General features: G+C 46.8%; 1 protein-coding gene across 1 annotated transcript; it reads right to left on the reverse strand.

The window, feature by feature from the left end:
* Positions 1–52,660: 52,660 nt before the first annotated feature.
* Positions 52,661–935,784, reverse strand: APEH (acylaminoacyl-peptide hydrolase). The gene is made up of 22 exons (XM_086938781.1): positions 935,627–935,784; positions 846,808–846,937; positions 814,775–814,901; positions 809,511–809,601; positions 793,518–793,593; positions 751,506–751,678; positions 750,340–750,477; positions 632,649–632,740; positions 543,887–543,927; positions 543,651–543,772; positions 483,600–483,660; positions 399,459–399,556; positions 363,935–363,986; positions 326,178–326,266; positions 313,454–313,592; positions 199,474–199,557; positions 187,923–188,003; positions 186,274–186,362; positions 180,584–180,774; positions 151,516–151,618; positions 92,932–93,038; positions 52,661–53,034 (listed from the first exon to the last, which is right to left on the reverse strand). The coding sequence occupies exons 1-22, from the start codon at positions 935,627–935,629 to the stop codon at positions 52,929–52,931; spliced, it is 2,193 nt and encodes a 730-aa protein (XP_086794907.1). The 5' UTR covers positions 935,630–935,784; the 3' UTR covers positions 52,661–52,928.
* Positions 935,785–1,098,710: the final 162,926 nt, after the last annotated feature.

Consider the following 1,098,710-nt stretch of genomic DNA (forward strand, 5'->3'; position numbering starts at 1 on the left):
TAGGTCTCACACGTTGGTCCTCGTAGACACTCCGGGGTCCGGTCTCCCTCCTCTGGGCGCTGGGCCTCTGCGCCTCTCCACTGGGTGCTGTACTCTGCCACAGGGGATTCGCTCCGGCTCCGTGACAACCTCCGCTTCCGGAAGAAGCGCGCGTCAAGGGCGTGTACGGCTAGGCCTCATCCCCGACCTCGCGTAGTTTCTTGCGTTGGCCTTCCGGTTCCCATTCGCACACCTCCGGGCATCGGGCATCTGCACTCAGCCGTTCAGAGCCGTGGCCAGCTACAGGGACTCCAACTCCGGACCTCGAACGCGTCTCCGCCACCGGCGAAACTTCGTTTCAGGAGAGTTTGCCACTGGGCCTCGACCTCGGTCTCGCGTGAAGATCCGACCCGGGGGCCTCGGTTAACAGCCTATCGCCACCGAGCACTGGATATATGCACCTCTCCGTGCGGTACTGGGGTCCGCTGAGGCGGGTCCTGCCTCAATACTCCAGCCAGCCGCTCCACCGCAGGACTTCCTCGGGCCGATTCGGGCCTCGTGGCCGCGGCCCGCAGTCTTCTCGCGGAGCCGGCTCAACCTCCGCACACACTCCTCGGGCTCTCAGGCAGCGGTTCTGAGGGCTACCAGCACCGCCGATGACCTTGCAGGAAGATCTCGTAATCCCTTAGCAGATCCCCGGTCTTTTGGGGGGAGATCTGCAAATAAAGGCGGTAAATGGGGCTCGGGTTCACGGGAGCTCGCAGAGAGTGCGACTGCTCACTCCGCCATCTTGGCCACGCCCCCAGAGTACTGATTTAAAGTACTGACGAAACATGTGTCGGCTGTCTTTTATCAACTCCATTGTATGGATCTTCAATAAAGAAAATGAAAATATTAACCTTTTCTGCTCCTTTGTCTTGTCCGAAATTGATATCACGGGATATGTACAGCTTGAGTGTTGTTGTACCTCGAGACTTATTAGTCTTTTTTGTACATGTACTCTAGGAATGTGCTCTCTTTGACCCCTTCTTTACAGTTGTATAAATGCCAATCTTTCGATTGTAATTAGTTCCTCTTGGTAGTGGGGGACAGTGGTCTATGTCAATCAATCAATCACAAAAATTTGTATAGCGCGCTACTCACCCGTGAGGGTTTCAAGGTGCTGAGGGAGGGGGAGGGGGGTCGCTACTGCTTGAACAGACAGGTCTTTAGTTGTTTCCTGAAGGAGAGATGGTCCTGGGTCAGCCGCAGGTGAGTGGGGAGGGAGTTCCATGTCTTGGCAGCCAGGTAGGAGAAGGATCTTCCTCCGATGGTGGATTTCCGAAATCGTGGGACAGATACGAGGGCGAGGCTGGCGGGTGGGTGCGTAGAATGTGAGTCGGCTGTTGAGGTACTTCGGGCCCATGTCGTAGAGAGCCTTGTGTGCGTGGGTGAGGAGTCTGAACGTGATCCTCTAGTTGACGGGTAGCCAGTGAAGGTCTTTCAGGTGGGCAGAGATGTGGCTGCGGCGAGGGATGTCCAGGATGAGTCGTGCTGATGCGTTCTGAATGCGCTGGAGTCTCTTCTGGAGTTTGGCTGTGGTTCCAGCGTAGAGGGTGTTCCCGTAGTCCAGACGGCTGGTGACGAGGGCCTGGGTGACCGTCTTCCTGGTTTCGGTGGGGATCCTTAGGAAGATCTTTCGGAGCATGCGCAGGGTGTTGAAGCATGATGATGAGACTGCGTTCACTTGCTTGGTCATCGTGAGGGAGGAGTCCAGGATGAAGCCTAGGTTGCGTGCGTGGTCCGTTGGTTTGGGTGCGCTGCCCAGGGCAGGGCGCCACCCGGAGTCGTCCCAGGCAGAAGGAGATGGTCCGAGGATGAGGACTTCCGTCTTGTCCGAGTTCAGTTTCAGATGGCTGATCCTCATCCATTCTGCGACGTCTCTCATTCCTTCCTGGAGGTTGGCTTTGGCGGTGGCGGGTCGTTGGTGAGGGAGAGGATCAGCTGGGTGTCGTCGGCATAGGAGATGATGTTGAGGTTGTGTTGGCGTGCGATGGCAGCGAGGGGGCTCATGTAGACGTTGAAGAGGGTGGGGCTGAGTGAGGATCCTTGCGGGACGCCGCAGATGACTTTGGTGGCCGCGGAACGGAACGGGGGGAGGCGGACTCTCTGGGTTCTTCCGGCGAGGAACGAGATGATCCACTCCAGCGCCGCTCCTTGGATTCCTGTGTTGCTGAGGCGTTGTATCAGGGTGCGGTGGCATACGGTGTCGAAGGCTGCTGAGAGGTCCAGGAGGATGAGGGCGGCTGTTTCCCCGTTGTCGAGCAGGGACCTGATGTCGTCGGTGGCTGCGATGAGGGCGGTCTCGGTGCTGTGGTTTGCTCAGAAGCCGGACTGTGAGGGGTCGAGGGATCCGTTGGTCTCAAGGAAGGCAAAGAGTTGTCTGTTGATGGTCTTCTCGATGACTTTAGCTGGAAATGGCAGGAGCGAGATGGGGCGGAAGTTCTTCAGGCCCAGGGGTCCACGGTGGGTTTCTTCAGGAGGGCGCTCAGCTCGCCATGTTTCCAGCTCTCCGGGAAGGTGGCAGAAGCGAAGGAGCTGTTGATGATGTTCCAAAGTTGGGGTGCGATGATGGAGTCGGCTTTGTTGTAGATGTGGTGTGGGCAGGGGTCGGTAGGGGATCCGGAGTGGATGGGGTTTATCATGCGGGGGGTGTCATCGGTGCTGACGGGGGTCCAGGTGCAGAGGGTGGTGGTGGGGGGCGCTGGTTCGGTAGTTGGGTGCGAGGTCAGCGCGCCGAAGCTGTTGTGTATGTCGGCGATCTTGCGGTGGAAGAATGAGGCGAGAGAGTCGCAGAGGTCTTGCGAGGGGGTGATGTCGTTGTTGCAGGCGCTGGGGTTGGAGAGCTCTTTAACGATGCTGAAGAGTTCCTGGCTGTTGTGGGTGTTGTTGTCCAGTTGTTCTTTGAATGCTGTATTCTTGGTGGTGCGGATCAGCTGGTGGTGGTGTTTGCGGGTGGCGTTCTTGAGGGCTGTTATGTTCTCCGTTGTCTGGTCGTGGCGCCAGGCTTTTTCGAGGGTGCGGCAGGTTTTCTTTGAGTTTTTGAGGTCGCTGGTAAACCACAAGGCTTTCCTGCTGCTGGGTCTGCTGGGAGGGTTCTTCAGTGGTGCGAGTTCGTCGGCGCATTCGGTGAGCCACTGTGTGAGGTTGCGGGCTGCTTCATCGGGGTCCGTCGTGTTGGTGGGCGGGTTCTGGCTGAAGGAGGTGGTGAGCTGGTCGGCGGTGATCTTGCTCCAGCTTCTGCGGGGAACCTGTTGCGGGTAGTGGTGGGTCGTGGTTCTCTCGAAGTTGAAGTGGACGCAGCTGTGGTCTGTCCAGGGTAGTCCAGTGGAGTGACTGAAGGAGATGTGCTTGATGGAGGAGAAGTCGGGGTCAAGCGTATGGCCGGCGTAGTGGGTGGGGGTGTTCACCAGTTGCTTGAGTCCGAGGTTGGCAAGGTTGTCCAGCAGGGCGGCGGTGTTGCAGTCCTTGGTGTTCTCCAGGTGGAAGTTGAGGTCCCCTAGGAGGGTGTAGTCTGTGGAGGTGAGGGCGTGCGGACTGACGAAGTCTGCGATGGCTTCGCTGAATTGTGAGCGTGGCCCCGGGGGTCTGTAGATGAGGGTACCTCTGAGGGTGGTCTTGGGATCTGTGTGGATCTGGAAGTGAAGGTGTTCGGCGGCGGCGAGGGTGTCGTCTGAGTCGGTCGTGATGCGGATGGTGCTTTTGTGGACGATGGCGATGCCTCCTCTGATTTGGTTGACGCACTCTTAGACTTTGGAAACTAAAGATTTTTCACTTATCCAGTACTGTTATTCATCTCATTATTATTTGTGTATGTGCGGTCGTTTCCAATTTGGATACACCACTACCGATCTCCTTGTGCATATATATATTACTGCTCCAAAACACCAGCCAGTTGCACTCAGGAACGGGTGCATGCCAAGCGGGGTTGTTCCCGCTTCAACATACTGCTCACAGCTCCGTCGGGTAATCGTACCCGTAACAGAAGACAGCACTCGCGGGGGGAGTTCAAAAGGATTTTATTTAGAACTCCGGGCAAACAAACAAGATGCTGTTCTTTTGTTGTTCTCCCAATGTTTCAGCCATGTACAGTACAGTTAAATTGAGCTTATAGCGAACTACACTGTAATACCATGTACAATCTATTCTGTTTTCAAACAATGGTCTTGGCATTTATTATACTATATTCAGTCACTATGGCTATAGTGAACACTCAGCATCAGCAGCCATGCCTGATCGTTTTTAACTGTGGTGGGTTTCTATAACACTGGCGCAGGTACATTGAGTTACATGACATCTTTTGGTATGATTCTTTGTTTTCATAGCATACATGTACTTACTGCGAGAATCTTATGCACTTGGGCACTTGAGCACTTTTTTTATGATAACAACGATGGAGGTCTTGTATTATGCTTTGGACAAGTCACAATAATTTTGCACATATGTTTTGACTGGTATAAAATGAGGATTGAATACTAATTTTTCATTAGGCATTATTGTATATATCTTGAAATGAATTTTACTTGATATTGCACTAGCACTTTATTCAGCTCATTGATTTATCTGAATATCGAAATGTCCTTTTGAGTTTTGTATTTTGTACATATGTGTAAATGAAGTATTTTTTCCATGTCCTTTACCCCCTTAAATCCGTTGTTATCGTTTCTACCTCTATGTTTGACACAGTATTTAAACACCCCCATTGGTAATTTGAAGCCATGTGATCAAGGCCGTTTTGTGACGGCCGAAACGCGTCATGCCGATGGCGAGGGAAAAATAAAGCCACATCTTTGAAAATCTACCTTGGTGTTTCTGAGATCTGTTCCGCGGTGGTGTGAGGAGACGCATTGCAGGACTCTTGTTTTGAGATATATATATATATATATATATATATATATATAAAAGAGTTGCCCCTAGGTGGGATGCACTTACAGGTAGGAATTAATGCCAACGCAAGGGCGCGAGCCGCGAACAAAGTCCTTTTCCTGCCAGATGTGTTTCGGGCCAACGCCCTCTTCAGTGGCAGACCATGTGACATGACGGCAAGCGGCAAGCACCAGTAAATACCCACAGTAATTATACGCAGGTGTAACACCTGAAGCAATCCTTTCTGGGACTGGTGGTTTAGTAGAACCCAAGTGGGTCGCCGCCGCCATTCACATGCAAAAAAGTATTAAAAGGATTGCCAATGTCCCAGTAGGCACCCCGCAAGTAAAAGGCAACTCCCGTACCACAGTAAGCTGCCCAAATGAGGTAGCTGTGGACCCGCAGTTTTTCCGGGCCAACGCCCTCTTCAGTGGCAGACCATGTGACATGACGGCAAGCGGCAAGCACCAGTAAATACCCACAGTAATTATACGCAGGTGTAACACCTGAAGCAATGCTTTCTGGGACTGGTGGTTTAGTAGAACCCAAGTGGGTCACCGCCGCCATTCACATGCAAAAAAGTATTAAAAGGATTGCCAATGTCCCCGCAGGCACCCCACAAGTAAAAGGCACCTCCCGTACCACACTAAGCTGCCCAAATGAGGTAGCTGTGGACCCGCAGTTTTTCTGCGGTAGTGCAAACCCGCGACCAGGCCGGCCGCTAACAAATGGAAGAAAGAGTTGCCCCTAGGTGGGATGCACTTACAGGTAGGAATTAATGCCAATGCAAGGGCGCGAGTGCCAGACGCGTTTCGGGCCAACGCCCTCTTTAGTGGCAGACCATGTGACATGACGGCAAGTGGTAAGCATCAGTAAATACCCACAGTAATTATACGCAGGTGTAACACCGGAAGCAATGATTTCTGGGACTGCTTTCTGTGGTACAGGAGGTGCCTTTACTTGCGGGGTGCTTGCGGGGACATTGGCAATCCCTTTAATACTTTTTTGCATGCGAATGGCGGCGGCGACCCACTTGGGTTTTATGGAACCCCCAGTCCCAGAGAGCATTGCTTCAGGTTTTACACCTGTGCATAATTACTGAGGGTATTTACTGGTGCCTGCAGCTTGCCGTCAGGTCACATGTGCTGCCACTGAAGAGGTCGTTGGCCCGAAACGCGTCTGGCAGGAAAGGGACTCTGTTCGCAGCTCGCGCCCTTGCGTTGGCATCAATTCCTACCTGTAAGTGCATCCCTACCTAGCGGCAACTTTTTCTTTCCATTATTGGCGGCCTGCCCGGTCGCGGGGTTGCACTACCGCTTACAACTGCGGGTCCACAGCTGCCTTACTAGGGCAGCTTTCCGTGGTACAGGAGGTGCCTTTACTTGCGGGGTGCTTGCGGGGACATTGGCAATCCCTTTAATACTTTTTTGCATGCGAATGGCGGCGGCGACCCACTTGGGTTTTACGGAACCACCAGTCCCAGAGAGCATTGCTTCAGGTTTTACACCTGTGCATAATTACTGAGGGTATTTACTGGTACCTGCAGCTTGCCGTCAGGTCACATGTGCTGCCACTGAAGAGGGCGTTGGCCGGAAACGCGTCTGGCAGGAAAGGGACTCTGTTCGCAGCTCGCGCCCTTGCGTTGGCATCAATTCCTACCTGTAAGTGCATCCCCACCTAGCGGCAACTTTTTCTTTCCATTATTGGAGGCCTGCCCGGTCGCGGGGTTGCACTACCGCTTACAACTGCGGGTCCACAGCTGCCTTATTTGGGCAGCTTTCTGTGGTACAGGAGGTGCCTTTACTTGCGGGGTGCTTGCGGGGATATTGGCAATCCCTTTAATACTTTTTTGCATGCGAATGGCGGCTGCGACCAACTTGGGTTATACGGAACCACCAGTCCCAGAGAGCATTGCTTCATGTTTTACACCTGTGCATAATTACTGAGGGTATTTACTGGTGCCTGCAGCTTGCCGTCAGGTCACATGTGCTGCCACTGAAGAGGGCGTTGGCCCGAAACGCTTCTGGCAGGAAAGGGACTCTGTTCGCAGCTCACGCCCTTGCGTTGGCATCAATTCCTACCTGTAAGCGCATCCCCACCTAGCGGCAACTTTTTCTTTCCATTATTGGCGGCCTGCCCGGTCGCGGGGTTGCACTACCGCTTACACCTGTGCATAATTACTGAGGGTATTTACTGGTGCCTGCAGCTTGCCGTCAGGTCACATGTGCTGCCACTGAAGAGGGCATTGGCCCGAAACGCGTGTGGCAGGAAAGGGACTCTGTTCGCAGCTCGCGCCCTTGCGTTGGCATCAATTCCTACCTGTAAGTGCATCCCCACCTAGCGGCAACTTTTTCTTTCCATTATTGCCGGCCTCCCGGTCGCGGGGTTGCACTACCGCTTACAACTGCGGGTCCACAGCTTCCTTACTTGGGCAGCTTTCTGTGGTACAGGAGGTGCCTTTACTTGCGGGGTGCTTGCGGGGACATTGGCACCCCCTGAAAGGTTTTATGGAGATCCCTCAAAATGTGCAGCCTTTCTGACACAGTGTCAGCTACATTTCCTATGAAAAGCCGCCTGTTTTCCTAACGATCAGGCAAAGGTGGCTTTTGTGCTATCTTATCTGCGGGGACATTGGCAATCCCTTTAATACTTTTTTGCATGCGAATGGCAGCGGCGACCCACTTGGGTTTTACGGAACCACCAGTCCCAGAGAGCATTGCTTCAGGTTTTACACCTGTGCATAATTACTGAGGGTATTTACTGGTACCTGCAGCTTGCCGTCAGGTCACATGTGCTGCCACTGAAGAGGGCGTTGGCCCGAAACGCGTCTGGCAGGAAAGGGACTCTGTTCGCAGCTCGCGCCCTTGCGTTGGCATCAATTCCTACCTGTAAGTGCATCCCCACCTAGCGGCAACTTTATATATATATATATATATATATATATATATATATATATATCGCTCTAGCATGAGCTGAGCCCCTCTGCAGCTTTCAGAACCATCTCCTTATAGCTGTTCTATGATATAGCCATACCATATAATCTTAAGTGCATTATAATCCTCGCGGTTAATGCTAACTTTGGTTTGGCTTTATCAAAACATGTTGTGTAAGGTGTCAAACACTTTGGAATACTACCCCCGCCGGTTCTGGTGGCGGGGGTAGCATTCCACCCTTCTAGAGGGAGAAGACATGTCCTTACTGGTAAACCTGGTTAAAGTTAAATAGAGCCCTTCACAAAATGGATGCTGCTGCCACAGACACGAGTCTGCCCTCCTGCTGCTGGATGAAACTCCGGCAGGGGAGGCCTGGACAATAGGTTTCCTGTCCAGGGAGGTGCCAGTACCTCCCCAGACAGGCTATACTGTATTGGGGCAGGGTGGGTTGCATTCAGTGAATGATTTTCAGACACTGCCTGGGGCACACAAGGTGCTCCATGCATTGCCTAGTTCAAACCGGTTGCTGGGGCACTCAGCCCCAGCTCTGGCGCGAAACTGGACAAAGGGGAAGGGGTGTAACCTTAGAGTTAGTCCAACCCTTAATCTTGCTTTAAGAATAGGATCCCAGTCCCTAGGACTTTAGATTACCCTGGACGAAGCTCTGATACATACATCTTGGACCTTCGACGTTCCATATCGACTGGAAGACGGAAGAAATCTCCCTTGTGATCACCCTGTCCAAACAGGCACCAACAGCATCTTTGCCGGTCTGCATTTTCGAGGCTCCCGCTGAATCCGGAAGAATCTGCGACACAGGACATGGACTTCCAGACATCTCTGACGCTGACCCGAGCTCCCAGCAAAGCTGAGACCCGTAGCGGACACGAGAGACGTGGGACCGGAACTCCTGGACATCCTGCATATTTGCAACTGCACCTACTTCCCGAGGTATCCCGAAGTTGTGCATTGGGATATTTGAAGCCCCTGCCCGAGCACCTTTTGCACCGAAGCTCAGAGGCCTACACTCCACAAGTGTTCTGTGGGCCCACTTTGTGCATTTCAGCTCGAGGCGTCTTCGCGGTTCCTAGTCTGTTGGCTAGTGAGTCCCTACTAAGGACAATCTTTGATTTCTTGAGCTTTCCTGATCGCTCCAGATGTGCTCTAACTCTTCTCCAAAGGAGGAGTGCCCCAGACCTTGCTGGTCTGAATTGAAGCTAATCTTGTCATCTTGCGTGGATTGCTGTTGCCAAGGCTTGTTGGGTCTCCGCTGGATTCCGACGCTGCAGCACTCGAGATCCTTTGTGGGACAGTTCGAATCCAGCTCCTGGTTGTCATCGATGCCTCCTGGACCTCGTGGATGAAGAGTCAAACTTCACCGCTTTCACCTGAAAACCCCCAACATCGGCTGGTATCTTCTCCTCGCCATCCTGGTCACTGGCTAGTGACCCAGACTCTGTCCACTCTGCTTTCAGGTTCTTCAGATCTCCGATCCACCTTTGGATCCATCCGGACACTTTTCCCCTGGTCGCCTGCAGCATTTCTTCGCAGCTTTCCATTGGAATCGACAACGAAACCAACACCAAAAGACACCTATGCACCCGGTTCCCGTGGGTGAGGTAACTAGAGTACTCCGGTAGTACCGTGGGTCTTGACTCTCGAAGTTAAGTCTAAAAGGGTTCCATGGTAGTTCACCTCTAAGTGTCCTTATTCTTAAAAATTGTAACTTGTTCGTTCGCCATAGAAAGTCAATGGTGATCCGCTGCTGTGTTTAGACACTGCACGCGTCCCCCGTGGGCCTCCTGCATCCTAACCTTGGGTGGTTTCTGGTAGCCCCAGCGGTTCTACAGGCCCTAAGCCTGCTTTCTATCCCTCACGTGGTTCTTCTACCACTATTTTAGTATGTGGTTTGTGAGGCCCCTAGGGCATATCGTATACTGTGCAACTTATCGTATGCTAATTAAATTCCTTGTATTGTACTTTTACCTCTGACCTCATAAAGAGACCAGAGGGGTTGTGTTTAGATTAAATACATATATATTTGATATATACCTTGTGTGGTGTGCTTTCATTTGATCCTTCAAGAGATTATTACTGGTAAAACAACTTGCTTAACTCGCCTCTAAGTCTTAGCCTGAAGGTTGCTCTCCACAGCTACCACTAGAATAGCTTACTATAAGGTTGACTTTACAACCTACCATCAATAAGGGTAATTTGGACTGGTGCAAGGTGCCCACTAGAATACTGGACATCATATGCCAGGCCAACTTCTCACATCTGGGATGCATGACTGAGTTCAAATGGCAGAGCTGTGTAAGTGTGTCCTTGTAATCGAATATGTCATGCCTGCCGCATACATGAAGAGCAGCGCATGGGCCAAGGTCTAGAAGTATAGACAGTAGCCCGTTAAAAACGTTCCGTTATTTTGCCCTGTTGCATACAGTGGTTGGCATTGGTTGGCAAATCCAAGAGAGATGAGTAAGGGCGCATGCGTCATTACCACGCATGCGCCGAGAGATAGTGTTTCAGGTCTTAAACCCGCCCCAGACCTGACGGAAGTGCTTTGCGTTTAGCCAGTTGGTTTTCCCTACTCATTCCGGGTTGACAGCGGCGTCCGAGGAGCTAGTTGGTCGTGGCGTTTGCAGGTTCGTCTTTTGTGCGTGTAAGTTACTAGAAGCGGCTTGCTTCCAGACTCTTTGTTTTGTTATCGTTTCTTCCGTTACTTTGTTACCGCGGTGTTATTGTGCGGTTTACTTTAGTGCTGGGTTCAGACTTCCCTCGTTTGTGTCAGGGGTTTTGAAATCGGAGTGGTTCTACAAGTAGTTAGGATCAACTTCCTTGGTATTCGGTTGTGGAGATATTTCACAGAGTGCTTATCAGATTTAATTGGTGAGTGCCTCAATGAGAAGAGATATTCTATGTCAATCAGAGAGCACGTTGTTTCATATGGTGTTATTTTATGTTTAGAGTACAGAATATATGTATAAGGCATATCCAGTCAAGCTACAGAGTTCCTGGCATCTTCCTTGTGTTCCTTATCATTTTCCCTAGTACTCCACAAGGTAACATAAGATACTTGACACCTACTACAGTGAGGTTGTTGGGGGAGGGATTCGTTTTCACTTATATTTCTTATGTTTTACTACAGTGCTATAACAGAAGATAAGAACACCTTCGGAGTGGAAGAAGACTGTGAAGTGCCATTCTTTTGTTCCCCTTCCTACCCTTGTTTTGTTCCCCTGTATTCTCCTTGTTTACTGTTCGGGTGTTAGCGTTAAATCCTGACGCCCGGGGGGTAACGGGGGGGAAGCAGGGTGTATAGCTTCGTGACTCCAGGACACTTCTGAGACAAAGAAGGTGCGCGCATGACAGAACGCGAAGCCTTTATTTAATTGTCTCCCAGGTGTCATGGATCTCACACTACAGGATGTTGCTAGCATGGTGGGGAATTTCCAGCGAGAGACCCAAAGCATTGCAGACAGACTAGAGGCTTTAAGTGTACAAGGAGGTGAAAGGGCAGGCACCAGTAATCCTACCCCTGTAGTACAGGTGGCCACTCCCCATACTATTCCCCTGGCACCCCCTGAAAGGTTTTATGGAGATCCCTTTAAAATGTGCAGCCTTTCTGACACAGTGTCAGCTACATTTCCTATGCAAAGCCGCCTGTTTTCCTAACGATCAGGCAAAGGTGGCTTTTGTGCTATCTTATCTGGGGGGTTCAGCAGCTAATTGGACTATTCCCTTGATAGAGAAGGATAATCCCATGTTGTTAGATTATGACGCCTTTCGCAGAGAATTGCGTAATATGTTTGACAAACATTCGTTTACTCACGCTGCTGATACGGAGCTACTAAATCTGAAACAGGGTTCAAAAGATCTTATTACATACATCTCTACGTTCAATAGATTGGTGGTAGAGGCAGATTGGCCTGCTAATAAACGTAGTGCTCTTTTTTACAAAGGCTTACGAGATGAGCTCAAGGACGAGTTGGCTTATGTTGTTGATCCTCCTGCCACTTGTCCTGAACTAATTGATTTGGTGGTGAAACTAGATCATAGATTAGGGGAAAGACGGAAAGACAGAGTGAGGTACGAGTATCCTAGATTCAGCCATAGAGAAAAGAAACCAGAAACTGAAGCCAAATCTGAGGAACCTGAGCCTATGCAGATAGGGAGTATAAAAGGGCCTTTGAGTGAGGCAGAAAAACAAAGACGCAGGGTGAATTGATTGTGTCTATATTGTGGCAAAGCAGGGCATTTCCTGAGAGAATGTCCAGTTAACCCTAAACCGTTTCGCAAGTCGGAAAACTAGCAGACCCTAAGGTAACAGAGACCGTACCGCCGGGTCCTATGGTTCACATGGTCTCCTCTTTGATGAACAATGAAGGACATTTCTATATTACGTCCAGATTGTCCTGGTTGTCACAATCTATTACACAATCCATTATGATAGATTCAGGGGCCTCGGGTAATTTTATGGATAATCAATGGGCCCTCGCTAATGATGTCCCTACAGTGCCTAAAAAAGACCCAGAGGAAGTGTACACCATAGATGGGAGTCCTTTAAAATCTGGACCCATCACGCACCCCAGTATTCCTTTGGATATGTACATTGAACCCACACATTGGAAGACTTTAACCTTTGATTTGATTGAATCGCCCCAATTCCCAGTGGTCTTGGGTCTTCCTTGGTTACGCCTCCATAATCCTCACATAAATTGGCAAACTACCAGTATCACTTTCTCAAAGGAAGATGAACAACCTGCAACTCCTGATAGTTTGACTCTTCCGGTTCACTCGCCTAAGTTGATCGATTACCCCATACAAAGAACGATTCCTTTGGTCTCAGACGCTCTCACAGAAACAGATTCAGTAGAACAACCCGATGAAATACTTCCTCCTGTTTATCAAGAATACCAGGCAGTTTTTGATCAAAAACAAGCTACCAACCTACCCCCCCATAGAGTATATGACTGCCGGATTGATTTGCAGCCTGGCGCTCGTATACCTACTAGTAGGGTATACTCCCTTACAGAGAAAGAGAATATGTATTTAAGAGAGTATCTTGACACCATGCTAGAACTTGGGTTTATTCGACCATCTAGATCCCCTGCTTCTTCGGCATTGTTTTTTATCCCTAAAAGGGAAGGGGGTTTGCGTTGCTGCATCGACTATCGCTCATTAAACACCATTACCATAAAAAACAAGTACCCTTTGCCACTCATCTCCTCTCTACTCGACCAGGTGAAGGATGCCCAATGGTTCACGAAATTAGATCTACGTGGGGCCTATCACTTGGTTCGTGTTAGAGAGGGGGATGAGTGCAAGACGGCATTCTGCACCAAGTTCGGACCGTATGAGTATTTGGTGATGCCCTTTGGGCTTTGTAATGCTCCTTCAGCATTCCAATACTTCATCAATGTAGTGCTGAAGGAGTATCTTGACAAACATGTAATAGCCTACATTGACGATCTTCTGATATATTCCAAAACCCTTGAGGAATATATTGGCCATGTTAAATCTGTCCTACATCAGTTGCAGAATAATGATCTTTTCTGTAAGTTGGATAAATGTTTCTTCCATCGCCACCAGGTTGCCTTTTTAGGGTTTATTGTGTCAGCATCAGGTCTGCGCATGGATCCACGAAAAGGTAGTGCTGTCTTAGAGTGGCCACCTCCCAAGAATGTAAAAGAAATCCAACAATTCATTGGGTTCTCGAATGTCTATAGGCGCTTTATTCACCAATTCTCGGATCTAGTAGCTCCTATCACTCGTTTGTTGCGAAAAGGGGTCCCATTTCATTGGTCAGAGGCAGCTGACAGGGCTTTTAACATTCTAAAGACTGCATTTACACAGGCCCCTATCCTCAAGCACCCTGATCCATCCAGTCCCTATGTGGTAGAGGTGGATGCCTCGCAAGTAGCAGTAGGAGGGATTTTATCTCAGGCGGACGTTGACACTGGTGAATTGCATCCTGTGGCCTATTATTCACACAAGTTGACTCCAGCTGAGGTGAACTACGGGGTCGGAGATAGAGAACTCTTAGCCATTAAGAAAGTATTGGAAGAATGGAGACAATACCTCTTAGGAACAAATCACACAGTCACTGTCCTAACGGACCATCGTAACCTACAATATCTGAAATCGGCGAGAGCTTTGTCCATGCGACAGTTGAGATTGACACAGTTCTTCAATGAGTACGATTTTAATATACATTTCAGAGCAGGCAGACAAAACGGTAAGGCTGATGCCTTATCTCGCCTAGGGTTCGAGCCAGTCCCTTGTGATGAGAAGCCTCCTTGTATCATTGTTCCCCAACGGATAATGGGAGCGTTGACTACTGAAGAGGAATTCATCATGCAGGTGAAAAATGCTCAACAAGAGCCCGCTTCTCAAGACATATTGCAACACCATCAGTCCATGGTTAAAAATGACCTTCATTACATACAGGGAGGGCTGCTCATCCCCACAATACCCCTTCAAAAGCAGGTGATGGAATGGTGTCATTCACATGGGGTGGCAGGGCATCCAGGTTATAAAAGGACCATAGAATTGATTAAAAGATACTGTTGGTGGCCTCATATGAGTAAGGACATACAACAATATGTTCAAACGTGTCACATATGTGCTCAAGGAAAGTCCTCGCATGAAGGCTTAGTGGGCCTGTTACTACCCCTTCCTACACCTGTAGCTCCCTGGCAGTCTGTTTCAATGGACGTCATCGTAGAGTTACCAAGGACACAAAGAGGCAATACCACCCTTTTAGTGGTAGTAGACATGTTCACCAAATCAGCTCATTTCATCCCATTAAAGGGTCTGCCTACATCTTTTGTACTAGCGGGTGTCTTTCTACAAAATATAGTTAGACTCCATGGTCTTCCGTCTATACTGGTCACTGATAGAGGCTCTCAGTTCATATCCAAATTTTGGAAACAGTTATGTAAATCAATGCAAATTGAAGTCCGCCTGTCTTCCAGCCATCATCCCCAGACAGACGGACAAACAGAAAGGGTAAATCAAAGCCTCGAACAATTCTTACGTTGTCAACTTCTGCAAGAACAAAAGGAGTGGGATGAGTTGATTTGGTTGGCAGAGCTGTCCTACAACAATAGCCATCACTTTTCCACACTGTTCTCCCCTTTTTATGCTTCTTACGGTTTCCATCCTAAAGTTCTCCCCTTTTCTCCATTGAGGCCTTGTCCCATTCCGGCTGTACAGGATTTAGTTTCACACTTACAGACGGTACATTCAACCATTCATAATCTCGACAAAGCCAAAACCGATTACAAGAAGACAGCAGACACACATAGACATACAGGACCAGTGTACCAACAAGATGATAAAGTCTGGCTGTCCACTAAACATCTTGCTTTAAAGGGTACATGTAAATTTAGGCCCAAGTTTATTGACCCTTTCTCTGTTCTTAAAGTCATCAATCCTGTAGCATTGAAATTGAGATTGCCCCCTTCGATGAAAATACATCCTGTTTTTCATATCTCTCTGTTGAAACCGGTGCAGCCGAATACTCGTCTTCCAGTGGCTCCTCTTCCCTCTTTGGTAGATACTGATGATGAATACAAGGTAGGAGCTATACTGGACTCCAGGAGAGTGAGGCGTCGTCTCCAGTATTTGATACATTGTAAGGGGTTTGGGGTAGAGGAAAGGTCATGGGAACCTGCCAGCCAAATACATGCGCCTCGTCTATTACAAGCCTTTCACAGGAGGTTCCCCCACAAACCCAAACCGGTGGGGGGCATTGTGGGAGGGGTGTTCTTTCATGCCTGCCGCATACATGAAGAGCAGCGCATGGGCCAAGGTCTAGAAGTATAGACAGTAGCCCGTTAAAAACGTTCCGTTATTTTGCCTATTGCATACCGTGGTTGGCAAATCCAAGAGAGATGAGTAAGGGCGCATGCGTCATTACCACGCATGCGCCGAGAGATAGTGTTTCAGGTCTTAAACCCGCCCCAGACCTGACGGAAGTGCTTTGCGTTTAGCCAGTTGGTTTTCCCTACTCGTTCCGGGTTGACAGCGGCGTCCGAGGAGCTAGTTGGTCGTGGCGTTTGCAGGTTCGCCTTTTGTGTGTGTAAGTTACTAGAAGCGGCTTGCTTCCAGACTCTTTGTTTTGTTATCGTTTCTTCCGTTACTTTGTTACTGCGGTGTTATTGTGCGGTTTACTTTAGTGCTGGGTTCAGACTTCCCTCTTTTGTGTCAGGGGTTTTGAAATCGGAGTGGTTCTACAAGTAGTTAGGATCAACTTCCTTGGTATTCGGTTGTGGAGATATTTCACAGAGTGCTTATCAGATTTAATTGGGGAGTGCCTCAATGAGAAGAGATATTCTATGTCAATCAGAGAGCACGTTGTTTCATATGGTGTTATTTTATGTTTAGAGTACAGAATATATGTATAAGGCATATCCAGTCAAGCTACAGAGTTCCTGGCATCTTCCTTGTGTTCCTTATCATTTTCCCTAGTACTCCACAAGGTAACATAAGATACTTGACACTTACTACAGTGAGGTTGTTGGGGGAGGGATTAGTTTTCACTTATATTTCTTATGTTTTACTACAGTGCTATAACAGAAGATAAGAACACCCTTGGAGTGGAAGAAGACTGTGAAGTGCCATTCTTTTGTTCCCCTTCCTACCCTTGTTTTGTTCCCCTGTGTTCTCCTTGGTTACTGTTCGGGTGTTAGCGTTAAATCCTGATGCCCGGGGGGTAACGGGGGGGGGGGGGGGCAAGCAGGGTGTATAGCTTCGTGACTCCAGGACACTTCTGAGACAAAGAAGGTGCGTGCATGACAGAATAGCAGGGGCTGACGAAGTGCATGGGTGGCATTCATTGGCGAAGCTGTGCATGTGTGTCCCAGTATTGGAGCTACTGCTCAATGTTGAGGTGCACCATCGCAGTTGTGTGTGGATCTCGGCACTGAAATAGTAATGCAGCCTGCATGGCATGTCTTGGATGAAACAGTAATGCGGCCTGCAGGGTAGGTCTTGGATCATACAGTAATGCAACCTGCAGGGTAGGTCTTGAATGAAACAATAATGCGGCTTGCATGGTAGGTCTTGGATGAAACAGTAATGCGGCCTAAAGGGTAGGTCTTGAATGAAACAATAATACGGCCTGCATGGCAGGTCTTGGATGAAACAGTAATGCGGCCTGAAGGGTAGGATTTGGATGAAATGCAGCCAACAGGCTAAGTTTTGGATACCTTGACAGATATGTGAAGGATCCATTATTAGGATAACAGGTCGATGCTGGTAAGGGTATGGGTGAACTAAGAGTGCTGCTCTTGGGATTTAGAGTTGGATTGGCAGTGGAGTTGCAAATCAGGTTTGTGGCACTGACAGCACAATGTGGAGGTCCCAGTATTGTAGTAAACGGGAATGCTGCAGATTAGTATAAATAATGCATTGGCAAAGTTCCTCTTTGTGTACGTTGCAGTGTGGAAATAGTAGGGAGTGCTACAGGACTGAATTATGGTGAGCATTGGCAGAGCAATTCTAATAAGTAAGTCTCTTTCAGTGGTTGCTTATGCATATTAACATGGTGGGGCGTGTGGAGGGGGTGTGGGGGAATAATAAAAATAAAACGTACCTGATGCTGCTTCTGCGACCTCGTGCCTTGGAGCACCTCTGCTTCCTGGTCCCAGCAGCCCTGCGACAGCATCAGAGACTCTCTGTGCAATCCATGTGCTGCTCTCATGATGCATAAGAGCAGAGTGGAGGATTTGCCTCAATTTTCTGCTGCATTCTTCTACCTTCTCCAAAATAGCACTCACCAGTGCAGTGCCTCTGTGAAACATTTACAAAACCCATAGGAGTGGCTTCTCTTCAGCGATTAAAGACCCAGTAGAACTTAAACGGAGGCTCTGACATAGGCCTTTGACTGCATTTTTCTATGCCACTGCACTCTACTCTGCACCGCCCCACTCCATTCCATTCTACTCTATTGCACTCTAATGCACGCCATTGCACTCTACACCAATCTGATCTACTCTGCGCCACTTGTCTATGCCTTTCTACTCCACACCACTGCAATCTATGCCATTGCACTCTACTCTGAACCACCCTACTTTATGCCACTCAAAGCTTCACCATGGCACTCTACGCCACTCTTCTATGCACCAGACTAACCTACACCATTCTACTCTACGACACTGCACTCTACTCTTTACCACAGCGCTCTATGCCACTTTACACCACAGCAATCTGCACCACTATTCTCAATGCCACTCCACTCCACTCCACTCTATGCCACTCGACTCTGCCCAACTCTACGCCACTGCACTTAATGGCAGCTCACTCTACTGTACGCCACTCAACACAGTACGACTTTACCCCACTCCACACAATGCCACTCTACTCTCTGCCACTTCACTCTACCCCTCTCCAACCTACACCACTCTATTCCATGCCACTCCACTTTACTCCCCTGCACTCTACTCTACGCCAGTCTACTATTTGCCCCTCCACTGTATGCCAGTGTATTCTACATCACGCCACTACACTTCACTATATTCCACTGTATTCTACGCCATGCCACTCCACTGTACAACGTGGCTAAAAGACATTGGCAAAGCCAATAGCTCTTGCATAGGCAAAACCTATTAGCTTTACCAATGCTTGTTTCGTTTTACAAAGATATAAATTTTGGAGGCAGGTTAAGAGTAGGGTCTGGGCAATGGAGGGCCTCGATTTTACTGGGTGGGGAAGGCAAGCCAGACAGAAAACAAACACACACTCTCTTGCTACTACAAATGAACAAACATTACACCCGTGGAAATCTACAACATATGTACAACAAAGCACCACACCCACATTTAAATATATACATACATTCATGAAATATAAAAGAAATACCGATTTTTCCATCTATAACTTGTATGCGTTTCGTTTATGTCAATTATTCTGTCCCTGTAAATTACGTCTCAGTATACCCGAGTCAGTATTAGTATGTCATTTGTTAATCTGAATGCTTCTCTGTAATTGTCTGTCTCTATATTTATGTACCTGTCTCTATGTATGTCTGTACTTGTCTATGTATGTCTGTATCTATGTATAGATGTGGATACTTGTGTGTGTATATGTCAATCCGTGTATGTATGTCTTACTTGGTCTACATTTTTCTGTCATTGTATGTACATATGTTTCTCTCAGCTTGCCTACCTATGCAATCTACTTTTCTGAATAGTTCTGTGTATTTGAGAGTGTGTGTACCTCTTTGTTTTTTCTATCTATTACGGAAGCTCTTTGTTCACCCTCAGCATCATTTGAATCAACACTAGTATATTTATGGGCGACCACACCCAGCAAACCGTACCTACTGCTAAACACCCCATTCTTCAGTTGGTTATGCATGCACACTCACCCTGCTCCAGCTGTGGTTATGAGCGGCATTAACGGCCCTGTCTGACATCTGCTGCAGTTGTATTGCATCTCTCTATTCGTCTAAGTGGGGGGAAGAGGAATGTACTTGCCCAGTACCTTTCCCTCTACATCCTCTTCCCTAGTCTCAATACCCAATTACCTCTGAGGTTTGAAGTTTACCTTATTCTGGGCATGTTGGTTGTTCACAAGTTTGGATGGCTGGACAGGGCACGTTTTAATATATTTGTGTGCCATGAACCGTGGGCATTTCTTGACCAGGGGCATGACCTACATTTCACCTAGAAGGGGGGCAGGCACGACAATGGCTAAGTGCAATACTTTTTTGCCAGCACCTATACACATACCCTACAAATGCCAAATATGAAGAAATATTTTATAGAGGCATGAGTGGGTCTGTAAGGAATCTGCAGCTAGATATTTTCTCTATGAGATAATGCGTTACCAAAGGTAAGTAACTTGTTCATCTGATAGAGACTTCTAACTGCAGATTCCTTACCTGTGAATAGATGCTCAAGCCATATTATCTTGGCGGTGGGCAACAGACAGATTTTCTACACTAAAATGTTCTGCAGAACTAACTGTCCAGGCAGCAGTGTTTGGCAAACGTGTGCAAAGATCCCCACGTTGTTGCCTGGCTGATGTCCTGGACTGGGACACACTAAGCCAACGCCGTGGTCGAAGCCTTCACCCAGATAGAATGAGCTTGTAAGCCCTCAGGGGATACTTCTTAGCCAGGGCGTGTTATATGTAAACAAGGGAATCCAATTTTGGATTGGTCCGGGACCTTATACAATCATTGAAGCCGGACCTTTGGGAGGGCAACCTCCCAAAGGTCTGGCTTCTATACCCTCATTGGTAAGAAACATCTGGACCCCCCTTAGCGGATACGTCTGTTATCAACTAAGAGGATTGTCATTGGCTGCTTATGGTTTTGTTGGTATCCTCAACAGTGAATACACTTCTCTGGACTTTTCTCCCAATATCATTTTTCATCTATAATCGCCAGGACCGCTAAAGTGGTCTTCTGCTTGGCACGTGCTATTGCGCATGCCTCTTCAGCTCTTTCCAGTCCCTTGCAGGACTTCGTTCACTGTTGTGAAAGATCAACAGGCATTAGTCTCTGGCATATATTCTCATGTCCTGATGATGATCCCGGTACTGTGTTTCTAAGGGATTGAAACGCTGTTGACTGCACACACCTTGACACTGGCATATTAATTATCCAATGTACTGTGGTATGATGTGAGGTTGCATATTTGCTTGGCATACTGTTCACTCTTCTCCAAGCGGATAGAAATGCCAGAGCTTAACTTTCTTTTTTAATTTTTATGGTGTGTGTTCCCACTTGATTGTTTTTTGTTTTTGTCTTAAACATAAACACATAAAAAAATCCTTGTCTGAAAGGACAAATCCATAAAAGTTCTAAATGTATTTCTATATTTATCCCCACTTGCATTTTGTGTTGTGAGAGACCACTGTTTCTATAAAATATCTTAGCCAGGGCGTAGCAGATCTTAAAGGAGAGAACGACCCAGCGAAAAATGGTTGGTTTCTGCACTGCTCGACCTTTTTTAGCTCCCACGTAGACCACAAAGAGTTGGTCATCCACCCTGAATTCTTTTGTGTGGTTAAGGTAGAATGACCATGCTCTTTTTGTATCCAACCATTGTAGACGCTCCTCTTCTTTAGAGAGATGTGGGGGAGCAAAAAAGGTAAGAAACGTGATTGTTTGACCCAGATGGAATGGGTCCACCACTTTTGGCATAAATGAAGCCCGGGTGCGAATCACCACTTTATCTGTAAAGACCATCAAACTTGGAGGCTTGGATGACAATGCGTGCAACTCACTCACCCTCCGGGCCAACATTATTGCCACCAGAAAGGCTGTTTTGATGGTAAGCAGCCAGAGGGGACAATTAAGCAGAAGAAAAGTGAGAACCAAATTAAGGTCCCACTGCAGCATGAAGAAGGGCATTGGTGGAAACATACGTACAAGCCTTTTTAAGAATCTATTTACAAAAGGAGATTTGAACAAAGAGGGTTGGTCTGGCAGCCTCAAAACAGCGGACAGAGAAGAAAGATAACACATGAGAGTAACCAATGCAGAGCCCTTCTGGGCATGGATAAAAAGAAAGATAGTAGCTAAAGAGGGTCAATAGACCATACTGTATAATATTTTAGAAATTTTTGCCAACGCAGGCATCCATCTTAGTGGAGGGACACCTGGGTTCCAAAATAAACTCAGATACCTCAGGAGGAAGGTTGAAAGCTATCAACTGTCGCCACTCAATCTCTACCCATGGAGGTTAAGAGTCATTTTCAGAAGCTCTGGACACTAGACTCTCCTTGCCAAATCCAGAGCCAAATCCAGAGCCACAAGAATGACTCAGGTCTGGTCATTCTTCATCTTCTTGAGAACCCTGGGCAGAGTTGTATGGGCGGAAAGGCATACAGTAGGTCTGTGCTCCACTCACGACAAAAGGCATTGCTGAGTGATAGCCACTTTGGAAACTCCAGTGTGCAAAACTGCTGGCATTGCGTGTTGTTTTTGGAGGTGAACAGATCTAACCAAGGCTCTCCACACTGTTGAAAGAGACCTTACGCCACGCCACCTCCGACTCAAGACGCAATTCGTAATACACTTGGCATCGACGGCTAAGTTTGTTTGCCCTGGTATTCAGAGAACCCGCCAGGGGGTAAACCACCAGAGTTATGCCCTGCTCTTCCTGCCATGTCCAGAGACACAGGGCCTCTTGACAAAGGGTCCACGACTCCACCCGCCCTGTCTGTTGCAGTACCACCTGTTGGTGGTGTTGTCCAGGTACAACTGCACCAACTTCCCCCTGACAGAGGAAAGAAATTGTTTCAAAGCCAACCAGATCGCCCGAAGCTCCAACAAATTGATATGGAGCCCCAACTCTGTCGAAGACCCGGGTTCCCGATCTCCACCTGTGACAGATGGCCGCCCTGCCCCAGAAGTGACACATCTGTCACTACTGTGAAATCTGGTTTGGTAATGCAGAGGGGTCTTCCTCTGAACCAATCACAGTTCGTCAACCACCACTGCAGGTTTTTCACAGTTCCCTCTGAGATCTGGACCATTTTGGAGAGATTTCCCTGATGCTGCGCCCACTGGAACTTCGAGTCCCACTGCAGAGTTCACATACGCCATCTGGCCTGCTTTACAACAGGATGTATGAGTCCATGAGGTCCAGCAGCCTCAGAGTTAGTCTCACCGAAATCCAGCGATAATGTCCGACATTGTGGAGAACCTGTGGTGGTAGGAGGATAAATAAAAGGTTTCACATTTAGGGCTAGATGTAGGTAATTCTATTTTACCACTTCTAAAATACCGAATTTTACCGATTCGGTATTTAAGAAGTGGTAAAATAGAAGGGGGCACATGTAGGTATTTCAGAATCGGTAAATACCGAATAGATATCCCCCATTGATTCCTGTGGGCCTTGAAGCCCATAGGAATCAACGGTGAATACCGAATCGGTATTTACCGATTCGGTAATTTCCCATTTTTGCAAGGTGTGTCACTTTGACACCCTCTGGCACCCCAATTCCGGACTGGTGTGCCATGTGGCACACAGACATGCCCTAAGGGCATGTCTGTGTGTCACATTGCACAGATGTGCATGCACACCTGGATTCGGTATTTTACCACCCAATTGGATTGGGTGGTAAAATACCGAATCTGAAAGGCCTGCGGCACTCAAAGATGTGCTATCTACATGTGCTTTTACAGAATCGGTATTTTTACCGAGTCTGTATTTACCGATTCGGCAATTTTACCGAATCTGTAAATACAGATTCGGTAAAATACTGATTCTGTAAAGCATGCTCCTACATTAGAAAACCCTAATACCGTTTCCGACCGGTATTAGGGCTCCTACATCGGGCCCTTTATGTTTTATAAACGAACAAAAAAAAACAGAAAAAGGGTTCGAGGCGGAAACTATACAGTGTATTGGCTGTCTCATACGGTAGGGGGGAGCTAATTGATCAGGGAGCAATTTTATGAAGGATGAAGATCTTAAGGAGGGAGGGGGGGGGGGTCGAGAGCAAACCAATAAATCACAGACAACAGGAAGCAAATGACCTGAAACGCACAGTCAAGGGGACAGGGGAATGTCAGAAGCTTCTACAAAAGGGGGAGTGCAGATCTCTCCTTGGTACGAATTCCATTGACCCCATATCCTTCCCCACTTCTTGGGCCTACCACGGGAGACATATACAATTTTTTCTTTAAACATGCACCAGTCCATGTTTTCTTTCCAAGTTGAGACTAAAGGTGCCCTTTGAGACCCCCACAATTGGGCAATGTCCCTTTTTGCGATCATGTTACCGAGGGTGGCCCACTGAGTCTGAGCAACACTGCAATCATTCGGTTCCCAGATGTTCAACAAGCAGCGTCTGGCCTCAGGCAATAACTCCACACCCGTCACCTCTCCCATCACACCATGCACTCGATTCCAGAAAACCACAACCTCCGGACATTCCCATATAATGTGAAGGAACTCCAGTCCATCGTCGGTCCAAGCCTCAAGAAGCTGTACAAGGAGTTCCGAGCGGTCGTTAATGAGTTTTTTGTAGATGAGAGATATAGTGCTATCGGGGACGTACCCGTCAAGCACTCTATCTTCCAAGGGAGAGGACTCAGGAATAGCAGACCCGACCGGGAAGACCGATTCAAGCGCGTGGCGGACCTGGATATATCGGAAGTATTCCCTATCACTCAATTTGTATTCATGTTTTAATTCGTCAAATGTCTTGACTCTGTCCTTGACCCAGAGGTCACCGACCTTACTGATACCAATAAGGTCCCATCTATCGAAACCCTTCGTCGTCCATAGACTGCCCAGTCTCTCCGCAGCATACAGGGGGGGGGGTTGCTTTAGTTAGCTTGTCCGTCCACCCTGTGGCCGTAGTCGCACTACCCCATACTCGTACCCCCACCCCGGTGGGGCCCGTCAGATTCTTCCTGGCAGCTCTGGAGTAGAGCGCCCTGTTATAGTCGCCCCGGGTAGCTGCCACCTATCCATCTCGAATGCGGGATTCGGGACAGGACCGTACATAGCATGATTGACTGCACTCAGTTGGGATGCCCAGTAGTAGCGTTTGATTTCAGGCAGCGCTATACTACCGTCATACCAGGGCAGAGTCAATTTTGCCAATGCTATGCGGGGTCGTCCGCCCCATACCAGCTTCCTCTGGAGGCTTTCAATTTCTCGGAAATAACTGGCAGGCACCAGGTCAAATGTAATTTGGATGGCATACAGGAATCGGGGGAGAGACATCAACTTAAAGAGGGCCGCTCTACCCAAGGGGGACAACGGCAAGCCACACCACGCCGCAACATCCGATCTAAGCCGGGCAAGCGGAGGCAACAAATTCCGCTCATAGCGCACTGTGGGGTCCAACAATATGTAAATCCCCAAGTACTTAAGCCGACACACGAGACCGGTATCGAGCAGGTGCGGGGCAGAGAGGGCAACTCTCCTGTAAGAGGGTAGATACAGGACTTGGCCCAATTGATGACCAAGCCAGAATTTTTCCCAAAGGATCTCAAAACGTCGAACAAGACTCCCAGTGACTTACTAGGAGAGGTGAGGTACAGCAAAATATCGTCCGCGTACAACGATATACGATCCTCGAAGTCAGGGGACCATCGAATGCCCTTGAGCGAAGGTTCCCATCGGAGCCACGCGGCAAGTGGTTCAAGGGCAAGCGCAAAGAGCAGTGGTGACAAAGGACATCCCTGCCGCTTGCTGCGTCCGAGAACAAAGGGTTGCGAGGCCCTGCCGTTGACCACCACCTGGGCAAGCGGTTGCTCATACAGAAGCCTGACCCACCCGATGAAGTTAGGGCCAAAGCCAAATTTGGCAAGAGCTGCCCACAAGTATGGCCATTCCACCGTGTCGAAGGCCATCGAGGCGTCAAGTGAAACCAAGATGGCCGGCTCACTAAGAGACCCCGCCCTTGCTAAGACGCCGTGAAGACGACGAAGATTAAGCGCGGTGTTTCGATGGGGGATGAATCCAGATTGGTCCGGGTGTATCAAGTCGCTAACCACCGTTATCAGCCGATTCGCCAAAAGCTTCGCCAGGATCTTAGGCTCCACATTCAGAAGCGAAATCGGCCGGTACGATGAACATTGTTCGCGGGGCTTTCCATCTTTATGGATGACCACAATGGACGCCAGTCTCTGATCCCGGGGAAGGGATCCGAGATCTTGCGATGCCGTAAACATCCGACGAAGATGCGGCGCCATTTTGTCAGGGCACAGCTTTTACAGCTCAACCGGGATGCCATTCGGGCCTGAAGCCTTCCCCGAACGAAGGGAACAGATAGCGAGCGCTATTTCATGGGTGGAAAAGTCCGCCTCCATAAGCTCCTTGTCCGAATCCGACGGGCTAGGCAACGCAATATCCCGAAGCAACAAGTGCGAGTCCTCCTCCGGCCTATCCGAGACCGGCGCGTAAACCTTCTGAAAGTGCCGGGCAAAGACCTCAACTATCTCAACCGGGTCCACCACTCGCGTTCCATCCACCTTTTCAACAACAGGCACCACCCGATTCAATCTATCCCTTTTGTCCAACCAAGCAATCAACTTTCCTGCTTTATCACCAACATCATACAAACGCCCCTGTTGCTCACGATTCATTGCCTTGGCCGCGTCAGTCACCAGAGCTCTGTAGTCAGACTGTTTAAGGGCCAGAGAATGTATACCCTCGGGTGTAGCCCCAGACTCCATCCTCTCCTCCAATGCAGTAATGTCATTTTCCAGACCAACCACTTCCGCGTTCTTGCGCTTCCTCTCGCTAGCAATCAAGGACAGAGTTTGACCACGGATCACAGTCTTATAAGCCTCCCACAAAGAGATGGGGGAGGACACCGATCCCTCATTCTCAGCGAAGTAGTAATCCATGAACTTAACAATTTCGGCTCTTATTTTAGGGTTACGGAGGTGCCAGGGGTTAATCGGCGCCACCCGACCCCCGGTTTCCAACTGCGCGTCAATAGTGAGCCTGAGTGGGGAGTGGTCTGAGATCCCCCTAGCTAAATGCCTAATTTCCCTTACAGAGACCAGCTGCGCCGCCGGTATAAGGATATAATCAAGCCTCGAGAGACTCCTGTGAGCTCCTGAGTAAAAGGTATACTGTTGCTGTCCGGGGTGCAGTTGCCTCCAACAATCCGCTAGACCCAACGTATCCAGAAAGTTACCCAGCCATAGTTGCGATGTCGGGAGAAGTCTGGGGGGGCTACGATCCTCATCACCGTTGACAACCTAATTAAAGTCACCACCCACAACCAACATGCCCTCAGGCAACCCCAGAACCACCCTACCCAGATCAGAAAATGTAGTGGACTGTAGGCCGGGTGGGACATACACAGACAAAACGGAGATCGTCTTACCCTCCCAGCGGCCCGTAATGGCCGCATATCGGCCTCTATCATCCAGCACAGTGTCATCTATCTCCAGGGGAAGGGAGTTCCTAACCAGGACGCCCGCCCCTCTCGACCCAGTGGTGAATCCAGAGTGAGCCACCAGACGGTAGCCCCGTCTGTTCAGTGCATGGCACGTGTTTCCTTCTAGATGCGTCTCCTGGAGTAAAACAATATCTGGGGAGCAACGCTTCAAGTATTGCAAGACTATCCCCGCTTTATCCTATCGCCCAGACCATTGACGTTCCAGCTCAGTACACTCAGCCCCCTACCCCCCATCCCAGAAATAAGAACAACGCCCCCCCCCTGCCAAGAAACAGGCACAAGAGATAAGATATGCAACAAAGGGTAGCCTCGAAACAAACAAAAAAGTAAAGACCCCCCCACCACCCCCAAGGAAATCCCCAAAACACACCCCCCCACCCCGCACCCCTGCGGTATACCAAAAAGCCACCCCAACTTGCAGTGTGCCTGTCGCCCCATTGAACTAACCTACAAGAAGAGAGAAAAAAAAACCCAGAGGAGGAAGAGTCCCGATTCCCCCCACCCCCGGGTATTCACATTATATATACTTAACAGTCATAGAGCCACTGCCATAAGTCCATAGAATTGGCTCGCCGGCGCAGACTCACTGCTCCTGTTCTTCCAGGCCACCTTCAGCGCCCCTCGATCTTTCGGGGCTGGTACGATGTGTCGGCAGAGTATCAAGCCAGTCACTGACTACCTCGGGCGGTCAAAGAAGAGCGCACGTTCCTCATATTCAATCCTCAGGCCTGCCGGGAAAAGCATGGCATACTTCAGTCCCATGTCCCTGAGGCGCTGTTTCACCCCCGTGAAGCCCATATGTTGTTTCTGCACCGCCTGTGTAAAGTCAGGATAAAAACTGATCGACACGTTTTCAAATTTAGTGGGACCATTGGTGCGTGATGCCTGAAGAATAGCGTCTCTGTCCCGAAAATTTAAAATCCTGGCTATGATAGGCCTCGGAGCGGCCCCCAGTTTGGGCTTCCCGCCGGGGACTCTGTGAGCACGCTCCACCATGAAAAATTTACTGAGGCCCTTTGGTGCCAAGTGCTTTAGAACAAGGTCCTCCATCAGAAGGTTCGTGGATAAATCTACGGAATTCTCCGGAACACCAACAATGCGAACGTTGTTGCGCCTGGCCCGGCTCTCAAAATCATCCAGCCGGCGGGCAAACAAGTCGTTAGACGTTCGGAGATTGCGGACTTCGATCTGAAGATCCGAGACATCTGTAGTAAGGCTCGCGGTCTTGATGTCCAGGGACTTGACCCGCTCATTGGTTTTTCCCAAGTCCGTCCTGATAAGATTGACTTCGATCGCCACTGTGTCTATCTTAGCAGCCAGCGTTTCATACTGCTGGCCCATAGATGTCTGGACACTTGCGATGGCGCCCATAACGTCCTTCAGTGTCAGCTCCTCAGTTGCAGGAGAGCCATCACCAGTCTCATCAAAGACTTTACTCACACGGCCAGGGGATCCTTTCGGGCGGGTATAGCAATCTATAGTGTGGGATTGGACAACCCCCCCCTCGGTGTGCACCTCTGGTTGCACGCTTCTCGGTGTCCGCCTTGCCCGCCATAATGGGCGACAAGCTCTGACGGAACCTTTGGGATCTGGTCAGAATGGTTCCCTCCGCAGCAAACTTGTAGAGGCGAGGGGACGAGGGCAAAAAACAAGCGTAGAGCTGGCAGCAAGAGTCAGATCAGGCGTGTCGACCGGCAGCAAGTCGCCGTCAACAATGACCAAGAGCGAAACCGAAAGTACCACAGGGGCAGTGGACGTGTCACACAGGCCGTTGTTGTTCAATTGCCACCTGGGTACCTCGGGGACTCAAGTCCGTGGATGGTCTTTGGTGTAGGCCGCAAGTTTCAAAGTTCTGTAAGTCCAGTTACCGGCGGCCAAATCGAATTTCGAAAAAGGATGTCGTATCAGCAGGGCATCTATTAAAAGTACCCTTCGTCCAAATCAGGATACGTTGCAGGATAGATGCGGGAGGCGGAAAGGGTCTTGGGAGCCCTGTGCTCACGCGTCCATCTTGGTTGCGCGCGAAGCTCCTCCCCCGAACTTCTCCTTTTTGAGGAAGAGATTGACAGTCCGGAGATCTAAAATGGGCTGTAACCCTTTGTTCTTCTTGGGAATCAGAAAGCAACAGGAATAGCAACGACTGGCAACTTCTGAAATCAGAACTCTTTCTATAGCCCCTTGGCCATAAGAGCAGTAACTTCCTCTTGAAGTAAAATTAAATGACGCTCTGCCAGCCATTCTTGAAGTGGCGGGATAGGAGGAGGAAAAGAAAGGAAAGGAAAGGCAGAGAATAGCCCACCTGAATGATCTGCAAGACCCAATTCTCTGATGTTATGGATCTCCAGTGGAGGAGATGATGATGGATTCTCCCTCCAACTGGAGTAGAATGGTCTTGCAGAGTCAGACTAGGAGTGCTTGGAGACTACGGCTGCCCAGGGCTGGGTGGCAGACAACTTCTGGCTTCCATTCTGAGGTCAGAATGAGCTGCGTCCACGTCTTTGCACAACTTGGGAAGACTCCGCAGGACGGTGACTGGGATACGGTTGGTGCGGCTCAAAACCTGTGTGGTTGCCACAAAAGGGGCGAAAGCCAGACTGGCCATGAGGGGGCTATTGAGAGGCCCAAGGATTTGGCCATAGCACAAGAGTCCTTGAAGCGCTCCAAGGCAGAGTCCATCTTCTCTCTAAAGAGACGAGGTCTGTCAAAGGGCTAGTCCATCAAATTAGCCTGGCTATCGCACAAGAAGCCAGGTATACTTACCCAGGCGTGGTGCCGTAAGGCCACTGTTGAGAAAAGGATCTGCCCAGCGAGTTAGTCGTGTCAAGGCCACATCTAATGGTGAATTTTGCTGCATGCCTCCCGCCCTTCACCGCCAGGGAGAGTACACACCAGCCCTCCTTCAAGACCTGTGACACTAATTGCACAACCGTCTCCCAAAGGGAGTGGGCGAAACAGCCCAATAAGCATGTGGGACCTTATTTATGAAGGCCTTGCGTCAGTTTTGCGCCGCCGGTGCGTCACTTTTTGCGACGCACCAGCGGTGTAAAAAATGCGCCTCGTTGCGCCATATTTAAAAAGTGACGCATCTAGGTAGATGCGTCACTTTTTAAACCCCTGCGACACATTATACCTGCGTCAGGTATAATGTATGCAGAGGGGGCGTTCCACCGCAAAAAGCCTCGTAATAGTGACGCAGTGAAATCTATGAGATTTCACTGCGTCACTTTTAGGACGCTGTTGCGTCAAAATCTTGCGCCTGCCTCACAGCAGGCGTAAGACTGATGCAAGCCCTTTCACATGGGGCTTTCCCCATGTGAAAGGACGCATTGCTGGAGTTGCGTCACTTTTGTGACACACTCCAGCAATGCGTCACTTTTGCGCTTACAGATACGTCAGAAATACTGACGTATCTGTAACTCCTTGCGACATGATGCGTCATACATTAAATATGACGCATCATGAATGTCGTAAGGAGTGCGCAGTGAAAAGTGACGCATCGCTGTTTTCACGCAGCGATGCGTCACTTTTCATAAATGAGGCCCGTGGTATTTACCGACCGCAAAGCCAGTCTGGCAGAAGAAAACATCTTCTTCCCAAGTGTTTCCAGGCTCTTGGATTTCCTGTCCAGGGGGCGGAAGGTAATGCACCATGGGATGATGAACCCTGCACCACCAAGCTCTCTCGGGTGGGGTGTTGGCTGAGCGACCTTGGGTCGCCTAGAGCTGGGCGATGGTGGCATGCAATTGTCTTATTCACAGGAGCGCCTGTGCTGGGCTTGGACCATGCATCTAAGAGGACATCAGTTAGTGCCTCATTGAAGGGCAAAAGGGGCTCAGAGGCGGAAGCCCCAGGCTGAAGCCTTTTAGTAAGAAGATTAGTCCTGACCTGCACGGAGGGCAACTCCAGTCCAAGGACCTCAGCTGCTTTCCTTACCACCATGGCATTAGAAGCCCCTTCCTCCATAGCCACAGTTGGTGGAGAAAGCATGCCAGTATCTGGGGATTTGTCCAGTCCACTAGCTTCCTCAAGTTCCTCGTACTAGTCCATCTGTTCTACAGATACATCCTGGCGTTTTCATGGGTCCATACACTCCTCCCAGTCCATTCCCGTGCATGAAAATTCTGGAAAATGACCAGGCGACAACACAGAACCTCAGGGTTCTACCGGCGCCGTAGTCAGCATAAAGCGACACCAATCGAATTCATCAGGGGTAAGGATGGGGCTGGCATCGGTGGCAGCACCGAAGGCACTGACTTCGGGTCCGACGCTGGGGAAGATCGCGTAGACACAACCGGCGGTAACCCGGATCTGGGATCAGATCCATAAGGCTCCACCAGAGACGTGGAGTCCAATGGGGACCCTTTGACCCTGCGAGGCCCGAAGGCTCACCATTCTCCACCTGCTCAAATATGTGGCGCATGGCCTCTTAAAATTATTTTATTTGAGCGGCGGTCGCTCTGTCTCCTGGAAATGGAGGGAGGCGCTGAGTCAACTATGTCTACAGCATTGGTGTTCCTTACCTTGTTCATCGAAGGGCAACAGTTAAGGCAAAGATGAAGTCCGCTTAGACTTTTTTTTCATGTGCCTCTTCCACGAGTGTGCCGAAGGTCTCGAGTCAAAGGAAGAGATCTTGGGCCTGCCGGAGGGTCCCTTCTCCTCTTCAATCATGACCGGGATCTCTGCAGAGTCTTGCTAGCCGGTGTCCACTGCTGGGCCGCAAGGAGCATCCTAGCATGTTACTGCAGGGCCTTTGGAGGCCTGGCCTGAAAGTCCGAGCATAACTTCGAGTTGTGGTACCGCTCGAGACACCAAAGACATACGAGGTTGGGGTTGGTTACCGACATGGCATTAGAGGCGCCACATGGTTTAAACCCTGTCTTCCTAGAAGACATCCCTCAAAACACAGAAATAGTTTTGGTCGACAAAAAGAAAAAAGAAACTGCCAAAAAGCAACAGAGGGGGTAGCTATTCCCAGACTGGGGCTTAACTAGTGTGGAAAGAAAAGAACGGACGTCTGCGCACCTGGGTGGCGCCTATATAGGTGACCATGACACATAACTGGTGCTAACGATGCCAACGACATAACGCTGAGCCGAATGGACCCACCCGACGGTGCGCCCAAGGGGTACTGCTCACACAAAAGTTTCCGGATCCAGTCTGACGCCTGGGGAATTCAAAGGTAAAGAATCAGCAGCTAGAAGTCTTCATGCAGATAAAATCTTCACCAACATACTCTGCAATAGGAGCCAGTGTATCTCAGAATACTTTGCTAGAAGAATGTCAGCAGATCTTGACAGGTCCACTAAACTAATCATACATGGGGAAAATTGGTAATTTTGGCATGTAAACCAACTCGAGTACTGTGCACTGAGCAAGAAATGCTGTCCAGTTGCTAGATTGCTCATTTCAGCATCAGATTTTCTTTGATTCCCTGTTGGGCCACTTAACCAAATTGTGTGAACCTGAGCTAATCACGTAGTAGTACTGAGTTTTATTTTATTGGTAGCACTTAGAGATTGCCTCCCTTTCTTGGATGCGCTATAAACGAGTGAACAATCTTTTTGTCAAGCAGCAAGGGCAGGTCTACACAGCACGTGCAACAAAGAAACTAGAACACCCAACAGTGAATGATTGGCAGTCATTTTTTAATTGAAAGGCTTCAGTCAGTTCAAATGTTTTGATGACAGATTTTTTTGTCTATTTTTGAGTAACCAGAATGGCAAGATTATCTTTTTTCTTGGAGGATTGGAGGTGTGGGGTGCGTTTCCATAGATGTGACCGTCCTGAGCTCCTCAGAAGCGGTCGCTCCCCACGCTGCTCCCTGCCCAGAATCTGGCATCGTAGCGCTATTGTGCAAGCCAGCTCTTTGACTTTAAATCAATATCGCATTGCTCGCATTGCTCCTGTAATAATTTGTGCCTGATTCCTGAATCGATTTTATCGTAGCGCTATACTGTTAGACTGCGCATTAATTAATATACTGTTGTGCATTGCTGCCTTTGACTGCTTAACCTATTTGTGCCTGATTGTGCAGGTGCCACTGCCCATTTCATTGCCATTATCATACTTGTGCCCCAATCTCGTCCTGCTTGGCATTTGGCTTGCTGCCATTTTGTTGTTTGTTGTTGTGCCTCCCAGCCCGGCTCTCCACCCCGCTCCCGCCTCCCAGCTGCTCCTCCCTCGCCCCACCCCCCTCCACTATCCACTTATGACAGATGCTTTTGCGCGCAGCGGACGCGCACCATGCGCGCCGAAGGTGCGCCAAAGGTAAGCCCGTCTACGCCAATCCGCGCCCAGCGCCAGACCCCCTGGCCCCCGCAAAATCCACTCCACCCGCATATCGTACGACGCCGCAACCCTCTCAGCACTTAATCCCGGCCGACTCCCAAACTGCAACCAACCCGCCCCAGGACAAACCCATGGACCCTTCACCTGCCACTCCTGCAAGTTCGACTGCATCAGGATCCACACCAAATCCACAGACTCCACACAGAACTCCAACACTAACCACCTGAAGTGCATCCTGCTCAACACCCACTCGGTCCACAGACACGCCATTGAACTTTGGAACCTACTCGACTCCACATCGCGGGACGTCGCCTTTCTTACTGAAACCTTGATGAACGCCTCATCAACGCCCGACATCGCCATGGCCATCCCGGAAGGCTACAAGATCATCCGAAAGGACCGCATCAACCAAACTGGAGGAGGCATCGCCATCGTCCACAAGAACACTATCCGCATCACGACCAGTTCCGATGACAACCTCACATCCGCCGAACACCTTCATTTCCAGATTCACACCGACCCTAAGACCACACTCAGCGGCACCCTCATCTATAGACCACCTGGACCCCGCACACAATTCAGCAAAGACATCACTGACTTCATCAGCCCTCACGCCCTCCCCTCAGAGGACTACATTCTACTGGGAGACCTCAACTTCCACCTGGAAAAGAACAACGACAGCAACACCACCACCCTTCTGGACAACCTCGCCAATCTTGGACTCAAACAACTTGTTAACACCCCCACCCACAATGCTGGGCACACGCTCGACCCAATCTTCACCTCCAGCAAGCACATCTCCTTTAATCACACCACAGCTCTCCATTGGACGGACCACAGCTGCGTTCACTTCAACTACAATAAGACTACGACCCACAACCACCCACAACCAATTCCCCGGAGAAACTGGAACAAAATTACTACCGACCAGCTCTTCACATCGCTTCACCAAAACCCTCCTGCAAAATCTTCGGACCCAAACCAAGCAGCCACCAACCTCACACAATGGATCACCCACAGCGCTGACGAATTAGCACCCTTGAAAAACCATCACATCAAGCAAGGCTGCAAAAAAGCCCCCTGGTTCAATGATGACCTTAAGAAATCCAAGAAGATCTGTCGCACCCTCGAAAAAGCCTGGCGAAAAAACCCAACCACTGACAACCTGGCCACCTTCAAGAACGCCACCCGCAAACACCACCAACTTATCAGATCCACCAAGAAATCAGCATTCAAGGATCGACTCGACAACAACGCCCACAACAGCAAGGAACTATTCAACATCGTCAAAGAGTTTACCAACCCCACCGCCGGCACCAACGACATCACTCCCTCCCAAGACCTCTGCGACTCACTAGCCTTGTTCTTCTACAACAAAATCGCTGACATACATAACAGCTTTGGAGACCAGTCCACCGCACCCAGCTCCGAACTAAAACCCCCCTCCAACAACCTTTACGTCCGGAACCCAATCACCACTGAAGACACCATCCACCTGATGAACACCATCCACTCTGGTTCACCAACCGACCCATGTCCCCACCATATTTTCAACAAAGCAGACTCCATTATCGCACCCCATCTCCGAGACTTCATCAACTGCTCCCTCAACTCCGCTACCTTCCCGGAAAGCTGGAAACATGCTAAACTCTGCGCCCTCTTGAAGAAGCCCACAGCGGACCCCACTGAACTCAAGAACTACCGCCCTATTTCGCTCCTCCCTTTCCCTGCCAAAGTCACTGAGAAAGCTGTCAACAGTCAACTCGCCGCCTTCCTCGAATCCAACAAATCCCTCGACCCTTCACAGTCCGGCTTCCGAGCCAAACACAGCACCGAGACCGCCCTCATCGCAGCAACAGACGACATTCGAACTCTACTGGACAACGGAGAAACAGCTGCCCTCATCCTTCTTGACCTCTCCGCAGCCTTCGACACAGTCTGTCATAGCACCCTTATACAACGCCTCAGCAACGTCGGAATACAAGGAAAAGCATTGGACTGGATCATCTCGTTCCTCGCCGGAAGAATCCAGAGAGTCCGCCTCCCCCCTTTTAAATCAGAGGCCACTGAAGTCATCTGCGGCGTACCACAAGGATCTTCACTCAGTCCCACCCTCTTCAACGTATACATGAGTCCCCTCGCATCCATCGCGCGCCAACACAACCTCAACATTATCTCCTACGCAGACTACACCCAGCTGATCCTCTCCCTCGGACAAAACGGAAGTCCTCATCTTAGGATCATCCCCCTCCGCCTGGGACGACTCATGGTGGCCACCGGCCCTGGGAACCGCACCCATACCTACGGACCACGCACGTAACCTGGGCTTCATCCTGGACTCCTCCCTCACGATGACCAGACAAGTCAACGCCGTCTCATCATCATGCTTCAACATCCTACGTATGCTCAAAAAAATCTTCCGTTGGATCCCCACCGAAACAAGAAAGACGGTCACCCATGCACTGGTCACAAGCCGACTGGACTACGGAAACACCCTTTACGCCGGAACCACAGCCAAATTACAGAAAAAACTCCAACGCATCCAAAACGCCTCAGCCAGACTCATTCTAGACATTCCCCACCAAGCGCACATTTCTGGTCACCTGAAAGACCTCCACTGGCTCCCCGTCAACAAGAGAATAACGTTCCGTCTCCTCACCCATGTACACAAAGCCCTCTACGAACTAGGACCCGAATACCTCAACACGCGCCTGTGCTTTTACATCCCCAGCCGCCAACTACGATCGTCCAATCAAGCCCTCGCCGCAATCCCACACATCCAAAGATCCACCATGGGGGGGAAGATCCTTCTCCTACTTAGCGGCCAAGACCTGGAACTCTCTCCCCACCCACCTCCGCCTTACACAGAACCACCTCTCCTTCAGAAAACAACTAAAAACTTGGATATTCGATAAGTAAAGTTCCCCCCTCCTACAAGCGCCTTGAGACCCTCAGGGTGAGTAGTGCGCTATACAAATTCGAACTTGACTTGACTTGATAAACTGTGTTTTAAATGTGTTGTGTTGCCATTATGAAGTTCAACGTGGTTCCCATTTGGGGAGTACTTGTAATTGCTAGTATACTTTAACGCCTTCGATGCTTATGTTGGCCAACGGCCTTCGCAAGCACTACCTCCGTAGTGCTGCGCACGTCCGTTGGCCGCCACGGCCCCGCCCACTCCGCTAAACCGCCGCAACGCGGCGGACTTGCCGCTGCGGTTAAGCGGCTAACAATGAACAATGTTTAACTTTTTCATAATTTGTTTAGGGGTAATGTATTGCATGTGCTCATTTGCTTCGAGTTTGCTAAGAAAGTATTTTTGTTTACGCTTTTGATGAGATACTGCAATAATTTTGTGTGCCACATTATTAAAAGAATTGGGGCGAGATGTATGAAAATGCAATTTTGCATAATCTAAATAGCAACTCGGTATTTAGGAAATGCAAAATGATATGTATGAAATTACCGACTTCCTAATGGCGATTACTACTGATTAGACATTGCTATTAGTTAATCGCAATTAGAAAATCCAATGTCATTAGTACCAATGGGACGGTTTTGCATATCTTAATTAGCGATTTCCAATAAGAAAACTGCTATTCAGGAAATGCTAAGCCAAAGATGGCTATGGGCATAGGGCCTCTGGAAAAAAACACGGGCCCCCTGTTAAAAGGATATCACCCTAACAAGGAAAACAACTTATTTGGAAAACAAACTCGCACTGGGCATAGTACTAAATATTCAGTTGTGTAGCAGTCATATCATAGATTTCTAGATAATTAAATACTCCATACTACTGTTTTACAAAAATATATATTTTTTATTTCTTTTTCGTTACTTAAAGTTGATATCAAATATTATGAAAAAAACATACATACATACAATTCAATGATCATTTACTTAAAAAGTGTATCAAAGGGGGGCGTGGCCAAGATGGCAGCCTGATAAGACGTGCTTCACCCGGCTCTCCGGCCCTGAACCCCGTACTGACGCTTCATTAGCCGGCAAACTCCCTGAAATTGCAGCTTTCCCGGTCCGCTGGGCTGTGTAACACGGTGGTACACCCCTGGCCGACTCACAACCAAGGGAGCGGCAGCCGGAGCCTGGTACCCTGCTGCGGAGCCCCGCTACAGACGAACGGCGTAATGGCGGCGCCGAGCTGAAGTTGCCCGACGCGGCCTCCAGACGGCTGGTGCCCAGCCGAACACCCACGGAGAGCTGCTGCGTCCGGGCCCCGGCAGGTTCCGGCACATTCCGTTGCGCAAGTTGGGAGACCGGGAGCCCCAGATACCTCAGGTGAGTCGCCGCTGAAATTGAGGCCCCGGCTTCGGGCCTGGTTCGGGGGTTGGAGGGGGCCTGCCTGCAGCTGTGCTCCCGGGTGGGAGCTTTTACCCACAAGCCCTGGTGTGCCTGTCCGCCCCGGCGAGAAGTGGCGGGCCCCATCACCTGCTGCACGCCTCGGGAGTTGCTCACGAAGGGGGAGGCCCGTATACACAACGTGGGCTACCGCCAAACTCGAGGCCCCGGCTTTGGGCCTAGTCCGGAACAAAGAGGAGATCCATCCACAGCCAGTTGATCACGGTGAGCGGTCGCCAAAAGTGAAGCCCCGGCACCGGGCCTGGTCCAGGTAAAGGAGGGGGTCTGCTTGTGGCTTTGGTCTCGGGGGGGCTCCCTACTGCGACCCTGAAACACTAACCTGCCTGGAGGCGAAGAGCTGGTCCCAGAGCCCTGTTGCCCACCTCGGGGGCCTACCGAGAGGGACGACGGCCTGCACACACGACGGGAGGTGGAGGAGTTATACTCACGGCCTGGACATCGGGTGGGGGGGTCTCTTTCTCCCGGGGCCCACAGCACATACACCCTTGGACACGGAGTGCTTGACCCCCAATACCTGGCAGCCGACTAAGGGACCGGCCCTGGTTATGGGCCTGAAGAAACCCGGCTACCACTGGGTTGGAAGAGTCACACAGAGCTCTTGGGGGCCTGCCTCCGGCACATAGCTTTGTCGGCGGTCTGGAACCCCATCTTGCCTAGCTGCAGCACTTATCACCGGGAGGGGAGAAAGACCCCGGGGTCCAGGGGGCCCTACCTCGACCCTTTCACTGGGCCAACCGAAACAACTGAGAGCCCCAGGCGAGGCGACTCCTGGGGGGAAGGCCTGTCTCTCTAGCCTGATCTAGCCGCCGCTGGGAGCTACGCCGCTTTGAAAATGCCCGCCCTCCGCCTAGCATCTAGTTGACGGCGCTGACCCCCCCAGCCTTCTGGAGAAAGTAGGACAGTGGCGGCATGGCCAACGTGGGGCGCAGGGGGAACCGCACTATCACCGACATGCTGAATAAGGGCGCCCCCAAGGAGGAGAAGAGCCAGTCACTCCCCTCGCCCGCGGCACCCGCAAACACCGCGCAACAAGATGATGAAGGGGCACCTATCCCTAAAGCCTTCCTGGAATCTCTTTTCAACACCCTGAGGGACGACTTCCAGGCCCTGAAACAGGATTTGGCTGGGGAACAACGCGAGCTCCGCCGGGATGTAGGCGGTCTGGGGGAAGAAGTGGCCACGATGGAGGAAGCGGACCAAACTCGCAGTATGGAGGTGCATTAATTGGAACAAGAAATCGTCCGCCTCTGGGAGCAACAAGTGGACCTCCAGGCACACTCAGAGGACCTAGAAAACCGCTCCCGGAGAAACAACATACGGGTCAGGGGAGTGCCACTGAGGGCAGAGGGGAACAGCGTCGTTTGTTACCTGCAGGAGCTGTTCAGGGAGGTCCTGGGGGAACCCGGTGAGTTTGACATTCGCATTGACCGCGCACATTGGGTTGGCTTGGCATGGCGGGTGCCAGCACCCCCCTCCGGACATCCTAGCTTTCCTCCCGGACTTCCCCTTAAAGGAACGAATCTTGAAGAAGGCCCGTCAAAAAATAGCCTCTTCACTTCCGGGGCAGCCCCATAGCCCTCTTTCAGGACCTCTCGGCCATCACATTGCAGAAGAGAAGAGCCTTCAGGGTGGCCACGACCTTCTTGCGGGACAACGGGGTGCCCTACTCTTGGGGCCACCCGTTTCGCTTAATTTTTAAATGGAAAGAGGCATTGCACCAACTCCGATCGTTTCAAGACACATGCGCCCTGTTGGGTATCGACTTAGCGGAGGACGAGGGATCCAGAGAGGCCTCCCCACGACGGTCACAGGAAGGGCCCGCACAGCAATCCCGCACCGGATGGCAGCAGGTACGGCGGCGACGCTCTTCTAAAACGATCCTTAAACCTGACCCGACGTCTATGGCTCGAGAACAGGCTGCAGCTGTCCAGGAGGTGGTCAGAGACACTGCGGCCCCACCTTAAGTCGCTATGGACAAGGGATTTGTCTTCATAACATTGTCTTGAGCGGGGGAAGGGCGGGGGAACCACCGGGACTGCCACTGCCACGTTTTCCTCCACACTGAAACTCTACGGACCTGAACTGTGTTCTGATAGGCCCGAGACTATGGTTTGCGTTTGGGGTTTCACAGTTGGGGCTCGGGAGTGGGGAGGGGGAGGAGACTTGTTCTTGGGATGGCTTGGGAAGGGGGGCGGGGGGAGAGGGTTTTCAGTTGGGGTTGAGATGGGGGGGGGCGGGCTCCGGTGTGGTGCACTGTAGGCAGCGCAGAAGAGGTGCCACGGCTCAGGATGGCTAGGAAAGATGGGAAATCCAGGTGCAACTCACAGGCGACAGATTCTCTCCCTCAATGTTAAGGGGCTTAACAATCCCATTAAGCGCAGGGCAGTCCTTTCCTTCATAGAAAACTCCGGGGCGGAGATCTGCCTCCTACAAGAAACACACCTATTGCCTAAGGATTGGCACCGCATGCGGTCCAGGGCATTTCCGACACAATACTACTCTTCCACCACGGAGAAAAAGGCGGGGGTGGCCATTTTATTTGCACGCCACTTTCGAGGTACGGTGAGGGACAAAGTCGCAGATATTAAAGGGAGGCTCCTTGCACACAAAATACAGATAGGGGGATGGTCAGCAGTGATAGGTTCAATATATGCTCCCAACACCAAACAGGAATCCTTTCTCACTGGGGCCTTGGTGGATACGCTCGCTCACAACATCAACTCCACGCTCGTTGGGGGCTACCTTAATTTGGTAATGGATACCCACAAAGACAGGTCGGGACAGAGGTTTGGGTTCACGGGTGCAATTTCCAAGGAGGGGGGACAATGGCTAGAAAGCAAGGGGTTTGTAGATGTGTGGAGATCAAAACATCCAAACACCCCGGGATACACATTCTATTTCCATGCGCATCACACATACGCCCGAATAGATCACTTTCTGGGCTCCACGGAGGTGGCGACCTTGATCACAGACACTGCAATCGTCCCTGCAGCACTATCTGACCACGAAGCGCTAACGGTACACATTCAGATTCCCAAACCGAAGACACAGAAGGGCAAATGGCGTCTCAAGGAGGCGCTCCTCCACCGCAAAGGGGTGACACAACACATCAACACGCGCATTACCGAGTATCTAGCCACGAATGACACAACAGAAGTATCCCTGGCAGCGCTGTAGGGGGCATTGAAAGCGGTGGTGCGTGGGGAGCCGATAGCGATCGCAGCAGCGGAATCTCGGGAGCGTCGGGAAAAGAGGCAGGCTCTATCTGATCAGGTGCTCGAACTTTAACGGGTCCATAGCAGGACCGGGGCCCCAAGAATATGGCGCAAGCTCAAGGCGGCCAGGGCCCAACTAGCGAGCCTCGATCTGGACCAGGCTGAATACTCGGCTCTGCGTTTGCGACAGGACGGGCCGCCTACTAGCTGGCAAGCTCAAGGCCAAGGTCCTGCGCTCGAAAATCACATCCATCCGGGATGACATGGGGCAGGAACAAAGAGACGACGAGCAGATAGCTGTAACGCTCCGGACGTTTTACGCGTCATTATATGCTGCGGAGCCCACCCGAGAGGGAGGGACCGCAGACTCTTATCTCGCCACAGCTGCCGTCACGGCCCCCAATGAAACAAACGCGCGCTCCCTTGAGACACCGATAAGGACGGATGAAGTAATCTCCGCAATAGCACGCCTCAAGCAGCTCAAATCTCCGGGACCGGACGGCTTCTCGGCGGGTTTTTATAAAACATTTTGCCCTCTGATAGCCCCGATCCTGGCCAGACTGTTTAATTCATTTGAGGGCCCTGGTTCCATTGCACACGACATGCATGAGGCCGACATCATTGTCCTGCCGAAACCGGGAAAGGACCCCGCTAACTGCGCAGCCTACAGGCCCATATCGCTGCTCAACCTAGACCTAAAACTGTTTACCGGCATCCTGGCCGCAAGACTAGGCGCCTGCCTCCCTGGCATCATCGAGCCGGACCAGACGGGTTTTATCCCTAACCGGCAATGCGCAGACAATACGAAACGCCTGCTGCATGTCATAGACAAGGCCCACTTCAACGATTCGGACGCGGCCCTAGTTCCGGTCGACGCAGAGAAGGCGTTCGACCGGGTTGACTGGGGATACTTAGACGCCACCCTGGCGCGCTTCGGAATAGGGGAACGCTTCCGGGCCTGGGTTGCTGGTTGTTACTCAGCCCCACAGGCGGTCATCAGGGTTAACGGGGTGTGTTCCAAACCATTTACCATCCAGAGGTGGACAAGACAGGGATGCTCCCTCTCTCCACTGCTTTTTGCTCTTTATGTAGAACCCTTCGCACAAATGGTCAGGGACAACCCTGCGATCACCAGCGTCAAGTTTGGGGGAGAGGCGCAGACCATTAGCCTTTATGCTGATGACATCCTCGCAGCGCAGGAGGACCCTGTAAACTCGGCAAACTAGGCAAACGACCGCGCTTACGCAGGGACCTCACTAGCCACACCACGGCAGGGGGGGGCCTGGGAGTTCCGGACCAATTAAGATACTTCCAGGCGACACAACTCAGGTACCTCTTAGAATGGAACCGCCCTGAATCTGAAAAGAGATGGCTCTTTCAAGATCGCGCAATGGCCCAGATGCCATTATGGAGGATTCCCTTCCTCAGGGGACAGGATCGACCCACATACATGAAAAAATCACCCATTACTCGTTCTACCTTGCAGGTATGGGACAGATAGCGGTGACTTGGGATACTCACCACTTACCCTTCGCCTCTGACGTCCCTATTCAATAACCCGGCCTCAGCACCGGGCGTGGCTCGAGGATCCTTTTCCCAATGGCGGCTGTCAGACTGCAGATCAGCTGGCCACTTCTTCGATCTCAACGGCTTTATAACGATGCAAAATCTACAGGACGCCTACGCGCTCCCCCAGCTCCCATGATTTGAGTATTTCCAAATTCGTCACTGGCTCATGGGTAAAGATGTTACCACAGGTTAGCAGGCGCCTTATCCATTTGAAAAATGGCTCCATACCAAGAAATCGGATAAGCAGGCAATAACGGAACTATATGCAATGCTCAGCAGCCCACGTCCTCCCTCCACGTGATCCGCGGGTCAGAAGAGATGGGAAAGGGAGTTAGGACGATCCCTGTCTAATAAAGAGTGGCAAGACATATACTACAGGGCACATCACACTGCCAAAAACGTCGCTAGCAAAGAAGCTGCAGTCAAAATCGCTTATTATTGGCACCTGTCGCCAACAAGACTGCATCAGAGTAACCCACGTCGCGACTCCTTGTGTTGGAGAGGATGCGGCCAGCCAGGCACCCTGACCCATATACTATGGGACTGTGCAGAGGTCCGCGACTTTTGGGAACAAGTACTTAGGGACATTGACAAATATTTCGACACTGAAATCCCACGTTACCCGGCATATACACTGCTTGGGCGGCCCAACAAAATCACCTTCCCACTTAAATCGCCCAGAGGCAAACAAATGGGCTTAGCGATGGGGGCAGCAGCACAGCACATTTTGTCTCTCTGGGGCACCACACGGAAACCCACACATACTGGTTGGCTTCACAAGCTTTGGTACATGATGGGGATGGAAAGGATACAGGCCTCCCAGACTCAGACGCAAGACACCTTCCTCGAAACCTGGCAACCCCTGGTAGACGTACTAGCCGATGAATTCAATGAGCTTACCTGTCCGAAATACCTCAGAGTCCTACGGCTGACGGATGAGTCCCGGAACGCTTCCGGGGACCCCGCCACTAGTACCTAGGCCTGATAAGCTGGCACATAGTTCCTTTGCAGATGTCCACACCGGAGGGGGAGGGCTTGGGGGGCTAGGGGCGAGGGGATTTGTCCGGGGGGAGGGGGGGTCATGCATTTGGAGTTGTTTGGGACATGTTCGGTCCACGTCCAGTCCACACCCGCCCACATGGACCCATTGCCTTTCCCGGCCACCACGGCTCTCTGTGGGGGGGGGGATACGAGACTGAAAAGGGGCATACCCCTAAAATGCATATTGTTCTACCGGTGATATGTCCTCTCTGTTTGAAATACAATAAAAATGATTTAAACAAAAAGTGTATCAAAAATCTTTTTCTATACACATGTGACCACAGAAAAAATGACATTGAGGTATGGTCTTCCTGTAGGGTGAAAATAGTATAGTCCCTTCCCTGCTCATGACGAGCTCAGCTCGTCATGAGGCACACTGGAGCTGTGCTGATGACGAGCTGAGCTCGTCATGAATAAAGAAGAATAGCAATTTCCAGCACAGGATGGGAATTGCCTTAGCAGCCAAGGTGTTAAATACAGACAAAGAAATAATCACAATAGTTTTACTGTAAATGATATTTCAATTGTGGATGCCCTTTTACAAGCAAACTGTTTACAGTTGGTGATTGTCACACTTCTTGCCTACACTTATTATAGGAAAAACGCTGGTTACAGCTCGTTATTGCCACCAACGCGCTTCGGTTTAAGCCTTCCTCAGGGTGTTTACACCAGTGGTATACAAAAAGGTATAGGTTATTATCTCTTTTCTCTACGATTCTTCTGTCTATTTGGTCAAAGTGTTCAACTCAATCGAGGAACTCAACGTTCATGCATTTTCAATGCTGTATTCACAGTTTTGCAGGCCAATGTGATTTTGAGCCCATATGTTGTTGATTAATCACACAAGTGTCTCTATAGGTATGTAGGCAGATGACCAAATCAGATAAACACTGGAAAAGCCAGATAAATATTCCAAAATATGGAACACAGGTTAGACGAATAATTTATAGGATTTAGGACTAATCTGGAAGGAATATGTGCCAGATTAACGAAAGGATTTTTCATCTCTAAATGGACCCCATTGCAATTTTGGTCCGTTAAGAAATGCTAAATTGCATCTCCATATGTAAGAAGGCAGATAGGGAATCGCAAAATTCAATTTCTACCCAGTAGAAATCGCATTTTGCAATACCCGAAATAGTAATTTGCAAAAAGGAATTTCCTATTTGCGATTTCTAGGCACATGTACAAATCATTTCCTAAATGTGAATGGGCATTTAGGAAATGCCATTACCATTGACTCCAAGTCGATCATAACCATGTGCAATATGAAAAAAGCACCCCAAAATGCTTTTTTAAAAGCACACTTTGCTCCGAGCGCGTTTGTGCACTTTACGTGTGCACCACTTTTTTTGGGGGGTGCATCAAGGAGGGATTTAGGCCCATCGGCACACTTGGTTTTTACATTTTTAAACTTGTGATTTCCCATTTGTAGCTATGGTGACTCCTCCTCTGGTCGTAGATGGGCATGGTCACCAACTCCACTGTTAAATTGTTTTTAGCCTAATTACATATGTACAGAGTAGTATGTACAGAAGAAATAGTTACCATGCAAGTAAAAAGGAATCATTTTAAAGTGGAAAAGATCTGCGAAACCCACAGGCTTCCGGATGGAGGCTGGGTGCATGCAAATCTACAGACCTACATGCAACAAAAAGATGCTTACAGGGTAACATATTCAGCTCTTGGCATGTTTTGCTATAGGTACAAATGCTCAGCATCGACTATAAAGATGCACTATCCTAAGCAGTGGCTAGCCAGTGGATAGTGCACAGGTCTGAAACAAAAGTCCTGCAAGCAGATTGACTAACTTTGTCAGGCTTTTTTGCCAGGACATCCACACAGTGGTGTTTTGTAAATGTGTGTGGTGTGGACCACATTGTAGCTCTACAAATGTCTGCTATGGGTCTATTTCTCAGGAAAGCCATAGTCGTGCCTTGTTTGTGGGTGGAGCATTGCCTGGGTAAGGAAGACGGAAACGCAGGGGGCAATGCAGCACTGGTGCTGCTTCACCTCTCCGCTGCATTCGATACCGTCAACCATAAAAAAAACTGGTGGAATGCCTTGACGGGATTAGCATAAAAGGGAAAGCTCGGCCTTACTTGGGTAATTTCTGTTTGATCGAGAACAGTTGCTCTCCGAGTTCAAATCACCCAATTTTACCCTCCTTGTGGGGCTCCCCAGGGCTTGTCATTGAGCCCTACCCTTTTTAATATTTACGTTGCCCCTCTGGCTCAGTTGATTCGATCTTTGGGTTTCTCAGCAATCTCCTATGCCGACGATACCCAAATTATTGTCTCTGTGACAAGTAAACCCTCTGACACAGCCTCACAGTTTCATACTTGTTCTCGTCAAGTCAGACAGTGGATGGCCGCTAACTGTTTAAAATTAAATTCCAAAATAAAACGGTGGTCCTTATTTATGGTGGCAACACCACCTTTTGGTCTCCAGCTTTCTGGCTGCTGGAACTGGGTTCTTTGCCCACCCCAACAAAGTGAAAAATCTAGGAGTCACTTTTGATTCCAAGCCTACATTTGAAATGCATGTGAATAATGTCACCTCTGCATCCTTCTATACATTAAAAATACGCAGAAAAATCTTTCCGTTTGTACCTGCTAATCTTCCAAAACTTGTCATCTCAGGTCTGGTCTTGTCCAGAGCTGATTACTGTAACAGTCTTTTTCTTAATCTAAGGACAAAATGTATAACAAAACTACAGATTGTACAAAATGCTGCAGTACGTATTTTGCTGGAAATTCCTAAGCATAAATCCGCCACTGCTGCACTAAGACAATTACATTGGCTCCCAGTAAAAAGACGCATTGGGTTCAAAGCTCTTTGCACAGCATTTAAAGCAGTACATGATATATGAACATCTTTTTTTAAACAGAATTTTCAATGATATGTTCCCTCCCGGCAGCTATGCTCTGCCCATGCCCACAATCTGGTGATCGCCAGGTTTAGGAAAAGTAACTGGGGAGGTAGAAGCTTTCTGGTGGGCACCACTAGACTGTGGAACTCTCTTCCCTTAGCCTTAAAAGGTTAAACTCAACTGATAGCTTTTAGGAAAGCTTTAAAAAAAACCTGGCTGTTTAACTTCTGATTTATCTGGTTAGGCTTCATGGCATAGTTGCTCGACGAGCTTGCGCCTAGAACTCTTTGGGTAATTGCTCGCACTTAATAAATTCTTTTTTCATTTCATTTAATTGATTTTTAGCTTTGCATAGCAAGTTTGAATGCATTTGATGATCCACTTGGTAGTCCCTGCCTATTAAATTCTTTGCCCTTTATGAGGCTGAGGGAAAAATACAAATACCTGTAGAGTTTTGCAAAAAATATTGGTTTTGGTCTATATAGTACAAACGAGCATGCTTAAAATCAAGAGTATGGAGTGTTCTTTCAGCTAGTTAGTCGGGTCGTGAAAAAACCGGAGAGCACAATAGAGTAAGGGGGAAAGGGGAGACCACCTTGGGCAAAAACTTAGGATTAATTCAAAGACTTACCTTGTCTTTGTAGACTTCGAAAAAAGGTTCCTCAATTGTGAGGGCCTGCAATTCACTCATGTGCCCGAGTGATATGAATGCTAAGAGAAATGCAACCTTCCAAAACAAATTGCAGAGGACATGTGCTACGCAAACAAATGTAGTGGCTCAAAAAGGGGCACCATCAGTCTAGTGAGGATAATGTTGGGGTTCCAGGCTGGGGCAGGGCGCACCCTTAGTTATTTTACACGCCTAATGGCACTACATGACTGCTTTGATGACAGGAATTTTTAAGAGGGAAAAAGCTCCTGATTCAGCATATATGCAGCAATGACTGCTATGGGTAGGCTGATTGATGTGTAAGCCTACCCAGACCTTAGAAGGTGTAGGAGGTAACAAAGGATGTCCTGCACTGTAGGGGTGAGTGAGTGGAGCGCTTCTTTGGGGTAAAGAAGTAAACAAAACACTTCCATTTAGTACTGTAGCAAGTGAGTGTGCTGGGCCTACGGGCCTCTTCGAGTAATACCATGCATTCCTACGGCAATCCTATGTAACCAAACACTAGGCCCTCAGGAGCCAAATTGCTAGGTTGGGCTGCCTGGGGCCTGGCTGCCTAACCTTGCTGTAGTTTTGAGTGACACGGTCCGGCCTGTTGGGAAGCTACTTGTGAGGGACAATGGACAACTAGAGCATAATTGAGGACCATGGTAGTCTGGCCACGTTGGAGCCATCAGGGTGAGGGATGTTTGCCTCAACTTCCTGACCACGTACTGAATGATTGGGAGATGAGGAAAAGCATAGGCAAATATCCTTGACAAGTTCATCCACAAAGCATTGCCCATAGACTGCGGACGTGGAAGCTTGGCGGCAACGTTTTGATATTTTATTTTTTCTGCCTTGGCGAAAAGGTTTTTGTCTGAGGTGCTGCACCTGAGAAAGTAAGGGAGCAGGACTAGTGGGTGGAGTTCCCACCAGTGGATGTGACTTTGAAATGTGGATAGGTCAAACCTTGCGCAATACCAATGTTATAGTCAGGATACCAGTAATATCTAAAAAGTGCTCAAGGGAACAGATAGGAGATGGTCACACACGTATCCGGAAATCCTCTGTTACTGTAGGTACACAAATACAAAGCAAAGCACAGTTCCCGAGCAAAAGGCAAACGAGTAATCCAAATTTTATCATTAGGAAGTCAATCCAAGAAAGTATCAGTCCAAATCTTTGTGTTTATATTCTTCTTTATTTTCTCATTTCTTAATTTCCTCATCCTGTTCACAACGTAGATGTGTTACAAATGGTTCATGACAGCAGATTGTCGTAATTGATATAGCGACGATGTAGCCTGTAGCCAACACGTGTTTCGTCTTGGGTATATCGCACAACAACTTCCTCAGGGCTACAAAGACAAGAGAAGCCCAAGAGTAAAGAGGTGTCTACAGCTGGTCCAAAGAGTTGTTCCTGATTGAACAGCTGGTTGAGGATAGTTGTTTGTACCACTTGTTTAAAGCCTGAAATGCGTAACCAGGCATGTCGTCTAAGTAGCACACTAGTGTTAATGGACCTAGAGGCTGTGTCTGCTGCATCAAGGGCACACTTTATTGATGCATTGGTTATTAATTTGTCCTCAGGTAAATGTTGTAATAGGGTTTCTAGTCGGTCATAGTGAGCCCTATCATACCTAGCAAATAATGCTTGGGTGTTGGCTATGCGCCAGCTACTAGCTGCTTGGGCAGCAACTTTCTTGCCAGAGGCATTTAACAATTTAGATTCCTTATCTCGCCTTGGTGCGTCACCGGAGGTTTGAGAATTGGCACGGTCGAAAAAGTTTTTCGTCCTCAGTAACAGCTTTCGGCGCCGACTTTTTCGGATCCGATCGTGGTTTGGATTTCTGGTCCGAGGCCTTAGGAGGTGGTTTTGGGTCCTTTGGCTAGGTTATGGAGCCGGAAATCTGTTTAGGCGTGGAGCTGGGCGGTACCGACTTCTTTTTGGGAGTACGTTGGTCTCCCGTCTTTGGTGCCGAAGGCGCCTACAGGGTTTGCTCGCTGCCGAGCTACCGGAAGGCTTGTCCTTCATCTTCGGAGCACTCCGAGGGCGGGGCTTCTGAAGTTTGTTTTCAGTTGCCAATGGAGCCAGCAGGCGAAGTCTTGACCATGGCCGCCTTTTTTTCGGATGCTTTGGACACGATTTCAAGGTCCTTTGAATTCTCCTCCGGGACATCGGGGCCTTTGTCGAAGATGTCTACCGGTGCCGGAGCTGCTTGCTGCGTCATGATGTGTCATCGGGCCCGACGATCACGTATGGTTTTCTTTGTTCGAAAAAGGGCACAGGCCTGGCAATTGTTCCCGTTGTGCTCGGGTGAGAGGCACAGGTTACAGACCTTGTGATGGTCACTGTTTGGAAATTTCGCTTCACACTGGGGGATTTTTGTAAATGGATGCCTTTCCGTGAGCTGTAGGACCAAATGACATTGATTGGCCCAGCGGCCCGCACCGACGACCGGAATCGAGTTGTTGAGTTAGCGTAGAAGATCACGCGATCGAAACAATACAGTCGAGTTGTAGATAGGTTTTTTGGCGTCTAAAAGGTTTGGAAATAAGGCACCGAACCGGAACGCAAAAATTACATCCGAACCCGATGGTGGAAAAAACAATCTAAGGATGGAGTCGATGCCCATGCGCACTATTGTCCAAGGGAGGAGTCCCCTATCTCGTGACTACAAAAGACTCTTCCAAGACAACAACAAAGTGCAAGCATCCGAGCTTAACACCAGATGGCGATCTATGCATGTGTACAATCTGCAGCTCATATGCCTCGAATATGCATTTATTGAGCTGAGTGTGTAAAAATGATAAAGTCAATTTTCCCTTCTTCCTTTTGCAGCCGAAGATGCAAGTGTTTGCTAGCAAGAGCCACGACAGATGCTACAAAATATGCTATTGGACTTCAATCAATCAATCAATCAAAGTACTTTATTCGGTTAAAAATATAACCATAAAAGCATAACATGTGATATTACATACACTATAAAATAACAAAAAAAGTTCAATAAAAAGTGTAATTCCATAAAAACAGACAGTGAATAAAACGGGGTGATAAAGAATTGTTAGCACGTAAAAAGTGGTTTAAATCATTATTTATTTATTTATTTTAAATAGTGTCTCTGACCATACATTTTAATTCATCAAGGTTTGACCCAAGAGTGGTTCAAATTGATTAAAAGTGGGGGTGAAATGGCCACTCGAAACAAATCGAATTCTACCCTTCATGTGATTGCTTTGTGCTTATTGACATGGGGACGGGACATATAATGTTCTGGGATAGAAATCACTTATGCTCCAGGTGGAAATGGGGCCATCTCTTCTTTGTGGCCGCCATGATTGGAGATGTGGGATGACATATTTGCTCCTAAATTTTACCAGTATCAGATCTCCTGCAATGTCTTTTGGTAAAGGTCCTAGCCAGCCCACCCTTCTGACAGATAGTATAGTACCATCGATGTTGGTTGGCAAAGGTCTATTTTTGGTTAGCCAGAACGTGACTTTATTTGTTAGATCCTGTTGTCTTTCATTGTTCCCCTTGGTCAGTTCTGGTACTCCCACGAGGACGCACACAAATGGAACGGCCTCCGGAGGCAAATGTAGGAGATTGGTTTTGTGTGACATATTCTCACTGTTTGTCCGTAGCCCCTTATGCAACCTAGATGCTTTGTTCAGCCCTGCTCTATAGTAAGAGCTCCGTGCTGTTGGGCCTGCTTTCGGGAGGTTCAGAGCTGTCTTTTGTGGGTAGGCTAATTGATTATGGATAGTCTTGCTTTGTGTGACGGGTTCAGGCGTTTCTGTGGCGGGTGGGCGCTGTGACTGGGAAGGTCCTGCCAGGGTTTTTGTGAGTGGCGAGTTAGCCTTAATCGTTTCTTCGACACCCGTGAGCCTATCCCCTAAGCTTATTATTTTTTCTATCAGGGGTGATATTAATGTTTCCAACATTCTTTCGATTGAGGCCAATAGAGAAGCCTCAACAGGTGCTGTAGGGGAAGTACTGACAGTGCTGGGAGTGTAGGGCAGTGGAGAATTAGGTTTTAGTTTTTGTTGCTTTGCCTGACTTCCCATTTGTATAACCCCAACTCTCTTCCTTTTGGTAGAGGAAATCTGTGGTGGCCCTGTGGGTTTGAGATTTGACTCTGGTCGTACTGAGAGGGGAGTACCCTGGGAGTTTTTAGTTAGTTGGGGTTGGCTACAGGGCTGGGGACTAATGGCTGCTATGGTGTAAATAGGAGCATTGATTTGCACATTACCTGAATCCACAGGAGCGTACGTGGACTTGCATAATTTATTTAGTTCATCCAATAGCGATAAACTCGGTACTGCATCAGGAGTTCTGTACAGGAGAACATATACTAGGGGGACAATCATAGCAGGGGATTGTTCTATTCTCTCTAGTTCACTTAAAATAGGGAGAGTTACCCTATTAATGAAATAGTCCATTGTCCCCTTAAAAGAGTGTCTCTGGGAGGGAGTATTTCTGGTCTCCTCCTCCTCACGGGTCATAGCACAAATGGGTTCTGTCAGTTACAACTGGGTTTGAGTCAATCACCAGCGAAACGTTCAGCTGTATTAAGGCTCTGCAGGGGCCTGTAAGGAAACTGGGGAGTATCAGTAGATAACAGTACCTTATGTCTTTAGTGTAGTCCCATTCCGAGGTCAGAAAATGTAAAGGGAGGTGCCCCGTCCCGGCCTCTTCTGGCCCCTGATGGCCACAGATGGCCCGCCCTCTGCCCGGGCTCAGCCCGGCACCGCCCGCGCGCGTCCGTGACGCGGATGGAGCGTCCGTTGTTTAAGCGCCTCCGGGCGCGTTGCAGGGCGAAAGTGGGCGGAGCTGTGTTGCTGCCTGGGAGCTGTAGTCTCCCCCTGCGGCGGCCGTTCTGCGGTGATGAACACGGCGGCAGGGAGACCAACAGCGTGAGCAGCCCAAGGAACTGTGCAGGTAAGGGTGTCCTCTGCTAGCTGCCCCGTGAGATATGGCCCCTTTTTTTCGGATGCTTCGGACACGATTTGAAGGTCCTCTGAATTCTCCTCCGGGACATTGGGGCCTTCGTCGAAGATGTCTACCGGTGCCGGAGCTGCTTGCTGCGTCATGATGTGTCGTCGGGCCCGACGATCACGTATGGTTTTCTTTGATCGAAAAAGGGCGCAGGCCTGGCAATTGTTCTCGTTGTGCTCGGGTGAGAGGCACAGGTTACAGACCTTGTGATGGTCACTGTTTGGAAATTTCGCTCCACACTGGGGGATTTTTGTAAATGGATGCCTTTCCGTGAGCTGTAGGACCAATTGGCATTGATTGGCCCAGCGGCCCGCATCGACGACCGGAATCGAGTTGTTGAGTTAGCGTAGAAGATCACGCGATCGAAACAATACCGTCGAGTTGTAGATAGGTTTTTTGGCATCTAAAAGGTTTGGAAATAAGGCGCCGAACCGGAACGCAAAAATTACATCCGAACCCGATGGTGGGAAAAACAATCTAAGGATGGAGTCGATGCCCATGCGCACTATTGTCCAAGGGAGGAGTCCCCTATCTCGTGACTACAAAAGACTCTTACAATACAACAACAAAGTGCAAGCATCCGAGCTTAACACCAGATGGCGATCTATGCATGTGTACAATCTGCAGCTCATATGCCTCGAATATGCATTTATTGAGCTGAGTATGTAAAAATGATAAAGTCAGTTTTCCCTTCGTCCTTTTGCAGCCGAAGACGCAAGTGTTTGCTAGCAAGAGCCACGACAGATGCTACAAAATATGCTATTGGACTTTAGTCATGAGAAAAAGCAAGCTAATACAAGGAACATATAACATAATACATAAAATCCTTCAGCTCCATGACTAATTTAGTTGGTCTGTTCCTACTTCTCTGCCCTCAAAATGTACAACATTTAACACCAGAAGCCTGAGGCACAGGCGTATTGAAATGAAACAAGAAACAGATGAACAAGAATAATTTAATCTCTATTTGTCAATATTTGATTCATATTAGCAGGAGGAAAAAGAGCAGCAAAAATGAGGTTTATGGAAAGAACTGCCCTAAAAGTCCATTGGAGGCAAGGGAAGAAGGTACCTTTAAATACTTTTAGGAGGTAACATTGAGTGATGGTACTAATTATCCCATGAATTTAAGAAACCGGATTAAAAAAGCAGAGCTCTGAAGGAAGTAGAATTTGTATTTGGCATAAGTGGAGTATTCTTAGGCTAGGTCAGGACTGCAAATGCTGTAGGATCCAGAGGGCAATGTTCATAAAGCAATCCGACTCCGCATCCACTTTATCGAGGGCGTGGCCATTCCCTGGGTACCACAGAACCCTATGGGAGATTTAAAAAAAGATACATGAGCACAGGCCTTCTAAAGAGGACACTTCACACGAGCATGCCATTTAATCATGCCAGAACACCAACATGAGTGAAATCATGCATTTATTGTTTTCATCACTCTTCTCATTGATTTGTAAAGAAATTAACAAAGGTGACAAATCAGATGCACATATCTTATGTTTTCAGAATACACAGACATTACATTTGTAACACTGTATTGGGCCATCACATACTTTCTCACTTCTCATCCTCTGGTTCGACCATATATAAATTCAGGATAATCCACAAAAAGGAAATGTTGGGTGAAAAAATTCCTTTCATAAGGCATTATGAAATCCTGCATTTTACTTTGACTTTGAAGAACTTTATTAGAATCGGACTGAACCATTTACCCCTGGGGGGTCATGCAGAAGGCATTGACAGCCAGGACTAGGGAACTCGCACATGAACTATGTATGCATCAGTTTCTTAGAAGTCGAGCGTTTACATTCACTCCCCTAAGTTTAAGCTTGCCAGCCTGCGTCACTGAGACAGTAAGTGGTCTCAATCTTTGAACTAGTCTTTTCTGTAGGTTGAACAACTGGGAAGCGGCGCTTCTTGCTGCACGTAACTCTGACTGGTGTACAAGCCACACACTGAGTGAGTTACAGGCGGCATGCCTACATAATCGGGCTAGGGGGTACTCTTGTTCAATACTTAGTCTGGGAGTGAAGATTACTGAAAATGTATTACAAAAAATAACAAAAATTAAAATAAAGCCCTCTTGTTCCCCGATTCAATTACAACCTGAAAAGCAGGGGTCTACGTGTACACCAGTTTTCAATAAAACAGGGATGACCGAGTTGGCATAACAATAATGAAAGTAAAGAAAGAAGTTTGGAAGCTGGAAGCCAGCCGCAGTAAGCACCATCATCTTCATCTAAGCCAGCCGCAGTAAGCACAATAAATTATGCACAATATTTTAATTTTTATCTCTCCTCAACAATATCCTACAGCCTGAAGGGCTGGTGAAATAAGAAAGTGGTAGGGGCGTAAAGCAATTTTGCTACATACATATATTTTCTCAAAAATCCTACCTGATACTGGCCCCTAACCCATCTAATGTGAAAAAGAGCGCTGTCCCAAAAGGGTTCTTTTGGAACTAAATTATTAAAAACGTGTTTGTGGAAAATGCAATTCCGCTCCTAAGAGGCACTTAAATACACTTTCTGCCTTTGGAGATAGGCCAAGGTTTAGGACAAGTTTAATTTTGTGTGACTTACTCATTCAACATAAGCCATCCACGACTACAGCAACAATCACACAAGCAGTTATTTGCAGTTTGGTTGTTGCTCCAGTCAAATTCTTTAAAAGGAAAGCATGCACATATTTACATTATTCCAGTGGTGTAACAATAGCACCCACAGCCCCACAGTGCAGAGCAGCAGCTCTGCCAAGTACCACGCATCAGGCGTTAAACTTACACATTTCAGTGTGGTGGTCCCCATGACCGCACTGAAATGCAAAGTCACGCATTATTGCGCCTTCTATGGTGTCAAGCCATAGCGTTGCTTTTGCCCTATTACTGAACTCTTGAATGGCAGCGCAAGGCCGCAGCTTCCTGCAGGCTTGGGGGTGGGGCCAAACTGCTCGCAGGCAGCTCTAGCTGCTACGGAAACAGTGTAACAGTTGCCACTCATTAATAGGTCGCAGGACATCCTGCCGCCCGCCGCACATGCAGAGCAAGGGTCAGTTTCAGTTCTTTGGCTTCTAGCAATGCAGCAGCACAGGCAGCTCTCCACTAAACCTTAAATGAATCCCATCCAGTGAGTGAATACACCCGACCATCACCTCACCGGCGGCGGCCAGTCGAGAGTGACTTAACCAACTGCGGTGCCGCCAGTTGGAGTGGTTCCAGGCTTAACAGTCCACCACCAGAGGAGCACACCACAATCCAGCCTGTGTAGAGGTGAGCCGCCCTGAATGCTCTCCCGCCCGGCGTACTGCGGCCCACTGGAGAATCGGAATCGAATTGCTGCGCTCGCAAGCTTTAAATTGTAGCAAAAAGTAAGAAGAGCAAGGTATTCTCTGCTTTTATTCAATAAATTACTAAAATAGGCAACCTGTAACTCTTGGGATATAAATAATACTTGTTTATTGTCAATGCAGGCTCAATTCAATGCACTCATGCCTCCACAGCCTGGCTGGCCCCGTCAGTGGATAGGGCGTGACTAACTCCAGGCAGGATCAGATATTTTTTTTAAAGGCCTGCATTGCCCCCAGGAAGACATTGCTGCGACACTGGCAGGACCTATGCAAAATAAATTACTCCACTTGTTTCCTGTTACGGTGAGTGCTGTTTTTAAAAGCCACCCACCGTGCACACTGCAACTTAAGTTCTGCTGCTGAGAGCATTTACCCTTTCTGTCCCTGTGAGAGCACTGTGGTGAATGGACTGCTCCATGGACTCGAGCGCAGCACTATCTGTAAGCAGCTCTGAGCAGAGCAGCTGTCAGCAGTGAGTTCCCCACTGCAGCTTAGAAACTACAGCCTCAGACAGGATTTTCCTGTTGGTAAGTGGCCTGTTACACTACAGAGCAAGCACTAGAATCAGTGCAGTGATGTTTGTGTTTAGGAAGAGAGCACGCAATAAAGTTCAGATTACAATACGAAAAGGAGTTGGATTGCTAATCTAAGTACAATAAGGAGTTCCGCAGCCAAACATGATCTGGTAATTTTACATTGTCAAATGCAATTTGTCTGTGGCTCTGCAAGAAGCAGTAATGATCACAAGTCGTGTAAAATCATGTAAGATGTGAGTATACTGTGGGTATACAATCGTTTTCCAGTAGGATCAGGTGTTTTGCAGCAATGGAAAATGCTACTTACCAGTATGCATCTGTTCTTGGCATGTAGAGCTGCAGATCCACACACTGCATAGATCGCCTTCTGGTGTTGGGCCAGGATGTTTGCACTTTTTTGTTATCTTGGAATAAGTCTTTGGAAGTCACAAGATAGGTGACTCCTACTTTGGACAATAGTGCGCATGGGCATCGACTCCATCTTCAGATCGTTTTTTTCGACAAGAATGTAAGAAACAGAAAGAGATTTCAATGTATGTAGTATCTGATTAAGATAACTGGAACAGATAAAGGTAGCGGGGAGGTGGGTGGGCGTGTGTGGATCTGCAGCTCTACATGCCAAGAACAGATGCATACTGGTACGTAGCATTTTTCGTTCAAGCCATATGAGCTGCAGATCACACACTATGCATAGATTGCATAGCATTACTTCTCCTTAGCGGCGACCACCAGTATCTGTTGCAGTAGTTTGAAATAATGTTTTGAGTACAGCCTGGCCCACACTAGCTTGTTGTTTTGTTTGCACATCTACACAATAGGGTTTTGTGAATGTGTGCAGTGTAGACCATGTTGCTGATTTGCAGATGTCATCTAAGGGAATGTTCCCTAGAAATGCCATTGAAACCCCCAGTTTACAAGTAGAGTGGGCTTTAGGCGGAATAGATAGTGTACGTTTTGCTTTGTGATAGCAAATCTGTATGCATTTGACAATCCACCTTGCACTCCCTGACTTTGATATAGGATTGCTTTTATGTGGTGGTGAGAAGGATACAAAAAGCTTTTTGGTTTTGCGAAAGGGTTTTGTTCTGTCAATATAGTAAAGTCTTTTAACGTCTAGTGTATGCAGAGCTCTTTCTGCTTCTATTTGTGGTTGTGAGAAGAATACTGGCAACTCAACAGATTGGTTAAGATGAAAGGGAGAAGTAACTTTAGGGAGGAATTTTGGATTTTTTCTGAGAACCACGTTGTTATGATGTAGTTGTAAAAATGGTTCTTCAATAGTGAGTGCCTGTAGCTCACTGACTTCTGAGTGATGTAATTGCTACAAGGAAAGCAACTTTCCATGTAAGGAACTGTAGTTCGCATTTATGGAGAGGTTCGAACGGAGGGCCCATTAATCTAGTGAGAACGATATTGAGATTCTACACTGGTGGGGGTGGTACCCTAGGAGGAATTATTCTTTTGAGACCTTCCATAAATGCTTTAATGGCAGGTACCCTGAATAATGACAAATGTTGTCTATTTTGTAGGTAAGCTGCTATGGCAGCAAGGTGTAATCTAATAGAGGTCTATGCTAGATTACATCTTTGAAGATGAAGAAGGTAACATATGATGTGTTGAATGGACACATCTAGAGGATTGATGGTGTTGTTATTGCAGTATATAACAAATCTTTTCCATTTGGCTGCGTAGCAGGCTCTAGTGGTGGGACGTCTAGCTTCTTTGATGACGTTCATTTAATCAGGTGGAAGGTTAAGGTAACCAAACTCTAAGACTTCAGGAGCCAGATCGCTAGGTTGAGCTGAGCTAGGTCTGGGTGTCTGATCTCTCTGGTTCTGTGTTAAGAGGTATGAGGAGAGGTTTAGTTTTTGGTGCGGGACTACTGACAGTTCCAGCAATGTTGTGTACCAAGGTTGTCTGGCCCATGTTGGAGCAACCAGGATTAGTGTCAGTGATAGTTGCGGTAGTTTGTGCACCACTAACGGAATGAGTGAGAGAGGTGGAAAAGCATACGGAAATCTGCCTGACCAATTCAACCATATTGCATTGCCTTTGGACAATGGGTGTGGATATCTGGTGGCACAGCTTGGGCATTTTTTGTTGTAATGTGTGGCAAAGAGATCTATCTCTGGGTGCCCCTACATTTGGAAAAATGGTTGAAGAACTGTTGGGTGAAGTTCCCACTCGTGAATCTGTTGTGTCTGATGACTTAACAGATCTGCTATGTGTTTTTGGACGCCTGGAACATGTTGGGCTAGGAGGAATAAGTTTTGAGGAATGGCCCATTTCCATATGCTCTGTGCTAACTGAGAGAGCTGCAGAGAGTGCGTTCCTCCCTGTTTTTGCAGATAGTACATTGCTGCCATATTGTCGGTACAGATTAAGACAGTTTTGCCGGAGATTAGTTTTTGGAATGATTTTAATGCCAGAAACATTGCTAGTAACTCCAGATGATTGATGTGGCGTAACTTTTGCTGAGGCGTCCATGTGCCTTGTATGGTGTAATGTAGTAGATGAGCTCCCCATCCGGCGAGCGATGCGTCTGCTGTGAGCATGATCTGTGGATGCGGCTCTAGGAACGGTCGCCCTTTGGAAAGGTTTTTGTGTTCCACCACTGTCGAGAACAGTGTGGGCGGCCGTCCACCAACACCAGGTCTGTTAGCTGACCTTGAGCTTGGTTCCACTGACATGCTAAGCATTCCTGCAGAGGGCGCATCTGGAGTCTTGCATGAGGTACTATGAATATACAAGAGGCGCTCATCCCTATCAGTTGCATGAACACTCGAGGTGGAAGAGAGTGTTGTGGCTGGAATTTTGCAATCAGGGTTTGCATGCTTGCTATCCTGGGTGGACTGGGATATGCAAGTGCTTTTGAAGTGTTTATTGGGGCCCCCAGATATTGTTGAATGTGGGATGGTTGTAGATGAGACTTTGCAAAGTTTGAGGTGAACCCTAAATCTTGAAGAAGTTGGATTGTGGTGTGCGTGTGATTTACACACTGGTTGTACGACTTGGCTTTTATGAGCCAGTCGTCCAAGTATGAGAAGACTTGAATCTGTTGTCTTCTTAAGTGAGCTGCTACCACTGCTAGACACTTTGTGAAGACTCTGGGGGCTATGGTGACCCCGAATGGGAGAACCTTGAACTGGTAATGTTGGCTGTCCACTACAAAAAGAAGATATTTTCTGTGATGGGCGTGAATGGGAATATGAAACTAGGTGTCCTTGAGATTTAGGTTGGCAAGGAAGTCGCCTTGTTTGAGTAGGGGAAGGACCTGTTGAAGAGTGACCAGGTAGAAATGGTCTGATTTTATGTAAAGGTTTAATTGCCTGAGATCCAAGATGGGTCTCAGGGTTCCATCCTTCTTTGGAATGAGAAAATACAGAGAGTAGACCCCTGTGTTCTGTTAATGCAGTGGAACCAGATCTATTGCATGTAATTGCAATAGAGAAAGCACCTCTAGTTTCAGAAGAGTTAGATGGTCTGTTGAGATTGGACGCTGTCTGGGTGGAATGTTTAGGAGGGTAGAGGTGAGTTCTAGACAATAACCTGATTGGATGATTGGTCTCACCACCTGTCTGTAGTGATAGCGTTCCAGATAGGTAGGAGCTGTAGCAATCTACCCCCCCCCCCCCCCCCCCCCCCCCCACTGGAGTAGAGTGGTCCAGGGGAAGCAGGGGGAAGCCATTGGGTGGGGGTGGAGGCGGAGCGAGCATTATTTGTCTTTCCTCTGCCTTTATTGTTATTGCCTCTGTAGCCTCCTCTGTGATAACCTCTGGTAAATGACGTCTGGGTGGGATTTTTATAGGAAGTGGGTGAGTTGTCGGAGGAGTAACCTCTGGAGGTGCCTCTGTACGAGGAGTGACGAAATGAACGTTTGAGAGGTTGCGATTGCAAGGCTCCCATTGATTTAGCCGTATCAGTGACTTTCTTCATCTTTTCTAAAGAAACCCTGAAATGCGCAGCCAGGCATGCCTGTGTAATATGACACTGGTGTTAATAGCTTGGGAGGCGGTGTCTGGCACATCTAGAGCACATCGAATGGAGGTGTTACTTATTAATTTATCTTCCTGTATGAGGTCATTGGCCTTTGTTTTGTATTGGTTGGGGAGGGGCTGCAGTAGGGTCTCTAACTCATGATAGTGTGCCCTATCATATCAGGCCAACAAAGCCTGTGTGTTGGCAATCCTCCATATATTTGCTGCTTGTGCCGCTGTTCTTTTACCAGAGGCATCTAGTAGTTTGGACTCCTTATCAGGGGGTGGAACATCGCCTGAGGTTTGGGAGTTAGCCCTTTTTCTGGCATTGGAGACCACCAAGGAATCCAATGGGAGTTGTCCTCTAATATAAACAGGGTCAGCAGGAGCAGACTTGTAGTTTTTTTCTATCCTGGGGTTAATTACTGTAGCCCTAACAGGATCTTTGAATACTTCATGGGCAGGTTTAATAACTCCCTTTAGCATTGGAAGAGTGGAAGTGGACCTTTGCGATGTGTCAAATGTGTCCATTGAAAAATATCCCCATCTACTGAATCTGTATGTAAGTCTACCCCATGGTAATGTGCAGCTCTGTGTGTGAGCTGATTGAATCCCATAGTGTCCTCTGGAGGTGAGGGTCTAGAAGGGTAGATTTCCTCCTGTGGCACATCAGGAATATCTGGTGTGCCATAATCATCCCATGGGTCCCTTGGAGTATAAGGATGGCTAGGTTCCCCTAAAGGTGTATGGTCCCCTTCTGCCTCAGAGGTGGTGTAATTGTCCTGAGGTGGAGGAGATTCTGAAGGGATTGGAGATGGGGGAGGGGAGTGGTGTGGAGGAGGAGGTGGAGAAGGAAGTCGTAGAGGAGATGTGGCAATGTCTCTTTTCTTTGAAGGTGATGGAGCCCGTAAAGGTTTGTCCATTGTCCTTTTTCTGGGACTAAGTATTAGTTGACCTGTTTTTGGGTCTTTGGTAAGAGTTTTTTGTCTTGAATCAAGACGATGGCCATGATCTCCTGAACCTTATAGGTGCTGGATCAGAGACTCTGCATTGCCTTGTGTCAATACTCACCTTGTCCTTTGGCACTATACCTCTACTTGATGGAGACACTACTACGCTACTTTCTTACTATATATGATACACGTTGGGTCACTGATTCACCCTCCCGGTTGCCCCCACTCAGTGCTCTCTCTATACTAAAACACTGGTATAAGCCTTCCACACACCCAAAGTGTACCTGAACACCTCTGTAGTGGGATCAATGACTTGTGCCGTCTTATACTACCTGTTTACCTAACTGTATACTGATATGTTACCTGACTGTATATTGATATGTTTTATGTATGTTATTATTTTCCTTTCATGTTAGTGACTACTACATTGCTCCCATTACCCCTGTTCATTCCTACTGCCCCTACCATGTCACTGTGAAGCGCTCTGATATCTGTAAGGATCTTGTTCGCGCTATATAAAACTTTGAATAAATAAATAAATAAATAAATAAATCAGGTCGCAAAAGGTCCTCCTCTTGACTTTGTTGCTTCGGTACAGATTTTTTTGGCTCCGAATGTTTGTGGTGCCGGTTTTGGAATTTGTTTGTGCTCCTTATGGGGTTTTTTAGGTTCTGTAGGAGTTTTTGGAGCTGGTTGTTTTTTAGGTTCCGAAGGTTTTTTCGGATACAAAGGTTGATCACTTGTGGTCTTTAGAGTCGGCTGTTTGCCCGGTTCCGATGAGTTTTTAGGCGTGGAGGGGTTGGTACCAGTGGACTTCAGTGCCGAAGTAGTCGGCACGGAGGAAGTCTTTTAGGCGCCGAAGATAAACCTTGGGCGCCGGCAGCAGGCTGAATCTTTCTCCGTGCCGGGAATGAAGTTTCGGCACTGGTGGTAGGCAGAGTCTTTTTGGGTACCGGGGATGGAGTTTTGGTACCGACGGCAGGATGACTCTGTCTCGAGTGGCCTGAAGACTTATGTGATGACTTCTTTGCCGGGCCCGGTGGCGGGCGTGAGAAGTTTTTTCCGGTGTCCACCTAGGCTCGAGGGCGAAGGTGTTATCGCAGCCTTTTTACGTATGGGTGGGGTCGATGTCAGTACTTACGACCCGCTGCCCTGGAGTGATGTCTTCGTCGTCGGAGTCGTCGGCTTCGACAAAGTTTTCTTTGACCTGTTCTAGGACGTCAACGCCCTCTTGGAAGATGTAATTCGGTATGGATGTTGATGATTGGTGTGGCTTGGGCGCCGATGGGAGAGGCGGCGTGAGCTCGGGGCTCCGCGCTTGATCTCCCAATAATCCTGAAAATACCGAAGATCGGACCCGACAAAACGGCCCAAAACACGTCGGAATAGTAGTAGAAGGAGGTGGTGGATCCGTGAGCGGCTGCAGACCCTCCCCGAGTGTGCGGAGGCTTGTAAGGCACGACGGAGCTCACATAGTGAGACGAGCTAAAATGGCGACCATCCCTGGCTCCCTGCCGATGCAGTGTCGCACATAGAGGAGCGAAGACATTGCAGGAGCTGCATTTCAGCGAGCGTCACTACAGCTGAGGACAGGCGCGGATGGCCTGATGCGCTGTGGCTGACGGGGGCTGCCCCTACCAGACCTGAGTTTGCAGGGAAGACATAGGAGCAGTGACACCCAGGTGAAACTTTGAAGCATTTGCATTCAAAGTCAAAGTTTTATTTATTTATGATTTGGAATTCCAAGGAATTCCACATAAAATACAGAATATAAATCAGCTTATACACATCATATTAGTTAAAAATCTTTCTCAGAATTACACTTATTAATACCAAGAAGTTAATATCAAAAACACCATTACAAAAAGAACGAAAACATTTTTTTACCCACAGTTTTCCTTACTTATATAGCAATTATTACTAATCTATAGTGTCACAATAAGGGGCATGATATAGCATTAACCTTGATTTTAACGGAACAAGTACACTTATCACCAGAAAAAACAATTTCAAGAGTCCCAGAATGTCAATATTTGATTTGCTTTGTAAGAGACCATTAAAAAGAGAGAACCATGAATAAGTGCAAGCGCATCAAAAGGAAAAGAAGAAGAGTTAAAAATACATCATAAAAAAACATCTAACAAAATAAAACATCTTATTACAGATACTGTAACAGTAGTGTGGGCATGATTAAAATATTACTCTTACGGGTCTTTTAAAGTGTCTATAGTGCTTCGAAATAAGTCAACTTAAAAATTGATTAGATAAACATGAACATTCCTTAAAGATCCCGAACTTCTCACAACCCATACCAATTTCAATAGACATTTAAAAATTCTTTAAAAAACCAAAATATTTTATAGCACATCAATTCAGATGGAGGGGACATGAGGAAATTACGAGCCTGTACTGCCGTAGAGATATTATACTGAAGAAAACCAAGCCTTAAGTATTTGCGACGGACAAAATGGAGTGCCGGACATATAATTAAAACATGATTAAGATCTTGTACACCACCATTACATAGACTGCAAAATCTTTCAGTTTTGGGAATACCTTCCCAGGCACCTGTCACAATCCTTAGTGGGAGAATGTTCAGTCTCAGTAAAAGGAGCACTCGACGTGCTCCATGATACACATTCCAAAAAACGTATGGCTGAGGTTTTTTAACAATACAACTCTCTGAAATGCAATCAAGTCTTCCATTCATAGTACATGACTGCTGATCTCTTTTGCACGAGATCATGTATATAGATTTTTTAATAACAATCTTTAAGGATGACTTATCTAAACGGAGTACATTTTCCAAATCAAGTTCAAAAATATTTAACAATTTTAAAAAGTTCCTAAAAATTACACTTTTCATTAACAAATTTTCAAAAATTTCCTTGTGCAATGCAGCCCGTAGTAAATTCTCCTGCCCATTCACCAAAGCATTACACCACCGCAAGCAAGCTGCCATCGAGAGCACATATGTTGAAAGAAGACCGAATTCAAGTCTAAGTGCTGCAATGGGCGCAGAAGAATTTAAGTTACATATTTGGCGCCAAATTTTACCTTCGACCTTCTCAAATATACCCCACTCCCTTTCCTCAATAGTTTCTATCGCATAATTTAATGTGGGCGGAATCTTTATTTCATATACCGCAATGGTATGAGAAAAATGTCTTTTTCCACATTGCAGATAGAGTCGATTAATACCAGCTGCTTGCGAAATGGCTTTACTTTTACAGTGGGCCAAATGTCTTTTAGCAGAGCACCTATTTGTGAAGATTTTTCCTAAGTACTGATAAAATTTTACAATTTCCATTCTCTCGTCTCCTAAAAACCATTTCAAATTTGGTCTCACCTTACAACCACTATATCTAAAAATCATCACTTAGCTCTTTGAAATGTTTATTTTTAAAAAGTTTTCTTTAGTGTACCTAATCAGTTCCGTCAATCGCCTCTGAAGTCCAATTGGAGTTAGATCCATTATTAAAGCATCGTCTGCATATAGTAGACTGCTTAACTTTAGGTCACCCAGTTGAGGAGGGTCCCCCTTACATTCCCTTAACCGGCTCGGCAAATCATTTATATAAAGTGAAAAGAGCAACGGGGCTAATAGGCACCCTTGCTTTAAGCCATTATTAGTGGGAATTTTCTTTGATAGTCCCTGGGACCCTCCTAACAAGACTTGAGTCCAAGTGGCTGAGTGCAATGCTATTATTATACGCAACAGGTTCCCCGGTATACCCAGAGCGAGCAATTTCCTCCACAGCGTCCCACGGTCCACCCTATCGAACGCTGTGGAGAAATCGATAAAAGCAGTATACAAAGGGGACCTACGGCTCACCGGATATTTATCAATGAGAGTTTGTAAAACAGATATATTATCCAGCGTTCCACTATTCTTTCTAAACCCCGATTGCTCAAGAGGGATTAAGTTATTTTCAAAGGCCCACTCTTGCAGATGGATTAAAATACTTTTTGCAAATAATTTACCTGTTGCGTCTAGCAAAGAGATTTGCCTAAAGCTAGATGGAGAATTTTTTGGGCCCTTTTTATAGAGTGGGACTATTACACTTCCCTTCCATGAGTAGGGGATAGTCCCGAGGCTATAACAATGAGCAAACAATGGAAACAGTAATTTTGCCCAATCGGCACTATCATTCTTTATGATGGCCACGGGAACATCGTCTGGGGTCATTGCCCCTGAATACCTTGCCCCCTTAATAAATCCCTCAATTTCCTTTATTGATGGAGCTACAACATCAGCTACCGTTTGAGGGATATTACACAGTCCAACATCTTCTACAGACCCTGTATTTGCAGCATACAATAAGGAGATGTAGGTAGACCATTCTTCCTCCGGAATTAACATGGGTTGAGAGTTTTCTATACTATCACAATATTTGGCAATTAACGCCCAATATTTCCTAGTATCCCCTGAGAGCGCCACTTCCCGGAGTTTTATCCATTTTTCATCTTCTGCTGCCCTTCGGACTGCTATTAATTTCCTTTTCCGTATCTGTTTTAACCTGTATATCTCCCGTTGTCTCACTACCGCTGGAGTTTTAAATTGAGCTCTTATTAACTCATTTATTTTCTTATTTAATTTTTTACTATCACTTGACAGGTTTTTTGGGGGGCCACCTCCATCACTATGCTGCTTTTTACCTAATGCTTTTATGGCACTCATAAATTTCTCATACCCCACGATCAAGTTCTCCTCAACGAGGCCAGGTAGAATATGTTCAAAGACCCACTGAAAATTCGGGAGATTCTTAAATGACCAAAAAGTGCGACCATTCTTTCGAGAGTAAGATATATTATCCTTCCTCTGATTCCAGAGTTCTGGTTTCCCTAAGCTTATTGCTAGGTTTACCATTAGAATGTCATGATCACTCAGCTTTGTTGGCATCACGTTAAATTGTGAACATGCCCCAAACATTTGGAGTGACACGGCCATATAATCAATCAAAGAATGGCCAAATGCCCCATGGAAAGTTAATGCTGCTGGTTGATCTTCTGCGAATCTACCATTTAACAGAACAAGGTCTAACTCCCTAAGACTTTGTAGCAATAGTAACCCCCTTTTATCCTCTTTTAAATTTGGCGGGAGAACGAGATCTGGAATACACCAGACTTCCTCCAGATCTTCATTGGAGAACGTCTTGATAGAACTATCACTTATTTTGGCGTTGAAATCACCAACCATTAATATCCGCACTCTGTCTTCGCTCCTACATAAATCATACACATAAGCGCCAATGGAATCAATCAAAGGGGTAGAGGCCTTTCCCGGAGGAATATACGCGTTTACCAAAAACAGGGACCCACCATGATCCTTAGAATTACTATCCAACCTCAACTTAGCACACATACAACATTTCGAAGAGTGTATATCTATCACTGCATCCCATACAAAATCACAACTCAACAAAATTGCTAGTCCACCACTTGCGCGACCTCTCTGTGATTTCTTTGCAGCAACACAATGCACATAATAGTTCTCCAGCTGGAATTCTTCTCTTGCCCATGTTTCCTGGAGGCAGATTATCTTTGGATATTGGGGGATCAATGATTTAAGCTTCAGATTATCTTTACCTAGCCCAGCAATGTTCCAAGAGGCAATGGTACACGGCAGGCTACCCCTGCGTCTTTAATTTTGTTGTAGCTGGATTTGCCCCATTAAGGGCACTTGCAATCCAACTCTATTTGGACACATCATTTGCTCTGTCTGCACCAATAACCTCTTGGACCACCAAATCCGGGAGCTTAATTGATCTTACTCCTACTGCCCTACCCACTGTTATTTTAATATCATCGTATTGAAAGCGCGGGATTTCTCCCTTATTTTCCCGGTTTTCAATCCCTAGCCGATTGCTAAAAACCATGTTATTTTTAATTGAATCATCATATAAAAGTGAACTAGTAAAGACGTCAATTCCTCTCTTCCTAAATCCGTCCGCATTCACTAGAATGAATGAGGACACTACCCCTGATGAGAAGGTAACTTTTGTTACGTATGACTGATACCTCCGGTCAATGTGGACTAATTCAATATCTTTACTAGAGATTAACTTTAGATCTTCTATTTCGGAGATAATTTTTAAGAGAACACTTCTGTTTAGAATTAATGACTCGGCATCGAAAAGGGGAATGAAAATAATAACCCTATTCGATTGCCCAACACAAGTCACTAGAGGCTTTGCCTGATTAGCATCATACACACTTCTATGTGCATCATCATCTAAATGACCCCCTTTATCCTTGTTACTAATTAAGCACATTCTCCGATTACCACCCCCATCTTTACTTATGTTCAGAGTCATTGTCAGTGGTGTTTGAGCAACCGGATCATGTACGGCACCATGTATTTCTATTCTTGGGCTGTTTTCAGAGCTATTTAATTTAATACTATCGTGCAAATTAGAACCACCTCCAATATTTTCTTTCACCCCCCCAACAATAACCGGAACTGTAGTCAGCCCATCCGATAAGCAATCCAACTGGTGCCCAAGGGGTTGTGAGTTACCAAGGTTCTTATTTAAATTCTGATTATCCACAGTTGTTCTACACCTTTTGTCGTCTAGGCTAGGGATTGATGTGTCATTAATACTTATCGGTTCGAAGCGCAACTTTCTTTGTTTACGCTTTGGGAACCGACGATATTTCATCGATTTTCTCCTCCGCCTATGACCGTTTCTACTGGATCCTTTCCTTGCTAGAGACTCCCCTGCATCAACAGAACTCTCTACAATATCAGACACATCGACAAGTTTTTGAGGTAGAGTATCCTTCTGCTTGCTCAAATTAAAAATTGCATCACCCAGATCTACCTTTTCAACTAGGCTCACTAAGTTAGTCTTTGATTCATCCATTTTTTGTACTATAGGCTTTTTTGACTTACTCTTTACAAAGATCGGAAAAACACGCACAGCATTTTCCTTAAGACAGGCATCTACAGATGTCTCATCCCCCAACAGGAGGACATTTGCAGACTCATTATGATTTACTTTAGTTACACCTGAACTTGTTTTTCCTTCGCATGATATTTTTGTTAAATCTGCCTGCAGAACATCTGGTTTATCTGGCCCTAAATCTTTGTCAGAATTGAAAGGTACATTAAGCGTTTGGGCTGATTTACAAGCAGTAGAGATGACACGGTTCTCATGTACCGGTCTATGGTTTTTAAGATCCAAGATCCCTCCTAGAATTGGCGTAAGGACTTTCAAGATGTGATCTGAATTTAAAGTACTTTTCTCCAAAAGAGACAAAATTGCAAATAATATTTTTTCTAAATTGGAGAATGTACTTAATAACCCATCTACCCCTACGTTCTCATTTAATGTCGAAGAATGTACGGGAACCTTTACTTCATTAATAGAAGTCAATAAAGGGTCTACACCTGATAGATCCTGTAAGTCCGAAATCATAGACAAGTCTGTAGGAGTACTACTATACAGGATTAGCATGTTAGTTTGCGTTCCTATATTGGTGGACAATAGATGTTTATTTGGGAGCCCTTCTAAACCCCCACCCTGCATACACAATTTCTCTAAATATCTTACTCGATCAGCGTTCCTTTCTAGTGGGATTGCTAAATCCGGGACGGTGTAGTCCTCGACTTTGGCCTGCCCATTTTCCGAACTATATTCTTTCAAATCTTCTAATTTTTCAGAGGCACCATCTAGCCTTAATAGTGAACAATCACTCGGGCTCCTATGTGTAATATTTACATTATCTTTACTATTATCCATGTAGGTAATTAAGTTTGCTAAAGGAGAATATGATACAACATCCCTGATTTCAATTTCTTTCCCCTCAGCATATTCTATTACCTCTGATTTTTGATGGTCCATTTCCATTTCCGTCACAGATTTATTTTCCTCGTTTACTACATGCTGTATATCTTTCAAACTAGCTACCAAAGGGGGCGACATTTTACTACGACACCCATTCCCCTTTAAAATGATAACAACAGGGTAGAGAGTCTCCCGCCCTGTTGTACTACCATCCAGGCTTAACTCTTTTATATCATCTAAGTCCATTGACCCCACCATTAAATTCCCGTCCAGCTCTCCATCGCCACTATTTTGCCCCATACCACACTTATAACACCTTCCTTTTTTTGAAAAAATTGATTTTACTGATGGATAGGATTTTAATAAAGACAGATGTGCGCCTGGTCTATGACGTTTAATGGTTTTTTGAGGTTTGATAGAAGACAAACTACTCAGACCAGAATTACTGTGGGGTACTAAAGAGTCCAAACTACTCAGACCAGAATTACTGTGGGGTACTAAAGAGTCTGCTGCTTTAGCTTTAGTCTGTGAGCGTAATCGCCTCACAGACATTACCATTATGGGAAAAGTGTAGCAATAACTAATATATTTGACCAACCCGCTATGGATAACACAAAATAGCGGGGAGCAGAAAATGAGCACACAAACGATTTACAACACAATCCCCATAAAGTTCAGTGAAAAGGGGTCACGTACCACTATGTCCAAGGGTTGGACCGATCCGCAGTGACCTAACACGGCCACGCGTCGACCCCTGTCTAGCAACGGGGACTAATGCAAATATAGTCACCACTAGGGGATAAAATGAAATTAGTACACAATTCGAGTCGGAAAGGAAGCGTCAATGGGGTGGGCCGACCGGCCTCAGATGGTCTCTGAGGGCCTCAGAGGGCCCGCTCTTTGCCCGGTCTTCGCCCCGGGCCACGGCCGGGAAGAGGAACCAGCTGTTGGTATTTGCAGGAATGCTGGTCCTCGCAGTCCCGTACGCCGCGCCTCTCGCCTCCTCTGCTGCCACGGGGTTAGAATCTCCTGCAAGCTCCACAAGGGTGACAAAAAGTCAAGTGTGCTACTCCTGTAGCGGAAAGCAAAGTCAGACGGTAACAAACACCTCTAGCGAGCGGCTCCCGCGAGAGGTAAAGTACAGCAAGGGGGGCGTGACACTGGGAGGGGGCGCGGCTCGGCCGGGAAGAGGAACCAGCTGTTGGTGTTTGCAGGAATGCTGGTCCTCGCAGTCCCGTACGCCGCGCCTCTCACCTCCTCTGCTGCCACGGGGTTAGAATCTCCTGCAAGCTCCACAAGGATGACAGAAAGTTAAGTGTGCTACTCCTGTAGCAGAAGGCAAAGTCAGACGACTTCACAAAGCAAAAAGTGCCAAGTACCCTACTGGTGCCCTGCTGGAATTAGCCTTACAGCTACTGGACAGCTTTTTCTTCAAAACCGGGGCTCTTCCGCCTCTGTAATATGGCCTTGCCGCAAAGAAAGGGCAACTAGGGCGGCATATAGGTAATAGGTTAAGGTGGCTGTACGTTAAGATAGCTGCTACGGAGCTACTGCAGCTGTTTGCTGTTGTTTGCTGGTTTGGCTACAGAGGGCGATGGCTGCACTCATAGGGTTCTGGAGTTCTGGGCCAATTAGAATGTAGGATAAGGAAGGGAGTAGAAGTAAGGCACTGACCCAAGTTCAGCTCTGGGTGGGCACAGGGGGTGGGGGGCACGAGCTCCGCCGATGTTGCTTGCTCACATCGAGGCCCCTTTCTTCCCTTTCTTTCCCTTTCCCTTTAAGTTTAGTCTTTGAGTGTCTGCCAGTAGAAATGTTTGTGGTTAGACAATTAAAACAGGCTGTGAGATGGTTGAGGAGACTGAGGAATGGATTGCCTCACCTGCCGGGCTGGTTGCTGGTAGTGGGTCACTGGCTACTAGTTGTTGGTTGCTGGCTGGTTGAACTCTGGTCCGGTCCGGTCTCAGGTCGCTCCCGCGCTGCGCCTCGCCCCTTCACTACTTGTGCCTTGATAAGAGAGCTGGCGGGGGGAAAGGCAGAGCAGGGGCAGGGGAGACCAGGTGTGCCGCCCTGTCACTTGGTTGCTATGCTCCAGCTCCCCCTCTCACAGCCCCCTCGAGAGGACAAGTCCGAGAGCAATCTGGGATGGGGCGGGGTAGGACGGGGACAGCACGGGACGGGGCTGCGTAATACAATGCGGTGCTGTGCAGTGGGTCAACTCCAGGCTCTTGACCGTTGCTGCGGACCGGTGATGTGGCTCTCAGTCCTGCGGAGCCAGTGACTCTAGCGGCTCTAGCGGCTCCTGCCGCGAACACGCAGTCACGGTGCCCTTGATGCCACCCTTGATACTGCTCTTGGGGGGTGAAAAAAGGGCGAGAAGACAAAGCAAGGCAGAGCGCTCTTCTGAACACAGGACGCCGACCCGTTCGTTGCTCCGTTGCTCCGGGCGCCTCGTTCCTCGTCTCTGGCTCTCTCGAACACGGCTCAACTGCGCCACCTGCTGACTGCTTGCGAAATGAGTTCCTCAGCATTCAGTGACACTAAAATGGCGGCGGCTCCATTTTAAAGGCGGACGAGTGGCGGAGAGCGAGACGACCTAGTGCGGAGGAGCGCTACCTGTTAGGGTGGGAGGCGCGCATCGTCTGCCCCCAAAGAATATTACCTGGGTCAGCGGAAGCAGAGCGCGACGACTCCTGGACGAGGTGTACGTGGAGGGCAAGCGGCAAGAGGAGGAGGCTTGCGAGGCATCCGGGTCCCGGCGCACCGCTGACCCACTGAGGAAGAAGCAGAGGCGGCGCTCACAGCACAGCTGAGGCGATTATTGAACTGACCCGACGACAGGGACCCAGGTGAGTGGGGCGCGGTGAGCCTGGGGCCCCGCACTGCTGAGGTGGTAGCAGGGCGCGGGCGAGCTTCGTCCTGGGAGCCGGGTACCGCACGGAGAGCTTGGACTGCGGCCAGGGGAAGCGGTAGCATAGACTGGGACTGCCACCCAGCAACTAGGAGGCCGCTTAGTATATAGCCAGGCCCGCGGAGGCGAGAGACAAAGCTGGCGGGGGCCGACTGAGGGCTCCGTATTAAAAGTGGCGCACTCAGTATCAGTTGATGAGGCGGCGAGGCTGACAGGAGAGCTGGCGGAGCACCTTTGCAGCAGAGTTCACCTGGGACTGTGGTTTTCGATACTGGCATGCAAGCGGCAAAGTGGATTTGGACAGTTGCTTCTGTATTGTGTCATCAGGGAAGCAAGGCATCAAGTGAGGCTGAACTGGCCCTGGGGCGGAGCCGGCTGCTGGGAAAGGATATATAACGGATGCCACTACGTTGGCTGCGTGTTTGAGCGGAATATGCCTACGAGGCACTGTTGATGAGCCCGTCACTGTGCGCGTAACTGTTGGTGTAGAGGTGGTCTCAACAGAGTTGCTCTGGCCCTAACAGGGCTCTGTGTATTTACGGTGCAATGGTGCACTGATCAAGGAGGGCGAGCGTTCAAAATACAGAACAGCGGTGCTGGAAAGCGGCTTGACAAATTAAGCGGCGTCCACAACTGCTCAGGGCCCACAACCTGGAGTAGCAGGGCTAGAAGTGATCGACGGGGGCCTTGCGGGAACAGTACAGATAAGTGCGAGCGACGCGCGCAGTGTCAGACTTATAAATGACTGTGCAGTGCGCCTTGATTGCTGCGGGGATCGCCTAGGGAGGTGTCCTGGGTGGATTGACTGCGAGAAATACAGTGGACCTGGCTGATTAGTATTGCACAGCGACATCAAAGGACTGGGGGTCTTGAGTGAGGCTAACTTAATCCAGGGCCTGAGCTGATGGCTGAAGCGACGGCGGAACGGGGGTAATCACGTTGGCAACGTGGGGGAGCGAGCTGTGCGTGAAGAGAGCCGAAGCAAGAACTGTATATATGTGGCTGGTTGTCAGGGTTGGGGCGCATATAGTGGACATGCTTTGGTTGTAACGGAGATCTGTTTCCTTGAAACGCATTGGTGCAAGATTCGTGTGGGACTCCAACTGACGGTCAGTATAACAGAACGTAAACTGCATGCTGCTGCCTGAGTGGGAACTCATAGCTCTGGCTGAGAAATAGTAGCGGCCTCTTGAATATGGGTAAACCCAAGGGGAAAACGGAGGGGGCCATGGATTCAGACCCGCAGGACCAGATAAAACAGGGTCCAGCAGATCTGCAGCAGCAGTTAGACCTGCATTCTAGAAGGTATTGCGGCGACGTGAGAAGCTCTGCAACAGGACATTGCTCAGGTGGCGACAGGACTAGGGTTACTGCGAGCAGATCACTCCAAACTAACGAACAGAGTGAAGACAACCGAAGACACGCTCCAAAAACTGACTCCGGCCCACGCGGCCCTTGAGGGTAAGATGGCGAATACTCTGGAACGTATACAAGCCCTGGAAAAGAGACGAAGATTCCGAAAGCAGAAACAGGCGCAACAATATACGCGTCGTGGGTCTGCCGGAGAAAGTTGAAGGGGAAGATATGATCGGCTATCTAGAATCCTGGTTGCAAACAACAGTGGCCCCGGAGGGACTGTCCACGTTCTTCACGCTCGAACGGGCGCACCGTGTCCCAGCACGGCCTCCGAAACCAGGCCGCCCGCCGAGACCAGTGGTTGCAAGGCTACTCCATTAAAAAGACAGGGATCTGTTACTCCAAAGAGCATGCAACGTTGGGCCTTTTTCAGTAGATAACAGCAAGGTGACTTTATTCCCGGATTATACGCTTGAGACCCAGAGGCTCCGAGCATCTTTCCTGTCGATCAAGCGGGAACTCAGGGCCGAAGGGATTCAGTACTCCTTGCTTTTTCCAGCAAAGCTGAGGGTCATAGTGGATGGCACTACGCAGTTCTTCAATACACCTGACGATGCTTGGTCCTGACTGGAGACGTACAAAGTGGGCAGCTCTACAATGGGCTCCCCAAGTGCGTAAATCTCAGCGAATACGTCGGAGACGACAGGGGTCGCAGAAACCATCGTCGTCTCAGACAGGCGAAGAACGGCAAACGGCTCTACAGGCGGTGTTGGCGCTCTCCGGGAGGCAAAAAACTCAATCTACACTGGGAACTGAGTCAGAAGGACATAAAACATGCTCAGAAACTGAATTGTTGGAAACGGACAGGTTTCGGGGCCCGAAGATCACACCAGGGACTGCTGATGGTGTATTGGATGCATGAAGCGGGGGAGAGTGTGATTGCCGATGGAACATTGAAGTTAAAAGGAGCAGGGAAATGGTCGTCTTATGATTATATGCAAAAGGGTTCGAATGTTGAGGTCTTTCTACACGAGATCATGGCGTGCGGGTGCTATGGGCTGGCGTAGCTGCCTGCCGAGCCAGAGTCACACCCCACTTGCCCGTAAGGCAGACCTGCAGTGACTACTGCGGTAAATAGTTGAGTGTTTTGGTTGTTTCTTTTGAGTTTGGATGGGGGCTGATAGACTGATATAGGGTCCTGTTCTGGGGGTTGGAAAGGGGGGAAAGCTGGGGATGTTGTTGGGAGGACGGGTACGTTTGGTGTGGGCAGAAGCTTGAAAACATTCAGCGGGAGGTGGTTCATTAGCGATGGGAACGCTACCTGAACTGATTTGCATTTCCTGGAACGTGCGAGGCTTACACACAATGACAAGACGTCACAAAATCCATGCGTATTTAGTAAGGAGGGGAGTCCAGATAGCCTTCCTACAGGAGACTCATCTCACCAAAGCAGAGGGACAAGCACTGCAGCGTAGGTGGAGGGGTCAGATCTTCTGTACGTCATACTCGGCGTTTGCTAGGGGGCCACTGATCTGGGTGCGGGCTGGGCTACCTTTTCAAGCTATACAACATGTTGCGGATCCTGGGGGCAGATATGTGGCGGTAGAGGGACGATTGAATGGGAGAGACATCACTCTTTGCAGTATATACGCACCAAACACAGATCAGGCACACTTTTTCGAGCACTTATCAGGTGCCCTGGCACATTATTTGACCAATCCGATACTAGCAGGGGGAGATTTTAACTCACTTACAGATATCGAGCTGGATAGATCGCACCGTCCACTGGCGGACTCGCCGGTGTGCCGGCTAACACAGAGTAGATTGAACTGGCAGGAACGGTGGGGCTTAATAGATATTTGGCATAACCAGCACCCGAAGGATAGGGACTATTCCTTTTTTTCAGCCCTGCATCAGCTCCACGTTCGAATATATGCGATTTTGTGCTCCTGATCGATGGCCTCCATGGTGGGACGGTCGGAATATTTGGCCAGGACTATATCTGATCACAATCCACTGTTGTTATCTATTCATTGGGAGTTGACTAGATCGTCAATACCTACATGGCGATTGCGCCCGGAAACGCTAGAAGACCAGGTCGACAAGACAGCGACAAAGGAAGGCATAGAACAATATTCCGAAGAAAATGAGGGAACAGCATCTTCTAGCGCAGTGGAGTGGGACGCCTTTAAGTGGGTGATACGTCGGCTTTGTATTAGCAAATATACAGGAATGAGCAAAGTGTTACTAACTGACGTAGATAAAGCTGAGGAGAAACTGAGGGTGCTAGAGCAACAGCGACCAGAGCAGCCAGCTTTACAAACACAATTGCTAGAGGCGAAGGAACAAGCAGCGACAGAAGTGAAGAGATTGCGCAGTTTCGATTACCAAAATTATACAACAAGAGTGCATGCGGAGGGGGATAAGGCTGGATCGTTGCTGGCATGGCTGGCCGATCCGACGCCAAGAGGTTGCCCAGTTCTGGCTATGGAAAAAGGAACAGGCACTATAGTGTACACCCAACACGGGATTATGACACGGTTCTTGGGCTACTATGAGTTATTGTACCGGTGTAGTTTGAGGGTGGAGGAAGGGGCAATAGATGAATATCTGGCGGAAATCCAGCTTCCGCACTTAAAAGAGGAACAGGCTAAAATATTAGAACAAGATGCAAGTGGATGGCTTACCGGTTGAATTCTATACACAATATATTGATCTGCTAGCTCCTCGTCTCCTCGAGGTATACAAAGAGGCTAGACAGCTGGGCCGGTTGCCGTCTTCCATACGTGAGCCGTTGATTATTCCTCTTTTGAAACCAGGTCGGAACGGGGAAGATGTGACGCTCTATAGACCGTTATCCATGTTGACGACGGATTATAAGATCCTGAGTAGGATACTGGCAACCCGTTTATTGCCTCACATGACCACCCTAGTGCATCCCGACCAGGCTGGTTTTATTCCAACTAAAAACACTTCATTGAATATACGACGGATCATGGGAATCATGGGGACTGGCCATCATGACCTCGACATGCCGGCGGTCCTCTCAGTGGACATAGAAAAAGCTTTTGATAGCCTAGAATGGACATACCTTAGAGTTTTATACTCTTCGGCAGTGGCGAGAGTGAGGCTGGGGAAACTGATATCCACCCAATACCCGGTGCTGAGGGGAACGAGACAGGGATGCTCCCTGTCCTCACTGCTATTTGCGCTGGCAATAGAACCCCTAGCGGTGCAGACACGATTAGGATTGAGTTTTGACGGGCTGTGGCAGAATGCGACACCACAACGTATATCATTGTACGAAGATGACTTACTCTTATACCTGGAGAATACGGAAGGGGCGCTGCGGGGGCGATCCACTTGTTGACTAGATTTGGAGATTTATCGGGACTCAGAGTGAACTGGAGAAAGACATGCCTGCTTCCAGTACGACCATGCGAAGTGGCTCCAGTCCTTCCCCAGGAGATAAAATGGGAGCTGAGGTGCCTCACTTATCTTGGGGTCCGAATTTATCATGACGCAACAGACGTCCTGGAAGGGTACATAGGGCGTTGCATGAGGGCCTTAAAGGGGAGCTTGGCATTCTGGTCCACGTTCCCGTTATAAGTAATTGGGAGGATAGCCTTACTTAAAATGGTGGCATTACCAAGGCTGCTTTATTACTTCCGGACGCTCCCTGTTTGGATCCCACCATTGATGTTCAAGGAATTCAGGACAATGGTTATCGGCTTTTTGTGGGGAACTGGCAGGAAGCGAGTAGCAATGGACAAACTGATGCTGCCAAAGCTGGAGGGGGGATTAGCAGTTCCGGACTTCGAACTTTACTATCTGGCGGCACAGCTACAGGTACTCACACAGGCGATTGCTGTGGAGTTTCGGGGCCCTGACCATATGAGAGGTACAGGGATTCAAAGGCATGTCCTCTCATACATAGTTTTGCAACAGGCACTTCTCCCCAGGGATTTGTCGCTAGAAGAGGGCACTCTGAGGTCATGTTGGAATCGTAGCCAACGTAGGGCGGGAGTCCTACATCCCTATGCTCCAGAAATCCCGTTAGGAGTGCTGACGGCACTTCCGCATGGGAGTGATTGGTCTGCTCTCGAGGAGTGGGAGCAATTGGGAATTCAGATGGTAGGGGACTTATACGAAGAGGGAAAATTGCTGTCTTTTCAGGCATTACAGGAGAGATATGACCTCCCGACTGGTGACTTCTTGATCCATGCTGCGGTAATAGCGGCGATTCGGAAGCATTGGAAGGAGGGGCAGGCAGAACCTAAGACTACAATGGCATGCCAGTACGTGGTAATGGCAGCAGGGACCTTTAAAGCGGTTACGTGCCTCCACTCCCGGATGCTACACGAAGGGTTGCAACCATTGGCTGACCTAAAGATGAAATGGGAGGCAGGCATAGGTAGACCGATACCAGACACAACATGGGGGCATGTCCTCAGAAGGGCATGGAAGGGCACTCGGAATGCGAGACTTCAATGGATTCAGTTTTTCAAAGTACATCAAGCTTATCTGACGCTGGGGAAGATTCAGAAGTACTTCCAGGCGCAGGATGCAGCATGCCCCAGATGTTTGAAAGAAGGAGCGGAACTGGAACACATGCTCTGGGACTGCCCGAGACTAGGGAACTATTGGATAGAAGTGGGAGCACTTTTGAATGAAGTTACGAGCAGAGATCTGACTTATGATATGGCCACGTGTGTGCTGCTCTGGTTCCCCCAAACACCCAAAACAAAAATAACAAGTACATTTATAGATCTAGGGCTCATATTAGCGAAGAGGGAAATCACCCTGCACTGGAAATCAAAGGAGGGTCCATCTTATAAACGTTGGAGAGCGGAGCTTTATAAATGGCCAAGGAGCGAAAGCACTATTCGGCTGCGTCAGGCCCAACGTTCCAATCAGGAAAAGGCCCTGGAACAAGCAAGGGCATGGGAAACCTTAGTACAGGCGTTGTTAGACCTACAAAAGGATGATGGGAGCTAGAGCACTAGGAATGCACGAATAACAACTAGAGTTTGTAATACGTTGAGAATCCACCACTGACAACTGCACATCATGCGATGCATTCTTTAAGAAGCTACATGCCCACAACATTTGGGGAGGAAGGGGGGAGGGCATTTGGGTATGTTGGGGTATAAATGAAAATATATTTGGTGAATGAGGGTATTGTGTTTCATAATGATGCTGTATGATGATAAACCTTCAATAAAATGTTTTTAAAAAATGGATGTTGATTATTGAGCCATGGTTCTTCGAGCGCGACGATCCCGGATGGTCTTTTTGGAGCGGAAAGACACACAAGCTGGACAGTCTCTGGCCTCGTGCTCGGGTGAAAGGCAGAGGTTATACACCTCATGAAGGTCTGTGTGTGGAAACTTGGATCCACATTGAGGACACTTTTTAAAAGGAGTCCTTTCCATTAGCCAAAGGCCTAATGGCGCAGGTAGGCCCGAGGGCCTGCGTCGACGACTGGAATCGAACATTTTAGTGTTGTCGAGATGTGTGTTGATTGGGGAACGCGATCGAAGACAATACCAGAGAAAGGGTGAAGGATTGCGCATCGAAAAGTAGATCGATCACAACACCGAAGTGGATCGCGATGAGCAGATCCGAGCCCGATGGCGGAAAAAAACAATCTGAAGATGGAGTCAATGCCGATGCGCACTATTGTCCAAAGGAGTAGTCAACTATCTTGTGACTTCCAAAGACTTATTCCAAGACAACAACAAAGTGCAAACATCCAGGCCCAACACCAGATGGCAATCTATGCATAGTGTGTGATCTGCAGCTCATATGCTTCGAACTTCAAGTTCTTTTCAAAGCTTGTCCTTGATCAAATTAGTGTAACTTCTTATGGTCATCTGTTTCCATGTACTTAATTAGTTGATTTTGGTCGCAAAAAGTGTCAGTCTTAGTGTCATAAATTTAGCAGTTGAATGTCATTTATAAGTACCCTGAAACCTTGAAAATGTCATGCATAAGCACTCTTAAAAGTGGCAGCTATACAGTCTGTGTTTCATGTCAGATAGTGCCATTCCATTTCTGGTGCTTTACAATAGTTTTAAGATCTTCGTAGAGTTTCTTGTTGCTGAAATGGCGGTAATTTCTGATATATATGTTTCCCTCATCTTCATTGCTTGATTTTTGCTCGCGGGAAAGTGTCACTCATAATTGTTGAATGTCACTTATAATTACACTGATATTACGAAAATGTCATACATAAGCAATTTGAAACCTTGGCAGCTATGGGGCAGGAGCCCCAAGCTCCAGGGGGCCCTCCTCCGGCTCTGTGCACAGATGGCCGGCCCCCTGGCCTGAGAGCTCCTAACTGGGTCCAGAGCTTGGGGGGGGGGGGGGGGGGGGGGCTCCATGTTCTATGCAGGAGGGTTCCCTCAAGTTTTGGTATGCCACTGCATTATTCTATATGTATTACTTCCGTCTGAGCTGACATTTTTCCCATTTATGACTGAAAAATAGCATGCAGCTGCACCTTCGGTTTCACGTTTCCATAACAACCTAACATGGTTATAAAAACAGTTTCACATTATTTTTCAATCAATGTGTGTTCTCAACACAGATGGAAAAGGAAGACAGAAAGAAAAGCGAATGACGTGTCAACCAGCACATGTAAACGCTTTCTCCTCAATTCAGTTTTCCTACTAGGGAGGAGAGGGAGGAGGAAGACTGCTTTCTTTCTCTCCAAACATATCTTGATGTTTATCTTCGCCCATCCCCCCCCCCTGACAACTGGTACGTTGTGACCAAATGCATGCAACTAAAGGAGAAAAACCCATTTTTTAATGAATGAATGAATGAAAGAGGATTTGTAGTGCGCAACTTAGCCCAAGGGCGTCAAGGCGCCAGACGATGCAAATATCAAATGACAAGTCTCAGAATCGCCAAGTCCATGGCTTAAATATAAGCCTCTCGGAAAAGCCAGGTTTTCAAGTCCTTGTGAAAAAGTGCCAAAGAAGACTGTCCCACCAGGTCAGGAGGAAGGGAGTTCCAAAGCTTACGTACAACGGTGGAAAAGGCTTTGCCTCCCCATCTGGCTTTGGCAAATCTAGGCACTTGAAGAAGATTTTTTGTAGAGGACCGAAGGGCTCTACTGGGGAGGTAGGGAACAAGGAGGGACCTGATGCCTTCTGACCCAGAGCCATATATAGCCCCATGGGCGAGACACAGAAGCTTAAAAGAGATACTAGCCCGAATTGGCAGCCAGTGAAGGACTTTCCTAGCCAGGGAAGCAGAGGATAACCTGGGAAGATTGAGAACCAGCCTGGGTGCAGCGTTCTGGACCATCTGTAGTCGATGGACAGAGCTCTTATTCATCCCCACGTACAGTGCATTACAGTAGTCTAGTCTCGATGAGACTAGGGCTACCGTGGCCTGCTTCCTCGCATCTAGAGAAAGATAAGATCCTATCTTTCTGAGGATCCTGATGATACCACAACAGGTGGACACGGTCCTACTGACCTGCCGGTCAAAGGAAAGAGCGGTATCAAACAGGACCCCCAGGTTCCTAGCCAAGTGCGAGGGGAGCGGGCAGTCCCCAAGGGATTCCGGCCACCAATCTTTAGACCAAATGTCCTGGCCACCCCCAAAGATCAAAACTTCGGTCTTTTCTCCAATGAGCTTTAAGAAGTTTTGAACCATCCAGTGAGACACTGCCTCCATACAGGTTCTAAAATTGAGGGCAGAATCATTCACCGACTGCGTTAAGGAGACCATAATCTGGGTATCGTCGGCGTAGGACAGCACCTCGAACCCATAGGATCTCACTACCCTGGCAAGTGGGGTCACATATATATTGAAAAGGGTGGGGCTTAAAGAAGACCCCTGTGGGACCCCACATTGCACAGGCGTAGAAGGGGACAGAAAATCACCCAGTTTCACTCTCTGCTCCCTTTGATGGAGAAAGGATGCCAGGAGCCTGAGGGCAGGGCCGCCCACACCTATCTCCCTAAGCCTGGAGACCAGAATAGCGGGTGACAGAGTGTCGAAGGCCGCCGTCAGGTCGAGTAGAACCAGCAGAGTAATCTGGCCCCTATCAACCCTCGAACAAATGTTGTCAACCACCACAGTCAAAGCAGATTCAGTGCTGTGGGCTCTTCGAAAGCCGTGCTGTGAGATATCTAGTAGGTTCGAGTCATCAAGAAAGGTGGTCAGATGGTGGTTAAGGTGGATTTCTAGTATTTTAGCCGGGCCGGTAGCAAGGAGATAGGCCAAAATTTTTAAGGACCGCAGGGTCCAAAGAGGTTTTCTTCAAAAGAGGCTTAACCACTGCCAATATCCAGGAAAGGGGGAAAACCCCTTCTGTGTAATGGCAAGGTTAAGCACCTCTAGCAGAGGGGGCAAAATCACCTCCCTGCAGCTCTTCAAAACCTTCAGCGGACAAGGGTCCAAGGGAGAGCCCGATTTAATGTTGTCAAGGAGGCGGTTAGACTCATCAAGAGTGAGCAGAGGAAAGGTGAGCAAGCAAGGTATAGATTCAGAAGGAACAGGCGCTGAAGAGGTTGATGAGGGAAAGGGAGAAGAGTCTAGTTCCTGGTTGAGGAGCTCCAGGGAGCTGTGAATGTCATCAATTTTTGTGTGAAAAAAGGTAGAGATCTTATTGCAGAGCTCCTGGGATTCCACTATGGACTCCACCTTCTGAGGGGCCGAGAGGAATCAATGATCCTAAAAAGATCCCTAGAGGAATTCAGAGCGGCAGTCAAATTAAGGAAATAAGCCTTCTTTTCCTCAATAATAGCCATTTTATATTCCTTCAAAAGCTGTTTATGCTTTTGTCTATTCTCAGCGGAGTCCAAGTGAGCACGCCAGAGCCTCTCTTGCCTTCTACAGCCCTGTCTCAATTGTCTGAGTCTGTCAGAGAACCAAGGTGCGGAAGGGCTCTTCCTGGCAGAATAATGCTGCTTCGCGGGGGCTAAGATGTCTATGGCCTCAGAAATGGTATTAAAGAGATCCGCGGCAGCAGAGTTAGTATCCTTGTTGGCAAAAGGACAGAGTTTGTTCAGGAAGGGTGAGAGTGCTTCATTATCAATGTGCCTGAAGCTCCTTCTAAGTTCCCATTTTTTAACCTCAGAACGAAGCGGAGCATCTTGATGGAGTTTGAGCTCAAAAGGCACAGCCAGGTGGTCTGACCAAGCTAAGGGGATAGGGATACCCATCTTCAATCGGGGGTCATTGGAAAAAACACCGTCCAGAGTGTGGCCAGCTGAATGTGTAGGACTATCCACCAGATGAGTCAGCCACAGGCATGCAACGATTCAGTCAGGGACAAAGTGTTCTTAGAGGTAAGATTCTCTAAATGAAAGTTAAAGTCTCCCAGGATTGTGAGATTGGATCTATCAATCAGGGGTTCTAAAATCCTCATTAAATCTTGGCTAAAGGAAGTCCTTGGGCCTGGGGGTCTGTAAACTAGAATGCCAGAGAAAGAAGCCATGAGAGTAACATTAATAGAGAAAGACATGGCCTCAAAGGAGTCTGCGGGGGTAGAAAGATGTTCAATTCAGCAGATGGAGGAGCCTTTATGTAAAATACCCAGCCGCCTCCTCTGCGTCCAGATCTATCCATCCTTGTCAAGGCATAGCCCGAAGGGATGGCCTCCACCAGGTCAGGACCGGAGGAATCCGTGAGCCATGTTTCAGTAATGAACACCCAGGCGGGCTTCCTGACTGATACAAATTCCCTGAAAGCGATGTTATTCTTGACCAGGGATCTTGCATTGACAAAGTAGCCTAATTCTTTCTCCGAGGGGGTAGATCTCAATACCCCAAAATAGGAGCATTTTTTCTGAACGCTCCGTTTCCTACCATGGGCAGGATGACAAATGCCACAATATAGGTAAGGGAGGGCAGCAGGGGGTAAAGTATGATGACAAGGCTTCCATAAGGGTCTCAAAGACAGTAGTGTATGGGTGGAATACAGACTACTTACTAAGGGTATGGAAAACCGAGGACCAGCCTGCCTGGGCCCTGGCGCCGACTCAGCGCGGACGGGCTGGACTTAGGCGCAACTTCAGCGTGAGTCCGCTGTGCGCGTCCGCTGGGCGCGGAGAAAGCCATAGAGTTTTAAGTAGGGTTTGCCTTCACTGTCGCGACCCACATGACCCGCTAAGGCCAATGGGGGCAGAGGCAGCAACTGTTCGCCGGCGCCCTCCACAGCAATCGGGAAGACCCGTGGTGGACCGGGGCGCTGGCAAGGAGATCAAGCAGCAGGTAGAAACAAGCCAAAGCGCGCGAGAATACAATGTTTAAAATTGCACAAAACAGTTTAAAAACGAGTAAGTAAGCTGCGAGGTATCTTAACCCTTTTGATGCTAATGACGGAACTGTTCCGTCATGAGCATCGGTTGAGCAGTGCTCATGACGGAACCGTTCCGTCATGACCACACCCATTAACATTAGGGGTCAGCACCGGGCGGTAAATCGTACCGCACCGATGTGGTTAATCATGCACTCGACAAAGCAGAGACATCAAGCGCTTAAGGAACATAGCGGCCACCAGCATGACAGGCAATAGCAAGGCCTCATTTTATGAACGCATGCAGGTTTTGGACTATATACCAAAACCACCAGAAAAAATGCAAGCCTTTTCCATTTTTCAAGGAAAGTTTACTCAAATAGAAACACTCACTAATGGTTCGGCTGAGCTGATGAAGACAATGAGTTCTTACTCTTCACGACGTGCTTTCGGTCACTTCTTCAACGAATGAAACTGAAAGCCAGGCTCACGAGATTGTGGACTCCTCCTCCCGCCTTCCCATTAGCTTTGAAAAGCAAACCAGCAGTGGGTGAAAGTGGAGGAGGGGCAGTCCACACTTTGCGGCTGCCCGCGGCCTCCGCAGGGGGCCACCTCAGAGGGCGGCCACCCCTTAGTGGCATTTAGGCGCCTCCCCACTCGCTTCTGCGGGACTCCAGGAGGAGTCCCCTTACAGGGCACGCTGGACACATCATGTCCCGTTTGGAGTGCAAAACTCCACCTAGGGGGTGGCTGGCTGAATTTGATGGACTAGTCCAAAAGGTTTCACAGCAACGGCACGTGGGAGAGTGTCAGTTCCCTGTGCATAGTTCTCGCAAATACACCATATCTTATTAATTGAAACAATCCCTTTAGGCAAGTGAAGCATGAGATTCCCTCCATTTCAGCAAATGGTCACATTGTCAGCAACAAGTTGCATGGGGGGTCTGGGTGCAGGCACCACAGATTAAACTGAACAGGCATCAGCTTGGCAGGAAAGGAGGGATGTTTTAATCGGATGTATGTCAGTACATAGCATAGTAATACCACGCATGCCATTACAACGCGGGTAATACTACGCAATGTCAATGACATCGCATACCATTACATCGCATACTTTTACCACGGGGATGCCTTTACCACTGTCATTACAACGCAAAGGCATGCGTGGTAAAGCTATACTTGTGGTAAAAGTATGCAAGGTGAGTTACATCCCTACACCTACACCTACACAACAGACTACTCCCACCCCTACACTACGCCAACCCAAAAACACTACCACACTACTACGCTACCCACACTACTCCCACCACTACACTACCTTAAACCCTAAAACACTACTACGCTACCCACACTACTCCTACCCCTACACTACCCTAAACCCTAAAACACTACTACGCCACCCACACTACTCCCACCCCTACACTACTCTATACCCTAAAACACTACTACACTACCCACACTACTCCCACCCCTACACTACCCTAAACCCTAAAACACTACTACGCTACCCACACTACTCCCACCCTTGCACTACCCTAAACCCTAAAACACTACTACGGTACCCACACTACTCCCAGCCCTACACTACCCAAAACCCTAAAACACTACTACGCCACCCACACTACTCCCACCCCTACACTACTCTATACCCTAAAACACTACTACGCTACCCACACTACTCCCACCCTTGCACTACCCTAAACCCTAAAACACTACTACGCTACCCACACTACTCCTACCCCTACACTACCCTAAACCCTAAAACACTACTACGCCACCCACACTACTCCCACCCCTACACTACTCTATACCCTAAAACACTACTACACTACCCACACTACTCCCACCCCTACACTACCCTAAACCCTAAAACACTACTACACTACCCACACTACTCCCACCTCTACACTACCCTAAACCCTAAAACACTACTACGCTACCCACACTACTCCCACCCCCTACACTACCCTAAACCCTAAAACACTACTATGCTACCCACAATACTCCCACCCCTACACTACCCTAAACCCTAAAACACTACTACGCTACCCACACTACTCCCAACCCTACATTACACTACCCTAAACCCTAAAACACTACTAGGCTATCCACACTACTCTCACCCTTACACTACCCTAAACCCTAAAACACTACTACGCTACCTACACTACTCCCACCCCTACACTACCATAAACCCTAAAACACTACTACGCTACCCACACTACTCCCACGCCTACACTACCCTAAACCCTAATACACTACAATAAACAAACACTACAACAGTACACTACCCTAAAACCGAAATCACTACACTACATGAACACTACACTACCCTCCCTAATACACTGCACTAAACAAACACTACAGCACCGCAACACACACTAAAACGTTTTAAAAAAAACACACAACACAAACATTACCACACTACTTTTAAACTTCCCTAAACCCTACAAAAGTAACCCCCACTCCATGCACAAACCCCCTTACATCTCTCCTCTCCAGCGTCGCCGTTGGATCTTGCTTCCTCCTTCCTGCTTGCTTCACGTCGTTGTGAGGAAACAGCCAAGTTTCCTCGCAACGACATGGATAGCCGCCCCCGTCGCCATTACACACTACATCGCATGCGTTGTAAAAGCGGATGCGATGTAATGGTATGCGTGGTCTTACCACGCGTTGTAACATCGCATTTGTTGTAACGCATGCGATGTAAAAGCAATGCGTGGTAAAACCCGTGTTGTAATGGCTGGTCCCTGTTTTAATCGATTGCCCACCTAGCAGTATGACTTTTGCACAGGAGAATCACAGCTTATGCTGGGTAGGAGGTTCTGTATCACCAACCAGAAGGGTGCCAAGTGGCAAACCCAGAATATTGGTAAAGATATGGGTGTTTCTGGCTTTGCGGTGGTGTAGATCCTTTCTCAGTTAGAGGTATGCCCAGGTGAAAATGGTGTGCTACTTAAGATTCTAATGACCAGTGCGGTTGTGGTATCTTGTTAAGGGGAAGAGATAAGTTTGGCACTTAATCGCTTACAGCGTAGCACATACAATGAGGCATGGTTTTATTGCAAGTTGCAATGGGAGATTCCCTCATTACGCCAGCAGCAGTGCACATGGCCAGAAGTACACAGCCTGTGAAGTCTGGGGGTGAATACCACAGGTTAAACTGTAAAGGCAACATTTATGTATGACAGGAGGGATAATGGCAAGTACACGAAGACGCATTGCTTAATGTCTCATATCCCATGGCAGGATAGTCACCAATTGACAATGGGAACCTTCCATTCTAAGAGTATCATTGGTAATATACACATGAATCCGTGGGGTATATTTAGCCCCACTCTGAAGTGTAGAATGCAAAAGAACTGCATTGCCACTAGTTTGTGTGACAGATGCAACAATTTGATCCCTGCAAAAGCAAAACAAATTTCTTAGGGTCAGATGCACAACATACAATCGTTCACTCCAGCCTCACAGAAGGTAGCCTGTTAGTAGAGGTTTAGAATGGGACGTCTTGCGCCAGGGTGCGGTCATTGCACAGGTGACACAGCAGATAGCCTGCGGTCAGGCGAGGGTGCTTGCGGGCTAGGAGGCCAGACAATGTATCAAAACCAATGTGAAGGACCCCCCCCCCCCCCAACCATTGGACTGCCTGAGGTGAGTGCAGTGGAATGTGCAATATTACAGGTATTTTCCCACCCATACAGGGGCAGCAGGAATCTGCATAGAGAGGGAGCAAGACCTATAGAGCATCATGGGTCACAGCTGGTTAGCATGTATGTGGGTATCTGTGATCGAGCATTAGTTAAGCAAGCCTGGTGGTTGGTGTAAGTTGTCATTCCATATGGTGGCTGGGACTGCATTAGTGTGTGCTATGCGAGCAGTCTTGCTCGCCATGGTTTATTAATCACAAAGTTCTATGCACATGCCTGGTCAACCTCAACAAAGTAGGTGCACTCTGCTCCCAGGGAAGGCTACGGGTTGCTCAGTGACGCATAAAATGACCCGTCCGCATAGCCAGAGAATATAGGCTGGGTGTGGAAGCGGTCTTCTTAGCAACCGTGCTGCTGCTCCGTAAATTGGAGAAACAGGCGTTAAGGAGCACATAATGCTAGAAGGGCTGCAACTAATGGTTGCATGAGGTGGGAGCCACATCAGCTTGCAGGGTAATATAGCGATGTTTAAGAGAGCTCCCTCCTGGGAAGCCATCACCTTCTTGCAGGTCAAGTGAGGCACTGGTACATTCCCAGATTTTGATAACCTGCTCCGTGCTCAAGTCTGCAGAGCAAGGGGCTTTGGCTTCAGCAGGCATGGGCTATGCCGGGAGACCACCAAAGGTTAATTTGACAAAATTGGGGTGCACCTGGCACAGGTGGGCTTGAATCTGTTCTTACTGGACATGAATGTGGCCCAGGAAATTGCAGGTGGCAAGTGAGAATACCGCTGTGTTGGTGAGGGGCTCTTTAGGCGACGGGGGCCGCCTCCAGAGCTGTGGCCGAGTTACAGGGCGATCTGGAAGCAGTTTGGGTACAGAAGTATACCACTGCAAGAGCACAACAAGGGTGCAGGAGCCAAATCCCAGGAGCCTCATGGGAGAGTCCTGGAACAGGCGGTTGTGGGCCTGAATAACCGGCGGCTTGCCTTGCTACGCTCCGCCCTGAAAGGGGCGTGAGTAATAAGGGACCAATGTGTCACGTGATCCAGTAAGGGGATCACCCCTATAAGGGTAGCGCTGATTGGGTTTCCAAAGTGCTTGGCTCATCAGGCGGGCAGGGTAGCATAGGTTAGTAAGGCTACCTGCCCTTGGATCGCCCGTAAGATAACCCACCATAATTTTCATACTGTTGAATGGAATAAACCTGCAGCCATATTTTCTCCAAACAAAAAAGTTGTTTTGTGTATTTATTTATGCATGCCTTTTCTACTTTGGTGCGGGTGGGGATCATCTTGCGCCGATAATGGAACTATGCTGGTTACCACCCACTCCTTCATTGTCCTCATCGGCTGCTCCACCCCAGCCCATTTCTTGAATGGAGTTCCGCTGACTCCACCTTGGGCCAGAGCTTTAATGCCCAAATGCAAACGCATTAAGTATACTTCTAAACATTTTTACGCCCACCACTGTGATGTCACTTCCCTGGTTTGTGCCTGCAGGGCGAAGCTTTCCTCGCTCCACACATCCTCAGGGCTCTCCAGTTCTTGAACCAATCCCTCACCAAAGGAAAGCAAAAGAAAAAAGAAAAAAAAAGAAAACAAAGCTGTTTTATTTCCCGCAAGTTGCTTGAATTTTCATGTTCTCCTTGCCATTGGTGGTAAGGTAACGCCCCTTAACACCAGCCGTCCCTGAAGGGCAGCCTTCAACCACAGCATATTATGTCCATGGCACTAGACCATGCTGTGAGAAGTTGGCCTGATATATGATGCTCCCTAGTTCTAGTGATCACCTTGTATCAGTCCAAACAACCCTTATGGTGATTGGTTGTAAGTCAACCTTATAGACCAGCTATCCTAATGGTAGCATGGACAAAGCAGTCTTAGGCTAAACTCTATTGGCATGTGAAGCCAGCTGTTTTACCACATATAACCCCATGAATACCACATGAAAGGACAACACACAGGTAGTTATGAAAATAAACAAGTATTTATTAACTAACAACACCTCTGAACTCTTTATGAGGTCTGAGGGCTAAGCACATGACAAACTCTTCGGAAAAATACACTCAAGTTGCCCGATTTACAATGGTGCCCTAGGGGCACGACAAACCATATACTAGAAACAATGGAATGCGAGGAAAGAAAGTACTGTAAGAAGATCCAGAGGCTGGAGGATCGCTGGGACTACGCTACTGACTAGGTAAGTAAGGAGCAGGAGGCCCACGGGACTCACGTGCAGAGTGGAAACTCTCACGCGGGATGCGTACCAACGTCTATGGATGCTACAGTTTACAAAGTTACGGATTCCGGACGAACCCGGCTGGATGGAGGGAAAACAACAGTGGACCTGAACACTAGGATAGTGAACACTGACCTCAGCACCTAGAAGCTTTAGTTACCTAACCCACAGGCTGCGGGTGCATAGGGCTGAAGTGGTGTCGGGTTTGCTGCGTTGATCCCGGTGATGCCTGAAACAAGGAGTTGCTGGCAGGCAGCCAGATGGAGGAGTCCGGTGGTTCCAAGGATGGAACGAAGAAGGAGGAGTCCTGAAAGGGAAGGGGACAGTCTTGGTCACTAGCCAGTGACGGTGCTGGAACCAGGCGGGAACCAGACGCTGTCGCCGCAGTCAGGTGGAGGACGGGACACTTCTCTCTGTAGCTGCGCGGACCAGGAGCTGTTCTCGACAACCAGGCTGGAGGCACGAGCTGTCCCACGTAGTCTGCTGCTGTTGGCGGTGTTGGATCGTTGATCTGGTCAACAGGCCTTGTCAAGTGCAAGCCACGCGGTGGAACAAAGATGGCGTCTGGTGCGGACCAGGAGGGTCCGGGGTGCTTCTCTTTCACAGGGAAGCCAGGGCCGGTCTGGGGGACCAGACCAGCAGTGATGGATTCTTCGGGTCGTCGTCTCAGAGGTCAAGAGCCAGCCGGCAAGTGACCAGACAACAGGACAAGCAGCAACCAGGCAAAAGGGCCCCACGCAGATCTCGTGGATGCTGGGGGGCTGGTCTTTGGTGCAGGAGCTGCGTCGGTGTGGGGCTTCTCAGACCCCAGTGCACTCACTCGAGGATCCCTCGGCAGTCGTGCTGGAAGCGCTGTGCAGGTTTCTTCAAGATGGCCGTCTCCAAGTTGCTCGTCGCACCCACGGGTCTCAGCTGTGCTGTGGATGTGGGTAGAGGTCAGAGGAGTCTGGAGGTCCGGGTCTCGTTGAGCTGGGTCATTGGGTTCCAGGAAGGAAGGACTTGCAGCAAACCGCACAAGAGCTTGATGGTGCCTGCGAAGCAGGATGGTCACTCCCTGACCATAGGGGAGATTCTTCAGGCTTCTGATGTTCAGGAGGTCGAAGGTCAAGAGTTCTTCGTGGAAGTTGTCAAGATTAATCTGATTTGGAATGGGACCAGCTCCTACCTTTATTCAGCTAAAGGGGGCTGCACTACGACTAGGTCCCTCCCCTGGGTGGGACCAGGAAGGGGGTGGTTACACCCCCTATCCTTTGTCCGGTCTTGCGCCAGTTCTGGGGCTGGAGTGCCCCAGGAACTGGTTTAGACCGGACTATGCACAGGGACTCCTTGTGTGCCCCAGGCATGTCTCATTCCTTTCAGCCCTGTCCTACCTAATACACAAAATCCTGTCTGGGGTGGTGCTAGCACCTCCCAATGCAGGAAACCCTTTGTCCAAGCCTCCATCGCTGGAAGGACTCCCAGCAGCAGGAGGTCAGACTTGTGTCTGTGGTGGCAGCATCCATTTTGTGATGCTGAGGCTCGAGTTAACTTTAACCGGGGTTCACAGTTACATACATGTCGTGTCCCTCTAGAAGGGTGGAATGCTACCCCCGTCGCCAGAATTGGCGAGGGAGTAGTATTCCAATTCGTATGACACCTTACTCGACATGTTTTGATAATGCTATACCAAAGTTAGCATTTGACCGGGAGGTTCATAATGCACTTAAGAGTATATGGTATAGCGTTATCATGGAACAGCTATTAGGACTTGGTTCCGCAAGCTGCAAACGGGCTCAGCTCATGCCAGAGCACCATCTCACATAATTCCAAGCACTCTGCCTTCAGGATTGATAAGGCCTGCCATAGGAGTGACTAATAGGAATATATGTGTCCATTTTAGGTTTAGATATAGGGATACTATATCTAAAGCATAGGGTGATTACACCACCTTGCCCCAGCTGTCGTGCAGCCAGTTGTGTCTGTTTATATGGCCAGCCAGGGGTGGCATAATGCATGCTCCAGCCCCTGGTAGGCCCTGGGGACACCTATGCCCTGGATACCTAAGGTATGCTTTACAGGGACTGATAAGGTGGCCCAGTACCAATTGGTAAATGCACCTAAGGTACATGGTTGTTAATTTCGAGAGAGAACAGCTAGGCTGTGGGTCTGATTAGCAGGCCCACAGCCAGGGAAAGTCGTAAACCAGTGAAGCAATAAGCAAAACTCGGGGGTGACCATAGGATTGCAGACCCTACTCTCCTACACATGCTGCTCTGGACAGTCTATTTGAAAGCCCACTATGATCCCCTCTAGCAGTTGCCTTCCGGGCCAGTAGCCAATGGCACCCTACATCGCTACTGCGCCTTACACCCAGGGTGCCTGCATCTGCTCACCTCCCATGCAGACCGGGGAGCAGATGCGTTCAGTACTCCAATGTATTACTGCATGAAATATGAACAGCCATCTTCTTGGATCAAAGGCACCCAGTGCATATTTATAAAAGAAAGTCCAACTTCAGAACCTGTTACCTATTGTCTTAAGAGTTACATATGTCTCGTGGTTATCAAGTAAAGTTTCTACAAATCCCCTAACTTAGGGGCACATTATCATGGCGGACGGACCTGAGTGCGTCCGCCACCATAGAGCAGGAGGGAACCTCCGCATGGGCTACGGAGTTCCCTCCTGTGCAATTAGGATGTGACCGCCACCCTGGGGGTCACATCCTCTATTTTTAACATTGCGGCGGGTGCGGCTTCAAGCTGCGCCGCAGCAATGTTAAAAATGCACGCATTGCATTTGTATGTAGAAAGTGGCAGGCACCGCGCGGTGCCTGTCGCTTTCTGCATACAAATGCAGGGGGGTACCATAGGTACCCCCATGTGCACCCCCCACCCCCCCTTCACCTAGGGGGCCTGCAACGGGCCCCCTAGGTGACACATGCTTTTCCACGGCGGAAAAGCCGCCGTGGAAAAGCATGTTTCAGAGCCCATCCTAATCTGGCTGACGGTGTCTGAGAGACACCGTCACCATATTAGTGCTTTTCCGCCACGGTTGTAAGCCAACCGCGGAGGAAAAGCTGCGGACAGAAACCAGGACCCACCAGCCATCCTAATGTGGCGGTGGGTCTTTGGTGGGTCCGCAGAGTATTTTCCGCATCCTCCGGGCCGGCGGTGGCTTTCTCCGGCCCGGAGGATGCGGAAAATCCTCCATTCTAATGAGGCCCTTAGTTACTACATAGGATGGAAAGAAAAAAAGAGAGCTTCGCCTGCAAAGTGTCAAATACTGACCATAATTAGACACTTCTGTTTTCAACTGTTCAGCAGTTAGTGTTTGCTGAAGGAGGTGTAAAAACATGTAATTCTCACATTCTGCTTATCCTCCAAGCTCTGTAGTAAAACAATAGCTACAAAGATTCCCAGGCTTGATTAGAGAGGGGACACAAATATGCACTCACTTATATTGTTACATTTGTGATTTGTTTACTGGCCTGAATTGTAAATCACCAGATTCGCCTTTCTACTAGCTTGCGTACTGCCTTAACATCTCTGACAGTGACTATTACTGGCTTGCATTGGAAGTGGTCCTTTGATACTGACCAAATCAACCCGTAAGATTATCCATAAGGTGGACTAAAACCAATGTACATTTTAAGGTAAAAAACAAATCCAAAAAGAAGTTTGCTATGTGTAGGCAAGTTATTGAAAAAGTTAATAAGTTTCTTTATTCTCGGTTTACTTTCTCACACAATCTTTCTTTATGCCACTATGGCTTTTGGTAGTGGTCAACCAAAAAGAAAGTTTACCTACTTGGGATAGGAAAAAAGCATAAAAATGTGGAGGGGACTCTTTAGCCTCTGCTATTCTGGCAAGGACATGTAACCATATCCTCACTGCACCCTTCCCAAACCCCATAAAATGTAAACTCTGACCATCGGTGATCAGTAAAGCAGAAAAATAAAGTCAATGCTTGGTCCCCTATTTTTTGTCATCATGGCTTACCATAATTATTTTCTGTGAAAACAGCATGTTTCATACTATTACACGAAGGAGGTATTTTATGAGTGGTTTGCATTTTTTCATTCATAAAGTGATGAATAAATTTTGGATCAAAAGGACCTTTAACAAGAAGACAAAACCAAAAGCATTTTCATATTAAAAAAATGAAAATGATAAAAAAAATTAAATGGAGGGGAATTTGGGGAGAATAACGCTTACCGTACGGTCACACCCCGGGCCTTCAAAGCTCTGTAAAATTCAATGCCTTGTTTATTAGGTACTCGTCTGTCTTCCTCACCCAGCATTAACAAGACCGGTGTTTTCACCTATGGAAAGAAACGGTACACAGAGGTGGTGGTAAACATATAGTTAATAAAACATACATTCCCTAGGCGGTGCAGGATCAGACTGCATTGAAGAATAAATAAAAACGTTACTTGCCCTGTAAGCATCTGTTGGTAGCTTTTACTGCTTCACACTTAGAAGGCAATGCGCGTGGGCACAGACTCCATGTTAGACTGATTTCCACACAGCGGGTTAGAGTAAGTATTGAGCAGGGCCTTTAGCACTGGTGGCGCCTGGTGCGACAATCTTTTTCAGCGCCTCCCCAACAACTCCCTCAGATTTTCTCACTCCCTACCACGCGGCAAAAGGGCCCCATATCTCTTCATAGCCCCTCCCTCGCATACATGTCATTTGTTTTAAAGCGCTGGTAAAGGTTGGATTTTCTAATCCACTTGGCTATCCAGTTTAAATATAGACCTGTTCTTTGCAGCAGGCATATGAACCTTCTGTGCTACTTTATGGGGAATCAAAACTCCAATCCCTCCCTCTAGCAGGAAAATTAATCACAAGAGTTATCCTTACATTTTTATTGCTGCCTGAAATCTGGACGCACAAGAAACTCTGCATCAGCTGCTTTTAAATCATAAGTTATTGCTAAACACAGAGCCCCAACCTGAGGTCAGCACCTCCCCCTCCCCCACCCAGGTCAGCACCCAGTGTGGCCGCACCGCCCTAAAGCTGGCCCTGGTATGGAGTGACAAGCGAACACTCTATGGTGCACCATATGTATTGTAGAAGTTATATAATAAAAGCACAGATCTGTAAGTAGAGCTGCACACTTGATGGGAGGAAGGTAGGCGCATGTAAATCTAAAGTACTATACACTAAGAACAGATGCTTACAGGTTAACATTTTCCGGTCATAGTATGTGTTGCTGTAGATACACATGCTCTGCACAGACTGTAAAGCAGTCCTACCCTGCAAGCGATGGCTAGCACGTAGATGATGCAAATGTCTGATCTAATGCCCTTAAGACTTTCTGGTCAGCCGTAGCCTGCGGGTAGGCTATGATGTCCACACAATACTGCTTAATGAAAGTGTGTGATGGCTGACTTACATAAATCAGCCATCACTGTATTACAAAGGAAGGTTATGGTTGCTGCCTTCTTGAGTGTAGAGTGCACCCTGGGGATAACAGGAAGGGCTCTGTTAGCTATAGGGTAGCAGGCTGGGATGCACTTGACTAGTCATCTGGCAATACCTGACTTGGAAATAGGCTGACCATTGTGAGGTTTTGGAAAGGCTACTAATAGCTGATGGGACCTGCAGAAGGGCTTGGTCCTGTTGATGTAATACATGACAGCGAATTAGCATTGAGGGTGTGAAGGACTCACTCAACTGCCAAGTCTGGTTGATGGAAAAAGACTGGCAGATCTATCATTTGGTTGAAGTGGAATGGGAAAATTCTTTTGGGGGCAACTTCGGGTTGGTTCTGAGAACAAATCTGTCCTTGAGGTCTTTAATTAAAGATGTGAAAGGAACGTGTAAGCCTCCAACTCACTGATGTATCAGAGAGGTGTTACGGCTACAAGGAAAGCTACTTCCAGGAGAGGAACTGCCAGGGTCAAGAATACAAGGGCTCAAAGAGGGGCACCCATGAATCTAGGAAGGACCACCTTAAGGTTACATACGAGGGCAGGGGGGATACTTTGGGAGGAATTACCCTGTTGAGGACCTCCAGGAAGGCTTTAATTACTAGGATGAGAAAGAGGGAGCAATGTTCCCTATTTTGTATGTGGTCATAACTGCTAAATGCAGCCGTATAGGAGTGTAGGCGAGATTTGACTTTTGCAGATGAAGAGGATAGCACCAGGTGAGGTCCTGGACACTAGGTTTAGGAATGTCCAGGTGAATGGAGATTCAATAATCGACAAACCTCTTCCGGTTTGCGGCCTAGCAGGCCTGCATGGTAGGTTTTGAGATCTCCACAGGATGTCCATGCATTCCTGTGGGAGGCATAGGTATCCAAACTCGAAGACTGCATGTGCCAGATTGCTAGACTGAGCTGCCAGTGGTTTGGATCTCTCATCCAGCCTTAGATGCACACTACCATTACAACAAAAGTTTTACAACGCAACATCCACTACATCGCATGCCATTACAATGCAACCATTACAACGCATGACACTACAACGCATACCACTACAACGCATGTCATTACAACGCAGTCATTACAACGCATACCATTACAATGCATACCATCACAACGCATAGTACCCTTACACTATCCAACACTTACCCTACTGTTGCACCCCCTGGAGTTAGAATAGTAATTTTACCCCTACACTATCCAACACTTACCCTACTGTTGCATCCCCTGGAGTTAGAATAGTAATTTTTACCCCTACCCTATCCAATACTTACCATACATGCAATGTAATGGTATGCGTTGTAAAGGTAGTATGCGTTGTAATGGAATGAGTTATAAAGGTAGTTTTTAAAAATTTGTTGTAATGGCATGCGTTGTAATGGAATGAGTTGTAATGGATGTTGCGTTGTAAAAAATGCATTGTAAAGGTATGCGTTGTAACGTCATACATCCGATGATAGACACCTCATGGAGTTTTGAGCACTAGTCTGTCTGGAAAATGTGGGGGTGAGAGCAAGAGATGCTTGCCACATCTTCCGAACCTGGTATGTAAAGCATGGGAGAAGGTGCAAAACATGGGCAAAGATCCCTGACCAGTTCATCCATAGTGATTTGCTCATGGACTGTTGGTGCGGGTACCTGGAGGTGAACTTTGGGCATTTTGTAGTTTTTTCAAGTGGGGAAAAAGTCTATCTGTGGGGTGCCCAGCACTGGAACTCCTGAAGAACAGCTTAAGGGTGGAGCTCCCACTTGTGGGCTTGTTAATGTGTCCTGCCGAGCAAGTCTGCCAAGTCATTGTTCGCTCCCGGAAGGTACTCTGCCAGAAGATGTATGCAGTGGCAGAGAACCCAGTGCCAAGTCTCTTGCGCTAGTGCTGAGAGTGGGGTAGAGTAGTTTCTAAAGGCAGTACATGGTGGTCATGTTGCATATTTTGATCAGGTCTACTTTGCCCTGAATGACTTGAAGGAAGGCATTGAGAACATGATGATTGGCTAGAAGCTTGAGGTAGTTGATGTACTGTCACTGAAGATGAAGGCCAACCTGCTGTATTGTCATATAGTCAAGATGTGCCTCCCTGTCGACGAGAGATGCCCATGTTTATGGTGACTTGTGGAATGGGGTCTAAGAAAGGCCTGCTGTGCAACAGGTTGTTGCTGTTCCACCACTACAGAAAGTGATGAGCACTGGTCTTTACCAATACTAGACCTTATTATTGACCCTCTGCTTGTGTCCATAGAGCCCAGATGCATTTATGCAATTGGAAGCTATTATAATGCAGGGGGCCATCATCCCTAGAAGGCACATGAAAGTTCTGACTGTTAGTTGATGGCCGGGCTAAAAAAAGAGATAAGCGCTGCTGAAATGCCAACACCCTCTTCTAGCTAGGGTAGATGTAGCCTTTGACCACAGGTATGCTAACTCAGAAGAGCTAAACGTCGAGGGGTTGTAGGTGGGACTTGGTGGCATTTACAGTGAAACCCAGGAAAGGAGGTAGGGAGATTGCATCTTGGGTGTGAGCTAGGCATTGTTGCTTGACTACGCTCTTGATCAGCCTATAGTCGAGGTAGGGGAAACATAGATGCCCCCTCTCTACATTGGTGGCTACCACTGCTAGGCACTTTGTGAATACCACTGGAGCTATGGCTACCCCAATGGGAAGCCCTCTGAATTGGTAATTGTGGCCACTTGCTACAAAGCAGAGGTACTGGCTGGTGGGCAGGATGGATGGGGAAGAGAAAATGGGTGTCCTTGAGCTCTAGCGCCATCATGTAGTTGTCCTGTCAAAGCAAAGGGGTGACATCCTACAGGGTTGTAATATGGAAATGTTCTGACAGGTGTATTGATTACTGAGGGGCCTGAAGACCAAGATTGGCTTAAGGTAGCCGTCCTTCCTGGGTATGAGGATGTAGATTAAATGTCCTTTCCCTAGTGCTGAGTGGGTGGTCTTTCTACTGCTCATTTGTGGCGGAGTACCTGGAACTCTTTATCTAGAAGTCTGGGATGTTCTCCGCTCTGCTGAGCGTATATATGTGCAGGGTGGGATGGTGGCAGGGGTACTGCCCATACACACTGATCTTTTAAAAACTATATATATATTTTTATTGGTTTTCAAATACATAGAAAGGTACAGTATTATAATTGTGGAACTTCTTGGCACATAACCTCAGTTTGTAATCAAATAAGACCACTTGCATATATATTCAGATGGGAGTTCAGGGGCCAGTGGAGGCTCTCTCATGGATAATGTGATCTCTCTCGGTAATCTAAGCCTTCATCTAAATAGCAATCAAGGAAGGATTATATCCATATTCATATATGTCAGGAGTGTACCAAGAACTAAATAAAAGAGAAAGAACTTGAACAACAATACCAGCTCCCCTATAGTACTCACTGATCTGATATGATTTCGACCAAGCTAGAGACAAAATCTTACAATCTAACCAAGTCATCTGAATTGGGATTGGAGGAGGGAGGTGGGGCAAGTCAGTGCTTCGAGGTGGAGGCTCATTTTTTGGAGCCTAACCTCACGCTGCCTCTGTTTTTATTACCCCTGTAAGCACCCCAAGTGTACCCTCTGCTCGCTTGCTGGTGGAAAGACTGCTGCTATCTCTTGTATGAATGGGTGGAAACAGGGGAAGTGGCCTTGGAACCTCCCTCGAGACTGCTGCCTCTGAAAAGAGCCTTTGGATGCTGTGGTTTTAAAGGTACCATCGATTTGGTGATATCTGTGACCCTCTTTAACTTATCGAGCATCTCACACAGCTGGGGCCTAAATAGGGGTTCACCATCAAAGGGCATGAAATGCTGTTGGACCTCCAGCTTAAACCCAATAGAGGGAACAGCTGATAGTGGTGTTGAAGGTGGTCTTGCCCTCTGGCACCATCTCCTCATCTCGCATACTGAACTCTTCAGAGAGATGTTTGACCAGCTACTGCATTTCTTCATACTGGACCTTATTGCTGTGGTAGAAGAGTCTACCTGAGCTGACTGTGCCCCGGTGAGTAACTGCACTTACTTGGATTACTCAAGTTCGTATGTGATACCAAAATAAAACGTATTGTTTAAGAATAAAGTTCAAAACCACAAAGGTATCATTCAAAGGTTAGAATAACGCAGGATTTATTCAGTCATCCTGGAATTCTTCATTTTTAAATGTACATTCCATTTATCAAATCATGATGAAAATGATGTAAATCAACATTCTTAATCCATAACCCAATGCATTTCGGACTGGTTTAGCCCTTCATCACGGATAGGTTCCGGTCTGTGAATGAAATAAAAAGTAAAGTCGAACGAAACATATAGCCAGCAGCTGAAAGTATTAAGCAGTGTCGGAACATATCAAAGTGAAGTGCCATTATGCAGCGCAAACTAATGCATAAGGTGTATATTCATGCCATGTCTGAAGCATTAGCTATCATAGGTGCAGTATTCTAAATAGAGCGATGCTTTAATGAAATGTGCATATCGGAAAACACACATGTGCGGACGGGCGTGAGTTAGTCCGAAACTGTTCAACATTCAGTGAGCTAATCTGAAACTGTTCGATGTTATGTAAACTCCTATAGAGCAATCTAGCAACCGGCTACAACCCTGTGTGATCACAATATTGAGATCAAAATGAGCCAGGCGTCTGTGAAAGTCAAAAGAAAGCATCATAACTACCCTGCGGTGGAAAAACATGCTCTGCTGCTAAACAAACATGCAACGAAATGCTGTTGTTACCTAATGTGTGCTCAAGAAAAACTCAGTGTCCTCATTAGAGCAATCCGAATTGTGAACCCGAACGCTGTGGACATCTGGTAAAATGTTGTCTGCCAACGGAACTTAGTGCAAATGAGAGTGAAAATGGAAAAGGGACTCCAACAAGGCTGAAAACCCAAGAGACCGCCATCTTGGAATGGTCAATAAACGCATAAAACATACTCAATAAAATCAGACGCGGTCAAGTTTTAAACAAAAACTATAAACAGTAACGAAAATGCACGCATAATGTCTAGAGTCTATAGGAAGCAACTATATTCTAAACTATCATTAAGACCATGTGGCTGTAGTGAGTCCAACATTTTAATCCAGTATAGTTCTCTGCGTAAAAGCAACTTGTTGGTATCCTAACCTTCTCTGGGTGTAACGTTTTCTAGAACCATAAACCGGAGTTGGCTGACATTTAAAGTTGATTAGTCTGAAAATGTGTGGCCACACATGATTTCACATTGCTTGTATGTATGTTAGACTTATGTTCATTAATGCGGACCTTAATTTTGCATTGGGTTTTGTGAGGGGCATGGCCCCTGATGTACACAGGGTCAATGGGGAAGGTTTATGCTACCTCCCTGCCCTTGGTGTCACTATACTGTCCATAACAGATTCTCTGAATGTCTGGTGGACGTGAGCATATCATTTAACCCTTTCGATGCTGATGACGAGCTCAGCTCGTCATCACCCACGGGTGTCGTGTGCTGATGACGAGCTGAGCTCGTCATGGTGCCACTAAAATGGCATTTTCCAGCACAGGGGGGGGGGAAACGGCCAGCAGCCCTGTGGTTAAAATTGACAGGAACTGCACTGTCTGCTCTAACTTGGAATCTGCTCATTGAGGAAGTAGTCTTTGAAGACATGAATGTCCACCTTGTGGAAGGTGGCTGTCCGCTGGATAATCACGTGGAGCTGCCCTGACGGGAGATTGAACAAGGTCTGAATCTCCCAGGGAGCCAACATCATAGTCATCCCATTGGTCATCTGTTGGCTATGCCTCGAAAGGTGTTTCATAGCGGTCGACAAGTCCGAAGGGACTGCCTAGGTCATATGAGGAGTGTGGAGATCCCTCTGGTGACTGTGCTAGAGCAGTGGTAGAGGTGTACCTGATGGTGGTAGGAAAGGTGGAGCATAATGGAGTGGAGGGCTGAGGTCGCTGTCTCTATGCTTCTTGGGTATGGAAGCCAGGAGGGTCTCAGATGCAGGTTCTTTCTCAAATGATCGTCTCCTCTTTCGAAGCAGCATCTGTGAGTTTATGCGGGTGAAGTTTACCAAAATCTTCCAAGCAAAGCGATGAATAAAGTGACACTTCTGCCTCTTATAGAGCTTGCAGGAAAAAAGGGTCTGCTTTTATGGTTACCCCGACTTTTTGCCTGGTGCTATGCTGGGTATAGGTACACCAGGGGTTCCCCATGGGCTGAACATGTATTGGGCCACCCATCGGAGACCACTCAACCTAGAACTACAGGCCTGCCATTGCAGTCTGTGTAAGCTGGTGCTAGCACCAATTATGACAGATATAGGTTTCCCTATATCTACGGTCCCTGCACTTAAAACCTATAAGTGACGCCTAAAGCAGGCCTTTCAATCCTGAAGGCAGGGTGCTTGGTCCTAAGTGGGAGGGTGCCCCTGCAGGAGCAGGACACCTCTACAACATTCGGAGTCCATTCTCCCGGGTTGTAAGTGCATCAGCCATTACGATACATAGAGTGGCCATGCGTCATTATGGGATGACCATCTCTAAACTGGCTGTAACAAACCCTGTCATGTTTGGAATCAAACATGTTGGAATCATACCCCCACACGATAAACAGTGTGGGAGGTATGATGGTGTGCCATGCACTGTAAAGCTCCCCCGGGAGGTCCTCAGTGCTCCCGGTACCAGTCATCTATACCCGACCAGCACAACATGGCTGCTGCTGACCAGAGACATGCTTCTGCCCTCCTGCTGCTCACCCAAGTTCGAGCATGGAAAGGCAGAACAATAGGTATCCTGTCACAGGGAGGTAAGACCACCTCCCAGACAGGCTTCAGTGTATTGGGGCCGGTTGGGAGCACTTGCCAGTGCCACTCAGTCTGCTTGATGGGCACATTGGTGCCTCCTTGCCTCATTCAGTTCAAACCAGCTCAGGGAGCTATCAGCTCCCGCTGTGGCGCAAAACTGGACAAAGGACATGGGAGCATCCTCCCCACTGTCCGACCCCTCCCCTGGGAGGGAACCCTGAATTGTCCCAACCCTTTCCTTAGGGTACTTAAGGGCTTACCTGTAGGTGGGTTCCTAGATTCATTGTGGGACAAGATTCATTTCAAGACACCACTTATTCGACCGTCTGGGCACTCTGGACTGCAACTATGTAGACTCCTGATGCTCCTGGGTTCGTCGCCCTGCTTGTCTGCTGCAACATCCATGCCTGTGCTCCATTCAGGAACTGTCAAAGGGCTGTGGACACCAAAGACACCTGAAGGAATCTCCCTTGAAATGAAGGAGTCACTTCCCTGCATCTGCAGGCACTACAACAAAGCTGACCAGTCTGCTGATTCATTGGCTCCCACGCACTCCGAAAGGCTCTGCAACCCAGGTGATGGTTCTTCACATCCCTCGAGTCCTGTCCTGTCCTCTCACCAAGTTTAAGGGCAGTATCCCTCGTCGGAGCCGTAGGAACCGAACGCCTGAGCACAGCATGGACTTGCTGTTGCTAAGACTTGTTGGCTTCCTTCCACCAAGATCTTCGGGCTCCAAGATGCCCCAACTCAAGCATCTCCTATGACCAAGATCTTCATCTTCACCGCATCACTTGCATTGTGGGCCTGCATCTTTGGTTAGCTGCTTGAGGTCCTTTGGCGACTCCAGTGCCCCCGGCCTGTGGGTCCTCTTGAGGGTCTTCTTTGATTTCAATGGGCTCCCCTGATTGCTCGGTGCCTGCTCTGACTCCCCTGCTTGTGGTGAGTCACACGGCTCTTGCTGGTCCCGACACTGCACCTTCTTCAATTTCCACACTGTTTACAGTTGCCAAGCCAAACTCAAGCAATGGATCACCCACAGCGCTGACGAATTAGCACCCCTGAAAAAGCACCAGATCAATTCATGCAGCAAAAAAGCTCCCTGGTTCGATGATGACCTTAAAAAATCCAAGAAGCTATGCCGCACCCTAGAGAAAACATGGAGAAAAAACCCAACCACCGACAACATGGCCACCCTCAAGGCGGCCACCCGCAAATACCACCAACTGATTCGATCCACCAAGAAATCAGTTTTCAAGGATCGTCTCGACAACAGCGCCCACAACAGCAAGGAACTTTTCAACATCGTCAAAGAATTCACCAACCCCGCCGCAGCATCTAACGACATCACTCCCTCCCAAGACCTCTGCGATGCGTTATCCTCCTTCTTCTACAACAAAATTGCCGACATTCACAACAGCTTCGAGAACACTCCCGGCGAACAACCCTCCCCACCCCCCTCAGATCCTACACCGCCAACTAACAACCTCAGCGCCTGGAACCCAATCACCACTGAAGACACCATCCGCCTGATGAACTCAATCCACTCTGGATCGCCAACCGACCCCTGTCCCCACCACATCTTCAACAAAGCAGACTCCATCATCGCACCCCACCTCCGTGATGTCATCAACTGCTCGTTTTACTCTGCCACCTTCCCAGAAAGCTGGAAACACGCCGAACTCAGCGCCCTCTTGAAGAAACCCACAGCCGACCCCTCCGAACTTAAAAACTACCGACCCATATCCCTCCTCCCTTTCCCCGCCAAAGTCATTGAGAAAGCCGTCAACAGCCAGCTCGCCGCCTTCCTTGAATCCAACAACTCCCTCGATCCCTCTCAGTCCGGATTTCGAGCCAAACACAGCACCGAAACCGCCCTCATTGCAGCAACAGACGACATCCGAACACTTCTGGATAACGGAGAAACAGCGGCCCTCATTCTCCTCGACCTCTCGGCTGCTTTCGACACAGTCTGCCACAGCACCCTTATACAACGCCTCAGCAACATCGGCATACAAGGAAAAGCCTTGGACTGGATCATCTCATTCCTCGCCGGGAGAACTCAAAGAGTCCGACTTCCCCCATTCATCTCAGAGGCCACTGAAGTCATCTGTGGAGTACCACAAGGTTCATCACTCAGTCCCACCCTCTTCAACGTTTACATGAGTCCACTCGCCTCCATCGCGCGTCAACACAACCTTTAACATCATCTCTTACGCCAGCGACACCCAATTATTCCTTTCCCTCACCAAAGACCCTAACACCGCCAAAACAAATCTTCACGAAGGCATGAAAGAAGTAGCCGAATGGATGAAACATAGCCGCCTAAAACTCAACTCAGACAAAACGGAGGTGCTCATCCTAGGATCCTCCCCCTCTGCCTGGGACGACTCTTGGTGGCCTTCCGTTCTGGGCACAGCTCCCACACCCACAGACCACGCACGCAACCTGGGCTTCATCCTAGACTCCTCGCTCTCGATGTCCAGACAAGTCAACGCAGTCTCATCCTCCTGCTTCAACGTACTTCGTATTCTCAAAAAGATCTTCCGCTGGATCCCCCTTAAAACAAGAAAGACTGTCACCCACGCACTGGTTACGAGTCGACTGGATTATGGTAACACACTATACCCCGGAATCACAGCAAAATTACAGAAAAAACTCCAACGCATCCAAAATGCATCAGCGAGACTCATATTGGTTTCAGTTTCATAAACTTTTATTCGATTATCAATTGTATAATCATAAAAAGTACATACAATAGAAAAAGCTTTTCGGTGCATGAATGAGTTTAAAAATAAGTCGAGATATAAAGAAACAAACTAAGAATAAAATTTGCAGTTTTGTATGCTTCTAGTTAGCTTGGAACATTTTGACGTATTGTTAAGACTGCTTTTAGAAAAGTCACTATAAGTTTGGCTTCGTGTGGCGTGTTCAGAGACTGCAAAAAGAGAAACGCAGAATAGCATTGTCTATGGCCACTGGATCGGAGAAGTGGAATAATCCACGTTTTTCGTGGCAGTTTGTAATATTTGCAAAATAAAACAATGTGGATCGTTGACTGTTGAGAAATTCCATCACATGGACAGTTCATCAAATTGCGGGACCAATTTTGAGTTTCCGGAAATGAAACTAAACGGGAAAAGATGTTAAAACGAAGTCTTGTTAATAAAATATTTTCGTGGTTTGATAAGAAATACGTCAAATATGCTTGTATGCCTTTGCAAGATTGTTGTGCACAGATTTTTTCGTTAGATGGTTTTAAGATCTCAGCTTGGTTCCGTAACTCCCTCAAGTGACCCAGACACATTGATTTTAATTGTTTCCTGGAAATATCTTCTATCGAAGCAGGATCTTCGAAGTAAGACTCATGGTCCAGGTCTTTGAAGAAGTTCCATATGTAGGTTAGTCAAGGAATTTTTCGCCAGTTTGTCAAGGCTAAACAATGTGTAATGAGGGAGCGAGTTAAATGACATTCGAGATTGGTCCATATACGATGCCACAGTAAAATTGGCTGGCAGCGAATAGTGTCAACAATATATTCCATACCAAGCTCACAATGCGAAGCTAGTATCGGGGAACTTTGAAGGAGGGCTAGGATGTATTTTATGAAGCCATTCTCCGTTACTTGTAGCTGATCTATGCGTCCATAACCCCAGACTCCAGCTCCATAGGTAGCCACGCTATGGCACTTTGCATAATATATGGTCAGGAGTTCGGGTGGCGCTGGTTTCCCCAATTTCCTCGAGAAAGAAATCAATGCCGATGTTGCCCGACGGAAGTGAAGGTTTCTGGCGTCGATTGCCTTGCGCCAGTTCACCGCATCATCCACTAAGATTCCCAGATAGGGGTAGACTGAGGTTTTTTCCAGTTTTATTTTATCGACCATTATCGGTTTAGGGTTTTTGACCCTAGGACCAATGTGCATTGTGAAAGTTTTCTTTATGTTTATTTTAAGGCCGAGTGAGTCCATAAATGTGGCATATTTGTTAATTTGTATCTGGAGTTGGTTCAGGGTCCGAGCTAAAATGACTGAATCATCAGCACATAGCAATGTGGGTATCGGACGGTGATTTATCTGGGGTAAGTCCTGGCTCCCTTCCAACATAGCCTGCTCAATCCCGTTTGTATAAAGGTTAAATAGGAAGGGAGCCAGTACGCATCCCTGTCTTACTTCCTTCGTTATTTGAAATGGACGGGACAGCTCACCACTGGTACCAAATCTTACTCGCCCTACAGCATTAGAATAGAGTTCACGTAGAAAGGCTATTAATGGGGGGTCCACTCCAAGGTCACTAAGTATTTGCCAGAGTTTTGCATGTTGGACGCAGTCAAATGCCGCACTTAGGTCGACATAGACAAGGAGGATGTTACCTCCTTTGGCGCCAACATATTTCCCTGCCAGAAGGACAAGATTAAGGGCCTGTTCCACGGTCCCAAGCCCCTTCTGGAAGCCATATTGCAGGTCGGTAATGATGTTGTTCTCCCGGGCCCAAGATTGTAAACAGTCCAGGAGTACTTACCCGCGATCTTACCCATGGAGTCCAGAAGGGAAATTGGTCTGTAGCAAGCAGGGTCGTTGTGGTCGCCTTTTTTAAAGATGGGTAAAAGGGTTGATGTCGATCATGACTGGAAAAGCCCGACCGAGGTTACAGCTGACATAACCCGGGTGATTAGCTGTGACCAAAAGTCTACATTGTCGAGGAAGATGTCCATTGGAACTCCGTCGGGACCAGGAGCCTTGCCAGATTTGGATGCCCTGATTGCTTTGATAACTTCGCTGAGGTGGAAGTGAATATTTATCGGGTAGATGTTGTTTCCCACTTAGTGGTCCTCGTTTGTTACTGAACCGTTAACTACTGCAAAGTCCGGGGGTGGGCCAAAGATTTTTGAGAAGTGGGTGACCCAGTCTTCTTCGGTTACTGCCACATCTAAGTGTTGGGTTTCTGTGCTATTGGCCAAGAAAGGAGATCTTAGGACTTGCCAGAATGAGGTGCTGTCCTTTCTTTGGGTGCTGTCGTGTAGTTGTGACCATAGTTCTTGTTTGATTTGTTTTTTACGATCCTGTCTGGCAGAGTTATATGCTTTTCTTAAGTTGGAAATTTCCTGGGCATCACTCGTGGGTCTATGTAAGGCTTCTTTAAGGGTTGAAAGTGCCTTCCGACAAGCGGTGTCAAACCATCTCACGGTAGGGGACTTGTTGTTCTTTTTTAGCTTGACAAATAGTTCATTCCTTATTGTTTCTTGGATGCTTTGGAAACTACTAATGATTATTTGAGGTGATGTCTCCAAGGACATGCATTCAGATACCCAGTATTTGGATTTTTCAAGGACCCTCTGCATCGTCTCTTCTGGGTCGATCTTAGCCCATTTAACCGTGTAGCCATTCAGTTTACTCATGGTGAGTGATTGCTGGTTAAGAAGGCTCGGTTTTGTAGAGTGGCCGTTTACCAGTTTGATGATGAATCTTATACTGAGTGGATAGTGGTCACTCGTTGCGTTAGACCCAGTTTCAAAGTTTGCTAATTGCCCTTTAAGTGAATTGGAGGCTATTATGTAGTCTATGGTTGTTGAGTAGCCTCTTCCATGGAAGGTTGGTAGAAAATCCTGCTGCGGGTCTACTAGTTCGTTCACAAAATCCAAGTCTAAGGAAAATATAATGTCATTCAATTTACTTCCACATGTCGAGTGCACAAAGTGGGGTATGGGGTTGCCAAGTTCGTTTTGCAGTCCACAAGTTTCTCTTTTGTGATTTGGGCACAAAGGGAGATTGAAATCGCCACCCCAGATTAAATGAGTTGTAGTTTTGTTGTTATCATTTTGCATTGAAGTTAGGAATGTAGCAATCTCTACTAAATTTGACCAACAATCCGAGGTGCCAGAGTTGTTATAATAATTGGTGAAAACATAGTTATTACCATTAGTGGTGATTATCTGCATAATTTGGTGTGTTGGAGACTCCTTTAACAGTTTCGATCTAAAGGGAAGAGTATTGGCGACATAAATCATGAGCCCCCCCTTTGGTCTGCCCATGTTTCCCTGCACTGCTGGGGTGAAGAAAGTTTTATATCCCATAAGGTGTATTGGGGTTGTACACCATGTTTCTTGTAGGCAGAGTATCTGGTATTCCCTGGCTGTATCAAGCCATAGCTCTGATGTTATTTTTGAAGACAGACCTGCAACGTTCCAGTATGCAATGGAAAGGCTCAGATTAGTATGTTCAGGAGATGCGTGAAGGAGAGGTATTTCCATCAGGGTACTCACTGTCGGAGTGTCTATTGGGTACTCTGTCTGGGTCTGAGAGGGGTTGATGGGATCTCTAGTAGTTTTTAGTTGATGGGAGTATGAGTCGGGACCAGTCCCAGGGGGGTCAGTGGATATGATATGGATAACATTAGTAAGATTACTGGAGACATCAGTAGTAGTCTCCGACTTTTGATTTGCGTGGATATGGGGAACAGGCTTAGGTGACACTCGCTGCTGGCTTAGATTTACTGGTTGGTATGTGACATTGATGTTTTTACTCATTGGTGCAAGCCTGAACGGTCAATCGACCATCTCTAGGCAGTCAAAGCGGTTTTGTGTTGGGAAGCTCTGCCAGCCTTCATATGATTGGTAGGGTCTGTCCTGCCAGTACTGCCTTGGCCAATCTCTCGGTACGTTTCTGCTTCCGTGGTCGTAGGTATACCCCACCTGCTTCCACTGGTCATTTTGGGGCTGGTGCCAGTTCCAGGTTGGGGTGTAGTGGTGTTGTTTCGTTGGAGGGTAAAAGAAGGAAAGATGTCGAGCATCAATTCCGCCTTTTTTCTCCAGCGAGGGCCAAGCGCAAATATAATCCACAGTGGAAGGGTCTCTACACGTTACGATGATACAGTCCCCGCGGGTCGATTTTGGTGCTTTACCTACCCATACTACCCTGCGGACTGTGGAGATCCCTCCTGAATGATGGGGTTCTAATGGCCTGTTGATACTTAGCCATTGCATGACCTTGTTTTTAAGTGACCAGGCAGTTTCTGGTGTATCTTCAGTTAATTCAGGTACACCAGTAAGTACGATTGTGTATGGCGTGGCTTCTGGGGGCAGGTGGACTGGACGCCTGGGTCCTGGTATTTTTTTTGGGGTCTTTTTGGGTGATAACTGAGGTGGGACCGTTGGTTTAGGTGGTAAAGGTATTGGCTTTTTAATGGAGTGAGTTGTATTTGAATTTGAATTGCCTGATGCGGCCCCTGTAGTACCTGGGGTTACCGAGCCTATGTTAGATGTGTGTTGATTCGACACCGCAATGGTTTTACCCTGTTGTGATCGAGGCGTTGAATTTTGCAGGTTTTGCTTTAAAACATTTTGTTTTGGATTTTGTAGGGGTGGGATGGTCGGAGTTGGTTGTTTTGTTACTTTGGATGGTTGAGGTTGGAGAGATGTTTTCGAGGGCTGAAGGACATTTCGCGGCCCTTTTTTCACTGGATGTGCGTTGGTATCAAGGAGTGTGGCGGTAAGAATTGCCAGTTGGGCTTCAAGATTCCTGATGCTTAATTGTATAGGTTTCAAATGCTGAACCAAGAGGTCTTTAGTTGCAGTCAATATTTGTGAGGTAGTTTTACATATTCTGCAGGGGTTATCAATACCTCGTTAGGGGTGATAGGAAGCGAGAGGTTGGTATCTTGAGGGAATGTTGTAATTAGTTGCAGAGATTGTGTTGTATGATTTAGAGGTTCCCTCCCCGGTTCCGTGTCGTGACCCGGGAAAGAAGCCGTAGCTACTACGATGTCAGTGGGGTTTGTACTACCTTGTTTTGGGATGGCTCCTTCTCTTTCTCCTCGAGGGTAAGTATCTATGTTGGTCTGGGACCCTTCGAGTGTTTGACAGGCTACTAAATCGGGAGATGCCTCTAAGTTATCTGATGTTGATGATAAATCAGACTCGAATTGAGTTACGGATAAATCTACTGTGGACGGGACTGTATTGATGTCAAGAGTAGTCACAGTCACGGGAAGGGAAGAGTTTGGGGAGGTTTGGTGAATGGGAGAAGTTGCGGTTGCTATTGTGCCCAGAGATGATCGTTTTGCATTCATGAGGTCCAGTGACACTCTTTTTTCAAGAAGGGAGATACTCTGATTGATTACCTCATGTGTCCGTGAGATAAATAGGTCGATCGGGCCGGTTATTTGAGCTACCTCTTGGGCGTTCTTAGATTTGGTCTTTGCGTTACTTCTGGTTTTAGTAGGCATGGTAGAAGTCTAATGGCTGTTGTAACCAGAGCCAAAGGGGGTGGCCCGGTCCGGTCTCTGCCGGTCACTAACGGGCAACAACAGGCCCGCCCTTGGCCCGGGCTTCGCCCCGTGCTCCGCCCCGCGCGCGTCCCGCGTTGCGGGTGAGGTGATGGTGGTTATGAACTTGTCGGCGGTGGGCGTGTCCGTGGGCGTGGCCCCTGGGGGAAGAGGAACCAGCTGGACAACGTAGAGATTGCTGGTCCTCGCAGTCCCCCGGGTTGCGGATGATGCTTGCCCAAGCCTCTTACCCTGAGGACTCCAGCTGGGAGCGCTAGGCTAGCCCTGCCGATTGCAGATCTCGCTCACACCAGCGAGTCCTCGGGGAGGCAACAGCCAGGAGAGAAGATTGCAGAGTTGCGCGGACTTTAGCTCCGTCCTGGACGCAACAGGCAGCTGGATTCAACAACGGAAGGTGAGTGGCACCCGCGAAGCGGGTGTCACGAAAAGTTATAGGTTGATCGGCGGTGGGCGTGTTCGTGGGCGTGGCCCCTGGGGGAAGAGGAACCAGCTGGACAACGTAGAGATTGCTGGTCCTCGCAGTCCCCCGGGTTGCGGATGATGCTTGCCCCAGCCTCTTACCCTGAGGACTAAAGCTGGGAGCGCTAGGCTAGCCCTGCCGATTGCAGGTCTCGCTCACACCAGCGAGTCCTCGGGGAGGCAACAGCCAGGAGAGAAGATTGCAGAGTTGCGCGGACTTTAGCTCCGTCCTGGACGCAACAGGCAGCTGGATTCAACAACGGAAGGTGAGTGGCACCCGCAAAGCGGGTGTCACAAAAAGTTATAGGTTGATCGGCGGTGGGCGTGTCCGTGGGCGTGGCCCCTGGGGGAAGAGGAACCAGCTGGACAACGTAGAGATTGCTGGTCCTCGCAGTCCCCCGGGTTGCGGATGATGCTTGCCCAAGCCTCTTACCCTGAGGACTCCAGCTGGGAGCGCTAGGCTAGCCCTGCCGATTGCAGGTCTCGCTCACACCAGCGAGTCCTCGGGGAGGCAACAGCCAGGAGAGAAGATTGCAGAGTTGCGCGGACTTTAGCTCCGTCCTGGACGCAACAGGCAGCTGGATTCAACAACGGAAGGTGAGTGGCACCCGCGAAGCGGGTGTCACGAAAAGTTATAGGTTGATCGGCGGTGGGCGTGTCCGTGGGCGTGGCCCCTGGGGGAAGAGGAACCAGCTGGACAGCGTAGAGATTGCTGGTCCTCGCAGTCCCCCGGGTTGCGGATGATGCTTGCCCAAGCCTCTTACCCTGAGGACTCCAGCTGGGAGCGCTAGGCTAACCCTGCCGATTGCAGGTCTCGCTCACACCAGCGAGTCCTCGGGGAGGCAACAGCCAGGAGAGAAGATTGCAGAGTTGCGCGGACTTTAGCTCTATCCTGGACGCAACAGGCAGCTGGATTCAACAACGGAAGGTGAGTGGCACCCGCGAAGCGGGTGTCACGAAAAGTTATAGGTTGATCGGCGGTGGGCGTGTCCGTGGGCGTGGCCCCTGGGGGAAGAGGAACCAGCTGGACAACGTAGAGATTGCTGGTCCTCGCAGTCCCCTGGGTTGCGGATGATGCTTGCCCAAGCCTCTTACCCTGAGGACTCCAGCTGGGAGCGCTAGGCTAGCCCTGCCGATTGCAGGTCTCGCTCACACCAGCGAGTCCTCGGGGAGGCAACAGCCAGGAGAGAAGATTGCAGAGTTGCGCGGACTTTAGCTCCGTCCTGGACGCAACAGGCAGCTGGATTCAACAACAGAAGGTGAGTGGCACCCGCGAAGCGGGTGTCACGAAAAGTTATAGGTTAATCGGCGGTGGGCGTGTCCGTGGGCGTGGCCCCTGGGGGAAGAGGAACCAGCTGGACAACGTAGAGATTGCTGGTCCTCGCAGTCCCCCGGGTTGCGGATGATGCTTGCCCAAGCCTCTTACCCTGAGGACTCCAGCTGGGAGCGCTAGGCTAGCCCTGCCGATTGCAGGTCTCGCTCACACCAGCGAGTCCTCGGGGAGGCAACAGCCAGGAGAGAAGATTGCAGAGTTGCGCGGACTTTAGCTCCGTCCTGGACGCAACAGGCAGCTGGATTCAACAACGGAAGGTGAGTGGCACCCGCGAAGCGGGTGTCACGAAAAGTTATAGGTTGATCGGCGGTGGGCGTGTTCGTGGGCGTGGCCCCTGGGGGAAGAGGAACCAGCTGGACAACGTAGAGATTGCTGGTCCTCGCAGTCCCCCGGGTTGCGGATGATGCTTGCCCCAGCCTCTTACCCTGAGGACTAAAGCTGGGAGCGCTAGGCTAGCCCTGCCGATTGCAGGTCTCGCTCACACCAGCGAGTCCTCGGGGAGGCAACAGCCAGGAGAGAAGATTGCAGAGTTGCGCGGACTTTAGCTCCGTCCTGGACGCAACAGGCAGCTGGATTCAACAACGGAAGGTGAGTGGCACCCGCGAAGCGGGTGTCACAAAAAGTTATAGGTTGATCGGCGGTGGGCGTGTCCGTGGGCGTGGCCCCTGGGGGAAGAGGAACCAGCTGGACAACGTAGAGATTGCTGGTCCTCGCAGTCCCCCGGGTTGCGGATGATGCTTGCCCAAGCCTCTTACCCTGAGGACTCCAGCTGGGAGCGCTAGGCTAGCCCTGCCGATTGCAGGTCTCGCTCACACCAGCGAGTCCTCGGGGAGGCAACAGCCAGGAGAGAAGATTGCAGAGTTGCGCGGACTTTAGCTCCGTCCTGGACGCAACAGGCAGCTGGATTCAACAACGGAAGGTGAGTGGCACCCGCGAAGCGGGTGTCACGAAAAGTTATAGGTTGATCGGCGGTGGGCGTGCCCGTGGGCGTGGCCCCTGGGGGAAGAGGAACCAGCTGGACAGCGTAGAGATTGCTGGTCCTCGCAGTCCCCCGGGTTGCGGATGATGCTTGCCCAAGCCTCTTACCCTGAGGACTCCAGCTGGGAGCGCTAGGCTAACCCTGCCGATTGCAGGTCTCGCTCACACCAGCGAGTCCTCGGGGAGGCAACAGCCAGGAGAGAAGATTGCAGAGTTGCGCGGACTTTAGCTCTGTCCTGGACGCAACAGGCAGCTGGATTCAACAACGGAAGGTGAGTGGCACCCGCGAAGCGGGTGTCACGAAAAGTTATAGGTTGATCGGCGGTGGGCGTGTCCGTGGGCGTGGCCCCTGGGGGAAGAGGAACCAGCTGGACAACGTAGAGATTGCTGGTCCTCGCAGTCCCCTGGGTTGCGGATGATGCTTGCCCAAGCCTCTTACCCTGAGGACTCCAGCTGGGAGCGCTAGGCTAGCCCTGCCGATTGCAGGTCTCGCTCACACCAGCGAGTCCTCGGGGAGGCAACAGCCAGGAGAGAAGATTGCAGAGTTGCGCGGACTTTAGCTCCGTCCTGGACGCAACAGGCAGCTGGATTCAACAACAGAAGGTGAGTGGCACCCGCGAAGCGGGTGTCACGAAAAGTTATAGGTTAATCAGCGGTGGGCGTGTCCGTGGGCGTGGCCCCTGGGGGAAGAGGAACCAGCTGGACAACGTAGAGATTGCTGGTCCTCGCAGTCCCCCGGGTTGCGGATGATGCTTGCCCAAGCCTCTTACCCTGAGGACTCCAGCTGGGAGCGCTAGGCTAGCCCTGCCGATTGCAGGTCTCGCTCACACCAGCGAGTCCTCGGGGAGGCAACAGCCAGGAGAGAAGATTGCAGAGTTGCGCGGACTTTAGCTCCGTCCTGGACGCAACAGGCAGCTGGATTCAACAACGGAAGGTGAGTGGCACCCGCGAAGCGGGTGTCACGAAAAGTTATAGGTTGATCGGCAGTGGGCGTGTCCGTGGGCGTGGCCCCTGGGGGAAGAGGAACCAGCTGGACAACGTAGAGATTGCTGGTCCTCGCAGTCCCCCGGGTTGCGGATGATGCTTGCCCAAGCCTCTTACCCTGAGGACTCCAGCTGGGAGCGCTAGGCTAGCCCTGCCGATTGCAGGTCTCGCTCACACCAGCGAGTCCTCGGGGAGGCAACAGCCAGGAGAGAAGATTGCAGAGTTGCGCGGACTTTAGCTCCGTCCTGGACGCAACAGGCAGCTGGATTCAACAACGGAAGGTGAGTGGCACCCGCGAAGCGGGTGTCACGAAAAGTTATAGGTTGATCGGCTGTGGGCGTGTCCGTGGGCGTGGCCCCTGGGGGAAGAGGAACCAGCTGGACAATGTAGAGATTGCTGGTCCTCGCAGTCCCCCGGGTTGCAGATGATGCTTGCCCAAGCCTCTTACCCTGAGGACTCCAGCTGGGAGCGCTAGGCTAGCCCTGCCGATTGCAGGTCTCGCTCACACCAGCGAGTCCTCGGGGAGGCAACAGCCAGGAGAGAAGATTGCAGAGTTGCGCGTACTTTAGCTCCGTCCTGGACGCAACAGGCAGCTGGATTCAACAACGGAAGGTGAGTGGCACCCGCGAAGCGGGTGTCACGAAAAGTTATAGGTTGATCGGCGGTGGGCGTGTCCGTGGGCGTGGCCCCTGGGGGAAGAGGAACCAGCTGGACAGCGTAGAGATTGCTGGTCCTCGCAGTCCCCCGGGTTGCGGATGATGCTTGCCCAAGCCTCTTACCCTGAGGACTCCAGCTGGGAGCGCTAGGCTAACCCTGCCGATTGCAGGTCTCGCTCACACCAGCGAGTCCTCGGGGAGGCAACAGCCAGGAGAGAAGATTGCAGAGTTGCGCGGACTTTAGCTCTGTCCTGGACGCAACAGGCAGCTGGATTCAACAACGGAAGGTGAGTGGCACCCGCGAAGCGGGTGTCACGAAAAGTTATAGGTTGATCGGCGGTGGGCGTGTCCGTGGGCGTGGCCCCTGGGGGAAGAGGAACCAGCTGGACAACGTAGAGATTGCTGGTCCTCGCAGTCCCCTGGGTTGCGGATGATGCTTGCCCAAGCCTCTTACCCTGAGGACTCCAGCTGGGAGCGCTAGGCTAGCCCTGCCGATTGCAGGTCTCGCTCACACCAGCGAGTCCTCGGGGAGGCAACAGCCAGGAGAGAAGATTGCAGAGTTGCGCGGACTTTAGCTCCGTCCTGGACGCAACAGGCAGCTGGATTCAACAACAGAAGGTGAGTGGCACCCGCGAAGCGGGTGTCACGAAAAGTTATAGGTTAATCAGCGGTGGGCGTGTCCGTGGGCGTGGCCCCTGGGGGAAGAGGAACCAGCTGGACAACGTAGAGATTGCTGGTCCTCGCAGTCCCCCGGGTTGCGGATGATGCTTGCCCAAGCCTCTTACCCTGAGGACTCCAGCTGGGAGCGCTAGGCTAGCCCTGCCGATTGCAGGTCTCGCTCACACCAGCGAGTCCTCGGGGAGGCAACAGCCAGGAGAGAAGATTGCAGAGTTGCGCGGACTTTAGCTCCGTCCTGGACGCAACAGGCAGCTGGATTCAACAACGGAAGGTGAGTGGCACCCGCGAAGCGGGTGTCACGAAAAGTTATAGGTTGATCGGCTGTGGGCGTGTCCGTGGGCGTGGCCCCTGGGGGAAGAGGAACCAGCTGGACAATGTAGAGATTGCTGGTCCTCGCAGTCCCCCGGGTTGCAGATGATGCTTGCCCAAGCCTCTTACTCTGAGGACTCCAGCTGGGAGCGCTAGGCTAGCCCTGCCGATTGCAGGTCTCGCTCACACCAGCGAGTCCTCGGGGAGGCAACAACCAGGAGAGAAGATTGCAGAGTTGCGCGGACTTTAGCTCCGTCCTGGACGCAACAGGCAGCTGGATTCAACAACGGAAGGTGAGTGGCACCCGCGAAGCGGGTGTCACGAAAAGTTATAGGTTGATCGGCGGTGGGCGTGTCCGTGGGCGTGGCCCCTGGGGGAAGAAGAACCAGCTGGACAACGTAGAGATTGCTGGTCCTCGCAGTCCCCCGGGTTGCGGATGATGCTTGCCCAAGCCTCTTACCCTGAGGACTCCAACTGGGAGCGCTAGGCTAGCCCTGCTGATTGCAGGTCTCGCTCACACCAGCGAGACCTCGGGGAGGCAACAGCCAGGAGAGAAGATTGCAGAGTTGCGCAGACTTTAGCTCTGTCCTGGACGCAACAGGCAGCTGGATTCAACAACGGAAGGTGAGTGGCACCCGCGAAGCGGGTGTCACGAAAAGTTATAGGTTGATCGGCGGTGGGCGTGTCTGTGGGCGTGGCCTCTGCGGGAAGAGGAACCAGCTGGACAACGTAGAGATTGCTGGTCCTCGCAGTCCCCCGGGTTGCGGATGATGCTTGCCCAAGCCTCTTACCCTGAGGACTCCAGCTGGGAGCGCTAGGCTAGCCCTGCCGATTGCAGGTCTCGCTCACACCAGCGAGTCCTCGGGGAGGCAACAGCCAGGAGAGAAGATTGCAGAGTTGCGCAGACTTTAGCTCCGTCCTGGACGCAACAGGCAGCTGGATTCAACAACGGAAGGTGAGTGGCACCCGCGAAGCGGGTGTCACGAAAAGTTATAGGTTGATCGGCGGTGGGCGTGTCCGTGGGCGTGGCCCCTGGGGGAAGAGGAACCAGCTGTACAACGTAGAGATTGCTGGTCCTCGCAGTCCCCCGGGTTGCGGATGATGCTTGCCCAAGCCTCTTACCCTGAGGACTCCAGCTGGGAGCGCTAGGCTAGCCCTGCCGATTGCAGGTCTCGCTCACACCAGCGAGTCCTCGGGGAGGCAACAGCCAGGAGAGAAGATTGCAGAGTTGCGCGGACTTTAGCTCCGTCCTGGACGCAACAGGCAGCTGGATTCAACAACGGAAGGTGAGTGGCACCCGCCAAGCGGGTGTCACGAAAAGTTATAGGTTGATCGGCGGTGGGCGTGTCCGTGGGCGTGGCCCCTGGGGGAAGAGGAACCAGCTGGACAATGTAGAGATTGCTGGTCCTCGCAGTCCCCCGGGTTGCGGATGATGCTTGCCCAAGCCTCTTACCCTGAGGACTCCAGCTGGGAGCGCTCGGCTAGCCCTGCCGATTGCAGGTCTCGCTCACACCAGCGAGTCCTCGGGGAGGCAACAGCCAGGAGAGAAGATTGCAGAGTTGCGCGGACTTTAGCTCCGTCCTGGATGCAACAGGCAGCTGGATTCAACAACGGAAGGTGAGTGGCCTCATGACTCATATTGGACATCCCACGCCAAGATCACATCACTGGTCACCTAAAAGACCTCCACTGGCTTCCCGTCAACAAGAGAATCACATTCCGTCTTCTCACCCACGCACACAAGGCCCTCTACAAACTAGGACCCGAATGCCTCAACACCCGACTGTCCTTCTACACACCCACCCGCCAACTTAGATCGTCCAATCAAGCCCTCGCAGCAGTCCCGCTCATCCGAAAATCCACCATGGGTGGCAGATCCTTCTCCTTCCTGGCGGCCAAGACCTGGAACTCACTCCCCACTCGCCTCCGCCTTACTCAAAACCACATCTCCTTCAGAAAAGAACTCAAAACCTGGCTATTCGACAAAAATTGAACCCCCCTTCCCCAAGCGCCTTGAGACCCTCTGGGTGAGCAGTGCGCTATACAAATCCCTGAACTTGAACTTGTTGGTGTTCCCGACAGACAACGACCCCTCAACTCTCGACATCCGACGTGGTACAGCTCATGAATGGCTCCTGGTTTTCCATAGAATTGCCTGGGCTGAGCTGCAGCTCCAAGGTCCTTGTCAGATCTCATGCAACACCGAGTTTGGTGGGCATTCGTCTTCCTGGCCTCTGGGTCACTCCCAAGTGACATAAACTCCGTCACCCCTGCTTGCAGGTACTTCTCATCTTAAATCCACCTTTGGGTTCCACCGGACACTTTCACCTTCTGCAGCAGCTGCATCTTCCTGGAGTCCTCAACTGAGTTCGATGGCGGTTTCCGATGCCACTTCACACCTGTGCCCCCGTCTTTCCTGGTGTAGGTATCCTGGTTCCTAGGGTATCCACAGGTGAAGTAGCTCTCCAACCTTCTGTCTTCCACAGGGTTTCTTCAGGGTCCACTGGTAAGGGTCCTTCTTCTTTAAAACTACACCGTGACTTACCTATTGACTTGTATTGAGCCCACGGTCGTGTTCCCGCACTGCACACTGCCTTCGTGGGGTTCCTGGTTTCGTACCTCGGGTGGTTCCTTGGGTCCCCGGCACTTCTACGTGTTCTGGGTATAGTCTTGACTTGAGTCGTGGTTCGCATACCACTATTTTAGTATATGGGTTGGTCTCCCCCTGGCGACCACTGTGTATCTGTGCTACTTACCTGTTTCTATTGCAAAGTATTGTGTGCATTGTGTATATCTCCAGCTAGGAGATATCTGTGAGTGTCTTATAATAAATACATATTTTTTATAAATACACTGTGTGGCTCTTTTTCCCTTAATCTACATCAATAAGATTATGCTCTGGTAAACCAAGCTGCTTTACACTCCTTCTGGACTAAGTCTGAAGGCTGCTCTCCACAGCTCACCATTTAGAGAGCTTTCTAAGGTTGTCTAAGAACACTAAAATCACCATAAGGGTCAGCTGGTTTGGTGCAGGGTGCCCACTTACATAAGTGTGCACCATATACCAAGCCAGCTTCTCACAGAGCTCCTTCTGCATTCTTCGTAAGATCAGAAGTTTTGAGTCTTTGGAGCTGGTCGAGGGTGTTCTCGACGTCCACAATGGCTTTGGAGTCGATAGTGGCCTAGGAGGCAGCATTGAAAGGGTCTTTGGCTTTGAATGGAGTTGCGTATTGTCGGTGGCCTTGGGTCTCGAGGATCGAGAGGGGTCAACACCCTTAATCAGGTCCTTTTTAGGTTCTGAAGCCTGTGCTAGGTGTCAACTGCAGCCCAAAAGTAGCAGCAGCCTTGAAGGCTGTGGGGCTTTGTGCATTGGGCTCAATGCCCAATGTCTTCGGAAGTGTTGTTCTGCCTCGGCGTGAGGTGTATTGGGAGGCTTGGCCAGGGTGTCAGAGCAGACCATAATTTTGACTCTGCCGGAGGAATTTATTCAAGGGCTGATGATCTTGGAGGCAGATGGACCCTCCTGTTCTTCCTCCAGGTCGGAGCTGCTGGGAAAGAGGACCTCTGGGCTGGGTAATGGCAGATAGGGCGAGTTGCCTGAAGAGCCTGCATCCTTTTCCACCGATGTCAAGTGTGTTGGTGGCAGACTGATGGTGTATTATTCAGTGCACCCAATGCGTCACCCTTCCATACCATGGAGTTTTCTTCAACCGGAAAGTGAGGCAAGCTTCACATCGTTGTGAGAGAGGTAGCGGTTACACAACCACAGGTTCCTTGTGTGCCACCAGTGGAAGTACTTGAAGGATGTCCGTTCTATTACCCTGTGAACATTCTCCTGAGTGGAAGTTGCCGATGTGAAGGGGCAAGCGGCCCTGGGGAGGGTACGAGGACTCTAGCATTGGGTTATCAATCAGTGGCCACAGGTCTGTGGATAGTGTAATCGAGAGAAGAATGTGGACAATGGTTTCCCTTGGGTGCTGAAATTCATCATGAAATGTGACGGACACATTGAGTTTCAGAGCCACATCAGTACATGTCCTAATCTGAAGGCAGGAAGAAAAAAAACAACATGGAGTCAGTACCTATGCACACTGCCTAAAGAGGGTGGAGTCAAGGTGCATTCTGTGACTTGAAAGTCTTTCTTCAAAGAAAAACAAGTTGCAAACATCTGAGCTCAACACTAGAAGGAAGGAGTATGGCGAGCATGTGTACCTACAACAACACATGCTTCTAACACGCTTTTTAATCTTGAAAGGATATTTTCTTCCCATTTGTTTATTGCACTCCCTTTCGATTGCACTTCGGACTGAAACCAGTTACGAGAACTATCGTAAGGGTTTAAAAACCTGGCTGTTTAATATGTAGAGCCTATCTTTCTTGTCCTTCCTCTGCCCTTACAGGCGTCGCCATGAAACTCTTGGGTAGCTGTGCACCTAATAAGACTAAATTAACAATAACGATAACATGGTGAAATACTGATGGTTTTTGGTGTTAGTTTAGAAGTAATGAAGATCTGTGGATGACTAAGCCAAAGCTTCTCACTGGAAAGCTAAAGATAGGGTGAAATGTGTCTGTGTTGATTTGTCTTCAAATTATCCAAGCTGAAAAATGTAAACTGACCTTTGAAGAGATACTTCTACTCAAAATCCGTAGATTTGTGCCTACTCCCAAACCAAGGGTACACAGCCACCTGGTGGAAGAACTGGAAAAATCTTAGCTTGAGTACCTCACCTCTACAGGTCTGCATTCAGTGGAGGATGCTGCAAATAAAAAGTGTTGGGGCAGTGCAGGAGGAAATAATAATTTTTAAAAAAACGTACCTGCCGTGGCCGGCCGCCACTCCTCCACAGTTCCACAGCTTCTTGCACAAGTAGATAGATTCTGCACAGGTTCCCAGACACCCCACCCAATCCAGATGCTGCTCTCATACTATTACCCAGCATGAGAGAAGTGCCGGGATTGGTCTGAGCAGGCTGGTTTGAGGCTCGCTCAGGGACAGGGAGCATATGCCTTTTCTCCACCCCGCTGTGCAACACAGCTGCGTTGGAGAAATCTAAGTGCACACAGGTTTGGCCATCCTAAGACGGCAGCCAAACTGACATGCACACTTATAGTGCCAACCACTCCTCCACCCTTCTGCTGTCCATAGAGGATGGCCCCCACCACTGCCCCAGACTTGGCAGACTCCTCTCAGTCAGTGAACAATAAAATGAAAATAAAACTGTTTATCATTTTATTTTTCACCGGCTGGCACTGAGCAGGGGGCAACGCTCCTCCGCAGTTAAGGAGAATCTGACGCTGTCTGCACCCTCACAAGTTTCTTTTTTCTTTTTTTTTAAATGAAGCCGATCAGTGAAACAGTATTGACTCATAGTAAAGGGGGTAGTGGAAAGGGGGACATGACAACGGGAGAAAGAGTACGGTCTCAGAAAGTGATTCACAGTGAAGGTAACTATCCTACTCCATTGTCCCAGGTCTCTTCTATACTCCGTCACCTGAAATAGTCCACAGCAACAGAAAAATTGTGTGTGTGAGTGTGTGTGTGGGGGGGGGGAGTGGCGGGGGTGGTAGCGTTTTGTAAAAAACGTTTAAAGTGTTTCAGGGGTTAAAATCAACAGCTAAGTCCCTAGCAGAGAAAGCAAGAGTCCTACCACAATGAAGACTGCCTTTTTACTACAGCACATTTATATTGAGGGGCAAACTTGATTTGTCCCACAAGATACGGATGGCAATGTCACTGAACAGTGACCTCAGCATTACTCCGATAAGTCTGTTTTATTTATTACATTTCTAAAGCGGACTATCACCTGACAAGCATCCTGGCGCTAGTAACTCGGCATGACATACATCCGCTAGACCCTACTGTAGCTAACCCCTAAATCTTGGGAAACAACCATGTTTTTAACCTCCTTCTAAACAGAAGGAGATTACTGATTTGTCTCAGCTCAAAAGGTAAGGTTTTCCAGAGCTTTGCAGCCACGACCCCAAAGGATCTACCACCTGCTCTGACTTTTTTGAATCTAGGGATTTTTATCAGTTTTGCCCCAGATGAGCGCAAGGTTAGGGTAGTAACATACCACTCAAACTTGCTTTGAAGGGAGGTAGGACCCACTGGTATCAATTGTTGTTATTGGAGCATCTTTTCCCAGAACCTGTGTTGTTAGTCAACTGGTATCACAATATCTTTAATGGACGTGACACATCGATAATTCAAAGTCTGGAGGACGCAGTGGGCAAAGCACGAAGCGAGCATCCATTATCGTCTGTCATTTGGGTTGGCGATTTTAACTGTTCGTTGTGCAGTTTTGGAGGTTCGAATGTGTGCGGTCTGGAGGACTCAAACACACAGCCCTTGACTCACTTCAAACACACACCCCAGGGGGACGCCTTGAACAATATTATTATCCTGAATGACTTGTGTGTGGTGGAACCCTGGTCAGCCCCTAATATACCGCAAATACCAACTTTCCAGGGTACAAGGGGAGAGATGAGCACCATTGATTTTGTCCTGGTGTCCAGTAGCTTTCTTAAATATGTTGACAAGCTTGAGGTGGTGGCCAATCCCGCAAGTGACCATAATCCCCTAATGTTGTCATTGTGCTTGCCAGTACAAGAATCATCAAAGACTTGGGACCAGTCAATCAAGTACAGCAAGAATCAGGGTGTTAGTTTAAAATGGGGGAAGGTAGATACGATAAAACTGGAGGAAGATATCTTTGATAGTTGCAAAACGGAAATGGAATCATGTCTACTCCCAGTACCTGACCCTCACAAGGTGATTGAGAGTTTCGAGAAACTGTGTGGGCATGTAGCAAAGCACCTTAGGAAACCCAAGGGAAAGGGTGGCCAAAAGGCCTTTAGATGGTTTGATTCCGTGTGTTCTGCTACACATCAATCCCTAAAACTAGCCTTGCGCCAAAAACCAAGAAATAGAGAACTTGTAAGAACTAGCAGAAAGGCTTATAGGGAGGCTATTGGAAAGGGGCGACCACTCGGTCCCCCCGAACGTATGGTGGGGTGCCCGATCCCCCCGGGAAACCATTTTGGGCGGGAGGCGTGTCTCGGCTGGTATGCCCGAAGTGGCGTAGCCGGGGCGCGCCTTTTCCCGCCCAAGAGGGGTTGTCCTAGACACCTACACCGTTGGACACGCCCCGTAGGTGGTTGGAGGAGGGTCCACGCCCCCCCCGAGGAAGAATAAAAGGAGCAACAATCCAAGAAAGCATCCTCTTGTTCCTGTGCTTGGAAGCTGCACCCCCTCGTTGCACGTGTGAGCCCGAGACGGAACAAGGAGCCAATTTTGAGAGCTTGTAATTTTGTGTTTCTCTTTCAGTGAGTCCGAAGCTTTGGATCCAGGACCTCGAATCGAATATCCGTAGACGATGCCTGGCAAGAAGGTCGGAAAGAAGGTTGGGACCGAACAAATGCTTCGCATGCTGGTAAAGGACATGGCGAACATGAAGAAGCAGATGGCGGCAATGAATGGCACGGGTAGACCGAAGAAAGTCATCGGACCAGCATTGCCGGGAGTAGTCCCTGCCGGGAGAGGTAAAAGGGCCAGGAATAGGGCGGCAGGAGGGGAGGCCCCGGTGCCCGAGTCCCCTCAAGCAAGCCCGGTCGGTCCGGTGGAGGCCCCAGTTCCGATCCCGAACGCGGGACAGCCGATCCCTGTAGTAGTTACACCCGTTAGCGAGGAGGATATGCCCCCCGAACTGGCCGCCCAGTTGGCGACATGGTTGGGCAAGAACAACGAGAGTGGTGGGGCACCAGGAGACACGGCCGAAGAGGCCAGGTTAATAATGAAGCAGTTGCGGCAATCGAGAGATGCTGCGAAGGCACCTTGTCCTCTTGTTTCCCCGCAGGTTCCCTCGGAAAGGCCGGCGGCAAGCGTTGGAGCGGCAGCAACAACAGATACAGCTACCGGTTCGGGTAAGCAGCCGTTGCCAATGGCGGGGGTGGGATCGTTACCCTCAAGGAGGGAAAGGGTGGTGCAGCATATTCCGATGGATGTGAAAGAAAGGATCTGGGCTGATAAATATGTGAATATGCTTTCTCTGTTGACCGATCACTATGAGATAGAGCACGTTAAAAATCAGAAGGAGTTGTTACATCCGAGTGTATGGCGTGCAAAAATGGCGGGTTTCAGAGTAGATGAAATGATCGCTAATTGGGCCAGGGCCTTTGGAATGTTCACTGCAATCATGGGGGAACGTAGGCCTGAACTGTTGGCGGAATTAGCCTGTTATCAAACACGTATTATGGAATTTTATGAATCATACGAAGGCAATCAATGGATGAGTTATGATAACAAATTTCGTAAAGCCAAGGAGCACGACTCATCCCTGACGTGGGATTGTTTCGACTCCATTTCATGGCAGAAGCAGGGTATGACAAACTCGGCGAAGTCGTCTTCTTTTGGCGGGAATGGGACAGAGCCTTCCCGCCATTATTCGGCGGCGCCCTTTCGGGCAGGCGCCAACGGGGATCAGCACACAAAGAATAATGGGAACTCAGGTAAAAAAGGGGTCTGTTGGAGCTTTAACAGAGGCAAGTGCACTAGGCCACAAGGGACATGCAAGTTCAGGCATGAGTGTGCAGGGTGCGGGCAGTCTTCACACCCCGCGAGTTTGTGCAGAGCCAAGAATGGTGAGACAGGAGGTAGAGGAGGAGCCAAACAGGTCTAACATCGACCGAGGGGCACCGTTACCTACTCCCGTTGACATCATGGCATTGATCCCTTGGCTGAACGAATACCCTGATCATGTCTGCGCTGGGGTGTTGCGAGATGGTTTCTCGTATGGTTTCCACATCCCGGCGGGGGATTTTCGGGGGGAAGCACAGTGTAAAAATCAACTATCTGTTCAACAAAATATGGCGGTGGTACAGGCAAAAATTGCAAAGGAGGTGACCCGAGGTCGGGTTGCGGGACCGTATGTGAATCCGCCTGTTGTTAACTTTGTTTGTTCACCGTTGGGAGTAGTCCCCAAGAAGGACCCAGGTGAGTTTCGATTAATCCATAATTTATCCGCTCCTAGGGGTCTTTCGGTGAACGATGCGATTGACCCGGGAGTTTGTTCGGTGCGGTACGCATCCTTTGATGAGGCCGTCGCCATGTTGAATCGCCTGGGGCCCGGAGCGCTGATGGCTAAATCAGATATCGAGTCAGCGTTCCGGTTGCTCCCGGTACACCCACAAGATCAGCGTCTCTTAGGTTTTGTGTTTCAAGGGCGCTACTACATGGATAAATGTATGCCGATGGGTTGCTCCATCTCCTGTGCGTATTTTGAGAAGTTCAGTACTTTTTTGCAATGGGCGTTCACCAGAGCCACAGGCTTCACTCAGGTTATGCATTACCTTGATGATTTTCTGTTTCTGGGGGCAGCCGGGGGCACGGAATGAGAACAGGCTTTGAATGAATTTTGTAATCTCATGAAAAATTTCGGCGTGCCATTGGCACCAGGCAAGACAGTGGGGCCATCTACTTCACTCGAGTTTCTGGGAATTGAGCTCGATTCAGTGGAGGGGTGCTTCCGTTTACCCATGGAGAAGGTAATGAAATTTAAGGCCTCTCTTGGAATATGCCTGGGCGAGAGGAAAGTAACTCTCCATCAGTTGCAACAAACTGTGGGTCAGCTTAACTTTGCCCTTAGAGTAATACCGATGGCTCGCCCCTTTTCCCGCTCTATCGCACAAGCCATGGTGGGCCTCAAGGAAGGGCACCACCGCACAAGACTGTCAGCAGAGGTTCGCCAGGATATGCGCATATGGCTGGCATTTCTGGCGGATTTCAACGGTCGTGTCGTGTGGAACAAACCATCAGCTTCCTCCGAGGAGCTGGGGTTGTGGACCGACTCGGCAGGAAGTGTGGGCTTTGGCGCCATCTTTGGTAATCGATGGTCGGCGCAAACATGGCCAGCGTGGTGGCACGATAGTGGGCTCACAGGTAACATTGGGTTTCTTGAGCTGTTCCCCATTCTGGTAGCCTTGAAAACATGGCCAGAGGGGTTTCGTGATCACGCTGTAGTGTTCTGGTCTGATAATATGACTGTTGTGGAGTGTATCAATAATCAGGCAGCACGCTGCAAGTGGATTTTGAGATTACTGAAGGATATTGTCCTGCTATGTATGAGATTAAACGTCCACTTTAGGGCAAGACACGTGCCGGGGGTACTGAACCAGGCAGCTGATGCACTCTCTCGTTCCCATATGCAGGCCTTCCGGGGTTTTCTGCCCTCAGCGGACTTGGTGGCGGCACCATTTCCCGAAGCTCTCTGGTCTCTCGGTGCCCCGGATTACAAAACCTCGTGGGAGAAAGTCTAGCACCCAGGACAAGGAAGGCATATGAAGGAGCGTTCCGTTCCTATTGGTCATTTTTGGGTCCAGCTAGGGGGGAGCATTGGGGGCAGGAGGAGTATGTCCTGAAATTTCTGGTAGCACTACATCAGGCAGGCCGATCATTGGCAACAGCCAATAGGCGCAGGGCCGCCATTGCCTTTATGGCGCAGGCGCATGGCATCCAGGACCCCACATCGTCCTTTCTCGTAAAGAAGGCACTGCGTGGGTGGCAACGCCTTGAGGGCCGTAGGGAGAATGAGAGGCACCCGATAGATCTGGCGAGGTTGTCCATGTTAATGTCCGTACTCCCTGCGACTTGTTCATCTCAAACGGAGACAGTGCTGTTCCGGGCCGCTTTTGCATTAGCATTCCATGGGGCTATGCGGGTAAGCGAGCTGGTAGCGAGGAATAAGCAGGATACGGGGGGAGGTCTGTGTCGAGAACACATTCAGATAAGGGGTGACACAATGGTGGTCACAATAGCCAAGTCCAAGACCGATCAGGGAGCCATCGGGGACAGTGTGGTAGTCCAGCGGATCCCGGGGTCTCCCATGTGCCCGGTAAAATGCGTGGAGGAGTATTTAGCGCAGAGGGCGGCATCATGGGGGGGGAGCTTGCTGAGACACACCGACGCCACCCCACTGACTAGATTTCAGTTTCAACGGGTGTTAACAATGGCAATCGCGGCAGCGGGCTTGGACCCGAGCGATTTTGGGACCCATTCCTTCCGGATAGGGGCTGCTACAGAGGCTACAGCCAGGGGTCTGAGTGTGGAGAAGGTGAAACAGTTGGGGCGTTGGTCTTCTAATTGTTACAAAAGGTATGTGCGGTTGCACATGTTGTGAAGCTAATGTCATGCACTCACGCTTCTTGTCTTCTGTTTGGTTTACAGTTTCGCGAGCAGGCTTTGCGGGGCGGACTGTGCAGTTGACCCGACACCTGGGGACCAGCGGTCAAAGATCACCGGCTGAGGGAAGAGTGGTGTGGGTCGTTGGCCACTCATACGTGAGGAACGCCGCGGACGTATTCAAAGCAGGTGACATGATTCACGTGGCTGGGGAATATGGGTACAGGGTGACCTTCCACGGAAGGGGCGGGCTCTGTATTGACCAGTTTCAAGGTTTTATGGAGGGACTGTTAGGGCGGACAAGGTCACCGCCGTCTGTAATCATAGTGCATCTTGGGGGCAATGATTTGGTGACCATTGGTCGACGAGTACTTCTCGAGTTAATCTTATCCTCAGTAAGTTGGTTGGCGAGAAGGGTTCCGGGGTGCACGATTGCATGGTCACACATGATTCCTCGGAAGGTGTGGCGGGGGGCCCTCTCTGTGTCAGCCTTGAATCAATCGGTAAAGAAGGTTAATAACAAACTGGGTAGGTTGTTTCGTACAGGAAATTTGCATTGTGTTCCGCATGGATGTATCCGGGGGGACCATATGTATCTGGAAGACGGGGTCCATTTGTCCCGGGAGGGAAATGTCTTACTCATAGGTGACTTCATAGCTTGGTTAATAAGTTTGTGTAGCCATGACCTTTAGTAGGAGTTTTGTGGGGGGTCCGGATAGCCGGTCAACTATCCGGCCTGTAGCGGTAAGGTCATGATCGGTGAGCAGTAATTGGAAGATCCCTAGAGGTGGGGCGCCACCCATTATGGATGGGAGCGCCCGGGGGGAGGCGGCCATTGGCCCCTCACACGGGGAGGCGGTACCCTCTAAGAATGGGGCCGCCGAAAGGGAAGGCGGTCAAGGCCCCTCCCTGGGGAGGAGGGGCTACTGGCCCCTCCTGGGAATTTCCCGGGGCCAGGACATCCGCGACGGCGGATGTGGTAAGCAGTGTGGGGTGGGAGGGGGGTCTACGCTACCTTCTAGACACCTCACACGAGTCCTCGGACGACCACCAAGATGGCGTCGAGTAAATATGGGGCCCCCGTTAAGACAAGGGAAATTGGAAGTTGGCACAGAGGTACAGTCCTCTGGGCGCCCGCCCCTCACAAGTAAGGGGGGGAGTTCTGGTATTAGGGATCTGACACCGGTTACGACCTTGCCGTTGGCCCGTAATGGTAGGATGTACAATTTGAATTTTGAGAAATGCATTTACAGGATGTTTTAGAAATCGGCTAGGAGAACCTTTGTATTAGAGATATGTTAAGGTTAGCCAATAAACATCGTAATGTGTAAATGAAATTGTACATGATATGAAACTGTTATTTTAATGTTTTAATTTTGTTTCATATTTTTAATAAATACGGCCGGGAGGGTAACTCCCTCCCGCCTTCCAAAAGCTCAAGAACTGTTTCTGTCTTCCCATTCTTGGGGATTGTGTTGGGAGGGGGTGACGGGTATCCCGGCCATATGGAAAGGGGCGACCACTCGGTCCCCCCGAACGTATGGTGGGGTGCCCCGATCCCCCCGGGAAACCATTTTGGGCGGGAGGCGTGTCTCGGCTGGTATGCCCGAAGTGGCGTAGCCGGGGCGCGCCTTTTCCCGCCCAAGAGGGGTTGTCCTAGACACCTACACCGTTGGACACGCCCCGTAGGCGGTTGGAGGAGGGTCCACGCCCCCCCCCCCCCCGAGGAAGAATAAAAGGAGCAACAATCCAAGAAAGCATCCTCTTGTTCCTGTGCTTGGAAGCTGCACCCCCTCGTTGCACGTGTGAGCCCGAGACGGAACAAGGAGCCAATTTTGACCCACCCACCAGCCCCTGATGGCAGCGATTTGTATTGCAATAAAGTTGATTAACGAGGATATTATCTCTTTTCAGGTTGTTTCAAATAAAGTTGGATTGTTTTTTGATGTGACAATAAAATGGTTATTCTGTTTAGGCGAAATATTGCAGCTGAATTGAAGGAGCAGTAATGGCATAGTTAGAAGTTGATGCTAAAATGTCCATTATAACTGTTTATTCCGTCCTCATTAGGTTAAAAAACTGTCGTATTTATTTTTTGGTCGGGCGGTAAGGTCATGATCGGTGAGCAGTAATTGGAAGATCCCTAGAGGTGGGGCGCCACCCATTATGGATGGGAGCGCCCGGGGGGAGGCGGCCATTGGCCCCTCACACGGGGAGGCGGTACCCTCTAAGGATGGGGCCGCCGAAAGGGAAGGCGGTCAAGGCCCCTCCCTGGGGAGGAGGGGCTACGGGCCCCTCCTGGGAATTTCCCGGGGCCAGGACATCCGCGACGGCGGATGTGGTAAGCAGTGTGGGGTGGGAGGGGGGTCTATGCTACCTTCTAGACACCTCACACGAGTCCTCGGACGACCACCAAGATGGCGTCGAGTAAATATGGGGCCCCCGTTAAGACAAGGGAAATTGGAAGTTGGCACAGAGGTACAGTCCTCTGTGCGCCCGCCCCTCACAAGTAAGGGGGGGAGTTCTGGTATTAGGGATCTGACACCGGTTACGACCTTGCCGTTGGCCCGTAATGTTAGGATGTACAATTTGAATTTTGAGAAATGCATTTACAGGATGTTTTAGAAATCGGCTAGGAGAACCTTTGTATTAGAGATATGTTAAGGTTAGCCAATAAACATCGTAATGTGTAAATGAAATTGTACATGATATGAAACTGTTATTTTAATGTTTTAATTTTGTTTCATATTTTTAATAAATACGGCCGGGAGGGTAACTCCCTCCCGCCTTCCAAAAGCTCAAGAACTGTTTCCGTCTTCCCATTCTTGGGGATTGTGTTGGGAGGGGGTGACGGGTATCCCGGCCATATGTAAAAAGAAAGCAGGACCTAAAAAACATTGCTTGGGAAGACCTAGAAAAGGCTGCAGAACTAAAAGATAGTAGGCTCTTTTGGGAGGTCCTAAACCGCCCCCTTTTTAAGAATGACAATAAAGAAACTATAGTTATGCAGGTCACCGCTGATCAGTGGGAACTACATTTTAGTAAGATTTTTAACCCTAATTCTATTCCAATAATGGAAAGATCGGATAGCACAGGGGATCTGGCGATACCATCCTCGGCTTTGACCCTCAGCTCTTCACTTACATTGATAGAGATTGAGGAAGCTTTAGGGAAGGGTTTATCACTAAAAGCTCCAGGCCCAGATGCTGTCCCCTTGGACCTTTTTAAACATAACGTTAGTTTGTGGGCACCCTTATTATTGAATGTATTTAAGGCTGTTGTGGTCGGTCGCATCCCTGGTTCTTGGAAGGAGGCAATTGTAGTGCCGATCTTCAAGAAGGGTGATAGGTGCGACCCATGTTGCTATCGTCCTATATCCCTAATAGATGCCTCATGCAAAATCTTGGGCAGGGTTATCCTAGCCAGATTAGAAAGCTGGGCAGACTCAACAGGTCTTATAGTTGATTCCCAATATGGATTTAGGCGAGGAAAGGGGACTGTTGAGCAGTGCCTGAATCTGGCACTAATTATAGGCAAGTACATGAAGGCAAAAAGTCTGCAATACATCTTGCCTTCATGGACTTGTCAAGTGCATTCGACTCTGTTTGTAGACATAAGTTGTGGCAGATGATGGATGACATGGGCTTCGAGGAACCTTTGGTCACATTGCTTCGTAGGTTACATGCAGCAACAACTGTAGCAATTAGATTTGGTCCTGGAGGCGAAATGACAAAATCAATTCCATCAACTGAGGGTGTGCGTCAAGGATGCATTCTGGCACCTTTTCTTTTTTTGGTATACACGAATGGGATAGAAAAGTACTTATTAGACCAGGGTTGCGATTTTCCAAAAATTAATGGTAAAAGTATCCCCATGCTTTCCTACGCAGACGATACGGTCTTAATGACCCTAACTGGAAATAGCATGCAAGTATGTTTAGATGCCTTTTATACTTTCATGCTGGACCTTGACTTAAAGGTAAACTTCACCAAATCTTTTGTAATGTGTTGTGGGCCTAAAGGGTCAAACATCAGGAAGTTTGTGGTAAATAATCGCACAATTGGAAAGGTGGATAATTTCAACTATCTAGGTAATTTGTTTAATAACAAACTAAGCTGGACTTCACTTATGAAGGTTCGAGCCCAGAGTGCGACCCGGGCAATAGAGGGCATCTTCCGTTTTTGTAGCAAATTGGGCCAAAAACATGTTACGCACCTCAAAACCCTCTATACATCTAAATGTTTATCGGTGGCCACCTACGGGGCAGGGGTTTGGGGGACTGAAACACTGAAACACAACTGCCAAGCCATGTCTTCACTGGACCGGAAACAAGCTTCCGCCAGTGGCAAAGTGAGCAAGGGACTCATGTCTGAGCATAGCCAAAAGCGGTACAAAAGGGGATGGTGATGGACTCAGATGCACCGTCCATCACCACCTCCTTTTGTACCGCTTTTGGCCGCCATAAGTGTGGCAGGGTATGCTCAGACGTGAGTCCCTTGCTCACTTTGCCACTGGATTCAAGCAAGCCGGGCTGAAGACAGCTAGAATGCCAGAAACCGATCCTCGGAAGCTTGTTTCCGGTCCAGTGAAGACATGGCTTGGTAGTTCGGGCTGGACTGTTCCCATGAGGCACAGGGTCAGACTGATTTGCATATAGCCATGTCTGAACTGGGGTGGCAGAGTGGGCTAAAGTACAGTGATGGATTAAACCCAGATCTTTTGACTGGGTGTGAGTGTTTGATTGATTCAGATGCTCCGTCCATCACCACCCCCTTTTGTACCGTTTCAGTTGAGAAGCAGTTTTGCGTGTCAGAAATGAGTTGCTGGAAGTGTGGATGAAATGTGTGCAGGCAGTTGTCAGCGGTTTCTAGTAGGTGGACCATGTTTTTATTCATGGCCTAGTTGTTGTGTCACCTGGGAGACTGAAGTCGCCAAGGACAATATTTTTTGGGTAGCTGATTGTGGTCATAGTCATCTGGGTTGTGGTGATCGACAGGAGAGGATCGGGAAGTCGTTCCTGAGTAGTTGTTGCAGGAATACAGTCTGTGGAAGACAGCAATGACCACTTTTTTTATGCTGAGCTCGTCGTTGTGCTGAATACTGTAGTTAGCAGGGAAAAGGAAGCTGAGAATGTGTGTGGAGGTTGCAATGTTTGTTATGAAAATGACACCAAGACTGAGCGGTGATGGGTTCTGTTAGGTCTTCTGCATGAAGGGCAGTGATAAGGATGAAGCTGTTTCGGTAGAGTGATATTCGGTGTCTGCAAATATTATATAGCATGTCTTAGCATGAGACAATGGGGATGTTGTGGGAAGATGCGAATAGGTGGTACATGATGAATACGCGTGAGTGAGCTGAGAAATCGGGTCTTTGAGCCAATGGTTCTTGCACTTGGACCTTATCATGGTGCAATCCACTATTGGCTTACAATGGCCTGGGGCCTTCATAAAGAGAGTTTGGGTCAGAGCTTCATGGTGCCTCCAAGCTGGTTGCTTTTAGTGAGTGATGCTGGCTTTGTTTTATAAGGTCCTTCTTGTGGGTTCTTTGGCTTCATCCTTGGTTGCTTCTAGTCTTTGCAGCTATATCTTCTGTAGACAAGGCTTTCTTTGTGGTTGCTTCTAGTGAGTGGCACTTGCTTGGCCTTTTGAAGTCCTTCCTGTGGTTCGGATATCTGTTTGGATTGGGCATGGCTCTATAAAGCTCCTGCCATGGATGGGCTTCCTGTGAATAGCATATAGAAGTTGTGCTCCACCATGGTCACAGTATCTGCTTTGATCAGCCTTTTGACAAAATAACTGAACTCTTGAACATCAGTAGCAGCCACTGTCATCACTTTGGTCAGCACTGTTGCCAATGTACACTCTATATGAAATCATCAGACATTTTAAATATGGACCCCACAATGGTCTCTGCACCTTGGCCACTTCACCCATCACCAAGTTGGAATGGAATTAGCTCGCCAACATGCAATGAGCATTGGATGGACAATGGGCTAAATTGCCAGAGGCAAATACTTTACAGCCAAAGTATGCAAATGCTTATATTCTCTTCCTAGAAGAAATCAGATAGAGAAAAACGGCTTAGAGTTAACAGAAGTTATGCACACCAAGTTTTCCAGAATGGGTGCTCAACAATTTCTGATTAGTTAGCAGGCGAATGCTTCCTTGCTGCCATTGTGCACTGCTTCTACCCAAGTCTCTCTCAAGTCGTCATAGAGTATACCTTGCCATCATCAAAACGTAGCATAAGCTTTATAGCTTTTTACTCCACAGGCCATATGAACTCTGACCAGATTAGTATTCTGCTCAGTGAAGAGCAAACGAAGACCAAGACCCTCAACCACATATGGTATGGGGAAATTGCCTATGGCACTGGTATTCTCCACAGCTCTAAAAGTTCTGAAGAACTATGAATGTTTTGACTCAAGGCTTGTCATTGAACAAAGAGGTTAAACCCTATAGCAGCTAACTTTGGTAATATCATGCAGTGAAGTAGGCTGTGATCTGAAGTTCCTGACAGTTGCTGGAGCTAAAGGACATCTCACTCGAAAATTGGGACTGGAGCTTAGAGCATAGGCTTACTTAAAGTCAGAAACTTTAGCATGGTGCTGAACTATGGTGGTGTTGCTGTGATCCTTGTCTCACGAGTGATGACCATCACTTTTCTTTACTTTACTCCTGGCCTCCATCAACGCGAGTGGGAGGAGAGTTGAGGTGATGGAAGATAGGGTAGGCAAAAGCAAGAGATATCCAAACCAAACAGAATACCTAAAGGATCGCAATCAGGTTGCAGGTTAAAAATACTTTATTTGATTTGGTTTAAATCATACAAAGAGCGGGTTAACCGCTAAAAACACATGAGCACTTTAAGATTCATATATAAATACTGGTTAATTAATAAACTTTTCATTTTTAACTTTTTGATCCATAAAATAAAAGAAGCGAAGGTACAATTAGTGCCTTTTAGTCTTATGAAATTGTTCTAGCTTAATGAATTTCTTTGAAAAAAGTCTATACATTTACTGTGTCCAGTTCAGTGTCTTTCTTTTCTAGCGCTTTTGCAGCTAGCGTTAAGAGCTTTAATGATTTACATGCCAATTGCACTGTTGACCCACCTAAACATTTTATTACTGCTAATCTTCAAGTCCTTATCTGTTCTTTTATCAATAGCGGCCGCAGCAATCTTTTCCGTTCAGATAACAATGCTGGACAAATGCAGAGTAGATGGAGCACAGATTCGTCGCCTTGTCCGCAAAGGCGACAGTCCATTGAGGTCCATGTGCCTTTCCATTTGGGAGTTAAATCTTTAGTTGGATACACTCCCAGTCTCAGTAGGATTAATTGATGTTTTATTCGGTTTACAAAATGTTCCGAAAGGTATGGTTGGGGCTTTAGCTTTTTATATGTCGGCAGAACCGTCCATGCATTCGTTTTCCTGGACAGCGTGGCTTTATCCTGGTCTTGGGACATTTGGTTAACTGTTTTGTTTACCAATTGTTTGAACTCCGAATAGGACGGTATGGTCTGCCATGCTTCCTCTAATTTTAAAGCCTCAATCGATTTTCTTAGGTATGAATAAACCGAATTAGTCAGTTTTGATTGCTTTTCGACCTCCAGCCAGCAGTAGTGTGCCAGGGAGTCGTCCTCTGCTGCACGCATTCTCCAGTAGTATTTGACCAGCGCTCCCTGTTTGTCATGGTCTGATTTTTTAGCCCAAGCTCTAGTCTTATCCGGTCTTGTGAGATATGGCGCGGGATGTTGAATAGTTTTTTGAAGAGGCTAATTTGGGCGATGTTCAAGGATGTTGCGTCCTTTGCATTTAATAGTTCGGAACCATATGTGATTGCAGGTAGAAATTTTGATGCCACGACTTTTAATAAGTGAGTGGTGGAGCTGACACTGAGTTTTCTTCGCAGGGTTTTAAATGCAAACAGTAGTTGTTTAGCTTTAGTTTTCCGATGTTCTTGGTGTTGCTTATAGTTAAGATGGTTATCCAAAGTCAATCCTAAGTACTTGTATGTCTCCTCGCGGTCCAAACTATTGCTGTTAATCGTCCAGATGAATTTTGGTATTTTTTTCCAAGGACTAGAAAAACACATGACCTTTGTTTTTTTAAAAATTAATCTGAAGTTGGTTTAGGTCTGTGTATTCTACCAGTTTGTTTATTAGTCGTTGTAGGCCTCGAGGCGTTTGGGAGAGCAACACAATATCGTCTGCATATTGCAAGCTTACTGTTCTCACGTTCCCCAGTTTTGGAGGATCGCCCAGTGTTGTACGTAGGTGGTTATCTAGGTCAGCTGTGAATATATTAACTAAACAGGGGGCCAAGACACACCCCTGTTTTAGACCATTCGTGGTGGTGATTTTGTTTGTTAGACTTCGTCCGTCTCCCAATCTAATTTGAACCCATGTTTTCGAGAAACGGTCTATGATTGCGTTCAATAGGTTTCTTGATGCGCCCCAGGATTCCATTTTTGCCCACAATGCTTGTCTAGGGACCTTATCGAAGGCCGCCTTGAGGTCCACGAAACAGGTGTAGAGTACTTTGGAGTTTATGATGGATTGATTAGCCAGGAGTGTTACGGCGGAAATGTTTGCTAAAGTGCCCATTCCGTCACAAAAGCCTGTCTGTGTGTTGGGAATCAGTTTGATGTTATCCAGCCAGTCTTCTAGATCCTTGAGCAGGTTTGCAGCGTAGATTTTTGCCTCAACGTCTATGAGGGCTATTAGCCTATAGTTTGAGGGGTTTGCACGAGCCCCTGATTTGAATATTGGGTGCAATATACTTCCTCGCCAGGAATCAGGGATGGTGTGGGATTCCAATATGTTGTCAAACAGTATGGCTAGGTATTTGGACCAGAATTGTGGATCTTTTTTGAATAGGGCTTTTGGCAGCCCGTTTGGTCCTGGCGCCCCATCTGATCTCTGCTTTTTTAAGATGTTCATTACTTGTTTTTGTGAGGTCTGGATGTCGAAGACTGGTTGGTCAGACCCTGATATTTCCGATTCAATTTGCTGCAATTTTCCTTCCTTTTTATTTAGTGAGTTGCTATGGTTTATCCAGTGCGAGTTGGGGTTCTATCTAGAACATCAACTTTAGTGAACATGATGTACCTTAACAAACGCATGATAACTGTTATTTAATTGTATTTATTATGTCTGTTATGTGAAAGAAAACTGCAGAAAACTCAAAAAAGTATATATTTTTGTATAATGAAGAATAAATGAAAAAAACAACAAATATGTGAGAAGTTTAATGTGTCATGAGATGCACCCTATGTATAAATAACTGACTTAACTGCCAAAATTGTTGAATATATTTAGGTCACAAAAAGAGGTTTTTCCCTGTGTTCTTATGCTACTTGCCACTCCCACCTCTTGACCGCAAACAAAATACGGAGTACCCTTGTTCTTACTGCTTGGTCGTATGGTTTTGTGCCTGCGAGGTTCGTTTCAATGTTTCTGGCATCCTCTGCTCTTTTGTTGTAGTTTCACTGTTGGTATTATAGTATGTTTGTATCGCCTTTCCTGTTTCGTTTTCAGATATAACTCTGTAAGCTGTCTGTGAATTGTAAGTAGCTTCTATGTGAGTTCGCCATGCGTGCTCTGTTATATCGGAGTTGAAATGACGATTTTTTCCATTAGATAAGACGTTAATCTGGGCCCAGAATTGCTTGGAGTTTTTTTGTCGACTTACACAGAGCATTTTTGTCCAGAGCTGCTCGTTATATTTACGTTTAGCGCCCGGATCTCTTTTTTTAGGTTGCTTTTCATTTGTTTGATTATTATCAAGGCCTCCCGGGAAGGTTGTTGGCCTTGGGTTCGCAGTTGTCTCAATGCTTTATTTAGTTTTTCATTTTTGTGTCCTTAGTGCTTTGGTGTACCATTCTGACACGCTGATCCGGGCCACTTTTTGGTTTTTGCAGCTATGTATGAACTTACTGTGCAGGCTGTTAACTAGAGACTCCCAAGCCTCTATCCCCAATGCTTTTGCTCCTGTAGTAGTCAGGAAATCTGTGCAGGACTCCATGATTTTATCTACAGTGTTTTCATTCCATGATAACCGTTTTAAATTGTACAATTGGGTAAAATACGTCAGTGCACTTGTTGGAAGAGACTTTTCCCTAAAGCTGGTTAATGTGAATGATTGGGGATAGTGATCACTTTCTGTTCTTTCTATTATATTAAAGTTTGTAATGCTGGGGTATAGATCTGGGTCTGCTAGAGTGTAGTCAATGGTTGCACCTGATTTTCCCGTCACTCTTGTGAATGCTGCCGGGCTATCTTGCGGGCCTCAACCGTTTAAAGTGTATAATGCTTGTTTGTTTAGCAGTGCAGCGCATTTCTTGCCCAATGTGTCGCGTCTTGTTGTATTGTTACTCCTGACAGTTATTCCATTCTGTAGATTTTTCTCTTGAGCTTGCATCAAGTTCATGTTGAAGTCACCAGACAATATTATGTTGGCGTGAGGGTGTGTTGTTTTTAGAGTTTTGATGATGGCGGCCAATTGTTGCATGTGTCTTCCCTTGTGCCTATGGGCTGGGTTAATGTAGATGTTCATTATTATCAATGTGCAAGCAATATTAACTTTGAATTTAATGCATTGCATCCAGCTTGAGTCTAAGTCGATATTTTCTTCTTCCCATCGGATTTTTGTGGCAATATATATTGATAAACCAGCCTTTGCTCTTCCGTGTGTTGACTCCTTTTTGGCTGGGTTTAAATGTTCTTTATAGCCTATAATCGGCGTATATGTTGTCTGCCAGGTTTCTTGCAGCAGCAGTATATCGTACTGTAAAATAAATTCGGCGAAATCTACTTCCCCTATTTTAGATGCCAAACCATTCACGTTCCAGGAACAGATGTTGATGTCCTGCGCTGTGTTTGATTTAGTTTGGGATTTTGTTCATGCAGCTCCTTGTTGTGTACTTAATGATCTCCGATGTTGATTGACCTCTTGTTGAATTTTATCTGGGTGTGAGATTGTAATTGTGATTTGTCTTGTGAATGTGACATCATCCTTTATTTGTTCGTATGTCTCAGGGCCTTTTGCTCCTTTTAGGATACCCTCTATGCTGTGGGGGGATTGTAGGGGACTCGGGTAATGGGGAGGTGCCACCTCTTTTAGTTCTATGCCCCATTGTGCAAATACCTCCTTGTGCCTCAGGATCTGTTCAACGACTGAGTAATTTTCCCAGGTGGCTATTGTTTTTTCAACTCCTGTTTGGCTAGTTATAGATTTGAATTCTATTCTTAACAAATCGCTGGATGTTATACGGCTTAGAGCTGACAAGGTTTTGAGTAGCTTTATAATTGTACTTCAGTTTAGAATGTCGTGGGGTCCTCTCGATTTATAATGTGGAATCAGTTCTATCTAACTTTGGGGCGTGGGCAATTGTTTTTGTTATAATCGGTCAGAGTCCCTAATGTTAATTCTATTGGGTCTTGTCGATGTATTTTGCTGGACTCAACTAATTTAATTTGGTCTTGTTGTATCTTTCCAATATGCTCTATTGTGCTTTGCGATTTTGCTTTGTTTTGCGTTTCATTATTATAATTTCTTATCTGCCTTTCACCTTCCCCACTTGTTGCTGTATCCTGCTCCATTATGACTTTTTCCTTTGTAATTTGGTTCTTAGATGTTTGCGTTAGGACTGGCTTTACCAGTTCTTTGTTTTTTTCTTTGTCTTCTTCCTTTTCGGCCGACGACTTAAATATGTCATAAATTTTGTTAGTTGACAAATTTCCGTTTTTTGTTTTGTTTTTGCCGTCATGGTTTATTGTGACTACGGATTCTTTTAATGCCGAGTTTTTATCATTCATCATGCTGGGTGGCTTACTGCTGTTTTCGTTATTTTCCTCTGATCTTTTCTGGATTGGTGTCGGCGAGGTCTGTGGTGTAACTTTGTTTAATTTGCTTTTCCTTGCTTTCCTCAAGCGTTTGCGTTCCCGTTTTGAAAGGGGTTTTGCCAAAATTCCTTGTTCCTTGCTTTGTGACTGTTCGTTAGGTGGTAAATTTTGATTCACGTATGGTGTTGAGCTTTCTAATTGGGGGTGTTCCTCTGTTCGTTCCCAATCTTTCTCTGTGATTGGCAAATTGTTTCCCTCTTTTGATGGTTTGATTTTGATGGTATGGGTGTCCTTTTTAGTTCCTTCTACCTCCTTAAGCTCTCCTTCCGTTGAGGTTGTGTGATTTAATTGTGTGTCCCTTACTTCCTCCAGCAGGTCTGACATTATCATCGGGACGGTTGCAAGCTTGTCGCTTATTTGGTGGCAATGGCACGTATAATAAGTAAAGTCCTGTGCTTGTTGTACCTTGGTTATCATGGCATTTAAGTCATGTAGTTTTTGATCTATTCCATGCACATATAGTGCTAGTGCGTTTAATAGCTCAACTTGGGTGTCCAGCTTATCGGCATGATAAGTTGCTGCTGATCCTATCGTCTTCATGGTACCGAGTAGCTGGTCCCAGAAAGGTTCTGTTGATGAACTTTCTTGATATTTCTTGAAGTGTTGTCCATCTTGTGTCTTGATACCTTGCCCTGATGCAGGTGATTTTTGGAGTTCTAGGGTGGGGTGGCTGGTTCAGTTTCATGAGGTGGTCTGAACTGGGCGAGTGGCACGTGAGGTTGTGAATCTACAGGTTTGTTTATTGTTGCGTGAAGGCTGTCGAAGCTGTCATAACTGTCCCGCTCAAGCTCCAGGTTACCGTCCTGGCTCCAGTCTTCACTAGGCTGCCAAGCGGTTTGTTGAGCTATTTGAATTGTTTGAGGCCATTGATTTTGCTGCTGCTTTAGTTGATTTATTTGTGCTTGGCTGGTCTGGTGTTTGGGTGTGGATGCCGACTCCCGTTTAGGTCCATGTTCGTTATGTACTACGGCCTGAATAGCCTGTTGGCGGGGTCCATGATGGACAAATAGCGGGCTCTTGACTGAGTTAGTGCAACTTCCATCCTCTGTTGTGGACAGCTTAAAGTCCTTGTGCACTGTGTCCTCAGTACTTATTGACCTACTAACTTTTTCCTTATGTATCTTAGTTTCTGGGCTGCCCCCCCTGTGCTTAGACTCCTTGGTTTCTTTTACCTCTGTTGCCTCCTTTGATTCCTTGGCTGCCTTAAGCATCTTTTGCTTCCCTGGGGATAAACTGCGACATACTTTTAGGAAATCAGTGATGAGAGCCCGTTTGCTGCTTATGCTGTTAGTTTTAATAGGCGTTTTAATAGGCGAGCCGATTGCCCTGATGGGGGTCTGAGTCTTGTTGCTTGGTTGTATTTGATCTTGTTCTGTTTTGCCCCCTGTGTCCTGTTTATTGTATTGTTCCAGAATCAGTTCCTGGAGCGATTCCTACTCTCCCTTTCTCTTGGCTTTGCCGCATCTGATTTGTCCTCAGATAAATCCTCCATTAAGTTCTCTATTAGATCCTCTCCTTCCTCTCCCTCTTTTTCTGGTTTCAGATGCTTGGCGCCTGGTGTCCCCCTTATTTTCCCTAATCTCATGATGGTCTACTGCTTACGCTTGCCCTCTCTTTCTTCGGCCTTTGACACAGCCACTGCCACTGCCACTGACTAGGCTGCTGCTTTGTTGTTCTTGCCTCCGCAGAGCTCCTGTTGTTCCTGCTGCTTGCAGTTTCTACCACTGCTAGGAGGTGCTGGACTGTGTAATGATCTGCGGTTCCTGCCGCTACTAGAGAGGTGTTTTCGCAGCTCCTGGGCCCCTCGTTATGGCACCCCCTGCCGCTAGCGTGCCCGCGTCACAAGGGAGAATTGCTTTCACTGAGTGGGTGTGGTGGCTCGCTCCTGTGGGGCCCTCCCCGCCGCTGCAGGACGCTCTCAGCGAGATGTAGGGGTGCTTTCGGGCTCCTGCCGTTGGATACAATAGGAAATAATGATAATGAAGTGATTGCTCCTACCGCTATGGACCCCCGCTGTGAAATGCGGCTCCTGTCAACTGCCGCTGCCGGTGCTGGGGGGCTTGCTGCTGCCCTGCCACTGAGTCCCTCGACTTGGTAGAGGCTCCAGTGCAGGGTGCGCAGAGATTTACCCTGGCTACCACCCCGTAGGCGGACAGACTGGGTGATGTACTGTAGTGGTACAGGGGAAAAGGAACGCCTATGCCACAGAGTGGGGCCTAGTCTTCACTCAGTGAATAAAGTCACACAGACACTAACTGTAGTTACGGGCCGAAGACCTCGAGCGGTCTCGCGCCCATTTATTTATACCCTGCGGGCAAGCTCGTCCTCAGGGTGTATGAATGCGTGCATGCGTGTTTACGTGTGTGCGTGCGTGCATGTTTAGACGGGCCGGGTGGCTCCGTTAGGACATCCCTCCAAACTCATAGATCTATAGTCCATTTAATTTGGACGTCTGTCCAGGACCCAGTGTCCAGGCATAGTCCTTCAGTCGTTGGCTGGGAGTTGGATTGGGTCGGAGGTTGTACCTCTGATTCCGCGGCACCTTCCCCCTCTTCAACACACTCCTCCAAACTCCCAGCTGCGCCGGTTGCGCCTTCACTACTCATGGTCGTTTAGGGTCCTGATTTTGCTGGTGAGGTGTCCTCCCTTGGTTGGCTTGGCAGTGTCTCACTTGTGGCCTGATCTTCCATCTCGCAATCCACGCCCACAGACGTTGGTCCATCAAGTTCTTGACTTCTTGTGACACGCTTAAACCAGGATACGTTCCGTGTCACAGCTCTGTTGTTTCTGGTGGCGGATACCATGGTGCCACGAACGTTTACGACCTCCCACAACTCAGGTTCATACGCTGTGAGATATTTCCAGTTGCGATATCGATTCTTCAAAACTACCTTGTCACCAACTACCAGGGACCTGGGCCTCGCCTTTCTTGACCGGCTTACTCTTTCATTGGTTTGTTGTCTTCTTAACTGAGTAGCATTCTTGTCCAGTGTTGGCGGGTGCCAGGAGGGCCCTATCGGTACACAGTCTCTTGGAACCTTTCTAAACAGTAGGTGCGCTGGTGCACATTTAGTGGTGCAATGGGGCGTCTGACGGTACGCACTCAGAAACTGCGACAAACACTCTTCTGCTGCTTCCCCTTTCTCAACCCAAATCTGCAGGGCTTTGTTCAGCGTGCGCATGAACCTTTCGACCTCTCCATTTGCCTGAGGCCATTGCGGCGTGATTTTCCTGTGACGAATGCCCCGTGCTGTTAGATACGCCTGGAATTCCTTCCCTGGAAAAGGTGGGCCATTGTCTGACCTTATTTCGGCGGGCAGGCCCATCATGGCAAACGTACGGTCCAGCGCTATCTTGACATGGGCAAACGCGGTGGTTGGCACCACTTCGACCACGGGGAAACGTGAGTGCGAGTCTATTATCACCAAAGTGTGTCTCCCATCTGGGAAGGACCCAAAGTCAATACTCAACTTTGTCCACGGTTCTGCACATGGTTCTTCCGTGATGACCGGGTGTGGGGCAGGGTCTTGGCCTGTGATGTTGCATGAATGGCAGTTACGCACCTCTTCTTCTACTGCAGTATCCATTCCTGGGAACCACACCTTGCTGCGCAGTCGTGCTTTGGTTTTTGACACCCCCTGATGGCCCTGATGCGCGAGCCGCACCACTTCTTTCTGCAGGCTTGTGGGAATTACAATGGCAGTGCCACGCAGTACTATTCCATGGGGCCCTTCACTGAGTTCGCTTTGAGCCTGCCAGATCTGCTGACGAAAAGACTTCTCCTCAGCTGTGAGGGCGCTTGCTCCATCCAGGAAATGCTTCCAGCTTCGGTCTGCCAGCGTTGCCTTAGCTCGGCGAAGGCACTCATCTTCCTCAGTAGCCTTTCCTATGTCTTCGAGTGTGAGGGCCTCTGGGCAAGCATCTTGCATCAGCATTTTCACAAATTCCTCCATCTCTTCCGTGTCCTCTTGATCCGTTGTGGGGAACGTGACCTTTGAGTGCCGAGACAGAAAATCCGCTGGGTTGTCTGCTCCTGGTCGGTAGATAACTTCGAAACGATACGTTTGTAACTGGACAGCCCATCGTTCTATCCTTGGAGGGGAGAGCCTATTCGTTCCTGCAAAAAGGGGCACTAATGGCTTGTGATCCGTGACAACCTTGAATTCATGGCCATATAGGTACAAGTGAAAATGGTGACAGGCCCATTTTATCGCTAAGGCTTCACGCTCAATCTGTGCGTAACGCATTTCAGTCACCGTGAGGGCATGACTGGCGTAGGCGGTGGGAACCCATTCGTGGCCTTTTGTCTCTTGCATGAGCACTGCGCCAAGACCGACCGGGCTTGCATCCACTATAACTTCAGTGCGGCGATGAGGGCGAAAGTAGGCCATTACTTTATCATCAATCAGGGCATCCTTGATTGCTGTGAACGCTCCATCTTCTTTCGCTGACCACGTCCAAGGATGGCCGGCTTTGGTCAAAGCGCGCATGGGTTCGGCAATGGAGGCTAAGTTGGGGATGAACCGACCGCAATACGTTGCCATCCCAAGGAAAACTCCTGACTTCTGTGGCCGACGTGGGCCGAGGCGCAGATCGTATGGCTTCTGCTTTCTTTGGGTCAACACGCAGTTCATCTCGGGAAAACACATATCCCAAAAATTCCACTGACTCCTGGTAAAAGGAGCACTTGGCTCGGTGCAGGGTAAGGCCGTGATCTGTTAGGCGCTGGAGGGTAGCCCTGAGATGCGCATGGTGTTCCTCAAGTGTTTTAGAAAAAACGAGGATGTCGTCGCTCAAATTGATGACACCGGCAAGCCTAGAAAGAGTTCCTTTGATCGCATTCTGAAACACCTCAGCAGCCGAGGAAACACCAAAACTTAGATGTTTATAACGCCGTAAGCCGACGTGCGTTGAGAAGGTGGTTATATTACGGCTGTCTGGGTGGAGCTCTAGTTGGTGGTACCCCGCATTGAGGTCTAATTTTGAGAACCACCGTGCCCCGTTTAAGTCCGCAACAATGTCGTCCATCGTGGGAGTGAGGTGTCTCTCTCTTTTGACGGCCTTGTTCGGGAGGCGCATGTCCACACATAGACGAATTGCTCCGGGTTGTTTTGGTTTTGGGGCGACCACAAGGGGTGACACCCAGGGTGTCGGGCCAGAGACCTTCTCTATAACGCCTAGATCCTCAAGTTTCCGTAGTTCTTCCTCCACCTGCGGCCGCAGATGGAACGGTACCCTTCTATGTCTCAGCGCTGTCGGTCGTACTGTACGATCAATGTGCAATTTAAATGTTTTACCCTTGAGGCTACCAGACCCCGAAAGAGGTTGGGAAAATCCCTGAGCATCATGTCGGCGTGCAGCTCGTGCACCTGGTTAGCGAAAAACACCAGTTGTAAGTCTTCAGCTGTATGACAGCTGAGCAGCGTGCCACGTTTTCCACCGGTGACGTGGAACTTCGTCTTCACTTCATTGCCATTACTGGACACCACCACATCAATTACTCCACGAAGGGGTAGCGGATCATCACTGTCATTGGTGTAGATTTTCGCATTGGACGGAGAGAGAGAAGGGCGAGGGGTGAGACTGTCATATTGGACCCTGTCCATAACGTTTACTGAGGCCCCAGTATCAATCAGAGCGTGTACTGGGGATCCCGCAATCTGCACATCGCACATTGGTGGCGGCCGTCTTCGTGCACCATCCCTGCCAACAAAGGATACAAAGTACACCTCGTCGTCTTCGTCATCCAGGTTGAACGCTGCGCGGGAAGAGTCACTGCAAGGACCGGGGTCTTCAAGCGACAACTGATGCACCCCTTGTACGGGTCCTCTTGCTCCTGTGTTGGATGGACGACGATTGTGGCCACTTTTGCGAAATGGTTCTGTTTTCCACAGTTGGAACACGTCTTGCCCTTCGCAAAGCATCTTCCACTGGCAGGGTGATCCATTCCGCAGTTTCTGCAAGATGACTGAGAATTTGCCCTCGCAGGTCCTCTCATCGACTGCAGCCGCCGGTGGATTACATCAAGGTGTTCCTCCTTGTTGGGTGGTGTGCGATTTGTGGGTCCCAATCGGTGGAGCGCTGCTTCCATCTCATCTGCACTGGCATTGGATAATTCATGCGACCGGGCCAGCACAAGGATCTCATCCAACGTGATGCGTGGTTGTCTCAAAATGAGGCGCCGAAGCTGAACCGACCTGCACCCTTGTATTAGTTGCGCTCGAAGTTCCGCCCTCTGATCCGGTAATTCGCAAGCTGTCGCAAGCTTGCGGAGGCGCGCATAGTAGGTGTCGATGGACTCAGTTTCGCCTTGGCGTGCTTGGCGCAGCTTGAACCACTCGTAGTCTGGGTTGACACGTGGGTCAAAGTATCGGTTCAGAGCAGTTACTGCCGCAGTGTAATCGTTAGCTTCACCCCTGTCAGGTAGGGTTTCAAACAGCTCGTACAGCTCATCTCCTCCATAGCACATTAGCAAAGATCGCTTAACTCTTCCGTCGGTTTCTCTTACGCCAACAAAATAGTGGTCCAGTCGACCAATCCACAGCCGCCATCGGGCTGCCGCAGTCGAGGGATCAGAAAGTTCACTGAAAGGTGGCAGAGGAGCGGCTACGCCATGGCCGAGATGCGTAGGTGGGTTATGCGCCGGTGAGGTAACTGCGGCAGACCCTTGTGCGCCAGTGCCATTCGGTAGTACCACAGCATTCTGGGGTGCAGCAACTTGTGGGGCCTGTGCTGCAGGGCCCGTGGTGCTGTCAGCGGCAGCGGTTTGACTCATTGCCCTGGCCGGTGTACGTCTGCGGGCCAACTGGTGCGCCACACACGAGGATTTACCCCTTACTGGCACTGGATGATTGATGTCCTAAGAGTTTGACTTTTATGTTGTACAATGCCGGGTTCTAGGAGCTAGCACGCTGTGCATGAAAGCTGGGGCGTGTGGTGCCAAACGTCAGGCAGGGCTCATTTTGCCACGTGAATAGCTTTAATCCTGCTGTATGCCACCCGTTTTTTTTTGTTTTTTTCTTCCCTGAGGAGTTTTTTTTGTTTCCTTCTCGGTTGCCATTAATGCGAGAGTATGAGTGTGTTAGGGGCGAGGCAGCATGAAACTTGATGCGTGTCTTTTCACCACATTAGTTAGTCTTCCTTCTCCCCCTGCTGGTTCAGGGCGGGCTACGCAGCCGAGAAATAGCGGGTCCACAGGCTGCAGGCAGCTTAGCTGTGAGGGCTCACCTTAGCGCCACGCTGGGCGTGAGGACAGTGCGTGGCGACAGTCTCTTGCCGGGCCGCGGGTACAACGGCCAGCCAACAGCTCTACAGGTCAGTCAGTCTAGTGTGCCGCGATCGCCTCAGGCTCGAACGCCGAGGCGTGAGCTCCGCAAGGGTAAGACCTGCGGCTGTTTGCGATCGCGGTAGTGAGGAGTGTTAGGATCCCGCCCTCTGTCGCCAAATGTACTGTAGTGGTACGGGGAAAAGGAACGCCTATGCCACAGAGTGGGGCCTAGTCTTCACTCAGTGAATAAAGTCACACAGACACTAACTGTAGTTACGGGCCGAAGACCTCGAGCGGTCTCGCGCCCATTTATTTATACCCTGTGGGCAAGCTCGCCCTCAGGGTGTATGAATGCGTGCATGCGTGTTTACGTGTGTGCGTGCGTGCATGTTTAGACGGGCCGGGTGGCTCCGTTAGTACAGGTGAGACGGCGTTCACCTCACCTCGCCATCGCCATCGCCTCGGCTCCTCGGCCCCCCGGCCCCCAAGATGTCCACGCCGCCAGATCAATTGGGGCAACGCGGCCGGCCCGTACCTGGACCACGATCCAACCGGTCCCGATCCCGGTCCCGGCAAGGAAGCCCGATGCCGGACCTGATGGCAGAAGTGAAGCTGGGGCTCTGCTGCAGCTGCGGCGGCCTCGGCGTCTCCCTGCTCTCTTGCTCTCCTGCTCAGTGCGCAAACTCTGAGAGCAGACGCTAGGCTCTCGTCCCAAACGCATCATCATTCCATTCATTACTGCACCATGAAAACAAAATTGGGCTGTTAGCTAGGTTAGTGCTCTAGTGGCTACCTCACTCCGGGCTATTTAGGCAGTCCTGACCCTCGGACCAGCGCGGTAGGGAGACGGTGGCAGTGTCTCCCAGACCCGCTGCTGTGCCTGTGGGTGTTCAGTTTGAATTGCTGTGTTAGCGAGGGCTGCGAGGTTCATCTTTTTCAGTGGACAGAATTTATAGCTCATCCTTTTAAAACTAATTTTAACTTCAGGACAGGACAGACTCACGTGTCCCCAATACCCGCTTTCTCTCCCCGCTTCGCCTGGGTTCGATTCCATCGCCTGCCCGCCTCGGTCCGACTCGGCAACCAGTGCCGTTGAGCGGAGGGCGGACAGGCAGAGCCAGGCAGCAGCACTTCCGGTTGTCCCGGAGTTGAGGTTAGCGCTCTAGTGGCTACCTCACTCCGGGCTATTTAGGCCGTCCTGACCCTCGGACCAGCGCGGTAGGGAGACGGTGGCAGTGTCTCCCAGACCCGCTGCTGTGCCTGTGGGTGTTCAGTTTGAATTGCTGTGTTAGCGAGGGCTGCGAGGTTCATCTTTTTCAGCGGACAGAATTTATAGCTCATCCTTTTAAAACTAATTTTAACTTCAGGACAGGACAGACTCACGTGTCCCCAATACCCGCTTTCTCTCCCCGCTTCGCCTGGGCTCGATTCCATCGCCTGCCCGCCTCGGTCCGACTCGGCAACCAGTGCCGTTGAGCGGAGGGCGGACAGGCAGAGCCAGGCAGCAGCACTTCCGGTTGTCCCGGAGTTGAGGTTAGCGCTCTAGTGGCTACCTCACTCCGGGCTATTTAGGCCGTCCTGACCCTCGGACCAGCGCGGTAGGGAGACGGTGGCAGTGTCTCCCAGACCCGCTGCTGTGCCTGTGGGTGTTCAGTTTGAATTGCTGTGTTAGCGAGGGCTGCGAGGTTCATCTTTTTCAGCGGACAGAATTTATAGCTCATCCTTTTAAAACTAATTTTAACTTCAGGACAGGACAGACTCACGTGTCCCCAATACCCGCTTTCTCTCCCCGCTTCGCCTGGGCTCGATTCCATCGCCTGCCCGCCTCGGTCCGACTCGGCAACCAGTGCCGTTGAGCGGAGGGCGGACAGGCAGAGCCAGGCAGCAGCACTTCCGGTTGTCCCGGAGTTGAGGTTAGCGCTCTAGTGGCTACCTCACTCCGGGCTATTTAGCCACGCCCTTCCAGGAAGCGCGCAGCGGTTGCGCGCAGGGGGCGCCTTCGAGCGCGCCTAAGAAAAGCCCGTCTGCGCCCGTCCGCGACAGGACGGGGCGAGGGGCTATGGACCATGACATTTTGCAACATGTCTCTACCGGTAAGGGTTCACGGCGATTCACGTATTCCCGTCAAGCGCTACTGACCCTTAGACCACCGTTGCCATGTAGCACCAAAATACCATGGCACCGTGTAGAGGGATCCTTCTCTTGTTTACAATGTCGGCATCTTTCAAAGAAGGACACACCTCCCTCAGACCCTAAATCCCCCTTACCGGGCCTTAAGAGCTTTCTACTAAATGTGCGATCTTTACCCAAACATCAACATGAGGTTTGGGATCTAATTCATACTATGCAGCCAGATATTTGTTTTCTCGTTGAAACATGGCTAAAACCCCACACTGTCACTGCCATCGCTATGGGGATTCCCTCTGGGTATAAAATAAAACATTTAGACAGAGACATTAAAACTGGAGGGGGTCTGGCTATTATATATAAAGATTGCATAAAAGTAATTATTAGTGAACAACACATGCACCCACAGCTAGAAACAATGATTTTTAAACTTACACTTACTAACCACATCACCTGGAAAGGTGCTTTGGTCTATCGACCCCCAGGACCTAACCCTAAATTTGCACTTACTCTGCAGGAAATTTTAGCCCCTCACATTAAATCCAAAGAAGACTTTCTTCTTCTGGGTGATTTTAATATACATGTAGACTTACCCACACTTTCCGAATCCTCTGACCTGATTATTGACCTTTCTAATCTAGGTATAGAATTACAAAACCAAGGTCCCACTCATAGAGGAGGACATATGCTGGATTTACTCTTTTCTAATTGTGCCAAAGTCATCTGCTCTCCAGCAAAAGAAATGTCATGGACAGACCACTCAATGTTAGAATTTTTATTAGTAACGCCTTTAAGTACTGCAAAGAGTGTCTCTCTTCCCCCCATCTGGCGACGAAAATGGCACAAAGTCACTGTTAACAAAATCCAGGAATTCTGGAAAGATCTGGAAATTTTGACAACAGACACAGCCGATACGGCTTTAGCTAAACTTAACATTTCTATAAAGCAAGCCCTCGACATTGTAGCCCCCTTGAAAAAGCATAAACAGTATCCTGTGTCCAAACAAGATAGCTGGTATACCTACGAACTGAGAGCAGAAAAACAAAATTGTAGGCGAGCTGAGAAAGCTTGGAGAAAAAGGAAAACCGAGAGTAACAGAGCAGTTTTCTTAGACGCTCAATCAAAGTACTACAAAAATATTAAACTTGCCAGAAAACAGCACATAACGCAACAGATATCACAAGCAGGCAATTGCTCTAAGGAGCTTTTTAATATCCTTCAGAACTTTATTAAACCGACCGCATGTGAGAGCTCAGAGGACTTCTCACAAGATCTATGTGATGAAGTATCGACATTTTTTGAGGATAAAATAAATAACATCTATGAAAAAATAGTAGCAGCCAACAGCGCTATAAATAAAACTACCAATAGTTATCCTCTGACCCCGGCAACAAACAACAATAAAATACCTCTAACATCCTTTCCCCCAATCACTAATACAGAGCTCCTCTCCCTTTGCAGCCAAATTAAATCAGGGTCGCCAAGTGACCTTATTCCCGCCAAGATGATTGGCCCCATGATCTCTCTCCTGGGACCCTCCATATTAGATTTGGTGAACATTTCACTAACAAAAGGTCAGGTTCCAGCAGACTGGAAAAAGGCGGTGGTGAACCCGATTAGAAAAAAGGCATCTTCCCCATGGACAGACCTCTCCAATTTACGACCTATCTCCCTCCTACCCTACCTGGGCAAGGTTACGGAGAGGCACGTGAACACCTATCTCTCTCAACATCTTGAGGCGACGGACGGCCTGGACCATTCACAATCAGGGTTCAGGCCAAATTACAGCACAGAATCAGCTCTTCAGACGGTGACCAATAACATCAAAATGGCACTGGATGATGGCAGCTCAATGATTCTGGTGCTGTTGGACCTTTCCGCCGCTTTTGATACGGTGTCTCACACGGTGCTCCTCAACCGCCTAGGCGAGGTGGGTGTAGAAGGAGAGGCTCTGGCATGGATGAAGAGCTTTTTGACTGATCGTTATCAAGAAGTTAGGCTGGGCTCCCACAAATCCACTCTTAGGGAGCCCAATAAGGGAGTGCCACAAGGCTCGTGCTTGAGTCCTACACTCTTCAATGTGTATGTGGCCCCCCTAGCCAACTTAGCAAGATCTTTCGGCTTCACCCCTGTGTCGTATGCCGACGATACCCAACTCCTTTTTCCCTTTAAAAATCTTACACCTGCAATAAAAAGATCTTTTGCAGATGGCATGAGAGCCATTGCAGAGTGGATGTCATCTAACTGCCTGCAGTGTAATGTAGGGAAGACGGAGGTCATGTGTTTTGGGCAAGCGGCGACACACTGGGCATCCGATTGGTGGCCCTTAGAGCTGGGCCCTGTCCCTATTCCCAAGAGTACAGTCAGGAACTTGGGAGTGCTTTTTGATCAGCAGCTTACTTTCAAAGGCCACGTTAACCAAGTTGCTGGAAACTGCTTTCGGGCTATTGGTATGTTAAGACGTGTCTTCCCCTACATACCGGACCATCATAGAAAGACGCTTATACCTACCTGGGCAAGGTTACGGAGAGGCACGTGAACACCTATCTCTCTCAACATCTTGAGGCGACGGACGGCCTGGACCATTCACAATCAGGGTTCAGGCCAAATTACAGCACAGAATCAGCTCTTCAGACGGTGACCAATAACATCAAAATGGCACTGGATGATGGCAGCTCAATGATTCTGGTGCTGTTGGACCTTTCCGCCGCTTTTGATACGGTGTCTCACACGGTGCTCCTCAACCGCCTAGGCGAGGTGGGTGTAGAAGGAGAGGCTCTGGCATGGATGAAGAGCTTTTTGACTGATCGTTATCAAGAAGTTAGGCTGGGCTCCCACAAATCCACTCTTAGGGAGCCCAATAAGGGAGTGCCACAAGGCTCGTGCTTGAGTCCTACACTCTTCAATGTGTATGTGGCCCCCCTAGCCAACTTAGCAAGATCTTTCGGCTTCACCCCTGTGTCGTATGCCGACGATACCCAACTCCTTTTTCCCTTTAAAAATCTTACACCTGCAATAAAAAGATCTTTTGCAGATGGCATGAGAGCCATTGCAGAGTGGATGTCATCTAACTGCCTGCAGTGTAATGTAGGGAAGACGGAGGTCATGTGTTTTGGGCAAGCGGCGACACACTGGGCATCCGATTGGTGGCCCTTAGAGCTGGGCCCTGTCCCTATTCCCAAGAGTACAGTCAGGAACTTGGGAGTGCTTTTTGATCAGCAGCTTACTTTCAAAGGCCACGTTAACCAAGTTGCTGGAAACTGCTTTCGGGCTATTGGTATGTTAAGACGTGTCTTCCCCTACATACCGGACCATCATAGAAAGACGCTTATACAGGCTCTTGTCATCAGCAGGGTTGATTACTGCAATGGTTTGCTCCTTGGAGCTAACGAGGAGCAACTTAGTAAACTGCAGGTAATCCGAAATACAGCTGCAAGGATTATCCTGAATGCCCCTCCAAGGACACCCTCATATCCCCTGCTGATGAGACTCCACTGGCTCCCAGTGAGGAAACGAGTCCAGTTTAAAACGCTGTGTACTATTCATAAGAGTATGACAGGGGAGGGCCCAAAATACATGACCACAATTTTCCAGCCCTACACCCCTGGGCGCCTTCTGCGCTCCAGTCATCAGCAGTTACTGCAAGTACCCAGAGTAAAAAAGACCAGACAAGGTGGCCGAGCACTAGCCTATGCCGGACCAATACTCTGGAATTCTCTGCCCCCGGAATTAAGATCTCTCTCTAGCCACCTGACCTTCCGTAAAACCTTAAAAACCTATCTGTACCCTAGCAAATAATACCCTGTAGCTTCTTATTTTTAGTTTGGACATACAATTTAAATCAGAACTCTCCTTGTTGCAGCAATAGCGCGGAGATACCCCTCCGGGGGTCTAGTCTGGCGCTTTACAAGAATATAAAATAAATAAATAAAAAATAAAAAGCCTCGAGCTGCATCTGGGCACATACATCACTTGCCATAGGGTCTTGACTGAGATTTTACCTTAACACACAGAGAAGATACGTTACTGAAATCATGACACCCTTTCTTGCACTGGGTGCAACGGTGGACATCTAATACTTCCAGACTGCAAAAAGAGAACCTTTTAAAGAAAAATAAATGTACAATAGATTTTAAAATGTGGTGGTGTCCAATGATTGTGAGTGGCTCACAATAAAAATGAACTGATGTTCTAGTTACAGAACTCACCTTTTGAGCTCTGGCATTATTTCTGGAGAAGACACTTATATGGCACCACATGTGGTGGAGCTATGGTGCCACCTTGCACTGTCTGGGAGCAGGGAGTATTGAAAATACTTTCAGATCCAATCTGAAGCCGGATAGATAATTTAAGACACGATGTCTGCAGGGAGAAGCTGTCATTAGAAAAGACTCACACCATGAGCTTCTGTCAGAGAACAAACATAACAAAAAAAAGACATATAATCTCACCTGGTGAGCATATCTGATCGGAGACTTGTTCAACATATCTGTCCATGAGGATGGTTCAGGAATACTGTCCATGGAGTAAGGGAATCCTGCTTCAACCATGCACCTACAATAAACAGAGAATAATCTGAGGGGAGTCGAAATACAAACAAATTCTCTTTAACAATGGTCTACTTGTGTGCTTACCCTTATTACAGAACATGCTTTAAAACCCTTAGCTGTCAAAAGGAGAATATCAAAACAAGTGAACTGAATATTTATATTTTTTTGACTTTGAGGAAAAGAAGACAATATCCCTTAGGGCATCAAAACACTGAACAAGGGTGTTAGTTGGATGCCCACTACTTTTATACACTGTAGTAGTTACAGACTATAACTTTGCATTGAAAACATTCATGGGAAATAATGAAAGCGTAGGTGAGACCACCCACATGGCCATCTTTGGTTATTTGCTTTCTGGGAGCCAAGTGAACTGAGAGCACATATCCAAAGTTCTGTCTTTCAGAGTAAATATTCCTCTCGATGATCCTTCACTGAGAATGCTTGGGTATCTGAGGCCTGGTAAACCCTGCAATAGTCTGCACTGCAAGAAACCCTAGTTAAAACCAGTTTTTACTTTTGAGGTCTCTAAATGTCAGGAACATCTGTGCACTGTAGTCCCAACCTTATCTAAAGGAACTCCTCTTTTTAGGTCAAAGTCTACCAGGCAGGGCAGCTGTCTGGTTGCAAAAGCATATTTGGGACATACCGAGCGGCTCCGAAGGAATGCATTCAGCCCATTGCTTAGCATTGGCCTTGTTTCGTAACTCACTTTTGATGGCTTTCTCTTTGCTAGCTCTATTTGTTTTAGGCTGTCAAGCATGTATTTGTCCCTCCTGTTTACCTCTTTTCTGATTGGCTCCTACAATTCTTCCACGCATGTTCGCTTTTTGGGAACGCTTTCTCTTTGAGGCACTCCAGGTGAGTACCTACATTTCCAGATCACTCCCTTGTATAGTAGTTCAGGAAGCAGTAAAAGTGCTGTGTTTCTTTGAAAAGGTTTCCTGCCCCCTATCTTTCTGCTTGACTGATTCACCTCATCTCTGTCACCACCAGTTCTAAATCTGCCTGTGAGGAACAATGTTCTGTCTATGTGATTGGTTTTTTTGGTCAGTGCTTTTTACTACTGCCATAATTTAAACAATCCTCTTTATCGATTTCACGTCCATGCCATAGGCATTGGAAGTAAGGGAACGGGGGTGCTGAAAATAACCAATTCAATTCAATTCAAAATTCCTTTATTCGACTGTATGCAATGCAGTCATAAAAGTACAATAAAACATATATATACATTACAATGTTAAAAAGACATTTCATCAAGAGCGAGAAATCACAAGAGAACATATAATTTCTGAAACAAATATAAATATACTGTTTGTCTAAAACATATTACCGGGGGAGGGATGATTCAAATAGCGGTTAACCTGCCATACTTTTTCTAAATTTCAGGGCTGTTTTTAGGAAGTTACATAGAAACAAGGTGCTTTCACAGTGTAGCATTTGAAGATAAAGTAATGCAGGCCTTATTTGCACAAAGTTCAATTGTTTAAAAAGGGGTTTTAAAAACAGTTTTCGTGGTATCATGTAGTAGGAGCATATAAATAAGAAGTGAGCCAGATCTTGCGGAGACTTTCTGTCGCAGCCGCAAGCTGGCAACACTTGTCCCCTGTGGGCCCCACTAGGAACAGCTAGCATCAGATGAAATAAGTCAAAACGAAATCTGGACAACAGGAAACGCTCATATCTAGAGATGGGCCAGGATAGGTAGGGTTCAATTTACACGCAAGATTTTGTTAAAACATGCCTCCTCACGCTACCTTTTTTGAGCTCCAACTCTTCCCTAGCTAGCTGTCGATTCAACAGGAAAGTGTCCTTCACATAAGTTACATCATGTTTGGATACTTGCTGTGGTACTAGGAAAAGATCCAACCGACCCAGTTCATGAAGACAGTTTCTGATATATTTTAACCAGGGTATCTTGAATTTCCCTTCCCAGTTGAGTGCTTCGAGAAGGATATTTTGGGTAAATGGTATATCATCATTCAACCAGCAGTTTAACCAACCCAACAAGGGGTTTACAGCAATTTTGTCCCCCAGGTATTTCCTCGTGAATGGAGAAATTAGCTGTGCCTTTAGGTAGACATAATACTTGTTTTAGGAAATTGTTTTCAATTGTTACAAGGTCACCCACAGGGACAAAGCCCCAAATTTCGCTCCCGTAACAGGCCACAGCGGTGCTTTTAGCTTGGTACAGTTTCATCAGAGCAACCGCTGGTGTGTTTCCCATTTTACGCGCAAAATCAGTTATTGCAGCATTAGTCCTTGCTGTTTCTCCCTTTTTCTTCCTTACTGCAGGACCCCAAGTGAGTTTATGGTCAAACAATACACCAAGGTATGAGAAAGTCTTTGTTATTGGTATTTTTTCCCCATTGACAGAGAAGGGATAAGACTTTTTTGAGCCAGATCCTATCTTCATAACAAATGATTTAGTATTGTTGATGCTCAGGCCCCGTGATTTCATGAATAGGAAAAAAGAATCAAGTGATATTTGAAGGCCCAGTGCAGTTCTGGAGATAAGGACGGCATTGTCTGCATAGAGCAGAACAGGTACGCCCTTTCTCCCTATGTGTGGATAGTCAGTTTTTGTTTTTAAAAGATGCTCCTCGAGACCATTAATATATAAATTAAAAAGAAATGGCGCTAAAATACAGCCCTGCCTAACCCCCCGATTTATCTTGAAGTCTCTAGTAACTTTCAAGTCTTTGGTATAGCGAACATTTGCTCGCGTGTCATTGTGGAGGTCGGCTAAAAAGTTAATCAAATTCTTCTCGACCCCCATTTTGAAAAGGACATCCCAGAGCTCATTTCTATCAACACAATCAAAGGCCGATGAAAGGTCCATAAAGGCCATATATACAGTTCCATTTCTGGCCAAAGTATACTTGCCACTGATTAAGTATAGATTCAGGCATTGAGTTATTGTTGAGTGCCCTGGTCTGAACCCGTATTGAACGGGGGACATTACATTGTTATTTTTAGCCCACATGGTCAGCCTATTTAAAATTATTCCTCCCACTACTTTGGCAACTGGGTTTATCAGGGAGATGGGCCTATAACATGCTGCATTGTTTCTGTCACCCTTCTTGTAGACGGGTACTATGGTTGAGGCCCCCCAGGACTTTGGGCTCCCGATTGCAACACCAGCATTGACAACCGCGGTAAGGATTGGGGCCCAAAGTGAGATATATGATTTGAATAAATCTGGAGGAAGGCCATCTGGGCCCGGGGCCTTATTACTGGTTAAGTCACGGATCCCCTTTTCGACTTCTTCAACTGTGAATTGCAGGGGAGCTTCTTCTGTAAATTTAATTTCTTGTATCATCTGTGAATCATCGCTCTTGAAGATTAAACTAAAATGGGAGACCCACTCATTCTCGGGTATATGAGTTCCAAGGCTGGAAGCATTGGGGTCATCAAACATCGGCTTGTTAATTATGCTCCAAAACTTAGAGCTATTACCCAGAGTTGATGGGTCAAGCAAAGACTCCCAGATGTTTGCTTTTATATCCTTTTTACGGGATGCCAAGGTTGATTTATATTCAGATCGCAAGATTTTAATATGTGTGGAATTCCCTTGGCTTTTTCTTGAGAGCCATTTTCAAGTTTCGACTAGCTGCCGAGCAAGCGTGGTCAAACCATCTTGGCTGATAAACAGTTGGGCCTTTTGTTGGAACAGATAGCAGTTGGTCAATCCTTTGAACAACAACAGCAAAAGTAGATACGATAGTTTCAGGTGGTGTGGACTCAGAGACACAAAGATTAAGTTCCTGTTTGCAACTCGTTTTAACAGACTTATACAAAGTATCACTGTTTATCATGGACCATTTCAAACGACGATTTCCGTTGATCAACTTTAAAGCACCCGTGTCTTTATGGTTTTTCCGTAGTTCAAAAAGACCCTCTCCTAATTCAATTGAGATTGGATTGTGGTCACTAAAGATGCTTTCATGTATTTTGAAATTTAAGGCTAAATTTGCCAGGTCAACAGAAAGAAGAATATGGTCTATGAAAGAGCCGTGCTCAGAGCCTTTATAAGTTGGTACTTCAAAAATGAAGGAGTCATCTTTCAGGGACATAGCGACACTCAGGTTCAGGTCATCTATTAGATTGTTCACATTGGTACCTCGCGGGCAGTGAGCAAAATGAAGTCCTGACCTGTTTCCACATCCCAAGGAGTCCAAGGTTGTCTCGGTCGGGTTTCCACAGATATGCGCGTTGAAATCACCAATGATTATTTTATTCCGTGGCAATTTTACCAATTCATCTCGCAAGTAATTGTGGAGCTTGATGATGTTGCACTCTCCTGATGATGTTACTGAGTTATAAAAGTTGACCAAGGTTAGTGCTTTTCTACCCTTCCTAAGCTCCATAACCTGAATGTTCCTGTTTTCCAATTGTTTGGTTTTGACCTGGGAGATGAGGGAGAGGCTGATGAATGTTGCCAATCCCCCCTTTGATCTGCCACTGGGCGATGGAATTGCTGGGACAAAGAAACTCTGAAACCCCTCAATAAAGACATTATTATCTATGAGCCATGTTTCCTGAAAACATAGTATAGCAAATTTCCTTATAAATTTCACCCACGTCTGGTCCTTTACTTTTGCGGCCAGTCCTGCAATGTTCCACGACAAGATTTTTATAGTGTTAAGTACATCATGATCAGTCGATGGCTCTTGAGTCGTGTTAGTAAACGGGTACGGGCTTTGATTAAGTCGGCTTGTTACAGCTGCTGGTTGATTACTAGTGCTATGTAGCAGGTTATGGGCTATAGTGGGAGAAAAGCTACCTAATTCGAGAGTGGAAAGAGTAGGTGCTACTTGTAGGGAAAGATTCTCAAGGAAAGGTGTTACGGGCTCTATTGTATTGATAACTGGTGCCACTCTTAAGAGGGCTAAAGTACTTGTTGGATTATCAGTACTTATTATATTAGTTTGTTCCACACAATTTGAGAGGTCAGGTAAAGTACTAGGGGGCAGGACAGATGTCAGTCAATCCACCTCATCCAAATAGTCATGGGAATAAAGGGCATCGTATCTGTTTGATGTCGGAACCCCAAATTGATTTTGATTCAGGTAGGGATATGCATGATCTCGTTTATATGTATATGGTGCGGGTTCCATTCTCTATAATGTTGTTGGAGGGGATGGTTATATGTTCTACCTTCCCATGATTGTGCATGTCTTTGTTGTTCAAAGTCTAAGGGCGTCACCTGACTAGGGGCGAGAGGAGGTGCCCATGATTGAAGATGGGCTTGGGGCTCCAAAGACCACTCGTGGCCATGATAAGGTTGAGGATTTTTACTTTGCCCGTTTGTGTTATAGGGGTAAAAATAGCTTAAACCCATCGTGCGGATCAGGCTATTTGTCGAGGGACTCCTCCAGTTAATGATGAATTTCGCCACTCGTCTGTCTTTAAAATTAACTACAATGCAGTCTCCCTCTGTTGATTTAAATCTTGAGCCCACCCAATCTACTCTCTTCACATGAGAAATGTACCCATTTATATGAGAGGGAAGTGGCCTATGTGTGGTTAACCATTGCATGACCTTATTTTTTAGTTCCGCGTTGGTCTCCCCCCTGTTATCAGCCAGCTTGGGGACCCCAATCATGACAATTGTGTATGCATTAGATTCAGGTGAAAGGTTTATATGGATAGGTCTTTTTACCGCCGTCGGTTTAGGCTGATTTGTCCCTGCTGTCTTAATGGGAATATTCGGCGTTAATAATGCGGGATGTCTCAATGACTCCACATTTGCTATAACTGATTATGTAGGGTGACCCTCAGCAGCCCATTCACTATCATCAGTTTCATCATATACCTGAATAGTTTGTGTGTTATTCACAGGCGCAGCTACTACCTGCGGTGGGTTGAAAACTACTTGTGTGGTTGTTACTAAGTTGGAGGTAGCTGGGGATCCCTGTCGCTGAGGTGATGTCTGTTTGACAGTACCATTTGTTGTGTCTCTAGTGGTTTTCGCGGTTTTAGTATTATTAGCTTTGAGGGTTTTGCTTGCTGGAACAAAGATGGAAGTGGGATTAGGCATTTTTAGCATTTTAAGAATGCTAGAGGATACTTCATTTTGTGCTCTCTTGAATTTTCCTAGAGCCTTCTCTATGTTAATAACTCGTTTACTGATGAGCTGTAAGAGAGATTTAACCATAGATTCTATTTCACTCAGGAGGGATATTTTCATTGTGGATATCTGATCTATTTGCCTTGTCTGATCTTTAATCAAAATACTCTCAATATTATTCTTCTCATTTCGGAATGTATCCAGATCTTGGGTGGGTATCAAAAGAGTCCCAGTTGTGGTTGTTGCGGAAGATTTCGCCTGTCTAAGTTTTTGCCACATGTCTTTAATTGAGTGTTTCGGTTTGACTATTGGGCAATAGGTTTTCCTCAACAGGTGTTTTGTCTTTCGTTTTTTCTTATGATGCTGAGTTATACTTGTTGGATCATGAGTTATCGTGGGAGCAAGTTGAGTAGCAGGTGTTTGGCCCTCCACTAGTTGGACCTCTAGATCTAGAGACGATGTACGCAGGCAGCTTATGTTGTTGCCATGGCTAGTCGACACCAGGGGACTACTCTCCATGGTGTTCCCTGCAGGGCATGTAAACAGGGGTTTCGGGGTGTTGTCCTTAATATGCGACCCTGGCAAATCTGTAAACGACTGCATTAATAATGATTCCTGAGAGTTAATTGTGGCATCCAAAATATTTATGTTATCAGTAGTGTGCAAAGACAGGTTTGGAAAACACAGGTCTGGGGTCAAGGAAAGTCGTCTCTCTGTGTCCTGGATGGCGTCCGCCACTACACTAATAGTTTTTTGTAACATAAGGTCTATGGCAGTTATGGTAGGTAGTGGTGTGCTCACAGATTTTAATCTTGTTGTGGATCTCGTTGCCACCGGAGTTTTCCTAACTTTGGTCATCCTTAGGATGTAGACTTATAACTGTGTACCGTGTATCTAGTAAGCGGGTTACCTTATTGCAGGGTGTCTTATGAGGAGGTGTTAAGGGGGTGGCCCGTCCCGGCCACTTCAGGCCCCTGAGGGCCACAGAGGGCCCATCCTTTGTCCGAGCTTCGCCCGGCGTCCCACGAGACGGGTTCGATGGAAATTTAAAGCGCCACCTGACGCTCGCTGATGACGCTGGACCCCAGTGAGGGCTGCTGGGTATTGTGGTTTTCAGCCCCTCGCCGGTCTCCTCCAGGCAGCCCCGCTGTAGCTGGAATCACGTGCGGTCGGCTGCTGGAGACTGGCGGGTGGGTCCAAGCTGTGACAGGGTTTTCGGGCAGCGCGATTTCGGCCAGACGGTTATGGTGCAGTACAAGAGGCACAAGTTAGTTCAAAGAGATCGCCCGCTCTATGGGTTCGATGGAAATTTAAAGCGCCACCTGGCGCTCGCTGATAACACTAGACCCCAGTGAGGGCTGCTGGGTATTGTGGTTTTCAGCCCCTCTCCGGTCTCCTCCAGGCAGCCCCGCTGTAGTTGGAATCACGTGTGGTCGGCTGCTGGAGACTGGCGGGTGGGTCCAAGCTGTGACAGGGTTTTCGGGCAGCGCGATTTCGGCCAGACGGTTATGGTGCAGTACAAGAGGCACAAGTTAGTTCAAAGAGATCGCCCGCTCTATGGGTTCGATGGAAATTTAAAGCACCACCTGGTGCTCGCTGATGACGCTGGACCCCAGTGAGGGCTGCTGGGTATTGTGGTTTTCAGCCCCTCGCCGGTCTCCTCCAGGCAACCCCGCTGTAGTTGGAATCACGTGCGGTCGGCTGCTGGAGACTGGCGGGTGGGTCCAAGCTGTGACAGGGTTTTCGGGCAGCGCGATTTCGGCCAGACGGTTATGGTGCAGTACAAGAGGCACAAGTTGGTTCAAAGAGATCGCCATACTGGAGTTCGAAGTGAATGACCAATATACAGGCCCTTAAATTGTGTTTTTATTTTGTCACATTTGCTATGCATTGGAAGACCAAGATAAATGTTAGGCTCTATCTTCTGAGGGAGTTTGGTGTTTACGTGTTTTTTCTGATTGCAAACTGAGAGGATTTAGGTAACAATTTTACGGGGTACTGGGGGTTGAGGTGTGTTATTTCTTTTCATGAACAAAATGTAAATGCAGCAAATAAACTGTACAAATATTTCAGAATTATGAGCACAAAAGAATGCAACTTTTTGGTAATGCTGTTGTGTGGTGGAAGCAAATATTTGAACACCATTAAAACAAATCAATACACTAGGTGATGCAGATTTCCCCTCATGATCATTTGTGCGTTCACTAGTTTTATGCCTGTGTAAATGTAATGGTAATTTCAATTGAAAATGTGTTGTCTGTAATGGCAGTATGCTGCCACACCATGCCTAGTCCACTCTATGTCACTCTACACTATGACACTCTACGACACTTCTCTCTGCTCTATGCCTCTCTGCTCTAGTACACCTTTCTACAAAACTTTACAAGCAACACTACACTCCACTCCACTCCACACAACACTCCACTCCACGCAACACTCCACTCCACGCAAAACTCCACTCCACGCAAAACTCCACGCAACACTCCACTCCACGCAACACTCCACACAACACTCCACTCCACACAACACTCCACTCCACTCCACTCCACACAACACTCTACTCCACACAACACTCTACTCCACACAACACTCTACTCCACACAACACTCTACTCCACACAACACTCTACTCCACACAACACTCCACTCCACACAACACTCCACTCTCCTCTACGCGACTAACTTTTAGCCATGCTTAACAGCAGCCACACTAGTGTACAACATGGATAAAACACAAAGACAACGCCAAAAACCCTCGCGTATGAAAGACCTATTGGCTTTGCCAATCTTTTTTTCATTTTTTTAACGGCCCCTTCCTCCATGGGTATGAATTCCTTCCCGGAATTTGCCAATGAAGACAATCCCTGTCCTGGTTCACTGGCGATATGAAATCTGAAAGTGAACACATGATTGGGCTATGGCTTAGTAACACTGACCGCTTTCTCAGAAGTACCTAAAAACTTGGAGCTGTTTTACCTTTGAGAAAAGGTCACTGCAGACCAATTATTACCTTAAGAAGATTGTTACAACACATCCCTCTGGGCCTTCATTCCTCTTTGTGTCCCTTTCTCATCAATCCCCCTACTGGAGTATGAGGAGGAGTACTAGTATGAGGAGTAGTAGTAGTAGTAGGAGGATGAGTATGAGTAGTATGAGGAGGAGTAAGAGTATGAAAAAGAGGAGTACAAGTAGTATGAGAAAGAGGAGTATGAAGTACGAGTATAAGAATGAGGAGTACAAGCATGAGTAGGAGTAAGAGGAGGAATATGACGAGTAGGAGAAGTATGAGTAGGAGGAGGAAGAGGAGAATGACTAGGAGGAGGAGGAGGAGGAGGAGAAGGAGGAGGATTATGAGGAGGAGGAGGGAGATTATGAGAAGGAAGAGGAGGAGTGTGGCGGGAAGACGGAACTAGTGAGAGAATGGTGTCCCGGGGGCATGAAAGATACGCGTTCTAGCATTCTACTGCTCCCTGGCCTGGAAGCGGATGCATGCGGGTTGAAGGAAGAGGACGTCAGAATAGTGAGGAGGAGAGAGAGAGCGGCAGAGGAGGAAGGCACAAGGATAGTAAGGAGTCAAGAAGGCGGAGACAAAGGGATAGGATTGACAATGCCAGACAGAGGCAACGTGGGAACTGAGAGCGGTTCGACAGACTGAGTGAGCATTGTAGGGGAGGAGCCCAGGACCGAAAGAGAAGTATAAAGAGGAGGAGGAGTAGTATGAATAGGAGGATTATGAGCAGGAGGAAGAGTATGAGGAGGAGTAAAGTATGAGGAGGAGTAAGAGTATAAGGAAGAAGAGGAGTATGAGTAAGAGGATGCGTATGAAGAGTAGAAGTAGGAGGAGTATGAGGAAGAGGAGTGTGAATATGAGGAGTATGAGAAGTATGAGTACGAGTAGGATTAACAGGAGTAGGAGGAGCATTATGAAAGGGAAGACGGGGAGTGTGGCATGAAGACGGAACCGTCGAGATAATGGTGCCCTGGGGGCATGAACAATACTCATTCTAGCGTTCTACCGGTCCCTGGCCTGGTAGCGGATGTACACAGGTCGAAAGAAGAAGACATCGGAATAGTGAGGAGGGGAGGGAGAGCGTCAGAGGAGGAACACACGAGGAGTCGAAGAGGAGAAGACTGTGACAACGTGAGAGGATGGACGACGCCAGACAGAGCAAACAGGGGAACTGAAAGGGGCTCGACGGACCGAGTGAGCGTTGTAAGGAAGGAGCCCAGGACCAAAGGAGAGGACCGGACCACCAGCCAAGAGCAAAAGAACCAGAGTGAAGGTGCAACAGATGTGGCTGCGGTGACTCCCGTCGGGAGTCACGGCCCAAGGCAAGTACTGTCCACGAGTGAGTGGTTAAGAGGGGAGCGGCTCGTCTTATGGGTTCTTGAGTTCCTTTTTGATTGAGCACAGTTGAGGTGAACTAAAGCCTCTTAAGCAGAGGCTGGTGGGAACAGGAACTATCCTAACCACTTAACTCCCAATTGTCATCTAAATGCCAATGGTGCACGGGACGTGATGGAATAAAGGATTATAAACAGCATGGACTGGAAGTATATCACAATCACAAGTGAAGTCTGGTGAAGGGACATTCATTGTAGAGGACTGTTTTGCTAATAGCCACCTACCTGTTTATGTTTTTCGAGGGTACCCAGGAGAAGGACAGGGGACAAGAGAAGAAAGAAGAAAAGGCTGTGCTCTAGAAGATGAGTGTTGTTAACTCCATTGAGAATTACACATATAATAGGAAATCCATAAGAATGGACTGAAGGCAAAATAAAGAACCTCATAGTAATACAATATCTGGTCTCCGCCTTTACTTGTCTTGTTATATTGGTTGATTGTAATCCCCTGACAGGACAAGAAGATGACCCAACCCCTAACCATGACCGGCATGATCAAGCAGCTAGCGGAAGGCCAGAAACACCTACAACTGGGCATTGAAGGACAGGCGACCACTGCCCAAAAGGACCAAGATAATCTCCAGGATGCACTTTAGGCCAAGGCTGGAGTGATTACCAACAATCAGGTGGTAGAAGACACCTCCATTCAAAGATTAACGAATACCATAGCCAACACTAGGGTCCACCCAAGTTCCGTATAGCAAAAATTCCAACCAGTGGAAGACCCGGATTTCTTCTTCACCAACTTTGAGCGGGTGGTATAGGAAGCTGGCTCTGTATATACTATACCAAAATGAGGTATAGTGTGCACAGAGTCCAGTGGAACCCCAAAGGTAAGCAGAGGTAAAAGTAGATAACACTTTACTCTCTATTTTTGGTAGTATGGGCGAGCAGTAAGGCTTTATCAGAGGGTAGTGTTAAGCATTTGTTGTGCACACTCAATCAGCAAATGATGTCTCTCACTCAAAGACTGAATTCAGACCCATTTTGTTTGTATAAAAATATTGTTAAGTTATTTTATTTCTAGAGCCAAGCCTGGCACTGGTAAGTGAGGGATAATGTTACTTACCCAGTAAGCATCTGTTCTTGGCATGTAGAGCTGTAGATTCACATGCTTTGAATACTTCTACCATCTAGTGTTGGGTCCGGATGTTTGCAAGTTGTTTTTCCAGTCACTAGGTAGTTGACTCCTCCACTCCATTGTTAGATTGCTTTCCCGCAGAGGGTGAGAATGGAATTAGTAAGTAAAGAATAGAGATTTCCATGAGTATGTATATAGAGTAAGAGACAGACAGAACTGCAACAGATACAGGTACCTGGGGAGGCGGGTGGGAGCATGTGAATCTACAACTCTACATGCCAAGAACAGATGCTTACTGAGTAAGTAACATTATCCGTTTGAGGCATGTGAGCTGTAGATCACAAGCTTTGCAGAGATTATACAGCAGTATTCTCCAAAAGTGGTGGCTAACCTGTTGTTGTTGGAGTTGTCTAAAAGAGTGTTCTAAGCACTGCCTAGCCCACATTAGCTTGTTGTCACGCTAACACATCTACACAATAGTGCTTCGTGAATGTGTGCAGTGTAGACCATGTTGCAGCTTTACAAATGTCAACTATGGGGCTGTTTCCTAAGAAAGCCATAGTAGCCCCTATTTTGCGAGTGGAATGCGGTCTAGGAGTTTTGTTAAAGTTTTCTTTGCTTTTGCATAACAAATTTGAATGCATTTAACAATCCATGTAGCAATACCTGATTTGGATACGGGATTGTCCTTGTGTGGTGGATCAAAAACAGCGAAAAGTGATTTCGTTTTACTAAATGATGTTGTTCTTTCAAAGTAGTATAAAAGGGCTCTTCAAACATCTAAGGTGTGTAGAGCTCGTTCTGCCTCTGAATCAGGTTGAGGAAAGAATACAGGTAACTCAACTGACTGATTGATGTGAAAGGCAGAAACTACCTTCAGTAGAAACTTGGGGTTAGTACGAAGGACCACTTTGTCTCTGTGAAGTTGGAAAAAAGGTAATTCTATAGTTAGTGCCTGCAGTTCACCCACTCTTCTCAGTGAAGTGATTGCAATGAGGAAAGCGATTTTCCAGGAGAGATACTGTAGTTCACATTTATGCATGGGTCCAAAAGGTGGCCGCATTAATCGTGCAAGCATCATGTTAAGATTCCACACTGGGGCAGGTGGAAGTCTTGGTGGGATAACTCTTAAGTTCTTCCATGAAAGCTTTGATTACTGGCACTCTAAGAAGAGATAAGTGTTGTAGATATGCAGCTATTGCAGAGAGATGTAGTCAGATAGAGGTGTAGGCTAGCCCTGACTGCTGCAAGTGTAACAGATAACAAATGATATTTTGTATTGAAGCTTCAATAGGATTGATGTTGTTATTATTGCATTAGGTAAAAAAACGTTTGCATTTAGCTGCACAACATGCTCTTGTGGTAGGCCTTCTGGCCTCTTTAATGAGATTCATAAAGTCTAGTGGGAGATTTAGGGAACCAAACTCTAGGACTTCAGAAGCCAGATAGCGAGGTTCAGTTGTTTGGGATCTGGGTGTCTGATTTCTCCTTGGCTCTGTGTGAGGAGACTGGATGCGAGGTGCAGTTTTTGATGTGGAACTAGTGACAGCTCTAACAGAGTTGTGAAACAAGGTTGATTGGCCCTGTGAGGGATATTTGCCTGAGCTTCCAAACCACTCATGGAATGAGTGAGAGAGGCGGAAAAGGGGAAGCAAATATCTCTGACCAGTTCATCCATAGTGCATTGCCTTTGGAGAGTGGGTGTGGGTACCTGGAGGAAAAGTGTGGGCATTTTCCGTTTTCGTGTGAGGCAATCTATTTAAGGGACTCCCCAACTTTGAAAGTATGGGAGGAGAACTTGAAGCTGAAGTTCCCCTTCGTGGATTTTCTGCCTCTGCCTGCTGAGAAGATTGGCAATCTGATTGTTCACTCCTAGGAGGTGTTTAAGTGGGAGATAGATTTTGTGGTGAATGGCCCACTTCCAAATGTCTTGAGCCAAGTGTGACAGTTGAAGAGTGTCCCCCCACCTGTTTTTGTATATGATACATAGCTGTCATTTTGTCCATACGGACTAGGATAGCTTTGCTGACAAGGTGAGTCTGAAATGCTTTGAGTGCTAGAAGCACTTCTAGCAGCTCTAGATGATTTATGTTGAGAGTTTTTTGCTATTGACTCCACAGTTCTTGCACTGTGTGATGTTGAAGATGAGCCCCCCAACCAGTGAGGGACGCGTCCGCTGTTAGCATTGTCTGTGGAACTGGGTCTATGAATGGCCGTCCTTTTGATAAATTCTATGGGTTTCACCATTGCAGAGAGCAGTGAGTTCGGCCCCTTACCAACACTAAATCAGTTAAAAGACCCTGTGATTGGTTCCACTTACTTGCTAAGCATTCCTGGAGAGGACGCATGTGAAGCCTGGCATGGGGAATAATCATGATGCAAGAGACCATCATTCCCAGCAGTTGCATCTACACTCGAGCTGTTAGTGAGTGAGGGGGCTTAAACAGGAGAACTAGAGCCTGTATTTTGCGAATTCTGGCTGCACTGGGGAAGACTAGAGCCCCCTGAGTATCTAAAGTGGCTCCTAGATAGTTTTGAGTGCTGGAAGGTTGAAGATGCGATTTCAACACATTGACTGTGAATCCCAGTTAGTGCAGTAACTGCATTGTCCTATGAGTGTGTTTGAGATACTTTTGATATGTACTGGCTTTGATGAGCCAGTCGTCCGGGTAGGGGAAGACATGAATGTGTTGTCTTCTTAGGTGAACAGCGACCACTGCCAGACACTTTGTAAAAACTCTTGGAGATGTGGTAACTCCGAACGGAGTACTTTGACCTGGTAATGATGCCCCGCTACCACAAATCTGAGAAATTTGCGATAAGCGGGATGTATTGGAATATGGAATTAGGCGTCTTTTAAGTCTAGAGTAGACAGAAAGTTGCCCTGTTGTAGGAGTGGGAGCACTTGTTGAAGTGTTACCATGTGAAAATGGTCTGATTGTATATAAATATTTAATTCTTTGAGGTCCAAGATAGGCCTGAGAGAACCGTCCTTCTTGGGTATGAGAAAGTAGAAGGAGTATACGCTGGATCCATGGTATTGCGGTGGTACGGGATCTATAGCTCCTTTTAAAAGGAGAAACGGAACCTCTTGTTTGAGGAGATGTAAGTGGGTTGGTGACAGTTTGTGTGAACGTGGAGGGATGTTTGAAGGATTGTTGGTAAACTCCAGGCAATAACCAGAACTAATAATTCCCAGTACCCATATGTCTGTAGTTATTGATTGACAGACGGCCAGGAATTGTGAAAGACGCCCCCAACAGGTGTTAAATGGCCGAAGGGAGTGTAGGCAAGTCACCTTTTGGTGTTGGACTTAGAGGCACATGTGTTGGAACCTCTACCTCTACCCTTCCCATTTTTGCCTCTGTACCTCCCTCTGAAGAAACTCTTAGAAGCTGAGGGCTGATTCTTGCCTTTGTAGATGGTAGAGGCAGTGTATGAGGATGTGTTCTTGGACCCTCCACAATAGAAGGAGCGCTGAAGGGCTCCCATAGATGTTGCCACCTCTGTGTCCTTTTTGACTTTTTTCTAATGATGAGTCTACTACAGGGGCAAAGAGGTGCTGCTCGTCAAAGGGTGTGTTAAGGATAGAAGCTTGAACCTCTGGTTTAAAACCTGAAATGCGTAACCAGGCATGCTGTCACAAGACCCTTGTTATCCCTCGATATTGACGCGATGGTACATTCTGTGCAGGACCCGCACGGCCCCTTTAATTCTGTGTGGAGAGAAGCCAAGCCGGGGGCTGTAATCGTGATGTCACTCGCAAGCCATCATTTACAGGAGAACACTGCAGCGGAAAAGGAAGATGTGCCGGTTCTCAGCACGAACGCCGTCGGAGGAGAAAACGGAGATAAGCTGGAGAGAGTAGAGAAGGAAGAAGCTGCCCCCGAATATTGTGTCGCTGCCTCGGAAGTCCAGGGAGAAAGAACGCCAGGAGGCAAATGAGGACACTCGCCGCCGTGCCACGCTCCTGAAGGAGTGTGGCTGGAGCAGGTACGTTGCCGGATACGGGGGTTTTCACAAGCACTGGGTGGGAACGGGTACAGATTTGAGGGTGGTCACCGCTCTCTGTACTTCACAGGGTTCTGGTGTTCGGTGCTCCCTCACGCTCCCTTCCCCTTCAACTCAGGACATTGAACCACCCCACTGATAACGTGGTTTGTTTTACTTTGTTTTCCTGGTTTGCCATCTGGTGGAAGAGGCTGCGCCTGTCAAGACTTCCCCAAGACGGGGGAGAGCTATGAGTCCTGTGTGCTACGAACACTTTATTATTTGCCTTTTGTTATCCAAAAATAAAATGAACATCACGTTTACTTGGAACAGCCTCCTGCCTACTCATTAAGGGGACCCCATCATACACCCCAAGGATACTCACCCCTGGGTCAAGTTACACATGCCTTCTAAATAGAACACTGGTGTTGATGGCTTTAGCCGCAGCTGGGGTGCATCACCTTCAAAGCTCTTCAAGGCAGCAGTCCAGCATTTATATCCACCGGGATTCAGCACTATGTTCCTCTCTGGGGCTTCAGGTCTTCCGATCTGAATTAGTTGGTCATCCCGTCTTCAAACCTGAAGAAAGACGTGGGACTAAGATTTGCGGTTCCGGCTCCCCAATTCTGGAATTCTCTCCCTCTGGAGTGTCGATCTTTGACCTCTTATGCTCCGTTTAGGAAGCAGTAAAGACCTGGCTGATCCAACAAGCATATGGCTAGATCTCCTTTTGCAGTTTCTCCTGGACTTCAGCGCCATGAAACCACTTGGTGTACGTGCGCTGTACAAGAAACTTTAACAACATAACATAACAGTGTCAGCCGCATCAAAATCTCATCTGATGGATTTGTTCAATATGAGCTGTCCCTCCCGCACTAGGTCTTGGGCTTTGGACTTGTACTCATCAGGCAGAAATTGGAGCACGCTAAAAGTGCTTGGGTATTGGAAATGTGCCAAAGGTTTGCAGCTTGGGAGGATATTCTTTTTCCCAAGGCGTCTATTATCTTAGTCTCCTTTTCTAGGGATGGAGCATCTCCTGACTTTGGGAACTGGCCCTTTGTTGTGCATTAGAAATGACTAAAGAATCTAATGGTAACTGCTTCTTGATGTAAGCTTGATCTCATGGTGCAGATTTATATTTCCTGTCAACTCTAGGGGTGAGGATTCGTGCCCGCACAGGATCATTAAAAATTTCATTCACATGTCTAAGCATGCCCTTGAGCATAGGAAGTGTGTGCGAGGATTTTTGGGAGCTACTAAGTGTTTCGAAAAGGAAATCTTCTTCTAGGGATTCCTTATGTAACTGGACCCCATGGTAATTAGCAGCTCTACTTAATAATTCTATATATCCTACACTGCCATCTGGTGGAGAAGGTTTAGTAGGGTATAGATGAGTATTGTTACCTGTGGGAGAACTAGTGTTATAATCTGTCCATAGGTCTGGAGGTGTTGGATCATTGTCCCCAGCCCCATCCCATCCTCCTGATAATCAGGTGTACAAGGTGGTGGTGAGTCAGCAGGTGAAATTAGCAATGGTTGAGACTCAGGAGAAGGAGGTGATGGAGGAGGAGGCGGAGAAGGGTTAGTACCCATATTTTTCCTCTTTAAAGGAATATGATAAGCTTCTTCAGTGTCAGGTTTACGTTTGATTGTCACTTTGGTAGTAATATGTCCAGTTGTGGGATGAATGCAGATTTCTCTCTGTTTCGGATCCGGTTTTTGATGGCGGAACATCAAAACGTTGACCTTTTGATTAAATCGGCACATCTGTTTGTTTCAGCGCCGAAGGTTTCGGTGCCGGTGTTTTGGATGCAAAGGATTTTGTATCCCAAGACATTTTCGGCGTCAAAGGGGGTGGAGCTGAGCCTGACTTCGTTCTCGAAGGTTTCAGCTTGGTATCAGATTTCAAACTACTCAGTTCTGAGCCGGAAGGCTTTGGGGTGTGTTTCGGAAATATCTTTTCGGTACCGACTGTGGCCCGCAGGCAGGGTTGGACCAGAGCATTCTTTTTGGAGCCTAGCTGGACTTTGGGGCAAGGGAGGATCAGTACTCACAGTATGCTGCCCTTGTAGGATGTCTTCGCCCCCATCAGAGCTGTATTTGGAGATAGAGATAGGCTCTTAATCTTCTTCGGCTCCCATGGCATCCCCGGCTTCTTGTTACTAATCTTCTCCGAAGAGGTCCGGAATGGACCATGTGTGTTGGCTCTGCATATTGTGGCGTTGAGTCTGCCGGTCGCAAAGCGTCTTTTTTGATCGGAAAGCATTACACGCATCGCAGTCCTGTTTTTTGTGCTCCAGAGATAAGAGGCCAGAATTTAAATGGAGTCTGTTCCATCTACTGCGAGGCGGACAGATGAAGGTAGGCCTAACAGACTCCCACAAGCTACCTGATCGAAAGAGGGATTTAGTAAATACGAAACGTGAAGAATGTAATACACAATCAAAAACAATACCGTCAAGGGTGAGTGTATTGCGCACAGAGGGAAACCTATGTAAAGGTTTCGAACCGGAGCGCAGCAATTCATGTTCTAACCCGATGGCAGAAAAAAACAATCTAACAATGGAGTTGATGCCCATGCGCACTATCCCCGAAGGGAGGAGTCATCTACCTTGTGACCGGAAAGACTTATTTGAAGAAAAACAACTTGCAAACATCCGGACCCAACACAAGATGGCAGGAGTATGCAAAGCATGTGATCTACAGCTCACATGCCTCGAACATAAATGCTTTGCAAAATATTATGCAGTGTTTACAAGTGAATGCAAGTTCAAATGCAGTTGTTTGAAATACAGGTAAGTGAAGGAATTGAAAGTACTGTACAGATTACTTTTTCGTTACTTTTTCGATTACTTTTCCGAGAGAAAATAATTTAAGTAAAATCAGTTTTGCACAATTGTAATGTTTCAGGTTTCCACACAAATCAACTTCACACTTAGACCATTTTTCAGAGAAACACAGTCAATAGGTTCCTATGGAGAGAAATGAAGTTAACTGTTACCAGGTAAGTACTCAGTCTTTGAGGTTGAGTTTCTGGGGTTAAAACAAGGGTTCCCCCAGGGTCAAGGATGCAGTCTTGTTACACCCTCAACAGCACTAGTGCGGCCGGCTGCAGAGCGCTGAGGCCCAATGTTATCCACGATAGGGGGCCTCTAGTTGGTGGCTGCTTACGAGCAGGCCACTAGGTTGTGGGAGCAAAGCTCCTGGTGTTAGGCTCAGGGCAAAGGGGGGTCTGGTTTAGCACAAAAATTGCACCCCCAGTGGCGGCTGGGTGCAGGGTTGGCATCGGGTGCCCTGTTGATTGCAAAGGGGATTCTCCTGTTTCAACAAAGACTGCAGGCTCGGGGATGAAGATCTTCTGGAGGTGACCACCAGGTGGAGAGGTAAGTTGGGATGCTGGGACACCGTCGGTTGGGCCACCCAAGGCAGTGGGGCTTCGGATATAGGGGTGTCTTTAGGCGTTTCTCTTACCAGCTCCGGTCGGGTTGGGGGGATCCTGCCGAAAGAGGCCTCAGGGTTTGCTGGGAGATTTGAAGCAGGTCAGAGATCACCAGATCTCGGTCAGAATCACCAGGGAGACCTCCTCATGGTGTTGGGCCACTCGAGCTCGGGCCGAGGGTGATGGGTGCAGACTCATGGATTTGGCCAAAGCTGGATTCTGTGGGTGAACAAATCCGGTGTTCACTGGAGACAAAAGCTTTTCTTTGGAAGGCAGGGCAGATCCTCGGGGTTCTTGAAGTTGCTGGCTGCAGGACACACCGGATTTTCGCATCGGCAGGTTCAAGGTGGAGACAGGCCGGTAAAGCTAAGGCTAAGTCAGTGGGCATCCTCCTCCTCTTAGTTTTGGCACGGCTGTTTGGTCCTTTTTCTTTTCTTCTTGGCCGTTGCTTGTCTGAGGACGCAATGTTCAGGGGTTCCCCCTAATAATAGATTTAGGGGTGTTACAGGTCAGTGAAAGGTTGAGACCAACGGGTCCCTTCCTTTGGGTGGGTACACCCCTATTATTCCACCCTCCAGTGGGAGGGGGGTATATGCCTCACTCTGGTTGGCTGTCTCCCCCCCTCTTAAAGATGGCGGGACTGAGAGTTATGCTTCACCTTGCCTCCCCCACCTGAGGTGTGGGGTTTTCAAAGGTGGGCACACCTCCCTTCCTCACTTTGTTTCAGACCCCAGAGAGCAGCAAGCTCTCAACTCAGGGGTCCATAAACATGTCTGGTGGTGACAGCTGGGGAGCAGCCACTCAGCCTGGACACTAGTGTTAGGTCATTTTTCAGGGGGCATCTTTAAGATGCCTTCTGTGTGTATTTTTCATTAAATCCCACACTGGCATCAGTGTGGATTTAATGTGCTGAGAAGTTTGATACCAAACTTCTCAGTTTTGAGTACTGTGGCGTTCGTAATGACAAACTCCCAGCACCATATACTCTTAATGGCATTACTGCACTTACAATGTCTAAGAATTCGCTTAGACACTGTAGGGGTACAGGGCTCATACACCTGTACCCTTACCACTGGTATAGTGCACCCAACTAGAGGGGTGGCTGATCTATGCCAGGGCAGTGGGTTGTAGGAATGGCACACAGGGATGTATGCCATGTTGACTCCTCACTTTGTTCTGCACCAAAACATGCAGCCTGCAAAGGCAGTTTGTGAGTAAAGGTACAGGGCCTCTAAGGGTGGCACAATAAGTGTTGCAGCCCTTAGAGGCCTTCCCTGGTCACAGTGCCATGGGTACCTGTGGTACCATTTACCAGGGGCTGACCTGTCGACAGAGAGTGCCAATTGGGTTTTGTCTTCAATGCTGTTTTAGGGAAAGAACATAGGCCCTAGGTACCCGATTGGCAGGAGCCCAGGGTACACTTAGTCAAAAGTACATCAGCAGTTCAGCAAAAAGTGGGGGCAACCATGCAGAAAGAGGGCACTTTCTTACAGGTGGCTACTAATTCATCTTGGCCACCCGAAAGATAGGGACAGTACAGCGCCTGTTTGTTAGCAGGGGAGCTACAGGTGGCTTATCAAGCAGCAAACCCAGCCAGGATAACTCCTTATCCCGAAATTAAAACAGCTATCCTGGAAAGACTGGGATACGATAATGAATATTATAGTTCCAAATTCTGTAGGGAGAAGTTGAACTCTTAAGATAATCCACTGGCCCTCTTCCACCAGGTACAAGATCTAGGCATTCACTGGCTTCAGCCTTCTACGACCAGCCTAGAGAAAGTACTAGACAAAATGTGTTTAGAACAATACCTAGATGCACTTCCTAACCCCACCAGAGCCTGGATTAAGCAACACCCAAATGTCACAGTCACTACCTCTATTGACTTAGCGTCTGTGTGTATCATCGGGCTACTGACCCTGACCCTCTCACTCCTGACCTACTGAAATTAGACCATCACCACCCAGGATGCCTACTCCGGTGGCCCTATGGTGGAGATTCTCCCCACCTTCGTAGACCCCCCAGAACTCCCATAGAGAACAGAGTAACACAACTATATCCTACTAGGGAGGCAGGAACGGGTTTTCATTGTGGGGAGTGGAGACACATCGCTAGGAGCTGTCCACAGAAGGCAATTACAGTAGAACCCATGGACTTAGGTTACCTGCAAGGGAAGGTGTTATGCGCAGTACAGGGGTAAGCAAAGTACCACCAGTGGATGATGGTTAATCAAACGCTTACAAAGGTCCTGCTAGACTCCAGGTGTTGACATTCTGTGCTAAACGGAGACAAGGTGTGTTCAGGACAGTGGTTAACAGGGTTAGTAGTATGGATTACCTGTGTACATGGGGACAGCAAACCATACCCCCAGCTGAGATACAGATGGACATCAGGAGGTCATACGGATGGCAGGTATACCCGATATGGTGGAGATGATTCTGGGCACAGATTACATGGGTTTTACTCGGATCCTATCGAAGGTCATTAAAGAGAAGCAGGAAGTCCTATGGCGGCAGGAGGCACCTTTTTTCTAAGAGGAATTAACAGGTGATAGGTACAAAACCAAACTGTCCCAATGGGAAAGACAGCTACATAACCAACCGTATGTGCTTTCTGGTGGTTCTTATGACTCTTCTACTTCTCCTTCCTCTACCACAGATGAGGGGCTGTTAGTTGCCCGCAGCTTTAGAGCAGCACAGAAAGAGGACCCCAATTTGGAATGGGTTTAGGCCCAAGCAGCTGAAGAAGAAGATGGGAAGGTACAACCCTATTTCCAGGTCTCTAGGGGCTTATTGTACCGGAAAATAAAAAAACCTGATGCAGTGGTCTCTCAGGTATCGGTGCCTCTACCCTTTAGGGAACAGGTCCTACACCTGGCCCATGGACAAGTGGGGGGAGGCAATTATGGGAGAGACAAGACAGAAGAATAACTGTTGAGATGGTTTTATTGGCCGGGTGTTTTTTGTGACATCAGACGGTTTTGTGCAGCATGTGACAGATGCCAGAGAGTGAATCCTCCTCAGATAGCAAGAGCTCCTCTACAGCCCTTACCTATCATTGATATCCTTTTTTCCTCTGTGGGTATGGATCTCGTGGGACCCCTAGTCGCATCTACAAGAGGCTATCAGTACATCCTGGTATTAGTTGATTATGCCAGAAGGTACCCCAAGGCCATTCCCTTGTCCAGTATGACTACGACCGCTGTGGCCCAAGCAATAATCGGGTTTTTCTGTAGAGTTGGTTTTCCCAACAAACTTTTGACGGATCAAGGAACCCCATTCATGCACGATTAAAGACCCAAATATGTAAGGTGTTTGGGGTAAAACAGATTAGGACCTCGGTATATCACCTACAAACCGATAGCCTTGTGGAGCACTATAATCGCACCATCAAAACCATGCTAAAAAAGATGGTCACGGAAACGGGTAAAGACTGGGTCAGACAACTCCCACTGGTGCTCCTTCTCATACCCACGCATGTCCAGTCCTCTACCGGCTATTGTCCCTTAAACTGGTCTTTCGTATGAAACCTTGTACTATCTTGGACATGGCAGCCCAGCAATGAGAGGATCAAGAAGACAAAGGGCATGATCTTCTTACGTCTCTAGGTTGAGACAGAAAGTAGTAACCATATGGGAATTAACACGGCAAAACCTAGAAAAAGCTCAGCTGAGACAGAAAAGGGCCTATGATGTTGACACCAAACTAAGGGAATTAATGGTTCGGGACAAGGTCCTGATTCTACTCTCTTCGTCAGACAACAAACTGTTGACAAAATGGCAGGGACCCTATAAAGTCTTAAACAAAATTACACCTGTGACATACAAGATAACCATACCCCAACGAGGGGGACAGATCTACCATATCAATTTGTTAAAAAAAATGGGTAGAAAAAGAAAGCGCTGCACTGTACGTAACAGATTCCAACTTGCTAGAGATAACATTTCCCATTGAGAACGCTGACCAAAAGATAGGAGAGGTACCCATGGGTTATGACCTTTCCGATACACAACAGCTATCTCTCATTGACCAGTGGGAAGGTATGGTGATGTATTTTTATCCCATCCCGGGAAAACATACTTGGTACAAAATTACATTAGGACTGAAGGAGCAAGAAACATCCGTCTCCGTCATTACCGGATACCTGAGGCAAGGAGACAAGCTGTGAGACAGGAGGCAGAAGACATGCTAAAGGAAGGCATCATCGAGCCTTAATGTAGCCCTTGGTGTTTCCTGGGGGTACTGGTCCCCAAACACAATGGGTCTATATGGTTTTGTATCGATTTCCGCCAAGTAAACAAGGTTTCCCATTTTGACACATATCCCATGCGCGGGGTCGATGAGCTGATCGAGAACCTAGGTACTGCGTGCGACATGACCACTTTAGATCTCACAAAGGGATACTGGCAAATACCGCTTGCACCCACAGCAAGAGAAAAAAACAGCTCCATCAGGCCTATACTAGTTCTGCGTGTTACCTTTCAGTCTACCTGGTGCCCCACCACCTTATAACAGCTAATGGATCTAGTTCTAAGGGAATATCAGGATTATGCTACAGCTTACTTGGATGACATAGTGATTTTTAGTCAGTCCTGGGAATGACATATTCAGCACATGGAAGTTGTACTACTTACCCTTAGAAAGGCAGGCCTCACTGCAAATCCTGAAAAGTGCCTATCAGCCACTAACTATCTGTTTTTTGGGGTACCACATCTAGGGAGGACAACTATGTCACCGGGTCGACAAAGTGAAGGCAATTAAGGACTTATTCCCTCCCACAACCAAGAAAGAGGTCAGATCCTTCCTGGGACTCATTGGCTACTACAGACGTTCCATTCCCCATTTTTCTGAAGTAGATGTTCCTTCAACTGACCTATTGACCAAGAAATACCCATCCCGGTCACAGGAGTGGCTCCCTTCCCATCAGCAGGGTTATTATCACCTGAAGGGGATTATATGTGGGGAACCTGTGTTGGCTTGTCTAGATTTCACAAAACAGTTCGTACTACAGACAGAGTTTGGGAGTCGTTCTCTCTCAACCGGATGAGGTGGAATTGTTGCACCCTATTGTCTATCTCAGTAGGAAGCTGTTGCCTAGGGAATCTCGATACCCCATTAGTGAGAAGTAATGCCTGGCGGTCAAGTGGGCCATGGAGGCCTGCTGGTACTATCTGTTGGGGCGTTCCTTTTTGTTGTACACTGATCAAGCCCCTTAATTTGGTTGGCAAGACAAAAGGAGACTAATTCTTGCATATTATGTTGTTTTTTGGCCTTACAACAAATCTCCTTCCAGGTCTAAAAAGTTCCAAGGAGGCAGATGGATGAGTTAAATCTATAATCTAATTCTTTAACAAAAGTTGAAGCACAGCACATCAGTACAGGATACAGATTCATAATGATACAGTTGGCCTGGAATCTGGAACCCAGGATGCACGATGCAAGCACGCATCATACATTCCAGGCACCAGAAACACACAGGGGAGATAAAGGGGAAGTAGGTTGACATAAAAGAATAAACAGGATACAACAAGGTCACAGATAGTCTGCAGGGACTGTTGACTTCCTGTCCTGTTGGCCGGTGTTTTCATGAACCGAACGTCCAGGCGTGGATGTGGAGTGCTGTGGCGGGAAGACGGAACTATTGAGAGAATGGTAACCCGGTGGCATGAACAATATGAGTTCTAGCACTCCCTGACCCGGAAGCGGATGTACACAGGTCGAAAGAAGAGGACGTTGGAATTGCAAGGAGGGGAGAGAGAGCGTCAGAGGAGGAAGATGCGAGGATAGTGAGGAGTCGAGGAGGAGAAGACGACGCCAGACAGAGGCAATGCGGGAACTGAGAGCGGTTCAACAGACCGAGTGAGCATAGTAGGAGAGGAGCCCAGGACCAAAGGAGAGGACTGGACCACCAGCCAAGAGCAAAAGAACCAGAGGGAATGTGCAACAGACGTGGCTGCGTGGCTCCAGTCGGGAGTCACAGCCCAAGGCAAGTGCTGTCTACGAGTGAGTGGTTAAAACAGGCGGGGCTCGTCTTATGGGTTCTTGGTTTCCTTTTTGATAGAGCACGGTTGGGGTGAACCAGAGCCTCTCAAGTAAAGGCCGGTGGGAACAGGAATATTCCTAACCACTTATCTCCCAATTCTCACCTAAATGGCAATGGTGCACGGATATTGATGGAATAAAGGATTATAAAGAGCATGGACTCGGAGTATATCACAATCACAAGTGATGACTAGAGAAGGGATATTCATTGTAAAGGACTGTTTTGCTAATAGCCACCTAACGGTTTATGTTTTCCGAGGGTATCTAGGAGAAGGAGGACGGGGGACAAGAGAAGAACGTAGAAAAGACTGTGCCTCTATAATAGGGAATCAAAAAAGGGGATTGAGGGCAGAATAAAGAACCTCATAGTAATACGATATCTGGTCTCTGCCTTTACTTGTCCTGTCACAGGGAGTATGAGGAGGAGGTGGAGGGCTAAGAGTAGTATGAGGAGGAGTATGAGTAGTATGAGGAGGAGTATGAGTAGAATGAAGAGGAGAATGAGTGGTAGTAGGAGAAGTATTAGCATGAGGAGTATGATGAGTATGAGGAGTATGAAGAGAAGGAAGAGGAGTATGAGGAGCAGTATGAGAAGAACTATAAGGAGGAGTATGAGGTGGAGTAGGAAGAGGAGGTGGAGGATGAGGAGTAGGAGGATGAAGAGGAGTGTGAATAGGAGGAGTATGAGGAGGAGTTTGAGGAAGATTCGGAGGAGGAGGAAGAGTATGAGGAAGAGGAGTATCAGGAGGTGTAAGAGTATGAGAAAGAGGAGTAGGAGGAGTATAAGTAGGAGAAGGATGAGTAAGAGTATGATTAGGAGTATGAGGAGGAGTATAAAGAGTAGGAGAAGTATGAGGAGGAGGAGTATTTGTAGGAGGAGGAATATGAGGAAGAGCTGGAGGAGTATGAGTAAGGACTACGGGTATGAGGAGTACAAGTATGAGGAGTATGAGAAGTATGAGTAGGATTATGAGGAGTAGGAGGGGGGATTATGAGGAGGAGTCAGAGTAGGGGTAGCATGAGGAGGAGGAGTTTGAGTATTTGAAGTATGAGTATGGGGAGGAGGAGGAGTATGAGGTGGTGGTGTCAGATGAGAGGAAAAAAGCTGCAAAAATGTTTTGACTTGTTTTTTCTTATTTTTGGTTTTATATAGTGCACGATTGCCCTGGGGCGTCTAGGCGCTTTGCAGTGGAGGAAGCCGGGGGTGGTGCATTAGTTTGAGAACAGCCATGTCTTTAATAGTTTTCTGAAACCGAGCAGTGTTGGACAGCTTTTGATATTTAGTGGGAGCAGGTTCCATAACCTCACAGTGCCCAGTACAAAGCTCCTTCCTCCCCAGCCGGCTCTCTTAAATTTGGGTGTCTGGAGGAGTTTGCTCTGCGCTGAACGTAGTTGCCTTGATGGATGCTACCAGGTGAGGTGTTGTTTCAGGAAAGTTGGTCCATTTCTGTGTACAGCTTTATATGCTAAGCATAGGGCCTTGAAATCTATCCTTATCTTAACAGGAAGCCAGTGGCGGTTTTCCAAACCTTCGGAGATAGAATGAAATTTGGGAATGTCTAGCAGTAATCTGGCAGCAGCGTTTTGTGCTCCCTGAAGTTTAATCATGTTGTTTATGAAGGCCTAGATATAGTGCATTACAATAGTCCAATTTGGGCAAGGCTAGGACTATCAGTAGCGTTTTTACAGCTTCAGGGGGGATAAAGGGACGCACTTTACGGATTGATTTTAGAGTGAGGAACACTGACGAGACGACTTTACTGACCAGTTGTTGGAAGGTCAATCTGTTATGAAAGATAACACCAAGGTTCCTCACTTTCAGGACTGGAGTAGGGACAACCCCATACTAGGGGGCCACCAATTTTGTGCCCAAAAGGATGTGTCAGTGCCTAATAGAAGTACATCAGTTTTTGCACTGTTGAGCTTCAAACAGTGAGATTCCATCCAGTTATTGATGAGGGACATACACTGGTTAAAACGTTCTGCTGTGTCCTCTGGACTGCTAGAGATACACACCACAATGTGGGTGTCATCAGCGTAGGATAAAATCGTGAAGCCGAATTGCCTGATGATCTTGGCAGGGGGGTCACATAAAGGTTAAACAAGGTGGGGCTTAAGGAGGAGCCCTGTGGCACCCCACAAGGTAAGGTGAACTCTTCTGAGCGAAAGTCCCCTATCTGAACATATTGGAATCTGTTGCTCAGAAAGGATTTAAGCAGTGTTTGGGCAGAATTCTTAACTTCTATCTCTTGGAGTCTCCCAACTAGGATATCATGGTTCACAGTATCAACGGCGCCCACAGGTCCAACAGGATCAAGGCTGCATTGGCACCTGTGTCCAGTATGGCCCAGGTCTCCTTTGCTGCCATGATCAAGGCAGTTTCCGTGCCATGACCTTGTCGGAAACCATACTGAGAAGAGTCCAGTAGGTTTGCTGATTCGATGAAGGTCGTTAGTTGGGAGTTTAAGATTTTCTCCAGGATTTTTTACGGGAAGGGGATCCTTGCTATTGGTCTGTAGCTGTTATTGTCATTGGGGTCTAGATTAGCATTTTTTAGCATTGGAAGGATGGATATTAATTTCCATGCATCTGGAAAGACACCTGACCTGGTAATCTCTTTAAAAAGAATGCTGAGTTGTTCGCTTATTATGTTAGGTGCCATGTGAAATATGTTTGGAGGACATGGGTCAGATGGCGCTCGGGATTTGATTGAATTAATTACATTCTCTACTTGCTCTCTGTTTGGTGGTTCAAACGAGTCTAGGAGAGTGGAGGGGGATGACGAGATTATGGCATGTTTTGCTACTGTGCTAACTTCCCTGTCTATAAATGACTCGAGATGATTCCTACCTTGTTCTTAAAAGACATTGCTTGTTGGTTACAAAAAGCTGCATTAATGCCTTTTTTATGTGGTTCGGGAAGCTTGACTAGCTATTTTAATGTTGAGAAGAGTGCTTTGCCGGAGTTGCCTGCTTGTTGAATCTTATTTGAAAAGTACTTACTCTTCTTTTCTAGTATTAACTTTTTATAGGTACTCAGAGATTGAGAGTATAGCTTTTTGTCAGCTATTGAATAGCTGCTTCTCCAGCGCCTCTCTGCCTGTCTGCAGAGTTGTTTCTGTTTGCGTAAGGCATCACAGAACCAGGGCTCAGATTTCTTTACACGTTTGTTAGTTATGCTTTTTTCTGGTGCCAGTAAGTTTACAGCGGATTTCATCCAATTGGAGAAATTATCTGTGGCTCTATTTGTATCATATTTCAGGTCAGGTAGAGAGGAGGACAGAGTATTTTGCATCTGCTGGGGACCGATGTTCCTCCAGTTGCGTCCTCTGGTTGTCTTGAGGGGTGTGTGCGCCTTGAAGATATGATGGGTGGTAGTTATCGTGAACAGAATGGCTCTATGGTCTGACCATGGGATTGGCAGAATTTCTTCAATAGGAAGGTGTGGATTGGGAGTAAACCTATACTGAGATCGAAACTCAAATGTTGAAAAAACCAGCAGCAATTGTATGTAGGATAAACCAGTTCCGGCTGAAGATTTCAGTCCCACTGGGTCAATAAGAACTAAAATAAAAAAAATACAGAAAATGCTAAGATACAAAGAAATACAGAGGGAGGTTACCAACATGATTGTGATTAAAGAGGGCATGAGGGGTTTACCAGCTGTAATTACTGGAAGGGGTTCTCTGGCATGTGTGATGGGCTTTAATGACAGAGTCCTACACAACTGTAATTTTTGTTATCAGGGATTATCTTCGTGCCTTCTCTTGTGATGTGAAGTCTGCATTATGAGAAAAGGATCTCAAAGGTAAACTTTACTATCCTGAACTACCTTTCCTGCACTTTCAATTAGCCACCTTGAATTAACAAGCAGACATAGTCTAGGAGAAGGGCAAACTACAACCTTAAGCTATAGTAAAGTACCAATACGGAAATCCGCACTTACCAGTCAGGGATATCAGTTGATCCCATCATAGATGCCAGGTTTACAACTGGATTCCTGGCGGCACAGGCTTTGTACATTTCAGGGTATTGCCCAACTAGGTGACAAACCAAAAATCCACCATGGGACCCACCAGTCAGAGCCACGTTGTGTGGGTCTAGAGGCTCCTCCTTCAGCACTTGCTCCACTGCATACTACAAAAAAGACATATGAAAAAGGTATTGCAATTCATTTGTTGAGATGATTTAGAGTCGCCTGTGAGCCACTTAAACAATCTTTGTAATAAAATCACCCACCCGCCTGGAACTCATAATTACAGAGATCCCATTTTAAAGGTTTAAATATGATGAAAATAATGGGAAGACCCAAGTTCAATTCCCTTGTGGGGAGAATGACAGACGCAAAATGAATAACAACCCTACACAATTAAAGAACAAGGTACTTACCTTCGGTAGTGCCTTACTTTGTAGAGACTGTCTAGCCGCAGATTCCTTACCTTGGAATTATGCCCAGGTATCAGATTGGATCTGGAAATTCATCCTGAGCAGTACCCCTGGCGTTGTTCGTCTCAATCAATCAATCAATCAATCAATCAGGGGTTGGTGAAGCGCGCTACTCACCCGTGAGGGTCTCAAGGGGCTGAGGGGAGGGTAGGGCAGCTCCAGGTCAGTCGAAGAGCCAGGTCTTGAGATCTCGTCTGAATGAGTGCAGGTTAGGAGAGCTCCATATTCCTAATGGGAGAGAGTGCCATGCTGTGGCAGTGGTGTAGGAAAAAGCTCTTCCTCCTGATCTGGCTTGGCGGATGCGGGGGACCTCTGCCAGGGCGAGGTCCGCTGAAGGGAGGTTTCTTATGGGTGCGTGGAAACTTATTCTGTTGTTGAGGTAGCTGGGTCCGATGTTGTTGAGAGCCTTGTAGGCGTGTGTGAGTAGTTTGAAGGTGACCCTCTTCTCGACGGGGAGCCAGTGGAGTCCTCACAGGTGAGGGGTCATATGATCATGGCGAGGTGTCCCTAAGATTAGCCTGGCGGCTGCGTTCTGGATTGTTTGGAGTTTGTGTAGTAGAGATTTGTTGATTCCTGCATAGAGGGCGTTTCCGTAGTCTAGCCTGCTTGTGATGAGATAGTGGGTGACTGTCAGGGGGAATCCATTTGAAAGTCTTCTGTAGAGTCCATAGGCAGTTGAAACAGGTGGATCAGATGGCGTTGATTTGGCGGTTCATGGAGAGGGAGGAGTCTAGGATTATGCCGAGGTTACGTGCGTGGTCCGTGGGGGTGGGGGCCGAGGGCAGATGGCCACCATGAGTTGTTCCATGCGGGGGTGGGGTCTGAAGATGAGAATCTCTGTCTTCTCGGCGTTGCGTTTAAAACAGCTGTCCTTCATCTAGGTGGCGACGTTCTTCATTCTCTCTTGAAAGCTGAGTCTGGTATCTTCTGGGTTTCTGGTGAGGGATAGGATTAGTTGGGTGTCGTCGGCGTAGGATACGATGTTTAGTCCGTGTCGTCTGACTATGTTGGCGAGGGGGGCCATGTAGATGTTGAACAGGGTGAGGCTCAGGGAGGAACCTTGGGGGACTCCGCAGATTATGTCTGTGGGTTAGGAGAGAAAAGGAGGGAGCCTAAGTCTCAGTCCTGTTGGAGAGGAAAGAGCGGATCCAGTTGAGGGCGGTTTCCTGGATCCCTGCGTTGTGGAGTCTGGTGGGCAGTATGCTGTGCAAGAAGGTGTCCAAAGCCACAGAGAGGTCCAGAAGAATGAGGGCTGCGGTTTGGCCCTGGTCGAGCAGCATGCGTATGTCATCGGTGGCGGCGATTAGGGCTGTCTCGGTGCTGTGGTTGCTCCGGATGCCGGATTGGGAAGTGTCTAGGATGCAGTTGTCTTCGACAAAGGTTGTCAGTTGGGTGTTGAGGAGTCTCTCTGCTACTTTGGCCGCGAAGGGAAGGAGGGAGATGGGCAGGTAGTTCTTTAGGTCCATCGGGTCGGCCAAAGGCTTTTTGAGGAGGGGCTTGATTTCTGAGCGTTTCCAATCCGGGGGGTAGGTGCCAATGGACAGGGAGAAGTTGATGGTGCGGGCTAGCTCTGGAGCGATGGCCGAGAAGGCTCTGTGGAAGATATGAGGGGGCAGGGGTCCGTGGGGGCTCCTGAGTGAGTTTTCTTCATGATGGTGGTGATGAGATCGATGGAGGCGGGGGACCAGGTGGTTACGGTAGGCGTAGTGGAGATAGTGGTGGTGAGATTGGACGCATTCATAGGTTCGTTGAAGTTGACGTAGAGGGTCATGGTCTTATGACGGAAGAAAGCGCTTAGCTTGTTGCAGAGATCTTGGGAGGGGGTGATGTCTGAGGCTTTGAAGGTGGGTTTGTTGATATGAGTGATGATCTTGGAGAGTTCGCTGCTGTTCGTTGCGTAGGCGTTGATATTTTCGCTGATGAAAGTTCTTTTGGTGTCTCTTATCAGCTGGTGGTAATTCCTCATGGCGCTTCTATAGTCTGCGTGGTCTGCCGGGGTCTTCTGGTTCCTCCACGATTTCTCGAGGCGTCTACAGGTGCGTCTGGACTCGAGGAGTTCCACTGTGAACCAGGCGGCGGGTTTCGAAGGGCATATGGTGGTAGCTTGTCTCAGGGGAGCTAGTTTATCTGCGCAGCTGGTGATCCACCTGTGGAGTTCCGCTGCGGCTGCTTCAGTGTCGGTGAAGGAGGCGGGGGGTCCTGAAGGAGGGTGGAGTTGAGGAGTTCCATGGAGATCTTGCTCCAGCTTTGTCGAGGAGGGCGCGGAGCTATTCTGGGTGCGGCGGCGGACGAGAAAGTGAAATGGATACAGTGGTGATCGGTCCAGGTGTGCTGGGAGGTGTGGGTGACCCGGATATTAGATCCTACGGCAAAAATGGGATCAAGAGTGTGACCCGCCATGTGAGTGGGGGATTTTACCAGTTGCTTGAGTCCCAGGTTGGAGAGGTTCTCCACTAGAGCGTTTGAGTCGGGGTTCTGGTGGTTGTCGAGGTCCAAGTGGTGTCATACATGCTGGAAGTCATGGGCGTGGTGCATATAAAGGCACTACTCAAGCGTGCTGCTGTTAGTTTCTTTTCATGACTTTCCACAGCAGAAGTGCGGCACCACGAAGAACACCGACCACTGGTGTGGAAAACTAGAGCCCTGAAAGGGAAACAGCCTTGACCCTAGAAGGAAAATGCTACTTATCAGTATGCATCTGTTCTTGGCATGTAGAGCTGCAGATCCACACACTGTGCATATATCACTATTTGGTGTTGGGCCCGGATGTTTGCACTTGTTTTTGTCTTTGGAAAAGTCTTTGGAAGTCACGAGATAGGCGACTCCTCCTTTAGATCATAGTGCGCATGGGCATCGGCTCCATCCTCAGATTGTTGTTTTCGCCAGCAGGGAAATGATGGAGTTCTGTAAGAAACAGAAAAGATGCCCCTGTATGCTGTATCTAAATAAGATAATACAGGAACAGATAAAGGTAGCCGGGGAGGCGGGTGGGCGTGTGTGGATCTGCAGCTCTACAGCTCTACATGCCAAGAACAGATGCATACTGGTAAGCAGCATTTTCTGTTCGAGGCATATGAGCTGCAGATCAACACTATGCATAGATTGTATAGCAGTACACTTCCTTAGCGGCGACCACCAGTATCTATTGTAGTAGTTTGAAATAGTGTTTTGAGCACAGCCTGGCTAACACTAGCTTGTTGTTTTGTTTCCACATATACACAATAGGGCTTTGTGAATGTGTGCGGTGTAGACCATGTAGCTGCTTTGCAGATGTCATTTAAGGGAATGTTCCCTAAAAAGCCATTGAAGCCCCTATCTTTCTTGTAGAGTGGGCTTTAGGAGGAACAGATAAGGTATGTTTTGCTTTGTGATTGCAAGTATGCATTTAACAATCCACCTTGTTATCCCAGGTTTTGATATGGAGTTGCCCTTATGTGGTTGTGAGAAAGATACAAAAAGTTGTTTGGTCTTACGAAAAGGCTGTGTTCTTTCAATGTAATAAAGCAATGCTCTTTTAACATCTAGAGTATGAAGAGCTCTTTCTGCGACTGTCTATGGTTGCGAGAAGAACACTGGCAACTCTACAGACTGACTGAGGTGGAAGGGAGAAATAACCTTAGGGAGGAATTTCAGGTTGGTTCTGAGAACAACCTTATTGTGATGGATTTGTAAGAAAGGTTCCCGAATAGTTAGTGCTTTTAGCTCACTAACTCTTCTAAGAGAAGTGATGGCCACTAGGAAAGCAACTTTCCAAGTTAGAAACTGGAGCTCACATTTGTGTAGAGGTTCAAAGGGAGGACCCATTATTCTTGTGAGAACAATGTTGAAATTCCACACAGGTGAGGGTGGTACCCTGGGAGGAATTATCCTTTTGAGTCCTTCCATAAATGCTTTGATGGCAGGTACTCTGAAAAATTATGTCTATTTTGTAAATAGGCTGCTATGGCAGCGAGGTGTAACATAATAGATGTATAGGCTAAGTTACACTTATGGAGATGTAGTAGGTAACCTATGATGTGTTGTATAGACACATTTAGGGGATTGATGGTGTTGTTATGACAATATATGACAAATCGCTTCCACTTGGCTGCAAGCAGGCTCTAGTGGTGGGACGACTAGCCTCTTTATAATGCCCATACAGTCAGGGGGAAGGTTAAGGTAACCGAATTCTAAGACCTCAGGAGCCAGATTGCAAGGTTGAGCTGAGCTGGGTCTGGGTGTCTGAACTTTCCATGGTTCTGGGTTAGGCGGCGTGGGGAGAGGTGTAGTTTTTGGTGCGGAACTACGGACAGTTCCAGTAATGTGGTGTACCACGGTTGTCTGGCCCATGTTGGAGCAACTAGGACAAGGGTAAGTGAATGTTGGATGGGTGTGGATATCTGGTAGCGAAGCTTGGGCATTTGGCATTTTTGTGTGTGGTGAAGAGGTCTATGTCTGGTTGGCCCCACATTTGGAAAAATGGTTGAAGAACTTGCGGATTAATTTCCCACTCATGAATCTGTTGCGTTTGACGGCTTAACAGATCGGCTATGTTGTTCTGGACTCCCTGGACATGTTGGGCTATGAGAAAAATGTTCTGAGGTATAGCCCATCTCCATATGCTTTGTGCTAATTGGGAGAGCTGTAAGGAATGTGTCCCGCCTTGTTTCTGTATGTAGTACATGGCTGTCATGTTGTCCGTGTGGACTAGGACAACCTTGCACAATATTAGTTTTTGGAATGCCTTTAGGGCTAGGAAAATGGCTAGTAACTCCAGGTGGTTGACGTGGAATAACTTTTGTTGAGGAGTCCAACTGCCCTGCATGGTGTGATGTAATAGATGAGCTCCCCAGTCGGAGAGCAATGCATCCGCTGTTAACACAATCTGTGGAACCGGCTCCAGGAACTGTCACCCTTTGGAAAGGTTTTAGGTTGCAAACCAAATTCAAATGGACACTTCAAGCAAAGTAGAGAGCAATTCTTATTTTAGGCTTAAGATATGATATGCAGTTAGTGCTCTCTGCCAGCACCTCATGACACATGAATGACTGCTTGATACATACACTACTGAGCCTCCCATCTGTTATAGGTGCTAAAGATAAAATGCCACATGTGGGTAAGTGCCCAAAGAACTACTGATGGTCATGGGACATTTTCTAAGCAAAAGATGCAATACATTTTCCTGCAACATGCTACACTAGTATTGCTTACCTGTACATCCTTAACATCCTGGTCTCCTACATTGCCTGGAAGAGAGAAGACGCAGTCCTGTCCGAATCCCAGAGACCCTCTGTAGTTCACTAAATTGAGACAAAATGATATTTAAGAACTGATAAGCCACTCTGTGAACAAACCCATAAACAAAGTGACATCTACCCACACACTAGTAGAACACTGGTGCATGTATTAAAAAATGAAAGTAAAGAGTGGCCAATCAATTGGAGAAGGGGATACAAGAACCTAGTATTATTTAAAACTCCACTGGATACAGCTTTGGGAAATTCCTTTTGTTAGAGAATTCTGCTCTGCCATTAGACACCACCCATAACTTCACAGAAATATAAAATAAGATTTTAATGTTGCTCACTAAGTACTAATTCCGTCACTTAATAGGAGTTAATTTATGTTTCACTCCTTCTGGGAGGCTGGTGAATGTGCTTACTTCAGCTCAAAATATATTTGTCCAAACTTATTCCCAAGACTTTTTTCCCCCATCTCAAATCATTACTTCTATGTCTAAGAGTACCTGTCACTGAAAATCATGTTGGTCTTAAAATGGGTTTATTACCATTAGTATTTGAAAATCTGTAAAGTACTTTATTCATCAATTTTTTTCCTTCTGCAAATTCATAACTAAAATCTTTAGCTCTACCTCAATGAACTTGTAGTTAAAGCAATTTTGAGAGCCTGCCCGCGAACCATTTCCAATTTATCTTTATCATTCTGGTTATATGATCTCCAGATCTGCACACATTTCAGACTTTTCTTACATTTCGGTTGTATTTTTTCCGCTGGTTATATATTTCCATAAATACTACAATACATTCCTTGTTTTCTACATGAACTTGTCACATTGCTTAGTCACTATGAACTCTTTCAATAGGATAACAACATGACCCAATAGTGGGTACTAACCAGCCTGCCTGACTTCCATTACAGTAGTGCTCTTCAGAATGTCTGTCTCTTTGGTACAAAACTTCGCACTTAACTGCACGGAACCTAAGCGGTCACCTGTAGCTCTACCTTCCAGCTTTTTAAAATCCTCCATCTTTCAACATTTTCTGAAGTATGACCCATTTGAAAGCTCTTGGTATTGCCTCCCAATAGTAACCATGCTTGACATGTCCTTAGCACAGTAGCTTCTGAGTACATTAAAGAACATTGCTTCTAAAAACGATCTATGTGTCACACTGGATATCTAGCTTTTTACTGAGATTCAACTTATTTCCCTGGAACTCTGTTAGCACTAACCCAGGATGTGTCCTCATATATTTACCACTCCATGTTTGGCATTGTGTCAAAGAAAATCACATGAAAGTAGTTATTTGAAATGTAGATCACAACGAAATGTCAGGTCTTTGACAGAGTCTGCAAACCATTACAGGGTACATCCTAAACTTGAAGATCACATTTTACAAATTGAAAAGCTTGCTGGTTTACACTTAGAAGGGATATAGAAGCGGGAAGCAAGTTACATGGAGGGAATAAAGTACAATATTGGTGCACAAAATAGTTCCCCACTTTGCAATGAAGTACACCCAGCACCTTGACTGTTAATCAGCATTGATTTTTGCAAGGTCAAGATCTTCAGGTGCAGGTCTCCTGTGTTTGGTGTATGCAGCATACGTCTGAACACTCACCTAGAAGCACTGCAAAACCTATTCTGCAAAGTACAGCTGGAAATAACATCCACTCTGCCACATACGCTGAGTAAGGTCCCCCTGAAAGACAGAAAGAGAAACATCTAGTAACAAAGGCAGGTTGTTAGGGGCTGCTTGCTAAGAACCAGAAAATCAAACATATAAAGAATACATTTCAAAAGTATTCGAGGGCTGTGCTATTCACTTCAGGTTGATTATTACAGCAAACAGATGGGTAATGACCATGTTACAAAAAACCCTGACAAGTATACACACATTCTTTTTCACCGACCAGCTTTTGGCAGTTCCAGAATAACAAAACAAAAAGATGGAATTTATTTCTAGGAAAGGTGGCAACCCTACTGGAGAAGCTGTGGATCTACCTAGCACCCGGACGTATACATGCCTGTTCAGAGAGGGAAGGAGAGTGCCTAGCATTGCAGGAGGAGAGACTGTCAAGGAAGGAAGCCCTGATGAAACTCCGGTGAATGGGACACCCAGAAGAAGCAGACTATCCAGTGGGAGCATCATTGGATTGACCTGTGGAGCATGAAGTCATCCAGTCTCCCTAAGCATGGTTCAGGAGGTGAACTGCAATAAGAAGTTTAACTACATAATGCAGTGCCAACCAACACTTCCACAGTCAGAGGACTGGTGCTGCCAGCCTGTGACACAACCCATCTCCATCGAAGTTTGCCCCTGTCCAGATGCCCTAACCTGCCAGGGACGTCTGGCACGGGGGCCCCACCCGCCACGGACACCTCTTCTGAAGGCCACATCTACCGAAGGCCAGCCCTTAACGGTCCCACCTGGAAGCAGACTCCTGAAGAGGTCTGCACGTGAGAAGCAGGACCACATCTGTGGATAAAGAGATATCATCAAAGACGCTGACCAGTGTTTGAAGCAACATAGTCCAATCAGTGCCTCCCAGGATAAGATCATCATGCACCAGGCAACAGTGAGACACGCCTCCAGAGACTGAGAGATTGCAAACACAAGCAAAGACAAAGAGGATTTCTACTCATCAGTAAATCTTTGTTGGGCTAAAGAACGTTATCAACGGATCCACCAGTTGCTATGGGGCAACAGCTTAGTAAAACTTGCACCTGGGCCTAATTTCGCTTAAACTCACTATTTACTAGGTAGGAGGTCACCAGATTGAGTGGGTGGAGGGTTTGTGCAGGGTAAGAATATTTAACCTGAAATCTGATACCTATATAATTGTGTAGTATATCGTTCTGCAGAGATAATAAATGTAATTTCTTTGGTTATAAAATACTGGGCTGAACAAGGATGTATTAGGCCTGTTGATTGTTGAGTTTAGAGTCTTGGTTCCCCCACACTACCTCTATGAGACTCGAGTGTGCGTCCTCGCTATCATAAAAGACAAGCTCAGAAAGGAGTACTTGGCTTAATTTGAAGAGCAACGGTAAGATGGACTACTCTGTAAACCAGTGGCAAACAACCTCAACCACCAGGAGAAGGGTCTCTAGTGGTTAAATACCGCCTAGTAGCTTGCCTTACTGCTGGCTAGAATATTACTTTTCAGTGTAAGCATTGTAGACAGTAATACTGCCCCCATTAATGTGTGTGCTGGAATGGATTCAAAGTATTTCATAAATGGGTTCATATGTGTCCAACCTTAGGGTTAGTAGTTTGGAGGCTACCCGATGTACCACTTTGAAACCAACCAGCATTGGTAAATGTTGTGCATTGATGTAAATTAAATTGTGTGTGGTTATGGACACACAGAAACATTGAAAATATGTGTCCTGTAAATGTACAGAGCATACCCTATGCAGGACTGAACTGCAGTTAGTAGTTTGACCACATTAAGAAATTTCAAGTTCTCGGGTAGGAATGCAGGGTTGAGGGGACGTCTTCTGACTGTAAAGATTCAAAATGGGACTGAGTCAACACATTTTGTTCATGATCCAAAAGAAGAGTCAAGGACCATCACTAGCATAATGGGTGTGATTGGTCCTAAAGCCTCCAACAGGAAGACACATTTTGACATAGCTTCAGAAGTTGAAGAACTTAGCCACAGTAGAGAATGGAGTGATACGAGACAAACTGGGGTAGTAAAGAAAACACTTTTCACTGCATGTGGGTGGTGTGTACCACTAGGGGTGGAAATAGGGCTATGCCCGATAAAGGGAAAATCTTCTGGGACTTTTTGATCTTGGCTGAGACCAGAAGAACAGGATAGTCTTCAATCTAAATAAACATTTCTTGGCCTGCAAGAAAAAGGGTCATCAGGACAAGTATGAGCACTTGCCTTGAAAGATTTGGAAAGCACTGTCTGATTCACAAGAAGTTGGAGGTCTGGATAATATATTGTGGGTGGAAGTTTGATTTTTCTGTGAACCTCCCCTGTCTTGCAACACTACAGCACACCAATCACTTAGATCAAAATGGTTTGTCTCAACAAACAAAGTTTATAACTTTCTTTTGAGTCTTTTCTTTCAAGGCTGGAGAATCAGTAATGGTTAGCATCGCATAGAGAAACCATTGCAGGATGGGGCCTCACTCTGATCCCTGGATATCAGTAGTTTCAGCTCTGCTACCTCAAAGCCAAACACAAGCATGATTTGTACTCCTTTTGAAAATCTTTCAGTAACAGATAGGCCTACTGATCAAACGGATGGCACAGGTGCCACCTAACCGGAACCCCTACGGACACAGGCAGAAGCACCTTTGAAATGACTACACAGTATGCCCTTCTAAGAAAGGGTGGACAGATTTCAAAGAGATAAACTTGATAAGGCAGAAACATAGGAGGACTACAATTCTCCTTAGCAACTTTGGAAAAGCAGCCAGTAACTTGCACAATAAAACAGCGAACGCACACCTTTTTAAAAGTGTGTTGCATTTTTATTTGACAAACTGATTCTTCAGAGAGATATCAAATATACAGCGGGCTGCTTGGCATGCAGAGCAGTTGGTGGACGGTCACATATTTCAGGAATAATTGCCACAGCTCTTGATGCCATAAACATACCTGGGTCCCCACAGTTTGTCCGGCTCCTCCCCTAAAAATATATTTGTTTTTCAATTGGAAGATTAATTTACCGCATGTTTTTATATATTTCAGTTTTTGGGGTTTCAGTCAATAAGTACCATTGACTGCATAATTTAACATCAACCATTGATCTATCTGCTTCATCAATATCAAACAAACGTTGCAGCACAATGGAACAAAATGTTGACAAGTGTACTACCACTCGAGCAGTGTTGTCATCCATCTCATGGCTTTAAATTGTGAAGGAGTGACAATGTCTAGTACACACATCATTATGCCTTCATAATTTAAAGCCATGAGATTTATATACACCAGTGTGCAACTGATTAAATCTCTCCCTCTAACGTGACAGGAGGTTTAGATTCTATTAAAGACATGTAGGCGTATCTGTAGAGATTTACAGGACAGAAGGTTTGTCATAATCAAGCCACCAGTCTTGTAATAGAATGCAGGATTGAGTTGGTCGTTTTTCACTCACCACAGCAGACAGGAACAGGCTGCAGTCTGCCGGGTTCAGTTGGCTAGGCCCTAGAGTTGCAGGCGCAGGCAGGTCTTTGCAGCAGGCAAGAGCCAACCAGAATGAGCGACGTCTAGCATGGACCTCGGCAGCCGCAGTTGCGAGAAGGAGACCAACAAGCTGGTCTAAACATTAACACAAACATGGTGGGGGACCAGGGCGCTGTCAGGCACAGGCCAGGACCCACATGAAAACAAGCTTCAGCAGTGACTCAGTCTCATGTTATTCAGGACCTGCCTGTCCAAGAAAGACTACCAACTGCGAAGTGTGTAGGCAGGCTTACAAATGTTGCCCACGTATCTGAACTTGCTCTAAATCCATGTTTTAAACCAATAAAGTTTCTTGGTTAGCTTTGGGGTGGATTCAGATTCACGCTGCAGGAATACCTCGGCCACACATTGGCCTAGTATTCCTGCAACGCTGCTTGCATTGCCTGCTCTTAAAATCGGGAAAAAGTCCATCCCGTCAGAGTCTCTCAGAAATCTAGGGAGCACTTCTAAAAGCAGCTAAAACCCAGATGAAACTGAATGTCTGGCCATCCTATTCTAATATTGAGATAAGTATGACTCGTTCCTATCAGACGGGGATTGATTTTCCAAACTGCCTTCATGTCCCAGGCTCAATTCACCCCTGCCATTGGTCGTACTTACTGCAAATGAACATCCTTGTTTGAAAAGACCTCAGTCGAATCATCCACAGCATTGAAGGAGTCCCGCCGCACTACTGGAGCCAGGCACAACAGGAGGCCTGTGCCAAGTGCTGGCTGAAGGGAGGAGATTTCCTGTCTAGTAGAGTGGGCTGAATGCAGAGAGCTAGGGCTGGAGATTGGGAGGGGGCATTAAGAACAGATTGGGAATCACCATTTAGTTTCTGGTAACCTCAAACTCTGGGATAATTTTGCCACTGAGGATAAGACCAGAGGAAGGAGCACATCATTTTGCAGCAAATCTGGGATTGAGAAGCCTGGCAAATGTATTCCGATTGGCTAAGCCTCAATCCCCAATAGACTGGTTTCCAGTTAAAAAAACTCTGAAGGATTTACTCTAGGGACAGAACCTGCTGAAATCGAACTAGCAGATTACAGCTCAACGAAGAATCTCTGCTTGAGCTGGAAAGAGTGGCGACTCCGTTATTATCTTGAACTTTTGCTTCATCATTTTGTTCCAAAGCTGGTTGTCAGTACTTGCAGACCCAGAGAGCTAAATGGGTGAAGGTCCAGCCAGCAAATGTTTGCCCCTAGTGGAAATTTGTGAGGCTGGAGGTACAGAAGTTTTTGCTTGCCTGGACAACATCCACTTGATCACTCAGAACATTGCACTTCTTTCTGAAACAGAAAGCAGAGCTTTGGGAAGCCTCTTATAACTGTGAACCATGGAATAGAATCTGACAAGTCAGTCCTTAAAATTTCAAGACTTTTCATCAAGGTATTAAAACGAGCACAGCATGTGCAAATACTCCTGGAGGAACAGGACATCCCGACAGATAACCCAGAAAAATATAATCATGGCGGTTTCACTTTAGGAGTTACTTCCGCTCCTTGCTTTTTGCTAGGAAGTTCAAATGCTACAGTGTAATTGCCTAACTATGGTGTTTGACTTCCTACTGCCTTTTCTAGGTACAGTTTGCTAGTTTGCCCTGATAAAGACATTTAATTTCCAAAAAGGTTTTGCAAGTCTTAAGGCTAAAAACGTCCAACAGGACCAAGCACCAACATTCATGTAGCTGCTGTAACTCTCAGATTGGTCTCAAATAGTGCCCATGTCCCAGTCAATTGCATGGAAGACGTGAATAATAATTTTCTCAGTTCTTAATGCTTTCCATAGTTGATACTGAACACCTTTTTACAATTGTTGCCTAAAGGGAATATTTGGCTTTCATACCGACATTTGACTAACATTTTTCTGAAACTGCCATACATGCCTCACAACATGTTTGATCTGCGTAGACTTATTTCTTAGTAATTATCATTTAGGGTTAGAACACATTTAATGTTGTTAATATGGCCTTGCAATGCTATTGATAATTGGGTACCTCAACACCCTAGCTGTGTTGCCTGAGAAAGATAGTGTGGTTCATACGTGCACCTTTTGTGTATGTGCTTTGGTCATATATTATAGAGGCTAGAGGTGTGCAATGTGTGTAGCCAGGTGTTTTTCTGTTTTTACTTGTGCACTCCGGGAGGGCTCGTGGATGCATTGCCTAGCTTGAAGTATGTGTCTGAGGTAATTAAGAGTGTGATGTTCTTAGGATGAAAGTCCTTTGTGAGGTTTTATGAAGTGGTGCTGCCGTGCACTTGTACATTTTACAGTCTTATGCATTTCCTCCCACTAAGATTGACAATCATGTGAATCCCCAGAGTGGTCGCCTATTTTCAAAAGTTTGAGGCATCAGACAACTGTTAAATCTACCCGGCAATGTGGATACTGATAATGGTGCCAATATAATCTGCAGTAGGAGTGGTTGCCTACCGGGTGTCATGTGTAAAGCTTTGTTCAGTCTCTCATGCCTGGGTCATTTGACGTAATGGCCTCTGGGCAATGTATGGAGGGTGTCTTCTGATTGGGAGGAGAGAAAGGACCGGTGGGTGCTGCAGTCCACAAGTCTTCTTGTGACAGTGCTGTTGAATTGTAATCTTCAGTATGCAGGCCTGATGACTTTTTGTATAAACCAGCACCCACTCATACATGACCTGTCTTCCTCCTGCGAAACCAGGTAACCATGCCACAGGGAAACCAACCCCTATCCCATTTCCAACAACCCCCAGCGAAATGGCTGTGGATCTACCTAAGCCAGCCTAAACTAGTCACGGGAAGTTAAAGGACTGCATATTAGTATGCCAAAGTTAAGAGGTCATCAAAAAGGAAACACATTCTTTTGTGACTGGAGAGGGCAAAAGTAACTAGTCACCAGGGGAGTACAAGCATCAAATTTCTATTCAGTAATTTGTTTAACTTTCACCACATTACCGAGGATATTCTCTACACCAGCGTGTGGCAAGAAGACACTAAAGAGCCAGGTGTGGAAAATTTAACACACTGCTCCAAACTGAGCCTACATGCAGGTTTGGTTCACTGCCAACAAACTGAGCCTAATTCTTGGAAACCAGATGAACTGGCTTCCTTGTTGGAGCAATAAACAGAGTAAAGTCCCTACCTGTTTGGAGTAGTGACCTGAATCACACAGCAGAAACCCATAGCCCAGGTGGCAGGAATAACTGTTGTGGAGGACACTATAACAGTGAGAGACTGCCCAGGAGTCACAAGGCCGCCCCAACCGTCTCCAATGGAACATCTGTCATGAGGAGCTGCTGCTTCATCTTCATTGTCCAGAAAGGTGAGACGATTTTCTCCTTACTATTCCCCAAAGCCTCACAGATGTCTTATTCGGAGTACACAGTATCCATTTGACTGGAGTATAGGATCTTGGGTAGATGGTGGGCTAATGCGTTATGTGCTGTTGCGCGGCTTTGTGAACAGTGGCATGCGTTTATGAGCTTAGAGAGTATAGTACCATTGATCTGTTCTGTCTAATGTGTTTTGTTGGAACGTATGACTGTCTATTATCGTGGTGTGTACTGTTGTGAACTCATTAACACCCAACTATATAGAATAACTGAACTGTGTTAGTTATGTGGCCAGTGTCCTGCATAATTATTTTTTCCTATGATCTTTTATACTTAGGTATGCTGCTCCGTCCAATGTTTATTATCATGTTTTGTTGTGAGCTCGCTAGCTGGCTGATACACAAATATCTGGAGTAGCTAGGCACTGCAGACTGGGTGTGAAGAATACTCCCTAATGCATTATGAAGAATAGAATCAATGAGCAAAACACGGTACATCCTGTTAGCCTCACAAGTATAGGGCTGCATCCCAATTCATAAACAGGATTCAATCACCACCAATGCCCAGTGTATTTGCTAAGAATTACAAAACTAAAGGTATACACTCAAAATATCGAGTTTTTAATATCGATTTGCATTAATATCGATTAAAAAATATAGAATGGATACAATATTGACTGGACAGAATATAGACTACATAAATATCGAATAGGATAGCATTAATATCGAATCAAAAATATAGAATGGACATAATATCGAATGGACAGAATATAGACATCAAACATTTAGGGGCCCATTAGGATGTCGGGGGGGATTGCCACCGCCACCCTGGCGGAGGCAATCCGCCCGACATCCTTCCCTGCATTCCCCCCCGCCATATTACGATGGCGGAGGGGACCGCAGCGGTGAGAAAGACCGCCCGCCTGTTTACCGCCCCGGTCGCTTAGCGGCTGGGGCGGAAAAGGGAGAACATGGTGGCGGTGTCTATCATACACCGCCAGCCATATTAGAATAGGCATTTGTCAATGCCTTTCCGTGGCGGCAATGCCGCCACGGAAAGGCATGCAGTGTTCACTCTGGGGGGCCCCTGTGGGCCCCCAGAGTGACGGGCAAAGGGGGGTGGCAAAAGGGGGGTACCTGTGGTACCCCCCTGCATTTGCATAATCGCAGCGGCAGGCACCGCGTGGTGCCTGCCGCCTCGGTTATGCAAATGCGTGCATTTGTTTTGAACATTGTGGCGGGCGGTGCAGTGAGCACCGCCCGCCACAATATTAAATTGAGGAATGTGCCCGCCACTGTGGCGGGCGCATCCTAATGCCATTGTCGGGACCCCCGCCATTTAGGCGGGCGGTCCCGATCTCCGTTAGGGTGGCGGGAGGACTGTTTCCGCCTGCCATCCTAATGGACCCCTATGAATGGACAGAATATAGACAACAAAAATATAGAATGGACAGACTATAGACTACAAAAATATAGAATGGACAGAATATAGACTACAAAAATATCGAATTTGAGGTAAGTAAATTAATATCAATTTTTAAAGTGTATTTTATGTTAGTATATGTTTGAAAAGTGTATATTTCTTTTATTATTTATATTAATTAATTTTTTTATTTAATTTTTGCATAATATAATTCTGTAGCGGGTTGTGGGTTTATAGGGGAATAGGGTGGGAAGTAATTTAATTATAATTCATTAAATATCTTTATTTATTGATTGATATTTATTTTGAATTAATTGTTAATTATTAATTGTATAATTAAAATATAATTGGTAATTAATTTTAATTAATTGATTAATTGATAATTATGTTAATTTATGTAATTTATTTTCTGTAGCGGGTTGCGGGTTTATAGGGGAATAGGGTGGGAAGTAATTGAAATATAATTAATTAAATATGTTAATTTATTTATAGTTTTTTTGTATTAATTGTTAATTAATTATTAATTGGTAATTAATTAAAATATAATTTGTAATTAATTAAAATATAATTGGTAATTAATTTTTAATTAATTGATTAATTGATCAATATGTAAATTTTAGTAATTTATTTTCTGTAGCGGGTTGTGGGTTTATAGGGGAATAGGGTGGGAAGTAACTTAATTATAATTAATAAAATATGTTAATTTATTTATTGGTATTTATTTTGAATTAATTATTAATTATTAATTGGTAATTCTTTAAAATATAATTGGTAATTAATTTTAATTAATTGATAAATATGTTAATTTTAGTAATTTATTTTCTGTAGCGGGTTGTGGGTTTATAGGGGATTAGGGTGGGAAGTAATTTAATTGTAAGTAATTCAAAAAAAATGTTAATCTAATTTTTAATTATTTAATTGTTAGTTAATTTATTGTTAATTGGTAAATAATTTGTATTAGTAGGTTAATAATGAATTTTTATTTGTATTTTTAATTGATTAATAATATATTATTTAAAAGTGTTAATTATTTTAATTAATTTGTAATTGGTATTAATATTATTTTTTTTAATTTATATATGAAGTATTTACTTTCCCTACTGTTGCACCCACTGGAGTGGGAATAGTAGTTTTTACCCTCCTGCTATCCAACGCTTTCCCTACTGTTGCACTCACTGGAGTGGGAATAGTAATTTTTACCCCTACACTATCCAACACTTTCCCCAATGTTGCACTCTTTGGAGTGGGAATAGTAATTTTTACCCCTACGCTATCCTACGCTTTCCCTACTGTTGCACTCTCTGGAGTGGCAATAGTCATTTTTATCTCTACGCTATCCAACGCTTTCCCTACTGTTGCCATCTCTCGATTGGGAATAGTAATCTTTACCCCTACGCTATCCAACGCTTTCCCTACTGTTGCACTCTCTGTAGTGTGAATAGTAATTTTTACCCTCCCGCTATCCAACGCTTTCCCTACTGTCGCACTTTCTGGAGTGGGAATAGTAATTTTTACCCTCCCGCTATCTAACGCTTTCCTACTGTTGCTCTCACTGGAGTGGGAATAGTAATTTTTACCCCTACGCTATCCAAGGCTTTCCCTACTGTTGCACTCACTGGAGTGGGAATAGTAATTTTTACCCCAACTCTATCCAACGCTTTCCTTACTGTTGCACTCTCTGGAGTGGGAATAGTAATTTTTACCCCTACGCTATCCAATGCTTTCCCTACTGTTGCACTCTCTGGAGTGGGAATAGTAATTTTTACCTCTACGCTATCCAACTCTTTCCCTACTGTTGCACTCTCTGGAGTGGGAATAGTAATTTTTACCCTCCCGCTATCCAACGCTTTCCCTACTGTTGCTCTCACTGGAGTGGGAATAGTAATTTTTACTGCTACGCTATCCAATGTTTTTTCTACTGTTGCACTCACTGGAGTGGTAATAGTAAATTTAACCCTCTCGCTATCCTATGGTAAATATATTGTATATTTTTTATTAATACTATGTTTATATATATATATATATATATATATATATATATATATATATATATATATATATATATATATATATAATGAACATGTTTATTGAAAATATCTGTCGTGTGTCAATAGCAATATGCCTTTTTGAAAACGTTGTGAATGCGAACGGTAAAAACACATTAGGATGTTTTCAGTGTTTTTGCACATGTGATCTATGACGCCAAGAGTGGGAGGGGCACTTTGCACTTTAAATGTAGATGTTGGTGTTTTCAAACTGTGACACGTGATCAAGGGCTTACGGGCTTGAAACGCGTTGTGTTGGGTCACTTAAAATAAAATCACTGCCCACTTGAAATACCTCGGAGGTCTGTGTCTCTTTCCTCGCCTGTCTGCTGCTGCGGAGTATCAGGAAGTGGTTCGAGTGTTTCCAGATATATATATATATATATATATAGATTCCAACCGGAGGTTGATGCGGCGCTTCCACAACAAACCCAGTACGCAGACACAGATGGATAAATCCACAGCCAGACTTCTTCAAGGTATTTCTTCGTCCTTTATTTCATATAACGTGCAGAGGTGCAACACACTGCCAAACAGACGCGTTTCGGGCGTGAACGCCCTTGCTCACTGTCCAAATATATATATACACAATCCAAGTTTCTCCCTTTACGAAGAAAATACGCAGGCTACTTCTGGATGCTAAAGTGTTCTTTATTTAAGGCACAGAATCTGGTAGCTGCCTACCGACGCGTTTCGCCACTAAGGCTTGGTCTATATATATGTATTAAAAACATTTTTTTATTTATATTACTTTTTTATTCATTTTAATGTTATTTAAGTATTTTAAGTATGTTTAAGTTAGTAATATTTATTATTTTAAATTACTTTGAACTATTTAAAAAATTCGAGATTTTGACTATCTATATTTTTTACAGCAATATTTTTGATTCGATATTTTTGTACTTACCTGTTTGGAGATAGGAAGTCGATATTTTGGCATTCTATATTTTTTATTCGATATTTTTGTAGTTCTATATTTTTGCCATCGATATTGTTTCAGTGATCCAAAAATAAAACAATGATTATGAATATAGTTATAGGTGGCACAACACAAGACCACTTGGTGCAAAGCTGCTTTGGGCTCATACATACTTTTCATGCATCAGCCTCAAAGTACTCATTTAATCCCATGTCTGTTATTTTGTTATTATCAACACACTACAAATGGACCACTTCAAAATAAAAGGCAGACATTTATTTACCATGAGGCATCACAAGAAGAGGGAGATTTGCATCTACCGTGGTATTCTTGGGCTGGAGATAGATACATTCAAAATCAAGTCCAGCTGCACACAAAAAAATAGATAAATTACTACACCAATTTAGCATAACTACTTTACCATTTTGAAAATACACTAGGAAAGAATTGAGAAACAATTATCAGATTCTGCCTTCAAAACAGAGGTAAATGAATAAAAGTGACTTTATAACACATATTCAATTCAATTCAATTCATTAGTCTTTATTCGATAATTTACAATCATAAAAGACACAAAACATACATAAAAAGTGTCGATAAAAAGGTTTGGCACCATAAAAACAAACAATTCATACTAAGTTTGATACCAAACATTATCGAATCCTAGCAAATACTATAGAGGTTAGAAAATCATCTGTACCAATTCTCTACAGTTACTCTTTAAAATGAGCAATTTAGGGGGAGGAGCCAAGCTCGCGACCGTGATGGCCGCACTGTAGCTCGGCTCCGCCGACCTTCCTGCCTTAACGCATATCCTGACCTTCATCCTGTTCCGAGACGACACACTCGACAAGTAATGGAGAGGTGAAACAATGCTCGCACTCACCGTTTGTCCCGGGGGCTCCTGTGTGCCGCGGATCTGGAGTTATGCCCTTGCTTGGTCCGGGGCCTCCGCGGCGCGAAGACCGGGGACTTGCCTGAGACGGCCGGCCGGAGTGAAGGCGTCGGCCCTTGGTGGAGGAGAGGAGTCGGCTGAAGAGGCCATTGTGCGGTTGTACCGGTGGCGACTGACCGGGCCCGGCCTGTGGCCTGGGGGCCCGGTGGTAGGGCGCGGCCCGCCGCGGATGGGGGTAGACCGTGCAGGAGGCATGCCCCCCCATTGTTGCCCTGTCCGGCCATCTTGAAGCCCTTCGCCCGGCATCGGCGGGCGGCGCCTGTTGGACGGTGCCGCTGGCGGTCCCCGTTTTTGGTGGCCCTCCTTTCTGCACCAAGGTTGCCATTTCCGTGGCTCGAGTGGACTTTAGCGGTGGGCCTTGCTTGAGAGCCCACTCCAGAAGTTGAGGCACGGAGAGGCGCGGCTGAATTTACAAGATGGCGACCGGAGCCAAGTGTCACAAATTTACTCGGAGCGGCGAACCTGGGCCGCTGAAGCGCGCAATGGCCGTGATCTGTGATCGTGAGCCCACGATTGGTGATGTCCTTGGAGCCCTACATTCTTTACGTGAGGCCATGGTCTTCGGCTCCGGTGTGAAAGACAATCGATTCGCTGCCATGTTTGTTGGGCCGTCCCTCATGGACGCGGCTCGATTTCAAATGTGTGCTCCTTCGCCTCCCTCGGCTGCTGTGAGGAATGCTGCCGCTGTGCTTTTGCAGGACTGTGCGCCTGCGGCCCTGAATCTCCAAGTGGCTTCGATTGTGGCGGATGCGGCCTAAGGGCCCCGCGTCGGGACCCGTTCGTGCCCGAATGACTGGGGAGCGAGGTGGCTGCTCGACTCGAACTGCTTTGGTGTGGCCCCGCTGTCATCCCGCGGGGGAGACCTCGCTTTCTTGGGCGGCGAGACTACACCCATATTGCTTGCTGCTCCTGATGCTGCTATTGGAAAGTCTGGACTGCCGCAATTATTGCATGCTCCCCCGTTGATACTGGGGTCCTCTGGTTTACACCCCTGGCCTGATTTGTACCGATCCTGTGTCCGTTTCATCCTGTACTGTTTGCTACCTACTATACTACTGCGCATGATGGCCGTGGTCAGGAGTGGACAGGGGCGAGCTGGTCTGGACCCGGCGGACTACTGGTTAACGGATGGAGATGAGGTCTGCCCGCAGCTGTGCCAATATGGCCGATTCCTTCGAATATTTCTGATACTTGAGGTTGTGTCGTTCCCGCTTAGATGTGGTTTCATGAGTGTGAAGGCGGGGAGGGGCGTGGCTAGCAGCCGATGAAGACGGTCGCAGCCTAGCGAGGCTCCCGACCCTCTGCCCGTAATCCGCCACTAATCCTGTCTTAGACCCGGGATCCCCGTGGAAATCGGGTAGATCCCGGAGCCAACCCCCAGGTCTGTCCCGGTTGGGGAAGCGCGCCGCAGAAACAAGCACAAAGGGCGCTGAAGGGCGCGGAGTACCCGAGACGACCGGGACCAAGATGGCGGCATCCTACCTAGCGGCCGCCGAAGAATAGCGTCGAACCTGCCCCTGAAGTCCTGCTACCTCAGAGAGGGGAGCCGTGAAGCGCTAGACTGCTGGAGAGCGGCTGAGGCTATCCGGAGCACCGGCGGACCCTGAGGTCAGTGCGGGGTCCGATCGGGAGCGGTGCTCTGGCGGAGCTCCGCCCACAGCCGCGAGGGGCTTACTCTGGGCCCCGGCTTTGAGGCCCGCGATCCCTGTGGGTGCTGCCGGGCCCTGTACCCGGACGGAACGCTCGTGAGAGGCCGAGACACAACCGGCCTTGCCTTGGGAGGACCCTACGGAGGTACCGGGTGTGGAGACTGCCCGGAAGTCCCATTTAGCGGCCCGGAAACGGGGCCCGCGATCCGATTGGGCGGCTGTCTGACCCTGGCCTGGCATGAATGGTGGCGCCATCTCTGCGAGGGGCCCGGAGGAGCATTGAATCCGGCCACAGCACCGTCACTCTAGACCCGTGGGACGCGGAGGCGGAGAACCAGGACCGGGGAGAGGGGTGCGCCCGCTGTGGAATTGCGCGCCCTACACTCTCCTCTACAATTCTGAGACCAGGTTCTGATTCCTTCGTGGGGGGAAGCTCCAGATCGCCAACACTGCTGAACGTTGAGGTGGGCTTGAGGGAGTGCTGACCAGGAGGAGTGAGGGCGGGGCCAGCCTGGTGGACCCCGGGCGGACCCCTGACGCCCGGTTGCCGGAGAAGCCGCCGAGCCCTAACAGGCCACTGGTACCGTTTTCGACCCCCGCAGCACTGCCCCAAAGAATCGGCTCACCGCCAGACGACGGCTAGCGGCGGGACCACCTTGAGGCTGACGATCTGCCTATTGCGAGGGACGCCGTCGCCGCCGGTTCACCCTGGGAGTCCGGAATTGCTCAGAGGTGCAAGATGGGAAAGCCTAGAGGACCCAAGGGGGAAGGAAGCCCGGCCACGGAAACGCCAGAAGACTCCTCGCAACCCCCCACGGAGCTACAACTGATGCAGGACCGGATACTGGACGCCATTGCTGCCACGAAGGAGGCACTGCAGCACGATATTGGTCAAGTGGCGACGGGGCTGGGGCACTTACGAGCAGATCATGCGAAGCTGCAGGACAGGGTCAAGGCCACTGAAGCTGCCCTACAGGAGGTCGTGCCGGCCCATAAATCAATGGAGGGGTGGCTCACAGAAGCAATGGAGCGGATACAGGCCCTAGAGAAGAGAGCAGAGGACGCTGAAAACCGCAGTCGGCGGAATAACGTACGCCTGGTGGGCCTGCCGGAAAAAAAAGAAGGTACGGACATGGTGGGCTACCTGACCGACTGGCTAAAGACTGTGGTTGCCCCGGAGGGCCTATCTCCCTTCTTCACCCTGGAGCGGGCGCACCGCGTGCCTTCCCGACCCCCGCGCCTGGGCCTTCCGCCGCGCCCGGTGGTCATCAAATTGCTCCACTATAAGGACAGAGACTGGCTCCTTCAGCGGGCCAGGGATGCGGGCCCATTTCAGGTGGACAATAGTAAAGTCACACTATTCCCGGATTATACGTTTGAGACCCAGAAACAGCGAGCTTCGTTCCTCTCTATCAAAAAGGAGCTACGTGCCGAGGGATTGCAATACTCCCTGCTGTTCCCAGCCAAGCTGCGAGTGATAGTGGAGGACAAGGCACTGTTCTTCGAAACTCCGGCGGATGCATGGACCTGGTGGGACACCTACAGGGCGGGCACAGATGGGGCTCGATTTAGAGCCGAGGAGGAGCGCCAGAACCATGAGGTCAGGCGATCGAGAAGGCTCAGAGGGCGCAACCGGGGATCCAACAAGCCGTCCACATCGCAAACTGAAGACGAACGGAGAGCAGCGCTGCAGGCAGTTAAAGAGGTGTCGGGATCGGCGCCGGTCCCATCGGCAAGAGAATCAGCCTCAGAGGCCCTGGCCACGGGCTCAGACACTGACTTTTCGGGGCTGGATGGTGCTAGGGGCCCGAAGGTCACCCCCCAGACTTCGGGGGAAATCCTTGAGGCCTAACAGCTGTCCGCGGTTTCTGAGAGATGAGAACCTGAAGGCGGCGCCTCCATGATCACCGGAACGGACTAATGTGAGAACTTTCTTTTATGAGTCGCATTGAGTATTGTGGGGCGGAGGGGCATGGGAACAAGGCTTGAAAGGTTCAGTAGCCAATTCACGCACCACAGGGCCCATAAGGCCTCCGTGGTGAATACTACGGACTACAAGTTTCAGTGAGCACGTTTGCTCGCCGGTTTGGATGGGAGCCACTACTTTGCAGTTGGGTCCTGTGCTGGGGGAGGGGGGACCTGGAGAAGTTGGGGTGACTCGAGGTGCAATTGGGGACGGGGGGTTGGGGGGGGGGGGGGAGTTGGGGGCGGGAGGTGGTGGGAAGGTGTCTGGTGTCCGGAAGCGAACGGTTATTGACTTAATTTGCACTGATTGGGGTGATGGCTAATATAGGTTCGTTGAAGTGTGTGTCCTGGAACGTGCGGGGACTAAATTCCATGACAAGGAGGCATAAGGTACACGCCCACCTTGTCCGCAGAGGGATTCACATTGCCTTTCTCCAAGAGACCCATTTAACCAAAATGGAGGGCGCCGCTCTGCAGAGGAGATGGAGGGGTCAACTGTTCCATACCACATACTCAGCATTTGCCAGGGGAACATTACTTTGGATCCGGGCGGGGGTTCCTTTCCAGGTCACTAGGCACACTGTGGACCCAGAAGGGAGGTATGTGGCAGTTGAGGGTTTGCTCAGGGGTCGTCAGTTGGCACTTTGCTGCGCCTATGCGCCAAACGTGGAACAGGCATCGTACTTCACTAGGCTTACCAAACAGTTAGCTTCTTATTTAACGGGACCAGTGCTGCTGGGGGGGGATTTCCACTCTGTGGAAGACGCCATTCTCGATAGGTCGCACCCACCTCTACACGCATCCCCAGTTCACAGACTAGCAAAACACAGATCAAATTGGCAGTGGATGTGGGACCTGACGGATGCATGGCGCATCCAACACCCAACTGATAGGGATTATTCCTTCTACTCGGGTATGCACGACCTCCACGTCCGCATAGACGCTTTCCTATGCTCCCAATTGGTGTTGCCAATGGTTGCCCGTACCGAGTACCTGGCACGCACGATCTCGGACCACAACCCCTTACTTCTCACGTTAGCCTGGATGAACGAAGTTTCGCCAATCCCAACATGGCGGCTTCACCCGGACACATTGGACGATCCGCCGTTCAGCGGAGCGTTAGAAGGTAGAATATCCCAATACTTTGCCGAGAATGAGGGGACTGCCTCTTCCAGGGCCATGGAATGGGACGCGCTCAAAGTAGTAGTAAGGGGGCACTGTATAGGGAAGTTCGCGGGCGTGCGGCGAACACTAGTAGAAGACGTGGACAAGGCCGAGCAGGCCCTGAGGGAGGTGGAGATACACCGGCCCAACCACCCCGACATGCAGGATAGGGTATGCTCAGCGCGGGAAGCAGTGGCGGTGGAGGTGGAGCGCCTTCGCTGTTTTGACCACAAGACATACTTAACCAAGGCACTCGCTGAGGGAGATAAGACGGGGACGCTCCTAGCCTGGTTGGCAAATCCCAGTAGGGGTACCACCCCAATACTGACCCTGACCGGCACGGAAGGCACTACGTATAACACCCAGCCAGACATATTGCAATGCTTTAAAGCGTATTACGAGCGACTATATAGGGGGGGGCCGGTGGATCAAACCGAGATGTTGGAGGCCTTGTTGTCTGAGATACAATTACCATGCCTAGAGCAGGACCAAGCAGAAGCCCTTGGGGGCCCGATTGACTTAGCAGAAATTAGGGGGGCCATAAAGAGAATGGCGCGCAGGAAAACACCGGGAGTAGACGGTCTGCCCATCGAGTTCTACTGTAAATACATAGATATCCTAGCCCCACGGCTCCAAATAATATATAATGAAGCGAAAGAGAAAGGGGAGCTGCCCTGTTCAATGCGTGAGGCGATCATGGTTCCCTTACTAAAACCGCGTAGGAACAGCTCCGACCCGGCATCGTACAGACCATTATCGATGCTAGCGACAGATTATAAAATCTTGAGCACTATACTGGCCACTAGGCTGGTGGCCCATATGCAAGACTTGATCCACAAGGATCAGTCGGGCTTTATACCCACTAGAAATACGTCGCATAACATTCGCAGGTTGCTGAGGCTGGTGGCGGACCCTCCGCCGTCCGCCAGAGCCCCCATGGTGATGGCGATTGACATAGAGAAAGCCTTAGACAGCCTAGATTGGAGTTACTTGTCCAGGGTGCTGCGAAGTTTTGGCATCGGGGATGACTATGTGCGGTGGACGGAGGTGCTATATGCATCGGCGGGCGCTAGGGTGCGAGTGGGAGCGTTGATATCGGATAGGTATGCAGTGCATAGGGGTACTAGACAAGGGTGTGCACTCTCTCCCCTGCTGTTTGCCCTTGCGATAGAACCATTGGCGGCACTGGCTAGGAAAGGTGATTCCTACCGAGGGTTGGAGGTAGGCGGGATTCATCACCACATATCGTTGTATGCGGACGACCTCCTACTGTTCTTGGATAATGCCGAGGAGGCAGTGGAGGGGGCGGAAGACCTACTAGCACGTTTCGGGGATGTTTCGGGACTGAAAGTGAATTGGGCGAAGACCTGCCTCTTCCCTCTCTGGAGGGCGGAGAGGTGCCCCCTGACCCGTCCCGAGCTCCGCTGGGAACCGACCTGTCTGCCATACCTAGGGGTGTATATTTACCACGAACCCGCAGACCTGATGGAAGGCAATATAAGCCGTTGTATCCGAACGTTGCAGGGTAACATGACTTTTTGGGCCATCCTCCCTTTGTCCATGACAGGCCGAGTATCTCTGCTTAAAATGATCGCCCTGCCACGATTATTGTACTTCTTTCGGTCCCTGCCTGTGTGGATACCGAGTATCGTATTTCGACGACTAAAGTCTCAAGTGGTGTCCTTTCTGTGGGGAACTGGCAGGCGGAGAATAGCCTTGGCAACCCTGACCCGCCCGAAGAACGAGGGCGGACTCGCGGTCCCTGATTTCGAGCTTTATTACTTGGTCGTCCAGCTGCAATTCCTCACACAGGAAGTGGCAAGGGTATACCGGGGCCCGGGGCAGGAGAGGGACACTGGCACCCCCCGCCATGTGCTGGCATATATCACCCTGCAACAGAAGCTGGCACTCAGGGATCTGTCCCAAGAGGAACGAACACTGAGGCTATGCTGGAACCGCGTGCAAAAGCGTGCTGGTTCCGGACACCCGTACGCGCCCGAAATCCCGCTGCGTATGCTCACTGCGTTGCCACATGGCGGCGACTGGTCGAACCTCCAAGGTTGGGAGGAGGCTGGCCTGCAGGTGGTGGGGGACCTCTACACTGACGGGGTGCTCACGCCGTACCAGTCCTTACGGGAACAGTACGACCTCCTGAGAGGGGACTACCTGCTGCACGCAGCTGTGGTGCGAGTGATCCAGGGGCACTGGGGTGAGGGACTGAGTGAGCCCGCGACGTCACCTCCGTGTCAATATGTGATGATGGCCGCGGGAACAGTCAAGGCAGTCACGTGCCTGCACTCCAGAATACTCGCGAGCACCTTGCTGCCCCTTGCGCGCCTAAAGGCCCAGTGGGAGACTGACCTGCAGAGAGAGATCCCAGATACGACGTGGGCTCAATTGGTTCAGAGGCCCAGGAAGAGCACTAGAAACGCCCGATTCCAATTGATACAGCTCTATATCCTTCATAGAGCCTACCTTACCCCGAAAAAAATAGCACGATACTTTGGAGCAGTGGACGCAGCGTGTCCTAGATGCGCACAGACAGGAGCGGACTTGCTACACATGCTGAGGGACTGCCCGCACCTGCAGGACTTCTGGAGGGAAGTGGGTGACACCCTGAACGAGGTCACGGACAGGGAACTGCATTACGATGGCGCAACTACACTCTTACACTGGTTTCCGCACACACGTAAGAATATACTGACAAGCAAATTCATAGACATGGGCCTACTCCTTGCGAAGAGGGAGCTCACCAGGGGATGGAAATCAAAGGTAGCGCCGACACACCGGAAATGGCTGGCCGAGTTTCAGAAATGGGCGGCAGCAGAGAGCACGATCAGGTATCAACTGGCACGACGGGGGCCAGACGGGAAGGCTCAGGAAGCGGCACTAGCGTGGGAGATTCTAGTCCAGGCACTCAGGGATAGTACGGTGGAGAGTGAAGAGGAGGAGGAAGCAGAGGACCCAGGGGTTCCCGGGGTGGCGGTGCCAATCCCAGCGCCCACCACGGACACACACACTCATTAACCAACTCCAAACTCCGCAAGTCACCAACACACTCCAGTATACTGCACACCGGACACGGGACACCATAGAACACCGGAGGGGTGGGGGGGGGCGTTGAGAAGGGGGGGGGGGGAAACGCAGCATCCCATTGACATCGAGGGGGTTGATTTGCTTGCTTCTACGGCATTGATTGCGCTTATACTATGATTTGCACGCCCTACCCCGAAAGCGGATTTCCCAGTTTTGCGCGCTTTTATCGCTGTGGGGCGCGTGTAGCAGCGCGGCGTTCTTTCTCCCCCCTCTCTGACACTTTTTCCTCCCTCTTTTCCCCTCCTTTTTTTTTTTTTTTCTTCCTCCCTGGGTTAGTATAGAGGATGAATACAACTAAGCTGCTGCTCTGGTTCCTCTGCTATGTACTTGCATATATATAGGTGGTCGATGGGTGCGTGTTGGGCCACGGTGGGACTGTTCTGAACTGGGGTATCTATAAGTTGATTCCTGTAAAATGCGGCTGTTACCTGTTTTTATCGATGCCCTTCTGTTTTGCTGTTAGACTTGTGGCCCGCCTAGGGAACTTCGATGGCGAAAAGTTGCAGTAGATCCTGCTATACTCCCTATTATATTATAAAATTAACCTTCCTTAATCCTGTTTCCAGCGGTCATATTCCGCCCTTTTACTATTAGATCGCTTCCTTGTACAACGTTGGGTGACTGCCAGGAAATCTTATTATTGCTTCATGTGCCTTCATACTGTGTCGTGGCCGGCCTGACTGGTTGTAGGCCCGTATATGTATGCCTTCATTTGCACAATAAAGGTTTTAAAAAAAAAAAAATGAGCAATTTACATTCCCACAATCGAATACTAAATCTGGTTCCTCAACAGCCACCAGGTTTTTTTCTCCTCAATACCCAGGCCCAACTAAGAAATTTTGCAGTTGCATTGACTATATCTGAACCAGTATTCGTTACCAGTATACACTTAACTGTCATACAGGGTCTAGAGCCAAGATTTACGCACAGTGGCTTTAGCCACCTGCGGCGAGGGCCCTGGTAAGCTGGACACACAAAAAGCAGATGAGGTAATGTCTCTTCCCTAGTGTAGCAAAATGGACAGTTAATGTCCCGTTTTGCAACAAACGATCTTAATGGGAGAGCACCCACACGGAATTGATGATATAGTTTCCTATCACCAGTTTTCGTAATCAAATTCCAGTATGGTTCTGCTTTCGTTACAAGCTTATGGTAAAAAAAGATACCAGTGAGCTACGTATTGCTCACCTTTGACAGGGTCATCTTAGTTATCGTATCCCAGTAAAGCTCTTTATAGTCATTTTTACTAGGGAATGTATTCCCAGCTGGGATATCCCACAGATGGCTTATGCCCATTTCAATCAAATTATACTTGATCTTCTGGAGCCATTTAATTTTAGAAGCCAAGTCAGCATTCCTGACGTGCAACATTGCATTAGCATAAGGTGCCAATTCTGTGGTGGTCCACAGTCTCCTCCAATAAGCCAGTGGTCTGAAACCTGCAACCTCATCAAAAGAAATACAACAGAGGTCTAGGAGCAGAGGCTTAATAGGTGTTGATTAAGGGAGGGCAGTCAGGGATCTTAAGAACTTATTTTGCGCTTGGACTAAGGGTGTTAGATTTACAAACCCCCAAAGTTCAGCGCCATAGATAATAACAGGACTCCAAAGGAAATTAAATGCTTTCAAACATTATTGTGATAGAAAAATATTGACTGTAAATATGGAAAAAAACAAGGTTTTATGTTTTGGGAAGAGCCAGAAGAATTTTAATTGGTTCTTGGGCCATGACAAACTGGAGGCAGTTAAAGAATATAGATGTCTAGGCCTCTGGTTTGACAGTGCGCTAAAATGGCGCACCCATTTGGAGGCTCAAAAAGCAAAAGCTTTTTTGTCCATATGTGGGCTAAAAAAGTTTAATAAAGAATATGGCGATTTGTCACACAGACCAATGTTAAAGGCATTCAAAGCAATGATCCCTCTCCAAGTATTGTATGGGGCAGAGGTTATATATCTGAGTGGTAAACATGTGTGGGATCAGAAAAAGAAGGAAACATTTTAAAAATATTATTGTCTTTACCTAGCTGTACAATGGTTCAAGCAATCAGAAGGGAACCTGGGTTAATTTCTTGGAGTGTGCAATCCCACATGGCCCTGGTAAGATTTTGGAAGCATCAAGACCCAGGAGTGGTACAGAAGGTCTCACAATGGTGTAGAGAGGAGATTCAAATAAGTAGCCTTGGTTGGGCACAGGACGTGAGAAGAATCCTCCAGAAAGTAGCAGGGCGCCTTAATGTGAGACTCTCCCAGGACTACTTGGTGGCCGATTTTACAAAGAGAACGCTTAGGGAACAAGGTCAGTCTTTTACAAGGGCCCAGGACCTTGATTATATGTAGGGCTCCCGGTTTTATGGTATTTATTTTTTTGCCATTTCCGTCTGTATTTATCCATATTTATGGGCATTTTTTCTGTATTTATCCACATTTATTTTTGTCACAGGCAAAAGACGACGCTCCAGCTAGTATTTTTCCACATTTATTTAAACTGACAATGCACACATGCGCCCGGTTGTTATTGGTCAACACTCTACATTCATCTGAAAACTTTGCAATTTTCAGAAATATGCTTAAAAGTGCTATCACAAGCCATTTGTCTCAGCGCCTTGCAGTTTCTGTCATCAGCAGAGTGCCACATCCTCTCCCCCATTGAACACCATACTGCCCCACTGAGAAAAACTCACACTGCCTTCAGCTGCAACCCAATTGTGCCTCACCAGCGCTAAAGCTGTCCCTGGCCATCACTATGAGGATTGATGTTTTGTGTGTGTACAGAAGATAAAAACAGATACAGGGGTGCATGGAATTTATTGTGTGCAATAATTACCATTTATTCTGAGTTTTGCCCCTAAAATGAGGCACATATTGCAAGTTTGGAGCGTACACACCAACATCTACATGTCCCATTATTCACCTGCCATTTTCCCATTGATACATGTCTGCTGGTTTGGCATGCCGAAATGTATCCAGCTAATGGGTTCTAGCCCACCAGTATGTACTGGATGCAATAAAAAATGCAAAACTCATAATCCAATATGTGCAGTAACAGGAGTTACCACAGACACTGACTGGGACCCTCGTGATGAGGGCGTAAGTGTGCGGTGACACATATGAAGGACTTTCCAAAAGCGTTCACTGTGTTTGCAAATTGCAAATGAGCAGACAACAGATAATTTATCCGGTTCTAAGGCACTGATGTTGGTGGTAGCTTCAAACCTGCTATAAACAAAAACTGAACTGCACCCTTGCCAGTGCTTTGTCGAAGCTCTGGGTTTATTTAAAATCAAAGTCAAACAGTTTGGAAGGGACCCACATTCAGAGGCGCAACTAGAGTGAAATTTCAGGGGGTGGGGGGGGCTAATACATTTTTTGGGGCGGGGGGGGTCTAATTCTTCAGAAATCAGCAGAGTGAAGAGGCAGGCCCAGCTCCCGGTACTCGCCTTGCGGTCCACAATCTCGGCGATGTGCTCGGAGAGCTGGGTACTGGCACGCACTCAGTCATGTTGACGCTCTTCTTGCAGCTGCCCAGGATGCTCATCTGCTCGGCCAGCAGTGAGTGGCCCAGGGGGGTACGACTGGGGCCTGGCGGACCCCCACCGGCTGGGGGTTGTGTGATTGCTCCGTGCATGGGCCCGGCGGTATTGCTGCCTCTTCTGTGGGGTGGGTACTGTCCTCACCAGGGGACCCCCTCATGGGGGTACTTGCAATACTTACTACCCATGCCATACCTCCCTCTCCCCTAGTAGTGGTATCACTGAGGGGGAGCTTACCCCCTGGGACGAAATGAACTATGCAGGTGGTCCCTGCCCTCTCCAGGCTCTGAACATTGCATGCAATTGTAAGGGTCTTGCTGACAAAGGCCCCCTGCACCCTGTACTATGATCCCTCCTGCTCTTCACTGTATCAGCACCCCCTCCCTTGAGCATGCAAGCAGTCCTTGCTTCCACCTTGCCCCTTACATTTTTCTTTCTGAACCAGTGGGTGGCCCTGTCTTAATGTTGTATAGGTACGACTCATCGCAGCATTAGGTGAGTGTCCCTTCCAATGCCCTCTGCTCGGCCTTCGAGATTTACATCAGCCTGGGTCCACTTGTGCAATGTCTCCATCAGGTGCCTTTGTCACACCGACATGAAGAGTGCAGGGTGCGAGTCCTTTATCACAGAACAAGGTGCTCAGCCCCTTCATCAGTGAAGGGTGGGTGGCGCCCTCTAGAATCATAGCTGCTTGGGAGGTTGTATTCAACTTTAACTTTACTTTTAGTATTCTAGTGCAGTGATTGTGGGGCACCAGGTCTGACTTGAAGCTGCAGGGTTCTGGGGAACCCGGCAGGTGTTCCTGGAGGCGTGGAGGATACGAAGGACCGCAGGAACTGTACGAGGTGTTTTGTGGTGCCGTAGAGATAATGGCAGACTTTTTAGTTTAAGTTTGAAAGTCCTTCTCCAGTAACAGGAGAACCACTATTGCAAACATTTGCAGAACTGAATACAGTCCCATCTTTGAATACGTTTAAAAGGTGCCTGGACAGGCGCAGTCACTCAAGTAAGCAAATGACAGCGTGCTGCTGTCCACCAGCAAAAAATAAATGCAGTCTGAAACAGATGCTATTGTAACTGATAGACCCAGGCTCTGCACTCCTTCCCTCGACCATGGTGGAAATGGGGAGAGCTTCTTGCAAGCAAGTGACGAGTACCTCTCAGTACAACAAAGCCTCATTAAAAAGACCTGTGAAGTACCCGGGTGCGGCTGGCAGCTCTGTGTGAGACCGGGAGCTGTCTCAGCCCGGGCTGACACCTCTTAACCCTCTAAGGAGGGGGAGACACCAGATGGTTGGAGGTGTGTTTCTATTGATCTCAATGAGGACCTCACTCGAGGGGAGGAGTGGAGCCCCTCGAAATGGCTGGGGCATCAATAAAAGCGGTTTGTGTTACTGTAGGCAGGTCTGCTGGAGCACGGCAGCACACCAAAATGTATTAGTATTTTCCCATTTTTATATATAAATACAGATAAAGGAAAACTTGTTTTCCGTCTGCATTCATATGTAAAAATCCGTAAAAACAGAAAACCGGGAGCCCTAATTATATGCTAGTGAAAAAATTGGTCCAGTGGTTGATGAAGTTTGGTTTCCGTACTTGGATATATTGCCCAACCAAGTGTTAAGATATGAAATCCTAAGGGCTCGAGTTGGGGTTAACCCTTGGAAGATAGACAGAAAAATAAAGACAGCATTGATTGGCCCAGATGGTAATTGTAACTGTGGGCTAGGATTAAGAAATGACATGTTGCACATATTGCTTGATTGCACATTTGTACTTGTCATACGTAAATTGTTTTTACGTCCTATATTTTTATCACATAAGATAAATTTGTGTGCCCAAGCGGTTTGTTTACTTACAGATATGCCCTCATTAGAAATTGCAATAGGATTGGGAAAATTCCTGAATGCCATAAAAGAATTTGTAAGGGAGATACCGAAGGAGGGGCATTGATCCTACATGTTTTTAGGTCTTTCATAAATGTGAATTTTTATTTTTATTTTTATTAGGAATCTAGAGTTTTCTGTAAATTGGGTTCAATGAATTGTATGTCGTTGAGGGTGTTACCTTCTTTTAACATGTATTGAATTTTAATTATTTATTATGCAGTAGAATTTAGATTGTTTATACTATTTGGATCCTGATTGTGTTTTGCAATGTTGAAAAGACTATGGTCTAAATAAACAAAGTTTCTCTCTCTCTCTCATAAAGATCTGATTTCCCCATTATAGATTGCTACAGCTGGCCCTTTAGATTTAGTATATGACAACTTGTATTTTTTTAGCAGGGCTCCCGCTAGCTGATTGTGCCTAAGAACTAGAAGTTCAAGTTGGGGCACCCAATTCATCTTCCTACCCATAGTTACCCTTAGATAGGTAAAAGTATCAGTTTGCTCTAAAGATGCATTATCCAAAACTACTCTGCCTTTAACAGATTTATGTCTATGCACTACCATGTACTTAGTTTTGTCAACATTCACTGCCAGCTCATGGTCATTGCAGAAAACTATAAATTGATCAAGGGCACATTGCAGACCAGACTGGGTTTTTGATAAAATTAGTGTGTCATCTGCAAACATTAATAGCGGAACCCTTGATCCAGCAAGAGATGGGGCATCTGTCGGAAAATTAGAATAGTATGCAATAACCCTATTTATAAATAGGGAAAAAAGGGTAGGAGCTAGGATGCACCCTTGCCGCACACCTTTATTTACTGGGAAAGGATCAGTCAATTCACCCTGCTGGCCCCATCTTACTTGGGTATAATTTGCCTCGTGCAGTTTGATAATAAAGTCAAGGATTTCTAAGGGCATCCCAGCCTCCTTTAGTGAGTCCCACAGCTTAAAGCGAGGTACTAAATCAAATGCAGATTTTAAATCAACAAATACAGCATAAAGGGTTCCCCCTGCTAAAATCACTGTGGACCAATAAATCATTGTAAATCGGAAAACTTGATCAATTGTGCTCATGTGGGGTCAAAAGCCCGCTTGATAGGTAGATAAAACATTCTGCTCTAAAATCCATTCATTAACTCTACCTCATACAAGTCTCAGAGCTATTTTTTGTAAAGTATCAATTTGGCTTATCGGACTATAATTGCTAGGACTGGCGCGGTCTCCCTTTTTAGGTTTTGCCTAGCGGAAGCTGCGCTCTGCGCAGCTTTTCCGCGCAGGCGAAATCCTGTTGAGAACTGTAGTGTGGCTTTTGTTCGGCCCTCGTCCTTGATTGGCTGGCTCCGTAAACGGAGCCTTGCCATTGGACGAGGGGCCTGTCCGTCAATGCCGGACCAGACACGGGGGCGTTCCCGACATTCTTTGGCTTTTGCCGACGTCACGGGACGCCGGGAACGCCCCCGTGTCTGGTCCGGCATTGCCGGCACTACTGCGTCTCTTCTCCTCCGTCGCCGGCCTCCAGTCTCCTCCTCCCCGATTGCATTGCCCCGTGACTGGCCGGCCGGCCAATCCTAGCGCGGCCGGCCGGAAGTGCCCGCCCCCCCGCAGCCCGGGGAAGAAGGAGAGGAAGACGGCAAGCACTATGGCGGCGCCCGCGGGGAGACCGGAGAAGTGCCTCTCCAACCGTGAGATCCTCGGCAGTACCAGTAGAACTCTTTATTTTAGGTAAGTGCTAATACCTCTTGCCTGTTCCCGACCCCTGTGTGCCCGTACACGCCCCCCCCTCCCGCTGTCCGTGTGCCCCCCCCCCCATCCATAATGCCGGCCGCGAGCTGGGCCCTGCCGGCGTATGCTGTTGCCGATAATGCACCGATGTACGTGTGTTGTGTCGTGTTGGTGTTTGCTCTCCAAAGCTCCTTCCTTGTTATGACATTTCCCTGCTTGAACACAGTCGGCTAGGAGGCGTGCAAAACGTGACTGCCTCGAACTCCCGTAGCCTCAATTTTAACCCATGTGCCGACATTATTATTGAAAACCACAGAGACAACTGGGTACAGCAGTGAGGTCGTTCTCTTCAAGATGGCGTTCATATCCCGGGCTCTTTTTGTGTGTGTGAGTGTGTGCAGAGCGCGAGTGCGTCCTGTAAGCGGGCGCGAGCGGCCGGTGTGTGATCGAATGTGGTAAGTGCGCCCGTGGAGGTGGCTGCGGTGTCCGTGCAATACATACACACATACACCTCCCCTGGATGTCTCCCGAAAGAACCGACAGAAAAACCCCTTAAAAATCAAATAAACCTGGAAATAAACACTGGATCTCTCTTGCCGAAGCTGGTGAGAGGCATGGAGTGGGGCGCGGGGCAGCCGGGTCCGTGTTTCCGTTGGCCCTGCTGAAGATCCCAGACCCCCCCAGTTCAGCCCGCCGACGTTGCCGAAGCTGGTCAGAGGCATGGAGTGGGGCGCGGGGCAGCCGGGTCCGTGTTTCCGTTGGCCCTGCTGAAGATCCCAGACCCCCCCAGTTCAGCCCGCCGACGTTGCCGAAGCTGGTCAGAGGCATGGAGTGGGGCGCGGGGCAGCCGGGTCCGTGTTTCCGTTGGCCCTGCTGAAGATCCCAGACCCCCCCCCAGTTCAGCCCGCCGACGGCCCTGCTATCACCCCCCTCTTTAAATCCCATCTTTTCTTTGAAAAGAGACCACTCTCCGGACCCTTCTGTCCCGAAGACGACGATGGGGACTCGGGTTCCCTAACACGGCGAGAGAGGATTAAAAACATTAATATAAAGGGGGAAAAATAGATATTGTTTTTAAAATCCCCCAAACCAAAAAGGATGGCAAACTCGACTGGGAAACCTCAAGAGTACCAGCGGAGGAAAGGGCAAGCTTTCCTGGACGAGCTGAGGCAGTTCCACCACAGCAGAGGGTGAGAAGACCCATTTAGCCATAAACCTATAAGACACGGGGGTGGTGGAGGGGTAGCTTTGCCAGGGGTCCGGTATCGCCGGCCTAATCTGTCGGATCTCTCTAACAATCTCTTTGTGCACAGGTCCCGGTTTTGAAAGCTGCCGGCTGTGGCGGGCAGGGAGCTGGACCTGCATGCTCTCTAGACCCGGGTCACTACCCTGGGAGGCTTCTCTAAGGTGAGCGGGGGGCCACGCCGGCAAACTTCCTTCTCCTCCTGTCAAACACTTTTTGGATTTCCCTCGCTGCTGCTCTGGACTGCGTCCGGGTAGAGAGGGGCGAATAAGGTCCTTTGCGGAGAGGCGCCTGAGGTGTCCCAGAGCCTGCCAATATCGCTCCATGTACTATTCAAAAGCAGTTGATTTTGAGTTTCCTGGCTTAGGCAATTGTCATTGTAGGTAGCTAGATAGTTTGGGCAATGTATAGCAAAGAAGTCCTTCATTCGGCTATGACGGGTGAGAGGAGACTGGGTAGCCCAGGGATGGCCTGTGTTCATAAGTATACAAATGTACAATCTATTTCGTACTCACGGGTGCAGCCGATGGATCCCCCCCCCTCCTGAGAATGTTAACTGGCAACTTGCTGCTCTGCCGTTTGGGAAGCGGCAGGGTGAGCGCGAGGAGGCAGGAGAGACGTTACGTCACTAAATAGGGTGTTTTGTATGTGTAGGATCGCGATCCCGGCAGGGAGACTCTAAGTAACGTCACAAGAGAGTACGTGCACTAACCCAGGGAGGTGTTGGAATCTTTTATGCACAGGACTGTCCCGTCTAACCCGCCGGAAGTACTTGCCAGCAGCACAGGTCACCCGAGCGTTACTTTTTGAAGCGGACTGTTTGCTCTGCAGCTGAGCGAAGGTAAGTGTAGATGTGAGTTAGGTGATGGGGCTTTCATCTGCACAGGGTCATTGGGGAAGGTACGCCGGCAGCTGGCAACACTCGTGTAGCGCGATGTCTTTCGGAGGGTCTATTGATGTCACTCGCTCAATTTACAAACGTTAGCGGAGGCAGGCAAAAGTGCAATTGTTACCACTACGATTCACCTGCTCAACAAGATACCTGCGGTGTAAGTGGCTGCGGTGACCCTTTGTACAGCAGAAATTCCCTGCCTCACCACTGACCGGCCACTCAGACACCATGCACCCCGTGGCTCCTAATGAGGGGTTGAAGTGGGAGTATTTATTTGTTTAATGTAAACACAGTCGTGAGGTGAGCGTTTTTAAAGGGGCGGGGGGAGTGAGCATGAAATAAACATTTCATTTTTAAAAGACAGTTTATATACACGCTTTTTGTAGTTTTAAATTTGGAAAAATGAAAGATGTAACTTACCTTTTTATAAGTTACTTTTTGAGGCAGGCAACAACCACAGTAGATTGAGAACTTTCCTACGGCCATTGCGAATGTTGGCATTGATTTTATATAGTGTGGACATGGCCTGGAGGTATCAGAGCACTTTACAAGAAAAAAGTCCCCAAACAGTTGTATGAGCACATTACAGATACAACCTAGGAAGGATTACAAGCAGGTGATCTACAGTACGTGGGTTATAGGCGGTATGCGACTACAGTTCCAAACAATCCATACAGGAGTAAATGTGGGATCCAATAATGGAAAAAATGGAAGGATATATTTTTTAGAGCTACCGGACAGGCTTCAGACACAGAGAATTGCCTCTGGTTTCAGGGATCCAAGCACTGCTTCCCTGGTCTTATAGGGACTGGTTACAGTTATGAAGTACTGGCGTTGGTTTCAAGGATCCCTGTGCTGTTTTCCCAGGCCAGCTGTTTGCTGCCCTCTCCCAGCCTGCCCTCTCCCAGCCTGCCCTCTCCCAGCCTGCCCTCTCGCAGCCTGCCCTCTCGCAGCCTGCCCTCTCGCAGCCTGCCCTCTCGCAGCCTGCCCTCTTGCAGCCTGCCCTCTCGCAGCCTGCCCTCTCGCAGCCTGCCCTCTCGCAGCCTGTCCTCTCGCAGCCTGTCCTCTCCTGGCCTGCCCACTCCCAGCCTGTTCTCTCCTAGCCTGTCCCCTCCCTGCCCTTTCCCAGCCTGTCCTTTCCCAGCCTGTCCACTTCCAGCCTGCCCTTTCCCAGCCTGTCCTCTCCCAGCCTGTCCACTTCCAGCCTGCCCTCTCCCAACCTGCCCTCTCCCAGCCTGTCCTCTCACAGCCTGTCCTCTCGCAGCCTGTCCTCTCGCAGTCTGTCCTCTCGCAGCCTATCCTCTCGCAGCCTGTCCTCTCCCGGCCTGCCCACTCCCAGCCTGTTCTCTCCCTGCCCTTTCCCAGCCTGTCCTTTCCCAGCCTGTCCACTTCCAGCCTGTCCTCTCCCAGCCTGTCCACTTCCAGCCTGCCCTCTCCCAACCTGCCCTCTCCCAGCCTGTCCCCTCCCTGCCCTCTCCCAGCCTGCCCTCTCCCAGCTTGTCCCCTCCCTCTCCCAGCCTGCCCTCTCCCAGCCTGTCTCCTCCCTGCCCTCTCCCAGCCTGTCCTCTCCCTGCCTGTTGTCGTGTCCCGGCGGCAGCAGGCAGGAGCGTGCACTGCGTCCCCGAAGTAACAGCCCTAAACCAAGCAAGATGTACGCCCCCCCTCCCACCAATCCCTGTTAGGTAGTGGAAACTGTCCAAACTGGGGTGCAGACAGCCCCTCTCACCTTTCGGCCTGGTACCACTGCACCAACCGCACTACTTCCCTACTGACCGTTCTCCACTTCAGCCCTGTCTAAATTACAATTCATGCTTGTGACCCTTTTGCCTGCTTGTGCTTGTTTTCATGACCCTGTTGCCTGCTTGTGCCTCCGTGTGCCCATGTTGCCTGCTTGTGCCTCTGTGTGCCCCTGTTGCCTGCTTGTGCCTCCGTGTGCCCCTGTTGCCTGCTTGTGCCTCCGTGTGCCCCTGTTGCCTGCTTGTGCCTCCGTGTGCCCCTGTTGCCTGCTTGTGCCTCCGTGTGCCCCTGTTGCCTGCTGGTGCCTCCTTGTGCCCCTGTTGCCTGCTTGTGCCTCAGTTTTCGTGCCCCTGTTGCCTGCTTGTGCCTGTTTTCGTGCCCCTGTTGCCTGCTTGTGCCTGTTTTCGTGCCCCTGTTGCCTGCTTGTGCTTCCGTGTGCCCCTGTTGCCTGCTTGTGCCTCCGTGTGCCCCTGTTGCCTGCTTGTGCCTCCGTGTGCCCCTGTTGCCTGCTTGTGCCTCCGTGTGCCCCTGTTGCCTGCTTGTGCCTCCGTGTGCCCCTGTTGCCTGCTTGTGCCTCCGTGTGCCCCTGTTGCCTGCTTGTGCCTCCGTTTTCGTGCCCCTGTTGCCTGCTTGTGCCTCCGCGTGTGCCCCTGTTGCCTGCTTGTGCCTCCGTGTGCCCCTGTTGCCTGCTTGTGCCTCTGTGTGCCCCTGTTGTCTGCTTGTGCCTCTGTGTGCCCCTGTTGCCTGCTTGTGCCTCCGTGTGCCCCTGTTGCCTGCTTGTGCTGTGTGGGTGTGTGTGGAGGGCTCTGTGTGGCTGTGTGTGTAGGAAGCTTTGTGTGGCTGTGTGTGTGGGCGGCTCTGTGTGGCTGTGTGTGTGGGGGGCTCTGTGTGGCTGTGTGTGTGGGGGGCTCTGTGTGGCTGTGTGTGTGGGGGGCTCTGTGTGGCTGTGTGTGGGGGGCTCTGTGTGGGGGTGTGTGTGGGGTGGCTCTGTGTGTGTTTGTGTGTGTCATTTGCGAGAGATAAAGCTAGTGGCATTGTAAATGACAATGCCATTTATTTATGTTAAAAAAAACATAAATAAAAATAATGTCAAGAGCAATGCTAATTGCTCTAACTTTAACAAAGGCAAAACCATTGCATTGTAAATGCTTGTTATATATGGTGGATAATTTCGGCCCCTCGCCAGTTGTCAGGTATTGATGCACCTTTAGTAATAGCATTTATGATGATATAGATCTGTTCAATCCAAATTTTCCTATCCTGTTTATAAAGGTCGGCAGGAATGCAATCTTGGCCAGGAGCCCTCCCTGCTGGCACCCTGTCTAAAACTCTATCTATCTCACCTTTGGTGAAGAGAAGAACTGCCTCAGTATTAACCTAGGGATACTTAGTGCCACTGCTGAGCGAGGAAGCAAATTGGCCTTGAAAATGCTGGACCTAAAGTTCAGGAGCGACATTATTGACTGATGTAGTTCCTGTCAAATGACTGCCCCATTTGACCAATTCCCAAAATTTTGTCCAGTTCTTCCCATTTGAGGCATTGGTTAAACTTGCCCATCTATTCTCATCATGATTTTTTTTTGCCTTCAGTTGTACCTTTTTATAATTTGCCCTTGCTACTTTAACCTGTTAAGGGACTCCTGTCTTTATTGCATTAGAGAGATGTCGAAATGCAGTACCACATGCCTCATTATACCACTTGGACTCTTTTTTAAGGAGAGGCTTAAATGGTTGCCTGGTTTTTGTAAACAATGACTTCAGTTGTAAAAAGTAATCCTTATGAATCTTCATAGGATCTGAAGAAGAATTACCTTTGGCATCTAAAGAACACAGCAAGGGTCTCTTCCGTGGAAGACCTAATCTGCTTTCGTAGACCATCGTCCGGCGGCAGTCTTTAGACATGATCACCTCTCCTATCTTAGATACAGTGTCCACCATTGGACCATCCTAGTTAGGGACAATAGTAGAGGATCATGATCACTCTCTGATCTATGACAGACCACCATATCCAGAAGTCTAGCCCAAAGTTCTAAACTTATAAATATGTAATCAATTCTTCTACTTCTGGTTCCATTGGAAAATGGGACACAGCCTTCTGCATCCGAGGGAGTTCACCCATTAGTAGCTCTGATCCCACGCCCTACGGATAGACTTTTCAATTGGAGCGCCGCCTCAGTCCATTTGTTATTTGGATTCAGCGAGAGTGGAGGCACCCCCCAATTCTGATCCTCCTCCATACTAAGGCTACAGTCATCTATACCAAATGGCTCGAATGTACAGGTGAAGCCAACTACAATAACAAAGACACATGAGCCATCCAGCCCGTCCATAAATGTGTCTAATTGGGCAATGGTTGGTGAGGCTTTCCCACCCGGTAACCCTCGCGTATGCACATTGATTAATATAAAGTCTGGCTCACCCTTGGGAGAGATCTTAATAGGAAGTATATCAGGACTGTCTATTGGTAGTTCCTTAATTTGGAGGGATTGTTGTTGTTTAACCCATACTTGGTCCCACTTTCTGGAACTCCCTTCCCCCCACCATCAGATCTATACCCTTGTACTCTGATTTCCGCACGGCGCTCAAAACTCATCTTTTCCTGCAAGCCTTTCCGTCTTAATTTCCTGCACCCCTTTCTCTAGGTTCAACTGCATCCTCAGCGCCAAGAAACCGTTAGGTATATGTGCGCTTAATAAATGCTTTTAAATTCAAATTCAAATTCATGACCAGTCCCCCACTAGGTCTCCCCTTTTAATTTGCGATTGCCGCTTTACCAAAAGCCAAATAGCTCGGATGGCAAATCGTATCTATAGACCTGGTCTCCTGTAAAACAATGAAATCGTGACCCACAACAAAGCACGACCAATCAGAAGACGTGGTTTTATGGAGCAACCCTGCAATGTTCCAAGATAATAGGGGGAATACATGATGGTGCGGGCTCCCTGGGTCAACCTGTGATAAAGGTGGGCCGTAATCTTAGTTTTTGTCCTCCAAGTCGTGGCATCTGTCCACTAGATCCAAATCTCAGGAAGAAGGAATCTTTTGCTAACAAGATCTTCAATGAATTCCTAAAGGAAGCAATTCTCCATCCCCCCTCACTTCAGTGCCTCAATCTCCACCCTAGAAGCCACAGGAAAGTAGCCAATACACGTCCACGGTCTGGGAAAGTGGGATCACCTTCCATATTGTGCCATAGTAAAGCAGTGGCCATCCAAAATGGATCCCACTGGTCCCGGTACTCCGGCTTATATAGAATACAGTGTCCTGCTACTATCACTGTACATACATGCACTTGACACACATACAGAACGTCGGTGCAAGGTTCTAGGATTCATATAATAGCGGTACTTTACATGAGATGGGTCAGTAGACTCTCTCTCCCCAACATCTAGGAGATCTGGTCACACTACTGATTAACAAACATCTGGTACAATGCCACAACTGATTTACATGATTCATCCAGGACTTGGATAGTAGTCCTGTACCTATTCTGAGGCCACGCATTGTATGCACCTCCAGGTCACATAACAGGATATAGACCTTGCATTACTAAGGACAAGCCTCTGCCTCAAGACACGTACTAGGTTAGTGTGATGCCAGGGCCAAAATGAGAAGTGGAAAAACCCGCTTCTCATACAGTCATACAGTCAGGGTAGGAGTACACACCCATTTGTCATGTTGGGTATATATTCCCGTCCCAACACGTTTCTATATTTACAAATTGCCCCCTTCATTTGTCATGCATTCTGCCACACAGAACAAGGCATAGATCAAACAACTCTCTGAAATAGAGAAGAAAATTATGGATTGGTTTGTTGTCCTTTTCAATAACTTCTTATTAGGTAGGGATTTTAAAAAAATGAGGACTTTCAATGAATTCAGTTATCTAATCACACAAAGGGAAGAGCAACTGAAGAACTTAATGACAGATGGGATACCGCCTAGATGAAGGAGAAATAGGTTGGTGCATGGAAACTATTCACTATCTAGTTCTACTTCACATCTAGCTACTGATAAGGCATGCACAAGCAGACCCCATGTACAAACCTTTGTGGTTTGTAAAAGTACCCTACACATATTCCTGAAATGAGCAGAATGAAATACATAGGAAGAACAAATCTTACAATCATACTGAGGTTCGAACAGCCTGTGAGTCACCCATACATTATACATTCTTTAACAATGTTTAACCGCTTCGATGCAGCGCATATTTCACCGCTGTGCGGGCGAATTCTACGCGTGCGCAAGTCGGATGGCCTCCAGCCATCCGACTCACATGCCCACCATGACGTTAGACGGCCCCCGGCCGTCCGACCCACGGAAGAGGTTAATTTCTCAGGATTTACAAGGAACCGGAAATAAATATATTCATCTTATAAAATTCCAGTTTATATAGGAGGTGTAGATAGCCCTACATGGCAACTATTTAATTTCAGCATGTGCACAGAACTCCGCAGGTGAATAATGCACTGTTGGAATAGGCATTCTTTTTTCTCACATATTTTGTCAACAGGTCTTTGATTCAAACCACAAACTATTTGAAGCGTATGACTGCAAGCCACAATCCTTACGCTCAGTCTCTAACTTTTTGTCAATTAAGTACTTTTTGCATCATATAACTTCTAAGATAGTCAGCAGTACCACACTATTTCTATTTTGTACATGCCTAACATGTACATAAAGGTAAACTATGTTGTATATGTTTGTGGGCCATACCTACTGTGTTTTTTAAATGATCTAGAAGTTTATAGAGTAATTTGTGGGGCAGTAGCTTGGATGATATCAGTGATGTCATTAATAACGTTATTTAACATGTCAGGAGTGTTGTAATATATGAGATCATTAGCAGTGCATGCAGGGAAACAAGTTATAGGTACATCAGTATACTGGTGCATTTCAGTGCTTTCTAGTTTTGAAACATTCGTTTTTTTATCTCTTTTCAACACCGAACTATAACATTTTAACCTTTGTTTTTTAGTAAAGAAAACATTATTTGGTGCTGCCACTTTCCAAAATAAATCAGCCACCTCAGCTGCTTCCTGGAAAGTTTTGTTCAGATCTGTCAAGCAGGGGCCAAAAAGAACTGGTGGGGTCAGGGGAAATGTACGGGCGGGAATCCCCAAATGATTTCCCATGTTAATTTCCATTAAACATTTTGGGAAACGATATAGAAAATAAAAAAAAACAGCTGAACAGAATTACACCAATATTAGCAGAAAGTTAGAACTTTACTCAGAAAACATGCTTTTTGTTCTTTGATGTAAATCTGTTCAGCCATTTTCGATAAATGAGTGTTTAAAGAGGTGCTCGGAAGGTCATACAGAGTTAAAAGGTTAGAGCATATTGGGACACCAACAGTAAAAATATACCCAACTGGCCACTTTAAAATTATCTGGTTAATCCTGATTGGCTGGCCACAACCAGAACAATATGTTGTGGGAGCCATAAAGGATTCAGGAACCTAGTCCCTGTGATCTGAAAATTAATTTAAAAAATAAAATATAAGGACGCCAGGTGAGCATAGCCTCACCCCCAAAACAGCATGGGGGGTCCGTAAAGGCACCCCCTGTGATGGGCTGGCCACAACACGGACAACATTTTGTGGCAATTATTATGGTGCCCATAGATTTGCATTGTAGTGAATACCAGGTTTTGAGGGTCAGACAAAGGAGCACATATAATGGATGATAACAGATTTTATTTTCAGTATAAATCATTTGTTGGTGGTACCACACTAATTTTAGTAATTGTGGCACGCTCTAATGTGATCTCACCCTATTAAATATGCTGAACCTCGACTGGGAGTTGAGGAACCATGTTTTAAAGGCAAAGATTTTCTCTCATGATTTTCTGAAAGATATTATAAAAGAGGTCCCAGAAGCTAAAATCCGAGCATAGTTACAGTAAATTTCCACTATCTTCCTCAGCCATGTCAGAATTAAGTCTGATATATAAGGTTTTGAGACAATACAAATTGCTGAATAATGTAGAATTTATGGTGTCTCAATAAAGGTGGTTTATCTCATACTGGTGAATTTCACTGTTATTGTATTAAAAAGTATATATATACATATATATCCAGCACAAAGTTTTTGGCGAGAAGCTATGATGGCCACTTGCAGCGGCGGGCCCGGACGGGATCGCCACACCCTACAAATTCCACCACACACGTTCGCCTTCCAAAGAACGATGTCCAGGCCAGCAATTTAGTTCAAACTGGATTTTTAATCATAGCCCTACTCGACGCGTTTCGGGAACAACTTCCCTTGCTCACGAGTACAAGTGTCTGTTGCTGGATGTAAACAGACACTTGTACTCGTGAGAAAGGGAAGTTGTTCCCGAAACGCGTCGAGTAGGGCTGTGATTAAAAATCCAGTTTGAACTAAATTGCTGGCCTGGACATCGTTCTTTGGAAGGCGAACGTGTGTGGTGGAATATACATATATATATACACACACACACACACACACACACACACACACACTAATAGAGGCTTTCGGCAAGCCCTCTTCACCCATTTGTCTGTTATTGTGTCATTCACATTTTCCTTCCACCCTCTGCATAAGTTAGCATGGGGCAATTGGTCAGTCCATTTCAGCTACTGAGTAACTTCACTGTGAATAACAGTGCCCTTTCACATTGGACACACCCACATACAAAGCAGTTCCCTTTATGGTACAGACTACAAAGTATTGTATTGTAATTGCATTTATATAGCGTCAAAGGCGTTTTAAATTTGTATAGTGAAACATGCAAGTACATTTTAAGTGGTGGATAGGTTAGTCAGTTATTTGGATTTGGAATGATAGTAGAAGGATAGAGGAGGACAAGGGTTTGTATTTATATGGCGTGACAAAGTAGGTGATGTTTGAAGCAAAAAAATATTTTTAACTTTAGGAAGTTTTTTTATTATTATACATTAGGGAAGCCCTGGTAGCTCCCACAACAATAACTTTTTACAAAAGCTATGATAAAACAAACCAAGCACTGGCAAAGCCAAATGGCTGGTAGAAAAATCCAGACCTATTGGCTTTGTCAATGCTTGTTTCTCATTAAAAGGGAGACGTTCCGAAATTAAGGCAGGGACATCTCATGTTTCCAATATTGAAACAAGTGACACTTTTAGACCAAAATATTCCAATATTTGGAGTATTCTTTTACCTGCGTCAAGGACATTTTTAATATCGGATTTCTCTTTTCTGATTACTTGTGATTCTGCTTTCTTATTGGCGAATAATTATTCTTGTTTGCAGAGGTTTTTGTATGAGAAAATGCATACACTCTTCTTTAAAATGACAGAAAAATATCTTAAAACTTTAACCACCTGCTCAATAAACTAAAATCGTTTACATTAATCCTGCAACAAAAAGTGATTTTAGTGCACAGAGGCAGTGGAGCTGCCATGATTGATTTAACAAAGATTCCACTACCCTTTTACTCTGCACCTGTAAACCAAGGATATGTTTAAAAGGGTTCTGAACCACATGTTCCTTGTTATTGAGCTTAGGCAAAATAAAATCAAAAACCATTTATTATTATTGTAACTCTTCTTGTGGTACAGCTGTCATTTCTAAACGGTGTAAATAAAAGTTGCAGAGGTAGCCCATCGTAATAATACTCTTGCCAATTGCCCCCACAATGCCGGCACGGAAGAGGAGCTGCTGCCGATCCTAAACCAAACTCATCCCGAGCTCGACAGATGGCACACTACGAAATTACAACAGCTCAATTGTTTGTACTGCAGTCTGTCTCTAATCCTGTGCCTTTACCACTTTGCAACTATTAACAGAGGCTCCATTTGTTTGTGGTTCGGACTCTGGTCCTGTGCCAGAGCAGGATGTGCTCCTGGATTTTAATGATGATGATGATGAAAATGAAGTGAGGGGGAGGGCTTGCCCCCTTATTTACACCCTTTAAGCCTTGTACCTTGATCTACAAAGCACCAATGAGTTTGACACCTCCCCAACGACACATTGACCACCAATACCTCATTCTTAGAGTTTTTGGAGGTCACGTATTGACAAACTCACCGCCGCAGCCCAGCTTGGACAGGAAGCCAGGCAACCTGTGTTGGGACGGGGCCGCAAAAAGACAGGAAGCAGACGTGACCTTACCCCGCGCTCCTTTGCCCGTGAAGCCAGCCAGAAGTTAGCGTGTGAGCTAGCGGGGCTCCCGTGCTCGTGGAGATCCCCACCGGCTGCTGAGAATGACCCGCTGACGAGGGAGAGAGGGACAACCAGCGTGGTACGCTGTACCTTTACCAGGAAGAGCAGCGTCTGCCAGGTGATGCAGCGAGTGACGGAGCCTGTAGCAGCGGAAGAGCCCGGTGAGTGGAGGGATGGGGGGGGGGGGGGTGCGCGTGTGTGTGTGCGAGTGTGTGTGTGCGCACGTGTGTCGGTGTGTGCGCGTGTGTGTTTCCAGCATGCTGTCCACATTCCCAATGGAGCGCATGTTCGCGCGCGTGACCTGATCCGATTCCTGAGGCTGCGCGTGCCCATCTCCCGTCTCCCTTTTAGGGCCCTTGAAGCAGACTCGGCAACTATAGGTCTCGCAGGCGACAGCGCTTTCGCGCTGTATCGCCAGGTGCGAGACCTAAAAAGGACCTATGGATGGTCATGCTCCTTTTTGTTCAATTTGGCTTTTAGGCACCTGCAGGAAAATATATCCATTTGTTTGGATGGATATGCTCTTGCTATAGATAAAATTGACTGGCCTGAGTACACCCCATCATTTGCTGTCAGACTGTTAGTCAAATAAGGACGTCAATGAATATTCTGAGAAGCTCAAGTTGGCCAGTGGCTTGAAACAGGTTTGTCAATTGCACTTTTGCTCTTCCGACTCTAGACGACAGTCTGTTTAAAAGTCCTGGCTCAATTTAGATTTTTCAACCCTAAAATGGAGGGTTAAGAACTCTGTGCATGTCAATACCAATATGATCTGATAATTGTGGTTTAACCCAGCTAGCCATTCAGTGAAAATTATGTGCTTTATCTAAATTTGCTACACAATGTGCTTGAAAGCTAATCACTAAAGGTGATGTGAGAGTTTTTTCTTCTACATCTGTAAAATGAAATCAAAATTTGTGATTAATTGATGTTGCGCTGGAGGTAGTAATAACATATAAACATATTGGGTGAACCATTTTGAGTAAACTTTCATGGACTGTCAAATCCATGACCACAATAGAAAGATCAGGGCAATCAGTAAAATATTTCATGCACTTTAAACATCGGTGAGGAGAAGGATTCTATATTTGTGGAGAATATTTTATAAGAAGACCACCCACCCAATAGTATTGTATGGATTTGAGTTTTGGGGCACCAAATTGCTTATCTCTGTCCGTCTGATTAATATGTGATTGGGAAGCACATATCTGCTAATTTAAACATGAACGGCAAGTTCAGAACGGGGAGAGTTCTCAAACATAAGATTTAATTTTTTTTTTTTAAATCTCTGTTACTGAAATACAACTCCCACAATCCAGAACCAAAGCCACGGGGAGGCCCGTCTTGGGGATTGGCCACGATAACGACCACGTGATGACGCGGCCCGGTAAACTAACCGAAAGCTGTCCCTGTTTGTTTTTCACAAACACGGAGTGGGAACGTAATTGAAATATCTCCAGAAGCCGAACAAAGGTGAGCTACCATCGGAATGGACTTAGTTTAGCTCAGCGCTGTCCGTGTAGGGATTCGGGGACTAACTCTGCCCTTGTCTCCACAGTCAAACAATCTTAAAACAAAGAACGACTGACATTGAAAAATGAAAAAACCTCTCCCTCGGTTTGCAGCTCCCGCCCTCTAACGAGTAAGTAGCTATTCCTGGTTGTTGGGATACAATGTTTCCATACAACATCCGGACATATGGTTAAATCGTGATTACCCGTTTTTGCAGAAATAAAGACCTACGAGTGTCCTGACTAAAATTTCTGAAAGCACAAGTGGGTTTGAACAAACACACCGCTAATAAGGTAAATCTTCTCCTCCCCTAAACAGTCGTAATATGTAATTCAAAAGGCTCAATGATGCAGTATTACTAAGAATTCGTCATTTTGTTGCAGAGTGGCACCCACTGCGTTGAAACACATTGCTAAGGCTCACAACCTACATTGGCATCATGCAGGTATGTGGCCATGAACTATGTAAATAACACAATGAGCACTTAAGGCGTTGGGGAAACCTTCTAAAAATACTTTTTTGTGTTTTTTGTCATAAACAGTCTTTTATGGAAAAGATGAATCCAGCCCTGATGAGAGTCCGGTAATCCACAAACCAGAACTCGAAACGCGTCGGCAATGGCATTAAGTGGCAATGGCATTAAGTCCTTGAATAACTAGTAAACTGATTCAAGTGCATGAATGTTAAGAGTATTAGAATTATTTATTCTCTAAGTATAGGGTTGTTTAGTTGTCGAAATTCTTTAATTTTATGACAACTATATGAGATTAATCATGTATATATCAACTGTTTTTTGACATATCATTTGTTGTGTGTAAATGTATTGAATATGTATTTGTAGTTATATGTACGATAAGACAATTTATTTGTTTTTGCACTGTTTTTGTACCATTGTGGCATTCTGTTTAGTAGATGGTGTTCTTTTTGTGATTAAAATCATAAATCCAAAAAAAACATGAAATAAAAGGCAAAATTCATTGCCAAGATAAACTTATTAATTTTTGTTTATCTTACTTCATATCAGTAATGTGTTTGAAGCGATTTGAGGCTTAAGTAATTTTTCTATTTTTTTGATATTAAGGACCTAACTACCCTCTAATCCTTAGGGCCAAATCCCTCCTTTTTTCAAAACTTCCTATGACGTGGGCATGGTTCACGCGGAAGCTCCCACATTTGGGCGTAATCTTCAGATTCTTTTTTTCTCGATTTTGTGTTGTGTTCGTGAATCTTTTTGCGATGTTTTCAAGTTTTTCCTTAAAAGTAAATGAATTTCCACTTTGTCTCTTAAGGTGTCTGTATATTGTCCTTGTATTTCCACCTTCCCCTCCTGCCTCTTCTTTCTGGTGGAGGTGTGTGGGTATGCTAGTGAATCCAGAAAGACCTCCAAGCTGCAAAACTACACAGACAGGTAAGAAACTATTCGTTTTGCAGCGTGAATCTTTCTGGATTCACTATGCTGTGCATAGACTTTGTAGCAGTTTGTTATGTTTGTGGCGGCTGGGTGGAAGATGAGCGTTGGTTGTTGAATATATGTTGAAGCACTTTCTGTCCTACTCGTGCTTCCTTGTTCATTTGTATATCCACACAGTAGTGCTTAGTGAATGTGTGCACTGAAGCCCATGTTGCCGCCAGGCATATGTCTTGAATGGGTATGTTAGCCAGGAAGGCTATTGTTGCTCCCTTTTTCCTGGTTGGTAGAGTGGGCTTGTCCCCCCTCTGTTAGTTCTTGACCTGCCTGCTTGTGGCAGAATTGTATTGTTTGTGCGATCCATCGTGCGATGGTGCCCTTTGTTACTGGTCTACCCAGGAAACTGCTTGCGAAGGACACAAAGAACTGCTTTTTTTTCCTGTGCACTTTAGTTCTTTCCATGTAATGCATTACTGCCCTCCTAGCGTCCAGAGTTTGCAGTGCCCTCTCTGCGCTTGTGGATGGTTTCTGAAAGAAGCTTGGTATTTGTATTGTCTGGCTCATGTGAAACCTTGACAACACCTTTGGCATAAAGTGTGGGTCCGTTCTCATTACCACCCTGTCATTGTGTATTTGGATGTAAGGTTCTTGTAGTGTTAGTGCTTGCAGTTCGCTTACCCTGCGTAGCGAGGTGATTGCCACTAGAAAGGCTGTCTCCATTGTGAGCATAAAGTGTGGGTCCGTTCTCATCACCACCCTGTCATTGTGTATTTGGATGTAAGGTTCTTGTAGTGTTAGTGCTTGCAGTTCGCTTACCCTGCATAGCGAGGTGATTGCCACTAGAAAGGCTGTCTTCATTGTGAGCATTTGTAGTGAGGCCTTATGGATGGGTTCGAAGGGCGCCTTCATAAGCTCTGTTAGAACTAAATTAAGGTTCCATGCCGGTGGCAGCATCCTTTTGGGTGGCGCTATCCTTTTAGCCCCTTCCAGGAACCTTTTTACTACTTGTGATGTAAAGAAGCTCTTTCCTGTCTCTCCTCTTGTGTAGGCTACTATCGCTGCTAGGTGTACTCTCAGCGTGGTGGAAGTTAGGTTTGACTTTGGCAGGTGTGTAAAATATTTTAGCACCGTTGTTACCTTCTTGTGCAGTTTTTTCTTGATACACCATTGTGTGAATCTTTTCCATTTTGCCACATAGCACCTCCGTGTGGTAGGTCTCCTTGCCTCTCGTAGCACCCGCAGTGTGCTCTCCGGCAGTTTCAGGTGTGCAAACTCTGTGCCTTCAGGAGCCATAGAACTAGGCAGAGGCTCTCTGGCTCTGGGTGGAGTACTGCTCTGTTTTGCATGGAGAGTAAGTCCTTTCTTTTCCCGAATTTGTGTGGTGTATGCAGGACGCTATCATCCCCATGATCTTGCTTGCTGTTCTCACTGTCAGAGCTCGCCCCTTCTGGTACTGATGTGTCTCCTTCAGCAGGGCAAGTGTTCTCTTGTCACTGGGGACCACTTTGCTCTGTATGGTGTTGATCTGTGCGTCTAAGAAGATCTTCACTTGTTCTGGTTCCATTGAGGATTTCCCCCAGTGTATTGAGAATCCCAGTTCTGTTAGTGTCTTTGTGACCGGCTGTGCATGTTCTTTGAATTGTTTGTAGGAACTTGCTTTTATTAGCCAGTCATCGAGGTAGGGGTATAAATGGACCCCTTCCCTCCTTAGGTGTGCTGCCACGGCTGCGAGGCACTTGGTGAAGCCCTTGGTGAGGATTTTAGTCCGAAGGCCAGGGTGGTGAACTGGTAGTGTGCTTTGTTGATGGCAAATTTCACTAGATGTTTGTGCTGTCTGTTCATGGAAATGTGTAGGTAGGCGTCTTTTAGGTCTATGGTTGACATAAAGTCTCCGTCCCTTATCTGAGGAATGACTTCTTGTAGAGATGTCATCTTGAATTTTTGTGTTCTTATGTATTGGTTTAGGAACCGTAGATCGAGGATGGGTCTTAACGTTTCGTCCACCTTTGGTACGAGGAAGTAGTTAGAGTACACTCCTTTGTTTCTTTCTTTGAATGGTACTGTTTCTATGGCTTCTTTGTGGAGGAGTTCTTGTGATTCCTCTATGAGTAGCGGTAGTTCTTTTTCTGAGCGCGCTTTTCTTTTTGGTTTCCTGTTTGGCGGTTTCTTTTCCAGTTCTATGCAGTATCCGAACAGTATGATGTTCAGTATCCATTTGTCTGTTGTTATTTTCTTCCATTCCTGGAAGAAGTGTTTTAGTCTGCCTCCTACTGGTGTTACATGTTCGTTGATTCTTGGTCCGTGTAACCCTTTTTTGTTGACTTTGTTGTGCCCCTCCCATAGAGGTGTCGTGTGGGTGGGCACGCTTGATGGTGAGGAGTCACTTTGAGGTGGGTTGCTGGCCCCCTCTTCTTGTTTGCCCTCGTCCATTTGCCCTCCTTCGAAAGGACTGGCCCTGAGGCTGGTATTGCCAGGTTTGTTTTTGATGGCCCTGCTGTGCTTGATTGTCGCCCTGGTAGCCCTGCTGGAATGTCTGATGTGTTGTTCCCAGCTGGTTTCCCCCTCTTCCGTTTGGCCTCCGTGGCGGTGTGCCTCTTCTCATTCCTCTGAATTGCAAGGCCCCCATGGACCTTGCAGTTTCATTTTCCTTTTTGAGTTAGGTGTGTTTCTCATTCACTGGTGCTCCGAAAAGGGTTTCTCCATTGAAGGGGGTGTTCAGAATGTTATTCTGTACTTCCGGCTTGAAGCCTGGGATCCTTATCCAGGCATGCATTCTCTCTGTGACCCCGATCATCATGAGCCTGCTGGACGTGTCTGTCACATCCAGGGCAGATTTCAGGCATGAGTTAGCTATATTCTTGCCTTCCTCCACCCGGTGTGTTGCCCTCTGTTGGCATTGCTCAGGGAGGTGTTTAAGCAGTTGTCCGTATGAAACAACAAGAGAGTAAGGGTATAGTAAAGAACACTCTTTTACCCCTTCTGAAATGTACAATAATCAACAGAAGAGTGTCAAAGTGAATTAAATAACAAAGGACAAGACACAAAACCAGTTAGTGTCAATAGACAGGAAGGAAAATGCCACCGTCTAGAAAAACAGAAATTAGATAAAGAAATAAGGTGCATGTGCTCAGTGAAGAAAAAGAACCCTCAGGCACCGACTTTAGAGGTCGGTAGCCAATTTGTCTTCATTGGGTCCAAAAAGGTTGGGAAAATTTGTGATAAGGAAGTGCTTTAAAAAGAGCGTGGGCTACTCATCGTACAATGATTTTATTAAGAGGGTAGCTCTAACTCTAGTAAAAACAGTGTAAATTAAGGGACTAGTGATTGGTTGGGTTAGTTTGAACCAACAAGTCCTTACTGGAGTGACAAGAAAACAAAGATGGTCAACATGTTTCTGCTTAAGAGCCAAGGATCGGCTCAGCATTCGTCAGGACCAAAGAACTCTACCATGTACCTTGATGAACACACACTAGGATGTCCAAAACTGAGGTGTAGAGAAAAAACAAATATAAACAACTAATACAACCTGATTAGTGTAGACTTCCTATTTTGGATAAGTCTTCCAACAGTCTCACCCCTAAGGGGGGAGACTAAGAGTCTGAAAAATAAGAGGAAAAACAAACAAATCTGCTTAAAAATGTGACTATTATAACATTTTTTTTCCAAAGCCATGTACTTACATCAAACATGCACCAATATTCTTACTTGGAGTCATTGTTCCTAAAAAATATAACCTTAAAGGGCTGGGATGCTGTGCCCAGAGGGAGGCTATTTCAATGTATGAATGCTCAAACAAAGCTCCTAATCTTAGAAGCCTAATGCAACTGACACACATGTGTTCTAGTCTGTGTTTAGAGGGTAGATATATAATTTTAAAAAAGTGCTCGTCAGAATGTTACAACCAACCACAAGGTTGGAATTGAGGAGATCACCAAAGCGACCTATTGAACGGGGCATATGAGACTGGTCAGTCGAGTATCACATAGAAAAGCGCCTAGAAAAAAGTTTAAAACAAACTCACATTTACAATTCCTCAATGGGACATCATGGACTGGCGGTGGGGGGAAACCTTCACGCTCGGTCCATCTGTAATTATGACACGGTGCCATGAAAATGTTAAAAAGCACCCGTAACCATGTATAATTATTTTAACAAATAAATGCCAGTAGAAACTTATCACTTCAAACACCTACTTTCTCCGAAGCGACTCCCCACCTGTGGACCTATTCAAACCACGACCGCCGCCCGAAACAACAAGCGGCATTCGAGACGCGGTTATGTTTTGTACGTAGAGAACGCGGAAGCGCCAGAGGGGCGCGGCTCGCGTTTGCCGGTAGTCACGTGCTCCCGCTAGGACTGTTTACATTTTAGATTTTAAAGGGGCCGCATTCCACACCTATTTTATCAATGCAGTGGAAGTGAGAGAGATGACAAAAAAGAAAGACCCATTGCTAGAAAGAAAGTCAAGATAATGCTGGCAAAAGAAAGGACACAAAAATAGAGCGGTATTTAGATTCAATTCGCCAACTAGGACTGCAAACTAGCACTATATCAGCCCAACCCCAACAGGATTCGTAATTATATGATGCTGTGCCACAACACTGCCTGGTACAACGCAGTGCACCCAGAGGGAATTGTTCTGAGGGAGTGGAGGTATCTTTAGAACAAGCTATTAGGGAGAGAACTTTATGGGTAACGTAACCCATGAACCTATTATTTCGCAAAATAGGTCACTATTGATCAAAATTATTCTGTCATGGATAAACCATTTGTTGCAGTTATCGTCGCATTACCGTGCCCCACGGTATTTCCTCGTTGAGGCCATGTAGGTGGGTGGCCAAGCGATATATCCACCTTTGTTCTTTTTCAAATAGTGTGCCTTCATTATTGGAGTGGATTTGCTCTATCACAACCCATTTCACATCGTTGGGGGTGTGACCATTTTCCAGGTAGTGGGTAGTGAGTTTCGTAGTGTTCCTGCCACATCTAATATTACTACGATGCTCACCAATACGTGTCTTTATCCGCCTGGTGGTCATGCCCACATACCTCAAATGGCAGGGGCAGGTAATCAAGTAGATGACATTACTTGAATTACAGTTAGTGTGACTTCTCAACTGCCATTCCTTCCCTTCCTCCAATTGTAAGATCTTAGTAGAAGTGGTAAGGTAACATACACTACATCCCCCACAGGGGAAGTGGCCTATGACGGGTGGTAAACCCCAGACACTAAGTACAGTTTGATGGTGGACAGTCTGATTGGTTCTGGGGCGTGTATGTACAAGTGCATCATGTAAGCTCCTTTCTCTCTTATAGGAGAATAGGGGTTTCTGCCAATTGCGTCCATTACTTGTAAGTATTCTCCAGTGCTTATTGATACAGCGACTGACGGAATTGGAGATATTGCTAAAGGTAGTCACACATGTAAGAGGGACCACAGGTTCCACCTCCTTGTCATGGTCCTCCAATAAGGCCTCCCTATTGTTGTTCCTAGCCGTAAAAGGGAACCTGTGGTCCCTCTTACATGTGTGACTACCTTTAGCAATATCTCCAATTCCGTCAGTCGCTGTATCAATAAGCACTGGAGAATACTTACAAGTAATGGACGCAATTGGCAGAAACCCCTATTCTCCTATAAGAGAGAAAGGAGCTTACATGATGCACTTGTACATACACGCCCCAGAACCAATCAGACTGTCCACCATCAAACTGTACTTAGTGTCTGGGGTTTACCACCCGTCATAGGCCACTTCCCCTGTGGGGGATGTAGTGTATGTTACCTTACCACTTCTACTAAGATCTTACAATTGGAGGAAGGGAAGGAATGGCAGTTGAGAAGTCACACTAACTGTAATTCAAGTAATGTCATCTACTTGATTACCTGCCCCTGCCATTTGAGGTATGTGGGCATGACCACCAGGCGGATAAAGACACGTATTGGTGAGCATCGTAGTAATATTAGATGTGGCAGGAACACTACGAAACTCACTACCCACTACCTGGAAAATGGTCACACCCCCAACGATGTGAAATGGGTTGTGATAGAGCTAATCCACTCCAATAATGAAGGCACACTATTTGAAAAAGAACAAAGGTGGATATATCGCTTGGCCACCCACCTACATGGCCTCAACGAGGAAATACCGTGGGGCACGGTAATGCGACGATAACTGCAACAAATGGTTTATCCATGACAGAATAATTTTGATCAATAGTGACCTATTTTGCGAAATAATAGGTTCATGGGTTACGTTACCCATAAAGTTCTCTCCCTAATAGCTTGTTCTAAAGATACCTCCACTCCCTCAGAACAATTCCCTCTGGGTGCACTGCGTTGTACCAGGCAGTGTTGTGGCACAGCATCATATAATTACGAATCCTGTTGGGGTTGGGCTGATATAGTGCTAGTTTGCAGTCCTAGTTGGCGAATTGAATCTAAATACCGCTCTATTTTTGTGCCCTTTCTTTTGCCAGCATTATCTTGACTTTCTTTCTAGCAATGGGTCTTTCTTTTTTGTCATCTCTCTCACTTCCACTGCATTGATAAAATAGGTGTGGAATGCGGCCCCTTTAAAATCTAAAATGTAAACAGTCCTAGCGGGAGCACGTGACTACCGGCAAACGCGAGCCGCGCCCCTCTGGCGCTTCCGCGTTCTCTACGTACAAAACATAACCGCGTCTCGAATGCCGCTTGTTGTTTCGGGCGGCGGTCGTGGTTTGAATAGGTCCACAGGTGGGGAGTCGCTTCGGAGAAAGTAGGTGTTTGAAGTGATAAGTTTCTACTGGCATTTATTTGTTAAAATAATTATACATGGTTACGGGTGCTTTTTAACATTTTCATGGCACCGTGTCATAATTACAGATGGACCGAGCGTGAAGGTTTCCCCCCACCGCCAGTCCATGATGTCCCATTGAGGAATTGTAAATGTGAGTTTGTTTTAAACTTTTTTCTAGGCGCTTTTCTATGTGATACTCGACTGACCAGTCTCATATGCCCCGTTCAATAGGTCGCTTTGGTGATCTCCTCAATTCCAACCTTGTGGTTGGTTGTAACATTCTGACGAGCACTTTTTTAAAATTATATATCTACCCTCTAAACACAGACTAGAACACATGTGTGTCAGTTGCATTAGGCTTCTAAGATTAGGAGCTTTGTTTGAGCATTCATACATTGAAATAGCCTCCCTCTGGGCACAGCATCCCAGCCCTTTAAGGTTATATTCTTTAGGAACAATGACTCCAAGTAAGAATATTGGTGCATGTTTGATGTAAGTACATGGCTTTGGAAAAAAAATGTTATAATAGTCACATTTTTAAGCAGATTTGTTTGTTTTTCCTCTTATTTTTCAGACTCTTAGTCTCCCCCCTTAGGGGTGAGACTGTTGGAAGACTTATCCAAAATAGGAAGTCTACACTAATCAGGTTGTATTAGTTGTTTATATTTGTTTTTTCTCTACACCTCAGTTTTGGACATCCTAGTGTGTGTTCATCAAGGTACATGGTAGAGTTCTTTGTTCCTGACGAATGCTGAGCCGATCCTTGGCTCTTAAGCAGAAACATGTTGACCATCTTTGTTTTCTTGTCACTCCAGTAAGGACTTGTTGGTTCAAACTAACCCAACCAATCACTAGTCCCTTAATTTACACTGTTTTTACTAGAGTTAGAGCTACCCTCTTAATAAAATCATTGTACGATGAGTAGCCCACGCTCTTTTTAAAGCACTTCCTTATCACAAATTTTCCCAACCTTTTTGGACCCAATGAAGACAAATTGGCTACCGACCTCTAAAGTCGGTGCCTGAGGGTTCTTTTTCTTCACTGAGCACATGCACCTTATTTCTTTATCTAATTTCTGTTTTTCTAGACGGTGGCATTTTCCTTCCTGTCTATTGACACTAACTGGTTTTGTGTCTTGTCCTTTGTTAATTAAGCAGTTGTCCGACCTCATCCCAGTGCTGGTACCTATGTTTGTTGAGTAGGGCATTAGAGTTGGCAATGCGCCAGTGTACTGCTGCATTCCTCTCTATTTTCCTACCAGTGAGGTCTATCCTCTTAAGCTCTTTGTATGGTGGTGGGCCTGAGTTTCTGGGGTTGTTGGCCCTTTTTCTGGCTGTTGCTGCAATGATGGAGTCAGCTGTGACAAATCTCTGGATGTAGGGAGAATCCTTAGAGGAGTGTTTGTATTTCTTCTCTGTCCTAGGTGTGACAGACCTGCAGCTTGCTGGGTATTTGAATGCCTCCCTCCCCTGGTCCAGGACACTTGGTAGCATGGGGAGGAATTGACTCCTGGTTTGAGTGGGGAGCAGGGTCTCTAAGAGGAAGCAGGCTTTTGGTTTTTCTTCCTCCAGTTTCACTCCATAAGCTGTTGCTGCGTTCCTGATGACCATGTTGTAGATACCAATGTCATCTGGCGGAGAAGGCCTCGAAGGATACGTCTCCACGGCCTCTTCCGGGCTTTCAGCGTCGAGGTCCTGCCAATCCAGGTCCGGTGCCACTGAGGATGTTGAGCCAAAACTTGTGTTCTGGCCTTCCTCGTCAAAGTATAGGCCCTCTTCCTCTTGGTGTTCCTGGGGCTGTGGAGTTTTTGGCGGCTCTTCGGCGGCGAACTCCTCTTCGTCCTCGACCTCGACGATCGTCGTCGCCAGCTTCGACGGGATGGTGAACCTCTTCATCCGCTCTTCGAATTCTCTTTTCCTTTGCAGGATGTTATCCATTTCGGCCTCGAGCCTACTCTTTTTCCTTTCCATCTCGGCAGCCTGTTCGGCGTTGAGTGTTTGGGACGATCTCTTCGATGTAGACGTTGACGTCGAAGTCACCTTCAGGTCCTTTTCTTTCGGCGTCGAGCGCGCCTTTTTGGGGACGTGCTTTGACGACCTAGGTTTTTCTTGGGTTTTCGCCATCTGGGAGTCCTTTTCGAAGGATCCGCTGGGCTATTTGTCCTTGGATGCAGCTGCGGCCGTCAACATTTTCAGCCCCAGTGCTCCTTTCGTGGACTTAGACTCTGGTTTTTGAGAGTCTGACAGGCTTACGAGAGTCTGTCGGGGCTTTAGGGGTCGAAGTCTCTCCTACCTCTTTTGATGTTTTCTTATCGGTCTCTATGACCGTGAAGTCATCTGCTTCTTCGGCGATGTTGTCCTCTTCCTCACTGGAGAGGCCCAAGTCTCGAAGCGACAAAGGTTGACCTTGGCATTGCATGCTGTAGTTGGCTCTCCTCTGTCTCTCTCTCACTCGAAGGATCTTTGGGGTGAAAGGGGAGCAGGTGTTGCAATCCTTGCTCTCATGGTCGACCGGCAGGCAGAGGTTGCGAACCGGATCCTGGTCCTTCTGCGCGTATTTGTGGTGGCAATTGAGGCAGAATTTCAATGGGGTCTTGTCCATTCCTGCGCTCAGGGGGGCCCCTGTGTGCGCATTCTCCTTTGGACGTTGAAGTCTTTGATGTTCTCCTCCTTCTTCGTCGTTCCGGCTCATTGGTCTTGTTTCTGGATGTATTCTCCGAACGTTTTTGGTAGATTTCAGTCTTTTCCTTCTTCTTTTCTCCAAAAACTCTGGAACCTCTCGGTGTCGATCCAGACCCAATGGCGGAAAAAATAATCTGAAGATGGCGCCCAAAGGTGGGAGCTTCCGCAGGAAGCATGCCGACGTCACAGGAAGGACACCAAAAGGTGGGATGTCAACGCCTACCTGGGCTACGAAAAAAAAAAGAAGAGAAAAGACTACGATTCCGGACCCAACCACTTGACCGTGGAATAATGCACAGGATAGTGAATCCAGAAAGATTCCCGCTGCATGACATGGCACACCTGTGTGCCACGCCAAAGACTCCACTTGAGCTATTTGCAAGTCACCCCAACAGCAGGCCTTGGAGCATTAAGGCAGAGTGCATAATAGCACATGTGAGGACAGATGTACATAGGCAGATATGCCACTGTAATGTCTATTTCCATTGCTGATAGTACAAGTAAGCAGGGAAGTCATCTTAAGTCATTCATGGGGCACTGGTTAAAACAAGTTTTTCAGATAGATAATGGCTTCACTGAAACCTATGGTGTTTGGTATCAAATACCGTGTATTAATAAACCCACACGATTTCCAGGGATGGATTTATTTATTAATACATGCACCCAGAGGATACCTTAGAGGTAACCCTTCAACTCCACAAGTCCTCTAGTGGTCTGGCTGACTGGCTCTGACCAGCCTGCCACCACAGATGAGTTTCTAACCCTGTGAGAAAATGCCTCTTTCGACATGGTTAGCCCCCCACTTTTTGACTGTAAAATTATGTGGTTTTGATTGAAAGTGCACAGGGAAAACCCTATTTTCAGAGCTCCTTCTTAAAACTGTACCACGATTGGTACTTCAGCCCCCTGAAAGTCTCTTATAAATGGTCCCCTGGTACCTAGAGCACTGGGACCGAAGAGGGTCATCTCACCAAGGCCATGCAAACTGGCATTGCAGCCTGCATGCCTTGGTGCAAAAAAAAAAAAAACGAAGTCGACATGGCACACTGCCTGTCTGCCATACCAAGCAGCACTTCATATGGCATAGGTAAGTCAACCCCTAGCAGGCCTTACAAGCCCTAAGTAAGGGTGCACTATATCTCAGGTGTGGGCATATCTGCATGAGTAGATTTGCCCCTACAATATCTAAGTCTATTCTTAATATTGTGCCAGTGAAGCCATAGAGAGTACATGGGCTGGAAACGCGACAACTCAAGTTCCCCAGCACCATAATGGCTTTACTGAACCCAGGATTGTTTGGTACCAAACAACTCCTCTCAATAAACCCACACTAATGCCAGAGGTGCCCCCTCAAAACTACCAACCCTGGTGTGGTCTCTGACTCAGCCTGCTACCATTAGACATGTTTCTGGACTCCTGAGTCGAAAACCCCCTTTGATGCCAGAAACAAAGCACATCCTGGGTGAAGGTGTCACAACTCCCACCCAACATGAGCACAGTGCTTGAGAAGAATAAACGATGACGAAACGCACCACTGCACCCGGCTGCCCTAGCGCAGCCCAAGGTAACCTGTTGATGCTACCTTGGACCTTACCCCATATTCACCATAAGTCCAGGAGAAGAGTCCCGTAAGTCGCTGTCAAGTGCCCCAATGCAGTACATGTTTTTCCCCCATAGTATAACATTATTGGTTCAGAAAAACGCACAGTGTGAAATTTTGAAACCTGTAAAAATTCTTTTTGAAAAGTACTTACCCAATTCCGTTGATTTTGGAATCTAATTTATATAAAGATCTGTGTTGTTTTAATAAATTGTGTCGGATTTCTTTATTGAGTGTGTGCCTCACTTACTGCCTTTGTGTATGCAATAAATGCTTAACTATCTGATAAGCCTAAACTGCTCGCCCACACTACCACAAAAGAGAGCATATATTTTTGCCTCGTTTTGATCCACTATATATAGAGCCAGCTTCCTACAGTCACTGTAGAGTTTAACGTATTTGTAAACCATTGCATCAAAGACCTTATTTGCAGTATGTTATAGGATGCCTATGGAAGGCACCTGCCTCGAGACAGGGATGATACACATGAGATATAGAAGATGGGTACACATTTTGAGTTAATAGAATACATTGTTCAAAGTCCTACTGGGTTCTCTTCGTTACCCAACATTTTAGGAGCTTTAGAAAGGAAAGGAATGATTTATGTAATTTAGAACGGCAATCCCTATTGAACTTGAATTAATATAGGAAAGAGTTAATGAATTGTCATTCTTTGGCAATCTTGCAAAGTTTGCAGAAAAATACACCTGTGCGGCAGAGGGCTTTTTATCCAATTTGTTGCATTGAGGCTCAGTAAAACATCCTAAACACATTTGTTCAACCACAGTTATGGGTACTCACTTTTATTTGAAGATTAATTTAGAAGCAGACATCCTCTAATTTTATAAACTTCAAAGCAGGTGGTTTACTGTGAGCAAGGGATAACGGTTGGAAGGTATTGAGTAATTGTCAAGAATCAGTTTGTGTGGTCATGCGGCGCAGGACCTAAAACATATACTGTTTGTTTGGTTTAGCAAAAATTTGTACTAGGTAGATTCATAAAACCAATGTTCATAGCAAGGAAAACAAGACTGGCTCAAGTTGCAATGTTATATTTTCAGCATAAATAGTTTATGTTTGCTAAACCAGGGTGATCACCCCTTAGCCTGGTTCTTTGCACGCCCACGGGTAGGGATCAGGCAGGCACTCTGAGCAGGTATTATTTCACCCCTGGAGGAACAATGCTTGAAATGGGAGAATGGAATGTCAGTCCCAACTCCGGAAGAGCACTGGGCATCTACTGGAAAACACAATTACAGTTTCCTGCAATGCCAGATTTAAGATCATACATTTGCCTTATTTACACAGAGCCTATCTTACACCAGGTAAAATTATGGGGACATTTAGAGCACAGGAGATGAATTGCCCCAGGTGTCAGCTTAGTGGGAGCAGAAATGATCCACATGATCTGGAGCTGCCCTGGCCTGCGCGACTGCTGAGAGGGGGTCGTGGCGTGTATCACCGAGATCACCAAGATCACCAAGAGACAGGTTCCCTGTTCTCCTACTGCATGCATACTGGGTGGTTTCCCCCGTCCTACTAAATTGAAAAACACAACCAAATTCATAGATCTAGCCCTGGTCCTTGCACAGAGGGAGATCACCCTGAAATGGAAAGCAACCACAAGCCCTCGGATACATAATGGAGGGAAGTTCTGACTCAATAGGCATTGTACGAAGGTGCAGTATCGTTTCAGGAAGCTAGGATGGGGTGTAATATTATCGATAATGCTAGAGCTTGGGATGTGTTCGTTGAATGCCTGAAACATTCGGACACTGATTCCCCTGAGAGTCCCATACTTTCAGAATCCGGGCAAACAGAGATCTAAGCATAGCCATTTCAATTACGAGAGCTGGGCAGTACTGACCCACACCTATTATAGGGTACCTTGAACACTGGCACATTGGTACGCTAGGTATTGAACTGACTTTCTATCATTGGTACTTTGAGGCAGCAAGAAGCGTGGTGGGTGGAGGGAGTTACCAGTTCTAGGTGTTTGAAGTAGGTTCTTGTTAGCAAAGGGCTAAAGGCATTGATGTTTACCATACATTTTCCCGTTGCATCGACTGTGCGGCGGACTCACACGCTGCCACGTCGGACTTGTAAGGGCATTATCCTGCTCCTACTCGATCTTCCGAGCTACCTATCACAAGAAGGCTCCTTTTGAAGGGATATCCCTACTCTACCTCGGATTAAAACATACCTCTGCAACTTCAAGTTAACTTAAGATTTCATCGTCTCTTAGACCCACCCATTCTGTGGACATTTCCCATTTTTAAGCTTCCTGTAGTGCTTTTATGATACATTCTACAGGAACACATTCGGTTTGGTGATCCTTGTATTTTTGACTACTCAAGAAACTGGTCGCTTACCCAGTGTATACAGTTTGGGTCAAATCTCTGACAATAATATCACTACTTCTGTGTGGCTCCTGAAGAAGGCGTCTTTACGCCGAAACGCGTGTCGAGTTTCACTCGCCACAGTGTGATTTTTATAAATTTAGTGATATTAATTTTTATATGTATGCTTAAATAATAATGAAATGTATGTTTTTTAAGTCTTATGTTTATATTGTGTAATTATGGTTATGCCATGTACCTGTATGTTTTTAATTGTCTGTATTAAAGTTTTGATTATTTTTAAATTTCTTTCCTTACCTAAAGTTTCTACTGTCATTTGATATTACTTGATTTTGCCACTGTTATTGACAGCCTAGGGTTTTTGCTCACACACATACCATACAACTTTGCCATGGACTATATTTGCATATCTGTAACATTTTATTTGTATTGACTTGGCAGTATGTTTGAACTGCAAACATGTTGTTGATCCTTACTGTACAACTAAGTTGTACAGTACAAAGGTCAAAACGTAATAAAAACAATTGTTAAAAAAACAGTTAATGCTTGCTACTGATTATATGTTATTTCTTTCATGGGCTATACACATTATTTGTATGTATTATTGCTTGTCCCTCACTTATGTGGATGTTCACCATGTTTATATCATTGTTTCTAGTTAATAAACAATTATTGAGATGCCAGAGAAGGAACAGTGTGAAGGAACAAAAGGCAGAAGATGATAAACAAAAAGAGCAAGATTAGGGAGAATGTGGGATTATTAGGAAAAATGAGTAACGGTTTGGAGAACTCACAGAATTGGAAACAAAGTAAGATGGGAAACAAATAGGATGTAACAGGTAGAGCAAATCTGTTCATCTCTGTTCCTACCACAGCTCAGAATGTGTCAATTGACCGCACTGATGTTTGACTGCAGCTAAGGTCATGAGCTCTGTATTGGGAACCCAAATGGTCATGTGCCAGTGACATGACAATGCTTTGTTTAAACATGTGGCCACTGTGAGATGAGCCATAATGTAAGCAAAACTATAGGTAAGTTGTACAGTACATTGATATAGATGATTAGTACAATATTTGTTCTGCAAAGCAGCTTCTCTAAGCTGTGCTAATGCGTGAAGGTGTAACTCTACATTCAGGGTCATTTGGAGTCCAGGGGGACTCCAGATTCAGAATGTGTTTTGTGGGACAGCCTACACATTCTAGATTTCCCTGCCTACAAATTTCCCTAAGATCTTTTTGTTATCTCCGTAAGGAAATAATTATTCCGTTGCCGATGGGAGAGGAGGGGTTATATTATCTGTGCCAAGACGCATGTTTATATTAAGCATTCAAGAGTCAGCACGACCTGGAAGGCGATGACCTGGCATTCTATAGTCAGCTTGCATTGATCTTACCACTAACTAAGAAAGGGAAAGGAGGGGGCGTGGCTTGCGCCCGACGAGGATGGCGGCATATCCGTAGCTCTCCGAGACGTTGGGAGCGGAGACGGATCAGAAGTGCCTTTTTCCCTCATGAATTGAGCCCAGCTTGGAGGACTGGCATATGAAGTTGCAAGGGTCGTTTTGAGATGTTGTGCCGACCTCATTCACCAAAGGTAGACTGCCATTTCACTGTTTTCTTCTGCCGCGGCTCCGTGATTTGCACGACCGCCATTTTGAAGACTCAGTCACGGACCGGCTTCCTTTGCGTGACTTCCCTCTGTGGCGCTCATCATATCTCCTTGCTTCCTCCGCTTTGTCTGCCCGTCATGCTGTGATACTGGACTCTTCCTCGCTATGTTTTAAGACCTTAATGCCTGCTTTTTTAGGGATTTTGTAGCGTATTCGATTCACGGCCGCCATTTTGATTTACGGATCTCGAAACGCTCTCAGACAATCCCTTTCACAGAATTTCTTCCTTTTGTACCGCATTTTCTCTGCCCTTGGTGCCTGAAATGGATTTAGTTCTCCTGCACTGCTGAGTTTAATGAGAGATACCAACTTTTGAATGAGGTGGTACCAAAGCTGTATTAGCGTTTCTTCACAGAACTATGGGCTGCATATGATTTCCCTCATGTATTTACTTTTGCGCTGACTGGATTAATTCTTTTCCACCTGATGTTAATCATGCCTCTTTGTCAACCATCGTTTTACAATCTTTAACGACTGAATGAAGTCCAGGGTGCTGACTCAAGTAGGCGCACTGCTCTTGGAGTAATTCCTTTCACAGGATTTCTTCTTCTTTGAGCCGCGTTTCCTCTGACCTTGATGTCTGGAAATAGATTTACTTTCTCCTGCTCTGCTACGTTTACTGGAAAACGCCTACTGTTGTTGCATGAGATGTATTAACTGTGTGCTCTATAAGATTTCCCTCATAAGACTACCTTCATGCTGCCTAAAAACAGCTCTTGATCACCTGATGCTTATCGTGCCTCTATGTCAACGGTCATCTACAACCTTGGTGACTGAGTGAGATTCAATGTGTTGATTCACCATATTACTTGTTGGAAAGGCGGACCTGATACTACTTACAATGCCTCTTTCTTCCAGGTTGAACACCCATATACAGTGTTAGCTTAGCTCTTTTTTCTGTTTTTTACATATGGGCAAATAACTTAAGGAGGCGCTTCATTCCAAGATGTGGTGTTAGCTTACTAATTTTTCTACTACTATTACATATGGGCAAACAACTTAAAGAGGTGTTTCACTCTCCGTCTACTTCACGCAAATTCCTGCTTCAAACTAGCTCACGCTATCAGTGTTTAGACATGGAGGATTCAAACTCTTCATCATCCAAAACCGCTTCCTCAACAGTACATACTCCAAGTGCTCTTGGCAATAAAGTTACAACCAAGAGACTAAAGAAAGACCCGCCTTCTCCTCCAACGCCGACTTCTTCAGTCACCATGGACCTATTACTTGAGGAAATCAGGGCCTTGCGTCCATTTGTGAAAGAAACTACTAACACTCTCCAAGTGAGTACTTCTACTCTCCAGGAACTATCTAACAAATGGTTGAATGTGGAGGGTCGTGTTACTTCATTGGAGCAACATGTTGAATCCTTAAATTCCTCTGCTTCTAAGGTTGATTCCTTATGTTTCCAGGTGTCCACCTTGCACAAACAGATTGAGAACTTGGAAAATAGGAATCGACGTAACAACCTGCACATTTATGGCTTGGCAGAGAGGACAGAGGGATCGGATTCAATCTCCTTCTTCAAATCTTTTTACCTAAACTCCTCAAACTTCCGGAGAGTACCTTCCTGAATATTCAAAGAGCTCATCGCTTAGGTTCCATGTCGCATCATGCCTCTTCCACTTCCATGAGTAAACCTAGAGGAGTAATACTATATTTTCTTGAATATACTGACCTCTTAAAAGTTTTAGCTGCAGCAAGAGCATTGAAAAAAATTCTTTGGTCAGGAAATACTTTGTTCTTTGTTCAAGATTACGCTAAACCGACAGCAGATCGGCGAAGAGAATTTTTGACGTTGAGACCTCAGTTGCGTGACATTGGTGCTAGATATGGTCTCTTTCACCCTTGTCTATTTAAAGTCACTATCAACAACAAGACTACTACCTATGAAGATCCACTGAAACTTAAGAGTTTTCTCTATTCCTTCCAGTCTGACTCCACGGATACTTCAACTGCATCTACTTCTAAATAGTTTATTTTGGCTTTCTGTTACCTTTTTGCTATTTGCATTCGTCTCACCTGGTTTAGAATGTACTTTTCATCTCCTACATTCTTCTTTATGACTTTCATAGTTTGATATTTTCATGGTTCTGATTCTTTTCCTTGTTTTTGTGTCTTAATCTTTCACGTTGTAATCTCACTTGTTCTCCTATTAACTGGTTATGTTTCTTAGTTGTTTGGTTTCTATTTACATTACGCGCTTAACTTTGTTTCTTCGTTCCAACAGGTTGTTTTGTCAAGTCGTCCTCCCTTTCCTAATGTTTTTCAGTGATCCGTTGATGCTGTTTCCCTCCCCGCTCCTCCTTCGTGAGTTTGGATGACGTCATTCCCTCGTCTGGCCTCCCACCCTCCCTCCCTCCGTATGACCTGCGACCTCTGTAAGTTTTCTTTCCCTTTCTGTAAGTTTTCATTCCCTTTTCTGTTCTATCTCTTAATGCTCTATTATGTTCTTCTCTGTGGACCTTACTCTCTTCTTTTACTTTTTCTTTTCTTTCCTTGCTCTTTCTCTCCCTGTTATTTTATTTTTTCCTTTACTTCGTCACTTTATGGCTCCATACTTTTTTTACATTTTTCATAGTTCGGTTTTACTAATGTTATGTTGCATTGTATGCTTTTTGTATCACCCTAATACCTTTATTTTGTTACATTCAGAGTTACCTCATGGAATGTTAAAGGGTTAAACAATCCTATTAAAAGACAGCGAGTGCTATCCCACTTGGCTAGGTTAAAAACAGATATTGCTATGTTGCAAGAGACTCATCTCTCTGATACTGAAGTTTCTAAACTAACAAGACTTTGGGTTGGTAATGTTTTCTTCTCCCCTGCTTTAGGGAAGAAGAATGGTGTAGTCATTTTAGTTCATAAAAAGTTCACAGTTTCTGTTCTTCATCAGGAATCTGACTCTGATGGTCGTTGCGTGTTTATTAAATTGCTAATTGACAATGTACCTTTAGTTATTTTTAATGTTTATGCTCCGGTATCAGTTGACAATACCTTTTGGACACTTATTTCTGATAAATTAGTTTCCTTTGATGATGATTATATCATTTTTGGTGGAGATTGTAATCAAGTTCATGATCCCGTTCTTGACAGACGTTCCCCTGTTAAATTTGTCCATTCCAAAATGCATACTCAATTTACCTCCTCCATCCGCCGTAAGTCCTTGGTTGATATATGGAGAATTTGTCATCCCGACCTCCAGGAATTTAGCTATTTCTCCCCTCCTCATAAAACATAATCCCGCATTGACTACCTTTTCCTTAGTAATTCCTTGGCTCAATGCGTCCTTGCCTCAGAGATAGGCTCTATCCTCATTTCTGACCATGCCCCAGTCATTGTTGACTTCAACCTAATCCCTTTCTCCCCCTCCTCTGGCAGATGGCGTTTTAATAATTCCCTCCTTGCGGACCCTAAATTCTTTGGCCAATTCAGTTCTTTTATTGAAGACTTTTTTGTTACGAATTCCACTCCTGACTCTTCTCCGACCATGATATGGTACTCTTTTAAAGCAACCACTAAAGGTTTTATAATTAATTATGTCTCCCAGAAAAAGAAGAGATTTGAGAAACAATCTTCCCAACTCTTAGCTCAAATTGAGCAATTAGAACACGCCTACTTTTCATTCCTTTTCGAACGCTTCTTTGAAAGATCTTATCACCGCCAAGGTCGCTTTTAATAAACTATCTACGGACACCGCTGCCTTATATCTTTTGAAAAGCAACGCTCGTTATTACGGAGGTCAAAACAAAATGGGTAAACTCCTAGCTAATTATTTAAAAACTCGCCGTGATAGAACTCGGATTACTTCCATAATTGATTCTTCTGGCACTTCTCATTTTAAAGATGATGAGATTTTGCAGGAATTTGTTACATTCTACAAGAGCCTCTACACACCCGAATCTTCTCCACTCCCCTCTGACTTATCCTCCTACTTTCAGTCGATTACTTCTCCTTCTTCCCCCCACATTGATTTTGCTTCACTTGAAACAGATATAACTCTTAGGGAAATCTCCCATGCAGTCTCAGTTTTAAGACATGGTAAAGCCCCTGGTCCAGGCGGCTTCTCTATCGAATTTTATGATCATTTTTCGAAACTTCATATGCTTGTCTTATTTAATTCATTCATTGCTAATGGTTCTTCTCAAGGTACCTTTCAAGATGCTATGATTTGCCTCATCACCAAAGATAATAAGGACCCTTCTTTTTGTAAGAATTATCACCCCATTTCCCTTGTTAATACGGATTAGAAGATATTTACCAAATTGCTAGCTTTACGTATTGATCCCATTTTACCTGAACTCATAGGCCCTGAACAATCAGGTTTCGTTAAGGGACGTTTACCCTCTGATAACTCCAGAGTTTTCTTTAATGTACTCAGTAAGGCTTCCTCCCTACAATATCCGCTTGCGGCCATCACATTAGAAGCCGAAAAGGTGTTTGACAGGATCAGCTGGGACTTTATGTTTCATGCCCTCACTTGGATTGGTTTTCCCCCTACATTGATTTCCCTCATATCCCTTTTGTATTCCGGTCCCAGAGCCTCTATCTTTGCCAGTGTGAACATTTCTGATTATTTTTCCCTTTCCAGAGGTGTCCGACAAGGGTGTGACTTATCTCCCCTATTGTTTATTGTGGCATTGGAACCATTTCTTACCAAACTACGACAAGACGCCCCAATTACTGGTTTCAACCCCGGCCCTAATCAAGTCAAATTATCTGTTTATGCAGACGATATCCTCTTCTATTGTTCCAATCCTGAGTCCACTCTTCCTGCCCTTATACTTCAAGTTGACGCCTTCTCACAAGTCTCGGGCTATCGCCTCAATCGTGATAAATGTGAAGTCTTACCTCTGAATGTCTTATGCCAGCGTCATTACTTCGACCATACTGGTTTCTCCTGGCAGTCGACTAAAGTAAAATTTTTAGGATTATGGTTTTCCCCTTCTATCTCAGACACTTTGAAAGCTAATTTTGAATATATTACAAAGAAATTGACTGATTCTATTACCAGATGGGATCCCCTCTTTCTTTCATGGTGGGGCTGATTGGATTCCATCAAAATGAAGTTAGCTCCTATCGTCCTATAGTCACTTTCCATGATTCCTGTCTGCAAACCAGGTTATTATTTTAAACGATTACATTCACTCTTGATGAAATTTCTTTGGAGGAATAAGCCTCCGCGAATCACCTTGTCTTCCCTTAAAAGAGATAAATTGTTTGGAGGTCTTACATTTCCGGACTTTAAATCATACCATTACTCTTTTATCCTCAAGCAAGCCTCTCGTTGGCTTTCTACAGAAGTTCCCACTTATCCTCCTGTTTGGTTATCCTTGGAGAAATCTCTTATCTCACCGTTTGATTTTTCTGAGACTCTTGCCTTCTCTGCTAACGTCTCTTTCTTGAAATCTCCTGTTATCACTCATACCCACCATCTTTTAATCCCCCTTTTACCCATCTTATCCCTCTCTTGCTTCTTTATCCCAGCAACCCATCTGGCATAATAAATTGCTTCGCAATAAAAAACGTTCTTTTTACTGGAAATCTTGGAAATCTAGGGGTTTATCATGAATTTCCCAACTTCTGCTCAATAATGTTCCTTTACCTTTTGCGGATCTTCAATCTCAATTTCTTCTCCCCACTTCCTTCAGGAAACAATATGACCTTTTAATACCTGCTCTTCACCAATATCTTCAATCTCTTCCTTCTTCCTCTGAGTTGCCCTCCTCATGCTCTAATATTTTCCCGCTTTTAGAGACCTCTCCATCCGCTTCTCGCATTTACAAATGTCTTATAGCTCCCTCTGAACGGCTCAAAACAAAGACTGAATTGGCCTGGGAACAGGATTTGTCAATATCTTGGCCTGTCTCTTTATGGGATAAGCTGTGGTTAAAAATACATAAAACGTCCAGAGCTGCTAACACTACCCAAACTCTTTACTTCATATACCAACGTTTATTAACTCCACAAAAACTGGCATAATTTTCCCATGACCTCTCATCTAAGTGTTGGTCTTGCCCTAGCCAGACTGCTGATTTACTCCATATGTTGTTTCATTGTCCCAATATCGCTTCCTTTTGGCAATTGGTCTGGTCCCGTATGCACAACATATTTGGCTTCTGTTGGACCTAGATTACCCAAGTCTACATAAGGTAGCTTGGCACAGTAGTGGCTACAGCTAACTTAAGGCGTTGGTTAAGTGCTTACAAGTCTCACTCACAGTAACTCAGTGATGAACCACTAAAATAAAAGACACAACACCAATATTTGGAAAAATACCGTTACCTTTTATAAAAATAATATTCTTTTCTGGTTATACTTCTAGACAGGTATAATACACAATTAAGTTACACCTTGTTCATGAAATTCAGATCACACTTCAATATTTTTCCTGGTCAGATTTTAAGAATCAAGGGTACATTTATGGTCAGTGGCTATTCAGGTCACAATACACTTCACTACTATATGTTTACAGAAGGGAAAATGCAGTCTGACAGTTCAGTACGTTTTTAAATAACTCATAAGCAAGTACATTACCCCACAGCTCTTAATTAACTGCTCAACTCACAGAGTGACCTGGTTGTAGATCTTCACAGCATAACCCACCAGTTATGTAACTAAAAGGAAGACACAATAGTATTAGCAAGGCTCCCTCTAGTTAATTTACAGGCACACCTATCTGGTAGAGGATCTACTCCCTCAGTTACCAAAATTATGTAAGGGCTTTTACTCAGGAACCCTGTGGTTCCCTGCACAGCTTCCTCCTCTCTCCTCTGAGCCAATTATTGGGTACTTTAATCTGGATTAGGCAGTTCACTAGCCCGCTTCCTCAAGTCAGGCTTCCCTGGACTGTTCAGTTAATTGCTTGGGTCGTAGCCCCACTGTCCTGCTTCCTCGGCACTCGGTGCTGCCGCCTCCCGCTCCCACACTACCCGGCTTACTTGGAGGTTTGTAGGCGTGTCGCGGGTGTGTCCTCTTCGCGCGATGGAGCCTGGCAGCAGTCGGCTGATGGGGGAAGACAGGGAAGGCTTTCCCGGCCCCAAGGCTCCCTACCGCAACGTCCGCTGTGGCGCTTCTGCCTCCTCCGAGGGGATCGATCACCTGGAGCTCCGACGCGGCGCTCCTCTGTTGACGCGACCGGCTTTCCTCAGGTGGCACTACTCCACCGGGCATGCGCGGAAGCGCTCGCTCTTCTCCCGCCTCTGCACGGCCGCTCTCAGGAAGGACGCTGTTCTTCTGGGCCTGCCCGACCCTAGGCCCCTCCTGCCTCCACAGAAGCGTTCGCGCTAAAGACATGCGCGGAAGCGCTTCCTTCTCCGATTGACGCGGCCGGTGCCCCCGGGGTCCCACAGCCGATCGTAGCAGCGCCGCTGCCCCTCCTCAGTCACTTCCCACACCGGCTTCTCAGGAAGGATGTGCACACACGGCGCCCTCGCTCCTCAGGTCACAACAGGCTCCACAGTCCCCCGACCTCACCAGGGCACGTCAAGGGGTCCACAGCTGTTTCGTCACACTGGTAGGTGCAGCGCTGGGCAGGGGATGTGAGAATGATCTTCAGAAAGAGTGTCCTGTCAGCTTCCACTGGGGTGCAGGTTAAGAAGGGTCTCCCTTCACACTCAGGTGGCTGTTCTTCCCAGCAATTGATGTATGGGGAGGGATTGGTCAGAGGCTGAAGGGGGAACAACCCTCTGAAGAAACTGTCTGCCTCAGAAACAAACTAGCTGCTCTCAGTGTGTCCACCTCCTCTCACCACTGCCTCACTCCTCCACCCTTGGGTCAGCACAAAATGGCTGCTGGTCACTGGCCTTATATAGGGTGGCCTGAGACCTGCAGAAGTCTCTAGTTAATTCTAGAAGGTTCCCTAATGTTATCCTATGGGCCTGTCCTCCAGTAGTGTCCGTTATGGCAGTTGGTGGACACCATTTTAGGTTTCTGGAGATCCCTAGATTTTCAAGGGGCCTGACTAGGCCTCATAGGTTATGAGGGAAAAATGGCGTCATCGCCAAGGAACACCTAGCCCCCTGACAGCATTAAAAATTCCTGATGGACATATATAAAAATAAAAATAGAAACTCTGGGAGGCTAAGGGGGACAAAAATAAATAATAATGGGTAGAGTCTCCCCAGAAGCAGACAGGTCTAACACGCGTCCCCCCCAGCTGAAAGTGGGGAGAACTACCCAACCCCTTGGGAGTCCTCATCACTAAGGCGGAAATACCTGGATAGACCGTCTGCGTTGGCATGGTCCGTCCCAGGTCGGTGTTCCACCCTAAAGTCCATTCCCTGTAGGGAGATGGACCACCTCAGCAACTTGGGATTCTCCCCCTTCATTTGCATCAGCCAACGAAGGGGGCGATGGTCAGTCTGAACTAGGAAGTGCGAGCCAAACAGGTATGGTCGCAGCTTCTTCAGAGCCCAAACCACCGCAAAGGCTTCTCTCTCAATTGTACTCCACCTCCTTTCCCTGGGGAGTAGTCTCCTAGACAGGAAGACCACGGGTTGATCCAAGCCCTCATCATTTAGCTGCGATAACACTGCCCCAATGCCATGTTCTGACGCATCTGTTTGGACAATGAATTCTCTAGCAAAATCAGGGGCCTTGAGAATGGGAGCGGAACACAATGCTTGTTTCAAGGTCATGAAGGCTCGCTGGCAAGCCTCCGTCCAGACTACCCGTCGGGGTTGCTTCTTGGAAGTAAGTTCAGTGAGGGGAGCCACGATAGTGCCATACCCCTTCACGAAGTGACGGTAGTATCCAGTGAGGCCCAGGAAGGCTCGGACCTCTGTTTGAGTCTTGGGGGGCTCCCAGGCGATGATAGCCTCAATCTTTGCCTGGAGGGGTAAACCGTCCCTCTGCCCACCAAGTGACCTAGGTACACCACCGACCCCTGTCCGATCTGACACTTGCTGGCCTTGATTGTCAAGCCAGCCTGTTGCAGGGCATGAAGAACAGCTTGCAGATGCTGCAAATGGTCCTCCCAGCTGCTACTGAAGACAGCAATGTCGTCCAGGTATGCAGCAGAAAAAGCTTCCATTCCAGAAAGGACCCTGTTCACCAGCCGCTGAAAAGTGGCAGGGGCATTCTTGAGCCCAAAGGGCATCACACGAAATTGGTAGTGTCCCTGAGGTGTAGAGAAGGCTGACCTTTCCTTCGCCTCCTCGGTAAGGGAAATCTGCCAGTACCCTGAAGTTAGGTCAAAGGTACTTAAGTATTGAGCAGCTCCCAGCCGGTCAATAAGCTCATCCGCCCGTGGGATGGGATGTGCATCAGTTTTGGTTACTGAGTTCAAGCCTCGGTAGTCCACACAGAATCTCAATTCAGGTGTGGTGCCTGGTGGGGCAGCTTTTGGTACCAAAACCACCGGGCTAGACCAAGGGCTTCCAGAAGGTTCAATCACTCCCAGCTCCAGCATCTTGGCGACTTCACTCTTGATGCTGGCCTTCACCTTGTCCGACAGCCGGTAGATTTTAGACTTCACAGGTGGGCTGTCTCCTGTGTCCACGTCATGGGTACACAGGTGGGTCCTACCCGGGACAAGGGAGAACAGAGAAGAAAATTGCTCCAGGATCTGGCGGCAATCACTCTGCTGTTCAGGAGTTAGGGATGGCGAGAGAATTACTCCCTCCACCGACCCATCCTTTTCTTGGGACGAAAGAAGATCAGGGAGAGGTTCACTTTCTTCTTCCTCTGCTCCATCGGTTACCATCATTAAGACAACCTCGGGCCTCTCATGATGTGGCTTGAGGCGATTGGCATGCAGCACCCGGTGGTGCTGCCTCGGGGTGTTAAGTTCCCACAAATAGGTAGACTTCCCCTTTTTTCCCAAAACCTCAAAGGGGCCTGTCCAACGGTCCTGGAGGGCGTTGAGCTCTCCGGGTTCCATTACCCACACTTTCTGTCCAGGCTCCAGTTCCACTAGGTGAGCGTTGTGGTCATACCACTCTCATAACTGCTTGGCTGGCCTCCAAGTTGTCTGAAGCTTGCTTCCACAACTTAGCCATTTGGCTCCGGAAGGCCAGCATGTAGCTCACCACGTCCTGGGGAAGCTTCCTGGGAGTCCGTTCCCATCCGTCTTTCACCAGGCTGAGAGGTCCCCGTACAGGGTGCCCGTACAAAAGTTCGAAGGGGCTGAAGCCCACTCCCTTCTGTGGCACTTCCCTGTAGGAAAACAAGAGACAGGGTAGGAGGACGTCCCATTTCCTCCGCAGGCTCTCAGGTAGACTCCGTATCATACCTTTCAAGGTTTTGTTAAACCTTTCCACAAGACCATTGGTTTGTGGGTGATAAGGAGTGGTAAACCGATAGGTAACTCCACACTCCTTCCACATAGCCCGCATGTACGCTGAAAGGAAGTTAGTCCCCCTGTCGGACACAACCTCCTTGGGGAAACCCACTCGGGTGAAGATCCCCATCAGGGCCCTTGCCACTACAGGTGCAGTGATGGTCCTCAGAGGTATTGCCTCTGGGTACCGTGTGGCATGATCCACCAAAACCAGTATGAACCGGTGACCAGCTGAAGTTGGTGGATCCAATGGCCCTACAATGTCGATGCCCACCCTTTCAAAGGGGGTGCTAACGACAGGTAGTGGTTCCAGGGGAGCTTTTAGCTTCACCCCTGTTTTCCCACTGGCTTGGCAAGACACACACGTCCGACAATATGTATCAGACGCCACTTTCATTCGAGGCCAGTAGAAGTGGGGGACAAGCCGGGCAAAGGTCTTGTCCTGTCCTAGGTGTCCTGCCAATGGTATCTCATGAGCCAGTTCCAGTAGAAAGGCTCTAAAGCATTGAGGGACCACTAAGGCTCTGGATGAACCATGGCCAGGTGCCTTGGGCTCACTGTAGAGGAGTCCATCCTCCCAGTAAATCCGGTAGCTCCCTACAATGTTTCCTGCTGCCTGGGCGTTGGCCTGTTGCCGCAGCCCCTCGAGAGTAGGACATTCTTTCTGAGCTTCACAGAACTCTTCCCTGGAAGGACCTCCCTCCACATGCCATTCAGTAGGGATGGGTAGGTTTTCCAGTGAAGTAACATTCTCCCCTGTGGACTCCAGATCCACCTCCGCAGGTGGCCCATCTGTCTCACGAGGTGGAGATGTTGAGGCAGGGTCCTCCAGCCTCCTGTCCTTCTCCTCTCTGGCAGCCGGCTGGGCCATTGTCCAGGCTCCAGCGTAAGTGAACTCCCCCTTCGGGCAGTCGCGGACCTTGTGCTGACACAAGTCCAGTCAGGGGGTCCCAGCATCTCAGAGTGAGTCTGGTACTCCACCCTCCTCCAAGCATTGTGCTCCATATCATTCCCTAACAGGCAGTCAACAGGCACGGCAGGGCTTACGGCAACTCGAAGTGGACCTGCAACCCCTCCCCACTCAAAGGGAACCTCAGCCACAGGGTAGTGGCCCAATCTGCCGTCAGCCATTACGGCGGGATGGAGTACATCTGGGATGACCTGCTCTGGAGACACCAGCTGACTCCTTACCATAGTCATGCTGGCTCCTGTGTCTCTCAGAGCCTCCCCTCTACGACCATTGATGGTGACCCACTGCTCATACTTAGTAGTATTAGAGGGCAGTTGGGTCTTTGGAACCATCTCCTTATCTCCCAGGGACACTAAAGTGACACCCGCCCGCTCCCCTCCATTAACCAAAGGCATCTCCTCCCCGAGCACTACACTAGTGATTCCCGGGGCTTTTCCTCCAGTGGGAGGGGGTGGTCTTTTTGGGCATCTCACATCTCCTTTATAGTGTCCCACACCACCACACTCAAAACAATGAACAACCCTTGGCTGCTGGCTTTGGCCAGGGGTAGGGTTGCGAGGGGGGTTACTCTTAGGGATGAATCCTCTGCCCCTTCCTTGCGAGGTATTTTGTGGCCCTTTTGAGAACTCCCTCTTAGTTTCCCCTCCCTCTTTCTTCTGGGGGGCGCCCTGTCCATGCTTCTGGGAATCCCCTCCAGTCCCCTTAGTCGACACCCGGGTACTAACCCAGATGTCCGCCTCCTCAGCAAGCTTCCTGGGGCTGGTCAGCTTGCTGTCCACCAGATGCTGTCGTAGTTCGGGAAGACACTTCTCGAGTAGGTGTTCCTTGAGTATGAGGTCATATAGTCCCTCATAGTCCCCTACCTCGCTGCCTCTCACCCAACCCTCCAGGGCCTTCCTGGAGTAGTCCAAAAAATCTACCCAGTTTTGCGTGCCTAGTTTGTGGCTGCCCCGGAACTTTTGTCTATATTTCTCAGGGGTCAACCCAAACTTCCTTAGCAGCGCTGACTTCATAGCCGGGTAGTAGGTCTGTTCACTCTGATCAAGGGCCAACAAAGTATCCCTGCCAGTGGGGGGCATGTATTTATATAACCCACCCCCCCAGTGGACTTCCAGAATCCCATGGGCCCTCAGTGAGACCTCGTAGGCGGCTAGCCATTTGGCAATGTCATCACTGGGTACATAGCATGCCATAATATCTTTTGGTAGGTAAGGTCTGGGTTCCCTGGTATTGGTCTGGATATCGCTGCCACCATTCTCTGGTTTGGGGGTTCGTAGGTTTAGGGCTTGTAAATCCATCTCTTTGATGGTCCGCTCATGCGCCAACCTCTTTTCCTCCCTCACCATGTCCATCCTGGCTAGTTCTATTCTCATCCTCCTCTCCTCCCTCCTATCTTCTAACTCGGCGTCGGTCAGGCCCCTCTCTGAGACACTACTGCCCACTCTGGAAGGTGTCCTAGGACCTGTTAAAAGGTTCTCCCCTCCCGCCTGGTACAGTGTTGCGGTCTCCAGGACAGTGTCCTTGTCACTCCCCTCAGGATCTACCTCCTCCCCGGAATGAGCCTCCACCCATGCCCGGATACTGGTCAGCAGCTCAACTTTCCTGGCGCCTTTCTTGAAAAACACCCCCTGCTGCTGACACCATTCCTTCAATTGGGTCACAGTATAATTTTCCAGCTCTTCCACATTTATCTCCATTTCTATTTGGAGTATAAACTGCTACACAGGAGAAATCCACAAAGTGACCTGGGGTCAACCTCCACCCACCGCCAGAAGTCAATTTAGAAAAATCAAAATTTAAATTAGGAGGGCCGCAGGGAGAAAACTCCAGGTGAGGTCTCGTGGTTGGCACTGCGTTACTAATAAGTGAGTGTAAGCACAAATCCGTGATCCCACCGCTGAAACACCAATTATGTTGGACCTAGATTACCCAAGTCTACATAAGGTAGCTTGGCACAGTAGTGGCTACAGCTAACTTAAGGCGTTGGTTAAGTGCTTACAAGTCTCACTCACAGTAACTCAGTGATGAACCACTAAAATAAAAGACACAACACCAATATTTGGAAAAATACTGTTACCTTTTATAAAAATAATATTCTTTTCTGGTTATACTTCTAGACAGGTATAATACACAATTAAGTTACACCTTGTTCATGAAATTCAGATCACACTTCAATATTTTTCCTGGTCAGATTTTAAGAATCAAGGGTACATTTATGGTCAGTGGCTATTCAGGTCACAATACACTTCACTACTATATGTTTACAGAAGGGAAAATGCAGTCTGACAGTTCAGTACGTTTTTAAATAACTCATAAGCAAGTACATTACCCCACAGCTCTTAATTAACTGCTCAACTCACAGAGTGACCTGGTTGTAGATCTTCACAGCATAACCCACCAGTTATGTAACTAAAAGGAAGACACAATAGTATTAGCAAGGCTCCCCTCTAGTTAATTTACAGGCACACCTATCTGGTAGAGGATCTACTCCCTCAGTTACCAAAATTCTGTAAGGGCTTTTACTCAGGAACCCTGTGGTTCCCTGCACAGCTTCCTCCTCTCTCCTCTGAGCCAATTATTGGGTACTTTAATCTGGATTAGGCAGTTCACTAGCCCGCTTCCTCAAGTCAGGCTTCCCTGGACTGTTCAGTTAATTGCTTGGGTCGTAGCCCCACTGTCCTGCTTCCTCGGCACTCGGTGCTGCCGCCTCCCGCTCCCACACTACCCGGCTTACTTGGAGGTTTGTAGGCGTGTCGCGGGTGTGTCCTCTTCGCGCGATGGAGCCTGGCAGCAGTCGGCTGATGGGGGAAGACAGGGAAGGCTTTCCCGGCCCCAAGGCTCCCTACCGCAACGTCCGCTGTGGCGCTTCTGCCTCCTCCGAGGGGATCGATCACCTGGAGCTCCGACGCGGCGCTCCTCTGTTGACGCGACCGGCTTTCCTCAGGCGGCACTACTCCACCGGGCATGCGCGGAAGCGCTCGCTCTTCTCCCGCCTCTGCACGGCCGCTCTCAGGAAGGACGCTGTTCTTCTGGGCCTGCCCGACACTAGGCCCCTCCTGCCTCCACATAAGCGTTCGCGCTAAAGACATGCGCGGAAGCGCTTCCTTCTCCGATTGACGCGGCCGGTGCCCCCGGGGTCCCACAGCCGATCGTAGCAGCGCCGCTGCTCCTCCTCAGTCACTTCCCACACCGGCTTCTCAGGAAGGATGTGCACACACGGCGCCCTCGCTCCTCAGGTCACAACAGGCTCCACAGTCCCCCGACCTCACCAGGGCACGTCAAGGGGTCCACAGCTGTTTCGTCACACAGGTAGGTGCAGCGCTGGGCAGGGGATGTGAGAATGATCTTCAGAAAGAGTGTCCTGTCAGCTTCCACTGGGGTGCAGGTTAAGAAGGGTCTCCCTTCACACTCAGGTGGCTGTTCTTCCCAGCAATTGATGTATGGGGAGGGATTGGTCAGAGGCTGAAGGGGGAACAACCCTCTGAAGAAACTGTCTGCCTCAGAAACAAACTAGCTGCTCTCAGTGTGTCCACCTCCTCTCACCACTGCCTCACTCCTCCACCCTTGGGTCAGCGCAAAATGGCTGCTGGTCACTGGCCTTATATAGGGTGGCCTGAGACCTGCAGAAGTCTCTAGTTAATTCTAGAAGGTTCCCTAATGTTATCCTATGGGCCTGTCCTCCAGTAGTGTCCGTTATGGCAGTTGGTGGACACCATTTTAGGTTTCTGGAGATCCCTAGATTTTCAAGGGGCCTGACTAGGCCTCATAGGTTATGAGGGAAAAATGGCGTCATCGCCAAGGAACACCTAGCCCCCTGACAGCATTAAAAATTCCTGATGGACATATATAAAAATAAAAATAGAAACTCTGGGAGGCTAAGGGGGACAAAAATAAATAATAATGGTTAGAGTCTCCCCAGAAGCAGACAGGTCTAACAGCTTCACACTTCCTTTCTCCCCCTCCAATGCCCTTTTAGGCTCCTTATCCCCCGACTTGTCTTGTTCCCTTTCTCACTTTAAGCTGTTTGACTTATTTTTGGCTGTTGCCTTTCACCTCATTACCTCCAATTGGAAGGATTCCACCAAAATCAGTTATTCGGCATGTGGAATGCTATTTGCTTCCATCATAGACTTGATACCAATTATGTTACCCCCGTTTCCCTAGCTGTAAAAAGGGATTTATTATGGATTCCTCTTACTACTTACCTCTCCAAGCTCTCTTTCCCACCTCCCGCTTCTATTGTTACTCACCAAAATCCATCTGATGATGTTCATAAACCTCCATGATTTTTCTCGTCTGTCTTTTTCCTTCAATTTACTTAGTTTTATAATTAGTTTTATTTATTATTTGTTGTCTATTTTATACTATTTAATTCATTTTGCTATTTGCATACGATGTTACATTTTACGATTTTGCCATATTTAGCTTGTTTTTATTTCGTTCTCTTCCCCCTTTCCCTCCCTTATCATGATTTAGATATAGGTGTTTATTGATTCCGTTTTATTATATCTTCTTCAATTATACCTTTGTATTTTTCATATGCCTTTTATTGATTGAGTTTACTGTATTATGCTTTTATTCTATGTTTTGGTTTCAATAAACTTGAACTTAAAAAAAAAAAGAAAGGGAAAGGAGTTTCTCTCAGTAAACCTGAGTATCCGTTGTGACTACACAGGAACCACAGTGTTAGATTGTAGGTAGAGTAAATCTCACAGGTTTATGAAGACAACTGCATATTAGAAGTTAACCACTCTAGAGTTAGTAGGCATGAAAGTCACACCAATTATAAGGATGACTTTCAATGTATAGTGCCAACCGGAGCACCACACACTGGGTAAAATCTTTAGGAATAAATTGGCTGTTCACCCAAACATGGAAGACCTCTTACTGTGCTACAACGATACTAAAGATATTTTCCAGGTTTTATTCCCATGGCCAGTGGATCTACTGGTGTGCTGTTTAAACAGTTTTGAAGATTTCTCAACAAGGCAAGCGATTCCTCACAAGCCAAGCGAGCTCTCGCATCTGACTTAGCCATATTGCAGACACTTCTCTGTGCATAGAGGGGTCCCATGTTACTCTCCATGATAAGGCATGACTTGCCATCTCGTCTCACCAGTCATGTTTGTCTGTCAGCTCCACATGAGGATATTGTGGCCCTTACAGCTTATCCTCCATCTCCCTTGAGTTTCATCATGCAGTTCTCCATTTCCACACTTGTTCTCAGTCTGCCCCCTTCACTTTCACAAATTGCCTATGTTTCCATCCCTGCCCTAAAACCCCTGCACTGTCAGCTGCCTTCGTTTTCATTTTTGCGCTGTTTGCAGTGACCCCCTTAGGACAAGCATAATATTGTGCTGCATGCCTAGATGACTGAAGACCGTAACCTATTTCTGCTTCTCCATCTAAATATAGAGACAACACTGTCTGCCTATCACCTGTGTTTAGTAAGCAATTTAGAAAAAGGTAAAAGCCAACATCCACAATTGCGAGAAAAACTCAAAAACGTTCTTATATGAAGAAAACTATGGTGGTTCAGTCTTACCATTTTGTGCCTATGTGCCTAATTAGAATCTCAGTAATCAGTATACTACACAGTGCCTCAGAACTGTGGCACCAGACCTTCAAGTTGGGAGTGGAGAGCAGGCATTATCAGAAAATTAGATTGGGTTTTGTAGGGATTCAAACAAAGTTTATTGTTCACGTCTGAAAGTACTGTGATCAGATCATAACAGGAGCTTTAAGAGAGCACTTTTATGATTTTATCAAAAATCGAATAAAGTCTAATGAACAGAACTAGAGTGCACACAGGTTCTAGACAAGCTGGATAAAATGAGGAGCGAGAGTCCAAAACAAAAGAGAATATGAGTGTTTATGACAATGACAAACTGAGCCTTGCTGAAGAAAAGCTCAACTTTACTAGGTGCTACCACGAGCTGTCCTAGTATAGAACCACTGCACTGTCCAAAAAAGAACCAATCAAGAAAGACAGACGAATTGCACCAAGAACTTCACATCCTGGTTGGGCGATTGCAAGTATCCACCCACCCATGCCTGGAACATTTTGATCAACTTTAGAACCTACGGGCAATGTCACAGTCAGAGAATGCCATGGCAAGGAATCTGTATCAGAATCATATATGTCATGCATCTGCTGGAGAGAACTGTTTGCCAGACTAAAGTCTATCTGAGAACCAACTGGGAGATGACCAACAAATGGTGGTTATGGATGCTGCATTTGTCACTGGAGGATCTGCTCCTGGCAGGAGCATGTCAAGATTTGGACAGACAACCCATCTTTCAATATTACTGGCAAGCAGCAACCCCTTGCATGCGTTAAGCTTCAGACATTCTGCCAATAGGCTAAATCTGTCGCCACTGGCCAGTTTATTCCAACTAAAAGCACTATCTGTCCATTATAAAAAACCCTTCAAGATACTTTTAAAATTGTTTTTGCCCATGTCTATCCACATACTGACAAAGATTGCCTGCTTTGATTTAAAATGGTTGAAACGAGGTTTATTATGTTATCTCCAATCTTAACAGCATTCCTAGCTGATATTTTACCATTTCTGTAAGCATACGTTGTTTGGCCTTAATTTGATGATCTGTGCACGCCCCCGCATCCTCAACAGAGTCTTCAGCTCGACCTGTGCTGTAAAGGTCATCCAAGGGTACTTAAAGAGGCTTTTATCATGCCTCTACTGTAAACAGCTAGTTAAGGATATAGAGGGAGCTCAATCTCTAGACACACACTCTGGGAGTCAATTTCGCTCACGAATAAAAACTTTTCTTAGACAGAATTAAAATCTTCATTTGCAATTTAAAGAAAACGCTCGGAGCAACCACCCACCTTTATCCACATAGGAAGACATGCCAGCATTTCCTTGTAATAAGACCTACAAGTACAAATAAGGCTCTAGTCAGAACGGAAGTAACACGGAGATGAGTAATTCATTGTAAGAACAACAAGAGAATCTAGGCTTCCTTTAGAATCCTATCTGCAACATAGAAGAGGAATATGAGAGATTCTGAGCAACAGAAACAGATCTAGTTTTCTGTTAGTAAAGTGTGAGAGAGCGCAATTTGAATAAAAAATATGTATGAACCATATTCACAAGCATATCGCATAAACGTGGAATCTATAACGTGAAGTTAACACTTGTAGTATAAAGTTAGCCGATGTAACATGAGCAATAGGAAATGTATCTATTCTATAAAGAGTATTGGAATTAGAAAGGCCCGTATACATAGTGGGCTAATATAGAAATGTATAGAAATGCTTAAGAATAGTAGAACGTGCAAAACTGAATAGACGAGTGTAATCATGAAACAGAGAAAATGGCGAAACATAAAGTGACGAAATGTGTAGAGAATGTATAGCACGATGTAAGCAAGAGAATAATAAATGTTGCGTTATATGTAGAATGTATTCACTTATAAGCAAACGATTTGCTAAATTCGATTATATATAAATGTGTGTTAAAGGTTATACTGTGTAAAAGGCTTTTTGTACGAATGTTAGAAAAGGTTTAGGTCATATGTGATTTTAACCTAACTGACCAAGAGTTCGCAGGAGTGTAGTCCGCTGTATGTAATTTAGTGGGCTCACAGGAGTCGTGAATAGCCTTGATCTGAATGTGCGAGACAAGAGTCAAAGGTCTTGCTAGATTTAAGGTGACAATGCTGGACGAAGTTTATGGCCTAAACGTGATGAGAGACGCTTGGAATTTGAGTCTTGTTTAGAAATGACCGTTCACAGGACCAACTAAGGTTACGAATACAGTCGTAAAGAGTAGAGTTCTGCTGAGGTGATAGACTTTTGCTCCGAAAGTGTCAAATGAAATGTCAAATGAAGTCACCAGCAAGAAGACGAAGATGGCGTCTAAGGAGAAGGGTCAACTTAACGTACGACGCGAAGAGATGAAGCCATGGAAAGAGCAAAGAATGACATCATGGGGAAAGTACGTGGTGGGCGTTGAAGGGGCGTTCCACCCATACTGTGATTGTGTATTTTAGGGACAGTACCCCGGGAAGAAGATAGCGCAGATGACTTGAGCAGATGTCCTGAGAAGTCAGAGAGAAAGAACAGAGCGCAAGAGAGCAGTAGGCCGAGGACCCTTAGAGAGCGGATGGGTAGGCAGAGAGGGTACTGCTTCTCGATATAAGTTACCATTAAGGGTTAAGAGAGTTTGAACTTCTTTGGAAGTCAAACTGCTGACACCTTTTTTAGGTAAGGAACTGGCGAAGTAGGGATGTCATCTAGTACAGAGTAGGGACAGAATTAACTTGTTTATTCTTTTGTAGATGACGCAACGGAACCACATTGTGTCGATGCTTTTTAATCTGCTGATTTTTGAATTGACTTTAATTGTATTCTTTTGTAGACTGAGGTTCTTTAGGGAATTTATGTTCCTTCTAGTTCCTGTATACTTATTGAATCTTATCCTGAGAGGATTGTATATGCACTTAATTCTGATTTTATATTAAACTTTTAAAACTTCATCAGTCGTAAGTGGTCCTTCAGAGTTGCGTCAGTTTATGGGGTTAATTTAACCTATGCGGGGGTTGTCTTTTACTCAATGACAGAAAATAACCGATCCAAATTGATGAATGAGATTAGTATCTAAGTGATCAAAAAGGGTATCAAAATCTCATTCCCCGCAGTTGGTAGCAGAGAAAGATGGTTTTCTTCTTGAGGAAGACAACCTAGGTCAGGTCTAGATTACCCCAAGGTCCCTAGTCATCAACGACCAGAAGAAGAATCCCTGCCGAAGAAGGTGCTGACGGTGCGTCGAGAGAAAAGCAGCAGAGTCGGTCGAGAGTGAGTATAAGGGTCATGCGTTGTAAGATTGCGGTATTTTATGTTGTACCTGTGTTGTAATGTCAAGCGGAGTTGAATGCCTGTAGTGTGATTGAGGGAAGGTTGTGAGCGCGCGCAACCGGATAAAATCTTAAGTTCAAGGAGAGCTTAAGTGGTTCGGGTGTATCGAACACCCAGAGTAATTGTCTACCATTGAAAGGGGGTCATGAGGTACCATTGATCGCCCGACGGACCGATGATAGGGGGAGCGTAAGAGTGAGTGTATGAGTAACGGACGCTGGTCGTACGTTTACTGTGTGTAAGTAACCTATCAATTAAGGCGATCGTCTGACCGTGAGAGGAAAGACGTTTCGTCAGTTGAGGTGACAATTACAGTTAGACTGTGGCCGTACAGTCAGAGAAAAGTGATCGCTTGGACGGAAGTAGTCATTTTTCAGCGTATGAATGAAAACGCATGCAAGATCGTGAGACGAGTTGAGAAAGGAGGGGAACTGCTGCAGAGAGAACGAGTGACGTCAGCGTAGAGCCGCGCTGAGATTGGTCGGTCAGCGTAGAACCGCGCTGGGATAGGCCGATTAGCGAGAGCCGCGTAGGGATTGGTTGGTTTGTCATCGGGACGTAAACAAGGAAGAGAGTAAAGGAAAATTGTAGATTATCGAAAATGAAGTGTTTTAAACGTTTAAGGGCGATCTTTAAGAGAGATAGAAGAAACTTGTATGCCGGAGAAGAAGCTCCACCAGAAGGCACACCAGCTTATCATATGGCAGTGAATGTAGGCTTACACTCGATATTATGGATCTCCGAGTGGAATAAGCTAACAGAAGGGAATAAGGAACTGACGTTTCCGAGATACGGAACGTTTAAGTTGGAAGTATTGAACCAACTGAAAGCGGTAATGCTAGCAACAAGACCTCTACCGAGGCCAACACAGTTCGAAGCCCTTAGTGCATGGTTTAGAGCAGCACACGAAAAGAGCTTAAAGACACGCCAGGAAAGAGTGAGACGATCGGTAAAAGCAGTGCAGGATGCTAAATGGGACGATGAAGCTAAAAAGTGGAGGGTGCAAAAGATAGAAGCAGACAAACTGTTCACAATGTTAGAAGCTACGGGAGAAAAGAAACCTCTAGAAAACGATGAGGATAGCGAGCCAGATGAGGATCTGATAGAGAGACTATTAACAGATAGACCACCTCCGTACAACACAGAAGCCGAAAGTCCTGTACTACAGCAAGGGGACGGAGCTAGATGGGGGGAATATAAATCGCTCCCAGTAACAGAGTGGGATGTCAAGAAAGGTGAGGAAGTACCTCAATCTAGTCCCGAACAGAGAGTAGTGGGAAGATTCGTGGTCCAGAAGGTGCCAGAAACACAGCATGCAAGGTCGTATCAAATGCCCGACGCTTTACAAGTACCTGTTACCATAGGCCCTATAGTGTCAATCTACAACCCAGAGGGGGTCCAGCAGGAGGAACAGGCACGATGGGACAGAGAAAGGGCAGAGATAGAGGGAAGGAATAATACGATCAATTCCCAGAGGCAGTTGCTAGGACCAATGAGTCGGAGTACCCCACTAGATTCCGCAACGGGTCCCTGGATAGAACAGGGGGGCCAAAGAGGACAGATGGATCTGAGGGGACCGAAACCGAAATCCTATAAGGAATTAAGGGAATATTTGAGAGAATGGGATGCTGCCGAAGAGACTCAGAATAAAAGATTAGAAACAGGAGCAGAATGGAGTGACCAAGATAACAGGATCCTCTCTCACTGCGGAGCTGGCGAAAGCAGCCCTGAGTGGGAGGGAGGGAGTCAAGGAAGCAGAGGAGATACTTGCCATACTGCCAGTGGCAATAGGCAAGGGTGCGACGACAGGAGTGCAGGGTGTGGGGGAGTGCCTCGCGTCATCCTTAGTGAGGGAGAACGAAGGACGCAGGAGTACCGAAATAGTTTCAAGTGCACTCACCATGCCCCGGACAAAAATGTGCGACATTGGAATCACGGGAACATGGAGAGTCGCGAAGCGTCTCGCCATGCATCCGGTGATCACGGACGAAGTCAGGGGAATATGGAGAGTCGCGAAACGTCTCGCCATGCATCCGGTGATCACGAACGAGATCGCGGGAACATGGAGGACCGTGGAGGACCCTTCATTCTATTGAGCGACACCAGACAGCAAGGGATTTGCAGTGATACAGAGCAGCACGGAGGATCTTATATTGTATCTAGAGAAACCGAGCCGAAAAGACGGAATGTAGTGATGGGGAATGGATTAACGTTCCACCATACCCCAAGGGAAGATGGAAAAGCTTGGGATCTAGAGAGGTGGGAACAAAGAGATGGAAGAAGAACTCCTCATAACTCACCTGTGCTTAGACGTAGGGCGCATAGTGGAGGTGAGAGGGGTGTGAGTGAACAACCTAGGACTGACGTACTGAGAGCTGAAATAAAAGAAAGACGGCTTGATGTAATGAGTTTAAAATCCGACTTAGATGAGATAATTGACGGCACAGTGGCAATAGAAAGGTTAGAGCTGTACGAACCGGATGAAATACTGTTTTTATCTAAGGATGTGACTCGGAAAGCAAGGGCAGCTCATGAAAAATTATCTGAATTGGCAGACAAGTATATGATAGACATGTCACGGACTAAAGCTTTACAGGCCAACCATAGGCTAAATTGCACGGATCAGGATCTAGATGAGCGTAGGACGATTGGGCTAAGAGTACACATAAGGGAACTAATCATGTGTATCAGAATATGGAGGGATCTGGATAGATGGGAGGAAAGATGGTCCAAAAGGGGGTCCGTCAGAAGGAGTACACTTGCGAAGTCCCAAGATGGAGAGCTAATGCGAATGGAAGCTTTCCCTTTGCGAGAAATCGCGAACGGAAACTACGTCCATGTGCCCTGGAGTAGGGGGGATTTAGCGGCATTTACTAATTCTTTCCCCAAGTTAAGAGAGAACCCCGTGGAGTGGTACAAGCAGGTAGAGAGGTTCGTGAAGATCTCTAAGGTGCTGTGGATCGATTTGAACACCTTGTTCGACATCGTAGTACCCGGAGATTTGTGGACGGCATGCAAGCTTAGTATTGAATGGCCCGCTTGTGAGCCTCCGAGAGATGCCAGGACGAATGGTCCATCAGATAGAGTCATGGAAAAGTACGAGAGAGTAATAGCATGGTTAAAGGAGAAAGTGCCAGTGCAAGACATAGACTGGGTTAAGATAGATCGAACAACTCAGGAGCCTAAAGAGACAGTTCACGAGTTCTACGAGAGATTGCTGAAAGCATTCAAACAGTATAGCGGGTTGGATGTCATGGATCCTAAAGACATAGGACAGTTTGTATCGATGTTTGTTCTAGGATTGAGACCAGACATAAGCCTAATGATTCAACAGCATTTGATTTGTTGGCAGAACAAACCGTTAGATGAGATTCTGAGGTATGCGAGGTATTGTAGCGACGAAATAGACTCAAAAGCAAAGAAACTTAAAGAAAAGCTGATGTTGGTGCAAATGCAGTCAGCTGGAAAGGGTGGACAACGACAACAGGGAACAGGAACACCAGTAAAGAAACAGAACAATCAAAACAGAGATGAGGAAGAAAGACCGAGACCGAGAATAGATATCGCGACACTGAAAAAGACAACGAGGTGCCATCAGTGTAACGAGGTGGGACATTGGAGACGCGAGTGTCCCTATAATGTCGAGACGGGGGAATTAGAACAGGAGGAGGATGAGGTTCAACCCAGCATGGTAAAGGGAACAGCAGTCCCGAAGGGAAAGTTTATCAAAGGGGGGAATCAGACTCCTCGAGCGCCGTTCCCTCAACCGCCTCGCATTACAAATGGAGGGAAAACCTATAGACAAATGCCATTGTTCGTAGGAGGAGAAGAATGCTACTACGTTGATCCTCTTACAGGGCAACGAGTGAATAGAGAAGAAGACTGTACTCTAGGTGCAGCCCTGGAGGTAGACCAGAAAGGACCATACGTAGAGGCCGAAGTAGCTGGATGTCCTACGACCTTTTTGGTGGATACGGGGGCCACTCGATCCACGTTGAGATCAGCGGTAGTCCCGGGTCTGCCAATGTCGGGAGAGATGATTCAAGTGGTAGGAGTCGCAAACAGGAGAATGACGAATCCTCTGACAGAACCAGTGTCAGTGAAGATAGGGAATTACAGTGATGAACATCAGTTTGTGATCTGTGATTCTAGCCCTGTGTGTCTGTTGGGGAGAGATCTGTTGTGTAAACTAAATTGCACAATACATTGCACACCTGAAGGAGTAGAAGTGCAGACCAACGATGAGGGTGCCGATTTTAAGGTTGTAAACTCACAGGAATGCGTGGAACTATATCCTACCTTAACGGTGGAGGAGCTTCCACAGGACTTGAAGGAGACAGTGTCAGCTGAGGTGTGGGATTTTACTGGAGAAGAAATAGGATTGATCAAAGGGGTAGAGCCAGTAAAGATCATGGTAAGACCCAACGCCGAGTATCCGAGAATACCACAATATAAGTTGACACCGGAGACGATTGCAGGAATAAAGCCTGTGATCGAATCCATGATTAAACAGGGAATACTGAAGGAGATCGTGGGAAGTCCATGTAACTCCCCGATTATGGGTTTGCAGAAGCCTAGTGGAAAATACAGAATAGTGCAGGACCTTCGAAAGATTAATAATATCGTTGTTTCATGTTGTCCAGTGGTACCGAATCCATCAGTGATATTGTTTCAGATACCGTTCCGAGCTGAATGGTTCACCGTGATAGACTTATGCCAGGCTTTCTTTTCGATTCCTTTAGATGAGGAGAGCCAGTATTTGTTCGCTTTTAAGCTGGAAGATCGCGTTTTAACATGGTGTCGTATCCCTCAGGGGTATACAGAAAGCCCATCGATTTTTAACCAGCTGCTGAAGAAGAATCTTGAAAGTCTAGTACTGCCCAAGAACTCGGTTCTAGTCCAGTATATAGACGACCTCCTAGTTGCGTCAGAAACTGAGGAAGCTTGCAAAATAGACACCATCACCTTGTTAAATCACTTGGCCGAGAACGGACACAAGGTGTCTCCAAGTAAATTGCAGTATTGTCTCACCGAAGTGCAATACTTGGGCCACAGGATTGAAAAGGGAAAACGGAAGGTGTCTCCAGACAGAATAGAGGCGATCATGAAAATGAACGCGCCTAAAACACAAAGAGAAGTCAGGATGTTTCTAGGCATGGTCGGTTGTTGTCGGCAGTGGATAGCCAACTTTTCACTGAAGGCAAAACCTTTACTACAACTGACGCACAAAGGAGTGAGTGATCCGGTACCATGGGACAAAGATTGTTTGATGGCGTTTTTGCAGCTGAGGGAGGACTTATGTCGTGCCCCGGCTTTAGGAATGCCTGATTACACAAAACCATTCTTGCTTTACTGCTGCGAAAGAGAGGGTTGCGCTTTAGCAGTTTTGGCCCAGATACACGGAGATGCGCGTAGGCCAGTTGCTTATTTTTCGGCTACATTAGATCCAGTAGCCGCAGCGTTGCCCGGATGTCTCAAATCCGTAGCTGCAACGGGTGTCAGCATTGAACGATGTGAAAGTGTGGTAATGGGACATCAGTTAGTGGTGTACGTACCGCATTCTGTAGAATTGTTAATGACCAGGACTAAGACTCAGCATCTGACGAATAGCAGGCTCACACGCTACGAGCAAGTCATATTGGCTGCCGAGAATGTGACCCTAAAAAGATGCTCCGTCTTGAATCCTGCAACTTTGATGCCACTTCCAAATGATATTGATGATGAAATTTGTACAGATCATGACTGCCTTGATGTGACTGAACTATGCACCAAACCGAGACCAGATATCATAGATGAGCCATTGACTGACCCCGATGAAATATTCTTTGTTGATGGTTCATGCGTAAGAGACGATATTGGTCAGCTGAGAGCAGCATATGCAGTTTGTACAAATACCAGAGTCGTGGAAGCCGCCTGCCTGGAAGGAGTACATTCCGCTCAGGTAGCTGAAATTATTGCTTTGACGCGTGCCTGTCTAGCAGGTAACAAAATTCGAGTCACCATATACACCGATAGCCAGTATGGTTTCGGGGTAGTTCACGACTATGGGCAGTTATGGTCTCAAAGAGGTTACATGACCTCCTCGGGTTCTCCAATTAGGAATGGAGAATTCGTGAGATTATTGTTAGAGGCATTGCAAGGTCCGTCAGCCATAGCAGTCGTCAAATGTGCCGCGCACACGAAGAACGTAGACTTTGTGTCGCAAGGCAACCGTTATGCTGACGAGGTAGCACGTTACTGTGCAGAACAAGGTTATTCTCACACCAATGTAGAAGTGGGGGAATACAGGAAAGAACTGAATTTACAATGTTGTTAGACACTGTAGATACATGGGACGAGTTGAAATGTGTTCAGGAAAATGCACCAGATGATGAGAAAAAGGGCTGGGAGACAGCTGGATGTACAAAAAGTGAAATGAACTTTTGGATCTCTGCAGATGGGAGAGCAGTTTTACCAAACGAACTTGTTAGTCCAATGGCAAGGAAATTGCATGGATCAGCACACATAGGTAGAGATGCTATGGTGAGAGTATTCAGACAAACGTGGTTTAATCCGAAGTTTAGAGTAGCGGCAGAAGCAGTATGTCAGCGTTGTGCGATCTGTCAGCAACTAAACGTAGGAAGGAGAACACCAGTCACACTAAGTCACATTGGGAGGTCTGGGGGGCCTTTCAATAGAATGCAGCTTGATTTCATCGAAATGCCTCAATGCAATAGACTCAGATACGTTTTAGTGATTGTCTGTATATTTTCTAGATGGGTTGAAGCTTACCCGACACGTAGGTGCGATACACTCACAGTAGCAAAATTGTTGCTTAGAGAGTTGATACCGAGGTTCGGGGTGCCATCCTCTTTGGAATCGGACAGAGGAACTCATTTTAACAGCGAAATAGTGAAGATGCTATGTTCAGCTTTGAGTATTGATCAGAAGCTCCATTGCAGTTATCGACCAGAAGCTTCAGGGATTGTAGAACAAATCAACAGTACAATCAAGTCCAGACTTGCCAAAGTTTGTTCATCGACATCCCTGAATTGGCCTGATGCACTTCCATTGGTTCTTATGAGCATACGTAGCACACCAGATAGGAAAACAGGTCTGTCTCCACACGAGGTGCTAATGGGAAGAGCTATGAGATTGCCATTGGTTCCGACTGCAGCGCTATTGAACATCACAGATGATTTGATCCTGGATTACTGCAAGGGACTATCTGATGCCATTAATTCTGTGTCCCTCCAGGTCCAGGCTGCAGAGGTTCCATCAGCACAAGACTTGTGCCATGACCTGTGTCCGGGGGACTGGGTCCTGGTGAAGAAGCACGTCAGGAAGAACTGTCTAGACGTGCGCTGGCGAGGACCGTTCCAAGTCATACTAGTTACGAACACTGCCGTAAAGTGTGGAGGTTTGCCCAACTGGATACACGCCTCACACACCCGAAGAGTGCCAACACCTCTGGAAGAAACAGCTCCTCTCTCGGATGAGAATCCAGCAGAAAACGGAGAAGCCACAGAGGGGGAAAGCCAAGCTGAAGAGGTGATCGAAGAAGCTGAGCCTGTGTCGGAGCAGGCCGACGATGGTCAGGACACCAGTGGGACCGAAGTCGTCTCAGAAGAGGAGAGTACCTGGGAGTTCGAATCAGATAACGAACAAGCTGTGAGCGATCAAGAGGCAAGTCCAAGAACGAGGAGCAGGAGGACAAGGAGTGGAGAAGCCAGTTGGCCGGAGAGAAGGAGAAGGCCAAGCTTAAAAGCAAATCAAGAAAGAACCCTTGTCCCGATCTCTGAAGAGTCGGATCAAGAAGAAGAAACTACGGATTCAGGTTCTGAGAGTCCGAGAAGATCGAGAAGGGTACGTGTGCCCTGCAGAAGGTACGCCACCCCAGAGTGGACTTATCTAGCAGATGTCTTGGGGACAGAAATCTGGGAGAGTGACAGAAGTGAAAGTGATCGATCTCGATCCATTTGTGGCAGTGGAGATATGGATGTTAACGCCTGGACTCGAGACTGAGGGGTTACTGACTTTCACACTTCCCATACCCCCATACCTAAGTCGGATCAAAGATCTAGTGCTAAATCGATTACAGTTTCCGACTTTTGGTCATCAAATACCAGAACAAGAAGAAAAAGTCATTCGTTTGGAATTATTGGAACATGTTATTAAAGCTGCAGGTACGAGAATAATTGTAGATGCATAAAGACTTTTGTGTTTACGCTATAAAGAAGAAGATAACCTAGCGCCTAGTGGAAAGAAGAATAAAATTAGGGATTACATTTAGAGGACGGAGAAGGGTTAGGGTTGTCTATTGCTGAAGATAAAAAGACATTGTTGTGAAAAGAGACTTTTGTTGATAAAGAGCACTTTACAGATTGAGAAAGCAAATAAAGCAAACTAAAGCCTTGAAAAGAAACTTTTCTTCGCAGAAGAAAGAGCTACGCTGTTTGATAACATGGAGAACGGCAACCCAAACCGAAAAGCCAAATGCATAATAGGTACACTAATAGCAGTAGTAATTTTTCTTATTATTACAGTAGTTACCACATCGTACATGGTAGGACATGCAAGTGAAAAAGAGACAACTGATGTAAAGCCTGTAACGACTTTGAAACCTGCTCTTGTTGGGAAGAAGGAGGAGAGCAATGTCATTCGTGAAAAGACGTTACTGGCAAATGAAGCTCGTAGGTTACACGTAGACGAGTCACAGGGAAATTTTAGGTCAAATGCATATGCCAAGTTATTGTATGAGTATATCGATGCCATGGAGGCCAAAGAATGCTATGTTTGTATGCAATTGCCGGCTTCCGTAGACGAAGGCATCAGATATCATCATCTCCCACTGACTTATGGGATAACATGTAGTTTACTGCTCAGTATATTTTATGGTAGAGAAGGGTTTGAGTACTACTTTTCAAATTATGATTCGGTACTGCCTGAAGTCCCGAATTATAAACAAATGAATAAGTGGGACTATTATAAAAAGGAGGATAGATTAGCTAAGTTCTTTCTTCCTTGGGATACACTAGATACTTCATATGCACGCAGAAATAATCTGACTTGCAAAGTGTCAGAGGTAGAGAAAAAGTTTATAGGACAAGTAGATGACCGATACAGAAGGCAGAAGATTCTGAAAATGTCAGGACAGTGGAAAACAGATTGGACCGAAGAAGAAAAAGCACACAAGAAGAAAGGTAGCAATGGTCCAATAGCTTTGGATAGAACGCAGAAAGGAAAGTTATGTTTAACTCGAAGCAAGACGTATTATGAGAGTGTATTTGTAGGTGAAGTAAATTGCGAACATGCTTTTAGGTTAGAGTACTATACGAAAGATTTCATGAAAGGGATGCAAGCGATTCCTAATGTATATTTTGTATGTGGAAGAAATGCCTATGTAAAACTGCCTGACAATTGGTATGGTTCGTGTTACTTGGCAATTGTCTTCCCCAAAATATATCATGCAAAGGATTTAGCGATCATAGAAGGAAAGGCTTCGACAAGAGCGAAAAGGGAAGTAGGAGATGCTGAAGTAGTTGGAGACATTTTTGGAGCAATGTTTCCTATGTTAGGTTTAATACTTAACGATGTTAAGATCAGGAGACTAGCTACAGTTGTAGATAGATTATCTGCAAGTACTGCAAGGTCATTAATGTTAGTAGAAGGAGAGATGCAGTCGATTAGGGCAATGGTTCTTCAGAACCGACTTGCTTTAGATGTACTGCTAGCAAAAGAGGGCGGAGTCTGCAAGGCTTTGAAGGTCCAAGAATGTTGTACTTACATTCCAGACAATTCAAAACCACTTGAGAAAGTCATACAAAACATCACACAGATACATAAAGAAATCGAAGATTTATCAAAAACAAATGTTTGGGAAAAAGTAGGTCATGGAGTAGGAAAGGTTGGAAGTTGGTTTGCCAACCTTGGTAAAAGCATTGTGTGGTATATATTAAAACCTGTATTAATAGTATTGATTTGCATAATCACATTATTAGGGTTAGTTAAATTGTACAAATGGTATAGGTCGAACCGGTTACAAAGATCCATGAGAGAGCAAGAAAGGAGATTAGCTGCTTTACAAGACCAACAGTACAAAAGTTTAAGAGCTCTCGAAACGATAAAAAGAGGGAATCTTGTAACTAGTTCTGTGTAAAGGTGTTATTCAAATTGCATTTAGTGATGACTCCTAGAAGTCATCAAAGGGGGGAACTGAGAGAGCGCAATTTGAATAAAAAATATGTATGAACCATATTCACAAGCATATCGCATAAACGTGGAATCTATAACGTGAAGTTAACACTTGTAGTATAAAGTTAGCCGATGTAACATGAGCAATAGGAAATGTATCTATTCTATAAAGAGTATTGGAATTAGAAAGGCCCGTATACATAGTGGGCTAATATAGAAATGTATAGAAATGCTTAAGAATAGTAGAACGTGCAAAACTGAATAGACGAGTGTAATCATGAAACAGAGAAAATGGCGAAACATAAAGTGACGAAATGTGTAGAGAATGTATAGCACGATGGAAGCAAGAGAATAATAAATGTTGCGTTATATGTAGAATGTATTCACTTATAAGCAAACGATTTGCTAAATTCGATTATATATAAATGTGTGTTAAAGGTTATACTGTGTAAAAGGCTTTTTGTACGAATGTTAGAAAAGGTTTAGGTCATATGTGATTTTAACCTAACTGACCAAGAGTTCGCAGGAGTGTAGTCCGCTGTATGTAATTTAGTGGGCTCACAGGAGTCGTGAATAGCCTTGATCTGAATGTGCGAGACAAGAGTCAAAGGTCTTGCTAGATTTAAGGTGACAATGCTGGACGAAGTTTATGGCCTAAACGTGATGAGAGACGCTTGGAATTTGAGTCTTGTTTAGAAATGACCGTTCACAGGACCAACTAAGGTTACGAATACAGTCGTAAAGAGTAGAGTTCTGCTGAGGTGATAGACTTTTGCTCCGAAAGTGTCAAATGAAATGTCAAATGAAGTCACCAGCAAGAAGACGAAGATGGCGTCTAAGGAGAAGGGTCAACTTAACGTACGACGCGAAGAGATGAAGCCATGGAAAGAGCAAAGAATGACATCATGGGGAAAGTACGTGGTGGGCGTTGAAGGGGCGTTCCACCCATACTGTGATTGTGTATTTTAGGGACAGTACCCCGGGAAGAAGATAGCGCAGATGACTTGAGCAGATGTCCTGAGAAGTCAGAGAGAAAGAACAGAGCGCAAGAGAGCAGTAGGCCGAGGACCCTTAGAGAGCGGATGGGTAGGCAGAGAGGGTACTGCTTCTCGATATAAGTTACCATTAAGGGTTAAGAGAGTTTGAACTTCTTTGGAAGTCAAACTGCTGACACCTTTTTTAGGTAAGGAACTGGCGAAGTAGGGATGTCATCTAGTACAGAGTAGGGACAGAATTAACTTGTTTATTCTTTTGTAGATGACGCAACGGAACCACATTGTGTCGATGCTTTTTAATCTGCTGATTTTTGAATTGACTTTAATTGTATTCTTTTGTAGACTGAGGTTCTTTAGGGAATTTATGTTCCTTCTAGTTCCTGTATACTTATTGAATCTTATCCTGAGAGGATTGTATATGCACTTAATTCTGATTTTATATTAAACTTTTAAAACTTCATCAGTCGTAAGTGGTCCTTCAGAGTTGCGTCAGTTTATGGGGTTAATTTAACCTATACGGGGGTTGTCTTTTACTCAATGACAGAAAATAACCGATCCAAATTGATGAATGAGATTAGTATCTAAGTGATCAAAAAGGGTATCAAAATCTCATTCCCCGCAAGTGCAATGAACCGAAAACAACAAAAACAGCCCTTCTGATGAACATATTTTAAAATTTGGTAAACTGAGGGGAGGGTAATTTTAGTTTGCCCGAGGTCTCTGCGCAAACAAGAGGCTTCTTCCTTTTTATATGATTAATCGTCAACGTTCGTGCCACCCGGCATGTTGTGGGTTTTCATTGTAAGCCATTCTGCACTCCAATGCTTCAAACTCCTGAGTCCTCCTTACCACATGATTTAAGTTGCCAGTAATAAATGTAACCAATTGTACTCAGAGTTTTTAATAGTGTTAAGCACTAATACTCTTTCACTTTAGGTTGTAAATATAATAAAATCAATAAGACCAAAAGTCTTTAAATGCTGTTTCCCGAAAGGGTGAATTGTTCCTAGCTACAACAATTAGTCAAGAGATTGTTTGTGTTTTCAAAGATTGATAAAAACATTATTAAATCAGGAAAAAAAGGTGTAGGACAGGTTGTTAATGATGGTGTGTGAAAGCTGCTAAAACAAAACTATAATAAAGAGGGAACAGACAACTGTTTCACCAGGATGTGGGCCTACCCAACACCGCCCAAACAGCACTAAACACTAGCAATCCACAATAAGCTTATTTGCAGAAACTCAAAAAAGCCACTAAAGGCCAAAATCTTACTCCACACAAGCAGCAATCATCAAGAAACCTAGAATGAAAATATTATGGAGCACTTCTGATAAATACTGTCAGTGTTTAGAACCTGTAGGGAGACTGAATACAAGGGAGAGTGAAGTAATGAATACAATTCTGGGGGGGTGTGGCCGACCGCCGGAGGAGATGACTGCTGCTTAGAGCAGTTCCGTGATCTAGACCTCCCCCCGTAATTATCCGACAACTCATCCGAACTCACGCACCCGACTGGTGAGCCCTAGAGCTAGCATGTAGGAGGCGTCTGCTGAGCAAAGTTCCAAGGTGCTGGGGGACGACCAGCAGATGTGATCGAGATGGGGCATGGTACCAGTGGTGAAGTCCAGGTCTCAGGTGCAGCTAGGCAGCGACGTACGCAACATCCTGACGTCGCAAGACCGGATGCAGTCCTGAGACCCCTGAGAGAGTCTGGGGACTCAGAGGCTGACAGAAAACTGAATAGTGGCCGTATACCAAAGAATCTATCGGATTCCACTGCGGTCAGAAAACGTGGCCGCGGGCTGGGTCTCCCTGTCGCTTGAGACCAAAGGCTCAACCACGATGGACTTATTAACCAGAGCCACCGAATACCTGGTTGGCCGTGAGTGGCTGGCTTGGGCCCACCCTCTGGAGACTGTATGCCCAGTGCAACTGTGACTGACTGTGACTGCGCCTGAAACAAACTCTCCCTCCCTCAACGACATAATGGCAGCAATCCATGGGGTCCAAACTGCCTTAGAGGGACGTATAGATACCATCACGACAGAAATATCCCGGATACACCCTGACTTGCGAAATATGGGAACCAGAATCCAACAAGTGGAGGACACAACAACCGCTCCTCTTCAAGACACCATTGCCCTTAAACACCAGGTCACCAAGATACAAAAGACCAAGATGCACTAGGAAGCAAGGCTTGAGGAGTACGAGGGGAGAACAAAGCAAAATAATGTCTGCATTTTGGGGGTACCGGAGAGAGCAGAAGGGTCTGCGGCAGACCTCTTTGTGGAGTAACTCCTCATCAGCACCTACAATCTTTACAGTGAAACGAGCTCATAGAGTGGCAGGAGGCAGAGCTTGCCCTGATGCTCCACCCAGACCGATTCTGGCATGTCTCTTTAACTTCAGGGACCGTGATGTAGTGTTGCTGGCAGCCCGGGCTGCCTCTCCGGTACCATACAATGATGCCCAAACAACCTTCTCTCAGGACTTTACCCTGAAGGTGCAAAAACAGAGACGTACCTTCCTCTTCGTTAAACACGCACTCAGAGATAAAGAAGTGAAATTATTCAATGCTCTTCCCTGCTAAATTGAGCATCGAAGATGATGGTTAAGCATGGCTCTTTGATTCACCGGAAGCAGCTTTGGCATGGCTTAATGGATGGCGCACCATCGGAGGCCCCATACCCAAGTGATAATGTGGATGTGGGCGAGGAAGGACATCAAACACAACTGGATCCGGTGAGCGGGAAAAAATATGAGGAACAGTCTCCTCCGAAAGCCACCAAGGGGACTGAGCTCTAGAACCAACTTGAGACTTTGAGATATGGACTATGACTGGCAAAGCACTGTACGAATGGAAACTGCCTGAGCCCGAACAAAAGGTACTTTTTAATAGAGAACAAACAATGCTGATGACCAAATGAAAGTGACAGCCGAGGGCTCCAGGGTTCACTTATTTGCTATACAGCCGTATGACTACAAGGTTGGGGTGAGGGATGCTTACACTTCTGGGGCGGAGGTTAGAGAAAGCGGATTTCCACTACCGGGGATACTGGGTTTGTTTTAGGGGTAAAAGGTTGCAATGGGGTTTCGTTAACTTGTTGGTTGACTTTTCAGTTTTACACTGAATATTGATTAAGAGCCATCAGGGTACCAGGTCACTACTTGGGCCATCACGTGGCAACAGGCACACTATACACCCACATCAAGAAGACTGAATCCTCCAACTGAACAGGGTTGATATCCCAGGGTCGGGGAGGGAGGCCTGGCAGTCACCTCCTCATATGGTGAATAAGAAAATCTCTGACATCCGTCTAGTTATTTGGAATGTAAATGGCCTGGGAGATAAAATCAAAAGGGGCATAGTACTTCAATTTCTGAGACATTCACCAGATGCAGTTCTGCTGCAGGAGACCCACCTCCTAGGAAGTACAAGCAAAGCACAAGACCGATGGGTATACAAAATGGTAGTGCATGCAGGGTTTACGGCAGAATCCAGTAGGGTGAGGTTATTCCTCGGGAAGCAGCTCCCATTAATTGTGGAGAAAACATGGACAGACAGGACAGGGTGATATGCAGCACTAACCAGGAAATGGGAAGGGGAGACCATTAACATTCTCTCGCTGTACGTCCCAAGGGCGCTACAAGGCACAGCGTTGCCAGACCTTGGGGCGCTCGTTTTAGAGTTGCCATTGGGATGTATCCTCCTGGGTGGGGACTTCAACATGATACTAAATGACACCTGGGATTGGCTACCAGCTAGAAAGACACATGCAACACAAACACACTTGACTGAGTTCCTTAATGCTATGGATCTGATAGTCATCTGGAGAACGCTCAATCCCATCACGCGAGAATTTATATTTGATTCGGGTACTCATGGTAGCTTCTTACGCATTGATCTTTTAGTTAAACTACCATCTCAACTTCCCGGCTTTAGGGACGTCAGGCACCTAACACTGGGAATTTTGAACCACTCCTTAATTTGGGTGAGAGTGTAGGGAGGAACTTACCCAGCCATACTATTGGTATTCACTTCGTATATTTTTGAGATACCGAAATTCAAGAAATAACTCTTAAGGGCGACACACCAATATTTTGAGGAGAATAAAAAGTTGGTTGCCTCAGTAGTAAATCTATGGGAGGCATACAAAGCCCTCTCTTGGATGGTGGGGCATAAGAGAGACAAAATACAAAAAATGGAGGAGCTAGAAACCGATATTTTAGAATTAGAAACTCAACTGATTAGAATAGACAATGAGGATACGAGACACTCGCTAAATCTCAAGCAACAAGAAGATAAAGACCTAACAATAGCAACCCCCAAGGACGCAAACAAGCTGGTACAACACCGGGTATATGAGCAAGGGGACAAAGCAGGTAAACTCCTTGCCTGACTTGATAAACAAGAAAGTGCTAACCGCTGAGTCGCGACCATCCAATCAGGAGAGGGTGAACGTCTCACTGATCTCCAAGCAATAGCAGCAATATTCGCCAACCACTATGAGCAGATCTATTCCTCAGAGGCGACTACCACTACACAGGATGCCTTAGAACTCCTTAGGGATAGACCCCTCCCGGCACTTACTACAACTGACTCTCAGCTCCTAGATAGCGACCTGCCACCCGAGGAAGTGACGCAAGCCATTACTGCGCCCAAGTAGGGGAAGGCACTGGGTCCCAATGAGATACCAACAGAATTTTACAAAACCACGGCTAAACACACAGGTCCCTATTTGCTCAAGATGTTTGAGGATAGCGTGGAGAACGGTACTCTGCCTAGAGACCAACAGCTGGCCTTGATTGTGGTAATCCACAAGGAAGGGAAACCTACCGACCAGTTTGGATTGTATCGACTCATATCCCTGCTTAATGCAGAGACAAAAATTCTAGCTAAACTACTGGCCCTCCGACTTGTTCCAATCCTACCTAGATTGGTACACCCGGATCAATCCGGATTTGTGCCAGGATGTAACACTGCGCTCAACCTACAGCGCTTCCATGGGGTCCTGGAGAATCCAGGAAGACGCAGTAATTCTATAGCTTGACGCCTGTATGGCATTTGATACCATCGAGTGGCCATATCTGTTTGCGGTCCTTGAACATCTGGGTGTAGGTCCTTGGTTTCTGGCCTGGATCCATCTCCTATATACTGCCCCACTGGCTCAGGTTGTAATGAATGGCAGAGTGCCGCAGACTTTCCCACTACAGCGAGGAACCAGACAAGGCTCTCTCGCCTCTATTTGCGCTTGCACTTGAGCCCTTAGTGGCCTGGATTTGAAGGGACCCGATAATCCGTGGCATCTGATGGACGGTGGAATGGGAGGACAGAATATCGCTGTATGCTGACAACATTCTTCTCTATGTGGCATAGCCCTACTCCTCCATCTCCAGAATCCTAGATATCTTTGCCATATTACTGAGATATTCAGGATTCACAATCAACTGATCCAAATCAGTGTTCTACGGACTATACAGAACAACACCACGATTACCAAAAGATTATGAGGCCCAGGTGGTGACGGAGGGATTCCGATACCTAGGAATATTCGTTACAACACAATCAAGATTTATTCACTACCAACAATCTATTACCCCTGCTAAACGGACTGAAGAGCGATGTGTAACACTGGTGTAACACTTGCGCTCACTTCCCCTCTCATTGCTAGGTAGGGTGGCACTGCCCCGCTTTCTTTTTTTTTTTTTTCTTTAAAGAATGTACTGAAATAAAAATACACAATCATACACAGCCTTACGCCTACAACCCTGTGGCCGACGGATGGACTTTAGGATACATTTTACACCGCTATTCAGCCAACATCCCGGGGGGCAGGCAGCGGGTCATATTCGAGATATCTCTAAAACAATATTTAAGTCTTTTTAGTGGTGTACAAATGAAAACAGTCATGCTTAACACTTGCATGGTCGCTGCCCTCAGTCATTTGTTCCATATCTACAAAATCAGAACCCTTATTTCGAAAGCATGTCCCTGACAATTGCAGATTACTTGTGCGCATTTCACCCCTGAGGCGGAAAGCCGGGGGCACTTTCTTTCCCTTTTGTGCTGGTGAATTTTAAACTTATCTTTGCGTGTGTTGCGTGTGCGTGGTGAATACTACCTGCATACTTGTGTCACCTGATGTGCTTTTAAAAAGACTGTTTATATTTTAATGGGAGCTGTTTTAATAGGAAATCTGACCTTTTGAGCGGTCCGGACGAGATTGCTTCGTCCTAGGGGCCGACTTTAATCTCTCCCCCGGCGCAGCCGAGCACAGCGCTCTTGCCGGCCGGGAGAACGCGGAACCGCCATCTTGGGAGGAGGCAGGGTAGCGTTCCAGCTCCTGGACGCCTACCACCCTCCTCCCACCGCCAGAGGGTTTATGGATATAAAGAAGGGACCAGCCCGTCCGCGCAGCGGGCGGGCCGATGGCGCGCCGAAGGCGCGCCTAAGGCGAGCCCGTCTGCGCCCGTCCGCGCCGGACCCGCGCCTAGTGCCAGAACCCCTGTCTCTAATGACCCTAAAATCTCATGGACCTCTGACCAGCTGCTATATCTCCGCTACAATTCCTGCAGCCCTATTTCTTGTTGTGAACCCAATAGCTTGGATGTTGCTGGCTACTCCTGTTCACAATGCAAGTTTTCCATCCCGGTTGTGTCCATTGCCTCCCATTACCTTCGGAGGAGTCAATTGCAGCCCTCAGATATTTTAAAGGCGGCGTTGATCAACTGTAGATCACTTCCAGCCCACGCCACTGATATTTGGCTCTTACTTGATACCTATAAATGGGGCATATTGTTTCTCACTGAAACGTGGATCAAAGATTCATCTACTCCGGATATTCATTTAGCTATCCCTCCTGGCTACTGCTTTACCGGCATTAATCGCGCTAATTCTAAACCTGGGGGGGGCCTTGCGATAATTGCCAAATCTCACTTAAAACTGAACCTAATAAAAATCCCCAATCTCGGTCTCATCGAAGCTGCTTATTTCACCATAATGGATTCAGCAAGCACCTTCTGCGCCGGTATCCTGGTTTATAATCCCCCCACAGCTACCGTAGCGTCTCTCAATGCTTTGACGCATTCTATTGCTGACTTTCTTCTTAAACATCCTCATTTCATGGTTTTGGGAGACTTCAACCTCCATATTGATAACTCTTCCTGTACCAAAGCCTCTTCCCTGTTGGATACCCTACAGGGACTTACTCTGCCGCAATTAATCATAGGCCCAACCCACATTGCAGGGCATACATTAGATCTCATTTTTTCTAATCATCCTGGCATATCTGTTTTGTCCCCTTCTCCTCTGACCTGGACTGATCACTACCTTCTTCCTTTTACCCTTACCTCCCCTTCTTCTTTTTCCCCGTCCTCTCTTCATAGAGACAGTGGCCGTAGATGGACCAAAGTGACCTGTGAGTCTTTAGAACCGCATCTTCAGTTTCAATTTAACCATCTAGAAGACCTTGACAAAGAAACTGCAAGATTTAATTTGGCCCTTTCCTCGGCCCTTGATTCTGTTGCCCCTGTTGTTCCATTGTCTTCTTCCAGATCTCGTCCCTCTTCTTCTTGGTTTTCTTCCTTGCTTCGTGAGGAAAAGAGCGTATGTAAACAACTGGAACGCAAATGGAGAAAAAATTATGACCCTCTTGCTAAACTGGCCTATAAATCTGCCCGGAACAAATTCCATAAGCTGAAACGCTCTACGATGAGAGCCTATTTCTCCAATCTTATCCATCAGGCACAGAATTCCTCCAAAACTCTCTTTACCATCGTGAAAGACTTTGTCAATCCCCCTGCCACGAAAATCCAATGTATTCCAACACAAGATCTTTGCAACGGACTTTCGGATTTTTTTCAGGATAAAATTATCAAACTCGCCTCTTCTTTTGATACTGCTGCACTCTGCCTCCCCCCTGATATAACCTGTTCCAGTTATAGCTCATTTAATCATATTGATGAGCTTACCTCCGACCAAGCCTTGTCCTTACTATCTAAAGTGAAGTCCGGTTCTCCTTTGGACCCAGTCCCTGCCAAACTCATGGGCAATCTTGCCCCTGTTCTGGTTAAACCTTTCCTCTCGATTTGGAACGCCTCTCTGTCTCGGGGTCAATTTCCCTCAGATTGGAAACAGGCCAGGCTAATCCCTATTCTAAAAAAACCTGGTGCTGACCCTTTACAATTCACCAACTACCGGCCCATTTCACTTCTGCCTAAACCTGCGAAAGTCTTGGAGAAAGTGGTACAGACTCAGCTGGCCCAGTATCTGGCATCTAATCAGCTGTTACACGACTCCCAGTCCGGCTTTAGAGCGGGTTACAGCACCGAGACGGCGTTGCTAGAGGTCTCAGAAACTATTAGGGAATCAGTGGATAGGGGCGAGGAGGCCATGTTGGTCCTCCTCGACCTATCCGCTGCATTTGACACTGTATCCCATGACATACTAGCAACTCGTTTACATCAGCTCGGGATCAGTGGCACAGTACTGGCCTGGATTAATTCCTTTTTGTCGAACAGGTTTCAGAGGGTCACGTTGCACCCATTTGAATCAGAGGATAAACCTCTTCTGTGCGGAGTGCCCCAGGGCTCTGCCCTCAGCCCTCTATTATTCAACATCTACGTTGCTCCTCTTGCTAATGTAGTTGAATCTTGGGGTGTCAGGGTGGTCTCCTATGCTGATGATACTCAGCTCATTTTTTCATTCAGAGGCCACTCTGACTCCCATTTCTCTGATTTTAGAAACTGCCTTGGCAATATCTGCACGTGGATGTCTGCTAACCACCTGGCGCTCAACGCCGCAAAAACTGAGGTTCTTTTCTTCGGTCAGAAATCTCCTCCCCCGGCTAGCTTGTGGTGGCCCACTGTCCTGGATCCCCCTCCTAAGCCAGCTCAGACTGCCCGCAACCTAGGCTTTACATTCGATAACACCTTGTCTGGTAAATCCCAAGTCAACAAGGTTGCGGGGGCTTGCTTTGCGAAATTGCGCATGATTAGGAAGATATTCCCGTATCTTCCTCAATCTTCTCGCAAAACGGTGGTCCAGGCACTTATCACCACACATTTGGACTATGCTAACAGCCTGTATGCGGGTGCCCCCCAGTATTTGATTGATCGCCTGCAGATAGTCCAAAACGCCGCGGCTCGGCTTATTGGCAATATTCCTGCTCGTACCTCAGTCAGAGCGTACAGAGATGAGCTCCACTGGCTCCCCATAGCTCGGCGTATTGAGTTTAAGATCTTGACCTTGGCATTTCGTGCTATTCATGGAACAGGTCCGTCTTACCTGAGTAAACGCCTTAAAATTTCATCTTCTGTTAGGCACCTCAGATCTAACAGCCTTCGTTTACTGATCGTCCCAAGATTCAGACTTTCCAGATGTGGCGGCAGAACTTTCCCCGTCACTGCTGCCAAACTCTGGAACAGACTACCCGTGGAACTCAGGTTCATTGAATCTGAGACGGTCTTTCGACGAAAACTCAAAACCTGGCTGTTTACTAATTGTTCATAATAATGTCTGTTTCTTTTATTTCCTCTCTGTAGGATTTACTTCTGGTACCTTCTCTGGGTGGCATTCGGGTAATCTCAGCGCCGGGACACCTCCGCCGGAGGTAGCCGTGCGCTTTATAAGCTTCAAAAATAAATAAATAAATAAATATCCCCCTCACCAATCGCTTCCTGACCAAGCCAATCTCTCCCCTGCACTAAAGGCATGGTCTGTATATCTGCGCTCTCCTCTGCTGCCACATTGAAAATAGCACTGCTGCAACCTATCTTCTAACTCCCCAGTAAGGGGCAGGGGTGCTAATAGTTTCCTCAGGTTCTGCCTTAGCCCCTTCATCCGTCACTACAGTCCTATTGAGCTGATATGCTGTGTATAGGCCCCCAACATTTGTAGGCCTGCTCGGGGGAGAGAGTGATTCGCTGAAAGACTCTGTGTGTAGCAATAAAGCATATCATGCTACCACTGCGATAAAGTGGGGGTGGGGCCTCTCATCCAGCACATTGCAACCCTGCGCTTTGGCATGAGTAATCCCATGTGTACAAGCCTGCGTATCGCCTTAGGCAATTGTTTAGAGTATCCCAGAAGAGCCAATACAGGGTCAGGGGTAAGCTCCTTCTCAACGATATTCCCCAATTCCAGAAAGATGCCCTCCCAGTATTTGAGTATCCCCGGGCATTGCCTCGCCAAATGCATAAAGTCCACTGTGCGAGTGTGGCATCTGTCACAGGCTGAGTCCTCCCTCAAACCATACCTATGCAGTTGTTCAGGTGTATAATATACTCTATTCACGTATTTGAAATGTATTAATCTGTGTCTGCCATGTAGTGAGATGCTCCTTGTGTTAGTGCAGCAGTAGTTCCACATTGTGTCATCTATTGTGAGTTGTAGATCTCATTGCCAGGCCAGCCTGGCTTTGGTGTATTGGTTCGCTATTTGAGATATAGCTAGCTTATATATGTTAGAGACAATTTTGCGGGGAGTTTTAGCTTTAATAATATATGACAGTTTGGGTACTTTTGGGGGTTCATTCAGGTCTTCCCCCAGCAAGTCCCACAGAGCCCCACGTACCCTATAAAACTGAAAACGTTGCAACAAGGTGCCAGCAACTGCAGAGCTCACACGGTCGTCCCATGTCTTAACCACTCCATCCTGGAACAGATCTCCCGCCGTAATTATGTTTAATGTGCGCATTGCTCACGTAACTCCCCCATCTCTACAAGGGGCCAGCCAAGGGGTCCATTCAATAGGCATAGCCTTTGTGTACAACAAGGCTTCTGCCTGCTGTTGAGGCAAATAGTGCCAGGCGTGGCGCGTCAAGTTCATGGAATCTAAGATTCCTGTTCTACGATCCGGGGATTCAAATATCGTGGCCGGGAGGGGTGCGGCTCAGCGAATAGCTTCTCCATACAGAGAAACAGTATGGTCGGCTTGCCATGCATCCAGTAATAAGCTTGAGCACCTTGTGCCGCTCTGTAATATAAGTTGAAATCCGGAGCGCCTAACCCCCCCATGTGGTACGGCAATGTCAATATCTGCCATTGTACTCGTGCTTGTTTCCCCGCCCAAGCCAGTTTTATCAATGATGTATTGAGCCTCTGGAAGAAGGCGCAAGATAAAACTATAGGGATATTCGTAAAAAGAAACAGGAATCGGGGCAGTGTTACCATCTTCATAATGGAGACACAACTGATTAGAGACAGCGGCAGCTAGATCCAGGTCTCAACATCATCCTCCAATTTAACAATTGCAGTACCATAGTTTTCTCTGAGCACAATCTCTGCGTCTGTATGCAGACGAATACCAAGGTATCGAATCGCGTCTGTTGACCATTGCAAGGGGTAATTCATCTCAAATTGTGCCATCACAGGGGTAAGCGGGAAGACTATGGATTTAGACCAATTGACCCGTAAGCCCGATAATGCCCCAAAGTGCACCACCTCCCTGAGGACCGGGGAAAGATTGTTTTCCTGGTCACGGACGTATACTATAGTGTCATCCGGATATGTAGACACTACGATCTTATAGTTCGGGAAACTGATACCTCTATGGCCATGATGCTCGCTCAGTGCGCAGTCCAAAGGCTCAGCGACCAAGGCATATAATATGGGACAATGGACATCCCTGCCGTGTTCCTCTGGATATGGCGAAGGAGTCCGTGACCAGGTTTCCCAGTTTTATACGTGCCGTCGGTGCATTGTACAGTACGCCTATCAATTGGAGGAAGACTGTGCCCATCCCCACCCTCGTGAAGACCTGTCGCATAATGTAAATGTAAATGTATGCATACTTGTAAAGCGCACTATCACCTGACAGGCATCTTGGCGCTGTATACCGCTGTGGAACCCGTCCTGGCTTTCCCTGTGAGATGCTCCCTACAGGGCACCCCCAAGGTGAAACCAGGCATCCCAGCGCTTTAGGGCCGTTGTGGAGATTAAGCAAGCTATTGCCCAGAGTTGCAGAGTGGGGACCCATGATTAGAGTAGGCACCGAGGCGAGAATTATCGAGTCCGTGGACAATGAGCCCAAGACCCTTTAGCATCGGGAATTGAACCCTGGTCCCGGCCAGACCTCTGCATCAGGGTCTGCCACGCTAACCATTGAGCCACACTTCTCAAAGGCCACTCGACCAAATCGAAGGCCTTCTCCATTTTTAATATTATTTTAAATATTTTTTTATTGATTTTCAAACACCCAACGTCATTGAGAGGCAGTACAATAACAAGCAAATAAATGACAATATAATATACCACAAGTCTTCTCAATATACCCCCCCCCCCCACATCCCTACCGCCTTCACCTGTGTGCCTCTAGATCTTGGTGGTTAATCAGTTACTGTAAATCAGAATCCAATACAATAGCAATTGTGAATCACAGTAATACAGTACAGGGCTCACATACATCTCGAAGGTCAACTTGTGTCCCATTGATCTTACCCTAGGTCATTCCCCTTGTGTTGAAGTGCCAGCTGGTTCCTGATGGTCCTCCAAGTCTGAACTCTCCTCTGAACTCGGTTCTGGAGCCTGCAAAACTGCTACCAAGGCCTCCCATGCCCTTGTCCCCTCCTGTGTCTTGGCATTATTAGTGCACAGGGCCTACTGTAGCCGAAGTGTGCCTTCGCTCCGCGCCCACTTTAGTAGTTCCGCCCACCATCTCACCACCCCCGGCCTCCTCGCTGACTTCCAATGCATAGTAATTTTCCTCTTAGCTAATACGAGGCCCAAATCTATACATTTACTTGTCACTTTCGTTTTAGCCATATGCGGAAACCAATGCAACAAACAAGTGCCTAGGTCTAGTTCTATTACACGATCAGTTATATTACACAGTAGCTCCAGCACCTCCTTCCAGTACGTTCCCAGACATGTACACCCCACAACATATGCCGGAAGTCGGCTCCCTCTGAACTACATTTCGGGCATCGAGTGGACACTGCACCGAAATATTGATTAAGCTTAGCTGGTGTTAAGTACGCCCTGTGCCGGACGTAGGACTGTACCAATTGAAATCTAGCATTCCTCGTGCTCTTCCAAGCTCTTCTGACCAATTGGGCCCACGTCTTCTCTGGGATTTCCCTGCCAAGGTCCACTTCCCATTTCTCCTGCAACGCGCTTAATGGCTCTAGTGCCTCTGTCAACATACGTCTGTACAGGCACGTAATAGCCTTAACAGATTCCGCCGCCATTACCACATATTGGCACACCGTTGAGGCCCACGGTTCCGTCAGACCAGTCCCCCAATAGTGCTGTATTGCCGAAATAAGCACTGTATGCAGAAAGCAATCCCCTCGCGCGAGATAGTATTTATGCTGAAGGGCCTGAAACGACAACAGGGTTTCAATCTCATGGAGGTCTCCTAGCATTTGTATCCCCATGTCTTCCCAATTAGCAAGTGCCATCCAATCTCCGCCATGGGGGAGGACCGTGCACATTCCCAGCGGTATCTCCGGAGCATACGGGCGAGTGAATCCAGCCCGACGTTGGCTCCGATTCCAGCACAACTGCAGCGTCCTCTCTTCCGCAGTGAGCGGTTCAAGATGCATTTTCTGCTGTAGCACTATAAATGACAAAATATAGCATGGGATCCATCGTCTCTCGGGGCCATCCGGGCCCCGGAACTCCCGAGCCACAGCCTGGGTGAGCCACTGCAACTGCGCTGCTAAATAGTACCATTCAAAGTCTGGCACTGACAGCCCCCCATCGGCTCTCGGACGTATGTGGCCATTGCAACCCGCCGTCTGCCCGACCCCTAGATAAAACCTACAGCCATGGAGCGGAGCTATCGGGTATCCACCCTACCCGCTACCGATAACGGCAAAGTGCTCCAAAATCCAAAACTGCCCTTAAGTCTGCGCATGGCCCGGCCCAAATTACCATCCAGCAAATCCTCGGACGTATGATAAACATTGGTGCCTAAATACAGTAAACAGTGAGGCTCCCATCGGACGTCCGCCACCTGCGATGGCTCCAGCATAGTCGCCACCACTGGGAACAAGCAGGTCTTTGCCCTGTTCACCTTCAGTCCTGAGAACCGCCTGAATACCCATACCCGTACCAAATGTCGCGCTCACTCCAAGGCTGTATCCGTGTCCGTGAGAAAAATCAATAAGTCATCCGCATAAACGGAAATAAACTTGATATCCCCCTGGAGACACAAACCTGGATAATGCGTTCCTAACCGAGCGTGTGAAGCCAGAAGCTCAATGGCCAGGGCAAATATTAATGGAGAGAGCGGGCATCCCTGTCGTGTGACCCGTCCCACCTGACAGGCCGATGAGATCGTCCTACCCGTCCGCACCCGAGCCGTCGCTGACCTATAGAGAAGCTCCTTCCACCCTAAAAAGGTGTCCCCCATTCCGAATTCACACAGGATCCGATACAAATATGGTCACTCTAGGCTGTCGAACGTCTTCTCAATGTCAACTGAGAGAACTGCCGCAGTAGGAGTCTCCCGATGGTCCTCGCCCAAAATCCTCAAAAGGTGTCGCACATTAGTCGCCGTATTGCGCCTTGGAATAAAGCCCGCCTGGTCAGAATGGACCAGTTGCGTCATATAAGGAAGAAGCCGGGTTGCCAGAATTCTACAAAAAACGTTGTAGTCAGTTGTTAACATTGATAGTAGGCAATAGGCTGACCTAGCCAACGGGTCTTTACCCGGTTTCAGCAATGGGATAATAATGGCCTCGCAAGTGGAATCTGGCAATTTTCCCAAGTCCCAGGCTTCCCGATAGACCGCCATCAATTTGGGGGTAAGGATGTCGACATACGTTGAGTAAAATTCAATCGGCAGGCCATCTTTTCTTACGCGCCATATGTTTTATTGCACTACGTATTTCCCCCCACCGAAATATCCTGTCCCAACGTGTCTTTTTGGTCGTCCTCGAGACTTGGAAATCGTATCTCCGCCAAAAACTCATTTAATCCGTCACAAACCTCCTGCAACCTACTCTCATATAGGTCCGCATAGTACGTCAAGAACATCCAGTTGATCCCTTGTTGTGTATACTCCACTTTGCCCGCTGAAGTGGTTGAAGGCAAAATGGGCGTGCCTCTCGGGCCGGGTTGGCCAGCCACACCAAGAGGCAACCCACCTTATGCGTGTGCTCGCACTAAATACTCCTTGTAGTCAAAGCAGCGCAACCTCTCCACTTGCGCCGCCACTCCCTCTCTTACAGTTAAGACTTCAGCCTGAGCCCTCAGGTCCTCAGAGTGGGCCCTCTCTGCTTGACGCAGCCGCTGTTCCTCCCTCTCTATGTCCTGCAAGAGCCCCCCCGGACTCCTGCCATTTTAGCAATACACAAGCCCCGCACTACCACCTTAAAGGCATCCCACTCTAGGGCTAGGGTCGACGCCGTCCCTTTGTTTTCAAGGAAATAATGCTCAATACCTTCTTGGATTTTTGTGCGAAACACCGGATCCTCCAAGGCCTCCAGGCGCGAACGCCAGGAAGGGATTGCAGGCCGTACCCGAGACCACCTCAGCGCCAAAAGTAGTGGATTATGATCCGAGATCGTCCTTGCCAGATACTCACTATGGCGGACCAGCGCATGGACGTCCGTGGAGCACAACACTGCATCCAGCCGCACATGCAAAGCATGTAGAGCAAAATAATATGAATAGACCCTCTCGCCCATATGCTGCACCCGCCACATATCTATCAACCCCCACTCTGCCTGCCAATCCCTCCGAAGTTTCGAGAGCTTATGTATGGGTGCCTGGGGTAGCGGTGGATGTGACCTATACATCTCAGTATCTGCGACCGAGTTGAAATCGCCCCCCAGGATCACAGAGCCAGTCAGGAATGAAGCCAGTTTCCCTGACAACTGGGCAAAAAATGCCATCTGTTCCACATTAGGGGTGTACACACTGCACAATGTCACATCTCTCCCATCGAACCTCCCCTGGACAGCACAAACCTCCCCTCAGGATCCACTATCTGCTGTGTCGGCTGGAAGGGAACCCCCGCCCTCACCCAAATCAGTGCGCCTCTAGCAAAAGCAGAATACGTTGTGTAAAACAGCTGCCCCCTCCACCGGCGCTGCAAAGCCTGGCCTTCAGCTCAATCCATATGGGTTTCCTGGAGGAAAGCAATCTGTACCGCTCTACGTACCAAATAAGCATGGACCCTGTGGCGTCTTAACATCGTATGCATACCCCGTACATTCCACGTAATACATATGAATTCAAGTGATGCCCCCATAATGCAAAGTATCCCCGTTCCACAACTGCTCTCCCTGCATTGCCACACCGGTGGGCCCAACAACCCCAGGAACAACACAAAAAAGTTCCCCCCCTCCCCTCCCAGAACAGGCTCTAAACAGCTAGTACGCATCCAAACTAACCAAAAACAGTCCCCCTGGTAGCTGCCAGGGATTCACTCTAAGAGTGAAACTAAAGGGGTGCTCTAACGCCAAGAAGATCTGGCCCGCTACTCCACTGCATCCTGACGCCAACCCCACTATAACAATAAAGAATACCCCTCATCCCTGGAAGAGCCCCCAGACAGACAGTCAACCGAACAGGACGTGTATCACCTCGCCCAAGCCATCCAAACCTCTGCACCTCGCCCAATCAGCCCTGCCCAAAGACAACAGTACCCGGACCAATCTACCCCTCTTACTAGTCACTTGGGACAGTGCATAAAGTCAGGCATCTGCGATCTCGTCCGCCGTCCCTGGAGTAACATGTGGCAGGGTGACACTCCCCGCATCCGTCCCATCAGAGTCTGTCCCCGCCGATCCCTTTTCGGAGTCGGTCACTCCCAACAGTGTGGTGCCGCTCGCTTACGAGATCTCAGTCACCGCTTGCAGGTCCGCCGATCTCTCTTACTCTGTCTGTGTCGTGGAAGGTTTCTGTGTCCCAGGACGCCATCTTCTGGTACGCCTTGTGCGTCGCAGTTGCGGTACCTCCGCAGTTTGACCTCCAGCTCCTCCTGCTCCATCTGTCCCTGCCCGGTAGTTTTCCAACCAGCTCAATGCTTCATCAGGGACATTATGGAAGTAAGTTCTGCCATCCAAAGTCACTCGCAAGCACGCCGGAAACATCAGGAAATACTGAATGCATTTATATCGGAGGGCCTTCTTGACCGCCAGAAACGTTGCTCGATGTCGCTGTATATCAAAAGTATAATCCGGGAACAGTGACACATTATTGTTGTCCACTCTGTATGGGCTTGCAGTGCGTGCTATATGAAGCAGCAAATCCCTGTCCTTATAATGAACCAAGCAGGCCACCACCGGCCTAGGCGATCTCCCAGGTGTCAACGGGCGAGCAGGTACTCTGTGCGCTCTCTCCAAGGTGTAAAAGGGCGTCAGGCCCTCAGGGGCAACCTCTGCATGCAGCCACTGTTCCAGGTAGTCTATCATGCGGTCTCCTTCTACTCCTCCCGGAAGGCCCACCATCGGGATGTTATTCTGTCTATTACACCCTTCGGCATCTTCGGCCCTCCTTTCCAACACTTGGAGCCTGCAAGTGACTTCTCCCATCCTAGTATCCATTGCCTTCTGAACCGGTTCCACGACCTCCAAGGTAGCCTCAGCCTGCTTCACCCGTTCAGCCAGCTTCATATGATCTGCCCTTAGGAGTCCCAGTCCCAGCGACACTTGAGCAATGTCTTGTTTGAATGCCTCCTTCTTGCCCTGAGGATCTGATCCACTTGCTGTTGCATCAGCCCTTCTGGGGGCGGTTCAACCACATCTCGTCTCCGCTGCTCCGCCGCTCCATCTTCCGGCTCCAGGGGAGCCCCTTCTTGCCGGCCCCGCGGTTTCCCCATGGGCGTCAGATGATTTGGCCCCCAGGCCCGGTCTCACCTTCAAGTACACCCTAGTATCCGGTGACGTGAGACCCTGGTAGTTGGAAATATGGGTTCTCCGAGGCGTCGGCACCCGCCGGCCACAACGCTTCCGATGTCCTCACCCGTCTCAACGTCCTGCGATCCCAGCCAGGCAGTCCACCCCCAGGCAAAACTCCTAGTCGCCAGGCAAGGGTGCGTCAGGCTCAACTGGTCTATCGCAGCCTCATAAGGATCTCTCCTGCACCTGAATTAGTCCGGTGGGGTTCCCCAACCTACAGAGTCGGTCTCCACTGGAGGGAGGTCCAACAGTCTGCCACCAAACGAGTATCAGAAGGTTTCGTGGCACAAGTGGAACAAATAATGAAGTTACCACTTATAGAAAGAATGAAAATAATAAACGAGAATCTGGGGAAGCTCGAACAAGTCACTACAAATAATTCACAAACACTGGCTAACTTGGTAGCCTGTATGCAGAAAACTGGTCCCGGGACACAACTAAAAAAAAACAACGGGACTAGTAATAGTTCTCAACAAATAATGTCATCATCACTAACTATGACTTCCATAGGGCCTCAAAAACCAACCAGTAATGAGTGCGGGAATGAGCCAGAAAGGATAAAATCTAATAGCATAGTGGGAACAGACCACATCGAGGGAGAAGCGGAGAAGACAAACTCTGTAGCTCTAGATTGGGCCGAGGAAAACATAAATACAGCCAAGAGAATCAGAAGTTCAGAAAACCCACCAGTCATTGACCTACCGCCCCAATCCTCCCCGTTAGTGATCATTTTGTGTAATGTACCCACACTCCCTGATGGAGTTAAAGAGGATCACAGACAACTTCAAAAATAAGGTCACACATTGGCTGTCCTGTAATACACTAGATGGGCATTGTGTTATGCATAATGCCATTATGGTACGCCGCGTGTCCTGGCTGGGAAGTTCCAGGAAATCACGAAGGGGAGACTGCATAGTGGTAAATTTTAATAATCCCCTAGCAGCAGAAAGTATATTCAGGGAGGTTGATTCAGGTGTGGCGTTTAGGGGACAAGGTATAGAGATCCTGCCACTTGGCTTTTTATACCGGGCGGGGAGTGAAGAGCAATATAACTCGAATCAGGGACACTGGGGGTGGCCATACAAACTGAGAGTCCCATCCAGGCCTGGCCTAATCCAATCTAGGTCAGTAGGGGATAACCCACAGGGGGCTTAAAATTATTCTCAATTCCCGTTGGGCGCCAACAGATACGCAGCTCTTTCAGGACTTAATGACTGCGACTGACTACGAGAAAACGAGGTAAAATCAGCCCCCATAGCCAGCGACTGTGTACCCACTGATAATCATGATACAGGTGCAGGTCGTGCTCTGGACATATCGGAATTAGCGCTTTATCCTGAATTATTGGACACCGTGTCAAGAACAGGGTTAAGGGAAGATGACCCCCAAGGGGTAACAACTTTTGATCCCTCTGGGGAGCAAATCACCAAATCCCCGGGTAATCATGGTAGCGCACTGGAATATAATGTATTGTCTTGGAAAATCGCAGGTCTGGTGGGAAAGACTGCAGACCCCCTATGGGTGCAGTTTGTCACTCACTCTTCGGTAATCTGTCTCCAGGAGACTTGGCTGGTTGATTGTAACTTCTCTCTGGCCGGGTACAGAGCGTTCTCCTGCAATGCGTGTTAATAGTGGCAGAGCAAGGAGGGGCCTGGTTATCTTCATCTCCCTGGCTCTGAGATGTAATATCAGGGCTATCCCTTCAGACCATAGAGACATACAGGCAGTTGTTTTGGGGCGGCGTAACACCAGCCTGTGTGTGATACATTTTTATAACGCAGTACATAATGATGCGGGCTGTAAGATAACTGAGTTGATCAATTTTGTAGAGCAGTGTTGTGGCCCATACAGAAATATTTTAATGATCTCAGGCGACTTTAACGTACACCCGTGTGGTGACCCTAAACACACAGACATGGGGTCTATGGGCTGCTCACTGATACTGGGTTTTCATTTTGAGCATTCCGCACAGGGAAATATCCTTAATGACATGCTCAACAAATATGACTTGTACCCTGCTATATGCTACGCTCCCCCATCCAGCAGACAAAGGGAACCGACCTTTAAAGGTCGCGGGGGAGGATCTTTTATAGATAACATACTGATTTCCAGGCCCAACTCATCCCTCCAGAAGGGATTTTTGATTGCAGCAAGCACCCATAGTGACCACAACCCGGTGTGTGTGAACCTAGGAGGTAGCTTATTGAAGAAAAAGGATTCTGTATCAAACCCTGTTTGGTTACAAACAACCGATGGTAAGCGTCAGTTGAAATGGACCGAAGTAATCCCGTCCCTTTTTATGAAGCACTTAAAGAAGCATGTGTGGCGGAATTTTCCTGCTGCCTGAACGTGGAATAAACCGCTTTGGGTACTCTTAAAGCGTTCGAAGAAATTATCTCAAAGGTGGGGAACCTGCTATCTGCCCCGGGGAAAAATAGGGCGTATAGTGATCCCAAATGGTTTAGCCCTTTATGTTCCAAAGCCGCAAGAGATCTCAAGGCGGCTCTGAAAGAAATTCCAAAGGACAGAGAACAGATTCGAACTCTTCGGCATAAATATAAAAAATTGCTGGCAACCCGTAAAAAGGAACTGAAAGAGGCTACGTGGAGGGAGCTTCTAGACCCCCTGACCCTCTCCAGCAGCTCCCGATTCTGGGATATCATTAATAGACCACTCTTTTCAGTGGAAAGAGTCGAGGAAGTTGGCACCAATATAACGGAGGAAGAATGGGTATCTCACTTTGTCAATATATATCTTTTTTTTTTAAAACGTTATTGTTCATTTAAATAAGGTTACACACACGGGCCTACAACCACAGGGGCCAGCCGCTAGCAAAAGTAGAAGTAAACAGTATATACCACAGCTCTTTCGCCGACATCCCTGAGGCCCGGCAGCGATGCAGGATAAGATCCGTAGCAACACAGGATAGAGCCATGATGAAGTATTATTTTATTTTTACAAAAGAAGAAAATAAAGGAAATAAAACAAACAAGTCTCAAGGCATGGAACATTGTACACGAAGTTGTGATCGTACGGGAAGGACTTTCAAGTGCAAAGTTGTGCAAACTAATAGTTAGCGGAGGGGTCAGGGGGGCCAGTGGGAGAGTCAAAAATAGGTAAAAAATTTAAACAAGACATGGAATGTCGGATCAGGGGGAGAGGGAGATGTGCGGATTGTCCTCCAACGGGGGCGTACATATGTTCCCTCGGTAGGCGTTCCACTGGCTCCAGATTTTAGTCCACGCCCTAGGCTTGCCCCTAGCCAAATACACAGTCTTCTCTCTAAACATGCACCAATCCATATTTTCCTTCCATACTGACACAGTGGGCGGCCACCGGGAACCCCACAACTGTGCGATGTCTCTCTTAGCAATCATGTTCCCAAGGGTCGCCCACCGGGTCTGAGCGACGTTATAATAATTCGGTTCCCACACATTCAACAGGCATCGCCGGGCCTCAGGCAGCAGCGCGACTCTGGTGACACACTGCATGCACACGATTCCAAAACGCGGTCACCTCCGGGCACTCCCAAATAATATGGAGGAAGGTAGCAATCATTCCACAACCACGCTTACATAACCCATCAGCAGAAAAACCCATGGAAACCAGACGAGGACCAGTAACATACACATGGTGGAGAATTTTAAGTTGGACGAGGCGGAGACGGGTGGGAATAGCCACCTCCTTAGGTGAAGATAATGCAGACTTCCAGTCTTCATCGTCCAGTTCCAGCCCATCCCCGGTCCAGACTTCTCTAAGACGTACAAGGAGATCAGCCCGGCTATTGATCAATTTCTTGTATATTAGTGAGATCGTGCTATCAGGCACATGACCATCAAGCACACGATCTTCCAACGGGGAGGACTCAGGGATATTGGCATCTGCAGCGAAGACCGAGGTTAAGGCATGACAAACCTGTGCATATCTAAAAAACTCCCTGTCACTCAACTCATATTCCTTCTGCAACGTCTCAAAAGTCTTAACTGCACCCTTGGCCCAGAGGTCGCCCACTCTGCTAATACCAATCATATCCCATTTCTCAAAACCTTTCGTAGTCCAGAGGCATCCCAATCTCTCAGACGCATACAAAGGAGTCGCGCGTGTCAGTCGATCCTTCCAACCCAGGACCGCATTCGCATCACACCAGACTCGTACAGCAATCTTAGTGGGCCTGTTAAATTTCTCCCTGCCACCTTAGAGTAGAGCGCCCTGTTGTAATTCCCACCCGGCAACTGATATTTGTCCATCTCAAATGCAGGATTTGGGCTGGGTGCATACATTGCGTGGTTAATCGCGCTCAACTGAGAGGCCCAATAATACCGCCTGATGTCTGGGAGCGCCATGCCCCCGTCATACCAGGGGAGGGTTAGCTTAGCGAGGGCGATTCTTGCACCCCCGTCCCAGACAAGCCGCCTCTGCAAGCTCTCCACCTCCCGGAAATAGCCCGCCGGGATAATATCGAATGAATTATGGAGTGCGTACAGAAAACGTGGCAGGGACATCATTTTAAAAAACGCAGCACGACCAAGCAGCGACAGTGGTAATCTACGCCAATGAACAACGTCGAGTTTCAGCCTCTGGAGAGGGGGAAGCAAATTGCGTTCATAGCGAACAGCGAGATCTAATGATATAAAAATCCCCAAATATTTGAATCCCGTCTGCGAGACCTGGATGGGAAATCTACGAGGCAAGGGGGGAAGACCACCCGAAATTACATAGACACAGGATTTAGTCCAATTAATAACTAGACCTGAGTTCTTGCCAAACGATGTGAGAACATCGAACAAAACATTAAGCGATTTTCCGGTGGAGGTAAGATATAACAGGATATCGTCAGCATAAAGCAAGATCCGGTCTTCAAAATCCGGAGTCCACTGAATGCCCTTTATAGAAGGCTCCCATCGGAGCCAAGCAGCCAGAGGCTCTAAGGCAAGCGCAAAAAGTAGGGGAGACAATGGGCAACCCTGTCTCGTACCCCTCCCAAGAGTAAAAGAATCAGATACTCGGCCATTAACGAACACCTGAGCCAGCGGTTCCTCGTATAGAAGTTTCACCCACCCGATAAACTCAGAACCAAAACTAATTTTGCGAGGGTGGCCCAGAGATACGGCCATTCTTTCGTGTCAAAGGCCATCGTGGCGTCCAAGGAAGCCAAGATGGCCGGCTCTTGAAGAGACCCTGCCCTCGCGAGAACGCCATACAAACGCCGCAAGTTGAGTGCGGTGTTACGATGCGGGATGAAATCAGATTGGTCCGTGTGGATCAGGTCACCAATCACCGTGATCAGCCGATTAGCCAAAACTTTAGCTAGGATTTTAGGTTTGGCGTTCAACAGGGAGATGGGCCTGTACGAAGCGCAGCGATCCCGAGGCTTCCCCTCCTTAGGAATTACCACAATCGTAGCTAAACGCTGATCACAAGGGAGGGAGCCAAGGTTTCGCGACGCCAGGAACATATCTCGAAGATACGGTGCGACTTTATCGGGGCGCAATTTGTATAGTTCGATGGGCAGACCGTTGGGGCCCATGGCCCTGCCAGAGCGAACGGAGCGAATGGCGATTGCAATCTCATCCGCCGACAATGGAGCATCCATTAGGTCTCAGTCAATCTCTAATAGGCATGGCAGCGCAATATCGTGTAGCAACAAATTAGAGTCTTCCTCATCTCTATCAGAGACCGGAGAATACACTGTACGAAAATAGTCCACAAAACACCCCACTATCTCACTAGGATCAGTCACACATTCTCCATTCAGATTCTGAATCACGGGTACCACACGATTCGCCCTTTCTTTCTTAGCAAGCCACGCAATCAATTTACCCGCCTTGTCCCCAACATCGTACAATCTGCCCTGCTGCTCCCTGTGCATTATTTTGGGAGCATCCGTGACCAGGGACCTGTAATCAAGTTGTTTCAAACCAAGGGCGTGGAGTTTGGCATGGGTAACGCCTGATTCCAAGTCACTCTCCAGCTCGACTATTTCTGTCTCAAGACGAACAATTTCTTGATTTTTAGTTTTCTTAGCATCGGCATTTAAGGATAGGACCTACCCACTAATGACAGTCTTGAAGGCTTCCCATAGTGACACAGATGAGGACACAGACCCCTCGTTTTCAAGGAAATATTGATCCAGGGACTTTATCAAACCAGCACGGGTCTTAGGATTACGTAAATACCAGGGGTTTACGGGAGCGACTCGCCCTGCACAGCACACTCTAGTATCCATACAAAGCCACAATGGGGAATGGTCTGAAATGCCCCGGGCAAGATGTCTGATCTCTCTGACAGAAGGGGACTGTGCCGCCGGCATTAGAACGTAATTAAGTCTGGAAAGACTTCCATGGGCACCAGAATGAAAAGTGTATTGTATCTGCGCTGGATGCATCAGCCTCCAGCAGTCCACCAAACCAAAAGTCTCCAAAAACCCACTCAGCCATGATTGAGACTTGGGAAGATCTCTGGGGGGGTGACGATCTACATTGCCAGAAACAACAGAATTAAAGTCCCCACCCATAACCAGAGTCCCAACATTACTCGCCCAATGTCTGAAAAAGTGGAGGTCTGTAGACCCGGTGGAACATATACAGTGAGCAACGAAACTGTCCTACCCTCCCACCTACCAGTGAGGGCGGCATAGTGCCCCCTGTCGTCGAGGATTACATCGTCTATCTCCAGGGGGAGAGAGGACCGAACAAGAATGCCAACGCCCCTAGAACCAGTGGTGAACCCAGAATGTGCAACAAGATGGTAACCCCACTTATTCATGGCATGACACGTGTTCTCCACCAGATGTGTCTCCTGTAAAAGAACGACATCGGGGGACAGGCGACGCAAGAATTGCAGCACCACTCCCCGTTTTATTCTATCACCCAACCCGTTGACATTCCAAGATATTAGCCTTAACCCACTACCCCCCATCCCAACAAGAAATGTGGAACCCACCCCACAAAGAGCACAATAATCGAATCATAGAAAGGAGCAATACGTTGCCTTGAGAAAAGAAAACAAACCCACAAACACTCCCCCCACCCCCCAACCAAAACCCGTTACAACTCCCCCCACCCTGCACCCCTGCATTAGACTAGAAAGCCACCCCAACTTGCAGTGTGCCTGTCGCCCTACCATTACACCAATCTACAAAAAGAACCCTGGAGGAGGAATGAGTCCCACCACCCCCGCCACCCTCGGGTTTTCGACAACGAAAATACAACAATGGTAAAATAATCGAACCCAGCTGTGAAAAGTCAAGTGTTCGGAAATCAGGGACCGCATCGTCACTTCTGTTCTGGCTCACCACCCTCGGCCCCACCAGGGTGCTCAGTTCGATCGTTCCGGGCAGGCAGAGAATCCAGCCAGTCACTCACATTCTCTGGCCGGTCGAAGAAAAACGTCCGGTCCTCGTACTCAACACGAAGTCTGGTAGGAAACAACATAGCATATTTCAGGCCCAAGTCTCGGAGTCTTCGCTTCACACCCTGAAAGCCCATCCATTGCCTCAGGACGAGCTGAGTGAAGTCCGGGTAAAAGTTGACTGTAGCGTTTTCGAATTTTACCGGGCCGCTCACCCTCGAGGCCTGCAGGATAGCATCCCGGTCACTGAAATGAGAGAGCTTGGCAATGATAGGCCTCTGAGGGGCGCCCGGCCTCGGCTTTCCACCGTGGGCACGCTCCACTGCAAAGAATTTGCTCAGTCCTGTAGGGGCAAGGTGGTTCAGAACAAGGTCCTCCACCAAGAGATCTGTTGACGTATTTTCGGGGTTTTCAGGGACACCAATGACATGGATGTTGTTGCGACTTGCCCTATTTTCCTCCAGTCGATGAGACATGAGGTCATTGGATGATTTCAGGTTGCCGATTTCCGTTTGCAGTTCCGACACATCGGCCGTAAGGCTAGAAGTCTTCAAGTCCAACGATTTCACTTTCTCGTTAGTTTTAGACAAGTCGGCTCTGATCAAGGTGACATCAATGGCAACCGTGTCGATTTTATGAGCCAGAGCCTCATATTGCTGGCCGATGGTAGCCTTCATATTGGCAATGGCGCTCATGACGTCTTGGAGAGACAGTTCAGTCAGCGCAGTTGGGTCTTCCTTGGCGTCCTCCGGGGTGTGGCGGCGCCACCAGGGGATCCTTTAGATTGGGTGTAACGATCCAAGATATTAGTTTGGACCGGTCCCCCGCGAATAGGCGCCCTGGTTTTCCGTTTCTCGTTGTCGCCCCTAGCCGCCATACTGGAAAATACGCCCCGGAGGGGCCCGTGAGACCTGGTGAAAATGGCCGCTTGCAGGCAAGTCACCAAAAGTCTACACAAGTAGACTCGTGTGGCCGATGTGACAACGCAGTTCGACACAGAAGCGTTAAAAATAGAAGGCACCCGATGATAAGACAGAGCCTGGTCGGATCTCCGACAGAACGGAACAGTCCTGCGATCTGACAATGCCAGGATCCAAAAGCAAAACCGAAAGTTGATGCAGGGCTACTGGGGGAAGACCCCTCAACCGTTGTTGTTCAACTTCGTCCCGGCGTGCCAACTTGCCAAGCCCCCGGCTTACCGCAATGTGGGCCTCAAAAGTTCGGTCCAACGTAACTTCGGTTCCCGGAGTCCAAATCAAATTTTTCAAAGAGCAAAAGCATCAGCTGAGGTTCATCTTCAGTAACCCATCTGAAAAATCAGGATAGCGTCAGGATATTTTGCAAAGAGCGGCGAGGGTCCCGGGAGCCCTGTGCTCACACGGCCATCTTGGATGCTCACGTAGCTCCTCCCCTCACTTTGTCAATATTTTTTACAAGTAAATCTACCCTGGTACAGTCGACAGCTAAGACTCTGAATAAGGAAACAGTTGTGTTTACCATAAGGGAGGTGGAGGAAGGCATTAACAATCTTACTAACAAGAAGGAGCCGGGCCCAGATGGTGTCCCACTGGACCTCTTTAAATCAAACCCCTCTTTCTGGGCCTCAATCTTGGTTGCAGTAATTAACGCTGCAGCTAAACAAGGCTGCCCAAAATCCTGGGGAACCTCCACTATTGTGCCAGTGTTCAAGAAGGGAGACAGTGGCTGTACTATGAACTATAGACCGATCTCCCTCATTGACTCCGTAGTAAAGGTTATAATAGGAGTCATCTTAAAGAGACTGATTGCCTGGGCTGAACAGAACAAGATCATTTCAGACATTCAGTTTGGGTTTCGCCCAGGCCACTCGACCATGGCACAATGCCTTAATCTCTACTTGGAAAGTACACCACCGCCCGCCCAGGGACAATCTACTTGGCCTTTATGGATCTGTCATCCGCTTTTGATTGTGTTAATCGGGAAAAGCTTTGATAATCCATGAGGAACATGGGGGTGGAGTCCAAATTGGTGGACTTTCTGATGGAACTACACAGAGATACAAGGGCAAACATTAGATACTCTTCCGACCTCAAGGTGACCAGGAATTTTAAAATAGAACGGGGGTGCGACAGGGGTGTATTCTAGCACCATTCCTTTTTAATCTTTACATTAATGACCTAGAAGGAACCTTGCGGGAAACTGGGGCTGATTATCCATACGTGGGGCGCCGGGTACTGCCCGTCTTGCTATATGCGGACGACGCTGTCCTTCTGGCGCGTACCCCCAAAGGTTTACAGACACTACTTGACGCATTTCGGGAGTTTATGGATAATAGAGACCTGGACATAAACAACTCTAAATAAAATGTAATGCAGGTAGGACAGCGCCCCAAAAAGCAGTATCCTTTTAAGGTAAATGGTGCTAGAGTGCCTATATCCACGACCTTCTCCTATCTGGGCGTCCTACTGGATGATAAACTGAACTGGGCCGCTCTGCTTAACAAGAAAAGGGGAGAGGTTACCAGGGCCAACGCAGCACTATTTAGCTTTGCAACTCAAATTGGCTATCGCCCGGTGACCACAATGTTGAAAATTTATCAAGCTAAAAGCATCTCTATAGCTAGCTACGGGAGTGATCTATGGGGGTACTCTGGACTCGAGGGCCTGCAGGTGACTGAAAACAACTTTTTAAAGCGGCTGTTGTGCGTCCCACAAGGGACGGCAAATCTAACGGTTCACGAAGAAACGGGCACCCCTTACATCTGCGACACCTTGGCAATGCGCCCCTCAATTTTCTGGCTCAAATGTTGGTTAAATGAACATCTTGACCTCACGCACAAAATCTTGAAGAGACTTTGAGCCTGGATCATATGATTTTTATTCCTTGGCTTAAATATTTACCCACCTCTGATCGTGTGTCAAAACAAGGGCCGCGCCGCAGGCAGGGCCGGGCTCCCTCTCACAGCCCAATAGATAGCTTCAGTTCACGCCCGCTACGGATGGACACAGAGGCCTGCCTCGTCTCCAACATCTCCGCAATCGCCGCCTGCAGGTCATCAACATCGGGGGGCCCCCTCGTCCACCTTCTCCAATTCACGCCAGTTAAGGCGCCCTCATCCTCTGCCCGCCGGGCACCGCTACAGCGCATCCAGACAATCCTGCAGTCCCCCAGGGGCCGCGCTGCCAGCAATCACCGCACCCCACTCACGATGCACAAGGGGGGGGGGCCAGATCCCACTGCAGGCAACCGGAACATGCCGCTCACAAGGGGGGAGAGCCCTCCTCCCTCCGGGGTCGCAAACTACTCCTCTCCACCGGCGGCGCCCTCCAGAACACGGGCCGTGGAGCCGGGCACTATCTTCAGGCCCTGCAGACCGGATCTTCCTCCTTGTCGTTCTGCTGTTTGGTTTGGACTGAAAGAGAATAAACACGTCCGATTTTGTTCTGTGCAGGTTTCCGCTGCCAGGGGTGCCCCCCAGGGTCACAGAAGAGCCCGTTTGGCCCTTTGTGCAGGATAAGTGGTGAGGTTGGCGCAGAGCTCACAGCTCACGCGACCATTCTCATCGGCGTCCAAGCCACGCCCCATCGAAGGCCTTCTCCATATCGAGAAAGACCGCGCTGCCCTAGTATCCTGCTTAACATGTTGCATTGTACCAAACACAGTGCGAAGAATGTAAACAAGGTTCCTGTGGGGAATGAACCCCGCCTGCTCCGGAGCCACTAGCACTGGTGCCAGGGGAGCCAAGGGATTGGCCAATATCTTAGCGAATAATTTGGTATCAACATTTAGCAAGGAAAGGGGGTGGTAAGACCCACACTCCTCTAGGGGTTTACCTGGTTTAGGGATGGCGACTATAATCGCCTCCCTCATAGTCCGTGGCATCTCGCCCGATAAAAACATATCATCAAAAAGCGCTGAGAGATGAGGGAGCAATACCTCAATAAAGGCTTTGTAAAAGCCGACTGTGAGCCCATACGCCCCAGGGGTGCTAGTAGTCTTCATTCCCGCCAGGGCCTCTATAATTTCGTCCTTTTCAATGGGGTGCATAAGGAACTCTCGATGCGTATTGGTGTGGAACGGCAACCTGATATGCCCCAAATAATCTAGTATTTCATCATCAGCGCCTGAAGAGCGGGTAGTGTATAAATCCGAATAGAATTGTTTGAACCGATCTGCAATGTCTGCTTCTTCAGTCAGTAATTCCCCCTCCGCAGACCAAATCTCTGTAATCAGCGTTTTGCTGTGTCTGGCTTTCAAATTTTTTGCTAATACCGAGCCTGGGCTATCCCCTTCTCCGTAAACATGTGCAGTGGCATACTTGCCCATATGTTTGACTTCGCTGTCTGCCGTCTCCTGGTATTCACCCAGCAGATCTTTTATTTTGCTTGTGATCTCATCGAACACTCCTGCAATCTGTCGTTCTTCCAAGGCCCCCAGTTTCTTTTCCAGGTCTGCTAGCCTCTGGCGTATAGAGCGGAGAAACCACGAATGTTTAGCCATGGCCACCCCCCCGTATATACACTTTGAAGGCCTCCCAGACGGTCTGAAAACTATCCACCGACCCTACATTGATAGCAAAAAATGTGTCTATAGCGTCTGTAAGTTCTTCTTTAAATAGGGGTTCGAGTAATGAGTAAGGTGGAAACCGCCAGGCGAACGTTGGAATCGGCTTCTTTGGTGTAGCAAGGACCAGCAGCAGCGGCGAGTGGTCTGACAGAGTACATGGTAATACCGAACCGGTACGAATCTGAGCCATAAGTGACGTGGTAGCCAACCAGTAGTCTATAAGAGTGTGCAAATTATAATTTGTGGAATAGTGCGTAGTCCCTCCACGCATCGCTGAGATCCATGGCAACCAAAATACTCTCCAAAGCACTAGCAGCCGCTAAAGGCCTCCTCGCCGGTCCCCCAGACCTATCCAGATTAGGATTTCGGACCAAATCAAAATCACCTCCACCGAGGAACTGTGCATTCGGGTATCTATTTGTCATATTTGCTAATGTCGTATAAAACTCCGGACAGTCATAGTTAGGTCTATATACATTCACTATGATCAAGTCCACTCCCCTTCCCTGACTCTTAGAAATCACAAAGCGGCCCTCATCATCTGTCGTCAATTAAGCAATTGTGTAGTCAGATCTAGGGTTAACCCAGATCAGCACCCCTCGGGCCTGAGTTGTAAATCCTGAAACATTTATATTTCCTAATAGTCCCGTACTGCGTAACATAGCGCTATTCAATGGCAAATGTGTCTCTTGGAGCAGGGCTACATCAATGTTCTGTCTGTTTAGAAAGCTAAGTACCTTGCGCACTTTGCGGTAATCGTTTAGCCCTCACACATTCAACGTCAGTGCGAGGAGGGAGTCTATCGCCCTCAGTGAATTAACCCCACTAGGTATCATCAGTTTGTGATTCTAATCTTATAATGCAATCTGACCAATGCAGTGTGCGCGCCATATGTACACCATGAGATGACCTATTTAAGACCATTGACATTCATAACAACATAACAACATCCCCCCTCCCACAGCAGACCAACACAACTCGGTTGCACAGCATCCCAAAAAGCACACCCATCCAGCACCCCCCCCCCCCCCCCCCAAATTAAAAAATACCATTCTAGTGTATGTCACTCGTGGCCAGAGGGCATTCGGTTACCTAAAAAGAACAGTACAAGCATTCAATTGCCCCGTCCCTCGCACGCCGTCTAGTATAGAGATACAGCATCCCTGACCGAGCGTTCCCTAGCAACCAAGGCTAGCATAACAAAACATAAAGCATTACCACTTCCCAGGCCTGGACCCGGTGTCCCAACTACCTTCACTGATGTTTCCAAACCTCCCAGTGTATTTACTGTGTAAGCCTTTGCCTAGTATCGGTCCAGTCACAATCCCACGCAGGTCTGCCTTGCTACCTCTGCAGCCCGTAGGAGGGGAGTCAGATCGTTATTACAACAGACAAATCACTTACATTATCCTTCACTAATAGCACACATCTGATGTCTTCAAGTCTAAAGTAATCTACCCGCAGTACCTCCCATCTCCCCATTATCGGTTGCACCCCTGTCATACTTATCAACCAGAAAGTGCTTCAGTCCTGTTCTTCCAACGATCCACCAGCCGCTTCGTCTAGTAGATGCTGCTCCGGATTCCGGTGATGTTCTTTGGACCAGCTCTTTAATGCCTTCTGTAGAGCTTTCCGGTCCGTGAATATGTGGGAGCGACCTTGTCTGTTGACCCGTAGCTTAGCTGATACAGCATGGCATAGTCCAAGTCCCTCAATTGCTTGTTCATGGGGATAATTTGGCTGTGCGTTTCCTGCACTCGCACAGTAAAGTCCAGGTAGAGCGATATCATAGAGCCTTCATACACCAACGATTGTTTTCTCTTGCGAGCTGCAGTGCAGTACCTCTGTGCCTATATATTTTTTTTAAAATCGTTTTATTGTAAAACAAAAAAAACCAACAGCAGGTGCCTTAAATCAGGAAGTCAACAACAATATTCAGTCAACATGGCTGGACAGTCGGGTAACCCCTCAGGAAACAGTAGTCATCTTGTATGACGGCGGGCTGCCCAAGAACATACAGAAGATTACGGGCAATGCTAATAGCGTCTCTGTGAGTCCCACCACTCGAAACAACAGGATATTGGGAGACAGGATAATAATGAGTGGCAAAAGAGTAAAACATGTTTGAGCAGCAAGCAATCGATTAGCACAACCGATACCCAGTAACAAGCAGGCACGTAGGGAAAAACAAAGGAAATAACGCCATTCCCGAGGCCCGTCCACCCGATGACTAGGACCATCCGTCTAAGGGCACCCAATAACAAAAGCGGTACAGGAGATTGAACATACAGAACAAAAAGGGAGACAATACAACAAACCCCGACCCCCCACCCTGCACCCCTGCATAAGGCTTCCGCCCAACCCCAACTAGCAGTGTGCCTGTCGCCCCGACGAACTGGGTACTAAAAGTAGAAAAAAGAGTGGGGGAGGAAATCGACATATAGGCTCCCGGACTCCCCTCCCCCCACCAGAGACAAACAACCCCCAACTATCACCAAAGGTTTCAGGATATTTAGTCAGAACAATCATGGGGAGTTATAAGCATCACCCAACCCTCCGCAAAATAAGGTAGCAAATCCCATATCCATCGTTGCCATAATATCAGCCCCATTTAGACAATCTCATCCTTGGCCCTTCCGATCTGTAATGCGGGCTCTCACAGGCGGAACCACTCCCTCAACAGCAGAAGCGAAATGAAAAAGGAGTTTAACAAAGTTCAGTCCACCGAAAGTCAAGAGTGGTAGGCCATCCGGAACGCCAGGCACGCTCGAGCACCCCCTCTCCGACAGTGAGGCCAGACGCTGTTTCCTCTAAAAACATGATGAAACTGCCATGGAGGAAGAAAACGTCAGAAAAAACCAAAAGTCAGAAAAGAGAGACTCCGGAAACAGAGAGCCGAGTGATTCCACCTCCAGTGGACAAAATATCAATTGCGGCATCGCGCACACGAGTACAAGAGTATCCTCGGGTACTTTCTCGCTGGCCAAGGGCTTCGATACTGCATCCAACTCGGGGCCATCATCACCGACCAGGCGTGCACCGCGGGAGACCCCACTCGTGTAAAATCATGCTGCAGATCAGTGTCTGGTCTCAGGCCCACAGTCCCAACTGCTCCAGTGGACAGTTTGTGGACCATGTCTTCCACATGCAAATGTAGAGCCCCGATGGCGACCAAGACAATCCTCAGCGACGGTTTGCACTCCGTCCAACCCATCTCCCCTCATTCACTGGCAGGTAAGCGCTAGGTCCCCAGAGTGACCAACTCTCCGAGGGAACAGGCAAGAACGGAGCGGAAGGCCACGCAAGGTGGCCGATCAAGTACCGCCACAGCAAGCGATCCTCTGTCGCCGCGAGCGAGGATCCCGACCCTTCGAACCCGGGGAGGGACCGCACCCGGTCTCCGGGACAGGGGACTCCCGCCCACGGCCACAACAGCCTCGTAGCACACTTCTTCAATGTTAGCCAGGCCGAGTGACCGCCATCAGAATCGGGCAAAATGACCTCCGCAGCGAGAGACCGGACATCGCCCAGGTCCCACGGCCAATGTTATTCAACTGCAACCCGGCCGCAGCCGGGGTAGGCCGAGAATTACAACACGGTGTAACTCCATCGATCGAGTCAGTAGAACACTTGGGATTGCACCATCGGACTCAGCAACGGTTCCTACAGATGGAGGTCGGGCTTAGAATCAGGATATCTAACAGGATAGTCCGGCGGGGGACGAAGGCCGGCGGAGCCGGGAGCCTAAGCGGCCATCTTGTTTGCGAGCGTAGCTACTCACCCCTCTGTCCCTATAGTTGAGTAGTTTTGCAATGATTGGCCCAGGAGGTGCCCCCGGAGGTGGGTGGGGCCCCAGGGAGCAATGAGCTCTCTCCACCGCAAACATATTGGAGAAGACCCCGTCGCTAGGAGGTTGACCAGCATCTTCTCTAGGAATTGTTCCATGTTACCAGTCGGGGTCGACACCGGAAGGCCAGTAATCCTGAGGTTACATCGACGCAACCAGGCTTCTAAGTCCTCTGTTTTATCTTGAAATATGCAGAGGACCCTACCAAGCTGCTTGTGATCCGAGTCTAGCGTAGTGTGTGCCTCCTCCACTTCCATGATCCTCCGTTCGGACATGTCCAGGCACTCCGCGTGTTTGTCCAGACGTTCCACCATTCTATCCATACGGTATGAGAGTGCGTCCATCTTGGTGCCTAGGGAGGTGATGCCACTCTGCAAGCTCTTTTCCATGGATAGGAGCATACTGCAAATATCTGTACTAGTATCTCCGGCTGTAGGGGAGTGAGACCTGGAGGCCTTAACTGTAGTGGCATCGTGGGATTTCGAGCGTTTCTGCTCAAAGGAGAGTTTGGGTTGCGCTTTGTCCACTCTACCCATAATTGCCTCTAGATGAGACTACCACACAAGATCCTGCAGCTCTACTGCACCAGTACCCCTGTCTCAGAATGGTGAGGGCACACTTGTTGCACTTTAGGATCTCCCAGCCCCCGGCACTCCCGCCAGCTATGCAGTTGGGCTTCGATGGGAAACGTCTTAGTAGATCCTTCCCCAGGGGACCACTCTTAACACCAGACCCAGCCTCCTCAACCTCCGGGCCATATGCGCATGAGAAGCACCCCAATATGCTATCCACTTTCCGGGGCTTTAGTTTCAGCAGTGTAGCGCGTAACAATTAAATTATACATTTTTTCCAGTATATCACCGCCGGGGTCTTCTTGCTCTGCAATTCTCCCAAAAGCCAGCCCAAATACTGCACTCTTCTCACAACTGCCCACAGAACAGCAGCCCTGTGGTGAGAGTGGGGCCCAATTTCTAATCGCCCAGAGGTACACCCGCCCTCTATGGCCGCACGTCCCTCCTAGGCCTCCAATGCCACCGACTGCCGCACCTCAATGGCAGTATCCACCAGCACGCTGCAGGGAGTTGCTTATTGTAAGTGGTGTCCCACACGCAGCCCTCAACTACACCGTGTTCACTCTCCGCGCCTCTTCTCCCGGCCTGGCGCTCCTCAGACCAAGCGCTGAGTCACAAAATGGCGGATTCCTGATGCCAGGGACCCCGCCCGGGGTATCGAGCCCAATGCTTCTCCGTGTGGGGCTGCAGCCGAGCTCACCTGTGATCCCCAGCGCCCTCGAGCGCGGTCCAGCTCCGGGTGGCGATTTTCAAGCTGCAGTCTCTCGCGCTCTCTACAGCGCGACTGGGAGCCTCCAAGCAGTCTTTCAGCTCCGCTCTAAATGCTGCAGTTTCTACTCTACTGCACCAGCACGCAGCAATTACGATCTCACCCGCTCTGCTCCAACTTTCGCAGCACCCCTAGGGGAAATTTCACAGCTGATCGCCCGGGTCTCTCCCAGCGCCGGACGGGTCCCCGACAAGCCTGCGGCACGCTACCCTACGCAGCCCCGCCCACCACACCACGAGAGCTCAGGGATTTCAGGCCTGCTGCACGGTCATCCCAACAGGCTCGTTTCTCCAGGAAGGCTGGTCGTAGAAAGGCCGGCTTTCGCTCCACACCTCACAGGTGTATTCTGACACCCACATCCGGGCCTGGAAGAGCAAAAGCTGTACAATGCTGACGGATAACTGAAGGATTGTCAGACGGCTTTACGGAGCTACGGGCTCAAGCAGCCATCTTGGTCACGAGCAAGCTCCGCCCGCCCCGCTTTCTATATATTTTACAGAACACACTGCTTTGGGTGCCCGATGCCCATTTTAGGGCAATCCAGGGTGAGATCAGATGGGGGGGCTAGAATCGCTCTTAATAAACTAACTAGGGGCTGGTATGAGGGTGGGATAGCCCTTCTGGATATACAAACATACTACCAGGTGGCGCAACTGACAGTAATCAACCAATGGGGTCATCAACCTATTACAGAACAAGCCTTGCGCATTTATCGCCTGGCCCTACAGCCCAGGGGTATTTACGTACACTATACATTAAACCAAGGGACTATCCCCTGAAAGGGCCTACAGCTCGGACGGTCCAGCTGTGGCACTCTACACTCTATAAGCTGGGCTGGAAGAACAAGATCACCCTAGCGACACCCCTCTGGGACTCGGACCTTCTGGGGGACATGGGTAGGAGGCAGGGGTTTGACAAATGGGACATGCTGGGTATCTCGCAAGTGGGAGTCGTATATTCTGGATCGGGAATAATACTTTTCGCTGACCTACAAAAAACATAGATATTGGCACCCACCGAGGCTTTCCGATATATACAACTCAGTCACGCCCTGAGAGCAAGAATGCCTAGGGAGGGAACCCTGCCAGAATCCTCTCCCTTAGGAAACAGACTACTAGAGGAACATATCCCCAGAAAAGGCAATCTCACTAACATACAGGAAGCTTGTGAATAACGCTCCGGATATGTTAAGCTGGTTGAGGGAAAACCAGGAGAGGGAGATCACGGTCATGCAAGAAGGAGTGTGGCCCAACTCCCTAGCCTCCTAGGCTAATAGGTCCCTCTTACGCCTAATGCAACTCAAAATACTGCATAGGGCTTATATTTCCAGCCCTGGGAAGAGATACAGACTTGCTCTGCCGCAGAGGCTGCGGGATGGAGGGAACGTTCTTCCACATAACATTGCCTGCCCCATAAGTCAATCTTATTGGGACAAGACAACACAAACCCTGAACAAGGTCCACAAGTTGGTACTGCAATAATTGGCCAAGTGGTACCTGCTCAATGTATGGGATGCTACTAATCTGGGGGGAGCAGACCAAATTGGTGTAACGCTGAGCTGGATGATAACAAAAAGGAATATAGCGCAAAATTGGGGGGTTGAAGCAGCACGACCCTAAGAGACTGGGAGAGAGATAAGGACTGGTGTATGTTGCCGAAAATCTCATCTATGAAAACAGAGGCTGCCCTCAACAGTGGGGGAAGGTGTGGAAAAGATGGAATGCATACAGAGGCTTCCCATGCAGAGCCCCGGTGGCCCCATCAAGACACTCTACATCTGAAGATGAGGAAGATTAAGTGTAGGTCTTTGAGGGTGGGAGAGGAATGGACGAAGTATCAATGTTATGTGATATTGTGCATGCGCTGCTGCAGAATGGCCTTGATATACAATGGCATAATACAAATAGTGGTGTAATGTAACCTCCTACCTGTTTGTTCTAAAATAAAAAGAGGTTTAAAAAAAATAAAGAATACAATTCTGTGCAAGTCATATGTTACTACTTACGATACGTGGGATTTTCCTGTTCAGGAGGTGGTGTAAAGATCTTTATCTGCCATTGGATATCCAGCTCAGGATCATCTTCCTCAAGACATACCCAGATTATCTCATCCTCCTTCTCCACATCAGGCAGGAATCCCACTTTCTAGTAGGACAATAAGGACCAGTTAACAGAAACCAACATCTCTATTGCATGCCTCCAAACTCATAGTCCTGCTGAGTGAACAGGAATAAAAATTTAAAATATGCACATAACTAGCACATTGTCTTCAATATTGTAATATATTCAGTATTATTCAACATTACAAATATACAAATATCTGTGAGCAGAGTTAATAGTTCTCCTATTCACTTGATCCAGGTAACAGAAACTGCTATGTAACATATCTGTTTCACCAGCTATGCAGGAAAGGTGGATAGGAAATTAATTAATAAAAACTAGAAGACTATTCTAAAAGCAGATAATGGGTTCTACCCAAAAGCTGAATATTTCAGTAAAGCAGATTGCAGGCAGGAGACAGAACGCATTTGAACGCATTTGACGTCAATTTGAGATTACTTGCTATCCCCTGAGGCGGAAGCCGGGGGCATCTTTCTTTCCCTGTGATTTTATTTTGATTGAGAGTGTGCGTGTGACGTGACTTCGACTGTCTGTATGCCGGGTGATTTGGGCTATAGACACCACGCTGACCTGCCGATTTTAAAACTTGTGTATATTTTAAAAGGTGCATTTTAATTGTTAAGACAGACCTCGCTGTTGGTCCGGACGACATCTCTACGTCCCAGGGGCCCGACCTGCTCTCTCTCCCCCGGCGCAGCTGAGCACAGCGCTCTCGCCGGCCGGGAGAACGCGGAACCGCCATCTTGGGGGGAGGCAGGGTAGCGCTCCAGCTCCTGGACGCCTCCCGCCCTCCCTCACTATTTAAGTTCCTCTGCCCCTTGCCTCTACAGATTACTTGCTATCCCCTGAGGCGGAAGCCGGGGGCATCTTTCTTTCCCTGTGATTTTATTTTGATTGAGAGTGTGCGTGTGACGTGACTTCGACTGTCTGTATGCCGGGTGATTTGGGCTATAGACACCACGCTGACCTGCCGATTTTAAAACTTGTGTATATTTTAAAAGGTGCATTTTAATTGTTAAGACAGACCTCGCTGTTGGTCCGGACGACATCTCTACGTCCCAGGGGCCCGACCTGCTCTCTCTCCCCCGGCGCAGCTGAGCACAGCGCTCTCGCCGGCCGGGAGAACGCGGAACCGCCATCTTGGGGGGAGGCAGGGTAGCGCTCCAGCTCCTGGACGCCTCCCGCCCTCCCTCACTATTTAAGTTCCTCTGCCCCTTGCCTCTACAGATTACTTGCTATCCCCTGAGGCGGAAGCCGGGGGCATCTTTCTTTCCCTGTGATTTTATTTTGATTGAGAGTGTGCGTGTGACGTGACTTCGACTGTCTGTATGCCGGGTGATTTGGGCTATAGACACCACGCTGACCTGCCGATTTTAAAACTTGTGTATATTTTAAAAGGTGCATTTTAATTGTTAAGACAGACCTCGCTGTTGGTCCGGACGACATCTCTACGTCCCAGGGGCCCGACCTGCTCTCTCTCCCCCGGCGCAGCTGAGCACAGCGCTCTCGCCGGCCGGGAGAACGCGGAACCGCCATCTTGGGGGGAGGCAGGGTAGCGCTCCAGCTCCTGGACGCCTCCCGCCCTCCCTCACTATTTAAGTTCCTCTGCCCCTTGCCTCTACAGATTACTTGCTATCCCCTGAGGCGGAAGCCGGGGGCATCTTTCTTTCCCTGTGATTTTATTTTGATTGAGAGTGTGCGTGTGACGTGACTTCGACTGTCTGTATGCCGGGTGATTTGGGCTATAGACACCACGCTGACCTGCCGATTTTAAAACTTGTGTATATTTTAAAAGGTGCATTTTAATTGTTAAGACAGACCTCGCTGTTGGTCCGGACGACATCTCTACGTCCCAGGGGCCCGACCTGCTCTCTCTCCCCCGGCGCAGCTGAGCACAGCGCTCTCGCCGGCCGGGAGAACGCGGAACCGCCATCTTGGGGGGAGGCAGGGTAGCGCTCCAGCTCCTGGACGCCTCCCGCCCTCCCTCACTATTTAAGTTCCTCTGCCCCTTGCCTCTACAGATTACTTGCTATCCCCTGAGGCGGAAGCCGGGGGCATCTTTCTTTCCCTGTGATTTTATTTTGATTGAGAGTGTGCGTGTGACGTGACTTCGACTGTCTGTATGCCGGGTGATTTGGGCTATAGACACCACGCTGACCTGCCGATTTTAAAACTTGTGTATATTTTAAAAGGTGCATTTTAATTGTTAAGACAGACCTCGCTGTTGGTCCGGACGACATCTCTACGTCCCAGGGGCCCGACCTGCTCTCTCTCCCCCGGCGCAGCTGAGCACAGCGCTCTCGCCGGCCGGGAGAACGCGGAACCGCCATCTTGGGGGGAGGCAGGGTAGCGCTCCAGCTCCTGGACGCCTCCCACCCTCCTCCCACCGTTTGATGGACTCGGATATAAAGAAGGGACCTTCCCGTCCGCGCAGCGGGCGGGCGCAGCGGGCGCGCCGATGGCGCGCCGAAGGCGCGCCTAAGGCAAGCCCGTCTGCGCCCGTCCGCGCCGGACCCGCGCCCAGTGCCAGTCCCCCTGCCTCTCACACCCCAAAATCCTCCTGGACTTCGGATCAATTGCTCCTATTTCGCCCTGGCACTTGCATTCCCTTAACCCGCTGTAATCCCCATGATCTGGACTTTACGGCATATACCTGTCCTCACTGCAACGCCACTCTCCCTATGATATCTAAATCTCCTTTAACTCCCGTGACCGTCAAAAGCCAGCCTTCTACCACTTTAAAAGCGGCATTAATCAATTGCAGATCCCTCCCAGCTCACGCCTCTGATATCTGGCTATCACTCGACACCCATAAATGGGACATCCTGTTTCTTACTGAAACATGGATCAAAGATTCTTCTAAACCAGCCATCCACCTCGCCATTCCCCCCGGTTATTGTTTTATTGGTATTAACCGAGACAACTCTAAGTCTGGAGGAGGCCTTGCGGTAATCGCCAAATCTCATTTTAAACTTAATCTTACGAAAATTCCTAATCTCGGCCTCATTGAAGCCGCTTATTTCACGGTTGCTGACTCTGCTCGCACTATCTGTGCAGGCATATTGGTCTACAACCCCCCCCCCTTTGACTTCCTCCTCTCTACATGCTTTGATGCATTCTATTGCAGATTATTCTCTCAAACATTCCCATTTTACTGTACTAGGTGATTTTAACCTCCATATTGATAACCCCTCCTGCTCACAAGCCTCTTCCCTGTTAGAAACTTTACTTGGACTTAGCTTGCCCCAATTAGTTATTGGTCCCACCCATATTGCAGGCCATACACTTGACCTCATCTTTTCCAACCATCCTGGCATCACTTCTTCTCCTCCGATTCCCATTACTTGGACAGATCATTTCCTGATTCCTTTTTCCATCACGGCCCCTTCCCCTCCCTCCCCCACCCCTCTTAACAGAGCCAGAGGTCGGAAATGGGCCAAGGTAACCTGTGATTCCTTGGAAAGCCATTTACATTTCCAACTCAACCAGCTAGAAGATCTCGATTCAGAGACCACTAGATTCAATTCGACTCTTTGCGCCGCTCTTGACGCTGTTGCCCCTTATGTTCCACTCACTTCTTCCAGATCTCGTCCCTCGGCCCCGTGGTTTTCTCCTCTGCTTCGTGAGGAGAAAAGTAAATGTAAGCAGTTGGAACGTAAATGGAGACAGGATTATGACCCTCTAGCCAAACTGGCTTATAAATCAGCCCGGAACCATTTTCACAAACTGAAACGCTCCTCTATGAGAACTTTCTTCTCCACCCTCATCCAACAGGCACATAACTCCTCCAAAACTCTTTTCTCTATTGTGAAAGACTTTGCAAATCCCCCGGCTGCAAAATCCCAATGTACCCCCACCCAAAATCTGTGCAATGGACTTTCGGATTACTTTCAGGAGAAAATAGTCAAACTCTCCTCCTCCTTTGCCACGGTATCTTTTAACCCCCCCTGTAGATAATCCTTGTTCCACTCCCTGTTCTTTCAATTCTTTTAATGAGCTAACCCCAGACCTTGCGCTGTCTTTGCTACTCAGCGTAAAGTCTGGTTCCCCTTTGGACCCAGTTCCGGCTAGAGTCATGGGCATTCTTGCCCCGGTTCTAGTAAACCCATTTCTCTCCATCTGGAATACCTCCCTGTCCTCTGGACAGTTTCCTTCAGTGTGGAAGCAGGCCAGGCTAATTCCCATACTGAAGAAACCTGGTGCTGACCCCCTATTATTCAGCAACTATCGGCCTATATCACTCCTGCCCAAACCAGCTAAGATCTTGGAGAAGGTGGTACAGAAACAGCTGGCACGGTATCTAGAATCTAACCAGCTCCTTCATGACTCCCAGTCCGGTTTCAGAACCGGTTACAGCACTGAGACGGCGCTGGTAGAAGTCTCTGAGATCATTAGGGAATCAGTGGATAGGGGCGAGGAGGCCATGCTGGTCCTCCTCGACCTATCCGCTGCATTTGATACTGTTTCCCATAATATACTTGCCACCCGTCTACAACAGTTAGGGGTAGGAGGTTCAGTGCTGGCCTGGATTAAATCTTTTTTGTCCAGTCGTTCTCAGAGGGTTACGTTGCACCCTTTTGAATCTGAGGACAAACCCCTCTTGTGCGGAGTGCCCCAGGGCTCGGCCTTGAGCCCTTTATTGTTTAATGCCTATGTAGCTCCTCTTGCCGGGGTAGTTGAGTCTTATGGTGTCAGAGTGGTCTCTTATGCTGACGACACTCAGCTTGTCTTCTCCTTCAGCGACCACTCTGACTCCCACTTTTCCAACTTTAGAAACTGCCTTGGCAACATTTGCACATGGATGGCATCTAATCACCTTGCCCTTAACACAGATAAAACGGAGGTTCTCTTTTTCAGTAAGAAATCCCCCCCTCCTGCTAATCTCTGGTGGCCCACTGTTTTGAATCCTCCCCCCTCTCCTGTACAAGCGGCTCGTAACCTTGGTTTTACCTTTGACAATGCTTTGTCTGGAAGGGTCCAAATCAACAAAGTGGTAGGTGCTTGTTTCTCTAAAATGCGAATGATCAGGAAAATTTTCCCTTACCTCCCGCAATCATCTCGCAAAACAGTCGTTCAGGCTCTCATTACCACCCACCTTGACTATGCGAATAGTCTTTATGCAGGTGCTCCCCTTTACCTAATTGACCGCCTGCAAATTGTCCAGAATGCGGCAGCGCGGCTCATTGGTAATATCCCCGCTCGTACCTCGGTCAGGACATACCGGGATGAGCTTCACTGGCTTCCCATAGCCCGTCGCATTGATTTTAAAATTCTGACCCTGACATTCCGAGCAATTCATGGAATTGGCCCTCTCTATCTGAGAAAGCGTCTTATGATCTCTTCGTCAGTTAGACACCTAAGATCTAATAGTCTGCGTCTTCTGACGGTGCCAAGATTTAGGCTTTCTCGTAGTGGCGGCAGATCTTTTACCGTAACTGCGGCTAAGCTCTGGAATAGCCTTCCTTTTGATCTCAGGTTCTCGGATTCTGAGCTAGCCTTCCGTCGCCAACTTAAGACCTGGTTGTTTACTATTCATTAGGGCTGCAGTTCTTTTAGGTTCAGTATTTTCTTTTCTGGATTGTGATGTATCCTTGGTTTGCTCTTTTGGGGACTTTTATGTAATCTTAGCGCCGGGACACTTCCGCTGGAGGTAGCCGCGCGCTTTATAAGCTTCAAAAATAAATAAATAAAAAAATAAATGCTTTAGACAAAATAAACAAACTCTTTTGGGCCACAACAGATCTGATTATTTAGGAGAACAGGGTTGCTGGAAAATATTGCTGGAGGGGTTTGATGACAGCAAAGGAAAAAAGACTTTGTATGACAATGCATAAGACACTCTTAACATAAAAATAGCATCTTCCATAACTTAATTATAGAGGGCAATGATTACAAAATCCTGATTTTAAGATATGCCACTACCCTTCAGACTGGACAGATATGGCCATATCTGAGGAACAGGCCACACTTTAGCATTTCTTAAGGTAAAGGTTCCATCAGGGTATCTTCCTGATGTGTGGAAGGAATACCCTCCATTTGGTTACATGTGGAGACCATCTTCCTCATGTGGTGAATAGTAGGAGATATGCGTGCCCAAATGTACTCTTAGCCCACACAAAGTAAAGCCTCCTATAATTCTTGTTTAACTTTACAGCTTTGACTTTGAAAATAAAATAGAAATCAGTAGAATGTCAGGCAACAATGTTCCGAAAAACTGCAATTCCTAACCTGGTACTTTCTTCAGACAATGCATCCCCTTATCCTTTGACCACAAGTGCCAAACATGCAGTCGGGAGGATCTGAAGTACTGTACCAACAGGACCTAGGACACCACATGGTCTACTTGCACTACAATGTCAATGATTTTCGGCATGTGAGCCCCACGCAGTGGTGTGGGCAGTGTCTGGGTAACCAGATATAAAGCAATCTCATGCAGATCTCATGCAATATCGCTTCACAGCAAACAAATCCGACATTCCGTCTCCTAACATTGACCCACGAGTTGTCAGCTTCTTACTTCCGAGACCAGACACACCATCTTGATTTATCTAAGAACCTAGGAGTATCCATGATTCCTGCAGGCAGCTACTCCATCTCAATTGCTCCACATGTATCTGCAGAGGGGCTAGCTAACTCAACTAGAACAGATGTACACACGTCAAGAAGAGGCAGCCTTACCGGTGCTCTGAGAAGACATGTCCTCTCAGGTCCCTGGCCATCAATGCCCTTGTCAGGAGGAGGGGGAAAAGCCAGACCTGGAACCCCCTTTTCATATTCATGTCATGACCACACAGGTACGGGACGAGGCGGGTCCCTTTAACCTGATCGGAGGCAGGCCGAAAGGCGGAGCCGGAGTACAGATGTCGCCCTTATTGAGCCTATCGGGATGGAGAGAGGAGGAAAAGCCCGGAACGACAGTGAAGGGAGACTCTGAAAAGCTGCCTGAGGCAAGCGGGACGAGAGAATCATCGGCTTGGGGCTGTGACAGAGACCGCAGAAAAGGAGCAGGACCACAGAACGCTGCAGTGACCCAGCTGCCTGGAGCGAGTGTCGGCGGAATCTGACACCGCTCATCACCCACCACCCCCCAGGAGGAGGGTGGCTGGAACAGGTACGGGCTGTATCCTGGGGGTTGTTTAGGCACCGGGAGGGAACGAGTAGGCAGTCGGAAGGTCACTGCTGTTTTCCTCTTGGGTTCCACTCTTGATCAGACGCGGTGCTCCCCTCACAGCCTGTGTTCCCTCCCTTGCGTTATTATAGAAAAGCCGGTCGGTTGACCCTTGGTTTTCTTTCTTTCCTTTTTAGGGCTCGCCTATACCATTCCGAAGGAATGGATAGGGGAGAATTTTAGGAGGCAAAATAATTGTCAAACCATCGGCGGATTTTCAAACGTTCACGTGAACAAGCACGCGCTTTCCCCCCCCCACAGGCACCATCTGCGTCCACATCAAAGCAATCAGCCTCCCTCCCACTGGCTTCTGAAGCTTCCCCCAGCATGCGCTCGCTCGGGCTCTGGCATTTCTCCTCCCCTAATTATTCACTGCCCACAGCCGGCCAGCGGTACTTTCTGTCTCGCATTTCTCCCCCCCCCCCCCACCTCCCCTGCTTCACATGAACGCTTGTTTTTTAGGCTCGACTTTACTGTTGCTAAACAGACATTTGTTTATCACCAGTGCAAAATCTTGTTTAATTATTTCTTTTCTTTTTTTCTTCATTTCTCTCGATGACTATTTTCTATTTGCCTTTTTTTAAACTTGTTTTTCTTCTCATCTATATGTTGCATGCACATTTCCCTTAGGAGGCTTTTCAGAATCTACCGCCTCTGTATCTTTGATTTCCTCTTACACTCTCCCGTTTTCCCTAACACTCCTCATGCCTCTTACCCTCAAACATGTCCCCGTTTTTCTGCCTTCTCCCAGACTCGTCATTCTCTTTTCTGCAGTACTGCAATCTTATCCGTGTTCTTTACTGCAGCGTTAATTCTCCTTTCTATCCTTCTTTGATTTCCTCTTACACTCTCCCGTTTTCCCTAACACTCCTCGTGCCTTTACCCTCAAACAGGTCCCCGTTTTTCTGCCTTCTCCCAGACTCGTTCTCTTTTCTGCAGTACTGCAATCTTATCCGTGTTCTTTACTGCGGCGTTAAATCTCCTTTCTATCCTGTAAACAGTCCTCCTAGTTTTAATTTATTTTTTTTACGGTGGGAAGGCATGGGTCTCGCGTGGGCATGTGAAGGCAAACATTGTTTTACAAACTTGCTGTTTATAGAAATCAAATCCAATCACTTGGGGACTGAACGCGTCATCTTTAGGGTTTCACAGTTATATTTTATTTTCTGACAGAAATAAACTGGGCTCAATGGTGGGTGGACGTTTCTGATTTTTTTGTAGCGCCTCGAGCTGCTCACCAGTAGCACAGCACTCGGATTTCCATTATTCCGGCTGTAGTGAAGTTGAGCAGTTATCACAGAGGTGCTAAAGTTAAATAAATCACCTCTTTTCCTCCCGTATCAGGGTTTCCGGTGCACCTAAAATGTAATCAGCCGCAAGGAGAGACTCTGGTGACATCCGCTTCAGGTCATAACATTCACGCATGCAAATATGTCAGCGCCGCTCGCGTATCAGGGATGCAAAGAAGTCTCCCACGTGCAATTACTGCAGATTACATTACCTGCATGCTTTGGAACTTGTAATATTGGCCTACCGTCCTATATTGCATATTTTATGGAAAGAGCAGGGGTTTGCATCTTTCCAGTAACGTCCCCTGATAGTACTCATTTTTTGTGCCTTCTTCTCCTCTGATTGTACTCATTTTTCGTGCCTTCTGCTCCCATGATTTTTCTTGCCTTCTGCTCTCCTGATTGCCCTCGTTTTCTTGCCTTCTGCTTCCCTGATTGTACTATCCATCCACCCCACTCCATCCATCCATCCCACTCCATCCATCCATCCATCTCCATCCATCCATCCCACTCCATCCCCCCACTCCATCCATCCATCCCCCCACTCCATCCATACATCCCCCCACTCCATCCATCCATCCATCCCCCTCTCCATCCATCCATCCATCCATCCCCCACTCCATCCATCCATCCCACTCCATCCATCAATCCCCCCACTCCATCCATCCATCCCACTCCATCCATCCCTCCGTCCCACTCCATCCATCCATCCCCCCACTCCATCCATCCACCCCACTCCATCCATCCATCCATCCATCCTACTCCATCCATCCATCTCCATCCATCCCACTCCATCCATCCATCCCCCAGCTCCATCCATCCATCCCCCCACTCCATCCATCCATCCCCCCACTCCATCCATCCATCCCCCCCACTCCATCCATCCATCCATCCATTTCCATCCATCCATCCCCCCACTCCGTCCATCCATCCATCCCCCCACTCCATCCATCCATCCCCCCACTCCATCCATCCATCCCCCACTCCATCCATCCATCCCCGCACTCCATCCATCCCCGTACTCCATCCATCCACCCATCCGTTCACCAACTCCATCCATCCCTCCCCGCCCCACACTCCATCCCTCCCCCGCCCCACACTCCATCCCTCCCCCGCCCCACACTCCATCCCTCCCCCGGACCACACTCCATCCCTCGCCCACACTCCATCCCTCGCCCTCTTGCCCTGCCTCTATCTCTCACCCTGCCTCTATCTCTCGCCCTCCCTCTATCTATCTTTCGCCCTCCCTCTATCTATCGCCCTCACTATCCATCGCATCACCACAGCATCACTCAGGGGCACCACAACGTCACTATGCGCCACCAGAGCATCACTGAACGCCACAGCATCACTCGTCGCCACCACAACATCATTCAGAGCCACCACAGCATTAATCTGTGCAACCATTCAACAACAACTGATTCAAATATGTTCTCTCAATGTTTCAAACTTTATTACAAATGTCACAAAAAAATGTTAATATTTCACTTCTGTTCTTGTATTTTCATCACAATAAAATACACTAAACATAATCTTCCAAAAAGTTCTTTGCAAAAGTTTAAGCTATGGCCATTATAAATTACAATAACTTTTATTTAAGTATTACATATTGAAAAAAATACAACTCATTGTTATTTTTAATATTAATACATCTAAGTCATGTAAATACAACACATATTGCATTACAAATGCTATAGGTGTCACGTTTGCAAAAGTTAACACTATTGGCATTGTAAATGGCAAAGTTATTAATTTCGCTATTTTCAAAACAAAAACATAAATAAAAAATGTGTCACTTACAATACTAATACCTCTAACTTTACTAATGCGAGCTCTATTGCATTCATCCACCCCACTCCATCCAACCATCCATCCCACTCCATCCATCCATCCACCCCACTCCATCCATCCATCCATCCATCCATCCATCCATCCCACTCCATCCATCCATCTCCATCCATCCATCCATCCCCCACTCCATCCATCCATCCATCCCCCCACTCCATCCATCCATCCCACTCCATCCATCCCCCCACTCCATCCATCCATCCCCCCAATCCATCCATCCCCCCACTCCATCCATCCATCCCCCCACTCCATCCATCCATCCCCGCACTCCATCCATCCATCCCCGCACTCCATCCATCCATCCATTCACCCGACTCCATCCATCCCTCCCCGCCCCACACTCCATCCCTCGCCCGCCCCACACTCCATCCCTCCCCCGGACCTCACTCCATCTCTCGCCCACATTCCATCCCTCGCCCACACTCCATCCCTCGCCCACACTCCATCCCTCGCCCACACTCCATCCCTCGCACAAACTCCATCCCTCGCCCTCTTGCCCTGCCTCTATCTCTCACCCTGCCTCTATCTCTCACCCTGCCTCTATCTCTCGCCCTCCCTCTATCTATCTTTCGCCCTCCCTCTATCTATCGCCCTCACTATCCATCGCATCACCACAGCATCACTCAGGGGCACCACAACATCACTATGCGCTACCAGTGCATCACTGAACGCCACAACATCACTCGTCGCCGCCACAACATCATTCAGAGCCACCACAACATCAATCTGTGCAACCATTCAACAACAACTGATTCAAATATGTCCTCTCAATGTTTCAAACTTTATTACAAATGTCATAATCTTCCAAAAAGTTATTTGCAAAAGTTTAAGCTATTGCCATTATAAATTACAATAACTTTTATTTAAGTATTAAATATTGAAAAAAATACAACCCATTGTTATTTTTAATATTAATACATCTAAGTCATGTAAATACAACACATATTGCATTACAAATGCTATAGGTGTCACGTTTGCAAAAGTTAACACTATTGGCATTGTAAATGACAAAGTTATTAATTTCGCTATTTTCAAAACAAAAACATAAATAAAAAAATTTGTCACTTACAATACTAATACCTCTAACTTTACTAATGCGAGCCCTATTGCATTGCAAATGCTTGTTTCTTTTTGTGAGGCTTTCTTTGAGTGTTGGGAAACCAGCCAAAGACCAGACCAGGAACTCTGAAACTAAGAGCTCGCCTCAGGAGGTGGGTTGGGACTGGTGAAGATAAGAGGATTCCTCTTCAACCGGACGATCGGACTATTGTGTGCTTCCCTTTCCCCTACTTGACGAAACCATTTCACAATAAAATAATTCATTGGAAACACAGAGTATCTGTTGGTCATTGAAGGCCCTAAGCCTCCCCTAATTCCCCTATTGAATTGTGACAGCCCCCTCAGCCTTACTCTTTAGACTTAGCAAAAGCTCACCCTTGTCAAACCAAGTAGTAGTACATTTATGGATTGAAGGTAATGTGCCCCAGCAAAGTTTCCCCAATCAAGCTTATCAGTCTATGGCTGCTGAGGGTACTTCCACTAAGAAGGTGCCATACTGGCTTTTAAGCAGTAAAGACTGCCGCTGTGCTTGGAAATGAACATACAATTTCAATTTCCACACTGCAGCAAAATCCCATGCCCTGACACAAGACAACTCCATCTTGTGGGTGAATACATACTGGGTCTTCTGAAATAATTTGTCATGGAATCAGAGTGGAGTTTCAAACATAAGTGATATAGATGTGCTTGTAAGGTTTACACTAAGAACCTAATAACTTTTAGGTGCAACCATTTGTCTAGACACGTTGAGAGCAAACAAAGACCTGCATTCGCAAACAGTTTCGAAAGCAGGTCCGTGCTTGACATACAGAGGATTCTGAGTAAGACAAAAACACGTCAAGGGTGACTGTGTTACCTTCAACCTCACAGTCACCCTTACTTCTCCATCATAGTTTTGCTAGGCACTACCTTAAGAAAATAATGCTATGCAAACATGGACTTAAAGCCACTGAAAGAGCTAAAACGTGGGAAGTTGGAAGAGCTACCAGGTCCATCCAACATTTCCCCCAGGGGTCCTGGAAGGGGCATCGTATTAAAATCTACAACTTCATATTTTTCATGTTAACAGTGAAAAACAAGCCACTTACATAAACTTAACTCAATCATTTTTGGGAATTTAAACCGTAAATGTCATATGGTGGTGGAACCTTGCTTAATGAGCTGTGGTCTTCATTGAATCAAAGACATAGATTTCTGTTCTCACACTTGCTTTACTGTTTTACAATTGTGAATATATATGCATACCACAGTTGGGGGAGAGGATGGAGTCGAAAAGCTGGCAACCAAGAGATCCCTGTCTATGGTTAGTAGCTTCCAGCTTCCAAGAGGGTGACCTGAAAATAAAGAAAAGGAAGTAAGACAACCAGAGAGTACCCTTTCAAACATGACATCAAATTACAAGAGAACATCTGAAATCGGGGAGAACATGGCAGACAGCTAGCAGGTGTCCGTGCATCTGTTAGTGAGTGTGAGTGAGCTGTGAGGAATAGGAGGAGGCGAAATGGGAAAGCGTCTGTAAAAGACTGGTAAATGCCGCAACCTTTTCTGTGAAAGACTGGAAAATGCCGCAACCTTAACACCCAGCTAACATTTTTGATCATCTTTACACGGCAAGGCACGTTTAATTTCAACAAGAAGACCTCACCTGAGTCAGCGAATGGGTGGTTTCAACAGAGTGGTGTTGAGGGTGGGCCAGGGCCGGCCCTAGGCATGTGCAAAGTGTGCACCTGCACAGGGCCGCCAAACCCCAGGGGCCGCCACGATGAGGATCGTCCCAGGGCCGTCATTCTTGTTGCGCGCCAAAGCGCTACTAATGACGGCCCTGGGCATACTTTGCCAGCCCTCGCGCTGAAATGTAGCACTGCAGCAATGCTGCGTCATCACGCATCGCCTCTCGTGAGCGCGGCTGCGCAGCCCTCAGTATGAGAGGCGAGCAGGAAACAGAAACTTGCAGCCTGGAGGGTAAATGTTATGAGGCGGCCGGCAATCCCGAATTGTCACAGCGCGCAGAAGCTGCCCAATTGAGCCTGCAGCCACTGCCGTGAGAGACGGTGTGTAAAGCAATGCTTGGAGTGTCTGGTTGCACGCGGGCACGTGCTCCGGATTAAAGCTATGTCGGACCCAGTGCCGAGAAATGATTTGTGCCCTGAGGAATGACGTTAGCTTCACGACAAGGAGGTATGGTGTGTCAAATTATTTCAATGTGAAAACAAAAACATGGAATGTCAGTTTACGCTCCTGCTCACCTAAAAGTGCTAGCATCGCAAACAAGAGCAGCTGCAATGTCCTTGCCTAGCTGCATCCATTGAAAGTTATTAGTACAGAAACACAAAACCATGATCAGCAGTCCAGTGCAGGCCCCAGGTTTGTTTTCCAAACTGCTGAAAGTATTATCTTAAGAGGCGTGCTTCTCTGAATGAAATGTGATCTATAGTCATGTAAAGACATTTTAATTCAGGAAATACTGAATAGCTGGACAGAATTACATGTATTTATTGTCAGCGAGGTGGTCTTTGCACAATTTAAAAAGTATTGAGGCTGCCGGCGTCGCGTGTATGGAATACAGCTGCATATTCATTTGAAGTGAGTGCCTAGAGTTATATAAAGCGCTTTGATACCCATATGGTCTTGTGACTGTGTGCACTATAGAAAACGGCAAAGATAAATTAACGTGTAACTTGGAGAAAAACTCAGAATGCTAAACTTTAAAAACTATGAGGCCTGCTGCACTAGGAGGCCTGCTGAGCAATAACATAATAAAACTGGAGCTAACAGTCAGACAGGGGTCTGTGCATGCAGAGTCTGAGCCATAGGCTTTGATGCCAAATCTGAGGCGTGCTGAACACAGACAGTTTGAGGCCGGGGCGCACTGTATGTAGGCTGCAGACATTCCGCTGCATATAGGCCGAGTCTGACAGATAAGGCCAGAGGCATGTTATCTACTAAGGCCTGCTGCACACAGCTATACAATGCAAGTCTCCTGCATGCATACAGCATCACCCAGCTGCAGACTCTGCTACACACAGAACTAACCTACACAGACAGTAAAGGCCTGCAGGCAAAAGGCAGCGCACTAACTGCTGGACAATTTGAGGCCTTCTGCACATGGGCCGAGATCTGATGCGTGCTGTGCTCCGATTCAGGCAGAGATCGAGGGCACACTAAACTCAGCAGTCACTAGTCTGTCTGCAAAGTTGTGTCACTCATTTAATTTACTTTTAGAGGGCTCATGAGTGTAATTTCTGATATATGGTTTCCTTGCCTCCGTTTCTTGATTTTGCCCGCGAAAAAAAGTGTCACCCATAGTTGTTGAATGTCACTCATAATTACACTGAAATTATGAAAACGTCACTCATAGCAATCTGAACCCTTGGCAGCTATGGTGCCACCGCCACAATCCTCCGGACTCTGCCCAAGTAAGTGCCACCAGCCTATTGCTAGTGGGGTAAAAAATCTGGACTAGTGCTCTGGGAAGGTGGAGGAAAAGTACCCTGCCTCCTCAAGAGCGGAACTTACGCAGAGGGCGGCAGGGGTGTGTGAAGGGAGCTGGGAAGGTTCGGTCCTGGGTGCGGGCAGACGCCTACAGGAGGGGCAGTCAACGAGGCAGACACCTCGGGATACCTGCATAAGCAGTGTTTTAAATGAGCATGTACAGAGTGCCCTCTGCAAGTGAGAGTACCTGCACTTCTCGGGAGAGGTGCAGTAGTAATTAGAGTACTGACACTTCTCTGTAGTCAGTACCATGCAGCTACTGTGAGTCCTCGAGGGCCTATTCTTCTGTATTCTAGTTTCAAGCATTAAGCCCAAGTGCTGTTCAACGGGTTTTTATTTTAGTGTACTCAATCGCTTATTTATTTATTTATTTCTGGTATTTGTAGAGCGCGACACTCATCCCATGGGATATCACGGCGCTGTAAGAAAAAGGAGACTGCTGAAACTGTGCTGGGGAGTTAGTTTTTGGGAAAGAGGTGAGTTTTTAATTTTTGGCGGAATTGAAGGTAGTTTGTGGTGTGTCTGAGGTCCACAGGTAGCTCATTCCATCTTTTAGCCGCTAGGTATGAAAAGGCGCGTCCGCCTGTCCTTGCCTTGTAAATGCGCTTGGATTTCGCCAGGGCTGAGTTGTTGGATCTTAGATTCCTGTTGGGGATATAAAATTCAATTTTCCTTTGGAGGATGGTAGGGCCCGTTTTGTGAAGGGCTCTGTGCGCGTGACAGAGTAGTTTGAAGGTGGCCCTCTGACGCATTGGTAGCCAGTGAAGTTTTTTAAGGCATGTGGATGCCGAATCTCGCTTGCCTTTATTACAGACCAGTTTAGCTGCCTGGTTTTGTAGGACCTGTAGGCGGGAGAACAGTTGCTCGTTCATCCCTTCAAACAGGGCATTGCCGTAATCCAGGCGGCTAACCAGGAGGGCCTGGGTGATTGTGCGTCGACAATCCAGAGGTATCCAAGAGAAGATTTTTGCCAAAAGTTTGAGGATTGCGAAACCTTTGCCCCAGAGTATGCGTATGTGGTCCTTCATGGACAGAGCGTCGTCCATCATGATACCAAGGTTTCTGGCGTACTGTTTCGGGATTGGGGCTGATCCCAGAGACGGTGGCCACCACGTGTCGTTCCATGAGAGTTTGGCTCCTCCGAACAGTAGTATCTCCGATTTCCCGGCATTTAGTTTTAGGCAGTGGTTGCGCATCCATTCTGCCATTTCGGAGAGACAGCTGTGTAGTTTTTTCTTCGTTGTTTCCGACCCTTCATCCATTGTCACCATCAGCTGTGTGTCATCGGCATAGGAGCATATGCCGATGCCCCACTTTCTTCCAATGTCGGCCAGAGATGAAACATAGACATTAAAGAGAGTGGGGCTTAGTGAGGCCCCTTGTGGGACTCCACAGCCGATGGGACAGGGTTTTGAATGAAATTCGCCCATGTGCACTGCTTGGGTGCGATTGCTAAGGAATGATTTAATCCATCTTAACGCTGTAGATTGCACTCCTTTAATGTGCACAGTTGGCTACAGTGCCAATTTTGTAATTTACCACCAGCATATTGATTAAGGGTACGCTGGGGGGATCTCACAATTTTACCCGAGGCAGAACTTGAGTCAATATTTCATAGCTGCAAGATCGGACTGGCCTATAGGCAGGGCCACTTAAATTGTGTGGGTGGCAGGAGAGGGCCAAATTATGCGGCAAGGTTGAGTAAATTCTGCGGCAAGGCAAATTATAAAGCTTTATGCGGCACATTTTGTAATAGTATTACTTCATTACTTCTTTAGTTTTTAAAATTGGTAACACTGTCTATGCATTGGTTGCACCTCATTAGTACCAGTTTAGTACCCAAATATAGCAATAAGCAAGAGGAAGGTGGCCAGTCCTGCTTTGTAAAGGGCCTTTCACTACGCTGCAACATTTTAGTAGCTTTTAAATCATTTAAGCAAGAATTTTTTTTTGTTAAAATCTGCAGATTATGCGGAAGATGATGGACTGTGTGGCAAACATGGCAAATCTAAAATTATGGAAAAGTTGCTGCGGCCGCACAATAGCACAATTTCAGTGGCCCTGCCAATAGGGCATTCTGGCAGTGCCCAATGGTCTGGTCTGATTGGTCCGTGTATCTTTTTATGTTTGTGTCCTGGTTTATTGTCTTGTGGGCCGGTTTTTACTGTTGATTTCCCTGATAAACATGGTCTTCAGAAAGCACAAATAGTTGGAGTCTTCCATATCTTGCAGAACACACAGCGTGTTTTACCAACTTTAAAATTGTCCCAATTTGCATACCTTTTGAGAATTTTTTAGCTTTCTGATTTACTATAGGGGCAACTTTTTATTTTCAGGCCTGGGTCTATTTTTCTCCCAGTGCAACACTGCAGAGCTGCCTTGATAAACTGTGTTAGAGAACAATAAATTTGAGGCGAATTTCAAACTGCACCTTGGTTTAAAAGGGGACTCCCGAGGGGCAGGCTTGCTGTACTTTCGGGCTGTGAATGTGAAATTAGCATTGTCGATTACATTGAACAATATTAGCGCCTGGCGCTCCGAGAGCACTACGAGAAATAACGACTGGTGGAGAGATATGGGAAGGCAAGCTGAGGGGACTGGAGGGGACGGTGGTAGGTGGTGGGGGTGCAGAACGCCCCTGTGAGTGGATGTAGCACTGAGAATGGCATAGCAATAAAGCAGTCATGGCTTTGGCAGCAGGGAGGTATCTGGGCAAGTACACATTTGCAAGATTAAACGTTTTCCGGGACAGAAACATGTACAAAGGGGAAAAATGACAATTTTTTGACGTAACAAACGCTGAATCAAAGGGAGAGAGGAACATAGGGGCATATTTACAAGCCCTTATGGCCCCAGGAATGTCACTTTTTCCAACATTCCTGTGACGATAAACCCTTAGTTGAGGTGGCATTAAACCACTGAACTTGGCTTAAAGCCATCTAGTAAATTAGACCCCATTTCACAATGCATTGTGCAACACATATAGAAACAGCAAAACACCATGAATCATTTAAAGAAAATGACAATTTGCAACTTCTATGTATGCTGCATAATGAAGTTACAAATCACGATTTGTTTATGTGTAGGAAGGGACACCTTCCTGCATATAAACAGACATTGAATCCCACCAATGTAGACACCCTTGCACAATGGCTCAAGTTTGCCTGCGTTGGCGCTAGGCAGCTAGATTTAGCACCAGCGCCAGGGGAAACACAGGGGTGCACCGCATTCTTGTGAATACGGTGCATCCCCACATTTTCAGAATGGCGGAGCGAGGCAGGCATTAGCAATGTTTGTTTAATGCTACATTTCGGCATGTGAATTTGCCCCTTAGTACCATGTTCATAAGATATGGCGCTACTTCTCTCCACCGCTGCTGGCACATCTAAGTTCCCTTCCTTTCTGGTGTTTTGCAGCTGTCAGAGTTTCTCTTTGCTCAAATGGGAGTAATTTCTGATATTTATATATTTCCCTCGCCTTCATTGATTGATTTTGCTCAGGGGAAACTGTCATTCATAGTCATTGAAATGTTACTCATAATTACACTAAAATTATGAAAATGTCACACATACCAATCTGAAATCTTGGCAGTTATGAGTCGAGTCTGGGGCAGTGGCAGTGCTGGGCGATTTGCTGCAGACTGCAGCAGAACCAACCCCTTCGGTAGAGTCCTTGCCACCACTGTGGCATACTGGAGCCTGAGGAAGGTAAGAGCTAAACAGTTGTCACAAGGGGAGGGAAGGATCTTTGGTGAGTGGCAGGGCAGTGGGCACAAGTCCTATTAAAAAGAAGTGGGGGGGACTAACCAAGTTAGGCAGTCAGCAAATGACATGATGACATGTGCCATCCATAGCTGCCAAGGTTTCAGATTGCTATGTGTGACATGTTCATAATTTCAGTGTCGTTATGAGTAACATTTGACACTTTCCTGCGAGCAAAAATCAAGCAATGAAGATGAGGAAACATAAATATAAGAAATTAGACCAATTTGAGCAAAGAAAAACTCTTAGAAGATCTAAAACTGCTACAAACGCCTGCTGCAGCTGCCTTTAATTAAAAGGACAGCTACGGACCTCTAGAAATCAGGTTACATGGCTCCGCTAAGAATTACCACCAAGAAGAGCAAGAACGTGCGGTTAGGCCGTAGAACCGCTGGAGAGAAGCTGTGCAATAAGAGCCACTGACAATACAAGACAACAGTTTAGTAGAGACCACAGATCTTTACTGGATCCCACAAATGTAGAAGGGGTATTGCTGGGTGCACATCAGGCATTCAGAGTTATAGTGGCATGAGCTTCACCAGAGCCTGCCTTGATGTCCTGGCATAAATATTTCTAGTGTCGCACAGCGAGTGACAAGTTACACACCAAGTGTAAATACACCAGACACCACTTCAAGCAAGGATTGACATTTTTATTTCTATCCATGGCACATAAGCAGCTTGGTCTTCGTTCTTGGATCTGACTATGTTGGCAGCACACAAACTTCATATCTACAGATGTTGGATTTGTCTATGTGGATCCTGGCTTGTTTGGCGGGTAGGAGCAGCCGCAGGTACTGGTCAATCATCTAATGACTTTTCTGGACGTATTATTAAAACACCTTCCTGAGCTCCGCCCCGTCCGGACCCCCTCTTCTGGGGCCCCCACCTACGCTCCCTGCACAGGGCCCACCATGAGCCTAGAGCCGGTCCTGGGTGGGCAGAGCCCCGGAGTCAATGGGAACCCTCTTGTTGCCGAGCATTACTGATGACTGTCCGTTTTAGAGAAGGGCGGCTCGGGGGGGGGGGGGGGGGGTGAGGGCCCGGGGAGTTACGCTGAGGATCACTGGAAACAGTGGGAGTGCTTGTGTGAGGTTTGCCCTTTTTTTGGGGACGCAAAACTCCGTAAGAAACATGTCAGGACGGGCTCAGAGAGGTGGAGCCAGGAGTAAATCAACTGGTTCCTTCTGCAGAGCTCACGGAGGAGAGCAGCGTGTGGTCGAGTCCACACAGTGGAGTATTGGAAAGTATTCCTCTGACGAAACCTTCCTCAGTTAGGAATGATAATCTTTTCTGGCTATTGAGGGGGAAAAGCCAAAAGGCTAGTAAGCCTAGTAGATATACACTGAGAAGTACTGAAGCTTTTGGGGTTACCCTTAACCACGGGCAGGGAATAGAGTTTGGCGAGAAGGAACTGGAAGTTTCCCAGGTCAATGTTAAGGTGAAAATTAAAGGGTCCGAGTCTAAATAAACCCCCTTAGTATTCTCAAAGGGTGAAGGAGAAGATATATTAAGGAAAGAGCTCAATTCCTCTTTAAAAGCCCCAGTGAAGGTGAAACCCAGGAATGCCAATATCAAAAACAAAAAAAACAAGAATCATTCGTCTCTGAGGTCATATTTTAAGCTACAGGAAAGGATCCCTGAATTAACCCAAAAGTTGGGTGGTCCCTCTTTAAAATCCGCAGACTACTTGATGCCAATTAGAGGCGCATCATCCAACCAAGATATTAGGATTAATATGACGCCCCCTGAACAAGCGATGGAGAAACCAGGCGAGGAAGCACCAGGCATGCCTCGGATACCTATGACTCCCAACAGATATCAATGCCTGCTTGCAGAGGGCTCAGGTGAAGAAAGTGAACAAGACCCTTACGCAGCAACGGTTGGCCCGAAAAAAGCTTTTGGTAGAGATAAAGGAGGGAGAGGCCATCCATCAGGTTATGTACATCAGGTCATCCAGACCCAGAGATAAGCCCCCTTAGAGCATATAATGAAATCACTTACAGAGGAAGGAAAAGTGGATTTGCGATTTCTCAAGCCAATCAAAAGGAAATCCAAAGGGTCTGTGAAGGGTTGGCAGAAAAATTGGAGTGGTTGTGAGAAGTTGACCTGATATGTGATGTCCACTATTCTAGTGGGCACCCTGTATCAGTCCAAACAACCCTTATGGTGATGGTTGTAAAGTCAACCTTATAGACCAGCTATCCTAGTGGTAGCATGGACAAAGTAGTCTTAGGCTAAATTCAAGAGGGCATGTGAAGCCAGCTGTTTTACCATATGTAACCCCTTTAATACCAAATGAAAGGACACCACACAGGTTATATATAAAAAATATATGTATTTATTACTATCACAATCCCTCTGAACTCTTTATGAGGTCAGAGGCACAAGCACATAACAAGATACTTATCATACAATATACAGTAGAGCCCTAGGGGTACGTAAAACCATATACTAAAATAGTGGTATAAGAACCACGTCACGAACAAGGAATAGGCCTAGGGCCTAGGGAATCGCTGGGGCTACGCTGTACTACCGAAGGTTAGGAAGCAGGAGACCCACGGGAGGCATGTGCAATGTCTTAACACACACGCGAGTTACCATAAGGATACAATGGGAACAAAAGAATTGGAAACTAGTTCTTTTAGGACATTTCCGGATGGACTAGGAGAAAGCTACTGAAAACTAGGACACTAGGATAGTCAATACCCACAGGAGCACCGGAGTACTCGCGTTACCTCGCCCACAGGAGCCAAGTGCATATGTGCCAAAATGTGTCGGGTTTCGTTGCTGAATCCTATGGAGCCTTGGAGAAAGATGCTGCAGGCGACCAGGAGAGAAGTGTCCGGTTGGATCCAAGGGCGGATCGAGGAAGAAGAGTACCTGAAAGCAGAGGGGACAGAGTCTGGGTCACTAGCCAGTGACCAGGAAGGAACCAGGAAGGAACCAGGTGATGTTGTGAAGCAATTAGGTGATGTCGTGAAGCTTGACTCTGCAGCCACGTGGACCAGGAGGAGTCGACGACAACCAGGAGCTGGGCACGGACTGTCCCACAAAGGATCTCGCTGTCGGCGGTGTCGGCTTCCGGATTGGAGTCAACAAGCCTTGGCAAAGGCAACCCACGCAGGCATCAAAGATGGCTCCTGGTGCAGACCAGCAAGGTCTGCAGGGCTTCTCCTTTTCAGGTAAGCAAGGGCCAGCCTGGAACAACCAGGCCAGTGGTGTAGATTTGTAGGTTCATCATCACAGAGGCCACTAGCCAACGGGCAAGTGACCGGACAGGCGCGTCAAGCACAAAACACAAAAACACTAGCAGGCCCCACACGGCACTCGTGGAGTGTGGAGGGCTGTGTGTCGGTGTAGAAGGTGCTCGGGGCTGGGGCTTCTCAATCCCCAATGCACAGCTTCGAGGGTGCCTCGGGAGCTGAACAAGTAGCAAGGTGCAGGTTTTTCAAGATGGCCGGTCCCACGTCTCTCGTCACCTCCACAGGTCTCAGCTTTGCTGTGGCTGTGGATCGGGCTCAAGGAAGTCTGGAAGTCTGGTTCTTGTTGGACTCTGTGCTCGGGCTCCGGCGGGAGCGTCGACAAAGTAAACCACAGATTGCTGGATGGTGCCTGTTTGCACAGGGTGGTCACTCCTTGACCACAAGGGAGATTCTTCAGTCTTCTAGTTGCAATAGAATGTCGAAGGTCCAGAGTTTTGTTTCAAGTTTCCGTTCAGGATAAATCTAAAGTCTCTTGACTCAGCTCCTACCTACATACCAATCTGAGGGGCTGGATTACCTGCTAGGTTCCTCCTATGGTTGGGACGAGGGAAGGGGGTGGTTGCACCCCTTTCCCTTTGTCCAGTTTCGCGCCAGAGCTGGGGATGGAGTGCCCCAGCAACTGGTTTCAACCGGACTATGCATGGAGCACCTTGTGTGCCCCAGGCAGTGTCTCATTTCTTTCAGCCCTCCCTGCCCCAATACACTATGGCCTGTCTGGGGTGGTGCTAGCACCTCCCAAGACAGGAAACCTATTGTCCCAGCCTCCCTCGCTGGAAGGACTCCCAGCAGCAGGAGGTTAGACTTGTGTCTGTGGCAGCAGCATCCATTTTGTGATGCTGAGACTCTGGTTAACTTTAATCGGGATTACTAGGAACAACATGTCTTCTCCCTCTAGAAGGGTGGAATGCTACCCCCGTCGCCAGAACTGGCGAGGGGGTAGTATTCCAAAGTGCATGACACCTTACACGACATGTGTTGATAAAGCCAAACCAAAGTTAGCATTCAACCACGAGGATGATAATGCTCTTAAGAGTATTTGGTATGGCTATATCATAGAACAGCTATAAGGACATGGTTCCGAAAGCTGCAGACAGGCTCAGCTCATGCTAGAGCACCATCTCACATAAAGCCAAGCACTCTGCCTCCAGGATTGTTAAGGCCTGCCATAGGAGTGACTTATAGGTGCATATGTGTCTATATATAATGTTAGATATAGGAATACTATATCTAAGCAAGGGGTGATTATACAACCTTCCCCCAGCTGAGTAATCAACCAGTTGTCTCAATGTGGATGGCCAGCCATGGGTTGCATAATACATGCTGCAGCCCCTGGTAGGCCTTGGATGCACCTATGCCCTGGGTACCTAAGGTACACTGTACAGGGGCTCACAAAGGTGACACAATTCCCAATCGGATATGTACCTAAAGTACATGGTATGAATTTAGAGAGAGAACACCTGGGCTGTGGGTCTGATTAGCAGGCCCACAGCCACATTAAAGTCGAAAACCAGTAAAACAAAAGCAGAAAGTGGGGGTGAACATAGAAAGCAGACCCTACTCTCCTACAGTGGTTATCTCAAAGAACACAAGTCTTGGAAGCATCGGTGTTGGATCTGCAGGAAGAGACCACCAGGGACAGAAAATAACTTAATAGCCTGAAATATAAGCTTCAAGAGAGCCAAGACAAGCTGGAAACCTTGGAAACTAATGTAAGGTGCATAACAATATTAAAACATTGTTAATGTCCCAGAAGGCCTAGAAGGAGGAGATTTAAAATCTTTCATCTCCAATGTGTTAACATTGAGCGGATCTTGGGAAGATTCGGTGGAGGATCTCATGCGAGACATCCAGAGGATACATCGAGACCCATTGAGGAGGGACCCGGCGAAAACGAAGCCTTGCAGAATTATAGCTAACTTTCTCACATATTCAATTAAAGACAAACTGTTGAATACTACTTTAAAGGCTGGGCTGCTGTCCAGAGAAGGTTTTTCCTTCAATATCAGATCAGATGGGGGGGGTGCGTGGCTAGCAGCCGAGAAGAATGGCGGCGTGTTAGCGAGGCTTCCAAACCCTCGCTACTTATCCTACAATATACTGACCCGAATAACTGTAGGTCAGATAATCCTGCAGTCACCTGCCACCTGCATCTGAAAGCAGAATCGCCTCAACTATAAGCGGAGCGGAGATATCCCGCAGACGAGCTTCAGAGAGAACCTAATGGCGGAACTGTGGCAACCCGCGATGAGAGCTCCGGCATCACTGTGATGTGCGTCGGGTTCTAATTCCACCGACGACGATTTATTGACTCGCACGGGCCCACTTCTTAACTTGCGCGGGACTGCGCTCCCTGCTCCGTAGAAGATACGGAGGTGAGGTGCTGGGGGACTGAAATCGAGGACCCGGCTTTAGCAGCCTACTGGGCCCCATCCAAAAATTCCTCCTGCGGCCCGTACAATCATCAGAGATCCCTGGGAGTGGGATCCCTCCCCCTGCCCTTCCCCTTGCTGTGGTTGATGAAGGCCGAGCTCCAACCAGTTGTCTCAATGTGGATGGCCAGCCATGGGTTGCATAATACATGCTGCAGCCCCTGGTAGGCCTTGGATGCACCTATGCCCTGGGTACCTAAGGTACACTGTACAGGGGCTCACAAAGGTGACACAATTCCCAATCGGATATGTACCTAAAGTACATGGTATGAATTTAGAGAGAGAACACCTGGGCTGTGGGTCTGATTAGCAGGCCCACAGCCACATTAAAGTCGAAAACCAGTAAAACAAAAGCAGAAAGTGGGGGTGAACATAGAAAGCAGACCCTACTCTCCTACAGTGGTTATCTCAAAGAACACAAGTCTTGGAAGCATCGGTGTTGGATCTGCAGGAAGAGACCACCAGGGACAGAAAATAACTTAATAGCCTGAAATATAAGCTTCAAGAGAGCCAAGACAAGCTGGAAACCTTGGAAACTAATGTAAGGTGCACAACAATATTAAAACATTGTTAATGTCCCAGAAGGCCTACAAGGAGGAGATTTAAAATCTTTAATCTCCAATGTGTTAACATTGAGCGGATCTTGGGAAGATTCGGTGGAGGATCTCATGCGAGACATCCAGAGGATACATCGAGACCCATTGAGGAGGGACCCGGCGAAAACAAAGCCTCGCAGAATTATAGCTAACTTTCTCACATATTCAATTAAAGACAAACTGTTGAATACTACTTTAAAGGCTGGGCTGCTGTCCAGAGAAGGTTTTTTCTTCAATATCAGATCAGATGGGGGGGGGGGTGCGTGGCTAGCAGCCGAGAAGAATGGCGGCGTGTTAGCGAGGCTTCCAAACCCTCGCTACTTATCCTACAATATACTGACCCGAATAGAAATAGAAATTTTATGTGGCCAATGTGTCCCCTACATGCACCCTATATATGTACATGTACCCTATGTATGTCCATGTCACCATGCATTTCCCCTTTCATGCCTGTAATAATAATGCCTCTGCATTTCCGTTCAATGTTAGAATGTCAGCAACCAAGCCCTCCATGAAAGAAACGTTAATTCTGCACTGAGGCCTATGTTGCCAATGTATTAGCATGGTGCACGTTTGAAAGTCGAGATGAACCCGTTTTTGTGGCTCAGCCGAGCCAGGACCCGTATTCAGGCTCCATGCCTCCTGACACTCTGAAAGCTGCAGTTTAGCTATGTATCCCTGACCTCTCACATACTTCCTGCTCAGCCGAGAGGTGCCCAGCCTGGCCTGCCAAGACAGTATTTTGCTTACAGTTATCTGCTCCGCTCCACAGAAACACATTCCTACTTAATGAAGAAGGTAAACATAATCCGCCTGCAGAAGATAGGGCCTAGCCTTTCTGTCTCCATTCAAGTGATTTACAGAACTCGCATCCATAGAAGGCCCATGGCCCCACGCAATGCACAAAAAAATATATGCACATACTGGCTCTTAGAGATGAGCAACCCTTGCCCGAGCGACCTTTACTTCAGATAATATATCCTCCAAACTCAAGATATCAGATAATACCAGACGTGCAGGTCATTCTGACATCCAAGGTTTCTCTACTAGCACGAAAGTCAGCTCTCCCCAGCTTCCCCCTGTTACACGTCAATTCCACGTCATGACCAAGTTGCGCACACAAGTAGGGTAAAGGTTCCTGCTGACCATGCAGACCCCCTCCATGTATCCACCCACCTATGACACCTCAAGGGAACACCCACGTGTACGCCTTCTTACACGCCCTTTTCACGCCCATGTGCTCTTATCTCTCTCTTTCTTTTGCTCCGCCTTCTCTATGAAAGTAAATGTATGTTTAAAGTATAAATAATGTACTCTGTGAATAAAGTTCAGATGACGATCCTTCCTGATCCTTAGTGGAGATGGAACCCGATTCTCCCTTAACTCGAGTTACTGAATTAAAGCCCTTTTGAATCGGACACCACGGACTCTGCCTCTCATTATATGCATGATCCTTGTTAATGTATAGAAATTCCGACAGGGTAATATTTTATTTACCACATAATCTGGCGCCCGAATAGGGACCAGTCCCCTTCCCCACGCGCCGGAGATGTAGGTCCAGCGCTTGCCCCCTTCTGCAGCCGTGACGGACTTCAAGTGTACACGACAGCGGGACTTCCTGCCTACTCCCTCAGGCCCACGGAGGAGACGGAGACTGCGACCAGGCATCCACACGAGGCGGTGAGGATTGCGGACCATCCCAACCAGAGCCCAAGCCGTGAGAGAGCAAGGTCCGAGGTATCCCGAGGCCCGCCTGTTCCGAGGCGCATGTGCAGCACCGCAGTAGCAGTAGCAGCACCACAGTCACGCAGTATCGAGTATCGAGTTTCCGAGGCCTTCAGGTTCTGCTTCCCGGTGAGTACCGTTATTGGGAACGCATAAAGACGGGTTCATTTATTTGAGCCCGGTAAAGACGTGTCTGGGTACACAGGCACGGTAAAGACGTGTCTCTTTATGAGACCGGTATGGTTGTACTGTAGTGCAGTACATAAAGTTAACAGTTTTTCAAGTTCATGTTTTTCCCCATGTACTAGTCAGGATGTATCTGTTTTTAATGTTTTAGTGTTGTAGTGTGAATGGTTGTTTTCAGTCTATTTTTTTGTATATATTGTGTTTTCGTTAGGTCAGTTCCAACATGCCACTGTTTTCGAAATTATGTCAGATAGGGACCAGGAAAGGGATACTAGAAGAGTCAGTTCCTGTCCCGCCTAGAGATACACCTGGTCATTTTATGTATCAAAAGCACGGGCTAGATGCCATACTGTTTTTAGACATATGGGTAGATTACACAAAGGATCTAGAAGAGAAGTATAGATGGCCTGCCTCAGGAACATGGGATGCTGAATGCATTATGAAAGTAGAGGAAGCGCTATGGAAAAAGAAAGTTAGACCGTCCCAGAAAGATGCCATTGAGTTATGGCGTAAAGAAGCGCATAGGAGAGCAGAGAAAGAATTCCACAAAGCAGAGAGAAGTAAGCAAGCAGCGGAAAAAGCCAGAGAAAAAGAGCTAAAGGAAGAGGGGGAACGGGTCAAGGCAGAACAAGCAGATAGAGAAAGAAATGCCCTCATTGCAGGTATTTATCCCGTCCACACAGAAGAACTAGCTAAAGCGGCCCCCTCAGAAGTATCCAGTAAGTTGCCACCACCACTAGTACCCTTTAGAGTACGTAGACAGAAGCAGACAGAAGCTGAGGCTTTTATTGCCTCCTATCTAGAAGAGCCCGCTCCGGACTATGTAAACGCAGAATTCCCACCTCCTGTCAACAATTCTCCCTTCCCTCCGCCCCCATCACAGGATCTGCTTCTACAAATGCGGCTTCCCCAGGCCGTGAAAGACGACAGGGGACAAGGGGCAGTGGGAGGGGTGCCACCAGGAACGCCAGGAACACCGCCAGCAACACGAGCACTGCTGGGGTTAGGGCTACAACGAACGCCACAAATGACAGCATCACCCTTTAAGCATAATGTCACTATTTCACGTTGTATATACGATCCAGTACCAGGTGAGGGTGCGATGCTCGTGTACTCACTAAGATTAAGACACGCTGTAGACTATTTGATCACCCTACCAGGCATGAAGGAAAATTTAGATAAAATATACGAATTCATTAGAACGGGGGAGGGACCCGAGAGTATAGAAGAGGCCATGAAACAAAGAAAAGTGGAGGTTAAATGCGTGATTTTACGTTTTTTGATTAACTGTCTGATCAGGGAACAAGACCAACCAGACAAAGGAGTAAATAGAGGTCTGACTGATTGGAGTGACAACATAGCTACTGGTCGGCATGATAAACAGGGACAGACAGAATGCATGTACAGGAAAATACGAAAAGAGATCTTAAAGTTACACAGGAAAGAGTCTGACAGGAAAGATGAGTCAGAAGATGGAGAGCCCGAAACTGAGGAAGTGAATAAAATAAATTATGTAGGCAAAGCACGGCAGTTTGACAGGCCCAAGTGCCTTGACTACCGCAAACAGGGACCTCCTATAGATGAAAGATATTCCCTCGAAAATCTATTCCAATCTACTGAGAACGCACTGAAAAGACGGGTAGAGTGCGATAGACCACACACCTCACACGAACAGGAATTAGCCCGGTCAGCCGTTCAATGGGTGTCTAATTCTAACATATATAACAGTGATGTAGTGGCCCAGACCTTTTTGAGCCTTCCTCCGAACGAACAGCGTTTGGCTGGTATTTACATGGTTCAACATTTGATAACGTTGTATGAAAGTCAATATTCTGATCCCGGTCCCTTGTATAAATTACTAGACGATATACTTCTAGATAGATGGATAGACCTAGGTACTGAATTAATTAATGTCATTCTGGACCAACGACATAAGTACTTGACTTTTTTGACCACGTGTATGATTCCTGCCCCACACCACGACAGAAAGAGCTTACACATAGACAGACAGAACCCCCTACGAGAGGTACATCCCGTCAAAAATGCAGCGGGTAACCTTCAGCGAGTATACGTTTACACACCCTTGACGAAACTAGAAATACTGGAAATGAAAAAGATGTTGCCCTGCCATGATAAAGACCCGGGGGGGTTCCACCGTGAATTAAAAGACATTCTCCGCATAGGGGATTACACGTACGCTGACATTATAAAATTATTGAAAGTACTGTTGCCTGCTGGTATTTACGAAAAACTTAAAGAGAAAGACTGGGAGGTGGGGGAGAAAAAGTTAAGTTGGGCAGAATTGGAAGCCGAGGATAAAGACAGACACCCTGGTGTTGGTCTAGGGGACAAAGCTAAAGTCCTACCTGAACTCCTGATACAGGTCCTGCCGAGAGTATTGATTACTAAAAAGGAAGATTGGGATGCTATTTCAGCCTGTAAACAGAAACAAGACGAGGACACCAGTGATTTTTATTCTAGATTCGAGAAATGTTTTTCTATTAATAGTGGCCTTAAGCCAAGTAGTGAATCATATCCACATCTTTTTGTGAGCAAATTAGTAGAGAACTCCTTACCCCTGATCAAGAATAGAGTACTGAAGGTTGAGAGTACCTGGCAAGCAAATAGCCCTTCCCAAATGTTGCAAATGTTACAATATCACCAGAACAGAATTAGAGAAGAACAGGATCATGAAAAGAGACGTATGAAAGATACGAAAATGAAAGTGCTGGTTGCACAATCGGTACCAGCTAATGCGAATAAAAAGGGCACGACACCTGTTAAAGGGAACTGTAATTATTGCAAGCAACCAGGTCACTATGTGAATGAATGTGCTGTCCTGAAACACAATATAGCTACAGGCAAGACAAAAGAACGACCGCATCCTCCTAGACAGAATAGCACCCCACAGAACACGCAACAGACAGTAGCGAATTTCCCACCCCCACCAGCAGCTGCCACACAACAAGACACACAACAAATGTACCAGTACACACAGTCGGACTATCCAGAATTCCAACAGTTCTCATGAAACAGCCTAGAGAGGGAGGTTGGCTTGCCCCTTATTGAGATTCCTGTAGATCAAGGAGGTCCCTATGTACATAGTCGTGTATTGGGAAAAGACAGAACATTTTTGATTGACACAGGGGCGAGCAGAACTACCATCAGCCATGACGAGGTTCCAGGGGCACCCCTCTCAGGCTCACAGAATGTTTCCCTGGGATTTTCAGGAAAGCCTATTGTTAATGAAGTGTCAAAGCCAGTTTCCCTAGGAGTCGGTCCATTGTCCCGTACCACAGACTTGTTATTTACTAAGTCATGTCCAGAAAATTTGCTTGGTATAAAGACATTGAAAGAGCTAGGAGCAGTTATATGTTGTTCTCCGGAAGGAGTACGATTGTTCTTACGTGATTTTAAAGGACATTATGTGTTGAAAGATTTTGACTCCAGAATGTACCACAGCATTTATGGGCACAAGGTCCGACTGACGTAGGTTACATGCACATTACACCACACCGTGTCACTATCAAACCAGGAGTAGTACTGCCACGCATCCGGCAATACAAGCTACCACCTGATGCCGTAATAGCCTTACTGAAAATTGTTGACGAACTCATTGCACAAGGAGTGGTAGTAGAAACTGACTCGAATGTATGTAATTCACCTGTCATCCCTATTCTTAAACGAACAGACCCTAATGCACCACCAGTCTACAGACTAGTGATTGACCTTCGAGAATTGAACAAATGCATAATTCCTCAGTACCCAGTGGTCCCAGACATTTCTTCATTACTGACTGCAATTGATTCCGAGGCGACGTTCTTTACTGTAATTGACCTAAAGAACGCCTTCTTCAGTGTTCCAATTCATCCAGAGAGCCAATACCTCTTCGGATTCAGTTTAAATGGACGCAGCTTCAAATTTACGAGAGCTCCTCAAGGTTTTACAGAAAGTCCTAGCATTTACAGCCAAGCATTAAAGAGACAATTGGACAGTATTCACATGCCTGCCAACACTGCACTGCTCCAATATGTAGACGATATCCTGATCACAGCGCGAACGGAACCAGACTGCGAACATGCATCACTGACAGTTTTACACTTTCTGGCAGATAAGGGACACAAAGTGTCCCCTTCAAAGTTACAATTCTGTGCACAGCAAGTGGTGTACCTTGGAGTGATTCCATAGTGTTAGGACACCCCCTGACAGTACAGGTTCCGCATGCAGTGGAAGTTCTCTTGAACAGGACACAGACACAGCATCTGACTGTAGCGAGACTGACAGGATATGAACTGACGTTATTTCAGCCACACATAGAGATCAGACGATGCAACATTCTTAACCCTGCTACACTCTTGCCCTCAAGCACAGTGGACACTGCACCACATGACTGTGTGGAAGTAATTAATACAGTGACGAAACCAAGACAAGACCTGACTGACGTTGCATTGCCAGACCCTGACCTGACACTTTATGTAGATGGTTCATGCATGAGAACAAGCACAGGAGAGTTAGTGGCCGCATATGCCGTGACCACTGATACTGAAGTCATAGAGACACAAAGAATAGACACACTGTCAGCACAAGCAGCAGAGCTCATCGCTCTGACACAAGCCTGCATACGAGCCAAGAACCTGAAAGTGAACATATATACAGACTCTCAGTATGCCTTCGGGGTTGTTCATGACTTAGGAGTGTTATGGAAGGAGAGAGGTTTCCTGACCTCTCATGGGGCCAAAATTCAGCATGGTCCCCTTATTCAGGCTCTGTTAGAAGCAATACATTTTCCTACAGCCATAGCCATCCTGAAATGCAAAGCACACACGAAAGCTACAGACACCATTTCCCAGGGTAACGACCTGGCAGACCGAACAGCTAAACTTACAGCCCAGACACCAATAGACACGACAAAGACAGAAGTACCATCACTGGCAAACAACATGACCGTCAGGGATCCCTCACAAGATGTACTCGATATACAGACACATGCCACTCCAGACGAAATAAAGAAATGGACCGAACAAGGAGGGGTCCAGACTGACCAGGGTTGGATGAGTAAAGGTAAAGATACATGGTTTCTCCCAGACTCTATGGTACAAGTCATCATAAACACAGCACATAGTCCAGCACACTTGGGAGAAAAGGCAATGCTAGACAGTCTACAGAATATTTGGTTTAACAAGCACCTGCGTGCAGCAGCGAAACAGAAAGTACGCACCTGTATGATCTGTTGCCAGTTCAATCCAGGCAAAGGCATTCCGGTGGAACAAGGTGGATTTCATCCTCCTGACCACCCTTTTAAAGTCCTCCAGATGGATTATATCCAGATGGACAGATGTAGAGGATACAAGTATGTCCTAGTAGTTGTATGTGCACTATCTAGATGGACAGAAGCGTACCCAGTCCCAGATTATACTGCTGTGACCACCGCCAGGCAATTGGTACGAGAATTTTTCCCACGGTACGTGTCGTGTATTCAGATAACGGTCAGCCATTCTCCTCTGAATTAATGAAACAAGTGTCCCTTCTGTTAGGATACCAGTGGAAATTTCATTGTGTACGACACCCAGAGGCAGCTGGACTTGTCGAGCGTCATAACCAGACACTTAAGACGAAATTAGCGAAAGTCTGTGAAGAAAAAGGCGTGGATTGGATGGTAGCCTTGCCGGTTGCCCTCTTTTACATGCGTATGGTTGCTCATTCCAGAACAGGCCTATCCCCTTACGAGGTGATTTTTGGTAGACCACCGAATATGTGGGGTACGCCTATGCCAAAGAAAATTACTGATGTTGACAGTAACATGCTGACAGATTACCTGGCTTCCTTGATGTCTGCACTACTCTCTTGTCGTTCACAGGTTGCCGCCGCCTTCCCCGACAACACCCAAGTCAAAGAACACACCATCGTCCCGGGGGATATGGTTTTGGTCCGGAACTTTGATCGTTCAAGCCCTCTTGAGCCCCGCTGGAGAACACCGAAGTTAGTTCTGCTTACCACGAGGACTGCCGTCAAGGTCGAGGGACGCAAAGGCTGGATCCACGCACAGCATATTAAAAAATTCTATGGAGATACCCGAACTCTGATAAAAATTAAGGACTGCCCCGACAATAATGACTCAAAAACCCCTTTGCTAGAAAAGACTCCGCAACAGGAGTATAGGTCTAAGTTATGGTCTAGTAAGTCAGACAGCGTTTAATTGTTTAAGTCCACTCGGTGGTGAATCGGTTAGACAGGTTCCTGACATGTATAAGATCGTAGACCAGAATAGCAAAAAGAGCAAGATGAGAGAGAAATACTGCAAGATTTTACGCAGTAGATGTATAGTAACTCTGATTATTATGTTTCTTCTAAGTATAACGACTATATGTATCAGCTTGACACTACATGTTTTCTTTCCTCCTATTGCCTCACATATACACTCTTCCTCTAATGATACTGTAGAGCACACATTCAGTGATCTGCCACCCCATGAACTGTCATATCGACTAGCACTGCGCAACAATACTTTTATTCGAATGTTGCACCATTCCCACCAGACCAGCAATGTAACGAATTGCTGGGTATGTGGCCGACTCCCACCTTATCAGAAAACGAAGGGAGTTCTGCCCCTTTTTCCTTTCCCGTTCTCACACAATGGTTCGTGCGGAGCATGGTTTGCTTTACTGTCATCACAAGACAGAAAGTTCACAGTTTCCCAGGGCGATTGGATTTGGGGAGATTTGAATAAAGTAATGAATAAAGCATGTTTTCCAGACGAAGACGGTCTTCCCCAAAGGAAAGGGACCGATCTAGAAAATGAAGTGTACGAGCAAGGAAATGCTTCCCTTAACTTTATGATTCTGAATGTCCAGTCCGAGAAAAATACAGGTCCACCGTTCATATCAGTCTTACCAGTAAAAGGTGAATTGTGCGTTAGAAAGAAAGGGTCAGTGCATTTAGGACACAGTGATTGTAATACTGTAGTCGAGTTCAATGATAAAGGAAAGTCTACTTTCAAAGCTTCCCGCCATTCCTATTTCATTTGCGGTCAGACAGCCTATGTACGTCTTCCCTTAGTCTGGGGTGGAACGTGTTATATAGCGTTCCTGCTGCCACCCGTCTTTCTAGCCCCATCCCATTATCATCGAGATTCCCGACTAGTACATGTTAGAAACAAGAGGGAGACCGATTCCCCAGTGATTGATCAGACTGAGACAGCTTTGGAGCAATATACAGATTTCAATAAAGGATTCTTTTTTTTCATAGGTCCCGTCCAAAACAGTAAACTAATACGTAGGTTAACGAGAACTCTAGAAGCAGTAGTAAATGAGACTGCATCTGCTCTGGCGAACTTGACAGAGGAGCAGTCTGCCATGAGACTTGTTGTTCTTCAGAATCGCCTTGTTCTTGACGTCATCCTGGCAAATAGGGGCGGGGCTTGTAGAGTGATCGGCTCCAGTTGTTGCGTGTTTATTCCTAATAACGCGCCTTCCGTGTATGCAGCAATAACAAGACTCCACAAGATAGCTCACGAGATACACCAAAACCCAGGCACATGGACTTGGTCCGGTTGGCTCTGGAATGTAATATCAGTATGGGGATGGAAAGTATTGTCGTTCCTAGGAATGATACTACTTATTATATTCAGTTGCTGTCTCTGTCTGCAATGTGGCCCAGCGATTTGCGGCTTGTGTGCCACTGCCTGTATTCCCCATCCACGTATACAACAGAAAAAAGACGAACAAATGATGCTGTATGATCAGATATATGGTATCATGAATATAGATGTGTCCTGAAGGGCACAGTAGGGGACAAGGAGGGAATGAGGAAATAGAAATTTTGTGTGGCCAATGTGTCCCCTACATGCACCCTATATATGTACATGTACCCTATGTATGTCCATGTCATCATGCATTTCCCCTTTCATGCCTGTAATAATAATGCCTCTGCATTTCCGTTCACTGTTAGAATGTCAGTAACCAAGCCCTCCATGAAAGAAACGTTAATTCTGCACTGAGGCCTATGTTGCCAATGTATTTGCATGGTGCACGTTTGAAAGTCGAGATGAACCCGTTTTTGTGGCTCAGCCGAGCCAGGACCCGAATTCAGGCTCCATGCCTCCTGACACTCTGAAAGCTGCAGTTTAGCTATGTATCCCTGACCTCTCACATACTTCCTGCTCAGCCGAGAGGTGCCCAGCCTGGCCTGCCAAGACAGTATTTTGCTTACAGTTATCTGCTCCGCTCCACAGAAACACATTCCTACTTAATGAAAAAGGTAAACATAATCCGCCTGCAGAAGATAGGGCCTAGCCTTTCTGTCTCCATTCAAGTGATTTACAGAACTCGCATCCATAGAAGGCCCATGGCCCCACGCAATGCACGAAGAAATATATGCACATACTGGCTCTTAGAGATGAGCAACCCTTGCCCGAGCGACCTTTACTTCAGATAATATATCCTCCAAACTCAAGATATCAGATAATACCAGACGTGCAGGTCGTTCTGACATCCAAGGTTTCTCTACTAGCACGAAAGTCAGCTCTCCCCAGCTTCCCCCTGTTACACGTCAATTCCACGTCATGACCAAGTTGCGCACACAAGTAGGGTAAAGGTTCCTGCTGACCATGCAGACCCCCTCCATGTATCCACCCACCTATGACACCTCAAGGGAACACCCACGTGTACGCCTTCTTACACGCCCTTTTCACGCCCATGTGCTCTTATCTCTCTCTTTCTTTTGCTCCACCTTCTCTATGCAAGTAAATGTATGTTTAAAGTATAAATAATGTACTCTGTGAATAAAGTTCAGATGACGATCCTTCCTGATCCTTAGTGGAGATGGAACCTGATTCTCCCTTAACTCGAGTTACTGAATTAAAGCCCTTTTGAATCGGACACCACGGACTCTGCCTCTCATTATATGCATGATCCTTGTTAATGTATAGAAATTCCGACAGGGTAATATTTTATTTACCACAGGATGATAATGCACTTAAGAGTATTTGGTATGGCTATATCATAGAACAGCTATAAGGACATGGTTCCGAAAGCTGCAGACAGGCTCAGCTCATGCTAGAGCACCATCTCACATAAAGCCAAGCACTCTGCCTCCAGGATTGTTAAGGCCTGCCATAGGAGTGACTTATAGGTGCATATGTGTCTATATATAATGTTAGATATAGGAATACTATATCTAAGCAAGGGGTAATTATACGACCTTGCCCCAGCTGAGTAATCAACCAGTTGTCTCAATGTGGATGGCCAGCCATGGGTTGCATAATACATGCTGCAGCCCCTGGTAGGCCTTGGATGCACCTATGCCCTGGGTACCTAAGGTACACTGTACAGGGGCTCACAAAGGTGACACAATTCCCAATCGGATATGTACCTAAAGTACATGGTATAAATTTAGAGAGAGAACACCTGGGCTGTGGGTCTGATTAGCAGGCCCACAGCCACATTAAAGTCGAAAACCAGTAAAACAAAAGCAGAAAGTGGGGGTGAACATAGAAAGCAGACCCTACTCTCCTACAGTGGTTATCTCAAAGAACACAAGTCTTGGAAGCATCGGTGTTGGATCTGCAGGAAGAGACCACCAGGGACAGAAAATAACTTAATAGCCTGAAATATAAGCTTCAAGAGAGCCAAGACAAGCTGGAAACCTTGGAAACTAATGTAAGGTGCACAACAATATTAAAACATTGTTAATGTCCCAGAAGGCCTAGAAGGAGGAGATTTAAAATCTTTCATCTCCAATGTGTTAACATTGAGCGGATCTTGGGAAGATTCGGTGGAGGATCTCATGCGAGACATCCAGAGGATACATCGAGACCCATTGAGGAGGGACCCGGCGAAAACGAAGCCTCGCAGAATTATAGCTAACTTTCTCACATATTCAATTAAAGACAAACTGTTGAATACTACTTTAAAGGCTGGGCTGCTGTCCAGAGAAGGTTTTTCCTTCAATATCAGATCAGATGGGGGGGGTGCGTGGCTAGCAGCCGAGAAGAATGGCGGCGTGTTAGCGAGGCTTCCAAACCCTCGCTACTTATCCTACAATATACTGACCCGAATAACTGTAGGTCAGATAATCCTGCAGTCACCTGCCACCTGCATTTGAAAGCAGAATCGCCTCAACTGTAAGCGGAGCGTAGATATCCCGCAGACGAGCTTCAGAGAGAACCTAATGGCGGAACTGTGGCAACCCGCGATGAGAGCTCCGGCATCACTGTGATGTGCGTCGGGTTCTAATTCCACCGACGACGATTTATTGACTCGCACGGGCCCACTTCTTAACTTGCGCGGGACTGCGCTCCCTGCTCCGTAGAAGATACGGAGGTGAGGTGCTGGGGGACTGAAATCGAGGACCCGGCTTTAGCAGCCTACTGGGCCCCATCAAAAAATTCCTCCTGCGGCCCGTACAATCATCAGAGATCCCTGGGAGTGGGATCCCTCCCCCTGCCCTTCCCCTTGCTGTGGTTGATGAAGGCCGAGCTGGGCCCTGCGGGGTCAAACAAATCCTGAAGTCGGAGTGTCAACAGGATCATCCAGGCAGAGCAACATAACACCGGCAAGGCGGTGGACTGAACTGGAGGCCCCAGAGCAGATGGACCGGGTGCTGGCACCTACTTCATCCCCACGAGACAACACGTAGCCCTGACAAATCAGCGAAATGGCGCTCCACCCACTGCGGGAGGTATGGAGGTGTGACGATTGGGGCAAGGAGCGGCAGCGAACGGTAATAGAGGCCCTGGCGTTGGCGGACTGCTGGGCCTAAAAGAACAAACTTCTCCTGAGGCCACCACGAGTGTCACCGGACATCGCGGACGTGAATCCCCCCCGCACCTCCCCTGCTACCGCTAGATGTGACCTGGGGGAGCCCCAAAGGGCAGGAACAAATTTAGTGGACATACAGGGGTCGGTCTAGAGGCCCCGGAGAGGGGGATCACTAATCCCAACAGAGACAAGATTGAAGACCTGAGACGCAAGTGATCCGGAAATCGGCGAGAGGTATGAGCCAGCTGGGCTCCTGAGGATCTCACACAAACTGGGATGAGAGAGTGCACTTTCCAGTGAGTGATAGGAAGTGACGCACAGGCGAAGTACAGATCCCAGAAAGACAACACGCCCTCCACCCTTACGGGTACTCAGCAGCCTAGTGCGAGAGACCGCCTGACATACCACAGGGAATAGAAGAGATTTCATCCTCGGTGGGCCTGGCACCTAGGTAGGAGGTGGGGACACCTGAAGAGGGAGCTTTACGAGACCCGGATCCCAGGGAACCCGACAGGCCGCCAGCAGGTGCGCTACTCTCGCTGGGCAGGCGGCAGAGAATACCGGGCCTGCTCTCTCAAGACACCTCAGCCGTAACGTTCTACGACCCAGTCATGGCAACTGGCAAGGGAACCAAAGTAAATGCCCACTAAAGACTGGCCAAATTTGCCTGGAATAAAGCAGGGCAAGAACGCGAATCACCCCTTGACGGAGACGCCAGATACTCAAAATAATCCACAATGCCTAACAACCTTACACTCCGCGACATTATGGAAGCCATAAGTGGAGTGCGCACTTCCTTAAAGGCCTGCATAGACTCAGTCAACATTGAGGTGTCCCTCCTACAGGCCAACTTTTTTTGCAAGATGGACAAAAAAGTAAAAGACTTGGGGGAGGTAACAACTATACTACAATCAGATACGTCTCAACTCCGGAAACAAGTCGTTGACCTTCAGAACCAACAAGCTCTGATGTCGAAGCAGCTGGATGAATACGAAGGAAGAGCTCAAAGGAACAATATACGCATACTAGGGGTACTGGAACGGGCTGAACGGCCAGCAGCAGAACTCTATGTGTAAGACTTGATATTGAAACATCTACAGCCCAGAGATTATCAAGCTATTCTTCCATTGAACGGGCCCACCGAGTGCCAGGGGGACACCCTAAACCGGGAGCTCCCCCTTGGCCACTTATTGCTTGTGTTTTCAACTACAGAGACAGGGACACAATCCTCCAAACGGCACCATCCAAACCTCCGCTTAAACTAGACAATGTGATCACGTTCTTCCCCGACTTCACGGCCAAGGTCAAGTCCCAACGGCGCAGCTTTCAGGCAGTAAAAAAGGAGCTCCGAGACCGCAAGGTGAAGTACGCCATGTTGTTTCCAGCAAAACTTAGAGTGGAATCGGAGGGCAAGAAATTGTTCTTCACTTCGCCGGAGGAAGCATGGGACTGGCTGGAGGGCTGGCGTAGAGTGGGAGGCCAACGGAGAGATCAACATAGAGGACAGAGATCAAACAGGTCTAATCAAGGGACCCAGCCGGGCGGCGATTCCACCACGGCGGAGAGGGGAGAGACAACACATAGCTGAGAGGACACCGTCTCGAATATCGGACTGTCCGTGATGTCCACAGATAAGTGATCATTGGAATGGGTGGGATGGTTCCTAATAGGAATTACTTGAATGGGGGACACTTGCAGGCTTGAGTTAACAATGGTGACTACTACTACTAACCAGCTGTGGGTCGTGACAAATGGACCTCTTAGAAGCTGGGCTGTGAGCCCACAACTTTGAAATGCTGACAATCAGATATAACTGAGGGGGGAGGACTGCCAGCACATACCTTTCATTATTTTTTTTTGGGGGGGGAGGCACTCTGCCTAGTTGGAGAGTGATTAGTTTTAAATCCTCGGGCAGGGGGGCAGGGAGGGGGGTGGGGTAGGAGGGAAGGGAACTTCCTGGTTTAAGGTTTGTTGAGTTTGAAAGTCACCGATTACATGCTGTCATTTGCATGCTCCAATGCAGAAAACGATCATAGGGAGGAGATAATCAGAAACTGGACCGACATAGGTGATCTTACCTGCATCACACCAAAAGACCATTGCACACTATTTGCACAGCTCAAAAATACTGGGCCCGGAGAAAGTTCAAAATTTCCAGATTTAATTGTTCTCATTACAGATGATGGGGGGTAGAATGGAAACGTCACTCTCTGTGCTTACCTGGAATGTAATTGATATGGGGGACAAAATTAAATGAGGAATAGTCCAACAATATCTAAAACAACAGGCTCCGGATATGGTGTTATTATAAGAAACACATATGGTTGGTAATAATAGAAAGGCCCTCACCAGATGGGGCTACAAACTCCTGGTACATGCGGGTAATACCTCAGGGTCTCCTAGTTAAAAAGTACCTGGCACTCATAGTGAAAGATATGTGGGCGGACACAGGGGGCAGATTTGCAGTCCTCGAGGCACAATGGGAGGGGGTTGTCTCACTATAACTACCGCCAGCACTGGGTAAGCAGGACCGGACTGGGAACGAAAACCGGCCCTGGCAAAGTGCTAGGCCGCCCCCCCCCCCCTCTCCCCGGGGGAGTGGTCTCCCCTATGAGTTTTATGTAAAATTAATAGACCTACTGTGCCCAGTGTTAATAGAGGAGATTTAGGAGGAAAAAGTTGCTTTACCAAAATCTTGAGAAGAAGCTGTTGTTTCTCTAAATTTAAATCCAGGGAAGGATCCGAAAGCTTGTGATGCATATAGGCCTATTTCTCTCTTAAACTATGATTATAAACCCTACGCTAACATTCTCGCTGCTAGGTTGGCCAAAGGGAGCAGGAAGTTGATATCTGAAGACTAGAAGGGGTTTGTTAAAGATAGACAAATGCATCAACTAGGTCATGAACTTATTGGCTCAATAGACCTGGCAGTGCAACATAAGATCCTGTTAGTTAATTTGACTCTAGATGCAACCAAAACCTTCGACAGGGTGAACTGGCAATTTCTCTATTTTATGTTGAGCCTCTATAATTTTGGTAATAGATTTTGTAGGGCTATACAGGGGATACATAGGGCCCCTGCCGCAAAGATTTTGGTGAACAGTAGTTTGACCCCCAGCTTTAAGATTACTCGGGGCACAAGACAGGGTGTCAGGTTTCGCCGCTTTTTTCAATTTATATATTGAACCATTCACAGGGAAAATTAGGACAGAGCAACAAATGATCTTTTTTGTGTGTGGTGGTTGGCGGAAAAAAGTATCCCTTTATGTAGACGACATCATGGTTTATACACAAAACTTAGCATCTGAAGTAGTGAGCCTGGAAAGGTTAATAATAGAACTTGGGGTGGTTGCTGGCTACGAGGCAAACCAGAATAAAGCTGAGGTAATGGTCTGGAATGCTGAAGAGTATCATACAGCGATAAAAAAAAGAGATAAATAACTGGGAATAAAAATAACTCACTCATTAGACAAACTGCTGGAATCAAATTTTAAGAAAGCTATGGTTCAAACAAAAGGTTCATAACCGTGTGGTCTCATCTTCCATTAAAAATGTTCGGGAGAGCCAACTTAGTTAAAATGTCGATACTCCCCGAATTCAATTTTCTTTTTAACATGATTCTTTTGCATTTTAGGCAGATACATGTTGGCCCTTTGCAATATGTCCCTAGCAATGGTGAGGCGAGACATTGGGCTCTATTAGGGTAAGGAAGATGCCCTGGACATAAAAGAATCAAGTTCTAATATGGAATGGTGTAGACTGGCAGGGGGTGTTCCCAAAAGAATGCAAATATATGGGGGCAATGGAAGGAGCCAGCGGGGAGTGAAGGAGTGATATGGGGAGCACAAGACCTCACTGCATACCTCCGCTCAATGTTTTGACTCTCACAGTTGAACAATAGAGACTCTGGCAGCCATACGGGAGAAGGACAATACTGTAACGACGGAAGGCACATGTTTTAATCCAGGACTATGTAATACGACACCTCACATACAAAATTGTTACTCGGTTCTCAATTTTTTAAATGCTCCAGGCAGAACCTGTGGTTGAGGGTGTGCAATGGTTGTATATGTGATTGTTCAAAAGACTTAATAAAAGATTGGAAAAAGAAAAAAGCCCAGCTACCAGGAATGACTGTTCGCCGCTGGACGACGAAGTGCCTGCTGGGCGACGAGTCCTGACCCTAAGTCTGTGGGACTTGTCACCGATGTCGAAGTGGGCTCCAGTTGCCATACAAAAAATAAACACTCGCCTACAGGCAACCGCTGAAGACCGCTGAGACCGGGATACCAGTTACTAGTGGCAATTGGTGGGGAGCACACTATGGGGCATATTATCAAGGGGGTTTATCTCCGCTTTTTTGGCTTTAAAAGCCAAGAAAGCGGAGATAAAATTATCTCCCTATTACCTTGCTGTCACTAACACCAGTTAGCGACAGCTAGTAGGAGATAGCGACCATCTTGGGCCCCGCTTTGCATGTCAGAAAAATTTATGACTATTGACATGCAAAGTGGGCGTGCCAAGATGTTAGCGACTGGAAACAGTCGCTAACATCGCTATCTCCTATTACCAACTTTTGGAGATATTCGCGCTAAGCGCGAATATCTCCAAAAGCTAACCTGCCCAGGAGCAGTTCTTAGCCATGTTATCCAATGGGAGGTGGATAACATGGCTAAAAGCATTAGCTTGGTAATGCCTGAATATCGCAGATTTTTCAGCGATATTCATGCATTATTGCCGATTTTTATCGCATTTGCGATAAACCTTGGTAATACCAAGGTTTATCTGCGATAAAAATCTCCACAGCTCGGCGATAATTTTTTATCTCTAACCAAGCAATAGCGATAATTATCGCTATTGCTTGGTAATATGCCCCACAGTGTGCTCCCCACCACTGTAGGGACAACACAAAATACACTTTTTTGTGGATTCTTTTTGCTTATGAAACTTGTGCCGGGGAGACCGAATCCACTTCTCTCTCCACTTCCCCTTTTGTTACATTTATTACTAGTGGCAATTGGCCCGTCACTGGACACTGGACCTTCCCTGGATTCTTCCCCTGCACCGCCAGAGACCTTGACCTGAGGACAGAGACGTTCCCCAATGCTCTTGGATACTAGAGTGGCCTCAGGGATGTTTATTGCATCACTGCAATATCATCAGCATCTATAGCAACTCAGCATCTTGCATCCCCAAGAACAGGACCGCTTATGGCCTGAACTGCGTCAAATGAGGAACAGACATGGACCTCCCTAGGACTGCTGAAAAGCAATTGGTAACCATGCCTTTTCTTCTGCCCATCTGTTGTAATCTTATTTGGTACCAGAGCGCAGAGATACTCCAGTTGGAGTCGATTCCAGCGCTATATAAACTCATAAATAAATAAATAAATAAACTGTCTCCCTGAAACAAAGTGGTTCCTACGACTGCACCCCACTCCGTTGTGGCCCGTCCCGTCCAAACTAAGAGTAGCTTTACCAGCTAAGTGGCTACCAACTGCTCAACCTTCTACAATGATTTATTGAATCTTTTAAAAATAATTTACTGACTCTGAAAACTCAAACCTCCCATTTCCTTTAATATATTTTTGTTGTTTTGGTGTCTAAGTTGAGATAAGAATACACTCTAGTTTTAAGGAATTGGTGTTGGATTTTTATTGTGTTAAATTTCTTAATTACCTGTTCTTTTGGTACTTCTAAATGCTTTACACTTTTTGCTTTGGTTAAGCCTGACTGCTCTGTGCCACAGCTACACCGGACTGAGCTACGGGTATTATTAAATAAACCTGACTAGGATGATAGAGATTGTGACATTATTACATGGGGAGGTCTCACAACCACACCACCCCATAATCCACTTTCCTATATTATTAGAGAAATTGGTAAAAACAAGGATGGCTTGGGCCTGAATAAGATGATGAGGCTAACCAAGTCATGGTACTGTAGACTGCTTTGACCAAAGATTTACCCAATGGACCAGCACGATCTTTTCTGGACCTAACATGCTAATCAACTCTAAAAGGAGGTACCATAGGCTTAATAACTGGAGAATAAAGTAGCAATTGTCAGTGCTTGATGGCATCTAAAACAAGAACTAATGGCATGATATATGCCACTACTCTTTCCTGACACTTTCTTGAATTTCTAATGTTTGCATACAGAAGAGTCTTCTTACTAAACTAGTCACTTGTTGTTTTTAAAACCTTGCTCTCTGTCTTCTTTTGGTGCACCCTATGTAGCCCGAGAGGATGAATTGCATTTTTTAGAAGGCTGGGAAAGCACACCAAAATGGAATTCGGATACGCAGAATTTGCCTGGAAATAAAGATCATTCTGGTTATTTTGGCTTTGGAATCCTGAATCATCCCTTAGTACTCTGATCCAGCTCAGTGATGTGCCTAGTCAGGACAATCCATCTATGGTACACTGAAAACCATGTTGGGCTTGAAAAGACTGATTTCTACCACAAAACTCCAAGTAATTAGATTCAAAGCTTTTCCAGAAAAGCTTAATCATTCCTTATGTCCGGAGGATCCCTCAACTGTGGAAACAGAGCTGGGAACGGAAGTGGTGTTCTGACCTGGCTATCATTAACAATTTCTTTCTAGGAACAAAGTTCGGGTACTTCTCCAGCACCTGTCCATTATTTGTCACAGATACACGACTATTCCATATTGACTTCAGATCAAATCCATTCACAAAATGGGCAAAAACTTGCCAGACAGAAGTTACTTACCAACACAAATCCATCCACTTCGATCCTCAGGCCTATGAATGTAGAAGCTAAGGGCCTGCTGAGGAGCCATTCAGTTTGGAGTCTCATCCTCAGAGGGATGTGATGTAGATGAGTGTGATGGTCTGCCCACATGAAAGGGTGACTTTACAGGAAAGGATGACTGGTCTCAAGAACCAGACTGCAAGAAAATAAAGTAGTATATAGTCTGGCACTACTTGTGACTACCAATGCAGCGCATAGAATTAATCACAAAGAGGGACACTGTCTTCAAAGTCAGCAAACACAGAGGACATTTGTGAAGAGCCTCAAAGGGCATACGAGGAACATCTGAACCAAATTAAGGGAACACTGAGGGACCTTTTAAAAAAGCATCACAAGAACGAGAACTGATGAGGCAAACGAAGAAAAGCTGAAAGAGTTGATAAGTAACCTTTAACAGTGTCCACAGCATTGCCTTGTCACGCCAAAGAAAAAATGAACAGCAGAACATCTGAGCGATTCACTTGCAGAGGGCCAGCTTGCTTTTCTTCACACCATGTGATAAATATGGCCCAATGGCCTGAATAAACTGCTGTAATAGAAAAGAAGCGGACAGTGGGAATGGCATCCACTACCTCTAATGGAAGACGAAAGGCCTTCAATTGTTCCTACTCAGTTTACACATGTGTGGATCATGGAGATTCAGGTGGAATACCCTGCCCTGTTGTTCGAGTAACAGAAATTCCCAAGAGGAAGCTGAAAAGGATGGATGATACTCATGATATTGAGGAGTAACAGCCTGTCAAGGTGCAGATGCCTCCTGTGATCAGCAAGATGTCTGCTTTATTGATCATCTCTGATACTGAGAAAACAAGCTAGATGATTCACTATCAGGAAATTTCTATGCGCCACCAACCATTGCTGCAGACTCAGAGCTTCCTGGTGAGGGCATGACACCACACTCTTCCGAGTGGATGTAGCCTAATGGCTAGCGGGATCGCCCTTGAAGCTGGGGAACCAGGTTAACTTAATCTGCGATTCTGGGAAAATCACTTAATCTCCCCCTTCCTAACAAAAATGACTGTGCCCATCTGTAACGCAACTGATGCTCATGTTAAGCACTCTGATACCTTTGGGTCAAGTTTGCATTATATACACGTCCAAAAAATAAGTGTTATGTTGCCAGTCAACATGTGATCAACCTGCCCATGATGAAAAGCAGGAAGGCCTTGTTGACCAGTTGGATTGCATACATTCCCAAAATATCTATGCAATGGTGCTGCGTGACCAGAGACCGAATACCTTTGATCTACACCTTATCCAGGTGACCTTCCAAATCCAGAGTGGATGAATCAGTCATCATTCTTTCTTCCAATGGAAGTGAGGAAGAATAGCCTGCCACACATCAGTTTGGCATCGGTCATCTGCCACTAATGGTCCTAGGCCACTTTGTTGGAGATGCTGATCTTGTCCAATAGGTGTCCCCAATTCTGGACCCACTGTAGTCCTAGGTTCCATTGAAGGGCCCACATGTGCAAACGAGTGTTGGGCACCTAAAGAATGCATACATTCAGAGTTACCATATCCAGAACGGACTCAATGAAGGGCAGCCTCTGAAGATGGGATTTGAGCTCACTGACTGAAAACCCATGTCGGACAAGGACGACATGGTCTGCTGCTAGTAGTCCGAATCTAGCTGAGGCAAGTCAGCCTAAAACTGCCGGTCATCCAGGTACAGTATTATGTTTACCCCTAAAGATGGACTATGACCACTGACAGGAACTTCATAAAGATCCAAGGGGCTGATGTCAGACCAAAGGACAGGATGGAGACTTGGAAGTGATCCAACCACATTACAAAGTAGAGATACTTCCTGTGAGACTGCAAAATAAGTACATAACATTATGCATCTCGCAGGTCCTAAGACACCATCGAGTCTTCAAGTTCCAAGGTCAACAGTACCTGTGCAAAAATCATAATTTTGAACTTTTGGAGAACAGGGTCAACATCCTAAGGTCCAACATCTGGCTCAGACCGCCATCCATCATGGGGACCAAGAAGTACATGGTATGTAGTACTCAAAACCTCTATTTCTCAACCTCAGGTACAATTATGAGCGCCCTCCTGGAGAGCAACATCAGCCTCTCTACTTTTCCTGAAAAAAAAGAATATAACCAAGATGAACAGTCATAAGGACCCTTTGGTTCATATAATTGTGTGCCGGTAGGATAGTCAATGTTGCCTCCAACTAGTCCCACATAGTTATTGGAGGGTAAGTAGAAGAAGTTTGGTGATGGTGACATTGAAAAGGAGGAGGGCTGGTGGTGCTGACCTGATTTACCGAAGAGACCCACAAAAAGTTAAAAGGAATTTGGATTAATCTTGCTTGCAGAAGCCTGAACTATGAGGTATGTGTCAAATAGTAATAGGATGACTCTCCTGCAGGGTCAAAGAGTGTTATGATCAGGAGGCCATAATAGGATCAGCGAGGTCTTAATTAAGAGGCAGTATGGGTTCTGAAGTAGAAAGCATAGGCTAGAAAATCTCAAATAGATTAGCTTTCGTTTTTTGCATTGGAAACTGCAATTATAGGATTCCTTATAACGACCACTATAAAGAAGCACTTTCTTCTTTTGGAGGCTAAACAGTGAAATCTAAACAGTTTCTAGTGAGGTATCTAAGCCATTAGAGAGGCACTCACCTCTCAGAAAGCATTGCCTTAGAACAGGGGGTACCTCAGGGCTCTGCCCTGAGTCCCACCCTGTTCAACCTTTATATGGCCCCGCTGGCAGAGGTGGTTCAATCGTACGGCATAGAATTAGTCTCCTACGCCAACGATACCCAACTGCTTATCTCCCTGTCCCAAGCTCCCACCACAGCTGCTGACAACTTTAAAACCTGTATGCAGGATCTTGCAGGTTGGATGACCCAACACTGCCTGAAGTTAAATGGCTCTAAAACTGAGGTTTTAGTAATAGGAGGTAAGGATGCCAGCTGGACCAAAGAATGGTGGCCATCCTGTCTTGGGCCGCTACCCACTCCTTGTAAGGAAGCAAAGAACCTGGGTATCTGGGTTGATCCCAGACTGTCTTTCGATAGCCATGTCCATAAAGTTGTAGGGAAATGCTTCGGGGTTATGAAGACCCTCAACCGCACTCTGGACCTCCTTCCTCTTGAGGCCAGACGAACCATGACTCAAGCCCTAGTGACCTCACGAATAGACTACGGTAATGTGCTACTCCTAGGAACTACCGAAAAGAACATCAGGAGACTGCAGGTGCTCCAAAACACGGCAGCACGTCTAGTCCTCAGACTACCCAAAAGAGCTGCCTCCAAACCTACCCTGGCCACTCTCCATTGGCTGCCTATAAAAAAGAGAATCCTATTTAAAGCGCTTCTCATGTGCTATAGGATCACCTCGCATAAAGCTCCCCCCTACCTGACAGATCTGGCCATCCCCTACGAGCCGAATAGAACCCTTCGCTCTAGGGGAACAGGCTTGCTCAAAATTCCCCGCATAAAAAAAGCCAGAATGGGAGGCCGCTCCTTTCGTGTGTTGGCAGCCAACAAATGGAACTCTCTCCCTACGAGCATTAGGCTAGCGGACACTGAAACTAAATTCAGAAAACTTTTGAAAACCTACCTATTTTCCCTCTAGTTTCTACTCCTTTCTTTTCTCTGACTCTCTCTCCACAGCGCGGGGACACGCCGGGAGGGCGTCACCAGGCGCTTTATAAACCCCTTTATTATTATTAGCATTTTGAATGTCAAGCTCTAGGTCAGCTTCTCTGTAAAAAGAAGGAAGCAAGTGATCTGTGTCTTCATCATTATTGGTATCCGGAGAAAGTGCTTAAGGACTTTTAGGCTATTAGAGTCTGAGCCTCCATCCTCCTAAAGTATTGCTCCTAAGACAGGGGGACTATAGGAGATTTTGTCACCCTGAGATTGTGCTTTGTTGATGGTGCAATGAGAGATAGGGCGAAGCAGGCTGTCAATCCAAAACTAGTGTCAGGTCTGATCTGGCATAGGGTGGTGTTGGTGTAGGAATACCTGGCAAACCTACAGTCATTTTGCGAAGGGGTGGCCAGGAGACAAAGGTAGAACAGGCTAACTTCGAGCAAGTTTAGTCTGTACTGGGGGAAAGCTGCCAGTAGAAGCCCAGGTAGAATCCCTGGTAAGTCAGTGTGGCCCAAATGTGCTCCAGAGGATTTTGTACCATCTTAAAAAAGTGCAACATTCCTCCTCCTCACTCCTTGAAGGCTACGATTTGCTGCAGCATTGACGATGATCTGGATAAGTTGATCCACAGCCTGTATCATACCCAAGTGAGTTCAAAGCCAAAGCCAGATTCAATAAACACAGAATAACAGACTTCTACATGAAATTGGAGAGTCTGAATGCTGAAGAGCTTCATTTGTTACTTTTCTTAGCCTTTTTCTTTGATATATCCACCCACTTCGATTTGGACCTACCTGAAGAGGGTCAACGGAACCAGGAGCGATCTGATTTGGAGTGTGACCGACCCAGTTTCTTGACTACATAGAAAATGTCTTCTCACTCCCTAGTGGCCTTGCAATGTATCAGGAAGCATTTGTTGCAGAACTTGGAGTCATGTTTGGTGTTGTGGAGCTAAAGACAGATGTCCTGAGGGTCCATGACCAACATCTTGTTTTTTTTATCAGATTCAGGAATTCAAGAGAAGTGAGATTGCAACAAAAAAAGGATGCATTTTTGGGTGGAGCCCGTAGGATCACCCACTCTCAAGACTCTAAACCAGCTATAGTACATCCTCATGCATTTATCAATGGCTGAATCGAAGTGGGTGGATATATCAAAGAAAAAGGCTAAGAAAAGTAACAAATGAAGCTCTTCAGCATCTCATGGTGTCAATGGTTAAAAAACAGTACAAGCGTGCACTGATAAAATTTGCGAGCGCGCTGGTCAAATCAGGAGGGTCTACATGTTTCAGCCAATCATGATCATAAAGTGATCGTGGCCTTCCTCAGGACCTAGATAATATTACTACTGCAAAGAATCAATTGTGAGTGAATAAGTATAAAAGAACGGAACGATACAACCTACAATCGCCTGTGTAATACTTTTGAGTAGACACTACAGGGATATTGTTGATACCCGTGGGAATACGGGTGGACTTCTCACCACTCCTGGTAACAACTCAGGGCATGAGACAACGCTCTATCCGTCGCTACCTCGGACCGACATCTGGTTGTCACATCCCTGCAGTGTCTACTCAAAAGTATTACACAGGTGATTGTAGTTGGTATTGTTTCCGTTCTTTTATATTTTTTTACTCACAATTGATTTTTTCCAGTAGTAATATTATCTAGGTCCTGAGGAAGGCCATGATCACTTTATGATAATGATTGGCTGAAACATGTAGACCCTCTTGATTTGACCAGCTTGCTCGCACATTTTATCAGACTGCGCTTGTACTGTTTTTTAACCATTGACACCATGAGATACCAAATAAATAAAAAATTCTCCTGGTAGCCAATTTTAAATTTCACATTGTACACTGCAGAATGCACATTCACTCACACTTTTTCATGCTCCTTTGATCTTAGGAGATCTAGCCATGGAATCGTAATAAAACATCAGCGAACTCCTCCATCACAGCGAAGGAGTTGTAGCTCCTTGGCTACACTAGGCTTGTAGCCAAGAGGAGATCCCAGATGATGAAGCATGCCACTTCGGTGGGTGATAGGATTCTGTCCTCTTAAATAGGACTTCCCGGCATTGCTTTTTCTCCCTGTTGTTGTTTTTTGTACTGTTTTTGTACTGGTTGCTCTTCTCACTAGACGTGAGGACTTTTGTATTTTGCTATTTATGTAGTGGAGATTAGCCAGCGCAGGTCTTTAAAGTTCTTCCCTGAGACCCTCCTCTCACTCTGTTTCGTATTAGTGTGTGCTGGTATGACAGAAACTTAACCTGTCAATTACTAAAGTATTGCTAAACAAATTAATTCATCAACAGAACCTGCCCGTCCTCTTTACAAAGCACTCTAATATCTTATGCTTGAGCACAATACAAACCTGTTCTGAGTATTATATTACTTGCCTGTGGTAAGGGAGGTCACTTTTCCTGTCAGGATGTCGACTGCTAACAAATCCTGTAGCAAATACCAAACACACGGGTAAGCTTGTGCTAGAAACTTAAACCTCAACAGCATTAACAAACCACTAATTCTTCTTATACCACCATCAATTGATACAAAATTGACAAACAATTGTTTCTTGAAATTTCCTGAAGTCTACATCTATACTAATATAATAAAGAGAGAGCCCAAACCTTTGAGGCGGGTAATCTCAGGAACCACAGCACCAATCACAACACCCAATACAGCGTTGGAAAGGGCAGTTGCAGCAGAAGGACATAGGCTATGCAGACGCTTATCATATACATTTAGAAGGTAAAAGAACCGTGCCAGCAAAGTAGTCCCTTGTGGGCGTGTCTGCGTTGTGCTATGGGCGTGTGCTGGGGGCGTGACAAACGCTGGGGTCGTGAAAAACGCTGGGGGCGTGTGGTACGTTATGCCCTTCATGCCATGTCTCATATCGTGTGTTGTGGGCGTGTGCTGGGGCGTGGGTGTGTGCGGGGCGTGGGATTACGGAAAAAAAAGCAAGCGTTGTGCCCAATATTTCATTGTTTTTTCTTTCCAGGGTTTGTACATTCCAGCTCCGGGTGTCCACCCTGCTCCCTTTAAATACCCCTGCACCCCATAATCATAACCCACCCTTACTCCTTAAAATACCCCAACACCCTTAAACACTAACCCATCTTAACCCTGCAAATATACTCTGTGCCCCAAAATCTCCAGCAACATACTCCTATTTTTTCACCACCGATTTGAAAAATGCACAGGTCTCTCTCATTGATGGCCAGCATTGACATACACCTTTAGACACACCTCCCGCCACAAGTTCTAGAATTGCGAACTTTAGAGCTGGGGAGCTACGTTCGAATCTCGGCATCAGCTCAACATCATGTGATTCCAGGCAAATCGCTTTGTCTCCCCGTGCCTACCACAATTGAATGTGGTCTTCTGTAATGTAAATTGTGCTCATGCCATGTTGTCGAGTTCGCGCTATATAATATTGCAAGGAAAAATAAAGTAGGGAAACTCGAGTTCACTCACTACTGAACGCGCACTCTTAAGTGCATCAGCAGTGCACTGTGAATCGTAGCGTTTCACAGGCCTGTCACAGATAAGAAATGCTATCAAAACGAAATCCTACAAAACAATATACTACTGGCCGGCAGCAATTCATACCCAGACAACGTCGGGACGGGCTGCTAGTATTATATAACAATACTTCTTCTTAACAAGGGAAGGGAGGTTAGGCACTATAGTCTTTTCTCCATTGTCTTTTTATGATGACATCTTTCTTAATGATATATAGACTAGCTGCTAAGCTGACTATATTTGTACTATGCATTTTCCTGCTAGTTGTGGCACATACACTGCATGTTAGGGCATGTTAGTTAAAATAAACATTTTAAACTGTTTCGTGTCAGATCTTTTTGTGGACAAGTGCAAGAGTGTGAGTGAAAGGGTGTGTCTTGTTACCGCGATTCCTGAGAGATCTGGGAGTGTTATGTTCTGGGGTGTCTAATCATTTGTTACTCTGTGAGTGAGTAGGAGAGCATGTGAGACACTATAGCTAGTGGGTCCTGGGTATGTGTGTACTAAGGTGGTAGGAAGACCCAGTCCCTATACACCAGGGTGCCATATTCCTGCGTATAGTTCTGTGTTTGTGCAGAACCCCTGCAACAGTGCCCAACTGAAGGCTTTGGGACACCAGTTTCAACCAGCACTTTCGACATAGGATACTGCTCAGTTATCGAAAAAAGAAACTGTACCCCAAGTAAAGGCCTCGCAATGGCCAGCTATAGTAGCACTAGGCCAGTCTGGCATTATCAATAAATTAACATTCAAAAAACTTTATTTGCATTTTTAGACAACAAAGCAGATATTCCAATCAGTTTCTTTAGGGCAGATGACATTATAACAACATGTTCCCCTTCAACAAAGAATGGCTTTCCAACTAGTGACCATACATAGTTACAGCCTTTGTGATCTATTTTCACAATTTTTTCACAACAATTTGTCTAATATTACACATGCCAACATTATAACCTAACTTCCCCCTCCCCACCACTGGTGTTCTGCTCAGAGTCTTTATGTCTGAGTTGTTACTGCCCTCTGCTATCTAAGGGTTGTCTCAGATCTTGTGGTAGGTCGTTTCTTATGCTTGTCCCCGTTGTTCTCACTAACGTGGGGGGCTTTCAAATCAGTGATCATTGCCGTCCAAGCCCTGATATCACCTTCTTATTTATCATCTCTTCGAGCCTGTTTCATCCTAACTTTCTCCGCTCTTGCCCATTTGCACACGTCCTTCAACCATATTTCACACCTCGGGATATAGGGCTCATCCACATGATCGCAATTCGCCTTTACGCCAATATTAACCCCTAGAGTACACATTTCCTACTAAGTTTCCTATTTTTGGGAGTGGGCAATAGACCTAACAGTACTGTACATACCTCCCTGGGAACCTCCCAGCCTGTGGCCTCCTGTATTTTCTGTAGGATTTCTGACCAGAACTAGGTTAGAGATCGGCTCGTCCACATCATATGCTGGAATCCAACCTCCAGTTCCTTACATCGGGGACATTTTCTGGAGCGGTCCAGGTATATTTTGCCTAGTACTTTGGGGGTGAGATAGGCCTGATGCACAAAATTGTATTGAATCAATTTAAAGCGAGCATTAGAGTTCACCATTTTGACCCCTTCATGTATCCTCCCCCATTCCTGTTCCGTCATGGGATCTCCCACCACCTTATCCCATCGCAACTGTATGGGGAGTATTCTCCTTGGCAAATCCTCGCGTATTGCACAAATAGGTGGGTAATAAAATGTCAACCTTGAGCCATATAGAGCATTGCTTTCAATATTTTGGCTATGGGAGGCTCCTTGGGGAAGGGCGGCCAGAGCTCCCTAGCTACCCGTAGTCTCTTTTCGTATTGTAGAAACTGGACTCTGCCCAAATCAAATGAGGTTTGTGCATTCTCTTTAGACATACACTGACCATTATTGTATAGATCCCCCATCGTTAAGCAACCCTCTTCTTTCCATTTTTGTACTGACATTGATTTGGCTATCTTAGCAAAAAGTTGTATCACCCTCAGAGGCATGTCCGTGGCATATGGCGCATGTCTCACCACTTTCGTATTACATTCTCCCACACTTCAGCTACATGCCAGATTATGTAAGGGCAATCTCTGGGGGCCCCCATGCAGAGCATCAAAACCTCTGGCAACGATTTTCCAGCATGAACCCTTGCCAGCAGACTTTTTTCTCTCATTTATCTTGAACTACCAACCAGTGAAATGCATGTTGCAATTCAGCAGCCATGTAATAGAATTCCAAACATGGCACCGCTATCCCTCCTTGTTGCCAGGGTCTCTGCTATGTTGGCAGACAGATACTTTTACGTTTGAAGCCACACAGCAAGTGAATTAGTAGGCTATTTAGTATTTTAAAATAACTACCAGGGATTCTGTACAGTGAATGCTGTAATGCATAAAGGCATCTGGGCAAGATGATCATCTTAGTGATAGGGACCCTGCCATGTCGGATAAGGGCAATTCACTCCAGAAACGTATGGAGCCTGAAGCACCTCCACGACCCTCCCTATGTTAAGTTCTAGATAGATTTAGGGCTTATGTGCCAGCTTAATCCCTAAATATCTGGGAGCCATGGTCATCCAGGGAAGCCCCACCCTAGGGAGCTGGGCACTTGGTTGTTTTGCCAATTTCCCAAGTTAGAGTACTTTGGATTTCTCCTGGTTTGTTCGGAGACATGCCACATCACCAAATTCCTGCGGTATTTCTAGGAGGGTAGGTATTGACTGAGTAGGTTGCCGGATATATACTAACATGTCATCGGCGTAAAGGGAGACCACATGGTTAGTGTTGCCCAAAGATATCCCCCATTCTCTCATCCGATACCCCAGTGCAGCTGCCGATTGTTCAATTGCCATTGCGTATATAAAGGGCAACCCTGCCTGCCTCCCCTTTCCAGTGGAAATGCCTTCGACACCCTACCCCCTGCCCTGATCCTGGCCCGGGGAGCAGTGTATGCCAATTGCGTCCATTTAAGAAATCTCTGACCCACCCCCATTTGTTGAAATACTATCCATGCATAAGACCAGACCACTGAGTCGAAGGCTTGTTCTATGTCTAATAGGGCTAGGGCTTAGTCCTCCTCCGCCGGACAAGAGGTGTGCCACACATGAGCTAACGCCATAGATTATAAGTGGTGCATCGTTGTGGTATAAAACCAGCCTGGTCTGTATGGATCAGATGGGGCATTTAAGGAAGAAGTCTACTCACCAGGATAGAACTTAATAGTTTCACATCCAAATTTAAAAGCGAAAATGGTCTATATGAGTTCAGCATCTGAGGATCCCGGTCTTGCTTTTGGGATCATTATTATCATTGCCTCCCTCATGGATGCCGGTACAATCTGTATAGCTCCTTAAATACCTCCAGTATCGGTCAAATAATATGGGTGCAAAGTGTTGATAAAATTCAGCCGGGGAAACTGTTGCTTCCCTGAGTTTTACCAGTTTTTAAACGTTTGATAGCCTCCATTATCTCTTCTTTTGTTATCATAACCCCCAGCGCCTCTTCAGCCGCTTGATCCAAGTGGGGTAACGCCAATCAGGCCAAGAACTCGTTTATGGCCTCCCGTGGAGGTATGGGTCGTTTCCTGTAAACATTAGCTAAGTGTTTGGCGAGTATATCGAGGATCACTCCTTGGTTTTGTTCCAGTGTGCCCTTGCTATCCTGAATCTGTATTATAGGCATCATGGTTGATAATAGCCTGGCCAGCATGGCCCCAGACCTATCCACCTCCCAGTGCAAGCATTGCCGATATGCCGTATGGTCGTACTTTCCTAGGCGTTTCCATGATTCCAGTAATTCAGAATGAGCTAAGCACCATGTGTCGATCTCTGCCTCGAGTTTAGCCAATCTGCGCTCCTGGGTGCCTATATAAGCTCCAGTTGTTGCCTCTCCCCGTATGCAGTCTGCAAATAGATCCCCCTAAGGACAACCTTCATGGCTTCACACTCATACGCCCTACTAGAGGGCGTTCCCCAATTTTCCTCAAAGTATCAAACCAAAGCGGTCGAAACTACCACTGCAAAAGGGGGGTCCGACAATGCCTCCTTCCTGAGACGCCACATAGGGATTGCTGATGGAGGTTGTTGACCCTCAAAGCTAAGCAAAAGAGACGAAAGGTCAGAGAGATATCTTGAGTGATAAGTTATCCCTTTTACTTCCGACGTCAGTTCCAGGGAAATAAAACAGTAGTCTAGATGGCTAAACATGTTAGTTGCCAGTGTATGGCATGAAAATAGCCTTTGTCCAGGGTAGCACATGAGTTGCATGCCCTGCAGGATATCTTTCAGTGTGCAGTCATGCGAGGTTTTGTGTGCAGTGAGGGACACTCACGGTCCAGTGTCCCATCTAGGACACAGTTAACATCCCTCACCAGTATTACTGCTGCACCTAAGAATGGTGTAGCTGCCGCCATGACAGAGGGAAAAAAGGTGGGGGAGTCTACATTGAGGGCGAATATATTTATGATGCATATTTCTCTCCCTTCCATTATACTGTGCAGGACCACATTTTACCCTCTGAGTCCACAAAGTGATGTAAATGTTGAAAGGGAACGCCAGGTGCTACCCAAATAAGTGTCCCCCTCGCAAAGCCTGAATATGAAGTGGCATACATCTGGCCCCTCCACATACATCTCTAATGCATAGCAGCGTGTCCCCCCACACATGTGTTTCCTGCAGGCATGCAATCGAAACTTAATAGCTTTTTAAATAGGCAAATACACGTCTACGTTTCTCGAGTATTTTCAAGGGATTAGAAGCCACAACCATAATTCTGCAATTTGTGCTCTCCCCCCTCGGTTATGTTATGTTATGTTTTTTGGGATTTCTAAAGCACGCAGCTACTCCAAAGAGTGTCCCGGCGCTGCGAATGGAAGGTGGAGATAACGAGAACGTGGTAATTGGACTAATGGATGACAACTATTGTAGAAAAATAAGTTTTCAATGATTTCCAGAAAGGAAGGAGGTCCTGTGTCTGTCTCACCTCCAATGGGAGGCCATTCCATATCTTTGCTGCTTGAAATTGAAATGACAGACCTCCAATTCCGGCAAAGGAAAAATTAGGAACGCAGACTAAATGCAGTGTTGCTGATCTAAAATTGCGACGTGGGTGATAGAATTGAACTCTCTTCCTGAGGTACGGGGCACCCAACCCGTGAAGAGACTTAAAGGTCAGGACCATAGACTTAAGTATGATCCTCTTCCGGATTGGAAGCCAGTGCAAGGATTTCAAATGACTAGACATATGTGTTCTAGGCCTGAGCATGAAGATAGCCCTAGCCGCAGAGTTCTGCACAACCTGCAGGCGTGTCAGTAGATAGTCAGGGATTCCCAAGTAAAGACTTTTAACGTAGTCTAACCGGGAAAGGACCAATGCCTGGACCACAGTTTTTCTGTGAATTACAGTAAGGAGAGGCAGAAATTGCCTAAGCATTTTCAGCACTCTGAAGCAGGAGCCTGCAACTGATTAAACTTGGCAGTTCATGGATAGATTGTCATCGATTCTTACTCCCAAGTTCTTAACTGACTTCACTGAGGCTAGGGGGTGGACATATCATGTGGCTACCAATTTTGCCATACGGTATCTGGGGGGAGACCAAAAGGGACAATTTCAGATTTGTCGGGTTACATTTTAGTTGGTGAAGTTGAAACCAAGAGAACACTTCTGAAAGGCAAGCCTTTATCATTTCACCATTTAGATCTGACTTTCTGTCGCATGTAAAGAGCAATTGAGTATCGTCCACGTATGATACTATTATGGCTCCATTAGCTTCAACCAGATATGCTAGGGGGGACATATAAAGGTTAAACAGTGTGGGATTAAGGATAGATCCCTGCGGGACCTCCACCTTAAGTGATGAAATAGGTGCTGTAAAAGGGGGGACCAGACTATTTGCCACCGGTTTTCTAGAAACGAAGTAAACCACTGAAGTACCGTACTCTGATAACCACACTCCAGCAGTCCTCTTAGGAGCTGTTCATGGGGTACGGTATCGAAGGCCGCAGAAAGATCTATCAGAATCAATGCAGCCTTCCCTCCCTGATCTAAGGTCTCCTTGATGACTTCTGAGACCTCCAGGAGTGCGGTTTCGGTACTGAAGTTGGATCTAAACCCAGATTGGCTTTGATGGAAAATGAAATTGGATTCCGCGTAGGTGGTAATCACTTAATTCACATATTTTTCCAAGACCTTGGAAAAAAATGGGAGCAGGGATATTGGTCTATAATTAGAGGCTTGCTCGGGGTCTGTTCTAGTTTTTTTCAATAGAGGCAATATTTTTGCCTTCTTCCACCTGTCAGGATCCTGACCGGTCTCCAACGATGAATTCAAAACCCGGTTTAGAGCAGGGTTGATAATCTCGGCAAAAGCCACCATTGTCTTGGCCAGCCACGGGTCAGATGGTGATCCTGATTTTAGGGTCTTCATTATTTCCAGGGATTTGTCCAAGGATTAAGGGGGGAAGTGCATAAGTGGTGGACCCCTTGGATGAGAAAGAGGGATGAAAGGCGCTTGACTTTCACCTTCAGGTCTTGTCGTCTCTAAAAAAGTGTCCTGTATCGGTTTTATTTTCTTATGAAAATAGGAAGCTAAATGATTAGTCCAGGCTTCAGTGGGGGTAAATATGCTTGCTGTTACACAGGGGGCTTAAAACTCTTTAACTGTTTTAAAAATGTCCTTACTCTGATTAGCAGACGAAGCTATTTTATAGAAGAGGAACAGTTTTTCCCTTCAATCATTTTCTTATAATATTCTTTTAATGCTAATTTGTATATGTTTTTGGCTGTAGGGACAAAGTTTTTTTGCCAAGCCCTCTCCAAACGTTTACACTCACTCTTACTATTCCTTAGTGTGGCAGTAAACCAGGGTGCTGAGGCCCGTGAGGCTTTACCGGGGGGACACCGTGATAGGGGCAAGCTCGTCTGCTCGTGATGGGAGCCAGTTTTCAAGTTCTTCTGCATCCTCTCCAACCTTACTGTGGAAGGGAATAGGATGAGTAGTTAAGATCTTGGAGAGGGTGTCTGCCGTAATTTGGCTAAAAGGCCTGTAACTCCGGGACGGAGGTCTTCCCTGAGTTTTAGTGGGGTTAGATACCTTCCTAAACATAAACTCTAGCCACGCATGGTTGGTCCACAGTAACGGGACTGGTGCTAAGAATACCATTTTGTCTGTGGAAAAGACCTGTTCCGGAATGTGGCCTTTCTCATGCGTTTTTTGAAAGATAGATGTTAGCATGCTGAAGAGAGCTAAGGACTCAGAGTCTCGGCTCCAAGTCAGTGCCCTTGTCCAAGTGAATATTAAAATCGCCAAGGACTAGGGAGTGTTTGAAAGTGGTGGCTAGAGAAGTGACAGCATTGCTAATGGTGTCAAGAAATTCACCCGCAGGGCCTGGGGGTCTATATTCCGGGATGCCGGTCACCGATTGTTGTGCCGATACCCTAATATGAAAGCTAAGGCTCTCGGCACCAGTTATTTCAGCTGTGGCTACCATAGTGAAGAAGAAGTGATGTTTAAAGATGATAGCTATGCCGCCCCGTGCCTAATGCCCGGTCCTTCCTGAGTATACGATAGTCCGGAGGGATGGCCATGGCAATAGCGGGGATAGAAGTTTCTCTGAGCCAAGTTTCGGTTAAAAAAAGGAAATCTGGACTCTTGTCTACTAATAAATTATATATTTACAAAGCGTGTTTGCTAAGAGAGCGTACGTTAAATAGCGCTGCTTTTAAGTGTTCATTGTCCATATCCATGTTAGTTTTGTTATCAGGCGAGCTGCCCTTGGGGTCGTAGGACAGTGGCTCTTCAGTGTCTAGGTTAGAGACAGCCCAGGCACAACTATTGCATACCGGGTGGCAGCTGCTTAAAACGTGGGTGCAAGAGAGCAGCAGTTCACTCTATTAGCCAAGGCCATCAGTTGGGGCCTGCTGTAAGAGAGGGTCTTAGCTTCCTCGATTGCGACATTTTTGGCAGCGAAGCCGGTGTCTGCCGCGTCAGGGATGCGGACAGGCACAGACGGGCTTGCCTTTGGTGCACCAGCGGTGCGCCCGTTGTGCGGCCGGCACATCCTGGGTTTTATGGGCGGGGAGCGGAGGAAAACTAGCACGCTGACATTGTGGTTGCAGGTCCGCTCTAACAGGCAGGCACCGCAGTCGTTTGCAAAGAAAACGAAAGTCAGGCTAAAAATGTGCAAAGTGCAGGCAAGCCATCAATATTAAAACGAAACACAATAAAATGTCTAGAGCAGAGTTATAGGATTAAAAATGCTGACTCCGTTCACACAACACACATCCACATTACCCGCTGCGCGGCCGGCACATCCCGGGTTTTCTGGGCGGGGAGCGGAGGAAAATTAGCACGCTGACCTTGTGGTTGCGGGTCCGCTCTTACAGGCGGGCACCGCGGTTGTGTGCAAAGAAAATGAAAGTCAGGCTAAAAATGTGCAAAGTGCAGGCAAGCCATGAATATTAAAACAAAACACAATAAAATGTCTAGAGCAGAGTTATAGGATTAAAAATGCTGACTCCGTTCACACAACACATATCCACATTACCTACCACGTCTCGTGACTCCCCCACCCCCCAGAGAACTGAGCTTTAATTACATATATGACAGTCGGACCAGTTGTTTTGGTGAAAAATGCCCACCAGACCCCAACTTGTTGAACAATTTGAACTCCCCAATCCCTCCCTCACCCTGGGCAGCATTGCTGGTCTCGCCTCCCCCGACCTCGGAGAGTCTGCCGATGTCGGCCCATAATGTCACACATTAACAAATTACATGAGGAGGAGGAGCTTAGCGCGCATCCAAGATGGTCGCGTGAGCTGCGAGCTCCCGAGACCCTCGCCGCCTCCACCGACTATCCTGGCATTAATCCTGTTTTAGACGACGGGTTCTTTTAGCCGCGATTCTCCTGATCTGGAAGACCCTTTTCAGAATTTGAATTGGATGCCGGATGCCCGACTTGCTCCTTCCCGGAGCCTAGAGGCCTACATCGTGGCTCGTCCCGGGCCTTGGGCATCGGTAGCACCCCGAAAGTAGTTGAACAACAACGGCCTGTGGCAAGGGACAGCTGCCCGGGGTCTACTTTTGGTTTCGTTTCTCCCTGGCCGCGAGGATTGGAGGTAGCTGTTTGGTGCTCGAGCCTGCTGGTTACGAAATCCTCCTGACTTATCCCTATCGACGCCCCGTGTTTCAATACCCTGTGGATTTTTTCTTCGGGGGAGCCATTTACACCCGGTCCCGAAAGCCCCAGAGGGGCGGGAAACCCACCATGGCGGCCAAGTCTGAGGGCGACAAGCGGTCTCTCAAGACTACAACTCGTGGTGGCGGGACCCAAACCTCCATCATGGACAGATTTGCACGTAATAAGGGCTCACCAAGTGGGACTGGTAAAATCTCGGAGGACCTGGGTAGTGGCCCCCCGGAATCGGAGGAACCGACTCTTCGAGACGTCATGGGCGCCATCGCCAGCATACAATCGTCGATGGGCCAACAATATGAAACCTTGGCAGCCAAGATCGACACAGTGGCGGTGGATGTGGGCCTGATCAGGGCAGATCTGGCCAAAACCAACGAGAGGGTGAAGTCGTTGGATATCAAGACGGCCAGTCTCACCACGGATGTCTCCGAGCTCCAGACTGAGGTTCGTACCCTTCGATCCTCTAGCGATCAGTTTGCCTGCCGGCTTGAGGATTTTGAAAGTCGTGCTAGGCGTAACAACATACGCATAGTCGGAGTTCCGGAGGCATCAGCAGATCAATCGACAGACCTTCTTGTTGAAGACCTGATCATTAACCACCTTGCTCCTAAAGGCTTGAGCAAACTATTTGCTGTGGAACGCGCCCATAGGATTCCGGGTAGCAGACGCCAGCAGGGGACGGCCCCGCGGCCCATCATTGCGCAGATCTTCAACTACAGAGACAGAGACGCCATTTTGCAGGCTTCGAGGACCAGCGGTCCCACAAGGTTCGAGAATGCCTCCATCAACTGTTACCCTGATTTTACCCCTTTGGTGCAAAAACAGAGACTGGCGTTCTCCGGGGTGAAGCGAAGACTACGAGATCTGGGCATGAAATATGCCATGCTTTTCCCTGCCCGATTGCGCATTGAACACAATGAGCGGGTGCTCTTCTTCGATATGCCTGAGGTGGTCAGTGACTGGTTGGACACACTACCCATGCCACGGGACAATGCGGATCAAACTAGTGGTGCTGAAGGTGGCCGACGGGACCAGGAGGAGTAGAGGCACCGGTGTATGCTTCCGTTGTACTGTGTTACGATGGGTTGTTCTCCTTGTATGGGTCGATTACTTTTACCCCAACCTGGGCCCTGGGGCGGCGGGGTGTTCGGGACTTTTCCTCCTCCGGGGGTGTTTTCCTTTCTATCTGTCGTTTAGTTCTTGGGGTAGGGCGACAGGGGTGCAGGGTGGGGGTTGTTGTTCTGTGGCTTTGGGGGAGGGGGGGTGGGGTTTTCCTTTCTTTGTTTATACTGCATTTGGGGCTACGTATTGCTGCATATTCTGTGGTTCCTTCGTGGGGTTTGGTGGACCTGACTACTCACTTCCGGGATGGGGGGTAGGGGGTTACGGGTCTTGAGTTGGAACGTCAATGGCCTGGGGGACAAAATAAAGCGGGGTATTGTACTCCAATATGTGAAACGTCATTCTCCTGACATTGTACTCCTGCAGGAAACACACCTGGTGGGGAATACGTTTCATGCTATGAATCGGAGGGGTTACAGGTTGGTGGCCCATTCCGGGTTTACTTCGGGCTCCAGAGGAGCTGGTATTATGCTCCGTAGTTCCCTTCCCTTTGAGATTGACGACACGATCTTGGATGACAGGGGTAGATATACTGCAATTGTTGGGAGGTGGGAGGGAAGAACCGTAGTCATCCTTTCAGTATATGTGCCCCCCGGTTTGCAGGCCACCACGTTTGTTGACTTGGGTAAATTGTTGCTGGGGCTCCCCGAGGGGCTTCTAGTGATGGGAGGAGATTTTAACTCAGTGATTGATGGCTCGTTGGATCAACATCCACCCAGGGTTCTCACACAATCACAGTCCTGTCTTGGTGGGTTCCTGGATAAGTTTGGTATGGTAGATTGTTGGCGTATGCTTCATCCTGGACGGACCCAATATACCTTTCACTCCGGGGCACACGGGAGCTTGGCTCGGCTTGACTATCTTCTTGTACCCGCTGCCCAGGCCACGACGGTGCGAGAGGCCCGACATTTGCCTAGAGGCATTTCGGACCACTCCCCGCTGTGGGTCCATATTGATCTCCATTTGAATGCCTGGGGCCGAGTCGCCCCAGTAAATCCCTGGCATCTCCGGGTTCCAGAGACTAGAGCGGGGTTGATTAAAGCTGTGGACCATTACTTTGCTGAGAATGTGGGATCCGTGTTGTCCTCTGTCTCCCTCTGGGAAGCTTTCAAGTCTGTGATACGAGGCCAGGCACTATCGCTTATTGCTAGCTCCAAGAGGCGACACAATGAGGAGGTTGAGCGATTGGAGGCCGAGGTGATAACGCTGGAAAGAGATCTTGAAGATGGAGTCACGCGGGAGAAATTGCATGTTCTGCAGTTAAAACAGTCTGATTATAAGGCTTTGGTCACGAATGCAGCGAAAGCTATGAGTCAGGAGCAAATGGGCCGTCTGTATGATGTGGGTGATAAAGCCGGAAAGTTGCTAGCGTGGTTGGATAAACGGGAGAGATTGAATCGTGTGGTGCCTATGATCGAGTGACGGATCCACGGGAGATAGTGGAAGAGTTTGCTTCTCACTTTCGAACGGTGTATGCACCGGTCTGGGACCGGCCAGAGGAAGTCTCCCGTCTTTTGCTTCGGGATATCGCCTTGCCTTGTCTGTCTGACTCTGATAGAGAGCTAATGGAGGCGCATTTTTCCACTGATGAAGTAGCGCTCGCTATTCGCTCCATTCGCTCGGGTAAGGCTACGGGTCCGAACGGCCTGCCCATCGAGCTGTATAAGTTGTGTCCGGACAAAATGGGGTTGTATCTTCGCTCGATGTTTCTGGAGTCTAGAGAGAGAGGCCAGCTTCCTCGTGATCAACGCCTTGCATCTATTGTGGTGATTCCTAAGGAGGGTAAACCGCGTGAACTCTGCACTTCGTATAGACCTATTTCGCTCTTAAACGTTGAACCTAAGGTTTTGGCAAAAATATTAGCCAACCGACTTATAACAGTGATAGGTGATCTGGTGCACCCGGATCAATCTGGCTTTATTCCTGCCCGTAACACTGCACTGAATCTGCGTCGCCTCCATGGCGTGCTCGCGAGGGCGGATACGTTGCGTGAACCGGCCATTTTGGTTTCGTTGGATGCCACCATGGCTTTTGACACTGTGGAATGGCCGTACCTATGGGCGGCTTGGGCTAAGTTTGGCTTTGGACCGGTGTTCATTGGCTGGGTCCGCCTGTTGTATGAGGAGCCCTTGGCCCAGGTGGTTGTAAACGGAAGAGTGTCGGCTCCCTTTGCTCTGGGTCGAGGTACGCGGCAGGGATGTCCCCTTTCTCCACTGGTTTTTGGTCTGGCTCTCGAGCCCCTGGCAGCCTGGTTGCGATGGGAGCCGTCCCTTAAGGGCATTAGGTGGACCCCCGGTTTTGAAGATCGCATCTCGCTCTATGCGGATGATATTCTTCTTTACCTTACCTCCCCCCGGAAATCATTGGGAGTATTATTTGATGTCCTCAGCTCCTTTGGCAGGAACTCGGGACTGGTCATTAATTGGGCCAAGTCCTGTGCGTACTCGCTCACGGATGATGTCCCACTTGTACCGCGCAACTGTCCTATACAAATCTCGTCCACCGGATTTAAGTATTTGGGCATTCATATTTCACGTGACTCAACTGCTAGATACCGTCTCAATTTGCTCCCCCCGCTCGCTCGGTTACGAGCAGACGTGAAGGCATGGAGCAGGCTGCCCCTGTCCCTGGTGGGTAGGGCAGCCTTATTCAAAATGATGTCCCTTCCCAGATTCTTGTATGCTCTCCAGAATACTTTAGATCTAGTGCCCTCCAGCTATTTTCATGAGATTGAATGCCTACAAAGGAAACTGATGTGGGCCGGTCGCCCTCGGATTGCCTTGGCCAAGCTTACGCTGCCATGGTACGATGGCGGAATTGCGCTACCGGATATCCGACGATATTACTGGGCTTCCTAACTAAGCCCAGTTAACCATGCGATGTATGGTCCGGCTGCTAACCCGGCCTTTGCGATGGATAAATGGCTGCTCCTGGACAGAGACTATAATAGGGCACTTTATTCGAAACGGACTGGCGTGGAATTGACCGGGCCTACCAAAGTCGCGGTTCGGGTCTGGCACAATGCCACCGCTGCCACGGGTTGGTCGGATACCCTTACTCAGGCAACTCCACTCTATGCTTCTGAGAAGTTGGGTAATCTGTGGACGACTAAAGGGTTCGACAAATGGGACCTTATCGGAATCAGTTCGGTGGGCGATCTTTTGTGGAAGGACAAGATTAAATCCTTTGAGGAGATACAACTAGAATTTAAGCTCGGCCCTCGCGAACACTTTCGATACCTGCAAGTTCGACACGCCCTTTCCTCTATTATAGTACCTGGGACGCCCGTCCCAGACTCCTCACCCCTGGAGGACAGAGTACTTGATGGGCATGTCCCTGACAGTACGATTTCACTCATCTACAAAAAACTGATAAACCACCGAGCGGACCTTCTTTTACAGCTTCGCATGTCTTGGAGCGGCGATGGACTGGAGCTAGACGATGAAGACTGGCAGGCGGCGATATCCTCTCCAAAGGAGGTGGCGATCTCGGCTCGTCTGAGATTGGTGCAACTAAAAATCTTACACCGTGTATACATGACAGGTCCTCGATTGCTGCGGATGGGGTTTGTTTCGGATGCTTTGTGTAAACGTGGCTGTGGTATGGTGGGTACATTCCTTTATACTATGTGGGAATGTCCTGCGGTAGCGTCCTTCTGGACTCGTGTGCATGGTGTCATGTCTGAGGTTACGAGTGTCTCGCTTCTGCCTGAAGCCCGGAGATGTCTGTTAAATGTATGGGAGCCCAACGACTATAATGTGGCCCAAATGCAGTGGGCCACTTTGAGCAACATGGTTGCTAAACGTGATATTGCGCAATTGTGGGGGTCAGCTAAGCCACCGAGTCTATCGGCCTGGTCTAGGAACATGGATTGGTGCATGTTCCGTGAAAAAACTGTCTACATTCCCAGGGGCAGACCCAAGAAGTGGGGGAGGATATGGAGTCAGTGGAATCAATACCGTGGTGAGATTTGTACCCCTCCTTTTGAGCCTCCACCGGAGCGGTTACAGTCCCCTTAGCATGACGTTTCCTCCTGTTCAGATTTTGCTTATGTACTGTTGCCTGCTACTTGTTCCCTCCCTCTTCCCCTCCCGGACACTCTATTTGTTGATTATGTATAGTTGCTGATATGGTGCCCCTCTCCAGAAGGATTCACAAAGGTCGTTCCCTTTTTGTTTAGCCCTTGCAGTAGTTGTTTTATGTTTGTTGGTTGGGGGGTGGGTTCTAAAAAGACAAAATCAAAACCTCAGTTCTCCTGTACGCTTACATATGGCTTGACATGCTTTGTTAATCGCCGCCGGGCCTCAGGGTTGTCGGCTGAAGGGCTGTGTATTTTACATTTTACCTTGATTTGGAATTGTTGCCAGCCGACCCGGAGTGGCTGAATGATTGCAATTGTATTTTCATGTCTTTTTCAATAAAGGTTTTAAAAAAAAAAAATTACATAAAAAAAATACCCATTGCACTGAGGTCCATGTTTCCCTATCGGTATGCTTGCTCTAAGTCCGGTGCTTCTTAACTCAATACCCCAATAATACTGACATACAAGCGGCCGAGTAAGCAGCAAAGCGCGAGGACAAGCCTCTAGCTCGTGTCTCGGCCCCTGAAGGGTGGGGGTGTTGTATGGCGTTTTAGATTCTGAATGAATTTTCCCAATTCATGCCCTTATATAGGTACAAATCACGTTGCCCTTATATAGGCATAGAAATCAACCCCTTATTTTGGCATAGCTCATGCAACCCAAATACAGGCATGGCTACTTCCATCCATTCACCAAACGTCACAACCATTTCTTGGAAAACCAGCATAAGCCGTTAGGGACTTCCCCTTGCTTGAATATTGATTTCTCCAAGAACTCAGTTACTTTACAATGAACAACTATTCCCTAGGGGTTCATTCATGACGTTCATATGCCCGACTCTACGTCAAACATGGCATTCCTAAACACCTTCAAGGTATAAATATACCTTTACTTGCTATAGCAAAGTACGGTGGTTAAGTGCAGTTCGACGACCTACTTGCCTACGCAGCTCGCTACAGCAAGTGTCGAAGGAAGCCGACTCTCCAGCTCATGCACTGATCAGGAAGCTGAAATCCTCTGTCGAGAAATCCAGCTCCAGTGTTTCTGATTCCTCTTGCGGGGTGTTGGGAAATCGAGTCCCAATACAGAGATACCAGATCTCCTTCATTCTAAGGTATGGAGCTGATTAGAACCTAGAGACACCTTTGGCAAATTCTTGGCAAAACTAAACCTATGCTAAAGACCATACCTACTTCTTCCCTCGTACTAGACCTAAATTAGGTTCATTGGGGTAGGCTTATTTTAGAAGCACCAGTTGAGTATTTTAGCCTGTGTTATTTATGTATGTATTTGTATCTGGCTTAGAAACCATACAATGCTCTTACAATATTATTTAATATTACTGTTTGCACTGTACGCATTATACTTTGCATTCTGCCTAACGATTGTAGCAGTTCACCTCTCTTGCATGAGAAAGAAGACTGTTCAATAAACCTTTTATTGAAATCGCCCGTCTGACTATTTCTCTGCAACTCTGTAGAAACTAAGCATGCACGAGTGACTGAGTGAAATTTTATCTATTGTTTGCACGACTCTGAAGATAGTTATTCCAGTCCTAGGGAAACAAAGTTGTCATGTTTATGCGGTTGTCAGAAACTAATCCCTTCTTGTGAATTCGAGAAAGCTTCTAGTGACCTCTGAGCTAGCTGGCACTCACTATTAAGTTTAGTATATTCGATAGAGACCTACTTACCTAAGTCCTATGTCATATCTATAGGATATATTATTCCAATGCCCAGAGCCTATTGGGAATATAGGACCTACACTACATGGCGCCCAATGTTTGGTAAGGCACTAATTTAACGCTAGATATTAAAGTAACTCAGTCGTGCTTTTCTCAGAGACCCCTTTTTTCCGTAATACTCCAATAGACGTCTGGAGCGGGTAAAAGGACAATATCTGCCATAGCTGAGTAGTACGAAAAATCCTATGCATTAGCTTTTTGGTTTGTTTAACAGTGTTCCAAAATATTGTGCACCTTATCTTTGTTTCCTTGAAATTTGCTCTGCAAACTTTCAATCAACAAAATGATGGATAGCGACACCGAGAACGGTGGAGCTGCAGCTGATCCAGTAGCTTTTAACATAACAGGTTTCCAAGAAACCGACAAGGACGCTATAAGCATACCTCTAAATTTAAGGAAAGCCATCACTATAAAACTTATAAAGAATGGACTATCGGCAAGAGGTGGTAGGGCAGTTTTTGTGATAGAGGTACATGAATATCACCAGACAGTGGTATTCTACTCATGCATAATCTTACCTGAAGCAGATCCAAGAACACATGTGTTTCACTTCTACAAAGAAGATGAACCACCAGCGGAATACATTCCTTTCGAGGATATTGAAATTCCACTAACTTACCAAGAGCATGCACTCTGGTTTAAAGGTGCCCAAAAACATAAATCACATTACCAGGCTCGGTCCACTAGGTAGACCAGGAGCCACATGGCCGGTCTTAGCCAGCTATACACCACATCCTGGCATCGGAGAAATGTCAGATGCGGAGTTACTAACTCAACTTAAAGAGTTAATAAAAATCTATAGACAATTGGTTCAATATGTCATGCGGACTCTTACAGTCTAACCGACAATAATGATTCCACAACACTCCGCTCACCAGGGGAATACAAATACAATTATACCACAGACTTTACATTCAGTTGTTGGTAAATTACCCGCAAAACGGGAACAAATTCCATTCTGGATAGCTCAAAAAATTACTCAAATCGAAGCAGTATTTCCAAATACTACCCCTCATGAGAAACACAGAATTTTAACAATCTGTTTACCAATGGGGATCGCACCACATCTGGAGGACTGCGATACTTGGGGTACTGTCTTTGCTGCAATCTACGCTAAAACGCACGGTGTTACGTCTATGGCGGTAATACCAGATGTCCTGAAACAGATTCAAAATGAATATGGGGCAGAGCCTGCTTTAAATTTAGGTATGAAATTACTGAAAGATTTCAAACAGGTCTCAACAATAATATTAGCCAATATTAAAGGTGAAGCAGCATCCCTGGCGATCCGCCAAAAATTAAGGGAATTTGATGTAACTGAGCAACCACAAGAACTAGCCAGAATAATTGAAAAATCCTAAGAAGAATCAGGCAGAGACAGTCTGGGAGCGAAACCAGTAAAACCCTAACTGTCTGAACGTCCGAAAAAAGTTCTTCACTAAAAACACTCCTACTCTTTCTAAAAAGAAGTGGGAAAACACTAAATGAACTTCTAAAGAGAAGCGTTCCAGGGGTAGGTCTCAAAAGGAGCCCTCTGAAAGGAGGTATAACCTCAGAAATAGGGATAATTTAAGAAAACCTGATAAATATCAAGATACTGATACACGTTCCTCTCGTACCTTTCAGACTTCGTCACAGAAGTCCGAAAGAAGAGGACCGTCAGAACACAAGGAAGAACGTATGAAGTCCAAAGACAATGAACAAGTTCAGAAAAACAAAAAACCTCAATTTACCAAAAAGAAGGTAGCAGGTCTGAAAATCAGACATGCCGAGGATCTTGAGGACACAACTAAAGAAAGGGGAATGGGCTCAGACAATCTTGGACAGCGCAGCAGGAGTCACTATAGCTCGCAAAAACTTGAAGGACCTTCTGGAGACAGTGGACTTGGATGAATTAATTCAAGTTGAAACTGCAGATACCAGGGTTAGTTCTCCACATAAGTTACATGAAGTAACACTCCGGATGGAGGGAGACATACCAAGAAAAGTTAGAGCACTCTTTTGGGAGGGACTTTCTAAGGGTTATGACGTTCTTCTAGCTGAATAAGACAGGCCACCAGAATTTGTCAGGGAGTGCCCACATGGTGAAGAAATCATTATGCTAGCCTTCTCCAACCACATTCCAATTTATTTAAAATATACATATGCCAGAAAATGGGCAGTAGCCCAGGCTCCAGCATTGTACAAAAATCATGTAGGATGGGATGAGGATTCTCCTCACTATAAAATCTAGTTAAAAAATCAACCAACTGCACAAAGACAGTACCCAGTTAAGCAAGAAGCTAAAAAACAGGTCAGGGAGATCTTAGATCAACTTGAATACTAGGGGGTGATTGAAACTTGCACCTCATCAATGAACAATCCTTTGTTTCGTGTCTCCAAACCAGACAATACATATTGTCTAGTATTTGATTACCGACAATTAAACTCTTGTTGCAAAACTTTTGCAGTACAAAATGCACACAGTGCAGCATTAATGAATAACATTGTGCGTAAAAAATATAAAACCACATTAGATTTTTCTAACGGTTTCTTCTGTCAAAACATTGCACCCGAAAGTAGGTATTTGACCGCTTTCTCAATTATGGGGACACAGCGTGACTTCTGTCGTCTCCCACAGGGATTCAAGATTAGTCCTGGGTTATTCTCAGCGAGAGTAACAGAGTTACTACAAACTTATGATGATGAAGCATTGTCATATGTCGATGACATCTATCTGACAGATGATGACTTGGATAGGCACTTGAACCGGGTAAATACAATTATATTGGGATTCGCCTCTGAAGGGTACAAATTCAATTAAAAAGAAATCTAGAATTGTCCATTTAAACGTCCTCTTTCTAGGATATGAACTTTCAAGTGAAGGCAAAAGCCTGGCAACAAACTTTCTAGAGAAATGTGCGCTGCTTCAACCTCCAAAAACGCAGAAAAACTTAGTCGATTCTAGGTTTCCTGAATTTTGGAAGAACTTACATTCTAAATTACGCAGAAAGGGTTAAACCTCTCTATGAATTAATCAAACTTGATTTTAAAACAGTTAATTGGACACAAAAACACACAGAAATTTTGCATTCACTACAAACGGACATGTTAGCAACTAAACATTTGCAAACACGCGTAAACGTACGCAACTTAGTGATCCGAATCATACCAGGACAATGCGGAATCACGTACTTAACTTTTAACAAAGGTGAAAAAGTACCAATAGCTTACAAATCACACTTGTACACACAAGCAGAAATGAAATTCACTTCAACAGAAAAAAGTCTAACAGCGGTTCAAACTGCAGTAGCAAAAGAGAGAGCCCTCACACAGGGTAAGCACATTATGGTCGTGAAACCTGTACCTGCCTTAGAGGCAGTGACAATAGCGAGCTTTCCAAATGCTAAAGCTTTACATCCAAGATGGATACAATGGGTTAATTCTCTTGCTGCAACAGACGTTGAATACGTTTTTGACCCATATTTGAAAACACAAGCATTTCTACAATACAAACAAGAATGTCCTCTGCCTACTGAAATTCTGCCTCTAGAACAGTATGAATGTATAATTTATACTGACGGATCAGCTCAACCTACTACGGGGGTAAACAAGCCTATAGTGCGGTGTGTGCGGCCGTTAAACGTCACTGGCGTGATGGTAAATTCCGACCAATGGTCACTAAAACACAATCTCTAGGAGATTGTACAGCTCAGCGAGCTGAACTACTAGCATTCAAGATGGCACTTGAAAATACAGATCGCGAATTCTCCACACTCATAGTGTGCGATTCGTATTATTGTGTTCAATCTTACAATGAATACTTGCAAAACTGGCTTCAAAATGGTTACAAAGATGCAAAAGGTGGTACAATCAAGCATAAACTGCTTTAGGAACAAGTAGTTCAGGTACGACAAGGACTACAAAACACTCACGTGATACATATGCTGAGTCATCAGCATGATGGCGTTCACGTTGCAGGGAATTCATTGGCTGATGAAGCTGCAAAGGCAGCTGTGGAAACGGCTTCCGTAGCTACAATCACTCATTCAAAAACGAAAATAGAAGGCTAAATAATGCTAGCTTTCAATGTCACAAGCAAAGACAGTGGTAAAACATTACCTAAAGGGTTTCCACTCAAATACTTGTACATAACTGATGCGAACAATGTTCAGTTTGCTCGAATTCCTGGAGTGGGGGATAGGGTAATTCCAAACATGGGACATAGATTAGGACTAATCCTAGCAGCACATGAAGGGTTTGCCTCTGCACATGCAGGTGTTTCAGCCACAGTGTCGTTATTAAAACAGAGATACTGGTGGCCACACATGGGGAAACAAACCAGAAACTACGTTTTGGAATGTGAAATATGCCAAAAGATGAAAGTCTCTACAGTGAAACGTCCTGGGCAGACGCCCCTGTTATTTCAGATAAACCATTAGCTTGTGTTTACCTGGATCACTGCGGTCCCTTACAGAGTGATGGTAACTATAAATACAACATTGTCGCAGTGGATTCGTGCTCAAGATTCATTTGGATGTGGCCTCACCGCTCGGCTGACGCCTGAACTGTTCTAAAAGATTTGCAAGTCTTTATTGGCACATACGCAGTCGGCACACTACAGTCTGACCGGGGTCCTGCATTTAGCTCTCGAGTTTACAAGAAGGCAATGGTCAAATTGGGCGTTGGATTGCGGTACTCTAGTCCATTCCATCCTGAGGGAAATTCGGTAGTGGAGAGAAAAAAATGGGACATAAAGCAATCTATAACAGCTAGGGTATTAGGCTCGGGTGAAGGGTGGGTAAAATATCAATAAGTGTCCAACGTAGTCTTAACAATCTGCCAAGAAGTTCTCTAGGGGGTATCACTCCATATGAAGTCCTTTTTGGGACCAGAATGTTGGTATCGGACCTCGATTGTCAGACTTCAGTGGTAGACCAAAAACCCTTTGATATCAAAGACCGTTTGTTTTACAGGACTTAAATGAAATAAGAACGAACCAAAGTAACTTGTTCCTGAAGCCATACACCACTGAAGAGAAACCGACCGTCCCAGCAAGGCCTGTCTGGATTCCTAAGCTTGGGGATCTATTAGGAGAGAAGATTGCGGACAAGAAGGAATTTGGGCCTTCTTACAGACAACCAGTACCTGTCCTAGCAATCCACGGCTCAAGAACAGTATTACTGCCGCCCCTTGCTGGTAAAAGGGAGAACAGGTTTGTGTCTATCGACCTGGTCAAACCACATCATGTGGCCGATCATAAGCAGTAGGCCAAGTGGACTCCGCTGATGTAGCAGACGCCCTAATCTAGCTACTATCCAAGAGGTTCAAACTGAGAGACTATTCACCTTTGAAGAATGTGCAGTGCAAAATGAAGGACTAAGCAACAAAGCTATGGAAATTGTACTCTTGAAACCCACATAACAGTTTGTGAAGAAACGCCTGTCTACAACGAAGTAGCATCTGATTACACAATTGTAACAAGTGATCGTGACGTTCCAGTGATTTCAACAAATCCTGATGCAATCCCTACAATTGACAGAACTGCCTCTGGCTATTTCATTAACTTTGATATGTTTTCTGAGGATCCCAGCGAGCCTGAAACGATGCCAGCAAAAAGAACTTTCAAAGAACAAGCAACATACCTTTTTCATCACCTGGAAAAGACTTATCTGGTTTCACCATGGATTGAAATTTAGATTGTGTTGGGTATGCTTTTTCTTCTAATTTGGTTGACTCTGGTAATAACTTTGGGACTGCTGATGAATGGAAGATATCTCAAAATGGACACAGCAAGTAAGAACACCAACTTACTCCTGAAGCCACACAAATCGTCCCATCATGAACAAAGAGACTTGTCAACATCACAGCCGTTCCTATACCTGGTGGTATAGCTTGGGATAGAACTGACTAAGACATTTTTGGCCCTGCCGAGCTGTTGAAGATTCCACACCAGTTCAAGATTTCCTTGAATTACTTTGTTTCATCTAGTACCTTTTCTGATGATTGGGACTTCGAGACTGTTAATAATATGATGTCCGACTTAGAAAAGTCTGCTGTTTTTACAAATCATGAATATTTAGAAGGTTTATCAGACTATGAACAAATGTATTGTTATAATCATTATGGTCACCATTTCTTGCACAAATCAACAATGCCTAGAAATGTATTAATGTATAACCAATGGGAACATTGTCCTACACCACCAAAGGGTAGCTCAAAAACATTTGTAGGAAAATGTCCATGCTTTTCAGGTTTTAATGTATTCAATCCAGAATCATTTTACTTTAAAAATGTTAACAAGACAAGATTGAAAAGTATGTTGAAAAATACCAAACAAATTTATTCTGCAGCCTTTTATGCTCAAATGTCTACACTAGGTTTCGACTTTTGAAAAGACAACATTGACACTAAAACTGTCTGGGGCACAAAAGATTGGCAGGTAGAGGGGATAGAAGCTATGTTCAGAGCATGTATCATCCCTGAGCAAATTATGTTTTTGAATGACACTGTCCAACAAACGTCTTGTCTTGGATTAGCCAAGATAAAAGAACTGAACAATCCATCCATACCTACACCTACACCTGATAGTAACACTTCAGAGGGGGAGGTCGACGTACATACTATTTTGCATCACAACAGAACAGATCCAGATTGGAAAAAAATGGTTAATCTGGCCCACAGACAAGATCAATTGTCAAGATAGATTCCTGAACAAAACACAGGGTTTGACATTAACTAGGCCAGATCCAAGATATGTTCAGAGACAGCATCCAGGACTAGTGACAACATACAGTGTATGGAAGCTGTGCCTTGATTGGCTACATAGATCTACACTTAAGGATGTTAAACAACACTTATCTTTACTTAAAGATGGCGCTGATCTTAGAGAATTCTTGCTAGAATCAAGAACACCATGTCATAAACGTTTTATATATGCCGGTATCTATGCTACTTATAATGAAGCATGGAAGATTATGCAAGCAGAGACTGCAGAACGTATACGAGAAATTGATCGTATCAATTTAGAGAAAACTCTCTCTGTGGTTGACAATGGGTTAACAACTCTGTCGTCCAGGATATTTTTTTGGGACAGCATAGTGTATTCTGCCATAGACATCATGGAACAGGACTTGGTCATGTTGCATCATGGTCAGTCGCAATTACGTTCTATCATGCTATTAGGCTGGAAGTTGCAAAACCTTTGTTCAGGCTATGTGGCTTGGCGTTTAATAAATACTACCTCAATGTTTTCAGAATTCTATCTCACTGATAAACAGATCAAATTGGCACAAAGGGGAGTAGACTATACGGTGCTGAGCCTTGAAAAACTGGAAAGATTACCATTTACAATTGCTGAAAAGCCAGCCACTGAATGGATTATACATAGAGCGATCACTCTGCCTGTTACAATTTTCCATTTTCTGTATTGCTTAAAACATATACCAGCAGGCACATATGAAAGGTTGGGTAAAGAATACATCAAGACATCCTGGGAATTACCGTACACACACAGATGTTGGAGTGGGGGAAGAGAGGTGTTTCTTAGTGGTAAAAACTGTGAAAACGCACTAAGCGGTTCTCTCCTTTGTCAGGGTATAAGTCTACACGGGGCCTGCGATGGTTCCTCTAACAACTTATCCTGCCACTTGCAAGGTTACATTATGTTGAACGATCACAGCTGCTGTGGCATGTTGCCAGGTTTACCCTATCTAGTAACTGTGTCAACCAAGGTCACTTGCTGTATGCAAGTATTGTTTCCTAAAACGAAGACAGACCGGGAGTCGCCTTTATAGCCTTCACAGAACATCTCTTCTATAAGAATTGATACTTTAAGCGGAATGAAAGCCATTCTTTTGCAAAAAACTGTGCCACTGACCTCGGCCAAAGAAACCTATGATCTGCAAGTCACAAGGACTTCTGCGGAGATACATGCCCTCTTAACTACAAATTGCCCTATACATTTCTTGGAAATGTTAAGTCGTATATTAAACATGTCTGATACGAGCGATACTGTACATGTATTTAAGACAGTATTTTCTGGACTGTTAGTACCTTTTGAAGCAGTCCTAGGAATATTTTCAAACTTTCTGCACTCAGTGTTTGGCAGACTGCCTCTCATTTAGGGACTCGCTGCAGGGATACTATTTTTGCTCTTAATGCTGCGATATGGCAAGCCAATTCACCAGCGACACCCAGTTCTCCATGGAGACAACTCTACTAGCAATGAAGTGCCGTGAGCGTATCGTCCAAATTTTGGGACTACCTTGTCTAAGAGAATTTAATACCACATGGTTTCTATCATTCAGACCAATTTGGCAAGATGGCTTCTTACCTGTTCTAGGCTGCCTGTTATGCGGAGAAGAATGTGTGTTAGACACATGTCTCACACTCCCATCAGTCATGCCAACGGATGCTGATACTTTGCTTGAACCAATAACGGCCCATGCACTGTGTTGTTCCCAGTGGCTACCAATTCTGATGACGGCATTCATTGAGATCTCACAGACGCAAAATGCTGATGGTGAGGTACAAGAGGAAACAGGCACACAGGTATTATCCACTACGAACATTGCTAATGCGACCAATGCTGAAGGTGATACTTCAAATCTATGTGTGGTTAATCTTCTTAACGAGGTAATCCAACTTTCACCTACAATGGTAGACAACTTTTTTACAGACTTGGAAGGTTTTATGTTTTCTCCTACCACAAACATTGACTTTTGATTTGGCACACAGTGTTCTGAGAGACTTTGAATTCGACCTTCATTTTTTCAAAACAAAGTTCTAACTTTGGGACTCTTTTTTCCTATGATACTTTTTTTTTCCAAATTTGTATTTTTACCCTTTTTTTGGCACAAAGTAATCTGCTTAAAGTAGAACTATTCATAGAGAACAGGAATTCTTTGAAAATAACTTCCAGAGACAATATTTGACCTTGTCCTCATACCAACAGTTATATGTAATATGACATGAAATGGTTTCTGCACCTTTTGTTTCTGTATTCACAAGCTATTTCATAAATATATTTTCGTGATTCATTCAAGATATCATTTTCAAATGTCACCTACATGCTTAGAATGAAAAATTGCTTTTAATTCGTACGGCACCAAGGCGCTTTTGTGTACAACCAGTATCATTGCATTTTGATGTGTTTTGGGTGAGTTTTTAACACATCATGTTTAGATGTGTTTAACATGTTTAGAACTTAGTAATGTCGTACATAAGAAAGTGGAGTGGGTGTTGTATAGCGTTTTAGATTCCGAATGAATTTTACCGATTCATGCCCTTATATAGGTACAAATCACATTGCCCTTATATAGGCATAGAAATCAAGCCCTTATTTATGCATAACCCATGCAATCCAAATACAGGCATGGCTACTTCCATCCATTCACCAAACGTCACAACGATTTCTTGGAAAACCAGCATAAGCCGTTAGGGACTTTCCCTTGCTTGAATATTGATTTCTCCAAGAACTCAGTTACTTTACAATGAACAACTATTCCCTAGGGGTTCATTCATGACGTTCATTTGCCCGACTCTATGTCAAACATGGCATTCCTAAACACCTTCAAGGTATAAAAATACCTTCACTTGCTATAGCAAAGTACGGTGGTACGGCGGTGCAGTTCGAAGACCTACTTGCCCAACGCAGCTCGCTCCAGCAAGTGTCGAAGGAAGCCAACTCTCCAGCTGAACCACTAATCAGGAAGCTGACATCCTCTGCCGAGAAATCCAGCTCCAGTGTTTCTGACTCCCCTTGCGGGGTGTTGGGAAATCGAGTCCCGACTCCTTCATTCTAAGGTATGGAGCAGATTAGAACCTAGAGAAACCTTTGGCAAATTCTTGGCAAAACTAAACTTACGCTAAAGACCATACCTACTTCTTCCCTCGTACTAGACCTAGGTTAGGTATATTGGGGTAGGCGTATTTTAGAAGTACCAGTTGAGTATTTTAGCCTGTGTTATTTATGTATGTATTTTTATATGGCTTAGAAACCATGCAATGCTCTTACTGTATTATTTCATATTACTGTTTACACTGTACGCATTATACTTTGCATTCTGCCTAATGATTGTAGCAGTTCACCTCTCTTGCATGAGAAAGAAGACTGTTCAATAAACCTTTTATTGAAAACGCCCGTCTCACTATTTCTCTGCAACTCTTTAGAAACAAAGCATGCACGATTGACTGAGTGAAATACTTATCTATTGTTTCCACAACTCTGAAGATAGTTATTCCAGTCCTAGGGAAACAAAGTTGTCATGTTTATGCGATTGTCAGAAACTAATCCCTTCTTGTGAATTCGAGAAAATTTCTAGTGACCTCTGAGCTAGCTGTCACTCACTATTAAGTTTAGTATATTCGATAGAAACCTACTGACCTAAGGCCTACGTCATATCTATAGTATATAATTTTCCAATGCGCAGAGCCTTTTGGGAATATAGGAACTACACTACAGGGGCATGCCCTCCCGCCAGTGGTGGTACATTACAGATGTGACATTCTACCCCAGCATATGTATCATTTATGTGTGAGATACTGTTTACACTTATCTTCTAGGCCAGACCGGACACAGCACTCTCAGCTCGTAGAGTACTTTGACATAGTGGAGTCTAGAATTACATCTTGAGTTCCTTCTTCGGAGTCAGAGACTATCTCCGCCAATTGCAGAGTTCCATCCGGACGCACCTGAATTCTACCCAGGCTGCCGCTGTCCTTCTAGCGAGACTTCTGAGTGACACGGTCTCTGCCCCTGCTCGGGCCTCTTACTTGCGAAGAACGAGAGGACCCCAAATGGAACGCCAAGCAGGAGTCCGGTTGGCCAGATTCATTCAGCCAGACTGTCACTTCTGCTGCTGAGAAAAAGAAGAAAACATTTCCCTTATGTTCCATCCCCAACTTGGCTGGATAGAGGAGACTGTACTTCATGCCTGCGTCTCGCTGCCGGAGCACCAGGAAGGTTTTCCTTTGGTCCTGTACCTTTTGTGTATAAACAGGATAGATTGCAATGGTGTGACCTTGATAGGATTGTGGCCCTTTATAACGAGTTGCCTGAAGGATGATGTCTCTATCCTTATAATTGAAAAATCGGGCTACAATGGCTCTTGGCGGAGCCCCAAGAAGAGGCTGTGGAGCAAGCGCTTTATGGGCACTCTCCGCATTAAAAAACTTTGAAAGTCGCTTGGGGGCCAGATTATTGAGAATCCAATTCTCCAGGAAAAGTTCAGCTGACAGACCTTCAACTTTTTGGGGAAATCCTATAAATTTTAAAGTTATTCCTTCATGATCTGCCTTGTGCATACTCAACGCAATCACCCAGTTGTACCACTCTTTTTGCAGCACCGTGATCCTGTCTCTTGTTGCATGACCTCAACATTTTGTTCCATAGAGGCCACCCTATCTGACAATTTATGGAGCTCGCATCTCAGTAAGTTAACATCAATCGCAACTGCGTCGATCCTGTGAACCATGTCTTCTCGGGTGGACTGAATCGCTGCCATAATATCTGCAAGAGAGGGGTCCGTATCTGTGGGGCGTTGCATGTCCTCAACCTTGCTTATCGTTGCTCATGTCTGAAAAGTCCGGGTCTGGGGGCAGGGCTGTGCATAATTTGAGATTTTGTTGGTTTGCACTCTACTGCCTTTATCTTTCACCATTTTTGTACCTTTCTATGACTGTTCTGTCCCGCTAGCTGATCGGTTGGATTCAGTTCTAGTAGCCACAGCTCCCACAGCCGAGGGACTCTAGGTCATTTACCACATCTCTAGGCTGCACGTAGCCCAGACCACACTATTTGCTGACCTTGACAGACAACTGGGAGCAACTCACGTTTACTAGCTCTGACAGCAGTGGCGTGGGGAGCAAAGTCTAGATTCAGTCACTGATGGCCCTCAAAGCGCCTCCACTCCCAGCATGAACACTCCTGGAGCGCGTTCCAGGTGACAGTCAAGATGCGTCTGCTATCGCACTCCGTCAAGGCCCTCCACGAGGGCGCAATCTCGCTGTGGACACTGAGCACCCTCTGGGAGTAGAATAGGTGTCAGTGGGCATTCCGTAATGACTTCCAATTAGGGTGCTCGAAACTGTACATAAGCTCAAGGAGACTGATCCTTCCCACCATTCCTCATATCCCCAAGGATGGATGACTTATTCTCCCGGTCCCAGGTTCGGGAGGTTTGTGTCAGCAGTGTGTAGCCCTCGCACACCTTGCCAATTGACTCTCCTCCAGGACGGACTGGCCCAATACGCCCAACCGTTAGGAGCAGGATAAAGGCCACTGTTGTTAATTAAATCACTCTTCCCCCTTCACTCGACTGGGGCAGTTGATCAGAGTCTCTGTCTGGTCTCCTCTGACAGGGTGGAGAACCGAACCACTTATTCACCGCTCCTCATCTTCATTATCCAGCCCATATACACGCCACCCAGGAGTCGCGGGACTCTCTCTTCACAAGCGGGCCCTCATGATCAGAGTTAAGTGTTTTCTCTAAGAGGAGGCAGGCTTTTTGCCATCTCTCACTACATTAGGCGTCAAAAGGCCAGGGTGCAGGTGTTGTTGCGTCTTCTACTGCATCCTTCGCAGCCCGGTCTTCGCAATGGCCGCCGTCAGCCACTCCGCTGGGAGGACCTCCCCTGTTGTTTGACAGCTCCGCGGCACCCTTCGTCCAAAACACTCGGGCAGCAGGACCCTCTCTGAAATCAGGTGTGTATCGTAAGCCTGATGACCACCAGATTGGCGATCCGCGAGGGTCAAGTGTCTGACTGCAGCGTCCGATTGCCGTTCAAGATGGAGCAGTGGGGACTCCCCTCATTTCACCTCTTCAGAGCCTGAGCGTTCCGATTGAAACACCAATGTAGCCTGTATACGTCCGCAAACACCAAGTATTACGTCCCGCAGAATTGTGAGAGCTTTGCCTATATAGCATCACAGGATTTTGACTGATTTATTCATCACCGGCGGGAGCTCCAGCAAACATGCCAATCCAGCCATTCGCCCAGGGCATGGCCCGGCATTATCAACAAGCATTTGCAATTCAATAGATCTCGCATTAGGAAAGTTTGAGTTATTGGTATTGTTAATGACAAATTTTGTATTTATGTGTTGGTTTTGAAAATAGCTAAATTAATAGCTTTGTCATTTACAATCCCAATAGTTTTAACTTTCGCAAATGTGATACCTATAGCATTTGTAATGCAATAAGTGTTGTATTTACGTGACTTAGATGTAGTGGTATTACAAATAAAAATGGCTTTTCATTTTTCTTAATAATTAATACTTAAATAAAAGTTCTTGTAATTTATAATGGCAATAGCTTACATTTTTGTAAATAACGTTTGTGAAGATTATGTTCAGTGTATTTTATTCTGACGAAAATCCAAGAACAGAAGTTAAATATTAACATATTTTTGTGACATTTGTAATAAAGCTTGAAACATTGAGAGAACATATTTGAACCAGTTGTTGTTGAATGGTTGCACAGAATGATGCTGTGGTGGCGATGAGTGATGTTGTGGTGGCGATGAGTGATGTTGTGGTGGCGACGAGTGATGCTGTGGCGTTCAGTGATGCTGTGGTAGCGCATAGTGATGTTGTTGTGCCTCTGAGTGATGCTGTGGTGGTGCTGAGTGATGCTGTGGTGATGTGATAGATAGAGTGAGTGCGATAGATAGATAGATAGATAGATAGATAGATAGATAGATAGATAGATAGATAGATAGATAGATAGATAGATAGATAGATAGATAGATAGATAGATAGATAGATAGATAGAGGGCGATAGATAGAGAGAGGGCGATAGAGGGAGGGCGATCAATAGATAGAGTGAGTGCGATAGATAGATAGAGGGAGGGCGATAGATAGAGGGAGGGCGATAGAGGGAGGGAGATTGATAGAGGGAGTGCGACAGATAGAGGGAGGGCGATAGATAGATAGAGGTAGGGCGATAGATAGATAGAGGTAGGGCAATAGAGGGAGTGCGATAGATAGAGGGAGGGCGATAGATAGAGGGAGGGAGGGCGATAGATAGAGGGAGGGAGGGCGATAGATGGTGTGAGGGAGGGCGATAGATAGATAGAGGGAGGGCGATGGATAGAGGGAGGGCGATGGATAGAGGGAGGGCGATAGATAGATAGAGGGAGGGCTATAGATAGAGTGAGGGCGATAGATAGATAGAGGGAGGGCGATAGATAAAGTGAGGGAGGGCGATAGGTAGAGTGAGGGAGGGCGATAGATAGAAAGAGTGAGGGCGATAGATAGATAGAGTGAGGGCAATAGATAGATAGAGTGAGGGCGATAGAGTGAGTGAGGGCGATAGATTGAGTGAGGACGATAGAGTGAGTGAGGACGATAGAGTGAGTGAGGACGATAGAGTGAGTGAGGGTGGTAGAGTGAGTGAGGGCGATAGATAGATAGAGTGAGGGCGATAGAGTGAGTGAGGGCGATAGAGTGAGTGAGGATGATAGAGTGAGTGAGGACGATAGAGTGAGGGTGATAGAGTGAGTGAGGGTGATAGAGTGAGTGAGGGTGATAGAGTGAGTGAGGGCGATAGAGTGAGTGATGGCGATAGAGTGAGTGAGGGTGGTAGAGAGAGTGAGGGCGGTAGAGTGAGGTGGTAGTGTGAGGGCGGTAAAGTGAGGGCGGTAGAGTGAGGGCGGTAGAGTGAGGGCGGTAGAGTGCTAGAGAGAGGGTGGTAGAATGGTAGAGTGAGGGGGTAGAGTGAGGGCGTGAGGCGGTAGAGTGGTAGAGTGAGGGTTGTAGAGTGAGGGCGGTGGAGTGGTAGAGTGAGGGTTGTAGAGTGAGGGCGGTTGAGTGGTAGAGTGAGAGTGGTAGAGTGAGGGCGGTAGAATGAGGGCAGTAGAGTGAGGATGTGATGGCGGTAAAGTGGTAGAGTGAGGGCGGTAGTGTGGTAGAATGAGGGTGGTAGAGTGGTAGAGTGAGGGCGGTAGAGTGGTAAAGTGATGGCGGTAGAGTGATGGCGGTAGAGCGGAAAGTGAGCATGGTAGAGTGAGGGAGGTCGAGTGGTAGAGTGAGGGCAGTAGAGTGGTAGAGTGAGGGCAGTAGAGTGAGGGCGATAGAGTGGTAGAGTGAGGGCGGTAGAGTGACGGCGTTTCATGCAGGTCTGCACACTTGGTTGGGGATCCGAACTGACACATGCAGGAGGGAGGGGGGTTCCTATGCCCAAGAATGATTTATAACACCTACCAATTTAACATTTTCCTACAGATTAGGGCTGGAGTCTTAACTTTTGGGATACCTCAGGTAGTAGTGACATTAATACACCTGGTTTAGCGGTGCTCTCGCTCATGACGTATTGTCTGTAGGTGACGTGTTGACTTCCTGTTGAGTGTTGGCGTATAAACGTAGAAGGAGCTGCCAGCTTGCTGGTGAGTGCTGGCCTGTGTTTTTGAAGTGGGGTACCTTCTGATGAGGGCGAGGGGACTTTCTCCTCTAGATGACATGCTGTTTCTGAGGGCGAAAGGCGTCATGTGTGAGTGGAGGGCTGTTGCATGTTAGCTGTGGTCGGCCCTGGACGATGTTAGGTTTTCTGAGCCTCTGACGTATTCGGAACAAAAATAAATGAAAGAGCAAGCCATATTCGATTTGGTCAGCGATTTGAAAGTTAGCACTGCAAATGGAAAGATAACTTATGTTTGTGTAGGAGGAATCCAAAGCTGCGTCTCAAACGGAAATATAAAAGTGCCCGTATTTTGTATCCTAGAGTACGTTTTCTACTGAAAAGTGCTGTCACTCAAATTAAGTGTAATGCCCTTCCGCTAAGAAGAGCTGGCTGGGACGCACCTTAGTGTATCTGGCAATTCAAAGCATTGCTCTGAAATTGTTTATCGTGGGGCTACAAACGTCCTAAATACTGAGAAATGTTGGTTGCAACTACGAGTCTTGAGAGTGTGTCTGAAAGGTGAATAATTAGAAGAAGAGCTGGTAATCTCCCCGTGCCTTACAAAAATGAATGTGTTCTTCTGTAACAAAACTGGTGCTCATGTAAAGCGCTCTGACACCCGATGTCTCGGGTCCAGTCCGCGCTAAAAAAAACTAGTCTCAGATTAATAGGCATGGAAGCATTAGGATAAAATCCTCCTGAATATAAACACTAGAAGGAGCGATTTCTGTTCCACATGGAAGCACATGAAAATTAGCCGTCGGACATATTTTCCCCTCCGATATCTTTTTATCATACCAAAGTAAGCACTTCCAGAAAGTCAAAATGTCAAACGCTTCATCTTTTAAAACTATAATGAACGTATCTTAGCTAAGCACCGCCCCAGCATTATTGTAGTATTCGTACGAGAGTCCAGGCGCATGCAACTGCGCTCGTTCCCATTCACCCGTACGTTTCATGCAGGTTTGCACACTTGGTTGGGGATCCGTACCTGACACATGTAGGAGGGAGGGGGGTTCCTATGCCCAAGAATGATTTATAACACCTACCAATTTAACATTTTCCTACAGATTAGGGCTGGAGTCTGAACTTTTGGGATACCTCAGGTAGTAGTGACATTAATACACCTGGTTTAAAGGTGCTCTCGCTCATGACGTATTGTCTGTAGGTGACGTGTTGACTTCCTGTTGAATGTGGGCGTATATACGTAGATGGAGCTGCCAGCTTGCTGGTAAGTGCTGGCCTATGTTTTTGAGGTGTGGTACCTTCTGATGAGGGCGAGGGGACTTCACCTCTAGATGACATGCTGTTTCTGAGGGCGGAAGGCGTCGTGTGTGAGTGGTGGGCTGTTGCATGTTAGCTGTGGTCGGCCCTGGACGATGTTAGGTTTTCTGAGCCTATGACGTATTCGGAACAAAAATAAATGAAAGAGCAAGCCATATTCGTTTTGGTCTGCGATGTGAAAGTTAGCACTGCAAATGGAAAGATAACTTATGTTTGTGTAGGAGGAATCCAAAGCTGTGCCTCAAATGGAAATATAAAAGTGCCCGTATTTCGTATCCTAGAGTACCTTTTCTACTGAAAAATGCTGTCACTCAAATTAAGTGTTATGCCCTTCCGCTAAGAAGAGCTGGCTGGGACGCACCTTAGTGTATCTAGCAATTCAAAGCATTGCTCTGAAATTGTTTATCGTGGGGCTACAAACGTCCTAAATACTGAGAAATGTTGGTTGCAACTACGAGCCTTGAGTGTGTGTCTGAAACATGAATAATTAGAAGAAGAGGTGGCTGGGAGCACCTTAGTGTATCTGGCAATTCAAAGCATTGCTCTGAAATTGTTTATCGTGGGGCTACAAACGCCCTAAATACTGAGAAATGTTGGTTGCGACTACGAGCCTTGAGCGTGTGTCTGAAAGGTGAATAATTAGGGGAGGAGAAATGCCTGAGGCAAAGCGGCCGGGAAAGGATCCCTATGATGTGGCCGTGAAAGCAATTAGGGGGAGGAGAATTGAGGCCAGCGCGCACTGCGCACGCTGGGGAAGCCTGTGGGAGGGAGGCTGATTGCTTTGATGTGGGGAAATGCGCGTGCTTGTCTTCATGTGAACTGTTGAAAATCTGGCCCTTGGTTTGAGAACCTATTTTGCACACTAAAATTCAATCCTATCCATTCCTGTGGAATGGGACAGGCTCGACCTAAAAAACTATTGTTTGACCCCGAATAAGGTTGTGGGAGTCTGATAATAGAAGCTGTACAGCTTTAAGTGACACCAAAAGTCACAGCTACAATCCTGCTGGACCAGCACAATTACATGCATGACCATGAAAATAATCTTTCTTGGCACAATGGACCTGTCTCCAAGATAAATTCAAGTTTTCCTTAAAAAACACTGCTGTTACACAAGCAGTTAAAGAATTTGTCAACTAGATACCGGGAACTGTCTGGGCAAGATAGCAGAAGGCAAACATTTCCAGTTCTCATAGAGAAAGGATGGAGACTTAGCTTTGCAAAAACATTTTGACATAAAAGGAGTACTTCAAGTTCAGATGCAGTCAGGTCTCAATGGTTGCAACTATCAAAACTGAATGGAGCAGACAGAAGCATGCAATTTCTCTCTAGAGTATCTTAGGTTCACAAAGGGTCCAGACAGCAGTCTGCGTATCCTAATGCAGTAACAAGCTCATTACTGGGAACTTGGCAGAATGTTTTTAACCGACTGGTTAATGGGTAAGTTTAATAACTTGTTTTCAAATTATTTTTTTTTACTCACAATTGGTATAAATAAATAAGGAACACATTTCCTGGAAAACACACTTTTAGAGTGCCTCTCAAAAAATTAGAGCCGCTGCCTGAGCACTTTGATTTTGGTCCCCTTACCCGACGACTGCGCTGTGGAGAATCAAGAAGGACCCTCTGACTGTCAGCAGACCAGCAGAGCCTCGGAAGCATAACTGAATAAATGCCTGCAAAAGTGCCTGAGATGCAAAACAAATCAGGAAGAGAAAAAAACAGCTTACTTTAATTTTAAGATAGCAAATACTGCTCAGGGGGATTAACAAAACAGCCTAATATCATTTTGAGTTGGTAAATCAAGCTCAGAGGTAATGTAACAAGTACAAGTGGCTGTTTAAAACATACGGAGCATTACAGGAAATGTAATCTTTGTGCAGTACTCAAAAGAGGCAGCAAATGAAAAAAACTGAAAAGTACATTCTGCACTACAAATGGTAGCCTGCAAGATATGAGCTATCAAGACTGGAAAGTAATACAGTAAAGATTATTGTGGTGGTGTAACAGTATGCTGCAGATAAATAAGTGAAGACATATACTTTTCGATATCTTAGATTTAGGTGGCTGAGTGCAAGCCCAATAAAACATTCACAAGCACATGGCAAGATAAAAATGACTAAAAGCAACTGTATGAAGTAAGTAAATAATGATTTTTCTAGTTTTTCATGACCCGAAGAAATGTTTTATCAAGCACAATAAGGCAAATATTATGTATTTAGCTGCCATCGTCTAGCAAGTTAAAGGAGTGTCATTTTCAAACAAAATTGTTATTATGGTATTCAGTCCATAATAGGAGACTGGTATTACCATATACTCATTTCAAAATATTAATTGCTGGAAGGACCAGCATGGCACTTAACTTGAACATTTTCCAGAATAAGTATTATTCGCCTGACATCAGTCTACACAATACAATTTCAATTGGATTTACAAATCCAAAGTAACAAAGCCACTGCTGGGATCTCCTGATGTGTCCCGGGTGTCAGTGAGATAATTGTCGCAGAAAATATACTCCCGCTCTGAAGTGTTCAGATATTCTTGTGAGTGATAATTATTGTGGATTATACATTCTTCCTCCAAAATGAGACCCGATGTGGATTTTAAAGCTGATCGCATCAAACTCTGCATCTCTTGGCATTTTTTGGGCATATATCCCTCGATAAATATCTGCAAGCTTGACCTGCCAAAATGTATACAGGAGATGCAGATGTTATGGCACCCAGTATTTAAAGGGTGCAACAAAAATCCTAAAACTCTTCATTTCATATACGTGCGGTAACAGTTCATATGCTAACTATATGGGGGTACTCCAAGTGGTTCCTATGGCACTACTTACTCTTTATTGTTATTCTGTCTATGTTTTCATCAAGCAACCATGGTTGCTTTCCTTTCATTGTTTGGTTATTTTTTCGCAGTCAGCTGAAGAATCTAAGCTCGCCCCTATTTGAACTGTACTTCCTAACCTGCCAGAGTAATATTCAAGAGTCCTGGGTGAAAAGAACACACAATGTGAAACTATCATTGATAAAGTATGACAAAATTCAGTTGTCAGTGAGGTCTAAAACCTTACAATCACCTAGCGAGAGCCATTAGTTCACATTTTTTTTTTTACAAAAGACAATCAAGTATGAACAAGCGCAACTGTTTTGTTATTGAATTACTAGAATTCTGTTTACACAACAGCTACTTTGAATGGGATAATACATTTTATTTACAGCACAACGGAACATCAATGGGCTTTCCCGAGCCCCGGCTTATGCCAATACATTTATGGCTAAATTCGAATGGGATCACATTTTAACACACTCAGCATGGAAAGATGATTTGATTATCTTCAAACGGTTCATTTATTATATTTTTCTCATATGGAAGGATACACAAGTGAAATTGGTTGAAAATATTACCAACTTGAATCTCAGAGATCCCAGAATACAATTCACGTATACCATCAAAAAAAGCGGAATACCTTTTTTAGACACATGGATTGAAATAAAATCTAACAGAATAATCACAAGACTATATAAAAAAGACACAGATCAGAATAATGCTCTCCAATTTCAAAGTTTTTACCCACCGTCTTTAATAAAAAACCTGCCATACTCACATCCTCATAATTCATTGGATAACCACTAACCCTGAAACGAGTCAAGAAACCATGTCAATTCAGAAAGAAATGTACATTATCAGAGGGTATCCTGAACAGTTATTGGAAACTCACCTTAAAAGAGCCAGAGACCACGCACGAGAAGATCTCTTAGTAAAACGCAACAAACAAAACAACTGAGAGAACAGTATTTGTATCTAAATACTCAACAGTATGCACAGAAATAAAACATCATTCTCAAGCGCTGGGAACTCCTTATAGAAGAAATTGATTTTAATGGTATTTACAAAGAGAAACCATTATTCGCGTTCACCAGAGCTCGAAATTTGAAAGAAATGTTATTGAGTAATAAAAAAACGACAATATTACAGCACCTAAATCTGGGACCTCAAAACGTGGAAACTGTATTCATAGTAATAACGCCGTCACTGGGGACATATTATTACATCCACGCACATGTGAAGGCATTAAGAATAAACAGTCCTTCGACTGTAACTCAAGTCAAGTGGTATATTCCATCAAATGCCTATGTGGGTTATTATACATCAGTAAAACAGATCGCAAGATGAAGAATCGACTCACAGAACATAAAAATTGCATCAGAAATAAAAATACCACTTCAAGTTTGGCAACACACTGGGAAGAAGCTCGCCATTCTATAGCGCAAATTAAATTTCATATCATCGGACAAGCCTCCCAACGTGAAGGAGTGGACGTGTTGAGAGTTCTATTAGAAAGAGAAGCTTATTGGATCAAAAAAATTAAACTCTTTAATGCCATTTGGATTGAATGATAAATTTGATTTGTCATGTTTCTTATAATAACTTTTTCTCGATACAAACTTAATGATACCATTCCCCTAAATAATCATAAATGATAATTTGATTTGTCATGTTTCTTATAATCACTTTCTCTCAATACAAACTTAATGATACCATTCCCCTAAAATTTCAGAGAGCTGAATTTTATAATTATACTATAACAGGAAGTAAAGGTAGGCATTTAAACATCGCATGTAGCGCAGCTCATATTACATAGATCTAGTTATGTTGTAATGTAAATTGTAATATTAGTTTGATTAGTGCTATCCATATTTTTTAGGAATGATATAGGTGTAAACATTCGGTACATCTTGCATATTACATAGTGAACACTGTACACAGAGATTCTCCTAGCATACACTTCGAGCTCCAATGTAGATGATCGACAAATCATAAGATACCACCAGTTAACAAAACACGGTGCAACTGAGATAGCACACGAATGTTGGCATTAATTATTGGATATTTTATACAATATAGCACTGCGATCGATTTCTTTGTAGTAGAAGGGGAAATATGAGTCCAAGCATGTCTATTCAGACATTCCAATATAGCGTGACAGGCATTGGGATGAGCAGTGCATATCACGAGAATACAGGAGGAAATATTTACAGTAGTGCCAGGCGCGAGGATCTCAGGATCGGTAACGGGTAAAATCACGCATAGGACACGGGGAATATGGAATGGAATGGAATGGATGTGGATTTATAGAGCGCAAATTGCTGCCCGAAGGCGTCCAATAACATGATTGGTAAGATCTTCTAAAGGTCTCAGCTTAATGCAAGAGACCCCACTTTGGGTATTTAAATCGCTTACGCTGTCGTTTATATCATTCGCAGTATAGGGTACTTAGTCATTAGAACGAGGACCTCCGGAACGGCCACATCCTTCTATGGAACACTAAGAATCTGTGAGTCCTTCAAGCTGGTAGGAGATTTAGAAAGTGTGCGGCTTGGTGTTGAGAACCAACTGAGGGGGATTAAATTACTGATTAAGCTGTTGGTATTGTTTTCAGCATCGGGAACACTGAAGATTATCTACAAAGTGAATCTTCTTTTTAAATGGTATGGAAAGTTTAGGTAAACTCTACTTGGTTTGTTTACGTCAGGAAACAACTCAGTAATCTAGTTTCATTTAATATTAAGTGTCGAGTGAGGTCAGCCTCCCGGAAGTTACAGTGATTGAAATGATTATTGAAGATGTGAAGGTACTCACAGGTATGACGGTTTCACATTGTAATGAGGGCATTGTACTCCAGCAATTTGTATCGTCATGGCGTTAGCTAAGATGGTGTTATCGTTGCAGGAAATGTTGATTACCACTTCTGAGACACGTTTAGACTATCGTATTAGAACAGAAGTAAGTCGTTCCATACATTACGTCATCACCATACATCAAGGAGCTATAGTAGGTAGAGGGCTAGCTCATCATGCACCTATAAATATCATTGTAGATATGTAAAGACTTTAAGCACTTTAGTATCCATGGCTAAGTTGTGATCATCATGTTCCACAGCTACATATATAAGTACCACGGAAAGTGTAAAAATGCTTTGTTATTATTATTTATATTTTTTTCTTGTAGATTTTTGGCACCTGAAGAAGGGACAGGCAGTACCGAAATGCATTGGGCATCGACAACATTGAATTTTGGTTATTGATATTTATTTGAGTTGTAAATAAGTTGCTCGTTATTTTGGCAATGTAAAAACATCGTAAGATGCATGTACCATTGGGAAAATATATAATGATGAATAAATTGTCTATATGGACAGTAAAAATTGTTGATGAATTGTAAGAATTTCATGAAGATTAATACAACTAGTAGTATTTATCCTTGAAGCTGTGCACTGGTGAGACCAGCTTGCCCTGTTAGCACCAGGCCCCTACTATCATCAACACAAGGATGTGTGCCTGATCACTTCTCCCCACGCAGCCGAGCAAGGCGCTGCAGCGGGTCGCAGAAGGATCCCCGTCATCCCCGAGGAAGCCCTGAGCCCAGGCCACGCCCATAGCCTCAGGCCACGCCCCCACCACTACTTAAACCGCGCTCTCGCTTACGCGCGTCATAGGTGAAATTGACAAACTCCTGAGGTGGAAGCCGGGAGCCACGATCATTTAAAAAAAATTGTATTGTGTATTGTGCTGTGCATTTTTAAACCTGTTGGAAACCTCACTTGAGCCCCTGATACTCCCACCCTGATCACTTCTCCCCGCGCAGCCGAGCAAGGCGCTGCAGCGGGTCGCAGAAGGATCCCCGTCATCCCCGAGGAAACCCTGAGCCCAGGCCACGCCCACAGCCTCAGGCCACGCCCCCCCACCACTACTTAAACCGCGCTCTTGCTCACGCGCGTCGTAGGTAAAATTGACTAACTCCTGAGGCGGAAGCCGGGAGCCACGATCATTTAAAAAAAATTGTATTGTGTATTGTGCTGTGCATTTTTAAACCTGTTGGAAACCTCACTTGAGCCCCTGATACTCCCACCCTGATCACTTCTCTCCGCGCAGCCGAGCAAGGCGCTGCAGCGGGTCGCAGAAGGATCCCCGTCATCCCCGAGGAAGCCCTGAGCCGAGGCCACGCCGACAGCCTTAGGCCACGCCCGCTCTCCTTTCCTATTTAACGATGTGCCTTCCCTGGACATGCAGCGGGCGGGCGCAGCGGGCGGGTGCAGCGGGCGCGCCGACGGTGCGCTGAAGGCGTGCCAAAGGCAAGCCCGTCTGCGCCCGTCCGTGACCGAGCGGGACCTGGGCCATACCCCCTGCACCTTACTCCTCACACACAAGGGTCTACAGCCCGGACACCCTTCACAGTATGAGGATTACAGAGATGCAAGGCTGTCTACACGCATCTATGGCCACCGAACTGCCACTGGTCTGCCCGATGTGCAGACATACATTTAATAACAGCCAGCCGCTGGTCACGAAACGGGAATACAATATGCTACTGTTAAATTGCAGGTCATTACCTAAACACAGGACGGAAATCGCCCTCATGCTAGAAGAGCGCATGCCGGACGCAGTTTTTCTGACAGCTCCAGATTCCGAGCCTGATATAGTAACAGCCCTGCCCCCAGGTTTCCCAATCACCCGGCTAGATCGGGTTGAAGGGAGAGGAGGAGGCCTGGCAATTATACTTAAAGAGCAGTATCGCTGCCGAGCAACCCCCGAATCTATCCCAGAGTGCGAGAGCCTTGCATTCAGTATTGATTTCTCCCCCAATAACTGTTTCTCTGGCATCATAGTTTACCGCCCTCCGGGCCTGTCCAAACAGTTTCACAAATCTCTCCCAGCCATTTTAGCCGAACAGGTCACTACCGCCTCCAATTTCACACTGTTAGGCGATCTTAACCTACACTTTGACACCACCCTTGATCACGTAGCCATGGAACTGGCGGACGACCTAGCGGCCCTTCAGTTAGACCAACGGGTTGAGGTACCTACACATATTAAAGGTCACCTCCTGGATCCAGTTTTTAGCAACTCCATTGAGCTCGTGGTCGGTCAACCAATCTGCCTCCCCTGGACAGACCACTCCCTCATCCCCTTTATATGGATCACAGGTAAATCACCACCCCCCACTCCTCTGGTCAGGAACTCCAGAAATTGGGCCAGACTACCAATTGACCCCTGGCTCCACAATCTGGTGCTCACCTCCCCACCCCATAACGATGACCCGTGTGTACCTAACCAAGAATATGAAGAATGGATCACAAAATCCCTTGAAACTACTCTCTCCCTCCGTAAAGTCACATCAAAACGGTCACATAAAACCGCCCCCTGGTTCTCAAAGGCCCTTAGAGATAAGAAACGTCTCTGTAGGAAACTGGAAAGAAGGTGGCGCTTGGACTACGCACCAGAGGTGAAAACTCAATACAGAGAGGCAATCAAAACCTACAAGGGCAATGCAAAGTCTGCCCAATCAGCCTATTTCTCGGGAAAGATCATGGAAGCGAAGTCCAAACCTAAGGAAATCTTCCATATAGTAAAAAGCCTCACCAAAATCTCCACTTCTGCCACGCTTCCTGCCAAAACCTCAGCTCACTGCAATGACCTAGCAGAATTTTTTCACCAGAAGGTCAACCAAATTTACTCCTCCTTCCCCCGACTGCAGTAACAGACCCTAGAGCTCAGGGATAGGGGAACCCGGGGGTGGTCCCCCCTCAACCTCTGGCGACATTAGATCATTTCCCTCTGCTAGACCTTGAATCCTTGGACCTACTAGCTCATCAAGTAAAATCGGGATCGCCATGCGATCCAGCCCCGCCAGAGATAACGTTGCTGGCAAGCCAGGCCGTGCTTCCCAGCATAATGAACCTCCTGAACGCCTCCATCACCTCCTGCACCGTCCCGCCTGCCTGGAAGAAGGCCAGGGTTCGGGCTCTGCTTAAAAAAACAAATCTTGATCCCGATGATCCCGGCAGCTATCGCCCGATCTCCTTGCTCCCCTGGGTGAGCAAAATTCTTGAGAAACATGTCAATACCCATCTAATGGACTTTCTCGAGAATAACCAGCTGTTAGATGCCACCCAGACGGGCTTCCGACCTAAGCACGGAACAGAAACCGCTCTGTTAGCAGTCACTGAGGAAACTCGAAAGATCCTAGATCAAGGGGGATCAGTGGCAGTGGTCCTCCTTGACTTGAGCGCTGCCTTCGATACGGTCAGCCATGTCACCCTGCTGAGCCGACTATCGGATGTCGGAATAGCAGGCAGGGCACTGCAGTGGCTCGAATCATTTCTGAGCACCAGGTCTTTCCAGATCTTTGATGGAGACACTGTCTCAACGAGCAGGCCACTGAGCTGTGGAGTTCCGCAGGGCTCCTCTTTAAGCCCTGCGCTTTTTAATATCTATATGAAACTACTGGCTGAGGTTGTCCATCCGTTTGGTATTAAAATCATCTCATACGGAGGAGCTTAGCGCGCATCCAAGATGGTCGCGTGAGCTGTGAGCTCCCGAAACCCTCGCCGCCTCCTATATCTATCCTGTCACGTATCCTGTTTCTGACTATGGGTTATTGTAGCTAAGACTCTCCTGACCTATATGGCCTTTTTCGAAATTTGAATCGGATGCCGGACACCTAAAATACTCCGTCCTGAAGCCTGAAGGCCTACGACGTGCGACATCCAGGGGCTTGGGCATCCGGAATACCCCGAGAGTAATTGAACAACAACGGCGTATGGAAGGGACAGCCGCCCGGAGCCTACTTTCGGTTTTCCCCGCCCAAGACGGCTGGGAGATGACTTTCCCTTGATCCAGCTGGCCCGTGTGCTCACTGCTTAATTGCTCTTCACCGGCGCCCTGCACTTTGATTTTTCGCTGCTTCTCTCCGTCGGGAGCCATTCTCACCAGGTCCCAAAAGCCCCCAAGGGGCGCGCAGCCTACCATGGCGGGCAAGCCTGATAGCGACAAGCGGATGACCAAGAACACATCTCGGGGTGGCATTACCCAAACTACCATTATGGACCGCTTTGCGCCACAAGGGTTCACCCAGCGAAACTGGCAAAACTCCTGAGGACCTTGGTGGTGGTCCCCTTGAAACGGAGGAGCTGACTCTTCGAGATGTGATGGGCGCCATTGCGAGCATGAAGTCATCCATGGGCCAACAATATGAGACTTTGGCCGCTAAAATTGACACAGTGGCAGTGGATGTCAGTTTGATTAGGGCGGATTTGGCTAAGACAAACGAGAGAGTCAAGTCGCTGGACATCAAAGCCGCCAGTCTCACCACCGAGGTTTCAGACCTCCAGACCGAGGTCTGGACCCTAGGAACCTCGAGTGAACAGTTTGCCCCCCGGCCGGGGATTTTGAAAGCTGTGCTAGGCGCAATAACGTTTGCATCGTTGGAGTTCCGGAGTCCTCAGCCGATCAATCGACGGATCTCCTGGTGGAAGACCTGATTCTGAACTATCTCGCCCCTAGGGGCCTGAGTAACTTTTTTGCAGTGGAGCGTGCCCATAGAGTTCCGGGCGGACGGCGCACACAGGGTGCTACACCACGACCCATCATTGCGAGGATCTTTAACTTCAGGGACAGGGACGCCATCTTGCAGGCTTCGAGGACCAACGGCCCCACCAAATTTGAGAATGCATCCATCAGCTTTTACCCCGACTTCAATCAATCGGTGTTCTAATCTAGGACCCCGATCAATACTGCGACCTTATGCCCCTATACGGCTATAATCCATTTATACCCCTATAATGGCATAAACGATCAAGAGCAATATTTCAGAAACTCGTCTCTGGCCTAACACGATCAGAGCCACATTTCAGAATCTCTTCCTCTGCAGCTCATTAGAGCAAATGACACAGCAGAAGCCACTATCTAAGATTCCTAGATTACACTCCGAGTTCTTCAACAAGATAAAACTCAGCAACCTGGGAAAGCCCCGCTTGCTATGTTTTGATAGGTAATAGAACTCTAATGAGCACTGAGAGACAATCACTTCCAAGTGACATCTTTATTGACGTCTTATGTCCAAAAACGTACGTCAAACAAGGCACCTTTCAGGTATAAATATTACCAACGTTGCCTTAAGCAAACGCTGCCTCAACGACATCGATGATAGCGATGGTGTGGTGAACATAGGAGCAGATCAACTGTCCCCTGCAGAGCCCAGCAGATGCAAGCTGCCCACGGACGCTGCCCATCCTCCTCCTTGATGCGCTGAGAGAGACGCTGTCTTTTCTCTTGCCGAGAAAATCCAGCTCCGGCGTTTCCAGCCTACTCTTGCGAGTGACTGGGATATCGAGTCCTGGAAGGAGATACAAGACCTCCAACATTCTATTTCAGAGGTATGGTGTTGACTAAACCCTTAGAGAGAATTCTTGAAGCAAACCTTGGCAAAACCAACTTAACTACAACTGCTACTTACTTACTCCCTCCCAAGTATTAGGCTTAGGTCAGGTACACTGGGGTAGGCGTAGTTAGAAGCACCAGATGAGTACGTTAGCTGAATGTATATATGAATGTATATATTTTATTCATTTTAGCCATTGTATGGCTAAGAAACCATATCAATGCTTTTACAGTATTATTTCGCAATCCTCATTTTACTGTACGCACTTTTTATAATAACTAGTCTTGCAATTGTGGCAATTCATTTCTCTTGCACGAGAAGAAAGACTGTTCAATAAATAATACCTTTTTATTGAAAACGCCCGTCTCTCTATTCTCTGCATCTTGGTGAAAGTAATCTGCACAACTGTCTATTATTTCACACAACTCTAGAGATTGACTCTTATTCTAAGGAGCAAAGTTGTCATGTTTATGCGGTTGTTGGAAAACTGAATCCCTTCTTGTCTGTACCAGGGAAGCTGATCACTTCCTATTCAGTCAAGAAAGTTTCTAGTGACCTCTGAGCTAGTTGGTAACAAACCCAATTAAGTTTAGCATAGTCAGTAGAGACCTGGAAGACCGCACTTCTACGTCAAAACTGCTGTTTATGTTATTCCAATGCGCAGGGCCTATTGGGAAAATAGGAACTGCACTACATGGCGCCCAACGTAAGGCGATAAAACTAACGCAAGACGTTAGAGTAACTCAGTCGTGCATTTTTCACACAGACCCCTTTCTACCGTAAATACTCCAATAGACGTCTGGAGTCTCTGGAGTGGGTGAAAGGTTAAAATCCGCCCGAACTTAGTAGGAAGAGATTCCTATGTAAAGCTCTGGTTTATTCAACGTTGAAGGATACAGTGTTCCAAAATATTGTGCACCTAATCTTTGTCTCCTTGGAGACCTGCTCTGCAAAAAACCTGCATTTCATAAAATGTCAGACTTAGAGAACGGAACCGCTGCACCCGCAGTAAGAACCGGGTGCGATAATCATCCCGGTCAACATAAGAAACTATAACGTCAAAACTTATAGAAAATGGACTGACCACACAAAGTGGCACAGTCGTCTTCGTGATAGAGGCACACGAATATCGGCAGACAGAGGTATTCTATTCTTGGATAAAATTTCCAGCAGCAAACGCTGCTACACACGAGTTCCACTATTACAAAATAGAGGATCCACCGGAAGAGTACGCTCCTTTCGAGGAGATTGAAATCCCATTAAAATTCCAAGAGCATTTGCTCTGGTTTAAAGGCGCCCTAAAACACAATGATCATATTACCAGGCTCGGTCCACTAGGTAGACCTGGAGCAACGTGGCCGGTTCTAGCCAGCTACACACCACATCCGGACATTGCAAAAATGTCAAAAGAAGAGCTGTTAGTACAGCTAAAAACATTAATTAAAATACATAGACAATTAGTCCAATATGTAATGCAGACTGCTACAGTCCAAACAGCTGGTAACGTTTCACAGCTGACCCCTCATCAGGGGAGCACAAATAAAATTACACCACAGAACATACAATCATGTCTTGGTAAAACACCCATAAAAAGGGAACAAATTCCTTTCTGGTTAGCGCAGAGAATTACTCAAATAGAGGCAGTGTTTCCGAATACCACCCCTATTGAGAAACACAGAATCCTGACCATCTGCCTTCCAATGGGGGTCGCACCACACGTGGAGGACTGTGACACTTGGGGTACAGTCTTTGCTTCAATTTACACAAAAACACATGGTGTTCCGTCAATGGCGGTAATACCAGAAGTGCTAAAACAGATTAAGAATGAATACGGTCCAGAACCTGCTTTAACTCTTGGTATGAAATTACTGAAAGACTTCAAGCAGGTCTCGGCTATATTATTAGCCAACATAAAAGGAGAAGCAGCATCTGTGGCGATCCGCCAGAAGTTGAAGGAAACAGATATAACAGATCAACCAATTGAGCTTGCCAGAATTATAGAAAAATGTTATGAAGAACTAGGTAGAGACAGCTTGGGTGGAAAACCAGTAAAGCCCCAACTGCTCGAAAATCCTGAAAAATTATTTATTAAAAATAATTCTAATACTCCTAAAAAGAGCTGGGATGGAAATAAACAATCCACTCCCAAAGAAACATTTTTCCAGTCCAGAGGAAGGTCTCCTCGACGGAGGGAAAGAACTCCGACTCGAGAACACCAGTCTCCCCAGAGGGAGCCCTCTGAGAAAAGATATAACCTTAGAAATAGGGATAATTTGAAGAAGCCTGATAGATATCAAAGTATTGATACACGTCCCTCTCGATCTTTTTCGCAGAAATCGGACAGAAGAGGACGGTCAGACGCAGGAGAGCACACCGAGTCCAAAGACAAGGAACCTGCTCAAAGTAAAAAATCTCAATTTCCAAGAAAGAAGGTAGCCAGTATTAGAGCAATCGAACATGCCGCGAATACTGAGGACACAGTTGAAAAACGGGGAGTGGGCACAGACAATGCTAGACAGTGCAGCAGAAATCACCATAGCCCGCAAGATCCTGATGAGTCATCTGGAGACAGTGGACACGAATGAATACATTCAAGTAGAAACTGCCGACACCAGAGTTAGCGAGCCCCATAAGATATACGAAATAACACTGCGTATAGAGGGTGATAAGACTAGGAAAATAAGAGGTCTATTTTGGGATAAACTCTCAAAAGGCTATGATATTCTGTTAGCTGAAAAGGATTAGCCCCCAGAGTTTGTCAGGGAGTGCCCTCGTGGCGAAGAAATGATTATGCCTGCCTTCTCGAATCACATTCCGATTCACACTAAATATATATATGCGAGGAAATGGGCAGTAGCCCAGGCACCAGCATTATATAAAAATCATGTAGGATGGGATGAGGACTCTCCTCCTCACAAAATCCAGTTAAAAAGTCAACCGACTGCACAAAGGCAGTATCTAATTAAGCAAGAAGCTAAAAAACATGTCGGGGAGATTTTAGATCAACTTGAATACCAGGGGGTGAGTGAAACATGCACCTCTCAAATGAACAATCCTTTGTTTCCTGTCTCCAAACCGGACGATTCATATCGTTTAGTTTTGGATTACAGACACCTTAACGCATGTTGCAAAACATTTGCAGTACAAAATTTGCATAGTGCTGCACTAATGAATAACATAGTTCGCAAAAAATATAAAACGACATTAGACATATCAAATGGTTTCTTTTGTCAAAATATTGCACCAGAAAGCAGATACTTGACCGCTTTCTCAGTAATGGTGTCTCAGAAAAATTTCTGTAGGCTCCCACAGGGATTCAAGAACAGCCCAGGACTATTTTCAGCCAGAGTAACAGAGTTACTACAAATGTATGATGATGAGGCATTATCTTACGTAGATGATATCTATCTCACAGACGACTTTGAGACTCACTTGAAAAGAGTGAGCACCATTATACTTGGGTTCGCAGCAGAGGGTTACAAATTCAACTTTAAAAAGTCCCGAATTGCCCATCTGACAGTATTATTTTTAGGATACGAATTATCAAGTGAAGGAAAAAGCCTGGCGGACAACTTCTTAGAGAAGTGCGCTGTACTCCAAGCACCTAAAACGCTGAAGAACTTACAATCGATTCTAGGTTTCCTGAATTTCGGAAGAACTTACATATTAAATTATGCGGAGAGGGTTAAACCTCTCTATGAACTAATTAAACCTGATTTTAAACCAATCACTTGGAGTCAAAAACACACAGAAATTTTGAGTTCACTGCAAACAGACATGTTAGCAAAAACAAAATTAGATACACGTGACAACACACGCAATCTTGTAATCCGAGTCATCCCAGGAAGATGCGGATTCACGTACCCGACCTCTAATGAGGGAGAAAAGGTACCAATAGCTTACAAATCACACTTGTACACACAAGCAGAAAAAACATTCAGTCCTACAGAAAATACTGTGAAAGCAGTAGAAACTGCATTAGCGAATGAAAGGGAACTAGCACATGGCAAAAGGATTAATGTCCTCACAGCGGAATCCGCCTTCGAGGCGCTATTCAGCCCAGTAAACTTGCCTACAGTGTCACTGGATCCGAAATGGATACAGTATGTAAATTCTCTTGGAGCGGAAGATGTGAAATACTATTTCGCCCCACAATTCGAAAAACTGAATGATTTGACTTATGAAGAAGAATATCCTCTGCCAATCGAACTTCTGCCTCTCCCACAGTACGCCTGTATAATCTATACAGACAGATTCGTACAGCATTTCAACGTAGAGAACAAATCCTACGATGCAGCCTGCGCGATTGTTAAAGGTCGCTGGCTGTGCGGTAAATTCAGACCGAAAATAACAAAAACTGAATCAGTTAGAAACTGTGCGGCTCAAAGAGCTGAAATCAGATGTTTAAAGATGGCGCTTGAAAATGCAGAACGTGAATTCCCGACACTAATCGTGTGCGATTCGCATTTTTGCGTCAACTCTTACAATAATAAGTTGCAGAGCTGGATTCAAAATGATTACAAAGATGACACAGGTGCCACAATAAAGCATAAAATGCTTTGGAAACAGGTAGTTCTTTTACAGAAAGAACTACAGAAGACTCACGTGATACACACTCTGAGTCATCAACGTGATGGCGTTCACGTTGCAGGGAATTCATTGGCTAATACAGCCACAGCGGAAGCAACTAAACCGGCTTCCGTAGCCACTAAAAAGCGTTCAGAAAAATACATAGACGGGGAAACCATGCTGGCAGTAAAAACGACCGTAAAAGGCGACTGTGCAGCACTACCCGTGAACTATCCACTCAATTATGCATACGTAATTGATGCAAACTCAGTTCCTTTTGCTCGAATCCCTGGAGTGGGGGATAGTGTAATTCCAAACACGAAACGGAGAGGTTTCCTCAGACAGGAAGCACATATGGGGGAGGGTCTGAGACACCAAACAATCAGAGAATCTCTAACTGAATTACCATCAGTATACTGGTGGCCGGGAATGAGCGTAGATATTCATGATTTTGCAAACAATTGTGAAGACTGCAACAGAGATCGCAGTGGAGAACCGGCCAGCGTAGTGTCAGGAACCCTAATAGAAAGCATAAGGCGTTCTATACGCATAATCAAAAAAGAGAAATGCGTCCCATTATATGTTATTTAAGACTAAAACTCACTTAAAAAATGTGGCCCCAGCGCTCGGCTGACGCCAAAACGGTTATAAAAGATCTGCGAGTCTTTATCGGCACATACGCAATTGCCATGTTCCATTCTGACCAGGGTCCTGCTTTCAGCTCTCGAGCTTATAAGGAGGCCATGGCCAGCATGGGCGTTGGCTTGCGATACTCTTGTCCATCACACCCCGAAGGGAACAGTGTAGTGGAAAGAAAAAAACGGGACATAAAGCAATCTATAACAGCGAAGGTATTAGGTTCGGGTGATGGGTGGGTCAAACATTTAATAAGTGTCCAGATCAGTCTTAACAATTTGCCAAGAAATTCTCTAAAAGGTTTCAGCCCATATGAACTATTGTTCGGAACTAGAATGTACATTCAGGACTTAGATAGTCAGGTATCAGTGGTAGAAGATAAGGATAAAGACTGACATCAAAGACTGTTTGGCTGTTTTACAGGACTTGAATGAAACAAGAAAATCCTTAAGCAAAATAAAGTTAAAGCAACAGCCAGCTACCACTGACGAGGCACCACCAGCCCCAGCAAGGCCTGTCTGGATTCCAAAGATTGGGGATCTAGTCAGAGAAAAAATAGCGGTGAAGAAGAAATTGGGCCTTCTTACAGAAAAGCAGTACCTGTCTTAGCAATCAACGGAACAAGATCAGTAGTACTACCGCCCCTTGCTGGTAAAAAGGAGAACAGAGTTGTATCAATCGACCTGGTAAAACCACAAGCATGTGGCCTATAATCAACAGTAGGCCCAGTGGACTCCCGAGAAACAACAGAATGCCCAAACTTGCAACAATCCAAGAGGTTCAAACTGAAAGACTAATCACATTTGATAAGCCTGCAGTGCACAGAGAGGGACTATGCAATAATGCCATGGAACTCGTGCCACTTGGAACACAGATTGAAACAGTTCGTCAAGAAACACCAGTCTACAATGATGTGGCATCAGAATGTGCTACCGAAAGACAAGTTGAAAGAGCAATTCCAACAACTGACAGAACTGCCTCTGGCTACTTCATCAATTTCGACAACTTTTCTGAAGATCAAACCGACCCTGAAGTGATGCCAGAAACAAAAACTTTTAAAGAAAAAGCAACAGAACTCTTTCAACAAATCAAAGAAGTATATCTGGATGCACCATTGATTGAGCATTGGATTATTTCAGGGGTATTTATACTCCTACTATGCCTAATTTTAGTTTTCATTTTAGGAAAGTTTATTACAGTTCAATGGACACAGCAAGTCAGAACATCAACTTAGTCCTCAAACCACACAGATCATCCCACATGAAGAAAAGAGAACTGTCAACAGTAAATGTCACAGCCATTCCAATACCCGGGGGGGGGGGTAGAATGGGACAAAACTGACTATGAAATCTATGGTCCAGTCGAAATCCTGAAATATCCTCACCAGTTCAAGGTTTCCTTAAGTGTCTTTGTAAAACCAAGTACATTTTCTGATGATTGGGATTTTGAAAGTATTAATAATATGATGTCTGATTTAGTGTTGTCAGCAAGATTTACAGAGCATGATTACTTACAAGGTTCGTCTAGTTATGAACAGATGTACTGCTTCTCCCATTACGGTGACCATTACTTGCATAAATCTGCACAACCTAGAAAAGTTTTTAAATATAACCAATGGGAACATTGTGCTACTCCACCTAAAAGCAGTTCTAAAACATTCTATGAGAAATGTCAGTACTTCTCAGGGTTTAACACCAGTGATGCAGAAACGTTTTATCATAAACTGTTGGATAAAACAGGGTTGAAAACCATGCTGACAAATACTAAATTGATATACTCAGAAGCATTTTATGAAAAAATGATGACATTTGGTTTTGATTATTGGAAAAATAACATTGAAACAAAAACAATCTGGGGTACAAAAGATTGGCAGGTACAAGGCCTAGAAGCATTATTTCGAGCCTGCATGATCCCAGAACAAATAATGTTTTGTTTTTAAATGACACAATTCACCAAACAACCTGTCTTGGCCTAGCTAAGATTAAAGACCTTAACAAACCGTCTATTCCAAAGCCAATACCTGATAATGCAACAACAGATACTGAAATAGACGTATCTAAAATTTTACATTTAAACAGAACACATCCTGATTGGAAAAAGTGGTTAATCTGGCCTACTGACACAAACAACTGTCAAGATAGATTCCTGAACAAAACACAGGGGTTAACAATGACCAGACAAGACCCTAGATACTCCCAGAGACAACATCCAGGGATAGTAACAACATACAGTGTAGGGAAGCTGTGCCTTGAATGGCTAGAATCGTCCACACTGGCAGAAATTAAGCAACACTTATCTTTACTTAAAGATGGTGCTGATTTGCGCAATTTCATTCTGGGACCTCGCAAACAGCGTCAAAAACGTTTCATAGCGACCAGTATATATGCGGCTGTCAACGAGGCTTGGAAAGTAACACAAATTGAAACAGCTGAAAAAATACGAGAAATTGATCGTATTAAGTTGGAAAAATCCCTTTCTGTTGTGGACAATGGGTTAATGACTCTGTCCTCCAGAATATATTCACTGGACAGTATTGTAGCATCTGCCATAGATATAATAGACAAAGACTTGCTAATGTTACAGCATGGCCAGTCGCAATTGCGTTCTATTGTACAGTTAGGCTGGACGCTGCAAAATCTTCGTTCAGGCTATGTGCCTTGGCGTTTAATCAACACAACGTCATTGTTTTCCATCTTTAACCTTACTGATAAACAAATCAGCTTGGCACAGAAAGGAGCAGACTATACAATCCTGAGTATCGAAAAACTTGAGAGATTACCTTTGACAATGTCAGAAAGTCCTGTCATTGAATGGATAGTACACGGGATTATCACAATTCTGATAACAACTTTCCGATTTAAAAATTGCCTTGAATACATACCGACTGGCCAGTATGAACGTTTGGGTAAAGGGTACATTAAATCAGCATGGAAATTACCATACACACACACATGCTATAGTGACAGCAACAAAAATGTATTTCTTAGTGGTGAAAACTGTAAACATTCACTAAGCGGTATACTTTTGTGCCAAGGTATTAATTTACACGGAGCTTGTGAAGGAAATTCAAACAACCTTTCATGCCACCAACATGTCACACCTGCAACGCAGATAGAGCCTTTCTTTAAGCAGCTCTCGAATGGGAGTTACATTCTAATGACGGATCACAGCTGTTGTGGCCTTCTGCCAGGGAAAGCATATCTCGTAAGCGTAACTTCCATGGTCAAATGCTGTATGCAAGCATTGTTTCCAAACGGCCCTGGAGACACGGAGACTCCCGTATGGCCTCGTTTGAATGTCTCTTCTATACAAATTGATACTTTAAGCAGAATGAAGTCTCTGCTTTTGCAGACAACAGTGCCCATAACGTCATCAAAAGAGACGTATGATCTCCTAGTTGCAAGGACAACATCAGAGATTCATGACCTTTTATCAACAAATTGCCCCGTGCATTTCACAGAAATGCTTAGCCAAATTCTTAACATGACATAGGCATCCCAGGCGTATTTAAGACCATTTTTACGGGACTGTTAACACCATTCAAAGCAATTCTAGGAATCATTCCTAATTTTGTCCATTCAGTCTTTGGCGGCATACCCCTATTTTTGGGACTTGTAGCAGGCATTTTATTTTTGACCCTCCTGCTCCGATATGGCAAGCCAAAACTCAGACATGACTCCGGCAGGGATGGAAGAAACGATCCTAGCAATACGCTACTGGGACCGAATAACTAGAGTCCTTGGATTGGCCAGGCTGAGAGATCTGAACATGACCTGATTTCTTTCATTCAGACCTAAATGGCAGACCTGCATCTTACCTGTGCTTCGATGTATGCTATGCGGAGATGAGTGCGTGTTGGACACCTGTCTTGCACTTCCATCAGCAGTACCAATGGATATCAATACTTTGCTAAGTCCAGTAACGGCTCACGCATTGTGTTGTCCCCAGCGGCTACCAATCCTGATGACGGCATTCGTTGAGACTCCTGTGCTACGACTAGGTGGTAACAGTGGAGCGAGAAATAAAAGCAACATCACCCAGGTACGACCCTCTGTGAGCATTGCTGATCCAGACTTTGATGATAGCAATCATTCTCACACCAGCCAAGTTACAGCACTATCGAACTTGGTGGAACTGTCACCTGATTTTGTAGACACATTTTTTGAGAGCCTGTCTGATATGATGTTCTCCCCTGAACAGAAACAATAATTTTTGAAAAGCATTCCGACACACAGCGTTCCCAGGAACTCTGAATTCGGCCTTCAGTTTTGATCAACAAAAACTACTGAAAAGCGTTGGAACTCTATTCCCCAGTTCACCAAGAATTTTTTTTTTAATTGAACATTTTTTCAAAATATTTACCTTTTTCTGGCACAAAAATTCTTTGCTTAAAGTAGACCTATTCATAAAGAACAGAACTTCTATTTTTAGGTAAATCTAGAGACATAATAACTTTACACCAGCCTCTAGCACATGTTATAGCAAATGCATTTCTATGTGATGAAATTATCTCGCACTTCTTTTCTGTATAAAGAGATATTTCATGTGTAATTTTTTCGCAAAATCGTTCACTGATTACATATGCTATAATTTTGAATGATTTCTATGCTTAAAGACGTACAGTTCTAATATTTCCATGTATTTCAAATACGCCATTTCAAATGCAGATAGGTATTTTGGGGTGGGTAATGTTACACATGCATCTTATTGCTATAGTTTTTAGTAATTTGATGGACATAAATTCGTGGAGTGGGTGTCGTGTTCTAATCTAGGACCCCGATCAATACTGCGACCTTATGCCCCTATACGGCTATAGTCCATTTATACCCCTATAATGGCATAAACGATCAAGAGCAATATTTCAGAAACTCGTCTCTGGCCTAACACGATCAGAGCCACATTTCAGAATCTCTTCCTCTGCAGCTCATTAGAGCAAATGACACAGCAGAAGCCACTATCTAAGATTCCTAGATTACACTCCGAGTTCTTCAATAAGATAAAACTCAGCAACCTGGGAAAGCCCCGCTTGCTATGTTTTGATAGGTAATAGAACTCTAATGAGCACTGAGAGACAATCACTTCCAAGTGACATCTTTATTGACGTCTTATGTCCAAAAACGTACGTCAAACAAGGTACCTTTCAGGTATAAATATTACCAACGTTGCCTTAAGCAAACGCTGCCTCAACGACATCGATGATAGCGATGGTGTGGTGAACATAGGAGCAGATCAGCTGTCCCCTGCAGAGCCCAGCAGATGCAAGCTGCCCACGGACGCTGCCCCTCCTCCTCCTTGATGCGCTGAGAGAGACGCTGTCTTTTCTCTTGCCGAGAAAATCCAGCTCCGGCGTTTCCAGCCTACTCTTACGAGTGACTGGGATATCGAGTCCTGGAAGGAGATACAAGACCTCCAACATTCTATTTCAGAGGTATGGTGTTGACTAAACCCTTAGAGAGAATTCTTGAAGCAAACCTTGGCAAAACCAACTTAACTACAACTGCTACTTACTTACTCCCTCCCTCCCAAGTATTAGGCTTAGGTCAGGTACACTGGGGTAGGCGTAGTTAGAAGCACCAGTTGAGTACGTTAGCTGAATGTATATATGAATGTATATATTTTATTAATTTTAACCATTATATGGCTAAGAAACCATATCAATGCTTTTACAGTATTATTTCGCAATCCTCATTTTACTGTACGCACTTTTTATAATAACTAGTCTTGCAATTGTGGCAATTCATTTCTCTTGCACGAGAAGAAAGACTGTTCAATAAATAATACCTTTTTATTGAAAACGCCCGTCTCTCTATTCTCTGCATCTTGGTGAAAGTAATCTGCACAACTGCCTGAGTAAAATAACTGTTTATTGTTTCACACGACTCTAGAGATTGACTCTTATTCTAAGGAGCAAAGTTGTCATGTTTATGCGGTTGTTGGAAAACTGAATCCCTTCTTGTCTGTACCAGGGAAGCTGATCACTTCCTATTCAGTCAAGAAAGTTTCCAGTGACCTCTGAGCTAGTTGGTAACAAACCAAATTAAGTTTAGCATAGTCAGTAGAGACCTGGAAGACCGCACTTCTACGTCAAAACTGCTGTTTATGTTATTCCAATGCGCAGGACCTATTGGGAAAATAGGAACTACACTACACTTCGAGATGTGATGGGCGCCATTGCGAGCATGAAGTCATCCATGGGCCAACAATATGAGACTTTGGCCGCTAAAATTGACACAGTGGCAGTGGATGTCAGTTTGATTAGGGCGGATTTGGCTAAGACAAACGAGAGAGTCAAGTCGCTGGACATCAAAGCCGCCAGTCTCACCACCGACGTTTCAGACCTCCAGACAGAGGTCCGGACCCTACGAACCTCGAGTGAACAGTTTGCCCGCCGGCTGGAGGATTTTGAAAGCTGTGCTAGGCGCAATAACGTTTGCATCGTTGGAGTTCCGGAGTCCTCAGCCGATCAATCGACGGATCTCCTGGTGGAAGACCTGATTCTGAACTATCTCGCCCCTAAGGGCCCGAGTAACTTTTTTGCAGTGGAGCGTGCCCATAGAGTTCCGGGCGGACGGCGCACACAGGGTGCTACACCACGACCCATCATTGCGAGGATCTTTAACTTCAGGGACAGGGACGCCATCGTGCAGGCTTCGAGGACCAACGGCCCCACCAAATTTGAGAATGCATCCATCATCTTCTACCCCGACTTCACTCAATCGGTGCAGAAACAGAGACTGGGATTTACCGGGGTGAAGCGTAGACTGAGAGACCTGGGCATGAAATATGCCATGCTCTTCCCTGCCAGAATACGTATCGAACATAATGAGCGTGTGTTATTTTTTGATATGCCAGGGGTGGTTAGTGACTGGTTGGACACTTTGTCGACGCAACAGGACACTGCAGAGCAATCCAAGGGCGCAGAGGGAGGCCAGGAGGACCAGGAGGAGTAAGGAAACCGGCATGTGTCACTGCCGTACCGCGTTGCGGTGGTTCGTTCTCTTTTCGGGTCACTGACATTTTCATGAAACTAACCCTGGGGCGGCGGGGGGATTGGGACTTGTCCTCCTCCTGGGGTGTTCCTTTTTCTTCTTGTAGAATAGTTTTCTAGGGTAGGGCGACAGGCACACTGCAAATTGGGGTGTTTTTTTGTGTTTTCGCAGGGGTGCAGGGCAGGGGGATGTGTGTGTGGGACATTTTGGGGGAGGGGGGTTCTTTCTTTCTGTTTGCACTGTTTTCAGAGGCTGCATACTGTTGCATATTGTGATCTGTGTTTCCTTCACAGGGTTTGGGGGACCCTGCCAATACTTATGGGATGAGGGATAGGGGACTGAGAGTTTTAAGTTGGAATGTCAATGGCTTGGGGGACAAGATAAAACGGGGGATCGTACTTCAATACTTGAAACGCCATTCCCCTGATATTGTACTATTGCAGGAAACGCACTTGGTGGGGAACACGTTCCATGCTATGAACAGGAGGGGCTACAGGTTGGCTGCACACTCGGGATCCAGAGGGACCGGTGTTATGGTCCGAAATTCCCTCTCCCTGGAGATTGATGACACGGTAGTGGATGATAGGGGACGGTATGCGGCCATTATTGGTAGGTGGGAAGGGAAGGCGATCTCCATCCTCTCAATAAATATACGTTCCCCCGGGCCTACAGACCACCACATTTGCCGACCTGGGGAAACTGGTGTTGGAACTTCCCAAGGGGATTTTGGTGGTTGGAGGTGATTTTAACTTGGTTGCTGAAGTCTTGGTGGATCGTCATCCTCCCAGGGCCCTCACGCAGTCGCAGTCCGGCCTTGGCGGCTTCTTGGAAACGTTTGGCATGGTTGATTGTTGGCGGATGCTTCACCCCGGGCAGTCTCAGTACACCTTCCACTCTGGGGCGCATGGGAACTTGCCTAGGCTTGATTACATCCTCATGCCAACAGCCCAGGCTGTATCGGTAAGAGAGGTCCGACACTTGCCCAGAGGCATCTCGGATCACTCCCCGCTGTGGATATTCATTGATCTCCATCTGGGCTCCGGGTCGCCCCGATCAATCCCTGGCATCTCCGTCTTCCGGAGACCAGGGCTGGGGTGGTTAAGGCAATCGACCATTACTTTGCTGAGAATGAGGGATCGGTGTCCTCGTCTGTGTCCCTGTGGGAAGCTTTTAAAACTGTTATTCGGGGTCAGACGCTATCGCTGATTGCCAGTTCAAAGAAACGCCACAATGAGGAGGTTGAGCAGTTGGAATCTGACATTGTTGCTTTAGAGGCAGATCTTGAGTCTGGGGTCACGCGAGACAAGATAAATGTTTTGCGACTGAAACAATCTGACTATAAAGCCTTGGTGACGAATGCGGCGAAAGCTATGAGTCGGGAGCAACAGGGCCAGTTGTATGATGTGGGTGACAAGGCCGGGAAGTTGATTGCATGGTTGGACAAGAAAGAAAGACTGAATCGAGTGGTGCCGGTTGTTGAACGTGCTGATGGTGTACGTGTGGTGGATCCACTGGAGATCGTGGAAGAGTTTGCCTGTCACTTCCAAGCGGTGTATGCGCCGGTCTCTGATCGGCCGGAGGAGGACTCACATCTTTTGCTCAGGGATATCACTTTGCTTAGCTTGTCCGAATCTGACAGAGAGTTTATGGAGGCGGATTTTTCCACCGATGAAGTAGCGCTCGCTATTCGATCCATTCGCTCCGGGAAAGCCACAGGTCCGAACGGCATACCTATCAAGCTGTATAAGTTGTGTCTGAACAAAATGGCGCCGTACCTTCGCTCGATGTTTATGGAGTCCGGGGAGAAGGGCTCGCTTCCCCGAGACCAGAGATTGGCATCTATTGCCGTAATACATAAAGAAGGGAAACCCAGTGAGTTGTGCACTTCCTATAGACCCATTTCACTCCTCATTGCCGAACCCAAGATCCTGGCAAAACTGTTAGCGAATCGATTGATTACAGTGATTGGGGACTTGGTGCACCCAGATCAGTCTGGCTTTATTCCAACCCGCAACACTGCGTTGAATTTACGTAGTCTACACAGCGTTCTGGCGAGGGCGGAGATGTTACGTGAGCTGGCCATTTTGGTTTCTCTGGATGCCACCATGGCATTCGATACAGTGGAATGGCCGTACCTATGGGCGGCTCTGACGAAATTTGGCTTCGGACCGGTATTCATTAGCTGGGTTCGGCTACTTTATGAAGAGCCCCTGGCTCAGGTGGTCGTTAATGGTAGGGTTTCGGCTTCTTTTGTCCTCGGGAGAGGTGCGCGGCAAGGGTGCCCCCTGTCCCCACTGCTCTTTGCTTTGGCTCTGGAACCCCTGGCCGCCTAGTTGCGGTGGTAACCGTCGCTTAAGGGTATTTGGTGGACCCCTGACTTTGAAGACCGCATCTCATTATATGCGGACGACATTCTCCTTTATCTCACCTCCCCTCGGAAATCTTTGGGGGTACTGTTCGATGTCCTTAGCTCCTTCGGCAGAAACTCTGGCCTGGTGATCAACTGGGGTAAGTCCTGTGTCTATTCGCTCACTGACGATACGCCACTTGTGCCGCGCAACTGCCCGATACAAGTCTCGCCCTCCGGCTTCAAGTATTTGGGTATATATATCTCATGTGATCCTGCCGTTAGGTATCAACGCAACTTGCTCCCTCCGCTTCTCCGTTTGAAGGCTGATGTGAAAGCTTGGTGTAAGCTGCCGCTGTCCCTGGTGAGCAGGGCCGCTCTCTTCAAAATGATGTCCCTCCCCAGATTTTTGTATGCACTCCAAAACACTCTTGACCTTGTGCCTACCAGCTATTCCCATGAGATCGAGAGCCTTCAAAGAAAGTTGTTGTGGACCGGACGTCCCCGGATTGCCTTGGCTAAGCTCACGCTGCCTTGGTACGATGGCGGCATAGCGTTGCCTGACATCAGGCGTTACTACTGGGCCTCTCAACTGAGTTCGGTTAATCATGCATGTTAGACCTGTCTGGCTTTTTGGCGAAGTCCCTCCTAATTTTTATTTATTTTGTCCCCTTTTTGCCCCTCATACCCTTGTTAATTTTTGTGTCTACTGACTCTTTGTAGGTGTTGGTCAGCGGGATAGGTGTTTTCTTCCCCCCTCATAATCTTTTACCTCAGGCCCAGAGGCCTGTTCTGACAGGAAAGTTGGCACCACCTAAAATGGTGGCCACCAACTGCCCCAACTGTCACCAACAGAACTTGGCCATAGCCTAACATAGGGCATTCCAGAACCTTCTGGTCCATTCTGGACCACTGAAGGGCAGCCTATATAAGGCGGAATGCGAGGCAGCCATTTTGTCTACCTGTGGAAGTCAGCTGGAGGACAGGTGGTGGCTAAGGGTGGGAGAAGATTGGACTTTGGATTGACCTCCTGGACTTGGAAGCTGTCTATTTGGCCCAGTCCCCAACTCCCCTGTTGGTTACTTGTCCTGGCCCCGCTGTGGGAAGTTACTGGAGACCCTGGGCGCCTAGCTGGCCCCCTGTCTAAAATTGTACAGGGACAGCTTCAGGAGAAGGAGACTGCAGCGCTGCGGTGTGCAGTCCTCTGCCCAGCATAGGGAGTCTAGGGACTGGTAAATGGTTCTAGACTGACCCCTACCTTGTAAACCTCTGGAGAAGATTGAAAAGAAGGACTCTCCTACAGAGAAGGGCTGATCCTGGTGCCCTCCTCTTGTTCTGCTGGTACCCCAGTGCTGCCTATCTGCTGAGATCGCGCCCCCCCTGGTGCCAAACCCCTACCTGCGTCCACCAGGGCTGGAGAAGCGGGGACCGCAAGACCACGAGTCGCTCTACACCTGGGTCGGTGTGGAAACGCTGAGGGAGCCGGACCGGTAATTCAATTGGCCGTGCTGTCCTTTCAGCGGTGTGAGGAAGCGACGCGCTTGTGGAGCTGTGCCAAGGGCTGAGGTGAGGAGCGGAGCCAGGGAAGTCTTCGGCGGCGTGTAGAGTGAGCCGGGAGGAGAGGACAGCATCGGAAGTGCAGCGCGGCCTCCAGCGGTAAGACGCTGATCACTCGCGCATGCTCTGTGGCGACGCCGGGCTCCGTGAGGTGGAGCCGGATCGAGGAAGGCGGGAGCAACTGCGGAGGAGCGAGACGCATTGCGCATGCCCCAGGGAACAGCGCGACCCCTTCCCGAGTGAGGAGGAGCCCACACGCATGACCAGAGGATCAGCGCGACACCGGGTGGAGTGAGGAAAGGCGCCGGGAGTCCCTCGGCAGAAGCCAGGCAGAAGAGCTTCTCTTCCCCCCTGTTCAAGCGCCCTCTGGTGAGGCGAGCGCGAGCGGGTAGGGAGAGCCTAAAAGCCCAAGAGCGGCTGAAGTATTCTGAGGCCTTCTGCCTCTTTGAGTGCTGGTGGTACGCGGAGGAGAGCTGAGGGGCTCTTCAGAGATTAATATACCCCACCCGCACGAGTCTCCCCGTTGTCTTAACCACTGCCCCTCCCTCATCCTCTAATACAACCAGAACATCACCGCCTGACAAGCAAGTAAGGAGGTATTATTGGAAGGGGAGAGAAACGCTATAACCCAATTAAGAAATAACTCATTCAATGAGCTTTGTTCCACAGTGGTATAATCTTCAGTGAGAAATCCCTCAATGACTATGTACTATCAGAAGGAGGTTACTGGTACTGTGTAAATCAAGCATAGTGTACTCCATAGAATTCCATTCGACTACCTACAAGGGCATAATTAAATGCTGGTTTAAGTGGGCTTAACCCAATGGCCTTCATTTGAGTAATAAGATTATCTAAATGTCTCTTATGTAGATGGGAGTGTTGCTCTGCTTGGATTTAGAAGTTGTTTGTGCCAAAACTTAAAGTAAAGCTGTGTTTGGAAATAATATAAAGTAAGCTGGGTACAGACATTACTTGATTGAATTATAAAAGAGTAAGAATTATTTGCCAAATGTCCAGGTGATTTATCTGTTTTACAAATGTTGGTCGCTCTTCTGTTTTAGACTTGAAAAAGTATTCCTGCTATAATCCAACCAACCTGAATGTATTAAGGGATAATCTGCCAATAATTTGAAAAGCGTAATTGTTGACCCTGAAAGTGATTTAAACTGTTTTTGAGCTAATTACATGTGAGATACTTAAATTTGACAACAGAGAGAATATTAATTTTACATAAAGCAGTACGTATTTTCATATAATTTTGGTGTAGTGTTTTTCTTTTTGAGTGCTATTGCGTGAAGTTACTTTTGGGTGGTCTGCAACCTTTACACCGTGCCTCTAAATGTTAGTCTTGCCCTAGGCCAGGCTACCTAATTCCAACATATTGGTGCCTAGCGGTGGGATTGCGGACTTGGTTGCAGCTACTTACTAGTAATTTGGCGTAATACACCCAACCTACACCAGGAGTTTTCTCCTTGCGGCCCTCCCAATTAGTCTTTTTGTTTTTTCTAAATTTATTCCTGGTGGTGGGTGGAGTTGGTTTTAGGTTACCCTAACCCCTCTGAAATTTCTGGTGTGTATCCAGGTTTGCCAAATTCACCATGGAGTTTGCGGTGGAAAACCTGGAAGTCTATTCTGTGCCCCAATTGAGAATGTTCTGCCAGCAGATGGGGGTCTTTTTCAAGCATGGTGCTAGGAAGGGGGAGCTCCAGACTAGCCTTAGGGCCTGGGTGGAGGCACACCAAGAGACAAAGGAGGAGGATGAAGAGGTTGACCAGGGCACAGAAGGGGGGGTGGAGGAGTTATTCCGCCATGAGGGGGAAAACTTGCTCACCGGACCAGTGTCCTATTCCAGAAAGGGCAGTAGCATTTCTGGGAAAAGCCTAACAGAAGCCGAGCTCACCGATAGGAGGGAGAAGAGACAGCTAAAGTGGGAGTTGGCTAAATTGGAGCAGGAGAAAGAGGAGAGGAGGATGGTCCACGAGTTTAGGCTGAAGGAACTGGAGCTCCAAAGTCTACAAAGGGGGTCCTCTCCTGTTAGGAATGGTGGCAGCGAACCGAAAGAGTCAGCCAGGGAGACCAAACCCTATATCCCAAAGGACCTGATAGCGAGCTTCAGTCAGGGGGATGATATTGCTAAGTGGCTGGCCGCTTATGAGGTCTCTTTGAAGGTTCATGGAGTGCAGGAGAAGCACTGGGGGGGTAGTTTGTACAAGTACATGCCTCCTGCTGGTCGGGACACCTTGTTGGCCCTGGATCCAGAGGAACAGACAAACTATCCCACCATGAAGCTGGCGTTATTGAGGAAGTTCGGGCTCACCCCAGAAAGGTACCGGCAGAAGTTCAGGGGGAGCCACAAGATGGGAACTCAGAACTGGGTGGACTTCCTTGATTACGCCAGAAAGGCTTTAGAGGGTTGGGTCAAGGGCAGTGAGGTAAAAGATTATGAGGGGCTGTATGATCTGTTTTTGAGAGAACACCTCCTCGAGAAATGTTTTCCCGAGCTGCGCCAACACCTGGTAGACAGCAAGCTGACCAATCCCCGGAAGCTTGCAGAGGAGGCGGACATCTGGACAAGTACCCGGGTGTCCACCAAGGGGACTGGAGGGGAATCTCAAAAAGCCGGACAGGGCGCCCCCCAGAAGAAAGAGGGGGGGGAGAAAAAGAAAGAGTTCTCTAAAGGTCCCCAAAATAACTTCCAAGGGAAGGGAGCAGGTTTCACCCCTAGGGCAAACCCGCCCCGGAACCCTCATCCTGGCCAGAGCCAGCAGCCCAGGGTTCTCCACTGTTTTGAATGCGGTGGCGTTGGACATTATAAGGGAGATGTCAGATGCCCAAAGAGACCACCCCCTCCCACTGGAGGAAAGTCACCGGGAGTAGCTAGTGTAGCGCTCGGGGAGGAGTTGCCCTTAGATAAGGGGGGTGAGTGGGCGGGTGTCACCTTAGTGTCCCTGGGAGAACGGGAGATGGTGCCAAAGATCCAGGTGCCCCCAAATACTACAAAGTATGGGCAATGGGTTACCATCAATGGCCAGAGAGGGGAGGCTCTGAGGGATACAGGAGCCAGCATGACTATGGTGAGAAGTCAGCTGGTGTCCCCAGAGCAGGTTGTTCCTAATGTACTCCACCCCGCCGCGATGGCTGACGGCAGAATGGGCCACTATCCAGTGGCTGAGGTTCCCTTTGAGTGGGAGGGGGTTGCAGGTTCACTTCGAGTTGCCGTAAGCCCTGCCGTGCCAGTCGATTGTCTGTTGGGTAATGACATGGAACACAATACTTGGAGAGAGGTGGAATACCGGACGCATTCTGCGATGCTGGGTACACCTGACTGGGCCTGTGTCAGCACACGGTCTGCGACTGCCCGGAGAGGGAGTTCGCCTGGGTTGGAGCCTGGAACAATGGCCCAACCCGCTGCTAAGAAGGGACAGACCCGGAGACAGAGAAAGCCTGCTCCGGCTTCCACACCCCATGAGACAGATCGGCCACCTGCGGTGGTGGACCAGGAGTCCGTGGAGGGGGAAGTAGACTCTCTGGAGGATATGCCCATCCCTGCGGAGTGGCATGTGGAGGGAGGTCCTACTAGAGAGGAATTCTGTAAGGGGCAGAGGGAGTGCCCCACCCTTGAGGGACTGAGGCGACAGGCTGAAGCCCAAGCAGCAGGTGATGTTACGGGACATTACCATATTTACTGGGAGGATGGACTCCTCTACAGTGAACCCAAGGTACCCTCGCCTGGTTCATCGAGGGCCTTGGTAGTCCCGCAACAGTACCGAGCCTTCCTTTTGGAACTGGCTCATGCCATACCCCTGGCAGGACACTTAGGCCAGGACAAGACCTTTGCACGGCTTGTTCTCCACTTTTACTGGCCTCAGATGAAAGCGGCGTCCAACACATACTGTAGGACATGTGTAACCTGCCAGGCCAGTGGGAAAACAGGGGTGAAGCTAAAAGCTCCCCTGGAACCACTTCCAGTCGTTAGCACCCCCTTTGAGAGGGTGGGCATCGACATTGTAGGGCCTTTGGATCCACCGACAGCAGCTGGTCACAGGTTTATCCTGGTACTGGTGGATCATGCCACAAGGTACCCAGAGGCAATACCTCTGAGGACAGTCACTGCACCTGTAGTGGCAAGAGCCCTAATGGGAATCTTTACCCGAGTGGGATTTCCCAAGGAAGTTGTGTCCGACAGGGGGACCAACTTCCTGTCAGCGTACATGCGGGCAATGTGGAAGGAGTGTGGAGTGACCTACCGGTTCACCACTCCTTACCACCCCCAGTCGAATGGACTGGTTGAGAGGTTCAATAAGACCTTGAAGGGCATGATCAGAAGTCTGCCCGAGAGCCTGCGGAGGAAATGGGATGTCCTCCTACCCTGTTTACTTTTTTCCTACAGGGAAGTGCCCCAGAAGGGAGTGGGCTTCAGCCCCTTTGAGCTTCTGTATGGGCACCCTGTACGCGGTCCTCTCAGCCTGGTGAAGGATGGTTGGGAGAAATCTCCCAGGAAACCCCCCCAGGATGTGGTGAGCTACATGCTGGCCTTCAGGAGCCAAATGGCGAAGTTGTGGAAGCAAGCTTCTGACAACTTGGAGGCCAGCCAGGCAGTCATGAAGGAGTGGTACGACCACAACGCTCACCCGGTGGAACTGGAGCCTGGACAGAAAGTGTGGGTGATGGAACCTGGAGAGCTTAGCGCCCTCCAGGATCGCTGGACAGGCCCCTTTGAGGTGTTGGAAAAGAAGGGTAAGGCCACATACCTGGTGGACCTTAAGACCCCTCGACAGCCCCTACGGGTGCTACACGCCAACAGACTCAAGCCCCACCATGAGAGGCCCGAAGTCATGCTGATGATGGTGACTGACGGGGGAGAGGAAGCGGAAAGCGAACCTCTCCCAGATCTCTTTTCATCCCAAGAGAAGGATGGGTCAGTGGAGGGAGTGAATCTCTCTCCTACTCTCACTCCTGAGCAACGGGAGGACTGCCGCCAGATACTGGAGCAGTACTCTTCGTTGTTCTCCCTTGTCCCGGGAAGGACCCACCTGTGTACCCATGATGTGGACACAGGAGACAGCCCACCAGTGAAGTCCAAGACCTACCGGCTGTCTGACAAGGTGAAGGCTAGCATACATGGAGAAGTTGCCAAGATGCTAGAGCTGGGAGTAATTGAACCTTCCAACAGCCCTTGGTCCAGTCCGGTGGTGCTCGTGCCAAAAGCCGCACCACCAGGCACCACACCTGAACTGAGGTTCTGTGTGGATTACCGAGGACTGAATTCAGTGACAAGGACTGATGCTCATCCGATCCCTAGGGCGGATGAATTGATTGACCGGCTAGGAGCTGCCCAATATCTGAGTACCTTTGACCTCACTTCTGGGTACTGGCAGATCTCCTTGACAGATGGAGCAAGGGAAAGGTCAGCCTTCTCCACGCCTGAGGGACACTACCAGTTCTGTGTGATGCCCTTTGGGCTCAAGAACGCCCCTGCCACATTTCAGCGGCTGGTGAACCAGGTCCTCTCTGGATTGGAGAGTTTCTCTGCTGCCTACCTGGATGACATTGCTGTCTTCAGTAGCAGCTGGGAGGACCATCTGCAGCATTTGCAGGCCGTTCTCCAGGCCCTGAGACAAGCTGGATTGACCATCAAAGCCAGCAAATGCCAGATTGGGCAGGGGTCGGTTGTGTACCTTGGACACTTGGTGGGTAGGGGGACTGTGCAGCCCCTGCAGGCGAAGATTGAGGCAATCATGGCCTGGGAACCCCCCAAGACACAGACTGAGGTCCGAGCTTTCCTGGGCCTCACAGGTTACTACCGTCGCTTTGTGAAGGGGTATGGCACTATTGTAGCGCCCCTCACAGAGCTCACCTCCAAGAAACAACCTCGACGGGTAGTTTGGACAAAGGCTTGTCAGCAAGCCTTTGAAAAGTTGAAACAGGCAATGTGTGCGGCACCGGTCCTGAGGGCCCCAGACTTCTCCAAGGAGTTCATTGTCCAAACGGATGCATCGGAGCATGGCATTGGGGCAGTGCTATCGCAACTCAATGAAGAGGGCCTGGATCAACCTGTAGTCTTCTTATCCAGGAGGCTGCTTCCCCGGGAACAGAAGTGGAGTGCCATTGAGAGGGAAGCTTTTGCGGTGGTGTGGGCTCTGAAGAAGCTGCGGCCATACCTCTTTGGCTCGCACTTCCTGGTTCAGACCGACCACCGACCCCTTCGTTGGCTGATGCAAATGAAGGGGGAAAATCCCAAGTTGTTGAGGTGGTCCATCTCCCTACAGGGAATGGACTTCCGGGTGGAACATCGGCCTGGAGTGGACCACGCCAATGCAGACGGTCTCTCCAGGTATTTCCGCCTTAGTGATGAGGACTCCCAAGGGGTTGGGTAGTTCTCCCCACTTTCAGCTGGGGGGGACGCGTGTTAGACCTGTCTGGCTTTTTGGCGAAGTCCCTCCTAATTTTTATTTATTTTGTCCCCTTTTTGCCCCTCATACCCTTGTTAATTTTTGTGTCTACTGACTCTTTGTAGGTGTTGGTCAGGGGGATAGGTGTTTTCTTCCCCCCTCATAATCTTTTACCTCAGGCCCAGAGGCCTGTTCTGACAGGAAAGTTGGCACCACCTAAAATGGTGGCCACCAACTGCCCCAACTGTCACCAACAGAACTTGGCCATAGCCTAACATAGGGCATTCCAGAACCTTCTGGTCCATTCTGGACCACTGAAGGGCAGCCTATATAAGGCGGAATGCGAGGCAGCCATTTTGTCTACCTGTGGAAGTCAGCTGGAGGACAGGTGGTGGCTAAGGGTGGGAGAAGATTGGACTTTGGATTGACCTCCTGGACTTGGAAGCTGTCTATTTGGCCCAGTCCCCAACTCCCCTGTTGGTTACTTGTCCTGGCCCCGCTGTGGGAAGTTACTGGAGACCCTGGGCGCCTAGCTGGCCCCCTGTCTAAAATTGTACAGGGACAGCTTCAGGAGAAGGAGACTGCAGCGCTGCGGTGTGCAGTCCTCTGCCCAGCATAGGGAGTCTAGGGACTGGTAAATGGTTCTAGACTGACCCCTACCTTGTAAACCTCTGGAGAAGATTGAAAAGAAGGACTCTCCTACAGAGAAGGGCTGATCCTGGTGCCCTCCTCTTGTTCTGCTGGTACCCCAGTGCTGCCTATCTGCTGAGATCGCGCCCCCCCCTGGTGCCAAACCCCTACCTGCGTCCACCAGGGCTGGAGAAGCGGGGACCGCAAGACCACGAGTCGCTCTACACCTGGGTCGGTGTGGAAACGCTGAGGGAGCCGGACCGGTAATTCAATTGGCCGTGCTGTCCTTTCAGCGGTGTGAGGAAGCGACGCGCTTGTGGAGCTGTGCCAAGGGCTGAGGTGAGGAGCGGAGCCAGGGAAGTCTTCGGCGGCGTGTAGAGTGAGCCGGGAGGAGAGGACAGCATCGGAAGTGCAGCGCGGCCTCCAGCGGTAAGACGCTGATCACTCGCGCATGCTCTGTGGCGACGCCGGGCTCCGTGAGGTGGAGCCGGATCGAGGAAGGCGGGAGCAACTGCGGAGGAGCGAGACGCATTGCGCATGCCCCAGGGAACAGCGCGACCCCTTCCCGAGTGAGGAGGAGCCCACACGCATGACCAGAGGATCAGCGCGACACCGGGTGGAGTGAGGAAAGGCGCCGGGAGTCCCTCGGCAGAAGCCAGGCAGAAGAGCTTCTCTTCCCCCCTGTTCAAGCGCCCTCTGGTGAGGCGAGCGCGAGCGGGTAGGGAGAGCCTAAAAGCCCAAGAGCGGCTGAAGTATTCTGAGGCCTTCTGCCTCTTTGAGTGCTGGTGGTACGCGGAGGAGAGCTGAGGGGCTCTTCAGAGATTAATATACCCCACCCGCACGAGTCTCCCCGTTGTCTTAACCACTGCCCCTCCCTCATCCTCTAATACAACCAGAACATCACCGCCTGACAAGCAAGTAAGGAGGTATTATTGGAAGGGGAGAGAAACGCTATAACCCAATTAAGAAATAACTCATTCAATGAGCTTTGTTCCACAGTGGTATAATCTTCAGTGAGAAATCCCTCAATGACTATGTACTATCAGAAGGAGGTTACTGGTACTGTGTAAATCAAGCATAGTGTACTCCATAGAATTCCATTCGACTACCTACAAGGGCATAATTAAATGCTGGTTTAAGTGGGCTTAACCCAATGGCCTTCATTTGAGTAATAAGATTATCTAAATGTCTCTTATGTAGATGGGAGTGTTGCTCTGCTTGGATTTAGAAGTTGTTTGTGCCAAAACTTAAAGTAAAGCTGTGTTTGGAAATAATATAAAGTAAGCTGGGTACAGACATTACTTGATTGAATTATAAAAGAGTAAGAATTATTTGCCAAATGTCCAGGTGATTTATCTGTTTTACAAATGTTGGTCGCTCTTCTGTTTTAGACTTGAAAAAGTATTCCTGCTATAATCCAACCAACCTGAATGTATTAAGGGATAATCTGCCAATAATTTGAAAAGCGTAATTGTTGACCCTGAAAGTGATTTAAACTGTTTTTGAGCTAATTACATGTGAGATACTTAAATTTGACAACAGAGAGAATATTAATTTTACATAAAGCAGTACGTATTTTCATATAATTTTGGTGTAGTGTTTTTCTTTTTGAGTGCTATTGCGTGAAGTTACTTTTGGGTGGTCTGCAACCTTTACACCGTGCCTCTAAATGTTAGTCTTGCCCTAGGCCAGGCTACCTAATTCCAACAATGCACTATATGGCCCAGTTTCTAACCCGGCCTTTGCCATGGATAACTGGTTGCTTCCGGGTGGAAATTACTACAGGGCGCTCTACTCCAGGCGGTCAGACAAGACATTAACAGGGCCCACCAAAGTAGCGGTGCGGATCTGGTATAGTGCTAATGCAGCTATGGGCTGGTCAGACACTATCACTCGAGCGACTCCACTCTATGTCTCCGAGAGGTTAGGCAATTTGTGGACCACCAAGGGCTTTGAGAAATGGGACCTCATTGGTATCAGTAAGGTGGGAGACCTTTGGCGGAAAGATAGGATAAAGACTTTTGAAGAGCTACAAATTGATTATAAACTTAGCGATCGAGAATACTTCCGGTACTTACAGGTCCGACATGCCATCGGCTCAGTCATTCCGACCGGCACTCTTGTTCCGGAATCTTCACCCCTGGAGGACAGAGTGCTCGACGGCCATGTCCCGGACAGTACGATCTCTCTTATCTATAAGAAATTGATAAATGACCGGGCAGACCTTCTTTTACAGATCCGTGAGGCCTGGACCAGCGATGGATTGGAACTGGACGACGAGGATTGGCAGGCAGCGATATCCTCCCCGAAGGAGGTGGCAATCCCGGCTCGTCTGCGACTGGTGCAATTGAAAATCCTGCACCGAGTGTATGTGACGGGCCTCAATTGCTACGCATGGTATACTCTGCGGATGGATTGTGTAAGCGTGGGTGTGGAATGATGGGTACCTTCCTCCATATTCTGTGGGAATGTCCAGTGGTGGTGTCCTTTTGGAACCGTGTGCATGGCGTCATGGAAGACGTAACGGGTGTTTTGATCCTGCCTGAGGCCCGAAGGTGTCTTCTGAATGTGTGGGAGCCCAACGACTATAATGTGGCTCAGACTCAATGGGCCACCCTAGGGAATATGGTCGCCAAGCGTGACATTGCACTACTGTGGGGATCCTCCAGGGCACCTAGTCTATCAGCCTGGTCAAGAAATATGGACTGGTGCATGTTTCGAGAAAAAAGCGGTCTATGTTGCCCGTGACAGGCCTAAGAAGTGGGGGAGGATATGGAATCAGTGGAACCAGTATTGTGAGAGATCTGTGCTCCCCCCATTGTGAGTCCACCGGAGGTGTTGCAATCCCCTTAGCCGGATATTCCTTCTAGTCTTGATTTTCTACAATACACTGCTAGCTGGCTCTCCTCCCCCTTTCCCCCCCCCTTAGTTTCAATTGTTGTATTGTGAGATCCTTTTAGATGTGGTTCCCCCCCTTCCGTGGGATCATTTGTGTATAAGCCTTGTGTTTTGCCTCGAAGGTTATTTATAATTTTTCCTTTCGTTTGTTTGTTTGGTTTTCTTAAAAAATATAAAAGAAAAAGACCTTATTTCTCCTGAGTTCAAAAGTGCATTGCTACGACATGTTTGCTTATTTGCCGCCGGACCCCCGGGTTGTCGGCTGAAGTGCTGTGTACCACACTCATCCTATATGCTTGTTGACAATGGTGGCAACCGACCCGGGGTGGCTGAATGCTTGTTACTGTATAATCATACTTGTCAATAAAGGTTTTTTTTTTTTTTAAATCATCTCATACGCGGATGACACTCAGCTAGTGGTCTCTTTGGCGCAGGAGGGTGGTCAATCATCATCATCAGGACTAATGAAATGCCTGGAGGAAGTCAAGGGATGGATGACGACATCCTCCCTCAAACTCAATGGGGATAAAACGGTGCTGATGCTTCTGGGACCCACATCTCCGGTACACTTCAATTCCCTTTGGCCCCCTTGCCTAGGCAACCCCCCAGCCCAAAAGACAACATAAAGAGCTTGGGGGTCTGGCTGGAAAAAGCTCTCTCCTTTAACACTCAGGCTACGAAACTGTCTGCAACCTGTTTTGGTCTTCTTAGGATGTTGAGGAAAGTCCTTCCTCTCCTACCTATGGAGGCCAAACAGGTAGCCGTCCAGGGCCTGATTCAATCTCGGCTGGACTTTAGTAATGCCCTGCATCTCGGTGCTCCGGAATACACATTACGAAAGCTGCAGATAGTGCAGAACTGCGCAGCCCGCACATTGCTCCAGCTGTCCCGCAGACAATCAGCCAAACCTGGGCTGAACAAGTTGCACTGGCTACCCGTACGACAAAGAATCGCCTTCAAGGCGATGTGCATTTCCCATCAGGCATTTTGGCATACAGGACCAGCAATCGGCTGCAAATTAATAACCCAGTACTACCCCACCAGAAATCTTCGATCAAGTCAGGCTTTCCTGGCCTTAGTGCCCAGAATAAAAAGGGCAAGAGCTGGAGGCAGGATTTTCTCCCTCAATGCCGCCAAACTATGGAGCTCCCTTCCCCTCCAACTCAGGTCCAACCCCAACCTTCTTTCCTTTCGCAAACAACTGAAAACTTTCCTGTTTAATGCCCATCATTAATCTCCTGGCCGAACCCCCTTCGTTCAGCAACTACACCTCACACTAGCGCTTGGACGCCCCTGGGCAGCAATCGCGCTTTATAAATACACTTTTCATTTAATTTCATTTCCATGTCGACTCTTTGTTTTGTCAGCACCAAGACACGCAGCCTGCAAAGGCAGTGTGTGAGTGTCAGGGTACAGGCCCTCTAAGGGTGGCACTATATGTGCTGCAGCCCTTAGAGGCCTTCCCTGGTCACAGTGCCCTGGGAACCTGTGGAACCATTTACCAGGGGCTGTTCTTTTGCCAGAGTTTAAGCTCCAATGCAGTTTCAGGAAAGGAACATAGGCCCTGGGTACCAGATTGGCAGGTGCCCAGGGCACACTCAGTCAAAGAACATCAGCAATTCAGCAAAAAGTGGGAGCATACCATGCAAGAAACAGGGCTCTATCTCACACAACCTCCCCACCCAAACGAAAGATGATGAGAGTAACCTTTCCCTAGAGAGTCTTCATTGTCTAAGTGGAAGAACCTGGAAAGTCCATCTGCATTGGCATGGGCAGGCCCAGGTCTGTGTTCCACTTCAAAGTCCATTCCCTGTAGGGAGATGGACCTCCTCAATAATTTTGGATTTTGTCCTTTCATTTGCATGAGCCATCTGAGAGGTCAGTGATCAGTTTGAACTAGGAAGTGAGTACCAAACAAGTATGGACTCAACTTCTTCAGGGACCAAACCACAGCAATGGATCTCCAACACAGCTCCCTGGGGAGAAGCCTTCTGCTTATAAAAGCAACAGGTTGGTCTTGGCCTTCATTTTTGGTCTGTGATAGGACCGCTCCTATCCCCAGCTCAGAGGTATTAACCTGCACTATGAACTGCTTGGCATAACCCGGAGCCTTCAGAATTGGTGCTGAGCACTTTGCTTCTTTCAAGGTGTCAAAAGCCTATTGGTAACTAACTGTCTAGTTAATCTTTTTGGGCATTTTCTTGGAGGTGAGTTCTGTGAGGGGAGTCACAATGGACCCATATCCCTTCACAAACCTCCTGTAGTACCCAGTCAAGCCTAGGAATACCCTGACTTGGGTATGGGTTGTTGAAGCTGCCCAGACAAGATGGCCTGGATCTTGAGCTGTAAGGGCTGTACCTGGCCTCCACCAACAAGGTGGCCAAAGTACACCACAGTGCCCTGCCCTATCTGGCATTTGGATGCCTTGATAGTTAGGCCTGCAGTTTGCAGGGCTTTTAAACCCTTCCCAAGGTGGATCAGGTGATCCTGCCAGGTGGAAATAAAGACAGCAATATCATCAAGATAAGCTGCACTAAGAGACAACCCAGCAAGTACTTACTTCACCAACCTCTGGAAGGTGGCAGGGGCATTCTTTAAACCAAAGGGCATAACAGTGAACTGATAGTGCCCATCAGGTGTGACGAATGCAGTTTTCTCTTTTGCTCCTGGGGCCATGCCAATCTGCCAGTACCCTGCAGTTAAGTCAAAGGTACTGAGAATTTGGCAGCCCCCAAATTGTCTATCAACTCATCTGCTCTTGGGATAGGGTGAGCATCTGTCTTGGTGACAGAGTTGAGCCCTCTATAGTCCACACAAAATCGTATTTCTCTCTTTCCACCCTGTGGGTGAGGTTTGGGGACCAGAACCACTGGGCTATCACAGGAGCCCTCAGTGGGTTCAATACCCCCTAACTCCAGCATCTTGCTGACTTCAGCTTTGATGCTTTCTTTGACTTGGTCTGACTGTTGATAGATTTTGTTTTTGACAGGTGCAATGTCACCAGTGTCCACATCATGGGTACACCAGTTGGTCAGATCAGGGGTCAACGAAAAGAGCTTAGCATACTGTTGCAAGATTTGCTTTCGGTCAGTCTGCTGTTGGGCAGAGAGGGTGTCTGAAAAGACAACTCCACCCACTGACCCATCTTTTGGGCTGCAGGAGAGGAGGTCAGGGAGAGGTTCACTCTCTGTTTCCTGTTCCTCATCAGTCACCATCAGCATGGTGATGTCAGCCATGTCATTGTAGAGCTTTAGGCGGTACACATGGATAACTCTTTTGGGTGTTTCGTGCTTGTTACCAGGTCAACTAAGTAGGTGACCTCACTCTTTTTCTCTAAGATAGGGTAAGGGCCCCTCCATCTATCCTGAAGTGCCCTTGGTGCAAAACCTACACCTGTTGCCCAAGTTGAAATTCAACCAGTGCAGTTTTTTGGTCACACCAGTGCTTCTGAAGCTCCTGGCTGGCCTCAAGATTCTTGGATGCCTTTTCTATGTACATAGCCATTCTGGACCTTAGGCCAAGCACATAGTCCACAATATCTTGTTTGGGCTCTTCGAGAGGCCTCTCCCAACCCTCTTTTACAAGACAGAGTGGTCCCCTTATAGGATGGCCAAACAGAAGTTCAAAGGGGGAAAACCCTACTCCTTTCTGTGGCACTTCTCTGTAAGCGAAAAGCAGGCATGGTAAGAGGACATCCCATCTCCTTTTGAGTTTTTCAGGGAGCCCCATAACCATGCCTTTCAAAGTCTTGTTGAATCTCTCAACAAGGCCATTGGTATTTGGGTGATAGGGTGTAGTAAACTTATACTGCACTCTACACTCTTTCCACATGTTTGAGGTAAGCAAACAAAGTTAGAACCTCTGTCTGAAACCACCTCCTTAGGAAACCCTACCCTGGTGAAGACACCAATGAAGGCCTTGGCTACTGCAGGAGCTGTAGCAGTCCTAAGTGAAATTGCTTCAGGGTACTTAGTGGCATGATCCACTACCACTAGAATGAATTTGTTCCCTGAGGCTATGGGAGTTTCAAGGGGACCCACTATGTCCACACCTACCCTTTCAAAGGGAACCTCCATCACAGGCAGGGGTATAAGGGGGCCCTTTGGGTGTCCACCTGTCTTGCCACTGGCTTGACAGGTAACACAGAAGCTGACAAACACCTTCACCTTTTGGTGCATCTGGGGCCAGTAAAAGTGGCTCACTAGCCTTTCCCAAGTTTTGGTTTGGCCCAGATGCCCAGCTAGGGGAATGTCAGGAGCCAAAGTGAGGAGGAACTCCCTGTACTTCTGCGGCACTACCATGCTCCTGGTTGCTCCAGGATTGGGGTATTTTTCCTCAGTGTGCAGTAAGGAAAATGCTGCTTACCAGTATGCATCTGTTCTTGGCATGTAGAGCTGTAGATTCGTATACTGTAGCATAGATCACCATCTGGTTTTGGGCTTGGATATTTGCACTTTTTTATTGTAGAAGTTTTTGTACTCACAAGATAGGTGCCTCTTCCTTTGGTTAGTAGTGCGCATGGGCATTGACTCCATTTCTACAATACACTGCTAGCTGGCTCTCCTCCCCCTTTCCCCCCCCTTAGTTTCAATTGTTGTATTGTGAGATCCTTTTAGATGTGGTTCCCCCCCTTCCGTGGGATCATTTGTGTATAAGCCTTGTGTTTTGCCTCGAAGGTTATTTATAATTTTTCCTTTCGTTTGTTTGTTTGGTTTTCTTAAAAAATATAAAAGAAAAAGACCTTATTTCTCCTGAGTTCAAAAGTGCATTGCTACGACATGTTTGCTTATTTGCCGCCGGACCCCCGGGTTGTCGGCTGAAGTGCTGTGTACCACACTCATCCTATATGCTTGTTGACAATGGTGGCAACCGACCCGGGGTGGCTGAATGCTTGTTACTGTATAATCATACTTGTCAATAAAGGTTTTTTTTTTTTTTAAATCATCTCATACGCGGATGACACTCAGCTAGTGGTCTCTTTGGCGCAGGAGGGTGGTCAATCATCATCATCAGGACTAATGAAATGCCTGGAGGAAGTCAAGGGATGGATGACGACATCCTCCCTCAAACTCAATGTGGATAAAACGGTGCTGATGCTTCTGGGACCCACATCTCCGGTACACTTCAATTCCCTTTGGCCCCCTTGCCTAGGCAACCCCCCAGCCCCCAAAGACAACATAAAGAGCTTGGGGGTCTGGCTGGAAAAAGCTCTCTCCTTTAACACTCAGGCTACGAAACTGTCTGCAACCTGTTTTGGTCTTCTTAGGATGTTGAGGAAAGTCCTTCCTCTCCTACCTATGGAGGCCAAACAGGTAGCCGTCCAGGGCCTGATTCAATCTCGGCTGGACTTTAGTAATGCCCTGCATCTCGGTGCTCCGGAATACACATTACGAAAGCTGCAGATAGTGCAGAACTGCGCAGCCCGCACATTGCTCCAGCTGTCCCGCAGACAATCAGCCAAACCTGGGCTGAACAAGTTGCACTGGCTACCCGTACGACAAAGAATCGCCTTCAAGGCGATGTGCATTTCCCATCAGGCATTTTGGCATACAGGACCAGCAATCGGCTGCAAATTAATAACCCAGTACTACCCCACCAGAAATCTTCGATCAAGTCAGGCTTTCCTGGCCTTAGTGCCCAGAATAAAAAGGGCAAGAGCTGGAGGCAGGATTTTCTCCCTCAATGCCGCCAAACTATGGAGCTCCCTTCCCCTCCAACTCAGGTCCAACCCCAACCTTCTTTCCTTTCGCAAACAACTGAAAACTTTCCTGTTTAATGCCCATCATTAATCTCCTGGCCGAACCCCCTTCGTTCAGCAACTACACCTCACACTAGCGCTTGGACGCCCCTGGGCAGCAATCGCGCTTTATAAATACACTTTTCATTTCATTTCATTTCATTTCCATGTCGACTCTTTGTTTTGTCAGCACCAAGACACGCAGCCTGCAAAGGTAGTGTGTGAGTGTCAGGGTACAGGCCCTCTAAGGGTGGCACTATATGTGCTGCAGCCCTTAGAGGCCTTCCCTGGTCACAGTGCCCTGGGAACCTGTGGAACCATTTACCAGGGGCTGTTCTTTTGCCAGAGTTTAAGCTCCAATGCAGTTTCAGGAAAGGAACATAGGCCCTGGGTACCAGATTGGCAGGTGCCCAGGGCACACTCAGTCAAAGAACATCAGCAATTCAGCAAAAAGTGGGAGCATACCATGCAAGAAACAGGGCTCTATCTCACACAACCTCCCCACCCAAACGAAAGATGATGAGAGTAACCTTTCCCTAGAGAGTCTTCATTGTCTAAGTGGAAGAACCTGGAAAGTCCATCTGCATTGGCATGGGCAGGCCCAGGTCTGTGTTCCACTTCAAAGTCCATTCCCTGTAGGGAGATGGACCTCCTCAATAATTTTGGATTTTGTCCTTTCATTTGCATGAGCCATCTGAGAGGTCAGTGATCAGTTTGAACTAGGAAGTGAGTACCAAACAAGTATGGACTCAACTTCTTCAGGGACCAAACCACAGCAATGGATCTCCAACACAGCTCCCTGGGGAGAAGCCTTCTGCTTATAAAAGCAACAGGTTGGTCTTGGCCTTCATTTTTGGTCTGTGATAGGACCGCTCCTATCCCCAGCTCAGAGGTATTAACCTGCACTATGAACTGCTTGGCATAACCCGGAGCCTTCAGAATTGGTGCTGAGCACTTTGCTTCTTTCAAGGTGTCAAAAGCCTATTGGTAACTAACTGTCTAGTTAATCTTTTTGGGCATTTTCTTGGAGGTGAGTTCTGTGAGGGGAGTCACAATGGACCCATATCCCTTCACAAACCTCCTGTAGTACCCAGTCAAGCCTAGGAATACCCTGACTTGGGTATGGGTTGTTGAAGCTGCCCAGACAAGATGGCCTGGATCTTGAGCTGTAAGGGCTGTACCTGGCCTCCACCAACAAGGTGGCCAAAGTACACCACAGTGCCCTGCCCTATCTGGCATTTGGATTCCTTGATAGTTAGGCCTGCAGTTTGCAGGGCTTTTAAACCCTTCCCAAGGTGGATCAGGTGATCCTGCCAGGTGGAACTAAAGACAGCAATATCATCAAGATAAGCTGCACTAAGAGACAACCCAGCAAGTACTTGCTTCACCAACCTCTGGAAGGTGGCAGGGGCACTCTTTAAACCAAAGGGCATAACAGTGAACTGATAGTGCCCATCAGGTGTGACGAATGCAGTTTTCTCTTTTGCTCCTGGGGCCATGCCAATCTGCCAGTACCCTGCAGTTAAGTCAAAGGTACTGAGAATTTGGCAGCCCCCAAATTGTCTATCAACTCATCTGCTCTTGGGATAGGGTGAGCATCTGTCTTGGTGACAGAGTTGAGCCCTCTATAGTCCACACAAAACCGTATTTCTCTCTTTCCACCCTGTGGGTGAGGTTTGGGGACCAGAGCCACTGGGCTAGCCCAGGAGCCCTCAGTGGGTTCAATACCCCCTAACTCCAGCATCTTGCTGACTTCAGCTTTGATGCTTTCTTTGACTTGGTCTGACTGTTGATAGATTTTGTTTTTGACAGGTGCAATGTCACCAGTGTCCACATCATGGGTACACCAGTTGGTCAGATCAGGGGTCAACGAAAAGAGCTTAGCATACTGTTGCAAGATTTGCTTTCGGTCAGTCTGCTGTTGGGCAGAGAGGGTGTCTGAAAAGACAACTCCACCCACTGACCCATCTTTTGGGCTGCAGGAGAGGAGGTCAGGGAGAGGTTCACTCTCTGTTTCCTGTTCCTCATCAGTCACCATCAGCATGGTGATGTCAGCCATGTCATTGTAGAGCTTTAGGCGGTACACATGGATAACTCTTTTGGGTGTTTCGTGCTTGTTACCAGGTCAACTAAGTAGGTGACCTCACTCTTTTTCTCTAAGATAGGGTAAGGGCCCCTCCATCTATCCTGAAGTGCCCTTGGTGCAAAACCTACACCTGTTGCCCAAGTTGAAATTCAACCAGTGCAGTTTTTTGGTCACACCAGTGCTTCTGAAGCTCCTGGCTGGCCTCAAGATTCTTGGATGCCTTTTCTATGTACATAGCCATTCTGGACCTTAGGCCAAGCACATAGTCCACAATATCTTGTTTGGGCTCTTCGAGAGGCCTCTCCCAACCCTCTTTTACAAGACAGAGTGGTCCCCTTATAGGATGGCCAAACAGAAGTTCAAAGGGGGAAAACCCTACTCCTTTCTGTGGCACTTCTCTGTAAGCGAAAAGCAGGCATGGTAAGAGGACATCCCATCTCCTTTTGAGTTTTTCAGGGAGCCCCATAACCATGCCTTTCAAAGTCTTGTTGAATCTCTCAACAAGGCCATTGGTATTTGGGTGATAGGGTGTAGTAAACTTATACTGCACTCTACACTCTTTCCACATGTTTGAGGTAAGCAAACAAAGTTAGAACCTCTGTCTGAAACCACCTCCTTAGGAAACCCTACCCTGGTGAAGACACCAATGAAGGCCTTGGCTACTGCAGGAGCTGTAGCAGTCCTAAGTGAAATTGCTTCAGGGTACTTAGTGGCATGATCCACTACCACTAGAATGAATTTGTTCCCTGAGGCTATGGGAGTTTCAAGGGGACCCACTATGTCCACACCTACCCTTTCAAAGGGAACCTCCATCACAGGCAGGGGTATAAGGGGGCCCTTTGGGTGTCCACCTGTCTTGCCACTGGCTTGACAGGTAACACAGAAGCTGACAAACACCTTCACCTTTTGGTGCATCTGGGGCCAGTAAAAGTGGCTCACTAGCCTTTCCCAAGTTTTGGTTTGGCCCAGATGCCCAGCTAGGGGAATGTCAGGAGCCAAAGTGAGGAGGAACTCCCTGTACTTCTGCGGCACTACCATGCTCCTGGTTGCTCCAGGATTGGGGTATTTTTCCTCAGTGTGCAGTAAGGAAAATGCTGCTTACCAGTATGCATCTGTTCTTGGCATGTAGAGCTGTAGATTCGTATACTGTAGCATAGATCACCATCTGGTTTTGGGCTTGGATATTTGCACTTTTTTATTGTAGAAGTTTTTGTACTCACAAGATAGGTGCCTCTTCCTTTGGTTAGTAGTGCGCATGGGCATTGACTCCATTTCTACAATACACTGCTAGCTGGCTCTCCTCCCCCTTTCCCCCCCCTTAGTTTCAATTGTTGTATTGTGAGATCCTTTTAGATGTGGTTCCCCCCCTTCCGTGGGATCATTTGTGTATAAGCCTTGTGTTTTGCCTCGAAGGTTATTTATAATTTTTCCTTTCGTTTGTTTGTTTGGTTTTCTTAAAAAATATAAAAGAAAAAGACCTTATTTCTCCTGAGTTCAAAAGTGCATTGCTACGACATGTTTGCTTATTTGCCGCCGGACCCCCGGGTTGTCGGCTGAAGTGCTGTGTACCACACTCATCCTATATGCTTGTTGACAATGGTGGCAACCGACCCGGGGTGGCTGAATGCTTGTTACTGTATAATCATACTTGTCAATAAAGGTTTTTTTTTTTTTTAAATCATCTCATACGCGGATGACACTCAGCTAGTGGTCTCTTTGGCGCAGGAGGGTGGTCAATCATCATCATCAGGACTAATGAAATGCCTGGAGGAAGTCAAGGGATGGATGACGACATCCTCCCTCAAACTCAATGTGGATAAAACGGTGCTGATGCTTCTGGGACCCACATCTCCGGTACACTTCAATTCCCTTTGGCCCCCTTGCCTAGGCAACCCCCCAGCCCCCAAAGACAACATAAAGAGCTTGGGGGTCTGGCTGGAAAAAGCTCTCTCCTTTAACACTCAGGCTACGAAACTGTCTGCAACCTGTTTTGGTCTTCTTAGGATGTTGAGGAAAGTCCTTCCTCTCCTACCTATGGAGGCCAAACAGGTAGCCGTCCAGGGCCTGATTCAATCTCGGCTGGACTTTAGTAATGCCCTGCATCTCGGTGCTCCGGAATACACATTACGAAAGCTGCAGATAGTGCAGAACTGCGCAGCCCGCACATTGCTCCAGCTGTCCCGCAGACAATCAGCCAAACCTGGGCTGAACAAGTTGCACTGGCTACCCGTACGACAAAGAATCGCCTTCAAGGCGATGTGCATTTCCCATCAGGCATTTTGGCATACAGGACCAGCAATCGGCTGCAAATTAATAACCCAGTACTACCCCACCAGAAATCTTCGATCAAGTCAGGCTTTCCTGGCCTTAGTGCCCAGAATAAAAAGGGCAAGAGCTGGAGGCAGGATTTTCTCCCTCAATGCCGCCAAACTATGGAGCTCCCTTCCCCTCCAACTCAGGTCCAACCCCAACCTTCTTTCCTTTCGCAAACAACTGAAAACTTTCCTGTTTAATGCCCATCATTAATCTCCTGGCCGAACCCCCTTCGTTCAGCAACTACACCTCACACTAGCGCTTGGACGCCCCTGGGCAGCAATCGCGCTTTATAAATACACTTTTCATTTCATTTCATTTCATTTCCATGTCGACTCTTTGTTTTGTCAGCACCAAGACACGCAGCCTGCAAAGGTAGTGTGTGAGTGTCAGGGTACAGGCCCTCTAAGGGTGGCACTATATGTGCTGCAGCCCTTAGAGGCCTTCCCTGGTCACAGTGCCCTGGGAACCTGTGGAACCATTTACCAGGGGCTGTTCTTTTGCCAGAGTTTAAGCTCCAATGCAGTTTCAGGAAAGGAACATAGGCCCTGGGTACCAGATTGGCAGGTGCCCAGGGCACACTCAGTCAAAGAACATCAGCAATTCAGCAAAAAGTGGGAGCATACCATGCAAGAAACAGGGCTCTATCTCACACAACCTCCCCACCCAAACGAAAGATGATGAGAGTAACCTTTCCCTAGAGAGTCTTCATTGTCTAAGTGGAAGAACCTGGAAAGTCCATCTGCATTGGCATGGGCAGGCCCAGGTCTGTGTTCCACTTCAAAGTCCATTCCCTGTAGGGAGATGGACCTCCTCAATAATTTTGGATTTTGTCCTTTCATTTGCATGAGCCATCTGAGAGGTCAGTGATCAGTTTGAACTAGGAAGTGAGTACCAAACAAGTATGGACTCAACTTCTTCAGGGACCAAACCACAGCAATGGATCTCCAACACAGCTCCCTGGGGAGAAGCCTTCTGCTTATAAAAGCAACAGGTTGGTCTTGGCCTTCATTTTTGGTCTGTGATAGGACCGCTCCTATCCCCAGCTCAGAGGTATTAACCTGCACTATGAACTGCTTGGCATAACCCGGAGCCTTCAGAATTGGTGCTGAGCACTTTGCTTCTTTCAAGGTGTCAAAAGCCTATTGGTAACTAACTGTCTAGTTAATCTTTTTGGGCATTTTCTTGGAGGTGAGTTCTGTGAGGGGAGTCACAATGGACCCATATCCCTTCACAAACCTCCTGTAGTACCCAGTCAAGCCTAGGAATACCCTGACTTGGGTATGGGTTGTTGAAGCTGCCCAGACAAGATGGCCTGGATCTTGAGCTGTAAGGGCTGTACCTGGCCTCCACCAACAAGGTGGCCAAAGTACACCACAGTGCCCTGCCCTATCTGGCATTTGGATTCCTTGATAGTTAGGCCTGCAGTTTGCAGGGCTTTTAAACCCTTCCCAAGGTGGATCAGGTGATCCTGCCAGGTGGAACTAAAGACAGCAATATCATCAAGATAAGCTGCACTAAGAGACAACCCAGCAAGTACTTGCTTCACCAACCTCTGGAAGGTGGCAGGGGCACTCTTTAAACCAAAGGGCATAACAGTGAACTGATAGTGCCCATCAGGTGTGACGAATGCAGTTTTCTCTTTTGCTCCTGGGGCCATGCCAATCTGCCAGTACCCTGCAGTTAAGTCAAAGGTACTGAGAATTTGGCAGCCCCCAAATTGTCTATCAACTCATCTGCTCTTGGGATAGGGTGAGCATCTGTCTTGGTGACAGAGTTGAGCCCTCTATAGTCCACACAAAACCGTATTTCTCTCTTTCCACCCTGTGGGTGAGGTTTGGGGACCAGAGCCACTGGGCTAGCCCAGGAGCCCTCAGTGGGTTCAATACCCCCTAACTCCAGCATCTTGCTGACTTCAGCTTTGATGCTTTCTTTGACTTGGTCTGACTGTTGATAGATTTTGTTTTTGACAGGTGCAATGTCACCAGTGTCCACATCATGGGTACACCAGTTGGTCAGATCAGGGGTCAACGAAAAGAGCTTAGCATACTGTTGCAAGATTTGCTTTCGGTCAGTCTGCTGTTGGGCAGAGAGGGTGTCTGAAAAGACAACTCCACCCACTGACCCATCTTTTGGGCTGCAGGAGAGGAGGTCAGGGAGAGGTTCACTCTCTGTTTCCTGTTCCTCATCAGTCACCATCAGCATGGTGATGTCAGCCATGTCATTGTAGAGCTTTAGGCGGTACACATGGATAACTCTTTTGGGTGTTTCGTGCTTGTTACCAGGTCAACTAAGTAGGTGACCTCACTCTTTTTCTCTAAGATAGGGTAAGGGCCCCTCCATCTATCCTGAAGTGCCCTTGGTGCAAAACCTACACCTGTTGCCCAAGTTGAAATTCAACCAGTGCAGTTTTTTGGTCACACCAGTGCTTCTGAAGCTCCTGGCTGGCCTCAAGATTCTTGGATGCCTTTTCTATGTACATAGCCATTCTGGACCTTAGGCCAAGCACATAGTCCACAATATCTTGTTTGGGCTCTTCGAGAGGCCTCTCCCAACCCTCTTTTACAAGACAGAGTGGTCCCCTTATAGGATGGCCAAACAGAAGTTCAAAGGGGGAAAACCCTACTCCTTTCTGTGGCACTTCTCTGTAAGCGAAAAGCAGGCATGGTAAGAGGACATCCCATCTCCTTTTGAGTTTTTCAGGGAGCCCCATAACCATGCCTTTCAAAGTCTTGTTGAATCTCTCAACAAGGCCATTGGTTTGTGGGTGATAGGGTGTAGTAAACTTATACTGCACTCTACACTCTTTCCACATGTTTGAGGTAAGCAAACAAAGTTAGAACCTCTGTCTGAAACCACCTCCTTAGGAAACCCTACCCTGGTGAAGACACCAATGAAGGCCTTGGCTACTGCAGGAGCTGTAGCAGTCCTAAGTGAAATTGCTTCAGGGTACTTAGTGGCATGATCCACTACCACTAGAATGAATTTGTTCCCTGAGGCTATGGGAGTTTCAAGGGGACCCACTATGTCCACACCTACCCTTTCAAAGGGAACCTCCATCACAGGCAGTGGTATAAGGGGGCCCTTTGGGTGTCCACCTGTCTTGCCACTGGCTTGACAGGTAACACAGAAGCTGACAAACACCTTCACCTTTTGGTGCATCTGGGGCCAGTAAAAGTGGCTCACTAGCCTTTCCCAAGTTTTGGTTTGGCCCAGATGCCCAGCTAGGGGAATGTCAGGAGCCAAAGTGAGGAGGAACTCCCTGTACTTCTGCGGCACTACCATGCTCCTGGTTGCTCCAGGATTGGGGTATTTTTCCTCAGTGTGCAGTAAGGAAAATGCTGCTTACCAGTATGCATCTGTTCTTGGCATGTAGAGCTGTAGATTCGTATACTGTAGCATAGATCACCATCTGGTTTTGGGCTTGGATATTTGCACTTTTTTATTGTAGAAGTTTTTGTACTCACAAGATAGGTGCCTCTTCCTTTGGTTAGTAGTGCGCATGGGCATTGACTCCATCTCCAGATTGTTTTCGCCATAAAGGGTGATGATGGAGTTAGTTAGAAATAGAAAGATGACCATGTGTAACGTATCTAAGTAAGATATTACTGCAACAAACACATGTATCCGGGGAGGCGGTGGGCCTATACAAATCTACAGTTCTACATGCCAAGAGCAGATGCATACTGGTAAGTAGCATTTTCTGTTCGAGACTTATAAGCTGTAGATTGTTTACTGTAGCATAGACTATACTGCAGTTCTGCTTTAGCGGTGGCTACCTGCATCGGTTGCAGTAGTTTGAAATAGTGTTATTAGTACAGCTTGGCCCACCTTAGCTTATTGTTTTGCTTGCAGATCCACACAGTAATGTTTAGTGAATGTGTGAGTTGAAGACCATGTTGCTGCTTTACAAATGTCATCCATGGGGATATTGCCCAAGAATGCCAAAGATGTTCCTATTTTGCGTGTGGAATACGCCCTAGGGGGAACTGATAATGTACGCTTTGCTTTTTGATAGCATGCTTGAATGGTTTTAACGTTCAACCTGGCAATTCCAGATTTTGATATAGGATTGCCCTTATGTGGTGGCGAGAAAGCTAGGAAAAGTTGTTTCGTTTTCCTGACACTTTTTGTACTCTCAATGTAGTAAAGAATAGCTCTTTTGACGTCAAGCGTATGAAGAGCCTGTTCTGCTACTGAGTTTGGTTGAGAAAAAAAGACTGGGAGCTCAATTGACTAGTTAAGGTGAAATGGAGAGACTACTTTAGGTAGGAATTTAGGGTTTGACTAAGAACCACTTTGTTGTGATGTATTTGCTAAAATGGTTCTTGTATGGTTAATGCCTGGAGTTCACTAACTCTCCTGAGAGTTGTGATGGCCACAAGGAAGGCTTCTTTCCATGTGAGAAATTGTAACTCACATTTGTGTAAAAGTTCAAATGGGGGACCCATGAGCCTGGTAAGGACATTGTTTAGATCCCAGATTGGAGAGGGTGGAATTCTGGGAGGACTTATCCTTTTAAGACCTCCCATGAATGCTTTAATGGCAGGAACCCTAAATAATGACAATTGCTTTCTGTTTGGTAGGTAAGCTGCTATGGCAGCAAGATGTAATCTTATGGATGTGTATGCTAGATTACATCTTTGTAGTAGATGCAGGAGATAACAAATAATGTTTTGAATGTAAGCATCTAATAGATTGATTATGTTATTATTGCAGTAAATCACACATCTTTTCCATTTAGCTGCATAGCAAGCTCTAGTAGTAGGAAGTCTAACCTCCTTGATAACATTCATGCAGTCTGGTGGGAGGTTGAGGTACCCAAACTCTAAGACTTCAGGAGCCAGATCGCTAGGTTCAGTTGAGCTGGATGCCTATGTCTCCATGGTTCTGTGTGAGAAGCTTTGGGGAAAGGTATAACGTTTGGTGTGGAACTACTGAGAGTTATAGTAGTGTTGTGAACCATGATTGCAGGGCCCAAGTTGGAGCAACCAGGATCATTGAGAGAGACTGTTTCAGCTTGCGGACCAGTAGCGGAATGAGTGGGAGAGGCTGAAAAGCATACGCAAATCTGCCTGACCAGTTTATCCATATCGCATTTCCCTTGGACAGTGGGTGTGGATACCTGGAGGGGAAGCTTGAGCATTTTGTGTTTAAGTGTGTGGCAAACAGATCTATGTCTGGATGGCCCCACATTTAAAAAATGGGATGAAGAACTTTGGGATGAAGTTCCCACTTGTGAATTTGTTATAGGTGACGACTGAGCAGATCCGCTATCTGATTGTGTGTCCCAAGTAGATGCTCTGCTAATAGGTATATTTTTTGAGGAATGGCCCATCTCCATATACTTTGTGCTTGTTGTGAAAGCTGTAGGGAGTGTGCCCTCCCCTGATTTTGTATGTATTACATTGCTGTCATGTTGTCCGTCTGGACGATGACAATTTTGCCTACGAGGTGTACCTGTAATGACTTGAGAGCAAGAAATATGGCCAGTAACTCCACATGATTGATGTGAAGGAGTTTCTGTTGAGGGGTCCATATACCCTGAATGGTAAGGGTTAAGAGATGAGCTCCCCAGCCGGTGAGCGATGTGTCCGCTGTTAGCACTATCTTTAGAACTGGGTCCAGGAACCGCCGCCCTCTCTAAAGATGTTGTGTGTTCCACCACTACAGAGAGCGATGTGTGCGGCTGTCCACCAACACCAGATCTGTAAGCTGACCCTGAGCCTGGTTCCACTGATGTGTGAGACATTTGTGTAATGGACGCATTTGGAGTCTTGCGTAAGGGACAATTAAGATGCAAGAGGCCATCATCCCTCTGAGCTGCAAAAAAGCTCGAGCTGGTAGTGATTTTTGTGGGTGAAATTTTGTTATGAGAGCTAACATACTGGCTATCCTGGCAGGATTGGGAAATGCTAGTGCCTTGGAAGTATCTATTATTGCACCTAGATACTGTTGGGTGTGGGACGGTTGAAGATGTGACTTGGTAAGGTTTATTGTAAATCCTAAGTCGTGTAGCAGCTGGAGTGTCTTGTGTGTTTATTGTAGACAATCTATGTGTGACTTGGATTTTATGAGCCAGTCATCCAGGTAAAGAAACACATGAATGTGTTGTCTCCTTCAGTGGGTTGCTACCATTCGAGGCATTTTGTGAAGACTCTGGGCGCTGTTGTCACTCCGAATGGAAGGACTTTGAACTGGTAGTGTTGACCATCCACTACAAACCGTAGGTATTTCCTGTGAGCAGGGTGAAAAGGAATGTGAAAGTAGGCGTCCTTGAGATCTAGAGTGGCAAGGAAATTGCCTTGTTGGAGCAGTGGAAGAACCTGTTGCAGAGTGACCATGTGGGAGTGGTCTGCAGGTTAGCCCAGCACCATGTGATTCTGGGCAATAGCTCGCTTAATCTTCCCGAGGGCCCCCAGCACCGGGACACCACTTTGGAGGTAGCTGTGCGCTTTACAAATACTGGTATTTATGTACAGGTTTAAGGGTCTGAGATCTAATATTGGCCTGAGAGTCCCGTCCTTCTTTGGAATGAGAAAGTAATGGGAATAAACCCCTGTACCTTGATGATGTGGAGGAACTGGTTCTAATGCATGTTTTTGCAGGAGAGATAGAACCTCCTGCTTTAGAAGCATAAGATGTTCTAGGGACATTGGTCGTTGTCTGAGTAGTATGTGAGGAGGGGTAGAGGTGAGTTCCCGGCAGTAACCATACTGGATCATTTGTCTCACCCACATGTCTTTGGTGTTGTTGTTCCAGACAGGTAGGAACTGTGATAGGGCTAGTCTTCCTACGACCGGAGTGGAATGGTCTGGAGAAAGCAGTGGGAAGTCATTGTTTGGTAGTTGGGGAGGTTCGATTGTAGTTACCTCAAGGTCTCGCCTTGTTAATATTTTCTCTTTATCCACCCCTAAAATATCCCTTGTTGGGGGATGTTTGTGTAGGAGTTTTATAGGAGGAAGTTGTAGCCTCTGTGGTAATGTTTTTGGATCCGCCCCTATAGAAGAAGCGACGAAAGGACCCCCATGTAGTCTGAAACTGTAATGCTCCCATAGATTTAGCAGTGTCAGTGTCTTTCTTAATTTTTTCCAGAGCTGTGTCTTCAGCTGGCCCAAAGAGGTGTTCTTGATCAAATGCTTGCTTTAAAACATTTGCTTGCACTTCCTGCTTGAAACCGGAAATGAGTAACCATGCATGTCTGTGGAGTAAGACACTGGTGTTAACAGATCTAGATGCAGTGTCTGCTGCATCAAGAGCACATTTGATGGATGCATTTGTAATTAACTTGCCTTCCTGGACCAGATCATTGGCCTTGGCTTTGTATTGGTCAGGTAAGTGTTGTATAAGGTTTTCTAGCTCATCGTAGTGAGCCCTGTCATATCTGGCGAGTAGAGCTTGTGCATTGGCTATCCTCCAGTGACTAGCTGCTTGGGAAGCAACATGTTTACCTGATGCATCCAGCAGTTTAGACTCTTTATATGGGGGTGGTGCATCACCAGAAGTTTGGGAATTAGCCTGTTTTCTTGCATTGGAGACTACCAAGGAGTCTAAAGGGAGTTGTGCCTTGATGTACATGGGATCTTTAGGGGCAGGCCTATATATTTTCTCAATGCATGGATTGAGAATCCTGGTCCTGACAGGGTCTTCAAATATGTTGGGTGCGTGTTTAATTACCCCTTTAAGCATAGGCAATGTGTGTAAGATTTTATGGGACTGAGCAAAAGTGTCCATTAAAAAATCTTCCTCCATGGGGTCTGAATGTAGTGACATGGTATTGAGCAGCCCTATTAATAAGTTGGCTAAATCCTATATTGTCATCTGGGGGTGATGGCTTAGATGGGTATGCATCTGGGATCAGGAATGTCTGGAGGATCTGCAGGATCGTCATAATCATCCCATGTGTCCTGTGGAGGAGTAGTGTTATTATCATCTGGGTCATCTAAAGGATAATTACCGTGTCCCCCCCCTACATCATTATCATCCTGTGGTAATAAGGGTGAGCATGGAGATAATCTAGGAGAGTTTGCAGGAGAGAAAGGTTTAGCAGGAAGAATAGGAGAAGAGCGTCTTATGGGCGAAGTTGCAAAGTCCCTCTTCTTAGCAGGTACTTCAGGTGTAGGTGAAGTATCAGATTTCCTCTTGTTTGCTGGAATACTGATAATATGGCCTGTTTTAGGGTCCACCCGTAGTGTTTTTTGCTTTGGGTCAAAGGATCCGGTCGAAATAATTCATCCTGATCATCTAGTTCCGTTGCCGATTTTTTCGGTTCCGAGCGTGGCTTTAATTTGGTCTTTGAAGCCTTATGAGTTTTGTGCTCCGTCGGCTTCGAAGTTGGCGCCATGTCTGAACTTTTCTTCGGAGCCGAACATTTTCGGTGTTTTTCCGGTTCCGTGGCCTTATGGTCTTTTGGTGACAAAGGGCTCAGTATCGAGGCCTTTTTGGAGGTTACTGGAATGGGGTGTATCCCTGATTTCGGCACCAAAAGTGGTTTAAGAATAGTGATATGCGACTTGCTCGGTCCCGAGCTGCCGGAAGACTTTTCTTTTGTCTTTGGAGCCGGGGCTTCTGAAGTTTTCTTCTGGTCTTGAGTAGGTCCTGCAGGGGAAGTCTTGACTAGAGCCTTCTGCTTCTCTGGTGGGCCAGGAGCAGGGGCTTTTGTACTCACTCGTTGACCTAGAGTGATGCCATCGGGCCCGGAGTCATCTTCTTCGGAGACGATCTTGAGCTCCTCCGAATCTTCTGTCTCTGGAACATCGGGGCCTTCATCGAAGATGTCTTCTGGCACCGGTGCAGCTTGTTGAGCCATGATGTGTTGTCGAGCCCGACGATCACGGAGGGTCTTCTTCGATCGAAAAGAGACACAGGCTTGGCAGTCCTTTTTCTCGTGTTCTGGCGATAGGCAAAGGTTGCAAACCTGGTGATGGTCACTGTGTGGAAATTTAGCTCCACACTGGGGGCATTTTTTGAATGGAGTTGTTTCCATTAGCCATATGCCCAAAGGCATCGATAGGCCCAACAGCCCGTGACAACAACCGGAGTCTAGAAATTTGAGTTAGCGCGCCAAAGGCACGCGAACAAGTCAATACCATCGAATATGGTAGGTTGTGCGTCTAAAAAGTTGATGAAAACACGGTGCTGAGCCAGAGCGCAGCAAGTCCCATCCGAACCCGATGGCGGAAAAAAACGATCGGGAGATGGAGTCGATGCCCATGCGCACTACTAACCAAAGGCGGAGTCACCTATCTTGTGACTACAAAAACTTCTACAATAACAAAGTGCAAACATCCGAGCCCAACACCAGATGGCGATCTATGCTACAGCTCATATGTCTCAAACTCCCTCTTCTCAATAAACTCTGTGGGTACCATTGACATCTCCTTTTTTTCTTCTTAAACAGCTTGCTGCCTCAGGCTTTCAAGAGTGGAACAGTCTTGCTGCTCCTGGCACAGCTCTTCCCTAGAGGGTTCCCCTGGGCCCAAGAGTTCAACCTGGTAAGGGTCAAGCTCCATAGGCTCAGTTCCCTCTAGGATGTCAAAGTACTCTACCGGAGGAGAGGTGTCCTGCTCCTTTTGCTGAACAATAGCTGGTTTGCCTGTAATCTTACCTTTTCTCTTGGTAGGTTGGGCCATACTTTCAGACTCCAACACTATTTTTCCACCCTGCTTTCTGCTCTGTGATCTTGTTTTCACACACACCAATTCAGGGATGTCCAGCATTGCTGCGTTAGGATTTTAGTTCAACCTCAGCCCAGGCTGAGGTTTCCAGGTCATCAGGTCATTGCCAAGCAGACCTGCAGCTGGTAGCTTTGGAGAGACCACTACCTGTTTCAGGCCAGTAACCCCCCACCCCCAGTCTAATCTCACCATAGCCATAGCATGATTAGTGGTAACACTGTCAGCTTTGGTGACAGGGTAAGTACGTCCAATCAAATATTGCTATGGGGAAACAAGTGTGTATCTCATCATAGTGACACTGGCGCCTGTATCCCTCAGACCCTCTATCCTAGTTCCATTAATCCAAGGGTACTGTAAGTATTTCTTTAAGATGGGTGGCCACACAGCTACAGTGGCAAACTCAACTTCCCCCTCTGAAACTGAAACTGCTTCAGTGTGCAACCTGATTTGCTCTGGGCACCCTGTTGATCCCATCTGTAGACTTGCTACACCAGAAGTAGTTGTAACTGCAGAACTAGGGGCCTTATTGCTAGGGCAAGCCTTGTCTACAGTTAAGTGTCCCAACTCCCTACAGTTGTTACACCAGGCCTTTGCAGGATCAACATTATTCCCCCTATAGGGCTGTGGAGTATAGGGAATAGTTTGGGACCCACCACGTTGCAGATTTTTGGGGCCCTTTGGAAGACTCAACATTTTTATCTTGGGGATTCTCACCACCTTTCCCCTGGGAAGGTTTTGTAACCCCTTTCTTTTGGTCACCCCCAGTGGTTCTCCTAGTCACCCTAGTCGTGACCCAGTGGTCTGCCTTCTTACCCAATTCTTGGGGAGAAATTAGACCTAGGTCTACCAAATGCTGATGTAACTTTTCATCCATGCAATTACTTAATATATGTTCCTTCATAAACAAATTGTAAAGTCCAGTAAAGTCATGCACGTTGTGTCCAGTTAACCAACCATCTAGTGTCTTTATTGAGTAGTCTACAAAATCAATCCAGGGCTAGTTCTGGATCAAATTCTAGCCCTGAATCAAATTCTGTACTCCTCAATAGTGAGTCCAAATCCCTCAATCAGAGTTTTCTTCATGAGATCATAGCATCTCTCTGCAGTTACAAGAGAACAGATCCCACAGGAGTGCCCCCTCCCCCCAGAGAGGTTTCTTCACCTTTCTCATATCACAATCCCTCTCAAAGGTTGTGAACCATTTGGTGATGTGATCACCCTCCTCACATTTAGGAACAATCCCTTTGGGGATTTTAGGATCATAAGATTGCTCTTTATCCTTATTATTTGCTGCCCCCATTGATGGGTGCTATACCCATTACCTTTCTTTCTCTAGAACCAGGAGTCTGGATTCTAGATCCAATCTTTTGGCCAGCCTTGCTAAAAGGTTGTCCTCCTCACTGAGGCTGTCCTCAATGCGCTCACTGGAACCTATAATACCTGTGTGGCCTCTAGGCCCCCAAGGGTTGATTCTTGGAGTTGAGGGTATGGGGACCCTTTTCTCCCTAGGGATTATTGGGGGTGGGTTACCAGTCCCATCATCCTCATCCCTTACCTCATCTGGTTGGTCAGCACCATTTTCAGATGGGTGGGCCTTGGCATACTCAGCCATGAGCTCCTGAAGCCCTGTTTGGTTGGATGCTGGCCCATTGGTATATTTTTAATTTTACATAAGGACCTTATCTCTTTGAAAGACAAGTGAAGATAAGGGGTGAGGTTGAGCTCCTCAACCATGTCCTGTATGTCAGGGTTATTTTCACTGGTAGTTGGGTTCTGTTTTTGAGACATTCTAACAAAAAGTTCTAACCCCTCTACCCTAGACAATAGTGACTTCTTATTTTCTAAAATTTTAAAGGGACTTAAACAAAATGCCAATTTGAAAAAATCAGAATTCTAAAGGCAATTTTAAGAGTTCTGTCATGTGATCAGGTGGTAACCAAGTAGTCCAACAAATGCAAGGTGTATATCCCACAGCTGATCCCCCAATGTAAGAAACTGGCTCTATATATACTATACCAAAGTGAGGTACAGTGTGTATACAGTCCAAGGGCCTCCAGAGGTAGGCAGAGGTTAAAGTTAGATAGAACCTTTCTCTCCAAAGTGGTAGCTTGGTCGAGCAGTATGACAGTTTCAGAGGACAGTGTTAAGCATTTGATGTACCCACTCAGTCAGCAAATGAATTCACACACTCAAGAACTGAACTCTAGGCCAATTGTTTTTTGTATAAAAAAGATACAGTTATTTTATTATCTGGAACCAAGCAAGCCTGGCACAGGTAAGCATAAAATACTTTGTAGTAATAATTTACTAGTATGAACACAGTTCAAGAATGTAGTAGAACTTGTACTTGTTTAGGTTACAATTTAAGGAAACAGATTGCAACACTTAGCAGGAATAGTACATTCAAATGAATTTGTTTTTTTTAAATAATTGGAGGGAAGTACTTTTTGCAAACCTTTTTCTAACTCAGTGCTGGATGCCTAGATTCAGCACTGGGACATTTCCTGAAAACAGTTTAGAAAATGCACAGGGGGGGGGAGGAAGCACACTGCGTCTCATCCAGGCACAGTTCACCCCATTGCCTCCTGGTAAATGCAGTAAGCTTACTTTCAAAGTTGCTGTAGTCTTTTACCAAAGTTGGTGCAGATAGTGCTGTTATCTCTAGACACGTGTTTCTGGGTTTAGCCCACCATCAGTAGAGAGCAGAGTACTAAGGAGCAGAGAAAATTCATCAGGAGTTGCTGAAATGGTGCCCAAGTCTTCACAGGTCACAGTACCTCTCCACAGGCACACAGGTGCATCCCAGGAGAGCTCGTCAGCTCGTTGGCTCAAGGGAGCCTTTTGAACACTGCCTCTCATCCCAGCATTAACCTGCACCAACTTTGGTGAACCATAACAGCTAAAATTAAAGTAAGTAATTACTGTGAACTGCATTTACTAAAATGCTAAGGGGCGAACTGCGCTGGGAGGTGAGGCAGTGTACTCCCATCCCCCTTCAATTTAGAAAATGCGTTTAGGTTATTGTTATGATTTTTAAAGAATATTTTGAGTTTTCAAAACTCCACACTTAGTTATTTTTTCGAAGAAAAATTGTCAATGTTATCCTATGGGAGGAAAACAGGTTAATGGTTCACAGGTAATTAAACAACTGTAGGAGTTAAGGTTCTGGTGTTAAACTCAGAGGTCCCCCCAGGGTCAGTGATGCACTGGTGTTGCACCCTCAGCGGCACTAGGGTGGCCGGGTGCAGAGTGTTGAGGCCCAATGTTATCCTACGGAGGATAGGGGGTCTCCGGTTGTTGGCTGCTGGCAAGCAGGCCACGAGGTAGAGAGAGCAAAGCTCCTAGGGTTTAGCTGAGGGCAAGTTGGGGACCAAAGTAGCACCTAAGGTGCACCCTCAGCGACACTAGTGCGGCCGGGTGCAGGGTACTGTTTTGAGGTCGGGTGCCCTGTTGTTTCCAATGGAGAACCTCCGGGACAAAGAAACACTGCAGGCTCGGGGACGAGGATCTTCTAGGTGCGACCACCACTTTGAGGGGTAAGTTGGGATCTTGATGGTTGGTTAGGCACTGTTGGTTTGGGCACACAAGGCCGGGGGGCGTTGGGTGCAGGGGTGCCTCTAGACGTCAAATTTTCTTACCTGCTCTGGTCGTGGTAGGGGGGGTCCTCTAGTATGAGGCTGCAGGCGTCGTCTGGAGGCTTGAGGTACATCAGGGGTCACCGGATCTCAGGTCATGATCGCCGGGAGGACCTCCTCGTGTTTTTCAACTCGAGCTTGGGCTGGGGTCGGCGGGTGCAGAGTGGGCTGGATTTGCAGTCTCTGGCAGGCTTCAGAAGCTGCAGTTTAAACACGTCTGGTGTTTTCGGGAGATAGAGTCCTTGAAGTGAAGGCAGGCAGGTCCTCCGGGGGTTGTGAGGTTGCAGGCTGCAGGACACGCCGGGATTTCGCACGAAGCAGGTTCGAGGGGAGACAGGCCTGTGGGGCTGGGGCCAAGTCAGTGGGCGATGTCCTCTTGTTAGCTCTGCACGGCTCTTCGGTCCTTCTGATCTTCTTTTCTTGTGGTTTCTAATCTGAGGAAGCAAGGTTCAGTGTGCCCCCTAAATACTACATTTAGGTGCGTTACAGGTAGAAAAAGGGAAGGGATCAATGGGTCCCTTTCCTGGCGTGAGTACCCCCCATATTCTGCCACTCTCCTGTGGGAGTGGAGCAGGAGCCTGTCCCTGGTTGGCCAGATCCCCCCATCCTCAAGATGGCGGGGACTCAAGGTTGTGTTTCACCTCACCTCCCCCACCTGAGGGGTGGAGGTGGCAAAGGTGGGCACACCTCTTTTCCTCACTTGTTTTTCCCGCCGGGTCTCCCGCCAAAGTGGGGGATAGAACCAGTGGGGACCGGATGCGGAAAGCAGCAAATGGTCAGGAGAGGCTCACAAAGGCAGCATGCCTTTGAAGCTTCTCCTTCGTGAACCCTGCCCATCCTGGGGGAGGAGGCTTGGCACCTTGTCCCAGGATGTGCATTGTTTCAGGCCCCCGAGAGCGGCAAGCTCTCGACCCAGGGGTTCAGAAACATGTCTGGTGGTGGCAGCCTGAGCAGCTGTTCGAATTTCAAGGGGCATCGCTAAGATGCCCTCTTTCATGCATTTTACATTAAATCCCACACTGGCATTAGTGCGGGTTTAATGTGCTGAGAAGTTTGATACCAACCTCCCAGTCTTCAGTGTAGCCATCATGGTACTGTGGAGTTCGTAATGACTAACTCCCAGCACCATATACTCTTAATGGCAACACTGCATTTACAGGGCCCAGGAATGGACACTGTAGGGGCACAGGCCTCATGCACCTGTACCCTCACCACAAGCATAGGGATGTATGACGTTACCACGCATACTTTTACCACGCATACCATTACAACGCGGTATTTACAACGCATACCGTTACAACGCATAGCGCTTAGAGGTGCTGGATAGTGGTAAGTATAATTTTAAATTCCAACTCCAGTCCCCGTGGACACTAGGGAAGGTGTTGGATATAAAATTATACTTATTCCCTATCCTAGAGCGCCCCCCAGCGCAATGCGTTGTAATGGTATGCGTGGTAATGCCTGCGTTGTAGTGGAAGTGCGTGGTAAAAAATGCGTGCTAAACGTTGTATACCCAGGCATAGGGCACCCAGCTGGAGGGGTGACTGATGTATGCCAGGACAGTGGTTTGTGGGCATGGCACACAGGGATGTGTGTCATGTCGACTCTTTGTTTTGTTCTGCACCAAGACACGCAGCCTGCAAAGGCAGTGTGTGAGTGTCAGGGTACAGGGCCTCTAAAGGTGGCACAATAAGTGCTGCAGCCCTTAGAGGCCTTCCCTGGTCACAGTGCCCTGGGTACCTGTGGTAACATTCACCAGGGGCTGACCTGTGGCCAGAGATGCCAATTGGGTTTAGGCTTCAATGCAGTTTTAGGGAAGGAACATAGGCCCTGGGTACCTTATTGTCAGGAGCCCAGGGCACACTCAGTCAAAGAACAACAGCAATTCAGCAAAAAGTGGGGGCATACCATGCAAGAAAGAGGGCACTTTCTCACAGAGGCAAGGTGTGAGAGGCTGGCACAGTATATGATGTACACTTATGTAGGTGGACACCTTGCCCTGATCCAGACAACCCTTATGGTGATTTAAGTGATCTTAGACAACCATAGAAAGCTCTCTAAGTGGTAGTCGTGGAGAGCAGCCTTCAAGCTTAATCCAGAAGGAGCGTAAAGCAGCTTGTTTCACCAGAACATAATCTTATAGGTATTGATTAATTGAAAAAGAACCACACAGTGTACTTCTAAAAATATGTATTTATTATAAGACACTCTCTAACACATACGGATATCTCCTAGCTGGAGATATACACAATGCACAGAATACTTTACGATAGAAACAGGTAAGTAGCACAGAATACAGAGTGGTCACCAGGGGGATACCAAACCATATACTAAAATAGTGGTATGCAGACCACGACTCCAGTCAAGACTATACCCAGAAGACGTAGAAGTGCCGGGGACCCAAGGAACCACTCAAGGTAAGTAACCAGGAGCCCCACAGAGGCTGTGTGCATAGTGTGAACACCCCTGGATCAATGCAAGTCAATGGGTAAGTTGAGTTGCAATTTTAAAGAAAGAGGACCTTTCCCAGGGGACCCTAAAGAAACCCTGTGGAAGACAAGAGGTTGGAGAGCCACCCCACCCGTGGATACCTTAAGAACTAGGATACCTGCACCAGGGAAACCGGCTGCATAGGTGTGAAGTGGCGTCAGAAACAGGAGAAGAACTCAATGGGAGATTTCAGAAAGATGCCGCTGCTGGAGAAGGCGAAATTGTCCGCTGGAACCCAAAGGTGGATTCAAGATGTGAAGAACCTGCAAGCTGGAGGTGCAGAGTCTATGCTACTCAGGAGTGACCAGGAGGCACGGAAGACGAATGCCCACTGATGTTGAGTGTTGCAGGAGAGCTGACAGGGACCTTGAAATTGCAGCTGAGTGGACCAGGCGACACTGTGGAAGCCCTGGAGCTGTACACGAGCTGTCCCACGTCGAATGTTGAGAGTTGAGGGGTCGGTGTTGGGAGGGAGCACCAACAAGCCTTGGCAACTTCAACCAATGAAGGAGTAGAAGAAGGTGCAATGTCGGGACCAGCAAGGTTCAGGATACTAAAGCAGTGGAGTCAGGGCAGGCCCGAGCAATCAGGGGAGCCCAAAGAATTCAAAATGTGACCCTCGACAGGACCCACAGGCCAGAGGCATTGGAGTCGCAAGAGGACCTCGAGCAGCTACCAAAGAAGCAGGCCCACGGTGCAAGCAATTCAGTGTGGTCGAAGATTCTGGTCACTGGAGATGCTTGAAGCTGGGGCTACTTGGAGCTTGAAGATCTTGATGGCAGGAAGACAACAAGCCTTTGCAACGGCAAGTCGACGCTGTGCACAGGGGGTCGGTTCCTATGGCACAGATGAGGGATACTGGCCTCAAACTTGGAGAGAGGACAGGCCTTGAGGGATGTGAAGAACCACCATCTGCGTTGCTGAACCTTGCGCAGTCCGTGGGAGCCCAGGATCGGCAGACTGGTCAGCTTAGTTGTGGTGCCTGCAGATGCAGGGAAGTGACTTCTTCACTTCAAGGGGGAGTCCTTCAGGTGTCTAGGATGCCCACAGGCCTTTGAATGTTTCCTGTATGGAGCACAGGCACGGACGTTGTAGCAGACGAGCGGGGCGAAGAGATTAGGAGCAGCAATAGTCTTCCCGGTTGCAGCCTTGATACCCAGAGCAAAGTCCAAAGTACCCAGATGGTCGAAGTTGAAGTGGTGTCTGAATTGGATCGTGTCCCATGAAGAATCTAGGGACCCACCCTCAGATAAGCCCTTAAATACCCGAAGGAAAGGGTTGTGGGGATCCAGGGGTCCCTCTCTAAGGAGGGCTGGACAAGGGGGAGAATTGTTCCCTGTCCTTTGTCCAGTTTCTTGACAGAGCAGGAGCCAACGGCCCGCTGAACTGGTTTGAACTGGACTATGTATGGAGAGCAGCAAATGTGCCCTGCACGCAGACTATGTGGTGCTGCAAATACTCCAACCCTGATCCAAAACACTAAACCCTGTCTGGGATGTGGTCACAACTCCCTGAGACAGGATACCTATTGTTCTGCCTTCCCGTGCTCGAGCTTGGCTCAGTAGCAGGAGGGCAGAATCGTGTCTCTGGTCGGCAGCAGCCATGTTGTGCTGTCCAGGTCTAGAAGACTGGTTCTGGGAGCACTGAGGGCCAACCACAGGGCCTTTACAATGCTTGGAATCATACCTCCCACACAGTTTATGGTGTGGGGGTGTATGATTCCAACATGTTTGATACCAAACATGACAGGGTTCGTTAAAACCAGTTTTAAGATGGTCATCGCGTAATGACACTCTATATGTTATATGGCTGTCCCACATACAGCCAGGGAGAATGGACGCCAAAGGCTGTAGGGGTGTCCTGCTCACGGGGGGCACCCTCACACTTAGAGCCGAGCACTATGCCTTCAGGATTGAAAAGGCCTGCTGCGGGTGTGACTTATAGGTTTTAAGTGCAGTGACCCTAGATATGGGGGCACATATATCTTTCCTGAGGGATGTATGTCATTACATCGCATACTAATAAGACCGGTGCCATTACAACACAGGTATTACTATGCAATGTCAATGACAACAACATGCCATTACATCGCAAACTTTTCCAACGAGTATGTCTTTACCACACATTCCATTACAATGCAAAGGCATGCGTGGTAAATCTATACTTGTGGTTAAAGTTTGCAAGGTAAGTGACAACCCTACCCCTACACAACCCTCCCCTGACCCCAGGCTTCTCCCTACAATAACACTACACTACCCTGCCTGACCCCCCGACACTACCCTAAAAACACTACACTACAACACTACCCTAAACCCTAAAACACTACACTACACAAACAATACCCTAAACCCTAAAACACTACACTACACAAACACTACCCTAAACCACTACACTACACAAACACTACAACACTACTCTAAACCACTACACTACACAAACACTACCCTAACGCTAAAACACTACACTACACAAACACTACAACACTACCCTAAACCCTACACTACTACACTACCCTAAAGCCTAAAACACTCATACACAAACACTGCAACACTACCCTAAACTCTAAAACGCTACAGTACTACACTACCCTGAAGCCTAAAACACTACACTATACAAACACTACAACACTACCCTAAACCACTACACTACACAAACACTACAACACTACCCTAAACCCTAAAACACTACACTACACAAACACTACAAAACTACCCTAAACCCTAAAACACTACACTTCACAAACTCTAAAACACTACACTACTACACTACCCTAAAACCTAAAACACTACACTACACAAACACTACCCTAAACCCTAAAACACTACACTACCCTAAAGCCTAAAACACTACACTATACAAACACTATAACACTACCCTAAACCACTACACTGCACAAACACGACAACACTACCCTAAAACACTACACTACACACACACTACAACACTACCCTAAACCCTAAAATACTACACTACACAAACACTACAACACTACCCTACACCCTAAAACACTACACTACTACACTACCCTAAAGCCTAAAACACTACACTACATAAACACTACAACACTACCCTAAACCCTAAAACACTACACTACTACAATACCCTAAAGCCCAAAACACTACACTATACAAACACTACAACACTATCCTAAACCACTACACTACACAAACACTACAACACTACCCTAAAACACTACACTACACTACACAAACACTACAACACTACCCTAAACCCTAAAATACTACACTACACAAACACTACAACACCACCCTAAACCCTAAAACACTACACTACTACACTACCCTAAAGCCTAAAACACTACACTATACAAACACTACAACACTACACTAAACCCTAAACCACTACACTACACAAACACTACAACACTACCCTAAACCACTACCCACACTACTCCCACCCCACACTACCCTAAACCCTAAAAGACTAAACTACACAAACACTACAACACTACCCTAAACCCTAAAGCACTACACTACTACACTACCCTAAAGCCTAAAACACTACACTATACAAACAATACAACACTAAACCCTAAACCACTACACTACACAAACACTACAACACTACACTACACCACTACCCACACTACTCCCACCCCTACACTATCCTAAACCCTAAAACACTACAACACTACCCTAAACCACTACTCACACTACTCCCACCCCTACACTTACCTAAACCCTAAAGCACTCTGACACTACAACACTACCCACACTACTCCCACCCCTACACTACCCTAAACCCTAAAATACTACGACACTACCCTACCCTAAACCACTACCCACACTACTCCCAGCCCTACACTACCTTAAACCACTACGACACTACAACTCTACCCACACTACTCCCACCCCTACACTACCCCTAACCCTAAAACACTACGACACTACCCTAAACCACTACCCCCACCCCAAGCACAATCAGCCTTACCTCTTTCCTCGTGGTTCCTTTCTAGCGTCGCCGTCTCTGCTTCCTGCTTCACGGCAGTGCACGTCATTATGTTTCCTCACAACAAAGGTGGATCGGCATTACATTGCATGGGTTGGAACAGCGCATGCGATGTAATGGTATGCGATGTAATGGCACAGCGTGGGAAAAACCAGCTAATACAGGTTGCAATGGCAGACCTGTAGTGATAGTTTGCATGGTCTCCCATAGGTGGCATAATACATGCTTCAGCCTACGGGGGACCTCTGGGGTACCTATGCCCTGGGTACCTTAGTACCATATACTATGGACTTATAAGGGTACCCCGGTATCCAATCTGGGATGCACCTAAGTACTGAACATAACAATTTAGGGGAGAAAACAGAGCGATTGGGGTCCTGATGAGCAGGATCCCAGGCAGACTAGTCAGATACAGCATTACATCAAGCAAAAAAGTGAAGGTAACAATAGAAGCAGATCCTACTTTCCTACACAAGGCATCCAGTTGCTTGAAGAAATACCTGCTCCTGTACCTCAGAGCCAGAGTCTTATGAGATTATCAAAGAAGAGTCTACTATTTAACAGGACACACTGAGAAAAAGGGCTGAACAGAGAGAATTTCCAACAATTGCATGTTACAAGTGCAAAGGGTTACCCGAGGCACTGAGGAACATTGACTAGTGGTTACCTTTAGGAAAGCTATGAAATCTTTGTTATACCAAGTAATTTTGTTCCACCATTTTACTAAATGCAGGAGTGCTTTATCTTCTGTTACAGAGATTTTTTTAAATTTGATTTCATCTGATTTCCGTGCAACAATTTCTGTAGTGGAAGGACCACAAAGTTAACAACATTTTGAATCACCCATGGGCAAGTTTGCTAAGTGTTAGGTTTATATTGTTAAGTTCAGTAAATAATGAACAGATCTGGACTACTGGTATTACAGTATTATGGTTAATACAGAACATGCTGCACTATTCTACCCCAAGCTAACTGAAACAAGATCACTATAGTGCATAACTTTAACTTACTCCTTCCTCACACTGCCTGCCTTTTTTAATATGGTAAGATTCCACAGCACAAAAAAACAATAGGTGCATTGTAAGACATTGCACCACTTTCAAGCCACTTCTATCCAAAGTCTCAAACTGTATGACCCACGACAGATCCTAAACTGCAGAGTCCCATTCATTTAATTTAATTTCATTTCAAAATACTTTATTCGGTTTTTCAGAAGTAAAAACCATGAAAGCAGCAATACCACAATTAATATAAAACACAATTAAAACATGAAATATATCCATGATCCCAATCCTTATAAAAATTCATTCCATTTAAAAAGTAAAGTGCAATATATGAACAATCACCCATAGGATACATGTAGGCATTTGAGAGTAGACTGCAAATACAATGTTAATGATTTGTGGGACTGCTAGTTCTCCCTACAATTTCTGGATTTTAGGGCTGATTTCAAGAAACCAATCACAAATAAAGTGCTTTCAGGTTTTAACATTTGTAAATAACAGACGGCTGGGCGGACCTGGGTAAAATTCAATTTTTTTAAAAGAGGTTTTAAAAAGTACCGCTGGGATACATCATAGAGGGGACAAACAAATAAAAAGTGCACCAAATCCTGCGGAGACAGATTGTCGCAGCCGCAGGGCGGTAACACTTGACCTCTGTGGGAACCCCTCAGAACAGCCAATAATAAATTAAAATAATCCAGCCGGAAACTTGTTAACAGAAACCGCTCGTGGACCATGATAAATATGGCTCCAGTAACGGCGTGGTTTTAAGCATCACATGTTTACGGACGTTAGGTTTTGCCAGTTCCACTCCATCTCGATTAAGTCTTTTCATTAATATAAAAGATGTTTTTACAATCCCCACTTCTGCGGTAACAATTGAGTCTGGGTTTAAAAAAGGTCCGGGCGCCCTAGCTCAAGAAAACAGCCTTTTAAGTATTTTAGCCATTGGATATCGAGCATATGATCCAAGGACAATACTTCTTTTAATAGCTGATGGTTGAGGACTAAATCTTTGTTTAACCAGCACTTCAGCCAAAATAATAAAGGCTGTAGTGCTATGGTATCGCCGGTGAAGGGTAGACCGGTTTCCTGGTGAACTATCAAGTTAGAGTTTCCTTTGGGTACCCCCAGAATCTGTCCCAAAAAAAATTATTCTCAGCCACCCCAATGCCCTTGGCTACTACATACCCCCATAGTTCGCTGCCATAGCTTCCTAATGCGGCGCTTTTCGCCTGATAAATCTTCAACAGGGCGGCGATCGGTCGCTTGCCCATTTTCGTTGCAAAGTTGAAGATGGCTGTGTTTGCCCGAATTAATTCTCCTCTTTTTCTTTGCAACAACAGTCCCCATTTTAACTGGTCATCAAATAGGACTCCCAAGTAGGAACATGTTGTAGTCAGGGGAACCTTCTCTGTGTTCACCACAAATAGATACTGTTTCTTGGGACGCGACCCCACCTGCATGATGTAAGATTTGTAATTATTAATGGCTAGGTCGCGAGCAGCCATAAAACTGCAGAAAGCATTCAACAAAGTCTGCAGTCCTCTTGCGGTTCTGGCCATGAGGACGGCGTCGTCTGCATATAGCAGAACAGGCAAACCCCTGCGCCCAACATATGGGAAGTCAACTCCAGTTTTAACCAGGGACTCATCCAGCTGGTTGATATATAAATTAAAAAGGAAGGGGGTCAGAATAAACCCCTGCCTTACTTCCCTATCAACTCTAAAATTCCTGGAAACCCTAAGGTCCTGCGAGAATCTGACCTTGGCCTTTGTCTCCCTGTGCAGGTCCCTCAGGAAATTAACAAAGGTGGCCTCCACCCCCATCTTGCCCATGGACTCCCACAATTTCCCCCGGTTGACACAGTCAAACGCGGAGGAAAGGTCCATGAACGCCATGTAGATGGTGCCCCGTCGTGCTACTGTGTATTTCCAGAGGACCATGTACAGATTAAGGCATTGTGCAAATGTAGAGTGACCTGCGCGAAACCCATATTGAATTTCGGAGATAGCCCTGTTATCATCAGCCCAAGATGTCAGTCTATTCAGCACTACTCTTCCCACAAACTTGACCACGCAGTCAATGAGGGAGATTGGTCTGTAACAGGTAGTGCTATTGCGGTCTCCTTTCTTAAACACCGGCAAATTTGTGGAAGTACCCCATGACCTTGGGCAGCCAGAGTCTGCTGCTGCATTAAGTACAGCCGTAAGCACCGGCGCCCATAGTGACGTTTTTGATTTAAAGAGATCCGGGGGCATACCATCTGGGCCCGGCGCTTTGTTACTCGTCAGCCCTATGATTCCTTTCTCAACCTCTTTCATATTAAAATGGAGTGAAGTTGCGCCATGCCCACCACAATATGAATCTAGCTGGGAAGTGTTGCTCTTAAATATAGAGCTAAAATGTGACACCCAGTCCTCTTCAGTGATATTGGTGCCAATTTCATTCTCCCCTTCCCTGTTAAACAGTGGTCTGTTAATTATTCCCCAAAATCTCTCACTGCTGTTCCATGTGTTAGGATCTAAGAGTTCTTTCTAGGTCATTTCCTTAAATTCGGCCTTTCTTTTTTGCCAAGGCCTTTTTATAAGTTAGACGTAGGGACCGGATCTGGGAGTCAACACTTGGGATAATTTTCAGTGCAACCTTTAACTCTCTGGCCGCATTTGAGCAGGTATGGTCAAACCATTTGGGGTCCCTAAGCAATGGGCCAGTTATAGGGACAGTTAATAAAGACCCTACTTTAGTAACAATCCCCTCGAAGGCTTGGAGGATGTCCAGGGGAAGGGAGACGGGAGACATGTAAGAAGGTAATTCAGAGGCACATGATTTATGAATACTATCATAGAATAAATTTGAATTAACCTTTGACCACTTAAGTTGGCGCCTTCCGTCCGTGAGTTTCAAGACGCCGGGGGTTATCGACTTATCCTGTGAGTTCAGTAAATTACCTACCACATGAACACAAACAAGATTATGGTCACTATAAATACTTTCCTGAATTTTAAAACCCAGTATGGTCGATTGGAGACCATTAGAGATCAAGATATGGTCTATAAAGGACCCCCCGAATGTCCCTTGAATGTGGGAACAGACTGTTTACTACAAACATCCACCACAGACATGGTGGAGACCAGGTTAAATTCATTAAGTAGATAATTCAGCGCATTTCCCCGGCCAGAGTGTTCAAAATGAAGACCCTCCATCCTGTCACAACCCAATTCTCCCATGGCAGGATTAGATGGATTCCCGCACGGAGGCACATTGAAGTCCCCTGTTAGCATAAGGCAGTGGGAGGTACTTCCACAGTGCTGTTTGACAAAATCTCCCATTCAAATATATACTGGTAACTTAATTTAACAACAGAAACAACGCTTTGATAAAGAGCCTAATACACAATATGAACAATGTGATGCTTGCTGAGTGCCACAATCAGTCAAGTTAAAAAAAGAAAATAGCAGGCATGATCCCAACCTCAGCAGGCTCCGTTAAATTCCTTTTTACAGAGCACATCCTAACTGTTGGTTTGCATACTGTCCGATTGTTGACACAATTACACCCAGTTTACTGACAGAAGGATAAGTGGCAAAAATAGGTCTTCTTGGTGAGATAGTAGGTCCACGGGGGAGGATAAGGAAGAGAAGCTCCCATTATTGTTCAAGGAGGCCCAAGAACCACACCTTGGATTACAAGTCTTAACGTTTGCATGGCATAAAGCATATAGTTCAGTGGGGTTAGCAGGGCTAAGTACACAAAGGTATCCCCTGTGGAACAATGCCTTCATTACAATCTGGGTTCTAGAACCTTCCTGAGAAAGATTTTGGGTTAGAGGGCGACAGACTGTAGAGCAGTTGTTAATAGAGGGCAGACTAGAAAAATCTGTGGACACTAGGGATGAATTCCATTTACCTCTGACCCTCTTTTGGGATTTCCCGAGACAGTGCCATTGTGTCCAGGAGACCCTAAAACCTTGTTCCTTGATGCTCCAACACTCCTCTGCACTTGCTTACCTGCGTACATGGGATACTTTTAAGGTAACTGTTGCAGGTCTATACAAACTCTTCAATCGTATCTGCACAGTTGAAAACCTGGTGGTTGCACCAGTTACGAAGAGTATACAGATGAGGATTGGGCAGACCTTATGACTCAGCATGATAAATAACTTTTGGAAGCGTACCTAAAGTAGAGTTACTACAAGGTACTACACAGATGGAACTGGTCCCCAAAACGGTCCAAAGATTTGGGAATCTTTCTTGGAGCAGTATGTTGAAGGTATGAGTGCCCTGCCCTGATCAACTACTGGAGAGACATATGAGTGGTTATGAACAATTTGTTGGGGACAGTTGACGAGTCAGGCAGCGTTACTTCACAATCATAGTGACTACCTCTTAGTTGCACATCAGAAGGCTAGAGGATTCACTTCTGTATTAGCAGTAGCTAAACTGGGCATCCTTAGGCTGTGGAGGACTGACCGAAAGTCAGATGCTATTTCCCGGTTATGCAATATGAATAGTGAAGAGTGATCTATTGCATGAATGACCAGTTGGACACGTTTGATGAGTTAGGGAGAGGGTTCCTACCAGATCCCAGGGAGTGATGTAAATACTCATAACTCTGGAAGTCTGAGCACCCTGCTGCACTATTCATCCTCACCCTGTTCCAGAGCACCCACTATCCCACCACACAGCATAGAACAACTGTACTTTTTAATGTTTAACAGTCTCACAGGGCTGCCAAGCTTAGACCTATTGGGGTCTGATGCCTCCATGTTTTAATCAAAGGGGTTTGCCACACCTCTGCTCTAGCAAAACACACTTGGTCCATTGCAGTCTTAAAATTGAAAAGTAGGGGTGTGTGACCAACGGCTGAACAACATGGCTGCACCTTGAGGCGTCTCCGTCCCTGTACACCCATTCTATTATTATACAATTAGATAATTAATCCTGTGATTACTGAGACACATCTGGCAGAATCGAGTACCTGATCCCAGCAGGATCCTTTCGAGCTGAGGAAGTGCCAATTTGAATGCGGACCGGCTGAGAACGACTTGGCGATGCAACTAGCCTGGGGGAGCCCCCTCTGTGGTGGAGGAGGAGCGAGTAGGCCCTGCTCGTGCTATGCACTCAGCTCCCAGGTCTTACATATCCTGTTTGGCCTGCGGTGCCTAAATCAACACGGCCCGGTGTAGGAGAGACTAGGGGCGACGATCGGCTCCAACCTGACCCCGTGGACAGAGAGATCCTGGTAGGCGGGGCACAGATCGAGTGAGCGGCCCCAAGCGTGATCGGCTTTGGGACGGATGAGAGGCGGCGATTCAACCAGAGTCGGGCCCACCTCCAAGGAAGTGAAGGAAGTGCACTCCGGAAACTTAGACCTGTCTCTTTCTCCCAGATCGGTGAGTTGTGCAGCAGTGCGAAGTGGGAGCCTCCCAATGGCTCCCTGGCAGTAGTTGTGGTCTGCACTGCTCGCACGCAGTGGAGAGTGCTTTTTGGGGCACCGGAGCCGGCCATAGATGATCACACCCTGCTGGGGGGCAGCGCGGCGTGCAGCAGACGGAGGCGCAAGTCGGGGCTGAGTCCTGTAGCTCTGGGGATGCCCGACCACAGGCAGACAGCAGGGACGAATGCGGCTGTTATGACCCTTTGCCGCCAGGCTTCAATACTGCAGCCACGCCATATTGGTAGGTGCCACTTGCCTCTTAGTGACCACAACAAGCGAGAGCCTTGCCTTCCCCGCTCTGGAAGTGACCAGGAGAATTAGGTACACTGGGAATGAAACAAGGGGCTGATTGGTCCATTGACTGGTGTGCTGGTCTGTGAGCCTGAGGTAAATCCAGTTGCCCCACAAACATACCAAAGCTGGCGCAAACCCCACATTGCTAGTCTGCGACCTGAAGACCAGGCGATACCACAATACCTCAGTCGTAGGTGCAGAATAGTCAGCCTTGCCCACGCACCCCAGCGAACGATCCGGCGCCTCACACAACACCAGCGTAACCTTGGACAGTGGGCGCACTTCAACGACGCTATACCACGCACCGCAGAGGAATCGCCTGCTTAGCCTGCATCCACTCCTACTCGGACCCGCGCTGCCTAGTCATGGCCGGGGGGCATAATTCTAAGGCCTCAATGCAGGCCAAGCTGAAAAAGTTCACCTGGGACATGGGCTCAAGTCCCACCCAAAAGGGAGGAGAGGACCCCCAGAGAAACAACAGGCACGTAACAGGGCAAAGGAGCCGACCTTGCAAGACATACTGACAGCCATAACGACGGTGAGGACGTCATTGGAGACCAGGATTGACTCTATCCTCTGAAGTCTCCATGATCTGAGCAGATATGCGCTCCATGAATACCAGACGCAAATACGTCGAGTCGGCCACGGGCTCCCTCGTTGCTGACATGACCGCCCTACAGTGGAGGGTGGCCGACCTCCAGACCCTGAGTGGGAGGTGCAACTGGATGAATACGAGGGGCGCTCACGGCGCAATAATGTTCTCATACTGGGGGGCCTGAAACAAGCAGAAGATCCACCGACGGACTTGTTTTCGTTAAAGACGTGGTCATGACTTACCTGAAACTAACTAGGCTGTTGACGTTCTTTACGGTCGAAGGAGCACATAGATTAACCAGCGGCAGACCAAAACCTCACCCCGACCTATAGTTGTGAGAATCTTTAACAATAGAGACAGCGACATTATCCTCCAGACGGTTCGAATAACTCCACCAATCGAATTCCAGAACAGCAGAGTGAATTTCTTTCCGGACTTCATCCTCAAGGTGTAACACCAGAGACGAAGTTTCATGGAAGTCAAGAAACCACTACGGGACAAGAACGTTAAGCATGCAATGCTCTTCCCGGCCAACTTGAGTGTGGAGTAGGAAGGGAAGGTCTGGTTCTTCGCCACTCCCGAGTAGACCTGGGACTGGCTTGACGGTAGGCGGCAGGCCGGGAAGAGGGGCAATCATGGCCAACCCCATGGGCGAGAGAAATCGCAGGGAGATCAAGACGCAAGATCCCCACCGGCAGAGCGTAAGGCAGCTGCAGAAGGCTACAGAATACTAGTCTGACCACTTTAGGTCTCACAGAACTTTGGGTAACTTCTATAAGTCATTGCCTTCTGAAAAAAAACAACAAAGAATAGTAAAGAACCAATCCTGGATTGAAGACAAGGCAGGCCTATCAAAAAGTTCACACAGCTGGATGATTTTGAGCTCCTATATCTCCTTGGCTGCACAACATTATCTAGCTTTGGGGTTTGCCAAATTTACCAAAATTAAAATTTTAAAATACAGATTAGGCCTGCTTCCATGCACAAAGCACTTTAAAAATTGGCTGAAAAAACAATCTGCTTCAATTTGTCGCCTATGCGGTATAGCGAAAGAAGATATGCTGTACCTTCTCTGTACGTTCAAAGAACTAACACAGGAAAGGAAACTGCTTTTAAAACCACTTTTTAATCAGAGAGGTATTCGCAGATGGAGGCAGGCAGTGTTGGCATGCTTTGCACCTGAGGACATGCAGCTTAACTGGTGCTTTGTAAAAAATGTTAAACAAGTGGAGAAGAAAATGCCTAGACAGATCAATAATTCAAAATTCAAAGGTCTACCCATTGAATTTTATAAATCGACCTCAAGTAAGATCGCCCCCTACTTAACTCACATGTTTCACAAGAGTAAGACAACGGGTCAACTCCTCACAGACCAGAGGTTGGCAATGATAGTGGTTATCCATAAGGAGGGCAAGCTGAAGAACAAGTGTTCCTCCTACAGACCAATCTCACTGCTTAACGGGGAAGCCAAGATATTGGCGAAGGTCCTAGCCACTCGTTTGCTGAAGGTAAATACAAACTTGGTTTATCCGGACCAGTCGGGGTTCATGCCAGCTAGGAACACATCCCTTAACCTGCGTAGGCTACACAGGGTGCTGAGACGCGCCAAGACAATCTGAAGAATGCCTTAGTGGTGTCTCTTGATGCTGCCATGGCATTTGACATAATAGAATAGCCCTACATGTTTGCAGTGTTAAAAAGCTGGGACTGGGCCAGGAATTTATCAGATGGGGTTGGCTTCTGTATAAGGAACCGCTGGCCCAAATCGTCATCAACAATAAGAAATCTTGCACTTTTGCGCTTAGTAGAGGCACTAGGCAGGGTTGCCCCCTGTTCCCACTGCTTTTTGCCCTCACACTCGAGACACTGGCGATGTGGATACAGAGAAACCCGATTGTCAGAGGACTCAAGTGACGTAAGGCTGGGAGGACTGTATTTCATTATACGGTTATGACATCTTGCTATACTTAGCTTTGCCAGCGGCCTCCCTTAACCGGGTATTGCATATCTTTCAAGTGCTTGGTAGCTTTGCCGGGAACAAAATAAACTGGACTATATGTCCTCAGTGGGGCGAGGCCTTCACTTCCCCGGGGATTTACGATTACTGAAGCTCGGGACGACTTTAAATACTTGAGGATCTGGGTCTCTAAAGAACCATCCCGTTTTTTTGACCTAAACCTTCAGCCTCCATTGCAACAGCTGAAGAGTGACTTACAAAACCTGGAAATCGCTCCCTTTGACCCTACAGGTGCGCACAGCCCTATTTAAAATGATGTCCCTCCCGAGATTCTTATATGCACTACAGAATACACCACACCAGGTTTCAGGAAATTAACAGCACCCTTAGCGACCAGCAATGGGACGGTAGACTACCAAGGATTGCAACCCAGAAGTGAACACTAGGGTGGTTAGACTGGGGAATTGGTCTCCCGGACATTAAAAATCAGTATTGGGCAGCTCAGCTCACTGCTATAAACCAATGTACGTACAGGACGGAGGGAGACCCTGGTTTCCAAATGGATAGATGGCTTCTACCGGGGGTAGCTTTGTGGGGGCTCTATACTCCAATGCAACAAAGCTGAGAGTGACGGCCCACAGGTCACGTGAGCCAGGTTTGGAAAGCAGCTACGAAGAGCTTGGGCTGGCAGGACAGGATCACACTAGCCACACCACTTTGGTACAGCGACCAGCTGGGGAATCTGATTTGTACGAAGAGGTTTGACCACTGGGACCTCATAGGTATATCAAGAGTGGGAGATTTATGGAAGACGGGCGATGGGGTTCCCTTCACCCAACTGCAAATGGAATATGAGCTGGCAAGTACCAAATATTTTAGATACCTACAGATCAGATACGCTTACGCTTTATTAACTGTACTACCTAAGGGTGAGTCACCGCTTGAATCTTCCCCGCTCGAGGTTAGGGTCATAGACGGGCATCTGCCAGAGAAAGCCATATCGCTCACAGATAAAAAGCTAATCAATAACATGGCGTACCCACTATTCCGACTTCGGGCAAAATGGGACTATGACGTTGGGGGGGGGGGGCTGGACGATGAAGAGTGGCTTGTGGCACTGGCCTCCCCTAAAGAGGTGGCAATTTCCTCAAGGCTCCGATTGGTACCGTTGAAAATATTACATAGAATCTACCTTGCCGGTCCCATGCTAGTAAAAATGGGGTATTGCACAGAGGGAGGGGGGCCCAGGAACTGTGGGTATAAGGGCACTTTTATCCACATGCTATGGGAGTGTATCACCATCCAGAGGTAGCGAGCTACATGGAAACCGTATTGGGACAAAAGATTGACTGTAACATCAAGCTGGGTCTTTTAAATGTCAGGGGCCCGACGGACCTGAATTCCAAGGAACAGTTATTGGTGACTCTAGGACGGATGGTTGCAAGAAGAAACATAGCTCGGAAATGGAAGGCGTGTGACCCACCTAGACTGGATGAGTGGGGTAACAATATGGACCGGTGCATGGTGACAGAAAAGGCCATTTACGTATCTAGAGGATGCCCCAACAAGTGGATACAGATCTGGGAGAAGTGGAATGCATTCAGGGGAAGTATATGCGAGCCCCCGCAGATTAGTGATGACATGGGTATAGGAAGGCTAAATGATGGGAGGTAGTGAGAAAGCCAATTTTGGACCAAGTGTTTCATGTTTGCTGCTTGTCATGTGCCAATGTCCTGCCATAATCGCCTGCATACGTTTGCTTCCTGTAATGTCACTTCTTGTCTTTAATAAAATAGAACTATAAAAAAAAGTGGTTTGATTTTATCTTGTTTCTGTTAAGTTGAAATACACTCTATCATGCTTCTGTTTCACAGAATGGGGTATGAACTGTGGTACCTATTCATATTTATCCAACTGGGTCTTTGACCACGTTATACTGTAGGTTGATATCTGCAAAACTCTCAATGAAGAAATGTCAGAACAAAATAATTTGATTGATCAGGAGTAGCGCAGCTAACAGCATCTAACGACTATTTGGTGCAGTACAGATCTTATGTAACCTAACTTTATGTGCCTTATCAGTAGTACTCAATCACAGTGTGCACGGGCTTATTGAAATACTGGCTACATCAGCTATTGCAAAACAGAAGCAGTAACTAATAAATACTGCAAGAGGGGGAGGTGCTTCGCGCGCATCCAAGATGGCCGCGTGAGCTCGGGGCTCCCGAGACTCTAGCCGCCACCGGGAATATCCTATAATCCTGTCCAGGTGAATCAGAATTGAGTGGCAGAAAGGAGGCGGCATCGAATGAAGAATTCCGCGACCGGCTCCGAAATTGGACTGCAAAGTTGTGGGGTCAGCAAGTTTGGGGCCTACGACCGGAAGGCGACCGGGGTCTTGGGTGTACTCCGACCCCGACCCGAGTTGAACAACAGCGGGTTTGGACACCGGAAGTGGCCGATCCAAACCCCATGTTGGTTGCCGGTCGCGGTCGCTTTAGTAGGGGTGACCCCCTCGCCCCCAAACACCTGCACACCAGTTGACAGTGGACGAGTGCGATGGCATTAGATGTGGACGTACCAGAATAGATCACGATCGAACGAATAGAGATCAGAGAGACGAAGTCCCCTGGGAGCTGGCCGAGGTGCTGAGGGACATTTGTGGCTTCGGTGAACGGGCGGCCTTGCTCCGGAAGTTGCGATGGCGACCAGGCCTGAGGCGGAGAAGTCCCAGGCTAAATCTACCAGAGGAGTCCGCCAAGTGCAGTCCAATAAATTGGATCGGTATACGATGCCTAAGGGCTCACCCGTTGGGTGCAAGATGGTGGAGTGGATGCTTCTGGTTCTAATACTGAACTCACACTACATGATGTGATGGCGGCCATCGATAGTGTTAAAACATCTCTGGACCAAAAAATGAAATCGCTGGACCATAAGTTTGATACAGTGACCATTGAGGTCAATCTGATCCAGACCGACCTCACTAAAACGAGTGAAAAGGTGAAGTCCCTAGATATTAAGACGGCAAGCCTGACCGATGACGTGACGGAACTTCAGCAGGAGGTGCGGAGCTTGAAAGCAGCTAGAGAGGCGGCGAGTCGCCAGTTGGATGAGTTCGAAGGGAGGGCCGGAGGAACAATGTGCGTCTTATGGGGGTCCCGGAAAAAGCAGAGGGACGGGCCCCCGACCTGTTCGTTGAGGACATTATTTTGAATCGCCTGCAACCTAAAGGCCTAAGTACCTTTTTTACCGTCCAGAGGGCGCACAGAGTGCCTGGCGGACAGCCGCGCCCGGGCATTTCTCCTCGACCGATGATTGTAAGGATCCTCAACTTTAGGGACAGGGATGTGATCTTGCAGGGCTCCAGGTCAAAGGGGCCGTTGAAGTTGGAAAATTCGACTCTTAACTTCTATCCGGACTTCACCCAGAAAGTACAGAGACAGCGGCAAAGTTTTCTTAGAAATAAGCAGCGGCTTCTGGACAAAGGATATAAGTATGCTATGATGTTCCCTGCTAAGCTCCAAGTTGAGGCCCATGGAAAAGTCTGTTTTTTTGACAATCCTGAGGTGGCATCGGACTGGGTTGATGGTCTTCAGACACAGACAGAGCCACGGGGCGCAGTGGTGAGGAAGAAGGAGAAGCACAGGACCAGTGATCTCATGAACAGCCATAGACTGTGGTGTGGGGGCGGTGGGGTGGGGGGGGGGAGCGATAACTCGATTGTGTGCACACTCTCCTGCTGTGGGATATGGGACCGTGTTTGATTCGGACAGGGGTTGGGGGTCGGGGCGCTGTGCTCCTCCTCATATCTATACTTAGATAGTAGTTTAGTTTGATTATGGGGCGACAGGCACACTGCGAGTTGGGGTCTGGCAAATGCAGAGTGCAGGGGTGCAGGGTGGGGGGGTGGAGGGGGGGATGTTGTGGTATGAGTGTGGTTGTTTTATTTTTTCTCTCTCAGGTGTTGACATTGTAGCGAGACTTGTGTTGCATGGGTGCGGAACCACGTAGAGCTAAGGGGTCTGGGATGAAAATTTTGAGTTGGAACGTTAATGGCCTGGGAGACAAGATTAAGAGAGGGATGGTGAGTCAGTTTATTAGGCGGCTTTCTCCAGATGTAGTGCTTTTACAAGAGACCCATTTAATTAGTAATAAATGTCTGGCACTCCACAAGGGAGGGTACAAGTTAGTGGCGCATGCTGGCTTCACTACTGGTTCCAGGGGTGTTGGGATATTGGTAAAGAACTCCTTCCAGCTGTCGGTGCAGGACACTTGGATTGATCAGAGGGGTAGGTATGTGGGGATATCTGGGCAGGTTGGGGGTCGAACTGTTGTCTTATTGTCGGTGTATGTGCCACCTGGCCTGCAGAACGAAACATATTGCGATCTGGGCAGCGTTTTCCTCTCACTACCTCTGGGCGATTTAGTAATCGGCGGCGAATTTAATTCAGTTTTAGATGGCGAAATGAATCGTAGTCCATCTTGTGTGCTTCGACAATCACAAAAATGGTTGCCGGACTTTCTGGCAGCATTGGGTCTGATTGATAGTTGGCGTGTACGTAACCCGACAGCCATGCATTATACTCATGTCTCGGCGGCTCATGGTAGCCTGTCTAGGCTGGACTATGTGTTGATTCCGGCAGTGATGGCGCCTAATATTCGGGAGGCCCGTTACCTCGGGAGAGGAATATCTGACCATTTCCCGTTGTGGGTGTACCTTGACCTAGAGTTGCCGGCAGTTGGCAGGGTTGCTCCCATTAGTGTGTGACACTTAAAAGATCCCGCCATTAAGAAAGAAGTTCTTCGAATGTCGGATTGTTACTTCCGGGAGAATATAGGATCAGTAGGTTCCACCCAAACCCTTTGGGAAGCGTATAAGACCGTGGCGAGGGGGGAGGTGTTGTCCCTGGTGGCCGGGAAGAAGAAGAAGGCACAAACGGAAATGGTTCGGAAGGAGGCGGAAAATGCACGTTTAGAAGAGAAAGTGACTGAGACACATGCGCCGGCTGATCTTCATCAGTTGCGTCTCCGTGAGGAAGAGTATAGAGTGCTGGCTAGAGATAGGACGGTAGCAAGCCATGCAGCGGTCCAGAGCCGTATTTATGAACATGGAGATAAGGCTGTAAAGTTGATTGCTTGGCTTGAATGTGGAGAGCGGACCTCAGTGTTGGTGCTGGAGTTGGAGGGGTCGGAGTTGCAGATGCTTACAGATCCAAAGGCAGTGGCAGATGAGTTTGCTGATTATTATCAGAAAGTTTATACGGCGGGGAGTGCCTTTACGGTGGCTGACAATTGTGAGATGATCAGGGACATTGCTATGCCTTGTTTGTCAGAGGATGATAGAGGTTTCCTTGATTCCGCACTGACGGAAGATGAGGTTGCCCATGCGATTAGACAGATAAAATCTGGTAAGGCGACTGGTCCGAAAGGGATCCCTATCGAATTGTATAAGTTGAGTGCTAATAAACTAGCTCCATATGTGCGTGCCATGTTTATTGAAAGTAGGGAATGTGGTGAGCTCCCGTATGATCAGCGTATCGCCAATGTAGTGGTTCTCTATAAAGCGGGCAAACCTAAGACGCACTGCTCCTCCTATAGGCCCATATCACTCCTTAATGAGGAATCTAAGATATTGGCTAAGCTCCTGGCGACCAGGTTAGTCAAGGTGATCACGTCTCTGATTCATTCGGACCAGTCTGGCTTTATGCCACGTCGCAATACGGCACTGAATTTGTGTCGGTTACAAGGGGTCCTTGGGGGGGCCTTAAAAATATTGGAACCGACGGTGTTGGTCTCCTTGGACGCTTCAATGGCATTTGATCGGGTGGAGTGGCAGTATTTATTTGCGGTGTTTGAAAAGTTTGGCTTTGCAAGTGAGTTTATCAGTTGGGTGCGCTTATTGTATACTAAACCCCTGGCTAGAGTGATTGTCACCAACTGCAGGTCTCGTGATTTTCAGCTGGGGAGGGGAACTAGACAGGGATGCTCGCTGTCCCCTCTGCTTTTTGCGCTCGCGATGGAACCGTTGGCTGCGTGGGTGCGATGGGATAGGTCGATCAGGGGCTTGCGGTGGACTTCCGACTGGGAAGACAAGATTTCGTTATATGCCGACGATGTGTTGCTCTACCTAAGTAGGCCTAAGGAGTCCTTTGGGGCTTTCCTGGATGTATTGGCTATCTTTGGCAGGTATTCCGGCTTGGTCATCAATTGGGACAAGTCGGTGATCTTTGTAGTGGTCGGGGACCATCCGGTGGTCCCGCGGTCGTGCCCTGTGCGGATTGAGATGACTAGGTTTAGGTATTTGGGTATTTATATTACGCTCGATCCGAAGTTGCGCTATGAGAATAACCTGGCTGCTCCTTTGAGTAGGTGCAGGGCAGACGTGGAACGCTGGAGGTCCCTTCCTCTCTCTTTACTCGGGAGGGCCATTTTGTTTAAAATGATGGCGCTCCCTCGGTTCTTGTATGCACTACGGAACTCGATGGACCCAGTGCCGATGGCTTATTTCAGGGAGATAGAGGCCCTCCAGAGGCAGCTCCTCTGGGGTGGTAGTGCTCGTATAGCTTTTAGCAAGTTGACCCTCCCTTGGTACGATGGTGGGATTGGGCTCCCAGATATTCGTAAGTACTATTGGGCCTCTCAGCTGGCCGCAGTGAACCATATAGTCTATGGGATTCCAGGAGACCCAGGTTATACCATGGACCGGGGTCAAGCCCCCGGAGGGATGATTGATAGAGCTTTATATTCTAGACCTGGTAAATTCCCCTTGACTGGCCCGACTGCCGTTGTGATACGAGTGTGGCATGCGGCTAATAAATGTTTAGGATGGGAGGGTAAACCAATGTTGGCCACCCCTCTGTTCAATTCTGAGAAGTTAGGTTGTATGTGGAAGACTAGGGCTTCGATAAGTGGAACCTCATTGGCATTTCTAGGATTAGGGATGTCTGGGGGAAAGGCGCTGTTCATACGTTTGAGTCCTTGGTGAAACAATATAACCTACATCAAAATGAATATTTCCAATATTAGCAGGTGAGGCATGCCTTAATTACACATGTCCCGATGGGTGCGGTTCTCCCGGAGGCGTCCCCTCTGGAGGACCGGGTACTAGACGGACATATCCCGGAGAAGACAATATCATTGATTTATCGTAAATTTGTGAATCGTTCCGAGGACCCACTGCTAAAGATTCGAGTTCAGTGGTGTGCAGATGGGCTAGAGTTAGACGATGAGGATTGGACTGAGGCAGTGGCTTGTCCCAAAGTAGTTGCTATTCAGATGCGGCTCTGATTGGTGCAGCTGAAGATCCTGCATAGATCTTATATTACGGGGCCGCGCCTGGTACGAGTGGGGCGGGCTGAGAGCGGAGCCTGTAGGTGGGAGTGTGGAGAAGAGGGCACCCTGATGCATACACTGTGGCATTGTGATGTGGTACAGACATACTGGTCCGGAATACATGCTGAATTGGGGGAGGTGTTGGGAATGGAAGTGAAGGCAGAGGCCCGGAGATGTCTGCTGAACGTGTGGGAACCATCTGATTTGAGTGTCTATCAAAAACAGTGGGTTACGTTGACATACATGGAGGCTAAGCGAAATATAGCCCAACTCTGGGGATCTAGCCTGCCGCCCCGGGTCACCAAGTGGGCGGAAGACCTTGATTGGTGCATGTTTAGGGAGAAGTCAGTCTATGTGGCCCGGGGGTGCCCGCGGAAATGGAATAAGATCTAGGGAGCGTGGAATAGTCACCGGGGTAACATTTGTGATCCGCCTGTATCAGGCCTTGATGCAGCACTGCAAGAATCCGATGGACCCTAACTAATAAACTGTGGAGTATTTCGTTCTGTATGGTATTGTAACCTGTGCGTTTACATCGCTGACGTTCACCTGAGAGTTATTTTATGTAATTTTGCTTTATTGTTTAATATAAAGAATATTAAAAAAAATACTGCAAGAGTAATTATGATGATAAAACTATGGGGTGGTTAGAAAGAAGCAATAACACAGACAGAAAGATAAGTAATTAAAATGGTAAATAAAAAACACCTGAGAGCTAAATGGAGTGAAAGTGCAGTGGAAGCAAAGCAAATAAGGAAGTAAAGGTAGAAAGAAAAAGAGGAGAAGGGTGGAAAGAAGTTGCAAGAAGAGTGGAAATAAGGAAAGAAAAAGAAAAGAGGGAAGAACGAAGGAAGAAAAAAGGATGGAAAGAAGGTGAGCGGGAAGAGAAGATGGACGGAACAAATACAAAAGAAAAATGCAAGGAGGGAAAGAAATTAGGAGAGCAGGAAAATAGAATGAAATATTGGAAAGGAGATACAAGAGACGGAAGGAAGAGTAATGGAAGGAAAGAAGGGAAAGAATTAACAAATGGTAGAAATACAAAAAAGAGGGATGGAATGCAGGGGAGAAAAACAAGAGGGTGTGAATAAGAAAGGAAGCAATAAAAAAGAACAAACGAATGACAAGAAAGGAAGGGAAGAAGGAAAGAAAATGAATTAAAAGATGAAGAGGGAATATAGAAAGAATGAGAGATGGAACAAAAAAGGATGACAGAAGGAAAGAAAGAAGGAATGAACAGAACAGAAAGTAGAAAATAATAGAAGGAAGGAAAAAGATGGATAAAAAGGACAAAATAAAAGAAGGATGCAAGAAAGACGGAAGCTACAGGCAAATCCTGCGTTTGACCAAATTCCTTTAAAATGATACTGTAAAATTATTCACTTTGCAAAATTTCTGCGCATTTTTCTTTGAGGAACAATTCTCACTTCTTGATAGGAAGGGTTGGGATTGCTCACTTTGTTTGGTCATTTAGTGTACTATGACTTATAGATGGAGGTATTTTATGTTCTTGGCTACTCCCCTGCCCTCAAGACCACACCCCACTCACTGTGATTAAAGAATGCAATACCAAAGCACTGGTATTACATTTTTGAACTACCACGTCGCTATACAGTTGGGTGGCATGTGCTTGGGTCACAGTGCATGAGATCGGGGCCAGCAATCCAATCTAGTACCTGGTAATCAAATGTACATTTACATATTGGCTCTTGTAGGAATGTCACAGTCTTTATGAAACAAACACTTGGAAACAAAAGCTTTTTGTTTCTTCAACTGTCATGTTTTTGTAATTTTTTGTTTTGGGATGATTACTATAGAAATAATGACAGCAGGGCTTGCAAATGCCAAATATGCAAGATAGATGCCCTCAGATATATTCAGTCAATCCAAGACGGACTACTTTATCATTTAGCTTGCAATTGTTAAACTACAATAAGATGTCTCAAGCAGCAAATCACTCACCTTCTTTTGGCCGGCGCACAATGTCCACAACTGTGGATGTAGCTTTGGTGTACCAGTCATACTGAAAAAAAATATCACCATTCATTAGGGCAAATGCTAGATCAGTACCACAGTCCAAACTAAGTGAGCCACCCATTTTTTTAAAACATACTTTGTTAATGACCATAATAGCAAATTCGATGCAAAGGAATATCCCAAAAGAGACAGTCGTTTTGTACTTACAGTAATTACAGCATATACGTTTCAAGAATCTGTCCTATTACTTCCTTAGTATTTAACAGGAAACGGAGGGTAAATGATATCGGTAGACAATGTGATTAGCAAGCCATTTCAGATATGACGGATAAATGCACAGCATAAAGTAGTTACATTTCCAGGTAACGTGAATAAAGGTTCAACCATGTCCCCACCCTCCCTAACCCACCCAGTCCCTGCTCCTGATCGGTCGATGTCTTCATTATTCATTATGATATGAAAGGGGATGCCATCAATGCAGTACTAGTGAAGTCCACAGTGAACATAGAATACGACGCATGGTTCTTGGTCCGGAAACCCACCATGAACAAGTCGTATTCTGACTCAGTGTGTTATAGGGTTGGGGTACCCCCTGGGAGCAGTAAGTCAAGCGTTTCGAACTCATTTAGCATGATCTCCCAGTCCATGAAAATGTTTTTTTTTCAAAGGCCTCTTACTTCTTCTCTCCAGAGGGCTGCACCCTCTGCCTTTCCCCATTGTATCATGCCATCTTGCCAGCTGGATAATGTTGGCCATCTAGGGGATTTCCACCTCATGGTGGGGGATCTAATTGCTAATATGAGGGCAAAGTCTGTAAACTTTAGTGATACCTTCTATACCTTTGAACGTTGACGGAGGCCCACAAGGCAGGACAGGCCATCCTCCGATAGAGGAATATGTGTGACATCAGTCAGGGAGTGACGAACCCCCTCCCAGTAACCCCGGAGAGGAGGGTAGGACCACAGAATATGGAGGAAGTCAGCCTCCTCTCCTTGACATCGGGGACAGCAGTGTGAGGCGTCGGGGAACATGCGGTGAATCCGCTTGGGGGTGAGATACGATCTGTGAAGAACCATAGTCTGAATGTACTTTAGTTTGGCATTAAGGGAAACTCTTTTTGGGTGATCGAGCATACTCTGCCATGTTTTGTCAGTGATTTCCGTGGCAGAGTACTCAGCCCACTGTCCTCTAAGTGAGGAAAGTGAGATCGCACTGTGTGCCCTTATACCAATGTATAACCAATGTACCAGGTGTCCCCCATTACCCATGTTGTATAAGAGATGTACCAGGTCGTGCTGTGGGGGTTCACTGCGCTGTGGGGCCCATGTGTTTTTAATGTAGTGGGCTGCCCTAGTGTGCAATAAGTAGAGCTGTGCTGGTGCGCCTGTACTCTGCAGGAAGGAGTCGTGGTCTAATTGGCCACCGTCACCAAAGAACGCCCCAAAGTCCTCCACCCCTGCCTCCAACCATCCAGTATCCTGGCCTTCGTGAGTCTGCCTTGCGGGGTGGGTTTACCTAGGAGGGGGATAGTCGGCGAGTAGGGGACTACCTGGGAGGTATAAGATAGTGCCTTCTTCCAGCAGTGTAGGGCCGTCTGTAATAGGGGGGGTCTGTCCCTGGGAATTTTGGCCTTGGGTAGGAGCAAGGAGTGCAGTACGCCCTAGTCCAGTTCCCTAGGTGTGAACCCGACTTTCTGTAAATTTCTCTCCGCAGTCCAGAAGGACAGCCATTGGAGTTGGCTAGCATAGTAATAGGCCCTGAAGTCAGGTACTCCCAGTCCATCGCTGCTTGTCCCTAGTTGGAGTTAACGTAGACTTATACGTCTGCGGCCCTTTCCCAAAATAAGATCTACCAGTATGGTATTCAATGTATCAAAAATAGACTGTGGGATCACGACCGGTAGATTCACAAAGTAGTATAGTAGGCGAGGGAGCATCACCATCTTTGAGATCGCGATACGGCCCATCACTGACAACGGCAGGGAGGACCAGAAGGCCCCACTAGCACGAAGGGCCGTTAAGGCTCGCACTATATTACCTTCAATTTGATCCTCTTGTGTTCTATTGATTTGGATCCCTAAGTATTTAAAGGTGGTGGGGGCCACTGGCAAGCTATAGTCGCCAAACAGCCAGTTATTTGGGTATTGTGCGTCCCTGAAAAAGAATGCCACAGATTTCCCTACGTTTATGGCCAGGCCAGAGAGACGCTCGAAAGGGTAAAAATATCAGGAAGAGGAGCATTCTCGGCTGTCAGGTCCCGTAAATACAATAGGATGTCGTCAGCATAGATGGACGTTAAGTGAGTCGCACCATCTATAGGTATGCCCAGCCGCTCAGCCGACTCGCTGAGCGCTATTGCCAGGGGTTCCAGTGCAAGAACGAACAAAAGTGGGGATAACGGACATCCCTGCCGCGTGCTCCTGTGAATCATATATTGATTAGAGATATAACCTCCTGTATGGGATTGGGCTGTGGGGGAAGTATATAATAGGCGTATCCATTTGAGATCTGTTTCTGGGAATCCAAAACGTTGGAGAGCTGCGAACATATATCCCCACGAGAGGCCTGTCGGAGGTCGAGTGCTATGCAACCCGCAGTCTGGTAAGCCCGCGGAGTGGCCTTCATTACATAATGTAGTCACCTGGTGTTGAGAGATGTGCTTCAATTTGGCAGAAATCCGCACTGGACAGTATGTATGAGTGCATTGAGGTAGGGCTGTATGCGATTGGAGAGCGCCATACGTAAGATTTTGTATTCAGTAGCCAGCAGGGAGAGGGGTCTATAATTAGGCAAGTCAAGGCTATCGGGGCCTGGTTTGGGTATGGATGTGACCAGTGCTTGCATGGTGGTGTGTGGTAGATGGCCAGCCTAAAAAGCAGCTTTATATACTACTTCCAGCATAGGTACCAGGGTCTCCGAGTATGTGTGGTAGAACTCAATGGTTAGCCCGTCTATCCCAGGTGCTTTATTACGATTTAGACCTTTTATCGCAGCTCGAATTTCTGGTTGGGTTAGAGGACCATCCAACCCCTTTTGTATCTCATCAGAAAGTAGCGGAATGGGTAAATCCTGCAAGGATTCCGCAATGGAGGAGTATTCCACAGGTGCGGGTGCAGCATAGAGTGTGTTAAGGTAATCATGGAAGGCTGAGTTCATTTCCTGTTGGGTATAGACTATATGTCCATTGGGAGTACGAATGCTAGTTATAACCAGTGGGTCGGGCGTGTCCCGGACTATGCGTGCTAGCAGCGTGCCAGACCTGTCTGCCTCAGTATGTTTGCATTGCAGGAATGCTTTATGATCAATCATTCTTAGTGTTTCTAGCGTTTCGGCGTGTTCAATACGGGCGGTCTGGAGCTCCTCTTTTTTGTCTGAATCTGCCACTACTTCTCGTTATAGCGTGGTCATCCGTTGTTCGGCTCTGAGTAATTTATGGTGTGTTTCCTGCCGTACCCCCACTAATTAACCTATAGATGCTCCCCTCACCACCACCTTCAGTGCGTCCCATTCGATCAAATTAGAAGAGGCTGTGTTCAGTTTACTGGCAGTCGTGCCGTGAAGGGGGGGGAGATCTGTCTAGGGTAATGTCCAGTACTGCGATCCAGTCTCCTCCCAACACCCAGGGGATACCCTACCAGTCTACCAGCGCCTCACCTAGCCTCTGCAGAAAGCGGTCCTGTTCGAAGTTAGGGGCATAAACACTGGCCAGGATCACCAGGGATCTGTCTAGTGTGCCTTTTAACAGTATGTACCTTGCTTGATCATCGACCCGGCATTCCAGTTCAACAAACGGAACCCCATGACGTACCCAAATAGTCACTCCCCTGGCGAATGCCGAGTAGTTAGTGGAGTAAATCTGTCCCCTCCATTTTTTGCGAGTTTTTTGTGTCTCTGACTCAGTTAAGTGGGATTCCAGAAGGAATACTATGTGTGCCCTGAGCCTAAGAAGGAATGCATGTACACAATGTCATTTCTGGACTGTTCTCAACCCCCGAACATTCCATGTGAGTAAGTTGTAAGACCCTAAAGTGGGGTTAGTACTTGGCATGGCACTGCATATAGGAAGCAGCCCCAGGTGCATGGAGCTGAAATATCGATACCGACCAAGAGTCCCATTCCCCATGAACATAAACAAAACATGGCTCAGTGCCTGAACTGCACTGGGCCCAGCTAGAAATCACAAAAAAAATAGAACTAATAACGGTGCATACGCTGTTAAGGGGGTCGTCGCCATTTATCATGGTCACGTATACATTAAGGTTGGCTGCCTGGTGGCTCTAAGGCCTGGCCGAGGGGGGTGGTAGTGAGACATGTCATAGACAGCTTTCCCGCAGTAAATGACCCTTTACTTGCTAGCCTCGGAGCCCCTGCAAAGCATAGCCTATTTGTCTGCAGATAAAGGCAGTCTAACCATACAATCTTAACTATGACCTCAACTCACCACATCTCAATAATGGTTAGAGACATAATGATATTGCTCAAATATAGGAACACAGAATAAAAGGATATGAGGGATGCAGGGGACTGCAGTCTATGCCGTCTGCATTAGCACTTCTCTAAACTTAGTTCCGGAAGTGCTCCAAGCTTGTCGAGTGGCCTCGTCATCTGTCAATTATCGATTAAGTCGTCCGCCGCCCTGGGGGTAATCGTTGGGAAAAGAGTTATACTATGTTCAGAATCAGAGTTCAGGGTGCTGTCCTCCGAGTCCGTGGGAATTTTGATGGAGTCTTCACGAAAGGCCCCTGCAACGGCAAGAGATCCTTCCTGGTCCTGGCGTTGTTGTTCACGCGATGGTCCTGCATTTCCTTTCCCACAAAAAGGAGTCTGAGATCGTCAGGATCCTGGGTTCAAGAGCTTGCCAGAGCTTTGCGAGGAGAAGTCCGAGTGGCTGCATTGGCTGGCTCCAAGGCACATAACTTCAAGCCATTCCTCGACGTCTGCGGGACTTTCGAAGAAGTGAGTTTTCTTATCATAAATAACCTTCAGCCTGGCCGGATACAGGAGTGCATACGTTTTTTATTTATTTTTTTACTTTATTTTTCCAATTTTCAACATATGACATGACAATACATGGTCACAGTATACACAGTGAAGTATTATACAGCATCAATAGTTCCTTAAAGCAATCGTCCATTGTACAGCACATTAAGTGACATCACACAATGAAGTGGCACAGTACTAACAAATATGAAGCACAGAGGCATGCACAGGAGTTATGTGGAGTGTGTTAGGAGCAATGGGACATTTAGAGACCACATCGATAGACCCAGGCACCCTTGGTAGAAAAATTAAAAAGGAAAAAGAAAGGAAGCATTCAGGTGCCCGTCGGTGAGGCATTGGGCGGCTCATCGCGCTTTGGGAAAGAAGGTATCCCTGAAGAGGACCCCATTTGTCTCTGGGTTTGGAAGCATGAGGTAGCAATTCGGCATATGTGGTGATTTGTTCTTGACAGTATACTGCTATTTGCATGACTTGTGATCAAACATACACTTCAGGCACTACTTTCTTCACGCTACATAGATCCTCCAGTTGTTATCATGCTTTTCACTCTTGATCTGCACTATACATCGTCCATGATTAATCTTTAGTATAGTCCTGTATTTTTCATATTTTTAAGTTATACCACGTTGCTGCATGACCCGAGCTATCTTATCACCCGGTTTATATCGAACTTATGGGCACCACGCATGATCACGTTGATGGAGCAATGATTCACACGTAAAGGGACTTGCTCACATTCAAGAACCTCGCATAATCAATAATGTCATTAATCAACCTGTTTTGTCATTAATAATGCACTTTCACACAACACGCGGGTGTCCCAGAGATGCTTGCCTATGTGTCTATTAATCTTAACGAAGCTTGCATACTACAGGATCGCTGCTTTGCAGAAATCTAGTCTGCGCATGCGTCGGTCATACCCATGTGATGTGACGCACTCGTAGTTCTGGAGGGATTTTTCGCACATGCGCATTACTGCTAAAAATGGCCGCTTTGTTTTTAACATGCTCTCTGCTTGCTACTGCCGCTTTTGCTCAGCTGTCTATTTCCGCCTAAACCTCTAATGCTACAGATATTATAAAGTAAGGGGTGCAGTGAAGCTAATCCCGGTATACAGTGTATTCATTTTTTCTGTGTTTCTAATTTGTTTTTACTTACTTTTCATGTACCGCGTATCTGTGGGCCTGGGAGTGGGGAGCCTCTCCATCTTAGAAGTCTGACAGGGACTCACCACGTGACATGAGAAACGAAGTCTTGCAACAGTGGAACTCAGCCAGCTGGCTGCCGACACTGAGATGCTCATGGGAACCTACCCTTTGCCCTAGGAGAAGACTTCGACTTGTACCTGAAATGTATCAAATTATGTGATAATGTTTGTGTGCTTCATTGTACTCTTTACACGTATGCCATGGGAGCTGGAATGTAAGGGGTGGGTACGAAAAATTAAATATTCATTGTGGGAACACTAAATCCTAGGTGGTGACAGTGACCTAACCACCTCTCTTGTCCAATCCAAAGTTGGGGATCCTGTCATTGCAACATTTATGGGTGGTCCATGGACCCGAAAACAGTATAACTAGCCTAGTTTTAGATAGAGAAATTGTCCGACTTGTCCGAGTAGCTGACCTGTCACTGACCCTATGAATGCTATAGGTGATTGATACAGAGAGCTGCGGAGCACTCTGTCTGTAATTTCCACAAACTCCAAGGGGTGGAATAGTCTTAAGTGCTGGCGAAGCACTTTGTTGGGAGATTCGAGAACCCAATCGGGGTTACTGGCGGATTCCGTGCAGTGAGGGAGTAGCGCAGGCGTTGCATCCGAAGCTGCCGTGTTGGTCGTGCCCTTTGATGAGCCCAGTCCTGATCCAAATCCTGAGGGGTATCCTGTCCTGTCTGTCCATGAGCTGTACCTGCTCGCCTACCGGCATCCTAAGTCCTTGAGGGTCCTTGTCCTTGCCTTTTCCCAAACTGACCTGTGGCCTGGGTTAGTCCTCATTCCCGTCCTAGGTAAATATAATTGTGGGTGTCTGTCTATCTATTCTCTCTTCTTCTTTTCCTTTTAATAAAGCATCTTTGCCTATGTAATTTTCCCTGTCTTTTCCAAAAGACTTACATGCAAACTGTTTTATTAGCTATGTTCCATTTTTCCTCTACCTGTAGGATATTATTGAACTGTTTATTTGCTTAAATGATAGTTAGAATAAGGATTTGTTTAAACCACATGTAGCAAAACTAGTACTCTACTAAATAGTATGTTCTTTCCCATTTTTCCTGCCTTAGTGTAAGCCTGAAAACTGAATAGCATGTTCCCTGTTACCCTTTCCCTGTAGTTTTCACTCGCACTAAATGGTGCTCACTCTCATTCATAGTTATATTATAGTTCTAATTCTAGTTATTGACATTCTAATCTGTATCAATTTTATTCTCATGGCATTTGGATTTTAAATTTTACTATATAAAAAGTCTTGAAAACCTTTCAGGTGTCTGTGGCCATTACAAATCGTAAATTGTTATGCAAATGTATTAGGTATTTTTGTTAGTCTTATCTCCTACCCACTGCTAGCTCCTGATTCGTCGAGAAAATAGGTACCTGTGGCAAGGTGGTAAGTCAGGTACTCTGGAAATAGTAATAAGGAAAACACAAAGAATTGCTGATAGTAACGTGTAAACTCGTCCAATTCACAAAAGTGCAGTCAGGAAACACGTCATGGGCCCAATGCGTGTAATTTGGTGAACTAAAGAGTTGGACGACCTGCACGCTCTATCAGTAATTTTCTGATAGCAGTAGAATGGTTAGGATTAGTTAAAATAGGTAGATAAGATAGCTTCTGATAAATTGCGAAAAATAAAATGTGCTGCTAAAATGTTATTGCTGATAAAATAAGTTTTTCTATTATTACTTTGAAAATGTTATAAAATGTTTTGAAATAAGATTTTATGAAATGCTGCTATATTATTATATGTGATTAACAAAATTGTGAGTGAATTGTTCTATGTTGTTGGGAATCCCCGGGGAAATAGAATAGCAAGTGGTGAGTAGAATCCACTTGGCTGTGAGGTCACTGGCTGGGAGGAAGATTAGTGCCGGGTTAGGCAGAACTGGAAGCGCTAATTAGGATTTTTCTGAATGAATTATTGAATAAATGATAGCTACGAATCCACTGTTGAAATTCCCGTTGTGATATCACCTTGTAAGGGTCACATAAGGAAGGAGTAGTAGGTTCTTCGGAGCTTGAGTGATAGCAAAGGAGTCCGCTGGTGAAACCTTTGACTTAGTATATATCCCAGAAAGAAGTGGATGAGTCAAAGAAGTAGTAGGTTCTCTAATGCTCGTGTGAGAAGATAGGCAGAAAGATCTATCTGTAGTGAATGAAAAGTAGACAGAAGTGGTTTACTTGCAGTGAGAGAAAAACCTTTTTCCTTTTTAAAACCCTTGAGCACAGTGGCGAAAGTTATACGTTGTTAACTAAATTGAGCACTTGCACTTTAAGAAAAATTCAAAGTTTCCGTCACCTTGTGAAGGAGGGAGTCGGTCGCAAGGCTACACTGACGTCACTCCGTGCCGCGCTGGTATTGGTTGAGCCAGCGGGTGTGTAGAGAAGCTAGAATTGTAAGGGAGGGGCGAGTGCCGAAGCGTGAGACCGTGTCTCGCGATGGGGCCGTGCACCCATTGGTCGAGAGTATTTGCAACCTCTGTACTGATTGGTTGCTGTGAATTGAAAGACGTGGTAGCATTGGAAGCATCATAGTAAACAAAAGTTAATCAATCCGAGCTTGAAGACAGTTTGGAGAGGTGTATGTGGTATCCCGAATTCTTACCTGATCCGAAAAATCTAGGTTTTCATAAGGAACAAATGCTAAGAGGTAGACCTTACAATTTGTACGGAAACAAGAGAAAAATGGCATTTGCCGAAAAGATTAAGAATTATTTCAAGAAAGACAAGCCCATCAGAACTAGAGAGGGTGTAATCATTCCACCACCTAATACTCCTGCATCATTTATGATGTTTGACAAAGGGTATCATACCTGTGTATGGTTGGAGAATTGGGTAAAGTATACTGAAGATGACGGAGTCTTAGCATTTCCCCTCGATGGTACCTTTAATAGTAGAATCATGTTTAACTTGAGGACCCGAATGAATGACTTGCACCCCAGACCCAGATTAACGCAATATGAAGCTTTAGAGGAATGGGAGATTGAGGCTCTAGAGCAAGACAGACCCCGAATGGATAAGGGAGTGAGCAAATGGTAGCCAAAATTGCAGCGGGAAACAAAGGAGAAAAAGATGAAACAGTGGAGACAGAATATGATGGTCGAGGGACTATTTCCAGTGTTTGGTAAAACCCGACATTTAATGGCTATGGGGGTTCAGAAGATGAATACCTGGAAGATTTATTAATGAAAAATCCACCTCCCTATGCTGAAGAGTCTGGGCCCCTAAGCTCGAAAAATCCATTTTTCCGACATCCTAGAAGTAGAAGGGCCAGTGAGACAGATGTAGCTGGTACTGGTAGTAAACTCAGTGGTAATGATGGATTTTGTAGGCCTGGCACAGGGATCCCAAATTACCGACCCTTTGATGATGAACAACCAGGTTTGGCAATCCCAACTGCCCCGAGTATATACCCTCCATTAGTACCCCAAGTAATGCATGACAACTCTATGGAAAGGGTTTTACATGAACGAGAAAAGGAAGCATTGATTAAACAGCGAAATGAACTAATTCAGACTATAGCTCAGATAAATCCCAGTCCTGAAGCATTGACAATTCCAGTCACTATTGGTCCAGTTGTTCCTCTTTATGGGGATAGACAGGTTGGTCCAAGAACTCCCGTTATTACGCCAATTGTAGCACCGCCTAGAAAAGAGCCGCTCATAGTCGATGATCAGGCAAGCGAATGTGAGTCTGTGGTCTCCCTGATGGATCTACCCATAAGGGAACCTGAAACCAGTGTACCACGGTCGGGAAACCAGACTAAGGCAAAGGAGGTCCTGATAGAAACAGCTTCAGGTACCCGGAGTGCCACTGTAGTGACTCCAGAAGAAATAGAACGATGGTCCAGAGAAATGGAAAAAGAAACTCCTCAGCCGAAACCATTAGATATATACAAGCTAAGAATAGAGCTGGAGGAACTGACGGCTGGGAATGTAGGATTAGACAGGTTAAATACCTTTGATGAGGAAGAATTGTTGTTCCTATGCAAAAGCCTTACCCGGAACACTAGAGTGTTCCATGAAAAATTAATGGACACAGCCGCAAGTATGGGAATAGATGTTAGTCGATCCAAGGTACTACAGAAACCCTACCGAGCCGAATTTTCCGACAAAGATTTAGAAAATATGAATGTGTCAGGGAAGAAGATACAGATAAAGGAATTGCTGAACATAATACAGAAATGGGGAGATCTAGACAAGTGGAAAGCCAGGTGGGCAAAGAAAAAGGAAGACAGTAAGGCCAAACCAAAGACTTCTGAATATGTTCTAAAGGAAGTGGACAAGGCAGAAAATCTGTATCCCATGAGAGAAGTACCAGGTGGGAAATATGTACATGTCCCATGGTCCCGACAGGATATTGTGTCCTTTACAAATGACTTCCCAAAATTAAGAGAGAAACCTGTGGAAAGGTATCGGCAGGTTGAGCGATTCGTGAAGGTTCAAAAATGTCTCCTGAAGGACCTGGATGGGTTCTTTGACATTGTAGTTCCGGTAGATTTGTGGACAGAATGAAAAATTGCAGTTGATTGGCCCAGTGAAGAATATGAGAGAGACTCCAGAACCGGAGCTCCCTCGCCAGAGGTAATGAGAAACTATGATAAAGTCATACAATACTTAAAAGAGAAAGTGCCAGCAAAAGAAACTGATTGGACCCGAATAGATAGAACTACCCAAAATCGTGATGAAACAGTGCACTCCTACTATGAACGACTACTACAGGTTTTTAAAACCTACAGTGGAATCGATAATATTGAAATGAAGGATATGACCCATTTCAATTACCGATTCGTGTTGGGGTTGAGGCCTGAAATATCCCAGTGGATCAGGGATAATAAAATCTGTTGGCAGGGAAAACCCATAGATGAGGTCCTCAAGTACGCTAAGTACTGTGAGGATGAGTTGGAGAACAAAAGAAAAGCCCTGAAGGAGAAGGTGATGTGGGCACAAGTAAAATTGGCCGAACAACAAGAGGAACAGTTAAGTAAAATGAATAATAATGTTCAAAACACTACCTCTGGGGGAGGGTGGAAGCTTTGAGTAAAAATGAGTAAAGAAGAAGCCAAAAAGAAATTTCCCTGTCACGGGTGCGGTCAGATAGGGCACTGGAGAGACGAGTGTCCACATTTGCAGGCTGGTAATGCCCCCATAAATGGTTTAAATCCACAGGTGCAGAAAGAGGGGCCACAAAAGAACCAGCAACAGGTAAAACAGAATCAGTTGCCTCGATCTCCTAGACCTAACTATAAGAACCAAGCTCAGCAGAATGAGGGGGTCGAGGTATGGGAAGGAGGGGATGAGAGAAATGCAGCAACTTCGCAATTCCTGTTAAATGATACATTCCTCTTTGATGAACCATACTGATGGGGCCTGAGGGGGGAGGACGAGGAGTGCGTGCTTGGCGCCTCCTTACCGGTAGACCAGACAGGGCCATACATTGAAGGAAAGGTTGAAGGAAATGACGTCACCTTTCTGTTGGACACTGGTGCTACCCGTTCTACTGTGAGAACAGCAGACATTCCAAACCTACCCCTCTCGGGAGAAGCCATCCAAGTAGTGGGCGTGTCAAATCAGATAATCAGTACTCCAGTAACTGAACCAATGGAGATTTCTATAGGGAACTTTAAAGAAATGCACAGATTTGTTGTCTGTGACTCTATTCCTGTGAATCTACTGGGACGTGATTTGTTGTGCAAAATGAACTGTACCATCTTTTGCACACCAAAAGGCGTCCGAAATTCAGACCCCAGATATTGATGGACTGTACAAATTGATGTTACTGGGGCCCGACACAGAAATTAAGACACTGACAATGCAGGACTTGCCTGAAGAGCTCCAACAAAAGGTGATACCCGATGTGTGGGATTTCACTGGGAGAGATGTGAGATTAATGGCAAATGTGGACCCAGTTAAAATAGCCATTAAGACAAATGCTGTTTACCCGAAAACCAGACCGTATAAAATGAGTGCAGAAGTGAAAGCTGGAGTTGCTATTGAAGTAAAAAGGTTGCTAGAGGCAAACATAATACAGGAAGTAATGAGCAGTCCTTGTAATTCACCCATAATTGGAATTAAAAAGCCTAGTGGAAAGTACAGGGTAGTACAGGACCTGCGAAAGGTAAACCAGATTGTTGTACCTTGCTGTCCTATTGTGCCGAACCCTGCAGTGATCTTGTACCAGATTCCATGGAATGCGGAATGGTTTACCGTTATAGACTTATGTCACGCATTCTTTTCCATCCCATTGCATCCAGACAGCAAATTTCTTTTTTCATTTGAATTCGACTGTCATGTCTACGTCTGGAATCGTGTCCCCCAGGGGTACACAGAAAGTCCTTCGATTTTCAATCAGATTTTAAAAAGATGCCTTGAATCACTAATCCTGCCTAGAGAATCAGTTTTGGTCCAGTACATAGACGACCTTCTGGTGGCGTCTAAAAGTCGGAACGACTGTGTTACTGATACCATTGCCTTATTGAATCATCTAGGCAAGGGAGGACATAAAGTATCACCTGACAAATTGCAGTTTTGTAAAAACTCAGTGAAATATCTGGGGCACCAGATAGAAAAAGGTATCCGGAAGGTTACTTCAGAAAGAATTAGAATAATTCGAGACATGGAGTTACCTAGAACCCAGAAAGAAGTTAGAATGTTCCTAGGAGTCGTAGGGTACTGCAGACAGTGGATTGTGGGATTTGCTGTTCTAGCCAAACCATTGATAAAAATGACCAAGAAAGGAGTACAAGATCCAGTTGAGTGGGATGATGAAAGTATGACAGCCTGGATAAAATTACGAAATTGTCTGTGTTCAGCTCCTGCATTGGGAATGCCTGACTATTCCAAAAACTTTGAATTGTTTTGTGATACACGAGACAATTGTGCACTCTCAGTCCTAACACAAGAACATGGTCTGACCAGACGTCCAGTGGCCTATTTTTCGGCTACTTTAGATCCGGTGGCTGCTGGATTGCCTAGATGCCTGAAAGCAGTAGCTGCAACTTGCACTAGTCTAGAACAAAGTGAAAACATTGTTATGGGACATCCTGTAACTGTATATGTTCCACATTCAGTTGTGATTCTGCTGACCAGAACCAAAACTCAGTATCTCACACCCAGTCGGCTGACTAAGTATGAGAGAATTCTTATAGGTGCAGAAAATGTGATAATTTATCGATGTAATATACTAAATCCAGCAACCTTGTTACCAAATACCCAAAGTACAGAAGTTGAGGGTGAAATGGAGCATAACTGCATTGACCTAACTGAATTTAGCACTAAACCACGTCCTGATATAAAAGAAACAGCCTTACCAGTAGAAGATCTTGTAATGTTTGTGGATGGCTCCTGTTTAAGACATGAGGATGGAGGTCTGAGTGCTGCCTATGCGGTAGTCACTCTAGAAACGACCCTAGAAGCATCTTACTTAAGTGAAATAAAATCTGCCCAAGTAGCTGAATTAATTGCATTGGCAAGAGCTTGTAAACAAGGGAAAAATAAGAGAGTAACCATATACACTGATAGCCAATATGGTTACGGGGTTGTGCATGACTTCGGCCAGTTGTGGCTGCAAAGAGAATTCATGACTTCCTCAGGTACCCCTATCAGAAATGGAAAAGTGGCACAGAACCTACTGGAAGCAATCCAGTTACCCAAAGAATTGGCGGTGGTCAAGTGTGCTGCTCACAAATCTGGCAACGACGATGTGACAGCCGGAAATCGATATGCTGACCAAATTGCCCAATATTGTGCACCATACAAAATGTCACTAAAAATCAAATTATGGGGAGGCGGAAACAGCTGCCAACTTATGGTGTTTGAGAATGTATCTACTTGGAAGGAACTGAAAGAGTTGCAGCAAGCAGCAGAACCAGATGAAAAGGAGAGATGGGAGAAAGATGGATGTCAACCTAGGGATAGGGATGGTGTCATTGTTTGTGGTAAAGGTACGCCTGTATTACCAGACAGTATAGTTGCTCCTATGGCCAGACTCATACACGGAGACTCACACATAGGGAGAGATGCGATGGTCCGTGTTTTTCAAGAAGTGTGGTACAATTCGAAGTTCAGGAACATTGCAGAGGCACTTTGCCAGAGGTGTTTGACTTGTCAGCAGTTTAACCCGGGGAAAAGAACAGTAGTGGGACAAAGTACGATTGGAAAGGCTGAAGGTCCCTTTATCAGACTGCAGGCTGACTTTATTCAATTACCCATGTGCAAAGGATATAGGTACGTTCTGGTTATAGTCTGCCTATTCTCAAGATGGGTGGAGGCCTACCCAGCAAAGAAAAATAACGCTATTACTGTAGCCAAATTGTTACTAAGGGAACTGATACCTAGGTACGGTTTTCCAGAGACAAGTGAATCAGGCAGAGGTGGGTATTTTGCCAACGAAATATTAGATGATCTTTATAAAGCCTTCAAAATTACCCCAAAACTGCACTGTGCATATCATCCAGAGGCTTCTGGAGTAGTCGAACAGGTGAATGACACTATAAAGTCAAGATTGGCAAAAATGTGTAACTCTACAGTATTGAACTGGATAGAAGCTTTACCCCTTGTCCTGATGGGATTGAGAAGCATTCCAGACCGAAAGACAGGTCTGAGTCCCCATGAGATACTAATGGGAAGAGTGATGCGACAGGCATGGGTACCAGGACACAAACTGCTAAGTATATCTGATGATTTGGTACTAGAATACTGCAAGCAGCTGGGTGACCAAGTGCGTTCTATCTCTCACCAGATTGGGGAGGACGCCGTCGCCTGGCCAACAACTCCAGTTCATAATCTGAAACCCGGTGATTGGGTTGTGTTAAAGAAACACACCCGGAAGAGTTGCCTTGGACCAAAGTGGGGAAAGCGCAGACAAGTGATCCTTGTCACCACAACTGCAGTAAAGTGTGCAGGCGTGCCAAAGTGGATCCATGCCAGTCATACTAAGCGGGTGACCCAGAAAGAAGCGACTGAGGCTGAAGGTGGTGCAGCTGAGGGGTCTCCAGATGAGGGTCCGGAACTAGCTGATATCGAACTACCGAGCACCAGTCAAGACAAATGGTTCCCAGCAGACGATCTGATTCTTGATCCAATAAGAACCAGAAAGTATTCCTACCTAGATAGAGAGTGGGATAGTGAGGACGAGACAGGAATAGACGGAGAAAATCAGGTTATCGAGAATCACATCAGACCTGATAAGGAAATAGGTCAAGTAGGGACAGACCAAGTCATCGACACTCCTCCAAAGACTCCAGAAACTGAAAAGGGACAGATAGTAATTAGGGCTGAAGTTCATGCGGAAGAAAATCAAGGGTTCGAAGTGCATGAACAGGAACAGATAGAAATAGACTAACGTGTTCAGGAAACAGAGACTGAAACAGTTGAAAGTCAAAGACAAATCCAAAATATACCTGAACAAGGCCAGCTTAGAAACCAGGCGGAAGAAACTGAAGAAAGACCTGGGACTAGTCAGACAGGAAGGGAAAAAGATACTGTTGAAATAACAGTGCCACAACTGAACGAAAATAAAAGGGCTCATGAGGAGAGCCAAACTACAGTGACAGCTAAAAGACTCAAGAAGAAGAAAAGTGAACCCAGATACATAAAAAGACTGAAACTAAGATTAAAAACAGTAGAAGAAAAATTAGAAGACCGAAAAAGGGCTGCCAGTGAAAGACAGAAAACAGGAGACCAGCCATACAGACGAAGTACCAGGATAAAAAGACAAAACAAGAATTATCGGAGTCCTGAATGGACTTATCTGGTGTTGGAAGAAATTGAAGATCTCGAAATAAGCGACAAAAGTGACCAAGACTCACTTGCTGATCAGGGTTCCGAAGAAGAAGACCCAACCTGAAAGTGGAACTACGTAAGCCTCTTGTGTAAAGTTACAAAGAGGGGTTGGAAAGCTTCTTTTGAGCCAAAAATATCTGATTCAAATGTGAATGGAAGACCTAGGAGAAACTGTTGTAAAACCTGCTGCAAAATATGTTTATGTAGTGTAGCCATAGTACTGATAGTATGGATAGGACTAACAATTACCATTCCATTTATGATAAGTAAAGATACTAATCTGTACCCTACTAAACAAGTGACGCCAGACACAGAAGCTGTACAAACCGAAGAAACACCACGAAGTGTAGAAAGGCGTGAGAATACAGTTAGCCTGAAACAAACTAGACCTGACTTAGATGCATCAGATGAGGGAGGACTACATTATCACCGAATCAAAAACAGAACTCATTTAAATGTATTTGCAAATCTTTTAGTACACTATGTAGAAGCCATGGAAATAGAAGACTGTTATGTCTGCATGAAGCTACCTACTTCTGTAGCTGAAGGTGTGACTTATCACCATCTACCCCTAACCTATGGAATTTCCTGTAGTATATTAGCAAGCTTATTTTACAGAGGCACCTTACAGTACTACTATTCAAACTCTGACGTAATTTTTTCTTAACTTCCTATTCGGGGAAACCTGAACATTGTACATATTAGAAGTGATGTGACTTGTTATATGGGAGAATATTTTCTGACTATAGGTGACATAGATTTAAATGAAGCACGCAGAAATAATTTGACTTGTTCATTACATGAGCAAGAGAAAAAGTTTCTAAAAATGGCAGAAAAGAGAAGGGAGAGTTTTCAGACAAAGGCAAATGATAAGAGACAGAAAACCCCTAAATGGGCTGAAAACATGGAAAGCAACTCAAATGTTGAAGCTAATCCTGCACTGTTGCTGGACTTCGAACGGAAAGGAAACTCTGTCTTCATAGAGAAAAGACTAGCTATTATAACAATGTATTCATCGGTTCCAGTGAATGCAAACACAATTACAAGGTAATTGGAGGTTGGGGTTTCTAAAATGGGTCAGAACCTGTGTTTCCCGGAATTTATTATATATGTGGAAACAAGGCTTATTTCAAATTGCCGGATCACTGGTATGGAAGCTGCTATTTTGGCATTGTCTTCCCGAAAATATACCATGTGAACAACGCCGCTGGAAGCAATGAAAATACTAATGGTTTAGTACGTAGTAGACGAGAAAGTGTAGGAGAAATTATAGGTGATATATTTAGTGCACTTATACCTGGAGTGGGAGTGGTTCTGAATACTCATCGAATTTGCAAATTGTCTACAGTAGTGGATCGGTTATCAACTGACACTGCTGCTGGATTCCTGCTGGTCAATACTGAAATGGTTGCGATCAGATCAATGGTTTTACAAAATTGACTTGCTCTTGATACCTTATTGGCAAAAGAGGGCGGAGTCTGCAGGAGGTTGAAAGCGCAACATTGTTGCACTTACATTCCTGATAAGAGTGTTGAAATTAAGAAATATGTGAGAAACATTACTAATCTGGAAAAAGAACTCAAACCACTGGAGGTTGACAGTGCCTGGAAGAGACTAACTGATGGTCTCTCTTCAATAGGTAGTTGGTTTTCTAACATAGGTAGAAGTCTTGTGGGAAAAATACTGATGCCAATGGCTGGAATAAGTTTGATTGTGCTGATTATAATAATTTGCTGCAAATGTCAAAAATGCAGAAAGAAGTATACTGTGAATAAGAGAGGAGTGAAAAGGAATATAGATGAACTTGAATTAGAAGAGCTGAGAAACCAGATTTATAAGAAAGCCAAGAATTCCCATCCTAATAAGGATGCTGAGAAGAGGCTTAACAACAAGTTTGTGGAGATTGAGATGAGTGAGATATGAAAGAAGTTGGCATCTGTTTCCATTAATAGTGATGATAGTAAATATCATCGAAGAGGGGATTGATGGAGCAAGGATTCGCACGTAAAGCGACTTGCTCACATTCAAGAACCTCGCATAATCAATAATGTCATTAATCAACCTGTTTTGTCATTAATAATGCACTTTCACACAACACGCGGGTGTCCCAGAGATGCTTGCCTATGTGTCTATTAATCTTAACGAAGCTTGCATACTACAGGATCGCTGCTTTGCAGAAATCTAGTCTGCGCATGCGTCGGTCATACCCATGTGATGTGACGCACTCGTAGTTCTGGAGGGATTTTTCGCACATGCGCATTACTGCTAAAAATGGCCGCTTTGTTTTTAACATGCTCTCTGCTTGCTACTGCCGCTTTTGCTCAGCTGTCTATTTCCGCCTAAACCTCTAATGCTACAGATATTATAAAGTAAGGGGTGCAGTGAAGCTAATCCCGGTATACAGTGTATTCATTTTTTCTGTGTTTCTAATTTGTTTTCGCTTACTTTTCATGTACCGCGTATCTGTGGGCCTGGGAGTGGGGAGCCTCTCCATCTTAGAAGTCTGACAGGGACTCACCACGTGACATGAGAAACGAAGTCTTGCAACAGTGGAACTCACCCAGCTGGCTGCCGACACTGAGATGCTCATGGGAACCTACCCTTTGCCCTAGGAGAAGACTTCGACTTGTACCTGAAATGTATCAAATTATGTGATATTGTTTGTGTGCTCCATTGTTCTCTTTACACGTATGCCATGGGAGCTGGAATGTAAGGGGTGGGTACGAAAAATTAAATATTCATTGTGGGAACACTAAATCCTAGGTGTTGACAGTGACCTAACCACCTCTCTTGTCCAATCCAAAGTTGGGGATCCTGTCATTGCAACATTTATGGGTGGTCCATGGACCCAAAAACAGTATAACTTGCCTAGTTTTAGATAGAGAAATTGTCCGACTTGTCCGAGTAGCTGACCTGTCACTGACCCTACGAATGCTATAGGTGATTGATACAGAGAGCTGTGGAGCACTCTGTCCGTAATTTCCACAAACTCCAAGGGGTGGAATAGTCTTAAGTGCTGGCGAAGCACTTTGCTGGGAGATTCGAGAACCCAATCGGGGTTACTGGCGGATTCCGTGCAGTGAGGGAGTAGCGCAGGCGTTGCATCCGAAGCTGCAGGTGTTGGTCGTGACCTTTGATGAGCCCAGTCCTGATCCAAATCCTGAGGGGTATCCTGTCCTGTCTGTCCATGAGCTGTACCTGCTCGCCTACCGGCATCCTAAGTCCTTGAGGGTCCTTGTCCTCGCCTTTTCCCAAACTGACCTGTGGCCTGGGTAAGTCCTCATTCCCGTCCTAGGTAAATATAATTGTGGGTGTCAGTCTATCTATTCTCTCTTCTTCTTTTCCTTTTAATAAAGCATCTTTGCCTATGTTATTTTCCCTGCCTTTTCCAAAAGACTTACATGCAAACTGTTTTATTAGCTATGTTCCATTTTTCCTCTACCTGTAGGATATTATTGAACTGTTTATTTGCTTAAATGATAGTTAGAATAAGGGTTTGTTTAAACCACATGTAGCAAAACTAGTACTCTACTAAATAGTATGTTCTTTCCCATTTTTCCTACCTTAGTGTAAGCCTGAAAACTGAATAGCATGTTCCCTGTTACCCTTTCCCTGTAGTTTTCACTCGCACTAAATGGTGCTCACTCTCATTCATAGTTATATTATAGTTCTAATTCTAGTTATTGACATTCTAATCTGTATCAATTTTATTCTCATGGCATTTGGATTTTAAATTTTACTATATAAAGTCTTGAAAACCTTTCAGGTGTCTTTGGTCATTACAAATCGTAAATTGTTATGCAAATGTATTAGGTATTTTTGTTAGTCTTATCTCCTACCCACTGCTAGCTCCTGATTCGTCGAGAAAATAGGTACCTGTGGCAAGGTGGTAAGTCAGGTACTCTGGAAATAGTAATAAGGAAAACACAAAGAATTGCTGATAGTAACGTGTAAACTCGTCCAATTCACAAAAGTGCAGTCAGGAAACACGTCATGGGCCCAATGCGTGTAATTTGGTGAAATAAAGAGTTGGACGACCTGCGCGCTCTATCAACGTTTTAACATGCACGGAGTTTGGTTCACATATTTCCTACACATGTTTATAGACTTTGTTTTGATTGAAGACCTTCCTGTAAGGGTTGCATCTATTTGTTTCATCTTTCCGGACATTCCCCTGACGAAGGGCACAGTTGATGCCCGAAATGCATTGGGATGGATTCCAATATTTGATGGATGTTAAATTGATACTTTGATGTTTTGGGTGTCAAACCACTAAAGACTTTCACGATGAACTATATCTTGAATATGCATTGACATGAAAAGAGAATGTCAGACTCGTGACATTTAACGGTCAATAAATAGATGCCTACAGATTGCTACATAAGTTTCTAGGATTTCTAATTTGATTTATATGACTGAACCTGTTTATGGTCCTTTGCGCTGTGCACTGAGGGACAGCTCCTCTGTAGGAGCTGCAGCATAATTAGTATACTAAGCCCGCCAACCATTCCTTGAATTTCGGGGCACGACCCCTACCCCATCTGCAAGACACCCTCGTTAAGCTATCAGCAGCTAGATAGCCAGGAACTTCCTATAAGTGCTAGGTATCTGCGCTGTGTACCCTAGCAGTGTGAGTAATGGATCTCTCGCCAGCACATTGCCTGTCATTTTATCAAGTGCCACTAGTACTTGTTCCCAGTAATCTCTTATTCTCAGACATTCCCAGGCTAGGTGAAGTAACCCTGCCTCTGGCTGTTTGCATCGATCACAACTTTCTGTATCAGCCAATTGGAGTCTATTTCTTCGCCGGTGTGTAATATAAACGGTGTAAGTATTTGTAGTGGATCACGCGCAATCGGAAGCTGGCCGAGATTTGCGCTGTTTGTAAATGGCAACACTGTCATTGCTCATCAGTAATGTCATATCCCAGATCCTCCCCTCAATGCGCACAAGCCTGATTAGCTATTCTCTACCTGTTCGCTCGTATAGTATTATATAAGCCTGACACCAGATGCTTCCCATCAGTAGAGCCCAACATATGATGCAGAGGTACAAGGCACATTGGTTCCTGTGGGAAGTCAGGAAGAATTGACCGAATCCCTTGCTGCAGGCGTACATAAAGAAAAAGGTCTAGAGGTGTAGGTTGTATTCCTTGTAGCAACTGTTCTATGGAGCGGAATGCCCCAGCATGGAAAAGGTCCCCCCAGATAACAATATGAGCTCTTTTACACAGGTCACAAAATCCCTTTTCCTGCAACAATGATAAGCCCGGGTGATACGACAGTGGGAGACGAGGGGAGTAAAGGACACGTGATGCCAACAATGAAGTTATCTGGCGCCATGCATTCACCGTACTAGTGATGGTGGTGGGCGATGTCCCTTGAGTGCGGGCAGGCCCATGGATCAAACCGTTCAACGGTATAGGGTCCACAAGCCAATCTTCTGCGGCATATAACGAGGGGGATATACCCAATAGTACGGGTAATGCGCCTGTGCGCTGAGGTAATATAACTCAAAATCAGGGACGTGAAATCCCCCTCTGTTCATACGGTCTCGTCAGCGTCGACCACTTAAGCCTCGGTTGTCTCCCTCCCCAGAGTAATCTCAGTAGTTATGATCGTAGTGTTTTGAAGAAATACCGTCCAGGGTGATATGGGATATTAAGGAACAGGTATAAGAATTGTGGGAGTATGATCATTTTGATAAGGGAAGCCCGACCTGCTAGTGAAAGGGGCAACGAGATCCAGCGTGTAATGTTAGCATTGAGCCGCGTTATGGCCGTGCCATAATTTGCCCTAATAGTGTCTTCCCTGTCCCTGGTCAGTTGTATGCCAAAATACTTTAATTCCGAATCGAATTATTCTAGCGGGAAATCGAGTGGGAACTTTGTCACAGCCGGTGTAAGAGGGAATACCTGGGATTTCTCCCAGTTAATGCCAATCCCAGACAACCTGCCAAATCTTATAAATTCTCGTAGTATGGGATTAATATTATGTTGGGGGTCTCTGATGTAAAGCGTTATGTGGTCTGCGTACAGTGAAATTAGTATCTGACGTTGATAGCAACAAGGCGCTTTATCATGGTGTACTTGACGTAACCTAGACGCAAACGGCTCCACTGCAATGGCAAACAGTAGTGGGGACAATGGGCACCCCTGCCGAGTGCCTCGTGAGATCGGGAGTGACTGGGACAGATGGCCATTGATAAGAATCCTGGCAGTTGGTTTGTGATATAGCAATTTAAGCCAGGACAGGTACAAACTGGGAAAGCCCATTCTCTGTAACACCCGAATAAATAATCCCACTCCACCGAGTCAAACGCCTTAGTGGCATCCAAAAACAATGTGGCGATTGGGAAGTCGGGGGCAACCATCTGGATTAGAGAAAACAGAGTCCTGAGGTTATGGGAGGTGGCCCTGCCCGGTACGAATCCTGATTGATCGGGGAGTACGAGCTTATCTAGTAGGAGACCCAGTCTATTGGCCAATACCTTCGCCAATATTTTCGTATCGCAATTCATCAGCGACAATGGCTATGTCCTCGTTTTTTGCTGCTATGAGTCGGAGCAGTTTATCCTTTTGCGTCATCGCTTTTTGCACTTGGGTGGTAGTGTCTTCTACATCCGAGATGCGCTGTTTCAGCTCTTTGATGCGCACCTCATGACCTTCAATTCTCTGCGCTATAGCATCCATCCGTGTTGACATTGTGTCCATTTTATCAGCCATAGTCGCAAAGTCCTGTCTGACCTCTAGTAGGATCGATTTTAGGTCGTCACTAGGTACTTGCTGATGTTCCTGCTGAGAGGCCTTCGTGCCGGCATCCACTTCCGCCTGTTGCTGTCTAGCCGCCTTCTTTGCGTGGAATGTCAGCCGTGGCTGGCGAGCATCCAATTTGCCCATCCTGACCTTGCCGCCTGTGGTGACCACTAGTACAATATAGGACATGATTCCTTTCAAGTCCCGGCACTCACGCGCAGCCTCTCCTCCGAACCAGAAGTGTGGGGGCATATCTGCGAGATCCCCACAATTGCACAGCGGTGACTCAAGCAGAGGGGACCGTTGATCGCCTTTGCTGTAGAATTAGTATGATGTTCCGCAATGGCGGACAGTAGGGATGCCTCTATGATTGCACAATGACCCTACAGCTGGTAGGCGACTCCGCTTGCTGCACATCATGCAATCTCTTGTCCCAGCGCCACTGTTACTGGGAATTATCCCCACTGCACTAACTCCACTATGGTTACGGCCTGCAGCACAGGACCGGCCTGCAGTCAGTATTAATGGCAGGCGCAGCGTGTCTTGGACCATTGTAATATGGCCAGCAAGCTATGTGGGTTAATCCCTGGGCATCCGCACTCACGTGCTCTCTGCCGACTTAGTCTCTCTAGCGGGCAGTCTGCGTGAGCACTCCTCACCTCCACGCTTAGTGTGTATCCCGCTCACCACACTGTTTCCACCAGGACCTTGCGCATCAATGCAAAAGCCGCAGTTGGTATCACCGCTGGGGCAATGCCGCAAGCACGACTGGGGCCCAGGCGCGGGCCCTCCACAGCAGCACCAGCTCCTCCCGCGCTCCCCCGTGGCCTGCTTTCCATAACTGCACACTCAGTAGGACCCACTCTGCCCGTTCCTGATGCAGCCGTCTGGGAAGAGTAGTGTTAAATGCCGCTCAATTATCTCCTGATCTCACACTTCCAGGAGCAATCAGTCCCAGGGTCCCAGTCTCTGCGCACATGCGGGAAGCCAACCCCCCGGGCACCGCAACTTATTTGGCCGCCTCAGGTCCGCGCCTCAAGCACCGCTGCCTTCCCCCACAACAGTCTTCACAGCACGATTCTCTCTCCCCAAGCTGCACTCACTGTGCTTTCGCTGCTCGGCGAAAGCAGGAGTTCGGTGCAGTCACAAAAATCTGGTTACTTGAGGACCGCTCTGTCAACCCCCTGCACAGGCCCAGCCGCCCCGTAGGGACCTCGGCTCTCTCGTTCCCCACAGTGCCGCCCAGCAGTACCAGCAGCGCTGGACCGTTACTCCGGTCAGCTCCTCTTCAGTTGTTCCTCAGCGCCGAGCTTCACTAACTGCACAGAACTCTCCACCTCTATGCCCCTCAGATCATAGGCACAGCTCCACACGTTTTTATATGTATTTTTCCGATGAAAAGCCAGATAATTGTCGGATTATGTTGCCGGTCTGCGGGAGCCTCACTTAGTGGCCGCCATTCCGCTCGTGCGCCCCCTAGCCCCTACAGGAGTGGATATTTGAGTTGCGCCTTCTGGAGTTTCTTCTTGACAGCTTGGTAGGACAATTTCTGCCTCTGAACCATGGTGGTGTAGTCAGGGTACAGCGAGATGCGATGGTTTTCAAATTGGATCAGTGATTTTTCCCTTGCTTTCAGTAGCAGCGTGTCGCTGTGCCTGTAATTCAAGATTTTAACTATTAACGGGCGAAGTGGTGCGCCTGGTTTTGATGGTACGGTTGGTATTCTATTGGCCCTTTCAACACAAAAGTATGGGGAGAGTCTCTCTGGGGCCACATTGTCTCTGAACCATGCCTTCATGAAGTCTGCCGCCTTGGCTCCCTCACTGCGCTCCGGCAGACCAATGACACAGATGTTGTTGCGTCTGTTTCTGCCCTGCGCATCCTCCTCCCTATAAAGGAGACCTGTCATTTGTTGCTGTAGTTGCCGTATCACTGCGGAGTTTTCAGATACTCGAGGGTCCAGGTCCGTGAGGGATTGTCCGTGGTCCTTGACTGTGTTGGCCAATTTCCCGTTGTCCGCTCTTAGCAGGGTGAGGCCAGTGGTGAGCGTGCCAATCTGTAGTTCAAGTGCCGCCCTGGAATATCGAATTTCTTTGAGAATTAGGTCCAATTTATCTGGAGCGCCCTCCATACCCTCCGAGGATACAGCCCCAGGTGAGGATGGCCGACTGGAGAGTTCCACCGCGGCGGAGGGAAGGCCCTTTCCCTGTTGGCCCTCAAGTGTCTTGGCCTTGATTCTGCCCATGGCGCAAGGTCACCGCGATGGGGCGGGGTGCTATCCCTCAAGTGGGTGGTTAGACGGGATGGTGGTGGAGCTCCGCTTGGTTATGTGGAAAGGTGTGAGCTGTCCACTGGTAGGTCAAGATTAAATGTCACTTCGGAATTGCGCTCCTGAAAAGGGGGGTCGTCAACTGGGAGGGCCCCACGCTGCCGTCAGTGAAGGTGTGCTCCGGTAGGGTTAAGGGCAGAATTGCCAGACCAAAGAATCGTGCTGCAGATGGTGACGTCCAGCCGTCCAGTGTAGGTCCCAGAGCCGGGCACTGGCTTCTACGAAATCAGGAGGGGCTACTTGCGTGTGGCGCAGTGCAGCGTTATCCAGTTGTGCCCCACCGCTCATGTGCAGGGCCGGCCTGGAATTTGAGGGGACCGGGCATTTCCCTGGTGGGCTAGAGGGGTGGGGGCCGGTTTTGTGGCCGCAGGGGGCCGCTTTTCTTACAGAGTGCCGGTTTTGTAAACTCGGCCCTCTGTAAGAAAAGCGGTGGCAGTGCTTTGCGGTTAACAACCCACTCCCCTCCCGTTATCAGGACCGGTGGAGAAGCAACCTGCCAGGGCTGGTAGCTGGTCTCAGTCCGGCCCTGCTCATGTGTACAGCTCTGTGGTCAGTGGTGGGGGCTCTGTGTGCAGAGGCTGGTTCTGGTAATGAAGGCCCCAGCTCAGGGTGAGTGATTAGGCACCGAGCGGCCAGACAAGGAGTAATACATGGACCCTGCTGTGGTGTTACCAGCCGTGAAGGGGGGAGAAGACCTCATATGCCGCAGGGTGCAATCCAGAGGGTACTCGGACACACTGAAGGGGCCACCGGCCCATGTCCAATACCCCAAGGTCACCTCAGGTCCCAGATCACGAGGGGGGCTCTCACCTTAAAGTGTCCAGGCCAGCGCGGGGCGCAGCAAGCGGTGTGACTTACCGTCCAAATCACGTCGGATCCTCCCAGTGCAATACAGCGATGAACAGTGCACCAGGTGTTCTGCGGGGCGATCTGGATCTCCGGTTGTGCCACCACGCACAAGCGCTACGCTGGAGTCGCGGCGCGTCAGCACTCCTGTGGTTGCACTCCTAGGCAGTCCAGTTCACATGTGGGGTCCGGCGCCGCTCTGTGTCTTGTCTTCTCCTGTCAGATTCCTTCTGACAGTGGTGGGTTTTTGGATACCGAGGCAGTTGCCTCATTACTCCATAATCATCTGGGACGCAACATACTTATGGCCGTCAGCGCCCCGCCCAGTCTCCCAGCACCCGTGGCTGTTCCCAGTATTAGGCAGGCCCTGCCCCTCAGTGTGCCGGGCCGCTCGTGCCGCAGGCGAGCCCGCTCTGCACTTCAGGCCCAGGCTTCTGCCCGATCCTCGCGGCAGGCAGGCCTGGGTCTCACCTCTCTTGTGCCACCTTCCAGTGGCAGCTTCGGACAGTTAATGAGGCAGGGGACGTCAATTTCGCACTCTCCGGTCGTCCAGCAGTCAGGGAAAGTGGCTCAGGATAATTAACCCCCCTCCCCCGAGGGTCCGGAGCTCTAGCAGAACTCAACAGCCTTATTAGGCAGCTAGCCGCGCCCCCCACTAAGTGAGCCACCCTTAACTAACTTCACATAAATACCCCTGAACCTGCTGCTGTTTCGAGAAGAGCCCTAAGTAGGCAAGTCCTATCTTGTTCACCCAGTGTACACTATTGCACTTTATTGCAAGACCATCTGGTACGTCCCCATTAAGAACACTAGGCTCAGATACATTGAAGTGGCTGGCAGAAAGAGGTTCTGCGAACAGTCACACACTGCTGTTTCGATTCCATGGACAAAACAGAGAAAGTCATCCTTTCCATTCCGAAACCCTCTCTACATTTTGTAGTTTCTAGCACTCCTTAGTCGCCCTCACTTGCAGAAACCTTTACACCAAAGTATTTTCACTCAGACCGTACCACATTTCACTTTTATTTTTTCACTTGATTAGCACAGTTAATGATGGTCTCACATTTGCCTTTTCTAGCTGTCTTGGTGGCTTCATGCAGAAGATAGATAGAACTGTGGAAGACACTTAGGTAGGGTTCATACTTTTAGTACGTTGATAGATTAGTAGTGGTGTACAGTTCAATGTCAGATGTATTGGTAGCAAGCCTTTAGCTAACAGAGATATAGTACTATATTATATGCACTGTTATGAGTGGGAATATGGTGGAAATATAGTGGTGAATATAGCATTAGGTGTTCTCAGCTGACATTTTGTATAATGTTAGTAGTGGACACATATTTCGGTGACGGCAGTGGGCCTACTGTTCAGTATGACATGGGAATACTATTAAGTGTTTGCAGTAAGAACTGTGTTAGGGATTTTGTTGAGTGCGTAAAGTCAATATCTCGACTTTTGCCAGGTGTTAGCCAAAAATTAAAAGTGAACATTGTTCACAATGGACACTCTTCTGGTTCAAACTGTGCGATTTCTGTTCTGTGTTGTCAGTGGATAGAAGTTATATGTTGATGGTGTTAGCAATGGGCACACCATTCCATGTGAGCTGCAGGCATTCTCTTTCCAAACATTAAATTTATTAGTGAACCTACAGTCTGAAGCTGGTAGTTCGCAGGGGAGATTCCAAGGTCATACCTGAGCATACTGTGTAAGTCTAATCGTGTTAGTAGGGGTTATTGCAGAGAACTAGCAGTGGACATGACACTGAGGGAAGCAGTTATAGGAGTGGGTATACTGCTGAATGGAGTATCAGCAAAAGGCACCCTCCTGAAGGCTGGCTGATCTGGTTTGATGTCTGAATGGAGCCAGTATGACATTAAGCATACTAGCAGCAGGCAAATTTAAATATTCTGTCCAATCTCCATACTTGCCACACGATTATTGGCGGTTATTACGTCCTTGGTGCACAAAGACCAGTCAGGCTTTAAACCCAAAAGTGCCACACGCCTCAGCCTCCGCAGGCTGGCAAATTGGCTAGACATGGCCGAAGGGAGTGAGATTCCCCATCTGCTTCTCTCACTCCATGCCGAAAAGGCATTCAATATGGTACATTGGCCTTTTATGAGACGGGTCCTCGTAAAATTGGGCTTTGGGCATAACTTCTTGACGTGGTTCAATATTTTATACACGAATCCCAGGGCTAGAGTATGAGTAAATGGCGTTAAATCAGCTGAGTTTCCCATCCAGCGGGGGACCAGCCAGGGCTGTCCGCTGTCCTCCTTGCTCTTTGCGCTTGTTCTGGAACCCCTAGCATGTCTGATTAGAGCACACCCTGATTTAACAGTGTTCCAGGACTCCAAGGGACAGCTGCTGGATGAACGAATCTCGCTTTATGCAGACGACATCCTATTGTATATAACTAACCCTGATAAGACACTCCCGATAATTTTTCATGTAGTCAAAAATTATGGTAAACAGGCGGGGTACAAGATCAACTGGGGGAAGTCAACCATATACCCAATAGGGGGCCCCACTGACATGCGCTCCGTACCGGTGCGCCTTCCGATCGCTAAAGAGGGCTTCAAATATCTAGGACTCTTCATTTCTGGAAACGTGACGAACTGCCTCACCCATATCATCCAGCGTGTTCTAGCGGACCTGCGAGACGATGTGGCTGGGTGGCGGCGTCTCTCCCAGACATTACTGGGAAGGGCTGTTATGTTCAGAATGATCACACTGCCCAAGCTATTATACATTTTCCAAAACATGTATTGTAGAATACCAGAGGTACTCTTTAGGGCAATAAATAATGAACTACAAACTTTGCTATAGGACGGGGGCCACTCCCGAGTTGCACTGCAAACGCTGCAACGCAGCCATTATAATGGGGAAATAGAGCTACCGGATGTCCGGGTATACTATAGAGCGGCACACGTAGTAGTTATTAATGAATGGGGGCACGTTCCCCAGGACCACCCCTTGTACGCCCTGGAGAGACTCCAATTTCAACCAGCCCTCACCTCCACTACATATACGGGGGCTAAGGGGTGAAAAGTCTGCTGCCAGCAATGCAGAGGGTGATTGAGGCATGGAGGGAAGCCTTATGTGTGATGTAAAGGGAAAGAGACTAACTAGGTCCACACTAGGTCCACACCTCTGTGGGAAGGTAAACAGCTGCCTGAATTGGAAAAATCGTAGTGGCAGAACATGATATAGCCAAATACTGTGGGAGACCAGAACTTCCCACCTTGAAAGAGTGGCGTACTGGCATGAACATGTACGTGGGTGCTGAAAAGACAGTACATAAATCGAGGGGATGCCCGAGAAAAGTTTAGATAAGTCTGGCAGCCATGGCTCAGCTACTACAATATAGAGATGGAAGAGGAGGGGGCAGATGTATTGGAAGGCACATCAAATGGAGCGCAGGCGTAGGGTTCGTTACTCTAGGCCCACACCTAGCTAAGGGACTTGAGGGGTGTCTAACACAAGGGGTGGGCGGCATCGTAGGTGTCATGAAGGAAAATCTTGTCATTTGCACTCAATGGACACTGATTGAGATGTAGCTCTGAGTTGTTTGATGTTTTATCACAAAATAATAAAAATATTTAAAATATATATATATATATACTGTCCAAAGGCAATTGTGTAGTAGTAGGGTTAGTGTTAAAACTAACAGCATTGGTAACAGATGCTTTTATGCTCACTGATGGCAGTGTTTTCTGTTGATATATTGTTAGTGGTGTTTACATGCCCATCACTGGTTTAGCACTCTGTGTCATTTAGGCTGGTAGACTGAACATATAAGCATGTTGCTCAAGGCCTGTAATTCTAACAACAAGAAATGCATGCTTGTCAGGTATAACCTCTGAATGAAAAAAGATTTTTCCATCAAAGCAGGCCGCCTTATGGTATTACCAGTCATTTCCATGGTGCCTCCATTTCTCAGAAAAGGCATACAGCTGTGGAAAACTGAAGCAGGCACAATAGACCTCCATGTTATGTCTTGTACTCATGGAATGCTGTACAAGGCACCTACATAAGTTGTGTAAAATGGAGTAGGGCTACCAGTACATGGATGAAATGTATAAAAGGGCTCATTCAAGATCAAGCACCACGGTAACAAGTAGCTTTCTCGTTCCATTTGTCCTGCTGCAGGACTGAGATAGGGCTGCATAGGGTTACATCCTTTCCATCCACCCTCTCTTCAATATCTATTTCAGTGCTGTAGGAAGGGGGAGGCACTAGTTGGCGCAGTGTAACACTAGCGACAAGCAGGGACTCTCTCTTCCTCGTCAGGGCTGAGGGTTACCTTCCAGACAACCTCTGCTTACCCTCTAGGTAGTGTGGCTTAAGCAGTCGTAGGCTAATCTTTGGGGCACATAGGGTTAAACACTTGCAATATTACACCGTCACAACCAACCCACCACACAAGGAGACCAAACTGTATTCTGTAAAAATATATATCTTTATATAGATTTTAAGCAGGCTTGTGAATACAGTCAGTCATAAGCTTTTATTCGATATGCAAGATATCTTGTAAGCACATTTAGAATACAAACATTATAGTTACAAAAAACAGAAAAACATTGCTACAAGAAGCCAGTATAAAAGTCATTTAGAAAAGATAAAAGGTCATAAAATGGCCGTTAATAAATTAGCTAAAAATAGATTAAACAGCTACTGACAATCTCTTACATCGAATAAGCCAAAACTGTTTTAAAAATTTTGCTATACCACACACTATTGGGGGGGAAGTGTCCGTAGTTAAAATACGCAGGGCTTCTAGGTGGTTACGTGTGCCCATGTTCCGACAAAGAGGTTTTAGCCAAGAACTCCTAGGCCTTGCATAGTCCGGGCATTCAAATAAGACATGCGCAATGGACTCAACCCTGCTCGGGCAACATGCACAATTGGGGGAAGTACGAGCCGCCGATGTCCATTTTGATACCACAGCACCTAAGGGGAGGGATCCAACTCTGAATTTAAAATAAAGTGCTCGGTCAAAGGGGATGGTAATCATGTCCAGGTAGGGTTCAAAGGCCACAGAGTCTTTAATTTGTAAAAAAGCGACAGTGGATTTGCAATGGTTAGAGTTTGTGATTAGGCGCTCCGAAGTCCAGTTCCAATAAAGGGCCTTAACAACTTCTTTTGGAGGGGCTGAACGTGAAGACCAGCAGTCCCCTAGCCCGATATTCTCCAGAAGATTTTTGGTTTCTTTTAACCATTTTATCTTGGCCCAACCCCCCAGACTCATAATTTCCCCCAGGGCATCGGCATAGGATTTTAGTTCTTCACCCCTCCAAATTCGGGTCCATAGCAGGAGCGGTCGGAGCCGGGCCTGGTCTTTGATGTTTTTACAGCCCGTGTCCAACCACACTGGTATAGAAGGGGTGCTCAGTGGAATGGAGATAATGGATTTCAGTAACTTGCTCTCCGCTGTCACTAGGGCGTCCATTCGGCAGTGGCCCCACAGTTCTGCCCCATACAAGGCGGATGACACTACTTTGGCCTTGTAGATATCGATTACTGGGGTAAGTGATCTCCTGGGTGAGGCCCTGAACTCCCTCATGAGAGCTCCTCCTACTCTCCTATGGTTGAGAACCATTTTACCAATGTGATTTACCCAGGACATCCTATCCGTGATCCGAATACCGAGGTAATCGAATTCGGCTACTTTCTCTAAGGGGATCGAGTTAAGTGTAGGAGGGCGGCCCAGTTTCTTAGGGGGATTTAGGACTAGGTATTTTGTTTTGTCCACGTTTATTATTAGCCCCTTTGCGGTACAGAATTCCTGGAATCGTGTTAGCAATTTCTGCAGGCCTTGTGGGGTTTTTGAAATCAGGAGCGTGTCGTCCGCAAAAAGTAGGGTGGGGATGCGGACTCCTCCGAGACAGGGGGCGTCGGCTGGTTCTTGCTGAAGATGTTTTACCACCCCGTTCACATATAGTGAAAAAAGGGTGGGAGCCAAGACACAGCCCTGTCTTACGCCCCTGGAGACTGGTATCTTCTCAGTGAGTTCTCCGTTTTTACCCCAGCGGACTTGTGCGTAGGTATGGGTATGAAGGCTAATGAGAAGGGATAAGATGTAAGGAGGTAGTCCCAACTCATAGAGTGCCCTCCAAAGCTCTTCCCGGGGGACCAGGTCAAAGGCAGTCTTCAGGTCTATAAAGGCCAAATAAAGACTACCCTTGCCTAGTTCCACGACCTTCCACCCCAATAGCGCCAGCCTAAACACCTGCTCTATTGTCCCCATACCAGCCCGAAAACCTGCCTGAAAGTCTGATAAGATTTTATTCTCCTCCACCCAATGGAGAATCCTTCCAAGGATAGCTTTACCAGCTATCTTTTGGGTGGAGTCTATCAGACTTATAGGGCGGTAGTTCCCCGGTGTTTCCCTACACCCTTTTTTGTAGATCGGAACCACCACTGCCCCTTTCCAGGATTCTGGCACTGTCCCTCCCATCATGATATCATTTAAAAGAGCTGCTATAACCCTTGCCCACTCCGCAGGGAAAGCTCTCATAAGGTCCCCCGGAAGGCCATCCGGGCCCGCTGCCTTACGGGGCGCTACCCAGCCTAAAACCCCCTCAATCTCGAGGGGAGTGAAGAGATCATAGGCATGAGGTTCAATTTCACGTGTAAGGTCGAATCCCACGTTCAGTTCCCCATTAGGAGGGAGGTATAGGGCCCCAAAGTGTTTAACCCAATTTTGGGGCGGGATGTTACAGGGTCTCATAAGTGCATCGGGTTTATTCCGTGTGCTTATGAGATTCCAGAAGGCCCTTGAGTCCCTGATTTTACTAGCCTGGAGCAGGTCGTCCCAAAATTTATCTTCCCACTCCCTTCTAGCAAGTTTAAGGGATTTGTTATAGGCCTTCCTTGCCTCCTGTATCATACTTCGGGACTTGAATTTTACCGCCTCAACTAGCCTTATCTTGTGGGCCCTACAAGTTTGGGTATACCAACCATCTCCTGTTTTTTTAAGAACTTTATTACCCGTCTTGTTTGGGTACATAGTGAACACGTTGGTTAAGGCTTCTACCAGGGAGACAAAAAGCCCACTCGCTCTACCCACCCCTTCTAGGGAGGTTCCGAGGGTTATTACCGCTTGGTTTAAGAGGGATTGAATTTCCCCTACCTTTGCCTCGGATAAGACCAGTCTCGCCCATTTTATTCGTCTACCACAAGGGGAGACTTCAGACTCATCCGGGGGTGCGGCTACCAGGCTAACATTATCCCTTTTTAAAGTGCGCCACCACTGAACCATGCCTAGGGAGAGTGGATTGTGGTCACTTTCGGTCGATGGAACCACCTGCATGTCCCTTACATAAGGCCATAAGAGTACATCTATTAGGAGATAATCTAGCCTAGAGGTGTGACCTGGCCTGTTGTATGTGTGGGCACCCCCCCTATCCGAGGGTGTCCTCCCATTAGCTGCCCTTAAGTTAAATTCGAGGCTCAGTGAGTATAACTGGAGCGCCACTTCTGTCCACCTTCTGATTGGTGGGATTTCTAATACCGGAATCCCCATCCTGGAGTCCTCCTCATCTTGGTCGAGGGAAACGTCCAAGCCCAAAGGCTCGAACGTACAGTTCATATCACCTGCAACCAGTGTACGTGTTTTATGGGGGGTATTATTTAGCAAAGTCTCGAGGAGAGATATTACAGGGGACTTTCTCCCACCCTTGGTTCCCCGAGCATAGACATTATAAACATTTAAGACAGATCTTCCCCTTTGGTCTATTAGGGTTATGTTTTGGATGTCCGGGGAACCTGTGGGGAACTCCACTACCCTACAGTCTAAAGAAGCCGCGACCCAGATAAGAAGGCCGCCTGAAGGTCGCCCTCTCCCTGATTCCGAGACATGTGCAGGGGAGGAGTAGGAAGAAAATCCCACCCTGTGGACTGGGACCAGGCTCCAAGTTTCTTGGAAGAGGCACACGGAATGCTCATCCACCCAGGCAGTAAATTCCAGTAGGGCCAGTTTTCTTGCAATCCCTGCGACATTCCAGCTGAAAACCTTAAAGACTAGGTCCGTCACAGCTGGAGTGCCGTTGGGAGCTATAGTGCCCCTATCTATGGACCTCCTCGGAGACATCTGGAGGGGTGGGGGACCTTGTGGGGAGGCTAAGGAAACTCCTATTTCACTTGTGGGGTTTGTTTGAGTGAGTGGTACTCCTGCTGGCTCTACTATGCTACCAGTTTCCAGTCAATGAGGCCCTGATGTCCACAATTGATTCTCCCTGGAACCCCCCGAGACCCCAACCCAGTTTTGAGCTATAAAAGGGGAACCAAAACTTGCTTCAGTTGGGCTAACAATTTGCCTGGGGTAAAAATAAGAAAGATCTACCACCTTAACCCCCGTGGCCCCCATATTTTTAATAGGGGTACAAATCGATGGGACTACTCTTGGGTCTTGGAAGTTTATAATTATACAATCCCCCTCCTGCGTTTTTCTCCCCTGTCCTACCCAACCCACTCTGCGGACACTTAAAATAATACCATCCACACCCAAGGGGATTGGCTTGTTTGCCTTCAGCCAATGGATACACTTATTCTTAAGTGACAAATGATTTTCCACCTGGCCATCCTTTAAAGGAGGCACGTTAACCATGACAGCAACGTAAGGTTGGCAGTCTGGTGGGAGGTTTACTGGGGGGATCCGTCGCACTGGATTACTAAGGACCGTTGGGGGGGTAAAGGGGGCAGTAGATTGGGATACAGACCTAGGGGCTTTCCCTATCGCTAGCCCGAGTGGTATGCTTCGCGCCCCTCGTTTTTGAGAGTCTTCCGTTTTATCACTAACTGACTGTGGCTGCTTTTGTAAAAGCGGCTTAGACTTATTCTTGTCAGGTTCTGAGTTTGTTGGAGGTCCCTTATGGTTTGGCCCTGATTTGGGGAGGGGAGGGGATTTAAGAGCTGGAATTGGAGGCTTATTAGGGACAACTTTTTTTTGACCTATTGGTGGCTTATGGTCTCTCTGAGCTGGTAAATCGTTCCCCTTTGTGCCCAAGTCCTTATTTTCAGTCACTCTAGTTATTTGTTTAATAGTTGTCTTGAGTGAGTGAAACCCATCAAGGGTTGATTGCTCTAATTTATCTATCCTCTCTCCTAGGCCCGTGACTTGCAATAGTAACGGTTTCAAAACGCTGTATACCTTCTCAAGAATGTTTTCCACTGTTACTAAGTCAGCGAGCTTAGAGACCTTAGCAGTGTTATCGTCTGAGAGTGGCCCATTGGAAGGGATCTGAACGTCCCTGTCTATATCACTTTCATTCTCTATAGGCGTACCCCTTATGTTTCTTGTACCTGTTCCAGAGCTATTTTTTGCTCTTTGATAGAGAGCGGCCTGGCTCACTAGCCTACCCTTTTTTGCGTTTCTGTGGTTTTTTGCTTAAAGGCCTATTCTCCTGCCTATTTTCAGGGGTTTGAGTGATGGGGGACGCCCTAACTGACTCCCCTTCTGAAATAACTATGGAGGGAGGAAGCCGGATTGGGGACTCAGGGTTACTAATAGCTTCACTTGGGAGATTGGGTGATAATGAAGTGGACAACTTACTGAGACCGCCATCTTCTACACGCACTATGGGGAGAAGAGCGGCCAGATTTTCCAGCCTATCTATATTTTGCTCTATGCCAGCCAACTGGGGAGGGTCTGAGAAAACACCAGGCACACTCGGTGGGGAAACATCTTGGGCCCGGATACTGGCCGGTGTAAGCGACTGAGCAGCAGCCCCCAAAGATGAACGTCTTGAGGGGAGGTAAACCTCGGATAAACGTCGCTCAGACATGGCAATTTCCTTCTCAATCACCGCCGCCACCCTGGTGATGAACCGGTCCATAGTCCCTATGACAGGGCTCGCGGCATGTGACCCTTTTTCGGTTTCACTCCTAAGGGGTTTCCCAGATCGAGTAGACATGGTTTCGGGAGGCAGAACGTGCGGACACACCAGGCGAATGTAGTCACTGTTAGCGAAAGCAATGGGACGGGGCCCAGCCCAGCCTTGTCAGCCCCTGACTGCCACAGACTGCCCGCCCTTTGCTCGGGCTTCGCTCGGCGTCCCGCTCGGCGTCCTGCCAAGCGTCAAGGTGTTCAATATGTAGGGGCGTTGCAGTCTTTATATAGATTTTAAGCAGGCTTGTGAATACAGTTATCAGGCTTTCAAATAGCGGTTCCAAGTTACTTAGTTCAAGTTGCCACAGTTCGTTCTAGCAATACGAGTTCTTTAGGGCCTTCTGCCCAGTTCAACAAAGTTCTTGTGGAGCCGGCGGCTTCCAGGGGATCCGTCCCACGTCGCGTTGCCTTCCCGGGGTCGCTGTTCGTTGCGGCTCTCAGCCGAGCAGTTCACGGGTCATCCGGGGCAGCGGTGTTCTGTGGCGGCAGGGTCCTTTCCTCGTCGTCCGCTCCGACCCTGGAGGCGGCGGTTGCGTGGTGGCGGCAAGCGGCAGTACGGTCCTCAAGTGCAGGACGTACCCAGCCAAGTGCCGGTGCAGCTGTGCGCTCACAGCTGGGCTGTCGGGCAAGGTATCGACCTAGTGGATTCTCACAGGGCAACTGTCCGTCTTTGCAAGTGGATTGGCTGCTCGTGGCGCAGTCAACTCGAGAGCTCGGACCGGACGGGTCCTCCTTCGCTTTGCTCTCGGGCTCCCGGTGCAGTTGCGGTCACGGTGTTCGGGCCAGCGGCGGCTGGTCCTTACTTTGCTTTCGCTGTTGCTTTGGGCCCCGGTCACGGTGGTCAGGTGGATGTCGTTGCCTTGGAGGAGACTCCTCCGTCGGTACTGCAGCGATAAGCAGCACACGCAGTTGCTTTCTTCAGGGGGTAGCGCCCACTGGTCCTGGGGCGCTGGTCAGGGGGCAGGTTCAGTTGCAAGCCCTTGGAGATCTTTTTAGCAGAGTTTGGCACAAAGTCTTGTAAAGCAAAAGTCTTCTCGCAGTCTTTCCTTTTTCCTCTCCTTCGGCAGCAAGGCACCAGACACAGGCAAGAGACAGCACTCTTCCTTGTCCTTCCCGGTCCTTCTCGTCGGGCAGAGTTCCTTCTGTAGCCCAAACAGGATCTAATTTTCAAGGAGCAGGGCTCCTTCTTTTATATGGCATTTCTTTTGTTCTCGCAGGCCAGGGGGGGCCTTTGCATAGCCACTCTCAGTCCTTGAGTACCCCGGTGGGTGTACTCCGGCTTCTGCTTTCAGTGTGAGGGGCAGGCGCATCAGACGCCCCACAGGAGGTGGAGCCAGCATTGTGCGGACAGGGGGCTGCCAGAGTACCTTGTTGATGGGGGCTTCGCCCTTCCTGGGCCAGGTGCCGGCTGAGTCATCAGTCGCTCCCCAGGAGGGTGGAGCCAGCATTGTGGTGGCAGAGCACAACTACAGCTCGAGTCAAGAGGCACTCCTACCTCCCACTAAGGTGTAATCTGCGCATTCACCACCTGTCATCCCCCCAGCCCTGTCACTCACACGTCCCAGACAGTCAGATACACATACCAGCAGAGGCGGGCTGAAATGGTTAGGCAAGCAAAGGCTAACTTTCTAAAAGTAGCATTTGCAAACCCAGGATACCAAAATAAACTTTACTAAAAGAAATATTTTATCATCCTGAGTTCAGGCATACTAAACACGACTCGCTACCATGCTCCTTGAGCCTGCTGGGATTATAGGGTTTAATAATTCCAGCAGCTCAGCCTGGCCTACTGGAGCAGGTAGCCTTCAATAGTGAAATACGGTTTTGGTTGTAAGTCACTACTAGGACATGCCACACACATCAGGGCTTGTCCTACCTTACGCCTACAACGCACCCTGCCCGCAGGCCTACCATAGGGGTGACTAATATGTAGCCAAGGGAAGGTTCGGGGGCTGGCAAGTGGGTGCACTTGCCCAGCTAGCGTGACAGTACGAGACCGCACGCGGGTTCTGCGGTCGCAGTTCCCAGACACATCTTTACGGCTGCTTCGGTGGGTGGCGCAACCAGTGCTGCAGGCCCACCAGCAGTATTGGCATCTACAAGCCCCGGCACTCCTAGTGCACTTTACTAGGGACTAACAGTAAATCCAATGAACCAATCATGGATACCAATCGCATGTACAACTTACAGTAGGGAGCACTTGCACTGCGGCACGGGTCAGCCGTGGCGCAGTGCCCTGAGTATCGGAAAACCAGCAAAACATCGGAGGCACATCAGCAAAAAGTGGAAGGGAGACTCACGCCAAGGTGCCAGGTCTAACATGTGTCCCCTCCAGCTGAAATGTGGGGGGAACTACCCTTCCCCAGGGAGTTCCACATCACTAAGGCGGAAAAATCTGGACAGACCGTCAGCGTTGGCGTGATCGGTGCCAGGGCGGTGTTCCACCGTAAAGTCCATACTCTGTAGAGAAATGGACCACCTCAACAGTTTCGGGTTCTCACCCCTCATTTGCATCAACCATCTGAGGGGCCTGTGGTCCGTCTGAACTCGGAAGTGAGTCCCAAACAGGTAGGGTCTTAGCTTCTTCAGCGCCCAGACCACAGCAAATGCTTCACGCTCTATTGCACTCCACCTACTTTCCCGTGGAAGTAACCTCCTACTTATGAAGGCTACGGGTTGGTCAAAGCCCTCCTCAGTCATCTGTGAAAGAACGGCCCCTACACCATGCTCTGAAGCGTCTGTTTGCACTATGAATCCCTTGGAGAAATCAGGAGCCAGGAGCACGGGCGCCGTGCACATGGCAGTCTTCAGGGTGTCAAAAGCCTTCTGGCAGGTGTCAGTCCAAATCACATTCCTGGGATGCTTCTTCGAAGTCAGCTCTGTCAAGGGGGTCACGATCGTGCCATAGCCCTTGACAAACCTCCTGTAATACCCAGTGAGCCCCAGGAAGGCTCTCACTGCAGTCTGGGTCTTGGGGGGTTCCCAAGCCAGGATGGTCTCGATTTTGGGTTGCAAGGGTGCTACCTTGCCACTCCCCACTTGGTGTCCCAAGTACACCACGGAACCCTGCCCAATCTGGCACTTGCTTGCCTTGATTGTGAGGCCTGCTCTGCGCAGGGCCATCAACACTTCCCAGAGGTGTCGCAGGTGTTCTGGCCAGGTGCCACTGAACACTGCGATGTCATCCAGGTAGGCGTCACTGAACTCGTCCAGCCCAGTCAACACCTGGTTGACCAATCTCTGAAAGGTGGCAGGGGCATTCTTCATTCCAAATGGCATAACCCGGAACTGGAAATGCCCATCCGGGGTAGAGAATGCTGACCTCTCCTTTGCCCCATCGGTCAAGGCGATCTGCCAGTACCCAGACGTGAAATCAAACGTACTGAGGAACCGAGCAGCCCCTAGCCGATCAATGAGCTCATCAGCTCTGGGGATGGGGTGCGCGTCAGTCTTCGTGACTGAATTGAGTCCTCTGTAGTCCACACAGAACCGGAGTTCGGGTGTGGCTCCCGGCGCAGCAGCCTTCGGAACCAAGACCACGGGGCTGGACCAAGGACTGCTGGAAGACTCAACCACCCCCAGGGCAAGCATCTTGGAGACCTCCTCCTTGATGCAGGCCCGGACCCTGTCAGTCACCCTGTAAGCCTTATGCTTCACAGGTAAGCTGTCTCCAGTGTCCACATCATGGACGCACCAATCTGTGACACTCGGAACCAGGGAGAACAGATCTGGAAACTGCCCCAGCAACTGGCGGCAGTCTTCCTGTTGTTCGGCAGTCAGGGTGGGTGAGAGGTTAACTCCATCCACTGACCCATCTTTTTCACAGGCCACCAAGAGGTCAGGAAGAGGCTCCGACTCCTCCTCCATTCCGTCATCGGTTGCCAACAACATGCCCACTTCGGACCTTCGTAAGTGGGGCTTGAGGCGGTTGACATGTAGGACCCGCACAGGGTTTCTGGGTGTCTTCATGTCCACCAAGTATGTCACGGGGCTCTTGCGCTCCACAACCTCGAATGGGCCTGTCCACTTATCTTGAAGGGCACAGGGCTCCACTGGGGCCAGGACATACACCTCTTGTCCAGGCTGAAGCTCGACCAGAGTGGCATTCTGGTCGTACCACCGCTTCATCTCCTCCTGGCTCGCTTCCAGATTTGCCTCGGCAAGTTGTCTGAAGCGTCTGGTTTGGTTTCTGAAGGCCAGCATGTAGCTATATACATTCTGGGGAGGTTTCCTGGGAGATTGCTCCCAGCCTTCCTTTACCAAACTCAGTGGTCCTCTTACGGGGTGACCGTACAGTAGCTCAAAGGGGCTGAACCCTAGGGACTTCTGGGGTACCTCGCGATACGCAAAGAGTAGGCATGGTAAGAGGACGTCCCACTTATGTCTCATCGGACCTTCTAGGCCCATGATCATGCCCTTCAGGGTTCGGTTGAATCTTTCAACCAACCCGTTACCTTGGGGATGGTAAGGCGTGGTGAACTTATAGGTTATGCCACACTCTTGCCAAAGGGACTTCATATACTTGGATATGAAGTTGGTCCCCCTGTCGCTCACCACCTCTAGAGGGAATCCTACTCGCGAGAAAATTCCCATCAGTGCCCGTCCCACCACGGGGGCCGTCACTGTCCTCAGAGGGATGGCTTCAGGGTACCGGGTGGCATGATCCACCAAGACCAGGATGAACCTGTTGCCCATGGCTGTCTTGGGGTCCAGAGGCCCAACGATGTCAATACCCACTCGCTGGAATGGCGTACCGACCACAGGGAAGGGTTGGAGGGGAGCCTTGTTCTTCCCTCCGGTCTTCCCACTTGCCTGGCAAGTCGGACAGGTTCTGCAATGAGCGTCTGAACTCTTATGCATTTGGGGCCAGTAGAAGTGGGTGACAAGCCTGTCATAGGTCTTGTCCATCCCCAAATGTCCTGCTAAAGGCACATCATGAGCCAGACCCAGTAGGAAGGCTCTGAACTTCTGGGGTACCACCAGCACACGGGCTGACCCAGGTTCAGCAGCCTTAGGCTCTGAATACAGGAGGTCGTTCTCCCAGTACACGTAATGTGTTTTGGCCTGAACACCATTGGCCTGGTCTGCAGCCTGCTGCCGCATACCCACGAGAGAAGGGCATTCTTTCTGCTCCTTGCAGAATTCCTCCCTGGAGGGTCCTCCTTCTTGCTGGCAATGGGTCAGCTCAGGCAGGTCCCCCAGTTCGGCAATCTGTTCCCCTGTAAGCTCCAGGGCATCCCCCTCAAGGTCTGCTTCCTCCTGGACCGTGGGAACTTCAGGGACCGGTTTCCCGCGCCCCCTGCGCCTTCTCCCTAAGGCCGGTTCCTGGGCCTCTCCTTCAGGCCCCAGGACCTCTTGATCACCCCTACTGGCTGCCATCGACCGGGTGGTCACGCACGCCCAGTCAGGCAGACCCACCATCCGCAGGTGAGTCGTCTTCTCCACCTTTTCCCAAGGGGAGTGCTCCAAGTCATTCCCTAGCAAACAGTCAACAGGCATGGTTTTTCTTACACAGACCTGCAGAGTACCAGAGACCCCCCCCACTCGAAGGGAACTTGAGTCATCGGACACTGACTCTCTGAATTATCAGCGTTGATAACCCTACAGTAGGCATGGGGTACAACCTGCTCTTGAGACACCAGGTGCTGCCTCACTGCAGTCACACTGGCTCCTGTGTCTCTAAGAGCCTCAGCTTCCTTGCCATTGATGATCACCACCTGCCCATATTTCTTAGTGTTAGAGGGCAGGTAGTTCGTAGGGATCATCTCACTGTCTCCTAGCGAGACTAGGGTCATGTGAACAGGATCTCCACCCCCCGGGACCATCACTTCTTCTCCTAAGTGAACGCTAGTCACTTGACGGGGCGGAGCACCAGTGGGTGCGGGTTTTCCAAACAGGCGACACTTGGGATCACTGGATATGTGTCCAGGTTCGCCACATTTGTAACAATTGAAGGGCCCCTTTGGAACAGGTTTACCTGTCGGGGCCCCATTCTTCTTCGGGGGTGGGGGAGGCTGAGAACCTTGCTGCGGGTTCCCCTGGGAACTACTTTGGGGGCCTTTTTGGAACCCTTTCTGTTTTCCCCCCTTGTCCCCCCCACTCTTCTGCTGGGGACCCTGCCCACTCTTGGCGGAGTCTCCCACTGGACCCTTGTGGACCCTGGTGCTGAGCCAGCGGTCCGCCTCCTCAGCAAGCTTCCTCGGGTTGGACAGCTTGCTATCGATCAGGTGTTGGCGTAACTCAGGAAAACAGTGATCAGACAAGTGCTCCCATGCAATTAAATCAAAGAGACCTTGAAAATCATTCACTTGGCTACCCTTCACCCAACCATCCAGTGCTCTGCAAAAATGCCTCATGGTTCAACGATGATCTCAAGAAGTCCAAGAAACTCTGCCGCTCCCTTGAAAAGGCCTGGAAAAAAGACCCAACCACCAGCACCAAGGTCGCCTTCAAAAACGCCACCCGCACTCACCACCAACTGATCCGAAAAGCCAAGAAAACAGCATTCAAGGATCGACTTGACAACAACGCCCACAACAGCAAGGAACTTTTCAACATCGTCAAGGAATTTTCCAATCCCTCGGCCAACTCCAACGACATCACCCCCTCTCAAACCCTCTGCGACTCCCTAGCATCATTTTTCCACAACAAGATTGCAGACATCCACAACAGCTTTGACAACCAACCCGGAAATCAACCCACCCTACCATTTGCTGATCATCTTCCCCCCGTGAACATTCTCAACGACTGGAACCCAATCTCCACTGAGGACACCATCCGCCTGATGAATTCAATCCACTCAGGATCCCCCACAGACCCATGCCCTCACCACATCTTCAACAAAGCAGACTCCGTCATAGCTCCGCACCTCAGAGACGTCATCAACTGCTCCTTCAACTCCGCCACCTTCCCGGAAGACTGGAAACACGCTGAACTCACCGCCCTTCTGAAAAAACCAACAGCGGACCCCACCGAACTCAAAAATTACCGCCCCATCTCGCTTCTCCCATTCCCGGCCAAAGTCATCGAGAAAGCTGTCAACAACCAGCTCGCCACCTTCCTCGAAGCCAACAAATCCCTCGACCCCTCACAATCTGGCTTCCGAGCAAAACACAGCACTGAGACCGCCCTCATCGCAGCAACAGACGACATTCGAACGCTACTAGACAATGGAGACACAGTCGCCCACATCCTCCTCGACCTCTCCGCAGCCTTTGACACAGTCTGCCACAGCACCCTCCTACAACGCCTCTATAACATCGGAATCCAAGGAAAAGCACTTGAATGGATCACCTCGTTCCTCACCGGAAGAACCCAGAGAGTCCGCCTTCCTCCATTCAAGTCCGAGGCCTCTGAAGTCATCTGCGGCGTACCACAAGGATCCTCACTCAGTCCCACCCTCTTCAACGTATACATGAGCCCCCTCGTGGCCATCGCACGCCAACACAACCTCAACATCATCTCTTACGCGGACGACACTCAACTGATCCTCTCTCTCACCAATGACCCCAGCACCGCCAAAACTAACCTACACGAAGGAATGAAAGAAGTTGCCGAATGGATGAAACAAAGCCGTCTGAAACTGAACTCAGACAAAACAGAAGTCCTCATCTTAGGTACATCCCCCTCTGCATGAGACGACTCCTGGTGGCCGGAAGCCCTCGGAAAAGCACCCATCCCGACAGACCACGCACGGAACCTAGGCGTCATCCTGGATTCGTCACTCTCAATGAACAGACAAGTCAGCGCCGTATCCTCTTCCTGCTTCAACATTCTTCGCATGCTCAGAAAAACATTTCGCTGGATCCCCTCCGATACTAGGAAAACAGTCACCCACGCTCTGGTCACGAGCCGACTGGACTACGGAAACACCCGCGGGTACTACCGCAAAACTCCAGAAGAAACTCCAACGAATCCAAAACGCCTCAGCCAGGCTCATATTAGACCTCCCACGCAACGAACACATCTCTGGTCACCTTAAAGACCTCCACTGGCTACCCATCAATAAGAGGATCACTTTCCGACTGCTTACCCACGCACACAAATCACTCTACGACATCGGACCAGACTGCCTCAACTCACGACTATCCTTCTACACCCCCTCCCGCCAACTACGTTCTTCCAACCAAGCCCTCGCCATTGTACCTCGCATCAACAAGACCACCATGGGAGGCAGATCCTTTTCATACCTGGCTGCTAAAACATGGAACTCACTCCCCGCTTACCTTCGCCTTACCCAGAACCACCTAGAGTTCAGAAAGCAACTTAAAACGTGGATATTTGACAAGTAATCATCCTCCCCTTCCTAAGCGCCTTGAAACCCTCTGGGTATGTAGTGCGCTATACAAATCCTATGACTTGACTTGACTTGACATACGTATTCCCAGGCCGCTTAGTACATCCCCTAAACTTCTGTCTATACATTTCAGGGGTAAGCCCGTACCTGCTCATTAAAGCTTCTTTCATGTGGGAATAGGATCTCTGATTCTCAACGGGCAAATCTAGCAAGGTATCTCGCCCTTCGCTAAGGAACCTTCCCCACAACCCCGCTCCCCAATCCTTGTCAGGGACCCGGTGGGAGGACATGGCTACCTCGTATGCCCTAAACCACTGTCCTATGTCATCCCCCTTAAAGAACTCTTTAACTACGTCCTTCGGGATGTGCACTCTTGACTCTACCTGCACTGGCGATGTGCTGCCACCAGAGGGAGGACGATCCAAGTCTCTCTCCTTGAGACTTATCTCCCTCATTTTCACTTCATAATCCATTTGGTGCTTTCGCTCTTCCAGCGCCATTCTTTTGGTTTCAAGCTCCAGTTGGATCTTTAATTCTGCCAGCTTTCTTTCGTGATTCCTTGTTTCCTTCCTGTCTGCCAGCTCCTCTGGCGACAGGCCTTTACCAAAGCTGTGCACGCTGTCTTGCCTTTCGAGATCCACCAGCTCCCCAAGTGCATTCTGCTCCTCCATTGCGTCTTGTTCCGCGAGGGCGTCTTGATCCTCCGGGGCCTTTCGGGACTCTACCCAGGCTTTCAGGGCCTTGTAGAATTCTGGCTTATTCTTGCAACCAGCGTGCGGAACCTTGAGTTTCTTACAAAAAAACTTCAGCTCTGTCTTTGAGTATTTATCCAGCTTCGCGGCGTCCCACTCGACCTCAAACACCTCCGAGGTCGTGGACTCCGCTCCATCCAGGCTCTTCGTGCCCGGCATGGTTTCCACACTCGGAATCTTCTTTCGGCAAAATTCAAAAGCAAAGTCTGTGGCTAAGTAACTGGACTGTAATCTCTGTGCAATGGTCAGAAGTTAAGGTATAGATACTGCAAGTGTAAATCCGAAAATCCTCACCGCTGCGTCCAATGTAGGAAGGGGGAGGCACTAGTTGGCGCAGTGTAACACTAGCGACAAGCAGGGACTCTCTCTTCCTCGTCAGGGCTGAGGGTTACCTTCCAGACAACCTCTGCTTACCCTCTAGGTAGTGTGGCTTAAGCAGTCGTAGGCTAATCTTTGGGGCACATAGGGTTAAACACTTGCAATATTACACCGTCACAACCAACCCACCACACAAGGAGACCAAACTGTATTCTGTAAAAATATATATCTTTATATAGATTTTAAGCAGGCTTGTGAATACAGTTATCAGGCTTTCAAATAGCGGTTCCAAGTTACTTAGTTGAAGTTGCCACAGTTCGTTCTAGCAATACGAGTTCTTTAGGGCCTTCTGCCCAGTTCAACAAAGTTCTTGTGGAGCCGGCGGCTTCCAGGGGATCTGTCCCACGTCGCGTTGCCTTCCCGGGGTCGCTGCTCGTTGCGGCTCTCAGCCGAGCAGTTCACGGGTCATCCGGGGCAGCGGTGTTCTGTGGCGGCAGGGTCCTTTCCTCGTCGTCCGCTCCGACCCTGGAGGCGGCGGTTGCGTGGTGGCGGCAAGCGGCAGTACGGTCCTCAAGTGCAGGACGTACCCAGCCAAGTGCCGGTGCAGCTGTGCGCTCACAGCTGGGCTGTCGGGCAAGGTACCGACCTAGTGGATTCTCACAGGGCAACTGTCCGTCTTTGCAAGTGGATTGGCTGCTCGTGGCGCAGTCAACTCGAGAGCTCGGACCGGACGGGTCCTCCTTCGCTTTGCTCTCGGGCTCCCGGTGCAATTGCGGTCACAGTGTTCGGGCCAGCGGCGGCTGGTCCTTACTTTGCTTTCGCTGTTGCTTTGGGCCCCGGTCATGGTGGTCAGGTGGATGTCGTTGCCTTGGAGGAGACTCCTCCGTCGGTACTGCAGCGATAAGCAGCACACGCAGTTGCTTTCTTCAGGGGGTAGCGCCCACTGGTCCTAGGGCGCTGGTCAGGGGGCAGGTTCAGTTGCAAGCCCTTGGAGATCTTTTTAGCAGAGTTTGGCACAAAGTCTTGTAAAGCAAAAGTCTTCTCGCAGTCTTTCCTTTTTCCTCTCCTTCGGCAGCAAGGCACCAGACACAGGCAAGAGACAGCACTCTTCCTTGTCCTTCCCGGTCCTTCTCGTCGGGCAGAGTTCCTTCTGTAGCCCAAACAGGATCTAATTTTCAAGGAGCAGGGCTCCTTCTTTTATATGGCATTTCTTTTGTTCTCGCAGGCCAGGGGGGCCTTTGCATAGCCACTCTCAGTCCTGGAGTACTCCGGTGGGTGTACTCCGGCTTCTGCTTTCAGTGTGAGGGGCAGGCGCATCAGACGCCCCACAGGAGGTGGAGCCAGCATTGTGCGGACAGGGGGCTGCCAGAGTACCTTGTTGATGGGGGCTTCGCCCTTCCTGGGCCAGGTGCCGGCTGAGTCATCAGTCGCTCCCCAGGAGGGTGGAGCCAGCATTGTGGTGGCAGAGCACAACTACAGCTCGAGTCAAGAGGCACTCCTACCTCCCACTAAGGTGTAATCTGCGCATTCACCACCTGTCATCCCCCCAGCCCTGTCACTCACACGTCCCAGACAGTCAGATACACATACCAGCAGAGGCGGGCTGAAATGGTTAGGCAAGCAAAGGCTAACTTTCTAAAAGTAGCATTTGCAAACCCAGGATACCAAAATAAACTTTACTAAAAGAAATATTTTATCATCCTGAGTTCAGGCATACTAAACACGACTCGCTACCATGCTCCTTGAGCCTGCTGGGATTATAGGGTTTAATAATTCCAGCAGCTCAGCCTGGCCTACTGGAGCAGGTAGCCTTCAATAGTGAAATACGGTTTTGGTTGTAAGTCACTACTAGGACATGCCACACACATCAGGGCTTGTCCTACCTTACGCCTACAACGCACCCTGCCCGCAGGCCTACCATAGGGGTGACTAATATGTAGCCAAGGGAAGGTTCGGGGGCTGGCAAGTGGGTGCACTTGCCCAGCTAGCGTGACAGTACGAGACCGCACGCGGGTTCTGCGGTCGCAGTTCCCAGACACATCTTTACGGCTGCTTCGGTGGGTGGCGCAACCAGCGCTGCAGGCCCACCAGCAGTATTGGCATCTACAAGCCCCGGCACTCCTAGTGCACTTTACTAGGGACTAACAGTAAATCCAATGAACCAATCATGGATACCAATCGCATGTACAACTTACAGTAGGGAGCACTTGCACTGCGGCACGGGTCAGCCGTGGCGCAGTGCCCTGAGTATCGGGAAACCAGCAAAACATCGGAGGCACATCAGCAAAAAGTGGAAGGGAGACTCACGCCAAGGTGCCAGGTCTAACAAGTGCTGACAAAGGAATGGATGGGGCTTTATTCTCCAACACAGGATGGGAAGTAAAACAGTTCTAGCCCTAAAATTTGCAGACTAGATGATGCTGCTAGATGCAATAACTGTGGGTATACAATGTGAGTTTGACTTGCAGAAGGGACCAACTTTAGTTGCCATTTAGGACAATCAAAATTAATAATGGTCACTGGCTATACTTAGTGGTGTACTAGCTGACCTCAAGTTAACTAGGGAATCCTTAGTTGTTGCATAGAGACATAGCATTGTGGCTCCAGTATCTTGCTTTGCAAGATTCAACAGATGTTAAAGGGGAAAGATCCAATAGACGTCATAGGCAAAACTTGAGCTTAGTCTACAGAATAACACATATGGACAAAGGGTTTTTTTTGGCAGCAGTGTGGCTGTTTACCCCATATTAAAGGATTTAAATCGGACACAATATTTCCTAGCTGAGACACTAAATTCCATTTAAAGGTGTAGAACTTGAATGTTTCTTAAAATTAGGACACTGTGCCACAGTGAGGGGTTACGGGCAACCTGCTGTTGCCAATTTACAAAAGCACTGAGACTTCACTTGCAGTTTGTCGGGAATGTAGGAAAATGCCTCTTCTTGCGTGGTCACCCCCGTTTTTTGCTCAATTGTATTGCTGGTTTTTGGACTCCGCTCACTCAGACAATGTTGTGCCCAGTGTATGTGCTCAGACTCCTAAAACCCTTTCAAATTGGTATACACAGAATTGCCATATTTACCATACCTATAAGTCCCGATTATATGGTACAATGTGCACCCAGGGCCTGGGAGTTAACAGTCACTAGTCTGCAGCAGCACACATTGTGCCACCACTAGCGTGACAGTGCAAAACAGTTTTAAAACTGCAAATTTGAAATTGTCAAAATAAACCCTTTTGGTTGGTGTAAACACTCCTTTTAAATATTAGTAAGTCATCCTTCAGTTAAACTTAATGCCCAATACAGATCGGTGTTAATGTTGAACATGCCCTTACAGTGATGATGCTCTAAAATCTATTTTCTTTGTTGCAGGCTTCGCTGATCAATAGGAAAACGATGGGATACTTTATTAAAGTTAATTAATTAAGTTACCTCTGCTTAGGAATCATCTAAAAAAAAAAATCTTGGACTTTCTAAAATATTGATTCGCCATGGCCCCCACACCTGCATTGCGCACTCGGCACGTTACCGCTGCCTGCGGTGTCGGCTGTCGGCCCTGTGGGCGGAACTATAATGTTGTTAGATTTGCCCACAATAGAGACTGGGAGACGCCAGGTATTGGAACAGGTATCTTTATTTAGATTTGGGAACGCTAACACAAAAGGAGCGCCGAGCGTCTATCTAGGAACAGCTCCGGTCGCTTATGCCCGCAATGTCCTTCGCGCGCATTTCTTTTCCCCCCTCTGCGGATGCGCGAGTGTTCCGCTCTGGCTCCGGCGCGGCGCGTCGGAGACTAGAGCGCGACACTACATATCTCCTTTTTTTTCCACAAACAAAGAAACATTTCAAGTCCCAGTTCAACAGTCACTAACTTCATAGTCTTTGAATCGAGAGGGCCGGATCACAGCCCTCCCTGCACGTGTGCGTCTTACCGGGGTGGACTCTTCCTTGTCTCCTTCGTGCACAGGGCTCTTTGCTCTCCTCGGTGTTTCAGCTCCCTTCTCTGTCGCGGCAGTTTTGTTACCGGACGCCCTTCCTCCTGTACTGACCTCCTCAAACCCTTCATTGTCTATTTGGACTTGTCCTTCCTCCTGACTCTCTCTTCCTACCGTCATCTCTTCTACTTCGCTGGCTTGTCTTTGATCCTCTGTATCTTCGTCCCTGCTGGCGGGCCACTGCATGATCCAGTTGATTTTCGCCATGCGGTCTTGGGACCACACTCTGCCATCACTGAGCAGTGCTGCTCTTCCGTGCACCTCCTCCACCTTTAGGGGTTTGCTGTACTTGCTTTCGCCGTTTCTTTTGATTGTTGCAAGTTTGACTCTAACCCATTACCCTTTTTCCAGATCAGTGGTCTTGGTGTTGTGCCTCCTGTTGTAGTGAGCAGTGTACAACTTCTGAGCTCTTTCCAGGTTGTACTGTACCACAGCGGGCGACCACTTGCTCGTTACTGTTTTCTCCCTCCAGACCACGTTGTCCTTGGTAAAGGGGAGTCTGCCTCTCAAAATCTGGAAGGGGCTATAACCTAGCCCCGTCGGTGTGATCCTGTAGGCCCACAGCATGCTTTGAATCTCTGTTTCCCAATCTTTTCCTTGTGTTATTGCGGCTTGAATGGACCCCATCAGAACACGGTTCAACCTTTCCACTTGTCCGTTGCAAGCGGGATGGTATACAGCTGTGTGCTTGGACTTGATTCCGTTTCTCTCCATGTACTTTGTCCATTTCTCCAAAGTAAATTGGGGCCCGTTATCACTTAAGATCGTTCTGGGTATTCCTTCACGGAGAAATACTGAGGTGAGAAACTTCAGCACAGTGTCGGAGTCCATGACTTCCTGCACGTCTACCTCCGGCCATTTCGAGTATTTGTCTATGACGACACATAGGTATTTTACCGTTCCTCTGGAGTCGAGCAGCGGACCCAATATGTCCACCGCTATGTCTTCCCACGGTTTGTGGGGCTGCTCAAACATACCTAAGGCGGGCCATAACGGTCTCAAGATCTTGTCCGCTCCCTGGCACTGGACACATTCTCTCACTTGTCGCTCTATCTGGTTGTCCATACCAGGCCACCAGTACATTTGTTTCACGCGCATCTTCGTCTTTACAATGCCGAGGTGCCCTTCATGGAGTTGACTCAACAGCAGTGGGATCAAAGTCTTTGGCGGGACCAATTTATCTCCTCGGTATATGAAGATCCCTGAATCACTCACTGATAATTCCTCGCGCACTTCATAGCATTTCCTCATAGTCTCTTTAAGATGTTTTTTTTCTGGCCATCCGGAAATCACAAATTGCTTGACTTCCTTAATTTCGCTGTCTCCTTCGTAGGCTTGGGTCCACTCTTGCCTGCTGATGTTCTTTTCCGAGTCGGCCATTGCAGCTACCATTTCGTCAGTGCCCGGCAGGTCTACCGGCGCTTCTTCCATGGCTGAGGCCCGGCTCAAATAGTCTGCCACTTTATTGCGTGTCCCTGGTAAGTATTCAACATCGTAGGTGTAGTCTAGCAGCTTGAGTGTCATTTTTGCAATGCGCGGCGTCGTTGTGTCATGCCCGCTGGAGGTCAGCACCTTGACCAATGGTTTGTGGTCCGTTTGCAGTTTGAAGCGGATGCCCAATAAGAACTGCCTGAATTTGCTCATGGCCCACGTGACCGCGAGCATCTCCTTCTTTATGACACTATATTTCTGTTCGGTGGGCGACAGCGCTCGGGAGGCGAAGCTAAGTGTTTCCACCGTGTTATCGTCTCTCTCCTGCGTTAGCACTGCCCCCAAACCTCTCTCACTGGCGTCTGTTGTCAGGATCGTGTGACCCGACCGATCGTACCCATGCAGGGGTAATGCCTGGCTTATGTTGCTTTTCAGTTCATCAAATTCACTCTGGGCTTCCTCGTCCCATTGGAACGTCGTCTTGTCCCTGATCAGTTGTCGGAGCTTATGGGTCTTGGTGGCAAAATGTCTGACGAATTTGCTATAATACTCCGCCATTCCCAAAAATGACCTCACCTCTTCTTTGTTGGTTGGAGCTCTGGCGTCACAAATGGCTCTCACATTTTGCCTCTTGGGTGTGATTTCTTGACTCCCTATCTCGTGTCCTAGATAGGTGACTGCTGACATGCCCAGCTTACACTTGCTCCACTCGGCAGTGAGGCCCTTCTCTTGGAGCACTGTCAATACTTTGGTCAGTTTCTCATCATGGTCCTTTTGGCTCGTGCCCATAATCAGGATGTTGTCCTGAAAGTACTGGACGCCTTGTATGTCTTTGAACAGGCGGTGCATTCGCTTTTGGAAGACTGCAGCCGCAGATGCCAATCCGAATGGCATTCGGCAAAATTGATAACACCCGAAGGGCGTGATGAAGGAGGTGAGCCTTCTGCTCGCAGGGTGCAAATCAATTTGATGATACGCAGAGGTGAGGTCGATGGTAGAAAACCAAGTCACTCCTCTCGTTCTCGCCAACATTTCTTCAATTCTTGGTAATGGAAACTTTTCAGCTATCAAACACTTGTTGAGTTCGCGCAATTCCACGCATAGACGTACCTTGCCATTAGGTTTCCTGGCAACGACTAAGGGGGCCAACCATTCCGAGCTGTCAATGGGTTCAATTATCTCTTGCTCCACCAGTCTTCGTAGTTCCTGTTGGACAGCATCCTTCACAGCAATGGGAATGTTCCTGACCTTGTGGGACACAGGGCGAGCATCCTCCTTGAGCAGAATCTTGTGCACGAATTTGTCTAGTTTTCCGACCGTGCCTCCAAACACTTTGGGGTAGGTTTGTTTCAGTTTCTCTAGTTCTGGCCAACGACTGTCTTCCGTCAGCAGTATTTGTTCTTTGCCTCCTGGGTCTAATTTTATCCCAAGGTCGCCCAGGTCTCGCCAACCCAGTACCGAGGGCCCTCGTTCCGCTACACATAGTTTGCATAGCGCCAACCTTCCTCTGAACTCAAAGTTTAGGGTGCGGAACCCCACCATAGGGATTGCGTTGCTGGTGTACGATATCGTTCGTATGTCAGGTGGGTTTAACTGCGGGCCGAGGGTGGGCACGAAGTCTTCCTCCCATACGGATCTTTGGACAATGGAGTACGGTGACCCCGAGTCTATCGCTATGTGAACTTTCACTCCTCCGATCAGCATGTCTGTTCGCGGTTTGTCTGAACGTTTGCCTGTTACATCCAGTACTTGTTCTTCGGCACATAAGATCATGTCATCGTCTTCCAGGTCATCTTCCGTTAGGTCCTCAGACTGATGTTGCTCAATGCATTTCACCATGGATTTCTTTCCCTTCCTGCAGCACACCTTCTCATAATGGCCAACCAGTCCGCAGAACGAGCATCTGGCGCGAAAAGCTGGGCACCGCTTATCCTGCGCCGTGTGTGCTGTGCTCCTGCACCGGTAGCATGAGAACCTGTTGTCCGTGGATTGTTTTCCAGCTGGTCCTGGTTTCCCTGCCCACCTGGATTTGTGCTTCCGTTCTCCTGTGGGTCTCCATTGCCTGGATGAGGAGTGGGCTTCGTCTATTTTGTTGACCATCTGTCTCTGGGGGTTCTCCTTTTTCGCCGCTTCTGCACAACGTTTTGAAAGTTCGGCCATCTTGACCATTGCGATCACGTCCTTCAGGGACGCCTCACCTTAAGACCACAACTTGTCCTGGACAGACTTGTTTGTGGTGTGCATGACTATCTGGTCCTTGAAGTATTCATCCTGGTGCTGTCCGTAATTACACATGATGGCTAGCCGTCTCAGCGCTGCTACATAATCATCTATGGATTCCCCTTCTTCCTGCTTCCTTTGTTGAAAGTTGTACCTGTCAAAGGATACACACACCGCGGGGCGATAGTGATTGTCTAAGTCCTCCAGGGCGTGTTTGAAAACGTCGTCGTCTGCAGCTTGTCTTGTCGCTGGTACAATGTTTGCAAATACTCTTACGCCTTCCGGACCCAGGTTGTGCAGCAGTAATCTTTTCTTCCTAGCGCTAGGAAATGGCTCTCGGTTTTCATCTTCCAACGCCTCTACATAATTTTTGAAGTATTCCCTCAAGTCCTCCCACTTTATCAGGGGTTCTCCTGGTCTGGGTAGGAAGGGAACAGGTGCGGTAAGGGCCGTCATTTGGTTGCTCATCTTGGGTACACTTCCTGGTCCTTCGCTTCGGTTTCGTGGGCTGCCTGGCGTGCTGAGACTTTCCTCTCGGTCTGAGCTGTCCCCTTGGCTTTTAGGGCTGCCTGGTGCACCGGTGTTCCCACCTCGTGAGTTGCTGTGGTGGCTTTCCTTGTCGTCCCCCGTGTCACTATCTCCCTTTTCTGCCAGGGTCTCAGCTGTGTGCACTCACCGCTCACCGGTTGCCTTGAGCTTTGGGCGTCTGGTCTTGAGCCACGTGGTTCCTAGGCTGCCAGTCTCTGCGCTGCTGCCACGCTCCCCTGTGAATAGCGTGCTTGTCCCCTAGTGTGTTCTCTTGTGGGGTGTCCTCCCCTCGCTATTTCTGACCGTTCCACGTTGCTGAGGTGGTCGTGTCGCCGTTCCGCTCGTTGGCTTGCTGGGGTGGACCTGGTGGGGGCTATCCCACCCTCGTCGCCACTATAATGTTGTTGGATTTGCCCACAATAGAGACTGGGAGACGCCAGGTATTGGAACAGGTATCTTTATTTAGATTTGGGAACGCTAACACAAAAGGAGCGCTGAGCGTCTATCTAGGAACAGCTCTGGTCGCTTATACCCGCAATGTCCTTTGCGCGCATTTCTTTTCCCCCTCTGCGGATGCGCGAGTGTTCCGCTCTGGCTCCGGCGCGCCGCGTCATCACGCCGGCGCGTCGGAGACTAGAGCGCGACACTACAGGAACATGCCGCAAATATCGAATTGAAGCCTGCGGGGGGAGGGGCACGCACAATGTGTTCGCTGACTTTGATGTCTTATCGGCCGGCACACAATCGCTGGGAGACACGCTGATCCATCCCAAGCAGCACACAGCTCCTGTGCCGCACGCACCAGCACCCCTCGGGCCCTTACTTCCACTCCAAAGTTCACATCCCCAGCTTGTTCAATTGTGCGGCTGTAAGTTGGTGTTGTAAGGATGGTCCCGGTTGAGGATGGCGAGCGGTGGGTGAATTTGCAGTTTCCCCAAACTTGCAGCGCGAGGAATGGAGTGAGCGTCACACTGAATGGTGGTGGCGTCCGGTAATCACCGCTGTTGTATGCTGCAGCGGCCGCAGTTTGTTCTAGTTGGTGTTGCGGTCCTCCACTGATGAGCAGGAGTGCCATAGGGGAACAACAGGAGGAATCGGTCATGAGGAGTGAATAGGAGGCGAGGTGACTGCATGACTGCGGGCGCCCGCCTGGCGCCTCGTGACTGCGGGCGTCTGGGGTCTTGATCTGCCAGTGTGAGGAGCCCCCAGCAGTGAGGAGGTTAGCCTTGGGGGCAGAGCATTCCTAGGTGAAATGTGGAGGCCTGGTGGGCTAAGATTTGTACTGGAGGGACCCGGGCAGGACTTGACTGACTTTAATATGGTGCCCAGGCAGGACTTGCCTGACCTTAACATGGCGCCCGCCGCATAGGGAGGCAGCATGCAGGTTTGAAACTGACTTCCACACTGGGAATCTTCATACAGGCCTGCTCAGAGTTGTTGACCAGCGGCAAACAGGAGCTTTGAGATCTCCACCACCATCGGTGGAAATGGGTGCCAGCTTTGGATTTTGCAGGTGTTGAACCTGGTCCCCAGTGTTGGGGAGGGGCACATGAGTGTTTCTTCAGAAGAAGGAGGAACGCTCCCCGGGAAGTGGTGGAGTGGTATCACTATGGAGGTGCCTGGGGACCCGCTACACTCTTTATTCTAAGCCGAAATATTCCTTACAGAGCCCTCTCAGGACAATGCCTGACCTCAAGATGACATCTGGTTTTTGTTCGGACTGCGGTATCTCATCTCTCCAACTCCCCGCTTTGTTATGACATTCTCCGATTACACCTGATCATTATCCTGACAGCGGAGTCCGAGCACTATGTCTGATGCCCGGTGGAGCTGCTCGGTTCAGCTATAGAGGAGTCTGGCCCGGGTTCATCCCCTCGGCCGTCAGCTACCCAGCCGGACATTGGGCACAGTTTCTCTCTGTCTCCCTGGTTTTCTCACATCCCTCCTCTGACGAATTTCCGTAACTTTGCTTTCTTTTTTCCTATGTTTATTTTGCTCTTGGAACAAATGTAACTTGTAACCTGTAACTCTGATCCTCATGAAAATACTGCCTGTACCTGCCTAAAATGACGTCCGTAACAAACCCTCCTGCGTCTCTCCTGACCTTATCTCCCTCATCCCCCTACCCCCTACCCCTCTCCGCTCTACTCGTTTCCACTTTTCTGCTACTGACCTTTGCCCTCACCTGTCCTGACCCTTAGTCCCCTTTCTGTTTATCTGTGAATTATCCCTCGTAAATTGAGATCTAGCTATTTTGTCTGATGCCCGATGGAGCTACCTGGTTTAGCTATAGGGGAGACAGGCCGGGGATTCCCTCCTTGGACGTCACCTACCCAGTCGGTCTTTAGACAGACTTTCTTTCGTCTCTCCTCCGGCATCCTCCCTCTATTTATGTCTCTCCTTCTCTCCTCTCTCAATGTATTGAGACTAAACTATTTTGTCTGATGCCCGATGGAGCTACATGGTTTGCTATAAGGGAGATGGGCCGTGGATTCCCTCCTTGGTTGTCACCTACCCAGTCGGTCTTTAGACAGACTTCCTTTCATCTCTCCTTGTTGTCTCTTCCCTTATCCCCCCTTTCTCACCTCCCCTGTCCCCTCCACTACTTTTCTCTCTCCTTTCTCTCCTCTCCTAATTGTATTGCCTATTTTTTGATGATTTATGGAATTGTTGATCTTTTTCTGTTACATTGTTGATTCTCATGTAAAGCACTCTGATACCTTCTGGTCTAGCCAGCGCTATATAAAACTCTTTCAATAAATAAATAAATAACTTCAATTCATTGGCAAAGTCGAATAAGTTTACAGCTATTTTATACAAGGTACTTTTAAAATGTCACCTTTAGCCTGCCTAAAGCCTCTTGAAATACAATTTGCCTAGACTTCCAAATGTCACTCAGGAGCTGAATGGCATTTTGATTAGGTGGGAGTATGCTCCCAAAGCAGAGATACGAGCCTTGGGTAGGTGGAGTGTCCTTTTTCTCTGACTGGAGCACTGCTTTGGCAGGCCCAGGAATTTAATTATCTTCAAATGGGCCTTCTCTGTCACAGGCAGATTCAGCTCACACCTGGGCTTGCCCCTTATGTTGTCCTTGTAGCCAGCCAGGCATCAATCCAGTGGGAGAGGAAATGCCCCTAGAGCTGGTTTTAAGGGACCACAGTGGAGGTTTTGCTTTTTTTCCTGGCCACAACCCTAAGGCGGGCAATTACTCAAGTCAGGACAGGTTCTGCCATCTTGGATTTAGATATAGAGGGGCATTGGGGGATTGTTTGCAGTAGGGCACATAGGAACTGCTGCACATGTGGGTAGGGTTACCCTGGAAATGTTTTTACTATTTGACAGTGAAGGGTTATTGTCACCCCCGTCTATTGGCTAATGCCAGGCATAATAGTGACATAAATGATTCCTCTGGCCAATGTCATCCGCGCACACAACACCAACTTCCTCTCCTACACAGATGACATCCAACTCATGCTCTCACTCTCGGACAAGACCCCTAACTCCACAAACAAGTTCACCGCCTGCATAACTGTTTCAAGCTCAACACGGACAAGACAAAAGTAGTAATTGTTTGAAAGAACACCTCACCAAGCAAACTGGACATGACTGCACAAGTCACGCCATCACTACGTCCTGTTTCCACACCTTGAATATGCTGAGGAAGATTCACTCATACCCTAGTTACCAGCAAGTTGGACTATAGAAACACCTACGCCAGGATCAGCAAGAAACTTCTAGAAGACTGCAAACCATCCAGATAGCATCAGCCAGACTCATTCACAACCTGCCACGCAGAACTCACATTGCACCACACCTCAGCAAAAAACACTGGCTTCCAATCCACAAACACGCTCATTTCAAACCTTTCACACACACATTCAAGCAATTCGCAACTCGGGCCCATCTACCTGAACAGTCACATCTCCTTTCACCAACCTTTCAGACACCTCTGCTCTGCAGGACTCCTACTCGCCAACTTCCCACGGATACACAGAACAAGATCAGGAGGGCGAGCGTTCTCTTACATCGCTCCTAAAGCGTAGGAGGGCCTCCTTCTCCACATCAAAGCCTCTTCCTCTCTCCTTGAATTCCACAAGAAGCTGAAGACCTGGCTTTTCAATTAACCAACCTACATTAGGTAGGGCTATGGGCACACGCCTGCTAAGGGCCAGGATACCCTCATGGGTGATAGCTCGCTTTAAAAATACACATAACACCACTACTGGACACCTTCTTCAGGACACTGTCAGACTTGTGTAAGTCAGAAAATGGACTGTGCCTGCTTTAGTGACCTCTGAGGAGGACCCCAAGTGCTCACACATGTACCCAGGACATAGAAGTGGACTTCAAAGGCCAGTTGCTGACCTCCTGTTAAGCTACAGTGACATAATAGCTGCAAGAAGCCCAATTTCCTGAAGAGCCCAGCTGACGAGATTACCTGGACCTGCCGTGGATCTTGCTGGTGGCTTCTGTTGTAGTGAGACCTGATCCCCATAGTGCTGTTCCTGAGGTATTGGAAAGCTTGGCTGGGGTGACAGTGTACTCCTCCTGCCAAACTGCCAAAGCTAGGACTTTCACATTTTTCCCCAAATGTTTCCTTTGAAGAACAGACTGGAGACCTGGACCACTGTCAAGCTAACACAGTCGACATAGAATCACCGGTTGGGTCCAACTCGCTGGTTCATCTCGCTGAAGGAGATCGGACTTCCAGAAAAGATTCTATGTCCAAAAGTAGAGGGCTTCACCAAGAGCGATAAAGAGCAGAAGCCGATCAACATCAAGCATGAATGCCGGACTCTGCCCTGCTCAAAGCTTTCAAGCCTTCAACAACTGCACCAGGACCCCGCCCTTAGGTAACACGCCGTCGAACCCCCAGTTCAGATCCAGCTTGCAGTTTGCCCTGTCAACAACTTATTGATGACCACCTTTTATCCAGAAATGTACAAGTCCAAAGGTAACTCTTTGGCCAGAGACCTACCATGGCTTCGTATCTAACCAATGCTACATCGCAGTAGGCCTTCATCCCATTGTCTTCTGTTATTTAATCCTCTGATGTATCATAGGCCAACACCTGAAACCACAGCACTATTCAAGATGGGGTTTTGATACAACATGTATGAGGAGTCTATAACCGCTTCGCTACGGAGCAAATTCTCACGCTGTGCGGGACAATTCCATGCGTGCGGAAAACGGACGGCCCCCAGCCATCTTCCGCACACGCCCACCGTGACGTCAGACGGAAATGGTTGGGTACGTTTCTCTTTTATATTTGATGGGTGCCTGGTTTAATATTGTGAATAAGGAGAACCACATGTGCGACTGGTACTCACTGAGAGGGTATTCTTTAGGTGTGACACCAGTGTGGCCACCTAGGGATCTGCCTCGTAAGATATTTTGACATGTGCCATAAAGGAGCACATTTAACAAGTGTAGAGTTCTGAAGTTCATTGTATGACTTAACCAAAGTTCATATACAATTTTTCTTTGTTGTGATATATGTATATGCTTTCAAGTAGAATGACACACAATAGGCTTGCTAATGGTATTGTCATACTCTGATCAGACGGTTAGTCAAGTGATATCATAAGGTAGAAGTAAAGATACCACTTTCCAGGCAAATGAAAACAAGAGCCACTGCCACAGCACGGTCTTAAGATACCTAACAACTTCATAACAACGTTTGATATCAAAGAATCTACATTGAAGTTAACATTTAACTTGTGCCAGGGAGGTATATGACTCAACAGGAAACCACAAGTTTTTTTAGTTTTGTAGCCAATTATTGCTAGGTTACCTGTAATGAACATATTACCCATAATGAATGCCATAGAGCCACGTCTAATGTGTTACTTACCATTTATTAGAACATTGGAATGTTGGGAGCTCCATTGAAAATAATGGAGTGCTCTGGGCTTATAATGGCTGGTATAAGCCTGGAGCTCCAACATTCCAATTTTTCTTTGTTCTCAGCTCTGGCTGTGAACAAAGACTTCAGGGAGCCTGAGGGGATTCCAATCCCCTCACGCTTCCAAAAGGCTTTGTTTTTTTGTTAGAACATTCTGTCCTCTAGTGACAGAATGTTCTAATAGCCTTATAGACCTTCGTAGATGGGCTATACCGCTATTAAAGTCCCTCTCCCTTGTTAAAGGCCCTCGCCTTCGGCTCGGGGCCTTTAACGCTGGAGAGGGCCTTTAATAGCCGGTATAGCCCTCTACGGCGGGCTATAAGGCTATAATACATAACTGATGGAATGCACAACAATGATTCACAAATTGAGACAGATCAATTAAAAATCTAACAATAAAGTCAAAATTAAGAAGGGGTATGCGTTCACAAAACTAGATCCTAGACAAACAGTTTGATATACGTTGCTGCTTACCAAGTCCAGCATTTTACGTTTGTACACAAATCTTCTTTGACTACACTCAGAGTTGAGTCTTCATTATGTTCTATGTTCAGAACAAATTGACCGGCATCTTCTGTCTATGCCAAACAAGCAGCTTAATCCCCTTGCAATTTATATCGTCCATGTACTATCTAAATGGTCCCCCATTCCTATGAACTTGAACCCACCAGCATTTTGTGCTTACAAAGAGCTCAAGAAAAATAAGAAAAACATACATATTTTAGCCTTTACATTAGGGAAACTCTTTAAATGCTCCAATTTTGTCCATTCTCACCATGAGCAGCTTGGACCACTGCAAGTGGGGCCCAATCACACCAGACTCGAGGTAAACAATGCGGCACTGGTCAGGGCTCAGTCGTGGGGAAAAGACAGCCTTGGAATCATCTGAGAGGAGTTCTGCAAAGACAAGGTACAGGATGAGGGTTGGAAAGAAGGATAGCCACATGTAAATATACATCTGTTGAGAGGAGGTGCCAGGTCACAAAGTAAAGTGGAATAAAATGCACTTACCACATTTTCCTCCAGTTAGATCCACATAAAACAGAGCTGATCTGAAAAAAGCATGAATAAAGAAAAGGTTTATTTCCTTCTGAAATTGTGCATCATCGCATAAATCAGAGGAACTTTTCATCAGGTTGGATCGACATGTTTGAAACCAAAGCAGCAGCAAATTCCAATCTTTAAGAAACTAGCAACCAGGACAACACACCTCTCACTTTGGACTAGCCATGCCAAAACAATATAAATGCAACAGTTCTCCTACCAAGGTAGGCATGAACTACTCAGCTATGCCCATCCCAGCATTTTAATGCATGTGGATTCCTTCCAAAGCCCCTATTAACCATATGGCAAATTTTCTTTACTCTATTCATGTACATTTAGATCATTTATGTATGTAATGTGATAAACGCACTCCATACATTCCAATTTCCAAGAGGCACATCATTGATTTTGATGTGATCTCCCTTGTCTCAGGAACCAATGTCCTTTTGCACAGATACCCATATGGCCCATGTAATGCCCTTATAAACACTCTCAGCAGCCGCCTGTCTGCAGGTTTTAGCAGAATAAAGGGAGCCACTGAAAGATGCTCTTCCGACTAATGTAGGACTGTAACAGCTCAGTACAATTGCAGGCCAGGAACCATCAGGTCTTCATGCAACAGACAAAGGGTCACAAGGTGTGGTGCTGCGGCCAGGGCGACTGACACCCGCCGCTGGGACTCACGGTTCGATCCCCGGCGACAGATCAGCCCAGCACCATGTGACTCTGGGCAATAGCTTGCTTAATCTTCCCGACGGCCCCCAGCGCCGGGATGCCTCCGGTGTAGCTGTGCGCTTTACAAATACTGGATTTACATTTTACATTTTTCAATGCAAAAAGAGAAAGGACATGCCATCAGTGGGAACATGATGAAACAATGTGGGCTGTGCACTTCTACATTTGAAAAAGAGGGATTATTTTAGATCAGTGAAGGCACGAAAAGGGAGGGTGGTCAACAATTACAATGCATGTCCCCAAAGGGTCATATCATTTACAGTGTGTAAAAAAATAATGACCTTATGTTTGATCTTTTCATTTTCTGGCACTGGTAAAGTTATGAAGTTGTTGCAATTATTGCGCACTCCTTTTTTACAATGACGTAACGTCGAGACCTACTCTTTTCTACCACTTCTGGCCTTTGAAATAGAGCACTGACATGACTGATCCTACTCCCGCCCAGTTGGCCTTATAGAGGTGAGCCAAATTTCCACTTCCCAATCCACAGTCCTGTTATTCAGGTAGGATGATGACATGTAAATGACTTTGGCCTAAGTCTTCATGCCTGCCATGTGACTACTGTGTAAGCAGACCTGTGTCATGTGAGACACAGTCACCAAGTCTGGTATTGTAACCAGCCACACCCAAGTTCCAGCATAAGAAGCGCTATTGCCTGAAAACCTAAACTGACTAAAGATATCACATTACCCGGTCTGCCATCCTTAAAGAAGAAAATTAGAGAGAGGCAACCAAACAGGAAATATTGAAATTATGTTACTAATATACAAGTGTTTCCTAGGAACAAGGATACAAAAAAGCAATTTTCATTCAAATTCTAAAGAAAAACAAGAACACACCAAAGCGGTCAAATATAATTGGTATCAGTTGCTCATCTGGAGTTTGGTGGAAGGTTGAATGACATTTATCACATTCATTTTGATAGAAGCATCTGGATGCACACACACACTGTTCAGATAGACCAGGCTGGAAGTGCCCTTCAGGTGCAGGTCAAAGAATCAAACAAGGGTCTTGACTCCTATCTCAGCAAGGCTGAGTCCAACCAAACTTTATATAACGAAACGAAGGCCAATGCTGGGAAATCTTCTTTACAACAGATAGTTCACCAAAATTGTTAATGAGTCAAACAAAAACAACCTGCTCACAGTATAGCATTATACGAGATTTATTCTCTTTTGTGAAATTTTCATTTTTTTGGCACAATATTTTTGGTGCATGGGGATACAAAGAATTTATGTACACTATATACAAACATGTACAACAATTACAAAGAACATTTTATACATTTCATACACACTTGGCCACTTCAGTCATACAAACAACATTCACACAAAAGGCAACAAAACAACAGAGAATGCCCACGTATTGGTAACGGATGGATGGAAATAATCCTTTTCGTGATAGTCAGTTTATATAGTCTGTGTAATACACAGTTCCACCAGAGGGTCTTTTATCACAAGTCAAAAGAGCTATTTTGTGGCATCAGTAAAACACCAAATACGAGGCAGGGCTGGTCGACGCGTTTCGAACCCCTGTTATTTGTTGGGGTTCTCCTCAGGACCGGATGGGTTCTGAAAAAATGACAATAACAAAGGCTTACTTTAAACAGACTTGCTAAAGGGAAATGAGAGACCAACTCCATATAAACCATAGCCGCTCCCTACCTTGAGAAAAGTGCAGTTAATCACAGTCAGTCGTGTGAAGAGTAGATAACCCAGTTATGGGGTAAAGTATCCCACAGGAGAAGTGTTCACAGGGACTGTGAAGGAAAAAAAACATGCAGACACGCGCTATGTTAGATCATACATTCTCATGAGCCAGCATTCATTCTGCAGGTGCTAGCTCGAGGGTATCATTCTTACCCGCTGTTGTGGCGGCTTCTCACTTGCCGGCATATCCTCATTAGAAAAGAGTGGTCATTCCTCGGCTGTGAAACAAAGCGGAGAAGCGTTTCACACGTTGGGTATTTTAAGCATACTGGGGGTCTTCAAACGCTTAAGGAGTATCGATCGACCTGTTAGATGTACATACCAATGGAGGAGAAAGGGCGTCCGTCCTTCTCTCTCTAGGGTTCACCTGAACTGGTTGCGCTGCTGAGCGCGGTACTTCCTGGTTCGCTGATGGATTCACAGCGTTCATGGGACTTGTAGTTGTTGATATCTTAGCGTCCTTGAACATTGGTGGATGCAAACGGCGGACTGGATTGTAGTCCATTGTGATTGTGAGGACGGTGCGGTGTAAAGGCAACTCAGGCAGTCGGTTTATAAATTTCAGAAATCTCGTTTAACCCCCTGATTGCCGTGTTAAATTTCATTATTAGCATCGCTTCGCGCTGGGACAATTTTGCATCCAGGTCGCCGCCTCTTGGGTCCTTTTCGATTTTGGATAACACTGTCCATTTCAAATCACTTTTTACATGTTTACATTTTACCCAGTGATTTACTAATGGGGTATTTTCCACTCCTCTGTGGATTCTTGATTCATGCTGTGTAATGCGATGTCTTACTTCTTGCGTTGTCTTCCCAATGTATACCAAAGGGCAAGGGCAGATAATCGCATACACGACGTTTTTAGTTTTACAATTTGTAAAAGCGTCGTGCTTCCAATAGATGTTTTCAAAGGTGAACACCGAGTCTTCTATGGTTTCATTGCAACACGTGCACGTTCCACATTTGTGGTGTCCTTTTGGGGGAGGGAGTCCCAGCATACTTTGTAATGTTGGTGCCCTTGCAATGGGTAAGGCAGCTCTAACGATGTGATTAGCCACACTCTTCTCTTTTTTGTATGCGAAGAGCGGAGGTGCAGCGAAATCCTCATGGAGGTTTTTGAGTAAATGCCAATTGGACATTATAAGTTTCTTGTGTCGATTTGCGGCTGGGCAAAAAGTTGTAGCACACACCATCCTTTTAATGTCCTCTTTAGTTTTTTTCTCAAGTAGAGTTTCACGTGGAGTCCACCAAGCACGTTTCAGGGAGATCTTTAGTAGTTTTTTGGGGTACCCTCTTTGTATGAGACGATTTCTCAGATGGTCAGCATGTTTAAAGTATTCCTCCTTGTCCGAACAGTTGCGGCGAATCCTTAAGAATTGTCCATATGGTAGGTTTTGTTTAAGACTGCGTGGATGGTTGCTGTTGAAATGCAATGCTTTATTCCTATCTGAAGGTTTTCGAAATAAGGTAGTGTCCAGGCCTTCTCCATTTGGGTCTATTTTTACGTCCAGGAAAGTGATAGATTCCTTGGATGCTGTGGCTGAAAACTGGATATCACATGTTCTCGAGTTTAACCAGCACACAAAATGATTCAAGTCCTCGTGTCCTCCTGTCCAAATAAGGAACACGTCATCTATATACCGCATATAGTTGGAAATGCAGTTGCCGTATGGGTTGTCGTTATATATGGATTTGTCTTCGAACAGTCCTATAAACATTATAGCTAGCTCCGGAGCAAAGGGGCAACCCATCGCTACCCCTTTTATCTGGTAAAAGAATTCTGCATCAAACCTGAAGAAGTTTTTTTGCAGTGCGAAGCGAGCAAGGTCGAGGATAAAGTCAGTGGGAACTCTTACTGGTCTTTCTCTTTTTTCCAGAAATATGGTCAATGTTTCCAGTGCTTGTTCTTGCGGGATCTGGGTGTATAGAGACACCACGTCGAGTGTGACTAGGAGCTGTCTGTTTTGATCGAAACAAATGGTGGATATTCGATTTAAAAACGCAGTGGTGTCTTGAAGATGCGCTGGAATAGTCTGAATGAAGGGTTTGAGAAAAAAATCGATGTACTTCGCTATAGGTTCAAAGAGTGAGTCGCACCCTGAAATTATTGGGCGGCATGGAGGGTTATTTTCATCCTTGTGCAATTTAGGAAGCACATAGAACACTGGTGTTCTAGTATTTTTATTTTGTAAGAACACTAGTTCTTTTGGCCCTACGAATCCAAGGTCAAAGCCTTTCTGAATCACATCAAATAGTTGATTTTTTATTTCTGATGTTGGATCTTTCCCAATGCGTCTGTAACAATTCTGGTCGTCAAGCTGGCGGTGTACTTCTTGTTTATATTTGGTGATGTCCCAAATTACAACGGCACCGCCTTTGTCCGCCTGCTTCACCACAATAGTGTTGTCATTTTTTACAGTCGACAATGCTTCTTTCTCGGCTTTTGATAAGTTATACTTCACAAATGTTTTTTTCTTTTCGATCGCGGATATTCCAGATAGAACAGTGCGTTCAAATGTTGTAACCTCTTTAGGAATTTTGGGTCCTTTCGGACAGAAAGTAGATTTTCTTTTTAGGCCTGTTGTTTCTTCTTGAGAGTCGTCAATTACGTCTTGGAAGAATGTTTTAAGACGAATCTTTCAACAAAATTCCAATGTTTCGAGTTTCATCTTGACATAATCCGTTGGTCTGGATGGCACAAAATTGAGTCCTTTAGTCAACACGGATGTCTCTGCTACTGTGAGCGTTCTGTTTGAAAGATTGTAAATTGGCGAATTGTCTAATTCTTGTAGAATTTCTGACGTGTTCTCATTTCCCATGGTTGGGTGTAGCGTGTTCGGCCTCTGGGTTTTTGTGGAAACCCAGAGGCCGAACACGCTACACCCAACCATGGGAAATGAGAACACGTCAGAAATTCTACAAGAATTAGACAATTCGCCAATTTACAATCTTTCAAACAGAACGCTCACAGTAGCAGAGACATCCGTGTTGACTAAAGGACTCAATTTTGTGCCATCCAGACCAACGGATTATGTCAAGATGAAACTCGAAACATTGGAATTTTGTTGAAAGATTCGTCTTAAAACATTCTTCCAAGACGTAATTGACGACTCTCAAGAAGAAACAACAGGCCTAAAAAGAAAATCTACTTTCTGTCCGAAAGGACCCAAAATTCCTAAAGAGGTTACAACATTTGAACGCACTGTTCTATCTGGAATATCCGCGATCGAAAAGAAAAAAACATTTGTGAAGTATAACTTATCAAAAGCCGCCTATCCTCCGTCCCGGAATCCTGATCCCTATCCTGTCCTAGTTGGCGGCGGAATGTGCGCTATGTTGTGCAGGCTTGTTTCGTCGTTCCCGCGCCTCTCAGCTCGCCCGGCGGCCGAAGATATTTGACCGGAGACTTTGAGCCCTGGCCCGAGACGACGCCGCCGACCGTCCCCGAGCCTGGTAGACTGCGGAGCGGCCGTCCTGCCCGCGATCCGTTGCCGATGAGGGGGTGGCTGCTTCCCCTCGAGCTGAGCTCTTGGTAGTATCGTCTGCTGTGGTAAGCCGTGATCGTCGCCCTGTGCTTCATCACCCCTCGAGGAGCCCTGCAAGCTACGCGTCTTTGTTTGAGACGGGTGGCAAGAAGACCGGACACACGGCCATATTGTGACTGTGCTGAATGCCTACACCCGCGGCTCGGTGAGGCGGCCTGCGGTGCTGCAGCCCTTAGTTTTGGCCGCGCAACTTCCATCGCTTCTCCGGGCTTGCCGCCCTGTGCTGTGGACAGTTGCACTGTTTTCAACTATCAACTTCCCCCGTGCCTCGATCGCCAGGATGAGCGCCATTGCCTCAGAAACTGGGGGCGGACACCCGTCCCAGTCTACTGGATATGTAGCCCGCCGAGCACTGGGGTTCAATTTACTCGTTCCTCTCCGGGAACATGACTGCGAGAGTCTCCTGCCGCCGCTCTCCTACGGATCTATCCTGGCCGTTCTCACTGAATTGAGGACTGAAATGTGTGTGGGTTTTCGAGCGCTGGGTGAGCGCTTCGACGCAATGGCGGCTGACCTACGGAGGGATCGTGCTGCGGAGGGCCGGCCACTTCTAGGTCTCTCCTCATCTGCACCTACGGGGGAAGCTGTGCCTTGCTTTCCTGGCGGGGGAGACACGGCCACTTTAGCCTTTACGGACGCCTGACACCGGCCGGCCAGTGCTTTGACCTGTGAGACTTTGTTTCCCTTGGCTCCGGGACTTCTAACTCTGCCGCCTGCAACAGTGTTGCAGCCTCATGCCCGGGACTCGCAACAGCTGGCCCCCCCGGCGGATTTCTTATTGTTGCCTTTATCCAGCGCTCCGGATACTCCACATTTCCCCGATGGACTGCGGAACTTCATTGATACGGACGATGGACATATTGGTGACGTTCTATTGATGCTATGTGTGAATGTTTCACTCTCCTTTGCAATGCGGCCATGTTGGTTCTTTGTTTTGATGGGGGCGGGCCTTCTTCATGGGCTCCATTTTGAGATCTGTCCGAGGTCGGGTCAGGGCTAGGTTTCTTCTTGTGCTGCCGGTTGTTTAGCTGATTGGACCGGGATTAGAGGTGGCACGCATTGGTTTCAGTCGCACACGTTATAATGTCCTTCCCTGCCTGCTTTCGTGTTACTGTTTACTTCTTAATAATTGCATATTGCGTGGGGATTGTGGATTTGACTGGGGGGCTGGGAATGTTTGAAATGGCTCCTCCTCCCGCTTCCTTTGTAGCTTTTGAGAGTTGCAGATTAGAACGGTCTAGTCTCACTCTCTATATTTCAAAGTGATTTTTATTCTTTTTCCTTTTTTCTCCTTTCTTCTCTTCTCTTTCTTGAACTGCATTTCGGGTTCTTTATGGGGCGACAGACACATTGTCGGGGGGGGTAGGCCGTAGCCTCCGCTTGGTGTAGGGTGGGGGGGTATATTTTAATTTCTTTTAATTTCTATGGGCCTTTTTCTTATTTTTCTGCGCTTTCTCACACTGTTTTCTTTCTGGGTCTGTGATAGGGGATAGTTGGGAGTGGGCGGCGCTGGGAGTGGCACGAGCGTGGTTCCTGTTGCCTGCTTTGTTATTCTATTGTATTGCCACTCTGAAGGGGTGTTCCATGTAATTGATGCTAGTATTCCTGTTGCCTACTCATGTGGACTTAATGTACGGACTCGGATCTCCTTTGTACCTATCCTACATTGTTTTCTAGATTTAAAATTAAAATTAACCTCCATTGTTCCTTAGGCGTGATATCCAATACTCTCCAGTGTAACTGATGACTAATTGCTTATCGAGATTGTCAACTATTGCGTCTTCGTATTGCTTGCACTTGTGCTCAACCAGTCTTCGTGGCCAGCCTCAGGGTTGTGGGCCCGTATTTGTACTTTTGTGGATGCACCAATAAAGGTTTTCAAAAATTTAACAAAAAAAAAAAAAGAAGTACACCGCCAGCTTGAAGACCAGAATTGTTACAGACGCATTGGGAAAGATCCAACATCAGAAATAAAAAATCAACTATTTGATGTGATTCAGAAAGGCTTTGACCTTGGATTCGTAGGGCCAAAAGAACTAGTGTTCTTACAAAATAAAAATCCTAGAACACCAGTGTTCTATGTGCTTCCTAAATTGCACAAGGATGAAAATAACCCTCCAGGCCGCCCAATAATTTCAGGGTGCGACTCACTCTTTGAACCTATAGCGAAGTACATCGATTTTTTTCTCAAACCCTTCATTCAGACTATTCCAGCGCATCTTCAAGACACCACTGCGTTTTTAAATCGAATATCCACCATCCGTTTCGATCAAAACAGACAGCTCCTAGTCACACTCGACGTGGTGTCTCTATACACCCAGATCCCGCAAGAACAAGCACTGGAAACATTGACCATATTTCTGGAAAAAAGAGAAAGACCAGTAAGAGTTCCCACTGACTTTATCCTCGACCTTGCTCGCTTCGCACTGCAAAAAAACTTCTTCACGTTTGATGCAGAATTCTTTTACCAGATAAAAGGGGTAGCGATGGGTTGCCCCTTTGCTCCGGAGCTAGCTATAATGTTTATGGGACTGTTCGAAGACAAATTCATATATAACGACAACCCATACGGCAACTGCATTTCCAACTATATGCGGTATATAGATGACGTGTTCCTTATTTGGACAGGAGGACACGAGGACTTGAATCATTTTGTGTGCTGGTTAAACTCGAGAACATGTGATATCCAGTTTTCAGCCACAGCATCCAAGGAATCTATCACTTTCCTGGACGTAAAAATAGACCCAAATGGAGAAGGCCTGGACACTACCTTATTTCGAAAACCTTCAGATAGGAATAAAGCATTGCATTTCAACAGCAACCATCCACGCAGTCTTAAACAAAACCTACCATATGGACAATTCTTAAGGATTCGCCGCAACTGTTCGGACAAGGAGGAATACTTTAAACATGCTGACCATCTGAGAAATCGTCTCATACAAAGAGGGTACCCCAAAAAACTACTAAAGAACTCCCTGAAACGTGCTTGGTGGACTCCACGTGAAACTCTACTTGAGAAAAAAACTAAAGAGGACATTAAAAGGATGGTGTGTGTTACAACTTTTTGCCCAGCCGCAAATCAACACAAGAAACTTATAATGTCCAATTGGCATTTACTCAAAAACCTCCATGAGGATTTCGCTGCACCTCCGCTCTTCGCATACAAAAAAGAGAAGAGTGTGGCTAATCACATCGTTAGAGCTGCCTTACCCATTGCAAGGGCACCAACATTACAAAGTATGCTGGGACTCCCTCCCCCAAAAGGACACCACAAATGTGGAACGTGCACGTGTTGCAATGAAACCATAGAAGACTCGGTGTTCACCTTTGAAAACATCTATTGGAAGCACGACGCTTTTACAAATTGTAAAACTAAAAACGTTGTGTATGCGATTATCTGCCCTTGCCCTTTGGTATACATTGGGAAGACAACGCAAGAAGTAAGACATCGCATTACACAGCATAAATCAAGAATCCACAGAGGAGTGGAAAATGCCCCATTAGTAAATCACTGGGTAAAATGTAAACATGTAAAAAGTGATTTGAAATGGACAGTGTTATCCAAAATCGAAAAGGACCCAAGAGGCGGCGACCTGGATGCAAAATTGTCCCAGCGCGAAGCGATGCTAATAATGAAATTTAACACGGCAATCAGGGGGTTAAACGAGATTTCTGAAATTTATAAACCGACTGCCTGAGTTGCCTTTACACCGCACCGTCCTCACAATCACAATGGACTACAATCCAGTCCGCCGTTTGCATCCACCAATGTTCAAGGACGCTAAGATATCAACAACTACAAGTCCCATGAACGCTGTGAATCCATCAGCGAACCAGGAAGTACCGCGCTCAGCAGCGCAACCAGTTCAGGTGAACCCTAGAGAGAGAAGGACGGACGCCCTTTCTCCTCCATTGGTATGTACATCTAACAGGTCGATCGATACTCCTTAAGCGTTTGAAGACGCCCAGTATGCTTAAAATACCCAACGTGTGAAACGCTTCTCCGCTTTGTTTCACAGCCGAGGAATGACCGCTCTTTTCTAATGAGGATATGCCGGCAAGTGAGAAGCCGCCACAACAGCGGGTAAGAATGATACCCTCGAGCTAGCACCTGCAGAATGAATGCTGGCTCATGAGAATGTATGATCTAACATAGCGCGTGTCTGCATGTTTTTTTTCCTTCACAGTCCCTGTGAACACTTCTCCTGTGGGATACTTTACCCCATAACTGGGTTATCTACTCTTCACACGACTGACTGTGATTAACTGCACTTTTCTCAAGGTAGGGAGCGGCTATGGTTTATATGGAGTTGGTCTCTCATTTCCCTTTAGCAAGTCTGTTTAAAGTAAGCCTTTGTTATTGTCATTTTTTCAGAACCCATCCGGTCCTGAGGAGAACCCCAACAAATAACAGGGGTTCGAAATGCGTCGACCAGCCCTGCCTCGTATTTGGTGTTTTACTGATGCCACAAAATAGCTCTTTTGACTTGTGATAAAAGACCCTCTGGTGGAACTGTGTATTACACAGACTATATAAACTGACTATCACGAAAAGGATTATTTCCATCCATCCGTTACCAATACGTGGGCATTCTCTGTTGTTTTGTTGCCTTTTGTGTGAATGTTGTTTGTATGACTGAAGTGGCCAAGTGTGTATGAAATGTATAAAATGTTCTTTGTAATTGTTGTACATGTTTGTATATAGTGTACATAAATTCTTTGTATCCCCATGCACCAAAAATATTGTGCCAAAAAAATGAAAATTTCACAAAAGAGAATAAATCTCGTATAATGCTATACTGTGAGCAGGTTGTTTTTGTTTGACTCATTAACAATTTTGGTGAACTATCTGTTGTTAAGAAGATTTCCCAGCATTGGCCTTCGTTTCGTTATATAAACTTCAGGTGCAGGTCAGCAGCCAGAAACAATATTAAAGAGGTGCTCATCTTGTCCAAATTTCAAACCAACTCACTGGGCTTTTGGATGTACCCCCAATGGAAAACACACCTGACCTACAGATGGAGTGCAATATCTACACTCCTCCACAAAGGCAGATATCGGACTTCTGGTTAAATAGTTTATGTTATAGATGGAATCCCTATGCCAGGAGCTTGTGTAAACTGCTTAAGAACTAGCCCATTAAATACAAAAAGTCAAGTCAAGTCAAGTCAAGTCAAAACCACTTTATTCGATTAGTTAAAATCATAAAAGTATTCTAGACATATTTAAAACAATTAACACATGTTAAAATCAATTAATACAGTATTAAACATGGCATAGATTTAAGAGACAGTTTAAAAAAGAGTAATTACACAAAGTTCATTTCAGTTTGCGCTCAACAGTACAGTAGACAGGAATTAATTATCTTTCGTCATTGGGAATCCAATCTTGACCTTAGTCTCTTACATCTTACAGATGCAGCCAGGAAACTAGCAGTACAATACATAATTACAGGAGAATCCATCATCTGTAAATATAACAGTGCAGGCTTGTACTGCGCAAAACCCATCTCCTTCAAAATTGGTTTTAGGTATCGAATCCGAGGTTCACAATAAAAAGAGCAAAAAAACAAGAAGTGCGCATTATCCTGGGAGGAGAAACCATCACATTTACATGGGGACGACTCCTCAAGCTTACACCAGTCTTTCTCGTCCCACAGGACCATATAAATTTGATTGAAGCGGAACTTGGTCAGTAGCCACCTATGAAAAAAATTTGTGACCACTGCCAAGTAAGGAGCCAACTCAAGAGATGTAGTTATCAGTACATGAGCCCTCACAGAGGGTTTGCAAAGCTCAACCGTTTCACACTCGGCAACACATAGCCTAATAAAGTTAGTCTTAACCCACGTTAGATCTGCTTTACACAGGGATTCTGGGCTGTCAAAGATCTCAGGGCGTCCCAGCTTCGCAGCCAAGGACTCAACATAGGACAGCCACTGAATATCCCTCCTGTGGTCTAGATTAAGACAGTCTTTAATAATCCTATGGTTAAGGCTAAGGTTCGGATTTAGCCAGAGCTTGATCCACATCAGGAGCGGAGCCAGATTTATTGTGTCTAAAATGTAGCCCAGGCCTAGCTCAAGGTGTAGGGGATAGGTAGCAGTTGACTGAGGTAGGCCCAGCAGAGATCGAAGGAATTTATTTTCCTCTATTTGGATACGGTCAGATTTTGCATACCCCCAGATTGCAGCCCCGTATCTAGCAATAGCGGCAGTCTTGGCTTTATAAATGGCCAAGATTGCCTCGGTAGGTTTTCCCCCTAATCTCTTTGCGAACCCCAGGATTGCAGAGGATGAGCTTCTCACCACGTTTGCTTTAGATGTTAACTGCAGTGACCAAGTACCCCTTCGATCAAAAATAACCCCCAAGTAGGTAAAAACTTTGACACTTTTGATAACCTCACCGTCACAGAAGAAGGTTTTTTCTTTAATTTTACTACGACCTGCTGACATAGTGTGGGATTTACTCTTGTTAACCACCAAGTCGAGACTAAACATGAAATTTCCAAATGAATCAAGTAGCTTTTGTAGGGCAATTGGGGTCCTGGCTATTAGCACCGCATCATCGGCGTAGAGGAGCACCGGAATTGGTGCACCCCCCATGCTCGGGATATCCTGCGTGACTGCCGTTAGGTCGTCCTCCAATGAATTCACATATAACGTGAATAACATTGGGGCCAGTATACAGCCCTGACGGACCCCTCTGGTTGATCTGAAGCTTGCCGTACATTTCCCATCTGTTGTCATTCTGATGCAGGCTCTCAGATCTTTGTGGAGCTCCGCCAGAAAATGTACCAAGGAGCTATCAAGGCCCAACTTCAGGAGCATTGCCCACAGCCTAGATCTATTGACAAGATCAAAGGCTGTGGACAAGTCCATGAAGCCTAGGAATATCATTCCCTTTTTTGCCCTTGTATATTTGGAGATTATAAGGTGGAGGTTGAGGCATTGATCCTCTGTACTCCTCCCTGACCTGAATCCATATTGTGCCTCGGACAGAATATTATTCCCTTTGGCCCAAGATGCTATTCTCGCCAGGACAACCTTCCCTAAAATTTTGACCGAGGAGTCCAGCAAAGATATTGGTCTGTAGCATCTAGGGTCTCCTCTCTGCCCTTTTTTGAATATTGGTATTATCGTGGCTAAGGACCAGGTGTAAGGGAATCCAACTACTGCAGAAGCATTAAAAACTGTGGTCAAGATATTAGCCCAAAACAGCGGATTTGCCTTAAACATATCCGCTGGTACCCCATCGGGACCCGGGGCCTTTCGTCCCGCAGTGACCTCTATTGCTCTGAGCACCTCAGTTATGTCAAAACTCACAGGCTCCGGGGGAATATCAGAAGTAGGGACTACAAAGGGTTCCAGCACCATGTTGCTACCATAAATTATTTCAAAGTGACTAAGCCAATCTGCCTCGGATATATTAAGTTCCAGCACAGAATTTTGGTCACCTGAAAACAGAGGAGTATTAATAATTGACCAAAACCTTGCGCTGTTTTTTAAGGTGGCTTTGTCCATAAGTTCTGCCCAGGCATCGGTCTTTAATTTATTTTTACGCGTTTTAATTGCCATAGAATAATCCTTTCTTAGTTGCGCAACTAGAGCTTTGTCCCTTGGGCGTGAATTGAGTGCTTTCTTAAGGCGGTTATGGGCTTTACTGCAGTTGTTATCAAACCAGCCCTTCACCGATTTCTGTTTACCCCCATGACATTTAGCTGTTAAGCTTATAGCCGCTGACCGACAAATACCTTCAAAAGAGGATATAACCTCATTACACAAACATTCAAATCTTCAGCAGCCAAAGAGGTTAGGTTTAAGAAAAAGTCGTCAGGAACTACCTTTTCCCATTTAATTCTTCTCCCCTGATCCTTAACCTTTAGTGACGATATAGCCTGGGGGGTAACAAACGATTTTAGCAGCAAAGAGCTGTTTGCTAGCTCCATCCCCACAGGATTATGATCACTCATTGGCATAGCAATCGAATTATAGGAGAACACATACTTAAGAAAACCTGAAGAGACAAAGATAAAATCAATTATCGAGTCACTGGCCCTTCCTGTGTATGTAGCAACCCGTGTACTGTTATCATAAAACTCTGCCTCATACAATTCATTTTCCATTAATAGATTTTCGAGGACCAATCCCTTCTGGGTATGTTCTAGATGAGGGGGGGGAACACTATCGGGCCCATCTTCATCCGTTAGAGCACAATTTAAACATAAATGTACATTAAAATCACCCAACAAAATAAAATGACAATAAGTGGTTTGCTTTTCCTTGTAAAAGGTTAAAAAGTCTGCTAACCATGTAAGGTGCACAGTTTCTGGATATCTGTTCGGTGCATTATAACAGTTTACAAAAAGCAGTTTACAGCCATCATCCAAAGTTATCTCTAAAACAAGAAAATTGTGAGTGGCACAGTCAAACATAGTAATTTTGCCCTTGATAATCACCGATACCAACGTCAAAAGACCTCCTCTATTCCGGCCTGCTGGGGAGGGCAAGGCAGGTACAAAAAAGGAAGTAAAGCCATCCAACCAATAATCACACTCCGTGTCCCAAGTCTCTTGGATAGCAATAATATCATACAGCTTTACAAAGTTCGACCAGTTTGGGTCACCCTTCTTTGACCGTATGCCAGCGATATTCCAAGATAGCAGCCTAACCATGTCCTCTTTTACAGTGCTGGCCTCAGTTGGAATGCTACCATTCTCTCCGGAAGAAGGTACAGGAGCCGTGGGGCTAAATTCCACTACAACTTCATCCACTGTACTGAGGAAATAGAAATTTTCAGGTATCCAGTGTGTCCCCCACTCGCACCCTATCCATGCACCCATGTTCCATGTATGTCATATAATTTCCTTTTCGTGCCTGCCATGAAGACGCATGTGCATTTGCGTCCAACATTAACATGTCAGTTATTCAGCCCTCAAAGAAAACCACGTTAATTTGGCTTCTAGGCCTATGGTGCTAATGTCTTTACATGGTGCACTTTTAAATAACGCGAAGTACACGTTTTCCACGTTTTTCTGGCCCAGTCGAGCCAGGCCCTTAATTGAGGCTCCGAGTCTCTTCTGACTCTGAAGCTGCAGTTTAGGTATGCATCCCTAACCTCTGTCTTACTTCCTGCCCAGCCAAGCGGTGCCCGGCTCGGCCTGGCCTGCCTGCCAAGACAGTATTTTGCCTACAGTTATCTGCTCAGCCTCCTCGAAAACACATTCCAGTCTAGTGAAATAGGTAAACATGTTTCCGGCTGCAGAGCAAAAGGCCTTGCCTCCCTGCCCTCCTTGCAAGTGATTTACAGCACCCGTTACCATGGTAGGCCCATGGCCCCCGCGCATTGCGCATTGCACCAAGACACGTGTCAGGCTTGGACAAGCTGTGCCACCTAAAAACCTGAACTACATCTCCCAGAACTCTAGTGTGGGGGCGGGGCACCATAAAGGCAGGGCGGCCCCTCATCACGTTGTTCGTGATTTTGTGTATCTCCCGTGTTTGGGAGAGACTGGAGTAGAGTGCTGTCTGGAAATCCTTCTGCGGAGGAATTAGTTTGGGATTTAACTGTTGGCGCGTTTGCGCTAAGAACTTCGTTAAGCGCTTTATAATTGAAGCCCTGCAGCGCGAGGTCGGCGCTTTCTGTTTATTTCCTCGAAGCGCGAGGTCGGCGCTTCCTGGATCTTTAGTTACCTCGCAAGAGTGACGAGGTTTGACCGGAGTCGACGGCTGGAGATAAGAGACGACTGGAGGTCAGAGGAACAGGGGAACCAGCGGCTACAGTACTGTGAGTTCCGTGAGAAAACGCGTGAAGGTTAACGCGTGCATGGACAAAAGCTGTTTTGTATGTAACGCAGGCGGTCTGGCTCTAAAGCCTAGGAAAATAAGGCGCCTGAACGTTTATATTGATTTGAAGGATTTTTGTTTGCCTCAGTGAGAACGGAGTACTGCGGATTGTCCTTTCTGCGTACTTCCGTTACGAAGAAGGACACTAGTGCCTTTTGCAGAAAGTGCCAAAGCGGAAGGTAGTGGGGGGAGATCCTACACCTTTCCGTATTTGGAGAGGAAATAACAAAAGGAAGCTGGGTGTGAAATAGAGAGCGGAGGACTGTAGTATTGAGGCTACGTCTTACCGTGTCCTTCATGAATCATATGGAGAGTATTGTACATATGTGAACAGTCTTATTTGATGAAGAGGATTGTTGCTGAATTCACATAGGGTTTTGGGGTTATTCACAGGATTATAATTTGGACACTCTTCAACACAAGGCAGGGTAGGTTTATCACTATTAGATAGCCTTATAGGTTGATCAGGGAGAGGAAAAGACATTAACTGTGTTTGTGTTCTTTAGGGACTAGTGTGGCGAACATCAACATTCAGGAGTACAGGGAGGAGGAGGAGCATTCTTCTTTTCGTAAAGGTGAACCATTACACTTACTTAGTGAGACTGAAGAGAGTATAGGGTTTCAAGGTGAATACGAATAACCTGTATGATTGTTTTCTTGTCTTCCAGCTATCCCTTCCCTGCAGCCCCCTTCCGTCCCCTCCTTGTTTGTTTCCTGTTTTTTCCCTCGCCCTATCACTCGAATACGCTGTGTTGCTGTTACTAGCGTGTTGGTGAGATAGGGAGGTGGAGTCATATGTGCATCAACCGGATTCGGCAGCGTGGAGTCTGACAGAATCACGAACCCACGAATTGCATTCTGCCGGGTCGGTGTGAGGCACATATGGCCACCTTGGATGATGTGTTAAGGGCCTTGGTTTTGGTTCAACAGGAACTGGCAGCGTCCAAGGCAGAGGCTGTTTTGCTTAAGGATAGGGTAGAACAATTATCCAAGAACCCTTTTTCTACAGGTCCTGCGCAGATTCAGGTTACGGTTCCCCCTCCTATCCCGTTAGCCACCCCTGAGAGGTATGGGGGGGATCCTAGTAAAACGCAGGCCTTTATGACGCAAATCATGCTCCATTTTTCCTGCAAACCTGCCTCTTTTCCTAATAACCATTCTAGGGTAGCGTTTGCCACATCTTATTTGGTGGGTGATGCGGCCAATTGGGCAGTCCCTCTGATAAAAAGAGACGATGCCATGTTGTCCAATTGGACAGCATTTAGAGAAGAATTTGAAAAAGTCTTTGACAGGAGGGCCACAAATTTCAGTGCGGATAAAGAGTTGTTGTCCCTGCGGCAGGGTAGGAGTGATTTGATTACTTACCTGACAACGTTTAATCGTCTGATAGCCGAAACTGAATGGCCAGAAGGAAAAAGAATGACTCTGTTTTATCAGGGGTTGAGGGAGGAATTGAAGGACGCAGTAGCACACATAGATCCGCAACCTACGACGTGTGTGGATATGGTGAATTTGGTCATGAGATTGGATGGTAGGCTAACGGAGAGGAGTGGGGATCGAAGAAGATGGGACAGGGGTTACGCCCGTAATGTGAGTTTTCCTACGAGAGCCCTGGGTTCCGCAGAGGCAGGGGCAGAGCCTATGGAGATAGGAGCTATTCGACCTCCTTTGTCCAAAACTGAAAGAGAGAGTAGGAGGGTAAAAGGCCTTTGTATGTATTGTGGGAAGAAGGGCCACTATGTACGCGAGTGCCCCTCTAAACCCAAGACTTCGAACACTTGGAACAAAAACCAAAGGGTAGCGGTGTCCAATACTGCCAGAGAGAGTGATGAGGGTTTGGTACCATTGCCGACTAAAGAGGAGAACCCCGACTGGAAGCTTACATCATTATCTTCCTCGGGCATAGGGGAAACCGAGTCCCACCTGGTATTAGTCATGACCTTGGTGTGTGAACAGAAATCCCATCAAGTAATGGTCATGCTGGACTCTGGGGCCACGGGTAATTTTATAGATAATGGGTTGGTGGTTCGTTTGATGATTCCTAGAATACCAAGAGGCAATCCAGAGGAGGTCTTAGCCGTAGATGGCCAGCCAATTAAATCAGGTCTGATAACGGAAAAAACGGCTGAGGTAGAGTTGTCTATTGAGGTGTCAGAGGGAAGGCATGTGGAAAGGGTGGAGTTGAACATAATAGAGGCTCCTCAGTATGAGATAATTCTAGGGATGCCGTGGTTTACATTCCACAACCCTACCATCGATTGGAAATCTCCCACGGTGCATTTCTCTTCTGGGTTTTGCAAGGAACATCTGGTACCGTATGTGTCTTCCCCTGTAGCAGTGTTGGCCTTGCAGTTTATGGTGGCTACAGCTGCTGAGAAGGAGGTGAACCTCCCGAAATGTTATGAAGCATTCAGGGATGTATTCAGTGAAAGCAGAGCTGAGGAGTTGCCACCTCATAGACCTTACGACTGCCGGATTGATTTGATTGATGGGGCAGTGATTCCTACGTGCCGTGTGTATGCCTTATCTGTTCCTGAGACGGTGCACTTAAAGGAATACATTGATCATTATGAAAGTATAGGCTTTATAAGACCATCCCGTTCCCCTGCAGCCTCTCCTCTTTTCTTTATAGCGAAAGCTAATGGTGATCTGAGGGCATGTGTGGACTACCGCGTCTTGAATAAAAACACCATTCGAAACCGTTACCCTCTCCCCCTCATCACGGTACTGATTGATCAAGTGAGGGAGGCAGTGATCTATACTCGCTTGGATTTGCGAGGAGCCTATCACTTGGTCAGGGTACGTGAGGGGGATGAGTGGAAGACAGCATTCAAGACGCGGTATGGACTATATGAATATCTGGTCATGCCCTTTGGGCTGTGTAATGCCCCGGCGGCATTTCAATTTCTGATCAATGACGTCTTGAAGGAGTACATTGACCTGTTCGTTGTAGTGTACATCGATGACATCTTGGTGTACTCTATGGAAGAAGGTTGTCATGTGGAACAGGTCAGCAAGGTATTGATGAAACTGAGGGAACATAGCCTTTTTGTTAAACTCAGTAAATGCGAGTTTGGAGTGTACAGTGTGGAGTTCCTGGGGGTGATGATCAGTCCATCGGGGTTGCAAATGTCTGAGCGCAAGGTGGAGGCAGTGAGAGACTGGCCGGTACCGAAGAACGTGAAGGAAGTTCAGAGTTTTCTGGGCTTCGCTAACTACTACCGGCGCTTCATTTTGCATTTTTCCTTGCTGGCAGTGCCCATTACCAAACTATTGAAAAAAGGGGTTCCTTTCGAGTGGACAGCTGCTGCAGGGGAGTCATTTCAAACTCTCAAGTCTTCTTTCATCTCGGCCCCGGTGCTGTCACATCCCAATTTAGAACATCCTTTTGTGGTTGAGGCGGATGCTTCGGACGAAGCAATCGGGGCAGTACTATCTCAGAGGGACAGTAGTACAGGTCAGTTGCACCCAGTGGCCTTCCTGTCAAAGAAATTGAGTCCGGCTGAACTCAATTACACCATAGCCGAAAAGGAATTGCTTTCAATCAAGAGAGCGTTCCAGGAATGGAGGCACTATCTATGGGGGGCCCTGCATACCATTACTGTGAACACGGACCATAGGAATCTACAATTTATGTCCTCTGCTAGGCATTTGACAGCAAGACAAATGAGATGGACGCTCTTTTTTGCAGAGTTCAATTTTGTGGTCACTTTCCGCCCAGGGTCTGAGAATAGGAAGGCAGATGCCTTGTCTAGACAAACAATGCCAGTGGAGTGTGTGGATGAGAAACAGGCAATTATTCCATCAGGGAAGGTACTGTGTGTTGTGAGGGCTGAATCCTTTCTGGATGAGGTGAGGAACCATCAGTATCCGGGTGGATGGGGGTCATGGGCGCATGACAGACTGGATTGCAAAATGAGAGACGGGTTGCCATTCTTTCAGGGAAAACTGTATCTACCCACAATTCCTTTGCAGAAGAAAGCTATTGGCTGGTGTCATGAAGGGGAACTGTTAGGACACCCTGGTATACGTAAAACTCTCGAAACTGTCAAAAGACACTTCTGGTGGGCATCCCTGAGCAAGGATGTTACTGAGTGGGTGGCCCGTTGTGAGGTGTGTGCTAGAGCCAAGGGTATGACCACAAAGAAAGCAGGGAAACTGATACCCATGCCTACCCCTAGTCAACCATGGCAGCATATCAGCTTGGACTTTGTGTCGGGTCTTCCAATGGATAAGGTTTCATCTGCCGTATTGGTAGTGATAGATAGTCTCACCAAAATGGGACACTTTATCCCATGTAAGGCCCTCCCGAATGCCAGCCAGACGGCCCAATTGCTAGCTAGTAATGTGGTCAAACTACACGGTATTCCTAGGGTGATCGTGTCCGATAGAGGACCGCAGTTTATTGCCCGTTTCTGGCGCATGTGGTGTAGTGCCCTGAAAATAGAGTCCAACTTATCCACCAGTTTTCACCCACAGACTGATGGGCAGACTGAGCGTTTGAATCAGACGTTAAAGAAATACCTGAGATGCTATTCTAAGGAAGCTCATGAGTCTTGGGTGGATCTGTTATGGATGGCAGAGCTGGCCTATAACAACACATGGCATAGCTCAACGGGAATGTCGCCTTTCAAGGCCAATTATGGTTTCGATGCTAATACACTGCCAGTTGACATACCCTCTGATCTTAGCGACCAGCCAGCAGTGAAAGAAAGAATCCTGATGCTGAGAAGGGTCCATAAGGGGGTACAGGTTCATTTGAACAAAGCGAAGGAAGTGTACAAAAAGTGGGAGGACCGTCACCGGATAGAGAGTCGCCGGTACGTGGTGGGGGATAAGGTATGGCTGTCTACAAAGAACATCAGGTTTAAATTGCGCAGCGTTTTCCACCCAAGATATATAGGCCCATACACCATTGTGAGACAGGTGAACCCCGTGACCTATAAGTTGAAGTTGCCAGGGTCGATGCGCATACACCCAGTATTCCATGTGCAATTGTTGAAACCTGCCCTTACTTCACGCAGAGTAGCTCCTCCGCCTGTGTTGTGTGATGGTGGTATGGAGGATGAAGTGAGGAGTATCAGGGACGCCAAGTGGTGCCGGGGAGAGCTGAAGTACCTGGTGTCATGGAAGGGGTATTCTGCTGAAGATGACTCTTGGGAGCGGAGCACGGATGTGCATGCTCCTGCTGCTGTACGTTCTTTCCACAGGAGATTTCCAAATAAGCCCGGCCCTAGAAGGCGCTAGGGAGGGGGACATTCTGTCAGGCTTGGACAAGCTGCGCCACCTAAAAACCTGAACTACATCTCCCAGAACTCTAGTGTGGGGGCGGGGCACCATAAAGGCAGGGCGGCCCCTCATCACGTTGTTCGTGATTTTGTGTATCTCCCGTGTTTGGGAGAGACTGGAGTAGAGTGCTGTCTGGAAATCCTTCTGCTGAGGAATTAGTTTGGGATTTAACTGTTGGCGCGTTTGCGCTAAGAACTTCGTTAAGCGCTTTATAATTGAAGCCCTGCAGCGCGAGGTCGGCGCTTTCTGTTTATTTCCTCGAAGCGCGAGGTCGGCGCTTCCTGGATCTTTAGTTACCTCGCAAGAGTGACGAGGTTTGACCGGAATCGACGGCTGGAGATAAGAGACGACTGGAGGTCAGAGGAACAGGGGAACCAGCGGCTACAGTACTGTGAGTTCCGTGAGAAAACGCGTGAAGGTTAACGCGTGCATGGACAAAAGCTGTTTTGTATGTAACGCAGGCGGTCTGGCTCTAAAGCCTAGGAAAATAAGGCGCCTGAACGTTTATATTGATTTGAAGGATTTTTGTTTGCCTCAGTGAGAACGGAGTACTGCGGATTGTCCTTTCTGCGTACTTCCGTTACGAAGAAGGACACTAGTGCCTTTTGCAGAAAGTGCCAAAGCGGAAGGTAGTGGGGGGAGATCCTACACCTTTCCGTATTTGGAGAGGAAATAACAAAAGGAAGCTGGGTGTGAAATAGAGAGCGGAGGACTGTAGTATTGAGGCTACGTCTTACCGTGTCCTTCATGAATCATATGGAGAGTATTGTACATATGTGAACAGTCTTATTTGATGAAGAGGATTGTTGCTGAATTCACATAGGGTTTTGGGGTTATTCACAGGATTATAATTTGGACACTCTTCAACACAAGGCAGGGTAGGTTTATCACTATTAGATAGCCTTATAGGTTGATCAGGGAGAGGAAAAGACATTAACTGTGTTTGTGTTCTTTAGGGACTAGTGTGGCGAACATCAACATTCAGGAGTACAGGGAGGAGGAGGAGCATTCTTCTTTTCGTAAAGGTGAACCATTACACTTACTTAGTGAGACTGAAGAGAGTATAGGGTTTCAAGGTGAATACGAATAACCTGTATGATTGTTTTCTTGTCTTCCAGCTATCCCTTCCCTGCAGCCCCCTTCCGTCCCCTCCTTGTTTGTTTCCTGTTTTTTCCCTCGCCCTATCACTCGAATACGCTGTGTTGCTGTTACTAGCGTGTTGGTGAGATAGGGAGGTGGAGTCATATGTGCATCAACCGGATTCGGCAGCGTGGAGTCTGACAGAATCACGAACCCACGAATTGCATTCTGCCGGGTCGGTGTGAGGCACATATGGCCACCTTGGATGATGTGTTAAGGGCCTTGGTTTTGGTTCAACAGGAACTGGCAGCGTCCAAGGCAGAGGCTGTTTTGCTTAAGGATAGGGTAGAACAATTATCCAAGAACCCTTTTTCTACAGGTCCTGCGCAGATTCAGGTTACGGTTCCCCCTCCTATCCCGTTAGCCACCCCTGAGAGGTATGGGGGGGATCCTAGTAAAACGCAGGCCTTTATGACGCAAATCATGCTCCATTTTTCCTGCAAACCTGCCTCTTTTCCTAATAACCATTCTAGGGTAGCGTTTGCCACATCTTATTTGGTGGGTGATGCGGCCAATTGGGCAGTCCCTCTGATAAAAAGAGACGATGCCATGTTGTCCAATTGGACAGCATTTAGAGAAGAATTTGAAAAAGTCTTTGACAGGAGGGCCACAAATTTCAGTGCGGATAAAGAGTTGTTGTCCCTGCGGCAGGGTAGGAGTGATTTGATTACTTACCTGACAACGTTTAATCGTCTGATAGCCGAAACTGAATGGCCAGAAGGAAAAAGAATGACTCTGTTTTATCAGGGGTTGAGGGAGGAATTGAAGGACGCAGTAGCACACATAGATCCGCAACCTACGACGTGTGTGGATATGGTGAATTTGGTCATGAGATTGGATGGTAGGCTAACGGAGAGGAGTGGGGATCGAAGAAGATGGGACAGGGGTTACGCCCGTAATGTGAGTTTTCCTACGAGAGCCCTGGGTTCCGCAGAGGCAGGGGCAGAGCCTATGGAGATAGGAGCTATTCGACCTCCTTTGTCCAAAACTGAAAGAGAGAGTAGGAGGGTAAAAGGCCTTTGTATGTATTGTGGGAAGAAGGGCCACTATGTACGCGAGTGCCCCTCTAAACCCAAGACTTCGAACACTTGGAACAAAAACCAAAGGGTAGCGGTGTCCAATACTGCCAGAGAGAGTGATGAGGGTTTGGTACCATTGCCGACTAAAGAGGAGAACCCCGACTGGAAGCTTACATCATTATCTTCCTCGGGCATAGGGGAAACCGAGTCCCACCTGGTATTAGTCATGACCTTGGTGTGTGAACAGAAATCCCATCAAGTAATGGTCATGCTGGACTCTGGGGCCACGGGTAATTTTATAGATAATGGGTTGGTGGTTCGTTTGATGATTCCTAGAATACCAAGAGGCAATCCAGAGGAGGTCTTAGCCGTAGATGGCCAGCCAATTAAATCAGGTCTGATAACGGAAAAAACGGCTGAGGTAGAGTTGTCTATTGAGGTGTCAGAGGGAAGGCATGTGGAAAGGGTTGAGTTGAACATAATAGAGGCTCCTCAGTATGAGATAATTCTAGGGATGCCGTGGTTTACATTCCACAACCCTACCATCGATTGGAAATCTCCCACGGTGCATTTCTCTTCTGGGTTTTGCAAGGAACATCTGGTACCGTATGTGTCTTCCCCTGTAGCAGTGTTGGCCTTGCAGTTTATGGTGGCTACAGCTGCTGAGAAGGAGGTGAACCTCCCGAAATGTTATGAAGCATTCAGGGATGTATTCAGTGAAAGCAGAGCTGAGGAGTTGCCACCTCATAGACCTTACGACTGCCGGATTGATTTGATTGATGGGGCAGTGATTCCTACGTGCCGTGTGTATGCCTTATCTGTTCCTGAGACGGTGCACTTAAAGGAATACATTGATCATTATGAAAGTATAGGCTTTATAAGACCATCCCGTTCCCCTGCAGCCTCTCCTCTTTTCTTTATAGCGAAAGCTAATGGTGATCTGAGGGCATGTGTGGACTACCGCGTCTTGAATAAAAACACCATTCGAAACCGTTACCCTCTCCCCCTCATCACGGTACTGATTGATCAAGTGAGGGAGGCAGTGATCTATACTCGCTTGGATTTGCGAGGAGCCTATCACTTGGTCAGGGTACGTGAGGGGGATGAGTGGAAGACAGCATTCAAGACGCGGTATGGACTATATGAATATCTGGTCATGCCCTTTGGGCTGTGTAATGCCCCGGCGGCATTTCAATTTCTGATCAATGACGTCTTGAAGGAGTACATTGACCTGTTCGTTGTAGTGTACATCGATGACATCTTGGTGTACTCTATGGAAGAAGGTTGTCATGTGGAACAGGTCAGCAAGGTATTGATGAAACTGAGGGAACATAGCCTTTTTGTTAAACTCAGTAAATGCGAGTTTGGAGTGTACAGTGTGGAGTTCCTGGGGGTGATGATCAGTCCATCGGGGTTGCAAATGTCTGAGCGCAAGGTGGAGGCAGTGAGAGACTGGCCGGTACCGAAGAACGTGAAGGAAGTTCAGAGTTTTCTGGGCTTCGCTAACTACTACCGGCGCTTCATTTTGCATTTTTCCTTGCTGGCAGTGCCCATTACCAAACTATTGAAAAAAGGGGTTCCTTTCGAGTGGACAGCTGCTGCAGGGGAGTCATTTCAAACTCTCAAGTCTTCTTTCATCTCGGCCCCGGTGCTGTCACATCCCAATTTAGAACATCCTTTTGTGGTTGAGGCGGATGCTTCGGACGAAGCAATCGGGGCAGTACTATCTCAGAGGGACAGTAGTACAGGTCAGTTGCACCCAGTGGCCTTCCTGTCAAAGAAATTGAGTCCGGCTGAACTCAATTACACCATAGCCGAAAAGGAATTGCTTTCAATCAAGAGAGCGTTCCAGGAATGGAGGCACTATCTATGGGGGGCCCTGCATACCATTACTGTGAACACGGACCATAGGAATCTACAATTTATGTCCTCTGCTAGGCATTTGACAGCAAGACAAATGAGATGGACGCTCTTTTTTGCAGAGTTCAATTTTGTGGTCACTTTCCGCCCAGGGTCTGAGAATAGGAAGGCAGATGCCTTGTCTAGACAAACAATGCCAGTGGAGTGTGTGGATGAGAAACAGGCAATTATTCCATCAGGGAAGGTACTGTGTGTTGTGAGGGCTGAATCCTTTCTGGATGAGGTGAGGAACCATCAGTATCCGGGTGGATGGGGGTCATGGGCGCATGACAGACTGGATTGCAAAATGAGAGACGGGTTGCCATTCTTTCAGGGAAAACTGTATCTACCCACAATTCCTTTGCAGAAGAAAGCTATTGGCTGGTGTCATGAAGGGGAACTGTTAGGACACCCTGGTATACGTAAAACTCTCGAAACTGTCAAAAGACACTTCTGGTGGGCATCCCTGAGCAAGGATGTTACTGAGTGGGTGGCCCGTTGTGAGGTGTGTGCTAGAGCCAAGGGTATGACCACAAAGAAAGCAGGGAAACTGATACCCATGCCTACCCCTAGTCAACCATGGCAGCATATCAGCTTGGACTTTGTGTCGGGTCTTCCAATGGATAAGGTTTCATCTGCCGTATTGGTAGTGATAGATAGTCTCACCAAAATGGGACACTTTATCCCATGTAAGGCCCTCCCGAATGCCAGCCAGACGGCCCAATTGCTAGCTAGTAATGTGGTCAAACTACACGGTATTCCTAGGGTGATCGTGTCCGATAGAGGACCGCAGTTTATTGCCCGTTTCTGGCGCATGTGGTGTAGTGCCCTGAAAATAGAGTCCAACTTATCCACCAGTTTTCACCCACAGACTGATGGGCAGACTGAGCGTTTGAATCAGACGTTAAAGAAATACCTGAGATGCTATTCTAAGGAAGCTCATGAGTCTTGGGTGGATCTGTTATGGATGGCAGAGCTGGCCTATAACAACACATGGCATAGCTCAACGGGAATGTCGCCTTTCAAGGCCAATTATGGTTTCGATGCTAATACACTGCCAGTTGACATACCCTCTGATCTTAGCGACCAGCCAGCAGTGAAAGAAAGAATCCTGATGCTGAGAAGGGTCCATAAGGGGGTACAGGTTCATTTGAACAAAGCGAAGGAAGTGTACAAAAAGTGGGAGGACCGTCACCGGATAGAGAGTCGCCGGTACGTGGTGGGGGATAAGGTATGGCTGTCTACAAAGAACATCAGGTTTAAATTGCGCAGCGTTTTCCACCCAAGATATATAGGCCCATACACCATTGTGAGACAGGTGAACCCCGTGACCTATAAGTTGAAGTTGCCAGGGTCGATGCGCATACACCCAGTATTCCATGTGCAATTGTTGAAACCTGCCCTTACTTCACGCAGAGTAGCTCCTCCGCCTGTGTTGTGTGATGGTGGTATGGAGGATGAAGTGAGGAGTATCAGGGACGCCAAGTGGTGCCGGGGAGAGCTGAAGTACCTGGTGTCATGGAAGGGGTATTCTGCTGAAGATGACTCTTGGGAGCGGAGCACGGATGTGCATGCTCCTGCTGCTGTACGTTCTTTCCACAGGAGATTTCCAAATAAGCCCGGCCCTAGAAGGCGCTAGGGAGGGGGACATTCTGTCAGGCTTGGACAAGCTGCGCCACCTAAAAACCTGAACTACATCTCCCAGAACTCTAGTGTGGGGGCGGGGCACCATAAAGGCAGGGCGGCCCCTCATCACGTTGTTCGTGATTTTGTGTATCTCCCGTGTTTGGGAGAGACTGGAGTAGAGTGCTGTCTGGAAATCCTTCTGCTGAGGAATTAGTTTGGGATTTAACTGTTGGCGCGTTTGCGCTAAGAACTTCGTTAAGCGCTTTATAATTGAAGCCCTGCAGCGCGAGGTCGGCGCTTTCTGTTTATTTCCTCGAAGCGCGAGGTCGGCGCTTCCTGGATCTTTAGTTACCTCGCAAGAGTGACGAGGTTTGACCGGAGTCGACGGCTGGAGATAAGAGACGACTGGAGGTCAGAGGAACAGGGGAACCAGCGGCTACAGTACTGTGAGTTCCGTGAGAAAACGCGTGAAGGTTAACGCGTGCATGGACAAAAGCTGTTTTGTATGTAACGCAGGCGGTCTGGCTCTAAAGCCTAGGAAAATAAGGCGCCTGAACGTTTATATTGATTTGAAGGATTTTTGTTTGCCTCAGTGAGAACGGAGTACTGCGGATTGTCCTTTCTGCGTACTTCCGTTACGAAGAAGGACACTAGTGCCTTTTGCAGAAAGTGCCAAAGCGGAAGGTAGTGGGGGGAGATCCTACACCTTTCCGTATTTGGAGAGGAAATAACAAAAGGAAGCTGGGTGTGAAATAGAGAGCGGAGGACTGTAGTATTGAGGCTACGTCTTACCGTGTCCTTCATGAATCATATGGAGAGTATTGTACATATGTGAACAGTCTTATTTGATGAAGAGGATTGTTGCTGAATTCACATAGGGTTTTGGGGTTATTCACAGGATTATAATTTGGACACTCTTCAACACAAGGCAGGGTAGGTTTATCACTATTAGATAGCCTTATAGGTTGATCAGGGAGAGGAAAAGACATTAACTGTGTTTGTGTTCTTTAGGGACTAGTGTGGCGAACATCAACATTCAGGAGTACAGGGAGGAGGAGGAGCATTCTTCTTTTCGTAAAGGTGAACCATTACACTTACTTAGTGAGACTGAAGAGAGTATAGGGTTTCAAGGTGAATACGAATAACCTGTATGATTGTTTTCTTGTCTTCCAGCTATCCCTTCCCTGCAGCCCCCTTCCGTCCCCTCCTTGTTTGTTTCCTGTTTTTTCCCTCGCCCTATCACTCGAATACGCTGTGTTGCTGTTACTAGCGTGTTGGTGAGATAGGGAGGTGGAGTCATATGTGCATCAACCGGATTCGGCAGCGTGGAGTCTGACAACACGTATGCACCCACTAGCATTCAGTATTGTACGGCCTCTTCAGATAATACATCCTCCAAACATAAGATACCAGATATGCTATAGGTGCAGGTCGTTCTGACATCCCAGACAGCAAGACTCTTCTACTAGAGCTAAAGTCAAGTCCTCCAGTTCTCCCCAGTTACACGTCTTTACCACGTCATGCCCAGTTGCACACGCACTCAGGGTAAAGGTTTCTGCTGACCCTGCAGAATCTTTCTATGCATCCACCCACCTATGACACTTTTGTGACGTTTCCAGTACACACCTCCGTGTACACCCCTGTACACGCCTTCTTTTACGCCCATGTGTTCTTATCTCTTCTCTTTTCACTTGTTACGCCTACTGTATTCATTTCAACTGTACAGTTTTACTATATATAATGTGTGATGTTAATAAAATATTGAATGTCCCTTCCTGAACCTTAGTGGTGATGGAACTCGATGTCCCGGTTCTCGAGAATCTTAATTAAAGCCCGTATGACTCAGATACCACGGACTCTGCCTCTCATTTCATTGAGCTATCCTTATTGTCATTTAATGTATAGAAAAATAGTCCCGGTAATTTATTTACCACATAATCTGGCGCCCGAACAAGGAACCCTCCCCTTCATCACGCGCCGGCGATGTAACGCAGGCCCCTGACCCCTTCTACAGCCGTGACGGATTCCTGTGCACACCTGCGGGTTTTCCTGCTATCTCCCTCAGGCCCACGGAGGAGACGGAGACTGCGGTCCGGCATCCAGACGAGGCGGTGAGGAATGCAGAGAGTCCCGACCAGAGCCCAAGCCGAGAGAGCAAGGTCCGAGGTATCCGGAGGCCCACCTGTTCCGAAGCGCATGCGTAGCAGTAGTAGCAGCCAGACGCCGTAGCAGTCCAGTCCAGTCCAGTATTAAGTTTCCGAGGCCTTCAGTTTTGCTTCCCGGTGAGTACCGTTGTTGGGAACGCATCTAGACGGGTTCATTAATTTGTGCCCGGTCAAGACGGGTCTGGGTACACAGACCCGGTCCAGACGTGTTCACTTAGGTGAATACGGTATGACGTGTCTCCTTACGGGACCGGTATGTCTGTACTGTTTTAGCAGTGCATCTAGTGATCCAGTATTCTAGTATTGTTTCTCGAGATATTCAGAATTATGTTTTCTATGTTCCAGGTAATATCCGTCTGAAATGTTTTAATGTGTTTTATGTCGTGGTATGAATGATTGTTTGATATACATTACTGTGTTTATTGTGTTCAAGTTCAAGTAAATTTCAAATATGCCACTGTTTTCGAAATTACGTCAGATAGGAACTAGGAAAGGGATACTCGAGGAAGCAGTTCCCGTCCCGCCTAGGGACACTCCCGGACATTTTATGTACCATAAGCATGGCTTAGATGCCATATTGTACCTAGACTTGTGGGTTGATTATACTAAGGATCTGGATAAGAAGTATAGATGGCCTGTCTCAGGGACATGGGATGCTGAATGCATCATGAGAGTAGAGGAAGCACTATGGAAAAAGAAAGCCAGACAATCCCAGAAAGATGCCATAGAATTGTGGCGTAAAGAAGGGCATAGAAGAGCAGAGAAAGAAATCAGGAGAGCAGAGAAAAGTAGGGAAGAATCAGAAAAAGCCCAAGAAAGAGAACTATTAGAAGAAGGTGAACGAGTTAGAGCAGAACAATTAGACCGACAAAGAAATGCCCTTATTCAAGGCATGTATCCTCTTCTCGCCGAGGGCCTACCCAGGGCGACCCCGGAAGTACCCAGTAATTTACCGCCACCACTGGTTCCAACTAAATTACGTCATAAACAGACCGCAGCTGATATTTTCCTTTCATCTTACTTAGATGACACTGTCCCAGATTATACAAACAGAATTCCAAATATTAATCCTCACGTCCCTGTTCAAGACACGATTCCCCCTACCGTTTCTCCTGCCACTGGTCCTGCCACTGGTCCTGGCAATCCTTTTACTACACCTGCAACCCAGGGCCAACCGACATTACCTACATCCACTCTTCCAGCTACCTTACCACCAGTGACAGCACAGCCAGTAATGGTTGACGATCACATTTCAGGGGGGGCAGTAGGAGGTCTCCCTATCACCCCGCCTCAAGTTGAACGAACCACACTCAGAGAAGCAGCATTACAACGCACACCGAAAGTAACTACATACGCAGCCCTTAAACAGTCCCTTACTGATTGCAGATATGATCCAATACCAGGCGAAGATCAGATGATATTATATTCAATACGTATACGACGTGTTACGAACTATTTGATTATTCTACCAGAAATGAAGGAACATCTAGACAACATATATCATTTTATTAGAACAGGAGAGAGACCAGAAAGTATTCACGAGGCCATGGCACACAGGAAGGTGGAGATTCAAAGTATGATCTTACAGTTTTTGATAAATTGTTTGATTAGGGAACAAGACCACCCAGGTAAAGACAAAGAAGAAATGAAACTTCTGATAAAATGGAGTGACAACATAGCTGATGGTAAACATAGTAAACAAGGTTGTATAGAATCCATGTATAGAAAGATTCGTAAAGAAATTCTAGACATACATGCAAGGGAAAAAGCAGCAAGAGAAGCCGAGAAAGCGGATGATGACGTCTCAGAAGACGAAGATATAGAAACTGCGAGGGCAGATAGAATAGTGTATGTAGGTAGGGCGAACACCTTTGACAGACCCGTACGCCCAGAATGCAAGAAACTTTTTCTTTCTCCTATACCAGAACAGTGTTCTCTTGAACATCTGTTCCAAGCGAATGTCTGACAAAATATCGAAATCAAAAATATCGAAATACAAAAATATCGGAACAAAAATATCGAAGTCAAAAATATAGGAATCCTATCCCTAACAAGGTAAGTACAAAAATATCGAAAAATTAATATCGTAGTACAAAAATATCGAAATTAAAAATATCGTTTTTTTAAATGTATTAATAATAATGTAAAAATAATTATAAAATACATATAATGTTACAAATATTAAATAAAAATATTAAAACATAATTAAAAAACTTAAAACTAATACATATACATTTAAAATAAATTAAAAACATAATAATTTAATGTAATGTTATATTTTTTAATTTCATTTAATTGATTTAATTTAAATTTATTTTATTTTTACCCTGTACGACTGTACCCCAAAAACCCAAAACTGACCCTGAACCCTAAAAATACCCCTTTACCCAAAAACCCAAAACTGACCCTGAACCCTAAAAATACCCCTTTACCCAAAAACTGAAAACTGACCCTGAATCCTAAAAATACCCCTTTACCCAAAAACTGAAAACTGACACTGAACCCTAAAAATACCCTTTTACCCAAAAACTGAAAACTGACCCTGAACCCAAAAATTACCCCTTTACCCAAAAACTGAAAACTGACCCTGAACCCTAAAAATACCCCTTTACCCAAAAACTGAAAACTGACCCTGAACCCTAAAAATACCCCTTTACCCAAGAACTGAAAACTGACCCTGAACCCTAAAAATACCCCTTTACCCAAAAACCCAAAACTGACCCTGAACCCTAAAAATACCCCTTTACCCAAAAACCCAAAACTGACCCTGAACCCTAAAAATACCCCTTTACCCAAAAACCCAAAACTGACCATGAACCCTAAAAATACTCCTTTACCCAAAATTAATTAATATTATTTAATTAACAATTAATTATTAATTAACAATAACAATAAAGTAAATATATTAGCACATTAGCTGTAATTAATTAAATGTAATAATTAATATTATTTTTTCCCAATTAATTCATTAACAATAACAAAAAATTATATATATATAAAAAATAACTAATTAATGTAATTAACTAATTAATATTAAATAATTACCAATTAATTATTAATTAAAAATATGTTCAAAATTATGTTAATGAATTAACTAATTAATATTAATTAATTACCAATTAATTATTAATTAAAAATATTTACAAACATATATCAATTAATTGATTATTATTAAATTACTTCCCACCCTATTCCCCTATAAACCCACAACCCGCTACAGTACTAAAAGACAATATTTAATTAAATTACATTAAAAATTACATAATAAAACATAATAAATACATTATAATATACACAAAATGTATTTAAAAATCGATATTATTAACATCGAAATTAGTGATTTCGATATTATTGACATCGATATTTCAAACTTCGAAATTACTGATATCATACTAATATCGATATTAAGACTGTCGGTATTACTTACCTTCTATTTTATGTCCCATCGATATTTAAACTTCGATATAATTGTATTTCGAAATTTAAATCTCGATATTTTGTCTGTGTACCGTTCCAAGCCACTGATAAAGTATTGAAACAACGAATAGGTTACAGTGAACTTAGTACCATGCATGAACAAGAACTGGCCCGGTCAGCAGTCCAATGGGCTGGCAATACTAGTGTATATAAAGATGATTCAGTAGCGCAAACGTTTTTGAATCTTTTCCCAGACGAACAGCGATTAGCTGGTATGTACATGATTCAACATCTCATTACGTTGTATGAGAGTCAGCATTCTGATCCAGGTCCCCTATATAATATATTGGAAGAGTTACTCCTGAAGAGATGGAGAGGCCTAGGTACCGATTTAATTAATGTCATTCTAGAACAACGACACAAGTACAGAACTTTCCTGTAAGGAAGACATTTTACATAGACAGACAGAATCCCTTACGAGAAGTTCATCCCGTCCGGAAAACAGACGGTACACTTGAACGAGTATTTGTTTACACACCCTTGACCAAAATGGAATTATTGGAAATGAAAAAATTAGTACCGTGCCATGATAAAGATCCAGCAGGGTTTCACCGCAAATTAAAAGACATGCTCCGCATGGGGGAGTATACATATCCCGATATACTTAAAATGTTAAAGGTATTGTTACCTGCCGGCATTTACGAAAAATTGAAAGAAAAAGAATGGGAGGTGGGAGAGAAAAAGATTGATTGGGCAGAATTAGAAAACGAAGAAAATACACGAGTCCCTGGTACTGGTCTTGGAGAAAAGGCTAAAGGATTACCAGAATTATTAGTACAGGTCTTGCCGAGGTTATTGACAACTAAAAAGGAAGACTGGGATGCAATCTCAGCCTGCAAACAGAAACAAGATGAAGACACTAGTGATTTTTATTCCAGATTCGAGAAATGTTTCATTATTAATAGCGGCCTGAAAACAAGTAGTGAATCGTACCCACATCTTTTTGTGACCAAATTAGTCGAGAATTCCTTACCTCAAGTTAAAAATAGAGTACTGAAAGTCGAGAGTACATGGCAAGCTAATAGTCCTTCCCAAATGTTACAAATGTTACAGTATCACCAGAATCGAATTAGAGAGGAACACGAACATGAACAGAGACGTATGAAAGACACGAAAATGAAAGTACTAGTTGCCCAGTCCGTCCCAGCTGACAGTCAGAAGAGGGGTACGACACAGACTAGTCATACTGCAGCTCCTGTCAAAGGGAATTGCAGCTATTGTAAACAGCCAGGTCACTATATAAACAAATGTACCGTTCTAAAATACAATATCGCTACAGGCAGGACGAAAGAAAGACCGCGTCCACCTAGACCAGAACATGTTCCACAGAATATTTCACAGAACACGCAACCTCCTCAGAATACACAACGGACAGTAGCAGTACCCCAACCCCAACCCATCGCTGCCACGCAATATGTCACACAGCAAATGTACCAGTATGCTCAGTCAGATTATCCCGATTATCAGCAGTATTCATGAAACAGCCTAGAGAGGGAGGTTGGCTTGCCCCTTATTGAGGTACCTGTAGATCAAGAGGGTCCCTATGTACATAGTCAGGTATTAGGGAAAGACAGAACATTTTTGATTGACACAGGGGCGAGCAGAACTACCATCAGTCATGACGAGGTTCCAGGGGCACCCCTCTCAGGCTCACAGAATGTTTCCCTGGGATTTTCAGGAAAGTCTATTGTTAACGAAGTGTCAAAACCAGTTTCCCTAGAAGTTGGTCCATTGTCCCGTACTACAGACTTGTTACTTACGAAATCATGTCCAGAAAACTTGCTTGGTATTAAAACATTGAAAGCACTAGGAGCAGTGATTTGTTGTTCTCCGGAAGGAGTGAGATTGTTTTTACGTGATTTTAAAGGCCATTATGTGTTAAGAGATTTTGATCCACGATTACAGAATGTACCACAGCACTTATGGGCACAAGGTCCAACTGATGTAGGTTGCATGCATATTACACCATATCGTGTTACTCTCAAGCAAGGAGTTGTATTACCCCGAATCCGACAATACAAGTTACCACCTGAGGCTGTAGTGGCCTTACTGAAAATTATTGACGAGCTCATTGCTCAAGGAGTGGTTGTAGAAACTGACTCCAATGTATGTAATTCTCCAACTATCCCGATTCTTAAACGAACTGACCCTAATGCACCTCCAGTCTACAGACTGGTGATGACCTTCGAGAACTACATAAATGTATTATACGCCAGTACCCAGTGGTCCCAGACATTTCTTCCCTATTGACTGCCATTGATTCCGAAGCAGCGTTCTTTACTGTAATCGATCTCAAGAACGCCTTCTTTAGTGTCCCCATTCATCCGGAAAGCCAGTATCTCTTCGGATTCTGTTTAGATGGCCGAAGCTTCAAATTTGCACGTGCACCTCAAGGGTTCACAGAAAGTCCTAGTATTTACAGCCAAGCACTGAAACGACAACTAGACTGTATTCACATGCCTACTGACACTGCCCTGCTCCAGTATGTTGATGACCTATTGATCACAGCACGAACAGAACGAGATTGCGAACGTGCATCACTGACAGTCTTGTATTTTCTGGCCGAAAAGGGGCACAAAGTGTCCCCTTCGAAGCTTCAATTCTGTGCCCAGCAAGTGGTATACCTTGGACACTTGCTGTCCAAGAGGGGTAGACAGTTGACACCAGATCGCATTCAGTTAATTGCACATCTTCCACAGCCCAAGACACAAAAGGAAGTACGGGCCTTCATTGGCCTCACTTCGTACTGCAGACAATGGATTCCTCAGTATGCATATCTAGCCAAGCCACTCATACAGTTGACAACACAGGAGACAGCAACTTCGACTGTCCTCCCTTGGACTCAGGAACATACACATGCTTTTGATGAACTAAAGAAAGCTCTATGTCAAGCACCTGTTTTAGCGACACCATGTTACAGCAAACCTTTTACACTATTTGTCACTGAACGCGATGGCACAGCATTATCTGTTCTCACACAAGATCAAGCAGGAAAACACAAGCCTTGTGCTTATTTTTCTAGTACATTGGATCCAGTAGCCCAGGCTCTGCCTGCGTGCCTAAAATCAGTTGCAGCAACAGCTCTAGCTATCAGACAAAGCGATTCAATAGTGTTAGGACATCCCCTGACAGTACAAGTTCCACACTCCGTGGAAGTTCTCCTAAACAGGACACAGACTCAACACTTGACCATAGCACGATTGACAGGATATGAACTGACACTGTTTCAGCCACACATAGAGATCAGACGTTGCAACATACTGAACCCTGCTACACTGTTACCCTCAATCATAGCAGATCCCGTACCACATGACTGTGTGGAAGTCATTAATACCGTAACAAAGCCAAGACAAGACTTGACCGACATTGCATTGCCTGATCCAGACCTGACACTTTATGTGGATGGTTCATGTATGAGAACAAGTACAGGAGAGTTAGTGGCCGCATATGCAGTGACTACTGAAACTGAAGTCATAGAAACACATCGTATTGACACACTGTCTGCTCAAGCAGCAGAGCTCATCGCTCTGACCCAAGCCTGCATACGAGCCAAGAACATGAAAGTAAACATATACACAGATTCACAGTACGCATTCGGAGTCGTTCACGACTTCGGCGTTCTCTGGCAAGAGAGAGGTTTTCTGACCTCCCATGGAGCCAAGATACAGCATGGTCCCCTCATTCAAGCTCTGTTAGAAGCAATACACTTGCCTATAGCCATAGCCATCATGAAGTGCATAGCACATACTAAAGTCACTGACACCATTTCCCAGGGTAACGACTTGGCAGATCGAACAGCTAAGCTTACAGCTCAGACTCATACAGACATACCGACTGAAGTAATTCCACTGACACATTGTATGACAGTCAGGGATCCCACACAAGATGTACTTGACATACAGTCACAAGCTACTCCAGACGAAATAAAGAAATGGACGGAATAAGGAGGGGTCCAGACAGATCAGGGATGGATGACGAAGGAAAAAGCCACATGGTTTCTCCCCGACTCAATGGTTCAAGTTATCATTAATACAGCACATAGTCCAGCACACTTAGGAGAGAAAGCCATGCTAGATAGCATCCAGAATATCTGGTTCAACAAGCATTTACGTGCAGCAGCAAAACAGAAAGTAGGTACCTGTATGATCTGTTGTCAGTTCAATCCAGGCAAAGGCATTCCCGTGGAACAAGGTGGATTTCATCCTCCTGACCATCCTTTTGAAGTCCTCCAGATGGATTATATCCATATGGACAGATGCCGAGGATTCAAGTATGTCCTCGTAGTTGTATGTGCTCTTTCCAGATGGACAGAAGCTTACCCAGTCCCAGATTACACTGCCGTGACCACTGCCAAACAGTTGGTTCGTGAATTCTTCCCGCGATATGGTTTGCCCCGTGTCGTGTATTCAGATAATGGACAGCCATTCTCGTCCGAACTCATGAAACAGGTATTACTCCTGTTAGGTTACCAGTGGAAATTTCACTGTGTACGACACCCCGAAGCAGCTGGTCTCGTTGAGAGACACAATCAGACTCTGAAAACCAGGTTAGCGAAGGTCTGTGCAGAAAAAGGTGTAGATTGGATGGTAGCCCTGCCGGTTGCCCTCTTTTACATGCGTATGGTAGCCCATTCCAGAACCGGACTGTCTCCTTATGAGATCGTTTTCGGTCGTCCCCCCAATATGTGGGGTACGCCTATGCCCCGTAAAATCACCGATGTTGACAGTAATATGCTGACAGATTACCTGGCTTCCTTGATGTCTGCACTACTATCTTGTCGTTCACAGGTCGCGGCTGCCTTCCCGGACAATACCCAGGTGAAACCGCATGAAATCGTTCCAGGAGACCTGGTATTGGTCCGCAACTTTGACCGCTCAAGCCCTTTGGAGCCTAGGTGGAGGGAACCGAAACTGGTGTTAATGACGACTCGGACCGCTGTGAAGATCGAAGGCAGAAAAGGGTGGCTCCACTCCAGCCACATTAAAAGATTTCATGGACTGTGTCCAAAGACTTTTCCCAAGGACTGCCCCGTTTTTGAAACAGACTCTAAACTCCCCCTGTTAGAGAAAACCCCACAACAGGAGTACAAATCTAAGTTGAGGTCTAGTAAGTCAGACAGCGTTTAATTGTTTAAGTCCCCCTCGGGTGAAGCGGTTAGACAAGTTTCTGACATGTATAAGATAGACCCAAATAGTCAGAGAGATAGGCGAATCGAAAAGAGAGAAAAATATTGCAAAAACCTGCACAGCAGATGCGTCATTACTTTGATTTCTATGTTTGTTCTGAGTCTTACGATCATATGCATTAGTTTAATGCTACATGTTTTCTTTCCTCTTGGTTCTCATGTACATACTTCCTCCAATGACACTATAGAGCACACTTTCCATGACCTGCCCCCTCACGAACTGTCTTATCGTCTAGCACTGCGCAACAACACTTTTATCCGTATGTTACACCATTCTCACCAGACCAGCAATGCCACGAATTGCTGGGTATGTGGCCGACTCCCTCCCTATCAGAAATACAAGGGAGCTCTGCCTCTCTTTCCTTACCCGTTTACACATAATGGTTCGTGTGGAGCATGGTTTACTTTAATGTCCTCATTAGACAGTGAGTCTAAAGTTTCCCAAGGCAATTGGATATGGGGAAACCTGAATACAATTATGAATAAAGTATGTTTCCCCGACAAGGAAGGTTTTCCCCAAAGGACAGGAACCGATCTAGAAAATGAAGTGTATGGATTAGGTAATTTTACACTTAACCTCATGATTCTGAATGTTCAGTCCGAGACTAATTCGGACTTGCCATCTATTTCAGTTTTACCAGTGAAAGGTGAATTATGCGTCAGAAAGAATGGTTCAGTACACCTAGGACACAGTGATTGTAACACTGTGGTCGAATTCAGTGATAAAGGAAAGTCTACTTTCAAAGCTTCCCGCCATTCTTATTTTATTTGTGGTCAGACAGCTTATGTACGTCTGCCATTAGATTGGGATGGAACGTGTTACATTGCGTTCCTACTGCCACCTGTTTTTCTAGCCCCACCTGATTATCATCGAAATTCACATCTTGTGCATCTAAGACATAGAAGGGAGATTGAGTCCCCGATTGTCGATCAGACTGAAACAACGTTGGAGCAATATACCGATTTCAATAAAGGATTCTTTTTCTTCATAGGCCCCATTCAAAATAGTAAATTAATACGTAGGTTAACACGAACTCTTGAAGCAGTAGTGAACGAAACTACTTCTGCTTTAGGTAACCTGACCGAAGAGCAGTCTGCTATGAGACTTGTTGTTCTTCAAAATCGCCTTGTCCTTGACGTCATCCTGGCCGATATGGGCGGGGCTTGTAGAGTGATCGGATCCAGTTGTTGTATTTTCATTCCTAATAACGCACCGTCCGTGTATAAAGCGATCACAAGGCTTCATGAGATAGCTCATCAGATACATCAGAATCCAGGCACCTGGACTTGGTCCGGTTGGCTCTGGAGTGTGATATCCGCCTGGGGATGGAAAGTACTGTCGTTCCTAGGACTAGTATTCCTTATAGTATTCAGTTGTTGTCTCTGTCTGCAATGTGGGCCAGCGATTTGCGGCTTGTGCGCCACAGCCTGTATTCCCCGTCCAAGTTCACGTTCCCGTTCCCGAATGAAGAAAGATGAGCAAATGATGTTATATGAACAGATAGATGGTCTCATGAAAATAGATATATCCTAAAGGGTGTAGTAGGGGCCAAGGAGGGAATGAGGAAATAGAAATTTTCAGGTATCCAGTGTGTCCCCCACTCGCACCCTATCCATGCACCCATGTTCCATGTATGTCATATAATTTCCTTTTCGTGCCTGCCATGAAGACGCATGTGCATTTGCGTCCAACATTAACATGTCAGTTATTCAGCCCTCCAAGAAAACCATGTTAATTTGGCTTCTAGGCCTATGGTGCCAATGTCTTTACATGGTGCACTTTTAAATAACGCGAAGTACACGTTTTCCACGTTTTTCTGGCCCAGTCGAGCCAGGCCCTTAATTGAGGCTCCGAGTCTCTTCTGACTCTGAAGCTGCAGTTTAGGTATGCATCCCTGACCTCTGTCTTACTTCCTGCCCAGCCAAGCGGTGCCCGGCTCGGCCTGGCCTGCCTGCCAAGACAGTATTTTGCCTACAGTTATCTGCTCAGCCTCCTCGAAAACACATTCCAGTCTAGTGAAATAGGTAAACATGTTTCCGGCTGCAGAGCAAAAGGCCTTGCCTCCCTGCCCTCCTTGCAAGTGATTTACAGCACCCGTTACCATGGTAGGCCCATGGCCCCCGCGCATTGCGCATTGCACCAAGACACGTATGCACCCACTAGCATTCAGTATTGTACGGCCTCTTCAGATAATACATCCTCCAAACATAAGATACCAGATATGCTATAGGTGCAGGTCGTTCTGACATCCCAGACACCAAGACTCTTCTACTAGAGCTAAAGTCAAGTCCTCCAGTTCTCCCCAGTTACACGTCTTTACCACGTCATGCCCAGTTGCACACGCACTCAGGGTAAAGGTTTCTGCTGACCCTGCAGAATCTTTCTATGCATCCACCCACCTATGACACTTTTGTGACGTTTCCAGTACACACCTCCGTGTACACCCCTGTACACGCCTTCTTTTACGCCCATGTGTTCTTATCTCTTCTCTTTTCACTTGTTACGCCTACTGTATTCATTTCAACTGTACAGTTTTACTATATATAATGTGTGATGTTAATAAAATATTGAATGTCCCTTCCTGAACCTTAGTGGTGATGGAACTCGATGTCCCAGTTTTCGAGAATCTTAATTAAAGCCCGTATGACTCAGATACCACGGACTCTGCCTCTCATTTCATTGAGCTATCCTTATTGTCATTTAATGTATAGAAAAATAGTCCTGGTAATTTATTTACCACAGTACCCTCTCCGGCACCCCGTCAGTCGCAAAGATCGAGTCCTGAAAGAGCATCAAATCTATTGTGGGTTGCAATGGGGGGTCCAAAAATAAAGTGATTATCACTTCCCTGTCTCTGGTTTTGACATGCCGACCTGGGCCCAACCGGAGTAAAGGGACTTAGTCCTTGTCTAAGGGTAGAGGCTATACTGAGGCGGTTGTAAAAATACCCCAACGGGCGCACTTGAATACCGTTGCCGTCATTCATCAATGATGCTGCCCGTAAAAGAACTGTGGCCACGTGTTGTGGGTATTTAAAGTTTACCACCACACAATCCGCTCTACATGTTTTTCTCGAGGGACCAATCCAATTTACCCTCCTGGTCGTGATGATTTCTCCGGCAAATTTTGTGGGAAACCCACTGTTTGAACCTAACCAAGCTACTACTTTGTTTTTAAGAGAGTCATGTGATTCCTCGTGGGGCTCGGGTATAGCTGGATTATAGGCCGGGACATTTGCCAGCACAACTACATAGGGAGCACAGTCCGGGGGTAAGTTGATAAAATTACTTCGCCTAGATGGTATGGCATTAGGGGTTTGTATGATGCCTGGCTTAGGATGTATAACAGAGGTATCTACTGGCAAGAGACAAGAAGCTGAGGGGGCAATGGAATCATTATCGGCTCTGTGGACCTGTCGGGATGTATGGGATGGTTTGGAAACCTTTACAGCATTTTCCCCCACAGCCTCTGAGTTCACTGTACTAGTTGAAGGGAGTGGGGGATTAGCCTTATCAGGATGGGCCTTCTGTAGCTCTAACAGGCCTCTTAATCTTTTTATCTCGGCATTAGCAGTATCCAGTTTGACCGTTAAGGAATTAAGGGATTCCTCAAGTTTTAATTCAATTTTGGCTTCTATAGTTTTAATTAGCAAGCCAAACTGCTCAGGGCTCAAGGTAAAACTTGTCTCTTTTTTACCCTCCAAGTTCGGGGACACCTTTGGGGAGATGTGGCTATCAGGCAAGTAAATGTCTCCCCTTCTCTTGTGGGTGATCCTACCCCCCCTTTTACACCGGTCTCGTGCTTTTATTCTCTACTACCACCTCTTCCTCAGAGTCCGAAGATAAATTATCGAGCATTACTGTATCGGGGGCCTGATGGATCAGTGCTTCTACTGCGCTAGCTACACTGACTACACCTGGCCCGCATTCAGTGCTGTTTTCGATCTCTGGAGGAGCCTCCATTGGAGTTACACCTACTAAAGTAAGATCATGGTCCGATGAACCACTTTTACCCAATGAGGCCCTTCTATCATTGTTGATTTTATTCACCATTTTTACTAAGAAGTTGTCCATGGTACCTGCCCCCGTGACAACCTTATCTTTCTTTGAGCCCGACATGAGATTAGTTAATACAATGCTTTTTAGTCCTGAATGTAGAAGTCACAAAGCACTCAGCGCCCAGTATTTCAAAGTCTGAACGAGAAGACCCTCAGCCTTATCCGTCACTTTATCCTATAAAGGAAGGGCACAGTGATGTGCTCACAGGGTCTCTGGGCCAGCCCAGCCTCCAACGGCCTCAGACTCCAGCCGCGGGCCGCGATATGGAACTATGCGGCGCGGGGAGACTGCAGCGTTAGGGCCCCAGGAGTCGTTATCCGCCAGGTGGTAAGTCTCCTCTGCTCCTCAGCGCGTTGGAATTACTCTCCCCCAAATACACAAACTGAATAGTAATCAGAAATCGAAATACTTTCAGAATAGATCGTGCAGGGATTCAAAAGCATTAAAGGTTTTCACCAGAACCACTGATTTCGGATACTTTCACTTTTTATTTCTTGCAGATTCAAGATTCAGGTCTAGATGACAAAGTTATAGCAGGTAGAGAAATAGAGCTGTCCACCTCTCCACCTCTCCACTTAATAAGCAAGTAGATCAAGTAGCATGTGGCATGCACAGACGTCGAAAAAAAAAAACAAGAAGAAGCTGGTTTTCCCTCCTTTCTGATATGTGACAGCGTTTTAACTCATGCCTCACCCTCCAAGCATAATTCAATTATAGCAGGGCTCGGTCGCCTCTTGCTTTAAAAGTATGGGAGTCTCGGAGTCTTCAAAACAAACAATGTGCTGCCGGTCCGATATCCGTGCTCCCCAGCTCACCTTCCTTCGTCTTGCACAAATGAGCCACGAGCCGCAGCAGTGTTCTCTTTCCAGAGCCCTTGTCCACGGGGGCAGAAAAGTTAGTGCAGCGTCCTTTTCTCAGCTCCGTTTTCCAAATCGAGGGCCGTAGCAAACATCAAGGCAGGAGCAACAAGACGCCAGCGAAACGCCGGCCACCGCCATCATCGACCTCGAGGGAGGGGGGAGGAGCCACAGCACCCAGGTGCTACACGGAGGCGTCAGCTCTCATCCACCCGTCAGCCCTACACGGAGGCGTCAGCTCTCATCATTTTGATAGAAGCATCTGGATGCACACACACACTGTTCAGATAGACCAGGCTGGAAGTGCCCTTCAGGTGCAGGTCAGCAGCCAGAAACAATATTAAAGAGGTGCTCATCTTGTCCAAATTTCAAACCAACTCACTGGGCTTTTGGATGTGCCCCTAATGGAACACACACCTGACCTACAGATGGAGTGCAATATCTACACTCCTCCACAAAGGCAGATATCCGACTTCTGGTTAAATAGTTTATGTTATAGATGGAATCCCTATGCCAGGAGCTTGTGTAAACTGCTTAAGAACTAGCCCATTAAATACAAAAAGAAAAAACTAAGGGCTGACCGACTTAAAACAGCAGAAGGAGCAAAGAACTGGAGATAAGAGTGGAGGAACTTGAAAGGTGACATCAAAACTTCCTGAACCTACTGGCCGATGGGGAGAACAGGTCCAGGAGAAACAACTTGTTGATTAGAGGGGATCCAGAGTAAATCCAGCAGTCACAGATCTAGACCACTATGTTAAAGGTCTCTTCCATAGACTTTTGCAGTGGACTGGCAACTCTAACACAGAACTATATCGCACTCACAGGCTACTTTGAACATAAAAAATGAAACAAGTTGATCCCAGATGTGCAGATAAGTCACTTTTTTAAGATCAATAGGAGCTCCAGAGGCCTGCCAGGAAAGCTGAACCTATCACATACAGTATTAGTCTCATCATGGTATTCCAGGACACTGCAGCAAACACATTTGCAAGAAGGAAGGTCCTCAAGATAGTAACTATCTATTTTTTTTAATGAAGATCAATTATTGATGGGGGTACACTTCCTGGCTGTAACAAGTAAGCAAGTAACATGCTGTGACGACTAGAGAAGAAGCAATCTGTGGAATATTTTGCCCAACTGAGGAAATGAAATCAACTCATCAAATTAAGTGCTTTTGAAATGGCAATCCCTACATTCAAGGAGGGCAAGAAACAAATGCTGACTGGAGGATGGGCTGGAAACTGATGTGGACCCAGGCCTGCAGCCCCTACCCAAAGCGGAAATTACATATTCTCTTTAATTACTTTAAAATAAGAGCCAGTGCCATTGGGGTTAAAACCTGGTCGGTGGTAGCTAGCTGCTATGCAACTGGAATGTATTCTTGTGTGCAGCTGAGTTAAGTTGATCCTGTTTACCTAAGTGTAACATCACTTATCAAATGTCATTCTTGCTTTGCCCCTGGTTAGAAACATATAAATAAAGTTGTTTGAAAAGAGTATATAACTCCATATGCCACGCTCACAGCAATGCACAGTCCTACTGCTGTGCAGCCTACCTCAATCAAGTCACAATACAGCTAACATAACACAACACAAGATCCCTTACCATGATCACAGGCCTAAAAGGTCCTGGTACAAATTGCAGTACCACACTCATAGGTAGGCATTGGGCAAACCAGGAACTCTTGACCCACAAACAGATTGGACAGTCTCTCTAATACCCCACAACCTGCAGTCTCCCCATGTCTCTCACAACATACCTTCATCACCACACACCCTACCACCCCAAGTCACATAATGCATTTAAAAAAACATGTATCAGATAATTTATAAGAGAACCACACCCATCATCATGCCTGCACATACACATACCGTCTCCCAGCTGTAAATCCACAACACAGAATACCACATGCCTCAACCCGGCCCCAGTATGCCGCAAAACCCTCAGTCACATGCCACAGTATAACTGAGACAATCCACAATAATATGCAGTTATGCAACAACAGAAATGTACTATTCCACTACCAGGTAGCAAAAGCTATCATTGTCTAAAGCACAGAAATATTAAAGTCTTAGGCCTTTAATGTTTGAGTCCTTAATCAACGTTCAACTCTTCATGGAATATAATGCATCTAAACCATAGGAAGACTACATGCAAGAGCCACTCAAGCTAACAATAGGAGTATTTGTCACTCTGGAAAACTAAAAATTAAATTTTAGAGGGTTAGTCCCTGGTACAGACAGCTTCATTAAAATTTTCTAAAATGTTGAAGAGCTCAAAACTCAGAAATAGTTTCTATTTAGGTCACAAGAACTGGAACAATGCATCACAAGCAATAGTTGCACTTTAATGTAGGCATTGAAAACACACACCTTGCAATTCTCTATCATGAAAGTCATATGTCTCTAAACAGGTTAACCATTTCTGCCAGCATGGTTCTGAGCAAATATCAATGCCATGCCAACAGACTGCTTAGGTGATGCCCTTCAAAAAGCTTCAGTTGTACTTATCATTGGCGTCCTATTCCTTGTGGCACAGGATTTCTCAATTCTACTTTAAATGGAATGCAATGCAATGATGCCCTTGTCCCTACCTACAGCACCCAGGAGCACTAACATAAGTGTAGCGGCTGTGCTGGCCACCACAGCTCCACTTCATAGAAACACCTACTTTCAGAAGAGAACTCCTTAGAAATGTAAGACTCTACAAGTTTGAACTACATCTCTCAAAACACTTGGCAGAAGGGCTCATTTACCCTACTAAACTGTTAAACCCTTTAGAGCAAAATAATCCTCAAATGGTCCTTATTTATCTAGTTCTCAGACAAGGGTAGTACCTCAAGATGACTCACATATCAACAATTTGTAAGGCAAGGTGTCATTCAGAAAGTTTTCAAATAATCTTCTAAACCAATTCATTTTAGTCACTATGAAATCTCTCACACTCAGTATGCATGCATTGGGGAGTATGGAATGGAGGTAGCCCCATTGTGTCTACAGCCAACATGGACAGGCAAGAGGTGCTCATATCAAAATTGCGTTAGAGCCACTTATCTTTGCCGTTTAATGTGCATTCTAGGTACAGAAAAATGTGAGCCCAATGCACGCAAAGCCACCTGGATTCACAAGGCTTTCTACTTTTCTACACAGTATCACAATAATGATTTTTCCAGCATATAGGCCTATATCTGTTAGTAGAAGAATGTGAACGAAAAATAAACTCCATAAACCACTCTTGAACTGTATGAAGTACTGCTTTCTACTGTATTATGAAGTGAATAATCAAATGTCTGATATGATTTTATCAACAACAGTATGAACACTCAGGACATCAGAAATATGCTACTAGCATGGAAGGTCTTTTGTTTCTCATATGCAATACATCACATCCTCTCACGATTGAACCCGCCTGCAATCCTCCCCTATACACTATGCTGAATCTGAACTTTTGCTTCAGTTAATTAAGGTACCCCTACCTCTGGCGTAATTTGTGGAACTGTATGAATACTGCACCACAATTACAGATGCTACTCAATCGGGTCTTGAGTGTTTCATCACCACAGGCATGATTTACTATGGTCTAAATACTGAAAAGCTGCATTTAGAGCTTCTTAAAAAGTGATTTTGACGTCAGTCTGTACTCCTTTCAGTGCTGAAAATCATTTCAGGAAAAAAAATGTTGAAATCCTGCTTGTGGCCAGAAAAGCATTGAAATGCTATGTGCAATTAGTTTGCCTCTTTTTCTGCCTCAGAATAAAATTTCAATGCTGAAATTTCAGTTTCGGAAGACCTTTGAGCCGTATTATCGTTTTGTTAGAGTGTGTTCAGCGAACAAAGCTCCTTAAGCTTTGGCACAGTAAGGTCAACCATGCCACCCCCTTATCTTTGAAGGCATAACAGTTAACCACAGCGATGTCCTAATTTCTTTTGTTTTGTTGATAGACTTTAGTCTGCTTTCTGGCTGCCTTTGAGTATCAATAGTGTTGTATCACTAGGCATTGTGGAGTGCTTTGGTCTGGAGATGGTGATCTTGATCTACAATCCTAAAGAACCATTCAGCTTTCACTGAGGCCTATCCAGAATGTTCAGAACGCATGTTATCATCATGATACAATCCTAGAACTCCATTTCCTGCAAAGAATTACCACAAACAGCTTTCCTGCCAGTTATTGCTTTAAAAAATGCTAACTGTACTCAATAGTTCAGCAGCTGTAGTCATCAAAACTTAATGTCACCCTTGCACCCTTCTTGAAAATGGTCCTGAAGTAAATACTGATTACACATCACGTGTTTGTCCATCTCTATGACCCCATTAATAATATCTGGAACAGAACATAAATTGTATATGCCGGACACTTACTTCGGTGAGAAAAAAAGACTTTCAGTAGCTCGATCCACTGGCTCCTAAAAAGGAAAATCACTTTCTCAGAAATAACTGCTTCTGCCTTCTGGTAGCGATTAGGTACAAGAAGGTAGGATTTTTCCAAAGATGGTGTGCTAGAGAAGCAAACAGCACCAAAACAACATTCGATCCATAAACCAGTCTTTAAAGCCCCCTAACCAATCTTCTAAAATGTAGACTACACTACAAACAAATGGAGAATAGAGGCCTCTTTGCCTTTCGGGAACACAGCAGATTTCCCAGCTCCAACCAGCTGCTTGTGCCTTCAGAGAGGCCTGAACAGGAGGGCGGGTTCACCGATTCGGAGTAAGCTGGCCTAGTTCAGATTCCAAACTTCCTCGTGTCCTCCACGGAATCTCAAGACAGGGCAGAGTTTTCGTTTTATCTGCGTCCACACCAAAGCCAGTAGGAAGGTCCCTGCTTTCTCATGAGCTTGTTCATCCTTTCTATGTGTATCCTGAGCTCCCAAGTCCTTCATGTGAGTGACACCAGCGTATATTAAGTTGTAGTCAGTTTTCACACTACCTTTGGTCAACTTGTATGCTCTAATAGAGGAGTTATTTTCTTTATTTTTTAGTCACCTGAGGTAAAACCGCAGGTCAGCAAACTTGATCCTTTTGACAAGTATGTAGATTCTTTGAAGTTGGGCAGCAACAGTCCTCTTCTAGAGTTGAACCAGTCTTTTCTGCGTCCAAGCTCTGCACAAAGTAAGTTTGTAGTTTGGCTATCTTTCTGATGTGTTCAGACTTCCTGGTCAGTGCTGGCTTTTGAGAAGCACCCCAAATTCTTAGTCGGTGCAGCAAATGGCCCCACAAAAAACTGACTGCAGTCTGCTTGCGACAAGTCCCTTTCCTGCATAGGAGCATGCGGATACTCTCCATGATGTGATCATTGAAGGTTATTGTGAAGCTTCGACCTACAACACCACTAAATACAGTGATCTAGCAGAGGTGGTGGAAATGTCCACTAGAAACCCCACCCTGTATAGTGCAGGTCACTCACCGTTAAATAGCGAGCGGTCAGCTTGAAGCTTCTCAAAATGTTAGAACTCTAACTAGTAAAAAGAAATGCTGATAGAAAAGACCAGTAGCATTTGTTAGCTTCTAGAACAGAACACTGGTCTCACCAAAATTGGTTTGGTGACATAAGTTCCCAGACACCTTAGAAAAACAGCTCAAACTACATACTTTTGTCCACTCTCAGCATCAGGGCACCTATGAAGCCCTACCATTCACATTCTTAAAGGCAACTCCTTCAGAACCCGCTGGGGGCATCTCCCTCCCCAGATCTATGCTATTAACCTATGTGAGGTCATTCAAGGCCAAGGCCTGACTTTTCTACTCAGCTACATTGTAGAGAATCACACACAGGTTGAGCGGCTGCTACAAGATATCTGAAGCAAGACTTACAATGAGACTTTCTTAATTCAGTTCCTAAGGGAGGTGCAGCCTTGCGCCACAGCACACACAAACACATTTAACTAAGTACCAGCCACTTGCCCTAACTGAACAGGTAAATGCATAAACAGGATAAGTCAATCCGTCTCCTAGTTGTTAAAGGAAACACATGCATTGGGACATATTAATGATCTTACTAAATGCCGAGTCAAAATACGAGCAGAATATAGTAGAGAAGAAGCATTAGCAAAGCCAGTTGCATAAAACTGTTGACTTATTAGGCTATCGTTATTGTTAATTTAAATTTACATTTATAAAGCGCCAAATCACCAATGGTCTCTAAGCGCTATTGACCCAAAACCCTGGAATTCCTTAATTAATTACTAGTCGCACAGAGAGTAGAGGAGACTTATCGGAATGACTCGGAAACCAGGATCGTTTTAAGTTTCTTTCTAAAAGGGAGTAGCCTAGCCTCCCCGCATAGACTCTCCAGTAGCTTGTTCCATAGCTGAGGGATCACAACCGAGAAGGCACGCCCTCCCAACGTGGCTCTATTAAAGCACGGGCAGGCCACCGGTGTGTCTCAGATGAACGGAGACAACGACCAGGCACATAAGATTTCAAACGGTCTTTAATGTAGCGCGGCGCTGCTCCAAACTGGGCTTTATGTGCAATGCACAGGCCTTTGAACCTAACCCTCTGATTAATAGGGATCCAATGTAGTTGTTGTAGCAAGGGTGTGGCTTGTGACCTTCTAGGTACTTTGAAAATCAATCTCGCTGCATCATTTAAAACCACCTGAAGTTTCCCCAAAAGTTTCTTGGGAAGCCCTATGTAAACTGCATTGCCATAATCCAAGCGTGATAGAATAAGTGCAGACACAACAGTGCGCATGGTGGAAAACGATAGCAGAGGTGCAAGTTTCCGGAGTGGTCTTATCAGACCTACGCAGCTCCCCACTACTGCAGATACCTGACTGTACATGGTTAGTTTGGTGTCTAACCTGATACCCAAGCTTTTCATAGCTGGCACTAGTAATCAATGGTTAACCAATGCTTTTTGGCAAGGTAAGCAGCATCTGCAAAAAAAAAAGGAAGGAAGTGTAATGACACATGAGCATGTGCGACAGAGGACGGCCCGGGACCAGGGTTCGATTCCCGGCGCGGCAGGTTTCTGGACCAGGGTCAGCGGACTCGATAATTCTCTCGCCTCGGTGCCCACTCTGATCAGCGATCACACTCGGCAACTCTGGGCATTAGCTTGCCTCATCTTCACTAACAGCCCCACCAGACCGCCGGGGATGCCTGGTCTCACCCTGGAGATACCCATTAAGGGACCATCTCTCAGGGAAGCCAGGAAGGGTTTCGCAGCGGTCGAAGCGCCTTGGGACCCTACGGGTAAGTAGTGCGCTATATAAATGCCAATACATACATACATACATACATGAAGCTCCGGGCATGTCATATCGTGTGCATGTACGAGCCACTACACATTTGCACCTGCGAAATGACGAGAGCACCATTTCTTTATTTGTATTTACCAATATCACTTTGAATGGTAAATAATAAAAAGAAATCACATTTTACTGTGGGAAAGCTATTTCTGAACGAGGAGCGGTTAGGCAGCAAATGGCAGCAACCACGTCCTCTAAAAAGCTAAAAAAAAGAACACATTTTAGTTTTGTGACTAGTGAAGAGTGAGGGAGGAATAAAAGAGCAGGTGGGAAAAAGAAGAACCAGGGAATGGACTGGGGTGGAATAAAACAATTTAAAAAACGGGTTGAGGGTGAAGGAAGCAATACTGAGGTGGGCGGTTTTAAATGGGATAAGCATATTTTTAATGGGGGTAAAAGGTATTTTTTGCAGTATATTTTCAAAACCTTACAAAAAAACTGTACTTGTAACCCAATACGTTTAATGACTTTGTGCTTATTGATGCCCAAAAAATGTTATAAAAAAACCCACAAAGTTGCGTTTTGGCCTTCAGTCTTGATCCACGCTATTTTTGTTGACCAATTCAATAGGGGAAAAAATAAGCTAATGGTGTTGCAGATACGTATGGCACAGGGAAGGAAAGGTTTCATGTCAGACACACCCCCTGAACATTTTTGACTAAAAGGTCTAATCAGACACTGTTGAAAGAAGGCGACCCAGTACTGGACACATGGTGCTACCGTGACACAATGCTGTAAGAGAAACCTACATAATTAACATCCTCTACTTTGTAATACTGTGATTGTAATACTTTGTAATACTGTAATACTGTTGTGGGCAATATTTGTTTTTAAACTTAAATGCAATGAATTGCTGTGATTAAGACTCCCCGCAAAATGTATGTTTTCTTTACTTCTTTTAATGCTTCATTTTTATTTTTCCTGTGCTACAGCACTGATGTCGTTGGATATGTTTGTACAACATGCTATACAACCTTAATAAAAAAAAATATATATATATTTTTTTTTTTTTAAAGACTGCAAAAACGAGAGCCTTATCCATTTGTGCTGCCATGTTTACCCACTCTTAAGTGATGGTAGGTGTGCTGTGAAGAGAACTCTGGGCTGCACTCTATAATTAATAAAAATACAGACCAACCTAATGGGATAAAGTTACAGACCCAAACATTGAAGGCTATATTGTTTTATACATGATGAATATTATTCAGAGTTTAAGTCAATTAAGGGTTGGGAGATTTTAGGATGCAAAAGTGACAACTGCTATCCAATTCGAAATAGAAAGTGACAACTCTTAATATTCGTGATTATGTAGTTGAGATTTAATGACCATTGTGATTTTGATATATGGCATTGATATACATTGAAGAAATGGGAAGCTTTTGTTGGTACCAATAGCAAAAAAGCTGCACAAAGGGTGGGCCCTAAGGGGGTTAACTATATAACCATCCCACAAATGTGTTGGTATACCCTATCAAGGTTGTTAAGAACCGTGAGTCCTGATTAAATACACATCTATCACTTGCTTTCCAACTTGCTGTGGTATTTTTCAGTGCTTTTTATCAGCTGTAATTGATAGGGGCATATTTCTGCCCTGTCTAATTCCTTCAAGCAGGATTCTTAACAGTAACCACTGTAGAGGTCCCATAGTAAATTTATAAAAAGGGCTCTGTCCACAGGTCTTTCTACTATCTGGTCTTCCTGCTATGCTAATATGAGGACTAACTGTATGCATGGATATTTACCTCCCTAATAAGGAATCCCCACTGACACCCAATATAAATCGGAATGAAGATTTTGTATATATGTGTGTATATATATATATATATATATATATATATATATATATATATATATATATATATATATATATATATATATTCACTAAAAAAAACATAGGTTTCAGGGGTGTTCTAGTTAGCTGGTCATTTCACTCATACAAAACCATTGAAATTCCTCCGTTATAGTTAGTTGTACTAACTATAACTCGCACGCCCCCAATCCACTACTAATGATGTCACATATTACATCATTCATGACATGGTCAGTGACATCACTGATGACCTCACTGATGACATCTCAAATGACATCCCTGATGACATATAAGTATATATAAATATATATATGGAACTGGTCCAATCAATTTTGTCCACAGATTGAGAAAACTAGGAAACATGTGAATAAATCAGTTTCTGCTTTTCTCAGAGACTATAAAATAGGGTCCATATACCACAACAATTTGCATTTCAATATGCAAGGCATCTATAGGAGAGATGGTGTACATTTTACAGATGAAGGGAACAGAGTCTTCCTCTTGAACTTTAGACTTTGCATTGGTACTTACTTGTAGGTACTAAAATCTCTCAATAAACACAAGGGCTTTTTAGAGCCACCTAACAACTAAACACATAAGCTGGATGTACACCTGAAAAATATTATTTGTTTTTGGCTTGGAGTCGCGCACCCTACAGATTATGACTCGTGCATCCAACGCTTGCACACCAGAGGCCGCACTGAGCACCGCGCTGGGTGCGCGACTCCTAAAAAAAAATTAGCCCCTATCAGTAATTTTTATTATCCCCGGGGACCCCAACCCCCGGGGCTTATGGGCTTATATAATACATTGGAGACCGGGGGGGAGCCCCAATGCCCCCACAGTCCCAGCCGGCTCCCCACGTCCTTCGGAAGCCGGCATTGCTTTTCCTCTGGGAGAGCAGCTAACAAGATGCTCTCCCTGAGGAAAAGCAATCTGCAATCTTTCCTATTTGGAAGAGAAAGCAGTTTGCAATGCTCCCGCCCTGTCATTGCAAACGGCAGTGTCCTGGGGGTGGGCACCACAGGACACTGCAGGAGCCAGCCTTGGGGGGGTGGCGGCCCCAGGGCCATCTTGGGCTCCAGGAGGGGGGCCAGGCGGCCCCCCTCCCTCACATTAAAGATGTCAGGATCTGAAACCCGGTCAATTGCGCCTGCCTAATGGTGGTAGACTACATGTCCCAGAAGTCCTGGCGGTATGGAGGCGGGAACTATATATCCTGTCCAAACCCGGAAGTCGGGTTGTATTGGATTTTGTTTGTGTCTGGATTTGCTAACGGTGCGGCTGCCCGTTAGCCTTTTGGAAACCGTGGTGCTTCGCTGGATCAGTCGCGAAGACACGGACATCTGTTTATTTTACCCCGGCTGGGTAGGGACCTGATACCGCCATGCCGGAAGAGTGAGTCGGCGGCTTCTATACTGGTTTGTTGTGGTGCTTTGCCGAGTTTGTTCTGCGCGAAGACACAACCACCTTTGAACCAGTTTTTTTTGGATGAGGAGGGGGCGTGTCGGCTGACACGCTTCTGTGGCGCTGTGGTGCTTCGCTGTTTCAATCACAAAGACACGGACGCCTGTTATCGTCTTTTTGTTTTCAGAGAGGAAAGGCTTGGGGAAGCCTCCCAAGGAGTAGCGCTTCTATCTCAAAAGAGGAGCCTGTTCGTTACCAACAGAGGAGCCTAGTAACACTGTAGACTCCATAGGAGACCGGCGGTAAGGTGTAGAGACTAACCTCACCTTTATAGCCTCCTGGTATTTCTTTTTGTTCTTTGTTTTTGTTTCAGGCTCTGGTGCAAATACTTTGGATACTATTCCTTGCTTCTGTGACGTAACAGAAGGGGGGGTGTTTGTGAACCTTTTAGTGGTTTTGCTGTAGAATCGGTGTTCGACATTGCCTGACGGTTTTCATAGAGCCTTCATGGTGTAAGCCTCTGGTAGGTACTAAGAGGGGACAGATTGCATGAGAGGCTATAACCGATATGAAGAAAGGGAGTAATTTGTGCTTGTGTCATTGTAGGAAACCTTCAGGGGCTTCACGCAGGAGAAGAGCGTCAGGTGATAGCGTTGGTTATTCTGCACTAGTATACATAGCAAGGTACGAGTAAAACCGAATAGAGAATACTAGGATAGAGAGGTGCCCTAGAGTGTTTGTAACAGGTTCTTCCTTTGTCTTTCAGATCGACACCTCCCAGGCCGCACCATACCGGCCTTACGCATTTATCCCTCGCCAGACCGCCTCTAAGCTCTGGGTATTTGCTTGAACCAAGCTAGGGGAGATCTGGAGGGTGACCCCTTAGAGCATCACCCGGATCCCGAAGAGCTCTGGTTCCTGTCAAAAGAAGCCCCAGGGGTAGTGGTCCTCGGGGATGGGGGGCCTCAGAACCCCCATCAATTAATGTTTTTAAGCCCCGGGGGTGACGATCCCCTGTACCAGGGCCACCCTTTTTAACAAGCCCCGGAGAGTGGCAATCCCCGGGGCTGCGGGGAGGCCCTGTGAGCCCCGCATATATTAACTTAGAGGCGGTGTCCGGGGCAGTGTGGGGGGGATTGGAGCCCCCCACACTATTTTTTGAAAACGCCCCCGGGATTTGGCTTTTTTTCGGCGGCGAAATGCGCGGATCCTATGCGCATCCCCGATTTAAAAAAAATATACATATATTTTATTTGCCCTAGGGGTCCTTGTGGGACCCCTGAGTAGGCCTAGGGGGTTAGGGTGTGTCTACCCTGCCCCCTTTTCACGTTTTGCACACATATTTCACAGACTTCTTCAGCCTCGCTTCTACCGAGGCACACAAGGGCTGCCAACAGTTCCTGGTTTCGAATGTTTACAACCGCTTGACAGCCAATTAGCATTGAGCGCGTGATAGGGACAGTTTGCTTATGCTATGATGCCAATCCTCGCACAATCCGCGGATCCACTACGCCCATCAATATATATAAATGAATTTAAGCGAAATTTTCTCAGGAACTACTGAACAAATTGACACCATATAAGCAAAAGGCACAAGTCGGAACTGAGGACTACCTCTTTGCCAAATTTGGTGTAATTCCGTTCAGCCGTTCGGGCTGTAGCCGTGGCTAACGGTTCTATGGGAAATTGCATGGGGAAAACATGTTTTGGCATCCCTTTTTTCTCAGCCCCCGCTTGACCTATCACCCCCAAACTTTCAGGGAAGGAGAGGAACTGAGCTGGCCAAATGTTTGAAAAACTTCAAGAAGATTCATTAATCAATGCTAAAGTTACTGCCAATAGAATGTTGCCGTTTTCCTATGGATAATAGGTCCTAACTATAACTACCTACTGGCAACTGTCAGTAGGTTATATATATATATATATATATATATATATATATATATATATATATATATATATATATATATATATATATATATATATATATATATATATATATATATATATTCCCAAACAAGTTGCTCCATTTAGGGAACCCATGCCAGCATCTTATTCCCATAAGGCATCATTGCGGTGAAATATCATTCCATGCAAAATTTTCAGGTTTGTAAAAGTCTCTCAAAGTAAAATACTTGAAATGCGATGCTCTTGTCTGTTGCCGCATTACCTTTGCAAAATTCCCATTACAAACTCACAAGACGCGATGAAATATCCGTCTCGGTTCCCTTGCTCCTCTCCTTACAATCCAGTGATTCTATATATATATATATATATATATATATATATTACACAAATTACACAATTCCTCGGGTATGTGAAATAAAAAAAAACAAGATCAGATCCATTAGCGTGGTTGCAGGTGTTTATCAAATTAAATGGCAAAACTTGCCCAACGCGTTTCGGAGCCCAGCTCCTTTGTCACGGGAAATTTTACTGTTTGTTTTTCAACGTATATATAGAAAGTGTTCTCATCACAAACAAACATAAACATAGCACTAGTGCACCACATCTCGGACTGGAGCATATTTTTAGCAGCTATTTTGGAGTGGTTTATCTTGACACATTACATTAGTCCATTCAATCGCATTATCCAGTGTGTTTTTGCCAATCAAAAAGTAATATGTTTACATTTAATGCATTAAGGTGAACTGTCATTATTTCATTGCAAGATGTGAGCCCAAAGTGGCAGAATTGATTTAATTATAGAAATCATGCAGGTAGTACGTTTTCAATGTATTAATGAGCATATTAATACCAAAAGTGCACTGTGGTGCAGCAGTCCTATGTTTATGTTTGTGATGAGAACACTTTCTATATATACGTTGAAAAACAAACAGTAAAATGACCGTGACAAAGGAGCTGGGCACCAAAACGTGTTGGGCAAGTTTTGCCATTTAATTTAATAAACACCTGAGGAATTGTGTAATATATATATATATATATATTCAATGAAAAAACCATAGGTTTTAGCCCATATATAGTTAGGGATTAGCATTTTCAAAACCTTATTTTACTCGAATAAAACCATTGAAATTCGCATATATAGTTAGAAGCGCTAACTATATATCGCACACCCGCAATCCACTGCTGATGATGTCACATATTACATCATTCATGACATGCTCAGTGACATCACTGATGACATCACTGATGACATCTCAAATGACATCACTGATGACATCACTGATGATAACATCCAGTGACTGTATGTTTCTGTAAAGTTAAAATATGTCTTACATATTGAAGAATGAGTGGATGTATAAGTGTCTGGATGAAGGATTTAGTAGGTGCATGACTGACTGTATGAGTGAGTGATTAAATGTGTCTCACTGAGTGAATGGGTTAGTGACTAAACTGTCTTAATTTGTGCATCATTATGTCTGTTGTTCTGTAAACTGCTGCATGTGTTGATCAGTAGCTATATGAGTAACTATATGGGTTATTGATTGGTTGCCCAAGTATTTGTATGGGAGACTGAGTGTGTGTGGGTGACTAGGAGGTGTATGACTTTGTGCATAGATGTGTGAGCAGTTGATTCACTAGATGTATAGGTTAAAAGTGCATGTGGAAACAGCTGTATGGGTGGTTGACCGTGTGCATGAGTGTATTGGTGAGTGAATGGATATCTCAGTGCTACATGTCAAAGTAAGTACATATGTAAAACACAGTACATGTGAGAGTTGACATATATAAATAACTGTGCATAAGAGCCAGTGAATGTGTGAGTGGCTGTATGGATCATTGTGAACTTGTATCAGGGATTGTATAAGAGAGTAAATATGTGTTAGTATATGTTTGAATAAGTAAGGTGTGTATAACTGTATAGTAGAGGGAATGGAGGTGTGATTGATTCTTTGCATGACTGACTAGGTGTGTGAGTAACTCCATGGATGAGTGACAGTCTGTGAGTTTTTGTTTACACTGAGTGTATCTAAGGTTATATTAGAGTCTGAAGAGGTTAATCGTATTATCACATGAATGATATTATCAGTGATGTGCTCAGTGATGTCATTTGAGATGTCTTCAGTGATGTCATCAGTGATGTCATTTGAGATGTCATCAGTGATGTCATCAGTGATGTCATTTGAGATGTCATCAGTGATGTCACTGAGCATGTCATGAATGATGTAATATGTGACATCATCAGCAGTGGATTGCGGGTGCGCGATATATAGTTAGCGCATCTAACTATATATGCGAATTTCAATGGTTTTATGCGAGTAAAATAAGGTTTTGAAAATGCTAATCCCTAACTATATATGGGCTAAAACCTATGGTTTTTTCATTGAATTTCAATGGTTTTTTAATTACAAATATCAAAAGCTGTCAAATGTCAAGTACGTGATAGGTAAAAACATTTTCGTGTTCATGCACGCTGATGTGCTTTAAACGCTGCCCCCCCCCCTCTTTTCTCTTAGAAGTACTCTCTCCTTGCAGATAGTGAAGGGTAGTTAACGCAGGCCTTTGCCCCCGTTGTAATCCGTCGTGCCTGCTTGTCTCTCCATTTGATTGATTGTTATCCAAGCATTTACTATTTTAGAATTTATTCTCTTTGGTTCATTCTCTATTTACTAACAAGCACAAAGCCGCAATACTCTGTTTAGTCTTTGCAGATAGTGAAAAATCGTGTTAAAAAAAAAATAATCGAGCAAAATCAGTAGGCCACTAATGGGATCTCTTTTTGACCTCGCTAAAATAGAAACATTAGGAACAACCCTTCATGAGAAATACGAAACTAGTGAGATGAACTGACCTCCACACCATGATGGCTGCAAGACAGCTCGGCTCCGCCACCCACCCCGCCCAAAATAACGATAAACTCTATGCAAATATTATAAATATATACAACACACCAGCAAAGTAACAGGGTAAAACATTTTATTAAATAACTATTTACATAACTATTTTATACTTTTTGTTGCCTGATCCGGCTAGCTCAATCGATCGAGCATGAAACTCATGCATTCTGATAGCAAGCGTTGCTGCTGATGCTATGCAAACAAAAACTGGTTTTCAGTTTGTACATTCTTCAAGATTTTTCATCCAAGGCTGGTTGAGAGTTTGTAGAACGATGGCTTCAGATTTTCAACATACGGTGTGGTGGCGCGGACTGGGAGGGTGCGCTTGACTTCTGCCCCCTCCCCAAGTCGTGTTGCCCTGGCGTGGCCTAAGATCGCCCCCGACATAGGCGGCCGGCGGAACTTTTTGCCTTTTGATGACTCTTCCATTCTGGACCTTATCCCACAATCCGTTTGACCTGAAGACACGCTGTAGTGGGGCGCCCCTTTACCGTTTCAGTTGCCATTCCGCCCGCTTTTGCTACACTGTGCCTCTTCCGCCATTCAGCTGTTTACTGCCCGCTCTTGCGACTACAGCGTCTCGCTCACCATGTAGTTGAGTTGCTCCCGCTCTTGCGATGCAACTATAGGCGGCTGCCACAGGACTCTCAAAATGGCGGCCGCCTCTTCAGATTTGGGCGTGGTCCACTAAAATGGCCATGGGACACCTTGGAACTCGGACGCTTGTCTGCTAGGGCTTGGGCCCCATTCTCGAAAGCGTCCACTGAGCCTTGAAGATTCGACAAACGTCTTGGGGGCCCCCGACTCCCGCAGGCTTCTGGTGGGGAGCGGCTGCCATGATTGCTCGTGGAATGGCCACGACTGAGATACGAGATGGTGGTGCTCTCATGCTAACGCCAGCTTCAGTCTGAAACATCCAGAAACACTGTAGACTACCAATTCGATCAGTTCCGGTAGCGCCCCAACGTGACCCGGTAGGGAAGAACTTGCCCTCCCCTCTTTGACTGATGGTTCTTGTTGCCTGTCCCTTCTGTTGTCATTTAACAGAACTTTTTAGACTGCTGAAAGGGGTTGTGTTCCGACCGCTGGTTGGTGGAGACATTTTGACTATATTCTGGACCTACGTTGTCGCGTAATGCGTTATATGACACGCCGCGTTAGCGCACCCGGAAGTACTCCAGTGCGCGAAGCGCAGCTTCCCGGAAGGGATCCGGGGCGCGGCGCACAGCGCGTAACGTAAGCATAACAGGTCATGTGACTTGCTAATAAAACTTTTCATTTGTTCATTTTACTTTTGTTATACTAATGATGAAAGGCTTGGTCATATGACCTAAAAATTACGCTTTTTATTGCTTTCGAACATTATTTTTTCTTAAACATATATGTTATAATGTTCCAGGCTAATGTATTTTCCCGGAAAATTTACAACTGTCCTGCAAGTAAAATATATTCCTTTTTCTAGCAAAAGGGCGTTTCTTCGTCCCATGACGGAGCCGTTGAGCAAAAGATGCTCGGCCTGCTGTCTTAGTCGCCGATACGCCCGAATATCAGATTCTTATCGATCACTTTATGTTGCAGGAGTAAAAAACACAACAGCCCTTGACCATTTATCTTTACTGCGTTCCTGCGTATTATACCTTTTATCCGTCATGTAATTGGACTGCTTTATTTCACTTGCCTTTTACTGATTCGAAAACAGTGACTAAAATTAAAAACTTTACCAATGTAAATACTACTACCATGTTTTGTTTTAAAAACCTTTATTGTGAAAATGTTAGTATACAAATACGGGCCTATAACCACGTGGGCCAGCCACGGAGCAAACTGGAATCGTATATGATGAGGAGACATTTACACTGTAGAGGAACGCAACGAGCGGGCCATTAGGTTGCAAGAACTAAGGTGTCTAACAGTTGCGGAATCGGTGGACGTACATTTTGTAATTAAAATACGACAGGGCCACTTACAATAAAATTATCTAGATATACATTTGCGGGCAAGTACCATGGGTGACGTTAATTTGAACTTTCAATAGTACAGTAATCAATAACACATCAGAACTTAATATCAATAGGGATGTCGAAATATTCAATCAATTCTCATTCCCGCCCGCCATGTGCTTCAAAACTGCATACGTATCTCATGATATCAAGGTTGTGCAACCAGTACACAACAAGGAGGTACGAGTCCCATTTATACCGGCGCCATTTTGGGCGAGGCCGGGCAGGTCCAGGATATAGTCAAAATATCTCCACCAACCAGCGGTCGGACCAGAACCCCTTTCGGCAGTCAAAAAAGGTTCAGTTAAATGACAACAGAAGACATAGGCAACAAGACCAACAGTCAAAAGAGGGGAGGGCAAGATCTAAAGCCATTGTTCTACAAACTCTCAAGCAGACTTGGATGGAAAAATCCTGAAGAATGTACAAACTGAAAACCATTTTTTGTCTGTATAGCATCACCAGCAACGCTTGAGTCAGCTTTGTGTGAAGCCGCCATTATGATTCAATCAATAGCGTCCCCCTGCACACATTCAGGGACCTGGTCGTGTCTAAAGGTTAAACGGATTGTGGGACAAGATGCAGAAAGGAAAAGGAAAAAAGTTCCGCCGGACCATGGAACTTTCGGCGCAGCATTGTAGGATGGCCACACCAGTGCGGCAACTTGCTAGACACCACCTCGGTGTCATCCAGATCTCGGCGCGTTGTGCTTCCTTCGGCCTACTGTAGCCGCAAGTGCGGACGCAACTCAGCTGGATAGCGAGTGAAACACCAAGGGGCGCCCCACTGCAGCCGAGGAGCCTCCATCTTGGGGGCGACGCACAGCATCACATTGCTTTCTCAAACAGCCCCCACTGACTGACGCGACCTCACAGGCCAACGGGGCGCCCCACGCCGAATTTCGGCGCAGCATTGTAGGATGGTCACACCAGTGCGGCAATTTGCTGGACACCACCTCGGTGCCATCCGGATCTTGGCGCGTTGTGCTGCCTTCGGCCTACTGTAGCAGCAAGTGCGGGCGCAACTCTGCTGGACGGCGAGTGAAAAGATAAGGGGCGCCGCACTGCACATCAGGTGCCTCCACCTGGGGAGGCGGGAGAGGCCAGTTTGCGCCACCTCCCCCCCCCCCCCAAGCACCACACCACCCCACGCCGACTTTCGGCGCAGCATTGTAGGATGGCCACACCAGTGCGGCAACTTGCTGGACACCACCTCGGTGCCATCCGGATCTCGGCGCGTTGTGCTGCCTTCGGCCTATTCGCACATCGGTCCGCTACTGACGCCGCCTCACGTGCCAACGGATTTTCTACGCTTTTTATAGCAGCGCGTAACGTAAGCATAACAGGTCATGTGACTTCTTTATAAAACTTTTCATTGGTTCATTTTACTTTTGGTTTCCTAATGATGGAAGGCTTGATCATATGACCTAAAAATATCACTTTTCATTGGATTAAAACATTTTTTTTCCCAAACGATGAAAGCCCCACCTTGTTTCTAGATGTTTCAGACTAAAGCTGGCGTCAGCCTGAGAGCACCACCATCTCGTGGCTCCGTCGTGGTCATTCCGCGAGCAATCATGGCAGCCGCTCCCCACCGGAAGCCTGCAGGAGTCGGGAGCCCCCAAGACTTTTGTAAAATCTTCAAGGCTCAGGGGACGTCCCAGTTCCAAGGTGTCCCAGGGCCATGTTAGTGGACCAGGCCCAAATCTGAAGAGCCGTCCGCCATTTTAAGACTCCTGTGGCAGCCGCCTATCGCTGCACCGCAAGAGTGGGCGCAACTCAACTACATGGTGAGCGAGACGCTGAAGCCGCAAGAGCGGACGAGAAACAGCTGAATGGCGGATGAGGCACAGTGTAGCAAAAGCGGGCGGAATGGCAACTGAAACGGTAAAGGGGCGCCCCAGTACAGCCGACGAGCCTCCATCTGGGGAGACCCGTTCACGCCGCCTCCCCCCCCCCCCCCGGGGCGCCCCACGCCGTTTTTCGGAGCAGCATTGTAGGATGCCAAAACCAGTGCGACAACTTACTGGACATCACCTGGATGCCATCCACATCTCAGCGCGTTCTGCTGCCTTGGGACTATTCGCACAACAGACCGCTACTGACGAGGCCTCCCCGCGCACCCCCCGGGACGCCCCACACCGTTTTTCGGAGCTGCATTGTAGGATACCAAAAACCAGTGCGGCACCCAGGTAACATCAACTGGGTGCCCTCCAGAACTCAGCACGTTGTGCTGCCTTGGGACTATTCGCACAAAACACAGCTACTGACCATTGTTGCTTCTTTTTTCAAAAAAATGTTTAAATGTATTTACTGTTTTTGTTGCGTTCTATATATTTAAAAGTTATTAAAGTGTTATAATCCTACTTTGTTGGAGTACTATATATTTATAATGTGACACATAATTGTAAAAACTTTGATGTACAAAGAGGCATCCCTGGAATCTTCCGCTTCAGGCTCGGTCCCACACACCCTCACAGTGAGAATCCCCTCCCCAAGCACAATACAGGATGGTTATCAGATAGTAGGAACGCGTGTGGTGTGACAGATCTACTGTAACTCCTTTGAGAGGGGTGATTCTCTACAGCTGGGGCCATAAACTACATCTGCAGGGCTAGGTGATAGCCTGGGACCGGCCTGAACAATCGGACACAGAGGAAGAAGAGTGTCAGAGGGTGCGGTAGTGAATAGGGTGAAAGGGTGGTGTCGGGCGGGCACAGGGTGTGATTCTCAGGGAAGAGCAGCGCACATGGGAGGAGGTTTCTGGCCCATGCATGAGAGAGAGAGCGGGGGTGACCAGTGCGTGGGGGAGATGCTTGCGAGGGTGAGGAGCCATGCTGAGGATCGGCGGCGTGCAGAGAGTGGGTCTGGTCAAGGCATCTAAAATGGCTGCCGTGCTCAACAAAAGTGTGGCATTGCAAAAAAGACAAGATGGCGCAGACAATGTTTATCAATAAGGATTAATTTATAACAATTATTTAAAACAATATATTTACTCGCAGTGACAAAATGGCGGTCAACACTTCCTGATTTCCATCGAATCGAACGTTAACAGACGTCACGCAACAACAAAAAAAAACGCTCACGCACAGCCGCTGGAAGACATGTATCAACATATATGAGCCTCCTCAGCCACCCTCAGAAAACAAAAGGGGTCAGGATACGTCTCCCGTACCCCCTTAGACCTAGTAATTTAATGAAATCGAAACACAAAATGGCGAATTCACGTTTCGCTACCAGTTTGCGAACCGAGAAGCGCTTCTACCTCGAAAAATCAAATTTTTATTATTTTCCCCACGGGACCCTTTAATAACCCCAACATCATTCCTAGGGGGTCAAGAGGGGTCTACCTTGCCCCCTTTCATTAAATTCCCCCTTCGTTTTTCACCTCCTCTTGTCTCTCGATCCTACCGACAGACAAGATGGCGGCCGCACCGGACTGTTTAGAATGTTGACAGACACCGGAGAGCCAATCAGCTTCGCTACGCAAAGCTCCGTTACGCGAAAAGTACGCAATCTGGGACACTGTCACAGATATACCTGTTTTTTAAACGTTAATTTCTCAAAATCCACTGGAGCACATATATTGAAACCCAGCAAAGGCACATCGGGCTAACAGTCCCTATAATTTTGCCAAGTTTCGTGCAAATCCATTCAGCCGTTAATTTGCGAACCGAGAAACGCTTCTACCGTGAAAAATCAAATTTTTTAAATATTCCCCACGGGACCCTTTAATAACCCCAACATCATTCCTAGGGGGTCAAGAGGGGTCTACCTTGCCCCCTTTCATTAAATTCCCCCTTCGTTTTTCACCTCTTCTTGTCTCTCGATCCCACCGAGAGACAAGATGGCGGCCGCACCGGACTGTTTAGAATGTTGACAGACACCGGAGAGCCAATCCGCATCGCTTCGCAAAGCTCCGTGACGCGAAAAGTACGCGATCTGGAGCGCTACCCGGGACGCTGTCACAGATATATACATTTTTTAAAACGTTAATTTCTCAAATTCCACTGGAGCACATATATTGAGACCCAGCAAAGGCACATCAGGCTAACAGTCCCTACAATTTTGCAAAGTTTCGTGCAAATCCATTCAGCCGTTCGAGCTAAAAGTGAGGCCAAACGCCCTATGGAAATTAACATGGGAAAAACGCGTTTTGGGACCCCCCTGTTTTCTCGGCCCCCCCTTGACGAAACCCCCCCAAATTTTCAAGGGCTGCTCAGAAACAAAATGTGCCATTTTCCTGAAAATTTCAGCCGATTCCGTCCACAAACGCCAAAGTTATTAGACATAGAATTTTCAAAAGTCCCATAGGAAAAAAATCCTAACTATATATACCTACTGGCTATCGCCAGTAGGTAACATATATATATATATATATATATATATATACATACATACACATATATATATATGTACATATATATATATATTTGTCCAGCAGAAAACTCCTTCTGGATCCCAGGTGACCCGTGGAAGGTGGCGTACGTGTCGGCGGAGTGAAGCCGACTTGAATCAATTCCAAAAGACGAAAAGTCAATAAAGTACGCTCTCAGGGCAGAAACAGGCAAACACCGATGCTTTCTTTAGTGCTGTTTATTCCACAACGCGTTTCGCCGTGAAGACGGCTTGATCACGTGGAAAACAAGTTGCAAAGCCATTGGTTATATCTATTACCATCATAGACATAGAAATGAGACTAGACATAAGTACGTATTAAATTAGACTCTAAGTGCATTTCATGTATTGAATACAAAATGTATACCCTCAAAACGATATTTGTCACGTTGTAAGCAACATCCCCGTAATTGTAGGAAGCAGAATACATGTACATGTACAATAAAATATATGCTTCGTCAACACAATTATAAACAAGGTGTCATTTCAACTCGTGGAATGCACCACAGAATAATATTGTGCTAGAAACCCATGCGTTCCTAGGTCAGGGAGCGTCATATCATGTTTACCAAGTGATGGTTCCGTGTCATCAGAAATAAGCCACAAAGATGGAAGTGGTGGTGACACCGGGATTGCCTCCCAGGGAGGGGGAGTAAAGGGTTGGGTTTGGATCACGCCTGCATAGCGTAAACATAGTACATTCAGTATTCGCAAGTGCTCAAGTAAAGTGTAATTTTCTACCAGTAAGTCTTTGCAAACCATGCAGTGCCTTTGTGCTCAAAAAGGTGGAGAAGGGGAGTAGTCCCGTGAGGTGAAGTGCCAGTGGAGTGAGCCCCTTCTCTCGTATATATATATACACAAAGTTTGTGGCTGTTCCCGAGCCTCTGTTTCGGCGGGCTCACGGCCGGGGTAGCCACCCCCGAAAATTCGACACGTTCAAACCCAGCGTAATCCTTCCAAAGATAGTAGATAAGGAATCACACAGGAGCCGTGGCCTCTTATTCAAGTGCAGGTTTATTCCAGACACAACGTCCTACGCGTTTCGGAGTAGGATTACTCCTTCATCACGGGCAAACTTTGTGCATTTTCATCATTGTTAATAAAGTAAAATAACGTGTTACGTGATACAACAACATAAACAAAATACTGCTTCATATTATTTTCATCATATGAGCGTTACATGTTTGCGATATAATAACAAAGGGTTTTAAGCGCATGGGTGGCTAACTTGAATTATTTCAACATTTATCCAGTTTTATCAAGTCCCAATTGAAATTACTAGTTGTTCGTGTGATGCCGCCTCGTGGTTTACGAGTAGCAGATTTAACCAAATACATAAAGTTCTAATGGTTTACGTCATCATTGAGACACTTCTAACTTTCTTGTCCATGTAAATAAATAAATGTAATTTACTCGCAATTATGGTCACAAAATAAATGATTTCAACGTTCATGAGATTCGAACCCGTCATCTCAAAAGACAAATCAAATGCGTATGAGTGTTTAAACAATTGAGCTACGCGCAATTCTATAATTCAGCCCTGGCAGTAGCAGTATTTTCCAAGTAAAGTCAACTTTTAAACCGTTCATAGTTGACATATTTAACTATGCAAGTAACATGATATAGTATTCATGGAACGTAAGATACCAAGAAGGACTCAAGTATAACAGTCAGCACATAAAGTTAATGCCCAAGTGGGCATATGTCTAAATTTTACATTTTGGGACTGTCGAAGTGCTGCCCCAGTGGACAAATGTTCAAAGATGTAGCCAATTCATCACCTCTTCCCATGCATCTGTAACCATAAAGAAGATAAGACAAAATTCTATTAAAATCTTCATAACGCAAAAAGTGGTTAATGAAGAACACACACAAAATTCTAAAAACAGCAAACTAGAAATAGGCAGCAGAATACATTACAAATTTGACTCAAGCATGAATTGACTGTTTAATATAAATGTACTGATAATTCCTCGTCCATATTTAACCCATGGGGCACCATGGTGTTAAATCTAATAATGAATTTGGACTCAAGTTTCCTGAGTTCTAGCAATCTATTGCCACCTCTCATATTGGGGGAAACACAATCAATGGCCGCAAATTTGATAAGATTAGCATTGCTATTATGGTTTTCTTGAAAATGACGGGCTACTGGGTACGTTTTGTCATTTTTGTTAATAGCCCTCAAGTGCTCTAACACTCTTTTCTTGCCTTTGTGGATGGTGCTCCCTATATAATATTTTGAACATGGACACTTAAGAGTGTACACAACATATTCAGTGTTACAATTCAGATGTTTTTGTATAATCCATGGAGCTTCATTGTTGCTAAATTTCACTGATTTTACACTGTTACTGTATTTACAGGCCTTGCATTGGTTACAAGTGAAAAAGCCTTTAACTGCATTATCCTTTCTGGGACTGGGGATCATGTTACTGCATAATTGATCTCTTAATGACTTGGGTTTTCGAAAGGTTAAGGATGGATAATCTCCTATATATTCTTTCAAGTCATTGTCAGTTTTTAGAACTTCCCAGAACTTTTTAAGGCTTCTTCTAACTTCCCATGCATGTGTGCTATAGGTGGTAATGAACCTGACAGTTTCTTTGGGCTTACTTGTAGGTTCATTTACAGTGGGAAATATGAGTTCCTGGTGATTAAGAGCATCTACTCTATTAATGGCCTTTTTCACCGTTTTAGCACTGTAACCACGTGACAAAAATCGTTCTTTCATAATTTCTTTTTCAATTTCAAAGTTATTGGTTGTGCTGCAATTTCTGCGGGCACGTAACAGCTCCCCAAAGGGTATACTTTGTATAAGATTATGTGGGTGGCAACTGTCAGCATGGAGTAGACTGTTGCCAGCCGTAGATTTCCTGAACAATGAACTTTCTATGGTGTTGTTTTTAGTCTCAAGCTTGAATAAAAGACTGGAAAAACTGGAAGAAGAAATCAAAATGAAGAAATTATCAAAATTCAAAAGAGACGAAATAGACTATAGAAATGGCCAAATTTTGACCTTTGGCAAGAAATTTGAAAAATTGAGAAATGAACAGACCACCCAAATTAAACACACTGAAACTACACTACAAGGAGCAGTAGGAGGAGAAGAACCTACAGCATCAAGTAGTGGTATATCGCAAATAACGGAGCAAATCATGCGTTGTGATTCTGAAACAACCAATAACGTGCAAGACAATGAAGCAGAAATACTAAAAGCACGCTTTTTAAAGGAATACGAGTTGCTGGCAAAAGAAAGGTCAAACACAATGACCAACAGCGACAGCCCAGCAAGAGGTCGTGGAAGAGGAGGAAGAGGAGGCAGAAAGCCAAACTACTCTATACAGTCAGACAGCCCGGTGGGAACAAGAACAAGGGGCAAATTTGCCAAGAAAACATGAAGACCAGAACTGTGGTAAATCTTTCTAATTATAAACTAAGTAATGATGAATTAGATGTTTTAATGCTAGGTTTATCATTTTGCCCAACTTCTAGTTTTAATTATACAGAAACAAGAATTGACTTATTCCAGTATATAAGAAAGTTGAAATTGAAAAAGTGGTTTTCAAACAAACCTAAAAAACAAGACACTGAACGGTTTGGCGACCAAGTGGATCTCCTAATAAGAGACATTGAGACTTTGCATGTGGTACAGGAATTGGCACGAACGGTCGATGACCCTATTTTGAACACAGCCAACAGTGATTTACCTTTTGACTTGATGGCTGAAACTCCATTTAAACCTAAATCGGTGTTTTTACCTCAAATCAATTGCGAAGCAATAAATTGTTTTGAGAAAGGGATGGTTAATGAACTGAAAAAATTGAAAACCCACAAAGTATACTCAAGAACTAATTTAAATAAAAACCAACGCCAAGCATTGAACAAACTTGAATCCAATCGGGACTTTGTTATCAAACAGAGTGATAAAGGGGGAAATGTGGTTATCTGGCCCACTGACATGTATAGACAAGAAGGACTTTTACAACTATCTGATACGAATAGATACTGTCAAACAACAAGAACAGTTTATGACCAGGCGATGGCTATGGTTGCTAACCAAATTACTGAGTGGAAAAATGAATGTATACTAAGTTCAGATGAATTCTCTTATTTGGCATGCAAGTACCCAAAATTGCCTGTGTTATATTTGCTTCCTAAATTGCACAAAAACGCCCAACGACCACCAGGGAGGCCGATTGTTTCCTCCTGTGGGAGTGCCTTAGAGAATACTTCAAAGTACGTAGATTACTTTCTCCAACCCCTGGTACAATCTCTTCGATCATATGTCCTCGACACAAGTGACTTCTTAAGGCACATTACTGGGATTGCATGGTCTCCAAATTATCTCATGCTGGGACTAGATGTTTGCAGCTTATATACGAGCATTCCGCAAACTCTAGGTCTGGAAACATGCAAATATTTTCTCCAAAGTAGACCAGTAGGTTTTCTTCAACACACAGAAATGTTGCTCAAAATGATTGAGATGTGTTTGAGCAACAACTTTTTCCTTTTCGATAAGAACATCTATAGGCAAATCCAGGGAACGGCTATGGGAACCTGCTTCGCCCCCAGCTTCGCAGGTTTATACCTGGGCTGGTGGGAGGAGCAGGTTGTCCACAAGATCGAGCTATTCAAGAACCATGCCGTCCTCTGGCTACGCTATATAGATGATATCTTTTGTGTGTGGAGTGGCACTGAGACACAAGCCATTGAATTTGTTGGGATGCTCAATACTAATCAGATGAATCTCCAATTCACACATCAAATTATCAAAGAGACCATGGAATTCCTAGATCTCAAGTTTGAGACTAAAAACAACACCATAGAAAGTTCATTGTTCAGGAAATCTACGGCTGGCAACAGTCTACTCCATGCTGACAGTTGCCACCCACATAATCTTATACAAAGTATACCCTTTGGGGAGCTGTTACGTGCCCGCAGAAATTGCAGCACAACCAATAACTTTGAAATTGAAAAAGAAATTATGAAAGAACGATTTTTGGCACGTGGTTACAGTGCTAAAACGGTGAAAAAGGCCATTAATAGAGTAGATGCTCTTAATCGCCAGGAACTCATATTTCCCACTGTAAATGAACCTACAAGTAAGCCCAAAGAAACTGTCAGGTTCATTACCACCTATAGCACACATGCATGGGAAGTTAGAAGAAGCCTTAAAAAGTTCTGGGAAGTTCTAAAAACTGACAATGACTTGAAAGAATATATAGGAGATTATCCATCCTTAGTCATTAAGAGATCAATTATGCAGTAATATGATCCCCAGTCCCAGAAAGGATAATGCAGTTAAAGGCTTTTTCACTTGTAACCAATGCAAGGCCTGTAAATACAGTAACAGTGTAAAATCAGTGAAATTTAGCAACAATGAAGGTCCATGGATTATACAAAAACATCTGAATTATAACACTGAATATGTTGTGTACACTCTTAAGTGTCCATGTTCAAAATATTATATAGGGAGCACCATCCACAAAGGCAAGAAAAGAGTGTTAGAGCACTTGAGGGCTATTAACAAAAATGACAAAACCTACCCAGTAGCCCGTCATTTTCAAGAAAACCATAATAGCAATGCTAATCTTATCAAATTTGCGGCCATTGATTGTGTTTCCCCCAATATGAGAGGTGGCAATAGATTGCTAGAACTCAGGAAACTTGAGTCCAAATTCATTATTAGATTTAACACCATAGTGCCCCATGGGTTAAATATGGACGAGGAATTATCAGTACATTTATATTAAACAGTCAATTCATGCTTGAGTCAAATTTGTAATGTATTCTGCTGCCTATTTCTAGTTTGCTGTTTTTAGAATTTTGTGTGTGTTCTTCATTAACCACTTTTTGCGTTATGAAGATTTTAATAGAATTTTGTCTTATCTTCTCTATGGTTACAGATGCATGGGAAGAGGTGATGAATTGGCTACATCTTTGAACATTTGCCCACTGGGGCAGCACTTCAACAGTCCCAAAATTTAAAATTTAAAATTTAGACATATGCCCACTTGGGCATTAACTTTATGTGCTGACTGTTATACTTGAGTCCTTCTTGGTATCTTACGTTCCATGAATACTATATCATGTTACTTGCATAGTTAAATATGTCAACTATGAACGGTTTAAAAGTTGACTTTACTTGGAAAATACTGCTACTGCCAGGGCTGAATTATAGAATTGCGCGTAGCTCAATTGTTTAAACACTCATACGCATTTGATTTGTCTTTTGAGATGACGGGTTCGAATCTCATGAACGTTGAAATCATTTATTTTGTGACCATAATTGCGAGGAAATTACATTTATTTATTTACATGGACAAGAAAGTTAGAAGTGTCTCAATGATGACGTAAACCATTAGAACTTTATGTATTTGGTTAAATCTGCTACTCGTAAACCACGAGGCGGCATCACACGAACAACTAGTAATTTCAATTGGGACTTGATAAAACTGGATAAATGTTGAAATAATTCAAGTTAGCCACCCATGCGCTTAAAACCCTTTTTTATTATATCGCAAACATGTAACGCTCATATGATGAAAATAATATGAAGCAGTATTTTGTTTATGTTGTTGTATCACGTGACACGTTATTTTACTTTATTAACAATGATGAAAATGCACAAAGTTTGCCCTTGATGAAGGAGTAATCCTACTCCGAAACGCGTAGGACGTTGTGTCTGGAATAAACCTGCACTTGAATAAGAGGCCACGGCTCCTGTGTGATTCCTTATCTACTATCTTTGGAAGGATTACGCTGGGTTTGAACGTGTCGAATATATATATATATCAAGGCTCCCAAGTCGCATCGGTAATCCTGAGGCACTCACAAGTGGGTGCAGATTCCCGCGCCGATACTCGCGGTAAATAATCAAGCTCCAGTCGCTTCCGTAAAAGAAAACGTTTATGCACTCCAGGGGTAAGCGGCAAGGTTTTATTTCAGCCCACAAACAAGTGTAACAGAAGCGTTTCGGACACAGAGTCCTTCGTCAATGTTTACATTCTTGACCGTCTGACAGCATAATATATACGTCATCCACATGTAACTGACAAAGGACAATTACGAAAACGCATGCGAATATAGCGGCCATTTTGAAGGAGGTTAAGTAGCACATATTTCAGAATACCTCCGATGTTATATCATTTCAATCATAAAAGCCGCTATTGCCGGTGCATGTTTGTAGATATTGCCGTGTATCGGCAGATCACCAGCATTTTACCCAATGCCATCGAACTGCCCATTGTGTAATATTATCAGCAAAAGAGCACAAATAATTTAGCATATATATGCGACAACCACATCAGTGGCTACAGTATTTACAAATCATGGACAGAGTACATTTTACTGTGCATATTTCACCGTGAACCAATAAGCTGAAAAGGAAAGAAATTATGCCGTGTATCGGCTTCCTGTCACCACTCCCAAGAAAATTTTGGAAAAAGACAGACCAAAATTGTGAATTTTATAGCACCTTTTTAATTACATATTCAATTTTATCAACTTTCAAAGCACAGTAAATAGTAGATGATGACCTTAAAGAGCACCAGGTTACCCACCCAGTCATATGTACCCATAGACATTCTTTCAGAGAGTAACAAAAAAAGGCACAAGTAGTGAATCAGAGAGAATAAAGTAAAAGTGAGACCAGCCCCCACATGGTGTGTAGCGAGCAAGCGCAGTGACAACTACTACTAGGGGGAGTTTGGGTGGGTTGTCCCCCCAAGAAAGTGTTGGAGACAGAAAGGCCAAAACAAAGTATTTTTCAACACATTTTTCATTAAATATTAGATTGTATTAACTTTTAAAGCATAGTAAATGATTACCTTATGGAGTACCAGGAAACCAGTCATAAAACGAAACATGAATTTAAACATAACCAATTTATTCTTCATATAAAACAGCATTTGGACATTTAAAAATGCACTTATCCTCAAACAATTGTGCAAAGGTTCAGAGTAAAAAGTGTACAAGACAATGTGCAAACATTAAATTATTTTTATATTCTGAGTTTTGTAAACAGTGCTCAAATGAAGCATGTTATGTAAAGTGAGGCCTGAAACTGGAAATTCACACATAAGCACCTAGGCACTGACCCAGGCCTGATCACAACAAGCCAGAAAGCACGGAAACGTCACACATAAGCACTCATGCCAGTAAGCACTGAAATGTCATAAATGAGCCTCCAGGTCACTGAGGCCGGAAACTATGGAAATAGCACACATAAGCACCCAGGCCAGAAAGCATTGAAATGTTACAAATGAGCCTCCAGGTCACTGAGGCCAGAAGCTATGGAAACGTCACACATAAGCACCCAGGCCAGTAAGCATTGAAATGTCACAAATGAGCCTCCAGGTCACTGAAGCCAGAAGGTACGGAAATGTCACACATAAGCACCCAGGCCAGAAAGCATGGAAATGTCACACATAAGCACCCAGGCTGCCAGAAGGCATAGAAATGTCTCACATGGCACCCTAGTCAGAAAGCTTGAAAAATTCACACAAAGGCACCCAGGCCGGTGGCACTGGAACACTTTTCAGAGTGTGGGTGCTGCCATCAATGTTGCCTGTACATCACTGAAGTCAAGGGGATGTAAAAATTCAAGAATCACACAAAGAACAAGGGTAGCAATTCAGCCTTGCCTATTCCGGGACATATAAAACTTAAAAGTATATGCCAAACCATTTAAATACACTGCACTCTGCATACTACATCCTGCCTTATGGAAAGGGCTTGCACTAGTGGTGACATCCTGGTGACATATGTAATAAAAGGGAATCTTTTTAGGCCTGGCAAAAGGTTCCTTTTGCCAGGTCAAAATGGCAGTTTTACAACTGCACAGGCAGACTGCAATGACAGGCCCTGGCCTTGACACATGTTTAAATAGGCTACTTACGTGGGTGGCTCAATAAGTGTTGCAGGCCCACTGGCAGCATTTAATTTACAGTCATTGGGTACATGTAGAACCACATTTCTAGGGACTTACAAGTAAATTTAATTTTCCAATTTGGTGTAAGCCAATTTGACCATGTTTAAAGGAGGGACCAGCTTATGCAAATACGAGTTCTGGAGTCCGTGACAGAGTGCAGATTTTGTATTTGTATTTGTATTTGTTTTTGTATTGCGCATAGCTCACCCGTTAGGTCTCATAGCGCTGACAGATGGATAAAACAGAACCGATAGGAATGGAAGGAGTTTTTAAGTTCTTACGGAAGATAGTCAAATTGGGTTCTGCTAGATCTAGATCAACATCTAGAGACAGCACGGGCCTCACTATCCCTGACGAGATGCGAGCCTCTGATGCTGCAAGAGACACCAGGCTGCTGTTACTGTTAGTGACAACAGGGCAATGTTCAAAATTATTTTAATAATGCTTGAGTTGAAGGCGAGCCAGAGCATCAGTTATAAGTACAGCACACAGATCTGTCCCGGAGAAGAAGTTGATAAATGGGTGGGCCCACTTTGGAATGAGAGGGGGTTTGGACAAATTTACAAAGAGTCCAAGATGACAGACCACCTTGCATAACCGAGAAGTGACATTCTGCATGACCCTTTATGAATCATCCAGTCCTTCAGGCATGAATGGACAGGGATCACCAGCTTGTGGCGAAGTCCCATGAATGAGCTTAGAGACTTGGTGAAGACACAGGGTAGATTTATGGCAAAAGAATAGGACCCAAAATGAAAGTATAGCTCCGCCACACCTGCCGAAACACCTTAACCCAATGTGTGCGCTGTTTGTTACCACATTATGGCATAGATGCATCAAGCAAAATTGCCATCAGAATCACTGCGAAACAGCGATTGTGATTGCAAATTCCACTTCTGCAATGCATAAAGTGGAAAAGCAACAATTTGCGAATTCGCAAAACAAAGAATCGCTAAACCCATAGAAACCCCCAGTGCGATTCCTTAAAAGCGATTCTCCACATAATCTGCGAATTCAATAGCGAATTCGCAGTAAATAGCGAATTAGCAAACAAATCGCTATCCACATGCATCAGCAATCGAAAATAGCGAAAATACTATAATTCGCAAAAAACGAGCCGCAATTTAAGGAGAAGCTAAACCAGGTGGTAACCATGAAGTTAAATTGGCACCAAAAAAAATTTGTTGGAAATAGCAAACAGGTGTTGGCTAAATCAAACACACTTAAGGAGACTCATTAGGAGCATGAGGAAAGTCACAATGGCAGGTCTATACATCATGGCAAGGCGGCTGAGGCTCCAGGCTGCAGCACAGAACAGACGCAGGATCCATGAACGCATCTTCCGGCTGCGGATTACACTACTTGGACAGACTGAAGAGGAGATCTACTCCAAATGCAGGCTCACTGGGGCAATGATTAAGAAGCTCATCAGAGACCATGACCCTCTGATGCAGCACACAACACGGAGGACCAATGCCGTGCCCACCCATATCAAGGTCCTGTGCTGCCTGCACTTCCTGGCCTCAGGCATCTTCCAGGGGATAGACGCAGTTGCAGGGGGTGTATCCCAGAGTACACTTTCATGCTGCCTACAGAGTTTCCTGTACGCCATGCTGAGCCGGATACATCACTACATCACCTTCCCAACAACCCAACAGGGCTTAATGCAAACTAAACTGGACTTCTATCATACCCCCCATTTCCCCCATGTAATTGGCTGCATTGACTGCACCCACATACACATATGTCCACCCGCAGAGATCGAATACATGTACCGGAACCGCAAGTCATATCACTCCCTCAACATTGAGGTGGTCTGCAATGCGAAGACCATCATTACAGACATTGTGGCACAATACCCAGGGAGCACGCATGATTTGTTTATCTTCCAGCACAGCAGCATACACACCCCCTTTGCCAGGGGTGAATTTGGCGAGGGACATCTCCTAGGTAAGTACACATGCCCACATATAGTATGTTAAGACCATGTTGCTGCGCATAACAGGCACTGACCTGCTCCTGCCTTCAAGTGACAGCACCTACGCGCTCCGTGAATACCTCCTCACCCCATACCCCAACCCAGCAACACCACAGGAACGGAGGTACAATGGTGTGCATCTACACACCAGAAATGTGATTGAGCGAACATTTGGCATGTTAAAGAGTAGTTTCCGCATCCTCCACAACACTGGCGGGCCCTCAAATACCGGCCTGAGATCTGCTGTCACATCGTGGCCGTGTGCGTCATGCTTCACAATATGCCACCAAGCGGAGGATACCTGTTGAGGTGTCTGGTAGTGAGTCGGAGGGGGGCAACCTGCCACCTGCACATGTGCATCATGCACACGGGGAGAATCCTGCTGAAGGTCACAGGCGCTGTGCGCACATCACACAGAACTATTTCTAGTGCATCCATACCCCTCACACAACACTGCACTCATGCAAGCCACATCAGAGATTGACATGAGGATGATTTGTTGTCAAAATAAAGCTTGTGTTTATTTCACACAGTCTCAATGTGCTTCCATCAGCAACAAGTAAGGGTACGGCTTTTAAACATCCAAGGTCATGTAACCTGAGCTGGTGTGCATGGTTGCCTCACCACGGCACAGCCTGAAATGTAATGAAACTAGCCCCTCCTGCCGCGCGCACCCTGTTGCCTCTCACCCTCCACGTTAGGCTGGTTCTGTCGGGATGCAGTGTTGGGCCGGGCACTGCGCCTCCTGTCTGTTTGCACAGGCACAGACAGGTTGCTGAGGCTAGATGCCTCTTCGCTGGCATCATCCTCACCCCCCTTGCATTGCTATAGTCTGCCGCCTGTTGGTGACCTGCTCCAGGGCACTTACTACGTCAGCACAGCATTGGACCATCTGGATTTGCATGGCCAATGATCTTCGCGAGAGCTGGGATGTGGCGTTCCCGATCAGGTGATTGGAACGGGTGTAGGCTGACAGCCGTGTGAGCAGTTGTTGTGGCGTCTGCGGTTGACGTCTGCTGCTCTACCATTAGCTGGTTGCTCTCCTTCACCACCGTGGTCAGTTCCTGCACACTCTCTATGAGGAGACTGATGTTGCGTGCTGTTTTGTAGAGCTGCAGCTGCATTGCTGCCATGTGCTGTGCCTGTTTGCGGTGCACACACAGAATCTGAGCCTCAATGCCCAGGCCCACGGTGTGTGCATGTTGCTCCATGGCTGCTGTGATGGGCACGGAGCGCTGCTGCCCTGACTTGCTGCTGGCGTGGGCCCGCACACTTGCTGTGATTTGTGTCTGCCTCCTGGGTGGGGTTGGGGTCTGCTCCACTTCCGTATGTGCCAAGACGTGATGTTGTGCTCCGCCTGTAGCTGCAGGGGTGGCCCTGCGTGTCAGTGCAGGTGAAGGCTGCCTCTCCGCCTCCGTCTCTTCGGGTGTTTCCGCGATGCGGAGGATGTCACTGTCGGACGTGTCAGTATCCGCAGCACCTGAGATGTGGATGAGTGCATGATTACTGGTATGATTAAGGCACCTGAGATGTTGCAATATGCATGCAGGCTCACTATTGGTTAATGTCTGCATTCCCTGGCAGATTTTTGGGGTCTGTGCATCTTTACTAATCTGGCTGTGTTTGGCTATCAAGGCACCTTTACACACTACAGGATCCACAATGCATTTGGCTATCAAGGCACCTTTACACACTACAGGATCCACAATGCATTTGGGCATTTGGGAGGAGCAGGGACTGGAATTCTGTGCTAACAAATATGGATTGCACTGGGGGCATGGGCATTGTTAGGGTACGGGGTCGCCATAGCATGCCTCTAACCTTGACTTTGGTGTGTGGTGCGGGAGGTGTCCAGTTGGGTAACGCCCACTCAGGCTTCAGGGTGTATGGTGTCCTCCACTAGGTCCTTCATGCGGGTGTTTTCAGGGACTGTGGAGTGTCCCCCTCCCGTAGCCATTCTCTCCCCCAGTCTCTCAGCTATTCGCTCCTTGGCACAGCCTCTGAAGGTTGTGCCACCTTTTTTTTAAGTCATCGATGGTCCGGTGGGTGACTCCCACCGCGTTCACCTTTGCCTTGATGCACCTCTTGGTTGCCTCGTGGACCTTCCGGGACAGGTTCCCAAATAGTTGGTCGTGGTCCCTGCTCACTCTTTCAATCAGGTACTCAAGTTCTTTACCACTAAACTTGATTTTGCGCTTGCAGGCTTTTTTACTTGGTCCTGCAGCTTCCTGGGACATTGTGGTTTGATTTCCATTCCTGTATGGGCACTGCAGGGTGTGGCTCCTGGAGCTCAGTGCTCTGCCTCCTCCGGTATCCAGCTCTGTGCTCTGAATGATGCATGGAGCAGGCTACTTCCTGGTAGTGATGTCATCATTGGGCTCCAAATGCGACGTCACGTTGTTGCGATCTCGTAATGTGCGAGATCGCTATTTGCGAAATCGGTATTTGCGAATGCGTAATTAGGGTGTTGGAAACAGCCGCTTTTGCGATTTTGGGGGATTTCTGCGGAATCGCATTTGGCGATTGCAACCGGGTGCGAATCGCAAATATTTAGCGATTTTGATGTTGCATCCCATTCTGCGAATTCTTAATAGCGATTCGTTATTTTTCGCTATTTAGGATTCTCAGAATGGATGCTTGATGCATCTATAGGTATATATACAGAAAGTACTACAAAATGTACAGGTAGCGTAAAACAAAATATAGGAAGGACATTGTAATCAATTAGAAATCATCTCATTTACTCAATTGTTTGTGGCGATTATAGTTATTCTCTAGCAGAGTTTCCTGGTTGTATGACTTACATTTTGAAGGCTCAACTCTTGCATTTATTCCAATGTAGTAGCTAATGCCTTAAAGAGGTCCACAGATCACATCTGCGATTATGAAGACAGTACCAGTGCATCCTGCTTCAAATGCTTCGCTTACTATGTAGAGCTTATGGGCGTTCCCGAACTGAATCCGCCTGACCTCCATGATAAGTTGTTCTGCAGCCTCCTACTCAGATCCTCGCTTAGCCTTCATGTGACTGGGGCAGCCCTCAGGCTTCTAGGGGTCTCGCATAATGTGGTCAGAAGAGACAAAGCTTTGGGCCTCATCATGAAGACTATAGGGTTGCCTGTACACTCTGTAACTCGAGGAAGAGCTCTCCGGGAAGAGCCTGTGGGTAATATTTCACCCCTAAGAGATAGCTTTGCTGTCAGATGCCTGGAACTAGTCCTCTCGAACCGGAAAAGTCTCTCTCCTGGCTTAGAACTAGATAATTCTGAGTCCCCTGAATAAAATCCCTAGGTGGACAGAAATTAATTAAATAAATTGTCAAACTATTTCTCTTTCTAATCTTGTGTGTGGGGTGACATTCTGGTTTGGCTTGTGTCTTTATAATTTGTAAAGGTTCAAATGCTGGGGCCTAAAATTATGCCGGTGGCTGAGGCCTAGGATTGTTTAACATGATCATGGCGACAGGTTTACAATGATCTTCAGCAGAGCTTTAAGTAGGATAAAAAAACTGGGTTGGGATGGGGGGTCTCTCAAAGGGGCATGGTCGATGTCATTGAGGCCGTGGCATAAAATACCTAAGCTAATAGCCTGTGCTTAGCAGAGTGTGTCCGCCCGACTGGTATTTTGATGCGTCTGTCATTGCATCCAGATACATAATACAGCAAGTAACATTATACCTACAACAAGCCAGAACTATTGGCTTTGTCAATGGATGTTAGTTGCACAAGATAAATAAGGGACAACTATGGCTTCTTAGTATATATTATTGAAAAATGCTCCAGTTCTGAAATGATGAGACTGTGAAAGAACGATAACAAGGCTCTTTGAAGTTGCATTAAATGCAGCGAAGGGTGGCACTGCTGCAGAGTTGACATTTTATTTTCACCCTGAGGGTGAGGGCAAAAATGGAGAGCCCGATAGGGACCCTTCTCAGAGCTTGTTTTTTCGACCTACACCTGCAGGACCCGGCCCACTTAAAGCCCTGTTCCTCAGCAGAATGAGACTGCGTGTGGGAAAGCAAACGCCTTCCATTGCTGCCCTTGTGCTATCCCTTCCTTGTAGCATTGATGCTGACTAACATTATCCACTATACAAAAGCCCAATCAATTGGCATTGGCTGTTCCTGTTTTTAAATGAGTTTGTTCCACAGCTGGGTGATAACTATTAGTCTGGCAAGGAAGTCTGTGAGAGTCCCAGAGAGGATGGAATCTACTCGGGGGAAGTAAGGCAGTATTTATTGCACTGCACAACCAACGTGTTGCTATTTCACACGCATCTATTTCCAAGGAGGCTCATGAAGGTGGATGTCACTGCATCTCCCACTAGAAGGCATGGGGCACTGTTCAATTGCATCATTTACAAGTAACAACTGAATACACAGAACGCTTACGTTTAATTTGGAGAAATAGAAGAACACAAACATAAAAAGAAGAGGATACACTGCGTGGGTATTCTGATTTATGTACTGATAGGCAAAATTCTGAAGCATGCACGTCCTTTGCTTCATGGCTGATGCTCACGGGACTCCAGCCAGATCGAGCAAGAAGTTTCCCCACCTGCTGAGCTATTCTCACTTCTATTTCGAGATAGGGAAATATACCTGCCTGAATGGGCAGTTTCTCCGCACCCTGTGCTGGCATCACAGTAGCATGGGAGTCGGTGGTTTGAATCTCGAAAGTATGTGCATCAACTAATATGTTACACTTCAGTGCTGAGACTGGTACCGCCGCAGCTAGAACCTGGTGCCTAGTGAAAAGTTATGAATAAAACAGGAAAGAAGGTGATTCCTCAGTTGTTAGGTTTATTCATATGCACCCTAACCATCAGCTAACAGCCAGCAACTGACATTACATGAAACTCTCATATAGAACATTCTAAGTTCCATAGAACCCACAAGTAATAGAAATGGAGAGAATACTACACATCCCCTTTCTTATAATTAAAAGCTGAAGCAATACAGAAGTGAACAAAGAAGAAAATAAAGAGAATAAACATTCAAAATGAGCACAGAATACCATGCTAAGATTATCATGCAGAAACATAAAGAATGCCTTATCTTGCATAATCCTTAAGGTAAGATGGAACTCTCTTTAAACGAGAGCTAAGTCTTTGCTGAGTTACATTTGCATCATCACAACAAACAGATTTCTTTACATTAGTTTTATCAACAATCGAGAAATCCTTAACAATAGCAACACGATTTAGATTCCAAATTTTTCCATTTTCCAATTTTACTGATTTTTTAAAACATTTTATGACATGCATAGGTGCAGAGTATTTTGACCAAGCCAAAGCACCTACAGGTGCTCTGACCCTAACTATGTCACCTACTTCAATCTTCCCTTCCTTTACTCTTTTCCTTTCATCATAGCATATTTTATTTCTCATCTGAACTTTCTCCTCTCTAACCCTCCAATCACCAATTCCATTGTTAATTAAACCTTTACCCCAACACATCCAAGCTGGACTCAAACTCGTTTTGGGAATTCTCCCTTTAAATAGTTCAAAAGGAGTCTTCTTGGTCGTCATCTGTGGAGAAAATCTATGTGCAAGAATGCATATTTGCAATTCCTCTTTCCAATCAATAGAATTTACCCTAGAAAGTTGTACATTTTCCTTGATAACCCTGTTGAACCTTTCAACAGTTCCATTGGTTTCTGGGTGATAAACAGAAGATCTTTTATGCATTATCCCACAAGACATTAAAAATTCTGACATCATGTTCGAGCAAAATTGAGGTCCATTGTCTGATAAAAGAGACTTCGGAAAACCTTCCCTTCTAAAAATTTCTTTAAGAAAAGAGATGACACATGAAGAAGTAACCTCATAAACAGAAGAAACTTCCACCCACCTAGAATAAAGATCAATCAAAACAATCAGAAAAGGCGTACGATGCTCACCAGCAAGAGGACCTACAATATCTATAGCAATTTCCTCCCAAGGACCTGTTGGAAGATTGTGACAAACCATGGGAGTTGTACGCGATATTGAAATTTTGTCGCTTACCTTACATTGCAAACACTCTCTCACCTCTCTTTCTATTTCCTGATCCATTCCCGGCCACCAAAAAGAACACCGAATTCTTTCCTTGGTTTTAACAATACCAAGATGACCCTGATGAGCCTCCTCAATCAATCTTCTCCTCAAAGAACTTGGAGGAATCAACTTTGTCCCCCTCAAAAGTATACCATGCTCCACTGACAGCTCACTTTCAACCATATGCCATACTTTTCCAAAAGAGCCATCCCAATTTACTTGCCCTTTGACTTTTTCAATAATTTTCCGAATTTCAGAATCCTTTCCAATTTCCTCCAACCACTCATTTTCAAGTATAGCCCCTGAGGTAATCTCACATACATCCACCTCATTCTCACATATTTCATCTTCCTGATCAACACTCTGAACCTCATCCACCAAACGCGATAAACAATCAGCAAATACATTATCAACTCCTGGTATATAGTCAACACTGAAATTAAACTTCTGAAGACCAATAACCCACTTTCGAATCCTTGACGAAACACTATCTAAACCTTTCATCATAAAAATCTCTCTTAATGGCTTATGGTCTGTACAGACTATGAACTTCATACCCCATAGAAAATTCCTAAACTTTCTTAATGCCCAATATATAGCCAGAGCCTCCTTTTCTATGACTGAATAGTTCAGTTCAGCGCCCCTCAAACTCCTAGAGGCACAAGCAATCAGTTTCTCTTGACCATTCCTTCTTTGTTTCAAAACAGCACCCACACCCTTTGAACTTTCATCCGTTACCACAAAAGTCTCCTCAAAAGGTACAAATGCTTGCAAATCTGGAGCATCAATCAAATCCTTCTTAACATCACTAAACTCACTTTGACATTCATCCGTCGACTTAAATTCTTTATTCTTACCTAAAAGATTTCTCAAATTGCTCGTTTTATCAGCTAGATTGTTTATAAATTTACCATCGTATTCAACCATACCAAGAAAAGAAACAACTTCTTCCTTGTTTTTTGGTGATACCAGCTTCTAAATTGTCTCAACCAACTCTTTTCTAGGTGCGATTCCATTTGCTGAAATATGATGTCCCAAATAATTCACCTCATTAACCGAGAATCTACTTTTCTCATACTTCAATGTTAAACCAGCATTTTCCAATCTTCTCAGCACCATTCTTAGAGACTTGTCATGTTCTTGTTGATTTACACCATATATTAATAAATCAAGTCAAGTCAAGAAATACTTTATTCGGTTCAATTTACAAAAACCATAAAAGTACAAGACACATAAAAGTGGTCCACGAATCACCAGGCAGCATGACAATGAGAAAATACAGCATGGAAAAAAGGGGGAGAATACCCATTAAAACATGCAGCACATGGTGTCAAGGATAAAAAAACAACGATATATACAACATTCTATAATTAAAAGATGCATCAATAAGAATTTACAAAGTAAAAAACTTGATTCCAGTTACAATGGGCAATATTTGTGGTAGATGTTCTAAGACCATTTGATCTTTTTGCCCAATCTCACCGCAATTAATAAATCATCTTGATAACATTTTACACATTTTATCCCTCTCAAAATAAAATGCATGACCCGCTGAAAAATAGACGCAGCTGACACAAGACCAAACGGCATTCTTTTATATTTGAAAGCACCCATCGGCGTGATAAATGCCGTTAAATCTTGTGATTCCTGTGTCAACTCTATTTGATGGTATGCCTGTGTTAGATCTAAAGTTGTAAACACCTTTGTGTCACCTAAGGATGTTAAGAGCTCATCTAGATTAGGTAGTGGTAATTTATCCACTACCACTTCCTTGTTTAAAGACCTTAAATCACTGCACAGTCTTATCTCGCCATTGGGTTTGTTAGTGACAACAATTGGCGCCAACCATTCAGTAGCCTCTACAGCAGTAATGATGTCCTGCTTTTGCAATTTCTTTAGTTCTTGTTCCACCGCCTCTTGTATTGCTAATGGAATTCGCCTAACTTTTGCTACAACAGGTACAGCATCTTTTCTCAATTTTATACAATGTTTATAACCTTTTAAACATCCTAATTCTGTACGAAAAAGTTCAGGAAATTCTTCCATAAAAGTATTCGCTTTCGATTCAACTTCTTGAATCTGTATCTGAGGATTAGAGTTTGGATTCAAAATTACACCCAATAAACGTTGATGGGGCCACCCAATCAAACAATCACCAACCTTTGAAACATAGACCTTACCCACCGTTATCCTCTTCCCAAACTCAATGGATGCATTAAAATAACCCATCATGTTGATGGGTGCACCTCCATATCCACCTGCACACACATCCATTCTACTAAGCTTATTTTTATTTCTAAAATGCTCCTCGTACATTTCTTTTGAAATAATTGTAATGCGTGCGCAGGAGTCAAATTTCACCTCTACTTCTGTATCATTTATCTTGATAATACCAGTGGGATGATCCTTCTGGTCCTCAACTTTAATCTGACATATAACCTCTTTTATCTCTTTGTTTACCACTTTCCTTTCCTTTGTTTTACACAATTTTACAAAGTGTCCCACATCCATGACAAACAAAACTCATAGCTGGACAAAACTTTGAGTTAGCCTTGTGACCTGACTTTCCACATCTAAAACAGGTAATACTAGACACATTAGACTCTTCTTTACCTATATTTTTAAGAACAGGCCTTACCTCCTTAATTTGAGAAACATCCTCCTTAACCTCTTCCACCTTTTCTTCAGTCTTTCCTTTGTCATTTTTTAACTCATTCTCACATTTTAACATATGCTCTACTCTTTTTGCTATACCAATTACTTCTTCCAAAGGTGGTTCATCCTTGAGCCACAATTCTTCCCTGATCTTATCCTCTCTACACTTCAAAACAAATTGATCTCTAATTCGTTCTTCATTCGCAGCACCGTACTTACAGGTAGAAGACAATTTCCTTAGAGCAGTTATATATTCTTCCACCGACTCATCTTTACCCTGTTCACGTTTCCCAAAATGATATCTTTCCATAATGGTACTCACACGTGGTAGATAATGCTTATCTAATTGCAATAAACACGCTTCATATTCATCCAAACCCCTTTGCTCTTGTTGAGACCAATCTGGTAAATTTTCAAGCACTTCTTGCCCCTCACCCCTGAGACAATGCAACAACAACGAATGCTTCCTTTCGGCACTTAAATTAGTACCACATACTTTTGCATAATGTGCAAAAAACTTTTTCCACTTACTCCATTTGACTCTTGGCTCACCTGGATCATTCAAGAAAAATGGAGGTGTCGTGACATTCTGCATTTTCTTATCTAGTAATGTTTTTCTTAATATACACTTTAAAACAACAGCGAATTTTCAAACTCTTGAGTAAAAAAAAAAACAATACTTTCAGTGAGAGCGCATAAATAATCATTTACATGCACATTTACATCAAAAATAAACTAAATTCTACCCTTCCTTAAATGAGATAATAGCATTTCATACATTTTTGAGAAATAAAAAAAACTAAATATACTGCAATTACACTAAACATGAAATATTGTACTCATGTTGATATTAAACTATATAAAAAATCATATCATTTACATATCACCAAATACCCAAGTTCATCGATGTACTTCTTTCTTATTTAAGATGAGATTATTCCTCACACGATGTCCTCAAAAGTATATATTATAAGTTCCTTCAGGTAATAATTACATCAAAATTCTCGAACGCTGATGTAATAACGTTTCTTCTCTGTGCACGAACACTTTTCTCCAGCAACGACCTTTGCCACTCCGACGCGATGACGAATTGTCACGCAGCGTCCTTAGCTAACTCCGAAGACGTTGCCTTTCACCAGACATTCGCCGAAACCCTCAGCCTGACTTCACTACGTCATCACTCTGCACTGCATCTCAAACAGGACGAAGCTCCTCTGCTGAATCAAGAATAACGGTCAAACAAGACGGTAACTGCTTACTCCTCTCTACAATGAGCAACTTAAATGCGGAGTTTTTCGCAAATCCAGAAACTATTTCAAAATTACTCCGCAGCCGTTTTCACATGTTTTAAAAATTATTTTCTCTTCTACAATTCCTTCCCTTCCTACACCTAAGAATTACAGCCACTGGGGAACCTCAAATCTTCCCTTTTTAAGAACAACTGCCACTGGGGAAGTACAGTTCTGATTTCACACGCACTCCGGTTTCATTAAAATATGCCAGAAATCATTCTTTAACCCTTATTTAAATGAGGTTGTTTTTCACGAAAAATTTCAGGCATCCAAATTCACAAAGTACTTAGCTTGATGTAAAGGTGCTTCTTATATATATTCTTTATCCCGTCCTCGTCGCCAATGAAAAGTTATGAATAAAACAGGAAAGAAGGTGATTCCTCAGTTGTAAGGTTTATTCATATGCATCCTAACCATCAGCTAACAGCCAGCAACTGACATTACATGAAACTCTCATATAGAACATTCTAAGTTCCATAGAACCCACAAGTAATAGAAATGGAGAGAATACTACACCTAGTGTAAGCGACTAGAACAGACTGCTTGGTAATGGATGGGCTGGTGGGGTGGTGAATTACGGTGGCCAGAGATAACGCCAGTGTTAACATCTAATCAGATTTTTAAGGCAACATTAATCACGGGGGCGGCATCTTGAGGCCTTTCAGGGTATCCCACGAACAACGCTGAGGCGCCATCACCCTGCCTAGCAGATCACAGACTCTATGAGAAGAACCAGCCCTCGAACACTGCCAGCCTGACCGGGTCCTGTTTTTTTTTTAGTATCTCCGGGAAGGAGAACCTTTCACTGCCATCAAGGTTGATGGTCTCTATGGACTGAAGGAAAATGACCACACATGTCAATCAAAACAAGAACCACTCCTCTGCTGCAGGCACACAGGCCTAGGAGCTCAACAGACTACATTAATAGCTGTATTCTCAAACATGAGGCAGTTCGTAAATCTCCGTATACAAAACATGGCTGCTGCTAAAGAAAATAATTCAATACAAGTTCAATGTTTTGCACATGGAAGTGAATTCGAGCTTCACCATTTCAGAAATGTACATCAACAGCACAAGATTCCCTAACGCAGGCAGCACAATTACGAGATGTGCATCAAGCATGCACACTTTCCTAACACACGGGCGCAAGGCAACATAAGAGGAAGCAGTGCAAGCTTCACTCTCAGGCAGGTACATATCACGGTCTGCAGTATTTTTTTTTTTAATGCAGAAGACCAGTAAAGCACAGCGACAGTGCATGCTTTGCCAACACACATCAACACGTTAGCATGGGCAGGATGCCTGCAAGGTTTCTTCAGACAAATTTCAGTGAGTAGGATATGCTACCCTCACCTATTAACCATATAGGAGAATGCGGGTTGAAGCCATGCCAGATTTAGAATGCCCTCAAAGAAATTAGCATGCATTTAAATCCAAACGAGAATCATTTATGTAATTCATGATTACAAAATAGATGTAGAAGTACTTATAAAGCATGAATGTGTCTGGTAAAGCAATGGACCAATAAAGGTCAGGAGCCCAAGGTACAGTTTAGATGGGTGACCAACAAGTAAGGTGGCAGTATTTAGTGAACAAGGGCTTCTTCAGGATCTTCTGAACCTCAGGATTTGAGCAGTTTTTAGGTTAGTCTGGATGCTGCTCCAGACCCCTGCTATCGAGGGCAGCGTTCCAGGCTTTTGGCCCAGTGTCTCCCAGTCTCCCATTTGGCAATGTTTTGGCTTCCTGTGTGCACTGTCCACCTAAGATTGCCAAGTTCGGGTCTAGGTATGCAGGGATGTTGTTTCTAAAGTCCGTTTAAGTGAGGCATGATGGTTTTAAACATGATGCAGCTCCACGGCAGAGCCAGCATGGCTACTTCAGTGAGGGGTTGCCTATTTTCAACATGCCAATGAGGAGACCAGCAGCAGAATTTACGATTAGTTTAACATGGCTGCAAAGATTTCAGAATGTTGTGTGTGACATTTTCACAATTTCAGTGTAATTATGAGTGACATTTCAACTTCAATGAGTGACACTTTCTTGCAAGCAAAAATCAAGCAATGAAAAGGAGGGAAACATAGAAATATCAGACATTACACCCATTGGAGCATCGAGAAACTTTAAGAAGATCTTGCAAATCAGGAGAGTGAGGCACACATTACGGCCACCCAGGACACTGTATTAGACTTGACTATAGAACTGCTTGCTCAACCCAAATAAAAGGGATCACCAGCACTGCTGAGCGATGTCTGCCCCAGTGGGCGCCCCCCAACCCCGCAGCACCAGATGACAGCAGCATGCGGTGGCTGCCACAGAGCTACTACAAACACCAGGCTCTTCACTACTTGACGCCGGATGCACTGAAAGTCGGACCAGCACCAGCATGGTCACTGCGCGCTAGATCTATAATTATAGGCTGCACTGACAAGGACTGCCTGAAGCTCCAGAGCTCTCTTAGTCCTAAGAGGAGTTATCTCAGGACAGTTCCCTAGGAATCACTGTGCAGCCCTAGTGCGCGTCCCATCCAGTGTGGGTGCTGCAAGATGGCATCAGGTTGACCACTGCTTAGAAAAGGTAGCTGCGTCTGATACCTGTTCTGCACACCATGTGATCATTGCCCAGACTGACCAGATAAGTTGCAGAGCCAGTGGTATCAGGCTAACACCATTGGCGGTGCGAGGCACAAGCAGGGACCAATGTAAAAATATTCAGAAAGCCACCACTGTAGACTTTGATACGAAGTGTGCAAATACAGGCACAGAGATGCACGTATTCAGCAGATGGAGCAAGACAGGTGACTGTGTGCGCATTATCAAGTATATTGTAACAGGTAATGTAGAATTCCTGTATTGTATTCAGGGGCTGATGCTGTTCTTCCATCTTTGGGTTTCAGTTATGATAATCAGTTTGACTTTCTAGAGTATTTGAAGCTGTTATTGTTTCTGTTAGTGAACAGAATGCTTTTACCGTGTTACGGCGTCCAGTGTCACTATAAAAACAATTACAGAGGTTAAGCCCTTCCCAAGCAGAGCAACACATGTCCGGGATGTGTCATCCCCGTGTGCAATGTAAGAAGGACCTGAAAAAGCTCTTCAGAAGGTGCTGAATCAATGTATGCTCCTTATGTGCAGAGATGCCTGGAGAGCTGTTTCAGACACTGGCTTTTACATCTGCTCCTGGGGATATAAACACCTGTTCTCCAGTATTGGGGTGTCTTTCATAGATTCACATGCATGAATCATTCCCCGTCGTCAGAGTGGGAGTCCCACGGTACATAAAAAAGCAATAGCATGCACATAATAACCAAAAAACCTTAGTAATACACAACCAGGAAGTAAAGTAGCCCTAGCTACAATAGCAAAAACTTCCACACTCATGACTATCATAGTCATTTTGTATAGTCTAAACTGCAGCCAATCAGGCAACAGCACCCACCAGAATGTTCTCCCCAGAGGCTCAGGCTCTCAGATTTTCTACCGCACGGCGTGTGAATTCTGTAATCATTTTCCGGTTTTTAGCACTTTCGGTAAACATGGTAATAGATTATGAATATGATAAATAAATACTTAAAGTACTTTAAAAGGTTGGTTAACATACCTTTCCTGTAACCTTACCTTCTGTTGGTGCAGAACCGGCGACCGAGGGGGAAAGGCTTATGCCACCAGCCTGCAAACACCACTCCAGTGTCACCAGGTGACCAGAAAGCCTACAATACAAAGGAAAGTAAGAATTGACACTATTTACTGCACTGTAGTGGCTCCATTTGCATTGATTGTGTTTACATTGTAATTGCGCTTCGTCTGTATGCACCTCTGGCCATTTACTCAAATCTAGACTGTGTTCGTGTGAAAAGCGCCTTAGAGTGTACTTATTTTGAATAGCGCTTTGCCTGCTTGCATTTGACTATTCATTTCCTTGGGCTGAAATCTCTTTCTACTTAGCGCTTCCACTCCACGCTTGTACTCGCTCCCACTGCGGCAGTACCCATACTATACCTGGCCCTCAAAGCGCCCCTTTGCCCCCACTGCCAGTGCCCCCTCTCGCCCTGCATTGCCGCGTTTGTTGTTGTTGTTGCTGCCATTTTAGCTGTTGACCCGAGCCCTCCTTCGACCTCGCTCCCGCCTCCCTGCTGCCCCTCCCACCCACGAGAACTACAGGCCGTCCTCAGCCTCTGGAAGAGCTGTGACCATCTTGCCGTCCTGACGAGTGGTCGCTCCCCCGCATCCTCCTCCTGATTACTCTGGTACCGTTCAACTCTCTGCTTGCATTGTGATCCGCTCGCGCGCTCCTCTAACTTAATCCCTGTACATTATTGATTAATTGCTTTCTCTTAGCGCCTTGACTACGTGCACCGCTAGACACTATTTACTGCACTGTAGTGGCTCCATTTGCATTGATTGTGTTTACATTATAATTGCGCTTCGTCTGTATGCACCTCTGGCCATTTACTCAAATCTAGACTGTGTTTGTGTGAAAAGCGCCTTAGAGTGTACTTATTTTGAATAGCGCTTTGCCTGCTTGCATTTGACTATTCATTTCCTTGGGCTGAAATCTCTTTCTACTTAGCGCTTCCACTCCACGCTTGTACTCGCTCCCACTGCTGCAGTACCCATACTATACCTGGCCCTCAAAGCGCCCCTTTGCCCCCACTGCCAGTGCCCCCTCTCGCCCTGCATTGCCGCGTTTGTTGTTGCTGCCATTTTAGCTGTTGACCCGAGCCCTCCTTCGACCTCGCTCCCGCCTCCCTGCTGCCCCTCCCACCCACGAGAACTACAGGCCGTCCTCAGCCTCTGGAAGAGCTGTGACCATCTTGCCGTCCTGACGAGTGGTCGCTCCCCCCGCATCCTCCTCCTGATTACTCTGGTATCGTTCAGCTCTCTGCTTGCATTGTGATCCGCTCGTGCGCTCCTCTAACTTAATCCCTGTACATTATTGATTAATTGCTTTCTCTTAGCGCCTTGACTACGTGCACCGCTAGACACTATTTACTGCACTGTAGTGGCTCCATTTGCATTGATTGTGTTTACATTGTAATTGCGCTTCGTCTGTATGCACCTCTGGCCATTTACTCAAATCTAGACTGTGTTCGTGTGAAAAGCGCATTAGAGTGTACTTATTTTGAATAGCGCTTTGCCTGCTTGCATTTGACTATTCATTTCCTTGGGCTGAAATCTCTTTCTACTTAGCACTTCCACTCCACGCTTGTACTCGCTCCCACTGCGGCAGTACCCATACTATCAATAAACAAAGAGTGGCCTGGTCAGAAACCTGTAAGTGTGCCGCAACTGAACTGAACAACTGAACCACATGGGTGGGCTGATGGGAATTTTCCTAACAGACCCGGGTTATCACTTCTAGTGCTACTAATGGTTTTGGGGCACTAGTTCAGTTGCGGCACACTTACAGGTTTCTGACCAGGCCACTCTTTGTTTATTGACGGTTTCTCTTAGGGCATGAGTGGTTTTTGGTCATTAAATATAGCCCTATGTTGACCCTCCTTACATTTATTCTCAGTACCCATACTATACCTGGCCCTCAAAGCGCCCCTTTGCCCCCACTGCCAGTGCCCCCTCTCGCCCTGCATTGCCGCGTTTGTTGTTGTTGTTGCTGCCATTTTAGCTGTTGACCCGAGCCCTCCTTCGACCTCGCTCCCGCCTCCCTGCTGCCCCTCCCACGCTCCACCCCCTCAGCTATCCATTTCAATGACCAATGCTCCAACGCGCAGCGTCCACGCGCTGCGACCGCGCCAAAGGTAAGCCCGTGTACGCCCGTCCGCGCCTGGCCCGCGCCTAACGCCAGACCACCCACCCCACCCACATCACATACGCCTCCTCCACCCTCTTAGCCCTAAACCCAGGCCGCCTCCCCAACTGCGCCCTAGCCGCTCCTGGACACACCCATGGACCCTTCACATGCAACTCATGCAAATATGACGGCACCAACACTATCTCCTCATCCACTAACACCAAACAGATTTCCGACACCAACCACCTAAAATGCATCCTGCTCAACACCCGCTCGGTCCACAGACACGCCATCAACCTTTGGAATCTACTAGACACCATCTCTCCGGACGTCGCCTTCCTAACAGAAACATGGATGAACGCCTCCTCAGCCCCAGACATCACCATCGCCATCCCGGAAGGCTACAAGATCATCCGAAAAGACCGCACCCACCATACAGGAGGAGGCATCGCTATCGTCCACAAGAATTCCATCCGCATCTCAACCAGCTCTGACGTCAACCTCGCTAGCGCCGAGAAACCTTCACTTCCAGATCCACGCCGACCCCAAGACCACACTCAGAGGCACCCTCCTCTACAGGCCACCAGGACCCCGTGCACAATTCAGAGAAGACATCACGGACTTTATCACCCCACACGCCCTCCCCTCCGAGGACTACATTCTATTGGGAGACCTCAATTTTCACCTGGAAAAGAACAACGACCGCAACACCACCACCCTTCTGGACAATCTCGCCAACCTCGGACTTAAACAACTTGTTAATACCCCTACTCACTACGCAGGTCACACATTCGACCCTATCTTCACCTCCAGCAAACATATCTCCTTCAGTCACACCACAGTTCTCCATTGGACGGACCACAGCTGCGTTCACTTTACCTACAAAAAGACCGCAACCCACAACCATCCTCAACCTACTCTGCGAAGAAACTGGAACAAAATCACCATCGACCAGATTACCTCATCGCTCCTTCAAAACCCCCCCGCCCACTCCTCGAACCCCAACCAAGCAGCCATTAACCTCAATCAATGGCTAACCAACAGCGCCGACATCCTAGCACCTTTGAAAAAGCGTCAAATCAAACTAGGCAACAAAAACGCTTCCTGGTTCAACGCTGATCTTAAGAAATCCAAGAAAGACTGTCGCTCCCTTGAGAAGGCCTGGAAAAAAGACCCAAACACCAGCACCAGGGACGCCTTCAAAAACGCCACCCGCATACACCACCAACTGATCAGAACTGCCAAGAGAGCCGCATTCAAAGACCGACTAGACAACAACGCCCACAACAGCAAGGAACTATTCAACATCGTCAAAGAGTTTACCAACCCCACTGCCAACTCCAACGACATCACTCCCTCTCAAACCCTTTGCGACTCCCTAGCTTCGTTCTTCCACGACAAAATCGCTGACATCGAGGGGCGTGGCTAGCGGCCGAGCATGGCGGCAGCGTGAAGTGGGAGCTCCTCACGGCATAACGGCCTTTTGTAAAATCCGATAACTTAATCCGTCACAACGCCTGCCCGAAGTGGCGGTACCTGCTCAGTAACCGAATCTGCACCTCCTGATCCAACTCCGGTGAAAATCGAATATCGAGAACTGCACTTCTCAACTCGTGCGTAGTGAGGCCTACAGCGAAAAGGAGACATCGGCCTGGAGTATTCGTCGACCCCGGCGGAAGTGCGACCTTCCTGGGCTGAACTCGGTGGCAACGGCCGCCCCCCGCGGAACGGACCGTAGTGAACGTCTGCTGGTGAAAGACTTTGGGGGGGCCGTTGAGGCCTGTGGATGAGAGCGACTGTTCGGGCCGCGAACGCCCGCAGAGAAACCACGGCGGTGGCTGGACTTTGAAACTTTCCACAAGGAGGGCGGCCCCTCGAGACCCTGTCGGGAGTCGAAGCCTGCCCGGCTCGAACGCCCTGGGTCAGGAGTGAGCGCACCGGGGGAGCAGACGCCTACTGGATGTGGGGCTGCAGAGCTGGACCTTCGTCGAGGCTGCCTTTGAAACGGTCGAAGGCTTAAAGAACCCTTGCAACGGTCGGATACCGATCGAGATCCTGAGGCTGCATTGCTGCGGCGACAGTGTGCGAAAGAGATTTGTAACGGACATAGCTGCCGCCTAGTTGACGCCGGGGCTCCCGGGACAGCGGCGATTCGAGGCTGCACTGCCTCGTATCATGGCGGGCAAAGGGACCAGAAGCTCGTCGACGCAGGCGAAATTGGACAAGTTTGCTTATAGCCAACAAGGCCACTCGCAAGTTGGTGGCCGACACTCCTCGGGTGCTGCACCGGACGTGGATGGCACCAAAAAAGTGACGCTGGAGGATATTATGAGGACCCTCTCAGAGGTACAAACAACAGTGGGCTCCATTTCCTCTGAGGTTACTCTGCTGCGGGCGGACTTTCAGAAGATGACCGAGAGAGTATCTCAAGTTGAAGTGGTTACCAAATCACTTATTCAAGACACTTCTGAACTACAAGTTGCGATGGAACGCATGGAAAAAGTCACCAAGATGCTGCGGGAAAAGCTGGATGACCAGGAAGGGCGTTCCCGCAGGAACAACGTACGCATTCTTGGCCTACCGGAAACAGAGGGAAAGGGGGCCATGGACCTCTATGTCGAGGACCTCATCAAAAATAAACTGCAACCTAAAGGTCTGTCCCATTTTTTCTCCGTTGAGAGAGCACACCGGGTCCCGGGTGGGAGGCCCAAACCTGGTGCGACGCCAAGGCCTGTACTGGCTAGATTGTTTAATTTCAGAGACAGGGACGCCATCTTGCAGGCGGCGAGAATTTCTCCACCAGTCAAGATCCAAAACTCTACTCTGGCCTTCTTTCCAGATTATACGGCAGAGGTTGCCAGACGCCGGAAGTCATTCACGGAGGTAAAGAAAGCACTACGAGACAAGGGCCTGCAATATTCAATGTTGTTCCCCGCCAAATTGCGAATTGTGGCTGATGGAAAAGCATGGTTCTTTGATACACCAGAAGTTGTGCGCGACTGGCTTGATGGATGGAGGCAGGCGGGGCAGCAACAGCGTCCGCACAGAGACCGGCCAAATCATCGCAACGATAAGCAGGCGGACGACCAGAACACTCGTCCTTCACAGCATGCTGAGGCTGCAGGACTAGAATCTGACTTGGAGCGGGACCCTCTTGACTCTGGACAGCCGGCTTCGATCTAGAGGTGAACTTTGCAGGTGATACTTCATGCGAACTACAGGGACCTGGAGTTGGTTAAGCTGAGTAGGGTGGGCATTGGCCGGGGCCTGTAGGGGACTCACCAACCCCACGAGCAAGTAAGATAGTAGGGAATGGGGAAAAGCACTGCACTCTGCCAAGTTGGGGAAGCGGGCGGGGAACGGTCCGTGGAGCAGGGGAGCAGGGAGGGGGGTTGGAGGGGGAGTTCGAATGTTAATGTTATTGTTTTTTGTCATCACTTCTACTCTATGGTACACTACACTGCCACAAGCCACACAATTATGGTACACTGTCACATGGTGCCGCATCTGGGTTGATGTCGGCTACCGTTCGCCTGCTACAATGATTATGCGACCCGATGGCCCAACAGTTAAACGCAGCGTCCGTTGAGGGCGCGCCTGTGACGGCTGATGTGCCTCCCCTACGTATGTTGACCTGGAATGTTCGGGGCCTGGGGGATAAAATTAAAAGAGGTCTAGTCTTGCAAGCGATTAAACGTCAGGGACCTGACCTAGTGCTGCTCCAGGAAACACACCTTGCGGGGTCCACATGTAAAGCACTCAACAGACGTGGGTATGTTATGGCAGTACATTCAGAATTCACAACGGGATCCAGGGGCACTGGGATACTCATGAAAAAATCGTCACCCTTTCTTGTAGAGAGCCACAAAATAGACGACCAAGGTCGCTTCGCGGCATTGCATGGACAGTGGGAAGGACGACCTTTAAATGTGGTCTCCGTGTATATCCCCCCGGCACTACACTCAGCAGCACTGCCAGCTCTTGGTAAATTTCTCCTAGACCTCCCGGAGGGGGACACAATACTTGGGGGAGACTTTAACGCCATAATAGACCCTGCACTGGACACCTTACCTGTGAGAAATCGCCCAAGTGGATCTGCCGCGCTTCCTGGCTTTATAGAGGCGATGGGCCTTGCAGATGTGTGGCGACACTTGAACCCAGCGACCACCCATTAGACATATTATTCTGCTGTTCATAATAGCCTTTCACGAATAGACTATTTTTTATTCTTGGGGGTGAGTTTAGGATCGATAGATAAAATGGATATCCTGCCAAGGGGTATATCTGACCACTCTCCGATATCTCTATCACTTACCACCAAAGAAAAGAAGTGTGCGAGAACATACCCACTATATCCCAATTATTTGAAAATCCCTAAGATAAGGAAAAAACTTAAACGGGCGACCGTGCAATACTTCACTGAAAATGAAGGGACCGTTTCCTCGCCCTCTGTCCTTTGGGAGGCTTATAAAACAGTCCTCAGGGGGGTGGCGATAGCAGCGATAACGGGTCATAAACGGGATTCTAGACGAGAACTCACGGAACTAGAACTCACACTTCACAACGCGAATGTTGCTCACATGTCGAATCCCACACCGGAAACGACACACTTATTACAGCTCCGCCAACAGCAATACCGAGATCATCTCAAAACAACCGTCCAAAGTCATCAGGCAAACACATTACATAGAGTATATGATGTAGGAGACAAGGCCGGGAAAATGCTGGCGTGGCTGGACAAGAGAGGGGGTAGTAACAGAGGCATACAGAGACTTTACACGCACGATGGTCACCTACAGACACACCCTGAACAAATCGTAAACACTCTGGCAAGTCACTTCCGGGACATATACACCCCAGACCGTGACATCACCGCACAGACGGCGATGATTTCCCTAAAGAATATTGTCATCCCTGCACTCGCACAAAAGGCACAGCAAGACTTAGATACTGATCTTTCAGAAGAGGAAATTCAATTGGCGATCCAAAATTTGCAGTCTGGTAAGGCGTTAGGCCCCAATGGCCTGCCTGTGGAATGGTATAAAGCAGTGGCCCCTATGCTCAGTAAACCATTGCTGAATATGTACACTGACAGCCTTGATAGGGCGACACTGCCGCTTGACCAGAGTACTGCCACCATAGTGGCTATACCTAAACCGGGTAAGCCACCGACTGCATGCACCTCCTACCGCCCCATTTCATTGCTTAATGTGGAGGCTAAAATCCTAGCTAAGATCCTGGCCAGCCGTCTGACACAACATCTTCACACGCTAATACACCCTGACCAATCGGGCTTCATGCCCCACAGGAGCACGGCAATGAATCTAAGGAGGGTCCATGGGGTGATGGCGCGTGCGCACCTTCTTACTGAGCAAGCGGTGATCCTTTCCCTCGATGCCACAATGGCTTTCGACCTAGTGGAATGGGAATACCTATTCGCAGTGCTTACTCGTATGGGCTTTGGACCTAAATTTAGAGCATGGGTACGCCTGCTGTACACGTTACCGGTGGCGCAGGTGGTAGCAAATGGACATATTTCAGCGTCATTCCCACTGAGGCGGGGGACTAGACAGGGATGCCCGTTGTCTCCTTTGCTCTTCGCCCTGGTGCTTGAACCATTGGCAATCCTGATTAGAACAACGCCGCTGTTTCGAGGTATCAAGTGGGAGGAGGGGTGGGAAGATAAGATTTCCCTGTATGCAGACGATATGCTCATCTACATGGTTGACCCCGACGGAATCCCTGCCCTACTGCACCTCTGTAACACACACGGGGAGTCATCGGGTTATACCTTGAACTGGTCGAAATCTGTGGTATATGTGCTCAAGGGCCCGGAGCCATTGTTGCGGGAGGACTGCCCCTTGGCCTTAACGACAACCTCCTTTAAATATTTGGGTATTTTTATTACGGGAAGCGCCGCTGACTTCTTTGATGCAAATTTAAAACCACCTCTAGAACGTCTGCGTGTTGACGTTAAACACTGGGCGACTTTGCCCCTGACCCTGTTGGGAAGGGCGGCTTTATACAAAATGATGACGCTCCCCAGGTTTTTATATGTCTTGGAAAATACCCCTCATTTGGTTGCACTGCGCTATTTTAAGCAGATTGCGGCGCTGGTCTCCAGCTTACTCTGGAATAATGGCCCGGCACGTATCGCCCATGATAAACTCGTGAAGAGTTGGTACGAGGGAGGGATTGCACTACCCAATGTACAACTATATTACTGGGCGGCCCAACTTAAGATAATTAATCAATGGGTTCATACCCCACGTGAAGACCCGGCGTATAAAGCGGACTGGTCTCAACTTGGAACAGACGGCATGCTTTCAGTCTTATACAACAAATCCCAGGTTAGAAAACTGTTCGGCCCGACGCAACACACAGCTGCATTATGGCACAAAGCACAAGCACGATTGGGCTGGGCAGGTAAACTTACCAGACTGACAACACTGTGGGATACAAAATCATTGGGAAACCTTAGATCATGTAAAGGTTTTGCACAGTGGGACCGCATAGGAATCTCCACGGTAGGGGACCTGTGGGAGAAAGGCACAGTGATCGCATTACCACAACTTCAACAGCAGTATGGTTTAGGCCCCAACGAGACGTTTAGATACGTACAGATACGCCACGCACTACTCCAGGCAATTCCAGCAGGCACTGATCTACCAGAGTCGTCGCCACTGGAAGACAGACTACTGACGGATTATATGCCGCAGAGTGCTACTTCTCTTACATATAAAAAGTTAGTCAATAATCTGGCGGACCCCACATTACACCTTCAGGAGAAATGGGTAAGGGACACAGGGGAGGTTGATGAAACACAATGGAATGAGGCGCTTGCCTCACCGAGGGAAGTGGGCATATCGGCGAAATTCAGATTAGTACAACTCAAAATTCTGCACCGAGTCTACTACACGAGAACGTTACTGCACAGGATACAACGAACACCACACCCATTTTGCCTCAGGGGGTGCGGGGAGTAAGGGAACCTGTACCACACCCTGTGGGAATGCCCGCTGATACAAGAGTACTGGAAACAAATTATGCGTACTGTCTCTCAAGCAGTTAAGGTGTCTGTCCTGCCTGAACCTCGAAAATGTTTGTTGAACATTTGGGACCCCAATGATTTGGACAGGTATGGACTGTTGTGGGTCACGCTAGCCATTACAGTAGCCAAGAGAGACATAGCACAAAAATGGGGTGTTCCAGAACTACCTACAGCAACTCGATGGGCCAAGAATATGGACTTGTTGATGGTGACGGAAAGGGCGGTGTATGTGCTCAGGGCGTGCCCCCGGAAATCAAGTCAAGTCAAAGATCACTTTATTCGATTAGATAAAAATCATAAAAGTATGCTATACAAACATAAAAACATCATACAAAACTTTAAAAACTTTAAAAATACTGTACATTTTAAATTTCATTAACAGTACATATAAAATGACCTAGCGTACAGGAATTACATTGTTATCTTGAAATAATTCATGGACCCATTTTTGAAAATATATGAAAAACGGAGCAGAGCTTAGAAATTAATTCATACTATCAGGTATAGGACATACATTTACATTAACTCCATCTAGACTCGTATGAGATCTCTTCCGTCTAGCACGAATAGAAGCAATCAAAAAATTGGCTACAAAAAACATCACTCGATGATTTTCCATTAATTGTAAGAACAACAATGCAGGTTTCACCTGTAAAAACCCCATTTCCCTTAGAAGAGGCTTGATATACTTTACCCTACCTTCCGAGAAGAAGGGGCAAAAAAAGATAAAATGTGACAAATCCTGGTCGGAAAAATTATCGCATTCACATGGAACATTTTCCATTGGCGTGCACCAATTTTCATATTTACCCAACAGAAAGTGTGCCTGGTTGAATCTAAATTTGGTTAGCAACCAACGGTGATAAGGACGTGTGACAACAGTCAGATATGGTTGCATTGACATTGAACTGATCAACAAAAAATTTGATCTTACTGTCGATTTAGAAATTTCAATCGACTCTCGATCCATTTCACGGCACCTAATGAAATTCTTTTTTACCCAGTTTATGTCATCTTTAATCAAATTTTCCGGATGTAAGTATAATTCCGGGCGACCCAGGAGTGCAGTAGATGTTTTGATGTATGCCAGCCATTTGATATCAGCCACTCTATCCCGCCCCAAACAGTCTTTAATAATTTTATGGTTCAGTGTTAATTTGGGGTTAAGCCAAGTTCTGATCCATAGTAAAAGCGGTGCCATGTTTAGCATGTCCGCAATATAGCCCATACCCAGCTCTACATGGACCGCAAATGAGGAAGTGGATTGGGGAAGGCCTAGGAGAGCTCGCAAAAAATTGTTTTCCTCTCTCTGAATCAGAGTTAAGTCTTTATAACCCCAGATTGCTGCCCCATACCTGGCTATGGCCATAGTTTTGGCTCTGTAAATCGCTAAAATGGCCTCAGGGGGTTTCCCACCCAATCTTTTTGCGAAGCCAAGTATTGCAGCCGATGACTTTTTCACTGCTGCTCTTTTATTTGCCACTTGGGGGGCCCAGCTACCCAGGTCATCAAACACTACACCCAGATATGTGAAAATGTTTACTTTTGATATTACTGAGCCATTGCACAAGAGCGTCTTGGTATTATTCCTCCCTTTCCCCACAAACATCACATGCGATTTCTCCACATTAATTACAAGTTCCAGGTTTTGCATAAAATTCCCAAAGGAGTTTAAGAGGCGTTGCAAACCTACGGGAGTCCTTGACAGCAGAACTGTATCATCAGCATATAGTAATACTGGTAATTTAGTACCCCCCATACATGGGACGTCAGCAGATGCCGCCGCCAAATTTACACTTAGTGCATTAATGTATAAAGAAAATAATATTGGGGCCAAAATACACCCCTGTCGTACTCCCCTCCCGGATTTAAAGTCAGCCGTGCACTTCCCATCTTGTGACATGCGTATAGCCGCTTTCAGGTCCCTATGCAGATCGGCCATGAAGTACACCAATGCCTGGTCTAGGCCCATATCCAGGAGCATAGTCCACAGCTTTGACCTATTCACTAGGTCAAAAGCTGTGGACAAGTCCATAAACGCTAGATAGATTGACCCCTCTGCAGCCACAGTGTATTTACTGACTATTAGTTGTAAATTGAGGCACTGATCCTCAGTACCTCTGCCAGATCTGAAACCATACTGTGCATCGCACAAGATGTCATTATTTGTTTCCCACGATACAATCTTATTTAGGATCACCTTCCCTAATATTTTAAAGGACGAATCCAACAATGATATCGGCCTATAACATCTTGCATCCCCCCTCAGGCCCTTCTTGAAAATGGGGACTATTATAGACCGTGACCAAGTCGTTGGCAATCTACTTTTATCAATGCTGGCTTTATTAAAAATATTTGTAAGGGCAATTGACCATATTGAAGGGTTGGATTTATACATGTCTGCAGGGACCCCATCTGGGCCCGGGGCCTTATGAGCAGTTGTATCTTCAATAGCCTTTAGGACTTCCTTAATGGTGAACCGCAAGGGTGACCCTGGTTGTTCACTTAATGGTGGTACAAATAGGTCTATCTGGAGATTTCTCCCATATATTTTTTCGAAGTGAAACAGCCAGTCTTTTTCAGATATATTTAATTCCAGCGGAGAGTTGTCATTCTCGCTAAACAAGGGAGTATTTATGATTCCCCAAAATTTGGAACTATCCTTCAGGGTGGCCCTGTCATAGAGTGAGTCCCAAGCATTATTCTTAATCTCTTTCTTACGTATCTCTACAACAGATTTATAATTTTTCCTTAGTCTAGCCACTAATTCGGTGTCCCTGGGTGACTGTTTTAATGCTTTCAATAAAACTCTGTGGGCCCTTGAGCAATTGGCATCAAACCACCCATGCAGTTTTTGCTCCTTATGTTTCATATTAGATGTTAGCATCAAGCTTACTTGTTTACAGATATTATCAAAAGAGGTAATAATATCACCTCCAAACCTAAGAGGGTCCAGACAAGTGTTGATTTCATCTCCCACCTTCTCGGTAAGTTCACAGAAAAAGTCCTCTAGGATAATTTTACCCCACTTGACCCGCCTCCCCCGGTCTTGCACAGATAAATCCATATGGGGGGCAGTCTTTGTAATTATGGCAAGTATCGCTAAGTTTTTGTTACTTAATTCCATAACTACTGGGTTATGGTCGCTAAAAGCAGTTTGTACAGCATTATAAAAAATAACATTTTGTAACAAACCTGGGGAGACAAATATGAAGTCAATAACAGAGTTTGAATCTCTTGCGCTATAAGTGGCTACCCGTTCATTAGGGTCGATAAACTCTGGCTCAGATAAATCAATATCAGACAGTAGTTCTTCTAGCGCAACCCCCTTTATAGAGTGTTCAAAATGAGATTGAGGGAGATAATCCCTATCTGAGTGAACCCTGTACTGACAATTTTGCTGGCACAAATGTATATTAAAATCCCCAAGCAAAATTAAATGAAAAAAAGTGGTTTGACTTTCCTTATATGTGGTTAAAAATTTTGCTAAAACGTTAATGTTTTCATTACAGTGCATACCCTGAGGTGCATTATAGAAGTTCACATAAAGTATCTTAACATTATTAGGTAAGGTTATTTCACAGGCTAAGAGATTGTGGGATGTGGTGCTTACAATCTGCACAACTTCCCTGTGTTTAACGGAGATAAGAAACATGAGCCCACCTCGATTCCTTCCTGAGCTGGAGCTTTGGGCAGCTTTAAAATAAGAGGTATAACCATCCAGCCAGAAGTTACAATCTCTATCCCAGGTCTCCTGGAGAGCCACCACCTCATAGCCCCTTAGTTGTTCCAACCATATTGCGTCATCTCTCTTGGCACGGAGACCAGCAATATTCCAACTTGCGATCTTGACGGTCTCCCCACCTTCCCTTTCAATAGCGGAAATGGAACAAGATCTGGGCTCCCTGGAACATTTATAGAGGAGAAATTTGTGAACCTTTGCCAGAGGACGAGGATTTGGATTCTGAGGAGGAGGATGATTAGGAGGGTGGGTGTTTAATTCTTCATGCACCGGGCTGTCTCACGATTATGCTTGTTCAGGTACCGAATTGTGAATAACGTAACTGGCTGCTAGATGTGGGGGTGTACAGGAGACACACGTTACACGATGACAAATATGTTGATTTTCTTTATCTTTTTTTCTTGTTCATACTTTTAAAAAGACTTACACACATGGCTGAACATGAAGTTAAGTATAGAAGGGGTTACTTTAGGTAGGACTGAGACGGATTAGTAACGTTCCAAATACTGTACTGAGACCAATTGCTGCTATGACTCCATGTATCTGTTGGAACTGTATTCACTACATGTTCGAACACGCATCACCATATTGTAATACCAGTCTAATGTGAAGTAGGAACAATTTGAATCCTTCTGCGATATTGTATATGTCAATGATATCTTCATGTTAATAAAGATTTTCAAAAAAAAAAAATCGCTGACATCCACAACAGCTTCGACAACCAACCCGGAGACCAACCTACACAACCTTCTACTGTACCTTCACCCCCCTTGAACATCCTTAATGACTGGAACCCAATCTCCACGGAGGACACCATCGGACTGATGAACTCCATCCACTCAGGATCCCCCACAGACCCATGCCCTCACCACATCTTCAACAAAGCAGACTCCATCATAGCACCACACCTCCGAGACGTCATCAACTGCTCCCTCAACTCCGCCACCTTCCCAGAAAGCTGGAAACACGCCGAACTCAGCGCCCTTCTGAAAAAACCCACAGCTGACCCCACTGAACTCAAAAACTACCGCCCCATCTCGCTCCTCCCATTCCCGGCCAAAGTCATCGAGAAAGCTGTCAACAACCAGCTCGCCGCCTTCCTCGAAACCAACAAATCCCTCGACTCCTCACAATCCGGCTTCCGAGCCAAACACAGCACTGAGACCGCACTCATCGCAGCTACAGACGACATTCGAACTCTACTGGACAATGGAGACACATTCGCCCTCATCCTCCTCGACCTCTCCGCAGCCTTCGACACAGTCTGTCACAGTACCCTGCTACAACGCCTCAGAAACATCGGAATCCAAGGAAAAGCACTTGAATGGATCACCTCGTTCCTTGCCGGAAGAACTCAGAGAGTCCGCCTCCCACCATTCAAATCGGAAGCCTCTGAAGTCATCTGCGGCGTGCCACAAGGATCTTCACTCAGCCCCACCCTCTTCAACGTATACATGAGCCCCCTCGCGGCCATCGCACGCCAACACAACCTCAACATCATCTCCTACGCTGATGACACTCAACTAATCCTCTCACTCACCAAAGACCCCAACACTGCCAAAACCAACCTACATGAAGGAATGAAAGAAGTAGCTGAGTGGATGAAGCACAGCCGTCTGAAACTGAACTCAGACAAGACAGAAGTCCTTATCTTAGGCACCTCCCCCTCCGCCTGGGACGACTCTTGGTGGCCAGCGGCCCTTGGAAAAGCACCCATCCCGACGGACCACGCTCGGAACCTGGGCGTCATCCTGGACTCCTCACTCTCGATGACCAGACAAGGCAACGCCGTTTCATCATCTTGCTTCAACATTCTCCGCATGCTCAAAAAAACATTTCGCTGGATCCCCACCGAAACTAGAAAAACGGTCACCCACGCTCTGGTTACAAGCCGACTGGACTACGGAAACACCCTATACGCCGGCACCACCGCAAAACTTCAGAAAAAACTCCAACGCATCCAGAACGCAGCAGCCAGACTCATACTAGACATCCCACGTAAAGACCATATTTCTGAGCACCTGAAAGACCTCCACTGGTTCCCCGTCAATAAACGGATAACATTCCGCCTCCTAACGCACGCACACAAAGCACTTTACGAACTCGGACCAGAATGCCTCAACACACGACTCTCCTTCTACACCTCCTCCCGCCAGCTGCGCTCTTCCAATCAAGCCCTTGCTGCTGTACCTCGCATCAACAAAACCACCATGGGAGGAATATCCTTCTCCTACCTGGCTGCTAAAACATGGAACTCACTTTCCATTCACCTTCGCCTCACTCAGAACCACCTAGCATTCAGAAAGCAACTTAAAACGTGGATATTCGACCAGTAATTCCCCACCCCTCTTCAAGCGCCTTGAGACCCCCTGGGTATGTAGCGCGCTATATAAATTCAGCATAACTTAGCACTTGCGAATATTTTCTGCCCATCATCTTCGGCTTCCCCCCAAACCTCCCACACCCATAAATCACGCAGGTTAAACTTGGAGCATTTAAGTAGCTCAATTTCATTTCATGGATTTTTCGTTTTCCAATGTATAGAATAGTGCACCACATTGGAAATAAAGGCTTTCAAGCAACAGGTTACAGGGTTAAGATAAGCTAAAGTAGAGTATTAACAGAATTTTTTTTGAAAATGCACTTACATTTGACTCACTGAGGTTAAAAACTGAATGCAGTGCAAATAAATCTAACACTTAAAACAAATATTTCAGTTGTTTCTTTATGCGGAGTATTTTCCGGCTGATCGCGTGCTTTCTGCAGTGCATAAAACCACACACTATTCTTTTATAATAATCCAAATTCATTTTTTGTGGACCAACTTCTGAGAATTCAGTTATTTACCTATATAATAATTCTAATGTGCTTCCTTCGTGTACTCGCTCATTTGCACCTGTTTAGGAATAACTCCAGCCTGCAAGAACGGCTGGGGAAAGCATTCTCAAAAGAAAGCTATCAGTTTAACAACTATTATCATACTAGATTAGTGCTATAAAAGTATTTAACATGAGGGTTTGGACAAGCGCCAGGCTCCAGCTTGCCAGTGCATCCCCAATCGTTCCCATCCAGTTCTTTCTTGTTTCGACAGAAACACACAACCGAAGCATGACAAATGACCTGGGAGATCTGCAAGGGCTGTTGTGAAGGAAGGACATACTACAATCACATTTTTCTTTCTCTTTTGTGTTGATGGCTCTCCCGTCTAACTAATGCAGAATGTGATTGTACAGTCTAATAACACTTGGAGAAAGATGAGGCATTGATACAGGCAGAATTCAAGCAAATCATTTTTTGTGGTACATCCTCAACAGAGGCAACATCTTTTCTGGAGAACACATCTAATGACCATTGCTTCCAAAATGCATCAAGACGCTCAAAGTGTTGCACTGAAAATTGAGGAATGGGCCCATGCCCCCGAGATGTCACAAATGCGGCTTTTGCTCAGATGTAATGAGGACTTTGAAGATCAGAATGAATAAAAGGTCTACAGGTTTTGAGATGGGGGTAGGTGTGTAGATAACTGTGCTGTCAACGGTTCTTTTCATTGCTTTATTTAGTGGATCAAGAACAGTAGGTGTGTAGTGATAATACATCCGAATGTGGAGGAAAACAGCAAAATACTGATAATAACTATACTCTAACGTGTCAAAGCTTTAGTAAAATACATATGTGGGGTTAGGAGCAGGAAATTGGTGAGCTTGTGGTAAGCATTGGTATGCGGGAACATATTTTAACCCAATGCTTTAATGCTGCTATGCGTGGGTCTCTGCCTTCATGGATCTCAGCTCGGCCTTTACCAGGGTGAATAAATCCAAGCTATGGGTCGAACTGGGCTCCAAGGGGGTTGACCCAGCTCTTCTTGTGCTTCTGAGGGATCTCCACCCTGGCCAATTAACATCTGTAAGGTATGGATCCTCAAGAGAATGCACGCAGCACTTTAAATTAAGTAGAGGCTTGCACCCAAGGCTGCAGCCCGGCTTCTTTTCTTTTTATTCTGTATATTAATCGTTTGGAACAGGTCTTATGTGAGCATTGTGCAATGTCCAAAAGGTGGGTGGCAGACTGCTCCCTGGTCCTTTATATGCAGATGACATGGTTTTAATTGCATGCATGGCAAAGAGTCTCCAGTGACAGTTAGATTGTATTTGTTATTTTATGGACAGCATGGACCTGGCAACCAACTTTAAAAAGTCACAAATTAAAGTTGTCTGCTCCAAGTCCACTTTGAAGCCGGACGGACGATTGGAGCATAGAATGCAGCACACAGGTAAGTTTACAGCATAGAAAAGAAATGGCATGCGTCGTGAAAGTGTGCGTGCTGGTTTTTTGTGTGATAAGGGAACTGTAAATGTTAATGGATGTACAAGCATGGTAATGGTAGGCGTGGTTAAATATGCGTTATAAAGACGTGCGTTGTAAAACGACGCATAGTAATGTCATACAACCCACAAAACCCTTTGGTTTTTCAGCCAACAGCCACAGCTTATGTAAAGTGGATAATTTTTCCTACCTGGGCATTCTATTAGATTGAGGCCTTAGTTGGCATTCCTTGATGAAGAGGAACAAAGTCAATTTTAAGAGAGCTATTGTTAGCATTCAGGACTTTTCATGGCAGCTGGGGCAAAGCCAAAAAAGATTCTTCTCGATATATGCAAAAGCAAATCTGGGGCTATGCCACAATTGCTTCATCCAGATGGTGGAAATGTCTTTAAGAAAGGTCTCTTAAGCGTTGCACCACGTACCTCCTCCTTTATTGCTCATGAGAAGATGGGCACAGGTTATCTTTTGGATTTTCTATGGTTATGTCCACTCTTACACTGACTCTCTATATGGGTGAAGGAAGAGCTATTGTTAAACAGGCACATTATCAGGGACTGTATGAGTCTGGGCAATAGGTTGTACATCCCATTTCTGCGTTACGTAAAGACTAATCTTAAGTACCTTCACAGACCAGAGCTCCTTCTGGATCCTGACCACATTGTCACAAAAGATCTGGTGTGGCTGAAGGAGGCCTTCTTGCTCAGAGCAGCAGCAGAGCGAGAGGCCTCAGCACTAACAAAGCAGTCTGTCCACCAGTATGTCATGATCAAGTCCGTGTCCAGTACTGAACCATAGTTGCAATTGGGGATGTCTAATTACCATTGACGCATACTGACCCATTTCCGGCTGGGTATTTTTCATCAGCTGATGCTTACGAACGGGCCTGGTACAAAAGTTCTGATCTCTCAGCATGTGTGTGCAACAACCTCTCTGTATGTAATACTTTGAACATTATACTTATGTGCCCAAGATTCAATTCTCTTCAACATAGATTTATTTGACTTCTTCTACTTCCTATGCACTCTAGACAAGCTAGACCTGTATTTTTATATTTTCAGCTTTTATCAACCAGCAACATTTATTTTTATGTGACACAGTCTTTAGCGAGAGTTCTTCATTCTCATCATTAGAATACTAATAGTGGGAGGGGCTGTCTCTTGTGAATGCACTGGTCTTATTTGGGAAAGTCATAACAATGCATTTTTTGTTTCATCGTCACGATTTTTATATCTTGACCTGATTTGTATACACCTTGATTGTGATTCTATTTTTTGTATTAGGTTTTATTGTATTGTATTGTTTGCTGCATCTTCTTTTTCTTGTATGAACCTGGTTGGCTGGTGTTATTTGATGATTTTTAATCAAAAAATCAAGCAAAGTTTGCTGATTGATTGAACAGCAGTTATGATACATTTTAAAGGAAGGACTAAAACAATGAGAGTCGCTATGTTAATTTTGATATCCTCAAAATAGGTTTTGCACACCTCATCTAACTGCACTGTTACTTTACTGTTAATATTCTGTTTTGAAGGATCAGTGTCATCTAAAAAATTGGGAATAAAGTTGGTGTTGCATTTGCAAATACCAAGGAAGGACAAGAGCTGTTCCTTATTATCAGGTGCTGATGCCTGTTCAATTGCCTTCTCAAGGACTGGCTTGGATAAAAAAAACACTATCAGAGAGAACATCGCCAAAAACACTCTACTTCTTTTCTCCTAAACACATATGTCCCTCCATCAAGTTAATTCTTTGTTAATTCTTTCCTTAAAATTATTAAAGCTCTTGATAAAGCTTGATCGTTTTCTAATTTGTCAGGTCAAAATTCCAGGATATCATCTTGGAACTGAGTTATAAAAGCAGTTAGATGAATCGATTTCAGCTCTAGTTCTAGCAAATGACATGCATTTTCTATATCTAGTGTGCTGAAAACCTGAACACGCAGCAAAGTGGACACCAATTAGTTAATTTAAAGCAGCTGAGCACAGTCTACACAATGTACTTCTATCTAGACTGTGAAGATCAATGCATAGTATCGCCTTCCCACTCTTCTTTCTAGCTACTACAATAGCTGAAAAAGGTAGGGATGAATCAATGGGCTCAATCACTGCTTCAGTACAGTTTTTTAAACATTTCACACACTTCCTGTCTGGCTGATTCAACACATACTTTGTGTTTGACCAGTACAGCATTGGATTTTAGTTTTTGTACAAGGTGGAAACTCCTCAAAGTGCTTACTTGTGACAACTGAATACTGCTTTATATCTATCGAGAATAACGCTGATAGAATTATTCACCTCAACTGCAGATATCGATACCTGGGAACTGAAGAATGGATCAAACTTCATGCGGAACATCTTCTGGTGTTGCCTGTCACGGTCTTCAGCTACACAAACATTTCTGTATGGGCTACTATCTTCAAAAGAAATTTTGGTCCAAAAATATCCATTAAGAAGAACGTGGTTCTTATGATATACACCAGGTCTAAATAGGAAAAATAAAAAATACACTTGCCTCTCTTGTCGTCTCTTCAGACTGGAACCAAGCATGAAACGCACAAGCTCCCCTAAGCCAATCACAATGCTGAAATGCAGCATTGTGATTGGTCTGAGCGCCATGGTTCAGCGCTCAAACAGACAGTGCGAGCCTGGGCATTTCCTCCAATGAGGCTGTATTACAGCCTAGAAGGAGAACATGCAAAATGTGCATGACTGCTTGGCCGACCTTAGACGGCCGGCCAAAAAGTCATGCACACTTACAAAGTGCTCACCACTCCTCCCCCTGCTCGTGAGCTGGGCAGAGCAGCCCAGCCCCTACCCACCATGCACAACTGCTTTCACAAGGAAAAATGAAATGGTAATAGCATTGAGTTATTTTATTTTTCCTTTTCTACACTGCTGAAAAGCAGTGGGGCGACGCTCCTTCGCCTTAGCGGAAGAGCCGCCACTGACAGAGATGGAGTGCGGGCCGGCTATAGGGACCCAGTAAGACCTGCTGAACAAAGTACCTTAAATCCTGGTTGCGGAGCGTTGCATGGATCCATGCTGAAGATGCGCCGCGCAGCAGAGGAGATGTGTGGGTTCCGGGTTGCGACTAGGCTGCGTTGCGACCTCCCGATGTGTCAAGATGGGTATCTTTTCGACGGGGCTTCAGATGCGAAGTACTGTGTTCGAGGATGCAAGGCGCAGCAGAGGCGATGCATTGATTATGCTGAGCAGGGAAGCTGCGATGCAGAGTTTTGGCGTCAGTGTCAAGGCTGCCGTCGACAAGGGATGCAAGGTGTTTGCACCAGGAAAATCGTTGCTCAGCATCGGTTTTGAAGGCGATGTGTGGGTCCCAGATGTGGGAGGCTGCAATGAAGTGAGTCTTTTGATAACTGTTCAATCCACGCAACAGCGGCGATGCGTAAGTGCGACTGAGGGATAAGCTGCTCAGCCGAAGAGATGTGTTGTTTTTGCTTGGGGATGCAACACTCAACCTACTTCCAAGGGTCCATGACTGGGTTGGCACCACTTGGCAGGGTAGACTCACAGATGGCAGAATCCAGGTGCAGTGGTTCGCAGTATTTTATATCCCTGAGACTTCAGGTCATGAGGCCAGCCAGCTAGCCCTTGGAGTCACTCTGATTTCAAGAGTTGCAGGTCCAGTCCTTCTCACCCAAGCAGGAGAGCAGCAGGTCAGCACAACAAAGCAGCAGTCTAGCACAGTGGCAGTTCTTCAGCCAGCAGTCAGGCAGTGCTTCTTCCTGGCAGAGTATCCACCGGTACAGAAGTGTATTGAAATGGTGGTGTCTGAGGTCCAGTACTTATATACAGTGGTGCCTCTGAAGTGGGGAAGACTTCAAAGACTGGTCCTTGAAGGGTAAATATCCTTTGCAACGCGGTGTTTACACCGCGCGTCCTTTACTACGCAGCCATTACAACGCAAGTCATTACTACGACTTGCGCTGGAGGGCGCTCTTGTTAAAGGAATAGTTTGATTTTCTATTCCAACACCTTCCCTACTGTTACGTAGGCTGGAGTTGGAACAGAAAATGAAACTAATCACAATCCAGCGCCCTCCAACGCAAGTCGTTGTAACGACTTGCGTTGTAATGGCTGCGTCGTAAAGTACCGCGATCATTTTGAACGCATTGTACTGACGTACATCCTCAGAGACACGCAGCAGGCACCAAATGTCTAAAGTAAGAAAATGCCAACTTTCTAAAAGTAGCATTTGCAGAATTGCACTTTAAATTCCGACTTCACCATAAGTTTGGATTTGAAATTGGGAGAGATATGCCTTGTAGTGGCAAAAAACGAATTTGAGAGTTTTTCACAACCAGGACATGTAAAACTTAAAAGTTCATGTCCTGCCTTTTAAATGCATTGCATCCTGCCCTTTGGGTTGTCCAGGGCCTACCTTAGGGGTTACTTGTGTATAAAAAGGAAAGGTCTGGGCCTGGCAAAATGTTTATTTTACCAGGTTGACATGGCAGTGTAAACTGCACATACAGGCTCTGCAATGGTAAGCCGAAGGCATGGTTAGAGGAGCTCTTTAAGTGGGTAGCACGACCAGTGATTCCGGCCCACTAGTAGTATTTAATTTACAGGCCCTCGGCACTTGTAATGCACTTTACTAGGGGCTTATAAGTAAATTAAATATGCCAATTGGGGATAAGCCAATGTTACCATGTTTTAAACAGAGAGCACATGCACTTTAGCAGTGGTAAAGTGTTCAAAGTCCTAAGGCCAGTGTTAGATTTGGGGGTCTCTAGTTGGCACAGGTAGGTACTTGTGACAAATAGGGACCCTCTCCTCTAGTCAGGACAAGGGGTTTACACTCCTAAAATAACCCCTGCTCACCCTCTAGGCTCAAGGCTTATTTCAGTGGCAATGTAAGTTAAAAAGTTGTGACCACATATAGTAACCCAGTGACAACAGTACAAATGGACACCACACAGGTTTTATATAAAAAATAAGTATACTTTATATAGAGTTACCACAAAACCATAAACGACAAAAATACACACTATGATTACTTTAAGATGGTAGATTTAAACTTAATTCAGTTCAGTTCTTAGATACAACACTCTGCGTCAATGTACCTTAGGTTGCGTTGCGCTTCCACGACAAGCAATGTCGCAGCGATGGGAAATGCGGCAAAGTTCAGATACAAAGAAATAAAGATGTGAAGATCTTCCAGATGCGGCACGCTTCTCGGGGATGCGAGAAACTCTCGGTTCGATGCGTGGACTGCAGCGGCAACACCCTTACGATGCGACGGCAACAGCTCCAGCGGCGACCCTCTTCTCCATGATGCGTGAAGTTTCCGCTCAATGCGACAACTACAGCGGCGACATCCAAGATGCGACGGCAGCAGCTCCGACGGCGGCGCGCTTCTCGGGGATGCGAGGTGCTGTTCGTCAATGCGGTGCAATGCGACAGTTCCAGCGGCGACACCCTCCTTCTTTGGAGTTGTGACGGCAGGCACAGCGACGGCAACACACTCCGACCTCGTTGCGAGATTCTTCTCCTAATGCGGTGCAGTGCGACAGCTCCTGCGGTGACACCCTCCTTCTTCGGAGTTGCAACAGCAACATGCTTCCTCTTTGTTGCGGCACGCTTCTCACTGATGCGGTGCAGTGCGACAGTTCCAATGGCGACACCCTCCTTCGGAGTTGCGACGGCAGGCACAGCGACGGGGACACTCTTCTTCTCGTTGAGTCGCACTTCCAGCTCCTCGCGACCCGCAGTTCCTCAGAAGGCCCAAAACAGCAGCAGGCACTTCCAAAAGAACTCTGGGGAGCTGGGGGGTGAAGTCTGTTGTCCCTGAGACCAGCAGGAGGCAAGCTCTTTTCCATGCCCTTGGAGATCCTTCACAAGTTTTTTTTAATATTCTTTTTATTGGTATTTTCAAACAACAAGCAGAGAACATAACATAAACATCTCATGCTAGTCATTACATATTTCATGATCAGAACCCGTTACATGTGCTTTGGTACATTAGAGCAAAACAGCCTTGTGCATAGTCACATGCCCTACTATAAACATTTTCCTAAATAAACAATTACTGTAGTCGTACGAGGACCTCCTCCCAGCATTCCAATACTCCAAAAAAGAAAAAGCACACATAAATCCTGTTACACATCTCCCACATCCTTCCAGCAGAAACTACATTCCCTCCCTTTGCACCCATTAAAGCCAGAGCCGAGGCAATATACTATAACTGACATGCCATACATTATCACAATAGCCAGCACTCACCTCATTCATAATTCTTCCACCCTTGTCTCTCCATCCGTCTGACGCGCATTCACCCAGTTTGTGAACGGCTCCCAAATGTCACTCGGCCTGGAAGCTGGCGGCATCAACTCCCAGAAGATCCCCAATTGTGTGTGTCCATAGGTAACATCTGTGAGCCAATCCTTGATGGAAGGCACCCTGCGTCGCCCCCAATGTATTGCTATTCGCCTTTTTGCATACAACAAAAGCAGTGCGTGCAGTTTCCTGTATTTGGGCAAGGTGTCTTTGACATACCCAAGGACGCCCAATTCGGGGAATGGAACATCCGTTTTTCCTATGATTTGATTTATTGCCTCAAAAATCAAGGACCAGTATTCCACAAGTCTAGTGCAGGACCAACCATGTGCAAAAACGTCGCGGGAAAATAACCACACCTCCAGCAATCCTCACCTTCCCTGAGTCCCATTCTATAGAGGCTGATCGGCGTCCTATATATTCTGTTCAAATATTTAAAGTGAATCAGGCGCAATCGATAATTGGGAGATAACTCAGTTAGTTGCCCACAACAGAACTCCCATTGTGCCTCAGTAAGTGGAACCACCAATTCCTCATTCCAACGTTGTAGTGCTAAGGGCTGCTCGGTGGGCATGTCACTTTGCATCCGTTTATATAATTTAGTTACCAATCTCCTGCAGGACGGGGAGCTCACCAAGGTCTCTAAAGCTGGAAAGGTCTGGGGAGCCGACGGGAACTCAGTGCTCAATGCACGGCATGCTGACTTCAATTTATGGTATAAAAATAATTCCGCAAAGGATATTTCCAGTCTCTCGGCTGCCTCCGGTGGAGAGAGGAATTCGTCATTTGGGAACAAGTCAGCGAATGTGTGAATGCCTAGTTTTCGCTGCAATGTATAGCTTATGCCCTCTTCGATACATGGCAAAAGGGGGTTCTGGGTCAGCGATGGAGCATACATCAGAGGAACACCTGCCCTTTTACGAAGTTCATCCCACACCCATCTCAGCGTCCCGACCGTGTCTACTTCACCTCTAGGACGCCTTGCCTTCACGCATATGGCAACCTGCAGTGGAACCGGCGCTACGATGTCCATTTCCACAGCTACATGTGGCTGAAACGGGGCTGGCCAAATCCAGAAATGGAGAAATTGCGCTTGGGCCCACAGGGCGTAAAGGTGCAGATCCTGAGCCCCCAGACCTCCCCTTTTCAAGGGCAGCGTAAGTATATCCCAAGAGACCCGTGCCTGCCCACTAGCCCATGCCAGCGTGACAAGTTGGGATTTTAATGTGGCAAAAAAGTGTGACGTGAGTGGCATTTGCAGAATTGCACTTTAAATTCTGACTTCACCATAAGTTTGGATTTGAAATTGGGAGAGATATGCCTTGTAGTGGCAAAAAACGAATTTGAGAGTTTTTCACAACCAGGACATGTAAAACTTAAAATTTCATGTTCTGCCTTTTAAATGCATTGCATCCTGCCCTTTGGGTTGTCCAGGGCCTACCTTAGGGGTTACTTGTGTATAAAAAGGAAAGGTCTGGGCCTGGCAAAATGTCTATTTTACCAGGTTGACATGGCAGTGTAAACTGCACATACAGGCTCTGCAATGGTAAGCCGAAGGCATGGTTAGAGGAGCTCTTTAAGTGGGTAGCACGACCAGTGATTCCGGCCCACTACTAGTATTTAATTTACAGGCCCTCGGCACTTGTAATGCACTTTACTAGGGGCTTATAAGTAAATTAAATATGCCAATTGGGGATAAGCCAATGTTACCATGTTTTAAACAGAGAGCACATGCACTTTAGCAGTGGTAAAGTGTTCAAAGTCCTAAGGCCAGTGTTAGATTTGGGGGTCTCTAGTTGGCACAGGTAGGTACTTGTGACAAATAGGGACCCTCTCCTCTAGTCAGGACAAGGGGATTACACTCCTAAAATAACCCCTGCTCACCCTCTAGGCTGCGTGGCACGAGCAGTCAAGGCTTATTTCAGTGGCAATGTAAGTTAAAAAGTTGTGACCACATATAGTAACCCAGTGACAACAGTACAAATGGACACCACACAGGTTTTATATAAAAAATAAGTATACTTTATATAGAGTTACCACAAAACCATAAACGAAAAAAATACACACTATGATTACTTTAAGATGGTAGATTTAAGCTTAATTCAGTTCAGTTCTTAGATACAACACTCTGCGTCAATGTACCTTAGGTTGCGTTGCGCTTCCACGACAAGCAATGTCGCAGCGATGGGAAATGCGGCAAAGTTCAGATACAAAGAAATAAAGATGTGAAGATCTTCCAGATGCGGCACGCTTCTCGGGGATGCGAGAAACTCTCGGTTCAATGCGTGGACTGCAGCGGCAACACCCTTACGATGCGACGGCAACAGCTCCAGCGGCGACGCTCTTCTCCATTATGCGTGAAGTTTCCGCTCAATGCGACAACTACAGCGGTGACATCCAAGATGCGACGGCAGCAGCTCCGATGGCGGCGCGCTTCTCTGGGATGCGAGGTGCTGTTCGTCAATGCGGTGCAATGCGACAGTTCCAGCGGCGACACCCTCCTTCTTTGGAGTTGCGACGGCAGGCACAGCGACGGCAACACGCTTCGACCTCGTTGCGAGATTCTTCTCCTAATGCGGTGCAGTGCGACAGCTCCTGCGGCAACACCCTCCTTCTTCGGAGTTGCAACGGCAACATGCTTCCTCTTCGTTGCGGCACGCTTCTCACTGATGCGGTGCAGTGCGACAGTTCCAGCGGCGACACCCTCCTTCGGAGTTGCGACGGCAGGCACAGCGACGGGGACACTCTTCTTCTCGTTGAGTCGCACTTCCAGCTCCTTGCGACACGCAGTTCCTCAGAAGGCCCAAAACAGCAGCAGGCACTTCCAAAAGAACTCTGGGGAGCTGGGGGGTGAAGTCTGTTGTCCCTGAGACCAGCAGGAGGCAAGCTCTTTTCCAAGCCCTTGGAGATCCTTCACAAGTTTTTTTTTTATATTCTTTTTATTGGTATTTTCAAACAACAAGCAGAGAACATAACATAAACATCTCATGCTAGTCATTACATATTGCATGATCAGAACCCGTTACATGTGCTTTGGTACATTAGAGCAAAACAGCCTTGTGCATAGTCACATGCCCTACTATAAACATTTTCCTAAATTAACAATTACTGTAGTCGTACGAGGACCTCCTCCCAGCATTCCAATACTCCAAAAAAGAAAAAGCACACATAAATCCTGTTACACATCTCCCACATCCTTCCAGCAGAAACTACATTCCCTCCCTTTGCACCCATTAAAGCCAGAGCCGAGGCAATATACTATAACTGACATGCCATACATTATCACAATAGCCAGCACTCACCTCATTCATAATTCTTCCACCCTTGTCTCTCCATCCGTCTGACGCGCATTCACCCAGTTTGTGAACGGCTCCCAAATGTCACTCGGCCTGGAAGCTGGCGGCATCAACTCCCAGAAGATCCCCAATTGTGTGTGTCTATAGGTAACATCTGTGAGCCAATCCTTGATGGAAGGCACCCTGCGTCGCCCCCAATGTATTGCTATTCGCCTTTTTGCATACAACAAAAGCAGTGCGTGCAGTTTCCTGTATTTGGGCAAGGTGTCTTTGACATACCCAAGGACGCCCAATTCGGGGAATGGAAAATCCGTTTTTCCTATGATCCGATTTATTGCCTCAAAAATCAAGGACCAGTATTCCACAAGTCTAGTGCAGGACCAACCATGTGCAAAAGCGTCGCAGGAAAATAACCACACCTCCAGCAATCCTCACCTTCCCTGAGTCCCATTCTATAGAGGCTGATCGGCGTCCTATATATTCTGTTCAAATATTTAAAGTGAATCAGGCGCAATCGATAATTGGGAGATAACTCAGTTAGTTGCCCACAACAGAACTCCCATTGTGCCTCAGTAAGTGGAACCACCAATTCCTCATTCCAACGTTGTAGTGCTAAGGGCTGCTCGGTGGGCATGTCACTTTGCATCCGTTTATATAATTTAGTTACCAATCTCCTGCAGGACGGGGAGCTAACCAAGGTCTCTAAAGCTGGAAAGGTCTGGGGAGCCGACGGGAACTCAGTGCTCAATGCACGGCATGCTGACTTCAATTTATGGTATAAAAATAATTCCGCAAAGGATATTTCCAGTCTCTCGGCTGCCTCCGGTGGAGAGAGGAATTCGTCATTTGGGAACAAGTCAGCGAATGTGTGAATGCCTAGTTTTCGCTGCAATGTATAGCTTATGCCCTCTTCGATACATGGCAAAAGGGGGTTCTAGGTCAGCGATGGAGCATACATCAGAGGAACACCTGCCCTTTTACAAAGTTCATCCCACACCCATCTCAGCGTCCCGACCATGTCTACTTCACCTCTAGGACGCCTTGCCTTCACGCATATGGCAACCTGCAGTGGAACCGGCACTACGATGTCCATTTCCACAGCTACATGTGGCTGAAACGGGGTTGGCCGAACCCAGGGATGGAGAAATTGCGCTTGGGCGCACAGGGCGTAAAGGTGCAGATCCTGAGCCCCCAGACCTCCCCTTTTCAAGGGCAGCGTAAGTATATCCCAAGAGACCCATGCCTGCCCACTAGCCCATGCCAGCGTGACAAGTTGGGATTTTAATGTGGCAAAAAAGTGTGACGTGAGTGGTATAGGAATATTCACAAAGAGGTACAGAAACGGGCAATATAATAATTTTCGCTAAGGCAATCCTCCCTGTAAGTGACAAGGGCAGCCCTACCCACAATTTCACCTTGCCTTCCAGCCATGTCATAGTCTGTATAGTTCCATATATTCTGGAGATTTCTGCTAATCCATATGCCTAAATATTTAACCTTCCCAGCCTTCCATCACAAGGGAAACATTGGCCAAACCACCGAATCGGATAAACTCACGTAACACTGGATCTAGATTCAGTTCTGGGTCAATGAGGTAAAGGGTTACGTCGTCCGCATATAAGGAGATCAATAGACTCCTGGAAATGAACCCATTCCCCCGTGCAGTGTGGTGCTGTCGAGGTGAGCCGCATGCGGTTCCATAGCTATGGCAAAGAGCAGCGGGGATAGGGGGCATCCCTGCCTCGTTCAACGCAAAATTGTAAATGGGTCCGAAATTAAGTAATTTACCCTTATGCGGACACAGGGGGCAGTGTAGAGCAATTTGATCCTGCTGATGAAAAGTGTGCTGAAACCCATCCTTGTTAAGATGGAGAATAAATATGGCCATTCCAAAGTGTCAAATGCCTTTGTGGCATCCAAGAACACCACAGCAGCGCAAACACTGGGGTGTAGATAATGTAGTGTTGAGAAGATGGTACGCAAATTATGCGATGTTGAGCATCCAGGATTAAACCCCAACTGGTCAGGGAGGACTATCAGGGGCATCAGGGGTTGGAGCCTGTCAGCTATAAGCTTGGCTAAGATCTTGACATCCACGTTGATTAAGGAAAGGGGCCTATAGGAATCTAAGTCGTCTTCTGCCTTGCCTGGCTTTAAAAGTGTGACGATCATGGCCTCCCTCATAGTGTCGGGCAGTTTCCCTGTTTCCAACGACTCTTTGTATACTGCTAGTAGTTTTGGGGCCAGCTCCTCCACGTATGCCTTATAGAAGGCCGTAGTGAGGCCGTCAGGCCCAGGAGCTTTGTCCAACGGCAGCCCTTTTATGACTTGGGAAACATCTTCGACGGAGATCGGGAGGTCCATATATTTCCTATACGTGTCATTAAACCAGGCGAGACTGATCAAATCCAGGAAGGAGTCTAGCCCTTACGGATAGACAGTCTGTCTGGCAGTGTACAAATTAGAATAAAAGCCAGAGAAGGCTCGAAGAATCTCCCTTTGACCTCTAACTACCTCGCCAGATCCATCACGCAACTCATGTATATACGACGAAGTACTGTGTGGCCTGATCATAGCAGCTAGCGTGCGTCCTGGTCTGTCCCCCTCCCCATAACTCCTAGCCTCTGCATATTTCTCGAGGAACTTTATCTCCCGTTGCGCCTCTTCAGCATATTCTAGCAGCTTAGCTTTAAATAGACTTGCAGTCTCGCTATCTGCCACACCAAAATACCTTTTCTCAAGCAACTTGATGTTGGATTCCAGGGTCGCAAGTGTCCCCCTCACAGCATTCAGGACACGCGCCTGTCGAGCAATGCATTTGCCTCGAATGACTGCTTTGAATGCGTCCCATAGGATGCCTACAGACTCTACGGATCCAGTATTTATCTGGAAGTAGTCTTCGATATCCCGCCTGATCTCCTCCTTGAATGCTCAATCAATCAATCAATGACACTTGTAAAGCGCGCTACATACCCGTAGGGTCTCAAGGCGCGGGGGGGGGGGAGGGGGGGGGCGGGGGGGGGGGGGGGTGCCGCTACTGGTCGAACAGCCAGGTCTTCAGCTTCTTCCTGAAGGAGAGGTGGTCTTGGGTCAGGCGCAGGTCGGTCGGAAGGGAGTTCCAGGTCTTGGCGGCCAGGTAGGAGAAGGACCTTCCTCCTGTAGTCGCTCTTCGGACGCGGGGGACGGCGGCGAGGGCGTGGTTGGCTGATCGGAGGTGGCGTTTGGGAGCGTAGAAGTTGACTCGGCTGTTGAGGTAGCTCGGGCCTTGGTCGTGTAGGGCTTTGTGTGCGTGGGTGAGGAGGCGGAAGGTGATTCTTTTGTTGACGGGGAGCCAGTGAAGGTCTCTCAGATGTCCGGAGATGTGGCTGGTTCGTGGGATGTCGAGGATGAGTCTGGCTGAGGCGTTCTGGATCCGCTGGAGTCTCTTCTGGAGCTTGGCGGTGGTACCGGCGTAGAGGGCGTTGCCGTAGTCCAGTCGGCTGGTGACGAGGGCCTGGGTGACGGTCTTCCTGGTCTCGGTGGGGATCCACCAGAAGATCTTCCGTAGCATGCGTAGGGTGTTGAAGCACGTCGAGGAGACGTTGTTGACTTGCCTGGTCATGGAGAGGGAGGAGTCCAGGATGAAGCCCAGGTTGCGTGCATGGTCTGTCGGTTTGGGTGCGGTGCCCAGGGCGGGAGGCCACCAGGAGTCGTCCCAGGCGGAGGGTGAGGGGCCCAGGATGAGGACCTCCGTCTTGTCCGAGTTCAGTTTCAGGCGGCTGGTCGTCATCCACTCGGCTACCTCTTTCATCCCTTCGTGCAGGTTGGCTCTGGCGGCGGTGGGGTCGTTGGTCAGGGAGAGGATCAGCTGGGTGTCGTCGGCGTAGGAGATTATGCTGAGGTTGTGTTTGCGTACGATGGCCGCGAGGGGGCTCATGTAGACGTTGAAGAGGGTGGGGCTCAGAGATGATCCTTGAGGGACGCCGCAGATGACTTCGGAGGCCTCTGACTTGTACGGTGGTAGGCGGACTCTCTGAGTTCTTCCGTCGAGGAAGGAGATGATCCATTCCAGCGCCTTGTCCTGGATTCCGATGTTGCTGAGGCGCCGTACTAGGGTGCGGTGGCAGACCGTGTCGAATGCCGCGGAGAGGTCTAGGAGGATGAGGGCCGCTGTTTCTCCATTGTCCATCAGGGCTCGGATGTCATCGGTGGCGGCGATGAGGGCGGTCTCGGTGCTGTGATTGGCTCGGAAGCCGGACTGTGAGGGGTCGAGGGATCCGTTCGTCTCGAGGAAGGCGGCCATCTGCTTGTTGACGGTCTTCTCGATGACTTTGGCTGGAAACGGGAGGAGCGAGATGGGGCGGTAGTTCTTGAGGTCGGTGGGGTCCGCTGTTGGTTTCTTGAGTAGAGCGCTGAGTTCGGCGTGTTTCCAGCTCTCAGGGAAGATGGTGGTGTCGAAGGATGTGTTGATGATGTCTCGCAGGTGGGGTGCGATGACAGCGTCGGCCTTGTTGAAGACGTGGTGAGGGCAGGGGTCGGTCGGTGATCCGGAGTGGATGGAGTTCATCGTGCGGATGGTGTCTTCGGTGCTGATCGGGGTCCAGGCGTGGAGGGTGGTGGTGGGGTGTGGTTGTTCGGTCATGGTGTGCGTTGGTTGGTTGTAGAAGCTGTTGTGTATGTCCGCGATCTTGTTGTGGAAGTATGAAGCGAGGGAGTTGCAGAGGTCTTGCGATGGGGTGATGTCGTTGTTTCCTGCGCTGGGGTTGGAAAGCTCTTTCACGATGTTGAAGAGTTCCTTGCAGTTGTGTGCGTTGTTGTCCAACCGGTCCTTGAATGCTGTTTTCTTGGCGGCGCGGATCAGCTGGTGGTGTTTCCAGGTGGCAAGTTTGAAGGAGGTCCTGTTGTCCGGTGTCGGTTCCTTTCTCCAGATTTTCTCGAGGGCTCGGCAGTTCTTCTTGGAGCTCTTGAGTTCGTCGGTGAACCATGGAGCCTTCTTGCTGCCGGGTCTGCTAGGCGGGGTCCTCAGTGGGGCGAGTTCGTCCGCGCAGTTGCTGATCCACTTCGTGAGGTTGTCGGCGGCCTGGCTGGGGTTCGCTGAGCTGGCAGGAGGGTGCTGGCTCAGGGAGGTGGCGAGCTGGTCTGCTGTGATCTTGTTCCAGCTTCTGTGGGCGGCCTGTTGCTGGTGTTGGTGGGTCGTTGTTCTCTTGAAGGTGAAGTGGACGCAGCTGTGGTCCGTCCAATGAAGCTCTGTGGCGTGGCAGAAGTCGATGTCTGTGCTGGAAGAGAAGACTGCGTCGAGTGTGTGTCCGGCGAGGTGGGTGGGGGTGGACACCAGTTGCTTGAGTCCCAGGTTGGCGAGGTTGTCGAGCAGGGTGCTGGTGTTGCGGTCGTTGTTGTTCTCTAGATGGAAGTTGAGGTCTCCCAGGAGGATGTAGTCAGCGGAGGGGAGGGCATGCGGGCTGACGAAGTCGGTGATGTCCTCGCTGAATTGTGTGCGTGGTCCAGGGGGTCGGTAGATCAGGGTGCCTCTGAGGGTGGTGTTCGGGTTGGTGTGGATCTGGAAATGCAGGTGTTCGGCGCTGGTCAGGGTGTTGTCGGTGCTGGTCGTGAGACGGATGGTGTTCCTGTGGATGATGGCGATGCCTCCTCCCATCTGGTTGGCGTTGCGGTCCCTCCGGACGATCTTGTAGCCCTCTGGGATAGCGATGGCGATGTCGCGAGCTGAGGAGGCGTTCATCCAGGTCTCCGTGAGGAAGGCAACGTCAGGGGCTGTGGCGTCTAGAAGGTTCCAGAGTTCGATGGCGTGTCTGTGGACGGAGCGGGTGTTGAGCAGAATGCACTTGAGGTGGGTGCTGCTGGTGTTCGACTTGGCGGGTGCTGGTGCGAGGCTGGTCCGGATGCAGGAGAACTTGCAGGCGTGGCAGCTGAAAGGTCCGTGGGTACGTCGTGGAGTGGCTTGATGGCATTCTGGGAGTCGGCCGGTGTTGAGTGCGGTGAGGGTGGCGGCGGAGTACGTCAGGCGGGTCGGTCGGGGTCTTCGGGGTCCAGGGGTCCTGCCGCTGGACGCGATCCGGTCGCGGACGGGCGCAGACGGGCTTACCTTTGGCGCGCCTTCGGCGCACAATCGGCGCGCCCGCTGCGCGTGACCGCGGCGCGCCCGCTGCGGGTGAATGCTTCATCTAGTAACGCATGCGGAGGGAGATGCCATGAGAACACGCGTCTCGGCATGCTCTGGAATGATAGTTGCAGAAGGCATGAGGTATGATCTGACAGGGAGCGTGGCAGGTGTTTTACCGCTACTGTATAGGTAGCCATGTCTCGGGACAGTAACCAAAAGTCTAAGTGTGACCAGGCATTATGATGGTCGGAGATGCAAGTGCCTACCCTCAATTCTTTATGTCTAGTCCTCCAAATATCGACAAGTTCGTCCTCAGCCATTATCTCTCGCAGGGCCTCGCTTGCCGCTGGGTGGAGAGTCCTAGTTGTGCCTTTTCTGTCCACCTCATCTTCAATGACAGCATTTAAATCTCCTCTCCATAAAATTGTGTCACATCGTGATGCCCTAATTTTGGACCATATGTTGTGGAAAAAGTCAGGCGAATCAGTGTTCGGACCCTAAACGGCAACAATAAGGATAGAGTGACCACAAAGGATTCCCTGCACTAGGACATAGCGCCCCTCCAGATCCCCATGCACAACACCCTCCCTCCAATTCAACCCCCTTCTGATCAGTACAGCAACACCCTGAGCGTAGTTAGAATGAATGGCCGAATAAGCATGACCCCATCTGCTATGGTGGAGTCTGGGGGAAGGTGTGCTATTCAAATTCGTTTCCTGTAAAAGACATATGTCAATATTATGGCGGGTTAAATATGCATGCACCAATCTCGTTTTCCTGCCATCATTAAGTGCCCGTACATTCCAAGTTAAACAATTCAACACAGACTCAGGATGTGCAAAAAACTACTACATAAAATCTGCCAGCAGCACACCAGGACATGTCACCATATTTGCATCTTGAAACAATAATTATGCGACAAATCGTAAGTTGACCAGCATCGCACAAGGTGGTCGGAAGATCTGCGGAGACCTCAGCTCGCCCAGGCCGCAGCCATTCAAAAAACAAAAAAAATAATTACCAGAGGGGCTGGCCCAACAAGTGAACAAGGGCCAAATGTCACATAAATTAGAAATCTAATGTAGACCCCCGGGTAAGTTCCAGAGTAGTGAGCACACATCTTTCATACAATACCCAGTCAGTCATTGTCACTTCGGTGGCCTCCTGCAGCTTCCGCCTCACGTCCCGCCCGGGGTTTCCTCGGAAGCTTTCCTGTCCCCACAGCTCTCCGGTCAGAGATCCAGAGGTCCGCAGAAGAGTTAGCAGCAGGCCGCGTCCTCCACAGCGCCGAGGGCCTCTGAAGCCGCGGGCTCAGGTGGTCAGCACATCCTCAAGCTCTCCCCTCCTCATCCATGACTGGGCTAGGCAGTGCGAGGGCACTCCGGTCAGGAGGATAATTTCAGGATTACAGTCCGACCAGCGGAGCACGCTTAGAACGAGGCCATTCCGCTGCTTAGCAGGCCACGCCCCCTTGATCCTTCACAAGTTGAAAGCAAAGTACACAAAGTTCCTTTTTCCTTCCTTTGGCAGTAAGGCAGCCACTGCAGGCCAATCCCCCAAGCAGCACTTCAGCTTGGGAATAGTCTCTCCTCAGTTTCTTCAGGTTCCTCTCCTCAGTAAAGGTTTCTTCTTGTAGTCCAAAGGGATCTAATATCATGGGATCAGGGTCTCAATATTTATATCCCAAAATCCTTTGTTCTCTGAGGGGAGAGGGGCCTTTGCCCAGTACAAACCAGCTCTGAAGCACTCTGTTTACCAGACTTCTACTTTCCTTTCACAGTGCAGGGCATGCACATCAGAAGCCCCACAAGAGGTGGAGCCAGCATTTTGGAAGGCAAGTACAGTCCTGGAGCACTTTGTTTACAGGACTCCTTCTCTTCTTTCAGTGTGCAGGGCAGAGACATCAGCTGCTCCCCAGGGGGTGGAGCCAGCATAGTGGAAGGCAGGCACAGCCCTATTCAAGGTTCAGGCGCACTCCTCCCTCCCATCTAGATGCAGATCTCTCTATTCACCACTGGGTGACTCAGCCTGTCTCCTGGAATTCCCCAGCCCTGTCACTCACAAAACCAGACATAGGAATACACAACCTAGCAGAGGCCGGTTTGAATGGTTAGACAAGCAAATACCTACTTTCTAAAAGTGGTATTTGGAAACACAGAATATTAAAATAAACGTTACTAAAATATGTATTTTATTATTCTGAGTTCAGGCATGCTAAACTCGAATTTCTACCATGTTCTCTGTGACAGTTAGGATTATAAAATGTAATAACTCTAACAGCCCATTCTGGCCTATGGAGAACAGGTAGCCTTGCAATAGTGAAAAACGAAAATGCTTGTAATTCACTATTAGGACATGCCACACACATCAGGGCTTGTCCTACCTTATACTTACAATGCATATTGCCCTTGGGCCTACCATAGGGGTGACTGATATGAAGAAAAGGGAAGGTTTAGGGACTGGGAAGTGGGTGCACTTGCCCAGTCAGCTTGACAGTATCGGACTGCACGCAGGCTCTGCAATGGCAGACCTTAGACACATTTTACAAGGCTGCTTCTGTGGGTGGCACAACCAGTGCTGCAGGTCCACCAGCAGCATTTGGATTTACACGCCCTGGGAACACTCAGTGCAATAGACTAGAGTCGGACAAGTAAACCAAATAGCCAAACAAGGAACCACTGATTAATACATCAATTTACAATAGGGAGCACATGCACTGTGACACTGAATAGCAGTGGCACCGTGCCAAAAGCATCTAATACCAGCAAAAACACATGAGGCAACAGCAAAATGGAAGGGAGACCCACGCCAATGGTGCCAGGTCTAACACGTGTCCCATCCAGCTGAAAAGTGGGGAGAACTACCCTAACTCCTGGGAGTTCTCTTCACTAAGGCAGAAAAATCTGGACAGACCATCAGCGTTGGCGTGTTCTGTACCAGGGCGGTGTTCCACCGTAAAGTCCATACCCTGTAGGGAGATGGACCACCTCAACAGCTTTGGATTCTCAACCCTCATCTGCATCAACCATCTGAGGGGCCTGTGGTCTGTCTGAACCCGGAAGTGAGTCCAAAACAGGTATGGTCTCAGCTACTTCAGTGCCCAGACCACAGCAAATGCCTCATGCAAGAGATCTACTAGATGCCATATAATTAATCCAGTGTGTGATATATAAATGCCAAATGACAATAGTAATTATATTATGAATTCCCTTGTTGCATTGAGAGCAGCTCTAAAGAATGCTCCATCTTTAATACTTTCAATAAACTTAGAATCACAAAAGATCAGAAAAAAGCATATTTATCTTCATTTGAAGAATAGCTTGAGTCAGTTGCCTAACCCTGGGCCCAAAATGCAATCACAAATGTTCATTTACTTTTGTGTCCCTTTTAACTTTGAAGTTGAAAACACACACAGAATTCACCAAAATAACCATGATTTTTTCCCCACTAAACTTTCAGAGGGGACACACACAATACAAGGGAAAATACCTAGATATCAAAATCCCTTTATCGGTTTTGAGAAAATTCATCTACTGTAGTGGGACAATCCCAACCTTCATAAGGTGCAGGGTCTTGAAATGGAGCCACTTTTCAGGGGGAACGTAGGGTCTGAATATTCAGGGACACTAATTAGAAATTTGATTGTATGTTACAGCTTCTTTTATACTATATGTCAATGACATCAGATGATAGCATTTCTTCCTTCCTCCAGCCTATTCCCCACAGAGAGAAAAGTAATTCCTCCTAGTGCATCCTTGCCTTGAAGCATCATAACTTTCAACCCTTTTTAAGTAAATCAAACCTACTGCACTTTTCACCAACCACTCCCACTATTAAGTAAACCTGCCACACCTGCTCCTGATAAAATGCATATTTATTTGTGAAACTGTGTTGATCTATCTTATCCTGGCCTCTGGAATGTTGGTACGTAGGTAGAATGTGGAATTGAATGTTTGCATTGATTTCGTGGGCGAATGCTGAGGCCAGGTTGCGAAGAGCCGGTTGGCGGCGCAGGCACCTTAGAGTGCCATGCCAGGAAATAGGCATAAAGTTATTGGAAGGAACTCCAGACTTAAGATTCTAGGTCAGGACCGGAGGCTTCTGATTATGCTGTCTTAATTTCTTTACTGACTCACAGCAGCCAATTAAAATTAAACTACACAAGAAAACAAAACATCATATCCCATGAGGCTTTGAACCACTCCTCCTCAGAACAGCCAATGGCAACATGTCAAAGTATACAAAATAGAGAGACACCATTTTAGCTTCCTCTTTCTTTGCTGCTCCGTAGTCAAGATAAGTGTCTCTCTACTTTGTATACTTTGTCATTGGTTTTACTGCTATTTGCATATTGATACCTTTAATACTGCTGTTTTGATCTATACAAACGTGATTTATAAGGTTATTTGCTGTGTATTGGCTTTACATGCAGTGTGCAGCGCGATAATACACTTTCTGATCTCGAGCAATGAAAAGCTCCGCTTCCTGCGCGCGCTTGCCTTCTCATACCTTCAGCTTGTTGAGAGCATGTTGCGCTTAGGTTTTTCTCCCCTTATTTGTGATTTTGCGGACTCCAGCGCTGCTGGCTTTCTCCGTTCGCTGCTGCGTTCAGAGGGGAATACACCCCCTCCTTGCTGGGAGCGAGACACCCGCCGGAGCCCAGCCGGGCTGCCAGCGTGAGTCTCGGGAGCTCGCACACGCCGGACTGCGTGCGCAGCTCCCTCATTCATTGCCGGACCGACGCCCTGCCCCAGGCTGAATCAGGGACTGGCCCAGCAGGCTCTGGAGCCATAACAGGCCGTTTGTTCACAAGATAGGCTCAGCTTGGAATAGGCATTAACTCTTCAACTTCCAGGGCTCTGGAAACTAATTTTTGGCTCCTCTGCTCTGCACAGGCAGTTGGGGATTTACTCCCTCCATTAGTCCTGGGCTGTGATTGCTATTTATGACTACGTTATTTATTAATTGACTCCTTTGCCCCGGCATTGCTCCCTACCGACGCCCTACTCTGCTTGTGTGAGCTGATAATTGTGCTTTCCACTGGGGAATTTCCTGATTATCAATATTCACCTAGAAGATGGCAGAATACGAATTCTACCAAGAGGAGGTAGCTGCGTGTGAGGACCAGGGCGATGGCGATTATTTTTATGATGAGTCAATGGAGGACATTATTGACAAAAAGTTGGATGCCAAGGTTGATAAGGCGCTCTCTTCCGCCTTGTTACCTATAGCCCAGAAGCTAGAACTTCTTGTTCCTCCTGACCCCTCTCTCTCGGGTCCTTCCTCTGTCCCAGCGCCACTTCCTACACCAGAATCCCCTGGTCTTCCCTGGCCACATGTGCACACGTACTCGAAGCTCTACAAATCCAAAGAACAGGCTCAGGATGGCGCCCCGGCCCGCCCCTCCCCCTCCTTCTCCTATCCATATTCCTGATACCACTACTGATACAGACACCGACACAGACTCATCTCAGGATTCTAAGCCTCACAAATGCGCTATGAAACGCAAACACTCATCTTCCCCCATCCAACCCTCTCCCTTTATGTTCGATCCCTCAGACATGGTCCACCCACGTTCAGCTAATTGGGTCCCTCCCCCTGCAGTAGCAGACTACATGCAAACACATTTACGTAAACGTTTTGATAAGGATGTGAGGGCTCGCTTAAAATCTGAATACCCCAGTCCAGACTTAGCTCATAAGGTGGCAGTTACTCCAGATATAGACTCTTCTATGACCACCTTCTTGAAGTACAAAAGGGATCCAAAGAAAGGGATCGACCGCGCCCTTCAGACGTGCCAGGATAAAGTGCTAGACCTTTCAGGTCCTCTGGCTAAACTTCTTGAGTTAACCCCCCAGGCACAGGACACGGGGGCCGCTATTCACCCTGAAGTCCTGGCTGGATGGGCGCAAAGAGCGATCTGTATGCTCATTAATGCTAACTGCACCTTGGCTTCCGTATGGCGCAAGTCTGTCCTGCTTAGAATTGACCCTCAATTGGTGGAGTTAGCCTTGTCTGAACTGGGCCCACGAGATGAAGGACAGCTTTTTGGCGAGAAGTTTGTAAATGACATTGGCAAATTTGTGAGCACCTTGGCATCCCTGGATAAGTCACAGTCCTCGTTGAAGAGAGTGTTTCATCAGGTCTCTGGTAGGGCCGGGCGCGGCAGAGGACGCTCGATCAGCCGCTACACCAACCCCAGTCCTCAGAGGGGTTTCGCGCCCAGATGCAGGAGTTACACCCAAGAGACGGAACAAGCTGGCTTCTATCCCTCCAGGTATTGACTCTACAGGGGCCGCTTCAACATAGGTGTTAACCAAGGCTACAAAAACTTTGATTTCCAGTTTTCTGGTAAGTCCTGTGTGTTCGACGATTCCGCTAGGGGGCAGATTGTTACATTTTGTTGTAAATTGGGCTCACCTCACAACAGGTGCGTGGATCCTTCAGACTGTTCAGGGTTATCAGATAGAACGTCTAGGCTCCCCGGGTCAAGTGACCCCTCCTCGGCCTCTCCTTTTTTCCCTTCAAGAACAGATTTTTATAGACCCCGAACTTCAGAGCTTTTGGCCAAGCAGGCTATGGCCGTAGGATACTTCATTCCTGTAGGATTTTGCAGCAACTTCTTCCTGGTACAAAAGAAAGGAGGAGGTCAGAGATTCGTCTTAAATCTCTGAGTTCAGTCCCTTTGTGGTCTACATGCATTTCAAGATGGAAGGCATCCATCTTCTGAGAGATCTCCTGGAGAAGGACTGGATGGTCCTTTTGGACCTGAAAGATGCCTACCTCACGGTCCCAATTTGCCCCTCTCATCAGAAATTCCTTCAATTCCAATGGAAAGGGCAATGGTACCGCTATCGCACGCTCCGCTTTGGCCTGTCGTCAGCCTTGTGGGTTTTTACCAAACTCTTGAAACATGTTGTTTCCCGCCTTCGGGAAATGGGAGTGTGCATGATTGTCTACCTCGACGATATGCTGATCCTGGCTCAGGATTGGAACCTCCTCCTCACTCATTTGGAGTGGATGATGTCCCTCTTACAGGATCTGGGCTTCGTCATAAACATCAAAAAGTCAATGATAGTTCTGCGCCAACAGATAGAATTCCTGGGCTTTCAAATAAATTCAGTCTCTGCGCAACTGCTTCTCCCATTTACCAAAATCAGGTATATCAGAAGGAAAATCAAAACCACTCTGTCCAAACAAATGATTTCACTGAGAGTACTGGCGAGAATAGTGGGCCTTCTAGCTTCCTCCATTCAGGCCATCTTCCTAGGTCCTCTGCACTATTGTTCCCTTCAACGGCTCAAGATTTACTACATTCAGAAGAGGTTTCATTAGGATCATCTCATTCCTTTGTCTCCAGACGCTTGAGAAGAGCTTCTTTGGTGTCTGGAACATATGACGGCCTGGAATGGAAGTGCAATTTTTGGTGCATCCCCGGACGTCATTGTCGAGTCCGACACCAGCCGCTGGGGCGCTCACTGTGGAGATTTTGCCACAGGTGGACGCAGGTCTGCAGACAAGTTAAAGTTGCACATCGGGGGCGCTAGGTGGCGCATGACCGCGATGGCTGCGCACCAGTAAGGCTCCCGCCGAACCGGGCAGAAAATCCTCCATAACCCCCATTCTACATCGTCTAAAATATCCTAGTTACATCCCATAGAGGAGCGGAATGTCCAGAGAACGCAGTGATGCCAAAATATCACTGTAGCTGACCAGGTACGGCGAAGAAAAGCTGCTGGAACTCGATATGGGCGCATTGACGATAGACTGGAGAGCGGAGGCGGCAACAGCTGGCAAGAAAGACTGGGGCGTGCTGGGCCACGGCTGAGCAGAGACGAAGCATTGCATCCCCATCGAGAAGGAGACGGACTGCGCGCTGGAGGCTACAGGTGCGGGGGAAAGACGACGAGCTGCTCAAACTGAGGGATCAGAGAGCGGTTCGTGACCCCGGGGAGAGCGGCTACATCCAGCAAATTAAACCGCGAGGCTCCCCGCGCCCGCTAAACAACAAAAGTGCCGGCGGCAGCGGTGCAGCCCACCCAAGAGCCATCAGAAACAGTGGCACTGACTGAATATCTGGTCTGGTGAGCGGCAACAGCCTTGGGACACTCGCGCTGATGCCGCAGCACACCTTGCCATTACCTGAGACTCATGAGTGGAACGCCGCTATTTTGACTGAAGTGACAGCACCCGGGTGCGGTGTTTGAATTGGAGACAGCGCACTTACAATGCGAGGAGGCAGATTGAGGCAGGAGTGTAGAAACAGAAGTATATAAAGAGCGGGCAGAAATAAAGCGGAGCACAGCGCACACGCATCCATATATCCCCCTCCCCCCCTTTTAGGTTTCGGGCCTAGCGTACACTGCGCATGCAGTGCTGCACAGCGCAAGCCCATTTCGGGCGAATTGAAAATGGACCTTGCATTCCACAACGCTTGTGCCGTTGTCGAATACAAGATCCAATTTCATTGGCCTTCAGGTGCGTGCTGTTTTTAAACACAACACGCAATAGGCCATAGGCAGTCGCGTAGCTCCGCCTATGGCCTATTGGTGTCTGTTACGCGCACCAGAGAACATATGTTTTGAATTAAAGCGGCTTGACAGCCGCAATAATTCAAAACATGCTCGCAGTGGCGCGCGCACCACTAGCGGGCATTTTTTGTTTTCTTTTTTACAATACGGTTGAAGTGCCGCTTGTTTATCTTACTTAAAGCCCTGGTGGTAGCGCTGTGGCTGTGGTCAGGGATATTAGCGGGGTGACAGTGAATTCTGGCCGGAGCAGGGGTTTGAATGGGTGAGTGTTGTGGTTTACATATGGGTTGTGGAGGGTAACATTGAGGTTAAACTGAGTTTTATCCCACTCCAGTGCTTGCTCAGTGCCCCCCTCATTGTATTGTGGATGGTGACGGGTGGGTCTTCCTCTCTGAAGAGCCTCTTATGCATTTTGGATGATTTCCCTGATTTTCGGCTGAAACTCAGGAAACGAAACCTAAACCGAGAGCAGAAACAAAACCTCAGCCGAGTTGGCTCCTCGTGCGTGCCGCCCCCTGCCCTGGTGACTAGTGTGAAGGGGGGGGTCGCTCCTTTAGTGGGGCGCGAGTATAACTCATTATCCGGTTGCTTCCCAAGACAGAAGCGCTCTGGGCTCCACTGCTGCCCTGACTGGGCTCCGAAATCCTTGCTGACATCGATACTGCCCCCCCCCCCCAACTCGAAAGACTGAACCCATTAATTCTGATTGCTCCCAAGGGGATACTGAGAACACCAGTCCACAGCTACCCCACTGATTTCAACAAGACCCCCCTGATTTAAAAAGTGTCCCCGCGTTCTGCACCCCTGATTTTGAGACTGCCCTCTGATTTTGAGAGTGCGCCCTAGCGGTCATTGCCTGCACCCCAAGCCGGGTGACCCCTCCAGTGCTCTTGGCCTCTCGGTCCCGCCCCTGGGGGACATTAGGACCCTGAGTCGAGGATGGACCGGGGGCTCCTGGACGGGCTCTGCCTCCTCTGCTGCCTCTCAGCCGGTAAGTGGGGTACCCTCCCCCCGCACACGGGTTGCTTTGCGAGCTGAAGCCCATAATTAATAGGTTGGCGGGGACCGTGGGAAAAGGAGAAAATAACAACCGAAAAGTGCCAAGAGGCCGGGCATCACTGAGCGAATCTTTCTTTTCCTTGCTCTGTTTTCTTTCCTTTTTTTTATTTTACAGTATTTCCCTCCTCTTCTTTCTCACTGTTCCTTCAGATCTCAAAAAATGTCTTTCTTTTTTCCATTGGTTTCCTCTATTTTTCACTCCTCCGTGTTTCTTTTCATCTCCGTGATACGATGTTCCATTCATGCACAAGGCAGAGGGACAGCTGAACGCTTGCATGCTTGTGAAGTGGTGACGGAGGCGCCCTACAGGGGGCGCTCCGGATCTGCCCTTGGGGGTGGCATTACTTTCATAGGGAAGACTTGGCACCTTGGCTGAGACTCCACCCCCACCCTCCAATTCCACCCTCCAACTCCACCCTCCAACTCCACCCTCTAACTCCACCCTCCAACTCCACCCTCCAACTCCACCCTCCAACTCCACCCTCCAACTCCACCCTCCAACTCCACCCTCCATCTCCATCCTCCAACTCCACCCTCCAACTCCACCCTCCAACTCCACCCTCCATCTCCATCCTCCAACTCCACCCTCCAACTCCACCCTCCAACTCCAACTCCACCCTCCAACTCCACCCTCCAACTCCAACTCCAACTCCACCCTCCAACTCCACCCTCCAACTCCACCCTCCAACTCCACCCTCCAACTCCAACTCCACCCTCCAACTCCACCCTCCAACTCCACCCTCCAACTCCACCCTCCAACTCCACCCTCCAACTCCACCCTCCAACTCCACCCTCCAACTCCACCCTCCAACTCCACCCTCCAACTCCACCCTCCAACTCCACCCTCCAACTCCACCCTCCAACTCCACACCATCAGTGCACGCTTTCACCGGGCACAAAAACCACCAGCCGTCAGTGCAGGCTTCCACCAGACACACAACACCAGCCGTCAGTGCACGCTTTCACCAGGCACACACGCCACCAGCTGTCAGTGCACGCTTCCACCAGACACACACACCTCCAGCCGGCAGTGCATGCTTCCACCAGGCACACACACCACCAGCCATCAATGCACAATTTCTACAGACACACACACCACAAGCCATCAGTGCACACATCAATTGTTAACGCATCCACAATTAACTATTGTATCAATCGCAGAATGGTGCACTTTACTTTTAAACATATTTATCTAAAGCGCAGCATGCCACCATTGGTACAATTCCAATCCAACCCACATAATTTCACTACACACCACATGCATACTATCCATAAAACATGGCTAAAAGACATTGCCATTGACAATGCCATTAGCTCTAACTCAAATAAATCTGAGACCTATTGCATTTTCAATGCTTGTTCTATGTGTGCAGTCACCAGATCAAAGTGAAGCTGCGCGACTGGTGCCCGCGGACCAGCCTTTCGCAGACCACATACGGCACACAGAGCAGGAGCCACCAGACATAAGAGAAAGCTGCCTGTAGAGCTTGAACCTCAATTGCAACCATTGCTGCTGCGCACTCCGAATTGCTTGCGGCTGTGAGGACTAACTGACGAACTGGTCGACTGGCGGAGGCAGATCAGACAGCAGATTTTAACGCCATTCGAGATCAAAATTTCCCGTTGGCGGCGGAGTAGTTATGCGGCACGTGCGTCTATAAACGAGTGCAGACAGTAATTGCTCTATACCTATACCGAGTACATCCATGAGCGGCCACCATGGGTCAAAATGATGCAAAACAAGCACAGCTAACATTCGATTCCCGCAAACCACCGGGTACCCAATCAGCGGACCGAGAGGACTTGCCGCCACCGAAACACCTGGAAGAAGAATGGAAAACACTCCTATTGGGAATGAAACAAAGCCTATCCTTCATTGACTTCATGATTAACACTATGAACGCCAGGATGGACTCCGTAGTGAATAAATTAGAGAACCATGATCAGAGGATTAAGGAGGCTGAAAGCAGGGTATCGGAATTGGAGGATGGAGCGGTGTCCAACAGAGAACACGTGCTAAAGATGGATAAACTACTCAAAATAATCGCAGACAAAATTGAAGATTTGGAAGCTCGCTCCAGGCTGTACAATGTTCGCGTCCTTGGCCTTGCGGAGTCCACCAACACGGGCCGGCTGGAAGACTTTATGGAGGAGTTACTCGTAGATCTTTTCGGAAGGGAAGCCTTCTCAGCGCATCTGATAATAGAACGGGCACATAGATCGCTGGCAGCGCGCCCGCCCCCAGGAGCGCCACTGAGACCAATCATAATGCGCTTCCTCAACTACCGGGACAGAGATGCGGTACTGCGTTTGGCACGGGAGAAGTAGAACGTTTTGCTATGAGAACACTACATTAACATTTTTTCCCGACTTCTTGCCGGCCGTCCAAGAGGTCCGAAGAAAGTTTGCAGCGGTAAAAAAAAAGCTACAGACACAAGCCATACCATATGCCATGATGTATCTGGCAAAGTTAAAGATTACACACCTCGGAAAACAGCACTTCTTCACGTCTCCACAACAGGTGGAGGAGTATCTCCTACGGTCTTGACGTGCGGCATCTGGTGGGTCGGAGGCGAGACGAAGCTCCAGATCCCAGTCTCCAATGGAGAAACCTGAATGACGGAATGGAATACCCTTGCCGATCGCAGGACTGGCATATCCAACACTTGAACTTGAGCGACTCTGAACTGGTGATGTATAACACTTGTTAATGTTTGACCAAATTGATCCGCCCGGACACTCCCACCATCCCATGAAAACTGCCCGCGACTTGGCAGCAGATGGGTGAAATACAGGTGGGATGTGGGCACGGAGTGGGCCCCTAGCGGCTCTCGTACGTGGGTGAGCCCCACTTTCTATCTCTAGTTGGAGGAAGTAACTGACAAGTTGTTACTGTGAATTTGTTTGGGGGGAAGGGATACATGCTTAGCAAGTTGGGGAAGCCGATGTGGGTGGGGGGAGATGTGTATTGAGGGAGAGTATAGACCTTTATCTGTTTAAAAACCTGATGTGGTATGGAGGAACAAGACATATCCAAATGTACTTGAAATGGCAGATTCTGTAAGGGAAGCGGACAAACTTAATATCATATCTTGGAATATAAGGGGGCTCAATAATCCTAGAAAAAAGAGGCAGGTCTTGGGATATCTAGATAGACACCATATTGAAGTAACCATGCTGCAAGAAACCCACTTAGATCCTAGAACAACCCCCCAGTATGCTGCAAAGCGGGCTTCGCACAGATGCTTTGCATCGTACTCAAGTTACTCCAGGGGGTTAGCTGTCCTTATCAAACGAGGGGTACGCTTCCAACTGGGTGGGACAGACACTGATCCTGATGGGAGGTACTGTCTAATTTGGTGGGATGTGGGCACGGAGTGGGCCCCTAGCGGCTCTCGTACGTGGGTGAGCCCCACTTTCTATCTCTAGTTGGAGGAAGTAACTGACAAGTTGTTACTGTGAATTTGTTTGGGGGGAAGGGATACATGCTTAGCAAGTTGGGGAAGCCGATGTGGGTGGGGGGAGATGTGTATTGAGGGAGAGTATAGACCTTTATCTGTTTAAAAACCTGATGTGGTATGGAGGAACAAGACATATCCAAATGTACTTGAAATGGCAGATTCTGTAAGGGAAGCGGACAAACTTAATATCATATCTTGGAATATAAGGGGGCTCAATAATCCTAGAAAAAAGAGGCAGGTCTTGGGATATCTAGATAGACACCATATTGAAGTAACCATGCTGCAAGAAACCCACTTAGATCCTAGAACAACCCCCCAGTATGCTGCAAAGCGGGCTTCGCACAGATGCTTTGCATCGTACTCAAGTTACTCCAGGGGGTTAGCTGTCCTTATCAAACGAGGGGTACGCTTCCAACTGGGTGGGACAGACACTGATCCTGATGGGAGGTACTGTCTAATTTGGTGGGATGTGGGCACGGAGTGGGCCCCTAGCGGCTCTCGTACGTGGGTGAGCCCCACTTTCTATCTCTAGTTGGAGGAAGTAACTGACAAGTTGTTACTGTGAATTTGTTTGGGGGGAAGGGATACATGCTTAGCAAGTTGGGGAAGCCGATGTGGGTGGGGGGAGATGTGTATTGAGGGAGAGTATAGACCTTTATCTGTTTAAAAACCTGATGTGGTATGGAGGAACAAGACATATCCAAATGTACTTGAAATGGCAGATTCTGTAAGGGAAGCGGACAAACTTAATATCATATCTTGGAATATAAGGGGGCTCAATAATCCTAGAAAAAAGAGGCAGGTCTTGGGATATCTAGATAGACACCATATTGAAGTAACCATGCTGCAAGAAACCCACTTAGATCCTAGAACAACCCCCCAGTATGCTGCAAAGCGGGCTTCGCACAGATGCTTTGCATCGTACTCAAGTTACTCCAGGGGGTTAGCTGTCCTTATCAAACGAGGGGTACGCTTCCAACTGGGTGGGACAGACACTGATCCTGATGGGAGGTACTGTCTAATTTGGTGGGATGTGGGCACGGAGTGGGCCCCTAGCGGCTCTCGTACGTGGGTGAGCCCCACTTTCTATCTCTAGTTGGAGGAAGTAACTGACAAGTTGTTACTGTGAATTTGTTTGGGGGGAAGGGATACATGCTTAGCAAGTTGGGGAAGCCGATGTGGGTGGGGGGAGATGTGTATTGAGGGAGAGTATAGACCTTTATCTGTTTAAAAACCTGATGTGGTATGGAGGAACAAGACATATCCAAATGTACTTGAAATGGCAGATTCTGTAAGGGAAGCGGACAAACTTAATATCATATCTTGGAATATAAGGGGGCTCAATAATCCTAGAAAAAAGAGGCAGGTCTTGGGATATCTAGATAGACACCATATTGAAGTAACCATGCTGCAAGAAACCCACTTAGATCCTAGAACAACCCCCCAGTATGCTGCAAAGCGGGCTTCGCACAGATGCTTTGCATCGTACTCAAGTTACTCCAGGGGGTTAGCTGTCCTTATCAAACGAGGGGTACGCTTCCAACTGGGTGGGACAGACACTGATCCTGATGGGAGGTACTGTCTAATTTGGGGGAAACTAAACCAGAATGATGTAGCTTTTGCTAGTTATTATGGCCCCAATATAGATGCCACCCATACTATGTTCCGACTATGGGGCAAAATTCAATCGATAGGTACTACATACATCATATGGGGGTGTCGCAGGGATTCTGCTCCTACACAGAACTGTGCATAGAGACCTAGAACCTTAGTGAATTAGGGTGTACCAAAACTCACCTCAGTATCCAAAATCCCCTACCAGACTAGCAATCAGTGTCTCATTGGTTCTTCCATACCCCCAATGATTAGACAACCCAGAACATGGACTTAGAATACCTCAGGTAACGTGAAACACATGAACACTCTTTCGTTATACTAACATACCAATCCAAAACGAGGAGTAAATGAAGACACCTGCAAGTTTGAAATGTTTATTTCTAATGCCGTGTTCTCAGGCGCAGTATCTTAGCTAATACATGCAAACATATTATAAGCAACAAGGTTATCAGTATAGTTACTAGTCCATAAAATGCAAAGGGAGAAAGCATGTTAAAATGCTAAAGGGAAGAAGGCTAAATGGCATCCAAGTCTTGCCCTCCCTTGCTAGTATATTATATTATATCTAAAGAAGGTCTCTTTGGGTTTTAGAAGGGCGGCCCCATACCTCTGATCTTAGTCGAAAGGGACCACATCATCTTTCACCAGCTCTCTGCATGCGAATATTCATCAAGTGTGTGTGCATGCTCTGCGCAGTGCATTATTAAAACACGCCAAAAGCCAGAGTTGGCCACAGCTGCATATGTGTTATGTCTAGGACGTGTGCTGATCAGACCTCACAACAACCACTGTGTTGAAATAACCTTGAAGGCCTTGGCACTCACTGTTCAGACATAGCTTACCAAGCAAAGCTGATACAATAGGAAAACATATTATTCTCGTGTGAAGCAAAATATTCTACTAGGCTCAAATCATTAATAACAATATGTGCAGTGTGCAGAAGCAGCAGAAAGGAAAAATGGCATTTAAACTTCTAATAAGCTCATGCTAACTTAACACAGTGTGAAGGCAAAGCCTATCTATATGACACCCTCCCTTGATCCGAGCACGGATAAGATAAAATAATGATGAGGGGCAAATTTTTGGAATGCAGAGTTCAAGAACAACAGTCAGCTCAAATTTGCACAAGGTAAAAAAGAAAAAGAAAAAACTTTGTCTTTAAAAATCCACATAGACAAAAGTGAATGTGAATCCAATAAATTGAGTCATTGATCTTCGCAAAGTCAATAGACCTGGGGCAGAGATTTTTTTTTTTATAGAGGTTTGAAAAAAATAAAAAATGTTTGATGTCCAATAAATGACCTCGGTCATGGGAGTGAGAAGCGATCACATATCTCATCCTAACAATGAATATGCAGCAACAGCCTCCAACAGGAACTCACTGTTTTTTGTTGTTGTTTTTTTATTGCACAGAGTAAGGAATCTCAGTTTACACAGCTTCTGGCCTACAACCCCTTCGGGCCGGCCGCAACCCAGTTATGCGTCTCAATTGTGTCACATACAATACACAGCCTGGAGGCCGACAACCCGGGGGTCCCGCGGCGCATAGGTATATCCGAGGTCCAGTGTGTAATACAGGATGTACCAATGGGCGGCTGCCCGCTTTTCTGTGCGTTTTTCACTTTTTGCCCTTCATAACAACCCCTAAACTCCCTCAAGACAACCCCCCCCCCAAACCTTGCCTATTGCCCTTACCAGTATATCTCGCTCCGTCTATCCTAGCCAGCTCTGCAATGACCACGCCTGCTCCCTGCTCCTCAAACCAATGTTGGCCCACCCATTAAAAGCACCGGGGCCCTAAGGGAGGCCTGATCCCAAACCTCGCCTCTAATATCTCTGCTAGTGACGAGATCTAACTGTGAGTGGGCTGTCCCGTGGGTCCCTCCTCCCTGTAACCCCAACACCCCCTACCCTCCCACCTTAAGCTCCGTACTCCCCTGGCACCCTTCCTTCCCCAACCCGCACCCAGTGTCCTCTGTGAGCGTCAATGGACTAGTCCTGTCCGTGTGTGGGATCCACAGTGGCTCTTGCAGGTGTACTGTCTATGTCATCCTCATTCTCGGTCTGCAGTCCCTGCCAGTAGGTCCTGTAGAGGGCCCAGAAGTTCTTCGGGCGGGATTTTGGGGGTAGCAGTTCGCTATATGCCTCCGTCTGCGTGCAGCAGTAGAGCATGTCACGCGACCATCTAGCCGTGGTGGGAAGAGGGCCCCGCATCCAACACTGGGCCACCACTCTTCTCGCCATCAGCATTCCCATGTCCGTGAGCCTACGTATCGCCCCCGGCAGTCGCTTTGAGTTACCTATTAGTGCTAAACCCGGGTCCATGTCTAAGTCAACCTCCAGGATCCTGCTCATCTCGGAAAAGACTTCCCGCCAAAATTTGTGTATCCCCGGGCAACCCCATGGCAGATGCAAGAAGTCGGCGTCTGCCGCTCGACAACGCTCACAGTGAGCCTCAGGACGAAGCCCATATCTATGAAGCCGAACTGGGGTGTAATACACTCTTTGTAGGAACTTAAAGTGTATGAGCCGGTGCTTTCCGTTTAAGGAAATACGCTTTGTGCTCTCGCAGCAGTAGCTCCACGTCGAGTCATCTAGCGAGGCATCTAAGTCCCTCTGCCATTCCAAGCGGGCTTTCATGAGTTGATGTTCCCCCTGGGACCTCGCTATACCGTAGAGGTTCGACAGAAGTTTCTTGGGGTCTTTATGTGTGATCACATATGTCAATTCCGGCATGTCCGGAGGCTCCGACATATCCGGACCCAGGAGTTCGGCGAGGGCGCTCCGAGTTCTGTGGAAGTGGAATCTCTGTAGTAGCGGAGGGTCAGCCCTGTCTCCCCGCGCCTGGTCCCAGGTTTTGGCCGTGCCATCGCGGAAGAGGTCTCCCGCCGTGGTCAGCCCCAGTCTAGCGAGTTCCCGTGTGGTCGCTTTGTCCGTCATGGGAGAGAGCCAGCGCATCCACTCAATCTGCATCTCCGGCGAATATAGCAACGCCCCTCCTTGGCTGAAGAGGAGTGAGTGCCAAGCGTGGTTGGTGGAGGATATGGAATCCAATATCCGTGTCCTGCGATCCTGCGGTTGGCAGATCATGGCCGGTAGCGGTATAGGGTGCGCAAACAAGCGTTCGAGCCGGACATGCAGGATTAGTTTATCCCCATGTATCCAGGTGTGTAGATGGGACGCCTGGGCAGCCCTGTAGTACAGTTCCAGATCTGGTGCCGCCAGCCCTCCCGATTTGTATGGGAGAGTGAGCGTGGTCCATTTGACTCGCGGCTGTTTGCCCGCCCATGCCAATTTGATCAGCAGACTAGTTAGACGTTGGAAGAAGGACTTAGATAGCACAATCGGCAGAGCGTTAAACAGGAATAAAAACCGTGGAAGCACTATCATCTTCATGAGGGCTATACGGCCCATCAACGTTAGAGGTAACTTACACCACGTGTCTATGTCATCCTCTAGCTTACTGACCGCTCGTCCGTAGTTCTGCCCAAGGAGCAGTTCCGGGTCCGTGTGTATTTGGATCCCCAAATATCTAATCGGGTCCTCCGTCCATTGTACAGGAAACTCCGTCTCGACCCGGGCCGTCACAGGAGTCAGGGGTAGTACCACCGACTTCGCCCAGTTAACTCTGAGTCCCGAGAGCGCGCTGAACCGGACCACCTCTCTCAGGAGTGGGGGAAGTGAGACAGCCGGATCGTGGGCGTATAGCAAGGTGTCGTCTGCGTACATAGAGACAACCAGCTTATATGTGGGGAACCTGACACCCCTGTGACTGTGATACTCTCTTAGGGCACAGGCGAGGGGTTCAGCAGCCAGTGCGTACAGTAAAGGGGACAGGGGGCATCCCTGCCGGGTGCCCCTCCCTATGAACAAAGGGGGGGAAACCGCATTACCCACCCGGACCCTAGCCGCCGGGCCATCATATAACGCGCCTATCATTTGGATGAAGGGTTCGCCCAGGCCCATTCGGCGTAGTACCTGTAGAAGGAATGGCCATTCTACAGAGTCGAACGCCTTCTCCATGTCTAAAAAGAGCGCTACCGCTTGCGTGTCCTGCTTTACGTGCTGAATGGTACCCAAGACTGTTCTAATATTATACGTTAAGTTTCTGGACGGGATGAATCCCGCCTGCTCTGGGGCAACTAAATCAGGGGCTAGGAGCGCCAATCTGTTCGCAAGTACTTTCGCGTACAGTTTGGTATCAACGTTTAGCAGCGAGATCGGGCGGTATGAGCTACAGTCGACGTGTGGCTTACCTGGCTTAGGAATAGTAACTATCATTGCCTCTCTCATCGAGCCAGGCATGGTTCCTTGTGCACCTATGTCTTCCAGGAGGGTGTGGATGTGCGGCAGTAGTTGTTCTTGGAACGCTTTGTAGAATCCTACAGAGAGGCCATCCATGCCCGGCGCACTACCCGACCTCATTGAGGCCAGAGCCTCCCTGATTTCATCCGGCTGAATGGGGCACATCAAGAATTCCCTGTCCGAGTGTGGGATAAATGGGAGTTGTATATGTTCTAAATAATCACAGATTTCATCCGTTAGATCTCTACTTTTGGAGGAGTATAGCTCCGCATAGTAGTCCCTAAAGACTTTCGCCATCTCCGCCTCATCCGACACACTGTCCCCGCTTGCGGTCACTAAATCAGGGATCCGCGCCTTTCTCCTCTGACCTTTGACAATGTTAGCTAGAACTGCGCCCGGTCTCTCCCCCTCACCGTAAGATCGCGCCGTGGCGTATTTGCCCAGGTGTAGTACCTCTCTGTCGGCTGCCTCATGGTATTCCTGCAGGAGGCGCTTAGTTTCATCCTCCACAGAAACGTCTGGGTGGGAACGGGATCTCATTTCGAGAGCGTGCAATCGCCGCTCCAGGTCAGCCAGAGTGGCTCTGGTAGTTTTTAAGACACTAGAGTGTTTGGACATTGCTATCCCCCTGATGTAAACTTTAAATGCTTCCCACACCGTTTGGAAGTCGTCCACAGATCCTACATTTGACTCGAAAAACACCTCGATCGCCTCCGCCAGTTCTCCGTGGAAAATCGGATCCAACAAGGAATACGGCGGGAAGCGCCAGGTGAACGGGGCGTAACCTTTCACTGGGGTCTCCAGGGTCAACAAAATGGGGGACTGGTCTGAAAGGGTGCGGGGGAGAACCTTGCAGCTCCTAATTAAGCGGTCAGCACTCGCTGTAGCAAACCAATAATCTATCCTTGTATGTATATCGTGGAACGCAGAGTAATGGGTAAAACCACCCCTCCCATCGTTCCTGCTCCTCCACACATCAATCATATCCAGCATTAACAGCTTAGCGGAGAGTGACTGCGCGGCTGCGGAGGGGCGCCTGGGGGGGCCCGAAGACCTATCCAATTCAGGGTGTAGCGTCAAGTTAAAGTCCCCACCCCACAGTATATGGGACTTGTCGTGTTTGAAGATCTCATTGGCCAGGGAGTCATAGAATACTGGAGAGTCGAAGTTAGGGGCATAAGTGTTAACCACTAGCAAGTCCAGCCCCCTCCCTGTGCAGGACGCCATGACATACCTCCCCTCTGGGTCGACCCGTAAGACCTGCAGGAGGAGTCCCGATTTCGGGTTTATCCAGGTTAGGACGCCTCGCGCGTGAGTGGTGAACCCCGCGGCCACTATGTTACCCGCCAAACTCCTGGTGTGTAGCATGTGACTGGTGGGTGTAAGATGCGTCTCCTGTAGTAGAGCGATATCCACATTGTGGTGTCTAAGATAGCAGAGCACTTTTCTGAGTTTCCTATGGTCATTCAGCCCCCTCACATTCCATGTCAAAGCTTGTATCATCCCCGGGCGCTCTTCAGCGCCTCCAGCCTCCCTCCCAGCCATTAGGGTGCAACTTGAGGAGTGTTATCGTGAGCAAACGTCTGGAGCAGACCAAAGCAGAGGCAATTAGACAGTTGAAGCAAAGGCACTGAATTTTGTGAGGCAAGGCACATCGAAACAGCTCATAACAATTGTAACCCTCCCGTCGTCTCATAAAGGCAACCGTGCCCACCCCCCCCTCCACCCACAGCAGACCAACCCCAACTTGGCCTAGCATGATACGGAAGACCACCCACCTCCCCGTTTCCCCCAAACCAAAACCATAGGGCCCAGCCGGAACCCTGTGTGCGATCAGCTCTAGGGCAGAGGTTACCAAAAGAAGAGCAGAGAGCATTTAACCGTAACCAACGTTCGCCATCAGGCACCCCGCCCCATCACCTCTATCTGTAATCCTACCACAGCGTTCTATGGCAAATCCACTAAACATTACCAGTGTTCTCGTCACTTGAAACTGAACACCCCATCCGCCCGCCACCCCCACCACCCCACACTTCAAGAATTCAGTGCAGACCCGGGGGAATAACCTGCCAATGCTTACAGTCTCTCTAAATCCAATAAATCAGTGTGAGCAAGTAGTGTACCCAAGTGTCACCAAGTTCGAACAGGCCCCCATATGTAGGAACAATCTCACCAAGTGGCGATGTCCGGGCTCACTTCCATTGCGTCGATAGCTCTCCCCCGTGGCGAAGTCTGGCACGTCGTGTGAACCTCCGATCAGAACCGGGTGCCCGGTAGCTCTCAGTGTCAGAGCGTTGGGCGGACACCAGCCAGACGAGACCCAAGAGATCGGGGTGCTACTCTTGCTCCTCCAGGCCACTTGAGGGGCCCGGGTCCTCTTGTCTGTCCCTCGGGCTGTTTCGACGCTCTTTTGCCCAGGCCTTCAGCGCCTTCTGGAGCTCTTTAGGGTCCGTGAAGAAGTGGGAGTGGCCACCCTGATTTATTCACAGTTTCGCCGGATACAACATGGCGTAGTCCAAGCCTAGATCTCTCATCTGTTGTTTGTAAGGGGCAAAACGTCTTCGATCCTCCTGTACTCGAGCAGTGAAGTCTGGGTATAAGGATATGTTGGAACCCTCAAATTGTAGCTGGCCTTTCTCCCGCGCGACTCTCAGGGCTGAGTCCCTGTCTCGATAATTTAGGAGTTTGGCTATGATGGGCCTGGGGGAGGCTCCCGGTGGTGGTCTCGGTCCCAAAGAGCGGTGTGCCCTCTCCACTATGAACATGTTGGAGAAAACACCTTCCCCCAGCAGGTTAGTCAGCAACTTCTCGACAAAGAGCTCCATTTTGCCTGTTTGGGTCGATTCCGGCACGCCCGTGATCCGTATGTTGGACCTCCTGGAGCGCGCTTCCAAATCCTCAGATTTGTCCTGGAGGACCTGCAGTAGCTTCGCCATATGTTTGCGGTCCTTATCAAGTTCCATTTGCCCTTCTTCCACTTCCGTAAGCCGTCTTTCGGACATGTCGAGGCGTTCTGCGTGTTTATCTACCCTTTCCGACATCCTGTCCATTCGGTAGGTGAGGATTTACAAAAAGGGGGTGGTGATGAACAGAGTGTCTGAGTTAAACAGACCACTCTTACCCAGTCAAAAGATCAGGGCTTGATCCATCACCGTTATTTATCTCACTGCCCCATCCCAGCTCAGAACCTGGCTATATGCAAATCAGTCTGTCCCTGGCCCAGTGCATCATGGGAACAGGGCAGACTAAACTACCAAGCCAATTCTTCACCAGAAAGGAGACAAGCTACCGGGGACCGGTTTCTGGCATTTCAGCCTTCTTCGGCCCGGCTTGCTTGAATCCTGATGGAGCAGTGAGAAAGGGACTCATGTCTGAGTATACCCTGCCACACCTATAGTGGCCAAAAACGATTTACAAAAAGGGGGTGGTGATGAACAGAGTGTCTGAGTTAAACAGACCACTCTTACCCAGTCCAAAGATCAGGGCTTGATCCATCACCGTTATTTATCTCACTGCCCCATCCCAGCTCAGAACCTGGCTATATGCAAATCAGTCTGTCCCTGGCCCAGTGCATCATGGGAACAGGGCAGACTAAACTACCAAGCCAATTCTTCACCAGAAAGGAGACAAGCTACCGGGGACCGGTTTCTGGCATTTCAGCCTTCTTCGGCCCGGCTTGCTTGAATCCTGATGGAGCAGTGAGAAAGGGACTCATGTCTGAGTATACCCTGCCACACCTATAGTGGCCAAAAACGATTTACAAAAAGGAGGTGGTGATGAACAGAGTGTCTGAGTTAAACAGACCACTCTTACCCAGTCCAAAGATCAGGGCTTGATCCATCACCGTTATTTATCTCACTGCCCCATCCCAGCTCAGAACCTGGCTATATGCAAATCAGTCTGTCCCTGGCCCAGTGCATCATGGGAACAGGGCAGACTAAACTACCAAGCCAATTCTTCACCAGAAAGGAGACAAGCTACCGGGGACCGGTTTCTGGCATTTCAGCCTTCTTCGGCCCGGCTTGCTTGAATCCTGATGGAGCAGTGAGAAAGGGACTCATGTCTGAGTATACCCTGCCACACCTATAGTGGCCAAAAACGATTTACAAAAAGGGGGTGGTGATGAACAGAGTGTCTGAGTTAAACAGACCACTCTTACCCAGTCCAAAGATCAGGGCTTGATCCATCACCGTTATTTATCTCACTGCCCCATCCCAGCTCAGAACCTGGCTATATGCAAATCAGTCTGTCCCTGGCCCAGTGCATCATGGGAACAGGGCAGACTAAACTACCAAGCCAATTCTTCACCAGAAAGGAGACAAGCTACCGGGGACCGGTTTCTGGCATTTCAGCCTTCTTCGGCCCGGCTTGCTTGAATCCTGATGGAGCAGTGAGAAAGGGACTCATGTCTGAGTATACCCTGCCACACCTATAGTGGCCAAAAACGATTTACAAAAAGGGGGTGGTGATGAACAGAGTGTCTGAGTTAAACAGACCACTCTTACCCAGTCCAAAGATCAGGGCTTGATCCATCACCGTTATTTATCTCACTGCCCCATCCCAGCTCAGAACCTGGCTATATGCAAATCAGTCTGTCCCTGGCCCAGTGCATCATGGGAACAGGGCAGACTAAACTACCAAGCCAATTCTTCACCAGAAAGGAGACAAGCTACCGGGGACCGGTTTCTGGCATTTCAGCCTTCTTCGGCCCGGCTTGCTTGAATCCTGATGGAGCAGTGAGAAAGGGACTCATGTCTGAGTATACCCTGCCACACCTATAGTGGCCAAAAACGATTTACAAAAAGGGGGTGGTGATGAACAGAGTGTCTGAGTTAAACAGACCACTCTTACCCAGTCCAAAGATCAGGGCTTGATCCATCACCGTTATTTATCTCACTGCCCCATCCCAGCTCAGAACCTGGCTATATGCAAATCAGTCTGTCCCTGGCCCAGTGCATCATGGGAACAGGGCAGACTAAACTACCAAGCCAATTCTTCACCAGAAAGGAGACAAGCTACCGGGGACCGGTTTCTGGCATTTCAGCCTTCTTCGGCCCGGCTTGCTTGAATCCTGATGGAGCAGTGAGAAAGGGACTCATGTCTGAGTATACCCTGCCACACCTATAGTGGCCAAAAACGATTTACAAAAAGGGGGTGGTGATGAACAGAGTGTCTGAGTTAAACAGACCACTCTTACCCAGTCCAAAGATCAGGGCTTGATCCATCACCGTTATTTATCTCACTGCCCCATCCCAGCTCAGAACCTGGCTATATGCAAATCAGTCTGTCCCTGGCCCAGTGCATCATGGGAACAGGGCAGACTAAACTACCAAGCCAATTCTTCACCAGAAAGGAGACAAGCTACCGGGGACCGGTTTCTGGCATTTCAGCCTTCTTCGGCCCGGCTTGCTTGAATCCTGATGGAGCAGTGAGAAAGGGACTCATGTCTGAGTATACCCTGCCACACCTATAGTGGCCAAAAACGATTTACAAAAAGGGGGTGGTGATGAACAGAGTGTCTGAGTTAAACAGACCACTCTTACCCAGTCCAAAGATCAGGGCTTGATCCATCACCGTTATTTATCTCACTGCCCCATCCCAGCTCAGAACCTGGCTATATGCAAATCAGTCTGTCCCTGGCCCAGTGCATCATGGGAACAGGGCAGACTAAACTACCAAGCCAATTCTTCACCAGAAAGGAGACAAGCTACCGGGGACCGGTTTCTGGCATTTCAGCCTTCTTCGGCCCGGCTTGCTTGAATCCTGATGGAGCAGTGAGAAAGGGACTCATGTCTGAGTATACCCTGCCACACCTATAGTGGCCAAAAACGATTTACAAAAAGGGGGTGGTGATGAACAGAGTGTCTGAGTTAAACAGACCACTCTTACCCAGTCCAAAGATCAGGGCTTGATCCATCACCGTTATTTATCTCACTGCCCCATCCCAGCTCAGAACCTGGCTATATGCAAATCAGTCTGTCCCTGGCCCAGTGCATCATGGGAACAGGGCAGACTAAACTACCAAGCCAATTCTTCACCAGAAAGGAGACAAGCTACCGGGGACCGGTTTCTGGCATTTCAGCCTTCTTCGGCCCGGCTTGCTTGAATCCTGATGGAGTTTCCTTCCCAGTGTAAGAATTGGCTTTTGTAGTATGGTTTGCCCTGTTCCCATCATGCACTGGGACAGGAACAGACTAATTTGCATACAGCCAGGTTCTGAAACTGGGATGGTGCAGTGAGCTAAAAAACGGTGTTGGATCTAGCCCTGATCTCTTGACTGGGTGAGAGCTTTCTGCTTAATTCAGAGACTCTGTCCCTCACCACCCCTTGTTGTAAATATTTTTGTCCACCCTAAGCGTGGAAGGGTATTCTCAGATGTGAGACCCTTGCTCATTGCACCATCAGGATTCAAGCAAACCGGGCCGAAGACGGCTGTAATGCCAGAAACCGGTCCCCGGGAGCTTGTTTCCTTCCCAGTGTAAGAATTGGCTTTTGTAGTTTGGTTTGCCCTGTTCCCATCATGCACTGGGACAGGAACAGACTAATTTGCATACAGCCAGGTTCTGAAACTGGGATGGTGCAGTGAGCTAAAAAACGGTGTTGGATCTAGCCCTGATCTCTTGACTGGGTGAGAGCTTTCTGCTTAATTCAGAGACTCTGTCCCTCACCACCCCTTGTTGTAAACATTCGGTAGGTGAGGGCATCAATCTTGGTCCCTATAGACGCCATACTTTCCTGCAGGCCCTTTTCCATCGTGACCAGTAGGTCCTTTATGCCAGCGTAGATAGAGCCCTCCTGCGCCGCAGAGGCCGACCCACCGTCTGCTTCTCCCGAGTCCACAGGCCTAGTGCCCGCTGCTCGAATGGGAGTTTCGACTGCTTCGCGTCCCCTTTCCCCATCTCGCCTCGCTGCTGGTTTTTCGGGCCTCCTCTTACCCCTCTGGCCGTGGGGGGAGCTGGTTGTCGCAGTGGCCGCAACTCCCTGTCCGTGGGGGGTGCTTCGGGACTCCCCAGCTCGACTCTCTGCGTGACCGCAATTCCTGCTGGGTTAGGGAGGAGGCCGCGAGTGGGACCCCCTGCGCTCCTCAGGACCGAAACTGACCCTGTGCCCCCCTCCAATCCACCACGTGGGGGGGGGGGTCTGCGGCGTATGCTTGGCCGCTGATCTGGCCCGCGCTGCGGGGTGCCAGCCCTAATGCTTCCTTCTACGCTGGCCGGGGTAAAAATGGGTCAGGGCAAGAATTTGCTGCCTCTCCGGGCACCTACTTGTCCAGGGTCGCAGTCTCCGAAGCAGTGCAGCTGCCGGTGTCCCCCCCAGGGCAGGTGCACACCACCGCTGGATGAAGGCACACACACTGCCGCCGGTTCACGGGGGGGCGATAGCGCTCCCTGTCTGGCACGCGTAGGCAGTTGCGAGGGGGGGGTACCCAGAGGCCTGTATGGCACTAGGCCCAGACACGTGTTCTGCGGACGCCTCACCTTCGGGGGCCACCACTCCGATTCCGACGTCTTCTTGTCCTCAATCGGGCCAGCTGGGGCAGCCTCGCTGATTCTTGACCCCCCCCACGGGGGGCCGGCCGCTTCCTCGCGGTCTCCGGACGGCTCTCGCAAATGCCGCGTCTAGTCCACTACAGCCCTTGAGGTGAGGACGACCAGTTGTGCAGGGTCGTTTGATGGAGGCCTCTCGCGGCTCCCTCGGCCTTCCTGAGTGCGGAATCCCTTTACTGTGCCTTCCACCGAGCACTCCATGCCGGAGAGCGGGCCTGTGACGTCACCCGGGCTTCAGGCTGCACCCGCACCGCACGTCTTGGCACGCAGCTCGGGGGCCGGGATATCCCAGACCGCGGCTCCGCCGCCTTCCGTCCTGTCTCCTCTGCTCGCAGTGTCCGGCACCTCGCAGCCCCGCCCGGTCCCCAACGCGGGTGCCGGTGGTAGCAGCAGGATGCGGGGGTGAGGCGACGGCCTCGCCAACCTTTTGACGCTGTGGGGGACAGGATAAATGTCGGATACTTGAGGTGATGTGGCGGAGCTGCCCTCTCAAGCGGCTGCCATCGATGCCGGCAAGCTCCGCCCCCTCAGGAACTCACTGTTCTCATCTGAAAATAATTAAGCCATCCAATTTAATAATGGGAAAGAACATACATGCTCTTCAATTACCGGAGCCTCTAGCACCATCAGAGGACAACTCAGTGGGTTCTCAATGAAGCTGTGTGCCAAGAAATCTTGCGCCGCTGCAAACACATTCCAACGACCCAGTATTTCATGCATCGCTGCAAAGGCCATTATCCCTCGGTCAGAACAAAGCAATTCATGAGCAACTAAGGGGCTCATAAGCTGATTATAATCCACATCGGAAGACACCGTATTGCAGAGACACAAATCCAGGGCCCAGTCGAAATCGCAACTCAGGCAATGAAAGACAGGCTGGACACATGTAAAATAGGAAAATCGAAACGATAATCCATAAACTGCACTTAAGGTTGCAAGAGGCAGCGCTCCATAGTACTCCAGCATTCGGTTGCGGAAACAGTGCCAGACGTGACAGCTCGTCTCGAAACACAGGACGTGCATCCATTTTGAATTCAACAAAACAGTAAAAGAACGCTTGCAGCCAGTAGTAAGGGAAATCCACCAAATAGGCTGGAAAAGATCGAATCAAAGAAAGCAGGGAAGACACCGAATATAGTTTGAAAAGAAGTCACAAGGCCACTGCTTATAACTTTAAAAAAGGGGGCCAGCCCCGTTGTGGAGGATGCATTAAAGATTATGTGAATTAATTCACCGAAATGCAAAGGCAAGTCAGTATTTAATAAAGCATGCACCTCTGTGCGGGTGTTAGCCACGTGAAGGACGAATGTCTCACGAACAGATGTGAGGGCAACTTCTTTCTGGGACAATAGAGCTCTTATGCGACTCTTCTTGTTGAACTCTGCTTTCAAGGTCGGAATCGTGGGCCAGATGGAAACATCAAGCTTCCCATGCGGGGGAGGATACATTACATTCTTACAGCAAACCAGACATTCACTGACGGTAACTACATAAGCAATTCCTTTTAATAGCCCACAGCAATCTTCATTGTTTAAAAGTAAATAACTCCCGTTTGCCAGTAATGTGAATGTGGGCACGATTACAGGCACAGGTGTACCTTTCAAAATACAGGCTAAATTTGGCTCATTCTGGTTACAAGAGCCATGCAATTGGATATGTCTGCACATCAATGAGTGATCTGATGTTTCAGTGCAATCTTCACTATTCAAATAAACTTCTTTACCCTCCCTAAGGCATCTATAGGTAAATGGAAGGGACCAAGCTTCATGGAGATAAGCACTTCCAAGAGGTTCATATCTACCAATTGCAAAGAACTTCATACACCCTTCGAACTTGAACAGAGGGAACGGGAGAGTTATTAACCCGCGGATAAGCCACGTTGCTGAATTGGCCTCTGCCACAGAAAACGGCAACGGTTCTAACCTTTCAATGTGCAACATAGAAAAGGATGCATCTTTCATTGACAGTAAACGCTGCTTGTCAGTCAAATTAAAAGGGGCAAACAATGTTGACGTGTTCATGCAATGCCATGGCACTTTGCCAGCTTTTAAGGTTTGCAAAGTCCATGCAAATTGCATAATGGAAAGCAATTGATTTTGACCATGGTACAAAACAGACACTTCATCCTGCATAATATCAACAACAGACTATACAATATTGTCTAACGTGTAAATGCAGGAAGAAAGTGTATTAATGCTGTTATCTACAACTGCTAGCACTTTCTCTAAATTAGCCTGATCTATAGCTCTAATGCGGGTAGCCGCCTCAATCTGGGAAGTTTTCCAGACTTCGTTGTAAATAGCATATATCCATCTTTTAGACCTGCCGTTAGCCGGGCCCTTTATAAAATCATTCAGATCAACATCGTCAGTCAGTTTAGATAAATGGAGTTTAACCGACGTCAAAGTGGAATGTTTGAGCCAATTCTGACATAATTTGCCTACAGAATAGATAGTCACAGAATGGCCATTGTCAAAACGGGGATCCACCCGTACCTGTGTAAAGCCTTGAGCCAAACCCAGAAAACGATGCTGGCAAGAATCAGCACTTCTGTGCCAGAGCAACCAACCCTTAGGATCCAAACTGGATATGTTAAAGGAAGAATTTAGCGACAGAGTTTGTAACTCTCTGATCGAAAATTTAGTGGCATTATTCCAACCGGAATATTCTTCTAATTCAGGAAAAGGAGGAGCATTTAATTTTTTAGTAGTAGCCAATCCAAAGCATGTTGTCTGTGAAATTGTAGAATTCAAGAACAACATATGATTCGGGATGAGGCATGCTCGGTGCAAAGCCTCAGTGCCTTGCACTTGCCAGCTTTTAGAACCCCAAACTGATTTAAGGTCAATTGTATCCTTCCACAACTTGTAGCCACCTACAGCTAACTGGTCTAGAAAGGACTTCGAATACAATAATTTAGTATCGGTAAGTCAAACTTTGGATGTAGACTTCTCGGTCATCTTAAAATAAAATGCATTGGGATTCGACTGGATAAAATCAGTAAAATAAGAGAACCTTTTCAAAAAGGAGGCAGAACTGCCTTGTATAGGAGCTGGACGTATATTTTGTTTAATTACATCCCCCATTGAAACTCTAAGCACATTAGGGACATTTATAACCTCGGTGGGCCCATGAATTTGAAAACAAACAGCAACCCATACAATCCCATCTAAGACAGGTCAAGCAGTGATGTTAACAAAAGCCAAGTCTCTTTTCAATCTGTGTGATGAGGAATGGGGAGCCAATGTTCCATTGATATGTCGAATGCATGTTTTCTCCTCGACATAGTGTCCATTGACAAGTAGAAAAAATACACCACAAAGCCAATTGACATGAAAAGGTAAATTGAAAAAAGCACCAACCAAATGTAGGTTCCAAGGGGGAATAAAAAAAAATTTTTAAACAATTTTGCCGAAACAGAGATCTTCTAAAGGTTTCTTCGATGTTTGTGAATCAGTGTCAAATACAAATCTGGATTCTGTAGCCAAGCCAGTTTGCAAGTCAGGCACCGATAAGTCAGTTGGGTAAGTGTAGTCAGTTTCATCAAGTTGAGTACCAGCAGTGTGCTCAATAAAGGACTAGAAATTGCAGGCATCTCGAGGGCAACATCAGGCACTGGATCAGAAGCCGGGGCCAAAACAGAATTTCTCAAAATCGAAGGACATGAGACTGCCGGTGTCATACCAAGAAGAATCGGCCACTCTGTCTATCTTGACATTGTCAATGGAGACATACCTGTTTTCCTTACGACCTGGAAGTGGTGGTAAAATGACTGTTCTTGTGCCCTTCACACCAAGCACCGGAACTGGAGCTCGATAAGAGGGACCAAATTCTTTCTTGTTTTCGATCTTCTCTCGAACCAATTCTCCAACTTGGGGTAGCCAGCCAACTACCGGGATCTGCAACGCATCATCCGAGGTGGAGGGCAAATGTTCCTTTGCCAGACTGTCTCTCGTCTCTTGTAGATTCTGTAAAACATTGTAATGTTCATCTACGTCAAAGGAGGCAGCAACAGCCGCCTGGTCTAGACCGTCAAGGTCCGGTACAAATATCTTGATACCAAAGAGCATTTTGTATGGGGTCGGCCCACCCAGAGACCTTCTAGGGAGATTATTTAGAGCACGCTGCACGCTATTGAGGTGGGGCAGTCAGTTCCTGCCAGTGCCTATAACTCTAGCTGTCAAAGACTACTTTAAATCTCGGTTCATTCGTTCCACAACACTATTACCCTCAGGTCTGTATGGAGACGAAAACTTGACTTGGACCCCCAACGAAGTCATGGCATCCTTATATGCCTTAGAGTCGAAAGCCGGACCCTGATCCGAATGGAAGGCACCACAGGCAAAAATTCCTACAAAGACACGCAAGTCTCTTATGACAGTTCGTGAATCAGCGCTGCGGTGTGGCCACACCCACACAAAGCCTGTGCATGAATCAACTGCTACTAAGATATACTTATACGCAGTATCAGAAGAAAAAGGACCGCAGTGATCTAAGTAAACACAACCAAGTGGCTTATTAGATATGTACAACTGTGTCTGTGGAGGGCGCGCAGCAGTTGAAGGTTTAATCTGCTGGCAAATGTCCCATTGAAGGACATAGTCATGCGTCTGTTTGTACAGTCCCCACCACCAGAAACGTTGTTGTAACTGAGATACAGTAGCCGAAACGCCCGCATGCGCAGACACAACACCTTCATGAGCTGAAGTAATCAGCGCTGGCCTGCGGACCGCGTTGGGAATCAACCTTTCACCAACGTCACCTATTTTCACAAAAGGAACTTTATCAGAACTTAAGTGGTATGAATACTTTGAAGGGAACCCCTTAGGATATTTACTTCCCTTCTCAGTTGCAGCAACAGCTGCCAAGATATCATCATCAATCTTACTTTTGGAACGTGTAACTGCTGCAACCAAATATGTCGATACTGCTGGTTTTGCGTCCTCATCGGCCAAAGAATTGCCAACAGCGTGGACCCCTACGCGCTGATGACCGAGAGTATGAATTTACAAACACAAGTGGCAAATGCTCTTTAAGCTCAGCCACTCGGACCCAGATCATTTTATGTTTTATTGTGCTACCCTTGGAATCACGAAAATCATTCTGAATCCAAAAGAACAGGTTTTCATTGTAAGACTGGACACAGTAGTAAGAATCACTCACAATAAGAGTTGTCACACTAGGATCAGCGTACTCCAATGCAAGCATCAGAGCACGAAGCTCTGCCAATTGTGCGGTGCAGTTCCCTAAGGTCTGCGTGTGCACAACCTTGGACTTGAACTCATCATTCACCATGGCACCTACCATAATGGCGCAAGCCGAAACGTATGCGTGCTTAGACCCATGCGCAACTTGCGCTGAACCATCAGTGTATATGATGCAATGGAAATCCTCCAAAGGCTGCATGGTCAAGGGCGCAGGATGAACAAATTCATACTGCAAAAAATCCTGCAACTGTAGGAAGGCATCAAAAATAAATGTGATATCCGGAGACGTCAATGATGCTGCTCATTTTATCCACCGTGGGTGCAAAGCTTTAGAATTTGGTGCACTGGCTCTCGTCACTGCCTCTAATGCAGGATACGGGGTAACAACCAACATACGTTTTCCCTGCGACAGTGCACGTTCCTTAATAATCGCCATCTGCACTGCTGTCAAAACTTTTTCCACAGTGGAAAACCGCATTTCCGCCGAAGTGTACAAGTGTGACTTGTAAGCAATAGGTACTGTATCTCCTTTGTTAAAAGTAAGGTAAGTGAAACCCACCGCCCCAGGGATGATTCTTATCACCAGGTTGATGTGGTTATCACGAGTCAGTAAGAATTTAGATTCTAGAAGATTAGCCCGCAAAGATTGCAAAATAGCTGAATTTTCTGGCAGCCAGCAAGATTAGGTAAAAGTAGGTTGTATCAAAGCATACAAAGACTTGACATGCTGAGCATATTCAGGAATATATGTACGCCCGAAATTCAAAAATCCCAGCAAGGACTGTAATTTTTTCAGAGTTGTAGGAGCGCCCAGTTGTGCGCATTTCTCCAAGAAGTGAGGAGCCAATCCTTGACCTTCATTGTTGAGCTCATAGCCCAGGAACAACACTGTATACTCTGTAATGTGAGACTTTGCAAAGTTATATTTGTAACCAAAGTCCGCAAAGTTACAAATTATGCGGTCAACGCGACACAGATGCACCCAAAGCTCGTCGTCCGTGAGATATATGTCATCCACATATGAACACGCATCCGTGTCAACTCTCTCTAAGAGAGAGACAATGCGAGCAGCCAACACGCCTAGACTATTCTTATAGCCCTTTGGTAAACTTTTGTATTGGCGTTGTTTGCCACCACTTGTAACACTGGCCCATTGGGAACTAAGACCATCTAAATTGTGTGCAAAAAAACCATTGGAAATATCAAGTGTGGTTTTAAACCGTTTACACACAAGACCATCCACTAAAGCAGAGCCGCTGGTATTCTGTACTGCACAGGTACGACAATGCGAGTTGAAATGCCAGTAATCCAATACCAAACGGAACGAGCCGTCTGGCTTGGTCACAGTAAAGAGAGGGTTATTCATCAGTGACACACAAGTTTCAATTACACCTTGATATTCCAATTGTTCAAGGATTTCCGCAACAGAAGCCTTGGCTTCGTGTTGGATAGGATATTGAGGTTGAGGCTGTGGCATAGACTGCAAGGGAATCTCGTGGTGTGGGGAAAATGTATCCCAACCACAGTGAGTACGGTACAGAACTGGCGCAAGGGCTTTAGCCCACTCTTCTGCAAAATTCAGTGCATACTCCTTCGAGACAGTGTGCGCGAAACTAGGGAGGATCACCTCCTCCCCTCTCGGAGCTGCGAGAACAAAAGGTGGGGGCCAATCAGCCTCCGCTAACAAAATATCATAGGTAGTCGTAAGATTTTCCCAAAATACCCCTTTTATGGTACGTTGTATGTCACCTTCAATTAAAAGGACTATGTTATAAAATCTATCAGGGGGAGCTACTCTGGTATCAGCAGTCTCCACAACAACATACTGGTCAGTCGCTGTCACCTTCAGTAGTGGACGCAGGGCCTCTCGCACTATGGTAATCTCCGCCGCGCTGTCCAGCAAGGTCAGAGCCCATGTCAGATTCCGAAGCTGCATTCTCACTATCTGGGGCATATCTCGCTGTTAAAGCGGCAACTTTCTTTTTCTGAAACTGGGGACTTTTCGGTGTTGAATCATCCTGCTTGCCTTTACCGTCTTTCGGGTGGGGCTGGTCGCATCCCTGCTGGCCACCCCGACCTCTGCCGCCTCCTCCACCACCGGTCGATGAGGCCGATAAGTCCTGTAAAGAACGAGGAGAGCGTTGTTCAGAAACCTGAAAACGATCGGGAGATGATATCGTCGCGCGATTGCGCAAGTCATAAACACGTTCTGTAGATGCAGGCACCAGTGATGCAAGACGAGACCCCTGTTTCTGCTGCTGTTGTTTACCCTGTTTTTGTTTTTTCGGCCAATTTTGCTTCTTAGCCTTGGGCTGGTCGTCAGCTTGTGACTTCTTCCCTTGGGGTTGCTTTTTCTCTTTTGTAGAGAAAGGTTTGACACCCAAACTGTTGCAGCCCACAGTTTTATAAGCCGCCGTAATAATTCTCGGTAACTGGCAGGGTTTATCGGCATCGGGAACCGCCTGCAAGGCATTAGACACCTGAAAGCTTACTGCATCTCCCTTCACATTCGCAAGTACGAGATCGGAAACTACGTCAAAACTGCGGCATGGCCGCATACCCAATTCAACCGCTGCCTCAGATCCATGCTCATCTTGAACACGCTTAATGACCGAAGGAAGGACGGTCATTGACGGAGTGCCGAAGCACCTCGTGTACACCGCCGCAAAAATCTCACCCCAAGACTCACAGTCACCTGCCTCTGGAATCAAGTCTTTAGGCAAACTAATTGTCAGAATCCTGTGTTTTTCAACAGGAGTCGTGTTAGGAAATACTGCTTCCAGCTGGTCAAATTTCTCGGCACGCCAGAAAGGCATATCATCCTTTTCCTGGGGGTGCTTGCCCATTACTGCATTAACTATAACAGGACTAAGCTTCATACCGCCCGGTCCATCTGGATGCGACGCAGCACCCGGGGCCCCGCCCAGGAGATTACGGGTAATGTATTGCACTAACGACTGAATTACACTAATTGTGACTGTATGTAACAGCCGTAAATCTGCAACGGGAACCGCTCCATGTCTAGGATGCAGTGTAAATCCAGCCAAAACAGGCCAGGTAGTGCCTGGAATGGACAAAGGACCTAACCTTGAGCCTAACAAAGTGTGGGGTAGGGCGCCATTAAACCAAACTCGATACTGCCAAGCATTAATCGGAACCTCCTGTGTCCTATATGGAACATATTCCTGAGGCACGGCAGTAGGAGTATAAGTGTCGAACACATTAGTATTTGCGTTCACAGCCGGGAAGGTCACTCACAAATAGAAAATTTTGTATGGGTAAGCTACTTCCGCACTCACAGCCATAATAACTGCCATGCCCTCCAACCCGATGTCATACGCCTGCAAATGATTGCGAACCGCAATCCGACTATGCTGCGGTATGTCAACATCAGCCATAGTGACACAGTAAGAAAAAGGTACAACAAAAAACCACGTAGCACAACTGGGTAGTAATTCAAAAGGAAACCGTTTGAAAAGATTCAAGCTTGAAAAGACCCATGTAACTATAGGTAGGTTTGTCCGACACCACTGTCTTCCGGAAACAATAGTGAAGAGGGTTAAGGACTGATATAAGCACTACTCAAGCATCATGTAGTAAGACCACGAACAGTTGGGCGCCATGTCGCAGGGATTCTGCTCCAACACAGAACTGTGCATAGAGACCTAGAACCTCAGTGAATTAGGGTGTACCAAAACTCACCTCAGTATCCAAAATCCCCTACCAGACTTGCAATCAGAGTCTCATTGGTTCTTCCATACCCCAAATGATTAGACAACCCAGAACATGGACTTAGAACACCTCAGGTAACGTGGAACACATGAACACTCTTTCGTTATACTAACATACCAATCCAAAACGAGGAGTAAATGAAGACACGTGCAAGTTTGAAATGTTTATTTCTAATGTTGTGTTCTCAGGCGCAGTATCTTAGCTAATACAAGCAAACATATTATAAGCAACAAGTTTATCAGCATAGTTACTAGTCCATAAAATACAAAGGGAGAAAGCATGTTAAAATGCTAAAGGGAAGAAGGCTAAATGGCACCTAAGTCTTACCCTCCCTTGCTAGTATATTATACTATATCTAAAGAAGGTCTCTTTGGGTTTTAGAAGGGTGGCCCCATACTTCTGATCTTAGTGGAAAGGGATCACATCGTCTTCCACCAGCTCTCTGCATGCAAATATTCATCAAGTGTGTGTGCATGCTCTGCGCAGTGCATTATTAAAACGCGCCAAAAGCCAGAGTTGGCCACAGCTGCATATGTGTTATTTCTAGGACGTGCGCTGATCAGACCTCACAACAACCACTGTGTTGAAATAACCTTGAAGGCCTCGGCACTCACTGTTCAGACATAGCTTACCAAGCAAAGCTGATACAATAGGAAAACATATTATTCTCGTGTGAAGCAAAATATTCTACTAGGCTCAAAGCATTAATAACAATATGTGCAATGTGCAGAAGCAGCAGAAAGGAAAAATGGTGTTTAAACTTCTAATAAGCTCATGCTAACTTAACACAGTGTGAAGGCAAAGCCTATCTATATGACGGGGAGAGATTTTAATACAGTGGTAGATCCGCAACTAGACCGATCAAGGGTTGCCCCCGAACACTACACAGGCATGCAACGTACGCTGAAAGGCCTACTAGAAACTCACCACTTACTAGACGCATGGAGGTACATACACCCAGAAACGCGGGAAGGAACGTATCACTCCGCTGATCATGGGACATGGGCCAGGTTAGACTACCTCATAGTTTCCATGAGCATGGCACACTGGCTACATTCAACGACACACTTGGCTAGAACATACTCTGATCGTTCACCGGTAGTGATCTCACTTCGAACCCCAGTTGCCCAATCCCCATAACTGAGTTGAAGGCTCAACCCTATGCACCTACATGACCCCATATTTCGAACTGAGATAAAAGAAGATATCCAAGACTTCTTTGAAAGGAATGCAAACTCAGTGTCGAGCTTACTGACAGTATGGGAGGCACTCAAAGTCACAGTTCGTGGCTGGTGTATCTCCAAAGAGAGAGGTATCCTAAGAGACATCCTCAAAGACTTAGGTGAGCTGGAGAAGGATATCAAAAGTCTAGACAGGCGGATTATAATAGATGCAGGGAACGGTGGGCTGAAAGCAGAGCTGCGTAACAAAGTGACTGAATACGAAACAGCAGCAGACCGGGAATGCAGATTCCGAGGTAAGCATCACATGGCGGGTGTTTATTGAGAGGGGGACCGGCCAGGGAGGACCTTAGCGAATGCAGTCCTCACACCCAAATTTGCCAACTACATAGCAGAAGTTCATGATGAGCAGGGTATACCACATAGGAATCTACCGGACCAGCTGCAAATATTCACTGAATACTATACCAAATTATACACATCCCAAAGAGGTCCCCCCCTAAATTTACAACAGTACTTTGAGGACACGGCCCTAGCGTGGCTGGGGGAAATGCAGCACAAATTTTTAAATCTAGATCTGGAGGGGGATGAGATCGTAGAGGCAATAATGCACATGCAAACGGGGCGGGCACCGGGGTCGGATGGGCTGCCGGCAGAATGTTATAAAACGTATGTGTGCTCACTGGCCCCCATATTAAAAGCAGTCTTTAATGAGGCTCTGGAGGAGGGCAGACTGCCCCAGACCATGCGAGAGGCTAGAATTACTTCATTATTAAAACCGGGTAAATCCCTGACTCAGTGTGACATCGACCCTAGTCACTGCTCAACTGTAATACTAAAATTCTTGCAAAAGTATTGGCCACTAGACTTAACCTGTTGATGGAAAGTTTAGTATTGCGGGATCAGGCAGGGTTTGTCCCTAATCGAGCTACATCCCACAATCTTAGAACCTTAATGGTGGTCCTACAGGACATTGACCCTCACTGCTCAGCGGTGGCTGTTTTTTTAGACGCCACTAAGATTCAGTAGAATGGGACTACCTGATTGGGACCTGATGGGTCCCTGATGGGGACATTAGCATACATAGGAATACCATCAACTTTCTTGGGATGGGTTCAATTACTATATAGCCAACTGCAAGCCACAGTACTGCTAAATGGAGCCAAATCAATGCCCTTTTCCATCTCTAGAGGCATGAGACAGGGCTGCCCGTTATCCCCTATATTATTCGCTTTAGCGATTGAACCACTAGCGGCGAAATTGCGGCAGCACCACAAAAACAGGACCCTGGCCTACCCAACTAGACAACTCCTCATTTCGCTATATGCAGATGTTATGACCCTGTGCGTGAAAAAACCTCAGGATAATCTTAATCCAGTGTTACGCGAGATCACTAAATTTGGAACCCTCTCTGGAATACAGATTAATTGGGGTAAGTCAGTGATATTCCCGCTAACTGACCAAATGAAGCAACACCGGTTGGACTACATTTTAGTGTGGGAAACAGACAAATTCAAATATTTGGGCATATATATATATATATATATATAACAAGGGATAAAGAGGCTCTCATGCGCACCAACTATGGGAAAGTCATTGACAGAGTAACAGATAGCATAACTAAATGGATAAAATGACCCTTATCAATGGCTGGCCGCCTATCACTTCTAAAAATGTCGGTGCTGCCAAAGTTCCTCTATTTATTTTTAAACATTCCTTACCACCCTGGTAGATTTTTTTCAACACACTACAAGCACAGATGGTTAGGCTCATATGGGGAGGTGGACAAGCGAGACTCAACCTGGACACACTAATGCTTTCATATAGTCAGGGAGGGTATGATGTCCCTAATTTCGAGCAATACTATTATTGCGCACAGGCGCACTTTGCCGCCTATTGGTTTCACCCCCCTCCCTATATGCCACACCTAGCAGTGGAGGATGGGTGCATGTCCCCGATACCGCCTGAGGGATACATATTTGTGCCAATGAAAGACCGCAAGACCACAGTAGACTGCACAATGGCAGCATGGCGCTGGCTGGCACGCAAAATGGAGGTGACATTGATGTACTCCCCTAAGGTGACACTAGCGAATAATCCCTTATTATTGGTTACTTGCGAAGGGTTATGTAAGCGGTTATTGGATAAGTTTTGATATGTTACGTGGGGGGATCTCTACATTGGAGGGGAATTCCGTGCTAAGGAACAATTCTTTGGGGAACATACACCTACGCATATGGATATATTCATTTACACTAGACTACGACAAAGCTCGAAGGCTCTTACCCCAAAGTTTCCTGATGAGCCAGACACATTTACGCCCCTCCACACTCTCTTACAGACGGCCAGGCCTAGATATTTAATTTCCACACTATACAAACAGGCACGGAGCGCTATCCCCCCTAAGCCGATGCGGGCAAGGACTGAATGGGATAAAGATTTAGAGGCCCAACTCACGGACGATCAATGGGAGGCCTGTTGCTTTCAGACTGCAGCGGTCACGGAAAATAGCAGGCTACGACTCATCCATTTTAAATTCCTCATAGATTATATCACACACCAGCTAAGCTATATAGATTCCGTCTGAGAGAGAATGACAGATGCGAGAGATGCGGTAGAGAAGGAGCAGATTTTATGCACCTAGCATGGTGGTGCCCGCTGGTGGGAGAGTTCTGGAAAGAAGTTTTTGTTGCAATGTCTGAAATGATGGAGGTACAATTTACCCCATCCCCGTTAATAGCATTGCTAGGTCTTACCATGACCGTAGTCACCACACACAAGAAGTATTTAGCGCTGGGTATGCTACTGGTGAAAAGGCAAGTGGCGTGCAGATGGGGGCGGGACGTGCGCCTAAGTTCAAGGATTAGATAGGGGAACTAACTATTTGGCAGGAACATTTACATGATTATGCGGAGCTCCTACCCATGAAATCTAGGCCTAAAGACATATGGGGCCATTGACGGCTTATCTACTGGAAAAGATGGATGATGGCACGGGAGAAAGTACTGGGGAGGAGGATGTGTCTGGGGAGGGGAGGGCTACGGCTAGAAAGGACTGAGACAGCTATATGTTCCCAGGCAACTCCCGACAAGGGGGATAAGTGATACAGAAGGGAAGCTGAGATGAACTGAAGAAATATCAGAAGGTGTTGTAAGTTGGAAGCTAAATTGGGAATGTTGCAACTCTGATATGATAGACAACTTTCTGGATATGGTCGCCTGCACGATAATGCCCACGGGTATTGGAAGTAACAGAGACTTGTCAACTGCTGATAAAGGTTTATTATTGGTCTATGGGAAGACACTGTGAATGCATAGATGATAAGATGCCTGGTAATTGGGAACTGGTTAGTATTCTGATTGTGGCAATCTGTAACTACAGTGTATAACTTCAATGCCAAATTGTACAATGCCAAAAAGATAATAAAGGTTTTTCAAACTTTAAAAAAATAAAAAGTTGCACAACAACTGCCTTGAGTTACTAGCAGGCTCATTTGTAATAAGATCAATATCTCCTCTGAAGAGCAATTGTTGCATCCTCCTCCGGATGGATAATGTGTCGGCGGTGAGATATATCAATCGCCTAGGGGAAACGAAGTTGCGTATGTTGGTCAACATAGTGAGGGAGTTCTGGCACTTCTGCATAGATCACAAGATCAGTCATAGTAGAGTACTTACTGGGCAAGTTCAACCAGGTTGCGGGTTGGACCTCCAGGTTCCTCAGGGATTACAGCGACTGGAGGCTTCACCCCACCCTGTTTGCGGAGATCATTAGTATGTGAGGCCCCTGCAAGATAGATCTATTTGCCTCTCGCCTCAATGCTCAGCTCCCGTTGTTCTTCAGCTGGAGACCAGACCCAATGGTGATGAGAACAGACGCGTTCCTTGACCATTGGGGACAGCAGAGGAATTATGCGTTTTCTCCTTTTGCCTTGATCCCGAGAGTGGCAACCTTCGTCCGTTGTCAGGCAGTCTCAATAGTTTTGGTGACACCTTTGTGGAATACTCAGTTGTGGTTTACCACACTATTAGAGTTGTCCGTGGATCTTCCTTTTCAGCTTCCGATATTCCCGATGCTTCTCCAGGACCCAGTGGGAGCTTGCCATCTGCGGGTCCTGCAGAACCAACTATCTCTCATGGTGTGGACGCTCTCAGGAGACATGAGAGCATTGAAGGCCTTTCACAGGCAACTGCCGGCTTTATACAACAAGCTTGGGCTCCATCCACCCGGAAACGATGTTCAGTTTCCTGGAAGTGATGGGTGGGTTGGTGCCTTCAATGGCAGGTGGATCCTGTGGGACCAGATGTAACAAAGATTTTGAACTTTCTGTCTGAGTGTGCGGAATCAGGCCTTGCCTACAGGTTGGTTAATAACTTCAGGTCTGCAATTTTGGCAGGCTATGATTCTATTGATGGCAAACCGGTGGGGATGCATCCCCTAGTATGCAAGCTACTTAAAGGTGTCAGGGAGGCTAATCCCCCTCGTCCCAGATATTCAACATTATGGGATGTTTCTGAGGTTCTCTCATTACTTGAGCCTTGGCCAGATAATCCAGATCTTTCCTTGAAACAGTTATCTGCCAAACTCGCTATGCTGTTATGTTTAATCTCCTGTAGCAGAGTGTCGGATGTACGAACTCTGGATTTGGCAGGCAGAATGTTTTCTCCACAGGGTGTCTCTTTCATCATCACGAGAATGACAAAAACAATGTCACATTCGGTAGAGTATCCCGCTTTGCCTCATAATAATAAATTATGTGTTTTACAATGTTTTAAATGGTATGAGGAACGCACTCTTGCACATAGGTCTGATCTGTTGGGTCAGTTACTATTAGCATTTCAAAAACCTTTCAGACTGGTATCAGCTGCCACCTTGGCTAGGTGGGTCAGGTGGGTGATGTCGGAAGCTGGCATTGATTTCTCAGTGTATGGTGCTCATTCCGCCAGAGAAGCTATGGCCTCTAAGGCTTACACGTTGGGATCTCCCTTAGATCTCACTTGGTGCCATTATTAAATGCCCAACCTAAATTTGAATCATTTAGGGTGGACATTTAATAATGTTACGAATATAACAATAATACAACTTAACAGTTGATATAAACTGTCCCAACGGGTGGGATAATCCTTGCCTCCGTGTCCTTAATAGAATCTAAAATTCTTGTTGTGATAACTGAAAAATGTTGTATTATCTTTACAGAATCTGGCCATGAGCTGTAGAAGTCCTCCTGGCACGGTGACCAGGCGCTGACACCGAAGATCTGTGCTACTGATAACTGCCCGACAGTTTAGGAGTACTGAAGGAGAAATCTAATTACGGTTGCGGTGGTCACGTCATCACGTGATATTGTACGTCGTGCCACGCCCGGAGGCCTAACTTTGGGAAGGAACAGCGTATTGAAAGGCTACGTTGAGTACAGCGAAGTCACCGACTGGCACGTTCTTGAAAAACAGCCTGTCAATTACGAGGAGTACTGTCAGCGACAGGCACGCTTTAATTATGCCTGTCAGATTACTTTTAATACAGTGACAGGCGCGCTTTTAAAGTATTACAGTATATACTCTGGGGAAACTCTTAAGGCAGAATCTGATTTCTAGGTGATTGAATCAAGGGTACTTGCCCATCACCTGTCATAGAAATAAAAGAGCGGAAAAATAAGTCCTGAACAATAAAATTACACAATATTGGCATTCTTTCAAAAAAAGGCTTCTCGTTTGTTAGCATGGCTTCAGGTAATGTGTGAAATTTATCACCACCACAGGGAGGCACTTTTGGCAGGTAAAGGAAAACCTGTATTAAAGTGGAATGAGTGTGGGTGCCGTTGCCAAGCTGCCGACCTAGATGGCGGTGTAGTCTTGGAGCTCTGACAATAAGCATGCATGGCATATAATCATCACATAAAATAAAGTGGGAAGCGCTGTAGAGACTACAGTTGCAGCAGAGACCGAAGATCTTGGGAACTGGAGTAACACAACTGATCGTTCCCTCTAAACTGTACGGTGCCAGAGGCATCGTGGCGTGGTGTGCAGCTACGCCCAGGGGAAGACATTGCCCACCGGAGAGAAAAATCCAGACGGATTGTGGGAGACTGTGCCAGACAGTGCTGAGCGTACTAGTTGCTGGAAGGAAGAAGGTCAGGAACACCGGAGGTGCTGTGGCTGGGCCCCCAGGGTGTCGATTGGAGAGTCCCAGTGCATGAGGTCAACAGAACACACAAGGCAGCGAGAGACATCAGGGAGTGCCCGCCCTGCCGACTCTGGAGCAAGGTAAGGCCGTTCCTGCATCACCCCCCAGAGGCCCGAGGTGACAGTTACTATGGGTGAGCCTGGGGGCCGGCCGCTGGGCCGCACTGGACTGGCAGAGGCTGGGCAGAACTCACATCCGGGCTATTGCTTAGATGGTCGGAAGAAATACAGAAACGCAGCCCACGAGGCCCACTGCTGCCCACGAGGCCCGCTGCTGCCCATGGGCCGGATCGGCAGTGCCAGGCCCTGTTGAACCTAGACAAAGCCCCCTACCAGACTGTATGTGCTGCTGCTCTTACAGCTGAATACGGACTGGGTGCACACGAGAGAAAGTAGTGGCGGAACCGGGCAGCGCGGAGACTTGTCCTCTGGCCACCAGGAAGAAGTTCGAGCCACAACAATTGGGCGGGAACTCACATAAAGAGGCACCCCAAGGCCTGCTTCCCCAAACCACCACTAGAACTGGACAGCACAAGCCACGTGCTTAAGCCCTCCCCTCAGTGACACACTCCACACTTAAAACCAGCCAAGCTACACAGTGCGCTCAGTTGGACCTGTGGGTCATGGTCTGCGGTGACCCTAAACAACGCAAACTAAACTTTGACAAATCCAGCCGAGCCAGAGAACCAACTGGCACAGATATGGCGGAGGACGGAGTAGTCCCAGACACAAACACGGTTGTGCAGCCGGGATCGAATGCCCTCATGGTAGACCTCCGGGTGGGATTCAAGGCTCTGGATACCCGCTTTGATGCTCCAGATAAACACCTGGATATAATGGGTATGTGCCTAGACCACCATGAAGGGCGCCTTCACACAGCAGAAGGCAGGATCTTAGATTCGGAAGATGGTCCGGCTCAGACGACCAAAAGACTGGAACGTGTGGAGAAGCTCCTTAATACAGTAGCCATGAAGAATGAAGACCTAGAAGCCAGAAGTAGGCGCAACAACATTTGTATACTAGGCATACTTGAGACCACCAATACAGGATGCCTAGATGGGTGAAAAGAACGCACTGTACCCTAGGGCCCTGCCCGAACCTGAGAGGCCCGCCCACTCGATAATTGCTAGACTCTCAACTTTCCGGACAGAGACACAGTTATGCACCTGGCGAGGGAGAAAGGACCTCTCAGCTGGCAGGGCTCATCGGTGCCCCTCTACCCGGACTTTACCAGAATAGTCCAGGACACCTGCCGAAAATATACTGGAGTGAAAGCCACCCTCCAGAAATTGGGACTGAAATATGGGATGCTGTACCCTGCACACATGAGAGTGGACGGGAGGTCAATGATTTTTGACACACCAACAGCTGTACAAGATTTCTGTCAAACTCTATCAAATACCAAAAATACACACAACTTGGGCTCTCCTGTGAAATCCCCCCTTCCCCCCCGACTCCAATTCGGGGACCAGTGTGGATCTTTTTTCTTCTAGTGGAGCTCTAATTGGCCCACCACAAGGACAGTAGAAGACGGTACTGGCCCAGCACAAAACTGCGTCTCTGCATGGTGCAATGAACTTTAAAACAACAATGTATGAATGGAGATTAGACCATAAAATACGATGCAGTAAAGGGGGAGCTGCTGCGGCATTGCCACCTCCCAAGTGTATTTACACCATCTAGTTACAAAGTTTGAAATGTTATCAAGTTTGATGATAAGTCGAGTTTGGGAAATGGGATTTCTCTGTAGTTCTGGGGATGGGAGGGTGGAGGGCATGGTTGGGAATGTTCAGTTTAAACCACAGACACTTCTACTAGGAAATTATACTCATACCGTACTGTAATGTATGCATGCTGAGAATTCAACATCTAATTGCGACAATGAGTTTTAAAGACAGAATTAGCCATTTCTCAAATGTCACGTTAGCATCCTGGAAAATACGGCGGCTAAATAAGAAAAGCAAAGGCAAATCGGCAATTCATTACCTACAGCGTCACCAAGGAAATATAGCCTTTATAGAGGAAACGCATTTACAACCTAATGCTCCGCCAACATTTGCCATGGGCTGGGGACCCCATCGCTATTTCGCGAACTATAGCACATATGTTAGGGGAGTTTCCATATTGATACACAAACGTGTCCCGTTTTGCCCGTCAGCAACAAGGGGTGACACGGAGGGGCGTTACCTGCTGGTGAAGGGTTACTTGTTAGGACACACCATATTATTAGTTAATGTATACCTGCCGAACACAGACGATTCAGATTTTTACCTAAACCTCTTAACCCAAATTGACCGCATGGAGGAATCACAGGTATGCATGGTGGGCAACCTGAATATATTGCTAGACCCTGAACTAGACATTACAGCAAAGATACCAGACGCCAAGCCTAGACTTAGTTGCATGTTAAAGGACATTAAGGATGAATACTATTTCGGAGGATGCTTGGCGCCACCTACACCCCACGCAGGTAGCATAAGCACTACTCGGCACATCACAACATGTGGACTCTCCTAGACTACTGCCTCCTAGCTCCCAATCTAACTCAATTAATTGTCTACATGCAGCAGTCACCATGCACCTTGTCGGACCACTCACCAGTACTGGTGAGACGGCGTATCTCTAGGGCAGAAGGAGTGGAGAGACTATGGAGAATCCCCGAAATGGCCCTTAGGGAAGAGATATATAAATCCGAACTTCGATTTCGAGATAAATAAGGGAACAGTAAACATCTGAGCTACACTATGGGAGGCCTTCAAGCCTACCTAAGAGGGATTTGCATATCTAAAAACGCTGGTATCCTGAAAGACCTGCGACGCACGCTGTGTCAGTTGAAAAATCAACTATTAGAGCTAGATCAAACACAAACAGCACACCCCCAGTCAACCTATACGCAACAACGGGCCGCATTGTTGACAGAATATCACAAAGCAGCAGACTGGGGAACAAGTTACCTGGGGAAATACGCGGTAGCGAGGAGATGAGGAGAGGGCAAAAGACCAGGGCGTACACTTGCATGCATTCTACAAGCTCCCAGAGGCCAGCCATATATATCGGCCCTCCAATGGGCGGATGGCACGCATGTGTCAGATACACTCAGTATACAAGACACAATGCTCTCATACTACACTGATCTGTATACAGCTCGCACAACTGGGGACACAGGGGACTGGAATAGATATTTAGATGAAGTAGCCATAGTCTGGCTTAGTGCAGCACACAGGCAGTTTCTTAGTGAGCCTTTCTCGGAAGAGGAGGTCACCCAGGCAATAGACGTCATGGACGTCTCGAAGGCACCTGGCCTTGACGGATTTTCGGGCAGCTTTATAAGGCATACAAACACCTACTTGCCCTAGATCTCTTAGAAATTTATCAGGCAGCAGTGGAGAAGGGCAAATGCCTGCAATCTCTCTGTGAAGCAGTAATAATATTGATACCTAAACCAGGGAAGGATCCACTACAATACAGATAGTACCAACCACTTTCCCGATTGAACTTCAATAATAAAATACAGGCCAAAATGTTAGCTACTAAACTTCCCCTCTTTCTGGATCAGATTATATCACCTGCTCAATCTGGGTTTGTCCCACACAAATCCACAACCATGAATCTGTGTTCGCTGTTTGCAGTTATCCACAGACTTTCGCCCACTGGATGTATGACGTTACAACGCATACTTTTACCACGCATACTTTTACAACGCATTTTTTACAACGCTAATACCATTACAACGCATTATTTTACAACGAATACTATTACAACGCAATATAGTGTTTTTAATGAAAAAATACCATTACAACGATTTCCTTTAAAACGCATACCATTACAACGCAAATATATATATATGTATATTATTTTTTTGTTGTTAAATAAAACCTGGCACGGGATGCAGGGAAATTAGGGGTTTTGGGTGGGGAAGTGTATTAAAATGTTGTAAAAAACTGAACGTAATGTTACGAAATGCTAAGGTTTTTTTAAATTAATACTCGCATATTAACATTAATATTCGAGTATTAAAATTAATACTAATATTCTTTAAAAATGACATACTTTACCAAAGCGACAATTTACTGTAATTAATATATTAGAAAAGTATTTTACAAATATAGCAATATATTTTCGTAAACACAAACATTTTACATACACAGAGTCGCCATTTTAAACTATGTAGTTTCAATATTTGTCCTTCAACTCTTTCCATGAAATCATACCACAACAATACTTTCAAAATGGATGCCAAAACGGAACGAAAATTACTGAACACTTTTTCACACGAGAAATTAAATTATAACTTTCCACATTAATTAAATGATTATTTAAATACATTACCAACTGTGTATTTTTTTTCAAAAAATGGTAAGCCTGACAAAAACTTATAAATGCAAGCAAGACACCATTTTTAAATCAGTTGATTATCAACTCCCAGAGTGACCAGACATCAAAAGCTGACCCTCTAACCCCTTCAACGTGATAACAGCCGTAGCCTACTTTGAAGCATTTTTCGCAGAAATACAAGTAAGTTTGTGAAACGAATAAAAGAAATGTTAGCTTAAAGCTTTTTAAACGCTTAATTTTTTTAAATAAAACAGTATTAAGCTTTTAGATACGAAATACCTACATATATCACTAACAATGCAAACAACAATTTAACCCGACTAATATGTAAACAAAATATTTTGAACAGTTAAATTATATTCGAAACAAAAGTTTAATGTAATTTTCGTTTAAAGTCACTCAATTATTTTTTTTTTAAGAAAAACTCCTACAAAGTGTGTCGATAAAACCACCTTTGCAAAATAAAGCATTTTGTAAAAAGAGCCACACTCCTCTACAACATTTATTTACAGGTACTTTTAAACTTTTTTTGATAATTCAATTATTATTATTTTACACATCAAAACATTTAATAATGCATACCTTTTAATTCCTATTTTTCCACAGAAAAAAAGGACGATTAAACAAAAAAAATTCTATATTGAAATACAAACGTCTCGTTTAAAACAGGGTAAATATTTTTTTCATTAAATAAATGTATAGGGGGGGCGTGGCCAAGATGGCGGGGTGAGCAGACGCTTCTTCCCGCAGCTCCTCCGGCCCGACTAGGCCAGAGCCCTTTTTTGGCAGCTTCTCTCCCCCCGCTGGAGCTCAGCGGCCGTGGGAAGGGTGGCAGAGACCCTGGGGCACACATTGGTGCAACTTTGGTCCCGAACGCTCCGACGGAGGCACGCTCAGAGACCGATAAGCTAACTGCGGAGCGCCACGGAGGCGGAGTGGAGCGGAGCGCTGGCCGGGAGGCCTGAGTGGACCCGGATGCTGGTGTCTGGTGGCCTGGCACGGAGTTCGCTTGTATTCTCGCATCGGATTGAGCCCGGTATGGCACGCCGGATGGGTAGCTACCACAAGATGTCGAGAAGGGGGATGCCTAGTGTCTGATCGTGGAGGCACTTGGATCTGCAGCGGTGGCTTGATACACTGCGTGAGCCCCGACCTCGTCACCAGTTTGGGACGGCGCTCAGGATCAGGGGCCGGGTCATTTGACTCTTTTTCGACTTGGCGAGCCTGGAGAGGGCTCCTTTCAGGGGCACTGTCTCTTGACATAGCCTTGGCGGCACCATCGGGCTCGGAGAGTCTACCCGGCTACGCCCGGCCGCCATCTTGTCTTCACGGCGACGGTGACGAGGCCCTCCTACAGTGCCACCCGGGGACAGCTCCTACACCCCTGGCCCTGTATAGCTCTTTCGTCCTGGGAGACGTTGCGGTCTGGGTTTCCCCTGTAGTGGCCAGCGCCTGAACTTTGGTTGGAGTGCGAACCGGCCCCTGCGACAGAGCTGGCCCGCCATTTTGTCCTCGGTGGCGCAGGACCGTGGTGTCCCTACTGCAACGGACGTTCCCGAGATCACATATCTGACTGTGTGGAGTGCGGCAGTCTACAGAGCACGAATGTCGGGGAACCGAGGATCGAGGAAGGGAGACCGCACCCTGCCGGACATGCTCAGCAGAGCCCAGCAACAACGAGACAGAGCGCAACCGTCCCCAAGCTCTTCTAGAACTGCGGCGGACCCGGCCGGGGGTGAGCCCCCCGTCACAAGGTCCTTCATGGAAGACTTGTTTAGCTCGCTTAAGGCTGACTTTCAGACGCTGAAACAGGAGGTGGCCAGCGAAGTGCGCGAGGTCCGTAGGGAGGTGGAAGGCTTAGGTGAGCGGGTGGAGACGGTGGAGTCCGCGGCCCAACGGAGGGACGAGGAGATTGTCCATTTGCAGCAAGATGTTCTCTGTCTCAGGGAGCAGCATGTCGAACTCCAGGCACATAATGAAGACCTGGAGAACAGGTCGAGAAGAAACAACATTTGAGTCCGAGGTGTACCGTCCACAGATGAAGGGACAGATTTGATGGGCTACCTGAAGGATTTGTTCAGGGAGATTCTGGGAGAGCCCGCTGACTTCCCGATTCGAATCGACAGGGCCCACAGGGTCGGTCGACAGCGACAGTCAACGGCACCTCCACCGGACATTTTGGCCTACCTCCCGGATTTCCCAGTGAAGGAACGCATAATGGCTGAGGCCCGCAAGAAACAGCCGTTGACCTTCCGCAAGCGGCCTGTGGCGTTGTTTCAGGACCTGTCTGCCATCACGCTACAGAAGCGCAGGTCCTTCAAAATCGCGACGGATTTCCTGAGAGAGAATGAGAAGCCGTACTCTTGGGGGCATCCCTTTTGCCTCATATTCCGCTGGAACGGCGTACTGCATCAGCTGCGGTCCTTGCAAGATGTCTGTGGTGTCCTGGGTCTCACGGCCACGGAAGAGAGTGAAGCGACACCGGGCTGGAGGCGTTCTGATCGGAGAGGGCGACGGCGATCAGCGAGGAGTAGATCGACGGCGAGTGCTGGACGGCCGGACTCACCCACCATCAGGGCAGAAATGGCCAACGCCCTGAGAGAAGCGGCCAGGGACTCTGCCGCCACGAACGGAGTCGCCATGACGGCGTAGATTCGCTCCGGGGGGAGATGGACATAGCTTCTGCAATGCCAGGTTTGGGGGTTGGAGGGAGGGTCGGGGGAGAGGCGGGAAGAACGAGTGGCCGGACGTCCACTTTTTGTACTTTCCACAGACTTGTCCGTTTTGGGACATGACTGGGACAATGGGTTGTTTGAGCATGGGTGGGGAGTTGGCTAGTTGCCATGGGTTTGTTTTGGAGGGGGTTGGGAGTTGTTTAGGGGTAGAAGGGGTACCGTCCAATATCTCAAATGTTACTGCTTGGTTTTACTTTGCTTGTCCTGCGCTGCTGTTCCATGCCCCCCCCCCCCCGCTCATTGACACTGCCCGCGGCTTGGCACTTACGGTCACTTGGGGATATGTCGACACTGAAAGTAGTGACCCTTAATGTTAAGGGTCTGAACAACCCAGTGAAGCGAAAGGCAATCTTATCTCTGCTGGAGGGGGCACAGGCAGATATATGCCTCCTGCAGGAGACTCATTTACTACCACGGGATTGTCATAGGATGCGCTCTAATAAGTTTCCTACTCAGTTTTTCTCCTCTGCTGCATCTAAGACCGCGGGGGTGGCCATTTTGCTAGCGAGTTCCTTCAGGGGGGAGGTGTTGTACAAATTTGCAGAACGGAAGGGGAGGCTATTGGCATACCGCCTCCGGCTGGGGGACACAACGTTCACTATTGGTTCCTTGTATAGCCCAAATGACCACCAAGAGCGCTTTCTAGACGCGGTGTTGGTAGACGTGACTGCCTCCCCTGATCGACATCTCATTCTAGGGGGTGATTTGAATATAGTTTTTGACTCTACACTCGATAGGTCGGCGCAGCGATACCCGCAGACTGGGGAACTTTCACAGGCTGGGAAGGTTCGAATCACTGATATGGACCTGCATGATCTTTGGCGCACCCTCCACCCCACGGATAGGGACTATTCTTATTATTCACATGCGCACCGGACCTACGCACGGCTAGACTACTTATTGGTTAGCGGACCGATGTGTGCCGCTGCTACGGCGGCGGACATTGGAGTCCTGTCATTGTCGGATCATGCGCCAGTCGTGGGCACATTTGCGCTTCCGACGGCCTCCCCCTCTCGGGGGGTATGGCGTCTTAGGGACACCCTCCTGCATAAAAAAGCGGTTGTGAAGCATATTGAGGGAGCGATCCGAGAATACCAGGCACACAATGATAACTCGGACACCTCGCCAGTGACACAGTGGGCGGCGTTGAAGGCGGTTCTCAGGGGGGAGTTCATTTCCATCTCCTCAGCAGAAAACAGGGAGAGGCAGCGTAAGAGGGAGGAGCTGACTTCCCAGGTCCGGGAATTGGAACAGGTCCACCGCCGTACCGGAGCTCCTAGGGTGTGGAGGCAGTTGAAGGCTGCCAGGAAGCTCCTGTCGGCGCTGGACATGGATAAGGCGGAATACGCGGCGCTGCGTCTTAAACGTGCGTTTTACACGGGTGGGAATAGGTGTGGCAAACGTTTGGCAAATATGCTCCGAATCGCGCACCAGCGTAACGTGGTGAAGGAACTGCTCGGTGCTGATGGGATGGCGGTCTCTGATGACGCCGCGGTGGCGGAAACGTTCTGTAGTTTCTATGAAGCGCTTTACGCGGGGGAACCCCCCTCGTCGCAGGAGGCCACGGATTACTTGGAGTCAGTAGCCCTTCCGGCGCTGGACTCAGCACAGGCGGAACACCTCGAGCGCAGCATTCATGTGGGAGAGGTGATCTCCGCAATAGCCAGGATCAAACACGGGAAAGCTCCGGGCCCAGACGGGTACACGTCCTTGTTTTATAAAAACCTTATGCCCGATTGTAGCCCCTATTCTCACCCGCCTGTTTAACTCCTTTTCCGAGCCAGGAGCCATCCCACCGGACCTGTTAAGAGCCACGGTCTCAGTGATCCCGAAACCTGGGAAAGACCGGGCCCTCTGCGGCTCATACAGGCCTATCTCACTCCTGAATGTCGACCTTAAATTATACACAGGGATTCTAGCATCTAGATTGGCCCTGCATCTGCCGGGCCTGGTTGAGGCTGACCAAGCTGGCTTTGTGCCTGGCAGACAAACTGTCGATAACACTAAGAGAGTAGCACACCTTCTGGAGAAAGCCTCGCGGATCCCGGGTGAAAGGATGTTGCTAGCGGTAGATGCCGAGAAGGCATTCGATCGCGTTCACTGGCCTTATCTCGAGCAGGTGCTCCGGAAACTGGGTATTGGAGACAAATTCTGTTCGATGGTCTTCAATTGCTACAAATCCCCTTCGGCGACAGTGAGAGTTAACGGGTGCAGCTCGCGTAGCTTTGCGATCAAAAGGGGTACTAGGCAGGGATGCCCGCTCTCCCCACTCCTCTTTGCTCTCTATATGGAGCCGTTTGCCCAGAGAATTCGCCAAAACCCGGACGCGATTGGGATTAAGATGGGGCAGTATGTCCACACGATTAGCCTTTATGCGGATGATGTCCTGTTGACCTTGGACGATCCTAGACGGGCCCTCCCCGCGTGTATGCAGGAACTAGACGCTTTTTCGAAAGCGGCTGGTTTTAAGATGAACATGGACAAGTCGGTGGCTCTGGATGTGTCCCTGGCCGCAGATACCAGACAAGATCTGCAGCGGCTTTTTCCTATGCAGTGGTCATCATCCCTGGTGCCGTATCTGGGAATTCTGCTAGCACCAACGTTGCCAGCGATGGTCACGGCCAACTATGCCTTTCTTAGCAGGAAAATCAAGGAAGAGCTGGGCCGCTGGAGTAAAAGCCTGCTTTCCTGGCTCGGCAGGATTGCAGCGGTCAAGATGACGGTCCTGCCCCAAATCTTGTACCTCTTTCGAGCCTTGCCGCTTCAGCCACCTGTGGGCTGGATTAGACAGACACAAGCCGACATTGCACGCTTCGTCTGGCAAGGCCGCAAGCCGGGGATGAAGAGGGTTCTTTCCACGCTGGCCCCGGAGGCGGGGGGCCTTGGTATCCCGGACCTCCGGAAATACTTCCAGGCGGCGCAGCTGCGCTACCTAGTGGAGTGGAGCAGGTGGGAATCCGACAAGCACTGGCTCTTTCAAGACCAGGCGGTGGCGGGGCGCCCCCTCCAGGAAGTTCCATTCTTGCGCCGGATTCATCGCCCCTCCAACCTCTATGCTTCCTTCGTCACGCGAGTCCCCTTGAGGGTGTGGGATACAGTCAATGAAGTACGTGAACTCACCACGTTCCCTTCGCCTTTCACGCCGATAGCGGATAACCCTGATTTCTCCCCCGGGATGGAACCAGGTGCTTTCTCCCACTGGAGGGCAGCGGGCTGCCGAGCGCTCTTCCAGATATTTGGACCGGAGGGAGTGGTCCCTTTTCAGCAATTGAAACAGGAGTTTCAACTGCCCGAGTCGGATAGATTACGATATATGCAGGTTAGGCACTGGGCACTTCAACCTCAGGTGCGAGGCACTGCTGACCGCCAGATAACGCCATACGAGCGGTGGTTAGTGACCCGCGCCTCTGATGCTAAGCTCATTACCGACCTTTACAAATTCCTGCAGCCCCCTCCGTTTCACTTCTATAACCCGGGTAGGGAACGCTGGAATAGGGAACTGGGAAGGACGCTTAGTCATAAAGAATGGGATCAAATTGCGCACCGGGCGAGACACTCTGCATATCATACAGGTCTCACGGAAACACTCACCAAGGTGTCCACGTATTGGTATTACACCCCGGAGAGGCTACACGAAATGAAGAGGCATATTGAGAAGGAGTGCTGGAGGGGTTGTGGTCGAGTGGGGACCCTTACACATATACTTTGGGACTGTCCCTTGTTCGAGGCTTACTGGAAGGAGGTCCTCGACGAGATTGATGTTCATTTTGAGACTGAATTGCCACGCTTCCCGGCATATGTATTGCTGGGCCTCCCGAATGGCCTGATGTACCCGCTGAAGTCCCGCAGGGGCAGGCAAATTGCGATAGCGCTGGGTTCAGCGATTCAGAACATCTTGATTCACTGGCGTACCACCACGGTCCCCTCCATCACAGGCTGGCTACACAGGCTTTGGCATGTGCTGGGTATGGAAAAATTATCGCTCATGGTGGCGGGGGACGTGGACCAATTTGATGAGCTATGGCAACCCTTTCATGCGCTTCTAACTACGGGAATTTAGAGAACTCACCTGTCCGAGGTACCTCAGACTTCTGAGACTAACGCCACCGGTGATCTCCACTGACTAAGGGGACACATGATCTGGGCTCACGGGGTGGGGGGGCGTGGCGGGAGGGTAGGATGCGTTATAGCCGAGTACTGGACAGGGGGAGGTGGGAGGGTATAGGGGTGAGTTGGGGAAGTTTGGAGGAAGGGGTTCTGGGGGGTGGTGGGGTTGGTTTCTCGCATTCATTGCCTTTCATTTTCTGATCTGCTCGATGGTGTCGACTGTATTCAGTCCTTATCATTTTACCATTTGTTTTTTCCTTTTGCGGTAGCCTTGTCCACCATCGCACTCCTAGATTTATACTCAGCTCTTTTCACATAAATGTATGTAACCCTACCCCTCACGTTCCCTTACCTCCTATGTTCTTTTTTGCCTTAATAAAATGCTTTAAACCTAAATAAATGTATAAATAATAAGTGAAAGTAAGGGATAGTAAAGGTAATCAATTACTGTTCTAACTCCATCATTATGCAGCAGTAGGAAAAGTGTGAGATAATGTACAAATATCAAATATTATTCCAACACCAGGAAGGTGCAGCTGAAGGGAAAGGGTGGGATGGTGTAGAGATAACAATTACTAGTCCAACTCCAGGAAGGTGCACCAGAAGAAAAAATGATGCATATTATAGGTGTTGCAATTACTAATCTTAATCCAGTAAGGTGAGGAAGTAGGGAAAGGGTGATATATTTTCAGAACAGAAAATTAAATGTAACTAAAACAGATTAATGTTGTCACTTTTCACTGCATCGCAAACATTGAAATCAATAATGACATTACATTTTTTTTTTAATTTAAGATACTCAAAGTGATCTTCTGCAGCCCTCTGACCAAAAGAAAAACCCAAAAGAGCTGACAACAAAGAAAGCCATCTAAAATCCAGAAACACGTCCAGGATCCAGACAAAGAAATATACATCAACATTAAAAGGTAATTGAAAGTAAGATTGACCCCAAATAGCATACCTAACTAGTCTGCAAGACAAATAGCAAAATTTCAAATTTTTATCAATCAAATGTGTCGAAAATATTTCAAATTTTGTAGGACACAGTAAAAGTAAAAATTACTATTCTAACTCAATAAATGTGCAGTAAATGTATGGATGTTAATTACTATTCTAACCCCATTAGATACATTAGTAGGGTAAATGCTGGATACTTCAGGAGTGTCACACTATTCTAACTCCAGGAAGGTGCATCAGTAGGATAAGTGCTGGATAGTGTAGGGGTGTCATTTGCTATTCTTACTCCAATAAGATGCATCAGTAGGATACATTCTGGATAGTGTAGGGGTGCAAATTACTATTCTCACTCCATAAAGGTGCAGCAGTTGGGTAAGTGCAGGATAGTGCAAAGGTATCAATTACTATTCTAACTCCTGGAAGGTGTGGCAGTAGGGAAAGTGTAGGATAGTGTAAGGGTATCTATTAGTATTCTAACTACAATAACATGCTGCAGTAGGGAAAGTGTAGGATAGTGTAGGGGCGTCAATTACTATTCCAACTCCAGAAAGTTGCATTAGTAAGGTAGGGCTGGACAGTGTAAAGGTGTCACTTACTATTCAAACTCAAAGATGGTTTGTCAGTAGGGTAAGTGCTGGATATTATAGGAGTGTAACTTACTGTTCTAAATCCAGAAAGGTGCTTCAGTAGATTAAATGCTGGATAGTGTAAAGGTATTGTATCTGAAACTTACATTGATTTTCATTTCTTTTGTTTCAGAATATTTTGTAACTCTTCTAAAATCTCACAACCAAAACAGGAAACTTCAAAAAGAACAAAATTCAAAAATATACCAGATTTGAAAAAAACAAACCACACCATCAGTAGGGTAAGTGCTGGATAGTATATGAATGTCACCTACTGTACTTATTCTGGGAAGGTTCATTAGGAGAGTAAGTGCTAGATAGTGTAGGGGTGTCACTTAGTATTCCAACACCAGGAAGATGCATCTGTAGGGTAAGTGCAGGAGAGTATAGGGGTATCACTTACTATTGTAACTCCAGGAAGGTGTAGCAGTAGGGAAATTTTAGGATAGTGTAGAGATTTCAATTAGTATTCTAACTCCAAGAAGGTACTGCAATAGGAAAAGTGTAGGATAGTGTAGAGGCATCAATTAGTATTCTAAATCCAATAATGTACTGCCATGAAGAAAGTGTGGTATAGTGTAGAGGTATCAATTACTATTCTTACTCAAAGTAGATACTGCAGTGAGGAAAGTCTGAAAAAGTTTGAGGGGTTTTAAATTACCATTCTAACTCCAGAATGGTGCTGCAGTAGTGAAAATGTAGGTTTTTTTAAAAGTGACAATTACTATACTACCTCCAAGGAAAGGGCTGCAGTGTGTAAAGTGTGAGTGACTGTATAATTTGCAAACAAAAACACAATATGATTTTTCTTTCCATTTCAAAATGTCGTTGGAAAAAAGAATGCTTATTTTCCTTTGTTTTTTTATCTAGAATTTCAAAATTATCCAGTTCAAAACGCAAACCAAAGAGAAAAACAAGAAGATCAGCAAACGAAAACAAGCAAGATAAAATAATTTCCAAAAACAGCAATCCAAGAAAACCAAAGAACAGCACAAACAAAAGGTATTTGAAAAATACACACCTTATTTATAAACATAGCAATAAGCAAGTATTCTGAAATACCCATTGGTACATCTAAACATACTTAACATGAAAGATAAAATACAGTTGTAGATACATTTTGTATTAAAAAAACTAAAGAGCATCTGTAATATAAGTTTAGATTACTTAATGGGTATCCATACCTATTCTTATACCAGGAAGATGTTGCAGTAAGTAATGTGTAGAATATTTTTAAAGCATAAATTACTATCCTAACTCCATGAAGATGCTGCAGTAAAGTTAGTACTGGATAGTGTAGGTGTGTCACTTGCTATTGTAACTCAATGATGGTGCATCAGTAGGGTAAGTTCTAGATCTTATAGGGATGTCACTTACTATTTTAACTTCAAGAAAGTGCTGCTGTATGGAAAATGTAGGACAGTGTAAGGGTATGAATTTCTATTCTAACTCAAAGAAGGTGCAGCAGTAAGGAAAGTGCAGGATAGTATAGGGGTATCAATTACTATTCTAAGTCCATGAAGGTGCAGCAGTAAGGAAAGTACTGGATAGTGTAGGGGTATCAATGACTATTCTAACTCCAAGAAGGTGCTGCAGTAAGGAAAGTGCAGAATAGTGTAGGGGTATCAATTACTATTCTAACTCCAGGAAGGTGCAGCAGTAGGGAAAGTGCTGAATAGTGTAGGGGTATCAATTACTATTCTAACTCCAGGAAGGTGCAGCAGTAGGGAAAGTGCTGGATAGTGTAGGAGTATCAATGACTATTCTAACTCCAAGAAGGTGCAGCAGTAGGGAAAGTGCTGGATAGTGTAGGGGTATCAATTACTATTCTAACTCCTGGAAGGTGCAGCAGTAGGGAAAGTGCTGGATAGTGTAGGGGTATCAATTACTATTCTAACTCCAAGAAGGTGCAGCAGTAGGGAAAGTGCTGGATAGTGTAGGGGTATCAATTACTATTCTAACTCCAGTAAAGTGCTGCAGTAGGGAAAGTGCTGGATAGTGTATGAGTATCAATTACTATTCTAACTCCAGGAAAGTGCTGCAGTCGAGAAAGTGCTGGATAGTGTAGGGGTATCAATGACTATTCTAACACCAGGAAAGTGCTGCAGTAGGGAAAGTGCTGGATAGTGTAGGGGTATCAATTACTATTCTAACTCCATAAAGGAGCAGCAGTAGGGAAAGTGCTGGATAGTGTAGGGGTATCAATTACTATTCTAACTCCAGGAAAGTGCTGCAGTAGGGAAAGTACTGGATAGTGTAGGGGTATCAATTACTATTCTAACTCCAAGAAAGTGCTGCAGTAGGGAAACTGCAGGATAGTGTAGGGGTATCAATTACTATTCTAACACCAGGAAAGTGCTGCAGTAGGGAAAGTGCTGGATAGTGTAGGGGTATCAATTACTATTCTAACTCCTGGAAGGTGCAGCAGTAGGGAAAGTGCAGGATAGTGTAGGAGTATGAATGACTATTCTAACTCCAGGAAAGTGCTGCAGTTGGGAAAGTGCTGGATAGTGTAGGGGTATCAATTACTATTCTAACTCCAGGAAAGTGCTGCAGTAGGGAAAGTGCTGGATAGTGTAGGGATATCAATGACTATTCTAACTCCAAGAAGGTGCAGCAGTAGGGAAAGTGCTGGATAGTGTAGGGGTATCAATTACTATTCTAACTCCAGGAAAGTGCTGCAGTAGGGAAAGTGCTGGATAGTGTACGAGTATCAATTACTATTCTAACACCAGGAAAGTGCTGCAGTAGGGAAAGTGCTGGATAGTGTAGGGGTATCAATTACTATTCTAACTCCATAAAGGAGCAGCAGTAGGGAAAGTGCTGGATAGTGTAGGGGTATCAATTACTATTCTAACTCCAAGAAGGTACAGCAGTAGGGAAAGTGCTGGATAGTGTAGGGGTATCAATTACTATTCTAACTCCAGGAAAGTGCTGCAGTAGGGAAAGTGCTGGATAGTGTAGGGGTATCAATTACTATTCTAACTCCTGGAAAGTGCAGCAGTAGGGAAAGTACTGGATAGTGTAGGGGTATCAATTACTATTCTAACTCCAGGAAAGTGCTGCAGTAGGGTAAGTGCTGGATAGTGTACGAGTATCAATTACTATTCTAACTCCAGGAAAGTGCTGCAGTCGGGAAAGTGCTGGATAGTGTAGGGGTATCAATGACTATTCTAACTCCAAGAAAGTGCAGCAGTAGGGAAAGTGCTGGATAGTGTAGGGGTATCAATTACTATTCTAACTCCAGGAAAGTGCTGCAGTAGGGTAAGTGCTGGATAGTGTACGAGTATCAATTACTATTCTAACTCCATAAAGGAGCAGCAGTAGGGAAAGTGCTGGATAGTGTAGGGGTATCAATGACTATTCTAACTCCAAGAAGGTGCAGCAGTAGGGAAAGTGCTGGATAGTGTAGGGGTATCAATGACTATTCTAAATCCAAGAAGGTGCTGCAGTAGGGAAAGTGCTGGATAGTGTAGGGGTATCAATTACTATTCTAACTCCATAAAGGAGCAGCAGTAGGGAAAGTGCTGGATAGTGTAGGGGTATCAATGACTATTCTAACTCCAAGAAGGTGCAGCAGTAGGGAAAGTGCTGGATAGTGTAGGGGTATCAATTACTATTCTAACTCCAGGAAAGTGCTGCAGTAGGGAAAGTGCTGGATAGTGTAGGGATATCAATGACTATTTTAACTCCAAGAAGGTGCAGCAGTAGGGAAAGTGCTGGATAGTGTAGGGGTATCAATTACTATTCTAACTCCAGGAAAGTGCTGCAGTAGGGAAAGTGCTGGATAGTGTAGGGGTATCAATTACAATTCTAACTCCAAGAAGGTGCAGCAGTAGGGAAAGTGCTGGATCGTGTAGGGGTATCAATTACTATTCTAATTCCAGGAAAATGCTGCAGTAGGGAAAGTGCTGGATAGTGTAGGGGTATCAATTACTATTCTAGCTCCAGGAAAGTGCTGCAGTAGGGAAAGTGCAGGATAGTGTAGGGGTATCAATTACTTTTCTAACTCCAGAAAGGTGCTACAGTATGGAAAGTGTTGGATAGTGTAGGGGAATCCATTAGTAATCTAACTCCAGGAAAGTGCTGCAGTAGGGAAAGTGCTGGCTAGTGCAGGGGTATCAATTACTATTCTAACTCCAGTAAAGTGCTGCAGTAGGGAAAGTGCAGGATAGTGTAGGGGTATCAATTACTTTTCTAACTCCAGAAAGGTGCTACAGCATGGAAAGTGTTGGAAAGTGTAGGGGAATCCATTAGTAATCTAACTGCAGGGAGGTGCAGCATTAGAGAAAGTGTTGGTTTCTTTTTATAATCTTAAAGTAAACAAAAACACAAACTTAATAAAAAAAAACCATTCCTTACAGATAATGTATACTCAACCCACAGCAAAGTACATCAAATCCCGAAAAGGAAACAGACTTTTAAATCATGCGGGTTACATATATTGTAAGGAAAGGATACGTTTCCCTAGAAATCATTGGAGGTGCGTGCAATACTTCTCAACCCGTCGCAGCGGCAGAGCGGTTACGGTTGATGATATCATTATAAAAACAACTGACCATAACCACTCTGCCTCTGCAATGGAGGTTGATGTCAGAGAAACTGTAAATGAAATGAAGGAACTTGCAAGCACCTCCAATGATTCTACAGGATCCATTTTACGAGAGGTTGCTCAGCATTTCCCCAGTCATGTAGCTAGTAATATGCCTACCATACATAATTTGAGAAGAATTATTCAACGTCAAAAGCAGGCAAGTAATACACAAACAAATACACCTCATACCTTTTCAGACATAGTAATTCCTCACGAACTCACTATTTCTTTTGCTAATGAACCTTTCCTTCTGCATGATAATGAAAACCCTCAAAAACGTATATTCATTTTTAGTACACCCCGCAACCTTGTTAAACTTGAAACTAGTGAAATTTGGATGATGGATGGGATGTTTAAAAGTACACCCCATCCATTCACTCAAATTTATACTATACATGCAAAAATTAACAATAATGTGATCCTTCTAGTATATAGTTTGCTGCCTGATAAGACTTCTGCAACCTACACTGAACTTTTATCAGTTATAAAATCAACAACAAACCAAAGCCCTAGGAAAATTAATATTGATTTCGAATTGAGCATGATCAATGTGATCACCAAAATGTACACGGATATCCAAATTCAGGGGTGTTTTTTCCATTTTTCCCAGGCATTCTGGCGTAAGTTACAAAAAACACTCCTGGTTACAGAATACTCCTCAGACAGCAAACTACAGGTAGAGTGAAAAAAACTAACTGCTCTTTGTTTTGTCCATCCCGAAAGTGTAGACGAGTACTACACTGCCATTACAGAGTCTGATTATTACATAGCAAATGAGGAAAAATTGGCACCCATTCTATATTAAATGGAAGACACATGGATTGGACACCTAAGCAGATCGGGTCGCAGGAGGAAGCCACGTTTCCATGTGGAGTGGTGGAACTATTATTCGAGTTGCTTACAGGAAGAGGCAAAAACAAATAATGCCATTGAGGGATGGCATAACTCCTTCAACCATACAATTGGTAAACCCCACCCTAATTTCTACTCTTTTTTGGAAACTTTGAAGAAGGAGCAAAGTTTTCAGGAAATGAGAATTTCCCAAACTCTTACAGGTAGTCTAAACCCACGAATAACCCAAAAAACAAAGGAAATGTCTGAGAGACTATTGGCACTTTTACAACAGTTTACGTTGTGTGTGACTCTAGATTACCTGGAAATCTTGCTAACATTCTTAGTTTTTAATCATCTTTTACACATTACTTTCCTGCTTTGCTCAAAATGTATATCCTCTCTAATTTTAATTGGCTATTACATTTTTCTAAATTTATAATATAAAAAAATCAAGTCGGGTCTCCTTACCTTTAGTTGTCTTCTTTTTTCTTTTTTTCTTCTTTTTGCAACTTAAAAAAACCCTTAGTTACAAATCAATCCAAAACTCCAAGTATTCCAAGTTGTTTCTTCTTTCCCTTTTTTTTAAAATAATCCACTCTTCTTCTTTAAATTTTGCAGAATTTTGATTTATAAAGAAATGCATTTTTGAAAAATAGTAAAAATCTTTAAATTGTGAAAAAAAAGCTTCTTCAAATGAGTAAGCATGTTTTTCAAAAATATTTTCTTTACTGAAAATGTGTGTAACAAAATTAATTTATTTCCAAATGCAAAAAAGTAATCCATCATTTTTCAGATTGGATTTTTTTTAATTCACCCATCTCCTTTTGCATATTCTAGAAGCCCACAACATGATTTTGAATTGAAAAAATGTTGGGAACAAAATAGAGATCCTTTTTTTTTTTTTTGTTTCCAAATAAATGACATTCCTTTTTTTTTCTTTTTAATCTCTTTATTGATATTGCAAGAGGTTAAGAGAAACAAAATATGTACAAACAAAAGTAGATAACACCAGTTAGCACATCATTTACAACAGAAAAACAGTGATATTTCAGTTTGCAAAAATGTCTCTAATAGCCAACCAACATCTTCCCCAATTCTTATCCAAATAAATTAATCCAGACTTTCTCTTTTTTGTTCAAAGAGTTAGGACCCCTTAGTCTCACTAGAGCAATCTCCATTGTATAAATTTCCTTTACTAGACTCCACCACTCCATTGTATGAGGAGGATCTGGCGATATCCAAGATCTGGCAATAGTTAGTCTGGCACAAGCAAAAATAATAGAAATAAGGTCTCTATTGGGACAGTTCACATCCTGGATATCTAATAAAATCAGATGAGCAGATATAGGTGGGAAAACAAGCAATTTCGTATTAAGTATCATTTCTAATCCTTTCCAAAAGTTAGTAAAAGCGGGACATGAAAAAAGCATATGCTCTATGTTTGCAGCTTCTAAGAAACATTTAGGGCACCTGGTACGCTCATGAACCTGATTTTCTAGAGCCCAGGTAGCAATCCTTTCTGGGGTGTAATAAAGTTGACAAACCGTACGATATGCTTGAAGCCTAATGTTAGAAGAATGCACCACTTTATTGATTTGAGTGAGTGTAGTAGAGATCTGTTTGGCGGAAAATGTTAACACCCAGCCGATCGGACCATTTAAGAGCCAATTTACCACAATCATCTTTTTTATCTTTGTTCAAGTTATAATAACCTTCACTAATAAGTGACTTAGTCCGTTTTGAATACACACATTTAATAATGTCTGATTGCTGAACTTCCCTGACTTTCATCTTGTGAACGATAAAATCATGAATTTGCATATACTTGAAGTACATTCCATCATTCAGTTTATATATGTTTTTTAGTGCTTCAAATCCTAAAAAACCGTTAGTGCCATACATATCCCCCAGTGTGATTATGCCGTGCCTTGTCCTAGCTATTCTTGCCCCATCCGAAAAAATTCCAGATAATCCAGGGTTTTCCCATAATCTTAATTCTGCATTAAAAAAGGAGATTTTCTCATGTGCCATTAGTTATTTCCAAATTTGGGAGGTGTGTCTAGCAGTCTTAAACTTAACTCTTTTAAAATAGTTAGGGTCGTTTACTCTAGAAAGAAATTGATTGCTATCTTGACCTAACATAAACTTATGATAGAAAAAAGGGTTTTCAGTGCATAGTAAACTCCGCAAACGGCCAATAAAAGAGGAAAAAAAGTACAGTCTGAAATCAGGAAAATTTAGACCCCCTTTGTCAATTGGGAGTTTCAGCTGATTAAGAGCTCTTCTCGCTTTCTTATAGCCCCAAATAAAGCTACTACATATTCCATCGAGTTTTTTGAAAAAAACAATATTAAGACGCAAAGGGATTGATCTATATAGGTAAAGAACTTTAGGTAGAATTTTCATTTTTATTAAGTTGAGACGACCTACAAGACTTAATGGAATCTTGTGCCATTTTTTTAAAGATGCCACTGTTTCTTTACAAGCAAGTCATAATTGAGGGTTATAACGTCTTCTAACTTGGCCGAGATCTTAACACCAAGATAGGTAGCATTCTTACATATACCCGATACTATTCCTGTTGGCTTATAGTTTGCGACAACCTGAGTTTTTTTAGCGTTTAGTTTATAGCCGGAGAATACCTTACCGAATCTTTCTGCTTCTTTAGTTATAGCCGGAACAGCTTTAGACACATCAGTAGTAAATACAGCGATATCATCCGCATACGCGGTGATTTTTAAGCTGTTTCCCTTGTGATTGAAAGAAATAATATCGCTAGATATTAACAAAGCATTAAGAAAGGGTTCCAATGACAAAGCAAATAGCAGGGGCGACAAAGGGCACCCCTGCCTCGTTCCTCTTTCTATTGAAAAAGATGCAGAGCTTTTGCCCGCATAATTAATCGTAGCCATTGGGTGATCGTATAATGACTGGATCCAGCCAAGGTATCTACCCTTAATACCGTATACATCAAGCACAGCCCATAGATACTCCCACCCCACTCGGTCAAACGCTTTTTCAGCATCACGAAAAATCATACCGAGTGGGGTGTGGTTAGTGTTGGCTATATCAAAGGCCGTAATGGCCATATTGACGTGGGCCGTGGTGTCTCTGCCCATAACAAACCCGTGCTGTTGCATGTTAACAAGTTCTGGCATAAGGGGAGCCAGACGGGTTGCTGGAATCTTAGCAAACGCTTTCGCGTCTGCATTAATCAAAGATATCGGCCTGTATGACCCGCATTCATCTACAGGTTTTTGTTTTTTCAAAAAAAAAATGATCTTCGCTGTTCGCAATGAAGGAGGGGCAATTCCAGTTTCCCCCATTGAATTAACTAATAACTTAAATAAAGGAAAAAGTTCTTCAGAGCAAATCTTATAAAGTTCAATGGGAAGCAGATCTCCCCCAGCCGCTTTGCCCAGAGGAAGTGAAAAGAAAGCCGTTTTAATCTTGTCTAGTGTAATCTCAGAGCTAAGCAGATTGTTTGCTTCTTTTTCATAGTCTCCATTCAAATAGACTCTCAAATAAGACATTATATCTTCTTTAATTGGGCGTTCTTCAGGGGTACATAAATTGTGATAGTATTTGGCAAATTGTTCTGGAATCTCATCTGGTTGATGGTACATAATCAAGTCCATGCCCTTAATTGATTTGATTTTAGTTTTAGCTTTCTGGTCTGCTACCTTATATGCTAGGACTTTGCCAATTCTATCTCGACTTTCATATTGAGACAAGTGGAATTTATGCATTCTGGCGCTACTCTTCTCTCGCAGGAATTTTTTTGTCTCTGATTGTGAATCCACTAGTTCTAATCTGATCTGAAGGATGTCATTATTAGATGCCCCCTGCCGGAGGGCTAGGGCTAATCTTTTTTCCAATGACAATATATGTAGGTTAGTTTGTTTGAGAGCGTTGCATATTTCTGCATTTTTCCGAAATACATATTGCTGAGCAAAGCCCCTTACACTAGCCTTACACGCTTCCCATACTGATATGATTGATATGATTGCAGCCGAGTTCAAGTTTATTTCTATTTCTATAAATTCTTTTATATGTGCTTTCAATTGTGATGTAAATAGAGGATCTGATATTAAACATCTTGGGAATGTAAAGCTGCGTGCGTCTTTCCTAATGCTGCCAATCTTTATTGTCAAAAGTATAGGATTGTGGTCTGAGGTTATTCTAGGGCATAGTTCAATAATACATCCTTCAATGATTCTATCAGTAGCCCAGGCTAAATCAATTTGAGAGCAAAGCTTATGAGGATGTGAATAATATGTAAACCCTGCTACATTGGGGTGAATAGTTCTCCATACATCCTTCAAATTATGTATGCGGCTTAGTTCCATTATGGCGGCCCTTACTTTACACATCCGTGATGAAGAAGCTTGCCTAGTGGAGTCCTCAGCATAATTCATCACGCAGTTCAAATCCCCCATTATTAGCAGTTCGCCCTTCCATTCAAGAAGTTCTACATAAACAACACCAAATACATATTTACTGTTCTCATATTGAACTTGTGCTAACGCCCATCTGCCTTTTGGGTCAGCAGCAGTCTTTATAATATCTAGCATGAACTGCTTTTTTTTAATATGGCCACTCCCCTGATGGAGGCACCTAGTGTAGAACAAACAATAAGATCATAACCTAGTTGACTCAGTAATTTCCTGTCTTTAAATCCAATGTGTGTTTCAGAAATCATAGCCAGATGAGGTTTATACATGTATAGCTCCTCTTGAACTAGTCTACGTTTTTGCTGACTATTAAGACCTGCTACGTTCCAAGCGAGACATCTAAGCATTGACATTGTATATTTTAAGTTGATTCAAACAATAATAGTATCTACTCAACATAACATACTGCATATTCATTTGTATTTTATTTTGTTTAGGCTGTCCTTTATTACCTCTTGTAATAATTTTTCTTCCCTTACAAACCTCCCTACCCCCCACGTGCCCTTCCCTACCAAACAGAACTCGTCCCACCCTCTTCCCCCTTTGCCCCCCCCCTTTGACCAACCCAGTGGGTCAGTGCCACCCAACCCTCCCTTCCATTCTCCTGGATCCCTCCCCCTGTACCTACCCGGAAGCATCCCCCTATCTTCTGCTGCCGCTTATGGGGCAGCCAACCAGAGAGGATTCCCTAAGGGCCCCAACCATCTGTATTGTTCTCATACAGAAAGGCAAATGGCCCAAAACTATATAGCAAGATTCATAAGAGAAAGAGATTGCCCTAGTCAATTGTAAACACATGCAGATTAGCAACATAGCATAGTATCTTTTTTTTCCTTCCCCCCCTCTCTCCTTTTTTTTCCCCATTATGTTCTTAATTAAGATTTTGATTTTGAGTCCATTTTCGAAAGAAAGTGTTCCGCCTCTTTAACATCGTGAAAAAAATAGTTATGGCCAGACATAGTAACTTTGAGACGGGCCGGTTCTTGTAAATAAACCGTTGCTCCATGAGACTTAATAGGGTCAATCAATTTACGTAGGCCCCACCTTTTGTCCATAGTTACTTTACTCAGATCTGATTTTACAAAAAAAGTTAGGTTATCAATTGTCACTGGAGTTCTTGGTTCGTCTTTCATTGAAACTGCTTGCCTAAGTAAATAATTGCCAAAATAAATTAGAAAGGGCCGTGGGTATTTGCTCTCCTGGGTTCTGGGGATAATAGGAAGTCTATGTACTCGCTGAAGTTGAGAGTCCCAGTCCCAATCGGATAAATCCGGAAAAGCTTTTTGTAGTATTTGTACCATATAACCCCTGGCGTCCGCTCCCTCAGATCCTTCAGGTATCCCAAAGAGTCGTAGATTCTGTCGCCTCTGTCGATTTTCCAAATCTTCAACTTTGCTCTTCAGAGCATCTATTTCTTCATTATGTCGATCCGATGAAGCCGTAGTGGTGGCAAGCGTTTCCTCCACTTCAACAACTCTTTGTTGAATTTCCTCAATTTCTTTTGTTACGCCACTCAGTTTGTTAGTGACTTCATGAAGGGAGCTATGAATTTTAGTATTATCCTCTCGTAGTTGTCGAAAATTGTCTTGTACCTCTTGGCGATGATCCATCAGTGTCTTTAAGATTAAATCCAGAGATGAGGCATTGACATTACCATTACCAGCATTGGTCAAGGGAGAAGCCAGTGGGGGGGAGATAGCAGATATTAGAGCTGAATCACTATGGAGTGAAGTAATTGCAAGAGGTTTGTCTTTATGAATATTCCCGATACTCCCAATAGTATCGATTTTGCCATCGAAAATATTTCCATTAGGAGGTGTATTCATAGGAACTGGAGCAGAGAGATCAGTTGTAGGGGGTAGCAGCGAGGGAAGAGAGTCTGAGCCTGTACTAGATAGGGCAGTGCTCCCGAGGAGGGTAGTCTGAGGGTTTTTTAATTTGTTCTTTTTAAGGCTTTCATCTGCAGCAAAGTTATCAGCTGGGAAAGTCAGTGATAGTTTTCTTGTTTCTTTTTTGGAAGCTTGAAACCATTTACCCAACGGGCTCTGATCTGTAAGTCATTTTCCTCCAGCAATGGTTGGTATTAATATGTTTAATAAGGTTGCAGGGATTATATTTCTCCCCCCTTTCTTAGTTTTATTTTTTGCCTTTCCCCTTTTTTTACAAGTTGAGGATCTGTTAGTCTTTAATTGCACAGAGCTATTTACTATCTCCTCACATGTATCCTCTCCCCCCTCGGTATCACCTCTCTCAATTATCTCCTCATATTCTGGATCGTCAAAGTTTGCCTCCAAGGTTATCTCATTATCAGCGCCATCATTTCCATCGGCGCGCCATCAAAAAAATTGTCTTTTTTCTCATGAGTTATGATCGGATCTAAGCCTAGTAGAGAGTGAGGAGATTGAGCAGATTGTAGACCAGGTTCCGTAGTAACATCCGTAATATGGGCCTCCGCCACAATGTTCTCGTTATGTTCAGCCTTGCCCAGCTTGTCTGGCTTGTACATAGCACTCCTACCCGCTGAATCCGATATCGTTTTTCCTTCTTTATCAATAGATTTATCAGATTTATTGGTGGATATTCCTATTGTTTCATTTTTATCTTTATCTTTGTCTTTGTTTTTAGTAGCTAGTTTTGTTGAATGTATCTGGAGAAAGTTGGATAGCATGTTGTTTGTCAAGTTGCCTCTCTGTATGCCGGGGCATCCTCGCTACCACTGCTGGTGAAATTGGTTTAAAAATTGGGGAGGTCTCTTCGCCCGCTCCATTTTTCATGGGAGTGCCTTTGGTTAATTTACTCTTGATGTTTTTGGGTGCCATTAGTGCAAATATGCCTGCTTTATTCCTTTAGCGTAGTAAGGCAAATTATGTAACTGTTTTTTTTCGGAGATTGCCGCATTATTTTAATGTTAGAGCTCCAGAAAAGCAATAGCTTAGCGTGCCTTCTCCACCAGAAAACCCGGATATCTAAACAGCCAAAACAGCCAAAAATAGGCAAAATTAAACAGACCTTGATTTTCGGGGCCGGTTCCACATTCCAGTACCGTTTCTTTGACCCTACTGACAACTCAGGATAGCTCAGGATAACTCAGTTAAGCACCTCAGGTAAAGCAAACAGAGTCCCTCAAAGAAGCTAACAATCAAAAGCGTGCTTTACCTGGTGGAGTCGATCAGTTAAGGCAGCCTCTCTGACCTCTCTTACCCCTCTGGTTCTGTGGTTGGCCTCTCTTAGCACGGTCTGCCGGCTTCAAGTCTATGGGAGAATGTCAGTCTCCGCTTCTGATGCTGTGGAACGCCCTTGCCTGCTGTGCAAGTGTTTCAAACGTTCTTGTTTCTCGCACCGTTTCTGATGCTGTAGAGCGCCCTTGCCTGCCTGCACGAGTGTCCCAAACGTTCTCGTTTCGCGCTAGCTGGCTCCTCCTTTCAGCAATCTGCAATCTGCAGTCTCCCCCGGCAGCTCGCTCGCAGCCCTCCGAATCACCACCGAGCCCGAGACTGAGCCCGAATCAAGCCGAATCTAGCCAGACAGAGCAGCAAAGCCTCACGTTCAGACACCGAACTCCACAGTCGCAGCTCACGGCAAGGCACGGCGGGTGGAAGGTAATCAGGTTCTCCTGATAATTATACCGGTAACTCCGCAGCTCAAGCTCCCTGCAGCAGCCCACGGCAACTCTCGGCAATCCTCGGCAGGGTACAGAGGTTCAGAGGGCGGAGGGCAAACAAACTTCCTGCTAGTCACGCCGGTAACTTTTGTCGCTCCACAGCGCTATAAGAAACTTTTTTTGTAGCGTGCAGCACTTTTCGGGAGTTTAGATCCTCCAGAAACCAGAAACCAGGTCAGAGCACTATAAAAGTATATTTCGTAAATTCGGCGCTTTCATTCCTTCACTCTTTCATTGAATCTTTCATTGAATCATTGCTCGAAGGGTCGAGGGCTCACAGCGGGAGCATCCTCTCCGTGGCGTCGTCACACCGCCATCTTGCTTCCTACTCCCGTGGGTGCAAATGTCACTTCCAATAAATGACATTCCATTTGCATTTTCCTGCAAATTTTTTCCAAAACATCCAATTTTTTACAAAAAGTGAGAAAAAATCCATCTCAATTTGGAAGAGATATTAATTAAAAAACACAATACCTTATGCATCTTCCTTCACTCCACAACATTACTATGTTATCAAAAATATATTTCAAAAATATATTTCTAAAACGGAAAGAACCATCTTTTGTTGGTTTAAATTATGCCCAAAAATCCACATACCATTTTGATTGTCCACTTGTAAAAGTTTTTTTTTTCAAAAACCACTCCATGTGTAAACAAAAATGTTCTACTATCTTCAATTTGTCATTTGGCAAAGTACAAAGTTATAACAGTACTATAATTTAAATCATCTTTAAATACCTACTCTGTACATTACGACTAATTTTTATAATTTCACTCTGAACTCTGCTTATACATTTAAACTATTTCTGCTCCATATAAACTTGTTTTTAACTTTCTCATCAAAAGACAAAAAGGATAACTCTCCAAAATATTTCCAACAAAATACCAACTCATTTTTTGGTAAACCATAAGTCGTAAAAACCTATAAATCCCTTTCAAACCACGTGATCTGTCAGAATTTTTTTCAACAAGACAACAATTCCAAACAAAATTACCCGTACCCAAGAAACTTTAGAAAACAACTGTTTACTTTCAACGAAGCTTTTTTCTACAATTATCTAACCTCTTTTTTCTCTTTCTTAAGTGAAGCAAAAACAATCGATAAATTCAAAAATGCATTTTTTCACATTTCTTCCGTACAGATAAAGAAAGTGAAAAACAAACATCTTAGCTCATTTTTTTAAATAAAGACAACTTTTTCAAAACAGGATAAACATTTCTATTTTTGTTTTCCCAGACCCGACATAGGCATACTCTAGCTATACGATCGGCGACATGCTTTTTTACGTACATTACATCATTTACGTATATAGCAACCTCTCCTTATCCTTTCCTTACAATATATCTATACCTTTTTAAATTAACTACTTAAAATAAAGTTTAAAATGTTTCCTACCTGGACGCAGATCACCTTCCAGCTGCTTCCACCTTGGATACTCTTCAAAATGGCCGCTTACGCTCACGTTTACGTCATTACGTAATTGGATGCTGCTACGATAAAAAAGGGACTATTTTATTTATTAATATTTAATACATTGTTTTTTAATTATTTCATAATGTTTCCCTTATATTAAAAATATGTAAAAATATGTAATAAATGGATAAAATTATAAAGCAACTTTTCAATGTGTTTAAAATGAAAAATAAAAATTTTGAAACAATGTTATCTTTATTGTTTTGTAATCAATTTCACATGCATTACTTCTTAATCTTATTATATATTTTTTTAATTTATATATTTGTCTCCTTACCTGTTTTCTGTTTCCTTTTCCCTTCTTTTTATCTTCTTTCTTCTTCTTTCCAACATTCTTTTTCTGCTCCGCGGGACTCATAGCATCTAACATGAAAATAAAAGAAGGATAATGTTTGCCATTGGATTCAATGATAAAACGTGGGAACCAAATCTTTCATTAGTTTTATCTTTAACATTCTTTTTTGTAAAAATGTGAATATATTTTTTAAAAACTTATATTATCCTGGTAAATAAATATATATAATTATTAAAAAATTTTAATTGAACCATTTTTTTATTTTTTAATAAACCCTAAATAATATAATAAAATAATATTATCCATAAAAAAAGATATGTTTAATAATAATTAATTACTTAAAAATTAAAAACTGTTTTTACATTGCCTTTAAAAAAAAATATATTTTTTTTAATACTTAATTTTTTACTTAAATATAAATTTTTTGAAAATAAAAATATCTCAAAATTAATATTAGTTATACATAATTTACATTATTTAATATAAGTATTGATGTTCAATACATTAATACTATCACTAGAAATTACTACAACAATACTCTAGTATTAATAGTTAAGCAAAAAAAAAGAATAATAATAACTATCTTTAAAACATATAAAAACTAAAGTATTTTTATCTACTATAATATACAGAATTCACATATTTAAAAACATAGTATTGGTGTCCAAAACATTAATACTATTACTATTAATTACTACAAATAATACTCTAGTATTAATTTTTAACCAAGAACAAAACATTTATAAATTCCTTTTTTTTTAAATAAATACCAAAGTATTTTTTATAAATCTTTAATATCATTAAACATTAATACTATTACTACTAATTACTACAAAAATACTCAAGTATTAAATTCTATCCAAAAACAAAAGATTTATAAATTCCTTTTTTTTAAATTCAATACCAAAGTATTTTTTACAAATCTTTATTATCATTAAAATTTAATATTATTTTACCTTTAACATATTTTTGCATATTTAAAGAAAAATGCGTTGTAAAGGTACTTGTGTTGTAAAGGTACTTGCGTTGTAATAGTATGCATTGTAAAAGTATGCGTGGTAATAGACTTTACGTTGTAAAAGATGCGTGGTAATAGTAATGCGTGGTAAAAGATGCGTTGTAACGGTTGTATACCTCGCCCACTATACCGGCTGCTGCGGCGCTATTGGATGCCGAAACAGCATTTGATTACCCTAAAATGGCAGTTTTTACAAGCCACGCTAGGCAGAATGGGAATTCCATCAGGCTTCATCTCCATTATCAACCTATTATACACTAAACCCACAGCATATATCTACTTAAACCTGCTGCGGCGCTATTGGATGCCGAAAAAGCATTTGATTACCCTAAAATGGCTTTTCTACAGGCCACACTAGGCAGAATGGGAATTCCATCAGGCTTCATCTCCATTATCAACCTAGGGGTCTCCAACCAGTCGATCGCGAGCTACCGGTAGCTCGCCGAGAGCCGGCCAGTAGCTCGCGCTGCTTTGTGCTCAATGTGCCTTGCCATGGTGGCATCTTCAAAATTATGCCATTGTAAATACCCGTAATGTATTGTACATGCACGGGTCTGAAGCAGGCATTCCCACCCGTTATATTTATTACACAGGTCTGACTCTGGGCAATTATTGTGCATGCATGTTGTTTCTACGGACCCCCCCCCACCCCCGATCAGTCCTGCACATCCACAGAACCTGCCCTCACCCAAACCAACTGCTAACATTTGCCAGGCTTAGCTGGGGCGGGGTGAAGAGGATGACGTTCCTCTGCTTCCTACGACGTGATCAGAGACTCGTGACCAGGCCTCTCTAAGCGCCCCCTGCCTTCTCCTCGCATGCACCGCGCTGTTCAGTGATGAGTGCGAAGGTGCAGCGGGCGTGGCAGGGCAGAGCAGCAGGTCGTGCAAGCGGTATAGTACTGCTGGGCCTGTGCCATCTGCCCTCTTTAACAGAGCCTGCCGCCTTCTATCAACCGAGCAGCAGGTAAGCAAGGTAAGCCGTGTGAGAGGCCTCTCGGAGGTGTTAACATCGATTTGGACACTTTTGATACCTTGTCACACTTGTGGCGGTCTAGCGTCGCAGGGTGTACCGCTCCATAAACCCTTCTTCCAGCCAGCGCTTTGTGTGCTGAAGCGTGGCCCCCAAATTGATGCCTGCATGATAGTAGCACTAGGCCAGGAACTTGACTTGTCTTAGTGGTTTCTGTCAGCATTAGCCAGGCCCTGTATAAACCCCACGCGCTGCTATACAATTTTATCGCTGTTATTTCATTCACAGCACACACATATAGAATGGAATCAATGGTGGCTTCACCCACCTCCCCCTTTTTAACCTTAATCACATTATGCTGCTATACACAGCGTATCCCGCCATTCGTTTGTAGTCTCCTTTGCAGTTCCGTTTGACCTCGGCTAACCTGTGGTGTAGTCCAACCTGTGTGGGTTGTTTAACTCTATGTCAGCCCGCACTCGCACTTGAGTTCAGCGATGTCTTCTCTCTTTGCTAGTAGTAGGCGTCGGTTAATTGGCTTTATTATAAGATTCCATTCCAGCCCTACGCTGTCAGTCATCTCCACGCCACTTGTACCCTCCTAGAGTTCGCGCTTGCATACCCTGCCACCCTGGAGTTATATATGTATATTACCCAGCTCTGGGCGATTATTGGGCATGCATGTTGTTTCTAATGGACCCCCGCGATCAGTCCTTCACATCCACAGAACCCGCCCTCACCTAAACCAGCTGCTAAGATTGGCCTTAGCTTAGTTGGGGCGGGGCGGGGTGAAGAGGATGAGGTTCCTCTGCTTCCTACTATGACGTGATCAGAGTCCCGTGACCAGGCCTCTCTAAGCGCCCCCTGCCTTCTCCTCGCATGCACAGCGCTGTTCAGTCACGAGTGCGAAGGTGCAGTGGGCGTGGCACTTGAGTTAATAAAATAAATACATAGTTTCTGTCAGCGTTAGCCAGGCCCTGTATAAACCCCACGCGCTGCTATACATTATCGCCGTTATTTCATTTACACCACACACATAAAGAATTGTTATTTGACTCCTGTGCGCGCCACTACAATTAACACGCTCATCAGATTTAAGGCCATATCAGTCTTTCAACCATTTCCTTCTGGGATTACCTCCCTGTGCGTCAGTTTGCATTCACAGCTGACTTGGGGCAATGTGGCAACTGTATGAGATTGTAATAAATGCAAAATACAAATTAAAATTGCAGTGAAGCAACATGCTATGCAGCGCTATGATGTCATGACTGTGTTAAGTAGTCCGCCCTGTAAATTCCGATTCATGCACTCACACGTGGCATATGAGAAAAGCGTGTGAGGTTGAGGACCTTTGCTTCTACTTGTGACTTGTCCTTGCAAGTAACTCTGTTCTACGTCGTACCACGTGATCGGTGATAAAATATTGTGGCACCAGCTTGGTTCCAGGAATCCAGAGTAAACTGGTATCAGACTTTAATAATTCAAACTCCCACGTCGTCAATCTCTGGGGCCGGGCTCTGGGGCCTAGAGTAGAAGTAAAATCAACCACGATTCAGTAAAGCACTGTGAATAGCTGTTAGTAGTGAGTCATACTTTTATGTTGGTAAGTGGAGTTTCATTTTTGTGCATGGATGAGGCACTACTTCCATATGACTGGGTCCGTAGTTGGACGACTGTCCTCTGCATGACTGGGCAGTTGTTCGGTTTGCCTTGGGCTCAGGTAAAGGAAGCTACTAAAGAAGGCACTTCTGTTGTCTTTGCTCCACCCTTCCGGTTCTTTTCCATGCTGCATGATACAAAAAGTGTGCCTATAGCCCTACACTGCTTGTCTGGCCTTGAACATCAGAGTGAGGTTCTTTTCAGGCGGGGCTGGGGGAATGTACTTTTAAGGGGAACAGTTGGTTACCTTTAACATGACATTCCTATCCTATCCCTGAAGTGATACACACACTGCTGCCTAGTAGTGCCAACACAGGCACCCCGTGCCGTGGTGCAAGGGTGCCTGTGTTGCAGACAGAATTTTTCTGCGCTGGAAAGGGCACCTTCTTGCACAAAAAACAATCCTCTGAGGCATTTTCCTCTTTCTATGTGTGCTGCAGCACACATTTAATAAAAAGGGGAAAAAAGAGGAGCAATAAAGGTATTTCTCCTTGTTACGCCTCACTTGGGGTGGCGAAGAATTTTTGACGGATTCCCAGGTCCACCACTAATAGCGACTTTGAGAATGTGCCAATGCCAAAATCTATGGGTGGATGCTTGGTAAGACCCATGCTCCACTCATGGAACACCTCCGTGGGGCAGAGTAACGCAACACAGTGACTTCCGCTGCCTTGCCTCCATATATGTATGAGACCATTCAGGGCCAGGCTGGGTGGCTATGCGTGGCCTCATACATTTTGTATGTACAGTGCAAACTCAACTTATTTCAAGGTGCTGTCATGTGTGATAATGAAGAAAGTGGAGGCATTGTGTTGCAGGATTGTACCCGTATGTTGACTTCATCAACATTTTTTCTCTTGCTTACAGCCTTAACAACTACTCATGGATGAAGAGGCAGGTCCCTCCAAAAAGGCAAAGAGCAAGACTTCCATCATGAGTGGGAGAACGAATTTTTATTTACACAAATGAAAGACAACTGTGTATGTTTAATCTATGGAGCTAAAGTTGCAGTGGGAAAAAAGGGCAATGTTGAGAGGCATTTTTCAACTAAGCACATGCATTTTGAAAGGAAGCAGCCTGAGGTCACAAAAAGTTAACAAACTAAAATCTGCATTGCAGACACAGCAATCTTTTTTTACAAAACCCACGAAGAAAGCCGCTGCGGCAACTGAAGCATCCTTCGTAATCACTCATCACTTGATTAAGCACAACGCACCATTTTCAGATGGAGCCGTTGTGAAGGAAGCAATGCTTCTAATGGCCACCTCCTTATTCTAAGTCTTTAAAAATAGCCCTGAACTTATGTCTAGCATTTCAGATGTGCAGTTAGGGTCAAACACTTTGGAAAGAAGGGTATCTGCATTATCAACCAACATGATAGAGCAGTTGGAGCGTGATTTAATGACATGCAAATATTTTTCTCTTCAATGTGACAAATCTGTTGATGCAAGCGATATTGCACAGTTGGCAATGTTCGTTAGAATGGTTTTTTGAAGAATTTACTGATAAAGAGGAATTTTTAACTTTGTTGCCTTTGAAAACCACAACCAGAGGATCTGATATTCACAATGAGGTGAAAAATGATTTTTTGAAACAAAATGTACCATTGAAAAAGTTAGTGGCGATAACCACTGATGGTGCACCCGCAATGATAGGGCGTCATTCTGGCTTCATTGCCAATTGTAAAGCAGATCCAGATTTCCTTCCATTATTGAACTACCATTGCATTATACATCAACAGGCAATATGTGCCAAGGTAATGGGGCTTGATCACGTGATGACTCCGGTTGTTAAAATTATTAATTTAATTCGTGCAAAGGCACCAAACCATTCAGCTGAGTATGGGGACCTTCTACTGCAAACTCAAATCCGATGGCTTAGCAGGGGAAAAATACTGTGAAGATTCCTTTCGCTATTGCCAGAAGTCAAAGCTTTTATGGAGTCTAGAAATGAAGATACCACACTGTTAGCAAAAACTCAATGGTTGCTTGATTTAGCTTTTTTAACAGATGTGACAGAAAAATTAAAAGTATTGAACTATGAGTTCCAAGGCAAAAACAAGACAATAACCAACATGGTAAGTTCTGTGAAAACTTTCAAATCAAAACTTAACCTTTTTATACAGCATGTACAGAAATGAAAGATGCAGCATTTTCCCTCTGTGCTCCAAATCCTTTCAGAAAACAAAGCTGAGGCTGAGGTCCTGGACATAGAAAAATACAGCAGCCTCCTCATCAGGCTTAATCAAGAGTTCAGTGACAGATTCAGTGATTTTGAGCAACTGGAGCCCTTTGTGATGACCGTTCAAACCCCTTCATGGAAGTGGATGTTACTGACATTTCAGAGAAAATATAGTGTGCTTTTGAACCTTGACTCTGCTACAATGGAAATGGAGATTGTCACACTTCAAAATGACATTGAATTGAAATCAAGGCAATCTAACATTAATTTCTGGAGTCTGGTGGATGCTGAAAAGTTTGAGAATATCCACACAGCTGCATTGAAACTTTTTCCCTATTTGGCTCTACCTATCTTTGCGAATCAGCATTTTCAGATATGGACTTCATAAAATCTACGTTTCACACACGTCTGACTGACGAACATTTAAATGACTCCATAAGATTTGCCCTCTCAAGCTACACCCCAGATTACAAGGGATTAGTGGACACCATGTAGTGTCAAGTCTCTCACTGAAATAATTTGAATGCATTCACAATCAATACTTGCTCAATGACTGTTCCTGGTGAAATCCCAAATTTAGGTATCTGTTTCATTATGAACACCAAGATTAAAGTGGCTGCAGAGAAGAATCTTCACCCCCAACTTTTTTTTATTACTTGAACAAAAACAAAGGAATGTGTACTGAAGGCCTGTTTTACAGACACAAGAAAAAGTAGCAGGGAGAATAATCTTCAGCTCAGCACCTTTGCAAATGTTTATTTGCTGCATAAGAACAACGCAGTGTTTACTGGAGGCCTGGTTTATTGAAAACAAGGAAAAAAGATAGCTATAGAGAAGAGAAGAATCTTCAGCATCTTTCAAAAGCCCATCTGTTAGTAACAGTTGTTAGAGTTGAACAAGAACAAAGCAGTGTGTACTTCAGGGTGGGTTTCAGACACCAAGAAAAAAGTAGCTGGACAGAAGAATCTTCAGCACCTTTCCAAATTTGTATTTGCTGCCAAGATGAGAAAAAAAGCAGGGTTTACTGGAGGCCTGGTGTATTGACCTCAAGAAAAAAAGAGAGCTTAAGAGAAGAATCTTCAGCATCTTTCATAGTTCTTTTTAGTTGAATAAGAACAAAGCAATTTGTACTGCAGTCCTGGTTTACTGACATCCCTAAAAAGTAAAGGAAGCAATGAGAATACAACTGCGAACATGACTGGTGCCATAAAAACCTTAAAGTCAAAACAGAACCTTTTGAAAAATTCAGAGTGGAGGACAACATCTGTACTTTCCAATCCAAACAAAGCTGAAGTTCAGCTTATCTGGCAACTGAAAAACACAGCGATCTTGTCAAAGCTACTGTAGAAGAATCCATCTGCAATTGTGATTCAGCAAAGCTTTGCACAGGCTGACTGCCACAAACTGTGACTAATTCTCTACTATAATGACTTCTTTGGAACTGCCCCCGCCAGGCTACCAGATTACACAGCATTAGAGGGCATCATACAGTTCCACACTGAAGGTAAGATTGCTTTTCCTGTTTGTTTGTTAATTGAGCTGCATTACAATTATTATTTCAGTGACAGCTATTAATTAAAAGGTCTTGATTTTGAAGCTATTATTGTGAAAGGTCGTAAAGTGGTTTGACAGCACAACACAAATCCAAAGTCAATCCTTTCAGTGTTTCTAGGGAACTTTAAGGCTTGTGTTCAAACCACAGTATGGTAGGCTCTGAAGAAAATAGGTTTTTTAATCTTAACATCAATGAAAGCGGGCGTGGGAAGTCTCTCTGAAAAATGCGCGAGTTGCTTGGGGTTTGGTAGCTCACGATGATTTTCACTGACCAGAAGTAGCTCTCACTACACAAAAGGTTGGAGACCCCTGCTCTGGACATTCTAATGCATGAACCACTATCGGTATCTTTCGTCTAGGTTCTTAAGTACTCTGAAATATTCAGAGATACGTTCTCTGAGGCATCTTATTGTGCTACCGACATATAATTTAGAGCACTTACATACAATGATATAACCCGCAAATTTTGTGGTGCAATCTATATGTTGGTTAATCCAAAATTTCTTAGAACCATTATATTGAAAATCTTGTTTCCCTGTCAATGCGAATTTGGACATGTTGCAGTTGGTGCATTTAAATAAACCTAAATTGCATTCATGTAGCCAAGTCTGGCTCTGTTTGTTCATCTTAGGGTAACTGGGGCTGATCATATTGTGGATAGTTAACCCTTTACGGTAAGTAACACTAGGATTATTTGTTACATGTTTTTGCAATTGAGGGTCAGATGTTAGTAAGTGCAAATGGCGTTTTAGGATATTAAAAACTTTGCAAGACCAGGGATGATAGTTGGTAATCATTCTTACTGGTGTCTGTTCTTCCCCTGTTTTAATAGGCTGTGGTTTAAAATTCTTAGTCCTAGTGAGTATGTGTGCTCGCCTCTTAGTTTTGGTAATGACTTGTTTGTCATACCCTCGAGCCAAAAACCTTTGTTCCATGTCATCAGAACAATCATAGAAGTTCACATCTTTGGTGCAGTTCCTGCATGGCCTAAGAAATTCACCAAATGGTATTGAATTTATTTGTGTCTTCAGATGGGCACTGGCTGCATGTAGCAAGGAATTGCAAGCTGTTTACTTCCTGTGCATCCTACAGTTAATTCTATCATTTTCTACATATAGTTCTACATCCAAGAAAACTATTTTGTCCATAGTATAGGACATAGTAAATGTCATATTATAGCTGTTGTTATTTAGATAGTCAAAAAACTGACATAAGTCATCAACGCTGCCAGTCTGTATTAGGAGTCAGTTATCAATGTATCTTCCAAAATACATGATATAATAATGCCAATGGGCCCCGGATCGGCCCCAGATATGCGTCGCCTCGAACCACCCCATGAAGAGGCAGGCAAAGGACGGCGCAAATCTGGAACCCATCACAGTCCCACAGGTTTGTTGGTACCAGTTAGCTTTAAATAAGAAGACATTGTGTTCCAAAATCATTTGTGCCATCGTTATTAACATTTTAGACTGCTCCAACAGTTCCACAGGTCTTTTATAGGGAAAATGACGTAAAGCTGCTATACCATGTTGATGTAGGATATTGGTATATAGAGAAACCACGTCTAGCATGACCAAAATCATGGACCTATCCCAAGGTATATCCATAATGATGTTAAGGATGTGCTTGGTTTTTTTTTTGGTCCTCATCTCACCTTGCAAGCCTCTGCGGGTCTTATGAAGCCGCCTTCGATATCTGTCTCCCCTACGGCTTACCGCACTCGCTTGGGTCGTCCGACCAGTCCCCTTGTTTTGTGAGGGACCCTGGTGTAATCATAAGACCAATGATGTTACCATAATCTTAGATTCTTACCCCAGCTCACGAGGGGGTCCCAAATATTCGAGATCTTATCCTCCACACCATCGTACTCTAATCGAGCCATAGAGAAAGCCGCTTTGAGTCAATACTCCCTTTGCGGGGGTAAGGGGTCTTTCCACCTCTTACACACTTCCCTTCTGGCCAACAATATCAAGTACAATAATAGACCCTTATCTTTCTGCGAGAGAGTCTGACTGAGGCGACCATCATCTCCAAAAAATACCAATTGCATATTTAACTCTATGTTAGTGTTTAAGATGTACCTTAGATTGTCGCCCACCTCGGTCCAAAATCTTGCCAAGGTTAAACACTCATAGAAGATATGTAGGTCATTTGCAAGGGGTGCAGTACATCTAGGGCATTTGGGGGTGGGATCTGGGGAAAACTTTGCTATTTTTGCAGGGGTGTAGTAAAGTCTATTGATGACGAAGAAGTGGTTTTTAAACAGGCAGGTTTGACAGATCTATATAAGGTCTTTAATGAGGATATATACAAAGAGTCTGCTGAGGGCCCAAATATGGTTTCCGTCCACACTGCAGCAGAGGCAGGTGTCTCCTGGTCCTCGGCCTCCAACAAACTGTTGTACCACATAGAGATTTCCTTATTCAATGGGCGTGTCCCCTGCAACATATCTTCGATCTCTCTGTTTCCGCTGATTTCCCCCTTTTCTGCCTCATACCAAGATGTTAACTGTATGTACTTAAATCTTGAGAGTCCCGGGCCAATCTTTGCCCTCAGGTACTCCCAAGGATATATCCCCCCGGAGTCCAATAATTCAGACCAGTTTCTGATACCTGCCCTCTTTATCGGTAATGCCAAGCTATCCTGCAGGCAGTCCGGGGTTCCTGGTGCATCCAGGATGTGCTTGGTGTCTCTTATTGTGGAGGGCAGATTGGTCACATACGGTTGAAAATATGTGTCAACAAATTCTGATATTTTTTCGGTCGGTCCACCTATTCCTGACACAATTGGCCTCCCTGGTGGCCTCGTGGCATTCTTGTGGCTCTTGGGTTATGAATATAGACACGGATACCGGGGTCTATCTATCAGCAAATATCTATATCCATCTTCATTCAACAGTCCTGTAATGTTCCATTGTTTGAGTTGTTGATTAATCAATTTGGTGATTTTAAATTCAGGATTAAAAAGCTATTTCTTGTAACACTGTCCATTGTTCAGTTAACTCATGATTTCTCCCTCATAGTATTCTTTTTCCATAACCACAATGTTGCCACGCTTATCAGCTTCTCTTATAATAATGTCATCATTGGTCATAAGTTGTTTTAAAGCAACACGTTCAGAAGGTGTAAGGTTGTCTACATGTGGCATCAATGCATGATGGTTCATAGAGCTTCACATTTGTCTAGTTCGTTGTTAATAACCTTGCGAAATGCATTGATATTATTTCCACTCGAAAGTTGTGGCGTCCATTTGGATTTGGGCTAAGACCACTATCCACACTAAGACCTGTGCTATACCCAAGGTCCTGTAGAACCTTATACATAGCGATGGGATATTGTTCACTTTCAGTAATAGACAGCTGTAATGTTGTGTCCCGAATATCATGTATGGATAAATCACCCACAATAACTTCAGAGGCACGTTGATTATTGACAGGAATATTGGAAGCAAAAAACTTCTTCAATTTGAGGTTCCTAACAAATTTGTATAAATCGATTTTAACAATAGTCATATCATAATAAGCAGTCGGACAAAAACTCATCCCCTTGTTCAAAACAGAAATCATGTCATTTGAAAGGGAAATACTTGACAGATTGATAACTTCAATTTCCTTTCCTACATTGTTCATTGCTTGGCCTTGCTCCACGAGCGTGTATTCACTCTCTCTCTTATTCCGGGATTTGCCTCTCCCCCTGCATCCTCTCTTTGTCTTCCTCGCATATCCTCTCTTTGTTTTATATAGTTCTCCTTGTGCCCAATGCGAGTTTGTTGGACCTCTCGTAAAAAATGAATTCCCAGTGGAGTACTAGGTGCTGTTTCTATGTTCCCTTCCTCGCCTGTTACAGAGATGTTACTGGATGAAGCTGTACGAACAGCACTGAGTAAGGAAGCTCTACTCTCGCCGTGTTGTAAATCTTGCTTAACTATGCTATCAAATTTCTTGGCGAAAGGAAAGAATCAATTTCATCCCATTTTAATTTACAAGCTTTTTTATCTTTAATATCATCCTCAAACTTAGTTAGAATACCTTCTAAGATAGCATTGTTTTCCTTAGTAGCCTCTGCGAGCTTCATGTCTTCAATTTCTATTTCAACAGTATCTGCCTCCTCTGCTGCCTGAGTAGCCTTTCTGTTTGAATTCTCAATAAGCAAATTCATTAGCCACATTGAATTCCCTGTGAGTTCTTTCTCCCTAAAGAGGAGTAAGTCCTCCTCTGAATCATCATAAGTGGGAAAGATGTTAGATCAAAGGCCCCGTGGGATTCTCTCAAGTCTGATGTATTCCTTGAGTGTGGCCCAGTCCCACCACTTAGCAATTTCTGTCTTTTTTAGTCGTTGTAATCTCATACATTTTGTTTTGAGACCCTCATTCGGCTTAAAAGTACCCTGAGTTACAGCCTTATTGACAGAAATACCAGCACATGCATTTTTAAAAAGATCCTCAGCTACTTTGCTTCTTTCCATTCTTGACCCCAATTTAAGGATATTAAGCAATTTGTGTAAAACACAATCTATAGCAACCCCAATATTAAACAGAATTAAACAAATGAGGTAGTAGGGGAAACATTAGCAGGAACGTGTAGAATATATCTTAATTCAAATTCAAAAAAACATAAGTGCTCAAGGCTAATATACAACCACTGCCCGACGTTGGGAATATATATGTGCCTTTACTACATACATGTGTTGCTCAGGCTTCCAATTGTTAATTTGTGCTTTATGTGGACTTTGTTCCTCATTTTACAACGTTGGGCAGTGGCTGTATGTTAGCCTTGAGCACTTATGTTTTTTTGAATTTGAATTAAGATATTTTGTACACGTTCCTGCACATGTTTCCCCTACTGCCTCATTTGTTTAGGACAGTCCTTTAAATAACTTGGAATCTGGGTCGCCCTCCTCCCCGACCTCGCTTGGTCACTCAACGTAACCCTGCTAGTGAAAAAGGTTTGTGCTGACCTCCTCAAATGGCAGGCGCAGACATTGAACCCCGTGGGCAGAATAGCTCTGTTCAAAATTATGGTTCTGCCCAGATTCCTATACATGCTCCAGTACTCAGACCTCTCCCTCTCACAACTGTGGTTCCGAGAGATGGACAGCTTGGCCCCCAAGTTCTTGTGGGGAGGTTGATGGCCTCGGTTGGCCCTCGCCCAGTGCCGGATCTCACCCTTTGATGGAGGACTGGGGATGACAAATCTGTATCTTTACTATTTAGCTACTCGGCTCCTCACTTTGCATGAATGGTTTAATGGGAGCTGGTCAGATGCAGCATACTGCTTTGAACTGCACACCCTGGGCCGGTATAAGATTCAGAGGATGCTGTATGGGAACACCATTTCCCAAACTCTGCCTGAGGTGCTTTTGGCCTGGTGGGCTTCTCTGCACCATACCCGCTGGTTGAAGAAATTGACCCAATATACCCCCATTGTGCCGGGGCACATGGTTCCGGGAAGTCGCCAACCTCTACGGTTTTAGGGCATGGGATCTCATTAGGATTGCACCACTGGGGGATGTCTAGGGTGGGAACCACATACTCACCTTTCAAGATCTGCAGACCCGGTACTCCCTTCACACTTCCCAGTTGTATCATTACCTGCAGTTACGCCACGCTCTCCATTCTCATATCTCAGAAGGCATCTCCCTGACTGAATATAGCCCGCCCTAAGCTCAGATCTTGACTGGTAACCTGGGGAAGGGGGGGATCTCCCGTATTTATCGCTCTCTTACCAACAACACCCCCAATACACTATTCCAACTCAGGGACAGATAGGAGGGGTGGCTCGGGTCCTTAGACGCCGCCGATTTGAGAGACACATTGATGGCTCCCAAAACAGTCACAGCCTCAGCAAGGCTCAGCCTAGTTCAAGTATATTAGCTCCACGCTGCCTATCTCACACCACTGCGCCTCCAACGCGTTGGGTTCCCGCCGGATGCTTCCTGTCCCCGCTGCAACCACCCGCAAGCCGATTTTTATCAAGTGGTATGGCTGGTGCGCTGCACAGGAACAACCCCTGTACAAGGCCAGAGGATGCTCGAAAATGTTTCGCAGAATGTGGGGCAAATGGGTCGGGGTGATAGAGGATTGATACTTTCACTAAACAATTGAGAACTGGGATAGGTGCAGCAATGTCTCTCCTTGCCTATCAACTCATGTATGCTGGTGTACTGCTATTTATTTTTGCTTTGCACTGATAACTGTACACAATGCTGTATTGTTCTCTCCTGTTGGTCTCTCACAAAATCAATAAAACTTGGTTATCAAAAAAAAATCTGATGGTAGTTGGAATCCATTTCCAAATTAAAACAATATACAAAAATACACTACTGAATTGATCGGTACAAAGGTGGAATAAAAAAATCAAACAAATCACAATACAAAGGCTACCTTCTAATCTAGATAACATGCAAAATGTGCATCTTGTGGCAAGGGACACTTTAAATTATCAATAAGGTCTCATAGTGTGCTGCAATGTCTTCTTACCTGTCCAGGTGAGATGTGGTCTGGAATTCCTTCCAACACAGAGATGTTGCTGCTTTCAATCTCCAGAACACATAGCACAGGGACACTCTTACCAACCAGTCCCTCTCCCCAGTCTTCATAGAACACAAACTGGTCACCCTACAAAACAAGAAGCAAAAATGTAAAATATTAGTTTACCCTTTACTTCTTCTACAACATGTTCACCACTGTGTAGTTCAACAACCGCACACATTTGAATCGTTATGTTTTTGCTTCTCTACTTTGTATTTATTGGACTGATATTGTCCAGTGGAGTGCAAGAACTCCAGAATCCTTACAACTGTTAAAAAATGATGACTGATGCTGGTCACAGGGAGTGTGGCGGGGGAGGGCAAAGCCACTCAGTACCACTGGATTACTCACTCATGTAGCGGAAACCGAATACAACACCTGCTTCAGTTTCACATCTCTCTCCTACGGTGTATCTTGACACAAACGGGGTGCTCAAATATGAATTCCTTACAGCATAGTATAGTTAGTCATCCTTATACATAGGTTTTATTCTTGCAGACTGGGCAATGGTTCTCTTGACATAATTAGTTATTTTAGCCACTCAAAGCCCAGAGACTGTCCTGGCACACCCTTTCAATACTACCACCGGGGCCATAATGATCGAGCCCCTTGAGCCAAGGGTCTACCAGCAATGCATTTCCACTTTCATCTTACTGCTGCTGGGAGATCCTCCTGGCACAATTTCATGTCCTAACATTTTCACCTGATTAATGCAAGATCAGCCTGGCACACCCAACACAATGCATGACACATGCTATTGTGGAACACCCTCTTAAAATAGCCTCTCTTTTATTGCACTCACACTATGGTGGGGATACCATGCTAAGACAATGTCATAAGTTACGAGTTCTTCAGAACTGCTTTGAGACCATCATGGCACACTGGTCCAGGTTTGTTCTCTGCTTACTGTTCAAGACATTACTGGTAAGTTTCTCATTTGCTACCACTTGGCCTTCTTGAGGAGACTCTCTCATGGCTCTCTTCGCTGTATGCATTGTATCTGCACTTTAGGCTGAGACGCTAAAACAACTGGCACCACCTCTACAGGTACTGGTGCTCGCTGACCTGCTCTCCTGTGCAGCTTTCTACGTTGAAGGTTTCACAGATCATACAACCTTGATGGGCTTGTCCTGCTTCTCAGATTTTAGGACATCATCCTCATCAGCAGCTGCAGTGTTCAGCTCAGAAGGCTTAGTTTGAAAGAATGATTCTGTTTTTCTGCGCTTCTTCTCCGCCACATAAAGCAGGTGTGTCTCCGAATACGACCAAGCCAAACAACCAAACTGTTCTGGTATCGGAAGAAAAAGAAGAAAATAAAATATCTGAACACCAAAGCACCCATAGCCTCTGTACAAAAGCAATTCCATTTTGTTTGGTTTCTCACAGTAAGCATCTTCTTTACTTTTTTTAATTCATTTGGTTGTCACTGCTTGGCTACTAAACCTTAATTCATCTACCAGCAAGAACCTACACCTTTCCAACCAGCTTCTCCTCAATTTCAAGTTTATTTTAGTTTCTTGACAAGAACCCTAAAAACACCATACATCAATTAATAGGCAATAACATCACAGTTAGAATGGCGTACAATCCTCCATTACGGAACAAAAATACAAAAATTGACAATTCAGAGTTTAAACCCCCATTCCCCATTTAACATTTTCTAGAAATTCTGGAGTAAGCCTTTTTTTGCTCAGTCTCACTAACCTCGGAGAGTCAAGTGCTCGAAGGAAGTCCTTGGTAAGACAGTTTGAGTGCACCAGTAGTGTTGGCAAAACACTACTTGTCACAGGTAAGGCCCAGTAAACACAGAAGAAAGAATACAATCTAAACAACTGATGCACACACGTAAGGAGGACCTGGATTTAGGAGTCAATGCTCCAACTAAGATATACGCTTCAAGGGTCTGTCTTCCTCCACCTAGTAGTTAAGTAGGAGGCATTTGCCATTTACTTTTTTCCCCGTCAACAGTAAATCACTGTCAGGATTAACCTGCACATCCATACTGCAGGCATGTAACGTTGTGACAGGCAAGCACCATTACTCTTATTAAATATCATATATAATACAGGTTTTGCCTTCCTTCACCTGGACAAAGTGCGTCTCTTGTATGAGAATGACAGAAGGACCATACTTCCGCGAGCTCAAAAATAATGCATCCTTCTTCCATCTATTATTGATTCCAGTCTCATTATGGCAGACTATAATAAAGTCCATTCCCTTATCATCCTTCCTGTGTTTTATCGCACCAATTTCTCTACTTGGTCCAGCTAGTAATCCCAAACCATACTCATCCACTGTATCTAAGCAAATTGTTCCTCCTGCAGTGACTCTCCCCTCCACCGAGCCCACCTCTCCACCCCCCAACCATCCCTGGCTCCCTCAACCCCAACTCGATCATCCTCCCTCCACTCAACCCAATAGCCCCTGGAAGCCAGGAACAGGACTATTGAGGATCCAACTATAATTCCCACCCCAAGAGATCGCTTAGGATATTTTACTTGGCTTCTGTCCTGGATTGTGATTGTTTTAATTTTGCCCCGCTATTAACCAAAATCCATTTTATCTTCACCATTTGGACTTTATTATAGTCTGTCCCCATCTCCTAGGTTGGGTGAATATCACTACTAAAAATCTCAATCCGTTCTCTTATATTATTTCTCTTTTCACCATTGATATGGGGTAATAAATCTCCCAGGGTTAGTTTAAAAATACTCCAAATGCCTAAGACAAGGGCGGTTTGGCACTCTTCTGTCTCAGGACCGATTACTCTTTGTCTATTGCCGTACAGTTATACCGCGTTTCTATACAGTGGTCTTAGTTTGATAACTTTTAACATTTCATTTAGGCTGACCGCTGCAGTATGGCCAATTTGTTGTGAGCCATTACGCAACCCAAAATACTGAATAAAGTGAGGTATAAAACCTTGTGGAACAATTTTTGCTTTGAGAATTTAAAATACCAGTGATCCTCGCTGAAACCCCCCTGGCAGGTCAAGTCAAGTAATTTATATAGCGCACTACATACCCAGAGGGTCTCAAGGCACTTGAGGGAGGGTGGAGAATTACTTGTCGAATATCCAGGCTTTAAGCTGCTTTCTGAAGGCTAGGTGGTTTTGAGTAAGGCGGAGGTGAATGGGAAGGGAGTTCCAGGTTTTAGCCGCTAAGTAGGAGAAGGATCTTCCCCCATGGTGGTTTTGTTGATGCGTGGAACAGCAGCGAGGGCTTGGTTGGAAGAACGTAGCTGGCGGGAGGGGGTGTAGAAGGATAGTCGCGTGTTGAGGCATTCGGGTCCAAGTTCGTAGAGTGCTTTGTGTGCGTGGGTGAGGAGGCGGAACGTTATCCTCTTATTGACGGGGAGCCAGTGGAGGTCTTTCAGGTGACCGGAACTGTGGTCTTTGCGCGGGATGTCTAGTATGAGTCTGGCTGATGCGTTTTGGATGCGTTGGAGTTTTTTCCGAAGTTTTGCGGTGGTACCGGTGTACAGGGTGTTTCCGTAGTCCAGGCGGCTTGTAACCAGTGCGTGGGTGACCGTTTTTCTAGTTTCGGTGGGGATCCAGCGAAATGTTTTTTTGAGCATGCGAAGAATGTTGAAGCAAGATGATGAAACGGCGTTGACTTGTCTGGTCATCGAGAGTGAGGAGTCCAGGATGACGCCCAGGTTCCGTGCGTGGTCCGTTGGGATGGGTGCTTTTCCTAGGGCCACTGGCCACCAGGAGTCGTCCCAGGCGGAAGGGGAGGTACCTAAGATGAGGACTTCTGTCTTGTTCAAGTTCAGTTTGAGACGGCTGTGCTTCATCCATTCGGCTACTTCTTGCATCCCTTCATGTCGGTTAGTTTTGGTGGTGTTTGGGTCTTTGGTGAGAGAGAGGATCAGTTGAGTGTCATCAGCGCAGGAGATGATGTTGAGGTTGTGTTGGCGTGCGATGGTCGCGAGGGGACTCATGTAAACGTTGAAGAGGGTAGGACTGAGTGAAGATCCTTGTGGCACGCCGCAGATGACTTCGGTGGCCTCTGACTTAAACGGTGGGAGGCGGACTCTCTGAGTTCTTCCGGCAAATAACGAGATGATGCAGTTCCCATCTCTCTCCCTGTCTTTCGCCATCAGCTATTATGAAGAGGGCATAGATTCATATTTTTAAGATTGGAGACTTTTTGTATCTGGATGGAGTAAAGTTGGTGGCACAGATTTGCTCCGGTAATACCATACAGAAAGTTTCTTTTAGCTTCTCTTATAGACAGATGGTCTTGGTTCTTAATAGTCTCCTTCTATATGAGGTTTACTGGTCGTCTGGGTTGGCTGGTACACTTTTTAGGCCTGGAAAAGAGAATGATTCTCAGAGTTTTTGGTATAGGGGACTTCGGCCCGACAGTTCTTTATTTGCCTCAAATATTTGGGCAAAATGGCAAGAGCATACACAGATAGAGATAAGTACTATGGGTATGAATTCTAGTTGCTGCAGGGGGCAAACTTTTACAGAGTGATCTTTTTTAATGCTTGGATGCTCTATTACACCCCAGAAAGGCTTAACAAAAATTTCCGCACATCTGATAGAAAATACCCTAGACGTAAGGGAGTGGGAGATTGGGGAAATAGGTTTATGGCTTGTAAAGCCATCTCCCAATTTTGATCACAGATTTTTTTTAGCACATTTCACTCAAGGTTGGATGCAACGGAATGCTCGTATTTTTCCCATGTGAGTTAAATACAACGCTATAAAAAGATCTGGGGGTCAGCCTTTGAGGAAGAGGAGGCTCAGGAGAATTGACAGACTATGCTTAACATTTTAGAAGTATTTTTAATGGTATGCTTGGTTCTTGCACTGTCACTTTATTCTACAGCCAGCATTTAGCTAGCAATTTACTACCTGGATCGTGATAGTACTGTATTAGCACTCTGTCTTTTTGCTTAGACATCTGGTTTGATGAAAAGGGTGTTGTAATTTGACAGTTTTTTGCACTGTCACTTTACATTGTTAACCATTTGGCGTATGCTAGCTCTTTCCCGCAAGGTTGCCTCATGGCTTCTAACGTGAACCTGACCATTCATATTTGGACTGCATTCTTCATTTTATTATGTTGTTTATTTCTTTCGTTTAGTTTCCAGTCTTCGGCACTGAATATAGAGGCAATATGTTTAGTTATGCACTGTCACTTTATTGATTACTGGATACATCCCAGTGCTGTTGTTACATGACCACCCTACTGTGTTGCACACTTTGCGATTTCATCTCTCGCTAGGAGAGATTGGGGAAATGTGTACTGTATACACATTGTAATGTTTATGAAAATGATCAATATTACTCTATGACGAGATGTGAACTCAAGTGAATTCCAAGCTGTAAGTAAAAAGAACTATAGTTACTTACCTGTAATTTGTGGTTCTCCAGTATTGGTGTCTTTCATAGATTCACATGGCTGAATCATTCCCCATCGTCAGAGTGTGAGTCCCGAGGTACAAAAAAAAAAGCAATAATTATGCCCATAATAACCAAAAAACCTTGCTAACATAAAACCAGGAAGTAATGTAGCCCTAAGCTACAAGGAAAAAACTTCCACATCTATGACTATCATAGTCATTATATACAGTTCAAACTGCAGCCAATCAGGCGACAGCACCCACCAGAATGTTCTCCCCAGAAGCTAAGGCTCTCAGATTTTCTCACACTAGAGTGAACCAGGAGATAAGAGCATAAACCAGTCTCTGAGGGGAGGTGAACGGGTTGCATGTGAATCTATGAAAGACACCAATACTGGAGAACCACAGATTACAGGTAAGTAACTATAGTTCTTCTCCAGTATTTGGGTGTCTTTCATAGATTCACATGCCTGAATCAGAGTAGATAGCAGTACAGCAACATAATGCCCGTGAGACAATCTTTGTACCATAGTATATATATGCGTAAAGATATATAAATACATACATATGCAATAAAATACCAATAATGTCAAAATCCTGCATAAATACGTTTGTTAATAACATATGCAGAACAATTTTAATACATAGAATAAGTGTGTCAATAAGCTTCTAAGAAAGAGCATAGTGGAGGAGGGAGAACAGAGGCTCACCTTATTTAAAAAGATTGCGAAGAACAGCTTGTCCCACTGACATATCTGCGTCACTTGAAGCCTCCAAACAGTAGTATTTGGTAAACCTGTGTCTGTTGGACCAAGTTGCCTCTCTATAGATTTGAGGAAGAGGCACACCGGCAAAGAAAGTGGTAGATGAGGAGATTGCTCTCGTAGAATGCGCTCTTGGGGTTGTCTGCAAAGCTCTTCCCTCTTGTTGATGGCAAAGACAAATCGCAGCGGAAATCCAACGAGCTATGGTCTGTTTGGATACAGAATAACTCTGACGTAACCTCCCATAGGCCACAAACAGTTAGTCTGATTTATGAATTGTTGCAGTCTGTTTTAAATAGAACTTGAGACATCTTCTGATGTCAAGGGAATGTAAGGCTCTTTTCGCCGGTGTAGGAGGATTTGGAAAGAATGTTTTCAAAATTATTGGCTCATTAAGGTGGAAGTCCGCAGGTACTTTAGGCATGAAACTGGGATTGGTGCGTAGCACTACTGAATTTGAGGTGAATTGAAAAAAAGGTGGCTTAATAGTGAATGCTTGAATGTCACTGACTCTCCTTGCTGATGTTATGTCCATGAAAGAAACTTTAAATCTACTTTATGAATAGGTTCAAAGGGGTGCCGCATAAGTTGTGCAAGCACCACGTTTAGATGCCAGGATGGAGGTGGACGTCGAATAGGGGGAAACATTCAAAACAATCCCTTGAAGAACTGCTCTAGTCGAATAAAGAGAATTGGATCCATCCTGCCGGAACCAAGAACACTTTCAAAGTGGAATGGGATAAACCCGATCTTGCCAAGTGAAGAAAGAACGGTAAGATCTATTCTGGTTTTGCATGAATCAGATGTATATTGACGAATTGGCACCACATACAAAATCTCTTCCATTTGAGCTTGTATGTCTTAATCGTAGCAGGCGCTCGAGAATTAGCCAAAACTTCCTGACAGTCCACAGGAATATTTAGGTGTGCGAATTCAAGTTGTTCAGGAGCCAGGCTGCTAATCTCAAAGATGCTGGGTCCAGGTGACAGATCTGTCCGTTCTGGATGGACAGTAGGTTTGGTATTGGTGGGAACTGAATGGGATCCCACTCTGAGAGGAGGAGAAGTTCGGTAAACTAGAATTGGCGATGCCATCTGGGAGCAATGAGAATCAGGCGGCAAGGTTGTTTCTTCATCTTGTGGAGAACTCTGGGAACCAACGGAATCGGAGAAAAGGCATAGGCATATATCTGCGACCAATTCATCGAAAACGCATTCCTGCATGAGTCGTTGTGAGGAAGCCAACTTGCAAAGGATGGGCATTTGCGGTTCTGACTGGTCCAGATTGGGATGGCCTCACTCCCAAAAGACTCGATTCAATGTTGGTTGATGCAGCTCCCATTCGTGATTGGATATTGTAGATCTGCTGAGGGAATCCGCTAGGACATTGGAGACCCCGAAACATGAATAGCTGAAAGGTTGATCTTGTGACGTATCGCCCAGTCCCAGATCTCTTGGGCTCCTTGAGAGAGTAGGGCCGATTTCGTCCCTCCCTGCTTGTTCAAGTAAAGCATACTCGTAGTGTTGTCTGTCCGAAATTAGTACTGAAGCTCCCAGAATGACCGTTCGAAAGGACTTCAGGGCCAAAAAAATGGCTCACAACTCCAGAAGGTTGATATGCCACTCCTTTTGTTGGACGTTCCACTTGCCGTTGACCGTCATCCCTTGAAGGTATGCCCCCCCTTTTTCGAGGGAAGCGTCCGTGGTGATGGTGAAGTTTGGCACTTCTACTAGGAACGCACATCCTTCTTTTATGTTCTTCACCTGAGCTCACCAGAAGAAGAAGGCTTCTCGCATCCGAGGAGTGATGCGAATGACATCGTCGAATAACCCCAAAATCTGCAACCATTTGGAGGTTGAGCTTTTCTTGCAAGGGCCTCATTCTGAGATGGCAGTTGGGTATCAAGGGGATGCAGGAAGAAATCGTCCCTAGAAAAGACTTGAATAGTCGGACTGAAACACACTTTTTTTATTGTAATAGGCAAGCTAGCTTGCAGATCTTGTGTTGTCTTTCTTTTGAGACAAAGGCCTGAGTAAGCTGAGTGTCCAATGTGGCTCCCAAGAAGGTCTTCCTTTGAGATGGAACAAGATGAGATTTGTCGAAGTTGATGGAGACACCAAGAGATCGGAATAATGACAGACATCTCTAAACATGTGCGCTTGTAGTTAGAAAGGAATTCGCCTTGATAAAGCAGTCGTCTAAGTATGGGAAGATTTGAATGCCTTCCAGTCGAAGGTGTGCGGCCACCGGAGCGAAGACCTTTGTGAACACACGGGGTGCTGACCGTAGCCCAAAAGGAAGGACTCTGAATTGAAAGTCCTGGCGAGCCACTCTGAACCGTAAGAATTTTCTGTGTCTGGGTAGGATCGGCACATGAAAATAAGCGTCTTGGAGGTTGAGGGTGGCCATGTGATACCCTGCAGAAAGGAGTTGAAGGATTTCTTGAAGTGTTAACATTCAGGACAATTTTTTCAGGTATTTGTTGAGGGCGCGAAGGTCGAGAATGGGGTGCCATTCTCCCGACTTTTTCATTATCAGAAAAAATCTTGAATAAAATCCTGTTCCTTTTTGTAAATGAGGGACCTTTTTGATCGCTCCTTTCCGAATCATCAAATTTAATTGGGGAAAAAGCTCCTTGAGATGAGCAGGGGGTGGGACTTTGGGAGGAGAATTCTGAGGAATCTTTATGAATTCCAAAACAAGGCCTCTGGCCACTATCTCCAGGACCCACTTGTCTGATGTGATATCGGATCATTTCGAAATAAAATTTGGATATTCTTCCTCCAACTTTTAACGGGGGACGGTAGAAATGGTGGCAAGTGGTGGATCTCATTGCTTTTTAGCTGAATCCCGTCCACTGTAGGAGGGCTTCCTTTTTGACTGTGAGTAGGAGGTATTTCGCTCTCTGTATGACTGCTGCCTGTAGGACTGATATCTTTGAATACCCTGAGAGAATTGGTATGACCTCTGTTGGTTGTAACCTCCTCTATTGGAGAAGGATCCACGTCCTTTGGCACCCCGAAAGGGCTGTTTGCGAAATTGAAGGCTACCAAGAGATCTTGCGATTTCAGTGTCTTTTTTAATAGCCTGAAGGGCCTCATCAACATGCTGGCCAAATAGTGATTCCCCATCAAATGGCATGTCAAGTATTTTCGCTTGAACCTCTTGGCGAAAAGATGTTGAGTTCAGCCAACCTTGCCTCCTTAGTACTGCCGCACCTGCTAGCTGTCTAAATCCTGTGGATGCAACATCCACGGCTGCGTCTATTATCTCCGCAGAAGTACGCTCCCCTTCTTGTAATATCTTCAAGGCCTCAGCCTTGGATGGTTCCAGCAGCATGTTAATGTACGGGGTGATGTCTGACCACATCTGCCTGTCATATCTCCCTAATATGGCCAGGGAATTAGCAGCATGGACGGTCGTCGCTGCCATGGTGGAAACTTTCTTCCCAATAGAATTCAGCCGTCTACCATCCCTATCTGGCGGAGCTGTGATAGGCGAGGAGCGATTCCCGTCACGTCTCTGCGCCGCTTGGGCGATGACAGAGTCAGCTTTCGGCTGGCCTATAAGGCATGCAGGTGAGTTGTTTGGCGCCTTATATTTTTATCTCTAAGCGAGGTAAGACTGCAGGAAGAGAAGCAGGCGCTGCCATGACCTTCAAACCTTCCTTCCAGATGAAATCTATAATAGGAATAGTACGTATCTGTTTTCGTGGCTGGTCCTTAAAATTATAGAGAAAGCAGTCATCCTTCTTTGTCTCTATTGGTATTAGAAACCTTTGCGTCGCCCTCTCCATAAGGAGATGAAAGCCTCCACTATCCACAGGTGGAGAGTCAATGGGAGCTGGAGTTGGAGGCGACGAAGTTTGAATTTGACAATCGGCCCACTCTGTAAGAATAGACCTATCATCCACTTCTCCTTCCTCTCCGTCATCGTCAGTGGTGTTAACATCATGGGAATGATGAGATGGTAGTGGAGAAGGTGGTCTAGGAGACCTTAAAGAAGAAGTAGAAGCTTGAGGCATGGGCGTTGATGGAATACACTCTGCCGATTCAGAAGGAGGAAATCAGCGATAATAATCAGCCAACATGTATTGCAGATTATTCAGCAAGGCTAAAGACATCTGTGCTGTGGGAACCATGTCAGGAGATGGAGCAACAGACTCAGGGAAAGTGTCTTCATCCTGGTCCTCATCTTGATACTTAATCAGCAATTCCGAAGTGCTTCTGGCAGTGCGGAATCTGTCGTCCTCTTCGGACTCGTCTTCATCCTCCCCAGAGTCCAGCAATTGCTCAGGCAACTCGAGAGGTACCTTATGAGGGGACATATGTAATGGAGAGAGGGCGTCCAAGCAAGAGCCACGTCTTTGTAGCAAAGGAGCCGCTGTCGTAGGCGGTGCAGAGGAGGCTTTGGCCGTTGTAGCAGACCAAACTTGCAAATACATGCAGGATGACAAAAGAGGCGTCGACGAGTGGGCCATCAACGATATCGTCGTGGATGGTGCTGGTGTCAAGAAATTAACCATTGATGAGGCAGCTGTCTCTGTCAACGAGGAGGTCGTCGACGATGAGGCAATTTTTGTCGACAAATTAGTCGTGGACGTCGAGACAGCCTTCGTCGATGAGGCAGTCTTCGGTGACAACACGGTCGTCGACGATGCAACCGTCGACGGGATCTTCTTAACTTTCACCGTCGACGGAGCGCCAGCGATAGATGACATTTCCTTCATCGACGAGATGGGCTTAAAGGAGACAGAGACTAGTGTCGACGGAGATGAAGCTGATGACATTATCATCTTGGGTCTCTGCGACGAGAAGGTAACAGTCGACGTAGTATTTCTCGGAGGTAAATCTTTCTCAGGAAGTCTTTTTGACGCCAGAGACTTTCCAGTCTTTCTTGGGGGTGTAGGAGGCAGAGTCTTAGACTTTGAAGGTGGAGGAGCCTTGTTTGAGGAAGAAGGCAAGTTAGAACCCTTAGAGAGCTGAACTTTTCTTGACACCTTAGCCCCAGGAGAAGACACATCTTCCTCAGCCATCCTCTTCGTAGAGGATTTAGATGAACCAGAGGCAACACTTCCCACCTCAGAGAAGGGGTTATCCTGGTCTTTAATCTTCTGTAGCCACAGAAGTAGGCGCCCTTCTCTATTTCTGAGGGTCTTCTGAGGGAAGGTCCTGCAAATCTTACAATCTCTCGCCTCATGATCCGATAAAGGCAATAAATGCACTTCTTGTGGGATCGTCAGAAAACAGCCAGAGCTTCCCACAAGATTCACAAGGTCTAAAGAGAGATTTCTTTGAAGATGACATTCTGAAGTGAAGAAATTCCAGAAGAAAAGTGAAGTACTAAGCAGAGCTCAGGGAGACTCCCTTCACGACGTGCGGTAGAAAATCTGAGAGCCTGAGCCTCTGGGGAGAACATTCTGGTGGGTGCTGTCGCCTGATTGGCTGAAGTTTGGACTGTATATAATGACTATGGTAGTCATAGATGCGGAAGTTTTTTCCTTGTAGCTTAGGACTACATTATTTCCTGGTTTTATGTTACCAATGTTTTTTTGGTTATTTTGGGCATAATTATTGCTTTTTTATGTACCATGGGACTCCCACTCCGACGACGGGGAATGATTAAGGCATGTGAATCTATGAAAGACAGAAAGTGAGCGATTTCTGTGAAATGAAAAAATAACATATCAAGGTCGACCTCTTGTCACACCATATATGTATATGTATATTTATTGAGATATGCAAGTAATGGTGTCCATGAATTTCTGTTATTTTTTCATTTCACAGAAATCGCTCACTTTCTGCCTAAATATCTTTTCTTTCCCTATTCTTTCACTTTGACAATCTGTAAGCGTGAAGGCACAGGCTTGTGTCTCACTCTTTGTTGAATGTAAGAGAATTTTTCCTTGTCAATCTTGTTTACAGTAAAGATTTTTGTGATCACTGTCCGGCTGGACAAATCACTTCAACCAATATAGTTCCATTGTGTCTATATTATTACTTTCTCTATTCCTACTCTTGCATAGGACCACTGTTGTTGAATATAAACTACCTGATACGACAGTTCGCAGAGGTGGGGAGAGAGTGGTGACCAGAGTCTTGAAGAGGCCTCCCTTTGCTAGGGACCTCATATTTAGATGTTGCAGACCTTTAGCCATATTAGCGAAGATATGTCAGTAGTTTGTTGGAAGGAGGATGGGATATGAGACATTTGGGAGCTCTACCCAGGGGAGAAGTTCCTCACTTATGTGGAAGCACAGGAGGCAGTTACAGTGGGGGAGGGGGGGTGGACAATTTTTTCAGTATGCTAAATTAGCGAGCACTGCGAGGGAAATTTAGATGGATTTTCTGCGTATACTCAAGCCAACGGAAATCTTGTAGCTGATATTGATGGCTAGGACGACGAGATATCTGGTGACGCACCTCTGTGGGGAACTTAGGATGGACAGAGTCAGGGCTGAGCCCCCAGTGCACCCGGCATGGGGGAGTTGCTGGAAGAGCCGTTGACAAAGAAGAAGTGCAGCAGTTGCTTGCCTCTTGCCAATTAGTGAAACAGGTTTCATGCAATTCTAGATTCAAGCTGACGCACTTTAATTGTGTTCATCGCACATATCTCACATCCGTTAAATTTAGTTGGATGTATAGAGACAGGAGTGCAGACTGTCCGAGATGTGAAGGAGAGAGTGCGTATGGCATAGACCTGTCCCAGAGTGCAAGCATACTGGTTGTCTGTGGTAATGCAGCTGCAAGGGGTGACGGCGATAGCGGTTGATATGACACCACAGGTGTATTTGCTGGGCATTGTTAAACAATCAAGAGGTAGTAAGATGCACTGGAAGTTCCTACAGGTGGCTTCAGTGTTGGCCGAGAGGAGTGATGCCATAGGGTGGCTGAGCACTAGGGTCCCTTCAACCTCGCTGTGTGGTAAAGACGTCAGAGAGTGGGCACTAGTGGAGGAGGAGCACATGAAACTCAATAGATGGGATGATAAACTGCTGGATGACTTAGAAATCTGGCCCACATTTTTAGATGCCATGCATATGGACACAGAGGGGGCTAGTGAACAGGGGTTCCATTCACAGGGTACTGAAAGTTCTGACACGCAGAGGCAGGAGTTGGAGGACGATGGGGCGGAGGAGGGATGGCCCAACCTTGAAGGTTCGATGTGGTGCAGATAATGAGGGAGTGGTAGGATATGGGGACCTACGATACATGATCTGGGGGTTCAGATGTTTACATGGTGGGGGACTAATGATACAACCTGTAAAGCATTAGCTGGGAGAGGACAAAGGGATGAGACTGAGAGGTGGGGAGGGGAGGGACGAATCCTTCCGGCTCGCTGGAACCGAAGATGGAGTACACACTGAGTCACTGTAACATTTGATGTATCCCTTTTTTTTTTTTTAAACAGATTTTATTGATTGCATGGTGAACATATGTCAAGTAATGCTCTGATAACAAGAGACGATCACTAGAAGCAAGTTATTAATCACAAATTACATGCAATTATTTTCATAGACGATCAAACAAGTGAAGAAAACAGTAGAAAAAAGGATGGCACAACCCCCGCTCCCCCCCCCGCCCACCCACTACCCCCCTCCCCCCGCGTGCGCCGTTGCCTGCTCCGCCTGCGTTTTGCTTGAAACATATTACACTTGCCAAACGTACCACAGGGCCCGTGTGTATCTCAGGCTGTCGGGCTGTCAAGGGAGCTGGAATGTATCGTACTCAGGTGGTGGTTCCAATTCCAGGCCCCGAAAGTCTGCCCACCTCTTCCATATCTTGTAGTGCTTGCGAGGACAGCCTCTGGCTACATATATTGGCTGTTCCAGGCCCATACAAAAGTCCATCCCATTCTTCCAGGTTATAAGTGATGGGGCCCGGGGTGCCTTCCAAGATCGTGCAATGTCCCTTTTGGCCAGGGTTAGCCCCAACAATAGTAGATGGCGCTTATACCGATTGCCCCCCACTCCATCCAGTACGTGAAGAAGGGCCAGCTTAGGATCCTTCTGAAGCACCCAGGCCAGGGCCTCATTCAAGCATCTGAAAACCCCATTCCAGAACTTCCTTATGACCCTGCAGTCCCATACTGTATGCATCAGCGTACCCTCCTCCGATCCACACCTTAGGCAAACTGGGGATGCTATCAAGCCCGCCCTCCACAAGCACTGCCTAGTGTAATACGTACGATGAAGGTACCTGAATTGTATTAGTCGCAAGCGCATGGAGATGGCCGCTCCCCTGGGTCCCTCCAGCGCCTCTACCCAGTCCTCCTCATCAAGCTCTCCAACATCCCGCTCCCACGCGGTCCTAAGCTGTGCAAGGTCCGTGGAGCAATGCCGCACTAAGGTTTGATAGATGCGGGGTATCTTCTTGTCAGGTAATTCTCCCATAAAGACCTTGGCCTCGATGGGACTGAATTCCGGTACGTCCTCCACCCCTTGAAGACATGGAGTTAGTGCATGCCGGAATTGGAGGTATTTATAGAATTGGGTTTGTGGCATCTCAAATTCCTCCCGTAGAGTATCAAAGGACTTGAGTACACACCCTGACATAACATCCCCTAGAGTAGAGATACCTATCGCATCCCACCTCCGGAAGCCCACCAGGGCGGCGAGCTGAGGCAATCTACCAATCTGCCATAATGGGGTTTCTAACGTTAGAACATTCCACCATCCCATCCTACGCAGGGACTGTCGCCATACCTGGAAGACCACCTGTGTATTGGACGGCAGGGACCTCCGGAGGGATGCCGAATACAGCAGCGTATGTAAGGAGGCAGTGCCCATCAGGGCTCGTTCCACTGCACATGTGGGATCTCTTCTGTCTGCATACCACCATTCGTTCAGAACCAGGAGGTGGGATGCCTGGTAGTAGGACATGACGTCTGACGTGCGTAGTCCCCGCGTGTACGTGGAGCAAAAGCAAGTCCGCAAGGCAACCGGCACAGCGCCCCCCTCCCATAGAAAGCCACTTAACTTAACTTAAGGCGCCAAAACCAACCCTGTGGGACCAACACCGGATGGTTTTGCAATTGATAAATTAGACGTGGGAGCGCCACCATCTTAAAAATGGCAGATCTACCATGGATGGAGAGCAGCATTCTGGCCCATGCGTTGATGTCCTCCCGTATGCGCTCCCACACCGGGGCAATATTACCCTCCCGGGCCGTGGACGCGTCCTCCGTGAGAAACACCCCCAAGTATTTCACTCCATCTACGGCCACCTGAATCCCTTTTGCCCACTCTCCAACTGGCTGCGGACCCCCCAGAGTCCAGAGGGTAGACTTCCCGGGGTTCATGTAGAGGCCCGATGTTTCGCCAAAAATTTGTAAAATTCACAGAATACGAGGCCCGAGCGCTCTAGATCAGTAAGGAAAAACAGCACATTGTCCGCGTATAGGGCTATCCTATCTGCCACGTCGGTCGACCACTGAAATTCCTTTAGCTGAGCATCGATCCGCACCCACGCCGCAAGGGGTTCCATCGCGAGTGCAAATAAATACGGGGAGAGGGGACAGCCCTGTCTCGTCCCCCGCTGGATTCTAAAAGAGCGGGATATCCCTCCGCCCACTCGCACCGCAGCCGTGAGGTCCGTGTATAAGAGACATACATAAGCCAGGAAGCGGGGGCCCAGATTCAGACGCCCCAATAGGGCAAATAAGTACGTCCAGCTCAGGGAGTCAAATGCCCTATCCATGTCTGCCAACAGCAGCGCCGCCCGTTCTCCCAATCCCCGCCAGGCCGAAATCGCAACCTGAGCCCGCCTGATATTATGACGAGTGGCACGTTGTGGCATAAAGCCGGCTTGGTCCGGGTTGACCAAGTCTGTGATGTGGGGCTTGAGTCTATTGGCGAGGGCCTTTGCCAGTATCTTGGCCTCGGTGTTAAGCAACGAGATTGGATGGTAGGACTCATGTCTCTCCGGAGGCCACCCCGGCTTCAGGAAAACAACTATCTCCGCGTGTCTCCAATCCGGGAGCAGCGTGCCACTCTCGCACGCCTCCTCAATGACCGTCCGGAAGTGGGGAGTCAACTGCGTCGCATATTGTCTGAAGAAGTCGCTCGGGAACCCATTCGGACCCGGCGCCTTACCCGGGTTCAATTCGCCCAAAGCCGTGACCAGCTCGTCATCCGTCAATGGCCGGTCCAATACATCACGAACCTCATCCGTGACGGCCCTCGGAGATAGGTCATCTATAAACTGCTGCACCACCTCCGCTTCCAAGCACTCCTGGGGTGCGTATAGGGTCTCATAGTACGAGGCAAAGCTACCAGCTATCGCATCTGGCTCTAACAGCGGCTCCCCATCCGGGGTAACTATTCGGGGCAATGGCTGGGCATGCATAGTGCCCTGACATAAGCGATGAAGCATCTTGCAAGATTTGTCGCCCCACTGATATATGCGGCTACGTGTAGCAAGCCAGGCCTCTCGGGCCTCATCCAACAGCACTGATGTGTATTGTTGTTGCGCCAACACCAGCCGACGCCTCGCCTGTCTGCCGTCCTCCCCCCGCCCTCTGCGCTCTAAATCCCCCAATTCCGCCTCTCGTCGCACTAGGTCCCTACGCTTTTCCCTATGCGCTGCTGCGCACCAGGAGATGTCAATCCCCCGCAGCGTGGGCTTCATTGCTTCCCACAGCATCGCCGGGGATTCCACTGTGGACAGGAAGTGCGCAAGTTCGCAAGTCATGTGAGCGCGATATGGGGCCTGCATCAATTGCCAAAGCGACATGCGCCACCTGAACGGCTGCCGAATGCAACCAGTGCCGACTACGACATAAACCGGAGAATGATCGGACAGTGCCCGTGGTAAAATCTCCGTGGACAGAACCCTGTTGGCCATTACTCTTGGAACAAAGAAGTAGTCTAGTCGCGAGAACGAGTCTCGCGGTGAGGAGAAGTATGTGAAGTCCCTACGCGCCCCATGTTTGTACCTCCAGGAATCAACCCAAACCAACCCCGTGGCCATAGCTTTTAACCGGGTTGCCTGCCCTTCCCTCTCCACCACCTCGCTAGCGCCAGCAGTGCTTCGCCATCTGTCCCATGAGACCTCCATGACGTTGTTCCAGTCCCCTCCCACAACAGATAGGACGGTGGGCATGTCCACCCAAAGAGACATCAGCTTCTCCACCAGGGCCCACTGCAAGGGGGGCGGTGCATACACACTATCAATGACCACCACCTCGCCCCCAATCTCTCCCTGTACGAACACATATCTACCCTGTGCATCTAACCATGTGCGTCTATGAGTAAAGGGAACCCTACGATGTATAAGAATGACCACTCCTCGTGACCCCCTCGTGAAGCCAGAATGGAATGCCTGAGTAAATCCATTTCGCTGAAGGCAGAGTGCTTTGGTGCCCATCAGGTGAGTTTCTTGCAATAACAGTATATCAGTTCCCCTTCTCTTGGCCCAGGCAAACACAGCTCCCCTCTTTACCTTGTCCAGCATTCCCCGCACATTCCAACTCATTAGGCGTGTCCCGCAAGGGCCTAGCCGTGATCCCCCACTATCTGATGACATTTGTGCAAAAGCATAAGATTTGTACACATCCCACTGTAGGCAGCAGCGGCAGATCCCACCACAGATCGGATGCAGCATATTGCGCGCCGACCCTCCCCTTTAACTAGAACAAACCCAAACCCCAACAACTTGACCCCCCCACCCCCACCCCGCACCTCCCAAACACGGAAGCACCTGTCGTGGTCGGAGTGTGATCTCGGCCCCAACTGGGAGCCAGGGAACACCCCCTCCAATGGATCCCCATACCGCAGCCCATGTGGAACTAGGCTGTCGTTCCCTCCCTAACCCTGAGCAAGCGTGGCCTCCAGCCATAGCCACAGCACCCTGGTCATTGTTATCAAACATATAGCCAAGCAAATGTCAGTTCCCTCTGCATTCAGGCACATCCTCTTGGGCCTCCTGTGAGTCCTTATCTTGACGAGTCTTTGACCTTGATTGCGAGCTGCGGCTCAAGCGCGATCTGCCACGGCGCTTTCGCTGGTTCTCAGGACCCCTAACAGAAGGGCCCCTGGTTGAGGAGTCAGACTCCCCGCCTTTCGCTGTGTTGACACGAACCTTTACAGTCTTGTCCGTCCATCGAAAGACGTCCCCTGGGGTGTCAAAGAAGAAGGTGCGGGACTGAAAGACGACCCGCAACCGTGCCGGGTAGAGCAGAGCATAGGGTAGCTTTAGGCCCCGGAGGCGAGCCTTGGCCGCGGTGAACGACCGTCTCTGCTGCTGGACCAGCTTCGTGTAGTCCAGGAAAATGAGGATGTTCGAGTTCTCATACATGAGTTGGCCCTTCAATCGCGCCTGTTTCAGGATAGCGTCTCTGTCAGCGTAGTTTAATAACTTGGCGATCATGGGGCGAGGGAGCTCTCCCACCGGAGGTTTCTGCGTCAGCGCCCGATGGGCTCTTTCCACTACAAAGCAGCGAGAAAGAGTGTCGGCTGGCATCCATCCCATTGTGCCAGGAAACGCTCCGCATTACCCTTCTCGCAAACTTCTGGAAATCCCAGGAAGCGAAGGTTACTGCACCTGGCGCAACCCTCGGCATCCTCAGCTCTTGATACCAGACCCTTCTGAGTCCTCTCCAGGGCAACAACCCTCTTTTTTAAGGTAGTCATGTCGTCCTCTACTGTAGATATGCGCGTTTCTGCGCCTGTTATGCGTTCCACTGCATTTCTCAAGTCCTGCCGAAGGAGCATAACATCCGAGCCAACAGCCCCGATCTTAGCATCCAGGACATCTCTAGACTGCGTGATTGTCCGGCACCTGAGCTTGTGCCCCCTTTGAGCCGGGGCTTCAGTAAATTTGTCAATAGGGCCCTGTTTGCCCTGACTTCCACCTGCACCCCGTGTCATGGTGTCTTCGGGGAGTGGGGCCGCCCTCCGGCCTCCGTCTGGTTGAAGTCGCCGCCGACACCACCCAGCAACAGTCACCCACCGCTAGCTGCTCGTCGATGAGATGGCGATATGATTGATCGACCCTGCACCGCAGTCTGCAAGTAGTAGCGTCGCTCCCCAGCCGGCTCCTGAAGATGTCAGGCCGGTAATGTCAGCCCCGCAATGCCTTATGCAGGAGGGAGGCCACCGCGTGGTCCGCTCCCCATTGATTGTGCGCCGGGACCCGACCTGACCCCCGATAAGCTGTGGGGCCCTGCAGCCCCCTCGTGCTTTCCCACTGCCGGGCTAACCTGGCCCGATGCGGCCGCTCGCATGCTCCGTCGCAGCCCTCCTCCTCGTGAGTCCGGGGCCACCGGGACAAAGTGGGACGTCGCCGCCCAGTCTACTCCCAGAGAGATGTGAGCCTGGGGCCCGGCCTGACCCCCGATGAGCGACGCAGCTCCGCGACCACCCTGCCCGTCTCACCACAGGGCGCCTCTCTGACCTGAGCACGGGGCAGCCGCTTGCTGGACCCGGGGCAGCCGCTCGCTCGGCAGACGTGGCTCTCCTCAAGTCGGCACCAGTTCCTCCCTCATCCAAGATGGCGGTCGCTCTCTCTGGCCGTCCTCGTCTCCGGCGCTCACCGGGCGCAACCCGCAGCTGCGTCCCCAGCGGCACCACCAGGCGGGGATAACTGCTCCTGGGACCCAGGGTCCCTCAACGTACAGCAGGGCCAGCACCTCTCCAACACTCGGCGCTGCCCTTCCCGCCGATCGGCTTGCGCCGAAAATCGAGGTCCCGGCTTGGCAGGCCGCTCCGGACCGCTCGTCCCGTGGTCCCCCTCCGGGACGTCTCTCAGCCTCAGGAATGGATTCGGGTGCCCTCAACTGCAGTCTTCCGACGTCTCCGGAACCGGGAGTCAAACAGGATTGCAGGGAACTACAGGGGATGACCAGGGCTAGGATAACTGGTAAGGATTACTAACGGCTGGTCGGAGCTCTGGCTCTACACGACCGCCATGTTCGCTGGCCAAGCCACGCCCCCTTGATGTATCCTTTTTGGTTATTGATGGTTGCCCAGCAATTGAGCTTTGTGGATATATGCGACCATGGCAACGGACTTGCTTAGCAAAAAATGAATAATAAAATGAGTTTTAAAATAAAAATATATATCATATCCCAACAGGGTTGGCACACAGAATACTCGTCCTCGCCTACTATATTTGAAGAAGAAGAAGCTTAATATGCCTAGCAGTCCTGATTTCAAAGCCATTGCTTCTACCTTTTGCTGGAGGATTGGTCTGTCAACTATCAAAAACTGCACATGATTACAGAAGGCAGAAAATTGCTGTTCACTCTCATTGTTGATTCATTTCTGTACCACAAAGCTCAAGAAAAACCTTGATACATCACACACACCAGAGTGAAACGTTCCTGTATATTTCAACAAACACCCGATTTATCCACTCATGATTCCACATACATCAGCAGCATCCTGGATGTTTTTTTCTGGTGGAATAAGCACGATATGTTGAATGAGGGATCAGTTCTCTCTTTTCCTTAGACGAAAAAGGCTTACTTATTGAACCACATGTTAAGGAAGGTACTTGACCTTCCTAAAGAAGAAATAATAGTATACACCCAGTCAGAGCAGAGTGTGTATCTACATATTAGAGGAAGAATAACCATTGCAGAATGTTTCACACCACCACACTGCAACAACCTCACAACCTTTTCTTGCACTTCATATAACTGTCCAAGACTGAGAAATTAACATCCTACAAAAATGAACCTGTCATGTTTCTTCAAAGAATAGCATCCATACAGATCCATCATCTCCTTCAGCAAAACATATTATACATTTGGGCCTACGTTTTTATAACCCATCACTTGTTCTTATGTTTGAATCTTTTCACTTTAGTGGGATTGCTAATTCAGTATAATAATTTCTCTTATCTCTAATTCTTTAATAGTAAATAGACTTTCCTTAGCTGTTTCACACCAAGACACAGGGCAGATTTTGAATCTCTTAAATTTGTAGCCCTCTATCCATCTTACTTCACAAGTTTTTCTAAATCTAGAGCCTTTATACAATGGAATTTTACAATCGTAACGAAGGTGAATATATACTGAAATACATTCAAAGAAGTCCAGAAGTGAAACATTTTGCATGCCGCGTTTTAATTCCAGATGGTCCCTACTCTTTCCTTCTTCAATACAACTCCAAGAGTATTAACTCTAAAAACCATCTCACTACTTAGCATCAGGCTGATTTCTTGATCTCCCACAAGAAAGACCAAATGCAGCCTGAATTGTTCAGCAGATACACAAAATATGGCCTATAGGGGAGTTCAGCATACTATGCACATTTGCCTTGTTAGTAGGTATGTCCTTTAAAAAGCGACAACTCAAAGTCCTTTGTTGCAATTTATTTGCCATATCAGGTAAGTGATTCCCTTTTAAACAATCCTGAGAAGCCTTGCATACCAAAAGCATGTTTGGCCCTAGCTTTTCCTAAAGTGCTACTGTTGGGTTAACGAGAGACAGATGATTTTAGCAACAAAACTGACCTGTCATCTTCGTTGGAGTCTTGTGATAAGATTCCAGTGCTGCATGGAGAATGCCTTCTCATAAATTGTCCCCTTTACACCTTTCACTCACTTACACAAATTAAGAATTAAGAATCCATTAGCCATAATGAAGGCATGGTTATCAGCTCACACCGCTCCACATTCTATCAGAGCAATCAGGCAGTTATTACTATGGATTGCAAGGCAGGGACCTTGCAATACATGGCTGCCCGAAGTACTATTGATGGATGCTTGTATCGTATCCACCTAATGCTATCAGAGAAAGACGCTGAATAACTTTAAATAATTTGTGTTTTAAAAAACTACAGTGAGCTCCTTTATTAGAAATGGAGAGAGGGACTTTGAGGGTTGTTTGGAGCCCCCCCCCCCAACTTTAACATCTTCTTCCAGCTGTTAGAAATGGGGCTCTCTAGTTGACAATGGATTGCACCATTGTCCAAGTAGGGGCCCTTCTTCCTAGTCAGGGCAAGGGGGTACATTTCTAAAATAACCCCTGCTCAACCCCCTTGGTAGCTTGGCACAAGCAGACAGGCTTATCTCGGAGGCAGTGTGGTAAGCATTTGTGCACACATACAGTAATACAGTGAAAACACTACAAATGGACACCACACCAGTTTTGAAAAATAAGTAATCTTTATCTAAACCAAACAAGACCAAAATCCACATTACAGTAATACAAACATGACTTTTAAAAGGTAGAAACAGTTCTGTCCAATGCAAACTATTGATGCAACACTTTCAACACAAAATACAAACTAAAACAGCCGCAGGGAAGGTAATGTGTCGGTTCCTTACGCGCAGGGAAGGTGATGCATCAGTTCCAAACTCCAGGGAAGGTAATACGTTGGTTCCTTACTCCAGGGAAGGTAATGCAACGGTTCCTTACTGAAGGGGAGGTGATGCATCGGTTTCTTACAGCGGCCCAAGCATTGAGGTAGGCTTGCCACCCCGTTGCGATGCGTGAGGATCTGGGATTCGGCGGTGCTCGATGCAGCGGCGGCAACGGCACTGCATTGGTTTATCCAGGCGTGCACCCATGATGTGTTGGTTCTTGCAGCCGCACAGCATGGCCTGTGTCGGAATCGGTGCGGGGATCTCGGACTCCGTAGATCGGTTCACTCAATGGGGCGTGCAGCAATTTCTTCAGCCGCGGGCAGTCACTGCTGCTGCTTCTTCAGTGATGCATCAGAAACCGGTGCAGATGCGTTGCGCTTCTCGGTTGTGCTGCTTTGCCAGCTCCCAACAACAGGAACAACCTCCAGAGGCCCAGAACAGCAACAGGCACCTCTTGGCAGGTCACAACTCTCAGCAAGGGAGTTCAGGGGAGCTGGGGGTTAAGTCTTTGTATCCCTGAGACTTCAGAACAGGAGGCAAGCTCTACTTCAAGCCCTTGGAGATATTCCTAAAGCAGGGGACACAGCACACAGCAAAGTCTCTGTCCTTTCCTTGGAAGAAACAGCCACTGCAGGCCTATCCCAGACAGCACATAGCAAATGGGCAGTACTTTTCCTCAGTTTCTCCAGCTCTTCTTCTTGGCAAGGGTTTCTCTTGAATTCCAGATGTAATCTAAAAGTCTGGGGCCCCACTTTTTAAAGCACAAATTCCTTTGTTCTCTTTTGGCAGAGAAGCCCTTTGCCCAGCCAAAACCAGTTCTGTCCTCTCTAGTGCAGCCGCCCGGCAGGTGGTGGACACAGCATTGTCCCAGGCAGACCAGGCGCTTCTAGGTGCAAGGAAGTATCCTCCCCTTACTCTATTCAGTTCAAATGACTTTATTAGAGTCATATGAATCATAAAAGTATACCATACATTCATAAAATAGTTAAGTAATCATTAAAGAATTCATACAAGAGTTGCCATGAAATACCTATATCGATTCTGAGTTTAAAATGTTTAAGAACAATTTACCTACAGTAAGAGAACATTCACCTCCATTGCTCTTACTCACCCCGCAAAAGTTTAATAAAATACAGCATCTTCTCATCCTATCACAAATTTAGGTATCATATATAAAACCTAAAATCACTCAAGACTTAATTTTCCTTTCACAATTCATACAGTTTCCTAATTAATAGAGCGGTTCTAATGAAGGTAACCACCGTGCTGCAAATAGCAGCAGTAGATAAAGATCATAGATAATTTAACCCATCTTGATAAGAGCACGGGCGAATTTCCTTCAAAAGAGGCTTGATAAAGCGTGCCCTCAGGTCTTTATAAAGTGTGCAGATCATCATAAAGTGCATTGTGCTTTATTGGTCTGAATGATTACAAGGACAGGGAGTCAGTCTCTCACACCAACTTGCCTGTTTAGGGAAAGCCACAAGAAAGTGCAATGTGCAAAGGTGAAACCTGGTCATAAGGAAACATGATTGTGCGTGAATAGTAAAAGACAAATAAAATTGCTGATGGCATAAAGACCCATGAGTTGGAGTGTCATCGTCCTGATTGGATGTTCTTAATTCATTATAATATGCATTTTTTATAATTTGTTTCATATTAGATTGTATGCTATCAGGATTTTCATAGTATTGTCCTGAGCCAATCTTAATAAAAGTCTCTTTGACATAACGGATCCAGGAAATAGACAGAGCCTTTTCAAGATTCAGGCAATCTCTAAAGATAGCCCAAGAGAATAATAGGTCCTCTGAGGTCCAAACTTTTCCCCAAAGGATCAATGGGGCGATATTTACTCTATTTTTTACACAATCCAGCCCACTTCCGAGGGGCAACATTTTGTAGGAGAACTAATTGGAATCATCAATAATCTTTTTAAAAATGTATTTTCCTAAAATTGTATCTGGCTGCTTTCATGATGACCTTATACTCCTGCTCCGAAAGTTGCTACGGACAGGTATTTCGATTTATATAAAGTTAACATTTCTGCCACCAGCTTATGTCCCAGCTTGCAAGCAAAGCGGAACAGTCCCTCCACAATTCTACTGGTATGTTAGACCCTGGCTACGATCAAATGGTCCCAGTTCGGGGGGCGTGGCTTGCAGCCAAAGGGAATGGTCGCACCTTGAAGCGGCTCCTCGGCCCTCGCTATTATTTTGATGTCGATCCTGTGCTAGTGCCTTCATTCTGCCCTAGATCGGAGGCAACAAGATCACTGACCGTTTGGGTTCCCCTGTTGGTGCCCCTGCTGACCACCGGGCCCTCTGAATACCGGTGTTCGGTCCCGACGATCGGCTCTCCCTCGGCCCAAGATGGCGACCGCGGACACCAGGCACTCTGCTGTGAACGCCGGAGCCATTCCAGACGTCTAGTGGCCTCTGATTCCTGCGAGCGGCCCGATCGAGTCTTGTAGGGGCGATCCCCCGGGTGATACCACCTGGCCACACCTTGCTGACCCCCCCGGGAGACGAGCGATATAACAGACAACGGGCCCTCCCTGCCGCCGGCGACTACAATCACGCGAGTCCCCGGCTTTGGGCCTGCTGCCGGGGACCGCCTCACAGCTGCCGGTGACACTGAATTATCCCCTCCTCTGCGGTGCAACATACTGAAGTGCTGTCCCACCTGGCGATCTACCTCCCCTGGCCTGATCGCAGTTCTGGAGCTGCTGGGTAGACTTTCGCGCCTTGCAGGGGCCGCGTTTGGTAAGTGACCCCACATCGCTTTGAGCCCTATTTCCACGCGCAGTGAACGGCGTCTGCCCTTCCTTCTGTGTGGCGAGGTAGCTGGTCTCTGTGCCTGCCCTGTCTGTCTCTTGGGGACTGCTGGAGCTCGGGGGCTCCCATTGAGAGGTGTCCGGCCCTCCCGGAGTCGGTGCTGCTGCCCTGAGGATACAACCAAGTGCGGACTGCACACCTAGGTAAGCCATAAATTGAACTCGATAGTGGCTACATCGTACCTCCATGTCGGCTTGAGACTTACCTCTGCGGCCTCTGTTGTGGTTTCCCGAGGCATATATTCCAGAAGACGCGGGGCTACGCTCCCCTCTGCGACCGACGAGGGACCCCCCCCTTTATTGTGCGCCCCTGGAGTCTGCGTCGGCGTGGCCCACTGTACGGTCAACACTTCACTATGGCCTCCAGTAAGGGAAATTGACCCCCCCCAACCAGAGACAGATCAACAAACTATCATGGGGCTCTAAGGGTGAACCTAAAGACACTGCCCCTGACACTGTACCTAAAACGGCGACTCCTCCTCAGCCAACAAGGCCCCCCACCCTGGACGATGTTATGGAGGCGATCGCTGGGGTCCGGTCCTCCTTGGAGACCCGCAAAGACTCAGAGAACATAGAAGTGACTCTGCTGCACGCGGATCTTCGTAAAATGGACACTAAAGTAAAAGATATAGAAATCAAAACCCTAGCGCTTGTCGATGATACCTCCACTCTACAGCAACAAGTGACTCAACTCCAGAAGCAACAGCAACAAATGGAGGTGCTTCTTGATGATTATGAAGGGCGCGCAAGACGCAATAACCTTCGCATCCTAGGTGTCCCGGAGCGCCTTGAAGAGCCGGCGGCTGACCTCTTTGTGGAGAAACTGATCTTACAACATCTCCAACCAAAACAACTGTCCAATTACTTCTACATAGAAAGAGCACACAGGGTTCCCGGGGGCAATCCGAAGCCGGGCGCTCCCCCCCGCCCTATCGTTGCCCGTGTATTTAATTTTCTTGACCGAGATGTCATCCTTCAAACGGCGCGAGCGTGGCCAACACTGCGAATCGACAACGCGAGGTCGCGCCTACCCATATTGAGGGTAGGCGCGACCTCGCGCTCTAGTCTCTATAAAGGGGGCTAAGTTAGAGATTAGCAAACGATCGCTTTTCACCCTCTGAGGCGGAAGCCGGAGGTTCCTCTCTTCTATTCTCTGTACTATTGGACTTGAGAGCTAATTTCAGAGCGCCTCGTGCATTTTTATCGCGTCTTGTGTAACACGTGTATTTTACCTGTCTCTGCTTTTGTAAAAGCGGATCTTATCTGCACATTTGTTTTTCACCCCCTCCACCTCCTGGGCCGCTCTCAGCTGAGTATTGACGCTGAGAGCTGGTCCCGGGGAGGCGAGGGCTGTTTGGCGGCCATATTGAGGGTAGGCGCGACCTCGCGCTCTAGTCTCTATAAAGGGGGCTAAGTTAGAGATTAGCAAACGATCGCTTTTCACCCTCTGAGGCGGAAGCCGGAGGTTCCTCTCTTCTATTCTCTGTACTATTGGACTTGAGAGCTAATTTCAGAGCGCCTCGTGCATTTTTATCGCGTCTTGTGTAACGCGTGTATTTTACCTGTCTCTGCTTTTGTAAAAGCGGATCTTATCTGCACATTTGTTTTTCACCCCCTCCACCTCCTGGGCCGCTCTCAGCTGAGTATTGACGCTGAGAGCTGGTCCCGGGGAGGCGAGGGCTGTTTGGCGGCCATATTGAGGGTAGGCGCGACCTCGCGCTCTAGTCTCTATAAAGGGGGCTAAGTTAGAGATTAGCAAACGATCGCTTTTCACCCTCTGAGGCGGAAGCCGGAGGTTCCTCTCTTCTATTCTCTGTACTATTGGACTTGAGAGCTAATTTCAGAGCGCCTCGTGCATTTTTATCGCGTCTTGTGTAACGCGTGTATTTTACCTGTCTCTGCTTTTGTAAAAGCGGATCTTATCTGCACATTTGTTTTTCACCCCCTCCACCTCCTGGGCCGCTCTCAGCTGAGTATTGACGCTGAGAGCTGGTCCCGGGGAGGCGAGGGCTGTTTGGCGGCCATATTGAGGGTAGGCGCGACCTCGCGCTCTAGTCTCTATAAAAGAGTACTCAGCGGCTCCGCGCAGCGGACGCGGCAGCGGATGCGCCGGATGCCCGCCGGAGTCACGCCAGAGTCCAGCCCGTCTGCGCCCGTCCGCGCTGAGGACGGGCTGGACGGCTGGACTACTGGCCTCTACAATACAGGCGCCCCTGTCCTGAAATACTCTGTAGGTGAGATGTTGCGGCTGAAGCCCGCTCCTGCCCCTTGCTCTCATCGCTATAGACCTGAGGATTATCTGACACGTCCCAGCTGTGCGTGCTTCTCGACTGAGGCGGATGAGCCTCTACTCACTCCTGCCTCTGTTCCTCCGGAACCTTGTCCTTTATCAACACCTAAAAACCCTAGCGAGTCCTGTCTCCTTCTCAACGCCCGCTCGCTTATTAAAAATAACGTCGTATTCAAGGAATTGGTCTTAGATAAGACACCTTCCTGGGTCTTTATTACGGAGACCTGGGCTAAAGACCCTTCCGGTCCTGATCTGGTTGAAGCGGTCCCTGAGGGCTACTGCCTTACTCGATTGGACAGATCAGGCCGTGTTGGCGGTGGATTGGCCATTCTATATCGGGACAAATTTCATTGTCACACGATACCCCTTTCTGATCCTAAGGACACATTTCAGGTCTTATACTTTTCCCTCTCTGATTCTGCTAACCCAGCATTCAATGGAATCTTGATATACCGCCCTCCTGGCCCAAGAGCAGGCTTTGGGTTGAAACTGATGCAGGTTCTGGAACCCTATTTTGGCCTACAAAATCTGACCATCTTAGGTGATTTCAATTTTCACCTTGAGCTATTGGAGGCTCATGACACGGTCTCCCTGGTAGAAATAATGTCAGCCTGCGGACTCACCCAGCTGGTGAACGGTCCCACCCACCGAGCGGGGCACACGCTCGATGGCATTTTCTCCAACGATCCTAGGTTGACAGTTGCTAGCCCCTTTCATCTCTCCTGGTCGGACCATCTGGCCGTTCCCTTCAACCTGTTGTATCCCGCACGGGGCTATATTAGAAGGGCCTCGAGCACCACGGAAGTGCGAAGGAACCTTAAAAAGATCAGGGAAGACTCCTTCCTCCCATGGACAACTAGGTTGTCCATTCCTCGGGAGGCAGATACCTCCACTGCGGTCTCTTTATTTGAAAATACCATTGCTGAAGCCATGGAGGAGCTCGCTCCCGCAAGGTCCTGCTATTCTGCGAGGAAAAGACCCTCTGCTCCCTGGTTCTCCGAACAGCTCCGGCTTCGGAGACAGGAAGTAAGAAGGCAGGAGCGCTTATGGCACTCTAGCTGGGCCTCTAAGGACAGAGAAGCCCATAGGGTCTTGCTTAAAAACTATAAACTTGAAGTTATCAAGACCAAGCAGGAATACTTTACGGCACTCACCTCCTCATTGTCATCTCCTAGAGAACTCTTCAGGATTGTCGATTCCCTTACGACACTTCAGACACCGGATCCTGTGGTTGCCTCCCAGGACCTGTGCAACAAGATAGCTGCCTTTTTTCAGTCTAAAATCGCTGACATCTATGCTGCTTTGGAGGTCCAAAAATCCCTGACCGCCGTCCCCCTGTTGCCTGCCCTCCCTGAGTCCAGTGTTGCGGTATCCTCTCCACATCAGGAATTGATTTCCTTTCCTCCTCTCTCCTGTCAGGATCTTGAAATCCTGCTTGACAAAACCAAATCTGGTTCTCCGCTGGATGTTTGCCCGCTAAAGATCCTCAAGCAGTGCAGAGAATCTCTCCTTCCTCCTCTGGTTGACATCATGAACAGAGCGATGAAGGAAGGCATTTTTCCCCAGCAGTGGAAAAATGCTGTTGTAAAACCCTTGCTTAAAAAGCCTTCTCTGGACCCCGGGGTGTTAAAGAACTTTCGCCCCATTTCACTGCTCCCGGCTCCCGCAAAGATGCTCGAAGCCTATTTAAATAAACATCTGGCTGCATTTGTGGAGAGCTCGGGTTGTTTGGATCTTTCCCAGCATGGGTTCAGGAGGGAACATAGTACCGAGTCTGCCCTCACCATAGTGCTGGATACCATCCGCACCAGAGTTGATGAGGGTCAGACCTCCCTCCTGATCCTTTTAGACCTCACTGCGGCCTTCGACACCCTTTCTCCTGCGGTATTAACATCTCGCCTAAAGGAAATTGGGGTCCGCGGGTCTGCTCTGGGACTTCTTTCCTCTTTTCTCGACCACAGAGAACAAAGGATAATGCTGGGCTCATTCCTATCTCCATCCCTGTCTGTGCAATGTGGGGTCCCCCAAGGGTCAGCGCTTAGCCCTACCCTTTTCAATATCTACGTGACCCCCCTTGCCAGACTTATTAGATCTTTTGGGATGGAGGTAGTTTCCTATGCGGACGACACCCAGATCCTAGTCTCTCTCTCCCAGCCAGCTACGTCAACTGCCGCAAATTTTAGATCCTGCATGGAGGCAGTTGGCCAGTGGATGATCCACAATTCACTAAAGCTGAATGGGGAGAAGACGGAGGTGATGGTTTTTGGAGGAAAGGAATCGATCTGGTCGGCGGAGTGGTGGCCGAATTCGCTGGGTGCATGTCCCGAGCCCACCTTGTCAGCAAAAAACTTGGGAGTTATGATCGACCCCAACCTCAGTATGTGCCAACAGGTCAACAGGACTGTTTCGACCTGCTGGGGGATTATCCACACACTGAGGAAAATCAGGCATTTCCTGTCACCCCAGGCAAGAAAGCAACTTGCTGTCGCTTTTCTGGGCTCGCGACTGGACTACTGCAATGCGCTGTATGCAGGGTTGAACAAGAGTCACCTACAGCGCTTGCAGGTGGTCCAGAACGCGGCAGCAAGATTTGCTCTTGACCTACCAAAGCGTGCCTCTGCCACTGAAGCCCGAAAACAACTGCACTGGCTCCCCGTCGAATACCGGATCCTTTTCAAATCCATGTGCCTGGTGTATAAAGCTCTTGCTAAACCCAGCCTTACAAGTATGGGATCCATTCTTTCTCGGCACAACCCTAGTAGGAATCTTCGTTCTGGTCACAAACTCCTCCTCTCTGTACCCCGTGTCAGAAAAGCAAGATGGGGAGGTAAGGCCTTTTCCTTTCTGGCACCCAAGTGGTGGAATGCCCTCCCTCTCGAAGTAAAATCTAGCCCCTCTCTGCAAACTTTTAGATCTGCGCTTAAAACTCATCTTTTCACACTTGCATACCCCTAGTGGCATTCTGTATTTTCTGTTTATTGATTTGATAGGCGCCTTGATACCTTCGGGTTTAGTCTGCGCAATACAAATTGCTTAATAAATAAATAAATAAATAAATAAATAAACAGATCATGATTTTCCCGGATTTCACAGTGAAAGTGCAGGCTCGTCGACGCAGTTTCCTAGAGGTGAAGAGGGCGCTCCGTGCTCAGTCCATCATGTACTCCATGCTGTTTCCCGCAAAACTTCACATTGAATCGGAGGGCAAGACTTGGTTCTTTGAGTCCCCTGCTGAGGTGTGGGATTGGCTTGAGGGATGGCGTCAGTCTGCAACCACTCAAAATCGTCGCAGGAAATCTGCAGATCGCTCTGACCTAGAAGTGCTACCTGAAAGCCAGGACCTGTTCACAGACAATACCCGGGGGATCAGTGAATCATATGCTCAAGACCTGTCTTTGCAACTGGAGCACTCTTGTCCTAGACCGTCTAAGTTTGGAATGCCTGTTGTTTATTCCTACTCACCATGCAATCTCTCTGCCGGTGTCCTGGGTTAAGGTCCGCTCCTCCATTGTTCCGATATGACACTGTAGAGCTCTGGAGACTGTCCACGTTGGTTGGAGCTACACTAGACTACTTCATCTCGACTCCATAGGCGTGACCTCCTCAATATCTGGCACCTCCAACTGATACTCCAGATCACCGCCAAAAACCTATTCCTTGACTTTTGTGACCCTTCTCTCCTGATTGGAACCAATTTAATGACTGCTGCTCATCATGGTCCATGTGTATCCTTTTTCTGGTCCTAATGTTATTGAGTATTCCGATCCGTTTGATGTTTTCCTATGTCCTGTGAACGATATTACTCTTGTAGATTGATTTATGATAAGATAGGCTAACTCACCTACTGCTCCTGTAGTGGAGGCGACTCTTGGCTCTCCGGGCGGCCGATTGATGCTTGGAAAGTGACTGACACTATGCCTAATGGGAGAGAGGATTATTATAGAACTCTACTACTCTGGTCCAGATGGTGGTTGCCTAGTATGCACATACATCGATTACTACTGTTGGACACTATTCAGTGCCTGAACTGATACTGATTGGGCCTCCTGCTTAGGACCGGCCGCAGGCCCATTAGGTGAAGCCCACCACTTAACTCCATATATCCTTCTCCAGATCCGGCCAATATGGCCTATTCAGATTGATTTGTCAATCTCTTCTACTAGGTGAATGTTATTACGGATACAAATTGCTTTTAACCGCACTAGACGATATAATCCTGTCAATTGCAAGTGAGGGCACCAACGGCTCTCCACACACCCCATCAATGTTCGAGGGGGGCGACAGGCACTCTGTCTAGTTGGGGAGTGGATAGTTTCAAGTCCGCGGGCAGGGGGGCAGGGAGGGGGGTTGAGGGTAGGGAGGCGAGATGGGGGGAGGATGTGGGGGGAAAAGGGTAGTTGGGAAGTTTGCTAAGGTGTTAATATTGTTTTTGTCTTTGTTTTTGACTACACACTGCAGAGGTTTTTTAGACATGGAGCTTACTACACAGCGCTACGCGCCCTCACAAACCATCCCGTACTTGACATTAAGATACACCAGGTTTCTCGTGGACTACGCCATAGACCAATTCAAGTCCGCTTTCATCACTGAGACACACCCTGTGCCTCAAAGGCCTAAAATCCGTAAATATCTCCCATTCTTTGAGCCGCCATGACACCCCCCTTGACTAAGTCTCTCTCCATCATGTCATGGAATGTGAACTCCCTAGGTAGTAGAATAAAAAGAGGGATAGTTATGCAATATCTCAAACGTCATGCCCCAGACCTGGTTCTCCTCCAGGAAACACACTTGAAGGGCAACATGTGTCAGGCACTACACCGGGGTGGCTACAAATAGCTTGTGCACGCAGGATTTACTTCTGGTTCCAGGGGGACCGGTATCCTTGTTCGCAAGAATGTTGCACTAACATGTAACAAGACATGGGCTGACCCACTCGGTCGTTTCGCTATGCTAGAGGCCATCTGGGAAGGGACACCGTTAAATGTTATCTCCGTTTATATCCCCCCAACCTTAGGTAAGGACGCACTATTGACCTTGCAGTGTCTAATACTGGATCTCCCACACGGACCCCTGCTTATTGGGGGTGACTTCAATATGACACTGAACGATGCCCAAGATCGACACCCCCAGCGTACGTCCCACAGACAGGAGTCTGACGTTCTAGACTTCACACAGGCAATGAGACTCGAAGATATATGGTGCTCGTTTCATCCAACCACGTCTTATTTCATGCCATGCTCCGATGCCCACAACAGTAGCTCTCGCATAGACTACCTTTTCTCCCCCACAACTGATATAATGCTTTTCCGCCACCCTAAAGGACTCCCTAGGGGAATTTCGGACCACTCTCCACTCATAGTGGAATTTACGCACCTTCGCCAGAGATCCCAAGGCCCCCTAATTATAACCCCTTGGCTCCTAAAAATCCCCGACATAAAGGACTGCTTACTAGAACACACAGAGTATTACTTCACTGAAAATGTTGGATCCGTGAAGTCGGCCATAACCATTTGGGAGGCCTATAAGGCTGTACTCAAAGGGAAGGCATTAGCTCTCAAAACTGGCTATATACACAAGCCGAATGAACACCTAATCCAGACCGAGATAGACCTAGTCCACCTGGAATCGACCCACAACGCGAACCCCTCGGACGAGACGGCAACTCGCCTCCGAACGAAACAGCTAGAATATAAAGCGCTAGCCTTAGAGAAGGCAAAGGCTAAACTGTTGAAGACTCACCACCGAGTGTATGAGCTGGGGGATAGAGCAGTTAAAATGCTGGCATGGCTCGAAAAAAGTGAGCAAGGCTCTACATGGATCTCAGAGCTGGCCGGTCCTAACGATTCCCCTATCACAGACCCCGGAGACATAGCAGAGGACTTTGCTGCCCATCTGGAGGGATTATACACAGCCGGGGCAAACTACAATGCCGGGGAGTCCAGACTGCTCTTGAATGAAATGCGACTACCCACTCTCTCCGAGGCTGACGCGCAGGACCTAGAAGCTGACCTCACAACAGAAGAGATTTGCAATGCAATGTTTGCCATAAAATCCGGCAAAGCAATGGGTCCCAATGGTGTTCCTAGTGAATTTCTGAAGGGCATGGCAGGGGAGATTCTCCCACACCTCAAGGCAATGTTCGAGGAGAGCCGAGATGCCGGATGTCTACCACTAGACCAACGGCTAGCCTCAATATTTGTTATCCACAAACCTAATAAACCAGCTACTGATTGCGGCTCCTATAGGCCGATTTCCCTCATAAACTCAGAGGTGAAAATTCTGGCGAACCTCCTCGCTACCAGACTCATGACAGTCCTCCCTGCCTTAATCCATGAGGATCAATCGGGATTCCTCCCAGGCCGCAATACGGCGCTTAATCTCCGTAGGGTCCATAACGTTATGAGCAGAATACCATATCTTCAAGAAGACGCAGCTATCCTCTCTCTAGACGCCACACTAGCCTTCAACTCCATAGAATGGTCGTACCTTTTCGAGGTCCTACTACGATATGGTTTTGGTCCCAAATTCATTCAGTGGATCCGACTGCTCTATACGGATCTTTGGGGTCAGGTCTATGTCAATGGTCATACATCCAGGAGATTTGCTCTGCATAGGGGCACCAGGCAGGGATGTCCTCTGTCCCCATTGTCGTTCGCGCTTACCCTGGAGCCTCTGGCCCAATGGATTAGAACTGACACCTTTATCCGTGGCCTCCAGTGGAACGAGGATATAACTGACAAGATCTCACTGTACGCTGACGACATCCTCATCTACGTCTCTTCCCCTAAATCCTCTATCAATAGCCTACTGCACGTTATCACTAATTTTGGCAAATATTTGGGCTCTTCCATCAATTGGTCCAAATCAGTCCTATACGGGCTACATGGCCCACTTCCTCCACTTCCGAGGGGATACTCGATCGATGTGGCCCGGGACGGATTCAAGTATCTTGGCATCTTTGTCACCCCAGACCCCAAAATCTTCTATGACCGTAACTTAAAGGGCCCACTACAAAGACTCTATAGCGACATATCACACTGGAGATCACTCCCTCTGTCTCTCCCGGGCAGGGCGGCCCTTTTTAAAATGCTTGCACTCCCTCGCTTTTTATATGCCTTGCAGAATTGCCCATTTCCCATTGCCGACTCTTATTTTAACACACTCGAAGGAGACCTCCGCCTCCTTCTCTGGGACGGTGGTTCTTCCCGCATCGCTCTTCCCTCGCTCACGCAGGGGTGGTACGATGGCGATATTGCCTTGCCCAATATTCGACTCTACTATTGGGCTTCTCAACTGACTGCCACTAATGCTTGGCTATTTGGTCCATCGACAAATCTTGCTTTCCACCTTGAACCATATCAGACGGGCCACAGACACTGACAATTTGGCATCGAGCAAATAGACGGCTCGGCTGGTCCAATACTTTTACGCTATCCACTCTGCTCTGGACCTCACATCTGCTAGGCTCCCTTTGCCACTATCAGGGATTTGACAAGTGGGACATGATCGGCATCTCTACCCTGGGAGACATGCTTCACAAGGGCAAACTATTGATATTCACTGAGCTCCAGAAACAATATAAATTAGCCCATTCTGAAGCCTTCCGTTACCTCCAAATTAAACATGCCATACTCGCTAATGTCCCTGACCTCGCTTCTATCCCACAATCCTCGCCTCACCTCGAGGATAGACTCATATCAGAACCCCTTCCAGCCAAAGTGATCTCCCTTACCTACCCCAAGCTCTGCAATAACATGCCCAACACCTTCCAGCTCCTGAGAGACAAATGGCAAGGTGACATTGGTACCATGGAATATACTGAATGGCAAGCGGCACTGATGTCCCCGCGCAAATCAGCTATCAATCACAGATTTAGGCTTATACAGTTAAAGATACTACACAGAACATACATGTCCGCTCCCCTCCTAGCCAAAATTGGTAGGCGCGCGACAGATCTCTGTCTCCGTAATTGCGGGCAGATTGGCACCTTCTACCATACTGTATGGGAATGCCCAGTGATTCAAGACCTATGGGTGCGAGCTGTCCGCAAGATGTCAGATGCAGTGGGAAAACCTGTTCCCCTATCCTCCAAGAGTAGACTCCTTAATGTATGGGACCCCATGGATCTCACTGCACTAGAACAACAATGGGCGGCTCTGGGTTTCTCTTGCTAAAACGTGAAATTGCAATGCAATGGGGCTCGCCAACTAAACCGCTCTTAATCAAATGGGTCGCCGCAATGGATGTATGTATGTTATCTGAAAAAACGGTATACAAGGTCAGGGGATGTCCTGGTGTTTGGGATAAGAAATGGGGGCATTGGAATATTTATAGAGGCAAACCTTGTACTTCCCCTACAACTGAAATGGCACTGACCCGGAATGGTCCTCCCCGCACTCATACTTGTAATGTACCGCTGTAATATATGCCTTCTATGTCATTTTTGTACTTCATGACTGTCAACTGATCGCTTCCTCTGCTTTTGTTTAATAAACTATTTAAAAAAAAAATGGTCCCAGTTCAATTTGTTATTAAAATCATTCCCCAAGTATGTGAAATTGGGAACCTTGTTAATGATCTTTTACTTTACCACAAATGTTCTCGTTTGAGCCTGCTTAGGACCCCATACCATAATAAAAGATTTACTACAATTTACTTTTAGGTCCAATGCAGTCATGAAATCAGTAAAAGCATTCAGGGCTTTTTAGAGGCTATTAGCCGTTAAAGCCATCAAAACCATGTCATCAGCATATGACAATAAGGGAACCGATTTACCTCCTATACTAGGGAAATCAAATTGCTGCTCCAGCAAAAATGCCTTCACACCATTTGTGTTTAAAAGAAATAAAAAAGGGGCCAGGATACAGCCCTGACTAACTCCCTCTGTAGAAGCAATGGGCCTCCACCAGGGCCGTAGCAGAGACAGTGATGGACGCATGCAACCTGCGCAACAAGGGCTTCCCCGGCTAACTGTATCAAAAGCACTGGATAAGTCCATGAAAGCCAGGTGGATTGATCCCCCTTGGTTTTCATGTACTTACCCATGATTAGAGACAGATTGAGACATTGTTTATTTTGTCCCATTCCCCTCCTGAAGCCGTTTTGTATGTTAGATATAAGGCCGAAGGCGTTGGCCCACGACTCCAGGCGAGCAAGATTTGCCCTCCCAGGACTTTGCATGTGGCATCAATTAAGGAAATAGGCCTGTAACATACAGGATCATTCCTGCTGCCTTTTTTATATATTGGTACCACCACTGCCTCTTTCCATGATCTAGGAATGCAACCCACTATTACTGCTTTAAAAACATTAACCATCAACAGAGCCCATAATTGGGGATTGCCTTTAAACAAATCCAGGGGCACCCCGTCTGGGCCTGGGGCTTTTGAGGAAATGCCCTTTGTCAATGCATCTTCAACCTCGCAAAGAGAAATTGATGAGCTAAGTTGGGTTGCGGTTTGTAAGTTAATTGCTATTTTATCCCTTTGATCTTGGGGTGAAAGACCATACAGGTTGAATATATTTGAGAAATGGGATTCCCACACTTTACCTGCTATTGTCGAATCCATGTTCCTTGCGTCATTTGAAAAAAGGGGACGATATATATCTCCCTAAAAGCCCTTAGAATCCTTGAGAAAGCTAGCTCTTTTAAGATCTTCCCAGGCTAGCCTTCTCAATTCAGCCTTCCTATGCCTATTTACACATTTGTAGGTTTGTCTCGGGTTCCAAATTAGTTCCTTATCATATAGGGACCACGTGCAAGGCCTTCTTAAGATCCTTTTGTGCTCTAGAGTACTCAGCATTAAACCATCTTGTATCCTGTGGTTCCCATCTTGTCAAATTATTATCCACACCTTTACAGATCGCTTCAAAGCACTGTATTACCACGTCGGGGTAGAATCGGTGGATAAACTAGTCATAACTTGACTTAAATTAGCTTTAACAATATCCTCCTCAAATTGTGAAGCTTTTATTTTACTCCATTTTAATCTCACCCCCTGGTTAAGGTTATATTTTAGTGGGCATTTGTCAGCCTTGCCCACTAGTGCTGTTAAGTGCAAGGAAGCAATAAGAGGATTGTGGTCATTGACAGGATTAGGTTCAACCGCAAAACTGTCTACAAGATAGGCACATTTTCTGAATATCAACATAAAGTCGATAATACTTGCCCTGCCTCCTCCCAGATATGTTGGGTACTGTATGGGTGGGGTACAAACCAAAGTATCAATCAAGCATCGCTCATTTACAATAACAATGGTATTTAATGCTTCACCCTGCAGAGTATGCTTAAAATGGGACAACGGTTGGTTTTCAATGTCTAGGACCCCACATACTTTGTGCAAACTAAGCTTGCATAAAGTGCAATTAAAATCACCCACCCAAATTATGCACAATTATGCACAAAGGGTGACATTTACCCTACTCTAAATGCAGCCCAGGTCTATTAAGCCCAGCCCATGACTCATTCAGGAAAGGCAGGACACACATCAACCCCCACCCCGTGGCTGTCTGAGAGAATAAACATCCTTGTCCCCTGTCACCCCAAAGCCAGAGTGTCAATACACAAATCTAGCACAGGTACACTGGATGGCTAAGCACGAAAACACCCACTTTCTAAGCGTGGTATCTTCAAAAACAGAATGTAAAAATCAACCTTACTAAAAGATGCATCTTATATTCTGAGTCACAGGCTTCTCAAGGAGGTTATTTTGGGATTACAACAGACTCTGAGCTCAACAGACACCCAGCATTGCAATAATGTGGTTGTTCAACCCACTGAATAAGACATAATACTACACAATAACACAAAAAGTATCAAACACCCAATATGAGGATGCGAGGCCAAGATTAATACAGCTAGAAAGGCAGCCCCCCTTCACTCTGCCTCCATATCTATCACTGTTGTGTACTATGTTCTTTTAAGTGGTGGTACCAGTGCAGACTTAGCACTACCCCACTGCAGTTATTATTCTCTTTAGGGCTATCTTATTGTTCCGTCATTCACTCATTCTCAGAGCTTCAGTAGGCCACTGGCTGATTGCTTGCTCTCAGTCTGTGTTCGCTGGAAACTTGCCAGCTGAAGCGAGTCACTCGGATGGCTCCTGTCTAGTTGGGCCGGTGCAGGATGCACTTCAATGTCATGGAGGTAGCGGCTGCCTTCGGACAGTGGCCATCTTCCAGGGTTATAAATAGCAATAGCAGGTGGGCCCTACAGTTGCAGCGTGTTTACTCTCTCCGGATGAAGAGTCTTGGGGATAGTGGATGGACATCCAAGGAGCAAAGGAATAATGTAGTCCTCCTTCCAGGTGCAGGTCCTGATGCGGTGACTTGCCAATTTCAAGGTGCTTTCACAGCAATGGATGGGTCAGATCGGATACCCAGAGAGTTTATGCCATTTACAGCAAATCAGTGCTTCGGCACATAGGGACTAAAGGCCACAAAGCAAATATTTCTTCTGTTCTGCAGTGTACTCCACACAACTCAATTCTCACAGTCTCAGGCAGAAGCCATGGGCTCACAGTGTTGTTCTTCAGCGAGGTGGAGGGCTCAGGCGCAACTTGACAAGTGCCATAGTCACGCCAACGTTAGTCTCTTTCAGCAACAAACCAGTGCCACGGGTCAACATCAATTCCTTCTAATGGGCAGCCTGATCAGACACAATAGCTACTGTCTTGGCTGTAATGGCAAGGGGGACAGGATTTGCTTTTGTACACTCCAGCAGTACCACGGATCCTCTGCTTAGGCTGTGACAGAGTCAGGAGCATTCCAGCCAGGCTCTTATTAAGTCTTTGGCCCTGGTGCTGTAGTCCATTGTCCAACAACCCTATTCCAGATCAACTCCTGCAGCACAGCTAACCCCCTCCATCTTCATTTAGGTAGGATTCTCCCGGCACTGCAAAGCAAGGAAAACAATTCTCTCTCCAAATGAGACTCCAGGTGATTTCCTAGACGTTCTCGGAAGCTAGCTGTCATGCAGACCATTGCGCAGTAATCCTCAGAGTACTCAGTGGAGCACCCCCTGCATGGCCATAGAGAACTTGGAACTAGAATAATATGTAGGTCAGCAGCACCCAATCTTATTCAGGGGGTGTATATTCTCAGTGTGGACTTTCAGAACCTGTTTGGGTCGATTTTCTTTTCATGTGACCTTCTCAGGATGTCTTCCAGGCTCAGCTTTTGTCTTGAGTGATGCTCCTAACAGTCACTTCAGTGTATAGGTTCCCTCCCTTCAGTCTTAGAAATGTCAGCAATACACTTCCACTCTGTGGGAAAGTAACCTCACCGCCATCTTGTGCACAGGTAAAGGCCAAGTGCTCTTAAAAGGGTACCAGCAGACCTGTGCCACTCTAGTTAACTAATACCATCACACAGTGTTTAACTCACTAATCACACACATCCCTGCACTCAGGATCTCAGCAGTAGAATCTGGGTTCATTGCTAGCAAAAGACGTGCTAATAGCCTGCTACGCACATGAAAGATAAAAAAAGATTAATCGCTCTATGATCGCTACAAAACTCTGTAAGCTGTCATCACAGCATAGACGCATAAACCCATTACAGGGACAGTATCCCTCTGTGCCATTGAAGTGTGGCGGGGTCGAGCAGTATGGCAGTATCAGAGGACAGTGTAAAGCATTTGATGTACACACTCAGTCAGAAAATGGTCTCACACACTCAAGAACTGAACTCTAGGCCAATTGTTTTGTATAAAAAATATACTGTTGTTTTATTTCTAGAACCAAGCAAGCCTGATGCAGGTAAGCATAAAAATACTTTTCAGTAGTAAATTACTTGTATGAACACAGTTCAAAATAGCAGTGTAACTTGTACTGGTTTTGGTTACAGTTTTAGGAAAGCAGTTTGCAACACATTGCAGGTATAGTACATTCAATTAAATGGGCTTTTTAAGTAAAATGCAGTTAATTACTTTTCAGATTACTTTTGCTAACACAGGACTGGGACATTTCCTGAAAACAGGTAAGTAAATGCGTTTTGGTTAAAGGTACGATTTTTAAGGAATATTATTGCATTTCCAAAGTTGACACTTAGAAACTTTTTCACATAGAATCCCCATGTTATCCTATGGCAGGAAATTCACTTAGCAGGTAAGTTAGGTTATCGTTACTTTTTCTTACTCAGTGCTGGATCCTGGATTCAGCACTGGGACATTTCCTGAAAACAGTTGAAAAATGCGTTTTGGTTATTCGGCTGATTTTTAAGGAATATTTGTAGTTTTCAAAAGTCGACAGAAACTTTTTGGAAGAAAAAGTGTCAATGTTATCCTATGAGGAAAAATTAGTTATCGGCTTTGAGGTAAATATTCAGTCTTTTGAGTTTGGGTTCTGGGGTTAGACTCAGGGGTTTCCCAGGGTCAGTGATGCACTGTTGTTGCACCCTGAGCGACACTCAGGCGGCCAGGTGCAGAGTGTTGAGACCCAATAATATCCTATAGAGGATAGGGGGGCTCTGGTTAGTGGCGGCTGGCAAGCAGGCCACAGGGTTGTGGGAGCAAAGCTCCTAGGGTTAAGCTCAGAGCAAGTTGGGGACCAAGTTAGCACCCTCAGCTGTGCTAGGGCAGCCGGGTGTAGGGTGCTGTTCTTCTGGTTGGGTGCCCTGTTGATTTCAATGGAGATTCTCTGGGACAAAGAAACACTGCAGGCTCAGGGACGAGGATCTTCCAGGAGTGACCACCACTTCGAGGGGTAAATTGGGATGGTTAGGCACCACTGGGTTGGGCACACAAGGCTGTGGGGCGTCGGGTGCAGGGTGCCTTTGGGCGTCGGATTTCTCAGGTCATGGCTGCAGGCGCTGTCTGGGGGCTTGAGGCAGGTCAGGGGTCGCCCCATCTCTGGTCAGGATCACCTGGGGACCTCCATGTGGTGTTTGTTCACTCAAACACGGGCCGGGCTCGGCGGGTGCAGAGTGTGCTGGATTCACGGGAGAAACAGCTTGGAAAGTGAATGCAGGCAGGTCCTCTGGAGTTTTTGAGGTTGCTGGCCGCTGGACATGCCGGGGTTTCGCAGGAGCAGGTTCGAGGGGGAGACAAGCCTGTGGGGCTGGGGCCAAGTCAGTGGGCGTTGTCCTCTTGTTAGCTCTGCACGGCTTCTCGCCCTTCTTCTTTTCTTGTGGTTGCTGGATCTGAGGAAGGAAGGTTCAGGGTGCCCCTAAATACTAAATTTAGGGGTGTTACAGGTAGGTAAAGGGCAGGGACCAATGGGTCCCTTCCCTGGGCTGGGTACACCCCCTATTCTGCCACTCTCCTTTGGGAGGGGGCAGGAGCCTGTCCCTGGTTGGCTAGGTCCTCCCATCCTCAAGATGGTGGGGACTCGAGGTTGTGCTTCACCTCGCCTCCCCCACCTTAGGGGTGGAGTTGGAAGAGGTGGGCACACCTCTCTTCCTCACTTGTTTTTCCGTCCGGTTCTCCCGCCCAAAGTGGGGGGTAGAACCAGTGGGGACCAGTTGTTGAAAGCAGCAAATGGTCTGGAGAGGCTCACAAAGGCGGAATGCCTTTTAAGCTTCCCCTTCGTGAACCCTGCCCATCCTTAGGGAGGGGGCTTGGCACCTTGTCCCAGGATGTGCATTGTTTCAGGCCCTAGAGCAGCAAGCTCTCGACCCAGGTGTCCAGAAACATGTTTGGTGGGGGCAGCCTAGGCAGCCACTCAGTCAGGTCACTAGGAGTGGGTCGGGTATCAGGGGGCATCTCTAAGATGCCCTCTGTTGTGCATTTTACATTAAATCCCACACTGGCATCAGTGTGGGTTTAATGTGCTGAGAAGTTTGATACCAAACTTCCCGGTCTTCAGTGCAGCCATTATGGTGCTGTAGAGTTGGTAATGACAAACTCCCAGCACCATATACTATTAATGGCAGCACTGCACTTACAGCGCCCAGGAATGGACCTGGGTACTGTAGGGGTACAGGGCTCCTGCACCTGTACCCTCACCACTGGCATAGGGCACCCAGCTGGAGGGGTGACTGATGTATGCCAGGGCAGTGTTTTGTGGGCATGGCACACAGGGATGTGAGCCATGTCGACTCTTCACTTTGTTTTGCACCAAGACATGCAACCTGCCAAGGCAGTGTGTTATTGTCGGGGTACAGGGCCTCTAAGGGTGGCACAATAAGTGCTGCAGCTCTTAGAGGTCTTCCCTGGTCACAGTGCCCTGGGTACCTGTGGTACCACTTACCAGGGGCTGACCTGTGGCCAGAGATGCCAATTGGGTTAGTTTTTGGGGGAAGAACACAGGCCCTGGGGACCTGATTGGCAGGGACCCAGGGCACAGCAAGGAAAAGTGCATCATAAGTCTGGCAAAAAGTGGGGGGGATTACTGCAACAGAAACCCACTTTCCTACAGTCATGCATGGGACATTAATTTCCTTCAATAAAACACAAGTTCTCCTTTTGAAGCCTGGAGTTCGGTCACATGAGATCAATTCAGGCCACCAACTGCTCCCCCATTTGAAAACCACTATCATAAAATATATGTGCAAAGGCAAGTAAACACTGCAATTGTTTTTGTTTACATTAGGGATCTTCATGGACGATATTATGAAAAGCACCAAAGACATACCATCCTCGTACACCTTCCCGTGCTTCTCAAGTGCAAACAGATTGATGCTTTTTACTTTTCTGTTTTTACTCCAGACCTGGAAAGAAAGAAGAAAATGTTTTGCTGGAGACAAAACCTAAATAGATAAAAAGCTTAAAAAAAGTTGGGGGAGTATGTTGTAAACCAAGGACCAGGCCAGAAAGCCAACAACAACAAGTGTGGCTCAATGGTTAAAGCGGCAGACCCTGATGCAGAGGTCTAGCCCGGGACCAGGGTTCAATTCCCTGCCTCGGCGGGTCTTGGGCTTAAAAATTCCACGGAACTGATAATTCTCACCTCGGTGCCTATTCCAATCATGGAGTCCCACTCTGCAACTCTGGGCAATAGCTTGCTTAATCTCCACAACAGCCCCCACAACGCTAAGGATACCTGGCCTCCACCTTGGGGGTGCCCAGGAGTGGACGCCTCACAGGGAAAGCCAGGATGGGTTCCACAGCGGTATTCGTACAAGCGCCTTGAGACCCTTGCGGGTGAGTAGTGCGCTATACAAGTATCAATTTACATTTACATTTTACATTTACAACTGGAGCCTAATGGACCAAATGAAATGCTTAACAATGATGTCAGTGATGGATGAGAGCTGAAAACAAGTGAAAAATATAAGGTTCCTCTAGATGAGAAATGAATACAGGAAATACATTCTGGATCTCACCAATGTCTAAATCCAGACCTCTGCAGGTGTTAACCGCTTCGCTGCGGCGGCTTTTCCCGCTGTGCGCGGCAAATTCAAAATTACCGCGTTACGTGACGAGCTGGCCTTGTCATCCGCGCAGGACAGGTAAGCGCGATGACGAGCCCAGCTCGTCAATAGCCCCGAAGGGGTTAATCAAATTAGTAATTTACTCTTGATTTATGAATCCCATGTAGTGTTGTTTTCTTGGATCTAATTTGAATTAGACGGCTGGCAAAATAATCCATTAACGATACTACTATTTACCAACAGTCTTATTTTAAAAGGTTTCCCTTAATATGCACTACTAGAAAGTAGGCAGAAGGGATAGAGAGTCAACATTAAAACAGTAAAATAATTAAAGAACTGTTCCATAGAGAAAAAATGACCATTAGTATTTCAGAGCCACACACATGGAGCCACCTTCCGCCTGTTGTGATTTATTAACAAAATCAAAAGGGTCCACCTTAAAGGTGGTTCAAAAGAATGTGTTTCCTATCATGGTAGGATGCACACAGTGTTTGCTTGAATACCCCTCACACACCAAAAGGGCCCTTGGTTTCATGCTTCATCGTAGGGTTCTTCCCGCCCCGCGGCGGGACGGGGCGTGCTACGACCAGCGACTACGCGAGGGCACTGATTTTACAGTGCTATGTGTGATGTAGAGGCAATGAGAGGAAGGGTCAGGGTTGCTGCAGGTAGTGAATTAAAAACAACCTGACCTCATGGACTTCAAAAACTTTAATAGGTCTTTTTGATTTTGTATGAATTCCTGAGGAGGACGAATCCACCTCCACTGCTCACGGAGGGCAAACCCTCTCCACTCCCTAATCTTGTTTTTTGTAGTGATTTATGGAAACTCAGATCAAGGTTTCATGATGGAACGAAGTTTGGTATAGTAATTATTCTGGCAACTGTCCCTCCACAAAAATTATGTCCTACTTTTATTTTGCCGAGTCAGAGTGAGGAGACCATGGTAATATGTGCAGCCACAAACGTTTGTGGTGCTCAACAACAGGTTGTTCATACTCTTCTACTAAACAGCTAACAAACTCTCCCTCAACATTACAGTTCTGAGAAGACTGAAGAAGCTTAAGCTTCACACATTTTAAAATAGGTCATAACATGCTTGATTCTTTCGTCTCCTGTATAAATATCTTATTATTTCTTAGGTGAAATGTATTTCTTTCTGGTCAGGTACCTCTGGTTACAAAACTCCTGGGGTAATAAAACATTATTTAGTATCCTGCATGTCCTCATTTCCTGTACGCCGGAGTCTGTGTCAGGAATGCTGGCAGTGAATGACGTAATAGAATGTTTGTGTGAAGTGAAAACCAGGAGACAAACTGAGTTGGAGGGTGGATGGAACCCGGACAACACCTATCTGTTGTTCCTGCAACCTAAGACATAACATGACATAAATAAAGTACCTCCTATCTGAGTTGCTCCAGTTTCTTGTTTGAAGACTCTGCCCTTCAACTACAACAGCCCATCCCAACCCAGTTACCAGACTGAGAAGACTGGAATGCTATTCAAATTGCTCTCACTTCCAAACTTCATTATAACAAGACAGTCTCTGGGATACCAAAGGCCAAGAGTTCTCCAGTCTTGTATGTTGTGTCAATGTAGCTAAACCAGTCTGTTATTGAATACGAGGTAACCATCTTAATTTTTTTCTGTAAATGAACTCGAGGCTGTCAAAGACCAAATTAGGCCTATTTTTCTTTTCTGGCAATTTGTCAGCTAAGCAGTACCCCATGTAAGCAAGCTGAATTACCGAAGGAGATATTTCTCAATAAAATCCTTCAATAAATGCTTTTCACTTCTTGCTTTAATAAGAACTGGATTAAGAATTAATTATTGACATAAACATATAAAGGGGGAATGTCTGGAGGTTTATAAGTATATTTGAAACTACAACCAGGAGCTTCAGCCTTCATTACTTAGCGATCCGGTTTGCTATCTATGACCTGGTTAAGTAAAAATGCCATTCTCAAGGTACAGTGTGGTATTAAAAGCAGCATTAAGTCATTACCATCGTTGGATTGCTGTAACAGCTGAGGGGGGTGAAAATGTTCCTCTACCTCACCGGTGTGATCACGAAGGATGTTCTTGGCATTTGTAAAATGATTGGCAAGTTAGGCAGGCTTGAATATACTGCCAGAACTCGTGAAGGTATACAGCCTGTGAGGGTACCTAGGCTCTGTCAAATTCCGCTAAGCACCTTTTAAATCTGTTGGATCTCGTCAACTGTAAGTGAACTCAGAGTGACTACAGTAAAAGGAAAAGTAACTGAACAATCTTCTATTGAGCCGCAGGTTATAAGTCTGACATTATGGATCGCGTGCATCTACTTGAATAATATTAAATCAGATGATTGCAGTACCTGGCATCCATAGCACTTGTAGAGCTGCTGAAAACTTCGGCATCAAGGACCACATAAAAACACAATGGGGCATTGTAATAGCCGACTTTTTCGACCCTCTTTTAGAGGGAGGATGATAGAAGATGACTCCAGCCTATTACCCTTGTAGTATAGGGATTAGGACTATAAGTAGGACCTATCCATGAGGCACAGTAGTGCATTTTCGTACCCTTTTCTTTAGATCAGGGCTTATAAACTTAAGCTAGGGGATAGATATATAAGTGTTAGTGATGATCCATCCTTTTGCAAGAGTGTTAGTATATCTTCCGTGGAGTTATGCATATTTTGGGCCTTGTAGGCCTTAAACGGGACAGACTCCATCTTGCTCTCTGCCTGGTAGCTTGAGAGGCTTTCTAGGTCAAGTGTAATGTTTTAGTTTCGAGGTGTTTTTCGCTTGGAGAGAACCGGTTCAGGCTGGCCCTTATCGAAAGACTGTATTTTTCTCCACTCCGAAGACACAACTCCAGGCCGGCCGGCTGGGAACGTGCCCTTGGTACGGGGAGGTACAAGAATTTGGTGGGCGGCAGGTTACTGGCCGTAACTTTCCATGAAGGGACAGGTTTTGATATTAGCGAAAGTGTTAGGCAATGAGTCAGTCAGTCTGTAGGCGGCAGCTAGCCGTTAGCATCTATGCCATTAATTGTTTTCAAGGCAGACAATCGCCATTTTGAAGTCCGAGAAAGAGTTTGAAACCGAGACTCTCTGAGAAAGACTGAAGGAGAAATAGCGCGGAGCGCACAGAGACAGAGAGAGATAGAGACGGTAGCTAATAGCGAGCAAGGTTCCAGTGACTTGGAGGGAAGCAGAGGAGATTGAGCCTAGCGGTGCAGACGTGTACCCGTGACGGCTGAGGTGTGATTCCGAGACGAGCCAAGACACAGGGACGAGAAGGGAACCTAGATGACTGCCGAGCCCCGACTTCATATTAACCAGGTGATCTCTGCCCTTTCCTTGTTAAGCGCGCGTTCTAACCTTTACTTTTCTTTACAGCATATACATTGTGTAGTATTGTGTTTATTTTTATTGTAATAAAACACCCCAGTTCTTAGTGAACCGACATGTGCCTGTATTCTTGTTCAATCAGGGTAACCTGGTCTTCTAGTCAGACATTGTTTGCATGAACGGATGCGAATCCCGATCAGGTAAGGAGTGACTGAGCAAGTAGGGAGAGAGGGAACATTTGATGCCAGGAGCAGAAGGTACATATTGTAATTTGGAAAGCCATACCAATTTCTATTATCGTAGTTCTATCCCGAGTAGATAACAAAAGACTTCATCCTTAAGTGTTCATAGGAAAGTGATCGTCGTTGGTACACGGCGTTAATGAGAGCACCTAAGATAGATGGTGTGTAGGTCTGCCGGATTGCGGACCGTGTGTGAATGAGAGCACCGGAAGGATACGGTGTGGAGGTCTGCCGGATTGCGGGCCGTGTGTAAATGAGAGCGCCTAAGATAGAGGGGTGTGTAGGTCTGCCGGATTGCGGACCGGGTATAAATGAGAGCACTGGGACTGCAGGCCCATGTGTGTAGGCGCGCCGGATTGCGTGTCGAGTGAGCACTGAGGGAGATCAGTGTGTAAGGGTATATTATCAGACCTGCCCCAGGGTAGATCAGTCTGGGCCTAAGTGGCCGCGAGGCTAGTAGGTGTGAATAGGATATTGTAGAAAACCAATGCATGTTTATTGCTATTTTCCCCATCCTTAGGTACGAGATGTACATACATATATCTATATCCATTGTAAATACGTTCTAAGGAGGGAGGTGGTTACGTTCCGGCTGGGTTAGAGGGGCCCCTAGGGGCTGATTCCATCTGGTCCGAAAATCTGGTCGGTACATCTGGCGTCACAAACTGTTTACGAAGCCTGTGTGCGCTGTATTGTTTTCATCTTGTTGGTTTGCGCTCGGCTCGTACGTATTTTCTTTGTTTATAATTGTGTATATATTTTTTGTGTGTCACAATGTTTTCGAAAAAATCGAAATCTACTTTCAAGTTGCCTATGGATATTCCCGGCTGGGAATCAACGCCTTATGAGGCTTTGGCCCGTGAGTGGGCCGATTCTACTGGTTTGAGTGAGAATTGGACTTATTGTTTGGAGCAGGCGGAGCCCGCTGATGTGGTTTCATGCTTGCAAAAAGCGCCAGTAGTGAAGGGTGATGAGCTTCCTATTTTAGGACGCAGAGGTTGGATTGTGCTGACTGCATACAGAGAGCTTCATGAGAAGTTTGTTAAATTGCAGAAGCGATTTGTGGATATGGAAGAAAAGTTTGTTGAAGTGCAGAATGCGCATACTCTTTTGCGATGTCAGAATAAGTTGCTTGCCGACAAACTTGAGACTTATCAAACTATAGCCGAAAGGGCAGCAGTGCGCATTGCGAAATATAAATACAGACACCGTCGTGGTCGTGTGTCTACACGGAAAGTGCGCCTGGTCGTGGCTAAAGCCGGACTAGATTGGAACCCTGACGAGTGGGATGGTAATATCTGGGACTCGAACGAATCTGGCTCCTCGGCTGAGGAGGGTGACAAGCGCGAGTCTTCTCGCTCCGGACGTGATTGTAAATCTGCTTCTTTTGACAAAGACGACATTTCTGGCGACCGTGGTCGCTCTACCAATTCTGATGACGTATTACGCTCTGATTGTTCTTCTAAATCTAAGGACTGGGCTTCCTCGGAGGCTCTTCCGGAGGTTTCTGCTCACCCTGTGTTTCGACGCAAATTACAACAGGCTCCTGGTATGCCAAATGGTATTCAATTGGATAGTATTGAAGATTTTACTCAACAGGAGGTTAGTGACATTTTACAACGATTTCGACAACGACCCGGTGAAACTTTGCTTACTTTATGAACTAGGTGCTGCCGGTATTATGCTTGATGCTGGTGATTGCTTACGTTTTTGCTCTTTGAGTTCCGATTCTACTGTACAAGATCATTTTCAAAATTATAATGGTGCTGGCCAAATTAGTTTGCTCCAGCTTGCGAATGATGGCTGTAACCATAAATACCCTAATGAATCTGATTGGCCTGTCAATGACAAGCCATGGTACACTTTGCGCGATGCGTCGCAACGTTTGAAAGAGGAGGTGATGAAAACTGCCATTTTTCTCAGTACTTCTGACAGATTGTTGGATGGTCTTTTAACATCTTCTGTGCGTAATCGCATTATCCGTTCTTCGCCTGTTGCATATAATCAGGTTATGATGACTTTATTGATCAATCAAACTGGCAATCCTTTGTCTATGGTGCTTGAATCTGTTCGTCAGCTTGGTGAGTTGGGTGAATGGTTTAAACCTGAGAGGCAATCTCAACCCGAGGGTCGTACCGCTGGGGATTATAAATTCTCTAGACGTGATATGTTTCTTGCACTTTTGGCTGATGGTGTGAAAAGGGAGGACATTGACGGTGAACCTAATAATCGCTTATGGGACATGTTTCGTAAGCGTGGTTTAGATCGGAAGGAGGGTGCCCGTCGTGTACGAAAAAATGATTGTGATCGTGGGTCTGATGACAGTGGTGATGAGAGGCGTCGTGTGGATGCTGATCGCCGTGATGACCGGCGCTATGAACGTGATGTTTCCCCCCGCCGTGATAACATAAGGGTGAGAGAGGGAGAGAGAGACAGGGGGAGAGATGATCGTGTCTCTAATAGACGCAGAGATGAGAGGAGTTATTCCCCTGACGTTAGACGACGGGAGGATCGTCACAAGCTTTCTGACTGCAATTCTCAATTCTTTGAACATGACAATAATCCATTTCGTAATAGAGATGGATATGAGCAAGACATTCTGATCCCGAAGAAAGTTGAAAGCATTTATCCTGATTTGTCTTGGTTGACTGACCACGGTAAAAATGACTAGGAAATAGGTCAAGCTCCGGTACGCAGGTGGGCTCACAAAGACAATAGACCCTATGTAGATATTGAAATTTTTTGGAAACATCGTAATATCCAAAGGGCCCGAGCATTGGTAGATACTGGAGCGGAGGCCACTTTAATTCATGGTAAATCGAAAAAATTCAAAGGACAATTTTTTACAATTACTGGTTTAGGTGGTAAAGAAACCCCCGCAGTGCAAACAGCGCTTGAAATGAAAATTGGCAGAATTCCCCGTAAAGAATATTCTGTGTTAGTTGTGCCTCTCCTGGAATACATAATTGGAATTGACATTTTGAAAGGAATGACTTTGCATCTTGATGATGGTTGCTATCAATTTGGAACGAAGCATTACATTTCGTCCAGACCCGTACGGGTTGGTCGTTTGCGGATGCCCCCCATTAAAATTCCCCAAGCTACGAAAGTTGTTTCTCAGAAACAATATCGAATTCCAGGTGGCCATGAAGAAATTAGTGCCACAATCAGGATTTGATTGACGCAGGGGTTATAACTCCAATCACTTCTGCTTGGAATAATCCCGTGTGGCCTGTGCGCAAGAGTGATAATTCTTGGCGCATGACTGTTGATTATCGAGAATTGAATAAACACACTCCACGTTTAGCTGTTGCAGTGCCAGACATGGTTACTTTGATTCAGAGAATTCAGAAGCATCCAGGTACATGGTATGCGTCCATTGATATTGCTAATGCTTTCTTTTCGATTCCAATTGCCCCCGAGTGTCAGGAACAATTCAGTTTTACCTGGCATGGACGTCACATGACGTTTAGGAGTCTTCCTCAAGGTTATGTACATAGTCCTACAATCTGTCACCGGCTGGTGGCGGAACATTTATCTGAAGTGCCCGTACATCCCCATATTCAGGTGTGTCACTATATTGATGACATTTTGATTCAAGGTGAGACGCAAGACCAAGTCCAATCCCATTTAGATCAGATTCTTGACTGTTTACGTGCAAAAGGTTGGGAGATTAATGCCGATAAATTGCAGGGCCCTTCCCAGAATGTTAAATTTTTAGGAATTAATTGGCATGAAGGTCACAGAGAAGTGATCCCGCAGGTGAGGCGAAAAATTTTGGATTTTGCTGTTCCGAGGAACAGAAAGGAGGCTCAAAGTCTCATTGGCCTGTTTGGTTTTTGGCGTCAACATATTCCCCATTTGAGTCAGATTTTAGCTCCATTGTACCGAGTCACCCATAAAAAGAATGCGTTTGAATGGGGTGAACCACAACAAAATGCTTTTAATTTGGCGAAAGAAGCAATTCAGTATGCCTTGGATTTGTGGCCTGTGGGCGAGGGTGATGTGGATTTGAATGTTTCTGTGGATGGCCTGTATGCCAATTGGAGCCTGTGGCAAAAGCAACGCAGACAAAAAGTGCCATTAGGTTTTTGGACCAAAAAGTTACCTGAGGCTGGTGAGCGTTATACACCTTTTGAAAAACAACTACTTGCATGTTATTGGGCTCTGGTGGATACCGAGCAATTGACATTGGGTCATGCTGTGATTTTGAGACCTGAAATTCCTATCATGCAGTGGATTTTGAGTTCGCCGAAATCCCATCGAATTGGACATGCTCAGGAGGCGAGCGTGATTAAATGGAAATGGTACATTCAAGACAGAGCGCGTGTGGGTCCGAAAGGTGTGGCTGTGTTGCATGAGCGAGTGGCGCAGGCGCCATCGAATGAGACTGGAAATGATTGTTCTGTGCCTGTAGTCCAGGAATCTCCTGTCAGGTGGGGTAAGCCATTTGATGATTTGTCCGCGGAGGACAGAAAACATGTGTGGTTTACAGATGGTTCAGCGAAGTTCATTGGTGAAAAGCGGCATTGGAAAGCAGTGTCCTATAACCCGATCACGCAAAAATTATTGAGTACAACTGGTGATGGAAAGAGTAGTCAATATGCTGAATTATATGCAGTTTACCAAGTTTTGAAACAGTTACTACCTGGCACATGCCATATTTTCACTGATTCCTGGTCCACTGCTAATGGACTGGCGGTATGGTTACCAACTTGGCATTCTCATAATTGGGAATTGCATTCCAAAGAACTGTGGGGAAAAGAATTATGGCAAGAAATTTGGGAATTACTCCCCCAGAGTACTGTTACAATCTTTCATGTGGATGCTCATACCCCGATTGACTCCCTTGACAAATTTTTTCATAACATTGCAGATGAAAAGTCTAAAATTTCTGAGGCAGTGGTGGACTTGCAGGATTCTGATTTGGCGGGATTGGCGAAATGGGCCCACCAAAAAGCAAGACATTTTGGAGAAAGAGCCACTAGCAGGTGGGCTTCCGATCGAGAATTCATATTCCCTTGAATTTAATTAAAGATGTCATTCTGCATTGTCCTATCTGTCAGCATTCTAGAAAAAGAACAGTGCCTCATATTGTTAAAGGCCATTTACATCGAGGAAAAATGCCCGCCCAAATTTGGCAGATTTATTATATTGGCCCGCTCCCTATGAGCAAAAATTGTCAGTATATTTGCACAGCTGTTGATACTTTTAGTGGCCTATTGGTCGCTTTCCCTTGCAAACAAGCTACTCAAGTAAATACCATTAAGACTCTGGAATTGCTTATTTTGTATTATGGTGTTCCATTCCAAATTCAATCTGATAACGCATCCCATTTTCGTGGAAGATTGGTGCAGGAATTCTGTGTGGAAAATAACATTGAATGGATTTTTCATATTCCATATTATCCGCAGGCCTCGGGCCTCATTGAAAGAATGAATGGTTTGCTAAAAGAACAATTGCGTAAATTGACTGATGAACATTATAAAAACTGGAGAGATTTTTTGCTCCAAGCATTGTTGATATTAAATAATCGCCCTTTGTTGCATGCTGAATCTCCTTTAATGCGTTTGTTTCCTCCAACTGTTGATGCGAAGCCCAATTCCATGTCCAATACTATTATGTACTGGGAAATTACCCCCGGAGCTTTGGCTCCATGCAGAGCGACCCCAGGTTCCGCAGGCTTGGACCTGCATGCTATGAATGACGCAATTCTGAAAGGTGGAGACCGAAACATTGTTGAAACCAATCAATCAATCAATCAGTGACACTTATAAAGCGCGCTACATACCCGTGGGGTCTCAAGGCGCTGGGGGGGGGGGAGCCGCTACTGCTCGAACAGCCAGGTCTTCAGCTTCTTCCTGAAGGAGAGGTGGTCTTGGGTCAGGCGCAGGTCGGTCGGGAGGGAGTTCCAGGTCTTGGCGGCCAGGTGGGAGAAGGACCTTCCTCCTGTAGTCGCTCTTCGGATGCGGGGGACGGCGGCGAGGGCGTGGTTGGCTGATCGGAGGTGGCGTTTGGGAGCGTAGAAGTTGACTCGGCTGTTGAGGTAGCTCGGGCCTTGGTCGTGTAGGGCTTTGTGTGCGTGGGTGAGGAGGCGGAAGGTGATTCTTTTGTTGACGGGGAGCCAGTGAAGGTCTCGCAGATGTCCGGAGATGTGGCTGGTTCGTGGGATGTCGAGGATGAGTCTGGCTGAGGCGTTCTGGATCCGCTGGAGTCTCTTCTGGAGCGTGGCGGTGGTCCCGGCGTAGAGGGCGTTGCCGTAGTCCAGTCGGCTGGTGACGAGGGCCTGGGTGACGGTCTTCCTGGTCTCGGTGGGGATCCACCAGAAGATCTTCCGTAGCATGCGTAGGATGTTGAAGCATGCCGAGGAGACGTTGTTGACTTGCCTGGTCATGGAGAGGGAGGAGTCCAGGATGAAGCCCAGGTTGCGTGCATGGTCTGTCGGTTTGGGTGCGGTGCCCAGGGCGGGAGGCCACCAGGAGTCGTCCCAGGCGGAGGGAGAGGAGCCCAGGATGAGGACCTCCGGCGTTGGTGTCTGTATACCAGCCGGTAGCTTTGGACTGATTGCCCCTAGATCGGGCCTTGCCATGAAAGGTATTCAAGTTCTCGGAGGAGTAATTGACAGCGATTATCAGGGAGAGATTAAGGTTCTCCTGCTTAATAGCAGTGAGATTGATTTATCAATTAAAAAATCTGACCGTGTTGCTCAGTTGCTGATTATGCCTGTTTTCAGTGGTGAGATTAAGAAAGGCACTGCCCCGACTTTGCTAACAATACGAGGCCAAAAAGGCTTCGGATCCACCGACAACCCTGGTGCGAAAATATGGGTGCAATCGCCTAAACATCCCCCTGAACAGGCTGAAGTTATTGCGACCGGTCATGACAATACCATTTTGGTAATGAGACCAGGGAAAGATAGCTGGGAAGCTGTCCCAGCTGACAAATGTTACTTACGAGAATGATTAAGGCCTGTGTTTGTATTCTTTCAGATCATTCTCTGGACTGCTGCTGCAGGATGTGCCGGCGTTGGACTCCTTTTGGTCTGCTACGCCGGGGGAGGAGAGAACCCGCCGACTTCGGTTGATTGGAGAACCCGAGTTCCGCGTTCCTTCGCTGCGTGGGACTCTTCGTCGAACTTTCGGATCACCCTTGCTAAACGAGTTACTAACTCTCCGCATTTTTGCCTCACTCCCATGAGGTCTGTGACTGATATCCTAGCGACCTGCTTGGTTGCTGTCCCTGCTTCCACTGAAACGTGGCGGCACATTTTCAATATTTCGAGTGCCCGACCCAATATTATTCTGGGCGATTTTGCGGCTCATGAATTTTGCCCTTTGTGTACTGTCCTTTCTGACTCCATTCCCCCAATTCATTCCCAAATCACCACCTACAATATTACACACGGTGATTTATGTTTCATTTTGACATGTGATCCCAAAGCGATTTCTGAATGTATAAAATTGAAGTTGCAGGCTGCCACTTCTTTTTCAGCTCATCAACGATTATTGTGTTTACAAAGACTTCCAAGTTCATGTATTTCCGTTAAGAACAATATGACATGTAAACGTATATTGGTTGCTCCTAGTTATTACCGTGCAATGTTGCTACCATCTGGTTGGCTGTTCTCTTGCGGGAATTCCTCCTGGCCCTATATTCCCGCTAATATTTCTGGAGGTCCATGCGCTATCACTAGATTAACCCCTTCACTGCTGGCCCGTTTCCGCCCCTGTGCTGTAAACAAATGAACAGGGGCGGGCCATGACGAACCCCAGCCGTCATCAGCACACGAGCACCGTAGTGCATGACGGCTGGGGTTCGTCATCCGCATGCAAGGGGTTAAGCTTGTTAATGTTTTCATCGCACCCTGGTTCCCATTCCCGTGTAGTACGAGACTCTATGACATTACATGAAGACTGTGATTCCTCCATACACCTTTACTCTAAATCTGAGTATCTTAGTCTAGATGTTTCTATTATTGGTGTCCCGGCGCTAGCCGTTTACAATGCTAAAACAATTGGCAAGATGGCCTGCTGGATGGTTAAATCCATTAATCAAACTTCTACTGTATTATCTGACCTGTTATTAGATGCCCAGGGTGAACGTCGAGCTATTCTGCAAAACCGCGCAGCGATTGATTATCTCCTGTTAAAACATGGCCATGACTGTTCTGACTTTGAGGGTCTTTGTTGTTTAAACCTTTCTGACCACTCTAAATCGATTCAGGCCCATATTGACAAACTTCACGATTTGACTGCAGAAGTTAGAAAACATATCGACCAGGGCTGGTTCGACTGGCTCTTTAATTGGTTGCCTGACTTACATTCTTTACGACAGATTCTAGGGGGAGTCATTATTTTTATTTTTATTTTAGTAGCTATTTGTTGCTTTATTCAGTGCATTCCTTCTCTATTACAATTTTGTAGATTTGGTAGGAAGAGTAGGTCAGTTAATTTTGTTTCTTATTACTCTTCCACTGATGTTAGTTCTATATAGGATATGGCTAATAGACTGGAGTCAAGGGTGAAGTGTAATAGCCAACTTTTTCGACCCTCTTTTAGAGGGAGGATGATAGAAGATGACTCCAGCCTATTACCCTTGTAGTATAGGGATTAGGACTATAAGTAGGACCTATCCATGAGGCACAGTAGTGCATTTTCGTACCCTTTTCTTTAGATCAGGTCTTATAAACTTAAGCTAGGGGATAGATATATAAGTGTTAGTGATGATCCATCCTTTTGCAAGAGTGTTAGTATATCTTCCGTGGAGTTATGCATATTTTGGGCCTTGTAGGCCTTAAACGGGACAGACTCCATCTTGCTCTCTGCCTGGTAGCTTGAGAGGCTTTCTAGGTCAAGTGTAATGTTTTAGTTTCGAGGTGTTGTTCGCTTGGAAAGAACCGGTTCGGGCTGGCCCTTATCGAAAGACTGTATTTTTCTCCACTCCGAAGACACAACTCCAGGCCGGCCGGCTGGGAACGTGCCCTTGGTACGGGGAGGTACAAGAATTTAGTGGGCGGCAGGTTACTGGCCGTAACTTTTCATGAAGGGACAGGTTTTGATATTAGCGAAAGTGTTAGGCAATGAGTCAGTCAGTCTGTAGGCGGCAGCTAGCCGTTAGCATCTATGCCATTAATTATTTTCAAGGCAGACAATCGCCATTTTGAAGTCCGAGAAAGATTTTGAAACCGAGACTCTCTGAGAAAGACTGAAGGAGAAATAGCGCGGAGCGCACAGAGACAGAGAGAGAGAGAGACGGTAGCTAATAGCGAGCAAGGTTCCAGTGACTTGGAGGGAAGCAGAGGAGATTGAGCCTAGCGGTGCAGACGTGTACCCGTGACGGCTGAGGTGTGATTCCGAGACGAGCCAAGACACAGAGACGAGAAGGGAACCTAGATGACTGCCGAGCCCCGACTTCATATTAACCAGGTGATCTCTGCCCTTTCCTTGTTAAGCGCGCGTTCTAACCTTTACTTTTCTTTGCAGCATATACATTGTGTAGTATTGTGTTTATTTTTATTGTAATAAAACACCCCAGTTCTTAGTGAACCGACATGTGCCTTGTATTCTTGTTCAATCAGGGTAACCTGGTCTTCTAGTCAGACATTGTTTGCATGAACGGATGCGAATCCCGATCAGGTAAGGAGTGACTGAGCAAGTAGGGAGAGAGGGAACATTTGATGCCAGGAGCAGAAGGTACATATTGTAATTTGGAAAGCCATACCAATTTCTATTATCGTAGTTCTATCCCGAGTAGATAACAAAAGACTTCATCCTTAAGTGTTCATAGGAAAGTGATCGTCGTTGGTACACCGCGTTAATGAGAGCACCTAAGATAGATGGTGTGTAGGTCTGCCGGATTGCGGACCGTGTGTGAATGAGAGCACCGGAAGGATACGGTGTGGAGGTCTGCCGGATTGCGGGCCGTGTGTAAGTGAGAGCACCTAAGATAGAGAGGTGTGTAGGTCTGCCGGATTGCGGACCGGGTATAAATGAGAGCACTGGGACTGCAGGCCCATGTGTGTAGGCGCGCCGGATTGCGTGTCGAGTGAGCACTGAGGGAGATCAGTGTGTAAGGGTATATTATCAGACCTGCCCCAGGGTAGATCAGTCTGGGCCTAAGTGGCCGCGAGGCTAGTAGGTGTGAATAGGATATTGTAGAAAACCAATGCATGTTTATTGCTATTTTCCCCATCCTTAGGTACGAGATGTACATACATATATCTATATCCATTGTAAATACGTTCTAAGGAGGGAGGTGGTTACGTTCCGGCTGGGTTAGAGGGGCCCCTAGGGGCTGATTCCATCTGGTCCGAAAATCTGGTCGGTACAGGCATATGTACGAAGCTGTTTGCAATTCCCAAACGCCAGAATTCGCGGGATTCCGGCGTTTGCGAATTGCAAACGGCGTTTTGGTATGTATCGGCCACATAGCAAAATAAGGAATCGCGAAAATTGCGATTCCTTATTTTGCTCAAGCATTTAAAGAATCACAATTTTGCGATTCCTTAAATGCTATGTAGGGGTGCCTCGCAAATTGAGATTTTGGCTTGAGGAATCGCAAAATACCACCTACTCCAAGTAGATGGTATTTTGTGATTTCCTGTTTAAATGCATTTTTAAAAAAAATACAAAGTGCCATGTGGCGCACAGACATGCCCTTAGGGCATGTATGTGTGCCACATGTACTTACATGCACATTCCAGGGGTGCAACAGGCGTCCTTTGGACACCCTGGCACCCTTGGAATTGCGATTCTCAAATTGCGATTTTCTCATTGAAAATCGCAATTTGAGAATGTATCCCCATTCATTCCTATGGGCCTCTTGGCCCATAGGAATGAATGGGACACTCATTCCTTAATTGCGATTCGTGGAATTTTAACAATTCGCAAAAAAATTGGGATTTTTTTACCTACATTCCATTTTGAAATTCTCAAATAGCGATTCCTTAAAAATCGCTATTTGAAAATCGCAAAATGAAAATAACATACATATGCCCCAATATTACTCTACTTAGACATACTAACTGTATAACTTGAATTGACAAACGCCCAATCCCTTTTGAAATTATCAACTGAGAGAGAAAGGTGTCTTGTCCATGGGCAGAATAAAGTCTACTGCTCTCTGGGAATGTACATTCTATCATATTATAGGCGACTTTTGGAACATGTGCAGTAAATATGTGAAGGCAATAAAAACTGAAGAATCTTTTTGAGTGAACATATGTAAAAATCATCATTACTGTATTACCTGCCTCCAATTACTATTTGGATATAGCTAATTACAGATGTTGCAGTGAACTACCCTGCCAAATACAGAATCAGCTTCATTGTCCCTAAACCATACAATACTTGCAAGGATACAAGGTACACCTAAAATGGTTCTCCTTCCAATTTGTATTCTGGACATTTTCTAGGGCCTTTTTCACCCTGGCTATATACACACCAACATTTGAAAAGGACCAGATATTGGAGCTGGAAGCCTCAATCTTACAAACAGGGTTTCCCCATAGAGACAGAGCATTTGGGCATGGCATATTAGTGGAGGTTTTACTTAAGGAGTCTGGCCCTCAGGTTAGCACACACTATCTAGTTGTGATGAGGTAGTTAACCTTATAGGCTCATTATCTCCCACCAAGAGGAGTTCCCTGCAGTCATACTAAGAAATAAAATACTCACTTCCAGAAACTGCTGCTCCTCTCCTTTGCTGTTTTTGGTATCTCGGATGACTGCCTTCAGAGCACCAGAGGGGGATTCCCTGCTTAGCAATCTACATGTTAAAGAAATGTTAGGGATTAATCCTGAAAGTCTTAGATAAGAAAATAAGAATGTTAAGGCAGAAAACAATTAAGTAATACACACTACTGACTGCCATTTCTTTGATCAGCTAGTTTACAACCGAGGGACAGAGACCAGGGGTAAAGTAATTTGCTGTTAATCACTAGATATTGTAAGCAGGATTTCAAAATGTGAATTACTGACCACTCCCCTACCTTCATAAAATCGGAACAGTTGAAGGTGGCTATGCCAGGAAATGGAATGCTATCAATAAAAAAGACTTTCTTGACACCTTGACTAACACAACCCAGTCCCCGGTCACTGACATCAATGACACTGAGGCAAACCTCCCCCAATGGCTTCTTGAGGCCAGTAACAAACACGCACCTCTCAGGAAAATTAAATTAGCCTGACGTGCCGACACCCAGAGATGGTTTTCTTCTGTTAAATCCCATAAATTGGCCTTACGCCAACTAGAGAGGCAGTGGCGACGGGAATACTCGTCTGATAAGAATTTTTTCTACAGATCAGCCGGAAAAGAATATATGAAGACCATCATCGCAGCGAAAGCCGCTCATTTCTCTTCATGCAGTCTTAACTCTAATAAAAGCTCCAAAGAAATCTTTGTTATCATGAAAGAACTGTCCAACCCAGACAGGGTTCTCACAAAGGTCATGTCCTCTCAAGCTCTGTGTAATTCTCTAAATGACTACTTTATAGAAAAAATCATTACCATCAAAGCCAGCATTCGTCTGCGCCCCCCATGTCATCCGCTACTACCATACACAGAATCGAATTCGTCTTCAGTTGTTTCCCCCCCCCCATTAGCACTGAGATTCTTCAGGAGCTCCTTGTTAAAGTTAAATCTGGAGCTCCTTCTGACTGCTGCCCACCTCACATACTCAAGGACTGTCAATCAGTCTATCCAGGCCCAGCACTGACACTACTAAATGAGTCACTTACTACCGGTCAAGTTCCTAAAGCCTTTAAAAAAGCCACTGTGGTCCCTCTTCTGAAGAAACCTGGTGCTGATCCTACACTTTTACATAATTATCGTCCCATTTCCCTACTCCGTTCTTGGCAAAAGTGCTAGAGGCTTACGTAGCCAAATGCCTGTCAGCTTTCCTGGAAGAATCTAAATATCTTAATTCCTATCAGGCAGGTTTCCGGCCAGCCCACTCTACTGAAACTGTCATCTGAGCTGTCCTGGACACTCTCCGTGACAGCGCGGATAAAGTCTCTCCTCAAGCACTGGTCCTACTGGACCTCTCCGCTGCCTTTAACACGGTCGCCACGCTATTTTGGTTGACCTTGTCAAACAAGCCGGCATTCTGGGTATGGCGGCTTGTTGGCTCTCCTCCTTCCTGGAGGATCGCTTTCAGGAGGTCCGCTTAGACCACTTTATGGCCCCACCATGCAAAACCAACTGTGGTGTTCCACAAGGTTCCGCTCTTTCTCCCCATCTGTTCAATCTCTACATCTTCCCCTTAATCCAGTCCCTTAAAGACAGGAATGTGACAGTATTTAACTATGCAGATGATCTGCAACTAGTTTTCCTGATCGATAACTCCTATAGTTCCATCACCGAATTTCAGGCCACCATGTTACATATCCAACAGTGGATGGACCGTAACCATCTTAAGTTAAACCCTGGGAAGACGGAACTTGTTCTTACTGGGGACAACCTTAAATTCTGGGGTCCTCATTACTGGCCATCAGAGTTAGGTCCTTCTCCCTCCCCCTCCCACTCGGCCAAAACATTAGGAGTTACCCTCAACAATGATCTGTCACTAAAAACCCAGGTTGGCACGGTCATCTCCAAATGTTTCTTTCAAATGAGGAAGATCAAAAAGATACATCGGTTCCTCACACAGGAAGCCCTGATCCAAGTGGTGGTCGCCACTGTCTTGTCTCTCCTGGACTATGCCAACTCTGTATACTTGGACATGCCTATCTATCTTTTCAAACGGTTACAAATGGCCCAAAATCAGGCGGCCAGATTGATCCTGCATCAACCTAGGTGGCAGTCTGCCACCCCTTTGCTAAGGAAACTTCACTGGCTCCCAATCCCTCTACGCTGTTGCTTTTAAGGTGGACTGCCTCATCTTTAAATCTTTGCATGGTAATAACCCCAAATTTATTAACACCTTAATATCTAGGCACACTCCATCCCGGAACCTCCACTCTACTCACCTCTCACTTCTTACCATCCCTGTATTCAAACGAGTCCGTCGGGGCGGCTGTAGATTTGCCACTCTTGCCCATAGAGTGTGGAACACCTTCCCGTTGGAGATCCGCTCCTGTACTGAGCTAATGCAATTTAGGAGATCCCTTAAAACGTGACTATTTGCACAAGCCTATAACTAAAGCTGTCTCTGAGCCTTTATAGCGCCATGAAACCACCTGGTGTATGTGCGCTTTATAAATCATTTTAACATTAACATTTAACCTTCTCTCTTTCTTCCCCTTTTCTTATCTTTCAGTCCCTTTTTACTGCAAATATTCCTCCTAAGATTGTACAAGTCATGGAGGAGAAAGTACAAGGTCTGAGATTACATGAAAAAGGCATCAGTCTCAGAAAAACATAAGGAGTTTGCAGAACTGAAGAAAACACAGTGAATAGAGCGAGAGTTCTGATGCTCTAGCTGGATATGAAAATCATGAAAGATGGGTTTGCTTGTTTTGAAGCATCCTTTTGGGCGAGTCTAGGGTTTTGGTGGCTGTGAGCTAAAATAGCTCAGTCTATGTTGAGATGTGTGTGCAACCTAAAAGCCTCAGGTTAACATCAGTAGCGGGCGGTGATATTTAGAAGTGGAGGGGCGCTGAAGTGAATGTTTTAACCCAGTGACAGGCACTGTGATAAATTACTTAACGCTCAATGCCAAAGCTCTCAATCACGGCTTGTTAAGAGGGTTTTATTTATAATGGACCATACCTGAAGTTGAGGCTGAAGGCAGTGCGAGTTTCTCACAGTGTCTGTCACTAGTTCAAAAAAATAATAATACAAAAAATGTTTACTTACCTACGTGTCTTCGGCTGTCCCAGCAAAATTCTGAAAGTCTCAGCCAACTCCCCTCTACCACTCCAGACAGTGATCCCATGATGCTGATAATGTTAAGCAGCATGAGAGAAGCACCAGGATTGGTTTGTCTGGGCTGGCTCGATGCTCCTTTAGGCACAGGGGACCAGATCTCTAAAAAATCTTCAGTTGTAGAGGTTTAAAGTGTGCTGGCCGTCGCAAGACAGCTGAAAAAAGTGACATGCACGCTTTAAACAGGATTATTTAGAACTCCTACTGTGCTGAAAATCAGCAGCAATGGCACTACCCCGCCCTGACTCTTGGTTCAGGCTGAGAGCAGCAGTGACAAAGAGGTAATGCATTCATTTTATTACCATTTTATTTTTCACCCTCTGTTGCGTTAGCAATGGGGGGGAGGGAGGGGGGGGTTAATCGATGCTCCTCTGCCCAAATGGAGGAACCGGTGCTGGTTAACATACCAGCAAAGTCAAAGATGTTTTCATCCTTATGCAGTTGATAGGAGTGCAATTAATGTGGAGCAGTAATATAACCTGTTTTTAACAAACAGTCTCATCTTCAAGTAGCACCCCATCTCCGCAAGGCCATTAACATCTCCTTCACGACCGCGACCTTCCCGGAGAGCTGGATGTTTGCCGAGATCAACGCCTTGCTCAAGAAACCCAGGGCAGATCCGAGGGACCTCAAGAACCTCCGGCCCATCTCCCTGCTCTCGGCAAAGGTCATCTAGAAGACCGTCAACAAACAGCTGACCCGCTACCTCAAGGAGAACAACATCCCGGACCCGTCCCAGTCCGGATTCCGCAGCAAATACAGCACCGCAGCTGCCCTCATTGCCACCACCGATGACATCAGGGCCCTGCCGGACAACAGCAAAACCACAGCCCTCATCCTCCTGGACCTATCAGCTGCCTTCGATGCCGTCTGCCACCGCACCCTATGCACACGCCTCCACAACGCAGGGATCCGAGACAAGGCTCTGGAATTGACCACCTTCTTCCTCTCCGGCAGAACCAAGAGCGTCCGCCTCCCCCCCTTCCGTTCCAAACCTTCCAAGATCATCTTCAGCGTACCCCAAGGATCATCCCTCAGCCCGACATTGTTCAACATCTACATAGCCCCACTCGCCCACGTCACCAGACTGCATGACCTCAGCATCATCTCCTACGCCAATGTGACACAGCTGATTATCTCCCTCACCAAGGACACCCCCTCACCAAGGACCCCCTCGCTGCTAAAACCAACCTCCACGAAAGAATGAAACCCGTTGCCGAATGGATGAAGAACAGCCGTCTGAAGCTGAACTCAGACAAGATGGAGGTCCTCATCCTCGGTTCCACTCCCTCAGCCGGGACGACTCCTGGTGGCCGACTGCCCTGGGAGCAGCACCGACACCCACCGACCATGCACGGAACCTGGGGTTCATCCTTGACTCAACGCACTCCATGACCAAGCAAGTCAACACCGTCTTATCCTCCTGCTTCAACACCCTCCGCATGCTCCGCAGGATCTACAGGTGGATTCCCACTGACACAAGAAGAACGGTCACCCAGGCCCTCATCAGCAGCAGGCTGGACTACGGAAATGCCATCTAAGCGAGAGCCCCGCCCAAACTGCTGAAACTACTGCAACGCACACAGAACGCCTCTGCCCGCATGATCCTCGACATCCCTCGACTCAGCCACATCACACCCCAACTGAGAGACCTGCCCTGGCTGCCCGTAAACAAGAGGATCACCTTCAAGCTCCTCACCCACACATACAAAAGGCACTCCACGACACCGGACAAGCATACCTCAACAGACGACTCACAATCCACACCCCGAACTGCCAGCTCCGGTCCACCGACCGCGCCCTCGCTACCGTCCCCCGCATCCAAAGTGTGACCGCCGGTAGCAGATCGTTCTCCTACCTTGCCGCCAAGACCTGGAACACCCTCCCCATCCTCCTACGGCAGACCTAAGACCTACTTACCATCAGGAGGCTACTCAAAACCTGGCTATTTGAGCAGTAGCAGCACCCCCACCCCCCTAGCGCCTTGAGACCCTCACGGGTGAGTAGTGCGCTCTACAAATTTCCTTATTGATTCATTGGTGTAAGGGGGCACAGTGTTTTGAATCTCACTTACTCTCCATTTATTTCTGTAGCATTCCCGGATGGGCTTGAGTAGACAATGGATTTATTGTCGTGGAATATTACATACTGTCGACAGAATTTCACTTTTTCATTCCGTTCCAGATCCTGCTGTACCCACTCTAAAACAAGAGTGAAACAGAAAAAGCATTAATACCCCATTCATTGCTAATTAGGATTCACCTTTAAGATCAATATCTTAGCACTATATAAAAATATTAGAAGTAAATTCTATAACTGGGTCACCAGAATTATCTACATTTGAAAATCCACTGAAATGTGATAGTTGTGGTCATTTTATGCAATTAAAACTACTCTAATGTGCTGCTCCCGACTTCACGTGTGATGTCACAGAAGACATCACAAATGGTATCTGTGATGGTCAGCCAGTGGGGGGATTGGTGATCTTGGTCCGGCAGGTATTACTATGCAAAGTATCTCAAATAGTTACATCAAATAATGACATCCTGGCAGTAAGAATTACCTTTGATTCGGGCCCCTGCCTGGACATTTATAATGTTTATGCAAGAGGCCTTCCAGGTAGGCGAAGATCGGAAATAGTAACAGCTGTAGAACATTTGCTGGATGTCATGCCCAGTAATAGCTGGCCGATAGTTGCGGGGGATTTTAATACCACGTTCGAGCCATTAGGGCTAGAGGAACAGTGTCTTATGGAAGAGGAAGACACCAAGTGGGGTATACCTAGTCTTGAGATTCCACCCATCAAAAATTGGTCAGAGATGGCCATCCAAATGAAGGGGCTGTGTGTAGGATATCAGTTGAGGGCCACTAATGGACGCACATTGTCTGATAGGATGGGGTAGACACATTTAACAAGGGCCACAGGGCTAGCCGTATCGATTATGTGCTAGTCAGCTTAAATTTGTGGCAGTTCCTCAAAGATATGGCTGTAGTTACGCATGCAGAAAGTGATGATAATCCCCTCATTACTACTATGGTTGGGCTGTTTGCTGAGGCTACACCGAGTAGGGAAGAGGTATTGCCACGTGACCTGGTACTAACTAATGATATGCGCCACCTAAAATGGTGTAACGTCATCGAATACCCGGAAATATTGACGGCTATTACAAATGATGTCGATAATGTATTAGATATGCTGGAAAGTAGTGAGGATAGTCGGAACTCGAAATCCCTAACAATAGAGATGCATATAATACTTTTTGACCGGCTGAAGTCATACTTCTGTAAACCTGTCAATAATAGGAAAGATAAGAATAAGAAGCCTCAGGGGTGGTACAATGAGAAATGCTGGCACGCGAGGGCAGAATTGGGATTAGCCTTAGGAAAAGGGGGCTCAGTTAGAGTAAGACAGGCACGTGACCTCTACAGGAAAGCCGTAAAGGCAGCCAAAAGGTCATGGGACCAGGGTAGGTGGGAGGAGCTAAAGGATGCATGTGAGTCTAGAAACCCAAAATTATTCTGGGATAAGTATAAATGGGACGGGGGGCACGTCCAGACCCCCCGCAGAATAACGTTGCTCATCATCTCTGGGTAGAGTATTTTAAATCTCAGTATGCCGCCCAAGCAGATGAGCGGAACCCTGATCCGTTCCCATATACATTTTACACCAGTGGAGTGTTCACATTAGAGGAAGTGGATAGAGCATTAGATACGGTTACACCTGGAAGAACCCCCGGTACTGATTGTATCCCTGCGGATGTTTTCTTAAATAATAAACCTTCTTGGCGTGTATATATTAGGCACGCAGCAAATGCAATCGCATGTGGCACTCCTATCCCGCCTCCATGGAAGTGGGCGGAGATAATTCCAGTTTTCAAGAAGTGCGACAAATCATCGGCAAGTAACTATAGGCCAATAAGCCTTATAGATTCTGTGCAAAAGATTATGGGGAGGCTGATTTTATTCAAAGTCCAGACATGGTTAGAAGAAAACCACATTTTAACCCCACTGCAGGCTGGCTTTTGTCCACTCACGAGTACTATAGATCAGGTCTTCCGTTTTATTATTATTTATTGGAAGACTGTAGTTTTGGGGAAAGGGGCATTGTATGCTGTTTTTGTTGATTTGAAGGCAGCTTTCGATCTGGTGCCACGCAGTAAGTTGTGGTGTGTCTTGAGGGAGTTGGGGATGGCCCCGGAACTGTTATCCTTCATCGTTCGCTTACATGAGGACAACCATGCCCGGGTACGGTGGGGGTCCAGGGGTGAGGTCACTGAGTCATTTGCCGTTGATAGAGAAGTGCGTTCTAGCACCTACTCTGTTCTCACTCTTCGTCAACGGGATGGCTGATTTCCTCTCCCTGGTCCCCACTGATGCGCCAGTGTTGGCAGGTGATCATATTCCCATCCTCATGTTTGCGGACGACACCCTAATTATTTCCAAGACACCTAGTGGCCTGCAAAGGGCCCTACTTCGGTTTCAGGATTTTTGTCATATTCGGGGCCTAGAAATTAACACAGAAAAGACCACGTTTATGTCCTTTAATGTACATAAATCTTTTTGCAGTAAAGTCTATATATAATAATGACCCCTTGGAAAAAGTAAATGCCTTCACTTATTTGGGTGTAACCTTACAGACTGATATGAGGTGGACAAACCAACTCGACATTGCCGTTTTAAAACATAAGCAGCAGTCAGGGATTCTTGCAGCCACATTTAAATATTCCTTCACTAAACCAATCAGGTTTTCAGGTTTTAATGTCTTTATTTCGATGATAAAATCATAAAAGACAAATTTGTCAAAACATTCATGAACAATTCAAAAATCTCCACATTATACAAAATCTTAAAAAGAAACGGTGTCAGTGTATTATCCGATATACAATAGAGCTAAAATCCACAGTTAAAATGTTATTAAACCATTGTAGGAGAAACAAGACATTAAGTAAAACTAATCGTGAAAGTAGGATTGACATATGCAAGAGAAACACTTTGCACATTGCACATTGTGATCATGGGGCAGTTAGATTCCTTCTAGCTCTGATTGCCCATGCCCAACCTAAATACTTGGCCAAACATATCACTGTAAAGTCAGAGGTTTTTGTTTTTAAGGCCCATATTGCGTCCGAGGAATTTCTACATGACAAGCGTTTGAAGATGGGTTTTAGCCATTTGGAACGGGGTTCTCTATATTGAGGACAAGCAAACAGAAAGTGGCCCTCAGTTTCCTTGCATCCAGGGCAACATCTGCAAAGATTTGAGGAGGTTTTGTCCCAGGATGAGGTAAAGGAATTCAAGGGTAATAGGCCCACCCGAAATTGGTGGTACAATTTTTTGTCCATTGGCCTGGTAATAAGGTCCCAGTATGTCTCACGGGCAGGGTCCAATTTAAAGCTTAAAAAGCGCCCCGTCAGGCCTTCAGAACTAGAGGCATGTGCCAAAGAAAGGCGGGTTGAGGCCCAAAATAAACCCTTAAATTCCTTTTTCGAGGGGAAGTTGTTAGTGCCAGGGGAGACCCACAGATGACTCAAGCCCATATCACATAGGCTCTTTTTCACTGAGCGAAGCCATGGAATTCGCTCCGAACCCCCCATAGCCTTCACCTCGGATAGCTCCTTTGCAAAAAGTGCCAAATCCTCCGATGTCCATAAGCGCCTCCAAGTGGACACTACTCTGTATCTTGCCATGTCCGTTATTGGAAGACAACCCATGTCGTGGCAAAGTGGGATCTGTGGGGTTGATTGGGGCAGCCCCACCAGGTTACGAAGAAATCTACACTGGATTCTGTATAGACTCGAAAGGTCCATGAAACCCCATAGCTCTGCCCCATAGAGTGTGGCAGCATTAATTTTGACATCATATATTTGTAGGGCGGGGACGACCCTTTTCGTGATGGTTTTCTTTTGCTCACGCAAGAGACATCCTGTCAGTTGGGCAAGTTTTAGCTGTTGGGTCTCTATTTGTGCTTTCCAGGACAGTCGGCAATCCAGAGTGACCCCCAGGTACGTCATCGTGTCGACTTGTTCCAGGTTAACCCCGTTTAGTTGTACACTACTACGTATTGGTTTTTTCCTGGAAAAAAACATAAACTTAGTTTTTCCCACATTTATCTGAAGGTCATTTTTATTACAATATTCCTTAAAGTTATTTAAGGCCTGCTGTAAACCTCCCCTGGTCTTTGATAGGAGGAGGGTGTCGTCAGCAAAGATCAACATTGGGAATTTAGTCCCGCCAGAGATGGTGCATCAGTATTAGTGGACCTAAAGAATTTGACTACCTGGTCAATAAAGAGTAAGAAGAGGGTGGGGGCGAGAACGCACCCCTGGCGGACTCCTCGTGAGACCGGAAACGAGTCCGTGAATTGCCCTTGAGCCCCCCATCTTACCCTAGCAAAATTGTCTTTGTGTAGTCTAATGATCATCTCAACCAGTTCCCCCGGCATTCCTAAGTCCCTTAATACCTGCCATAGTTTTCCCCTCGGCACCAAATCAAAAGCTGATTTCAAATCTATGAAGGCAGCAAAGATGGTGCCTCCACCAAGTATGACGACCTTCCAAAAGATCATGCAGAACCGTAGAACCTGGTCAATGGTACTTGTACCAGGTCTAAAGCCCGTCTGTAATGGGGACAGTATTCCTTCAAGTTCCATCCACCCATGTACCCTCGCCAGGATCATACGTGCAAAAACTTTCTGAAAGCAGTCAATTAAGCTGATTGGGCGATAGTTCCCTGGGTTTGATCTATCTCCCTTTTTATGTATAGGGAGGATCTCCGCCCCCTTCCATGTCTTGGGGATACGGGCACCTCTCGCTATGGCGTTAGCTATGCTTGTTAAATAAGGTACCCAAAGGCCTATGTTTGCTTTAAATAGGTCTGCTGGGATTTGATCCAACCCAGGAGCTTTCCCCCGCTTTGTTAGGCCTAGTGCGATCTCCGTTTCCGTTTCTGTAAAGGACATGGTCACATTGCCAGGGGGTATTGCATGTAACAAGTTCGATGTGGACATAGGGTCAACAACCTCTGAGCAAAATTGAGAGGAATAATGGTTTATCCAGTCTTCCGGGATACATGGTTAGATGGAGTACGGAAGTTACCATCCTTTCCACATCTAACAATATCCCAGAATTTAGTCTGGTTATTAGATTTGCTGGCGTCCAGAAGGTCCGCCCAAAAATCGTCTTCCCATTCCCTCTTTGCTTCCCATTGCACTCTTTTATACCTTTGCCTGGCCACCTTTGCTGCACTCAAGTCTCTAGATCTGACTTTCTCTATTAGATAACTATGGGCCTCTCTACACTCTCTGTTATACCATTTTGCTCTTGGGGCATTCAGATGCCCGGCGTTTGACTTACACGGTTTTGAGAGAAGGTTTTTAAGCTCAGAGAAACATTTATCATGTATGCCCATAATCTTATCTAATTCGCTATGGCCCCTCTCAACAACAACAGACCTCATGTTATTTAAAGCATTCTTCACCACATTTTCTATGTTGGCCTGTATCGCTACATCATTTGATATGGTTGCCCATTTCAATCTCCTCCGGTCATTTGATATGGTTACAACCCCTTGGCCCCTAGGATCTGGTTCCGCTAAACTTATCAGATCTTGCATTATGAATTTCAGGGACAGTGGGTTGTGGTCGCTTTCCGGACGCATAACAATTTCCATGTCAACAATTAGGCTCCAATATTCCATTTTTATGAAAATATAGTCAATACGACTCTTTCTCACTAAACCAATCAGTCCGGTGATTGAGATATATGGTATGAAGGTTTTAAGCTCCGCCTTATACGGAGCAGAGTTATGGGGGTTCAGTAATTTAAACCAATTAACTATAGCTGAGAATACCTTCTTACGTAAGGTCACCGGAGTCCCACAGTGTACACCCATGCGTCCCTTACTGTTAGACTTAGGAAGGAAAGCAGTGGAAGATCTGGCGAAACTCCGCCCCTTATTATATTGGCGTAGATTGTGGTGCACTGAAGAATTATCGCATTATGCCAAAGGTCTCAAAGACTTAATGGACGTAGATCGCTTTCACAAGATAACTTGGTTAAAGGAGATCAGATCGCTTTTGGCGAATTTGGGCATGAGTGAACTGTGGAATGACCCTTCCAACGCTGTCTTTCCTTCAAAAAAGATCATGAAGGCGAGGTATTGGGAAATGGTCATGGTTTCAGTATGTTCCGCTGGACTCTCTAAGCATCTAACTGGCCGTTTTTTGGAATTTAAATCAAGGCCCGTTTTAGAAAAGTATAGGGATGCTATTGAGAAACTCCTTGATCGTAAATTGTATTTCCAGCTAAGGGTGGGAACCTTACCTGTTAGGGATTTTACTAGTAAATGGGCAGCAGCCTCCAATAACGTATGCCCATGGTGTCCTGATAGGCAGAAAACGCTAAGCCATCTATTGTTCTTTTGCCCACTATATGCTAATCCTCGTAGAATGTGAGTTAAACCTATATGTAAGTTACTAGGTTTTAGAAGGCACGACGAAGCTTTAAGAGTCTTAATTACGGACCCAGCTTTGCCGATCGCTATTGCAATGGCTAAGTCTTTAGGTTGGGCTTGGACAATTCGACGAAAGGTGGCCCATTAGGTATGCTAAGAACCGTTATTCTATTATTGTATGAATAGCCTAGAAAGTATGTTAAGAATTGGGGTTATGAAATGTGGCAGGGTGATTATGGTTGAATCTTATGGGTATTATAAATATTGTTTTATGGGATGAATTTGTCAGTTAGTATGCTAATTTAATAAAATTGTAATCAATTTGTACATGCTTATTTTTGTGTAGCTCTCTATTTAAAAATGTGTGATGTTTTATTCATGAAATCTCTTTGTGCTTTTATGACACAACTGTCGGATAAAGCTTATTTGATTGATTGGTATCATATACGTCCTTGCTGGTTACCACACATTTCATCACCATCAATGTCACTGATAAACCTCCTTCCTTAAAGGTAGATGTAAAAGTGAAGCGCTGCTACCTGCAAGTATGTGTACATGGAGGAGACAGGCTGCTGCAGTTAGGCTTACTCAGATGACATTCTTACACAGGATAATTGCAGCTGGAATTCTTCAACCCCATTTTCAAGGAGAAAATGTCCCTGAAATATATATAGGAGCAAGACTATTTCCACTTTAAGCAAACATGTAGAAAATAGTAATTCTTTACAATTTCACTGATGTCATTGGCTAATGTAAAAGGCAGTGTAATAGTCATTTTTGTTTTGATGTATTATGAATGAGCATTGCCACATACAAACAAGTAGCCCTGGAAAAGTGGCCAAGGATAATCACTCTTTCTGACATTTGCAGAAAAGACAGGGTAGAACACAGACCATTCAATGAGTCATCAAAAATATGTTCAACAAATTATGGATGAAGTATGACTGTTCCTTCTCTATATACTATAAACATAAGCATGCATACCAACAATGACAAGGTCCGAGAGACACACCACATATACACTTCAGCCCACAAAAGACAAACTTGGATTACACACTCTGCAATCAAACATTCAGTTCTAGCTTTTATGACTACAATCAGCTTGCGCACTTTGATACCATATTTGTGGCAGCTGCACACTACACATATGAGTGACAACATACAGAACGGTAAAATGGCTGACTGGAGGGAAAAAAGCAGTGTTAATATTAAGATGTGATGGTCTGTTCAAATATTGGTCCATGAACACAACCACCCGGGTTTAGCATAGCGTAGGTGTTGGTACCAGGGCTCCTGAATGCTAATTAGTGTCAATGTATTTTCTTAAAGTCATCGGGGCACTTGTGGCACAAATTCCCAGAAGAGCCCTGTATACTAGGAAGGGACGTCACATAAGAGGTGAACTGGAGACTAGACCAATCCAGTGAGGTTGGATGACAGACAAGCGAGCTGTCACTCCTGGCCTGATTCCTGGAAGTACTGGGTCGTCAGATACATGGAAGCCATACATCCCCGGGACCGATGCTACATTTGCTATTCTGGGGTGCATAACGTGTTCTCTCAACTGGATTATTTTCTTTTGTCATGCTTGGAGACTCACAGGGTGGTGGGGGTGTGCATCCTTGCAAATGGTCTGTTTGATCACTCACCAATGGAACTACGGCTGTAACTGGGCCCAGGAGAGCTGTGACTGGGTTAGCGCTTGAGTGCATGGTGGCTGCAAGAGTCAGAGACTAAGACATACATCTTGAAAGCTATTGACCATTATCTTGTAGTAAACAAAGGCTTGGTTGCCTACTCAGAGGCACTATCATAGGTACTTAAGGCCACTTTGCGAGGGGATACTATTAGCCATCACAGGGAGAAAGAAGCAACTGGAAGTGTCCAATCTTGAGACTAATATCTTAGAACTAGAGAGAGAGTTTGTAGAGTCCCATATACCTTCCACCGTTAGGGAGGCAGTCCTCCGACAGAGGCTCCTAGATGTGACAAGGATGATGTGGCTTGCCACGCAGTCACATTGAATTTTGGGTCGAGGTTTATCAGTTGGGTCTGACTACTATACACCAACGTGAAGATCATATACTGACGATGTCCTTATATTCTAATATGAGCAGCGGGAATCTTGCACCTGGGTTCTCAAGATGCTCCAAATCTTTGGTAAATTCTCGGGGCACCATCAACAATGCCAAGTCCTCGGTTTATCCCATAATTTGCTTCTATTTGCTTTGGAACGAGCCACTGACCTACATATTTTTAATTTAAATATCTCTGGGGTTATGTGACAGGAAACAGACGATACAGCCACAGTTAGATCATCTGGCCTATGACCATGGGATCTGGTCAGCAGTCTCCTTGTCGGTTATGAGACACTCCATCTATAGGATGGTTGTCCTGCCATGCCTTCTATGCCAACTACAGAACTATGTGTTCCTCTGCCACGTTCCTTTTTCACGAGACTATATTCACTTCTGTTGGATTTTTTTATGGAACCACTAATCCCTGGGAATTGCAATTCTCCTTTTACCATGACCAGAGAATCTGGATTTCATTAAAGACAAGGAGGCTAACATTGTGCATTATTCTTTTAAGGCAACTTCCAGTATAGCCACTTAAAAGTTACACCATAAAGTAAAGCTCTAGAATAAAGAAGTGTAACTTGGCAACAGCAGCACAGAGATCAGCCTCTTTTAAATGCAATGAGAGCAAAAGGAAAAAGGTATTTCAAAGGCAACGAAGTCCAGAAGCTGGCATCCTGCAGGGAAGTCTGAAGGTTCCCCTACTCGGAGGGGAACAAACCGATCCGAGTAGGGGAACCTTCAGACTTCTTAGCTCTTGTGCTTTCACTGTTTGGTCAGACAGTGTTTATCCGATTGCACGCTACAATCCATTACAACCGTATCAACTCAAGTTTACCCACGCTGTGCGAGTGCCCACTTAAACTAGATCCTGCAGGGAAGGCATCTCCTTGGAACCGAGGAAAAACTAGGAGTTGAGAGTTGCTTGCAACAGATCGTGATGGTGAGCCATTCAAGACGAATTATCTGAAAAAAGACAAAATAGTAGGAAAATGTACATAACACCCTAAGTAAGGGGAAAAAGAAACTGTGGTTATTTATACTACACATAATAAGGCAAAGAACAGTCGAGAACTGAGTTATATTGTAATCTAAACAAAACATTACACGTAAAGTTCTTTGAAGAAGAAGAGTGAAGTAAGTCAAAGAGATGTTAAAATCCACTCCCGGGAGGGAGGGTTGGGATAATGCTAGCCTCGGTGTCTTTAATGAAATCCAGATTCTCTGGTCATGATAATAGGAGAATCACAATTTCATTACAAGACCGGAGGCTACTATTATGCATGTTGGTAGTCAAGTAGAACTACATATGACAGGTGTTTGACAGGTTTGCAGTAATGTTTTGCAAAGGTATAGGAACTTGACCAGTCTGCTGCTTTGAGGAGATCATCCAACTTACCTCCTTTCCAAAACGACTAGCTAGCCATAGCCCCTCTTAAGGAATGTGCCTGAAATCTAAGGAGATCGATGCCTGCCAATTGCATAGCCAGTTTAACCCATATAGCTATGGAAGAAGAAGTGAGAGGTTTGAACGGTTTAACAAAGGATAAAAGGAGTTGATTTACCCCAGCAGTGCAAAGAGGGTCCATCCTTGAATCATATCCCTTCATGCAATCCACAACACATACTTTTTTACAAGCGTCAAACCTAGGGTAAACAAGCCTTTGCAATGCAATAGGTCTCGCATTATGAAAGTTTGAGCTATTGGTCTTGTAAATGACAATTTTTAATGTATGTGTTGGTTTTGAAAATAGCTAAATTAATAGCTTTGTCATTTACAATGCCAATAGTTATAACTTTCGCAAATGTGACACCTGTAGCATTTGTAATGCAACATGTTTTGTATTTACGTGACTTAGATGTATTGATATTACAAATAACAATGGCTTTTAATTTTTTTAAATAATTAATACTTAAATAAATACTTAAATAAAAGTGATTGTAATTTATAATGACAATAGCTTAAACTTTTTTAAATAACTTTTGTAAAGATTATGTTCAGTGTATTTTATTGTGACGAAAATTCAAGAACAGAAGTGAAATATTAACCTCTTTTTGTGACATTTGTAATAAAGCTTGAAACATTGAGAGAACATATTTGAACCAGTTGTTGTTGAATGATTGCACAGATTGATGCTGTGATGGCGCAGAGTGATGTTGTGGTGGTGCTGAGTGATGCTGTGGTGGTGATGAGTGATGCTGTGGTGGTGATGAGTGATGATGGGGTTGTGCCAAGTGATGCTGTGGTGGTGCTGAGTGGTGCTGTGGTGGTGCTGAGTGGTGCTGTGGTGGTGCTGTGGTGGTGCTGAGTGATGCTCTGGGGGTGCTGAGTGGTGCTGTGGTGGTGCTGAGTGATGATGTGGTGGTGCTGAGTGGTGCTGTGGTGGTGCTGAGTGATAATGTGGTGGTGCTGAGTGATAATGTGGTGGTGCTGTGGTGGTGCTGAGTGATGCTGTGGTGGTGCTGAGTGGTGCTGTGGTGGTGCTGAGTGATGCTGTGGTGGTGCTGAGTGGTGCTGTGGTGGTGCTGAGTGATGCTGGGGTTGTACCGAGTGATGCTGTGGTGGTGCTGAATGGTGCTGTGGTGGTGCTGAGTGGTGCTGTTGTGGTGCTGTGGTGGTGCTGAGTGATGCTGTGGGGGTGCTGAGAGGTGCTGTGGTGGTGCTGAGTGATGCTGTGGTGGTGCTGAGTGGTGCTGTGGTGGTGCTGAGTGATACTGTGGTGGTGCTGAGTGATGCTGTGGTGGTGCTGAGTGGTGCTGTGGTGGTGCTGAGTGGTGCTGTGGTGGTGCTGAGTGATGCTGTGGTGGTGCTGAGTGATGCTGTGGTGGTGCTGAGTGGTGCTGTGGTGGTGCTGAGTGATAATGTGGTGGTGCTGAGTGATAGTGTGGTGGTGCTGAGTGATGCTAGGGTAGCGTTGAGTGATGATGTGGTGATGCTGAGTGGTGCTGTGGTGGTGCTGAGTGATGCTGTGGTGGTGCCGAGTGGTGCTGTGGTGGTGCTGAGTGATGCTGTGGTGGTGCTGAGTGGTGCTGTGGTGGTGCTGAGTAATAATGTGGTGGTGCCGAGTGATAATGTGGTGGTGCTGAGCAATGTTCCCTCTAATTTCTTTCCTCTGTGAGCGGCAGTGTAAATTCTCTGTCCGTTGCAGCCAGGGCTATGTGCGGCAGGAATGAATCCGCACATGTGGGGGCGTCGACCAATGTTCCATCTAATTGTTTTTCTCTGTGTGCGGCAGTGTAAGGTCCCCTTACAGGGAACAGTGGTTGGTTGGATGCATTCTTCAATTCCTGAGAGACATTAAAGAACTCAGTCACAGCTCTAACTGAGTAAGAAGCAAAGCACAAGGCCTGATCCTCTCTCACCTGGGTGGTGGCAATGTCCTACGCAACAGCTTCCATCACTCCGCATTCGCTCCATGACATTGCATCCAATGTGCCACCGCCCATCATCTCATCACGAGGTTAAAAAGAAATACAGCAGGAGCCACTTGCTGACAAACTTTGAGTGGTCTCCCGCTGCCTTTCGCGCCACACGCATTTCAAAAGCGGCGGCGCAAACTGTCCTCAGCTGAATGTGCACGCTTCGCAATATTACACTGCGCGCTCTGGGAGACATTCGTGCGCGGGCGCCCAGGCGTGCATGTTAGCGGGAACAGTGGTTGTGGGTGGTTTTCAGAGCTGGGAGGGGGTCAGGGTAGTTTACAGGGATGATGGTGAGTCGGGAGGGCTGGGGGAGTCAGGAGTTTTAGGGCTCAGGGCGGGGGACGGAGGTGGGGTAGATTATTTGGATTGGGGTAGTTATGTGGGTGGGGGTCTGGAGTTTTAGGACTCAGGGCAGGGGCCAGTAAAGGGACAGTTTTTAGACTAAGGGGCAGATGGGCGGGGGAGGTGGGGTTAGGTTTTAGGAGGTAGGATTTTGTTTTAAGGCTCAGGGAGGGGGCTGGGGTCGGAGTAGTTGTTAAGGGGCTGTTGTATGGCTCAGGTCAGGCGACAGGATAGGGGCAGTTTTCAGGTAGAGGGGGCAATTGGGAGTTTTAAGTCTCAGGGCAGGGGACGGAGGTGGGGGTAGGTTATTTGAATGGGGGTATTTCTGGGGTTGGGGGGGTCAAAGTAGTGTTCAGGCCTGGGGGGTCTGGAGTTTTAGGGCTTGGGCAGTAGACAGGAAAGGGACAGTTTTAAGATTAAGGGGCAGTTGGGCTGGGGGTGGGTAGGTGGGGTTAGGCTTTAGCAGGTGGGGGCAGTTGGGCTCGGGTACAAGGAGGTAGGAATTTTAGGTTTAGGGTTTTTAGGGTTTATCTAGATAGCAGTAGCGTCTTTATATAATCTTTCCTCGCCCCAGCTCTGCCCCTTGCCCTGCCCCCTAGCTCAATTTGATGAGTACTAAACTTATGATTTCCTATTTAAAGCACTGCTGCCTTTGGTGTCGGAAGGTAGTGAAAGACTGGGAACAATGTTTTCCCCTGAATTTGTGTATTATGGGGGTAGACTGTCCATGGTTTAAGCATTGCACTGGGATGTATGCCTCCTTTTCAGATAGATTTGTCATCATGATAGAAGACCTTTTGTTGACAGAGGCAATTCTTGTGATTCTATCATGTTGCTTCATTTTGCAATGTGACCTGCACTGTATTAACTCCCTCAGTGTAGAGAAGTCAATCTAACCACATTCTTCAAAAGGGTAGCATCAGCTTCCGCATTGTGAGTCACCTGGATGTTTAGGTGAGACTGCACTGACGATCAGTGAAGGCCAGATGGTTTATCACCAGTCCTCAATTATGATGTTTGTGAGGCAGAGGAAGGCCCTCTGGTTCCTCCAGTGAAGAACGACAACGATCCCTCAACGGATAAGGCTAGCAGAAAAAGAAAGAGAAAAAGAATATTCTTCCATGTCCAAAAAGAAACGCAAACAGCAGTCCAGGAGGCCACTCCAACTTGAAAAATTGTAGCATTTACAATGGCATGCAGCTTAGTCTGTGTGTCCTGCACGCTGCCGGATAATGTCCGACCTGTACTTCCCCCTCCCACGGCCATGCCTGAAAAAAGTGTCTGAAGTCTACTGGCATGACGTGTGCTTTCAGGGGTTTCTAAAAGCACACTTCCTACCTAAAGACTTGCTGCATTTCATTTGTAAATAGAGCGGGAACACAATCTGCCCCGCTTTATCATCAAACGAAATGCAGCAAGTCTACAGGCAGGACGTGTGCTTTTAGAAACCCCTGAAAGCACACGTCATGCTGGTAGATTTGCTGCCTTTCATTTGTTAATAGGGCACAGCTGCGGGGCAGATTATGTGCCTTTGTTAAAGTAATCATGTTAATTGCAGCGCACACAAGCGCTGTGATTAACATGATTACTTTAAAAAAAGCATACAATCTGCTCCAAAGGCGAGTCCTTTTAAACAAAAGAAATGCAGCGGGAGCCACTTGCTGACAAACTTCGAGTGGTCTCCGTCTGCCTTTCGCGCTGCACGCATTTCAGAAGCAGCGGCACCAACTGTCCTCAGCTGAGTGTGCGCGCTTCGCAAATTACACTGCGCGCTCTGGGAGACATTTGTGCTCGGGCGCCCAGGCGCGCACGTTAGCGGGAACAGTGGTGCTGAGTGGTGCTGTGGTGGTGCTGAGTGGTGCTGTGGTGGTGCTGTGGTGGTGCTGAGTGGTGCTGTGGTGGGGCTGAGTGATAATGTGGTGGTGCTGAGTGATAATATGGTGGTGCTGAGTGATACTGGGGTAGCGCTGAGTGATGATGTGGTGATGCTGAGTGGTGGTGTGGTGATGCTGAGTGATGCTGGGGTGGCGCTGAGTGATGCTGTGGTGGTGTTGAGTGATGCTGTGGTGGTGCTGAGTGATGCTGTGGTGGTGCTGAGTGGTGCGGTGGTGGTGCTGAGTGGTTCTGAGTGATAATGTGGTGGTGCCGAGTGATAATGTGGTGGTGCTGAGTGGTGCTGTGGTGGTGCTGAGTGGTGCTGTGGTGGTGCTGAGTGATGCTGTGGTGGTGCTGAGTGGTGCTGTGGTGGTGCTGAGTGATAATGTGGTGTTGTTGAGTGATAATGTGGTGTTGCTGAGTGGTGCTGTGGTGGTGCTGAGTGGTGCTGTGGTGGTGCTGTGGTGGTGCTGAGTGATGCTGTGGTGGTGCTGAGTGGTGCTGTGGTGGTGCTGAGTGATAATGTGGTGTTGTTGAGTGATAATGTGGTGTTGCTGAGTGATAATGTGGTGGTGCTGAGTGATGCTGGGGTAGCGCCGAGTGATGATGTGGTGATGCTGAGTGGTGCTGTGGTGGTGCTGAGTGGTGCTGCTGAGTGATGCTGGGGTGGCGCTGAGTGATGCTTTGGTGGTGCTGAGTGGTGCTGCTGAGTGATGCTGTTGTGGTGCTGAGTGAGGCTGTGGTGGTGCTGAGTGGTGCTGTGGTGGTGCCGAGTGATGCTGTGGTGGTGCTGAGTGGTGCTGTGTGATGCTGTGGTGGTGCTGAGTGATGCTGTGGTGCTGCCGAGTGATGCTGTGGTACTGCTGAGTGATGCTGTGGTGGTGCTGAGTGATGCTGGGGTGGCGCTGAGTGATGCTGGGGTGGCACTGAGTGGTGCTGTGGTGGTGCTGAGTGGTGCTGAGTGATGCTGTGGTGGTGCTGAGTGGTGCTGTGGTGGTGCTGAGTGATGCTGTGGTGGTGCTGAGTGAAGCTGGGGTGGTGCTGAGTAATGCTGGGGTGGCACTGAGTGATGCTGTGGTGGTGCTGAGTGGTACTGAGTGATAATGTGGTGGTGCTGAGTGATAATGTGGTGGGGCTGAGTGATGCTGGGGTAGCGCTGAGTGATGATGTGGTGATGGTGAGTGGTGCTGAGTGATGCTGGGGTGGCGCTGAGTGATGCTGTGGTCGTGCTGAGTGGTGCTGTGGTCGTGCTGAGTGGTGCTGTGGTGGTGCCGAGTGGTGCTGCTGAGTGATGCTGTGTTGGCGCCGAGTGATGCTGTGGTGGTGCTGAGTGGTGCTGTGGTGGTGCTGAGTGATGATGTTGTGGTGCTGAGTGATGCTGTGGTGGTGCTGAGTGGTGCTGTGGTGGTGCTGAGTGATGCTGTGGTGGTGCTGAGTGGTGCTGTGGTGGTGCTGAGTGATGCTGTGGTGATGCTGAGTGATGCTGTGGTCGTGCTTAGTGATGCTGTGGTGGTGCTGAGTGATGCTGTGGTGGTGCTGAGTGATGCTGGGGTCGTGCTTGTTGGTGCTGTGGTGGTGCTGAGTGGTGCTGCGGTGGTGCTGAGTGATGCTGTGGTGGTGCTGAGTGGTGCTGTGGTGGTGCTGAGTGATGCTGTGGTTGTGCTGAGTGATGCTTTGGTGGTGCTGAGTGATGCTGTTGTGGTGCTGAGTGATGCTGTGGTGGTGCTGTGGTGGTGCTGAGTGGTGCTGAATGATGCTGGGGTGGTGCTGAGTGATGCTGGGGTGGTGCTGAGTGGTGCTGTGGTGGTGCTGAGTGGTGCTGAGTGGTGCTGTGGTGGTGCTGAGTGGTGCTGTGGTGGCGCTGAGTGATAATGTGGTGGTGTTTTAGTGATGATGGGGTGGCGCTGAGTGATGCAGTGGTATTGCTGAGTGGTGCTGTGGTGGTGCTGAGTGATGCTGTTGTGGTGCTGAGTGGTGCTGTGGTGGTGCTGAGTGATGCTGTGGTGGTGCTGAGTGGTGCTGTGGTGGTGCTGAGTGATAATGTGGTGGTGCTGAGTGATAATGTGGTGGTGCTGAGTGATGCTGGGGTAGCGCTGAGTGATGATGTGGTCGTGCTTAGTGATGCTGTGGTGGTGCTGAGTGATGCTGTGGTGATGCTGAGTGGTGCTGTGGTGGTGCTGAGTGATGCTGTGGTGGTGCTGAGTGGTGCTGTGGTGGTGCTGAGTGATAATGTGGTGGTGCGGAGTGATAATGTGGTGGTGCTGAGTGATGCTGGGGTAGCGCTGAGTGATGATGTGGTGATGCTGAGTGGTGCTGTGGTGATGCTGAGTGATGCTGGGGTGACACTGAGTGATGCTGTGGTGCTGCTGAGTGATGCTGTGGTGGTGCTGAGTGGTGCTGTGGTGGTGCTGAGTGGTGCTGTAGTGGTGCTGAGTGATGCTGTGGTGGTGCTGAGTGATGCTGTGGTGGTGCTGAATGATAATGTGGTGGTGCTGAGTGATAATGTGGTGGTGCTGAGTGATGCTGTGGTGGCGCTGAATGGTGCTGTGGTGGTGCTGAGTGATGCTGGGGTGGCGCTGAGTGGTGCTGCTAAGTGATGCTGAGAGGTGCTGCTGAGTGATGCTGGAGTGGCGCTGAGTGATGCTGTGGTGGTGCTGAGTGGTGGTGTGGTGGTGCTGAGTGATGCTGTTGTGGTGCTGAGTGATGCTGTGGTGGTGCTGAGTTATGTTATGTTATTTTTATTTGTACCGCGCACAGCTTCCCCAGCAAAGGGGCGTCCTGGTGCTTTGAAAAGGTAAACACAACACAGCATTAAGAGCAAGCAGTGGTGCTGTGGTGGTGCTGAGTGGTGCTGTGGTGGTGCGTAGTGGTGCTGTGGTGGTGCTGAGTGGTGCTGTGGTGGTGCTGAGTGATGCTGTGGTGGTGCTGAGTGATGCTGTGGTGGTGCTGAGTGGTGCTGGGGTGGTGCTGAGTGATGCTGGGGTGGCGCTGAGTGGTGCTGTGGTGGTGCTGAGTGGTGCTGTGGTGGTGCTGAATGGTGCTGTGGTGGTGCTGAGTGGTGCTCTGGTGGTGCTGAGTGGTGCTGTGGTGGTGCTGAGTGGTGCGGTGGTGGTGCTGAGTGGTTCTGAGTGATAATGTGGTGGTGCCGAGTGATAATGTGGTGGTGATGAGTGGTGCTGTGGTGGTGCTGAGTGGTGCTGTGGTGGTGCTGAGTGATGCTGTGGTGGTGCTGAGTGGTGCTGTGGTGGTGCTGAGTGATAATGTGGTGTTGTTGAGTGATAATGTGGTGTTGCTGAGTGGTGCTGTGGTGGTGCTGAGTGGTGCTGTGGTGGTGCTGTGGTGGTGCTGAGTGATGCTGTGGTGGTGCTGAGTGGTGCTGTGGTGGTGCTGAGTGATAATGTGGTGTTGTTGAGTGATAATGTGGTGTTGCTGAGTGATGCTGGGGTAGCGCCGAGTGATGATGTGGTGATGCTGAGTGGTGCTTTGGTGGTGCTGAGTGATGATGGGTTGGCACTGAGTGATGCTGTGGTGGTGCTGTGGTGGTGCTGAGTGGTGCTGCTGAGTGATGCTGGGGTGGCGCTGAGTGATGCTGTGGTGGTGCTGAAGGGTGCTGCTGAGTGATGCTGTTGTGGTGCTGAGTGATGCTGTGGTGGTGCTGAGTGGTGCTGTGGTGGTGCCGAGTGATGCTGTGGTGGTGCTGAGTGGTGCTGTGTGATGCTGTGGTGTTGCTGAGTGATGCTGTGGTGCTGCCGAGTGATGCTGTGGTACTGCTGAGTGATAATGTGGTGGTGCTGAGTGATGCTGGGGTGGCGCTGAGTGATGCTGGAGTGGCGCTGAGTGGTGCTGTGGTGGTGCTGAGTGGTGCTGAGTGATGCTGTGGTGGTGCTGAGTGGTGCTGTGGTGGTGCTGAGTGATGCTGTGGTGGTGCTGAGTGAGTGAAGATGGGGTGGTGCTGAGTGATGCTGGGGTGGCACTGAGTGATGCTGTGGTGGTGCTGAGTGGTGCTGAGTGATAATGTGGTGGTGCTGAGTGATAATGTGGTGGGGCTGAGTGATGCTGGGGTAGCGCTGAATGATGATGTGGTGATGGTGAGTGGTGCTGAGTGATGCTGGGGTGGCGCTGAGTGATGCTGTGGTGGTGCTGAGTGGTGCTGTGGTGGTGCCGAGTGGTGCTGCTGAGTGATGCTGTGTTGGCGCCGAGTGATGCTGTGGTGGTGCTGTGGTGGTGCTGAGTGATGATGTTGTGGTGCTGAGTGATGCTGTGGTAGTGCTGAGTGGTGCTGTGGTGGTGCTGAGTGATGCTGTGGTGGTGCTGAGTGGTGCTGTGGTGGTGCTGAGTGATGCTGTGGTGATGCTGAGTGATGCTGTGGTCGTGCTTAGTGATGCTGTGGTGGTGCTGAGTGATGCTGGGGTCGTGCTTGTTGGTGCTGTGGTGGTGCTGAGTGGTGCTGTGGTGGTGCTGTGGTGGTGCTGAGTGGTGCTGTGGTGGTGCTGAGTGATGCTGTGGTGGTGCTGAGTGGTGCTGTGGTGGTGCTGAGTGATGCTGTGGTTGTGCTGAGTGATGCTTTGGTGGTGCTGAGTGATGCTGTTGTGGTGCTGAGTGATGCTGTGGTGGTGCTGAGTGGTGCTGTGGTGGTGCTGAGTGGTGCTGAATGATGCTGGGGTGGTGCTGAGTGATGCTGGGGTGGTGCTGAGTGGTGCTGTGGTGGTGCTGAGTGGTGCTGTGGTGGTGCTGAGTGGTGCTGTGGTGGCGCTGAGTGATAATGTGGTGGTGTTTTAGTGATGATGGGGTGGCGCTGAGTGATGCAGTGGTATTGCTGAGTGGTGCTGTGGTGGTGCTGAGTGATGCTGTTGTGGTGCTGAGTGATGCTGTGGTGATGCTGAGTGGTGCTGTGGTGGTGCTGTGGTGGTGCTGAGTGATGCTGTGGTGGTGCTGAGTGGTGCTGTGGTGGTGCTGAATGATAATGTGGTGGTGCTGAGTGATAATGTGGTGGTGCTGAGTGATGCTGTGGTGGCGCTGAGTGGTGCTGTGGTGGCGCTGAGTGATGCTGGGGTGGCGCTGAGTGATGCTGGGGTGGTGCTGCTAAATGATGCTGAGAGGTGCTGCTGAGTGATGCTGGGGTGGCGCTGAGTGATGCTGTGGTGGTGCTGAGTGGTGGTGTGGTGGTGCTGAGTGATGCTGTTGTGGTGCTGAGTGATGCTGTGGTGGTGCTGAGTTATGTTATGTTATTTTTATTTGTACCGCGCACAGCTTCCCCAGCAAAGGGGCGTCCTGGCGCTTTGAAAAGGTAAACACAACACAGCATTAAGAGCAAGCAGTGGTGCTGTGGTGGTGCTGTGGTGGTGCGTAGTGGTGCTGTGGTGGTGCTGAGTGGTGCTGTGGTGGTGCTGTGGTGGTGCTGAGTGATGCTGTGGTGGTGCTGAGTGATGCTGTGGTAGTGCTGAGTGGTGCTGGGGTGGCGCTGAGGGGTGCTGTGGTGGTGCTGAGTGGTGCTGTGGTGGTGCTGAATGGTGCTGTGGTGGTGCTGAGTGGTGCTGTGGTGGTGCTGAGTGGTGCTGTGGTGGTGCTGAGTGATGGTGTGGTGGTGCTGAGTGATGCTGTGGTTTTGCTGAGTGATGCTGTGGTGGTGCTGAGTGATGCTAGGGTGGTGTTGAGTGGTGCTGTGGTGGTGCTGAGCGGTGCTGTGGTGGTGCTGAGTGATGCTGTGGTGGTGCTGAGTGGTGCTGTGGTGGTGCTGAGTGGTGCTGTGGTGGTGCTGAGTGATGCTGTGGTGGTGCTGAGTGATGCTGTAGTGGTGCTGAGTGATGCTGTGGTGGTGCTGAGTGATGCTGGGGTGGTGCTGAGTGATGCTGGGGTGATGCTGAGTAGTGCTGTGGTGGTGCTGAGTGGTGCTGTGGTGGTGCTGAGTGATGGTGTGGTGGTGCTGAGTGATGCTGTTGTTTTGCTGAGTGATGCTGTGGTGGTGCTGAGTGATGCTGGGTGGTGCTGAGTGATGCTGTGGTGGTGCTGAGTGGTGCTGTGGTGGTGCTAAGTGGTGCTGTGGTGGTGCTGAGTGATAATGTGGTGGTCCTGAGTGATGCTGGGGTAGCTCTGAGTGATGATTTTGTGATGCACCGCAGCTCCAACTGAGGGTGCTAAATGAACATAGCATGACAATCTATTCACTCATCACGAAGGAATATCACACACCACCCCTGCACACCTCTGTTTAGCTTATAACATAGCACAGTGTGTTTGGCTCCTGCTGCTGGGATATACTTGCATTCACAGGTTGCACACCAAACAAGATGACTTGTACCTTAATCCTATAAGGGTCGATACAAGGAGTATAACTGCGTTGGGGAATAATAACACTTGCTATGCAATCAGATATGTAATTTTTTTAATGCAGCAGGACTTTTGGGATCACCATAGTGCTATAAACAAGTGGTCAGAGCTGTGAAGCTAGAGACATGTAGTGCCTTGGTTGGTACAAATTCTGCTGTTGTTTAGAGCGTTGCTTGTAATTGAAAGCCTTGGCCTGTAGAATAACAACCAGAGCTATAATATATGACGGACAACACTTACAACATGGCTAAACACTGAACAAGCTGTTAGTTCTTGTCCCGTAGGCAAGACCTTTAGCCTTGATATGCCTACCTGAACAGATTATTTCAAAATACAAAATTATGCAGTACTGGGTCACAAGATTTACCAAACAATAAGCTATTTTTCCTCCCCATTAGATGGCTGCCCCGGTGAGTGAAAGATCAGGAGCAGCGTTGCGATAGCGCAGGCCGACACTGAGCTGCGTCGTCTTCAGGCACCCAACTGCTGCCGTAATACTCTAAGCACCCTTACTGTTGTTTCGGGGGTGATGGGAGCAGATCCTAGGGTCATGGTGCTGAGTGGATGACGAAAGTTGGGGGAGAACTGTGCTGCAGCTGTGAGTGGGTGTAGCATGATGCTCCCGGCAGTGGAGGACTGTGGGGTATAAACCGCACTCTATGCATGTTAGGTGAGCGGCAGGCCTCCTTGATGACCCATATTTAGGCAGGATTTTTTTCTATTAGACTGGGCATGGGTGGAAAGGAGTTCTGGGATGCAGTGCCCAGTTTGCAGTGCTGGTTAGCTCGCAACCCTAGTGGTGGCTGATTGCTTCACTTTGCTGCCCAATAATATGAGCGGTCCCCGCTAAAATATTAAGTGTGGCGCCCATGTTATTAATATGAAAGTGGGTGCCATGCTCAATTGTGTGTCTTTTGCAAACCTAAAGTGCGGCACCAGAGGGGCAGGATGGTGATGAGGGGCTGCAAGTCGCGGGCAACATTGTTGACTTGTGTTGATTGATTTCGCCGAACCACGCATAACAAAAGAAATGCGCCACCGCCATTCTCAAACCTGAAGCATGCCTCACTTTTCAAAAAACAACACTTTCTTAAAACCATGGTGCTTTAAAAAACAATATATTATCGGTGAGGAGCGCTGATGGCGCGGCCGCCAATCTTGAAGCTAAACACATCAGATGAGATAAAGCACGGCCGTGCTATGAAAGCGGGTGCCATGCTCAATTGTGTGTCTTTTGCAAACCTAAAGTGCGGCACCAGAGGGACAGGATGGTGATGGGGCGGGGGGCGCATTCCTTAGAAGTGTGAAGCAGGGGGCGGGGGAGCGGATCCCTTTGAACTGAAGCTCATGGCCTCGCACCGTGAAAGTGAAAGTAATTAGGGGGAGGAGAAGTGAGGCTGAGCGCGCACTGCCCACGCTGGGGAAGCAACAGATGCCTGTGGGAGGGAGGCTGATGGCTTTGATGTGGACGCGCTTTCCGCACAAGTGCACCACACGAACTGTCCCAAATCCGCTATGGTTTCAGACCTTGGTTTGCCCCCTATACTCTCTCCTATTACCCCTTGCGGGATTATTAGGCGAGACCTAAAAAATCATATCAGGCATCATTTTAGTTCTCTTGATAATTTCAAATCTGACGCTGAATGCGTCATAGGATCTGTTGGATATTTCCAATGCTTTAACGTCCGAAACACTACGGCAGGATATCAGACAAAGGACAGAAGCTAGTTTGATGGAGAGTCTCTTATTATCTAACAAGTTACAACAAAGATCAAGTAGCAATTTAACGTTCCAAAGGGTGTCATATTTAGGTTTTGGAGGTCTTCTAAGCCTGATACTATTCATAATTCTGCCAAGAATTATGAATAGTATCAGGCTTAGAAGACCTATTATAGAATTATAGGGTTTTTCCCAATAGTTCTACCATTTAAAAGGGAGTGACCCGCAGAAATGGCAGATCTATAACAGTTAATTGGCCTATAGGAAAGAGCTCTTTCAAATTGTTTGCCAAGAAAATTGGCTACATGCACAATAGGAGCCTCCATGGAATTCAGGTTCCTTTGTGGGCACCAACAAACCAATCTTTTCCAGATACTTTGTATCTATAGTGTGTACCGGGGGCCCAAGATTCTTGGAGGAGAGAAGAAGCCTGTGCCGAAAGACCAGAGATCTCATTGGCTCGCCTGACACTTTCCAGGCAAGACGGTTCAAAGTTCTGTTCAGAAGAAGCGGGTGATCCAAACCGTCTATGTCTCTTAGGAGGCCTGGTGAAGCTGGAAGTACAAAGGGTATTTCGTAAGCTAATTCCAAAGTTGTTGGGAAACAGGCTTGGGATGGCCAAAATTTAGTTACTAGGACTATTACTTCTTTCCTCAACTTCTGAAAGACGCGTTGGATCATCACAAAGGAGGAAAAAGCGTATCCCGAATGTCTTTCTAAAGTTGGAGAAAGGCGTTCACTGCCAGAGCACCGGGGTCTGGCATCCAGCTAAAGTAATTGGGAAGTTGGGACGTGAGTCTGCTCATTAAGAGGTATACATCTAGGGGGCCCCATAGACAATCTAGACTCTTGAACACGTTTGCATTTAATTTCCAATCGGTGTGTTCTACTGGGAACCTTGAATTCCAATCTGCACAAACATTCGTTAGCCCGGAAGGTATTCGGCTCTTAGCGAAATTTGATGTTCCAAGCAGAACATCCACAGTTTCTTGGCTAGGTTGGAGAGGTCTGGTGACCTCGTGCCCCTAGACGATTTATATAGGCGACAGCTGACATGTTGTCCATCTTGAGGAGGACCGACCTCCCCTGAAGGGATTGCTTGAAACTCATTAGGTCAAAAAGCCCTGCAGTTAACTCCAAAAAGTTTATGTGGTGCAAACTCTCTGAATAGGACCATAAACCTCCTGTGTTCTGGTTTTGAAAAAAAGCACCCCAGCCATGAAGGCTGGCATCCGATTCCAGTACGTAATCTGGGGAAGTCTCAAAAATAGCTTTGCCATGCCAAGCATCCAGATTCTCTAACCACCAAGTCAGTTCTGCCTTGGCCTCTGTGTCTAGGGGAATTTTGTCCTTGTACCAAAGGCCGGAACGGAGGGCCCTGCCCTTGAGTCTTCGAAGGGCTTAGTAATGTAGAGGGCCCGGAAAGATAGCTTGGATAGATGATGATAGGAGGTCCAGAAGTCTGGCTAGTTCCCTTAAGGTTAGGAGATCTAACTTCAGAACATGACATATCTCTTTCCGAATCTTGGATATCTTCTTTGCGGTAAGTAAGAGCATAGACTTCACGGTGTCTACTGTGAAGCCCAAGAACTCTAGAGACCTTGAGGGAGTCATGATGAATTTCTCCCTGTTTATAATAAAACCTGTACTTTCTATTAAGTTCACAGTGGTGTTCAAGTCTTTCAGAATTTGGGAATGATCTTGAAACATGATGAGTACGTTGTCTAAATAGATTATGAGGCAGACATCCCTTTCTCTCAGGACCGTGGTAATTGCCTTCATTACCTAGGTAAAGCACCAAGGGGCTGAAGATAGACCAAAGGGGAGAGCTTGAAACTGGTAAAGGTGGTTGTTTCACGCATATTGAAGGAAGGATTGTGACTCCTCTGCCATTGGAATCGTGAAGTAGGCGTCTTTTAAATCTAGTTTCACTAGGCAGTCTTTTTCTAAGAGCATGTCCCTGAGTAGATGGATACCTTCCGTCTTGAAGTGATTGTATGTGAGAAAGGTGTTCAATTCTCTTAGATTTATTACAGGTCTCCACCCCTTGTCCTTTTTTCCACTAGGAAAATATTGCTTAGGAAAAACCTGTGTTCCCAAGGTACTTCTACGACTACACCCTTCATTAGCATTGAATTTACTGCCTCTGCCACAATAGATTCCTGCTCTAGTGTAAGGTTTAACACTTTGGGAGTTGAAACTTGAGTGGGTTTCTCAGTGAAATCTATTCTGAAACCCTGAACAGTTTCTGAAATCCAAGGATCGCGAGTGATTTGTTTCCAAATGTGTAGGAAATGTTTTAGCCGACCCCCTACTTTCTGTGTTAAAGAAGAAGGATGAGGAGGAAGGGTACTTACTTGAAGTATTGGAGAGGTTGGCGCCTTTTGCTCTGGAGTGGGAAGGTTAACCTCGTTGAGGGAAGAATGAAGTGTTAGGCTGGAATGGAGGAACGAAACCTCTTTGTCTTGAGAAGGGTCCTTGGAAGAGGCGGCCGGCAGAATGACCCCTTCTGCCGGCCCTTGCAAAAACACTTGGGTTGAAGACTCTGCGCATGTTGGCCTGTGCTTTATCCTGAGCAGTAAAAGTTGCTACATATTTTCCCAAACCTTTAATCATATCCTCCCTAAAGAGGAGGACATTGGGGTTAGAAAAAGATTCCTTTTCTGCCATGTTGCAGAATTTGGGGTCAATTTTGGAGAGTACCACTTTCCTTCTCTCTGTATTTAGAGAAGCGTTGGCATTACCGATGAGGATAAGAGTCCTCTGGCTCCATCCACGTAGAAGATCAATGTTGGGATGCGAACCTCTGATATAGCTCTCCTCAATTAAATAAATCATGTGGCACAATGGGCCGAGCAATATCAAGCATGCTGTCTTGACAGCATTTAAGGGAGCTGTCCATACCTTTCCTGGGATCCCTGCCCAATTTGAAAAGGAACTTGATGAGTTTGGGGTCCAGGTTAGGTGTAAGGCAGTATTTGTCCTGGATGACGGGACGTGGGCATTCTGCCTTCAGGATGTTTCTTGCCTCTCTTTTGAGTGGGTGTTTTACCCATCTTTTCATAAACTTGGCCACATGATTTTGGGGCCACCACTGCGAGCTCCTAGGATGTTGTATGTTGTCAGGGGAGAACATTTCCCGGCCAAGGGGGTCAAATATAATCTCCTTTGATAAGGACGGGAGCTCCTCCTGTCAGAGGTCAAAGTGGATATCATAATCAATTTGGTCTAGGTCCTAAATGTACTCATCTAAAGAGTCACTAGATGTATCATTGGATAAGAGAGGATCTGTATCAGCACTTTGATATTGTGAGCCGCTTATGGCATCCACATGGGATGTGTCGTTGTGGGCACGTAGTCTTTTTGGGGCGCGTAGGCCTTCTGTATAATTTGAGGAGCTTAGTCCTCCTTCAGTTGTTGAGGCTCGTAGACCTCCCAATACATTCGAGGTGCTTGGAACTCCCCTAGTGCTTTCATTTTCTAATTTGTTGCATTACCTCATTTCTTTACCCCCATTTTTGTTCATGTTAGCAGAGTGCCATCCGAGGAGTCCAGATGGGTTAGTGGGGTCAAAAAGAGATCTCTTGCCTGCAACAATCTTACTAATGGTCTCCCTCATGCAGGAATGTAAATCCTTCTGTATAAATTTCTTAATAAGTTCCTCATTAGTATTTGGAGCGGGTATCTGGGTCTGAGACTCATCGGACTCAGCATCAGACATGATGAGTGTTTAGGGTGGGATCACTATGTAGGTTAGGAGTAAAGGGAAGAAAAAAAGGGTGTTTTAGCCAAGGTTGAATTGGTTGTTAAGATGGAGAGGGTATTTTTTTTAATATTAGAATGGATGCCAGGAATCTAATAATCTGAAAAATAGGCAGGAGAGGAAACGTTAATAAGCTGTCAACCACGGCGTAATCAGCTGTTGAATGCAGCGTTGCTAGGGAACTGTAATGTATTGATCTTGTGTGTCCTCGCGCTGTATCACACTGCGAGGACACATGTCATGTTGTATTCACTTGAGTTGTGTTCCATCTTCTGGGGCTACCTTCTTGTTCTAGGATTCCAGTAATGTTAGTCAGTTGCTTGGTGTCCTGGAGCTGAGAGGGAGCGTCTGGTCGTGGGTGCTTCTACCATTAAGAATAAAACTACTTAAGAAACTTCGATCATCCTCAGGCCTTCATTATCATCTTACAGGAACCTCGGCAAGCTTGAACAGTCAGGAAGTGCCTAGCATGTTATGGGTCGTTGCTAAAGGTCTTTCCTCTAATAGGAGCCCTTCGACGACTTACTCGTTTGGTTCCTTCTTTTTAAAAAAAATCTTTTTTTACTTAATAATGGGCTTTGAGCTAACGTGCGCTAAGAGGAGGACCGAAGGCACAACGGTGGCGCGGACAGCACTCCGTAAATTGGAGCTGCGATGAGCGTCCGCACCCCACCCTGTATGCAAGATGGGCCCAACCAAATATCTCTTACAGCATCAAGGGGAAGGAGAGAGGGGGTTCTCATGGGTGGAAAACGTAAAAGCGACGAAGTGGTCACAAGGCGCAGCCTTAAAATGAAGGTACCTGAGCATTCATAATATAAATAAGGTGGTTAAATGTAATATTTTCAGAAAGGTGTGAAAGGGGGTCATGAGCTGCAGCCCAAAGGGGAAAAGTTATCTGAAGCATTAGGATCGCGCATATGAGCGAGGGACGAAAACAGTGAGAGGAAAATCACAAGTTCACCAAAGTGGGAGTAGAGCTTGACAAGACAAGTAAAGGCACATGGTAAAAAAAACAGTCAGAGAGGGTATAAATCGGTAAAAAGTCAGAAAAAGGATATAAATGGGTACAGCAAGTAAAAGGAGCAGTACAGTGACAGAGCATAGGAAGAAAACAACTTATATGTCTTGAAGCCGCATTTAAAAGATGCTGATCTCTTTGCTCCTGTTGCCAAGTTACACTTATTTATTCTAGAGCTTTGCTTTATGATGTAACTTTTAAGTGTTTGTACTTGAAGTTGCATCAAAAAAATAATGCATAATGGTAGCCTCTGGTCTGGTAATGAAATCTAAATGTTATAAATCTACATATGAAGGTGGCATCGCTGCTCTGCACACTGTTTTTTACTACAGGGTCTCACACCTAATTATTATCAGTGAATGGTATTTTGACAACACAGAAGACCCTGCTTTTGCATTGGAGAAAGGAGTAATGAAAGAAACATCTCTTTTATATTTGCCTTACGGAGGAGCTCCACCAAGGTCTCTATCCCTAGCCCCAACATCCCTCAGGTATGAAGGGACACTGTCAGAGCTTGACTAAAGATGCTTCCCTGTGTTTTGGGACCGTATTGAGACAGGTGTCTGATTTACAAGGATTTACAAGGATCAGAAGTTCTGGGATACTGTAGTAAAGGAAAAATGCACAGTCCACTGTGTAAGTAAGATTCTTTAATGTAAGTTCCATCCAAGATATTAAGTACAGGAGTAGACAAGTAAAACCCCACCAGGAGCTAGCTGTTAGCAGCTCAGCCTGGGATGACCAACTGCCACAGTCAGGTAGAGAGAGACACTGTGAGCCAGAGAGTCACCCAGGCATTCTATGATGTCACAGATGACAAAGTACAGTCTATCTAGTGAGGAACATTGGAGAGGACATTTACCACACATCCTCTTCCCTTATGGAATAAGAACAGAATAGAGAACACAATAGGCAAAATACCTCAAATGCATCATCAGCAGTAAAGTACAAGAATGAGCCAAAAGAGATGTTCAGAGATAACATTAGCATGAGGTATCATTAGCAGAAATGTGAACAAAGAAAACATTAATTTTAATACTATATGCCACATCCCCCTCCCTTAACGAACCAAAGCAGCTAAGCTATGTGGTCTCACTCATAACCTCCCCACACATGGGTACACCACAGGGTAAACACCCTAGAACAAAAGTGAGTGTAGACGGAGACGCTAGAGAGAGACACAATAGGGGTAAAATTCACTCAAGACAACCCTAAGAGAGCAAACCCCTTTCACAAAAATTCACCAAATAAAAACAATCTTTTCAAAGAACTAGAACTTCCCCAGATAAAGACGTGCTGACACGAAAGATATGATAAATACACAGCCCAACATGAAACCCTGGCCACAAGTTACAAGAAGGTAGACTTCGACCAGAACATAGTGCACAAACAGTCTCCACCAAAAGCAAGGGACAGCACAGAGTGTGAGGAATGTACCGCAGGACAGTAATCCTGGGAACCAAAAATGGGGCATGGACTACCCGCAAACACTCAACCTCCCCTGAAAAGGGTACACCGCAGGACAGTGGTCCTGGGAACAAAAATGGGGCATGGACTACCCGCAAATACCCAACCTCCCCTGAAAAGGATACACCACAGGGTAAGGACAATAACACTGGGAACACAAATGGGGCATGGACTACCCACAAACACCCCTACATGGGGCATTGACTACCCACAAAAACACAATCTCCCCTGAGTAGGGTACACCACAGGATAATAAACCTGGGAACAAGAATAGGGCATGGACTACCCGCAAACACCACTACATGGGGCATGGACTACCCACACAGAAACCACCTCCCCTAGATAGGGTACACTTCAGGATACCAACCCTGACAATATGGATGAGCATACACCACTACATGGGGCATGGACTACCCACACTGACACCATCTCCCCTAGATAGGGTACACTTCAGGATACCAACCCTGACAATATGGATGAGCATTGACTACCCCACCACACCATACTACGACACACTTTGTAAAGAAGCACCAGGAATTTCCCATGCTAAAAACACACTCCTATACAAAACAAAACTGTGTTAAATGATACACATTAGGTGTTGAGAACTGCTACACAAATACATTAATAATATTAGCTCCGGTGAGCGATCTCTCACCCGGGATCTGTACACAGCTGTTCGCGGTCATCGCCGAATGTTGCCACAAGATGAGAAAACCGAAGAAGGAAAGTCGCGAGTTCCGGTGCTCTACTCCGCACCTTGACCAACTGATACGGGCCTCGCCGGTTTCCTACTAGTGATCCTAGTGGCTGTTCACGCATAGCGTCCCAAAGTCGATAAAGAAGGACTAATCGAGTGGTAATACGAAATGCAATGTCCTCTGTGTGCTGAGGCATGAAGATACGTTGCAGCCGGAAGACAAATGCTTCATGAAACGTGGTTGGCAGACGAGAGCTCCGACAATTCAAAATAGATGTGCTGTAGCCAAGCACAAAATGGCGGCACGCCACATGATGCAGCGCCGTGTGGCTCACGGCGCGCTGTTGCATGTAACGTCACTGAACAGCTGCAAAGAATTCAAGGAGAAGAACGTCAGCATGTACTTCTCCTGCATCCGCGCGACACCAAGAGACCGGTAAAGTGCGCGAGAATGAAGTTTGACCGTAGACCAAGTGCAATGGTCTGTCATGGTGCTGATTAAAACACAATTTTGGAAAATAAATGGCTCTGTGGTTTGGATAGCAAAAGTTCACGATAAAGAGTACGTGAAAGAACGGTCACTCGCAGAGCATACACAAATCTCAACCTGACGAGTGTTTCCAAAGACGTTGCTTAACAGATCAAGACGCTCGTAGTTAAAGTGTCCAGTACACCCTTAGATCCTCTTTTGACACTCCATGTGTAAACAGCAATCTTGACACGGAGGCAAACACATCGAGGTAAATATAAGAGGCTGTTGGAAAGTGTAATACCACAGGCATCTCAAGCAAAGCCGATCACGCTGGCACACACTTTACTCACATGAGTTGTCTTCAAACTGTGACGCTACCAACGCAGGACTCGAATTGAGCAGTGCAACACAGCAGGGTGCACAAGCTGTTGTGCCACTGTTGGAGAGACTGAAGCAGCAGACTTTGAGAAGACTGTAGATACCTTGGTGATGGCATAAAAACCGCCCAGGTTGCAGGCTGTCCAGGTGGAACAGGACACTGGTGGGGTCAGCTGGGGGCTTACCTTTAGTTTCAATATGAAGTTTTGAGAGTTCTTGAAGTCAAAAGTTTTTTTCCTTGTGATTCCTTGGTTCCTTAGTTTGCCTTTCTCAGTAATTCACACGTAGGTTCATCCTCTTTAAATCGTCGCCAAAATGTAGTAAAGGAAAGATGCACAGTCCACTGTGTAAGTAAGATTCTTTAATGTAAGTTCCTTCCAATATATTAAGTACAGGAGTAGACAAGTAAAACCCCACCAGGAGCTAGCTGTTAGCAGCTCAGCCTGGGATGACCAACTGCCACAGTCAGGTAGAGAGAGACACTGTGAGCCAGAGAGTCACCCAGGGATTCTGTGATGTCACAGATGACAAAGTACAGTCTATCTAGTGAGGAACAGTGGAGAGGACATTTACCACAGATACCATATGTATCTCTAATATGGGAAACATTATGTCTGGTCTGGTGCTAAAATCCTCTGCAGACTTACAGGGAGAGTATGATCACCGCCGTAGTCCGTTTTTAAAATATTTACAGCTCCGGCATGTCCTTATGCTCTTCATAGCAGATCTAGACCATAGCCCAAAAGAAGCTAAAAACCTACTTGACAAGCTAGCTGTTCATAACTAAGATATCCCACATGTACCGCTCATTAGTGATTAATTCAAAAGACACATTTGACCAATTACAAGTGGCATGGGCGGGGACAAGGGACCCCCCAAAGGATGATGATTGGAGAGAGCTTCAAGTCTCCTCTGAGAAGCAGCAATTGTTTCACAATTTACACTCATCCAACTGAAATACTTAAGAGTCTACTATACGCTGGAAAAGTTATGGCGAATTCGGAACCATAGCTTTGTCCAGCTGTCTTATGAACAACTACTTCCCTTCTCGAAGGACGTGCTTACGGGCTCTGGCGAGTGCTCGGATGAAGATTGCCCAGGGATCCCAAATTCACTCTCCTCTACGTCACAACAGACATTGACAGTAATAGTTATCAGGCAATTCTGATGAGATTGGGATTCATTGTGGCCAAGAGGGACATTGCTAAAGCATGGAAAAGTGCAGACCCTCAGACCTTGGAAGGATGGAAAATGGAATTAGACTGTTGTATGAGCATGGAAATCCCATTTATGCACCCAGAGGGTATCCACAGAAATATTACAAAATATGGACAGAGTGGCGCAAATACAGAGGAATTCTCATCGAAGAATGTGGAGACTCGCTCTAGTCTCCGGATGACGAAATTTGAACCTATGAAGGATTTGTGGCAGCTTGAAAACTGGGGAGGTGAGGGTGGGGGTGGTTAATGATGGAGCAATGAGCTTTTACTATGTGACCACTAGGCTGCTTTAGGTGTTGAGATTATGCTATGTATTTATGTAGTTCTTTTGTGACTGTGGACTTGTTCCTTATTGATACGTCTGAGATCAAAAAAAAATCTATAAAACGTTGCATTAAAGACAAATATGCTTAATACATAAAGGTCAAACAATCATAGAAACCAAGTTGGACAACCACTATCTTTTGATCAGAGTTTGGTATACATCTGTCTGCCTGTTTTTGCTGTGCATGTCTGCAAAAATTCAGATGGAGTTTGAACAGAAAATGCAATTCTAGGGACCCAGTCAATATAAGTCATATAGAACATTACCAGCAAGCCAAATATTTCAGAAAGGGCCTATTGTTAGAAAACGTTGACAACTATTTTCTATGTTGCTTTTTACTTATAGCTAATCCAGTATACAAAAGGAAATAAAATGGAATTGCACCTTTTTCACTACTAAACCAGGGTTATTCATATAAATAGCACTACAGTCATTGTGTACTAGACATGCACACACTGTTGGGAGCTTTAACAATCTTGAATCCAACCACACTGGTAATATCAGCACAGCGATGGATGGCAGCATGGTGAGCAGCTACATACATACCGGTGTAGATATTGCAGTATTTTCCTCCATACTGAGTTATTACTTCAGGCCCAATACATGCATTACACAGGGATGGGAACTGGATGGTTTCCCTGTACAAGTCTGCAATCTGCATGGGATTTTGTAAAACCTGCACAGAAAAAAAGTTATCAATGTAGATCACCTTTGGCACACAAGTGACACAACAAAACAAACCTGTGTATCAATCTGCCAACCTCTGCCCAGTTCCCACCATCTCATCAAACAGAACTTTTTCTTACATGTGTCTATGTACTGAGCGCAGTTTATGACCACAGTGTCAACGGTGCTGAACAGACCCATCGCCATTAGCCGCAAAAAATTAGAAAAGGTGTGAATTACATGTAACATACAGAAGTGTTAAACACAGTCTCTACTGTTAGGCTTGAGATCCCCGGACGTTCACAATTAGATAATCAGAGACACAGAAAGCAAATAATCAAGCTAAAACAGGAAATTGTGCTCAATGTGCCACTGGAACAAAGCTACACCCAAATGACAAGGCACAATCAGGGCAAAACCGGTCTTGAAATGCTTGTGTTCCAGTTCAGGGAGGACCTGGATTGACAGATCAGTGTGGATTTATTTCTATTGGAGCACGGTCAAAACTAATTTGCATATGGCTAGTTCCAAACTGAGGTGGCATGGTGGGAAAAAGAACAATGGTTTGGAATACTACCCGAGCGCTGGGTAAAAGTTAGACAAACTGCAAGCATTACTCTCGTCTCCTTTTAGGTGCTTGAATTATACGCTGACCCTATAACAACCGTCCAATTCTATTCAATTTCCTCTGCCTTCCAGGGAAACAATCGACCCCAAATACACAAACATTTATCACCTACTTAAAGGTGCTAAATGTTCTGAGGGCTTTTTCTCTTGTACTTTGTTGCGCAGAAGGGGACTAAGAAGCAGCAAGAGGGAAGCTTTTTTTGTCGCAACCATGCTGTAATATGCAGAAAGACAGGGGTCTGGCACTGCAGCTATCTGCTAGCCATGTAGCTCCACTGGTGGGTGCATGTCTGGTGTCACCTGGCGAGTAATTATTGGGTCTGGAGGTTGAGGATCTAATATTTAAGGCCCGGAAACACTTCAAAACCTGTATTTACCTAGAGCGGACCACTCATAAGGGCTAGTCATAATTAGGGCCTGAGTGCTCATGGAGAATGAAGATACGCTTGCTAACGAAAATCCCCACCATGGACCATCAAACAAAGTTAAATAATTGTGTGTGAAATCTAATGAACTAGCAATTTATAAACAGTGAGACATGAGAATGTAAGTGGGGGGGATTTTCTTTGTACTAAAAAAAGTAGAATATGGCGACTAGAATCAAAATAGCTTTTGCTTCCTAAACTCACTCTAATGTTCTTTAGAGGGGTATTAGGATGTAGGATATTACTAGTTTTGATTCTGATAAGATCTTGATGAAGATGATCAAGCATTTTACAATCCATAAGAGGAACTCCCATCATCCTCTAAGGACATTATCCTTGACCCCTTAGGGGAAGAAATGTTTTCCCCATTAAATCTGAAACATCCAAGAAGTTCTGAGTGGTTCCCTCAGGACCACGTCACAAAATTCATTAAAAAATCGATAAGAAACCTCTTGGAAAAGGACACTCGTAACATCGTTAGAGCTGAATGCTCTAGACCTTCTACTGAGGATAAAAGCTGACCCTGAACACATTAGGTTCCTATTCAAACTTTTGACCTGATTCAAGAAAAGGGATGGAAAAATCCCTGAAAAGGTGCCAAGACCGTCTTCTTGACATACTGGAACCATTAGCCAGAATCCAAATTCCGCAGAAGACAGCCACATCAATGGCACCCCTCCCAACACCAATCAGGGGATGGAGCCAGAGAGCATTAATTCTACTGGGTAATGCCAACGCTAGCATTAATGCAGAAAGACAAAGAGTTGTTTTGACTAAAATAAATCCAAAACTAACTGACATGGCGGATAAAGGACCCTCGTAAAACCCAAAAGGTTTACTCTTTGGAGAATACCTCATTAAATCCTTGGGGAAATACGTCTCCACTTTCACCGCCCTGGACCAGGCACAGCAAAATATGCGCAGAGTTTTTCAATCCTAACCTTTTATGGCGGGCCTCAATTCTATCCCCAGAGAATAAGAGGCCAACGCATCAGAGGATTTATATCCTGTGGAACCTTCATCTCAAACAACCCTGCAAGTGAGAACTCTCTACCCTCTCCCTTCTCCTTCTTTCACCCAAAAAATGGGTAGCAGACTCAAATACTTCCTTCACAATTGGAGATTGATCACTCAAGATCCTTAGTTCTTAAACACTGTCAATGGGTTTATGATAGATTGAACTCACATACCTTTACAAACTTCTTTCCCAAGAAACAGGCCTCTCTCTCCAGAGCAACAAATAATAGTAGAGGAGGAGATCTCTATGCTTCAGAAAAGAGACATAATAGAGGTCCCATTAGAAACTTTAAGATTTATAAGCACACTCTTTCTTATAAAAAAGAAAGACAAAGGTTGGAGACCTGTCATAAACTTAAGAGAACTAAACAAATATTTGGTTTACAGACACTTCAAGATGAGGGGCATCCATCTCTTAAGGGATTTACCTCTAGAGGTAGACTGGCTAGTCAAACTAGACCTAAATGATGCTTACTTCACAATTCCTATGGCCGAATCCCACCAACCCTTTCTTCAATTTGTCTAGGAAAAATCACCTTTAACAATTTCAGGCTCTTCCCTTCGGACTCTCCTCTGCCCCTTGGTGCTTCAACTCTAAGAATAAGGGGCATTAGTTTAATCATTTACTTTGACGACATTCTTATAATGTGTCAAGAGCCTTCACAACTAGCCAAAGACCTGAAGACTGTGATGGATCTCCTAGAAAGTTTAGGATTCATCATAAACAAAGATAAATCAATTCTTTCCCCTTCCAGATCTCTGGAGTTTCTAGGTTTCACAGTAGACACATTGAAATGTCTCCTTTTACTACCTTAAAAAAAGATTACCAAAATCAGGAAGGAAATAAGACACGTCCTGAAACAGCAAGACTTATCTCTGAGAGAGCTAGCCAGGCTTCTGGGTCTCCTCTCCTCCTCCATCCAAGCCATCTTTCCCGGTCCCCTCAACTATCGGTCCCTCCAAATGGTAAAGGCGAGAGCCCGAAGAACTGGCCTCTGGTACGGAGATCAGATCTGTGTGGATCAAGAAACCAAATCAGAACTAGCCTGGTGGCTTGAGAACCTAGACGCTTCGAACAGAAAAGCAATCTTTGGTTCAAAACCAGAGTTTGTTTTAGAATCAGATCCGAGCCTTCATGGTAGGGGGAGCTTGCCTTCTCAATCAGAACACTGGTGGTATCTGGTCACAAGAGGAATCATCTCACCGCATAAATTATTTAGAACTAACAGCTGGGCTTTAAGCCCTCATGAGCGCACCAAATCTACGCCCTCTCGAATCTAGAAAAGAAACTTTGGATGTTCTGTCTGGAACATAAGATCGCTCTCAAAGCAGAATACTCTGCAGACTGGAACTCAAGATTCCTGTTAGATCACTGCAATTGGACACTGAAGGTTTCCGTGTTCAGTACCCTAAACAAGATCTGGGGCCCTCTAGAGATAGACTTATTTGCGAGCAGACTAACCTTTCAACTGGAGAACAACTTCAGCTGGATGCCCGACCGAGTGCTCTAGCAGTCAACGCCTTACTACAATCTTGGAAAGGAGCCAAGGTGTACGCATTCCCTCCCTTTGCCATGATTCAGAGAGTTCTTCAGATAGTGAGACAGGATCAGTGCTTCCTTGTCCTAATAACTCCCTAATAACTCCCTTTTGGCCATGGTTCCTCACCACTCTAGAAATAGCTTGCAACCCCCCCCCCCTTCTTAATTCCTACCCTAGAGAATGTTCTTGCAGACGTAGACGGAGGAGTTCACCCCCTAATTCAGAACAGGAGTTTAACCCTTCTTGCCTGGAGACTGTCAGGAGATCCAATGAAATCTCAAGACTTTCCGCTACGGCTGCAACTCTCCTCAGAGAGTCTTGGCCCCCAGGCACTCACTACAGATATAACAACATATGGAGAATCTGGGTACATTGGTGCCTGGATAGGAACCTGGATTCCTTGGAAGCACCTATTGTTGACATAGTTAACTTCCTTGTTAAACAATTTGATAAAGGCCTCAGCTATAGAACTATCAATTGCTATAGATAGACTATTTCTGCTGGTCATGTCCTTGACAATGGTAAAACGGTAAGTAAAAATGTCATTGTTTGTAGAGTGATGAAAAACATTCCTTTAAGAAGACCTCCTAAACCTAAATATGAAAGTCTTTGGGATGTCAAACTAATCCTTGATCTTTTCAATAACTGGCCTGTTAATACTCTCCTCATTAAAAAAAAAAATAAAAAAAAACCTTTCCATTAAGCTGGCTACTCTACTATGCCTAATCTCATGCAGAAGGGTCTCTGATGTCAAATCCCTGGAGATTACGAATAGATCTTTTAACATGTTCGGAGTAAAATTTTAGATTTATAGAAGAACAATGACTATGTCCAATTCAATCCTTTACCCACGTTTTTATTTATGTCCAAAACTTTGCATTGTGGACTGCATGAGAGAGTATGATCGCAGAATATTTGCTCTTCGCCCTTAGGATGTTAACCAATTACTTATATCCTTTGTTAAAGACCACAAAGGCATAACCTCGACCTCTATTGCTAGATGGGTTAAGACTGTTATGAGTTTAGCAGGTATTGACTTAAAGACATTTCAAGCTCACACCCTCAGAGGGGTGCTATGGCCAGTAAATCTCTCTGGTCTAGAAGTAAGTTGGACGACATTCTCAAAGCTGCTGACTGGTCAAATGCTAGCACATTTGCACGTCATTATTGCAAGCCTATTAACATATGTCTGATGTTGTTTTACAAAGCTACCAACATGCATAATGTAGCCTCCGTTATTGTAATGAAATTGCGATTCTCATATTAACATGACTAGAGAATATGGATTTCATTAAAGACACGGAGGCTGACATTATCCCTCCCATCCCACCCCTTGGTGGTCTTACAATGATTTAATGCTGCTTTTTTCAGTTTTTTATTACTGTACTTTTTATTAACAGAACTTGCTTCATCTCTTGTTCCGTTTAGCTTGATAAGCTTGACACTATCTTTTACATTCAAGAGCTATTTACTTCTTTCTTTTTTCAGGTAACGCTCCTTAACTGTGTGTCGTCTGGACTTTGGTTCTACCTTCGTTCTTCCTTCTCCTTCATCCTGCTCATCAGAAGATCGTTTTAATGTTTCAAGTTTCATGAACTTATTTTCCTCCACATTTAAAAGAGGCAGATTGTTGATGGCTCATGCCTTTCATGTGTTGCTATTGTTCTATTCTGGAACCTTTTAATATTGTGAGGTAAGCAGCTGCTTGGACTGCATTAAAGGAATAATGCATAATGTCAGCCTCCGTGTCTTTAATGAAATCCAGATTCTCAAGTCATGTTAATATGAGACTCGCAATTCTTTGCAGCTGCGCATTAGTGCTTAATATGGCCGCTTTAAACCTCACATGCTAATGCATTTGTTTTTGCTGGATCTAAATCCAGCATGTTTTGCTAATCTATTAATGCTATAGTTAAAAAAAAATAATGTTATTAGAGTAGGAATAAGTGGTATACAGAGCATTCATTTATTTTCGCATTCTACCATGTCCTTCTTTGACTTTATTATCAGCTCGTATTTGGGCCTGAAGGGTATCTGAAACTCCATTTAGGATTTGTTGCACGTGCACACTCAAACTCTGAAAACCTTGAAGTCCTGGCATTGAATGTCTGCCAAGTTCCATCTTACCCACGATGTGCCTGAGAACCTCACCCCTTGACTCAGAGAAAGGAAGAAAAAGCAAACAAAAATGTATACATTGTATATGAAATGAAATGAATATTGCTGGGTGGAATAAAAGCTTAGGAAACTAAACTATGGGCGGGAATATAGATCACTTAAATTAAAGGAAAACAACTTCATACTAGTATGGTGTGATGACCTCTTCCCGTCCTACTGACCAATCAAATGAAGGGAATACACAGAATTTGCAACATACCCTGGAAAATGGTATAACTAAGATAGGCTTAGTCAGTTAGTTTGTCCGACTTGTCACAGGCCTATCACTGACCCATCGTATGCTGAAGAAGATCGTGGATGCCACAGAGCTCAGAGGGCTGGTCGAGCACTCTGAAAGAAGATTCGGGAGAAGACTCTGTCCATTAGAAGGAAAACGAGAGTAGTTGATGAGAGGGGTGTAACGCTGGTGTTTTGCTCTTAGCGGAGGGTACCTGTCCTTTCCTGCACCTGTCCTGACCTGTTGGCACCTGATTAGTCGGGAGCCCATCTCTTTGTCCAGCCCTTGGCCAGGGATTGGTCCTCGCACCATTCTAGCTAAAAATCTGTGTGGTATGTCCTTGGACCGTTTCCCTTTCTCACCCGTCCCAGGTACCAATGTCTAGAAATACTACTAAGTCTCTAGAGATTCTTATTTTGATCATTATTTGTCTCCTTGAGAAGTTGGTGACTAATGTATGTTGGTATTTGACTCACAAAATATTGCATAGTTAAAGTGTTTAAATCTTTCCCGAGTCTGTGGTTATTCCATGAAATAAGGTACATTTTTATTTTTATACAGATTATTCTAACTACCTGATCTGTTGACCTAAGAAATTAAAATTTTAGAAGTGACAAGAAATTGGTAAGTCATGGTGTACAGGTATAAATCATAATAAGGTAAATAGACTCCTGATCGGCAGGAAATAGATTACCAGTTTATAATGTGAATGTTTATGGGCCCATGTGAGTATGGTGTTTTAGAAATATCCTAAACTGGTAATCTCGCGCCATTAGTATTTTTCTTGGTAGCAGAGCTATGGTTAGTTAGTTGCGTATTGATTTTATATTGATTTATGTATGTGACAGGGTGAGTTCCCCGGGGGAGGAACCGAACGCAGAACTGGACTGGTGGTCCGCAACCCCCCTCTTACCTGTTTCCCTTCCCTCTCAACAGCCGCCTGAGTACCACCCCAACTGGGATTTCACAGAATACAAGTCATGTTGGCCGAACGAGAAACCCCGGGTACACGGCCCCTTTAAGTTGGATCCCTCGGAAGACCTGGCTCCGCCCATCTCGTGCCTCACAAGCACGTCAAAAGAAGGCCGGAACCAGGAAGCGACAGACGGCGTTTCCCTGGAGGAGGAAGGAGTCAGCTGGAGCGGAGAGCGTGGAGTGTACCGAGGAGGAGAGCGTGAGAAGAAAGAAGCGATCGAGACTGGAGAGACTGGAGTTGCGTTGCAGAAGCCAGGAGGCCAACGTATCCACACTTTGCCCCGCCACGCTCCCACGGGAGGAGCGTGGCTCCAACAGGTACGGGGCAGAGTGGCGGGCTGGGTGGGACGCCGGGTCCAACCTCCTGATTAGTCCACTGTATAGCCCTGTGTATAGTCTTTAATCCCCTCCCCTTTTCCTCACAAGAACTCTCCCCCTCACGGACTGTGTATACTGCACCATTGCACTGGTTTCCCTCACTCCCGGTCCTTCCTAGGTGTTTTGGTCCCATTCCATGACCTAACACCGTCCTCTCTCTCCCTTTCTCCCTACTACCTCGGAACCGGAGGGAGCGTGCCGACCACAGAACAAGCTGGAGCCAGCCAAGAAGTCTACCTTTGACCCGGCCGCCTTTGCAAGACAGAGGATTACCAGTCGCAGAAGGAAATCTTATATGCAAATAAAGCCTTCGCTTAAAACCTATTTCAAGAAGTCCGAGTGTCTGTCTACGGTCCCTACCTCCCTTTCTCCGGATGTGTTAGACCCTAGTTCTACGTCCCTCCAGAACCTGGGACAAGTGGTGTCAGAAGTGGGATTTCCACCGCAGCCCATCTGCATCGAAGAGATGGACGCCCTAATACAGCACATGATCAAAGGTCAGGAGAAACTCGAGTGGGCTGTCGAAAGACAGTTGTCCTCAGCACAAGCCGACAGAGAATTGTTCAAATCCACGATAACAGCCCACATCGAAAGCCTTAAGAATGTGCCGCCTCCACCCCTGGCCACACCTGGAGAAGCCCGAGTCCATACCCCTCATCCCTCGGGCATTGCCCTCCAAAAGTACGTGCACGGCGAAGACCCGGATGCATTTATGTTAAACTTCGAAAGGCCCGCTCGTGCCTTGGGGTGGCCCGAAGAAAAGTTGCCCTTTTTCCTCACCCCCTCCTCACGGGGGAGGCCCAATCCGCTTACCAAGCAGCCAATCCATTGGGGAACACACCGTATACGGTCATCAAAGAGGTGATATTAGATCATCTAGGACTGGATCAAGAGGCCTACCGGGTAAGATTCAGGAAAGAGAGAGGGGTTCCTGGGGAGAACCCCAAGACCCTGTTCTTTCGCCTAAAAATGGCCGCTGATAAGTGGCTAAAGCCAGAGACTTGCAGTAAAGAGGAGATTCTAAACAAAATATATTTAGAGCAGTTTATGGAAGCCTTGCCCTATGCCTCCCAGAGATGGTTACGCCAGCATGCCCGGCTTGATGTGGAACAGGCCATTGAGATGGCTGCTAACTATGCTAGGGCTCAGCCAAGAACCAGCGGCTGGGAGAGCAAGAAAACAACCAAACATCCCCCGCCCCTTAAACTGGACAAAAAACCCAAACCGGGTACGGAGCTGTTGCGACCTAGACCTCCGGGAATGATCTCTCCAATGACGAAGGGGCCGCAATGCTTTGAGTGTGGGGAGTGGGGCCACATTGCCAGGCTGTGTCCCCGAAAGCGTCCACCTGAGGAACCGATGGAAGTAGGGTACCATCCCAAGACTGTCTTGTACTCCGCAGAAATGGGTGCTTCATTCTATGTAAGTATGAGGATGAATGGTTACAATGTGAGGGCACTCCTTGATAAAGGTTGCCGACAGTCCGTAGTGCAGGAACGACTTGTCCTCCCCAGCCAATATATGCCGAAGACCGTGGTGTATATACGCTGCGTACACGGAGATGTAAAGCCCTACCCTCTAGCCTCCATATCAACGATTCTCCAGGGCAAGGCCCCTTGTACGGTCAGGGTGGGGGTGGGGGTGGTGGATTCTCTTCCAGAAGACATGATCCTGGGTGTAGACAATCCCGAGTTCTTGTCCCTCTTTAGGAAAACCCTTAACTTCCCCAAAACCCAAGAGGAAGGGTCCACTCCAGCTTACCTAACCCCTGAGCCCTGGACCATAGATCGGAGTTTCTGATTTGCCCAGGGTGAAGACAGGACTTTGTACAATGCTTGGGAAAGTGCTCATACTGAGGAAATAGAAATTTTTAGGTAGTCAGTGTGACCGCCACTCGCACCCTATCCATGCACCCGTGCCCCATGAATGTCATGTAATTCCCCTCCCGTGCCCGTCATGATAATGTTCCTGTATTTCCGTCCAATGTTAGCATGTCAGTTAGTGAGCCCTCCATGTATAATGTATCAATTCCACATCCAGGCCTACGTTTCCAACGCATTTACATGGTGCACTTTTAAATATTGCACAGCACACGTTTTCCACGTTTTTCTGGCTCAGTCGAGCCAGGCCCTTAATTGAGGCTCCGAGCCTCTTCTGTCTCTGAAAGCTGCAGTTTAGGTATGCATCCCTGACCTCTGCCTTACTTCCTGCTCAGCCAAGCGGTGCCCGGCCCGGCCTGGCCTGCCTGCCAAGACGGTATTTTGCCTACAGTTATCTGCTCAGCCTCCGCAAAAACACATTCCAGTCTAGTGAAATAGGTAAACATATTCCAGCCTGCAGAGCAAAGGGCCCGGCCTTCCTGTCTCCTTACAAGTAATTTACTGCACCCGTTGCCATAGTAGGCCCATGGCCCCGCGCATTGCACAAAGACACGTATGCACTCACTAGTATTCAGTGATGTACGGCCTCTGCCCGAGAGACCTTTCACTTCAGACAGCACATCCTCCAAACACAAGATATCAGATATGCTATAGGTACAGGTCGTTCTGACATCCCAGACACCAGACTCCTCTACTAGTGCTAAAGTCAAGCCCCCAGCTCTCCCCAGTTGCACGTCAATACCACGTCACGTTCAGTTGCGCACGCATCCATGGTACCGGTTTCTGCTGACCCTGCAGAATTTCTCTTTGCATCCACCCCCCTATGACACTTCTGTGACGTTTCCAGCACACACCTCCGTGTACGCCTCTGTACACGCCTTCTTTTACGCCCATGTGTTCTTATCTTTCTCTTTTTCACTGGTTACGCCTACTGTATTCAATGCAACTGTTCAGTTTTACTATATATAATGTGTGATGTTAATAAAATGTTGAATATCCCTTCCTGAACCTTAGTGGTGATGGAACCCGATGTCCAGTGTCTCGAGCCACTTAATTAAAGCCCGTATGACTCAGATACCACGGACTCTGCCTCTCATTTATTGAGCTATTCTTATTGTCATTTAATGTATAGAAAAATAGTCCCGGTAATTTTATTTACCACATAATCTGGCGCCCGAACAGGAACTCCTCCCCTTCCCCACGCGCCGGCGATGTAACGCAGGCCCTTGACCCCTTCTACAGCCGTGACGGACCCCTTTCTGTGCACACCTGCGGGTTTTCCTGCTAACTCCCTCAGGCCCACGGAGGAGACGGAGACTACGGTCCGGCATCCAGACGAGGCGATGAGGAATGCGGAGAGTCCCGACCAGAGCCCAAGCCGAGAGAGCAAGGTCCGAGGTATCTGGAGGCCCACCTGTTCCGAAGCGCATGCATAGTAGCAGCCAGACGCCGTAGCAGTCCAGTCCAGTGTCGAGTTTCCGAGGCCTTCAGTTTTGCTTCCCGGTGAGTACCGTTGTTGGGAACGCATCTAGACGGGTTCATTAATTTGTGCCCGGTCCAGACGGGTCTGGGTACGCAGACCCGGTCCAGACGTGTTCACTTAGGTGGATACGGTATGACGTGTCTCTTCATGAGACCGGTATGTCTGTACTGTTTTAGCAGTGCATCCAGTAATCCAGTATTCTAGTATTGTTTCTCGAGATTTTCAGAATTATGTTTTTCTATGTACCAGATAGTATCAGTCTGTAATGTTTTAATGTGTTTAATGTCGTGGTATGAATGATTGTTTGCTATTCATTACTGTGTTCATTGTGTTCTTGTTCAAGCCAATTCAAATATGCCGCTGTTTTCGAAATTACGTCAGATAGGAACCAGGAAAGGGATACTCGAAGAAGCAGTTCCCGTCCCGCCTAGGGACACTCCAGGACATTTTATGTACCATAAACATGGCTTAGATGCCATACTGTACTTAGACTTATGGGTTGACTATACCAAAGATCTGGAAGAGAAATATAGATGGCCTGTCTCAGGGACATGGGATGCTAATTGCATCATGAGAGTAGAGGAAGCATTGTGGAAAAAGAAAGCCAGACAATCCCAGAAAGATGCCATAGAATTGTGGCGTAAAGAAGCGCATAGAAGAACAGAGAAAGAAATCAGGAAAGCAGAGAAAAATAGAGAATCATCAGAAAAAGCCCAAGAAAAGGAACTACTAGAAGAAGGTGAACGAGTTAGAGCAGAACAGTTAGACCGACAAAGAAATGCCCTTATGAAAGGCATGTATCCCGTTCTCGCCAAGGGCCTACCTAAGACTACCCCGGAAGTACCCCGTAATTTACCGCCACCACTGGTTCCAACTAAACTCCGTCATAAACAGACCGCAGCGGACATTTTCCTTTCTTCCTATTTAGATGACACTGTCCCAGAGTATGCAAATACGAATCCTCCTCCAAATATTAATCCTCACAACCCTGTTAATGACACGATCCCCCCCACTGTCTCTCCTGCCACTGGTCCTGGCAATCCTTTTAATGCACCTGTAACCCAGGACCAACCTACATTACCTACACCTACTTTACCAGCTACACTACCACCAGCGACAGCAAAGCCAGTAATAGTTGATGGTCACATTTCAGGAGGAGCAGTAGGAGGTATCCCTATCACCCCGCCTCAAGTAAAACGAACAACACTAAGAGAAGCAGCATTACAACGCACACCAAAAGTAACTACATACGCAGCCCTTAAACAGTACCTCACTGATTGCAGATAGGATCCTGTACCAGGGGAAGACCAGATGATATTATATTCCATACGTCTACGACGTGTTACAAACTATTTAACTATTCTACCAGACATGAGGGGACATTTAGACAACATATATCACTTTATCAGAACGGGGGAGAGACCAGAAAGTATTCACGAGGCCATGGCACACAGGAAGGTGGAGACTCAAAATATGATCTTACAGTTTTTGATAAATTGTTTGATAAGGGAACAAGACCAGCCAGGTAAAAGCAAAGAAGAGAAGAAAGTTCTGACAAAATGGAGTGACAACATAGCTGATGGAAAACATAGTAAACAAGGTTGTATAGAATCCATGTATAGAAAGATTCGTAAAGAAATTCTAGACATACACGAAAGGGAAAGAGTAGAGAGAGAAGCCGAGAAGGCGGATGATGAAGTCTCAGAAGACGATGATGTAGAAACTGGGAGTGCAGGTAGAATAGCGTACGTAGGTAGGGTGAGACCCTTTGACAAACCCATACGTCCAGAATATAAGAAAAGTGTTCTTTCTCCCATACCAGAACAATGTTCTCTTGAACATCTATTCCAAGCCACTGATAAAGTACTGAAACAACTAATAGGTTATAGTGAACTTAGTACCATGCATGAACAGGAACTAGCCCGGTCAGCAGTACAATGGGCTGGCAATACTAGCGTATATAAAGATGACATAGTAGCACAGACATTTTTGAATCTTTCCCCAGACGAACAGCGACTAGCTGGTATGTACATGATTCAACATCTCATTACACTGTATGAAAGTCAGCATTCTGATCCTGGTCCCCTATATAATATATTGGAAGAGTTACTCCTAGGTAGATGGAGAGGCCTAGGTACCGATTTAATTAATGTCATTCTAGAACAGCGACACAAATACAGGACTTTCCTGACTCCACATTTCGTTCCTGTTCCACCGCCAGTAAGGAAAACATTTTACATAGACAGACAGAATCCCTTACGAGAAGTTCACCCTGTCCGGACAACAGGGGGTGAGCTTGAACGAGTATTCGTATACACACCTTTGACCAAAATGGAATTATTGGAAATGAAAAAATTAGTGCCATGTCACGATAAAGATCCAGCAGGGTTCCACCGTGAACTTAAAGACATGCTCCGCATGGGGGAGTATACGTATCCCGATATCATTAAAATGTTAAAGGTACTGTTGCCAGCTGGTATTTACGAAAAACTTAAAGAAAAAGAATGGGAAGTGGGAGAGAAAAAGATTGATTGGACAGAATTAGAACACGAAGAAAATACACGAGTCCCTGGTACTGGTCTTGGGGAAAAAGCTAAAGCATTACCAGAGTTATTAGTACAGGTCCTGCCGAGGTTATTGACAACCAAAAAGGAAGACTGGGATGCTATCTCAGCCTGCAAACATAAACAAGACGAAGACACTAGCGATTTTTATTCCAGATTCGAAAAATGTTTCATTATCAATAGCGGTCTGAAAACAAGTAGTGAATCGTATCCACATCTGTTTGTGACCAAATTAGTAGAGAATTCCTTAACACAGGTTAAAAATAGAGTACTTAAAGTTGAGAGTACCTGGCAAGCTAATACCCCTTCCCAAATGTTACAAATGTTACAGTACCACCAGAACCGAATTAGAGAAGAACACGAGCACGAACAGAGACGCATAAAAGACACGAAAATGAAAGTACTAGTTGCTCAGTCTGTCCCAGCTGATGGTCAGAAGAGGGGTATGGCACCGACCAGTCAATCTACAGCTCCTGTTAAAGGGACGTGCAATTATTGTAAACAGCCAGGTCACTATATAAATGAATGTGCCGTCCTGAAACACAATATAGCTACAGGCAAGACGAAAGAAAGACCGCGTCCACCTAGACAAGAACATGTTCCACAAAATGTTCCGCCGAACACGCAACCTCCTCAGAACACACAACAGACAGTAGCTGTACCCCAACGCCAGCCTATAGCTGCCACACAACACGTTACACAACAAATGTACCAGTATGCACAGTCAGATTACCCCGATTATAAACAGTATTCATGAAACAGCCTAGAGAGGGAGGTTGGCTTGCCCCTTATCGAAGTTCCTGTAGATCAAGAGGGTCCCTATGTACATAGTCAGGTACTAGGGAAAGACAGAGATCAGACGTTGTAGCATATTAAACCCTGCTACTCTGTTACCCGCGATAACAGCAGACCCTACGTCACATGACTGTGTGGAAGTCATCAACACAATGACGAAGCCAAGACAAGACTTGACAGATATCGCATTACCCGACCCAGACCTGACACTTTATGTGGATGGTTCATGCATGAGAACGAGTACAGGAGAGTTAGTGGCCGCATATGCAGTGACCACTGAAACTGAAGTCATAGAAACACATCGTATTGACACATTGTCTGCTCAAGCAGCAGAGCTCATCGCTCTGACCCAAGCCTGCATACGAGCCAAGAACCAGAAAGTAAACATATACACAGATTCACAGTATGCATTTTGAGTCGTTCACGACTTCGGTGTCCTCTGGCAAGAGAGAGGTTATTTGACTTCTCATGGAGCCAAGATACAGCATGGTCCCCTCATTCAAGCTCTGTTAGACGCAATACACTTGCCTACAGCCATAGCCATCATGAAGTGCAAAGCACATACTAAAGTCACGGACACTATTTCCCAGGGTAACGACCTGGCAGATTGAACAGCCAAGCTTACAGCTCAGACTCATACAGACATTCCTGCTAACACGACAAAGACCGAGGTACCATCACTGACGCATTGCATGACAGTCAAGGATCCCACACAAGACGTACTCGACATACAGACACATGCTACTCCAGACGAAATCAAGAAATGGACTGAACAAGGAGGGGTCCAGACAGATCAGGGATGGATGACGAAGGGAAAATCCACATGGTTTCTCCCCGACTCTATGGTTCAAGTTATCATTAATACAGCACATAGTCCCGCACACTTAGGAGAAAAAGCCATGTTAGACAGTATCCAGAACCTCTGGTTCAACAAACATTTACGTGCAGCAGCAAAACAGAAAGTACGTACCTGTATGATCTGTTGTCAGTTCAATCCAGGAAAAGGCATTCCCGTGGAACAAGGTGGATTTCAACCTCCTGACCATCCTTTTGAAGTCCTCCAGATGGATTATATCCAGATGGACAGATGCCGAGGATTCAAGTATGTCCTCGTAGTTGTATGTGCCCTATCCAGATGGACAGAAGCTTATCCAGTCCCAGATTACACTGCCGTGACCACTGCCAAACAGTTGGTTCGTGAATTCTTCCCGCGATACGGCTTGCCCCGTGTCGTGTATTCAGATAATGGACATTCTATCGACATCTCGTCCGAGCTCATGAAACAGGTATCACTCCTGTTAGGGTACCAATGGAAATTTCACTGTGTACGACACCCCGAAGCGGCTGGTCTCGTTGAGAGACATAATCAGACTCTGAAAACACGGTTAGCGAAGGTCTGTGCAGAAAAAGGAGTAGATTGGATGGTAGCCCTGCCGGTTGCCCTCTTTTACATGCGTATGGTAGCTCATTCCAGAACTGGACTATCCCCGTACGAAGTGGTCTTTGGAAGACCACCGAATATGTGGGGTACGCCTATGCCGCGAAAGATCACTGATGTCGATAGTAATATGCTGACAGATTACCTGGCTTCCTTGATGTCTGCACTACTCTCTTGTCGTTCACAGGTCGCGGCTGCCTTCCCGGACAACACTCAAGTGAAACCGCATGAAATCATTCCGGGGGATTTGGTATGCATAAGGAACTTCGACCGCTCAAGCCCTCTGGAGCCCAGGTGGAGGGAACCGAAACTGGTGTTGATGACCACGAGGACCGCAGTGAAGGTTGAGGGAAGAAAAGGGTGGCTCCATTCCAGCCACATCAAGCGTTTTCATGGACTGTGTCCAGAGACATTTCCCAATGACTGCCCCGATACTGATACCGACACTAAACTCCCTCTGTTAGAGAAAACTCCGCAACAGGAGTATAAAGCAAAGTTAAGGTCTAGTAAGTCAGACAGCGTTTAATTGTTTAAGTCCCCCTCGGGTGAAGCGGTTAGACAGGTTTCTGACATGTATGAGATAGACCCAAATAGTGAGAGAGATAGACAGAAAGTCAAGAAAATGAAATACTGTAAGAATCTACGTAGTAGATGTATCATTACATTGCTTTTTATGTTTTTTCTGAGTATTACGATCATATGTATAAGCTGGACGTTACATGTTTTCTTTCCTCCTCTTGGTTCACATGTACATTCTTCTCTCAATGACACCATAGAGCACACATTCAGTGACCTGCCCCCTCACGAACTATCCTATCGACTAGCACTGCGCAACAACACTTTTATCCGTATGTTACACCATTCTCACCAGACCAGCAATGTCACGAATTGCTGGGTATGTGGCCGACTCCCACCTTACCAGAAAATGAAGGGAGCTCTGCCTCTTTTTCCCTATCCGTTTACACATAATGGTTCGTGCGGAGCATGGTTTGCATTAATGTCCTCACTAGACAGTAAGTCCACAGTTTCCCAGAGCAATTGGATATGGGGAGACCTGAATACAGTTATGAATAAAGCCTGTTTCCCAGACAAAGACGGCCTTCCCCAAAGGACAGGGACCGATCTAGAAAATGAAGTATATGGATTAGGAAATTTTACCCTTAACCTCTTGATTCTGAACGTTCAGTCCGAGACTAATTCGGACTTGCCGTTTATAACAGTTTTACCAGTGAAAGGTGAATTATGCGTTAGGAAAAATGGTTCAGTACACCTAGGACACAGTGATTGTAATACTGTGGTCGAATTCAGTGATAAAGGAAAGTCTACTTTCAAAACTTCCCGCCATTCTTATTTTATTTGTGGTCAGACAGCTTATGTACGTCTACCAGTGGATTGGGATGGAACGTGTTATATTGAGTTCCTATTACCGCCTGTTTTTCTAGCCCCATCCAATTATCATCGAGATACCCGTCTTGTGCATATAAGACATAAGAGGGAGATTGAGTCCCCAATTGTCGATCAGACTGAGACAACATTGGAGCAATATACAGATTTCAATAAAGGTTTCTTTTTCTTCATAGGTCCCATTCAAAATAGTAAATTAATACGTAGATTGACCAGAACCCTTGAAGCAGTAGTGAATGAAACTACTTCTGCCCTAGGAAACTTAACTGAAGAGCAGTCTGCTATGAGACTTGTTGTTCTTCAAAATCGTCTTGTACTTGACGTCATCCTGGCCGATAGGGGCGGGGCTTGTAGAGTGATCGGCTCCAGTTGTTGTGTGTTTATTCCTAATAACGCACCATCAGTATATAAGGCAATAACAAGGCTTCATAAAATAGCTCACCAGATACACCAGAATCCTGGCACCTGGACTTGGTCCGGTTGGCTCTGGAGTGTGATCTCAACATGGGGATGGAAAGTACTGTCATTCCTAGGAATAATATTCCTTGTAGTATTCAGTTGTTGTCTCTGTCTGCAATGTGGGCCAGCGATTTGCGGCTTGTGCGCCACAGCCTGTATTCCCCATCCACGTTCACGTTCCCGTTCCCGAATGAAAAAAGATGAGCAAATGATGTTATACGAGCAAAATGATGGTCTCATGAAAATAGATATATCCTAAAGGGCGCCGTAGGGGCCATGGAGGGAATGAGGAAATAGAAATTTTTAGGTAGTCAGTGTGACCCCCACTCGCACCCTATCCATGCACCCGTGCCCCATGAATGTCATGTAATTCCCCTCCCGTGCCCGTCATGATAATGTTCCTGTATTTCCGTCCAATGTTAGCATGTCAGTTAGTGAGCCCTCCATGTATAATGTATCAATTCCGCATCCAGGCCTACGTTTCCAACGCATTTACATGGTGCACTTTTAAATATTGCACAGCACACGTTTTCCACGTTTTTCTGGCTCAGTCGAGCCAGGCCCTTAATTGAGGCTCGGAGCCTCTTCTGTCTCTGAAAGCTGCAGTTTAGGTATGCATCCCTGACCTCTGCCTTACTTCCTGCTCAGCCAAGCGGTGCCCGGCCCGGCCTGGCCTGCCTGCCAAGACGGTATTTTGCCTACAGTTATCTGCTCAGCCTCCGCAAAAACACATTCCAGTCTAGTGAAATAGGTAAACATATTCCAGCCTGCAGAGCAAAGGGCCCGGCCTTCCTGTCTCCTTACAAGTAATTTACTGCACCCGTTGCCATAGTAGGCCCATGGCCCCGCGCATTGCACAAAGACACGTATGCACTCACTAGTATTCAGTGATGTACGGCCTCTGCCCGAGAGACCTTTCACTTCAGACAGCACATCCTCCAAACACAAGATATCAGATATGCTATAGGTACAGGTCGTTCTGACATCCCAGACACCAGACTCCTCTACTAGTGCTAAAGTCAAGCCCCCAGCTCTCCCCAGTTGCACGTCAATACCACGTCACGTTCAGTTGCGCACGCATCCATGGTACCGGTTTCTGCTGACCCTGCAGAATTTCTCTTTGCATCCACCCCCCTATGACACTTCTGTGACGTTTCCAGCACACACCTCCGTGTACGCCTCTGTACACGCCTTCTTTTACGCCCATGTGTTCTTATCTTTCTCTTTTTCACTGGTTACGCCTACTGTATTCAATGCAACTGTTCAGTTTTACTATATATAATGTGTGATGTTAATAAAATGTTGAATATCCCTTCCTGAACCTTAGTGGTGATGGAACCCGATGTCCAGTGTCTCGAGCCACTTAATTAAAGCCCGTATGACTCAGATACCACGGACTCTGCCTCTCATTTATTGAGCTATTCTTATTGTCATTTAATGTATAGAAAAATAGTCCCGGTAATTTTATTTACCACAATACCAGTCAAGGGACACCCTCACAGACGTATCCCAGATTTATTATTAAAAACAACCTATTATACCGGCAGGCTCAAGAAAACGGGGATCTCCAGTTGCTGGTGCCTCTGTCTTTTAAGGGAACAAGTGCTCTTCTTTGCAAACACCCACCTCACTGTGGGACACGCAGGAAAGTAAAAGACCACTGAAAGCATTATTCAGCATTTCTTTTGGCCAGTCATATACAAGGATGTACAGGACTACTGTGCTAAGTGCGAAATCTGCCAGAGGCGAAATACGCACCGACCCCCGGCGGGCCCCTTACAGCCTATGCCCATCATCGGGGTTCCCTTTGAGAGAGTAGGCATGGACTTAATCAGCCCCCTGCCTAAGTCATCGAAAGGCCATCTATATGCTCTTGTTATAGTGGACTACGCCACCAGGTTCGTCGAAGCATTTCCGTTAAGAACCACCACCACCACGGCCATTGCGGAAAAGTTCGCTGAGTTATTCTCCCGAGTGGGATTTCCCAAAGAAGTGCTGACAGACCAAGGCACCCCGTTTACATTAAAGCTCATGAAGGAGGTGTGCAAAACCCTGGACATAAAACACCTGAAGACATCGGTATATCACCCCCAGATGGACGGCCTGGTGGAGAGGTACAACCAGACCCTTAAGACTACCTTGAAGAAGATGTTAACGTCCGAGGGACAGGACTGGGACCGCCTACTACCGCTGGCGCTATACGTGTTGCGTGCGCAAAAACAGAGCAGCTTGGGGTGTTCGTCCTTCGAACTCCTGTAGGGATGCCTTCCCAGGTCACTGCTCGAGATGACCAAGGACATGTGGGAGACTGAGGAGGCTCAAGAACAAAAGTCCATGCTGGAATATACCTCACATCTACGGACCAAACTTGGCAAACTGAGGAATCTTGTGTACTCCAATCTGGAGCATAAACAGGAACAATAGAAGAATTACGATAAAGGGAAGAGGCTGAGACGGATTGCTGTAGGAAAGTGGGCCCTCGTGCTACTACCAGCATTAAGCGGCAAGAACAAGACTGAATGGCAGGGACCCTATCAGGTAGTTGAAATGATAGGAGAGACAACCTACCGACTACGGCTCTCCTCCACCAAAAAACAATGCTACCACATTAACCTTCTGAAGGAGTGGCTGGGACCGGCTCCCAAGGGAACCCATTTGGCTGTCCCGTCAGCCCGGTCAACACCCTCAATGTTGGAACATCTAGTAGTAAACCAAAAACTGACTGCTTCTATGAGAAAAGAACTACAGACCGTCCTGTGTCCATTTGCAGGCATTTTCTCTGATTTACCGAGGAGAACTACACTCGTTGAACACCACATCGAGACTCCCCCAGGAAAAATAATAAAGCAACGAACTTACCGGATCCCCACGGCCCGACGAGAAGCAGTAAAGAAAGAAGTACAAGACATGCTCGCCTTGGGAGTAATACGACCGTCAAAGAGCAACTGGTCCTCGCCTATCGTGATGATACCTAAACCCGATGGATCCAAACGATTTTGTATGGATTTCAGGGCCCTTAACGCGATTTCCACCTTCAACACCTACCTCATTCCTCGGGTTGACGAATTAATTGAGAAAATCGGAGACGCCGTGTAAATCACCACCCTCGACCTCACGAAGGGATATTGGCAGGTGCCCCTTCGTGAGGAGGACCGGAAGAAAACAGCTTTTGTCACCGACGCAGTACTCTATGAATTCATGGTCCTTCCCTTTGGCCTACACGGGGCCCCTCCAACCTTCCAGCGCCTCATGAACACCGTCTTGCGGCCATATTAACTTTCAGTTCAGCATATCTGGATGATATTGTTATTTACAGTCACAGCTGGGAAGAACACCTGAGCCACCTACGGATAATACTAACAGCCCTCCAGCAGGCTGAATTGCATATCAACGCTAAGAAATCACGAGCTGCTTTCACTTGTGTCAATTATCTGGGGTACGTCTTGGGGGATGGAACCATTGCTCCAACAAAGCAAGAAAATAAGGGCGATTGACAAAATCCCCTTTCCTATTAACAAAAGGGACTTGAGAGCCTTCCTGGGCCTAATAGGCTATTACCAGCACTTTATTCCCCGGTTTGCGGAGGTAGCCACTCCGCTAACCGACCTCCTGAGAAAAGAGGCGAAACCCAGGGAACTCACACAGCCTTCCCCGGAGGCCCTGAGGGCCTTCAGAAGTCTCAAGAACACCATGACCACAGCACCCGTCCTAGTATCACCCGACTTTAGCAAACCTTTTGTCCTCGCTACGGATGCATCAAATGTGGGTATTGGGGCTGTTCTGTCACAGACGGGTATGGATGGGCTAGAACACCCGGTGCTGTTTATCAGCAGGAAGCTATTCCCTGAAGAAAGTAGGTACTCCACCATTGAGCGGGAGGGTCTCACCATTAAGTGGGCGGTAGACAAATTACAATACTACTTAGAGGGAAGACCATTCATCCTCCATACTGACCACGCCCCATTACGGTGGATACATCAGAACAGCAGCCATAATCCCCGGGTCCTACGCTGGTTCCTGTCCCTACAACCCTATTCCTTTTCAGTGGTCCATCGAAAATTGAAGGAGAAAGGAAATGCGGACTTCTTATCCAGGGTGTTTCCTCTCCCGATCGGGAGAATCCAGGGGGGAGGTGTGTGACAGGGTGAGTTCCCCGGGGGAGGAACCGAACGCAGAACTGGGCTGGTGGTCCGCCACCCCCCTCTTACCTGTTTCCCTTCCCTCTCAACAGCCGCCTGAGTACCACCCCGACTGGGATATCACAGAATACGAGTCATGTTGGCCGAACGAGAAACCCCGGGTACACGGCCCCTTTAAGTCTGATCCCTCGGAAGACCTGGCTCCGCCCATCTCGTGCGTCACAAGCACGTCAAAAGAAGGCCGGAACCAGGAAGCGACGGACGGCGTTTCCCTGGAGGAGGAAGGAGTCAGCTGGAGCGGAGAGCGAGGAGTGTACCGAGGAGGAGAGCGTGAGGAGAAAGAAGCGATCGAGACTGGAGAGACCGGAGCTGCGTTGCAGAAGCCAGGAGGCCAACGTATCCACGCTTCGCCCCGCCACGCTCCCACTGGAGGAGCGTGGCTCCAACAGGTACGGCGCAGAGTGGCGGGCTGGGTGGGACGCCGGGTCCAACCTCCCGATTAGTCAACTGCATAGACCCGTGTATAGTCTTTTAATCCCCTCCCCTTTTCCTCACGAGCACTCTCCCCCTCACGGACTGTGTATACTGCACCATTGCACTGGTTTCCCTCACTCCCGGTCCTTCCTAAGTGTTTTGGTCCCATACCACGACCTAACATCGTCCTCTCTCTCCCTTTCTCCCTACTACCTCGGAACCGAAGGGAGCGTGCCGACCATGGAACAAGCTGGAGCCAGCCAAGAAGTCTACCTTTGACCCGGCCGCCTTTGCAAGAGAGAGGATTACCAGCCGCAGAAGGAAATCTTATATGCAAATAAAGCCTTCGCTTAAAACCTATTTCAAGAAGTCCGAGTGTCTGTCTACGGCCCCTACCTCCCTTTCACCGGGTGTGTTAGACCCTAGTTCTACGTCCCTCCACAACCTGGGACAATGTATTAACCAAAACTAGTTTGTATTGTTAAATGTTGTCTAGAATTTCCCGGGGATATTGAAGAGCGGGTGGTAAATGGAAGCCACACTGCAGTGAGGTTACTGGCCTTGATGAAGAAGGTGCGTAAAGTTAGGTAGAACTTGAAGCACTGGTTAGGGATTATTTCAGTATAGAAGTGAGAGTAATTGGTAGCACATGAGTTCGCTGGTGAAACTTAGGTCTTATATCACCTAGAAAGAGTAAGTCTGGAGGAGTAGCAGGTTCTTTGATGCTTGAATGAAGCGGAAGAGGTTTTACTCGTAGTGTGTGAAGGGTAAACGGAAAAGTTTTACTCGCCTTGAAAGAAATGTACTTTTCTTTGAAATTAGACAATCAGGCACAGTATCGAATGTTTCTATGTTGTTAATTAATGAAAATGTGTAAATAAAATTGAAGGAAATTGAGTTTTCGTATTACCTTGCAAAGGAGGGGTCAGTCGCTGGTGCTCCACTGATGTCACTGAGAGCCGCGCTGGAATTGGTTAAGACAGCGGGTGTGTAGGGGAGGTAATTTTGTAAAGGAGGAGTGAGTGCAGAGAGCGAAACTCATGTCACAGGAAAGTCGCGCAAGCATTGGTTAACGCAGTTCTGTAAAACAAATGTTGATTGGTCATTGAAATACAAGACGCACTACTATTGGAGAATCACAAAAGTAAAAGCTAACTTTAATTAGTCAACAAAATAGAAGTCCCAACAATATTAATAGATAGTGGAAGTTCTATGTGGAGACTAGATCCAATAATTATAGGGACTCGCCCAGATAGAAGATACCTAGGTTTTGCCCACGAGCAATACATCAGAGGAAATACTCGTATACTGTATGGAGAGAAGAGAAAAATGTCACTTATGCAGAAAATTAAGAATTATTTTAAAAAGGATAAACCCATTAAAACTAGAGAAGGAATTATAATTCCTCCCCCGTGATCACCTGCATCATACATGATGATAGAAAGAGGCTACCACACTTGTGTGTGGTTAGAAACATTGGATAGAATGACCTAAAAATTATGGAGTATTAGCATTCCCAGAGTATGGAACATTTAATGGAAGAATTTTGCACAATTTGCGAACTCGCATGAATGAATTAGAACCCAGACCTAGATTAACGCAGTATGAAGCTTTAGAAGAGTAGGAGCATGAGGCTTTTGAACGAGACAGACCTCGATGTGACAGGAACTTAAGTACATTTTATCATAGATTTCCCCGATAGACAAGAGATAAGAAGATGCAACAATGGAGACAGGCTATGGTAGTGGACGGATTATTATATCCTGTATTTACCACAGAAGAACCGTCAGGAAGTAAATGTACAGAGAAAACAAAACATTTTGGGACTGGTAATGGGGATTTTGAAGGCTAGTATCTTGAAGACCTTTTAATGAAAAATCCTCCACTGTATCAAGAAGAAACAAATAGAATCACTCCTAGCTCCCCGGTCCTTTGGTACCGCAAGTTCTGCATGAGAATACTATAGAAAGGGCACTTCAAAAAAAGAAAGAGAGGCAATAAATAAAAATAGACGTGTTAATACAGAAAATAACCCAATTGAATACAAGTCCTGAAGCGCTAACGATACCAGTAACTATAGGTTCTGTTGTTCCCTTATATGGAGATAGGCAAACTAGTCCTAAAACTCCCATTCTGACTAGACCAATTATACAACCCAGAATAGAAAATATAACAGTTGATGATCAAGCAAGTGAATGTGAGTCAGTGATTTCTCTACTGGATTTGCCTATAAGAGAGCCAATAAGTGATTAATTTAGAGAAAGTTACCCCTGGATGCTCTAGAGAAGTACAGATTGAAAAGTCTACAGGAACCAAAAGTGCCACTGTAGAAGAAGAAATAGAAAGGTGAACACGAGAAATAGAGAAGCCAAAATCACAGCAAAAGGTGTTAGACATCTTTAAATTAAAAGTAGAATTAAAAGAAATGGTGGCTGGAAATGTGGGACTAGAAAGATAACATTCTTTCAACAAATAGGAATTGTTATTCATATGCAGAAGCATCACACAAAATACAAAAATATTTCATGAACAATTAATGAATTTGGCCTTAGAAATGGGAATTGATATAGGTAAATCTAAAGTATTGCAGAATCCATATAAAGCTGAAATTTCTGATAAGGACTTACAGCACGGAACAGGGGTCCCGCTTGGAAGGACCACGAACAGCCTGCCCTTCAGCCTGCAGCCGCGGCGCTCTCTGCCACCGAGCGCTGCAGCATACACCGGGACTCGGGGGTAAGGACTACAACCCCCAGCGCTCCTAGCGGCCGGAAGCCGCGTCCCGAGAGTTGGCGCCAGGCGGCGCATATAGTGCAGCACCGCTCCCGGCAGAGCGGGGGACTTACAGCACGCAACAGGGGTCCCGCTTGGAAGGACCACGAACAGCCTGCCCTTCATCCTGCAGCCGCGGCGCTCTCTGCCACCGAGCGCTGCAGCATACACCGGGACTCGGGGGTAAGGACTACAACCCCCAGCGCTCCTAGCGGCCGGAAGCCGCGTCCCGAGAGTTGGCGCCAGGCGGCGCATATAGTGCAGCACCGCTCCCGGCAGAGCGGGGGACTTACAGCACTCAACAGGGGTCCCGCTTGGAAGGACCAAGAACAGCCTGCAGCCGCGCCGCTCTCTGCCACCGAGCGCTGCAGCATACACCGGGACTCGGGGGTAAGGACTACAACCCCCAGCGCTCCTAGCGGCCGGAAGCCGCGTCCCGAGAGTTGGCGCCAGGCGGCGCATATAGTGCAGCACCGCTCCCCGCGACGCGGGAGCGCGCGGGCAGGGCCGGGCTAAGCCCGGGCAAAGGGCGGGTCCTCTGTGGCCCTCAGAGGCCTGAGGAGACTGGACTGGGCCAGGGACCCTGTATCGCCTCATCCAGACTGTCAACGTGCTGTGTGCACGTAAGACTTTATTTTTATAATTGTTAGTATTGTTGTTTTAATACTTGACTGTGAGTGAGTACACTAGAGCGTATTTGTTTGTAAGTTGATAGCCTCATTGCTTATGATGTCTAAACCCAAAACTGATAAGGTGATGGTAGGCCCAGCGTCTATGGATAATTTCTTGGTTAGGAAAGTAAACCAGATTAACAATGATAGACGTGTATCGTTGGGGAAGGCCTCTGTGACAGGGGACTTATTAGAAACACCCCCTGATATTACTCCGCCCATAGACTTTGAAGCTAATACCAATGATATCATCTCTATTGACCCCCCAGTGCCCATTACAGTGAGTGTGGAGGTCTATTCTGACTCACTGGTGCAGCTAATTGATGATACCGATGTATTGAATGAGACCCAACCTGCAATCCAACCTGAAACCAGGCCCATGAGAACCTGTAGAACTGTATCTCAAAAAGATAATGGTAAACATAATAACTCTAAGGTTAAAAAAAAGGATGGTAAGACGACTAGTGGCCCTGCTGCAATAACCCCTTTTGTCTTTACAGGCATTAATGGTAATGGGGGTCATTTAAATTCTGACTTACTTGCCTCTTTTATAAAAAATCTTGAAGCTTCTTTAACATCAAAAATTGAAGAGCTTATTAAACCTTTAACTAATAAGATTGATAACTTAGCCAAGGAAGTTACAAGGCTGGGTGGTCTGTTATCATCACAGAAGACTGCAACATTTGGTGGTACAGTTCACTGTGGGGGGAAAGGGAAAGAAACTGCTGAAACCAACGACACACGGATTAAGGATAGGGGGAATACTGTTGTAGTGGCACCAGCAGAGCCTGATAGACCTAATATATTGGATGCCCCAGTGGTATCAGCTCCGCAGTCACAACCATCTATAACATCTCAAAACAGTAGAACCCTCAGACACCCAAGGCACAATCGTTATCTAAACTTACCACCTGACTGTGCTCCATATGTGGCAGTGCTGACTAATGTCCCTCCTTGCGGCACACATCCTGCATCTCCTTATGATGAATCCCACAGTTCCCTGAAAAACAAGACTGTGGCGTGGCTTAACAAAAATTGTGGTTTTCCCATAGCATATTCTGACCAGATAATGGCAGTTAGACGCGTAAACTGGGTGGGACCTTCTAAAAAATCTAGCTCTGGAGACTGTATAGTCATCAATTTCAAACACCCTCAGCATGTGGCAACTGTTCTCTTGAGAGCTTCTTCACTGGTCTATAATGAAAATAGTATCTGTGTACGCCCGCTAGGCTACTTTTATGCGCATCTCTGTAAACCCACACCACAACAGAGTTTAACCAGGCGGGCGTTTGAACCATATACCCCTGTTCAAGATTCTCAATTCTTCTATAACATCATGAATCCTTGTAGGTCAGACGGACCCATTGATGTTTATAACAGGAGTACTAATGTTGGTCCTTCTCGTTATGGCACGGATCTAATTACACAGAACAGGTATGAAGCATTATCTGGCCTTGAGATGTGCGACTGACGGATGGCACCTGCGGATCAGGATACTGTGGCTACAGGTGAACTTACAAATATAAATTCAGATATCCCGGAGGTTACTAACCCAGGATGCCAGGTTGTTTCTTGGAATATTGCAGGTCTTGCGGCGAAAATGTGTGATGAAAATTGGGTGACCTATATCAAACAGTTTTCGATCATCTGTTTACAAGAAACCTGGGAGGTGGGCTGTAACCTTTTCTTGGAAGGCTACAAGGCTTTTTATGTACCAGCTTTGCCATCTTTAAGGGGTAGGCCGAAGGGGGGCCTTGTAACTTTTATTTCTATATTAATACCTTGCGGAATACGTAGAGTTGAAGCCAAGCACACAGGTGTAATGGCTTGGTCTTATCTGGAGGAAATGTCCGTGTGGGTTTGGTGAATTTCTACAATGCTATTTATGACAGTGAGGCTAGGAATGACATTTTTATTCTACATTCCTTTGTTTCCAATAATATGAAGGACCTAGGTCATAATTTGTTGATTATGGGGGATTTTAATTTGCATCCCTGTATAGATCCATTACATAAACGCTTACCAGAAATGTCTTGTGAACGTGCATGTTATCTCCATATGGAACACACTAAGGAGGGGGAATTGTGCAACAATCTAATGGATGATCTTGACCTTTCACTGGCGATGTCTTTTAAAGACCCTTTGTATTGTTTTGATATCCCAACCTTTAAGGGACATGGTAGGGGTACCTTTATAGACCATATACTGGCCTCTCGGACGATGCAAATTTTTTTAGACTCTTTTTGCATTATCTCGAGCGAATTCAGTGACCATAATCCTTTAACAATCTGCTTGAAATGTCCCTGGGTAAAGAAGGGAAATAAGACCATTAGTCAAGGCAGTTTGGGAACAACTGACGGGAGGAGGAGGTTAAAATGGTCATTGGAGTCTGCAGATATCCTCTACAAAAATATTGTTGAAAGCTGTACAGAGGATATCAAAGTCTGCATGATTGAGGGGGGCGACCCCAGGTTAGTGTTAGAATCCTATCAAAATGTGTCGGAGAAGGTGTCAGCGCTTCTTACTGTCCCTAACAAAAATCAGGCTAAAATAGGCCCGAAATGGTTTAGTCATGACTGTACCAAAGCTGCTCGCAATTTAAGGGTCGCTTTGTCAGCTTCACCGAGGAACCAGGAGGAGGTAAAAGCTTGTAGAAAAGAATATAAGGCTATTACTGTCGCTCGTAAGGAGTTCCTTAGGAAGGAGGCTTGGCAGGAACTACTTGATCCCTCCACCCTGAAGAGCAGCACCAAGTTCTGGGCACTGGTTAAAAAACCTTTTTTGACCAAGGACCCGTGTGATGGACTTGCTTGCTGCATAACAAAAGAAGAATGGGAAAGCCACTTTAAAAGCCTGTACTTCTCAGAGGGTGTTGGAACCAGTGCTGCTGTCCCCCACGTTGGGAGCAGTAACATAACATTTGAAATAAGCGAGGTTCTGGTTGCCATTATGGGCCTTACTGCAAATAAAGCGCCTGGTCCTGATGGAATTCCGCCGGACCTTTACAAATATGATCCAGTTTTCTGGGCTCCAATTCTGGCTGCTGTATTTAATGCTGCGGCCAGAGTGGGTTGTCCGGGAACGTGGGGATTATCAACCATAGTCCCTGTTTTTAAGAAAGGTGACAGGGGAAGTCCTCTTTGTTATCGACCAATATCCCTGATTGATTCAATGGTTAAAATTATGGGGAGAGTCTTACTTCAACGTTTAGTAAGCTGGGCGACCGATAATAATATTATGTCGGCTTGCCAATATGGTTTCTGTGAAGGCCGCTCTACCATAACTCAGTGCCTTAATTTGTTTCTTATTTTGAATAAATACACTGTTGTACAAAAAGGAGCAATTCACCTAGCCTTCATGGATCTGTCGTCAGCCTTCGACTGTGTCAACAGGGGGAGGCTGTGGCAGACCATGAGGGACAAAGGCGTTGAAAGGGGGATTGTGGATTTCCTTGCGGACCTACATAATGACACAAGAGCCAATGTGAGGTTCTCAGCGAATGGGGAAACCACAGGCAAGTTTAGTATTAATAAAGGAGTACGGCAGGGGTGTATCCTGGCCCCATTTCTTTTTAACTTTTATATAAATGACCTAGAGTCTGAATTGCAAGATATAAAATCAGATTGTCCTAGAGCTGGAGCGAGGGGCATTCCCTTACTTTTATACGCGGATGACGCGGTTTTAATATCACGAACAGAGAAGGGTCTCCAAGCATTGCTGAATGCTTTTAACAATTTTATGTTTGATAGGGACCTTATGGTCAATAATTCGAAATCCTACATTATGCATGTTGGCCGTCAACCAAAAAAGAAGTTCGTTTTTAAATTAAATGATGTTGTGATCCCTGTTACTAATACATTCTCATATCTGGGTGTTTTATTTGACACTAAGCTCAGTTGGGCTCCGCATCTGGCCAGAAAGAAGGGTGAAATAACCAGAGTGAATGCCTCGATTTTTAATTTTGCCAGTAAATTGGGGAAAAAGCTGATGGTGGCCATGATGCAACTATATAGTGCCAAATCCATATCCACCGCAATTTACGGCAGCGAGATATGGGGCTACATAAATGGTGAACAATTACAAATAGCCGAAAATAATTTCTTAAAGCGCTTGTTGTGTGTCCCAGGTAGTACACCGAATTTAGCTGCACATGAAGAGCTTGGCTGTCAGTATGTTTCAGATATTGTTGGCTTGAAACCACTGTTATGCTGGACAAAATTATGGCTAAGCCAGGATATTCCCTTAACCCACCAGATACTGGAAGATCTTGTTTCAATGGATTATGCCATGTGTGTACCCTGGCTCAAATATTTGAAGTCCCAATTTTTTAAGCTTGGGATCCTAAACATGTTTGAAAATCCGGGGGATATAGTCAAGGGTGATGTTGCAGCAATTAAGAGGGCCTTTTTTATGAACCGTAGTGCCCTAAGAGATGAAGTTGAGCTTTTGAAACCAAATGTTAGAAAGTATATCATGTTAAGAACATGTGACACTATGGAAATGTACCTAACAGGCTCCTTTACTTCCCATGACAAGTTTTTGCTGACTCGATTTAGATTCAACATCTTTCATCACATCTTAATCAGACCAAAGTTGGACATTTTTTAAAAACCTGCAGCACCCTGTGGCTGCGACGGGAAGTCTCCACAGGACATGCTGCATTTTATATTTTTATGTACATTTTATGAGTACCCCCGTAGGCGGTATCTTGTCACTCTTTTAAGGAAATTAAATTTTAAACAAATCAGACCCGCCCTTGTATATTTACAGCTACTGCATTCTGATTGTGTTCTCCAGGTGTTAGAATATTTAAAATTATCTGTGAGAATAAGAAAATGCCTATATGAATAACTGTGATTTTCTGCCTGAAGCACTTTTTGCATTTTTTTGTATATGGGCTCGACTTGCACTTGCACTTTCTTTGTACCGACCTTGTCTACTCACTCTGTTAAGAAATTTATATGTCTTATGTACTTATTTTATACTGACTTCGTAATTCTGTGATGTTTTTAAATGAAATGTATAATGTATTGTACTTTTATGGATTGCAATATATCCAAAATAAAGTCAATTTGAATTGAAAATTCTGATAAGGATTTAGAAAACATGAATGCGTCAGGAAGAAAATTACAGATAAAAGAATTATTGTTATTGTTACAAAAATGGGGAGAATTAGATAGATGAAAAGCTAGATGTACAAAGAAAAAGGAAGAAGCATAGGCAAATCCAACAATATCTGAGTATTAAATGAAAGAAACAGAAAAGGTTGAGAGGTTGTGTCCAATCAGAGAAGTTCCAGGAGGAGGTTATGTACATGTCCCAACAGGATATTTTATCATTTACAAATGACTTCCGAAAGCTTAGAGAAAAACCAGTAGAATGGTACAGGCAAGTTGAAAAGTTTGTGAAGGTTTCGAAAGTACTGCTAAAAGATTTAAATGGCTTCTTTGACATAGTTGTTCCAGCTGACTTATGGACAGAATGTAAAATTTCAGTAGATTAGCCTAACTATGAGTACCCAAGAGATGCAAAAACAGGAACTCCGTCAGGCGAGGTGTTGAAAAAATATCATCAGGTAATAACCTACTTGAAAGGAAAGATTCCCCCAAAAGAAACAGGTTGAATAAAAATAGACAGAACAACCCAAGAAAAGGATGAATCTGTACATGCATATTATGAGCGACTTTTGCAGGTATTCAAACAGTATGGTGGGTTAGAAATCATTGATAATAAGGACATGACACACTTTATATATCGGTTTGTTTCTGGACTGAAGCCAGAGATATCACACATGATTAAAGAGCATAAGTTGTGTTGGCAGGCAAAACAGATGAGGAAATCCTCAAGTATGCAAAGTACTGTGGGGATGAAATTGATAATAGACAAAAGAAATTAAAAGAAAAGGTCCAGTTAAGTCAACAGGCAAATAATCAAGGAAGAGGGGAAGGCTCAAGGTGAAAATAGTGGAGGCAAACTCAGAGGGAGAATGAGTAAAGAGCAGGCAAAGAAAGAATTTCCCTGTCACGGGTGCAGAAAATTTGGGCATTGAAAAAAAGAGTGTAAACTTATACAGAATAATAATGTCCAAACTCAAAATTGAAATCCGCAGACGTAGAATGATGTGTCAAGGAAGCAACCAGAACAGGTAATACAGAGTCAATTGCCACCTGCCCCATTCCAGATTTTCTGAGTCAAGCCAAGTACAGTGTGGACAACGGATTCCGAGAGGAAAGTGGTAAGAAAAATTCAGCAACATCACAGTTTCTTTTGCAGGACACATTTTTTAATGAGGAGCATTTATGACGGTGCCTGAGAGAGGGGGGAAGAGAAATCAGTACTTGGCGCATCCTTGCCGGTAGATCAGTCAGTTGCAAACATTGATGGTAAGGTTGAGGGAAATGACATCACCTTTTTATTGGACACTGGTACTACCTGTTCTAATGTAAGAACAGCAGAGATCCCAAACCTACCCCTCTCGGGAGAAGTGATCCAAGTAGTGGGTGTTTCTAATAAACAGATTAGGAGCCCTATTACCGAACCAATGGAGGTATGTATTGGCACCTTTAAAGAAATGCACAAGTTTGTTGTTTGTGACTCTAGCCCTGTAAATTTGTTAGGAAGGGATTTATTGTGCAAAATGAATTGCACAATTTTTTGCACACTGGATGGAGTTGCAATTCAGACTCCTGATGAAGACGGAGTGTACAAAATCATGTTAGCCAGACAAGGAGCTGTAGAGAAAAGAATAACGCCAGATGAGCTTCCAGAAGAGATTAAAAATACCTTAAATCCTGATGTGTGGGATTTTACCAGAAAAGAAGTGGGTTTAATGCCAAATGTCGATCCAGTAAAAGTGACAGTAAAAGAAGGCGCAATCTACCCAAATACTCGACAATACAAAATGAGCCCAGAAATAAAAGCAGGTGTTGCCGCAGAAATTGAACGTTTCGTTGAACAAGGCATATTAAAAGAAATAATGAGTAGTCCCTGTAATTGTCAGGCACCGTCTCTATGCTCCTCGGGGCTGTGCAGAAAAGCCTATACCCACACCCACACAACAATCCCGGAGCCTGATGTTATCAACACAGACTCACAGAACAGTTCCGTGAGCGCGGGAAAAGAAGGGAACAGCGGGATCTGTAACGACAAAAGACACTTTGTTTAGAACAACACCCCCCCCTTCGTCCTCAAGTAATTCCTCTTAACAACCCATATTATACCAAGTTACATTTGTCTCTGAACCCATACCTGAAAAGGAAAATAACGAAGGCTTTGTCTACAGGAGAGATAGGCTTAGGGTAATACCAGAGACTGCAACCAACTAGGAAAGAACAATGAATACAGTAAGGTGATTCGATATTCCTTAAAGGTTGCATATACATTAACATCAATTCTTGGCGTACCACATTAGTTCTGTGTCCTGATTTGGGCTGCACTTGTCTCTCTGAGTAAATACCCCCCCAGGGTTTTCTCTCCTGCACTGAAGAAAAATAATGAAGAAAAGGTTGTGCACAACAGGTAACAAAGAAGAACACTGTAGGTTACTTCACCAACATTTCTTTCCTTTCCTGATACGAAGTGCTCTAAAAGTCTATGTGCAGTAATGGATCCCTGAAACACTGGTATAGTCTTTTAGAGAAAACATGTGAATTACTCGTATAGCAGTTTTGAGTTCAAACCACCTTGACCGAGAGCAAGAGTCGTTTAATCCTGAACCAGACACTGTTAGTTTTCAACTCCTTTTAACCTCGAACAGATAACCGGATTTTCCCTGCATGAGAAAGCAGCCGCTTTTCTCCTCCAACAGGGAAAACTAACGCGGGTTCTACAGAAGACCAAATGTCCATCAAAAGGTGTTTGATACACACAGCCGCGTGTATCTCTGGGCGGCCACACTCGAACCCAAATTGACACCCAGCCGGGCGCCTCCAAACAACAATCCAACAGAAGGTTTGTTACTCACGATTACACAGCTTACTCTCTCTTACCGACCCAAATCCCAACTCGGCAAGAATTATCGGCGCCATCAACAGACGCCACAGTGCTATAGTTCCTGGAATTGCGTGGTTTGCGTCGCTACGTTGCGTAGCCGCTTGGTTTGCTGGGAAACGTAGTTTGGTCATGGAGGTATGCCGATTGCCACGCATTACGCGGACAGCGGCACACTCTGACCGTAATCCTGACAGTAATTCACCTATAATTGGCATAAAGAAACCAAACTGCAAATATAGAGTGGTCCAAGATTTACGTAAAATAAATTAAATTGTTGTACCATGTTGTCCCATAGTACCAAATCCAGCAGTGATCCTATATCAGATACCATGGAGTGCAGGATGGTTCACTGTAATTGATTTGTGCCATGCCTTTTTCTCCATTTCATTGCATCCAGACAGTCAGTTTTTATTTTCATTCAAATTGGATGTGCATCTTTACGTTTGGAATCGTGTTTCTCAAGGGTACACAGAAAGTCCATCGATCTTTAATCATATTCTGAAAAAATGTCTTGAATCTCTGGTGTTGCCCAGACAGTCGGTCTTGGTGCAATGCATAGACGACTTATTGATTGCGTCTAAAAATCGAAATGATTGTATCGTGGATTCTATTGCATTATTGAATCACTTGGCTGACGGTGGACATAAAGTGTCACCTGAGAAATTGCAATTTTGTACCACTTCGGTCAAATATTTGGGGCACCAGATAGAAAGAGGGTTCAGAAGAGTGACTTCATAAAAAATCAAATTGATCAGAAACATGAAACCACCTCAGACCCAGAAAGAAATCAGGATGTTTCTTGGAGTTGCAGTGTATTGCAGGCAGTGGATTGTGGGATTTGCAGTACTTGCTAAACCATTGATACAAATGACAAAGAAAAGAGCAAGAGATCCAGTCGCATGGGATGATAAAAGCATGACAGCCTTTGTGAAATTACGTTAACTGTCTGTGCGAAGCCCCTGCGTTAGGTATGTGAGATTACTCCAAAGAATTCGCATTATTCTGTGATGCAAGAGACAATTGTGCTCTCTCAGTTCTAACACAGACACATGGCCTAATGCGATGTCCTGTGGCATTTCTCTGCCACTTTGGACCCAGTGGCATCTGCATTACCAGGGTTCCTAAAATCTGTAGCTGCAACCTGCATGAGTCTGGAATAAAGCAAATCAATTGTAATGGGACACCCTGTGACAGTGTATGTCCCACATGCAGTTGTGATTTTGCAGACACGAACTCGCACACAATATCTTACTCCTAGTTGGCTAAGTATGAGCGAGTTATACTCGGTGCAGGAAATGTAACAATAGTCAGATGTACTGTTTTGAACCCTGCAACCCTGTTGCCTGATTCACACTTTGAAGAAGTAAAAGATGAAGTTGAACATGATTGTCTCGACCTCACTGAATACAGTACTAAACCACGCCCAGACATACAGGAAGAACCTTTAAAGAATCCAGAACATGAGCTGTTTGTAGATGGCTCGTGTATGCGTCATGAGGAAGGAGGTTTGAGTGCTGCTCATGCAGTGTGCACATTGGCTGGAATAGTCGAAGCATACTATTTACCAGGAGTCAAGTCTGTACAAATAGGTGAATTGGTAGCTTCAATGAAAGCTTGCAATATTAGGAAAAATTGGAGAGTGACCATTTACACTGACAGTCAGTATGGTTACAGGGTTGTGCATGACTTTGGCCAGCATTGGATGCAAAGGGATTTCATGACTTCTTCAGGAACCCCTATTAAAAATGGACATTTTATAAAAGAATTAATAGAAGCAATTCAATTACCAAAAGAAGTGGCCGTGGTCAAGTATGCTGCTCACCAATCAGGAAACAATAGAGTGACTGCTGGTAATTGTTATGCTGACCAAGTTGCCCAACATTGTGCTAAATACAAAATAGCAGTAAACAAGAAAATTGATGCATGTTGAATCAGCTGCCAACTTATGCTACTGGGGGGCATAGGAACATGGGAAAAAGTGAGAGAATTACAAAATGAAGCAGAAACCAAAGAGAAGGAGGAATGGGGGAACATATGTTGTCAGAGAAGAACTGATGACGGTGTAATAGTTTACTTAGATGGGAGACTTGTGTTACCTGACTGTATGCTTGCACCGATGGCTAGAATGTATCAAGGAGACACACACATAGGCAGAGATGCAATGATGAGATTGTTCAGGCAGGATTGGTTTAACGCAAGGTTCAGGAATAATGCCGAGAGTCTTTGCCAGAGATGCTTAATTTGTCAACAAATGAACCCAAGCAGAAAAACTGATGTTTGTCCTGGAAAGATTGGGAAAGCAGAAGGTCCATTTATAAGACTTCAGATTGATTTAATTCAGTTACCTACTTGTCGAGGATTGTTTGTTTATTTTCCAAGTGAGTGGAGGCATACCCGACCAGAAGAAATGACAGTTTGACTGTAGCCAAACTCCTTTTGGAAGAGCTCATTCCTAGGCTCGGTTTTCAAGTAACAATTGAGTCAGACCAAGGGTCTCATTTTAATAATGAAATCATTTGATTAATTTGTGAAGCATTTAAAATTGAGTAAAAGCTGCACTGTGCATACCGCCCAGCGGCTTCTGGAGTGGTAGAATAATTGAATGGCACAATCAAACCAAGACTGGGAAAGGTGTGTGCATCCACCCCGCTGGAGTGGCCTGATGCTTTACCTCTTGTCTTGATGGATCTCAGAAGCATACCAGACAAAAATACAGGCTTGAGTCCCCATGAGATACTCATGGGAAGGGCAATGAGGCTATACCAGGACATAAGCTGTTGAATATATCTGACGATTTGGTACTAGAATATTGCAAATGGTTGGCTGACCAAGTGCATTCTATCTCTCACCAGGTTGGGGAAGACGCTGTTCCCAGGCAGCTGAACCATGCACATGACCTGAATCCTGGTGATTGTGTAGTAGTGAAAGAGCACACTCGAGAATCTTGCCTAGCACCAAGGTGGGGGAAACCACATCAGGTTATATTGGTTATGGCACTAGCTGTAAAATGTGCAAGATTGCCTAATTGGATACATGCCAGCCACCCAAAGAGGATACCAGCACCTGATGAAACTGAATCACAACAAGCTGAGGTGATTGAAAGGGCAGATGGTTGTACAGCTGAGGAATCACAAGCAATAGATTCTGAAGTAGCTGGTCAAGAACAACCTAGCACACGTCACGATGACTGGATTCCATTAGTGGACATACCTGAAATAACTGGGAGAACAAGTAGCCAAACATATCTAGACAGACAGAGTGATAGTGAGGACAAGATAGGAATAGAATAACGCACTCCGATTCCAGAAAACAAAGCCAATAACAAATCTGAGGAGGACCAGATAAGGAAAGAACAATGCACTCAGACAGAAGAAAATAGAAACAGCACTCCAGAGTCTGAGGAGGGACAGATAGACACTAGAAAAAATGGCCAGGCAGAAGACAATCAAGAAATTATGAGACCTGAGCAGGACCAGTTCGGTAAAGAGAAACAAGTTTAGGAAGAAGAAGGGGAACAAAGTCAAAGCAAACAACATCCTGAACAGGGTCAGAACAGAGTAGAAAAACACATCCAGGCAGAAACGACAAAGATAATAAGCGCTGGACAAGGTAAGATAGAGAGGAAATCTGAAGACAAAATTTTTCAAAGTGCGCCACAAATCAACGAAATCAAAAGAACATTTGGAGAAATTGAAAGCACAGTGCCAGCTAAAAGTCTCAGAAAAGGTGATACCTGGCCTAGTATTATCAAAAGACTGAAATATCACCTAAAAACATTCAATGAAGAACCAGAGCAAGTAGACGAAGTAACCAGTCAATCTGGACCGTCAACAGATAAACCAAGTAGGAGAAGTCCCTGTTTGAAAAGACTGAATAATAAATTCAAAGGTCCTGAATGGACATATGTGATTCTTGAAGATTTTGAGAATCTGGAAATAAGTGGAGACGGTGATGAGGAATTAAGTGCTGATCGAATTGACGAAGAAGTGATAATTAAACTTTTACAGTTTGTATTCCGAACAAAATTTACAAAGAGGGGAAAAAGTCTCCTTAGTCAGAAATGGCTGATAATAGAGCTGCTGGAAAACCGAACCGAAATTGTATAAAGACATGTTATAGAATATGCATATTTAGTATTTTTATAGTGCTCATAGTATGCTTAGGACTGACAATAGCCATTCCCTTTTAAATGACTGCAAATAAACAGAATAACACTAGTACACATGGAAAGGTAGCTAACATTAAACAAGACAGAGTAGAATGAGAAGCACCAGATGAAACAGAATTACACTACAGTATAAAGAGAAATTAGACAGATTTAAATGTTTTTACTAATCTGTAAGCATGGGCGAATTTTGCGAATCTCGCGTTCGCGAATTTTGCGGATTTGCGAACTCGCAATCCGCAAAATCCGCGAATTCTCGCAAATTTGCGGATTTTTTTTTTTGTGTTTGCGCGGGTTTCTGCCAGTTCGCGAGGGTTTTGTACAATTTCGCAACACGCGAACTTACCTGTCAGGTCGCAAGTTTCGCGAACTTGTTGTTTCTACGTGTCCAGCCTGTTTGGGACAGTCTTCTTCATCACTGCCACTCTCTGTCACCACTGCCACTCTCTGACTACTCATGCCACCCTCTGGCCCACCCATGCCACCCTCTGTTTCATCACAGCACCCTCTGGTTGTCCAGTCAGTGTACATTATTGTGGCAAAGCAAGCACACCTTCCCTGCCTCAAGTGACCTGAATTAATTTGGGGCTGATTAATGTGTCACAGAATATTTTTTTAGCTGGCACCTGCTTCCTTAGTGCTTCCTGATTAGTGATCTTTTGCACTTGCTAAGTGCTTTCATTGTTGCAAAATTAGTTACAACACCTGCCCTGCCCCAACTGACAATAATGAATTAGGGGCTGATTAATGGATTTGAACTTCCAGCCTGGCTCCTGCTTGTCTCCCTTAGCTGTAATTCAGGACCTTTGTGGCATATGTGTAACTATTCTGAGGTTCAGAGCAGGGTCACATAATAGTTGCAACTGGCAACTGAACTCTGGAGGGGCCCCTCAGGAAGCACTACAGGAAATGGCTACTAATGATGAGCCTGAACTTTTGAACCTGGTAAGTAGTTTCAGTTTTGCTAAGATCGTATTTCTGCAATTTTGCGCTTATTCGCGGGGCGCGAAGTTGTACTGGGAAGCCGCGAACTCACGCGAACAGTGCGAGCAAGCCATAAAATCCGCTGCTCGCGGATTTGCGGATTTTGCGGGAGATTCGCGAATCTCGCGGATTGCGAATTTACCGAAAATCCGCAAAATCCGCGAGCGAAACGGATTTTCCGCCCATGCTTACTAATCTGTTAGTACATTATGTAAAAAAAAGGGAGTTAGTGATTGCTGTGTATGTATGAAATTACCGACATCAGTAGCAGAAGGAGTGATATATCATCATTTACCACTGACACGGTGTTGGGCTGTGTTCAGCGACTGTTAATTCATTACTAACAAATGGCCAACACTTGGTTATCAGACAGTAAACCAATGCTGGAGGCCATATGTATTTTCCGTAAGAAGTATGTGTTGTAAGAGGTAGCAGGTTGGTGTTAGGGAGGATGAAAGAGTTTACAGGATGTCCCTAGAGGCTGCCTGCAGCTATGTGTCTTACATTGGGTGCCCTCTGCTCTCTTCTCTGTATTCTAAAAGCGTCCAGAACATCGCAGTGCCCAATGCATAGCTAAACCTTAACTATAAAGCAAAAAAAAAGTACCACAGTGGTGGAAAAAAAAGATACAATTTTGTTTAAAATCAATCAGGCAATGTGCATAAGCTCCTTCTCTGTGTAACTCCTGCAGAAAGCGCACACACTTATGGTATTTTTTCACCTACATACTGCTTATTAAACAAAGGTTTGCCAGGATAGCGTTAATATCATTGAACACACGCCTGTTTTAGAAGTTATACGCTGCCTGTGGTTACACGCTACCCGCGGCGAAGTGTCCAGCAGTGTGCCCCCTCTTTTGCATTTTCTGTTTTCCAAAGGCGTCCACAACACCGCAGGAGCTAATGCAGTACTAACGTTTAACCTACAGTAAAAAGTAGCGTAATACCACATTAACTACGTAAAGTAACAAACATGTACTGAACAGGATGGACGGAGTGCACAGCATTGGTCAGGTGTTTGTGGGGCTGTCTTAAACATGGTTTTATGGATAGACAGAATTATTTAATGTGCATAAGCACTTTCTTTAAGCCCTGGCAAACAGTGCATAGACCTAGCTATTCTCTTTTACCCAATTACTGCCCTATTAAACAAAAAGTTTAGCGTGATGTGCCTAGACGCTGTTTGTTATAATTTGGCTGTCGTGCAGCTCTTTTTCCAAGCACATACTCGTGCTCGGGGCGGCATACACCTTGCGGGAGCGCACAGGGGCACGCCAAGAACACGAGTATGTGCTTTGAAAAAGAGTAGACTGCTCTCTCCAGCATGCGGCCTCTCTCTCCCGCTGCAGCGCGAGGCGCACACGCTTGTCTGCTTCTGCTCTCTATGTCGACTGGATGTGAGTACTTCAGTTTCTGCATTTTTGGATTCCTGTGAATTGTATTCTGACTCATTCCTGTTAGAATTCACAACTATATTGTCCTGTCCCGGTACTTTCCTGGTAGCACTTGCTTTTCAGCGCGGGGACACGCCGTGGTGTGTCACCAAGCGCTCTATAAGACCCCCTATTATTATTATTATTATCTTTCTTACATAGCAGAGATGAGAGGTAATAGTGAGGCGACATCTTTACGAAGGCATAGATAGTTGAGGAACAATGTTTTATATTGCTTGTAGTGCTGAAATCTACTCTGCATGTTGAATAGTGCTAATCCTAACTTGTGAGCATGCACTAACAATGTGAATCAACAACTTCTGTATCAAAAAGCTAAGAGCTCTTCCACTAGGAGTTGTACGCGATTCTGAAGAAAAACAGAATTAAGGACACCTGTACTTTCGCCAAGAACCTGTTTCTTCTATATTTTTTTTAATGAATGGCATTCCCATGATGTCGATCTCATCCTGATGAAACTCATTTTTGTTGAAAAATAGTCCCTTCTCTGTGCTTGTTCAGGATCACATACATTCATTCATTGTAGGGAGGAACCCATTCTACACTCCCCTTATTTTCCTTCTTCAATGCTTCATATGTTTCCCTCCCTCCTTAACTACATTTTTTCTTTACCAGAGATGCTACCCCTGCCACTACCCACCTAGGCCCAGTTGCACTCCTTCTTACACCCTAGTCCCTCTATTACTCTCACCCGGTTCTAATACCCTATTTCCAAGATAAAACATTCTTTTTGCTAACTTTATCATGGGAAATATTGCACCCTTGTGCACCAGAGACCCACTTGGAAATGAGGGGAAATAGTGTATGCCTACCACTCCAAATTAGGTTTTAAAGATCACCTCTCGAGAAGGTGGGGCACCACTCAGATAACCTCTTCCAGAACACATTCTCCTCCATCTTGTGAGTTGCAGCCTACCTGTGCCCCAGATTGCAGTGAGCAGAGTCCAGGAAGTGGTAAGGAGACAGACTAGTGCTGTCTCTTCCCTAAAACAAAAGTTGTTAAAAAAACAATTTTCCCTTTCTATAATTTTTTTTATCAATTCTTACTTTATTCGGTTATTGAACATGAACAACCATAAAAGCACAATAATAAATACACATCCACATAAAATGAATATCATTAAAACCACAAATATATACATAATAATATTTTTTCCTTTACCTTTACCAGTATGTTACAATATATCAAGAATTGATTTACGTAATTTAAAACCATTTTTAAAAAAGGCAGAAACTGAAGCAATAGTAAAAATATTATCTAATTTCTTAATTGCAAGGAATGCAGGGCGACACTGATTGAAACTCATTTCTCTTAATAAAGGCAAAATCCATCTTTTCCTTTGCGCTACATAACATTTGCAGAATAGCAATATATGCATGTCCGATTGATTAAACAATTCATCACATGGACATTTTTTAAGCTCCTTTGTCCAATCATTTATTTTGGGGAAGCTAAGAAATCTGAATAAAATGTTCAATCTAAAACGTATTAATAAAAAACGTTCAAAACCCTTCATCTGCAATTTAACATATGGCTGGATATCGCTAGTAATCATCACAAGTTGATGTGCCACCACTGTACTTTTCATCATCTCTGAGCATGATCTTTTATCCTCCAAGTATACCATACATAACTGTTTTAATTCCTTTCTGGTAATAAGAGACAGAAGGAGAGGATCGTTATAAAGGTCTAAACGGCCTATCTCCTTGAGGAACATCTTTACATATGCCAGCCATCTTATTTTCCTAGTTTTTTCTAAATTCATGGCATCTCTCAATATCTCTTGGTTGAAAACACATTCCTCTGTGGTCCACACCCTATGCCACAATAAAACTGGTTGTATTTTGATTACATCTTCAATGTAAGGTTGACCCAGCTCCTGGTGGCAAATATGGATGGATACGCTCACTGGGATCGATAAGAGATGTCTCAGGAAATTATTTTCTGCTACATGTAGAGGTTTAACATTAGCGTACCCCCATATTCCTGAGCCATATGATGCGGTCGCTACACTTGTTGCTCTATATATTGTTAAAAGTTCCCCAATCGTTTTTTTGCCCATTTTTTTGGCAAAGTTTGTGACAGCCATTATCGATTTGCTAAACAACAACTTGCGGGTGTTTATTGTTGTATTCCATTGTCCAGTCTGGTCAAACAGAATACCCAAATAAGGAAATGTTGGGGTATATTCTAAGGGTTTAGAATTTATATACATAGTTTCCGATTAGTTTGAGCCCCTGGAACAATATTCATACAGAAAGTTTTAGAAGCATTTACCCTTAAATCTAAGTTATCCATGATGTTAGCAAAGGACGTAATCAGCTTTTGCATTGCCAACGGGGTCCGGGCCATCAGCACGCGTCATCCGCATGTAATAACACGGGGATCGATCTTTTGCCTATAAGAGGCATGTCTCTACACTCCCTCAATAATACCTTTTCCAAGTCGTTTATATAAATAGTAAACAGGAAGGGAGCGAGTACGCATCCTTGCCGTACTCCTCTTACAAATCCTAAACGGTGCCGTACATTTCCCATCTCGTCCATATCTAACTATGGCCCGGGCACCCCTATATGACTCTCTCAGAAAATTGATTATGTTCACTTCCACGTTCAGCTTTTCTAATATGGACCACAATTTACTGTGGGTGATACAATCGAATGCCGATGTTAAATCGACAAAAGTTAAATAGATGCGTTTTTTCCTCGCCAGTGCATATTTATCTGAGAGAATATGTAGGTTAAGCCCCTGTTCAATGGTGCCAATATGATTCCTGAAGCCATATTGCAGATCACTTAATATGGCATGGTCTTCAGCCCATTCCTGCAGTCTGTTGAGGATTACACGCCCAAAGATCTTAATGGTGGAGTCTAACAATTATATTGGTCGATAGCAAGCACAGCTTGCTCCGTCTCCCTTTTTAAATATAGGTATTACAATTGACTCATACCAAGAGGGTAGAAGTCCACCAGAGCAGGTTGCATTAAAGAGTTTCATAAGGATTGGGCCCCATAAGGCCATATTGTGTTTATACAGGTCAACAGGCACCCCATCCGATCCAGGAGCCTTCCCTTCACAGCTGGCCTTGATACCCGTAATAATTTCACTCAATGTTATACTTAGATTTATCCTGCTAGCTTCTAGGATCGTCTCATCATTTAGTTCCACAGATTGTTTCTGGTCCGCAGGCTTCTGCTCACTATATACATTTTCCAAGTGTTCTAACCATTCTATGCCTGCTATCGCTATCTCAATTCTGGCTTTATTTTTTTCTTCAAAATGGGATGCATTTACTGCCTTCCAAAATGCTGCTGTGTCCTTACTCAGTAATACTTCGCACAGGGAATCCCATGCCTCTCTTTTTAGGGCTTCCTTTCTTTCTTTCTGGGCATTTTTATAGGCCTTTCGCCGTTCTGCAATCAATTGTAGGTCTCGGTCTGAATCATGTAAGGCATGTTTTAAATTAGTATACACCTTAGTACATGACCTGTCAAACCAACTGGGGGGCTTTTCCTTAGCATATTTCTTATTAACCCACAGACTATTTCTAATCTCCTCCCTTATAATTAAGATGTTTTTGATAACCAATGAGTCAGGAGCAATAGCATCCAAGCACACTTCAAAACTTTATTCACACTGCTTTATCAGTTTTTGTAAAAAGTTTTCCGGTACTACATTGGTCCATTTTAGGGCATATCCATTTTGGCGTTTTAGGGCAATACCTTCTACTAGTTCTCTGGGTAATCTAACTTTGTCATGCGCATAATCGGGGTTTCTAATTTCCATACTATGGGGGAAGTGGTCACTCAATGCGGTATCAACCATATTAAAATGTGTTACCTGGTTGCTATATCTGGTAGAGGTCATAATAAAATCAATTATCGAAAATACACCTCTCCCATTAAATGTTGGGCAAAAGCTCACCTCCGGTTGGCATCCCTTATTTGCAAAATACAGATCACAAGAAAATATAATTTCATTTAACAAGTTTCCACAGTCTGTATGGTCAAAATGTGATAAGCTTGTTTCCCTATCTAGCAACATACCGCAAGTCCCTTGTTCCCCTCTTTTGCACAAACGACAGTTAAAATCCCCTCCCCATACAATAAAAGTTTCCTTATTTTTCCATCCTATCATATGTTCAAGATCTGCACCGAGTCTTTTTAATACATTTTCCATATCATCTGCCCCAATGTTATTATAAAAATGTACAATCAGCAGGTGTTTCTTCTTGTTAATATGTATCCGAACCATTTGATAATATTCATTACTGATGGGCATTTCTATTTTATCACACTTTAAACGATTCGATACATAGACGCTCAGGACTCCTTTGGCTCTGCCGGAGACTGAGCCTATAGCTGGGGAGAAGAATGTTTTAAAGCCACATAAGTGGTAAGCCTCCTTAGCCCAGGTTTCCTGAAGGTTGACTATATCATATTCGTTTGCCATATTCAGCCAATTTATATCAGTTTGCTTGGATTTAATGCCCGCAATATTCCAAAACATTATGGACCATCCTCCATGCTTTAAACTAATTTGTGCCTGTTCCATACTTTGATCAGTTTGGCTAACTTTATTATTTACCCTGTTTATTTTATCCAAACCTAAACCATCTGGCTCTGCTATCGCGCGCCCGTCAAGTACGGAGGTCCCATCCACAGTAGCAGGTGAAGTTATTGGGCCTTGTTCTTTCCCTGTTACTGATACGACATCAGGATTAATACAGGACATTTTATGATCTAGGATTGTCGGACATAAGTTTCCCATACACCGTCAATCCACCCCTTCGAGTCCCTCAAGATCATATAGAGTATCAAAATGATTAGAGGTAGAGATGTTATAATATTTGTTCTGTACTTCCCTTTCCTGGTTGCCTTGGATGTTTATTTTTGATTGGCTAAATGGGGGAGGAGGGTAGAAGTACCTCAAATCCCAGGTTTGAATTCCACTCCCCCCGCTCAGCTGTTCCCATCCACAAATGTGTCTTACCACCCGCCTGTCCCTAAAGTTGACTAGGACACAATAATAATAATACAGATTCTTGTATAGCGCGAACAGCTACCTCACAAGGAGGTGTCCCGGCGCTGAAAAGAAACCGCAGCAGCAGAGAGGAATGCCAGGGTGAAGTACTAGGCTTTCTGCGCAAAGACACAATCCCCTTGTTTCTCCTTTATTTTGTGTCCCACCCAACTTAATCTGCGAACATTTAAGATTTCGCTGTGCATAAAAGTTGGGATTGGTCTGAATCTATTTAGCCACGACTCACTTTGTTTTTTAGATCTACGTATTTTCTATCTTTCCCTCTCTAGCTCAGGGACCCCGGTCAATACAACAGTATACGGGAATGATTTTGGTGGGAGGTCAATGCGTGGGTGTACTTTCTTAGTTCTGACCGTGTCAGCTACACCCTTACCTGCTCCTTCCACCCCCCCCCCGAATTTCCTAAGTGCCCAAGTTGCCCCCTGTAACCAGATGTCTTTTCTTGCCCCTCTTTCTCTGTGCCATGGTTCTCAGCCCTTTTATTATGTGCTGTACTATTTGCTATTGCTGTGCATCCCTGATTGATCTCATTGGATGGTTTCGATAATAGGTCACCCCTATTTGACTTAGATAAGGAGGCAGTTTCATTTACAGAGTTTCTAGGTGGACACATATGACCTAGTGCCACTGAGTTCTCGGTAAACTTTTTAATTTTCTCATTACTAGCCGTGGTTGTCTCTTCTATTTTAGCCAGTCTGTCACCGATCGTCTTTATTCTCTCTAGGAGTGGCAATATCAGTGATGTAAGAATATGTTCCATTTTACCCATAAAAACTTCTGTATTTTCGTTACAGGACATACAATCTGTGTGCTCATTTAGGATGGGCTCTAATGTTACTGGTACATGGGGGGGTGTGAGTGTTATATGGGATATAAATTCCTTAGGATTTATAGTCTGCACCCCTATGTGAGCAATTCTGCTAGCTTTTTGCTTATTACCCATGTTTCCTCCCTTTGTTTTCATTAGTTTCGCTTTATGTTTCTTATTTGCAGCTGCAACAGTAAGTACTACCCCATGTGAAGTTACATTATTTGCCTTTATATTAATTTTATTCTTTGACCTCATCAGGGGTTGTGATGTATTTTCATTGATTACAATGTGGGAATTCTGCCCGCTGGATACACTCAAAACTTTACCTAAACTATTGCCTTGTGAATTAGAAGCATTTGTCTTATCTAAGGAAGAACCTTCATCACTATGTAATCGATCTATTTCATCCACAAGTACCCTTACTACTGTGGGTGTAACTGATGTTGCAATCTCCCCCATTGATGATCGTCTGAGGTATAGGGGTTCTAACGAGAGGCGTCTCTCCGTCAACGCTATTTCATGTTCTAATACATTGGTAGCTCTTATAATAAAATTATCCAATTTTCCTGCCATACTCCCCCTTACCCCTAACTTTCTCCCATTTCCAGTCCGTGTTGACATTAGTTCCTTTGGTCACACGATTAAATGATTTCCTGGTATGCAGTACTAAACCCACTTTGAATATATATTAATGAGCAGAGCTTACAGTATGATGGATTTTAGGGGGGTGGCCCAGCTCCCCCCTACCCCTAACTTTCCCCCATTTCCAGTCCGTATTGACATTAGTTCCTTTGGTCCCACGATTAAATGATTTCCTGGTATGCCGTACTAAACCACTTTGAATATATATTAATGAGCAGAGCTTACAGTTTGATGGATTTTAGGGGGGTGGCCCAGTCCTGCCGCGGACGGCCGCAGACGGTCCAGCCCTTGTCCCGGGCTTCTCCCGGCCACGCCCGCGCGCGTCTCGCGACGCGAGGCTCCCCTCTGCACTTAAGCGCCTCCGGGCGCGGGCTAGGATAGGCGGGTTCCTGCCGCTGAGGCAGCTGGGACCTGTAGTCCCCCCCTCTCTGCGGCCGCGCCGGATGTCAGCAGGCTTGCGGCAGCGGGGGGGAGACCAGCCCTGGGAACGGGAGCGGGAAGCAAAGTTCCTCTGGCGACTCGAGAAATCTCTCCCCCAGATGGCGTGGACAATGGCAGCAGCAATACAAGTAAGTTCTCCCCCAGTGCAGCTTTATCAGTGGCAGCAGCGGTACAGCACCCTTTCTATAATTACTGTCTTTGCCTGTGGTTGTTACTGTTTAAAATTGTAGTTTTAACCTGCCTGTGATTGCATATTTTATCACCTGTTTTGTGTTTTAAACTTCTGGTTTTCCCTGCCCATGATTGCTTCCATTTAACGTGTTGAATTGTGGGATTTGCAGTCCAAACTCTGTAGTTTATCCCTCTCATTCCTGGTGACAATTCAGTTTTCCCTCCAAATTTCTACTTTGCTCTGTGCTAAGACCTGTATGTTAAAACAGTGCACCCCCAGCCACCATTTTGTGTTCACAAGCCAGTGAAACCAGCCCCCTTGCCTCCCCCCTCCCCCAGCAAAAGGGATATTCCACATCAGAAGGTGTTTCTGTGAGCTGTTTAAACTGAGTTTACTAGGGACTGTGCACTTCGTTTTTTGGCCACAGGATTGTTAGATTTCAAGTTAGTGAGGCCTTTACCTGCAGAAGTCCAAAGTGTGGATTGAGCCTGTCTGTGTCCTTGGAGATTATGAACAGGAGAAGCAGCTTTCAACTCCCTGGCCAGCAAAACTTGTCTGAGGTCGCTAGGACCTTATATGGTCTGCTAGTGGTTGGTACATGTGTACACTGATTGGTGGTTGTATCTGGTGTTTCTATTGGATTAGGGTTAGTGTCCTCATTGGTTGGGTATTTGAGAGTTCTGATTGGTTTCTGGGTCTTTGATTCAATCAATGTAGGGTTGGGGATAGGGTTAGGATTTCTATTGGAAGTAAGGACTAGGGCTTCCTATGTCATTCGTTGTTGGGAATAGGGTGGGACTAGGGCTAGGGTTAGACCTTTAATTGGAAGAAGCGATTAGGGCTTCTGATGTGATTGGTTGCTGGACTAGTTATGGGACTAAGAGTAGGGTTAGGCTTTCTATTGGAAGTAGGGACTAGGGCTTCCTGTGCCATTGGTTGCTTGGACTTGCTTTGGGACTCCTGGCATGGCTAGGGCCTCTATTGGACGTACAGATCAGGGTTTTTGAACTGATTGGGTGCTTGGACTAGGGCTAAGATTGGCTGTAATGTCCTGGTCTCCTATTGATTCTAGATTTTAGGATAGTGTTGTGATTGGATAGTGTTAGGGCTAGGGTTCACATTGGCTGAAGGGGTCACCTGATTACTAGGGCTATAAAAGGCCAGGGTTAGGGCGTCTCAGCCCGGGCGTTGAGGCTAAGGGCGGAGAGGACAAGGGCAGTTGCCTGTTTGAGCCTGTTAAGGGCAGAGAGGATAAGGGCAATTGCCTGTTTGAGCCTGCTCAAGACTGGCCAGGGCCAGAAATGCTGCCCAATATACTTACCTCCTTTATGCATCTATATAATTTCAATGTTCTTATGGATCTATATGTTTATCACTTTCTTCTAATTTAGCATTTCAAATGCACTACCCTATTTCTCAGCCTATACATCTATCAATATATCCTCTACATCCACTCTCTCATTTATCCCAAACCCCATACCACTACTATGATCCCCAAAAAAACCTTTCTAGACTCTTTCCTACTCTACCCCTCCTTGCATCATCTGACACCTCTTTTACTATATCGATCCCCCAAAACAAAGTTTTCTAAACTCTTCGCTCTTTTCTACCCCTGCCCAACCCTTCTCAATCCAAATAACTGACTAACATATTCACCACTAAAATTACTTTCATGTTTCACCATACTAATTCAACACTAATCCTGATGGGTTCCAGAGTAGCGTGCTACTTGCGCTCCAAAACCCCATCAGAGGTAGCAGGCGCTATATAAATACAAACCTCTTTCCCTCTCCTATCTCGCCACCTACCCTTCTCTACCCAAATAACTGAATAACATATCCACTACTCAAATTACTTCATATTTTACTATACTAATTTTCAACACTAATCCTTTATGGGTTCCGGAGTGGCGTGCTACTCGCCAGAAAAGCGCTTCAACACCCATCAGGGGTAACAAGTGCTATATGAATGGAAACCTTTCTTCCCCTTTTATCTCTTCGCTATCCTTCTCACTCCAAATAACTGACTAATATCCAACACTGAAATTACTTCATATTTCACCATATTAATTCACCACTAATCCTTTATGGGCTTCCTGAATAACTTGCGTCAACACCCCATCAGGGGTAACAAGCGCTATATAAACACAAACCTTTTTCCTCCTTTATCCTTCTGCTGTCATTCCAAATCCAAATAACTGACTAACCTAGCCACCACTTAAAATGTACTTGCATGTTTCACTATACTAATTCAACACTAATCCTCTATGGGTCCCGGAGTAGCATGCTACTCGCCGAAAAAGCGCTTTGTTGGGGGTAGTAAGCGCTATATAAATACAATTACAATACAATACAATGCATATGGTATTTCATGTAGTATTCTTGCTGGTTTAATTTATAGAACTGGGAAATTACAATATTATTATTCTAACAAAAATGTGATTTTTTTCTGAAATTCCCCAGCGTAGAAACATGAACCCCGTCCTTAGCAGTAGAGATTCACAGTTTATGGGTGAATATTTCCTAACCATGAAAACAATAGATATAGCTGAAGCACATAAGGATAATCTAACATGTAGGTTACATGAAGAAGAAAAGATACTTTTGAATTTAGTAGAGAAAAGGAGACAGGATTTCCACAGAAGGGCGACTGAACCGAAACCTCGCATACCTAAATGGGCTGAAGGGGAAGATTTTATTGCAACTGGCAAGACTCATGCTGCTATGTCCCTGGACCTTGAAAAGAAGGGGAAAATCTGTCTCCATAAGTTAAAAACAGAGTATAACAATGTATTAATTGGTTCCCGTGAATGTGAACACAATTTCCTGATAATCGGGGCTGGGGACTAAAAGGGGGAACTGATCCAGTATTTCCTGGAGTATATTACATTTGTGGAAACAAAGCTTATTTTCAGCTGCCTGACTATTGGTATAAGAGTTCCTATTTTGGAATAGTATTCCCATAGGAATATCATGTAAAAAGAATCACTGGAAGCAATGAAGAGAATAATGGACTAAAACGAAAAAAAGAGCTAGTTTTTCAGAAATTGTAGGAGATATATTTAGTGCATTGATACCTTCAGTGGGAATAATTCTGAATACACAAAGAATTAGTAAATTATCTACAGTGGTTGATCGCTTATCGACTGACACTGCTGGAGGATTCTTATTGATCAATACAGAATTAGTTGCGATAAGATCTATGGTTTTGCAAAATCTACTTGCTCTTGATATATTATCGAAATTGGAAGATATGTCAGAAATATCACGAATTTGGAAGAGGAATTGAAACCACTGGAGATTGACAGTGCCTGGATAAGACTAACTGATGGTCTTTCCTGTGTAGGTAATTGGTTTTCTAATGTTGCAAGAAGCATTATAGGTAGAATACTGCTGTCAATAATGGGAATAGTCCTATTGCACAAGTTACTTACCTTCAGTAACGATATATCTGTAAGAAACAGTAGTTAGTGTTAGATTCCTTACCTTAGAATATCCCCAGGCGTCAGACTAGATCCGGAGAGTTTTCGTCAGCAGTATCCTTGCGCGTCGGTAGGCGTCGTCTGCGGCTCTGCGTCCGTCGTCGGCGTCGTGATCGCTGGGATGATATCGTCGGAGTACTTAGACGCCACCCTTGCGCGCTGACGTCAGTTCTGTACATAGCTTTCCACACCAGGAACGCAGAGCCAGGCAAGAAACCAACTCTGGTGCCATGGAACTAGGGCCCTGAAAGGGATGACCTTAACCCTTGATATCGGATCGCAGAACGGGGAGGATAGGTGGGGCGGTAAGGAATCTAACACTAACTACTGTTTCGTACAGATATATCGATACCAAAGGTAAGTAACTTGTGCATCTGAAAGAAACAGGTTAGTGTTAGATTCCTTACCTTAGAATAGATACCCCAACAATACCAACCCCGGTGGTGGGTCTGCGAACCAAGATCACACCAGAACATCCTGGAGAACGGAATGGCCGAAAAAGCCGGACTTGGCTGTCCAGGCAGTAGTGCTTAGCAAATGTGTGCAGCGAGGCCCACGTAGCTGCCTGACAGATGTGCTGCAAGGGGACTCCCCGACCCAGGGCAGTAGTAGCCGCTGTGGCCCGAATGTAATGGGCGCGCAGCCCCACAGGAGGCTCCTTTTTCACCAAGGAGTAACAAACCTTGATGCACAACACGACCCACCAAGAGATGGTCCGCTTGTGCACTGGCTGTCCCTTATTAGCTCCCACGTAACCAACAAAGAGCTGGTCGTCCACCCGGAACTGGCGTGTGTGGTCTAGATAGAAGGAGAGTGCACATTTTGGGTACAGACGGTGGAGCATCTCTTCCTCTTTCGAGGGATGCGGAGGCGGAAAGAAGGTGGGCAAGGTGATGGACTGCCCGATATGAAAGGCTGTAACCACCTTGGGCAGGAAAGAAGGACGAGTCCTCAGAACAACCTTGTCCGGGTGGAAAGGAGGTTTAGAAGACAGAGCCTGGAGCTCACTCACTCTCCTGGCAGAGGTGATGGCAACCAGGAATGCAGTTTTAAGAGTCAAAAGCCGAAGAGGACAGTTATGAAGTGGCTCAATGGGAGCGCTCCTCAGATAAGTCAGTACAAGGTTCAAATCCCACTGAGGCATCACGAAGGGAACAGGAGGGAACATGTGTGTGATGCCCTTCAAGACTCTATTTACAACAGGGGACTTGAAAAGAGAAGGCTGATCAGGAAGCCTTAAGAAGGCTGAAACGGCCGAGAGATAGCCTTTGATAGTGCCCAGAGCAGAGCTCTGCTAGGCAAGAAAAAGAAGGTAGAGGAGAACATCTGAATGGGGGGCAGAAAGTGGATCCACAGCCTTTGCTGTGCATCATGCCACAAATTTGTTCCACCTGCAGGCGTACACCGTGTATGTAGACCGCCTGGCTGCCAGAATCACGTCACAGACTTCAGGAGGCAAGTCAAATGGCCACAACTGCCGCCGCTCAATCTCCGCACACGTAGGTGGAGACTGGACAGGTTTGGGTGGAGGACCGTCCCTTGCTGTTGCGACAGAAGGTCCACCTGAAGAGGCAGACAAATAGGGGGATCGACTGACATGCTGAGTAGCTCAGGATACCAGTATCTTCGTGCCCTGTCCGGAGCCACAAGGATGACTTGGGCTCGGTCTCGCCTGATCTTCTTCAGCACTCTGGGCAGAAGTGGTATAGGCGGAAAGAGGTACAACAGACCGCAACTCCACTTGCAACGAAAAGCATCTCAGAGCGAGTGCCGCCTTGGAAATTCCAACGCACAGAACTGCTGACATTACGCGTTCTCTTCGGTGGCGAATAGATCTAACCAAGGCTCTCCCCACTGCTGAAAGAGACCTTGCACCACGTCCGAGTTCAGATGCCATTCATGATCCATCATGCACCGGCGGCTGAGTTCGTCCGCCCTGGCGTTCAGGGAACCTGCCAGGTGTTGAACCATCAGGGTGATGCCCTGGTGTTCCAGCCATGTCCAGAGGTGCAGAGCCTCCTGACAAAGGGCCCACGACCCAACCCCGGCCTGTTTGTTGCAGTACCACATGGCAGTGGTGTTGTCCGTGAACACCTGCACTACACTTCCCCGGACAGAGGGAAGGAATGCCTTCAGTGCAAGTTGGATCGCCCGCAGCTCCAGAAGGTTGATATGGAGCCGGGACTCTGTCGGAGACCAGAGACCTCTGATCTCCGCCACTCCCATGTGGCCCGGCATCCCAGGAGGGATGCATGCATCACTACTACATGCTTCGGGTAGTGAAGGGAGAGGGATCTGCCGCTGACCCAATCGCGGTTTGTGAGCCACCACTGCAACTGACTCGCAGTGCCCTCCGAGATCAGGACGTGGTCCAACAGGTTGCCCTGATGCTGTGCCCACTGAAACTTCAGGTCCCACTGCAGAGCCCGCATCCTCCACCTGGCGTGATGCACCAGTAGGATGCAGGAGGCCATCAGCCCCAGGAGCCGCAGAGTCAACCTGACCGAAACTCAAGATGAGGGCTGAAAGATCGGAATCAGAGCCTGAATATCCCAAACCCGCTGCTAGGGAGGATAAACCTGAAACTGCGCCGAGTCCAGAACTGCTGCGATGAAAAGGAGCTTCTGAGATGGGCACAGGTGTGACTTCGGCACGTTGATGGAGAACCCCAGCGAGTGCAGGAGGTCGGCCGTAGTCTGGAGGGTGGAGACGACTGTCTGGGGGGGAGCCCGTCTTCAACAACCAGTCATTGAGATAGGGGAAGACTGAAACCCCTGATCTGCGCAGATGAGCTGCGACCACCACCATCACTTTTGTGAACACCCGAGGGGCACTGGTGAGGCAGAAGGGGAGCACGGTAAACTGAAAGTGCTCGTGGCCTACCGTGAACCGCAGGTAGCGCCGGTGGGCCAGCAGGACGGGGATGTGGAAATACGCGTCCTGCAAGTCCAACACTACCATCCAGTCTCCAGGGTCTGGGGCAGCCAGGACCTGAGCCAAAGTCAGTATCTTGATCCTCTCCTGGAGGAAGCCGTTGACACTCCGGAGGTCCAAGATAGGGCGTAGGCCTCCTTTGCCCTTCTTGGGTACCAGAAAGTAGTGGGAGTAGCAACCACGTCCTACTTCTGGATCAGGAACACGCTCGATGGCCCCCTTGGCCAAGAGGGCCAAAACTTCCTCCTGCAGAAGTTGCAAGTGATCCCCCGACATGCGTTGGTACTGTGGTGGCATGGCTGGAGGGGTCACCTGGAAGGGGAGGGAGTAGCCCCGTTGGACGATTTGCAGCACCCACCTGTTCGACGTGATGGAACACCAGTGGAGGAGGTGATGGCAGACCCTGCCCCCACCTGCGTCGAATGGGCCTGAAACCTCGGACTGGGAAGGTTTTGAGGCAGATGCTGCGGGAGTGGATGTGGACTGACCTTTCCGTTGTCCCCCGGCACCGCCACGGCGGTTACCACGTCCGTGACCGTGTTGAGGCTGGTTCTGCGGCCTGTGGCTGTACGAACGTGTGGGAACGCCCCTTCCTTGGCCACGAAAGGGGCGAAAAGCAGAAGTCTGCTGGCGCTGGCCCGACAGGCCCGAGGACTTTGCCGTAGCCCTGGAGTCCTTGAAACGCTCAAGCGCACTGTCTGCTTTGTAACCAAAAAGGTGACAGCCAGCAAAGGGCATGTCCATGAGCGTGGCCTGGACATCCCCCGAAAAACTGTCGAACTTCAGCCAGGCATGGCGACGGATCGCCACATTGTGGAAATCGCTCTGCCCAGCGAGTCCGTGGTATCAAGTCCACATCTGATTGAGTAGCGTGCTGCATCCCGCCCCTCGGCAAGTGCCTGGGCGAGCCGTGCCTGGGCCTCCTCCGGACACTGAGGCAGCACGTCCGCAACCGTATCCCACAAGGAGTGGGTGTAATGGCCCAAAAGGACAAGCGTGTTGATAGACCGCAACATCAAACTCAATGAGGAGAACAGTTTCTTTCCAAACTGATCAAAGATCTGGAGGAGCAGTCAGGAATGCGGTCTGGGATGTAGAGGCCTGGATCACCAGGCTCTCAAGGGTGAGGTGAACGGACAGAAAGTGGGGGTCGCCCGGAGCCGGGCAGTGGCGTCGGGCCACGTTCCGATCCACAGGGTGAACTGTGGAGGGCTTGGACCAGATGCCCATCAGAACGTCCGTGAGGGCTTCATTAAATGGCAGCATAGGCTCTGAATAGCTTACTGGCGGCTCAAGCACCTTGGTGAGGAGATTAGTCCTCACGGCCGCCGTAGTGAGCTCAAGAGCTAAGGCCTTGGCTGCCCTGCGCAACACCACACCAGAGCACAAGAATCCAGTGTCGGGTGATGTGTCCAGACCACTGGCCTCCCCCAACTCATCTGCCCTGTCCTGACTTAACCCTCACAGTCCTCCCCTTCATCCGTGTCCTGACAAACAGGCGAAAATGACAGAGCCGCGCCATAGGTGAATTGCTCCCCCACCAACACCGGTGATGGCGCTGAGCGACGCCGATCCGAACCCATGACCGGAGGCAGCGTCGTCCGAAGACGGTGCCGGGAGTGACACCAATAGGGTCGGTGCCGGCGGTGGAGTCGTAAGGTCGACCGGCGTCGACCGGAATCCAGGCCTGGATCCCCTGGGCCCTGCGGCGTCAGGACCAACATCGACGACGGCACCAGGGCTGAAGCCCCTGACGGTGCCGGGGCCGAAGCTGCCGGCCCGCTTAGGCCCGAAGTCGGGTCTGCGGGGCCCTAAGGCGCACCAGCAGACATCAATGGAGGGATGTGAGTCCTCATGGTCATGAGGAAGTCACGTATCTCCACCGGCGTCGCATGCAGTCCAGGGACCGGAGGGTATGGGACCGGATGTGACGCCTGCAGCTCCGACGGAGCGGCGCGAGTGGTGTCACCCAAACCCTCAGCCGCGTCGTGCGACCGGCGAGGGAAGTCAGAAGAGCGATGACGCCTCTTCGACTTCTTCTTCCTCGTCTTACCGGAGGACTTCGAGCCCGACGAGTGATGGTCACTCGAGGAGCGTCGATGGCTGCTGCTCCACGACCAGTCCCTTGACTTCCTCCTCGACCGGGACCTCGAGCAGCGCGGAGCTGACTGCCTGATCTCCAGGAGCTTACGGGACCGCTCCCCCCTAGCTTTGGAGGTCAAGGCCCGGCAGTCGGGGTACGCCTTGTCATCGTGGTCGGCCCTGAGGCAGTAGAGACACCGGGGGTCGGTCACCGACATCAGGCGGTGACAGGCGTCGCACGGCTTGAACCCGGGCATCCCTACCGGCACCAGGAGTTGATATCGACTAAAAAAGAATAGCCAAAAATAGGCCAAAAAGTTAGTCAAAAAATGACTTGGGTAACTGCTCTTCCCGGATCTGTGCTTGCTGGCACGGAAAAAAGAAGAACTGACGTCAGCGTGTGAGGGCGGCGTCTAAGAACTCCGACGACGTCATCCCGGCGATCACGATGCCGACAACTGACGGGGAGCCGCAGTCGACGCCTACCGACGCGCAAGGGTACTGCTGATGAAAACTTTCCGGATCCAGTCTAAAGCCTGGGGATATTCTAAGGTAAGGAATCTAACACTAACCTGTTTCTTTCAGAATGTCTTCCTGATAATGATTTGGTGCAAATGCTGCAGAAATAGAAAATGGTATGCAGTGAACGAAAAAGGAAGAGAGAAAATATGATTAAATTCAACTTGAAGAAATGAAAGGAGATATTTATAAAAGACTGAAAGGTTTCCAAAACAAAAAGGAAAAGGGAAATTCTAAAGTAATAGAAGAAATTGAATTGGGAAACTGCTAAAGTTGGCATATGATTGTGAAATTAGTGATGGTTTATAATGCCAACAAAGAGTGGATTGATGGAGCAAGGTTTTGTGCGTAAAGAAACTTGCTTGAATTTAATACTCTCTAAATAACATGTAACGAATTAACAACATGTTTTGTAAATACTAATAATTGCACCACACGACATTTTCTTTATGTAGGGGAAGCTTGCCTATGTGCTTCACTAATCAGTACCCCGAGTGTCTTAATATGGCTGCCAAAAACACGGGAACTCTTCTGTGCATGCGTCTACTGCATCTACGTGGTATGATGTCCTTTGCTTTTTGTGGGAATTCTTTGCAGCTGCGCATTAGTGCCTAATATGGCCGCTTTAAACCTCACATGCTAATGCACATGTTTTTGCTTGAACTAAATCCTGCATGTTTTGCTCATCTATTAATGCCATAGTTAAAATAAAATAATGGGATTAGAGTAGGAATAAGTGGTATACAGTGCATTCATTTATTTTTGCATTCTAACATGTCCTTCTTTGACTTTATTATCAGCTCGTATTTGGGGCTGAAGGGCATCTGAAAACTCCATTTTGGATTTGCTGCGTGTGTGCACTCGAACTCTGAAAACCTTGAAGTCCTGGAATTGAATGTCTGCCAAGTCCCAACTTACCCGCCATAACCCTGAGAACCTCACCCTTCGACCAGGAGAAAGGAAGAAAAAGCAAACAAAAATGTATACATTGTATATGAAATGAATATTGCTGGGTGGAATAACAGCTTGGGAAACTAAATTATGGGCGGGAGCATAGATCACTTAAATTAAAGGAAAACGACTTCATACTAGTATGGTGTGATGACCTCTTCCCGTCCTACTTACCAATCAAATGAAGGGAATACACAGAATTTGCAACATTTGGGGGGTGGTAGATACCTTGGAAAATAGTATAACTAAGGTAGGCTTAGTCAGTTAGTTCGTCCGATTTGTCACAGACCTGTCATGACCCAACGTTTGCTGAAGAAGATCGTGGATGCCGCAGAGCTCAGAGGGCTTGTCGAGCACTCTGAAAGAAGATTCATGAGAAGACTCTGTCCATTAGAAGGGGAATGAGAGTAGCTGAAGAGAGGGTTGTAACGCTGGTGTTGCACTTAGTGGATGGTACCTGACCTGCACCTGTCACGACCTGTTGGCACCTGATTAGTTGGGAGCCCATCTCTTTGTTCAGCCCTTGGCCAGGGGTTGGTCCTTGCACCATTCTAGGTAAATATAAATCTGTATGGTATGTTCTTGTACCATTTCCCTTTCTCACCCTTCCCAGGTACCAATGTCTAGAAATACTACTAAGTCTCTAAAGCTTCTTATTTTGATCATTATTTTTCTCCTTGAGAAGTTGGTGACTAATGTATGCTGGTATTTGACTCACAAAATATTGCATAGTAAAGTGTTTAAAACTTTCCAGAGTCTGTGGTTAATCCATGAAATAAGGTAAATTGATATTTTTATACCTATTATTCTAACTGCCTGATCAGTTGGCCTAAAAAATAAAAAATTTAGAAGTGACAAGGAATTGGTAAGTCATGGTGTACAGGTATAAATCATAATAGTGAGGTAAATAGACTCCTGATCGGCAGGAAATAGATTATCGGTTTATAGTGTGAATGTTTATGGGCCTAGGTGAGTATGGTGTTTTAGAAATATCCTAAACTGGTAATCTTGCGCCATCAGTGGTGAACTTTAGACAGAAAAATCCAAGACAGATAATGTGACCCATTATCTTAAAGACAAGTAATGGAAATCAGTTTCACACAGGGAGAGAGCATTTAATGTTTCAACTGTGAAATCGACATTAAACTTTATCTAGAGGGAGCAAAGTTTAGTCAATTTAAATACTTAGTCAAGCACAGATAGTAACAACCTTCCTTGCAGATCAGAGGTCTTCACAATGTGGCATCATACAGCAGATTTTCAATTTGGTGCATTTTACTTTTAAGAGCAAGTGTTTACGCTTTTGGTGTATGTAGAAGACACGAAGGAGACCCTGCCTTGACTGAGCGATGTTTTAATTGGAATTCCAGTATATACATAGAACCCTTGAAGAGTGTCAAAGTATACACTAGTATTTCAAATACATGAGGGCTGGAGTGAGTGAGTGAGTCTCTCTCTCTTTTAACTTTCCAGTTCATGAGAATATGATTTGTGTAATAGTATAGTTTAATTCACATTGAATCACTACTTTTTGTGCAAAAATACAGTACTGCCATTGGTGTAATATATTTCCCTTTCATGCCAATTTATATGTGGTTTGGTAAGAGCAAACACTGTTTTTTATCTCTAATCAGAATATATTTCACAATAAAACACTTGGACTTGTATTTTGACAATCCGCTTACAATGCTGGAAGACACTGAGGATTAATTGCTAGATTAGCCAATGATCTGTTTAACAAATATTTCTACATCATTCTCAACTAACCCATGAGCAAAGCATCCATTTGATATTTGTACCTAGATGTTTTTAGGGTGTTACATTACAAACATGTATTGAAAATACACAGTTGCAGACAGTATTTTAAATTAGTATAGAGCACTTCCTCCAAACCATAAACAGTTGATAAAATAAACAAGTTGAAGAATCAAGAGAATATGTCCACTGAAACGGACTTTGAAAAGGAAGAAAGGGAAATTAGAAACGTGTTGCGAAGTACCCTCTGCGCAGGAACCGGCCTGGTCTCTATAGTACAATCAGGTAGGGTCTATATTTACACATCAGGATAGGCTAAGGAATCATCAGTTCAGCCTGGGTCAGTTTACAGCTGTGGGACTACAGGACACCCCAACACGAGAGCATGGGACTTCCCTGCTCGGCCTCAGGCCAATTGTAACATTCCATGCAACATCCTACTCCCAGGGGAGTTGGAACACCTAGAACAAATGGAAAGGGAGGTACAACATGTTGTTGAAAGAAGTATGGTAGCCTTTGAGGATTGTCGGGCCAGTTCCTGTCGGATTTCTTAGTAGCAAAAGAAGGAATGGACACGTAGGATGGAGCACCAGATGCCCTCATAGAATTTAACACACTAGAGACAAACCTAATGAATTACAGAGTCCTCACTGCAGGCAGACCCCACCAATATCAAAAGCCTGGGGTAGATTGGAAGCTGGTTTAGCAATTGAACTAACCGATAGGGAATGGCATGATGCCTACCTGTTTGAAGTAGCCGTTGTTCATGTATATTTTAAGGTAATCCAAAAATGTTGCATTTCACATATCTAAACCTGTGTACTACAAAGAGGATGAAACCAGAAATACCATAGCCTTGTGTTGTGTGTATTCACCCAAAGGCTCATTTCTTTCACATGTTATGGGACTGTCTAATGTTCAATCCTTCTGGGAGGTAATAACAACAGAGCTACAGAGGGTCAAACACTTAAAGGAAGGCTTATTCTCCAGTCACTGTCTTGAACCTTGGCTAAGAGATACATTGCAATGCAATGTTAAGATACTGCCACATACACCATGCTGAAGGAAAGACCTTTTAGCATGGTGAGAGTCTAAGGCAGAAAATAGGACACGTATTAAACTGGCGAACAGGAGAAAAGATTCCCAGAGCCAGTGGAGTTAGGTGTTACAACGGCTGTATTTCCATTGCAAAGAAAACACCCTAAAGGTACAGACAGGTTTTTGCACCAGAGAGGGCCAGGCACCTTGGTCACTAATTGCTGTTGTACTTAAAACAGGGGTGAAAAAAACGATAGCTCTGTACAGTGGTGAATGGAGTAGTCGAATGGGGGGTGTGGCGTAAATATCCAGTACGAACTGGGCACAATAGATTTGTTAAAGGGGTGTTGGGAGGAGGATGGAAGGGTGTTCCACCTTCCAGAAAAAAGTATAGAACTGTGTTAGACCTGGCACCATTGGTGTGGGTCTCCATTCCCCTTTTTGCTGTTGCCTCTTATGTTTTTGCTGGTTTTAGATGCTTTTGAGCACTGTGCCACTGCTGTTCAGTGCCACAGTGCAAGTGCTCCCTATGGTAAATTGATGTATGGATTTGTTAGCAGCTGACAGATGGTTTGCAGACGTGGATGTATCGGAAACATATTACTAGCAGGGAGAGCGACGGTGCAGGAGGTCCAGATGCCGTTAATGCACGGGACGGGTGCCGGAGCCGCGTTACCCTACGTGGTGAGGCACACAGCGTGCATATGGCAATGGTTCATAGAAAGAATCCTACGCTCTGCGCCCTTTCATAGAGATCTACCGATCTGGATACTGGCACCTATGGTAGAAATAGAACACCATATGTCTTTCCGTGAGTGGAGAGAGGGGGGCTGTGATGTATTGGCTGATCTGTACCCCTCAGAGAGCTTCTTGACGTACGAGCAGGCGGAGGAGACCTTTGGCCTTAGTGGGGGACAGTATTTACATTACCAGGGATTGCATGCCATAGTGCGCTCGGTCTGGCCTCAGTGTCTGGAGATACCTCCGATGACTCATACCTTACATATCCTCCTGTCCTGCGGCAGGGGATGCAGGCTGATATCCTTGCTGTACGCAGCTGTGAAGCGTGATTCCGCCCCTCCTGTGCCGCCGATATGGGCGGCCTGGGAGGCGGACCTGGGATCGCCGCTGGACAAGGGGCAGCGGAAGCGCATAGGGGCCTTGACATGGCGGGTGTCCTGTAATGCGCGCTTTAAGCTCATCCATTTTAACTTCCTTCACTGCACCTACCTCACTCTGAAGAGGTTAAGCCGCTACTCGGACGCAGGCTGATATCCTTGCTGTACGCAGCTGTGAAGCGTAATTCCGCCCCTCCTGTGCCGCCGATATGGGCGGCCTGGGAGGCGGACCTGGGATCGCCCCTGGACCAGGGGCAGCGGAAGCGCACAGGGGCCTTGACACGGCGGGTGTCCTGTAATGCGCGCTTTAAGCTCATCCATTTTAACTTCCTTCACCGCACCTACATCACTCTGAAGAGGTTGAGCCGCTACTCGGAAGATAGAAGGGACAACTGCCCCAGATGTAGCGCGGAGGGGGCGGGATTCCTGCATCTGGCCTGGGAGTGCCCGTTAGTGGGGGCTTCTGGGCAGGAGTTGTGGGACATATAACTGCCACCACTGGCCTTTAGATCAAGCTAACACTCTTACATTGTCTGCTGGCATTAGTCCCTAAGCCGAGGAAACGGAAACTTTAATATAAATTATTGCAACTGATGTTAGTGCTGGCTAGGCACAGGGTCGCTATCACGTGGATGGGACAGAGGGCCCCAGAGATAGGCACATGGCTTAAAGATGTGAGGGAATGGACCCTTGCAGAGGAAACACACATGCAGAACACTAGGAGAGATGAGAAATTTCAAGAGGACTTGCTGGCATGGCGCACCATGTGTATGACAGGATTGGCTACGGAGGGGCAGTTGTCACACAGCGGCTCCGAGGGGACTAGTGGCAAATTATTTTCAGTGCAAGAATCAGGGTCTGAGGGTGGGGGGGGGGGGGATGACCACTGAGGGGTTGCTCGTACAGTGCACGGAGCTGGGCCTGGTCGGTTTCCTCACGAGGACACTTGCCCTTTGCTTGTTATTTTACTGTACCTCATGAACTTACGTATCTGGGGGGATCCTATTGTACATTATAAACTTGAAAATAAAGTTTAAAAAAAAGCAGTTTGTAAAGTGTGTATCAGGTCTGCCATTGCAGAGCCTGTGTGCAGTCTGGTACTGCCATGTTGACTGGGCAAGTACACCCTCTTGCCAGTCCCTAAACCTTCCCTTTTATACATATCAGTCACCCCTAAGGTAGGCCAATGGGTAGGGTGCATTATAGGTAAAAGGTAGGACATGCCCTGATGTGTGTGACATGTCCTAATAGTGAAGTACACCCATTTTCGTTTTTCAATATTGCAAGGCTACCTATTTCCCATAAACAAGAATGGGCAGTTAGATTATAACATCCTATAATCCTAACTGACTCAGGGAACTAGGTAGAAATTCGAGTTTAGTATGCCTGAACTCAGATTGATAAAATACATCTTTCAGTGAAGTTGGTTTTAACATTCTGTGTTTGAAAATACCACTTTTAGAAAGTAGGTATTTTCTTGCCTAACTATCCAAGCCTGCCTCTGTTAGGCTGTGTGTTCTTGTCTGGAGTTTGAGTGACAGGGGCTGTGGCATTCCAGGAGACAGGGTGAGTTAGCACAGGGCTGAATAGAGAGATCTGCATGCAGATGGGAGGGAGGAGTTTTACCTGGGACCTGAATAGGGCTGTGCCTTCCCTCCACAATGCTGGCTCCACCTCCTGTGGTCTGTCTGATGTCCCTGGCCTACACCCTGAAAGGAAAGCAGGAGTCATGTAAACAAAGTGCTCCAGGACTGGCAAGAACTGGTTTGGACTAGGCAAAGGCCTCTCTGCCTTCAGAGAACAAAGAGAAAAGTAGTATAAATATTGGAACCCAGACCCAAGAAATTTAGATCACTTCTGGGAATCAAGACAAACCTTTGCTGAGGAGAAGAACCAGGAAGCTGAAGGAGGAGACTACCCCTGTGCTGTGTGTTTGGAAGTTGGCCTGCAGTGGTTGCTTCATTGCCAAAGAGAGGAGAAAAGGACTGAGTGTGCGTTCTATCAACTTGAAGAAGAATCTCCAAGGGCTTGAACTAGAGCTTGCCTCCTGCCTGAAGTCTCAGGGATACAAGCCTTCAACAACCCCCCCCCCCCTGAATTCCCTTGCTGGGAATTGAAGTGCCTACTGTTGTGCTGGGCCTTCTGAGAGACTGTGTGTCGCTGGGAGCTGGAAGCTCGATGCAACAAGAAGCGCGTTGCAGCCACTGTCATCGCATCACCGAAGAAGCAAGCCGCTGCTGCCGCTGTCATCATCGCATCGCATCACCGGAGAAGCGGGATGCTGCCACAGAGGACAACGTTGAATCACCAGAGAGGCGCATTGCAGGGCCTGTTGCGGCTCCAAAGACCATCGAGTCGCCGCACGGCCGTCGGGCGTGCACCAATCACACCAACATTGTCGCATCGCAACCGTAGACCCCATTTTGTCGCATCACACCGGAGAAGAGTATCGAGGTGCCATCTTGTTGCATCGCACCAGAGAGCAGTAAGAAACTGACGCATCAACTCCCCACACAGTAAGGAAGCAACCATCAACTGCCTTGCGCAGCAGTAAGAAACCTACGCATCCACTCCCCTGCGTTTAAGGAACCAATGCATCAACTTCCCAATGACCCTTTTGTTTTCCTTGCGTTACGCATTAAAGGTTTTTACAACTTGAGAGAACTGAGCTATTTTATAACATTTGAGACTATTTTTGAGTACAGTATTGTGGGTTTTTGTTGTTTGGTCTTGTGTTAAGTCTATATAAAAATACCTATTTTTATAATACAACCTGGGTGGTGTCCATTTGTAGTGTTGTCACTGTATTACTGTATGTGTTCACAAATGCTTTACACACTGCCTCTGAGATAAGCTTGCCTGCTTGTGCCACGCTACCAAGGGGGTGAGCAGGGGTTATTTTAGGAGTGTAGCCCCTTATCCTGACTAGATGCAAGGGTCCCTATTTGTCACAGGTACCTACCTAAGACAACTAGAGACCCCCAAATCTAACAAACTGCCACTGTCAGGTGCGCCATTCTAGATTCACCTATTTGCTGAAGGTCATGCCCTCCCCGAGAACCTTCTTCACCACCCACCATCCCTACCTCTGTAACCAACTACCCGCTGTCACCTCCATCACTACCCACCTGCCCCAACACACAAATCCACCCCTTCCATAACTATCAGTCCGACTGCTACGCTCCTGCCAACCCTCCAGGCACAACCTGTTCGCCCTACACCTCTGCCTACACCTCATTCATTAACTAGTTGCACATCACTGTTGAACCTTGGCCACTGTTTGCCTGTCCCTAGCCACTATCAGAGGCCCCATTCCCATATCATTCACTACCCATCTGCCACTTACACCCCTGCCACCACCTCAGATAGTTCCCATCTTCCCCAACCAGTCACCACCCTACAGTTGCCACCTGTCCCTATCAACCAGCCCCATACACATCCCCAAGGCACTGAACACCCCTGCCAATATTCCAGACACTATCTTCCAATGCTGTACCTCTGTCCACACCTTATTCACCACCTGCCTTCGCAATCCTGACCCTTCCTTTGGGACTAGCCTACTCCGTCATCCACCACATGCTCCCACCCACCTGCTTCCAGCCCCCACCTGCCATTACAAGCCTGACCACATACAACTGCCTCCTCCCAGTCAGGAGCAGCCTGCCCCCACTCATCACTGCCCACCAATGCCAACATATCCCATCCATCACTACTGGTTTGACTCTCACACTCCTGTCCCCACCTCAGTCACTACCCCGCTACAGCCAGACCCCGCGCTACCATTATAAGTACCACCACGCAATCCCCATACCTTGCTCCCATTTCATACACTATCCACCTGCCCCCACATGTTTTCATCACCTGAATAACTCCCCCACCCTCGTCCAAACTCAGCTGCTTCACCTCTGCCCCCCCTCCCCTCATGCCCCCCCCACAGGCTACAGTATACCTGTACCACAGTGATTCATTTTAGGACTGCCATCTTCGGAGACTCTTTACAGAAGCACATGCTATTTTACTCTCCCTTACTGGGTTGCAAACGACCCGGAATCACCATACATATTTCTACATTGCTACTTTTAGGAAGCTCTTGAAGACCTGGCTTTTTAGGCAGGCGTACCAATAAGTGGGGTTGAAGTCCAATCAGACCGTCTGGTAACTGTGCGCTTTATAAATTAACAGTAACATAATATAGCACTGCAGTCCAGCTTTCTGTCTGCTGATTAGAACTTAAAGGAAAAGGCAGCTTGAGTCAGGGCTCCTTTCCTCATTTTATCTCTTTGCCTAGTAGTAGCAGCCCAGCCCCGAAGCACTGCACCTGCCGCACTATAACCTGCTCCTGAACTAGAAAGTCACATCCCATCCCGCCACCAGGCGAACCAAGAGGATGAACATAATGACTTGTCCCCCACTTACATTAACATGCAAGCAATTCATTTACACATTGAAGTAACTGGTATTTAGATCAGATCCAGGTTTGAAAATAGATTTATGGGAAATGTGGCACCCCCAATTGTATCTAGACCAGCAGGGGGAATGCAAACCCAGAGTCTGGGTAATTGCAATAATGACAATGTTTTATTAGAAGCTAACTCCAGAATGGGAGAAGGGAGCCTAGAGATGGGGCGGTATCGCTCAGTTAACCTGCCACCTGACTGTGCCCCGAACGTAGTAGTTATTACTAATGTACCCCCCCCCTTAGTGAGCAACAAGAAGAGTCTCATGACTCACTTAAAAATAAAAGTATTCGTTGGCTAAGTCGTTACTGTGACTTCCCAACGACGTTTGCAGACCAGATCCTTAGTACACGGAGAGTCAAATGGATAGTCCCATCGAGAAAAACCATAAAGGGAGATTGCATAATCATTAATTTTAAGAATATGCATTATGCAAGAATAACTCTGAACAGATTAAATCTGGGACAATCAAAGGGGCATGGCACTTCATTATTACCCCTGGCGTTTTTCTATAAACACCATAGGCAAATTCGACCAGGTGGGTTAACACAAGAACTGGATAGAACTAAGAGCAGTACATGCCTGCAACAGTACAATAGGTTTAACTTGCCAGTCTTTGGAAGGAGGCGCTAGGGGGCGCACAGCGGAATGGCTGGGTAAGACCGCAGCTCCGCCGGACGGCTGAAAACGCAACGCCCTACGGCCGCTCTAATGCCCGCAATCAACATCAGCGAACGAAGCCCCGGGTGTGTGAAGGAGGCGGGCACGCAATGTGCTGAATATTGAGGTCTGGTATCCGGCACTTTGAGGGAGAAAAACGGCAAAAGTAGCTCCGGGAGCTGGTAGCAAACAAGATGGCGGCCATCACTTCCCCCTTCGCGCCCGAGTAACTGACGGCGTACTGGACTCACCGGCTGGATCGGAGGCGGCGTGGAGGGACCCCAGGTATTTCTGCCTGATGCTTGCATGGAGCGATCCTTGTGGGGTGAGCGGAGCCCTGCACGAAAGTCTCGCATTGGCGCAATCTACTTCCAGCTGGAGTGAGGCGGCGCGGCGGCGCTTGAGGTGAGGTAAGGGATCCGGAGGCAGTGAGGCTCGGGTGAAGCGCGTCGATGGTCCCGGTTTGGCTCCGACCCTGATCTACGCGCGCCGGCGGCGCTGGGTATGACAAAATACGTGGATGCAATTGAAAGCAGTGCAGGCGATCCACACTAACGCAGGAGCCTGACAACATAACGGGACCCCAGCCAGTCACGCGGTCCGCCAGAGAGGCGCATTGCTTACCTACGCCAGGGAAGCTGCGAATGGCGCGCTTGAAGCACTGACCCTGCCGCTTCCACACTGAGGGTCTGAAGAGGTTTTCGTGTCAGGGGACAGCGCTATCTCACACCTAGGGACCACCAGCAGGTTGAGACCCCCGGGACCCAGCAAGTGCGCAGTACAGGGCGCCAAGACGGCGGCGACCACTAGAAGGACGAGATCCACGCCACGGAACACAGCTCAGCTCACCCTACCTCCATCTAACATGGTCAGGCCAGATAAGCAACAACAAGATTTCCTTTGAGTCAAAAAAGACGCCCAAAGCTACAGAAACGGGCCCTCTTGCAATGAGCGAAACGCCAAACGAACCTGCTACTGGCAGCAACATGGAAAAGATCCTGTTGGCCATCCAATCCAATCTACAAGATATCAACGGTAAATTGGACAATTTAACGTGCAGGATGGATGGTATGGCTGCCAAACTGGAAAAACACGGAGAGAGGCTGGAAACTGCAGAAACGCGAATCTCAGCGGTCGAGGACGAATCACATGCCACAACTGCCAAATGCACGGCCATGGAGAGGGTGCTGGAGGTGATAAAAGCAAAGGAGGAGGAATTGGAATCGCGCTCTAGACGCAATAATGTACGCATAGCGGGGCTGCCGGAATCTACCAACACCGGCAGAATGGAACAATATATCGAGAAATTGTGCAAAGACATATTTGGAGACGACTCATTATCGCAAATTTTTGTTATAGAGAGAGCGCACAGATCCCTTGCGCCACGCCCGCCGCCAGGAGCGTCACCAAGGCCGATCGTGGCCAGGGTACTGAACTATCGAGACAGGGACACCATCTTGAGGCTGGCAAGGGAGAAGGGCCCCATAACTCATCAGGGCAATAAACTGGAATTCTATCCTAATCATACTGTGGCCGTCCAACAAGCTCGGAGAGAATACACGGCGGTGAAGGCCAAACTCAGAGACCTCCAAATTAATTATTCTATGCTATACCCGGCCAGGCTACGGGTTCAATGGGAGGGAAAACCTGTGATTTTGGCGACTCCGAAAGCTGCGCAAGAATTTGTGAAGCAGATAATCACACAGAAAATAGCTGGTACGCGAGAAGGACAGCAGGTAGACACGGATTAAGTATGATGGGGCTACGCTCGAAAGAAAACTGTATGTGAGTATGTAGCACTTTAACGCCCCATGGACACTTCCTTACGCCAGCGTTAGCATAGTTCATGCCAGGCGACGCTGAGCGTCCACAATAGACTGTGGGACTTGTAATTGCTGATATTAGATGGTCTTTCGTAATGCTGACTACAGGATAAGGATTGACTACTGTAAGAACTGTCACATGATAGACTTTGAGACCGCATGGTGCGGATTACTGGGGGGGCTGGTGGGGATGGGCGCCAACATGTGGTGCTGACACCGTCAGGTCGGCACTATTCTCGGCGCATTGAAATGCTTGTACTTTCTGGTACCTGCGATAATGCCCCAGATGGCTTCCGAAAATGTGTTTAAATATATATGTGCTGAACTGCCTGTAAGAGCCCTTATTGTGAAGGACATGCTTGATGTTTTACAGTAACGAATCGAGACCCGTATGGGCTAAGTTCCCCACTTGGTATTTTGATTTCCCCTCACGTGGCCCGGGCTGTTGCGGGGTTACACGGGGGGGCTACTGCGGGACATCATGGACGCTTTCATGTGAGAGATATGTTGAATCTATGCATAAGCGGGCACGGGGTCGCCAATGGACGAACAATGCTTCCCGCCCAAACTAACTACTCCTATGTTTCACTGTCTGCACACGATATTGATGCTTATTTTGTTGAAGATACTGGGGATATCGGAAATTGTGGTGTATGGTGGAATACGATGGTTAGTGATTGGAGTGGCGCCCGAGGCTCTCACACTGGTGATAGATTTTGGGCTGATGCAGAGTGACAAGTTCACCATTGAACTCGGGGGGGGGGGGGGGCCGGGAACAACAGGTTGCGTGATCCCACCTAGTTGACAATTAAGTTCTTTCAGGCGAAGGGCCGGGATCGGCCAAGGGTGTTGAGTCATGAAGCGCCTACTTTTAATAACGTCAGGGATGCCGTCCACATCCATTTAGTTGGATGGAGAGTTGCGCCTCCAGCGGACCTCCACAAGGGAGTTCCCCACACAGGTTCTATAGGACTGGTTTTGATGTCTAGCCCCGAACTGTTGTCGAGGGTAATTGGGGGGGGGGGGGGAGAATGGCTTCGGCATGTTTGGGTTGCTGGAGTGGGAGGGGGAGGGCGGGAAGAGGTAAATGTTGATGTTTTGAGACCTGAACATTCAGATTGTGTCTATCGATTATATTTTGAAGAACCAGAAAACAATTGTATGCACATGATTGTACTTGGACACATGTCAGCAGACCCCTGGCGCTATTATAATGCGCAACATATGCATGCACCCCCGCTATACAGATGACTCAGAGGTCAACGCAAGCAAATAATGCACATATAAAACTACTCACGTGGAATGTGCGAGGTATAACACAACCTAAGAAAATTAGACGGGTGTTTGCATACCTGAACAGGCATTACATAGATATTGCGTTTTTACAGGAGACACACATTGCCCCGAACACGCATCACTCCATAGGCCTAAAATGGGCCGAATCTGTCCATACCGCAACGTATTCCTCCTACTCTAGAGGGGTGATGTTGTTGTTGCGGAAAGGGTTAAATTTCACAGTTCTGCGGGTGATACAGGATCCAGGGGGCAGATATGTTATTGTATCAGGTATACTACGTGGTAAGAAAATGACTTTGCTTAATGTCTATGGCCCTAATGTGGATTCTCCCGACTTCTTTCAGGACTTATGGGGACACTTACAACAATTCACACACACTAGGATAATATGCGGGGGTGATTGGAATGTGGCCCTTGCTGATGGTGTAGACCGCTCCGCTCAATCCATCGAACCACAAACATGCCAGAGCCAAACTCCAACATGTACTGGCGGACGTGAGGTTAACGGACATATGGAGACACAAATTTCCCACGGAACCGGGAGCCACACACATTTCTGCATGCCACAATAGCTGGTCCCGCTTGGACTATTGGTTAGGTACTGATGATATCATACATTGGACAAGTGACGTTAACGTCCTTCCTAGAACACTATCGGACCACAATCTGGTTTTATTAACCCGTTTAGCACGTCGAACCTTCCGCCCCAGTGCGGACGTTCGATCGCGCTAACGGGATTCGGACATCCAACGGTCTTGCGCAGCACCAGCGAGGTAGTGCACGCGACGACCGTTGGACGTTCGCAGCACGGAAGGGGTTAAAGCTCTCCATACCAGATCACATCCCACCTCCCTATCAGTGGAGATTTAACTCACATGCTCTAACGGACATACTATATGCAGACACTATCCACGCAGCGATCAAAGACTATTTTCTGCTGAACGAACCGACGGTCGAGGACCCATGCCTACTGTGGGAAGCCTTTAAGGCAAAGGTTCGAGGAGTGTGTATGAGCACAACTATCGGCATACTTCGCGACATACGACAGCAGATTAAAAGATGCGACACACAAATGAGGGATTTGGAAAGGGAATACGAAACTACCCATGATGTCACGATTCTGGGCAAACTACGCACATTACACACGGAACATCAGAATCTAGTAGATGACGAAATAAAGTATCTAGATAAAAAACACACCACTAGAACTTTTGGGGAGGGAGGCAGGCCGGGTGGGCTGTTAGCTGCAAAAATCTGCGAGGGTAGGAAACACAATGAGGTACTTGGCATTAAAACTGAGAATGGTATCATACTGACGCAAACGGCTGATATCTTGCAAAGCTTTGTCACTTCTTATAGTGCTCTATACACATCGCAGCCAATAGCCTCCACAGATGCTATCAACAACTACTTTAGGGAGGTGGCCATAGCGTGGCTGTCTGACCACCAGAGGGAATACCTAGCGGCACCCATCATGGTTGAGGAAGTCACGGAGGTGATAAAATCATTGCCGAATGGTAAGGCGCCGGGCCCGGATGGGTACACAAACGAATTTTATAAACACTACGTGGATATTCTAGCTCCCCAGCTGACGGAGATGTACGGGGCCGCGTTCGACCAGGGTGTACTTCCCCCAACGCTCCGAGAAGCGGTAATCATAGCTCTTCTGAAACCCTCCAAGGATCCGACCCAATGTGACTCCTATAGGCCGCTATCACTGATAAATGTTGATTCCAAAATTCTAGCAAAGATCATGGCTATGAGATTGACACCACTGATGACCAACTTGGTGTTACCTGTCCAGGCAGGATTTGTCCCAACTCGGTCCACATCCCATAATACCCGGACACTGTTCGCCCTATCCCATTATCTCCAACCAAAAACGAAGGCTGTAGCGGTTCTGTTGGATGCTGCAAAGGCGTTCGATTCTATTGAATGGAGTTATTTGATTGCGGTGCTACACCGTATGGGTTTCCCTAAAAGGTTTGTCCAATGGGTGTCCCTCATCTACACTAAGCCACGAGCCAGGGTCCGAGTAAACGGGTACTTATCCGACAGCTTTGCAGTGGAACGCGGTACCAGACAGGATTGCCCGCTCTCCCCCCTGATATTTGCCCTGGCATTGGAACCCCTGGCCTGCATTATCCGTCAGAACTATAAATCATCTGCCCTGCAATTTCCCGCTAGGCCGGTACACATATCATTGTACGCGGATGATATGGTGCTCTACGTTCGTGACCAGAGCGAGAACCTAAACCATCTGTTGAGGGAGTACATCAAATTCGGTGGGCACTCGGGGCTAACAATCAATTGGTCGAAGTCCTCCATAATTCCCCTCACAGACACTACGACTCCCTTTGATACTGAATACCCCTTGGAGTGGCAGACCGACCCGGTGCGGTATCTGGGAGTGCTATTCCATAGAGATCCAGACATAGTCATTCGCACAAACTATGGCGTAACAATCTCCAAACTGGAGGAGAAGGTAAAGCGCTGGATACAGCTTCCGCTGTCTCTAGCAGACCGCATTGCAATAGTTAAAATGAATATATTGCCTAAGTTGCTGTATCTTTTCAGTAATATCCCCATTACCCCCCGGGAGAAGTATTCCGTCGCATTAAGTCACTGGTGCTACAACTCATTTGGGCAGGGAAACAAGCGCGGATCGACCTCAGACGTTGACGCTCCCTTATGCCAGGGGAGGATTTGGAGTGCCAGATTTTAAACTGTACTATTTGTGCGCACAGGCACAATATGCGGCTTATTGGTATCACCTGGTGCCATATCTAACTCACACAGCGATTGAAGAAGGCGATGCGAATCCTGTCCCTCTTACCGCCATCCTCTCATATAAACACCCACCACTGCACGATCATGACATAAATACAGTTGACACTACTGTCAAGGCGTGGCACGAACTTGGTCGATTGGCGCACAAAACCCCGCTTTATGCACGAAACATGCCACTACATGATCACTCAGCACTATCAGTCACACGCGAGAAGGTGGGGATGTCGTTGTTACAACAGGTGGGCATTGCACAGATGGGAGACGTATTTAACAAGGGTAGATTCGTAGACATTGCGGAACTCCAGTACATACACAACAAATCACAGATATTTTACTTCACGCATTATAGACTGAAGAGAGCCATGATGGAATTATACCCTACCTTTCCTGAAGATCCGGCAATATTAGATACCTTACAACTCATTATTACAACTCAGGACCTGTCGCACCTGACGTCACGATTGTACACCTCTGCACAGGCTGAGATTCCACAGTCCACGGAAAGGGCCAAGGCTAGATGGGACTTGGTTTTAGACAACCCATTGACAGAGAAGGACTGGGAACAGACATGTGCACTAACACAAAATCTTACCCCTAATGGCAATCTCAAAATCATACATTACAAATATCTACATCAGGCATACTACACCCCAGCACAAATGTGTAGATACGGCATGCAGGATGACACCAGATGCAAGAGGTGTGGTGCAGAGGGGGCTGATTTTATCCATCTAGCCTGGTATTGCTCCAAAATTCAAGACTACTGGGCAGAGGTAATCACTAAACTGTCTGCAATGGTGGGGGTTGCGGTGGACTGCACAATCCGATTTTGCTTGTTGGGCATTATACCGCAGCTCAAATCATCTAAGCGTAAATTCTGTGCGGTCGCCTTACTATTAGCCAAGCGGCAGGTATCACAATGCTGGCACACTACACAGGTACCCAACACACTCAGATGGCTACAAGATATGTCCAGCTGTAGGGACAAACTCCTAACATGCGAAGAGAGCCTACCAATGCGATCCAGGCCGAAAGACTTTTGGTTATATCTCACTGAATATTTGACCACGGTGGAGAGTGACACGGAGTAACATTGTTGGATGCCGGTGCTAAGAGCTGAGTTTACTAATGCCGGGAGGGGTGGGCGGGTGATGTGTTCAAGAAAGATGAAACGCTGTGTTTGCACTGTACTTTCTGATGTGGACGACTGAAATGTGAAGGGCTCGTTGTTGGGGTTTTTTTATTGTTATTTTCTGTGTATGTTTTAATACACCAACAAAATTTATAAACAAGCATTTGCAATGCAATGGTCTCGGCATCATTAAAGGTAGAGCTATTGGCATTGCTCATGACATTTCTTTTTTTTTCTTTAAATCAAAAATAAATGGCCATTGTCATTAACATTGCCAATACACAGCACTCTGCACTCAACAGCACACAATGCTCTGCACACTTGCTCTGCACTCACTGCTCTGCACACTCACTCTGCACACTCACTCTGCACTCACTGCTCTGCACACTCACTCTGCACACTCGCCACTCTGCACACTCGCCACTCTGCACACTCGCCACTCTGCACACTCGCCACTCTGCACACTCGCCACTCTGCACACTCGCCACTCTGCACACTCGCCACTCTGCACACTCGCCACTCTGCACACTCGCCACTCTGCACTCACCACTCTGCACTCACCACTCTGCACTCACCACTCTGCACTCACCACTCTGCACTCACCACTCTGCACTCACCACTCTGCACTCACCACTCTGCACTCACCACTCACCACTCTGCACTCACCACTCTGCACTCACCACTCTGCACTCACCACTCTGCACTCACCACTCTGCACTCACCACTCTGCACTCTGCACTCACCACACACCACTCACCACTCTGCACTCTGCACTCACCACTCTGCACTCACCACTCACCACTCACCACTCTGCACTCACCACTCTGCACTCACCACTCTGCACTCACCACTCACCACTCTGCACTCACCACTCACCACTCACCACTCTGCACTCACCACTCTGCACTCACCACTCTGCACTCACCACTCTGCACTCACCACTCTGCACTCACCACTCTGCACTCTGCACTCACCACACACCACTCACCACTCTGCACTCTGCACTCACCACTCTGCACTCACCACTCACCACTCACCACTCTGCACTCACCACTCTGCACTCTGCACTCTGCACTCACCACTCTGCACTCACCACTCACCACTCACCACTCTGCACTCACCACTCTGCACTCACCACTCACCACTCACCACTCACCACTCACCACTCACCACTCTGCACTCACCACTCTGCACTCACCACTCTGCACTCACCACTCACCACTCACCACTCTGCACTCACCACTCTGCACTCACCACTCACCACTCTGCACTCACCACTCTGCACTCACCACTCTGCACTCACCACTCACCACTCACCACTCTGCACTCACCACTCTGCACTCACCACTCTGCACTCACCACTCTGCACTCACCACTCTGCACTCACCACTCTGCACTCACCACTCTGCACTCACCACTCTGCACTCACCACTCACCACTCTGCACTCACCACTCACCACTCTGCACTCACCACTCACCACTCACCACTCACCACTCTGCACTCACCACTCTGCACTCACCACTCTGCACTCACCACTCTGCACTCACCACTCTGCACTCACCACTCTGCACTCACCACTCTGCACTCACCACTCTGCACTCACCACTCTGCACTCACCACTCTGCACTCTGCACTCACCACTCTGCACTCACCACTCTGCACTCACCACTCTGCACTCACCACTCTGCACTCACCACTCTGCACTCACCATCTGTCTGCTCCATCACTGTAATAGAAGTAAAATATGATGCGAGCTCTTCGCCAACTGCTGGTCTGCGGGCAATATGGTCCCCTTCAAAGTCTTGAAGCGCCTGCACATGCGGAGGTGCCTGACAAGCTGCGGATCCAAGTTCAGTGGATGGCAATGCCAGGGTGCCATGCCAAGCTGCCATGTCGTGCAAGCAGATGGGCAGGATAAAGCTGTTTAGTGTAATTAATATTGTTGAAATTAGAGGCACGTGGGAGCAGTTATTTACAGCCATCGCCCAGGCTGGGTGCCAGTGTTCTGCATGCAGTGGGAAGTCCTTTCTGTGTTTATTCGAAATGCAGAAACAGAAGATCAAAGCAACTTTGGGTGAGATAGAAACTAATGGGCAAAGGAGGACTTGAGAACCCTAACACCATATATTTGTTGTGTTTCTTGCTGGCTGGTCTTCTGCATTCCAGTGCTTCAGCTGGCTGTTGTCCTTCCTTACCTGCAGTGGGAGCATGTGTTCTCATTGATCGACAGCTGAGGCATGGTGTCTGTCTGAGTCTCCAAAAGCCCTTGAAAGATTTGTTAATGCATGCCTTCTTGACTGGAGAGGCATAACTATCCCAGTATCGTGCACATGTCTCAAGGGGTACAATGGACGACACAATTACGTCTTCTAAACCAAGAGATAGCACCAGATTCGTTACCAAGCTCGCCGCCCCGGAAGTCAGGCACGGTCGCCTGTGACGGGGGCGGGGCCACGTTCACACCGGAAGAGGAGGCAGGCGGAGTCGTAGCGTCTCGCGGCCCGGGGCTCCTGTGAGCGGTGTAGAGCCCCGGGGCCGCGCCAGCAGGAGGTTGGGCGCCGCGTGCTGAGGTAAGGTAAGTTCTGGAGCGCGATTGCTGCACTTGTGTGTGTGTATGCTCGTGTGTGTGTGTATGTATGTGCGCGACGGTGACGGCGGGGGAGGGGGGTCTGGAGCGCGATTGGTGCACTTGTGTGTGTGTATGGTCGTGTGTGTGTGTGTATGTATGTGCGTGACGGCGGGGGAGGGGGAGGGGGGGCCTCGGTGCACTTGTGTGTGTGCGCGCGCGTGAGTATGAGTCAGGGGTGGTGTCTCTGTATGTATGTATGTGCGTGCGTGCATGGGCGCGTGTGTGTGTGTACGCGCATGCGTGTGTTGTGCTTGCGCTTCCCAGGAGACAGCGCCTGGCCACAGCGCGCGTTCCAGCTACAAATCGCCTGGAAGGATGCGCGTGACCTGGACTGTCTCCTGGGACTGCCACTCGCTGACATAAGATCTCGGCGGAGACGCGCTTACGCGCGTCTTTTAGCCGAGACCTAAAAAACAAGACCTAATTTATGTGCTTTACGCCGCCGGACAGATGTTGTCGGCTATATGGCTGTGTACTATCACCGTTGAAACGCACCTTAACACTAACACAGCCGGCCTCAGGGTTGTAGGCTCCTGGCTGTGTATCCATCTTTTGCTACGAATAAAGGTCTTACAAAAAAAAAAAAAAACTTGCCAGTCTTTAACAGGTTTCAACCGTTTAGCAATTTAGATGAAAATGACTGACTGGATAAGAATTTGAATTTGAATAATAAGAATACTGTAAGTGGGGATGGGAAGAGCTCTGGAAGTAGCCAGGAAATAGAGCCCGTCATTTTGGAACAAACCGGCCCGTTGGATAATGAGATTGCATTTGAGTTAGGCTTGGTAAGTACTAAACAGCCACTGTATATGGATTGTCGTCCTGGCATACCTGCATGAAACGGTGGAGTTAAACAGGAAAGAGGGGTCACAATAGCCTCCTGGAATATCGCTGGAATATCTAATAAGCAGGAAATGCTAGGATGGTCAGAGTTCCTTGATTCCAATAAGATTATATGTCTAAAAGAGACCTGGTGTACAGGGTCAATTCATTTTAATGGTTTTACTTCTTATGAATTACCAGCATGTAGTAATTAAGGAGACAGCGCAATCAGGTAGCTTGTAGTCTTGGTTTATTTAGCTCAGGAGAAGCACAGCGACAGAGGAGCAGGAACAGCTTTCAACTGCCAGAAGGCAACATTCTCACATAGAGCATGGAACATACAAGTACAAAAGGTTCTAACTACAGATGCCTGGGTGGCACAAAACAGTGAATACTACATTATCCTCTTTTCTGTAAAACAAAGAAGAAACATTCGTAGGTGGAAATGGAAAAAAGAAAAGGGAAAGAAAGAAAGAAAGAAAAAGAAAGGAAGAAAGGAAAACCGGAAAGCGAGAGAGGAAAAACACCACTGGAAATGAAGAAGAAAACAGAAGCGAAAAGTTATCTGAACCTGGCAGGAATTCTACACACTCTATGACTCCTGCGAGGACCAGGTACAAAAGCAACATCAACACTACTGCCATTTCCGTCATTATCAGAAGAACCAAAACGTTTGTCTTTAAAAACAGAGCTGGAATTGGACTGAGGAACACAAGGAAAAGCATCATTACCACTAACCTTCACAATTTTACAGATGTTCCACCAATCCTTATTATTCACACGTACAGCATTCCCGCAGACCTTGTCGACCACAAGTGGCTGAGAAAATTTGCTCCTACCCTTGGTGACATGAGCAGGATTTTTAATGCGAACGATATCACCTGCACAGAAATCATGGGGAGCAGACCTCTTCCGTTCATCAAAATAGGCTTTTTGCTTCCTTTGAGCTTCAGATACATTGTCCCTGACAAAATCATCAACACCATCCATGACATCCATTTTGACCCATTTCGACATCCAGCCCGGACAAATTTTAGTGGAAGGTTTCCTACCCCTCAGGAGTTCAAAGGGAGAAACCCCAGTGGAAGAATGGGCTGTAGTGCGGTAAAACCATAACATGGAACGCACAGCATTCTCTACCACACACTTACTGGCAATGGCCCACTGGACACAGTTGTTGAGAACACGGTTCATCCTCTCAACAAAGCCATTGGCCTGGGGATGGTAAAGAGAACTTTTTTTATGGGTCACACCACCTTGTTTCAGGAAAGACTCAAATTCGCAACTGACAAATTGGACACCATTGTCAGTCATGACAACTGAAGGAAACCCTTCTCTCAAGAAGATGTCTTTCAAAAAGGAAATTACACTAGCAGAAGAGGGTTCACTGATAAAACGAATTTCAGGCCATTTGGAGTAATAATCAATGGCAACAATGGCAAAACGGGAGCAGGGAGGTAAAAGATAAAAAGGGCCAACTAGATCAACTCCAATCTTTTCCCACGCCCTTTCAGGAAATTGAACGGGTTCCAAAGGAGGAGACCTAACTTTGTGACCTTTGTCTGAGGACTTGCAAATGACACAATTGTCAACTAGGGAATCGACACAGACGTCCATCTGTGGCCACCAAAACACATCTCTCAACCTGCGTTTGGTGAAAGTTTTCCCTAAGTGACCTTCATGTGCACCATCCACCCAACGCTTCCGCAAACTCTCAGGGGGAATAAGCCTACCACACCGCATGAGAATGCCATCTTCAACAGTGAGTTCATCAGCAATTTTGACAAAGGTTTGGAAAAGACCTGAAACATTCTTTTCCTTGGGCCAACCAGACTTCAGATAATTCACAACTTGAAGGAGAACAGCATCCTTCAATAACTTCCTCTTCCACTCAACTTCGCTGATAGCACACATGCCTTCAAGGTCCGAAGCCGCAACAAAGCAATCCTCGAGATCATCTTCCTTTTCAGCCTCAGAATCATTATCAGCTAAAGGAAACCGGGAAAAATAGTCGGCTCTGACATTCTTTGAACCTGGCAGATAAACAACTTCAAAATCATACTGAAGGAGCTTCGTGGATAACCTAGCAATCCTAGGGGTGTGCTCTTTAATCTTTTCTCCAGACAAGATAGAAACTAGAGGATTATGATCGGTGCGAATCGTGAAATGACTACCCCAGAGATAGGGATTGAACTTCCTGACCGCCCACCAGCAAGCCAAAAGCTCCTTCTCAATGACGGAGAAGTTCACCTCAGCCCCACGCAAAACTCTTGACGCATATGCAATGGTGTTATCGATTTGCCCATTCCTCTGAGTGAGAACAGCCCCAAGTCCAAACCCACTCGTATCCACAGTCACAACACATTCTTTGTTGGGATCAAAAGGTTTGAGGATGCTGTCCCCAACTAACTGCAACTCGATCCACTTGAAAATTTCTTGGCAGTTCTTATCCCAGACAAAAGGCACATTCTTTTTCAACATGTTAGTCAAAGGTTGAACTTTTGACGCATAATCTTTGATAAATCTTGAGTAAAATTCACTGAGTCCAATGAAAGACTTTAAGCCAGATTTATCAACAGGAGGCGAAGCATCAACAATGGCTTTCACCAGACCAGGGCGTGGTTCCACACCTTCATGTGAAACAACATGACCCAGGAATTCCATTTTTTCCTTTAAGAAAACACATTTCTCTCTCTTTAATACAATCCCTTTTTCTTGCATGATTTCTAGAACCTGATTCAAAGAAAAGTCATGATCCACCTTGTTTTCGCCAAAAATCAAAACATCATCCTGGAAAACAATCACTCCAGGAGTGTCTCTAAACATCTGACTCATCAGCCTTTGGAAAACCGCAGCCGCCGACGCAAGGCCAAAAGGCATCCTGCAGTACTGGAAGCTGCCAAAAGGTGAGACAAACGCAGTCAGATGTCTAGAGGATTGACTCAACACCACCTGGTGGTACGCGGAGGCCAAGTCCAACTTTGTGAACCACCTAGCTCCTCTGGTAAGAGACAGCAAGTCTGTGATTTTTGGTAAGGGGTGTGAATCAATCCAGATGTTTTTGTTGAGACTGCGCAAATCCACACAGACGCGCAAATCCCCATTCCTTTTCCTGGCGACAACAAGAGGAGACAACCACAAAGACGACTCAATAGGTTCTATGAAACCTTTCTTGCATAACCCCATCAACTCCTTTTCCAAGTCATCCCTCACGCTGAAAGGAACACTCCTGACCTTGTGTTTTATGGGGATAGCACCATCTTTAACTCTAATCTCATGGTTGAAACCCTTAATAATGCCAAGGCTATTTCCGAAAACAGTGGGGAACTTAGAAATCAGTTTCTCGACATAGTCATTTGAGACAATGACTGCCAAACTCTCAATGTTGTCACAAGATTCCTCGATACTAATCTGCTCTTTGGAACCAGGTCTAAGGATCATCTTGAATGACCCCTGGTGGAACCACCCCAAAATGTTAAGGCCTTTGAGTGAGACATAAACTTTACCCAAAATCCTCCTGCCCCTGAACTGAATGATGTCTTCAAAAAACCCAAGGAGAGCTATCCTACGCCCTTCATAAGAAACGGGAGTTCTGTCAGGTGGTAGGAGGTTCCTTTCAGGCCAAGTCACATCAAACTGTTCTTGTGTGATCATAGTTACTCTAGCGCCTGAATCTACTAACAAGGTGATAATCTTGTCACCCACACCAAAATCTTCATAAGGATCAACACAATCCGAAGGATCCCCGATAATGACACCATCATCCCGTACCACCACAACCATGTCCCTAAGGTCGTCTTGGATGGTGTTCATAGAGTCAGATTCATCGCCAGTACTTCCATAGGACTCTGAGAGATTTCCAACTGTATTGACAGTACCCAGACTCTGGGACCTGTTGCTGAAAGTAGAATTTCCCTGTTTAGAGACTCGACATATCTTTGCAAAATGGCCAAACTTCCCACAGTTCCGACAGGTAGAGTTCCTGGCAGGGCAGAACTTGTTTTTGTTATGAGAAGGATTCCCACATCTGTAACAAATGTCACTCCTAGAGAAAGCATTTCTCTCAAAACGCTGTGAACCAGGAACATTGTTTCTATCAAGACGCTGTTGACCAAAGGCTCCTTTATTGTCCTTGTTATCCTTGGTTCTGACAATGGAAACACCTTCATCACATTTCTTTTCAAGTTCCTTTACTTCTTTTTTTGACAGTTCTATACTCTTGGCCATACGAATAGTCTCTTCAAGAGTTGGATTACCCAAAGTTAGTAACTTCTGTTGAATAGACTTGTCAGAGCACTTACAAACATATTGGTCTCTAATCAATTGTTCCCTAAAACCTTCAAATTCGCATTCAGCACTCAGTTGTCTGAGGCTAGAAACGTAAGTCTCAACATCCTCCCCTGGTAGTTGTTCCCTTTTGAAGAATTTGTGTCTTATTACAACAAGACTGGGCTTGACATCAAAACGCAATTCAAGTCTCAACCTTGTCTCGGTATATTCATCTACGTCCTCTTCTGCATTGTTCCTCACCAAGGGGGGTAAGTGCTTGAAGATTTCTCTACCCTCGAAACCCAAAGAGTGTAATAGCAGACACTTCTTCCGTTCTGCGCGATATCTTGACGCGCCTATAGCCCCCAAATAGGTCTCAAAAGCATCAAACCATTTTCTCCAGATTATAGGAGGATTGCCTGGGGTCTCCAGGAAAGGAGGAGGAGGAGAGACCGACTGCATACTGACTGAAAAGCTGTGTTTTTTTTTCTTTTTTTCTTATATTTACTAACTCTGTCGCTGTACAAGAAAAATTGAGTGCGTAAAAATTCTTATTTTCCTTCACACAGTCTTTGGATATTCCTTCATAATCTGGTAGTCAAAAGACCATGTAATAGTTCCATCCGCCACTAGATGGCGATGACGTGTAGGGGTTTAGATCACACAAACACCCCGTAACGTTTTATGATGAATGAGTTCTTCTATATCACCATGTTTATGTTAAATTAAAAACTCCTTTGTTTTTTTTTTCTTCGCAGATGGCACCAAAACACATTCTGGACCAAGCGGCAATTTTAATAAACTGCTCGCGTAGAAACAGGAGAAGACAGAGCGGGCGCGAACAGGCACAAGAGCGGCTCAGATGCAGCGAGGTTGTCACGGAGACGCGTTTCGCTGTGCGCGTCAGATGGTTGCTTTGGCAACAAGCGCAGGAACAGAGCGTGGTAACGCTGGAGACAACACGCTCGCGCATGAACTGATGACGCGGAAGCAGCGCACGGGGACAAACGCTCGCGCTGGGCGATCTGAGCCCTCAATTAAAATGTACTTTCGTGCCTTAATAGATGTAAGAACGCGCATAGAGTAAAACAAAGACACTTATCTTGGATCGGTCGTCGTCGGCTTGAAGATAAGAGTTTTGTAAAGATCGGTCTTCATGTGCACTCGGTCCACGGTGCCCTTTCTACAGGAATACGAGGAGAAACGAGGTAAGGCAGGTTCTTTTACCTTCTCCTGAGCAGCATCGTCGCCAACAAATTTGTAGTAATTAAGGAGACAGCGCAATCAGGTAGCTTGTAGTCTTGGTTTATTTAGCTCAGGAGAAGCACAGCGACAGAGGAGCAGGAACAGCTTTCAACTGCCAGAAGGCAACATTCTCACATAGAGCATGGAACATACAAGTACAAAAGGTTCTAACTACAGATGCCTGGGTGGCACAAAACAGTGAATACTACACAGCATTAAGATCAGGACCGGGCAGAGCCAAGGGGGGGGCTCGTTATTTTAATATCAACTGGTATCGACTTAATTGTAAAGAAGCACATTAACATTGGATGTCATTCTCAGGTTTTGTGGTTAAAACAAAAGCATGTTAGAGACATACTTTTAATTAATTTTTATAATAATGTGTTTGACAAAACCCAGTTTAAGGTCGTCCTGGAATTAGAGAATGCTTTTGCTAAGCTACATGAGGGGATGATGGTTGGGTTTGACATAATACGTGTGGGAGATTTCAATACCCCCACCTGTTTATTTTCCAACACCAGGGTTTGCGGTGTTAGAGATGAGTTAGGAGATGATGGCATTCATTTCCCCCATAATTCCTAAGGGGAAACGCTTAACAACTATATGGCAAATTATGACTTAGTCATCTTAACATGTGCAACAGATGAGAATGGGGAAAGGATCCCCACTTTTACGGGAAGAAACACAAACACAATTATTGATCATGTTTTAGTATCTTGTAGTATTTTCCAAAAATGTATTACTCCATGGGTAGAAGATTATTTGCTTAGCGATCATAATTGTATAATTACAAAGGTAGATAGATATCTGGGACACTTCTCATGAGTGTATACCGGTTATTGTGGATCATATTGCACCCATTAGGTCAAAAGGGGTAAGAATGAAATGGAAAGGAGTGAATCCAGAAAAAATGATGGGAAATATAGTCAGAAATAGTTACCAAGAAATAATAGAGATCTTGGATGCTAGGAATTCACCATTGATGATTTTAACAAACTTCTGTAAAATAAATAACAATATCAGCACTATCCTAACAATAGCATCTAATAAACATTGTGCCGGGGGTAAGGGCTGGTTTAACCATGCATGCACACACTCATTAAGCTTGTTAAAAAAGGCCCTTTCAAGTTTACCCAGGGACCCGTTTATGGTAAAGCAATTTAGGATTGAATATAAAGAAGCTCTTAAATCTAGGAAAAGAGAATTGCAACAGGACGCCTGGGATAAGCTCAACCAGGCTGCAGATACTTATGACTCGCAGCTGTTCTGGGCGACTGTAAACTCCCCTTTCCTAAAGAAGGAATCCCAGCCTGAATTATCATCCAATGTAAACAGTGAGGCATGGGTAACTCACTTCTCGAGTATTTTTAAAACCGAGGTTGCCAATAATCTAACTGATTTAGCCAATTGGCCAATTTTACCTCTTGACATTACCCTTGATGAAGTAGCACAAGGCATCAAGAATAGTAAGGGGGAAAGGCCGCAGGCCCAGATGGAGTGCCTGTAGATGTCTATAAGTCATTGCCAGCTCTCTGGGTACCTTTTTTAAATATTGTATTTAACATAGCAGTAATGGAAGGCCCACCGGATTCATGGGGAGAATCTACTATAATACCGATATATAAAAAGGGGGGGAAATCGGACCCTAAAAATTATAGACCTATTTCACTGTTAGATTCTTCAATAAAAATAATTAGCAGGATCCTATTAGTGAGATTGGAGGAATGGGCTGAGGACAATAGGATTTTAGCAGATTCTCAATATGGATTTAGAAAAGGCAGAGGCACCCTGGAACAATGTATCAATTTAGATTTGATCATTGGGAAATATACTTGTGCTAAACAGGGGTCTCTTTATTTATGTTTCGCTGATCTTAGCAGAGCTTTTGATTCAGTGGACCACTCCATTTTATGGTAAACTCTACTGGACCCTGGTGCCCCGGAACCTATAATCGTCTTCCTGGCATGGCTGTATGAAAGGCTTTTTACATCTGTCCGGTATGTGCAGGGAGGAGAATGTACTCCCAAGTTCAGGGTAAGATGCGGCATCCGCCAGGGTTGTGTTCTGGCCCCATTATTATTTACACTCTTGATTAATGGGGTAGACTCAACTCTTAAACGGGTTTTGTCGGATGCGCCCAAGGTAAATGGAATAGATGTTCCAGTGCTGCTATACGCGGATGACGCAGTACTATTATCTAGAACCCCATTAGGGCTCCAGCGTCTCCTTAATTCATTTGTTGATTTTATGTCTAGGGGGAAAATGGTGATCAATAAAAGTAAAACATAAGCTATGGTTTGTGGCAAAAAAAGGAATTTATGTAACCCTTTTTACGTAGAAGGACAGAAAATTGAAACAGTTGATAAGTTCTGTTATCTAGGGATAACTTTTGCCGGGAACGGCCCTTGGTCAAATGAAAAACTAAATGTCGAAGCAAAAATGGCCAAAAGTTGCCATGGTATTTCTAAATTTGCAGCAAATCTGGGGGACCGCCGAATAAAGGACATTCTACATATATATCTTGCTAGAAGCGCATCCATCGCACTATATGGTGCGGGGGTATGGGGTCACGGCTGTAACAAGCAATTACAAGTAACTGAAAATAAGTTTTTAAAAAATCTGCTTAGCTTCCCAGTTCGGCATCAACAGAGCTTATTCATAGCGAACTAGGTATCGGTTATTTGTCAGATAAACTAGCACTTAGACCCCTAATGTCCTGGAGACTAATCTGGAGTAAAGAAGAAACAGCTTTTAATAGAGTAATTATCCAAGATTGCCTCCGGTTGGACAACTGGTATAAGATCCCCTGGCTGAAATATGTTGTACAATGTTTTAATGACCTCCTTAAAGTAAATATAAAAGATGACCCTAAGGCACCAACAGAACTGACAAAATTAGAAATTAAGAACCTGTTTTTATCTAACAGAACTATGGTGAATAGTAGTGACAATGAACAGCTAAAAACCTGTCATTACTATTCTAGCTATTCAGATGCTGTTGGGTTCCAACTATACTTGAGTTCTGTTACCAGAGCATCCCACAGATATGTCCTAACCAGGGTGAGATTTGGGCTTGCGCACCATTTGGTCGCATTCCCTAAGATCAAAGAATATCCAACTTCCCCCTGCCCGTGTGATGGCCACACCAAACAGAGCACCTTGCACTTCCTCCTAGTCTGTGAATTGTATAAACATTTTCGTATAGCCTTTTTAAAACCGTTATTTTTAAAATATTGCACATTCACCACTGATGCTGCTATGAGGCTGATTGCCTCAATGTAAGAATTAGATGTTGGCTTCTTTACTGCAACGTTTCTGCTCAAATCTATTGAAGCTAGGAAAAGTATGATGTTTTAAATGTACCCCTTATTAATTGATGACTTTTTATGATCCTTTTTAAAAAAATGAATGTAATGAGAATTGATTTTGATGATGTATTTATATGCTTTTATGGTTATTTTTAATGACCCGAATAAAGCTTTTTTGAATGGAATTGAGTTTTAAGAGAGATTTGAATTTCTTTTGAGATAAGTCTTTGACCACCAGACAAACATTCCTCACTACCTCCTTGGTATATAACCGCCAAGGAGTCGTGGCACCTTTCGCCCCACTAATAAATCTGCCTCTGGAACACCCCACAGATAATGACGGGATGCACTCCCTTTTGCGCTGTACACCTCCTTTTCTCGAATTCATCAAAGAGTGCGTTCATGCTGGGCTTGTGCCTTGCCCCAATGGCAAATTAGACAATTCACCTGGCCTTTGTGAGGGCACATTTCACCCCATTAAACTTTTTTTGTTGAATATTGGAGCAACTCCAGAAACCTGCTGTGCTGCTGGGGTGGGGTGAAATGTGCCCTCACAAAGGTCTAGTGATCTAGAACACCCCAAACATCTACGCCTTATTTCTCACTTACATAACTGTATGAACTACTGCATCTTGACTGAATAGCTCACTGCATGTCTACAATGGCATGGGGTGGTAAAGGTGCAAACTTTAGCTTCTGCAATATTTGTGGGGTCATGAGAGAACGTATTTTTCACAGCTATCTTATATTATATATATTTCATTTAGTAACAATAATAAAAGGAAATAAAATAAGACAAATCACTAGCATGTACCCAAATAGAACTGACGGCTGTGAGTTACTGAACCAAAATGTACTAGAATTGTAGGATATGAGTAATCGCATACCCTTCACATCATATAGTGCCCAATCGTACACCCATGGGTTTGATCCTAAAAACATATTAGCAGAACCTGACAACGACTGGCGCTCTAACACGACATAGTAAAAAGTATCCAAAACTAAAGTATACAAAGGCTTCAAATCCAACATGTTTGACAGTAGCTACCTCTGAATTCTGAGGATAGAAACATGTGAGGGTCTAGGCCCTCTGGGATTTACAACTGCAGAAGATGTATTAAGTGTGTGCTTGGAGAGAATAGAGTAAATAGAGTGAAGGAACATACAATATTCATCGCTTCAATCATTGCCCCATGAGGTTTACGGTTCATGCAATTGGTGGCATTTGCCTCATAATCAATAGCATTATTCCAGCTACAAGGATATAGCAATGTCTTGCAATAATGTCTTGCAATAAAAGGTACTTCACAGCAAAGCAAAGAGTTGCACCAAGGGGCAGTGAAAGATGTTTTCATGACTGAGACATGAATCTCTTCATAGAACATCATGAAAAGAGAGTGAGAAAGTGGCATGGCTTAAAATATCCTGAGGTCCTTAAAGTTTGTATCTGGCTTATGATGACATTTTTTTAACAAATGGCAAGAACTGTTGATGATCACAAGTCTGCTTTTTTTAAATCACTGCCATAGGTGTTTGTTGACTGCTTTTTCTTTTCTTACATTTGTGGGGTACTTGGAGCAAGGAAAAATGTGTTTGTTCATGATAAATATCTTCAATGGTGGTACCATCATTATATAAAAAATAAATATTATTTGTTTTATAGAGTGCGACCTACACGAGCACCAGTTGCATTACGGACGGACATATTATTTTTGTTATAAAGACAAAAGGAAGATGCACTACATAAAAAGTCAATAAGAGGTAGGTTCTTTGAAGGTTCTTCTTTTTATTGAGTTTCTTTGGAAAACAACAACGGCACACAGCCAACGCGTTTCATTCCCCTGTGCCACGGGAACTTCGTCAGGGCTAATAGGATGAAAGAGGGGTTTCCAATAACCGGACTGAAGTGTAGTGTGTATCCGTACGTGGAAGCCAAATGAGCCTCACACAAGAAAAGCGACCGTAACCCTACTGGAAAGAAGAAATTCTTTAGCAGTGCAAATGAGGGAAACCCGATAATTCCAAGAATTTCAAGTAAATGCTATATAGGGCCACTTTCCAGGAATCCCAAATAAAGTTTGATGACAGGAAAAAGAGTATATTTTTGAAACACCACTGTTAGTGTGGTCTCCCTCCCAATCACGCAACAATGGGCAGCAATATCAAAGGAGTAAGGTCCCAAAAGGTTGAAAAGCAATATCCGTACAAGTACAAATCAGCAGTTCCATGATAAGAAGCAGACCGGCATAGTGGCGCGTCTCTCCAACAGCGATGCAATATTATTTTTGTTAGGCCAGATGTAGGTAATCCAGATTTACCGATTCTAAAAAAACGAATTTTACCGATTCGGTATTTTAAAATCGGTAAATGGGATGTAGGTATTCATTCGGTAAATTTTACAGAATCTGAAAGATTCGGTAAATACCAAATCGATATTTACTGATTCGGTATTTCCCATTCATCCCTATGGGCCTCCAGGCCCATAGGAATGAATGGGAATTACCGAATTGATAAATACCGATTCGGTAAAATGGGGAACACATTCAAGGGTGGCAGGGTGTCACTCTGACACCCTGTTGCACCCCTGAATAGTGCATGGGTGCACATGTGGCACACATACATGCCATAAGGGCATGTATGTCTGCCACATGGAACTAATGGCACAAATTTGCAAAAATTTGCTTTTTTTAGGGTTTTCGATATTTACCACCAACTTGTAGTTGGTGGTAAATAACGAATCCTGAAATGGGAAAAGCACTCATTTGAGTGATCCCTACATTAAGGATTCGGTAATTTACCGAATCGGTATTTTAAGGAATTTGTAATTTACCGATTCCTTAAAATACCGGTTCGGTAAATTACTGAATCCGGAAAATGGCCACCTACATCTCAAAAGCCTAATACCGGTCGGTAACGGCCGAAATTTGGTAATTTCGGCCATTACCGACCGGTATTGAGCGACCTACATCTGGCCCTAAGTGATTTGCCCAGAAGCACAGGATGTTGAGCCCATGCCGAGACTTGAACCCGGTTCCCAAGATTCCAGGTCGACTGCTCTAGCCATTACGCCACACCCTAAAATTCAAGCCAAAATGAAGTAAAGTAAATAAGAATAAACTGTTACTTATCAAATAATCGACACGGTTAGTTGTGGTGAAAGAGCAGTACAGATGAAGTACCTCCTCCCAACTTCCCAATTAACTTCAAAACATCAAAAGGATCAAAAAAACTTGGAGCTGTAGCATAGCTTACCATGTTGTGCTTCTGTGTGTTTTAAAGGTGATGAAATGATCTAAAAAGACACCACCAAAATGTTTACGAGACGTTGTGGAAAAGGCTCATCTGGTACAAGTGTGTAAACTGTTTTTCAGATTCTTTTGTTAGTGCAACTGCTTGTGGCCTTCATCACTACTGAAAAAAGAAAATGACATCACAGAGTCAAGAACATTATTATGAACACAATAAGACATACAGAGGTGGCCAGAAACTACAGAGCCATCTAAGATCAGTGAGAATCCAAACCCAACTATACTACACCCTGAAGCACAGAAATTACTCAAAACATGTTACACGTTTAAGGAGAACCTCATAACAGTTCCGGCCCAGACGCAACTTCTAGGTTCAATGTCATGACCATACTATCTAACGTGAAACATGCATGTGAGTAATGATTTTGTCATAATGTTCCTTGTTTTGTGTGCAAGTTTTCTATGGAGCTTAACTGTGCCATAGACTGGAGCAGTAATGTTGTTGATGTATGAAGGAAAGAGCCAAACTATAGTTCAAATTTGACTCCTTGAAGTAGGAGTCTCAACACAGCTGCCAGACTCCTCACAGGTACTGAAAAATGTGACCACATATCTCCTGCCCTTAGTAGCCTTAAATGGCTTCCCATCGAAGGAAGACGCTTTTTCAAGACAGCCTGCATCACCCACAAAGTGCTTCCTACAAAATTCCCTGTATACTTCGAAAACAGAATTTCGAGAGCTGAAAGAGTCCAAACACTGAGAAGCTCCAACGCTCTTCTAATTCCTCCCAACTTCAAGAAGAAATCATCTTCGGCTCGCTCCTTCTCAGGTGATGCTCCAAAGATCTGGAACTCACTACCTAAAGATCTCCTCTGTAACTCCTCCTTTAAACAGGACCTTCAGCACCTTTGTAGCACCTCTTATGACGCGGCCGGCACGGTTGGGTTGTAGGCGGCTTGCTGTGTTAACGAACAATGCGACCCACTGGCCAGGCCATGGGCGTCTTTGTGATCTCCGCCTTTGGCTTCCCCGGAGTGGGGTCGGCCCACATCACAGATTGAGGTGCATTAAATTTTTCAGCCTGTACTCAATAAAAGATTTAATACATAAACAGGACCTTCAATCTCGACTCCTCAAAAGCTACCTAACCTTGCACACCAACTGTTCTATGTTTCCCTAGTGGATTAATGCCTGAAAGATGGTCACACGTCCTGCTCATTCGCCTTTTTGTCCCTGATGCCTTTCACATCCACGTGCCCTGTGTTATACTTTGTGAATTTATAACCACATAGTGCTGTACTCTCTGGTGACTTTCATATTAAGAATTCCCTCATGTACCGCTTGTAAACATATTTATGTATTTCCATAACCTGTAAAGTGCTCCGATACCCTCGGGTCCGGCTAGCGCTTCATAAAACTAAAAATAAATAAATAAATAAGGCGATTTGTGCATAGGTGAAATTATTTAAAAGTATTGAAGGCTAGGAAGAGCATTTTCAAGATGTAAGCATTTGACTAGCATTCATTTTTATGGCTGTGATCCATGTGGCTAGCTTCTTTAAATGCTGAAAGCAGTTCTCTTATAGAAAGACTTGATCGAGGTGCGTTTCTGATCTTCTCAATTCCAACAGCTGCACCCATCCCTTCAAACAACCATGATATAAACATCTAGGTAGGTTCTGCATGTATTGCCTCATGATCACTTGGAGTACCTAGAGAAGTTACAAAAATATGCTATGGTAACTGCTAGACCTTATGAATACAAGGGCCAAGTCCCTTCTCACTAGCTGAAACTTCAGTTGTCACTACGCTGTATATACTTATTTTTTCTGCTGGTACAGAAGTTATCACGGGCAATTCTACATCCATTAGCTCACTACAGAAGGCCAGGGTCTGCATAAAAAATAAAATAAAACAAGCATTTGAAAAAAAACTAATAAAGCTAAAGCTAAAAAGCAACCTGATTACAAACAGAATTGCTTTATGTGTAATGAAGATGAGAACTATGGCATTTTGTGCACTAGTGCCTTTAGGCAAAGAGTAAAGGTTTGGAGTAAGGTTAGGCTGTTTTTGCAGATCGAGTAGTAGAGCGTGAGTAGTACATAGTAATATAGAGTAATAGAGAGTGAGTACTAGAGAGTTAGTAGTGTGAGTAGTAGAGTGAGTAGTAGAGAGTGAGCAGTAGAGAGTAGTAGTAGGGAGTAGTAGTTAGTAGAGAGTGAGTAGTAGACTAATAGAGAGTAGAGTTGTAGAGAGTAGAGTAGTAGTGAGTTTTAGGCAGTACTAGAGAGTGAGTAGTATAGAATAGTAGAGAGTAGTATAGAGTGAGTAGGAGATAGTGTGTAGGAGATAATGAGAATTAAAGAGTGAGTTGTAGAGATTAATGACGAGTACTAGAAAGTAATAGAGGATAGTAGAGTGAGTAGTAGATAGTAGAGTGAGTAGTAGATAGTAGATTTAGTAGAGCGAGGAGTAGAGAATGAATAGTAAAATTGAGTACTGGTTAGAGAGCAGTAGTTATTGAGTACTAGAGAGTACTAGAGTGTAGTAGAGAGTAGTAGAGAGTGAGTAGTGGAGAGTGAGTAGTAGAGAGGGAGTAAAGAGTAAGTAGAGAGGGAGTAGTAGAGAGAGTAGTAGAGAGTGAGTAGTAGAGTGAGTAGTAGAGAGTGAGTAGTAGAGTGAGTAGTAGAGTAAGTAGTAGAGAGTGAGTAGTAGAGAGTTGTAGGTAGAGAGTGAGTAGTAGAGAGTGAGTAGGAGAGGGAGTAGGAGAACGAGTAGAGTAGTAGAGAGTGAGTAGTGGAGAATGTAAAGAGTAGTAGAGAGTGAGTAGTAGAGTACGAGAGTGAGTAGTAGAGAGTAGTAGTAGGTAGTAGTGAGTGGTAGAGAGTGAGTAGTAGAGAGTGAGTGAGTAGTAGAGACTAGTAAAGAGTAGTAGAGAGTACTAGAGAGGGAGTAGTAGAGAGTACTAGAGAGGGAGTAGTAGAGAGTAGTAATTGAGAGTAGTAGAGTGAGTAGAGAGTGAGTAGTAAAGAGTGAGTAGTAGAGAGTGAGTAGTAGAGCGTGAGTAGAGAGTGAGTAGTAAGTGAGTAGTAGAGAGTGAGGTGTAGAGAGTGAGTAGTAGAGATTGAGTAGAGTAGTAGAGAGGAGTAGTAGAGAGTAGTAGAGAGTGAGTAGAAGAGAGTAATAGAGAGTAGTAGAGAGTGAGTAGTAGAGTGTGAGTAGTAGAGTGAGTAGTAGAGAGTAGTAGAGAGTGAGTAGTAGAGTATTAATTGAGTAGTAGAGTGAGTAGAGAGTAAGTAGTAGAGAGTGAGTAAAGAGTCAGTAGTAAGTAGGTAGTAGAGAGTGAGTAGTAGAGAGTAGTAGAGAGTAGTAGGTAGAGAGTAGTAGAGAGTGAGTAGTAGAGAGTGAGTAGTAGAGAATGAGTAGAGAGTAGAATAGTAGAGAGTAGTAGAGAGTGAGTAGTAGAGAATGAGTAGAGAGTAGATTTGTAGAGATTGAGTAGTAGAGAGTCACAAAGCACTTGGATCTAAGAGTGAGTCGTAGAGAGTGAGTAGTAAAGTGAGTAGTAAAGTGAGTAGTAGAGAATGAGTAGAGTAGTGGAGATCGAGTAGTAGAGAGTAGTAGAGAGCCACAAAGCACTTGGATCTAAGCAAACATAGGCAATTGCAGACTGGGTGCAAAACAACTGTGGATGTAAAACCTGTGGCAAACCATAGCATCGAGTTCTGAGCACCAAGTAAACGTTATTTAAAAACAGATTTTGCACCTGACTCATATTTGCATACTACAGCTAAGAAAAAGAAAATAATTACCCACGCAAACTGAGCCACACACACACACACACAGACACACACGGACACACAGACACACACACACAGAGACACACACACAGAGACACACACAGACACACACACAAGCAGAGCCACAACACACAGAGCCACACACACACTCAGGGCTACACACACAGAGCCACACATACACACACAGAGCCACACACACAGAGCAACACATACACACACAGAGCCACAACCAGTCTATAAACAACGTACTCCCGGATGCTTTGTGAGATACTTTAAATAAGGAACAGCTAAAAGAAAGTGGATTTCAGTGACAATAACAGCTGTTGCCTTAATAAATAACGATTACGCAATAGTCGAGTTAAGGCACGCAGCATACTTCAACTCGCAAACAGTTTACTTGGTAAGAGAAAAAAACGAGCACCTGCAGGAAGGCCCTTGAAAGCACATGACAAGTGGACGAAACATTTACCTGCACTCATGATAAAGGGTCCGTTGGTTACACGGTAGAAAAGCTCATCAGAACCACGCTGCAAAATAAAAAGAAGTCGTAAGAGCCCCGCATTGTCTAGTCTTCCAACGGCGAGGACCCCTGGGGCGGCGCATATGATAAGCTAATGTATGCAGATGAGATGCAGGAGCCTGTTGGAAACTTCTCGGTTATGGCAATCTGAAAGGTTTGCGTGACTGGACAGGCGGGTTTTGTAGGCCTCGGGCTGGAGGCACTGGTGGCGGGTTCAGCCGTGAGCCCTTCGTGTGCAGGGGAGGGCCTGGGAGCCGCTATCGCTGCCGAGCAGCGTCAGATGTGTAAATGTCGTGTGTAACAAAAAACGACAACAACAGTGCATACTTCAATACACTAGAGTTGAGCTCTAAATAGAAAAATGTAAAGCAACATTTTTATCGCTACGTTTACGAATTATACATGGACTTTCATCAAGTTAGCAGAACCCTGTGTTGTGCCGCAGGTCACACATGCAAAGGAACTTAAGAATTGGAAAAAAGAGGGATAGATATCAAAATATTGAACTAATGGGGGACTACAAATTCTCCTATCTTTGTGACAATTGTCCACAGGTCTATTACTGTCAAATTCTAATAACCATCACAACTAGAAGAAGACGTGATTACATATTTTATTTATTGTAATCACAAACGGTTATTTTCTGTGAATTTTCTTCATCAAATTTTACACTATACTCATTTATACATACATATGTACACAAATATACACAACATTAAGGACAACACACACCAATTTCTACCACAAGAGTATCACAAATAATTTCGTCTTCACCCAACAAAAATACAGCTTGGTGTCCTCCTATTAGATCTAGAAGGTACACTCAGAGGTAGTCAAACACACTTGTTTCCAAAGGTAGTTACAGAGAACCTAAATCAAAGGGTGTGTCAAGTGGCCATAAATTCCAAAACATCTCAACATAAAGACTCCTCTGTAGGGAATGTGTCGATATGGTCGCGTTTCGGCATTCCAACAAATCTGGCATCCTCAGGGCAGGGTGATAAAGGACTCCTGGAAATCAATCCAGCGGCACCCTAACATGGAATCTCACTGTAGTGAGAAGATCTTAGGGAACAGCGAGCAGCATCTGTTCCAAGGAAGGACGGTGTGGGCTCTCACAAGTAACCACCCGGGATAGACACTATCTCGCAATAGCCAACTTCAATAAATGTAATTCCAGGCTCTTAGTCACAACGGGCGGGCGCCATCGTAGTAAAAGAATTACCAGTGAGCCCTTCGTGTCCAGGGGAAGGCATGGGAGTCGCGATCGCTGCCGAGCAGCATCAGAAGTGTAAAGGTCATGTGTAACAAAAAACTGCAACAACAGTGCACACTTTAATACACTAGAGGGGAGCTGTTCCAGGCGAGTGGCCTATCTAAATAGAAAAATGTAAAGCAACATTTTTACCACCACGTTTACGAATTATACATGGACTTGCATCAAGCTAGCAGAACACCGTCTTGTGCAACAGGTCACACGTGCAGTCACTTGTACAGTTCCCTGAGAAAGCCACGAGGACCCTGGTGATGGCGCACACTCGTGGATTTTTGCACTAAAGCAATTCGACTTACATTTAAACAAAAAAAACAAGCATTTACAATGCAACGGTCTCGCCTTTGTAAAAGTTAGAGCTATTGGCATTGTAAATGGCAAATTTTTCTGAATGTGTTATATAAAACAGATGAGTAAATGGCATTGCTATTTACAATGATAATAGCTTAATGTATTGCAATTGTGAGTAGTGAAGAGTTGTAGTAGTGTTAGTAGTAGAGAGCGAGTAGTATAGTTATTTGAGGGAAACAACCTTTACAACGTAACTTTTACAACGCTCTACCATTACAACGAAACTTTTACAACGCAACATCCATTACAACGCATGCATTTACAACGCAACCATTACAACGCATGACACTACAACGCACACCACTACAACGCATGACACTACAACGCACACCACTACAACGCATGCCATTACAATGCATAGCATTACAACACATAGTATCCTTACACTATCCAACACTTACCCTACTGTTGCACCCCCTGGAGTTAGAATAGTAATTCTAACCCCTACACTATCCAACACTTACCCTACTGTTGCACCCCCTGGAGTTAGAATAGTAATTCTAACCCCTACACTATCCCACACTTACCCTACTGTTGCACCCCCTGGAGTTAGAATAATAATTTTTACCCCAACACTATCCAATACTTACCTTACATGTAATGTAATGTTATGTGTTGTAATGGTATGCTTTGTAAATGTAGTATGCGTTGTAGTGGAATGCGTTGTAAAGGTAGTTTCAAAGAATTCGTTGTAATGGCATGCGTTGTAATGGTATGCGTTGTAATGGATGTTGCAGTGTAAAAAATGCGTTGTAAAGGTAGGCGTTGTAAAAGTATGCGTTGTAACATCATACATCCGTTATTTGAGAGTAGAGTAGTAGAGAGTGAGTTTTAGAGAATGAGTAGTACAGTAGTAGAGAGTAGTGGTGAGTAGAGTAGTAGAGTGAGTAGTATAGTGTTATTAGAGTTGTAGATAGTAGAGAGTGATTAGTATAGTGTGAGTAGAGTATTAGAAAGTGAGTAGTAGAGTAAGTAGTAGTGAGTAATAGTGAGTAGTAGAGAGTTATTCTTAGAGAGTACGTAGTAGAAAGTTATTGTTAGAGAGCACGTAGTAGAGGAGTAGAGAGTGTGTTGTAGAAAATTAGAGTTAGTACTAGAGTAATAGAGTCATTAAAGAGAGTGAGTAGTAGTGAGTTGTAGAGTAGTATAGTGAGTAGTGAGTATAGTGAATATTGGAGTGTGACTAGAGAGTAGTTGAGTTATTAGTGTAGAGTGAGTAGTAGAGTGAGTAGGGAAATTTTGTGAGTAGTAGAGGGAGTACTAGAGAGAGCTTTAGAGAGTGAGTATTAAAGTGTGAGTATTAAAGTTCTAGTAGTTATGAGCGTGTATTAAAGAGTGAGTTGTAAAGAGTGAGTAGTGGAGTGATTAGTGGAGTGAGTAGTAGAGAGTAGTAGAGAGTATTAGTGAGTATAGTAGTAGGGAGTAGTAAAATGAGTAGTATAGAGTTAGAGTTGTAGATAGTGAGTAGCAGATAGTAGAGAGTGATTAGTAGAAAGTTATTAATAGAGTAAGTAGTAGAGAGCGACTAGCAGAGTGAGTAATGTAGCTAAAGTGTAAAAATGAAGTGTAAAATATATTAGACGGCAAAAGGTAACTAAAAGCAATGGGTAAATTAACTAAAAGCATTGGGTAAAAACATAGAAACTTGCGCACGTAAATAGCTATCCTACAAGTGTTTTTTCGCCGTGAAAAGCGCAAGCTAAGAAACACAGATGTAAATAATTTTGCCTGTAAACTGAACATGAGAGTACAATTTGTAAAAGTAAGCCATCTAAATGCGACACATTCTCCCAAAAAAGTACATTGTTACCGCTATGGAAATAGGTAAACTAGTTTCCAAATACATTGTATCCTTTGTAAAAAAACAGGAACAGGTGTTGATTTTTATTTCCTACAAATTAAAACATTTGCATGCTGGTAAACGTGTTTTTAAAGTAATTTACACAATTTGCTATACAAGTATGTAATGTAATTCACCCTGCACGTAAAGCATGGTAAGCAAAGCAAAGTTATAAAATTGTTTCAAGTACAGAACGCAAAGCAAGAAGTACAAAGAAATGCAAACACGCTGATACGAGAGCCTATTTTATTTTGCTATGCACTAAGTTACTTACTGTTTTTGGTAACAGGCATAGGTCCGCTGTCTCGAAGTATACCGGGCGGTGTCGTTTCGAGAAATGTTTCCAACGGTTGCTTTACTCGTTTAAATACTGTGAAAGCAAAAAAATGGCAGTTACTTAAATTAAATAACAAAGGAGGGCAACACTCAGTGTTGAAGAACAGCATGTATGTGAGATGTTGTGCAGCCGTATGTTAATTTTTGGGTGCGGTGCTTCTTTGTAGCAATGAAAGGGATGTCTAGGTACGAAGTGTATGTAATTGTTAGTGAGGATGTCGCTGTCTAGCCGTATGTTAATTGTAGATAGGAGGCTGTCCCTAAGAATGAAAGATGTTGTTACTTGTTAGATTCGTTAGTGGGCATGTGCGACTTCTGCCTAACTTGAATCACAAAGCATGGTGTTAGTCTGAAAGGGATGTGGCTCTAAATTGTCTGCCTGTAAAAAAAAAAAAAAAGAAAACGTGCTGTTAAATTAAATCCGAGAAAAGTAAAACAAACACACAAGATTGCTAACCTTAAACACTTTGCTGCACTTTGCTGCACAGAGAGTACACAATATTGGATAGACATATAAAGCAAACGTAAAAATACATCAGAGTAGGCAAAAACACAAAATGGCTTGCCTGACTCTGGCAAACAGCATCTGCTGTACCGAGGAGACACGAGATGGACACAAGTCTGTAAAGAGGTGACAAATGCGACACGAGCTGAACACGAGCCGGAGAAGAGCGGGAAAACCAACATACAAATACTTTAGATGAGCAGAGAGACCGCCTTCAAAAGAAAACAAAACAAACATTAAAGTTGTTGCAAACACTACGAATGGAAAGGGGAGACCACACGGTCACCCCAAACGTATGGACGGGTGCCCCGATCCCCCGGGAAACCGTTGCGGGCGGGGGGCGTGTCACGGCCGGTATGCCCATAGCGGCGTGGTCGGAGCACGCCCCTGCCACCTAAAAGGGAAGTCCGTGTACCTATGGGTGGGATGGGGGCGCGGCCCCCGCCTTCCCGCTGCTGGATAAAAGGCGCAGGAATCCAGGGAAGCGTCCTCTTGTTCCTTCGCTCTGAAGGCTGCACCACTCGTCGCTCGTGAGCCCTCAAGGGAACAAACTGCAGTTTTTTGAACGTGTAATCATTGTTTTTCTGTTTCAGTCGTCAAGGCGTAGCTGGAATCCAAGTCACTTCGGGAGGACAGGCTGAGCTAACGTTGAACGCGGACATGCCTGGTAAGAAGACTGAAAAGAGCTCCGAGATGGAACGTATGCTGCGCACATTGGTGAATCAAGTGTCGGCGGTGGACAGAAAGTTCGGTAAAGTAGACCAGTTGGGTCGCGGCCTGGCGGCCCTCAGGAAACAAGTGGAGGCCCAAGCGGGACCCTCGGGGCGACCTAACAGGATCGTAGGGCCGGCATTGCCAAACATCACCCCAAGGGGGAATAAGGGAAAAAGGAAGACGAAGAAAGCGGGTCCTAGCGAGGCCCTAGTTCCAATGGAAGTCCCACCAGTCCCAGGAGCACCAGTGTCCAGCCCCGTACCCACACGGGATGGGGGATTGCCAATCCCTGTGGTTATCACACCGCTGGAGGACAACCAGATGCCTCCTGAATTAGCGCTTCAGTTGTGTTACCCTGGTTAAAGAAGGGAACGGGGGGATCCGCGGCTGTAGAAGACCCGGCCGAAGAAGCTAGACTGATTATTGAACAGTTAAGGCAGACAAGGGGTGCTGGGGCGGCGAACGTGCCTTCTATTTCTCCACAGGTGCCGAAGGTGGTTGCTGGCGAAAACCAGAATACGTCGACGGACATGGCTGGAGGTGCGGCGGAGGCCGGTAAGAGATCACTCCCAATGATGAGTGAGGGCGCGGTACCCTCTAGGCGGAAAAGCTTTGCACAACATATTCCCATGGTTACTAAGGAGTTGGTGTGGTCCAATAAGTATATTAATATGTTTTCACTGTTAACTGATCATCGAGAGTTAGAATATGCCAAGACTCAGAAGGATTTATGGCACCCCAGTGTATGGCGGGCAAAAATGGCTGAATTCAGGGTCGAGGAGTCGATGATGAACTGGATCAGGGCCTTTTCTATTTTTGTAGCGATTATCGCTGAACGTACACCAGAAGTGTTGAGTGACCTGGCTTGTTACCAGAGCAGGATCACGAGCTTCCATGAGAAGTATGGAGGAGAAGAATGGAAAGGGTACAACATGGCATTTAGAAAGGCAAAAGAGTTTAATGAAACATTGACTTGGGATTGTTTAGATACGGTATCTTGGCATGCACAGCTCTTGCTGGGTTCAGCAGGTGGTTCAGGGTCGAGCACAAACGGCTCCAGGGCCTTTCCACAGAAACAGTCGCAGCCCTTTCGACCAAGCTATGGGGGGGGGGGGGAGTCTCAGCCTAGATCGGGCGGGAACGCAAGTAAGCGAGGAGTGTGTTGGGGCTTCAATAAGGGGACGTGTGGCAGGCCGCAAGGAATGTGTAAGTTCAGGCATGCGTGCTCCAGTTGTGGTAACACCTCACACCCTGAAACTAGCTGCTGATCCAGAAACAATGGGACCGGAGGTAAAGGGGGTACCAAGCAGGATTGATGCGGTTCCCCAGGATGTCCACACCTTCACCTGTAGATATCCTGGATTTGACCCCATGGCTGAACAGATACCCTGTGAAAAAAACAAGGACCCCCTGGGTAGTGATTACTTAAAACTCCTAGGGCAGGGAAATGAAATGTATGTGAAAAATTCCTAGGCAGTCTTAATAGTAGACGACAAATTGTGTGGACCCAAAAGTAATAGGAGCAGGCAGACAGTAAAAAGATAATAAAAAAATCATTAATTAAAAATAAACATGTCTTTAATATACTTAATAAAAATCATATAAGGAACAGGAGAGTTCAAGTTATATGACAGTACAATAAAATGCAATCAATACTTCCAACTAGGGTGAAGAAACAGTACTCGAGGCGCGTTTCGGCGAAAACGCCTTCTTCAGGAGCCACAAGTTTATCTGTAATTACATGTAAAGAAAGTTATAAAAAAACACAATACAAAAGTGGCATGTTAGACACAAAATATGAAGGTTTGGACCTTTTAGCTTTAGGGTATAGGCAGCATGTAATGTAATTGTAAATACATGTTTTTTTAACATTGCATTGTTCTCAAAAATTGTATTTTGAATGTGATTATTTGATAATACAGGCCACTTTTGTATTGTGTTTTTTTATAACTTTCTTTACATGTAATTACAGATAAACTTGTGTCTCCTGAAGAAGGCATTTTCGCCGAAACGCGCGTTGAGTACTGTTTCTTCACCCTAGTTGTGGGCACCTCTGATTAGTTGGTGTCTTTTTCATGTATAAAGATTGTATACTGTGTTATTGGATGTATTGATTGCATTTTATTGTACTGTCATATAACTTGAACTGTCCTGTTCCTTATATGATTTTTATTAAGTATATTAAAGACATGTTTATTTTTAATTAATGATTTTTTTATTATCTTTTTACTGTCTGCCTGTTCCTATTACTTTTGGGTCCACACAATTTGTCGTCTACTATTAAGACTGCCTAGGAATTTTTCACATACATGAACAGATACCCTGATCATGCGTCCGCTGGGATCCTGCGAGATGGCTTCTCACATGGCTTCAGGATCCCGGCGGGCGATTTTCGGGGGGCCCCCTCATGTAAGAACCAACTGTCCGTGCAGCACAACCCGGCGGTTGCCGCCAAAAAGATTGCCAAGGAGGTTAGCTTGGGGCGGGTTGCAGGACCTTTTTGTGACCGACCAACAGATGATTTTGTATGTTCCCAATTAGGCTTGGTGCCTAAAAAGGACCCGGGGGAGTACAGGCTCATCCATAATTTGTCAGCACTGAGGGGGGCTTCCGTCAATGAGGCGATCGACCCTGACATTTGCAGTGTAAAGTATGCATCTTTCGATGACACAGTAGTATTGTTGAATCGCTTAGGCCCTGGTGCATTGTTAGCAAAGTCGGATATTGAATCTGCATTTAGGTTGCTTCCGTTGCATCCCCAAGATCAGCGCTTGCTGGGTTTTACGTTTCAGGGGAACTACTACATGGATATGTGCATGCCAATGGGGTTGTTCAATTTCGTGTGCCTATTTGAAATGTTTAGCTCGTTTCTGGAGTGGGTGTTCTCAAAGGCCACAGGGCACCAAAATGTGATGCATTATCTGGATGATTTCCTCTTTCTCGGCCCAGCGGGCACTCGGGACAGTGCACGGGCATTGCAGGACTTCTGCGTGCTCATGCGGAGTTTCGGGGTGCCGTTGGTGCCAGGTAAGACAGTGGGGCCGACTACCTCCCTGGAGTTTTTGGGCATAGAACTAGACTCCGCTAGGGGTGCTTCCGCTTGCCGGCAGAAAAGATCGCCAAATTCAGGGCTTCCTTGTTGCAGTGTCTCCGGAACGAGAACGTGACATTGCACCAATTGCAGCAAACAGTGGGTCAGCTTAACTTTGCATTAAGAGTGATACCGATGTCTCGCCCTTTCTCACGATCAATTGCCCAGTCCATGTTAGGCCTCAAGGAAGGGCACCATCGAACGAGACTGCCCCCGCCGCCTAAAAGGGTTGTCCTAAACACCCGCCCGGAAGTCCGTGTACCTATGGGCGGGATGGGGGCGCGGCCCCCGCCTTCCCGCTGCTGGATAAAAGGCGCAGGAATCCAGGGAAGCGACCTCTTGTTCCTGCGCTCTGAAGGCTGCTCGTGAGCCCTCAAGGGAACAAGCTTCTGTTTTTTGACCCACCCACCAGCCCCTGTTGCAAATATTTGGAGTGAACAAAGTCCTATGTTGCTGTTTGATTGTAATAAAACAATTTTGTTGGAATCATTGCTTTCATCCTAAATTGATGACAAGAGTATGCATGTAACTGAATACTTCCTTATAGGCCTTTTTTCCTTTGTAGAAATGTTAAGGAATGTATGCAATAAAGACTATTCTGTGCTATAGGACCTATTTTCCTTTGTAGCAATGTTGAAGTCAGTGGATATATTGAGCTGTACTACAAGAGTAAGCATAGGTTTCTTTCCCCTAGTAGGTAACTAATTGTCGTATTTATTTAGTCTTCGGTCGGACGGTAAGGTCATGATCGGTGAGCAGTGATTTCAAGGTCCCTAGGGGGGTGTCACCCATTATGGATGGGAGCGCCCGGGGGGAGGCGGCCATTGGCCCCTCCCACGGGGGGGGCGGCACCCATTATGGATGGGTCGCCTAGGGGGAAACGGCCATAGGTCCCTCTCATGGGGAGACGGCTATAAGCCCCTCCCCAGAATTTCCCGGGGGCCGGATATCTGCTCCGGCGGAAGAGAGTGCGGGGAAAGGGGGGGGGGGGGGGGGGGGAGTCCACGCTGTCCTTCTTACGGATACCCCGCACGGGAACTCAGACGACCTTAAGATGGCGTCGAGTGAAAGGGGGCCCCCACGACAAGGGAAGTTACAGTTGGCTACGAGGGTAAAGTCCTCTGCGCATGCGCCACTCACACGTGAGGGCGGGAATTGGGTGATAGGGATCTGACACCGGTTAAGACCTTGCCGTTGGCCCTTAACGTTAGGATGTACAAATTCGTATATAATGCATTTTGTCATGATGTTAGACTCGGTTAGGAAATCTTTGTATTAGAGATTTGTTAAGTTTAGCCTGAATACCTGTCTTCATCAAATGTGGAAGTTGAATTTGTACATGATATATGAAACGTTTTTAATTTAAAGTTTTAAATTTTGTTTCATATTTTAATAAATATGGCCGGGGGGGTCGTGAGGCCCCCCCGCCTTCCAAAAGTTCAAACTGTCTCGGTCTCCTCCCACTGGGATTGGTGGTGGAAGGGGTGGCGGGCATCCCGGCCCATAACATGCGCAAGCACCAGGCGCTGTAGAGAGACAACACTAGCCGGACAAAAGCTGGACACAACTTGTGTACTGTATGGCAAACAAACAAAGCAATACATTAGAAGAGGACTAAACACAAAATGTCTTACCAGACTACACGCAGAGACTGCACAGAGACGACAGGAGCTGCGATCGATCTGCAAAACAAACGCAAAAGCACATTAAAAGACCATTTAACATAGGATGTTTTCCATGGAGACGCCACAACCCGAGATGGACCTGCAAAAGAAAAAAAAAGTACATTAGACGAGCACAAAGTAAAGTTTGCACGCGCAAACATTAGTGGTTGCACCGTGACAACACTATATACACAGGAGCCAGGGACAACCTGTAAAACAAACAAAAAATAACATTACAAGAGTCCCAAAAACCAAAAATACATTTCAAGAGGCCAAAACACAAGATGGCTTACCTGACTCAGGCAAACAGCATCCGCTGTACCGAGGAGACACAAGATGGACACGAGCCTGTGAAGCCCTGACAGAGGCGACACGAGCTGGACACGAGCCTGTGAAGACCTGGAAAAGAAACTGGCAAACAAACAAAGCAATACATTACAAGAGGACTAAACACAAAATGTCTTACCAGACTACACGCAGAGACTGCACAGAGGCGACAGGAGCTGCGATCGATCTGTAAAACAAACGCAAAAGCACATACAAAGAGCATTTAAGATAGGATGTTTTCCATGGAGACGCCACGACCCGCGATGGACCTGCAAACGAAAAAAAAAATTACTTTAGAGGAGCACAAAGTAAAGTTTGCACGCGCAAACATTAGTGTTTGCACCGTGACAACACAATACACACAGGAGCCGGGACGACCTATAAAACAAACATAAAATAACATTACAAGAATCCAAAAACCATTAGGGAATGTGGTTGTGATAATGAATAATGTATGTGTAATGCTAGAAAATGTGTTTGGGTTAGTAGAAAGGGTAACACAACATTTAAATGCAACTGCCTATTGCAGTGCTTAATAAATCAGTTTGTGTGTAATGTAATGCATTGGATTTAAAGGTGCTCTATAAAAGTTTACAAGCATAGAGATGATTAAATGTGCCTTAAGGTGAAGAAATGTAATGCTTATAAATGCAACATTTATTAATTTTGTGTAGGTTTGGATGTATAAATGCTTGAAATTAATATCCATGTTTTGTCATGAAAGGCCTGTTTGTGATTACTTATGTTAGCTAAATCGAGTAGGCCTGACATATATTTTCCTTGGGAAGGCTCTCAGTTGAGGACAGTCAGCAGATTTGTACGGGCAAGGTTAATTCATTTACATGCTTTCCTGTTGCAGGTGCCAGGACATTTTCTTTGTTAGTTAGACTGATGCTCTTTGTTTTAGGAGTTAGGTATGGAGGAGACCTGTTACAATGTTACATTGGAATTTTGATAATTGGGAGCCCGCTGGAGAAGTCTGAGACCCAAGGACAACTCAACCGTTCATGGACAAAACGTAAGTTTGTGGAAAATCACCTGCCGAAGATGTCCGGCCAAAGGAGGTGTTTCAGGGCTTGTTCTTTAAGTTGATCATTTAAAAATAAAAAATAAAAAATAAAAATAATAAAAAAATAAAAAAACAAGAGTCCAAAAACCGAAGAATACATTACAAGAGGCCAAAAGACAAGATGGCTTACCTGAATCGGGCAATAAGCATCCGCTGCACCGAGGAGACACGAGATGGACACGAGCCTGTGAAGACCTGACATAGGCGACACGAGCCTGTGAAGACCTGGAAAAGAAACTGGCAAACAAACAAAGCAATACATTAGAAGAGGACTAAACACAAAATGTCTTACCAGACTACACGCAGAGACTGCACAGAGACGACACGAACTGCGATCAATCTGTAAAACAAACGCAAAAGCACATTAAAAGAGCATTTAACATACAATGTTTTCCATGGAGACGCCACGAAAAGATAGTTGCGGAGTACAAAAAATAAGATGGGTGAAACTTGGCAAACAGAGCACCTACTACTTTTATAATTTCCAAAACATCAAAAGTTGTTAAAAAATTGAGAAAACATTCTTATCAAACAGTACTTACTTTAAGGTCCGAACTCTCCGAAAGATGGCAGTTAGCTCTAATTAATTAAAAAACGTGTCCCACCCTGAGGTATTGAAATGCGGTACATTCCCCCAAAAGCAAACGAACAGCACTTTCGCTAAAAACAGAAAATAATCAATGTAGCAAACATTAAGCTGTATATTTACAATAAATTGCAAAGTTAAAAAGTAAATAAAAACCAAAAACAAGCATTTACAATGCAACGGTCTCGCCTTTGCAAAAGTTAGAGCTATTGGCATTGTAAATGACAACATTTTTATTTATATGTTGGCTTTGAAAACAGATAAATAAATGGCATTGACATTTACAATGCCAATTGCCTAATCTCTCGCAAATGCAACACCTATTGCATTTGCACCCACACACACACACACACACACACACACACGCAGACACCCACACACACAGAGCCACACACACACCTGCCTTCTTGCCAAACTGTCTCATCAGTAGATTCCTTAACATTGATCAAGTGTTATATTATGCTTAAAAAACTGTTAATATACAAATATAAGGTGCAAAGTAGTCAGTTTATAGATCAGTGAAGACTTCCTACTCTCCAAAAGGAAAATACCGAAATAAAACTGGAAACAACAAATTTAGATATACACAAAAATGACAGGCAACATCCTTGGTTTGATAAAAAGTGTGGATCAAGATTCAAGGGTGTTGTAGTTAAATAAACATTATTTGAATACCAGAGTCTTTAAGTAAATAAACCCAAGTTACCATCAGATGGTAAAATGTAATTACATTATAAAAATTGGTAAAATCACACGCAGAAGCAATGAGGGGGGTCGGGGGTGGGGAGATCACACGCACAAGCAACGAGGGGGGTCGGGTGGGGAGATCACACGCACAAGCAATGAGGGGGGTCGGGGTTGGGGAGATCACACGCACAAGCAACGAGGGGGGTCGGGTTTGAGAGATCACACGAACAAGCAACGAGGGGGGTCGGTGGGGAGATCACACGCACAAGTAACGAGGGGGGTCGGGTGGGGAGATCACGCGCACAAGCAACGAGGGGGGTCGGGGTGGGGAGATCACACGCACAAGCAATGAATGAGGGGGGTCGGGTGGGGAGATCACACGCACAAGCAACGAGGTGGGTTCGGGGGTGGGGAGATCACACACACAAGCAACGAGGGGGGGTCGGTTGGAGAGATCACACGCACAAGCAACGAGGGTGGTCGGGGTGGGGAGATCACACGCACAAGCAACGAGGGGGGTCGGGTGGGGAGATCACACGCACAAGCAATGAGGGGCGTCGGGGTTGGGGAGATCACACGCACAAGCAACGAGGGGGGTCGGGTTTGAGAGATCACACGAACAAGCAACGAGGGGGGTCGGTGGGGAGATCACACGCACAAGCAACGAGGGGGGTCGGGTGGGGAGATCACGCGCACAAGCAACGAGGGGGGGGTCGGGGTGGGGAGATCACACGCACAAGCAATGAATGAGGGGGGTCGGGTGGGGAGATCACACGCACAAGCAACGAGGTGGGTTCGGGGTGGGGAGATCACACACACAAGCAACGAGGGGGGGTCGGTTGGAGAGATCACACGCACAAGCAACGAGGGTGGTCGGGTGGGGAGATCACACGCACAAGCAATGAGGGGGGTCGGGGGTAGGGAGATCACACGCACAAGCAATGAGGGGGTCGGGGTGGGGAGATCACACGCACAAGCAACGAGGGGGGGTCGGGTGGGGAGATCACACGCACGAGCAACGAGGGTGGGCCGGGGTGGGGAGATCACATGCACAAGCAATGAGGGGGGTCGGGGGTGGGGAGATCACACGCACAAGCAACGAGGGGGGTCGGGTGGAGAGATCACATGCAGAAGCAACGAGGGGGGTCAGGTGGGGAGATCACATGCACAAGCAACGAGGGGGGGTTGGGTGGGGAGATCACACGCAGAAGCAACAAGGGGGGTCGGGTGGGGAGATCACATGCACAAGCAACGAGGGGGGTGGGGTGGGGAGATCACACGCACAAGAAACGAGGGGGGTCGGTGGGGAGATCACATGCACAAGTAACGAGGGGGGTCGGGTGGGGAGATCACACGCACAATCAATGAGGTGGGGTCGGGGTGGGGAGATCACACGCACAAGCAACGAGGGGGGGTCGGGGTGGGGAGATCGAATGCACAAGCAACGAGGGGGGTCGGGGGTGGGGAGATCACACGCACAGGCAACGAGGGGGTTCAAGGGTGGGGAGATCACACGCACAAGCAACATCAAACACATGCCACGGAAACCCCAAACAGGACCACATGACTACAAAGCTTGCAGCAACACACCTGCTGTCTCACGTTTTGAAGGCCTGCCATTACACTGAGTTTGTGGCATAGGTAGCCTGGGGGTTCTGCTGGTCTCTTCAAACGTAACACTCTAAGGGAGCTTCCTGGCCTCGGACTTCCACACACACCCTGAGAAGGGTCCTGGCTCTTCCGACGCCCCCTTGTCGGATACTTAGGCACTGGCGTTGTCCCTATGCCACCCGTCTTGCCTCCGTACGTACATAGATAGATGAAGTCACTGTCGGGAAATGGAAGTCGGAGTCCGAAACAGCAACAGGTCGGGCGGGCTGGGCGGAGGAGGCACCGACTTACCCAGGGGGGCAGCTACGCTGTGGAGATGCGGAGCTTCACCGACTTCTCCTCATCATCCAGGAAGGCCAGGGCCCGCGAGAGCCGGGAGCCCTTGGCCAGCTTGTTCTTCGGGCACCATCTTCGGAGGAATGCCAAAAACAAACCTTGGCGGAAAAAAAAAAATAACATCCGCCCACCGCCGATACGACGTTAACAAAGGGGCGGAGAGTGAAAAAATCGCCGGAACGCCCACGAATCTGCTCCCGCAATGACTGACAGATCTCTCTTCCAATGGCTAGCCTCCATTTATGGAGCTAGCCAATGGTGAGAGAGGCGGGACAAAGCCACATACTGTTAAAACATAAGATTTCGCCTGCGCAGCGGACGCCAGGCGAAACCTAACAAGCACAATAGGAATCTGATAACAAATAAGGTAGGCAAAAATCACACTTACCTGGATGTCCTGTTGAACAACGCTGTTGCAGTTACCTATAAAGGAAAAACAACCACCAAATACATCTAATAGTGACAAATTCAATAAAACATTCTTAAAAAACAGCACTTACCTTAAGCTCCGAACTCTCGTAAAGATGGTGCTTACCGCTAATTAAATTAAAAACGTGCCCCACTCGGACGTATTCAAATGCGGTACTTTCCCCCCAAAGCACACGAACAGCACTTTAGCCAAAAACAGCCAATAATAAATAGAATAAACAATAGGCTATATATTTACAAAAAATGTCCAAGTTAAAATTAAAGAGAAACAAAAACTTAGGACAATACCAATTGGATAACAATAAAGTTAGGCAAAAAGCACACTTACCTGTATGTGACAGCAGCACGGATGGTGAAGTCTAGAAATCTCACGGACGGTACACCAACATGACACGGACAGTGAATACCTAAAAAGTCTAAAGAAAAAAAAACATTACATCAGAATCAAAAACATTATTAGATCAACATCAAAGAAAAGTCGCACTTACCTGTATAACTTCCCGGAAGATATCACCAACTGCCGTTTACTGGAAAAAAGTGCCCCACCCTGCTGTATTCAAATAAGGTACACCCCCTAAAAATCTATCAGCACCACTTTCGTCAAAACCATCAAGTACAAATACCTTGAAACTTTATTCATAAATTGTACATAAACTACCATTTATAATTAAGAAAAAATAATTATACCAAATATAATGCAAACCCAACAAAATCCTCACACAAAATATATAAGGTAGGCAAAAATCACACTTACCTGGATGTCCCGTTGAACAATGCTTCTGCAGTTACCTATAAAGGAAAAACAACAACCAAATGCATCTAATAGTGACAAATTCAATAAAACATTCTTAAATAATAAAAATCAGCACTTACCTTAAGCGCCGAACTCTCGTAAAGATGGCGCTTACCGCTAATTAAATTAAAAACGTGCCCCACCCTGACGTATTCAAATGCGGTACTTTCCCCCCAAAGCCCCCGAACAGCATGCCGCCAAAAACAGCCAATAATAAATAGAATAAACAATAGGCTATATATTTACAAAAAATAACCAAGTTAAAATTAAAGAGAAACAAAATTCAAGCACAATACCAATTGGATAACAATAAAGTTAGGCAAAAAGCACACTTACCTGTATGTCACAGCAGCACGGACGGTGAAGTCACACTTACCTGTACCTGAAAAGTAGAAAGATAAAAAAACCATTAGGTCAGAAACAAACAAAAAAAAACATTAGATTAGAAACAAAAACACTATTAGTAAGCATGGACGTAAAATCCGTTCCGCTCGCGGAATTTGCGGATTTTCGGCAAATTTGCAATCCGCGAACTCTCGCGAATCTGCTGAAAATTCGCAAATTCGCACGCAGCGGATTTTTTGCTTGGTGATACAATATTGCAGCGCGCGGCGTTCACTTACCGTCATTCAGCGTTTGCAGAGTTGTTTTTCTCCATATTTTGCGTGTGCTGCGCCATTTTGGATCTTGCTGCGGGATTCCGCAGGAGTTTGGCGACCGCGATCACGTCATCGCGGCTTGCCACCTTGCACAGCACGCATCACGAGAGTTCGCAATTGCGAATACGTAGATGTGGCGGGCAGCAACAATCTCCCACACGCGAAATTGCAAAATTTGCAATTCTCCACAAGAAATCCACCAGCAAGCAGCATAAACCTTCTGAAAAGGATGATTTTTATCAGAATAACTCCTCAGGTTGACATTTGCCTGCACTTTCTTTTGCAAGGAGTCCATTTTGGGGGGGGGGTGGGAGGAAGGAAGTGCTCCACAGTCTCCAACTTCCTGTTCCTGTCCAGCAGGCTCCTCCCAGTGCTTTCTTCATGTGCTGGTCACTTTGATTTGGATCTTGACTCCGCTTCTCCCGTTGAGACTTGATCTAGGTCTAAGACCAATTTCGGAGGAATTGGGACTAAGACCAATTACCTTCTGGCGACGTATTTGGAGCACGCCTGAACTCATAGACTACAGGAATGAGCTCCAAGAGATTCTCTGTCTGCCCAAATCAAGACAAATCCCATGGTTAAGGTACATTAAACAAACATGTGAGATACTAGGCAGACCAGAACTATGGTCAGATCCAGCTAATACATGTACCAGGATTCCACGCAAACTCTTAGTGAGGGATTTTCATGTGCTGAACCTAACACTAACAATGGGGAATATACGGGAGTGGTCCCTGACAGAATCGTTCATTAAATCAAAAGACTCGTATCTACATAAACGTGTGCTAGATGGCATTTCTCCCGTCTTCACTAGAAAACTCTTCATGCAATGGCGCTATAGCACACTCCCCTTAAGGTCTTTTACCAATCATTGGGCACAGTCCTCATCTAGAGAGCAGTGTCCGTCATGCCCACATCATCGGGAAGATGAACTGCATATTTGATTTGTCTGTACCGAAGACCCAGGAAATATTGGCTTGTCCCTCTTCTGAAAAATTTGGGCTTCACCCGATATTTCCCTGCTTATAGGATTCTAAAAACGTACCTCTCACCTCTCATTGTGTTCGCAGTAGCAAAATTTCTGACTGCGATGTGGCACATCCGCACTCGTTCTTTGAAACAAGAGCAAGATCTGGGATAAATGAAATGTTTTGATGAATTGCAATGGTAATGTCCAGCTAATGATTTTAAATATTACCTTTTTAATAATTTTTAATGATGTTTGGTGTATATTATTTGTCTTTTTTAACTGAATATCTGTCTGTATGTCTTTTATGATCTAAAGTTGATCGAAATAAAGATTGAAACTGAACTGAACTGATTACTTTTTGTGGATACTGCTGGATATTTGGATTTGAGGCCTTTTTGACTTTCTTTGGATCACTTTTGGATTAGAAATTTCACAAGTAAGTTTGTTTGGGGCATTACAGTTGCTGCAACTACAATTTTGGAATTTTCGATTTTTGGGCTGTTGTTGGGGCCTTTTGCCCAGGGGTACTCAGTGGTGCATGGACTGAGTCTTTCTGTGGGGTCTCTTTAATGTAAACATCATGGAGGGCATGGATGGCATTGGATTGTGGTGATTTTTGTGTGTTTTTCGATTTTTGGGCTGTTGTTGGGGCCTTTTGCCCAGGGGTACTCAGTGGTGGATGGACTGAGTCTTTCTGTGGGGTCTCATTAATGTAAACATCATGGAGGGCATGGATGGCATTGGATTGTGGTGAATTGTGTGTGCTTTCAACCATTATGCCCAGGGGTACTCAGTGGTGCATGGGCCTAGTCTTTCTGTGGGGTGTCTTGAATTTGAACATGATTGAGGGCATGGATGGCATTGGATTGTGGTGATTTTTGTGTGATTTTCGATTTTTGGGCTGTTGTTGGGGCCTTTTGCCCAGGGGTACTCAGTGGTGGATGGACTGAGTCTTTCTGTGGGGTCTCTTTAATGTAAACATCATGGAGGGCATGAATGACATTGGATTGTGGTGAATTTTGTGTGTTTTTCGACTTTTTGGGGTGTTGATGGGGCCTATCCATGTGTGTGGGGGCCATTTTGAGGACTGGTACAGGCAGGGCCTGGCCATGTGGTGGGGGTCTAGGGGCCATTTTGAAGCCAGGCAGTGTGCGTTGTTGTGCCATAGGCCTGCACCCAGTCTGCCATGCTTTCATCCATTATGCCCAGGGGTACTCAGTGGTGCATGGGCCTAGTCTTTCTGTGGGGTGTCTTGAATTTGAACATGATTGAGGGCATGGATGGCATTGGATTGTGGTGATTTCTGTGTGTTTTTCAATTTTTGGGCTGTTGTTGGGGCCTTTCTGCCCAGGGGTACTCAGTGGTGCATGGACTGAGTCTTTCTGTGGGGTCTCTTTAATGTAAACAACATGGAGGGCATAGATGTCATTGGATTGTGGTGAATTTTGTGTGTTTTTCGGCTTTTTGGGGTGGTGATTGGGCCTGTCCATGTGGGTGGGGGCCATTTTGAGGACTGGTACAGGCAGGGCCTGGCCATGTGGTGGGGGTCTAGGGGCCATTTTGAAGCCAGGCAGTGTGCTTTGTTGTGCCATAGGCCTGCACCCAGTCTGCCATACTTTCATCCATTATGCTCAGGGGTACTCAGTGGTGCATGGGCCTAGTCTTTCTGTGGGGTGTCTTGAATTTGAACATGATTGAGGGCATGAATGGCATTGGATTGTGGTGATTTATGTGTGTTTTTCGATTTTTGGGCTGTTGTTGGGGCCTTTTGCCCAGGGGTACTCAGTGGTGCATGGACTGAGTCTTTCTGTGGGATGTCTTTAATGTAAACATCGTGGAGGGCATGGATGTCATTGGATTGTGGTGAATTGTGTGCGTTTCGACTTTTTGGGGTGGTGATGGGGCCTGTCCCTGTGGGTGGGGGCCATTTTGAGGACTGGTACAGGCAGGGCCTGGCCATGTGTTGGGGGTCTAGGGGCCATTTTGACGCCAGGCAGTGTGTTTTGTTGCGCCATAGGCCTGCACCCAGTCTGCCATGCTTTCATCCATTATGCCCAGGGGTACTCTGTCAGTGGTGCATTTTATTGTTCGTTCCATTTTGCGGGGTAGGTATAATAAAAATGCTTACTTGCAAACTATTAATTGAAGCGCTACATATGCAACATTTATTTAACTGATGTTCCTCTGGCTTCATTTGCTTTTAGGTGCAGAAAGACGAATCATCAGCCTCATCGTTCCTCATCATCAGTGCCAGGAACAAGTCCTGGTGCGGTGTGTGCAGCACAACGTCACGTGCGGCCACAGACAACTCTGCAACTTGTGCAACTGCGGCCTGCTGTTCTGACATCTGAAGAAGATGGCCCCAAAAAAAGTTCCCCGTAGCTCCTCTAGCAAGAAAGTTGCCAGTAAGGAGCAGAAGAAGCAAGTGGCGCCACTTACCAAGGAGACTGGTGTACCGACCGCCGCATTTTTTGGGGAAAAAAGTACGCCTGCAGCAGCGGCGAGGTCTGCTGGGGACCAAGCTGGGAGCAGCACCCCCGCTCCATTGGGCTCAGTGCCACCACCACCACGCCAACTTAAGTCCAAGCCCTTGAGTGCTTTAGAGGCAGCCAGTATAGTTGTTCAATCACCATCGACCAGTGATGTTGGCTCATCGCAAGAAAGTATCAGCATCCCTCAATCCACACAAGTTGTTGTAACTCATCTGACGAGTGTTCAACAACCACAGCCGCAACAACAACAATATGTGCAAGTACAAGCCCAAGTACATGTGGAAGGAGAGGCAGCGCAAGGAGATGCGCAGGCAGAGGTGCATGGAGCGGCACAAGTGCCCACAATAGTTGTTCCTCCCGAAGTAGGGGCACATCAGGAAATCGACATTCAAGCCGAGGTATCATTTGAGGAAGCCACTCCTCCTGATCATTCATTGTCTTCCAGATCCCTAGCAAGGAAATGATCAAGGATGGTGTCTACATCTTCTTCAAGCCCCCTTCCTTCTGATGATATGGATCCAAATTGGGATTCACCACAGCCGTCTGAGAGTGAGGCACACCATGATCTGACGAAGGTAGCCAAGCGTAAAAGGAAGGTCCCCGAAACTCTCGTACTTATGGAGTGTGATGATGACGCTGAAGAAGAAGTGGCGTATACTCCTGCTGATGAAGACTCTCACGACGACGACGCAGTCATCATAAATGTCACTCCAGGCTCAGCGGGCATGCAGCAAACAGACATTTTTACCCCAGCTCGAAATGCTGGTGAGCGTGATGTTGGCGACGTGGGAATGGGACCACCACCAATGCAGTTAACTAGTACACCACCACCTACCGCTTCCATATTTTCTCGCCAGAAGGGACCTCCATCCACCTCCACCTCCATTTCCTCAATTAGTGGTGCTGCAAGTGCACAACGTAGTAAAGTTCGGGAAACACACATCCTCCACTTCATCTGGCATTAGCGTTACCAGTATCGCCTCCTCCGCCCCCCCACAGACATTTGAAGTCCGCAGTTTGGGACTTCTTTAATGTTTGCCCAACAAGGGAAAACATAGCCATTTGTACCATTTGTAAGCTTGGAGTTAGTCGTGGTAAGCTTGGTACCAACTATGGTACCGGAGGCCAGAGAGTTAATCTTGAGAGACAGCACACTGTCAAATGGCATGCGCACCTAAAGGAGATCAAGGAAGCCCGAATTGCAAGTCAACAAACTGTATCCGTTGATGTTTCATCTGATGATGACGAGGAGGAAGAAGCGTCAAACATTTCTTCACTTACACCCAGTACCCCTGTCAGCAGCACCCCCCCTGCAAGATATATGAGCCACACTAAGAGTGTGGGAGAGAGTGAGACACCAATGCGAAAAAGTTCATCATCACCGAGCGTAACTGGGTCGAAGAAGTCATCATCATCATCCCGTAAAATGGTCCAGCCCACCATTAGAAGCATGTTGTTTTCAGATGCGCCATTTGAACGCAACCACCTAACGGCGCGTCTGTATAACACTAAGCTGGCTAAAATGCTAGCACTGGACCTTCTCCCTTTTTCTTTTGTGGAAGGGGTGGGTTTTCTTGAATTAGTGGCAATGCTCTGCCCTAAATGGAAGGTTCCTAGCCGGTTCTATTTAGCCAGAGTTGCGGTTCCAGCACTACATGAAGATGTGCTGGAGGTGATTGGGGCAGCTTTGCAGAAGAGTGCTGTTCACACTATACATCTGACAACAGACATGTGGACCAGTTGCCAAGCCGTTGATTACATGTGCATCACTGCACACTGGGTCTCTTTTTCAGGGGTTAAAGCAAAGGTAAACGCAGGTGTTGACCCGAACAACATTTTTAAAGCTGCTCGGAAACATGCAACACTAGCCATGTTTGGCATGGAGAAAAGTCATACAGGAGAAAACATTTTGCAGGAGTTTAACACAAAGGTCTTTCAATGGCTGTCCCCAAGAAAACGCAAGATTGGTTATGTTTCCACAGATAATGGTGCCAATGTAGTTAAGGCCATGGATATGGGTAACTATTTCAGAGTGCCGTGTTTGGCGCACGGTATAAACCTGGTTGTTAAAAAATTCTTGAGTGAAGAAAGTCCAGTGTGCGAGTTACTGACCACCTGCCGAAGAATGTGCACACTATTCAACAATTCTTTTAAGGCCCGGAAACATCTGAGGGGCCTGCAAGATGAACGTAAACTGCCAGTGAAAGCACTCATCCAGGAGGTGGCAACATGTTGGAACTCAACCTTCTACATGCTTGAGCGTCTGTTTGAGCAGTGTGTGGTAGTTGATGAGTATTTCTTTACACAGGGTGCAGCTATGAAGGACCTGAGGATACATGTGGAGCAATGGAAGCTAGTTCAAAGCCTGACAGACATGCTTCGTCCTTTTGAGGTCTTCACGCGTGCAGTCAGCAGGGAGGACTGTAATTTGGGAAAAGCTATCCCATTGTTGCGCATGCTAGAGCACCAACTGAAGGCGGTGTGTTCTACGTTTCAAAATGATGAAGAAAAGGAACAAGCATTTGAGTTGGCGGAGAAGTTATTAGAGTGCCTACTTTGCGATGAACGTCTTCAAAAGATCCACACAGAACAGCATTACATTTGTGCTACTATTCTGGATCCACAGTACAAAAAGGCACTGGCAGGCAGAGTATTCTTTCCTTTTGATGACGCAGAAGTTACAAAGTACAAACATTGGCTAGCTGTGGCAGCCAGGAGGTTTGAAAGAGAACGGCAGGATATTGAAGGAAAGGCAGTATATCAGCATCAGCAAGGCATCCGGAGTCAAAAGAATCCACTTCTGCATCTGTGGCTGTGGCAGAAGTGAGTGATTTTTCCCTCTCAGCCGTTAAAGACACCAGCAACCGTATCATCTGCACCGGACACAACAGTAACATTGTGTGAAGAAGAGGATTGGCTAACTCAGCTTGGGTTTGCTTCTCAAAAGGTCCCAGCAAAAAGTAAGCAAAGTGGAGGAATCGTGGAGAACTTTGAGTCGATGGTGCAGGACTATCTGAATGACTCAACAGAGGTGTATGTTCATGATGACCCATTGGCGTATTGGCATGGGAAAAGAGAATTGTGGCCAGAGATCACCAACCTGGCTATAAATTACTTGTCTTGCCCACTTGCAAGCGTGTTTTCAGTGCTGCTGGTGGCATTGTAACTTGCAAAAGGACCCGCCTCTCGCCCAAAAATGTGGAGAGGTTAACAATGATCAAGATGAATCAGCACCTCATACCACCAGATTACAAAATATGAGAATACACGCAGGAAGAAGACAAGGACGAGGAGGACACCAACTTAGATGAGGGAAGTTCTTCTCTGTTAGGTGACCTACTCCCGCCTGAATTCGCAGAGTATGAGGACGAGCTCTTCTTCCCTGACACCGAGCCCTGAAAATGAGTCAATGAATCAATAACTTTTTTTTCGTCCTTATTCACTTTTATTCCTGTATGTCTGTCTTTCTTTGTTTTGCAAAATCTATATAAAAAAAACTTTAATCACCTAATCACAAAACAAGCCCATCAGCAGAACTGTCTTCCCTTATTTGCTTATTGATTTGAAGGTTTTGACAAGAAGGGGTAACCCTGTGTCCCTCAGAACCTGGGTATGTGTGATTAAAGAAAAAAGTGGTTCTGTCGGGTGGCATAACAAATTACTTTAAGTAAAGGCTCTGTTAGCTCATAATATATTGAACCGAATGACAATCAATTACATTCAATTACACCTCTCTGAGAACAAATTTAGTTCAAAGCTTTTATATATGAAAAAGTCACAATTATAATACACTGGAATTTCTTCATTCCAATTCCTTACAATAAATGTTAAAAACATGTGAGGAGTGACTGTTGGTGAACAAAGTGAATAGTGAAACAAATTCGGTGACACTTATTTACAAATTCATACAGTATTGTACATGGGTGAAAGGGGGAGGGAAAGTTTCGACCCTTAAGTGCCCCGATTGGTGGTCACGGCGGGTCTTTATCAAGACAGGGGAGGGGTGGGACAGGGACTCTGGAAACGTGGGAGGGAATTATCACACCCTGGAGGGAAGCCAGAAGGTCAATCCCGATTCGAAGGAGGTACGTGCTATCTCATGAAGAGCCAAGCACCGTCTGTCAACATGGGCAGTAGCTCGAACACTTAAGGGTTGAAACGTCGACGCATAATACTGGTCAAGAAACCTCTGGGAACAGGCGCAATAACCATCTGTGTCCTTGGAGTATTTACTCAGAACTCTGACCGCCAAAAACCTAAACTTTCCCTCCCCCTTTCACCCATGTACAATACTGTATGAATTTGTAAATAAGTGTCACCGAATTTGTTTCACTATTCACTTTGTTCACCAACAGTCACTCCTCACATGTTTTTAACATTTATTGAAACGGAATTGGAATTAAGAAATTCCAGTGTATTATAATTGTGACTTTTTCATATATAAAAGCTTTGAACTAAATTTGTTCTCAGAGAGGTGTAATTGAATGTAATTGATTGTCATTCGGTTCAATATATTATGAGCTAACAGAGCCTTTACTTAAAGTAATTTGTTACGCCACCCGACAGAACCACTTTTTTCTTTATTGATTAGAAGGTGCCGCAGTCTGCATTCCTCAGATTCACAAGTTCACAAGAACATGCTCCTCTATCCTCCTCCTCCAGACTCCTATTTCCCTCAAAGCAGATGGCTGGATTACGCCCAATGAAGAAAGACTCTGCACTTGTGGAGGTGTTCTACTTCTTTGCGGGTGAGTTGACGGGTCTGGGGCCATTGCTGGGAAGGTCTAATACCGGATAAAAGTGGATTGAAGAAAATCGGAGCAGAAAAAGAATTTGCGCTTTTGATCACTTGCCTGTCTTTGGGGTGCTGTTTGGCGGGCTTTTAGGTTGTTGTTGGTGGGTTTTGGGGTCTTGGGAGCACTGCTGGCACAGTCTAATGTGGATTGCATTTGTTTTTCAGGAAATCCATGGTGGAAAAGTGGAGTTAGGGCCTAGCTACACAGCGCGTTTGGACAGAATTCCAAGTAGTGGGCCCATTTTAGCTTTTTGCCAGTTTGGGGGTGTTCTGATTTTTTGCGGGTGGCTGCAGGGGTCTGGGGCCATTGCTGGGAATGTCTAATACCGGATTAAAGTGGTTTGGACCAAATCGGAGGTGAAATTCTTTTTGCGTTTTTGCTGACTTGCTTGTCTTGCCTGAAAATGTCAGGCCCCATTTTTGTAGTTTTGCTTTTTGGCTGTTTGGGGGTCTTCTACTTGTTTTTGCCTGGGTTGACGGCTCTGGGGCCATTGCTGGGAAGGTCTAATACCGGAAAAAAGTGTTTTGGAGGAAATCCGTGAGGAAAAAGTTTTTGCATTTTCTGACATTTCGCTCACTTTAGCGTTTTTGGGGGCCTGTTTGGGGGGCTTCCTGGTGTTTGTGGGTGGGTTTTGGGGTCCTGGAGCAACGCTGGGTATGGATACTTTTGAATGCAAGTGGTTTGAAGAAAATACATGGTGGCAAAGGGGAGTTAGGGCCTAGCTGCAGAGCGCGCGCAGAGTGATTGTGGAAATTTGCCTGAAAATGTCAAAGTCCCCATTTTTGTAGTTTTGCTTTTTGGCTGTTTGGGGGTCTTCTACTTGTTTCCGCCTGGGTTGACGGGTCTGGGGCCATTGCTGGGAAGGTCTAATACCAGTTAAAAGTGGTTTGGAGAAAATCGGAGCAGAAAAGAAAATTGCGCTTTTGATCACTTGCCTGTCTTTGGGGTGCTGTTTGGCGGGCTTTTAGGTTGTTGTGGGTGGGTTTGGGGGGTCTGGGAGCACTGCTGACACAGTCTAATGTTGATTGCATTTGTTTTTCAGGAAATCCATGGTGGAAAAGCGGAGTTAGGGCCTAGCTGCACAGCGCGTTTGGACAGAATTCCAGGTAGTAGGCCCATTTTGGCTTTTTGCCAGTTTGGGGGTGTTCTGCTTTTTTGCGGGTGGCTGCAGGGGTCTGGGACCATTGCTGGGAATGTCTAAGTGGTTTGGAGAAAATCGGAGCAGAATTTTTTTTTGCGCTTTTGATCACTTGCCTGTCTTTGGGGTGCTGTTGGGCGGGCTTTTAGGTTGTTATGGGTGGGTTTTGGGGTCTGGGAGCACTGCTGGCACAGTCCAATGTTGATTGCATTTATTTTTCAGGAAATCCATGGTGGAAAAGCGGAGTTAGGGCCTAGCTGCACAGCGTGTTTGGACAGACTTCCATGTAGTAGGCCCATTTTTGCTTTTTGCAAGTTTGGGGGTGTTCTGCTTTTTTGCGGGTGGCTGCAGGGTTCTGGGGCCATTGCTGGGAATGTCTAATACCGGATCAAAGTGGTTTGGACCAAATCGGAGGTGAAAAGCGTTTTGGCACATTAACTTCGGGCTTGTTAGGGTTAGCACTAGCAGCAGGATTGCATGTGTTTTGGGGTGTTCTAGATTTTTGCAACTGAGTTCTGGGGTCTTAGAGCACTCGTGGGAATGTGTAATTTTGGTTGCAAGTGGTTTGAAGAAAATCCATGGTGGGAAAGGGGGGATTTGGCCTAGTTAAAGAAAGCGTTTGCCACTTTTCTTAACTTAGGGCTCGTTAGGGTTAGCAGTATTGTATTGCATGTGTTTGGGCGGGGGGCTGTTTGTGGGGGGGTTTGCGAGTCTTGGAGCGATGCTGGGTATGGATACTTTTGCTTGCTTGCAAGTGGTTTGAATACAATCCATGGTGGGTAAGGGGGGATTTGGGCCTACTTTACTTTCAAAGTACGTTTTGTCACCATGTTCTACTAGGCCTCGTTTTTGGGGATCTGATTGGGGGTCTTCTACATTTTTGTGACTGGGTTTAGTAAGGGTCTGGGAGCACTGCTGGGAAGGTCTAATTTTGTTCTAAAATACAGTTTACAGTACACCTAGCTTGAGGGGAAAGATCCGCTAAATTAATTCGCCCATACTTATTTATCCTTCAAAAGGAGACTCAGACAGAGTACGCACTTTCAAAAATATTGTACTGTCTATTAGGAAACTCAAAGTGTGACTTTTTGCACTACACAGCGTACATACCTTATATTTATTTGTCAGTGGTGTTCTAATATCACTTCTTGTTTTTCCATCAATAATTACAGGCCGGGTTTCAGTCTGTGCAATGGGAAAAAAAGGATGAAGTCAGGCTTCACATTAGCGAGCCGCAATTCAGCATCCGCCAGGCAGGCAGTGGACAGGGTGTCTTCTGGTCACCGACATTGATGGACGGAGCGTCAGATGGAATGGAGGAGTCCCGCTAATAAGAGGAATGGTTTGATGCATGCAACTTACCAAATTCAACAGGACAACTACAACAAGATACAGATACAGTATCCGTTATTTTCTAATTATCTTTTAAGTAATGTTATTGCTGTGAACTTCTATGAGTGTGACTCTGCATTTCTTTGATCTCTGCTTCTAAATTCATCCCTACAGCCATTCTATAGGTTTTACTTCTGCATTTTTTAAACCTAATTTAATGTAAGAAGTGATCTCTGAGTGCAGAGATAGGCAAGTGAAAACGCATAATTATTACTGCAGCCCTGTACTGTCGCATTCTTTCATTCACGGTTGTCGAAAGTACTACTTACTTTTCAGTAACCATGCATGCAGTAGTGCATGCACTTCCTTTATGTCACTTAAAAGATTTATGGTTAGCTTTGTACCCAAAGATTTGTTTATCTTCAATTATTGTTTGTCCATGCTGTGCTTTTTTTTTCTTCTCTCAACAAAACTTTCCCAAAAACACCCATTCCCATCCATTTTCCAAACCCTAACCCTCTTCCCCCGGGCTGTGTGGTTTTGATTGATGTGTGACTAAATGACAGCAATAATTCCACACACTTGCTGGGGAGGATAAGGTCATAGTAACAGGCTGGTGAAGGAATCCGAGGATATATTCTTACTCAGCTTGACACTGATTCACTATTGGCAAATGAAAGCAGATTTTCATGTGCGCCATCAACTTGATTGGTCATCAAGAACATCCTCCTCCTAGACGTGGCAAATTATTACGCTGCTGTGTCCTTCACCTTCAGTACTATTTCTTGTAGTAGTAGCCAATGTCAAAGAAATTCAACGCAAGTACTAGTTATACTTTCAATACTTTACCATTTGTTAGGCTACATTGTGGCACTGTTCTAGTGTACTGTCACCTGCAATATTCTCTATCGTACCGTTCTAATGCTTCGGTAAGGACAAACAAGGTTTCATTTTCTTTTTTTTCAGATGCTGCAACTGCCACTGTGTAACACCACAAGTACCACCGCAATGATGACATTTCGTCCGCCCAGGATTGCCAACCTTAATCGCCATTTCCAGTGCAGCCAGCCCTGTGCCTAGCCCTATTGCCAAACACAAATTACAGGTAAGATAAGCGTTTGGGTGGAGGTAGTATAATGGAGTATTAGGAGAGACGAGAAACTGACGGTCCTAGGACTATTGAATTTGCTTACTCTGTGACAGGCACTTAGTTTTGAAAACATTTGGGCAATTGCTTACTAGTACTTACACAACTTGAATCAAGATGCCACTTAAGTTTCAGGAAAACAAACTTACTGTTAAACCCCCACCCACCAGCCTCAAAAGCAGTAAAAAACACGTATGCTAAGATAAAGTTTAAAGTATATTTATATATCCCTAACATAAATAATCTCCCGACAGACCCAAAGAACCCCCTCTCCCGAACCCCAACGAATGTCCGTGAAAACTAAGTCCAAAAAAGTAGAAAACCCAACTCCCAATTCCCTCCCCCTAGAAGTCTTTAAAAAAGGGGCAAGGGACAGTCTCCGCCTACTGCTGGCTATTGTTGACTTTTCGGGCCAGGTCGGCATGCTCCTTGCGGAGGGTCTCGAGCAGGGTTTTGGTGTTGAGGAGCTCGAGGTAGGACACCCTGAGGGAAAGGCGGTGCATCCTTTTTTTGCAACTGCTGTGGGGGGCAGCTGATTTCTTTGCTGCTCGGCGGTGGCGGGTGGCTGCGGTACCCCGGCCCCGTACCGCTGGAGACCTGCTGCGCTGACTGGCTGACCCAGGGAGTGCGGAGGAGGATGCAGGTGTCGCCGTGGATGTTGTTGACGTACTCTGCGTGTCCTCCTCCTGGGCCACCAGCCGCCGATATTCGGCGACAGTGGCCTCCAGCCTCCTTTGCCGGGCCCTTTTAGTCAGCTCCTTCCGTGTTGGTTTGGAAGGAGCATCTATATGAAGAAAGAAAGACATAGTCTGTAACCAATGCTCTTTAAGATTAGCACAAAATGATTCAGCAGAAAGTTGTGTCACAGTAGAACTAGCAACTTGCAAGCGCAGTACATAACTATTGTGGCCAGTATCTATCTAACCTCCCACTTCTTCATCCTTGCTCTAACATTAGTGGGAGTTAAGGAATCAATTCTACGAGCAGTATGGACTCACTCCATTAGAGTCGACTATGACAGTACACCAGTCTTATTCTTATTCTTCTCTCTTGTTTAGCAAAATTGGTACGTTAACTTCTGCAAGCCGGCATAATGCCAGCACAGTCAACTTGCACCCGAGAAAAACAGACGCCCGCCATGATGAGTGAGACACACTTGCGTTACTGTACCAGTCCAGTTCATGCAGGTGGTGATGCTCTTACTTTTCTATTATGGGTGGCACTGAGAATACTCTGTTACAAGTGCTACTGCTTAATTAATGTAACTTTCACCCTACAGTGCCAATGAATACTAGAAAAGGAAAATGAAGAAGATAAATAATCTGATTATCTATCACTGCACATGGTATGTATTTGCTTACATATGGGATGACTTTAGGTGCTTTGCTTTTTATTGAGTAAACAGTGATACATCCACACATGAATGACCGAGTTCTACTAAACTTATTAACAGAGGTAGTGAGTGTCTATCGTAATAGCCGGATATATGCTGTGCTTGCAATACAAACTACTGCTACTATTCATGGTAGTATTCGGACAAAATTACAACTTCTTTTCCTTGCCTTTCCTACACTGGGATGGACGAGCGGGTGCGGTGTTACATGCTCTTCAAAGTAACACCTAGTTCATCCAGTGACCGTCTACTCTCTCTAGATACACATATGCTATCTAAGAGTCAGATAGTACCATGATCCAGGCAACCATCCATTCAAACTATATGTCAATCATTCTTTTTCATGTCTCTCATCTGGACAAACCTTACATTTTCTCACGGGGAGCACACTATGCAGTCTGCAATCTCAATAAGTAAGGAATATAAGAGCTTACCACTGCCCGCCACTACCGTGGCAACCCGCACAGCAGTTTGGTCCGGCACTTGCACCGCCTCCTCCCCAGAACTTTCCTCCTCCACCTCCGCGCTGGGCCCAGTACCAGATGTTCCACCTACAAAGTACATTTAAGAATGTTAGATGTCATAGACATACACCACTCACTAGTATTTTGTCTAGGAATGAAGAAATGTGAATACAGAAACCAATCTAATAATTTGTGACTGTCTACTCTAAAGTAAAAATGTCCCTTTTTCCAGGGAAGGGTGTTGTCTTGCTGCACTTTTTGGCACAACTGATGAATGCTTGCTTTTTAACACGCACCATTGGTCTCATAACAGACAGAAGCTTCACTTCTAAGAACAAATCATCATCACTAGGACGGAGGGGACAACGATTAAGCACCAAAAAGAAAAATTAAAGTTCAAACCAGGTGAGGGCTCGGCTCGCCCACAATAAATGTGTGAAATAAATCACTATAAGCACTTTTCTATTTTTAATCAACCGTTTATGTTTTATGACAAGCTTGATTTTAATAAATATTTTTACTTTTAATAAAGCTTTAAAACTTGAATAGACTGTGTGGTTTTTGGTCAAGAGTGAATGAGCAAAAGGTTTTGCAATTTGCAAGCATGAGTCAGTGCCTCTGACACTTCTGGACTCTGACTCCGTACTCTTGTCCTGCGTTGGATAATCATCATTGGGGATCAATCATCGATGAATTCGGGAGCTAAATGACTCTGCCACACTATCTAGTCAGTAAGGAGATTAGGGGTTCTTCAAAGTCTGATATCACTGAGGTATGTGGAAAGTCTACCTGCGCCTATTACAATTGATAAACAGTGCACTATTTAGTGTCCATAGTTCTGTTTGTGCAGATTTGTCCCTGCAACAGTAGTAGCATGGATTGTCCTCCTATCCAAACCAAAAGTAAAGTAGTATCTTATTCTTTCTTGGTGGTCATTCACCTTTTTATTGTTGGTAATTGTCAAAGCATAAACATTTAGAAGACTTGAAAAGACATTATGGACAATCCCAGAGGACTGCACTCAGTGCCTAGAGCTATTGCTGACTAGAATGGGAGTTTCATTTAACACCTTTTGCCAAATGTGCAATCTTAGTTAGCTACACAGACAGACTAATAAGAATAATCTTTTAATACCACAGGAAGTCATAGTCGAGGCAGGATAAGAATTTAGATACTGTCTACAAGAAGATCAAAGACGATTTAGAATAAATCGAATGAGGAACGCTAGGAAAAAATAGGTACTCTATATTAAAATTAAAACTTACCGGGGTCAGCAAAGGAGCCCTCGCCTGACCGATCCTGGCCTTGTTCAGCAGCAGCAGCCTCCTCTAATGTCCTCTTGCCCCTGGGGGGAGCTGATGTACAACATGAAAGAAAGAAAGACCCGAAAGCATGGATGATTGTTGTCAACCAAATCAAACATTTCAAAAGAACAATAACAAAATATTTTGGCAAAATAGACAACTATTCCACGGGATATATTGACCTATCTCATGTGGTCTACTACGATATTAGTATTGCTTGATTTGCGGACCGTCGACTTGGAAAGTTATGTAACTCACTAAACAAACTACTAAAAAGGTTCGCCTAGGACTAGCAGGCAGCAGTCCGCAACACGCGAAGTGACAGACAAACTCCATTGTGATTGCAGATCAGCGACAACACTAAAAAGGTTCCTACTACATTGACCAGTCATTAAAATACTCAAACTATCAATCCACCACCACTATTTCTTCTTATTGCCCGGTGTACAAAGGAAGGACTGGACTTGAGTCTGTAGGGGCAGATTTACAAGCCCCTTGCGGCTCTTTTGCTCCGTTGTTGCGTGACTTTTGTGACGCAGCGGCAGAACAAAAGAGGCGCCATGGTGCGGGGTATATTAACAACGTGACGCATATGGGAGATGCATCACGTTGTAAAGCCCTGCGCCATCAGGGGGCGTTCCGGCGCAAGGGAGGGCGTTCCTGCGCAGGAACGCATCCTAAAAGTGGCTGAGGGAAATCTACAAGATTTCAATCAGTCACTTTTAGGACAATGATGCGTGACTCAAACCCTGCGCCTGCTTGAAGCAGACGTACGGCTTGATGCAGCATTGGGGAGATAGGGCACCCCAGAGCATTGCTGGAGCTGCGCCATCGTTGCGACGCAACTCCAGCAATGCGCCGCCTTTACGGCACAGATGCGTAACGCTTCGGTGACGTTTTGGGCCCATGGTGCGCCGCATTGTAAATGCGGTGCACCATGGGTGGTGGTGGCGTGGCGCACAATTACTGGCGCATCCCTGCTACTTTGCAGGGATGCGGTAATTAAAAATCTGACCCTTAGTGTCTAGCATTGCGCAGTTCTTTAAACTACACTCATACATAATTTCTCAGGCCAATGAAATGAACACAAAATCGAAATTAGCATTATTGCTCTTGGTAAAAAACAAAAATTTGCAATATAATAACACACAGAGCAGGAGAAAACAGAGTAGTGAAAAAATAGCTACTACTACTCACCAAGCCCGGGGATCTCGAGGCCGAGCAGGTCGATCAAGTCGCGTTCCCAGTTCAGGAGATCCGTCCAACGGTGGGTGGCCTGATTGTAGGTGCGCCGGACCCGAGAGTGTTGGTACATGGCCCGGCACACCTTCTCCCACCGCTCCCGGATCCCGTAGACGCTAGCGATCTTGCCGCCTGCCATGATGGTCCTGGGGAGGCGGCGCTGTACATAAAACACTAGTGCGGCCACATCCTCCGCGCTAAAGATCTCCCGGGCTGTGACTTGCTCCCCCCTCAAACGCTCGCACGGGAGCCGGGCACGGGGTGTGGGACCCTTCCCCTTCTCAGGCTGCTTCCCGGCTCCCTTTACCATGGTCTGGGCAGAAAGGAAGGTAAATAAGAAATAGAATAAGGAAGAAGAAAAGAAAAGAAAAAAAGTAAAAAAAAAAAGTAGTTTAAAATTAACCAAAAGTAGCAGAAAACACAAAAATATAGAGCTAGAAAAATAGAAGGATAGATAATAAGTAGAATAGATTAAAAAAAAACTTCAAACAAGCAAAGGATGGCAGAGATTGACAGAGGATACAGAAAGCATGCCCAGAACCATAGCAATGAATGAAAAACAAGATGGCCGCGCCCGTTCACGACCGCGTGGGTAAGTTCGCGCAAGATTTTCCTTGCGATCACACGCGAACCTGTACTAGCGAGCCGCACACTTTGCGAGATTACACATAGCGCCCGGAAATGGAAATAAGTCAAGCAAACAAGATGGCTGCGCCCATGTACGACCGCGAGGGTAACTTCGCCTCGTTGCACTACCAGTGGCTCGCTAAAACGCACAAAACCACGCAAACTAACACGCGGCAAAAAAACAAATCGCATATTCGCACAAATTCTCGGCTTCGGAATTCGATCTTGCGCAAATTCGCGCCCTGCGAATCCCGCAAAATTGCAGAAAAACGATATTTGCAAAACTGAAAGCACTCAGCAGGTGCAAAAGTTCACCCTCATCATTAGTAACCATTCCCTGTAGTGCTTCCTGAGGGCCCCCTCCAGAATTCAGTTGCCTACTTGCAACTATTCTATGACCCTGCTCTGACCCTCACAGCAGGCTCAGAGCATAGCTACAAGTAGGCCAGAAAGGTCCTGTGAAAAAAAATTGCACTGCAACAGAAAGCAATTACAGATAAGGAAGCAGGTGCCAGACTCAGTGACACATTAATCAACCCCAAATTAATTCATGTCAGTTGAAGCAGGGCAGGTGTGCTTTTCCCCCCATAATCTACAGTGATGAACCAGAGGGTGGCAGTGATGTACCAGAGGGTGGCATGGGTGAACCAGAGGGTGGCAGTGGTGAAACAGAGGGTGCTGTGATGAACCAGACGTAGAAACAACATAGTCGCGACCGTTGCGACCTGACAAGTAAGTTTGCGTTTGCGAACTGGTACAAAACCCTTGCGAACTGGCAGAAACCCTTGCGAACACAAAAAAAAGAAAAAATCCGCAAATTTGTGAGAGTTCGCGGATTTTGCGGATTGCAAATTCGTGAATACGCAAATTCGCAAATCGCGAATTCGCAAAATTCGCCCATGCTTAATTATTAGATCAACATCACACAAAAATTGCACTTACCTGTAGAACTTGCCGGAAGATATCGCCAACTGCCATTTACCGGAAAAACGTGCCCCACCCTGCCGTATTCAAATAAGGTACCCCCCCCTAAAAAACTATCAGCAGCACCTTCGCTAAAAACATGAAGTACAAATACCTGCAAACATTATTAATAAATTGTAAATAAATTACCAGCTATAACAAACAAAAAAGACAAAATATAGCACTTACCTGTACGTCACAAAAGCACGGACGGTGAAGTCTAGAAATTACACAAACACGACACGGACAGTGAATACCTGAAAAGTAAAAAGAAAAAAAAACCTTAGATCAGACACAAAAACATTATTAGATCAACATCACACAGAAATAGCACTTACCTGTCGAACTTGCCGGAAGATATTGCCAAATGCCGTTTATCATGAGAACGGCCCCACACCTGCCAATCCCTGAAACGCGAGTAAAAGCACTTTCGTCAAAAATGCATCTAATTAAAAAAGATGTAAACAATATCTATTTTTTTTATAGAAACGCAATCTCGAAGTATTAAAAATATAGCTCTTACCTGTATGTTGCGGGATCACAGACAGTGTATTGTAGAAGTCACATCACCGGATACACCTACAAAGTAAACAAAAAAAGACACATTAGAAGCAAAAAAGAGACAAAATGGCTTACCTCTAAGCACGACAGGACAGGGGATACACCTACAAAGTAAACAAAAACACACATTAGAAGAAAAAAAAAAAAGAGCCCAAATGGCTTACCTCTAAGACGCGAACAGCAGCATACATACCGGGGAAAGCAGTCCATGCACGTCAGTAAACGGAGACGACAGCCACGCACGACAGGACACGGGATACATCTACAAAGTAAACCAAAAACACACATTAGAAGCAACAACAAAAAAAGAGTCAAAATGGCTTACCTCTAAGACGCGAACAGCAGCATACATACCGGGCAAAGAGGACGGTAAACGGAGACGGCAGCCACGCACAAAGTAAACAAAAAACACACATTAGAAGAAAAAAAAAAGAGTCAAAATGGATTACCTCTAAGACGCGAAAGCAGCATACATACCGGGCAAAGCAGTCCATGTACGACGGTAAACGGAGACGACAGCCACAAACTACAGGACACGGGATACACCAACAAAGTAAACAAAAAACACACATTAGAGGCAGAGTCAAAATGGCTTACCTCTAAGACGTGAACAGCAGCATACATAACGGGCAAAGAGGATGGTAAACGGAGACGACAGCCACGCACAAAGTAAACAAAAACCACACATTAGTAGAAAAAATACGGTCAAAATGGCTTACCTCTAAGACATGAACAGCAGCATACATACCGGGCAAAGCAGTCCATGCACGACGGTAAACGGAGATGAAAGCCACGCACAACAGGACACGGGATACACCGACAAAGTAAACAAAAAACACACATTAGAAGCAGAGACAAAATGGCTTACCTCTAAGACGCGAACAGCAGCATACATACCAGGCAAAGAGGACGGTAAACGGAGACGACAGCCACGCACAAAGTAAACAAAAAGCACACATTAGAAGAAAAAAAGAGTCAAAATGGCTTACCACTAAGACGGGAACAGCAGCATACATACCGGGCAAAGCAGTGCATGCATGACGGTAAACGGAGACGACAGCCAAGCACAACAGGACACGGGATACACCTACCAAGTAAACCAAAAACACACATTAGAAGCAGAGTCAAATGGCTTACCTCTAAGAAGCGATCAGCAGCATACATACCGGGCAAAGCAGTCCATGCACGACGGTAAACGGAGTCAACAGCCATGCACGACGGTAGACGCAGACGACAGGACACGGGGTAGACCTACAAAGGTAAAAAAAAGACACATTAGATAACAAAAAACATAACAAAATGCTGCTTACCTGCTCGCAAATCATTAAATCCATCCTGGCAACAAAAATCGTGCAGCACATCCCGGCAACAGTCACGTTACAAATGACAAAAACATGCCTGAAAAAAAAGGGAAAAAAAAAGTAAACGCCCACAATGGCCTACCTCTGCATGACGGAAAAAGGGGCGGAACTTAAAAAAAGAGACAGAAACGCCCACGAATCTGATCAAGACGGGGAAAAGACTAATTGACACACATCTCTTCCAATGGCTAGCCTCCATTTATGGAGCTAGCCAATGGAAGAGAGAGGCGGGTTCAAGCCCCAGTACTGAGATAACATAAATTCTCTGCCTGCGCGACACTGCTGCGCAGTGTACGCTAGGTCGAAACCTAAAAACACTCAGCTCCTCCATGAGTGCACTCTTCCAAAGCGTGATATAGGAATGTTATCTGCTCTTGACTCGTGTCAAAGGAGTGATGAGACAGCCGTGCTGTGGTAGGGGCTCTGGCCCCTGGGGAGCTTGTGGGACGGGGCTTATCTATCCTTGAAGCGCTGAAGGCTGCATAGGGGTGAGGGCGCTACGGGAGAGCGAGGAAAGAGTGCTGTGTGTTTGCAATTCTTACCAGCCGGTTCCCCTCGATCTGGCCCCAGAGAGGCCAAAGTGTGAATGTGTGGCTCCATTTGCTCCAGTTATCGAGCTCCTAGTAAAATAAATGGGGGGACATCCATGGGCATCCGCAGAAATGTTTCCGGGGTGCAAAATTTTAACTTCATGACGATACTCCAACATGATTGAGCACAAGTATTAAATCTAATATGACAAAGAGCTTAAAAAAACACAAAGAAATCCATAGGGGAAAGAGAAAAATCTTGTGAGGCGCCACAGCAGGCAACTACAATAAAACAGAGGGAAAAACTAAAAATGGACGGAAAAAAAACAGAAAAGTTCTAACTCAGGTTGATGTGGTTCTAGAGCATGGGTACTCACGCACTTTTTACCGGGGGCCAAATTTACAGTGTGGTTTGTGGCTGAGGGCCACACCGGTGGGGGCGGGGTCAGTGGGGAGGGGGGTGGGGCTAGAGCAACAAAAAAACGATGACCATGAGGTTGAGCACATGACCCTGCAGCAGACGCCTTCATCCACTGAGCCACCAGACCCAGCATACACACATCTTTCTCTCTCTCTCTCTCTCTCTCTCTCTCTCTCTCTCTCTCTCTCTCTCTCTCTGATCCCTCCCTCTCTCTCTTTTTCCCTCCCTCTCTCTATCTCTGTTTCCCTCCCTATATCTATCTCTCTCTCTCCCTCTCTCCCTCCCTCCCACCCTCTCTCTCTCTCTCTTGCTCTCTCTCTCTCTCTGTGGGAGCTCTGTCTCACTCACTCTGTCTGTCTCTCTCTCCCTCCCTCCCTCTCTCTTTATCTCCCTCCCTCTCTCCCTGTCTCCCTCCCTCTCTCTCCCTCTGCCTCCCTCCCTCTGTCTTCCTCCCTCTGAGAGTCTACCTCCCTCTGTCGCCCTCCTCCCTCTGTCTGTCTCCCTCTGTCTGTCTCCCTCCATCTGTCTCTCTCCCCCTCTGTATCCTTCTGTCCGTCTCCCTCTCTCCCTGTCTCCCTCTCTCCTCTCTGTCTCCCTTCCTTTCTCTCCCTCTGTCTCCCTCCCTCTGTCTGTCTCCCTCCCTCTGTCTGTCTCCCTCCCTCTGCCTCCCTCCCTCTGTCTCCCTCCCTCTGTCTGTCTCCCTCCCTCTGTCTGTCTCCCTCCCTCTGCCTCCCTCCCTCTGCCTCCCTCCCTCTGTCTCCCTCCCTCTGTCTCCCTCCCTATGTCTCCCTCCCTCTGTCTCCCTACCTCTGTCTCCCTACCTCTGTCTCCCTACCTCTGTCTCCCTACCTCTGTCTCCCTCCCTCTCTGTCTCCATCTCCATCCCTGTCTCCATCTCCCTCCCTGTCTCCCTCTCCCTCCGTCTCCCTCGCTTTACCTCTGTATCCCTCTCTCTCTGTCTCCCTCTGTATCACCCTCTCTCTGTGTCCCTCCCTCTCCCTCCCTCTGTTACCCTCCCTCTCTCTCTCTCCCTCTGTCTCCCTCTCCCTCTGTCTTAGTCTCTGCCTCTAGCTGTCTGTCCGTCCCTGTCTCTATCTGTCCCTGTCTGTCCCTGTTTCCCTCCCTCTGTCTCCCTCTCAGTCTCTCTGCCTGTCTGCCCCTGTCTCTGCCTCCATCTGTCTCTGTCTGTCTCTATCTCTCCCTCTCTCTCGCTCTCTCCCTCGGTCTCCCTCTGTCTCACTCACTCTGTCTATCGCCCTCTGTCACCTTCTGTCTGTCGCCCTCTGTCTGTCTCCCTCCCTCTGTCTCCCTCCCTCTGTCCCCCTCTCCCTCCCTCTGTCTCCCTCTCCCTCCCTCTTTCTCCCTCTCTCTGTCTCCCTCTTTCTCTGTCTCCCTCCCTCTCTCTCCCTCTGTCTCCCTCCCTCTGTCTCCCTATCTCTGTCTCCCTCTGTCTGTCTCTATCTCCCTCCCTGTCTCCCTCCCTCTGTCTCCCTCCCTCTGTCTCTCTCTCTCTTTCTCCCTCTCTCTGTCTCCCTCTCTCTGTCTCCCTCTCTTTCCCCCTCTCTCGGTCTCCCTCCCTCTGTCTGTCTCTGTCTGTCTTCCTTCCTCTATCTGTCTCCCTGTCTGTCTGTCTGTCTCCCTTCCTCTGTCGCCCCCTTCCCTCTGTCTGTCTGCCATTGTCTCCCTCCTTCGGTCTTCCTCCCTCTGTCTCCTGCCCTGTCTGTCTCCCTCTTTCTCTGTCTCCCTTTATCTCCCACCCTATATGTCTCTCTCTCTCTCTGTCTCCTTCTCTCTCTGTCTCCCTCTGTCTGTCTCTGTCTGTCTCTATCTCCCTCCCTCGGTCTCCCTCCCTCTTTCCCCCTCCCTGTCTCCCTCCCTATCTCCCTCCCTCCCTATCTCCCTCCCTCTGTTTCCCTCCCTCTACCTCCCTCCCTCTGTCTCCCCTCTGTCTCCCTCTCTCTGTCTTCCTCCCTCTGTCACCCTCTGTCTGTCACCCTCTGTCTACTTCACAGGTCTTTAAAAGACCATTTACTTGTTAATGAGGTTGTATTGTGAATCACCCGGCCCCCATAGAGCAGAGTGTCTGGCCGCGCTGCCGTGGCGGTGTTTGCTGACACTCACATTTTTTTTTTAAATCACAGGTAAGGTGTCTGCAAGGCACGTTAAAGGCAGACGGCTCATTGCCATTCCTTATGTGATGATCAGCAGCAGACAGAATGAAAATGGGCCTGTCCACAGTCTGCTCGAGGTCGGGGAGGGGCTGCTGCAGCCTCTAGAGTTCATAGAGAGGTGCGAGAGGCCGCAAGTGAGAGAACGTTTAAGCTCCTGGGGCTTCTCGCAGGGGAACAGCCCAACCTGCTGCAATTGTGAAAATTAAGGGGACAAAAGGCATCCGTAAAAGGAATGTTGACGGCCTCCCTGCTCAGAACACATGCACGTCCACTACAGCAATGTGCGCTGCCTAATACCACATTGTCAATGATAGGGTGACCAACTGGAATGGGTGCAAATTCAGGACAGTGAGTGTAAAAATTCAGGACAAAGGGTCAAAATTGAGGACAAAAATTCAAAACAGGAGGTCAAAATTCAGGACAAAAGGTAAGTTTTACAGACACATCAGAGAAGGTTGCGCAATAGTATATAAGTAAGTAAATAGATAACTACTAAAGTACAAGTGAAAATACGTTTATATTAGGTTGAGACAATTGTGCACTTCATGGTTTGTCAGTATGTGCGCAGCTTTAAGCAAATGTGCAGGTCTTTTTTGTGGTAACAAAACCGCCCCCACCTTTCCAGCTCCCAGAGAAAACGCCTGATGCCCGGTCCTGCAAGTCTGGCCTTGATATCACCCTCCAATGGTGCCCCTCTTCTTCACATAGACCCTCTTTCATGTGTATTTAATTTCTTCTATAGTGCTACTCATCCCAAGTATGTGGGGAAGAGAGTTGTAGTGCGTTACAACACACACATATTATATAGAGACAATCACTCATATAAATGTGAAAGCCAATGTATAGGAAAGGTTGCCTAAGATAATGGGGCTTACAATGTGTAATCATACTTTCATCCATCATTCAGCCTCTCACCATTCATTCTGTCCTTCCATCTGTGTACCCATCCATGTCCCTATTCATCCACTTACAAACCTATCCATCACATATCCTTCCATCCATCATTTCACTCATCCATCCCTCAATCCACCCTTTTACTCATCCATCATCCATCCATCCACCCTTTCACCCTATCCATCCGTACACTCATCCATCCACTCTTCCACCCATCCATCCATTCACTCATCCATCCATCCATTTACCTATCCAGCCATCCTTTCACTTACTCATTCATCCAACCAGTCACAAATCCTTCCACCCATTCACCCGTTTAGTCATTCATTTACCCATCCCCCTTTCTCTCTCAATTCCCCTTTCACTTAGCCATCCTTCCTTCCATCCACCCACCCATTCATCTACTCATTCCCCTCATGAATCCATCCATTGAACCTATCATTCATCCATCCACTCTTTCACTCCTTCACTCATCTACCCATCCTTTTGTCCATCTACCCGCCCTTTCACTCACTCATCCAGCCTTACATCTACCCTTTCACTCACTCATCCATCCATCCATTCACCCTTTCACTTATCAACTCATCAATTCACCCTTTCACTTATCAATTCATAAAACCATTCATCATTTCACTCATCCATCCACCCATTCACTCGCCCGTCATCCACCCTTTCACTAATCCATCCATCCATCATTTCACTCAACTATCCATCCAGCCATCCATCCACCCATCCCTTCACTTACTTACTCACTCATCTTTTCACATTAATTATGAAACCCATCAAGAATTCCACCCTCGCTGTAGTTCCTATAGCAAGGGGTGTGGTGGGGCAAGGTTCACTATGCCCCTGCACATAGGCAATCTGAAAAAGTGGAAGGCATGAGTCATGCATGATGCACAGTGCCTGGACGTGGGGGGACTGTGACATGGTGTTGTTTCCAGAGCTTTAAGTGGGATGTAAAAACTAGGGGGGTCTCTCCAAAAGGGGTTTAATGTATTAAAAAGTGTGGCTTAAAAGACATAAGCTAAAAATCTGTGCTTACTATAATGTGTTGCCAGACTGGTATTTTTGTTGCTTCTGTCATTGCATCCAGATATATAATACAACAAGTAACGTTACACCTAGAACAAGTAACGTTACACCTACAACAAGGCAGGGCCATTGGCTTTGTCAATGATTGTTAGTTGCATAAAATAAAAAAGCAACCATGGCTGCTATACTATAACTATATTCCTTTCCTATGAACTTATTTCACCGCCTTCCTTTGCTTAACTGGATTCCAACATAGCAGCAGCATGGGCGTTTTTGCCCTTCCATGTCACCCAGGACTGAGGCTGGAGGAGGCCACCACATGCTGTGCCAGCCCAGACTGACCCATTGTCATTCTCTAAATGGCAATCAGCCCCACACAGAATGACAATGGGCGGGGTGGGGCTGCTCTTGTGCTCAGAGGAGTGCGAGACGCCCCTATCAGGGAGCTGAGGCCTTTTGCAGGGGAACAGCTCTTTTCCCTGCAATGCTTAAAATTATGGACAAAAGACGTCCATAAAAAGGATCCTCACGGACAACGGACGTGAGGTCCAATTTATGGACTGTCCATGAAATTTACAGATGGTTGGTCACTCTAGTCACTGGGCCAGCACCTGACGGACCAGCGATCCAGGGGGGACAAGCGCTCCCCCTTGCCCCCCCCTGCGGACGCCCATGGGGACGTCGTCCACCTGCGTGGTACCCCGACTCGAGCCCTGATATAGATATTGTTTGAGTTTCATACAACACACTTGCCATTTGTAAGGCTGTAATCAACAGGTGATACTGTTGCTTGTATGATAATGTGGTTGACTGGCATCTGAAGGATGAAAGTTTGACTCTATTTGATTCGGATCCCAGCTAGTGCCTTGCAAGTTACCGCACATTTCAGCAGTGAGCGTTCAACACACTGAGCCACCCTGCAAGTCTCTCAAGCCCAGTGATAGCAGCACAAGTCAGTGTGCTGATGCACCCGCTGCATTAGAAATGTGCATGAACTCACTGAGCTAACTCGCTGGCTGTAATATTGTTCGGGGTCATTAAGGACACGCTTTTCTAGTGCTTACCCTTTTCCCCTGAAGACAGAACTAAAGTTCCCGCGCTGTGTGGCCCTATCCAGAGTCTTCTAAAGGGGAGGACCCCTGGGGCGGCGCGTATGTTAATGTATGCAGCTGAGATGCTGGAGCATGTTGGACACTTCTCTGTTATGGAAATCTGCAAGGTTTGCGTGACTGGACAGGCAGGTTTTGTAGGCCTCAGGCTGGAGGCACGGGTGGCGGGTTCAGCCGTGAGCCCTTCGTGTGCAGAGAGGGCCTGGGAGCCGCGATCGCTGCCGAGCAGCATCAGAAGTGTAAAGGTCATGTGTAACAAAAAACGGCAACAACAGTGCACACTTCAATAAACTAGAGGTGAGCTGTTCGAGGCGAGTGGCCTATCTAAATAGAAAAATGTAAAGCAACATTTTTATCACCACGTTTACGAATTATACATGGACTTGCATCAAGCTAGCAGAACACCGTGTTGTGCCACAGGTCACACGTGCAGTCACTTGACCAGTTCCCTGAGAAACCCATGAGGACCCTGGTGATGGCACACACTCGTGGCTTTTTGCACTAAAGCAATTCGACTCACATTTAAACAAACAAAAAAAACACTCAACTCCTCCGTGAGCGCACTCTTCCAAAGCGTGATATAGGAATGTCATCTGCTTGTGAGTCGTGTCAAAGGAGTGATGAGATAGGCCGTGCTGTGGGAGGTGCTCTGGTCCCTGGGGAGCTTGTGTGGCGAGGCTTATCTAGTGCTGGAAACGCTGAAGGCTGCATGGGGGTGCTAAGGGAGAGGGAGGAAAGAGTGCTGTGTGTTTGCAATTCTTACCAGCGGGTACCCCTCTTCTCGAAGGAGGGGTTTAGATATGTACTTGAAGGGGGTTTTCTCCCTGCACTACCCTCTAACCACCCAGTTTTACCACCTGTGCCTCTGTTAGACTTTTTTACAACTCCCTCTCACACTCAATGATGATCCGGAAAGTACCAGCCGCTGTTTCCAAGCCAGGCCTGTATTGGTTGAACAGTACAATCCCTGGTGGCCCAGCTGCGATCAAGAAAACATCCCAGCTGGTGTCCGGCTGTTAGCGCCTAGAATGATATTTATTCATTCAGTTTACTGCGGCTGGCATAGGTCATAGAAGGGCGGGCAGGGTGTATGAAATTGACTTTCCTCTTTAAGAGCCGTCCCACTTGGACGGGCTCAACATGACTTGCTACTGTGGTAAAAGCTTTCTTATCTTCTTTATGGGGCAAAACAGATGGCCCCATAAAGACGATAAGAAAGATTTTTCCACAGCAGTAGGTCAAGGAACCCAGTCTGAAAAGGATAGGGCTTAAAGAGAAAAAAGTACGTCACTGGGATCTCTTCTCCAATAGCTGGCCACCGTTTAGCATGAACAGTGACGCAAGCCAATGGAAAAGAGGGCTGGGGCTTAACCTCGCTAGTGAAAATACCTCTATCTCATGAAATCTCGCCAGCGATACTGCGCATGTGCGCAGCAATCACAGGCCGAGACCTACAAATTTGCAGTTCTTACAGGACAGCTGTCACAATATTTATTCAGACTTGTATGGGTTTCATATATTTTAGAGTGCCTTTTGCTTTGCAACGCACTAGTCTGGGAAGATCTCCATCAAATATTAATTCAACTTTTTTTTTTGTAAACAGATTTTATTGTTGTCCACATTCGAAAAGAAATATGCAAGGCACAAACCGCCAATATGCCCACGCAGGGGCCCACAAGACAAGGAGCATTGCAATCAAAGCTTAGCCAGAGGAGGGGGTCAACCGTTATCCACAACCCTAGAAAACCCTGGACCATGCACCGTCCGTCTATAACAGTCAGCTCTCGGGCTGCCAGGGTCGAGTCTCAGCAGAGTCCAGAAGGAAGAATCCCCCAATGTTATGACACAGCTCAATACTCCTGTGAAGGGCCGGCCCTCCCAATCACATCGCTCCGGCCCCTTCAGTGAGAGCCTTAGCCCTCCCCGCGTTCCCAAAGTGCCAGGACAGCTGGAGGTGGACAAATTTTAACTAGAACACGTGAACCCCCAACAACCCCCCTCCCCCCAACCGCCCGCTCCCACCCCCCCAGTGGTGAAAGTGCCCTATAGTGTAGCGTCAATGTCCAGAGGCCTGTGTGCTGCGTCTAGAACTGGAACAGGTGCAAGGCCCTGATTGTAGAGGGACACACCGCTGATGGGAGGCCCTCAGAGAGGAACCTGACAAGTGGCCCCCAGCGATACTCGAAGTTCTTGGAGTCTGCTCGGGAGATGTCGGACATGCGTTCCAGACTTAGCAGTTGCCACAGGCGGGAGTGCCACAGTGACAGCGCTGGCGCTTCTTTTTGTTTCCATGCTTTTGCAATAGCTAGCTTGGCTGCCCCCAAGCACAACCACATAATCCTTTTATCTGCCCTGGTTTGGTGTTCTAACTGGGGGTCCCGGAGGCCCAGAAGTGTCTCTGCCATCGTAGTCGGGATCGGGTACCCCAACATGGATTTTACCTGAGCCAGAATTTCCTCCCAGAACGGCCTAATGGAGGGGCAATCCCACCATATATGTTGGAAGTCGCCTAGGAGCCCGCACCCCCTCCAGCACCTATCGGATGTCCCTGGGTAGATCTTGGCCAGTCTAGTCGGGTATAGATACCAGTCTGCCATTACCTTTATGTGTGCCTCCCTCAGTTTCGTGGAGCGATTAAAGCGAAAGATGTCTGCCCATAGGTGTTTCCAATCCTCCTCCCCAATGTCCCGCTGCGCCAGCCCCTCCCACCATGCCATGTAGCGCGGCCGTGGAGCAATCTCTGTAGAGAGTAGGAGCTTGTACAATGCCGAGATTGCCCCCTTCACGGACTTGGCCTTGAGCAGGAATAACTCGAGTGGGGTAAGAGGTCTAGTGGCACCCTCCCTAACCTGCGGACTCAAGGCCCAGTGAAGGAGTTGAGCGTGGTGATATCGCTCCCCGTCCCCCACCCCGTAATCCCTCTTGCAATTGTCAAAGGTGAGCGGGTCATAGTCGTGGAACAGATGCATGAATGCGAGACAGCCCCCCGCCCTCCAGGCATCGAAAGGTCCCTCTCGAATCGCCGGGGGAAAGGAAGGGTTGAAATGGATCGGGGTGAGCGGTGATGGGAAGGACGTCCAACCCTCCCTGCCAGCCACAATGTCCCACACTTTGAGGGTAGTGCGTGTAGGGGTGCTGATGTACGCATTGAGGGGCCTGTCCTTCTTAGCGCGCCATACCAGATCCCAGATCGTCCTGCCGGCTACGCTGCGGTCCATATGGAGCCAGTGCTTTTCCGACTCCATCTGTGCCCACTCAACCAGGACGCGCAATTGAGCCGCTTTATAGTAGAGACGAAGGTCCGGGAGCCCTGCCCCCCCCCTCTCGCTGCGGGCGCCTTAGCATAGAAAAGGAGAAGCGTGCTCTCCCCCACTGCCACACAAACTTCAGGAGCATGGCCTTAAGGCGCTTGAAGAAGTCTTCCTCTAGCTCTATGGGGAGTGCCTGGAACAGATAGAGGAGCTTGGGTAGGAGGGTCATTTTGACGGCGTGGATGCGTCCCAGCCAGGAGAGGAAAAGCGGTTTCCAGCGGGAGAGATCCTGTTGGAGTCGGGTAAGGAGCCCAGGGTAGTTGGCTGAATACAATTGACTAAGCTTGGGGGTCAATTGGACCCCCAGATACTGTAGCGAGGAGGGCGTCCAGTTGAGTGGAGATAGCGCTTTAAGCTGCGCGGCTGCCGGTGGAGAAAGAGTCAAGTTGAGAATGGAAGATTTGGTCAGGTTGACCCTGAAGCCTGCAACTCCTTCAAAGGAGACGAGCACCTCCTGCAAGTGCGGTAGGGACCCCAGCGGATTGGACAGAGATAAGAGGACATCATCCGCGAAGAGCGAGATTTTGTGGGCCTCCCCGGTGAAGGGTAGACCTTCTATGCCCTGATGTTCCCGGATCGCTATAGGTAGGGGCTCTATGCTAAGGGCTAAGAGCAAGGGGGACAAGGGGCAACCCTGTCTCGTCCCCCTGGAGTGGCCGAAGGGGGCCGATTGCACCCCGTTGACCGAGACCCTAGAGCGCGGATGCCTGTAGTTGGCCTGGAGCATAGTAAGAAATTGAGGGGAGAAGCCAAACCGCCACAAGGTGGACCACAGGAAGCTCCAATCCACCCGGTCGAATGCCTTTTCTGCATCCAGACCAATCAGTACTGCGGGGATTTTGAATCGATTGGCCTTCTCTATTAAATGGATGATGCGCCTAGTGTTGATTAATTCAACTTTTAACAGAGATCAAAAACCCTTTTGAGAATTTCTAGAACTCTTGATTAAAAGCTTCTGCATGCTTACACAGCTTTTAAAAGTGACCCACAACCTCATAGACTAAACATTGCATCTTGCTAACTCTCCTTTTTGTTTGATACAAATTGTACAACTTTTGCACAGGATGGGATAGTTTCAATAGTGTAGTAAGACATTGCAAGTTAAACCACTTCTAAGATCGTAGCTGTGGCATACTGAAGCTCGGTCCTCATGAGGGACTACAACAGAATAAGCCATTACCCTGTCTTGACCATTCTCGTGTGTCAACACTACTTGACCCTTATGTCTTTTGTGACAGTTCTTGAATACTGATGGTGGCTCCAATTCACCCTTTCTATTGACTGTTCCCAAGATGCTTTGTGTTGTCTCTTCTGCCTGTTAAGCCTCTCTATCTCTTCTTATTGTCATCTACTGCTCCTTCTCTAGTCTCAGACCTGGTCTTCTCTTACTTTACCTGCCCCCTCCTCAAAGAAAAGATCATCATTCCTCTGCTGTCTCTCTCTCTCTTTTCCAGCATTTCTTACATCTCTGCACAGGTCTGCTTTCTTACACTTTTTGCTAAGTAACAGTCTCAAATTCTTTGCCACGCTCTCTGTCCCAGACTTAAAGCTTTCCATCCACCTTTCCTTTAGTGTTCAGGTCTGCTTTTGTAGCCTTTTGTGGTAACTCTCTCCACTCTTTCTGGCTCCATGCAGCCAGCGCCACACATCATGGTAATACAACAAGTAACTCTTTAAGAAACATAACTTTTGCTCTTTAATCAACAACTGCACCTGTGTGGTTAGGTCGAAACAATGATTCTATGATGAGAGCTAGTTCACGGAATAACCTCTTGTGGGTCAGCAGCAATGCGCATCCTGGGGCGAGGTGCTAGACCTCCGCCCCCAGGATGGGCAGGGGAAGCTTCAAAGGTATGCCGCCTTTGTGAGCTTCTCCAGGCCACTTGCTGTACTCAGCAACTGGCCCCCACTAGTTCAGCCCCGCCGAGTCGCAGACATTGCTGGGAGACTTAGGCAAAGGGGGCATTTCTCGCATATATCGTACCTTTGTCAATAACACCCATACCTCCTTAGATAAGCTGAGGGAACAATGAGTAGAATGGGTTCGAACCCTTGATGAGCGGACTGGCTCGACGCTGTCATGGCACCCAGGACAGTCACCGCCTCCGCCAGACTTAAGCGGATCCAGCTCTACTATCTGCATGCCGCATATCTCACTCCCCTGCGCCTTCACCGAGCGGGGCTACGCCCGTATGCGTTGTGCGCTAGTTGTCATCACACGCCAGCGGACTTCTTCCACATGGGTTGGTCTTGTCCCCGCTTGCAACGATACTGGGGAACTATTGAGGAGGAGCTCAGGGAAGGTCCCACCAAAGTAAGGTACAATGTGCACAGAGTCCACAGTCCCCAGAGGTATGGCAGAGGCTAAAGTTAGATATAACCTTACTCTCTAAAGTGGTAGCTTGGTAGAGCAGTAAGGCTGTATCAGAGGACAGTGTAAAGCATTTGTCAGCAAATGGTCTCTGTTAGAAATGGGATTTCCAGTTGGCTGAGGCTTGCGCCAAAGTCAGGCAGAAACCACCATTCTACGTCAGGGTAAGGGAGTTACACGCCAAAGATAACCCCTGCTCACCCTCTAGGCAACGTGGCGCGAGCAGTAAGGCTTATCCCGGAGGCTATGTAAGTTAAGTGTTTGCGCGCGCACCCAGCAACAACACCCAAGGGACACCACAAAGGAAACTCCACACCAGGTTATATATAAAAATAGCCTTTGTATTGTACATAACACATTAGATAATAAATACACACTTTACAATGTGCAATAAGCACGGGCAGAATTTACAGGGGATTAGGCACATGGGACAGGGCCACGGGCGCCACTGTCAGGAATTAACACTTTTAGATTTAGCAGTTGGTAGAATTAGCACTTTGTAGGGATAACCCTTAGCACAGGGAACAATTGTAGAACCAAATAGCCAATGTAGCACACAACCAGTAACCACTGGTTAGAGGTAAGTACCACCTACGCAACTCTAACCACCTTAGGAAAATATCACGCAGGGAATCATTATCATCACCTATGTTGGGAAAAACAACCTCCTAAGCATCACTATACATTTAGGGGTATAGGCATGAACACATTACACATGATGCATCACAACATTCAGAGGTGTAGGGAAAAAAACACATAATGCATAAACATACATTCAGCGTTGTAGGGAAAAGCACATGACTCATAAAAACACATTCAGAAGTGCAGCACAGAACAATTGCGCAGAAATTACATAAGCCACAACCTGTGACTGTCCCCAGGCCAACTGGCCTCTCTGGGGCTAGCACGCCCTGTGTCCCAATGTCAGGGGCCTAAACGGAGCTTCTGCCCACTAAGTGCTAGGCAGCTGTGGAAACAATGGGGCCAACTTTGGAGCCTCGTGGGCTCAAGAAACAATACTGCGGGCTGGGAGCCTCGGGGCTCTGAAGAAAGAATGCCCAGTGTGGGGGGAGCGGCCCGCTGCCAGCCGGGGCCGCTTTACCACCCTGAATGCCCAGGCAACGTAGAAGTCCCTCACGGGGAACTCGAAATAATTATGATGCCCAGGAGCCTCTCGGGCTCTGAAGAAACAATTGTGGTGCCCTGGAGCCTCTCAGGGCTTGTACACAAATATGCCGCCAAGAGCCTCTGCGGCTCGAATTACTACTGCCCCTGAGCCTCTCTGGGCTCTAAAACAAATCTTGCCCCGTCGTTGGAGTCTCTTGTGGACTCTGAGGAAATTCCCCCGCTTCGGTGGAGTCCCTCTCGGGGGGACTCGGACTAAATATTGCCGCCTTTAGCCTCTCGTGGGCTCTAACTAAAATAATGCCCCCAGGGGACTGAGGTTGCCTTCCGGAGCCGCTCCACTAGCCCACAAAAATGCCACGTGGGAGCCCCTCACTGGGGACTCAAAAGAAAATGGCCACCAGAGCCCTCGTGGAGACAAGGGGACCCAACGCGATGACAGCACCGTTGGAGGGGAGGGGCGGGCACCGGCAATGTGCCCCGACGCCCTCCTCATGCCAATTGAACACCGGAGCCCCACTCACCGTGACCTGTGGCGGGGGCGCCTCTTCCGGCGGTTCTTCTCCTGGGCTGCAGGGGCTCTCTCTACCACACGGGAGCCCCGCCAGCGACCGCAGCACTTCTCTGCTCCTGGGCTGCACGGCGAGGCTCTCCAGCCGGTCTCTGTTTGCTTCCGGGCCGATCACGTGGGTGCGGGGCTTCCTTCAGACAACCGGAAGTCCCGCCCCACCTCAGGCACTCCTCAGCTTGACTTCCGATTTCGGTTTCCTTGATTGCCCGGGCCGGCGGCGGTGAATTCCCTTGCAAAAGATGAGGGGTGGGCTCCCTCGAAATAAATAAATAAAACGGGCACCTGCTCAGGTTACCTATAAAAACTAAAAAGGGCACAAATGGCGGCAAGTAAGCAGGAGTGGCACCTGCTTTGAGAACAAGCAAAACAAGGGGGATCCCAACGCCGGGGGATCCCTTGGGATCGGGATTACAGCCTCCTCGATTCAGTCAGCGCTGTAAGGACAAAATAAAGCGCTCCCAAGCGCTAGGAGAAAGCTCAAGCACCAAGTCCTTAGGAAGGCAGGGCTCACTGGGCCCTCCAGGCAGGGAGGCAGTCCTAGTGGCGGTCCTCCTGGCGCCCAGCAGCAGCAGGCCCCCCTCCAGATCAGAATCAGGTAGAGAACATTTTGTAAGGGGACACAGCCCCTTTTTATACAGTAAATCTCTTTGTTGTACAAGGTGCAGGGTGGGGAGAAAACCAGATGCAACTGGTTTTGGAGCACTTTGTTGTGCTCAGCCACCCTTTCCATTCACTAGTCAGGCTAGGGTCATCAGTCGCACCACAGGGGGCGGAGCCAGCATTGTGTGGGGAAAGCTCAGCCCTATTCAGGTCCCAGGTGCACCCCTCCCTCACATCACACATGCAGATCTCCCATTCACCACCGTGGCAGACCCATCCTGACTCCTGAAGCCTGGCACACCAGCCAGCTTTAGCCAATCAGAAGCCAGACAGCCAATTCACATAACTTACACAAACATGCCCACTTCTAGAAGTGGCAATTCCACAACTAGACACAATCATGCTGCACACATCATCGCGCAGCATTTAATCACACGAGTCCGCACATAACAAACTCGAGCTTGCACTCCCCACGCATCAGGAACTAACATGGACACATACATTCCCCATGCATTCCTATGGGAGGGCAGGCCAACCTCACTACACGCACGCACTTTACTCTGGGACACAGTGGTAAAGTGCGCAGGAACCAAAAATCACTACCACCAATTCACATTCATAAGCAAAAAGTTTAGGGATGAACCAGCCAGAAGGGCCAAGTCCAACACAACTCCCTTCCAGCCAAAACGCAGGGCAGATGTTGTGTTGCAGCATTTGTCGTTCCCCTGGGGGCCACTAAACACATACACGAGATCGGGATACTCACTTCCGGCGGAAGTCGAGTCCCGGTCCAGTCTTTTGCTGTACTGACGCGCCGAAGCACTTCCGGGGGAAAACGCATCAACACAGCGTTTTCCCACCAGCACAGCGCTTCGGATTCTTGTTGAATCCCCGGATCCTTGCTGAGCCCGAAGTCATTTCCAGAAGTCCCCGACGCGCAGGAGCGCTAGACTTTGTTTATATCTGGGCAGTTCACCGCGCTGGAGTGCTATTTGTTTCCTTGTCTTTCGCCGCGCTGGAGCGCTGTTTGTTTCCTGAATTTCGCCGCGCTGGAGCGCTGTTTGTTTCCTGCCCTTCACCGCGTTGAAGCGCTGTTTTGTTTCCTTTACTGTCACCGTGCTGGAGCGCTGTTTATGTTTTCCTTTGGCCTGGCAGCGCAGGAGCACTTTTTCTTGTTCTACATTTAACCTGATAGGAACGCTACTTACTTTGAGCCCTCCACGTAACTGCGCAGTACCACGCAGGAACGCTTCACTTGGGTTTATGCACACACGCGCAGGAGCGCTATAACTTGGGTTGGTACAGTACGCGCAGGAGCGCTATACTATGGTTTTCTTAAACTCTGGAGCATTTATGAATCCCTGGGTACGGCGATTTGAACAACGCTGGTGAGTCCGTGGGTGAACAGGCTTTCTGTATATGTTTAGGTGTCTGCATTGGAAGTGGGAGGTGTGGTCATTCCCTGATTAAGTCTTCTTTGTCTTCCAGTTGGCGTCAAGACCCTACCCCAGCTCCACCTACGCCAGGCCTTTTCTTTCCTTTCTGGCTCCCTTCCCTGCTCCCATCTCATCCCTACTGGGTTCCACAGTCCGTGCGGGTCAGGTGGGTGCAGGGGCGGTGGCTCTTGTCGTCTCTGCGGAATCACTTCACAAGCAGAGGTAAGACTTGTGGGGCTCTGACAGCAGACCAATCACCACCGTGATAGGCTTCCTTGCTTTGGGCGATAGAACACGGACGCGGGCCCGTCACTGCAGGGACACCCTTCTGTCCTACGCCATGGTGAACCCATGGGGTTCCTTCTAAAACCCCTATCTGGAACAACTGGGCTACCCCACTGGTACTCCCAACCTGTCCGCGGCCAGGACCAGGCCCTAGGCCAACCAGGTGCCACTGGTCCTTGCCCATTCACAGAGTGGGGGGTAGTAACCCCTGGTACATAGTAGCCATTTTCCACTCCTCCTGTCTGTAGGACAGGGCTAGACTGCCACTGGTTCTCCAGCCTAGGGTCTACACCCTCAGGCGGAACAGGAGTCTCAGGGGAGGCTCTCCTCCCCTACCTCTCCGTCTAGGGTTCCACCTCATCTTGCGAGGGGTACCCTTAGGACGCCATTCTCCCAACCTAGGGTTTAACACCCTCAGGTTGCACCGGGGTCGGAGGCGGGCTCTCCCACCCTCTGCACCCCCTTCCAGAGTTCTGCACCCTCCCAACTGGAGTGGTACCCCTGGAAGAAGCATTGGTCAGGACGCTGGTTACAGACGTCCCACCCTTCAGATCAGGTGGATCCTGAACCTGGCCTTCCAACCTCTGGTCTAAAACCTTTGGTGGAATTATTGCCTGGCACTCCAGGACATCTGGGGACTTACACGCCATCCCCCTGAGGCTAACACACGACCCATGTGTTGTGTGACCGTCTGTCTGGCGCAGATCTCCCGTCCCCTGTCCATCTGACAGGGCGCAAAGATCCCCCAGAACAGAATGGGTGTCACCATGGTCACTACACGGGAACTTAGCCCAACTGGGTAGTCCCTGACCCACTGGTTCTTCCACTGGGGAACACATCCCCCATTCACTCATCACTTTGGACGTCTGTGCCCTCCCAACTGGAGTAGCACTGCCGGACACTGGAACCCCTGGAACTCTATTTACAGATGCTCCAGGTTCCCTAGACACTAGGTGATCTTCCTCAAATGGACTAACAGGACAGCCTAGGTCCCCAACCTGGTGTTCCCTAAAGAAACCACCCAGGTTCTGAGATAGGGCTTCGGGTCTCTGGGGACTCTCAGCCACCCAGTCACTCCCGCTCCACTGAGACAGATAGTAAGCCCCTACACCCCCCTCGCTATACTGGGACCTAGCTGGGCTACTCAGAACCTCTTCCACCACGCTGGGCTGGAAGATACCTGAACCACTACTTTTGGAATCACTCACTAATGACTCCGCAGAAACTCTAGCACTTTCCCAGCGCTCTGCTTCCTCTGCAAGCGCCCAAGGACTAAAGTATTCAGACTTCAACAGGTGCTGGCTCAACTCTGGACGACAAACACTGAGCAACTGCTCTTTGAGAAATATATTCACTGCTCCGTCCCTCTCATTGTCCGAGTTAGCCGCCAGCCAATCCTCCATTGCATCCGAACAGTCATCCACAAAAGACACCCAACGCTGGTGAGGGGGATTCCTATAGTTCCTGAACTTCAACCTGTTCTCCTCCTCTTGGGAACAAGGTACTATACGTTGGGAACTGGGACTTCCTGCACTGAAGTCTAGATAGCTGCCACCACTGGACTCAACCCTCCCTGGGGAATCCAGAAAATTATACCGGCGCTCAGGGGACAATATACCCTCCTGAGCTAATGTCTCTCTGGCAAAGGCCATCTCAGCCTACGCCATCCTCTCCTGCATACCCAGCCGCGCTATCTCCTTGGCATGCTCTAACCTGAGCTTCTCCAAAGGGAGCTGGTGCTCCCTTTCTTCCCTCCTATCTACCCACTCCTCTGGGGACAGGGACCGGGAAAGGGATGAGGTACTGCCTCTGCTACTGGACTCAGCAAGGGACTCCCTATCTATGGGGTCTTCACTATCTGCTGGCACCCATTCACTGTCATCTTCTTCCTCCTCTTCAGACTCTTCAGGGCTCCCCACAGACCCACCACCCTCATGGTGTGAGGCCCGGACCCTCTCTTTCTCACTGTGCTCACGTTCCCAGTCATCCTTCTGCCATTGGATTAGGTTATCCCTAAGCTTGGACTGGGTGTCTGACTCATTCACTGTGATGTCTCTCTCCTCACAAAACTGTACCAACTCATGCATACTGTACCTAAACAGACCACAGAGGTCAAAAGAAGATTCCATCTTGGCAGGATGCTCACTGACATGTGCAACACAGGGGACTTAACTGTCTGAGCTGAAGCAAGAGTACACTATTCACAAGGTATTCAGCAAGCTCCCTATCCCAGAGAACTGACACTCACTTGTCCAGTGCAACACACCATTCATCCACACACAACCCCCCCCTCCGACTGGTAAGGCAGTTTCTACCACCCCTGTTTTCTCAACCTGACCACACGTGACACAGGTACCAAACTCTGGGAGCGGGTGGGGAACAAATGTACTGGACACAATTACGCTGCTACCACTGGATCCCACCCTCTGGTGAATCCAGAAAATTCAAACTGCACTTAGGGGATAGAAACCACCCTGAGCTAGTGACACCTAACTCACAGTGCACAAGAAACACATTTCCAAAGAAATGACATTCAGAACAATTCAGAAACAATAATCCCCAAAATGTGATTTATCTAAAATGCAGAGTTTTGTGGCGCACCCAGCTGCTACTGCAGTACAGCGCAAACACAAATCCGGATCCCTTCCGCTGTCTATCAATGTTAGAAATGGGATTTCCAGTTGGCTGAGGCTTGCGCCAAAGTCAGGTAGAAACCACCGTTATACATCAGGGCAAGGGAGTTACACGCCAAAGATAACCCCTGCTCACCCTCTAGGCAACGTGCCGCGAGCAGTAAGGCTTATCCCGGAGGCTATGTAAGTTAAGTGTTTGCGCGCGCACCCAGCAACAACAACCAAGGCCAACCACAAAGGAAACTCCACACAAGGCTATATACAAAAATAGCCTTTGTATTGTAAATATCACATTAGATAATAAATACACACTTTACAATGTGCCATAGGCACGGGCAGAATTTACAGGGGATTAGGCACATGGGACAGGGCCACGGGCGCCACTGTCAGGAATACACACTTTTAGATTTAGCACTTGGTAGAATTAGCACTTTGTAGGGATAACCCTTAGCACAGAGAACAATTGTAGAACCAAATAGCCAATGTAGCACACAACCAGTAACCATGGGTTAGAGGTAAGTACCACCTACGCAACTCTAACCACCTTAGGAACATATCACGCAGGGAATCATTATCATCACCTATGTTGGGAAAAACAACCTCCTAAGCATCACTATACATTTAGGGTTATAGGCATGAACACATTACACATGATGCATCACAACATTCAGAGATGTAGGGAAGAAAACACATGATGCATAAACATACATTCAGCGGTGTAGGGAAAAGCACATGACGCATAAAAACACATTCAGAGGTGCAGCACAGAACAATTGCGCAGAAATTACATAAGCCACAACCAGTGACTGTCCCCAGGCCAACTGGCCTCTCTGGGGCTAGGACGCCCTGTGTCCCAATGTCAGGGGCCTAAACGGAGCAGCTGCCCACTAAGTGCTGGGCAGCGGTGGAAACAATGGGGCCAACGTTGGATACTTGTGGGCTCAAGAAACAACACTGCGGGCTGGGAGCCTCGGGGTTCTGAAGAAAGAATGCCCAGTGTGGGGGGAGCGGCCCACTGCCAGCCGGGGCCGCTCTGCCACCCTGAATGTCCAGGCATGGTAGGAGTCCCTCCCGGGGGATTCAAAATAATTATGATGCCCAGGAGCCTCTTGGGCTCTGAAGAAACAATTGTGGTGCCCTGGAGCCTCTCAGGGCCCGTAAACAAATATGCCACCAAGAGTCTCTGCGGCTCAAATTACTACTGCCCCTGAGACGCTCTGGGCTCTAAAACAAATCTTGCCCCGTCGTTGGAGTCCCTCGTGGACTCTGAGGAAATGCCCCCGCTTCGGTGGAGTCCTTCTTGGGGGGACTCAGACTAAATATTGCCGCCTGGAGCCTCTCGGGGCTCTAATTAAAATAATGCCCCCGGGGGACTGAGGTTACCGGGGAGCGGCCCGCTGCCTTCCGGGGCCGCTCCACTAGCCCACAGAAATGCCACGTGGGAGCCCCTCACTGGGGACTCAAAAGAAAATGGCCACCGGAGCCCTTGTGGAGACAAGGGGGCCCAACGCGATGACAGCACCCGCTGGAGGGGAGGGGCGGGCACCGGCAATGTGCCCCGACGCCCTCCTCTTCCCAATTGAACACCGGGACCCACTCACCGTGACCTGTGGCGGGGGCTCCTCTTCCGGCGAATCTTCTCCTGGGCTGCGGGGGCTCTCTCCACCACACGGGAGCCCCGCCAGCGACCGCAGCACTTCTCTGCTCCTGGGCTGCACGGCGAGGCTTTCCAGCCGGTCTCTGTTTGCTTCCGGGCCGAACACGTGGGCGCGGGGCTTCCTTCAGACAACCGGAAGTCCCGCCCCACCTCAGGCACACCTCTGCCTGACTTCAGATTTCGGTTTCCTTGGTGGTCCGGGCTGGCGGCGGCGATTTCCCTTGCAAAAGATGAGGGGTGGGCACCCTCGAAATAAAGAAATAAAACGGGCACCTGCTCAGGGTACCTATAAAAAGGGCACAAATGGCGGCAAGTAAGCAGGGTGGGCACCTGCTTTGAGAACAAGCAAAACAAGGGGGATCCCCATGCCAGGGGATCCCTTGGGATAGGGATTACAGCCTCCTCGATTCAGTCAGCGCTGTAGGGACAAAATAAAGCGCTCCCAAGTGCTAGGGGAAAGCTCAAGCACCAAGTCCCTAGGAAGGCAGGGGGGGCAGGCTGGGCCCAGGGGCCAGCTCACTGGGCCCTCCAGGCAGGGAGGCAGTCCTAGTGGCAGTCCTCCTGGCGCCCAGCAGCAGCAGGCCACCCTCCACATCAGGATCAGGTAGAGAACATTTTGTAAGGGGACACAGCCCCTTTTTATGCAGTAAATCTCTTTGTTGTACAAGGTGCAGGGTGGGGAGAAAACCAGATGCAACTGGTTTTGGAGCACTTTGTTGTGCTCAGCCACCCTTTCCATTCACCAGTCAGGCTAGGGTCATCAGTCGCACCACAGGGGGTGGAGCAAGCATTGTGTGGGGAAAGCCCAGCCCTATTCAGGTCCCAGGTGCACCCCTCCCTCACATCACACATGCAGATCTCCCATTCACCACCGGGGCAGACCCATCCTGACTCCTGGAGCCTGGCACACCAGCCAGCTCCAGCCAATCAGAAGCCAGACAGCCAATCCACATAACTTACACAAACATGCCCACTTCTAGAAGTGGCACTTCCACACTAGACACAATCATGCCGCACACATCATCGCGAAGCATTTAATCACAAAAGTCCGCACATACCAAACTCGAGCTTGCACTCCCCACGCATCAGGAACTAACATGGACACATACATTCCCCATGCATTCCTATGGGAGGGCAGGCCAACCTCACTACACGCACGCACTTTACCCTGGGACACAGTGGGAAAGTGCGCAGGAACCAAAAATCACTACCACCAATTCACATTCATAAGCAAAAAGTTTAGGGGTGAACCTGCCAGAAGGGCCAAGTCCAACAGTCTCACACACTCAAGAACTGAACTCTAGGCCAATTGTTCTGTATTTTAAAATATATTGATATTTTATTTTAGAACCACATGTAGGTATAAAAATACTTTCTCAGAATGAGATGCTACAGTTGAATACTTTCCAATAGCAATAGACTTTTAAATGCAATAGATACAGTTGTTGCAATATGCAACACAAGTTAAACACAATTCTAACATTGAGCTCAATGGGAATTTTAGGTAAAATGCAAAATCAATTACTTTACGTATGTTTTCTTACTCAGGGCTGGATCCTGAATTCAGCCCTGTTGAATCTCCTGTAAACTGTTGAAAGAAATCGTTTTTGTTAAACAGGCGATTTTTAAGGAATATTTGTATGTTTCAAAAATCAACACTTAGAAGAATTTCTGGCAAAAACCAGGCAATGTTATCCTATGGAGGAAAATCAAGTTATCGGAAAATTGCAGTTGTAATTACTTTTTAAGGTCAGTGCTGGGCACAAAGATCTAGTACTGGGATCTCTTCTGGTAACAGGTGAGTAATTTAGTTTTCGTTGTTCGAGTGATTTTTAGTGAATATTTAAAAGTTTTGAAACTCGACACAGAAGAACTTCCAAGTGAAAACCAGTCAATGTTACGTTAGGGAGAAAATGTAGGTTATTGATTCTCAGGTAAGCACTCAACTGGCAGAGTTAGGATTCTGGGGTTAGACTCAGGGGTCTCACAGGGTCAGGTAGGTTACATAGGGTGCACCCTCAGCTGCACAGGGGAAGCCAAGTGCAGAGAGAGTAGGCCCAGCGTTATCCTATGGAGGATAGAGGGCCTTTGGTTGGTGGCTGCCAGCAGGCAGACCAAGCGGCCGTGGGAGCTGAGCTCCAGGTCACTTACACAGGGCAAGTGGGGAAGTAGGATAGGTCAGTTGTTGCGCTTCCAATGGAACTCGGGCCGCTGGGTGCTTTTGGGCCTTCGGGCGCCCAATGTATTTCAATGGGAAAGCTGCAAGATGAACAAAGGCTGCAAGCTCGGGGAGGGAGATTCTTCAGGTGCGACCACCACTTCGAGAGGTAAGTTGGGAAGCTGTAGGATAGGTAGACATAAGAGTGTTGGGCACAGGGGGCGTGGGGCGATGGGTGCAGGGGTGTCTTTTGGTGTCCGGAAATCTTACCCTCTGCCGGTCGCGGTTGGAGGGGTCCCTTGTTGTGAGGCTGCAGCCATCGTCAGGAGCGTTGAGGCGGGTCCTTGGGTGCTGGATTCTGGGTCACAGTCGCCCGGGGGACGTCCTTGTGGTCTTTGTCCACTCAGGCACGGGCCATGCTCGGCGGGTGCAGAGTGTGCTGGATTCGCGGTTCCTGGCTGGCAACAGGGGTTGTAGATCTTTGAGCAGAACCACTGCTTGTGGGAGTCCCAGTCTTTGGATGAGCAAGGCAGTCAGGTCATCCAGGGTTTTAGAGGTTGCTGACCACAGGAGACGCCGGGATTTAGCAGGAGCAGGTTAGAGGGTCAACAGGCCGGAAGGGCTGGGGCCAAGTCAGTTGGTGTTGTCCTCTTGTTAGCAACTGCACGGCAGGTCTTCTATCTTCGGAGATCCCGATTCTGAAACAAGAAGAAGACTTCTTGTTTTGGAATCGGGATCTCCGGAAGGAAGGTTTAGGGTGCCCCTAAACACTAAATTTTGGGGTGTTACAGGTAGGGGAAGGTCAGGGTCCAATGGGTCCCTTCCCTGGGGTGAGTACACCCCCTATCCTGCTACTCTCCAGTGGGAGGGGGACAGGAGCCTGTCTCTGATTGGGTAGGGCTCCCCATCCTCAAGATGGCGAGAGCCCAAAGTTGTGCTTCACCTCGCCTCCCCACCTGAGGGGTGGGGTTGGTGGAGGTTGGCATAACCCCTTTCCTCACTTAGGTTTTCCCGCCTGTCTTCCCACCAGAGTGGGGGTCAGAACCGGTGGGGGCCAGTTGCAGAGTACAGCAATTGGCCTGGAGAAGCTCACAAAGGCAGCATGCCTTTAAAGCTTCCCCTGCCCATCCTGGGGGCGGAGGTCTAGCAACTCGCCCCAGGATGTGCATTGTTGCAGACCCACGAGAGCAGATGGCTCTCTAACCAGGGGTCCAGCAACATGTCTGCTGGGTGGCAGCCTAGGCAGCCTCTCAGTCAGGACCCTGGTTGTGGGTTAGTTTTAAAGGGAAACTCTAAGTTGCCCTCTGTCGCGCATTTTACATTAAATCCCATACTGGCATCAGTGTGGATTTAATGCGCTAAGAAGTTTGATACCAAGCTTCTCAGTCTTCAGTGTAGCCATCATGGTGCAGTGGAGTTCGTGATGACGACCTCCCAGCACCATATACTCTTAATGGCAGCACTGCACTTACAGTGCCCAGGAATGGACCTAGGTACTGTAGGGGTACAGGGCATGTGCCCTTGTACCCACACCACTGGCATAGGGCACCCAGCTAGAGGGGTGACTGAGGTATGCCAGGGCAGTGTGTTGTGGGCACGGCACACAGGGATGTGTGCCATGTCGACTCTGTGGTTTGTTCTGCACCCAGACACTCAGCCTGTGAAGGCAGTGTGTGCATGTGTGTGTGTGTGTGTCAGGGTACATGGCCTCTAAGGGTGGCACAATAAGTGCTGCAGCCCTTAGGGGCCTTCTCTGGTCACAGTGCCCTGGGTACCTAGGGTACCATTTACCAGGGGCTGACATGTGGCGAGAGATGCCAATTGGGTTTAGCTTTCAATACAGTTTTATGGAAGGAACACAGGCCCTGGGCACCTGAATGGCAGGAGCCCGGGGCACACAGTCAAAGTACATCAGCAATTCAGCAAAAAGTGGGGCATATCATGCAAGAAAGTTGTCACTTTCTCACAACCAACATTTCTTACATCTCCGCACAGGTCTGCTTTCTTACACTTTTTGCTTAGTAACAGTCTCAAATTATTTTCCGTACTCTCTGTCCCAGACTTAAATATTTCCATCCACCTTTCTTTTAGTATTCATGTCTGCTTTTGTAGCCTTTTGTGGTAACTCTCTCCACTCTTTCTGGCTCCATGTAGCCCGTGCCACACATCATGTTAACACAACAAGCAACTGTTTAAGAAACATTACTTTTGTTCTTTAATCAACAACTGCACCTGTGTGGTTAGGTAGAAACAACGATTCTATGATGAGAGCTAGTTCACCGAATAACCTAGCACTGGCAGATGACTTAGTTATGGATACCCTCCATTGAGCTCAGAGAGCGTTTAACCCTTCACATTCAGTATTTTTTTCATTCTTTGAAAGTAGTACTAATTCCAGCACAAGCTCCACATCTGAAAGCACAAGTACATAGTAATAAATTGATATACAGCACTAAAATCACAATCTATCATTTCTAAGCAATCAAATATTGTACTATTACCCAATGTACAGAACTCAATTTCCCTGACTCGAAAGTATGGAGCCTGGCTTTCCAAGATGGTAGCTCATGACCTCCAGAAAATGCATTTGTAAGTGGCGAAAATTCTATAAATTGGGCATATACTCCTGACATGGTATCTATAACATTATTACTTATTTTTTATTTTAAATTAAGCAAGCACAGCTGACATATTTTGGCCACAGTTAGATGTATGGCTAGACTAATAAGGGTTGCTTAAAAACCTCTGTAACAGGCAGACGAGTTAAAAAGAACTATATGATCATAGGATTAGTTCTGGTCAAAAACTTGTAGCTATCTTTTAATTTATGGGGTTAACCTTTTGCAAGCCTTTCTTTTCCAGATGTATGGTTAAAAGTATATGAGGCAGCAGCACAATCCCTCCGCTCCTGAATGCGGCATTTCAGGTATGCTTCTTGGACAGAATGCACCTACCACAAGTCCTACGACAGATGCAGTACATGATTTTGTAAATTGACTTTTTCAACAGCAGGCTACTCGCCTCTGCTGGAGTCAGGGTCCATCAAAAGTGCCACTTCTTTTAACATGGGTGACTTCCACAGCAATGACAAGACTAAAGATTAAAGACAGCTATTTTTATTTTCATGGGACACAAAAAAATTCCAGGTGCTTCAGAATGGGGGGATACCTACCGACTCTTCTTGGTAAATCTGTATAGGCAGCTATCAGTGGAACCTGTCACCTACCATAGAATGTAAGATGAGTGTAATAAGATATAAGTGTATCAAGGGTTGGGAGATACCGGGGTGGAGGTTCGATACTGTATGCATATCCCCAGATAGAGGGTTGCAATAATAAATAGCTCAGGTATTGATGGCACCAAATCCCATCTTCACTCCACTAATAAAACCTCTTAGTTTTCCCTGACTAGGCCATTGCAGCCATGTTGTTTTGTGTCTGCTTCCAACTCACAATGGAACCAGAATAGATTATTTGTGCTTAACCAACAGGTTCAGTCCAATTTGGACAGCCTTTGGCCTGGAAGAAAGCATCACCTTCGCTAAGATTGTGACCAATGGCATGATCAGTAGAACACCCATACAAAGGACTTCAAACCTGTTGTTCGATCACTAGTACTCTCCAGATTGGACTATGGCAACGCCTTACTCTCAGGAACACCTAAAATCCACCTTGCTCCAATCAAGTCAGTCCTGAACCTCGCAGCCGGCATATTTCTGATTGCAAGAGGTTCGATCACATCTCCCCCATCCTCAAAGATCTCCATTGGCTTCCCATCAAAGGCAGATCCACCTACCAGAACGCATGCATTACACGTAAAGCCTTACATCTTCAAACCCCTCTGTATCTCTCACAAAAACTTCACAAAGAGGGCGGCTCCAGAGAATTGAAGAGCACCAATACCCTCATACTGGTACCTCCCTTGGTATACAAGAAATCCCCCCAATCACCCTCTTTCTCTGATTATGCGCCTACTATCTGGAACTCACTCCCCAAAGAGTTACGTTGCAACCACTCATACGTTGGCTTCAAAAAAGATCTCAAGCAACACCTTCTCTACAAATACTGGGGTCCTTAATCCAGCCACCTTACAGGGTCTCACTACATGCACAGGATGGTGCTATGTTTCACAACACATTATACCTGACTTACTACCCCCTCCTATCTCCCTCATATATACTTCCACCCTCCTACTGGCTCTCATATAATCACTGCCTACTCCTACATGCTATCTCCTCTCCCTTCTCCCTCCTCGGTCTCACGCTACCTTCAAACTTCCACCCCTCCACCCATGGCCACCCATGCTTACATATCTATCCAAATCCTGTTATGGACTAAATGTACTGCTTATTTTTCTGTTAATGTATTTTTTGTTCTTCACATTTTGCTTATTTTTTTATGCTTTTCCTTTTTGTACGAATGTCATTTTGTAACCTGTTTCCACTTCTAACCCCTGTCAAGCGCTCTGATACCCCTGGGTCTAGCCAGCGCTATATAAAACCGTTTAAATAAATAAATAAAAGGAGTTATGTCCAGTGACCATCAAATCTAGCAGCATATCTGTATGACTGGTTGGGTTCCCCCACCACAACAGCTACTATGTTCAGTATACAAGCCTGCCTTGCGCCTGTAGGATTGCTTATTGATGTGTATGCTTGCCACGGAAACATACAGTGATCTGAAGATCACAAGTCTTAATCCCGACAAGAAGCTGTGGCAGCTACCTTTTAACATGTAATTAAGGGGGTATGGAGTTCCTTGAAGTGAGGGAAAATGTAGGTCTTTCTAAAAAGTGCCTTCACACACCCCAAAGGATGTCACGCTTCATCATTGGGCCTGCTCCTCGTCTGGCCGGCGCTGCAATGCCAGACGGGCACCCGCGAAGGGGCTCTTTAGCTCAGATTTTTTTTAATGAAGCTGTACGGTGTGTGTGCTAGGTAGTGCGGTGAGTGTATGAGGGATTTTAAAATAGGTCTAGGACAACCCTTTCTAATATTTTATTCCTAGGGGGCACTAGCCTAATTAAAAGAGAGTGTCCCCGAGTGTGATGTATATGGTCGACATGTTTCATGCCAGTGCTCGCCCCTATCGGGTCTAGTGGCACTTCATCAGGACCGTGTTTTGGAAAATGATTCGACTCTAGCACTACTGCAATGCTGGTTCAAAATCTGTGTGATGTGATGGTAACCAGCCTTGCAGTGAATATCCAGGTCCTAGTTGGCCTGGCAATCTGAGTCCTAAAAAAACAAGCATTGAAAATGCAATAGGTCTCGCCTTTTAATAAGTTAAAGCCATTTGCTTTGCTATACAATACCATTAGCAAAGCAAATAGATTTAACTTAATCAAAGGCGAGACCTATTGCATTTTCAATGATTTTTGTTAACGGGGCCGGCAATACCGGCACCCTGTAACAAAATCGGCAGAAACCAGCCTTAGCAAACCGCTCCGCCGCACACCCCTCTCTCCCCCAGGGGGTGGCGCCAAGCTGTTTGCCAGGGCTGGTTTTGTTGGGCCAGTACACCTAGATTGATACACTCGATCAATCCCACACTGAACCTTTCTACTTTCTCTTCAATTTTCACCTTGGGAATACTGCCCCACCCACTCAAACCTTCGAGCACTATTTCTCTGCACGTTCCCCTTGGAGCAACCTTTGTTTCTCACGATAAACGCCCAAAAAAGTTTGGAATGGAAATAAATTCATGTTGCTTGCTTATAAAGTTAAGCCTCTGGACATCCATTTCTTTACGTTTCTTAAAAAAATAATTTTTCATATACATATGTCTGTATCATTGCAAATATCTTATGTTTGAACATTGTTGTCCACAAGGAGCGTGAATTTTACTTTAGCTCCAAACTAAGAAAATACTAGAAATATTTTTATTTGATTGGTTTGAGGACCACTGTTTTTCTGTATCGTACGCTACCCAGGTCCACAGACTTGTTTGGGTCACCCCATACTTGTAAGAGCTAAGGGGCAGGCCTGCGAGATGTGGTAAACTCCCCAAGCACCACCACCCAAGCATCAACACCACCACACCTGAGATCCAGCCATGTCATCACCCTTACCATCACCAATACTACAGCAGGACGAGCACACAGACAAATCCAAAAACACATCACAGGACAGCCCAGAACCCTCAGATCTGTTTGGAAAGGCGCTCCAGGTAGCAAGCGCTACGAGGTCCTTCTATTGGCAGTCTATGAGCTACACCCAAGCAGGTAAGGTGAAGTTGTTACTTACTAGACATGATTGGATTCAGGTAGCACAAGTCTAGGATACAGCCTCCACCTCTATAAGCAATCACTGAAGGGCAGAGAGGTCAGAGGTCAGTTGCTGCCCGGGTCTCAGTGCGGCCAGGAGGGGGGGTTCTGCCGTAATTTTAAGGCGGGCGTTACAACATACAAAGTACTAAGAGGGGGTCCTTTACAAGCATGCAGTATTGTAAGATTATATGTATATACACACACATACACATGCACACACACACACACACACACAACACTTCTTAGCAGTGGTGCTATAGTAGTGCCAGCACGTTGGTGGGGTGGGGGGGCATGCAGGGTAAACAGCAGCTGCTATATTTCAGTGGGGCCTAACAAGTGACACCCATGCTGTTAGTCACACCTTTACATAATCTTGGTTTTTACGTCAACAACACTTTGCAAAAATTGTCTCCAATAATATTCAATATTAAATGCCAACCTACAAGTCCCATAATGCAACACGCTGTTGATCGAAGAGTATTGACTGGCTAAGGCATACCGTGGCAACAGACCCCTTTGAAGGCCTCCCACACTACAACCCGGGCTTCTCACGAGGCCTTCGATGGTTGTAGGGGTCTCCTGGACCGGAACTATTCAACAGGTGCAGATACCAGACGGGCCACAGTCCGTAAATATGTACGAGGGTGCATCCCACCCCCCTCGCATACACTCTTCGAGGTCTCTAGTCAATCCCTTGTCAGAGAGGGGCACCCCACACTCTCCTGTTGAATTACTCAATTTTGTGACACTCACTCATTGCTTTTCATCAATATAAAAGCAGAGCACTACGAGTCCCAGAATGCAAAGGGAAAAAAAGCAAATGAGCAAACCACCATCAGGGACAAGCAACAACCCACAAGCTCTGCAGAACCTTTGGAAGATGGAAGCCCTCGCAGCACGTAGTGCAGTGAAGCAATCAGCAATGGCCGGAGGGGCTTTTAATCCACTGGGCACTTCCCCAACGGCCGGAGACCCTGGCATCTCCAGAGAGGGGAGAGAGAACCCAACCACAGAGGGATGGAGAGAAGGAGAGAAAAACAATGGATTGAAAGAGATTGAGCGAGGAGACGAAGTGAGCCGGGTTGGATTTAGCATTTCCCCCAGGGCTGCTTCGGTTCCCCAGTCCGGCCCTGCAATTCTCCGGGTTGCAAAACTTCCCTTTGTAAAAATAAATACCTCCTACGATACACGAAGCTTGAGTTTGTTTCGTGGCAGGTGCGAGTTGCTTCTCTTGTCTTTACATTCTAAGATCTGTAATCTTTCGTTTATAATTTTGAATACACGATGGAAATAACTTGAATCTACAGGCTAAACATATGGGGCAGATTTACAACTTCTGGCGCATCTCTGCTAATCAGCAGGGATGCGCCAGAACAGTTGCGACATGCTAAACCACTTTGCGCCACCACTGATGCGCTGCATTTACAATGTGGCGCACGGATGGGCAGATGCGTGTCGCATCCCACGGTGGAAACGCGGCGCATTGCTGGAGTCGCAAGCGCGACGCAGCTCCAGCAAGGCTCGGGGTGCCCCTATGCCTAACATGCTGCGTCAATCCTTACTCCTGCTTGAAGCAGGCGCAGGGTTTCGACGCAGCATGGGTGTAAAAGTGACTGAGCCACTTTTCCGAGGCGTTCCTGCGCCGGAACGCACCCCCCCCCCCCCCCCCTCCCCCCACCCTGTGCCGGAACGCCCCCATGTGGCACAGGGCTTTACAACGTGACAAATCTCCCAGATGCGTCAGGTTGTAAATACCCCGCAGCATGGCGCTGCCTTTGCGCCGCCGCTACGGCAGCGCAAATGTGGCGTACAGGGCTTGTAATTCTGCCCCTTAGTCCGAGTTAACCCATCAAGGCTGAGGTGGGGCGGCCCAAAATGTCAGAGGAAGAGAGAGAAATAAAATGCATGTACAGACCTCAAGGTCTCCCCTGTCCAGAGCAAGTAATTAATTAGAAGAATGCGTTCTCGTTTCCAAACTGAACTCTTTAATCCACCCCTCCCCCCTTCACTCCGCCCACCACAGCCCTTGTTATTATGTGGTCCAAAGTTCACAGAACGCCATGTTTCCTTTCCCGGTCGTTCATTTAACAAATCCGTGCATTCTGGGAGTTTTGCTCAAGGTACATTCGAATTCCACCAACACACCTAATAGCCAAATAACCATGATTTATAAAAGAAAGCACAGGTGGCATGATCAGACAACCCTAGCCATTAAAATTCTGCGATTGTAAGTAGTCGAAAGTATAGGTGGAAAAATATAAAAGTTAGGAACAATTCCTACATATTGTTTGACAGCGGGATACCTCTTGGTGCAAGGGTGGTGTGTGTGTGCTTCATGCAACGGGACACCTCTGGGTGCAGAGTGGTGTGTGTACTGCATACAACGGGACACCTATGGGTGCAGGGTGGTGTGTGTGCGCTTCATAAAACGGGACACCTCTGTATGCAGGGTGGTCTGTGCTTGCCACAGCGGGACACCTCTGGGTGCAGGGGGGTGTACTTTGTACTCATGCTTAGGTTTATCTGTAACTAGGGTCACTGGACTATGCAATCCTGCAGTCGCTGTGTTTTCAGCATAATTACGGATTTAAGAAATAATCTGCTATTACGTACTTTGCAGATTTAATAAAACGTTTCTAGCTGAAACGGAATTAAAAACATGAATAAAAAAAACACAAACACACACACCCCACACACACAAATGCCCTTTGCAAAAAAGCTAACGCGCACTTTTTAGCAGCCTTTCCCTGTATATTAAGGTGTTAACTGCTGCTAACTAGGGGGACATTTCTTGTCGGAAGGAAGAAGCCAAAAGCGCTGGTGCAGATAGAAAGAAACAAATTAACCCCCTTTACAGATGCTGAATGCATCGGAAAAGAGTTGCCCCAGTTAGTAACCCTTTTCTTGTAGAAACGTTGATGACGTGAAACCTTCGCTCAGACAGCTTTAACCTGTGTCAAAATGACAAAATAGTGAAATTATACTGCCACACAATGTGCTGCATCCCACCGCATAATTTACCTTTGATTTCTGCATAGGTCAGTCAACACCGCCACATCATTTGGGCTTCCATTGCCACATAATTCCAGTGGTCCAGCCATATAGTTCTAAGGCAGCATGTTGGAGGGTTGCCACCTTCCTCTCTGTTGTCAACAGACGTTTCCGGTCGTGAACTTTACCCTTGCAAATCATAGGTAACAGGTGGGCTAGTTGAACTGATGTCAAACAAGACTACATTTCCCAGAATGCATTGATCTCAAATTCCGAGTCCTGGAAACATGGTGCCCTGACACTGTGGATACAGTTGGCAACCTTTACCGAATTCTGGGTTTTTCTTTCAGAACCCACGATAATTTGTTTGAAGTGAAACTACAACTCCCCGAAAGCACCACACCTTGGCTACGGTCTTAAAAAAAAAGTTGCCCAAGAGGCCTCCCACATTTTACCCCGGAGCAAAGGTCGTGCCAGTACACGTTGCCTCATAAATCTCGGGTGGAGTATGTGCAGCACGTGGCCTTGATTACATAAACCTTTGCTCTCGGCCCAGACAGTATCTAGAGGGTACAGAAGGAGAGAGTGAAAGCTGTGACTTACCTCCCGCTCCTCTTGCCGCTCCACCTGCCTCTCTCTGGCTGCCAAGTGCCTTCTTCCATTTAACGCTCACAAAACTAACCCAGCACCCACCTCCCACACGCAAACAAGCTCTCAAAGTCAGCCGCTTGTTTATAATTGCATCACGCTTTTCACTTTAAGCGCGATGCACTTTAACACGCGGCTGCCTTTTGCAGCCCGTCATGGGACTTGAACAGCTGTTTACAGGGCATACAGAAGATGTGTAAGCGAGGACTGCCTTTACTGGCGGCAAGAAAAAAAGTCCACAGAGTATCGCGCCGCCAGTAAAGGGGTCAATACCCGCATGCATATCTTCTGTCTCGTTTCTCACCCCGCGTGCACGCTGGAATCATATCAATTCCAAAAGGCCTCTCATGACAGAGCAGCGCATGCGCTGCTTTCGCCAGGCTGAGACCTAAAAAGGGGGGGTGTGGATAGGAAATAAAAACAAGGACAACAGTAAACCCGGATTCGAAGATTAATTAACAACAAGGTTATGACGGTGTGATCACATCTTGAGTGTCCAGGCTTCTCTTTTGCCGTGAGTGAGCTACACCAGGAGCACCCGATTATTACGGTGTCTGTGGTGCGTGAAACACACATATATCGTGCTTACATTAATGATTGACAGATTGTCATAATGAGGAATGGTACCTAGCTCTAATCCTATCCTTGCTCTGGTCCCTGTGAGGAGTACTTCCGGGGACGTGGTATTTGTTGTAATGTGTGCTACGACGTGCATGCGCCAAGTAAGTAGATCTTCAACTGTGTCGGCCATCTTGGTAGCGAATTTTATTAACATACATTACGTGGACAAAGCATAAGTGTGGTGATCTACCTACAAATGTGATAGCGTTCTGAAGTTCCAGTGTATCAACTTAAACCTTAGCCGAAAAATTATGTTATTAAGGGAACACAAGGTGAAGGGGTGTAACGGGAGCATAATGATAGCGCATGTGACAGACTAGAACTGGCGCCGGGGGTTTTGGTAGTTGTATTTTGCTTAAGCGGAGCCAAGCATGCTCCAGACACTTGGTGGCACTGAAATAGGAGGGGGCAGAGCGAGTTGGTGCCATTCATCCCATTCCTTTGTTTATGTGTGGTAATTAGCCTGTTCCGCAGAAGGGTAATAGTGTTAAAGTAACATGTCAATGTAAACGAGCATGTGGTGTATGTGCAGTACAACTGGAGCTAGGGATCAGACTAAAACAATGGTACTTAGGTGGTGTGTCAGTCTAAGCAAGCACGCGATGTGCGTTCAGTGCAGTCAGGTGTATTGGAAGGGCTGGTGCTGCAGGGTGCTTGTAGCAAAAAGGGCCAACGCTAAAAGAGGGGTTTGGGCCCAACGTGGGTAAAGAGAAGATTATCTTGGTTGGTTTAGTTCTGCCCATGGTATATCATTATTTAGACCCCTGGTATGTGTGGAAAGTTTAAAGACCCAGTGTTGTTCTTTCCTGAACAGGGCTTCTTTTGATATTTGCGAGTGAGCTTCCAGTATGGTCCGGTGTAGATCATTGGTCGAGTGTTTGAATTCAGAGAAATGGGTACACATTTTTGTGTTTGTCTTCTTGCATCTTCTATTGCACCTATGCTCGGTGGTCCTGGTTTTGGCATGACGGGTGGACATGCCCACATATTGAAGCTATCTTGAAAGGTGGCTAGCTAGCAGAACCGCTAGCTGAGACTTAGATGCGCACTACTTGTTAAATTATAACAACGTTTTTTCAAATTTAAACACTTTTTTTTGCTATTTACGTTTGCAATTTATTCTCGTTCTTTCATTGTAATTGAAATGCAAAAACTACATTACATTCTTAAAGGTACATATACAGCAAGTCAACATTGGAAATCATTCAATAAACAAAGATTTTCGAACTGAAGATTTAGTTATCCCAATGCATTTCGGGACATGTAGGCAGTCCCTTCGTCAGGGGAAACACTGAAACAAAAGATAATGTACAGGCACATGAATTACGGTCCATTAGCTTTAGCAAACACAAGTATTAATCATGCTCAAGGTTTATAAAAGAAGAAAAGAAACACCTTCACCGGTTTAAGTACCCCAAGTGTCAAGTGCTAAATGAAATGGAAAACTCACTCCAATGGTAGAGGGCCAATCCCTCTGATTTAAAATGAGTCAGTGACCGAACGTATTCCGCCGTTTAAAACAACTCAAGACAGCTTTCTGAAAAATATATACATCATACCTTAACAACATAGCATCAAGAAGCATGTAATCGAGCGTGAACTCAACATATGATGTCTTCATACCTTATACGCGCTGAGAACGATGCTTGTAAGCTCAATGTAGATAACGCTCCTTGTACTCTGTTTATATTCAAAAAGAGCACACTGTCATACATATTCTAAATCGGTTCTACAACCTCGTTATTCTGATATTAGGCAGTTTACGCATATTGAAGCTGGCATGGACAAGTAATACGGTATATGCAATTCTTTGTGTTACAGTTAGTGTGTTTCTTTTGTGTCCACGTTAGGGTATTGGTTAGTGTGACTGTTTTTGTCGCACTAGTCAGTGGACAGCCTACACATTGTCCACAAGGGAAGTGGCCAGCTACAGGAGGTAGGTTCCATGGTGGATTTGTTGGTGGAGGTATCTTTTTTCTAGGCCTAGTGTTGATTAAGAAGTCTTTTAGGTTGGCAGTTCTTTTGGATGCAAACCTTAAAGGGTTTAGGGCATGGTCACCAAAATTGAGAATTTTCCAATGTTTTCGAATGACCCGTCTAATCATGTTCAATTCAGGTGTAAAGCCAGTTACACATGTCTTGTGTTCTGTTTTTAGGGCTCGCCCCTTTTCTATTTCGCAGAAATAGAAAACAGGGGTGAGTCCTTATGTCGCTGATCCAGTTCTTTCACCAAAGGCTCTCTTCAGGCAGCTGATTGGCTCTCTTCAAGGAGGATTTCCAACAGTTCTTGGGAATCCCAATCACGTGACCTGCTCTCACGCACGAGCCTTCAAAGCCTCAGCCATTTGCTTCGCAACCAGCGCTGCAGGCCGTGACTCGCATCAAAGGCAGCCCAGCCCAGCTTCTCCCAGCAGGCAGCCCACCCCCCTCCCTCTCTTGACTTTCAGTGACTTCACACTTCGTGCCCCTGTCCCTTCAAGGCAGCCCAGCCCAGCTTCTCCCAGCAGGCAGCCCACTCCCCTCCCTCTCTTGACTTTCAGTGACTTCACACTTCGTGCCCCTGTCCCTTCAAGGAAGCCCAGCCCAGCTTCTCCCAGCAGGCAGCCCACCCCCCTCCCTCTCCATATGGTCGCTCGAGTTCCAAGCTTCCCCAGTGTGCGCTCGTTCACTTCACTTTTTCACAGCTGCAGGCCGTGACTCCTTTACCACTGATTTGCCAGTTATAATGCTTTCTGTGTGCTGCTGTGAAGGCATTCTGCTTCAATTTTGGTTGGTTGGTTGATTGCTTTATTTCGATATGCATATATCATAAAAGCGGTACACAAGATTAAAACAGCATGTCGAAAAAAGTATGACTGTACAATAAGTAGAAAACATTAAAACACATTAAAACATCATAAATTAGTTAAGAGAAGATTAAATTGATGTGGACAGTCTTCTGAGTCTAATCAACCAAGCCCATTTTAAAAACTTGGCAACAGCACAAACAATCGGGGGGGCTGTATTAGTTAATAGAATCCGAAGGGCGACAGAGTGCTGACGAGTACCCAGTTCTCTGCAGATAGGACCAATCCAACGTGATCTAGGTCGGCCGTAATCTGGGCATTCAAAAAGAAAGTGTGGCACAGTCTCTGGTTTATCGGGACAGAGAGCACAGTATCGTGAAGAGGGCTGGGATTTATTCCACCTGGAACAAAGGTCGGCCAAGGGTAACAGCCCCAGCCGGAATTTGATGTACAGGGACCGGTCCATGGCAATTGTTATTAGATCCATGTATGGCTCGTAGGCAACGACATCTTTTATCAGCAGAAAAGCTGCGGTGGTTTTGCAGTGCTGCTGATTACTGATGCGCTTCACGCGGACCCACTCCCAGAACAGTTTTTTTAGGGTCTCCTTCGGGGGGGCGGAGTGACTATGCCAACAAGAGTCCAGGCCTAGGTCCCCTAAAAGGTGTTTGATGTTCTTCAGCCATTTGATTCTGTGCCAACCGTCGGCGTGCATCACCTCAGCAAGGCCGTCAGCATAGGGTTTTAGCTCCGGTACCCTCCACAGACGGGCCCAAAGCAAGAGGGGTCGCAGGCGAGCCTGTTCCCCTATTGCTTTGCAGCCAGCATCCATGAGCACTGGGATAGTCGGACTACTCGATGGTATGGCAAGGAGATCTTTGATGAATTTATTTTCCGCCTTGCACAGTAGATCCACTTTGTCCAAACCCCACAATTCTGCTCCATATAGTGACCCAGGGACCGCACGAGCTTTATATATATCAAGTAGGGGGGCAACACAGTGTTTAGTTGAGTTGTTAAACTCTTTGAGGATAGCCCCCCCCACCCTTTTATGGGTCAGTACCATTTTGTTGATATGGGCGGTCCAGTTCATCGCGTCGTTGAGTCGGTTTCCCAGGTAATCGAATTCTGCCACTCGTTCTAGGGGTATAGAATTCAAAATAGGGGGGCGGCCAAGTTTGCGGGGCGGGTGCAGAACTAGGTACTTGGTCTTTTCCACATTGATAACAAGGCCCCTGGAGGTGCAGAAGTCCTGGAAGCGATTTAGTAATGTCTGGAGACCTTGGGGGGTTTTAGAGATGAGGAGGGTGTCGTCGGCGAACAGCAAGGTTGGAATTTTTACGCCTCCCAAGGTGGGAGCGTCTGCTGCTTCGCCGAGTAGATGGTCTACCACCCCATTGATATAGAGGGAAAATAAGGTGGGGGCCAGAACACAGCCCTGCCTTACTCCCCTCTCGACCCTGATCTTGTCGGTCTTTTCCCCGTTCAACCCCCATCTAACCTGTGCATAGGTGTTTTTGTGCAGTTTGATGAGGAGGTTTAATAAGTACGGGGGCATCCCTAGATCGTGTAACACCCTCCAGAGTTCCTCCCTGGGAACCAGGTCAAAGGCAGTCTTTAGGTCAATAAAGGCCAAGTAGAGACTGCCTTTGCCTAGCTCCACCACCTTCCAATGTATTAGCAGGAGCCTAAATACCTGTTCAATGGTTCCAGTGCCTGAACGGAACCCGGCTTGCATGTCGGACAGGATGTGGTTTTCATCCACCCATTGCGAGATCCTCCCCAATATCACTTTCCCCGCCAATTTCTGGGACGAATCTATTAGGCTTATAGGCCTATAGTTCCCAGGTAGGTCCCTGCTGCTTCAATTTTAAACATTAGGCCAGACACTTCATAATGAACAAGTTACTTACCTTCGGTAACGATATATCTGTAAGAAACATTAGTTAGTGTTAGATTCCTTACCTTAGAATATCCCCAGGCGTCAGTCTGGATCCGGAAACTTTTGCGTAGCAGTACCCCTGCGCGTCGGTAGGCGTCGTCTGCAGGCGTCCCCTGCGGCTCCGCGTCCGTCGTCGGCGTCGTGCGCCGTGATGACGTCGCTGGAGTACATAGACGCCGCCTCCGCGCGCTGACGTCAGTTCTTTGCACACAGCTTTTCCGCGCCAGGAGACGCAGAGCCATGAGAGAACCAACACTGGTGCCATGTAAAAACTAGGGCCCTGAAAGGGATGACCTTAACCCTAGGTATCAGTTCGCAGAACGGGGAGGATGGGTGGGTTCGGTAAGGAATCTAACACTAACTAATGTTTCTTACAGATATATCGTTACCGAAGGTAAGTAACTTGTTCATCTGAAAGAAACACGTTAGTGTTAGATTCCTTACCTTAGAATACATACCCCAGCAATACCAACCCCGGTGGTGGGTCTGCGAACCAATACAAAACTACACCAGAAAGTCCTGGAGGACAGAACGGCCAAAGAAGCCATCCCTCCGGACTTGACTGTCCAGGCAGTAGTGCCTCGCAAAGGTGTGCAGCGAGGCCCACGTAGCCGCTTGGCAAATGTCCTGCAAGGGGACTCCCCGGCCCAGGGCAGTAGTAGCCGCCGTGGCCCGAGTGGAATGGGCCCTCAGCCCAACAGGAGGCTCCTTCCGAGCCAAAGAGTAGCACGCTTTGATGCAGAGGACGACCCATCGAGAGATGGTTCGTTTACAAACCGCCCGTCCCTTCTTCGCACCCACGTAGCCAACAAACAGTTGGTCATCCACCCGGAACTGGCGTGTGCGATCCATGTAAAATGAAAGCGCACGTTTTGGGTCCAGACGATGGAGCCGCTCTTCATCCTTTGAAGGATGCGGAGGCGGGAAGAAGGAAGGGAGGGTGATGGACTGCCCGATGTGAAAGGCCGAAACAACCTTGGGCAGGAAAGAAGGTCTAGTCCTCAGAACCACCTTGTCAGGATGAATGGACAGGAAAGGAGGTTGGACAGAAAGAGCCTGGAGCTCACTCACCCTCCTGGCAGAGGTGATGGCAACCAGGAAAGCCGTCTTTAAAGTCAGGAGACGGAGAGGGCAAGAATGAAGGGGCTCAAAGGGAGCACACATCAGGAAAGTTAGAACCAGGTTCAAATCCCACTGAGGCATCACAAACGGAACAGGTGGAAACATGTGAGTGATGCCTTTCAAGAATCGAGTTACAATTGGGGATTTGAACAAAGAAGGCTGATCAGGAAGCCTCAAAAAGGCTGAAAGGGCAGAAAGGTAGCCCTTGATAGTGCCCAGAGCAGAGCCCTGCTGGGCAAGAGAAAGAAGAAACAGAAGAACCTCCGAAAGAGGGGCAGAAAGAGGATCCACAGCCTTTGCTGTGCACCATGCCACAAATCTGTTCCACCGACAGGCGTATACCGACTTAGTGGAGGGACGCCTGGCTGCCAGAATAACATCACAGACTTCAGGAGGCAAGTCAAATGGCCTCAACTGCCGCCGCTCAATCTCCAAGCATGGAGGTGGAGACTGGACAGGTTCGGGTGGAGGACCGTCCCCTGCTGCTGCGACAGAAGGTCCTCCTGAAGGGGCAGGCGGATCGGGGGACCGACTGACATGCTGAGTAGCTCGGGATACCAGTACCTTCGAGCCCAGTCCGGAGCCACAAGGATAACTTGGGCCCGGTCGCGCCTGATCTTCTTCAGCACTCTGGGCAGAAGTGGTATAGGCGGAAAGGCGTATAACAGACCGCAACTCCACTCGCGCCGAAAGGCGTCGCCGTGCGAGTGCCGTCTTGGAAACTCCAACGCGCAGAACTGATGACATTGCGCGTTCTCTTCTGTGGCGAATAGATCTAACCAAGGCTCTCCCCATTGCAGAAAGATGCCTTGCGCCACGTCCGAGTTCAGACGCCATTCGTGATCCATCGAGCACCGACGGCTGAGTTCGTCCGCCCTGGCGTTCAGAGAACCTGCCAGGTGTTGAACCGTCAGAGTCACGCCCTGGCGTTCCAGCCATTGCCAGAGGCGCAGAGCCTCCTGGCAAAGGGTCCACGACCCCACTCCGCCCTGTTTGTTGCAGTACCACATGGCGGTGGTGTTGTCGGTGAACACCTGCACTACACTCCCGTTGACAAAGGGGAGGAATGCCTTCAGTGCCAGACGAATCGCCCGCAGCTCCAACAGATTGATATGGAGCCGGGACTCCGCCGGAGACCAGATGCCTCTGATCTCTGCCTCTCCCAAGTGGCCACCCCAGCCCTGGAGGGACGCGTCCGTCACGACAACGTGCTCCGGTTGGGGAAGGGAGAGGGACTTGCCCCTGACCCAATCGCGGTCCGTAAGCCACCACTGCAGTTGTCTCGCAGTGCCCTCCGAGATCAAGACGTGGTCGGACAAGTTGCCCTGATGCTGGGCCCACTGAAACTTCAGGTCCCACTGCAGAGCCCGCATCCGCCACCTGGCGTGATGCACCAGAAGGATGCAGGAAGCCATCAGTCCCAGCAGCCGCAGCGTCAACCTGACCGAGACTCGGGATAGCGGCTGAAAGATGGGAATCAAAGCCTGAATATCCCGAACCCGCCGTTCCGGAGGATAAACCCGAAACTGCGCCGAGTCCAGAACCGCTCCGATGAAAAGGAGCTTTTGAGAGGGACACAGGTGTGATTTCGGCACGTTGATGGAGAACCCCAGGTCGTGCAAGAGGTCTGCCGTCATCTGAAGGTGGTGGACGACTGTCTGGGGCGAGCCCGCCTTCAACAACCAGTCGTCTAGGTAGGGGAAGACTGAAACCCCTAACCTGCGCAGATGGGCTGCGACCACCGCCATCACCTTTGTGAACACCCGTGGGGCGCTGGTAAGGCCGAAGGGGAGCACGATAAACTGAAAGTGCTCCTGGCCTACCGTGAACCGCAGGTAACGCCGGTGGGCCGGCAGGACGGGGATGTGAAAATAGGCGTCCTGCAAGTCCAACGCTACCATCCAGTCTTGCGGGTCTAGAGCAGCCAAGACCTGAGCTAACGTCAACATCTTGAACTTCTCCTTCCGGAGGAAGCCGTTGACGTTCCTTAGATCCAAGATAGGACGTAGGCCCCCCTTGTCCTTCTTGGGCACCAGAAAGTAGTGGGAATAACAACCACGCCCTACTTCTGGCCCAGGAACGCGCTCGATGGCCCCCTTGGCCAAGAGGGCCGTAACTTCCTCCTGCAGAAGTGTCAAGTGGTCCCCCGACACACGGTGGTTCTGCGGTGGCATGGCTGGAGGAGAGGTCTCGAAGGGGAGGGAGTAGCCCCTTCGGACAATTTGCAGCACCCACCTGTCCGAAGTGATCGTGCGCCAGTGAGCGTGGTGATGGCGAACCCTGCCACCCACTGGCGTCACATGGGGCCGAAAGCACGGACTAGGAGGATTTTGGGGTAGATGCTGCGGGGGAAGGTGTGGTCTGACCCCGCCGTTGTCCCCGACCGCCACCACGGCGGTTTCCACGGCCGCCACCGCGTTGGAAGGATTGTTGCGGCGCGTGGCTGGCAGCACGTGTGGGGGCGCCCCTTCCTTGGCCACGAAGGGGACGAAACGAACCCGGTTGCTGACGCTGGGTCGAGAGACCCAAGGACTTGGCCGTGACCCTGGAGTCCTTGAAGCGTTCCAGCGCGTGGTCCGCTTTGTCACCGAACAGGTGACAGCCATCAAACGGCATGTCCATCAGGGTATTCTGGACATCAGCCGAAAAATTGGCGGATCTCAGCCAGGCGTGACGACGAATCGCCACCGTCGTAGACATAGCTCTGCCCAGCGAGTCGGTCGTATCAAGACCACACCGAATTGAATATTTCGCTGCATCTCGGCCCTCAGCCACAGCCTGACCGAGCTTTGCCCGCACCTCCATGGGGCATTCTGGCAGCAGCTCCGCGACCGTATCCCACACAGAGTGGGTGTAGCGGCCCAAGAGGCAGGCGGTGTTGCTAGACCGCAGGCCCAAACTAATGGACGAGAAGACCTTTTTGCCAAACTGGTCATACCTCTTGGATTCCCGGTCGGGCGGGGCCGACGGGAATGCGGACTGGGAGGTCGAGGCCTGGATCACCAGACTCTCAGGAGTGGGGTGGGTAGACAGGTACTTGGGGTCGTCCGGACAAGGACGGTGGCGCCTGGCCACGTTCCGATCAACAGGCGCACCTGAAGCGGGCCTGGACCACGTGCCCAACAGAACGTCAGACAAGGCTTCATTAAACGGCAGCAGTGGCTCCAATGGGCATGACTGCGGTTTGAAGACCTCGGTGAGGATGTTAGGCCTCACGGCCGCGACGGGGAGCTCAAGGTTTAAGGCCTTGGCAGCCCTCATCAGCACCACAGAATAGGCAGCTCCCTCCACCGATGCCACGGAAGGAGGAGAGATCAAACCAGGGTTAGGGGAGTCGTCCAAACCACTGGCATCCCCCAAGTCACCTGTCCAGTCCGGGTCATACTGGCACTCGCGAGCCAGAGGGTCCTCGGACCCCTCCCAACCTTCACCGTACTCCTCATCCTCTCCGTATTCGGAGTCAATGATGAAGACCGGCTCCTCGGGGTTCATGGGCCCCATCGGCGCCGGGACCGGCGTCGAGCGACGCCCGTCCGGCGCCGCGTCCGGCGTCGGAGAAGGTAAGGGGACGGCGCCGCCCGGAGCCAGCGTCGGAACCCCACCGCCGGCCGGAACCGGCAGCGGAGAACCGGCGCCGCGCGGGGGCGGCGTCGGGGGTAACCCCGATGGCAACGGCGCCGGGGAGGCCGGAAGACCAGCCGGCGCCGATCCCGAAGGCCCCTGCGGCGCCGGGGTCGGAGCCGTCGGCGGCGCCGGGGCCGGAGCACCCGACGGCGCCGAGGCAGGGACACCCGAACCGCCAGGGCCCCCAGACGGTAGCACTGGGCCCGAAGGCGCCGTAGGCCCCGTCGGAGAAGCGAGCGCCCTCATGGCCATGAGGAACGCCTCGATCTCCTCAGGCGTCGCACCATGCCCAGGGACCGGAGGGTATGAGGCAGGCCGCGCCGGCGACTCTCGCGGAGCCGCGGGGTTGGGGTCACCCGAGCCCCCGGCCGCATCGCGCGAGCGTCGGGGGGAGTCGGGGGTACGATGACGACGCCCCGACTTCTTGTGCTTCCTACCTGACGAGCCTGACGAGTGGTGTCGACTTCCGGAGCGCCCGGCGCGGCTCCGCGACCGCTCCCTCGAACGCTCTCTCGACCTCCGGCCGGACCGGGACCGCTCCCGGTCCCGACGTGGGGCCGACACCCGAAGCTCCAGTAGCTTGCGGGACCGCTCCCGCCTAGCCTTGTTGGTAAGGGCCCGGCAGTCGACGCAGGAGTCCACGTCGTGGTCGGGGCCCAGACACCGGAGACAGAGGCGGTGATGGTCTGTGACCGACATCGTGCGCTCACAGTCATCGCAATTCTTAAATCCAGGCATCCTATCAGGCACAATAGAGAAAAAGACAATCGAAAAACTTGGTCAAAGACCGGAGTACTGCTCTTCAGATCTGCGTCCACTGGCGCGGAAAAAAGAAGAACTGACGTCAGCGCGCGGAGGCGGCGTCTATGTACTCCAGCGACGTCATCACGGCGCACGACGCCGACGACGGACGCGGAGCCGCAGGGGACGCCTGCAGACGACGCCTACCGACGCGCAGGGGTACTGCTACGCAAAAGTTTCCGGATCCAGACTGACGCCTGGGGATATTCTAAGGTAAGGAATCTAACACTAACGTGTTTCTTTCAGATGTTGTAAATACAAAACACTGACTATGCTGAACAATGTACCATTTAAAAATAGCTATTCATTATTTTCTTACTGCGAACCGGGTGTCTATAGATTAATCTTATTTCACCTGTAAACTTTGTGAGCAAATCAGAAAAGGGCCTTTTCTTTTGAGGAAAATAAATGTTTATTTCTAAAGCACTACAACGTATCCAGGGTTTCTCAGCGCTAGATCGAAATTTTTATAATTACATGTTTTTAAGCCTGCCCAGCCTGTGCCGTCTCTCCCTACCTCTTAACCCTTCACCCTGCCCCCACCTCCTTCTGTCTCCCAGTCCCTTGCTGTCGTCCAGTTCCTTGTTTCATATTTGTTTGCCCTCTTCTTTCTCTTTCGTTCTCCCTCCAAGTCCATCTGTGAGCTGTCTTTATCTTTATCTTTCTGTCCCTCCATCTTTCACCATGTTATTTTCCCCCTGTCGCCCTTTTCACTCTCTCCCTTCTCCGGCCGCGAGTTCTCACAGGCAAATAGCCCACCCCCCTCCTCCCCCAGCACACAGTGTGCACTTCCCTTTCTCTTGTTTTTGTTAAGGGCCTTTTCTTTTGAGGAAAATAAATGTTTATTTCTAAAGCGCTACAATGTATCCAGGGTTTCTCAGCGCTAGATCGAAATCTTTATAATTACATGTTTTTAAGCCTGCCCAGCCTGTGCCGTCTCTCCCGACCCCTTAACCCTTCACCCTGCCCCCACCTCCTTCTGTCTCCCAGTCCCTTGCTGTCCTCCAGTTCCTTGTTTCATCTTTGTTTGCCCTCTTCTTTCTCTTTCATTCTCCCTCCAAGGCCATCTGTGAGCTGTCTTTATCTTTATCTTTCTGTCCCTCCATCTTTCACCATGTTCTTTTCCCCCTGTCGCCCTTTTCACTCTCTCCCTTCTTCCTCGCTCTCTCGCTTCCTTCTTCCTCTCATTGTTCCTCACGCTGGAAAGAACGTGAAACGCAGTGCAAGAAATTGTGTTGTGCATATGGAGCGGCGTAAAGCTTTCGAGACTAAGCTGCTCGTGTGGCATTATACCAACACCTTTATTAAGCTCACTGAGTCGATAATACTGATGTTTGTTGGTAAAGTGAGTCGGATATTGTGCAGCGCGTGCACCGTGCGACACGGGTGTGCAGAGCAGATTGCCTCTTAGAACACACTGAAGTTGTGCAAAGCACCCTGCTGCAGATAAAATAACACACCAAACCAGCTGGACATTGACCATCTATTAAACCGAGAGCACTTCAGTTCCGTCCCTCCTCCCCCCTAATTACATCCCTGTCACTCGAGCCCTGAAGCTTTTTACTGAGCCTGCAGAACCACGTCCTTTGCTCTTTTTTCCAAAGCATTGTTCTAGCCTCCAGCCTCCCATCCCCAAATCGAGGGGCTTTTGTCCATGAGCAGAGATTTATCCTAGTGTAGGGGCACATCATAAGGGCTATCACAGGGGCACACATTTTCGAGTAGTGAAGTGTGGACAGTTGATCCTTCATTAATACTCATTACAACTAGACTTATTCGGCAGGGGGGACACTAAATTATGCATCAAGGTTGTCTAAATTACGAGGCAAGAAAAGACAAATTATGTGGTACAATGTGCAACATTTTTAATACTTTTAATTCATTATTTTGTCATTTTACACATGGTAATGCTCTCTGATGAATGATTTGAGCACCAGTTATGTTACACAAGGACACTTTCATTGTGTGGTAGGCGCAGGGAGATAAAGTGATTTGATCAGAATCACAGGATGCTGAGCCCACGCCGAGGCTCCAACTTGGTTCCCCACCAGCATTTGGCACATCAAAGGCTTCGCTGCCCTGCCCCCCGCCGTCACTTATTCACGGCCGCAGGCCTGCCCTCCTCTTGCTGTCTGTAGTTCCTTTCACCCCCGCCATCGTCCTGCTGTCCGTGGTAACTCTCACTCATTGCTTCTGTTGCATATGTTTAAACTTGCTGTTATATCGGCCCTTGTGTAGCACAAGCAACGGATTACAAATGCTATAGGTGTCACATTTCCACAAGTTAACACTATTAGCATTGTAAATGACAACGTTATTAATTTCCAAAATGTAAAAACAAAAACATAAATATTAAATTTGTCATTTACAGTACTAATCCCTCAAACTTTACTAATGCGAGCCCTATTGCATTGCAAATGCTTGTTGCTTTTGGTTGTGTATCAAGGAGGGATTCTCTATTAGTATTGTGGGCTCTTTTTTGAGCCGTTTTTATTTTGTTAACTGGGTAATTCCTTTTGACCAAATGGTTGTGTAGTTCAGATGCCTGTGTTTGAAATCATCCAAGTTGCTACAGTTACGTCTAATCCGTTTTCCCACAGGGCTTTCGGATGGAAGCTGCTGTATAGAAGGGGACTGTGACTGTCTGTGGGTTTCATAAAGGTTTTTGTCTCCAGTCTGTTGAGGTTACGACTGATCATTAGATTCATAAAGGGTAGTTCATGGTCAGAGATATTGGCTGTTAAAAGGAGATAAGGGTTGAGGTCGTTGACCCAGGAGGTAGAGGCAGAAAGGGTGTTTTGGCTACCTCTGCTCCGAAGTCTGCGACCCCCAAAGACCGCAGTGGACCTGCACTGCTGGCGCGGTGGTGACCTTCCGGGACCGGGCTGGCCGCAATATTTGAAAGAAAGAAGATGGGACACACTCACAGAGGTCCCGTAGGGATCAGGGAAGGTCCAGCACTGACTTCGGAGCAGAGGGTGATTGTTGCACTGGGGAGGGTGGCTGGCGCTGTGCCCAAGATGAACTGGATGTGCCTTGAAAGAACGCAGCCCACTTGGGAATGAGTTGGACTTCCAGTACCAGAATGCTGTTGGTAACTCACCTGAGAGTAATTGAACTTTTCAAATAAAAGCGGGAAGAATACTAGAGGCCCCTTTGTGTTCATTTCGAGCTCACCTTTAGAAAAAGGGCGTTGGCCCGAAATGCGTCAGGAGAGCTGAAGTAGGGCTCAATGCTGGACCTTCCCTGATCTCTACGGGACCTCTGCGAGTGCATCCCACCTAGGGATATATAGATAGATAGATAGATAGATAGATAGATAGATAGATAGATAGATAGATAGATAGATAGATAGATACACACAAACACATTCATACACATACATACACATTCCGTTGAAGAAACCCAACTACAACACCCATGATGTATTTGGTTGTTTGGTTGTTGTACGAAAGTCTAGCTCATGAAAAGTATCCATAATAATAGGGAGCGACATGGCCACCCTAAGAGGGAAGAGGTGTAAGTTAAGAAGAAATGTATTTATTTTCTCCACCCTAAACAATTACATCCACCTGTAACCCAATAGTTAAACGATTTTCATCGCACTCACTGGGGCTGTCTGGGAGCCACAGGCCTCTTACAAGAAGTTTATAAGCCTATTCCCTTAATGGAACATTAATATGAGAGGTATCTTTCGCCACCCACAGACTCTCTGATTACAAGACTAAAGTTGAAGACTGCACGATACCACCACACTCTGTTGATAAACACATCATTCCTAAAACATCCCAGTGGCAAAAATCAACTACACTTGCAGCGTCAAGAAGCCAAGGAATGAGCAAACACAGTACTATACACCCCAGGTCTGCTTTAGCTTATAACAAAACGTTAATTTAAGCCTATGGCACTGTTTAAAAATAAACAATGCATCGCATACACTACTATGTTTTTGAACAGGATAATATAGGGTATTATTTAAATGCCTGTCGGTGACCATAGATTTGTTTGCGGTACAAACACCTCCACATTCTTGTTCAAGGAGTTGTCAAAGTGGAAATCGGGGATGCATCGTGTACAACATGCATTGAATCCAGATGAACTAGTGCATGTCCCTGCAAACTAACAAGGGCCATGACTTCACACTTGATACATTGGCTATTGGGCATAAAACATAGGATTCGCCAAGTCCCATTCGGGGCCCTGGAATAGTCAAGCACCAGGAATAGTAAGAAAAATCAGTAACCGAATTCAGAAAGAGCTGGGACCAACCTATGAATCTTTGTGGTGGGAGAGCAAAGCAAAGATGGGGAATGCACACACCCAGGCTGTTCTTTAGGCAAAGGAATAGTAGACTTGACAGTTCATGAAGTTAAGATCATTACTGGTTAGTCATTGTAACTCTACCTGTAGAAAGTAAGGCTAGTTCAAGACAGCTGGAGACTAGAAGTGAAGGGGTAGCAGCATAAAGTGCAGGGATATGGGATGGGGTGGAGGAGTCCCTTATTCACAGTCATAATTAATCTATCCATCTATCTATACTTATGTGGTCGTGGTTGGGCCCCTCTACACACCTGAGAGGCTTGGACTCCCCCTTTGATGCCTCCATTCCACCTAGGGAGGCCTCTGCAAGAGGTCGTGTTCCTCACAGTGGCACTGCCCCAAGAGGATTAAGTTCCGTAGCTTTGCACATTATTTTGGTGCTGGTATGATGACCCGAAGCTGCAATTGTCTACAAATACTAACAATTTTTTCAGTTAAAGCCTCCGTGTTTATATTGAAAACAAGTGTAGGTTGCAAGCGCTATCGTCGGAGGGTTCCAGGTAGTGGTGCTGTGAGGTTTGTGGTAGACAGGCCAGGGCTTCCAGATTTTGTTAGGTCACACCTATCAGGCAGTGCAGCTGTATGGTATGCGAAAGACATGCTGTGGAGTTTCAGAATATTGACCTGGGAATGCATTCTGCCCGTTACTTGCCATTGGCTTTGTGGTTTGTAACTCACGTTTTCTGGCTTCCCATTAGCTGGCTTTATTTGCTTTAGACTTTCCAGCTTGAGTTCGTACCGCCCTATGTGAAAGCCATGTTTGCAGTATTTTTCCACAAACTTGTTTTCTGTGATAAACAGGCCTGTACATCTTGTTTTTTATCTTGTCACATTTGCTGGGCATTCAAAGACCGAGGTCAAATGTCAAGCGCTGTCTTCCAAAGGGCGCTTGTTAGGTCTTACCTAGGCAGCGCTTGCGCCTTCTCTTCGAGCCATGCTACATTAAGGCATGGACTTTAAGCTCCGCCCATCTTTCCAATTGGCTCCGTTCACTGTACTTTGTAAATAATGGCTTTTAATTCATGAATAGGCTTAGTAGTCCTTCCTTAGTACCTCTACTGAGAGAGTAGAGAGAGAGTAGAAAGAGTGAGAGACAGTGGGGAGAGAGAGAGAGAGTGGAGAGAGCGCGGGGAGAGAGTAGAGAGAGTTAGAGAGAGTAGAGAGTGTGGAGAGAGAGTAGAGAGAGAGAAGGGAGAGTAGAGAGAGAAGGGAGTGAGTGAGAGGCAGTGGAGAGAGAGACAGTGGAGAGAGTGGAGAGAGACTGGAGAGAGTGCAGAGAGAGTGAGAGAGTGGAGAGAGAGACAGTGGAGGGAGAGACAGTGGAGAGAGAGACAGTGGAGATAGAGTAGAGAGAGAAGGTAGTGAGTGAGAGGCAGTGGAGAGAGAGACAGTGGAGAGAAAGTGGAGAGAGACTGGAGAGAGTGCAGAGAGAGTGAGAGAGTGAGAGAGTGGAGAGAGAGACAGTGGGGGGAGAGACAGTGGAGAGAGAGACAGTGGAGATAGAGTGGACAGAGTTGAGAGAGAATGGAGAGAGAGATAGAGTGGGGAGAGGATAAAGAGAGACAGTGGGGAGAGAGAGAGAGAGTGGAGGGAGAGTGGGCGGAGAGTAGAAAGAGTAGAGAGAGAGTAGAGACAGCGAGTAGAGAGAGAGAGTGGAGAGAGAGAGTGGAGAGAGAGTGGATAGAGAGTAGAGAGAGACAGTGGAGAGAGAGAGAGTGGAGAGAGAGTGGAGGGAGAGTGGAGGGAGAGTAGAGAGAGTAGAGAGAGAGTAGAGAGAGAGAGTGTAGAGAGACAGTTGAGAGGGAGAGAGTGGAGAGAGAGAGGAGAGAGAGGAGAGAGTGGAGAGAGAGAGAGTGGAGAGAGAGAGAGTGGAGAGAGAGTGGAGAGGGTGGAGAGAGAAAAAGTGGAGAGAGAGTAAAGAGAGAGAGTGGAAAGAGGAGAGAGAGAGAGAGAGAGTATAGAGAGTGGTGGGTGAGAGAGTGGAGAGAGAGTGGAGAGAGAGTAGAGAGAGAGAAGGGAGAGAGAGTGGAGAGAGAGTAGAGAGAGTGAGAGACAGTGGAGAAAGAGACAGTGGAGAGAGAGTGGAGAGAGACTGGAGAGAGTGCAGAGAGAGTGAGAGAGTGAGAGAGTGGAGAGAGAGACAGTGGAGAGAGAGAGACAGTGGTGATAGAGTGGACAGAGTTGAGAGAGCATGGAGAGAGAGATAGAGTGGAGAGAGGATAAAGAGAGACAGTGGAGAGAGAGAGTGGAGAGAGAGTGGAGAGAGAGTGGAGAGAGAGTGGAGAGAGAGTGGAGGGAGAGTGGACGGAGAGTAGAAAGAGTAGAGAGAGCGAGTAGAGAGAGAGAGTGGAGAGAGAGAGTAGAGAGAGAGAATGGAGAGAGAGTGGATAGAGAGTAGAGAGAGACAGTGGAGAGAGAGAGAGAGTGGAGAGATGGTGGAGGGAGAGTGGAGGGAGAGTAGAGAGAGAGAGTAGAGAGAGAGAGTGTAGAGAGACAGTTGAGAGGGATAGAGTGGAGAGAGGGAGTGGAGAGAGGGAGTGGAGAGAGTGGAGAGAGAGAGGAGAGAGAGGAGAGAGAGGAGAGAGTGGAGAGAGAGAGAGAGTGGAGAGAGAGAGAGAGAGAGAGTGGAGAGAGAGTGGAGAGGGTGGAGAGAGAGAGTGGAGAGAGAGAGTGGAGAAGGAGAGTGGAGAGAGAGTGGAGAGAGAAAGAGTGGAGAGAGAGTAGAGAGAGAGAGAGAGTGGAAAGTGGAGAGAGAGAGAGGAGAGAGAGAGTATAGAGAGTGGTGAGTGAGAGAGTAGAGAGAGTGGAGAGACAGTGGAGAGAGAGCCAGTGGAGAGAGATAGAGTGGAGAGAGAATGGAGAGAGACTGGAGAGAGAGGAGAGAGAGTGGACAGAGAGTAGAGCCAGAGAAGGAGGAGTAGAGAGAGAGTGAAGGGAGTGAGTGAGAGGCAGTGGAGAGAGAGACAGTGGAGAGAGAGTAGAGAGAGAGTGGAGAGAGACTGGAGAGAGAGTAGAGAGAGTGAGAGAGTGAGAGTGGAGAGAGAGACACAGTGGAGGGAGAGACAGTGGAGGGAGAGACAGTGGAGATAGAGTGAACAGAGTTGAGAGAGAGAATGGAGAGAGAGAGAGAGATAGTGGAGAGAGAGTAGAGACTGACTGACTCAGAGTCTGAATACTGACTGACGGAGAGACTGACTGGCTGAGAAACTGACAGAGAGAGAGAGACCGAATGATAGACAGACTGACAGAGAGAGAGAGACTGACAGACTGACTGACTGACAGACTGACTGACTGAGAGAGACTGAATGACAGAGAGAGAACATGACTGACAGAGAGATACTGACTCATTGAGAGAGAGAGAGACTGTGATGGAATTGGGGTCACAGTGTGTATGAAGCTATGAAATGCCTCTTAAGATTGCTATTGTCTTCTAGTAAACATGTATTATCAAAATGTGCTCTTTGTAGTTACATCTGCTTTTGAAATACTGCATTGTCGCTTTGTCTAATGTTTTAAAACGGAAACGAGAAGGAGCAATGGATGCACTTTTGTCAAAACTGAACAATGAGTGGGCCTGATATTGTATATCATGACAGGAGTCTGCATCAGGAAACCCACCTAAAATTGGGCAAACTTTCCTGGCGTACTGATGGCAGGGACCCTGTAATGAATGGACCACCAACTATGATAGCCTGCCAGCAGACTAAGCCCAACCTTTAACTCCACCATCCAGTGTTACTTATATTGGCTGTATTGGTAACAGTGGCGTAACAATTGCCCGCATCCCCTGCAGTATGGCGGGTCTCTGGCCTGAGAGCTCTAGACTGGCACGGAGGATGGGACGGGGGCCCCCTCCATGTAGTTTGCAGGAGGGGCCCTCAAGTTTCGTTACGCCACTGGGACAGGGCATTTACAGGATTCTGTCAGGTTTTTTGTGATCTTGCTATCCTCTTAATTTCAAACTAATCAAGCATTTACAATAAAAATCATTGTTTTAGTGGAAAAGTTTTAAATACAGGAATAAATTATGCTTCCCCAACTACAGATAGACAAATTAAACATTTCCAGCTAGGTGATGTGGTAATTTCCAACTCCGAAGTTTTTCTAACCTGAACATGCTCTCATTACAAAGCAATATGGTATACCAATTACAGACAAATATATATTTTTTAAATTGTTGCGTCATTTTTTTTCTTACAATTATTTGCATTCAGTTCTTAAAACAAAAAATTGCAACATCTAATTTGATGCACTTTATTTGCTTTACCCTCTCACAAGACTTGAAAAAACAAGCATTTGCAATGCAATAGGTCTCGCAATTACGCGAGTTTGAGCTATTAGCATTGTAAATGATAATGCCTTTTATTTTTGTTCTGGTTTTTAAAACATAAAGTAAAAGACTTTTTCATACAATTCCAATAGCTTAAACTTGCTTAAATGCGAGACCTACTGCATTGCAAATGCTTGTTATACTTGTTAAGACTGTCTGGGAATAATACACGAACCCACTCTGAAGGGTTCGGAGACCTAGTTGGTGTTTATGGTTACTGCTAATTATGTCAGTGTGTACCAAAAAATGAGAAAGAAAAATTTCTTTCTAGAGTCCCCTCACTCACCGGGGTTTCCCCACGGTGACATGCTTCATCATTGGGGCCATCCCAGTTCTCTACAAAGAGGGGCGTGCTGCGACTAGCGGACTACGCAGGAGCACTGTATTAGTGAAATGACTATGTGTGGTGTAAAGTGTTGTGATGGTGGAGTGGGTGTGTGATTTAAAAATACCGTGCTAGTGGGCCTCAACAATTTATTATGCTCCTAGTTTGGTATGTTAAAATGGGGTAACACTGTATGCCAACCTTAAATTTGGGTTAGATCAGTGTTGTGGTCGACATGTTTCAAGCTCCCCAAGCTTTTCATCAGGACCATACAGGGTCCAGCCCTGTATTAGCCACTCCTGTATTCCAATAATAGGCGCACCCGTCCAGCATCAGCATGCGGTCGGGCGAGGAGTGAACAGGTAGTACCGAGCGGGCTTGCCGATAGGAAGTAAGTAAAATATCGCGAAGCAATACAGAAGGTTCAAGCCTCCTAGAGTGTTTGAATACTTGAAAGATGGAAACGCACAACTGTGGGTGTAAAGAAATGTAACTATCGCCTGATATTTTACAGCAATGTTTCCACGAGGCGATCCTGCCCTCGCTTAAGACCATGAAGTGCAACCTAGCACTTACATAAGTAAATATACCTTTTGCCATGACAATATTTTATGTATATGTGTTGTGTGTCTTGTCTATAGTCACTTTAAGTCCTGTGTTATTTGTGTGCAATCACGTAACCACTTTTTCACAGTTCTTTTCAATTTTCACTGGTTTTGAAAGCCTGCACGCACCATTATGGTGCCCAAGGCACACCAATGCCCTAGACGAAGTGAGCTGCATGTGTGATCCCCTTACTCTTTTGAGGGGGGATGTTTGCCACTAACCAAGTGTCATTCTCTTTTTCAGAAATACGAGTAGGATACAAATCGTATGTATATAAAAAAACGCATGTTTAATCATTAACAGCGCATAGTATAACCACTATTTTTATAAAACCTATCAGAGTGGGTTCCTGTATTTCTAATACTACTTGGAGGCCGACCTAGTTTGGTTTAACCTCCTTCTCCCCCCTAGGTTCTTTTGAGAATAATACACTGCATGACCTGTGTTTGTGTGCATGGTCTCCTATTGGTGCAGATGTCTTGCAATCTTTGCCTGGGTGCATCTGCCTGGGGTGTCTGTGTCTGTGTGTTTCTGTCCTCTGCAACATTGTGTACCAGTATGTCTTTGAGTAGCCGGACTCATCTGGCCACTTGTCTGCTTGCGTGTCTGACTCTGTAGTTTGAGTACCTAAACATGGCTATTTATGTGGTTGTCTGTGTGCCTGTTTGTGTGTGTGTGCCTTTTTGTAGTTTTTTGTTTGTGTGTGTCAGTATTTCAGTAGTTGAACGTGTGTATCCTATGTGTAAGTGTGTGTGTGTGCCTATTTATGCATTTATGTTTGTGTGCCTATCTTTGCACACAGTTGTGTGTCTATTTGCGTGTCTGCCTTTGAGTAGTTGAATGTGTGTCTTGGTATCTGTGTGTTCTTTGTGCTAGTGTTTGTGTGTCTACTTGCTGTCTGTGTGTGTGTGTGTACTGTGTGTCTATGTGTGTGCTTGTGTGTGTCTGCTCGTGTGCGGCTCTCGCAGGCAGCACGTTAGTGAAGTGTGGCACGGCCAGGGGCAGTGCCTGCAGGGCAGAGCCCTGGTATTTCCTCCACCCTGGGGGTCTCCCGTGTGTTTACCCAGTGCTGCTGCTTCACGTGCCCCTCCCTCACACACAGCCCAGCATTGTGTTGTGTTGTGTGCAGGTGGTTGGCCAATACATCGGCGGTGCCTGGGGAGGGGGCAGCGGGGCAGTTCTCATCCCACCCTTACCCAGGGCAGGCAGTCTCTGCTCACTGCCCTCCCTGCTCCGAGACCCCCGCCCCTGCCAGCCTGAGTGGTCTGCCATGGAGCGGGGTACATGCCCCCCTGGGAGTGTGCATAAAGGGGGGAGTGTAAGGACAGCTCGGGCCCACGGGGGTCATTTGTTCCAGGCTTGGGCTATGCTGAGCCCCCGAAGGGGAGGGGGTGATTGACATCCCTGACACCGACCCAGGATTATTAGCCCACCCTTGTGAGGCTGTCAGGACCTGAATGGCGAGGGCAGGACCCCCGGCCCCACTGCTGCATGGCCAGGCCCTACACAATTCCAAGCTGAAGTCAGCCCAGGCTTGTCCTCTCCAAGCAGCAAGTCACACTTCACTGATGGAGCCCGGGAGACAGAGTCGGAGAGACAGAGTCTGTGAGACAGAGAGAGAGAGACAGAGACTAGGACAGCGCGCCGGAGAGATAGAGCTAGAGAGACAGAGCAGGAGAGACAGAGTCTAGGAGACAGAGCCGGGGAGACAGAGTCTGATATATACAGCCAGAGAGACAGAGACTGAGACAGAGCCAGAGAGCTAGAGCCGGTGGTTAGAGCCAATTGTAGTTCAAGCATTTAATAAAACATCCTAAACACTTTGCACTACTGATGCTGGATTTAAAATACAGAATTTAGGACTTTGTAATATTCTCTGTCTGGTGGTTGGTATCATGAAGAAAGATACATTGCTCAGTATCTCAGTACCCCTGACATTGTGTTCCTGGGAGAAAAAGGAAGCATCTTAAGAAAAACAGGGGGCAAAGGATATTAATAAATGGTGTTAAAGATTAAAACTGATTGGTGCGAAGTGGTTTGTGAAACATTCAGGAAACACGAGGGGAGAAACGCGCCCCTCCCATGAAAAAGAACAGTGATGTTAGTCGGAAAAGGAACGAACCGGTTACGAGCGATATTAACACGTCCCATGTGAGCGAAGTTCAGTACTTACATGTCCAAATCAGGGAATGCTCTGTGCGGTCTCTGCGGTCCATGAATTAGAGGATTAGCCTTGCAGTCTTACAGGGCCATGTTTCAATAACTTCTCACTTAACCGTGAAAAAACGTGCACTGTCAGGAGGCTCAGAATGACCATGGAAAAAATATGTACGACGCCAGGCAAGTCAGGGGGAAACTAAAATAAAGTCTAATATACCAAAACCCTCTGTAGGGCTATTGGCACAAAACGGAACAGGAGAAGTAATGACTAGTAAGAACATGGGGAAGTGAAAGAGCGCCATGTGCTCATTGCAGGCACGCAGTGAGCGTGCACATCTGCATGGCCTGCGGCTCACGCCCAGTGGCGGCACCTGCGGACTTCGCCGTACCTGGATAAGTGCTGCGCGGCTCGTTCAAACCATGGAGGGGGCAGCCAAAGCGCCCAAAGCAACAAAAAACTAGTGGGAGCCTACCCCGCTTTATATGTTTAAATCCCGAGGGAGCCTACCCCTCATTTCAACCGAGAAGAGTCACCGCTGCAGCCCGGTTCGAACTGGAAGCCAGGCGTCAGATGCGTGACTGTGGGCCGAGCGTCAGAGTTGTTCAGTGGGGCAGGGAGAGGAAGTCCAACCCACGGGAGAAGCTGCCCGGAGCCTCGCAGGCTCCACGTGGAGTCCCGGTCCCGGGAAGGGGGACCGGGAGAAGAAGTAGAGCGCCAGCAAGGAGAGAAACAGCTCGTGCAGGCAGCGCCTGCGTCGCCAGGCAAGACCTAAATTTACCCTGATGTAATTGTTCTTTGTTACATTCCTGCCCTGGAACAGCGCGTGTGCAATGGGCTCACTGTTCCAGACTTGCCAAAACAAATTAAGGAACAATTTTTAGCTCAGTCATTGCCAAATGTTTAGTGCTTTTCCATGAAATGAAATCCTATGTGTGACTGCATGTTAAACCTTCTGTAAACAATGCAGTCTGTTGAAGGCTGCAATCAGTGTCACCATGCCCTGTTTCAAAGGCGCCACGCCGCAGTGAAATTCCTTTTCCATTTGTGACTCTCCCTGACATTTTCACCTACCTGGGCAGCTGTACGATTAAGGCATCCTGGGAGATGTAGTTTGCAGTATGACGAACAAACTACATCAGGTGAACAGCATTGTAAAGGGGAGGAGCGGGCCCGTGGCAATGAATTAAAGGCAACAGGAATAAGCATGATAACTCATTGGTCTGGCGGAGGGCGCTAAGGAAGACGTTTGTCGAAATGCATTCGCCTAGCTGGAATCTGTGTTTGGATCAATAAAGCCTCTCCAACCTTCCCCTCAGGGTCCTGCTTCTTCTTGCTGAGGGAGTTTTTGGTGACATTCATGGCGCCGGCCAGAGGCGCATTACAGGTACCCACGCCACGCAACTGGGTCCGGACACGATCTGGCACACCTCACGGCACTTGGGAACTTTTCATATATATATATATAAATTCACTGAAAAACCATAGGTTTCAGGGGCGTTATAGTTAGCTGGATATTTCACTCCTACAAAACCATTGAAATTCCCCCGTTATTGTTAGTTCAGCTAACTATAAATCGCGCGCCCGCAATGCACTGCTGATGACGTCACATATTACATCACTCATGGCATGGTCAGTGACATCACTCATGACATCACTGATGACATCTCAAATGACATTACTGATGTCATCATCCAGTGACTGTGTGTTTTACTGAAAATTAAATATGTTTTATATATGTATATCTCAAGGTCGATGGAAGAATAAATGGGTATATAAGTGTGTGAATGGGTGATTTTTTTAGTGAAAAATTGATTGTATAACAGACTGATTAAGTGTATCTTAGTGAATACATGGGTTAGTGAGTAATGTTTAAATATATAAATATCTGTATCAGTCTCTCACTTTGTGTATACGTGGCTGCATGGGTTGGAGAGTAGCAACATGAGTGTCTATATGGGTTATTACTTGGTTTTTCTAGTCTCAGTATGAGTGTCTGTATGGTTCAGTAGGGGTATTACTTAGTGCATACATGCATGATTGAGTGAGTCACTATTGTATGTGTTGAAGACAGTATGTGTGCAGGACTGCATGGGTGGATGAGTGTGTGTGTATGGGTGTATTAGTGAGTGAATGACTGTCTCAATAGTGTCTTTATAAGTAACTACATACATTTTAAACTAGTATATGTGAGTATTAGTGTATATAAGTGAGTATATGTGAGAGTGAGAGATTGGAAGAGTTCCTGAATGAATGAGTATGTGTTTCTATAAGTGATTGTTCAAAAGAGTAAGTTTGTGTACGTTTTTGTAGAAGTAAGTGTGGTGGTGTCTGTATAACTGTATATGCAAGTAAATGGATGTTTGATTCTTTATTAGCATGAGTGACTATGTGTGTGAGTAACTCAATGGATGAGTGGCAGTGTGTAACAGGATGTATAGGTATATGAGTACATATGATGAGTGAGTACATGAAGGAGTGACTATATAGGACTGTTGGTGAATGAGTGGATGTGTATGTAGATCTTAGAATGACTGAATAGGTTGTTGTAACTGGCATTGGTATGTCCATTGGTTTGAAAATGTTAGTTTCTATTTTAGTATGTGTGTATCATAGGTTATATTAGGGTGAGAGGAGGTCTGCCACTCTATCACAAGGATGATGTCATGAGTGATGTCATTTGAGATGTTAGGAGTGATGTCATTTGAGATGTCATCAGTGATGTCATGAGTGATGTCACTGACCATGTCATGAGTGATGTAATATGTGACTTCAGAGATTTTTTCGAAAAATAAGATTGAGATTAAGGGTGGGCGTAAAATCCGTTTCGCGGGCGAATTTGCGGATTTTCCGCGATTTCGCGATCAGCGAATCTCGCCAAATCGCGGTAAAATCCGCGAATCAGCTGGGACGAATTTTCAGCCAAACAAGGGTTACAGCAGCAGGTGCAAAAGTTGAACCTAATTTCTTTGTAACCTTTTATAAAAGGGTTTCAAACAAATTAACTTCAACTTGGACACCTGCTGCTAATTGCTTCCTGGCGCCAAGTTGCCTACTTGCAACTATTCTCTGACCCTGCTCTGACCCTTGAAGCAGGGTCAGAGAATAGTTACAAGTAGGCAACGAGGCACCTGTCCAAGGAATTAAACCTCATCAGGAAGCACTTACAGATATAAAAAACAGGAAGAAGGGAGAGGATGGCAAATACACCCATTTTGAGTTGTCAGGAGGGGTTAAACTAAAAGAGACCTTTACAGCACAATTTTCATATACATTTTGCTAAAAATAAAAAGCTGTATGTTCTGTAGGGGCAACTCAGGAATCTGGCCCTTCAGAGATCCGGCCTCTCTTTCTTTCTCTCGTTCTCTCTCTTTCCCTCTCTTTCTCTCTCTTTCTCTCTCTTTCTATCTCTCTCTCCCTCTCCCATAAACGACTGCATGGGTAACTTCGCTATGCAAGCGGCTCGCGAAGACGCAAAAATCCCTGCGAACACGCAAAAAAACAAAAATCCGCAAATTCGCACAAATTTGCGAATTTTGCGGATCGCGAATTCGCATATCCGCAAATTCGCGGATCGCAAATTCGCAAAATTCGCCCATGCTTAATTGAGATATTTCTTTGCAAAAACTAGCTCTACACAGGCACAAGCGGCTACGATCTTTAGACCAGCATCTACATTTACACCGGCCTCCGTTTTGATGAGCGAACGGATATTGGCCTTTGAGAAGATAGTCTTGGAGGAAACCATGCACTTGATGAAGGAAAGGAAGTACATCAAATATAACGTCAGTAGAGAAGAAAGAGAGGCATTATAAGAACTTGCAAGGAATGAGACTATAGTCATAAAGGCGGCGGATAAAGGGGGAGCGATCGTAGTGCAAGATACGCAAGATTACATATGTGAGATAGAACAACAACTCCAAGTGCAAGAGAGCTATAAGAAGATCACAAGAGATCCTACATCCGAGATAAAGACACTTATACAAACAGTTACCAAATCTGGCATGGATGAAGGGTTCCTGAGTCAACATGAACATGACTTTTTGAACCAACAGGATCCTAGGATTCCAACGATATATACACTACCTAAAGTGCACAAAAGATTGGAAAAACCAACTGGCAGGCCGATTGTCTCTGGATGCGGCTCAATTTTGGAGCCCCTGAACAAGTTTATAGACCATTTTTTGCAGCCTTGGGTGCCCGCTACCAAATCCTACGTGCGAGACAGTATGCATATAATCCAGCTACTGGAGGGCCAACCATTTGATGCAGAGAAACAAACTTTAGTCACACTAGATGTCTCATCGTTATATACATCCATTCCACAAGATGCCGCAATAGAGATCATCAGATCCACCCTGGAAGGAAGAGATAGACCTCACTGGATTCCAACGGATTTCTTGATTGAGCTCTTGGAAATTGCAATGTGAAGAAACTATTTCATATTTAAAAAAGAGTTCTATTACCAGTGCAAAGGCGTGGCCATGGGCGCGACCTATGCCCCGAGTCTGGCAAATATATTCATGGATGGATATGAGGAAGAATTCCTATATGATCTGACAAACCCGTATCTTGATAAAATTGATGTATGGAAAAGATACATCGATGATGTTCTAATGATCTGGTCTGGTAATGAAGCTGAGTTAAATGAATTCCATACCTGGTTGAACAACAGGAGTGTTGATATTCAATTCACGATGACCTATGACAGTGAATCAATTGACTTTCTTGATCTCACATTTAGAGCAGAGAATGGACAACTATACACCGACTTGTACCGGAAACCTATGGAGAGAAATACACTCTTGATGTATGGATCTCACCATCCCAGGAGGCTATGGGATAATCTGCCCAATGGGCAGTACGTTAGACTAAGAAGAAATTGCTACCAGAGAAAGGATTTTTTTAGTGAAGCTGACAATCTAACGACGAGACTGAATGAGCATGGTTATTCGTCGGGCTTACTTAAACGTGCTAAGAAACGTGCATGGTACCAACCGCGTGAGATACTCCTAGAGACCAAGGAGAAACCGGAGGGAACCAATGCTATGGTTTGTGTGACTACATATAACGCAAGGAGTGCAGACATCAAGAAAATCATACAAAAATATTGGAACCTGGTAGCAACTGAATTGCAGATGGAGGAACAACCATTGTTTGCCTTTAAGCGTGGAAGGAATATAAAAGATTCAGTGGTCAGGGCCTTCCTTGAACCCCCGAAACAGCCGGATCTAAGAAGCATGCTCAACCTCCCCCCGATGGTGGGCCACCATAAGTGTGGGAATTGTAAAGCATGTGACTTCTGCCAAGAGGGATCTAGTTTTACCCACAACACCAAAACATACAGACAGATGCAACTCACAAATTGCAACAGTACCCACGTAATTTATGCCATCACTTGTCCGTGTGCATTGGTGTATGTGGGACAAACTATGCAGAAAGTGAAAGCAAAAATTCTGCAACACATGAGCAGGATTAGATGCAACGTAGTGGGTTCTCCATTAGTCGAGCATTATAACACCCTAGGACACAAACCGGAGGATATTGAATGGAGAGTATTGGAAAAGGTAACCATAGGTAGCAGAGGTGGTTCCTTATCCAAATCATTTAGCTACAAAGAATGTAGATGGATACATTTTCTAGACACTGTACAGCGAGGGCTTAATGAGAGGGAGGAGACAGCCAGACAGATGGGCCAACTGTAATAGTCCTGTTCCTCTCATCTGATATCCGGCTCAGAATGTTTTACACTAGAAAGATGTTGATATCACAAGCTACCATGATAGCTCCATTGTATAAGCTCCAATGTGGATACCTGTGGTTTCAGGAATGCTGTATACTAGAGAGATGTTGACATCATAAGTTATCATGAAGCTCCATTGTGTAAGCTGAAATGAAGGTACCTGTGGCTTCAGGATAACATATAATGTATACTATTACAGTAGATATTTTTGTTTTAATAACGCATTGGCATGTCTGCATATTATCAACAAACCAAAATGCCTTAGACCCAATGTATATTTTGTGATATGTTTAAAATGAGAGGAATACAAATGTGTCTAATGATGTCCGAATCATAGCTCACTATCAGCATGTTTGTTTTGCATGTTGAAATCCGGATAAACATTGTAATATTGTTTTGCATGTGAAATCTGGGTATATATTCACTAATCTGCCTAATCGCGGATTCCAACTACTGCGATTCATGTTCACTGAATATTTTCCAAACAAGAACTAGGGGGATTGGTCATTTCAGAATCTACGCAAACTATCCATTTTAATTCTCAGACTCGAAAAAACGCCCATACGCTTTGACGTCACACTCCGGACGTCCATGGAGATATATAGCATTCTGTAACCTAGCAACCACGCTGCGTCCTCAGGGTGAAAGGGCTAGTTTACACCGGCTCTCCTACTTCCGGGTCTTTCATTGCAGCCGGAGACCTCGAGGCACTGTGACCGCGAGTGGGCTCACTAACGGACATAAAATAACTTGAATCGGTAAGTGTGAAGAGTCTGTAACACTTCCGAGTAGAATATATTGATCGGCTGAGTCAGACGCTACTCTAATGGATTTTTAATGACGCAGCCTGTTTTTTATGTCAATTCTAGATCGCTGAATACAATGCGGCTGATCCACAACTAGCGTAACGCTAATAGACACAGAGAGTGATTCGGTAAGTCTAAATTGGAATAGCGATATCGTACGTCATGATATCAGTGCAATGAATTGCCAGTATTCAATAATCACATTCTTTGGTAACAGATAATCGCCTTAATTTTCCGATGGCCAGATAGCAAGCGATCGGCTTTCCTCCAATATTTTCAAGTGCCAACTTATACAGCGAATCATGCCAACTAATGCGAGCTTGATTCTTCGAAAATAATCATTCATGGTGAGTGTGAGATAGTGATGTCACAGACCATTTAATTGATTTAAAATGTCGAGTCACAGACCTATCTTGAAACCTACGTTATAACCCACAGATTAATCTTCTGACCTGATGACAACTAGATAGACACGTTCTCAACACTAATCCATCACTGGACTAATAGGTGAGTCCAATATCACCAAATCGCTTCTTGCGATTTTTTTAATTGGATGTTTTTAACAAATTCTGATTGCAAACCCAAACCCTGACAGGCCTTTCCGTATTACCAACAGGCGCCCACACTCTTACCTATGTTCCTGTCCTGAGGAAGACCCGTACAGACCTGCAAATCAGGCGTTATTAGGGTCAAAAAGTCGACGACATTAGACTATAGGACCAGTTGATTGAATCCAGGATACAAGAGCTAAATAATTTAGCACACTGGACTACATGATTTTTTAATTTAGGAAATAGCTGGCCTATTGAATTGTTTCCTACCCTCACCCCCCTCATTTTTAATCACTTGTATATAAATCACCTTCTTTATCACTTATGCACAAATTGTCACAATTCACTCACTTGCTTTGTTGCGCCGTTTACTGTTAAATAACATGTGAAGATTGAATTTTCTATGCATTTGTATTTGGGTCTTGACAAGAAATAAGTTATGAATAAGCAGACTTGGTGTTAAAACCTCTATGACCCTTTTTTCTAGTTTGGTTTTGTATGTACTAGTTTACTTAAATAGTCTCATCGGATGCAAAATATGATGAATCACTGGTTTTAAGAGATTTCAGATGTATACACGATTTAAGGCAACTAGGTTCATACCCGACAGAACTATTGTTTATATTTAAAATATACTGCCCAGGTTCTGAGGGATACTGGGTCACCCCATAAGAAATGTATGTAATATGTGGCGTCATCAGCAGTGCATTGCGGGAGTGCGAGTTATAGTTAGCTGAACTAACTATAACGGGGGAATTTCAATGGTTTTGTACGAGTGAAATGTCCAGCTAACTATAACACCCCTGAAACCTATGTTTTTTTCAGTGAATTTCTAAGGTTTTTTTAATGCTAATTCCTAACTATAACATGCCTGAAACCTATGGTTTTTTCAGTGAATTTCAAAGATTTTTTCAATGCTAATTTTTAACTATGCCTACAGAGATAGGACATATGAAGAAAGAAGAAAAAACACACAGAAAGAAAAAAAAGAAATACAGAAAGAAGCAACAGAAGTCCTCAAAGACGAAGAAAAGTGCAGGAAGAAGGAAAACGTGCAGAAAGAACAAACAGAAGAGTAGAAAGAAACCTTGTTGCAAAATCATCCTGTGCCCTCAACTTTTTCAGACGGATACTGGTGGTAACTGAGTCTGACTAGCCAGTCCTAGAGCCAGTGCTATGTTAAAAGATACTTAGAATACAGTGAAAACACCTACATACACTAGGGAACACTATGTGTTGGGGTCCCCTGTGATTAGCATGACCTCCTCTGTAAGCCCCTATGATATAATAGGGCAAGGGGATTACAACTACCACGCTCTGTTGCCGTTTTAAGTTATGAGATGAAGTCCCCTTGAATCCTGAGGGTTCCTAGGGTCCAACTAGCCCACTAGATACCGCCAGTAAAAGCCACAGAGCTGTGTTGCAGAGAGATGTAAAAAGGGGCACGGCCTAGACCACCTCTCTGCAACGCAATGCAGTGGCGCTTACTGGAAGCTCCTGGTGGGCTAGTTGACCCCTAGAGTCCCTCGGGATTGAAGGGGAATTATTCCCCTGACTTCAAACCCCATCCCCTCCCTTCACCACTGTGTAAACGCGCCCTGTGGCCATTTTAATTTGGGACATTAAGTCTCATTAAATCCTGAAAGTCCCTAGGGTCCAACTAGCCCACTAGATACTTCCAGTAAGCGCCACATAGCTGTGTTGCAGAGAGGTTTAAAAAGGGGCACGGCCTAGACCACCTCTCTGCAACACAGCGCAGTGGTACTTACTGGAAGCACCTGGTGGGCTAGTTGCCCCCCAGGGACCCCCAGTATTCAAGGGGAATTTGTTCCCCATCTGCATATGCGCCAGGGGGCGCGTTTGCAGAGTGCTGCAAGGAGGGGGCGTGGCCTCAGGCGCGATGCCGGTCTTTTAAAAAAAAAATTAAGAAGGGGGGCTGTGTGGCCCCCCTTCTTTTTCTAATTTGTTGGCTCTGGGGACCCCATCCCCCAGGGCCAGCCTTAATTATTTTTCTTTATATAAAAATTTGGAAGTGGGCCGTGTGGCCCACCTCCCAAGGCCTTACTCGGCCCCAGGGACCCCATCCCCCGGGGCATGGCCTTTTTTTTTATTATTCTTTTGGAGGGGTGATGAGTTGCCCCCCTCCTCAGACCACTTATGGCCCTGGGAACCCCATCCCCCATGCCAGCCTTTATTTTTTTTATTTGTATTTTTCTTTAAAATTTGGGGAGGGGGGGCCGCGTGCCCCCCCTCCAGGGCCATTTGTAGCCCCGGGGACCCCATCCCCCGGGGCTGGCCCTCTCCGTTCGGGACCGTGGGGGGGGTCCCCAATCCCTCCACGGTCCCGCCCGCTCCCCGCGTCCCTCGGGAGCCAGCATTGCTTTTCCACATGGGGAGCTGCTAAGATGCAATCGTCTTTGGTTTTTGGAAGAGAGAGCAGGTTTCCTGCTCTCTCTTCCAAAAACCAAATCAGTTTGGTTTTAGCAAACTACAGTGTCCCGGGAGTGGGCACCCGGGGACACTGCAGGAGCCGGCCCTGGGGGGTGGCGGTCCCCAGGGCCATCAAGGGTTCCAGGAGGGGGGCCACGCGGCACCCCTGCCAAAATTTTCAAAGCCCCGGAGGGTGGTGGTCCCTGGGGCAAATTTAAAGACTTAGTGCCCCGGGGAGGTAGCAATCCCCGGGGCATGAGGGGGCATTAGGGGGGGCTCGAGGGTGGGATCGCGATAACAGAATCCAGTGCGAAGATCCCCGCACAAATCTGGAGCCGCAATGGCAAGCCCTGACTCGTCGTTCAATGCCAAGGTCAAGTGGCGCCAGCAGCAGCGGAAAAGGCCCCACGAGTGTCGAGAACAGGAGCATCCACGAGGAACCGGTGAGCGAGGCTGCCAGCAAGCGTGAAGAACCCGATACAGCTCAGCACCTAGTGATTATCCCCTTCAGACAGGCCGCGACGACAACCGGAGCGCGGGCATGCGCAGTAGAAGGATACTAAACACCACGCATCTCGCGGAGCGCAAGATAATCGCCTGAGGAGACACTGCCAGACCGGCAGACAGCCCCACAGCCAAACAAGTAACATCGAGATCGATGGATCCGCTGTAACAGGTCTGATTGACACAGGAGTAACCGTCAATGTGATAGGCCTGCAGCATTACAAAAGCCTGAACCCAAGGCCGCAACTGGTACCTTCCCGAATTCGAATCCTGACATACGGTAGTCAGAAGCCCCTGCCTCTCCGAGGAAAGATGGTGGTCCAGGTCAAGGCAGAAGACAAAGAAGTAACAACCACTTTTCACGTCGTCGACTGGGAAGCAGATCTATTAGTTGGAAGCCACACGGCAGAAGACCTCCATCTGATTGCGTTCGCAAACGCAGTGAAAGTGCTCCAGATGGAAAACGTTCTAGAGTTGTTCCCACAACTATTTAAAGGGTTAGGGACCATCAAGAAGCAGCCAGTGAAGCTACATATTGACAAGGCAGTGCAGCTTGTGGCGCTAAGACATCGGAGGATTCCATTTCACCTCAGAACCGTGGTTGATCAAGAGCTCCTGAAGCTAGAGAAAGATGTAGTGATCGAGAAAGTGACAGGCACCACCCCGTGGGTGTCCCCCATGGTCATTGCTGGAAAACCCAGGCAGCCAGGGAAAATCCGAATATGCATAGATATGAGAATGCCCAATCGAGCAATCAAACGAGAGAGACACCTGACGCCGACGGTGGACGACATTTTAGCCGACCTCAATGGCTCTCAATGGTTCTCTAAACCAGACCTAAACGCTGGCTATCACCAATTACGTTTGGCTGAAGAAAGCAGATACATAACGACCTTTTCAACCCATCTCGGACTTCGCCGATACAAGAGACTCAATTTCGGAATATCTTCTGCAGCTGAAATCTTCCAAAATACAATTAAAGAAATCTTATTGGGGCTTCAGGGCGTCCTCAATGTTAGAGACGATATCTTGATTCACTCCCAGACGGTTGAAGAACACCATCGACGACTCAGAGCCACCTTACAGCGGCTAGCAGATCACGGAGTGACGCTCCACAAGGGGAAGTGTGAATTCTTTAAAAAAACAATTGACTTTTTCAGATACGTGTTCAGCTCAGAAGGAGTGAAAGTAGATCCCCGGAATTCCCAGGCCATTCAGCTCGCCCCTGCCCCGACCAGCGCGTCTGAAGTCAGGAGTTTCCAGGAATGGAGACATACTGCGCGAGATTTATACCCAATTTGGCAACCATAGCGGAACCTCTGAGGAACCCCACGAAGAAGGAAACACCATGGAAATGGGCGACCAGTGAGGGGAATGCATTCAATCAAGTGAAGTCAGCACTGCTGGATAGCACCACGATGGCGTACTTTGACACCACCAAGGCTACGGAGATCTTAGTCGATGCCAGCCCAGTTGGTTTGGGCGCGCTACTTTCCCAAGGGAGTGAACCAGGTGTCTGGGTCCCGTTAGCGTTTGCGAGCAAAGCACTCACCGCAACTGAAGCACGATACTCACAAATCGAGCGAGAAGCGCTCGCAGTGAAATGGGCCTGCAACCATTTCCACCTATATGTCAGCGGACACCCAGTCCGGGTCGTAACAGACCGCCAGCCGCTCCTTCCGCTGTTTAAAGGTACAGCTCCTCATCCACCGCCCAGAATAGAAAGATGGGCAATACAAGTACAGCAGTACCAGATGGACTTAGTGTACCGACCAGGAGCCAAAAATCCTGCTGATTTTCTATCCCGTCACCAAGCAAGAAACCCCGAATGTGATAAAGATCAAGAATCAGAAACCGAAGACTTCGTCAACATGATCTTCCAGTGGTCATGCCCTCGAGCAATGTCATTGGATATGATAAAGTCGCATCTTGACGCTGGTGCTGCACTAAATCGAGTATCTCAGGCACTGGATAGTGGATCATGGGAAGGATTCCTCAAAAACGTCGAAGACTGGAGTGAGACAGACAGGAACCGCCTGGGCCAGTTTTGGAAGATTCGCGGCGAGCTCAGTGCCACTGACAATGGCATCATTCTAAGAGGATCACGAGTCGTGATCCCAAAAGATCTACAAGAACAAGCTACAGTCCTCGCACATGAAGGACATCAAGGCACCAGAAGGATGAAGGCACGAATGAGAGAGAAGGTACGGTTTTCCGACCTTGAAGGAAGTGTGGATACCGCAGTCCGCAACTGTAGGTCATGCCAACTCACCAGCACATCTGAAACCCCAGCACCTATCATCACGGAAGACCCAGCTCCGTCACCCTGGACATGGGTCAGCTTAGATTTCGGAAGCTTTCTTGACAGGAGGATCACCGTCGTCCTGATGGACAGCTATACTAAATATCCCATAGTGGAGGTAGCACCATCGACCAGCTTCGCCAACGTCCAGCCAATTCTGAGGAAATTTTCCGCTCTGTTCAGCCTCCCTCATGTCATTAAAACAGACAATGGGCTCCCATTCCAGGGCAGCAAATTTAAAGATTTCCTGAAAGGGCTCGGAATAGAACACCACCAGATCACCCCCCAATGGCCGCAAGCGAATGGGGAAGTTGAACGGTTTATGCGGACCATCAATAAAATATTACGGATAGCGACAGCCGAAGACAAAGATCCAGAAACAGCCCTCCAACATTTCCTTTGGGAGTACAGGAGCACACCCCACTGCACCACGCAGCGGTCCCCCTGGTCGCTCATGCTGAACGGCCCTCGACGAGACACCCTGCCTGCCGTGGATCACTGGGTCCCCAACCGTATGACCCGGCAGCAACTCAAGAGCGAAGACACCGCACCAATGACAAAGCTAGTCAGCGACGGAGAGCCCGTCCCCGCTTACTGGCTCCAGGTGATTCAGTGCTGATTCGAGCTAGACGACCAGGTGGAAAGTTCCGTACCCCATATGAGGCTGGTCCGTGGACGGTGAAAGCAACCCACGGTACCGCTGTCACAGTGGAGAAAGACGGAGAGGAGATAACATGAAACGTATCCTGGTTCAAGCACATTCCACCGGTAGCTGAGACACCATGCATCCCGTGTGAAATACCTGAAGCAAGAACCGACGTGGGCATCCAGGATGGCAATTCAAGTGAGCAAGCAACATCAAGTCCAGTAAACAACACCCATCTCAACAAGGAGTCATGCCCGGCCGGGACCGTGACGCTCGCCATCGACCATATAACCTCAGGCCGAATCCTCCGCCCAGCCAGAGACTGGCAGACTTTGAATATGAGTAAGAATATTATATGTTGGACAATGAACTGATTTGGGATGGGATGTAGTGGTCTAGTGTTCACACAATGCCCTGGCACCCCGGAAGCACCCCCTAACATTGTATCACTCTCTGGCCAGGCGTGGCCAGAGAGCTTAAATAAACGGACGGGAGTCGCTCTGGACTTCCTGTTCATACTAGTGTACCACCGCGTGAGTGTCCCAATCATTGTCCCCTACCTGTTGGCTGATCCTGGGCCCAGTTGCCGAGTGGTCCCCCACATTCTCCAAGACCCTCGCGGTCTTGTAAGTAGCCCCCTGCGAATCCTGAAACTTCTCCCGGCACGCGGACTCCCTCCGCCTACGCAGTAGTGCAGTTTAAAAGTGGTCGTTTTTGCCTCACCATTTCGGACTGTCAAAAGTCTCCGAGCGTCGCTTTACATTCGGGTCTTAAACGCGGCTCCGTCACCGCAGCTGTTTGTTTGTCTCGGGGGAACTGGGACGAGGGACTGCACCACAGCTGAACTCGTGCCAAGTGTGAGTGAAATGCAAACACTCCTTTCTTTTTTGGTCTGCCTTGTCAGCGCAGCTGTTGCCTCATCTGATGTGACCAGCTCGCAGCTGCCAAGTTGATATTTCCATTATGTTTTACGTGTCAGGTTTTCAGTGCTCAGATGTTTGACATTTAAGGCATTATGTGTGAAACATAGAGTAACGATTTGTCCCAAGAAAAAATAAGTAGTTAATTTCAAGAGATAAATGCACAAAATGCTCTTCCCTTTTTAGGGTTCGTCTATACAGCGTATTTGTTGTGCTGCGAGACATATTGTTTACAATTCAGTCAGCTTACAGGTTGCGCACAGCATATCATTAGTTGGTTTCGTTGTTACTCTCATTTCCAGGCTTTCAATTGTTTTGAACCTGTAGGCTTTCCTTCCTTTTTAGGTCGAGCCTAGCATTGCAGTGCATGTTTTGCACACCTTGCGATGTATGCAGTATTCAGTATAGTGTGCAAGCTTCTTGGAAGCTCCGCCCACTCTCCGCCCAATTTATATTGGCTTAGGTCCCAAATGCTGCCTTTCGATTGGTTTTAGGGAATATGACTCATTACATCGCATATTAATACAACGGGTGCCATTACAATGCGGGTATCACTACGCGATGTCAATGAGAACGACATACCATTACATCGCAAACTTTTACCACAACTATACCTTTATCACGCATGCCACTACAACTCAAAGGCATGCGTGGTAAAGGTATACTCATGGTAAACGTTTGAAAGGTAAGTGACTCTACCCTCCCCTACCCTAAACCCAAATGTAGTACCCCTGCACGACCCAACCCCGACCCCCAGTCCTCTCCTTACATTTACACTACCCTGCACGACCCTCCCAACACTACCATGAACCCTAAAACACTACCCTACACTACACAAACCCCACAACACTACCCTAAACGTTAAAACACTACCCCCAGCACAACACTCTCCCTTCCCCCAGTCCGGTCCCTACACTCAAACACTATCCTGCACTACCCCGGACACCACCCTAAACACTACCCTACACTACACAAACACCACTACACTACCCTAAACCCTAAAGCACTACTCCCAGCACGACCCTCCCCCTACCCCCAGTCCGGTCCCTACACTCAAACACTATCCTGCACGACCCCCCCGACACTATCCTAAACCACTACCCTATACAAACACCACAACACTACCCTAAACCCTAAAACACTACCTCCAGCATGACCCACCCCTTACCCCCAGTCCTTCGATCCAGGCTTGGATCCATCGAACTTTCTTCACTGGTCGCCTGCCAGCAACTTCTTTCTTCCAGGCTCCTGGTCCGTCTACGAGGATTCCCGACGTCTTTTGAGACCTATGCAGCTGCAGCCCCTGGGCTAGGTAACTTCGGCATTTCGGTGCCCCAGCATAGCCTCACTATCCAAGGGTCAGGATCCACTTTCGTTTTCCTCCCACCAGGTCGGGTTCGCCCGAGAACACTAACTTTGTCATTTCTAGCTACCATAGACTTTGTCCCACATCACGCGTGAGAGTGCACACTCTGCACCCGAGTCCCCTAGGCCTCCTAGAAGTAATCTGAAGATTCTATAGTCAAGTCCTAGCGATTCCTAAGCCTATTAGTACTGTACTTACCTGCTAGTAATTTCGCATTCCACTTTCAGAGTATATGGTTTTCCGTGCCCCTCGGGCATTTGTATATACTGTGCTAACTTAAGTATTTTCGTAAGAGTTTTGTTTTGTGCTTAGTACCCTGTCCTCATAAAGAGTACAGGGCTGTTGTGATTTTAATAAATACACTGTTTATTTTCATAACACTTGTGTGGTGTCCTTTCACTTGGTGTTCAAGGGGTATATGTGTGGTATAACAGCTGGTTTAACACGCCCTCTCGAGTCTTTAGCCTTAGACTGCTCGTATCCACGCTACTAGGATAGCTGGTCTATAAGGTTGACTTACAACCAATCATCAATAAGGGTTGTTGGACTGATACATAGTGTTCACTAGAATAGTGAGCACTGCACATCAAGCCACCTTCTCACATTGGTGAGCAGCGGTTGGGATTTGAGCTTGCTGTTGTTTTACCACACGTATCCTAAGAATATCTTGTTGAAAGATCACATAAGTACTGTTAGGTACATATAACTTAGCTTAGAATACTCTGAGTTCTACTGAACCAGCTGTTGCAGCTCCTCAAGGCTTAGCACACCTTGGCTGCAACTCTTAGCAAGGGATCAGTAGGCAAACACATAGTGTAGGTAGGTGCATCACTTACACCACACTAGAACCAGCATGTCAGACAAAGGAGGAAACTCTGAGTCTCCCCTTGTGTCAGTGGACCCTCCACAGGTTCCCACTTCCAGATATGCTGTTCTTAGCTTCCAGGAGATGAGACAGGTGTGTACCTCCAGGAAGATAAGACAGGGGTCTAACCCCAAAGCTTCCTTTCTGATTGGTCTCTTGGAGACCTATGATGCCAGGAGGGCTGGTAACTCAGACCCTTCTAATCCAGATGGAGGCATGCCTCCCCTTGAGGTAACCAGAGGAGACCCTGACCTAATCCACCTCTCAGCTGAGACTGAAGAGGGGGAAGAGGATGAGGATCCCTCTGGGGATGAGGCAGATAAGGGACAGGTAGAAGTCAGCAGACTAACCAGGTCCAACTTAAGCAGGCATGAGAATGGTACTAGGGGACCCCTGGGGCCACTCTCAGGCCAGCTTAACATTGGGAATGGACGAGCTAGATCTCTGTCAAGAGGCTCTGGCAGATCCATTCACACCAATGGCTCTCAAAGCTCTTCTCACAGAGGGATGACTTCCCCCTCAGAGAAGAGTGTATGAAGCTAAAGAAAGGGCAGTCAATCTGAGGATTGAAAGGGAAGAACTTGCCCTGGCCAAAGAGAGGCTTGCCTTTGCTAGAGAGCAACAGTTAAGTGGGGTAGTCCCCACTGGTGGCAGCATTGTACCTAGCAATAGGGAAAGGAGTTTTGATACAAAGCACCTGGGTAAGATAGTGCCCCCCTTTAAACAAGGGGATGACATCCACAAATGGATTACTGCTTTGGAGAGGGCCTGCACTGTGCAGGGTGTTCCCCAGAGTCAGTGGGCAGCTATCTTGTGGCTCTCCTTTGAAGGTAAAGGTAGAGACAAGCTCCTCACTACTAGAGTGGAGGATGCTAACAATTACCAAATCTTGAAAAATACACTGATTGATGGGTTTGGCCTAACCACTGAGCAGTACAGGTTGCTGTTCAGGGATACCCAGAAAATTCAGTCTCAGGATTGGTCTGATTTTGTAGATTGTGCCACTAAGGCTTTGGAGGGCTGGTTGCTGGGCAGTAAGGTTACTGATTATACAGGATTGTACAATTTGATCATGAGAGAACAAATTTTAAACAATTGTCAGAACCAGTTGTTGCATCAGCATCTTGTTGACTCAGATCTGACCTCTCCCCAAGAATTGGGAAAGAAGGCAGACAGATGGGTCAGAACAAGAGTTAAACAGAACCAGGGCCAGAATCAAGGTGGTCAGAAGAAAGCAGACCAGAAGGGTAAAGATTCTAAGGGGGAACAAAATGACCAGAAGTCTTCGACAGGTCCCCAACAACCCAAAGAGGGTGGGGGTCAGGCTCCCCAGAAGAAGAAAAACCAAGAAGGCCAATCTAAAAGGTGGTGCCAATACTGCAAAAGTAAAACTCACCGGTTTAGTGAGTGCACCAAGAAAGGAGGTGGGCAGACTCCTGCCACTGCAGCCCCTAAGGCACCTGTGCCCCCTAGTACAGTCAGCAGTGGTAGTGCACCTCCCAAGGGTTTAGTTGGGTTAACCCTGGGTTCTGAGGGGGGTGACAACTTAGTTGGCACACTCACTCAGGCTGTCCTTGTTTGTACAGGGGATGTGGATATGTCCCCTGATATAAGTCCCAATACTTTGGGCAAATACAGACAGACACCTTTCATTAATGGAAAAATGGCTCAGGCCTATAGGGACACTTGTGCCAGTGTCACAATGGTGACACCTAACTTTGTGGACCCTGGACAGATCATGCCAGGTACAGATTTCCTGGTGACCAATGCAAGCAATGTCACTACCAGTCACAGTATGGCAATTGTAGCTTTCTCCTGGGGAGGGGTAACTGGCCAAAAGAAGGCTGTAGTTAGTTCAGACCTCCCAGTGGATTGTTTGTTGGGCAATGATTTGGAGTCATCACAATGGTCAGAAGTGGAGCAGAGGACTCACATGGAAATGTTAGGCTTGCCAGCACATGTGTTTGCTGTGACCAGGTCACAGGTCAGGAAATGCCCCACTGAACAGGTGCTGGATCCTGGAACAATGGACCAGACACCTCCCAAGAAGAAGAGCAGTAGGGTTAAGGCTGTGCCTTCCCCCTTGCCCCAGGTTGAGGATCAAGTCTCAGAGGAGGCTGACCTACAGGAATTGAGGGAAACTGAGTCTAGAGAGTTTGAACTTGATCAAGTTGAATTCTTGGGTTCAGGGGGACCCTCAAGAGAAGACCTGGGGAAGGACCAGTTAGGCTGCCCTTCTCTTGAACCCCTCAGACAGCAGGCTGCTGCTGAGGCTGCTGGGAACGCCACAGGTACCCACAAGGTATACTGGGAAGATGGACTCCTGTACACTGAGGCAAGAGACCCCAAGCCTGGCATGACCAGGAGGCTGGTTGTACCCTTGTCTCAGAGAGGTTTCCTCCTTACCTTGGCCCATGAGATTCCCTTAGCAGGTCACTTAGGCCAGACAAAGACTTGGGACAGGCTTGTCTCACACTTTCACTGGCCTCACATGAATGAGGATACCAAGGAGTTTTGTCGCTCCTGTGTCACTTGCCAAGCCAGTGGTAAGTCAGGTGGCACAACAAAGGCCCCCCTTATACCAATGCCTGTGGTGGGGGTGCCCTTTGAAAGAGTGGGGATTGACATTGTTGGTCCAATGGAACCCCAGACAGCATCAGGGCACAAGTTTATACTGGTGGTAGTGGATCATGCCACCAGGTATCCTGAAGCTATTCCACTTAGGACCACTACAGCACCTGTAGTGGCAAGGGCCCTAGTTGGAGTGTTCTCCAGAGTGGGCTTCCCTAAGGAGGTTGTCTCTGACAGAGGTGCAAACTTCATGTCAAGCTACTTAACTGCTATGTGGAAGGAATGTGGTGTCAACTACAAGTTCACTACACCCTATCATCCACAATGCAATGGGCTTGTTGAGAGGTTCAACAGGACCCTAAAAGGGATGATTCATGGACTACCTGAAAAGCTCAGGCGTAGATGGGATGTCCTGATTCCCTGCCTTCTGTTTGCTTACAGAGAGGTCCCACAAAAGGGGGTTGGCTACAGCCCTTTTGAACTTTTGTATGGGCATCCTGTGAGAGGCCCCCTGTGTTTGGTGAAGGAAGGATGGGAGAGACCTCTCAAAAAGCCTGCAACCAGCATAGTGGACTATGTACTTGGTCTCCGCTCCAGGATGGCTGAGTATATGGAGAAGGCATCTGAAAACCTTAAGGCCAGTCAAGAACTCCAAAAAGCTTGGCATGACCAAAAGGCTGTCCTGACTGTTTACCAGCCTGGACAGAAGGTGTGGGTGTTGGAGCCAGTGGCCCCAGCAGCACTCAAAGACAAATGGTCTGGGCCCCACACAATTCTTGAGCAGAAGGGAGAGGTCACCTACCTGGTGGACCTTGGAACTCCCAGGAGTCCCCACAGGGTACTCCATGTCAACAGGCTCAAAGCATATGTCGACAGGAAGGACATGAGCTTGCTCATGGCCATTGATGAGGGACAGGAGGAAGATAGTGACCCTCTCCCAGACCTGCTCACTCAGAATCCTGATGATGGGTCAGTAGATGGTGTTGTCTTTTGTGGCAGCCTCTCTGAGCATCAGCAGAAAGACTGTAAACAGGTTCTTCAGTCTTTCAGACATATGTTCTCTCTGACACCCAGTCAGACCAATTGGTGTACCCATGAGGTTGACACTGGTGACAGCCTGCCAGTTAAGAGTAAAATCTACAGGCAGCCTGATCATGTTAGAGACTGCATAAAAACTGAAGTGCAGAAAATGTTGGAGTTGGGAGTCATTGAATCCTCAGATAGCCCTTGGGCTAGTCCAGTAGTTCTAGTGCCAAAACCTCACACCCAGGATGGTAAGAGAGAGATGAGGTTCTGCGTAGACTACAGGGGTCTCAATGCAGTCACTAAGACTGATGCCCACCCAATACCAAGGGCAGATGAGCTTATAGATAGATTGGCTTCTGCCAACTACTTAAGCACATTTGACCTGACAGCTGGGTATTGGCAAATCAGGTTAGCTGAGGATGCCAAGCCCAAGACAGCATTTTCAACCCCTGGTGGGCATTATCAATTTGAGGTAATGCCCTTTGGTCTGAAAAATGCACCTGCCACCTTCCAAAGGTTGGTGAATCATGTTCTCACTGGGCTGGATGACTTCTGTGCAGCATATCTAGATGATATTGCTGTCTTTAGCTCCACCTGGGAGGATCACCTGGTCCACCTGAGGAAAGTGTTAGAGGCTCTGCAAGCAGCAGGCCTCACTATCAAGGCCACCAAGTGCCAGATAGGGCAGACACAGGTTGTATACCTGGGCCACCTTGTAGGTGGAGGCCAGGTTCAACCACTGGAGAGCAAAATACAGTCAATCAGGGACTGGGCTCCTCCAACCACCCAGACTCAGGTTCGAGCTTTCTTGGGCCTGACTGGTTACTACAGAAAGTTTGTCAGGAACTATGGATCAATTGTGACTCCATTAAATGAACTGACAAGTAAGAAAATGCCAAAAAAGGTTCAGTGGACAGCAGGCTGTCAAAAAGCATTCGATGACCTAAAGCAGGCCATGTGCACAGCACCTATCCTTAAGAGTCCAGACTACTCCAAACCATTCATTGTCCAAACAGATGCTTCTGAGTTGGGTGTGGGAGCTGTTCTATCTCAACTGAATTTTGATGGTCAAGACCAGCCCATTGCTTTTATAAGCAGAAGGCTGACCCCCAGAGAGAAGAATTGGTCAGCTATTGAGAGGGAGGCCTTTGCTGTGGTTTGGGCCCTGAAGAAGCTGAGGCCATACTTGTTTGGCACTCACTTCAAGATTCAGACCGACCATAAGCCCCTCTTGTGGCTAAATCAGATGAAGGGTGAAAACCCCAAACTGCTTAGGTGGTCCATTTCCCTACAGGGGATGGACTTTACAGTGGAACATAGACCTGGTACTGATCATGGCAATGCCGATGGGCTTTCCAGATATTTCCACTTAGAACAAGAAGACTCACCTGGTCAAGGTTAGCTTATTGTCCCAAAGTTTGGGGGGGGGGGGTCATGTAGGAGAGTAGGGTCTGCAATCCTATGAGCACCCAGATTTTTTGCTTTTGTTTCACTGGTTTACGACTTTCTCTGGCTGTGGGCCTGCCGATCAGACCCACAGCCTGGCTGTTCTCTCTCTAAATTACAACATGTACCCTAGGTGCATTTACCAATTGGTACTGGGCCACCTTATCAGACCCTGTAACTCAGGGCATAGGTGTACCCAGGGCCTACCAGGAGCTGAAGCATGTATTATGCCACCCCTGGCTGGCCTCCTAAATTTGACACAACTGGCTGCATGACAGCTGGGGCAAAGTCGTGTAATCACCCTTTGCTGTAGATATAGTATACCTATATCTAACCCTAAAATGGACACACAGATTCCTATCAGTCACTCCTATGGCAGGCCTTGACAATCCTGAAGGCAGAGTGCTTGGAATCGTGTGAGATGGTGCTCTGGCATGAGCTGAGCCTGTCTGCAGCTTGCGGAACCAAGTCCTAATAGCTGTTCCATGATATCGCATACCATATACTCTGTGCATTATAATCCTCGCGGTTAAATGCTATCTTTGGTATTGCTTTATCAAAACATGTCGAGTTAGGTGTCATACGAATTGGAATACTAACCCCTCGCCAATTCTGGCGACGGGGTTAGCATTCCACCCTTCTAGAGGGACACGACATGTATGTAACTGTGAACCCCGGTTAAAGTTAAACGAAGCCTCAGCTCCACAAAATGGATGCTGCCACCACAGACACGAGTCTGACCCCCTGCAGCTGGGAGTCCTTCCAGCGAGGGGGGCCTGGACAAAGGGTTTCCTGTCAGGGGCGGTGCTAGCACCGTCCCAGACATGGTTTTGTGTATCCTGGGTAGGCAGGGCTTTACAGGAAGGTGACTGCTGAGTGGCACCCCGGTGCTCACTACGCATAGGCCAGTCTGAACCAGTTCCAGGGGCACACCAGCCCCTGGCCTGGGGAAGTCCGGCATGGGAGAGGGGTGTAACCACCCCCCTCCTAGTCCCACCCATAGGCAGGACCTAGTCACCGGGTCAGCCCCTTTTTTTTAGTATAAAGATAGGAGCGGGCCCCCTGTTCAAATTAGATCATCTTTGGAATCAAGACACGACTTTCTGCGAAAGACATCAAGATTTCCTTCTTCAAGATTCTCCCTTGTGGCTAAGGAGTAGTCACCCTGCATCAAGCGGGCACCATCCTAAGAACACTGCGGTCTGCTGCAAGTCCTTCTTCACGAATCCGACGACCCAGCTCGACGAGACCCGGCTTCCCTGGCACCTCTGACCTCTACTCACCTCTTCAGCAAAGCTGAGAACCGTGAGTGCGACGAGACCTCGAGGGACCGACGATCGCCAAGACTGCACGACTTCTTTGCAACAAGCCGACCGTGTGCTGCACTGGTGAGTGCTTTGGGGTCCGAGAAGCCCCAACCCTGAGCAGCTCCAGCACCGAAGATCAGCCCTCCAGCATCTCCACGATCTGCGTGGGGCCCTTCTGCTTTTGCGTGCTCACCGCGCTGTGTGGCTACTAGCCGGCTGGCTTGTGGCCTTCTTCACGACGCCCGACGACATCACTACTGCTGGTCTGGTTGCTCCAGACTGGCCCTTGCTTCCTTCTTCAAGAGAGGCACCCCGGACCCTCCTGGTCCACTCCAGACGCCATTTTGAGTCCGCCGCGTGGGCTTGAATTTGCCAAGGCTTTGTTGCCCAATCCTGGGTCCAGCGACGCCGACAGCTTCATCCATCGTGGGACAGCTCGCTCCTCCATCCTGGTCGCCGACAACGCCTCCTGGTTAATGAGATCTGCGAACACAGCGTCACCCACTCACCTAGTCGAGGTGGCTACCATCCGGTGCCCTCCTGGTGCCCCCTGACTACTGGCTAGTAGTCTCGAACTTGGTCCCCTCTGCTTTCAGGTGTCATCTTCCTTCGATCCAGGCTTGGATCCATCGAACTTTCTTCACTGGTCGCCTGCCAGCAACTTCTTTCTTCCAGGCTCCTGGTCCGTCTACGAGGATTCCCGACGTCTTTTGAGACCTATGCAGCTGCAGCCCCTGGGCTAGGTAACTTCGGCATTTCGGTGCCCCAGCATAACCTCACTATCCAAGGGTCAGGATCCACTTTCGTTTTCCTCCCACCAGGTCGGGTTCGCCCGAGAACACTAACTTTGTCATTACTAGCTACCATAGACTTTGTCCCGCATCACGCGTGAGAGTGCACACTCTGCACCCGAGTCCCCTAGGCCTCCTAGAAGTAATCTGAAGATTCTATAGTCAAGTCCTAGCGATTCCTAAGCCTATTAGTACTGTACTTACCTGCTAGTAATTTCGCATTCCACTTTCAGAGTATATGGTTTTCCGTGCCCCTCGGGCATTTGTATATACTGTGCTAACTTAAGTATTTTTGTAAGAGTTTTGTTTTGTGCTTAGTACCCTGTCCTCATAAAGAGTACAGGGCTGTTGTGATTTTAATAAATACACTGTTTATTTTCATAACACTTGTGTGGTGTCCTTTCACTTGGTGTTCAAGGGGTATATGTGTGGTATAACAGCTGGCTTAACACGCCCTCTCGAGTCTTTAGCCTTAGACTGCTCGTATCCACGCTACTAGGATAGCTGGTCTATAAGGTTAACTTACAACCAATCATCAATAAGGGTTGTTGGACTGATACATAGTGTTCACTAGAATAGTGAGCACTGCATATCAAGCCACCTTCTCACAATGACCACCAGGCAGCTATGTCATGAACTTACCACTTCTCCATAAAGAGTGATTGGATTTTATTTGCAATGGAGTATGAACACAGATGGAGTAGTGTTTCTCGCCCTTGGAGATAAAAACATCAGATGTCGCAATTTGTTTTAACCGGTCTTTGTCAAAGGTTTAAAGCCATCAGTGAAGATGAATGTAATATACTATCAGCCAATACCGCGGGCCGGTCTGATGTGCACTGACAGAGCTGTGTTTTTAGGCCTGCGCAGGAAATGAAAGGCACCCAGCTGGGAACGATTCATGTGTATTGGCATAGCTGTTTGCCTATAGTCACAGAAATTGAATAGTAGAGGTGCTGGGAGGCAAGACTGAGTTCAAATGGCAGAGCTGTGTAAGTGTGTCCTTGTAATAGAATAGCAGGGGCTGGCGAAGTGTATGGCTGACATTCATTGGCAAAGCGGTGCATGTGTGTCCCAGTAATAGAGCTACTGCTCAATATTGAGGTGCACCATTGCAGCTGTGTGTGGTACTCAGCATGAAACTGTAATGCAGCCTGCATGGCAGGTCTTGGATGAAACAGTAATGCAGCCTGCATGGCAGGTCTTGGATGAAACAGTAATGCGGCCTGCATGGCAGGTCTTGTATAAAACAGTAATGCTGCCTGCAGGGTAGGTTTTGAATGAAACAGTAATGCGGCCTGCATGGCAGGTCTTGGATGAAACAGTAATGCGGCCTGCATGGCAGGTCTTGCATGAAACAGTAATGCTGCCTGCAGGGTAGGTTTTCAATGAAACAGTAATGCGGCCTGCATGGCAGGTCTTGGATGAAACAGTAATGCGGCCTGCATGGCAGGTCTTGGATGAAACAGTAATGCGGCCTGCATGGCAGGTCTTGGATGAAACAGTAATGCTGCCTGCAGGGTAGGTTTTGAATGAAACAGTAATGCGGCCTGCATGGCAGGTCTTGGATGAAACAGTAATGCGGCCTGCATGGCAGGTCTTGGATGAAACAGTAATGCTGCCTGCAGGGTAGGTTTTGAATGAAACAGTAATGCGGCCTGCATGGCAGGTCTTGGATGAAACAGTAATGCGGCCTGCATGGCAGGTCTTGGACGAAACAGTAATGCGGCCTGCATGGCAGGTCTTGGATGAAACAGTAATGCAGCCTGCATGGCAGGTCTTGGATGAAACAGTAATGCTGCCTGCAGGGTAGGTTTTGAATGAAACAGTAATGCGGCCTGCATGGCAGGTCTTGGATGAAACAGTAATGCGGCCTGCATGGCTGGTCTTGGATGAAACAGTAATGCGGCCTGCATGGCAGGTCTTGGATGAAACAGTAATGCTGCCTGCAGGGTAGGTTTTGAATGAAACAGTAATGCGGCCTGCATGGCAGGTCTTGGATGAAACAGTAATGCGGCCTGCATGGCAGGTCTTGGATGAAACAGTAATGCGGCCTGCATGGCAGGTCTTGGATGAAACAGTAATGCGGCCTGCATGGTAGGATTTGGATGAAACAATAATGCGGCCTGAAGGGTAGGATTTGGGTGAAACAATAATGCGGCCATCAGGCTAAGTCTTGAATACCTTAACAGATATGTGCAGGCTTCATTATTTGGATAATGCAACCTTGATTTCAAGGATCAAGCACGCAAAGTAGCAGCCAGCTGCTATGGCCTTCTAAGAATGATCAGAGGGATACTCCCCCTGCTACCCTTTGCAGCCAGACGGTTACTAGTCCAAGCTCTCATTCTGTCACGACTCAACTACACTAATGCTGTCTACCTGGGACCCCCTCAGGCCGCCACCAAAAGACTTAAAACGGTGCAGAATTGTGCGGCCCGTATGTTGTATATTCCCAGATGCTCCTCAGCAAAAACTGCCCTCGCTACTTTGCATTGGCTCCCTGTCATGGAAAGAATTCAATTCAAAGCTTTGTGCATTATACATAAAGCACTCTCTGGAAATTGCTCACTCTTGATTCATCCCTGGTGTCAACCCTATCAACCCAACAAAACCCTTAGATCTGAGAACAAGGGTTTCATCTTAGTTCCCAAGATTAAACGATCACGTAGTGGAGGCCAACTGCTCACATATAATGCATCAAGGCTTTGGAACAATCTTCCCCTCCACCTACGTTCTGAACCTAACTATCTCAAGTTCAGAAAGCTTTTGAAAAGTTCTCTCTTTCCCTGATCCTCTCACGGCATAATTGGCGCCCCCGGGTAACCATGCACTTTAGAAATGTTCCTTCCTTCATTCACTCATTCATAATAGGTTGATGCTGGTAAGGGTTTGGGTGAACTAGAAGTGCTACTCTTGTGTCTAAGAGTTGGATTGGCAGTGGAGTTGCAAATCAGGTTTGTGGCACTGACAGCGCCATGTAGAGGTTAGGTTAGGCTGATTTGTAGAGCGCACAGCTGCCCCAGAAAAGGGGCGTACCGGCGCTAAAAGCAATAAAGGCCGCTAACAGCAAGGAGCCCATCAAGACGAGCGAGAGAAAAAGCCAGAGGGCCATAAAGAGCCACAGAGACAGACAGAAGAGTGTGGATCACAAAACCTAAAAAGAAGGGTAAAGATAAGTCTTCAGTGCTTTCCAAAATGTCAGATAGTTATCTATGCTCCGGATGTGTACTGGAAGGGCATTCCACAGTTTAGCTGCCAGTGTGCGAAAGGTGCGCCCACCATCGAAAGACCTCCTCACTTGGGGGAGAACTGCCAGGTGTTGACCTGCTGAGCGAAGATGACGAGTAGGAACGTAGGTGGAGAGCAGGCCTGCTAGAATGCCAGGTGAATGCAAAGTAGAGGGACTTGAACGCCACCTGTTTTGCCACCAGCGGCCAATGAAGCTGACGAATGGCGGTGGAGGTGGGGCAGCGTCTAGGCATCTCAAGAAGAGTTCTGGCGGCCACATTTTGGACTCTCTGCAGTCTCAGAATCTCTAGAGGTCCCAGTATTGAAGTAAACAGGAATGCTGCAGATTAATATCAAAAATACATTGGCAAAGTTCTGCTTTGTGTACGTTGCAGTGTGGGAATAGTAGGGAGTGCTACAGGACTGAATGATGGTGTGCATTGGCAGAGCAGTGCTAATAGGTAAGTCTCTTTCAGAGGTGGCTCATGCACATTAATAAGGAGAGGCGGGTGGAGGGGGCGCGGGGGAATAATACAAATAAAACTTACCTGCTGCTTCTGCCACCTCGTGGCTCCTCTGGTTCCTGGTCCCTGGGACAGCATCAGTGACTCACTGTGCAATCCCTGCTGCTCTCATGATGCATGAGAGCAGTGTGGGGGATTGGCCTCAATTTTCTGTTGCATTCTTCTACCTTCTCCAAAATAGTGCTCACCAGTGCAGTGCCTCTGTGAAACATTTACAAAACCTATAAGAGTGGCTACTCTTGAGAAATTAAGGACCCAATAGAACTTGAACGAAGGCTGTGACATAGACCTTTGACTGCATTCCTCTATGCCACTGTACTCCACTCTGCACCGCTCCACTCCATTCTACTCTACATGACTACAGTCTAATGCACATCACTGCAGTCTACGCCAATTTTATCTACTCTGCACCACTCATCTATGCCTTTCTACTCCACACCAATGCAATCTATGCCGCTGCACTCTACACTGAACCACCCTACTCTGCGCCACTCCAAGCTGCCCCATGGCACTCTACGCCACTCTTCTATGCACCACGCTAATCTACAGCATTCTACTCCGCACCACTGCACTCTACGCCAGCGCACTCTACTCTTTACCACAGCACCCTATGCAACTTTACACCACTATACTCTATGCCACTTGAATCTATTGCACTCTTTGCCACTCCTCTCTTCACCACTCCACTGCACTCTATTCCACTGTACACTGCCCCACTCTACACCACTGCACTCAATGGCAGTTCACTCTACTGTACGCCTCTCCACACAGTGCGACTTTACGCCACTCTACCCCACTTCAAGCAAAGCCACTCTACTCTCTGCGACTTCACTCTACTCCTCTCCAACCTACACTATTCCATTCCATACCACTCCACTTTACTCTACTCCCCTGCACTCTAAGCCACTCTACTCTATGCCACTCCACTGTACGCCAGTCTGTTCTACACCACGCCACCTCACTCTATTCCGCTGCATTCTGCGTCATGCCACTCCACTGTACAACGTGGCTAAAAGACATTGGCAAAGCCAATAGCTCTTGCATAGGCAAAACCTATTAGCTTTACCAATGCTTGTTCCGTTTTACAAAGCTTCAAGTTTTGGCGGCAGGTCAAGAGTAGGGTCTGGGCAATGGAGGGCCTTGATTTTACAGAGTGGGAAGGTGGCCAGACAGAAAACAAACAAACATACACTTTTACTACTACAAATGCACACATTAGACCCATACACAAACACACACACTTCTACAAATGAACAAACATTACACCCATAGATGTCTACAACATATGTACAACAAAGCATCACACACGCATTTAGATATATACATACATTCATGAAATATAAAATATATATCAATTCTTCCATCTATAACTTGTATGCATTTTGTTTCTATCAATTATTCTGTCCCTGTATATTACGCCTCAGTATACCCAATAGTAAGTATTTTTATGTCATTGGTTTATCTGTATGCTTCTCTATAAATGTCTTTATATGTATGTACCGGTCTAAGTATGTCTGTACCTGTCTACGTACGTCTGTATCTATGTAAATATGTGGATACGTATGTGTGTATATGTCAATCCGTGTATGTATGTCTTACTTGGTCTACATTTTTGTATCCCTGTATGTACATAGGTTTCTCTCCGCTTGCCTACCTATGCAATCTACTTTTCTGAATAGTTCTGTGCATTTTGAGAGTGTCTGCACCCCTTTGTTTTTTCTATCTCTTACGGAAGCTCTTTGTTCACTCTCAGCATCTTTTGAATCAACACTGGTATATTAATGGACGTCCACAGTCAGCAAACCATACCTGCTGCTAAACAACCCATTCTTCAGTTGGTTATTTATTTATAAAGTTTTGTATAGCGCGAACAAGATCCCGAAGGATATCATGCATGCAAACTCACCCTGCTCCTGCTGTGGTAATGGCCAGCATTAAAGGCGCCGTCTGACATCTGCTGCAGTTGTATTGCATCTCCAGAATTGGTCTAAGTGGGAGGAAGAGGAATATCCTTGCCCTGTACATTCCCCTCCCCCTCCCCTCCCTCAGTCTCAATATCCAATTACCTCTGAGGTTTGAAGTTTACCTTATTCTGCCCATGTTAGTTGTTCACAAGTTTGGATGGCTGAAAAGGGCATGTCTTTACATTTGTGTGCCATGTACTGTGGGTGTTTCTTGATCAGGGGCATGACCTACATTTTACCCACAAGGGGCCAGGCCCGACAATGGCTAAGTACAATACTTGTTTGACAGCACCTATACACATACCCTACAAATGCCAACTATGAAGAAACCTTTTATAGAGAGGTTTTAGGCAAGAGTGGGTCTGTAAGGAATCTGTAGCTAGATATTGTCTCTACCAGATAATGCGTTGCCGAAGTTAAGTAACTTGTTCATCTGATAGGGACTTCTAACTCTAGATTCCATACCTGTGAATAGATACCTAAGCCATATCATTTTGGCAGTGGGGGACAGACAGATTTTCTACACTAAAATGTTCTGGAAGAATGAACGTGTGAAATAACCGTCCCTGCAGACCTGACTGTCCAGGCAGCAGTGCTTGGCAAACGTGTGCAAAGATGCCCACGTTGCTGCCTGGCAGATGTCCTGGAGAGGGACACCCCAAGCCAAAGCTGTGGTCGCAGCCTTCCCCCAGATAGAATGAGCTTGTAAGCCCTCAGGGGTCTGCTTCTTAGCCAGGGCGTGTTATATGTAGACAAGGGAACCCAATTTTAAGTTGGTCAGGGACCTTGGGTACGAGTATTTTATATAAACATACAAGCCAGATTTTGGGAGGGCACCCTCCCAAAGGTCTGGCTTGTATACTACTCATTGGTAGGAAACATCCGGCCCCCCTAAGCGGATACAGCTCATGCACCACAGGCGGCCCCATCTGATATCAACAAATCGGATCATCATTGACTGCTGATGGTTTGGATCCCCACCAGGAAACCCACCTCCCTGGACTTTGCTCCCAATATAATTTTTCATCCAAAATCGCCAGGACCGCTAGAGTGGTCTTCTACTCGGCACGCGCTATTGCGAATGCCTCTTCAGCTCTTTCCAGTCCCATGCAGGACTTAGTTCACTGTTGTAAAAGATCAACAGGCATTAGTCTCTGGCATATATTCTTATGTCCTGATGATGATCCCAGTAAAGTTTCTAAGGGATCGAAACGCTGTTGACTGTACACACTTTGACACTGGCATAACAATTATTCAATGTATTGTGCTATGGTGTTATATTGCATATTTGCTTGGCATACTGTTCACTCTTCTCCAAGCCCATAGAAATACCTGATCTTTTTTCTTTCATTTTTAATTGTTATGGTGTATGTTCCCACTTGATTGTTTTTTTGTTTTTGTCTTAAACTTAAACACATAAAAAATCGTCGTCTGGAAGGACAAACCCATAATAGATCTCATTGTATTTTTACTGTTATCCCCACTTCAATTTTTTGTTGTGAGGGACCACGGTTTGTAAGAAATATCTTAGCCAGGGCGTGGTAGATCTTAAAGCAGAGAACAACCCAGAGAAAAATGGTCTGTTCCTGAACTGCCCGACTTTTTTTGGCTCCCACATAGACCACAAAGAGTTGGTCATCCACCGGAATCCTTTTGTGTGGTAAAGGTACAACAACCACGCTTTTTTTGGTTCCAGTTGATGAAGAAACTCCTCTTCCTTAGAGGGATGCGGGGGAACAAAAAAGGCGGGCAACATGATTGTTTGATCCAGATGGAATGGGGCCACTACTTTTGGCAAAAATTAAGCCTGGGTGAGAAGGACTACTTTATCTGCAAAGACCATCAAACTTGGAGGCTTGGATGACAATGTGTGCAACTCACTCACCCTCTGGGCCAACATTATTGCCACCAGAAAGGGTGTTTTGATGGTAAGCAGCCGGAGGGGACAATTACGATTAGGAAAAGTGAGAACAAAATTAAGGTACCACTGAGGCATGATGAAGGGCATTGGTGGAAATATATGTACAAGCCCTTTTAAGAATCTATTTACAACAGGAGATTTGAACAAAGAGGGTTGGTCTGGCAGCCACAAGACAGCGGACAGAGAAGAAAGATAACCCTTGAGAGTAACCATTGCAGAGCCCTGCTGGGCAAGGGGAAGAATAAAAAGAGGGATAGTAGATAAAGAGGGTCAATAGACCATTGTTTACAATATTTTAGAAATTCTTGCCAACGGCAGGCATATACCTGCTTAGTGGAGGGACACCTGTGTTCCAAAATAACCTCACATATTCCAGGAGGAAAAGCTATCAACTGTTGCCGCTCAATCTCCAACCTTGGAGGCGAAGAGTTGACAGGTTCGGGTGGAGGAACCTCTCCTGCTGCTGCGACAGAAGATCCTCCTGAAGAGGCAGCCTGATCGGGAGGATCAATGCTCATTTTCAGAAGCTCTGGAGACCAGACTCTCCTTGACAAATCCGGAGCCACAAGAATGACTCTGGCCTGGGTGTTCTTTATCTTCTTGAGAACCCTGGGCTGAAGTAGTATGGGCGGAAAGCTGTACAGTAGGCTTGAGCTCTACTCACGACGAAAGGCATAGCTGAGCGATAGCCACCTTGGAAACTCCAGCGTGCAAAACTCCTGACATTGCATGTTCTTTTCGGAGGTAAACAGATCTAACCAAGACTCTCCCCACTTCTGAAAGAGACCCTGCGCCACCTCCGACTGAAGACGCCATTCGTGATCCACTAGGCATTGACGGCTGAGTTAGTCTGCCCTGGCATTCAGAGAACCCACCAGGTGTTGAACCACCAGGGTTATGCCCTGCTCTTCCTGTCATGTCCAGAGATGCAGGGCCTCTTGACAAAGGGTCCACGACTCCACCCTGCCCTGTTTGTTGCAGTACCCCATGCCGATAGTGTTGTCCATGTACAACTGCACCAACTTCCCCTTGACAGAGGGAAGAAATGTTTTCAAAGCCAACTGGATCGCCTGAAGCTCCAAGAAATTTATGTGGAGCCTTGACTCTGTCGAAAAACCATGTCCCCGATCTCCAACTCTGCCAGATGGCCACCCTATCCTGTTGTGTTTTATCTAGGACCCCGATCAATATTGTGACCTCATGCCCCTATACGGCTATAATCAATACATATCCCTATAATGGCATAACGATCATAGCCATATTTCAGTAACTCATCTCTGCAGCTCATGACAGTCCATGACACAGCAGAAGCCACTTCCTTAGATTCCTAGATAGCACACCGAGTTCTTTCGACATCTCAAACCCCCCAGCAACCTAGGAAAGCCCCGCTTGCTTTGTTTTGATTAGTAATAGAACTCCTGTGAGCACTGTAAGAACGACCAGTTCTTAGTGACATCTTTATTTACGTCTTATGTCCAAAAACATACGTCAAACCGGCACCTTTCAGGTATAAATATACCAACGTTGCCTTAAGCAAGCACACGGTGGTGGTGAATACTGGAGCAGAACAGCTGTCCCTTGCAGAGCCCAGCAGATGCGAGAAGCCCACGGACGCTGCCCCTCCTCCTTGACGCGCTGAGAAAGACGCTGTCTTTTCTCCTGCCGAGAAAATCCAGCTCCGGCGTTTCCAGCCTACCCTTGCGGGTAACTGGGATATCGGGTCCGGAGAGGAGATACCAGACCTCCTGCCTTCTATTCCAGAGGTACGGTGCTGACTAAACCCTTAAAGAGAATTCTTGAAACAAACTCTTGGCAAAACCAACTTAACTTAAACTGCTACTTACTCCCTCCCATGTATTAGGCTTAGGTCAGGTACACTGGGGTAGGCGTAGTTAGAAGCACCAGTTGAGGTCGTTAGCCAATGTATATATGAATGTATATATTTTATTCATTTTAACTATCTTATGGCTAAGAAACCATATCAATGCTTTTACAGTATTATTTCGTAATACTCCTTTTACTGTACGCACTTTTTATAACAACAAGTCTTGCAATTGTGGCAATTCATTTCTCTTGCATGAGAAGGAAGACTGCTCAATAAATAATATCTTTTATTGAAAACGCCAGTCTCTCTATACTCTGCATCCTGGTGAAAGTAAAACTGCACAACTGACTGAGTGAAATAGCTGTCTATTGTTTCACACGACTCTAGAGATTGACTCTTATTCTGAGGAGCAAAGTTGTCATGTTTATGCGGTTGTCGGAAGTTGAATCCCTTCTTGTCTGAGCCAGGGAAGCTGATCACTTCCTATTCAGTCAAGAAAGTTTCCAGTGACCTCTGAGCTAGCTGGCGCAAATCTAAATTAAGTCTAACATAGTCAGTAGAGACCTAGAAGACCGCAGTCCTACGTCTACACTGCTGTTTATGTTATTCCAATGCGCAGGGCCTATAGGGAAAATAGGAACTACCCTACATGGCGCCCAACGTGGGGCAGGGCGTTTAAACTAACGCAAGACGTTAGAGTAACTAGGTCGTGCTTTTTCACACAGACCCTTTCTCCCGTAAATACTCCAATAGACGTCTGGAGTGGGTGAAAGGTTAAATTCCGCCGGAACTTAGTAGGAAGAGATTCCTATGTAAAGTTTCTGGTTTAGTCAACGTTGAAGGATACAGTGTTTCAAAATATTGTGCACCTAATCTTTGTTTCCTTGAAAACCTGATCTGCAACAAAAAACCTTTCTGACAGTAAAATGAGTGATGAAGAAAGGGATGCTGCTATACTAGCAAATCAACTAATGGAGGAATACACGAGTCTCCTACAGACTGACCAGAATGCTATCCTCATTCCGGTCAACATAAGAAAAACTATAACGTTAAAACTTATAGAAAACGGACTGACATCACGGGGTGGTACAGTCATTTTCGTGATAGAGGCACACGAATATCGGCAGACAGAGGTATTCTATTCTTGGATAAACTTTCCAGCGGCAAACGCTACAACAAACGAGTTTCACTATTACAAAATAGAGGAACCACCGGAAGAGTACACTCCTTTCGAGGAGATTGAAATCCCATTAAAATACCAAGAGCACCTGCTCTGGTTTAAAGGCGCCCTAAAACATAATGATCACATCACCAGGCTCGGTCCACTAGGTAGACCAGGAGCAACGTGGCCGGTTCTAGCCAGCTACACACCACATCCAGACATTGAAAAAATGTCAAGAGAAGAACTTTTAGCACAGCTAAAATTACTGATTAAAATACATAGACAGTCCAATATGTAATGCAGACTGCAACAGTCCAAACAGCTGTTAATGTTCCACAGCTGACCCCTCATCAGGGGAACACAAATAAATTACACCACAGAACATACAATCATGTCTTGGAAAAACTCCCGCAAAACGGGAACAAATTCCTTTTTGGTTAGCACAGAAAATTACTCAAATAGAGGCAGTATTCCCGAACACTACCCCTATTGAGAAACACAGAATTCTGACTTTCTGCCTTCCAATGGGGGTCGCACCACATGTGGAGGACTCCGACACTTGGGGTACAGTCTTTGCTTCCATTTACACAAAAACACATGGTGTTCCATCCATGGCGGTAATACCGGATGTGCTAAAACAAATTCAGAATGAATACGGTCCAGAACCTGCTTTAACTCTTGGTATGAAATTACTGAAAGACTTCAAGCAGGTCTCGGCTATATTACTAGCCAACATAAAAGGAGAAGCAGCATCTGTGGCAATCCACCAGAAATTGAAAGAAACAGATATAACAGATCAACCAATTGAGCTTGCCAGAATTATAGAAAAATGCTATGAAGAATTAGGTAGAGATAGTTTGGGTGGGAAACCTGTAAAACCCCAATTACTCGAAAATCCAGAAAAATTATTTATTAAAAATAATCTAAACACTCCTAAAAAGAGCTGGGATGGAAATAAACAATCCACTCCCAAAGAAAAAGTTTTCCAGTCCAGAGGAAGGTCTCCTCGACGGAGGGAAAGAACTCCGACTCGAGAACACCAGTCTCCCCAGAGGGAGCACTCTGAGAAAAGATATAACCTTAGAAATAGGGATAACTTGAAAAAGCCTGATAGATATCAAAGTATTAATACACGTCCCTCTCGATCTTTTTCGCAGAAATCAGAAAGAAGAGGACGGTCAGACCCAAGGGAAGTGCACACCAAGTCCAAAGACAAGGAACCTGCTCAAAGTAAAAAATTACAATTCCCAAGGAAGAAGGTAGCCAGTATTAGAGTAATCGAACATGCCGAGAATACTGAGGACACAGCTGAAAAACGGAGAGTGGGCACAGACAATGCTAGACAGTGCAGCAGAAATCAGCATAGCTCGCAAGATCCTGATGAGTCCTCTGGAGACAGTGGACACAAATGAATACATTCAGGTAGAAACTGCAGATACCAGAGTTAGCGAACCTCATAAGATATACGAAATAACACTACGTATAGAGGGAGATAAGACTAGAAGAATAAGGGGTCTATTTTGGGATAACCTCTCAAAAGGCTATGACATCCTGTTAGCCGCGAAAGATTGGCCCCCAGAGTTTGTCAGGGAGTGCCCTCATGGCGAAGAAATGATTATGCCTGCCTTCTCAGATCACATTCCAATTCACACTAAATATATATATGCTAGGAAATGGGCAGTAGCCCAGGCACCAGCATTATATAAAAATCATGTAGGATGGGATGAGGACTCTCCTCCTCACAAAATCCAGTTAAAAAGTAAACCGACTGCACAAAGGCAGTACCGAATTAAGCAAGAAGCTAAAAAACAGGTCAGGGAGATTTTAGATCAACTTGAATACCAAGGGGTAATTGAAACATGCACCTCTCAAATGAACAATCCTTTGTTTCCTGTCTCCAAACCGGACGATTCGTATCGCCTAGTCTTGGATTACAGACACCTTAACTCATGTTGCAAAACATTTGCAGTACAAAATTCGCATAGTGCTGCATCAATGAATAACATAGTTCGCAAAAAATACAAAACGACATTAGACATATCTAATGGGTTCTTTTGCCAAAACATTGCACCAGAAAGTAGGTACTTAACCGCTTTCTCAATAATGGGGTCACAGGAAAATTTCTGTAGGCTCCCACAGGGATTCAAGAACAGCCCAGGACTATTCTCAGCCAGAGTAACAGAGTTACTACAAATATATGATGATGAGGCATTATCTTATGTCGATGACATCTATCTCACAGACGACGACTTGTATACTCACTTGAAAAGGGTGAACACCATAATACTTGGGTTCGCACCAGAGGGTTACAAATTCAACTTTAAAAAGTCACGAATGGGGGCGTGGCCAAGATGGCGGGGTGAGCGGACGCTTCCTCCCGTAGCTCCTCCGGCCCGGCTCAGCTCGAGCCCCTTTCTTGCGCTTCTCTCCCCCCGCTGATGCTCAGCGAGTGAGAGGAGTGTGGCGGAGTACTTGGCGCGCACATTGATGTCACTCTGGCCCTAATCGCCTCAGAGGAAGCACTTCAAAAGTTTGGTCAAAGATCGAGGAACGGAGGAGAGCCTGGGAGGCGGAGCGAACTGCAGTGCTGTCCAGGCGCCTCGGCTGGGCCTGGTGCTGAAAGCTGACGATCCGGAGGGGATCGGACCCGCCGCGTGCCGGAGGATAGCGGAGCCCTACGGGTGGGGTCTTGCGGCACGGAAGACTTCGGATTTGAGATTTGCGCCTTGGCCCCCGACTAGCGACGGCGACACACTGCGCTGTGTAGGCCCCGGCCCCGTGAACGACAACCGGGGGCCTCAACGCGGGGATCGGCCCACTCGGGCCCTTCTGTGAAACTGTTTGACATTGGCTGTGGAACTTCTTGGATTGCTGTGATCCCGGGGGGCACCGGCGGTGTCGACAGCCCGGGCCGCTCTTCCCGCCCCGCCCTGCCGCCATCTTGTCCCCGACAGACTGGTGTTGGCGGCCTCCATCGGTGCCCTAGGCTGGCGGGTGCTTGCAGTCGCCTCCGCTACTCTACTGACTTCCTGTGGGACGCGCAGAAGGGGGACCCCTGCTTTGGCTCCCGATCATCGCCCTGGCTGGGCGTCGCGACTGGCAGTGCCCGGACTGGTCCGCCATTTTGTCGCTTGTGACGCAGCACCCCTTCTTACAGAACGGTCCCCGCATCTGGCGCTCGCCGGCGACTGGGCTACCCTAAGGCGGCCGGACCTGAGCCCGCTCGTCCACTACAGCGACTACGATGACTGGGAGGGGCGGCTCGAGGAAGGGGGACCGTACCCTGCCGGACATGCTTGGCAGGGCCCAGCAGCTGCGGGACAGAGCACAGCCGTCGCCGGGGTCCTCCCGAGCCTCGGTGGATGCGGCTGGGGGCGAGCCTCCGGTCACGAGGTCCTTTATGGAGGAACTGTTTAGCTCCCTCAAGGAAGACTTTCAAACGCTGAAGAAGGAAGTGGCCAGTGAGGTCCGTGAAGTACGCAGGGAGGTGGAGGGCCTCGGCGAGCGAGTTGAAACAGTAGAGACGGCGGCCCAGCGCCGGGATGAAGAGATAGTCCATCTTCAACAGGACGTTCTCCGCCTCCGGGAGCAATGTGTTGAGCTCCAGGCCCACTCTGAAGACCTCGAGAACAGGTCCCGGCGGAACAACATCCGGGTGCGTGGTGTCCCATCCGCGGACGAGGGGGCCGACTTGGTGGCCTATCTGCAGGACCTGTTCCGAGAGATCCTGGGGGAAGATGCAGACTTCCCTGTCCGCATTGACAGGGCGCATAGGGTTGGTCGACAGCGCCAGTCATCGGCGCCCCCACCGGACATTTTGGCATTCTTGCCCGACTTCCCGCTGAAAGAACGCATCATGGCGGAGGCCCGAAAGAAGCAGCCTCTAACTTTCAGGGAGCGGCCTGTAGCGCTCTACCAAGACCTGTCCGCCATCACGCTGCAGAAGCGCAGGTCCTTCAGGATTGCCACTGACTTTCTGCGCGAACACGAGACGCCTTACTCCTGGGGACACCCTTTCCGTCTGATCTTTAGGTGGAACGGGGTGCTGCACCAGCTGCGCTCCCTACAAGACATCTGCGGGGTCCTGGGGCTCACGGCTACAGAGGAGGACGGAGCTACACCGTCGTGGAGGCGCCCAGAGAGACGGAGCCGACTGAGGTCAACGAGGAGACAGTCGCCAGCGAGTGCAGGGTGTCCTGATTCCCCTACTATCAGGGCGGACATGGCTGATGCTTTGAGGGCGGCGGCCAGGGACTTGGCCGACTCCAACGGCGTGGCCTTGACGGCCTAATTTCACTCCGGGGGGAGATGTTCTTAGCCTTCACGATGCTGGGTTTGGGGCCGGGGGTCGGGGGGGAGCGGATGGAGGTGAGTGGCTGAACGCCCACTTTGCTGTTTTCTACGGACTTGCCCGTTTTGGGGCTTGACTGAGACAATGGGGTGTTTATGTTTGTCTTTGGCTAGTTGCCATGGGTGTGTTTTGGGAGAGTGTAAGGGTTGTTTTGTTGTTGGGGAGGTCCCGTCCGATGTTGTCCATGCCCACGCTTGGCCTGTCCTGGCCTTTCCCGCGCGCCTGCCCCATGTGCCCCGCCCGCTGATCCCTTGCTTGCTACATAGCGTTTCTGATCCCCGGGTGGAATGCCGTCCTTAAAGGTAGTGACCCTTAATGTTAAGGGTCTGAATAACCCCGTGAAGCGACGGGCGATCCTATCATTGCTGGAGGGGACACAGGCGGATATATGCCTCCTGCAGGAGACTCATTTGCTGTCCCGGGATTGCCATAGGCTGCGCTCTGCCAAGTTCCCCACTCAGTTCTTCTCCTCGGCGGCGACCAAGACTGCGGAGTGGCCATTCTTTTAGCGAGCTCCTTTAGAGGTGAGGTTCTGTACAAATATGCTGAACAGAAGGGGAGGCTCCTTGCATATCGCATGCGCCTAGGGGGAATAGCTTTTACGGTTGGCTCTGTTTATAGCCCGAATGATCACCAGGATCGTTTCTTGGACTCAGTGTTGGTGGACGTCACTGCCTCTCCCGACCGCCATGTTATCCTGGCGGGAGACCTTAACATTGTTTTCGACTCTGCTATGGACAGGTCGGCGCAACGCTCCCCGCAGACGGGGGAACTTTCCCGCGCGGTGAAGGATCGGATTGTGGAGATGGATCTGCATGACCTCTGGCGCTCTATGCACCCCACTGATAGGGACTACTCCTACTTTTCCCATGCGCACTGCACCTACTCACGGCTGGATTACCTCCTGGTGAGTGGGCCAATGTGCACTGCCGCCACTGCGGCGGACATTGGGGTTCTGTCTCTGTCCGACCATGCGCCAGTTTCCGGTGTTTTCAGGTGGCCGATGGCCTCTCCCTCTCGGGGGACATGGCGTCTTCGCGATACCCTTTTACATAAAAAGTCTGTTGTGAAGCGCATAGGGGAGGTCATACAGGATTATCTGATTCATAATGGCAACTCCGACACGTCCCTCGCAACGCAGTGGGTGGCTTTGAACGCGGTCCTCCGGGGGGAATTTATTTCCATCTCCTCAGCCGAAAATAAGGAACGGCAACGTAAAAGGGACGAACTGACCGCGCAGGTCCGGGAGCTTGAGCAGGTCCATCGCCGCACAGGGGCTCCGAGAGTTTGGAGGCAGTTGAAAGCGGCGAGGAAGCTCCTGTCGGCACTGGATCTTGATAGGGCGGAGTATGCCGCTTTACACCAGAAACACGCCTTCTACTCAGGGGGGGACAGGTGTGGTAAGCTCCTGGCCCACCGGCTCCGGGTCGCACAGCAGCGTAGTGTCGTGAAGGAACTGGTGGGCACGGACGGGGTTGTTGTTTCTGGTGATGCAGAGGTGGCGGAATCTTTTCGCAGCTTCTATGAAGCGCTGTATGCTGGGGAGCCCTCCTCGCCGCGAGACGCCGAGGACTATTTGGAGTCAGTGGCCCTCCCGGTGCTGGATCCCGCCCAAGCGGACCATCTGGAGAGGGACATCCATGTTGAGGAAGTAATCTCCGCTATAGCGCGACTGAAGCATGGTAAGGCCCCGGGCCCGGATGGCTACACATCCTTGTTTTATAAGACCTTTTGCACCGCTGTGGCCCCTATCCTGGCTCGACTGTTTAATTCGTTCTCCGAACCTGGCGCCATCCCACCGGACCTCCTGAACGCAACGGTATCGGTCATCCCGAAACCCGGGAAAGACCGGGCCTTGTGTGGTTCGTACAGGCCCATCTCGCTCTTAAATGTCGACCTCAAGTTATATACGGGGATTCTAGCGTCCAGGCTTGGTCTACACCTACCGGGACTGGTGGAGGCGGACCAGGCTGGCTTCGTACCCGGTAGACAGACGGTTGACAACACCAAGAGGGTGACGCATGTACTAGAGAAGGCCTCGCGGGTCCCGGGGGAGCGGATGCTGCTATCAGTTGATGCGGAGAAGGCCTTCGACAGAGTTCATTGGCCGTATCTCGAGCTGGTTCTCAGGAAACTGGGTATCGGTGAGAAGTTCCGCACCATGGTCTTCAACTGTTACAAACGTCCTTCGGCGTCGGTGCGGGTCAATGGGTGTAGCTCCGGAAGTTTTGCCATCGAACGCGGTACGAGACAGGGTTGCCCCCTCTCGCCGCTTCTGTTTGCCCTCTACATGGAGCCGTTTGCTCAGAGGATTCGCAACAACCCGGACGCTATTGGGGTCAAGATGGGCCAATATGTCCACACGGTCAGTCTCTACGCGGACGATGTCCTGTTGACCCTAGACGACCCCAGGAGGTCGCTCCCTGCTTGCGTCCAGGAACTGGACGCCTTTGCGCGTGTGGCCGGCTTCAAAATGAATATGAGCAAGTCGGTGGCGTTGGATGTGTCCCTGGCGGCGGATACCAGAAGGGACCTTCAGCGCCTTTTCCCCATGCAGTGGTCCTCGTCTACGGTGCCATACCTGGGGATCCTGCTGGCGCCCACACTGCCTGAGATGGTGACAGCCAATTACGCTTCCCTTGGCAGGAAGATTAAGGAGGAACTTGGCCGCTGGAACAAGGGCCTTCTGTCTTGGCTGGGTCGCATCACGGCGGTTAAGATGACGGTGCTGCCCCAGATTCTGTACCTCTTTCGCGCTCTGCCTCTCGAACCCCCTGTGGGTTGGATAAGACAAACGCAGGCTGACATCTCCCGCTTCGTTTGGCAAGGCCGCAAGCCACGGATGAAGAGGGTCCTCTCCACGCTTGCTCCGGAGGCGGGGGGTCTTGGTATCCCGGACCTCCGTAAATATTTCCAGGCGGCTCAACTGCGATACTTGGTGGAGTGGAGCAGGTGGGAGTCCGACAAACACTGGCTTTTTCAAGACCAGGCGGTGGCGGGCCGCACCCTCCAGGAGGTTCCGTTCTTACGCCGCGCGCATCGCCCTGCTAATCTCTACGCCTCCTTTGTTACGCGGGTCCCCCTGAGGGTGTGGGATGCAGTTTGCGGGGCTCATGACCTGACCACCTTCCCCTCGCCGTTCACACCCATAGCGGGTAACCCGGACTTCTCCCCAGGGATGGAGCCGGGGGCCTTCTCCCATTGGGTGAGCGCGGGCTGTAGGGCGCTTTTCCAGATCTACGGGCCGGAAGGCGTGATTCCCTTTCAACAACTTCGGCAGGAATTCGGCCTGACGGAGATGGACAGACTGCGCTATATGCAGGTCCGTCACTGGGCTCTCCAACCCCAGGTGCGCGACACCGCTGCTCGCCAAATCACACCGTATGAGCGGTGGTTGGTGACTCGGACCTCGGATGCCAAGCTGATTACCGATTTGTATAAATTCCTTCAGCCCCCGACGTTCCACTATTATAACCCGGGGAGGGAGCGCTGGCACAGAGAATTGGGTAGGACACTCAGCCATAAGGAGTGGGACAAAATTGCATATCGGGCGCGGCACTCGGCATATCACACGGGACTTACGGAGACCTTTACTAAGGTGTCTACTTATTGGTACTACACCCCGGAGAGGCTGTATGAAATGCATAGACACACTGACAAGGGGTGCTGGCGGGGATGCGGACAGGAGGGTACCCTCTCACACATTCTTTGGGCTTGCCCGGTGTTGACCGCTTATTGGAAGGAGGTTTTGGATGAGGTGGATAAGCACTTTGAGATTGAGCTGCCGCGCTTCCCAGCGTATGTTTTGCTAGGCCTTCCCAATGACTTAATGTATCCGTTGAAGTCCCGCAGAGGTAGACAGATTGCAATTGCGCTGGGCTCAGCGGTCCAGAACATTCTTGTCCACTGGCGCACCACCGCTGTCCCCTCCATTACGGGTTGGTTGCATAGGCTCTGGCAGGTGTTGGGAATGGAGAAGATGTCGCTCACGGTGGCTGGGGATGTAGACCAATTTGAGGAGCTATGGCGACCCTTCCTAGCACTACTGTCCACGGAATTCCGGGAACTCACCTGCCCGAGGTACCTTCGACTTCTTAGGCTGACGCCACCGACGACCCCGGTGGATTAGACTGCACGGGGGACCTGATCTTAGGGGATGGGGTGTGGGCTGATTGGGGCGGGTTATCCTAGTACAGGGCCATTGGACGGGGGAGTTGGGGTGTTGTTTTCTTTCTCTTTCTTTTATTGGGGGCGGGGGTTCGGAGGGACTGGGTTGTGCTTTGTTGTGTCGCTGATGGCTATCCGCGCTCGGCTTTAGATGGGGTGTTGAGGTGCATGCGAGGGTCGCACGGATTGCTTATTTGCCTTACATTTACTGTATTTTTCTTCTGGACCACCGGACTACTTTTCACCAACGCTCCTGAGATGCACTTCTTCCTTTATTGTGCTGTATGTAACCTTAACCTCCTATTCCCCTCCCCCAGGTTTTTTTGTCTTAATAAAATGCTTTAAACCTAAAAAGTCACGAATTGCCCATCTAACAGTCTTATTTTTAGGATACGAATTATCAAGTGAAGGAAAAAGCCTAGCGGACAACTACTTAGAAAAGTGAGCTGTACTCCAAGCACCGAAAACGCTGAAGAACTTACAATCGATTCTAGGCTTCCTGAATTTCGGGAGAACTTACATCCTAAACCATTCAGAGAGGAGTAAACCTCCCTACGAATTAATTAAACCTGATTTTAAACCAATCAACTGGACTCAAAAACACACGGAAATTTTGAGATCACTGCAAACAGACATGTTAGCAAAAACAAAATTAGAAACACGTGACAATACACGCAACCTTGTAATCCGAGTCATCCCAGGAAGATGCGGATTCACGTACCTGACCTCTAATGAGGGAGAAACGGTACCAATAGCTTACAAATCACATTTGTACAAACAAGCAGAAAAAACATTCAGTATCACAGAAAATACTGTGAAGGCAGTGCAAACTGCTATAGCGAAAGAACGAGCACTAGCACAAGGCAAAAGGATCACTGTTCTCACAGCAGAATCTGCCTTCAAGGCACTATTCAGCCCAGTAAACCTGCCTAGTGTCACTGGATCCGAAATGGATACAGTGGGAAAATTCTCTTGCTGCAGAAGACGTGAAATACTATTTCGCCCCACACATGAAAGAACTGAATGATTTAAAATATGAAAAAGAATATCCTCTGCCAATCGAAATTCTCCCTCTAGAACAGTACTCCTGTATAATCTATACAGACAGATTTGTACAGCATTACAATGTAGAAGATAAATCCTACGATGCAGCCTGCGCGATTGTTAAAGGTCGCTGGCTCTGCGGTAAATTCAGACCGAAAATAACAAAAACTGAATCACTGAGAAAATGTTCGGCTCAGCGAGCTGAAATCAGATCTTTAAAGATGGCGCTTGAAAATGCCGAACGTGAATTCCCGACACTAATCGTGTGCGATTCGCATTTTTGCGTCAATTCTTACAATAATGATTTGCAGAGCTGGGTTCAAAATGATTACAAGGATGACACAGGTGCCACAATCAAGCATAAGATGCTTTGGAAACAAGTAGTTCTTTTACAGAAAGAACTACAAAAGACTCACGTGATACACACTCTGAGTCATCGACGTGATGGCGTTCACGTTGCAGGGAATTCATTGGCTAATCCAGCCACAGCGGAAGCAAGTAAACCGGCTTCCGTAGCCACAAAAAAGCGTTCAGAAAAATACATAGACAGGGAAACCATGCTGGAGGTAAAAACGTCTTCAAAAGGCAACTGTGCAGCACTACCTGTGAACTATCCACTCAATTATACATACGTAATTGATGCAAACTCCGTTCCTTTTGCTCGAATCCCTGGAGTGGGGGATAGGGTAATTCCAAACACGAACCGGAGAAAGTTATTAATAGCAGACGCACACATGGGTGAAGGTCCAAGGCACAAACAGATAAGGGAATCTCTGACCGAATTACAAGCAGTATACTGGTTGCCGGGAATGAGCCTGCACCATTATAAATTTGCAAAGAGCTGTCCAGACTGCGACAGAGACCGCAGTAACGAGTCAAGCGGAGTAATGCCATGGCCATTTATGAAGGTAGCATAAAGCTATCTACACATGCAATCCAGCGTCCTATTAATTGTTTAAGACTACATTCACTTTAAAAATGGGGCCCCAGCGCTCGGCTGACGCCAAAACTATTATAAAAGATTTGCAAGTCTTTATCGGCACATACGCAATTGCCATGCTTCATTCTGACCAGGGTCCTGCTTTTAGCTCTCGAGCTTATAAGGAGGCCATGACCAGCATGGGCATTGGATTGCGATTCTCTTGTCCATTCATCCTGAGGGAAATAGCGTAGTGGAAAGAAAAAAACGAGACATAAAGCAATCTATAACAGCAAAGGTATTAGGTTCGGGTGATGGGTGGGTCAAACATTTAATAAGTGTCCAACGTAGTCTTAACAACCGGCCAAGAAATTCTCTAAAAGGTTTCAGCCCGTACGAACTATTGTTCGGAACTAGAATGCATGTTCAGGACTTAGATAGTCTTGCTTCAGTGGTAGAAGATAAGAATAAAGACTTTGATATCAAAGATCGTTTGGCTGTTTTACAGGACTTAAATGAAACAAGAAAAGCCCTGAGAAACAAAGTTAAAACAACAGCCAACCACCACTGAAGACACACCACCTGTCCCAGCAAGACCTGTCTGGATTCCAAAGATTGGGATCTGGTCAGAGAGAAAATAGCGGTGAAGAAGGAATTTGGGCCTTCTTACAGAAAAGCAGTACCTGTCTTAGCAATCAACGGAACAAGATCAGTAATACTACCGGCCCTTGCTGGTAAAAAGGAGAACAGAGTTGTATCAATCAACCTGGTAAAACCACAATCATGTGGCCTATAATAAATAGCAGGCCCAGTGGACTCCCAAGAAGTAACAGAATACCCAAATTTGCAAGTATCCAAGAGGTTCAAACTGAAAGACTAATCACATTTGATAAAACCTGCAGTGAATAAAAAAGGACTATGCAGAAATGCCATGGAACTTGTGCCTCTTGAAACACAAATTGAAACAGTTCGTCATGAAATACCAGTCTACAATGATGTAGCATCAGAATGTGCTAATGAAAGCCAAATGTGAAAAACTATTCCAACAATCGACAGAACTGCATCTGGCTACTTCATCAACTTCGACAACTTTTCTGAAGATCAAAGCGACCCTGAAATAACGCCAAAAACAAAGACTTTTAAAGAAAAAGCAACAGAACTCTTTGATCAAATCAAGGAAGCATATCTGAATACACCATTGATTGAGCATTGGATTGTATCAGGGGTACTTATACTCCTACTATGCCTAATTTTAGTTTTAATTTTAGGAAAATGTATCACAGTTCAATGGACACAGCAAGTCAGAACATCAACTTAGTTCTGAAACCTCACAGATCATCTCACGTCAAGAAAAGAGAACTATCATCAGTAAATGTCACAGCCATTCCAATACCTGGCGGGGTAGTTTGGGACAAGACAGACTGTGAAATATATGGCCCGGTCGAGATCTTGAAATATCCTCACCAGTTTAAGGTTTCATTAAGTGACTTTGTAAAACCAAGTACATTCTCTAATGATTGGGACTTTAAAAGTATAAATGATATGATGTCAGATTTGGCGTTGTCAGCAAAATTTACAGAACATGATTATTTACAAGGTTCATCTAATTATGAACAGATGTACAGTTTTTCACATTATGCAGACCACTATTTACATAAATCTGACTAACCTAGAAATGTTTTTAAATATAATCAATGGGAACATTGTGCTACTCCACCTAAAAGCAGTTCAATAACATTCTATGAGAAATTCCAATACTTCTCAGGGTTTAACACGAGTAATGCAGAAACATTTTATTATAAACTGTTGGAAAAAACAGGGACGAAAACCATGCTGACAAATACTAAATTGATATATTCAGAAGCATTTTATGAAAAAATGATTACATTTGGTTTTGATTTCTGGAAAAATAACCTTGAAACAAAAACCATCTGGGGTACGAAAGATTGGCAGGTACAAGGCCTAGAAGCATTATTTCGAGCCTGCATGATCCCAGAACAAATAATGTTCTTGAATGACACAATTCAACAAACAACCTGTCTTGGCCTAGCTAAGATTAAAGACCTTAACAAACTGTCTATTCCAAAGCCAATACCTGATAATGCAACCACAGATATTGAGATAGACGTATCCCAAATTTTAAATGAAAACAGAACACATCCTGATTGGAAAAAGTGGTTAATCTGGCCTACAGACATGAATAACTGTCAAGATAGGTTACTGAACAAAATACAGGGGTTAAAAATGTCCAGACCAGACCCTAGATACTCCCAGAGACAACATCCAGGGATAGTAACAACATACAGTGTAGGGAAACTCTGCCTTGAATGGCTACAAACATCCACACTGGCACAAATTAAGCAACACTTGTCTTTACTTAAAGATAGTGCTGACTTGCGCGATTTCATTATGGGACCACACAAACAGCGTCAAAAACGTTTCATAGCGGCCAGCATATATGCGGCATACAACGAGGCTTGGAAAGAAACTCAAATTGAAACAGCCGAAAAAATACGAGAAATTGATCGTATTAATTTGGAAAAATCACTTACTGTTGTGGACAATGGGTTAATGACTCTGTCCTCCAGAATATATTCATTGGACAGTATTGTATCATCTGCTATAGACCAGGACTTGCTAATGTTACAACATGGCCAGTCCCAATTACGTTCTATTGTACAGCTAGGCTGGACGTTGCAAAATCTTCGTTCAGGCTATGTGCCATGGCGTTTAATCAACACAACGTCATTGTTTTCCATCTTTAACCTTACCGATAAACAAATCAGTTTGGCACAGAAAGGAGCAGACTATACAATCCTGAGCATCGAAAAACTTGAGAGATTACCATTGACAATGTCAGAAAGACCTGTCATTGAATGGCTAATACACGGGATTATCACAATTCCGATAACAACTTTCCAATTTAAAAATTGCCTAGAATATATACCGGCAGGCCAGTATGAAAAGTTGGGTAAAGGATACATTAACTGGATACGTAGTGTGGAAGGGAGACTCCCTCCTACAAATGAGTGCGCTGTTTTACGATGAAACTCATCGGTTTCTTCTCCACATTTTTCAAAATTTCATACTTAAATTGTTCCATATGTGACAGATCAATAATCCATACTAGTTCTCCATCTGATTTGTAGTTTTATTTCACAATTTCTTGCAGGTTAATATGCCAATAGTCAATACATCTTTCGCACCCAATGCATTTCGGGTCCCTTACATCAGACCCTTCATCAGGGGACTAAGGAATGAAAGGAAACAGGACCAATTAATTCACTGTCCAATGTATACAAAATCAATATAGCGGTATGGATGCTAAGCATTAACACTAACTCAATTACAATTCTCCAACGTGGAATCAGTATCTAACTCCTCAGTTCTAATATGCAAATGCAATACAATTTCACTTTCCTAATATCGGACCTGTTTGTATATCGCTACTTCATCAAAACATTAAATGATAGTGCGCGATCTCTTAACTATACAAAAAACAAAAAACATACGCTCGCTTTACAATTCAACTTACATTCGACCATCCGGTCTGTTGCACAGAATGTATTGGCGTCTCAGCGTTCACAATGTTACGCGCCAAAAGTTAAAAGCTAGCTATTGAGTAAAGTTCCGCTCACGTGATCGGAAAGCCTTCCAATCACGGCAGTGTATTACTCCGGTCATGTGACTGGGTCCGTTCTAGCTTCACGGAAGTGAATAGATGCAACAAAACGCTGCCTGTGTGTATTGCAAGTAAAATTTAAGGATATACGTGATCTACACTTTGAGTGAGAATAACAACATAATACTTTACCATGACAATAAGAATACATGAAAGAAATAAACAATAATAAACGAAATGTAATAAACTAGATCTTAAAGTTCAAGGAACACTTCAAGGATCACGGATACAGTTCAAGCCTATAGTTGCAACTTTTATAAAAAACACGAATATTCAATTCTGTCATTGAGCCCAATGGGGTGGGTCGAATTGAGTTTTTTGATCCAGTGGTATTCACATCTAAGTCTTTGCTTAGAAGGATCCAGGTCGCTGCGTGGGAAGATTCTCTCCAAGACCGTATATCTTAATTGGGAAATTTGATGTCGTGCTTCAAGCCAGTGGCATGCAATAGTAGATTTAGAGTTCATAAGTCTAATATTACTCTTATGTTCAGTTATGCGTGTTTTAACTTTTCTTTCAGTCTGTCCTACATAGGTTTTGCCACACGGGCATTTGATGGCATACACGCAGTTCATAGTATCACATGTGCTGTTGTGTTTCAATTCAATTTGATGCCCTTTGGTGGGGTGGGTAAATTGATTTCCAGTAATCACATTACCACAATGGGTGCAGTTTTGACATTTTTGCATACCTCGAAAGGTCATGTTGAGTTTCTTAGGAGTATTCAACATTTCTTTTATATTTTTCGATCTTTGAAATGCAAAAGTTATTCTTTCGTTGTACAGGTCTTTTAAATCAGGCTCTTGCTGAATGAGTCTCCAGTGTCTGTTAACAATTTTTTAGATTTTTGGTGCATCTGTAGAGAATTTCAATACACAAACAGTTTTAGCCTCTTGAATTTTAGCTGTTTCCTTTAACATGCTGGTTCGAGACAGATTTGCCACTCTATTAAATGATGTTTGCAGTACATCATTAGGATATCCTCTTGCTTGATACTTCTTTACTTGTTCTTGCAAAATTTTTGACAACTCTTCTTCATTAGAGGTTATTCTTTTCATTCTTATGAATTGTGAAGTAGGTAAGTGCTTTTTCAACGCCATGGGATGAAAACTTTGAAACAGTAGTGAAGAATTTTTATCTGTTTTCTTAATGTGTACATTGGTCTTAATGCTGTTGTTAGTAATTGTCACTTTCACATCAAGGAATGCTATGTTTTGTTAATCTATGGTATGGGTGAATTTTATTCGTTCATTACAAGCATTAAGTGCAATGATGTTGTTTTCCAGGTCTTCTCTTGGTCCTCTCCATATTATAAATAGATCATCAATGTACCTTTTGTACATAATCAAATGGTCTGTCCATAACGGATTTTCCAGAATATGGTCGGTTTCAAATTTGTTCATGAAGATATTTGCGTATGAGGGCGCCCCCCCAAAACCCATAGATGTTCCGCTGCTTTGATTGTAGTATTTTCCATCCCATTCAAAATAACTACAAAACAATGCGAATTGCATGAGTTGTATAATTAGCAGTTTCTGTTCTTCTTGAAGGTCACTGTTTATGAGACTCCATTCTAGTGCCTCTATACCCTCGTTGTGGGGGATAGAGGTATAGAGGGCGGTTACATCAATGGTGCAAATGAGGTATGTTTCATCCATCTTTAGTACAATGTTTTTCAACAAGTTCAAAAAAGCTGTCGTGTCTTTAATGTATGTGGCAGAGTTTTGTACAATCGGTTGCAAGAACCTATCAATGAATTTCCCTATGGGCTCAGAGATTGACCCACACGCAGAGACGATGGGTCTAAATGGCGGGTTGTGCAGATTTTTGTGTATTTTTGGTGTCATATACAACTTCGGTCGTCTGGGGTATTTCATCTCAAAAAACTGTTTAGTTTTGTCATTAATCCACTTCATCTCATGGGCGTGATTGATAATTTTTTGTAGAATTTGTTGGTATTCTTGAGTCGGATCTGATTCTAGTGGAAGATATATGTCGGGATTGTTCACATGATCATTAACATTTTTAACATAAAAATCCGTGTCCATGACTACAAGGGCCCCTCCTTTGTCTGCCTTTTGAAATGTCAATTGTTTGTTATTGGTTAGATTTTTCAAAGTATTCCATTCACTGGATGTGAGGTTGCTTTTTTTAGGTTTACTGTATGTTATTTTTTGCACATCTGTCAGTACCGATCTCTTGAACGCTTCAATGGTTTTGTGGGTAAATGGAGCACAAAATGAACTTTTAGGTCGAAATTCTTTCTCCCAAGTTTTTTCAGCTTGAACTTCAAAGGAATCTTTAAAAAAGTATCTTAATTTCAAAGATCTGAAGAATTTAAACAATGCAATATCTGTTTCTGCTGAATTGGAGGAATATGTAGGTACGAATGTCATCCCTTTGTTAAGAATCTTAGTTTCAGCTTGTGTGTGTTGTTTAGATGAAATATTCACGATTAGTTGGTTTTCGCTTTCTGGCTCCTTGTCCTCTCTGCTATGCTTTTTTCTGTTTCTGCGTCCTCGTCTAGTGGGTCTGTAGTTATTGGTGGAGCGTTTGCCGCAGGGCTGATCTCTAAAAAACTCACTTGAGGGATCACATTACTAGTAGAAGGTTTTTCTCCTATATTATCTGTGAGAATTGTAGTTTTAGTGATGGGTCTCCTCGTGGATGCTATGTCTGAATCAGATACTACACTTTCTTGAGATGATGATGTGGTAGTCTTTTTCGATTGTTGCTGTTGGGATTGCCATTTCTTTTGATTGTAAATATCGGCCCAAGTATAAACCTCTTCCAGTTTATAGTCCAAAGTGTCTCTGCGGTATTTACGCACCTTTCGTTTATTTACTTCTTTAGCGTATTTGTCTAATTTACTATTCACATCTTCTAAGGTTGTTTGTAGATCTGCAATTGTACTGATTTGTGTTTTCAAAGACTTGATTTCTTCTTCAATTTCTATTAATGCTTTTGAAAGTTCTTCCACTATGAGCAGAATCAAATCCAACGAACATTTATTTAAAATTTGGTACCAACGTTCAATGAATTTCTTGCTATTTTTACACAACATGGGCTTGAGGGCTATCCGGAGGCCTCTGGGTATTCGTTGATTTTTATGATAATGGATGAGCGTGGTGGCATGCATCCTCTGGTTTATTTCTTTTTTACTCAAATATTCAAATTGACGTATTAGCTGTGCTATAGTAGTTTTCTGGGGAGTGAATTGTCTGGTCTCCTGAATCAAATCATAAATTTCTTTAGCTGTTTCTGCGGTGAAGGCTAACGTTTCCGCTTTGTTGGTGGTGATTAGTGCATTCTCGTCTAGTTGCCTATTTATACGTTGGTGCTACCTAGGATCGGTAGGGCAGAAAATGAATAACTGAAAGATTGTTATCCTAACTAACTAAGAATCCCTACAATATTTGTTTATAAAACATCATCATCACAGAGTGCACCAGGATAACAATCTTAAAGGATACATTAAGTTATCATGGAAATTACCTTATACACACACATGTTATAGTGACAACAACAAAAATGTATTTCTTAGTGGTAATGAGTGTAAACATTCACTAAGCGGTATACTTTTGTGCCAAGGTATTAACTTACATGGGGCCTGTGAGGGTACTTCAAACAACCTTTCATGCCAACATGGCACACCTGCAGCACAAATAGAGCCATTCTATAGGCAACTTTCTAACGGGAGTTACGTTCTAATAACGGATCACAGCTGTTGTGGCTTGGTGCCAGGGAAAGCATATCTCTTAAGCGTGAGTTCCATGGTCACTTGCTGTATGCAAGCATTGTATCCAAACGGCCCTGGAGACTCAGTGGCTCTGATTTGGCCTAATTTGAATATCTCTTCTATACGAATTGATACTTTAAGCAGAATGAAGTCTGTACTTTTGCAGACAACAGTGCCCATCTCGTCATCAAAAGAGACGTATGATCTCCAAGTTGCAAGGACGGCGGCAGAGATACATGCACTTTTATCAACAAATTGCACGGTGCATTTCACAGAAATGCTTAGCCAAATCCTAAATATGTCGAATGCCAGTGGTATCTCGAATGTATTTAAGACAGTTTTTTCGGGACTGTTAACACCATTTGAAGCGGTCCTGGGTATCTTTCCAAATTTTGTACATTCGATTTTTGGCGGCGTACCACTACTTTTGGGACTCGTAGCAGGTATTTTATTTTTGACTCTCCTGCTCCGATATGGCAAACCAAAACGCAGACATGACTCCGGCACGGATGGAAGAAACGATCCTAGCAATACGCTACCGGGACCACATAACTAAAGTCCTTGGGATAGCCCGGCTACGAGATCTGAATATGACCTGGTTTCTTTCATTCAGACTTATATGGCAGACCTGCATCTTACCTGTGCTTCGATGTATGCTATGCGGAGAGGAATGCGTGTTAGACACCTGTCTTGCACTGCCATCAGCAATACCAATGGACGTCGATACTTTGCTAAGTCCAGTAACGGCTCACGCATCGTGTTGTCCCCAGCGGTTACCAATCCTGATGACGGCATTCGTTGAGACTCCTGCACTACGACTAGGTGGTGGCAGTGAAGCAAGAAATGAAAGCAGCATCACCCAGGTACGACCTTCTGTGAGCATTGCTGATCCTGAAATCGATGATAGCAATCATTCTCACAACTGCCAAGTTACAGCATTATCGAACTTGGTCGAACTATCACCTGAATATATAGACCAATTCTTTGCGAGCCTGTCTGAAATTATGTTCTTCCCTGAACAGAAACAATAACTTTTTGGAAAAACATTCAGGCACACAGCGTTCCCATGAACTCTGAATTCGGCCTTCAACTTTGATAAACAAAAAGCTACTGAAAAGCGTTTTTGAACTATTTTCCCCGCTCACCATGAAAATTAATTTTTCCAAAATATTACCTTTTTTTCTGGCACACGTCCTTTGCTTAAAGTAGAACTATTCATAAAGAACAGAGCTTCTATTTTTAGTAGATCTAGAGACAAAATGTTACCTTAGCCTCTAGCACATTTTACAGCAATTGTATTTATATGTGATGAAATAGTCTCGTCCTTCTTTTCTGTATTTAGAGACTTTTTCATGTATAATTCTTCGCAGAATCGTTCAAATAATTACATATGCAATATTTTTGAATGATTACTATGCTTGATAACGTACAGTACCAATTCATTTCCATGTATTTCAAGTACACCATTTCAAATACAAAATGTATTTTGGGGTGGGTATGAATACACGTGCTTCTTATTGCTTTAGTTTTTAGTAATTTGATGGACATAAATTCGTGGAGTGGGTGTTGTGTTTTATCTAGGACCACGATCAATATTGTGACCTCATGCCCCTATACGGCTATAATCAATACATATCCCTATAATGGCATAACGATCAGAGCCATATTTCAGTAACTCGTCTCTGCAGCTCATGACAGTCCATGACACAGCAGAAGCCACTTCCTTAGATTCCTAGATAGCACACCGAGTTCTTTTGACAGCTCAAACCCCCCAGCAACCTGGGAAAGCCCTGCTTGCTTTGTTTTGATTAGTAATAGAACTCCTGCGAGCACTGTAAGAACGACCAGTTCTTAGTGACATCTTTATTGACGTCTTATGTCCAAAAACTTACGTCAAACCCGGCACCTTTCAGGTATAAATATACCAACGTTGCCTTAAGCAAGCACACAGTGGTGGTGAATACTGGAGCAGAACAGCTGTCCCTTGCAGAGCCCAGCAGATGCGAGAAGCCCACGGACGCTGCCCCTCCTCCTTGACACGCTGAGAAAGACGCTGTCTTTTCTCCTGCCGAGAAAATCCAGCTCCGGCGTTTCCAGCCTACCCTTGCGGGTAACTGGGATATCGGATCCTGAGAGGAGATACCAGACCTCCTGCATTCTATTCCAGAGGTACGGTGCTGACTAAACCCTTAGAGAGAATTCTTGAAACAAAGTCTTGGCAAAACCAACTTAACTTAAACTGCTACTTACTCCCTCCCATGTATTAGGCTTAGGTCAGGTACACTGGGGTAGGCGTAGTTAGAAACACCAGTTGAGGTCGTTAGCCAATGTATATATGAATGTATATATTTTATTCATTTTAACTATCTTATGGCTAAGAAACCATATCAATGCTTTTACAGTATTATTTCGTAATACTCCTTTTACTGTACACACTTTTTATAATAACAAGTCTTGCAATTGTGGCAATTCATTTTTCTTGCATGAGAAGGAAGACTGCTCAATAAATAATATCTTTTATTGAAAACGGCCGTCTCTCTATTCTCTGCATCCTGGTGAAAGTAAAACTGCACAACTGACTGAGTGAAATAGCTGTCTATTGTTTCACACGACTCCAGAGATTGACTCTTATTCTGAGGAGCAAAGTTGTCATGTTTATGCGGTTGTTGGAAGCTGAATCCCTTGTCTGAGCCAGGGAAGCTGATCACTTCCTATTCAGTCAAGAAAGTTTCCAGTGACCTCTGAGCTAGCTGGCGCAAACCTAAATTAAGTCTAACATAGTCAGTAGAGACCTAGAAGACCGCAGCCCTATGTCTACACTGCTGTTTATGTTATTCCAATGCGCAGGGCCTATAGGGAAAATAGGAACTACACTACAATCCCAGAAGTGATGTATCTGTCACTACTATGAAATCTAGTTTGGGAATGAAGAAGGGTCTGCTTCTGACCCAATCGCAGTTTGACAACCACCTCTGCAGGTTTTACTCAGTTCCGTCCGAGATCTGGACCATGTCGGAGAGGTTCCCCTGATGCTGCGCCCACTGGAACTTCAGGTCCTACTGCAGAGTCTGCGTACGCCATCTGGGCTGCTTTACAACAGGATGTAGGAGTCCATGAGGCCCAGCAGCCTCAGATTTAGTCTCACCGAAATCCAGGATAGAGGCTGAAACATCTGTATCATAACTTGAATATCCTGGACTTGCTGCTCAGGAGGATAAGCCCGAAACAGCACTCTGTCTAGAACAGCTCAGATGAAAGGAAGCGTCTGAGGAGTTAGGTGTGAACTCGGAACCAGGAGGTCCACCAGAGTCTGAAGGTGGGAGATGACAGCCTGGGGCTAGGACCCATTGAACAGCAAGTCGTTGAGATAGAGGAAGACTAAAATCCCTAACCTGCACAGATGAGCTGCGACCACCGCCATCACTTAGGCGAACACCCGAGGGGCGCTGGTAAGGCCAAAAGGTAGCATGGTAAACTGAAAGTGATTGTGGCCTACCTTGAACGGAAGGTAACGTCTGTGGCCCGGCAGGATGAGGATGTGAAAATACGCATCCTGCAGGTTCAATGCAACCAGACGTCTCCTTGATATAGGGCAGATGAGACCCGAGTCAAATGCGAGCATCTTGAACTTCTCCTTTTTGAGGAAGAGATTGACAGTCTGAAAAACTAAAATGGGCCGTAACACTTTGTTCTTCTTCAGAATCAGAAAGTAGCAGGAATAGCAGCGACTGCCAACTTCTGAAACTGGAACCCTTTCTATAGCCCATTGGCCCTGAGTGCTGTAACTTCCTCTTGAAGTAAAATTAAATGACGCTACGCCAGCCGTTCTTGAAGTGGCTGGATATTATGAGGAAAATAAAGGAAACTCAGAGAATAGCCCTCCCGAATGGTCTGCAAGACCCAATTCTACGATGTTATGTTACTCCAGTGGAAGAGATGATTCTGGATTCTCACTCCAACTGGAGTAGTATGGTCTTGCAGAGTCAGAATAGGAGTGCTTGGAGGCTGCGGCTGGCCAGGGCTGGGTGGCAGACTACTTCTGGCTTCCATTCGGAGGTCGGAATGAGCCGCGTCCACGTGTTCGCACAACTTGGGAAGCCTGCACAGAACGGTGGCTGGGATACAGTTGGAGTGGCTGAAAACCCCTTCGGGTGCCACAAAAGGGGTGAAAGCCAAACAGGCCATAAGGGGGCTACTGAGAGGCCCAAGGATTTGGCCATAGCACAAGAGTGCTTGAAGCGCTCCAAGGCAGAGTCCGCCTTCTCCCCAAAGAGACGAGATCCGCCAAAGACCAAGTCCATCAAATTAGCCTGGATATCGCCTGAGAAGCCAGGTGTTCTTAGCCAGGCGTAATGCCGTAGGGCCACTGTTGATTAAAGGCTCTGCCCAGCGAGTTAGTCATGTCAAGGCTACATCTAATGGTGAATTTTGCTGAATCCCTCCTGTCCTTCATCGCCTGGGAGAGTACACACCAGGCCTCCTCCGAGACCTGGGGCAGCACTTGTGCAACCGTCTCCCAAAGGCCCAATACGCATGTGGTATTCACCGACCGCAATACCAGGCTGGCAGAAAAAAACATGTTCTTCCCAGGTGTTTCCAGTCTCTTGGATTCCCTGTCCGGGGGGCAGAAGGTAATGTACCATGGAATGATGAAGCCTGAACCACCAAGCTGTCACGGGTGGGGAGCTGACTGAGGAACCTTGAGAAGCCTGGAGCTGGGCAATGGTGGTGTGCAATTGTCTTATTCACAGGAGCCCCTGTGCTAGGCTTGGACCACGCATCTTGGAGGACATCAGTTAGTGCCTCATTAAAGGGCAATAGGGGTTCAGAGGTGGAAGCCCCAGACTGAAGCCCTTTGGTAAAAAGATTAGACCTGTCCTGCATGGAGGGCAACTCCAGTCCAAGGACCTCAGTTGCTTTCCTTACCACCATGCCATAAGAAGCCTCTTCCTCCGTAGCCACAGTTGGCGGAGAGAGCATGCCAGTATGTGGGGATCTGTCCAGTCCACTGGCTTCCTCACATTCCTTGTGCCAGTCCATCTGTTCTACAGATAAATCCTGGCGTTTTAAAGGGTTCATAGACCCCTCCCAGACCTCTCATGTGCCTGAAAAGTACTGAAACTGACCAGGCGACAACACAGAACCTCTGGGTTCTACTGGCGCCGGCATTAAACTACGCCGATCAGATTCATTGGGGGTAAGGATGGGGCTGACACTGGTGGTGGGTGCTGGCAGCACCAAAGGTACTGACTTAGAGTTCGAAGCCAGGGAAGATAATGTAGTCACAACCGGCAGTGTCCCGGATCAGATCCATAAGGCTCCACCGGAGCCATGGAATCCGATGGGCCCCCTTTGACCCTGCGAGGCTCGAAGGCTCACCACAGGGTCCACCCACTCAAATATGTGGCACATGGCCTTGTAAAATTGTTTTGAGTGGAGGTCGCTCTGGCTCCCGGAAATGGAGAGATGGCACAGAGTCAACAGTGTCTACAGTGTCAGTGTTCCTTACCTTGTTCATCAACGGATGACAGGCAAGGCAAAGAAGAAGTCCGCTTAGACTTCCTTTTCTTCTGCCTCTTCCCAGAGTGTCCCTAATACCTCAAGTCGGAGAATGAGCACTTTGGGCTCCGGGAGCAGTCCCGCGACCTCCTCTTTGATCGGGACCGGGAGATCTATAGAGTCTTGCTTGCTGGTGTCGACTGCTGGGTCACAAGAAGCTTCAAAGCACGTTCCTGCAAGGCCTTTGGAGCCATGGCCTGACGGTCCGAGCACAACTTCGAGTTGTGGCCCCGCTCGAGGCACCAAAGACATAGGAGATCGTGGTCGGTTACTGGCATGGAATAATAACAGGCGCCACACGGTTTAAACCCTGACTTCCTAGAAGACATCCCTCAAAACACAAGAAAAGTTTTGGTCCACAAGAAGTAAAAAAATAACTGCCAGAAAATCGACAGATGGGTTAGCTCTTCCCGGATTGGCGCTTAACTAGCGCGGAAAGAAAAGAACTGACGTCTGCAATAGGAGGCAGTGCATCTCAGAATACTGGACAGGTACACTATACTAATCACACATGGGTAAAGTTGGTAATTTGGCTTGTAATCCAACTCGAGTACTGTGCACTGAGCAAGAAATGCGGTCCAGTTGCTAGATTGCTAATTTCAGCATCAGATTTTCTTTGATTCCCTGCTGGACACTTAGCCTCATTGTGTGAACCTGAACTAATCACTTTGTCGTATTGAGTTTTATTTTATTGGCAGCACTTCGAGATTGCCTTCCTTTCTTCGGTGCGCTATTAACGAGTGAACAATCTTTTTGCCAAGCAGCAAATGCAGGTCTACACAGCACATGCAACAAATAAACAGAACACCCAACAGTGAATGATTAGCAGTCATTTTTTAATTGAAAGGTTTAACTCCTGTCAGTTCAACAGTTTTTGATGACAGATTTTTTTGTCTATATTTGAGTAACCAGGAGGGCAAGATTATCTTGTTTTCTTGGAGGATTGTAGGTGTGGGGTGCGTTTCCATAGATGTGACATTTAAACTGTGCTCTAAATTTGTTGTGTTGCCATTAGGAAGTTCAACATGGTTCCCATTTGGCGAGTACTTGTTACTGCTAGTATACTTTAAAATGAACAATGTTTAACTTTTTCATAATTTGTTTAGGGGCAATGTGTAGCATTTGCTTATTTACTTCGAGTTGGCAAAGAAAGTATTTTTGTTAATTCTTATGATGGGAAACTGCAATAATTTTGTGTGCATCATCATTAGAGAAATTGGGGCCAGATGTAAGAAATGCAATTTTGCCTTTCCCAAATAGCGACTCCATAGGAATCGCAATCTAGGCAATACAAAATGATATGTATGAAATTACAAAAAGAAAGCACAGAGAGGCAACACAAAAGTGAAAAAGCACAAATGCTAAGCAAAACAAGATCTATCGGGACTCTTCAATGACGATAGTCAATTGTTTCAGTAGTTGCTTGAATCACAAAAGTGTAGTACAGTGCAGATGCAGCCAACACGTTTCACCCTGAATAGGGCTTTCTCAGGGCTGCAAACATAACATGAATACAGTCAAACAATAAGTGACAAAACATACAAATCACACAAACACAACATTCCCAAACCTGCCAAGATTCTTATGCACTTATAAGCAGAAAAAGTATCTTTGATCAATATTCTTGGGCAGGCGTATTTACATATTCAATTACGTGCAGTTTTTATAAACCGTAAAATCAAGTTGTAAAAAGTGCCCATAGGCAACATGAGCCGGAAAGAAGAAGAAGAAAGATACCAACCACCAAACATAATTGCAAAGAATTCCAAGGAAGAGCCACAGCAAAAAAAACATGTCAAAAGATTGAAAAAACCCAAAGTCAGATCCACCAGATATAGTAAAATGTTTGCACAAATAGTTTTAAATTCAAATGAATCATCAAATGCACACACTTGTGTATTATGCACCACCACATGTGTCTTCCACTATGTCAAGAACACAGCTCAAATTGCTCCTCACCAATATTAAACTGTTCTGTACTTTGTAGCATATTCTGAAAAGTACGTTGGTGGTGAAGAAGTCCGTGACTCCTATAAATACACACCCAATGTCGGAAGTGGGTTCTTTGCCCACCCCAACAAAGTGAAAAATCTAGGAGTCACTTGATTCCAAGCTTACATTTTAAGGACATGTGATTAATGTCCTTCTATACATTAAAATTACTCCGAAAAATCTTTCCGTTTATACCTGCTAATCTTCGCAAACTTGTCATCTTAGCTCTAGTCCGGTCCAGAGCAGATTACTGTAACGGGTTCTTATAACAAACTAACGAACGCATGATCCAATGAGATATTTGTCTTGTGTGATCCAATTATTACAGCTGGTCCTCAACTGTATAAACTATATTTGGGTGAGAGCTAATTGGGAATATCAATGAATTCTAACTATTGAATTAGGAGTTTGTCTTGTGATTAGCGTAGGGAATGCATGATGATTGCCCATTTGCTTCATCATTATTAAGGTAGTCGATACGCAGTGGACATGATTAACTGACGATTAGCCGTACCATCCTATGGACATGACTTTGGTGCGTTCAAGCTTATTGTTATGCTGAATGGATTTTATTATTTGGTAAGCTGATTTTTAGAAAAAAACTTGAGTAATATATGAAAGGTTAGTGTATGAGTTGTTCATTTGGGTGCCTCTCACCATTCCATGAAACACTGGCGGTTTGTAAAAAACTATGAGAAGTAGGCTTATTTTTGTGCTTAGATGTTTATCGAAGTTCCCCTAACCTATTTTGAAGAGCATGGATGACTTATGAATATCAATGTGATATGTTCAATTAATTCTCTCTTATTTATATATACTTTCTAGCTTTGTTGGCTTATGAACTTGTAAAAGTTCATAAGCCAACTTGTTCTAAAGTTCTAAGCCAAAACTTGTTTTGTATCCGTTTCGCATACATATGTATTTCATCAAGTTTTTGTAAATTGCAGGAACATGAAAGAATAAAGACAACGTTTTTACATAGCAATTTTGACATTCTCTTGTTCATCGGACATATTTTTAGCAGACCTATAGCTCTATGTGCCTGATATATTTATTAATATCTAAATTTTAGACATTTTTTTGATTTTGTACTTCTGATTGACATTTATAAGACATAGCAATTTTGACATTTTCCGAGCTTATTTTATATGCTGGGAACAGAACAAGCATTCTTTGATTGTTGCAGGACTTTGAAAAACAGACCACTTACTTGATGAGGAGTATACCTGTATAGATATGTAATGAAAACCCTAAAGAAAGAATAAAGACAAAGTTTACATATGTATGCGAAACGGATACTCATTAATATAAAGATCTAACCTTGTTGCCCTAATTGAAATGCTAAAAATGTAGATATTTTGTACATCTGTCTCTTGTCCACTGTATATAGTATGTTTGTTTTTGTAATCTTATTTATATATGTCTTTTTACTATATATAGAACAATAGACGGTCACCTGAAGAAGGCCCAAGAGCCGAAACGCGCGTAGTAGTGTCTACCGCTTTGCCTTCAACATTCTACAGTTTCATGTCTATTGATTTTGTATCTTTTCTAATGTAATTTTAACTGAATATTGTACAACAAAAAATAATCACCAAAAAAACAAATCAAAATAGAAGAAAAAAGAAAACAAAAGTCTATATATATATATACAAAAAGAAGAATAAAGTCATATCCGAAATATCTAATGTTCATTGGTTTTGTATACAGTTGGACTTTATATATCATTTATATTTGGTCTATAATATCTTCTGTTTTCATTTAAAAAAACTGTAAAACAATTAGTTTAATTACTTTTGTCACTTGGCTATAGACCTTTCCTAACCCGGTTTCTTTCCTATGTATAGCGAGTGCAACAGTACTATATAGGGGTCCCCTTTTTCCAAACCAAGGACGGAAGATATACACATATACAGTGTACATAGTACATACAATTCAAAACACACACACATAGTGCGCAGCCAAGGTATGAAAAACCCAATATATATACAAATATAAATATACATAAATACAGGTATAGAAGAGTGGACTACGGGGAGGCGGTGGGTCAGTGAGGAATCCACAGGCAGATACTGTATCTACCAGAAAAAGCGTTACCGGAGGTAAGTAACTTGTTCTTTCTGATAGATACATCTGCCAGTGGATTCCTCACCTTTTGAATAGAGTCCCACAGCAGTCCCACTCCCGGAGGAGGGTGTCCACTCTCCTATACCAGAAAATCCTGGAGGACAGAAAGCGCAAAGTGGCCGTCCCTTCTCATCTCGGTATCCAAGCAGTAAAGCTTCGCAAAAGTGTGGAGGGAAGCCCAAGGCGTGGCTCTGCAAATATCCTGAACAGGCACACCTCTAGACAAAGCAGATGTAGAAGACTTTGCTCTACTAGAGTGAGCTCTTATACCCTCTGGAGGTTCCTTACCAGCAAGGGCGTAGCAGATCTTGATGCATAGTATTATCCATCTCGAAATTGTGCGCTTGTGCACAGCTTTCCTTTTCTACAGCCAGCAAATCCGACAAACAGCTGGTCATCCACTCAATAGTCCTTTGTCCTATCAAGATAGAAACTCACCACCCTCTTAGGGTCCAAGCGATTAAGCCGCTCCTCCTCCTTGGAAGGGTGGGGGGGAGGATAGAAGGAGGAAGGGTAATAGACTGCCCTAGATGGAAGGGAGCAACCACCTTAGGCAGAAAAGCAGCCCTGGTCCTAAGAACCATTCGTTCAGCATGAATTGTCAAGAATGGGGACTTTGAACTAAGAGCTTGAAGTTCACTTACCCTCCTTGCCGAGGTAACTGCAACCAGGAAAACCGTCTTAAAAGACAACAACCTCAAAGGACAATTATGCAAAGGTTCGAAAGGAGAACCCATTAGATAAGTAAGCACTAGATTCAAGTCCCATTGAGGCACAATAAAGGGAGTAGGAAGAAATGTATTTGTAAGGCCCTTTAGAAACCTCAAAACAATTGGAGATTTAAACCAGGATGGCTGATCCGGCAGGCAGGCAAATGCCGACAACGCCAACAGATAGCCCTTAACTGTTGCCACAGCAAATCCTTGCTGCGCTAAAGAAAGTGCAAAAAGAAGTATATCTGACAAACGAGCCCTCAAAGGATCGATGGACTTCTCTCCGCACCAAGCAACAAATTTGGACCATCTATAAGAATAAATGGATTCAGTGGAGTCACGCCTGGCCGATAAAATGACATCCACCACATCGTGCGGGAGAGAAAAGGAATTCAGGTTGCCCCGTTCAATCTCCAGGCATGAAGGTGTATTGTCTGGAGGTGGGGGTGTAGAACCTGCCCCTCCATCTGAGAGATCTGCCCTGTGAGGGAGACAGCGCGACGGGCACGAGGAGAGGTGGAGAAGATCTATGTACCAGACCCTTCTTGGCCAATCCGGGGCGATCAATATACCTTGGGCCCGGTCTTGGCGAATCTTCCTCAGAACACGAGGAATCAAGGGTATAGGAGGAAACGCGTAAAACAGTTTTGAGTCCCAACTCAACTGAAACGCGTCTCCCAAGACTCCCTGCATCGGAAACTGGAGGCTGCAGAATGTCGGGCAGTGAGCATTCTCGAGAGTGGCGAACAGGTCCACCTGAGGAGTTGCCCATGTCCGGAAGATGTGACGAACCACCTCTGGGTGAAGCCTCCACTTGTGGTCGGCCGACAACCGCCGACTGAGACTGTCTGCACGTACGTTCAGAACTCCGGCCAGATGATTTGCCATCAGACAAATCTGATGGTCCTGAACCCAGGATCAGAGACGCAGAGCCTCCCTGCAGAGACACTGCGACCCTACACCTCCCTGTTTGTTGATATACCACATCGCGGTGGTGTTGTCCGTCAGGACCTGAACCGACCGACCGCAAAGGGAAGGGAAGAAAGCCTTGAGTGCTAGACGAATTGCCCGCAACTCTAGAAGGTTGATGGGAAGCAACCTTTCCTCTGGAGACCATAGACCCTTGACCTCCATATCCCCCAGATGAGCACCCCAACCTAGAGTGGATGCATCCGATATCACTGTGGCCACCGATGGAGGAGTCTGAAAAGCCTTTCCTTGAGACAGATTGCCCTCCACACTCCACCAAGATTTATCCGCCGCAGCTTCTCTGGAGATCCTCACTGACTCCCTGAGATCTCCTTGTTGTTGATACCACTGCCTTCGGAGGGACCACTGGAGCGCCCTAATGTGCCATTGTGCATGGTTGACCAACAGAATGCAGGAAGCCATCAGACCGAGCAGGCGAAGGACCTTCAGGACTAGAACAACCGCTCCATTGTAAAATAAAGGAATCATTTCCTGTATAGTTGTGTCCAGTACCGCACCTATGAACAGGTTGCGCTGGGAGGGCACCAGGTGAGATTTGGGTACATTTATCGAAAAACCCAACTTGTGCAACAACTGAGTGGTCTCTTGCAAATGATGGAGCACCATCTCTGGAGACTCTGCTTTGATCAGCCAGTCGTCCAGATAAGGGAATACCGGAATCCCTGACCTTCTGAGATGTGCAGCCACCACAGCCATCACCTTGGTGAAGACTCGAGGCGCAGTAGTAAGATCAAACGGAAGGACCGCAAACTGGTAGTGTTGCGACCCCATCGTAAAACGGAGATACTTCCTATGCGACTTCAGGATCGGTTTGTGAAAATACGCATCCTGCAAGTCGATCGACACAATCCAGTCCGCTTCCAGCAGCGCCTGAAGAACCTGTGCAAGGTTGAGCATCTTGAACTTCTCCTGCTTCAGGTAAAGGTTCAAGGTCCTGAGATCCAGGATTGGACGAAGCCTGCCATCCTTCTTGGGGATCAGGAAATACCAGGAGTAGCACCCCCGACCCCTTTCCTGCTCTGGAACCACCTCTATCGCACCCTTTTTGAACAGTACTTGTACTTCTTCCTGAAGTAGCAACAGGTGGTCTTCCGGGCAAAAACCCTGGCAAGGTTAATTGGGAGGGAATTCCTGAAAGAGAAGAGCATACCCATTCTCTACGAGATTGAGAACCCAAAGATCTGATGTAACCGATTCCCCATCTCGTAGAAAATAAGTAAGCCGACCCCCTACAGGACCCGCATGATCCGGAATGGCGGATCTAGGGCTGCTTTGCTGTTGTAGGTGGGGGGTGGGTATTAAAGGAGGAAGGGTAGGAGGAGGAGGCCTGACGTCCACGAGGACGAACCCTTTGTCTACCTCTGTAAGACTTGTACAAGGGATTTTGTTGCTGCTGCTGCTGTTGGTTCTGCTTATAGGTACGAAAAGTAGACCTTCCAAAACCCTTGAACTTCTTGGTGAAAGTGCCTCTAGTCTGGAGACCCAAAGACCTTGCTGCCGCTCTGCTATCGTTAAACCTTTCCAAAAGCAGCATCTGCTTTCTTTCCGAAAAGGCCTGTGCCATCAAAAGGCAAATCCATCAGAACAGCCTGAACATCAGCTGAAAACTCAGAAGTCTTTAACCAAGCAGCTCTTCTAGTGGCGATCGAAGACCCCATGATCCTAGCCACTGAATCCGCCGTGTCCATACCACTTTGTATGACCTGACGAGCTGCAGCCAGCGTGTCAGAAACCACTTCACTAAAGTTCTTCCTATTCTCCTCAGGAAGCTTAGATGATAGCTGCTTCACTGTGTATATCAGAGCTTGAACATATCTGCCTAGCAGACAAGTAGCATTCGTTGATTTTAGGGCCATACTACTTGACGAAAACACCTTTTTCGCATTCTGATCTTGCTTTTTAGAGTCTTTATCTACAGGAACCTGGGGAAAAGCACCTGCTGATCTCTTTGAGCAAGCAGCCTGAACAACCAAACTCTCTGGTAAAGGATGAGTTGACAAGAATTCAGGATCTCCAGGTGCCACTCTAAAGCGTCTTGCAACCGATTTTGACACCGCAGGAGCAGTAAGAGGCCTATTCCAAACTTCTAAAATAGGCTCCGTCAGAGCCTCAGTAAATGGAAGAGTTGGTTCAGTCACAGATGACGGAGAATGGAGAACCTCAGTAAGGATGTTAGACTCGTACTCCACAGATGGCAAAGTCAAATTTAAGAGTTCTGCAGCTTTTTTAATCACCACATGGTAAGGAGTCACATCCTTAGATGGAGTATCAGATACAGTGGGCAACTGGCATTCCGGTGAAAGTTCGAGACCACTTGCATCCTGCAACTCTTCAAAGTAATCCTACTGATCCTGAAGTTCGCCTTCTTCAACTTCAGGTTCCTCATAATTTCTTTCCGCCATAAGGCGCTGCGCTCTACGCCTCGACCACTCCATCCGAATCGACGTCGCCGGATCCGGTAACTACTCCGACGGAGTCGGGACCGGCGTCGAATGAGGAGCTGGAGCCGCCTTTGAATGGGAAGCTGGAACCGGCGTCGAACCTCAATTTTGATCCAGAGGTCGCTCCAGAGCCGGCGACGCTGTGCACGGAGTCGATGACCTCGTGGCGCCAACAGATGCCATGGAGGAGCTAGCATCGGCATGATTGGCAGGAAAGGAGCCGAAGCAGAAGCTTGAGGCACGCCCAGATTATATGACAATGGACCCATGGGACCAGCCTGTGCACCAGAGGGGTACATTACTCTCGCATATACGCCATACATGGCGTTAATAAAATGCGAAGGGGTCTGACCTGGACCAGGAAACTGAGGGTACGAACCCACTGGCTGCCCCTGAGGAGGCTGTACCGGATTCGACTCCTCCTGTTCCTCTTGTTCCTCGGGTTGGTGTACCGGAGTCGCCGAAACCTGAGGAGCTTCAACTTCTTCATCATGCACCGAAGACTGATATGGATCCGGACAGATTCTATTCCCGATTCGGTGTTGGCTCCCGAGACTGTAAAGGCGAGGCCTCACCTTCAGGCTTACGAGTTGGAGAGGGAGATATCATGTCCTTATGATGTCTTCGAGAAGAAGACTTCTTCTTCGAGTCCGACTCCCTGCCGAAATGGTGTCTCGAACTATGCTTCTTCCTCTTATGCTTCTTTTTCGAGGAACCCGAAGCATGCCCCGAAGCAGACTTCGAAGCCGACTCAGACCGAGACCGCAACCTCGTCTTCGACTTTGATCTGGAGCGTCTTGAACTTGACCTCGAAGTCCTCTTGGCATCCTTACCCTTAATCTTGGCCAAAAGGAGTTTCGCCTCTCGTTCTTGAAGAGCCTTTGGGTTCATCTTCGAACAGGAACGACAACCCTTGACGTCGTGATCCGAGCCCGAACACCATAAACAGTCACCATAAGGTCAGTAATGGACATTATCCTGGCACACGAATCGCATGGCTTAAATCCTGTCTTCCTTGATGACATCTCGACGAAAGACAGCAACTCCAACAGATACAGAAAAACCACAACAGCAACAAAGTTACTATCCGTACAACAGAAGATCCCAAGAAACCGTTAGCGTCGAAGACGCGGAAAAAAGGGAACTGAACTGATGTCATCACGCCGACGTAGGCCTAATAAGGTGTCTGTGACGTCAGACGGAGTCGCGCGCGATGCTGTGCTCCTATGACGTTGTCCACGCCAGCGTGTTACAAAAGAATTTTCCGAACGTTGCTGACGCAGGGGGATATTCACAAGGTGAGGAATCCACTGGCAGATGTATCTGTCAGATATTTTAATGTATAATTTTTACATATAATTTTCTCTAACTAAGTTGTGTTTTTGTCGATGTGCTGGAAATTTTAATAGAATATATGTATGTAGTCTGTCAAAAGTGTTATGGTTCTGTATGTCTTATATATATGTTTTGTGTTACTTTATCTGCAGCCCTGAAGAAGTTCTCCTGGCAGTTTACCAATTGGAACGAACCGCGTTGGCTGCTTCTTTTTAGAGAAATTTGTAATTTAAACTGATAAAGGATTTAAAGAAACTTTGAAGAGACTTAAAGGCTTTCTGTTCACATGCACTGCTCTTTGAAAAGTATATTAATGGTATTTTTATTAATCTATGGACAAAATGTCTAACAAAACTACAGATTGTACAAAATGCTGCTGCGCATATTTTGCTTGACATTCCTAAGCATAAACCCGCCACTGCTGCACTAAGACAATTACATTGGCTCCCAGTAAAAAGACGCATTGAGTTCAAAGCTCTCTGCATAGCATTTAAAGCAGTGCATTATAGAACCCATCTTTTTTAAACAGAATTTTCAACAATATGTTCCCATCTGATAACTACGCTCTGCTCACGCCCACAACCTGGTGATCCCTAGGTTTTGGAAAAATACCTGGGAAGGCAGAAGCTTTCTGGTGGGTAACACCAGGGTCTGGAACTCTTTTCCCTTAGCCTTAAAATGTGAAACTCAACTGTTAGCTTTTAGGAAAGCTTTAAAAACCTGGCTGTAACTTCTGATTTATCTGGTTAGGTTTCATGGCATAGTTGCTCAATGAGCTAGCGCCTAGACACCTTCGGGTAATTGTTTGCGTTTTATAAATCCTTTTTTTATTTCATTTCAGTGCTTTCTTAGCTTTGCATAGCAAGTTTGAATGCATTTGATGATCCACTTGGTAA

This window comes from Lissotriton vulgaris, chromosome 9, assembly GCF_964263255.1.
Source record: "Lissotriton vulgaris chromosome 9, aLisVul1.2, whole genome shotgun sequence".
Classification (NCBI taxonomy): Eukaryota; Metazoa; Chordata; class Amphibia; order Caudata; family Salamandridae; genus Lissotriton; species Lissotriton vulgaris.

What these genes read in the sequence shown, in the direction of transcription:
- APEH (XM_086938781.1), bottom strand. An exon ending in AGTGGTCCAAGCTGCTCATG is followed by an intron (nt 483,661 to 543,650) that starts GTGAGAATGGAC and finishes ATTTTTTTTCAG; the next exon opens with TATGACTGGTACACCAAAGC. An exon ending in TCAACTGATATCCCTGACTG is followed by an intron (nt 151,619 to 180,583) that starts GTAAGTGCGGAT and finishes TGTTTATTGTAG; the next exon opens with GTGCATGGTTGAAGCAGGAT.